This window comes from Melozone crissalis, unplaced genomic scaffold (genome assembly GCF_028551555.1).
Source record: "Melozone crissalis strain CALT ecotype California unplaced genomic scaffold, PUWL_Pcris_2 ptg000009l_1, whole genome shotgun sequence".
Classification (NCBI taxonomy): Eukaryota; Metazoa; Chordata; class Aves; order Passeriformes; family Passerellidae; genus Melozone; species Melozone crissalis.
The window spans coordinates 6,717,987-7,871,419 of NW_026535787.1; the positions used below are offsets into that span (position 1 = coordinate 6,717,987).

The 1,153,433-nt window shown below is 38.2% G+C and overlaps 1 protein-coding gene and 4 long non-coding RNA genes across 8 annotated transcripts; all 5 read right to left on the minus strand.

Moving 5' to 3' along the window:
* Positions 1–4,059: 4,059 nt before the first annotated feature.
* LOC128933400 (uncharacterized) lies at positions 4,060–4,671 on the minus strand. Its single transcript, XR_008482778.1, has 3 exons — positions 4,585–4,671; positions 4,230–4,409; positions 4,060–4,135 (listed from the first exon to the last, which is right to left on the minus strand). It is a non-coding gene; the product is annotated as an uncharacterized LOC128933400 (long non-coding RNA).
* A 50,571-nt stretch (positions 4,672–55,242) lies between these two features.
* On the minus strand, positions 55,243–61,834 carry LOC128933438 (uncharacterized). 2 transcript variants are annotated; one of them, XR_008482784.1, is made up of 3 exons: positions 61,762–61,834; positions 59,319–59,368; positions 55,243–55,330 (listed from the first exon to the last, which is right to left on the minus strand). It is a non-coding gene; the product is annotated as an uncharacterized LOC128933438 (long non-coding RNA). The 2 variants fall into 2 exon arrangements; XR_008482785.1 differs by lacking the exon at positions 61,762–61,834 and adding an exon at positions 60,992–61,071.
* A 73-nt stretch (positions 61,835–61,907) lies between these two features.
* Positions 61,908–69,124, minus strand: LOC128933437 (uncharacterized). The gene is made up of 3 exons (XR_008482783.1): positions 68,609–69,124; positions 68,089–68,210; positions 61,908–61,990 (listed from the first exon to the last, which is right to left on the minus strand). It is a non-coding gene; the product is annotated as an uncharacterized LOC128933437 (long non-coding RNA).
* A 41,350-nt stretch (positions 69,125–110,474) lies between these two features.
* On the minus strand, positions 110,475–121,875 carry LOC128933501 (uncharacterized). The gene is made up of 4 exons (XR_008482787.1): positions 121,739–121,875; positions 117,509–117,697; positions 112,832–112,908; positions 110,475–110,581 (listed from the first exon to the last, which is right to left on the minus strand). It is a non-coding gene; the product is annotated as an uncharacterized LOC128933501 (long non-coding RNA).
* A 147,819-nt stretch (positions 121,876–269,694) lies between these two features.
* CADM2 (cell adhesion molecule 2) lies at positions 269,695–843,189 on the minus strand. Of its 3 annotated transcripts, XM_054270504.1 has the most exons (11): positions 843,044–843,189; positions 473,958–473,984; positions 439,734–439,883; positions 389,066–389,218; positions 386,393–386,530; positions 380,356–380,526; positions 361,539–361,629; positions 338,130–338,308; positions 319,566–319,685; positions 278,970–279,095; positions 269,695–277,388 (listed from the first exon to the last, which is right to left on the minus strand). In XM_054270504.1, the coding sequence occupies exons 1-11, from the start codon at positions 843,102–843,104 to the stop codon at positions 277,270–277,272; spliced, it is 1,335 nt and encodes a 444-aa protein (XP_054126479.1). In that variant the 5' UTR covers positions 843,105–843,189; the 3' UTR covers positions 269,695–277,269. The 3 variants fall into 3 exon arrangements, with proteins under 3 accessions (XP_054126479.1, XP_054126480.1, XP_054126481.1); XM_054270505.1 differs by lacking the exon at positions 473,958–473,984; XM_054270506.1 differs by lacking the exon at positions 319,566–319,685.
* Between the last annotated feature and the right edge of the window lie 310,244 nt (positions 843,190–1,153,433).

The window sequence follows — 1,153,433 nt, forward strand, 5'->3', positions numbered from 1 at the left end:
CAGGCTGCAGATCCAATCTTTTGGTGTCTCTGGAGGTTTCTGGTTGTCCAGTTCCCACATCTCCCCTCTCTCTCTGTATTAAGAAATTTTTATTAATAGATTTGGTAAGTATTGGTTGTACATATTAATGTAAATAAGTTGTTATTATTATTATTCATAGTATTATAATAATTAAAAAGTATTTAAAATATAAAATTTTGTTACATTTGTTAATTATGGTGTTAAATTTTATTTATTAAATTTTTAGTTAGGTTTTATTATTCTTATTTTTGATATTTTTCAAAGTTGTATATTTTTATAGATTTTGAGTTATTAGATCAACTTATAGAATATATTTCATTAATTTTTTTATATTTATGTTTGTGTTAATAAAAGAAAATTGATTGTTGTTTTGTTTTGTAAAACTGCATGTTTAATACTTTTGATACCTGTTAAAAAGTTATTTCATGTAGGGGATGTAGTATTGGATTGCTTATTTAGCTAAGATTTTAATTTATTTAATCATTTTAGTGTTGTTGAAGTAATAGGTGGCATAAAAAGTGATGGTTTTTTAAGTTTCAAGGTTTAAAAATATTTTTATAATTTGATTGCTATTGATGGATGAATGATTTTTTGTTATATGTTGGTAATTATTTTTATACTCAGAGTTAATAATGTACTTTTTTCATGATATGGATTATTTGTAATTGGTATATTGATTAGGTAAGTAAAGAATGGATTTTTTTGAGTAGTGATAGATAAATACAAAGTATTTAAACTTGAAACTTAAGTTGAAGTTATTTAAATGTTTGCTTTAGGTTGATTAATTGGTAAAGTTGGATAAGTAAAAGTAAATAAACTAAATAGAGGCATAATATTTGATTGAATTTTATATTTTTAAGTTATTATTTAATAAGAATTTTATACTAGTGATTTTTATATTTATAAAGAAACTTAAAGTTTATAGTTTTTGGTGGGTGTAATACAAGATGCTAGGTGTAAGTTGGAATTTTTGTGTAATTTACATTTGTACTTACCTTGTCTAATTTTGTTTTTTTAGTGCTGGAGTGGTCAGTGTGGTTTTTGTGTGATGTGGTTTTATGTTTCTTATTGAAACTTACCTGGGTTTTCCTACTTGCTGAGATGTAAGTAAACCTGATGTTGTCATATGAGAAATCAACTATTGATACATTTTGGTTTATAAAATTGTATAGAGATTTGTGAGATACTTATTTAAGATATTATTATAAATTTTTTGTTATAAGTATGAAGAAATATTAAAGTAATGTATGCAGTAAACAAAGAACTAAATTAATTAGGAATTATTTAGATTATGTATAATTAGTAACATGGGAAATGATATATTTATTAAGTATTAAAATATAGTATATTATTTTAGAGTTTGTAACAGTTGATAAATTTTAAATTAGTGGAAGATTACACAATTGTTAAAAATAGGTTTAGTTGTTATATTGATAAAGTCAAATTGTTAAGTTAAAATTATTTGAATTTTATTTTTGATGTAGCAAATATTTGGGATTGTTGCTAATTATTTTATTTCAGTATAGCTAGGGTTTGATTATAGTTTAAATTGTAATTGGTGGATGTTACTTAATACATTTTATATAAGGTTTTTAAAAATAGCAGATATGAGTTAAAATTTTAGGATTAAAGATGTTGGGATACTATTACTACCTCTATCTTTGCATGGTGGTTTTATTTATTGGGAGCTATGTTTCTTGGTAAAAGATTTTTATGTATGTTCTATTTAGAATTGTAGTAACTTGTATAGTGGGTTTTTTGTATTTAGAATATTGATTAGATTGTACTATATTTTTGTGGCCTTTGAGTAGTATTTACTAATAGGCTTTTGATATTTGAAGAATTTTTAGTGGTTTCTGTTACTTTTTAAAGAGTTTTTGATTTAGAATTTGAAGAGTATTTGGTGTTTGGAGGAAATAAGTTTGGAGTTATTTTTGGATATGGTTGAGTTGTATTTTTAATGTTAATAAGGTCTACTTTTGGTACATTAGTTTGATTGTTTTGTTTGGTTATGGGGAGGGGCTCTTGTGTAAGCCTGAGACTGGTCTTAGGAATTTTGTCTAATGTTTTATGAGTCTGTTAAGGAGGAGGTGTTATTTTAAGATTTATAAAATAGACTGAGAATCAGTTAAAATCAAGGAAGAAACATTATGGTAATTGAAGGGTGTTATGTTTAAAGAGTTCTAAATCTTTTTTAATAACTTGAAATAAGGTGAGCCTAATCTACTTTTTCTGTCCCCACGAATGGCATGACCTGTGCCCATTGCTCACAATTCACCCAACCAAAATCAAGAGCAAATGTTGCCTGGGCTCTAAGAACATGAAATAACTTAGAAGCAAAATAAATCACATTTTTCTCCTGTGTTTTTTTTTTTGTTTCAGATGCTGGACTTACCTCTGTGGACGTGTGCTGAGCTCTCACTGCAGGAACCTGTCAGGCCTCGGTGGCTGTGAGTTCATGTTCTTCTCACTGGGGAATTGGAATTAATAAATTAATTAATTGAAGAATTAATTGAATTAATGACCCCTTTCCCCTTTTGTGCCCCGCTGTGTGGGACAAGGGCAGAGAGGGCGAGCAGAGGAGCGGCCGGGGCTGGAGAGGGGCAGGAGAAAGGCAGAGGGACCTCCCTGGTGTCACCAGGGCACTGTGGGGAACAGAAGGGACACCGTGAGGGCAGGGGCAGGTGAGGAGGGGACAGCTTGGGGCAAAACCCAGGTTCACCTGCAGGGAAATGAGTCAGGGATGGTTTGGAGGGAAGAGCTGAGGGGACGAGTCCGCCCAGCTCGGCCCAAGTGGGAGCAGAGGTGAAGGCCAATCCAAAGCCAGCCCTGCTCAACCTCTGAGTCCCAGAATAAATTCTACAAACTGCCCACTGAGGGACTAAAAATACATAAAAACAGACCGAGGAGCAAACCAGAAGGTTCCTGGGAATCCCATTACAGTGTTTGTCATAGCCTTTTTAACGGATTCTTTATTACAACATTGCATTTCTCTGTTGGGATCGCTCACTCTGTGGGCTGGGGGGTTTTTGGGTCTGAGCTCCCTCACGGCAGCGCTGACACCCTCAGGAGCGGGGAGGGAAAGCAGAGTCAGGGCTCCTGGCAGGGCAGGGGGTTTTACCCCAGAGCAGACTCAGCAGCTGCCCCCCAGCCTGGCCAGGAGGGATCTGCTCTGGCTCCTGCAGGGAAGGAATGTTCCCAGCCGATTCAGCCGGCATTGCAGCGGCCTCACCTCCCGATTCAGCCGGCATTGCAGCGGCCTCCTCCCCCCGGCACTTCCCCATGCCCTCTCCCGCCCATTCTGAGGGGAATTTGTCCCACCAGCAGCAGGGGAAGGACACCAGCTGCCACCTTGGGACTTGGATTGTCCCTCTGGGGAATGCTTGCTACTGGGATTCAGAGCATTCCATGTATTTGGCTGCTGAAATTTCCCAGCCCAGGGATTTTAGCTGACAGGGCAGCACAGAGATTGTTCTCTATGTGGTGCCTGCATTTGGGGTTTGGTATCAGCTTTGCTAGTTCAGATGAGTTGTACCCACAGCCCCACATTCCCTGATGAATTCCTGCTGGAATAACCTGACAGCAACTCATGGAGAGTGGAAATTCCTATGCAGAGGTACCGCTTTTACACCAGCTGTGTCAGGAGCCAGCAGAGGTTCCAGGGAAGCTGAGTGGGATCAGGACAAGGACAGGTCTATATTCCATACAACTTGCTGTTTAAAACCCTCATCCCCCAGCTCCACTGATGTCCCTGGGGTCACTTGGCAGAGTTCCCTGGAACCCAGCTGATTTCACACCCCACCAGAGCTCAGCCTCCAGCTGGTATTTTAAAGCAGGACAAGGCAGTGGCTGGATACACTCCCAGCCTGTGCTGAGGCAGCACACCTCTCCCTGAAGAAGCCCAGCTCCTTTCAGAGCTTCAGCAGCAGCCTCTGCACATTTTTTCCCCCTCAGGAAAGGGATGCACATCCCTGCCTTCAGCACACCTCCAGTGGGACCCACCTGCAAAAGTTTTCCTTCATTTCTTCTGGCTCCCTGGGAAGTTCCAAACTTCATCCCACTTGAACCTCTGATTTTGAGGCATCTCCCAGGTATACTGCTTGGAATTCAATATCTGTGAGGGAAGATGGCTTTGGTGTTAGCGCTGCTGAGGAACAATGGCCTCAGGCTGGAAAGGAGAGAGGAGATTTGGGGTGGCCGAGACATACCTGGGAGCTGTGTGGGAGCTCTGGGAGGTCAGAAACGGGAACTGGTGCCTGAGCCCCTCTGCAAACGGCCCGTGCCTCCATTCCAGGCAATGCCAGCTGCTCCTTGGGGTCCTTCTGGGCTGTCGGTGGTGTCTGTCCGGGCTGAGGCATCTCCGTGTGCCTGTTCAGAGCAGCCCCTGGCTGAGGGGCCGCAGACAGCGCTTTAGCCGTGTCTGTGCCAGCGCTGTCCCGGTACCCCGGTGCCCACACCGGGACGTGTGTTCGGCACGCTACAGGCACAGCTCCTCCTGCAGATGCCAAGGGACGTGAGGGCTGCCAGCCCTTCGGGGGCTTCTGGCCTCCTCCAGGCCCACACCGGGCACAACCGCAGCGGGAGCAGCGGCCCCAGCCCCGGTCGTTCGGCGGGGATCCCCCGGGGATGCGGACACGGAGCAGGGGGATGCGGGCGCTGTGGCTCTCACAGGGAAGCGCGGTGTCCCGGTACAGGGGGGCGCGGTGGCCGCGGTGCTGCCGGGCCGGGCTCGGTGTCCTCGCAGGGCTGAGGGGCGGCGCCGTGTCCGCCAGGGGGCGCCCCGCGGGACGGGCGGCGGCGCTGAGGGAGCGGCGGGGCCCGGGGGGTCCCGGGGCTGCTACAGGCGATTCCCCTGCCCTACCCGTTTCCAGCCGTGACCCAGGGGCTGCTCCAGGGAAGTACCGTCTTCCTGGGGGCCCGGCACCATCATAGCCCCGGCTCCCAACGGTGCAGAGCCCCGGCGGGACCCCAGCCCCGCACCAGCCGGAGCAGGAGCGGCGGCCCAGTCCCAGCACCCGTCCCGGAGCAGCTCTTCCTACCTGTAGCGATGCCGGTCCGGTCCTGGTCCCAATCCAACCTCGATCATCCGGCCCCGGCGGGACCCCAGTCCCGCACTAGCCGCAGCCGGAGGAGGAGCACCAGGCTCGGTCCCAGCGCCCATGCCGGAGTGTCTCTTCCCACCTGCAACGATACCGGTCCTGATGCCAACCCCAGTCCCGCCTCGACCACCCAGCCCCGGCGGGACCCCGGCCTCGCACTGGCCGGAGCAGGAACAGCAGCGCCCAGCTCGGCCCCAGCGCCCGTCCCGGAGCGGCTCTTTCTACCTGCAGCGATGTCGGTCCGATCCTGGGCTCAGTCTCGCCTCGATCATCCAGCCCCGGTGGGACCCCAGCCCCGCAATGGTCGCAGCCGGAGTGGCAGTGCCGGGTTCGGTTGCAGCGTCTGTCCTGGAGCGGATTTTCCCACCTGCAGCGATATCGGTCCGATCCCGGTCTCAGTCACGCCTCGACCATCCAGCACTAGCACCCACACCCTGCCCGCCTCCCACAGCGGACACCGGCGGGACCAGGACCCGAGCCCCCAGACCCCGATCCCGGTCTTACCTGAGCGCCTCGGGCCCCACGCAGTACCAACCCCCGATCCGGATCTCCTCGCAGCGCTCCGACCGTCGCTCCCGCAGCATCCCGAGCCGAACATCCCCTGAAGAAAGCGGGACAGGCGCGGATCCGCCGGGTTTTATGGGCGGGAGGGGGGGGGCGGGGGGGAGGCGGGGCCCCGGGGGCGGGGCCGGCACAGGTGTGAGGGGCGGGGCGTGCACAGGTGTGAGCGATCCCAGTGCGCCTGCGCAGGGCGGGGCCTTGGGGGATTTAAGGCGCGAGGAGGGCCCAGCGGAGCCATTTGCTCCTCGGAGTTCGGTGGGGTAGGTTGCTGTCGGTCGGGGCTCTATATCTCTGTTTCTCTTTATTTTCTTCTGCGTTTCTTTTCTTTAGCATTTCTGTTTCTCTACACCTCTCCTTTCTCCCCTCCCTTCCTCCCCTCCCCCACCCCCCACACCCACCCCCCCCCCCAAACCCCCCCCCCTCCCTCTCCCCCCTAGCCCTCCCCTCCCTCCCCCCCTACGGCCGCCCCCCGCCCCTCCCTCCCATCCCACCTCCCTATTCCCTCACTCATCCCTACCCTATTCATCCCTACCTTACCCTACCCTATTCCTCCATCCTCTCCCTTCCCTCCCTACCCTGCCTTCCCCCCTGCCCCCTCCCCGCCTTCCCCTCACGTACCCCCCCGCTCCCCTATTCTCGTTCTGTATTCCTCCCTATCCTTCTTTCCTCGCAGCCGCGGGGCGCGGGGTGCCGGGCAATAATAAAGCCCTGAGGGCCGGAGCCCGGCGCCCCCGCCCTCGCTGGGGTCCCCACACGGGGCCGGACCCGCTCCGCGGGTCTCCCCATTCCAGTTCAAGCACCGCCCTACACCGCCGGGGTTCCGGCTGTCCCTACATCACACTGGGGGGTCCTGGGGCGGGGGGTGCGGGTTACAGCGGCCCCCTCGTTAGGAGGGGGTCCTTGGGGGGTGGTGGGGGGGTTAGGAAGGGCCCCCTCATTAGGAGGGGGTCCTGGGGGGGGGGGGGGTAGGTAGGTAGGGCCCCCTCCGGAGGAGGGGGTCCCGGGGGGGGGGCGGGGCGGGCCCCCTCCGGGGGAGGGGGCCCCCGGGGGAGGGGGGCGGGGCGGAGGGGGGGCATTCCCCCCTCCTGGCCCCGCCCCCCTCCCCCGGGGGCCCCCTCCCCCGGACGGGGTCCCGGCCCTGCCCCCTCCCGGGGACCCCCTCCTCCGGACGGGGCCCGGGGGGGGAGGGGGGGCGGGTGGGGTGGGGGGGGGACCGGACGGGGAGAGAGGTTCGTGTATGTGCTTTTTGTTTTTGTGTACACGTGTATGTGTTTCACGGCGCAGAGTGACGTGCCCCCCTCTGCTTCCCCCCCAACCCACCCGCCCCCCCCTCCCCCCCCGGGCCCCGTCCGGAGGAGGGGGTCCCCGGGAGGGGGCAGGGCCGGGACCCCGTCCGGGGGAGGGGGCCCCGGGGGAGGGGGGCGGGGCCAGGAGGGGGGAATGCCCCCCCCCCCCCGCCCCGCCCCCCTCCCCCGGGGGCCCCCTCCCCCGGAGGGGGCCCGCCCCGCCCCCCCCGGGACCCCCTCCTCCGGAGGGGGCCCTACCTACCTACCCCCCCCCCCCAAGGACCCCCTCCTAATGAGGGGGCCCTTCCTAACCCCCCCACCACCCCCCAAGGACCCCCTCCTAATGAGGGGGACCCTTCCTAACCCCCCCTCAGGACCCCCTCCTAATGAGGGGGCCCCCCACCCCGGGACCCCCTACAAACAAGGGGGTCCCCAAACCCGACCCCCCATCCCGGGACCCCCTCCAAACGAGGGGCCCCCGTGGGATGGGGGAAGCGGAGCCCCGGCGGCGCCCCCTGCGTTCAACCATGGAACTGCATGGGGACACCAGCGGGGCTCCAGCCGGGCCGGGGGCGCCGGACTCCGGCCCTCTGGGCTTTATTATTGTCCGGCACCCCCAGCCCCGCGGCTGAGGGGAAAGAAGGAATGGACAGAACGGGAAGAGAGGAGGGATAGCAGGGAGGAAAGCGAAAGGGAAAGGCTGTGAAGGGACAGAGGGACAGCGGACAGAGAAGGGACAGGGGCAATAGAAAGGAGTAGGGGGAAGAGGAGGGGAGGGTCTGGGGGACAAAGAAGAATACGGGGAGGAGAAACAAGAGTACAGGAGGGGACAGGAGGGGAGGCCGAAAGGGGAGGAGAGGAAAGGGGGGGAAGAGAGAGAAGGAGAATACAGAGAGGAAAAGGAACGGCAGAGGGGGAGACACGAGGGGAGGCCGAAAGAACTGGGAAAAGGAGGAGAGAGGAGGAGAGAGAAAAGCAGAGAAACAAGGGGAATACAAGCAGGAGAAAGGAAAGGTAGAGGGGGGAACAGGAGAGGAGAAAAAGCTGCGGAGCGGGGACAAAAGCCACCCGTCCGCAGCCTGCTCCGAGCGAGCAAATGGCGGTTAACGAGATTACCGGAGCTTAAAAAACCTCGGCCACGCCCCGCGCAGCCGCGCTGGGGTCCCGCACACCTGAGCCGGTCCCGGGCCCAACCCCGCACACCTGAGGCGGAGGCGGGACCCGCCCCTGAAGCTCCGCCCCGGCCCCGCCTCACGCAGCTCCGGCCCCGCCCCCGGCTCCGCCTCACGTAGATCTGGCCCCGCCCCCGAGCTCCGCCTTCACGTAGCTCTGGCCCCGCCCTGGCCCCGCCTTACGTAGGCCCTGGTTCCGCCTACGAGCCCCGCCTCACGGAGCCCCGGGCCCGCCCCGCCCGTTCCCTGGATGGGGGCGGGGCCATCGCTCAAGGCCCCGCCCGTGTCCCCCACACCGGCCCCGCCCGTGTCCCTCACACCGGCCCCGCCCATGTCCTCCAGACCGATCTCGCCCGTGTCCCCCACACCGGGCCGGCCCGTGTCCCCCACACTGGCCCCGCCCGTGTCCCCTACACCGGCCCCGCCCGTCGCACCGGGCCGAACCGGGGCTGCTCCCGGCGCTGCGCGGAGCCCCGAGCGCTGAGGCGGGGCCGGGATGGGGCCGGGGTTCTGGCTCGGCTCCTGTCGGTGTCGGCTGCCGGGGGGTCCCGAGCGATGCCGCCTCTCCCGCGGCGGGCGCGGTGTGGGGCGGGGATCGGGACCGGGACGGCCGCGGGCGGCGGGAGCTCCAGAACGCAGAGGCTCCACACGGACGGAACCGGGAACCGGCCGGGGCGGGGGAAGCCCCAGGACCCTCAGACCCCGCCGCTCCCCCGGTGCCACGGAATCATTTCCCAGTGCAGGCCGAGGAGTCTTTATGAGAAAACTCAAAACTCAAGGATACGGGATCTGAGGGGAGGGGAGAGATTCTGCTATAAATTCAATACACATTGCAAAAAATAAATCTATGGAACAGCCCATGTCCTCTCCCAGCCTGGTTTCTGTGTGCTCGTCTGTGATTCCAGCTGCTCCCATGGGATTTTCAGCCTGCGGGGCTGTAATGCCTTGCCCGGTGCTGAGCACGACAGGAAACAATGGGAAAACCCTCGGGATCAGGCCGTGGAGCCTCTCAGTAACCGTGTCCCAAAAGGCTGGCAGTGCCCAGCTCCTCTGGCTGCAATTTGAGGGGTCCCAGCACAGGCCCCCGGCACAGGCCCCTTGCTTCCCCAAGTTCCCTTTAGCCAGGATGATTTTGGGGCTAGGAGCACCCAAAGCCAGCAGAACTGGCCTTAACCACTTTTTGTGGGACTTCTCTCTCTTCCTCACCAAATTCCCTCTGTCAAAAGCCATCCCCTCAGTCTCTCCAAGGAATTGGGCTTGGATTTCCCAATCCAGCAGGGCAGAAATGCTGCTGTCCTTATTGTATATCCTAATTGCAGTAATTGCTTAAGAAATAATTGAAAGGAATTAAAGGAATGAAGAGGAAACAAATAAGAGCTGCCAGCTCCAACTAAGGGATGCTCAAACCCTTTATCAATAATTTGCTTTAATTAAACAAATTAAACAAATAAACAAACAAAGTCATTGACACCACATTGATACAGTATGACTCTTTTTACTGGAGTTACAGATGAATATTACAGAATGTAAAAACCTTTAAAAAGCCAGAAACTCTTTTAAGAGATAGACAGTGTACAGCTGCAGACAGTCTTGGGATTCAGGAGAAAAATCCCCAAGTTTTCAGTCTGTAGCATCTTCCACTCTGTGGTCACTGACAGCAAACGTGGCTTCAGCCTCAGGAAGGTACAGGGAGTCAGGGATGTCACGGATCCTGGTGTCACCTCAGCCTTTCAGCAGGCACAGTCTGCAGGGAGAGGGAACAATCGGGTCAGAATGGACAGCCTAATTCCAGAAAATCATCCCAATCCATAAAGCACTGAGCAGAGCTGTAAGAACTTCCCAAAGGTTCCTTGCCCTGAGGACTGAGGGCTCCAAGCTAAAGGCACAGGCTGGACCTGCCATGGACAGACTACGGGAAGCCCAGAAGGAAAAGCTACTGGGCCAATTCCCTCAAACATTCCAAAATCAGGCTCCTCACCTGGTGGTGGAAGCACATCTTCCCTCCTGAGGGTTTTTTGGGATCTGCAATGAACTGCAGGGGAAACAACCAATACCCAAGTATTTCCCACGACTGGAACAGAACAGTGGGGAAAAGGATGGAGGGGCAGCTCCTGGGGTGAATAACTGGGATCCAACCCCTCCAAACCAATGGAAGCAGAGGCTGAGGGACAGAGCCCTTGGGCCCAATTTGGGATTCACAGGAAAACTGTTGGGTTTGACTTTGGCAGCAAAGCCGAGCTGGTTATCACCTCACCACCAGGTACAGCAGCAGCACCCACAGGGACCTGGCCAGGTGTGTGTGCCTGGCACAGGGCTCCCCACTGCCTGGGAATCTCTGTGCCACAGGGCGCTGGCCATTAAAACATCTCCTACCTGTCCTTTCACAAGGCAGATGGTTTTTCCATACAGCAAATGTTTTTTGAATTAAGAAGATAACGCTGCACTCAACTGGAGAAGAAAAAGTGAGATCTGTTAAATTTTCCTAAGCCAGGCAAAAAAGAAAATCAAATTTTAAAAAAGCAAAACACAAAAAAACCACCCCACCAACAACAATAACAATGAAAAAACCCAACATATTAAGCATATTTCAAGAGAGTTTAAATCAAAACAGGCAACTTGGAAAGCTTGAAAAGCTGCAATGCTGCAAAAATCTAATGCTGCAAAAAAAGCCTTTTCTTACATCACATTTTAGCCCCAAACTTGCAAAAAACCCTGCCAAACTCACAATTCACCACATATAGGTTTTGAGCCATTCCTGTCTTTGAGCACGAGTCAAGCTAAAGCGATGGAGACAAGAAAAACTCAGTGCTGTTCCTTTGGAAATGACAGAACCACAGGCAGGTTTTTCATTAGCTTAGGAAAATGCCCACCCTGTATTGAATAGCAGGGAAGTCAGGAGACCAATGTTTTGCTTCCAGAGACAAAACTTTAAATAAGTATTTACATGAAACCAGCAGTCTGCAGATTGTCTGATCAGAAGTGTTTATTAAGCAAAAACCCCTGGGGTTTGCTCCTGAGGGACACCAGAGGAGCTCCTGGGCTGGGACACAGCCTCGCCCAGCCCTGCTCCCCCACGCACAGGGCACCCACGCTCCCAGCTCTTCCCCAGCCTGTGCAAAGCTCCCGGGATCCCAGGGGATCGCAGGGATCCCCTGTGCCCTGCTTCACCTGTGCCCTGCTCCTGCAGCTCAGCAGGCTCCTGTCAGACCTGCCCGTGCAGGGCAGCCACACGCGACTCCACCGTGCCCAGCCTTGTCTCCAGAGCCTTGAGCAGCATGCCCACCTGCAAAAGGACAGGTGTGGGTCACACACACACACAGAGCACGTGTGGGTCTCAGAAAGGGCTCCAGTCTCATCTCACATCACCAGTTCTCTTCATTTGACTCTTTCCCTGCTCATTTCATCCTGTGGAAGCTCACCCAGCTCTAACACTCACTGTCCACTTTTTCCAGCCCTGGTGTCAGAGCCACACACTCAGCTTCTGCTGGACACCCTTCAGTTTCCAACTTCCTTGCACTATTTGCTCCCAGCTCTTCCTACCTGCAGTCACCAGATTTTAGTAGAGCAAAACATCAACCTGATTTATGATGTTATATTTCAATGCAAAGCTACAGCAAAAGCATTCAGTCCATTTGCACAAAAGGCAGAAGAAACATGGCTAAAAGTTAAGTGAAGATCTGGAGAAATGAATCAGAACTAACTAGAAACAACACATCAAGTTACTGAGACATAAACAGGAACCTAATGGTGTGCTTGATAAAGAGAAAATGCTCATTACCATGAAAGTTGAAGGAAAGTTACAGGAAATCTTGCATAACACAAGATTCCAATGAGATGAAGCAGACCAGCACATGCTGCAATGCACTGAATTACTCTGGGTGAAATAAGCTGTTCTGCAGAAACTACTGAAGCACAATAAGGTTTCACAGAGGTGAATTAAACAAATTATTAATTGTAAGGTTAAATCTCACCCTTTCCACCACCTCTTCCAAGACAGCTTGACTTTCCAGAGTGAGTGGTTGCTCATGGATGACAGCTTGCTTTCCCAGGGTGCCTAGAATATAGCTGAGATGGCACAGGTCAGATCATGCACAGATTCCCACCCTGAAGCCAAAATCCAAACCCAGCACTCCTCCAGAGCCCTGAGAGACAGCCATGGATTCTGGGGCTGCAGTGAAAACTGCACAGGCACCGAGAGCAGTGCAGGCCTGGCTGGGAGGCAGAAGCAGCATTACTCTCCAAGAAAAGTGCCATTCCGCAGCCAGGTCAGTGCTTTAGGGAATTTTGCTGCCAAAAAATAAGGTATCATAGTTGTGAAATTAAGAAATAAACCAAAAAGCACTGTCCAGAGCATGAGGGTGAACATCCACAGCAATACAACAAAATTAATTGGAACTTCAGAAATAAACAGAGACATTGAAACTAGTTCAGGTGAACACTGGCCATGAGAACAATGCTTGCATAAAGGAACTCTGGCACAAAGCCTTGATTCGCTATATGGTTATTGAACAATACCTTAGGACCACTTTTAAGTGCTATAAACCAACTAAGCCCAAGCACACTTTCATTTTCTAGACAGATTTTAAAAGGCTGAGTGAGTCTCAGGCACATCCTCAGCTGTCAGATTTGCCTTTGCCCACCCTGGAGACAGAGCAGATGTGGCCAGCACAGGGCAGACCTGCCCCGAGTCCTGCCTGAGCCCCCCTGGCCACGCTGCCTGCTGGCAATGCTGACCCCAAAGGGGCTCCAGACAGGCCTGTGTGGTGCTTGGCTTGTGTACTCCTCAGAGAAAACGAAAGGAACCTCCCGTGCCCTGGACCTGCTGGTATTTGCTTGGCAGGAATGCAATTTCTCATACCAAAGGCGGACCTGGCTGGTTTGAGTTTGGTTTTTTTTCTGGGATTTGCCTTACACAGTGATGTTCCTCAGAACTGAGCACTGTGATGCCAACAGCAGCAATACAGAAAACCCCTCTTGGCCAAAACACTTCATTATAGCAGGGAGGGGATCAGGCAGGCTCTGAGACAAACAAACACACCAGCTCAGTCCTGGGCTGTGAGGGGCATTCAGAGTAAATGTGTTTGTGCTCAGCAATGTCACAGCTCTGCTGCAGATCCCTGTGAGCTCTCACACAGGAGCCTGCAGAAAGGCAGGAGAGGTTTTCCAGGGCAGCCAGGGGAGCTGGGCCAGGGCTGAGCCCCAATGAACAATCCCTGCCCTCTGCCTGCCCTGGAAATGCTCCCTGGCTCACCCACCTGCCCTCCTGGTCCATCCCAGAGTCTGGCTGAGGCTCACCTGGCATTCCCTGGCCACTGGTACAAGCAAAGAGCAGCAGAAACCAGAACTGTGCTGGGCAGGGAGGGCATTTCCAGCTGGGGATCTCTGTCAGTGCTTCCTCTATTGGGCTGCCATCAGAAAATGCTCCAGCTGTCAGTGAGGACAAACACAACGCACCCAAAGGCACAAATGTTCTGGTTTTAGCCATGCCAAGGAGCAGGAGTGGCTGTGACAGGAGGGGTCACAAGCCATGTACAGCCACAGAGTTTGTTCCATTCCAGGGATCAGGAGGGACTGAAGCCACTGAGTCCTCAGTGACAGCAAATACAACCAATTGTCTCGTCCTAAAAACAGTTCAGGGGGAAAGAGAAAATCCACATTGACCTCAGCTGTCTGCAGCAGAACAAAAGCAGAGCACAAATGGCTACCTGGGATCTCAGCCCTCCACTCCCAGACCTTTAAAAATGAAAGAGGGAGCTAATTTTACCATTAGGTTTTTTGTTCTTTTATCTCATCCTTTGCCTGTCCCTCCAAAAAGGCTCCTCACTCCAATGTGTCACACCTGAGCAGTGGGAAATTCTGAGGCATTGTGGAAAAGTAAACTTTGCTGTAAACTTTTACTTTTCTGTTGTAGGCAGTGAGCCCCAGCAGGGTCTGTGCCAGTGGTGCTGCCCTTCAAAGCAACCCCAGAACAAATCCTGCTGCTGAGGGGAGTTTTCTGAGGTGCAGTTTTAATGAAACACAATCTGAGTACTGATGAACACATCACACAGCTTCCTTCAGCACTCCCTCTCCTTTAAACATCTCTCTTCATTCCAACAACACCAAAACATTGAGGGCTCGCAGCAATTTCAGTGACAAACCCAACACCTCAGTGCAAAAACACTCTTCAAAAGCAGCAAACTCACCTGTTCCCTGGAGCAGCCACAGCAAGGGCATGAATTCTGTTCCCCATTCCTGCTGAGGGCCTGAATCCTCTCAGGTGCTCTGAATTGCCAGAGGTGATGAGCCCAGCAGCCCCAGGGACTGGCAGGGCAATGCTCTTCCAGCCTGAATGATTCTGGGGTTCCAAGAGGTTCCTGGTGGGCAGAGGCACAGTGCAGGTGCCCAGATGTGTGTGCTGCTGCCCCAGGATGGCTCCAGCAGCTTCCACTGCACTCCCCAGCTTTGTGCATGTCTCTTGAAGCAGCCAAGGGCAGTGATGGCCCTGCACCCATCAGGAAATGGAGTTTGTGAGGCAGGGGATGTGTGCAGGGCCATGAAGCGCTGCCTGTGCAGTGTCAGGCCTGGCACCCATCAGGAAATGGAGTTTGTGCACCAAGGGATGTGTGCAGGGCCATGAAGCGCTGCCTGCCCAGCCCTGCCTCAGGGATTTCCTCTGCTGGGCTCCCCACAGCCAGCAGGGCTTGTGTGACACCCCAAACCTGTTTGCACGTTTGGAAACCCTCCCCTGGCAGCAGGAAGCACTCAGGGATCCCATGGCAAACTGGCTGAGCTCTGTGCCCCACTGCCTTCACGTGGCACTGCAGGCCAGTGCCATTCACACACACAGAGCCAGAACATCCCTGCAGCCCTGGGATGGCACAGAGCCACAGGGATGGCAGGGCTGGCACAGAAATGCTCTGGCTGTTCCCCTACACTCCCGAGGAGGGTGAAGGTCAGGGGTTACTGCAGCCCCTGGAAAGGTCCTTGCTGTCCCCAGCTGATCTTTAAGGTCACAAGTGTCAGCCCCAGTTGGAGTTACCCTGGGTCAGCTGCCAGGAGCCCTGGGGATGTTTGGCTGCTTGTGAGGACAGAGCCCTGCAGGCCTGGAGATGTTTGTGAGGGGATGGACAATGCCCTGCAGCCCTGCAGATGTTTGGTCATTTGTGAGGGGATGGACAGTGCCCTGCAGCCCTGGAGATGTTTGTGAGGGGATGGACAATGCCCTGCAGCCCTGGAGATGTTTGGTTGGGGTAGACCTGGAATTCAGTGGCATTCCTGGTATCCTCATGCTCCTCCCAGAGTTTATTTCTGTTGGAACACATTGGCAATGTGTCCATCCTCTAAGAAAGATAGCAAACCTGTGAGCAAAGATGGAAATGTTTAGCTTTCAAAGGTTAAATGTGGTGCATGAAGCTGGAAAGCTCACCTTTGAAGGAATGTGAATATAATCCCCACACCCCCTGAGCTTTGTTATGGGTTTTCTTTTGTTGTATTTAGGGTCTGGAGATGCCCAGCAGGGATCAGGGTTTAGTGCTCTGGGCACAGACAGAGCAAAAAGGCAACATTGCTTGCTGTGTGAAATGCCAGCCAGAGGGGCTGAAAATCAGCTATAAATCCAGGGAACCCAGACAGGGAAAGCAGCTTGGCACAGCAAAATTAAACTTCCCTAACACGTCCTAGACATAAAATCCCTTAGAGGTGGGGTGTGCAGAATGAAGTTTTGTGCCTCTGAAACAACTATTCCTGCTTGCTTAGGGTGGATGTGAAACATTAGAACCATTAAAACATTGTGGGTGCAGGTTTTTCCCAGTGAAACCAGTGAACTGGAGGAGCCAGACCTTTTCCAGGATGGGCAGGGATTAGGTTCAGGTACTTTGTACCACTCTCCCACAGGTGACTGCCCAGCCTGTGACAATGACATCAGGTGTAGGGGATGGAGAGGGGATGGCAGGGGACATCCAGCTCTGTTTTGGTGGTGGCTGGATTTTGAAAGGCTGAAATGTAGAGCTGAGCTCCAAACTGGAGGCAGCATGTTCAGAACTGGCTGTAAATGACAGCAGGTTCCTAATTCCTTTTCTCAAAATAATTCCCTGCCTAGGCTGGGAAAAACCCTCCTCTAAATTATTTAGGGGTCTGGGGATGGGTTCAGTTGATCAGGAGGGGCAAAAAATTGGCAAGAAATTCCTTATCTCTTGGGTTCAGCGAGAGGCTCAACGTGAACACGAGTGAAAATATATAAAAAAAGAATAAAACAAATAAAAATAAAAGGAATAATGATATAAATATCAATAATGTAGAATAAATTAAAAAAAAAAATTTATTTATCGAAGCCCTAGTCGCGCTGCAGTCCCGCCGCCGCCCACCTGAGGGCGCTGCTCTGCACCGCCGCGCTGTGTCCGCCAGGCGGCGCCCGCGGGGCTCGGTGTGTGCTGTGGCGCTGCTGCCGGAGCCGCTGCCGGGCGGGACGGGTCTGTGCCGGCACTCGCGGCTCGCTGCGATCGCGTTCCATGGAGCGAAACCCGCGCCGCGCTCCAGCTGCGCTTTGATGGGATGGGCTCCGCTCTCGGCAGGCAGCGGGACGGGGGTCCCTGTGCGACCCCACGGGTCCCAGAGAGAAGCTGCTCCTGTGGCCGAGGAACAGTGGGGAAACTGAACAGTCCTGAGGGAAAGCGATGGAAAAACAACTTTGGTTTGGGTTTGGACGTGACATTTTCCCCCTGGCCCCCACCTGATCCGGGTGTTTTGCCTTAGGGAACAGTAGACAGAAGGGGGAATGGGGAAACAGATAATTTGTTACCCCAAAAGGGACGAGCTTATTTCTGTTAATTCCTGAAACACCTGGAATGATTTGGGTCTGGGAAGCACCTGGGAGCCTCCCTTTGAATCCTGGGAGGAGCCGTGGTTATAAAAGGAGGAAAGGATGGAGGCAGGGGGGGTTCGGGGGGGAGAGGAGCGGCGCTGCCTTGGGGATCTGCATCTGGAAGCGGCCACCAGTTTCCTGCTGGGAATCCTGGAAAGAGAACTCGGTGAGAAATGCGAATGCTGCAGCTGGAGCGCTGAGACGGGAGAGTCTGCAGGGAATGTGTCTGGTGAGTCTCCTCATGCCCCATATCTGATGCTGGGCTGGCACCAGGGCACCTCATTCCCATTGAAACTCTCTGGAAATGCGCTTCAATTACAAACTGGACTGCAAAAGGCACGAGTGAAGCTTTGTGTCCCTAAGGGAATGCTCCGGGGATGTGCAGCCTCTGACCTGTACAAATAACTCCTGCTCCCACAGAAACCTGCTGGCTCTAACGCAGCAGTGGCAGCAAAGTGGCAGCTCCAGTGCCACCCCAATAGGTGACTGTCCCTGGGGCTCTCGGGGCCGGGAGGGAATGCTGTCCCTGCCCCTCTGGGAAAGCAGGAGCAGGATCAGGGCTGCAGCTGTGTCTGTTCCTGCTCTCTGTCTCCAGGGTGCCCCGGAGGGCTCTGGCTCGGGATAATCTGTGTGTGAGAGCTTCCCGTGCCTGTGCCAAACCCCTCTGGGCACAGAATGTGCCCAAAAGCTCCATTAACCCTTTCTCTGTGTGTGAGAGCTTCCCGTGCCTGTGCCAAACCCCTCTGGGCACAGAACGTGCCCAAAAGCTCCATTAACCCTTTCTCTGTGTGTGAGAGCTTCCCGTGCCTGTGCCAAACCCCTCTGGGCACAGAACGTGCCCAAAAGCTCCATTAACCCTTTCTCTGTGTGTGAGAGCTTCCCGTGCCTGTGCCAAACCCCTCTGGGGACAGAATGTGCCCAAAAGCTCCATTAACCCTTTCTCTGGGTGTGAGAGCTTCCCGTGCCTGTGCCAAACCCCTCTGGGCACAGAATGTGCCCAAAAGCTCCATTAACCCTTTCTCTGGGTGTGAGAGCTTCCCGTGCCTGTGCCAAACCCCTCTGGGGACAGAATGTGCCCAAAAGCTCCATTAACCCTTTCTGTTCTGCTCGCAGGGCAGCGTGTGAGCCCAGGCCCTCCTCCCTGGAGCAGGGACAGCTGAGGATGAGCCCAGGGATTCAGCCATCGGAGCAGGTGAGGATGGATCTCTTCGCCCTTGGCAATTGCTCTGCTGGTTTAATGTCACACTGCAGGGCTCCTCCAGCCCCTGTGCCCTGCAGCAGCACCCACAGCCCCTGGGCTGGGCAGGGAACAGCTCTGGGAGGGAAATGGATGTGCAGGAAATTTCCAGAGTCTGACAGAAGGCTCACATAGTGTGGATCTGTATGGAAATTCTGAGATAAGAAATGCTGACTTAGAAATGCCACGGAATAGGACAGACATTGCTGAGAGAGAACTGGAGCTGGAAACAAGTTTTAAAGGATGACTTTGTAAATAAGACTGGATACCTTAGAGAAATAGAACTATGAAAGATGCATTGTAATAAGATTCACAAGGGGTAATTTTAGATGATTGGCTTTAAGGCATTTACAGCATGGTGTGACAAAAGCTGATAGGCCAAGAAACACTCACAGTGTATGGAATTAGGAAATGGTGGGCTGCTGATTGTGATGGTGAATTATAACATCTGTATTGTCTCACCCTTCACATGAGACTGAACATGGAATCCAAGTTTTTAAAATGCCTCTCAGTTGCCCCATGTCTGGGTCAGAAAAGAGCATCATCTGATAAACTGGAGCTTTGTGTGAGGAAGATTTATCAGATTCCTCCCAACCTTCTCTGGGGTTTTTGTGCCCAAGGGGCTCTGACCCCAGAGCCACACAGGGTGTCTGTGCCTGCATCAATGTCAGTGCCATTTGCCAAGTCTGGCAGGAAAGCAGAAACATCCTGGGTTTGTTGGGCCAGAGATGGAACATGGAGGTGTCTGTGCTAGCAGGGTGTGAGTGCTGCCAGCCTGGGCTCTGTGGTGCCCCTGTCCCTCAGCATCAGGGCAAGGAGGGAAGCTGCAGGTGAGGCAATTTTGGCTGTTCCAGGCTGCTTGGGCCAGAACTGGCAGCACTGGAAGAACAGCTTTCCTCCTCCTTTCTGTCCATCCCTGAGCAGAACTTTGAGATGATGCTGCACTGAGCTCTCTCTTTTGTGGGTGTTGTTTGATTGGTTTGGTTGGGTTTTTTCTGTTTTTAATGTATTTCTAAGTGGTGCAGTGAGGAGCAAGGTGCTGGTTACAGATTTCTGACTGACACATCACAGAAATGGGCACAGGTGAGTGCATGTGCTTCCTGGCACATCACACAGTGTGCCATCCTGAGTGAGGATTTCCAGCCCCAGCTGCCCGTGGCACAGCTCCTCACTGCTCAGTCACTGGAACAGCTCCCTCCTTTCCTGGGCACATCCCTGGAGTGGGAGCAGAGTCCCCTGACCCTGCAGGAATCCCCTGCTCCCCTGGAGAGGGGTGAGGCCAAAGCTTGGGGGCACAGGACAACAAGCAAAGCAGGGCCATTGTGTCCCTGATGCATCCAGGACAGCGTGTTTGCCTTGTTCCCAGCACTGGTGAATCTAAACAAGATTTATTTTTGACAAGGTTGCCTGTTCTTCACTTCTCCAGCTCTGCCCCACACCTGGCCCTGCAGCTGTAGCTCACCTTGCCCTGGCTGTGGCTGATAAAATATCATTTTTGTAGCAGCAATCCATTCTTTTAAAGAGCACAAAGAGTGTACAGTGCAGAAGAGACTTTGGGAAATCTATCCAAATGAGGGACTCTGCCTTCCTGCTGTTCCTGTAGCTCTCCTTCCTGCTTTCACCTGGGCTGGCAGGATGGGCAGGCCCATATTTATCATATGAAAGTGCTGTTACTGGATTTGTCCAGAAGCTCTGATTACAGACACTCATTTTCTGACAGCAAGCATTTTCACTTTGCCTTTGCCCTGTTGTTCCCAGGTGCTGCCCAGGCTGTCTCTGTGCTCCCAGGAGGAAGGGCAGCCCCTGCCTGGCCTGCCCAGCCCAGCCGGATGGGACAGGATGGTGTAGCCTGGCAGGGCAGGAACAGCTGGCTGTGCTCTGGAGTGCCTTGGACCCTTCCCCTGGCAGCTTTGGAGGGGTTTCTCTTTGGGATTGCTTGTGAGGCACCAGCCCTTTGTACAAAGTGCAGTGCTAAAGGACTGACAAGTGAGATGTGAGATACAAATGGTTCTGGTAAAATGAGGCAAAGAATGCAACAAGAAAAATGAGCTTCCTTTTAATGCCTGAAATAGTTAGGAATGAAAATGCTGGAAAGGGGCACTTTTTTGTTTGATTTTGTGTCACCTCCCATGGATAAAACCCCACAGTGAGCCATCAGAGCACAAGTGTGAAACGGGATCCTTGGACTTGCCAGTGGACCTAATTTTCTTTTCCTCCTCTCTTTCAGGACAGGACAAATCCCCAAACTCCTGCCACCTTTGCCAAACCCTTTGGTGTTCCAGCAGCCACAGCCAAGGGGCCCCAGCACAGGGCTCTGCCTGGAGGGCTCAGGCCCTGCCCTGCTGTGGGGTGAGTCAGAGGCACACAGGGCTCCTCTTGTCCTCCCTGCTGCATTCACTGCCTGGGGATGCCATTGCTGCCAGCCCAGCCCTGGCACTGCTCACAGGGGCCAGGGGGAGGGAAGGGACAAGGCTCTGACTCTGTGGTCCACAGGGCTGAGTTATTATGTTATGATATATATTACATTAAACTATACTAAAAGAATAGAAGAAAGGATCTCACCAGCAGGCCAGCTAAGAATAGAAAAAGAAGGAATGATAGCAAAGGCTTGTGGCTGGGACAGAGAGTGTGAGCCAGCTGAGTGTGATTGGCCATCAATTAGAAACAACCACAGATCTACCTGTTTTATGTATTATTTTTCTGTTCATGCCTGTGTCTTGTATTTTCACATCAATCCAAGCTTCTTCCCAGGCTGCAGATCCAATATTTCAGTGTCTCTGGAAGTTTCTGGTTTTCCAATTCAAACATCTCCCCTCTCTCTCTGTATTAAGAAATTTTTATTAATAGATTTATATGGATAATTTGTAATTGGTCTATTGATTAGGTAAGTAAAGAATGGATTTTTTTGAGTAGTGATAGATGAATACAAAGTATTTAAACTTGAAACTTTAGTTGAAGTTATTTAAATGTTTGCTTTAGGTTGGTTCATTGGTAAAGTTGGATAATTAAAAGTAAACAAACCTAAATAGAGGCATAATATTTGATTGAATTTTATATTTTTAAGTTATTATTTAATAAGAATTTTATACTATTGATTTTTATATTTATAAAGGAACTTAAAGTTTATAGTTTTTGGTGAGTATAATACAAGGTGCTAGGTGTAAGTTGGAATTTTTTGTAATTTACATTTGTACTTACCTTGTCTAATTTTGTTTTTTTTAGTGCTGGAGTGGTCAGTGTGGTTTTTGTGTGATGTGGTTTTATGATTTCATTCAAATTTACCTGGGTTTTTGTACTTATTGAGATGTAAGTAAACTTGATGTTGTCATATGAGAAATCAACTACTGATACATTTTGGTTTATAAAATTGCATAGAGATTTGTGACATACTTATTTAAGATGTTATTATTATAATTTTTTTTTGTTATAGGTATGAAGAAAGATTAAAGTAATGCATGCAGTAAAGAAAAAACTAAATTAATTAGGAATTATTTAGATTATGTATAATTAGTAACATGGGAAATGATATAGTTATTAAGTATTAAAATATAGTATATTATTTTAGAGTTTGTAACAGTTGATAAATTTTAAATTAGTGGAAGATTACCCAATTGTTAAAAATAGGTTTAGTTGTTATATTGATAAAGTCAAATTGTTAAGTTAAAATTATTTGAATTTTATTTTTGATGTAGAAAATATTTGGGATTGTTGCTAATTATTTCAGTATAGCTAGGGTTTGATTATAGTTTAAATTGTAATTGGTGGATGTTACTTAATACATTTTATATAAGGTTTTTAAAAATAGTAGTGATGAGTAAAAATTTTAGGATTAAAGATTAATTAAATTATTTAATAATTGGGTTTTTTAAAGTATTTTTAGAATAGAGATGTTTTGAATACAGTAAACTTGTTTTTAAAGATTTGAAAGTGGTTATAGACAGGATTGTGAATTTGGATTTAGATATTGAGAGTGTGAGGGTACAGGAAATGTAGTTGTAGGGGAGAGTGAATACTTAGTATGAAACTTAGAGAAATAAATTAATGTTGTAGTTGGATTTTTTGTGGAAGTGTTTTTGTAATAATACCTGAGGAAAGTTATAAGATTAATAGTTTGGAGAAGGTTTTTAAAAAAGTTAAAAAAAATGAAACTTTGAAAAATATTTAAAATGATGAGATAATATTAGGTTAAATGACAGAGTTAGTGTAGAGATCAGTTAGGGAGTTCACTTGGTTTCAGAGATGTATAAGTAGTTAGAGAATAAACAAGTGGGATTTTGAAATTATGTGGTTTTGGTAATTCTATAAAGAGATGGTGAAGTATGTGAAAGTCAGTTGTAAATATTATAATAATGTTTTATAAATAGTGTGCATTATAAAATTAATAATCTTCTATAATTAGTCTATTAGTACTAAGTGTTTGGAGAACCTAAGATAACTTTCTAAAAATATTATATATTAGGGAAATAGAGTAAAAAATTTAAAATAGTATGATATTAATAGTAATTGCTATTTTTTTGGTGTTATTTCTAAAAGATAAAAACAAGAGATTGTAATGAAGAATAGATTTTTTTAATGAAATGGATGATGTAATAAACTGTATTTTTTTACTTATGAGTGGGTGTTTGTTAGAGTTTTATTGTAGTTGTTTTGAGTTGTTTTACTTTTTTAAGAAAATTAACTATATACTTTATAGTTTAGAAAAACAATTTTTAATAAAATTGGTGATAAGTTCTATTAAATAGCATTTAAATTTAGAAACCATTCTGATAGTAAGGAATAATAAACCTAATTTTGATAGAACATTACAGTGATAAAATTAAAGACTATTTAGACTTAAAGGTAGTGAAATTTACTTTTGTTTGATTTTATTAATACTTGAGTTGTTGAAGGTTGTTATTTATAAATATTGAAATTTTAAAAGTATTTTGGTTTACGAGAAACTTTAGTTTGTTGAATTATTATTATTACCTATATCTTTACATTGTAGTTTTATTTATTGGGAGCTCTGTGTCTTACTAAGATATTTTCATGTATATTATATTGAGAATGGTAATGATTTGTATAATGGGGTTTTTTTGTATTTACGATATTGATTAGATTGTTTTGTAATTTTTTTGGTGGGCTTTGAGTAATATTTACTTATAGGTTAAGGTTTTTTATATTTTAAGAATTCTTTATGGTTTTTGTTACTTTTTAAAGAGTTTTTGATTTAGAATTTGAAGAGTATTTAGTGTTTGGAAGAAATAAATTCAGGGTTTTTTTTGGATATGGTTGAGTTGTATTTTTAATGTTATTAAGGTCTACTTTTGGTACATTAGTTTGATTTTTGTGTTTGGTTATGGGGAGGGTCTCTGGTGTAAACCTGAGACTGGTATTAGGACTTTTTGTCTAATATTTTATGAGCCTGTTAAGAAAGAGGTGTTGTTTTAAGTTTTATAAAATCTACTGAGAATCAACAAAAATCAAGGAGGAAACATTATGGTAATTGAAAGGTGTTATGTTTAAAGAGTTCTAAATCTTTTTTAATAACTTGAAATAAGGTGAGCCCAATCTACTTTTTCTGCCCCCAGGAATGGCATGACCTGTGCCCATTGCTCACAATTCACCCAACCAAAATCAAATGTTGCCTGGGCTCTAAGAACCTGAAATAACTTAGAAGCAAAATAAATCACTTTTTTCTACTGTGTTTTTTTTTTTGTTTCAGATGCTGGACTTACCTCTGTGGACGTGTGCTGAGCTCTCACTGCAGGAACCTGTCAGGCCTCGGTGGCTGTGAGTTCATGTTCTTCTCACTGGGGAATTGGAATTAATAAATTAATTAATTGAAGAATTAATTGAATTAATGACCCCTTTCCCCTTTTGTGCCCCACTGTGTGGGACAAGGGCAGAGAGGGCCAGCAGAGGAGCGGCCGGGGCTGGAGAGGGGCAGGAGAAAGGCAGAGGGACCTCCCTGGTGTCACCAGGGCACTGTGGGGAACAGAAGGGACACCGTGAGGGCAGGGGCAGGTGAGGAGGGGACAGCTTGGGGCAAAACCCAGGTTCACCTGCAGGGAAATGAGTCAGGGATGGTTTGGAGGGAAGAGCTGAGGGGATGAGTCCGCCCAGCTCGGCCCAAGTGGGAGCAGAGGTGAAGGCCAATCCAAAGCCAACCCTGCTCAACCTCTGAGTCCCAGAATAAATTCTACAAACTGACATTGAGGGACTAAAAATACATAAAAACAGACCCAGGAGCAAACCAGAAGGTTCCTGGGAATCCCATTACAGTGTTTGTCATAGCCTTTTTAACAGATTCTTTATTACAACATTGCATTTCTCTGTTGGGATCGCTCACTCTGTGGGCTGGGGGGTTTTTGGGTCTGAGCTCCCTCACGGCAGCGCTGACACCCTCAGGAGCGGGGAGGGAAAGCAGAGTCAGGGCTGCTGGCAGGGCAGGGGGTTTTACCCCAGAGCAGATCCAGCAGCTGCCCCCCAGCCTGGCCAGGAGGGATCTGCTCTGGCTCCTGCAGGGAAGGAATGTTCCCAGCCGATTCAGCCGGCATTGCAGCGGCCTCACCTCCCGATTCAGCCGGCATTGCAGCGGCCTCCTCCCCCTGGCACTTCCCCATGCCCTCTCCCGCCCATTCTGAGGGGAATTTGTCCCACCAGCAGCAGGGGAAGGACACCAGCTGCCACCTTGGGACTTGGATTGTCCCTCTGGGGAATGCTGGCTACTGGGATTCAGAGCATTCCATGTATTTGGCTGCTGAAATTTCCCAGCCCAGGGATTTTAGCTGACAGGGCAGCACAGAGATTGTTCTCTATGTGGTGCCTGCATTTGGGGTTTGGTATCGGCTTTGCTAGTTCAGATGAGTTGTACCCACAGCCCCACATTCCCTGATGAATTCCTGCTGGAATAACCTGACAGCAACTCATGGAGAGTGGAAATTCCTATGCAGAGGTACCGCTTTTACACCAGCTGTGTCAGGAGCCAGCAGAGGTTCCAGGGAAGCTGAGTGGGATCAGGACAAGGACAGGTCTATATTCCATACAACTTGCTGTTTAAAACCCTCCACCCCCAGCTCCACTGATGTCCCTGGGGTCACTTGGCAGAGTTCCCTGGAACCCAGCTGATTTCACCACCCACCCCTGGAGCTTAGCCTCCAGCTGGTATTTTAAAGCAGGACAAGGCAGTGGCTGGATGCACTCCCAGCCTGTGCTGAGGCAGCACACCTCTCCCTGAAGAAGCCCAGCTCCTTTCAGAGCTTCAGCAGCAGCCTCTGCACATTTTTTCCCCTCAGGAAAGGGATGCGCATCCCTGCCTTCAGCACACCTCCAGTGGGACCCACCTGCAAAAGTTTTCCTTCATTTCTTCTGGCTCCCTGGGAAGTTCCAAACTTCATCCCACTTGAACCTCTGATTTTGAGGCATCTCCCAGGTATACTGCTTGGAATTCAATATCTGTGAGGGAAGATGGCTTTGGTGTTAGCGCTGCTGAGGAACAATGGCCTCAGGCTGGAAAGGAGAGAGGAGATTTGGGGTGGCCGAGACATACCTGGGAGCTGTGTGGGAGCTCTGGGAGGTCAGAAACGGGAACTGGTGCCTGAGCCCCTCTGCAAACGGCCCGTGCCTCCATTCCAGGCAATGCCAGCTGCTCCTTGGGGTCCTTCTGCGCTGTCGGTGGTGTCTGTCCGGGCTGAGGTATCTCCGTGTGCCTGTCCAGAGCAGCCCCTGGCTGAGGGGCCGCAGACAGCGCTTTAGCCGTGTCTGTGCCAGCGCTGTCCCGGTACCCCGGTGCCCACACCGGGACGTGTGTTCGGCACGCTACAGGCACAGCTCCTCCTGCAGATGCCAAGGGACGTGAGGGCTGCCAGCCCTTCGGGGGCTTCTGGCCTCCTCCAGGCCCACACGGGGCACAACCGCAGCGGGAGCAGCGGCCCCAGCCCCGGTCGTTCGGCGGGGATCCCCCGGGGATGCGGACACGGAGCGGGGGGATGCGAGCGCTGTGGCTCTCACAGGGGAGCGCGGTGTCCCCGTACAGGGGAGCGCGGTGGCCGCGGTGCTGCCGGGCCGGGCTCGGCGTCCCCGCAGAGCTGAGGGGCGGCGCCGTGTCCGCCAGGGGGCGCCCCGCGGGACGGGCGGCGGCGCTGAGGGAGCGGCGGGGCCCGGGGGGTCCCGGGGCTGCTACAGGCGATTCCCCTGCCCTACCCGTTTCCAGCCGTGACCCAGGGGCTGCTCCAGGGAAGTACCGTCTTCCTGGGGGCCCGGCACCATCATAGCCCCGGCTCCCTACGGTGCAGAGCCCCGGCGGGACCCCAGCCCCGCACCGGCCGGAGCAGGAGCAGCGGCCCAGTCCCAGCACCCGTCCCGGAGCAGCTCTTCCTACGTGTAGCGATGCCGGTCCGGTCCTGGTCCCAATCCAACCTCGATCATCCGGCCCCGGCGGGACCCCAGTCCCGCACTAGCCGCAGCCGGAGGAGGAGCACCAGGCTCGGTCCCAGCGCCTATGCCGGAGTGGCTCTTCCCACCTGCAACGATACCGGTCCTGATGCCAACCCCAGTCCCGCCTCGACCACCCAGCCCCGGCGGGACCCCGGCCTCGCACTGGCCGGAGCAGGAACAGCAGCGCCCAGCTCGGCCCCAGCGCCCGTCCCGGAGCGGCTCTTTCTACCTGCAGCGATGTCGGTCCGATCCTGGGCTCAGTCTCGCCTCGATCATCCAGCCCCTGTGGGACCCCAGCCCCGCAATGGTCGCAGCCGGAGTGGCAGTGCCGGGTTCGGTTGCAGCGTCTGTCCTGGAGCGGATTTTCCCACCTGCAGCGATATCGGTCCGATCCCGGTCTCAGTCACGCCTCGACCATCCAGCACTAGCACCCACACCCTGCCCGCCTCCCACAGCGGACACCGGCGGGACCAGGACCCGAGCCCCCAGACCCCGATCCCGGTCTTACCTGAGCGCCTCGGGCCCCACGCAGTACCAACCCCCGATCCGGATCTCCTCGCAGCGCTCCGACCGTCGCTCCCGCAGCATCCCGAGCAGAGCATCCCCCGAAGAAAGCAGGACAGGCGCGGATCCGCCGGGTTTTATGGGCGGGAGGGGGGGGCGGGGGGGAGGCGGGGCCCCGGGGGCGGGGCCGGCACAGGTGTGAGGGGCGGGGCGTGCACAGGTGTGAGCGATCCCAGTGCGCCTGCGCGGGGCGGGGCCTTGGGGGATTTAAGGCGCGGGGAGGGCACAGCGGAGCCATTTGCTCCTCGGAGTTCGGTGGGGTAGGTTGCTGTCGGTCGGGGCTCTATATCTCTGTTTCTCTTTATTTTCTTCTGCGTTTCTTTTCTTTAGCATTTCTGTTTCTCTACACCTCTCCTTTCTCCCCTCCCTTCCTCCCCTCCCCCACCCCCCACACCCACCCCCCCCCCCCAAACCCCCCCCCCTCCCTCTCCCCCCTAGCCCTCCCCTCCCTCCCCCCCTACGGCCGCCCCCCGCCCCTCCCTCCCATCCCACCTCCCTATTCCCTCACTCATCCCTACCCTATTCATCCCTACCTTACCCTACCCTATTCCTCCATCCTCTCCCTTCCCTCCCTACCCTGCCTTCCCCCCTGCCCCCTCCCCTGCTGCCCTGCACACCCCGACCGCTCCCCGCCTTCCCCTCACGTACCCCCCCGCTCCCCTATTCTCGTTCTGTATTCCTCCCTATCCTTCTTTCCTCGCAGCCGCGGGGCGCGGGGTGCCGGGCAATAATAAAGCCCTGAGGGCCGGAGCCCGGCGCCCCCGCCCTCGCTGGGGTCCCCACACGGGGCCGGACCCGCTCCGCGGGTCCCCCCATTCCAGTTCAAGCACCGCCCCACACCGCCGGGGTTCCGGCTGTCCCTACATCACACTGGGGGGGTCCTGGGGCGGGGGGTGCGGGTTACAGCGGCCCCCTCGTTAGGAGGGGGTCCTTGGGGGGTGGTGGGGGGGTTAGGAAGGGCCCCCTCATTAGGAGGGGGTCCTGGGGGGGGGGGGGGTAGGTAGGTAGGGCCCCCTCCGGAGGAGGGGGTCCCGGGGGGGGGGTGGGGCGGGCCCCCTCCGGGGGAGGGGGCCCCGGGGGAGGGGGGCGGGGCGGAGGGGGGGCATTCCCCCCTCCTGGCCCCGCCCCCCTCCCCCGGGCCCCCTCCTCCGGGCGGGGTCCCGGCCCGGCCCCCTCCCGGGGACCCCCTCCTCCGGACCGGGGCCCGGGGGGGGAGGGGGGGCGGGTGGGGTGGGGGGGACCGGACGGGGAGAGAGGTTCGTGTATGTGCTTTTTGTTTTTGTGTTTTTTTGTGTTTTGTGTACACGTGTATGTGTTTCACGGCGCAGAGTGACGTGCCCCCCTCTGCTTCCCCCCCACCCCACCCGCCCCCCCTCCCCCCCGGGCCCCGTCCGGAGGAGGGGGTCCCCGGGAGGGGGCAGGGCCGGGACCCCGTCCGGGGGAGGGGGCCCCGGGGGAGGGGGGCGGGGCCAGGAGGGGGGAATGCCCCCCCTCCGCCCCGCCCCCCTCCCCCGGGGCCCCCTCCCCCGGAGGGGGCCCGCCCCACCCCCCCCCCGGGACCCCCTCCTCCGGAGGGGGCCCTACCTACCTACCCCCCCCCCCCCCAGGACCCCCTCCTAATGAGGGGGCCCTTCCTAACCCCCCCACCACCCCCCAAGGACCCCCTCCTAATGAGGGGGACCCTTCCTAACCCCCCCTCAGGACCCCCTCCTAATGAGGGGGCCCCCCACCCCGGGACCCCCTACAAACAAGGGGGTCCCCAAACCCGACCCCCCATCCCGGGACCCCCTCCAAACGAGGGGCCCCCGTGGGATGGGGGAAGCGGAGCCCCGGCGGCGCCCCCTGCGTTCAACCATGGAACTGCATGGGGACACCAGCGGGGCTCCAGCCGGGCCGGGGGCGCCGGACTCCGGCCCTCTGGGCTTTATTATTGTCCGGCACCCCCAGCCCCGCGGCTGAGGGGAAAGAAGGAATGGACAGAACGGGAAGAGAGGAGGGATAGCAGGGAGGAAAGCGAAAGGGAAAGGCTGTGAAGGGACAGAGGGACAGCGGACAGAGAAGGGAGAGGGGGAATAGAAAGGAGTAGGGGGAAGAGGAGGGGAGGGTCTGGGGGACAAAGAAGAATACGGGGAGGAGAAACAAGAGTACAGGAGGGGACAGGAGGGGAGGCCGAAAGGGGAGGAGAGGAAAGGGGGGGAAGAGAGAGAAGGAGAATACAGAGAGGAAAAGGAACGGCAGAGGGGGAGACACGAGGGGAGGCCGAAAGAACTGGGAAAAGGAGGAGAGAGGAGGAGAGAGAAAAGCAGAGAAACAAGGGGAATACAAGCAGGAGAAAGGAAAGGTAGAGGGGGGAACAGGAGAGGAGAAAAAGCTGCGGAGCGGGGACAAAAGCGACCCGCCCGCAGCCTGCTCCGAGCGAGCAAATGGCGGTTAACGAGATTACCGGAGCTTAAAAAACCTCGGCCACGCCCCGCGCAGCCGCGCTGGGGTCCCGCACACCTGAGCCGGTCCCGGGCCCCAACCCCGCACACCTGAGCCGGAGGCGGGACCCGCCCCTGAAGCTCCGCCCCGGCCCCGCCTCACGCAGCTCCGGCCCCGCCCCCGGCTCCGCCTCACGTAGATCTGGCCCCGCCCCCGAGCCCCGCCTTCACGTAGCTCTGGCCCCGCCCTGACCCCGCCTCACGGAATCTTGGCCCCGCCCCCGGCCCCGCCTCACGGAGCTCCGGGCCCGCCCCGAGTCCGCCCCGCCCTACCCGGGATGGGGGCGGGGTCATCGCTCGCGGTCCCGCCCGTGTCCCCCAGACCGGCCCGGCCCGTGTCCCCCAGACCGGCCCGGCCCGTGTCCCCCACACCGGGCCGGCCCGTGTCCCCTACACCGGCCCCGCCCGTGTCCCCCACACCGGGCCGGCCCGTGTCCCCCACACCGGGCCGGCCCGTGTCCCCTACACCGGCCCCGCCCGTGTCCCCCACACCGGGCCGGCCCGTGTCCCTCACACCGGGCCGGCCCGTGTCCCCTACACCGGCCCCGCCCGTGTCCCCTACACCGGCCCCGCCCGTGTCCCTCACACCGGCCCCGCCCGTGTCCCCCACACCGGCCCCGCCCGTGTCCCCTACACCGGCCCCGCCCGTCGCACCGGGCCGAACCGGGGCTGCTCCCGGCGCTGCGCGGAGCCCCGAGCGCTGAGGCGGGGCCGGGATGGGGCCGGCGTTCTGGCTCGGCTCTTGTCGGTGTCGGCTGCCGGGGGGTCCCGAGCGGTGCCGCCTCTCCCGCGGCGGGCGCGGTGTGGGGCGGGGATCGGGACCGGGACGGCCGCGGGCGGCGGGAGCTCCAGAACGGAGAGGCTCCACACGGACGGAACCGGGAACCGGCCGGGGCGGGGGAGCCCCAGGACCCTCAGACCCCACCGCTCCCCCGGTGCCACGGAATCATTTCCCAGTGTAGGCCGAGGAGTCTTTATGAGAAAACTCAAAACTCAAGGATACGGGATCTGAGGGGAGGGGAGAGATTCTGCTATAAATTCAATACACATTGCAAAAAATAAATCTATGGAACAGCCCGTGTCCTCTCCCAGCCTGGTTTCTGTGTGCTCGTCTGTGATTCCAGCTGCTCCCATGGGATTTTCAGCCTGCGGGGCTGTAATGCCTTGCCCGGTGCTGAGCACGACAGGAAACAATGGGAAAACCCTCGGGATCAGGCCGTGGAGCCTCTCGGTAACCGTGTCCCAAAAGGCTGGCAGTGCCCAGCGCCTCTGGCTGCAATTTGAAGGGTCCCAGCACAGGCCCCCGGCACAGGGCCCCTTGCTTCCCCAAGTTCCCTTTAGCCAGGATGATTTTTGGGCTAGGAGCACCCAAAGCCAGCAGAACTGGCCTTAACCACTTTTTGTGGGACTTCTCCTCTCTCTTCCTCACCAAATTCCCTCTGTCAAAAGCCATCCCCTCAGTCTCTCCAAGGAATTGGGCTTGGATTTCCCAATCCAGCAGGGCAGAAATGCTGCTGTCCTTATTGTATATCCTAATTGCAGTAATTGCTTAAGAAGTAATTGAAAGGAATTAAAGGAATGAAGAGAAAACAAGAGCTGCCAGCTCCAACTAAGGGATGCTCAAACCCTTTATCAATAATTTGCTTTAATTAACCAACTCAAACAAAGTCATTGACACCACATTGATACAGTATGACTCTTTTTACTGGAGTTACAGATGAATATTGCAGAATGTAAAAGCCTTTATAAACCCAGAAACTCTTTTAAGAGATAGACAGTGTACAGCTGCAGAGAGTCTTGGGATTCAGGAGAAAAATCCCCAAGTTTTCAGTCTGTAGCATCTTCCACTCTGTGGTCACTGACAGCAAACGTGGCTTCAGCCTCAGGAAGGTACAGGGAGTCAGGGATGTCACGGATCCTGGTGTCACCTCAGCCTTTCAGCAGGCACAGTCTGCAGGGAGAGAGAACAATCGGGTCAGAATGGACAGCCTAATTCCAGAAAATCATCCCAATCCATAAAGCACTGAGCAGAGCTGTAATAACTTCCCAAAGGTTCATTGCCCTGAGGACTGAGGGCTCCAAGCTAAAGGCACAGGCTGGACCTGCCATGGACAGACTACGGGAAGCCCAGAAGGAAAAGCTACTGGGCCAATTCCATCAAACATTCCAAAATCAGGCTCCTCACCAGCAATACAGAAAACCACTCTGGGGCAGAGCAGCAGAAAAAGCCACCTCTGCACTTCCCAAGATATAACAGGAGAGCTCTCAGTGCAATCCTGGGGCTGGCACACAAACATTCTGTACTCACCTTTCAATGGAGTCAATAGCGAAACAGAACAAATCTCTCTTGGAGTCCAGGCTCCTTGAGGTGCACCTGTAGATGCTGCTGAGGGTCTTTGAGCAGCCAGAGCAGAATAAGGTTTCTACTAAGCTGTAAGTGAGAAATAACATTGATTCAGGAGAAAAGAAAAGGAAGCAGCTCGCCCCATCCCTTTCCTGAAAAAAAAACAAAAACAAAAAAAAAAAAACCCAAACAATAATGCATTATTATTTTTTCAGGCATTCATTCTTGCTTTACACAGTGTAAATTATGAGCACTCATCTTTCAGCCTGAATTTGCAGTGGCTCCTCAGGATGACTGACCTCAGCAAGCCCAGATCAGAACCGCTAAAGATCAGAATCACGAAAGATCAGAATCACTAAAGATCAGAATCACTAAATTGTGGAAGGGACCTCAAAACCCATCCCATCCCACCTGTGCCATGGCAGGGACACTGCCACTGTCCCAGCTGCTCCCAGCCCCAGTGTCCAGCCTGGCCTTGGGCACTGCCAGGGATCCAGGGCAGCCACAGCTGTGCCAGGGCCTGCCCACCCTCACAGGGAAAACTTCTTCTGACACTGAATGTAAACCTGCCTTCCTTCATGCTGAGGCCATTCCCCTTGTCCATGCCTGTCCCTGTGAGGAATCCCTGTCCCTCAGGCCACGCAGCACACCCCACTCAAATGAGAGTTCCAGGCCCACACCGGCACTGCGAGCCCTGCACCGGGGCTGTCCCGGGATCCCCGCCCGCCCCGGGGCTGTGTGAGCAGCAAAGGCTGGGTGTGCGGTGTGAGGCACAGGGACAGGCTCTGTGTCCATGTGAGGCACAGGGACAGGCTCTGGCGTCCCTGTGAGGTACAGGGACAGGCTCTGGTGTGCCCGTGTGAGGCACAAGGACAGGCTCTGATGTCTGTGTGAGGCACAGGACAGGCTCTGTGTCCATGTGAGGCACAGGGACAGGCTCTGGTGTGCCCGTGTGAGGCACAAGGACAGGCTCTGGTGTCCCTGTGAGGCACAGGGACAGGCTCTGGTGTGCCCGTGTGAGGCACAGGGACAGGCTATGGTGTCCCTGTGAGGTACAGGGACAGGCTCTGGTGTCCGTGTGAGGCACAGGGACAGGCTCTGATGTCTGTGTGAGGCACAGGACAGGCTCTGTGTCCATGTGAGGTACAGGACAGGTTGTGCTGTATGGCACAGGGACCATTTTTGTGTACCCTGTAAGAGATAATGTGTCACCAAAGCCTGGTCTGACACACAAAGGGTCTCCAAGCCTGCCTGCAGCTGGAGCTGACAGCTGTGGGCACAGCTCTGTCACCCACAGCCTGAAACCTCTTGGACACAATAAACTGCATTTTGGAGAGCTGCCTGGGGCCCTGCATCCCTCATTTCAGCTCTTACAGCACTCATCAGTGAGATTTGCCAAAACCCTTCCTGCCTTTCCCTCAGTGCCCGCTCTGGACATGCATGTGCTCCTTTCTGTGCCTGCCCCTGGCCCCCATGTCCCCTCTCCTGTGTCCTGGGCAGCCTCAGGTGCCCCGTGCACCTCCAGGTGCCAGCAGCACCCAGGGGAGCTGGGCCCAAACTGGGGGCATCAAACTGGGCCAGGCACCTCCAGCCCCTCCGGCCACGAGCTGGAGCTGGGCAGTGCCAGGGTCCCAGAGAATTCCCCACCTGTCAGGAAATGCCACAGCTTTGTCCCAGAAAGGAGAGAGTCCTGCAGCTTTAGTCCAGTAAAGGGAGAGGCACTGGGGAACGTGCCCAAGGGGTTTTTCCTTCTCCCTTTCTTTCTCTCCCTCTCTCTCCTGGTTTTTTCTCTCATTGTCTCACCTGTTTTTTTCTTTCTGTCTTTCTCTCTCTCCCTCCCTCTCTGTCCCTTCCTCTCTCCCTCTTCTAGTTTTTTCTCTCTTTCTCTCTGTCTCCCATTTTTTTCCTCTCTCTCTCCCATTTGATTATCTCTTTCCCTCTCTCCCTCCATCTCCCTCAGTTTTTTCTCTTTTTCCCTCCCTTCCTCTCTCTCCTCTCATATTTTATTCTCTCTTTCTCTATCTCTCTTCCCCATCCTGTTTTTTCTCTCTCTTTCTCCCTCCCTTCCTCTCTCCCTCTCCCTATTTTTCTCTCTTTCTCTCCCTCCTTCCCTCATTTTTTTCTCTCTTTTTCTCTCTCCCTCATTCTCTCCCTCTCTTTCTCTCCCATTTTTTCCTTCTCTCTTTCTCTCTCTCTGCTGGGTTTTCCTCTCTTTCTCTCTCTCTCCCTTTTTTTTCCTCTCTCTCGTTCTCTCTCTTTTTCTTCCTTCCTTTCTCTCTCTCTCTCCCTCTCTCCCTTTCTCTCACGGCTGCACCCTCCTTTAATCCCAAACTCCCAAACCTTCCCAAACCACCTGCCCCATTTCCCCCCTGACTCCTCTCAGCTGCTCTGAATTGCCAGAGGTGATGAGCCCGGCAGCCCCAGGGACTGGCAGGGCAATGCTGCTGCATCTGGAGTTTCCAAAGGCTGCTGGGGGCAGGAATCACCTCCAGAGCCCAGCAAACACTGCCTCACACACTGGCACATCCAGTGGGGTCCAGCAAGAGCTGCCAACACAAACTCCATGTGTGGAGGCCAAGGATGCCTGTGACTGAGTGCCTCCTGCAGGGCCAGGCTGCCCTGAGCCTTTTGGGACACCCAAAATCCCCCATGGGGGATCAGGCACAGCCTGGACTCCCTGGTCCTCCAGGTCTTTTCCAGCCTGAATGGTTCTGGGGTTCCAAGAGGTTCCTGGTGAGCAGAGGCACGGTGCAGGTGCCCAGATGTGAGTGCTGCTGCCCCAGGATGGCTCCAGCAGCTTTCACTGCACTCCCCAGCTTTGTGCATGTCTCTTGAAGCAGCCAAGGGCAGTGATGGCCCTGCACCCATCAGGAAATGGAGTTTGTGGGGCAGGGGATGTGTGCAGGGCCATGAAGCGCTGCCTGTGCAGTGTCAGGCCTGGCACCCATCAGGAAATGGAGTTTGTGGAACAAGGGATGTGTGCAGGGCCATGAAGCACTGCCTGTTCAGGGGTGGGCCTGGCACCCATCAGGAAATGGAGTTTGTGCACCAAGGGATGTGTGCAGGGCCATGAAGCGCTGCCTGTGCAGTGTCAGGCCTGGCACCCATCAGGAAATGGAGTTTGTGCACCAAGGGATGTGTGCAGGGCCATGAAGCGCTGCCTGCCCAGCCCTGCCTCAGGGATTTCCTCTGCTGGGCTCCCCACAGCCAGCAGGGCTTGTGTGACACCCCAAACCTGTTTGCACATTTGGAAACCCTCCCCTGGCAGCAGGAAGCACTCAGGGATCCCATGGCAAACTGGCTGAGCTCTGTGCCCCACTGCCTTCACGTGGCACTGCGGGCCAGTGCCATTCACACACACAGAGCCAGAACATCCCTGCAGCCCTGGGATGGCACAGAGCCACAGGGATGGCAGGGCTGGCACAGAAATGCTCTGGCTGTTCCCCTACACTCCCGAGAAGGGTGAAGGTCAGGGGTTACTGCAGCCCCTGGAAAGGTCCTTGCTGTCCCCAGCTGATCTTTAAGGTCACAAGTGTCAGCCCCAGTTGGAGTTACCCTGGGGCAGCTGCCAGGAGCCCTGGGGATGCTTGGCTGCTTGTGAGGACAGAGCCCTGCAGGCCTGGAGATGTTTGTGAGGGGATGGACAATGCCCTGCAGCCCTGGAGATGTTTGGTTGGGGTAGACCTGGAATTCAGTGGCATTCCTGATATCCTCATGCTCCTCCCAGAGTTTATTTCTGTTGGAACACATTGGCAATGTGTCCATCACATTCCACCTCTAAGAAAGATAGCAAAACTGTGAGCAAAGATGGAAATGTTTAGCTTTCAAAGGTTAAATGTGGTGCATGAAGCTGGAAAGCTCACCTTTGAAGGAATGTGAATATAATCCCCACACCCCCTGAGCTTTGTTATGGGTTTTCTTTTGTTGTATTTAGGGTCTGGAGATGCCCAGCAGGGATCAGGGTTTAGTGCTCTGGGCACAGACAGAGCAAAAAGGCAACATTGCTTGCTGTGTGAAATGCCAGCCAGAGGGGCTGAAAATCAGCTATAAATCCAGGGAACCCAGACAGGGAAAGCAGCTTGGCACAGCAAAATTAAGCTTCCCTAACACGTCCTAGACATAAAATCCCTTAGAGGTGGGGGGTGCAGAATGAAGTTTTGTGCCTCTGAAACAACTATTCCTGCTTAGGGTGGATGTTTCCCAATTAAAACATTGGTGGGTGCAGGTTTTTCCCAGTGAAACCAGTGACTGGAGGAGCCAGACCTTTTCCAGGATGGGCAGGGATTAGGTTCAGGTACTCTGTGCCACTCTCCCACAGGTGACTTGCCCAGCCTGTGACAATGACATCCGGTGTAGAGGGATGGGATGGCAGGGGGATCCAGCTCTGTTTTGGTGGTGGCTGGGTTTTGAAAGGCTGAAATGTAGAGCTGAGCTCCAAACTGGAGGCAGAGCATGTTCAGAACAGGATGTAAATGAGAGCAGCATTCCTAATTCCCTGTAGGATCAGAGGGATGCCCTGTGCTGGCATTGCTCAGCACCTCAGCAAATTTCCAATGCAAAAGGCTTTAATCTAAAATTTTAGACCAGAAGTTAAAAGTGAAAATAAAAAAAGTAAAAAATGAAAAAAAAATAGAGGAGAATGCAGTCTGGGGAATGCTGATATACATCACATTCCACACCCAAAGCCATGAGAGAAACAGCCCTGAGCAGTTTCTTCTTGTTTTGGAACTGTTCTGTCCTTTTAAGCTGAAATCCACTGGCATTTTGAAACCCTGAAGTTTGGGCTTAGTGTCTAAGAGTTGGGGGCAAAAGTGGCCAACTTAACCAAGTGAAAAAAAACATGTTGATAATGACACTGTGAATTTTGATGCTCTAACTTGTTTTTTTCATTTGTAAAGTTCATCAGCAGGAAAATCTGTCTGGTTGCCCTGACAGAACAAAAGCTTCCTGATAAAAGCTGCATGTGCTGTTCCCACAGGGAACTTTGCCCAAGAAAACCCCTTTTCCCTCAGATGCTGCCATCCCTGGAATAAACAAAGAATAATATTTATCCTCTACCTCCCACAGCACCAATTTCAAGTGAAAGTAACCCAAAAGCCTGCAGCTGGAATCTATATCTATATCTTCAAGAAAATTGAACATTCTTCAATATTTTCTTGAGTGAGTTTTGATGAGTCTGGTGCAGTTACTTTAATACTTCATTGATTTTTAATATGCAATCTCACGTAACAGCCACATACTCAATATACTTATCCCCCTTTTTTGGCCATTGGAAAAGAAATCTTTTACAGGAATGTGCTCAACATCTGCTGAAAACTATTATTTAGTTTGTTTAAAAAGAATCCAACCAGCAAAATGTTTCTCCTGAAAAGATTTATACGGTTAAAATATACATGCTTTAGCAATTTACATTCAAGGTCTCTTAAGTACAAAAGCCTGCTTTACTTTGTTATGTAACACTGAGACACCAAGTATGATTTAGTCATTCTTCACTTAAAAAACTACAACTTTTTACACAGGCTTTAAAAATTTCATCTGGAAAGTCACACGCAGAACACTTGATGTACTGACTTATATGGAAAAAAGCTTAACAAGTGTTTCAGTTGAAAAAATATATACATACATTTGAGAATCTTACTCAAACAGCAGATTTATGATAATTTTGGAATGTAAAATAGTAAGTGCAAGTAGATTTTTCTTTTTTAAATGGTACTATATAGAACTCCATTTCATACAAAAATAGACATCCATATATTTTATTTCTGTGGCAAACTTAGTTATGTCTTTGTTTGGGGATGATCCTGTTTGAGTGCCCAGCTGACATAGCTTTTGGAATCTCAAATATCTGTCTTCAGCTAACCTGAACTCTTTAAATAGTCCTAGAAATACATACCCTGAATGTACAAATGCTGGAAAAATATATTTTCAATGAAGATTAATTTAGTGCTGCTGAAGCCGGGGAGCTAAGGCACCTCTCTTCCCTATCAGGAGTTCACAGCCTTCCAAGGGGCTGTGGCTGAGCCAGGAAAAAACTTTTCAAGCACCACCTGCAGTCAGTGAGGCCTGGCTCTGCTGGAGCAAAGGCTGTGGTTGCACAGTGTGGAAATTGAGGAGAGCCCTGGCACTACAAGCTCTGCCCATCAGTTGTCCTTGGTGCCCCTGATGTCCCCAAGCCGCTCTGGGACGGTGAAGCCAGCCCTGGAGTGCAGCTGCTGGCACCTTTGGCAATACATGCCAAGGTGAGCTGGTGTTGGTGCTGCTAAAAGCAGAGAAGACAAAGGCTTGCCAGTGTCACTTAGGGGGTGAAAGGCCCCTGTATTGCCTCATCTCACATGCTGAGCTGGAATTCCAGTTCAAATGAACTTTTTGAACAAAACAAATTGCATTTTGATGAGAGACGTCATTCAGGATCGCTTGGAGCCTAAACAGTTTCACTTGGGACACAAAAGCCCAACTCAAGTTCCTTGAAGCTCACCAGTGCATTCATTCCTCAGTGAGCTTCCAGCAGGGTGAGAGGAAGGCAAAGACAGCATTTCTGAAGAGCCCTTCCCCTCTTATCTCCTGCACTTCCCATGCTGCAGATCCTCTGCCTGCTCTTTTGCATTGACCTTTCATACTTCAGAGGAAGAGGAATGGTGATTTTCACAGGAGCAGCCCCTGCAGAATCAGCTTTCCTGCAGAGAGACATTGGACCAACCTCCCATCTTCCAGATTTGTGCAAAATTCAGTTCTTTTAGGAGCTGGTGCCTGGCATGAAGGAAAACAGAGAGGAGTTGCTGCTTGTGGTTCCAGTGGTGTGTGACTTCAGTAGTTGGGTTCTTTTTTCCCCCTCTACATGTTGGTAGCCCACAAAAAGTCCATCTGTGGGGTGGATTTTACTCACAATATTTCAATATCCCATTTCTGTGAAGGTCTGTTTTCTATTGGCTGATTCATGATGATGTGATTCTTGTCATAGTAATTTCCTCCTTAAAAACAAAAGAAAGTCATGAAGGAAAAGCTTTTGAAAGAAATACTCATAAAAATTACATACAATCTTTGAGAAGTGTTACTAAGTAGGAAAATCAGCTGAAAAATAGGAATTCCATGAGGTAGGGGGCTGGTTTCTGCAACTGAGCAATGCCAATTTTAACCAGCCTTCTTTTTTCAACTCCTTTTCCCTTTCTGAGCTGTTTTGTGGTTGATTTTCCTTCACCACTTTGTCTTCTGTAACTTGCACTCCTTACCATCTGCACTCCTTAACTCCCCAAAGCACAACAGTTCATCTGATCAAAATAAACCTCTGGAATCCAAAGAGAAAGGTTCCTCCCTGCCCTGCTGTTTCTTGTCCCACTGTCAAGCAACAGGACAGGAAATGTACGATTCAGTTTCTAACCTTAAGTACAAAGGGAAAAAAAAAAAAAGCTGGACTACGGACATTAACCTTAATCAAAAAACACACTTAAAACCTGTGAGCTTGAGAGTTTTTGTTTTTAAATACCTTCAATATCAAGCATCAGCTGCTCACTGAGGTATGCACTGATGGTTCTATCCTCGTTGAGCCTCCACTTTTGCCTGTCCCTCCCATGTTCTGTCCTGTCCTGGGTTGACTATATGATGCTTTTATCCCCAATGGTCTCATTCTGTTTATGTTGAATAATAAGTTTTGTACCTTTAAGAGTGTTCCAGAGAGTGAAGGGGGGGAGAGAAGAAGCGCGCAGTTTGTTTTCAGACACTGCACTCCTCCTCCACATTCCTGCTCCTGACTGTGCTGTCTGTGGACAAACAGACAGCGGGACAGAGCTCTTCTTTTGCTTTTTAGTTAGTGTTAGCTAGCTGAGGCAAAGAAGTTCTCTGGATTGTTTTTTTCCCTTTTCTTTGGACCTCTTGAAACTGCTCTGGACTGAATACCCAGGAGAGCACCGGCAGCTGCAGCTGTGGCCCACCGGGCCGGCCTGGCCTGCGACAATTCCAGCACTGAGGGACTGACCAGAGACTGAGTGAGCTGCAACCCAGGGTTTTCTCAGTTTGTCATCTCTTTTAGAGTGGCAAGGGGTCTCATTGTTTGATATTGTTTTGGTTTCATTTTTTAATAAACAGTTTTTTTCTACCTTTCTCCAGGGAGGTATTTTTTCCTCCCGGACCAGTTGTGGGGAGGGGCCGATTGGATCTGCTTTTCCCACCGGAGCTCCTTTGTGGGATTCTTCCCCAAATTTGCTCTAAACCTGGACAAGGCAGATCAAAATGTTGAACAGTGTGGTCATGGTCCAGAGACACAATTATCCATTAACATCAAGTCCACCACCCTCCAAATTATCTTTTTAATATTTTTTCTTTGAAAGAACTATGCTAAAGGAATATGCAAATTCCAGGTGACAACCACAGCTTCTAACTGAATCATCTAAAATTTTTAATTTTTGAAGTGATGCTGAAAACCTTTCAGACACCACATATAAACTTTAAACAGTGAATAAAATTTTTTGAAAGAACTCTGTTTTGAGTCTGAAGGAAAAAAAATATTTGTTGCCTTTTTTTTGTGTGTGTGGAAATGATGACTATTTTTTTTTTTTTTGGGTCAGTGCTGGAAATGATGACTATTGAGTGACATCTAGTGGATGTGAAGATGCTGAACAGCAGCTTTTCAGAAGCACAAAACCTTTTGAAATACAGCAGAGTTGAGGTGCTCGCAAAGGGACCGCATAATTAAAACGTTGTGCATTGTAGCAAGGTGTAGGTAACAAGTCAGAGAGACAGATTCCAGCTCTTCAAGGAAACAGAAAATTAACAAAACAAAACCAAAAAAATGTCAGATTTCTCTTTTCCACATTACTCCAATTCTGATGTAAAAAAAAAAAAAAAATCCTTCTGCCTGCTCATTGTCCTGCTTCCAGTTGCACTTTATAAAACCTCTATACAGAGACCATTTACCAGCACACTCCCTGGAAACCACAATCTGTCACACAGTAGCCCTGGTATGATGGCCAGTGCCCCCTGATATGTTTTGGATGGATATTTTCCCTTTTTCATTTCTGTTTCATATTTTACAATTGAACATCTACTTATCCTTGAGGCTTAGTGGCCACAATAAATCCAGAGTTGCTTTATAAGTGAGTCAATGACAGAAAAATTGTAGTTTTTCATGAGAGATTATTGAAGCAGAATACCTGAAATGCTTGCCTGCCTTAACTCTCTTTTTGGAAAAATGTATTTCTGAGAAGACCACATTTCAGAAGCTGAGATACAGAGACTTCAATTTTTGGAGCTGAAGGGAAAAAATGTCAACAGAAAGCTTTTATATTCCAAGGGCATGATTCATCAGGTGTCTTAGAGTACATGTAAATTTATTGATCTTTAAGTGTGTAATTATGAACTCTGGATTTTTCACTGTGACCACAGAACCTTCACAGGGCTCTGCAGGAATTATTAAGCTCCCACTTATTAACTTTGTTTCCCAAGTTCATAAATGTAATTTCTTCTTTTTTTTTCTTTTAATTTTTATCAGACACAATTTAAACAAGTCCCTGGATGCAAAAATCCCCACTGATAGTCTATTGATAAGCTAAATCCAAAAGTCTGTCCCAAAGCTTTTTAATTCTCTTTCTCCTGCTCCTCATCCACCCCCTCCCCAGAAGAAATACAGTTGCAGTTTATCTTTAAAATGGATTTAATTTGATTTAATTTTGTCTTTCCACATAACCTGCACTATATTTGCATACAGATATACCTTTTCATATCTACAGATATATGTTTTCACCTCCTGGTTTTTCTGTGACATTTATGCTTTTGTGTAGGCCAGGGCTGTGTAGGCTCTGCTTTTAATTTAGAAGAAATTACATTTTTAACATTCAAAACTGCTTTCTCTTTCATTGCATATTATGTTCAGTTCACTAAATAGCTAAACTTAGTAACAAAGAATAATTTAAGTTGGAAAAATCCTTTTAAGATCATCGAGTCTCATCTTTGACCTGTTATCAGCTGGACCACAGCACCTGCTGCCCCTCCCTCTGCACTGACCTGGCTCTGCAGAGCTGCTCCTCTCACACGTTCTCATCCTGCTCTTCTCTGGCCACAATTTTACATCTGTGCAACAGCTTATTTCTTCTTCTTAAATGTGTTATCACAGGGGATTCCCACCATTCCTGCTGGGCTCAGCCTTGGCCAGCAGCGTGCCCATCTTTGGAGCCACCAGGGCCTGGATCTGCTGGACATGGAGAAAGATTTTGGCAGTTCCCCTGCAGCCTCCCTGCTACCAAAACCTGCCCCTGCAAAGCCTTCTTGATCCTCTTGGTGCTGCAGCTGAAATGCTTCTGCACTCTTTTAATGAAATAAACCTGGGAGAACTAATTGAGCCTTTCCTCTCGGCCACACGATGTGTCCCTCTCACATTGCTGAGCTTTAATGACAATTTCATTCTTTCTCTCTCTCTCCTTCCTCCTTCTTTCCATCCCAGCCCTGAGCTCTGGTCCGAAAACTGACAGATTTATCAGATATAAATCTGATAAATATATATTTAACAGATATTTATGTTGGAGGTTTGCACAAATGGGACAGGACTGCTGGGGTTCTTTCCTTGAGCTTTACTGCAGCATCAGCCTCATTACAGGATTGAGACAATTGGAAGATGGCAGCAGCTCACCTCCTGCCAAAGATTTCTTTGTTACAGAGCATTTTTAAAACTTTCTAGCCAATAACTTATTGTTAAGCTTACAGACAATTGTTCAAACTTATCACTAAAGGTAAAAGTACACTGTTTCACACAATACTTGCTTGTATGCTTCTATTAACAATACACAATATTCCATTGTTAAGCTTAAAACCTTCTAATACCTTGCCAGGCATATTTTTCTGCAGTCTTAAGGTCTATCTTGGCCAAGCTTAAAACTCAAGCTATTGTTTCATGGCCTTGCTTGCTGTACTATTGTAACTTTCCTGCTTTCAGATGCTGCAGCTCTAAGTTCCCTGCTCTCTCTGTTTGTCAGGCCTGCTTTCACAGCTCTCTGAAAGTCTTCTTACCTTTTCTATGCTTCCCAAAATTCCCCCTCTTGGTACAACTACAAAGAAACTCTCTTAACTCTCTTGTTTATTAACTACTTTGTGTTACATAGCTCTACTATAGTACATATTTCTTTATTTAGCAAAACAACTATAGCTCTGCTATAGTACATACTTCTTTATTTAGCAAAATTGTTTTGCTAAATAAGTTTTCCACACAAAGGCACATCAGCAAAATTAAAATCTCCCACTACTCAATGTATTTCTTTTTGCTTGTTTAAGGCAGTTTTCTTGCTTGCCTTAAGGGTGGCTATTTTACACTACAGCAATTTAGAAAAACCCAAAAATCTTTCAAAAGAAAATTATCACAGCAGTTTTCATTTTTCTGCCACGCTAGAAGGACTGTGGCCACAGACACTGCAGCAGAAAGCACAGTCACATGTTTGATGGATACTGATTGAAAAACACTGCAGAAGTTCACAAAATAGAATGAGTTAAGTCACCTTGAATGACCATCTTTGTATGAGGCCTGCAGAGTTCATATATACAAATAAGAAGGAAAAACTTAAAGCATTCATTCTATCAACAGATTCAACTTTGTAAACACAATGATCAAACTTACTGAGACAATGAGTCTTTAGCATTTGAACTTTAGCCTTTATTCTCTGTTTTAATTTCTGTATTTCTTTTATGAACCCAGGATTCTGAAGGGTGTAAGGTCTGCAAGCTCATCAATACACACAAATACACATTTCTAAGTCATTTACTTTATTGCTTTAAAGTTTAACCAAAAAAGCAAATGCCTTGGAACCTACATAGTGTGTATATATATGTTTTACTGCAATTGTTCTGATTTTGAGAACTCCACATATATGGAGACATTTCTGCTCACCTGGGGTTTGCTGAGCCCTTGGGGCAGGAATGAAGCAGAGCTGAAGGCAGCTGTGACCCTCAGGGCCGTTGGATCCTGGGTTTCCAATCAGAGCTGCTGCTGATTCCAAACCTGGCTGCGAGCTGAGTTATTGCACACAGACTCTGTGTGAGCAGTGGGATCCTGCAGAGGAATCATAAAAATGCAAATAAAAGTGCTGCTGCCACTTTTATTGAGCCAGGGCAGCTGGGTGCCAGCAGCTCCTCTTGAGCTGGGAACATGGAGCTTGGTGTGGGGCACAAAATGCAGCTGGAAGGTAAAGGACACCAGCTTGGGGCTGGAGTACATGTTTGTGGTTGGTGGGCTGGAGCTGATTCACAACTGGAGAGCAGGGAGTGGGCAGATCTGCTGTCAGTCTGAAAGCATCTCCTCATTGCTCTCCTCAAGTGTCTGCTACCAAATTAACAGTGTTCAGTTCCCAGGAACAGTCCAGAGGAAGGGCTGAAACTCCACCTGAGTGACATTTGCTGCAGGGTTGGGATTTTTTTAAAAATTTTTAAATTTTTTTTTTCATTGCTATTTTAGTAGCCAGTCTGGACACTGACTGCAGATTTTTTAACATCCATCTTTGTTTATTACATTGGTCTGACCTGGACCACAAAGCCCAGGAACCACTCCTGAGGTTGTGCACTTTTTCTCCAGCCATGCATGCTGCTCTCCTCAGAAAGGAAAAGTGACAGAAATCTTTTTACATGGCAATTGTATAGAAAGGATTTCTTTTGTTATCAATTTTCTAAGTGTGAAATTGTTAACTTTGCAGATAGTTTTGAAGTTTAAAATGGTTGTGCATTTGAATTTATTTATTTATTTTGGGGAATCAATATCTCATCTACTTCAAATACTGTTAGACTCATACTTGTCAAAAAAGTTTCCACTCCAAATCTATTTTTACTCTGCATGCACACAAAGAATTTCTACTTTCAGCTATTGATGATTCAGAGTAATTTTTTTTTTTTACTTCTTCTAAGCCTGAAATACCTGTGGTTTTAAGTTTTGTCTCAAATAGTGCACATGAATCAGTAGCCCAGTTCTCAATATCCCAGTGTAGATTTGTGATGGGAAAAATACTCTTAATGTGACAAAATCCAGTTTTCAGAATGGGAATAATTGTCATCTTTCTTTTCATTAGGCACAGTTTGGGAAGCAGAAATAGATGAGCTATAAAAAATTTCCCTAAGTTTTTTCTTTTTTTTTGGTCAGAAAACTTGGATCCTATAAATGAAGCATTGCAGGAGAATTCCCATTGCTGTGCCAGTTCCTGCTAGCATTAAAACCAGAAGTTTGTCACCCTTTTCTGATTTTGGCACACCTACCTTTAGCTGCAAATGCTTTGTTAAAACCCACTTTGCTGAATCTCAGGACTCACCCTGGCATTGCTGAGCTGAGCTTTGCAGGTACCCAAGCACACACAGTAGAACACTGAGAAAAATATTGTCCACCAAAAATGCCATGGGGGCAGCTGGTGCAAGGTTTGATGTGCTGCTGTGCTGCTTTCTTTATCAATATCATCATGACCTACACCCACAATTCCAAAAAAAATACCTGGAGGAAGGGGCTGCTCTTGAAATCCTGACTGATCCCTTATCTGGGGGTCACAGGAGGTCAAAAACCTCCTCCTTTCACTCCCAGAGACTGGGGGGATTCTTGTTCTCTACAGGATGGAGAATTCTTGGAAAAATTTGATACCTAAAGCCAAGAAAAAGCCACACTTAACCAGCACAAAGGATAATTTTAAAAAGCATTAATATTATTCTCCCTATGAAAGTCAGAAATATTTTCCTTATTAGCCAGTAAAAGGTATCTTCTAGTGAATATATTTATGTCTTATGGTACTTTATGGCTTTATGGTATGGTTTTATGGTCTTTCAGTGGTTACTCGAGTGAAATCTTCCCATTTAACTATGTTTTACAAGAACATAGTGACCATTTCTGTTTAGCAAGGGTACATGCAAAGCAAGACAGGCCTATAAGACCTGAAAATGAGACAGAAGCTAGTAATGCTTGTTTTATTCTATATTACAAAATCTTTGGAGAATGTTTCTTTCTTTCATTTCAATATACTTCAAAAGGTCATCATTCAAATACCCAAATAAAACAAAGCTGGATATTTTTGCTTGTTCATGGTAAAGACCCCTTGCTCTCTTTCAAAATTTTACTACAGCTGCAGGTCAGGCAGGCTCAGACCCTCAGCTTTCTCAATTATTAATAAAAATAGTTTGAACATCTTTTAAAATGTATGCCATAAAGAAAAGGAGAATTAGAAACTTTGGGGTTGAGCTGTACACAACCATCCTGGTCCCAGTGTCAAGGTCTTGTGCATGTGAATTTACTCACATGATTTAATTGTGTGGGCAAGGCTGCTCACAAAGAAAGAGCATTTGCATTCCTGGAGCCATAGTTCTGCCCTGCAGAGAGAAACAGAAGAAGGTAAAAATGTGTTCTTTGCACACTGATCAATGATAATAAATCATCACAAGAAAATCAATTGTTTCTTTGAGTCAGGATTAAGAGCAGCTAGAGTTACCTGCAAAAGTGCCATGAGCATGCAAGAAATACCAACAGCATAAGCAGATGAACAAATTAACATCAACTGCTGTAACATCCTTCCCCTCTTCTGATGAGCAGAAAATAAAAGTGCAGGAACAACACAGAGACTAGTTTTTCTGTGTCAAGTCTCTCCAATGTTTAAATTAGGTTCATAAATTAAATTAGACATGTTATTCTATACTAGTTGCCATTAAAATCGAATGCTGTTTACTGCTGGTATCAATATATTATCCAATTCCGTTTGCAGCTCCACCAGTGGTCATTAGTTTGCCTTTGGCACAGCCTGCAGGGATTTTACACAAAAGCTATTTAAAACATGCACCTTTGCCCATAAAGCCCAGCCATGAAACCAGTGATTTGAAAGCCTAACACGACTGAATTGCTTTTAAGAATAGTGTCCTGAAAATTTACAAGCTGTCAAGGTCAAATTACAAAGTTGCAATAAATGAATGTGGGACTCGACTAGACACTGTTTAGTGGAGGGAGAACACTTGCACATCCAACTCCCATCAATATGCACTGCCCTGGCACTCACTGCAGCTTTCTCCACCCGGTTCCCACTGTGATCTCCAGGAGATTCCATAGGAATTTATTGTAGCAGTACATGGCGATCACGGGAACAACCCCATGGCAAATGTCTGGCTGCTTTCTCCCTCCATATTTTGGCATTCTTCAGAATGGCTGAAAAAGTTAAATTGTTATAATCAGAATTAAAAATAAAATAAAATAATAAAATAAACAGTTTTCTAGCTTGGCTGTATTTACTTTTTCTCACTTTCTCTTTCCTTGTCTCTTCCTTTTCCTCTTTTTCTCTTTTCCCCCTTTCCCCCCTCTTTCCCTGTATTTTCCCTTTATTCTTTTCCCTTTTGCCCTTTTTATCTTTTCCCTTATTTTTTTTTTTTTATTTTAACTCTTTACCATTTTTCTTCATTTCCTTTTACCATAGCAAAGGACAAACCAAATTCTGGGGGAGAGGCTGTGGGACCTTTGTCTCTTGTAGCAATGATCATCAAGGAGGGAAAGTTTCTTGCAAGGACTCACACTGTAATTGATGAAGGTTGGTGAGGTATTGGCAAAGACAATCTTTGTCTTTGGCATTCATTATTTAGTGAATAATGAATTTGCTTAACAATGTTAAGCAAAAAGGTTAGAGGTTATAAAAAGTTTCTGACGTTAGAAAAAGTGGGCAAGGCATATAAAAGGCAAGGGAGTCCATCTAGGCAAACCCACACTTAACTATACACAGTTTCCTAGTCCAGACAAAAGGCATCGTTAAAGAAGCAGCATTTTATTTCATTTTATACTTTAGTTTAGTTTAGCCTCCTGCTTTGCTGAGGTTCTTGTAACAACTTCACCTGCATTGTTTCTAGACTTCAAATCCCTGCATATCTATAGCTGTGATTTTTTTTCTCTCATTATTTCCTCAGGGGAAAAAAACTCCTCAGTATGGAGGAGTATTTATTCAAGTATATATTTTTTTGAAAGGTCTGGAGTCCATTCTGTGTTTATTTTAAAATGTATGTGTTTTTGTGTATTTATGTGAGAGAAGGCAAGGACAAAGAAAATTGTGGGTTGCATAAGCAGCACTAGATGGTGCTGTGAAGAAAAGGATCCAAGCTCAGTCTCAGCAGCCTAAACTGGGTGCTGAAATTTGGATAGGCACCTCTGTTAGCTGAACAAAGCAGGGATGCATCACTGGTTAGGATTGCACTCTGTTCCCTTTAGGATTGCAGAGTAGTGGGAGCCATCCTCTGATCAGCACATGGAACAGGTCAGGTCCTCCAGGCAAACACCAGAAAATGGAGATGTCTTGTGTGACCTTTAGCTCAGTCCCAGGTGGCTGCTGAGACCTCCTCAGATGAGAACCAAGGGTAGGACAGGATTTTAAAATCGATGGGACATCACCAGAGGGAGGAGAGCAAAGCTCCTACAGGTCTGTAGCAGACCAAAAGATGCAGAGCACTGTTCTGAACTAATTAAGGCATCAATGATTTGCTAGAGAAGCTAGGAAAGTGGTGCCTACAATTGTTGCCAGCAGAGTGTTTCACACTAGGAGGGAAAGCACTCCCCTAGCCACTATTTATCCTCCTTCCTGACTGATCTGCTCAGATCCAGCCTCTGGGCTTTGTCTGCTTTTGAGATGTTCCCTTTGTTCCACCCATCAGCAGAGGGAAAGGTCCGAAACTGCAGCTGGTGCTCCTGCCTGGGCTGCTGTGGCTCTGTGGGCAGTGCTGCTGAGTGCCCTCCTTCCCCACTGGAGCCAAGTGCTGCCTCTTGCATCTCCAAGCCAAAAACCTCAAAAGTGGCCCAGTGCTGATGGGGAGATGTACTCACCACTCTCAAATCTGCAAATACTTAATTAATTTTCCCCCAGGACAAATGATGCACGAGCTTGAGACAAAGCTCAACCCCTCTGTCACTGTGTTGGACATTTCCAGTGCCACTTGTCCCTTCCTCATCACCATCCCTTCCTTCAGAACAATCCCCTTCTACTCTTCCTCTCCCTCACTGCCAGAGTCCCAATCCATAAAAATGGATTCACACAATTTTATTTTATGTTGGTGTTATTCCTAAACTTCAAGAGCTGTAATTTATTTTGCCATCTTTATGGTGTTCCCACTTATTCTTAAAACACTTCAAAACACAGCAGATATACAGAAGGGAACTTGAAGGTCTGGTGAGTGGGGTTTTTAAGTTAAAATTATAGTATTTTAATACTTCACATGCAATGATCTCTTTGTAAAGTTTTCATAATGTCAGAGAAGTTCACGGAGTAAATTAGTTTGACTTCACTCAGAGTGCTAACATTTATAAATCTACAGTGCTGCCTTTCTGAATATATTTATTGCTGCAGAGAGGAAGGGGGATCAAAGGGCTCTAACACTTATTTCTGCCATCATTTCTCATCTCCAGCACAGTTTGAATTTTGTATACATAGCAGTTTCTTGCTCCAGAGATGTCAGAAATTACCTGGAGACTGTTTACAGGACATTAGAATAGAATATGGACAAACCTGCAGAAGAGGAGATGCTGCATGCATTAAATATTAATGGCCCACATAAGTCACAAATCCAGATTTGCTTGTAGATTTGTTGTGTGCTGTATTTTGCAATGTGAGCAGAGGAATAAAACTAAAGTCTGTCTTTTCTGAATGCATCTCTCTCCCACACATTATTTTAGCCTTGACAATAATAAAAGCAGAGAAATAAATAGTGCAATATTAGTGGTCAAAAGCATAAAACCCCACGAGGAAAATGTCTAATTGTAAAAGATCACCAAAGAAAAAACAGTAATTTCTGGTTCTGCAAGGACTGACACCTTGAGATGGTAAATTTCCAGAACCTAGGAGGAGTATTGAGTTCTTAGCTTCTCACACCTATGAAGCACCAAGCCACCCAACAATATGCTTTTTTTCTCCTCAGCAAAAAGGAAATAATTTTTTTAATTTTTCAGCAGCATGGGTCACTCTAGGATAATGCTGTTTGAAAAGCTCCACCAGACTGAGTTATGCAAACTCAGGAGAACTTCATGGTTTTTATCCAAAATGTTGATGTGACATCTAGGAGTTTAACCCCACCACCCCAAGCAAAAAAAGAAAACTCACAATTTCTCAACTGCTGTTTCTTGGCATGGAGTTCATATATTTTTTAGTATTTTGGGATGGCAGTACCCTGGAGACTACACCTGAGACATCTTATTGTCCCTGTTATTTCCAGTGGGATTGAACAAACCACACCACAGTCATTTGAGGAATCACAGATGCCTTAATCTGGGTGAGAGGGGATGGACTGAAGATGTGCCACACCCATGATGTCTGATTTTGGGCAATATTAAGTATATCTGTAGTTAAACAATGAATAAACAACTGCTGTAATAAATTCTGTGAATCTGGAATTATTGGGGATCATTGCAGCCATGGGGCTTCACCTTTTCTGTAGCACAGACCAAAAATCTCCTCAGGAGCCCAGAATATGTGAAATATAATATTCCTTCTGGAAAGTAGCTGGCCTTGGCTTAAATGCTTCCCATATTTGCAGTGTAAAGGACAAATCTTTTAGTGCAGTTATTACCAAATGCTATTAATAATATTAGAAATCTAATGGCAGGAGTGAGACCAGGACTTTTGGGTTCCTTTGTCTTACACCAAGCTTGCCTGCAGATGTCACTCCAGACAGCTCTGTCTGATCTGTTTTTTTAGAGATTTCCAGTGCTGAAGTTTCCATAGCCTCCATAGGAATGTGGCACTTAGGACAGAGTTGGGCCCTGGGGACAAACAAACCTTCCATTTCTATTTTTAAAATGCCAGAAGTCAGATTCACCTGGCAATGAACCGGGGGAAGGTTTAGATTGCAACTTTTTCTACAGGTATCCTCCATTTCTACATTTTACAGCCTTGACAGAAACTCCTAGTCACCTCCAAATTGTCTAGTTTGCTGTAATTGAGGATTTCTTAGGAAGCACATTCAGTGGCTGAGGACTTTTGTAGGAATCAGAGCTCCGCAATCATCTACCAGAATGCAAATTTTGCTGTTTCCTCAAAGCCAGAGAAAGGGTGCTCCAAAGTGATCTCAAGATCTGTTTTCTTTTGTAGGAGCTGTGGAGTAGAATTGATGCCATCACCCACATATCAGCTAAACTTTTTCTACTACAAATAGCTGTTAAACAAATGTTATTTGCTTTCTCCTGACCTTCCACAGCTCTGAGCTGCTTGTTTCAAGCCTCCAGTCAAAAGAGGCCACCGGGAAAGCAAATGAACAAAGTGTGGGTACTTGTTGTGAAAATCATGTTCCAGAAAGTCACTGTGCATATATTTGGGGAGGTGGGAATTTCACTTTCAGGCACAGCTCCCTGCACAATCTGGCATTGTCAGGGAGCAAAAGAGATATTAGGGGTCGTCTCACACAACTGCTACATTCCTTTAGTCACAGAAGTACCCACAAATCAGCAGAACCCTGGCATTTACAAGCAGCCTACCACCTTCTGTAGTGCTGTCCTCGTTAGCAGGGAAGGCAGAAGTGAATTTGTTAATCCTCAAAAAATGGGGGAGGCATGACTTTGTAACTAAAATTTGCAGCATGAGGAAATCAGCAGATACACTTCTGAAACTGCAGCATGGTGGACCTTGTTCCTTCCTCTTTTTAATTTGCCTTTTTATTTTTAGGTAAATTTTGACAAGTAATTTAGTAGATCATTGTGGCATTTTATTCATTACTAAACTGTGACCCCATCATCAGTACATTTATTATTATTATTATTATTATTATTATTATTATTATTATTAATGTATTTTCCTTTATCTTCATGACCACACAATGCAGCTTCTGGATAATAAGTGACTGCTGGCACTGCACCAACAGCAAAACAAATACAGAGAAGCGTGACTTATATTTAAACATATTCACCTATTTTCCATGCAACACTTTAATACCATTTGCTTTACTGCTTTATGTGGCAATTTTATTTCCACCCACTGATAATTTAGAATTGCTTTCTACTTGGGTTTTGAAAATCATCCTGAATTATGCAACTCGAGTCTGAGATCACCAGTATTCTCACTTTACAGTTTTACTGACACTTCTTAAAATATCAACATATTTCCAAGGAAGGAGTATGAAATATTTACTTGTAACCTCACTTGGCACCTTTGGGAAAGGAAAGAAAGTAAAAAAAAATATAGAAAAGTGGATAATATAAAAAAATGCTACCAGGAATATTGCTGCGACTAAACAGCCATACCGAGGAGACTGGAACCACTAAAATGTGAAATTTAATATCAGAATTGCAATTTAGTTTTGAAAAAAATGTTTCTCAGTCTCTGGGTATTGGGAAATAGTTACCAAGCAACCTTGTAGATATTGGTAATGCAGGCAGATCTATTCAAATAAAAATTATTCCAAATATTGTCATTATCAGCAGAGCTATGTTATTGCTGGATTCATAACCCTTGGTATCTGGACCCTTTCATATTCTATTTCTTGAGCAAAAATCTGCTTTTCTTTAAAGTTGCCTCTGTTAGATGAGGCTTGCCACCATCTGCTGTGGTTGCACCTGTGCCTTGCTGGGCTGAATGCAGCAAAATCTGCCAAGCACTGAAGGGCAAGTAGATGGTGAGTAAATGCACAGTGTGTGTGAGGAGCAGCAAGGGAATCAGAACACTCTTGCAGCTTTTTTCAGCAAGATTTCAGCAAGAACATTTGCATTGAATTCAAATTGTTCAGCCGTTCCTCAGGAAAACGGCAAAGAAATGGTTCAAGATCCAAAATTATCTCCCTGTTACCCAGAATCAGCCTACATTGTTTAAGAAATAGACAGCCCAGCTAGGTGCAAGGAATTGCCGTTTCCTTACCATATGGCTTTTGAGACATGCACCACAGATGTTGCTGCAGATTGGGTCAAAATAGTGAGAAAGATCATTGTCGTTGGGTGCAAGAAGCTCTAGAGCAGGCAGCTGAGTTAATTGTCACCTCCAGAGGCCAGGAAGGAGCCTCATCCCTGTTCAAACCAGAGATGTGAGCAACTGGAACCCCACTAGCCAGAACAATGGACTTAAATTTCAATTCTGTAAGGAGCAGGAGTGTTTGGGTGACACACAGACATCACAGGCACTCCGTGATTGTTGCACCAGCACTGCCCAGGTGTGCAAAGTGAGTCTGGCCCAAGGAAAGACCCTGGGAGGCCCTTTCAGAAAGGAGATTTGAGTGTATGGTTTTCAATTCCCCCTAAGTGGTAGAAAAGAAAACCTTGCCTTTCCTTGAGAAGGTGCACAATTATCTCCAAGCTATCTGATGCCCTTATAACTTTCTTCTCCTGGGTGAAATAGACTGTGAGACCCTGAATCTTTTGCTGGACCACTTGGACCAAGCATGAAAATGGTCCTGAGACCTGTGGCAAATGCAGGAAAAAGTGTCAAGAATTCAGGGCAGAGCTATAAAGAAACAGAAGCTGCTTGGAAGGTCTGATTTCCAGCAATAACACCCAATCACCTCACCCTGTGCTCTGAAGACACCTGGAGCACTCTCTGCACCTCAACGGAGGCCCTTCTGTGCAGTGCTTTTTTCTGCGTGAAATGGCACAAGGAGTTTGGGACAGTCCATTTCCAGCTGGCATCTGGCTCATCAAAGCAGGCAATATCTGGCACAAGTTAGAAAGAATTGAGTTTGAGCTAAACCAGCAAGGTGGAACTGAGAGCTTCTGCAAATTGTTTTGGGGGGACACTCATGAGAGGCTGGGGGAGACAAGAGGGGTGTCTGCTCTGCTCTTATCAGTCTCCTGATCCAACAAACCAGCACTGCTGGACCTGCCTCAGAGGTGCAAAAAGCAAAAAACAGCAAAAGCCAGCAGGGCAGGGATATTTGGTTTCTAGCTCCTCTCTCCTGTGAGGACAAAGGAAGCTGGGGAAGCCTGCAGCCTCTTAGTTCCACTTTTAAATTTAGGCTTTTTAACATGTACATCTTCTCAAATGATAGTGACATCTTTCTTTCTTGGTGCAAATTCTTGCAAAGCCACACTTGTTTAGATGCTCAAGGATTGCCTGCTGTGGGCAATTAAAAGGTTCTGATAAACATAAAGACAATCTTTTATCCCAGACATCTCTCTCTTCATAGGCAGTGGTAAGAGTATCCCTCTCAAGGGGTGATAAACATTCTGAGCTGATGATTGCAATTTTTAAAGGCAAACCCTGTGACAGAAAGCCACACTGCTGATCTTATCTTGCAAAGATGCTACATGCTGTATGTTTCTGAACTTCTGTCTGTGCCTATCTTCTTATAATGTAGAGAGAAAATTATTTGTTACAGTGTTTGTACCCAATTTAATTTAAGATGAGAAATCAGTGAGTAGGAGGAGAGGGTGGAAGGAGGGGGACAAGACCCGCTCCATTTACAGCTCTTAAAAATAGCATGGGAAGCCAGAAACACATAGAAAGCTGAACTAGCCCCATCCACACGCAATGCATTTCCAAACAGAGGAGATCTACAGTGCTTCCCAATTATGTTCAGTTCACTGCAGCAGGTGACCCCAATTTCTCTGAAAAATCTTTATAACAGTCCTTTTTCAGAAAAGCTGCATGGGGTGCTCAGAATAAAAGCCAAGGCCATAAGAGTTTCACTTACTTGGGCTTCCTTCAGCTGGAAGTGTGTGCACTGCATGACCAGGGAGAAAGCTGGAGGAGGATGAGGATGGTTCTCCTGCACGTGGGCACTTCAAGCCAGCGGCAAGATGAGCTGAAGACCATCAGAATGAGAAGCTGAGACATCTGGTGTGTTCACCCCCTGCAGGATCTCTGCTTCCCTCTCTGGCTGCTCCCATGGGCCCTGTGGTGCTGTGGGCTGGCCCTGCCCTTGGCAGCCAGGTGGGGTTGATGGTGCTGGGTCACGCCAGAAATGGTGATGTTGGATCTGTAAGGGTTGGATCCCAGGTGCATCTGTGGTGGCCCTTGTAGGGATGTCTGGGATGTCTGTACTGGGCTCAGCTCCTTTCTTCAACATCCCTGTTAAAGGAATGGGCCCACTTTAGTTTCATGTCAATAATTTCCTGATTTGCTGTTAATAAAGCAGTGAGAAAGCATGTCTGGTTTTATTTTTTATATATATATACATATATATATGATATTTATGTCTGGTTTTATTTAATATATATATCTTTAATATTTAATATTAATTTTAGTATTTATTTATTTCATGGCCACAAAGGGCACAAATGAAACTGGCTGATGGCACCAGGAGGAGGCACCAGTGTAAAGAGAGATCCTTGTAGGGATGTCTGGGATGTCTGTACTTGGCTAAATTCTTTTCCTATTCAACATCCTTGTTAAAGGAATGGACTCACTTTAGTTTCATGTCAATAATTTCATGGTTTGCTATTAATAAAGCAGTGAGAAAGCATGTCTGGTTTTATTTAATATATATATTTAATATTTAGGTCTGGTTTTATTTAATATATATATTTTTAATATTTAGGTCTAGTGTTACTTAATATATATATATTTATTTATTATTTAGGTGTGGTTTTATTTAATATATATTTTAAAATATTTAATATATTTAACATATATTAATATATATTATATTATATTATATATAATATATATAATTACATATATTAATATATATTTAAATATTTAATATATATATTTAATATTTAGGTCTGGTGCTATTTAATATATCTATATATATTTATTTATTATTTAGGTGTGGTTTAATTTAATATATATTTTTAAATATTTATTTTAATATTTATTTCATGGCCACAAAGGGCACAAATGGAACTGGCTGATGGCACCAGGAGGAAGCACCAGTGTAAAGAGCATCAGGCTGGCACGGGAGGCAGAGCTGCACAGCCTCAGGGGGAAAAGTAATAGAAGTGGAATTAAATTTTATAGTGCAGAGGGTAAATGGGCTCGGGCTTGGGGACCATTATCACTTTTCTGCTCTGTAGTGGGAGATCATTAGCCAGGGATGGCTGATGCTGAGAAGGATCAGGGGGTTTTGGCCATGGGACAACTGAGAGCCACCAGAGCTGTGAAAAGGCAATGACTGTCCAAAAATGCCTCTGACAGGTTCCTTGCAGTAAGGATGAGGGAGACTTCATGCCATTTTACTGCTTAGACCTCATCTGCAATGCTGTCTCCAGTTTTAATCAGCCATAGCTAAGAAAGATGAATTCAAATATGAATAGCAGTTTGCTCTGAAAGGCTAGAATGTGTCTGAAAATGAAGGAAAAAAAGTGCTTTAAAATCATCATGCTGGAGGAAAATGCCAATCTATGATGTTCTTTAATTTGTTACCTCCGTTTTTGTTTTTTTTTTGGTTTTTTTTTTTTTTTTTTAACACTGGACATTTAAACGCTAGATAAACAAAATACAATTTGCTTTACAATGGAGAATAACTCCTCTACCCATTTGCAGTAACAAAAGTGTGTAGCTTTTTGCTAAAATGGCCAATTTAAATTGGATTCCAAAGCTATAGTTGGGTCATCAACTGGCAGTTTGTAGTAACATGGGCTTGAATATCTAAAATAATTTCCAGTGGTGCATAAATGACTTTATGGCTTTTGGAAGTGTGTACAGGAATGGCTCCCAAGCCAGCAGAAGTTAATGAACACAAAATTTAAAAAAAAAATTAAAAAGAGGAGAATTTATGCATTTTCATTGCAGCCTTAATTCATTGTTATGCCTACTAGAACATATACCATTATTGTGCAGCCATGGCTGTATTTCATCATCTGTGTTATGCCACCACACACTTTGTGGGTACTTTATCCCCTTTTCCATCTGCATGGCACAGTGGGCTCCAGGAAGCTGGAACTGCTCATCTTGGCCATAAACTGAGCACAAGCAGGAGCCAGAGCAGCACAGCTGCCTCCTCCCTCTGCCCTGGGCCTCTCTGAGGGTCTGGGGCCAATGCTGGTGTTGGGAGGGGTCCCAGCAGTGCCCAAACCACTCCCCAGCTGTGTTTAGTGCAGGACCTGGGCAGTTCATGGCTGTGCCTCTCATCCCCAGCTCCTGCAGAGCCAGCCTGGGCTGTTATCAGTGGGTGATGCTCAGGTGTTCAGCTCTGCTGGATCCAGGGGCCTGGGGGGAGTTGAACTGCTCCTGCTGCCTACACTTCCTATTTCCTAGAATTTCCATCCATTTTCCATGGTTGAGGAGGGAAAGTCTCTGAGGATGCTGTCACTGTTTTCCTTTTCATGGGAAGTGTGAATTTCACTTTTGGCACACAGATCCAAATTTGGAACGTGGATGCACTCCCTTATAAAATAAGGAAGAATCTGGGACTCGGCCATCTGTTTAGGATAAGAAAGTTAATGGATAATAAATCCATCTGTGATCTCTTGGTTTCCCCAAATCTGCATCCCCCTCTCTCCTCACCAGCCTTGGAGGTGAGGGATGGTTCCTATGGGACACATCACAGTCACTGCTCCTTTCACTTATGGACTAAATACTGTTGTTTAAAGGAAGTCTGGGTGATTTTGATGTAAAGCCTAAATAAATGAAAGGTCTGAAAGTTTTATTAAATAAACAATGCATGAGCAAACATTTTCTTACAGGCATCTCAGGTCAGGGAGCAGGCTGTAGCCCATGAGCAACCCCATATCCAGCTTTCCTCTCTCCTTTTCCAAAGGAAAACTGACAGCCTCTCCCACTCACCTTCTCCCTTCTCACATCATCACTTGATGAACACTAAAATTTGGGTATTCCACTTTTGTGACAGGTAAGACCATGGTTATTTTTAAGAATCATCAATATGCTTCAAAGCATGTAGCAGATGTTATCACCTGTCCAGGTGCCCAACCCAAAATTGCTGGGGTATCAGCACATCTGCATTTAGACCAGCTAGAAACTGATATTCTGTCCTGTGAGAGAAGCTTGGAATAGTCAGACAATCTTTCTATACCTTCTTACCAGAATATAAACCCTGTCTCAGTCAAAATGTTGGGCTCCAGTGGCCAAATGTGACAGCACTGCTGCTTGTCTAAGACAGAAAAAACCTTTCAAGGCTTTAGCTGGGGGATACATGGAAATATTTGCATTGAGCACCACTGTGCAAAGTCTAGAAAGCACACCTGCTGCAGCATTTTGTAAAATATATTTTGAGACTGAAGGGACAAATGATGTAGAGATGTTAATCAGTTAAACCCATCAATATCTGTTTTCTGAGCATGGGCCAGAGAACAGTATCTTGGATACAGCACAAACTGACAGACAATATTATTGTCAAGCAGAGAAACTATCAGGTCATACTTTAATTCTTCTCAGCTGTCCAGGGAGTTTATTTAATCTCCAGAGCAAAGGGAGGATTCACAGATATATCTAGCTGAGGCAGAATAGATGTTGTAAAGGCATATTTAATGGCATGTTGTTAAGATTTTATCATGCCCACATGTGAGCTTCGAAATGTGGCAGGTTCAACCATTCTTTTGGCACAGCAAAGAAGATACCCTTTTTAGCATAGATTTTAATCTGAAATATATAATCTTTACTGCAGATAGCATCCTGAAGATTACTGGTTTTATCTATTTTTTGGTCAGTTTGAACTCTCCTTTATAGTCTGTAGAAATACCTGCATGCACTTTTGTACATGTCATCCAAGAGAGCTTATAAAGTACTGGTCTGCTTTCTTTTTTTTTTTCTCCTCATTTCTTCAGGGATGCTTCTGTACTACAAAATGAGCTTAAAGTGGTTCTAGTCTGAAGTATCCCCATGTAACCAGGCTCAAATAACCTCACAGATGGAGCCCTCAGGAAAATATGCAGATGCCAAAGTCTCAGGCTGCAGGCAATGCCAGAACCTGGCAGTGGCACTGGGCAGCAGGAGAGATGAGAGCTGTGTAAGATGTGACCAGGTGAGTGATGGGGGAGAAAGGTTAAACCAAGGAGAGAGACCAGTGGAACAAAGCTCTGATCCCCCCAAACAGCAACAGAGACCAGGAAGAAGCAGCCCATGAGCCTCACTCATGGACCAGGATAACACAGAACAGCTACAACAAAAATTTTACTTCCACATAATTTGAACTCTGCCAATTTAAATTTCTGTCCCTTCTCACACAAGAAGGGACAGAAATTTAAAGTCTGGCCTTTTGGATGTTTCTCTGACTTGGGCTTTTCATTCCACCCCCGTGCAAGCTACATCGGGTGTAGCAAACCCCACAGTTCTAAAGGTGTTCTGTTAGCACTTTTTATTTAAACAGTTCCAAAGGGCAGGCATTGCTTGGTATTTGTTTACCTGTCTAGGTTTGCATGTTTGCTAAAGCCTTCAATAAAGCATCAAAGGTAGGATGGGCAAGCTGCTGTCACTGCTCCTCAAGTCACATTTGTTACATCACTTTTTAAATCAGCAGCACACTTACCACTGTTACTCATTCTTTGCCTTGGAGGTGATTATCCAAAATTTCAGCTCCTAAACCAAAGAAACAAGTTAGCCCATCTCATACTCAGTTTAAATTTCACAGATTCTTCTTGGCTAAAACTAAAGAAAGAAACCCCAACCCATATTCACAAGAATTTTATCTATGTCAAGTCATCATGTTAAGCAGAAATTGTTTCACTTGCATCTCTAATAATTCACAAATCTCAAGAATTATAATGCTAACAAAAAATAAATTAAAAATTAAAATCTACAGACAGCACCTTTGTGGGGAAGCCAAGCCCAACAAAAATCATGTGCATTTGAGGAGTGCTCCCAGACCATAAGCAGGACCAGCATTAAAGCTGGGTGAGACAGCATTCTCTCTGCTTCTGTATTTGTTAAATATCTGATGTGCAGAGGAAAAGAAATATAAGGAAAAAAATAAGGCCACAGGTGACAGTGCTATTGTGCTGGCTTCTTTCTCAAATCCTTGTGCTTGGGGAAGAAGAAAGCACAGAAAACAATGCTGACAGTTCCATTGCATAATACTGAAAATGCTGTCCCTAACCTTTCTGCAATCCTTTTTGCCTTTAAACGTGTGATTTAGCTACAAATTATCACTCTGACCACAAGCACTTTCTCCATAAACTCACTGAAAAGCAAATTAACCTTTTCTCTCTGGAATGAACTCTCCTATTAATATGAAAATCAATTCAGTCCTTTTTACTTTGGTTAACCCAGCCTGTTTGCACTTCCCAAGCTGAACAGTGACTGCCCAGTTAGTCGCTAAAGCAGAACTCATTGTAAGAGCCAATTAAAAAAACCCCAACCCAATAATACAGTAAGTGATCTTCTGGAAAGCTTTTCATTACTGTGTGGTTTCTAATTGAAAAACAGGATGTCTAATTATTGCCCTGATTCTTCCTTGCTGACCTTGGAGCAGCTCCACAGGTGGTGAACACCAGGGCAGCACAGCAGCACAATTGAACAGCAGCCCATGGCACCCACACAATTTCCAGCTGGCTGCAGATCCAGCACATTCCTGGGCACGTCTCTGAGGTCATTTGTCCACTGGGTGACTTTATCAGGATCAAACATTCATTTTCTCCTTGTAACTATTATTTAGCACCTGTTCTGAGGGGGTATGCGTAAAATCTTACTCGTAGAAACACGTGGGCTTTTTATTACCCAAGGAAAGGATTGTTCAAAGAACAGAAATCCACCAAGATCAAAGAAACAAAGCCTTCACACAGTGAAGACAGAGCTGCAACAGGATCCAAGTGCTGGATGGGCACACAGGGCAATGGAAAGGATACACAGGGTTTTCCTTTGTTCTCACTATCCTACAGTCACAGCAGATGCTAAGGAGTGTTTTCTCCTCTGCTTGTCAGGCTATCATCTCTCTCACCAAAACCCAAATAGAGTTAGTAGGAAGATATTTCTGCTTTCTGTGTTCTCTCTTTCTTTTTTCCTAGGCTCAGTGACACAGCTTTGGTTTTTCTATCCCCACCACCATCAATGTATTCTTCTTTTGCAGAGAAGAATATCTACATTCTGCAAGATGCAGCCATATCCAGTCTCACTCAAGAATGGGCTCTGAAAAGTTAATGTGTTCAGACTTCTGATTGCAGCAAAATAATTAAATCTGCAGTAAAACACTGACTCATGTGGTACCTTAGCAAAATGTCAGATTTCATGGTGGCACAGCATCGCTCCTGTCCCCAGGCTCTCAGGAGTGTTGTTTCAAACTCTTTGATGACTCAAAGGAGATTAAAAGCATATGTTTTTAGGATGCTTTCAGAAACATATAAAAGGCAAAAAGAAAAAAACAAGCTGAGATTCTGTGGCAAAGGCTGAAGGTTCCTGCAGTGAGAAATGCTGATGAGAGCTCTCACACACAACTCCTGCCCACGTGCAAGCTCAGGGACATGATCCAAACCCACATCCAAGAGCAAACCCACTGATCAGCATCCCAATTCTGGCCCTGCCCAAACACCACTGGCAACTTTCTCACCTCTCTGTGGGTATATAAAGAATTGCTGCATTTCTCAAAGGCTCAAAGCAGAGCTCGTGTCAGTTTGGGCATAGAAACAAAACCTCTCTCCAAATAGGACTGATCCGTGGGTTTTTGGAGGGCATGGAGAGGATACAGAGGCAACAGGTGGTTTTCTTTTAAAAGATGGCCAAAGGAGGAGGTGGGCCCCCTTTTCACACAGCAGCCTCATTGTGTGGGCAGCCACCCAACAGACAAGAAAATGGGAGCTGCTCCCAGGGCTGTAGCAGTGTTTTCTGTGTTTGGAATAAGCCAGCGTTGGATAAACACCTTTGGAAATGAGGGGCTTGTCTTTCTTTTCTGGCCCATCCTGCACCTTGGGTTAATTTAAGAGAAATGCAGCACATTAGCTTTGTGTCTGTGACCCAGCAAATATTTAACTGTTTCTCACCAAGGGAAACGTGAGGTCTCTTCCATTTCTCTGGGGATAATTGCCGCATTGCAAACCCAGCAAAGTCTTGAAGGCTGCAAAGAAGAAAAAGGAATTGTGAGAGCTCTGCTGGTTCCTGGGGGATAATTGAAGAGCCCAATACTCACGTGGGCTCATCCTGGCTGCCATCACAGGTTCCTGCTGCCAAGGACATCAAATACTGCATGCATGCAGGTCTGGATCAATTTACCTGGTGGTTGGGAAAAGAAAAGGGAATTTAGGTACAGAATGGAAAAGTTAACAGAGGCAGGTGAGGGGCAAAGTAAGGAAGAATTTTCCTGCCATTGAACATCCACATGCTGCAGAATTTGGGGCACAAATGCTACTAAAAATGTCCATCTTATAATTGTCTCCTGAAAAAAAATCAGCCCACCAGTGCACTGCTCAGAAATTAATCTTTACCTTTTTGCCAATGTGTACATTGAGAAGGGAACACAAAATACTTTCCAGAAGTATAATGTGAGTATCTGTAAATGTATTGCTGACTTCTTTATCTTCTTGTTTTAGCACTTGTCATGTGCCCCAGGCCAGTGTTGCTCTAACAGCTCTATTGAGTAGTACAAGCTGAGCTGGAGCTTTGAGGTATTTTTTTTGTCTGTTCACTTGTTAAACGCGTGCTCTGCTTTTTCTAATGGTGTTAAACTGAACTCCCTGGATTAAGCAGTTAATACAGGTCAAAATTAGTCCTTCAGGGACAGGCCAGCCTTGGCTTGTTGCTTCTCTCACCTGCAGAGTTGGCTGTGGTGTTTGTCTCCTCATGTAATTTTGTGGTGTTGCTGGGTACTTCCCAGTCATTTCAAATACTGGTGGCTTTGCTAAAATCATCTGTCAATAAAGCTCCTTTTTAATAAGCTGCTGCTTCATTTCTAACTTTTTTAATGCTGATTCAGACCTACTTTGTTAAGGAATGCCCACATATTGCCTTTGCCCTGACGAATGGAAATGCCTCCTCAAAGCTTTCAGAGTACTTAGCTGCCCTGCATAGTGTGGTGAAGAGGGTGAAATAGAATATATTATGAAATGTCACATCCAATTCAAACCAGATGAGCAATTAAGGGAATGAATAATAATTTTGCAGCACTGTTTCTTCTTCAGAAACCTTTAATTTGGACATCAATAGGCATCATACACATCTCAGTGTGAAATAACAACTTTATAGCTTCGGTGGGTCCTGATGATAGCAGTGCTTAGGAAGCAAAATAGAGGCATCTGTGGCACTGTTAATGGAATGATTAAAGCTGCAGATGAAAATGCACAGGAGAAGAAATGTTCTGTTAGCTAATTTGCTTTGTACTTTTACAGTGTCTCCTGTGGGAGGATGTGGGATTCTAGGCCTGGCTGCACAAATCCAGAGTGACTGCCAGCTGCACTCTGGTTGTGCTGGTCTCTGTGCTGCCACTCAGAACTGCCCTGTCTCATTAGGCAGAGTTTTGTGAATTTACCCTACTTGTTCTGGGTTAAAGTTATTACAGCTCCTCCTCACTGCTTCCATTCCTGATAGCTGAAATTGAAAAGCTTTTTTTGCACCAACACCATGTCCTGCATTGACCTTCCTTGTTTTCTTTTGAAATAAAGAGAAAGGGGACTTTGTCCAAGTTTAAAGGCAGTTTAGCTTTATAGCCCTCAGTACAGGATCCATCATTAAAATTAAGCATGTACTTAATTGGTTTCCTGAATACAGATGGATTTAAGCACATGCTTAAATGCCTTGCTCACTTGAGGCCCTAATGGACCATGCAAATTTAAAAGTTCACTTCTCATTGAGATAAATGGAGTGGATAATCATAGATTCATCAGAAGAGAAGCTGCTGCTCACTGTATGTGTTGGCAGCATCTTGCAGTATTGTCCTCTCCCTCTGCCTGGGATATCTAGAACTTGCTGAAGTGGAGAAGCGGCAACAGAATAAGGAACTGGTTTTCTTCATTCAGAGCAGGTCACCAATACAGTATTTGATGGTAAGATATCTGTGCATCTGTCACAGAGAAATGTTTTCCAATATGAAATCTCATAATTAAAAAAATAGTGGAAATTAGGTGGAAGCAAAAAACCCCAAGGAAACAGAAGGGAAACTTGAGACTGAAAAATCCACCAGCTACTTCATGGCTTTGCACTGTCCTTCCCAGTAAATTTTTTTCCACCTGGAGAAGGGTTGTTGCAATGGTTAGCACTGAACACCCTGCCCAGCAATCCATTAACTGGCCAGCAAGATGTGCCCTGAGAACATCCTAGCAAAGACCAGAGAGATGCAGATTTGTGCCTGTTTTTTTCTTGTATTTAATGGCATTTTCTTGTGTTTTATAAGGACTAAACCCATGTTTCCTCAGTAAGAAATCCGTGGTTTCTGGGGTGAGTTGCCCTGTTTTGAAATAGACAAAGTAGGGGAAATAGTCCAAAAACTTACTGGAAGGAGGAGGAAACAGATGAAAACAATGTATTCATAGAGATACCATGCTTTCAAATGCCATTATTTAGGAAATTAGAGTATGAATTTTCATTAAATCTAAGTGTGCTGGACATGTTGTGGATAGTCCAGTGATGGGCTCTGGGCATTTGCTGCTTTTTAAAGTGCACAGAAGAGTCCCACCAGTTGTTGCCTTTGCTTACACAAAACTCAGCCCCAATCAGCTTTTCTATTTCCTTATACGTTACAACTTCTAGGTTTGTTTTGAGCCATATTGGATCACAGAATTAAAAATGCTAGAACCTAAAATAGCAATAAACACTGTCTAGAAAGGTGACAACCAAGAAATTTAGCACCTTGTCCCTTATGATGCATTTCAGCAAGCTATGCATGTTACATTACATAACTATTTTGTTATCACTGTCACTTTACTGAAGATCACAAAACAAAGTAAAGGATTTATGAGGACTGTAGAATTACATGGGAGTGAAATTCATGTTTTACAATTAAAAGCATAAAGAAGGTAAACCTGCTTCATGTCTCTAAGAAAAATGAAAAGATATTATGTAAGAACATGCTGTCATTATACTGATCTGTAATACTGCATTGCTGTGGCCATAAACTTTGCACTGAGTCTGCCACGTGTCAGGACTTGCTCTGCCTGAACTTTTCTTGACCTGCCTGCAGCCTTTTCTCAGTTGGTTTGGTCGTGACAGGAATTTCTCCAGCTCTTTAGGACTTCCTGAGGGATTTGCTTGACTTTTGTTTATCTTTCTGTGGTGCCACCACGGTTTCACCAGTTCTGGTAAATGTGGCCAGGCAGGATGAGAGAGATACAGAGTTCAGTGTGGAGGGGCAGAGATTTGGGATGATGCAATATGGAACACAGACTTGACCCTAAAAGCCCCACAGCTAAAGAAATGCAGGTCTGGAGCTAGGCTGCTCTGCTTTTTAGGATAAACAAGCATAGAAAGAAACAGTATACATATACATATACCGCACATGTAAATCCACCTTTAAAAATGGCTGTAACTCCGAGCTGCAGATCAGTGAAATAAAGCCTGGCTGTAAAAGCATGTTAAAAGTGACCCCAAAAGAATCCAACACACTGAAAGAGGAAAACTTCAAAGTGAACTTTGTATTCCTCATGGCAAAGGATTTTGGGTGCTGACAACTCACTGGGAACAAAACCACCATAAGAAAGAAACCCCCAACCCCAGGGAGAGACACCAGAGGGGTGAGCAGAACATCAGGAAAAGAGGCAGAAACTAAGTGCGCATGCAAAAATTTAACGAGATTATTATTTTCATTAGTGAATATTCTCTGCACAGACTTATTCTTTCCCTTTCCATAACAATTATATGTGGAACAATAACAATTCTTGGATGAGACTCTTAGGATTTCAATTGTACTAATGATAAATTTTGACTTTATGTATAAGACATCTTTCCTCTTTGCCTGTAAACAAGATTTTAACTACTTAGGGGAGAAATTTTGAAATCATGCAGCTCTTTTACACTAGCAGAAAACTGTATGGAAATCCAGTGGTCAGAACTCGATATAATGAAATAATTTTTATCTGCTGCCAGCAACAATAAATACATACTAAACCAAAAAGCAAACTGTGCAAAACAGGAAAATGGGAAATGTTAAATAGGAATGTGCACACAGTTTTGGCTTTGTCCTTTTGCCAATGGCAAGCTTTAGGCAAGAAGGAAATAATACTGCAGTTCATGAGGATAGCCTGCCCTCCTTTGTGCTGTTGCTGGGTGTTGTTTCTGCACTGGCTGCCAGGATCCCTGTTTGTGTTCCCACAAGTTTCTTAGAAGTGTGGCTTGCTCAGGCTCATGGAGGTTTTCCACCAGGAGAGCAGAGCAGGATATCAGCTCCCTCCACGCTTCTGAACACTCAAGCTCAGGATAAAAAAAAATAAAATAATAAAAAAGCTCCTTGCAGTCCTCACTGAAAGACCTTGGCTTTTCAGGGGTTTGGAAAGATGTACACAGAATAAATTTTTACTGCCAAAATGGAGCTTATTATTTGGAGTGGTTTGGGCTACATTTGTACAGCGCGGCACGTAACTGTTCTTTGGAGAGCGGCGGCGAGGTTTTATAAGAACATGGAATGGAAGCAAAGAGGTCGCATTAATTTGTGCTTTCATAATGTTGAGACTGTAAGGAAATATATTTTAAATAAGAATTGACATAGGAGACCTTCGTGATAACAGCTTATATTGAAGGAAATCATTCTTATACAAAATATTTCTCGAGGCTCATAAAAGATAGCAATAACAAACACCATTATGCAGTATCTGGGAAATTCTATTTACTTAAAATGCTTTCTGCTTTTATTATTATTCAGGCTTGTTCTTTCAGTGGAAGTTCTGATTGAAGCTTGAGCAATGTGTATGATCTCATTACACCAGGGCTGCATTAGAAAATCTGATAGTGATAGTTCCAACAATGGCACCTCTCACTTATTATCTGTCACTTGGCCACAACAAGAGCCGTGCAAATTTCCTGCCATCAGACTCTGGCAGGTGGCTGGAAACCAATATAATATTCTACATGCACCCTGTTGCACTCAGGGGGAAAAAAATGTGTGTCCAATATCCTGAGTGTGGCTGGTTTGGAGGACAGGCTGCCCCATGGGCAGTGCTGGGTCACAGGCAGGTTTCTGCTCTGCTGGGGAGGCTACAAAAGGCCACCATGTAATATGGATGCACATCAACAGGAATCTGTTCACTGTACACCTGCAGGTAAGTCACAGACAGCTTTTAGGGCTGTCATTCATTGATTTGTAGCAAGTGATTCCTTGTCTCTCATTGTCAGTTTTCTGCTGCATGCACATGCCCAAGGCCAGCTAGATTTTTGTCTTTGAAAGATGCAAGAGGCTGGGCAGTGTCACTTGGCTACACATCTGCATATGAGCACAGATCTGATTGCAGATTTTAGAGAGAGGAAGGAGGGAAGAGTTTCCTCTCCTTGTCCCTGTGCAGCCCTGCTAAAGTAATTCAACATTATTCTTTACCCATCCTCTGCTTTTGTGGGGTTTGTCAGTACTGGCAGCTACAACTGGTGGGGTAGGGTTACCTGCTCACAGGACCTGCACCTTGAAATTAAAAGCAAACCTTTCCTATTAATCTCAAGTTAATAGTTTTGTAACCTTTTAAATTAGAATTAATTATGGGGAAAAGTTCTGAACACCTCACAGAGATTAAAGCAAGATAGCTGGCTAAGCAGGAAAAATTCAGAACCTTAAATGTGAGGAATAAAGTATATGACAAGCTGGAAAAGAAATATCCCTCTTGAGAAGCATGGGTCCTTTTCTCCGGGCTTTCTTTCAAATTTTTAGCAACTTTCAGTATTTCTGTGTTTGAGATAAAATGTCCCCTCCCCTGACTTCTCTTTGAAGTCCTCAAGGCCATTTTCTGCCATTTCTGAGGTTTTCTGTACATCTGCCCTCCTCTGCAGCAGCCTCTGGATCCCTTCAGAAATTCTCCAGCACTCACTCCTTCAGATTTTCCCTGCTTTCCTCCTCTCTCACCATGTATCCTGCCCTTCCCTCCAGAGGAATTGGGAGTCTGGCATGTTAGGATGCTCTAATGGAAGGTGTAGCTCCCCTTCCTCTCTTATTTCTGGGGTGTTTCTCTCCAAACCACAGCACAGGCTCCAACACCATTCTTTGTCTCTGCTCTCCCTCTTCACAGCATTCCTGTTATGGTATCACATGAAATAAATTCCATGTGCCATCGTGTAAGTGCCTGCTGAGGAACTAAAGCCACCTTAACCAGCCTGGCCTGCTCTAAAATCTATTTTTGTGGCAAGGGCAGAACAAATCCCTGGCTGAAATGGGCACATTGTCTCCTCCCCTTCTCCTTTCTTACCTTTTCCTGGTTCCTGGTTCCATGATGTGGGGTTTTCCTGGCTCATTTGTTGATAAATCTTGGCGGAAGCCTCACGCTGGCCATCCTGAAGACATTTTCTGGCAATCTGGTAGCCAGGCTTCCTGAAATAGAAAATATCCATATTGAGAATGTTACTTTTTCTTCCCTGAAGGAGTAAAAGTATCAGAGCAATGCTTCTAAAGGAAAGCTATTGCTTTCCCTTTGTTTATAAGTGCACATCTTGATGAAATTCTGTGACTAGTTAGCTGCCAAAACCACTTAACATTATGAATTAATAAACCCATGAATTTTGTATAAGATGTTTTCTGGATTGCCTTTCTTGCTGCTGATAGCCATCTTTCTTAGCAGAATAAAGCCTCCTGCTTGGGGTTGTTGCTGACACCTCAAAGTAGCTCATTTATCCAGGCAGTAAAACAGATTTAATGAACCATGGGATACACAGGATTTTCCAGAAATGACCATAATGACAATGGTTGGTGGATAATAACAGGCTATTTACCTGTGCCTGAGTTGCTTCAAATTTATTTTCTTCGGACAATTTCCTAACCCTGGCCACGGCAACAATGTGATGGAGCTGTAGGTGTACAAGCAATTTGTTAATTAAAATTAATGCTGCCTTATTGAGCTGTTGCATTAAGCAGATAGGCCTTCTGAAGGAAGCATGATCAGCTAACCAAGCAAATCTGTGGCTCTGAGCAGTGTAAGAGATGAAGGATTTCTCTCATAAACTGCCCTCAGCCTTCCTGGTGACTGTGAGCACTTAGAATCAGCATATCCTTGGGATTATTGATTCTCCCCTGTAAAGTGTAAAGCTTGTTTCTCTTGATGCCCAGGTCATTGGACTGATGTGTTTACCAAAGGGAATAAGAAGTTCTTAGTTCTTATGTGAACTAATCAGATTTACATTTAATCAGGTGGAGTATGATGGATTAGAGGGGTGGGTGATTACTGGAGATGGAATCAACACTTTTATGGATGACAAATGCTTCCTATCCAGAGTTACCGAGCTTTAGATGTGAAAAGAAATTAGGAGTTTGGTCTCACCTTTATCAAAACTTGATTTGCCACATAGTACATCAGCAGTTATGGGGTTAAAATGCACACGTGTAAGGAATATAAATATATAATATAAAAGTAATCAGGAAAAAGCAGTAGGAAACAAAATCAATTCAGCAGAGGCAGTTAGATTTCCTGGGTAGGTTTTATGTGAGATTTAGACATTGAATCCAAAAACACAATTCACAAAACCCTTTCTTAACCTTGCTGGCATCCAAAAGGATAAAGATACTTGGATGTTCACCAGAAAGTTCCCTGGTGTTCCTATCCTGCATCTGATCCTGCTCATGAGTGACAAAAAGCAATCTCCCTCCTGATATTCCCTCCTGGATGAGGATTCTCCTTGCTTTGAAGGCTGTTTTGTAGTTTCATTTAACTGCCACAAACTCAAGACATGGGCTGAAGGACTGTGCTCCATTTTCTGCCATTTCTCTTTGTCACCAAAATCAAATTCCTTTGTAACAAAATAGGAAGAAATTGTCCATCTATAGATGGCAGATTTAGGTACCTACATCTTTGAGACTATTTGGGTGCTAAGATAATTTGATCATCACAGAGTTTGGAGGGCTACAGTGTCACTGACTTTCATTGGGCAGGCAGGATTTAACCTTGGGCATCACTTAAGTGCTTTGCTAATTCCTCTCTTAGATCTAATTATGGACCTGTGTCACAGACAACTTTTATGAAAAATCCTTTCCATGGGATTTTTCCTCCTGAGAAGCTGAGAGGCCTCAGGAACAAAATGTAAACATTGATTATCTGCTGCTGTGGAATGGAACAGGGGGATCTGGGATTGGCCCATGTTGGTTGTTTCTAATTAATGGATAATCACAGCCCAGCTGGCTCGGACAGAGAGCCTGAGCCACAAACCTTTGTTATCATTCCTTCCTATTCTATTCTTAGCTAGCCTTCTGAGGAAACCTTTCTTCTATTCTTCTAGTATAGTTTTAATGTGATATATATAATAAAATAATAAGTCAAGCCTTCTGAAACACGGAGTCAGATCCTCGTCTCTTCCCTCACCCAAGAACCCCTGTGAACACGGTCACAGACCTGAGTTTGGATTTAGTTCATGTTAATATTTTTATGTAGCACAAACACATGCACAATAGAGCTTTCTCAGACAAGCTTGCATTCCAAAATAAACTCCAGCATCTACATGAAACAGAAGATGAATTCTAAGCATTTTCAGGAAACAATTTTGGCACTTGTGTAAAGAAAAAGAGAGGCAGGGAAAAGAGTTGCAGTGATAATTTCTGAGTAATCTCGATACTTTTTTCACGTGCATCTCACACCTTCAAAAGGACACATTCAGCCTCTTCTGTGAGAGGAGAGTTTTGAGATGTGCAACATTTCCTGTGTAACAACATATCAGCTTCAGGTTGTGATGAGAAAAAAATTGCTTTCAAATATCACGAGTTCAAAAGTGCAGCTGAAATTTGAAAGCATTAGTTTCATATTCTGCTTTAGAAAAACTGTGAAAAGAGAAGAAGAGAGGAGACTGAGGATAAAATTCCAATAAAAATAAGATATCTATATCTAGCCAGACAGTTGGTATTATATATATCTATATAATACTGTGTGCATGACAAATATGGTAACAGAGCATTAAAGCTGCATGGTTAGGCAGTCAGAAGTTTGGAAACAGCCTAGTTAAGGTTGCTTGCTGTGCTGCTCTTCTCTCTCACATTGTGAACACATTATGACTTTTTTTTTTTAACTCAAATACTTCTCTGCATAGTCTTTTTCGGATAGAATAAATGTTTCTTTTATATAACCTCAGGAAACTAGAAATTTTGTTTATTCCTGTAAGCATTTGTGCATTTTCATTATCATAGTGGTGCAGAGAGTAACACAGATGCTCAGGCTGTTTTTTAGCCTTTTGTACCATTCAGATGGCACAGAAGGGCCATAAACCAGACACCACCAACCCACCTCCCCACCCTCCTCCCATATTTCCTTCTGTTGTGTCTGATATAGTTGCTTTTCTTCTGCCTCCCTCCTTCTGCCACTTTTGCATTAAGTAAAAATGAACCACAGCAGCACAGCTTTCCCCTCAAATGAGGGGAAAAAAGCTGGCAAGAGCCTTCCTCCATCATCACTCCTGTCTATTAAAAAAGGTGCAAGGCAGCATCCCCTGCAAGCCTCCATGTGATTTTTCCTTGTCTGTCCCTCAGGCTGGGTGGAGACTGAGGGAATCTAGGTCTGACTCGTGTTTCAGAGCAGTCATGACCATGTTTTAACTCTCCCATCCTCCTCCTCCTCCCACAGACAGATGGTGTCCTCTGTTTGGGAGCACCACTGCACTTGCAGAGAGCAGCTTTTGCCCACCTGACTTGTGAGGTGTCCCCAGCCCATTGCTGTCAGCCAACAGGAAAGCTCCCCAGCTTCTGTGCAGCCTGGAGCCAGCTCACCTGCAAATTCACCTCCCTGAGAGACACACAAGCTTCAGCTGCTGCTCTCTGGATATTTGTCGTGGCATAGAACTGGATCTCTGAATTTGATTTCTTTCATTCTCACAATTTGCTTCCATGTCTTCTAACCTCTCAGTCTTGAACCAGAGCACAGCATTGTAAACCTTGTGCCCACAGGAAAGGGGACAAGCCTATTTTCTCCAAAAAACCCCCTGATATCAATGGTCTCACAACTGAGTTGTGCTGATGAGAGCCTGGACTATGAATTTCAATGACCATTGTATTCTGTGGGTCCAAATAGCAGTCATATAGCAGTTCTGAGGGTCCAAATATTTGCCAGAGCATCTGATGGAGAGGAAAAAATATTTGTGATAAATGTAGAGCTATCCAGTGCATTTGTGTCCTACACTGTCAGACAGTCTAGAGGGCAAGATCACAGCGGCCTCTGTATCCCTCCCCTTTCCAGGCAGGAGTGGGCAAACACCCAGTGCTGGATGTGGTTAATGACTTCACTACTCCCAGAAGATTACCAGTTACTCCTGAAACTGAAGAACATGAATGTTCCTTCATTCATTCTTGGAAAAAAAAATGCACAAGGTTATTTTACATCACCCTCATCACCAGCTTAAGCTAAGGTAGAAGTATCTAGAGGAGGATCAGCACTTTCTACCAGGATTTTTGTCTGTGGGTAATGGCCAGTGGAAGAGAAGGGAAAGATGGGGAGGGGAGCACAGGCTTGCAGAGGAAAGGCATTTGTATGCCTTTATGGTGTCTGCTGAAGGCTTCTTATTCCTGCATTTATTTACTCAGAGCTGAGGCTCCAGCACTGCCCTGACTCTTACATGCTCTCTGTAATGAGTGTGCAGGGGATTCAAACCCATTTTACTGCTTGGCTGACTAAGAGACTGAAGCAAAAGGGGCAAAATATAAACTGTCAGCATGAGGTGGAAGCAACACATAATAAAAAAAAATTTGTACTGTATCTTTTCAGCTTCTATTTCATTTTGGAAGACAGCATAAAATTCTTACCTGAAGTGATGTTTTTAAAGCTTAAGGAACACAATGTGATGCTGTTATGTGACTTCATGATCTTTTATAAACCAGTGCTTAGCTTAATAGATTCCTATTCTAAAGTTATGACAGGACAAAAAGAAAATATAATGTGTTGAGAACTCAGAGCAAGATCAGCAAGCTGTAAGAAAGAAAGAAAAAAAATGTTTAACTGGGAAAGTCAGCAACTCCTCAGCAATTTTATTACAAATAACTCAATTATATTGTATAATTCCCATGATTGCCAGAGACCTCATTGATTACTCACAATGGTACTGCATTAGGCTGCTCATAATGAGATCTTTATTTTAATAACTATTTTCTGTGTGGATGTACTAGTTTGCAGAAGCACTGGGTTAAGGATACTTCAGTTAAGTGACTCCAGAATGAATTTAACATAATAAGAAGGACAGATGGATGGGCTTTCAGCTCCACAGCAACAGTAAAGAAGACATCACTGCAGCACAGATCCTCTCATGCTGTTCTTTTTGCAAATAAAATCTACTGACATTGGCTATTTCTGCTTAGGCTGGTTATATCATATAAAGAACTTAGAATTTTAACCAATAAAGGCTCAACACTTCTGACACTTGTGTTAAGCAGCCTGGGAAGAGCAATTCTCCATGTTTCTTTGACACATACTGTAGTATATGGAATTGCACTGGGAACAAGGTAATGGGTACCTGCAGCAATGGTTTCAGATCCTGGCCTATAATTAGTGATGAAAATAATGAGGTTTGAGTTCTACTAGAACTTATGAGAAAATAGATTCATTTTACCTGCTCTGGTTTCTGTGTAATCCCCATTTTGCAGGCCAATCTAGGTTCTCCTTGCTGCTTCCCTAACACCTCTTTGGTGAGCACATTTCAATATGTGAGATATTACCCTGTGTGGAAAGCCCTCCTGGGAATCCAGCTGCAAGTCCATTTCTGTGCTCCAAGTCATTATCTCTCTGGCATGATCCAAAGGCATTCACAATACCTGCAAACAATCAGGGAACAGCTAAAGATGCAGTCTCAGCAATTGGAATTTAAAAATCCATTTCAAACACAGAGGTACTGTAATCTGTACAAAATTATTAGATTTCACACAACCACTGAGCTATTTTGACAATTTAGTCCTCAAAAATCTGTACCAATAACTATATTGCAAAATACAGAGGCATCGGCACAGCGTGATGCGAGTCTCTGATCTCGAGTTAATCTTCAACAATAAAATGACCTAGAAAGAATTTATTTTTGTTTCTTATGTGGCTGAGGGATTTGAGCCGCACTCTGCAGACAGGAGAGGCCTGGACAAGATTTCATTTGATACTTCTTTTTGTCATTTCTGATAAAGCTCCGCTTACCCTCATTAATCTCGCAGCAGACTCTGCCCAGCACCTTCCCGTGCAAGCACCACTTCCCTGCTGGGAAGGCTGAGCAGATGCTTGGTAAAACTTCCAAGATTTGGGCCAGCACATCACATGTTACGGATGGAAGTGTCTCTGGGCAGGTTTCAGAGGTGTAGCTGCTCCCACTGAGGGCGTGCCAAAGCCTTTGGGAGAGAGGGCCCAGGCTCCTGTAATCCCGGCTGGATCTGCACTGGGGCTTCAGGAAACTCCAGAATTTCCCTGCCCAGCACCTCCAGCTCCAACAGCAGAATGGAGCTCCATGGACCCTCCTCTTTCTGTTTGATTCACTGGTGCATGGGTGTACCCAAAGAAAAGAAAGTCCCAAGAGTCTCATTCAATATTAATCAATCTTATCACAACTCCCTCTTAGACAATACAGCTCCATCCCTGCTCTGGACAGATCTGTTCATAATCCAAAGTAATATTAGTTCCCAGCATCAAAATTAAACAAATTCACTGAAAAATACACAAGTAAAATGTTGGGCAGGACAGAAGAAAGGCCTTTTGAAGAAAAATGTGATGTGTGCTCCTGCATGTGTATGGCTGTGGTTATATACAGAAAGAAATTAGGGGAGATGCTGCTTTTATAAACTCCTGTGTCTGACAAACAAAGTAACTGCCACATTTGTGCCTCTCCTGTTCATGGAAAAGGGGTTATAAGGATTCTCTTCAGATTGTAACAATCTATTATGATTTCACATAAAAAACTGACACCTAACATAAATGGAAGTATTTTAGTGGATCTTGCTCACTTTGAACCCACTTGTCCCTAATGCTTTGCAAACACAAGCTGCAGTACAGGGAAATGTTATCATCTTCTCTCCAGAAAAGATAAAGGAGCATTAAACCCAAGTTTGTGACAGTTCATCTTCTAACACAAAGACAAAGGAATTAAACTGTACAAGGACCATTTCAGGTTCATGATATCTGTTTTAATAACCATGATCAAGGCTGAAATTTCAGTCAGTTTTTTTACTTTGAGTCTTGAACTTTAAGAGATTCCCCAGAGACTCCATTTTAACATGCATTGTAGAATATAAAACGTATACATGTATCTATAAAATGCTTAGTTTTAATAATTTTAACTAAAACTAATTGTCTGTGTCTAAAATTTCCCCTCCCTTTTGTATTAGATAAAAGCATTAACTCTATTTGCTATATAATTCCTTTTAATCTCATCTGGGTCTTACTTTCTAAGATTAAGAATCCTATGGGGAGACTGGAAATCTCCATTTTAATCCATAGAGAGATTTGTTTTTTACCATACCCAAATCTCTCTCTCATTTGCCGGAAGACACTGTAGTGACAATTTTCAGGCAAAAGCACTACATGAAAAATAAGGCTCGTTTTCAGACAAGTTTAAAGGATAAGATACAATTTGTATTATTTATTAAAAATATTTTTAAAAGAGCAGGGGAGACCAAATATAATTAAAAAAGCAGAAGCACCTGAAGAAAAGAAAATTCATCACTATTTTGCATAATTCCACATTTAACCCTTTAACAATGTTTCTACACAAATTTAAAGTGGTTAGATCTCTCTCTTATATCTGCCTTCATTTTTTGCAGCTGTAGGTCCCTTAACACTGAAATGAGAACCACAACACTTCTCTTCTTCACCAACCAGTCCAATTATTAATTACAAAGGGACAGAAAAAGACTTTCTAACTTTATGCCCAATATAATGTGTAAGCATTTCTTCCCAGAAATTCTTCTTCACCTCAATAAGGTGAATAAGGTGAATAAAGTTCCTTGAATGTTTTCATCAACCCTTCTCTTTTTAACTAATTTTTTAATGGTCTCCACAGCCAGAATTTTAACAAACACTTGAGCACAGAAAATTCATCCTCCATGGCCAGAAATATGGTTTAAAAAAAAGGTAAATGAACTCTATACTTGCCTCCCATCCTGCTCTCTGCACTCCCCAGCAAATGTGTGACGTGGATGAGTGTGTGCAAGCAAAACAGCAAAATGAAATGGCTCCTGAAAAGTAGGCAAAGAAGCTGCTTGGTGTTCACACAGTATCTGAAAGCTAAAAGCATATTTGCCCTTGAAGAAAAGAATGGGAAGGAGAAAGATACTGGAAGAGATTCAACAAGCTGAGTCAAAGTTTTCTTTTTAAGTTTCAACTTTGTGTGAAGCAGAGTTTGACTCTCAGCGCTGCTGACACTGCAGAAAGTGAACCCACCAGTGAGGCTTAGATGAAACCCGTGTAAACAGCAGCAGATTTCATGCTGTTCTAATACAGACCCCTGTGAAAGCACAACTGTTCAGAAAAATATGTAATATACTTCGAGTGTGTGCACCTACAAACCTCAAGAGGCACCACTGCAATGGTTCTGGCCAAATGACTTCTAATTTGACACTGAAGAGGCAACCTACCAAGTAATAACTGTGAAAACTGCACAGGGACAATAATTCAGCCACCATAGATGTGTTTTAAGCACAAGGAGTTCCTGCTGTATATTAGCGCTAGCCTCAACACAAAGCTTACCTTGCCATCAGATTACTCCTCTGTGTTTTAATGTGTCATCCAAACCAAAAAAGCCAAAAATCATAGAACCTGCAGCAGAGCACACACAGATAGGCTTACTGGCCTTGTTGCATATATTGGTAGAGGAAACAGAGGTATTTGCAGTGGAAGAAATAGCACGAAAAATAGAATAATTATCCATCTGAGACAACTGGCAAACTTCCCAGGATTTCACTGGACAGGGCTGGTGGTCCCACCTTAGCCAAGAATCATTACTGAAGCCCTGTTCCATTAGAACCACAAACCTTTCTTCCCATTTAGCACTTCTACACTCAAGAAACTTCCTGGGCAGTACCTGGTCAGCACAACAGCTCCATGATCAGTGCAAGTATTGTGTCCATTTCCCAGAGACACAGAATTCAGCAGTACCAATCCAGGCCTGAGCAGGAATTAAAGATCAGGAGTTGCTTGTAGTCCCCCTGAATCTAAAAGTAAACATCAAGGAGGAGAATAGCCATTTATTGATGCTTTTCTGCACTAGTGTTCATAAGATGCATGCTTAATTCCCAGCCCTGTGCTCTGCAGAGACCACAAGCACTTAAACCAGAATATCTCATCACCTCAGCAATGACACCTCCAGGGATCTCCAGTGTGGGGCAGATGGGCCACAAAACCTGAGAAAGTGACTGGGGCTGCCTGTCGTGGTGAGAACGCTGACTCCCTAAAATAGGAGCACAAGAAGCTGCTGCAATGTGTCGCTATTAAATTCTGAAATGAGGGTTTGTGAAAGAATATGGGAGACTCATTAATCACCTAGACCACTTTGGTTTGGAGAAATTCCTTTTTTAAAAAAAAAGTGGGACATGGGTGTGACAAATAAGGATGCATAAAATAAAAATAAAATAAAATATATAAAATAAATATAATAATAAAAAACAAAAAAATAAAATAACATAAATAAAAATAAAATAAAATAAAATAAAATAAAATTGCATGCTCTGCTGCAACGTGGGGCAATTAAATTCTGAAATGAGTGTTTATGAAAGAATATGTGAGATTCATTAATCACCTAGACTGCTCTGGTTTGGAGAAATCCTTTTTTTAAAAAAAAAGTGAGACAACACAGGTGTGACAAATTAAGATGCATAAAATAAAATAAAATAAAATAAAAATAATTGAAATAAAATAAAAATAAGAATTAAAAAATAAATAAAATAAAATGAAAAATAAAATAAAAATAAAATAAAATAAAATAAAAATTAAAATAAAATAAAAATAAAAATAAAATAAAAATAAAACAAAACAAAAAACATAAAATAAAAATAAAATAAAGTGAAATAAAATAAAATAAAATAAATAAATCAAATGAAATAAAATAAAGTAAAAAGAAAATAAAAAATAAAATTAAACTAAAAAATAAAATAGATTAAATTAAAAAATAAAATTAAAAAATAAAATAAAGTAAAATAAAATAAAATAAATTTGTATGCTCTGCATAGAGAAAGGGTAAGACATAAAGCACAGAACAGAGACACAGCAAAACCCACAGACACCTCTCTAGATAAGCACTTTGCTAACCGAGCCATCAGGAGCAATGGGCGCTCTCCCTGTTTTGGCAGGGATGTGCCCCAACCCGCTCGGCAGCGTGTGCCAGCCCAGCGCTCCCGCCCGGCACTGCCGGCGCCCGCCGCTCCGCGGAGCCACAAGGCAGAGAAACCGGGAAAACCCATCCCGCAGCCTCGGCCATTGCCCGCCGCTCCGCGGAGCCACAAGGCAGCGAAACCGGGAAAACCCATCCCGCAGCCTCGGCCATCTCCCTCTGACACCACCTCCGGGAGCGCTGGGAAACTTCGGAAACGCTCAGCGCCTCTTGGAAGTCAGGCAAGAGCGTGTTTATCTCGCTAGGGAAAATCTGACCTGTCCTGAATGCAGGAAGGGAATAATTTAAAAGCCTGTTTGAGAGCTGCGAGCATCCTTTGGTGATGCAGCAGCGCCCATCCTGGTACCCACCTGGCTGCAGCCCCAGCATCAGCCCTGGGTGCAGAAACCCCCCTGGAGGTGCTTTGTGCTCCTGCCTCTCTCTGCTGGGGCTGAGGAGGCCACAAGGGCCAGCTGAGCGAGCAAACATCTCAAATGGCATGTGGGGAAGGGGGAGCAGCTCTGCCAGCTCATGCCTGGCATGGCTGTCGGGCCACCTGGTGCTCGAGGGCGCTGGAGCAGATCAAAAATAAAAATGTGCACCTGTGTATTCACCAGCTGTGACCCTAAACCGAGGGTTGGGGCAGCATCGTTGGCCCTCTCCTCAAGGAAATGATAGATGGGACCAACCCCTCTATTGGCTCTTGTATCAAAATTCATGTGGATTTTGATACAAGAGTCAATAGAGGGATTGGTCCCATCCTATCGTTTGGATAGGTGGCCGTGGATCTCTTAGAAACAGCCTTTAGTCTGAGGAAGTTTTGTGCAGCTTCCATCAGAGACTTTGAAGATTTTCCCAGAACCCTGAGATTTTGGGCTCTGGTTCCCTCAGAGGTGCCAGGTCTGTGCTGTGGCCAGGCGGGCCCAGAGGTGCTCAGGGTGTCTGTGGTTGTGCCATGCAGCTCTGCTCGCCCAGGCCGTGTTTGCTGGATCTGCTGAGGGGTGACCTCAGCGTGTGATCCATCCCTGGAACATTTTCTCTGCTGTTTGTGCACAGAACAAGGGTTTGGCACGGAGCTGCACGCTTCTGCCTGGGAAATCCCTCGCAGATATAGAAGTGTGGAAAACAGAGAGAGCGAGCAGGATAGCAGATGTAGCAGGGAAAACAAAGCTTTGAAGGCAATTTGCCCCAGAAGGATGACTCAAGTGTGATGATTTCCTCATGTTTTCACAGATACTGTGCAAAAAGACCCAAACTTAGGAATTGGAGTGCAAGCCCCTCTCCCACACACACCTGCATGTCTTCAACACATACTTTCTATTATAAGTAACAACAACACCTTGCTTTTGAGGCAGGATTGCAAATAAAATCTCTCCTAAAATCAGCCAGCACTTGCAGACAGCTCCAGCCCCCAGCAATCAATAGTTTCTGGATAAGTTGATGCATACACTCTGAAGAAAATGAAATTAAATGTACCGTGTCCGTTTACATAATCCAAGAGCCCACAGCCTTAATCTTCTGAGCCACCAAAACCAAGACCTAAAATAAGGAGATTTGGAGACTGTAGTTTAATCTCTGCATGTTTTGCATGATTTCTTTTTTCCCAAAAATGCCTCAAAACCTTTTTAAGGGGGGAAGAAACAACTTAAAGTGTCAGAGTGTTTTAGATACAGGCTGAGAAAATGATGTAAGTTGGGAAAAATGCTGCATAAACACCTTTCTTTCTGTGTCATGCTGACTGCCTGACACATTAGATAAGTCAGAGAAAGGCAAAAGCTTCCAGGATCCATCATCTGAATTTGCCTCAGGAATTCAGTTTTCAAATTTATTTATGTTCCTGTAGCACCCAGAGAGAACAGGACGGGAATCTTCCTGGGATTGTGGACAACAAGAGCCAAGCCCACGCTGGAAAATCGTGGTCTCACAATACCCTGCTCTCTCTGCCTCTCTGGCTACTGCTTGTACCTGTGCAACTGCAAAATGTTCTGATCAGGAGAGCTCTCCAGGAGCCCCTGTTCGAGCACTGTGATTTCCACAGGCAGGTGATGCCTTCCATGGATCCTGTCATCCTCAGGCACTCGTTATTCACCTGAACATGCACACAGGCACTCTTCTGTGTAGGGCTGGATGCATAAAAAATTGAAAACTATTCTATTAAAGATGAAAATACTCCTTGTTTATGTTTTTCATCTATTGTTTGAAATAAATTTCTCTCAAGGGTCAGTTTCCTCCCATGGAATGATTTCAGAGAGTTACTCTGAAAATGATTTATCAGATGTATGTATGCAACAGAGATCACTGGCAGCTACATGAAAAATAACTTAAGAAAAGGTATTTCCTATTAATTGTAACAAGTATCATGGCAACTGTCATATGAATAGTAGTTTAAAAAGTATGAGACACAACAATTTCATTATTTTCAAGGAAACAAAAGCCACAACAAAACAAACCAGATGAAAACTTCCAGAAAAAAAAGAAGAAACGTTGTCTTTTATGTAGACACTCATTCCTTTGTTGGAATATTTACATATATACCTTTGCATTTGCAGATATTCACATTTACTTTTTGCATTCCTGCACAGCTCTGCCAATTGCCACGATTTTACAAGATGAAATGAAAAGTGTAAAAGATAAGGATAAAGCAAACACTACAAAATCCCTTGGCTTGAACATCGATACAACTGATTATTATTTTAATCTAGTGCTTCTTGGCCAGTATTTACTTACTATTTAATATTTTTTATTTAATATTTAATATTTGGTTTCATTTAACCAGGTAAGGCCTCAAGAGAATGGATGCTGACTTGTCTCTTTCTAACCCTGGGCATCAGCCAGGTTATCCTAAAGCCCCTAAATTTTCTGCAGGGTGTTGTTAGAAACCCTTCCCCATTGAGTGCACCCTAAAGAGATGGATGCCACCATTTGGGGACCCTGTGGCAAGGGCAGAGGACCTGCCAGGAAAGCAAAGTCAGGGTCTACATGCAAGGCCCACCTTTCAACTCCGTGCAACCAAGGTCTGAGGAAGAGGGAAGTGTTTCAGAGTAAATGGAAATATCAAAACTGACAGGGAGAAGTCAAAACAGAGCCCTCTGAAGCAATCAACGCAGCAGCAGTTACTCAAGAGCAGGATCTGCTGCTGGGTGCTGGTCAGGGAGATAATGCATACCCTGTCTGTCCTGTTCTCATCTCCCCTGACAGCTTGGCCCTCTGAGTTATTTCTGTGCTACTCTGTCTCCTTGCTTCAGTCTTCACTCTTGAGTTTTCATCACAGCGTCTCCCTAGAGCCTTTTCCTCATCCTGGGCTGCTAATCTGTGGGATGATAAACCCAGGAGATGAAGCTTTTCATGCAGTAAGCTACATTTTGAGTTTTTTTTGTTCCTGCTCTGTTTGTTCTGCCATTCTTACTGATCTCTGAAACACACGGGGCACAGGACAGTAAAGAAGCACAGAGGGAGAGAAGTGTAAGTGAAGTTATTGCCCAATGCAGAAGAAGGCTCGAGTTACAACATCTTCAGATGGAAATACTATCAGAAGTAAGGTTTTAGAAGACAAAATGTCTTCCCTGCTGACAGCACCGTGAGGAATAGCTGCAGGGCAGAATTTTAAAAACAGAGGTTGTCTTGACCTCTCTGCAGCCTTGCATGGTGCTCAGCATGATAGATTGGGGGAAAAATACATTATAGTGGGTCAGGCACAAAGACACATCACATTGCAACAGAGACGCAACAGCACCCCTGATTTTTCCATGGCTCTGGATGACATGAACCAGGATACCGCATTTAATATGACTACAAGGTTTGGAAAGAGAGAGTTCAGAAAAGAGCAACAAAATAATTAAGGGACTAGAGGGATTTACCTATGAGGAAGATTAAAAGAGCTAAATAAATATGTCTAGTTTGGCTAAGTGATAACTAAGGAGAGTCATTCCAACCATCTACAAATATTTGACTGACACAGACACTAGGGAAGGAAAGGAATTACTTAGCAGGAAACAAACAGGGAGCAAGGGGATAAAATTAAGAAATAAAGAATTGAGAAATCTGAGGCAAATCCTCCTGAAAATGAGTTCTAATAGTCTGCAGAAAACATATCAGCATATATGCAAGAGGGAACAACCTTGCATTGGTAAGGAGGGGGACTTAAGTGACTTGCTGGGCCTTTCCAATCTCAAGTATTTATGATTCTATAATTACAAATTATTAAATTTAATGACATGTGCCAGTTTTTTTCTTCAGCAAGTTCTGACTGTTGCCTCAGGTCATAAGTGTGCAATTATTTCCTAACTAAAGGTCTTACATTTTGACTCATGCATCCTTATGAAATTAACTAGGTTGGTCTCTCTCTTTTTTTTTTTTTTTTAAACTTAAATTGAATTTCTATTAATGCATTTTCTCTTATTTCCAACTAGCAGCTATCTCCCCCTGCTCACAACTCATAATTCCCTCTTTATGCACACTCAAAGCTTGGTGGCTCAGTGCCTGAACCTGCTCAGCCTCAGGTTGGATGCTTGCTGTGTTCAAGGGAAATGCTGTTCCCGAGCCCAGATGAGCACAGGGGCTCTCCTTCCTCTGAGGATGAACTGCATGCAACAAAGGGGACAAAATGCTACATGATATTTTCAGCTGAGAGCTGTTTGCAGGGCTTTGAAAGCAGATCAGGGCCATGTGAAAAGCCTCATGTCACTGCTCACCCCAGTGCCACAGCACCACTCAGCAAATGGAAACAGGTGTTCTGTGCTGCTGCCCAAGCTCCAGACCAGCAGCACAGCTGGTGGGCAGCAAGATTCCTCTCTCTCTCCTTGGCAAACTCCTGGGTTTTGATGCATAGGCTTGCTTGTGCATCCAACACATGCTCCAAAACATCCCCTGAAACAACAACGCCCTGAAATGGGTACAAACCTAGGGAGTGGTCAGCAGGTTGTGGTCTCATGTGAGCAGTCATTTTGGGGATCCAGGTGGTTTGTTCTGCCCTATCTCAGACAGCATGAGCTGCATGATGGAGTTACACAGCTTCTGCTGATATTTTACCATTGGCTCTGTTACATGCACAGCCCCTCAAGAGGGCTCACACAGCCTAGTTCTTTGTGAATTATTACCTAAATCTATCTTTTGTCCGGGTAAGAGTGCAGCTCACGTCCCACTGTGGAAGGCAATCTGTGATGCCTGTTGCTTTTGTGATGCATTCTTCTGGTTTCCCCCTGCGGTGCAGCTGCAGACCGGGCACCCTGTGTCATCAATACCTGACACACTCACACTCCCTTCATCCTTGGCTGCTGCTTAAAGCTCCTTCCCATTGTGTGTCCTAGACTCCAGCCTCAGCAGAGGCAGTAAATGACAGCAGAGTTTCACCAGGATGTGGTGACAGCAGTGCCTGCAAACCCTCTGGACAGCAACATGGGATCCTCCTGAAGCAGGAGATGGGGCTGCACACAGAATCCCCTCTTTGCTACCTGATCCTCAGCCCTGTCTGCCAGCACACGTGAGAGCTGCTCCTCTGAGCAGATCAGAGATGTGAGAGCCTGGCTATTTCACCCCAGAGTGAGTAAATCCTCAGTGAAAGGTGCTGGGTGCTGGCATCACAATATTCAGAACACTAATTACCAGGAATCTGGCTCCCAAATCTTTTCGCTTTCGAGATAACACTGCAGCAATCAGGCTGAAGTGGGATGATTAAACAAAGCACTGTCTCCTCTCCTCTCCCTTCCTCCCCCAGTCACTCTGCTGCCCTGTCTGTCATTTCCCAGCACGGAATGATAGCAAGATGAGATGCCTGATAGGAAAGCTCAGTTGCTGTGTGAATTTTACAGGAGGTGTGGCTTCAGCACAGCTTCCTCACCAGCGAAGAGCCACAAGCAGCCCTGGCTGCTCCTTTATCACTGAGCTGAGTCCAGCCAGAAGCAGGTGAAAAAGATGAAGGCAGAGAAAGGGAAGAAGGAATGAAAATATTTGCCCCTTTTCCCAAAGCAAGAACAGGCAAAATCTCAGTCTCTTTTTGAAACTCACTGATTGCAAATCCAGTTTTGGCAGCTGTGATAAATGTCCTGAAGCATCTAAATACTCGGGGTATAAGAACAGGATTACTGCCTGTCAGAACTTGTCTATCTTTTGAATATTCTGCCCAAAGCAGCAAAAAATTGAGTAATAACATGGTACTGACAGCTTTTCATTAAGGTACAGCAACTTCAGCCATTGCCTTAGTCCACAGTCTTCTCTCTGTCTCCACAGCTTACTGAAACAACTTTAAATGTTGCAGTTTTGGTCTTAAACCAAGGAGAGGAATTGTTCTTTTACATGTGACTAGGAAATAAAAGTATTCTTCTCCAGATTTGGACTTTTCAGGAACATATATTATATACAGCTTTTATCCATATCTATATCTAATCTATCTATATCTATATCATCTATATCTATATCTATCTAGCTATCTCTTTCCCATTTGGGCAAGTACTTTAGAGTATGTGATACAGTGAATTTAACCCATGTATTGCTGGATAAGTGGAAAATAAACTTCTGGTTTTAGATTAAAAATCTAAAGCCAAGACTTGTGGCTCCTGATTTCTTCAGGGCTTTGTATGGAATTTTATTTTGTGTGCATTTTTACATTCAATAGCTAGGATTTTTCACTTCCCTAACAGTTTTCAGTTAAAAAATGCTTTTCTGTAGAACTGTCCACTAGTCCACTGTGATTGTAGATTGTCCACTAGATAATCTACATTTTCACCCTTATTTTAGGCCCTTTTTGCTTCTACCACATGTCCAGCCCCTGGGAACACAAAACTCCCACGTCACATATTTTTCCATCATTCTGCTTATCACTCACAGAAAATAAAGAGGGGAAAAACCACTTACCATTTCCCATGTATTTTCTCCAGGCTGTTTGCTAAACATCTTCATCACTTAGATTTTTCTGAACTTCCCTGTGCTGGCTATTGTTGCTTGTCTCTTTGGTTTGTTGATGACTTCCATAGCTCTCAGCATAGACACTATTCAGAAAAAACAAACAAATATATAAATAAAACAAACTTCAACTGAAACCCCAAATATAAAACAAAGAGCATTTTTTCTCAGCCTTCTGAACTGTGGGTCAGGCACCCTGCATAGTTACTTTACAGAGGTAGAGGTAGTTCATATATTTGCTTTCATCCAGAGTTTCTGTTGAACAAGAAACAAAACACACTTCAGAGGATGCACAAAAAGAAACAGCAGCTCTACTTATGCACAGAAAACAAATTACCTGTGGGTAGAATAAGAATATTACAGTCCAGGATTGATGTGGTTTTCACATTATCTTAAAGAATGATGTGAAATCTTTCCTCTCTGCACTTTTTTCTTAATGAAGATGAGATATAACTGCACCTCTGAGGCACTCAGACTCAGGACATTTGCACATCCTGTGACTCCTAGCAGACTCTGGCTCACCTCTCTGAAGGTAATTTCACTGTGACAGCTGCGAGATAGCATCTATAGATTGTTCTGCAAAATGTAACTTTCCATTAGGAGCCATGGGGACCATTCTCTAGCAATCAGAACTCTTTGATAAACATTTATTTTTGTCTTTTTTCACCTGAACAAGACTCTGTACAGTGCTTGGAACAGCTGCCAGAGCAGACCTGGTTGCATTTCTTGTGGATACTGGAAATCCATGCAGTGGCAGTGGCTAGCAGTGGTATCAGTGGTCAGACAAGCATGGCCATTCCTTGGTGTCCTGTTTATATATCCCATCATTGCCATTCCTTGGTGTCCTGTTTGTATATCCCATCATTTCCATTCCTTGGTGTCCTGTTTGTATATCCCATCTCAGAGGGAAGCTCTTGTCTCCTCACTGCTCAGGCCTGGCCAAGGACAAGGGGACACATTTTTTTTGTCTTTTGAATGACTTCCTTATTTATTTCCAGGCTTACCACGACAGCAATATTTTTTTTATTTTTAATTTTTGTCGAGTTTCAGACTCCATAATTTCTATTCTTCCCCTGCTGTTGCCTTTCTGCAGAGCAGCTAATTTTCATGCCAAGGACGGTGCAGAGAGCAGCCCACGGGTTAACACAAGAGGCAGCCATCTGACAAAGGACTGGGAAAGGACTTGGGCTTTCTGTTCTAATCATCACAGGTGCCAGTAACAGGACAGGACAAGAGGCTCAAACAAAAATAAATTAATTAGCAAGGACATTATTTATGCACTGGGAATTCCTAGTGTATGTGGTGTCTGCTCCAATAACCTGTGGACAAACCACTTCCCTCTGCTGTGACACCTTAGGGAGAGGAAGGCAAATAAGATCCCATCTAAAGGGAAAAGGATAAGAAGCAGCTGGAAAATCTGAGGGGAAATGCCCTGCATATAAAGAGCAGAGAGATCCATATGGACACCTGCCCCTCACCACAGCTCCTCTTGCTCCTGGCTAGACATGCTCCAGAGTGATCTGCACTTAACACCAACAGGATTGTGGCCCATGGGGGTCTGAGCATTCCAAGCTTGCTGTTCCCAGAGTGGTGAAACAGAGGTGAGCACAGAGCTCCTAGGAGAAAATAAAAAAGGGAAGAAATTAAAAAAAAAAAGAAAAACTTTTCACAACACTTTTTAAAAAACAAATCTAACCATATAATTTGCCTTACATTGCAATTACTTCTCTGTTTGAGATGTTCACTATTTTCTGCCATTGTAATTTCACGTACTGGATAATTAGTACCCTCTGCACAGAAACAACAGGAATGGCTGGGCAGCAGGAGAACTCTTTCTGGATGCTGCTACAATAAAATATTGTCTCACTTCTTCTCAGCTCATGACTCAAATCCAGGTGTGCAGAGGAGTAAAACTGAAAGGCCAGAATATGAAGTTAAAAAACAAAGAAAGATAGTTTTTTGAACAGTCCAGCAGAGCAAAGAAAAGCCATACTGTACAAAATTGATATGAATGTGAACATGGGTTCAAGAACTGATATGAACGTGAGCATGAAATTGGTGTTTTGAAACAATCCCCTGCAGATGACCCTTAGAATGCAGCCATTGACTCCATACGGAGGGAAAAGTCTGCCTCTTTTTCTTTCTGAGGAATCAGACACAGAAATTGAAATGACAAATCTGTGTAAGAGTACTGCCTGAAATACTGATTTTTAAATACTGTCTAATGACTCAGTGAAAGATTATCACAGATTTATCCAAATTCCATTTCAGCTCTATGGAAGCAGAGTATGATGTGCTGGGAAACAAATATTCAAGTTTCCCTTCTAAAATAAATCAATTGATTGAGAATTATATCACAGGATTTTGAAACTCTGAAGTGAATACATTGATATTAAGTTAGTGGTGACACCTTTAAAGTATTCATTAAACTCTCCTTTGTATCAGGCTTTAAATGATTTTACAAAACTCTGGACTAAAAGCTGTTACACATATTGTTTGAAATCATTGTAAGTTTCAGTTTTAAATAGGATAAGGAATTTAGATTTATATGGTGTGCCATTGCTTCCCCGTGTTACAGAATTAGTATAGCAGTGTGAACATAGGAAATATTGCCAACAGAAGGTAAAAATGCTTCAACAGGACATGGGCTTACTATAATGACAGAAAAATGGATGCCAAGATATGCTTAGAGGGGAAAAAAGTTTCCATAACTTTTGAGTGATAAAATTTGCATTTACAGATCTGAATGAATGCCTCAGTTCTTTGACAAAGGTGCCTTTCACTGAGGTTGTTATAATTTTACTCAGTGTTTTAAACTGGGGCAAACACCTTTCCTCATGGAATGCCCTGTCTGCTAAAACAAAAGGCAAGGAAAATCAAAACCAGGCTATTCCTAAACAATATTATTGTTAGGTGAAAAACTTTTACAGTCTGTTTTCCAAAAGTAATACACAACTCCAGGCACAGGGAGGCAACAGCCCAGAATAGTAATTACAGCTGATCTCAGCCAAATTTGAGAAATAGTTTCTTGCACATAGCCAAGAGGAAATAAAAATTCCTCAAATCATACCAGCCAAAAATGGTACAATTCAGTCTTCTATGTGGTAAAAATCCAAATAGTAATATTTAAATGCAATGTTATTATCCTATTTCTAGGAATAGAATAATTTGTAGAGTTCATTAGAACATGATAAATTTCACTATATTGAAAATTGTTTTGAATTTAAACTGCAAGCTAATTCTCAATACAAAGATAAAACCTAAAGAGGAAAAATAAATCTTACAGAATCCTCCTAGAATTAATATTGGATTCTCCAAGTTCAAATTACAATAATACCATCATCAAGAGGGTCCTCAATTAACCTCATGTGACATTCCAAGCAGAATATTTTAAGGGTTGTGAAGCACGCAAATAGAAACTTCAATTAAAGACAGACTTCATACATTAGACAGCCTGTGAGAATAATGTGAAACAATATGTAACCAACCTGGTGCTTTGGTAAACACCCACAGATGATGGACAGGAGACTGAAAAAATTGAGATCAGCATGCTAAATCCTTTCTCAGGTAGAGCCTAGAAAAATTAAGAACTTGTTTACACAGGGGAGCAGGGACTCCCCTCCCATTCTTTTCCATTTTGGTTTCTGCACGTCTGGATGACCTGCATTCACACAGCACAAATCTCAGCCTGCATGAACTGCTGGGAGGAAATATATTCTGTGCTTCTTCTGGAGCCGTGGTGGATTCAGAGCGCATTAAGTGACAGCATGCCAATATTCCTTGGGTGCAGCTGGGCCCCAGGCAGCTCCTGCCTGTGCCTCCCCACCAGGAGCTGCTCCCTCTGAAACGCTGGAAGGAGCCCTTGGATGGGAAGCACAGCCCAGGGCTCACCTTGGTGACACCCCCTGTTCATATGGGCTCCTCTGGCACATCTCCTGCAGTGGGACAGGCACCAAAGAGGAGAGAAGGGGAAGGTTCAGGCTGCTGGGTGAGCAAACCTGGCTCAAGGCTCTCTCTCCAGGTGGCTCATTTGCTGCACAAGGTCAGCGCAGGGTTTTTCTGCTCTTCTATGCTCAAGTGAGAGCCCAGCATGAATCTTTTTACACCACTGGTATAAAACCTGTCATCACTTTGCATAGGCACCTTGTTAGTACCAAGAAACTGAGCTGGGCTTGTGGCTATTTTTTTCCTATACTTTCCTTACTTTCAACTTTCCTTATGCTTCTATAAGTTGCAGCAAATATTAGATATTTTGACACACCTCCAGGACCTGTTTTTCCATGTATCTGCTGGAGACTTGTAGCTGTTTGAAGTTTTAACTTTTCCTCAGTGACTGTGGCAGAGAAAACACTACTCAGACTCGCTGCTGGTTGTGTGCATTTAAAATTTCCTGCTCCCACTCTGACTATCAAATGGGTGTTTGTATGGATTTTCACAAGCCCTATTTTATTTCATGCATGATGATAACCCTTTCCCCTAAATGCTCAAAAGGGTACGTATTTTCCCTATTCAAACCCATAAATCATGGTTAAAAAAAAATATTTTGAGAATGTAGTAGTTCACTGTATCTCAGCTATCCATCTCTCAACTGGTCTGTTCCCCCCTTCTGCCATCTGACATATATTTTCTCCTTCCACTCATTTGGCTTCTCCCAGCAGGAAATCTTCTCTTACCAGAGCAGTTTTAAAATGTGACTGCTGGCTCCTGCTTTTTCATGCAATTAAAAAAAAAAAAAAAAAAAGATAAACACTGTCTCCCTACCCCCCAAAAACTATTAATAGAAGTGTACTTACTGTGCACAGTTCAAACTAAGAATAGTGTTAAGTACTATATCCTAATTAGCAGAGTACAGTAATGCTCTCATTTTAATCAATGGGTTTTGAAGTTCCAGCTTTCATAGGATGCAGTGAAGCACAATTCAGGATGCAGCACCATGGAGCTCCATGCCATATTTCATAGGCATTTTCCTCCCCAATTACAAAGGGCAGAATTGCTGTAGCAGAAACACATTTTTTGAGGCTTTTTCCCAGGATATAAAACTTAGCAGTGCAGCTGCAAATCAGCTCTGCATAAGAAATGCAGGGACTGGGGGAGCAGTGAGGCAGGAGGCTCTGGGCATCATTTACCCCTGGTGTTCTGACACTATTCCAAAGCACATTTTCTGCCTCTGTGTCCCTTGTGTCCATCCCTGAGAGGTGTGACACGAACTGTGCTGGACAGCAAATCCAAGGTGAGAAGGAGAAGAGTTCATGGCAGCAGGAGGTGTAAAGGCTGCACCTTTAGCACCTTTTCTCTCTTTTCTTTGTGAATTGATCATTTTGAAATGTAGCACCCTTATGGCCCCCTGTGATCCTTTCTTACCTTCAGTGGTTTCCTCTGGAAAGGAGACTCATCCAAGGAAATTTTCTCTCCACCTTCATGTCTGTCCTTCCTCCTTCCCTTTGCCCAGTTCTCGAACTAAGAGTAGCTGAAACATGAAGGTTTCAAAACATGAGGTTTCAAAAATTGCAGCCAAATCTGACAAAGAACATGGGGTTTCAAAAACGCAGAAACTTTGGGAAAATGCAGACTGAAACATGCTGGAGGACAGGGTGGCTCAGCCCACAGCCTTTGGGAAACCCAGGCTCATTTCTACCCATGGATATGGAGCAACACCATGGTTGCAACCTGTGTAATTTCGCACAGTTTCTTGAAGCAGTTATATCTTCTAAATTGTTATGTCTTCCTAATTGTGTTTTGCAAAAATAAGCATTTTGTTTAGTCATCTGAGATATGTTTTTTATGAGGCTCATAATAGTAGCTACATAAAAGAAGCACATTTCTCATACTTTGAACTTTTTCATGGTCCAATAGGCTAATATTAAAACAAAATGGGATAATAGTGGGAACATAGCCACATTACACACAATGAAAACAGTATTGCCCCACTTTTAAAGGTCTTTTAAAGACCCTTTAAAACAGCCTGTAAACTCCTTAAGAAATAATGTACTAAAGTTTGATCAAATGCACAAGAAAATGCTACACACAAAAAAGAAAATAAAAAGAAAAGGAGGGGAAAATTTTATCATCCTGAATTTTTTATCATCCTCCATATAGCCCACAAGAGTCTTCTCTGATTAAGTGATTAAGTGTCCAGGGAAAAAGTGATTTTGAAGAAGGAGTTTCTCTTCATTTTTCTGCTTTCTTAGCTGTTCACTCGACAGCTTTTTATTCAAAATAGCTTGCAAAGCCACCAAATCGCCAAATGGGCAGATCTAGGAATGGATATGTGTGAATTTGGTCCCAGAATTGCAGTTGCAGAGAGGAGGATTCACAGCACACCAAAGAAAGAACAAAAAATATCACAATGCTTATCGCCTACACACAAAAAAAATAGCTCAGAGTGGGTGGGGAGGTGGAAGCAAGAGCACAGAGACAGATACAGTGAAGAACTGAATGTGCAACTGCTAAAGGGGTCACACTCTTGTGCAAACCAAGCAGGTCACGTAGGCAGGCCTGGGAGAAGCTATTTCTGCTGATATTCAAAGCCAACTGTCCCTTTTTGAGCATTATTCCCTTGCTCTTCCCTGTACCCATTTGCACAGTGACTCTTCTCCCTTATTTTGTACTTGTGACTGTTTATTTTTTGATATCATCTGCTACTCACTAGAAATAATAATAAATTGAATGCATAGATTAAAAAGAAAAATCCAGAGTCTAAAACTCGCCAATTTAAATTAGGTTAAGAAGAAGTGTTCAAGATAAAGGAAATTAGATGAAAACCAAGATGAAATCTCTGCCCAAGAGATTGCCTCTACACACCAGAGAAACAAGAGCCAACTCTCTTCCCCAAATGAGGAATCAGCTCTTATGCAGTGGCCAACACCACAGAACTTTCATTTTATCTGTCTAGTTCTAAGGAAGATCCTCACTGCATCCCACCAGGCACAGATGTAATCAGACAAGTTTTAATCTTTTCTTGCAAGCCAGTCCCCTCAGCAATCACCAGCACTGCATTTCTTTGATTTCCTTTCCAACTGCTCTGCAGCTTCAAGGTGAGGGCTTGTCCAGCCCAAAACTCTGTGTTCCAAGGGCCAGCTCCCTTCTGCATCAGAGGAACCCAAGGGCACTTAGTAGGAAACATTAAACATCTTACAGAAACAACCAAGATTTTTCCATTTCACCATTCTTGAACAGAACAAAATTATTGTTCCTTCCTGAGTAGGGTTATGATGGTTTTTCATAGGCAGCCTGAAAAAATAAAAGTCAAATAAAATGCAAAAATGGATGTTTTGCTGTGATTCTGCATTGCAGATTCACATCTAATTTCTGCCAATGTTATCTGCTCAGTCTTTTTCAACAGTGCTGTTTTACAAATTTTTCCTCCCACTGAATCAAACTGTATGTTTGATTAATGTTTTCCCAGATGTCTGAACCTGGGGAAAAAAGGCACTTCTGGTCTCATTTTGTTAAGTGTTAGGAATCACTTTGATGATCCATAACTAATTTTACTGTACTTGTCACAAAGCAGATGTGTGGCAATAGTCTCCCAAGCAAGCTGCATTCAATCATTACAAATTCCAGAGTTCCCCTTTCTATTTCCTCCCATTTTTTGTGCTTATTTTTTTCATTAGTAATTAACCTTCACTGTATATCATATTCTCTTTCAATGGCTTATTGAACAGACTTGACACAGGAGTTATACTTTTGATCCAAACATATTTCATCCTCTCTTTTTAGTTTCATCCCTTTGAAGAATGTCAGATTAGGATGCACTTTGAGCAACACAATTCTTCATTTTGGCTGTTTTGTTTCAATCATTTAGCACATTAACTCTCCCTATTTCTAATTTACCTGGAAGATTTTTGCATTCAATGGATGGAGAGTCTTTAAAAATTAAAAAGAACTATAAACATGAAAGTTTAAAAACTTCCCACTTTAAGAAGGTGTACTCTCTTGTCTCTAACTCAGCATCCATAATTTGCAACAGCTTCACAGCTAATCTTTATTTCAGCCCTCTCTCCTGGAAAGGTAGAAATCACCTCTGAATTGTCCCTCTTATTTCTGACAAGCTCAGCTATCACAACAACAGAGAGATGACTGATGCCATTGAATCTGACAACGAGAGGAATTTATGCAACAATCTAAAAAGAAACTACCCCTTTGTGGCTGTGCAGAAAACACAACTGTTTATATCCACAGAGCAGCTGAGGCTGGAGGGCATCTCTGGAAATTGTCAAGTCCAACCCTGTGCTCAAAGCAGTGTCACCTACAGAGGCACTGCTTGGGGTCATGCCCAGCTGGGGTTTGAATGTCTCCAGTGACAGAGACTGAACAGCCTCTCTGGGCAGCCTGTGGCAGTGTTCAAGCACTCCCATAGAGGGGAAAAAACCCCCAGAAGTGGTTTTCTTTTTGTTTAAAAAGAATGTTTTATATTTCAATTGGTGCCCGTTTACTACTTTTGAAAGTCACATCTCATTACACTCACAAAACAGACTTCTTGCCAAGGTATATTCTGCTGGAAAAATAAAACAGCTACAAAAAGTGCACCTGATTTTCCTCAGAAGGAAAAAGTGCACTCGTCACATCAACCTAGATATTTATGCTACTGGACATATCAAAATCCTTATGAAACAAAAATAGTGTCTTATTCACTTTAATGAATATGACAAATACACTGGCTAAACACAGAAATATACACAGAAATAAAGGAATTATTTGCCAGTGAAGGTTGGAATAAAAGCCATAGAATAATTGATATCATAATGGATATTAAGAGAGAAATTAGAGCATTGTTCCTTATGCCTTCTTCTAAAACTTTAGGAGAATTTACTTGTTTGGTTCCTACTCTTGGACTCCTTTTCAGTGAGAGGTGCAGATGCCTGTGTGTATAGCTGTATCCACATTAGGGCTCTGGAAAAAACAGGTGAAACTTAGAAGAATTTTGTGTTCAAGTCTCAAAACTGAACATGGGAAAACCCAGGAGGAGTCTCTGGTACAGCATTTGAACAGGACCATTGTCAACTACCAAACGATTATCACACTCAATAATTGCAAAACTAAAACTTGGTGAACGTCCATGTTTCACACCCATTGCTTCTGAGAAAGCCCTTTCTCAGAAAGTCCTCAGGGCCTAGCTGACCATTTACCTGGTATTCAAGGGGTTCTTTTTCCTTTCCAAAGGAGTTCTTCTTCCTTTAATGAAGATGAAATACAGAATACTGATCCCCTGTCTAATGAAGTGAATTGTATCTGAATTTTTATCCTGTTTAACTTCAGCAGGTGGATTGCATTGGGCAGACCTTTTGCAATAAAGGCCCAGAGATCCTGCTTGGCCAGAAGGTAAAATTGGTTTTTATGTTTAAGGTGCACGAGTTAACAACTCACTGGCTTCCCTGGGGCTGAATACTGATGTTTGCTTCCATTGTCTGCAAACTTTTCTCTACCATGGCTTGTAAAGCTGTGTCCCACCTGGGGAGCACTGCAGCATTTCCAGCCCTTGGGGCTGAATGCTCCAAGCCCCTCATCTGGGTAATCCAACATCCCCATCCTCTACACACAGTGATGCTTTGTAGGAGAGGAGCCAAGGAATACTGGCTGGGTTTCCCATCTGGATGACCAGGCAGGAGCTGGATTTGAAATATTTTAGCATGTCCACCTTCCCCTCAGCCCAGACACAGCACTTAGCTGGAAGTGAGTAATTGGTGTAATGGGCAATTTAATTTTGGCAACCAAAGTTGGTGCTCTGACAGGGACCAAGGTACCACCTTCTTTTTGGAGGTCAGTCAGGTGCAGGATGAAATTTGTGCTCCAAAAAGGAGAGGCAAGCCCACAAAAATGCAAGAGGCTGGCTAATAGATGCTACCTTTTGCCAGAGAGACACTTGAATTTTACCTTCCTGATGTAAAATGTGGTTCTTCATGATAATTCAGAGACTATGACCCTCAGTGGTGCTCTGAACCTTTTGGACAAAACAAACCTTGAGAGGACATGTGGAAACAGGAGGTGTTAATAGGTTTTGCTGGTTTTCTTTTTTTCTTTCCTGTGGAGTTTGTTTTGTTTTGATTTTTTTTGGCTGTTTTTCCCACCCATTTCACAGTGGGTGGAAAATGGTGACTGAGACATTGTCACAATGTTGAAACTCATCTGTCTGGAAGGGTGTAACACCATGTGCTGTGGGAGAAGGAGATGGCATGAGAGAGGGAAGAGGAGAGAATGAGGTGCCATTCCTTGGGTTGCAGCTTTCACAAGCTTCCAGGAGAGAGGAAATTCAGATGTTTAGCTGGCAGCAGTTGGTGATGAGGGAAGAGCCCTGGCTCAGTTCCTTGCTGGGCTCGGGGAGCAGTTTCCCTCCATCTGTTAGGAGCTTCTGATTAGATGAGCTAGGTTAAATCTTTTTTCCCTCCACTCTCCCTTCCCAATGGTTGGGAAATCACTTATTTGTGCTGCTGGGAGCAAAGAGAAGAGAAATGAAACCACAAAGCCAGAGAAGGGATTTTTCAACTCTTTGCAGGTTGCAGAGGCTGGAAGGGGATGATTAGAGTGATTGAAGATTGATGAAGTGATAAGATTGGTGAAGGGGCACAGAAAGGAGCAAGGAATGATGTGTTTGCTTAATGGGACATCCATCTTAAGTCTCTCTGTCAGGCTGCCTTGTTTACAATCTGTTTAATATTTGCTCTTATCTTCTAAAAAAGGTGGCTTATTGTACATTTTCTGAAACTGTTGTCAGAAAGGGCAATTTTATATCTCCCAATGAGTGTGAATTGGTGCAGAGAAAGAGGAGTTGCTACACACATTCCATGGGCCAGTGTGGCTTGTCTCAAGGCCATGCTGAAGTAAAATCAACTGCATCATGTTACAGTGATGTTTTGCACCTACAGGCACTTTCTGAGCTGACTGCCATAGTGATTAAACTGAGATTGTACAGGATTGGAAACAGAGGCCAGGACAAGCTCTTCGGGCAGCAATGCTCTGACATCAAGTTCTGGCAGGTTTTAGAGCAATAAAGCAGACACATGATTACAAAAATTAAAAAAAAAAAACCAACAAAACAAACAAAAAAAGAACACTGGCAAAAGCTCTCCAGCAAATCCCAAATATATACAGGCACACAGGCCAAATCGAAGAGACAAAAATTAAAAAGGAATAATATTATTTCTGAAGGAAAGGAGGAACCTTTCTTCATTCCTCTTCTAGCCTCTTCTCCCTTTTCACCTTCTGTGACTATTCTTGGATTCCTTACCTCTCCTGCTATGATATTGATCCATCTCCTGTTAGGGCATCAAATCCCACAATAAACAATACAACAGGCTGCTCTGTTTGTGAGGCAGCCCCTTGTTAATTCTCCCACCATTGTCTGGCCTGGCCAGACAAAACAGTGAAAGAAAAGACAGCCACAAGCAGCATCCCAGAGCCCAGGGCAGCCTCCTTTCACCAGGGGTTGCCTCTGCTCTGCCAGCCCTGCAGTTGGCATTGCTGCCTCTCCCTGCTTCATCCAGGTGCCATCCCAGGAGCAGAAGTGGCTGCAGCCTCTTCTCTGCGAGAGGGAAAATGAATTTTGTGATGTGGATTCCGCATTACTAAACCAGTTTTCCCACTGGGGCCTGACCAGAAATTAGGCCAAGTATGGCCCAGTAAAGTTGGTTGCTTTTTCAATTCAAATTTGTTTTTAGGTTATTACAGCCACAAGTTTTCTTAAATTTAAATAAAAATATACTTTTTATTTTCCGTCCTAATCAGTGGAAAGAGGTAGCTATGAAAAGCCAAACATTTCTTTCTTACTATCATAAAATCAAAGAAAATTTTGGGCTAGAGGGAGCCTTAGGGAGTATTCAGGGGCACCTTCCACTGGATCAGGCTGCTCAAAGCTCCATCCAACCTGGCCTTGGACACTTCCAGGAATGGAGCAGCCACAGCTTCTTTGGTCAGTCTGTTCCAGTGCCTCACAGTAAAAAAATGTCATCCTTTCATCATCATCACAGTAAAATTCTTTATAATATCTTATCTAAATCTACCTATTTCAATTGAAATTTGCTCCCTCTTTTCCTATCAGCAGATTTCCTGATAAACCATCCTTCCCCATCTTTCTGTAGGCCCCTGTTGAGTAGTGGAAGGCCACCACAAGGCCTCATAAGGTTTTTTAAGTTAAATATTCCTCTACCCACAGGATTGGAAAACCAAGATGGCCAAGAAAGCTCCCATGAAGCATTTTTCTAACATGATCATTTATAACCCAAGCTACCTGATTTACATCTCAATTTACATATATCCCACAGTGTTTCATTCCATTGATTAGACATCAGATCATTTACATTTCCATCACTTCCACATAACAGCGGTGGTAGGTCACAGTGACCTTACAAATGTCTTGTCAAAGCCTTTTGTGTCAAAACAGCACAACCTCAGAAATGCACTATCAAAACATCCCCATCATCCAGTGTCAAAACAGCTTCATCACTGAGCCTGAGCACACTCACATCCAGCAAATTAACATATCAAGGCTTTATGGCACTAATATCCAAGTAAAAAACAAAAACCTAATGTCTTCTCTGAGAAAAGAAAATTGTTCTTACTCCCATTTCCCGCTGCTAATTAGTTCCTCTCTACTGGGGTGTCTCTGGGGTGACTTTTTTTTTTTTATTTCCTGACATTCTCACTAAAGTGACCGACATTTTCATTTAGTCAAGCTTACAAAAAGTGGCTGGAAGAGGTTTCTGGGAACTTGGTCCCAGTGATTGTCAAGGCAGTAACATTCCTGCTCAGGTACAAGACTATTCAACAAAGTGAACATCACAACAGAAAAAATTGTGCAAACAAAGCCAATACACAGTTCTGGACCATCTCCTGTTGCATTTAAATCATCTCATTGTTCAATTTTTCAGGCCAGACCTATCTTAGTGCTTGGTTTCACTGCAAGGGACTAAATAAATTGGGAAGGGAATAGCACACACTATTTTTTTCTTTTTTTTTTTTTGGTAATTTTAAGGAAATCAGATAAACCCCAAAGATTAAATCTAACTGTTTAAAAATCACAGTCTCAGTGCTTCCCTTGCCCTCCTGCCCACCTGCATACAAGGCAGAAAAAGTATGCATAACCACACAGTTTCACACCAGTGCAACTGAATCCATGTGAATCCCATAATTTGAATTTTAAAGCCTCTCAGTCTCTTTGTTTATGAGGGAGGTTTTTAGGAACTCATCCCATCACTGGACAGCATGCTTAAATGTAAACATAAGTAGCATCCAAATATATGGGCAGTCTAATTCAAGAACCCAAAAGTATGGGCAGTCTAATTCCAGAATGCACCAAACAGCAATGTTTGGTGCATTCTTGAATTAGGACATGCACAGACAACCCACTGAAAATGCAATATTGCACTCAGCTAATCTGGTGAGCCAGCACTGCAAATATTCCTGTTCGAGCAGCACTCACCATTTCAGGCCGTGACTTTCTTAATCGGTAAAACATTCAAATACAGAATAAATAAATATAAATCAGCTGGTTGCATCCTTTCCGTTATTTTTTCTTCAGGACATTAGCTAACAACCAAAGCAATTAAATTTACAAGCAAGGGGAAGGTTAGAGGCACTAAGCTCTGAACTGACTGACCTTGTAGTGGAGACACCATGTCACAACCATCAGCACTGGGGCAGGATCTGTTGCATTTTCTCTGTTTCCATGAGTCATCTCTGTGGCAGCACTGGGTGAGAACATGAATTCACATTGATTATATGAAGGCAGAACAAATCAGAAGCAGTAGTTGTAAATTTGTAGTGGTGCATTACTGTAACCCCCAAGAAAAGCAGCTGGCGGCATGACCACATACCTTGATCTTGTATAAACACCTTTTATTTAATTTTTCAGATTTGGCTAATTCCAAAATATGTGAGATATATATATATATTTCATTATACATGTACAGAAGTTCCCATATAAGCTGCCCTTAAAAGTAATATCTCAGTATACAGGAGATATTCCCTCTATTTTAAGTGGGAAGACTTCTTCAGAATTCATGAACTTCTTGAGTCTGACAGATGTGATGAGACAGAAAAAACTGTTCACTCTGCTATAATTGTGGCCTTTAGTTTATACTTGACTATGCTTTGATGGATTGCTGCATTTATTCATACTTTACTTTAATTTTCTAAAGAGTAAAGCAGTGACTTGCGGTCTGTAGTCTGAGGACTAATCTCAGGATTTCTATGACCAGTACCACAGCAGTAAAATCTCTTAATGTTAATGCTTCTTATTTTCATCTGCTTCTCCAAGTTCTTCACTGAAAATAAGACATACAAAACCAATTTAAAGTCAAGGGGGGAAGTTATTCAGATCTCTCTGGCAGAAGCTCCTGGAAAGGGAACAGGAGCTGTTTTCATAGGTCAGCACGACCTAAGAGAGTTGGGTGAAGTGACACACAGGTGTGTAAAAATTTATGTTCAGGAAGAAGAGCACTGTGGGATGCTACAATTACAGAAGGGAATAGGAAAAAAAAGAAGTGAAGTGGTTGGGTGAGGAGTCAGAAGAGAGACATGTGTGAAGGAATAAAAGGACCTCATGAAATATAAAGCAGGGCCAGTTTGTTCCTACAGAGCTTTGATTCCGCTCGATTTTTGCTATCCAAAGAAGGATGGCTGAGAGATCTGAGCAAGCTTGGCAGGAGGGATGCAAGGAGGACACAGGGCTGCATCCCCAGGACTTCCAAGGAATGAGGCTGAAATGGCTGCTAATGGTGAAATGCCGAAAAGCTACTGATATCATGGGGGATCCCAGAGAAACACTGAGAGAAAATGGGACAAAACCCCCTCTAACTGGACAAAACTTCCATTATTAATAGGTTTGGGTGAGAAAGAATATCAGGGACAGCAGAGGATGAGAAACATATTCAAAAATTACTTGATCACTTAAATTCTCAGTAAATATAGAGCAGGAGCACCAGTGCCCCTCTGGACCCAGGGTTTCAGCACTGTGGGAGTCACTCTGTCACAGCTCTGAGGCTGCTGCAGAAACATCAGCTACTCACCAGTGTCGAGTGCAGGATGAGTCATTGACATAATAAATCCTCTTGGCAGCAAGGAACCTGGTGAAATGAAGAGATATTTTCAGCATTCCTGCAATTCATGGCACAAATTACTTCTACCAGAGTTCATTGCAAGCAGCTGCAGGGCTCCTCTATACACAGGGCACCTGTGTGTGGCCCAGGGTGAGCATCAATGAACACTTTGGGATTTATTCTCCAACCAGAGGGCAGCTGCCTCTGTGACATTGTCACCATGACCAGAAAGTGGGAAGTGACTATCAGAATAAATGAACTTTCAAGATCCAGTTTGGGTATGTTGGTGCAAGCTACAATGGCTCCTTGATTTGATCCATAAACTGGAAACATAACTGAGAAACTTGGTGTCACCTCTCTGACCATGCCATGGGAATTATTCCATGGAATACAAAGGTGAGCAGAATTCTGAAACATAGTCCTCTTGTTTAGAGGTGTGCAATGAGCAGTTTGCTCTGGTTGGAAGCAGCATTGATGACATTTCCACATGGCATCCCCAGCATGGGGAGCTGTGCTTGTGTGTGCCACTCTTGGAGAGCAAACCACACAACCACACTTCACGGAGCCAGAAAGTCCCAAAATACTGGCAGTGGGGGACAGAGGTAAGCTCTTTGGACTGTGGTAAAAAATAGGAAAAAACCCCACAAAAGCTTAAAACCTGAACATGTTCCAATGACATTCTGCCATTATAGCTGTTGCAGGCAATTCCTCCTCTGGTTTGATATTTCAGCTCAGCCTGCTTAAGTCTTCAGAGGCTGCACTGACAAGCAAAAAGTCTAATTACCATGTTTAGTTTGCTCTTTTTAGCATGCTCTGCAGGCTCTGTCATCATTTCACTGTGACAAGAACTTGGGTGGTTTTTTCCTTGTAGCAAGTTCTTCACTATTCTTGTTAAAGGAATACTGCACCAGAGATCCCTTTGATGGTTTGGTTATGTTTAACTTGCCATTAATGCTGTTCTCCTTTGAAACTTCCTCATCTGTGTTTACTTTCATACATCTGGTGGAGAAATAGATTTGCTTTTTTTTTGTTTGTTTATTGTCACATATAAGAGAAGCCTACATAAATCAAATGCTTTGTCCCTTGGGCTTTACTTGTCTTGTCTTTATGCTGTATCAAAAATTTCAATAAAAAAAGTTAAGCAATAATGCTATAAAGACATGAAAGTGCAATGTGGCACAGTGACAAATTGCTGGGACTTGTACATAAAACAATCTTTTGGAAAAAGAGATGAATTCTCATTTTAGGTAATTTCTCCCTTCTTTATTTCTTTTCCAGCTTGAAGCTTAAATAATTTTGATTTACAGAATCATAATGAAGAATCATAGTGAAGCAAAATCTCTTGAACCATGGTAAAGATGAACAAAACTTGTAAGGAATGTAAGAGACCCAGTTGTATCTAACATGTCCTCATTTTGAATCTGATTTCAGTTATTTCTTCTTATTGTTACAAAAGATATAACTTTTAAACATGGATGCTTGCAGTGGCAGTAGACAAAAATCATCATAAGACAGATATCTTACTACCAAAAAAAGGGAGTAAAAAATCACCTAATTGTATATTAAAATTGTATATTATTGCAGATTGCACATCAGCGGGGCACAGAACTGCAGTATGCAAAATATTGAAAATGGAGAAAGGGATGATAAAGAAGGGAAGGAAGCAAAACAATCCTAAACTTGTAAAGATATGAAGTGAGTGAGGTGGGAAATGAGAAGCACTGAAATAACTTTGCATTCTCTGCTGTGAAATCAAAAGACCAAAAGCCTAATCACATTGTCAGTCGGTGACCAGTCTAGTGCAACAGGGGAAAAAAAGCAGAGATGAGAATGGAAACTTTAACAATGGCACAACATCTTCTAATTTTTTTGATCTTTTCAATTCATCCAACTTTCACCTGACCCTGCTCCTTCTAGTGTCTCTCTTTTTTGGGGGGTGTTTTTTTGTGTTTGTAGGCACAGCTTTATGTCATCCTGAGCATTTTTGGCTGAAAGGTGACACGGCTTTTCTACCCCTCTGTTGTCTTCTCCATCCACTGCCTGCATCCTGTCTGCACAACTCCAAATCCATTCCCACTTTCATGCAGCACTGCGCCAATGGCTGAGGGTGACTGAATATTAACACAGCAGGTATGGCAATACTAACACTAGTGTTGGCCTTTGGGATAACAGCAACAAACCTTGCAGGGCTCCTACAGATAAATCCAGCCTCTTTTCTGTGATATTAAACCAGAGTTGATCACCTAGCTCCTCTTTGTTTTTGTGTTCAGAGATAAAGAACTGATACCAAGATATTGAACCCTATAGTGGATATTATGGGAACACTGGCTTCTTATCAATTCAGCCATGCCTTTGATCAAAACACTTAGATTTGTCTCATTGTAGAGCTTCTTATAAAACTTCACATCTATTGCTTTACTGCCATGCTATACTCTGAAAAAAGGACTCGGCCAACCGTAAAAAGGAAGGTTTGTATGAAAACATCTTGCACTAAATATGTAAACAATCCAAATGCAACAAGAAGCTTCTAATGAAAGTCACTGAATAATCAGCACCCATGGCCAAAAAGTTCTTACAAAATTTCACTCAGATATTTGCAATGAGTTTTCACTGATTTATGTATCCTTCTTTTTGATTCTCAATAGCAGGTAGGGGAAGTCTTTTTGGGTTTTTGACTGTTTGTTTGTTTTTAAACTACTAGAGATGTCTGAAGAGAACTCCCAAGTCCTCTCTGCACTGCTTGACACACTTATTTACAGATTTGCTGTTTTGGATGTTTGCGCTTGGAGCGCTTGGTTGGCCATCCAGTTGTCACCAACAATGCAGTAGGAATAAAGTGTCAAATTCTCAGAAAGATTCGTGTGTGTGTGTGTGTGTATTTTTAAATGCCTGAAATCTTATTTTTAAGCTTTCAGCTTCAAAGATCCACTTACCATTCAATGGTTGCATTCATATGAGCACAGTTTTAAGCAGAAGGGCTCATTCCTTATTTTGATGTAGGATCAGTCCTGCTGTTTCATCTAAACCTTATCCCCTGCCATGTAGTAGAGCTGACAGGATGACAAAAATAAAGGCTTTAGTGCTAACAAACTTTGTTTGTTCTCCCTCTTGACTTCCCAAGTGCCACTGCTATTTATTTAAAAGGAGAAGAGATCAAGCACATATACGATATTTAAAAATAACAAGCCACAAAGAAAAATAAAACACACAAACAAACCAACCAACCAAAACTCCAGCAAAAGTGCTATTTGCAGCGCTGCTAAAGAGCAGGGATTCAGCTGGGCTGACCCTGTGCTGCTTGCAAACACCTTTACCCCATGAGCTATGAGGCTTGGCCTCAAAGGACAGCAAGGATAATGTGCAGTGATGGTGATGGGTATGGAAGGAATCAATCCCTGTTTCACATCAGCACTGCAGACTGGGGCTTACCTTTGGGAGCATTTCCTTTATTCTGTCCTAGGCTGGTTCAGGCTGTGCAGGCAGCAGTTCAAAAGCAGAGAGTTTTAACAGAAGGAAAACATCACATCATTTGTAGTGTTACCTGTGATCTTAGGCACAGCTCCCAAATGAGAAGGTTGATGGCAGGAGCTGAGGGATGAAAGAAAGTGCCCTTAAAGGGGAAAGGAGCAGCTGGCCTTTTGTGTCTGGGTGCTGCAGCTATTTCTCAGGGCCCATTTTTCTGTACTTCACAGTATTTGAAAAGAGAATACTCTGAAGTTAATGGAAGTTTTGCCATTGACTTCAATGGGGCCAGGACTTCATAAATATGTTTGTTTCTCCTGTTGACTAAATTGTTATTATTGCTTTCAGCAGGGCATCTTAAGATTGATGCCTGCACCTCATAAGATTAAATTGGCCTCTGCATTGTAGAGAATACAACTTCTCCTTGCTAGCCACTCTGCTCTCTGACACTGATGATCAGAGGAGCAAGTCCTACTGCAGAAACCTATTTTGCCCAGAATAACTGGGCAGGATCTTATGAGAGAAGAGATTTGTTTTATTGGGGAAAGTGTTGTAGCAAAAAAGTGATCAGATTTTTGAAGTGCATAGGCTCTTCTGCTCTGATGAGAGCAGGTACCTCTCATCTCCTTAGACAAAGATCATCACAGGTATTTACAAAACCACAGCATATAGGACTACACTCAGCATGGAGATGGTCCTGTTAAAAAGTCCTATAACCAAGTCACTGTAGATCTGTCAGAAGAATAAAGGAGGTAAAGTAGGGTTAAGATTGTGGAATGGCCTTGCAGTCAGAGAAGTCTTAGGCTTAAATCTGTGAGCTGAATTTGGAGATCATCTTAAAGAGAGGCAGAAGACAAAGCAGATTAACCCTTAAATTATTGCTTGCTGTGAGGAGCAGTCTGCAGATCAAAGACTTCAAGTCACTGGAGAAGTTTTCTTTTGCAAACAGCCAGAGACTGAGACAGAGGTGAGCTGGTTCTAGCCCTAGTTAGCTCCAATTCCCCAAGAAAATTGCTCAGTCCTACGGACTGAGAGGCACTTGGCAGCAGCAATCAATATGATGCAGTGGTTCTTTGATTGCCAGACAAAAGTTCAACGACTAAACTTTAATGCAGAATCTCAGAGCAAATGTTTTAGAAATTCCAATTGTGTTAAAGAGGATTAACTAGAAACATTGCCTTAAATTTTAAAAGCACAAGTATATAGTGGTAGGCTGGAATGTAGCTAAGTCAATGTTATTAAAGCTGCACTTATAGGCCACTCATTTATTTGAAATACTTTTGTGGTGGGACAATGTCCTAAGACACAGAATTTAATTACTAGGCCACAATAGAAGTGTTCAATTTTCTTTTCTCTCCTTTCACTCATATTATGTATAGAACACAAATTGATTAGGCATTAGTATCAATTCCTGGAAAGGCTCAGATTCCCAATGCAGTCAGATTTATTTAGCAGACAATTTATTACTTTACCTATACTGAGCATTAATATTGTATTTGTACCTCTGTGTCTACCAAAGGAAGTCCTGTCTTTTGTTCCTTGTGCTTCCTGGGGTCTCAATTATTTTAATGTGCATTCTTTACTTTTAATAAATCAAAGACAATTGTCTACAACCACTAAACCCAGAACAAAGTGATCAACTTGGCCATTTCACCACCCACACTGCACATTTCAACTCTGCTGACTTCACATTTGTTTCCATGGAACTCTCCCATGAGGAGAATCAAAAATTTCAAGGAAGTAATAAAGTAATAATTTATCAATAGTAAAAATTAAAATTTCCATCTGTGGCACTGTGCATGTCATGAAGTATTATAATGCCCAATAGTGTAATCTGATTATATTTTAAAGTAATTATACTTAAAACTTTTCATCTTTTTACCATCCTAACATGCTGCTGCTATCTATTCTCCTCATAGCATGGAATAGAAAATGACAGAAATTATTCCAGCTTTAACTGGTAATGATGCCAGCACCAAAATCAAACATGACTTCCTGCAAATCTAGGCTGAAATTCACAGCTGGATCTGTGCAAATATTTCTGCTGAAATTTGATAGGAACTCCTTACAAAATAGCTATCCAAGAGCAGATTTTAGCCCTGGTATCAGTAGCTGTGATGCTTTCACTACCTGGATTCTAATTAAAAGTTCTGCCTTTAGCTTCAGCCAATCTTAAAGCTGCACAACACTTCTCATTTTTTTATGTTGTCATCATCCTATCACTTAACATGAAACTTTCCAAACTGCTTGTGTCTCCTTTAGACTAATTTTTCATGTGGATTTGCATCTCTGGGATCAGGGAGAGGGGATTTTCAGACAAATTGTTTTAGCTGCTTTGAGGGGCTGGATAAGGCTTTCCCACTGTTGGGTTGAAAAACTCTAACTTTTATTTGCTCTGCAGAAACTTGGCAAAGTGACAGCAGGAGCAGATGGCACAGAGTGGGACAGGAGAGACAGTCACCTTCATGTAACGGACACTTGAATGCTATTGCATGAGAAAGATTCATAACAAAACTTGTCTAAGTTTTAACTTCTGAAAAATCTCATTTTCATATGCCAGATGAGCAATCTTTGAGGGGAGACAAGGAAAGAAAGCAGCAATAGAGACAAAAAGCACAAAGGACCTTCAGAGGAAATAGCAGATTTTGGGTAACAGTGGAAGACAGTGACAGAGGCTGACAGGATGATGTCAGCACAGCAAAGGAGCACATAAACATTCTGAGAATCATCTAACAGTTTCCCTTAAAAGAATGAGAGAGCTAGAGAGGTGAACCATGGGAGGTTCTGCTGGGTGAACTGTCTGATACAGGAAGATGTGGGTGAGATCACGTTTTACGGCCACATCCATTTTGTCCATGACTGATGCACTAAGTGGTGCAGGAGTTCTCAGCATGGGAAAAAGCAAAGCTCCTGAAACACCTTATCAAAACCCAAGTTTTCTGGTCTGAGTGGGAGGGAGATGTCCTCTGGAGTGTTTCAGTGCCTGATGTCTCTCCTCAACACGCTTGATAAATCCCCATGCCCATTACACGTCTCCTCAAAGCATGAACACATTTTTACTCCAGACAGAGGGACTGTTCAAATACAGAGGACTGCTAAAATACCTCACTTTTTGGGCTCTGAACTTCTGTCCAGAGAGCTCCATCAGGAGTCCACACATGTTAACAGGGTTCAATACTCTCAGGCAAGAGATCTGACATCTTGGGTGAAAAACATTGGAAAGGCTCCAGAAAGGTTTTCCCAGCTTCTACAAGCAATATAAACTCTATGTCCCCTGTTAACAAAAGTGACAATGTAGGGACTAACCACTAACAAAAGTGACAATGTAGGGACTAACCACTGACCTTGGCAGCTTGATAATGTGCTGTACAGCACTACAGGACCAACTTTTGCCTGGGAGAACAGAGCAGCTCCCACCAACATGGTGTTTGCAGTGCTGGAAACCTCTGAAAGACACAGGCAGCAGTGCAGGGCTTTTTCTGCTTCATTTCATGTCGCAGACATTTTTTATGGAAAATCCTTTCCTTGGGATTTTTCCTCCTGTGAAGCTGAGAGGCCTCAGGAACAAAATGCAAACAATGATTATCTGCTGCTGTGGAATGCATCAGGTGCATCCGTGACTGGCCCATGTTGAATGTTTCTAATTAATGGCCAATCACAGTGGCCATTAATTAGAAACAAACCTTTGTCATCATTCCTTCCTATTCTATTCTTACCTAGCCTTCAGATGAAATCCTTTTTTTCTATTCTTTTAGTATAGTTTTAATGTAATATATATCATAAAATAATAAATCGGCCTTCTGAAACATGGAGTCAGATCCTCATCTCTTCCCTCATCCTAAGACCCCTGTGAACACCATCACAATTTCCCTCAGTACCTTATAAGACATCCTAGGATGCTCTCACATGCACAGGTACCTGTCTCTCCTTCAGAAATCTTGCTGAAGACACAGATGTAGCACCATGAGATCCAAATGGCAGAGATGCCAGAAGTCAGGCCCAAGGTTCTCCTGGAGCTCCTGCTCTTGAAGTAAAAATTGATCATCTGTTGGCAAGGCTTCATTATGTGCAGTCATTTTTGTGCTATCAGGAAGTGCACAATAACATTTGGTTATTTTCTATTAGCTGTTGATGTGAGGGATTTTGATTACACAAACTACTATCATCGTGCTGAAACCAGATATTTGACTTAACCAAATAAAATGTTCTTACTGTTGTCTCTTGAAATGCAGGTTTTCCATTGCTAATTTTTGCCATATCTTTTCTCTGCTATTTTAATTTCCCCAAAAGCCAGTTTCTTGTAAGTGTGTTCTTTGGGGTTACTAAAGTGGGACTTACCATTTGCAAATATTACTGTTACAAGCCTTACAATAATATTTCTCAATATTATGGCTATCACACAGACTCAAGTAGACTGAAATGGCTTCATAACAGTCTAATTTACTTCCAAAAGAAGTTTAAAGTACGTTTTCAAACAATTGTCTGTGATTTTGTTTGCAGAAAAAAGCAATAAAACCATGAAAAGAAAGCACAGAATCACAAAGCAGTCTACATTAAACTAAAACAGTTTTTAAGATCAACACAGTGAATTTCCTCCTGAATTTGAGTCCCAAACATGTCTCAGTGTTATAACTTTGATAACTCCTATCCATGGTCTGACTGTCATTCTTTGATAAAATATTAGCGTTGTACTGTCATTACACCTCTGTGGCAAGGAATCACACATTGAAAAAGAGAGAAAAATGACATTATCAGGAGCCACTATCTCAGAATCTGTTTCAAATTTGTATACAAAGCCATTCTGACACCCTACTCTGGCTGGTGCAGTAATGTTTTACAGCACAATTCCATCTGCAGATGTTGCCAAAGGACAATATTCTGCTACATTGACTAATGCATTTCCCTGTAAATAACCCTCTGATTTTTGTGGGACCTGATGCTGCCTCAGATGCCATTCAGCATGAATAAAGGTGTCAGAATATGGCCTGGAGTTATTATCCGTATAACCTAAACCTCAGTAAAGCAATGAGATACCCAGATTAATGGCTAATGTTGGGATGATATTCCTATCTTAACCCTTGCTGTCTGACCAAAGTGAATAATAACATGCTCATGGTGTATCATCAGCCTCTGAAATGCAGTTGCAACAGTATGAAATTTCGGAATAAATATCTGCCTTCATTCTTTTTTATTCCCCTTGTGGATTTAAGTCAGTTCCCTAAAATATTGTTTAATATGATTTTAGAGATTTAATAGCATCTATTGACCAAGAAAGGACAAAAGTCAGTTCTCTCCCCAGCTTTTTCTCTGTAGGATAAATTTGTTTGAGAATGCTTTTTCTTTTTAGTCTTATGCTAAGAAACTTCTTCTCAATTATCTTTGAAACCATCAAACAGCTTTTCCTGGTTAATGGAAGGTCTTTAATGATACCTAACAACAACATATTCCATATACTACTTTGGGATGATTTGAATACAACAAGCTGGATTGTATTTTTATTCGGTCTTGTATGGTTTTACACACAAGCTGAATTATTAATAACAACAAAGTCTAGCTCACATATACACACCATAAAAAGAAATTAATAACAACTGATAATTATGTTATTGTATAATGTTATATGGTATAGGGACATAAAATAAGAATATATTTAATGATTCCATAAAGTACTCCAGAATATTACTGAATATTCTAATAGAAAAGAGAATGAAATTAACTTTCATTCATTTGGTACTTTGAGGTCTTTCACCACTGTCTCTATGGCTATTTTTTTCATGCTTGCAGAATTGCTTAATACAGCCCAATCAAGTCTGGCAGAGATGATGGCCATGTCCATAGCTCAGCAATCTGTGTTTCTGATTGCATTTACAGTGAATGTGTGCAGATAAAAGGCCAGAGCAATCCAGTGCCAGATTCTGTGGTCATAAATTCAGCTTAGGGCCAAAATTCTCTCTTAAGTGAATAAAGACAATGAGACTTCCACCTAAGAGAGAGATTCACAACACCCCAAACAGCACAAGTGCTCCCAAAAGAAATGTGCATTTGAAATGTTGATCCATGGCTATAGTCTGTACAATCCATATGGGAAATGCATTCCTGCATGCAGAACTCACATAAAGTGAATTTTCGAGGAGAATGACTGGGTTTTAGGACAATAGGATAACAATGGAACTCATAATTGCTAACCTACAATTATGCCAAGATAAAATTACCTGAGAGTACAAGTATAATTCTTGATCCTTGGTCACAAGCAGTTTGAGTTCATAGCTTCGCCCTCTTCCTGTGTGATGCTCTGTGGAGACAGAGGTTCACTAATCTGAGGAAAATAAGCACTTCATTGCCACCATACTACAAAAATATCCAAGATTCAGAGAGCCAAAGAGACAATAAAGGGGAATTGAAGACAACTGTGATTCTAATGATTAATGAGGATGATCATCTGGTAGGAAAGCAATATAAGGTGATATTTAAGAAAGGAAGTCTTTCATTTCCTAGATGGGAGATGTGTTAAATTGTTCAAAAATTAGAGACTGGCTAATTTCCTCTGGTTGCGTTTTTGAAGTCGCTGCTGGATTGCAAAGGCAATACTCTGAATTTGCCCAGCAGAACAAACTTCTCAAAGCATAGAAAATGGTCCCAGGGCATGAAATTGCTGCCATTAGCTCAGGTGTGATGGCTGTGCTGCTGGCTATTCACAGAACTCAAACAGCTTAGAAGATAAAAGTTTGGGTGCCAAGGGGGTCTCCAGACTGAAATGGACATTTGGGGATTTGTGGCTCAGCTAACAAATGGTCTCATATGGCACTTGAGCCTGTCCAGCAGGGTACATGGCCAAAGCCAAAAATACATTAAAAAAAATTGTGAAGAAGTCAAGAGAAAGAAAAAATGAATTCACCTTTGAAGAAATGCACATGTTGGCTCCTTTTCTTCTGCCACAAGTTTATCACAGGAGTGTAGCTCATGCAGAGGCACTGGGATGTTTCCTTTACACTGGCTTAAAACCAGGGAGAGCTGCACTCAGGGGCTGAGAGTTCTTCTTTAAATATGACAAAATATGCTGCAATAGGGTAAGCAAAGTGATACATCTAGTAAAGAGACATGTTAGAAGCAGAATTGCAAACCTTACAGATAAATAAATGTACTCCATAATTACAAAATATAAGCAGCTCCACTGAAGAAAAAGAGCCTAAAATTTGCTGAATGTTTTTGATGTTGACAACAAACACTTGAACTCGCTCTCCAATTGAACACTACAGTAGGAAGAAAAATGCTCTTACACTGCAGATTTTAGCTAAATCTGATAAGATTTGTAAAGCCTGAGGTGCATTGACAACTCAATACCCTTAATTTGGTGGGAAAGTAACTCAAGGCAGTCTTCATTGACTTTTGCTCTAACACATTAATCACAGAAAGGAAAATTTGGGGTGTCTGGGATCAATTTTTATGACTCCTCCGACTAGCTGGGATCACTGATTTGTTAGGGAATATTTCAAGTTTTTGGCTCCTTTTTGTTATGCATTTTGAGTTGTTGTATGGTTGTTTGTTTTTTCTTTAATTGACTGACTGTTTGACAAGAAAGACTATTTCTTGCAACTGATATATAGAATGAGCTTTTGACATGCAGAACTCTGAGGTCTTGTTTTAAAGTAATTATTTATCTTTTACTTGAATGACACTCTGTGAGGGATTATGGAAGAAAATCATTATAAGGTTGCACATCAGTCAGGATACTTTTCTGCCCCTTCTCTTTGATTTAGACATACACTGCCAAACAAATCAAAGATTACACTTGGGAGCTGCATGCTGCTGTGATGGATCTCTGGAGAGGAAGAGAGAAAAATGAAGTTAAAAAAAAAAAGGTGAAAGGAAACGTGAGGAATGAAAAAAAAGTTTCAGCAAGTGTTGGCTCTGCTGTCAGTCAAATGAAAGAGAAGGGACAACTTGATCTATTGCAAGATCATAGCCAAGGATAAAAAAGTAGAAGTTCTCCCTGACAGAAACAAACACATACACACATATTAATTTTGATTCACTCAATTTTTTGGGTTTCATTGTTCTTTGATAGACAAGGGCTTTTTTCCCTGTTCTGGTGACATGCCAATGCACCAGTACAGCCTCTTGAAGACATAAAGCACACATTCCATGACACAAAATTATATCCTGATATCAATAAGGCTGAGAAATCAGAAGCAAAAATGATGTTTTTCATTAATTTCAGAGCTATTAAAGAATATAATCTCTTAATGCCTCAAAAGACTTGACTATTGAACTTTAACTATAAGTACCACTAATTAGAGGTCTGCAATGCCTGATATGTCTTCAGAGGAGAAAAAAAAAAGTAAATTTCACAAACCAGCTCATTAAAACTGTGATGCTGGCTCACTGCAAACAGCTGTCAGGATGGGTAATTTGGGAGTGCATGTGGGATGAGAGAAGAAAAGCTGCTGGAAACGCAATCCAAAGCAGGGGATGCATCAAAGCCAGCCCAGTGATTTACAAGAGGGTGAGATGGTGAAACTTCCATAGGTGGAAATAAAGAAAACAGGCAGGACTCCTTATATCAGGAGTCACCTCTGAAAATCCCATGACATTTTCCCCTTGGGTACAGTTTTCTACAATGACAGGACAAGCATTACTCCAAGTTGTGCCCTCACAATTAGCTGACTTAATTGCATTAAGACTGTTTTTACCTGTGAATGTACACAGCCTAACTTGTACCACCCTCACCACTAAATGTTTCATATTGGAATGAAGGGGCTGAGGGACAAATACAATTACAGTCATTACAGTAGACTGAAAACAAAGTTTTCTTCAAGGTATCCAAAGAACCTTTAAAACATCAAAAACTTTCATTAAATTGCATTCCAAAACCAATGTAAAAAAACTATATGTTGTTAAAAAAAAACCTCTACAAGTTTACTTTGTCCAAGTAGAGTTTGATGTTACAGCATGTTCAGATTTATGGTGGAAGCATCTCAATTTAATTTTTAACAGGCTGCCTTATGTAAATCTCTAAGTGAGAGAACTCATTAAAAATTGTAGCGGAGAAAACTGTGGAATTAATCTATGAACTTTTTATTCATGACTATCTGGCCCTAGAAAATTATTTGACATTGCATATGGATGTCAAATACTTGCAGACTGAACTCTGCTGGCTGCAACTCTTACTCCCAGCTTGCAGCAATGACAGGCTTACACTTGAACTTAACTAGCTCATTACATCTGTTCTTACATCTAATATCCCTGAAAAGTGATACATGCTCATAAATGTGCATCTGTTATAAAACTTTACCTGAGTTCTCCTCACCTTGGAGATTTCACTCTTTTAGGTGAGATCTGCAGGATCCCTGCTCAGGAATCTGCAGGATTTTGTCCCAACAAAGGCTAGAAAATAGGAAAGGATAAAATCATTGGTGCTTACAAAACATTCTGTATTTCCTGAGCTCCTGTTTCTCTCTCAGGAAGCCTCCCACCAGCTGCAGTCCCTGAGGAGTAGTGAGAGCTCCTGATGTCATACGCCCTCTGAGATGAGTTGATACATGAAGTGAATTCTGTCTTGAAACTGCTTGATGGCCACTTAAATTTAACCGGAATTTAGTTTCTTGAACACATAAAGTATTTTTCTCCTTTTAAAATGAAAGTGAAAACTAATTTTAAAAGTTTCCCTTAAAAAAATATCAACTTGAGACTGCTTCCCACCCCTCCCTTTCTTTCTACCTTAAAAAGTGAAGATTTCAAGAAGAATTTATGAACTTAGATAATGTGCATTCTAGTCTGAAGAAAACCCTCCTTTTCCTCAGGTCTAGTCTGCATTCCTTGTCTCCTCAGAGGCATGGCATTGCACAGATTTGAATTGACAGTGACTTTTACAAAACTCCAATCAGGGTGGTAGGAGCCTTCTAGGAACTTGACTGGAATTTTAAAAAGAGTTTGTATTAATAAGTGGCTGGTGGTTTGTTTTCACTTTTTGAAAGTAGATGGGGAAATACAATCTTACTATTTCTCCTGCATTTAGAAACATAAAGCTTTTACATATACGTGGACTTAGCATTCTATTTGTTCCAACTAATGCCAGTAATGTGCATGTCTGAAAAAAACTATTTTACACATTTATATATGTATATTCCCATCTCTTAAAAGAAATTTTACTGTGATTTATGAGTCTTTTCATTTTTAATCTAGTTTACATGGAACAAAAGAGAACATTAGCTATTGATAAACAGAGATTCAATCACATAAACATCTTATCTAAAAACGCAGACAATTGGGAGCATTTTATTTACCAAATAACCCTATGTGGCTTCATCACCAAAAGAAAATATTTTTCTTAAGATATCTGCATTGATTTTAATTAGGTCCGATCAGCATAAACCAGTTCATTTTCAATAGATACTGACATTCCAATATTCCACATCATATTGATTCAAAATTGTTTTTTGAGAGTTATAACGAGAACAGAAAATGCAACAGAGGCTTGCAATACAGCCTGCTCTATGGAACCAGGTAAATCACACTTTGCAAAATCATTTTCCCCTCTAATAGAGTCAAAAAATGGTTATTATTCTTTAGGGTTGCTGCACTTTAATTTATTCTTCAATTCCCAACTGCCTAAGCAGTTTTTTCAGACCTTGCACAGTCCATCATGTGTTGCATCTATTTTCTGTTTGAGAGAAATTGTCTTGATTTCCATAACAAAATAATACTTTGTGCTATTGTGATAACAATACTGCAACAATCTGAGATATCCACTAACATTTCCCTCCCTGCCTTTGTGCCCAATAAACTGAGATTTCACCAGCACCATCCTAATCCAGTAAGCTTGGTTTTGGCTGAAGCACAGGTCAAGCAGCATTTTACACATTATAAATTATATTAGTTAGATAATATAGCTAATAACAGAAGGATCTCTTTCCTTTTTGCACCAATAATATTTTGGATCAAAAGATGTGACAACTGATCTTGTAGGATGTGGCTGCTGCTCACCAGCCTAGAGTAGCCTGGGGAAATTGTTCAGGCAGAATCTCCGGTTGTTTTTCCCACTATTACAAGGACCCTGTACCATTAGCTGGCAGCAAACTGTTTTTCTGAGTTTGGTGTTGCCTCAAAGCTTTGAGTTTTTGTTGGGAGCTGTAATTCCTAAAGTGGCCATCTCTATCTCCCTAGCCAGACCTCTCCTTTGTACTCTGCCAGCCAGACTTTTCCCCCTTCCACTTATTTCTGCTGAAAACCTGCAGCCTCCAAAACTCCAGCACCTTCTTAGGAACATCAAGTCACTTGGCAGGCTAATTGCTTTTCTGCTCGAAGAAGTTATCAAGTGAGTACACTATTTTCTGTAGTAATTACAGAATGACCCCAGGGCAGACCGTGTACAACAACAAACCTCAGTAAGAAGGCAGATCTTTGCTATTGTAAGTGGATAAAACTCCTCCAGTGTCAATGGGGTTGTATCTCTTTCTGTGGGCAGATAATTTGGCTTGCAATAGTTGGCTCTTGGTTGACTTCCTTTGTCTTTTTAGGAACTATTTCTGTATGAACTCCACCTATAATTGCAGGAAAGCAATTACACCTCTTTTACCTCCAAGGTTACGATGACCAATACTGTCTTAGAACCCAGAGTAGCAAATTTAATTCAAATCATTCTCTCCTTTGCCAACACATGGATCAGGCTGCTCACTTTAATTTTAGAATATTTCAAAGTGCTGCTCGATAAAATCCCCAGATGGCAGAGCATTTAGCTTTCCTCCCCCAGTCAATAACAAATGCATGCTCCTTTCATTGTCTCTATTAAAGGGCTCAGGTGCAATTACATCATGGAAAATCTGGTTCTCTTTTCCACATATTCAGTTAAAGATGAAACTTCTGTGTCCATTGCCATAAGGACTTTAAGGATAAGGACTACAAGGAATGGATCAGCCTGTTACTTGTTCAGACTTGACTGCTTGTACCAGAGTGAAGAAGTAGCTGTTACTGGCCATGATTATAGAAGGAATTAAAAAAAAAAAAAATAAAGAAAGAGGCTAGAGGGAAATATTTTAAACAATTAGCCAGGAGCTCACAGCAGGACACTCATCTGAAGACAAAGCAGGAAACAAGGTCTCAATTGTTTCACAGCTATTTACCTGCTCTGTATCATGCCTTTTTTAAAGATGCTTGTTTAATCATCTTGTTCTTAGCTCCACTGTTTTTTTTCCTTGCAGTTATTATTTCCTTACAGGAAATAATAAACTGGTGTGTTTTATGAAGGCTGCCATTAACTCTGTCAGCCCCGAGAGACAACAGCAACTGCAAACAGGAACTTAAATGCAGAATTGTTAAGCTGATTATGGCAGGGGTTTAATGCATAAACTCATCTTCAAAGGAAGAGATGAAGGCCACAGGGATAAAGGAGATTGCTGGTGGTCAGATGCCTGGGTGAGAATAAACACTGTGGGGAGTCAAACATACAGTTAACCCTGGCCTGGTTCTATTTTTGAAATTCTTAGGAAAAAAAAAAAACATCACCTGGCAAGATAAATGATGACAGAGTTGGATCTCAAAGCCTCAAAGTCATAATAATCAAATTAACCTTGTCATAACAAATAATCAAATTAGCTTACATGTATCTGTCTAGCTTATCTCCAGAAAAGTGGGGAGTGCTTGGAAATCCCATGAGTAAAAACAGAGGAAGATCTGCTGTGTGAGCTCCTAGGCCTATAAACAATCAAATCCACTCCCTGAAGAAATAGTAGCCAAGGTTCTTAAAGGGAATCTGTGCTGTCTGAGAGATCTGATGTGGCAGCATTATCACATCTTTTTGGCAAGCACATTTAGAAAAATATAACACTGCCAAGACAGGTCCCTGTATTCTCCATCAGAACTCTGACACATTCACATTTTGATGCTTTTTTTCCCCTAAATAATAAAGATACAAAATAATTGCAAGGAAGACCCATGGCCTTATGTGAGGGTTAAACCAAGAAGTAAAAGAATCTTGGCTACTTGTATTAAAAGAAATATTAAAATTGCACTTGTACATGTTCAAATCCATGTTCTTCCAAATTCCAGATTCCACAGTATAGCTGTCATTGTTAAAATAAAAGTTAAAAATTGCTCATGTGTCAAAGAAAAGGAAATATTACTCCTGGGCGTTTGTCATTATATCTTAATATTGAAAAAAAAATTGCAATTGTTTCTAATTATCAAGAGTAATGATTCTAAGCATTGTTTCTGAATTAATTTGTTGTAGTCAGCTGTCTGCATTTCTGTTCCTCTACAAACAGGCCAAAAATAATCCTGTCAGATTCATTTGTTTATGTTCAAACAAGGTTTCTTTTCTGTTCCACAAGGCAGGTGATGCTTTGTTAGTTTTATCTGCAGCATGTGTGATCCAATGCTTCAAGTGTACTATGTCTGTCTCTTTTTCCTTTTTAATTGGGATTTTTAAGTGACAACTCATTTTTATGCCGTGCTTGGGTTTTTTAAAGGTTCTCATGTCATTTTACCTACTCTAATGTGGTGTTGCTCAAAGAAAACTGGCATTTATTTGGAAAGAAATGAGTCACTGTCAGCTACCTGAAAGACAAGTGAATCTGCCATCACTCTGGCCAGACTTATTTGTTTATTTGTTTAATTGTTTACACTTCAAGTGCCATCAGAAGTTCTACATAAGTTTACAGTAAAAACACAACCATGGTCACCAGGAATGACAGAGTTTTAACAAGCACAAGAGAACACCAACAGCAAAATTGAGACTTGAGAAAACAAAAAAAAAAGGTGAAGAGAGAGACCTGGTAGGTTACCCAGAGTCTCAAATCCATAGAGGAGGAAAATTCAGACTGGTAGCCCTTGAGTTCCCATTGGCAGTGCTCGGTTTCTTCCCTTGGGAAGATAAATGCATTTACCTCAGCATTCCAGCTGCCTGTAGTTGTGAAGTTAAAATCTGGGGAATGATTTGGTTGTCCACACCAAGGATTACAGCAGAAAATGAAGCCAAAAATGTGCTTACCAGAAATCCTGATGAGCCACCTTCAGAAGTGTGTTTCCACCATTTTTACACCTCCTTGACAATGTTCACAACATCTGGATCAAGTCCATCTAGCCAGCATGCACATGCATTCATTGTTCATTATCCTGAGATCACCTCCTAATCTCCAGGTCCTTCACACTTCTGTCCATCCTGCAATGATGAGATGTTCTGAAAGAAATACAGCAGGGTATTTACCATTTTAATTTGGATTTTCTAAATGAATTATTTTCATAAATAACCATTTTCTCTAAGGTATAAATACATGGCTAATTAAGTCATGCTATGGTTTTTATGGTTTTATAAATACAAGGGTACCATGCCTTGCTATGTTGAAGCAAGCAAAGATTTCCAACTTGCCAATCACCTGGCAAGTTTTCAAGCATCATCTGTAGCAGCATCCTCAGATATTTTACACCATAGGGCATGTGTCTGTAAGCAGCACCTGAATTCCTAAGCAAAGTTTTTTTCCTTCCCCAGGGTACTGAAGCTTCACTTCAGAACAGCAATAAGTCCTTTAACCTTAATAAACAAAATAATAATATAAAAGAATGGTCTAAATGGTTTCCTGCTATTTACATTAACCTTTGAAAAGGTCTTCTGTTTTCTATATTACTCAATACAATTTTTACCCTTTATCTGAAAAATTCAGATTGATACTAAAAGCTGCATGTTTCCAAAACAGCACCACTCCTCATAAATTATCCTTTTCCAACCACACAGTAGTTTTAAGGGAACTGAAATTGCAGGAACCTTGCCATTTACACAAACCCCAAAAAAACATTTAAAAAAAGAATTTGAGACACTGCAGTTACCAATATGTATATATCATGCCATTATAACTTGCTCTTTGTCTCACCATCTACATTTAGATACAAAAGTTCCTGACAAAAATGCATTTGGGCAATATTTGCTTTCAGACTCCTGGGTTTAAAATGTGTCTGAGAGCAGATATTCCAGCAGATGGATGTAAAATTCAATTCAGGGCAGTCTACCATTTTGGAACCTGGGAATAAAATGCTTTTCAAGATTTTACCCATAATTTTTTGTTTCCACACTGGCCCTAATTCTGGGTCCATGCTTTTTTGATAGTTCTTCTTTCATACATTTCATACATCCTTTCCTTTTATTATGTTCTTCCTGTTTTGTGTGGTCAGATTCAGTTTTCAGTAAAGGGTTTAGAAAATGCTCCTTTAAATAACAGAGACAACAGAATGTGGCCTTAGCCACCTCATATATTTATATACATATACATATATAAACATATATTTATACATATGTTTGTAAAAGGATGCTCCAGTACAAGCACACAAATTAATTAACATTGCCTCATTATTGATTAGCCTAACTGCTTCTGAGATAGTGGACTCTTGACTTATCAAAACCTTGCAAAGGATTTAATTTGTATTCTAGTGCTTTCCCTACATGTCTAGAAGCAATTTCAACTTTTCCCTCTTATATCAAGAAGGAAACTTGAGCCAGGAAGTGAAGAGTGTTCAGAGTAAAAGGCATTACATCCAACACCACTTTAAAAACATTACACATGCAGTGAAAATGAAGCTTGGAGAGAGAATGCATGCTTTGAGCAATTATAGGTGAGAGATTTTTTTTTTTCAGATTGCACTTTATTTGTGATGTCTCATTAAAGTGACAGTTTCTTAGAGAGTGGAGAGTAATTTGAATTAATACAGTATGCATTACATATATATTGCCATATGGATACTGCAATTCTTTAATGAAATAGAATTAAAAATGTAAGTTATTTGTGGGCATAGCCGAAAGTGTATTTCCAGGGAGATGAATACATAGCAAATCTCTGTAAATTCATGAGATATCAGCGTAGGTGTCAGCAAGTAAGAAAACACATTACCAGTAATAGGAAATATTTTGGCCCACTAGTAATTAATTAAAAATTTTCATAGACTTCCAAGTGTCTCATGTGAAAGTTCAAGCATCAAAGTGAAATTTCAGTAATTAACTTGTTTGTTTTAAGAATGAAAGTAGCTTCTGTGGCCAGCACTAAACTGAAGTATTTAGACACATCGTCCAAAATTTGATAACTTAGTTAATTCCTTCTTAATTTCTTTGTCTGAATATACAAACTTCTGAAAAATGTCATACATCATGCTGATGTCTTACCTAATGTATGTTTATGCCATCATTTCTTAATTTTTTTTATTCATTGTAAGCCTTTTCCTTTTGTAATAAACTTTTGTGCAATGCAATAAATTCCTGTGAAAAAGAAGAAGGTTCATTGTTACTTTAACTAAAATATTACATGATTTCAGAAGGCCTGTGCCTCTCAGGATTCAAATTACACAGTTTTTAATTAGAAAAATCCCAATAGTAGTAGATATTATAGGCTAGAGGAAGAAGTTTATATTTTACCAGGATGGATTCAGAAAATCTGTTGGAATACTAGGATGGAATATGCATTATTTTTAACTTATTAATATGTTTTAAAGCAACTTCAACCTTCAGAAATAAAAGTTTAGGAAAAGGCCTAGAGGATCAAAAAATGACAATGATGATGCTTTGAAAAAAACTGTGTTTAAGTTGTCTTTTAATCTCAAAAATTCAAGGCTTAGGCTGAGATGAATGAACATTTATAAAGAAGATCAGCCATGTTATCCTTACATCCCTGCACACTCCTAACATGGAAATATTTTTAATGTCTCTGGAGAAGTCTACTAGTCTACTATCTTTTTTAGGGAGGAAAAGTTAAAAAAGTTAACTTAAAAAAGTTAGTTTTTCCTTTGTCAATCACACTAATTTTGCCAATGTTCTTTTTTACAAGAGAGATTCCTTGGCAGAGCATTGTGACTAACTGCTGAGCGGGCCCTGCACACCCAGAAACTGTATAGAAGGTTTTGGAGAAGATCTTCCCCTTCTTAAAAAACATTATTTTTCCCATCTAGCCACAAGCAAACTAAATACTTTCACTGTTTTCACTTGGCCTCCTCTGTCCTTTTCCCTTCTATTCTTACATCTAATTTTTCAGTGCTGTGGCTCCGCTTTCTGTACTTCTCTCTCTGCTCACTTTCTTCATTACTCCCTCTTCCCATTTATCCCAAACCAAGGCAGGTGCTGTGTAACCCCCCAGGAGCACATTTCTCTATTAATCTATTTCTAATAGGTGTTTCTATCAATTCCTTATTTCTGTGCTGGGCTTTCCCCATGTCAACAATCCCACTGAGTTTAGTGCAGCCACACACACGAGCAAAGTCAGAAAAGAGGTTTTGAAGCTTTTGCTGGATGAGAATCTGCAAGCAGACAGAACATTTTAGTGGAAATTCTTTGGAAATTTTGTGGAAAGTAACTGTGTTCCAGTCACTGCTTAAATATCCAGAGAGCCCACCCCAAAATAGGGTTTGTTGGGCTGAAGTGATGCACAGACGTGTCCCAGGCCCTCTCTCCTTAGTAAGGAAAATGAACAGAAATTGTTGAGCTCTGAGCTGTTCTTCATCATATTGGAATGAAAGCAATAATGAATCAAATATTCTTGGGCAAAATTTGTGAAGATTAATTCAGGACATTGAACATTCATTTATTAAAATGATAAAAAAGTATCAAAAATTACAGAAGTATCTGGTGCTTCTTTTTCCATGCACTTCTGACACATAGCATTATAGCAGAAAAGGGAAAAAGAAAGGGATATGCTTTGCCCTTGAGAGCAATAATATGATTACAAGAAGACAGTTTCAGATCTATTGAATATTTCAAACCATACATTTTAATGTGTGTTTCATTAACTTTGGGGTGGCAATGAAAAGGAGGCTCCTTCATGTTTTTTTTTCTCATACTGTTCCACTTCATTATTAAGCAATGATGCCAAGCTGTTCACCAGGATTGCTGCTAGCAGGCTTGAACAGCTTCTGCCAAGTGTGATTAATGCAGATCAAACAGAGTTTATTCAGTGGAAGAGATTGGCAGATAACATTTATCATCTCTTAAGAAAGTTGGGATTTCCAGACTGACGTCAGGCTGGCGATAAACTTAGAGGCTGAAGGATGTTTGACCAACTAGTTTTGCATATCCTTTAGAAGAAAGTTGAATTCCACTTTGATTAGATTTGAAACCTGAAGAGAGCCTCATTTACATGCAAAGCCTCCTCCAGTGGTTAACTTTGTTGTGGAAAGGACAAGGCATATCAAGAGGCTTATCAGTGACTGTACTTTTTTTTTATAAGTATAAAGACTGTGTGTCACTCACCAATGCAGAGCAGCTGGCACTGGCCAAATCAGCGTCCTCAGGCTGCATGTAGGGTGGGGGAATAACCCAGCATGGATTTAATTCCTGCTTTGTTAGCTGGAGCAGGCAGTTCCTTCCATTTTTATGTTCTTTCTGTCTGCTTTGCAGTATAAACTTTGCAGAATTCAGAGGAAGTCTGAAGTACAAAACAGTATTTTGCTGTCTTAGGTGAATATCTTTCTAAATAATGAGAAGATTTTAATGAGAAAACCGAAAGTTATTTAGTCTTTACCTTTCTCAAAAGCCATTATCCTTAGGTTGTTTTCCTGGCTGCTGAGCAACACAAAAGCTGTGCTGAGAAACTCATTCAGTTTCTAAGATCTATTGCTTGGCCTTGAACCTCTTGCACAGACCTCTGCACAAAGATCTTCTTAGAATAACAGTTTTCCACTTCCTCCACCTTCCCCAACCAAACACAGCCCTAATGGCAGTCAGCATAATAAAAAGTCTCCAGCACAAGAAAACAAGTTCCTAACTGCAGTCAGCTAATCTCTGAGACACCCTGAGCTGTCTCAGGTGTTTGGAGGCAGCAGAAAGCTCATTAGCACCAGATAAATCACATCCCCAGGCTCAGCCAGCTCATCAAAGGGAGGTTATAGCCCATATAAAACTGTCTTGGGCACGAAGACCTTTGCTTCCCTCCCATTTTGCCTCACACTGACATAACCTCTTCTGCCTGAGCAAGAATTTCTCGGCAGTGACAAAAGTCCCTTTTTGATATCACTGTGACCTACCTGAGGCCTCTGTTTGTCACCACCAATTCCCACAGACGACTTCTTTGGAAGGTGCTGTGGTTTCCAAGGCTCCAAATTAGAAAGTTTACTTGGTTTATCTTCTTATAGAAAGGATACTTCATAAAAATAAGAATAATTGTTTATAACAAGCAGCTTTTTCTCTATGCAACAAAAGAAAATGGAGAGATTATTTTAGTCTCACTCTATAGCTACTTTTAGCAATTGCAGGTAGCATTTTTTTAGCATGGTTGTTTCCTCAATGTGGCTGAAGCCATGGCTCAGATTTTGCATCCCTTAACAAAAACCTCTTAAATGTGCTCTTTTATTTATTTGTTAATTTTCTGAAGCATTCTTTGTACATTCTTTGTACCCCCTTTGTACTTAGAAAAATCTGCTATTCCTAACTCACTTTCACATTGATAACACAAGTTTGGAAATGTGTTCTCTCAGAGACCCTGTGCTAGACATAATTACTTCATCTGGATCTTCACCCTCAGCACCGTCTTTGGCAAAGATTCATGGCTTTATAGGAGTCCAAACAGCAATTTTAAAAGAAAATAGCAACAAAACCCAACAGCCCAACACACACAATCCGACGCTGCAGCTTATGCCATGGCTCATCTGGCAGATGTTCTGAAGCGAGTGCCTCTGACTCTCAGAGCTCTGCTTTCTGTTCTGTTTGCAGATGATCATTTCTGCTTTCACTGGTGGTTCCATGCCAGATCCCTGAGGCCAGTGGCAATATGTTCCACTTAATTTCAGCTTTCACTAGACCAATATATTTTTAAAGTAATAGTAATTCAGAGTTATGACCAGAGTAATAAGGCTGCGCCCAATCTATCCTTGGGGTTGTTTGCAGATGGCTTAGTCTGGTGCTTCCTGCTGGAGAACATTGGCTCTGAGGCCTCCTTAGCATCTTCCTTCAAGCCAAACTGGAGGATTTTCAAGCCTTGTCCTCTGCCTGCCCTGCACAGCAGCAGCTCCAGGTTGCTGGCTCAGGCAGCACAAAGTTACTCACGTTGCTTTGCAATGCTCATTGCTCTGCTTTACTTCAGATATGCTCCAGAGGCAGGAGGAGTGACACTGGGCTGCCTCAGGAGCTGAGAACACAGGAATGCCAGCCCTTCACAGCAAAAAAACATCTACTTCTGCCTCACTTGGTGAGGTCCTTTCAGAGCTTGCAAATCGAATTTGCTTCTCCTTAGCTCTGTTCAAGGCCACTCTGAGAATAGCTGCACCTCCTCTCTCCTCTGGCGAGTGCCCAAAGCTCCACAGTCCCCCTGAATCGCTGTCAGCTGCAAGAAAGCAGCTCAAGGATCTTCTGTTTGCACCTCAAGGTACAACTGGAACCAATCCAGTTCAAGGCTGTCCAGCAGCACAGGCAAAGTCACTTTTGTCACCTGAAGAGTGAGTGACACAAGGCACATGAGGCAGCTCCTGTTTTTGGTAAGGACAGTTCCCAAGGCTTGGGCAGGGAGGGGGTGTTTAACCCCTGTTATCTCCAGGGATTAGGGCAGGATTGCCCCCCTGTCACCATCCCAACCTCTGCTGGGGCTGCTGGAGCAGCATCCTCCTCAAAGGAGGGAGCTGAGCCCATGGACCAGCATTTGTCCCTTCCCTGCTCACCCCCAACCCAGGGAAAGCCTGGTTCCTGTGACAACAGCCGTGCCAAAGAATGAACATCCCCCTCCCATCACTAAAGCTGCCCTCAGCCAGGGATGCCTGCACCCCTCCTAATGATAAACCTGCACTGAAAGGCAATTTGTGCATTCATAATCTCCTCTATCAGGCTCTCATGCCATTAATGCCACCAGTGCTGTGACCTTTTAGCAAGATATCAGGTACTAGCAGCAGGCTCAGAATTGCAAACTTTAATTAAAAACTGTATTTTAAAATAAAACCCGGTTCAGATGCACTGATAAGTGATTTTCACTATGTGAAATTTCAGAGTTGCTTTCCTGGGGGGGAAAAAAAAAATCATTGCAAGCTTCCTATTAATTTCTGGCTAGCTGGGTTTCAAGGACAATTTTATTAAAAATGAGGAGAGCCTTCTGTAATAAAACCTTTGCAGTTGTTATGACCACCTGTGCTACCTCCCACCTTGATCCACCACATGACACAGCACAGCTAATTTTCCCACATCCTAGCAAGGAAATTGAGCTGTTACAATTTCAGACGATGGGGCTCACATACACATATTTTAGACTTCATTATTTTTCTGTTTGACACGTTTGGACCTGGCAGAGGTTGCCTAAACAGCTTTAAGATCTCTTTCTCTATGCAGCACAGTATAAAAGTTCAGATAAAATCATTAAAGTTTCTGAATTGGTGCAAAATAAGAAACAAGAGGAAAATAAAACTGGGTTCCTCATCGAAGTGCAGAGCACTGACTGTACAGGAAAGGTCTCAAAGGAGATGATCTTAATGGATTACTGTTAATAAACATTACAGTTTATTAAACAGTTTATAAAACAAACAACAGGGTGGCACTCATCTGAACTGAAACAAACAGGGAAATTATGGCTCTTGAGGCTTACTCACCACAGATATATTGCTTCCTGCTCTCCCCTCAGCCCTAGGTCTAAGTTTTATGAAAACACTAATTGTTCCCCACTGTCACTCTTAAACACGGATGACTCAGTAGAAAATAAAAACAAAACAAAAAAAAACCCTACAAAAAACCCCCCCCACACCAGCCTGATTGGGTCCCCACAGACCAGCCTTTTTGGCTGTGCCCATCTCCATTTAATTTCAGGGGGCAAAACAAAACCTCCTAATCTTAGCCACAAAGGAAGGGCAGGAGAATTCATTCTGGGGAGAGAGAGAGAGTTGGCAAGCTGAAAAATGGAAAGCAGGGGAGGAGATTATAATTAATGCATATGGGTAGTTTACATGCTGTCTCCTCTCCATGGTGAGAATGTAGCAAGCTGTCTAATTGGAGCCTGGTTTTTGGCTCCACTTAAATTCCTCAGAAAGCATTGCACTCCACAGGCTGCATAGTTAGATTTTGTAGGTTTTGGCCACAGCAGAAGCCTAATAAAAAATACTGGGATGAGGAGGGCAAGCTATTTCAGGCATAACATTCTGGAGCAATGCAAAGAGGTCACAACTGGTGAGAATCTGCATGAAATTGCATTAGGCACAGATGAAGTGTCCGATCATCTTTCTGCCCAAATTCATAAATATATTAGCACACACAACCATCAGAGTCACATCTTGTTTTTATATCCAGCAACCATCCTCTTCACTGGTCCCTGACAATTCTGATAAATTGCTGCTGCCCTTCAAAAGAACTTTTGATTTCCCTTTCAAATCCTGCCCTGGATGTTGCCAGCATATATGTGTTTAAAAGAGTGCAGTGACTCTCTGGAAAGAGAGTGGATGCAAATCTTTCCTGCATTTGCTCAGAGCCTTTGCAAGCCCTGTAAGCAAAAGCTTTACTGCGAAACATTTTCGTTTTCAGTTATTAAGCTTTTCTGTTTTAAAAAAGTCTTTAAAAATTTAATTCCCATTATGCAAAAAATGAATGTTAAACAGCAACAATGCCTGCTAGTTTAGGCAAATAAAGTGGATAGCTATCCAGTAAATTATGCAACAAATTGCAAGCTGGGTGAATCAGATCTCAAAAGTGCAAGTCTTGAAGCCCCAAAAATTTCATAGCTAACATCCAGGAGAGTGAATTTATTGAGTGAGGACAACACAGATGCCTGGCAGGGAAATGGAAACATTAGCCTAGAGTGGGGCATCAGCCCCACTCAGCTTATAAGCCTATGCCTGAGGTGCTGCTGTGGCCAGCAACCAGTGAATATGAAGAATTTAAGTAAAATATAGACTAAATGGAAATTTCATATTTTAGTAAAATGCAGTAAGATATCTATTTCAACTCCAAAAGGATGCTTTAGCTAAGTGATGTGAGTTACCACTTTTAATTGAAGTTAGAAAGTAATTACTAATGAGGTTTAAGAAAAGACAATTTAAAATAAAATGGTGCATACAGAAGGGCAGAGCTGCAGCTTCTAACACTAATCTGGAAACCTGTGTGCTCAGAAACTGTTTACTGAAGTCACAACACTTATTAACTGCATCCCATTCCTCCTAAAAGACAAAACTCAACTATAAATTATTTGGAAAGGCCAGACTCCCTACATTAATTTACTGAGGCTTTCATCCTTCTGCACAGTACTGTATTTTTAATACTGCTCAAAAGATATCAAGTACCTTCTCTCCAACCTATTCACCAGCTCTAAATGGGATTTGACATTACGAGGTCAGCTTTGCTTTGCCTCTTAGATGACTCACAAATTTGCAGAGACACAGGTTCACTGTTCTCACATGGATCAATGTTCAACAGACCACTGCTTCTGATGGCAAACATTTAACTTTCAGCCATTAAGTAGAAGAGGAAATTCAGGTTGTAACAAATTACCTGGCATCTAAACAATGTTAAAGTTGTCCATTAGGAGTGCCTGTAGACAGTGCAACAGCACATTAGTTTTAAATTGCAAAGTTCAGTCAATGGAGTGATAGAGTTCAGATCTGAAACGTTTTACTGAGCTAGTTAAAGGCCTGAGCAGTGAAATGTATTTAAAGTGAACAAGAGCAGAATGGAAATACTTTTCTATGATCAGAAGAAGATTGCAATCCTCCCTCACAAGAGTAAAAAAAAAAAAAACCCTGAAAAACACTGTAAAAGATAATGGTAGTAATAGGTGATTTTTCTATAAAATTGCCATATGAAATTGATTTCATTGTGTTTTAAACTGTGTGGACATCCTGAACAAAAGATATTTTTAGCATTATATTACACTTTGTTTTTCCTACCTGCTACAGCTCTTTCCTCCTGTATAGTCATGTGAAATGTCTGTTCACATCAGCTTCCCAGTTAGGAGTGTTTCCCACCTTGAATAGGACTGGAAACCTAAATAAGACAGAGGAACAAAAATAAGGAATATATAAAAGAGAAAGACAGATAGTGGTACTGTTTGGGACAGTGGTGTAGAAATGAGATATTTTAACCCTTTGTAGTTTAAAAATGTTTCATTGGAAACTATTTTGGACTATGTGTCAAGCTCTATTTACCAGCTGCCTTTTACTGCATCATGGATGAGGAAGCACAAAAAGTATTTTCCTCATGAAAGGTTGGTGTGAAAAAAGTTAAAGATGCTGGTGAGAACAAGCTCCCATTCCAGATGGAATGTGTGCGTTAGTGAACTATCTGGAAATGCAGGGAACTCTCAAACCTCTCAATCAGATAATTTATGGGGTTTTGTTTGGTTCTTGGTGTTTGCCTCCTCACCCTGACTCCCTGCTTTGGCTTTCTCTACTCTGTACTTTCTTGGCCCTCAACAGAAATGTTTTGTGGTTATCTCCACTTTTAACCTGGATTGCAGTTCCTTGAATAATCACATTCTTCTGCCTTACCAGGGATCCTAAATGGAAGCAGACCTGAGTGGAGATGAATCTGAGAGGTTTTAAAACATAAATGGAACTCATATAGTCTGCAGAGACAGTGACAGTAAATTCTGCTTTTCTGTTTCTCAATGTATATGTTGAGAGTGTGCCCTGAAAAAATGATGGTTAAACATGGGAAGGCTGTCCTTGGAGGAAACCTGAGAGATGCAAAGGAGAAGAGAGACTGGTGGAGAAAGCCATAAATAAATGTAAGGTTAAAAAAGAAATGAAGGAATGGACCTCAAGGAACTGGAAGGACAGGCACAGCAGGAAGGGGAAACAGATTAAAGAAATCTGTGGAATTATTTATTTTATACAGCATTTTGGTCAGCTCATCTAAACTCTCTTTGAATGATTTCACTTTGCCCATAAGGATTGCTGCAAATTTACCAAAATACCTAGGCAATATTTGGCCTAATAGGGCTGATTACAGAGTTTTTTGTAATAACCACCAGCCATGTTAGTTGTAAATGCATGAGACAACCTCTATGTGCTTTCAATACTCAAGAAAACTGCATAATTTAAAAGATATTTCTTTCAGTCATGAGTGTATGGATAAACAAATATCAGGCAAACAATTCTGTCAGCTTGGAAGACCCGGGGAACTCTGCCTACATGACCACTGTTCCTTGTTGAGATTGTTAATTCTCCAGAGTTATTTGGAACTCAGTAGAGAAATTTATTCACCTTCACAAGTCTAAAAGCCAAAGGAAATGAGTAACACTAATACATCTCTCAATTTACAGACCTCATGATCAATTTCTGCAATTGTCATGGCAATCAATGCATTAATACTGAAGACATGTTATCATCACTTTAGATACCCAACATAAATGTTTATCTTTTTGGAAATCAACTGAAAGAAGCTGCATAATAAAAAGACAATTCTTAGAAAAAGAGAAGCCAAGTAAGCAAACTCCAACCCAAAACATTAAAATTGAGCACCTTTGTAACACCTTTCAAAATGAGTCAAAATAAATCCAAAAATATCCAAAAAGTGCAGCTATTAGTCACTGTGCTTGCTTGATATATTATCTTGGAGCATGAAACACTTCACAAAGAATGGTCATAAAAATACATACCTACAGGAAGAGTTCTGGCTCCTCACTGTTTGTGTGGGAATTATTGTGACAGAGGGTTCTGCTCTTTTCTTGTACCCACTGAGGCAGTCACTGCTGTTGAATTAGTGCTGTTTCTTTATGAAAAAAAAAAAAAATCAACTTTTTTTTTTTTTCAGGAATGAGAACACAATTTCAAATTTAATGTATGTTAGTGCTGACCAACTCCTAACAAAGTAGAAGTAAAGGAAAATATACATCCTGATATCCCAAAGCTTCATTGCTATACATGAAGTCATTATTATTTGTACTTCATTTTTGACATTAAAAGATGATTAAGACATTCTTATCAAGATTATTCTATGCAATTAAAACAAAACCCATCTAACTTGAATGAGGCAATTCAAAGATTTTAGAATTATTAGCACAATAATGCCTAGAGTAAAACATAATCATGTCATGGACCAAATCAATGATCTGGGTTTTTTTTTTTTTTTTTTCTGTATATCAAGTATTTTAAATAAAGGCATAAAATTTTTTCCTCTCTTGAAGCATGAAGTCAGAGAGTCTTCATAGGAATTTATGCTACTATAAACAGAAAACAACAGTGCGCCATCTAAATGGAGAACTGCCTGTATCTTTTTATACTTGCTTTTACATTAATATCTCTCTGTTTATTCATCCTGGGCAATGAAAACCAAGGTTTATCACTATGAAAACCATAGTTTATCACTATGATACAAAAAAATGTACAAATTGTTATCAAATTTTATCTTGTAATTCTACTTTGTGTGACTTTTGTTTATTTCCCAATGAGTTTAGGATTTTCTACAGCTGTTTTTTAACAGGTAGCATGAAAACTACACAGCATTTGAGGTGAATAGCCAGCACTTACTAAGGGCTTAAACCACTTTTTTCTATGTTACCAGATCTGTTTTCCTTTCCATACTTCCTAAGTTTTCTTATGATTGAGCTGTTCAGAAGAGCACTGAGGTCTTTTGCCCCAGTGGCTGCAGGGGAACAAGAAAGTTTAAAAGATTCTGGACCATATTAGGATGTTCAGCAGAGAACAGATGGACTTGGCCAGACCTGTAGGACAATTCTTTCACACCTGTCAAGGTCAGGTCTTCAGTACCTTAATTTTCAGTATAACTTTAAGTTATACTTCTGCTTTAACATTCTAGATAATGACACCATTTTCTCAAGAAATACTCCAGCAAAGAATGGGAAAACACTCACTGATTTTAGGATTTTTTTTCCTCATGTCTCTCTGTTCCACAAATGGAATTAGCATCAGTTCTGTGCAGAAGGTGGGAGCACTGAATTCCTGGACTATGTTTTCACAGGTGATGCCAGTGATGAAGGAGAGTGATGGTAACAGATGTGTCAGGGTGCTATTTTTCCATCATACCTCACAAAGGTTGCATAAATTAGAGTTGTTTGACAGTGTGTTGTGTTGGGACTGGGTACATGACAGCCTGAGTGCTGGATCAGCTTTCACCTCCTGTTGTAAAATTTTAAGTTCAGTCTACTGGAAAATGTTGCCCTAGCACTTGAGAAATCACAGTTGATATAGGAGTAAAAACAACAACAGCAAAGCAAACACTTGTAGTGTACAACAAAAGTGAGGGGGAAAAAAGACATCAGTAGTCAAAATCAATCAACCAGCAGCCAACAGGTGGGTTAAAGAAATAGCATATTTTCAATAGTACCTCAAGAAAATCTTATTTTTGCAAAGGCAGGGATGTCTCACCTGGAAACTCATCCCATTGCAAAAGTGTCACCAGCTAGGCTCAAAAGAAGTAAGTGTTGAACTTACCTTTAGTGACCTTGCATTTTAAAAAGAAAAGTTGTCTCATATAAGAAACCCATTTTCCTCCTTCTCTTAAACTTTACTTCCCCAGTGGAAGCATTACACCATAACCCACTTTGACAAAATTTTCCACAGATATTTCAGCAAAATATCAAACATCAGGATATTTTGGTGGAAAGTGACATGGCATCATTTTACAAAAGCCAAGGCACAAGCAACTTACAGAATAACATTAGCAAAATCCAAATCCCTCCATGACCCAGGAAAAATGCCTGTACTTAAATTTCCTTGTGAGATTTCTTATTTAAGCCAGTTGTTAATAGATTTCATGTGAGTTGGAGTGGGTTTTGTGCAGTGCTAACTTTCACACATAACACGAGGCCATATGTCAACTGTTGTGACAGCCCAGTGGGAAACACAACTTTTAAGAAACCTTCTCTACAATACATGCGTTTCCCACAAATTTAGACTCAACCAGCTAAAATAAAGGAATATAATTTACAGCAGAGGTCTTTAGAGGTCAAAACTGACATTATTAATGGTATTACCAAAGAAGCCAAGCACGTAAGTAGCATAAACACCACCAAGCACTAAGTAAGGATGAGGAACGTGCACAGCCAATATCTATTCATCATGCATCATTTTGAGAGGACAGGTGATACTTCCAGAAAAGCCTGCCAGGCTGTCACCTGTGTTTATAACACTCTTACTTTCCTCACATATGCACTTTAGCATGGTGCATTATAGTTTTGCTGCTCAGCTTCAGAGAGAAATTCATCTAGTACGCAGTGGTGCTGTCTCATCTGAGCTGAAGCCATATGGTGCTTCCTTACAGATAATAAGTTGTGCTGTCAGGGAGACAAGCCTATGTAGAGTGGAGATGCACCTCCATTCCGCGAAGTCTCTTAAAACTTACTTGGATATCAATTTAAACCCACCGGGTTAAAACATCTGTGAGAAATTACAGCTGTAATCGATTGTCTTGGCTAACGTGCTGCTGCCGTGAAATCCTATTGCTCCTTTCCAGTGGAGTAATGCTTTCCAAGGAGAAGCAGAAGGGTGTAATGAATGACGTGACAAAACTATCAATGTTCACAAACCCAAGCCGGCAAATAATGGGTTTCGGATTCCTCGAGCAGAAATGCACTAAGTTAAACCTGGATAATGCCAATATACTGGGAGAATATGTACAAAAGGAACATTTGACACGGATACCTAATATTTAAACAGCATGCATTTTTGTTCTTCTGAAAAATGCCTGTGTTCAGAGATACAGAATAGTTGTATTTGTACCCAACGTTAATCCAATCAAAAATGTCAGGAAAAAGTATAGTCTGCCTCTCATTCTGTAAATCAGGACCTATACCTCAGCGTGAAGTCAGCTGCAGTTTTAAATTCAATCCATAAAATAATGCATCTCCAAGCCTGAAATGTTTTCAGCTTCTGAATAAGTGTTTGAATAAATAACTCCTTAAACTGATTAGGTAGCTTGTCTAAGAAACACAAATGCAGGCATTTTTATGTCAACTACCATTCATGTTTATATACTGATATATTTGCAGGACTTGAGATGCAATAGTGTAAAAATAATTTCTAGAAAACACTTAGATGAAATGTCCTGTTTTGACCTGTAATAAAATAAATATTTTTTCCATAATGTCTCTCAGGTTAGTGAGAAAACTAAGCTGGGTATCATATCTTTCCTTTTCCCTGAAGGAGATGCCTAAGGAATGTGAAATGACACTGGAAAATGGTCTCAGTAACCCCTTAGGTTGTCAAACCTTTGGCTGCACGAGACTAACAGCTCTTTGTAGAGCATCTGTCTCAGCAACACTCCTGCAGCCCAAAGGCTCAGATCACAAACTTTTAAAGGGAAAAGTGATAAAGGTTCATTAATGTTGATAAGCTGCATTTTGGTCCAGAAGCAAGTCAAAGAACTCATTAGCAGGTAGAATTATAAAGATAATGGATGAGGACTCCTGCAGCTTGGTAAAATGTGAGCCTGAAGTATTTAAGTTCATTTTGCTTTATTACAGGTTTTATGGTAGTTTGCAGTCATGGTCTGCAGTTTTCCTTCCTCTCAATGCTGTTTCTCTGCAGAGAAACTAGAGAGAGGCACAAAGAGAGAGAGGATTTATTTGAGCTCTCTGAGTTTAAAGCAGGAGTGACCATTCTCTGTCTCACACACCACAAGGGATGCTGCACGTGCTCAGCTGTGACAGAGCTCATGTCTCAAAGAGACAATTAGAAACCAGTGTGGCACCTCCAGAAAACAAATCTGTAAAAGAATAGAATTCAAGTAGAGAAATGAAACTAAAAATTACCAGTTTGCAGTCGGGAAGACACCCAGTGATGGAAAGTTCTGCATGTAGTCAAACAGGAGCAGAAATCCTGAACAGGTCTGGCACTGCAGAGTGCAAGGTTCACCTCATCTGTGACTGATGATGCTGCAGAAAATTATAAAAGGCAAAAAGCCCTTGGAGAATGCAGGCAGGGTCTCACCTTCCTAAGTATAAGCCCAAAAGTTACTTCAAATGTTGTTAGAAGTGGCTATATTGTAATCATGAACAGAAAGATCAAACATCACCAAAATAAAAAAAAAAAAAGGATGATGTCACAGCAAGGAGTAAAATATGTAAAAGTATGCAAAAGCCATGTCTTATTTACAGCGTTTTTCAGCCTGTTTGGTTTGTAATAACACACTCACAAAGAGGTTAAATACAGGCAAGCCTTTCAAAGAACTCACAAAGAAATTATTCCACAGCATCTTGGCAAATGTGTTATGTGATCATCCCTTGTGCCCGAAAGAACATCACACCATGAAACATTAATTTGAGGCTCATTCCTTCTGTACACACAGATTCTCTCTCTCTTTATAGGTACTTTTACACACACATTATGTGGAAATATAATGCATAGGATACATACACACAAAGACATACCTGTACCTATCATGTATAAGAAAATAAAATGCAATATATGATGAAGATGACATGAATGATGTATATTGCAGTGACCAAGAAAAAGCAGATAACAATTGATGAGACTGTACTTTCACATAATGGTGAAAAGAATTTCATGAGCTGCCAAATGATACATCAACTCAAATTACTTTGCAAGCAACTGCATATAAATAATTTTCCCTTACAAGTTATGAGATTTGTAAATCTATTTTAGCATAGAGCTGAGTGGTTTTGCTTGCTGCATGCATGGAAACTTTACTTCAATTGAAGAACTGGCTTTGCTGGCTTTCTTCTACCAGAACTGCCCAGAGTTTTTTGAAAGAGTTGAAAAAGTATCCCGGAGGTCTGACAGCTATTGGAAATGGTAGATTTGTTCAAATGGGGTACTTACCTTCACTCTTGTGCTGATATGCTAGAACATGCAAGGATAAATATTGGAGCTGCCAGAGAAAGATTTTCAGATATTATCCACCTAAAGGCCCGAGTCAAGGACTTGGCACCATTTGCCCATTATAAAAATTCAGCTCTTCACTGCCTCAGCCAGGCTGGTGCTTGTTAAGTCACCAAAGCTCTCATAACTGCTTCAATGAAGAAGAATGAGGCAATATTTTATTAAAGTGCTCATTGGCTGAAACAAGGTAAAGCCTTCCAGAGATTTGGAATGTATCAGGCTAAAGTGTTTGTATGAGATTTGTGAAGACTTGTTCATTAACACTGCAATTAATTCAAACACAAGGACTGCCGAAGCTTTTCTTACAAACACATCTCAGCAGATTACACAGTCATTGAAGCTTGGATATCACCACAAACACAAAAATCCTGTACTCCATTGATTTCCCTATGCTGTAAAGTCTTAGGTGAAGAAGCCCTGAATAGTTCTTACTTTTTCTTCTATCTAATTTTTCTTCCATAGCATTACCATGTCTTTGGAAGATACATTGCCTTTCTTTCCTTCACTGTATTTTTTGGAGTAAATTATGTTCAGACCTTAGTCTTTTTTTGGTCAGTATTAAAGAAAAGAAAAACCTCAAATCAGTACATCTTTCCTTCCCTAAAGGGAGGCATGGCTGGAGATTATAAAACAAAAAAAAGAGGGAAGATAATTGCAGCATGTTGGAAGGAATTCCAGAACTGTGTCATGGGTTACCTCTCATACATACAAGTTAGACTGTAGATTCTGACTTGAAACCAGACTGCTGAAAGGTGAAATTGTCCAAACTGCTCTCCAGGCTCAGAGTGATTTGGAATATATTTTACAGAATGTCTTACAATAGCATTTTGGTTCAGGCCAGCAATTAAATCTTGGCACTTGCTGTTCACTGTGCCTTGGTCTGCATACCAAAGCAGACTCAGTGTGCACATTTTTGCATTCTGGACCAAATTAACCAAAGGATTGTGAGCTCTCCTTACATGCTTCAGCCACGGTGTTCAGTCCATGAGATCAGCCTGGAGCCAGACCAAAGGCAAACACAAGAATGCTGAGTCTTCAGCTACATCTGCTTTTCCACACTGAGCTTCTCCATTTTGTGACTTACCCTGATAAAACACACACAACTTTGGGGAGGACTGTAATTTTCTGCTGTGCCTAAATGTACCTGCTGAGACATGGGACCAGCTCCCAGCTGCAACTTGAATGCAATCCAGACTATGACTACAAATCAGTGGGACAGCACTGGCTAGAATGGCTCAGGATCATCAAGGAAAAGGATGAAATTATAGACTTGATTCCGAAATATTGTTTGATTCTGAAATAATCAGGGGATTAAATAAGGACATCACAATGAAGTCAATGGAGTTAAAGTTGACTATGCCATCTGTGAAGTTGGCTCACAGACTCATATTGCTTGTTGATGTTGAAAATAAAATTGCAATGCACTAATTACCTGCTTCTTAGGATCCCCATAAACATACTGCATTTAGCTACAATATGTTTAAGCCCTTAGTCCATAGATAATATCAAGATAAACTATTTTCAGTCAGCTCTGGCTCATTATGGGCGTAAAATAGTTGTCAGCCCTGACAACCACAAAACATTTAAAATTTATGCCAAGTCCATGTGATTTAACCATGCACAAAAATTCTTAATTTAACCTTTTTCAGATTATTAGCATTTTCTATAATATTTTCAGAGGATCTAATCAAACTATTTAGTCATTAAAGTCATTGATCATCATTTTTTTCCCTGTGGACACTTAATTTGCAAACTTGGCAATTCTAACTCACATTTTAATAATTTTAATTATAAAGCATGGCAGATTAGGTTTTGCCAAAAAGTTGCAAGATTGATAACGGTAGAGTTAAAAACAAACCCTGTCACTTATTTCATTGCAAACAATACAAACAGAGAGTACAGACAAAATCATACTGTAGCTCCCATTACATTTGCAATGCCTCCAAAAAATAATTAGTGTTACTATAGAATTCATGGAATTCCAGACTGTTGAAGTAACAGTGATTGTTTGCATTGAAAAATGAAGAGCTCAGGGGCTAACCCTGCACAGCAAAAGGGTCTCACATTATCTTGTAGATCCAGCCAGCTCTTTCCTCCCTTCCTAATGTGTTTCAATCCAGAATGCCCACAGCCCCCTCCATATTTGGTCTCCAAACCTTTATAGTGTTTGGGATGTTTCAAATACATCATTTCCATTCCATGGGGCCAAGGCTGCTCTGCCAGACTGAAGGGCCAGGGTAAACACATTTCCAATTTCAAAGCTGTTTGTTTTGGTAATTCCAGACAGAGAGGTTCTGAAATTGGTATACACTCATTTTTGTGTTTACCAGAGGCTGTTTCAGATGAGAATTGCTCCCACAGCCCTCTACTTGCCAGAGCCCACATGTGTAGAATAATATCTAACAAGGAACCAAATTGAGGGACTCCAAATATTTACTAAAAAAAGAAAATTGAGTAAAATAGCGCTGCAAATCCACAAACTTCATCCCACTTAAGAAATAGCTCTTGCTGTATAATCATTTAATAGGAGTGAGGGGTAAAGTGTTGTCTCAGAGGTAATTTCAGCAAGAAAATTGAGAGGAAAAGGAGCTTTTGAGCTGTGCAGAATGGTGATGGCTTTGACTATATTTTACATGAGGAGAGCCCTCCAGCTGAAGGGTGTTTGAGAGACACAGAGCTTTCACATTGCTGTGGTAAACTAAAGCACAATCAAGTAGGTACCTTGGGTTAGATATTTTGGTTACAAATTTGCAGGGCCTTGTCACAAGTTCTCTGAGGTTATTAATGTCATTATTAACTTACCTGTGTGAGAGTGGTGCCTTGAAGACTCCGACGAGATCGAATCTGCTGTAGGCATTTGACGAGTGCTCTTGTACTCTCTGTCACGTAAATACCAATGAAATGGAATGAATGATCAAAAAGGAAGAAAAGTGACAAAGAAATGGAGAAGTAGCTGCTGTGAGGCCATGAGCAAATATTTTCTGCAGAGTAGACTTGGGCAGGCTGAACTCCTCTGCCTTCCATGTGCTGTCAGGGCACGGCCTACACCCGTGGCAAGGAATGGCAAACTTTGGGCAAGTGCTCAAGGCTCCCCTCTCACCAAGCTCCAGGACACCAGCAAGGTCTGCAGCTTGAAATGGGCTTCTGTCCAAAAAAACCCTGGATTTGAAAGTCTTCTAGGTCAACCATCTATTTCTGGGAGAACAGCCAGAATGAATAAACCCAGAATGAATAAACCCAGAATGAATAAACCCAGATCCCTCTCAGCCCAATAAGCAACCATCCAGAGCACATTTTTCCCCCCAATAAATATATAATCCAGAGAAATTATTATCATGGCTCAATAACTTCACCATTATAAAGGAGTGAATTGACTCCCCTTCCAACATTTTTACATTATCAGAAGCTCATGCGAGCAGTTGTATTTTAGAGCTAGCAATATGAAATCTTCAGTGGGACCACTATCTTTATAAAAGTTATATACAATAGAAGGAAGTTTCATTCTCCAGGTAATTCATGTGTGACTTACAGTTTTTATCATCTCTTGGTAATTATTTTCCCTCATCAGGATAAGTTTCACTGGGTATATCATGTATCATATTTTAAATAACAAATTTTAATGCATGATATCCAATACCATATTCATTATTCTTAGTAAGACTAGGGAATCTAAAACAATAGAAAGACTTATTTACATCTGACTTGAGCACAACTCTTTTTAGATGTGAAAAGCCCCATCTGGTCTGTGAGGGCACATATAAGATTACTCATATTTGCATGATGTACAAAACTACATGCAATAATTGTGTGAAAATATTCAGTTTTTCTGAGGGTACCCAGTTCAGCCAATACATGCATTTGCCATCAGCTGTGATCAACACATAATATAAAATTTAAAGATGTTGCCTTCCAGAATCCTAAAACATTGTCTGAAATATTTTATGTATCTCAGATAATAATCCAACCAGTTTTGTCTCCAATACTTATCTCCATTACTGGAATAACTGAGTCCTCATTTTAGTGTGGACATCCGTTAAGAAAAGCCATTTTTGCTTGCTGTTCATAGACTGTGAAGCTCAGAGTAGACATCTTGTGAGCTGCTCTCAAAGTCCTCTTCTACCAAAAGATGAAAGGGCTAACACTACTTCCAAAAGCAACTCAGAGGTATCCAAGCTCTGTATGAAGGAGGAAAAAAGTGAGCTCACTTCCTTTTGGGTGAAAGGCACAAGATCAACTCAGCCACCTGCAAGACCATAAATTCCAGCCTTAGGCTCAATTTCCCAAACTTTAGATTCTTTTCTGTGTACTGCAATCCCCTGCCCAGGGTGAGGAGTACATGCAGGATGTTGGAAGAAATTGGTGTAAATATATGGGTTTCACCAACCTCAGTTTGCTGAATCTCCTCCCAAAGCCTCCCAAAACATACATTTATGCTTTTCCAAGACATGCAGTGCATTATAATGAGTTGCAGAGAGGTATCTCTCTGGGATTAAGACTCTTTCCCTCATGCTGGAATTACAGGTGTCCAGATCTGCTGCTTGTCACAAGGTTGAGGCTGTGGTAATGACTGCTCTGAATTTAATGATTGCATTTCTCTGCCAAAGTCCACCAGATCATCTGTCAGAGTCTTACACATATTTAACTCCTTGCATATGCAAAGTGAGGTTTTTGGCATGCTGAGAATAATTTTGCTTTTGAGTCAAACGATGCAATTTTTTTTTTCAGAGAAATTATTTTTCCATCCGGCAGAACCTGAGGATTTGGAATATCTGAGCAATAAGTCTGGATGCCCCAAAGTGCCAGACAAATGCCACTGTAGATTCAGGATCAACTCAGAGCAAATGTGCTCTGAGTTCAGCGTGCCTCAGACATGCTGGATACCACACAGATTAAATCTGACACATTCTGGGATTGCTGGGCTCAGCAGATGCACAGCCTGGTTGGGTCTGCAGACATACTCAAGTTTATAAACAGAAATAGGGGGAATGCCATTTAAGATTGTTTGAACCTGTATTCTCTAGCTTCAAGGAAGGTGTTCTAGCAGTGAGTGACAGCGATTCAGGAGTGATCAGAGGAGCTCACTTTCAGTACTAGAAATAGTTCAGTTTGTATTGAATAAATAACTTGGTCTGAAAAAGGGAGGGACGGAGGAAGCCTGAGAGGATGTTACATTTTAGCCTGATGGTAAGAGAAAATAAGAAATGAATAGTTTGTCTGCCATGATCTGCCATGTTTTGTGTAAGAAGGCTTCATGCAGATTTGCTTTGACACACAGTGGATTTGGCCACTAAGGCAAGAGAATGAAAAAAACATTTCTTTGTTCAAAACACAGCTGATCAGAGCTAAATCGTCATCAGGATTAGGTTCTGTGCGGCAAACTTGTAATAATCTAGACCTTCAATGAGCTATTTCAATGCTTTCTGAAAGGCTCTCCACGCACCTTGCTCTTACAAAAACAAATATGAATACAGACATGCACAAATCCTGGTGACTCCATTCACCTGAAAGAACAGAAAATTTCTACAGCTGGGACAGAGCACGGAGCTCAAGTGACTTGAATGCCAAAAAAAGCCATTAAGCAAGAGAAGCAAATAATGGATCATCTCTACTTTTGTAGATGGAGAAATAAATTCCAGGAACAAACAAGAACAATTCAGATTATATGGGAAAAAAATTTTAAAATCACACAATTAACATAAAGTGACATCTACCTTAAAATATCCATATTCCCTGCAGATTGAGCATTTAAAGAAAAAAAATCAATGGGAGTTAGGTGATTAGGTGCTTTTCATTATATTAATCTCTGATCCATAAAAGTATTTATTTTATCATAGACTTAAGTAGTTTTGTAATTATTGTATTGAATGAAGATATTTTCCTAGAACAGCATACAGTTTCCCAGGGACAATTTGAAGCCAGCCAAAACTTCCAGCCATATTTGGCTGTACACACCTTTTTGATCTTTTCAGTTGTATTTTGAATCTGGCAAAAGATGCTGTTTTAAGAAATATTAGGGGTTGCAGTGTGAAAAAAGGGAAAGTCAAAGAGAATAACCTTAGGCCAGTTGTCCTTCCAGTTTTCCACAGACATGTGGCAGCAGGCATTTATAGTAGCTGCCCACTATACTCTGAATATTTAGCAAAAGCAGACCCACCAAAAGCCTTAAATCCAAGGGAAGAAATATAACAAGGGTAAAGGGAATTTTTATTCCCTTTCATCTGTCACATTTCTTCGGCAGTGAACTCACTAAAAATTTCTCCCATGATAAAAAAAAAAGAATTGAGGACTAGATTCTATACTGCATGTCAGTGTCCTGAAGAGACATCTCTGTAATTAGAATAAGTGAGTAGATTTTAGCAAGGGGATTTAACACATCATGCCTTATTCTTTTGGCTTTGAGCTATTAGCTGAGATCTCTGAGCTTTATTCCATACCCCACTTAAAAACTTATTTCACATATGAATCACTAAAAGCTGGATTTCAAATCTGATTCTTCCCTCAGCCTCTTTCACAGATGAGAAAGCTCAAGGCTTCTCAGCTACAAATTCAGCTTTGTCCTTCCAAAGATCCTTCAAGTAAATTCAATTCAGCAGCAGGAGCGCCAGGCTGGATGTGAAGGAGTCACCTGCTCACAGGGGTGTGTGCGGTGGTGAAGGGCAGTGCTTGGAGGGCCAGCAAGGGCAAAAGGAGCTAAAATGATATCTGTGTGGTAACAGGAATGCAATAAAATGTGAGCTCCTCCATGTGGCAGGAAGGACTGCAGGTGAGTGAGAGAGAGCAGGATAAAGGAGAGGAATGGAAAGGTGGGAGAGTTCATTCTGTGTGGAGAAGAGTGAGTAGAGTAAGAAAAGGTCAGAGGGTTGTTAGTAGAAGGACCAGATAATTGAGGGGAGAAGAAAGACCAGCTTGGGAATATCACCTTCAACTTCTGTTAGGCTGTTGTTACTCAAAACCCAAATAACCCTCTCACAATCCCTTGCCTACTGCTCCTGCTGCCTCTGGGCCAGTGAGGAGATGCAGAGCAGAGGCTGCAGGGTAGTAAAGCACAATCTGCCCTCAAACCTTATAGAAGTTGGTGTCACCAGAGCCTGAGACTGTAGGAGCACATCCTCCTCATCCTCCAGTACAGCCAGAACGGCCTTTTCCTTCTCCAGCCTGCCTCCCCAAACTGGTGCCTGATTCCTGTGCCTTTGCTGCCTCTGCTCCCAGGTGTGAGCTCCAGCATCCACAAATAAACCCTCTGCAATCAGTGAGACTACTCATGTGAGTAATGGCTCACAGCTGGATGCAAACAGAGCCATGAGCTCCCTGCATTTTTAGTTTTTGGATGTTAGAATTTTTCTTGTGCTTTTTTTTCCCCCTGAGAAATTGGATAAGAAAATTGCTTTTCCTAAAATCTTCTACATTTAGGATCACAGTGATCAGCACAGCTAGACAAGTAAAAAGGAATCTTAAGTGAAGTTATTCCAAAGCTCCTGCGACTCATAGCTTTTTATTGTTGTTCTATAAAGCTCTTTTGCTGATATGCTTTTTAAAAGCAGTGAACAACTCTCCTGGGATTTCAAAGCATCCCCAAGTCTAATAAATCCAGTTGTGGTAGTCAGAACCTACTAGTTCAGATAATTTTTGTGAGATCATGCTGAATTTACTTTTTACCTGGTATCCATTTCATTTTTGGTAGGATGTGCTTTGGGGTATGTACCAATAATCTCTAGTGGTAGTATTATCCCCTGAAGTCACTGGCAAAATTGATAATATTTCCTTAGCTTCTATTTCAATAAATTTGAAGAAAAAAAAATCTCAGGAGAAAACAAGGAGATTGTTTTGGTAAGGAGCTGATTTTTATGGTGTGACTACTGCAGGACACACTTTCAAAACCTGTTCAGTGTCCAACCATTACATCTGCAAAAAATGATGAATTTGAGTGAATTCAAACAGCATGCTGCTGGCTACTGCATTGATGCCTTAAAGCATTTCAGATTCTCTTGAGATCTTGAATGTAAACAGGCAAACTGTCTTCTAAAAGTCCTTGTACTTCCTAGCAAACTAGGAAGTCACAACACTCCTCCCTCACAAGGATGGTGCAGGGAGCTTCCTCTTTGATCCTTAAAATAAAGCAAATATCTAAAGTAATTCTATCTGATCTGAAGTATATCTGGAAAGGTATTTAAGAAAATCTTATTTTTACTGAATTCCTACTTAAATTCTTTATACAGACACATTGCTTTGTGCTTTACTTCTCTGTAATTATCTCTCCGTCTTCCCTCCCCTGTAGCTCTCTCTGTGCAGCCTCCTCTGCCCAGCAGCTCTCTGTGGCTCTGGGTTGTGCAGCTGATTATTCACCACTATTCCTACTGCTAAGCTTGTTGTTCATTATGCAACAGACACAATTCATCCTCATCCCACTTTCCCTGCTCCTCTTCTCTCCCTGCCTCCAGGACAAGTTCACCTTCCTTCCTTGCTGTGGCTATAGCAAGGTCACAGCCCTTTTCCCTGCTCTCCCTCTTACCTGTCCACTTCATAAGCTCTGACCTCACATCTCTATAAAGCTCTTCCACTGTCCAGACTCACCTCTTCTTTTCTTCTAGTCTCTTACTAATTTATTTTTTATCGTGGAAGTTCAGTGAAAAACAAAGGAAACCACAAAGGCTGCACAGGACAGTCCCACACTGATTTTCAACCCTATTTTTGCTGGCATCTCCTATTTCAATGACTCTCTATTTCTGTCCAAAATCTGTTTGTGCCATGAGAAGTTTTATTAACAAAATTTTTATCTTGGAAGTCCACGTGAAAAATTTGATTTGAAATTTGGTTTATGCCAATAAATCCATAAAACCCAAAAAGCATCTCTTGACAGATTCCTGAGCAAATGAACTTTCTGGCAAAATATAATGATGACTCTTAGATTGATCAGGCAGAAAGATGACTATTTGAAAGTCTTGTGTCTGTCTGAATAGGGAACAAGTTTGAGGAGAGGATGTCCATCCAGCTGGAGGCAGAGGTAGCAGTGTACCATAAATTCATTTTTATAGCAGCCTTACCACATAAAAAACAGGTAGGGTAGGCATATTGGCAGAATAACAGCTGCCTTCTTTCAGAATTTGCCTGTACATATCAGTACTATATTTTTTGAAGTGGTAAGGAAGCACAAGCTGCAAAGTTCTGCCCACTGCTTCAGCTGAAATAACTTCATCTTACCAATGCTTGGAGAACTTCAAAAAACACCCCAAAAGTATTAACACAAACATGCAAAGATCAGTTGTACTTATAAACTTATGTCATTTTCTCTAGACTGTCGGGTTTTTTCTTCATTTTTGTTCAGGCACAGCAAATAGATGTGTCAGCTTTTTGTTGGTTCAGCAACAGAAACATCTCTTGAATCCGATTATCCCTATTCATATATAGACTTCAGTTATTTAAAAATAAGTAGTTTGGAGATTTAGTTTTGCTTCAGAAGATAAAGTAATCTTATTGTTCCCTAATAAGTGTAGCATGAGTCGCTTCACTGCAATAGTCCCTCCACATTCCAGTCTTTATTGTCTCAAAAATTAAGGAAACTGTTAGATGCATCTTACTGTGAGGAAATGAATATTTCTGATCCCTGCTGCTAAATAACACGGCAGAAAATTCCTCTAAATGTACAACAGACCTGTTTGCTAATATGAAAACTGTCCCTTGAATGCATTATTCAGTCATTTTTAATTTCAGCAATTATTTGTAATTTGTTAAACCTGTAGACTAATATCACACACAAAAAGTGAATGTTACTTCTTTATCAGGAGGGGTCCCCATGAGCTCCCAGCCTTTCTTAGTTCTTGACAGAAACTTGATTGTGATAATGAACCATTATAGCCACAGGTCTGTTAAAAGCCCTGCTTTTGTTTTTGAAAGGAGTTGTGACAATTGCCTCCCATTTGAATCAATTTTGCGCAACCCTCACAACAATTTTTTACTCCGTGATCATTTATTACGCATTATTACCTGAGTGCTCGGTGACTCCCAGCGCTGCGGAGGGCTCACCCTGCTGAGAGCTGCAGAAAAATTGATGGGCAAACAGCCCTAAATATTCTCATTTAAGGCTGTGGAGAGTGTGTGGTGAGGAGAGAGGCGCTCCATCACCCCACACAGCAGCCAGGGGACACCAGGGCCATGAGTGTGGCACAGCTGATCCAGAGGGGCACTGGGCAGGGATGCTCACACTGGGCACCAAAGGAGCCCCTTTATCCCTCCCACTAATAATTAGAGAATGCAGGCAAGCCTAGCAAGGGTGATTCACTGCCCTGGGAGCAGGATCGCCACCCCACACCAGCACAAAGTCAGACTCGGATGCACAAAGACATTCACTTGTTTCAGTGGTGCAGGAGGGAGACCTAGATCTTTATGCAAATCCTTCTCCTCATTTCAAAGAACCCTGCTTTTTTGACAGGTATTAAAGAAGAGACATGTTTTTCTTACATTAACGCAGTTTCCACCTCAGCAAAGCAATGTAGTTTAGGAAATGTCTTATTAAAAATAGGTTCTGTCTTTAAATATCTAAAAAACCCTGCCTAACAAAGCTGTGCTGTATGCAGCTTCTTGTTTTCTTAGCTTATTCTGCATTATCTAACCTACCAAATATTTCAGAAAGATTCTTTTTATGTAAAACCTGCCAACAAAAATCAATGCATAAGTAGTAGAAAAGTAATTTTGACTAGTGCCTGCATTACCTCCAACACATGAAATTTAACCAGCAGAGCTTGAATTCAATGAAAAACATACATATTAAAAATTAAAAATAGCAAGTGCAGAAAATTGAATTGAATCAAGGTTCTCCTATCACTTGGGAAAACATATGTAAAATGGTTTATTGCACAGGAGAGTCCAGACAATATTGACCAAGCCCCTCTTGACTTTCTCTAAAACATTTTTTGCATTAAAAACAACCAGTAAGAGCAGTGATTTCTTTCTAAATTCCCTGTGTGTGCAGAGAGCCACAAAGGTCCTAAAACTGCTGACTAAGATAAATTGCAGGTTGGAATGTATTTAACAAATGATAATGAAAAATGCAGAAAAATATACCGAGGAACAGGAGATAGCAGTGGAATGGAGTACATGACCTGCCTGAGAAGTTACTACACTCAGCCAAAGAGCAGATCCAAGTGCAGATAAATTCCCCCAGCTATCAATACCTACAGAATTAAACTGCTATTAAGAGAACACAGTGAATCCTTCAGCTGCTTAGCAAAGATGACTGGGAAACTGGCATTACAGTAGGAGAATCAAACCCCCTTTTTTTTTGAGGCTAAGTTGGGAGAAAAGAATGTGCCGAAATTAAATTATTGAGTTGGAGAGAAGGAGTAGAAAAAGAGGAGGAGTAGAAAAAGAGAAGAAGCAGAAAAAAAGATTAAACAGGTGAGTATTAATAGTGGCACCTCCTGCCAGCATGGCTGCCTGCTGCACTGTGCCTTGTTCCACACTTTGGAGCATCTGGTGTTGGCTGGGATTGGGGGCTGGACACGGGAGGCAATGGACCAGGGGTCCAACAGGGCAGGGAAATTCCTGCCATCCTCTTTTGTACCCAGGTGCAGCCAGCCCTGGCTTTGCTTGGTCTGTTTGCTTTTCAAAGCTCCTCTCCCTGTTTCTCTCTGCAGGGGAATCATCTCATCCAGCTGTCCCTGCAAGGCTCTGGCAGAGCAGGTCCTACCCTGGGCCAGGGCTCAGCAGCAGCTACAGAGACTGAGAGCAGCTCATGGAGCAGAGCAGGTGAGAGAAAACAGAACATGCCACCCCCCTGAACCCACCTGCCTTCAGGATTTTCACTTTTCCTGCTCCCAGGCACTCCAGACACGAATGAGATGCACCAAAAAATTCCTCTGTCCACTTCAGAGAGAGCTAATATCAGAAAAGTCCAGTCCAATATCAGAAAACTGACATGGAGAATTAAGAGGGGATATTAAAAGGGAACTTGTCTTTGGTGGATAGGAAATAAATTTAATAAAATCTTCATGCTTATAAATTAGTCATGTCCTGCTGAGACTCCTTCAGAGGCTTAATGTTGAATTGTTTGTATGACACGACCACAGTGTGGTGCACAAACACTGGAGATGGAAATAACTCCACAGGGAATTGAAGGAATTGTTCTGGAGTGCAGACCTCAATTCACCACCACAGCATCCATGGTAAAGTAGGACTAACACCATTTAAAAAAACAACAATTAAAAAAAGAAACAGAAATATAATTTTATCTCCATGTGGGAACTGGCTTTACCATCTGGGCTGAAAAGAAAGGGAAGACACAACTAACTCCATGATGAGCAGATCCTTCTGGAGACAGGTTTCAATATCCCTCTGTTACCACCTTCCTCCTAATTCTGCATATGACCTGAACCCCTATTCCCTGTGTCAGCAGGGCCTTATTATTTTCCTTCCCTGCAAAGCCAGCCTCAGCTCTTCTCCTAAGCCCTGGATTTACTCTGAGAAGAGGCCACCAGGCCAATCAACTATTGACCTGCTGCTGTGAATTTTCCTCCACAGAAGCAACAACTCCAGTTTTTCTCCTGAATGAGTTTTCACAAAATAGGACTCTCATCTTTGAGATTCCCTAATCCATCTAAGTCTTGGCCAAACTGGGTTGCAGTTTCAGAAATAAGTGGAAGCAACACTGAGACAGAACAGGATCATATACTCTTGCTTGCCTAGAGAATCAACACTAAATTACGTGACTCTAAGTAAAATATATATTCTGAAATGGAACTATTTAGCCAAAGAAAAGTGTATTGATGTCTTCATTCATTTTTCTATTTTTGTAACTATAACAATATATATATATAAAATCTGTTTTCCCACCCTGGGGAGGTTTGTTTTTTCCAAGGAAATCAGATGAGGAAAGGCTTTCTGATATCTCATCAAGGAAAAAATAACCAAACCAAAACCAATCCTCTATACCTAGAGCTGGATATTACCACTGACTCATAGGAATGTGTTCCATTAATCCTCCTCTTTTCTCTTTTTTTTTATTGTGCTAAAAGAGCTAATATTTTTAGCTAATTAAAGTCCCCATTTAGATGTGTCTATCATCAGATGGGAACATTCACTCCCACCTCACGATTTATATTTGCCAGGCTCTTCACCCACCCACCCAGCAGACTGCCAGCCCTGCACAGCCTGCCACAAATCACCATTTCTGATTTGTTCTGCTCAGCAGTGACCCACTGCACCCCTGAAACACAGAACAGAAACTCTGCTGGTCCCCATCCCAAATCAGCCCTAATCCTGTGACAGGTGAACACATAAAAATATTAAAGGCCAAGCTTTAGATTTGCCTTGGTACTGGTGCACAGCTGTATTTAGAAGGGCATCCAATCATTTAAATCATGTTTATCTTCCTGCACTGAATGACTTGTGGTTTACACCCCTCATATTACCCTGCTTAAGCTGGGCTTAACATCAGCAGCTTTATCTTGGCAGCCAGAAGGGCATTCTGTGGTGACATCCAGCTTTGCTTTTTTGGGACAGCACTAACAGGGATTTCTACCAACTCCTGGCACTACACAAAGCACTGTGGTGATGCTGTAGCCCACCAAAGGGTCTCCTCAGGGTGCCTGGCAAATGCAGCAAACACAAACTGATGTGTGATGGGGAAAGAGAGAAAAACTTGCAAGGATCCAATGGGCTCGGTGGTCTCAAAGGTCTTTTCCAACTTAGTTCTGTGATTCTGTCTGCTTTCATCCCACAGGATCTTCCAGAGCTGCCACTTGATGGGTCCTTTGGCAAAGGAGAGGGTGGGGTGGGGGTGGTGTGTGAAAATTTTGTCATTCAAACCATGTGTCTGTTTTGGAAGAGGCAGAGACCAGGTTGGTCATTGTTACACAAGGCAACTACAAGAGCTCTGCACTGTCAGATGGAACACACAGAAAAACAACTGGCCTGCTAAAGGTGGGACACCTGAAAGTAACAGGATGAGGAAAAACAACTCTAAAACTCAAGAAAATCCTGCAAGAAAAAAATAAAAAAGAGGTCTGGTAAGATTGCTCCTGAGATTTTGATGTTTTTAATTTGAGCTGTACATCCAAGCAGTTTTCCCCACTACCTGCCATGTTTCTAGATGAGTCATCTTTGTGCTGCCACTGCTCTCACCTCCTTCCTTCCCCACCTGTGGCATTTCTTCCATCCATGGCAAGATCTGCTATTATAATGCAATAGCAATAATGTAGTATTGCTGTTACAATGAAATATTACAGTGTCTGAGCAGTCCCAGCAGCTGATCAAATAACAGATTATGAAAAATAATCTATAACCAAAAGAAGATGCTAAAAACTACCTTGGTTTTACTTCTCTCTCCTCATTTCTTCAAGCCTGTTTGCCTAACATGCACACCAAGGCTTCCAGTGCTTTTTGTAAAAGACCAGATCCTGGCTGCCTTTGGCAACATGCTAAAGAAATACTCATTATTTATTGGATATGACATAGCCTTTCCTACATCCCTGAGTCATTCTTTGATCTCTGCTGACAATTTGTTTTAAAGAATTTTGCAATCTTAAAGAATTATAACTGGTACATGGTTTCCTTTCAAAAGGATTTAAGAAAAAAAAGGAAAAAAAAAAGAAAAAAAGCCTGAAACATCATTTATGTTTTTTCTACTTTTAAAAAGTTCAGCTAAGTTCACATTCACCAGTTAAGAACTATTTTCATTTGCTTCCTTTCCCTTCAGAAGCAAACCAGCACTGCCTCATGACACCATCATTACAGCATTTGTGTGTGAGTTTGTCCTTTCGTTTCTTTGATCATGAGGCAGCAAAGCCCCTCAGTGTGTCACCTTGGGGTGCTCTGCATGCACTCTAAGCAAGGCCAGCACTTCCATTTTCCTGTACAAAGCCAGAAGGAAACAGCTTCCTGAAGTGTGGTGCAGTCTGAGATAGGATCCATACCCTAATGAGATTTTTTTTTTTTCCCCTATGACTACATAAACAGGAGAGCTGTTAATTTTATTCAGTTATGTAAGCACCTGTCTCAAGTGGGAACATTTCACTGAATCTCTGTGCTGGCTGGTCAAAAGTGGTGTATAACACCACCTTCACATCCTTAGAAACATAAGCCATTTTCAGAAGATGCAAGTGAGGATCTTTTTGTTTCTGTTTTTCTTTTTTTCAAGCTCTCCACATTTCCAGAATTGCAATATCAAAGGCAATTTTAGTTTTTGCTTCCCTCATTTTGGGCCCACAAAAGAGATATCTGAGTAATAGCATAAAGACTCAATGATTTGGGAACATGCACAGATCAAATTCAATATATTTTTAGTTTTCTGGAAGGATATTTTGATGTATCTTGAGTCAGACTGATATTAGCAAAGTTAATGTTTCTGATTGCTGTGTACAGTGCAGTGAATCATCTCTGTAAGGTGACAATTAGCAGCAGAGGTTAAAAGTTCATTAAAACTAGAAAATTTTCTTGTTAGTTTTCAACATCCAGATACATCGGCATTCATGAAAATTTACCAAGAGTCTGCTCAAATCAGAGAGGCCCTACAAGATCTTAACTGTATAACTGATATATATATATAGCTGTATATATATATCTTAACTGAATTGCCCACTTTTTACAGTGTGATGGCCAGAATATTGCCATTAATTGCTATATAAACAAATGATATCAAGAGTTTGGCTGCTGTTTGAGCACCTAAACCTGCCAATATGTTTCTTAATAAATCTAAATATCTCATGGAAGGCAAGCATTAGAGGAGGAAGTGGCGCAAGCACTCCACAACAAACAAGAGAAAAACAATATATTCTGCAGATAGTAATTCATGACCTCACTGAGGACAGCACAGTGCTTGTACAGCATGATTTAGGGATACAGGGAATGTCGCAGTTTTCCTGATTTTTCACTGCCATCCATTTGAAATAGAGAAGGAAGATGGACATGGTAGTACACCCCAAAAAAAGGGGTGAGATAATGGCTTCAGCTGATTTTAGCCCACAATAATCTGCAGAACTTCTATCCAGCACTTAAGAATACAACTTTTTTTTGGTCCCTTACCATTCTTCCCTCTCAGGCCAGCAAGAGTCTTTTCCCTAAGCAGCCTCTGGCTCTTGGTGAGCCTGCCAGAACATAGGGGAGTTATTCCCTACCAGCCCAACCGGGTAGAGAAAACACAAATTTTTACATTTCCATGGAAAGGAAAGAAAGCAAGTTCTAAAGTATTTTCTGAGAAATTATTTGAAGAGAAAGCAATTTTTTGGAATGTACCCCAGGAATTTGTCATGTCAGAGCGATGCCACAGGAAGGCCGAGTGTGCAGAGAAAAAGAAAACTTCTCAAGGGGCTCGGGTTATGGGGGAAGGGGGGGACAGAAGACAGGATCCAGACATGGATATCACTCCAGACATGGAAATCACTCCAGACATGCTGACTGGGGCTGACATATTGCTCTGGGGGCTGAAAAAGGGCTGAGGAAGGCATGAGGGCCTCACTTGGACTCAGTTATTTGTGAAGGCCCACAGAAGCCAAGGGAAGGATGCAGGAACATATCTGATCAGGATGAAGAAAAGAAAACCTTTCTTCCCAGAAATCTCAGGAAAACTTTTGAGCTGTTCCTGGAAAATGATGATTTTAACATGAAGCATAAAAGTGACATCTCTGTACACAGGATCACAGCTATCTCCGAAAGAAAGATGCGTTGGCCTTGACACATAACAACAGAAGACAACAAAGCAGGAGACGCGTATAAAGTACACTGAAATTGCAACTGCTCTTTTACCCCTGCCAAAGTGCAGTGCAAGTGGGAGACATTTGGAAGAGGCAAAATTGAATTTCTACATGGGACTACACCTTTCTTCACTTTTACATTTTCTGTGTTTGACTGTTTATGACAATTATTCTTAGAAGCTGGGACCCCAGACTGAATGGTCACTGCTGTTTGTGAGGCATGTCTTGATAGAGCCTGTTTTACTTTAATTACCTAGATCTCTAGATTTGTCTTTGTTGTCATGACCTTCATTTTCTGATGTTGTGGCTTTATGACAGCTGAAATTCTATCACTGATATTAAGATGTGGTGCATAACTAATGGCTCTAATATTCTCCTCCTTTATTGCTAGGCCTTTAAATGAAAACATTATTTTCAAAATGCACCCAATACCATTGTTCATGAAGTGAATACCATCTTTTGAAAAGTGTTTCCAATCTTTTTTTGCTTGGAAAAATACTCAAATGCTTTATCTCTACCTTAACTTCTTCCTTTATTGGCCTTTTTCTGGCTTTCCTGTGTCTGAACTTCCTAAATATCAGAGCACTGCATGTGCCTAAGAGATCCATTGCATAAATCCCTTTTCCTGGTCTCTGGTGAAGTTACCTTTTTGTGGTACATTGGTGCGTTTATAGCTATGTCCAAGAGAAAGCGTGCTCCTCCTTTTGCATGTGCAAATAAATGTAGATTTACATGTAACATAAGAAACTCCCTTGTTCACATCTTTATTTATATATAATTATATTTGGTAGGGTTGCCAGAGACCTTTCACTTTAACTTGCTTCTACACCTCATGTCCCTCATAGCCCTTGACTACTGTCTCTGCAATGCCATTGACCTGAATATTCCTGTATTTTCATTCCTGTTTTCATTTCTGCCTTGTGGAAACATCTGCTCAGCCCCTCAAGCCATGCAGGGAGCCTGGTTTCATTCAGGTGTCAGAAAGGCAGCAGCATTAAACCACTTCAATGGGTGGCATGCAAGCACTGACAACTTTTAGTGGAATAGAATAGGGAATAGGAATTAGTTCTTGGATCATAATGCTTTCTGTGCAGGCAACCACAGACCTCACTACCAAAGGAAAAGTATTTGATATCAGGCACCAACTGTGCATTCAAAATAGAAAAGGCAGCAGGCCTTCTCTTGATGAGTTTAAGCGTTCAGGGACACATTCTGTCTCCTTTTGTGCTCACTCTGATTAGTCTCTCACTCCCTTTATATTCCTGCTGTAACTGAGAGGGCAGAATGTGAGTTATACAGTAGTGACATGGATGGCAGAATGCAGTCTACAATAAGCCACAAAAAAAAGTACAATACCCCAAAAGAAAACAAAATTACTGGTATGGCAGTGAGGAACACTGACGCTGCGTAATTAAATGGCAGGATATTGGTTAAAAAAAAAAAAAATTAAAACCCCCAATATTAGGTTACTATATTTATCCTTTATTTGCACTCCATTATTTTGCTGCACCTCCCTGACACTTTATTTCTCAGGGTTTTTGGTTGAAAGTGTAGATAAATAATCTCGATTTTATCACTAGAGACACTATTATCACAATAATAGAGACCTGAATTCTCTTTTCTTGTCTTCAGTGGGTGGCACAGAGTGTTTCCAAAGCTCATCTTTTCCACTGTGTCCAGTGCTTTTTCAATGCTAAATCTTTTGTTTTAAACACACAGAGCTGCATAGCCCAACTCCTGCGCTGTGTGACTTAATGTACTTTAGGTCTTATGAAGAAAGAATTCTCCAGACTTACTTAAGTTGAAAAGACACTTGCCTGAGTCTTCCCCAAATCTGCTACGACATCATTATATCAAAATCGATTAATGTGACAAGAATGTGAATATTCAGGTCAGGGGGTGAGTTCAAACAATTTTTAAAGCTCACTCCAATTTAAAACTGTGTGAAAGTAGGTTACTCTCACAGTGACTAAAGCTAGGAAACACTGCTGTCCTTTTAAGCATCACAGGGGATGGATGCCAGCATGGCATCCCAAGGAATGGTAAATTCTTAATGTGAGGAATTGGATAATACATCACCTCCAAAGGTTGGGGGGAGAGATATGAAAGATTGAAAAGCCTTAAAGGACACAGCTGAAAGCTGGCTGCTGCATATCCTTGAGATGCTCATGCAAGGACTCTGTGATGTACAATGCTGAAAGAAGAGGCAACCGTGGGGTCTGTGGAGACGAGGTACCTCTGTCAGTGCTAATAAGATGTGAGGTTATCTCACTGCTATGTTTGGGTCAGAAAAACACTGGAGCTCCTCTGAAGACACATGGCTAAAAAGATAATGAAAGAGATGAAGAGCGACCACTTTTCACACAGCCTTTCCTCAGAGTGAGAAGATTAACGGTAGACTGATATCACTCTGGAAGCTTTGCTAAGGCTCATGGAAAATGAGGAAGGGATTGGTAACTGCCAGCATGGTTCCACTAAGGGCCTAAATCATACCTGCCAAATTTAGTGGCCTAAACCAGCATGGGTGGGTAAATGAGGAACTAGAGGTGTCATTTACCTGGAGTTGTGCAGAACCTTTGGCAGTGTCCTACATGACAAGTTTGTCTATAAACTGTGGAGGCTTGGATTTGATGAATGGACTACCCAGTGTAGGAGGAATTGGCTGGATGGTTGCACCCAAAATTGTGGTCAACAGCTCAACATCTCTGGAGGGAAGAACTCATTGTGGCACCCTCCAGTGCCTCTAGGAAGCCTACAAGAAATATGGGGAGAGACCTTTTTCCACCAGCTTGCAGGTCTAGATTAGCTTTTTGAAAGAAATTTTTTACTCTGAGGGGGAATGAAGCACTGGAACAGGTTGCCCAAAAAAGCTGTGGATTCTCCATCCCTGGAAGTGCTCAAGGCCAGGTTGGATGGAGCTCTGAGCAACCTCGTCTAGTGGAAGGTGCCCCTGCCCATGGCAGGAGGGTTTGAAAATGTTGTTTATGGTCCCTTGCACCCAAATCATTCTACAATTTTATAGTTTTGTGACAAATGGTATCTTCATTTCAAGAAAATGACAAATTCTCTTTTCTATTTCCCTTTCTCTGTCTTACTTGCTTAGAGTTATTTACTTGCCATTATTTTAGGAGACTGTAGAGCTTTCTTGATCTCAGCAAGAACACAATCTTTATGGATATGTGCAGTGTCCAGGCACTTTAAAATAACAGTCTTTAAAAATCTAAGAAAGAACAACCCATCCCAAAACCTACATGGCTAGAAGGCTGAATTAAGACTTATTCAGGACTGAGGTTTCTGATTGGGTCAGATCTCCATAAAAAGCACTGGCTAATGGCTCCATGTGTTTTGTTATTATGTTTTTTACCCATCATTACCCGGCTTGACAGTGATTTTTTTTTCTCTGAGCCATGGAAACAGCAGCATGGGACACAGAGCAGTGGCACACTGCCAAACTGATACTTGGATGATCAATAGATGCATAGCAAAAAAAAGTGCCTAACCCTTACAAAAGAAAGATGGTAATGAAGAAATCTCACAAGAGAAAGAGAGAGTTCCTTGCTGCAGCCACAGTCCAAATGCTCTTACTCCCCATCCCAGCCAAAGTCCAAGATGGATACAGAAATTGTATCTCCTGTTCCCTCTTCCATCTCTCCTCCCAACCTTTATCTTTAACCTCTCTTTCTCCAGTCAGCCAAAGAGTCAGAAATGTTTTGTTGCATGAGTCAGACACAGTTTTGTTTTTCTGAGTTTTTTGTGTTTTGTTTATCCTTCATATTTTTCTGTTTTGCTCTGACAGTCTAACCTGAGGTTTTGTTTTCACCTCCTGACTTTGGCATTTGCATTTGCTCTAATCCAAGCCAAGACACAGATCATGGTTTTTGAGTGGGATATAAAGGAAAGATGACATTTGCCTGGTCCTCTATTTCTGCCCACTGGGACTGGCCTTTCTCTCAGGGGATGTCTACAAAGCAGAACAAAAGTGCAATTGGAGTGTCAACATACACACCCTTGTGCAGTGACTACTTCTTTCAATAGGAAGTAAAAGTTGCCAGGGACTGGTCTAGTCCCTCCTAAGTGTCTTCAAGCTCCTAAGACTTCAAAAGCAGCACAGTAATTCCTTGTCTTTTAAAACTGGGAGATGTTCAAAGAGAGACTCCACATAAAATTTTCATGTTTGCAATATAGCAATGTTCCTTCCCCAGCTGAGTTGCTTCTTCCTCAATAAATAATCTGCCCTTTATTTTTCTGGTTTCACAGGTTAATTTAACCTAACAGGTTGTTCCTTGTCACATTTTCCTTTCTGTCAGATTCCAAATTGCCAATACCCATATTCTACACATCAGCAGAACTTATGTGGAACTTTTATCCACCTGGAAAGATGGAGATTAACCATCCCACCTTCTTACTTGATTGCCAGTGGCATTATGCTCCCTTTTGCCTGATAAGCCAAACAATTCCTAATCCTCATTTACACAGTCAATAAACTCCTGAACACTTCCCCTTCTCAGAGCCCTCCTTATATTTCTGCATCTTCCAATAAATTGTGCTTACTCTGCTATGGCTGTAGCCCACTGCAGACTGGTTATTGTAGCCCACAAGCAGGGAAAAGAATTTTTCCCCTCATTCCAGAAACATTAAAAAACATTTTTAAAAAAATCTTCCTTTTTTTATTTTGGCTGTGCAATTTCAATCTGGTCTCTGAACTCAGACAACAGTTTCTAGGAATCTATTAGTTCTTGGAACCTCCTGTTAAAATGTCTCCATCTGATCCAGATCTTTCTTTAAGCAAGTGCCCCGAATTCAATATAACCCTTTAGCCTTGAGGCCCAGGGATCTTCATCAAAGTGCAGCAGAATGGAATCAGTCCCTCAAGTGCCCTGCTGCCTCCCAGTGTGGAGTTTGGATTCGCCACAGCAGTGTGACATTTTTAACTCATGACTCAGACGTATTGGCTGGTGGTTCAGCACAACCCCTGACCCTTTTCTGTAGAACAGCTTCCCAGCCAGCTGCTCCTCATACTTTATTTATGCAGTTGACTCAGCTTGCCTGCGTGAAGGATCGTGCACTTCCCCCTCTTCCATTTCAGCTCACATTCCCCAGGTTGCAAGGATCGTTCTGAATTCTGCTCTGGCTGCCCAGGGCACTCAGCCTCCTCCCTCCCAGCTTGCCCACACCTTGAGGGTGGGGATCATTAATGAGCAACCAGAAGCACAGGGCAGCTCCAACACCGCTATTCTGATAGAAAATCTGATAATTGCCTTCTGTGTAGAAGTTTCAAACAATTTTACACATACAGAGATGCTGTCACAGATCTCTGCAGACTGTGCTTTCTTTACTTTTGAGGATATCAGGAGAGACAGGGTCAGAAAACTTCCCAAAGTCAAAACACAAGGGATTCATTGCTTCTTCCCTGGCATGCTGTAGAAGCAAACTAGGTTGGTGGAAACAATAGTTTCCCCCCAAAAATCCATTCTTTAAATGCAACTTTGGTCTAACATCTTTCAATAATTTTTTTTTTTTCATAGGCTCCTTCAGTTCCCAAAATAGGGATCTTGGTGTCCTTCACGATAACCACCATCTCTGACAACACCACACTGATCTCATTCCCACAAGTGGGTTCAGATCTTGGATACTCTCTGTGGATTCACTGAGAGGGATTATCTGCAGCATCATCTCAAATTATTTAGGGAAACGATACATAAAAGTCTCCAAAATTACAGTTCTGACCTGTCAGTAGTACTAGAAAAAGATGGGGAAAATCTTGCTTCCATATTCCTTGATTAATAATATTTTTTTAAGAAAAAAACCCTCAATTTCAGCTCCATTCTTTTAGTTGGCCCCAAATCCATTATTATTATATTTTGTTTAAAAAACAGAGTTTTTTAAAAAGTCTACCTTTAAGAAAAGAAAATAAAAAAGAGTGCCACTTTTCCTCTATCTTGCCTAGTCTCAGCACACATATAACTTAATTCAGCATGGATCCACAGTACATTCCAGGCCCATCAAGACAACTTTGCTCATAATGTGATTTTCAGTGTTTGTGAGAATAGGTTATTGGTTAAACAGATGGGGGAAGAAGGGAGCGAGGAGAGCTTTTGAAGTTATGAGATCATAGAAAATTTATTCTGATGGTCAAATCAAGGGACTTGAAAACTGGTGATAAAAAAAAGGATTTTGCAATTTCTCATGTCTAGTTAAATTTGTATCTACTCAGGGCATTGCCCTTATACTGCAGCTGAAAAACCTGTAAGACATCCAAGGTTATACTGCAGCAGGGCACCTTCCCTGGCTTCTAATAAATTTAAATTAAGAGAGCCCTGAGTTATTGAGACAAAAGCTGAAATAGTCTTCTGTCTGACAGGCTCAGAAAAAGCAAATGATCCCACCTGAAAGGATGCATTTTGCTGAATGGGCACTGTGGAGTCACTCTGCTAAAATACACTTAAAGCGATGTCAGGATAAATATCCTTATTTGTGTTTGCAATTATAATTTATACTCAATATACAGTACCAGATAGAACAGAAGAAAAATGACCTTTATAACATGAGGTATTCAGCAACAGCAGCACCAGAGGATAACTAAAAGGTTCCCATCAGTTAGAAAACAGCTCAAAAAAGTATTTTTTTTTATTTTGACTCAGCTGGGTGGCAATAGGGATTTACTGAGGCTGTCCATCCTTGAATCTAAAAGCTTTTGCAGGGATCAGCCCCAGCTCGGTGTCCTGGCAAAGGCCAAGTTCCCAGAGCAGGGACATGGAACAGGGACATGGGCATCACCCCCTGCCCTTAAGATGCTTCTGTTCCCCCTGTCTGGCTGCCCACCAGAACCTGTAGTTCTCTGACCCTGTGAGAGATGTCCTTTCTGCCTCAAAAGGTGCAGGGACTGATAAATTGCCTTTCCTTCTCATTCCAAGGATTTCTCTTCCTCCCCTGGCACACAGAACATAATTTCTATCATTCTGCATCTGCAGGAATTCTCATTAAAACTTCTGGAGCGCTGTCCTTGTGATTATCCTGTTTTTCTAAAATTGAGGGCACTTAGGGGAAAACAAAGAGCATTCGTGACTTTCTCACAGCCATACAATACATATGCAAATAGATAAAAATCCCTCCGTTTCTCAGAGAATTTCCACAGCCCAAATGGGCATAATTATACTTTTTTTTGCCCCCAACTACAAGCAAAATGCCCCCCTTTTTCACAAGTTCAGTCTTCTGTTGTCATGAATGTTACCTAGAAATAGAGATAGTGAAAACCAAGCTGCAGTTTCAAAACCCCTGGTATGTGCCAATAAATTTGCTTGTCAAAAGGAACAGAAAAAGGGCTTTATAAGAGATGTAGAAGTTCAGTATTCAAATACTGCTCTAGATATTTGAATAATGAAATGAGGAGATGCATTATCCACCTTTTATCATTTCAACAATTTTGAAATTATATTTCACCCCACTTCAAAACCCAGACTTGCAAATTTATTTGGCCTCACAAACCACCTGGCCCAATGAAGAGCATCATGGACAGGACTTGCAGGTAGGGCAGGCATCCTAACCCAAACCTACAGATAAAACTCCTGCTTCTGTCCAAGGGGGTCACACTTCTCTGGAGTCTTTTTTAGACAAAGAATTCTCTCTCTTGCAACCACAGCTTCACTAGGCCACACTAGCAGTAAAATAACAATAACAATGATAAAATTCAGCAAAGCATAAAAACTTGTAGAACAGCAATAGTGATGCTTCTGCCATTTTTATGGGGCACTAATCTGGTTGCCTCATATGGAAGCAGATTATGGGCTCATAAAGCAGCACAAGGGATCTGGGGTGTAATGACTTTAGTAGGTACAGCAGCAGCTTTGCTACAGCTCCCCTCTTGACAAGCTGTATGATGTAGGATGAGAAGTATAAATATAAAATCAATCTAAATTTTATTTGATTGTGATTTCCACCTTATCAGGACAGAAAGAGATCGAAGGAGAGCACAAAGTAGCAGAGACAAATGCAAAAGCCTAACCTATAATAAAAGCTAATGCTCTCAGCTGCCTAAGCGTAAAAATATTTATGCAGATGCACAGCCCACTAAAAGTATTTACACAATTCATACAAATGAACAGGTTTAAAAGCAAGTAATCAGCTATACAATAGGAAAGAGTAAAAAAAAAAAGGCAGAATTAAGTAAATTGAGGTATCCCTCCAGAAGCTGTCATTTGAGTTACATCAGCTCGTTTCATTGGTATGGAAGAATATCAAAACCATACCTCTGAAATGACAAAATTATGCATTTTATGCCAGTATAGAAAAAAAAAAAAAAAAGGTAAAATGACAATTTTGCTTGATTGCATATTTTTTCTGCTCTGTTTACAAAGGAGTAATTATACATATTTCATTTCACATATTCATACTAAATGGATACTAACAGAATAAGACTCAGCAGCTACAAAGACTGATAAGACAGAGTGGCTGTATGTATCCAATGCTCAAAAAGTCTGCTGAACATCTTTTTGCATCAGCTACCAATATAATGTCATAGTATTGTTTCTATTTCTTTGTGTCATTTTGAATTTAGAGATGAGACAAGGACCTGTTTTTATTTTAGTTGCTGTTATTTAGTGTGTAGCAGCATGAAATCCAGGCCTGCAATTGCAGCAGCTCATTTCTAAACACCACTGCACTTCTAAATAAAGCCTGAATCTCTCTGATCATCCATGATAGAGCTGTGAAAATGAAGCTACTCCCATAATTTTTTTTAAAAAATCCTATTGGACTTACAGTGTAGTTTAGAGCAGTTTGGACAGAAAAGTTGTTTATGTGCCATACTTCAATAGCAATGCAATTTTTGACAGAGCCTTATGATGCACAATCTGGAGGTATTTGAATCTAGTTGCAAATTCAGCCCTGCCTGGTTCCATTTAAATGCTGCTTGGGGTTTTGGACTCTCCTGCCTCCCTCAAGGATGTCCCAGGGCTATGTGGAAGGTCCTCATAGAAGAGGTAATCAAGACCTCTCCACTCCTCCACACTGCTAAATTACTGCTGGTGTTCCAGATTTTAGACCTTCGGGCATCAGAAGAACAAATATCTGCTCTCAGGAGTCTGTAAACTGAAACCTAACTTGTGCAAATGTCCAGTATATTTCTTGTTCACAAACCTGTTCTCTGTAAAGTCCCTCAAACCTCTGAAAGTGCTGCAAACTCTCCCACATATTCTCCTCCACCTCATCAGCCCAGAAACTCCATGAGTTGACTGTTACCTTGTCTGCTTTCACATACACAAGTAAAAAATATTGACCATTTTCACCTCATACTGCCTGATTCTGTCTTCAGCCACAGGACTTTTTTTAATAGCAGCATGAAATTTGTCTAATAAATTAATTAAACAGCAATCCAACAAGTGCTTTAGATTTCAGCCTTGCCTCCAAGACTGTGTCTCCAAAACAGACACAGGAACATAGGAAGGAATTTTTCAGATATTTTGAGGGTTTTATATTGAGCAGAAAGCAATGTTTCTGGTAAGATTGGGGTAATGAAATACTTCTGTGTTGAAAGTGGGCTTGGGAACAGCTGCACATGCAGAGGACCTGGTGGAACATTATAAAATGCACCATGAAAATAAAGGCCAAACATGCAGGAAGTTAAAATGCACACGTCCACCAGAATCAGAGAAGTAAATAAAGGGATCTGTTGGCAAATAGAAATCCAGTTAAATATCTGTCATAAACAAATAATAGAGTGCCTAAAGATCTTTGAGTTTCAGCTGCTGGATTGTCTCTGCCCCTCAACCCTGCCTTTCAGTGTCCTTCTCTTTCACATAATCAGAAGTTGGGCTGTGTGGCCTGGGCAGCAAAATGTTATTGCAGGGGTTTGCATCAACCAAGGAGCTGTCTAGCAGCAGGATAAACTGCCACAAAAGCAAAGTTATCTTACTTTTATGTAAATTCCATCTTTGACCTGCCTGCAGCTGACGGTGCATATTTTATTGTGTTCACTGGGTTTTCATTAGACTCCTTGTCATTTGCTGAGAGGTTTTTTAACTTCATTTAAATCTCCTTGTGCCTCAGAAATGTCAATAAATGTCATTGTTATCATCAGTTTTGTCCTGGGTTGACTTTTCTGAGTTTTCTGTCTCTGGATTTGATTAAAATTGGGAAATAAATAGCGAATAACATATTGATTGCAGGCTGGGAAAGGTTGCAGATAATTTATTATCTGTGAGCATGATATCAAGGTTTTTTCTACCAGAATCTTCAGACTAACAAAATTCATTCTGATGGAAAAGTGGGGTTTATAGCTATTCTTTAGTGCAAAGTAGTTTTTCAAGTCTTTGCTTGGTCATCTATAGACCATAAATCAAGCTAAGATCAATGGTAGTTACCTCACACTGTTAGTTTAGCAGACCTTAAAAAGGAAGCTATTAGAGATTATTAAGGCTGAAATCACAATGCCTTTCTTACAGGGTAAACAAGAAAAAACAAACAAGGAAAACAAAAAAAAAAAGAAAAAAATTCCACCAGACACTGCCTGTGAACATGAATCTAAACCATAATTCACTGTATTAGCAGTAATTTCATTATATTGCTTTATCCAGTCTTACAGAAGAGTGATTATTTGGAGCTATATGCCCTAAACTGACATTTTTACAATCTCCAATACTGCATCACTAGCCAAGAGAATGAAAACTTAACTCACCAGCATATGCTTCTGCACTTTTCATCATACCAATGAACCCTCAAGAACGTTCCTGCTTTCAAATCTTCCCATGACTGGGAAAATCTGAGCATAACAATGGCAATGATTTAGAGACAGCAAAATGAGACAAAACCAGATAAGACATCAAACAGGCCCTTCAGTCTTTGCTGTTTACCTCTCAAAGAGTACCTGATCTAATGCCCATTTAGTCTAGAGGAGCTCATTTACAATTTCAATTGTAATTACAGTCAGAGCCTTTGCCTCTGACTGCTGTCACAAGAGGAGACTGCGGGTATTACAGCAAACTGAATTAATAATCAGAAAACATATTAAAGTGTCTGCTGGGCTGAAGAATCACTGTTATATTTTATTCCCCTGAAATGCCAACAGTGCTGCTGTTTATTAAGGATAGCTCAGGTAAGCAACTGTTCTACCACACACCAGGAAAGAATTCCAGAATGTCCAGAACTCCAGAAAACCTACAAGGAAAGCAGAAATCTTGGTGGAAACTGGACCCCAACAACAAACCCTGTCCCCACCTTTGGCCTGTCAGAATCACAGTCTGTGGCTGTGCCATACTTCAACATGAATTGAATCTCTGTGGCTCAGGTGGACTTGCAGACTGAATGCCAATGAATGCCACTAATGCCAATTCCCAGTAAAACAGAAAAAAACTGTATTACACTTTTCCAGAACCTTCTGAGACACCCCATTTCCATCATCCCTAAATCCCTGACAGCCTTTAATCTGCTCATTCTCACTCTGCTGAAGGGAAGGAATCCACATGTTGCCTCAGATGGGATCGCTTGCTAAGCAGGTTAGAACTGGTGTTATGATTACTGCAGCATCAAATTCCAAAGACCCTGAGTTATTCCAGCAGTTCTCTGGATTGAACAGACCTGGCTCCCTGTATGGCAAGTGCAGAGCAGCAGCAACACATAAACAACAAACTTATTCAAGGGCACCACCTCAGGCATGTTAGTGACAGAATCCAGGAATACAGACTGGATACATTAATCATTCCATTTAAGAGACATAAATGAGCATTGATCAGCAATACTTGCACATATGTATGTACTATGTATATATTTTGTGTATATATGTATAAAATAATACATATTATACAATATATAATAATACAATAATATATATTGCATATATTGTATATATACCTATGTATGTATTATGTACATGCATAAGTATATATATATAATATATATATTATATGCATATAATATATATACAATATATACAGTATATATATTTTATGTATATATATACACACACACAAAATATATATATTATTATGTATGTATTATGTACCTACATAAGTATATATACAATATTTGCTAACTCACACACCTGCCCCTAGGTTCAGATCAGGTTTTCCATGTATGTCCACAGTCAGGAAAGCTGCCACTCTTAAGTGACACCATCAGTCAAACAATTTATTAACAGATGATTACTATTAATACAACATAAACCGTTCTAGTAGTATTGAAAAGCCAGAATTTAGTACCTCTGGCTAACAAAAAAAAAAAAAAAAAAAAAAACCACAAAAAAACAACCTCAAAAAAACCAATACAAACATCAAGTGGCACGATATGAGAGGATTAAACTTGATATTATCTTCTGGGCATTTTTAAAGAGTAAACTTGCTTTCTACCACACTCATTGTGAGCAGTTGGAGGACAGTTACCATTTATTACAGGGAAGGACTCCTGTAAAGAGACAATGAGCCAGAAGAACTGTCTCAACAATAACAGAGCTGGAAATGAACTGTCTGGAGACAAGATGCCTCGTGTAAGGTATTGAGCTACACACACTTTGTTCTGTGTCTTATTCATTTGTAATATCAGGGGTCATGGTGCATTTACTGAGGGCCCAGATGCTGGTATTGCTCAAGCTATTGCTTTCTTACTAATGTGAAAACAGAAATATGAAGCATGCAGGAGAAATAGCCCAGGTCTGGAGGTGAGCAAAATGGCAAACAGAGCAGAGAGTCATCCCTGTGCTTCCATTGCAAGCTGAACCCTGGAATTAGCCTGTGAACCTTGCTTTCCAACCACATTCCCTCTGTAGCCAGGACCCCTCTTCCACCAGTGACTCCTAATGGTGCTGCTGTAACAGAAGAAACACTCTTACATCATTTACACTCCTATGGGGACAGATCCTATGAAAGTAAATGAAAAATAAACATTACTGAAGTTATTCTGCTTCTTGCCCCAAATTATTCAGACAGTGCCAACGACCCAAGCAGCAGAAGACTACTCATTGTCACTTGCAATAAATGTGGAAAGGGAGACTGCAGAGTTAGTTTGCATAGAAGCATATCTAATGTTTTGTCTTTCAATATTTTTAGTTAAGCTAGAGGTGGATTTTCAAGAATTTCTAAGACATTTCAGAAACACAAATTTCACTGAAATGAATGGGGCTTTTCCTCCTAGCTGCTTTCCACTCTCCTCAATAAGTCCAAGACATTATTTTCACCGTTTCTCTACCTCTATTACAAATGTCTGCAGCATTTTCCAATGTACAATTAGACTTGGTATCTTCCTACACTGCCCAAATATTAACACAATCTGGAAACTTGGGAAGATTAAGTTCAGCTGCAGCAGTTTCATGCCCTGCACACTGAGCTGCCCTCAAGCATTTGTCCATGGGGGAGGAATATGTCAATGCCTGTGAGTCTGAAACCTCCCTGGTACAGGCAAATACACCTGGCTCATAAGAATACAGAGCATGATCACTGGAACCTCATTTCCATGAAGCTCACCCATATCTGGAACTGCTGAAATTTAGTGTAGGACACCTAATTGAAAAGGTAAGCAAAGAAAAATCTTGGAAAAAACACTTTTTTACGTATTATTATTCTGTTTCCACTGCAGCTTTTCATTACTGTGTTTCAGGCAATGACAAACCCTTTCACCTCAGAAACAATCAATGAATGGGATGTTTGAAGTGGTATGGTGGGCAGAGGGATGCACACATACAATTTTTTTTCTCATTTCCCTGGTCACCCACTTACCAGAGAGTCCATGACACCCCATCTGCACACTGGGCAGCATCTGTGCTTTGAGCTGCAGCACTGCATCCCTCCAGAGCTGGGATGGAATGCTCCCTGCACTCAGGATTCTGTGCTAATGCTGCTGCTGACACCGAGGCAGTGCCCAATCAACCGCCTGAGCCAAGTGTTGACAGACCCCAGAGAGGCTCCTCTGCCCCCACCGTGATGAGAGGGCAAAAGGAGAAGGAACAGAGTCCATTAACGACTTGAGGGGGATGTCAAGGGATTAAATATTGTTCTGAGTTTAAGATGAGATGTGGAGTGACTCACAGCTCCTGCTGATCCACTGGGAAGGGAGGAGCAGGCTGAACACAGATACTGAGGAAGAGGCTGCAGAGGGAAGGTGAGCAAAGGATGCAGCACAGAAAGAGCAGAAATTTTGCCCAAACTTTGAGGTACAACCTTTGCTGAGAAGAAATATAGCTGTGCTGTCTCACACACACTCTCTCCTGAGGCCTTTGGAGGGTGCAATTTACACTCTTGCAGCTGTCCCTGAGCCCAGCATCACAGAGGGGATTGATCAGGGATTTCAGTTTCTCTTGGTTTCCCTTTGCCTGCTGCCAGGGGAAATACCCAGAGCGTGGAAGGGCAGCACCTGCACTGTAAGCAAAAGCAGAATCCATCTGCACAAAGCCACAACTCAGTTCCCTGTGACCAGCTGAAGGTTGATGTTCATCTCAGAAAAGGGATCCGGAAAGTCCCTCATCAGGACATTCTAAGGTCCAGGTGTGACAGTGAGCAGAACAACTTTCCTAACACATTTCATTACAGTTAAATATCTAGTTTTTAGCCCTTCTCTGCCTCTCAGACCCCTCTGCATCTTTTCATTGTTCATTTCACTAAAACACCTTCTTTTTTTAAGGTAAGTCACAGTTCAGAAAACCCTTATGCAATTCTGAGCATTGTAAAGTTTGCTGAAATGGATCCAGTGCATTACTCGAGCAGAGAAAAACACATCATTCCTGCGCTGTTCCAGTGAGTGTCACAGAGAGTGAAACAAAAGAAATGTTTAATTACACTGCCACTAAGGCTTACTCAGACCCCCACCATCCTCCTCATCCCAGTACAATAGCAATAATCAAGCTAATCAGGAAGCTGGTGTTTATAAATCAATTAATACATCAATTAATGCACTGCTTAATGTGCTGCCTGGAGCAGCTATTACTGGCAATACATGTCAGCTAATTGCTTCCTTCCTACTCCACGGGCTCAGTGGGAATCTGCTGGCAAGAGGCACCTCTTGTGATCATTTTCCTGATATTGAGGAAGATGCTGGACCCTCACATCTGTGTGTTGTGGCATGCAACAACCTGGGTGCCTCTCTGTTCCTCTGCCTCAAGAAAAAGCCTTCCTCCCAGAGGCAGAGGGTGGAACACAGTGCTTTGCAACAGGAGCTGTGGAATCCAGGACACTGCACTGCTCTGCATCACACCCAGCCCCTTCTCCCCTCGATCCTGCGCCACCAAGGCCCGCAGAGGGACTGCATAAATCACAGAGCCAGCCTAAAAACTGATGCTGTAGGATGTATGTGACACACATCAGCAGGGACCCTACACCTTTCAGAAACTGTTAAATGAGTATTTCGTGCAGGAGCTGTGAATAATTGCAACCTGTTTTGCCTCAGCACAGCGGCACAGCACAAATCAGAAATTAGCTTCAGAGGGGTGGTCACACAAGTCACAAAGAATTTGATGTTACAGGGAGGTGAAGGTGCTCATGTCCATCAGTCCCCTGCCTTAGCCCTGGTGCTTTTCCTTTAAAAGTCAGTGCATAAAACACAGACTTGCCAATAAAGAGAAGGCTTGATTGCTGCCAAAATTGGACAATACACCTTAGAAAAAATCTCTCCCTGGTATTTCCCAGCCTTTTCCTTCCTCTGGTGCAAAGTGCAACAATAATTTGTAGTTTTAAGCACAATGGTAACAGGCTTTGCACAATACATTTTTCACACCAGCACAGACCTGATTGTTCAGCCTGAGTTAGGGGAGCTGTCAGTACCTATTAAGTACAGCCTTGCATTAAAATGGCACATAAAGTGAATTATCCACTCAGGTGACAACTAAAGTTTTTGGATTTGGTTGCATCTTGGGCTTCAACTAGAATATTGGGGGGAAAAAACCCAATTTTTCATTTTTGGATTTTGTTTGGGGTTTTTTGAGGGTTTATGATTGGTTTTGTGGTTTTGTTTGTTTTTGGTTTATTCTGTCCATGCAAACAGAGAAAGTAAACAGCACTGGATAAAAACAGATTTCTTGAGTTCAAATCTCCATCTTCCTTTTATTTTTCCCCTTCTGCTTTCCCTCTCTGAAATGTGAAGAAACCATCTTTACTTTCATTATTGCTTAAAAAAGGATAAATAAGAGATTTTTTTGTTATGAGAGGTTATTATAGACTAGCAATCAAGTTCTAATTCTACTTAGCTGCATAATTGTTATAGTTAAATTGTATTACTTTGAGTCTAAGACATATCAATTCATTGGCTTTCTATACAATTAGACTGCAATAAATCAAAGTAATTTGCTGCCATATTACATGCAGACACTTATATGAGATCTCATTATCCTCAATCTGCCACAAAAGGTTTTGTATCTTTGTGCATGCAAAAAAAAAAAAGGGAAATAATTTGCTGAATTTTAAATTCTGAGACACTTGAGGTATCTGCACAAACCTTAAAAGAGTTTATGTCTTTAGAGATAACTGTTCAATAAAACCCAGCAAGTCAGAGACAGACATAAAGCAGAGTAGCAATGATACATTAATGTTGAATGTTCTCCACAGAAAACACCTCAAAAAAGGAATCTCCAAACCAGCAAATGCAAAGCAGATAGTGAAGTTTAAAAAAATCAGGCCAGAAACTCCTCAGGTGTGGAGAAACCAACTCCAGTCATCATCAGATGAGCTGCTAACTCTGAACATCTTTATTAAATAAGGCAACAAAGATAAAGACACACCACAGTGTACCAAAAAAAAGAAAAAAGGGAAAAGGAGATATTCTGGAGCTGTGAAATGGTGGTAAAATTGGAATGGATGATGCTTTCAAAGGCACTGTATTGACTGAGCACTGCCTCAAGTGAAATGGAAAAGGGCTCTCAGCAGCTGAGGGAGCTGAGCTAGCTCAGGGCTCAGTGGCTTTGAAAAGTTTTCTGTGTAACTCACAAACCCCAGCAGCTTTCAAGCCTGCAACACACTGATTACACAAACTCCCACTCTCCACAGGGCTGGGGTTTCAGCACTGGTGCAGTTCGCAGCAGCGCTCGAGTTTTTCTTGAGATACCTGCCAAAGAATCCTTTTTTGTCTCTGGTTAGCCATGTAAATACAAAACCTTTTGAAAACCCAGAAGTCTATGCAACCTCAGCACTGCAAACAGGGGAAATAGTAAAAATGAAGGATCAAGCCATTCCCCAGTTGGCTTGTTGGCCAGTTGATAGTAGGCTTCAGATTGCAATATAAGAAAATAGATATAAACACTCACTTCATAATGGGGAGAACTCGCTCTCCAGAAATTTTTTTCCCCCTGGCCACAAAAACACAAGGTTGTTTTAAATCTAAAATAAAACATTTTCATTAGAATGAGCTGCTTTGTGTCATGTAGTTCACTTTGCAGTTTCCAAGGGATTTAAAAATGGGGAAAAAAATAAAAAAGGACCACCTTTTGGAAATGTCAAAAAGACATTTAAACAATATAAAAGCATCCCTTGGCATAAAACAAGTCATAGCTATCCACAGATGCACTGCTTAGAGATGCAGAGTCTCAGGGGTTATACTACCTGCTGTACAGTACTGCTAATTCAGTTGAAGTACATGTGAAGAAAAACATTACATAACCTTAGATTTCTTGACCCTCTGACCATGTCTAAAATAGAATTCACTGCTCTTAAGCCTGTGATTCAGCATAGAAACACAATCCTCTGGAGCACAAGAGTGTACACAACCAGAAACCCCCTGCTCCTCTGTGAACTTTTCCTTAATGGACTTCATGGAATAGAATTTGCCAAGTCTGGACATGTCACTGATACTCAAATACACCCAAGATTTATAGGCAGGGATTCTGGCATGATTCACTGTTTGCCTCTGAACCAAGATATAGAAGGCACATTTCTGGACAGGAATATGAAATAGTGCAAGCCAGAGAGTGATGGAGGAGAGCAAACAGAGGAGAAAAGGAATTTCCATATACAATTTTTTAGGAGAAGCTGGAAAAGGACAGGAAAAAAAAAAACAAAAACAAGGAGAAAGAAAACTACATCCAGCAAGTGGTGAAAGAACAATAATCAAGGTTAAGGAAAGAAACAAAGAATAGCCACACTTAGCATGATTATGGACACCTCTTAGTACATCTGCCAGGAAGAGAAATGAAGGGACCAGTAGCTTTTTAAAGAGTAAACCTTATTGCCACTCAGGGTTTAAAATTCACACATAACGTAAACAAGAAATTATTCATGCAGATTTTGGTCTTTAAAATGCTAGTGAAAGCTCATAATTTTATAAATAAAATTTATAAGAGAGTAGGAGATAGGGTATGCAGCAAAAAGCAGACTGATTTCTGTGCTTCGCTGAGAAAGCCTCTCAGTGCTGAGGACAGGAGAAGAAATCACCAGACTGAAAATGGAGGTGCCAGTTCCATGCAGGAAAGATTTTCAGAGTTATGGACCATTACAGTGCCTCCTATGAAGAGAAGCTGAGATTACACTTCCTTATCAAGAAGAAAATGTACTGCTCTCCTCGCTGAAGTAATAGATTACTTCTGAACAGCTCCAGATCTTGCTTCAAATCTACCACATCCTTCTTACCAAGCAGCTCCAGATCCATCACAAGTTACCACTCAAGTGTGAAACCATAAGAGAAGTTTGTTGGTAGAACCCAGAAGACAGAAAAGAAGAAAAGAGTGACAAACTGAACTTTCCATTCACAAGAACCAGTCAACATGTTTCTATAAATGACTAATCAGACATGAGTGGAAAAATACTTCTTCTGCTAAAATAGATCAAGATAATCATACAAGGTTATGAGACTGCAATATTGCAAGGGAAAAAAAAACAAAACAAACCACTAAACAAAATAAAACACAACAACAATAACCTGTATTAACACTATACAGAAGACCCATGGGGAGTTACAACCACTCTTATTAATACAGATTGTTCAGTATTTAGTGATTTAAGCTTGTAAAGAACTTTATGAAAGGTAAGAATAGATGACTGGTTGACTAAACATTGACTATAGAAAATGAGGTGGTTTTTTCTCCCACTCTCTCCTCTTACACGGGTAATTATGTAGACATGGTCTTCAAAAGTAACATCACCATGTCCTACGAAATGTCAGTTTAGCATGTTGAAACCACTAAACACTCACTATTACAATTGCCAATGGAAAAAAAAAAAAGGGTTCTTTTCCCTAGTCATTCTTATTACTTTTAATTCTCCAAGTATTTCTTCATATGCAGAAAGACACAAATGGGAACTCTCTCTGTACTTTTTGTTATCTACTGTTGTAACAAGTGCTGTGAGGATGCAAATTAAAGACTTTGTAATGCCCCCTGTCCCTGACCAAGGTCATTAACCCAGCAGAACACACATTATCTTCTGTGTCTCAGAACTCTATTTTGTGAAGTTTAAAATAAAACCCTTAAAAGATCCTTGAACAAGGCTGCCTTTGACATCTTAATGCAATCTCTACCGTTAAGCCTCCTAGCTGATTTCCTATGTAATATGTGCAAGATTTTTATGCAATGCCAACCTTGTTTCCTACAATACATAAATGACAGAATATCTCAAGTGCTATGTCTGCTCTGTGTAAGCCACAAAGTGTTTTTCAAGTAATCATGGAATCTAAAGTGGGTTGCTTACCATGACTGAGTAATGTATTTCAGAGATAGAAGTGCTTCTGTATATATAACATTATGATTTTCCCTTTGATCTCAGCAATCACATTCAGAAGTATCCTAATCTTGGAGTTTTATAGATCCTCTTGAAAGTTTATCAAACAAAGCTTTCATGAAACATACACATATTCTTGGGTATACCACATATTCTGATTTCTTCCTTTTGGTAATCATGAGCCTACTCCTCTCCAAGATATTTTTGAGCAGAGGTCACACCTCTTCACTGTGCTTCATTTAGAAAACAGCCACTATCTCCTTACACTGTTGTGAATTTTTGAGTTTATTTAAGGTAATTAGCCAATAGGAATAGACAAAAAAGCATCCCCAAAAATATGACACGCACTGTAATAAACTATGTGTCTCTATAGAAAACAAGATATTTACAACAGTTTCAAAATTTAATTGGCTCTAAAAAAACCAGGTTAATTGTTTTTAATGAACAAAGCAAATGTTAAAAACATGGAAAATTCAGAGTGGCAAAATCCACATCTCAAACTTTTCTCTCTACTTCTTTTTTTAATGATAATGAGTTGATTGACATCCTCCCCAGAGGGGCAGACTTCTGAACAGTGATAATATCACAAGCAGCTGAGCAGATTCTTTCACTAACCATTTGAAATTGCTGGGTATTGTAAGGTATTCCTCTGCTAGTGCTGACAGTAATGAATACCTAGTTTTGCACAGCTTCAACCACATGGGGGAATCACATTTTACTGTCTTCAATTTTCAGCTGGTAATCTCATACACCAGCATATTTAATACCCTTCTGATTTATAACAGAACACCCACTAATATCTTCTCAAGCACACATTTTCAAATCCTTGTACTTGAGGACTTCACAGGTTGGGGGTAAATTGCAAGGATTTGCCTTCTGAAGGATTATCAGGAGTGCTGTTACCCCCTACCTGTGTGCCTCTCTGTCCCTGCCATATTATAGACCCAGAATTGCAGAATCCACCATAAATCTTAATTTTCTGGGCTTCCTCATGGGAACAGATTTTACATCTGGAATTGAACACACAGCTCCCTGCAAGAAATGAACATCTTTTCCTTCCCACCGTGTGCATGTCCCCAGAGAAACAAAACAATTAAAGCTCACAATATCTGGGTGTTTAGCCACTCTCAAGTGTTCACTGCTGTTATCAATGAGCTGCCAGTCCAGGTGACTTTCAGTGACATTAATATCATTCCATAATGTCCCCAGAACTGTGGGCATTCCTTTGTCCCACAGAACTGTGAGGATGGGCTCTAGGATCTAGGTGACACTTTCAACTCCTGTCAAACCACCTTCAAAGAAGTCATGGGGTTTTATCCATTTCTCCAGATCTGTTTTGACAGCACTAATGGCTGATTGTTGCTCTAACTACCCACATAACATGTCATAACTCTGTTAGAACATCTGTTATTAATTTACATTGCTAAAGAGCCAGCAGGAGCTGCTTTGTTTATTTTCCAGCAGTTCTTGCTGTGTGGATGCTTGGGAGAAATGATGCAAACACTGCTCACCTGGTGCATGTTCAAGCCCTTTTCAGTGACTGAGCTGAGAGTGTGGAAAGCATCTAATAGGAGAGGACAGCTCTGCTTCTTTAATTGCAGGCAACACGTGAACCACACTGTCTGTGGAAGCAGATGGGTTCTGACAATAATTTTTCAAACCTTGCTGAAATGCCACGCTAGTCAACACGAGTGAGGTTGTGATCATTCAGCTTTCAGAACAATCTGACTTGTTCAGCTCTCTCTTTTGCAGCACAATGTCCTGGTCTGATGTTAGCTGTGTTTGAAATAATTTCTATTGTCACTCAAGACACCGTGGCCCTAGAAGTTATGAAAGATACATCAGAAGCTTCTGATGTGCTTTTGGCCTTTGATTTCTATCCAGGCTCATAAAACATTTGCAAATGGTTCCTCTTGGGAATGCAACACTCAGACTGAATTTTATAGAGAAGCATGTAAATGCTTTTTTTCCATAGCTGAACAGAGAATAAAACACAACCAAGGGTTTGTCTTTGTGATCAACTTCACAGTCCAGCCCTAAGTTCTGGTACACCCTGCTTGTCCAAACTGAACACAAATCAATTCAATTCTAGGTTCTTGAAGTCAACCAATCACTTTCTACCAAAACAAAACTGAGTTGTTTCAAATATTTTACTCCAGCGACAGTTACCTACATTTTATTATTTTATTATTGTAGATAAGACTGTGCTGCCTTGGTTCTCCTCACTATGTGTAGTCCTCCAATACTATATCACAGTATCCACTGCATCCTAAAACCTGCCCTTCCTGCTGTGCTCCAAAGCATGCAGCGCAGACTTTTGGCTCTCACACTAGGGAAAAAACAAAAAAACTTCATTTATAGTCTTTAGCATTATTTCAGGCATTCTGAATTAGGTAAGAAGCCACTCACATACAAACAGCCTTGTTTAAGGTGCAGCTGTGGGACCCAGGGGAGGTCTGGATCAGCTTCTAAGCAGTGCTGAGACACTTGCCTTCCAGAGCAATCCCACATTTTTCTTTTCAGAGGCATCATTACTGCACTGCTGGCTTTTGAACTCATGTTGCCGTAGCAAACACTGTGCATTGTCTCGTTATTATTTATGCTTTGAAGGATTCTGTAGGCAATTACTTCAAAACAGAGGTATTTGCATTCTTGAGGCTGAAACGAGGCTGTGGAGCTTGGAATTCATAATGCAGCTAAATCAGTGCTTGCATTTGACCACTGCAGGGTTATGCAGCTTGCCTGGGATGCTGCTGTTGGCAAGATACTGGAGGGGCATTTTTGGATAGGAGAGATGATGGGAGCTGGGGTCTCACAGGTCACTTTTGACAAAGAACAAGGAAAGAGCTTTTGTCACTTCTGAGTGACAGCAGGAAACCTTGGGATACAGAACTGACTTGGTAAAAATGACTAAAATACAAAACAAAGGTACCCAGTTGGGCATGCACACGGCTCAACCCTCCTTAGCTCTGCAAGAGTCAATGAGTTTAACAGGGGGTCACATATAATCAAGGGCATTATCATCTGCTGAATAAACTGTGAACAGTGAAAAGTTTATCTGAAGCTCCTAAAGCTGCACAGATTTTCACGGCAGCAAAAAATAGGGGGGAAAGGGGGCTGTGCTTTAGGCTTCACTAACTTTCTAACTTGTACTGTCTAGAAAATTGTCACATTACCTTGTAGAGAGCCTCAGGATCTGCCAATTCTTTGTAACAAAAACATGGAAATGTCTAAACATCAAGTATTTTCACCATCAGTGTGTGTTCATCCCCCTCAAATATCTCTAATACTGAGAATTTTTCCAGTTACTCAACACATACTGTATGTACCACAAAACAAGTGGTCTCCATACATAAATGACAGCATAAAGCTCACCTGTGTTTTGTTCCTGTAAATTGTGCTGTATTGAGCAGGAAAAAAACTTGGATCATAACATTTACATGCTATTTTCCAGAGCCAGACAATACCTTAGAGATGAACACAAGGCTGGGAAACAACATTTTTCCCCAATTCAGTGGTTTGGAAGGTGGTGTGACACTGACATCAGATTTAAATACCAACGGTAAATTCTCCAAGAAGTAAAAGTGAAATCCTATCAGTCTGAGTTTACACCATGCATCACAGTAAAATCCTTTAGATGCCCTTCACTCTTTTTTTGGTTTATCTCCAAATTTTACCAGGGTGATTTTTCTACACAAATTGAAGTACAAACCCTATTTTTCATGACTGGATGTGGCTTAGGAGATATTGTGACGTTAGAACATCTTGCATTTTATCTTAAGTTGTTCATCTGATGTTCCTGGCTCTTTCTGGAGGGATATTTGTTACACAGCTTTGCAAGTGACCCATAAGCATTTGTGTGTCTATCAGGACATGACATGGCCAAATGAAATTGCATTGACAGCTGCATACAAACACTTTTTTTTGGTCTAAGAATGGATATATAAATGCCTGGGAGAGGTCCTTAGTTTCATATTTATTAAAATAATCTAAATTATTGAAGAATTATTGTGGAACACAAAAAATAAATCTGCCACTTACAATCACTTATCAGATTTCTGCACAACTGAGAGTGAGATTTATTTTGTTATTGTATCTAATTTCTTGCTAATATTTTAAATTTAAATAAAGATAACCTTGCAGTAGAAACACAGTTGCTGGGATTTTTCAAATCCTGGAAAGGCTTTGATGGCACTGTGATTTCTTGAGTAGCCATAGAAAAATGGACAAATTGAAGGCTGGTAGGCAACAGGAATAATCAAAGATGAACAAAATAAATAACTCCTTAGCACTGACAGATTATTTATTGGCAAAAAAGAAAGCAAGGATATGCGGGGGAAATACAATTTTAATAGAAGGTTAGTTGAGTGCACTGCAGCAAGGAATTTGAGAGCAATGCAAAATTGCATATTGTTTCACTTGGCTTCCACATGCTTTCCTGCCATGCTAATGAGGAAAATGTCTTTAAAAGATCAACAAAGAAATATGAGTTTGTACCAGAGAATTAGATTTGGACACAAGGTCATAAAATTTAGGTCACACAGTCCAGTGCACAGAGCAGTGCTGATAAATTCTGACAGAGGTGGTAATCAGTTAGGATGAAAGGAAAATAAAGAATTAAGGAAAACAACAGTTTTCACACGGCTGTGGTGCACTAAACAATTTCTATACTCAGATGCAATACAAATAGCTTGAAAGAAAAGGCAACCTGTAGTGTGATAGCCATTTAGCCAAATGCTCTGAAAGCTGAAGGGCAACGCTCAAATCCTTTCTGTTTTAATAAATAACACTGGTATGAAACCTGGGACAAAGGAGATAACCAGATGAGGCCCATATAATTTAAAACAAAGAGCACAGATAGAAATCAAGTCACCACGTTGTAGACTGCAGAGTTTTCAGAATTCAGAGGATGCCATTTTCCAGTAGCATGCCAGAGTCAAACTAAGACTGCCAATTACCAGAAAGTACATCTGAATTAAAATCCTGTGTAAAAATCTAATACAACTCATGTCCTTCTAATATTTTCCTTCCTTGTATGAGTCTTTGTCTTCTAGCCTTACAGCCTGGTCCATACAAACTTGAACACAACGCATAATTTAATGTGTATATTAATGTGTAAGAATTTGAGGCAGCATTGTCTAAAGTTGATGAAATTTTCCTCAAATCAGGGCCTCAACCAAAACAAATATCGAAACCACATCATTTTCAGAATGAAATAACCTCATATTCAAGTAATTCTAGTCTTTTAAGGTAATTCTTGCTAAGAAGGGAGAAAAATTAAAAAAAAGAAAAAACGAGAAAAAATTAAGGAAAAAATAAAATTAAGAAAAAATTAAGAAAAAACTGTTTCATGCTAAAAAAAGGTGTCAGTGTGAAACTAGTTTTTTTCCTTTTTTAATCACGTAATGTAAGAACCTGTTGGGTGTTTACCATTGGCCTGCTGGCAGTGCACAGAAACAGAGAGGCTGTGCTGAAGGCAGAAGAGCAGCATATTTGTTAAATCCTGAAGTGATGTGATTAGAAAACTCAGCATTTTGATGGGGCTTAGTAAGACAAACAACAAATGCTGTCAGCCAGGAGCTTGCTCATTTTAGAGCTGGAATAAAGCTCTGCCTCAGTTTTCCTCCTTGCCAAAACAAGTTGAATTGGCAGGTTGTATTAAATGTCTCTTTGAAATGCCTTTTTCCCTAAAAAGATCAATCAATTTTTATGTAATAGGCTTGGATGGAATTACTTACTGTTTCCAGGATCTAATTTGTTTATACAAAATAGAAGCTTATTTCAAAGTCAACACTATTCGGTGTCTATCCCTATTTTCATCAGTATCTAAGTCCCCCAAGGGTTGAACAGCTCCTGTACTCTTTACCAATCCTTCACAATCCTTTGGGAGCCCTGTTCAAAAACCTATTAAAAATGCTTCACTCGGAGGATAAACTCTGCATAGCTTGTTTTTATTTCACCATGACCCTTCCAATTTCCATGTGAGGTTGGCATCTTCCCTGAATGCCCAAGGGTCTCTTATTGTGCCAGTGACTGCGATAGTCGGTTTGTCTTGTGTGTACCCATAGGCACTCTGCCAGCACCATGAAATCCTCTCCTCCCAGACATCCACATATCCCACTGTGTCTTTCTCTCACAAAAATATAGCTTGAAACGCTCTGGCTGGTCCTCAGCTTCCACCATTCCCAGAATGAACAGCATACTCATTAATAACATTTAAATATCATCAAATTATTGCTTTGTGTGGCAATAATTTGGTGAACATGTCACAGATCAAGCTGCCAAAAAAAAACCATGATTAAAAAAAAAAAATTACCATATATATATTTTAATATATATATATGGCAATACATTTATTATAGATATATTATTTTATAGGTATTATATATATTATTTTATTATGATATATATTATTTTATATATACAATATCTATTATTTTAATATATATTAATATACTTATTTTAAAATTTATATATAAATATATATATTTATATATATTTTTTATATATATATGTGTGTGTATATATATATATATTTATTTTTATTTATTTATATATATTTATATATATTTATATATATATATAATCCAGGGGTAAAGACATTCTGAAGTGAGTTTAATATAGGACATTCCCAGGGCCTGGAAACTGGGAAAGAGAGGATAAAAGTTTAAATGTGTGTTGTGCCAGGCAACCAGCACTGGCCATGGATACAGCCAGGCTGCTGCCTTATTCTGCCTTGCCTCTTGCTCAGGGGGTAATTTCTGACAGAAGCTGTGACTCACTGCACAAGGTGCTATTTATCATAACTGTGTGTAGGAGACTGAGGATCCAGCTTGAATAAAAAGTCTGATTTGCATCTTTAATGTATGATAGTTTATATTTTAAGTTATTAATGAGTATGCTGATCTGAAGAAAGAAATTTGCTAAATATTTAATGTTAAACAAGCTTTGCTTAAACAAACTGGAACGGAAGAAATTTCTGAAGTTGCAATCGCAGCATTTTCAAGCCACGAGTTTATCAATATTCAAATACTTATAGGAAATGTCTGGGAATGTAAAGCCACATAACAATCTTACATTTTTACAACACCTTTAAATCAAAAGGATGTCAAAGTGTTTAACAAACTGCAGGCAAGGATCATTTCACCTACAATTAAAGCACAGACATGGCTGCAATGAGCTTTGGAAGAGGTTTGGCAGCACAGGGGATCACTGCACAACAATACAGGAGAAGAATAAAGCTGCTGCAACTTCAGAGACTCTGCATCAGTGGGGATTTAATCCTCAAGGCTTATGAAATCATATCAGCATGTCTGCAAAGTTAGGTCCCCACACAATTAAAGAAAATAAAATCCATCAAATTAAGCAGATTGAAAACAACTAATCAAATATACAGAATATTGTGGCTAGCCTACGAGTGTACTTTGAGCAGCAGGATGAGACTGAGCTCAATATTTCTTTATTGAAATACAGCTTTTTCTCTCTGCTGAGGGACAGCACCTTGATTACTGACAAATTCTGTGCTTCTGGTCATGGTGTAAAGTAAATAATAACTGCCCAAAACAATTATGCCTATCAATCATCAGCAGTTGGTCTCTCAACCTTTTTTCCCCACAAAAAAAGGATAAAAAATTTAGAAAAAAATTTTAAAAATTCAAAAGAAAAAAAATTTAAAAAAATTTAAAAATTAAAAAATGAAAATAAAGTAATAATTTAAAACTAATAAAATAGAAAAATAGAAAAAATTAAAATTAAAAATAATAAAAAACTAAAAATACTAAAAAATTAAAAATATTTTAAAAAATTAAAAAAAAAAAAATTGGTTATTTAGATCCCAAGTCCTGATGGAACAATGTCCCTTGCATAACAGTGCATAAATACTTCATTGCTCAGCGGCCCTCTGGCCCTGAGGTGCTGGAGCACAGTCCTTAATGTCAGCTGGAAAAACAGGGACAGAAAGGGCAAAGCCAGGAAAAACATTCACAAACCATTGCTCAGAATGACTTGCACTGGATTTGGCTCAGTATCTAATTTGGTTTTTCCTTTTGCTCTTTGAGGTATTTTTGATCTTCACTGATTGGCACTACAGCTCTGTCTTTAAGGCTAAGTGGATTTTAAAACCACAAAAAACCAAACCAACAGCAATGATGAGGTAAATGCACCCAGTCCTTCAACCCTTGCCTCAAGGAACCCTGATGGGAAACCAAGAGAAGGCAATCCATCATAACACACCCCCGACTCAGCTGTGATTTTGGTCAGCCTATTTTTAACCTCATTTAAAATAGGCTCAAGCAGAGCCATCCCTGCCTCTCAGCCCTGCCATCGGAGCAGTTCATGCATTTCACTCAATGATGCTCAATTTGAGAAATTCTGGTGCAGCCCCCCAGGCACAGAGCACACCCTCAAACAGACTTCTGAGAGAGACCAGTCCTCACCAGGCTGTGATGTCAGGTCACTGTTTCATCACTATCTTTCCCTAAAATCCTGAATCTTTCTGTGTTGCATCCTGTGTCCCCTGCCTCAGGAGAACAAAGTTCATGCTCCTATCTCAGCCCAGCTTCCCAAGTGCTGCCTTGTGGCACTCCCAGGAGAGCTAGACTGGCGAAAAATCATTCTCTTCAGGCTGAATTGGCCATATAAGTGCTCTAAACAAAGCATTTCTGCATCAAAGGCAGCCCTAACAGAAATCTGTCCATCTGCACATAGGCCCTGCCTGGTTCTCAGCTCCAACCAGCAAAATGCAGGCAAAAACCATGTTCCACGCTAAAGTTTTGTGAAGTTAAATGTGGTAGAGAACAGGAATTGTTCAGACACCATAGCAATGATACAGAGAGATCTACAGGGTTGTTCTTCCTTCTTAACTGTTCACCTTCCTGTTCCAACTGGGAATGCTCAGAAAGTACAACCCATGAGAAGGGCAGAGAAAGTGGCTGCAGAACTGGAAACAGGCAGCCCCCATCCTGCCCCCAGGTTTGTGATTTCATGATGAATTGGCACTTTGGGCAGCCAGCTGAGGATGAGTCAGCGCTGTTCCCTAAGCATGACCTCGCAGGAAACCAGAGTGAAGCATCCTGATGCAGTTTACCACTCAGACAACTCAGATAAGAGTGATTCAGCCTTTTACTCTGCCCTGCTGGGAAAGAATAAAACCATAAAACAACATACCAAAGAGTCAAAATGGAAAATTCCTTCCCAGCTGCACACATGACTTTAGTTTTGTCCTTTATACAGGAAAGAAGGGCCATGTTCCAGTGCAAAATTCCATGTGTTGTTCCCAGGTGGCAAAGGGCAGGTCTTTCCTTGTGTGGAGATTTCTCATGTGTGTGTGTGTGTGTGCAGCCACATGTGCACAAATGAACATTCCCAGGTGCTGGAGTGGCATTCATTATTAAAACTCTCTAAGGAGACAAGTAAATTAAAGAGTCCACTTAGCCAGCCACCACTGGAATTTCACTGGAGGGCTTCTTTTTCATGAAATTAAGGCCTCTGATGGTGATAGATATTGGCTGGGCTGTTTGTAGGATTTTTTACAGCTTTTAATTAGCCAGGTTGCTTTACAGGAGCTATCTTATATCAGTCATCTTCAATGATTCTGTAGATTGCATATTAAAATTAAAAATTAATAAGTGAAGCAATCAGACCTGAAAAGACCAACATATTTCCAATGTTTATCTCAATGGATTTCTGGCTGTAATTTTGAAAATCACTACCTAACATAACAGGCTGATCACAAACAGATCCTCTTCTCCCAGCTGAAAATGTGTGACTTCAAAAAGTGCTTACTGATGTTGGAACTTGATCTTTCAGCAACATTTTTCCAGCATGTCAGTGATATGGTACAATTAATTCCTCATCAAAAAGAAATACAGCATCTCAGCCTTCCAATTTTGCTATTTGGAAGGGTTTGATTTAACATCCTGAATGCCTAAACACTGCCAGGCAGCTGGGAGAGAATGGGATGCATTGAGATCTATCCTTTTTATTAAAAGCATATTATACCTTAAGGGAAGTGTGTTTTTCTATAGGGACTGCTGCACAATTTAATTACAGCAGACTGTGCTCTCCTTTTATGAGGTTTTTGGAGCTCAGGAAGCACACTGTGATTTGTATCAGCACATCCTGCCCTGTCACACTGGAAGGGGCAGGAAAATAGTATGGTTGGCAAAAACTCTCTGGACAAACTGCACAAATGACAGCACACTGTTGCCTCCACAAGGGAGCATACATCATCCCACTAACAAACTATTACCCACTAGAAACATTTCAGGAACATGTGCTGGCTGAGGGAATGCAGCATCTCACTATATCTTTTTTTTTTTTCCCTATACAATTCAAGCAACAACTCTAAAATTCCAAAATTATGTTTCATTTTTTTGAGTTTTCTGGGGGGATTATATTTCACAGAAACAGAAATGCTCAAGACACCCTCAGGAGGAAAAAACCCATGCATTTTCTATTTTCAATAGGCTTCTTTTTAAATGTCTTTAAACCCTTTAGTTGCATAACACAATATTCTCATTTTCACACAAAGAGGGTTTAAATACTGCTGGATAAACCAACACTTAGGAAATGAAACTACTGGAGTCCTCAACTAAGGGCAGAAAATAGACAATTTAATCTCAGAAGGGCAGTGAAATCTGGATCACAGTTTGTCATTGCAGAAAATGTGCTTCTGCTCATCATGGCATCCCCTTCTTATGAAAGGGAACTGACTACAGACTTATGTAAGTCCCAAGCTCATTAAGTAGAGCAAGGAAAAAGGGACTGGCTGGGAGTGGTAAGAAAGATTTTGTTAGTGACATGCTACTTCAAACGCTTGCTAACTAAAAAAATGTCATTTTTCCTTTACTGCTGGGCAACACTTTCACTAAGACAGCAAAAGGTTCCAGAAATGTAAACTGAGGGAACTCAGGCAAGACTGACAATCTTGGAGACTTGGTAGTCTCATGGAGACCTGATAGTTCTGTTCCTCTTGGTTGGTTTTGTTTTTACCCCTCCAAGTGGTCCTCAGTATTATCTGAATGTGTGAATGTCAGCTATCTTCTTTTTTCTAAGACAAATTTCCAGCCAAAGGATTTTTGAGAACAAGAATAAAACTCAATTATCATGCAAACAAACAACCCAGAAATGAAGAGCAAAGAGAAAACAAAACAAAAAAACTACCAAACCTCAAAGTATTATTTTTAAGGTATGACTCATGCTTTATGATATCCTCCAGATTTGTTAATGCTTGGGATGTGTAAAATTGCTCATTTATTATCTGCCTTGTCCTATTGTCAGCTGTTTTTACTGTCAAGCAGCCATGTGCCAAGGAGGACTCAAATGTCCTTGCTCAAGCACATCACAGCTGACAGATGCTGCTGTCTCCCCAGAAATGGTGCACAAGGGCATGCTCTCCTCTCCCGTCCTTGCTTTCCTCAAACCAGGAATCCTTTCCTCAAATCAGGAGCCCTGCAGCAGGATTGCAGGAGGGACTGCCTCTGCATGTCCTCCTTCTCCACACTGAGCACTCAGACAGCATTTTAAGGAGGAATTGAAAGGAAGAAGGGTAAATGTGAGCCCCTCAGAAGCTCCTTCTGAAAGAAGAGAGGGTGCAGGAGGTTTCTCTATGGGTAGTGTTGGCATGGACAGTTAAAATGCGCAGAATATCCACAGCGGGTGAGAGAAAGCCCTGCTTTTCCAGAATGCATACACATATTGTATGCCCTCAGCCTAGACAGAGAAGGAACTCATGAACAATCCCAGTGCCCTCTGGCAGTGGGACACAGGGTGGATGGAGGAATTATCAGCTCAGAATTGTCAAGCTCAGAGGTTGTGACTGCCCTGACTTAGCCAACCTATCAAGTTAACATTACTTTCACACATTTGCTTCCCTCAAAGGACAGATAATGCCCAAAGGCAATCTGACAAACTTTTAAAGGGAGCCTAAAGAAGAAGAGTGATTCCTGCTAAGAAGCTCCCATGATTTCCTTCCAGGCAATAACAACACCACTTCTCCCTATTGCTCCATGAGGGCTATCTGATCTGGAATCAGGTCTCCAAACAATTAAACTGACAGAGGAATAAATGGTGGGGAAATTGCGCACACAAAGAAAGGGAAACCTTGTATCTGAGCAGCTGTGTTGGCAGCATAGGTGTTGAGTCACAGGCTACTCTCAGTGAGGCCCGTGACGTGGGATTTCTCTGGGCAAAGACCATGAAATGATTTATAATTTAAACTTGCATTATTAAAAAGCGGCTCTAGATAGTTGTGTCTGTCAGTCGTTCTCTTGATTTTACAAGGTACTGGCCTAGTTGGAGGCCAAGTTATTAAAAAATAATCTTCTTTGTTGTTGTAGTTATTGAACTGATGCTATCAAAAGGACTCTGATTTATAGCATGTGTCTCTAGGGAGGCTTTAGACCATTTTTTTTTTTTGCTCCTCTTGATATACATTTAAATTTGCCACTCAGTAAGATTCCATTTCCCTCTTTCCCTGTGTGAGTGCAGATTTTTAGGGTACTCTATTCACCCTATTCTCAAGTGAAGATGTGTTGTCATCTTATTGCAAAAGTTCCATACCTTCTCAGTGATTGCTCGTGGGCATCTCCTCACAGCACTGCCTCCTTCTTCATCACAGCACAGGCAACAAACTCCAACCCTCTCCTCACCCAGCTAACCCACTCTTTTATAGCACCCTTGTTATTGGACACACCTGTGGCCTGTTAAGGGCAGGCCTGCTCGTAATGTTTGGTGATTGGCACAGCTGCAACTCCTCAGGTGTGAGATTACCTTCTGCACTATCTTTATTTTCTTATATTCTATCCCTCCAAAAAGATGAGTTTAGGCTGTGGTGCATCTTTCTTTCCTGTTTGGAATTTTCCAAGATCATTTTCACAATCAGCACTTTGGCCAAACACTTCAACGTGGTAGCACTTATTCTACACAACATTCTGTGCTTTATGAAGCTCTGGAACTAATATTTGAATGCTCCTGGAAGTTATTGTGCCTTGTTCCCCTTTGCCACTTACTGTGGGAATGTCACCCACAGCAGTGCTAGCACTGGCTGCTGCAGGATCTGCAGCTGGAAACAGAATGACAAATCCCATTGGAAATGGAGAAGTTTATTGGTCAGAGTGCCTGTTACAGCCCCTTAGGTTTGGGATCCTAATTAACACCTTTGCATGGTACCAGCCAACATGAAAGCTTTTTAAATCTTGCTCAGGATGTGCTGTGCAAGGCTGTTGAGATGTCCAAAGAACCTCAAACAACACATTGCACCCCCTCAGCCTAGATGCAGAAGGAGCTCAACTGTCGCAGACATCTTTTATGGAAAAATCCTTTCCTTAGGATTTTTCCTCCTGAGAAGCTGAGAGGCCTCAGAAACAAAATGCAAACAATGGTTATCTGCTGCTGTGAGATGCAACAGGTGCATCTGTGATTGGCCCATGTTGGTTGCTTGTAATTAATGGATAATCACAGTCAGCTGGCTCAGACAGAGTGCGAGACACAAGCCTTTGTTATTCTTTCTTTCTTTTTCTATTCTTAGCTTAGCTAGCCTTCTGATGAAACCTTTTCTTCTATTCTTTTAGTATAGTTTTAATGTAATATATATCATGAAATAATAAATCAAGCCTTCTGAAACATGGAGTCAGATCCTCATCTCTTCCCTCAATATAAGACCCCCGTCAGCACGGTCACACTCAACCTTTTGCAACCAACCTCAGTCTGCACTTGAGAGCAGGGCAGGACTTTGAGCCAGATCAGGACCTAAAACACCTGCAAATTCAGCTCTTGCAGACCTCCACTTGGTTCAACACGCACCAAGTAGAGAGGCACAGGGTACATGCTTAGAAAGAAAACAAACAAAAACTATTAAACTTTTCGGGGAGCGCTGCATTTTGTGGAGGAGAGGAACATGTGCAGAAACTCAGAGGGAGTTGCTGTCTCACACAGGCACAGGCAGGTAAGAGTCAGGGGCCTCCTGGGCCCCTCAGGGCGCAGCAGAGATGCTGCCCGGAGCGCTGGTGATTAACAGCATTTCACTCTGCAAGGGGCAGCCCCGCCTGGTTCCTGATGAGCTCCTGTACCTGGGGGGCTGTTGCCTTTCCTGATGGAAGCTGGCATGTGCTCCTGTGCTCCTGAGGTTCTTGTTAAACTGGTAATTATGCCCTCTGCTCTCCCCCGACTGCAAGCACAGATATTTGGCAATGGAGCACACCCTGATGCAGGTCTGCATGGACATGGAATATTCACACTCAGTACAGAGAAGCATTTACTTCCAGGCTGTGGCTCCTCTGATCCAGTTTCTGTCACTTAGAATGAGTCAAATAACTTCTTACACTGACATTTCTCTCCCCTGGTGATAAAGTGGGGTCTAGAAAACTAGCACAGATCTAGATACTGTAGAAATCTGCAATTTGATGAGGTGAAACCCTAATCCTCCCAAGCTTCCTACATAAGGCAGTAGAAAAAGTCATGCATCTTAAAAGAGTTTCTAAGTTAGGCTCATAGACTGCCAAGCACAGCTAAATATTTCTATGGGAGGAAATAATCCAAGCCAAAGGAAAAAAAAAAGTGAAAATAATCTTTTTGGAAGGAAAACAGAAAATAGTATTACAGAAAGAAGTATTACAAAAAGAATAAATACTGCAAAACTAACAGAGCACTGTTAGCTCTGAGCCTTAGGAAGTTCCTCAGAAAACATTTTTCAAAGAATTCTTGTGTCTTTGCCCTAGCCCCATATGTCTTAAAGTGTTACTGACTTAAAGACAAGCACAAGATATCAGCATGAAAAGAAATCTCAGCAGCTCTTGACATATCAACAATTAACCCTGTAAACTATTTGGTTCAGAATTTCAAGATCAATTATCTTGATTAGAAACAACTGACTCATCCTGAAGATTTGTGTTTTAATCTATTTCATGGTACTTGGAAATGCAGAGACACTATGTGAAGCAGGGACCAAAACTTTTATCTCTTTTCTATCATGGAATGCCTAACAAATAGGCTGTACATGTCATTCTCTTCTTCTGTGTGGTCTAAGAAACCTTACAGTGTTTTCTGAAAATTGGAACAGCCTCACCATGAAGAGTATAGTGTGATTTTTTTTTTTTCCCCCAGAACAGCCTGTAATTGACTCTCCTCAAGGAGATGGGAAATACAGAATTGAGTTTGTTCAGGCTGAAACAGAACTGAAATTCTTCTACAAAGATGACAAAGCTCGGAAAGAGGTTTCCCATCTTTCTTTGCTTGGGTATCACTGGCTGCAGCATGTTACACCATCCCTGGCAGTGCTCACCCCCAGCTCTGTGTAAATGTGCAAAAAGGCAAACACGAGACCTTTGTTGCCTCATTCTCTCTTTTTCCTACCTCACTTCTTTACACTTCCTGCCAGGATTCCCCCTCTCCCTCCTATTTCACCCCACACTGTGGCCCCAAGCTTGCACCACCTCCTGCAGCTCAATTTAATTACATCCTGCTGAGAGGAGCTGGACTTCCATGATTCCCCCATGGGTCCTTCCAGCTCAGGATGTTGCACAATTCTGTGATTGTGGGCCATCATAGGAGAAGCCACAGAGTGAGGTGATGCTGCAGCCCACAACCAGGAAACAAGAAAAGTGCCACATAGATACAGGCTGCTCTTGGGTGCAGCATTTTGTCCATAACACAGAGGAGAGGCTGGACAATGTGCCCCTGCAACAGGGATATTTCAGGCACAAGGGAAGTTTCTGCATCCAGGCAGGTGCTTCCACAGTCCCCGACCCAGCACAGACAAAAAGAAGCTTCTCCATAACGCCTACAACTCTGAAAAGAAAAATTACAGCAGCGGTAGGAGGCTGAGAATGAAAACCCTACAAAAGCCAGGTTTGGGCTTCATCAGTGGGAACCAGCCCTCTCATCTGCTCAGTTAAAGGAGCCCTGAGAGAGCTCCCATGCCTGGGGGTGGGTGAGGATGGGGAGAGCAGGGGCTGGCGAGGGTGGGGAGGTGAGCGCTGCCGTCCTCCCGCTGCGCTTTCTTCCACCCCATTCAAACCCCAGGGAACGCTCCCATCCCTGTGTGCCCACAGAAGCTGCTGCAGGAAGAGAGCCAGACTGCTCCTCAGCAGGAACTGTCTTTAACAAAGGCACATCTTCTCCTTACAATGCTCTCGCTTCAGGGTTATTTTAATCTGAAGCTTAACAGAATATAGAAGCTGTTTTGGTTAAAAAGCCTCAATGGACTAAAAGCACGACAAAGGACCCGAGAAAGATTTTTTTGTCTCTTTGCTTCATCTAAAAACTTTTAAGCCTGCTTTTTTTCCTTCAATATATATTTTAGATACCAGTGTCTGTATCGGAGCTATTAATAGTTGATGGGTTTGGGCTGGGTCCAAAACCTATATTCCTTCTCCTTGCCTAAGGTGAACAAGAAATCCTCTTCATACAGATTGCTCCACAGCAACAACTTCAACAAGCTGATGCTAAGCTCTAATCAATTTAAATTATTAAAACACCAATTCAACAAAACCTAACAGTCTATTAAATATTCTTAGAAAACTCAGAAGTTGTTCAAAGAGAATGTGGACAAAAGGCTGCTTGCAGCATAAAAATTAATTTTTATGCTTAAACAGGTTGTTTATGTTACCTGATATAGTAGAATTTGCAAAGAAAACGCAAATCTGAGTTCTTCTTTATGTTAGGGCTTTCCCAGTGACCTCTCTAAAATAATGGATGCAAATGGGGTAAGCAACATCTCTCATTTCCCAAATAATTCTTAAGTTTCATTTCCATTCACTACTGTGTAAATATATTTCCTCACCTTGACATTCACGACAGCAGACAGAAATCACAAGGTCAGCACCCACCCCAAACCATTCCAATTCATTGTTTACAAGGAACATTCTGATTTCTCTGCCTTCATTCTCTGTGTGAGCATGGCTGAGTGCCAGCTGAACCACAAGGATGCCCAGGACCCAGGGAGATTCTGTGGGTAAGGCAGGTACTGCAGCTGTGATGATATTCAGGAAGGGGCTGGAGCATGCTGAGAGTCACTTCTGCCACACAGGAAATCAGCAGAATAAACAAGCATCCTTTATCCTAAACTCTGTAAACCCACTGCTTTCACAGAGATTAGGGAATGGTTCTTTGGTGGTGTGGGGTGGGGAGGGAAATCAGTTCCTTTGAAATCAGGCCTGTCTGCATCATTTCTGGAAATATTTCTTGCAACAAAGCGGCTGTGCATTATCAGTTCAAATCTGCAAAACTTTTTTCAACAATCATTGTATTTTTTAATGTTTAAAACTTTCTGATTTTTCCACTAGCACCTTCAGCAATGCATTGACACCCTGAACAGGCGGTTCCTGCTCCTGTGGGTTTGTGAGCAGGAGGGGTGAGGGTTGCCCCTGAGAACACACCCATTACAGCACAGCTAATAAATGAAAGCTGGGGAGCTCTGAATACAGCACCTACAGACCACAAAGAGGCTGAAATGTGCCTTATCTGAGTACAGTGCCACCTTTCCAGTGGCTACAGGTGGCTGCTGGCACTGGTGAGGCAGAAGGAAAAAAGGAAACTCTCTGCAGAGCAGCCACAGCATCATTAATCACTGCAAGACACACCCACCAGCACCCAGGCTGAAGAAAAGATCACAACTGGAAAAGATCTTTACATTATGACATCCATAAAAAGTGTGACTAAATTCAGAGTTGCCATTCACCATTCATTTGAAGGAAATAAAGATAATCTGAACAAAGCTGGGATGCTGTAAGACTTATGTACTAATGAAATGCCTAGCCAAGAAAGATTCAGTCTAGTTTAACTGCAATTAACTCTTATTTTGAAACAAAAATGATGCAAAATAAATAATTGAAAACCCATTAGACAAATACTTTTGAAATGTATAATACATTAAAAATTCACCCAGAAAGACTCTTAATTTTGGATGAAGTTGCCAAAAAAAAAAAAAATATATATATATGTATCTATCTCAGTCTCTGTTTTCAGTAGGATTTGAGGAATTACTCATATGTCATCTTCATCAGTGAACTGGGCTGAGGGAGCATCTGAGTAGCCACATTCTTGTAAAACACAAGCATAGGGAATATTCGAATTAATAATAAATAGAAATTCTTTTGGAAAGAGACCTCACCTAACCTTCAGATCTATGTTTTGAATCTGTTACACCCAGCTTTGAACACTTTGAAGAAATAATATGGTGTAGAGGGATATAGGATTCCTACATTACAATAAAAAATTAAATAGCTACACTTTTAAAACATTATAAGCATCTATGCTAATTATTGGACAAGGGCATAAACACTAGAATCTGCGGAGCACAGAAGGATTAATGGGTAACAATGAGATGCAGCAGAGTATTAAAAAGAGTGAAATGTAGCTCTTGGTTAAACAAAAGTCATCCATTAGTGTATATTTAAATCAGCCAAAAATTCACAGTACTACCCAGATGTGTATTGCAGGATGAGGTTTAAACATTTGGGGATCAGAGCCATGAAAATAATTATTCAGTTGAAGATGAGGTCAGAGATTGCCTGTTCATCAACTGTGAACACAATATTGCTGCTAAAAGCCCTAATGAAGTCCTTGGAGACAGGAGGAGATGAGTGGTCCCAGCATGGATGAGACAGCTGTAGGAATTCCTGCACCCAGCCCCAGTGCACCCCCCATGGCAGATACAGGAGTGCTAGAGAGCTCACAATGAAGATGTGTGGCTTGTGTGACTACCTTCCAAATTAATTGGCTAATGTGCTTCTAAAAGATTAATTCTCGACATTTCTATGAAAACAAGGAAGCAAGGAATGCAATCCTTCTGATGATCCTGCTGAAAGGCTGAAGTTTGGGTTCAAGCCACAGTATCTTATAAGAATTCATATCTCAGTACCCCCTTATTATAGAAATTGTTAGAACATTGAAATCAAAGGATATGTGGGTGGTCAGAACAGGTGATAAAAAGGGATCTTGACTTCTAGTGCAGACCCTGAAGAAGAAAGTTCCAGTGGAGCTGAATAAACCATTTGCTGTCTGAATCTCTCCTCTGCTAAAAATTAATTAACTTCCTGGAAATTTACAAGTTTCCACTCACACCTCAAAGATTTGCCATAGAGTTCTGGCATGACTGATATATCTGACAGATAAAAGTGTTTTGGATCTATAGGCTATCTTGAACTGCATTTTAAGATCAAATAAAAGCTTCCCTTATTCTCTGTTCAGCTAGAAAGTGCCTGCTGCAGTGTTAGTGCTTCTCCACTGCCTTTGTTATTTCACCATTAACAAAAGATTGCTGCCCCAATAACAATAATAATAGTTCCAGTAGTGATAATATTTATAGTCCATTAAGTTTCAGTTCTCAGGATGGTAGATACTTTTTAATAATTGCAAAGATAAGATTTTACTCCTCACTATTATCTACAACAACACAACAGTGCTTAAAGCTTTTTCCTTACCAATTTGGCTTCTCATATTGGATGCACACAGTGTTTGTTCGTTACAAGAGCGCTGCTCATTAGTGCTGAACTGTTGGCAATGATCACTGGAGCATTTGTGTTTTTACCAAAATAAATAATTAGCAACTGTGCGGAAGATATTGGATGGAGAGGAAAACGGAACAAAGAAGGATCAATATGTTAAATTTTTGAGAAGCTCATAGGCTGGTGAATGACCTCAGTGGTACAACACCATTAATTGCCTTATAATACAGTTTACACAGATGGGGACTTATTTATTTTTTCATGAAGAGAAGGAGCTTTTTAGGAGGGAGGAGCCCATACAAAGTCACGGACAAGTCCCCTTTAACATTAGGCATGCCATTAATCAGACAATGCTTATTTCTGTCATAAATATGTATGTCCTGTTTTCAGAGATGACAGCAGTAGTTTGAAATACTGTTTTTAAGATTAGCAAAACAAATCTCTTGGATTCATTTTCCAGCCAAATGTGTGAGATATGAGCTGAAATCAGTGCTGAGCCAAAGCACTGCAATACCCCAATCTATTTGTTTTAGATCTACGCTCACAGAATCACAAAACAGTTTGGGTTGGAAGGGACAGCAAAGATCATCCAGTTCCAATCCCCCTGCCATGGGCAGGATCACCTTCCACTAGATAAGGTTGCTCAGGGCCCCATCCAACCTGGCCTTGAACACTTCCAGGGATGGAGCAGCCAACAGCTTCTCTCTGCAACCTGAGACAAGGCCTCACCGCCTCTGAGTAAAGAATTTCTTCCCAACATCTAATCTAAACCTGCCCTCTGTCAGTTTAAAACCATTACAACCACTATCTGTCTGTTTAAAAGGTCCTTCTCCTTCCATTTTCTAAGACTCCTTGAGTATGAAAATGATTTTCTAGACATGCACAAATGTAGTGTCTTTTCCTCAGTTCAAGCCTAGACTCTCCAATCTCTTATCCTTCTCTTTGCAACTGATAAGGAGCACAGCGTCCTCTAATCATATTCCAATCACCACAGTGATTCCCATCCACACCTCACTTAGAGGAAGCTTAGAAAATTATTGCTCAATGATTGTGTGTGCAATCTCCACATGAAAAGGAACATCAGTATTTTGGGGCCAATCCAATCATGTCCAATGGTCCCTTTAGAAGGGGAAAGAGGAGAGCAAGTAAAAAATATGATCAACCAAGGCAAAGAGGGCAAATTAAAGTACTCTTAAAGAAGCAGAGAAAAACAAAGAAAAGGGAAAGGGAAAGTCAAAGAGCCTACTAAGAAACTTTTTAATCCTTTATTCAGTGAAAACCCAAGATTTGGAAGCAAGTGAATCCCTTTAGTTTTCTTAAAATAAGATTCCAGTACGTTATGAGGGGCAGTATTTACAGGACCCATATAGTATGTACACTAATCCTAGTACAATTTAATGCAAGAAAGTTCAAAACAAGACAGGCCACTCTTTTGATCCTGTATGAAAAGGAGCAATTTCTAATTGTAATTTGACACTGAAGATGTAAAAAAATTAGAGAGAGAGAGAAAATTTAAGGTGAAATATATCTAGACAAGGTTTTAATCAACTCATCCTCCAGAAGTCACCAGCAAGGCTTCTTGGCTATGATTAGTCTACCAGTCTTTCCTTATCAACAGTGTGAAGGTGACATGATAACTTTCTCCCACCCCTTTTCCTCTGCCACATCTCCAAAAATTTAGATTAGCATGAACATGAAACTTGCTTTTTTTTTTGCTGGAGGAGTCAGTAAGAAGCTTCCTCTGAAGCCCATCAAGAGGCTGGGCAGGGGCCCACTTTTGAGCACAGACCCAGCACTGCCAGTGGAGCCTCAGAACTTGATTTTCATTGCTTCAGGCCATCCCAAAGCACGTGCATCCTGCCAGGCACGGGAGCCCCAGGGCCCTGCTCCAGCTGTGCAGCCCTTCTCCACCAAAGCAGGGCTGCTTGCCAAACTGCAGAGCCAGCAGAGAGCCCTGTGCAGCGGAGCTCTGGTGTTATCTCTGTGAGCTGCCAATTCTCTCAATTCCTCATTATCTACACATGGAATCCAGTGGGTGCCTAATGCCAGCTTAAACCACAAACCAACACAGCACCAGCAACAGGGCAAGCAGGTGCCCTCAATGTATGCAAACACAGCATTGTGGGCAGGCATCTGTTGGTGCTACTGCACTTTTATTCCTCTTTTGCAGTTTTTTATTAAAAAAAGTTGGAAAATTCAGAGAAATCTCCTTTTCTGAGTAGAAAACTGACAGCCTGCCTGCTGCTGCCCCTGCACAAGTTGCACTATTCATCTTCCAGACAGAAGCACCTCTCCCTGGTATATTAATTAATCTTATGCTTCATATTCTTCAGGAGCTTTTAGAGTGCTCTGTTAACTTGAATAAATGTGGAATGACCTCGTTCTTTAACATAACCTTGCGAGAGGACTTTCCATTGAAATGGGACTCGTGCTTGCTCCTGTACATAAAGTTCCAAGGCATGTTACTCCCCTGGGTCTCTCTCTCCAAGCTGAATTTCAGCTCTTATCTCTTGAATAGCAGAGGAGGGAGAGTTATTCTCTATGAAATATCTATATTTCTTCTGATTTTACAGTTCATATATGCACCCATATGTCTTAAAAATATATGTCCCCAAGATTAACCCACAGAAATGTAGTATACACACATACACAAGGCTTCCTTTTACCAATAAAATAAAATAAAATAAATGAAACGCTGTATCTTGTTCCATGTTAGCACTTAACTGGTGTTCACTTCACTGACTGCCTTGAGAATGATTTTGCTTGTCTCTGCTTGTCTTGCTTTCCTCATTTTACCTCATTTAAATTTTTAGAAATCATAGAATCATTACACTTATTAAAAAACCTTTAAGATCATCAAGTCCAATTATTCAGCTTGCACTGCCAAGTTGCCACTACACCATGTCCAGTCATTTCTCAAATATTTTCAGGTGGGTGACTCAACCACTTCCTTGGGCAGCCTGTTCCAATGCCTGACCACCCTTTCAGTGGAGAATTTTCTTTTCCCCAATGTCCAATAGAAAAATTCCCCAGTGCAACTTGAGGCCATTTCCTCTCATCTCTGTCACCTGGGAGGAGATATCAACCCTCAGCACACTATATCTTCCTTTCAGGGAGTTGTAGAGTGATAAGATCCTCCCTGAGCCCCCTTTTCTCCAGACTAAGCACCTCAGAATCTCCAGCAATGCATGGGGTTGCTGTTACCCAAGGTATGCTCCCAGTTTTCTCACTTGTGTTTTTGTGGGGTTTTTTTTTTACTAGAAAACTTTTTTATTTCTTAGCACTTCTACTATTTAGGCTTCTAAATGATAATATTGCAGATGGAGAAACCCAGGAATGATCTTTCCCACAGATACTTGGGAGAGAAAAATTAATAACCTTGGGAACTTAACTAACAAATACCTATGTTTTTTTAGGTTTTTTCTCATGCTAATTTACAAGTTTGATACTAATGGTGCTTAGCTTTTCTTCAGAGAGAGGGAAAAAATGCCCTGATAGGAATTAATTGTGATGTAGCTAGGACTAATTAAAGCCTCTATAGTTCCATTTGCAAAACTCAAAACACTTATGAGTGTTACTACACACAAAAATAACCCCAAAAAATCACACCAGAGATAAAAAATTAAGCATCATGGCACTTAAGTATTCCTCAGCTGGGAGCTGCATTAATGATCTTTAGCCTTCTCCCATGTTGCAGAGGGAACACAGCAACCATTGACAATATTCTACATGGGAATCTAACTCACTGCATGCCTAAAACTAAGACAATTATGTCTATTTTTAAAGGTGACATTTTATTAACAGGGCAGACCTGCTCATCCTCATGCCACAGTCAAGATTTTTTCATACCTGGGGGCTCAATAACCAACCTGATCCCAAAATGAGTGATTGATGCCATTGGTCACTCTGTAGAAGTTTAGGCATTCGCTTCTCATTGAGTAATGTCCCTGTTTACAGGTTTCTGAAGTACCCTTATTCTGTTTAAGAGAAGAAGTCAAGTAAATGAACCAACTAAGCAAATCTCAGGTTGTGGTTGTGGAAGCATTTGTATCTGGATTGAAAGAGACCCTCTGGATTTCAGATTTGTCCATTCAGATTAGGCAAGACTTATTAATTTGAGGGCTGAGAAGTCTGAACAACCAGCTCCTCTTTGAAGTGCTTTTCTGAGGGATGGCTGCAGATAACATGGGGTGGATGCTGTTACCACATCACTCTCATCCCTTTCCTCATTAGCACTGCTGCTTTCAGGACTCTTGGCCCAGTTCTGTGTCTCTCCTTTGCCAGAGGGGATAGGAAAATCTTCCTTTCCATTTCACTTTTCTCTTAGCCCATCCCCTGCACAAGAGCCTTTCCTAAACCTTTGTTCCCACAGCCTTTGGACTCCAGGATTGCTTCACATCTCTTTTCCCTATTCTGTCTCCTGGAATCAAAATCCAAAACCAATACCACTTGCTTTACTGATAAATCATGAATACTTTCTGTAACTGACAATATGAGGTGAAATTCCAATTGGAAATGGCCTCCCAAAACAGAGGGAAAGGCTGCCCACACCATGACCTCATTACGCATCACACACCATACCAAAAACAATATTCTGTGGAGCTGCCAGAGGTGTTCAATAATTTTTCAGTTGTGACAAGACAGGAATTTAACCTTGACAATGTTTATCCTCTTTTCATCTTTTTTTTTTTTTTCTAAGTTGCAATGAGATGGGTAAGCAACAGAGGGTAAGAAAATAGCATTTTGACTCTACTGAATTCTTACAGAACCTGCACAATGTTCAGGTTTCCATACATTATCTCCTGTGGGGGATCCCATCTGGAATCCCTCATGTTTACAGCAATCATAGAAGTCTCTGTGGGTCTCCCTCACTGAATAATTTCCATATCCCTTTTCATTTAAACCTTGTTTATATACTGATTCAAATTAACAAGAAATCACCTGATTAGAATTCTAGATACTTGTCACTGTAGCTCTACTACAATTGGATTAATTTGAAAAAACACATAAACACCACTTTATATAGAGGCTGCTCTATATATCTGATGAAAGAATTAACTGCTTGTGCAGATTTTGTCACAGATTACTCAACAGTCATGGCAACTGCATGTCAAGCCAACTGAACATCCCAGCAAATACATAAAGTTTTCTGGAACACATATAAACCCTCTTAAAAAACATGTCTAAAAGAGCAGGGAGAAGGCAGTAGGGTTTGAGATAAGACTTCCTTCAAATAGGCTGAGCCCTGCTAATGAAAACACACACACTCACACAAATCAAAGTGACAGACTCAATATAAACATGCAACTAAAATTAATAATAAATCCTCCCTCCAGCAGGGACATGAAATGAGCAAAATGACTGCATGACCAATTAATGATAAGGCAGCAAAAAGTACATTCAACGAAGGTGCAAACATAGCAGAGAAACCAAATTCATTTTTAAAACTGCCATTAATGTGGAATACACCCCTGACCACCATGGCCAAGTCCTTTTGACTGTGAGACTTATCAGAGGGTCCACATGAAATTGGAATCATTGCAGAAAAAGTCAAGACACAAATGGACAACATGAGCAGGAGGGGCTCACCTGGAGCAGATGGTGTCCACCCAGGAGTTTCTGGGGAACCTGAGGAGGAAGCAGACAAACAGTGGGTTATATTGTTATATAATTTAAATTGTTATAAAACTGTGCTAATATGTGAAGATAAAAATAGGGTGTCATTAGAAAAATAAAATAAAATTAAGGCAAACAAAATAAGTTAAGGGAATAAGATGGGAGTTTGATGCCTGCACATGGCCAATTAGTAAAAACCTTAATAAAAGACAGGATTAACAGAGACTTGAACAAACATGATCTACTTGGGAAAAGGCAATGTGTCTTTTCAAAGAGGCAGTGCCTTAAAGACCTTTTTAGGTTCTCTTTGTTGGATTTTAGCAGAAGTCCAGATAAAGATCATATATGACCTATTTAGCCTTGCAAAAATTTTTTCAACAAAGTCTTTGAAAAAAATTTTTTGATAACTATATGGACACATGCAAGGGAAGAATTCCTGGCTTGGTAATAGGGTTAATGATGGGATGAAGAAGATGTAATAGGGCTGGGTCTCAAGCAGTGAAAGAAAACCATCAGTGAAATTTCCCTGGGACCCCTGCTGTTCTATATGGCCATAAATACAGCCTCCCAGAGGGGGCCAGTGGTGAGCTGACAAAGTTTGCTGACAATACTGAGTTATTAAAGTAAGAAGGACAAGACTCATGAAAAATTGCAGGAGGATATTATGAGACTGAGCTGAGAAGAGGCTGAGCAATAAAATGTCAGGTGCTGTTCAATATAGGTAAAAGTACAGTTAGTCAGACAGGAGAAAAATAATCTCAACTCCACATTTAAAGTGATGGCTGCTGAGCTGAGCAGCGCAGCTTCAGAGTGTGATCTTTCAATTGTGATAGACAATGCCCTGAAAATGCCTGCTCAGTGCTCAATAGTAGTTGAAAAAGACAAATCATAGTTACAAACTATTTCAAAATGGAGAGAGAATGAAATGGAGAACTCCATTATTTCATTGTATCCCCATATCTTGAATGTTGGCTATTCCTTAAACCTCAGAACAAATACAGTAATATGAAATAGATGGAGAAAAAAATCAGCAGAAAATCAAAGGTGTAGGTCAGCTTTTGTATAGGGCGCATTTAAGCTAAGAATCTCCGCCATGGAAATTAAGTGCCTGAGGGAGGATATGAGAAAAATTTACACTATATTTGCTGGTAAGAAAAGAGTGGCTAGGAATAAACAGTTGAATTTTTTTCTCAGAACTAGGGGCACAAAATTAAGGTAGCAGGAGATTCCTCAGACATGCTGTGGGATGCAAAATCTGAGTTCAAGAGGAGATAGACCCTAGAAGAGAAATCCATTTACAGCTACTAAGCAGAAGGAGATAGACTTGGCATACAGGGTTTTCTCACTGAGAGCAATTCAATCAGAAATAGTGAATGAAAATATTCCCCATCTTTACTCTGCTTTTACTCTTCCCTAAACTTTTATCTTACAAGCTTCTACAGCGTCAGACCACAGAACTTCTGGTCTGACCCACTGTGATTGTCGTTGTGTGTTTATGGCTTTAGGCTACAAGGCATGGAACCTGAAACATATTAATATTTCCCCCTGTGTATTAAATATATCATAAGTGAAGAATGAAAAGTTATTTCTAACTCCCCATCACTCAGGACTGGGGTTTGCCCCATACCCAGTGCTCAGCCAGAAGGAGCACTGATCTCATCTCCTTTATGCTGCATAATCTGCTATACTTCTGTCACATTTCTGTCCCAGAAACCTTAATAACACAACTGTCTCCATTTTTACAAGCAGCAGGAGAAATATAAGCTGAATCTTTTATTTTTGCATGGAGTAGTCAGAATGTTTCCTTTTGATTTTTTAGATAGTTTAAATGGTTGTTTAGTACACTGCAAGGAAAGAAAATGCTAGAGATTATGGCTGAACTAGTTTCAAAAAAAAACATTTGGACAAATAAAATATTTACATTGAATAGATTTCACATTGCAGTGCCTGGGAATTGGCAACAAACATTACAAATCATGAGCAATATAGAGAATACAGAATTTAATTAACAAAGCTAAAGATGGAAAAGAAAGCACACTGATATATGGAATGTGCCTCTCAGCTTAAATATTCAGCAATAATATAGCAAGCCAATGCTCCTAAACCAATCTGAAATGACTGAAAAACAGAAGCAACATAGTTGGAAGGTTATATTTCAAAATGCAATTAGTGTCAGAATATTTCAGAACTACTAAAAGCAAATAAGTCACCAAGTTCAATAAAAAGGGAAACACACATGACAAAGAAGTAATTTAGGGAGGGAAACAACTCATTATTTTTATTATTTAAATCTAATCATCATTAGATTAATTTAGAGGAAATTAAATGAAAGCAAAATACTACATCTTCATATTGCCAAATAATTGGTGTCAAAGAAATTTTAATTTACTGGAAACAATCCCTTCTGTGCAATTATAGGGAAAAAAAAATCTTATTATGTATGTTAAATAGCAGCTTTCACTGTAAAATATAGCTCTCCAAAGATTAACCACGGCTTAAATGAAGGACTACAGAATTTCCTACATTCTATTTTCATGAAATTAAAAAAGACTGGAAAAAGGCTTACATGTATATATTCAGTAAGACTACAAAATTTTATCTAGTACTGTATTTTAAGGGATCTTTTGGACAAAACCAGTATTTTATTGTGCAAAATACTGGGACGCACTTCCAGAAAACACATGTTCCATCACAACTGCCAGGTGGCTGCTCACTTTCCATCAGAATCCAGACATTTCCATGGTGCTCCCACAAAGCCACAGCACTGAATGTCACCAAAATATCATTTACAGGACTGAGCAAGAGGCTCCCCCTCCCCTGGGCAGTGACATGCCAAGTGCCTCCTGCATCCTGAGCATGTGGAGAACCCACTGGCAAGGGCCCACATGGAAAATTTCAGTGCTCCAGCCTGTGATGGTGTTCACAGGGGTCTCAGGTTGAGGGAAGAGATGAGGATTTGACTCCATGTTTCAGAAGGCTTGATTTATTATTTTACAATATATATTACATTACAACTATACTAAAAGAATAGAAGAAAGGATTTCATCAGCAGGCCAGCTAAGAATAGAATAGGAAGGAATGATAATAAAGGCTTGTGGCTCAGCTCTCTGTCTGAGCCAGCTGACTGTGATTGGCCATTAATTAGAAACAACCACATGAGACCAATCCCAGATCCCCCTGCTGCATCCCACAGCAGCAGATAATCAATGTTTACACTTAGTTCCTGAGGCCTCTGAGCTTCTCAGGAGGAAAAATCCTAAGGAAAGGATTTTCCATAAAAGATGTCTGCAACACCAGCCCTGACCAACCTTCTCTACAGAAAATTCAGACATTTCAAAGGAAAATCTGTCAGGGGTAGGGACTTTTCTCTCAACTGCTACAGGTTGAATATGATAGAAATGGGCAAACGCTCACATTTTTGGATGGGTGCTTGGATTCAGAGTAAAACATTTCTTATCTAGAAACCTGTCTGGTGACAAAGGGACCAAATGATCCCTTTCTTTCCAGTCAGCCAAGAAATGTGCCATCCTTCCAGAGTCTTTCAGCTGTTGTGCTGCAGCCAGGAACTACAGACAAATGGCAACATGTAAGAATGAAAATAATAATATAAGCTTTGTATTGCTTTGACCATTCCAAATTCAGGCTCAGCTGGAGGACTGTGCACAGTCAGACCAGTTGCTGTTTTATCCAAACTAGTTCACCCATCTCTAACCAAGACGCTAGCAAGCAGCTGCATTGATCCTCTGGTATTCACACTGCATTTCTGTGATGCCTGTGAAGGCTGACCTAGAGCAGAGGCTGGATAGAGTTAAAGAATAAAGTAGGGATTTATTGGAAAACCTCAGTGGATACACCATGGACAGCACAAGAGCCCAGCCAGGGCTACACCCAAGATGAGCCCAAAAGGGTCACATAGTGGATGACCACTCCATGATGACCAGATCCAGGGCCTCATACTTCTAGAAGCTCTGGTCCATTAGCATATTTGAGTTAATTGTTCAATTATGGCTTTAACTTATGAAATCCCATCCTTGTTGTTTTTCTCTCTTCCATCCACCATTGTTTATGCTCTTAAACCTGAAATACATAATTTATCCTTAATCCCCAACTAGACAAAGAATTGGTTTATCTACCTACTCCGTGGAGAGAGCTTACCATCCCCTGACATAAAGCTTGTAAGTATGCACTAAAGCAGTACAGAATCTGAAAAAATATAAAAACTAAAACCTGAGGCATCATCTGTGCTCCACAGAAAAAAAGAACTCACTTGAGACCACGCTCAGCCAAGTGGGTTTTTCCATCAGGAATCCACAGGTGTGAGCTCTTTGGCTCTGGCTGATTGTGTCTCCCTTGGATGGCCACTCAGACCTGTGCAGTGCTGACAATCAGCCCTGTGTGCAGCATGGGGCAGGAGCAAACTCACCCAATGAGCCCCTCACGGTTCCTCCTGCAGTGACACCTCCCAAAGCACTGCCCCTTCCTTGAGGCTCAGCCTGCAGTTTTGCTCCCAGGGGTGAAGGAGGGACATTTTCCTACTCCAAAGGGGTCACTGCACACTCCCCTCCTCAGGTCTCTCTTTTCCTGACCCCCCTGGGAAGATTTCTAGGAAATGGAGGGCCAGTTCCTGCCCCAAGGCTCCAGGCAAGTTAACTAAAGGAAACACATTATAGGCTGGGAAGAAGAGTCCAACTCCACAGCCTGTTCTCCAGTGTCCTGGGGATTTATCATATGGGTGAGGACCTGAGCAGAGCACAGCATGCCTGCCATTTGCTCCAGATATCCGCATTTCTCTACTGTAAATCAGTATTCAGAAGAACACTGCACACAGAGCCACAGCAAGGAGAATGCCCTCTCCCCCTCACCCTTGATTTAGGCTGACAAGTCTGGGTTTAATGAACTACCTGGCTACACCTCACAGTGGAAATCCATCATGGATTCCCAGTCCCTTCAGAGGAGGGATCAGGGTTTGCTTTGCTCTTACATGCACACAGTCCTCTGCAGGAAAGGAAAATAAATAGTCCTTAAAGCTTCTCTAAAATGATTCTTTTAGAGTTGCTGTCAGGAGGTACAGCAGAGTAAAAGGTGACTGTGGCCTCATCACCCTTCCAACTACAAAAACAAAGGCAAAGTTTCATTACCAGGCCTTTGCAGGAGACCATGCCACAGAAATGAAGAACTTGTTTGTTTTGCATATTTACACTGCTACAAAATTTGCTAAAATAGGCACAAAATACACTGATACAAAATTTGCTAAAACAAACACATTTCTAACAGCTGTTAAGAAAATGTGACTATCAGAATGGTAATTGACACAAAGCAAATGGGGCCAGTGGCCATGAGCATATCTATCATGTACATTTTGTGATGGGCACATATAATATGTACAGAATTGCCAAACAACAGTGCATTAATTTTTTCTTAAGACATTAAAAGCCAGAGAAGCTTTTCCAGGAAATATGCTGATGAAGGAGTTTCCCAGAGCTCTCACTGCTTGGTGGGACCTTTATGATATCTCCAGCAAGAAAATGCATTGCTTTAGTGCAGGGAAGGTGGAAAGAATGAAAAACCAGGAAACCACAAGGCTTCCTTGGAGATACAGACTCTCTGAAAGCAAAACCCTGCTGCATTTTCTGTTCTGCTGCAGAGCCCAGGGTGGATCTCCACTTGTGTTTCATTTACCTGACTTCATTTAGATGTCACAAGGAGCCCCTGCCCTCGAAGAGAGTCCATGTGACACACAGACCTGACAGCTTCCATGGGCTGTCTGAAACACATCCTGGAGCTCAGGCTCCTCCAGCAATTACACTGTGATAAGAAATCATCTCCTGTAAACTTCAGCCCCAAGTAGCTGCTCACAGTCCGTTTGTGACAGTGTTTGTTTTCCCTGCTGTAATTTTTCAGACACTGTCATACTCTATTTACTCACATTGCTGTGGCTTTTGGAAGATTTAATTTTAATTGATATTTTACTGTTCTAAGGTAATTCTTCACCATTATTCAAATAATATATGTGCACACATTTCTGTTATAAATATATTGTCAGATATATGTGTTATAATATTGACTCTTCTCGAATTAATTTTTAATGGCAAAGAAACTACTAATATATATTTATGGATAGAAAGGTGGAGTGCAACCTCCACCCATCAAAAATAAATCATGATTTGTTCCTTAAAAACATCATTCTCCAAAACTGCTGTTTAATTAATCACTCAGTGCCCATGCTCTGGGGATACATGTATTTCTTTCATTTGATTAAGCTCTGAGACCTCAGTCAGTTCAGCACAACACCAGTAGGTGGAGTAATGGTAAAGCAAATATCTGCTTCAGCTATTTATATTTATAAACAGCCATTTTTAATATCTTTTGCCGAGATTTGCATGAACTAGTTGTACATACTTATATTTATATCTGCCATAAATATCTATACATAGAAAGATATATTACTTACATGCACATACTTAAACATATATAGATTAAAAGACAGTTCTTAAGCGATGAAGTTTTTCTTTGTCTTAAATCCAGCATTCTGTGCAGTTTCCCTCAATTTCTCTGTGCTGGGTGATGCATTTTGTGAATTGTGCTACAAGAAACCCCGCAATCCCACACACTCAGACAGAGCTGATCAGCGCCTGGAGGGAGCAGGGACTCGCTGCAAGCTCCGCTCTGCTATTGGGGTCAGCTGGGATGTGAGAGACAGCTCTGGTTAATAGTGTCATGTCCTTGCCAACCTGAAGCTGTGCAGCATGCCCAAAGCCTTCAGCACCCTGCATAGGAGCATCATTAGCAGGACATTTGTCCTGTGCCAGGGTGGAGGCTCTCCTTACATCAAGGAAAAGTTTCTATGGATGCAGCTGCTATTTCTTTCCTCCTCTCCATTGCATAAAATCCTCCCAGCTATTCACTAGGACTTCAGATAAACACTAGCAACTTCCAAGATTTCAAGTAGGCAACAGAGCAGAGCCTTAACAAAAAGCTTAAGAGCTCAACAATCGCTGCAGCAGCTCGGTCTCCTAAAACAGTAATTTTAAGCCTCAAATTAAAGCCACTCCCATAGGTGCTATTAAAATATAGAAACTTCAGAAAATGAAACCAACGTGCACTGAAAGAAAGAGTCTCATTTATTTCCACTGCAACCTGTAGTTTTTTGCTCAGGCAAAATTCCTACCAGTCAGTTGCAGGTGTTTTTTTATTTATTTTCCTTTCTGATAGAACAAGCAGGCACAAGTCCCTCAGTCAGTATAAGAAGAAAACTTCTCAGTTATTATTAATGTCTTTTCTGAGTCACCACATTCAGATAAGAAGTGCACTACACTTCTATACAGCTATCTCAGAATGATGTCTGAGCCAAAATTAAGAGAATAACATTCCCTAATATCAGCAGTCATTTTATAAGTAAAATGACTGAAACTGAGCTTTGATTGCATGCAAAAATTAAAAACTTGGTTAGGTTATCTCCATCATTCTTCAGCTAGGAGATTCACAAGAAAAACATATGTGCAGGAGTCTAATTTTGCTCTTAGTGATCATAATAAATTGCAAATACCAACACAAAAGGAAAAAAAAAAGGACAAGATTTCCTCTGTAAAATTAATATAGGTCTAAAGAACTGTAAATATCAGTCTCATCATATGCACTAGCAAGTATTGGTAAGGTTATTTCCCCTATCACCATTTGTTTTATGGAGCTATGTGGGGATTATTAATATTAAAGCATCTCATCCTCCCCACGAAATTCACAAGTTCAAGAAAACATTTTCTCACATTAATTTTAAAATACTGAATCCATCTGTGCTACCTTCTCTAGGATTGCTCAAGCTCATTACAATTTTACTCTGATTCTGTTAGTAAATTACTTATGATTCATTTGGGGGTTTTCAATCCTTCCTATATGCAGTATTCAGTAAACCAGGAGTACCTGTGCTCTTGCCCCTGCTAATGCCAACACTGCAGTACAATCATCTTCCACCTCCCTATTTTTCTCAGGGAGAAAAGGGGGATGTTCAGAATTACAGATATTTCAGACTAACCACCCATTTTCTGTCAGACAAAATACAGTCATACCCCTGAAAACAAACATAACCTCAGCTTATACCAGAGAAAGCAAGTGAGCAAAAGATGAGGGTAAAATACACCACAATCATTCAATAAAAAGAGCTGGAATATTAAGGGAGTCAGGAATTAGCATGTTCTCAGGAGATCACGCTCAAAATATCTGACATGTTTTGACACGTATGGAAAGAGCAAATGAGCTTGAAAGTTAAAGTGGAAAGGGAGGATTTGCAGAGCTGATGCCTCATTTAGGGGCTGTATTCTTCAAGCTCCTGTGCCCCTCTGGGAGCTCCTGCAGGGTGGAAGGAGCCAGGCAGGGCTCACCCTGCACACAGGGGAGGTGCCCTCCAGCACTGGCCCCCTTTGGCAGCCAACAAAGCAGAGGACAAGAAGAAAAGCCCCCCCAATATCCCAGGCAGGTGCAAGGCAGCAAGGATGGGGCCAAGATAGAGCTGCACAGGGTTGTTGTGGCCTTTTCTCAAAAGCTAACTCCAGCTCATCCTCTGCACTGCTCCTTGCTGGCTGCTACGTTGGCTCTTCGTTTCTTCTCTCTTTGAAACAGCAAAAGGCATGACTGCCTGGGAGAGAAAACCCCACCTTTTCTAGCAGCTGAGTGCATGAAATTCAGCTCACATCTGAGCATTTGGAAAAAGGGAGTGCAGAAGGGGTAAGCTCATATCACACACTGGCACTTATTCTTCTGCACATCCCACACCCCGGGCAGAACAGGACCTACTACCTGAGTTTCAGGCTTGTTTTTTCAAAAGAGACAAAAATGTCTTTCTTCTTCTTCTCCCTATGTTTCCATCTTAATTGAGAGCAAAATTGTTTTCTGCAGCGGCTTTTATTCTCATCTCAGGAGGATTTAGACTGAACAGGAATTCCCCCAATTTTCAAAACGATCACCTACTGTTACTCCAAGGTTACAAGTTGAGAGCTCAAAAACCTGAGCTATTTTGAGAAAAATCATACTATCTGCACTAATTTTCTAATCAATCCATGTACTTGTCCCAGTTTCATTCTTTTATCTTCCCCTTTCCTTTTCTGGTATTGATTTTCATAGATTGTGAGAAGGGCATTGACCCTACTGTAGCCTCCTATCTTCTCCCAGGGAATCTTGTCCATGGGGAAAAAAGATAAAAAAACCTATAGCATTTCTGGCAAGGGCCTTCTCCAATGATGACAGAAAAGCTTAATCAGGTCAGTTTTACACTCCCTTAATATGACTACAGAGTTCTCAGATTAGCTCCTACTTGCCATTCAGAGTTATACACAGCATGAGGTTGGGAGGTCTGACATGAGGAGCTAGGGGATGATTTAGGGTATGTATTTGCCCTTTTGATTTGTTTACTGATGTCTCCAAGTCCAGGGAGCCTCTTTGCATAAATCTTATCCAATATTGCCCACAAAGGAAAGCCCACAATACAGCAGTTCCTTCTGTTGATGCTATTCCAAAACGCTGAATCCCATTTCCGTGCTGAGAGGGGCTGGGTCTCTGTGTCATGGTTTGCAGCATTTCATGAATTTCTCCCCGAGGTCAGAGCCATGGAGAAAAGAGAGTTTGGAAACCAGAAGGGAAGTGGGTCTTAGTCAGATTTTCTATGAGGCAGAAATCAAGGGCAAAGCTCTTGGCAGAAAATGAGACGGGAGAAAGTGAAGTGGGGGCAGAGGGGCATGGATAAAGACAGACCTCTTCTGAGAACTTAAATATACTGCAGGTGAAATCCAATATTTAGCATAAATATTTTTTCTTTCTTTAAAGAACTGTAAAAAACTAACAGAAACCTGCATGCAAATCTTAGGCTTATAGAATAATTCAGGTTGGGAGTGACCTTGGGAGGTCATCTGCTCCAACCTCTGGCTCCAAGCACAGTCAGAGCTGAATCCATTCCCACCCTGCATTTGTGAACAGGCATGTAATGAATGCCATATCCTCAAGCAAGTCCAAGAAAAAAAAAAATCACATGCTAAAGTAGCTTGACATCTGCAAGGTAAAGGATGTAAAGGATGCATCCAGCAGTAGCTAACATAGATATTCATGACACTATCACTTCAAAGCGCAGCTTCCACATGTTAGCAGCAGCCTTCTTACAGCTTTGCCTTATCTGCAGCAGCACAAAATCTTAAGTAACATGCAGAAAAATGAGCTAAAGCAATGCTTCAGTGGTAGGGGGATCAGAGGAAACCTCAAGAAAGATGTGAAGGAAACGTCCTTGGAGTCCTCCTAAATTTTCTATATAGAACTGCAAAATATGCTATAGCAAGAAGCAAGATTCCCCACAGAGCTCATGTAAATGAGAGCTCTAAAAATGTGTGCTAGATACCAGAGGATTTGTTCATTATTAAACTTATATTGTGTTTACCTGTGTAGTGAAGATTGAGGAAGACTTAATTGCATGCTATGTCCTTGCCCTCTGACCTTCATGTTAATTACATTTTGCTGTAGTGAGGAATAGATGCACCATTTTCTCTTATTTCCCTAGGACTGAGACAGTTATTAATTCCTAATAAGATAGCTTTTTCCATCTGCACAAGGCTATATTTCCTTTTCATTGCATGCACAGTACTCCCAGAAGCTTTTCATTTGCATATATTGGAGATCACTTCACCCATTTAACACTTGCAAAGTAAACTTGCTTAGAGCCACTGTGTGGCTCTGCTCTGGGGTTTAATCTCTTCCTGGTCTGTAATTGTAACACCCACAGAAATCAGCCAGATGAGGAGGTATGTGTGTGTATATATATATATATATATATAAAAAATATATATTTTTATATATATGTTGTATTATATATATTACATCTATGTTATATTGTATATAAAAATATTTTTATATATATATATATATATAAAAATTTATATATATATATCTATCTCCTCACACAGATAAGAATGCATGAGAAGCATGGCTGCCTGATGTCTTCACTGAGGTTCATTTTTTTGAACTGTTAAATGTAAAGACTGATCTTTAACATGCTTCCCACTCTTCCTGTGGAGCTGTTATTGCCATGTCCTGTGGCTTAGTTTCCAACAAAGATGAGGCTCTGCTCTGCATAAGTAAAGATTTCCTTTTTTTTTTTCTTAAATCTTTAAGAATGTTCTTTTTATTTCAGATGGGATATTAATTGAAATTATATTCTACTCCCATCTTCACCTACTAGCTTAATAGTCATCACATTGCACAAATTATTTTTAATACCTTGAAAAATTCATTAAGTGAACAAAAGATCCTGACATAAGTCATAAGATTTTTTTTTTCCTCAAATGTGAAGTTAATAAAAAAGGGACTCTAGAATATTAAGGTCTACTTCTTAAGCCAACTTTCTTCCTATTTTAAAGAAGGGTCTTTGTGCTTATTTCCAGCAAATTTAGACACTAAGCTCTGACCAAAGATATTATTAAATCAGAGGATTTTAACGTGTGTGGGCCTTCCAGCAAAAAAGGAGATTTTGAGAGTAAGACTTGTTTTCTTTGTTAAGAGGCTCGGCACAGAAGGCAGCAGTTAAGCTCCTTCTTAGGTTTCAAGCAGGAGAAAGCTGCCATTTATGAGAGGACTTCAGTGCTCAGAAAAGTCTCTGCCACACAGGCAAACAAAATTGGATGGGGAGGCAAAGAGAAAGCATGGGCTGTGCGGTGCCAGTGAAGCACCATGCCCTGCTGGAGCCTGAAGAGGGGCTGAAAATCACTTGTTGCCACCAGCACAGCTCATTTTCTCTGAACTGTCAAGAATGAAGAAGATATCCTTGTCTTCCTCAAAGTTAAAGACAATGCTGGTGTACCCAGGTGGGGTTATGTCCATATGTGCTCTGACTGCACCCCAATGAACCAGAATTATCATCAGGCTTCCTCGTTGATAATGAAACAAACAAACAAACAAAAATCTAGCAAAATCCCAACCCCAAAAAAACTTTATGCCTTTTTTTTTAATTCCTATTTCCCTCACCTTACACCTCCAACAAGATTTGGCATTTGAAGGAATTGATCCAGTGAAAGCCTGCAATAACATGGGTTTGGGATGAGAGGCAATTTGTGTTTTGTGGTAATCACTGAGAACCGAGCAGCAGGGCAATGGACAGACCCATCCATCCTCCCACAAACCTATTTTCTTCAAGTCTTCCCCAGCCCAGAAAGCCATTTTAATATAATTTTCCACTCCCTGGCCAGTAACAATTCAGCTTGCCTTGCCAGGAGCTGTAGGGCAGGACTGGTGAGGACAGGAGCACACCACACCCATTGTCACACTCCCTGCACTACCCAAGGCCATTGTGAAATGACCAACGGGAATTCAGTCCATGGTAACATTTAACTGACTTACCATTAAAAAAAAAAAAAAAGGAATTACCTTTTTCATGAAAAGCTCTTTCCTTTCACTGTTAAATCTGTTTTTGCAGACAACGTAAATATCGAAACTGGTAGATGTTTACTTACAAAGCATTGGTTTTTTCCTACCACTTTGGGATTTTCAAATATAACCAGATCAGTCAGAAATCAATAGAACTCCCCACAGATGGGCATGAGTAACTCATTATGTCATATCTTACATTGCTTTTTCTCAAGTTGCTCTACATTCACCCACTCCATTTGACTGGTGGAAATTATCCTTTCCAGCGAGTCAGGGAGCAACTGCAATAGGAAACTGCTCATCCTTCCCAGGCTTGACTTGGAATCCAGTGGGACTGAGCCCATGTCTAAGTGCTGTTTCACGTGAACTGGCACGCTTCATGGCTCTTAAAGTTTCATGAGCATGCATTTGTCTGACTGTGCAGAGCAAAAGTGGTGGGAAGGTTAAATAAACCAAACACATCTGAAACTTCTTTTCCCTTGCTGCATTTCACTGCAACAAAAAATGCCTCCACTTAGATGCAACCAAGCCTTTCATAAAAATATCACTGGTTGGCTGATTCTGATACAGCTGTGAAAATACTTCTACAGCTCACTTTAGTAAAGGGCCCTCCATAGCTGAGGTATTTATCCAGCTTTGCTAAATATTCCTTCTTAACAGCAGTGGTTGATTAATCAAAACTGTTTATAGCACAAAAAACATAATAAAAAATAGTAAAATAATAAAAATAACAAAATAATAAAATAATAATAATAAATAAAATAATAATATAATTCAACCCATCTCTTTAAAACATATTGTACATGTCTAGGGCTTTTAAACTCTATTTGACTGCCATATCCATATTTCATATTGTAGAGGAGCATCTAGCAACCTCATGGGGTAGGATCATGAAAATGAATTAAATCCTTGGTCTTTCTACTCTGATTTCCAATTACTGTCCAGTGTAGTGATCATATTCTCATATATGACTGAGGTAATTCACTATTTTTTCCACTAAAACAAATTTCTGCATTTCTAATCAAACAAGGTACACTAATAGCAGTTTGTTTGGTTTAGCCTGAAGTCCATAAAATCTCTGAAAGGTTTAATTCAAAAAAATTCTAATAGTCCACATAATTTCATCAAGGAAAATTAGGCTAAAGCTACCAGTCCAAATAGGAAAGAGAAAACCACCAAGTTTGATATTTGATACAACAGCAAAACAAGAAATGAACTTATGACACACTACTACCTTTACCATTTAAGATTTTAACCTTTTTTCTTGGCTTGGAGCTGTTTTTTTTTTTTAATTCATGGATGGCATCACAAACTTTGCAACTGCAGGCCTCAACACCAGGTTAAGAGCTGCATAATGAGGCCAAAACTGTTTCTGCTTTTGTCATTTAGCGCACATAGCCTTAAATCCAAACAGGGTTGTTAAAGATTAAAAGCAAAATAAATGGTCTTAAAAAGCCAGATAAGCCAAATTGTTACAGATTATCCACGTCTCAGTTCAAAATCATTAATGGCTCTCAGAGTAAGAGATTAAAAGACAAAAATAACCTAATTAGAAAAGATTTACAGTGGGGAGTTGAATTATTTGTGCTGAGAGCAAGGCAGGATTTGATCTGAAGCACATGACAATGCATTGGCGGTGATGAGGATGACCAGGAATGTTAACTAGCACAGCTCTGCCCTAAACCAATCAAAACTGTGTGGAGAATAGCTGAAAACAGTTTGGATATGGCACCTTGCATATAATGTCTGAGAGCTTCACTCACTTTGCACTGTCTGAGCAAAAGGAATGTTTAATTATGAGCTTTCAGAGATTTCTTTCACTATACCTGTAGTATGCAGAGCAGTGAATTTCAACAGCAATTTTCAACAAAAGCATGTATATTTATAAGCAACTCTTAAGCTATATTTGTGAAGGGAATTCTGAATAAAAAGGTAGCTATACTACTGTTGTTGGATGATTTCTTAGCCATCAGCAGGGAAGCAGCAAAATAATTTTGACTGAACTGAGCACTCAAGGGTAAATTCAGATTTCAGTTACCCGTGTGTAATGCCAGTGATTTGCATTCAAGAAGCTGTGGGCAGAATCTGACCTCAAGGAAATAGCTTGTGTTAGTGCCATAACCTTTGTTTTACAGAGAGTACAACATTTGGCCCAGAGGAAAAATCTACCTCTTGTAAACCAGGTAAGCAAATGGGCACAAACCTGCTCAAGACATCACCAGCATAAATCAGAAATAATCTCATTTCCCTTTAAAAAGAAACTAACACTGTATGAAAGAGAAGCCTGCATGGTTGTACTGATTTTGGTATTAGAGAGGGATTTTGGATTGTACTCCTTCAGTGGGTGACTAAGGTCTGCCTTTTTCACTCAAATTCAATTGTAATTTACCCATTAGATGCTGGTGGTTGGAATCTAAAGAATTTATTTCTAGATTTCTTCAGCTATTAAATTTTCCTGTAATCAGCTTCACCCATTCACAGCTACAGCAACACTGTTCAATACTAATATCATCAAGATCTCTGCCTTGGTTAAATACCTCAGAGTGGGGCCAGAACTTTGTGCCTTCCAACTCCTCAAAAATACCAAATTGTGACACTGACAGACAGAAAACACTCGGGGAGTAGAATATAATATTCCTAAGAACAATGTATTAAATTAACGGATGTATTTTTAAATCCTTTTTCAGTGCAAGATTGCTTACATTTCTGGTAGTGTTCATGCTTTCATTATTATCCTAATCTGTATTTTCATATGTTTGGTGGGTCACTTCCAGCCCAGCTCATATCTACTGCATACGACAATGCTGAGAAAAGCCTCAAGACCAAGGCTGAAGAATTTCAGTGTACTTTTTGCTCCTGCCAGTGGCCACTTGCTGGTCACAGGACAGCCAAGCTGCATTAAATCTATTGTGTATTTGTATTGCTGGTTCTGTCCAGGGGGCACTGCATGAAGATGACACCCACTGCCTTCCTTAGCCAAGCTCCATTAGGAATGAGTAACAGAAACATCCCTGCGGGCATACTTCCCTTTGCTAGCATGCTGCATAACATTCCAACTCAAAGTTTAGCTGGTATCTCGATATTTCTCACTGTTAACTACAAGTGAAATGCTCATCTAATTATGCTAGCACTTCTTCCTTATTACCTGTGGTTTAATCACCTGTAAAAAGAAGTTAAAAATAATTTGCTTATCATTTTCTAGTTTATTTTGAACACTGGTAATCTGTGCAAGCATATGACTTAACTGCCACAAGGACCTTATGCAGCCCTAAATGCTGCTGTGAATATTTCTCTTCTTTCCCAACTCCTACCCAATCTACAGGTAATGCTTCAGGTACTAACACAAGGAATAATTTGGTAACTCATTTTAAACACAAAGAGGATTATAAATTTTTCAAAGAGGTTGTATTCAACCCAGTATGAAAAGAGTGAAAATAAATCTACAAATACCATAATTATTTTGTTTTAGAAACATCTTTGGACAGCAAACAAATGGACATTCTGTATTTATAGAGATGGACAGCCACAATATAACGAAAAATAAAACCACATAAATTTTTGTTTAATTGGTCTCTCTGGACTTGCTACTGCATTAAAAAGGAAAAAAAAAATAGACCAAAACTAAAAAGGAAAAAAAAAAACCAAACCAACAAACAAAATATTTCCAGGCAACCAACCAAAAATAAAAACAAACCCAAAAAAACCCCAACAAACAAAAACCCCACAAAAACAAAAAGCAAAAACTCCAAACCAAAAAAAGCCTTTAACAAAATTTCAGTTCTTCTACTACAATGCTAGATAGAAAAACAACAGGGTATTTTTATGTTGCATTAAAAAAGACCCCAAACTCCCTCTGTTTCCATAGCACTTGTGTCAATATGACCATGAACGACTGAACTTAGGGTAAACAAAAATGAAGTCTGCATTTCAAAATCAAAACTAAAGCACAAAACAAATTTTGCATAAAATTTCAGCCTCAGAGGCTAAGTAAATGCATCTTCTGCTAAGTTTCATTCCTGAGCCAAGGACACATCTTGCTTTCAAACTTAAAGTACAAATAAGAAATGTTTTTAATGAATTCAAATCATAACCATCCACTCCCTGAGGACTGGGGAAGAATCAGTTTTGTCTGGTTTAGTCTATTATAAAGTCATATTATTCCCATTTGAAGGGGATGCATCATCTGCGAGAACTCCATCTAGCTCATCCTTCCAGAACATGAGCATCTTTCCATTTTCACTAAGTTGCACAGTTTCTCACATATGCCATGTAATACATTTCCATAGGGGGAGGAAAAAAAATTAGAGGTCTACCACCAAGAATCCTGTCCTGCTGAGATGGTCGCCTGTGCTCCAGAAACCAGAGATCCTTGCGCTTGCAGAGGTCCATAATTCAGCAGGTTTTCCTTTTGTGTACCTACCCAAATCCCACATGCTTCACAAGCAAACAGAGCCTGTGGAAAACACTGTTTCAGCTGACAAGAGGGCTCCAGCTCACCAGGCTGGTCCCCTCAGCACACAGCCCTGATCCCTGGGTAACCAAATGTGAGTTTGGCTGCAGAAATTTCTCCGTGTGCGAAGAGGAAAAATCATGCGCTCGCTTTTTCCAGAGGCCAGGAGCTAAATTAAACATTCAGTGCTCAGCTCCTGCCTGGAGAGCCCAGCATGGGGATGGGCAGCTGCTGGCTGTGAGGGCACACCTCAGCTCACCTCCTTCCTTGCTCTGCTGAGCCCTGGAAAATTGTAGGAAGTGGAGCTGGGTAACCTAAAGCCAGCAGGGCACCTGTGCAACCCACTCACTCTGAGCTCTGTGGTTTCCAGCACGGCTGTTCTTTCTCCATCCTGGTCATTGATAGTTAAGTGATAATTAAGCATGAGACAAATCACTTCAAGACCAGAAAGGAAAGCTGTATATCACTTTTATCCAATACAATAAATACAATTAAAAGGAACTATTGCTGTCTCTCTTAGTTTTCCTCCATATATATCAGCTGTCATTCCTTGAGCTTTAAAGTGCTTGAATAATAAACCTGCATGGAATTGAATTACTTCAGTAGGAAGTTGATTAGTTCCCACATCCAATAAAATGTCTGCACTGTCTCATATATTTGGCATTTAATGTTGTAATTAATAAGTCTTGATCATGTGCCTCTTACAGCCACAGGTCAGTGACAACAGTGACATTCCCCTTCTCGGCAGGAAATTGAGCCTCCAAGACATTTTCCTAAGACACTTTCAATTATGATAAATTGTCAGATTTGCTTCAGTCATTTTGAGAACTACTTGAAGTATATCTTTCCAGGTAAAGGCAGTGCAAAGACATAAAGCAGAGTTGGTTGGAGCTTGTGCAAATTACATTTTGGGGAGTATTTCAGCTTTTTTTTTGGATCATTATAGATTCCCAAGTGAAAAGGTGTGCTTTTTCAAGTACGTGTCTTTCCAACTTAATCTAGCATTTCCAATAGAGTGCCAGGTACAAAATTGCTTTAAATCTGTGTAGCTCCATTGATTCAATGGTACATGTTCAATTTATTCCACACAGGGATTTGTCCCTTTAACTTAATATGTTTTAAAGGCAATGTTGAAAGTCATTTATACTCCTTTTCTTTTTCATGATGTATGCAAGATATTATTATTTTTTAAACATTATTTTGTTAAATATCAGGTTGTTATTTGCTCCATTTTTCCAATTATGTTGACAGGATGACCATGAAAATACTAGTGGACATACAAGGATGGAGGCATTTTTCTTAGTTATCATATAAAACATGTGAGATCTAGTCCAGACAGAGGGTTGGGGGAAAAAAAAGAAAAACAAAATGCAACGCTACGAAACCAACATTACTACAGCTACTTTGGCACCCCCAGTAAAGATATACTGGTTTTTTAACCATTTGCAAGGTTACCCAAGTCACATAGATGCAGCTTTAAAATAGTGCTCAGCATATTAAAAAAATTTAAATCCTGAAGGCAAAATAAGCCTATGAATTTCTAATTGCTACTAAGAATAAAAAATTTCATTAAAAAAGGAGAGAAAATATTGCAGTTAACACCTCTGATACAACAAGCCAAGGGGATAGAGAGGCAGAGGAAGAGGAGGGGGAAAAAATCATCTTTGTGTTACTTCCCTTTCCTGGATCTTTGCTCAGTTACACTCTCTGATCGAGAAATGCTTCCTCTGAATTGAAGACAAATTGCTGAGAACTCTCTAATTATCAGCCTGGCTGCACATACTTAACATTTACAGTCCCACCTTGCTGTTCATGTTTGTAATGCTGCCAGACCTGACACACACACGCAGCTTAGACTCCCAATATATTACAGATTTCAAGAAGGAACAGAGTTTTGGTCCTCTTTATTTCTATTTTTTTTTTTCTTTTAGTCTTCAGGGAGAGACTTTACCGAGGTTTCTCTTTCCTGACAATCAGAAGAGCTAGAAACTTATTTCAGCTAAAGCTGAAATTTTTCTACAGCCATGTGTCTGGGATGTTAAGAGAAAAAGGAATCTGAAATATCATGAGACCCAGTGCTACTGCAGTAAACACCAAGAACTTACCAGACGGTCGGATACAACATAAAATAGTCATTTTCCTCAAAAAGAAGAATCCCCCAAGCTTTAGGAAGCTTGTTTTTTGTCCTCTAAGTTTTGCAGGGCTAAAACCTCAGGATAGTGAGCTCAATGCTTTGCCCAAAATCATGATGTCAATAAGAAAAAAAAACCAGAAAAAAAACCAAAGAAATGTTAAAAACAAAACCCAGTGGAATCAAAGAATTTTAGGTTTATCACCTGCTGAGTGGGAGTGAAAATGCTGCACCTTGCTTTAGACCTGCAGTGGATATTCCCTGTGGAAACCCTGTGTTTCTTGCTTTAGGAGGGCGATTGTAGGTGCTGGAAATCCCAAGCACGGAGAAATGGCAGGGGATGGAATCCTTTCTAGCAGAGAGTGAGTTCCTGCCCCTCTGCAGAGTTCTGAAGGCCCTTCACACCCCCAGCAAGGTGTGGTGTGAGGACCTTGGAGGTGTCACCTGCTGGTGGCATTAGCCCCAGGTGGCACAAGCCAGGCTGGACACGTCAGCTCAAGCTCAGTGGCCCCTGATCATTGCCCAGGGGACAAAGCTGCTCTGCTCTGGGCAGCACACACAGTATTCCCATCTCCTGGAACTTTGGAGTTCACCTGGGCAGAAGCCACTTGTGGCAGTGCAGGTGTGTCCTCAGAGGGCACTAACATTTAACTCAGCAGCACCTGTATTACAATCAGGGCTTATGCACCGCTGAATAGAAAACAAAAACTTATTTTACACTGAAGAGTGTCACCGCAATTTCCTCACATGCTAAGTACAGGCAAACCATATTATTTCCTGCTCTCAAGTCCTTCTCTCTATTTAAAACACTACACAGTGAAATTTGTTTTGATGCTGCGCTCTAGCGAACAAATTTATCAGTTCTGAGAGTGTTTAAGATGACCTCTTTTCTCCTCCAGATTCCACAATATATTCACCCTTACTTCAGAGAGGCTGTCAAGGCACTTTATAAATGTGAACAGTAATTTATTTTGCAAATTACAAAAAAAGTAAGTAGTCTCACGAAACACTTTAAAAATAATTATGTTTGTATTACAAATTAGTAAGAAAAATCTGGAAAATTTGCAGGAGACTGAAACTAATTATCTCCTTGGAAACAACTAGTAAAGACCATGGACCAACATTAAAGGATTCCAAAGAAATTAAAACAACAACAACAGGAATATTTAGGAGGACAATTGTTCAAATAATTAAAAAGGAAATGAGATAAATACCACAGAATGAATGCAATACAGAAAGAATAAAGAGATGAAATTTAAATAAGGGTAAAATAATGCACAACCTATTTCCTATAATAGCAGAAAAACACGAAGGCACCAGTGAAACCCTGATTCTCACAGATAAACAGCCTGACTGATAAGATCCTGCTTTTCTTAACTGTAGGAATTGCACCCAAAGGTGCAATCAAAGGATTTCCTATCCTCTGGGTTTGTAATGTGCTGCTTCCTAATTTGTAAGGTTTTTATTAAATTCATATGATAATTCGAGCTTTTAATACTTTCTCTTTTTAATACAGAGAACCTGGGAAACAACTTTTTCATGTAACTGAGAGGGTCTCCAGTAACTATCTGTAAATATACTGGCCACCTTTTGTTTAAAATTAAAAAAAAACCCACCCACAAATTAAATGATTTTGTGAAAACAAGAAAAGTCATTATCTCAAAATTCACGAGGTTTACAGTAAGTGTGGGAAAGAGCTACTGAAAAATGTGAGCAGTCAAAATCTTTCCCGGCTGTTCACAGGGACTGTCCTTTTTGTAAAAGAAAGGTTCCTGGTACCTCTTGGACAGACATCCCTCTCAGAACAAGCTTTGTCTGCACCAAGTCACCTCAACATCCATTTCACCCACACCAGATTCATCACATCAATCTTCACTCCCTGCTGTGTCATAAAACCCCAAACTCACCCCTATTCACCTCACTTGTCTGACTCACTGACTAGCAGGCACTAAGAATTTTAGGGTGACAAACCTATTCCACGGAAATCCAAGTGTCCTGCCTAACCCAGATGCTTTAGACAGGAAAATCTTTATTATGTCAGTGATTTATGTTTTCTATTTCAGGATGGAAGGAAGAAAGGAGGACTTTGGAGACAATTTGATCTGAAAGAAAACACTGTTGTGTTTTAAACCAAACCATGCCCCTTCATTTTGGATTCACCCGTATTTGATTTCCCAGAGCTGCCAGGACAGCTCACCAGAGAAATTTGCTCATTCTAGAGTTCACCTTTTCCCTGTAGGTACCTTTACTGAGCTCCAGATACATTTACACACCACAGCAACCCCTCCAACTAAACCCTTAAAAACACTGCCTGACTCATAAGACTTTAGTGTCTGAGAGAGGATGTAGTTTGAGCCCAAATCTGAGCCAAAGTAGACAAGGAGCTGAGTTTTACTTTTCATAAGGTGCTGGCTTTGCTCAGGCAGGCACAGGGTACACCCAGCTGAAATACTTTTGAAAGTTCAATTTTTGGGGGGATTTTCCACTACAAGAAGAATTTTATTTTCCTCTTAATCCAGGAAAAAACTAACATTTTGAAATCACTGTTTTCAAGCTCCTTCACATCACTTTGGGTATCATCTAACTTTTATGCCCCTATAGCGTTCACAATGTCACCCCATCTTTAACACACCCATTCTTTTCCATCCCTTGGTCCTCCCCAAATGCACCCATTGTCACTTATCCCTCCATCATCTCTCCCATCCCCGCAGGAATTCCTGGGGCTTGAAGCAGCCACAGGCAGCAATGACAACTGCACCGCAGCCTGAGTTAGGGCTCTAAGTCAAAAAGAGAGGCACAAATCTTGGTCCCAGCCTGCTGGGAGAGAAGGGGAAGCTGTTCCCCCCTGCAGATTTGGGAAGATGAGCAGAAGGAAGGAGCTGGGGTAGAAGGCAGAGTTGGGGGGACTCACTCAGCAGGGAAGCAGATGTGCTTCGGGCCGAACCTCAGCTGGGCGCAGCACGAGCAGAATCCGGCACAAAGGAGAGGCAGGAAGGATGAAGTAATTGCTGATCTTTACAAGCCCTATGTAAAATACCATTCATAATGGTGATGACAGTCACTTTCTGCAGACAGGCACAAAGGGCTTTTTCTTCCATGGCACTCTGACAGTTTAGGCAGGAAGAGAGAGGTGGCTAGTGGAAGCAAATTGTCAGCGATCTGTCACCAAAAAGCAGATTGCTTTTCCCCGCCCGAATTTTCCCTCCTGAGTTGAGATTAGTCTCTATTGAAACCCAGGGTTCTGTTCATCACTGGCCAGCACCCACAGAGATGAAATTTCTTTATCAGATCTCTCTAAATAACTAGTTGAAGCTCAAATCACTCTGACCTTAGGAAGAGGAGGAACGGTCATTGCCAAATTCCAAAGAACAAAGCACGATGTAAAATAAAGCTCCAGAGCAAAAAATCATTAAAGCTATTTTTCTGCATGCAGGCTGCTGTAGCACAAATTCAACCCAATGCAATCGCAAGGGAATTAAGGAAAATAAAATTATTGTAAATAAATTACTATACTTAAAACCACTTCAATTATTCTATATTTAGCCACATGTCAACAACAGAAATTAATCTGAGAAGAAAAGATTCAGTTACACATGAAATGCTGCTGCAGAGTACCAGGAGTTTCTGAAAGCAAGGGAAATTCTCCTTTGTTTTATTTGACTTTGTTTTGATAATCACTTTGCTGTTTACCCAGGTATAATGTCAGCTTCTTTGCAGAATCGTAAGATCCATGTGGAAAACAGAAATGTCTCCTAATTATTTCCTTCTAAAAGCAAACAGGAGACTTTCATATCTTTTGTAATTGAATTTGAAAAATGCCAAGAAAGTTTGTTCTCTTTATAGCCAAAGTTAAAACAAATTACTTTGGTGAGGGCTGAGATAGAGGGTGGGAGGAACACAAGGTTCCATTTAATTTCCAGGTGCACACACACTTTGTCTTTAGCTGTCAAAAGGCAGCTTTTCCATGAGAGGCTACAACAAACAGATGAAATAAAAGCAAAGCCTCTGTCACGGGGGCTCTGCCTTTGTTCTGTATTTGTGCAATGCCCAGAACACTGAAGCTCTGGCTTCGAAGCCAGATATAAATAATCATGGAAGGAAATGAAAGAATAACACGAAAGAAATCAAATACATGGGTAACTTGAAAGGAGGGATAAAACTGTATTTATGCTGTTTAACCCTTGCTTATCTAGCTCGTGATGCTGCCTTAGGGAAAGAAGTAATTTCATTACAAGCCAGCAATATTTACAAAAGTCATCTTTGCAGCATGTCAAAGGTAGCACCAAAGGAATATTAAACTCATATATATTTATATAGCAGTCACACTCTGCAGAAAAACAGTTCAGTTTCTCCCCTTAGAGCAAGGCCCACTTTCACACAGAGAGCCCTGTTCAATATGTAGATCAATATACTGAAATGATCAAAGTATTGACAAGGGGACCATGGCAGCCTTTGATATCTATAAATAGGACCCAGAAACCCAAAATGTCTCCTTGATCTCTAGGACAAGAACAGAGCAAGGTGCCAGCCCACCTGCAGGGCAGGTCCCTGTTGGTGGCCCATGAGCTGCTGCTCACCAAGCCCAGCCCATCAAATGCTGTGCCTCAGTGCCAGGACCCTGCAAAGCTGGATCAGAACCTCATAGCACAGCACAACAGGGGACATCTCTCTCTCCAAAAAGTTACAGTTCTTATCCCTTTCAACAGAACCACAACAGGCACCAAAGAAAACGCTAGCACTTTTCCTGGATTGATAAAGCTTCAGCAGCAGGAGAAGTGTTCTCTTGGAAGTGATCCACCATCCATGGAAACAACATTTGAACTTGGTGTCTTGTGTGCAGAGGTATTTGAGTGGTGCATGACAATGTGAGACATTTAGATACAGCACTCAAGCACAGATCTGTGCAGCCTGCTCACCAAGATGTGTGGTGATGAGGGAAAGAAAAGGTGCTCTAAGTGCAGTCACTTCCTTCCCATTGCACAGGGAACATCATGAAATGAACAAGATGAACTGAGTGAGATGGATAAACCTGTAGTAGATTTGTATTTATTAGATTGCCACATCTCAACTGGAAATAGCAGAAAGAATTAATGGGATAGCCACAGTCCTCTGCATACTCTGTACCACAGTATCTCAAGCAGCACTTTTAGATCTTGCTGCTCTTTTGCGGCTTTGCAGGAAAAAGGAACATGCAAAGATAGACAAGAGAATGAAAGCTGGCTGCCTTCAGAGGGATGTGTAGACATTTTCTTGAAAGTATAGCAGGAAAACTTTGCCAGGCAATTGTACCAACATTGCTCAGAGCAGAGCTATAGAGTGAAAATATATTGGTATTGTGATGTTACAATGTCATGTTCCCTGACTGAGAAATGCATTCATGCCAACATGCAGAAGAGAGGGAAAGAGACACAGTAATATCTCTGATTTCACCAGATGACTGGAAAACTACCGAAAGCAAAGGTTAAAATGTCACAGTGGCTCTTTTTAATTTTTTTTTTTTCCCTGCAGAGGAACCTGGCAGAGGCACCTCTTGCTGTTGGTACAATTGCTGATCTACAACTGACATGAGGTTCCAATGGAGTTATTCCCAGATCATCCATGTGCAAAGAAAGCATCTGTGTTCTGTTTCCACCAGCCCACAGCGCGAGCAAGCGAGACGCCAGAGGAAGGAAATGCTACAGCATCATCACTCTGCACTGAAGACAACAAGGCCATTTCAGGAGACAGCAAGCCTGATATTAGTTCATATTATAATCAAAACAAATCAGGCATGGGCCATTTGGATCACCTCACCCGGCTTTAGACACGCAGGAGGAAAATTTGGTGGTAGCCAATGGTAATATGATTCTGATGTGCTGTGCTCAATGGCTACATTTGTCATTTGGCATTCAGAGTTCCCAGACTCAAATTCTGCAATGCCCTCTGATTGCCGATTGTTTCTGGAGAAGTAGTCAACAACTTAGCTAAATAAATGATAATACAGTGGCTTTTCAATCTACAGTTTGTATTGGATTTCAAGCATTTGAGATGGAAATATCAACCTGCTTGCAGCTGCTGCACTTGTTGAAGAGCAGAGATCAACAAAGAATCAACACTGCCACTTGTAACCACGCAGTAACAACACAAAAGTGAAGACATTCATTCACGTGTTACATAAAAAAAAAAGTCCTGCAGAAATAAAAAAAAAAGCCTAAAAATCCTGAATCACAAGACAGTGCAACACAAATGGCTACATCAACAAAGCCAAAAAAATCTGTTATATAGGAGAAAAAAAGTGACAGGTATAAAATATATGTGTCTGCATTGATCCCAGATAAAAACAAAGAGAATTAGATCATTATTTTTTGACCTACGTCTAAAGCATAAGAGTCTAACTAATCACAATAAAATAATATATGCAAGAAAAATAAATAGAACCAAGGAGAGAAATGAAGACAGGCACATAATAGATGAGAGAAGAGGGTGATAAATGAAAGAAAGGGTAAATCAAAAACCCTCACACAGATCTTTTAGCTCAGCAAATTTAATGAACATCTTGGAGTTTTCTAAATTTACCAAAGAAACGCTGCTGAACATCTCAGTTGGAAAAACTCCTAAGTTGAGCATAAGAAGTATAACACAGGCCTAAAGAGTTTGAAAGATATAGTGGAGGAAGCCAACAAAAATTCAGCAAAATGCAAACTGAGGAGATGCTAAATAGAGCTGGAAGCTTGATGAGATGTCTACAGCACAAGGGCCTTAATCCATATTTGCTGATGCAAGCCTGGAATTCTGAGTGGTGGAGTGTCAGTTTGTCTGGCTCTTTTGAAATTCCCACTGCCAGTCTGTGAGCCTCTGGTCAGTCAGGGAATGGCATTTTTCTCACTGAATCACTAAGCCAAAGAACCATCATCCTGTCAGGGGTTGGGAGGGGCTGCTGCTGATGGAAGATGTGTGTTTGGATTAAGAAACCCAGCAATCTCCCCTCAAAACAGGTAGCTGGAACATTTGGGCCAATGTAAGTACGAGTTCCACTGAGCTCTTCCTACCACGATTTTGCCTGTGGTTTTAATTGAAAGCTGTATTGCTTACTGTCCATCCTAAAATATTGACTGATTCTGCTGCGCCTTGCTGGACAGCTGCTGTGCTATGGCCCAGAGGTAATTGATGGAGAGATCCCCCATTCTCCATGCTGCCTGTTCCACTGGGGAGCAGAATGTCTTGCTTAATGCCTGCAGAGCACTCTGAGATCCTTAAATGAAAGGCATAAGAGCACAAAATACCATCATCATTAGCTGTAAGGGCCACTGCAGAGCAATGGAAAAAATATTCCTTTTCCCTTCCCATCTGGGGTGTTGCACACTGCCTAAGCAGTGCTCCCATCCCCTGCCAGCTCAGAGAGCAAGAGATCAAATCTGTGCCTCTGGCATACCAGTGCAGAGTGCTAATTACAGAACTACCATAAAGCATCTGCTGCAATGCATAACTGTAATTCCCTGGCATGCACAAACACAGCACCTCTGTGCTCAGAGAACGGTGCTGGAAGCAAATCCTGGGGCCCAGAGCATGAGTGGCCTTCCAGGGAGTGTCCTGGGGCCAGGTGAAGGGAGGCAGAGGAGCAGGGAAAGGCATCAGCCCCTGCTGCATTCTCTGTGTGCAAAACAGTCACCAGGGCAGGCTCTGCACTCACAGAAATGCAGCAAAGCCCTTGAAGCTGCCACCTCTCCCTTCCCAAAGCAAGGCCAACTACCCAAAAAGGAACTAGGTCTCTGTTGAGGAATGCACAGAAAACAAACCTTCCTTTCCCAGCCCAGGGTCACCCAGAATTAATTGTCTGTGGGACACTGTGGAGCTTCATCCTACCAGTGGACATCTCAGAGAGGTTTGGTATGAATTAGTCACAACCTTTCCATGGGATCCCACTGCCAGGCATTCCTTGCTGCCACTACACAGATGTGAATAATAGGATGTCTTTGCACCAAAAATAATACTGGCATAAGGAAAGTACACATAAGAATTAAAATAAATATTCTGTTCATATTTGTTTGGAAAGGGATACTTCTCATTCATGCAGTTACTGACTACAAGGACCCAGAGTACTCATACACCAAATGTGATGTTTGCTTGGTTTTGGGATTGGAGGGATGTAGATGCCATCCTTCCAATACAGCTCTCTCTTTTAAAGGACTTAGAAGGCCTGTCTGAAAACTCATCCAATATATCAGGCTTATAAACTGGAAGATGAACTCCATCAGGACGGAATCTTCAGGAAAGTCAGCAAATGCTCCTTTATTACCAGCTGGTGTACTTGGATTTGAAAAAGTGGCACAGAATGTGCCTGCACTCTGCACCAGGGTCACAGGCAGAAATTATCTGCTGGAAGCTTTTTGTTAGCATGAAGCTTCTCTACAGTTGCAGCCTTGATGTGTCACAAAATATGTGCTTCAGTGCCTGCAGGAAATACATGTCCCAGCCGATTACACCTCTCTTTTCATCAAAGAGGAAACGAAAACACTCACAGCAGTCATTGCTATTATTTTAAAATAGTATCAAATTTTAAGCATCAACACTAAATAGGAACCAAACCTGGACTCTGCTTTTCAAGAAAGTAAGGGATGAATGAAGACATTCATTCCACAATACCAATTTATGTGCTGACATAACTAACCCTGAAGATAAGGCCAACAACAACAACAACAACAACAACAACAAAAAAAAAAAAAAAAAAAAAAAAAACCCAAAAAAAAAAAAACCACCAAAAAAACCCCCCAAAAAACAAACAAACAAAATAACCACCCCAAAAAGTAATAGCCCTGGGAGCAAATTCTGTGAAAAAATGCAAAAGTGCACCAAAGCTGTTCTGCTAATATCTTTAATATCTTCACAGTAAAAACAAATGTAGTCACTTATGTATGCACAATGGCACATGAGGAATTGAATATGAAAATTTTTCAGCCTGAAATGGATAAATGGAGAAGAAACACTGCTTTTGATGAAAGGCGAATCAGAGGAATTGGAGGCTTTTGTGTGGTGAGTTTCCTGGATTTGTTTTGTCTGCATAGAAGCACCTTTAGTAATTCAATACTAAAATAAGAAGATTGCTCACTGCCAAAATGAGTATGAAACAAGATTGGCATCCAGAGGGTGGTTGGGCACTGGAAGAAGCTGCTCACAGGAGTGGTCACAGCATCAAGACTCACAGAGCTCAACAAGTGTTTGGACACTGCCCTCAGGTACATGGTGAGACCCTTGGGGTGTCCTGTGCAGGGCCAGGAGTTGAACTTGGTGATCCTGATGGGTCCCATCCAACTCAGAATTTCTTATATGTTCTAATACCTCTGGCTGGCTATAACAGGTTTATCTGAAAAGTGTAACTACAAAAAATTCTGCCTACAAAACAGGAGAAGCACACCAGACCCTTCTAACTGCATTACAGTATCAGTGCATTTGGAAAGGAGGCATTGTGGGAAAATTTCAGTAATTGGCTGAAACTGAATAAAGTAAAAATCAGCTTTCTCTAGTTGCTACAGAATTGTTTCTTATTTTCATTCTTGTCTCAAATTTATTCTCACTTGAGAAATATTAGGTTCTCTTTCTCTTTGTACAAGGCAAAAAATATTCTTTAATAGGAGATTTTTATCAATATAGAAAAATGGCTCTACTATACATTTCTACCATTGAAATCAAAAGTATCTAGAACAGCCACCATGTTCATTAGGAAAAAAAAAAAAAGCTGTAGCATTAATGAATCAAAGTCAGTAACAAGCACTGGAAGAAAATAATAAAACACAAATAAATTTTGCTGCTTTTCTCAGAGAGGATTATTGGTGCTTCCTAAACACTCCTCAGTTTATTCTGCTGACACAAAGGTCCTTCCCTTCCATCTTTTAATATTAGATTTTGGGAAATTCAATTGACCACAGTGCTCCATTGCCTAAATCAGTCAGCAACATAGCATGAAAGAAGTCAAGAGAAAAAAAATGTATTTTAAAAGGTGTTACTTCTATAAAATCCAGAGATAAAGAATTTATTACTTCTGTCCTCATCACTGACCCGATTCTACTGAAGACTGCTTATGATGGCACATGTGTGTACTTGAGAAAATCAAGAAAGCTGAAAGATCTTGTCTTAGAAAAATATATGTGAGAAATGCATCTGGAAATTGTCTTTGGGACAATTTAGAGGTGTTATGGTGTTGCTTACTCTTTTTTAAATTAATCAGTAATACAAAGTTTTTCCAAACAGGCTGGGAGGAGAATGGATTGGGAGCAGCCCTGACTGGGGGTGTTGGTTGGTGAGGACCTCACATGAGCAGGCTGAGTATGCTCACAGCTCAGAAAGCCAAAACCAGCCTGGGCTGCATCCAAAGCAGTGTGGGAGCACTTTAGGGAAGGGATTTTGCCCTTCTGCCCTTCCATGAGTCCCCACCTGCAGAGCCGCATCCAGCTCTGGGATCCTCACCACAGAAAAGTCGTGGAGCTGCTGTGGTGGGCACAGAAGTGATCAGAGGGCTAGAGCCCCTCTGCCCTGAACACAGGCTGAGAGAGTGGGGCTGCTCAGCCTGGGGAGGAGAAGGCTCCATGGAGACCTCACTGCACCTTCCAATGCCTAAAGAGGATTTACAGCAAAGCTTTTCCCAAAAGCAGGCGGGGATTGGACAAGGGAGGGATGGCCTTAAGCTAAAAGAGTGTGGAATTAGATCACATAATAGGAAAAAATTCTTTCCCATAAGGGTGGTGAGGCACTGGGACAGTTTGCCCAGAGAAGCTGTGGATGCTCCATCCCTGGAAAGTTCCTAGGCCAGGCTGGATGGAGCTTTGGAAACTGCTCCAGTGGGAGCTGTCTCTGCCCACAGCAGGAAAATTGAAAGTGAATAACCTTTAGGGTCCCTTCAAACCCAAACCACTCTGGGATTCCATGATACGAAAAAAATATACTGAAGAGAAACAAGAACAACATAATAGATGGCAGTGCTAAAATGAAAAAAAAAGAAGAGAAAAAAAGATATAATTGTTTAAAGTATCACATAGGATCTCTGCTTGGCAACATGATGGCAAACCCTTAAGGCCACAGACCATATTTTTCTTCAGGTCTTTGGTATTCTTCCAGACACAGGGAATTTATCAAAGCCTGCTGAAACTGTATAAGCAGCTTGAGACTGAATCCTGTGAGCTGCTGAGTATTAAGGGACATCAGTACACTCCTTAAAGTTACTTTTGAGAATTCTTGATTTTCTTTACAGAACATGGAGAAAAGTTGAGTGATTTAAACGCAACTCTATCCAGCAAGAAAAAAACCCCAAAAGAGAAATAGAGAGTAATTTGAGACTGAAAATTGAAAAATTAACTTTTCTTAGAAACATAGGTTTTGAGAAGAACAAAAAAATTAGCATAGTAAATTTGATAAAGAGGGGTAAAATACTCAGAGAACTGGTAGATAATACACTCACAGGGATGAGATAAGCCTCAAGAAATTCTGAAGAGCTAAAAATTCCTAAAAGAAACAACAAAAGCACAAAACCAAACTAACCCAGTACAAGGAGGGACAGAAAACTTAATTAGAACCCTGTTGTGTAAATCAAACTTCTTCATTGACTTAATTTTAGAGGAAGCTACACAAGATTACTAAAGATGGCAGTAAAAGAAGAGCTTTAATACCTAGGGGGAATGTGAAGCAGAACTTACTAGGCAAGGAATGTAAAAGGCAACAAGAAATCATCCTAGAACACACTAATGTAAGGTTAAAAACAATAAGAATATTGGCTTTTTCATAGTGAGAGAATGGCCACAGAGCTGAAGCACTGCATTCCTTCTTGCCTGTCAGTCTTCACTAGAAAAATGATGCACAATTGAAGTAGGCAGCAAAAAGCCAGAAAAGGGAATAAACAGCTCAGAGAGACTTATGATCTGTTTTCAGATTCCATAAGCCTGATAAACTTCATTTTGGGGAATTTAAAACATCTGAAAGTTGGAAGAACTTTCCCATTAATGACTATCCTTTCAGGAGCTCTGGGAAATGGCAGAACTCTAGAAAACTAGAAGAGATCAAATATAAAATGTATTTCTGAGATGGAAAAGAAAAATGGTAGAAATTATACCTCAGTCACCTTAACCTACTACCTGAAAACCTCTCAGTACAATCAAACAACTTTTAAGACCTTGCAAGGAAACAAGGAGAAGAGAAATTGGGAAGAACAATTCTTATCAAATCTATCCAGCATCTTTATCTCATGATATAACAGATCTTTTAACCTTAAGTTTTCTGTGACAGAAAGACTGGTAAGTCATTCACTGACTCTGTGGTGCTTGTGGGGAAGGCACAGGAAACACCAAGAAGATATTTTGCATATATGTATATACACACACAGATATATATATGAGGGCCTTGTTTGTCCCCTTTGAGAATAGCTTTTTACACAGACTGCTACAGTTCAAAAAGAGTAAAATAAAAAGATTGCACAAGCTCAGCCTGGAGAGCAACTGCTAAAAGCCAGACAAATACTTGGTATTACAGTGGATCACAGGAGGAACATGAATCAACAATGCCCTTCTCTAGCACAAAAAGGTGGACATAGAGGCAGGATTAGAGACAACAGCATAAACTGCACTGCTCTGCCCTCCCCAGCTCTCACAGCTCTGCTGGAGCAGTGGGTTCAGCTTTGGGTATCACCCAACCATAAAAGTGTGGGTTGCTTGCAAGGATTCCTGGGGATCAGAGGTCTAAGACTCATAACCCACCAGGAAAGGCCAAACAAATCGGGGTTGATAACTGAAGAAGTCTTCAAGTAAATCACAGGCTTGTGAGGAGAGAGAAGGAAAAATTTATCCTCTACGTCCATGAAGGAAAGAAACAGAAACAGGTTGAAACTGCAGCCATGGAAATCCACTTTCCATCACCAGATTTTTTTAAGAACAGGCAAGAGAAGCAATTTTCAGGAAATACAAACAAACTTTATCTTGTAATTTTCTGCACTGTCTTCCCTCAGGGCATTCTGAAATCCCTTTAAAACCTATGATCTATTATTTGAAGTCAGTTCCCTGCCCATTCAAAGAATTTACTAAGTCACAATATTTCCTTTTGCTACCCTGAAAAAATGTGATGGAAATATTTTTAAAAAGCTATATTTTTTGGCAAGTGCTCCAATTAGTATGATCGTCAGATATGAGCAAGACAGGATTTGCTGGAGTGATTTGGGTCATGCTCTGTTTACAATGACGCTTTCCACTTCTACTGTGACATTTACCAGCTGACAAAATAAACTTCATAAAAATAATACTAATGAAAAAGATAAGTAAAAAAAAGTATCATTTTTCCAACATTGACAATATTGGCCTCTGAATGATTTCTGTTTTACAAAAACAAAGTACAAAGTTATCTGTTGCAGGAAATAGCTTATGATCAACAAATTTTGTTATTTTTCTTATTATTTAGGGGATTAAAATCCCCTGTATTCTACCTTGAGGTAATCGCCACACAGTCCTGAATATTTCAAGCAGTCACAGAGATATTGCCTAAATGGGAGTATTTTTAATCTTTCCTGTCACTTAGGTTAAAGCAATACCAAAGTGTTTGGTTTTGATTTTGTTTGGTTGGTTTTCTAAAGCTATTTATGCACAGAATTCCAAGACAGGACCACCCAGAGCATACCACTACTGGCTGTCAAGAGATCTGGAAAACAGAACTAAAAAAAATTTACAAGTAATGGAAAAAAAAAAGAAAAACCATGCCGAACAGTCTACTAAATTACTCACCAGGTTACCTTGTTTGAAATGATTCATTCGTAGCTTCTAAATATTCTAAATTTCCTCCACCCTCCCCTGGAGGTTGTCTCATTATACACTTTGTAAACATCTCAAAAACATATATCCAAAATAATTGTTACCTGAACGAAAATAACCTAAAGAGTTGGCTTTTTACACAATGAGGAGTAACTTCCATACAAGGGCAGATACTGTGTTCATGCTTTCAAAAAATTCCTGAATTTAAAGATTTGGGACAAATTTCTCACATTTGAATACACAATCATTAACATCAGCATGAAACTCTTCCCAAGTACCTTCTTCCCTAAATGTTATAGAAAGACAATCCTTCCAGTTTATCTACAAAAACACAACATTCCAAAAAAAGCAGTTAGTACTAATCTGTGCACAAAATTTACTTGAAACAATACCATTCCAAAAACTTTCAGAAGTACTTGAACAAAATCACAAAATCCCATTTAACTGAACCAAAATATTTTGTCCAATGGATATGAAATTTATTCTGATGACCCTGTAAGTTATTGCAGATATACAAGATGACTCCATGATGGTGCTAACTACTGGGAAATTCCTTAGCCTCCCATTACTGAAATACAGGTTTTTGGGGAAGAAATCCTGAAAATGGTGCACTCCAAAGAATATCCATTCCTTGTGACTAATTTTTTCAGCTGGCCATGCCTACCAGAGCAAAAGGACCATCAGGATTCAGAGACTGTGCCTCCTGCCCACAGCAGTACTGCACTGGGGATGTCTTTATCAAAAAAAAACCCTAAAAACCCAACTCCATCCTTCTGCTATTGCTGTACCTCATTGCATCTTATGGCACAGATTGCAAAGACAAGAATATGAGCAGGACTGCAAAAAGGTGCTGACAGCTGGACTGGGATGAGATAATGTGAAAATTTGTGAACCCACAGAGTGAGATGTGGTGAAAAAACAGTGGAAAATTCTGACAGAAGAATATATTATCTGAAAGAGTGTGCTTGTTGAAACAGTGAGTGACAGGATTGCCAAGGAGAATTAGATGGCTGGGTCACTGACCAAGCCAAGGGAAAGTTTCATGGGGATAAGGTTACACATTACTAATGTGGGGATGGGAATGGAATTTGCTCAAGAGGAACAGTGTAAAACTAGCATGAAATTAGGGAAAACAGCAATGGCACACACCTGTTCAAGTTTCAAACTGAGAAAAACACCAATCAACAATTTGCTACTTGTTTATTTAGAAGATGAAGCCAAATAATAACCCAGAGACATTCAGAAGAAAATCAATTTGCAATGAGTGCCTGGTCTCAAGAAATCGTAGATGACAAAGAGATGAAGATTAATCTGACTGCTTCAAGAAGGTAAAAGTATTGAACAGAAAAGGGAGATTAAAAGATATCAGACTGAAATGCTTATATACCTCTTTAGCACAAACCACTACCAGTTGTGCCAGAACATTTATGGGCTGTGGGGCTCCACTGATTCCTACAACAATTCCATCACTGAGACTCTCCTGTTGGAAACTTGATCTGAGAAGGAAGCAGCGATCCTGGTTTAGCTGCAAAAATTAGGCATATGAGAAATAGCAAGTACACTAAGAACCTGTGCTGGTGCTAAAAGTGGTTTGATTTGTTAGCCCCTCTATGATGGAAATAGTGGGTGATAGCAGGGAAAAAAAGAGTTGAAGCAGCTCAAACAAAAAAGATGACCAGAAATCAGAATGAAGACAATGTGACAGGGGAGATAGCAGAGAAAGGGAAAAAGGAGGTGAGGAGAAGATGCAAATAGGAACTGACAGCAAAGAGCTGTTTGGGATCATAAATAAGCTTCTTGGAAAGCAACGTGGCACTCGCTGGGCTGGAGCCACTGAATTACAGGATTATACCCCAGAACTCAGCACCACAGAAGCCTCTCCCAGCTACCCAAGCAGCTCTAGATTTATTACCCTCTACAGCTTCCTGCCTTTCTTGGCTTGTCCTTGTAGAAGCATTGAAGTCAATGCTGAATGGGAAATTAACCAGGCTCTCCCTCATCTTGTCTTTTCATTTCTCATTAAATTAGAGAGAAAATGTAAATGTTATTTTCTCTCTCACTTCACTGGTTATTGACAAGCCAGGAGCCAGCAGTGAGAAGACTTCATTCAGAGCTTTGTGCTCTTGCTTCTGGTGCCAGCAGCTTTCACAGGTGCTGCTGGGAACAATTCAAATTGCAGCCCCTTTTCATTCAAGGAGTGCTGCAACCCATGCCCACCAAACACAAAGGAAAAACTGAAAATGAAAGGCAGAGGATGCTTTCTGACAGCATTTCTTTCCAGAGTTCAGAAGTGTTCTATGCTAAATTCATGCAAGGGCAAACCTTTCTTACAACAGTTTTGAGAACTTTAACATGGAAACTCTGGAAACAGAAAATTGGCAAGGTTGTAGATGAAATTTGCTCCACATAATTCAAGAAAAACCTTGATGGATGCTTCAAGACGGTGAGAACAGGGTTTGGCTTACTCAGCCTTCAGTAGGTTTCTTTATTTTACAGTGTTGTTACCGAGTGTGACTGAAAATACTAAAACTGCTCAAATACAGAAGTCAGATGGCTCTAGGTCCAGTTATTGAACAGAAGAGGTACAGGAGAGATGCAATTTAGGGAACAAAAAGACCATGCTCATCTTTGCTTCATCTTGTTTCTTTCTGTATTTCATCATGTCTTTTGTTACAGAAATGAAAGAAACAGACACCACCTGTGCAGCTCTTCTATTTCAGTATATTTTTGAGGCAGGAAAATGGTGTGAGACAGAACATTTCATTCAGCTAGCTACCTCCATTTTCACAGAGGTGGGATCTTACATTTAGGCATGTAATTTCAGACCAAGCCTTCTCATTTCCATTTACGGTTTTAAGGAATCCAGGATTTATTCAAAGTCATTACTCTCAGCCTCAGGACTGAGGTATGCATGATGGCCTTTACTCTCTCTCCTCCTTCCCTCAAAGAATCACACACTACAGAATGTTTTAAGCTCATCCTTCCCAAAGCAAAATTCAACCCTTACAAAAAAGTGCCAGATTTGATTTATTGGAGTGCAGCCTGAGTCAACCATAGGGCACAGATTTCTGCAGCAGGTTGTATTTTAGCAGATATGGTTCTTGGCTCTGCTGTTGTCTCTCTTTCACTGCGCAGTGCTTCAAGTAGAGCATACAGCTGTGGCCAATTATACTTTTTTTTTTTAATAAGTTTTAAGTTTAGAACAACCCCACTCAGAATTCAGCAGGAGCAGGTGAGATCCATCACCTCTTGCTGTCTCACACCAAGGCTCTTGGACCCAGGTGAGATCCCTGATCCTCCACCATCATGACCCAACTCATCACTGTTTCTGCAAAACATCTCCCTTGGCAGAACACTCCCAGGGAAAACTTGGTTTCTGTTAGAACCCTGAGTCTGCCTTGCCCAGCATAGGGATGTTACTCTTACATCTCTGAGGATGCTGAAAAATGGGACTAAATCCTCCTGATCCTATTGCCAGCAGGGAACTTCCCAAAGTGATGGAGCTGGGAATATCTGGGTGTCACTCTGTGCTGGGCAAGCCCCCTAAGAATGATTCCTGACCTTGACTAGAAACTAGGGGGCCTTTTTCTCTCCTACATAAATTTCTCTTCCCCCTATTTCTCTCCACATCTCTGGAAGGTCTGCTCCTGTGAGGAAGCACATGGAGTGACATTCTGCTAGCACAAAAGTCAACAGCAAAACTCTCAGTGGTTAACTAGAATTGGCACTTAGTTTAACTTTTTTAGTAGAGGGTAGCACTCTAGTTCTCCAGGGACAGGGAGAGCAGGGAACACAAAACTCCGTGTTACAGATACACCATCTACATACTGCACAGTTTGGCAACAAGCAAGACTTAACTCCTATTTTCCTTCACTCCACATTCCATCATTCCCTTCAAATGTATTTAATCTTTTGCTGCTTTGGGGGTTGGACTTGTTTTTTGTTCCCTTCTTTTTTTCAGGATGCCAAACCTCTTTAAAACAATCATAAAGGCTCTTAAAGAACAAGACCCTTGATCTTTTTTCAGAATTAACATAGCACAGGTTCCTTTCCTGTGCAGCTGGAGGCACCCACTTGTAAGTGAAAGAGTGGCTCATCCCCCTCAGCCAGCCAATTCTCAGCCAACAATCTAACAAAGGCAAAACATTTTCGTGTTTGTCTGAAGTGTTATTCCCCATGCTGCATCATATATTCATGTTACTGTGTAAGACCAATAGAGGACAAGCCCCACCCCAGGGAAGTAAAAAATGTTTTCACCATTTTTCGCCATCTCTTCAGGAATTGCACACTGATTATTACAGCAGGTGAAAAAAGAGATTGATGGCAGGGGAAGGACAGTGAGAGAACACAATGACTTGTGAGATAAGGAGTAAAGAAAAACTGAGTGACAATAAGGGGAAAACATGAGTGGGAATAAGGCTATTGAAGAAAAAAGGAGAGAGACTTGAAAGAAGAAAATGAAGGAGGCCAACAGATCATTGAAAATATTTCAGAGTGTCAAGGACTGCTCCTAATCCCACCCATTTGTCACCATCACATTTTCTGAAAAATCCCCTCGCCAGGATTTCTTCTCCTGGGAAGCTGAGAAGCCTCAGAGAAAAATGAAAACAATTATCTGATTGCTTCTCCTGTGTTTTGCTGCTTTGGAATGTGGCTGGAGATTGTTTATCCAACATGAGAATTGTTTTTACTTAATGACCAATCACCATCCAGCTGTGTCAGGACTCTGGAAGAGGTTTTTGATTAGTATCTTGTTAAACCTTCTGTAAGTATCCTTTCTTTAGTATAGTTTTAGTATAGCATTCTTTATTATAATCTAAGTACATAAAATAATAAATTAGCCTTCTAAGAACATAGAGTCAGATTCATCAATTCCTCCTTTTTCCTGAGGACCCAGCAAATACCACACCCATTTCTTCTGGTTGTAACAAAATTATTACTGGAAGAAAAAGATAACATTTGGGAGACTGAGTGGGAGCAAACTAAACACCACAACATATTTAAAAAAAAAAAAAGTAGGATGGGACAAAATATACCTTTTTCAAAAGCAAATAGGGAAAAATAAACTGGTGGAGTGCACCTGTGGTCCAGGACTCTTTTTACCTCCCCTTTCACTAACTATAAGCATTTAGGCTCAAAATGACTCCACTGCTATGAAGTGGTTTGTGTGACAGCAGATGCTATCTGCACACTAAGGTCCAAGAACACAAACATCAACTCCCAGCTGCAACCATGCAATGGCAAGGAATTTGCATGGTTGAAGCAGTGACTTGAAAATGTTGAAAGAGCTATGATGGATATCTTTATACTCCATTTCCTAGAGGCTAAGCAGCAGTGTAGAGATGCAGAAGGGAATTTTCTCTCTAACTGAGGGAAAAAAAAAGCCCAGAACCCAACAAACAAAATCAGTAGGAAAAAGATAATCCACTGTGAATTTTCAGCTCTGCTTGTTTTTGGAAAAAGCAGAGTAAATAATTTCTGTTCTTGAGAACAGCTTTAGTCTGACTCAATTCTGTCTCAGGTTGTACAGTCACACAAGGGAAATCAACCTCAAGCTACCTGGCTTATCAGCATGTTTTAGAAGGGAAAAGAGCTCTTGCTGACTGTCCCCTCTGCATCCCTCCACCAACTCACTGATGAAAGCAGCTGAGCAAACAAGAGTTGGTGGAAAAGTTTGCAATTTACTTCACTAGGTTAAAAGAAAACCCTTACCCCCTCCAAACAAGCAGGATGAGCAGTGATTCAGAGAACTGTCTAGATCACAGTGACTTCTGTACCTTCTTAGTCATGCACTATTTCAGACTACCCCTAAAATGCTGCTATTCTTTGCTCAACATCAAGATCAACTCCATTGCTGCTCTCTCAGGCTGACATGGACAGATATGTTCTTTGACTTCTTGACCCAGGCTATTATCTTGTATAAAGAAACACTATATCCCTTAAGCTGTGAATCTGAGGTCATTACTGAGATGCCAAAAGGAGATTAAGAAATTATTGAACATGTATCTTTGCCTTATTTTTTAAAAAGTAAACGACTTTCTTATGATTCTTTGCACAATAAGGGGAAACAAATGTCAAATGCAGTAGCAAGTTTTATTCCTGCTTAAAAAAACCCAAACCACTTTTTTCCTCATTTGTTCTATCTGTGGATAAAATTTCTTCTCGAATCCTTGCTATTTTGTCTTGAATAAATTTTTGATCTGCTGTATTACATAACATACACTGTTATAAGTCACCTCTGCAGGTAGATGTCCTTTAAAACAACAAAACAAGATAAATCAACAATCAGCTACAATTAGAAATATTAACTAATCTTGAAACGACGAGTCTTCACAGCCAGCTAATGTATGCCCTGATGACTTTTTGACAATATTTTTAGTATGCAGTACAATAGCTTGCTAATGCTGAGTGATACTTTTAAATATCAAAATGTATATTGAGATGACAGATAAAAGTGTTACATGATGTTTGCCCTTGGATTAAAGGTTCCTTATTTGTTTGCAGTGACATGAGAAATGATAATGGCTTTGGAAAAACTGATATTGTTTGTCATGTCACAGGTCCTCAGAGATCTCCCTCTTTTCTGTTACTTTTAATACAAAGGGAGGCCTAACATTGCATTAAGTCAAATCTTAGAGGCTTAGCTTAAACCTTAACATCAAAACAGCTGACATAATTCTTGATAAGTCTTTAGATGTGGGCAGAACGATTTATAATAAGCAACAGGTTTGGAGCTTGTATTCAGCTTACAAATGACTTCAAGGTGCAGTCCCATATAGAGCACATTAACATTTAACCTTCAGGTGGAAAAAAAGCAGAAGTCTTATTATTCAAAATCAGCTCCAAGAGCAAACATGGCAGATGTCATCTCACCAGGCAAAAAGAGAAAAATTGGTACATTCAGCACGCAGAATTCTCCCTCTCCTAATCAGCAGAAATATATGCTTGAATTTCTATGCTGGGAAGGAATGCTCCAATTGCATTAACACTGGCAGAAAAGCCTGGCTGGCAGTGTCTCACCTGAAAGACCTTCAAGCTACAAAATATTCATCAGGCATTTTCTTTTGTGGAGGACTAAGACCCCTTTGCCATTTCCATTGTGCCCCCAAAACAAGAAGCTAAACCCAATCATGCAGCCAGGCTAATGAGAGCAAGGGTTTGTCCCTCAACGTCTGGAAACAGAGGTTAGGGTAGAAGCATAAAACCATTCTTGCTTTTTGCACAGCCATGGCATTTAATCTTTAAAAACAATCAATAAGTCACAGTTGGCTGGAGTCAATGTGGGACCTCCATCGCTGGCACTTGGCTTGGAGGTCCCTTCCAAGCTGAGCCCTTCCATGCTTCCATGAAGTCAGAGAGAAAAGAGATGGGCTGACAGACCAAGCACATTACTAACAGTTTATGAAGTTAGAAAGAAAAAGATAAACTGACTACAAAGAAAACAGAACAAATTTCTTCAAACATCCAAATGAAATTGTATCTCTTAACAGTATAAATATCAATAACCAGAATACCCTATGAAAACAAAAAGAAAAAAAACAACTTATGCAGCAACAGTAGCAGTGTTATTTGTATTGTTTTCCAAGAACAGTTTAATGAAATCAGCCACACAATTCCACAAGCAAAACCTCATCTGCTTTGACCATATTAGAAATAGTCAGCCTTTGGTTAAATGTGAGCATGCACACACTAATCTGAAACATTTCTGCACAATTAGAAAAAGAACCCTGTACAATAAAAGTCAATCTGCAAATGAATTATAGTTAAAGCAATATATATTGCAGGAAAAAAAATATTGTACCTGGTACTAATTGCAGTTAGATGAAAAGCCTAGAAACAGGAGATCCCTAACCCATAATTCCACCAAAAAATAAACCTGTCAAAATATATTTTTCCATCCTATATATTATGTTACACACTATAATGAAAATACCCAAACCCAACTCCAAATAAAAATTTCTTTGGCAAGGTGGAAAAAGTAATCTGCAGTTTGAAATTTATTTTTGATTACATTGACATTCTGGAGGTTCACTACTCATGTAATTACAATTCAGGCTGGAAACCTCAGTTTGTGGAAAAGAAGCTGCAATTAAGTGTATTGTTACCATTCCAAAAGTAAAATTTTTAGGTTTAAAAGAGATGAAATCAAGTCCTAGAACTCAGAGGGGAGAAGGGAAAAAAAACACAAACCAGAAAATCCAGCAAAAAAACTAAAGAAAAGAATCCTCAGAGAAACAAAAAAATACCAAAAGTCATACCTTTTTTTTTTTAAATACCTAAGTGTTTTTTTATGTTATTGCCTGTGTATGAATTACCTCACAGTTGCATTCATTTTAGGTATTTAGGAGATCTTTCTAAAACAGAAGGAACTACTAAGGGGAGAAAAATCACCAAGAGAGTGATGAGCACCTCTTTATCAGTCTAACCTGAGAAGTTACTTTCATTTGCTCTCCCTTCCTTGTTGAGGGTTGTTGGGAGCAGTCCTGGTTCGTGCCCAAAATGTCCAGGACCCCAAACAGATTCTTTGATAACAGAGAACAGCAAGAATACACTAACAGAGCAACCCAGTTATCTTCCCTGCTAGGGATGCAGAGGAATGCTGATATAAAACTACTTTGGTCCCTCTTCACCTGAGCAGCACACAAAAACTTAGTCCATGCATTGATCTCAAACAAAAAGCAAAAATAACAGCAACAAAAAAGAAACAAACTAGGAGGGAAGGTACAGAAGGGATAGTGGGCAAAGAAAATCAAAGAATTCTCACTCAGACCCATAAAGTCCAGGAAGGGACTTGAGGAGAAAAAGCTTGTTGAAATTGGGGCTTGATTGCTTGGGGGTTTTAAGTACAAGACACAAAAAATTTCCTTGCCTAAGCAGTAAAACAGACTAAAGCAATAAGACAGTTTCTTTGCTCAGGTATTACCAGACTGAGCAGCTGGTTGTTTTATTTTCTTGTTTTGTTTTTTTCCAGGAAGGTTCTGTACAGGCTTGCTTTCAGAGCCAGCAGACAGGACCCTTCTGCCACCCTTTGATCTTTGCTGACTTCTGAGGGGACAGTGTTAAATATTCTCACCCATGAGCTGGATAACAGGGGGACTGGCCAACAGGAAAACTCAGGGAGTTTAAAAAGAACATAAGAAAACTTCTGCACCTGGAAGAAAATAACTCCAGGCAGCAGCAAAGCCTGGGCACAGAGAAGCTGAAAAGTGGCAGAGCAGTAGAGGCAACTTACATTATTTACATCATAGCAAGTGCCTCTCCCACCTACTATCAGTTAAAAAGCAAGGCTACTTCCCACAACGGCCTCAACTTTTCATTCAATTTCTCAGGCTAAAAATAAGTTGCAGTAATCTCATAAGGTGTCAGAAAGAAAATGAATATCAGAAGGAAAATCTGTCACAATACAGAATAGAAGTGACTAGAGCAATACATATCCCTGATTTTTTTTGTGTCTGTTGAATTCCAAGCCTGGTCATCTGAGCTAGTCAGAAAGGGGGATGAAAAGCAACAACCCAAGAACAAAAACAACAAAAAAACCCAATGATTCATGATGACCAGAGGGATGGTGAACAAGATGCGAACGAAGCACTCAGCAGATGCCAAGTAGCAGACATGCCACATACTTCAAAACAGGACCTTATCCCACTATATTCTGTTGAAACCATCACTCTAATAACTTATTATTTCTATTAGACATCCCTCTACACTTGCATTTTACTTTTCATCTCAGAATGTTTAATCAACATCGCAGTTTAGAGATAAGATGGGGCTGACCACTTTGTGGTTCACAAGTCCTACTAGGTTTCAGCAGAAACATTATACAAATTTATACACATATCACACTGAATTTTGCATGCTAGACAGATTGAGCTCATGTTCTGCAAGTTTTCCCGAAAAGCAGAACTAACATCAAAGTAAAAAAGTGCCCAGCTTCCTGTTCGCTTTGTAGTAGGTTTGCATTTTCAAGCATAGTGCATAATCATAAGTGAAAAAATGGATGGAGTCAGCCAGAATTACTTGCGTAAAACAGCAATTTATACACAGAATTTCCACTATAAGGAGAGAGGGGAAAAAAGGGAACAGTAAGGGGGAGGGGGAAAGGAGAGGGTCTCCTTATTTTTGAAAAATATATTAAAAGAAAAAGTACAGCAGAAGAGTTTTAAAAATTCATCTCTATGAGATTTTAGAGTAACTGTGGTTATCTTTATAAAATCCATCCTATCAATAGGAAACAGATTTGGAAGTGCTGGGAAGCCACAAACAAATGGCTAAAATGCAGAGCTGAGGCTCTCACAACTAAAACTGATTTTAAGTGTTCCTCACTGTAAGTACCTGTGCTTTCCACTTGTTTACAAGCCCAGTAATTTGAAACTTGGACACTATCTACATCTGGATGGGTTCAACTGCCTGGATGAACCAGCCCAGCTCCAATAAAGTAGTAGAGCCAAATGAGCTTAGAGTCACTGGGGACTTAGCCTCATGCTGTGATAATCAGAAAAAAAGGTGGTTTTTTTTTCCCCCAGTTACCTTAGGAGGCTTGACCATGCCACCCTTATGAATATTTTTGCAGAATTGTTTGGTGACCTTTTTAGTTCAGGTAGAGGCTGCCCTGGGGCCTGGCAAGCCCCCAGCCCCACAGAGGCTTTGGCCAGTGGGGATGGCAGAGGATCTCTCCCAGCTGCCCTGGCAGCACCAGCAGGGCAGGGAGCACTGCTTGCCCACAGGCTCTGCAGGTGCCAGTGCAGGAGAGCAGAGAGGAGAGAGCTGGCAGCTCCTGGCAGGTATGACTGGCCATTCCCTTCCTCCCTCCCTCTTCCTTTCATGCCCCATGTGCAGCTCCAGGAGGCAGAGGTGCGAAAGGAGGGAAAGAACAAGTTGATTTTTTGTGGCACAGTCACTCTAATCAGCCATGCCTGAACCTGGCATTCCCATTTCCAGCTCCCCTCCCACGCTGTTAACTGGGAGCAAGCAGCCCCCAGTGCAACCTGCTGCAGGTTCAGCTCCCAGGGCTCGAGAGGCAGACATCTGACCATAAGCTGCTCTTGTCCGGAGCATCAGCCACAGAACTCAGAAATTTCCCCTGAGTAAACCCAGCAGGTTTATTCCTTTTATCATAGGGCTTTGCAGCTTCTCAGTCAGGCTCTCATCTTTAACTCAGGTAGAGAAAAACAACACGTTTTTCCTTTTTTGGCAAAATACAGAGCATCTGAAACTTTTAAATGCAGTCACACACATTTATCATTTAAAACACACATTGATCACACTAAAGCAAATGTAGGCCTTAGAAACCTTTTGTATGGCTCCCAAAACCAGAAGTTCTATGCAGGTTACAACAGAAGTTATAAGACAGGCTTTTGTAGCATCAAGGCATCCATCCAGTTGATGGGCAGACTCCTCACAAGTGCCATCCCTTACAGCTTACTTCTATTTCATTTCACATGTGTTGGGCCAAGCCACATTACTTCAAGCTTCCATTACCCATGTCAACTCTTAATCTCATATCTGAACAATCCTTTTAACAAAAGCAAGCTTTGCAGGCCCAGACACACACTGAATGTTTAGGAATCAAAGCCAAGGTGGGCAAACCCCTGCAGGCAGTTGGGAAAGCACGGCAATCCCCTTGCTGTGTGTTCAGAACAGGATTTAATAGAACAGCAGCCAAAGTGCTCCCCAAGCACCGCGGCCACGAGCGAGCGCTCAGGGCAGCGCAGAGCTGATGCTGCATCTCTGCTGGGACCACAGGAGGTCAAGTTTCAGCCGGCAGCCACTTCTGTGGTCTGTGCACCTCCCAGTCCTCAGAGACCCTGCTCTAAGGGCCAGGTTTACACTGCCCAAGTCATGTTTACTGCATGGCATCCTGGCTGCTCTTGCCTCAGGCCTCTTTATCTCTGCTCCTTTCCTCACCCAGGCATTCAGATTCCTTCCCCAGTAATGGGGCTTTGGAGAGCTTGCTTTCAAACAACTAATAAAATTCACAACAAGGCTTCCTGATTTGTTTCTTTGGTTCAGTATTCCCTGTTCAGCTCCTGCCAAAGCTCCCCTCCCAAGGCAGGCAAAAGTTTCTTCCAAAGCATCTTCCTCCCACATATTAATTAAGCATTACTCCCAGGTCCTGCAGCAGGCTTGCTTTTCGCTGACCATGAGGTAATTGTAGACAGATTTCCAGATTTCCTCTGTGCTGGCTTGGTTTTTTCCTCCACTTAGGGAGTTCAAATTCACAGAGGTTGTGCTGTGCCTACTACATTATAATACATGCAGTACACTACAGATATTCTGCTACAACTTCAGCACCATTAACATACATAATTAGGAAACCCTCATATTACCATGTTGTAGAATCAGCAAACAACATGTAATCCAAGGATTTTGGGTTTTGTCTGGTCCTTTTTGCCCTCTAGGTGTGGCAATTAATTATACCACTGCTTTTTGTTTTGCAAGTATTATTATAGTTAATGATGATTAGTGTAGATAATTTTGTTAGGTTGCTGTTTTCTAGCTTAAGGGTATCACTTTCATTCTAAAGTGTTGATTGTTTCTTATCTAACTTTGAAAATGAGATTAGATGTTTCTTGTATTGTCAAACTATGTAGATTTATATGGTAATTTAAAATCTGATAAGCTATGAGTGGCATAGGATTGTGTAATAAAGCAATCACAGCAGTTGACACTTCAGAGGGAATTAAATTGAGTCTTGCTTTAAAAGAGAGAGAGAAAAAAATAAAAAGCACCACTACATGCAGGGGACCAAAGCACTGGGGGACACATTTAGGGCGAGAGAATCATTACTTAACTTACAAGCAGTGGCCTCATTTTCTCTGCATGACTGGACAGGTGCATCCATTATGTGTTATTTCAGGAGGAAGAATAAAGGAAATAAATGGCCAAATATCAGGAGCTGCCTGGAATGAGACAGACTGGCTGAAGATTTCCGTGATGGGACTTGGATTACAGGCTTCTCCTAATGCAGCTCTCCTCACATGCTTTTGCAGAGACATGGATGGGAGAATAATAAGGCAGGAGTGACCCCAATCCAGTGGATGCAGTTTTTTCTAGAGGAAATTTAAATTCTCCTTGCAGGTGGGGCAAAGAAAAAGTAACCCATTTGCCTTCAGATTTAAAGGCAGCTTCTAAACCAACACTGGAAATTGAATTATGCATAAGAACTCTGCACAGAAATACCCTTTTCAGTATCTATGAAGATGAAACAAGAAGTCAAACAGACACTTTTAGGAAAAGATGATGCCCCTGGGGACTGTTTTGGAGGCACATGATTTTGCAGCATGGGAGGATACCTGCTGATTCCCTTCTTACAAGGAGTCACCTCAGGGTACATTCTTAGGCTTGTGATTCAGAACTGTCATGCTGCAGGACAGAGGCTGAAAGAACAGCCCAGAACATGCTAGAAGAAATGTCTGTGTGAATATGGCTCTTGCACATGGCAAGCATGATCTTGGAGGCTCCAAAGGCTGCCCTGAACAGGCCAGGGCACTGCAGTGACACCAGACCCTCTTTCTCTCCCAGTGAGGGACACAGACCCCTCTCCTCCCCAAATCACAGCATCAGAGGGAGCTGGCACCAGTAAAGAGCCCCCTCACCAGTTTCCCTATGGCACAGCCAAAAGATGTCATTAGGAGGGCAGACTGGTGACTGGAGAAGACACAGTCACATTTCAGGACCTCACCAGAATCCATATTAAAGAAATTTAAAAGTTGGCATTAAGATGGTGGAGGAAGGGATGGGCTGTGCCTTAAAAAAGTGATCTCATTTCTAGCAAGAAATAAGAAAAAATGCAGATACTTATGTCAAGCCACTGTGCATTTAAGAGTAGCTGAGTCTCAGTCTGAACTGAGCTGTGATCTACTTGTTTCAGTTGTGCAATCCATATTTTATGACCAAATTGTGATCAAACACTGTTAGAGCTATTGTTCTTGCAGATATTACATCTGAATAGTAGACACTGCTGTATCATCAGACAGCTGACACATCCCTTTCCTGGATGCAGATCAGGAGTGGCTACCTGAAACAAGGAGGATGCAAGCCCTGGATCAAAGGTGATGGCAGAGATCCTTTATTTTGGAATATTATCACTCTGAGTTAACAAGCCAAGAATGGGGAACAAAAGACAAAATTCACCTTTGCTTTTAGAAGAAAATTTTGTGGCATTTCCCACTCTCCTATTCAAGACATGCATAAGACTTAAGGAGTGAAAAATTTGGAAACAACCTGGAAAACGTAGCTGGGTTATGGAGTGCTCCAAGTGTTCTCTATTTGCTTTAACTCAAACAAAAATGAATATAGTATCATAAATGTGTGACGAGATAAATCAATGCTGTCATATATAATGCAACATTCCTATTGTCCTTACATTGTAAGGGTTCCATATTGCTAGAGTTTCATACCTCCTTGATGTTTCTTGTAGGCATTTCCTCTAGGCACTGACTCTTCCTTGTCCTCACAGCAGCCAACTGACTCCAGTTTCCCTCAACCACCCAATCCACTCTTTTATAACACTCTTCTTATTGCCTACACCTGTGGCCTGTTAAAATCAGGCCTGCTCCTAATCCTTAATAATTGGCTCAGCTGCAACTCTTTAGGGGGTAAGATTACTTTCTACACTACCTTCATTTACCCATACTGTATCCCCCCACAATTAAGAAAAAAAACTTGTTTTTTCTCTGCCTAAAAGAGCTTAAATGCTGCAGTGCTGCTATCCTCAGTTAGCAGTTTTGAGGTATGAAAGATTCTCCTTAACAGCAAGTGCTAACAGAATGTCTTATCGGAGCAAGCACTACCTCTAACAGCTCAGATCTGCCAGTGAGAGACTGGTTAGCAAAAAGAAAAATTCATTTCTGACTTTTCCTGCACTCTACATCCTCTTGGGCTAGGGTGCAGGCACGACTCTGTTTCTGCTCCCCTAAATAATATCCTTTGTCTTTATTCTGCTTTCTTCCTCTGGCCACCTCTTGCTCTGCCCCCTCCTTGGTCCATCTGCTCACTGCAGTGAAACCAGCCTGCCACCCTCTCCCCAAAATCCACACTGGTGACAACGAGCCCCTTCCCAAAGCACAAAATAAAGAGTGAGCAAATAAAAACCATAACCTCCGTCACAGTCCCAAATAAGCGACGAGCATCCAAAAAATAAAAGGCTTCTAGAAGAAACCCCAGAGGAAAGAAGCAAATGCTACTCAGAAAGAGATAAGCCTGCACTCTTAAATCACTTAATGCCTTCCTTCAAGTCACAGATCTACTGTGGACCAGAGAAGTCAAATCTTGTCTGCTCCAAGGGATGAAGGGGCACTACAGGCAGGACTCAACTTCCTATCCTGCCCTTTCATCTTCAGCAATCCTTGTTTCTCATCTGACACATCTGTGCAATAGATTGCAGTGACTTTAATACCAGAGATTCATGGAGGATTTTTCATTGTCAAACCCACAGCAATGAGCAATTCTAACCATTTCTGGAAAACCTTTTTCCATCCCCCTCCATGCCTGTAAAACTACCTTAACAGCATTGGTTAAACAAAGCTGCATAAACCCAGTCTAAATCAGCTGGTGTGCTCTAATCCAGGCTTGTAACTCTTTAACATTATTGTGCTTTCATACTGCTCTAACTCAGCCAAGCAGCAAGTTAGTAAAAGGGCTTTATTTCTGAGGTGCTCCTGGAACATCTCTGCATAACCAAGAGCAAAAACTGTTTCATCCCTTCTTTTGGCAAACAAGCAGCCAGGCAAGATCCTTAGCCTAACCAAGGAGTGTTCATGTGCTCAAGAATATTCATAATTATGCAAATATTTTTGGCCCATTGACTGAGTCCCTGCAAGTGAACAATTAGTTTCTCCTCTATAAATTTTAATAAGCATAGGGCAAACCATCTATGCTGTAGCTGTGAGCTTTCTCCTCATGTCATTATAACAGAGGAATCCATTTGGCATTTGTCAGCTTTCTCTGTATGTCTTCAGGAGAAAATTGTTCTTGGTATTCAGCAGCTTCCTTTTTTGATACATTGTCATGAACAAAAGCATGCATTCATTGCTTCTCAGATTTCTCTACAGGACTCGAGAAGAGAAAGTTTTGTTTGTCAGTTGTCATACTTCAGGATATTTTTCATAAGCAAATCACTCACCATTCATCAGCTTGATGATGTGGTTCTACTAAAAAAAGCAAGTGCTTGCTCCACTTTTCAACACACAGATGCAACCTCATTATAGGTCCAAGGATGAGCAACTCTAGATGCATAAACTCATAAGCAATTAGCATTATGGGGAGATCTTCTGTACTTTGAAACAATTTTTTGTGCAAGTAGGTAGGGAAAACTTCCCTGTGGTTATTAATTAGAGTGAGTAATTTAGACTATTAATCTTACTGACTTTTTTCCTTTGAATTCACAGCAATTTACTTAGGAATAAGTAATTCTGATCTTTTGGACAATTCTTCCAGCCTCAAACAAGTTATTCCTTTTCAGAAGGACAGTTAAGCATGGAAAGTGCATTCTCTACAACACTACAAACCACACATAGCAAAGGGGAACAAAGCCCAGTTTGAGAATTTGCATCAAAGACAGCTGAGGGCATTTGAACCGCACCTGCCACAGGTGAGAAGAACCTCCTCACTGCCCGCACATGCATACTCCTCTGATCCCAGGCTAGACAAAAATGACAGGTAAAAGGGCAAAATGAGCAATTCCCTAATTTTATTGGGGTAGGGAATAACCTGACACATAAGCCCACTATACTCACTTTCTATCCTTTGGGTCTGCATCAGCTGCACATGCACAGAATTCCTGGTGTTATGGCAGTGGCTGCCACAGAGCCCTGCTGCCAGCTTTCCAAGAGGCTTACACTGGCTTGGTTTATGCATCTAAAGGATATTGCAACAGCCAAAGGCAAAACTCCTTTTGCCATCTTCATTTCGCAAAACATCCAATTTGTGATTTTTTTTTCTCCACCCATACAATCCTTGCTCTTCTGTAATGCTTAGCACCTTTCAGGAGCGCACAAAGCACTGTCTGTCACAGCCAGCTGTTTCCTTTCTACACCTTCCCAAGACAGCTCTGAAAGGGAATTTCATTAGCTGGCTCCAAATGCAATAGGCCAGGTGTGGAGAGTGTACGGCAGCAGACACCAAGTGCTTTACTCAGTAATGCAGAGAAACAAATATAAATCCTACAATAATGCAGCCTTCTGAATAGAACTTTATTGCTGGTACTGTACAGGCAGGGGGTGGCACAAAGAGACACACAGCTGTGGTGTAATTCCTGAAAAAAGGACCAGGAAACAAGTTTGGGCACAGGACCCTGATCATCCAGGCTGACTCTTTTCTATCTGGTTTGGGTATTTCAATTATCCACATCCATCACACTGCCCAAGCACATCCAGGGATGGAGCTCACTCCAGAGGTGACAAAGATGGCATTTCACAGGACTTGGATTCTTTTCTCTACAGTTATTTACCAGTGAGAGGGTTCATGACAAAGAAAACCAATTTTCCAGGCAGCTACAATTGGATGTGACAGGAAATGTTTCAGACTGAGAAAGCTACACAAACTATTTAGTAGCAAAGCAGTGCTGGGGACCCAGAGCAATCCCAGGTCCAAGGGCCACCTTGTGCAGACTTGGACATGAACTAGGGGGTGCACACAGCCCTGGGGTGAGGGACCAATCCCTCCTAGAGCTGTAGATGCTCACACACCACCAGGGTTGATGATAATTGTTCACTGCAGCTGTGCTCAGTGCTTTACAGATAACATTTCTAAGGCCTTTCACTGAAAAGCATTTAAAGTTTTGAAATAATCCAAACAGGCCTAAGGCAGCCTAACTTTCCTTTCAAGGAGTTATGAATTTATACTTAGGCTCCTTCTTAACAGACCATTTTTGACCCAATGGCCCATGATCTCCTTCAAATCCAGCCACAGCCTATCAGTCAACCTCTGTTTAGTTCACAGATCATCAGTGCCATGGAATTTAACAGCTGCTCAAGAGCTATTATAGTCTTTCATGTCAATCTGACTGTAAAGGGTGTAAAACAAATGTCAAAAATCCCCAAGAATAATTTTAATTGATATTTACTGACCATACACAAGTAGTAAGCCTTTATGCCCTGGCTTTTTCTCCAAAGGGTGAAGCCAAAACTTCTTATGACCAGAGCATTAGAGCTGCCAGAAGAAAATTGGTCAACACAGTAAACATCAGATGTGTTCTTAAGCTGTAGGAGCTTAACAGCACATTTACTCAATAAATCCCTGCTCTTCCTTTCATTCCTATAAAATAAAACTAGCTAAACTTCAGAAAGAAGTTTGGAAGGGAATATTTTTTATTAAGACTTCACATCAGGCTTACTGTAGGTCTTTTGTGCCCTTAAAATGCAATCTCAAAACATCATGAATATATGAAGGTTCAAGAATTAAAATAAATAAAAAGTTGCATTACACAGAGGAACAATCTTTATAAGGCAGAAAAACAAACCAGTTTGAGGTCAGATATATCTTCCAAAGCATGAAATAAACACGTACATAAAATAATTACTGGGAAAGAGAAAGCCCCCATGAGCCAACTGAACATGAAAAAAAACAAAATCAAACTCAAACCGTAGACATGAAATCCAGTCTTGAGAAATCATCTAAAGCATTAGTCTTCATTTTCTTTAGTAAAAAATGAAGTGAGGGGAGAGGGAGAGAGGCATTTAGCCAGTGGCTAAAACATTTAAAGGGTTCCACACCTTTTTGGAGAAAACACAACCCAAAAAACCCCCAAAACTTGGAGTCAAGGAGAAGGACCTACAAATAACCAGTCTTCTGTGAGTTCAGAGATGAATTCATGTGTGTGAGCAAGGGGAAGCCCATCTGTGCTCCTTAGCAGAGGGAGAGGAAGGTGATGAATGATTTGTCTCACTAATTTCTCACAAGAGTTCTATACACCACATAATACACCAAAAAGAGCAAACAGCTGCTGGCCACAAGCCTCAGTTCTTCCACTTCCAGGAAACATTTTCACACAGAGTGAGACAGTCGTTTTCTTTTTCTTTCCCTGTCCCAGAGGATTTGGAAGTGCATGAAAATGAATTAGAAAAAAAGAGCAGTTACTAAAGCAGCATTCAGGTAAAAGGTAAGCATCCATTCTCATTCCCTCAGGCAGAGGATGAGAGTGCACCCTAAATTACTAGATAATAGGAAGTGATACCCTCCACCTCCTCCAGTAAATGCCTGTTAGAGAGCAGCCTTAGTCCAGAGCTGTAAACTAAAGGTCTTAGGAAATGGGACTTGGTGGTTTGCATTCAAATCATCACTTTTGCTCCGTGTGTCATGTGAGGGCTGATCACATCCTCTGAGGTTTCCATTTGCTAGCAAATGGCAGCTGGATGTCCAGCATGACAATTTAAAGGGGCTACAAAATGCACACCTTGCTCTTTCCCACCTTGAAAGAAGGTAAGCCTGCCAGTACCCACCACAGAGTTCTAGATTATAAATATATTCTCTCCTCAACTCTAAGTTTTATTCTCAGGTATATCAGTTATTTGTTGGGCTTAGCCCTCATTTTCTTTGTGAGTAAAAAGGAATATTAGAAATTAGAGTAATTTCTGAGACACAGCATCCACTGTAGAGAAAGAAAAAATTACTTAGGTAGCAAGGCAAATTCATTAGGAGGGAATTGCAAACTCAGCCAGCACTCTCCAAGAGGACAACTCAGAAGAATAAAATTAATTTGTATCAAAAGAAGAGAAAGCAAAGGGGAAAATTTACAGATGAGAAAGGCAACATACAGGAAAGCATTATATGCATATTTATACAAATAAGTAACTGATACATAGAAATAAAACCAAACTTCTAAAGCCAACACTTTTGCTGTTTCAAGGTCAGAGTAGATTTTCCCTCACATTCAGAGGCAAAACTAGGATGACACATTTAAAGCCATTTAGGACTAGCAAACAACATCAACCCACTTAAAAACATGTCAGCCAAAAACTACAAAATATTAACCATTAAAAAAATTCTGTGTGTTTCTACTAAAGGTTTTCGAAGTGTTTGTTCAAGTAGTTCAATTGCCAGCCATGCATGTCACAAAACTGTTGATCTAGATTAATTGTCCTGTTTATTTTTAAAATGTAAAAAAGGGGGAAGTCCTACACACACAAAAATTTCTTTTTTTTCTTTGTTGTGTTGTTACACTCAATCCAGGAGGCAAGAGAATACTCCTGCTTTTAACCTTTTGACTGCTCTTCAGGCTTACTCTTGCATAAAACTTCACCCTATCTGAAACAACTCTGCTCAAAAATAGAGATCTTCTGAAATGCAGAAATAAATGAAGCAGATTGATCTTTTCAGTGTCAAATCACAGGGAGAAATAAATAAGAAATAAACAGCTGAAGACAGTAAAGGCTCAGTATTTGCACACCTGTGCACAGGTGGGTTGAAGCACTGAGCACCAGGCTGCTATTAAATCAGAGTAATCAGTGAGACACATTCACAGAAATCACTGCAAAAAAGCTGCAATGTGTTTTCTGCTCTCACCTCTGTGAAATGGGGGTCTTCAAAACTAGCTGAGCTCCCACTTTTTGGCCTGATAGTATTTTGAGAGAGGAACTTTCATATATCCCTACAGAATTAACAGGATCCTCTCATTGTCCAATGTTTACATCCTTTTTTCCCCCTAAAGGAGTAACTCCCTGGGTGGAATTGAGGGGTTTTGTGCCAGCCATTTGTTCCACACTGGCCACTACACTTGTCAGGCAGGAAGCAGCCTTGATGAAGTTATTTGTATTCCTAAGAGGCTTCCCTCTGCCTGGGCTCACTCTGCAGCCCTCTAACCCTGACCAGGAGCAGCTGAACAAGTGACAATAGTCCTGGCTGGTTTATGCCATTTACACAGAATGCCTGTCTCACCAGCACAGAATACACTCAACTGGTGAAGCCAAAGTTTTGCTGCTCTTTTCATTACACCAGTGTACCAGAAAGAGCCAAGCAGGTTTGCAGGGACAGCTCTGGTGCACAATCAGAAATCCCCAGTGTGATTTTGAATCCCAAACTCCCACAGGTCCCAGGTGTGTGCTGTTCCCTCATAGTTCGCTCTTGGCTTTCCGAGGTGCCTCCCAGCTGAAAACATTTCATTAGGGTTTTATGGCATGGATCTGTACCCAGATGCATAAAACTGGAGCTGGAGGAGACAAAGCATCAGAGAACAGGAGTTCCTCTCTGAACAGATGGAGACAGGGCCAGGCATCACACACTACAAAGGGACAATGACACAAAGTGCCTGCATGGCTGCCTAGGACTCACTGTGGCTTCTAAGGCTGCCTCTCCAGAACCCCACCCTTCTCTCACTCTCACTCTCCAACTTAACCAGGTTAAAAATACTTCTAGCTCACCCCATTTCTCTTTTCTGCATCATTGTGGCTAATGAGTGCAACTGAGGAAGGGTCTTTTCAAGTAAAGAAGCAAAGAACTGCTCAGTGTTCTGATACAGAAACATAATACAAATGTATTTTTCTCCCTCATTACTCAGTTTAGGGGTCCACCCTGAGAGAATTTAAATTTAATCAGAAAACAAGCAAATGTAGTAATTTGATGAAGTAGATGAGTAAGCACATGGCACTTTTATGCAGTCCTGTGTTCAACTACTTGGAAAATACAAATCTAAAATAATTTCCAAAATGCCTTTAATTTTTCCTTTGTCATTCCTCTCTTCAACAGGGAAAATAATGAACAAATATTATTTAAACTCCTGATACATTCAGGGCAATAGCTGATTCTGTAACCATTAAAGGAAACTCTGAGGCAGAGAGAAGGATTTAGCATGTGCTAACCATCAGAAATATATTAAGTTTCCCTGCAACACTTTTCAAAAGAATTTCCAAATATGCCATTAAGCTCATTATTTCTTAAACATTACAGATATTAGCATCATCATAATACCACCATTCATACACCTGCCTTTTTTCTGTCTATTCCTCTTCTAAACTTGCTGTCCTCTTCAAAGCAAAGTTCTTTCAGTTAAAAAACACCCTTCTCCCTTGCCAGCAAAGCACTCTCATTTTCTTCCTTCAAATCCCTCCATATAACCTACATTTCACTGAGATTGGCAGTAGTGCTCTAAATGCTGTCAGTATCACACCCTATCTCACAATTTTACTCTTATCCTGTGTATCATATTCTTCTGAAATCAGATTCTAAATTGCTTGGGGCTGAAAGTCGCCTTTCTTCTTTTCTTTATCTCAAATCATTCCAAGGGGCCAAGCTCTTCCCACCCTGGCTGGTTAATTTGCAGGAGCTTTGTGGCAGCCAGAAGTAGAGCCAACATTACAGTGCCCATGAACTGGGAGCCAGCTGAGCACAGATTATTGCAGCTCCATGTTTTCCACATTAATGGGCTGTGTCACTGACATAAAAACAGGGTATGTGGCATTTGGAATGTACATTGAGTTCAGCTGCTGCTGCTCATTTTCAGCAATGTCTTGACAGAGCTGTGCCTCTATTTTAATTAATTTCAATTTTTATACATTAAATTTTTTTTTAAAAATCAGGTGGCTTTTAATTATGATTTTTTTCATATTATTATGTTCTTAAAATGATACAATGAGGTGAAAAGTATAAATGATAATAATGGAATCCCAACCCCAAATCATCTATTTGAGGCAAGTGAGCTGAGATTGTGGAAAACAAGATGCTCTCTTATCTGTGTAGTATCAGAGTGCACACTGATACTACAGCTGCAGAGTACAGCAAGGACTACACATCCAATAGTCTAAATATAACGTGGATGTCATCAGAAAAAAAAAAAAATCCACCTTCTTGTTAAAGGTGATAGAATGTTAATCTTTTTAATAAAGGAGAAAAACCTTTTTTCATGATAATTATATGGATTTAATGGAAACTCTCCCTGTCAAAATATTAAACCAAACTCACCCCAGGAGTCCTGACCATCTAAAACATACATCTTTCTCCAGTCCTTTTGAAGTAGCAGTATATACCAGTGAGCTTTCTAATTGACTTTTTTTAAAATATAGAAAGCCTTCATAAACATAAAATGAGCCAATTTAAAACATTGATGGTCTTTGTACTGAAGTGCTGATGAGATAAAAAGCACATCTGAATTACAGAAAGCACAGGCTTTTAGAAAAGGTACCTCTAAGAAATTATTAAAATAATTTTTGCTTAGTGACTTTCTAAGCCAAGGAGAGAAAAGCCATTTTACACAGGCTTATTTCCTCCATCAGCCAAGGTATCACAAGGGCCTTGCTCTGCTTGTGGAGCTGGGGTACAGGAGCAAGAGCAGCTTTTGAACAGTGCAGTCTTATCATCATGACCATGTGAGACACACAGGCTCATTGCAAGTGGCTCCCAAAATATCCTGCTAGGGGAATGGCAGAGGCCTGTGGTGCACAGGTGGAGCTCTTTATTTCGTCCTGTTCTTAGCCCAATTCCTCCCAAAGAGAAGGGATACCAAAGCCTCCTCCTCCTCCTCAGTGCTGCTGGGGGTTGGTGTCTAACCTCTAACCCAGGCCACAGAGGTGGCACAGGTCAAAGAGGAATCAAAATCTAGTTTTTGGTTTTCATAAATTGGAACCAACAGGAAAGAATCCATTGTTTGGCATCAAAGAAAAAACACATGTCCAAGTACAAATTAAAAAATTCAGGCCATCATTTCTTTCAGTTGAAAGACACAGCAGAGGTGATGAAAAATAGGAATATAATGGGAGCATGCTGTTTGAGAGAGAGAGAATAGCTGGAATGCTGAGCAATGCAGTGAGCACGGATGCCTCAAAGCAACTGGGCACTCCAGAGCCCCAGCAGCCCATTGCAGGACAAGCTGAGCCTGCACAGGCCGGTCTCTGGCTCTGTGTTCAGCTCAGACTCACAGGAGATTCCAAGCCCTGACCCTCAAGAAGTGCAAGCTCTGAACCCCAAATTTGTCTAACACAGATTATCAGCCCTGCTGTGGCTGAGCGTGTGCTGGAAAACCTCAAGTGTGAGAATGCTGGGAGATCTTGGAAGCTGGCCCAAAACCACAAACCTGTTACCCTTTTCCTACAGACTCAAAGGCTTTAAAGGATCTCTCATAAAGTGCCCAAAGCATGGACTCTCTGAAGCTTGATAGGGCTTTTTGCTATCTCATCTTGGTTTTTACTCATCTGCTCTTTTTAATCATGTACTCCAAACAAAGCCTCACTTCTACAGCACAGAGCCTTGAGCTCCTTGCTGTATTGGGGAGTTATGAAGCTGCAAAGACATTTAATAGGAATACTGCAGCACAGCATAGAGGCAGGAAAAAAGCTAATCAAGACACTACATCTGAGATGAAAAGTTACTGCTTCCTCCTAAAAGTTACTAGTTTCTCCTAAAAGAGAAAGTAAGCCAGGAAAGTTGTTCTTTAGCATTCTCTTTGATCTGTGTATGAATTCTTCATTTAATTTGCTTAAGCTTGGAAAAGGTGGACAAGGAAGAGAATTTTTTTATGAGAAAAATGGTTACACAGCAAACCAACTTCATTTGAGACTTCTAAAAATGCATTAACTTATATATTATAAATCCATATTCTAGACCTTTCCCACAGTTCAACATAAAGTAAAAAAAAATAATTAAATTTAAATAATCTCATTGTACAGGAGATGGGTCTCAGTAAAGGTAGGAACCTTTTGAATAAGTGACCAAATTTAGACCTTATTACTGAAAAATTTACACTCGACATTTGCTATGTATTTATGATTTTGAAACAAGCAGGAAATGGATGCGAGATATGGAACAATAACAATGTGGACTCCTTGAGAGATACTGAAAATGCTGTATAATAGGTCTGGATAGTGCATAATGCTGTCCAGAGGATTTTCAATGCCACATTGAGACAGCAGCTCCACAAGCAGCCTGCAGGTCAGAGGATTTGGATGTCTGCCTAAAATGGGTGACCCCATTTTATTGCCTGCACCACACAGCTTTGGGATTGATAAAGGGATTTAAAAGTGATGAGGTCCCTGCAGCTTGTCCAATCTCTCACACATCCTGGGAACACCACGTTCCTCACTGCATCACCACTGGGCCCAGATCAGCAGCACAAGGGAGCTTTGCCTTCTGCCCTAGAGATTGGGAATTCACCACAAAGTGTTTGTGCTTTCTCCTGGCCAGCTTCTCTCAATTTGGCTGACTCCTCAGGTGAGGAATGGGCCATCCCCAGTGGGGCAGGACACTGACACTGTCCCATCATCATGCACCAGTTACCCCCAGTGCATTGCAGAAGTATTATCTACCTGCACCTGGGGTGCTCAGCTTTTACTGCACATCTTTACAGAGGAAATGACCAAAACACCCCATCTTGTCAACTATTTCACCAAATATCCCTTCTCTGGCCTAATGCCAGCACAACTGCTGCTATGAACATTGGAGAGGTATAATTTGATCCTCAAAGCCCCTTGATCCCTTTCCCTCCTTCAGCCTTGCAGATAAAGACTGCATCATGAGGCGCATTGTGTGCAGTTTTGTCAGAGGAGGCAGCAAAAGCTGGTCCCATGGTCACATTAAATGTCCCTGGGTACCTCTTGTTAGAAGAGAATGAGGACTTTTTTTGTGCTTTCTTCAGCCAGCTCTCCTCCCAGGGTGATGTACTAAGTACCTGCCAGCTGTTTTACATTTGGCAGAGGGAGCTGAATGCTTTTGAATGCCTTTTTAATTTTTTTTGCAATGAAGGCTGCTACATACATGTAAGCTATTAATTCAAAGACAAACAGGCACTTCTTTGATGGAGAGATGTGAGTCTGTGAGGCAGAGATGGGTTAATAAATGTGAAAATGAATCCTCTAAGGATAATGTTCCACTGTCAAATAGCAAAACAGCTGAAGCACCGTTCTGACATCTCCTCAGGACACATGATATTCTCATAAAACGTGGGCAGGGGAGAGACTTTTGATGTCTGGCCCTACCATTTATATTTTTAGAAGGCTATACAAAAATACTCTCACACCCTGAGGTATCTAATGGTTCAACAGTCCTGTACAGTAGGTTCTGCCTCCTTTCTAAGGCACACAAATCCATAAACCTTCACTGACCTGTGGTGTCAGTGTGTTCCTGCCTGCAGCCCTTTTTTTCTGCTGTGTTAGGAAGCCTGATGAGACTGCTTATTGAATTTCTTCCTTTCAACATCAAAGATACCAGTCATGCTCTCCAATTATTTAATAGATTCTGCTACAGTGGAGATCACCGATTCATTTTCACCAGAGATATCCAGTCATTGTAAAGAGCAATTATATATAATAACACCCTGGCTGTTCTCAAACATTCTTTTATCAAACACATAGTGCAGTGATTACCAAGATGGGCAATGATCTGATATTGATAATAAAACAATGTCTTTGGTATTGTATTTACCAAACTATCAATGGCTTTGCTCTGCAGACCCCAGCACTCAAAATGCAGCAGCAATGTTTGGATTGCCTTTTGCTTTAGCTGTTAAATATGTATTTCATGGTCATGCTCTTTAAGCCTCACAGAAAGGTGCCTCTGATTCAGCTTTTTGCTGCTTGGCAGTGCTGTCTGGGGGAATGACACAGGGAGACAGGAGATGCTGACTTCTAAAGCCACTTGTGTTGCTGGGCAGCCTGAAGCAAGATGCTTTGTCTCAGTCTCCCCAGCTGTAAAATATTCCTACTTAACTGTGCACAGGGGCTGAAGATCAATTTGTTAATGGCTGTGCATTAGCACTGTGCCCAGCTCTTTGAACATATAATATGTCCTAAAAATACTAACCCTTTTGCCCTTATTCACAGATGACTTTCCAGACCAACAGATTAAAGCATTCCTTTTCCAAAACTTTCCCTGAAATAAAAATCTCAGTGGTAGCTACTCACTGAGCCTCATCTCTCAGTGGCTCTGAGGTGGCAAGTCCTCAACTTGAAGTAAAAACTTTTTCTAATCCTTCCTGTTACAGCTGTGATAAAACCAGAAGCAAAATTAGAGCAGTGAGGTTCACAGTGCTCAGCTGACCTCGAAGCATAAATTGTGAAGAGCAAAATGAGAGCATCCACCTTCTCCAGACTCATTCTGAATCCAACCAGCTGACAAAGGCTGCAGTGATGAAGATAATCACTGTCTTGAGCAGATGGATGGCAGAGGCAAGTGTAAAATTCCCTGCCCTAGAAAGCTATTATGTTCCACAGGCAGTTCTCATGCATTTCAAAAAAATCCATATTTTAGCTAGACAACATGATCCTCTATCTCTCACGTCTTATCCTTTCTCACTTGTAGGGCTATGCTAGACACAAGTTTCCCTTGGCACGTTCTCTTTTTGTGCTTTACAAATCACCTTCAGGCCAGCTGTGGCCATTTGCCTGTTAGGCAGGACATGAGCACTGCTCCTGCTGGGGCAGGGGCTGCAGCTACCACAGAGCCTGCCCACAGCAGCTCCTGGGGGCCACACAGCACAAGGGTGACATGCTTATGCATGAAATAAATTTACATGAGGCACTTCAGCTGCCTGCAGCATGTGTCATTCATTCCACCCCCTGGATATGGGAACTGCTGGACATCTCCTTTCAGAATTTCAGACTGAAGCCTTGAAGAGATGAGATGGCTGAAAGGCAGCAAAGGCACACAGGTGCATGTCAGCAGAGGGTGAAGGATCAACACCCTCCTGGATGGGTGGATGAGTGGGTGCAATTATTCTGCCACAGGAGCTGAGACCTTGCACCCAGACCAAAGCCCCCCTGTCACAGACATCTTTTATGGAAAATCCTTTCCTTAGGATTTTTCCTCCTGAGAAGCTCAGAGGCCTCAGGAACAAAAAGTAAACATTGATTATCTGCTGCTGTGGAATGCAACAGGTGCATCTGTGATTGGCCCATGTTGGTTGTTTGTAATTGATGGCCAATCACAGCCCAGCTGGCTCAGACAGAGAGAGATCGAGCCCCAAGCCTTTGTTATCATTCTTTCCTATTCTATTCTTCACTAGCCTTATGATGAAATCCTCTCTTCTAATCTTTTAGTATAGCTTTAATGTAATATATATGATAAAATAATAAATCAAACCTTCTGAAACATGGAGTCAGATCCTCATCTCTTCCCTCAACCAAAGACTCCTGTGAACACCATCACACCCCGCACAGTCTGCATGCCGGGTTATTCTCTGGCTTTAGGATGAAGCAGGTCCAACATGTCAGGAAGCCACAGCATAGCAGGGCTGATTCATCCCATTCTGCATTTAAAATCAGCAAGAGTTTGGGGTTATTCAAAACCACAGTGTGGTTGTGCAGTTTTGTTGACAGAATTGAATCTCACAGATCAAGGGGATTGCAGGTATGAGCAGCAGACAACAATCCCTGTATGGGGACTTTTTGTGGGGTCAAGGACCCTGCAGTGATGGAGGAGAAGCACTCCCCAGCTCCATCACCCCGAGTTTCAGCAAAATAACTGGCCTAGTTTGCCTCTTGCGATCAACTGCTCCAGCTCTCACTTATAATTGGAATTCATACCCTGCAAAAGCTAGAGCCTGCAGCTAACAGACACAGCAAATTATTCAGCATTAAGCAGCATAATCTGCACTGGTTTTCATGCTGCCTCTGTCCCACTCCTCCCCAGTCACTTACAAGCACTCTGTGGGCAGAGAAGCACATGTGGAACAGCCATAGCAGCTGGGAAGGAATTTTTCTTGTGCACATGGCCTCTCTACCTCTTATTCCAATGCCACAGCCATTCTTTTTCCACACCAGGCAGCTGAGAGGCTTTGTTAATATAGCAGCTGAAATCTACTTTCATCTAGCATTCAAAACATGACTGTAAACGGTTTATTATTGTCATACTTTTAGATTACTTTAACTTCAGGAGCAGTGCTTTTCTGCTCTTCATTTTTCCTGGCAATACACCCTGCTTCTGTTCCCTGCAAGGTGAAAAGATCTATAGACTGCTAGTTGTCAGTGCTGGCAAGTAGCCATTTAAAAGCAGATATTTTTTGTCAGCGTTTTTATTTGTGAAGTTTCTATGACAGATTTGGAAATTGAAGCCCTTGATTTATCTCCAGGCTGAAAACTAGACAGAGGGAAGGACACCATGATCCTTAGGAATGAAATTACAAACATGTCATTATCTCCTTTAATCTGCTCTTGTTTCTGTGAAATTGCTCCAGACAACCCCAAAAATCCATGTGCTTTTACAAAAAAAATTAATTTAAAAATCCTCATTTCAGGCTATATTCCTCCCATATTATTGCAGTCTTCTCACTGTTAACTTGTGTTAAAACAAAGGCTAGTAAATATACTTCTTTTTAACTTGTATAGGAGCTCAGCCAACAGACCCAACCAACATACAAAACAGTCATGTCTAAAATCACCATTCCCCTCCTTCTTTGTATTTCCCTTGAGTTCCTTTTTGTTTGTCTGTTTGTTTTTTTTTTACATATTTATTAAATCCTGTTTGTCTCACAGGAGAAAATGCTTCAACAGTGAGTCACACTAGCACTCAGTTCAGGCCACTTTTGGCATAACATAGCATCACATCTGGCACCCTGAAACCATGACTGACAGACTCTGATCAAGATACACGTGATGGGAGTAGCAGGGGTTACTGCAAAGCAGGAGTGAGAGGCATGGGAGGAACTAGAGTGAGAAAGTGGCAAAAAGCCCAGCTCCCATTTGTCTGCTCAAGCATTTCTATTAGCTCTTGTTTTTCTGCTGTGCTATAGACATACACAGAAACCAAAAGAATGAGTGTGTGCTGTTACCCATGTGACAGCATCCATGGGGGACTGAAAAGCCTCTGCTGTGATGAGAAGGGCCTGAATGGGGGTGCAAATGGATGTACAAAGCAGAGCCCCTTTGCTGAGCCAGTGCCCAAGCTGATGCTGGCACTAGTGGCAAGTCCCAAGTGGAAAATTGCAGCTTGCTTCAGCTGGGTGTATGAAACTCCCTTCTGGGCTGGCTGGTGTGTTTCCCATGTGAGGAACACTCTGGTCATCCTTAAACTATTCACAGCTGAGACAGATGGCAAGAGAATGATGGCCTTGTCCTTTGTACATCTTAATGTGGTGGAGAACAATGGTCAGGTCTCATTAGGTCTCAGAAATCAGACAGAAAGCAGCAACAACAACAGTGCCTTCTCACTTAGGTCTAAGTGGGTAAAGAAGTCATCTGCTGTGAAAAAGGTCTCATTTTGCTTCAGAAAAGATCTGGGAAAAAACCAGTCTACCTGGGGTAATTCCAGCCTGCATCTTCAAGCTCCTGCACCACAACCACAGAGCTGAAACAAAACTGGACTGGCAAAGAGCAGGAATGAATGTGTTCTTCCCCTTCTTTCTTAGGTGATGTGGCTTTGCAAAAGAATGGGTTAGGTCCCTAGCTGTTAACCTTAGGAGCTATTCTCATCATCATTGACCCAATAAAGCTGTGATTTTATTCTTCTGAGAGTTAGCAGTGGTGACAAACAAACCCTGAAGCAAACATGGGCATCTCTGCAGCCCTATCCCTTCACAGAAGAGCACTCATGCCAGAGCTGAAAACACTGACATCAGGGACCACACAACCCCATTACCCTTCCTGGTAAGTCTGCTGTTTGACCTGCTTTCTGGAAGAAGTTCAGGTAACAGGTTCCAGCACTGAGCCCAAAAGAATATCTGATTTATGATACACTCATCTAACTTGGCAAAGTCTCAGAAAAAAGGTGAAAGTCCAGAAAAATCTCTTTTGTGAGCATCTCATGCCATCCAACTCTCCACAACTATTTTAAATGCATCCTTTTTCATGGGCCAAGCAGCTACACCCTAGACACCCAGATCCATGCCCTAGGCATCCACAAAGATTTGAAACAGCTATGGACTCTGCAGAGAGGCACCAAAGGTTAGATAAATACCACAAAATTTCAATCCTTAAGCCCCTTTGCCAAGCCACCTCTTTGTTCTCAGATTCCTCTCTGTGACATGAAATCACTACCCACCCTTTATCACAGGTGTCTTGGGAGAACAAAAGCAGTAATCTCCCAGAAAATTTGGATGCTGTACTGAGTAAAGGTTATTGGTACTCACTTCCATGCTGTCTACCCGCAGAAGGCAGAGCTGGAAACTGTAGAGAACAGCTTTTGAGCAAGAGTGGGCTGCGGGCAGAGGTAAGAAAAAGGCAAACTGATTTCTCTCTCCTCCCACACCCACTAAATGGCCACAGATGAGGCCAATGATAGCCAGGTGCAACACATCAGCAGGGCAAACCCAAAACTGTGCCTTGAGCAGAGAGGTAAATCAGCCCTATCAGAAAGTGATGAGCAAAACCTGTGTGCAGGAGACAGCTGGGCCTGATCAGAGAGAGAGATGGTGTCCCTCTTCTTTAAAATAGAACACTGTTGTCATTAGATCAAGCTTCTTGTGGGAATTCAAATCAGTGATGGAATCACCAAAGGAAAATAAAGCCATATTTAATCATCCAGGATTAACAAAAGCCATGTTGTCATTAGCCACAAGCCACCTTAATGATGATTCCTATTGTTAAGTGCTCAGGCTGCAAATTACCTTCCCACATAACTTCTGTCATTGTGATATCTTTGTGATGAATGCAAAGATTTGTTTCATACCTTGACCATAATAAAACATAATTCTAGCTTTAAATTACTGTTCACATCTTTCACTTATGACGTAAATATTCTTTATGCACAATATAAACAATTTTCCATATTGATTATGTAATGGCATTTTTCTATGGGCACATAATTTTATCATTGATATGGCATTTCACATTATTTGGGGAGAGGTAAATTTGAAACACTGTTGCATAACCTCCATTTTGGAGGAGATCTTTTGGGATAAACACATCAGACATCAGTGCTTGGTGCTAAAATTAAATCTTCATCTGCTTAAATGTGTGGGTTATGAGTGCAGCAGAACCATTTACATGTCAGTGAGATGAGAATCAATTCTGCAGAATGGAAAGATTACTTAATCTAAGATATATTTTCTTGTTTTAGAACTTGTGATTGACAGACTACCTTATTACTCTTCCTTTTTTCCTTAACTCTAAGAATATCTAATGAAATTAATCACAGCCTGAATGAGACAGCTAAGAATTATATATGTCAGAGCAAGCTTTACAACTCACTTGGACTAATTTGCTGCTGGCAAATATATCATTGTCACACTCTTCTGTAAACTTTGTATTTGCAATCTTTTGAACTAACCACACAGGCTGAAACACTACTTTTCAAGTTTTAAGAGTGTGATAGAAGTGTTGATGCAGGATTTCTAACTTGGCAGTAGCTCAAATAAGGATGCATTGTTATAATCCCATGTTTTCTAATAAGTTGTTTAGTACATATCAGTGAGAGTACTGAAAGAGTACAGTACAGACAGAGTGGAAAATAATTATTTTGTGATTTTTAAATAAAGCACAGAAAAATGCAGAGCTAAAGTCAGAAACTAGAGAAATTTGCCTGTACGGGAACTTTATGCAATTAGATTGTATCTTAGTATCAGATAATACCTTTAAATAATTATTATTAATAACTCACACAATAAATTATCTTTCTTGAATGGACAAAGAGGGTTGCATTGCCCTAAAACCAGGCTATGCAAACATTATATAGAGGCAGCAAAAGTCAAAGGGAAGTCTCCAGCAGGCTTTGTCTCTTCAATCCCTGTCACTACTGTCAGTTCCCTGTAAGTTACTGATTTCTGTTTGAAACAAATACCAGGGAAAATATCTACGCTATTAAAACTCCTGCTCTAAAGCAAAACCTTAATTACACCCTCCTATTCTCTTGAGTGGAGCTGCTGACACATCTGCCTGTCACACAGCCCATCTGTTCCCAAAGTTGTTTTGCTGTGCGCTGCAGCAGGAGCTGCGCTGTCCTGTGGAGAACTCTCCTCCCCAGTGGCAGCGTGCAGAGAGCCCTGCTCATTGCCAGACTGGGTGCTGCCACTCCAGCTCTGACAGGCATCTGAGCTGGGTTTATTAGCAAACTCAGTGGATGCTGCTCAATTCAGTTTCTTTCTACGTTGGTGGCTGTCACAGACATCTCCCCTGAGACCACCCAAGTGCAAATCTAATGGGATTTCTAATACATGTTAAACTAACATATTAGTAAGAGGCAAAGGCTAATTTTTAACATCAAAATCTTTGAAGAGTTTTAAAAATGTGCCTTAAATATTAACTGCATTTCATACATGGAAAACATAGAATGGGTACTGCTCAAAAGGCAGTACAACCTGGGCAACCTGATATTGATTTTGCTTCTATCAGCTAAAGGGATTTGGGGAAGACAAAACCCCCTGAAGTAACTCCTTCTGACCCAAACACATTGACAACATAATAGATTTGTACTGACACAGAGAGATTCAGGAACAAAAGATGCCTTGGGATAGGAATAAATATAGAGATATCAGTATATATATACCTCAAACATATTTGGAGATCAGATGCAGATCTGTATTCTTTGGCCACGTTGTTATGGGACTTTTGGTTAACAAGGAGCCCAGGCACACTGTAAGAGAGACAATCCTTGACCTCACTCAACACAGATCAAGTACCCTCTGAAATGCTGGTTTGCAAGATGTGTTCCAGCTTTCTAATTAATTACAGTAGGAAGCAGTAAGAAAGAAACCCAGGTACTTCCAGACTGTGTTTAAAAACCAAAAAAAAAAAAAAAAAAAAAAAGCAAAACTTTGAATACTGTTTAAAACCTACTTTCTTACTGTTGTCATTATATTACAAAGGTTCTATTGTCATTATCTTGCAAAGGTTCCATATTGCCAGAGTTCCATACCTCCTTGATGTTTCTTGTACGCAGCTCCTCCAGGCACTGACTCTCCCTTGTCCTCACAGCAGCCAACTGACTCCAAAACCCCCCAGTCCAGCAACACACTCTTTTATAACACTCTTCTTATTGCCTACACCTGTGGGCCATTAAAGTCAGGCCTGCTCCTAATCTTTAACAATTAACCCAGCTGCAACTCTTCAGGGAGTATGATTACTTTCTATACTACCTTTACTTACTTATATTCTATCCCCCTACAATACAAATAAATCAAAACTTTGGATACTGTTCAAACCCTTCTTTCTTACCCATTTTTCTTGGTTTCTATTTTGTCCCCCTTTTGATTATCAGACCTTTGCTAAAGAATGTTACCTGGTAAAATAAATTTAGGAAGGAACAGGCAAGTTCAAGAAACTAAGGGATCATCTCAATATTATTTTGAAAATTATTATTAGTATGTTTTTATCAATTCATGGGAAAAGGCAAGTCTTCTGGTGAGAAATGATTTGCAAAGGGACTTTTCACACAGGAGTCTTACAGAGACACTTCTGCTTTTGGTTTAAAGCCCAGTACTCCACTGAGGAAATGCTGCTGTAGTCCTGTACCAGCCAGATGAAACTGCTGGATCAGTCCCATGAACAAAAAACCCAAATCAGAACAAGACAAATTTTTAGCTGGTTCTTGGTGCCAGCTCTGTACCAGCAAAGGGGTTGGTTTTTCACAGCAAGCTGAGCACTGGAGTGAGTGTTTGGCCAGCAAGGAGCAAGGGCATGTGGGTTAGTCACACTCTATCAGGGGCTCTGCTCCTTTAGAAATGAGTCATTTGCATTTCTTGCAGCTTAGCACAGCTACTGAAAGCAGCTGTGCCCAGTGAATTTTATGAGGACATTTAATTCCCAAGCCTTTCCCTGCAGGCCCACATTTCACTCACATAACAACTTCTTAGGAATATCTGCTCATGGTTTTCCCTTATCATATTTGACAAGTCCTCCTGTAGCCTTTTGCAAAAAAAAAAAAAACCCTGCAAACAACCCTATCCTGCAATCTCATGACTGCTAGTAAATATATAGGCCTTCAGAGAAAACAAACAAAAAGTAAATACTGAGTCCCTGCATTATGTTCAATTTTGTTTTTTTCTGTCCAACTGTAATTGCACATTTTCTAACTTGATACATGGACAATTCACTACCAGTATATGGCTGTGCCAGACACTGATCCTGCCCAATATCCTCCCACTCCAATTTCTATGCATTAGCTCAGAAACAAGCTGTGGAGCTGTCCCTGCTTCTTGGGAGAGGTCAGTGCATTAACATGCATTTTTACAGAGGCTAGACGAGGTTTGAGTCACTACTGTAACACCTCATGCAGTTTTTTTTGACATCTCTGATGCTGCCTAATGAGAACTTTGGCATAAGAAGTCATTCAAAGAGGAAAAAAAAAAAAAAACAATGAGGAAAGAAAAAAAATGGCTGAAACAAGCCTTTCTTCATTCCTTGCCCCAGCATGACACTGCAGTCAACATTTTTCAAAAACAATAATTGGGTTCTGTGCTTAAGCACATCCAAATGAGTCAGGAGTAATTTCACAGAGGTCTGGGGGAGTTAGGCTGATTTTAAACGGAACTAGCTTTGGTATAACTCAGCCTTATTTCTATGGTTCTCAGTTTCACCTTGTTTCATACATAGGTGATGTCTGCCAAATCACTGTTGGTCATTAGGAAAACTAAACCCGTAAATTAGCTGGCTCGTTAGGGATATAGGGCAGCAAGGGCTTTCCTTTATATTCTTATATAATGATCCCTGCTTCTACAGAGTACTTAATTTCCATTTGCAAGAGAATTTCATGGCTTTTACAATGAACTCTGCAGCTCAGGAAACCCTGACAATGGTCTTCACTCCTTTCTTTTGGTTAATTGTAACAAATTTCATTGGCTGGTTACAAAGGAGATTATTTCTGGGAAGGAAATTCCTGCCTGAGGTATATAAGGAGGTGAGAGATTTCCAAGTTTTGTCTCTTGAGCTTATTAATAGTGCATCAAGGTTTAACCTTTTTCAGTATGAATTTAACAGAGGGGTTTTTTAGAGTTCCTTTTAGCTGTGAAGGAGTGAGAATGCCACTGCCATTGTCAAGGAGTAACTGTCTGTCATTCTTTTTTGCAAGCACCCGAGTAAGTGGGTGGCAGCTGGTGACAAAGGCTGTGACTGCACTTGCCATTTTCTTCTGATAGCTGGAGCAGAGCTTTGGCCTGAAGCAGTTGCTGCTGACTTTCCAGTGTCTCCAGTAGAGCTTTGAGAGAGAGTGATGAAGATGTAAATATTCATATCAAATATTCCCGTGCCAGGTGAAGCTGCTGGTATACTTTTACCCCAGAAGAGTAGGGAATGCTTTAGACCACATCATCATTTCCCATTACTTAGGGGGAGAGGGCTTCTGGTGGCTACAGGAACCTCAAGCTATTCCCTTTTGCCTTATTGTCTCCTGCAGATTTTATGCTCAAGGTGTTGCCTGTAGGCAATCTACTCTCTCTTGGGCTCCTGAGTTCATGTGGGTTTTTAGCAGGACCCTTTGATCAGCTCCAAGGCTGCCTGTGAGTGACAGTGGAAGTCCTTTCTGTTGGGAATCTGATGTGATGCCTCCTCAGTCCCAGCTCTGGGGACTTTAGGGCATCTCAGCAGTGTCAAAGTGACATTCTCTCAGTCTGCCATCGTCCTCTTCCAGAGGCCTTTTTCTCTCGGGGGCTTTGCTTTGAAATTTCTATCATTCCCTCCCTGAACCCTTAACAGTTTTTGCTGTTGTATCTGAATCTTTAGCCATGCTCCTCTCCTTTGACTGTGAACCTCACATTGACAATTTAACTGTGAGACTTTCAGTGCTGGGAGAGGTATTGCAGCATTTCCTCCTGCCAACACCTTTCTTTTTCTCACTTTTGTTGCATTTCTCATTCCTCTCCACCCCACACAGCCTATATAATTCTCTTCCCCCTGTTCCTAGTTCCTTACAAGTTCTGTATTGTTAGCTTTGAGCATTAAAGGGAAATACCATTTTGTCTGGTTTTGCCCTACAAAAGGGCACAAAGATCATGATTCATTTCCTGAATGAAAATGTAGGTTCAATGCCACAGGGGCACTGAAAAAAGCTTGGCTATTTCCCTCCCACTCTGGAGGAGACAGAGAGTGGTGTTGGCAGAGAAAACTGTGTGATTTGGTGGTCATATAATGCCCTGAGCTGGTGCTTCTGCTGACACACACACTCTTCCAAACTGCAGCACAGCCAAAACCAGCCACACACCAGCTTCCTTCATCCTTGGTTTACCTTCAGGAACTGATGCTGAATCTCCCTCCCACTTCAGTGGACATTGCCTAGCTGTACTGACTATAGTGGGAAAATCCATAATATTTTCCACTGTTGCCTTTTTCCCAACCTAGAAATGAAATGCGAGATAATTTTAGTAAAGATGTTTTTATAGGTTTTAGGAAATTAGCATAATTGATGAAAAGCACCAATTAGGAGGACAAGTGGTGATGCAATTCCCCCTCAGGTCAAACCCCTTTGGAGCCCCCCATTCAGCACTGGCTTTGTCCATGAGAATGGATCTCAAAAAGTTGTTCTCAGCCTTGGAAGAACAAGATAGCACAGAGCCTTTCACCTCCTGGGACTTGGGGCTCTGGAATTTGTTTTGTCTTTCTGCCTAGGGAAAAACCATGGAAAATTACTTGAGGGAAATCTAGCTATTAATAGGTGACAGAGTAACAAATATATGTGTGAAGAATTCAGAGAGCACATAAAAGAAAAAAGGCAAAACCAAATGGCATCACCACCACCCCCTTTTTCTATATTATGGCTTCCCTTAGAAAGGCTCAGTATGTGTCCTGCTGAAAAACTTACAGCCAAACCTGTTGATCAATGAGTAAACTTAGAGTTAGTTTGCCTGTGCCACACAAAGCATCACTAGCAGCTGCGCAGGTATAAAACAAATAGGAAAAAGAGAAAGCTGTATCCTAAGAGACAATGGTAGTTACAAAATCGTGAACTTGGAGGAGCAGAGAATGTAGAACTTGTCTGCTAGGACAAGAAAAAGGCATAGAAAAATATAGGAAGTGTTGTGCTTGTGCATGTGCACATTTCTGTGCAGCTGTGCCTGCTGTTTATGAGCTCAGCTTGAAAAATAAACCCCCTAACTTAGAGACCACCAGTAATTCCATGCAGAACCAGAAGAAGACCTTGTATTAATAATTCAGTAATTCAAGCTGTTCAGTCCTATGGGATTAACCCTTTCATAGATCACCTTCAGCTTCCATGTGCAGACAAGGCTGGGTCACAGGCACTGCAATCCTGTGCTACCTGCATGAAGAGGGCACCAGCCTCACCTGTGCCCAGGTAAATAAAATTTAGGAATGGATCTGCTCCCAGGGAATGCCAAAACGAGCCCCACACAGACACAGAGACATTGCTACACTCCCAACAGGAGGATTGCTTCCCTCCTCTCCTGGAGCTGTGACTTGTTACCACCTTCAGGCAATAAATTAATGTGGAGCTGGTGGCAGCAATTCATCTGTGTCACCTCTCAGGTGGGTGAGAGCTGTGCAGGACAGCTGGCCCTGAGGAATGTCCCATTGCACCCTCAAAGGCTTGGAAAACTTGGATGCATCTTCTCCTTAATAAACAAGCTCAGCCTGCTTCCCACAGCCTACATCAGCTTTTCAGAATTCATCCCAAGGTCCTGGACTTTACTTTAAAGGCTGGATTTGAGTAGAGTTAAAAGTCTTGCTGGAGATCATAAATTTAGACCATCATCAAGAAAAGTAATCCTCTATCCTGCTGAAGGCTTTACAGGGAGAATTTGCTCAAACTGGAGCATTGAATCTCATAGGAAGAAAGAGCAATCACAAACTGCATTGGTTTCAACTTCAAGTACAAAGTAATTTTAAAAATACAAAGTTCTTACATAAACATTGGGAAAATATGAAAATATATAAATAACTAAAAAACTAAACCACAATGTTTCATTGCACACATATTCCTTCATGGGGTGTGGATGAGGAAATAGATGTGACAGCTCTTAGTCATGTTCCTTACTGCTATTCTGGAGGGTAATCTCATCCAATGTGAATGAGTGCAAAATAATGATGTACTTTAACTGGATCACATCATGGTGTATGTGCTTTTGTCCCTGAGGTTACCATTAGATGCTCCAGAAAAAAAGAAAATGCACTGGAAAAATTACAGAATTATATAAATTATTTTGTTTGTCCTGAGACGGGGCTGGCCAATGCCTTGACACAGGACTAAAAGCCCTTGAAAATGGTATTATTTTCTTTTCTGTTACTTGCATTTTCTGTCCAACCTTATCTGTCAAGGTTCTAATTCAGATTTTCTCCTCTCTTCTTCTTTTCTTTTCTTTGTCTTTTGTAAATTCCCACCTGTCTCTAAGTTCAATCAACTCAAAGTCCTTGAAGTGGGAAGCACTGCTTGCTTGCCAGGTGATGACATCAGCATTTGAAATGTTTCTTGCTGTTCAGTGGCTTTGCAAATCTCCTGGTTGGATCAGGTTTCTTTTTGTACCTCTAGCCATGAATACAGCCTGAAAAGAAAAGCCACAGGCTCCCCCTTTGGTCCTACTACTAGAGAGAGACAAACCTGCCTCCCATGTTCCTGGCATGTGCAGTTTTCCCCCTCACTCTGCTGCCTCTCCCCTCCACCCGGCTGGCAGGGCCCAGAGGATGTCCTCCCCCTCAACACTCCAAGCAGGGATGGTTGCTATCCTCACCAGCTGACATCAGTGCTAATTTCCTGTAAGTTGCCACAGAATAAAGGAGAGGCCTCTTTCTAAAAAATCTTTCCGGCTTGCTTAAAAACACTCTCTTGTCTTCTTTTCTTCCTGTGTGCAGCTTGCAGAATCAATAAGGCCCCAGCTCTTAGCCCTGAGCAGCAGAGAAGCTATTGCTGCAAACTCAGCAGGAGGAAGAGCTAGGGCAAGCAAGGAGCCCAGAGATAATCAAAAGTGCCCTCCCATGGCTCAGGATGTTGCCAAGTGCTTGGAGCAGGACCAGAAGGCAGCACACTATGACTCTTTGTCAAGCAAGGAATCATCTTCATTATCCCCACTTAATTATCTCTGAATTTCACTAATTGCACTTACCTTTACCTTACACTTACCAAAGGGGCTGGGCCAAGTGTTCCTCTGTAACATCACTTTTGAAAATCTCTGTGTATCCTCATGCAGGTGCCTGATGGCTGTTAAAAGGGACAAGGAGCTCCTCTTACACATCAGTGTTTAATGTGTATAATGCCATGACAGGCTGGTACAGAGACTCTGCATTCAATGAAATTATTCTCAGTATTCAGTGTAATTTCAGGCAGCCTTTATAGTTTAAAAGAAAGCCTGTTTGTTCTCCCTTTTGAAAAGAGACAAACAAGAAAAACCCCACAAAACTCTAAACTAAGAACCAACCAAACCAAACATAAACCAAGTCAAACCAAAAATCCATAGAAAGAGGGACTCTCATTGTTTTTTACAACAGAAAGTGGAAAAGAGGGCTGGCTTTTTTGCTGTTGATGAAAAAATAATCTATTAGCAGCATTTACAGATTCTTTTTTTAAGGGAACCATGTGAGAGACATACCAGGTTGAAGTGATAACTGTAAGAATCTTCTCTCAACCAGGGAAGGGAAAAGAGCAAAGTGCAGTTATCTCTGGGTAAGTTTTTTTTTTGGTGACAGAAATGAGGACAGTACTAAAAACTGTTAATCCAGGGGTGGAATGCATAGTTTGCTGGACTGTATCATTTTTTTGGATTGTATCATTTTACTTGGGTATGCTGTAGACTGCAGTACACTTTGCCCTAAAAATTATGGTCATGTGAATGAGGAAAAAGTGAAAATCTGTATTGCTGCTATATTTAAAAGGTTTCTTATTGCATTTTAAAAATCGGTGAAGAGGACATATTTTGGTTTACTGAAAAGAAGCAATAAAGATAAGAAAAAATCCACTAAATCCAACAGGACTCTACATTTGTCAAATGTGTGCTTAGTTCAGGACACAGGAAAAGTGAGATGTACAAGAGCACTGTAAATCCTCTGCACAGGGGTAACAATCTGGGACTGGTTTCTTTTTCAGAAACACAGACACACTCAGAATTTCCTCTTCCCTCTGACATTTGTCCCTCTCCCTTTGAGACTGGTGGCCTTCTTGCCCTTTACAACATCAACTCAAGCATGGTAAGTGGTGAAGAAAACCTTGCATGAATCCCATAGCTCCTTCAAGAGGGCTAATCCACCATTTAAGTACCACAGGTTTAAATGCTTTTCATCACTTGACCTCTTCACAAGGATGAGTTTCCCCTACAGTGAGGATGGCATCCGACAGTTATTACTTTGTCAGTCAGAAGAAACTATAAAGCAATATACAATAAATAGTATATAAACATCAAATCAAATAACAGAATTTGTAATTCTGTCTCACAGATTATTTCCTTGGTTTACTGTTTAAAAGCTCAGAATTAATATTTTAAGAAGAATATGATTGATTGCAACAATTCTACTGGAAACAGCAAAATCTGCTCAGTGAACACTCTGTGTCTACAGCCACTGGTCTAAATCAACTCCACTGCCAAACTGGCAAGCACCAGGTAATATATCAAATGAATAGACAATTGAGAAATGTCCAACAGATAACTAAAATTGAAATTTTATTTTTTTTCAATAATATTCATCAGACAATTTTCTGACAAGACTTTTCTGAAAGATGAAGTGCAAATGGGAACCCTGTAAGAATGTTTAGAAGAATTGTACATGACATTTTTAAGCGCCACCAAGTACACATTGAATACTTTGTAAGTATATAGGCATAGCAACATGCAAGTGTCATGTACCCAACATTACAATATGCATTTTGTCTGTTTAAAGTTATTAATGAGGAAATAAAATGAAGTTGATGTGTCTCATCATCAGTGCAATATGTTTAATTCCCATGGATTTATTTTTTAACAGGTTAATGGTTGTATTTCTGAACCATTCAAATATATCCTTCTCAGGGCCATCAATTGCCAGTGTAAGAGCAAAGTACACCAGAGTTCCTAGGAGAATACACTTACACTGTCCATGAATAGATGAATTTGTTATAGTCCTTTCACAAATTATGCCTTATTAGGAAACTTCCTGGTGAACTGAAGGGGTTTTGTAGTTATAAAATATCGAGGCTAAAAGTAAAGGATGCACAAGGATTGCTTTATAATTCTTTTGAAAAAGAGCTAAATAGCAACTCAAACATGTGCATTAAGGACTTGAGCCTTGTTCTTTTGAGATCAATAGGCGTACTGTACTCAATTTTGATGGAAGCAGGACATATATGAATCCAGTAATCCATGATTTCCCTCTCTTGGCTCACTGTTTTGGCAGAAGCAGATGACTGTAGGTTATATTTGCATATTTCCATGAAAGCTATATAGGGGTATAAGCAAATCTGCATTCACTGAAAAAGGACAACATGTGCAACTGCATATTTACTAACATTAATCAATATGCATAGAAAGGAGAGAAAGAGGAAATGATAAAGAAATCAGCCCAGCAATTAAAGACTATCCTCCTCTTTATAATCAACATAAAGAGTTGATGATCATCCTTACAATCTTATTTACAAGCTATTACTTTAAACTCCCTCCCTTTACACCTATTATAAAAACCCTTCAATATTTCATTTTAGAACAAGACTGAGAAAATTACTATGTTTAGAAGAAAATAGCATTGGTGATTTTCAGCACTATGCATAAGGGCAGGCTAAGGCTGTCTGTATTTGTGCTGAAACATGAGATCAGAGCTCACACATGAAACACTGCTGGCTTGACCCTGAACACAGGGAAAGTGCTAAAGTGCTGACCCCAACAGGCTTGGCTTTGCACCTGAAATCTTAAAAAAGGGAAGAAACAAAAACCCTTGAACTTTTCTTTAATAGTAGCACAGACTGTTCCTTTCAGAGGACATACTTTTCCTTCCTCCTTTCCAATTAGACCGCTGCTTTTAGCCCAGCAGAGAATAAATGACTTAAGACACAGAATGTGGAGGGCAGACCTAGAGTAAACACAGAAGCCATGAAGAATTTATTTTTCTTTTAATTTTTTTTCCCCATCTACTGCAAGGCTCTGGAAGCCCCTAGAACTGCAGACTCATTCCAATTGGCTTCACACCTTCTGTCTGGTTGTGAGTACATTAAACATTGCTGAGGAAAATGAACACAACTTGGCAACAGGATGATTCCTAGATGCTGGAAGAATTCTCTTAAGGGCTGCTGGAAGCGCACGAGGCTTGGAGCATCCTGAGGATGTGGAGTGATACAGAAGTGTGCTGTTCAACCATGTTTGTACCCTTATTTTCTCCTGAGTTAAAAGAAGTGCAGAGTGCTGGGTAGGATTCCTCGACAGCAAGAAGGAACTGTGCTAGCTTCTCTTAATGCCAAGTAAACAACCTCCACATGTTATAGAGGCCTTAGGTCCACCCTGAAAAACCCTGTAGGAAGTCCTACTCTCAAAAGAGTTTCTACTCTGTTCTATTGACATCAAAGGTTTCTCTATTAATTTAATTTTCTCCTCCTGTTTGCAATAGTCCTTCTCTGCTCCCCATGCACTGAGTGTTTTTAATGTAAACATGCCCTGGCAATATTATGTTTAAATAAGTGAGAGAAAAGTCAGGATATCTCAACAGTGTTGATATTGCATATTTAATTCAAAATCTTGCATGTGCTTTTTAAAGTTTCTCTTCATACGTGCATGTCTTACTTGGAAGAATTGTGTTGCAGTTGGATTGCAAATCATTATCTAGAGCTGACTAAATATTGAAGTGTTATAGCAGTTTATTTTTAAGCTGCTTGGGATGAATCCCCAGCCAGCGTAAATTGGCCCACATTTAAGGCAACAGAGTGAAGCTGATTTATACCAGCTGAGGCTGTGTCCTTATGCTCTGTTAAAAAGCTATAACTATACCAAAATTAATAAGAACAGGGCAAGATTCATGAACCCAGAAAATATTTTTACCGATTTTTTAACAGAAAAAAAAAAATACAGTGATTTCATTTCAAGACTAAAGCAAAGATTCAATAGTATTTAAAATGTATACAAATATCTCATAGCTAGTACTTAGACTAAGAGGTAGATGTCATATTCTAGGAATAGTATAATGTGGAATGATGCTAATGGCAGTTGCTAAATACATTTATTTGCCTGTTACACAGGACACAAAGGAGGGTGATAGCAATGGCAACCACAAGAAGGCTTACAAAAAAATTCTTGTCTTCTTTTGCTATTCTATGTTATCTATCTTTTGGTGCATTTCTTCTGGAAGGGCACGACAGAAAAGTGTCAAGAAGGAAAAAGATCTACAATACAAAACTTCATATTTACAAAAACATTAGCTTTATCATTTAGGGCATCCTCTGTACTGCAATGGAAGCATTGTGTACTTACAATTTATGATTACCTGGTGTTACTGAGCAAGCAGTGGAAATTCCAGGTGAGGTGATTCAGCAAAATAGGGGTCAGAAGAATGCAGCTCTCTCTCTCTTTCTCTCTCTCCCCCTTTTTCTCTCTCTCTCTCTCTCTCTCTCTCTCTTTCTCTGTTGTTCATGCTAAAAATACCAGGGCATATGGCAGCATCTTAACTTACTAGGCTCCCTTGAGGACAGAAAAAAAGATGAAACTTGTGCTGTTGAGCCAGCAATAAGATTACAGAACGCTGTTGCCAGACATTCAGAGCGCTGGCAGCAAAGCCACTAGAGGAGTCAGTGTCTTACTTTGCCTAAAGGTGTTTCAATGGTATTTAATGGTGCTCCAAGAAATGGAAAGCAAAGCTGGTGAGAATGAGGAGCAGTATTATTTATAAATTAGTTGTCATTGCAAGTAGAGGAATTACACATATTGCATTAGGATATCCACTGCTTGTAGATGTACCTTCCACTTTTCCCTTGTGACTATTGGGGGACACCCCTTGCTTGAAATAATCAAAATGCATATTATAATTACATGGTTTTCCAATATCCATACACAGCAAGTACAAGATACTTACATGTAAGTACACTGTATTTACCTATATTTTTGCATAGTTTTTAGTGTGTACTTTGTGCCACTTAATAAAAAGCATTACTCATCATTTTTTTGTTGCTGTTTTTCTTTATTAGACAGCTTGTTCAATTAAAGTTGGAGTAGCTGGGATTTTTGGTATGCTCATCACAGATTACCAGTCCCTAGGAGTGTAGAGATTAGACATTTGGAGGAGTCTGGGTAAGCCATGGGGGGAAGCTGCAGTGTGAACATGAGAGTTTTAAATCATCTCCTTAATTAAGAAACGCAATATCAGATTTAATGATGCTAATTTAATAAACTTACCTTTAATTGGAACGGATTTCTAAAGGTAAGAAGTCCGTTTTCCTTTTGGTAACACTTTACAATAAGTGGCACTAAATTACACTAGAACTGCTATGTTACAGGGAATTACATGTAACTACACTGTAACTGTTGAAAGAGCTACTGTACATGTGCGTACATGGTAACTTCAGTGCTGTTACAATCATGAATTACATAATTACAGATGATTCTGTCCTTTCTTTTCATTGAAATAGCTATATATATATATTTATATATATATTATACTGCAATGAAAACACACAAGATGTTAACTTTCATGTCTCACTCAGAAAAGTTGGTTTTCTTCATTTTCCTTTAGAGAGGGAGTCTCAGTGCAAGACGAACCATCCTTAAGTAATGTGGAAACTTTTTTGAGATGTTCTAGCTTAAACTCTGAGCCTCAAGTTAAACATCAGGTTCCTTAAACTGTCTCTTGGTTTGTCAGATGACACTAAAAGAGTGGGATGATGCACCCCTTGTCTTCTGATGCACCGCTTTCTTGTTCAAATCATGAAAATGTTCTTGAAGCATTAAAAAAAAAAACAAAAAAAAATTAAAGTCTACATCAAAAAGTTTAAAAATAATCAGCAATCGACACTGTAAACAGTACACTGGCAGAAACTAGCTACCTGGTCTGGAGAAAACTACTCTGCAAGTGAGTGAGGGAGAGGATGTCACATATATTTTAGTGAAGGTGGTTCCCATTCAGAGCCTCCTTTTTACACACTCGCTGGTGTCTCACACCATCATAAAAACTTTTATTTTTCTTCTCAGAATGGGAACTCGGGCAAAAGGAATGGACAACTGGCTTTTAGCCTACTTAATGTAATTAGTGTTGAGCCATGACTCTGCTGACAGAAAAGAGGGATCTTTACACCCAGTGTAGTAATTTGAACCCGTGAAGACCAGACAGGCCTGCAAAGTGCTATCCAGGTAGAACGCTCTGTGTGGGGCTTTTCACACCTGCTGTGCACAGCTGCAAGGGACATCACTAGGTGCAAGACAATGGAAGATCAAATGGGTTAAAAATGAGTGTATGTGAGCAGTTTTAATTGAAAGCCAATGGGAAAAAAAAACCCAAACAAGCCTGTCTTAACAGTACAGTTTATATCTGTTTTTTTGCCAAGTTGAAATGCTGTCTGTATGCCACTGGAGAATATGGTTTGAAATGGTTACCACAAGGCCAATCCTGCTTTTGAAGGCCCTGCCTGACCTTGGCTGGGTAATGGTTCAAGTAACAACCCTACTATCCAAGCGAGCTGGAGCTAGGAAGGATGAAGAAAGGCGTAAACACCACGCTGGTGGGCAATTCCACTGGAGCAAATAAGGCCCTCATCCGGGGAAGCACTTCGTTTTTAAGCATATGAACAGTGCCTTATACTCCAAGGGAACTCCTCTGATGCCTGAAGCTGACCATGAGCTGAAAAGCTTTGTTGAGCTGGGCCCCAGGTCCTGAAATAAAACTTTGATACTGTACTACAGCTAATGTAACTTACTGCTGTGACAAGAACCCATATTTTTGGTATTAAACTGAATGACTTCCTTTGCCAGCCTTTTACATGTTTATGTTTTGAAAGACATGAATATCTTGTAAACCTATACTAGTTTTCAATGTGTCTAGTAGCACCTACCTGGTTCTCTCAAACTACCATATTATATTAACATATTATTGCATTTTTCCACAGATGGGTATGGAGTGAACTGTAAAAACAAGCATGCAATCACATCAATGCAGACTTATTTCTTTAAAATGTCATACTGTATATGATTTATTATGTTAACACTCAACCACATCATATTATTTATGTCTGTATATTTTGAAAAAAAGTGCTGCTTTGATTGACGTCACCCTTTTTTCTTAGAAAGTAACAAGATAGATGCTTCAACAAAAACAATTAAAATACTCTAATATTGTCCTTAAAAGGTTTATATTCTTCTGATAAATAATCTGTCACAGCACCTTTATCTTCCATTTTACCATACCACATGATGTCTTATTCCAAATTCTCCCTTCCCCACACAAAAATAAAATCCCAGGAGAAAGTCCTTTACAGCAGACCATCACGCTTTTATGCTTCACAAACACATCAACTAGAGAGAAATACTTCTTTTGTCAAAGGTGCAAAACACAGGAGCCAAGCGAGCTCCAACTAGACTTAACTTGCATTCTCCAGTGTAGAATCATTTCCAAGACCTGTTATGGCAACCTTTTCTTTTCATTGGAAGAGGAAATAAGCCGATGGGCTTACAGTGTTTTGTTGTCATATTTAAGAGCATGTGATTTTTCAGCTGTCAATTACACAAAAAAAAAAAAAAGTTCAGAAATAATCCAAACAGAGACCTTCACTGTGGAGCTAAAAGCATGGCAGGAATTCTCTATCATTCACGGTGACATAAGTTTGTACCTCACAAAATGCATAGACAGGAATTTAATATAAAGAATTAGTCCATTTACTGTATACACAAAACATATATCTTTTGTTTTAACACTTCTATTTTTTTCTTTTTTTTTTTTTTTTGTTTTTTTAAAGTTTTTTTTGTTTTGTTTTTTTTGGCAAACCAACATAGAGAAGCAGCTCTGGAACTGCCAAATTAAAATTGAGAATTTTAGCAACTCAATAGTACTTTTTAAGGATAGTAATCAAATGTGGTTGTAATTTAAAACCTGAGGCTGTGCACTGGTTGTTAGCTTAAAACTACCTTTCCATATAACATTGTGCTTCCATTGTATAACAAAGAAAAAATTAACAAGAACTAGAAAAGTTTGCTGCTGAACAGTGCTAGGACATACAGACAAAAAAATACTAACACATGTTATCTACTCAGAATATTGATTTTGAGTCATATCTAAAGGGATATAATGGACATTAGAAAATGCTTACTTGTGACTGACTTAGCTACCGCCAAAAAAGTTGAATATGTATCAAATAATGTTTAATTGAATTTATTATATGCACTATATACAGATACTAAAATGCCTTGCAATTGTGCCCCATGAACACATCAAATTTGAGTAGGCAGGTGAGTTCATGTTTAGCAAATAAATTATAAAAACATAAATTACTCAGAAAGTTCTCTAATCTTTGTGATCCCAAAAGCCAGTAAAAGGGCATGACAAGTTGTTTCAAAAGAAGCTCTATTACCTAACTTTTCAGAATCTGTACAGCTACTCACATGTTTTTACCACTAAACCATGGCACTGTTGTCAAGGTACCATTTAAATCATAACAAAACAAAGCAAAACACCCCAAAAAATTCACTGGACTGATCTTTTTTCCCACCAAATCCAAACATATGAGAAACTATACTAAACCGATTTCAGTTTGTGTTTCCAAGGGCATATGTTTCAAAAACAAGTTGCTTTTTGAATTATAGATAGACAGGTATAAAATATTCTTTGTAAACCTCTAATCTTAGACTTAACATTTTCTGTAAGTAAATTAGGACCTTACCTAATAGTACTTGTTATGAATTTTGTTCTATGACATACTAATAGGGACATGATAAAACAAAACTGGAAAAGAAAGCTGTATAACACTTAAATATGTAGAAAACTTGGATTAAGATGATGATTAACATTGTTAAGGCTGTATATTCAAGCACTGTATGTTAAGAGAGCAGTGGATATGATTTTTAGGCAATAAGAAATGTCCTGTTTTATGCATGATACTGTAATTATAGAATGAGGATGTCAACAGCTGATTGTTGGCATAAACTGGCTACTTATAGCAGATATGCGAGTTAATAAAGATAGCAGAAGATGGCAGAAATGAATTCTGAGAAATGATAGCCAGTTTTCTCCAGCAGTCAGCCTGATAAGTAAAACTCCAAGATTCTAGCTCTGCATCTAAATGAAATACTCTTTTTTCTCCTCTGCATTGACTTGGCTGCCTTCTGCATTGATAATGGCTGTGTCGGCATCAGGTGCATCTTCAGCTCCTTTTGCTTCATTTGTTAAATATGTTCCTGTAGGAATCAGTACAAGAGAAAAGAGAAGAAAAAGAGAATGATTAGGTTTTTTTTTTTTTTACACTGCATTATAGGAAGTACATTTCAAACAATGTACTCCAGTTTTTCAATTAATGAAAAATATTTTTACATAGTTTTTAGTATACATCATAAAGGTGTGCTCAACTTTCTAATTTGCTTAAGAAATATTTACACTGATACTTATACTGGTAAAGCCATATATACAAACTATAGTATATCCACAACAAATTAAGGAAATATTTTAATAAAACTCCACTTTATCTAACTGCAGTAAATGCAATATATTTTTCAATTATAGAATAAGTGATAAAAATCTTGGTTATTTCATGAAATAGCTATCTATCAAAAACAAAGCAATTTTGAAGAACTAGAGATTAGTAAAAGTTCTTTTTTTTTATGGCCACTGATCATTTGTATTTCAGTTTTATATTGATCATATCTATGCTTTAATTTTACAGAATTGTATCATAAAAAGTTCCAAGAATTACAAAATTGAGGCAGTTTTATTAACTGAACTAACTCATATTATACTATCACAACTATTTTTATGCTCTAGAAATGAATGAATGAAAAGAAGAAATGTGTACAATAGTCAAATTTCCCTTTGTGAAAATCATTATTTATGGAGGCATGAGATGTACAACTGTTCATTCAGGAAAGTAAAACAAAAGAGACACACTTTCACTGGCTCATTAAAAAAAAAAATCTGATTTTCTCCCAGGTAGTATAATCTGATTGTAAAGATGTTTTTTATCAATTTATGTTTGCTAGGTGTATGATTATCCTATCTAAAATGAGAGTTACTGAATTAATAAATTAATACCAACACTCATCCTCTCTCTTTTTTCTTTTTTTTTTTTTCTGGGTTTTAGCAATAGGCCTACAATCTGTACAGAGGTTAAATCTCAAGGTGTGATTTTGGAACTAACTAGGTCAAAATCAAATCACAGAGAAGTCAGAAGTCAGTGTCACTCCATTCCTGCTATCTTTAGTGGCAGAGGGGACTGAAAACGAAGGGACCAGAATTATTAAGGTAAAACCACGGAATAAAGTAAAGCTAGCCCCAGGAATTAACCCCTTATTCCAGCAGGATCATTGATAAACTGATTTGAATACTCAATACTAGAATCCAACATTATCTTTTAAACATATACTTGAAATATTAGCAAAATCCATTAAAATGTAAATTTTGTTCACTCAATGCATACATATTCTGCTGAACTGATATTGTAGTTAAAACTACGCGAACATGATGAGAACATGTAATCAAGCATCAGGAGTTCAGATCCAAAACCAAGGGGCAATCTTACCCCTTGGTCTCCCTAAATCAGACTTATAAGATGACCTTGGGCATGCACTAATGCCATGTCCTTGGGCCTTGGTGAGCCCACAGGAAAACTGGTGAAAATTCACAGGGACTTCACTTGTGATTGGACTGAGAACTATTTTTTGTTCTAATCATTTAGCAGAGGGGGGAAGGTGAAAGGGAATGGCACTCCCAGGTGAAATCATGCCTTGCTTCCAAGAGTGACTGAACTTCCCCTAAACGTGTCTTACCTTTATGTCTTGCCAGGTATCGCCCAAGGAGAATTATAGAACATAGTGTTACAAAGACAACTACAGCCACTATTCCTCCTATAAGAGCGTGATCAGGTCCAGTCTGTCCAGCCAAAGCATTTGGATCTAGAGGGAGAGACAAAAAAGAAAAAGTGATCCTACACAGAGGAAAAAAAAAAAAAAAAAAAGACAGAAAAATTCACAATACCAAGTTTTATAGTGATCATCCTGAAAATAGGGCATTTCACTCTTTAATATTCAGCACCGTTATTCCCACTTTTACTCCAAGTATCTTATCGAAAGCACAGTGCTGCTTGTATTCCCAGATTGTTAAAACCCTGAGGACATCACAGTTACGAAAAATATTGCCCTATTCTTTGGCAGAGGTTATTAAATGAAAAAGGTTTCTAGCTTTGTCCTAGTCACTTTACAACTGAAAACCTGGCCACAGCTATTTATAGAAGGAAAAACAAGGAAGTGAGAATTGGGGATCGGATAGCATCAGCAGAATAGTGTCTGCATAATACATAATTTATAGAATTGATTCTCAGTGGGGAACCCTTATATGTTCTCTTCCCCTCACTCCTACCCTCTTGCACCAGAAATAAAAAGGCAGATAAAGTGCAGCTGTGCCAAGTTCCTCTGCACATGGCTGAGTCTGCATGGATTTGGTTAGATAAAGGTATCAGGCAGACTGAAACTCAGCAGACTCAAGCATCAGCTTGTGAATTTACTACAAATGCTCAATTAACACCCAGTGTGTGATATCTATTACACCAAGCTGTAATAGATATCACAGAATCACAGAGTCAGCTGGGATGGAAAAGCTTTGAGATTGTCAAGCCCAACCAATGAAGTGGCATCACCTTGTCAAGCAGTCCAGGGCACTGAGTGCCACATCCAGTCACTGCTTAACATCTCCAGGGATGGTGACTCCCCCACCTCCCTAACCAGCCCATCCCAATGCCCAATCACTCTTTCTAAAGTCCAACTTAAACCTCCTCTGGCACAGATTGCACTTTGGTGGTGTTAAACCTCATGCAGTTCTACTCAGCCCATTGACCCAGCCTGTCCAGGTCCCCCTGCAGAGCCCTCCTACCCTCCACCAGATCAACACTACCCCACAACTTGGTGTCATCTGCACATTTGCTAATGGCAGAGTGAATCAGCAGGTTTCATTTTGCAGTTCAGAGCACTGGGAATACTGTCAGATTCAAGTGTTCTGTGCTGGTCATTTGCCTGTTCTGTTGCCCAATGCATCACAAAAGTTGCAAAGAGACAAAAATGGGAAATGGCACAACTTTGGGGTGAGTAATTCTTCAGAGCTTTTAACAACAAACCAGTAACCTGTGACTGTTGACTCAACAGATAAATGCAGAAGGCAAAGTTTTAATCTGAGGATCATGACATGGTTCCTATTATAATGAAAATGCCTCTGCTATGAAGTAATAGTAATTCTCTGAAGATGTTATTAGCATGTACTGTATGCTGCAATCATTCCACTCCCACTGCTTCAAGGGCATTTCCCTTGTAGGAGCTGTTTATGTTCTTCAAATAGTTTGCAAACAACTTCTTTGCTTTGCAAAAGGGAAAGGCAGGAACAATATTTACACATAAAAGAGGGCAAATCTGTGAGGATTATAGAAAAGCTTCTGATAATGCTGAGGAGGTGTGATTCCATAACACCATGATTACATTCTGCTGACCAGGATTGCTATATGGCAGTAGGATGTATGGGTACATCTGATATGGGGGTCTCATGAGGTGTAACAAGGCTAAGTGCTGGTGCTGCACCCAGGTCAGTGCAAATCTTGTTCTCAGTCCAGGCTGGGGGATGAACAGATCCAGGGCAGTCTGGCTGAGAAGGACCTGGGGGTTCTGGTGGGTGAGCTGGCCTTGTGCTCTTGCAGTCCAGAGAGCCAAACGTGTCCTGGGCTGCACCCGAAGCACCGTGGGCAGAAACCAGGGGAGGGGATTCTGTCCCTCTGAGGCACTCAGTTCTGAGACCCCATCTGGAGAACTGCATCCAGTTCTGGGGTTTCCAGCTCAGGAAGGATGTGGACCTCCGGAGTGAATCCAGACGAGGTCACCAAGTTGATGTGAGGGATGGGGCACCTCTCCTATGAGGAAAGGCTGAGAGCATTGGGATTGTTCAGCCTGTGGAAGACATGGCTTTCAGGTGACCTAATTGTGGTCTTCCAGTACCTGAAGGGAGCCTGCAAGAAAGATGGAGAGACACTATTTACAAGGGTTTGTAATGACTGAACAAGGGGAAATAGCTTCAAACTAAGAGTAGGCTTAGAGTAGATTTTAGGAAGAAATTTTTCACTATGGGGGCAGTGAGGTGCTGGCACAGGTTGCCCAGAGAAGCTGTGGCTGCCCCATTCTTGGAAGTGTTCAAGACCAGTTTGGATGGGGCTCTGAGCAAGCTGGTCTAGTGGAAGGTGTCCCTGCCCATGGAATTAGATGATCTTTAAGGTCACTTCCTACTCAAGCTATTCTATGATTTCAAGATCTACAAACACACATGTATGTAATGTCCCACAGATGAAAGAAAAGAATCCTGTTTTCTCTTCGTTTGGCACGCTGTGAAGCATTCTGCAACTACATTTTCAGGCTTGCTGGAGCACAGAGTGGTGTGGCCACTGGTACAGATTCAGCTCTGCTCATAACAGTCACTGGACTCATCAGGCAGGACTTCGTCACTTGTTGGCTTTCCAAGCTCCCATACCTTTCTCTTCTGGAGGCCACAAGGACTTTGGGGAAGATGGTCATAGCACTTGTGTGGATATGATGGCAAATAGGTATTTGCCCTCAAAAAAGCTAGAAACACCTTAAAAAGTCAGCTCTCCTGCATCCTCTTCCACCTCCACATCCTCCTGGCATGGTGCTGCTGGTGGTGGCACCACACTGAGTACACATCACCAGCCCAGCAGGACATAGGTTTGATTTTGGTCATTAAATCTGACCCCAAATCCTGGGCACCAGCAGACTCACAGGGGAAAGCAAGAGTGCTGAAGCATTGCCTTCCAAAAGCAGGAGCTTGGAGCATTCATCCATCCTCTCCCTTGCCTTGCAGGGCTTTGTTCTCTGAGCAGTGCAAGGACGACGTGGGTGCTTGCTTGAGAAGATGGAAGGCGACAGCTTGCTGCAGGAATGCCAGCCTGCTTGAGCCATCTAGAAGATTCCTCCTTTTGGGCTGCCTGTGGCAATGTTGAGTGAGGCTCCTCCCTGCAGCAAAAGGGCAGGACCCATTTGGGCTCTGAGGACCACCCATGTCCCCAAGCCCTGCAGTGTGTGACCTGCAGGAGATGCTCTTTGGCAGCACTGGGACAGGAGCAGCACGAACGTGTTTTCCCACTAAAAACTGGCTCCTGCTGGTGTGCTGCCAGTAACAGTGAAGAATAAAAGGAGATCTTTTAAGGGATAATATACTTCCTGATGCAGGGTATAATCCAGAGAAGGGTTAGCACAGAACTTTATCTACAGGCATTTTTGCAAAGCTGATTGAAGCGCACAGCCTTAGCTCAATACCCAGACATACAACACCTCTCCTCTGTGAGCTGCAATAAACATTACAGACAAAAATCCTCACAATACACTGAGATAAATACATCTCTGTGTTTTTATCCTCCTCAGAGTAACTCACTCCTCCTCTGACACACCTGCTGTGACTACAGGAAGTGACCCAAAGCCAGCCTCAACACAAGGTTTCCACCTATAACTGTGGATTAATGAGATTCCAATACTTCCATATGCTGAATTTTTTTCAACATTAAAATTAACATAGGTATTCATTGGACTGCAAAAGTAGCAGCATATTTTTTGCTCTAATTTCAACCTTGCTATCAAAGGCAGATTAGATTGGGTGGTATCAAACTAGAAGAGTTTGTCCAGAGAAAACCCCAAAACCTTATACATAACCCATTACTACTATATTATCAGTGAACAATTCCTTTGTTTAAAAGGAAAAAGGAAATGAAGGAGAGAAAGGAAAAGATGGAAGCAAAGGAAATAAAGAAAGATTCTTAAAAGTGGCCAACATTTTCTTGGGAAACAAACATTTTTTTTCCATCTCAAAATGAAAATCTGCACAACATAAATAATATGCTGAACAGGAAGCATACCTCATGAATAGTCTGCTCATATGAAAATAATGCTAGCATTAAATATAAACATGCTCTACATTATGCATACAGAGTAATGCACCATACTTTTGCCTTTCATGAAATGACCTAAGCCCCATGAGTGAATTATAGATCTGGGGCTTTTTATCGTGGTATAAATAATTACTATTTCAAAATGTGCCCGAGCAGTATCTGAAAGACAGAAATACAGGGATTTGGAAGCTACACTTTTTTGTATTTTAGGTATTTATACAGTGAATGTGCATAATCATTCAAGTGTTCTGGGCACAAGTATTAGCAGCTGCCACTAAAGTTTCTGAAACCACTGACCACTCCACAGTCTGCTTTCCAAAAATCAGAATAATATTCAGATTATTTTAAGATTCACATTTTAAACTTCATGGACTTTACTAAGTAAATCCTACCCTGCCATACACACAATTCCAGCAAATGAAATATTAGGCAAGCAATTGTGCAATAAATACTTATAATTCAGCTGTTTCTAAAAAAAAAGAAGAAGAAGAAGAAGAAGAAGAAAAGATTACACTGTTACTGTTTTAATACATACTGGTTTTTACTGCATGAGCACAGGCAGCTACAGTACCCATGGCCTGAAACAGTGGAATTACAATTTTGCAATCAGACTAGATCTTCAGAGATCAGTTATCCTTTGATAAAACTAAGAAAATCTTATAAAAACATAATGACACAAAACCTCACTGCACTCTTTTACTTGCTCTTTCCTCCCCTGCCTAAATTTAGAAAGCTTCTTCAAAATACTGATTGCCAGTCATGTGAAAATTTACCCATTTTCAGCTTTTGGGGTTTCCCTGTTACTGTTTGTTCACAAACTGTGAATACACTTAAATTAAACAACACACATTTAAATTAAATAACACTCTTAAAATGACTAAGAGGGAAAAAAAAAGCCTCATTTTTTAAGAGATGAAACACATCAGATAAACCTTAGACCGAATAAATAACTCGATATGTGCTTTTCATGACCTGCTGACAAAGTTTCAATGTAGAATATTTTAATATGAATTCACACTTTAGTTACGTGGAGAAATTTTGGAATAGTTTTTCATGCTTTTGCATAAAGTGTATGTTAATTATTCACCTAATTTCAGTTTCTTCATGCATAAGTTTCCTTCTTATTTATGCAGAGTTGACTTGACTGAGCAGGCTGCAGGAAAGGGTCAAATAACCCTTTCCTGAGCAAAGGCAAAACAAGCACATTTGTGAATGCTGAAATGGCATATTTGGGGGAATTTGTGCTCAAGTAGCCCTCTCTTTTGCAGAACTTTATCAATATGTATTTTTGCTCATATGGTGAAGTTTTAAAAAAATCACTCTGAGCATGAGATGACTTAGGTTTTGAGGCATCCAAAATAATAATTTGTTTTGACCATTTCTACTATACAAAAAATTGGAAATATCCTAATTTGCTGTGGAGCTTTAATAGCATTCACAAAGTGAAGAGTTATTAAGTATATGTATAATTCATAAATTACTGTTCCTTAAGGCTGGGAAAAGAAAGGGCTGTCCCATTTCTCACAGAAGTACTGAAACCACCAGCCTACAGTCACTTTTACTGATTTAATGAATAATCAAACGCTGCTGCAAAGTAGAATTGCTCCAATAAGGGCTCCTGTGGCATGGCTTTGTGTTACAATTTATATGGCAGAAAAATCTCTTAAAATGACTGCTGATTATTTCCCCATATTCAGGGACTTGCTGTAACCCTCAGTACAACTCACTAATATTTCATATTTTTACAAATAGCTATTGTTTTAAGGGCATTGCTCAAATCAGATCAGTAAAGCAAGGTGCATTTTAGGGTGGGAAACCCTAAAAAGTAACAAGATTAAATAAATAGCTCTGTCTTATTTGAAAGGCTGTTGAAACAGTGCAGGTGAGCATGAAAACGAGTGGTGGGAGACTGTAAAGATTTTTGGAGAAAATCCAGCAAGGAGCCTTAAATCATGAGATATTTAAACCTGCTTTGAAGTGTCCTAACCAGCAGAGACCAAACTGCAACAACTATGGGGGGAGAGCAGTAGGAGGATTTCTGAAGTCCATCAGTGAATGTAAATTACATTAGAAATATTCCCCAGTTAATTTTTTCTTCATATCAACTTAATTTCCCAAGGAGACAAGAGCTTGTGTGAATATTCTCTTTCACTCTGCTCAAATTACTTATGAAACGTGGTTCCATTACAACAAGTTTTAACAGACAGTAAAGAACTTGAGAGTCTTGTTTTCTTATAACTAACCTGAGAGGACAGGTTGCAGCAGGGGCTCAGAGCTTATTAGATATCAGACAATGTGTAGGAAGGATGCCTTTATAAAAGCCCTAATAGAGACAAAAGCTTCTGTAAAAATCTCTGCCCAAGAATCAATTTTTCATTAGAGGTTTCTCTCCACTGCAAATACTTTGGTGTCCAGTGGCACTGATCCTGTTTGAAGTTTTCACATGGCTAGGTGGCATTTATAATCTCTGAGCCCTTGCTTCCTCACCTTTTTCTCCTTTCCCCAAAGCCCACCCTTCATGCTTCTCTTCCTTCTTGTCTCAGCTCACACTGCAGTATTTCCATAATTCAGTTAAAAAGCCACAAGGCACAATCTCATGGAAACCAGACAAGATTTCTTTCTGCAGCTTATGGCACAAACTTGGGCTCTGAAATGTATTCAGACTAATGTCATTGCCAAGATTTAGCCGTAGGGGTCATAAAATATTTAATTGTCCCACCAAGGCAAGTTTTGGGGGAAAAAAAAAGGTAAAACTTAGGAAAAATCAAAGCAAACAAGATAAAAAACCCCCAACCCAAAAACCTCCAAACAAAAACATCAAAACAGAACCTCAAAGATCTGGTTTTACATCAGTAGGAAAAAAGACTAAAGCAGGAATTGTACCACATTATGGATAGAAGGTTAGACTGAAGTGATAGCTGACAAGGTATTTGCCTTAGGAAAAGTGGCAGAAGTGCTGTCTGTGATAAATGCTGCTAAGTTAGAATTTACCCATTTTAACACCTTAATTTGGGCACCCCAGAGTTCAATTTCTCTTGCATGGCCTGGAAGGCTGAAACAGGTGTTTTTAATCTCTTTTTGTAATATACTACTAACCACTAAAGTACACGTAGGCCAAACTTGTGAAACTATTGTTAAGTGGGAAAAGAAAGAAACTTTCTGCACCTTCATTTAAATTGCAAAGAGTAGCTGCCCAAAGGGGCTGGTTGTGAAATTTGTTGAAAATGCATTCTGTTATTAACCAATTCCAAGCTTAAAATATGTGACAAGCTTCTTTATCCTTCAGTGCCTGAAGCAAAGAAGAACAAAACATTGCGCTAATATACAGCACATATAAACTCCTATTTTAATAGTAGAACATCATCAACCATAGCAAAGACAGGCAGAAAAAATTACTTCTAAACCTTCAAAGGAATTGATAGCCTTTTCTTCCCATGCTACTGCAGTGGCACATTTGGCCCATTTTGCCTTTGTTTTCTTTTTTTTTTTCACAGTACTGAATTTTACATACATTCTCATTAAGAAGAGCCTATGTCCCAGAAAGATAAAAGCCCTACACAATATTTCAGCAGCTGAAACCAGAGCTCCTTTTCAAGAGCTCCTGTTGTTCTCATGAAGCCAAGGCTTCTTTCAGTGGACAGAAAAATGTAAATGTGTCCTGATATATATTTGTGAGCAGATAGCCCTTGTCAAAGTGAATAAAAGCACTAGCCATACCTATTTATTGTGCAAATGTATTTTATTTTAATGCTTAGAAGAGAGCTGTATACCTACAATATTAAGATGAAAAGTTTAGCAATATTTTTCAGGGTCATTAGAGCCTTGTTCCATATTTTGTGCCTGTGTCATTGACACATTTTTTTTAAAGATTCTTTTTTCCTTTCTCTTTTTTTTCCTTAATGCCACTGTAAAAGCTCCAGTTTCCTGAAGGGAACAGTTCCTCTAATTAGAGCACATAAAAGACTTTTCTTATTGACAACATTATATTTTTGGCTGTCAATAAACTCATTAATTGCTTCAGACTTTGTCTTAGGAAAAAAAGAACTGAAATCTGCAATGTTTTGCCTTCCTCTTATTTTCTGTAGAGGATAATTAAGTCAATTCTGGGTTTGAAGAAATACTTGTCCATCCAGCTATAACTTCTGTAGGCTGTAGAAAAGACACAAATGGCATAGATGACATGAAAATTTCCCTGTTAAGTTGAATGAGTCAACTGTTCCAGCATTTTAATTTTCATTTTCTTGTGAAGCTCCAGAATGCTCAATGCCTTCATTGCAGTAAAAAAAGATTGAACTTTGGAAACATCCACCTAGTCGATACTTAAAAAAAAAGAAAAAAGGAACAAAGAAGATCCTATCTCTATCTAGAAAAATGAGAATCATGACTTCCTACTTTGGGAGAAAAAAAACACATTTCAGAAGTTTTATCTTTCTTTTGATAACTTTCCATCAATTAATATAGGAAGATCCTTGCTCTTGGTTTTCTTTGTCAAAAAAGACCAGAGACCAGATGGAGTTAGTGTGCACACAGCTCCTTCTCCTGTTGCCAGAAGTTAATTATTTCTATAAATAATAAACCATTCTCTCATTAATACAGAAACTGGAGATGCCAGTTTCTTCTCCCTTTCTTAGAGTGTCTTTAATCTGTGCCTTTTGGTCACTTCCCACAGCCTTTGATTTGCTGTAGAAAACACGGCCAGCACGTGTGGGAAGGGAGCGTGGCACCTGTGCTCTGCAGAGCTGGCTGAGCGTGGGCATCTGCTGCTGGCTGCCATCACAGAGGCTAGGGCCAGACTCACATGCTCTCTGGCAGCCTTAGCATTCACATTTCAGGAGAAAGCAACTCATTATCACCACAATACACTGTAGGAATTATGGGGAGATTGCTGAGACAGTGATCATTCAAAGCGCTAAAGGGATCGCTCAAAGCTTCCTCCTCTAAGTGGAGGAAGCCCCAAGAGCTGAAGCCCACTGGAAAGTGGCATAAATATTTCCACTGTGGCTTTTCTGCCACCTTGTTTTCCATGCTGTTACATGAACCCCCTCACTGATTGCTTCTCAGAGCTAATCAGCATCACTGCAGAGCTCAAATAATAAATACCACCACAAGTAAGTAGTGGGAGAATGGCACACTTTCAGTCAAGAAATGGCATTAAACAAATGGATGGGGAGGATCAGTAGAGAGAGACAGAGAGAGAGAGAGAGAGATCCTGATGGCAGAAGCTGGGGAGGAGAAGTTTTGTCATCAGTAAGGCAGAGCCACACATGTGAAGTTAGTTGAGAACAGGTAAGGATGGGTAAAGATCAGAGAGGCAGCAACGGATTCACAGTTGTACAAGGTACATTGTACTGAATATGTTCATGAGAGTTTTAAAACTGAGAAGGGCAGATTTAATTTAATTGAAGAACAGCTCTAATTAAAACTTAGTTCTGTGGTGGAAGAAAACCTATTGTTCAAATGAATTCTTTATGCTTGTCATACAATTTTTTTCTTACCAAATCAGATTAGACTAATTATAAGCCTATAATGACATCAAAACACCCCAGTAAACCAGCCACTTACAGCCAGAATCTGACACCTTATTCAGGCTGAACAGCAATTTAATCTGTCATGGGACTACTCAGTGAGAGTAACTGTAATAGAAGAGCCTCTTTGGCAGTTAATAGTATATTTTATCTGTCAGTGTATCTCCAGATTAGCCATGCATACTTGTGGTTAGGGTAGTAACTGATCCAAAAGTGGATGTTGACTGATCCAGCTCATCTCAGAAAGAGAGATGTGAGAGTCATTAGCAGAGGTAGCCTTCTGTAATGCACAGAGTAACAGGAATGAGGGGTAAATTATTTATAAGGTCACCACCACCATTAATATGTGAGGCATCTTCTACAGCTCTCTAATTAGGACACAAAATCTTATAAAATTCTTTGTGACAATGGCAACATCCATTTGTGAAGTTCCTGCCCAAGAGATAAATCTACCTTCAATTTGTTTGAATTTTTTCCTTGTGGTTTAATTGAATGCTATCCGTTCTTTATATGCCAACTCTGTACTAATGGAAACAACAATATTTTCCCCTTTTAATAATGACATGCTTGATGGAATTCAATATCTTAACCAAATTCTCCTCTGGGGACATTAAGCCTGTTGTTTTCAGATGCCTTTAAGTTAAATACCATCCACCTATTAGGAAGAGAGTGTTTGCTCTTAAAGTCATCGATTGGTAATGGGTTTGCTAAGAGCAACATTGATCTTTGCTTTCCTAAAGGCTTTGTGTATTAATAAAGAAAATAAAGTTACACAGTCTTTGCTTTATGGGCCTCTTTTCTTTTTTTTTAACTTGGCAACATGCATTAATTCCAGCAGCACGATCTCCACTGTCAGCAGCAGTAGCTGTAACACACCCAGATTCTACCAAGGGGATCACATCCCCACCAGCCTGCAGCTGACAGATTCATTTCCTACCTTCTCCTGAGACAGCGACAGGGACCGAGAATCCAGAGGTCCACTGTAATTACTATGTATATTTCAGATTAAATAAATGTGATAAAAGCCTCCATCTGGCTGTTGATCAAATGTGCAGAGGCAGGCTGATTTTCAGTGACATATTACAATATGTCTCTTGTAACAGTCCCTAATGCCAGCCTGTAAATTACTTACATTTGGGATTACTTGACTACAGCAGACCGAAATATTACTCACTGTTAAAGTGCTGCCTACTGGGAGCATGGGGGACGTGGTTTAATCTTAAAGCTGTTAAGCAAGGCATTAGGAAATAATGGGGCCATGTTTATTTTACTAAATGCTGATTGTGTTCACACTGTTTGAAGATGGCAGACCCAATTTAATAGCAGCCTGAGATTGTTCCAGATGCTGGAAAGCTGCAGAAAGTCTAACACTGGGGAAATAAGTATCAGTATTGTTCTAGAGGAAAACTTTAAATATCTGAAAAATCCAGCAAAATATGTCTATAGTTTCAAATTATCTTCAGAAAAAAAAAAAAATCAGTAGTTCATGGACTTCCATTTAAGAGAAATCCCAACCAGAAACTTCAAAAATAAAACAACACAAATTTCATGGAAAAATAGACAATGAAGCTGCCATTTCACGATTTACTTTACAGCTCTCCTTGCAATGGTGGCTGCAACATGTAGGCAGTCAAAATTTAGTACATTACTGAAGGTCTTTTAAAAACTTATGGTAAGAAAGAAAGGTTGGGGGAAAAAAAGCCTGAAGGATATTTACAGAGCAACTAATTGTGGTTTGAAGGGCTTTTCTTATGATTTACAGCTTCTTGAGCTTTATAGCTCACATATCAACAAGAAAAATAATTCAGAACTGAGAATAAAAAGCTTATTAAAAAAAAAAAAAAGCCAAATATCATCTCCTAGTCAAAGGATGGATATTCTGCTCTACTCTATTACATTGTCATGGTTCTTATTGCACATTCATTCTGCCCAGAAAGTGTAGCAGGACACTCTGTATAAATCAAGGAGAGTATTGGCCTTGTAAATTCTTGCTCTAAAGTTGAGCAAAACCCCTTTACTGTTGTATAGCTCTTCAAAGAACAGCATCTTTGTACTGCAGTGGTTAAAATTTGTCTCCACCTAGACATACGTCCAGAAAAAAGTTCTGGGAATCATTATGAGCCTAAGAAAAATCTAGAAATATTTTTCTCATCTCCTATGTGATCATTCCAACAGCTTTTCCTTTCTTTCCCTACTCAGTTCTTATTCTAACTGCATGAGATTTGCTATATAAACCCTTCAACTTAAATTGTCTCATTAGCCTGCATCACTTAGCATCCACTCTTACTTAACTGAAGTGGTTCATTAAATGACATTTCCTTTTAAAAGACCTCTAAAAACTTAGTCCTCCCTTTAGGAAGTCAAGAAGACAAATGGTGAAAGTAGAAAATAATGTGCTAAACAAATCTGGAATTAACACATTTTTTTCAAATGCCACTGCTGAGAAACTTTTCTCCTTCCTTCCTAATAAGTCTGTTGCCTTTACATTATAGCTATGTAAGGGAAATGATATTTCTCTCTGAAGTATTCTGAATGCTGAAACTGATTAAAAATAAAGATGCCCTTCAAAAACATGATGACACCCTCTTTGATGCAGAAGCTTTTGTTAGTCAGTGAAATTTTGGATATGACTATCAAACCAACATCTCCAACTATACCATTCCTGACATGCAAGTAGCAGACACTACATTCAGCTGAAAAACAGAAATTGTTTCTGAGAGCTGTGAAGCCAAATGTGGGTATTTCAAGGGTGTTACAGCCCTTGGTTCAGTAAAACATGTAAGCATGTTTTGTGACTAAAGACATGATTTAGTGCTTTTGTTGATTTGGAACTGGGCTGTTGAGCCCCAGCTCCAGTTGACACTGGCTAGAGGAGACAGGCAAGTTAAAGAAAAAGCTAAGAATTCTTAAGCTGTGAAGAAGCAGTGTGTTTTTAGCCTTCCTTGCCTTCTGGAAACCTTTAGCAGGCTGCTCCTCCTCCTGTGGATTTGAGATTCATGAATTCAGAGCTCATTGTGACAGCTTCTCTCTGACACCAGCACGTCTGGGTCTGGTGCCAGCGGCAGCAGCGAGCCCGCGGCGCTGGGCAGAGCAAAATCACAGAGTCCCCCTCGCTGGGAGCAGCCTCTCATCAAAGCCCTGCTCCCGTCACCTGGGCCAAGGAGGCAGCACGGGGCCTGTTCCTTCAATATCTATTTTCATACTTAAGGTGGAAGGGGGTTTTTGCACCTCACAGCTGAGCGAAATCATGAAACCTTGTGCTTGCTGTGCTTGGTCTGCTCACAGCAGCACCTAAGGCCCAGAGGGTGGGCAGGTGCTCCTCCAGGCCATCATGCTGGTGGCACCCCTTGAGAGCAAGGTCTTTCAGGGAATAAGCATGGAAAGTCAGATTGAAATCCTTGCCATTCAACAAATGCCTTGATGTGCACTTTGGCAAACTGAGCCTCAGTTCCTCAGAAACAAAGCGAGGCTCAGGAACAATGTATTACCTTGACTCACAGAAGGAATTATAAAAGAATGATTTTAGATATCACAGTAGTACTGGTAAGGCAGGCACATCACCTGCCTTTACACACAATATTCTATATATTACTATTTTAAAACATTTGAAATGAACTGTGAGTTTAATTTTTGCTGAGCTTTTTGTTTGAAATATATATATATATATATTTTTTTTCTTTCTTGTATAAAAGGAAACTGAGTATCTATCATTATGATTTTGCGTAATGAAGAAATTAAAAGCTAAATGCTTTTATTTCAGAGAGGTGAGACTGAAAAAGCCTCACGCAGCTACGCCACTGGAAGTAATTCACACCAGATAACTGATAAAGATAAAAAAAATAGAAATATGGGAATAAGCTAGAAATAGGATGACTCTACTTTCAGATTATGGAAACAAACAGAGAAGTATTGGGAATGCTGTTAAACATTGTTAAACAGGTCAACATCTTACCCTGAGTTCAGAAACCACCTTGAACTTAATAGGAAAGGATGTTCCATTTTAATAATGGAATCATTGAAGATGTATGTCAGCTGATACAAGAAGGTATCATAGAATTAATATTTAAAACAATGAACAGCTATACTCTCCTGGCTTCAGTTTTCTTTTTCATCCCAGTAATGTCTACCTTCCCACAAGTGCTAATAATTTATGCATTACAATTAAACTTAGAAAATGATGATTAAAACATCTTTCTATTTAGTTACACAAAGTTACCTAAAATCTCAGGGGAGCAATCAAATATTAAATGCTTTATTTGTAGGCTAATCAAAAGCAACGACACAGTTTGGAACTTTAAAATTACATGAAGCAATCAAACCTCCATCTAATGGTCAAGGTTGGGACAAGTGGAACAATAAGGTATCCTTGCCATTTTTGTCACCACTGAGCAACAAAAGCAGTGTCACAAAAAAAGAGCCATAAAGTGTCAATGTTTCAGAATAATGTGTGCACAGGTAGAGTGACTTCTCTTAATAAATAACCATTCTGGCATGAACAAGTTATATATTTTTAGAGACCACTATGCCTTTCATTGCTGCCACATGGTTAAATCCTCATGGATAATCTTCATAAACCACTATTGTTCCAAAACCTACCACAGCTCTACAGGTATAAGCCAGAATACAATTTATTTCACACAATGAATGAAGAGGTGCTGGGAGAATTACATGCTGAAGAAGAGAGAGTTAAAGGAGGAAACACTCTTGCTGTCTTCTACTACAGGGGAAGGAGAAGAGATAGTGGAGCCAGGCTTTCGTTAGAGGTGTGCAAATAAGAGAGGCAGTGGACACAAGCTGGGACATAAAAAGCTCAAATTAGCTGTCAAGAAATTCTTATTCACCACAAGGATGGTCAAATGCTGGAACAAGTTACTCAGAAATTCTGTGGGCTTTCCATGCATGGACATTTGAAAAAATTCACTTAAACGAGGCCCTCAGCAATCTGATGTATCATGACCCTGCTCTAAGCTGAGCTTGGATCAGCTGATCTCCAGAGGTCTGTTAAAACTTTTATCATTCTCAGTTCTAAGAAATGGGCCATAAGAACCAAAATGAAGAATACATTAAAAAAAATTTGCAGCTTTCTGCATCCTAAAGTGAACAGTTAATAATAAACCAGCATCCAGGAGGTTGCCAAGATCCTGCTACTGCTTTATGCCATGCTGTTCTTTTTGTGTTGTCTTACATAGCTGCCATCACTGTCATATCCATACTGCAAAAATTCAAAAGGCTCCAGAATTATTTTTTTCCTATATTCTAGTGATGGGCACAAGATGGACATAAATCAGGGAGCAGGAGTTCACATAAAACCTTACAAATTATACCACAGAAAACAGGTGTTTGTTAGTAGAGGAAAACTCCATGTGATATAAAGGGCCTTGTCTTCCTGTCACATTTTTTTTCTCAAAATCATCTGGTTTTAATCTCACAAACAGGGTCTCAGAATTCTAGGGAAAAAAAAAAAAACAACAAACCCAAAGCTAAGAAACTCTAAATTCTACACCAGATTATTTCAGAGAATGTTTTACACAGCATTATACATAATGAGAATGTCAGAGATCAGCAAATTGTTCCAATGGACTTTCCATCAAATTATGTTTACAATTACTGAGAGGTTAGATTTGCAAAGAAATGAGCTGACATTTCAGCATTCTGTGGCAATTGCAGTATTTTCAGTCAGGATTTCAGTTTTATGGCCAGCTTGACAAAACTAGTGTAATTCTGTTTTCCTCAGGTATAGCTAGGTTTATTTATAGCGAGGTCAACTCATTTGAAATATCTTCTATTGCTTTACTCAGTAGAGAAATTGTCATGCAAGTAAAACTCTGGATGGTGGTGTCTCTCTGTAATAGCAAGGAGTAAGAACCAACAACCACAGAAATTGCTTCTCTGCCTGTCAGAGTTGATATTCAATGCACAAAACATTTTGTAGATAAAAATATACTGAACCTTATCTCCATGTAATAACAGGGAGCACGCGTTTTCCAAAGTACACTGCAGACCCCAAATGCAGCAGGGGCTCTGATGGAACTACCACATGGAAGCCCTCATCTAACAATCTGACAACTAAATGCATGGTCCAAATCTTCTCCCCAAACCTGAGGAGATAGAAATCCTGCTGCAAAAATTCTGGAATGAAATTTCTCTCTCCCCTGAGTTTCCTATGGGAACACATTCTGGAGAGCATCAGCCATCTCTCTTTTCCTTCCACTTTTCCATATCCCTTCCTCTCTGGTGACATAACTTGACTTCAAGGAGAGGAAAGTTTCACAGAACATCTGTTAATGATATTGCATACCAACTCTATCTAGGAGTGTGCTTATACACAGGTTTCTGTGTCTCCTGCCTTCCACAGCTCTCTCTCACCACGCTTTTCCTCTGCTACTTTTCCATGAAAGATGCTCGTATAGCTTCAGCAATGCTGTCATTTAAAATTACTTCACCAGTGTCACAAGCATTTCCACAAACCCTGTTATTGGCTTATTATTTTGTTTCTGTTACTTTCTGCTATCGTTTTGGAAGTGAAGAACCTTTCCAGGTCCCACAAAAGTAGGATCCATGAGACCCCAAGCAATTTTTTTTCTATTCAATGTGAATGGGTACTCAAGATGAGAACCAAATGGACATTTAAGTATCTTTAGTACATCTTCAGGCAAATTTGAGCAGCAAAGTCATGAAGAGTGTTCACAGAAGAGTGGCTTAAGCCATTTACAGGACTGCAAGACAAATGCATCCCTGAAAATACATCCTTGGATAACTGATATGCTGTACAGCACATGCCTAGAGGCAGCATGCCTTTTTATACACCTGTGGACCTGCCTGCCCCAAAAAGTTGTTTTAAATTCACAAAGTAGGTATCTCTAGCCCTAAGCTGCCTGAGGGCCCAAGCAATTTGTTTTACCTCAAGAGTGTTAAATACACACTTGAAAAACACTGAATTCAAACCAAAATGTCCTAACCACAGTTATTTTATTCAGATGCAACATGAAAGGGAACAGAACCATTACATTTCACTAGAGATGTGGAAGTTAGCAAAATATTAATATAAAAACAATTCCTCCATGCACAAAAGAGGGTGAAACCCCCTGAAATCTAAGGGAACCACCACAACAAAATTCCATGTCAATTACATTGATACTACATGACCAGCTTCTCACTAAGAGACAGAAATAAAGTTCCCAGAAATGGACAGTGATGTTTTGGGAGAAGTAGGGCTTTGTGACTTCAATTAAAAAAAAAAAAAACAACAACAACAACAAAAAAACCCCAAAAAACCATCCAACCAGCATTGGATAAACACAGGAGTTACTGTTGGTGCCTAGAGAGGCTACCTAGAACAGAGGCTAGACAGAGTTAAAGGAATAAAGGCCTTTAAAGGAGACACCTTGGGCAGTACAAGAGCCTGACCAAGGCTACACCAAAGATGGATGATGGGTCATGAGTTTTCACACTTTGATAAGTTTTGGTCCATTTACATACTGGGGTTAACTGTCCAATTACAACTTCAGGTTATGAAGTCCCATCCTCCCAATTTGCTCTCCTCAATTCACTACTGTTTACACTTTTTGGGCCTTTTTGACACTTGCAATGGTGTTCTTGGTTCTCAGGCTGGAAAAGGATTGTTTTGTCTAACTAAACTGTGAAGAGAACTTGCTAACACTTTATATGTATTTCAGAGTCACACACCAATGCAGTACAGCATCTGAAAAATATGAAAGCTAAAACTTAAGGCATCACTGTACCCCAAGGCCTCTTTGAAATGCCTCATTCAGCACTGACCTCCCCTTCTCTAGCTGGCTGCCTAGCATCAGGCACTTGCCTGATCCTTGTTGTGACATCTCCTTGCCTTTGTCCTTGTTTGACTGGTTGCACCTACAGAAGCAAATTCCTCCTGGGAAAATTACTCAGAAGATGGATGCAGTGACACATCCCCTATCTCATCTCCCTTTGGTGCATGAGCAAGTGCACACTGACCAGCAATGGTGTGATTTAGTCCTGCCCATGATCAAAATGTTCCAGAACTCTTAACAAGAAATAAACTACAGCCAGCAGAGTGGTTCCTTAACAACAGCTCACATGTGAATGAAGTGGAACCTGGAACTCTGTATTTGAAGATATCCCATGTAAAGCACATGCATCATCAATACGTTCCTCTCCTTTCTGTAATGATTAGTTTGATGCCTCACTGTGCATTCAGGAGAATACACTCAGTTAAAATCCTCTCTCTCTCCATCCTGCATCTCTTCAGGGGTGAGCATTTCTGTCACAGCTGTTGATTTAAAACATGATGTTTGAAGCATATGTACATTTAGTTGATAGCGTATATGACTCATTTGCATTCACCACTATTTAGTTTAAACAATTCCCTTTTAGCATCTTATGACAGGAATTTATGGTTAATTGACTAATTTTCTATACTAATAACATCTTAACACTTTTATGAGAACACAGAATAAAGCAGTGAATGTGAATCCCTAGAAGGTTTTCTTCTAAGCACTGTTTTTTCACAGAATTTATCTTCCAGTTATTAATAGGCAATCTGTAGAAGCCAAGATGCAGAGTTAAATGTAAATCACATTGTCTAGTGTTGCTTAAATTTGTTCTTTGAAACATCTGCTTTTCAAGCTGTATTTACCTGTCTGCTGAGAGTCAGACAAATTACAGCAAGATTTTTTTGCCTGAAGAGATGTCTGTCATTTCACAGAACAGATGCAATGAAAAGATATTGACTTCCCTTTTTCTAAAATATGCTGGAGAAAAAAAATCCCAAAAAACCTTGCCCAAACAAAACAAATAGTTTAGTTTTCCTTCACATCCAAAAGGAACTACACCAGCCAACCCTTTAAACAAATACTATCATGACTGAGTCCCTCATCAGAGGCTTAGCACTGAGCAGTTTTGCATTGTGTTTGCTTCATGCTTGCTTTACTTTCCGCATCTAAGAATGCAGTCTTGTCCCATCTGACTCAACATACATTTCAACCTTTTAAATATTTAAAGCATCGTAAAACTACCACTAAGAGCTGTTGGCTGACAGAGATGGTTTTCCAAATCCAAACTACTTCTGGGACCTTCTTAGTGTGAAGTGCTCAGAGATGTGTTTCTTTGTATGGAGAATACAATCCCCATTCTGCAAAGCACTGAACAAGTATTTTTCTCATGCACATACTGATGTGGTTGCCTGGCATGTTTATAAACACAGTGCCACTGAGAAGGCTTCTTGAACCAGATTTGTAATCTTTAATGGAAGTCTGCCTTGTTAGAGAACAAACTCCTGAATTGTCTCCAGCCTGGTGGCAAAGAACCACCTTGTGCTGGTAAACCCCCAGGTCTAAGCAGTAAAACTTCAGGAAAGATCATATTGATCATTTCAAATTATATATATTTTGGTATAACTCCTTCTTGTGGACGAGTGATTTTTAAATTTTATTTAAGAGACAAGCTTTGTAATCATCTATTGCAGAAATCCTTGTTGAAAAGGCTGACACATAAAAGAAAAATTTAAAGAAATAATAATTTTTTAGTCCCTAGACTAACACAGAGAAACAAATACTGAGGCAAGTGACAGATAAAATCTCTCCTCTTAATTATCAGTTCCCAGAATCTGACTTCAAATTATTCCACCTCTTCATGTGCCAACAGGATGTATAGGGTTACTGGAGGACTAAAAGAACTCCAGAGTATGGTCCTTTAAAAGGAGCAACAGTGTAGGAGATCCATGGCAGTACAAAAGTACACGTTCAGTGGGTTGCTTAAAGAGAAAAAATCTTGTGAAGCACTCCAACACAACACTTTGAAATGTCTCATATGTGCCTTCTGAGGAAACACAAAAAATGGTGGCTGGGATTGCTTTTTTGTAACTGACAACAGCATTTGATATCAGATCTGGCTTTTTGAGGCAGGACCTGGGTGAAACAAGCAGCTGTGCATCAAAACCAAAATATTCTTCCAAGGAGCTACAAGAAAGGCCCACGACATAAAAGGACTGATAATTATAACAGCACAAACATAATGAGCTCTGAGTGTAATTGATGGTGAGTTGAACTGTTCTTTCAAATAAAAAAAAAACCCAAACCATCAAACTATTTTCAACATGTTTAGGGAGAGTTATTGTACTGCTAACATTTCAATAGTGTTTTTACACCTATATTGCACAGGAACCTTTTATTCTAAGAACACCCTGAAAACTGGATGACTCATTTCAATTTGTTACACCTTGTGAAACATTTTAAACAAACTTGAAAATCAATTATAACAAAAGAAATGTTACACTGGTTGCGGAAATTTTGGAAAAGGCAAAGTAATGTTTTCTTCCCAGTATTTTGTGCTTATTATCTTTTTTTATAGAAGAACATAAAATATTTAAAGAGACTGGAAAGACTGTAAAAGGGGAAAAGGAATCTGCCCTGAGAATGCAAACCTCTTTCTATCCATTTTTCTTCACTTTAGTTCACAAATATTGTTGAGTCACAATGATGCAACCGTGACTTTTGGTGCTTCCTACATGACAGAATGCACTAAAACTCAGCAGAAAGACTCACTGTACCTTTGTGGGTGACACCAGCCAGGACCAAGAAAAGCTACTGGGTTCATTTGTTCTCTGTTTGCCAGAGGTGGGGAAAGGAGAGGCAGATTTTCAGAGGTTCCTTAGAATAATGAATTAAAATCAGCATGCCCTTCTCTTAGCTATTGCTTTTAGTATTAGCAGCAGGAGTACCAGTTTTATTTAATGTATATAGCTCTCTTTACCATTTGGGGAAAATAGAATCAGTGTTATAAACTAGCCTTCTCCTTGCTTCTTCCAAATGCTGCCCCTTTGCCCACCATTTAAAATAAACTATGAGGGGTTCTCTAAATAGTGATAGGAAATAAGACATATATCTTTCCCTGGTTTTCACTACTGCCCCTTTCTATCCTTAATGCATTTAAAGACAGAAGAATACCGACAAAGAAATAAAATACAAGGAAGAACAGAGGCTCTGCTTTGGATTTCCTGTGTGTGCCCAAGTATTTAGTACTATCAGTGAGAGGGTGCTGAAAAATGGAAGACAACATCTCTGAGAAGAGTGAGGATGAGAATAGCTCCAATGGTCAGCCCCTATTAGGCCAGCAAGAAACTTCAACCAGCAAAAACAGATTTCAAGGCAGAATACCAGTCAATGCTCTAGCATGATTAGCAAAAAACAGGTGGGTAAACAATACATATTTTAGGATGCTTTCCCTTTTTTCTTCTCTTTTTTTCCCAATTAGCTGGTTGCTTTGCTATTGCTAAATTCCTTTTGTTTTCACAGAATTTAATTTTCTGTCCACTGAAGCAAAACTGTAGAAAAGAAATGAGAAAATGATGGGGCAACTAGGCAGGTAAAATCCTTGCAAATCCTACTCCAAACTGTTTAATATTCTGAATCCCTACTTCAGGGAGATAAAAAACCCTGTTGGCATAGTCTGAGTTGCACTGATGTCTGAGTAGGAAGAGTTTACTGTAGATTTGGAAGCTTTGCTTTTGAAAAAAATGAAAGAAAAAGCAAGAAATTAAGATTCTTCTGTTATTCTGGGGTTTTCTAAAACACAAGCCCCAGTGATAAAGAGAAATATAAACAAACAGAAATTAGAAGCATTAGAAGTGGTCACAAACTGCTGAAGGTCTCCATTTAATTAGCATTCAAACTGATAGCAAACCATCTAGCTCATTTTGATTCATTATGAAACATGACTGGAGAAACAGAAAAATAACATAATTCCTAATGATTAAGACTGCCATTATGTTTATTTGTATAGGCATCAGACTCTTTTCAAGTTGCTGGGACCACGCCAGGATTGCAATTTTTGCCTGAAGCAGGCAAGAGACTGTGCTGAAATGAAATGTTAACACCCCTATTGCAAACCAAAGTGTGCCTTGGAAAGTGTGGGCTCAGTTCAATTGCCTGAACACACACTCAGGGGCAGAGCCTTCTCTACATCACCCAGTGCAGGAGGAGTGCTGATAAATGTCTGCTATATATCCTTTAACATACCTCAAGCACCCTGTGCATTAGTACAGCTGCAGCACTGCATTAAGCTGAGATTTCACTTTTCAATTTTCCTTAGCACCAGGAGATACAATTGGGACACATTTAATGGATGGGTCCAGAATCAACTCAATACCTTCTTCACCCACATACCCTAACTCCCCCAAACTATCCAATCCTGAATATTCTCTTCATATATTCAGTGTAACGTGCACCATTTTACACATGGAATATTTTATACATGGATTTAGTGGGTTAGACTCACAGGGCTTGAGCCCTCTAAGCCACCGCTCTTTAACAGCCTTCAGTGATGTGTAGAAGCTAAGAGCCTGTTCAGGGTATGTAAAACCAAATAACTTGGATGAAAATGTCTCCACAGACCATGAACTTCTACCCATTGACACCTCTCTAGCTGTTTCCTGTCATTTTTCTCTCACTCATAAATGGGTGAGCATTGACAAAAAACAAGAGTAAAATCCACATGGTTTTACACTGTCAGGGCTAAAAGTCAGTGTTTCTGATTGATGACTGGCTGTGCCTTCTCCTGCCTGTGTAGCAGAGGGAGAGGTGTGGCTGACCAGGATGTGGATCCTGCTGGCAGCTGGAGTTCCACACCAGGCACTTCAGGAAATGCAGGGTCAGAAACGATATTCTCCTAAGAAGAAAGAACCACAGCAACATCACAGCTGGTCTCCAGCAGAAGTATCTGCAGAGCAGCATGGCTCTCCTTTCTCTGACCAAAAACATAAGCACATCTTCATATGTGCTCCAAGACCTCCCTGAACACAAAAAGCAGCTTGAATTTTATGTGTATCACCAGAGGAAAAAGACCAAAAAAAGGTTTCTAATGACACAGCCTATTTTCCCAAAGAAAAACCTAAACCAAAATCAAAACCCAAGGAAAACTCACAGTATCATTTCCTTAATCCCATTATATAAAATTCTTATTTTTCAGGTTCCATTCATGTAGTTTGTAACTTCTGAATATTGAAAAATGCAGTGGTTTTTGGCAGGAAAAACAGTGCATATGTATAAATTATTCACAATGTACTTAATGATCTTATAAATCTTTCTCCATTGAGATCACATAAATCTTCCTTCATTGGTACTATGCTTGAATTTAGATTTGTCTAATAGTCACCAACTTAATCTGATTCTGTAAAAACTGTATCCAATTTTTTACCTGTGTTTGCTGTGTTAAATGAACAGGGACTTACACAGCAGCATGTTTACATGGTTTGTACATCAGGAGGATTTTAGCAGTAAATTATACTGCTAGAAGATTTAGGTTAACTATGTTGGAATAAGGTAGAGGGTTCTAGCAGTTGTGATTTAATCATCTCACAATATTCCGTATTTTTATCTGTGGTTATAAAATCAGAATTTGTATTACCCCTCTCTCTGCTTTATGTTCCTTATTCCTACCATTATTGTAACAGATGCTCTTTGGGTTTCCCCATCACTTCTGTTAATTGTGGAGCCATTACTGCTATTACAACCTTGAGCCACCCAGACAGTATTTCTTTGCACACACCACCAGTGCAATTGCCAAATAGTTTGATAATCATTTTACCACTCAACTCACACAGTATCTGGCCATAGAGAGAAATTATTTTTTCCTTTATAGCAATAAGACGCACATTTGATGAGCATTCTCATCAGATGGTATTTTTATTTTCACTGATAAAGTGAATTATATTGTAAGATGAGTAAATGCCTTTTTCATCTGTAATTTTTATTTGCATTATTTGGAAGGAGGAAAATTCATAACTTGGTTTTATGATTTTACAATGTCTTTGAAGCTGAGTGACTTGGCAATAAAGAGTCCAAATTAGTAATTCATTTTGTTAAGATGTGTTACATCAGTATTATTTATGGCAATAATGGGGGGATTAAGCTGCACTCTCAAGCATCTCTGTCTCCTTCACAACCACTAGACTTTTATTTAGCTTACAAATGCAATCTTAAATTTAGGGGGAAAACTTGCAAATTCTGTAACAGCAAAAGAAAACATCCTTTATTCAAAAACATCCTGTAAGAAAGCAGAAAAGACTTTTATGACTACATGCATAATCAGTTGCCTGTGTACTTTTATGTTTTCAGGGTTGAGGCCTAATTAAAATACACCATGGTACCTTTGAGAAATTATTCTCTGTGAAAACAAGTTCCGGCATTTGTTATTTTTCAATCCTAGCCATGTCCCAGTCTTTAAATTTTACACAAGCAAATAAATGTAGCTTTGTAAAAATAATCTTTTAAAATATTATAGACTACTTAAACAACCTAGCTTTGCCGGTTTATAACAAAACAGCCTCCAATTGAGACTGAAACTTTTTTTCTTTTTACCAGACATTTAGGAGAGAAATTGTTTTAGTTTAGAGTTCCAAACAATGTACTGAGAGAACATTTTCCAGGTAGTGCTAGAGACAGAGTGGGCAGGATAACAAAAATGTTCACATGTTGCATGAAGATGTTTCTCTAGCATCTCTCTCTCACTTTCTTTGTCTCTCCCTGCTAAACCTCACTTTGCCAAAAAATGGTGTAAACCTTTTAAAAAAATATCCTAAGCCAACAGGAATTTCTAAAGGGCAAGTTCATGAAAAAAAAGGGAGTACACAGTGGTCTTTAGAAATGCTGATGATTTGTGTAATGATCACTGCCTTGGTCTGACTTTTTAAGACCTGTATCAAATGGTTTTGACCTGTGTTTGCTGTGGTTTGTGAACTCTGCTATGGATAGCAGCATATTTACATTGCCTGTACACCAAAAATGCTTTAATAATAAATTATACTCTTACAAAATTTATTTTAAGTAGACTGGATGAATGAAGAGGTATATTATGGTTGGAATTTAGTCATCTTGCACTTCTAAGTATTTTTATCTGTGGTTAGAAAATTAGTAGATTTTAATTTATTTTTAAAAACATTCCAACAAAAATAGCCTTATAGTCTAGTTGTTTTAGTCAACTTTTGGAAAGGCACGTTTTGATGTAACAATTTTATTGTTTCCAGTAGTAATTAAAGCTATGATTTCAGCTTCTATGTTTTTCATCATTTAAATGATGGCAAATAGGACATTTTAATTTTTTTTCCTGTGTAGACAAATCTGAGGAAATAGGAATGTCTGTGCTAGATGGGAAAACACCACCATCTAGTCCAATTTAATTTACAACCAAATGAAAAACGGAATACTTAAAGTTTCCTTTGCTCACTTCACCCATTTTTAGACTCCAGAGTCTAGAAACTTTCTGCATTGGTGACTGCATTCACATCACTCACTTTTTTCATGTCATTTCTAATTTAATTTAACTGCTGCCACCTCTCTCTCCAGCTCTTCTCCAAGGTGAAGAGTGCTGGTGTGTTTAATCTCTCTTAGCACAGACACCATTTTCAAAGATCAGCCATCCTTCTCACTTTTTTTTCCCCCCCTCATTTTGATTTTTTTTTTTTTTTTTTTTTTTTTTTTTTTTTTTTTTTGCTGCTGGATGAGCAGAACTCCACGCTGCATTTCCAAAGCAGAGGTGCAGTATTTCTAAAGCACACCCTAAGGGGCACTCCTTAAGGTCCACCCCACATTTATGAAGTGGCAAAGCAATGATTTCTGTTTGGGTTTCTGCCCCATCCTCTCTCTCCAGCAAAAGGCAAGAATGCTGCAGGGTCAGGTGACCGTGACAATGACACTGTAGAGCTCTATCACTTGTTTCCTGGTAGTGAAATAATTAATACCACTTCAGGCGCCAAATGAAAGATCTTTACGCTCTTCACAGTCTTGAAATATCTCCAACCATTTTACAAGTGGTTTGTGAAAATTTCCCTACTGGGCAGAAGGGACTAGGGGGCATTACCCCCTTGATTATGAGAAGGAAAAATATGCATAATCTCTCACAGATTTTTATGCATACTTTGACTCTGAAAATTATGCACCTTCCCAAATTTAATAAAAAATTTTACATGAACTGCAAGATGACCATGCCTTTTTGCTAAATACTCTCACTACATTAAAAAAAAAATCAGTGGAATAAAAAATGGGAATGTTCAGCATATGAGTAAATAGTTTTGTTTTAAACTTCTGTCTTAAAAATATAGTTGTACTACTGCTTTCTAGCAGCAGTAATATTTAACATTATCTAGTATAGTACTGCAGATGTTCAGATATATATTTGGAAAATGAGTAAAAATTTGAAGTCAAATTACTTTTTCTCTCTTTGAAGCAGGTTCTGTGGACACTTCAGACAGAAATTGGGTCTTATCTTAATATTCACACCTTATCAAAGTTGTGAAGTGCTACATAAAATGAGCAAATAGAGTAAATGCTTGATAAGTACATAACAATATAAATGCTTTAAGCTTATCATAAAAATTATTTATCTATAATAACACAGACTGGGTGCCAAGAAAAAAGAACAAACCGAAACCCCTCATTTTTTAGTATGCAATGAGTAAGTGGAAAGAAAAAAAAGGAAATTAATGGAAAATTTGGGCATGACTACACCACGGTGCCTTCTAGACAACCTTCCAAATAAACTTTCTGAAGTAAAGTTCAAAGAATGGGGTTTATCCCTAATGTCAAACGGGTCCTAATGTCCCACAGACACACATGCATTTGAATTAAAAACCAGATGTAGCTCCCCTGATTTCCACAGGATTGCTGATAGAGCACAAAGTGGGTGGGTTTGCAGGATCAGGGCAGCATCTGCAGCCTGCTACTGCCCCTTGTCCAGAAGACACAAAATCAGGTCATGGGAAGGCACCTAGAAAAGTGTTAATGTTAAGAATATTTTGCAGTTTTATGAAGTCACAAGCTAATTCAATTAATATGCAATCCTAATCTAGGTTGAATGTAATGTAAAGCTGACAAAATGTTCTTAAATTTCAGTACAGGCCTGACAAAATGTAAGGTTCAGGCTGAACAATGCTGTGCTGGACTGCAGGTGCCTCTCTTTGCCATGCTCTTGCCCTGCTATGTATGTAAGGGGTGCTGCCAATGCAGCACAGCTCTGCTGCTGATACATCATTTTCCTTTTGATTACTGAAAGAAAAGCTGTGGAATGCAGTCAGAATTAGCTCACATTCCTACAACAGGGAGTGGGCATCATGTGTTTTTCTGGGACTTGCCACCTTACAGTCTCAAAACCCCACTTTTTCAGTCCTATATCCTTTCATTTTTAGGTTTTTATCTGCATTTTCTTTCACTACAATACAGGCAATGCAAAAATAATAATTATTGCTAATGAAATATCAGCAGATAAAACTGAGATCTTAAGATATAACATGTTAATAAAAAGAATAAACTTATTGACATGGGCCAATCAATTGCAAAAAAAAAAAAAAAGAATAGGTGCTTTTTTGGCAGAAAAAGTGTTCGTTCCATTTGGAAAATTCCATTTACTAGATTTGCTAATAAATAACTAATCCACAGTAATTTTTGACCTAGATCTGATGTCTGAAGTTAAGCTTTAGTTGGAGTTCAGGGCTAATGAAGCCAGTTCTTGGAACTCTCAACTGACCAAGACTGAGATAATTTGACTGCCATTTTCCTTTTTCCTTTTTCCAGCAGCCATCCTTTTAACATACTTTTAATATTGCAATATGGCTAAAATAACTGCCCTTTTCCAACACTGGTCTTTTGAACACAGTACAAAAGATCCTCTTCTAACCCTTATAAAGAGAATTAAAATAGCTTTTTCAAGCATTAAAAAGCCATTTATTGAAGGGATCCAGCAACAGATGGGGAAACGTATGATTGTAACCCTTCTAAACGTTTGTGTGCCTTTTAAAAAATTACATTATTCCATACCTTGAACCCTTTGATTATAATTTATTTGGAAGGGAAGATGACCTAAATTTTCATGTGTGATATTAAATGTAAAGCTTAGATCTTTCCAGGAACCTCTCTCTACTGGAGGCTTGCGAGTTCCAGTGCAACCTTAGGCATCTGCTGTGGCTGCCATGATATAAATGCTAGGGATGAATAGAATACAATGGAACAAAATAGCACAGAACAGAAAAGCCATGGTGAAAGAGACCCACAATGATCATCCAGCCCAACTGCCTGATTGCTTCAGGCCTGACTCTCAAAAATCTTGATTGATGGCATTGCCCAAAGCCTCCTGAGCACTGACAGGGATGGGGGATCTACCGCCTCTCTCTCCAGGAAGGCTGTTACAGTGCTTGACCACTCTCTTGGTAAAGAAATGTTTCCTAATGCACACTCAGAATCTCTCCTGGGGCAGCTCTGAACCATTCCTGGCACTGGATGCCAAGGAAGAGATCAGCACTTCCCTCTCCACTTCCCCTCCTCAGGATCAGCCTCTTTTTCTCCACATTAGACAAGCCCAGAGTTCAATTAAATGGATTAATGCCAATTCTGACTCTGAATGAAGAAGGAAATTAAAATATGGCATGTCTACAATATAACCCTGAGTACATTCCTGTTTAAAATTAGTTAATCAATAGTAAAAGTGAGATAAATAAAAAGTGAATGATAAAAAGAAAAAGTGTGAGAGAGAATTATGAGGATGAAATGGACAACAATAGGGAATTTCATGTTACAATGCACAGAAGAAGTCACTAATTTTCTTTTATCCGGCTTTGTTTTTCCTATTGCCTTCCTCAACCATCTTGGCCAATGAATTCTAGACACTCATGACTTTAAATAAATTAAAAGTTTACCCTGAATTCTTTACTAAAGTTTGTGAAAGCATCAAGAATTAGCAGCATCATTCTGTAGTCAACAAAAGACAGAGAAAGGTTTAAGACATGTCCAATCCTACAAAACCTAAATCAGAAAAGGAATGAAGACTATTTTATATGATCGCTGTTTAAATTCTAGGTGTTGAGTATGTTTAATTTCATTTACACTGAGAGACAAAAGTATAATATAGGATTGTGTTTGAATACTGAACTAAACTCAAATACTGCCAGGTATCAACCAACTATAGATTAAAAGAATTCTTTACAAAATGGTTTAATATGGTAGCATTTTGAAAGCTGTTTTGTCTAGAAACCAGGACAGTTACTAATAGGTTTAGAAGCCTATAAAAAAGGGAACACATTGTCAACAGTAAAAAACAATTTAAAAAAAACTCCTCTGAATGTATTTGAGTAGCATTTACTTCCAAAGCCCTTGAATCTGCTCCTTATGTTCTGTCTTCAGAATGTAGCTCAACAGTTCATCACTTTTTTAATAAAAAACACACATTTGAAAATGTGTTTTAGACTGACCCATGTGTTGTTCATATTATGAGCATTGTTTTTCTGTTATTATATACAAGTGCATGCAGGCATTGCCTATATAAAAAATGAAACAAAAAAACCCAGAAGAAAAAGTCTCCTGCCCTTGAACTTTCCTGATATTCTTAATTTCTTCATAACACTGCAAATATAACATGAGCAAGATGTTTCAGACTCCATACAAGCCAACTATTTTATTATAGGGTAGAAGGCAAGCCCAGACTACTGTGAATTTCTGTTGTGTATGAATTATTCCTCTGAATGCTTATTTGGTTGAGTAGAATTATGCAGAAATCCTATAGTCCAGTCACATTTCTTAATAAAGAAGCACATTCTGCATAGGAAAAGACTGAAATATCTGAGCGTCATAGTAGTAATTTGAAGCAAATTTTCCACAGAAATTATTTGGTAAGTATTAGTGAATACTACTCAAAAGGCCCAGAAAGTAAAAAGGTGAAAATTTTCATCAGACAAAAACAATTAACACACTTCCTCACAGTCCTGCTATAATACAGGGACTTACACTAAAAACAACAAAAAATCCCACAGGGACTGGGAATACATAAAACCACTCACAGATTACTTGGCACAAGGTCCTGTGGTGGAGGAGAGCCAACCTGAATGCAATATAAGTCTAATTCCTTAGTGTTACTAACTCCAGAAATATTGGGAACAGATGCTTCTGAGATGAACTGGAAGGGGTAGGGCTCTGGAATTAGGCAACCCTTAAAAACTTAAATGACCCAGGGCTGCTACTGTTTCCAAAACCCCACAGTTTACCCCAAAACCCCACAACAGCAGTCTGACATATCGATGTCCACACACACAATAGCAACTCAGCATTCACACTAACAAAACTGCATTGTAGGTGATAAATGAGTTCAGGATTGGTGGCAGTAATTGGGCCAAAGAATCTCAAAGTGTGCCCAATATGTGCAATCCAGCCCAGTAACAGAGTGGATTCCTGCACTGGATGCAGTAATTGAAACTCAACGCTAAATATCAGAAATGTTCCTCTGCACAGAAAACTGCACTAAAAAAAAAAAAGAAAAAAGCTTTACATATTCATTTTCTATGATATTCCCATTGTATAACAAATTAATATAGTTTTAAAAGCCAGCTTCTGTCAAGTATGTCCAGGGACCTGGTCCAAAGTCAATGCTAAAAGTCCATTACAGCACTTTGAATTCATTAAAATGAAACTTGTCTCTTCTCTGTTGGGTGCTGAATGCACTTCATGACCTGATGTGTATACAGCAGAGACTTGTTAGCCACAAGAAAAGAAGCATACAAAAGAAATAAAATGTCTTCCTCAAATTGTCAATCTAGGGGATTTTTCTATCTTTTCTTTTTCCCCCTTTTTTGATATATTCCCGAAAAGATTTATATTCTGGCCTTTGTTGTCTGGGATCCTTGTCTCTTACCCTTTATGCCAGAAAAGGAAATTGTACATTAAGGTAAATTGCTACTCCTGATACTTCTTTCCCTTGACTGATGGTTTTCTATTACAGGCTTGCAAGAATTCAGGCTGGAAAGAAACCCAAGCATCTTGATTGAAAAGATTTGATACATTCTTTTCAAATTCATGCTATCTAAATCACAGCAGGATGACTTGTAATCAAAGTTTTTCAAAAAGAACATAAATTTGGGGAAAAGGAAAAGGCCATTCAGCCCATTGCAAGTCATCTTGGTTAACACAGTTCTTCCAGAATAGTATCTCCCTTCTTCTTTAATGACCCCAGTGCCTCCAATTCCAAACTTGGCTCAGTAGGCTATTGAAAAATTGTATTTCTTTTTGAGTGAAAAGTACTTCCTTGTGTTGGTTCTGAATTTCATTTTTTTCAGTCAGTTCCAGTTCTGCTTCCTTGTTCGGTCTTTTATAGTCAGCCAAACAGTGAGTCAAGTGTTACTGAATAAGGTTTTCCACCCTGTATTTCTCAGAGTAGATGAGTTTGTAATTCTCTCTTTTTCTCAATTTTGCAGCTACAAAAAATGAACTCAGCTGTGATTACGAGACTGTGGACTTCAAACCAGACTTGTCTTCCACTCCTTTCCTTTAAAGGCGTGTTTGAAGCTAATCTTTTAAAACACTGGCATTTGATTTTTGTTCACCTGCTTGCCTTTGCTGACTGCTGACACACACAGACATGTGCCAGCCCCTCCAAGCACTGTGGCACCCCCTTTTCTTCACAGTGCACTCCCTGAATCTGACACAGAAAAGACATCTCAAATGACTAACACAGAAAAAAACCAACAAAACCAGGTGTGTGATTCAGCAACTTATTTCAATGCTCTGAAAAATGCTAAAAAAAAAAATTACCTTAAGAATACCCTCTTTGTATTCACAGTCTGAATAACTTCACATGCAAAAATTAATAGGTCGGGTTAAATAATCTCCAAAGTCACTCTCTGCAGATTTTGCTTTTATTTTTTTTTTTTTTGTTCTGGGAATGCTATAGCTTCAAGTTTCACCAAGGTCATCTTTCATCCAAAAAACTTAATATAATTAGTATCAATTCTGCATTTTGTGAGGCTCACACTGGAAGTTATTAACTGTGTTTCAAGTGGAGTGTCAGAGAAACGAAGGGCAGAGAGAGTAATCTTTTCAGCTTCAAAGGCACAGTTGATGACTTTAGCTCACTGGTTAGTGAGAAAGACGTGCATTTTTTATTAAAGGTGTTAGCAATACATTTGAAACTATAAGCATTTTTGTCTCTTTTTTCTTTCCTTTCCTCATTTCTAGAACTTGGCACCACTTCAGTCTTTTTTTTAACATCCCACATAGCACTGGAACAGTGGCTTTAGATGTCCTTGTTGTTAGCTATAACAATATTTAGTTGTATGCTTTTGCTTGTAACAGTGAAGCACTTTATCAATACCCTGACAGCACAGAACTTGCCAAAATCTGCCTTGCCCAGTAATAAATATAAAAAAAAAAAGGAAGATATCAGTTTCTGTAAAAGGAGTGCCTTTAAAATACCATAAACACCTCTCTAAATAAAGTAAAACTAAACTTTGTGATCCCATATAAATACAGCAACAGTGAAAGACATTCAACAGCAACCATTTGCTTAATCTTTCTCCCTGCTGTAAGAAATCCAATATATTGCCCTTAAAACTCAATATTAAAGTTGTGCTTGACAACACCCTTAAAATAAACCAAATCAAAATCTTAATAAGATCCTAAAGATCATAGATTCAGTTCTTTCAAATGAAATTCAAGAATCAATTTCAAAGCATGTTTGCAGAGCCTTCTTTACAATAAATATTTGCTTTTGAGAAGAAAATGCATATGGAATGTGAAACCTTCAAGAATCAATCTATGGTTGTTAACATCAAAGACACTGAAATGAGAAGCAAGGCTCAAGTTTGCAACAGCGAGGATAACTAAGTGCTGAAGAGAAACACCAAGGGGAATCTGTTTCCTTAGGTCCTAAATTAAGTCTACATATGTCCTGGTGCATGCTCTTTAATAAAATAAAGGTTTCTCTGTCTCATAAATCTATGAGACAGTCAACTATACAGGAATTTAGGCTAACTGACCCAGCAGGTCCCTCTGGAGTGAGCAGATCACAGATTGTATCTGTGAATAACACACCAAAAGTACATACAGTCCCACTGAAAATTAATGAGCTTATCAATTTGTAAAGTTTTACTTGGAAGAAAGGAAAGTACAGCCTATTTTTCTGTGGAAGAAATGGTTTGGATGTCTGCAAGCCATTGTCAAGCTTATGGGGCAGCACTGACAATGCACGAAAAATCGCCTGTCTCTCTTTGGACCGGAAAATCCAGATACATCCACTTCAGAGCTGCCTGCGAGTGAGATGGGATAAACTCATTTAACCAAACTGCTTGTAGAGATGTAAATACTAGGTCACTAAAATCTCTTGAAATCAGTAGAATTCCAACTTTTAAAGCAAGAGGTACAAAACCCTACTATTTAAAAAGTTACTATTTTGAAAAGCACATTTTAAGCTGAAGAGAGCAGGAAGCTAGTATGAATAACATAGTTTTCATATCTTGTTTACACATGAATGTTGAAAACCACTAACTTGAGGTCAGCACCCAGCTAGAGGTCAGATGAAAATGGTCAGTGTGACATCAGCACATGCTGACTCTGGTGTAGCACTTCACACAGAGCTGGTGACACTCATGACTTCAGTCCTTCTTCCCAGGGACTGTTTTTGGAAATGCCTGTGCTTCCCTGCTAGCTGCACGTGGGGGCTGAGCAGAGAGAGAGATAACACCTTACAGCCTGTGGCACCTGAGGTGACGTCTGAGGCTGAACTCAGAGACAAAGGATGCTCTTGGCAGGCAGTAAAAATGCTTCCAGCAGAAGGGACTCTTAATTTGGAGAACTTCTTGCACTGCCAGCTTACAATAGAGACTGTCAGACTGCATAATTCATAGAAAAAAAAAAAAAGAAAAAAAAAAGCCAAAAAACCCCCAAGTGTGATCAGAGCTTAGGCTGGGAATGTTTGAATTCCTGACACATTGCTGAAGCCCCTCTGGAGCTCAGCTATATAATGGAATCTTTATCAGACCATCAACCAATTGTGATACTTATCTGCACAGCCTTGCATTTTGGGTTAAGTGATAATCCATCAAGGCTGGAAATCATTGTGTACTTTTTAAGTTGCCTACTTCATTACTGCAAGCTGACAGCTGGATGGATTTGTTAGCACTAGAAATATTTGTCCCAGACACAAAGAGCAGGTTCCTAATATATGATATTATGATATTTTCTTTCATGTATTCAGCATGCCTGGAGCTTAATCTATGTCTCATTTATGATATTCATTTACTTGGCAAACTATTGAGATCATGAAATATATCTTTATTTGTTCCAGAAAGCAACAGTCTCATTTTATGAATAATATGACCAAATAATGTGTAATAATGACGATGGTCTTCATCTTACATCATAATGGCTGTTAAGCAGAGAAAATTGCCATGTTATAAATGGCACAGGTCTCTGCTTTAGTTTGTAAAGGTAAAAATTGCAAAGCACAAGTACTTTTCATGGCAATGGAGGTAACTAGCCTCATGTGGATCATGTTGCCAGAATTTTTTTTGGTGGTTAGACTGCATGAGTAATGTACATGTTGCCTTGAGGATTACTCTAGGATTGATATTACAACTGTAAAAAATCTTTTAAAAGTATCGGAGAACTGGGAATTCCACACAGAATCATTTAGGTTTTATTTGGGTCTGCTCACAACAGACATCAGGGTATTTCCATTTCCATTTTTCAGCATGTAGTGATAATACAGTTTTATATTTAGCTTCACACTGCATGAAAATTTTCCTCTTTCCATAACCACATTCTGCTGCTACTTACTGCCCTGTTGCCTCTGAGATACAGGAAGATATCTCATGTGCATGCACTAACACCTCCAATTCCTAGCCTTAAATTTTTAAAAAAAGACTATTTTCATACTATGTTTGTACAACCTCTTGCTTGGAGCTGGCATGGTTTTGGCCTGCAATCACCATGCATGTAAACACACAATGTTTGCCATTATTCTAATTCTATGGAGACATAGAAATCTGTAGGAATCCAGCCAATAAAGTATGAAACTGCTTGAGAATATTTGTTTTGTTTTGTTTTGTTTTTAATCTTGTTGTTTGTTTTGTGTTGTTTTTGGGGGGAGGAGTGTGGAGGGGAGGGGTTTAAGGTTTCTTTTTTTTTTCCCAGATTATGTTATAAGAAGGTTTTCCTGGCTCTGTATCTATCAGACCTGAAAACCAAACAGCTCTTTGAGTTAGAACAGATGCTACAAGCTCCTCTGTTGATCTTAAATCTGTGAGCTTTGAGAATTCACAGCACTAATTGCACCACTAAGCCTGACTAGTGGAATGAAACCCTAATTAAATGGTACTTCAGAAAAGGAACAAATGCTGTGCAACCCCTAAAACGGGCACTGCGGATGACTAAGCCTCATGAAAAGATTGCTGTAGAACTAAAGAAACTCCAAGTCCTGTTCACAACAGGTATATTTTGATATAAAAATATCCAACAGTTTGGTCTACTAGCTGCTTGCAGATGCCAGGGAAGATTTTCCAGCCATTACTCAGCTGTAGCTTGTGGATGTTTCTCCTGGGTAACAGCTCTGACCAAGACAGCCCTGTTCAGAGATTTTGAAAAAGAAGGCTGGAAAACAAGTTTGAGATCTCATCATGGTCTAACATGATGAGATTTTTTAACACACCATCTATACAGCTGAGGAACAAGTAAATTGTAAAAATAATAGTAATGAAAGAAATCAGTATAAAATCAGGAGATGGCAGTTCTTGAAAGATGGATGATGAAGACCTGAATGTCTAATGGAAAAAAAAAAAAAATCTAAGGCACTGTTGCTTGAATCTCAAATTGTTCATCGTTCAGGCAAATCTAGACATTGGGTAAGCCACTAGGAGACTAGTGCAAAAGTATGGAGAAAGAAGAAATAAAACCTATAAAGTTCTACTTTTCCTACACAGTTTGAATAAACCCAGACACAAATTAGGTTTTATGTTACTGCTACAGCTATAAAGTAGTATATAAATGAACTGGCTTTTAGCTGGCTGTCATAGGAAAGTGCTTTTAACGTTAGACAAAGATCATTTTTATTATCAGAGTTGAATGCAAGTAAGCATGCACAACTATATTTAAAGTGTAAGTCTACCCTTATCTCCTTTGCCCCTCACATATTCTATAGCTTTTCCTTGCTTTGTTGTTTCTCTCTTTGTTAATATCTCAGCCTGCCAAGTCATATTAATCAGATTATGAGAAAGAAAAATAAAACCATAAGGAAAGAACTGGTAATGTTTAGCATTTTTTTGATAGGAAAAAGTATGAGGACTACAAGTGCTGTTCAAGTAGTTTCTGCATTTAAGCTACCTATAATGACAGAGTTACTCTATTTGGGTTGGGTTTAGGGTTTTTTTTAATAGAGACTTTAAAGTAAAACTAGGGGAAAAAAGGAAACTAAATTTTTTAGCTAGGATTGTTGCCATTTACACTATTAAATAGAAATATTCAGATTTAAAGTCACAATAGTTTTCAAAATTAATATATCCTCAAGCCCCTCCTTATGCCACTGTATACTCCTAAATTTAGCTCCACAGATTTCCTTTAAGAAATCTTTCTTTTACACCAAAGCTAAACCAAATAAAAGCAAAGAGGATTATAATAAGCAGAGATTTCACTGATATATAAATGTGTGCATCTTTTGCCTTTGTGGTCACCCTGACAAATAAACTCTTGATCTCCAGAGTGCAGCTGCCTGGGAGCAGCATCGTGTCTGTGCTGCACACAACAACTTCTGGAGATGTTTTCAGGCGTTGCTATATAAAGCTTTGAACATTCTGGTACAGTCACCATCCCAGTGAGTCAGCTGAGCCTGAGTCACTCTGATACGTGCCATCAAACTGAAAGGATCTGTCTTTTGAGATTGGGTTTGGCATTCTTAAATTTCCGCCTGTTTGGGTGGTGGAGGTGAGGTTTCAGTCTTCAGTAATAAGTAAAAATAAGCAAGTTTTATAACCTCTTTGACTTTTTTAGTTCCTTTATAGAAATAGGATTTAAACAAAACAAAACAAAAAAATACTCTGTTTGTGTGTGTGTGGGTGATTAACATAATGACAGCCCATGGGAAGGTTTTATGCACATTTGTGTGCACAGGCTTTTTCCCTCTGTGAATACAGAAACACAGAGCTGTTCTGGCTTGAGGTGGCTTCTCCTGCACTGTTAATCACACCCCCTCTCCCCCTACAGGACTTGGAAAGATTGGCACAGCACCACCTAAGTTAACTTTACACTAACAAAGAATTTCTCCAATGCAAGCATCCCTTGTTTCAATGTTGGGGGCAAATCCACAATCCTCTTGTGCCTCTTCCCAATCATAAAAGGGAAAAATTGCAAGGATTCAATGCACAGCTTTCACAAATAACATTACATAAATTTGATAGAAAAACTGATGTACCTACTCATACAGTGTATAATTATTCTTTCAATAGTCCTCCAGATTTGTTTCTTCTCCTCATACATTTTATTCTCATTTTTTTGTACATTCCTCATCATGGTTATTAGGCTTTAAGATACCCTTGACAAATATATAAAGGGCAATATTCCTCACTGGCATCAAATTATGTTTAGGATTTTTTGAGTTAGTAGGTAATGTACCAGTAAAAGAATAATTAATTCCTGAAGGACTGTGCACAAAAACAAGCATACGTTTTCTGAGAAAGTGAAAAGTTTGACTTAACAGAAAGTTTATGAATTATCATGCTGTCATCCAAGTGGATCAGTAGCCTTTTTCATGTTGTTTACTAAATGCCAGGCAAATCAGGGCAGCAATGAATCACATGGTTCCAGAACTACCTGATTACTTTTGGAGAATTTTCTTTCACATGAATTAAGGCTTTTGGTAAAGAGGAGGTACAGTAATCAGAATGCAAAATGCCTTGGATTCACAGATTCCATTGGCTTTTTACACCCTGTATATTATGCCTGCGAAGACATTTCCCGTGACTGGAAGTGAAACAATGCATACTCAAAGTGGACTACGTAAAAGTCATGCAGAACAGAGGACTGCCTTGTAAAGCTTACCTGAGGAGATTCTTAAGTATTAACCACTAATTTCAAAACAAAATTAGTAAAATCTGTCTAGAAAGTTTACTATGCCAGCTATGGGAAACCCAGTTTAAAGATATCAAATAGCATACACTACACTACAGTCTGTGGAAAACGTGTTTCCTTAAGACATGATCCATCAAAGCAAGACAAATAGAAAAAACAAAACAAAAAAGGTTTGATGTTTGAGAATTTACGGATAGCTTCTCAATATATTCTTTCATGTCAAAAATCTTATTGTAATACGAAGCAGAGGTGTCAAAGGAAAATATGTTCAGGCGGTAGTTTTTGCTCAGCTAGAAACAAATGGTACTGAAAAACCTGATCTTCTCTGCAATGGCTCTTATGTTATTTGTACCTCTGTGGGGTGGGTGCTCTGACATTGCAGATGAGGTTCAGTCTTGTATTTCAGGATGGCAGAACCCCACAGCAGGCACTGAAAGTCTGTGAACATTATTTGTTTATGGGTCCAAGACAGATAGGGGATGAGGAGACCCAAGGAGATGCCCCTTGTCCAATTTCCTCTGCCATGGGAATAAAGCACTTTAAAAGAAAGTCAGGATGAAGTAAGTTAAACTTAAATAGCTGAGTATCTGAAGTCGTTGTCTCCTATGCATTTACAGTGTTTCTGCTAAATGTCTTTGCCAGTAATACAGGGAATCATTTTCCCCACTGAACTTGGAAAATACCTCTTCATCAGAGTCATATTGACTTCTGCTTTGAAAGCAAAACCAAGCAAGCTGGTGCCTTCAGCTTCTTTGCAAAGCATATCTGTAAGTTTGCTGTCCTTGTTCTTTGATCTGTCTCCCTTTGTGCTCATTTTTCACTGTGACATCCCCTGCTACCCCCATTAGAAACAGCACTCCTGTTGTCTTCCACTGTTGGCTAAAACACCAATTACTTTGGCCTTGTCCTCATAATTCATTACTAATTTCTGTATTTATGTTACTCATCTAGTGTATTTCAAAACACTTCTGTTTTGTTAAATTTCTCACAACTTGCTAATTTCATTTTGCACTCAGTTTCATACCCGTTTTCATGTTTCTTCCACATAGACATATGATTTATGTTTATAGAAACCTTGTTTTTGTGTTTTAGTGAAGTTTGATATCTTACACTGTTAAGAAACCTAATTTCATTAGTTTATTTCATACTTTGTTATATTTTATATATTATTTTATACTACATGTACAGTAGTATAAAACAATATATAAAATATCTTCTCTCTGCATTGGGATAAACTATCATTTTCCTTTCAATACAAGATTTTGAGGAAACATACTTCCCACACTCATTTGTCCCTTTGATCATCTCTCCAACAGACTCTATCTACCACTTCTTGAGATTGAAGTGGTCTCATCTTTTCAGCCATTTTGCTGCATTCACTTCTTTCTTTCTGGGAAAAGTGAGTGCTCATGTTTCAGCAATTGATCACCCAATTTCCCTTCTTTTACCTTCTATTAAAGCAGCATCTCTGTAAGTGTAGCATCAAATTGCATGCATTCTCCCATGTGCTAGAGCTGAAACTTAGAAGAGAATTCCCCCGTTTCACACTGTTCTATTGATGCTGGACACACAAATAGTGAAAATGAACACTCCACAGGAAAGAAAATGAGGCCCTAAACCACACTTAGGAGGTGAGACAATACATTAAAAAGATCAGTATAATCATAACAATGACATGACCACATAACAAGCAGAAGAAAACAATTCATGAAGGGCAGCAAACTTCAGCACAGCACACCAAGAGCATCGTCCTTCCAGGATGGATGTGAGTCCGCAGAGAGTTGGAAGCTTCTGTGCTTTACACAAACCACTCTTATAAAGACAATTCCTATCATTCTGATCATTTTCAGGAAATGTTCCTCCTTCAACCTCTTAGACCCATGAATACTGGGCTGTTTTCCATGGTCTAAATTTCTCTTTCTGAAGGAAAAGGACAACTACATCACTTCTCGCTTCATTAAAATAACAGCAACTTCACATTAAAAGAAATATTAAAGATTAGAAAATGTAATTTTAGGTCTGATGTCAGTTGAAATACCTGCGCCCTGCGGAGGAATAATTTAGGTGATTTGATACTATGACAATTTTTATTCTTGCTAGTTAGGCAGGCCACTACAACTGACTAATAACAACACATCCAGAAAGAAAAGGTGTCATAGCTGTCTTAACTTTCCTGGCCTAACTGCACCTCATTCTGTTAATACTTGCAGTGTGGTAAAATAATATAATTTCCTCTCTTCTTGGGCAATGAAAGCTTTCAAGAGACCACATAAGAACCTTCTGCCATTTCATTTACCACGAGAGATTTGCAGCTACCCAGAAGATCATAATCTGCAAAACCTTCTGCACACATCTTCCCTATTTAACAGTTATCTGATCAGCCACTGAATAAAAGAGTAAAATAACCTTTATATTTTGCTCATAAAGAAATGAAGCATTACTAGGAACATATGAAAAGCTGTAACAGAAAAAACCCCAACAGATGGGGGTCAGGGAGGGGAGAGAGAACTTTTAGCTCATTTACTCCAGCTCTGGTGAAATAACAACACCCCTAAATAAGGAATGCCTTAAGCTGTAAAGGGCTAACAAGGGTGATACATCACAGTGCCTCTTTGCTATCAAGTAAGATTTCATCAACAGAAATTCCAGTGCTGAGACACCTAGCTTGTTTTAAATGGTAGCACCCAAAATAACCAGCCTTAAAAAGGTCACGTTTATTTAAAAATAGCTTGCTTGCATTTTACATTAAAGTTAATTTACTAACCTCAAAAAATTAAATGCAAATGTATACAAATAATTTAAGCATCCTGTCAAAGTTCACATATACACTGCTAGAGCAATGGCAACATTCAAGGTCATATGAAATCTTTCTTAACCCACCTATCACCCTTTGGATTATTCTGTTAAATATATACTGAGCTGAACACTTGCACCCTCTCTGCAGCAATTTCTATCCTTGTTAAAAAAAAAATCAAAATCAAAAAATCAAAGCTCTAATTTCCTCTTTATCATGTGCTTCCCAGGCCATAACAAAAAAGGATACTGTACCTCTGATGCTGGTGGCTGTTGCCGATGTGGTTGTGCTGGCTGTTAAGGCTACATTGGTTGTGACTGTTGCAGTGGTAAGGGAGGGGATGACAGTAGTGGGAAGCAAAGTGTTGAAAACATCTGGTGAGTGGAAAAAAAAATATAAAATAAAATCATATCATGCAAACAAAGGAGAACCATAACAGAGGTTTAATTTGTAAATACAAGTATGTTGAAAATGACTAAATTAAAACATGATTAACATAAATTATTACAGGTACAACAGAGTACCTTAAAATTCTTGACATTTATCACTCTCAATTTTTATAGTCAATCTTTGAGTACAGAAAATTTAAAACTCTGTTAAAATGACCACATTTCCACAGAACAAGAGAGTGACAGTTTAAGTGACAAGAATCCATTTCTTCGCTGAGCCATTTTAAATGTCTCACGTAGTAGAAACCATATACAGATGAAACATGCTGTGTCAGAGTGGGAGATGATAAAAAACAACACCATCATGCTAAAATAAACACACACATGTTAACGAGAAATGGCTGTATGTTAAAACACCCACTTTCAGACAGACTCAATGAAGGGGAAAAGGGGAGAAAATTCTACTAACTATAAGAGCTGCTTTTTCCGGATTGCTTTTCTTCTTCCCACACATTTGCTTAAGACACAGTTGTCTGCTAAGATCCAGAGCAGAGTATATTTCAAAATCTTTACCCTAATTTGCAGGCATAGTCATCTTTCAGTCATCCTTAATGCTTACAATTTATTGTTAGTACACATCAATATTTTTCTAAAACACCTTCAAACTAAAAATCAGAAATGATAATAATATTACTGATGAAAAAGCATGCATGCAAGCCAGAAAAATTCATACAAAAATGATGACAACATCTTATAAAACCGTTCAGGTTTTGCTAAAGCAAGTGTAGGAATGCCAGGATTGGGAGCATGACTGCTTCTCTGCAGAGGAACTAGCAACACCTGATGCAGAATGCTCCAGTACATATCAGATCATAACCAGATGTACACAAAGAAAATACTTTGATTACACTGCCAAAAGCAATAAAGACCAATAGTACTTTGCCTATAAGGTGATTGCAGGTTTTAAAGAACAAAAAACAAAAGCTCTGAAGAGAAGTAGAGAAAAGCACTTCTGAGAAGAAAAAAGCATCTGGCATTTTTCAGATTATTTATACAGCAGGTTTGAAAGGGAAGGACTCTTTTCTCAGCAGTTGATGGTGAGTAACCCATTCCATACTGATTTCACTGAAAGTATTTCTGAAGGGTGCCATTCAGCGCAATAAAAGAGCAAAAGTCTGACCCACAATCTGTCTTCCCTTGCTTTGGAAAGAAATGCAATTGGTCCCTGAGTACCATCAATTGAGACTGAAATCAATGGAAGCTGAAGTAGCTCAGAGCTTTTCAGTATTGGGCCCTACAGAACACACTTCAGACACAGAATCCTTGAGTTCAGCATTGCTTAATTACTCTCTTAAGGCTTCAAAGTAACATGCTTACCTTATTTCCATGCTGGATGACAGATCATTTTCCAAATTTAAAAGTCTCCTTGTTAGTTACTCTGTAAGTCACCTACTATTTTCTGTATTCCTCTAGTTTTGATAAAAAAATATCACCATGCTCTCTGGAATCTATACCTGTGTGATGTTCTACTTCTGAAGTCATCAGAAAACAAAGATCCATCTTCCATCTCTACACTGGATTTTAATCTAATGTACACTGATATTTAATCTAATCCCCAGTATAAAATATTCTCAAGACAGAAAAATTAGAACAGGCTTTTTAAAACCCTCACAGTTGTAGACATATTAATCATCAGGAATAATGATAATATTACCTGGAGTGTGAGTACCACAATAATGAAATAGAACTGAGTATAACAAGCATTAGAAATAAATTAACATGTTAAAAAGATACATGTCACATGTACTGATCTATGCAATTTCTTCTTGTAAAGGGAAACTCCTTCCCTGATAGGTATCTGTTAAAAATTAAATCAAAGAGAAAAAACCCCACCTACTTCATAAGGAGAGCAAAATCCCTTGCTTATTAGGAAAGCTGTATACATCATTCTTGTACGTAAAACTAATTAGTGTGACTCATGATTCCATTCATTATTTTTTTTAAATACCAATTACTTAAGACTCCAATGACAAGTTATGGTTTTATGACAGAGCTATCCAATCTGCAAGCATGCTGTTTACCTATTTTACCAAATAATAGCTTACATGAATCACTGGTTAACTTAGAACTTTCTGGTTTCTCTTGAGATTGAAGCATTTCAAACAAGATTTCTTATTTTAAATGAAAGGCTACCTAGGAAGTATACTAGCTAACATGAACTAGGATATGCCAGTGTTTTAATACAGATGTGATCTCATCAGATTAAGAATAATGAAAACCTGTGCAGATATTAGTTTCCTGATCAAAGTCATAAACTCTGATGCCAAACATCAAAATGGAAGCCTGGAAGAAGCCTCAAAGAAAATATGTTTTCTCAAAAGGGATGAAAAAACAAGGAACAGTATTTGGTTTCTTTCCTTGCAGAGTGAGGTGAATTTCATTGTGCAAACTACTGCAGTCTGTCTGCTTTGCTCACAGCAATACCAGGACTTGCTCCTAAAGCATGAGGAGAAATGAGGAATCAACAGACTGAGGAGCATCACATTGCCCAGGCAATGAATTTAAGTCTGTTCTGGACTCTAGAAAGGTTTGGCTTGTACCAGCTTGCATTCAAGGCTCTGCCCAGTGGAATACTCCATTAACAACATCAGAGTCTGCAACAGAAATGTGCAAAGTAACCAAATAACTCAGATCTCTCCAGAGAAAACATTTTGGAATGCCTGGATCATATCTCATCCTTAAATCCTTCTTTGGACAGCCCAGATCCAAGCATTCTGAAATGATCCCCACGTTGAAAAGACCTGTGTGTAAGGCACCTGCTGAGTCTGACAGAATGACTCTTATCAGTTCTTCCAAGATTTATGGATTCTTGTGAAAACTTTGTCTTTGCCTTGAAAAGGCTTTTGTGTAAGAGAATACAGAATATGCAGTTCAAGAAATAAACTAGAAGCAATGTCCAGTGTTTCTCAGTCTCTCATTGCAGGTGCAGGAAGTAAATAGGTTTGGAAGTTCCCAAAAATACACAGACTGCAGATAAAAAAAATTATACTTAACAACACAGGCTTCTGTTTAAGCCATATGGATCACTGTGCTTCATAGAGGGTGTGCTGCTCCATGTCATGCCAGAAAAGAGAATTACAATTTGACCTGTTTCTAGTCCTGCAGGATTTTGTGGTGTGTTTTTGGTTTTGGGTTTTTTTTTTTTGTTTTTTTTTTTTTTAATGCATGGCAAAACCATCTTATTTCACTAGTGAGGCACACGTTGTCACCCAGAGCTCCCTGCTGGCAGCTGCTCAGAACATGCTATCATAGGGACAATGTAGATTTGTCCTCTTGAGGATTTGTCAGGGAGGATCTTAGCAGAATGGATTTGCAGATTTCTGCCCAAGAAATATGTGCTGGAGTGAAACTAATTTCCACTTCTTGTCTTGCAATTTCTGAATCTAGTTGTACACAATGTTCAGCTGAAAATGAATTTTTCTTTATGCCTCTCATGCCACTAAATACTAAGGATCATTATGACCAAGAGACCTCGCAGAGCGGAACTTTTTAATTCAAGTAGCCATACCCAAATCACTGTGCCAGATTGCTATTTCAGTAATACTAAGGTATTAATCCTTAGCCTCCTCTGAAGCAGAAAATAGCTATATTTTGCAGATGGGGAGCCAAAGAAGATAGAAAAGCCATGCTCAGGAGATCTAGAAGTCAAGCAATAATTGTCTCCATTAATTTTGAAACCTCACTTCTAAACTGGACGTTTGTTGACAGACAGATATTCAGTCAAAAATCCAGTAATGTAATTAAGTTGGTATTAACTTCATCATCTTGCCAGCTCTGAAATGTAAACAACTCATGGAGAACTAATTGTTTCTATAAAAGCTGTTGGAAATAGAAAAGGGGTTGACCTTCATGCCAAGGGACTCGCATGGACTCTTTGTCACTTCTGTTCCACAGGTTATATAGGTGAGGCTCGAACTGGACATTGAGTAGGAGAGATGGGCTCCTGACCTCTCTCTGGTGGCACAGGGAGGTTTGAGCTCAGCTGCAAATGCTCACCCAAGAGCCCTCATTTCAGTGAGGAGCTGGCATAATGTCAGAGCTGCTGCAGAGAGCAGACTGAGCACAGCTCTGGAAAGGTGTTCCTTGTGGCACTGCTGCTGCTGACACGCCACAGGCAGGAGCCAGGGGAGAGCAGCCAGCAGGCACCCTGAAGGCTTGGAAAAAGGATGGTGGAACAAGGAGGAACAGGAAACTGGGCTTGGTGTGGGAGCTGCTCTTCAGCAGAGGCACAGATGCAAACTGCTTAGGAGCGGCAGGGCAGTGCTGGACCAGATCAGCTCAAAGGAGTGTCGAGCCCCACCTGCTCAAAACTTCCTCTTTGCTTCTCCTTCTTGTTTGAATTGATGCCGTGTTCTCCTTGCTAAGGCAGAAGACATCCATCCATTTAAGTGCAGAGAGTCTGGATAATTTACTCTCCCTGCCAATTTGGCCCTGAGCATTTTTACTCTCCATTTCCAAAGAAATGAGAAATGGTTCTGTTTGGTTTAGCGGGCTTATGTGAAAGACAGATCTGACCTATTGAAAATATTTGACTTTTTTGGTAAAAACACAACCGATATTTTGACATGACTGAGCACAAATCAGACAACAATAGCTGCAGCTGATAAAAATGTAAAGGTTTTTGTTTCAAGCCTGACAAAAGCTGACAGAAAAATTAAAGGACAGAGTGATAATGATGGATGGTCCTTGCTGTATTTTGACTGAGAATGAAAGAAATTTTAAGTGGTAAACTGAACTGAGTGATGACCTACCTGGGAAACAATCTCACTACTCTGTGAAAAATTTAATCAGTCTGTGATATGTAGCACTAAATAATTTAGCAAGGTTTTAAATTCAAAGGGAGCTGCATTTACCTTGCTTCAAGAAAATGGGATTGAACAAAAGGATCACTCAGCTTGAACATCATGTGCCAATAGCTCCTTAGCACTTAGACTGAATGATCATGAATGCTCATGGACACGAGGTCAAGGGGTTCTTTTTACTAATTGATTCAGATTTATGAAACTCTGAAATGGCAATTATGTGCTTGACATTTTTGCTCGCAAATCAGATGTCATTAAAAATATCCAAACCCTTTTAACAAAAGCTCCATGTAGATCTATATCTTTAGTTATACCAATAAAATCTTCGAGTGGATGAGTTCATATTGCAAGATATAAAGTTGGACTAACTGGAAAGAACAATAATTTTCTCCTCTTATAGAAAGTTTTGTAGCTTGCTGGTTCATTTGTGGTTTGTTTTTAAGATTTTTTCCCCTATTTCAAAAGCAATAGGTTTCAGTAGCAAATGAAGGAGAATGAAGTATTAAAAAACGCAGCAAAAAAAAAGGCTGTGTCCTTCTATTCTCAAAGAGCCAAGCAAAAACTTGGAATCTGCACATCCCTGGCCCAAATTCTGTCCTTAGAAAGCTAAGAATATAACTCAGACAAACAAAGCACATTTTAATATTAGTATTTAGTACTGGCAGTATGGTGTCATCCCAAATCACTTAAAATGAGGGCCTGATATCACACTGTGGCACCTTTTACAACACACGCTCTGACCAGAATTGCTTATGAAAAAACAAAAAATGTGATGAATATGAAAGAACAAGGTGTAGTAGCAAGTTATTTCTGATTATGCCATCTCATTTGACACTGAAATATGAAGAAGTTAGCTGCCCTAAATTGTCTAGAAAGAACTCCTGTAGCGAATATCTCATTTATTTTGTGCACCAGAGCAACAGCAGGACTCACAAAGACCACAGGTGTGTGAAAGGCTGATTTTCCACAAGTAAAGCCAGGTCCGGCTCAGGACAGATGTGAGAGCTGCCAGAAAAAAACCAGCTGTGGATCTCGGGCAGGTGGGAAGGAAGAAGCAGGGGGATGGAAGTACCTCAGTGTGGTAGGAAGGCGTGGCAAGGGAGGGCAAGCTTGCAGGGCTGAGAACAGTGACCAGCATTGACTTCTCTCCTCCCTCAAGGTGCATCTGCCCAGACCCAGGTCAGCTCTCAGCAGAGCTGTGGGGCCCTGGGCCAGGAAGACAGGAGAGGTATTTAGGATATTTAGGTAAAACCCAGCTCTGCCACCTTCTGTGGGCACCCTTGATGCCTCAGGTTTTAGCTTTTTTATTTTTCAGATTCTGTACTGCTTTAGTGTGTAGTTCTACACTTCATATGAGGGGATGGTGAGCTCTCTTCGCAGAGCAGGGAGACAAAACAATTCCTTCTCTAACTGGGGACCAAGGACAAATGATCCAAACTTCAGGCCCAAGAGCATAAACAACAGCGGACTGAAGAGAGAAAAACAAGAAGGATGGGATTTCATAACCCAAAGCTGTAATTAGACAATTAACTCCAATATGCAAATGGATGAAAACTTATTAAAGTGAGAGACCTTGTGACTGGTTGTGCATTTTGTGACTATTTTGGGTTCACCTGGGGTGTAGCCCTGGCCAGGCTCTTGTACTGCCCAAGGTGTATCCATTGAGGCCTTTTAATAAATACCTACTTTACTCTTTAACTCTGCCTACTCTATTTTAGGTCAGCCTTCACAAGGCATCGCCCTAACAAGCAGAATATGCTGAGTAGAGGCAGAGCCTACCCTTCCTTTGCATAAACAGAATCTAGGATTTAGTAGACACTGGGACTATGTGCTTTAAATGCTTGTGGGTGCTTGCTGAAAATTCTAAGAGTAACAATAAACACTGAAAGGAAAGGTGGGTTTTTTTTTTTTTTAATGGATATTAAAACATGACCTTTCTGCACAGCACCAGATGTTGCCACAAATTTGGCTTTGTCACCTGGAGACTGGAGCAGTCTGCTGCACTCGCAGCTGGTGGAGCTGCACAGAGGGACCCCAGGAAACCTGAACAGAGCATCTCACAGGAAAGCATCTAACATGAACATCTGAGAGTTGCACTGGTGGCTCATAGCTCTCAAAATGTCGGCTCTGGCCTTTGAAGCCCTCAGTGCTTACTTTAGGGATGGTTTTGCTCCCCACAGCACTCCACTGAATTTGCTATCAGCAAAAGCACTCTGGCTGCAGCTCCCTAGGAACAGAGAGAGGAGTTTGCAATGAAGGCCTGGAGATGCTGGAACACGCTCCCATTTCACCGCCCGTCACACTCATTGTTTGTCACCAGCCCAGCCATTTAAAAAGCTCCCTGTCCCTGCTCCCAGTGAAGCAGAAGAATAAAATGTGGCATAATGTACTGTCTCACAATATATTTACCTATTGCTGCTCAGTTTTGGTGGGGAAAACTGTGTTATCTGCAGCATTTGGACTGTAGGAAGCTAATAAGCTGTAATGCCTCATTTCTTAATTTCTAGTTATGCTAAAACCAGGTGACACACGCAGTCTTCTTAAAAATGATAAATTTAACAAAATAATACCTAATTATTTCAATAATTAGATCCTGAAAATTATTTTACTGCAAGAAAAATTGAAATTCTGAAGTAGAAAAATTATTTAATACTGAAGAATCTGTTTTCAAGCCCTCTAAGCTTTACTTTATTAATGGTTATTAGTGCAAGATTTACCTCTAAGGACAAATCAAACCAACTATTTAACATAAACATTGAGCTTCGATGTTATGGAGTTATATTAATATAATACATACAAATTTACTCCTGGAGCACTGTAAAACCTAATTTTTTTCCCCCAAACTTAGCACAAGTTTTGTCAGCAGTTAAAAAAAGTCCTTTCCAGTTCAATAGTGGTAATAATAACAAAGCCTATTGTTTAAAAGGAATCAATCTGTATTGTATAAAAGATCACTATTCTCATTAAAGTAGCTACAAATAGTGCACTGAAGCTTATGCAACTTGCCTGAATTTGGTAATTCAACAGTTTAAATAAATAAAAAGGAAAAGTTTTAGAGCATTGTTTGAGACCACTGCCTCAAATAAAGATATCTTACTTATAAAAAGGCATATATACATATACATATATATACACACACACACACTCATACACACACACACACACATATATATATATGTCTTGATTTTATTCACAGTTCTACATTAACAAATATAGAAACAGTAAAGAATAGACCTCTGCCTTGAAGACCTGCAAGATCATTTTTTGGGCAGTACAGACCAAAGTTTAGGAAAAAAAAAGACAGCATTATTCCCATTTCACAGGTGGGGAAATGAACACAGGAGAATTAAGTGGAATGTCTTATATTTTACAGACTTCTGAGCCTGACAGGGGAGTTCAGAACAGATCTCCTGAGGCTCATTTTAATACTCTGCTAAAAAAAACCCAAAAAAATCAAAATCTCAAAAGAAAACAAATTGCATTTAAAAAAGCAGTTGTCCTTATAGCTGCAGTGCAAATTTCACTGCATTCAGGACAAAATGTTACCACAAAAGCCACCAAACATCTTGTATGAATAAAGCCAGCACAATTTTCTCCAGAAGCACACCATTCTATCACTATTAATATGGTGTTCTAGGCCCATTGCCACTGCTTAAAAATCACATTAAGGCTGTGATGTTCATTTTTATTCTTTTTAAGTAAGCAGACAAGCCATATTTCCTTGTTTTCCCAAGCCATAAAATAGTAGTATTCAAAATTAAATGAAATAAAGTACTGGCAGCTGGCCCTTGAAAATCTATAAGGAAAAGCTAATGCACAATACAAATTCAGACACCCAGAAGCCTTGAACAAAGATGACAGCTTTCTCAGAATGACACTTGACTCTTTTTGCACACACACACAAAAAAAAAACAACTTCAAAAAGCTCAGCCAGAATTGCACTGAGAAGAAAGAAAGTAATGAGAATTTTCCAAAATTTCCTTCTTATGGGGACATGTTGAAACTAAATGGAGGTAAACAGATTGCTGATCTCTATTTTATTACAGTTCTACTTTCATATCTCTCAGAAATTCAGGGCAGATCACTGAAGTTGCTTTAACAACTCCAAACTTATGGCAATAATTCTAAGGTCAGTAAAGAGAGATAACAGGGACTGTAATTTATTTTAAATAAGTTTATTTCAAAATAAAATCAAAGGGTCCAACACTAATCTGAAACACTTTATCACAGTGGGATTGCTGTATGTTATTGAAAATCACCTTGGGAAAGTGACTGGTGCTGTGCAATCTAAAACATAGATTTTTGCACTTCATTGCACTATCTTTGACTAATACACTTAATTCTCACATTCCTATCACCAAAGTACACTACCTGAGAAAATAAGGCTCTGTCTTTCCAGCTGTCAATCTTTTTGCTCTGTTTTTTGGGGGTCTGGGGTTTTTTTGTCCTCAAAAGAGTTCTATACATGTAGTTGAATTCCTAGCATGATTCTTTGGTTTTATGCAACACATAACTATGAAAGCTGGGATCCATGAAATATTGTCAAGACTTAATTTTGTTAAAACTACCCAGCTTCCCTTCAGGGTGGCAGACATTTAGTACCTTAACAATTATGCCATCAAGCAGGATAGTTCACCAGTGGAAATAACAGGGTTTTTAAAATAAAGAATACTTGATCATATCTGCTAACTTATTTTAAACAAAATGATAAGAGATTTCAATTCCTGCTCCAAAATGATGAAAGCCACGCAGAGATCTCCTCCATCAGGCCTTTCAACATGTCAGCATCCCTCAATCCTCCCTACTTCCCACCAATCAAGGGTTGGGAAACCTGCAGAAAATGCAAACTACAAAACCACTGGAGGGAAATCAAATCCACTGGTGCAATGATTCACAGTAATATCTGAAGAATAAACACTTTGCCCACTCCTTGAGCTTTTCCCTGCCAAACTTTCCTCTGTCCTTCCTCCTCTCCTTTGATTTGTTTGTTTCTACACTTGCCATGAGGATTAATAAGGGCAGTTTCAGCTGGAAGATGAATCTGCCTCAGGCATGAGGTTACCAAGGAAAACATTTTTTTTCTTCAAGGGAGTAAACAAGCAGTGTGGATACCAGTGGAGGGAAAGCAAAGGGTCCTGACTGAAAACTCTTGGGGTGTCTGTCACCAATGACACATCAGCTTACACCACACATCTGGAGACCTTTTCCCAAGCACCTGCCAGCAAAGTTCCTTCACAAGGGGTTAGAACTTTCTCAGTGCTTGTGAGGGAACCACAGCCTGGTGAAAGAAGTCACAGCATTTTGGGACATCCTCATATGGCAGATTCCAAGTTTCATCAGCTTTGGTAGTAATGGTTTTAATGCATTTTTGATTTGTTTTTTTTTTTCTCCTTGAACATGAGGATGGTTTTGAGATAGACCCTTACTGTCCTCCTGCTTATTTTTGTTGTCTGCTCCCCCTTGTGTGGGAATCATAGAGAAAGATTGATGCCACAAGCTTTTATGAAAGCTGCCAAAACACTCTGGAATCTCTGAGACAAAGCAAAGTGATTCATGTTAAGGCATAGATAGTCAGAGAGATCCAATGCAGAAAGTCTATGATAGGATTCAGCAATAAAAAAAAGTGAGTTTAATTACAAAGCTAAGAGAATTTTATCATATTGCATCAAGAATTCAAGCAGTAAGAGCTAGAAAAAATAGTCTGTGATTGCAGCATAAAGGAGGGGCTAAAGACACCTTAGGTCCCAGCATATATTTAGATTGAACCTATGCTGTGAAGAGTGATGTGAGGAAGATTTTTGAGTTTGAGGGCTTAGGGATATTTCAAATTCTTGTCGGTTTCAATAATGAAATAAATATTGAAATCAAGTGGAGAAATACCTTGCTTGCTTTAAGAAAAATGTTAATTAATCTAATAAACATTTTATTGAATATTTTTCCTTTATATAAGGTAGAAATGAAGGATAAGATGAACTCTAGAAAAATTCACCAAAAAATTATTAAAAATTAAATAACAAAAAAAATTATTAAGTACTAACAATTATTAATAGAAACTTATGGTTGTTAGAGGTATTAATGGTTTGAGATAAGCTAATTACCTACTTCTATCTGAGCCTCCATGCTCATCTTGAAATATGATCATGAAGGCTCAGATACAAAAGTTCTCAAAACTCACTGAGAGAAATTCATATTTGCAGAAGCTTTTCCCTACCCCTCTCAGCCTCCAAGGCATTTACATCCATCTCCAAGAGAACTCACAATCTCAGTTAGAGCAAAGCACAGTTCTGATGTATCACCTGGTATGACCAGTGGTCATTTTAAGCAGTATCACTTAGATCATGTTCTATTTTCTTTCCTGAATGGAGTCAAACACTGAGTTCCTCAAAAGCAAGGTAAGTTATGGAACCACCATGTGAGAAAGACAGAGACAGGACACCCTCATCTGCATTCCACCACCTTGTGGTGCAGGAAAAGCTTCAATTTAGAAAAATCACTAAGTCACTTCAATATTGTCTTTATGGCTTGAGTTTCCTGAATAATAAATGATCTAGATGGAAACAGAAGATAATTAGCAACTGTTAGATCATAATTTTATCATCAGTCTCAAGTGATATCATCAAGTTAGTATTTTCTTCATGAATATTGCAAATGATGCTCATAGACATAGTGATTTTACAAGCTGGCACCTCAAAAAAAAAAAAAACACAAGGGTGAATTAAAGAATTAAAGTAAAGTTCAGGAAAGTTGTGGGTATAAGCAATAACAAAGGGTGAAAAATTAAAGAGCAATCTTTGCCACTACATCAAATCAGTGATAATAAATTTAACAGTACTGAAGGTCAGCCAAAACAGTCATAAAAGCAAGAGTGACATAATTGGTATATCCACACAATCTTTTCATTTTCAGAAATCCCATTAGAACTATCACATCACATTTCATGAGCACATAGAAAATCAAATATTTTCAAGAGTTTTGTCTTATTAAAGGCATTATCCAAAACCACAGGTTTTAGAACACATACAATGAGTATTCAAATAGGAAGGAGCTTTACATATTAGAATATATTGTTAAAGGTTAGATTAATATATTATATATATTGTTATTGTTCCATTGTGAAAGGGCTTGGGGAGAGATTTCCTGCTGCTGAAGTACTCTACATTCAATTTCAGTGATTAATCCAACAAAATTTTAAAAAAATCTTTTATATATTGTATAAAAAATCACTTCATTTTAGAAGTTTTATTTAATGAGAAACAGTATTTTAATATAAAAATGTAGAAGTGCCAACCATATTCCTCAAAAGTATTAGTGTGGTTTGGAATGTTATTTTCTTGACCTTTCCAAAATACTTTTAAGCTTATCTGGAAAAGAAATTTGTATCTTATTTTTCTAAAGTCACCATAAATGAAGAAAGATCAGTTCATACAGCTCAACCATACACCCCACTATTCAAGTATTTATCAACAAAAAGCAATTTCAAAGTAGCTGCCTTGAGAGTGTTCAGGGATAATAGCTGGACAATTCATCCATAAAATTAAGCCAACAACTCCACCACAAGTTTCTCGACAGACTTCTCATACCTGAAAATGTCAACTATACACTATTCTTCTTCAGCCCAATCACAAAAGCTCAAGTGCACAATTTCTTAATTCATCTGACTGCAGGAAATTCATCTGCATTGTGCTTTAAAATCTGGATCACCTCTTCCAGCCCAACTCAAAGTCAGCTGGAAAAGTCAGCTTTAATGTTGTGGTAATGATTTAATGCCTTAATGTCATTTTACAACATTGATGTAAAATCAGAGTATTTCAACACAATTTGATGGGCTATGCTTTGAAGAAGATGGCTTGGGGAAAGGAGGGCTTTTGAGACTGAGCAAGCACTCAGGAGCATGCTTTTATTTATTTACTTTCCAACTGAAAGTCCAGGCTCCTTTTTTCTACAAGTTATCTTCTGTACTTTTAAATTTATTTTTACTTCATGTAAAACGGGAATAGTAGAAACTTTTCACTTCTGTTTTAAGGACTCAGTACTGAGACTTTGTTTTAATTCAAACAAAGACACCAAAAAAGAAGAATCTCCAAACTAAAAGGCACACATAGTCACATACAGTGAATTTCTAATTAAGTCCAAAGAAGTTTTCTGAGTCTCACATTCTTGAGATTGCTGTAAGGGCAATGTTGGGGTTTTTCACCAAATCCCCCCATAAATGCAGCTATAAATGTTATTATTTTTGCATCACACCATGGCTCTGCTCAATTCTCCTTTTGCAAAGCTCAAGCTTTGTTCACATAAAGGCAAAACATTCCTATAGGCAAAGAAAGCCTGAGGTGTGTGCGTGTAAATGAGAGACTGCAACTCAGAAAACTTTAAAGGAGGAAACTTTTTAAAAAGTCCAGTCACCTCAGCTTGTAGGACCTTAACACCAAAACACAGAGCAATCAAGATTACTGATGAGTGTACTGCTCCACAAGGATGCTGCCTTCCTTCCTTCCCAAAATTTTTATGTGGCTTTTGTTACATGTTTATAAAGGTTATTAAAGTGTCCAAAAACACTGTGCAAGACTTACCAGAGGTCTGTAGTGAAAATATTTGCAAAATGAAAGATCTATTGCCTATTCATTAAGCTTAATTTTGAAAGAAAGCAGAATATATCCTCACCTCCTCAGGGTTTTTCAATTTTCTCCTCTATTCAGTTTCTACCTTTACAGAGAGACATGCACAAGTGAGTTCAAGAAATAAAGGAAATAGAAGGCCCCCTGTGAGGACATCAAAACAGAAATGAAATGGGATAAAAAACCTGATTGCTGGAAAATGAACTGAAAAAGACAAAATAATCTATAACAGATAGAGGTAGAAGAGTTTGTTTAATTTCATGAGTTTTGGATTCCACAGAGTTTCCACCAATTTTAAAAATAAAATCTTATACAGATGTACAAGTGCATGGTGCTGGAAGTGTTTTTGGGCATGAAAGGTGAACATCTATAAATATATTTAGAGGTAGGGTTTAATAAACTAAGGTGTCTGGTGCAGATTTGACATAGTCATGTTCCAGATATGGAGAAGAGTCAGTCACAGAGATTTAGAACTAGACCAAAAAATGAAGAAAAAAGGGGAGAAAAAATAAAAGACCATGAAAGAAGGAGAATGGGTTCATGGGAGAGAATTGCGGGAAATGCAGTTTACGATCACAATTAATGAGAAGTAGAGATCAATGTGGAAATACTTGAGAATCTATTAAAGGGAAGTAGCAAATATAATTTTAAATCCAAACTTCCAGCACAAACAGCAAAAGAGGCCAAATAACTTGTAGGGTTGGAAAGCGAATAGATCAAGCACCAGGCTTAAGCAAACAAAAGAGGATACTTTTCCCTCAAAGCACATAACTAAATTCAGAATCTTGTTGCCACAGGTTACTGTGGAAGCTAAGATGACAAATGTTTTGAAATGGGACTGGACAAGCAGGTGGAATATAATGCTGTAGTTAGGAAAGGTGCAGTGGGACTTCTGGTCTTACACATTGTAGGAGATCTAATGAGGTTGCAACTGGGTCTTTCAGCTGCTTTTATTTGCAAAATATTGCTTGCCCAAGAAAAAAATACAAAATTGAGAGGCTGAAGACAAAGGAATATATCATGTCACTTTTTATTCCTCAGAGATCCTAAGCTGCTGGCTCAAATGATTTCCTAGTTAAAATTTGGGCAATAAGAACTGCCTTGACCATCTACAGCTGCTGATCCACATTCATTTCCATGCTGCTCTTCCATATAATTGCTGCACAACACATTATAGCTCTGAATATTTCAATTAATTTAATACCTGGCTGTAGATTGGTATATCAGGATATTTCACCAAGGTGCTCTGTTTCAAACAGGCTGTAAATGATCAAGTGCTGCTGTTTGCACTAAGGAGGTTTCAGTGATGTGGACTTCTGTCACTCCCTCCAAGGCAGTGCTGAACTGAGTCTTTGGCAGAGGCACCCAGAGGTGCTGAACTACTCCTCCAAACACAGCAGCTGTGTCCTCAGGTTGATTATGATGGAGCACCTCCTCCCTCCACTCCAGCTAAATCACTGCAGTTATTACTGGAGCTCTGCAAGCAGAGTCTATGTTTTTGAGTTGAGCAACACGAGTTTGACAGTTTGCTCTGTTTGCTGGTGATTAATGACTAGTATTTGGACAAAGGTAAACAAAAATTCTTAATAAATTGGAAGAGAGTGAAAATTGCTTGGGGCCCATTACCAAAGAAAGGGTGTAATATATCCAGCCAGAATGTGCACTTCTAAAGCACTAAGCTTGCCAATTAGAATACAGAAATGACAACAGCTACAGGCATTAAAGCCTCTGCCTTTGTTACTGCATGAAACAAATGCTTGAGCAAATGACATGTCTTGCCTTTGTGCTTCTGCCTATAAACTCTGACTTTGTACCCACCTTCCTGCTTCACAGAGTACTTTTTGACATTTATTATTAACAATAAATGTTAAGAAAAAGGAAATTAGCAGTCACATTGATTCGGCAAAGCAGCATGAGCATATTTAATAGCCCAAGCCTTTAACCTTATTCAAATAGATTCAATTTCTCTGAAGTCTGGCTTCTTTAATTACACAAAAAAAATCTAAAAATAATTTTATGTTGTCAGATACTAATTTTATTGGACAGATTCCATTCATCTGCTTACAGCAATATTTATTTTCTCTGCCATCAGTTAAGATCAAAACAGTATTACCTCATCATCACCACTCACAGTGGAAAAAATACTACTCTTCTACATAATTCTGTGTTTAGATCAGTCCAGTTGAAGGCATGAGACACTCTTTGCTTGGTATGTATAATTAATATGTATAAATACTTTGCTTACACCTAATATCTAATTAAGGTAAATTATTTTTTCCATTTTTGGTCAATGTTCTCTCTACTCTAAAGCTGCCTAAACCCTCTCTGAGTTAGGAAGATAACTTAAAGAATCAAGAGAATTAGTAGATTGAGTGTCACTGAAAGGAGGATTTCTTAGGGGGAGACAAAAAAAAAAAGAGAGAAACCAGATGAAGCTCTTACACCATTAACACACAGAAAGAGATAAAAATCTGTTGAAGTGGAAAAAAAAAGGAATAAAAGGCATGGAAATCCCAGTACATATAAAAAAAGGAAAGCTGTGAATCATGTTGGCCTTCCCTGCCTCTGCAGAGGATACCTTCCACTGATGTCCCCTGTTTCCTCACACAAGCTCCTGTGGGAAATCTGGCTTGTACCTTGTCTTAGAAACCTGATATTTTAAGGTAAGAAGTCATATGATTAATGAGCTCTAACAAAGGAGTAGGACAAAAAATTACATCAACACGTTAAGCACAGGGGAAGGGATGAGAAATCAAAGGATGCTTCCAGATATATTTAGGAAGATAAAAAATACATCTTCTATTAAATAGAGGGATGCATCTCAGAAAATGATAAAAAGTAGGTTTTCTAGCCCCCAGAGAGAGAGAGAAAAAATATTGTATAATTTTAGGAGGATTATGGCTCACTAGAGACATTCATGAATGTAATGAGCTAAAGAAGGGGTAAGGCTGCTTAAATTTATCTATACAACGGATTGTGCTACACTTGATAAAATAATTGTGTCAGTCTCCTTTTTACTTAAAATTAACCTTACAACTCTGAACCCCAGTAAGTTGTTAAGTACTAAACATCATCTCATGCTCTGTCACAGAACTCTGATTGTTTCAGAAAGCTGGGAAGCACCTGACATTTACCTTCTCTAGTTCCAGCGCTGGAATTGCAGAAATGCAATTAGGAAAACTCAGGTACTCATAACAGAAAAGGTCAGCAATGAGCAAGCTAAACCTGGTAACATGCCTAATGTGCTGCCAAACATAACAAAATGCCTCCCTGATAATGAATGATTTTACACACTGCCAGGAAGTTGATGCAAGATAATCAGATCACCAGAGGACACACCACTGTGCAAGACTGGGAACGGTGAAATATTCTTTGATACAGTTCTATTGCAGAGTCACTGCTGATGGAAAAAGATCCCCCATTATAAAAGGCCATATTTTCAGAAATAATGACATAAATAAATTGGGCAGAAAACACAAATGACAGAAGTTTCAACACATGCTAAGTGCAGAAGGCGTTATCTCATCAAAGGCAGAGCACTTTGTGCCTGCAGCCAACAACCACCACACCACTGCCTCTGGGATGCAAAAGACAATTTTTCTTTTCCTCTTCTTGTAGCAGACAATGTAAATAGAGGTAAGAGGGTTTAGTTTTTCTGTTTGTCTTTAATACAGAAATACTCACACAGCAGTTCAGGCTTTGTGTTCCTCATGCAAAGATCTCCTCCTTATTTGTGTCACTAATCCTACATAAACTAATGGTGAACTTTAAGAAAAATGAAAAGTAACCTAAGTGTTTCTTTTGATAAATGATGTTTCATCAACAGTGCCAATAAATATCTCATTACTGAAAGCAGCACTTACTAGATGTTTTATGCCAAATACCTAGAGGCAGGTAAATCTGTAGTGAAAAATGTTTCTGATACCTTACAACCACCAAGGAAATGTATTCTTGTTATAACTGAGTTCATAATGAGCAAAAAAAATCTACATAATTCTCTTGTCTATTTAAAGACTAAAATTTACACTAGATTTTTTCATTTTATTTTGTCATAGTTATAAGAAATTGCATTAAAAAAAGAGGGGGAAAAGTATAATCATGAACTAAAGTGAAGGTTCTGCCTCTATATTCTCTAATATAAAAATTCAAATTATGGAAAGGGCAACCTTCCAGGAACTACCTCTGATAGGAGAACACCATGTTTTGAGGCTCCTAGATCCAAATTGCTAGGCTGTATTAAAGGCAAATTCTAATTTTATATTACAGTTTCCCCTACAGCTGAGTTATATCAATCTATTTCATGATCATGGAATCCTTTCATGGAAGGAAGATTTTTCACATGACACATTATTTATTAAGGAAAAAAAACCCCAAATCAATTGTAATTTATTGTGAACTTTGATATTCTTCCACTTTATTGGAAGCAGTATAATGCATTTAGGACATGACAAAGTTTTGAGGTGTGACTGTAATGATGGGCCAGGTGATATCAGCTAACTTGTATGAGCTGAATTTTCTCAGTAGCAGGATCTAACTTGTGTGAAGCATTCAATGTGCTGTCTTTGGTGGTCTATAAAAAGCTAAGCAGAAAACCTCTAGTACACATCTGTCTGTTATTTCTCTTCATATAACCTTTTGTAACCAGCTTTATCTGAGCTGGGCCTGAGGCAAGTATTTATGAAACAGTACCCACACACTGCAAAACACTTTCACAGGTGCTTACTTAGCAAAAAGTTCACAGCAGAAGTGAATACATTTTGTTTAAACTGTAAAAAGAGAGGCATGTCATAAAAGAAAGACAACAAGCTCCCCACAGCTAGATCATAGCATCAATAAAAGTGCAATTATACATCCAAATTTTCTGCTATTCTTTCCATAATGACCATAAGAACCTGATTGTATCAGCTGAAATGTTAAATATGCATGGAATGCACCAAGGAGAGCACACTCACCATGTACTATCAGGACATATTCTGTGCTGTTCCGGCCAATGGGATTTTTTGCTTCACATCGATATGTGCCATTGTCTGTTTTGTTTAGGAAGCTGATGCTTAGAACTCTGCCATTGACAACCATTCTCTCTGGATCTGGTAGCTCTCCACCATCCTTTGTCCACAGTACTGGTTCTGGCCTGTTGGATCAAAGTGTGGCATTTATTTAGAGACATGAAACACGTATATGCAACATGTACATCAGAAATAACATCATCAGCAACTTATAAAAAGTCATCTACCACCCCAAGAATATTTGAATTACTGGATCTAATGAACTGTCACTGTTACAACCTTACCATCCTGGATGTGAACTGCTAAAGAAAGTGAAAGAACAGGCAGAGAAATAAGAAAGAAGATAAATAAAAAAGGAAGCAGAATGATACTGCAACAGGCCAAGATCTTTCCTAAATAAAAAAAATAGTTCTTGTGAGTTTTCAGGGCCCACAGGTGCTTGGCAAGGTTAGTGCAAATAGGATGATGTGGGTGTAAGTGGTTTGAAAATGGATTCTTAAATTGCTTAGGCCATTCATATTCACAAGTGAACTTGAATGCACTGAGTATTTTTCCTGAACCAGGTGTGTCAGTCTCAAAGTAGCACATGTTATACACAACCTAAACTTGTTTCTCTTGCTGCATTGTGTCACAGCCCATCCCTTTTCCCACCTTTTCTACATCCTTCCCTTAAATAATCCCTTGTTTCACATCACAAGCAATGTAAGATTTAACTTGAAATCCTGGATTTTCTCCTCTTGTGAAACCTTTCCTCTTTTGCCTGATGCACTCACATCAAACAGGCCAAAGGCAATGCCCTGGTGGTGGTAACCCCCCAGGCAAGGTAAGGGCACCACAAAGAAGGGAACTGGCAGTCCTGAAGGTTCACATACACCTTCCCTCAGGCAAGGCATACCTGACTCCTTCCTAGAGACTCTCCAAGAAGCTCCACAGCCCATGAGATCTGCCTAGCAGCCAGCAGGATGTATTTATTACCGGCACACAGCCTTTACTTGCATGTAACAAGGTATATTTCCAAATTTACATGAGGGAAATCACCAAGAAGACAGGGCTGTAACTGGGAATGAAAGGTTGGTTTACTGAATCTTGTCTATGTAAGGAGCAGACAGAGCATCTCAGGCCCTTTTACACGAGTCACTTCAGCAGGATATTCACAGCCTGGGGATTCAAGGCTACCTTGCTTGTAGCTTTGTGCAGCATAAGCCACATATCAATCTCTATACAAACATGCCAGTTGTGTGACTCAGTAATAAAACAAAATATAATACAGAGTTATAAAATTAGCAGTTGCCAGGTTAGTCACTAGTAGCACTCCAGAAACACTTAATTTCACTAATTTGAAGCAGGTGTTTAAGGCCTATTATATATAATAAGTGCTAAGAAAAAGAATTAAACCTAAATACTTAAGGAGAAATGTTTAGCCCAAGTGTGGCCTCATAAAAAGAAAAATAGTTCTAATGGCTGTAATGACAGGATTTTGAGCTAGGCAACACATGTAAACAGAGAGAATTTTTCTGAAATGCACTTCTATAAAATTTAAAGTAGTCTTTAAAGAACAATATTTATTCTGAAATATAATAAATTTACACAGATTTTAGTAATATTTTGGATGACACCCTGTTAAAGTGTTGTTGAACTTCGACGGGCTATACTCCAAAGTTTTGATTTTTTTCCTTGCTTTCATGCTCAGAGAATGAAAGAAAGGATTAAGAGCTGATACTGTGATGGGCCTTATTTATGCCTTACCATAAATATGTCTTAATCCTCTTCCTAAGCTCATTTTTATGAACTGGTATCCACACACACGTGGTACACAATGTACACACTTTCTTTCTGTTTAATGCAAGCAGGGAATCCAGATGTCCACGCTGATGTAGAAACATTGCCCTACAGAGTTCTCAGCATTAAGGTGTGACTTGCTGTGATATTTCAAGGTGGATTTGTTCAATTTTCCAGCCAACTCTGCATTGTTTCCCATTTAGCAGCTTACTGTGGCTCTGCAATCCCAGGAGTGGGGACTCTGAAACACTTCTGCTACAATGTGCACCATTACCTGCATAAATGGTGTGTTAAAGCAACTTCTGTGCAGCTGTAATTTATGGAACTTAGGTTTTAAATTGAAACTAGATGGCATATCCTAGGGGAAAACCTATAGGATAACAAATAAGTATGAAATGGAGGCAGAGATATAAATTATTCAGGGAGCTCTGTCACATTGTAATACACCAACTCTAGTCTTATACAGAGCACTTAGCTGTGGTTGCAAAATTATGTGTGGCATAAAAGCCAGGGTTAGAGAGAGGCAGATCTGCATTCTCTGGGTGTTGGGGAGGCTGCTAATCCAGAGTGAATATTCAGCCACACTGTGCTGTGTTTTGGCAGCAGCAGAGCAATTCCTGGGCAGCAGGCCCAGAGCCAACACATCCTGGTGGCCGGGCACCGCTCTCCCTCCACCTCAGCACTGCCTAAAGCAGCAATTCTGTCACAGCCAGGAATTAAATTCTGCCTGCACTGCTGGGAAGCTTTGAGACACTTGGTCTACACAATTCACTGGTTAGGCAGAAGTGAGCTAAGAACATGAGACATGCCCATGCACCCAGGCCATCACGCTGCCGTGGTCAGCAGCAGCAGGATGGCTGTTTAGGGAAGCATGGGTGTACATCCATTTTCTGCTGTCCATTCCTCCTGCACTCTGCCAGCAACAGCAATCATCCTGTCAGGGGTGCTGCAGGGCACATATTTTGCTCTATTTTGCATCCACTTATTATTTAGACCTGTGCCTATGAATGTCTCTAGGATCTTGTAGAATCTGCTTATGGTGTCCACCAACTATACATCCTGTAGCAACTAATTCTGGGAGTTCCCTACCTGCCATGAAAAATGGTATTTACTTTTATCTGTCCTTTACTGATCTCCTAGAAGTGGCAATGAATATTGCAGGACATGGTAAGTAGCACTCCTTCCTGTTATAACCTTGTTGTAACTTATGAGAGCCTAGAAACTTAGCAGGCTTGTCTCTCCCCTTTTTTTTTCTGTTAGAATTTGATACCCTCTGAGATTATCAGCTGGGAAAAAAACTACACAAAAAAGGGGGAAAGGAATCTTAACTTTAGAGCACATTGGGTATTCTTTCATAATTGCCTTAGTACCTTCATTGTCCAAAGCTGAAACCCTGAAACAGCTTTCCTTCTCTGTCACAAGGCACAGGCAAGTGTGAATTCCCCACAGTTTATCCTACTGAAACCTGCCCACATCTGAAGAACCAGACAGGGTTTCTTCTCTTACCCAAGATTTTGAAAGGCATACTTAGGTTTGACATGCTAAAAAACCTGACAAACATGTACACTCCTAATATTGCAGATTTTTCTCTATTGCATAAATCCCTAACATTGCAGAATGCAAGCTTTTTTAAAATACTAATGACTTGCCCGAACACTATCAATGCTTATTTGAACTGGAACAAATAGGGATGTCTGTACAAACAGTACCTTCCATTTGTGCATTCAGTGAAAGCCATAAAAAAAGGGACAGGTTTTTACTATTGAAATCTGAGTTTGTTAACTGTCTTCATGTTAGCCTCAAAACCTGACACAGAATCAACAAAATTTGGTATTCTTTTCCAGCAGAATGAAATAGGATTGAAATCAAGGTATAAAAATGCTGGTATGAAGTTCCACAATGATCCATGTTTTATATTGTGGTACTTTTCTTACAAGTAACCAAACAAAGAAATGGTAAACACAGCAAAACTATTTTCTGGCCTTGAGAGTAGAAAACATTCACTTTCAAAACAAGTCAGAGAGAAAGGTAGGCCCAAGTTGAAATATGTTGGAAAAAAATAATTTAAAAACCACCCTCTTGATTAGAAAAGAATACCTAGGCACTGCCTTACCTTTTCAAGAAGTGTTTATGTAAAATGAAATTCAACAATTATATTTCTCTGCATTTTTTTTTTTTAGCTGAGGTCTTTGAAATTACACAGGAATATTTAAAGACAAGATTGGCAATTTTCTGTCCCTTTTCCTACTCTTAACCCAAGGATAGTGACGTTTGAGTGCTTTCTTATAATCCTCCTCTCTAGTGATATCTTCATATATAACTATAACAGTTAACTTACCCTCCATTTAAAAATTATACATGAATTTATATGTTTTATATCTATGCATATAATCTATATGTTACCTTTTTGAACAAAGTGAATTTAGGCAACGCAATCTATTTTTACTTGAAACTTCTTGGCTCTATATGTTTTTGCTGCCCTTTTTTAATTTTTCTGGACAGAAAGGTCATGTACAAAGTGTTCTTCACTGAGTCCTTAATAAACAACACTTAGACAACTTACTGACCCATGATAATAGCACAGAATAACCTTTTCATTTCCATAAGATCACACTCAAAAAAACCGCCAAAAACCCTGACCAACCCAAACAAGAACAAAACCCCAAAGCCACCTTTTTACAATTTCACTGGGGATATTCTCATCCAACTGGGTATGTAGGCATCCTGTCAAAATTTTGTAGCCAGTGTGGATAAAAACAAAGATAGAAGAAGAAGAATTTGAGGAACACTAACAAGATAAAAATAAATTCATATTTTTGAGTAGGACCCTCTCCAACAATACCTTTTAGTTCTCCAAACATGGGTACACTTGTATTCACTGAAGTCCATAAAAAACAAAATCTAGTGCATATGCTCAAATGAGTAGTGGAAAAGGTATCACAAGATTTATCAGAGTGTTTCTTGTTGAAAACCTGGTGCAGTATTAAAAGTCATCTAAGGGAATGATTGCTTCATTAACTTGAAACTTATAGTTCTTTTGTATCAAGAAATTGGATTTTTTAGCTTTGTCAGTTAATCACCCACTTGAAAGTCTAAACCCTGGGGGAACCTCTTGTTTATATAAAGTCTCAGTCTGAGGAGTCATATTGGGATGAGCTGGTTTGGAGCATTACATCTATCAAAAACATCAATATCCACAGTCTCTAGCCTTTCATAAAAGGCTTGGATAGATGGATTTTATTTTATGAGATATGAACTCTCTGTGATTTTCTAGTTCTGCAAAACCTGAATAACCTTCACAAAGTGTTTTTCTCAGCAGTAGAATTAGTAAAGAATATCCAAAGTACCTTTCATAAAGCTCCCTTATTTTTTTCAGAAAGAAGCTTTGAACATCTGAATTGACTATTATTATACTTTCTTCTACTTTTCTCTTTTAAGCATTCTCAGCAGACAGAATGTAGCCTAAAAATATTTATAATGTCCTATACTAATGCTTTCTAAATGGTCAAGAATTTAATTACCAAAAAATGTTAAAAAATGAGGTGTCAACTAAGTATAGATTTCAACTTTTTACATCATAAAAAACTGACAGAAATTTACATCTATAAAGACAACAGGAACAACAAGCACCATTGAAGACAGCTGCATTGTATTATGTGAAAAAGGTGCTTAAATAATAAACATAAAGAGGTAAACAAATCTCAAATGGGGCTAATATTCATCATTTATAGGGAAAAAAGAGAACAGTAAAAAATAGAAAAAAAGAGAAAAATATAGAAGAAGAGAAAAGTAAATAGTCAAACAAAGAAACCAAACCAGGTAAAGCCCAAATACTCTTTATTCCTTACCTTTTGTCCAAGATACAGAAAGCCTTTGCTTTGCTCATCACAACTTTACTTAGGTGACAGACCTCCCTGCGTGCATCTTGCTTTGGATAAATCAGGCAGTCCTCTCACCCTTGCTGGATTACAGGTGCTAACCATGCTGATATGACAGACTAAATTTGCAGCTGAAAGCCCTTATCCCTCAGCAGACTGTGACAGCAACTGATTAAAGTGCATCACGAATCTTTTCAAAGCAAATATATTTATTCTTCTGCCCAAAGATACAAAGTATATCATGTTAGAGGGCAAAAGAGTAATTTTTCATATTCATATTTCCTCCTATCTACACTCAAATATTTCCTTGCAATTAGTATTAAGATTCCTTTTAGGTCTAAAACCTTTGCCTGTGGGAAGTTGACTGTTCTGTTTCTGCATTAATTCTATTTCTTTTTTGTTTCTTCTCATCAGGCTGATAATCCATTTCCTTTTATCCTTTAGTACCCTTAGAGTCCAGGGCACTCTTTGACATAAGGCTTTCCACCTTTAACACAACTGTGCAATCCTGCTGCTCCCTGTCTGGAGAGATTTTCCCAACTGATCATCAAGCCATTATAATTGTAACTTCTTTGAAGCTACTTAACTCCAGTTTTTCCCTTTGTGCATATCATGTACTCCCTCCCCACCCCTCTCCAAAGAAACCTCCATTTCCTTTGTTAGTCATTTTCAAGAAGGCAAGGCAATATCAGATCAATATTCTGAAAAGTGCCTAATCCACATATATATGTGTAGCTTCTTACCTAATTCCAGTATTATTCACAATCTTCTCAGAGAAGTATAAAAACCCTGCTGTGAATAACATTTTGGGGAATGGCTTTCTCATAGTCATGAGACAGATCAACAAGAGAACTTATATGAAATCAGAAGACAACTTATCGGTGAATTGCACCAGAAATATCCCTTGTATTCTACTATTGTAAGCAGCAGGGAGGCTAGAAAAGAACAAAAAGATTGTCTAAAAAGAAAAAAAAAAGCAGCAACAAAAGTAAACCAAAGTTTGTGAGGGAGATGCCATAGGAAGGAGTTGCCATCCTATAACATATAACCTGTCCTTCTGGTATTTCACACAAATCTCTCCCACATTTGTCATGCACTACAGCTGATGTCAAACTTCTGGCGCCTCTTTTCATCCCACTTCCATTTTTATTTTTTGTTTTATTTCTCTGATCTGACCAACTTCCCAAATAACAAATTGAGCATTTCTGCTCCTTTATTACTTCTCCAGAAATTTCTACACCAGGCAAGCAGTTGTATCCATGAAAGGGAAAATTTTCTGAACTAATTAATTTATGCCTCCCATCACTTATGAATCTAGAAGCAAAAAATGGAGGAGGAAGAGGTTGCCGTATTTGCAGATTTTCAAGGCCAGGCCACCACTTAGGAGCAAACAAAACTGAAGAATACTGTTAAACTTATGTATACCATAAAGAAGATGGCTAATCCTCTTTTAAATGTACCATCAGGCCAGGGAATAGGCACTGACTTTTTCATTTTTTAAAATTTTTTTTCCACAATAAATCTGAAAAAAAACCTGGGCATTTCAGTGCACTTTTAGTAGTTCAAATCAAAATGCCAAGTATTTTGGAACACTTTCAGTAGGCAGCTAATAACCACACTTTTTCTAATATGTATTTTAAAGTTTGAGGCTCAAAACATCTTAAGTTCAGAGGGAACACTATAACCTCTACAGTTTGCGAACAGCTTTAAGAAGTCTGCTTTAAAACCTTGTCTTTAAAAAACAATGGTATGTATGGCTATACTGTTCATTTTATGTCACCAGTTTATAAATAATTTATATTCCTTTTAAATTTTAACCAGGAAAAAAGAAAAGTCCTCCACAGAAGTATAACATGTCTTTCAAAAAGACTCCTGAGGCTAAAAAGGCAGGAGGAGAGGTGCAAGCCAGTACAGCAGCAGGACAGAGAAAAAAAATAAAATAAACTCCCAAAAACAAAAGCAAAAACGAAGCAAACAAAAAAACCAAACCACATTAAACAATCTTATGTCATAAATCCTGTCTCCCTTGCTGGGGAGCAGAAGGCTTTCAGAAGTGATGGCCACTGTGAGCTAACTGGCAATAGCTCAAGGACAAAGCAGTAGGCAAAACTTCACAGGAAACATCTGCAGGTTGGCCTGCACTTGGCCACAGATTAGATAAGGTGTTTTCCAATTCCTATAAAGCAGCAAGGATGCTGGTTTTGTATCAGAATTGTTGTACTGAAGGTGATAGGGGCATACTGCACAATGCTGCACCTGTTCAGGGGGATGCACAATGCATTATCTGCCATGCAGTCCTTCAGCAGCTCTCACAGGCAATGGGTAAGACACACCTAATGACATATCAGTAATTAAAGAAAAGTGACAGCCTTGTTTTCAGGAGACTGTGCAAGAAAGCAAGGGGATAGAGATCTCTAGAAGGTGCATCTCCTTTATTGCTGCAGTAGGAGAAGGCAGCAGCAGCAGAAATGTGAAGCTGCCCCCTCATCCAGAGAATGGAAATCCAGCAGAGCCAAGTTCCAAACTGATGGCCAGGCAATCTCACACAGGGAAAGAAGTGAGGTCCACTCACAGAAAAACAAAGCTTCTTTAAAATTCTGGAGCTGAAAGTACTTTGGATCAGCACTGGAGCACATCGATAATATACGCCCTTCCCCTGTTCTGCCTGGGATTGGTGCCATATATTGATGTGCAAATTACAAAGACAAATCCCTTTCAGTCTCAGAAACTAAGACCTACACTCTCAGATAAGAGCAGGGAAGGGAAGAGAAGAGAAACTATAAACAGATAAGTGAATATTAAAGAATAATTGTCAAACCTTCCTTAAATATTTTACCGCTGCTCCTAAAGGCTTTTTCTTTCCTGTCAGACTACAGCCGAAATGATAAATGGCATGTAACAATTTTATTCACATGAAAAATTGTTGATTAAATATTGAAATCTCAATAGCCTGGTTTCACTATAATTCTACCTCTATATGTTTCTAATTATGAAGTCAGTATTGAAACAGCTAAATCTTTGGGCTTCCTATGCTGCTGTTTACACCTTGTTGATTCCTTCTTAACCTTTTAGAGCTATTGAGGAATTAGTAGATTATTCTTTTTCAACAGTTGCAAGTACAGCATGGCTATAAGAACAAAGGATGATGGAAACTGCCATGGATTAAATGGACAGTATCTGGAAAAAATGTATTTCAAAGACATGCAAATGTCAGCAGTATTAAGATAATATGGTGCTCAAGTGCATGCATCAGAATGGCTGCTGAAAATTACTGGGATTAACCAGGAACTGTGTTCTTAATGTTAATGAAGTACTGCTGGGGATAGGAATGCTGCAGCAAAGCATAATGATAGGATGTGCACACCTTAGTTACTATGCATGTCATAGAACAGAGGAAAATAACATCTTCTCATCTGGCACATCTTCAGAGCTGCTTCTAACACTGTGTCTCCTCACAGCAGTTTACAAGCATGCTGCATCCCCTGCCAGGGGAGCAAGCACTGAGGAAAATAGTGATTTATCAGAAATAAAAGAGAAAAACATAGCAGAAAGAGCTTCAGCACCACTGATTTTAAATGCTTTGCATTTTCATGTCACAGGATTAAGGTACATTTTTTTAAGATAGCCTGGTTTACATAGTTATGCTGAAGTGCCACATAGAGATAATGGTTGGGACTGCAAAAAACAAGAAGCAGGCAGTAACTGCTGTCACACCACATTTTCAGGTCCTTTTTCATTATGTCTGTTGTCATATCCTCAATGCCAGCTGAGGTATGAAGGGTATATAATGGAATTAATGAGCAAATATTATTATGAGGGTTTTTTCTCCCTTTGACAAATCCTGATTTTCAACTGCTTAGATATTTCAGGCTGCCACACTGATGGATGTTCACATGCCTAATTTGCACTGTTTTGAATTTTCCTTCACTGTGTCCCAACATTCACAAGAAACTTTGTTATTACAATAAGCTGAGAAATCCCATCTAAGAAACGCCAGCTGCATTTTCTGAGTTAAGGTCAAATGCTTGCTGGCATGAGAATCAAAGAGAAAAATGAAGAGTGGCTGATTCATTTCCGCTTTTTCCATTAAGTAAACAGTTGAAAATCTCATTCACAGTTATTTGCTTGTCCAAATACTACTTGTTTGAAATCATTTGCTGTTGATGTAAGACACAGTCAAAGGGAAGCCTCATTAAACTAAAATTCCTTCCTGCACTTGAGGTGCAGTGACAACACCCAGAGAGCTGATAAAAGCACCAGCGCTGCATCCTGGATGACAAGCAAGGACTTCAGAACCAACCCTCATTAACCAAGGTAGGCACTTCTTGACTTTCAATGAATGTAAGACATCATGAAGTCTGGGAGATGAAGCAAAATATCTCCTTTTCACCAGATAAGAAACCATTAATAACTAGCCACAGCAATGACATTTCTAAGATCTTCTTGAAATATGTCCTCTCAGCAAGTAAATATTTGTTGCTATATGCAACAGTTTATAGGAGCACCACAGGAATGAAAATATTCCATAAAATTTTTGTACCTCGCTTATTTTTTCACCATTGTCAAAAAAACCTGATGTTGAAGCACATTGTATTGAACCATAATGAATAATAAAATGTTTTATGCTTTCAAGATAATATAACAATACCCTAACAATAATACACTGTGAACTCATGAGTATTTGTATTTCAGAGCTAAGTTCTATACCATGGTTTGTGTCAATTTCTTTTGCATTTAAAAATAACTTCTGAAATGGTAATACAATAAAGGGAGAAAGAGACAAACATTATTTACTTAGAGAAGTTTGTTTTCTTTTCCCAGATGTGTTATTATCTCCAGACAGAGGGGAGTGCTTTAGTTCACACAAACTTCTCTCACACAGAAAATTATTCATTAGTACCTTCATGGTAATAATTTTAGCACTGTAAAGGAGATATCCTCAAGCTCTCCATGGGCTCCAGCTCCATTAGCATCTAGTCCCAGCAAGCCACAACAGCCTATGTTCAGTGCTTAGCAGAGAAGGAGCAGCTGTACTGACTCAGACAAAAAGTTCAGCTAGCCCAGTCCCTTATCTCCAACACCAGGGATAAGCAGATGCCTAGGGAACAGGCCAAGCACAGATCTCAGGCATTTCTGATACCAAGCACAGTTTAAAAATATTCTGTAAACCTCAAGGACTTGCCTTTTCATGAACTTAGGCAGTTTTCCCTTGAATTACTGCAAATTTTCACCATCTGTCATATCCATCGACAACAAATTCCCAAAGTTTACCAGTCAATTTATGAAAAATTATGTCCTTGCTTGGCAACAAAACTGGTTCTTGTTAGTTTGACTTATACTTAAACATTGCTATTTGTAGAGAGAATGAACTAGCAGTCCTTAACAACCACCTCTGTACCATTTACAATTTTGGAAAGATCTGCAATGTTTCCCTTCTATACCAAATAGGCCGCCACAAGGTGAATTTTATGGGTTCTTCAAGAACTGTTTAAAAAATGCTTATAAAATTGACTTTTCCCTCTTCAAAAGGAATTAAAACATCATTTTTTGTTGGTTTTATTTTTTTTTTTATTTTTTTTAATTCAGATGTCTGCTACTTCTAGTCCTTTTTATAAATTTTAGTATTTGAGATGTCAGTTCTACAGATTCTGGGATCTCTCCTGAAGCCCTGTTGTCCTGACCTAGCCAGGTGGTGTTAAGCATTAAGTTTCCAGTCACAGTTCATAATTCATCAATCTCATCCTTGAATTCCCTTTGAATGCTGGGATAAAACCTTCTGGTCCTGCTGACTTCCTACTGCTCATTCTGCCTGTTTGTTCCATAACCACCTCCACAGCCCATTTAAATCTTGCTGGTGAGCACCTGAGAAAATGGGGAATCAGTCTTTGATGTACCCAGTTTCTTCTGCCACAGAAAACATGGACATAGCAAATCCATCTGGCTTCTCTTTAAACCTTGATTCTCAGTTAAAAATTCACTGACAAACTTTCTATTATTTAATTTTTAAAAACCAACTTTTATTTTCATGTTTCTTTTCTAGTTATTCCTTTAATAGTCCTGCTTTTTCAGTGGTTTGGCTTACTGAATTTTTCTATTTAATCTGCCAAGATCTAAGAATCTTCGCTTTCCTTGGGAAAACAATTTCAGTTTTTCAAATTATAGCTTTTGCCCTTATTATTACTGTGATTTCTCTTCTGTTTAGCCTCACCAACTTCTTCTTCTCAAGGGATTCTGCTAGGTGATATGTATTGACCCTGTGGTTTGAAACTCTTTTTTTATTTTTCTAACATAGTCCTCAGGCTGCCTGGAAAGATTTAATTCTCTTAGTTGCCCCTTATAACTCCTTTTTAACAAGATTCTTCATTAATATGTAGCTCCCCTTTTTGATGTTGATTACCATATAATTGCCCAGACTTTGTTTTTTGCCTCTAGGTGCAAACAGCAAATAAATACTTTTTAAAGAATGAGCTGAATGAGAATGGTGCTGAGAGCTCCCTCAGTCTGTGCCACCCTTTGGAAGATTCTAGAAACTGTGTATACAAGGTAGAAAGGTAGGTTAGGAATATTTGAGAGCAATAGAAAGTAAAAACAAAACAAAAAACAAACAAACCCCCCCCTCCACAAACAAACAAAACCAACAAAATATCATAATCAAAAAGCAATAGTAAGCAGAAATACTGACCTGACTCCCACTTACCTCCCTCCTACCTCAGGGTATCACAGTCCCTCCCCCTAGCACTTCTTAACCCTTGGTAAACCTTTAAAATTCCATCTTAAAAGTGACCAATCCACTGTTCCTAAGCAGGACTAAACCAACACAATGGGAAGAGGTGATCCACGTGCAGGAGCAGGGATTATTCTACAGTCCCTGGAGGAAAATACTCTGGAGCAGCATTTTCCTGTGCAAGACTGCAAATTTCAGACCCAGTCTTTCCTCAGCTCTTAAATAATAATAATTAAATAAGTTTTGGAAATGGTGCTTAGAACAGTAATATGGAAATTTTTAACCAGCCAAAACTCAGGTCTGAGAAATCTCCAAGATCTTCCTTGCAATGCAAAGACTAGCTCAGCCAAGCAATGAATAATTTGCTACTCTAATAATAAATTAACCCAATCTATTACTTCTCTTAGCTGTTTACTGTCATGCCTGTCGGAACCACAAACACTTATATCTTGTTATCTCCATATTTTCTGAGATTCTGCTCATCAAAGAACAGTGTTAAGCTCCTCTAAAGGATGGTGCTTTATCCTGCCAGCTTATACCACACACATGTTCTCAAGGTATTCTGCTGTTGTAAATGTGGGGTAAAACATAGATATTCAATGAGCAGGTGCTCCCTGTGACATTAGGTGGTTCCACATAGCATCTGCTACACACATTCCTGAATTGTGAAACAAAATCAGTATAACCAGCATGACTTACACTGAGTTATACTAATGTGCTTTTTTGTGTTCTACTGCTAGTGGTTGATACAAAAACTCTATAATTTTATGTGTAACTGTAGCTAAACACTTGTCTCTACAGAATCTAAGTACCTAAAAGGCCAAATGTCAGATCCTTTCCCAAAACTTCTTTCTCATGTTTCAACTTACAGTCTAGTACTTAGAATTACCTGCTCTGTATTTCAATTTTATCTATTATTCTATCCCACAGGCCTTTTTTATTTTAGCATGTGTTTCCACCTGAGAGCAAGGAAAAGAATTATTTCAAAAGCCATACACATGCAAAATGGATTTAACGAGCACTAAAAATGCTGCGTGCAGTTGTTTTTCATACTGTACTTTCTGCACTTTTATGGGTAAACACTGCAAAAAAGGGATGCTTAAAAAAGAGGAAAAGCAATTATTGAATTGAGCCTATTAAGCAATGTGATCATTTTACAGAACACTAAAGGGGTAGTTCTTAAGCACTGCAGGAGGCTTTATTGTAAAGTGTAATTTTCAGACAGCCACTAATGCTCCCACCTGCATCTTTTTGTGTCACACTTTTTATAACACCAATTTCCCTGCTTTCTGCAAAATACTGGGGAAAAGAAAAATTACAAAAAAGTGTAGAATGTCCCAGCTGTGAAGAGAAGCTCCCAGAAGGACAGGATGTTTAATACAAAATGAAATTTAATCTATTGAATATACATACTGTATCTCAGCAAAAATGTTACCTGCTTCATAATATGTTATCTACTATATCATGGCATAATTCTACAGTGGAAGTGTAATATCAATGAAATATTGGTGTAGAAAGTCTCACGTAGAATATTCACACAATCCTTTAAAATAACTGCCTTTAGCTTCAAAGACAAACTACCTGTGTGGAAAGTTTCACCAAGTAGATTTTTCCCTACAATTCATGTGATATTCTTCACAAGATTTTAGAACATTCTACTGAAAATGAGCACTCATTAAATATACTGTATAATAGATGTGCACTAAATCAAGGCAGGAGATATCATTAGCATGAACTCCTTCAAAAAGACAATAATTCAAAAATTGGTCAACATTTCTCTGTGGTTAATAATAGCCACAGGAAACAGAGTGGTTAACTTCAGCTGACATGGGATATATCACATCAGATCAAATTTACAAGAGGCTGGGTTTGAGTTAACAATCACCTACTCAAACACAGTAAGTTCCTTTTGGAGAAATAGAAGCTCACACTTCTCCAAACAGGAAAAAAAAAGCATACAGACAGCCTAAATGGGATAAAGATACAGAGATCAAAAAGAAATCTTAAAAAAAAATCCAAGTAAGAACATTTCAAGAAAATATAACAAGAGCAAGGAGACAGGCAGAACAGAGATACCAGTGGTATTTGCAGAAGATAGGCTCTATCTAACTGCTGAACAAGCCAAATTCAAAGAAAGACAACTTGGAATGGACAGAAAGCAAGACAAAAGACAGGACCAGGAGAGCCTGAGCTATCCTGAGAGCTGTTCCCAGTGACAAGGAACACAGGGCTGAGAACTGTGAGGAGGGTTTCTTCTCCAAGTCTGTATCCACAGATCCAATACCCTGTCCTATATATGCAGGCATTTATTCAAGCATATATTTACAGAACCTTGCCCAAAGCTGTGTGTGAAATGTGTCCCTGGAAACTCAGAGCATTCAGAAGGCATAAATCAGATAAAGATATTTCAGCTAATGTTAGTTCTGAGATCGAGGCAGAGAACATCAGGGAGGCTTCTGGTTAGTTAAATGCATAGCAGCTTTGTTCAAAACCATACACATTTCTGCTAAGACAAAGACCTAAACATAAAGCAGGGAAAATCCAGTACCTAGTACCTAAATTCACCTCGCCCTTTTTTTTTTCCACTTACTTGATTTCACTTGTAGATGGTCCTTTCCAGAGAAACTAGAGACTCTTAAATTCAGGATTTCTTATGTACAAATATGTGTGAAGCTTAAGGGAGAAATACTTTGTTACCACATTCATGTTTTACAACAGTAATATTTCATCATGGGTATGGACAAATCCATCCAATTTTCCAAATCATTAATATTTATTGATACTGCCTGAACTTCCAGTTTGAGCTGTGGATTCATTCTGCACAGTGAGTTATAAACACAGAAACATGGATGCTTTTCCAGATTCATTATGATAATTCACATAGGCAGAATTGATACCAGCATTCCTTTCTAGGCTGCTAGGTACTCATGGAGCAAACCCAGATAGCAGTGAATAAAATCTATGTAGAAAATGAGATAATTTCTTACAGAACCTGCATCTCACCTGCCAGAGAGGCCAGGAAGTGCAATATAAAAACAGGACAGAAAAAACTGTCCATGGACAAAAGGCCGGCCATCAGAGGGTAAACCTGCCATTAGGATGCAGTTTCAAAGCAATATTGGCAAACTGCTCACACCAAAATGTTAATGGCTGAATGTCAAGTGGGCTTCCACAATTTTCTGCCCCAGATTCTGATTTCACTCTCAAGCACAGGTTTGTAGGTGTGCTAAGAACTCACTGTTACAACTCAAACCAAGGATAAGCTATCTCCTGAGTGGGATGCTGTGTCACTCCAAAAAAGTCTTGGGAAAATAGGGACTGTGATCAATGTGAGACATGAAATATACACCATCTATTTGTCAATTTTGAACTTGGGACTTCTTGCTGCTTCAGTTCCCAGCTGTAAATTTGAGGCAAGTGAATAATCTAATCATGCCAAGGTGTGGTAAAAAATAAACATTTAAATATTTGCTAAGTTCTTAGATACTATGGGGAAAAAAAATCTAAAAAACATATGAACAATATGAAGGAACTCTCATTCTCTCTTCTGAGGGTATACATCAAATAAGACATCCAGATCATTCATAGTTACCATTCATAATTACTGTTTTGCTGAAGGAGTCAAGAATCCTCTTCAAAGGTTATATCCTGCCACAGCTTTCAGGAAGAAAATCATCACCATGTTTGGTTTTGGTTGTGCTTTTCTGTATAACTTTAATGAGCTCACAAATAATGTTATTTTAATGAAGGATGCCTATATGAGTTTTCTAAAATTATACAAAGAAAATCAGGAAATTCAAATGTGTCCCTCCTAGTATTTCTCAAAATGCATTCCTCAGGTCCAGATGTCTTTCCACTTTGAATTAGTTTGAACTAAGGCAAGTATTCAGAGGAAGAGATTTTATCCTCTTTTCTTTACAACACCTTTCATCCTTAAGCCTGTGACAAAATGATTCATGAGACCTTTTTTTTGATAATTTTTTCAACTACCAAACGTGAAAACTCTGCAGAAATGGCAGGATCTGTAGATGAAGAAAACAGTGTATGCTGTCTACTGTGACTCTGGCAAGTCTTTGATGATTGTCGCCAGCGACATTCATTGTACCCAGGCTGGGATGTCACTGTCACCTGGATGTTTGTGCCACTCCATGGGTGACAAACTGGCTGGAGCATTGATGGAGAGGAAGGAGCACTCTACTCAGGGGATGGTTGAAAGCAGATTTCTTCAGGAGTCTATCCCAGTCCTGTTTAACTCTTAAATACCAAAGGCCTGATGGAATGTGTTCATTAAGGTGGCTGCACTGGTACATCTGAGGGGATGCCACTGTTCAGAGGGGCTTCTGTGGTCTGGAGGAATGGGCCAACATGTTCCTCATGGGAGGTAGGGAATTCAGCAAGGATATAAAATCCTACATCTAGGCTGAGAAGAACCTGGAAGCTGTGGCTAACAGCAGATTTAACTAGAGCCAGCTTGAGTCCAGGCTCTGCTGCTTTCAGGTGACTGGATATGAGTTAATTCCCTTCACTGGCTTTCCTCTGTCTCACCTAGAGCCCTGCCAGGTCCTTCTCAAATGAATGGCCACTCTCTCTCTGGCTTCCCTGGGTGGTGTGTGTTTCTTGTTATCATTAGTATTTGTTTCCACCAACCTTTACAAAATGTTTGTCTCACTAAAGGGAGTCTTCTTTAAACAGATGCTTTTTTAAACAGAAAAAGACAGGACACTGTGTGGAGATACCACACACATGATTTACAATAACTTTATAGCCCAAGCCTGGCTCTTTGGTGTGCACTCATTATTAAAAGTGAACACCTTTCTTACATTAATATGTTTATTTGTCCATACTTTATACTACTCTGTACATACTTGTGCTTGGTTTTGGTTGTGCTTTTCTCTATAATTTTCACAAACTCACAAATAATGTTATTCTAATGAAGGATACTTATGTGAGTTTTCTGAAATAAAAATCTTCCCTATTTATCTCAAACAAGGCCAAATATTCACTTTACATTAGTCAACCAAGTGTACTGTGATTCCCTAAGGTGCATGGAATGGAAAGACATTTCTCTAAAGCACTCAGGAGACAGCTAACTTTTTCTTTGTTTCCTGTGCCCTAATTATTCCATTATATTTTGACGTCCTTTCTCCTGACTTAAAAAACTCACATATTTCATGCATGCTTTGATGAGAGTTCTGACTAAGAATATGAAATATTGAACCTTTCTTTCATTATGGGTCAGTTTTTGAATTTACTTTTAGGACAGTTTTGAGTCACTAGACCATATTGTTAAGACACAACAGTGTATAGAAGTTACAGCTTGCAATAAGAAAACATTGGCTCTTAAAAAATTTTGTAAGCACAGATGACTGTAAATGATCATTTTGTTCTTTACTTTCTATATTTTTTTACAGCTACCTCATGTTTATTTTAAAATACTCAAAATACTGTCAGGCAATATGATTTCAGCAAAGTCTAGACATTACATAAAACGGATGTCTAGGATTTCAGAAGTTTAATTACATTTCCTTCTTTGGAAAATAAACAAAGTCTCAGTAAAACTATATTATGCTAAAAGAAGAAATAAATTAAGATGCAACAACACCTTACATATATATTAGGCAAGCTCATTGATTAAAATATTACAGACTGACAGCTGTCCAGGAATCCAACCAAAAACACTGGAAAAGAAAGCAGTGCTAAGAATTGAAAAGGGAGGAGATTCAATTGGGTTTGAAACTACACAAAAGTACCTCCAAAAAAGGAATGCTGCTGAATAGTCACATCAAGTACAGAGGGTCTTAACCTTGGTTATGCAGAGAAATGACTAAATACATTTTTATCTGTAATTTGGAGAAAACAAAAAAAGCCCAAAACACAACAACCTTGGACATCAATATTAACAAAATTGTCAACAGCATGGAGAAACTAGCGATTGAGTCTTGCAAAAGGAAAGACTAAGCTAACACAAATACACATATTCAAAGTTTTCCAAAAGAAAACTCTTAAATCTTTTATGCCAACTGTGCATTTATTAATTGGACAAAATCCTCACAAATGCTATATATCAAGATCCCTTACAATATTCCACATAATAGGGTATACTCCTAGAGTGAGTCATGTTTATCTATAGTAAACTCATGAATATATTTCCTTTTTTCCTTTGCATCAACAGAAAAATTTAATTGAAAATGTCACAGATTTATCCATACAATATTCCAAACACCAGCTTTCTTAGAGCTGGTGCATGAAGTGCTACACAGCTGGGTCAGAACATCACCAAATCCACATGGCCTGCCTCTGCAAAACCATCGCAGAACAGGCAGGCAGGAAGCCTGGCCTGCTCCTTTTATTGGTATCATCCCACTTCCACAGCAGCAACACAGTGGTTACCCAAAAGAGGGTCATTTTCAGCTCCTGCCTCAAAGTAACAGAAATTAGCACAGGGCCTGACTGGAGCCAGATCTGTCCTCATCCTCCCCATGATGAGCAGAGAGGTAAAACAGCACAGTTACAGAATTCGTGCAGTTAGTCTTACACCCTCTTATGTTGCCTCACCGAATCACAATTCCATCTTACTCTCCACCCCTCTCCCATGCCCCCAGCTTCTCCCCCTTAGCCCACTCTCAGCATCCCTGTTCCAACATTGGGATCTCTTTACCAAGACCATGAACCCATCCACAGCAAGAGGGAACCCCAGAGGCTGGGATAATCCCAGCCCACCTCACATGCTATGACAACTGACGCTGCTCACATCCAAGGGTCTGAGGACATTTTTTCTCCTGTCCAAAGTCATGGCTAATGACTGGCCAAGAGAAATCTTATACTCCAAATTTTGAAACCTCAGCAGGGCCTTAGATCTAACCCTTAGTACAGTTGTTCTTTGTAGTTGTTTTCTGTCCCTCTGCTGTATCCCTGGAGGATGCTGTTTCAGCAAGAGATGCAGAGTGCAGTTGATTTCTCACAGCTGCTGATTTCAGCAAGTCTTCCCTCCCATTTCCTGCTACAGGACTGTAAGTTAGGAAGGGCTTTCCCTCAGGACTGTTGTAGATTGGAAACACAGCATCGAGGTAACAGTGATGTGTGTGGTTTGAGGGACAGAATCCCCTTGCAGGAAGGTCATCCACCTTTCATGGTGACAAGCTGTAAGATGGTGTATGATGCTGTAAGTGTCATACTTATGATGGTGCATGAGCTGTATGATGCTGTAAGTACATTCCAGCTTTAGCCTCATCCTGCTTTTCCCCTTTGGAAAAGAATTCCTCAGCAGCAGCTACCAGTATCATCAATGTCACCACAGCCACCACCTGGCTTCACCCCTTCTAAGTTTTCATCTCAAATGCCACTTGGAAGCTTGTGAAAATTGTTCTGGGATGCAAGATAAATGCATCTCTAAGTAAGTGGTTATTTACTGCTGCCTTCAGGAAGCAGGAGAGACTGTGCCATAAAGTATCCAGAAATTAACCCATGGTGTGCAAACGGCTGTGAAGGACCACAGCTAGCCCCGAGCTCTCCATGAAGCCCACAATTCATCACTTACCTTGTGACACTGACATATCTGGGCTCAGTGGACCTCTCCAATTCCTCTCTCTCTCCCAGCCAGAGGTACTCACAATGCAGTTTGGGAACATGACATTCCTGTTTCTCAAGCTAAGCCACTGCAAGCTGCTCTCAGGAGGATGCCTATTTATTAATGGCCCTGTGCCATGAAAGACTGACCTAATGAAGCAATTCAGAGCAGCTGAAGTTGGCAGTGCCTGTGGCCTGGACAATTAGAGGTGCATTTATTGGCAAAATATTTGTGCCCCAAAGGCTACCACATACAGGTCTCCTGTCTGGATAATTCTGTCATGTGAAGATTTTTTTTTTAATTTCCCTTTCAAAACCACATGTAAGCTTTGCATTTGAATCATTTAAGGACAGAACACAGCTTTAATTAAAATAAATAAACAAATCAGTAATACCTTAATTGAAGCTCTCTTTAATTACTAAGTTATAACTAGTGCCTCCTAATATTTAAAGTATGTCCACAGTATTATGTGTACCAAATGGAAAATATTGTGTATGCCAAGGTATCTCACTTTTACTCCTCTGATTCTTTCCCTGATCTTGCTGTGAGTGTGGAACTGAGTGGGGCTAGAATGTCTCAAGCCTATTAGCCAAAAAGAGCACTTCATCTGTTAAGTCATAAGGAAAATACTGAGATAAGGAAAATGCTAAATATCACCCAGCCAATGGTGCACTCAGGGCAATCAGTGCTGACCTCTTTCCTAAAATTACGCACTAGCACATCTTCAGCAGATTTTGAAAATAAGGGGGAAACAGACTCTACCTCTTCATGCTCAGGGGAATGTTCAAGGGATATGAGAGAAAAGGATAACTCCTTCTCCTTCAGGTACATTATAAAATCAAGAGAGGGCTCACAATGGATTTTTGTGTTACTGACAGAAGTATTTTTCTCAGAAACACACACCCAAATGCATCAGAAATACACAGGTACAGAAAAGACCAATTACATGGAGCATCAGATCAGACTAATTAGATGAACTTCCAGTGTTTTGGTCTCAAGCAGGGAAGAAGCATGATCAAGATGCTCACCCAGTCAAGATATGTGTCGTGGTTTGACCGGAAATGGGACATCTGGGATATTTTGTTTTGCTGTGATTACCAATGGGTAATTGGAATTTAAGATGGGCACTTAGTTTGACCAGTGGGACATTTGGATCCGCCTCTTGAGACTACGAACTCAAGGGGTTAAAAGCAGGGCTCTTGGCCTTCGGAGCCCTCTTGGGATTTCCGGCGTGAAGAAGTCTCTCCCCCGGCCCAGTTTCTGGCTGGGCTGGGGGAGGGGAGAGCCACGTGGGCCATCTACGGTAGGCCCGGGTTCGGAGGAAGGGTGGCAGACCCTTGAGCGACCAGTTTATTCCCCCCCCCCAGAGAATGCAGCCCGTGCTCGAACTGTATATCTTGAAACTTGATATCATGTGCCGGCAGGCAGCACGGCTGGGAGGAGAAAGGGGGGGGGGGCAGCGGGCAGTCCGGCCGCCTGGGAGACCTTTTAACCCTTTGGGGAATGAAGGCTTCGCAGAACATTGCCTTTCCTGGGAAAGGGACAGGAGTGGAAGATGAAGGAAGAAAATTAGGCCAGTAAGGAGGGTCTGGCAAAGGGAGAAGAGAGATGTTGAAGGAATGGAGGAAGATGGAGTGGCAGTTTTTGCTGGACTCTTTTTTGTTGTATTTCCATGGACTGTTTCCTGGTGAGGCAGAGGCTGTATTGCAGGGGGAAGCGGAGGCTCGGCGTCAAGAGAGTTTGGTTTTGAGACCCCTCGGCCCCAGGGGGTATAGAAGACATGGGGGGGACAGAGGTCCCAGGATTGTGACTGTACTCTGCTTGGAACGAGACGAGGCATTCTTAAAAGGCCCTGAAGGCAGGCCCCTGCCCCATCCCATGCCAGGTGGTGAGAGCACCTCGGCATGGAAAGGAGATGTCACGAGGTAGCAAGATACCGGGCGGATTGCTGATTGTGACAAGAAGTCCGTGGCACAAGGAAGGACTCCGTCTATCCCTTATGAGCTGAAGATTTGATTTTTTTTTCCAAAGGGTGGTGCCAGACCGAGTGTGGATAATTTTTTGGGAAATGTAAATGTGTTTGGGAATTTGGTGGGAGGAGGATAAGGAAGTGTTTCTGTGTAGTTCTCATTCTCCTTGTTTTTTTCCCTCTGTGTGTGTAGGTTAGTAATTGTGTGTGTAGGTTAGTAATTGTGTGTGTAGTTTAGTAATTGTGTGTGTAGTTTAGTTAATAAACTTCTCTTTATGTTTAAGTTGGAGCCTGCTTTGCTTATTTCCTGGCCACATCTCACAGCAGATATCAGGTAAAAGGTATATTTATGGGGGCCTTGGCTTTGCCAGGCCTTAAACCATAACAATATGGATGAAGCAGTTGCTTTAAAATTATGCAGGCACATAATATTAAAAAAAAGAAAAGTACCTATGGAGTTTAAATTATGCCAGATATAACTCAGAAGAGCTTTTGAAAACAGAAATTGTGGACTTAAATGCCTTACCTGCCCTACATCTGACTTCAGGCTCCTACATAAAGCAATTCCATGAAATCACTAAAGTTACACCAGGGAGAAATTCAGCCATAAGTGACATGATTTTTGTCATGCAATTTACACCTTTTCTATGTTCCAAATATTATTCCATTACCATTTTCAAGACCATTCGAAATCTGTGTATCATCACAACACTATATATTGATCTCTTGAGAAGAAGGTCAGTATTTAAGAAACTTGATTCATAATGACTTAATATTAAGCAATTAGATTATTGAGATATATATACATATATTTATGAGTAAATATATAACAGCTCCTCTGAGCAGTTAACTGTTTACAAAAGTTAAGTCTATTTAAGTAGTAGATTCTGTGCAAGGGTTAACGTCTGCACATTTGTCTCTAAAGATATTAAGAGAAAAGATGTTAATTCCCAAGGAAAACAATTTACATTCTTAAAGCAGGCTACACCTTTCCAAATCCTGGTAGGAACAGGCAGCCAACTTGCACATGTAATTAAACTTCAAATTCCCCTGTAAATGGCAGCCAAAGTTCAATATATTTTTTTCTGAGGCTGGTTGATGTAGGAAGATTTTCATTAGATGTTTTCTCCTCTATCATCAATTTAATGATGTAAACAGAGATAGATTAAACCTGCACACCTTTCAGGTTGATATACCTGACAGGGGAAAAAAAAATCTCACAGCTGGAATTCTTCCTGAAAACTCAAATAGATGACAAAGTAAAAGAGCAATCTTCTATAGACACTTAATGAAGACAGGCTTCAAGGGGTTTTCTATACCAGAGAGTACTTTACACCCCAGGAGGAGACAAAGCCAGTAGATTTCTGCAGCTGAGGATTGCAGTCACAGCAGAATAAGTAAAATAACAAAAAAACATATTACTTGTTAAATCACTTACACTGGTTTTCCTTTGGATTCACAAGTCAAAATTATAGATTGTCCTTCTTCAGGCCATGAATTGGAAGAAATGATTTTAACTAAAGGTGTATCTAGGAAGAAAAAAATAGACAACTTGTTGATATACACAAAAAAGATTTATTATCTAAGAGTACATTCTTCTCTATTTACAACAGACTAAACCACAGATTTAATTTACACTTGGAGACAGTTTCATATGGAGCCTTGTGCAATTTCCATTGTCTTCAGGAAGGCAATAAAAATGACCAATGTAACTAAACCAGTAACTTTTTATATCCCTAGGAGACACAGATAGAAAGCATGTGTATACTAAGAGAAAACTATTTCTTATTTCTGTATTTGATGCAAATACTCCATATGACTATCCAAAAGTCTGATATCTAACAACAAAATAAAGAAAAAAACCATCTAGGATGAATAACAAGTACTCCATGCAATTGTTTGCCTATTTTTAGGCTGATATGATGGAATGCTGCTATTAGAAGAATGAATGCAACAGTGTACATTTGAATAAGAACCCTTTTGTTGTTGCAGAAGCTTGAAAGTCATAATAAGAAAGCTACAATGGGCTTTCAGATAAAATACCCTGTTACAGACATTTTACAGGATATTATTTCTGAAATGCAATAAAGCTGCCCCATAACCATAACAATCATAACAATCTTAAACAGAATTTGCAAAGAGAATGTTTCAAGTATCTGCAAAAAGCACTACAGAAGAATCTGCAATCTGTCCAATGTGATTGAATTAGTTTTATAGTTTTAATTGCAACAAGATACACAATAGAGCTACTGTGAATTCATGCCAAATAAAGCATTTGAAGTAGCTCTTTAACTTTTAAAATATTTGCCACCTGGCTTGCAAGAATATATTTTCATAGTCAACATATGACTTAGAGGGCCACCTTTATAAAGAACAAAAAAAAGATGATAAATAAAGGACTGTAACACATTTTTTCCTTAGGAAGAGGAAAAACAAAGTTCATTGTCACAGTGGAAAAAAAAATCAGATTGAATAGAAACATTTCTATTTCTCCTCATGGTTTCTTTGTCTATAGCTTCCTAATACAAACCACTTTATCCTGCAAACTTAGGATACCTAAGTTTTGTCTCACTAAATTTGCAGTTGCTGTTATCCTTAACAGTGACACCACTGATGTCCTGTTATTAAGCAAATGTGAAAAAGCATGACAATATGACCCCACAAAATCAACCAAAAAAATTAAAAAGATATGCTGTAACAATACAGCTTCTTATTGAGATGCCAATAATCCTGCTGAACCCTAAATGTCATCTGAACAATTAAAATGATGGAAAAAAATTCTGACTTTTGATTTTTTATTTTCACACACCACAGAGTAACAGCACAAGACAAGAAGAGGGAAAGGCTTATTGCAGACTCTCTGTAATTTCACTGAAAGTATTTTCAGCATCATTCAGCTTTCCAGAACAGCTGCTCTAACCTTACACCAGTAGCAAATCTGTTCCACAAGTTCATATTTTTAAGGACCCTGCAAACCATTATGCAGGTGACTAATCCTTTGGAGGCCAGGCTGGCATTTGCTTCATTTTTAGCACATGCTTAAGGCACTGACCTCAAGTGCCTTAATAAATCAGGGCATCAAGTACTTCTGTGATTTCAGTGCTGCTGTTGAAGATGAATAAATTACTCTCTTGACTATACATTGAACCAGAGGAGCAAATTAGTATCAGATAGGAATACATGAAGAATTTAACTGGGGGAGGGAGACAACTAATGCAATGAGATCAAGAGGTTTCCAGAGAAATATGAAAAAGAGCAAAACTTTGATGGAAGTAATCCTGACAGCCACGGGTGAAGGAAGAAATTAAAGGACCATCTAGCTATTATTCCTGGCTTAAATATTTTAAAAAATTATCAGCATTTTATGCAATACTGTAAATGACCCAAATAAAATTGAAGAGAGGATTTCAGACAATTAAGCTTTCATCTGCATGGATCAATGCAGTGCTGCTTGCCCCTGCTTTAAGTTCCCATTCCTACTTTAATCCACCAGGCAGCTCTCTGTTCTCCACACACTTCTAAATGGAGCTTACTAACACAGAAAGGTCTTATATTTATGTTTCACCCTCTAAGGCACAACAAAGGGGTGTAGGAAATACATTCCCTAGTGGTTTTCCCTGCTAGACTTAAACAGTAACTACTTGTTTCTCTAAAGCAGGAAACACGGGGTTTAATTCAATATATAATTTTTAAGTAAGACAACAATGGAAATTTTCTGCATTTTATTAATGATTATTTTTCAAAAACTAGATATTCTATTTTGAGTGTTTTATTCTCAGTATTACTATTTCTATTTTTTATTTTTAGGCCATGCTTAATTTCTCTCCAGAATTAAAGTGTATATTTAAAAAGGAAAAACTTTTAAGATAAACCTGTCCTCTATCTTCACATTCATATCAATAATTTAAATGAAAAGAAATCTTCAGAATTGAATCAAAACTAACCTAAATATCTCATTTTTACAAAGATGATAGAACCCTGCTGACTGGTGCTTTTCCAGAACACAAGATGCTATTACAAAACACTACCTCCCACCGTGACTCTCATTTTGGAACAACTTAAAAAGTATAAATGTACTCTATCAATACTGTGAGTTTTGACCTGTCACACTTAAAATATTAATCATAACAACTGGAATATCACATGACCTCAAGCAAACACCAACATTAGAAAACAGCCTAAAGAAAGAAAATCAAGAACTATCATACAGAAAGACATTGATTTCTTTTCAGATATGTTTATAAGCTTGTTATAAATAATGTAGATATATTTAAAAAAATCTTATTCTACAACAAGAAAAAAAGGAGTAGAGTCAAGAGTAATGTGGGTCTGATCTTTTTCCTCCTCCTCTAAACTCAGTAGAAAAATAACAATGTGTACAAAGCTGAACTTAGCTGAACTTTAATAACTTGCATATTTTTTAGTATTTAGCCCAGCAATTTCATGACAATAAAATACCATGGGCCAGTATTCAAAGCAAAATTCTTCTGAACAAGGGAGTGGTGACTACATTTTCTTTACAATATCCACAAATATGTCCTTATCCTGAGTTCTAAGAATATTATGGAGGAGATAAGTATTCCAAAAAGAGTAAGATTTGGGAAAGTCCAGTTCTATAAAAAAACCAGTGGTTTATGTGGGTGTAAGCACCACAGCAAGTTTTCTCAGTAAAAGGGACACACTGCTTTCAGTACCCAGTGGCTTTTATAGTTACATCCATGGCCCTCCAGTCTTTAGTTTGAGTCATGAGGTACTTATGAGCTGCAACTGGTTGTTACCACCAGCCTGAACTGAGGTTCAAACATGTATTTACATATCTGCTACCCTCCATGAGCACAGAATCTGCTAGTTTGTTTCTGGCCATACCAACTACAGATAAGAATTATGACATGGCACTTTTTTTTTTATATAACCTGTCATGATTCAGCAGACCAAAGGCGAAAGTTCCACTGAGTGATTCTGCTTCATCCATCTTTCTAGGATTTGGGCTCATCTCATCTCACAAGCCTGATAAACCCATTCCAGAGCTTTGGGAAGATTTATCTATTTTTGATCAGGCTATGTCAGCTTCAGCAACATACAAAATCAGTAAACATATGTGGAAAATTGATACCAGTTTATACCAGTAAAAATCTGATCTGATACATGAAGAAATTAAACACTTCAACACTTGACTTTTATTTTACTTTTAGTAGCAACTAATGGCAACATTCATACCTTGTGTAACTGCATAACTGACTGATTTAATCTCTTTGAAGCTATTTTCAAAATAAAGGTGGTTCTCATCAGTCACTAGACCTTTGCTCTTAAATAGATCTATGCTTAAAGGTGTGTTTACTTTCAGAATGTACTTGTTGCTTTTACACTGCTTGAAGTAAAATAGACTTCAGTATATATTTATATTATTTTATCACCAAGCCCTTATAAGGTTACATGCAGGATTAAATTCCTTCACATAAATTTACTCATGTAAAGTAATCACATGAAAGCTGCTGGAAAAATTCCCTCATGATAAGTTATGTTATACTTCATGCGCAAACCCTTGACAAACACAGTGTAAAAATAGAAACCTGAATTCATAAAAGCAAACAAATTTGCTAGGATTGTAAAACAGGCCAACAACAGAATCAGACAATTAATCTCTAATAGTTTCTTCTTAGTGCCATGATAGCAAAAGTGGAATTTGGCCTGTTTTTCATATGTATCTTCAGAAGTCCTTGGTCCCATCCATTCTAAGCAAAACCTTTCAAGGAACTCACAGCTCTGGCTAGATCACTAAATCAAACTATAATCCATTGCATCCTAAGGCATTAATAAGCAACAGGTGTGTAGGAATAAGCACATGAAAAATCATTTTGTGAGACAAAGTGGTTGCATTACCATGAGGTTATGATAGGAACACAGGTTATGATCCTGTTTTATCAAATAATCCCTCCCTAATGTAATCATCTTCAGTCAATGTAATTACAATCCCAGAAACAGAAAATACGACCACCTTTCTTCTTGGGCAGATGTTAGGGTGGGTGGAGCACATATATTTCATTGGCACTTTTAAGAAACAATTGGAAGCAGTAGAGTACTCAGGACTAGGAATATTCAGAATCTTTTAGACATCAGAATTCCAAGAGTGCTGAAAATGCACTCCAAAGAATCATGCAGCAATCTTTCCTCCAGGTAATTTTAATATATGTATTACTTTAGCTGCAATATAAACTTCTGGCCCCTAGATTTCTCTACACATTCAGTTAAAAGGTAAATCTCAGCCTCCATTGGGGTTCCAGTGAAAGGAGGATTAACAGAAAAAGTCCTAGTGGTTCTCCTCTGCAGAAATTTACACAGGAATCTTGTATCAGACGTACAGATCCAAGTCAGGGTTCCTAATTTGCAAATTTTTCTGCTGAGTTATAGATTAAAAAAAAAAAAAAAGAAATAAATGCAATAATTTACTATGAAGTTTAAGCTTAGCACCCCAAATATCTTCCAATGTGGCTAAAAGCAGAACAGACAAGTTCACCTCCTTCTTTTCCTTTACAAGGTAGAATTACTAACCCCAAGGGTCCTGTACTTCAGCAGTCTACATTTAAGAGGCCTGCTCTACCTCCATGACTCAGGAAGCCACTTCTACACTCCCTCACTTAGACATAATTTGATTTTTGTGAGAAGTGCTAATCAATCCATCAAGATCAGTTATTAGACCCCATGCAGTGATTTATGAGAAAAAGAGGTTACTTACCCCACTGAGTACTGAAGTGCTCACTCTATGTTGATCAGATTCAGCAAACTACTTATTGGCAGTAATTTAGAGATTAGATCATTCAGCCTTTGGAGTTCATGGATTAAGATTTTGGTCTGGTTCAGAGTGCAAGGACCTCTCATGCAATAGCAGAGGTCAGCCAGGAATGCTAAGGTCTCCCTTCCAGACAGATTTAAAACTAAGATTTCACTTTGAATCTGAAAAGGCTCTTTTTCCTACCTATTTCCTAGTTTGGATAAATCAGGATATTCTGACACACTAAAAAAACAAACCTAGGTGTTAGAAATTTTTTAGCCCAATACACATAATGAGTTAGAATTCCTCAAGCAATTCAGTACTGTGCAAATTGCCTCTATTTACATTCATTGCAAACATAACACGGAATATATCCTTCATTTACTACTTAGAAAAGTTTTCTAGAGCCAGATTAGGATATTTATGAAAAGAAAAACTCATAAAACTTTAAAAATCCCCACCTTTTTCCTAGAAATGTGTCAATCTGCAGCATCTTTGGTACATTCATTCTTGGGCTTTACATGCAAAAAAAATTACTTAATTTTTTTTTTAGTACGTTTTGATCTGGTGGCCTCAGAGTAGCTTTCTTATGTTTCAAAGGTGACAACATTTTTGAATGTTTAAATAAGAATTTTTTTTAAATAAATTAAGTAAATGTAAACACAATGCCATAAGCAGATCTTAGATATTATACTAATACCAACACAAACTTAGGAAAACCCTGTCCAAACTGGTAACAAATATATATTCAGCTAGGGCAATTATATTTCCACACTTATTTCATAGGAAGTGCAATAAATAAACTCGTTTATTGCATGAAGTCTGTGATTCCTACTTCCCAAAGTAAAATGGCATCACAGAAGGTGTGGTTTCTTCCACATTGCAATTAAAATCTCCTGTAGTATTATCCATTTAAGGTCTCACATGCTATACAGTAATTTTGCCAAATGTTTGGATCTTTTTGTACATGTTTAGCATGATTTTCTCAAGATTAATGCAATCCAATAATTAATATTTAAAACCAAAAGACTGTATTTACTGTTTAAGTAATAACCAATTCATAAAGTAGTATTTGTCTCAAGTTTTAGTTTTGGATAAGTTGGTTCACATCATTTGAAGGAACTGGCTGATAGTGGTGGACTAGTCAATCCAGGACACAGTGTCAAGCAGAAATCACATTTCTCTTGACTTCCTCTGTTTTTCCTTCACCAAAGAAAGCATTTTTTCTGGTTTGTAGGCTATTTAAAGACCTGGCACAGAAAAAAATTACCCATTTGGTGACAGTAACATATAATGTTCAATATATACAAGGTGCATAGAGAAAGATAAATCTTTTGAATTATTTTAGTTTATGAGTCTTTGGGGTTCAAAAGGAAAAATCCATTGGTCAAGTTCTTTCCTGTATGCATGGCACATATCAGTGTGATATATGCTGCCTAAATCTCTTTTTCTTAAAACATGAGGGATTCTGTGCTTGTTTTTGCCTTTTTTTTACCACAATGTCCTACTTAGTCTTGAAAGTTCTAGTAAAAAAGGCTAAACCTTGTGAAAACTGTAGAAAAAAGGAGACACAGCCGGTCAAACATTTGCATGTGATGAACAAAAACTTAGCAGCTCTACACAACATATCACTACAACAAACACATTAAACCTCCAAAATAAGGCTCTTCTAACTGATTAGTTTCCATGCAGCCAAATTGTCAGGTGTCTATCTCAAAACCAGGGCAGAAACAATCTTGTCCCTAATTGTGTCATAAATAATTGAAAGCAGCTCATTAACATCATTTGACCCCAAGCCTCTGCTGGAATACTTTGATTCTGATGCATCTTTCCTTTAAAAGTGACTCTCTCTCTGTAGTTTATGCTATGAATGTCTCTCAAGCTGCAGCAAGAAGCTGAGTTTGTTGGAATGAAACCTGTGATCCTTGCTGGACTTGCTGTTTGAGTGCAAATTATGTTAACAGCAAAAGGAAAGACACAGGAGAGGTCCAGGGAGGGGCAAACACTTCATTGCCTGCATTTGTCAGGGGAAGCAAGTGCTCACAATACATCAGGATGTGCTACAAGTGTTACTTACATTCCTCCTGCTAAAAGCACTGATACCACCTCCTTATTTCATCTTTTAGGATGATGAGTAGATGGTTTTAATTACCTTTTGTCGCTAGAAATTTTCTTCTATACTCAATGATTTAAAAAGCCTTAAAAGCACTGCTAGTAAGAAAAGGCTTTGTTTAACAACCTAGCAGAGCACTGGATCCAACAGTGTGGAATATGATGAAGGATCCATTCAGGAAGAAAGCTGTGCTTGTGTGACAGAGCAGCTCTTCCCACTGTGATCACTGAGCATCCCATGGATGCCAGGTTTTACCTTCCTGGACCCTAAGCAACACAGGAAACATGTCTTATTAATTACTTGCCAGTTCAGAATACACTCAGCTGAGCTCCAGGCAGCCCAGATAAAACACACAGACCTTTTCTGTGGTGTAACATCCATGTCATGGCTGCCAGGTTGTCTGGCAAGGAAAGGGATAACCCCCACCTCCCTCCCATTACCCACTGACTATTTCCAGAATACTACAAGTTCTGAATTAATGGCTTAATCTTGTGCAGCAGCACCTCCTGCTTGGATCTATAATATTCTGATTCACTATGCCATTTTTAATAAATATATTTACCTTGTTGCTGTCTTTTGATTTGAACACAAACCACCATTTTCTATTTGTACCAGATTGCAAGTTACTATAACTGGTTCATTACAACACATTTTTCTCCTTTCAGGTTTAGCTAAATTATGAGCTACCAACAGCATGTCTTTACTTCATGGTTTTATTTTATGACTGCAAACCTTCTGAATACTGAAAAGCTTTCATAAATTTCTCAGATATTTTAGTGTGGCAGTGCACAACAACAGTTCTGGTGCTATCATTTTAAAAAATGTTATAAAAATCTAACAGTCTGATAATAAAAGATTATTGCTGCCTGGTAATAAATGGCTGCCAGATGATAAGATTTTAAAAGTTGTCCTGAGAGACTAATTCATTTATTGTCTACCCATTTTTGTCTCTTTTTCTTCAAAATGCATGTTTGTGAAATCTATTTATGTCACAGCCTTCTACATTTTTCATTGCGCTTTTTCCTCTCTCTTATATCTTTGGAACCTTTCCATCATTTCCAGATGCAAAGATAAAATAAGCAGATACCTCTGAAAATGATGATATATCTACTTTCTAAATTAATTAGCACTGGAGTGAGCACAGGCAAGTTTCAGGAACTTTTTTTTTCCTTCAGAAACCATGAGATTATAATTTTCATACATGGATAGCAATTACAAAGCTCATTGAAAATTCTGTAGTCCTATATAAATTCATTCCTATTTCTAAAAAATGTACGAAAAGAAGCTTAGGAAAGAAGAGACTTTAAAAGTAAATTCCAAGGACAAACCACTCCAGCATGCACAAAAATAAGCATCAGATTGGATATCCTAAATGAGACGAGAAAGAGAAGAGAGGAGCACTTTAATCAGTTCTGTGCAAGTGCTCACCATTTTAATAGCTTTTACACTTACCAGCTGTGCATCCTACAGCTGTGAATCAGCATTTCCACAAATTTGGCTAATTTTGTAAATGGCAAGCAGCATGGCTTCTATCTGTGCACTGCTGCCTTGAATAAGCACTTAGGTGCACGTCTGCCTTGGTAACTTCACCAAAGTAGCCTGGCAGATGCAGGAAGTTTGATACTCTGCTTCAGAAAAGCATGAATAACTCATTGCTTAAATGGATGAGAGAAAAAAAAATCATTATTATGTTTCTGAAAATTATTCAATTAGTAATATTTGTGGGTGAGTCAATCTCGTTCAAGCAATTGTGCAATGGCATTTAATTTCAATAAAGGTATTCAACAACACTGTGAAATTAAGCCTTATGATAGTACTTCAATACTTAGGTTTGACAGAAGTGAATACTTGGTACCGTATCCAAATGCATATTCCAATGTCTTCTTTTTGTACTCCTTTAAAACTGCTTTACAGTTAAGCAGGACCAGAAACAGCATATGGTCCCTTTGTTACCTGAGATTCTTTGATGAATTCTGTTGTGTCATCCTTAATCTCATCTGGTTTATTTTAAAATTATGTTTGTTGTAGGAAAGAGTAATAACAGCTTGTAAGAGAAGAGTTTAAATGCACTCTCCTGGATGCAAAACAAGAAAGTGGATGCCAATGTGGGGGAAAAGAAAGATTGATCAGTCAAATATTCCCTCCTGACACTCATATTACAAGAATGCCTCAATTTGAGCACCAACCTGGCAGGAAACCATTTAGGTTACTAATTCTGTGGGCATTGATTATGTGGTACTTTGTTAAAGATATCCATTGGACTTGTTTCTGCACCTCACCTGCTGCTCATGCCAGGCTCCTTCCCCACAATTACTGAAACACAATAAAGGATGTGAAATGTGGTAGTACATAACATGTGGCTTGGGGTTTTGGGAGGGGGAAAAGAAGCTGGAAGTACAACAGCAAAGCTCCACAGTTCCCCCCTGCTCAATTTCAAATGTTTACAGCTTTACCCTGCCTTTATCACATTATGTGTTCTTTGGTCATTCTTACCCACTCTGTGCTCGGCCTTCACACAGGCAGAGATAAATGTGAGCGCATCAGTAGCCCCTGCTGAATTAGTGGAGGACAGAGTGGCACTGTCACCCCAGCTCTGAGTGTGTGCCACACATCTCCATGGGGATAGCACCAGACAACAGCCACTCCCCTTTACATGGCTTCGCAGAATGGGTCACTGGTTTCTGAATTATGCATTAAGTCCCATCCACACATGAATGATATGGTAGAAACAACATTTTCTTTGCAAATTAGTTCTGTTTTCTCCAGTGAATGCAAGTGATGAAGCTTGTTTTTACAACTTTCATCGTGTTTAATTATTTTTGTCATGCCACTTTTTCAGAGTAAACAGTAAAATCTGTTTCATTTAGTATCTCCATTTCCTTATACTGTGTTCTCTCAAACTTATTTATATTTTATCTTACTTTGGCTGTTAAGAGAAGGAAAAAAAGAAAAGACAAAGAAAAGTCTTCTGCCTAAACCACGTTATAAAAAAATGCTGAACTTTAAGACAGTGCATGACCTTTCAGTGTAATTTTTTCTTCTGCTTTCTCAGATTCTTTTGTTTAAAGCCTTCATTGTTCTATTGTGTCTGACTTGAATTATCTTGAATATGGTTTAAGAACTTTAGAACATCCATAACTGTTGGAGGAGTTAAATGAGAGCTCTGGATGCTCAGCATTTCCAAATATCTCTTCAGTCCTTTCTCTGACATTCATTTCAGATATGAGACACTATAAAGGTTTAGTCTATACACAAATAACTAAGCAGTAGCATCAGGAAATGAAAATTTGATTTTCTTGAAAATATTCATTCCACCCTCGTGAATGGCAAACTGCTCTTCCTTGGGAGGTTCTGGTAATGATCTCTAAATTTGTTTTTTATCTTTTCCTCCAGACTATCTCACCTGCTTGCTAGTCTTTCCTACTTTTAATATTATTAAACCCTCCCCCTCAAACTGCCTTTAAAACCCTCTGGAGCCCTCTCTTAGCCACACAACAGGCACATGGAATATCCTCCTGCCCACACCAGATTTCAAAGTTTTTATGTAGAGTAGACAAGTTACCCTGTGGATTTTCTACATAAGACTTTACAGAGAAATAAATTAGATTGTATTTCACTTGTAAACCATATTTGAATATAAACCTCCAGATGGTAAAGGTCAGGATTGTACATTAACCCTTTGAACTGGATATCCCCTTTGAAAGATGAAAGTTTGGCAGTAAATGGACTTACAAGTTTATGAATTATTTTGCATTTAAATAATGGATTTCTTATTTTCATCCATAATTAACCTAATTGATCTCATTTAAACATGCAAATTGTAGCAGCGAACTTTTCTGTTCACAGATATCATCCTTTACTGTGTACAGTAACTATCCTTTAAGTTTCATTTGTTTCAAGCATTCACCAGTATGAAAAGTTTAATAAATGTAACTGTACTAATTAACAAAGTGCTTAGATAATTATTGAGCTATATAATTAACATTTTACTTAATTTTCATTCAATATGAAGAGATGTAGAGTGCTGAAACTGTAGCTTTTAAATTGCATTCTCATTATCACTGTTTTTATCTGCATCTGACACTGGTAAGTATAGAAACATCCCTCCTTTAAGGGAGATAGACCAGCAGCTGGTCCTCAAAGTATTGTATTGAGATATATTTATTTTCCATATTAACATTCACAGGAACAAAAAACCAAAACAAAACCCAAACCTGTGTGGGTTGGTTGAGTATCACAACATGGGTGAGTCTCGGGTGGGAGCCTGAATGTGTACAAAGGATAAATTTATATGAGAGTGAACTGGAAGACACCAGAACTGTCTCCTTCTCAAGGTCACAGCGTTCCAGCAGAACATCAGTGAAAGAGAAAAGCAGGAACAGTGCTCAGAATTCGATCTCCTTTCAGATTCAGGGAACCATTTCTGAAAACATCCAGCTTTTCCTCATGAGCTTCTGTCCAGGAGCCTGAACAGCTCACAGGTTTTCACTGAAAGTGAAGGACATCCCTGCTTGCTTAGGCTTACACAGATCATCTGTGATCAGAGGTTTTGTGAAAACCAAGGTCCTGTCTGCACATCAGACAGAAAATACAGCCCCCTCTTTCTTCTTAAGCTGGAACAAAAGGTGGCTTTAATCAATAAGATCAAGCATCAAATATTGGCCTCCTTCCACAAGTTCCAGAGGTCTCTGAGGTATCACAGCCCTAAACCACTCAAATTATTCCATGATAAAATGGTTGTAGGAAGAGAGAAAATCATGCTAGTTTGAAAAAGAGAACTGCAAAGCCCTGGATGTGCAAATCTCAGGTGAATTTTTTTTTTTTTTTTTTTTTTTTGTGACTCTAGGGAATTATGTGCCTGGAAAATCCAGGTCTTTTCACTGTATCAGAAGTTATACAAGAATTGTGTGGTTAAACTCATTGGTAGAAGTCATCATCACACAGACATTTTCTCTCTTGGCAACATCAAAACACGTTTCAATTCTCACAAGAATTGCAACTATTTTCACTCCTGATTCAACACACAGGCTATTTGTTTGAGTTCATCCAGTATTTTGGGGCAATGTTAAAAATAAAATCAAAGAAAAATTGAAAGGCTATGCTATGACACCTTATTATCCTAGTTAATATAGCATTTTCTGACTCTGGGGATGCATCTCTTACCAGATTGTCCATACAAAGATTGTGGCAGTGTGTAATCACACCAAATGTTACCAGATTTACTTCTAGCCAGTGTGTCTGTTGGGGTGCCACAGAGTATAATGAAGAGATGGCCACAAGCAAATGAGAATGACCAACAACTCCGTTGACTGATTAGAAACCAAAGCGATGAGCATCAGTGAAAGAAATTTCTTTTAAGTCTCAAATTTTCTTCACTTCAGAAAAACCTATCCTCTGCCTAGGGAGTAAAAGCTACTTCCAAACAAAAGGGAGATGTGCCCGTATTCCCAAATCATAGGTGTCACTTAACTCTGAGAAAGTTCTGGGAACACATACCACAAATCAAAAGAAAAAAAAAAAAAAAAAGCAAATCAGAGGAGATATGCCAAAGTGCAAAAGCAATGTTGTTTTTTTAAGCACAAAATGGGGGGGTAAACAACTAAAGTAAATAAAGAGAAAGGAGTACATGAAGAGAAAATTAGAATCAGCTTCAAAAAGGCAAATGGCCACACAGCTTAAAGAAATGTGTGACATGTATTTTAATCATTTACAGTACAAAAGGACCATATGTAGAGCGCAGAGAAAAGTTTTCCTTTCCTCTCCTATTTTATCATAGCTAAGAAGTATTCCATTTTGTGTGCTTTTGCATGGGCACACATCTGCCCTTTCTGAGCTACAAAAAGTCAGCAAGTTTGGGTAGACAGGCACCTTGAAGAGCCACTAACATATTTAACATGTGTCATTCAAGAACTGATCATTAAGACTTGAGGGAGACAGGGTTTTTTGTCTCTATATACTGTTCTGATGGGCATCTCTGAGTCTTTTAGGCATTCATCACAGACACAGAGTCCAGCAGCCCAACTGTGCAGGACTCTTTTCTTGCCTGTTTTTAGAATGCCTTAGTTCATGTAGTGCTATATGAAGGTGCAGTGCATTATATACTACAATTAAAAGTTTTTTATATATTCACACACATTTTTTACTCATTTTTGTTAAGAATGTGTATTTTAGGAACTGTGTTCCAACAAAAACTTGAAACCAGCCAAGCAGAAAAAGTGTGCTAAACCCTCCTAGCGAGCATCAGGGAACTCTCTGATGAAATGACTCTGCTTGCACCAGCAGAAATTCTGTACCCATCTTGCCATCAGGGAAGCCTCCATTTGCTGTTACACCAGGAGTGAGAGGGGCAGGGTGCTGTCAGACACACGTGCACACACAGACACCCCGTGTTCTACACGGCCGCACCAGCGCGTGGCTGATCCGATCCACAGCCTGCTGCACTCCCAGGGCTTTCTTTACTTAATGCAAAATCAATACCTTTATTTCCAGGACAGCAATTCCAACATTCTCATGGAATGGCTGCCTAATCTTAAAGTCAAGTCCAGATGTTCATTGCAAAAGAATCTAATAACGGCTCACAAAAGAAGAAGTGTGCCTATCCCACAAAGATGTTGGAATAGCATGTGGAAGCAAGTTAGCTGACGGCTATAGATTTGTCAGGCCGACAATTCACCGCACATCTGTGTCTGCCAATGTGGAATTTACTCAAAATTGCCTCTCTAGACACTTCTTTACATAACACATATTTAGCTTATTAGTGCTGTCATTTGGGAGTGTGGTCAGCTTTTGAGCAAAATCTCACTGAGTCCATTAGCACGGATCACATAGCAGCTGCCATTTTAGAAGCACGATGATTAGGTTTGAAGTTCAAATGATTTGATTTCACTTTAAGGCTTCAAAAGCAGCCTCTAGGGTAGATTTACACAATTAATTTTTACTGAGGTCTGCTGGGTAATTTACTGTAGTCAGAGAACCTTCACTAAGGTAAGGTAATTATCACTGGATAATTTTATGGCACTCCATTCAGTAAGAAGCAACATGTTGGCTGTTTTCTGCTCAGATAAGACCTGGAAGGAAGAGAAGATGCTGCTTTTGGGAATCACAACATGTCTGCAACACTGAGGAGGGATGAGGAGGATTCACCAACTTCCTAGATGTGAACCAGAAGTTGTACATGCCCTCAAAATGTCTTTTCAGGACCGTGCATAAGGACTTAGATAATCTCTTAAAAATTGTACTGAGAAGCTTTCAAAACTGAAGCACCGTACCCATCATTCTTTAATACAGGAACAAAGAATACATTCTTTGTTTAGTCTGAACACAGAAGTAAACAATGAAATTAAGTATCCCTTTGAGATTTGTATTTATCACTTACAAGAAGCACTTGCTAATAATCAGTGGCAGCTGGGCTGACAAGCAAACTTCAGAGCAAAGCCAGAGGGGATACGAGTCTATTTTAGGTTTGCTATTGACAGTAAGGGTCACAGGAAAAATAAACTCAGCAAGCAGTGTCATGCTACCACCAACCTCTGCTGGCCAAGCAGAAACTAAATTACAGCCCAACCTTTCAGCACAGCAGAAAGACTTGGGCAATTGGGCTGCCCTGCAGTGCACAGAGCACAACATACAGATGAACAGGATTAAGCACAAGTGAGATATAACATAAATTACAGACAAATAAATCAAAAGATTGGAGGAGCTAATTATCCTGTAGTTTGGAGTGGGGGTATGCTATGCTTTCCCCTATTATTTTAATATTTTGAGTTTGCAAAATTAATAGGTGAATCCCTGTAAAAACAAGGATTGACCACTCTCTTCTTCAAAATAATAATATAGATAATCTCCACTGTCAGACTGAACTATAAGAAAGAAAGGAAAGCAAAGAGCAGCAGAAGGACTTAGGCACTATTTCTATCCCATATACATAAATATGAATAATAGAAAATAAAAAAAACTTTGAGCGTAAAAGTTTAGTCCTCACCTTCATTTCATACACTGTAGCACTACTGGGAAAGCTGATTTGATTTCTCTATCACAATAATAAAACATAAGATTTGTGTAAGGGGAAGATGAGGGAATAAACAAATTCTATATCTGATGGCTTTCATTTTGTTGACTTCCTACTAAAGTTGATAAAAACAGCTGTATGGATGCATAAGCTATCTACACTTCTATCTACATCTCTCCATGGACTAATTACAAATATCTGTTTCATACAGTCCCAGCATCTAAGTCAGATTTAATTTTGTTCTGTCTTTCACTAGGCATATTTCAAAACCTGTCATTTCATTTAATTATTTTGCTTTCTTTTTTCTCTACCTATCATCCACTGGATGCAAACACAACCCTGCATTTTCTACTGTTCTCTTCTATTTTCCTTTGCTTTTTGGTTTGTTTGTTTGTTTTGATGAAGCCACAAATTTTGTCCATTTTCAGGGGCCAGTTGCTTGAAACAAAGCAGGCTTTTCAACTTTCAAGCATAATTATACAGGGCAGAAATGCCTAGACAAGTTTTTATTGCCCTTTCCTTCAAACTGGTGATGATACACTGATAATTCATGAGGAGCATCCATGTTTGACTTTTCAGATTTTAAGGAGTTTAAAACTCAAGAGCAGTTCTAGTGAGTGATGCCTCATCTTTGTACATTCATTCTCTGCCAAACTGATGCTCACCTGTGCTGTTCTGTTTGACATTTTTGAGACTTGCTTATTATTCTCTCACAGTTGTCTGCTAATTTTATAGATCTCTGGGATACTAAGAGCATGTGGCAATGCCACACTAACCTGGTTGTGGTTTTGGAGCCTACAGGTTGTCAGATTTACAAATTCTCCTGACTTTGAGGTCCCATAATTCATCAACTTTGCCAGCAATATTTTTGCCCTGCTGCAAGGTGGCATTGAGGATTTATGTTGGATCAGCTTCCACACAGGGTCCTGTGAACATGATTCTTGTTGATACAAACAGGATGACTTTGATATGTTTGAAATCTTATGGACTGACAGAAAAAAACCCAGCTTCCACTGGCTGCAGTAATATCCATGACAACGGTGAGCAACACAAGGAGAATAAAATCAAGGAGCCCAATTCCAGTATAATGCACTCCATTTGGAGTATTTGGGATAGCTCCAGTGAATAATTTCACACCCCTTTTTCCTTTAAGGCTCTCTGATGAACCATATCATCAGTTCCTTGAATCTTCCCTTTTTGTAAAGTTTCCTTTCAAAATCTGACCAGCATTACAATTTCTGAGTATGCTGACCATGGAAATGAAGGTGGCAAGGACAAGGACAACAAAAGACTGATCTTAGTCTTCTTGTCACCAAATAACATAATACTTCTTTCTCCATAGCTTTAAATGGTTCCTCCACTCTCTGCCCTAAACTTCAGCTTCTTTTGGCACATTTATTGCTTCTCTTTCTATGTATAACGACTCCATACCAGTGCTAGAGAGTATTAAATTGATTGGTGGAAAATTAATGAAGCAAGCAGGAATGACAGAGAACAATTACTTGTGCATTATGGCTTTTGATAAGCTGGCAGTCTGAGGGGGCACTAACATAAAGCACACCAGTAATAGAAATGCCCAGTGCAGTCTGACCTTGTCAGAGAACTTCAGTGAGTCCAGAGAAGAGGGAGAAAGGTCTTGTTCAAAATTTGGAGAAACAAGCATTGAGGAAGATGCACCTCACTGCTATTTAGCAAGGAAGTGCCTTGCTACAAGGGTGCAAACTGGAAGGGAACAACAAATATTCAGGAAGTTTTATACACAAGAGGCCACCAAAAGGTTTTTTTGCCTTATGAGGCTCATGCAAACCAGGGCCCTGCCTTTACTTTCAGGCACATTTCACTACATTGCAGCCATTTGAAACTCTTTTTAGCTGTCCAATTTCTGCATCTAGTGTTCCATTAAATTTGGTTCATCTCCTGTGGTGCCAACATCTTGAGCAAGGCACTGAAAAAAGAGCAAAGAATTAGGAGGTGAAGACATGGGCAAGTTCAGTGGCTGATGGCTGTGCAATTTAGAATTCAAGGAAAGGAAGCTGTTAGGGATTCATGTCTCCAGCACAGATGCATTTGAATATATTAGGAGAGGTGTTTAACAGCCATTTGGTGAAGAAAGGCCCTGATCTCCCTCAGTAAAATGATGGCTAGAATGTTTCAGAAAACATTTTTAGCACATATGCTAATCCACATTCTCTTCATTTTCAGACTTTTTTTTTGCAGATGGCATTTTTAGCAAAGTTGTCAGCTTCTGTGTACAGAGTGCTTTTGCCATTCCTGCATTTTACATGTGCTGCAAGTCTTAGATGCTCATAGAAATATCCTTGTTTATAGAAATACCCCTGTTTAGAAACAAGTTACATATGGCAGCAATCCTTGACATGGCTCCTCAGGAACTGGTTGCAGTCACTGAACACTTGCCTGCTTCAGGGACAATTTGTCTGGTTTATAACAGGTTGATTGTACCTGGTCTAGAAAGAAATTCATGAAAGTTCTCTTGCCTTCCCTTGGTCTGTATTTTGCAGATGCCTGCTGTTGCTTGCTAGGCAATGAGATGTACACATATTCTCCAGGAAAAAAAAATTAAAAAAACCCAAACAACTGGACCCTGAAAAATGGTGGATATAATACATATGAATATGAAAATGTCAGCTGATGGTGTCTCTCACAGTTTATAAGACACAAAAACCCTTTGACTCAAAGGACAATCTGACTTCAGAGAAGGGCACACAGAAAACCAGATTAATTCAACTTTGGGACAATGCACTGTGGAAAACATAATGTCCAGAAATGCTGTTTGAAAAAAAAAATAACCAATATATAAAGATGTAATACAACTGAAGTTTGGATTACCTAGATTAACAACGTGCGTGTGCCAGGCCTAAAAATAAATCTTAAAGAGCTCTTCTTCCTGATTCTGCGCTATTAACAATGCTAGTGAGTTTCTTTAGCAGGATTCAGCATCATTGAGGCAATCTGCTACAAACTTCATTTATTTATATCCTTGTTTCAAGTTTCTAGAAACTTTCAAGGAAAACAGTGAATTAGGATGCTCTTGATGTTAAATAACCCATTAACATTGCTTCAATGTTAACCAAAAAAGACAAATGTATTTTCTTTCCTCTACTTTTCGAATAAAACCAAGAACTCAGTCCCACAGTGCTCTCAATGTTAAGCTTTCATTAAACTTTTTTGAGTCACTCCTGTAAAAATAAAATTGAAAAACACACCCCACCAACCAAATACAAATCACAGAATTCAGCTAAAAGAAAGGTGTTATCTATCTGCACAATACCAGAGAATTTTGCTCCAACAGACACTGAAACAAAACAAAACTATAAAAGCAAGCATGTATAATGTGTATTACTTACAGTGTATTTCTAGAACCTGCATTGCTATCTGAGGTGTAGAGTTTAGGGACTCATGATCTACTCTGCAACTTACAACTGCACCATCATCACTGCGGTCTGCTAGGAAATCCAGCGTGCTGCTGACTGTGAACGTTTTACGAGCTGAATCTTCTTCTTTTACATATTTAACATCTGAAAGAAAGAATAAACAGTTATCTTTACAATATTTTTTGGAAAAAAGTAGTCCAGCATTAGACAGCTAAATTTTCTATCACAGTTGCTGGAAAAAAACCCATCTTTCATTGTTGGTCTCTTTAATATAAAAGTAATTAGACTGCAGTTATTCTTCAATTTGCTCTCATTGTCAGAATAGGAGATGCATATTGCAAAAGAAAATTTTAAAACTGGTTCCATGATACAGCATTCAAACAGAAATTCCATTCATTATTACCTCTTGAATGTTTAGGTCCATATTAGATATAAATGTCCTCCGTAGGTCATCAGAAAATGATTGTGATCTTGTCCCACCCTCATCACCTTACATATTCACAGTGCCACTGAACATTAAATTTCCCAAGTTCATTCTTATAGCCTCTCACAGTAATGCAATACATGCATATTACTGAAGCCACTTGCACACAGTCAGATTCATCCTGTGCTTACTTTATTCATTGCTTATTCTGCTGTTTGGTTAGAATTATGCTAATTTACTGATAAAGCCAGGCATAGTCATCAATGGTAGTAAACAACTGTAAATAGAGCATGCCATAGTATTTACTGGAATATACAAAAGAGTCCCAAGAAGACCAGAAATAAGATTACTGCAGAGAACTTCACTCACTGCTTTACACCATTCTAAATTGACTTGATACATGATACTTGCAGATCCAGTTAAAAATCTTAGTTTTCAGCACAGACATTGCAGTGGAGGGAGTTTTCAGCTATGCTTAGGAAGCAACATCTCAGCTCAAGGTTAAGATTCACATTCAGAGCATTTTGTTGTAAAAAATACATGCTAGATCAGAAATGAAGATCCAAAAGAGAGAGCATTTGAGTTAAAATGTCTGAATGTATTCACAGAAACATGAGATCTTCTTACACATACTTTAGAATTGTTTCACTTGGTTCCCAACTACTTGTGATACTTATTGATTTTAGTTTATTTCAGAAAAAATGGTAAGCTTGTTATATTGATTTATTGCAGTGAAAGCTTGAAAAGACATCTATAAATACTTAAACATATATATTAAATTACACTGAGATTTCATATGTCCTCTGTGCCCTAAAAAAGTGAGAGGTTTCAGTTTTACAAATTATACTAAATCCCATTAGAGAACAGAATGACCTAAATAAAATTTCCATGAAATATCAATTTTAGAAAGCAAATCTTCAATGGCTTAAGCTACATTAAAAATACCTCTGACTTCAGAGAGGTGGTCTTTATCATTGTCTCCAGACAGACAAGGACACCGTGTAGTTATACAGTTTCCATTCCTCCCTAAAAAATAATTATTTCTTGCATACCAGAATTTTTCTGCCTGTTTGCTGCTAAGCTTTAAAAGATTTCCATTTCTGCCATGGTCATTATTAATATTTTGGGATTACTAGGTAAGAGACATATTGACCAGAGCTAAAGCAAAGTTATTATAATCAAACAACAAATGTCTTCACTAATATTTAAAGCAAACACATGTGATATTGTTCCCAGAGTTAGTTTTCCATATTTAATAATAGGCACCTATATAGGTAACATTTTGCTTATAAGTAATGTGCACATCCCTTTGCTTACTGACTTTAGGTGGTGGACAGGAGGCTCCTGAAAACATCAACAACTTCAATTTTATAGAAAAATTGTGGATTTTTAATCCTTTAGAAAAACAAAAGCAGGTAATTTCCTAAACTGATGTTGAGAAGTCCCTCTGTAGTTATCTATTGTGTGAAAGTGTTCAACTCAGAATTAACTTCCTCTGCAAAAAGGGCAGTGATAAGATTCTACAAACTGTTAGAATCCTCACCAACAGAATTTTTTAGCTTGTCCTCCCTTACCAGCTGTATTTTCTTAGATGTTTCTTCATGGCAAATGAAGGTGGGATTGTAATATGTTCCAACTGAGTGCAGACCCAACTGGATGTAAGAATGGTGGAGATTGGGTACTGCAAACACACCATTACTCAGGGTATTTTACAGAATTTTTAAATATGCCAGTTGTAGCCTACTGTCTCATTTGTTTTCTTGCTGTTCCTTTCTCTCCAAAATATTCCCTTGAAGAAAAAGTTGAAAAGAAATCCAGAGTACAAGCATTTTGTGTGGGAAGCACTGTAAGGGAAGAGGCTGAAGGGATACAGCTTTATAAAGGAGGACCTAGGGGTATTAGGACATGTTGAACATAAGTGCACAGAGTGCCCTTGCAGGGCTGAAAGCTAAAACCCACTGCCATGCATGAGTAAAAGCACAGCCACAAAGTCAGGGGAAGTGATCTTTCTCTCTTTGGCACATGCATGTGCCACACTGAGAGTGCCAGGCCCAGTTTTGGGCTTTCTGAAGAAAAAAATGCACACTACAAACCTGTTGAAAAACACTGTGGTTGGTGGAGCTGTACAAGGACATGTTAAGAAAGTTGCTATTATCTAACCTGAGGAAGAGAATACTAAAACCAGATCAAACTGTTCCTTTAAAGTACATAAATTATGGCCATAGAGAAAAAAAGCCAGAACGCCCTCAGAGGTGTACAACAAAAGCTCATGGGCAACAAACACAAGTTATACCTAGACAAATCTGGATTATGTATCATTAAATATCTACAAATAATGAAAACACTAAACAAGAGAGCTTTAGAATGCTGAAAAATCTAGCCCAGACAGAAATGTTGCTATGGAATCTCTGTCCTGGGAGACCTTTCAAACCTGAGTTGGAGAAGACCTTTAGCCACTTGATTTAACCTTGGAAGAGATGTTGGGCCAAATGAAACCTGGGGATCAGCTTCAGGCTCACTTCCATGACTTTCAGACAGGTGCACTACAGATATGGCTGTATCAACTAATACAGGGTTATATCTCACAAGTGCAGATGTTTGATAGGGAAAATAATAAATGGAAATGATGGAATGTCCATCATCCATTGCTCGTTGCTATTTATAAAATGCATACCTATAACACATAGAAATACTCATCTTTTAAAAAGACAGTTTTTCTGGTTTTACATGGCAGATATAATTATGGTTTACATTTAACTCAAGTTCTGACATGAAATGGCCTTATTATCAAAAAATTAAAAAATCATCTTTGCTTTAGAGGGTTCTCAAGACAATGATCAGTGCCTCTCTGAAATCTTTGTGTATAAATTAAAGAAATTTACTCAGATTATCTTAACCTTGCAACAATAGTTGCAACAAAAGGAACTTATTTAGTTTTAAATTCTAGTCTACCTAGGAAAAGAAAAAAAAAAAAAAAGGAAATCCATTTAAAATATTCCTGAAGCTGAACAAAAATTCTTTATATAATTTTGTTGAAAGAGCATGTAACAGATTTTGTTGGAAAAGATAGGTAATTTCAAAATGAAAAATTAGCATTTAGCTTCTCTGGTATTTTTGTTCTTAATAACCTTCCAGAAATGTCACCAGAATGCTAAACTGCAGATCCCTTTGTTAAATTGGTGCATATATGAGTGACAGTACAGTAAACTAAAAGGTGTGGCACCCAGTGCTTCACATTCAGTCTCCCTCATTACTAACACTTCCTTTATCAAACACTATTCCCTTATCAGATGATGATTCCTTTTTTGAGTCATAGCAATGGAGCTACAATTTTAGAGTGGCTTTTTCCCCTTTGGTGCAACTCTGATCTCAGTGCATCATTTATATTCGTTTGCAGCATGTATAATACAGTGGAACACAATTGGATTTACTGGTGCTAGACAGACGAACTTCTAACCTTTAATGTCAGCTGCATTAGCATATCATTTCATATCTATTTTCTCAGATTTATCATTTCACCTTTTACACTGCACAAAGCTAATGTAACTTCTGCTGATGCCACTGCAGACTGGTTAGGTTATTTTATTTCTAACCTTTGAGAAATGGCAATGTGCTCTTCAGAAGACCTAGAAAACTGAACTGAAATGAATGTGCTCAGTACTTTCCTCCTATTTCTGGTTGTCAGAGTTTTGTTCCCCTTTACTGTTCTTTTTCATACTCCTTTTATATTTCTTTCTTCCCCATCCTGTTTTGGTTTTGTGTGTTTTTGACTGTTTTTTAATCCTTTTAGGAACACTTCAAAAAAATAATGAGTCAAATAGTTAAAAAGTCAAATCAACAAATTGCTTGCTGGCTTCAATTACTTGTCAGCTGAAGGAAAGGCAAAGGTATTACATCAGATTTTAAACCATAATTTTTAAAATAACATATTTTCAAATTTCAAATACTATATTTTTAAATAATATATTTTCAATATGGCCTTGCTGTTAGGCCAACTGTATCAGTGTTTATTTTATAGTATTGACATGGCTTGGAGTTATTTCAAATCTTAACAGGCCTTTAATATGTATATTCATCACGCCATCTTTTCTGGAGGACACAATGTACGCTATGCTATGTGTCTTAGCTGTGCTGTTTAATTCTTCTTTTTACTTGCTTTGGTTAGATGTTCTATTTCTTTCATCAATTTCCTCAAATTTCCCAGTACTGAAAATAATTATTGTCTGTTTACTCATTTTCTATCTTTGTTACACATTTCAAATTATTCCAGTCTAAAATGCTTGCTCCTTTCAATACTATTCTCATTTTCATTAGAAATATAAGAACACCTCTAGAATAAACAGGATTCTTTAGGCAATCATCTACAATCTCCTTTATTCACCAATTTTATACCAGAGCTCTGCTTTTGCACATTGAACTTGGAAGAGAATATGAAAGGAAGATAAATGGTTCTGTAATTAACTCTGTAACTTTGCTTGAGGCAGTTTATTGAGCTAATGAAATCCAAAATATTAGACAAATTAGATAAATGAAGGGTGGTTTTTTGTTTTTGTTTTTTAAAGCTGCAAAGAAAAGGTGGATTTCAAATATTTTATTCATCTGGTCTTTTAGCAGAATGAATAGAGATGACATGAATCTTTTATCCATCTACTTTATAATGGGCACCTCAGCTGGCTGGGAGCTGGGACAGCCTTCTGCATTAGGAATCTCTCTTCACTCACTCATTCACCAAAGAGGATTTAAAACTATTCCATCATTTTTAAGAATATGGAGTAGAAAACTGAGCTCTAAGCAAAGAACATACCAAGTGAAAGAGAAGATGGAAAGGAAATAAACAGCTTTTTGTATGCAGCTCATTCCTAGCTCGTGCATCCTTGAAGGCAAAGCCTTGCTCTCAGCTTTGGTTTTAGTCACTCAATCGCTTTTCAGTTACAGCAGACTTTGTCCAACTCCCCCCAGCCCCTGTGAAGTTTTCCTGATCCCTTTTAAAGTCCATTTTCTCCTCCTCCTCAGTGCAGACTGTCAGCACCCTTGCCTCAGCTGGAGATTCCAAGTTTCCCAGCTGAGATTCCCTCATTTGCTAAATCCTGGCTCTCCCTCACCAGAGCAGGCTCCATAGCTCCCCTATGGGAAGAGCATTCTCCTGTCTGTTCCAGGTGGTTCTGCCTCACCTGGTCACATTTTTTAGGGGAGTGTAACCTAAATCTGGGAATTAACTAAATCAGACATATCCCCTGCTGGAATTGAATAAGAGAAATGAAAAGGGAAAATATCAGGGATGAGTGGTCTGACTGTGATAATAATCCAGAAAACATTTCTCTACGAAGCCTCACAGCTGAGTTTATTATGCTGCATAGAGTTCTGAGCAATCCAAAACACCAGTTTTTACTACTTGAAAAAACAATAAAAAGATGGTTATATGACCACTACAGTAAATTACAATCAATTCTTCATCTATGCACTATCCCCTACTCATTTCATGACCAATGGGAGCAATTTTACAAACTCAGATTAAAAGAAACACAATTCTACAGAATGGATAGTTTTGAAAATTGGATCAAATGACACCAAAATCCTTTTAAATACCTTTAACTTCTTTGTCGTTCTTGAACCATCTGATATCAGCTGCTGGCTTACTACCAGATGTCTTGCAAGTGAGCTGCATCCTCTCTCCCTCCATAACTGGTGAGGTAAATCCAGTAATTTGTGGCTTCTCAGGAACACCTAACAAGCAAACAAGCAAAATGTCTCTGATAGCATCAGCTGCTGCCACAAATGCACAACCAACTTAAAGTTCACTTCTTCACATGCTCTAAACTCTGGAAACAGATAATTAATTCCTTGTGCCTTGTCAGTTAAACCTTTTTCCTGCCGTAAATTATCCATCAATCTGACTGGTAGTTGATTCTAAATAAATAAAGAAAGCAGGAATGACCTAATTTTCTAGAGAAACAGATTGCATTTTAATAAATACCTTATCTCTGTATATTCTGCATGCAGATCTAGTCTGACTTGTTACAATATTTAAACTGCTCAGCACAGCAAGCAGGATGACAAAGCACATTAGAAGCGCAGCTGTGAAAATTAAACATTAAACTGGCAACAAAAAGCTGAGCTGACCTAAGTTGAGAACAGATATTTTAACCTAAATAATGAAGATTTTAATAAAGAAAAAACAGGGAAAAGGGAGGGTAAAAATAAATACTGGAGTCACTTTATCTTCAGAGAAACAAAACCAAAATACCAAGAGGTATAATCACAGCTCCACCAACTTTGGAGGGTCCTCTGCTGTATACAAGTTCTTCAGAGCAGATCATGTGATTTGGACATACCATACACATAATATTCAATATGGAAATGGCTGTTTTTTAATGAACCATGGAAGACATAAAAGCAAAACAAAACAAAACAAAACAAAACCTCAAAAAATAAAAAGAACCAAAAAGAAACACAAATAAAATTGGGAAAGTTTTGATCACTGCATGCATGCATAAATCTATTTAAATTATGAAGACACAAGAATAACTTAAAGTAATACTGATAACAGTAATTTAAAAATCTGCAAAAATGTCAGTTATATCTTGCACCTACACTGCTTTGGTGCATTCACATTTGTGGCAAGATAAAGGGCTCAGTCACAACAATTGATCCTGTGCCCTGTATTTAATAATTCAGTTTTTCTACATGTCTTTTACAAAATGACAGATTTTGTACATAAAAGCAAAGCAGCATCACCTATTGCATAGTATATCTCTTTAATAAACCTAGTCCTCTCTTTCAGGACAGAAAATGGAGTCTACTACAATACCTTGCCACTTAAATTTTCTAATTGAAAGCAGAGCAGTCAATAAAGAGATTATTAGTACATAAAAGGATAGTTTATCTGATTAAAAGATGCAATACACTTCAGCGGCAAAGATCCCCTTGTCTGGTGTAAAATGTTTTAGGCGATTAAAAGGTTCCTTTGAAATAGGAAATTACAAATACAAAATGAAAAAAGGCAGGAATCCTAAACTGTGCAGTTTTCTCTCTGGGAAGGTAAGTAATGATGTTGGGAAAACTTCATGAAACTCTCCCCTAAAATGAAGGTAAAGCTTAAAGGACTGTTAAGGATCAAGCTACTTTTATTAATAAATATTGGCTAGATATTTTGGTGGTTTTCTTGTCTTTGTAACACCTTTCTATGTCTTTCTGCCATTTAAAAGGTCAAACTGATGCATTCCTCAATTGTTTAGATCATGAAATGCCTCTCTACAGAAGGAAGATTAGGCACAGGCAGTTGCTATTCCAGAATATTTTGCTTTGAGTGGGTACTTTTTGTCCTTAATGGCAAAGTTGTGAAGATTTCTGTAAAATAGTCTCACAGGGACTGAAAGGGAGATGTATTTCATATCCTAAGCACAAAACCAATTCCCTGGCTGTATTAATGTGAATATTACTGCCATAGAGAATATCTTACATTAGTTCTATTAAATTGAACTGTCTGCCCATCCACATATAAAAATAAAACAAAAAGAGAGAAAGAGTCATGTTCAGGGACAGAAAAAAGGAAAAAAGAATAAAAATCAATCTCTAAAATCATATAGCCTCTTAGGTTCGCAGGTGTGTTTTAGTGAACTATAGCAATTTTGGCTGATTGGGCTACTGACATTCATAGAATCACATAAAGCTTCAAGCAGAAACTTTATTTCCTGGGCATCTCTTGAAATCTATTGCTTTTCTATGTGTATCTATAACCTTTGGGGAAAACAGCAGAGCACTTAGAGGATAAAGCATAAAAGAAGCGGCAGACCCAGTGAAAATTTGCACTTTATAGACCAAAAAAAAAAAAAAGAGAAAGGAGAATGAACCAAAAAAATGCACAGCTAAGGAAAAATGATAAAGCTCTAAAGCCCATTTTGATTTCATGCTTTCTGATTTTCTCCCCTTTGCCCTATCCAACAGATTGTCAGGAGATGAACACATGCACCTTCTGTGCACTGGTGGTGCTCGGGATGTAGAGGTTATGTCCATTTTATGGAGCACTTGTTCCGTGGTGTTTGTGTGCTCCCTAACTCATTATCTTGCCACGCTGCAAACAGTAAGAGCCATGTTATTTTTCAGCCCAGCAATATGAAACAATAAACATCAGGGGAAACCAGATCAGACGTTTACATTTATCTTCTGCCAAGCCTTAGAAAAGTTCATTCTTATCATAATTTGCCAGAGCCTGAGGAGTTTAACACTTGCTTCTTTGTGCTCGGCTCCGTGTGTGCTTACCGAGGACGGTGAGGAAAGCCTTGGAAGTTTTGACAGGCATGGTGAACAAGGAGCAGGTGTACTGCCCTTCGTCCGACAGGGACACGTCGCTGACGCTGATGCTCAGCTCATGCCACGACGCTCGCACCAGCTCGATTCTGTTGTCTCTCAGAGCTGAAAAACAGCAAAAAGAAATCGACATTACTGTTGGATCCAGCATGTGAACAAAGCGTGGGGTGTTGTACAAGAGACTCCATGAAGGTTCCTAGAGAAACCAGGCCCTAGAACACAGGGGTGTGGACTCAGTTGTCTATGCAGAGCAGCCTGTCTTCTCTGTGGAATAAAGTGGAAGAGTTGAGCAAGATTTTGAGGGGTGTATTGAGTGATCTTTAACATATATAAACTACAGGACTTGAGTTAACTCCAGCCTTCCTCTAAAAATCCCAACAACAACTTTGACTTCTGTCCCCTCACAGCCTTGTTCAGTGCCTAAAATAAATCCTTTCCAAAAACAGCCTGCTTTTACGTATTTACACATGTTGAAAATCCTGTATCTAGCCCTGTGTAGTTTGTCTACAGGTTTTTCCCGTGTTCATTACTACTAATATTGAACTGGACTATCAGATTTCTAAAATTCTGTAAATAATTATTTATTTTTACCAATAGACTGGAAGCTCCACTTATACACACATATGTAGTACATTTAACAAGTTGAGCTAATTGAATATAGTCGCTTTCCATTTTTGATTATGAATAAAAATTCAATCTCTTCTGTTTGCATGGAAGCAATGAGGGAGAAGCAGCATGTAGATTCACTTAAATTCAAAATGTCACTTTAGCTAATGCTTTAAATTTTAAGTATTTTATAATCCATACTCAGATTAACCTCCATTTTCCATTGAAAACTGAAAAATCATTCCCAAACATTCTATTTTTCTGCAGCAAAGTTGCTTCAGGAATCTACATATATTATCCAAGCCTTTCCACAGCATAGAAATACTAATATCATAAGTGAGCAAACACTGTAATTCTCCTAAGCAAAGAATAAGAAAGCCTCTGTAACTCAGGAAGTTTAGCTGTATATCTCTAGATTGAAATGTCTAGCCTGAAGTTTCTAGTGTGTGAAACTTCAGTGAGTCTATTTTTACAGCAAACCTCTGAAAGTCAAAAGCAAAATGGGACTATGGTGTTTGTCAAGACAGTTGCACCTGTATTTGTGAGAAGAACAAAGGTGTTCAAGTCCCTAATGCTGTTCTCTCTCACCTCTTTCTAAAGTCTCCAAACTCTTAGATTTGTCTAGTATACCTCTTCTAATGACCAAAAAAAAAAAAAAAAAAGCTTTTTACTGTGGTTCTTTTGCTACCAAACCTAGATGTTTCTGCCCAATTGCTGTCCAAGCTGATCCAGGTAGATTTGCACCAAAATAAGAAGATATAGTGAAGATTCAGCAAAAATGTCACTTGAATTTGTATTCTTCTAAGGCTGCCAGTTATGTTTGTTCTCAGCAGAAAATTTCAGCTGAATTTGCTGATTATTTCAGGGTAGGCCAGCTAAAGCTCAACTTCTTCTTCTGCAGGGTCTGAGGACTGCAAGGTGGCAGTTAAACCATGCCTAACATAAAGGCACGCCATGAACTTCTTCAAGGCACATCAAAGGGACTGAGGTTGTGTGTAATGGACACATCCCAAACAGAACTGAGATATCATATGGCCAGCCAGAACAAGAAAAAAACCCACAATTATTTATTTTATAATATCAAGTTTATATAATGATGAAAAGAGGAGCAACTTTATAGGCAAAAAGCAAGCAAACCAGAAGCCACAAAATGCAAAGCTGACAGAACAGCTGAGAAAAACAAGCTCAGAAAAACAAAAAAGCACATAAAGAAAGCATCTACCAATCCCAAACAGCAGCAAAGCTGATTATTGTGGCTTTAGCAGCCTAAACTTCTCACAATAGTGAAGCTGCTGCTATCTTTGACCAAGTAGATGGGGACTCAGAATTCCTTTCTCAGCTTGTCAATTCTAGTCTGATGCAAATGAGCAGACATAAGAATTGTTGCTTATTTCATATTACTGACCTTCCCCAAAAAAAAAAATTCGTTTTTCCTAACAGTTTGATTGTCACCACACCTGTTTATATAATTTGGCAACAGCAGAAAAATTGGAAAAAACAAAACAAACAAACAGACCAAAACCAAAAAACATCTCAGTGCTCCATAATTTGGAAGTAGCATTTTTTTTTCCTTCCTGTCATCCAAAATTATTTTAAAAATAATGTACTATAGTATCTTACATGGTATTTTTCTTTGTTATAATTTTCAGTTGTTACTGCCTTGTGATAAAGATTTTATGTATCTGTTGAAATATTTTCCTACCGATGGGACAACGTGTAGAATTTCATGCCCTGAGAAGAACAGGAATGAATTCCACTACAGCACAACTGGCCTACAGATGCCAACAGCACATCATTTTGATCCTACAATTGAAATACAAACTGTTTCCATCAACTACATTCTTACTGCTCCCCTTCCTCACCTCTTCCCCTCCACACCTTTTCTTAACCTTTGTAAAATATAAAAACCTCAGCTCAGTCAATTTTGTGGAAAGCTGGTAAAAACAACCACTGGTCAAGAGATGAGATCAGATCTTCCACGTTTCATTAAGGAGTGGATTTTTATTGAAAGAACTGCAAGAAAGTTTTGTAATGGAAATATCCACCCAACCTTTGCAATAAATGCTGCAAAGAGCACCAACATAATGCTCCTTTGCAGGAAAGCTGTTTGTCAGAAGCATTTTTGTAAGTGCTGGGTCTAAAAACAATTATCTCTTCCATAATTTTCAAACCTGAATATTTGTAAGTTTCCTGTCTACGCAGATGACAGGCAAACCAAATTTTACTGCTATGGCTTAGACAAAGCGAGCACTTACACAGAGACTTTTTAGAATCTCATTTTTAAATTGTATTCCTGTTTCTATAACCTCATCTGTTAAGAAATACACCAGTTTCTCTTAATGAAATTGATAGCTGTAATGGATGGCAGAACTGATTTGTTTCCATTTTCTGTCTTAGGTACATTTTGCTTAGAAGGGTGATGGAAACAACAGCAACAGTGGAGAAACCAGGGACAATGCTAGCAACTCCTGATATCCAGGCACTGTGAGTGAGTGCAGCAGGGTCTTGCTCACGGCAGAAAACCTTGCAATGCTGGCTGATGAAGCAAAGCAGCCCACGGAGCCTGGACAGAAGGCAGCTACTGAAAGGCACCAAGTGGCAAGCAGCTCCACCATAGTAGTTCAAATAAAGCTCCATAAAGTGAAATACAAAATGTTCTATCACATTTAATTAGCATTTTAACAAAAAAAAGTAGAACACTGCTCTTTTGGAACCTTCTTAGAAACTCCTTTAACATTTCACTTTGTTAGAAGCCAAACAGACCCTTCTGGCCTCTTCCTGGGGATTTTAACCTACATTGCTTAATCATTATCCTACCCATAGTTTGCATACCTACAGAGATACTAGAAAAATGATAAATAAACAGAATATTTATTTGACTTCTGGGAAATTCACATATGCCAAAAGCAGTAACAGAGAATACCAGCACTGGCATCACTTTGCTGGATTCTCACATTGCAAGCTGTTAGAAAAATACAAAATGCAACAAGAAATATAATTACATAGTAAATTCCAATATGCCCTAGGTACATTACTTCAGTTTTCTGTAATTCCCAGGCACATATGATGTAGTTAATTTGCAAGGCATGAAATAATTATGCATAAAACACTTGTTCCTAAGCAGACACACTTCATTTATTTTACCTGTCATTCTCTTTTCCTGTGGAAAAAAATTCCTTTCAGAATGTTCTCTGACACAGAAACAAACAACCTTGATAATTTGTACAGTTTAGGTAATTGTGAGTAAGAGATACAGTCATGTATTTCAGCTGCATTAATTAGCAATTATTGAGACTGATGACCATCACAATAAACTTGTTCAGAAACAAAGCTGTACTTTATTTTTAGGAAAAAAATACTAATATAATGATCAGATGTTACCAAAGAGAAATCCTGCAACAGGAATTATAACAGAGAGACAAAGGAACCTTAGAAATTTGCCAAAATGGAAGGAAAAAAAATCCACATTTCATACCATAAGGCAGTTGGACCTGTTAGACATCGTGGCTACACAGCAGCATCTCTAATGTCATTTCATCTAAAATGACCACATCTTTGTAGTATTTTGAGCGATATATTTGAGGAATGGGGAAAAAAACCCAAACAACAAAATTCCCAAATTCTCTAGAGTAATTTGCTGAATTTTGAGAATACTAACTTGACATATGCTGCCATCCTGGGATTCACTCAACAAAATTTTCTTCCTTATGTTGGAGCTCTTCCCTCTCTCATGGGAATAAAATAACCATTAGTTGGAAGCAGAAGGATTTCTGATACTCTACAGGTCATGCTAAACTCCCAGAATTCTAATATTTATGAAACTGCAACAATCCCTCTGATTTTCAGATTACAACTTTCTGAATGCTGTACCACAATCTGAAAAAGATTTAAAGGGATTTAAGTTGTGTTTCTGGATATACTTGAGAAGGCCTTTTTTCTTTGCTCCTAATGAATTCAATATACCAAGTTCCCTATAGGATGATCTACAGAAATTCCTTATAGTTGTACCTCAACCACCACCACCAGAGGAAAAAAAAAGAAAGACAGAACGGGAATAAATGGAACAAACCAACCTAGTATTGATATTCTGTGCCTTCTAAACATCCATATTTCTTTTCAAAGCATTCACATTTCCTTAAAAAAAAGGACTGATACACAGTTATTCTATTCATGCCTAAGCCATCTAGTCTATACTTGCATGGTATCTGAATTCCTAAGACTTTAAAACTTCTCAGTTGTTTTTGATGCGGAAAGAAAATCCATTTCCTCCCTCTTTCATTTCCAGTCATGCAAGTTGATTACCTTCATGCAAGTACACGAGGGTGGCAGTGTGAATTTTTAGTAATCCCATGTTTTCTATTTCTACTTTGACATGTGCTGAGGCTGTTCTTACCTCTCAGTGGAGGCAATTCTTACCTGTCCACAGCACTGCATTTGTGAAGCTATCACCTTTTTCTCCCGGGACAGAAGTCCTCAAACTGAGTCTACTTTCCCAGGTAATGCTTATGTAGAGGGAGAAAGAATTAGGATTATCTATGCAACCTGTCAAATTGGCTAACATATGTGCCATTGGTGTCCTTTAAAGGTGGCATCCTTTATAGGTAAAATCAGTGGAAATCACATAAACTGAAGGTTGCAATACTGTGCAGGGATCTTTGGCTAATTGGCTGTGGAACAGTCCGATCAATTTGCAGATTCATGATAGTTTTCCCGCCATTAGGAAAATGATTAATAACAGAGATGAGTTCAAACAGACATTCCAAACAGTGTCTTTCACAGTTTTCAGTCACTTGGATGCTGAGAATGCTTCAATATAACTGAATTTTTAAGCCCATTCATGGAATTAATAAATTTGGGGCATACTGAGCTTCATATAAGGTACTAAATAAAAGTTTAGAAATTGGAAAACTATGTAAGAACCCTTGGAGATAGGCTTTACTTTCAAAGTATTTGGTGATCAAACGGAAGAAATAATGGGATCAATAGAAATGTACTTCTTCCACCTGGCTATCTTCTTTTTTATGGTGTGGCTTGCAGTCTAATAAGAAAAGACTAGACTGTTTTCAGCAGAGATACACTGCTGAAATATTTGACTATGTTATTTACAGAACAATGTTCAACAGCAAGCTGTTTCCTCCTTTTTACATTTTTCAGAATTTTTGCATGTTGCATAATGCATCTGCCAAAGACATGGAGCAAACTCCCTTCATCAGGAGAGGTGCCGACAGCCTCACTAAGAGAGGCATCTACTCTGTGCTTGCCTTGAAAAGGCCAAAGCACTGGGGACTCAGAACCTGCCTGTACAGCCTTATCTATTATTTATCAGGGCACACAGCCTTAGATGCTTACGAGGAGAACCCAAACAGAAAGGTAATTTCTTCAGCGAAACAACAACAATTCTCCGTTTCCTGCAATCTGGATAAAGTGAAAAGGAGTTTAAGGTGACTTACAAGGACTTATGATCTCGAGCACAGCTGCTGAGCTGAGGTTTCACCAACTGTTGCCAAGTGACAAACGGAGGCCAGGATGACTACATGCCCTTCATGGATGGAATAAAGAAAACTCTCCTGCATGGCAGATTTTCTGCACTGAGCTACCTTTTCTCTCACAATCATGTTCTGTATTGGCTTCTTTTTCAGAGCACTCAAGAAATGTGTGCTCTGAAGAAAAATGAAATTTTGCAACATGCAAAAAGAGAGGAAAAACTTGTCACCTAGGGAGTCTGTAATGGCTGTGTCTTCTATTAAAGAAGCAGTGAACTTATTTTCTTCTTGTCTTTTGAGAATCATAAGGATAATATTTATTGTCTGAGAAGGTCTGAGGCCTGACTCTCTTTCCCATAAGAAATTTAAGTTTCAAATCTTTGCAAAGCACACAGGCTTTGAACTATGAAGATGCTTTACTGTTTTACTGTGTTAGAATAATATTTAACTGTATCTCCAAACAATAAAACAAAAATCACATTAGTCAGGATGACACATTGTCTTACAAGGTCTGTTCATCTGGTTCCTTGTTCAACAGGGAATTACAAGATTTCCTATTATCCTAATGCAACTGGACATGTACCACAGCACAGTAGGCTAAAAAATATTTAAAAACAATACTTCTCAAACATACAGCTGCAAACCTTAAAACTGCAAAAGGATCTGGCAAGGTTAGAGATGGACAGAATTAAAATAAATGAGATTCAATAGATAAAAGTAATTGGTAGTCTGATGTACCAAGTTGGAGATAAATGTTTTGAAAACAGTAATGCAGTAAAGGAGCCCTGAGGATTACAGAGAAAATTATTTAACTATATGTTCAAATGCAGCACCACTCTAAAAAGACGAATCCTATTCTGGGTTGTACTGATCCTTGCAATTATGGTAAAAGAAAATGCTACAACATTCCAAAATAGCATACATCACACTGTGCCATATATTGTAAATTACAGACAGAAACAGTCTCTCAGTTGGGAAGAGAATTTCTGAATGTCTACTGATGGACTACTGCTGCAAAAATAATACTAAGAAAATGAAAATAATACAATGGAGAGCTGTAGTAAGTCCACATGTACCTAAGGAAAGACTAACAGAATTCAGAATTATTTTTTTTTAATAGGCTTCTGGTTAAATGAGATTTCACTGTGAGTGAGAAATGTTAGATAATGACTTTATTGAAGTAGAAGTGAGAAATAAATACTAATCCTCTTGCAAGCCAAAACAAAGCTTCAAAGATTTCCAAGTCTGTCCTTCTGCAAAGATCAAACCAGGCAGTTTTTCTTCATGCTACTGATGTTGATACTAATCAGTGTGTTAAAGACTCCTGACCAAGGCAGAGCTAAGCTTATGTAGGTGTTGAAAACTGTCTGGCCAAACAGCACAGAGCTCTACCAAAGCCATCTATGTATTTTAAAGAACATCAGTTCTATAATACTCTTTTTCCTTGTCAAGAGACTGCTCTTCACAGTCACTGCTGGTGACCTTCATGCACTGGCTTTAGTCAGCTTTGGATGAAAGGACTCCTAAAGGACAGGGGGCACACAACAACTCAGACTTTACACTTTTAGCACTGCTGCACAACCAGGTTCTATTCCAGCCTGCCCAAATGCAATGCATTTTTTGTGTGTGTCTCCAGCTGACCATGCCTCAAGGAAGCTCAATTTCCCTGACCTTGCAGATGGTGACATTACAGTTCTGCCCATTCACTAGCTAAGCTTAATGATCCCATGGCACTGGAAGATTTTTTAGTGGCATGAATGAGTGTTACTCATAGTAGAGGCATGTTTATGGTTCTGCTTCATATTCCTTGGAAAGTCAGAGTCTTCTAATTTTTAAACATTGCAGTCCTGTTCAAACATATTATTTTAGCAGAAGATGGAGAGACTTTCTCCCTTTTTGATGCTCTAAAAGAGATCTTTCTCTACCTGAGAACAGCTATAAGATGCCCCTGTTCTTCCTGCACTTATTGATCAGGTAGATACAGAAATGAGCATCATTCCTCCTGTAGCAGATGGCTATTTGGCTACAGATGCCAACACAGGAATGCTCATTCTACCTAACTAGATTAAGCACTCAGGCTCCCTAAACTCCTGCTGCAGCCAGTGGAGCAAGTCATCTTCCTCCAGTGGCCAGTTAAGAACAGGTCACTACCTTGAAAATATTACAGACCCTGGACAAAACAGGCAAGAAATCATCAATGATTGATGAATGTATCTGCAATCGACCTAGCAATTGATTCCAGTACCAATGGAGAGTATACTAATGTATACATCAATACTGAAGATATGAGTGCTGTTAGGGGTGACTCACACATCTCACTAGAAGGGAATTGAAATATGGAACAAAGTATCAGGAGAGATCCAAAATGAGTCTAGTGCAATTCCAGAGAGGATTCCAGAAAGCTCTTGGATGGCTGCAACATCTTTTATGATAGAGCCCTAAAGTTTTATGACGTCTCTCACACAGCTGAGCAGCAGAAAATCTGACTCTCTACCACAAGAACACAGATGCTCTCTCTTTGTGGGATTTGTCTTAGTTTTCCACAGGCAGATGTGCTGTGAAGGAACCTGTTAGTGAAAAATGGTGTCAGAAACACATTAAAAGTTGAGGCTAAGAGACTTGGGATTGTTAAGTAAGAAGATTAGAGAATCCTGGAGTTTATTCAAAAGAAAAATAATGCCAGCAGATCTAGATTTCTAATTTTCATCATTGCTCCTTTTCTTTGAAATCTTTCCTGATCACACACATAAGTGGATCTTGCCAATCTTTGGAATAAACTGTCCTTTACTCCAGTTTTTAATCCATCTAGTCTCATCCTCTTCTCCTCATCAATCTTTAATTGATAAAAAAACCTCTATTGTCATCTATATTAATAACATTTTTTCCTATTTTCTGTAGTAAATAATTTTATTTCCTCTGTGTGCTAGAAAGGTTCTCTGTAAGAATGAGGCCACTGGAGAAAAAAATTAAAGAATGGTCTAAACCCATTACATATAGAAAATACATCAGGAATACTGATCAGCAACTCTTTAAAAGTGAAGAGTACATCAAATTAACCTATTACTTTATATTTCCAAATATAAACTCCCAAGTACATTTTATCTGTTGCAGAAGTTCAAAAATGTAGCAATTGTAAATTTAAATTACTTTACACTTATCAGCATCCTGAGCTGTATTAGGAAGAGCATTGCCAGCAGGTCCAAGAAGAGGAACCCTGCAGCCTCCTCAGCACTGGAGAGATCACAGCTCAAGTGTTGTGCCAATGCTGGGCTCACCCAGTGGAACAGAGCCAGGTCATATTGGAGCAGGGCCACAAAGGCAGCATCAATCATTTTGGTAGAAGCTGAGTGCCATCCAAGCTTCTCTATCACTCCGCTCCTCAACTGGATGGAGGAGAGAAAATATAACGAAAGGCTCAGGATAAGGAGAGATTGCTCAACAGTTACTGTCATGGACAAAACAGACTTGGCAAAATTAATTTATTACCAATCAAATCTGAGTAAGATAATGAGAAATAAAATCAAATATTAAAACACCTATCTTCCAACCCTCCCTTCTTTCCAGGCTTAGTTTTTCTCCCAATATTCTCTTAACTCCTCTTTCCCATCAGCACAGAGGAACAGAATGGTCAGTTCATGTGGTGGGTTCAGTGCTGCCTAATCACCAGTGCACTCACTAGAATGTACTTTGATTTGCTGCTGTGATATAGGATTAGGAGAAAGGTAAAGCAGGTTCACAACTTTAAAAGGGTACAAAGAAAAAAATTATTAACAGTAACTACAAGAAAGAGCAGTAAGAATCAGAACAAAACTTTCAGGATATTTCTCCCCCTACACCCTTTTCCTTCCAACTGACAATGTAAAGAAACAAAACCTAAAATTTCAGTCAGTTTACCTCCTCTAAAATTACCTTTCTTCAGTTCATTTAGGGAGAGAAGTCCCTCTTGTTATTGTTATGGAGTTCATCACTCAGTGTTTGTGCTGCTGCTTCCTCCTCAGTGGGAGGGCTCCTCACACACTTCTGCTCCAGCATTGGAGAGTCCTCCACAAATTTAAAACTTATTCACAGAAAGAACTATGGCACTGTATTTTACTGCACAGGATCCAAAAAAGGTGTGAAGTCTCCAGCTTCACATACTCAAAATCTGACTGGACATGGTGTGGGGCAATCTGCCCTGCCTGATCCAGTTGGACTGCATGATCTCCAGAGATTCCTTTGAGGATTCTCTAATTTATAGAGCTTTTATGTGTATCATAATACTACAGAAAAATAAAACAAACAAACAAAAATTTGTCAGGCGTTACTCTCTACCTTTTTGGCATTGAAATTGCTTTCATATAATTAAAAACTGGTACCCTGCAGAGTGCTCTGCTGAACTGTAATAAAGAAAACTGTTTGAGGACTATCCATCCATAGAAATAAGTCTTACCTGCTACAGGGAAAGTGTTGACAGATTAATGTGATCAACTGTAGAATTGAGTGCTGTTCTGGGTAGGCCTTCCCACAGACATGCCTTTTTCCAGAATAAAAAAGAATTTTAAAAACATTTGATTGAATCAGTGAAAACCTTTCCAGATAGAACAATGGAAATTGAGAAGGTGAAGGAAAGGGACCCTGATATTTGTCTGAGTACACACAGGTGAGCTCTCACATACTCCAGGATCCTGTTCTATGGGGTTGTCATCTGGTCTGAGCTGCTTTTGGCACTTGGATGATAGCACAGGCTTGAGCTTCCCAAGAAATCTTCTGCATGAACATTGAATTACAGTATCATGGGCAGAAATAACAACCACCATTAAGTTTTGGAAGCTCTGGCAACTTAGATCTTTAAATGCTGACTTACTGAAAACATTTTTGAACCCTCTATGCTTGAATAGACAAAAATCATAATGCATTATTTTTATTTCCAAGATGTCTATTCTGAAATCAGGAAAATAAAAATTAAATCGTACAGAATTGAATAAACCCTTGCTTAAAAAGCTGAACTAAAAACCAAAGAAAGAAACAAACAATAATTTTACAGAAAAATGCTCAGAGCTAATTTCTCTAGTATCTCCTACATTTTAAACTTCCTTCACAGATTAATTTTGTCTAGTTGAATCCTAGAAAGTATCACTAAACAGAGATAGATTAGAATTAAACAATCTACTACCACTTCCACCAATAAAATAAAATAACATGAAATAAAATTTATAAAACTGTTCTTGCACAGAATACTTCAATTCTATAAATTTAAGAATAGCAGCCGATTTAACTTCTCACACAGGTGAAGGGTAATCAGAGCCATATGGATTAACACTAACTCAAAGGCACTCTAAAGTTGTATAGGAGACCATGGGGAGCTTCCTACTGTAAAATCTCCATCATGAGTTTTACACCAATAATTAGAAGAGTCTACAACCTTTATCTCTAGGGGATGAAGACAAAATTTTATCATCAATGCAAATCCATCTTCCTAATTCTGCCAGCAGACATAAAACAATAAGTGGATTAAAGCCCAAAAAAGGGGCAAAAAATGCCTTTGTCTCCCCCAACAGCACTTTAAAGGATAAAGTTCCTTGGAGACTGCTGAAATTCAGAGGGAGGGGAAGGGAGGGGGAAAGACTGTGGGACTATTTGAGGATCTGGCCCAGGTGTGTCTCTCTAGATCCAAGACAGACAGCTACAAATGAGTCAAGATGAAACATTTCTGACTGCAACAGACAAAGTAGGATGGGAATGATGATTACACTGCTCTGCAATGGGGATTGCAGTAGCCAACTTCTCTGAATGTAGGAGCTGATAATCCATTTTAAAATTAAAGATATATTGTTCCCTGTGAAAATGAAATCAAGGACTCCACTCTGTTCTCTCCCATTACAGAACAAATCAGGTAATGTAAATCAAGTATCATCTTGTAAGGTGATCTCTACTGGAATAAATTTGACAGCAGTGACAGACGTGTCAAAAAGCCACTACAGCAATACCTAGGAGGCTCAATGGCCCTCTGAATCATTATTTGGTCTCTGATATTTCTGGCAATTTATTAAAGAATGGCACCTAGCTCTAGCTGGGGATGAACTTAAGACCAAAAAAAAAAAAAAAAAAAACCCCTTCAGCAAACATCAGAAACATGAATCTTTGTGCCTAAGGAAAACCTTTGGGCTCTGCTGAAATTCTTCAATTATTCAATGACAAGTATCTAGCTGAGTTGCTGAGCTCAAGTCTCTCAGAAGGTGCAAATGCCTCCAGGCAACTGCCTGAATTCTCCTGGGTCATTTAACTGGATTGGGAGTGTAGGATGGATCCTGTTTCTGCATCAGGGCAACTCCCAAAGAAAGTGCTGTTCCACTGATTTTATCCAGGAGCTCACCCATCAGACATCCCCAGAATTACTTGCTGGATCTCCTCTGGCAAACTGTGATTGTCCCAAGCATGCACTGCTACCCACAAGGGGTTAGACAGCCCTGCCCAGAAGGGGCAGATTGCGGAATTTCCACCTCACTTGACCATCTATTCACATGCCATCACTGCTGGACTTTGGGGCATCTGCCATTTAAACTCTCCTCTGAAACTGACCTACTTTATGTGAATACAGACATTACACATATAACTATAAATACATACTAATTGAAGGAAAGCTTTAAGCATTTTCTTGTGTTTCCTACCTGCTAGCTCATTTTTTTTTTCTGCTTCCTACTGTGAATATTTGCAGTGCCATAGCTTCAGTAGGTAAAGGTAAAATCCATTAAGAAAGTACAAGGCCCAGATGGTTACAACATTCTCTCAGAAGATTGGTGGACAAAAGGTCTTATTACTGGCTTGTATTAGGGACTGTGACAACTAAAAGTGTGTCCCTTCCTTCCCACCCCTAAGCACTGACTGACTCAGTTATCTGGCTACCAGCTGGACTAAACAGCCTTTTCTCTGTGTCTGTTGCAGCATGGGCAAGATCTGACCCGTACATGTTACTTTCAGGGAAAAGTGGAGAGTCCCAAGAAGCACTGAACAGAATCCTTCAGGTTGAAGTTGGTTGTCCAGGTTTTATTCCCCCTCATTAGGACTCCATAATGTTTAGTTAAGATGTTTTCTTCCTCAGCTTTCTATCTTTAGAGTAGTCTGCTCCTAGTTTTTCTTGCTTTTTTGAGACATTATTCAGAGAGCTTGAACACATAATCTGAGGCAGATACTTCCCAGAGGTACCTCTGCTTTTTTTTGTGGAAGCAGCCTATGGCTTCCCCTGTGAGGAAAACCAGTATTTTCCACATGCTACAAAGTCATTAACAAAAGCCAAGTGTTGGCTCTTCAACCTCCCATCACACCTATTTGACTGTTTTCAAAAGACAAACCTCAGCTAAGGTTCTCCTTTATTTCATCCATAAATTATACAATTAAAGGCAGGTACTGGGCACCAGTCATCAATGTACAGTGCTGAAACCTACAGAGATTCCACAGCAGTTATACATAATGAACTTTCCTGAACAAAACCTTAATAAAATAAAAATCTAAGAGTCCTTGTTGTTTGTATATTAGTACAAATAAGGTTTGAATTTATGAGTTATGACAAGGTTCTGCACAGACCAGAACTGATGGAGTGCAGAAGATGCTTCTCTTTCTAATTTCTATTTTGCTGTACAGGAACAAAAAGGGTGACATTTCTATGGCTGAAGTTAAAAATACCTCTCCTCTGAAAAATGGATTCTGGTAACATCAACAATATACAATCTATACAGGGTATGTGTATCAACTGAGAGGAAAAAAGTGAGGAAAACAATTGTTAAGACAAACAGCAGACTAAACTAAACCTGACAGGCTTGAGTGATGACATAATACCCTCTTACTCTGTGATGGTGACACAAAAATGCCAAAGGACACAAAGCTGTCAGTCTTGTTGTTTATCTTCTATCTAGGACTAATAAAAGGAGGTTGGAGACTGACAGAACAGACACAGGGACAGTCCTAGGCATTCAGTTTGCACTCTGAAAAATGTATTGATGGATTTAGGGGTGGCTTATTTGTTATTGCCTTTTTCTGCATTACCTTTGTGAGCTCCCACAAACTTTTGATTTAACTTTCTTTTAAAGCTATCATTGCTTTTTCAAATGCAGTAGTTATATTTGCTGATATTGCAATGCCATAGTAATTAGGTATCAGCTCCTGGACAATTGTCCCACTTAGTTGAAAACAAAACTAAGTTTTGCATAGCCCCTTAGGTAGCATCATGGTGAATAATGGAATATTATCAAACAATTCTATTTTTAGCTGTCTCAGAAAACAAAGCCTAAATGCATGCTGCCACATCAGCTCCTAACTACTAAAAATGGTAAGTGACACAGGTCTCTGAAGATCACAACACCGAAGCAGCACCATTTAATTTTAGCACATAAATCTAGTAAGACAGGTAAAACTACAAAGAGAGGAACAAGAAACAGTCTACACAGTGAAGAGTTGGTGGAAAAAAGTGACTTTTCTGGTTATTGCCCCATTTACTTAGTAAGAAACAACTCATTGAAAATACTCTGAGATGAACCAAGTATTTTTTAGAGTTCTGCAGAGTAACTCAAGGGGGAAGTAACTCTCTGTTATTCAAAATACAGGAGACAGCATTTGCAAAATTTTCCCATGCAAGAATACAATGCCAGTGAAACTCAAATCACTCTTCATTACTCAAGAAGTTCATACAATTGAATGAGGGACTCTATAAGGCCACAGTGCCTTTCAATTCATTCCTTTCACTGGAGGGGTTGCACAGAGCTATACTAGCAAGGTTCACCTTTAAGGCTTGCAAGAGATATTTTTTCTTCTAAAAGCAAATACCCAGGACCTTTAATTTCTGATTCATCCACCTCTCATTTGGAAACTAACACTGAGAGGCACAATCCTGAGGAGTGAGCAATCTATTTCCCACTGAGGCTGGCATGTTCCTCTCCAAAGCACCAAATGTGCTCCTGAGAAACACTGAACTGCTTCTACTTTGGTTCCCGGTTTGTGGTTTCACCTTGTCTGGAGTCTTTTTTACCTCACTGAGCCCATGCAGTCACAGTGACTTTTCCTTCTATCTACACATTTGCTGTAAAATGTTATTAGGGAAAAGGCAAGGGAACCAACAAAGGTGGAGAGAGATTCAGCCCTCATTCCACAGTGAGCTGGAAAACATTCCTTTGTTGACACAGAAACACAAATTGGCTGAGTGTTGACAGCCCTGTTCATCTCCTGGTTGCTGAGTGCTGGGGCAGCAGCAACAGGAACAGGAACAAAGTGTTTGTCTGGAATAGCTGAACTGAACAGGCATTTGAAAACCCCTTCAAGTCCCACTGCTTGCTGGGCATTTGAGATGGATTCAATTCCATTCTCCTCACTGACTACAAACCAGTGCATCCTCCTCTCCCTTATTTCAGTGATTTTGACTGATAATGTTCTTATTTTACAACCTCCAACAAATCATTTTGCTTTAAGGTTGTGCTTTAGCACTATACTTAACACTGGTCAATGCAAGCAGAACAATTCATAAAGTGAAGGACAATCACAAAACTCCCCTCTCTTTCCTGCGCTGCACCTGCATCACAGTGCAGTTATATATATTTTAATGAGATGTGTCAGTGTGCACCATTGTGCTACAGGCACATTATTGCAGCTGTTGAAGTTATTTCTCTCTGGCATCACAACACAGTACCTGAAAACCCCAAAGCTCAGAAATGCACACCCCATCATGTCTCATTACTTCAGTAATGCAGGAAACCTGTCTAGCCACTGAACCTGGCAGCAGGTAACTCCTCCTCCTCCACATCTTATTCCTGCTTCCATGTTTCTGGTGACAACAGAGGTTTTTATTGTGATTTTAGGTGCAGGAATCAGCCGAACTTTCAGCCATCTTGTGTTCCTTGGGACAAGGCAAGAGGAAAATATGTGAATAAAATACCCAAATGCAACAAAGGAGTTTTTAATTTACTGAAATGTGCATTAGCTGAACTGCTTCTTCCTACTATTGCATAGTCATTAACCTTCTTAAAAGATCAGCAGCTCTTACAAGCACATCCCCAGAAATTTAATGGAGAGACTTCTGCCTTTTAATATAAATATCTGTCCTTATTTTGTCTGCTTTTTTTAAACATAAATAGGTACTTGTTATTTTAAATAGTATAACAAAGAACTTCCCGATAACACATTTCAGTCTCCTGTATTTCAAACAGAAACATGATAGAGCCACAAAACTGTTCACTCATTTTCTACTTTTCTGTCTGTGCCACACTCCACAGTGAAACTTAGCAACAATTAAATTAATGCATTTAAACAAACCTGTGGTTTCAAGGGCACCCTTAAAATATTGCAGGAGAGCCTGAAAGCATGATGTCCTTTACACTCTGATGTCAGCCTCCTGTCAAAGCTGCTTTACTCTGACTATGAAAGAATGTGATCTTGACCAAAATAACAATGAATGGGATCACTCAGTCAGAACTACTCAGATGTAATTCCTGCTCATCATACAGAGATTCTCAGATGACATTGTATCAGTTAAGTTCCTAGTTCAAAATTTCAAGTGCTTTGCTAAAGTAACAATAACAACTTTTACAATATGAAATGGAAATTACTCTCACAGCCACGTGCAACGTGTAAACAAACACTGGTACTGGGAAGGAAACAGCTCTTAACCGGTCTAAAAGGCTTTGAGAAAAATGAGGCATGAACAAAATGCCTAAGAGGTAGGAATTGCACACTCTTATGTAAAAATTCTTGCCAATGTCTAAAGTCTTTGATAAAGCTGGGTTTAACCTTCTATTTCAGAAAAGCAGATATGTTTACTTGCAGCCCATGAGATACCGGGTCCATTAATAGAAAAAAGAGGAAAGAGCTAAAGCAAATGTGATTTATTGTTATAACCAAAAAGATAAGTGACATTCTATTCCTGGGAGAGAATATATAACATAAGGCTCATGGGTCAGGATAAGGGCAGGGAGAAATGACTCAGCAATTACCATCATGGGCAAAACAGGCTTGACTTGGGGAAATTAATTTTACTGCCAATCAAATCATCTGAGAATGCATTTAAAATCAAGTAAATTAGAAACACCAGACTCAAAGTAGGAGAAAAAAATCATAGCATCACAACTATCTCAGTGCTCTGCAACTTATTATCTCACAGGGTAAGCCCCACATAAATTAAAAAAACCCACATCAACCAAACAAAACCCATCATAATTTAGGATATTTTAAGGACTGGTAGACCTGTATTTTTTCTAATAAAAATTAAATAAATTTCTAATAAAAATTGGGAGCCATTTCCAACGCCTGGAGCTTCTTGGGGAAATCTGGACATTCTGGATATTCCATTTTTCCATAGCTCATACCTAAATATAACTACAAACTGCAATTGCCACAGATGTGCATGGTATTTTTGAACCAGGACAGCCCTTGGACCAGCCATTCTCTGCTCCTTGGCCACAGAAGCAACGTCTTGTATATGCAGAGAAGAATTTCCTTCTTTGTTTGGGCATACCTGGCATCTGAAATGCTCAATATGATGAGAGGGAAGCACTTTTAAAGCAGTTTATTATTGTCTTTGTTACCTGGCTAAAGCAGATACCACCTCAGACTCCCCTGTGGATGCACAGGAACAGCACACACTGCCAGTGTGGAATGTCACTGGACACAGCAGATTGCCACTGCATAGGGCTGGACTAAAAGAGTCCCCTGAAAGACTTCACCAGGCTAAGCTGTACACAGAATTGAAGGGGAAACAGGATGTAATACACAATAAAAATGTGTTTCTGCATACAAATATACTTCTTGGTGGTTGTGGCTTGAGTTAATGACCTTTGAAAGAGCCTCAAAGTAAGGTGCAACAAAAAATGCATCAGATATAGGAAGGAACAGTACAGTACAGTCCCCACCAAAGCTGGTTCTGCAGTGAAAAATGCAGTACCACAGGAGGAATAGCAGAGCCACATGCCACTAATGGCAGGGTTCAGAGGGATCTGACACCAGTCCAGCTGCACCAGCTGAATTCAGCAACAGCAGTGTAAGCACAGAGATGTGGTTATACCACACCAAGTACTTGTGCTGGTAATTCTGCACAGTCCTGCCCTTGGCTGCCTATCTCAGCTGGTTTCTCTGCCTCCTGACTGATGTACAGATCTTTTTCAAGGCTCTTTGCAAGGCTTTTCTTTCACTAACACAGCAATGTTGTAACTCACTGTGGGAAATTTCCAAGTTTTTTCCTATTTACTGAGTTGAATCTGATTTTACTGGCACATTGATTGCTGAAAAAAACCCCCCACAAGACAGAGAACTGTTTTATTCTTGTAACTAATTATGTGTAACCTTCACGTTAAGGAAACCTTTTATTCTTCAGATACTGTAGTATGCCATTACAAAGTGGATTATAATTGTCCAGCAGGACTAGCAAGAGTGCATCAGAATTCACAGTAACAATTTACAGGACCATTAATTGCCTAAATATTTGATCAGTCTCCATCATTCATCTATTGCAATATTTATTTTACATTTAAGTAGCTTTCTTATGCTCGTTATATCAGCAAATCATACTGGGAATAGTTCCTCAAATAAGTTTTTACAGCATAGAATAAAAAAGTGACTCTTATGTCTATAACCAGAAAGATAAAGCAGAAATTATTTTCCATTTTTCATTGCAAGGTGATGCTTTTGCTAATCAGACCACCTGAGCCAATGCACCATAAAAGATCGTTTGACATAGAGAATTTACATCACAGATAAGCTTAATTACTTTGCAAAGGGGAAAGAAAACTGCTCTGTGAAACAGCAGACAGGTCTCATATTGACCTGACACGAGCAGAGCTGATTGCTACTGTTCTGCAGCTCAGACATGGTTGGATTTTACAAGACTTCTGCCAGGCACAGGCAAGTTACCCACTGTAGCAGTGCTAGAACCAGGCTTATTTTCAGTTTTTATTCCATACTGGATCTGGGTTCTAGGGGGGTTCTAGAGGGCTCAAGTTCACTTCAACATCTTCATTAATATCCTGGATGTAGGACATGCAGGAATACTAAGTTTGAAAACAATTCCAAATTGGAAGGAGCTGTCAACTCTCTCGAGGGCAGAGAGACCTTAGAGATGAGTGATCACCAACTGCATGAAGATTTACAAGGGCAGTGCCAGACTGTGCACCTGGGACAGGACAGCCCTCGTTGTGTGCATAGCCTGGGGAATGAGGGGCTGGAGAGCAGCGCCATGGAAAGGGCCCTGGGGGTCCTGCTTGGTGCTAAACCTGAGCCAGCAGTGCCCTGGCAGCCAGGAGGGACATCCCTGTCCTGGGGGCACCACCATCACCAGCTGGGCAAGGGAGGGGATTGTCCCAATCTGCTCTGGGCTGGGGCAGCCTCACCTCCAGCCCTGGGGGAGTTTTGGGTGCCGCAATATAAAAAAGACAGGAAGCCATTGGAGAGTGTCCAAAGGAGGCCATGGGGATGGTGAAGGGACTGGAGGGGAAGCCTTATGAGGAATGGCTGAGCTCACTTGGTCTGTTCAGCCTGGAGGAGACTGAGGGGAGACCTCATTGTGGTCTTCAACACCCTCATGAGGGGAAGCAGAGGGGCTGACACAGCTCTCTTCACTCTGTGACCAGTGGCAGGAAACAGCATGAAGCTGAGTCAGGGGATGTTTAGGTTGGGTATCAGGAAAAGGTGGCTGAACCAGGGCTGTGGTCACAGCATCAGCCTGTTTTGACTTCAGAGAGCACTTGGACAATGCTGCTGAGAGCACATGGTGTGACTTTTGGGGTGTCTCTGCAAGGCCAGGAGATGGACTGGATGACCCTGATAGGTCCCTTCCAACTCAACATTTTCTATTATTCTATGACCTGATGGGAGACTAAGATCACTGAGAGTCCTCTAAAACTGACACTAAACATTTCCAACGAAACACACTTTCAATCAAAGACAATCTGTCACTATTATTCACATCAAGAAGCATCTTAATCAGCAGGAATCCCTGCTGCAATCAATTACCAGGCAATTCCTGCCTGTGGCAGCCTTTGCTCCAAGTATGTCACAGTTTGACTGGGAGGGACACCTTCACTCACCTCCTGCTCCCAAAGGGACAATTTCAGCATAACACACATCCTCAAGGACTCACAGCTCAAGCAGCAGATCCTTGGGCATGTTAGCCCCATGGCAGGTAGCTTTGTGCAGGATTTTTGGATCCTAAGGTAGCCTAACTCACAGAGAAGCAGAGACAGGACATGTTTACTTAGAAATTACATTTATGGGATCCTATATAGGTATTCATTTAACTGCTGGGATTGTTTTCTCCTTTTTTGAGCCAAATGGAAGGGAAAAGCACATTGAGAGGGCTGCAGCATTTTTACTGAGGTTGGGATAAGGGCGTAGTTTTAATGAATTATCATTAGATTAACTGGTGAATCAAGAGAATTTACAAGATCTACCTAGTTTTTATCTGAAATGGAGACCTGCATGATGCCAATGTTCTGGGCCACGGAGGAAGACCATGCAAAGGAGAAAAAACATCATAAACATGACATGATCTTTCAAACTCCAAGGCACAGTAGACATGCAATCTCTAAGATGGATATATAAATACATAAAAAAACCCCTCAAGTACTTGTAGGTGTGCTCAAAACAACTTTTTTTTTTTTCCTTGAAGTTAAAATCATGGCTTTCCTAGTTCACATTAAATATTGGTAGCACTGATTTTGCAAGAAATAGTCTTCAAAACACATCTCAAGGGTATACTAGACTATATTTTCATTGAATAGGAAGTTAGTGACACAGGACTACTTTCATTGAATAGGAAGTTAGTGACATAAAATCCTTCATCAATAATCTTAGAGTAGTCCTGTTCTATTCCAATGCAATTTATGCTGCTCAAAAGCTTTTGAGGTACTTTCTCCTTGAATAATAATGCCTCTTCTTTTTTGCTCTCTCTGGCTGGCACGCCATTTTAGATTTGATAAATCAAGCCTTAAAAATTTTATGATTATTCCAGTTGTTTCAAGCCTTCTTTGCACATGCTATTTTCCTGCCTTATGTTTTCATTCTCTTTTCCTTTCTTATGTCACTATACTTCACAAATGTGCTTTGTTTTACATGGTTTTGGTAGCCTGGTTTTTATTGTGCCTCTTTATTATTGTCTTCTGCTTCTTTTATTCCTTTTGTTTTCCCTTTATCTACTTTCATGTCTCTGCACTGTTACAGTGTGCTGAAGTACAGAGTAGGAGCAAAGCCACCATGCATTCTAAGGAGGGTGTCTGAATTCAGAAGAGGAAGGACTCAGCCCTAATCTGGGCTTTTTTCTTTTTTGTAATTTTTTTTCTGTGGTAACAAGGTCATTACTCAATTGTGCTTTTACTTTAATTACACAATTATTACATTAGCCTTTCCATTTAATAGTCATTGCAAGGTTTTTAAAATGGTGGTGGCCAAGACAAAGATGGCCATGTCTTTCACACAATTTAAATACATTGTACACTGCCATTTGATCACACTGGAGTGACAAGCACACTAGGAGAAAAGATAACACAAAGGAAACAAAATAGTAAATAACTGCATGTTTTCTGGGACACTTGCATTAAAGACATTGGAAAAGAACATAACCTATCATGGCTCAGATTCCCTGTCTCTCCCTCCTCATATTTTCACACGTTCTTTTTTTGCTTTATTTCAATAACTATATTGAAAATACAAGTCCATGGAAATATCTTTTAACAACTGAAACACTCTAACAACTAACTATTCGTAATTTAAAGTGGGATATTTCAGATGTCAATCAAATTTCTTGTGGTATGGCACAGGAAGGAGATGAAGCAATGAATTCAGAGCAATGCTGCCTGCATGAGACACAGACACAGTGACTGCACAGCAAAGGAAGATGCCCAGTCTCCTCCTTTATATAAGAATATGTCTGGTAGGCCTGTGTTAATGCTGAATTTCCTCTTTAGATACCTTAAAAAATTAGTTTCCTAAACCCACTTCATGTTCTGAATTTGCAAAAGACAACAATTTCCTAATTAGCAACAAGAACAGGAGCAAATAATTTCAGGGCAGGTATTTTAAGGAATCTATATTCACTCCTGTTTTTCTCCCATCTGTTTGGGTTTTTTTTTTCCCAGTCCCTCCTTCCCCCTGCAACATATTTCTGTTCTAAACTGTCTGTTTTTACACATAAAAAACTTGTGTTCATGAATCTGACCCCATGAGTAGAATACTGAGTGGCAAATAATTCACTTCTGTCAGGCTCTGATTTCATACTTATATATAAAGTAGCAGGGCTTTGTTCTGATTTTTTTTTTATAACACCGTCTCAGAGGTACAATTCTATGATCTATATTTAATATAACAAATAGTGAAAAAAATAGTTTACTATTTCAACTTATTGAACCATTTTTTTTATTTTTTGTTTGACTGAAGGTTCTCAACTCTTACCTCCTTTTCTAATGATAATTATTTTGGTAATGCTATGAATCTATAGTTCCATTAGAGTACAAAATAACCATGGGAGGCAAAGTCCCAGTTCTCTCTTACATTTATTAATTTTCTTCAGTCTTTTCAGTTACTCTCAAAATGTTATGAAAATTGACAAGTTTCCTATTTCTGATGATACTTATACTAGTAGTCTAATTACTTCTTCCTGTTCTGTGACTGTTATGCAATTATATTATGCCATGAAAACAGCATGTTCTGTCAAATTGCTCTTTTTTTTTCTTCATAAAATTTTAGTACATTAAAAGTAAGAGAAAAAACATTCTCTGAAACAAAGCCGCAGAAAAAGTGCCAGCTTTTTTTTTTTTCTTTTTTAAATATTTATAAAACTCTTACTAATTAATGAGACCTTCAATTCACTGGAAGATATTGAGTGTATGAAAATAAAATCTTACATCACAACACACAATCTCTGAGATGTTCCCTGCCAATCACATTTGATTTTTCTGATTGACTCAATCAGGCACAATTTAATCAGAAATAAATTAAATGTCCTCTATTAGAATAAAAATGCACACTTGATTCTTATTCATTGTCTTATCATATTTCTAGTATCCACAACTGTATAAGGATTAAGGAGCTCAGTGATGCATTTTCAGCTTATCCCTTGGTCTGCTCTCCTAAATATCCAACACACAAGACACAATGTGTGATAATGGATGCATTTCTGGCTGATGACACTGGGATTGTAAGAAATGACAAGCTGATAACATTTCTTTCACTCCAGCTATAAGTCTGTTCCTTGTTTTAGCTAACCATAGCTAAAATGAGGGCTATTTTCTGGGATGAACTACATCTTTAGCCTAAGTAAGAATAGAAGGTTTCCTAAATAAAAGAAATGAGTTTGGCAAGAGAATATTTCTGTAGAAAACACCAGATGATGTTGTGCGGGTAAAATCCAAAATTAAACTCAATAAAACACTAGGAAAATATTTCCAAAAAAAAAAAAATCATGAAGAAAAAGATTAATTACATTTTATGAATACCCAGATGTCATATTTCTGTGGGCAAGGTCCTGAGGCTCACCAAGGCTGAGTCATCATGCCTGGAAGTGTTCAAGAAATGACTGTTCCTGGCACTCAGTCCCGTGGTCTGGTTGGCAAGGTGGTGACTGGTCAAAGTTGGACTTGATGATCCTGGAGGTCTTTTCCAACCTCAATGATTCTATGAAGATATTTTTGCCTTTGTCCAGCCTCAGCTACCACCACATTTGGCCTAAGATTATCCAAAAAAACCTACTCAATACATGACATATTTCCCTGTGCCTAAAGCTCTTAAAGTAAGACATCATCAAACCAACAGTATAATCCATGGAAATAAGGTTGAGCTGAGAATAAGACTGTCATGCTCTCAGAAGAAACGTGCAGCTGATTCAGGTCACACAGGATATGGTCACAGCAATCTGCATTGCGCTATTACAAGCATCTATCAAAAAAAAACCAAAAAAAAAGCAGCAAAGAGGAGCATCCTCAGATGTGATTAAAGAAAACACTGGGATCACAGAACACTGAATGAACTGCTGTCCTCTAAAATGGTTTTGTGATGAGCCAGCCTTGATTCATTCCTTGTCAGCAGAAGCTGTCAGATGAATGACACACTTGGGCATCGAGCATTCATGCTTCACGTTGCCAAATGAAAGAAGATGAAAAGGTCCATCTCCATACATTCAACCCTTTCCCTAATGGTTTACCTAATGATAAGTATTATGCATTAAGCAGACTGGAGAATTGAAACAGAGGTGACATTTGATGCATATGTTAGCATCTCCTCATTTGAAGTGCTCCAAAAAGCAGGGAGAGAAAGAATGAATTCTTTTCATTTTCCCTAAATTTAATTCCTATGTGAGAAATCTCCTTTCATGCAAGTACTCTAAATGAACAGTTCATTTGCATGGGACTATAATGAGGATTGCAATGCAGAAGCTCACAGTAACTTTCACAGCTTCCCTTCAACAAGACATTTGGATGCTTGGTCCTCAACTTAAAACCTTTTCCTAGATATTATCCAAGACCCAGGAATTCACAACACTCCACTGATGCAAAACCTGTGGAAATTTGCTACTGTCCCATAATCTGTATAACAGCACTGTTTTACTGCACTGAGCATTGCAAACTATGGGCATGTGACTTCTATGTATTTATAGCAGCCCTGGTCCTATTTTTGCTATTAAAAATTGTTACAAGAAAAAAAATGTGAGTATTTGGACTCATCATTTTCTCCTTAGCCTTTACAAAAATTAAGATGGCTACTGCAGATTTGCTTCCAAAATAACAAAAAACATATCCTCTTTTACACTGCTTCTTTTCACATAGATGAGGAGAGCTCACCAGCTAAGCTGTTTGATTATTTACCATTGCAGTTGGCTGCCATTTAATGCTTTATTTTTTGAGGCAATGAGAAGGCAATTTTACACAAATACTTTCTATCTCAGATGCTCTCTCATGCAGAGCCCTGCTCTCTTTCAACGTATCTATCTATCTATCTATCTATCTATCTATCCATTTATCTTTCCTTACAAAAGGTGAGTAAACCCTTGATATCATGTTTGGTTTAACACCTGCTGTGAAGTGCCTCACCTGTTCTTCCCAAAAGGGCATAAAGGTATAAATCCTGTATTTCTAACTCCAGGCAGGCCTCAGGTGACTGCAGGACCCTTCAAAGAGCACTTGGATAATGCCACAAGGATTCTGCCTATTCAAGGAATGGAGGGGGGCTAGCAGCCTTTTGTTTTTGAAAATTACAGTCTGATTGTGGAAAAAACAATAAAATAGGGCTTTTAACTTGGCCTTGAGGCAGCACAGAGTTTGTTACAGATGGCAACTATTCTAAAATTATAACTCAAAGATTTGAGACATACATTTTAGAAGTAGTTTAAAGAGGTACCAGTATCTTGCTGATGCAGAATATTTTTTTTCACTCATCTGTTAGTCAGTCTCCCTCACTGGAAATATTCGAGGATTCTCTGGACATAGTCCTGTGCAATGTGCTCTGGGATAACTCTGCTTGAGCAGGGGCATTGGACCAGATGAGCCACTGTGGTCCCTTCCAACCTGACCCATTCTGTGATTCTGGGACTCTGAGAAGTAGATAAAAAGGTCTGTCAATATTGACAGGCCCATTTCTGAAAAACAGGGAGGGCAGTTCTTTTTGCATTTTCAATTAATACTAGGCTGTTTCAGTGCTTACTAAAAAAGTAGAATTCCTAGATTCATGTATGATCCATCTGGATTTTTTTTTCTGTAAAACTGTAAGTCTATCCAAGTTTTAGATACCCAGATGTTAAAAGCATGCTTAATTTATGTAAAAAGGATAAATGAGGGTGCAGAGTACTAAAATAATGGAGGGAACAATATAAAATATTACTATTTTATCTGTATTTAGACGCAAAAAAGTCCATTATGACAAAGACTGCTATATTTTAAAGTCATAATGAGTCACGCAGGTTTTATTAATGCTCAATATAAAATTTTTTAAATTCATCACAAAAATTAAAGTCATTGCTCCTGAGTGGTTCAGGGATCCATATTTTTAACTGAAGTACATTAGGACCATTCAGAGAATGGAAAAAATGAAGCTTTGTAAAAGCCTATGAAAAAGTCTTCCCTTTTAATTTCAGTCAGCTGGGAAGCAGATGTTTTAAAAGCTATTTAATGGCAGAGGATAACGTCCAAGCCAGCTGTGCTAGTTTTTCTAAGTACATCATGCAAACACTTACTCAGATGGATGATATCTTATCATCACTGTAAGAACATTAAAATGGGCACATAAACTTGAAATGTTAAAGTTGTAGAAAAAGTCCTACCCCAGGATGATGAGTCACAAAATCCTTCTGAGCCCACGGCAATTCTTATGTCACTGTCACTACTTTGAGTACATGTTAATCTTGAAAGTGACAACAGTAACCACATTTATGAAAAAATAACTTAATAAAGGTGGAACAAACATAAACAACATTCAGTAAAGATAAGCAATACTATGACATCAAATTCAAATTTGAGTTGTAAACTTCTCAAATATTGTGCTGTTCTCAAAAGAGCACATCTTTGTTGTATTGTTGTATTACTTTCTTTTATCTACTTGAGTAAGAATCAGTAAAAAATGTTAAGGAAATGCATGTTTTAAGAAAAGAAAATGGTCCATACAATTATGAAGCTTTCATTAAAATATTAATGAATATAAAAATATTATCCTGTTTATAAGACTTAGTGGAAAAATAGAACAGTGACTCATTCAGTAGACAAGCAAAGCTTCATCATCTGTAAACTGTTGGTACAAAATTCAAATGAGTGTTTTGTAAGGGGAAATGGATAAGAGGATGAGGCTTCTTTTAACACTTCTAAAAAAAGAAGTTCAGAGGCAAAAATTGCATACACTTGACTATATTCTGTCCTTATGTGAGCTGACAATTTAGTGAAATTCAGAATTCAAGAACTGCAATCAAAAATACACCAGGATTTTATCAACTAAGTTCTCAGGGTTAGGGTATTAATGTGTAATCCTATTGATTTTGCTGGATACAATTTCCCAGCAACCTGATGAGCTACCCAAAGAATTATTTAATATTAGAATTTGACTAAAAATTTTTAAGTACCTACAGGGTCATTTGGGCCTCCTGATTTTCTAAAAAAAAAAAAAAGTCAACTATTGACTTTTAGAAAATGTATTAAAAAAGTAATTATTTAAAATATTAAAATGAATACAGTATAAAAATGTTCTAAAAAATATATTCTGATGAAGAAGGGAATTTGTCAACATAAGAAGGAAATACACAACATGTGCTTGAGTTTGTGGAACTGTTATCTCCTATGGATTAACTTTCTAGAATGAATGAATTCATTCATGAATTAATCCCACAAACAGCAGCTGAAAATACCAGGTGTTTGTTTGAACCCTGAGATCCTGGAATTTAATGAAGTTTAATCAGTTCCTGAAAGCTACTTGATCTACTTTATGCCCTATCATATTCATCCTCTGGTTTAGAGGATGGATGGAAGTTGATCACCAGAGCTTTTTAGAGAGCTCTTTTTATAATTCTATATATATATTAAAAATTAATGAAGACTAAAACTTTGGTGGAAGTTTCAGAACTACAAACAATCATGGATTGCAGCCCTGAAAATGTAAACTTCAGGAACTGGCCTGAGGCTGGCAATTGTTGCTGCCACAGTTTTGACTGAATGAGCTATCATTTGACCCTAAAGCACCTGTCCAGCCAAAACCTATCACAGAATGGTTGACAACAGCTATTTCAGCAGCATTTGTAGAGGCAAGAACACACCAAGAGTCAATAGTGAAAGTAATAAAAAAGGATAAACTTTCCATTACAAATAAAACCCAGGAAAATCTTTCTGATCCTGTTTGTACAAGAAATTGTATATAATGCCAAAGCTTAGAAGTGGAGGGGGGAAAATAGACTCCACACATTATGACTGGTCAAAGGAAGGAAGGATGTCATGATAACCCCCAAAAACAGCCTTCAGGAAAATAAGCACATCTTTGTTTGTGTTAATACTTTTGCTACAGTATTTACAGTTTCTTTGAGCATTTCTTATCTCAAGTTATTACCCCTCTCAAAAGCATGAGGGGAAAAAAAACCAAACCTGCCTGGGAAACCAACTAGTGAAGAGTTCTTTCAAAAGTAGATCTGAAATTACAGAATAAACATTACTCCTTTCCCCCTGCCTTTTATCATTACTTAATGATGCATTGTTGAAATTGAGCTCTCTGTGCAAATTTCATGTGAAAGTTTTAAACCTGGTGATGGTCTGACAAGATCAAAATTCTAGGTTTTTAATTTTAGAATTAAAAAGTCCCCAAGAACTAGGATTTTAAGCTATGGTTTGGTATTTCAGGGATGGCAATATTAAGAATTTTTGTTTTTCTAACCACATCATGCAAACATGTACAACTTGCAAGTAAGACAAAAAAGAAACCTCCCTAGACCACTTTTTACCCTGCTTGGTTTTTTTGTGTTTGGTTTTTTTTTCTTTGGTTTTTTTGGGTTTTTTTTGCAAACCACCATAAATAATAATCCCCAAATATAAAAATATACACCTTCAACATTCAGGTGTTGAATGTTGAAGGTGTATATTTTTATATACAAAACATGATTTGTTTCCATCAAACAGCAGCTTAGTCTATAACCACCTTACTTGCATGTGACCTGAAAATTTCTTTTTACCTTGGGAAAATATTTGCTTATAGCCAGATCTACAGTGCCTTTGGCAAAGGAAACATTGATCCTATACATACATAAAGAAGAAAAATCTCTAGTATGGAAGCAGCTGTGACCTTTAACATCTGCTGCAAAATCACAGGAAGCATTTCAATTACCAACTTTTGCAAACTGCTGCATTAAAATTGCTACAAATTATTTACTCAATTTCATTAACAAAAGAGAATTTCTGTGACACAGCCAAAATACTTCTGAGGAAAAGACAGCATGCTGAGTCTGGTCACGGGGCAATTGAGCTCATTTAACACAGGAGGGGAAAACAGTGGAAAGCAAATGAAAAGTGCCATGGCTGAGCCTGGAAACCTCACTGATGGGAAGTGATCACATTTCAAAAGGGTTGTTGAGATAGAGAAACCATCATTAAGCAATTCCTCTGTGGCATCAGGAGACATTAGGAGCCAGAAGCCTGGAATCAGAATTCTGAGAAGAAGGAACTTTAAACACAGAGTACTTTCCTTTTTTTTTTTTTTTTTTTTTTTTAAATTCTGTTATTTACAGATCTATTGTGAATTTTCTCCTACATCTACCGGTCAGCTAACTCAGGAAGAAACTACACTGCTTCACTGCTTTCAGGCAGTGTGAGGTCAGTCCCATACATCTGATTATTCCCTGATTTGATTCATAGGAGTGTTGCAAGACACATACTGAAAGCTCCTGTGAACAATCCATTCATTCCCAAGAGAAACCTGTAACAAAATGCTCTTGGACTCTGGATGATAGAAACTCCAACTAAGTTTCATGGTAATAGTGTGACTTCTAAAATTCCAGTTCTACACCTTAAATATTGGGTCTTGTTGCCACTGTTCAGAATAAGTCAGAAATTTAAACATTGGAGATAATTGTATACGTGATGCTTCTAAGGGAAAGACTGAAATGGAAACTCAAATTCACAAGGAGATAAGCTTACTTGTAAAGCCTTGAATGTGAAATAAAGAATCTAACCTCTCTAAAACTACAGAAGCTCTGAAAGAACCTTCATGTGGAAGATAACCCATATTATCACATTTGCTGTGGGTTATCCAATATATTTACACACTTTACACTTGAATAACACAAAGCAGTCTCAAAGGTAGCTGCAAGGAAAACAATTACTGCTCGTTCTGGCTGTTACACTCTACATAAACCCACACCTTTAATTTAAAGTCACTGGGCACTAACAAAGATGAAGATACTCAGCCCTCAAAGGTAGAATACAATAATATATATACGAGGCAAAGCAGAGAAAGAAGGATCAGACATTTCAATCCCCCAAAGCACAGGCATCAGACAGAAGATGAAAGAGAATGATGGCCATATTTGCAAAAGTGCTTGTTTGACAAAACAAAACCCTCACCTGACCATCTCCTTAGACTTCAGAGAGGCAAGGGTTCCTCACTCTCTGTCAAATCCCCCTCCCCAAAAATCCCTTATGAAAAATTTTGAACATTCATTTTCTCTAAACCACAATTTCATAAGGGACAGATGCAAAGAACACTTGTTACTGAAAACAGACAGTATTTTTTATAAAGAAGCAATCAAAGCCCTCAAAATCTTTTATCTGATGGTCAAGGATATTTTCTGTCTAATTAGAAATGTAAATTTGGAAACTTTCAGATGGAAGATGGCATTGAATAATAAATCATCAAAGTAGGATTTGTTTTAATGCTTATTCATGTTTGAACCAGAGAAATGCTGTAGAAATATGGCTAAACATTACTATTGCCTTCATTAATATAAAAAAAAACCTTAAAAAATAGGTGAGACATAAATACTTCCATCCATCCTAAGATGGATGATAGTCCATCTTATTTACCAAAGGCTACAAAAGAAAACTTTGATTGAAAGAGAAATCAACACCACATTTCATGACTCCTAACCCAGTACTTTGGATATAAAAATAATTTTTCCATAATTATCAGTTTCCCTCAGCCAGCTTCTGCCCTCACAGTGTCTTACTGAGAAGTCATTCTGCTACTGATAGCTAAAGTACCACAAAGTGATTTAAGATGAGTTTTTTTTTTCTTTCTGACAGTGTTCTTTTAGATATTCTTCTGATCTTTGAAGCCATCTATGTTCCCTCTTCATTCCCCATTTTTCTTCCCAGATATGGCTTCTGACTCCCTTTTCTCTTTGAAATCCCCACCTTCTTCTACAGACATAAGGAGCCTAAAGAGGCAGAGTACAGAAATCTCACCTCCTGATGTTCTTTGAGGACCATTTGGACACTCACTACTTAAAATCTTGAGTCTTACAGAAATCTTCGTGAAACTTTGCAAAAATGAAGAGAGCAACAAGGAGTACAGAGACTTCCAGATGATGTGACATTAAAATGACAATCTTTAAAATTAGTTAAATGGAGCTTGGTGAGAACTAAACTTATCCATAAAGCGATGAGTTGGAAAAACTAGAAAATTACAAGAATCTAATTCCAAGTCTATGCATTTGAACTTAAATTCCTTAGGACTAGAACATTAGCATGGCAGTTGATAGTTCTCATGAAATATCCTATCAGTCCCACCAAACACGGCCCTCCAAAAGCACCAGGATATATTTAAAGGATTATAGCATGAGTCTATCCCTGCCACAGGTTAGTGAACATGCAGTTCCCTTGCACTTTGCATTTTGAAGGCAGTGCTTTCCTTCTGAGTTGTTTAGAATAAACAACTTGAAGTTTACAGCATGAATGTTTTGGGATCAGGAGCCCAAGAATTCTGCTTGCTGGTGTGCTATGAGAATGTCACTGCAAATGGCACCAGTGTGCAAAGCCCTTTGGTGACATTCCTGCGACACCAGAACAACCTGGTGAGACAGGAGAGTTCTCATCGTTCTGAAGAGACACAGGTTCAATGATCAGAGGTTCTAAATCCTTTAATCATCAATATCAGAATCAGTGACTCAGATGTATTCAGAGGGAAAAGCTGTGGGGGAGTTCTTTAAAAAGAGAAAGAAAAATAAAGTAAGCAAAGCACAAAACTAATTAAACTTGATGCAACAAAAAACTCAAGCATTTTTGATGCAATTTATTAAGGAGAAAAAGCTGTGAAATTAACAGCAATCAAAAACTAATTAAAGTTGATGCAATAGGAGCAGCCAAAGAATGCCTGATAACATTTATTGAACCAAAGAAACATGACTGTCAAGCTAAAAGAAATCAACCAAACTCTGTTTTTGAATAGTTACACAAAGATAATTATTCTCTGGATGACACTTACAGAATAAGATTCAAGTCATTACCTCAAAAGACAAAAGGACTGACATGCTGTGTTAAACTGCCTGTGAAAAAAAGGGCCTTAATACAGAAACTTCCTAAGTAATTTCTAGGTCTTGCATATAAACAAATATGATTCATCAATCAAAAACAATGCACTGCTACTGTTATATCAATTACTTCTATAAACTATTGAAAAATATTTGGGAGAATACCTTGTGTAACAGGGTACTTAGAAGGCAGGGATTCCTGGTTTTTCATCCTGTCTTTGAAACTCATTGCCTCAGCGCCTGGGGCAAGTAATTATCATCTAGGAGTCATTTGTATCATCATTTGTTTTAGGATTAGGATGCAAAACTCAATTCCTGATGTCAAGCACCATTTAAAGTATGGCTAAATGCCAGAAATTCTTTTCCTGAAGAAGGTCTTGGTGGGGAATAGTGAAGTGGATCTGTCTGCAGTGACAGCCAGGCACTTCAATTTTCCCAATGTAGTTGTACATCTTTTGTATCACCATCTCAGATTTATATTAAAAAAAAAAAAAATCAGATGAGAATAGGTGTTCACAGATTCTAAAGCATGTTAAAAGCTTTCTGTTTAACTAAAATTGCACCTTGTCAATGCTATAGGAAAGGTCACAGTCAGGGTCCCAGTAATGTCAATCTCATCCAAAATACTCAACTTCCAGCACCTGTATTCTGAAATAATAATTTAAAACCAAATTGGGTTTTAAATTGGTGAGCTCTATAGACTTTCAAAATTCTTGCTAGTAAATCTCCAACATTATCATCATCATCCTCCTCCCAAAAACTATCACAAGTCTCCCATTCATGCAAAGATCAAATACAAGTCTGTCTTCTAAAACATGATATCACAGCCAAGTGTAGCACAGATCCAAAGCAAATAATCACATTTGGTTTGTTATCTTAACCTCAAAAAGATAATATCCTCAGTTGAGGAGTTAAGTTTCCTATAATTCATTTAATGCTTTTAGGTTCCCACTTCTTATGCTAGGATTATAGTAATAATAATAAAAATAATAATAACAATAACAACAAGGACAACTACCCATTTCTGGTGTAGGGCATATCAAAAAGTGGTGCCTGAAGCCTGGTATTCAATTCCAAAAAGCTGCAATCTGGTATTAGTGACATGGCTAGGGTAGGTTTTGATTCTTTTTAAGCATAAAATAGCGAGTTAGCCTGTTCAGTGGTTCTGATTTTCTATTTTACTCCCAAGGACTTTTTAGCAGTGGGTGAAATTCTCATTATTTGCACAGTCTTTCAACTGTACTTTTTTTTATATATAAGAATGCTCGGCCTTACGTTGTCAAAATATCTATTTTACTTTCAGAGGCAGTTTATATCATTAACGTGGATATGTAACGGATCCTTTTTCCCTAGTGTGTTGTGAAATTGCTTTAAATTTCAGAAGGAGAGTCAAGATGTTAAACTCTTCTTTATCTTGGAAATAAACATTGTCTTGCAGGGAGCACTTGTTTGTATTCACTTCAGCAATGGATGAATAAGGTTCCAGCAGAGCTCCAGTAAAGAGAACATTTTCATGTTAGTGTATTACAGACTTCAGCAGCCCGGAGCAGAACTTCTTTACACTTAAAATTGCAGCACCATGTTGACTCCTTGCATAAGCAAGTTAAAGCCACTGCAGAGGGCAGAGTTGAATCTGCTACTCTGTGTCATGATTTGGTCTGTCACAGACAGAATCTGCCTATGAGACAACTGTTGGGAGTGGTAAATTATATTTTAATTTCTTAAACACAGAGAGTTTTTTTAAAAACTAGCTCTTTCTGGTTTTTTAGTCAATTATTCAACAAAGATCTTCTAAAACACAAAATTCCAAGAATTTACACCTGTCCTGTCTATAGTAATTTGCCCCTTTTATAAAACATTTCAGCTTTTTTCTCCATCTTTTCCTGCTGCGTAAGAAAGAATTGGGACTTACCCTTCTGGTCTAGAGCTGCCTCACTCTCTTCTCTCAGCTGCCTGGTCAGTCTCTGCCTCTTCAAGTAGAGAAGAAAAACAAAATTCTACCTGCCTTTCTTGCAGTGGCAGAATATATTTAGATCACTTTTTTTCATTTTCCTAATACCCATGAATTTGTAGATATTTGATACACTTTCTTTAAAACAGATTGGAACTGGACAACATAATAATAAGGGAGCATTTTGAAGAAGAAATTGTGAGTTAAATGATGGTGCAATCATATGGTACAATTCACTAGGAACACCAGCTACAAATGTTTTTTCTTCCAGCACTTCAGATTAAATGCCCACTCACAAAATTCCTGAACTAATCTGAGAAAACTGCACTGACAGTACACCCCTTGCAGGAGCATGACTTGAAAATACCTGATCATTTCTAGCTACTGAGGAAAGGAAAACCTTTGAAGATCCTCAGATCATATTGTTTTCAGTGCCACATAAATTACATCAATTCAATTTCTATTACCCTCTATTCCAGGCCTATTCAATCTTTACTAATAGGTCTCCTTCATGTCATGCCTGTAGAGTGAGATGCAAGGCCCTTTTTATCATAAGTTAAACCGTGGTAATGGGGGGACGGCTGGGTGACATACTGCTCTCAGACAAGGAGAGTAATTTGCACATTTTAAAATAAGAAATTAATCCTTATCGCCTCCATAACAACTTGAAGGACAACTCTGATCCACTGTGCCTTGATCAGCTTGATGTAAAAAAATACCCATTTATTGTTGTAGATGAAAGAAGGAAAGGAAATATGACTGCTGGAATATATTTCTTCAAAATTGTTACAAAGCACATAAAAATGAATAAGGACATTTTCATATCAATGCCATTTGATCTTTTCCTTTGCTACTCTCTCCTATGTTTGAAAACATAAACACAGATGTAGGCTGCTTGACTGTCTTAGGAGAAAAGGGAAGATTCTGTCACGATCAGAAAATCTATATTAATAAGGGTGTGAGGTTAGCATTTTTTTATAGCAAAGTGAGTTTATTACTGATCGGTGTGAAAATCATCCACTGAGGAAGCTGCAGTGCACTGACAGATTGTACACAGACCCCTTAACTTACCTCCTTGCAAATTGACATCATCATTGCCAGCAGATTTTGTTAAACACGGATGAACTGCACCTCTTAAAGCCTTCAGAAGCAAGGCTGACATTTTTTGGACAGTAAATCCTCTCATTTTTGAAAAAGCAATGATATACACTTTAGGACACATCGATCTGGAGGATGAGTCCGAGCTCATCCAGGCTTAAAAACCTTGGAAATAGCACAAGCTGACCTGAGTTGCATTAACTTTGCTGAATTCCCCTATAGCCCCTCAAAAGGAGTGGTTCAAACATAACATGATAGGAGAGCATTTACACTGTCCTCAGGAGCCTCTGCATTGTGTGCTGATGTGGCCCTGCATCATCCTGGGATGATGAACTCTGGCTCGAGGAGCAGAGGCAGAACAGAGAGAAATATGGTTGGAATAAACTTTTCTTACATCACCTTAACTGCACTACAGTCAGACAGAGAATAATGTGAGTAATAAAGCAAGGATGTAGCTGGCAAGAATGGGTAAAATACGTCCTTCTGCTTAGCACACTCTCATCTATAAATGGGTAAAAGTATGCGCGTCCTTGGTAACTTCAACACTCAAACCAAACTGGATTTTAAAAGTCTAACTCACTACAGAAGTGGATTATTCTACACAAAGCCATATGATTCATAACATAGTTTTCATTTCCTTGGGAATTGAAGTACAAGAGTTCAGCAAAAGAGCAGGGCATCAAAACAAAGATACAGTTTGCTTTTTTATCCTCCTACTTTAGAAGACAGGCATGCACAGTTTTTCATAAGAGAGGAAAAAAAGTTTAAAGGACTTGTAAACAGTACCTTTCTTTTGTCCCCACTGAGGCTGCTTGCCTTCTGAAAATAACATAAAAAACTCAAGATGCCCCAGAGAGAAAGCAGGAGACATCTTTTCTGCTTCTGCTTCTCCTAGGAGCAAATCCCACCAGAAACTGGCACAAAAAAGAAACCAAAATATGCTCTGATATTAGCAGAGCTTTCTTTCCACAACACAAAGCAATGCTATTTAGCAGCACAGTACCTTGTAATGCTGCCCCTTCACCTTCAGCAGCCAGGCACTCACAGGTGCCTTAGCCCTGAGTGGATCTGTGATGGAGCAGGGAATGAGCTCACAGCTCTGAGCCAGGGCCCTGATCTCCCCTCTGTCAGAATGGGATTCTGTTCTGACACTAAGGTAATACTTGAGGGGAAGAGTAATTCGAAGAAGTTTGTGCTGGTGTTGTGCTCTGTAGTGCCAAGGTTTATCCTCCTATTTCCCAAGAGACTGAAATTCAGTTTTAGGTCAACTCTTAAACGTATGAACCTGGTTCTTGAATTCGACCTTTCCACGGTTCCAATGTACCTCCCTTGTTAGGGCATGTGAGGCAACAAAACCAAACCCTAAATTACATTCAGTTTTCAATCAGAGGCTCTTGAATAGAGCCAATGAAAGGAAAGATGCTTTATCAGTGATCTGTGCAGATAGGCTGATTTGTTTCACACAAAACTGGCAAAAAGCCCACATTGACAAAACCATCTTATTGAGAAAATCACTAATTAATTGGTGTACTAATGCCTCATTTCCTACTTTCTATTTTAAAACTTTCTTTTAAAATTGCTTTTTAATTTAAAAAAAAAATAACCATGATGCTGGAATGGTGTGCTGGTTTTGGCTGGGGTGGAATTAAGTTTCTCCATAGTGGCTGGAGCAGGGCTCTGTTTTGGTTTTGTGCTGAACATAGATTGAGATTTTCATTTAGAACAAGTTTCCATTCCATACCTATAAAGCTGAACCGAAATAAACACTTTAAAATTATTTTTAAAAGATAACATGTCTACATTAGGCAATTTCTTTCCCCTCCCCCAGATCAAGTTTGATACTTAATGCTACATTTTGAAAAGAAGAATATTAAAATGGTGACATTTCCTGAAAACCAGCAAATCCAGATCTCACTGCAGTTCAGTTCTGAAGGAGAATAGCTATAAAAGAGACATGAAGTTTTCATTATTAACACTCAAAAGCTTCAGTAAAGAAGCTTGATAAGCACCAGTGCACAGCTATGACTGAAAGACAAACATTCTGATGACTAAGGATGCTTGTTACAGAAAGTGTGGGTACAGTGGTCTAATTAATACTTTTTTCAAATATTTTCTGCCTTCACTGTCAAAAATATTGTCTTTTCATAGTCTTTTCCAGAAGTTAATTCAAGGTGAAAGATGAGGCAGATGTCATTCATGTGAAGCCTTGATACTTTATTTATAAAAATTTCTTACTGTGACTGGTGAACAACCAATTTACCTGGAAAACACACAGGAGGGATCCTTGTCAGACAGAAGGACCTGACACCCATGAGGTCTCTCAAACACTTCCCCAAGAACTAGTGAACAGAGGCTGACACAGGTATCTTAACAAGAACACCTCAGGTGGTGCTCAGCCTCCTGGCTGAGAGGAACAGCATCTTGCACGATTTCAAGGCTCCTACTCGCCTCAGCTCTAAGGTGACCCTCCCTGCTGAGTGCAGGAATAATTCCAGTATGAAACTGTACACTGCAACAAAGAAAAAAAAGGAACAAGCCCTCCCCTTTCAGTGCCCCACCACCCCACCCACCCTGACAGATGCTCAGGCACTGGAAACAGACATTTAAAATTCAAAACATTGACCAGGCAGCATCAAGGCACTGAGGAAGAAAATGATAAGAAAATGTTTTTATGCTAATAAGGGGAAACTGAAGCCTTCAACGGGTCAGAAAAAAATACCCATTCACAATCCTGGCTTATCTGCACAGAGAGAAAATTCCATGTGTGTGAGTCACTTGCTAAAAAAGCTCTGACTAATGCAGATACAAGTCTGACTTTTTAAGTTGACATTTCTACTTTTCCAGTGGATCAGAACTGTCAGGAGAGTTCCCCAGGCAGAGCAGAGGATTGCAGAGCAGAGCTATTCTGTAGCAGTCTGAGTTGTGGCGTAAGTGCTTTGATGGAATTAGTAATGGTGGTTTAAGGAGCAGCCTCGGATTCTATTCCCAGCACTAGCAATTACCACTCCCATAACAGAATCAGAACAAAGGAACAAAATCAGATAGAAACGAGCTGGCAAAGAGCAAATTCCCTTCTGCTGCTGCTTTCACAATGCCATTAAATAACATCTGGCAGTGGGGCAGGGCAGACAACTGGAGACAGGAGCATTTTAAAGTGCTGCTACTAAACCTGCCAAGAGCTCAGCTGTACAGAGTCCTTCATGTCTCTTCTGCTTTTCTCACAAGATGGGACTGTGATAAACATTTACCGTTCAACAATTAAAAATGATCAAAAATGTCTTTTATCAACTACATCAGCAGAACATACTGTGCATCTGTAGACAGATTAAATATAATTTTGCTAGGTAGTTGGAGAAAAAAGTCTTTAAAGACAGCATTTGGCATGGGTTAATCACCTCTTTCATTAAAGAAAGGAATACATACTGAGAACATCTTTCTGCCATCCGATTAAGCAATGAGCCAATACAATTGTAAATCTTCCAGAAATTCCCCATGGTTCAACTCAACAGAGGCAATTCTTTACTTCTCAGACCATATCTCTCATTTTCAGATAAGCATTGCATTAATTGTGTACAAAAACTTTCTATCATGCTGTTAAAAGAAATGGAATGTGACTGCGCTGATTCTCCTTAGCAACCTTTGACAATTAAGAGATGGAATTTTTCATATGTATTTTTAATAATATAATAACATTTTTAAAGCTTGCTCACCACTCAATTGCTCAAACAGCACGTAGACCCAAAATTGTTTGCTTCCAGTATAAACAGTGCCACTGTTTCCTTTCTGCTGTTGCTGACACAACTTACTGTCTCTGTAACTGAGGTAAAAAGGATTTCAGGGTACTATTCTGAGATTCACATGCTATGAATCGATTTGCAAGTCATTGGAATTTCTTCTTCCTTTTAATGAGGCAGATTTTAAGCCTTTTCTGCACTTATTTTATTATTTACAATCAATATAAGTACTAATTCTCTGCACCGTATCATGAAAGTCTGCTCAAGTTTGACTCATTTTCTGAACACAGTTCAATGCAGACAACTTCTCTCCTCTGTGCTAATAAGCAGCACAACCATGATATCAAAATAGAAAGAATGAGACTTGCACTGAGGCTAATGATAATTTCATTCAGGAATGGGAAGATACAAATGACACCTGCTTTATTTTTAGGCAAAAAAAAAAAGGGGGAAAAAAAAGGAAAAATCTGAAGAATGTCAGGAGACGAAACACATCCTGCATGAAGAAAAATAAATACACATCTGCTAAGACTGTACACTGCATCATACATTTTATAAACTAAGCTTTTGTTTACTGGAATAAACAAAATCATGACCAGATAACCCTTATGGGAAGACCCATCTTGTATTTTTTGCTTCTGAATGTTATTTTAGATAATGAGAAATTCTATTTAAGTTTCTTTGCTTCCACCTAACACACACATGAGCCATCAGTGCATTTGTGTGGCATTATTATTCTCTTAGGCTGCTGCTGGGCAACAGAGCTACAGATAGAAATAAAATAGTAACAGCTTGTGACAGGTTACACTTAGAATGTTTGATCAGACTGATCAATGGGCCTGTGCTTCCAAAGCTAAGCTGAAGTTCCAGGAAGGAAAGATAATGGTTGTTCCAACACTTTGGATGTATCTCAGTGAATTAGAAGGCACTTGGGATGCTGCTCCAGACTTAATATAGCTGTCACATACAAGAAATGCCTTTTACCATCTTGGACTCCATGATGGAAATTCTCATCTGCATATTTTCTTTCAAAAAATATTTAGTTACCATCTATCCATTTATATTACATCTTGGTTTTATTTTGGATTTCAGCAGCTTATTTTTTCTATCCAGTTTTGTAATTATTTTATATTATCTAAACAGCATACTGAAAACTTATTGATATTTAACAGTGAATATACAAATATCAATAATTACCTTTTCACTACTATAGATGAACTGTTACAGGCATTTTAATTATTTTTTTTACATCTGTTAATATGAGGTTAAACTCTCTCTGCTATTGGTTTGTTGGTTTGTTTTTTCCTCTTTTCCATTTACACAATTGCCTTTTGGTTTTTGTGTTTCCTCAAGCTCCTTTTACCCGAGAACAAGCCTCTGAAAGTAATCTCATTCAGGTTGATTCAGTTCTTGTTTCAGTTAAATTTAAAGTTATTTTCTTTGGCTCACAGCAGAACGTTGCAGAGTCTCTCACTGAGGTATTGAGGATTTTCACCCCATATCAGCAGCTCATCAGCAATTACTTTTCTGCACACAGATCCTTAAAGATCCAGGACAAGATGATTTGTTACAATTTCTGTGCTGAAACAATCATGTTCCTCAAATAAGTTTCTACCAGAAAGGGAGAGGAAAGATGAACACTTCTAATAATGGGAGATCCCATGCTTCCACCTCAGAAATTGAAAACAGTATTATTTTTAGGCACATCCAGGCACTATGAAAACATAAATTTACTGCCTTTATTTAAATCTTCGGATGTATTAAAATCCTCAGTTTGCCTGACCTTAATACCATGATCATCCTGTAAGCTATTCATCTGGCTTTTGGATTGGCTTCATAATAGCTGATGTTAGATTCGGTAAAAATTGCCTTTTAATTTATTTCCCACTGCTGACAGACATTTAAACATGGTATTCTAGTTTTGCTAATAGAGCAGAATTTCTATCCACATGATAAGTATGAATCTAATGCACATGAGGCATTCAGAAATTTCACTTAGATTTAGTACACATCTTTTACAAATTTATTTCAGTGGGTATATTATACATGTATTTAACATACCCAGTAAAAAGAGACACAAGGTGTCCTCACCCTTGCTAAGTGTGTGGAGACAAGCCTGCTACAGAGATTTTCATACTCACTGTATTGCAGCCAGCTCTAACTCAGAGAGGATTTATCTCCCTGAGCCAACAGGCTCCCAAACTTTGCTAATTCAACAGTATGGGACAGAACATCTCTGGGATGTCTGCACCGTACTTGCCTGAGCAAGATGGAAATGTCCCCACAATCTGGCAAGCCTCCACCTCCCCAGAGAGGCTGTAATTTCAGAGGGCACAGGGCTGAAGCCCACAGGTAGAACTCTGTTATCAAACCAGGTTCTGGGGTGGGTTTGGAATCAATCTACTTGTCTCAGGCCTAGGTAAGGCAAAGTGGGAATTCTGAATCATGCTGATAGAAGAGGCTTTTCCTATTCCATTAGTATTTTCCTACCTGGCAGTCACTGTCCTTCAGTCTAATATCCTTTGGAGTTCTTTCCCATCCACTTGGGTAATTGTCTAAAAATGTGTTGTTGAATCACTCTTCTGAACTACATTTCTCCTTGACCTTCTGTGTTTTTTATTCCTAAAACATTTACTGACTGTTAATCTCCACGTTAACCCTTCTAAAAGCAGCTGGAATGGCAGTGACTGTACCACCTGCTGTTAGTGTAGAACTGCTGAGATTATATTGCATTTTATTTCAGTTCCTGTTTCAAAGCCAGCTTTTGATTGACTGCTTCTAGTACCACTACCCAGAGTGGTGCAGAATCTTAAATTTTGAATGTGTTAAGTTATATCTGTGTCTGTGAGCCATCCTAAAAATGTTATTTTCAGCTGATCTAATTTGCTTGGAGAAACCCTGTGGAATCTGGACAGACCTGTCTGCAATATCTTAGCCAGCTCAGATGTCTCTTCGTGGCACTGTGCCACACAGATACTGTCATGTTTTCAGGAGTTTCTGCTTTGCCCTTGGAAGATTTTTGTCCTCCAGATGCAAAGTCATGACTACACTTGTGGTGTGAATTTTTTCTTATTTCTGTATCCAACATCACACATTTCTGTCTGGGGAATATCTGAAGGCTCCAGGATTGTCTTTCCCTTTTAATCATAAATATTCCTGTGCTTTTATCCTAAAGCTATTCCTTTATATACTGATATGTCATTTCTAAATATTTGCACTTCATTTTCCAATGCTGCCATTTTCCTCCGAGAAGCATAATTTTCACCAGACCTGAAAAATCAGGTGAAAATCCAGTTTTCAAATTCAGTTCTTTCTGTTCTCCATAGTTCAGTTTTCTTGGATTTAGCAATCATTTATATGACAAAACATTCATGTTCTGGTCTGTCTGGTGACCCTCTTATTCCTGTGACTCCGCTGTACTGAATACACTGTGATATAACAATCAGCATTCTTGCCTGTCACATAGTTTCTCCAAAAAAATAACCTTCACCTTCCCTAAGGAACATTCCTTGCTGTGCTCCTGATTAAAAACAAAATGTCTTTTTTCTGCCTAGCTTCACGTTTCTTATGATGCACAATGCTGAGCTCCACTGCTCCGGGATCTACCGCTCATCATGGCGAGTGTATTGTCCCACTTGCCCTTCCCTGCACTCCAATTGTTCCTCGCTATCATTTGCTCTAAGAGTTGTCTCAAAAAACCCCAACGGGCTCAGAATTTCATGTAACAGGCCCATTTTCTCCAGAAATCCCAGGAAATTTTGCTCATCCACGTAAACAACTAGTGCAGAGAGTGCAGATATAAGAAATCTCTCTTTGCATCTCTTTTAAACTTTTTCCACCCCTCAAAAAAAAGGAATTCTCATTCATAAAATATTCTTTGCCACCTAAAACAAAAATAGTCAGCAGCCTGAGCATCATGAAACTTCATTACAGAGTAATCTGAGCAGTGTCATCACAACTACTGCTTCAATTCATCATATACCAATGTATCAGCTTCATTCTCCATTTAGCTTGAGTGCTAGTCAACTCAATTTCTGCACATACCGACACTTCAGCACAATATAATGCAAACTCCTACACTTTCTAACCATCTCTACAATACAGCCATTTACTCCCTTAATTCTGCTAAGAAATGGAAAAATAAATGCTCTAAGTGGGAGTAGTTCTACTAATTTATTGCAATGAAATAATATTCTAATGCATTGTAATACATTTTTAAAATGTAATTTTCATATTCATGCAGACAATAGCTGTCAAGATATTTTAACAGACTCCTGGTCCCTTTTATCACTTTATCTTTTTTAAGACGTGTGAACACAAACATTCCAGGTTTTAAAAGTTTTGAAACAAGGGTTTTAAGGATAAAGTGAGACACTTGATCTCAAAAGCTCTAAGACAGCTTCTTTCCTTCCCCAGAGCACTATGGAGCTACCAACCAAAATTATTTAGGCTTGTTTACTATCCATGAGCCAGAGGGAAGCTGTACTGGGCTTGGTAGGATAGAATTAATTTTCTTCATAGCAATCTGTATGGTGCTGTGTTTTGGGTTCATGACCAAAACAGGGTGGAAAACAGATCAGCGCACTGAATATCGCTGAGCATTGTCAAGGCCTTCTCTGTCTCTCACTCTGCACCCACAGTGACAAGGCTGGGGGTGGCCAAGAAGTTGGGAAGGTACACAGCCAGGACTGCTCACCCAATCTGACCATGGAATAGTCCATAAACAGAGCAATAAAACACTTGGGAGTTGTCTTCCCCAGGTAGGGACTGTTTGGACTGGCTGGCGCATCACACTGCTGGTGGGACAGAATGAATGAAGGTGGGACAGCCTTTCCATTACTTGGAAATTTTTATTCCTATTTCCTTCTCTTATTAAATTCTCTTAACGTTGATCTGTAAGTTTTTCTTGGTTTTGACCTTCTGACTCTCTCCCCTACCCCCTTGCAAGGGAGTGAGAGCAAGAACCCATAGGTAAGAAAGAAAATTGCAGCTGAACACATTAACCCAGGTTATCTGTCCCTCTATGTCATATTGTGGGTCTCAAGGAAAGATAAGAGCTGGCCAGACAGCCACTGATATTTGTCTAGCACAGATGTGAAATCAACAGATCTGACCGACAGAAAAAGATGATCTCAACTACATACATTGGAATGACTACTCTAAAAGATTTTTATGGAAAGCTCATTGTGAAAATTCTATTTCTACCTCATACTTTTTTTTTTTCAAGTGCTAGAAATTTCCTAAATATTATAAAGCATTTACAAACTATTGCTATTCAGGTCAGGGAGAAAAAAAAGAAGATAAAATAAAATCCTATCCCTCTGCACTAACTTCTCCCAAAAAAATTCAATAATTATCTGTATAATTTTCTTGCATTTTTCCCATTGCTTTTTATGCTACTTCATAGGTTGACTACAAGGTATTCTCTCCTTGAAAGGGTCTATTAAACTCTAAGTAACAGTGAATCTAATTTATATGTGTACCCTAGGATGGGGTTAAGCTTGGTCATCATCTCCTGTCTGATACCATCTCCACTCAATTATGTAACAGGAAGAAGAGCATGTGAAGGTGGAGACGTAAGTCCATTCATCATCACTACTCGATTTCACATTACCTAAATGCTAATGCTCTCCATCCTCCCAACAATGCAGCTTGTCTGCCTCCCTGTCTTGCATAACTAATTTAAACCATGTACGTTCTGCTTTCCTTTCTACTGCAAAAAGAAACATTGTTTTCTTCGCTTCTCTGACTCATGTTTTGTACGAGCCTATTCCTTTTGTCTACACCCTCACCTACATCTTAAATTCAACTGCTTACTAGAATCATTAAATGTCTACAAGAGGTAAGTTCACGATTGCTCCCCAGTCAGAAATATCCTCAATTATTTTTGTAACTCACAAGTACCTCTGCTTGTTTACGCAGATTAGAATCTGAGGCTGAATCACCAGAGAATGGCATAGATTTGGTTTATACTTAAATTCAATAGCCGGAGCCTGTCTGCCACCAAACAAGTCAAAGAATAAATACAACTATCTAGGAGGGAGTTCGGCATCTATAACATCAAAAAGACAGGACTTTCATACCTGAAAGGACCAGCCTTTTGGATAACAATTGAATCACCATTTTAGTGTTATAGTAAAAAAAAAATAATCTCTGCACTAACAAATCCTTCTAAACTGACATACATGCCACTGGAATTAAATTCCCATGCCTTGTACACAGTGAAATTCCATCTCCCTCTAAATATCTTCCTATTGAGAAAGAAAAAGGTCAGGAGTTGTTTGTATGGAGCTGACAGCACATCCCAACAGTCACGATGGTTTGATTAGAGATGCGGCCTGAACTCTCTAAACACACATGCAGGTTCCAACACAATACTGCCACCCCTGAGAGGGAGCAAAGGCTGAACCTCACGGGCTGTGCTGCACCCAAACATGTCCCCAAGATCACCTGAGGCATTGTGCCTATCAGGGAAGCTCTTGAGAGCTTTGCAAGAACAGTGGCCTCTCACAACCCTTGTCTAGTACCCCACTATCTCTGAAAGGTATTGAGATGATGGAGAGCTACACAAATGCCAGGCACTCTTACACGTGAAAAACCAAAGGTCATCTAAAGAAACATATTCTGCTGCTGAGGGATGAATAATTCTGAGGCTGGAATATCCTTTCTAATTTTTCAGTAAGACATGAAAGTGCTACTACTGATGAAAGCACAGGGGACATGTACCCATCTACGATTAGCATCAGGCACATGTCTCATCAAAATCTGTGTCAGTTTGTGCCAAACTTATCATGGTCAATGTCAACACACCCTTGTTTTACTATCAAGAGACCTGAAAACTTCGCTGTTAAGGTGGAGAGCAGATATTTTACACTTGCACTTGCCTGACTGAGCAAAACTGTTTGGTCTGTACACACCAGGTACAGATTCTCCTCCTTTTGATAGTCCGATTACACATTTTTATACTGAGGAGATTAAACACCTTTGATATCAACAGCCATTGTTCAGTTGTACATTCCTCCCTTATAACTCAATATCCTGCTACATATTTATCTATATTCCCTACTGAATGGGAATATGAGAAGATGGCTGCTATAGTAAGTTGCATAAAGGTTCCTTTCAGTCTTCTCTTTATCAAATATCTCTGTGTTTCCATGCTATGGCCTTTTTCTTATAGCTCTGCATTCATATTTATGTCTCTCTGCATTTATTGCCCTCTCAAAATCCTTAAGTAACACCAGTGAAGATAAAATAAAATAACCTATATTAATTTAAAATAATATCTGCCAGTTCTACACTGTTGCACATTGTGCTTCTTCCAAAGGCAGCTATGCAATTATAGGTACTTGGGTGCATAAAGTGATATGGAGGTTTCTATGGCAATTATTCATTTTAATTGAAAATTGTGTAGGGAAAGACTCATTTCAAGTGCAGCACACAATTTGCATTTGTTTCCAGAGAATCTAGACTTCCTTAAAGTCGTGAATTCCTATTTTTCAGGAAGACACAATCTTTAAAATTCTCTTGGGGGAGCAGGGGGTGGGAGACCAGGGTAAGGTTGTTAAGCTTATTAACATTTAGGAGCATGTATCCTCATTATATATATGAATAAGTATTATATAAATACTTATTCAGTACAGTATTTTTTACTGTCTGGTAAAGATTTGATCTTTTAAATGAAAGAGGAACAATTAAAAATACAACTGATACACAATATCCTTGAATCTCTGAGGTAGAGGAACCAGAAAAGGACAGACGTGCCAAAAAGGACAGCAAGGAGACAGGTCATCAGTGAGACCAAGTCCACCAGATCAAATATTTCTATTTTCATATATTTTAGCTACTCTGTGTTGGAATAATAATGAGGATAAAGTTATTTCAGATCTTAATATATTTTAGAGTGTCAAAGAAAGAGTTGGAGGGAAGCAGCAGTTTCACCTTGGTTAGATAATAAAAAAAGCTATAACTTAATTTCCTGTAGGGAAATGGATTTCTTTCTCCCCCTTATTCCCATCACCATGATGAGTCAAACACATTTTAGGCCTAAATTTACAACGAAAACAAAGTAGACGTACTGCAAGTGATGAAAACCAGGAAACACCCTCTGAACTGTGATTTCACATTCACTAAATTCAGTGTTGCCTTTTCTGAAGCAAGGTTCTCTTTTTTGTCTATATCATTTTAAGGCTGTATAGGCCAAGTGCCAGAAATGTCCCAAGTTAAAAATAGCTCGTCTCCTTCCTAAATAATAAATATATATTAATCTGATGTGAAGGTTGTGGGTGGAAGTGTTCTTTACCAGCCACACAATCCTCCTAACTGAGAAAAAAACCTCTTAGAAAGAGGTGGCCAAAGCAGTACGTGAGGGGAAGCAGAAGAGTAATTTTAATAATGTGGTTTTGGTACTAGAGTGTCTGGCTCATTGCTCTTCTGTACTTTAGAATATCTAGAACAGAAAAGGAAGAATGACTCCTAACTTCAATGTCAATGATTGCATCACTGTTCAGAAGAATGCAAAATTACATGAGTGTGATTTCTATAATATATGTGTCATCCATTTTTAATAAACTGGAGACTAATAATTAACCCCTTGTGGAAAGGCACAGGAATTTGAAGGTCATATTTCTTCCAGATGACTGACTGTTTTTTCCTTTTTCAACAGAAGTTCTATTTTTGTCAGAAAATGGCTTTGCAAGATGGGAACTAACTTGCTTGAGAAAGGAGCAGGAGCATGGAAGGGGTCCTGCCAAGGACAATCCAGCAAGGGAGTTTTTCACTGCATGGAAAATTTCCTCTATTTTTGGCACCTGTTCTGCCACAGGGTGGTGGTCCTCAGGTCTATGGTTGGACTTGATCAGACCTTAAAGGCTTTTTCTAACCTTAATTATCATATATACTGGTAGTTCTCACTCCCTTCATATTCTACTGGACTCTCAACCCTCTTTTGACACTTATGTGCATTCCTTAAGTTCACTATTTGACTCTCTCATAATTATTAAAATATATAGCTATAAAAAAAAAAGGTTTATTGAATTAGTTTTATGCTTCCAGACACAAAAGAAACTCACTCTCACTCCTACGTGTGCCAGTCATATAAATAGAAAATAACCTATTGAGGAGAAGTGAAGTTCAAAGTAAGCAAATTTGATTTATTTCTGAACATGGCAACACTCAAGAGTTACTCAGCTCTGATGGTGATGAAAGGCTGCTGGTGATGCTGCTTTCTAAGCTTCTGTTTTCCAACAGAACATAACTCTGTAGCTATTCAAGCTTCCATTAATTTCCAGGGTTTGAGAAACACAGCTATTAAAAAGCAATGTTCATGGTGTTGAAAGGACAAGTAAGACCTGGAGGTTGGTTTTGGCTAACAATAAGAGACAGGTTTGAATAGACTCTGGCAGAGGCAGTGCTGTCAATAAATTAGATGCAATGACTGGTTCTAGTAGAAAACTCTTTTTTTATAGCCACATTGTATGCCTGGCTGGGAGAAGTGGGAAACAAGGAAAGAAAATAAGGGGAAGCCTATGCAGTTTCACTTGCCATCATTTCCTGACAAAACCACTAATAAATATCTCTTTCCATTTTGGCTCAATAATGCAGCCATCAAAAGAATGTGAAGGAAATATATTTCTTACTTATAGGAGCCCATACATATACAAACAGGAAAAATTGCCAGTGGAAGCTGTAGCTTCCCTCTCAGAAGTGGCAGAATGTTTTCCTTGCAGGAATTGGACAGAATACTTGAGACTGGAAATATCACACAGAGTGCAAACCGCTGCTGACATAAGACTTAATATCTCCAGCTAAAGGATCTGAAGTTTTTCTTCACCACATGAAGACATTTCCATGTGTAATAGATGCAGAGTAATTCCTCCATAAAATTAATCATCAAATATTCCTTCAAGTCTTGGGACGAGCTAGAAGTTCAATAAAGACTGTGGTCCCTTAAATTCACACACTTGAGCTCTGCACATCTCCTGTGGGGAATATAAATTGCTTCTAGTACTTACTACTCTGCATGCCATTCAAATTCTGTTGCTTTAATTCATTAAATTCAAAACTAATACAAACTTCAATTATTTGTTGTAAGAGTAGAGATTTTGCTAAAGCACACAGAAAATTCAATTCACACCAAAATGGCTACACTGCTTAAATTCATGTATTTGCAGTCCTTGCACGTCTTTCTCGGCATCCTTTAAAATGCCACTTATTTTATAAAAGATATAGATTTTCTGAGTATTGATGTGCCCTATCAACAGACAAGGTGTCTCTGCTTTTAGTTTTGCAGACATTAGTTACCCACCCCAAAACACTAATGATTACAGCTAAAATGAAGGGGTGCATGTGATTTCAAAGTATCTGCAGTCCTCTTTCTCAGCACATCAGTCCTTTTTCTTAGCATCCTATAAAATGTCACTTATTTTATAAATATACAGGTTTTCTGAGTATGAGGTGCCCTATCAACAGACAAGGTGTCTCTGCTTTTAGTTTTGCAGACATTGCTTACCCAGCCCAAATCACTAATGATTACAGCTAAAATGAAGGGGTGCATGTGGGCAAAGGTGACAGCACAGGACTTAGAGCTGGAAAGTTTGCACCTTATAAAACCTCTGATCTTCAATCCTACATTCAAAAGGCACTTGTGATTTCAAAGAAATTGCAAATCAAATGATTACACGCTACAGGAAATTAGATAAAAGAGAAAGGAACCACTTCAACACCATCAAGAGATTCTATTCAGCTATTATATTAATAGTAAAAAAACATATTTTGATTGCAGCTTCTGCAGGTATAAAATGACAGGTTTTAGATTCTCTTTTATTGAAGTGCACAGATCCACAAAGCGTTTTTAGTCCTACAAGGTATTTTAAACTCTTGTAATCATTCAGCAAAGCATTTGGACAGCAGTTCTTTAATTTTGAGCAGAGTAATAACTGCTCTTGTTAAAATATGTTCTAGAGTATGTAGCACCTTTCAAAATAAATTCAAGCACCAGAATTAACTGCTGAACTTTTGTACTACTGAAATCAACACCAAAGATTTTACATTTTTTAAAGCCAAGTGATGAATTTATTACTCCTAACTTTAATTTCTTTATAGAATGTACTGCAATCTTGACATTAACGTTCTATTATGTAAAATGCAATGCTTTTTCAGTTCAATTCACTGTTTACAAATATGTAGTACTTAAAAATAATGTCCTTATTTTTGTAAGGAATAGATGTTTTCTGGTCTTTTGTTCTTCACTAATTTAACTAAAATGTAAAAAAAAAATCTGGGCATGGAAACATTGGAAACATCTGGACACAAAATCCTAGCTTTTTTTTTTTAGCTGTTAGGAACAGCTACCACAGGAACTGTGCATTGCACCAGCAACCAGACTGCTGTGCACTAGTGGCAAACTGTGGAATTATATACATAAATGTAAAAATATACAGAATATTTATGCATGCACACTGATAAAAAAGAGTCACAAGTTATATGGGCTAGTACTTCTCTTGCCACTCATAAATGCTCTTCCAATATATTTTTCAACAACGTAAAATTATCTTAAAATAAGCCTTTCAATGCAAATTATCTTAAAATAAGCCTTTCAAATCCTGTTCTTTTTCTTTAATGATTTAAATATAATATAATGTGCACGAGACTATTTCAGAGAAACCCAGTCAAAAAATAAAAAATCAAATAATAATTAAAATGGAAGACATCAATTCCTAGAATATATGGGAAATGCATTCACATCAGAGTATAAAAGAGAAATGGTTTTAAACATTTCTTTCCTATAAAAAACAATGCAGAAGTATGAGTTCAGGAAACAATTTACCTTTCTTGTCATCGAAGTACAGCGTCTGTTGAGCTGGATTTGACCACTGGAGGGAGGTGTTATCATTTTGATCGACCCTGCAGGTCAAATTTGCTGTTCCACCTTCAACAACTGTGACGTTCTGTGTGAGTGGGAACTGCCCTTGGCTGCCTGAGGAGGGATGGAAGGGATGCAGAAAGGAAGAGGAAAAAAAAAATTAAGTTGCAGTATTGAATTTATTGCAGCAGCTTCCCACAGATTATAGACCTGGAATTCAATGTGATCTAGTCTGACCAAAGAAAGGTAATACAATAAATTTTTTAAAACTGCATTTATAATATATTCCCTATAACCAAGAAACAGCTGGATGAATTAAGAAATAAGTGTTTCCCCCCTTCTTTGTCCTACTCTGTGAGTCATACTATTTAATTCCAAAAAAATACTCAGCGTTTTTGTCTCCTCAGGCATACCAAAGACAACTCAGTGCAGGCAATACAGTTAAATCATTGCTGAAAACATCACTGAGAAAATAACAAAAATCCACAGAGTTTTTAACAGAGAGGGATGGGGCAACCTTGACTCTCTATTTCTTTTTTATACATTTTAAAGGCCTCTCAGGATGATGCTTTCTGTGTCAGGATTGGAAAGTTGTTGGAGAACAAATGTAGTGTGAATCTAACACTTGATGCATGCTCTGTTGGGGGAATATAACCTGATCTCATATGAAAATGGAAGAGGTGATGTAGTGGGTCTCTTTCACATCTGTGGTTCTATCCCAGAGCATTACCAATCACATGAAGTGCTTGCTGAGAAGTCACTGGGAAGGTTTCCAAATGCCTCTATACAATGGAGGAGCAGTAGCAGTCAGGTTCTTGAATCACAATCATTTCCAATGGCATAGTCAGGCTAAAGTGTTTATGTAGTGTTATAGCACACCCCTTGTCAAACAGCACAACACATTCTGACAAAAAAGGACTTCAAGAAGGGTGCACAATAAAAAATGGAAGTGGTTTTTAACAGGGGGGGAAAGAGAAAAAATAATCAATAATCATCAAAGCAAGACACTTTATTGAACATATGATTGTTAACTAGGAGATGTATTATTTATTTGAGGGTACAATGCAAAAGAAAGACAACCTAGTACTCCAAGTGAAATATATGCTTCTTTCTTCTCCTGCTTTTACAGAGATTCTATTAAAAGAAGCACTGGAGAGTAGGTAGAGATGCTTGCATAAGAAGTGTAATGCCAAGATTGACACTCAAGTGGGATGTGTCAGAAATTAAAAACCTCTCTACAGCCCTACAGGAGGGAACAAGCTCATAGATGTGTCACAAGCACATCAAGGAAATAATACATACAATATCCATTAATGATACAATACAAAATCACAAAACCTTCAAAGAAAAATTCTATTTTAGTGGCTCTTATCAGATTTGTTCCCAAGTAAGTTAAACTGAGGCATGTCCTCTATACAGAAGCATGAAAATATGAAAATCTATTACCTAGGATACAGGTTTGCAGGTGACCAGAGTAAGGAAGTACTAAATAAAAGATTAACAACTGAACTTCTATTTGACCTACTGATATTGCACAAACCAGAATCCTAGCCAGATTTTGATTTCCCTACATAAAATAATGCTGATGGCCTTGGACGTGGAACAAAATCACACACTCAGTGATAAAAATATTTTCAATAAAATGCAGATCTGAATAACTGGTACATTTTTTGTATAAATATAAACTACAGCTGTCTAATGATCAAGATTTACCATGTACTGATATTTACCCTAAGAGGGTATTTACTATCAACAGGATAACAGATATAGTAAAAAAAAAAAACAGGAATACTAAAAATACCATAGCTAATTTAAATGATGCAAATAATAAATGCCAAAATTCTCATGACATCCTCTGTATCTGACACTTCATTAATCAAACCCTTCTTCTTGAAAACCACACAGTGAGAAATATATGATGAGAGAAAAATCATAAACAAGGATGGAAAAAAAAGAAAACAGAAAAGATCTGTAATTTCCTTCCACTTCTCCTCTTTCAATTCCAATGTGTCAAGGAACTTCAAGATATTTCATAAATTGCTTATCATTTAAATTGGAATTTTTCAAATCCAGAAAAATGCACACAGCCTGTTATTACTTCCACTAAATTACAGGCAACTTACCAAAGGAATAACCTTCTAAAGTATGAGCTGTGAATAGGAGGCTATGTGGGCTAAAACACTTTTTGCCCACAAGAAGCATTAAACAGAACCCAGGGCCAGAGATGAGCACAGTGAAATCTGTCACTTCCATGAAAGAAGTGGAATGGGAGGTAGTTTAATAAAGAACGTGCTGTAATGATTCAGGACCCTATTAACACAGATGAGGAGATCTCCCCATAATTACCCTGTTCTCTGGCTGATATTACAGCTCTTATCAGGAAGGTGCCAGTGTACGTGCACTCCATCATTTGTTAATGACTGCCAAGTCACAGACTCATCTCTGGGCAAGAAGTAAACTATTCTGATCAACCACAGAAATGGAAACTGTAGATGCCACAACCTGAATAGGTCAGAAGAATTTTCCTTTCTCTGACCAACCTAGTGATTGCTGATGATTTGGAAACAAGAATTAATTTAGAATATAAAAATAAGACAAAAACCTTCACTGCATCTCTTGCCAACAGAGAATCTGTATGGTTCTGGAGAAGATGCACAGAGCTTCATGGGAAGCTTGGACTGGAGAAAGAGGTACAGAGAAAATGAGAGAACATTTAATATGGAAAGTAGCCTGAGTAGAAAGAAAGGAGCCTTTGCAGGACAGAGAAATCTATATTAAGCAAGTCCAAATGAATGGATGCTGCACTCTTCTTAATGAAGACAAAAATTATTAGCATGTGATGGGAAAACTAAGACAAAGAAAAACTTATGAGATTTACTTTACTGTTTGCATCTGACTTGGGATACTGAAGTAGGGCTGGAAGGACAGGAGAAGATATAAAGCCCTGTATGAAACAGGGGAATTCTAAACCAAGCATCACCATCCTGCCCTTTTACTGCAGTAAAAGTGTGAAAGAAGTGGATTATGCTACTACAGACTCCTTCTGGTTTTTGAGCATCTGACAATATTTTGTGGCAGAGGCCCTGTTAACATCTCCTAACAAAAAAAGAATTCCATCTTGACTTATCAAGTCCAGTAGTGGAAAATTTAGTGGCCCCTTCAGTAACTTATTTCAGAGAGTAACAATCAGCACTGTTCAAACAAAACCACAAAATCTACTTCTGCTCTGCATTTGCCTTGCTGCAGCACCCAGCTTCCACTGGCTCTTGTATTTTTTACCCTGCTCTGAAGAGCCCTCTCTTATCAAATTTCTCTTGTAGGTACTTAGAGACTGTGATCCTATCACCCATTAACCTTCTTTTGGATAATCTAAATAAATTGAGCTCTTAAGTCTTTCTGCAGAAATCTCATTTTTCTAATCCTTTAATTAGTCTGTGCCTCTGTGTGCCCTCTTCCATGTGTCCTCTTCTCTCTGAAGTGTGCAGCCCGGACCTGGCAGCCCCCCTGCTGCAGTCACAGCAGGCAGCAATCCAAAGGGGAAAAGGGGATGCCCCTTTTCTGTCAGTTTTTGGTATTCTTGTTTGCACACTTAAAAGAGTCCCTTGGCCCCATGGTCAGACCCAGGTGTGGCTGAAGGTTTGCCATAGGGCTGGCATTTTTCCTCACACACCCTTCCCTGCACCTAACACAGCTTTTTTTTAGCTAAGTTCAGTAGAATTTACTTCCTACTTAACTATGAACTGATTGACAGGTATAATTGAGATAATGAATATGGCAGGGATGTTGACCATCCTAAAGACAGGGCTACCCATCCAGCTTACTTGCTATCCTCCCAAAACATGGCTGGGAATGAATGACATTCCTAACCTTCACCAGTAGGTCAATCAAACACAGAAATATATATATATTCACTACAGTATGTAAAATTGCATTCCGTTCCAAAATCAAATCTAGAGGGAGGACCAACAAATTTTACTGTCTATATGGAATACACTAATAAAGATTAAAAACAAATACTGGTGGCCCACATTAATAATTCCCTTGCATCTGAAAAGGAAAAAACTACAAGGTTATGCAAAGGTAAGCTACAACAAGTAGTGATACTACTGCAGAAAGGAGGCTGCATCAAGAAATCATTGTCATCATGTCGTATCCCAGCCCCTCTGCTCATTTTAGAAGCTTTGCTAGCAATATTATTTCAACTTTTAGGACTAGATGGAGCTATGTTTGAATATATTCTACCACAGGTTGTTTCTGCCATGCTTTGTGGAGGACCAGTTCTCATATCTCATTAGCCACAAGCTGTTCCCTGTCAAGAAAGGCTTTTTGGTTTTTTTCCCACCCAGAAATCAGGGCTAAACTGTTTTTACATTTAGTACTGATTTTTATCTCAGTATGTGTCAAGTCTACGTTGAATAATTATCATTATTTGGTCCAGTTTGTAAACATTAATCATGTGAGTTCATCTCATGTTTTTTTGTTTATGCTTGGGTTAGGTTTTGTGCTTGGTTTTGTGGCTTTGCTTTTTTGTTGTTGTTGTTGTTATTTTGTTTTGTTTTGGTTTTTTTTTTTAACTTTTTGCAATTACAATGAAAGCTCCTTAATGAGTTTAACACTCCCACTTGATGCTGAGGTGATACATTCTAATCAATTTACCAGGCTAATTATAAATGTGACTAGGTGGCTGTAATCACTGAGAAAACATAATTCTCTCTTTACTTTTGTTTCTGCAAAGGTCTCTTTTTGTAAAGTAAACAGTTATGTCACAAATTAAGAGCATTTCACATTATCAGGGCAGCAAGCTTTGCCACTCTGTATCAAAAAGGCAGAAAAAGAAATGGCTTTAGTTAGAGAGCATGGCCTGGAAAAGAGAGGCAGCAGTGAATTATCAATGTTTTGCCACATTGATTCTACTTTTGAGAGCCTGGCAGACCAGTGTCCCCATGAGGTAAATTAAGTTTATCAGCATGTAAGAGGGAAAAAGCAGAGTCTAAAGTTTTATAGGAGATATTTATCCTTTTCAGTCTTGCATGGAACCACAAAGCCTTGGGCTTTTTATTTGGTACCTCTATAGCATGGTGTCAGCCAAAACCAGAGGCCATAAAATGCAAAGGATTAGCAGAGGAAATTAAAAAAAAAAAAAAAAGCCCAAACTTGAGCAAATGAATTTAAAAACAGTCTGATTTTTAATATTGATGTTAACAGGACCCGACCCTAAAAATAAATATTTGGATGGGAGAGAAAGCATCTTACTATTTCAAATAGCAGCTTACATCTGTAGGGAGACAAGATTAATTTTTGCCCTCTTTCTTAGTAAAGACATAAAACATTAGGAGAAAAAACCCATTATGATGAAATATCTAATATACTGAATCACTTTTCTGGCTTTCTCACTTAATTTATATATGAAATAATGCAAACATCTCTCCAAGGAGACAAAGTGTTATTAGCTTGTCTTTACCTAATTTAAAGAGCAATGATATTGTGAATTGCATTTCAGCAGGAATAAACAGAGATCTGCATTACTGTGAAACTGTGGGTTTTTTCTGACTTTGCAAAGGGAAGGAGTCTGCTTCTCTATTTTGTCAGCATGGAGACCAGATTGAAGGTTCATGTCCTGCAAATTCTGAAGGAAGAAACTATGCAAGTTGTTGCCTTTACTATTTTTATTTTTTTTTTTTCAGAACAGTCCTTAGGAGTGTGGTAGAAATATTGATGACAGATTAAAAAAGGCAGTTTAACTCCTGATGCAGAACTACCTGCTTTGCTTTATTCTAAAAGAAAATACAGCCATGTGCCTGCAAGTTAAACTGCATTCATACAGCATTTGTAAAGAACAAAAGATTGCCTGAGCATTATTTGATACACATAGTCCTTGACTGGATGAATTCACCTTTCTGAACTTGCTGTTTTAAATAACAGTAATTTAGTTCTTTATCTGGATGGTAAATACTTTTTGAATTTATACAGTTATGCTGTTGAGTTTAAGTTGTTTGCTCACTGAAGAAATATCACTTAAAAAAAGAAGCAAACCAAACCAAACAAACAAAATTGTGTCCTCCAATAAACGTTACATACTCCAGTAACAAAACCTCTTGCAGAGAACACAGGAATTAATGAGAACACTGCAGAAAGTTACTACAGAATGACAGGTTTAGGAGAGAGAGAAGAAATAATGCAGAGAATAACTGTAACCCCAGATTGTGCATTCAAGGTCACCGAGCCTTTTTAAATGTTTCAGCAATACTAAAATAATGCAAAGGCAAAGGAAAAGAGTGCAGTCTCTGATTTCAGACTATGAAATTTATGTCTAACAGCAAAAATAGAAAAGGAAGAAGCCACTTCCTCCTTCCTTCACTCCATGTGTGTCGGGTGTATGTTTCCAAACCAAGAGTTAACTCAAAATATAATTAATTTGGACTATATGACAGTGAAAGAGATTGCAGATATAAATAGGAAAAAAAAATTGAAGTAAAATTATTCCACAATGATAAACACGAAAAAAGTATGAGAGAGATAATAGGGGAAAAAAAAAAGTAGGCACAAACACTGCTGTTTCCTAGGAACCTTGCCTAAGTGACTATTTTTTACTCTTTTCAGGCTATCACCATGGTGTTACTTGCTTATAAATGGAGACGAGTATCCAGTGATTTTATTCAGATATTATTTATTAAAAGGCATTCTCTTCCAGCACTCTGAATTCCTGAGGAAGTTATAAATCCAAATATAATTGAAGTGAACCTCAACTTCCCACAAAAGTTGTAACAAACTGATGAATTTTCTGGTTCTCATAATTGTAAATATGGCTCAGAGCTTTGTGCCACTTGTCACTTTAAAGCTTAATGCTCAATCATTTGTGTAAAAAATATGGAAATTACTAGAAATTCTAAAGCAATTAAGAAAATTTTGGCTAGAAAAAAAGATGACTGATATAATTAGAAATATTAACTTTTCACATAGTATTAAAACAATTTTTCTTCAGCAAAAACCTAAATATTTTTGTTTTGAAATTTTCAAATCAAACATTCCACTGAAAGATAATCACACAAAGAAGAAAAAATGTATCAGTAGATTTAATTCACCTTTTCCCTCTGCAATTTTCTACAATCCTTTTCATGAGTTCCTTTCTCTCATTTGTGAAAAATTGTAAATCTATTGGAAGAAAATGTTCTCTTAGGCTTTCCAGCTATTGAGTTCTATAAAAGAAAATATATTTGCATCTCTCTAGGAATACACTTTTCTTTCTTCCTTCACCCTTAAAGACAAATTATGGTACTTGAAGTCCAACATGCAGGTAACCCACCTGGCAAGGACTTGTGTATTGTATACTTATTTATCTTTGTTCTCTGTTTGACCTTTTTTTCTGTCTGAGCAGAACACAAGCAAGGTTTAAAATCCTTCCACTTTTAACTTTGTTTCACCAACTTCTGAGATATCATTCAAAGAGAAGTTAAAAGACAGAGAAGAGGCAGCTACACAAATCAGCTCCAAGTAGTGCTGTTGTTTGAATGTTTGTGATGTCAGAAAGCATTCAGAGATCCCCAGAATGCACCCTAACTGCACTGCTAAATAAACACACATAGCAAGAGCTCGCTCACCAAATGGAACCTCCTGTGTTTAAATGGAAGCTGAACTTTTCACTGTATTGAACAGCTGAGCAAAAGTGAAAAATAAAACTGTTCTAGGTTTGCCTGAGTATTTGCCCACACAGTAGCTTTAGTCTTGTTAAAAAAATAGAACTAAACAGGTGTTGTACATATTTACACAGAGGGGAGTGAAGAAAAATTATAAAATTCCTAATAAACCCCAGCTTGTTTCTTCTTTTTACTTCATTATATTTTACTTAGACTAGCACAGCACTGATCTTAGCATCCCTGGTTTGGAAACAAATATGAATAAGAATTAGCTGTCATTGCACCAGTGCACTACATAAATCTTTGCTACCTGGACTTCCAACATTTCACTGCTCAGTTTGCTTCAGGTGACATGTCATCCTCAAAGGTAAATGAAGAAAAGAGCAAAGGTGGAGAAAAACAAATTTTAATCAGAGACTTCTCTGTTCTGATTACTAAATCACTGGTGGTTTTCAGTGAAATACTCTGTAGTTGTAAGTAGTACTGATAAAACTATCCTAGCAGTAAATGGGGATCAATATACAGGGGTCAGACCTTTGAATTCTGTCAATGGAACAAAATATGGACAAGCTTACTTTGATACTTTTGAAAAAATCCCTTTCATAAATATAAAAACTATTCTGAAGAGTTGTATTTTAACACACAAAAGAAACTCTGTCTTAAAGGTGGGAAATATGGTGCATGCAGTTTGATCTGAACAGGCACTTCCCTCAATGACCTTGTGTTGATCAATACCTAAACACATCCTGGCCAGCTGGGAATGTCCCCTGAAGAAAGCAGCTCTGATTCTCACAAAGGAAAAGTCAGAATGATTAATAAAGTGTTTTCCACTTGTGATCATCTGTATATTCACAAAGTTTTCACTCCTGATGAATTCACCATCCTGTCAATATCTACCTTCTTTGATGTTTGACTTTTTCTTGTGCAGAGGACGTCACAGCTCTGTTTAAGCTCAGAAAGTTCAAGTACAAAACAACAGTTTTAAAACTGACTTTGTACTTGATGGGTTGCTTTCCCCTCTCTTGGTTTACACAATAAAGTAAGGCCAGGAATTGGTCTGGAGAACAACTGCTTTCTACAATTCTAGCAGCCTTTTTGAGCCTAAGTGGCACCAAACTATAAACAACAAAATTACTTAGGCCAGACTACACTTTTAGGCATCAGAAGCCAGGCTTGACCTACAAAAATCAAAGGCAGTTTACACCAAACAAGGATGGATTTTCCACTCTGCCCTCTCCCCTTGTTGCCTCAACACTTGCTCTTTCTCTCTGCTCTGTGTCCCAGCAAAGAATGGCCCTTTCCCTTCCAACAACACTATTAGTATTTCTGTGCAGAGAAGGCTTTCTCAGGCGATTGCTTTTTGGCAAATTTCATCTGGGAACCAGGTGAATTGTTCCTGTTAGCAGATATTAGAAGATTAGGATTGGATCCTGCTATTCTTTCGTGGACCTGTTTCCCTAATGAGTCTTGCATGCAGATCGGTTGTAGCCGTGGCTCTAATTTTGTGCAATTTAGATATCACTCCATGCAAAACTGCCTTAGACTTGGGTGTACTTTGAAATAAAATCACTTACTCTCTTGACTTTCTTTTTTCCTCCCCGCGGTCTCTGAAATATCCATTGATATGGCAGCGCTGATCTGCAGCAGCTCTCCCTGCTGACTTAGGCCAGCAAGCTGCTCATGAATCTAGCAGATGTTTCAGTTGTCTAGGCCAATGGAAACCTTATGGACCCTTTTTTCTTCATCTCCTCCCAGGAGCAAATGTTAGTACAGCAGATATCTGGATGTGTGCCATGCAGCAGCAGAGACAGGAAAAAGCTGCTGTGGCTTCACTGAGCGTGGTGCTGTATAATGATTGTATTTTTTTCCCAGTCCTCTCCAAGAGTGTTATTTACAAATGCCACGCTCCTCATGTGTAGTTAAACACAAACCTGGGCTCTTTAAAACATCCCCTAAACTTCCCCTGTTGTGCTATTGAACTTTAGGTTAATACACAGATATAAATTAGAAATATATGTTCACATGTTGGTCTTCTATTTCCCTACCAATATAAATTCAGAAAAGCCTAAATGCATGTTGCATTCAGCATCGTGCCCCTAACAGATTGTACAGACTGTGACAATGGAAACTGTTAAGGGAATTCAGGACATGAACAATTTAAATTTTTTAAAATGTAATTTAAAATATGGAAAAGGGTGCCCAGAGAAGCTGTGGATGTTCCATCCCTGGAAGTGTCCCAGGCCAGGCTGGATGGAGCTTTGAGCAACCTGGGATAGTGAAGGTGTCCCTGCCCAGGTTGGAACTGGATGAACTTAAATGTCCCTTAGAACCCAAACCATTCTCTGTTTCTATGATTATATGGTAATTTAAAGGAAATTATATTCCTGAATTCTCTAGCTGTCCTCAAAAACTGCTTTTTGAAACCTTATTTTTTCATCACTTGACCTCCCTTTAGCAGTGGGTGGTAGGAACAGTCTCTTATTCAAAATCTCTAAGTTCTTATTCTAGAATGTGTTTCTTTTTTTATTTTGACCTTTGGATCCCTTTTATTTGTGAGAATTCAACATGAAGTCTGTCATTTCCACTTGTCTATGAATAAAAAGCTTCAACCCAAATATCATATTTGCTTGAAATTCTTGCCCTTACTGCTCTTAAAGGTAATAATTTAGTTTAACAATAGGGATCAGCCAAAAAAAAAAAAAATCCCAATTTCTTGACTCTATGCATTTATGAAAAATATTTTTAGATGTAGGCATTCATTATCCCTCTCTCATGAGACAATTAAATTATGACTCCTCAGAAAGTACAAAAAGGGACAGGATAGGGGCACCTATGTGAAGTCGGTGGCAGAACCAGGAACTCAGAAGTGACTTCTGAATTTCCCCAGGTAGTATTAGCATTGGCTCCAGTGTCATCTGGGCTGAAGCCTTTATCTTTTTTTAACAAAAAAGCCTAATTTCTATCCAACAGGCTGACAAAATAACTCTATTCATCAATTACTTTCAATTAGAAAAGTGCATCTTTCTTAGGAAATTTTTTTGTCTTCCTTAAAATCATATTTAGGTATGCCCTCTTGCACAAAGAATCCCTTACAGATCTGGAAGGAGAATCACACTTAAATTAACTGTATTCAAATAGCAAAGAATCAAATTAATCAGCTCCATATAAATACCCTCATATCTGTACAGCTAAGTTCAACTTTAAAAAAAATTAAAAAGGTTAACCTAAGAGGCTACAATAACTCTCTAATTGATTTAATATAAAAAAATTAGTGAATTTTATAATACGTGGCCCACAAGGGCCCTCAACAATAACAGTTTTGCAAAGTAATATATTTTTTTAAAATCCACTCAAATGTAAGAAATCAGCAAGTAAATTGATATGTGCATTAATGTAATGTTCTAGGTCATTGAGTCAATGTCAGCAATGGTTGACTAGATTTCTTACTTGGCTGTAAGAATATTTTAGTTAAAGCCCTTTATTTTATAATTTACTGAATTATTATAAAGGTTATTTGGCACCTATTATAATGTTGTCTTCTAGAAAAGAGAAAAAAATCCCCAAAACATTTAACTCTCTTCATGCTTGATAAAATGTCTGCTCTGGTAAAACTTGCAGGATAGACAAAAATTCTGTTCCTGGTCACACTAACATTACCTCATCCCCTGTATTTTACAGGAAAAATTACATGGTAGAGGAGGATGCATGATAAAATTTACAAAACTGATATACTAGCTTTAATATAGAGATTTTAATCTTTTTTTAAACAGTTACAACACCTACCCTAAGCAGGGAAATATATTTCCCCATTGGGGAAATATAAATGTCAAAGACCATATTTGCATATCAGGGGAGGGCAGGAGAGGGGAGGAGGAGACACAATGAGTAACATCTGTTGAGCAGATTGAGATAACAAGACTTTTTCCAGACAGCAGAGTGCATTTCTCAGGTGAAGAAATAAAAGAGGATTAAAGTGAATTAATCTGTTTCAAAGTGGAGTAATGCAAGTTAAACGGGAGTTTCTGAACTTAGGAATTTTAAGGTTAAGTTTTGAAAACACAAAACATACAACAGCTGTTGAGTTTAGGTCTTCAGAATGAGCATAATAATTTTAGTAACTTTCAAGCACAGCCTGTCCTATATTTAAGTAAAATAAGTATTTTCATTTTTTTTTGCCAGCTGGTCTTTGTTATTTTTTTAACCTACAGAGAAGAAAATGGAACATGCATATTTCTACATCTTGTTGCCTGCTTACATTCAACTAATTTTTTCCTCTCAGTTTGCACAAAGCATCTCATTCTTGGCATTCTTCCACAGAGCTATCAGAATCCCTGCTTGAAACACCATATATGAGAGGAAGGCAAGAGAAGTGATCCTGTTCACCAAGTGCCTTTGTTTTGAGTATCAAGATTTCTGTATTCTCAAGACCATGCACTTGTTTATGAACACTGACAAAGCAAATGAGCAAGTGCTTAGAACACAGTGTGCTTTATTAACACTGCTACTGCAGATTTTATACCCACACACATCTACGTGTTTGTAGATGCAGACTCCTTGCAGCCATTGCAGAGGAACTGGTTTTCTTGTGGAGTAGTTAGCTAAGATTATAAAGACATGAAAAATGGTTTTTTTTGAAAGGGGAGCTGATAATGTAGTGGGGATTTTCTGTGATGAAGGCATACAGCTTAAAAAGAGTGCACAAAGTTCTACACCTCTGAGCACAGAGCACAGCAAGCAGCAGAAAGGGTGACTTTGCCCATCATTCAAATCTCTTCTCAGTCAATACTCAGGCTCCAGGCGTCTGTCACACTTGGACTCTTTTTTTCTTTTCAGCACTGTAGTGCAGAGCTTAGTGTTTTCTCTTCAAAACAGGCAGTGCAAAGTGGCCACAGGACAAGTCCTACAAGGGTTCATTTTTCTGTTTCTCCATTTCTGACCTAGAGCAAGCACAGCTATCTCCACACTATACCCCAATTCACAGTGTAACCATCACTTTTACTGATCTTCCTGACTTTCTTTCACAGAACCACAAGAAAAAAAAAATCGTATCAACTAAATTATTGAGCTAAGTTAAATTCCATCACCAGTGTATATCTTCCATATTTCTCCTTTGGGCCAGGCAGCTGTGGAATAAAGTTCACTGTCCTCTGCAACATCATTATATTGCCTTTTTTAATCTTCTTTTCAATAGTTATGTATCCCCCACTTCGAGAAGGTGCAGAAAATCCATACCAAATTCTTTCCAAGCCCTTAGTAAAAGCCTAGCTTTCAAGTGCTGTTTTACTCACTTTTAGATGTTGCTCCTTCTGCTCGACTCTGAGAATCAAAGGAACACAAAGAATGATAGCAGTGAAGACATCTTTTACTCTCATGCACTGTATAAAAAGCCTGAGCGAGTTCTCCTGAGCACCATGGAATTACAGGCTATTACATGCACTCATAAATCTTTCTTACAGCATTTTTTGGGCCTCCCATTCTTCAGCTCTCCCAGAATGATGAACGTGGATTTATCAGCACAGTAATGCCAATATGAGTCAAAAGTTGGAAGTGTTGCTTGCTGTAAAATAATCCATGTCTAAAAAATTCAGAGGCAAAAAATAAAAGTTGATCTTCTCAATTAATTTGATGCGTAATTAAATCATGCCTAATTTAGACATCCTCCACTAAGAATTTTTATTTTCAGACATGAAAGCAATTGCCTTGGAGCCTTTTGTCAAGCATGCTCCTCCTCCTGTATGAGAGATCTGGATTGGTAAATCTACCTTCCCCTGTCTCTGGCAGCAGAGTCTGGAATCTCTCTGCTGCTTCCCTGCAGATGCTTATTTCCCTTGCCAAAGGCTGCTTCCACTGCCCCGCCAGGCTGGCCAGACCCTGAACTCAGTCTGTGACATGAGTGGGATTCAGCTGCCCCAGGCTGGATGGCAGAGCTCAATCAGTGCAGCCCAGCTCATGGGGACTGGCAGGAACTTCTCTGATATCAGCTTGTAAGAAAGAAAATCATTACTGAATCACACATCTGTGATTTCTTGTGTGCAGGAACTGCTTATATGCAAACAGATGCATGGGGCTGAATAACAATGCAGCAGGATTACAGAAGATGAGTCAAAACTTGGCCAGAGTTCTCCTAAATATTACACTAAGTTCACTTACAGAAACAATTCACAATAATATTTCAAAAAGGGAGTTTACATATTTAAAAGGCCAAGAATAATTGGTTAGCTTTCAGTTACACATCATTCTGGCTCTGTGTTTTCACAGGAAAAAAACAAACCAAAACAAGGTAACTTATAATCTCCAAACGAGCCACCATTGCAGAGTCTGTTTCACTGAAAGACTCTAACATTATTTCCACTGCTTCTGGGAAATTATTTCAAAATAATAACTACACTGTAGCTGGACCATCTCATTCCCCATGCATAGAAACCTTCTTTTTTAGGAGTATATACAGGTTCTTAGAAGATGTCTTCTGTAAAAATAGCTTTTAATGGCATTGTGTTGGGATAAGAGTGGAATAAAAAAAAAAACCCAAAAAAAACCACCTAGACCCTCCTTAGGTTTTCAGCAAGAACCATTAATATGCAGTTCTTGTAGACCTGCACTAGACCATAAAGAGTATTTTCTTTCTACTAACCTTTACTTTAAAATAGGTTGAACGGCTCCATCCAAAAATACTATCAAGAAAAAAAAAATTTAAGCAAATGAATCTGCTCCAAGAAAGGATGAAAATAAGGTGGAAAAACCCAACAACTAAAATTATGATTTTTGATTTGCATAAATATTTCCAATTTTTTATGCAGCGCCATTTGGGAAAAAAAGAAATATAATCTGAAAAAAGAAATAAGCAATTCTGAGACCTGGAGCTTTAATTAAAAAAAAAAAACAAATGTAAAACCAAACAACATGCAACTTGTCACAGAAAAGCAAGACATAACTTTTTCAGATAGAAATGAAAATGTGAAAGAAACGACTCTGTGTTGTAATGCTGCTGCAATCTGATTCTTCTGTTCCAAAAGCCACATCAAATGCACTGAGATGCTGGCACAAGGGCAAGGAAAAGTCCAGAAGTTCTATCCCAGTCTGTATTTGAGAACTAGCACAATGATGCAGAAAACTCACTTGTTTTTGACTGCTCTAACTACTCATGTTACAAATACTCTTGCTTCAGGCTTCATACACAGAAGGCCAGCATCATGGGGAAGAAGGAAAAGAAAAACAAACAAGCAAACAAAAAATCAACAAAATCAGCAACCCCTCTCACTCCCCAAAGCAATATCACGTTTGTTTGGACACGGGAAGTTCTGTTCCAATAGACTGGAACAAAATGTATGGCAAAGCCAGTGATTGCAGAAAGCCCTTGGAGCCCGTGCAGCAAACTCTGCAGGAATAAATGCAAACACAGGGATTACTGCAAGAGAGAGATTAAATCAAAGTTTTGCTCCACAATTACAGAAACTGCATCCATTTAATGAAATAGATCATGACATCTCACAACATCTGTTCCAACACAGTTATAGAATGAGAAATTGCCTTCCCCTCACTGCTACAAGCAACTTTTTCTAGCTCTTCCGGACAAGAAATTTAGACAGTAAGTAAATTTCTAATCTGTTCTCCCTTATACTTACAGATGAGTCAGCCAAAAGTATTAAAATAGCAAATGGAGGGGAAAAGTAAAAGGTAACTTTCCTAGTGTCACTGTGCTATTAAAGATGAGCTAGAAAAGCTGTGCCCATTCTCCAAGCAAACACATTCCTAAAGAGTCAGAAAAAATGTTGTTGGTCTGTGATGACACACAGATTCATGGCTATGGAAGAAAAGACAAAAGGATGGTAAAAAATATTTACCCCATTTTCCATCTTGAATTTATGGCGTATATGTAGGCTTCATTTAATATCACTAAAAATAGCCAAGAATCCACACTATGTAAAACAAAAACTAACAAACAAATAAAAAATGAACCCCAAACAAAGAAACAAAAATAAAAAAACCCCACCCACCAATATTTAAAACACTAAAGCACAACAGCAAAAAGTAGGGAGGGACTAAAATTTTGTTATGCCTTGAAGATGTCACTACACAACTTGAATCTGATGCAGCAAGGGTCACAATACTGGACTAGTAGGGAGAAAATAAAAAAAAAGTTGAACTGCAAACAGAGAGAATATTTAAATAATTTCTTTGGGCAGACTACCTGCAAAGGACTGAAACATCAGAAAGTGGAGGGGAAAAAAGCTTATGACAAGGACAAGAAGTCTGAACAGTGACAAGCAACTTTAAATCAGCCTTTAACATGCCTAACTTGACATGTATAAAAGGGACCGAATTTCCAAATGGCAGGTCTTCCTATTTGCTGAAGAAATTAAAACCACTTAGCAATTCTGAAATTTTGTAGCTGAAATAGCTTGGGTAGGAACAAGGCTTTTAAAAACAAAGAATGGTAATAGGCTATAGTATAGCAATCACGGGGAAAAAAACTCAACCAAACAAAACAGCGAACGGGACAGGGAAAATTACATCAAGCAGGAGAAAGATGAAAGAACAAACTCCATCAGAAAATGCTTAAATGACAAATTTATATATGCCACAGAAATTCATCAATTCTAATGATACTCTGTTTAAAAAAATCCCCAGACTTTACAGTCTTTAAAATGCAGAGAGGAGCAATGAGAATTTTCATTTAGATACGCACAGTTAGTTGTTATTTTGTTTTGAAATATTGCTGGAAATGGAAACATTTAAAACTGCCTTTTTGTTTTGTTTTGTTTTTTACTTTAAGAACTAACTGAATTTGAAGAATGGAATTGTCTCAATGAGTTCCAACACATTCATTTACACATTTATATACAGTCTCTAGCTGTATCACAGCATTAAAAGAGGGATTCACAGAACACAAGGTTTATCTACATTTTCCTCCTACAGGTCACAAGAAATAACAATAAATTTAAGCAGAAGCACAGAATAGACTATACTAAGGTTTCTCAACCAACTTTCATTCTACTTCAAGTTGTGTGTGGAGGGAATTGGCTAATAAAAAGTCTTACACACAAAATCCATTACAGGAAGGCTCATTTCCCCAAAAGTGGGTCAGAAACAATTTCAACCGTGTTAACGGGATGGGGAAATGACGACTGTTGAAACAAGCAATGCAAGAAAGAGATTTTAAAGTCTTTGTTTTGCACCCACCCCGTAAGTTGAACAAACAAATTTTAAGGGATCAAAGCTAGCCTATTATGAAGCATAAAACTATCTCTGCTGAGAACCATAAATTATGTATGGAGCAGGCATATTTACCAGTGCTGCTAGTAATGCAGAACATCTCTGAATGAGCACCGACTGCTGAATGCCTCATGTTCTTTTATGATGAATTATGCAGGAAGCTCCAACACAACTGTGCTAAGGTGCTGGAGTTCATGTACAGGAGGGCTTGAGAGCCATTGAATGAGTGGGAGACAGAAATATTACCTTTTTCCCTTTTACTCAGATCCAACATTTTGTGAAGAGTAATTGCCACTAACACAAAAATGAATATACTGAAAAATTAACATAAAATTATTGTTTTTTCCATTTCCTTCCACTTTTTTTTTCTTCTCATCTACCTCCTCCTTGATAGTAAAAGGGTTTAAAATCATAAAATTCAGGGAATTAGAAAGAAGCTAGACTTAGTGGGGCCCTGGAAAAATGTTAAAAATAGACTCTGAAAATGTTAGGCTTTGCGTTTGCCAGATCATGTGAAATTGCACCTGCGTAAGCAGTGTATGATAAATGATATAATTGTTAGATGTGATGATTGTTTAGTAATTAAATATAATTATTGTTTAATCATGAGAAGAATCATGAGAAACTGTTAGAAGTTTGAGGGGGACCACGAGGAGCCCATGCTTGGATGAAATATATGTATACAATAGAGTAATATAAGTTTAATAATTAACATGAAGTTATATAATGATAGAATATAAAAACATGTTCATCCCAAACCCATGTTGGAGTCAGATTTGGGCTTGTACCCCTGAGAGTCAGAGCTCTTCAATAAAAGCACCTGCATATAATCATTCTCATGATTATGTGTTTCTGAACACTAACACCTTCACCACACAGCCCTTCCTTAAGTGATGCAGCCACATAAAGCTTTGAAATGCTGATTGCAGTGATGCACTAAATGTCATGAACAAAAAAAGGCATTTTAGAATTCAAGATCCAGCATCGTATGTCAATTTGATATTCCCTCCATCATGGACAGGTAATTTCCAAAAAAAAACCTTTTGCTTCTTTCAAAATAAGGATGGCTTCAGAACAGTGAAGTGTGGGGAATATCTATGTGGCCCAACGAGGCACAATGCAAGAGCTCTTCCCAGCTCTGAGGCAGTGAGATCCAGAAGCCATCTGCTGCTCCTCTATCCATGTGCCCAGACTGCTTGGATGCACAGCTATGCCCTAGCTGTGCTAGTTCTGGTTCAACACCTAAGTTAGCATCTCTCTCTGGTTGTCTCCCTGAGCTCCACAAGCTGCAGTGAGAGCAGGGATTTTTAGGAGGCACAATCAAAACCAAGTGCAGGTTTTCCTATCCGAATTGGAAGCACACAAGGACACAGCAGTCTGTCATGTGGCTTGTTCCAGCCACATGGGAGATGGGAAACCAATCTGAAACCCCCCCATGCAGAGTCACTGTGAGCTGCTTGGTTACCTGATACACGTGTGGACTCGTGGTTGTGAGCACTTCATTGTTTCCTAAGACAGAGGGATCAAAGTCTGTAGGGAAGCCATCAGATTCAGCTAAAAATATGGTGAAACACACTTGATATTCAACCTGCCTTAATATGACATGTCAGGAAGACACAAAGTGTTATTTTCCCCCAAATACTCAAAAGCTGTTCTGATTCCAATTCAAATACCATAGAATCATACCACAGAATGTTTTGGGTTGGAAGGAACCCTAAGGATCACCTGGTTCCCCCCAACCCTGCCACAGGCAGGACAACTTCCATCAGACCAGCTTGCTCAAAGCCCCATCCAGCCTGGGCTTGAACACTTCCAGGGATGGAACATGCTCAGCTTCTCTCTGACAGAAAAGAATTTCTACCCAACATCTAATCTAAAACTACCCTGTTCCAGATAAAAGTCTCATAGATCTCTCCCTTTTTTTCCTAAAAATGAGGGTTATATTTGCTTTTTTTTTTTGCAGCCAGTGGGAACTTCACCTTGCCACAACTTCTAAAATATAATGACTGAGCCACTTCATCTGTCAGTACCCTTAGGACCCATGGATATATGAGAGTATTTTTCAGTCCTTGTGCTATTTGTGCTACCCAAAGCCTTTTCTATTTATTTAGACCTATAGAGAAGTAAAAGTTTATGATTTTCACCTTCTTTTCAAGTGAATACACTGGTCTAACACAGTGTATTTTATTTTAACTTCTCATTTAAAGCAGGTGGTTGAAATTTTCAAATTTTCAGGGACAAATATCCATCTTGGGCTGAAACTTTATCTGTCTCAATTCAGGAGAGAGGATTCATTTTTTTTCTCTTTAAGAAAGTCATAAACCTCATCTTGAAGTCTTTGAAGATGAAATGTATTTTCCCTATGCTCCTAACTTCAGCAATGGCCTAGAGACTTAACAGGAAAGTAGGTCATTAGAGTCCCAGATACTTTCTTTGACACAGCTAAATGACATTTCTTCTGGAATCCAAATGTCATTTCTGCCCTTTATTCTAAGAAAAATAGATGTCAATCCCCACTAGAAAACACTGTGATCATTACTTTTTGATAGAAAATTTAAACCAATGGAAAATAAAATAAGTTGGAGGTTCTGCTTCCCTTCAACTTCTGTTTCATATCAATTTTCTAGGCTTCCTGGGCTGCCTAAGCATGTCTCAGCTGCCAGTCTCTCCTGTTCAAGAATGAATCTAAAGGTATCTAAGGCAGCATCTGTGCATTTTGGAGGCTCACAGAGTTCAAGATCCAAAAATTCTGCTTAGTTTCACACTGATTTAGAAAAAAAAGCAAACCTATTTTAGTGAACTTTCAGGCTACAATTTAACTTCACACTGTAATGAATCCAACAGCCTAATCACGGCCATAGTGTGGGTAAGGGAACAGCAATGGCTGAAACACAAAGCTCAACAGGTTTTAAGTCTAAATGGCTAATTTCAATCCCAAGGCACAAATCCAGAAGCCTTGTCTTGTCATCCTCCTGTCACCAGCCCAGATCCCTCCTCCAGCACAGCAGTTCCTCTGCTAACAATCCCCACTTGTCCCACACACATCTTAAGCATGGCTGCAAAACGTTTCAGACTGACTGGTGATTTGTGGTTTTCTATTATGCTCTCCCAGGATACACAATTTGTGTCTAATAGAAACTCACATCACACACTTAAGGAAACAAAACAGAGAGAAAGAGGGAAACAATGTGTTTGTAAAATAATTTGTCATGAACAACCCAGCAAGTTCCATTACAGAGGCCTCTTTAGCCACAAGGCTTTAATACTTGAGTGACACAAGTGACAGAACACTGAAAATGGAAAAAAAAAAACCCACAGAAAATCCTTGGCAGTGGGAGACCATGGGATGGTTTACCAGAAAAGATTCTGAAATTCAAATCACTGTGCAAGCTGGGCAGTAGAAATATGTTTAGTTTAATTGATATGTAGCATTTCTGTAAGCATTTAATTAAAAATCCTTTCCTATTTCACTCAGCGCCATCTTCCTCCTTTCAGGAGTTCCTTCCTGTCATCGCTTTGCACTGGCCTCATGTACATCAAATTCTTGTTTTGCCTTCTTTTCTGTAAAAGGCTTTGACCAGAATCCAGGGAAAGGGTTTGGACAACCCTACCTCATGAAAAAAACGAGCAAGATACAGAAAGTGTTTTCCTAAGAAGTAACTTGAGATATCAGAAAAGGAACATCCAACTAGTGAAATTCTAAGACATTAAAGGACCTCTTTTGTGCCCCAAGCATGGAGAAATCATCTTAAAGCCAGTCCATCTTAAAGCCATGTCAGGATCATAACAGATTCCTTTACTGCCAATGAGGGAGGCAAGATAGACTCTGTTACATTTATACTGCAACTCGAAACTATATTATCACTCATACTTTTGCAGCTTTGTTCCATAAATTCATAAACTTATTTTTTCAGGTCATATACCCTTTCAGCCATAATCTTGCACTCTGACAAGCCAATTAAATGACCTGACATAGAAACTGTTAATCTCTGCTGGTCACTGGAACAGGTGCTGAGCTCCCCAAGCTGCTGACAGAGTAACAAGTTGTGCCTCTGCAGGAGCAGCAAGTCTGGTACTGATACTGAGTGATGCTGCACATATTCAAAAAGGGGAAAAAAAAATCATTGCCTGGCTGTCATGGATCACTGCAGAAACAAGGAGCATGCCTGAATACCGAGAATTCCCAAGGGAAAGCTTTTATAATATGAAATTATGCCATGAGTACCTAGGGGGATAAAAAGAAAACTGAAAAAAAAAAAATAAATATATATATATAATAATTTTGAAGTCCATCAATCAGGTACTGATAATCTAGAGAATGTGACCAACAAGCAAACAGGAACCATGGACTAGGATTTACAATATCTGTAGCAGACTGGAATGCTCTGGAAGACAGACATAAGACACTTCAGGAATTAAACACAAGATGGTGCAAAAACCAGGAAATGTCCAATCAAGTCTTTTAAGGATGCACAGCTAGTCCAAATACAATTCTGCTGACACAGAGCACAATTATGTAATGTAATTAGGATACAGATGAAGTAATGACATGACTACAAAGTTAATGAAAAAATGACCAGCAGAAAATTATGGTAAGAAAAATACAAAAAAACCCACACATATCAGGAAATGATCATCTATATAGTATAGGTATAATTTATCTGAGAATAGAATATCTTCTATTGCTTTTTCTTTTTTTCTTTTTTGTATCTCACTGCTTGCTTTTTTACCACCACTTAGCAGCATTACACTTGCTAAATATCCATGTCTTGATCAAAAAGCCCCAACAAAAAAATCCACCAGCAAGTCACCTTGTGTAGATTGGGAAGGATAAGTGAATTTGTTCCCTGCAAATGACCAGGAAAAGGTGAAATCTAAAAGTATCATTCATACAGAAGAGGGCTGATACATCTCACAGAAAGTACTGGACAACCTTTAGGACTGCAGTAATAGAAATGAGAAAAAGTCCCCATGCACTTGGGGATTAAAAATTGAAACTTCAGCTCTACCCTAGAATCTCATTAGCTGGGAACAACCGAGCAAGAAGAAGCCACATTTTCTAATTTATCACTGGATGAGTATGAATGACCAACATGGAGCAGCTTCAAGGGAAGCAGTTATAAGACAGTTGAACTATTTCTGGTAGATGTGGGAAGGCTGGATAGAAAAGATGCAGTGAACCCCAGGTAAAACACTGGAGAATTTTCTGCTCACTTCAGTCAACAGCAGGCAATTTACATCATTTGGAAAAATATCATCCTAGAAATAGAAGAGACTGAAAAATATCTGTCTGTCTACCAAAATGATGACAGGGAAAAAATGATAGATGTGTATTGCTCACAGTGATAACAAATTACATGTGAGAAGCTGCTTATAATTACAGATAATCCTGACAAAAGAAAAAGTTAGATGCTTATAATTAAAGATAATCTTGACAAAAGAAAAAGTTATGTGAATATGCTGCTTCTGGAAATCAGAAATTACACCTGTCTTTGTAAGGGAAGGATTCAGAATAATAATGAAATTACCAGCTAAGGAAGACAAACTGAAATCAAACCAACCAACACCAAACAATAACCAACAAATCCTCAGCTTTTCAGAAGAATTAAAACTGAGTAGGAAATATGTGATACCTACAGAGATTGGTCTTGGTGACCAAGAGCACCTCCATAGCTGTTCATGTTCAACCTGCATTTTAGAAATGGCCAAAGGGCTTGAATACTGTACTTCAAAAACTCAACCAAACTCACATCTTTTGGGAAATATGGGAACATTTTTCAGGTAAAACTGACAGCTTTACAGGCAAAATCACTGATATGACATCTCCTTTGGAGTAACTGTGACAGGAAATAACACTTTGCTCTTCACAGAAGCACTAAAGAAAGTAGAATTTATTTTTAAAAAAGTAAAGTTAATAAAAGAGTTGTCACTAACGTACACAAATGAATGGATATATTTTGGAATATATTTAGATCAGATCAAGATGGCAGGTGAATCAAGGAAGATTATTTATAAGAACATGTAAAGATTGGATAAAGGGGATATGGGGATATGGGATATATGGGATAAAGGGGAATGCCGTCAAATTAAAGAGAGCAGGTTTAGATCAGATATTAGGGAGAAATCCTGGAGCTTGGTCACTGCTGGTATCCCAAACCCCAGGAACTTATCTCAACAGAGCTCCAAGGCCCACTTTTCCTCCTGGGCTTTTGGAGAGAAGGAGAGTCAAAGTTTAGAGGAATTCTACTATGTCTGCTCTGGAAAAGCATTTTTACTAGTCTCCCTTTTGGGGAATATTTATTGTTGGAGTGGGATGGGCAGTCCATTGCAACAATCATTACAAAATTTGAATTCTGTAAGAGAAGTCCAACCATGGTAGGGAAAGCCATTCATTCTATTCATTTCTGTACATAACATTATCTGAAAAGAACACTGAATTATTAGCTCATTAGTGTTACACACTTTTAAATTCCTAAAATGAAATGGACATTAATGCAGGGATTGATATTCTCCTTTAATTTCTGAGCTTCTATTTGGAAAGCATTAGCTGACACACTTTACATTTCCAGAAATCAATGATGAATAAACAAAATAAATACTGCTCCCCAAGACAAATGAAAACAGCTACTTCTGAAGGAAATTAAGTAATGAAACAAAGGTTTCCAATGACAGGGAAACTACACAAAAAGCACAAAAAGTTTTCTACCTTGAAAAACTTATGTAAACTGTTTCTTCGTCAACTAAAATAAATCTTTTTTCTCCTGATACGCCACACACAGCACATATAATGTATGCATAGAAATAAGAATAACTACTAGAAGAAAGAATACGAGAGTCACCCTTCACAAAAGAAAAAGGACTGAAGTATTCTCAGTACCAATTAACAAAAGAAGAGTGAGTCTGTGGGAAATGAGTTGGATGCATTCTATGTGCACAGATGCTGACACAAATCAGGAGTTTGTAGCCTTATCTTTGCTTGCATACTTTAAACCAGATTTTGGAAAACTGACCCTGACTTCTGTAAGATACATGGGGACCTGCAAAGCCTAGGAAGAACCTCTACTGCTGGCTTCTGCAAAGGCCAGCTAGACTATTTCTTTCCATGGCCTTCTTTTCAGTGTTTCCCTCTCTCATGACAGCTACACTTAATTACTCCTTAATTCTCTTTCTCATTTCCCTTTAAATGATTTTTGTCAAGTTTCATAATTTTAAAGATTTGTATCATATTCTTTAAACTTAGAAAACTAAGTTGGAATCATGGCTTTTAGCTAGCAGGCCTCTAGGGAGTCCATGTACAGAATGCTGAAACAACAAATGAAAAGATACAATATTTACAGTGGTTTGGGTGGTTTTGTTAATTACATGTTATTTATCTATTAGTTAATCTATTTAGCTTCCAGATCTGATTTCATAGAATCATAGAACTAGGATCCTAAAAAGGAAAACCTGAGGTTTTTTTCTTTCCTGGGATGCTGGTACTGACATTGAGTTGCAGCAATCTCTGAAGAACAGACTCATACATCTGTTTACCTTCCTGGGAGCCAGCAACAGCTTCCAAAACATAAAGGGCAGAGGCTCCTTCTGAAATTTGCAATTATTTGTGATATTCTGAACAGAGCTGTGGTTCTTTTACGTGAGCTGAGAAGATGCATGAAGACAATGTGATGTTGCCAGCTAGTTTTTATAAGAGATGAACTTCACTATCAGCTTAACAGAGAAGGAGTTGGGTGCTCTGCAACAGGGTGAATAGTGATTGAGGATGTTAACTCAGAATCAACAATTTAATGTGCATAGTAAATAAACACTGAGTATTTTTCTCTCCTTTATCTCTAATTGTCCTTCAGACCTTGTGGTCACCAGGCCAGCATAAATCAGCCCGCAACCATCTCTAATCACAGCTTTTGTTAAATAGTAGCATATGAACAGCACAGGAACAAAAATCCCTCCAAAGGACACTGCTCTCCAGTACCTTTCCTAGATATGCAGCCCATAATTAAAATGTGAGGAGGACCTTGAAGTTATTAGCCATTGAAAGAATCCCAGGGAATGCTGAGCATAATGCTCACTTACAAAGAGCTAGAGATCCCTATGAAACCATAGCAGCACACATGAAAAAGCCTTAGCTGGTTTAGGCCTTTATGCTTCATCTAAGAAACCAAGGTAGAATTAACATAAACCACAAATGGCAGCAGTGATGGTGAATCCTCAGCCATTTAAACACCGTGTGTTTCACTGACCACTAAGGTAAAACAAATTCTCTGAAGATCTGATCCCATACAGAGATCTAAGGAAATCTTGAGATCTGACCTAATGTGGAGAATCATTATAAGTCCTCTGGTTTTCAAAAGATGATTTGAGGAAAAAATTCTTTATGCTAAAAGCGCTTTTTTCACTTCTTTTTGTTATAAAAGCACACGGAACAAAACCAAGCCTGAAAGAAAAGTCTGTATTTTACAAAGTGTCTATATCTTCAGAAAAATAAAAATCATGGGTTTAACCTGTACACCAACTGTAATATTTTCTCCTGTATTTCAGTATTATTACCTGATGTAATTATTATTATTATCCCTTTTCCCTATATGAAATTTTGAAAAAAAAAATCCCAAACTTCAACAGAAGTTGAGAAAATTAGATATTTAGGCCAAAGAAGTTGACAACCTGCCTCAGAGCAGCAGCTCCAACCAACTGCCAGATATTAGGCACTCATACCCAACAATTCCAAAAGACATAGAAAATATGATGAAAGCATCCTGGGAACTCACTACATCCTTTTGATTGTGCCTAAATCAACAGCCTAGACTCTGAAGCAAAGTGCTTTGTCTGACTGGAATCTGACAAATTACTTAACTGAGCCAGCACACAGCAATATGTGTCTGAAATGCAATGTGCTGCCTTTGGAAATCCTGTGCAGAGAGTCATAAGGGCTCAATGCTCAGAACCATGACCAGATTTACAGCAGCACATCCATTCAAACAGCAAATAAAGCAACCACATTTCCAGCAGAGCTCTATTCAAGTATAGCAAGCTCTCCTAATACACTGCTTTTGACAGTCTCACATGCTTAACACCCAAATGAGCACAGACAAACTGAAAAAATAAAAAAGGCAATCAGAATTTGTATTAACCACTGTGGAGGGAAGAGTGGCCTATGTGAAACTTGGGGAATAAGAACTGACAAAGTGCTCTAGTCAATGGCAACCAGGTCCACCTCAGAATGGAGCATCCTCCTAGAGTCCCTCTCCCACAGCTGTGGTACACTCCACAAGCATGAAAACAGACATTGTCCTTATTCCATCCCAAATTCTTCTGCACTGACTAAAAAAAATTTAGTCAATAAATGACTGACACATTGGCTCAGTGTAGATGCCTCTCAAATAAAAAGGACATGTTGACAGCAATATCCTGCCCCTACAAATCTCATTTCAGGGGCTTTGTACCTTCCTTTGCTATTTCTGTGCTGTTAGAGAAGTTCTATTCCATAATAATCTGCAACTTTAGTGAATGATATATGATCACAACTGTTAATACTGGGTTTTTTGCATCTGTTCTGGAAAACAGAATAAAATGGATTAAAAGCCATAAGAGGACACGTAGGCTTGTCAAACAGCTGCTTCCAGAGCTGCTCCATGTAAAAAATGAAAAACTGATCCATGTTTTTTTAGTCTCCTTATTATGCAGCAGGACTCAGGAACTTGAATGGCAAAATAATTCTGACAGGAACTGCAATGGTGAGCATTTTGACTGCATACACATGACATCATGGGGAAATGTCAGCTCTCTCCATATTGGAAAGATCTTACAGATGTCAGGGCCAAGTATTTCCATAGTATAATTACAAAGAGTAAAGAGCAGTCAGCAACTTTGTTAGAACTATTATCATCATTATGATTCCAGCTTTTCCCCCTGAGGATCACTGCTGGAGTTTGTAAGGAAGAAAAAAGGACAGGAAGGTATTTTGTGAGTTCTCTAAAAACCCCTCCAGAACTCAGGCAACTGGTTTCTCTCCCAGATTTTTTAGGACAAATGGTGTATATATATGATATACTTAAGTAGATTTGCATGATTTTTTGAGATATAATTATAATGTCTTATATTATCTAATGGAAAACTGAATCATGAAAGAATCTAGTGTCTTTATCTAATGTGAATTTTGCATTTAAGAAGATATTAAAAAAACCCATTCAACAAGACCCAACACAATTTTAAATTTAAACCTTCACAGTCCTTCTGCACTCTTAACATGGCCATTTTAAAAACTTTTTCACTTCCAATTTTTCTGGCTTTTTGTTTCTCTGTGGACTGTCTTCAAAGACAAGCATGAAATTTGGTTCTACATCACCACTTTCTTCCTCATCAGAAATGCTGAATATGAGAAAACTCTGACCCTTGACATCCATAAGAAATCATGGAGGAAAACTGAAATCCGTATGTTTCAGCCTCACAAGTTTAACCAGTGGACAGGATTTACTCCTTGGAGGAAAGCACAGCCTTTGTAAGCTGGAAGCAGTGACTAAACTACAGGGGAGGAAATACCAAAGAGACAGTAAAGGAATGGGTATAAAGGCTACATTGGCTTTGTTATTCTCTCTGAAAGTACAATCACTTACAAGTACTAAAGGTGCTTTTAATACCTTTAAGTGACATATGAAAATTCTACCTTTAGAAGTCAAAACTGTACTTTGAATAAAAACATCACAAGATTTTAGAAAGCAGAGCTCCTCTACTTCAACAGCACTGGAATATCTGAAAAATTTCAATCAGGTTTCAAATCCCGCTATGCTACTACAACAGTCTTGGCAAGCTTTTTGTAATGACCTTGTAGTAAAGGTGGAATATGACAGGTTTTTATTTCTACTTGTCTCAGGGGTGAAAGCTCATAACCATAAATAAATGCACTTCCAAACTACTGATTTATGGAGTTTCCCCAGGCTCTAGATTGGATTCACACTTTCAACATCTATACACTTCCACTTGTTGGCAACTTTTGCCATCATATGTTGCAGAGTGTCATTTTTGCAGATAATACACTGAGTTAGCTATTCCTCAGTCAAAAAGAAAAAAAAGAAAATAAAAAAAGCAACAGCAAAGCTAATTCCTAATGTCAGTAACTGAATCGCTGAGAACTTTGTGAAGATAATACAAATAAGAAAAATAGCATGTTTTTGGGTCTCTTTGTGTACATTTATTTCATTCTGCTCCTTACATGGACAGCTGCTGTGTTACTGACTGAATTCTATGGTAATTTTCTGAATGAGAAATATGCTTGGCTAATTACATGTACTAAAGAGAGGACTTAAACTGGTAGGTTTAGACCCTGTAGGTCTTACAATTGTGTTGACAAGTTCTGGCCAACACAATTTCTCCTGGTTTGCATGGTTTTCAGTCAAAACTCTGGTATGAATGAAACCTCTTATTTACCTACATATTTACAAATATGCTTATGTAGAATATACACAATAAACTTTATCATATGATGTAAGAAAAATCAAAAATGGCTGGGTAGAACATGACCAATGATGAAGATCTGGTGAAGTCCAGTGAAAAAAAAATTGATTCTTAACTAAAAGACAACGCGAGTAATTGCACAACTATCCAGGCAGTAACAGAGTGTGTTGGTTCAACACTCTTCACACGATCCCTCCTGACTTAAGCCTCAAATAAGCTGATACCAATTTCATTGACATAATGAGAACAAACAAAGCAAATCAAGTGAATAAAGTCCAGAGTGATCTTTGCCTCCTGGATAAGATGCTTTTAGACAGTGCATCAACTGCTATGATGATTTATATTAAAGACTGAGATGTACGCCTTAAGTAGCATTGCTAAAGCTAAATTTAATCTTATGTTTCTGAAGGAGAATCAGTCTCCTCTTTTAAAAGTAAGGCAGAAACAATATACTTGTTAATTTGTAGAAGAAATGACTGAAAGAGCAAAAATGTTTTTCCATGGTTCTCAAAATAGAGTTTCGTTGGGATACAGATGCAGTAAAAGTCAAGAAAGAGTCAGAACTCAAAAATCCCCTGGATATCCACCAGATTACCAAAAACAGTCCTGTTATACCCAACTTATGAGGTAAGTGACATAGAGTTCAAGGCGCTTACAGTACTTAAATCTGTAATACCAAAATAGAAATATAAGTTTGACGTTATCTCCCATTAAAAGGATATCCCCTACAACCATCAGAAGTACAGATTTCATGCCAGTTTTTGAGAAAGAATATAGCATTTTGTGGGTACCACAACAGAACTTTGTTATGAGAAGCAGTGGCACTATGATATGAATGGGATTTCCCCTGAGAAAAAAAGTTAAAAATAGACCTTCATACACAGCTAAAATGGGAGAAAAGAGGATGTCAGAAATAGCTACCAATCCAACAGGTTTTTATAAAGATTGGACAGTATGAATCCTGCAAAATTAAAGCAGTCACAACTTCCCCTCTGCAGGAAATCTCTTCTTGGAGACTTAGGAATCTTCTTGGGAAATGTCACCATTTCTAATCTGTGGGCCAGAGGAGACTTAGGGAGATAAAGAAAAGTACTTCTAAACAAGGTGATAAGAGATCTTTCTGGAGGGTTTGCTTTTCCCTCTTGCAAGAAAAGTTGGCCTTTTAATTTTTTTCTTTATAAAAAGTTGCCATAGTCATCATCAACAACAATGAAAAGTGCCATCAAAGGAAAAAAAAAAAAAAAACCACAACAACAAACCCCACAACCAAATTTATCAGAAACACTGATTTATACTTTGAAGGGTTAAAAGCCAATTGCCTAACTTCCGGAGGTTTGGGACAGACCTGACAAGAACACTTAACAGATGCCACTGTTATTAAACACTGGCAAAACACGTCACCTTCTTTGCTGCAGTGCTGCTCAATGTCCACTTTGGGACACAGCACACTTTGGGACAGAGGCCTAATGCTGAAATCCAAAGGCCTCATGTCCTCCAATTGTGAAGCCATTGGTGCCCCAATGCCAAAGGTGTCCCATGCCACCCCCCATCCCTCATGTAAGTGGGTTTTTACTGTAAATAACCCAACCAATGCAGACTGCCAGGCCGTGAAGAGTCTTGAAGCCCTCAGAGCGCACTTCCGCACAGCTGGAAATGAGGCTGTGAGGCATCATAGCCTCGAGGCTATGTGCAACTGAAGAAGAAAGAAAGACTGATAGCACTGAAAAAGTGTTTCCAAGCTCACCTGCAAGTTGCCCGTGGGTCCCACGAAGACAATGAGCAGCCCTGCAGCCAAGAACGTGACGTGTTTTGCCAGGTGGAGGTCCCTGTGGGCACCAGAGCGCCCTCACAGGAGCAGTTGCCGCCACGAAGGCCAGAACTAAAATGGCGGAAATCGCACGAGAGTTCCCTGAGGCCAACGTCAAGTGGGCGCCTGGCCTCAGAGATCTGAGACTCCTGATTGGCCAGCAACCGCAATTTTGAAACTGAAGCCTACGTGCTGATTGGCCCACCAGGATGAGGCAAGAGCCGTTGGGCTGCCTCCCAAGGTGGTCACAGTCCCACAAGGCCCAAGGAGAATGGTGGGAAAATGGCGGGATGGCTGTGACAGGGAAAACAAAGACAGAGCAGTCATGGATGACTGCTATGGCTGGCTCCTGTTCTGTGAGCTGCTCCAGCTGACCGACCGCTATCCACAAAAGGTCCCCGTGAATGGAATTCCCACCTCTGTGGAATTCACAAGCAAGAAGATCATCACAAACAGCAACAAGATGCTGGACCAGTGGTGTGGAGAGCAGCTCGACATGAGGGTGTTGTACAGAAGGATTAACCATCTGTACCTTGTGGAGAGCAACGGAATAAGAGACATGCCACAGATTATGTACAAGCCAACATTCACCTCAAGGAAAACACTCAAAAATCCCATTTAGGGTTAGGAACAGGGAATGGGATTTGCTATACATTTGCTATATGTTCTCTGTTTAGAAGATGGGATGGACGATCGGGCAGTACAGGCCTTATGAGGCCTGGGTTAAATTGATGGGAATTGGACATAGAGAGCCTGTAAAACAGATCCAAGTCCTTGTCCTCATCCTGGGTCATGCTCACTGGCCAGCAACCAAGTGTATCAAAGAAGTGAAAATGAGGAGCACAGAACTCCATTTCTCAACTAATTGCATTTGAATGAAGACATTTGGCCCTCTCTTCTACTTGCTGGCTGAAAATTCACACATCATTAGCAGATCTGGTAAGACCGTCCAGGATGGAAACCATTGTTAACTGCTGCCAGAAGAGATCTGCAAGAATATTGTCCCAAAATTGTCACAATAACGCTCCTTAAAAGGTCAAGGCAGTCTTCAAACATGTGCTCCGCTAGAGGAAACGTTCATTTATAGAAATCAAGTTAAACAAATCTCATCTGGTACATTAAGAAATGGTTCTCAAAATATTCATGCACTGAAGAAACCTCTGATAGCCTGAGATTTTCAGGTGGCATTTTCAGTTTCTGCTTCACCAAATTAAGTGCCATAAATCCTTTCTCATGTTTCATTTTGCCCTCTCCTCACCCTTTCAAACTCTTCTGAACTAAACTTCTTGGAAATGTCCTAAGTATTCTGCCCATATGCATCCTATGGCAGCATCTGTCCAGGATTCCAAAGGAATCACAGAATCAAAAGGTTGGAAGAGACCTTCAAGGTCATTGAGTCCAACCTGTTCCCTGACACCTCAACTAAACCATGGCACTGAGTGCCACATCCAGTCTTTTTTAAAACACATCCAGGGATGGTAACTCCACCACCTCCCTGGGCACACCATTCCAGTACTTTAAGAAGATCTGTCCTGAGCAAAATCCAAGTATTTACCACAAAAAAAAAAAAAAAAACAAAAAAAAAAAAACAAACTTCATGCAGCTTCTTCTAGGTCATCAAAAGTCTAAGAGAGAAAACCATGGTAAAATCAAGCAATCATAGTGCAAAATCTATCCTGGAGCTGTGAAATCCTTGAGATGCTTCAATTTGACTGGAAGGCTGTGAGCAAACAGATTTAAGTGGGTTTTACTTACAGGGTAGCTCAGTCCAAATGACCTGCAGACCAGATGACCTTCCAATCTAGATTGATTCTAAGTGCCTCAAAGCAAGGCTAAAGCAGAGAGTTCAACAGCTGCTTTACAGCACTTAATACAAGCAGTCTTTGACAAAGACTGAGAAAATACTTCAGGAAATAGCACTGAATTCAATGTTTGAGAGCAAAAGCTCTGTTGTTCAGCTTACAGACAATGCCACAAGGAGGGGGAGGGAAATGGAGACCAGCAGGAGTTTTGCCATGCTAACAATGCACAAACAAAAGACAGGTGATCCCACAGAACATCATTTAATAATGGGCTCTGGAACTCGCAGATCTTAGGGTAGGCATGAGGTCAACTGTGCCTTGCTGAAAATGGCAGCACAAATTCCAGACTTTCAGAAAGGAAAGATGAAGACCCATACATGAGAGCAAAGACATAAAGGACTGCTGGATTTCATATTATAAGTGCCACAAGAGAAACTCCTCCTGAGAATTCTCTCAGTTGTGAATTGATGTTTCCAGTGGTGTATTAGAGAACTGTTTTCCAGTTAAGTGTTAGACTTGAAAAGGAGGAACAGACCTTTCTTTACTGCTTAGACAGAGTAATGAGGAAAGCAGTAAGGCATCATCTACTTCATGTCTTCCACCACAGGAGATCATAAAACAGATCCTATGCTTTTGGTAAAAGACAGAGCTGTTGCAGGACTGAATTCCTTGTGGATATTGGGTGCTTTCATCACAGGGCTGTTCAGCTCCAAAGGAAAAGCCAAGGACTTCTTGAAGGCACTGTGCAGCTGAGCAAGAGATCTCCAAAGACAACCAGATCACAGTGTCAAACCTCTTTCAGGATACAGTGCTTCAGCTGTGCATTCAATATGCCTGTGCACTTCTGAAATAAGGGTGTGTTAATGCTCACAGATGAGTGGTACCCGTGAGTAATTCTGACTCATCCTACAATTCCCGTGCCTCCAGGGCAATTTCTGTTTTAAGGGCAATATATGGATACTAATGAGATTGTCTTCATTTGTGCTGAAAAGTCCCTTCTGTGGATGTTGCCTTGGTTTGGGCTTTTTTTCGTTAATTATGAAGGTCTCAAAGTCTTGACCACTGTTACACAGCACCACAGCTGAATACATAACAGTACAGAAAGGAGTAAAGCAAATTTTAAAGCATGCATAGGCAAATAGATGAACTTGATTTTGTTCACTCCCCTCATTCATGTCACCCAATGCATGCAAAGTTTCTGAGAAAAAGATCTTACAAAAGGCCATGCAAGGGTTTAAAACAAAAATGCAAACCTGAGCTGTATTTTAATTATTGGTTTAATTATTCTAATGCATAAACACTCTCAACTGTATTTTTTCAATTATTATTATTGTTCTACGACCTCAAGCTATGCAATGTATGGAATTGAATTTTGCAAACCTTGTGAATCTTGACTTCCAAAATACATGTAAACTAGCAGAGATTGTTGCCTTAAAATCTGGTGTTTAATTATCAGACAACTCAAATTTATTTACCAGAAATAATATAAAAATGATAGTAAAATACATATTCTCATGATTTTCTATGCAAATATATGTTCATACATATAAATGCACATGCATCTGTATATATAGACATGAATGCACTGATTTATGTGTATCTGTAAGTCAGAATACACCCCTCAGGTTACATTTGCTACATCACTGCTTCGTTGAAATTCAGGAAATGGTTTACAGCACTGCTGACCTTACATGATTAGTTCTGAAAGGTTTCCTTCTTTGTCACACTGATTTTTGGCAATCACCTTGCTGCTCTGAAGCCATAAATCTCTGCAGATATCATAGTATGCCTTTCTATATATTGGTATGCTATCAGGAACAGTGATGATCATTTATACTAGTGTGAAAAGACAGGAAATGCTTAGGAGACACTTAGGAGTTCATTGTTCTCTGTTCAGATATTTATGACTATGGCTAGAGATAAAAAATATAAATTACATTTACATATTTATGAGCATTTTTATGCAATATCTTCATTTCGATTAAAATGCCATCAATATCCCTACATTACTATAATGAAAGTCAGAAATCTAACTACAATGCACTTAATTTTATCTTTTTCCTGAAAACTTCCCAAATTAAAGCAATTAACAAAATACAGCATGAGCAGTGCTGATTGATAAACAATGCATTTAGGTGTAAATTCAAAACTGTAAAGAACTAATCTGGCATACCATAGGACCTAAAGATATTTTTCTTTGTTTGGAGAAGCAGAAACAACCTTGGGAGAAAATGCGTGGGCTGCAGAACCATGCAATGCAAATTGAAGGGTGCAGGCAGAAACTCACCTCTAGCTTTGTTCTTTGTAGCAGCCACTGGAAGCAAGGAAAAGATTGCACAAGAAGAAGAGAACAAAGATAGATTAGACAGAAGTTTGAGCAAGCAAGAACACAGAGAAACTTCATCACTATCGATTCAAGGCTAACAAACACCGTTTCTAAGATTATTTGACCTATTTGTTAGAGACACTGCTGTGCTCTGAGAGAGTTCAGATCTATGATTCTGTCAGAAACCCTGCATTGAGAAGTTGGAAAATACACCAGAATACACACTCAAAAAAGCACAGTGAGGATTACAGAAAAATCACGGATCATTAGTCACAAGTAGGTGAGAACACATGCACACACATTAGTGAATTCTAAAACTTAAAGCACCATTTGGCTTGCCAAAAGTACATTCCTCAAACCTAAATCTTATGTCATCCCCTTGCTCATATTTCTTAAAACATCATTTTTCTGTGGAGGTAATGCAAATAAGCAACAGTTAATCTGCAGATACTTTAATGATTTACAATCTGCTATACGATCACTATTTTTCTTTATTGAAACCTCTAACTTCAGATTGTTCTTGCACCCTAATGGAACATGCAAACCAAAAAGAACGATGATATTTGAACCAACAGTAACCCATGTTCAAACTCACAGAAATAGGGACAGACATTACAGCCTTCCTTGAGTATCCTGAATCCACACAGTTTCATGCTGGTAGTATTTCATGCCCAGCAGGGTAACAAAAACAAACATTGTAGCTTAAAATGTTTCACTAACAACCACACTATCACCAAAATAAACAGAACCATTGTTTTCTGAGGCTCAAGAAGAATGCTGTTAAAATAAAATATTACTCAGAATTCAAAGTTAGAATAGAATCACTCTGTTAATGAATTAAATTAGTCCAAAAGATGCCATCCAAACCTAAGTTCTCGAGCACACTCTGAGTAGGCATTCAATTAAGAGCCTCTCCATGAAAAAAAAAAACCAAAATATGTAATTCTTCTTCTGCTGGCCCTGAGACCAAAAGACATGAAAGAAAAGGAGAAAGACCAAACTCTTTTCTGGTGGCTTTGCTTCTCTTGGTTATATCTAAAAGGCTTGTCTGCTTGATTTGCTTCTTGTTTTTAGTCTGGTGTCTCACCAGTCAGTCTTTACTAAAATGAGCAAGTAGTGCATAGCAAAGATGAAGTTGCCATATATGAAGACATTGCTGAAAAGCTGAAATTTTTAACTTTATGAATGCATCAAAATATCAGTTCCCTAGCTACATTTTTTGTTTTAGATTTTTACACGGATCCCTCCTTTATTTCCAAGTTCACCATTGTGACTTTTCAACATTCTCCTTGCAGTGAAAACAACACAAAAAATTCTGCTTTGGGGAGGTACAACGAGTGCAGATGCTTCTGCAGAACTCTTTCCATAGGGCTGTTTAACAAGATGTATTCACCTGCAAACTGCCCGTAAATCTTACACGTGCTAAAAATTGCTTGTGTAGTAAACAAAATTAATGATGCCATTCTAATTTTATAAAAAGTGAACCGTTTCTCCTTCATGCAAATCTAAGTTGATAATGAATGCACTGAGTTCATCAACCTGTTCTTTTTATTACACTTCCCCCTTTTTTTTCCAGTCCCAAGAATTACATCTACATGAATGTATTATCACTTCTAGCCAGAATAATCACATAAACTTAACAAAGGTCTGGAGAAAACACTACCTCCCTGTCCCCACCAGAAATTTAAAAGCAACAGGAGACTTTGTACTTAATTAAACAGAATTAAAAAAAAATGTTTTTGTATATATAAACACATATATTAAAAAATATATATACTTAAACTCCTCAGAATATATATACACACAGTTATATGCATATGTAAGTGATATAATTTATGTGTATGGACACACATATGCATGTATATTAAAAGAACCCACACATTCCATGATGAGACAACTTTATTTTGGAGCATGTGCACTAGACAGAGGATTATTACCTATCAGTAAATAAAGAAAAGTATTAAATGAGATTGTACATTATAATTGGAAGTAGGACAGGTTACTAGGCTTGTTAGGCCAATTATAACTCTCTGCAAACCCACTAATAGAGGACTAGATGACAGTAACCTTCTCAAAAATGTCATGTTCAATACTTGTAAATTTTCCCATTGACAGCATGGTCCAATTACAAGTCAATTCATAAAGTTCAAACAACACAACAGCCAAATTAGATGAAAATGGTCTTACAAAATATAATTCTGCCTACAGAAGGCAACTAGCTACAGCTATTTCCATCTTTCTGATACTTAGCATGAAGGAAAATTCCCTTTCATTGCATTCATTGAGGTAAGTTTTTCTTTTTTTCAAAGTTGAAAGAACTTTTCTCTCTTCCCTTTTTACTCACCTTGTCACTCTGTAAAGAGAAGACAATTTTTAACCTATATACATTATGTTTGAAAAATTTTACCATCCCTTGTTATTACATGAAAAGCCATAGAAGACAAGCACAGACAAATGTTTTGAATGAGCATCATCAAGACTGAAATTTAGCAGAGGGAAGTTGAGAAGCTGAGATTTTGGCAGGAGCATCAGATATGGGAAAACTCAGCTTTCTATGCCCCATGTCAGTGACAAAAGACTGTAGGTCTCAAAAAACAACATAACAGTCAAAGAATCCACTTTTGCTTTAAATCTTAAGCAAGTCAGATGATTTATCCACATTTCAGATAACACATTCTCTTTTTCCCCACCTAGACTTCCTTGCTTCCTGACCCAAAAAAAAAAAAACAACAAAAAAACTCTTCAAGGCAGAGAGTCTACCTCACCTTAAAGTAGTATATGTATATATTGCAATTTCAGGACACTGATTTGAGACTTCTGTAATACAAATCAAAGGGTTTAGGATTGGCCAGTAATTATTTTTGGGCACAACATAACCTAAAATCTGCTGTATACGTCTGACATACTTTCTTTGTCTAAATTACGAAGCCAATCAATAAATGGATAAAAAGGAATGCCATCTGATATTTCCCTGTGTTCAGGGATATCTGTAATAAAAAAAGAACATTTTTAAGGGCACTTTTCTTTAGTGACCCTGTCCTGCCTTTCTTAGGAAAATGATTCTGGACAGGAAGGCATACTACAGAAAACTGTGACCTGTCACCTTTTTAGAACTTAAGGAAAATTTTTAAAGACCAGAGAAGAAAGAAAAACAAATCAGGTGTGCTGGTTATGCATTGGAGCCATTCATGGAAGTGACTTTCTAAGAGAAGCTGCTCTCAGTTTCCTCTGTGTCTGACAAAAATCCAGTAAGAAATTGTTTCCTCTGTGTCTGACAAAAATCCAGTAAGAAATTAGCTTTGAGAATTGGCAATCTCTTAAACCACTGAGAAAGCTGGACATGCCTCTATGTAAAAGATAAAAAAAACCCTAGGAAGCTCTCTTTTCCTTCCTGCCTGAGAGCAGGTTACAAGGCTGGCCCTGCTCCCATCTCAGACATAACAATCTGCAGGCAAGATATTAACTCTTTCAATGCAGAGAAACATTCACAGACCTTCAATCCTCCCTCTGAGAGAAAAGGACAGAGTGAGAACATGCAGAGAGGAACAACATGAAGACACCAAGGTCAGTAAAGAAAGAGTCAAGTCTCAGATAGGAGGGATGAGGAGATGCCTTGATTTTGGGGCTGAAATCCTCTAGGAAAGCGACGGAGAAGAATGTAATTGATACATCAGACTCTTTTTCCCTGTAACATGTTGAAAGCATGGGCAGATGAAGTGTTCAAATTGTAGATATGAGCAAATGCCTCCATGCTGAAGTAAGCAGATGTTGAAGTAGCTGTGATGTCATGAGAAGTTTGAGCAGAGAGAGAAGAGTGATGAAGATCCTTTTTCCCCCAAGATAAGATCTGTTCTCAGAGATGAAGATGATCTCAGAGATAAAGAAAACGTTTGCTCTTGAACAGCTCATCTTTAAAATAGTACCCCATAACTTGACATGGCCCATAAACACAGCTGTGAGAAAACTGGGAAAGTTTTCTTCACAATTACAGACACCTGGACAGCTGTTATTTGTGGAAATTGAAACCATGAGAGAACTGTTTTCTTGTGGAGAAGTCTCCATAAACTGACAAGAGGAACTCCTCTCCTTAAGTGAACCAAAAAAAGACTATTCTAGAAGTGATAAACTGACTGAATTGTTTCTGTACACTGTTAGTGGGAAAAAAAAGGTTGTAGACGAGAGGAGAAGTGTTCTAAAGGTTTTATTATGATTCTTATTATTCTTTCTTTTAGGTAATGCTAATAAACTTTTCTTAATCCCCTTTTAAAGTTTTGAGCCTGCTTTGCCTTCCTCCCTGTCCTATCTCACAGCAGGAAATGAGTAAATAAATTCTAGTGGGTGCACTGGAGTTTAGCCAGCACTGAGCCTACCACATTAACTGATGCATTGGCTGGGAAATCTCAAATTAGTGAACCAAACCCACTACAGTAGGAACAAAGACCATATTTTCAGAAGTCAGGTTGAAAGGCATGACAGAGCTACTAGATTTCTAGGTAAGGCTGAGAAATAAATCTCCTCTATTTTCTCTAGCAAGGTTAAACAGTATTGTATTTTTCAAGGCTCTTGTGGTCACAGCATATGTAAAACAAAAGGATTGGCCACCAGGGAAAGGTCTGTGAGTGAGGGCATCACAGAACAGCAGGAATTCAAGGTCAGTGATGTCAGGTGAGTCCCACTATGAGAGATCTGCAAAGGGGAGGAAAACTGTACAGCTAAATTTCACAGAACAAATGTTTTTAGGGCATTTTTAAATCAGAAAAGTAATCCTGCTGAAGCTGTGCTGTCGAAACGATCTTTTAAAAAATCATTGCCTGAATGTAAAAACTTAGATTCAAATTTCAAAAACCCTAATATACCCTTGCTCTCAAATATCAATAATATATTGTGCTTTATTTTCTGTGATACATCTTTCTGACTTCTTGCTTTTTGTATGCCAACAATTGTTAAATTACATTCTTTGATAAATGGTGGCTACAAGTTGTTCAATATTTTCTCCACACTCAGCCGCTCTACACTGTTCAATTTTGTAGACACTTTTAGACAGATTTGATATAGCTTTTATTTTATTTTTCTCTTATATGTGATTTATTATTCGATTTGGAGTTTTGTCTTTTGTCTTTGGAGAAAACCACATCCGTCCAATTACTTCAATAGCTCAATAAAATAAAAAAAAAGGGAAAAAGCATTTCCCCCAGATATCCAGCTAACCTTTTTATTTCAAAAAATAAGGGGAAAGAAAAAGAAAAGTGAAAGGTTTGAGGTCAGTCTTGCTCTCATTTCATCTATTGGATGCACTAAGATTGCAGATAGAGGGACAAACAGTAAAATATTTCAATTTTATAATGAGTAAATACTCTATTCAAGAAAAACCGAGATGAAAGTCACATTCATGAAGTACATTGCCTTGATTTTCCCCCAAATTCAATAACCCACAGCTCCAGCAATTCTGGAGGTCCTCTTATCTTCAATAAAAAATTAACACATTAGAAGTCACATGGATGCATTTATTCATCTGTATTTTTACCCCAGCCTTAAAATCTTTTAGGATCATGAAAAACGATCAGAGAAGCACCATAAATAAACATCCTCCACTCCACAAAGTAGGAGGAAACAAACAACAACAACCACACAGCCCAGTTTTCCAACACATCCAACATATAATTCAGATTACTTTAAAAAAAAAAAAAACACCGAAAAGCTACTTATTTTTACAATACTGACATTTAGAATTTTCTTTTTCATTTTAGCGTGATGATGATGACGACAACAACTGCATTTTTTCCCTTTGGATAAACAGACGGATTATCACTGATCATTTAGGTCACCTAAATGCCAGCTCTGAATCTCTGACTGGAAAAGCTCCTCTGTGTGACAGAAGGCCTTAGCAGGATCATTTCCTCCAGAAAATAATGCAAATTATTGGGCTCTCACACACTAGAGACCCATTCAAACAAAGATACCCACACGTGCTGCAATGCAGAATCCTTCCCACCCTCCTTTTCAGAACCAGCATTTCACAAAAGCCACTGAAGGAGAAAATAAACACCACCATCACCTGAAATTCATGGTGAGAATTTGAGTCTCCTGAACTCAGGAAGACATTGCTACTTAGAGTAAAGGAGTGGCCAACAGATGACACAAAAACATAGGGTCTAAATTTGATTGTTTCTGATTTTCTGATCTTTCCTTTGATTCCCTTTATTGTTATTCCTTTGCATTTTATAGTGAATAAAAATTTTATACATTAGTTTGCACAATCTTCTCATGGAGATTGCTAAAATATCAGATGGTGACATTTGCAGATATAACCAGAATCCATATATTCCTAGATAAGCCTTCCTCTCTTTGTGTATATAACCATTAAAAAACTGTGCAGTCATGCATATGTAACTAAATAGAATTCAAACACATGACCTTCTTTTATTCTACTTATTCTGTGTTCTATCTCTGCATCACTGTATCTACAACACAAGTTCCAAAATTACATCAGGTAATTTCCCTCAGAAACATAAAATAGTCTTGAAGATACAACTGAAAAGGGGACAAAAATGCAAATGGGAAGGATTCTGAGGATGTCAGCCACTGCATCCTGTGGTTTGAAGCATGATGAGTTATTTTTGGACCCCTCCTAACATACTGACTAATATAGTGCTAAACCTTTGGTGATGGGGACTTCAAAAGCTTTCCAGATCACCTCTTTCAGTGCCCAGCTGTCTCTCTCAACAGTAAATTGTTTTGCTGTTATATAACCTAACCATTACATGTAGGAGACTGGTACAATTCCTTCACCCTTCTCCTACCTTCCAGGAGTGCAAATTACAGAATGCATACTTCTTAAATGTAACTCTGCAAACCTGAAGATTTATTATTCCTGTTGTATGCTTAAAAGTAATCTAAACTTCCTCAAGATAAGTTTTCCAAGTTGCACTTCATTGCCTTCCTCAGTTTTAAAACTGTGACTAGATTATGACATGCAACAACATTTATTATGAAGTACTAATCACAAAACATTGAGAAACATGTAGCTCCATTTCTTTCTGAAAAGTAGAGTATAAATATAGTAATTTTGTTCTCAAACTCATTATGACTGGCATGATGGAGATCAGCAAAGCATTTTATAATCCAAACATCACTAGAGTTCAGGATTCCAGCTGTAGCTGATTCACATTAGCAGCTGGAAACACATCACACAGTATATTACAGGATAGTAAAAATAGAAGATGAATATAATCATGTCCTAGAGGCCCCTCTTAAAAATATTGAGTTAAAACTATTTGCCCATCCCAAAATGCCAGCTTTTTGCATGTTTTAATGCAGCTGGACATGTAACTCCTACAAGCAACGCAAGTTGCTACTAAGCAATTTTATCTTAAGCTGGGTTTACATAAAACATCAGAGAAATTTCACTTGCAAATCAATAATTCAACTCATGAAGAAGAGAAAGTACAATTTTTATATTTCATTTTACCAAGGTAGAAGAATGTTTTAAGAAGAATGTATAAAGACAAGTCTGGAGTAGTAGAATTAAACACTGCAATAGGCTATAAACTGGGTTGTGTCAGGCAGAGATTCAAGTGCCCAGTTCTGCTCTCAGATCACTTTCACAGTTATTTCAAAACTTCAACCAAATATTTGAAAAGCTTTAATACTCATTCATCCATCCTCTCAAAAAAGCTACGAAAATTGTTAGTGATACAGAATGTGCATGCACACAAACATGTCCCGCTTCTGTGTTTTTGTCAGGTTTCCAGAGTAAAGAGAAAGGAAAATATCCTTCTTGGAAAGACTTAGCAAAGTATTTGTCTGCCATCAGGTAACTGTGACTGGGCACAAGCAGCTGTAAACAGTGAGCTTTTGTCTCTTCACATCTGCAGATCAATACATACAAAACATCTCAAATAATGCCTTGTCCATTTTACCCAATCCAAGAGCAAACAGTGACATGAATGTCTCACACAGGTTTGGTTTTTGATGAAGCATATACCATCCTACATTACCACAAATAGAAATTTCCTGGGTCTACTATGCTCATGTACATTCCTTTCTGGTCACAGTCCACAGGTCTGGTAAACCACAAACGTTTAAAGTTTCTTGTATCTGAAAATACGCTCCTATGCAACCTGCATGAAACAAACAAACAAAACCAAACAAAGAAAACCAACAAGAAAATCCAAACCCCAGCAAATGAAAAAAAAACCCCAAAACTCCAAAACAATGAAAAACAAAACAAAAACCCAACCAAAACAAAAAACAAACAAAAAAACAACCCAAAAAACCCCTGTACCATCCAGAGCAAGGAGCAATGCAGGCAGACAAACAGCTGGGGTTCTCCTTATATTACCTCTGCTTACAATTGAGTCATCTACTGAAAGCTCTAAGATGATTATCAAAAGGCAGCTGGTGGTTTTTGCATGGTTACTGTCCCTATTTATTTATTTCAAATCATAGCCATTGGTATCTCTGTGTAAGAAGTGCTATAATACAACCATACAGATAATCTGTATGAAATGCTTCTTTAATAAGGTTAATCTGTGTATTAAGGACCGCTGGGGCAATGCCTGAAGCATGTGGAAACAAGCACATATCTTATAGGGCAGACAATTAAAACCTTAAACAGAAAAATAATATTTTTTTGTGTTCCCCAAATATTATCCATTTAACTTTTCCAGATATTAGGAGACAAACTTAGATAACTGCTAAGACTGATGAAAAAAATACCATCATAAACTCAGTGCAGAGCTCAGACAATTGGATTTTCTTAGGTTCAAATGGACATCTATGACTTAAATCTAAGTACTTCTGTAACTGAAGAACTAGAAATTCAGATCCATTAGCAAATCAAATATTGCAATTTTTCAGACCCCTAAAAATAAAAAAATAACCCCTTACCCCAAAATAGTACTAACTACAGTCAAATGACTCTGTTTCAAACACACACATTGTCATTTAACTTTATAAACATGGTAGGAAAAGATATTGCATTCTCTATGATTTATTTACAGTATATATCCCAGTTTAGATAATGGAGAACATAAGGTGAATCTCTCAACTCTATCAAAATGTTATTAGGAAAGTAACATTAAAATAAAAAGAAGGACAGAAAAAAAATCAAAACTCTTGCATTTTTCAATGTGATTTCCTGTTGTTTTGTTCTATTTTTTCTTAACAGTTCATGAAACACAAATAAAGTGAAAAAAACTCCAACAACATTAAGATTGCATGCCATATCCAAATTTCAAATATTTAACTGCAATTTATCATCTGCTACCCATAATCATGCAAAAAAAAATAAGGATAACTAGTATATTTTTCCTTTTATGTACCTTGACAACAAATGACTCCAATACTGGGAACAGAAGAGTCATAACACCACACCATTTTATCAGCCAATGCCAAATTTGATGCCTCCTTGGCAAGACTTAATAAGCAGAACTTTTGTAGATTGGCAGAGACATGTAAATGAGGAATTATTTTTATAGAAATTCACAGTCCAGAGATAAATTTCATCCTTACTATTGATCTTTTTGTCCTGACACCATTTTACGTGCATATCTGAAATTTCAGCTTAGTAATCAATTACTCATAATAAAAAACAAAAACCAAACGAACACTATTTCATTACCTGTACACAGTTCTAATCTTATCCTAAAAGTTTAAATATATTTGCATGTGTCCTGAATATACAAAGTAATAGAGTTACTCAGCTACAATTACTCAGCTCAGTTACTCAGCTACAATTTTCTCACAATTATGAAAAATACAACTGAAAATTCCCAAATCAAAGAAATGCAAGATTCAAGATCTAAGACTTCATGCCCACTTTTTTATAAAAAGAAACACAAGCCAATAATTACAATGAGATGGGTGAATGACTACCAGAATCTACAAGCCTATACCTGCACATTCAGAATATGAACACTCATAAAACAGCCATTATGTTTTTCAGAGAGAAAAAAACCCAAAACAGTATCAATTCATAATTTCAAACATTGTTTAGAAACCTTAGAAATTAAAGTTTAAAAAAAAAGCAATAATTGTTCCACATATTATACTTTTAATATTGACAAGAGGCCCATTTTGATTTGCTCTGAGCATTAAACATATTTCTATTCCTCCTTGCATTACGCTGCCACTGTACTGAAATTATTTGTAGGTAAGAGTCATTTATGAACTGATCTATGTTTACAGCAGATGTACACATTGGCCACAGCTCAAAACCAGAGCAGATACATCTCATGGATGGCTCAGTTTTGCCAGAGAGCCATCAAAAAAAGGATTTATTAGAGAAGATCTTTAGCAGGGTGTGTATTCATAGTGAAAGTGTGGTCAGCATGAGCGGCTGGCAAACAGACACATCAACAATGGTCCATGGACCACTCTAGATGCAGCACCAAACAAGAACTTCTGAGTGACTGCTAGAAATAAATGAAGGGAGATAAAAGCCATTCTGCAAGTTCTGCTGCTTTGGTGGAATGAAAAAGAAAAAACTGAGGATTTTAGTTTGTATGTAGCACAGGTTTTTAAAAACTGAGTCTAGGACGGGAAGCAAGTTAATACACTAAGCTAAGTTGAAAATTATAGATGATCAAAAAAATAAAAACAGTTCTTCAAAGCCAACAAGAAAAATTAAAATACAGGGAGATAAAAAAGAAATGTGTACAGTCAATTGAAACTGGAAAATGATAATGTGGAAAGATGACAAGAGGAAACACTTTTGAGAAACTTTTGAAAAGTATCACAAAAAATAGCATTTTAGGAAATTAAAGCCTATGTCTAGTCAGAGTGATTCTTCAGGTAATCCTCTTAACTAAGACTTAGGAACTAAACTACTCTTACTACTCACACAATGACAAATGTGTTGTGGTAAAGAAATGATTTGTGAACTCTGTACATTTCTGAATTGTACAGCAGCTGCATTTGAGTCTTCACTGTACTTTGACCCCCAATGTGAATTTTATAACGTGCCTGAAGGACATATGCCAGGCAAATCATTTCTCAAGGTATTCCTCAGCAATGAAGTCTGAAATCCTACTGGAGAAACAAACAAAAAAATTCCAAAAATGGATACACACACAGCCCCCATATCCCTCACTCCCCCAGACACCAAACTAGTCTGCAAGGCAAATAAACAAGACACTATTGGGTATTTCTAACTCGTTCCTTGACATCTCTGCCAACATGCATCTTCTAGACAACATTATTACACAATTACACTGAGCTAAACAAGCACACAGACTCCCTTTAGAGCAGAAACAGTGTTTACACCCAGTGTTTAGCTTCAATCATCAGTGGAAAGGGAAGAAATATTTTCGAACGGTACCTGTTTGTAGCACAAAACTGCACAATAAAAGGTACTGAGCGAAAGAAGGCAAAAAGGAGGGAGGTGTTTTGGTTTTGCCTGGCTGTCAGGGCACAGCCCAAAGACATTTGTAGTTCTGTGAATGAGTACAGAACGAGCTCTGGCTGTTAAGAAGTGCCCTGCAAGAGTCAACCAGATCCTCAACAACAAAGTGCATAGCTCAGCAAATATTGCAGGCATGTTCTTGCCTTGCACACCTCTTGGAGCCCACCAAAGCAGACAGGAACAGCAGAACATCCTCACAGTTATCCCTGGAAACTAAAGAAGCCTTTCAGGACTATTTCTGATCAGTTCAGCCACACAGCTCCTTCCCACTCAGCACAATCCTTGCAGTTCAGAAGGAGTTTGCACACGCAGTCAGCCGCAGCATAAATACAGACTGGCAACACAACTATGACTACTCCTCCTTAAAAACCCCACACGCCTTCTCTTCAAAGAGATTTATGAATAATAGGAACTAAATAATTCATGGCACTGCAGATGCCAGTCCAAATAGCCTCTTCCTTTTTAAGGTTTCAGTTTGTAGATGTGCGATCAAAAGCCTTCATCAGTCATGATAGTGGCATTTGTACTCAGTCCAAACAAACCGTATTTGCATCTGAATGTTTCCCATTGAAATGAGAGACGTAATATGCAAGCCAAGTTCCAACTAAAAGGCATTTAATGCTATTTAAATTCAGTCAAATTAAAGGCTGAATGCAACCTAAAAGGTCTACTCTCAGAACAGTAATTTGACACATCATAAATAAGACGCGTGTTTTTGTTACGAGGGCCTTAGCACTTGTCTGAAAATTTTACACAGCATCCCAACAGTGCTGCCTCTTGAGGGATAATAGAGGAAAATCCTATACAAAAAGGAAGGAAGTAAACAGAAAACCCACTGGTAAGTAGTGCAAAGGTTTAACCTACTCATACACAGCTATGTGAAATCACAAAACCATTTAGATTGGAAAAGACCTCTGAGATCATTGAGCCCAACCTTTAAAACCAAGCAGGTAAAAGCAGTTCCTCTGTGAAGGCAACACCAACATGAAAGATCTTGCCTATATGTTTTTAAGCAATAGGTACACCTTGAACACCAAATTTTCACCCTGTTCTATTAATCCTATTGATTAGTAAAGTGAGGATCACTGTTTGCCAGGTCCATTGCTCAGGTTTGCTACTACACTGAAAACTACCACAAGAATACCTCAAAAGAATTTAAAAAAAAAGGAAAAAAAAAAAAAACAACCACAGTCCACAAAGATCACAATTAGCAAATGGAGAAGAATTTTACGTCAGCAAGGGAAAAAGCTGTAGAATTAGATTAAAATTCTTGCTCTTGCCAAGGGGAAATATATACAACTCTCACAAATTGAGGTCAATACTAATTTTAAAAAGACTATTAAGAGCCTAGAATGTCCTGAAATGAACCTTAGAGGGGATAAACAAGATAATTCTTTTAAATTGTCATGGGGGTTTACTGTAAATCCTTTACATTTTTTCTAAATTTTTTGTGAGCGAGTCTTCCTATTTTATTTAACAATTACATGTTTTGATGAAAGAAAGAAGCAAAATATTATGTATGATCTCAAACCGAAACATGTCTCAGGTCAGTATTTTTATTTGAAGTCCATCTTGTTTGGAGTTTTTTCCTGTTTGATTTGCTTTACTAATTTTTTTTTTTTTTAAGGAAAAAAAATATCTTTTTTATTTGAAGATATGAGGACCACATGAATCAGTAATCCAAAATATATTGTATTGAGGTCTTAATTTTAAAGTCCTTACATTTAATTTAGTGATTAGTATTTGCACCATACATGAGACACACTACAAGGAGCCCAATGATGCTCATGTTAAGCAATACACAATATTAATTAAAGTACTTAAATACTTAAGGTAACACTACCTTTGAAAGGAAGGCTTTATGTGAGCAAAAGGTAATAGGAAGAAGAGGAATTTACACCAGGAATGAGACTATTCCACAGGTCCTCTACAGAGCTCTCAGGAAAACAATAGGGAATGGCTTGTGGCAGACTAGCACAGCACAGCACCAACTCAGTGAATGCTAATGAGCAAAGCCAAGGAAAAATGCTGGAGCATCAGATATTGGAAGATGACACTGATGGGGGCAGATGTAGAAAAATGATCATCAACTTCAGACCCCCTAGAGCAGCATGAATGAAATCACATCCTTGTGTTCTGGGAAATAAAACAGGCAACTTGGATAGAAATAAAGACAGCCTTTAATTATCGAAAAGTAAATTGGGAGCAGCCCATGATAATTCAGAAGTGGCGTTATTATAGAACACAATGCAGAGTTAATTCAGAAATCAGTTTGTTCAAAAGCATCAACAGCTGGGTTTAATAACAGACGCAATGAAGAAAAGCTCCAGACAGGAGATTATCGAGCAATTTCAATCACATTATTAGATTTACAGCTACACAGTGACAAAGAATCTGTAAGTTAGAGTTATTTAAATAAAGGAAAACAATACTTTGGATTGATGAGCTCCAAGAGTGTCAAGAAATTAACTTTTACAGCATTATTTTGTCCAGTTGTGTTTCAGAGATTATTTGTTATGCTTTTACCATACCAAAAGCTAACTTTCCCATTGCTTCATCACTTTAAAAATAAAACAAATGCTGTCGTGTCACAAGACCAATATATCATTTGAATGAAAAAAATGCTTTAACACCAGAAAAGGTGCCACCTTCTGATGTTTCTATTTATATTCATTTAGATTTCCTTCACTAAATTCTCTTATTGTTTTTACTATTTTATAATTGAGGCATACGATTATAATTGGAAAAGCATGGAAAGAGCACAATTGGGTTATCAAATTATTGTAGCCAATACCACCGGCAAAGCAAAAATAGTAGATGACTGTGAGTTTAGTCAGAATGACTGAATAATTTATTAAGCGTAATAAACTGAACTTTCTGAAACACATGATCAAATTTAACATATAAAAGAGGCAAAGCAAATACTGTAGTGCCATAGCTTGTCCTGCATACATCAGAAATTAACAGTTTAAAGTTTTTTATTTTGGTTTTTTTTTTTTTAACTTGTTTTGTTTGCTTTTTAAAGGAGACAAATAAGACTCTGTTGTCCAGGCAAACCCCTGCCTTACATCTTTCTAGTTAACTAGGAATCTTTACAGCTAAAAAATATACTTATAGAAATATTCTTTTGTCCATCCAATTTAGTTTTTGAACATCACCTTAGCACGACTGGTAAGTGATGTTCTGAAAACAGACAAATAATAATAATGTGAACACCAAACACTGGTGTTCTAAATATGTGCATCAGGCCTGCCTAAGAACAGATTGACAAAAACTAAATACCTGAACCAAGTTTGGTGATATTGTTCTGAAGTCAGGGAATGGATCAGGACAGACACACCAACTTGACACCCTGCTGGTTATCACATGAAAGATAAATATTTCTAGTTTCTCTCCTCATATCACCATGAAAATCACATAAACACTTGGTTAAACTGTCAGGCAGCACATTAACAATAAAATACACTCATGTATTTTAGTACTGATTCCCAGTAAGGGAAAAAGTAGCTCTAGGATAAAAAGAATAACATGGCAAAGATGATGCTTCAAAGCACAATTTCTGAAACCCACCTAAACATTATCTGAAGACTATTTTATTCCACCTTCCTTCTGTCTGCTTTAACCCACAACTGAAGTACACATACAGAAAAGAGAGATTACCATGGCATTTTCCTTGCTTAAAAAATATTTTGACAAGTTTCAGTTCATAACAATACTTTCAAAAAGAAAAACAAAAGAGCTTCTACAGTCAGCACATTGTCTACCAAGCTATGCTGAGAACCAAGTACTCTAAGCTGAATATTGTTTCAAACTGCAATTTCAAATTAGATTCCCTTCAAAGAAACAAAAGAAATGCTGACAAAAAAGTGTCACTCAAGGTAAAATGCTGGTATCAATTCTTTGAGAAGCTGTCAACCACAAAGTAACACAAGTATAAATATTTGGGCTCTAAAACAACTTATGGCAAACATACAAGTACTAAATCCATATCAGACTCAGTTTTTTTTTTTTTTTTAATTCTGCATTTCTAATACTGTAAGGAACAGAAATATGATTTGCACAGAGACAACACTGTATGACCTTCCATATTTCATCACATGGCAAACAATTCCAGAGATATTTTCGCTACCAAGTGTTCCTCTGCATAAGTTGGAATATGCAACATACGGATAAAGTACATATCAACAACAGTTCATCAGAAAATTTATTGGAAGCCATGAAAAACTCCATCTACCATGAATCATATTAATATATACATTTATTTGTTGAAAAACAACTTTTTTAGTTAACACAGGTTTTCCTTCTACAATTCTAACACTTTGTTTCCTTTAAGGATATAAGTTTCCTATTCCTTTTTGTTTTGTCTCCCAAGCAAAAGAAAGCAACCAGTCTTTCAATGGATTTTATATGGTTTTCAGTCAGAACTGTAATCTGCCACTCAGAGAGAAAGGGTAAGAAGGAAAAAATTTGGCCTGTGCAACATGAATGAATGAAAAAGTATTTTAAGAAAAAGTATTCATGTAAGAAGCAAATTCAAGCTAAAAAAGTCTATTACCCACTGAATATGACAGGGATATTTCTATTGACTTTAGTAAGCTATGAATCAAGCAATAATTACAGCATTAGATCACTGAAAGAAAAATAACAGTGATTTAGAAAAAATAAATGGGAAAAAGGAAATAGCCCTAGAATAACCCGTATAATCTGATATCAACCTTGGCTAGGTGAAATTGCATTTTTCAGCATCCTGTAATGCTGCAATTATCAGTAGTCACATGCACATATTATTATATACTTAGCAGCCAAGATGAATCATTATTGTACGTTATAGACTCCTGATAAAATAAATTAACCGAGAAATGTTATCAGAGAGAATATTCAGAACAAATGAACCAAATTTCCTCAAAGACTTGCTGCCCAGACAAAGTGATGACTCACACAACAAGATCCAGGAATCAACAGACAACCAACACTGTCACAGCAAACAGCCACCTCACAAAGTTGATACCAGAAAAACATAATAAAACGGAATTTCTAAGAAACAGAGCAAGCAGCCATGACATTGTCTGTCTCTTGGCAGGTATCACATGTGGCTGAGCTGTTGCTCACATCTAGGAAGGTGATCACTGGCTGTCAATGCCATGATTTTACTCCCCAAACTGCCACATGCCATTTCATACGTCCACCCTAAAACCCAGGAATGCATCTACTAAGAAGAGGCATGCAGCTTTTTCAGGGAATTAAGTTTCTAAAAGCTGTGTAGTTCATTCAAGCATAGAAAACTCTTTGCTATGCTAGATTTTGGGAAGGGGTAAAGCACGTGCTTTAGATGAACACAGGGTCTTTTGTATATATTTAATTATAGGTAAGAAAGACAGATGAAGGTCCTCTTCAAGCTTAGTGCCACGCTGAGTGCACAGTCATCAAAATTCCATGAAAATCTATATTAGCAATAATCCCAGGTAATTTAAAAACATGAAGCTCAAAGCACTGGAGAAGACATTAGACACATAAAAGCATAATAGTAATAAGGAGCATTAAATACCAGAAGATAATCATCTTGACATCATGCATTTTTTTTAACATGAAGCCTTTTTACATTGGGACCATTTTGAATTAAGTGACCATAAATCTGAATGAATGTTCCTTTCCTCTATCCAACCCCCAAGCAGTTGTGACTCCCCTTCCCCTTTTATGCCAGTACATTTCAAACTACATGGAGAATTTAATGAAGAAACTAAGGTAGCTGAAACCATTTCTTTGCATTTCTGTTGTAGCTTCAGTTCTCTTTTTGAATTTAATCAGCACCTAAATTTCTTTCATTGTACTTAACTATAACTGAGATGCACTTCACTCTCACAAAAACACATCTTAACCGGTCCTCACATCTTGAACCTGAAAATATTTTATAAAGTGCATTGCAGTTAATATCAGGGATACTGAATAGCTCTCAGATATAATCTACACTTTGTCTCATAAATAGAAATTGATGCTAACATGAGAAAAACAAATAAAAATAGCACACAACTTGAAACTTTCAGCACCCGCAAACAGGAGATGCTTAAGATTATGTTAATTAACTCAGTGAATTTGCTGAATTTAATTGAAGGCTAAATTTCAAGTTTTAGCTTTAGGAGAACAAATTTTTGACAGATCATAAATATGGTATCAGTTACATAGCAACTTAAGGCAGATCACAAGATTACTGTAATTTATAGACTTTTTATATTTTTGGACGGAACTGGACCATAAAGAATGTGCGAGGCTGGGAGGAGGAGGGTATGGGAGGATGGAGCCCACTTAATGCAAGTAATTGGTCAATTAATTTATCAACTGTGAAAAAAGTATAAAAAAATAATGAAGGGCCTAGTTAAACTATCCAATTTCTTTTGAACTTTATTCCCTGAGTGTGAAAAATCTGTTACTATGAAATCATGTTAAACTTTCCACTGCAAAAAGGAGCCAATTTCCAAGGCAGTGTTTAATTAATTTATGGAGTTACTGCTGTGAAAGTTCATTGAGACAAATACTAAAGCTGTTTTTTAAGAGGGTTGGATAATTTTCTGATGATAAACAACAGTGGTAGCTTTGTAAGCAAAGACAATGATTGTAAGAGTAATTAAATCTCATGCTTCAGGGTACAAAATAGAATCCCTTTATTCCAAGTCCAGCATGAACTATTAGTGATAGCATTTTCTTTAACTCATAAATGTTAACTCTTAGGTCAGCTGTGTTATTTGGCCACCTTTTAACCTGTTAGCCAGTGTCAAGAGAAATCCATGGGTTAACTCAGTATGGAAGTGGCTGTATTTCCATTTTTAAAAATATATTTGGGCACTACAGTATAATATTCATGCATTATTTCCTGCTGTAATATTTCAACATCTTCCTCTCTGCTAAAAAAACTTGAATAAACTAAAACTTTAGAAAATATGAATAAGAGCCTTTTATCCAGAGAAAAACCAAAACAAAACCAAAAAAAACCAAAAACAAACCCACAATAAAAAACAGGTAAAGTGGAAGGAAGGACACATATGTGGAAAGGAATAAAATTGTTCAAATTTTGACTGTCCTTTCATTGTCCATGTGTTTAGCACAAAAAATAATGACTCCAGACAACGCATCTCATAATACTTCAAAGTAAGTGGCAAGACAAGAAAAGAAAAAGACAAAGCTAAAAATTTAATAACCTCTTGCACTTCCTTATAAACAATTGCAGAACTTCAGAATTTCATTCAGAAAAATATGATGCTTAATCGTGATCGCTTTTAGGCACCTATTTTCATGAATATACATACTGAAATTAAAATAGCAAAAGCAGTTAAACAATATTGCTTGCAACCACTAAGCCCTAGAAGTATACATTCCCAAAAATGGCAAACGCCATTCCTGAAGGAAATGGTGAGCGAAGCAGCACAAAGCCAATAAAGTAGATAAAGCCCATGCCATGCTTTGTGATGAGAATTTTTCGTACTTTGCAATGCAGTAATTCCAAGGACAGCCTGCAAAGAACAGCAACCCACTGGCAGCTGACCCACACCTGAAATCCAGGTGGCTGCATTATTGATTCTTCCCTCATCACCACATTCATCATTAAGGAGTCAAAGCTGAAAATCCCCGACTCCTGAGGTGCCACTGGGCTGTGTCTGTGAGGCTGCTCAGAATGGGCACAGCGCTGTTTTCTTTCCCATTACGGCACAGAGCAGCCAGGAGAGAGCTGCTCACTCCGAGAGCAAGGCCATGCGCTGCCTCAACCCCTGGCACTGTGTGCGCTCACAAATAAGTGACAGCAGCACCAGCGACTACAAACAGTCTGCAGAGCCCCTGTAACAAGGGCCTGAGTAAATGCATTTCAAGTTAGATTCAATATTCTCCCATGTCCCCAAGGCTTTCAGAAGTTGCCATCTGTAGCCACATCAGCACAATGTGCCTGAGTTACTCTGTCTGCAGTTTCTGTACTCTATAAATCATATCTCTATCCAGAGTTCATATAGTAAAAAAAAAAAAAAGCCTACAAACAAACAAAAAATAAACCACCCACCAAACAAAACCAAAACAGGAACTCACTTTCTTCCTGAGGAATTTTCAACTCAACTATAGAAAGACAACAAAATTAAAAAACTAAACCAAGAGGTTTTCTGAAACATTTCCTTCTATTCTTTTACTCGAGAGTTAAAAGCAGTTATCTACAATGACAACAAAAAATCTAAAATCCCACCTCCCTCTTACTGTTGAAAGCAATAATAATAGGTTTAGTTCTAACAGATTAATAGTTAGCCTATCTATTTTGGGTTTAAGAGTGACCTTCAGAATTTTTATCAGATCTACATAAAAGACAGTTTTCAGCAGATACCCAGATTCAGAGCTTTGTTCACTCCATTCATCAGACTGAAATTCAGGAGCTTGGTCAAAACATTTTCTGTTATAGCAGCTGATTATTTCATTTTATTCTAGGGATTATAAATTATTTTTATGTCAAACATAGAAGAAAAACATACATACACTTATTTTTAGTGTTTAATTTCATGTATCTTTGACAATAGCTGCATAACTGAAAATGTTTTGATCAGGAGTTAGACCAGATGACTCCTGAAGTCTATCCCAGTTTAAACTGTTCTGTGACTCTGAAGAAGTTTCTGTTACAATGCAAGAGGAACTTCCTCTAATTTGTAGGTAGAGAAAAAAAATCTAATTTAAAATCAGATCGTAGACATGGGAAAAAAGTAACATGCATTTACCATTAATGAAAAAAAAAAAAGAACCAGGAAATAAAAGTGGATCAGTAAAGTTGGGATAGCTCAGAGTTTTCCCTCTTGCTCTTCCTAAGGCTGTGAGGGATTTGAAAATAAAGTCAGCGTGCAGTCAGCAGTGTGGTAGAATATCCAGGCTGTGCTGTGGCTCATAAGAAAGCACCATCATCCTTTAACTCCACCTGAGTTTTATAACTCTTTTTAAACTCCAAGCATTATTTATAAACTCCAATCTCACTGGCTGAGAGCATTGGAACCATCAATGCTGGTTGTTTTTTCTTTAATAAATTCTACACATGTGCCATCATGGGATCCTTGGCTGAGAGAGGAGCTGGGTACTCCAGGCAATCCTCACCTCAGAAAATGTCATTATCATGGGCTGTTCTTGCAGCAAATGAAAACTTTCTTCATGAGGATAGCTGAACAATGAAACAGGATGCAAACTGGACTCAAGAACCTCAGTTTCTCGGAGTCACTCCATTTTACACACAATGAACTCATCTTCAACTCTTCACCCTGGGTATTTTATTAATAAATTACATATTGGGTACATTGAGACACTAATATGACTTTTGATCACAGTAGAAAAATCTCCCTATACAGTTCTAATATTTACTAATTGTCATGATTTGTGAACACTTTGAGATTAAAAAAAAGCCTCTCCTGAATTATATTAGGGTTTAGAGATATTATTCTTGATGGAATTAAGATTTGAATAGGCACAGAACCTCAAGTAGGGTTGCGTATAAAAGGAATTTTTCCCCCTCTGGTGGCAAATTAGTAAGTTTTATAAGAAGCAGCCTTTTCTCTTGCATTACAAACAGGTTATTAGACAGATGATACAGAGTTTCAGTAGATTAGAAAGAGATAAGAACAGTATTTGCTTCATTAAATTGTAATTATGTTCTCCATGATTAGAACTTTTAAATAGTTTATTCATTTTAAACAAAACTGCAAACTAGGTTGTGTTGAGGGTGATTTTCTGTACTCAGCAAACACTGAGGCATCTCAAACCCAAAAGTTTGGCAATCTGAGGACCCAAGACACTGAACAGTCTTGCAGTGCCTATAGCATCAAACTGTTCCTCAGAGTAGCCAACTATATAAGGGTGCTAGCAAGCCATTTTGGGCATTGGTAACAGAGAATTCTGCTAGAAAGATGGTAAGATTTAGGCAGGAGAGCTCTACAGCTACAGAGACCTGAAACAGCTCCATTCCATGGTGTAGTAAATAACAAAAAAACCCCAAAACAACCAATTCCAGCAAAGTTTACCTACTGCCCCTGCTGCAATTGTTACACTGTCACAACAGCATGCTGTCCACTGCTTCAAAGGCTGACTTGATCCACCAGAGCACCTCAGATAAACCAGAATCCCCTCTCATGGCTCATCAGGACCAGCAGCACCCCAGAACACAGCATATATTTATTAGCCATTTTATTAGCAATTTTATAGGCGCTTATGCTCATCATCAAATGCCTCCATAGTATACGTGACACACATTACTCAAGTATTTCTTAATGTTTCTGTCAATGCTTTTACTAAAATTCATCAATGTACTTAATTTCCATAGGCACTAAAAAAGGTCTATGGTATTGAAAATGTCATGAATTCTCTCTCTGTTGTTCCACTTCTCTCTAAAAATACATTCTCCTGACATGTTCTCTCTCCCTAATAAATAACACTCAAGCTCCTGACCTTCAGGGCTGAAAAATGTGCATTGCATCAAGCCACATGCTAGATTACAGGTAGCAAGACTGTGTTTGTCTTCCTATGTATTTGCAACTAAAAAATAAATCCAAAAAAACAACCAAAAAACCCCCAAAAACTTAGTTTTAAAGGAATTTATAAGAGCAAGAAGTAGATCAATATTTTACATTTGAGGTTATTAAATTTCTACTAAAGACCCTATTCATCAAAAACATCTACACATGTATTCTTCCAATTTTTAATCCACTAAGACACATATGGCATTATGTGAGAAAGTCAGAGAAGCAAAGAAAAATATCCCTGGAAATGGTTATGGGTGGCACTTTAACACTGATATTGATTAAGCACCTGGAATATATTGGAACCTGACAGAAAAGTCCCCTGGCTGCAGAAATCGATGCAAGATGAATCTGCTCATTTTCTTTGCAGATTGGGGAATGGCACTGTTGGGTGCAAAGGCAGGATTCCAGCACTGAGCACACCCCCAGGTGTCTTTAGGGTTGTGCTCCATCCTTGTCCTGCCTCTTACTCATCCTCATCCAGTGTAACTCTGGAATGAGAGGCGGGCTTGGAAGCTTTTGGGTGAGCAGGATGGAAAGATGTGGAAAGGCGAGCGTTGTGCGTTTGTGCCGCTCTAACTCAGCCACTTCACTGAGATACCTGACTTTCAAAACACTAAACAAAACAAAAATGAACAAAATCCCCAAAAAAGAACATGTCTTAGTCAGTGGAAAAACAGAGTCTTAGTTTAGGCTTCCTCTCCAGCTTGCCCTTCAGAAGAACCTGTCTCTTAATCTATTAAGGCATCTGTCAAAATTCCTCCTTCTCATGGAGAAGTGACATGGATATTTCCTCAAATACACTTATGGCATTAAAGGGTTGTTTTTATTTGTTTTTTTGAGACATTGACCATTTTAAGGCATCCAACATTCAATACCAATTTATAGGAAAGCAGAAAGAACTTGCAAAAATGCCTGTCACATGGTCTCCACATCAAACTGCAAGAAATGCACGCACGCAGCTGAAGTGGTTGGTTAAAACAGGCTGCAACTTCTATTAAGAAGTCTGCATAAGAATAAATCAATTATGATTTTAAAACAGCAACAAATGGCTGGAATTTGGATGCTCACTTCCATGTGCAAAAAAGGAGAGGGTGAGGATCTCACTATGGTTCCAAATCTTACTACAGTGAGCACTATACAAACGTCAGGGCAGAAAATCCCTGCCCACAGAACTGTAAATCCCTGTTAAGAGCTGTTAGCACTGCCCAAGAGAGCCAGATCATGAACAAAGTTCTGTAGCCCCTTAGCAAATGTTTCTTTACAAGAAAGGAGCAGAATGTATGACTGGGGCAATGAGAAGGGTGTTTCTGAGTAAATGAGGAGCAGAAAACAGCAGAGGATTGCTAAAAAGCAAAGCAGAGAACACAAGAGGAGAGAGAAAATTAGCAGGATAAGCATGGCTGAGGATATTCTGGTAAACGGACTAGGAAAAAAAAAGAGACTCAATAGCATTCAGATTCAATAGTGACCAAACAAATGAGAGGTAATAAAAACCCTGAATGAAATGCAGGACTTGGATTAGACTGAATGATGTCTGGAATAATGTCAGGCTCCAGAAGCTCATCCCCTAACCATATTCCTGACAAGTCAAAGCCTCTTGAGTCACTCTCAATGTTTTTTCTCTATTCTTCTTGGGAGGAACAAAGGTGTACATGGTAGAAAACAGAGGTCTGACCAACATGAAATAATTTCCTACACAGTTTTTGCTTAGCTTCCTGAAAATGTCTTCAACTCTCATCAGAGGAAGACAGGGCAGTATCAAAGCATGAAAACACCAATCATATGTTCAAATATGACCTTTTCTCTGTGTTATTGCAGTGATTTGGACATGTTGTACAAATTACCTTACTGAAGAGGGGTCATGGGATACTTGAAACGTCTGACAAATTGTGCAAAAATAATAAATACAAACCTAAGTGATGGTGAGTCCATATTTTCTAAGTCAGTTTTCACCTGGCCCATGTGATAAGCCTAAAAACCACAGCCAGCATGCCTTTGCTTAATTAGGTTCCTACTACAAAATTATCCTAAACAACAGACACAAGTTCATCTTTGATACTCATCTGCCATTTCTTTATTGAAATTCTTTGGCATCTCTTAATGAACTATCTTTTTTCTTTTATTTCCTATGCCTAGCAAAGGAAAGTTGAGCAGAAACTGGGAAAACCTCAGGAAACAAGTGTATGTTTTACCTCTGTAGATGTTTTGTCTTATATAGCAACTTGTTTCCTCTAAGGCTGCTTTAACCAGCTACTATTCGGGAAAAAAGTATTCTATTAGCTAAGAAATAATATAATAAAATTGTGCAATAATCACCACAAGTAGAACACTCCAAAACCAGATTTGTCAAGTTAGGAAGCAAAGGAAGAGCCTCCTTGCAAAGATCTACACAAATGGACCCTTAGGCCAATTAAAGGTCACTAGTCCCAGAATTAATAACAACTGAATAGAAGCACATCCCCATTTTGTTGCTCATACTTCCTTTACTGCACAGCAAGCCCAGAGGTTGAAAATACTTAAATGCATTAATAAAACTTCAGAGTTTTTTTCTTAAGGGCACATAAGAGGAAGAAAATAGTAAGCTTGTTCTAGAAATACAAAACATTTTATATGGAGTTTTAATTTAAATATTTGTTCTATCAAAAAAACCCTCAAAAATGTAGGGCAACAAAGGCCAGGATTACCAAAGAGCTTCTCTTTTCTTTCAGCTCTTTTTTAAGGGCTTGTCAGTTGTTATTGTACTCTCACTCCTCTTTAGACTCCTACTTGTATTATTTAATTTTTCTGCTGGCGAGTAGATAAGAAATCTGTTGTCAGCCTGTCTGCATATGTCCATCAGATATGCACAGGGAATAAAATGTTTAGAACAGGAGACAAAGGGCTATTCCTTTACTCCTGCCTGACAAAAATCAGATTCACTGGAAGCTGAAGCCAGCTATACCGCTTTCAGTGGCAGCAGGTTGAAGAATGCTTTCTATTTACAAATATTATTTGTACCATAGAGGAACATATGTTGTATGATGGTTCTTTCTAACTCTAAATTGGCTAAAATAAGCTGTTGCACTTGGAAAAATGTAATCTACCAAATCCGATATTTTAACTATCCACAAGAATGAAAATAAAATTTATGTATGGAAAAAAAAAACCCTATGAAAGTAAAAATGTGTTTAAAACCATCATTGAATTTTTTTCTGCATTTCTTTGAAGAGCTTTTCAATGACTTCTTGGCAAGGCCTGCAACATGGAGACGCCTGGAAGCTCTGCTCTATAAAGATTAACAGTAAAATTCATTGGACCTCCAGAGACTAAAACACCAATGCATTCATTAAATATCACTGTAACTCTACAGGTGGAAGCTCCTCTCACTTCACCTGCAGCACTTAGTGGGCAAGATTCAATCAAAAGCTCTCATAAATATGCTTGCAGCGACATTCAGCTTTGTGCTTTCCCCTTAGTTTATTTCCCAGCTTAATCAGCATTTGTAAAGCACTTCTGCCACTTGCATGAACACAAACACTGTAATATCACTGACCATGATTGATATTTCTTCATATGGAATTGCTATTAGTGCAATTATTTATTTATGATATACTTTTATGAAAATCACTATTTCATGTATGAACATCCCTTAATGATCCCCATATTCAGCAGTAATTATTTATGATATTTTGAGGAATTATTTAATATCCGCACTCAGCCAACTACTTTTAATGATTCAAAGCTCAATGCAATATGCAAAAAATTGGCATCCTGAATTTGTCAACTACACTTAAATGATTGAAAACTACAATAACAAAGATATTAGCTAACAAAACCAGAATATTCAAAGCTGTTAAATCTGAGGAAAACAGTGCATATTCATACATACTCTCACTGACAGACATTTACAATACAATTTAAAGATATAAGTAAGTGGCACAAATTAAGGGCCACTTACAAAGACACTAACAGGTTATCTACTCAAGAGAAGAAATCTATTATAGGACTTTATTATTATCAAATTTCTAGTTATTCTTACTTCCTTAAAACCATATGATCTAGAACACATCTTCACCATTCTTAAGGGAACAAGCAAGGATATCTTTTTGTTTCAATAAATAGGTAGAAAATTTATTATCCTCAGAATAACTACCATCATCAATAATTATGAAACCATATTCTGGATTGGAAAGTGTTTCATGAAAGAAAAAAAAGCAAAAGAATTACTATAGTAGCTATAATCACAGTAAGCACCCAATTCCATAATTTTTTTTTATATATCCCCATCTGAAAGAGCAGAGTTCCAATTTGATCAGAAAAATGTAGGCAGGCATTATAAGAAAGGCACATTATGGAGAAGCAATGAGGGAAGAAATAAAACACAGGAAAAGCATTTGCTGCTGCCATCTGTAAGCCATGAGACCCAGTTTTCCCACTGTGCTACAGAAGCAAACAAAAGCTCAAAGGACTGGTTAAGAACAAAGAATCATCCAAGAACTTTAGACCAGTAAGGATCCACCGGAGTTAAAACAGTTCAGATGTCAAAACTCTCTCTCTTCATTTATATATTTGGACCCTAGAAAGTAGGGCATGAGATACTAAGGACTCAGGGCTCAGTCCTTAGCAGAAGTCCTTGAGAAGAGACACAAAACACTCAAATCTAATCCTCTGCAGAAAACAACAAATTGATCAGGGAAAATTTTGTTTGCCGAAACTGTCATAACCCATCATGTCATCCAGATGATCTGACAATACATGTTTGTACAAAGAGATGTAAACAGTTTAGCTCCTTTGTCATAAGCGTTTCAAAGACAGGTTTGGAGTCTTTAAACTCTTCTCTTGTTCAATTATGGTACTCCTGGTCCTACTGACACCAAACTGCAGAGCTGCCTTTAGCGCAGAAGGGCCAGAGAGATGGACTGAAATGACACGTTAGACTTTATGTTTCTTGTCAGAGATGCTCTGTGGAGAATAATATCACAGACAGCAAAATGGGGCATGAACAACTGCATGCCAATTCCACATCAACCCCTCTGTGCCCAAATCTGCAGCCCAGCTCAGGTCTGCTGAAATCTGTGCTCAGCTACACCAGGCACTTCCACCTCCAGGGAATTTGTGGGTGCTCCATCATGATTCCACCATGCAATAAGGGGGAAAACCTCTGTTGCCCAGATTTTAGCAGCTGCCTATATTCTTCACCTTTTGGCCTTATTTCAATATCTCCTAAGAATAAAACAATTTTTAAAAAGTGTGTTCCTTTCTTAAAGTTCTTTTCCCAAGCTGATTTTCGGTGTGTTAAATATGAAAAATAGTAGCTCTGCATCACTGAAGATAGGACACTGCGATTTTAGACAGGAAATTTTATGGGTTTTCTGAAAGGCAGGACATTAATCAGTATAATGATGACATTTATTCAAACGAATGACCATAATACAAGGCAAATGTATCAGCCACCTTAACAAGTAAGATGAAGGACACCACCAAATAACCAAAGATATGCTTTGTTCTTAAATGTGATTGCAGGATAAACTGTTCTCCAAGGAAAAGACAAATGGATGGATTTTTCAGATTCTGGCACCATAGTCATCCTTTATACCTGGTGTCTGAAGAATGGTGAGATGGGTTGACCCCAAACAGCACCTAAACCTCCATCCAGCTCACTCTTCCCCAGCAGGATGGGGGAGAGAAAAGGACAGACAAAAGCAAGAAAAAAAAAAACCCAACAAAAAAAATGCATTGGAATAAAGAAATTTTAAGGAAGAAAAACAAATGAACAAACCAAACTCCAAATGAATTGGAGCAAAGTGAAAAAAACTGTAAACCAGGCACTGCCCAGCCAACAAACTCTTTCAGTCACAAATCCAAGGCACAGCACCACAAAGGCTGCTATGAAGAAAATGAACTCCATGCCAGTGCAAGGGTCTATCTACAGCCAAACTATAAATCTTCTGTCAAGAAAAAAAAAAAAAAAATGGAACTAAGAATTACTAAAACTGGTAAAATATCAGAGCCTTAACAGCTAGGCCCTGGTGAAACTTCTCTAATAATAAAAGGACAGCAAGCAAATTAATAGCTTGGAAAGAGATTTCATTGGGTAAAATTTATCAAAGGAACAGGCTATGGTGGGAGCATTTCTCTTTTGTAGAACAAATAATAAGTCATCTGTCATAGTTCCACCTGAAAAAATCTGAGTGGGGAAGCCACAGTGTGTATTTTTTTGGAATGTTTAGTATGGTACAGTTAGGAGAAGACCAAAAAATATTCATTACTGGAAATGAGACAAAAGATACTGATGCACAAATTGAAGGTAATAAATCAAATTACTGTTTGGCTTTGCTCTTACTCGTACAATGTAAAGAGGAAGGAGATGAGAATGTAAGAGAAATATAAAGTAGTTTAACACTTCACAAGTTAGTCTATTGTATAAATCCTAAGTAATATGAAATGGTGATGCCATAATTGTCTAATATTTCTCTTCACATTTAAAGTCTGAGTATGTCTCACGTGAAGCCAGAGACTGCCAAGAGTCCAAAATCACTTTTTAATTTTTCAACACAGATGCACTGTGCAAAGTGAAAAGCCTTGGGATCAGTGGAAAGAGATGGGACCCAATCTGCTCCATAAAGACATCTGGGCTTAGAATATTGATTCTGCTCTTTGCTTTGCCTGTCACTGACACGAGGAAGCCACAAAGAATGACCTTATTCTAATGGCAATATCCACACTCTGCTTGCACCACAGTTTAACACAGAAACTTCTCTCTCCCTTGAGGTCAAAGGCTCCTTCCAGGTGTATGAAATCTATTATAATCATAATAAATTCTCACCTTTATCTCATAGTCAGGCTGTCCATTTAGTTATTCAAGATGTCACAGAATTATGCTTCTGATTTCAGCTCCTTACTCAACTCTTCCCAGTATTTCCTAAGAGATTCCAGTCCTCTGCTTTTCTTCAGTGCAATCAATTTGTGCCTGCACCAGTACTCCTGCTCCTTGGCACCACCTTGTACACAGATCTTTAATTATTCCATTACACCAAACATTTATGGGACTTAGTAATAAGCTGCAGGATACCTTTTTCAGCAATCAGCACCTGGTCACCAAAAATTTTTGTTGCTACTGATTCTTGTTCTTGCAGATCTGACAAAAAGAGATTTTTCTCCACTTGTACTTCTGCAACACCCACCAGTAGAAAGGCAGCAAAATTTCACTGAGTATATAATACAAAGCTCAGAGTTAGTCAAAAAGTGATATTAAATGGCTTCTGGCAAGGGAGCCTTACATAGAGTATAAAAGTGATCTCTTTTTTTTTCCTGCAAGACACTTAGATTCAAAGCAGATTTTAATAATACAAATTGTTCAACAACTATTTGCACAGAATAATCACAGAATTTAGCAAAGATTGCAATATTATGGTATACTGTGAATTATGATTTTTTTCAGCAGTAGATTGACTGCTTATATAAGAGCTCTAGTCACTTGATTGTTCATGCTGTAAGATATTCCTATTACCATCATGACCTAAGTCAGTTTGCAATTAACATTTTCTTTAAAAAAATATTTCTGTTAAGTATTTTAAAAAATATTTGTGATAGAAAAACCAAAACAGAGTTAACCACTGATATTCTCACCATTGTAGTCAAGGAAATTGAAACACTAATTTGCAATGGCACTATCATCTATGGCTGACACGAGGAAACCCAATTACATTTCACAAAATAAAATCCATCTCCACCAAAGACCCAATTTGATGGCTCTCTCTTTTCATACTGCATTAGCTCAGGGACTCCCAATCCAAAACTATCAGATGGATTTGTTAAAAGCATCTGCAGATAAGTTTGCTTTTTCCTTCTGACATCAAAATCAACAGGCATGAGATTTTTCTGACTAAGCCTGACATTCCTGCTCAGACATCCAAAGCAAACTTTTCAATAAGAAGATAGACTGATTGAGGATACCCTGAGGAAAAAATATATTTATGAGTGACAGGAAGCCAACTGCTGAAAACGTATATCCCGCTCTCATCTGCATGCAAACACTTCAAAAGCGAGAGGGAAGCTATAAAACCTAGTTTGGGTATTAATTTTATGTTTTCTCCTGCAAACTAACTCCTCGTAACAAGCTTAAAATAACAAGCAGGAATTTTTTTTTTTTCCTAGTTTCTCTATGGCAGCCAGGATATGGGATTGTGGCCAGGGTTGGGCTGAGGGGTCACAAATGACCCCAACCTGTTGTTTGCCCACCAAACAAAAGGATTTTTGCATTCTTCAGTGGCCTGGTTCTGTGCTCTAACAAATTCCCTGCAGGAGCAATGTGCTTGTAATAAAAGACTTTGAACTTCATACTCAGAACTAAAGAAGGATTTCTCAGAGTAAAAAATTTTCATTACCTGCAAGTTTACAAAGCCAGTATGAACTTTCACTAACTGAAACCGGAATATTTAACCACCACAGTCATATAAAATGCATTTTAACGAACCCCTGGAGGAATGAATCAGAGCTCTTTGTTTCCCTCCTCTAAGTTGGGGAAAATAATTTTCTTGGAGCAGATCCATTTTTTTTCTCCACTGACAGAGGAAAGCTTAACAAGGGGCAAAGGAATTGGGCAAACACTCAGCCTCCCTCTACAAGAGCAGAGAGAGAGAAAATCAGGTTTCCACTCCCTACCAAAGGAACAGCACTGGCATTCAGCACTGGTGAGTGAGATTGTTCTCCCTCTGTTAAGAGAACAAAATTGGAAAAGGCATTTAATTTAATGTTGTGTCTTAATCACACCATGATTATTAATAAAAAATAGGGTTTGTGCTGATGGAAGGAAAAACTGACATTTCCAGCTCCAGTACTGAGCAACTGGACAGCATCAGCAAATGATGACTTGCCTCAAGACAGCATTACATGATGTAGTAATTTTCATGCCCACACATTAAATTTAATTTGCAAATGGAAGAATAAATTAGGGGGGAAAAAAAAAAGAAAAAAACAACTATAAAACCAGAAATCTTGGTGACCTGATAATATGGTAGTGATAACCCTAAACTGCTGAAATAGCTGGAAAGCAAAACACCAGCTTTGAGAAAGGGAGAGGTTGGGATAAGGCTTTAGACAAAGGTTTTGACCACTTTATAGAAATAAAGTAAAACTCACAAATATTTACTATTAACATATGAAACCAAACAATGACTTTAAAACCATCAAATCTGCCCCAGAAACTCTGATCTAAATTGCTTTCAAAATCTCAGGTAAACAACCCCAGGTGCAGTTATTTTATGTAAAAAAATGTTTTCAGTTCTAAAAGCAGGAGTTTCAGAAGAACAAGGCTAATGTAATGCCAGTTGTATTAGGGTGGGTGGTGGAAAATATTTATTGTAACCAAATTTGACATAATAATACTTATTGCCTTGTCTGACATGCATTTTGGACACATTAACAAATTTATTGAATTAAGTGCATATTAAAAATTCAATCACTGTCATGCTTCAAATTACTTTTTCCTGACAGATGAGAACAACAGACATCTCACATTTATTCACTATTTCATCTTTGTCTTCTAAAATTCTCACTTTTTAATATCTGTTGTATTCCAGGTGACAATGCTGAAACAATCACATTTGGGAGGAAAGTATTAGCATGACAATCTGATATTTTTCTCTGCAGTCTTTGTCTTTTGAATGTGACAGGCTTTTTATGCATTCCACATATATGCATATATTTATGTACAGATATGTTTATACACAAACGTGTGTTGCTCAAATGTAAAGTCTTGCAGTTACAAAATTTTAAGAGCTTTCAGAATATTAAGTCATGAATTCCTAGGTGAACTTTAACAAATACTTTGTAAAACAAATTCTGGACTTCATTATTATTGATGGGTTTTATGAAGCCCATTAAGAAGTGAATAGAAAAAAAACAAGAGAAAGTTTTTTAATGTTTGCTTTATATTTATAACCTATTAGATATCACATAGGCTTACACATAAATTGGCAAAGCCTTGTGCAACTGAATTTTAAGAGGTTATTTAAATGAGTGTAACAGGAAAACAAGCAAATTTCTTATTAGTCATAGCCAAGTTACTTAGAGAAACCCTTTCATTATAGAAGCAAGATTCTCTACAGCAGTTAAAGAGGCTGTGTACAAAATAAGATGCTAATAAAAATAATTATGGAAATTTATTACAGGTATATAAATATTAAATTCAGAATAATAATTTTGCTTCCTAAATCAAACAAACCCCAAGTATTTATTACTTGAAAAATATGAAACTCGCTCTCAATCATACAGAAAAATCCTCCTTGGCAGGGCCTTTGTTCCTTACACATTTATTTTGAATTTGGTGGGCCAGTGAAGCGCTCCAATTCTTGCCTCTGAAAGAAGCTATTTCCTATCTGCGGCCTTTACAAATAAAAAATTTTAAAAATTAAAAAGAAAGAAAAAAAAAAGAAAATTAAAAAGGTAACTACTCAACTACTACCTCTTCCTATTTTGTTTTAATTCCAGCTGCACCAGTTTTCTCCAAGTTTTTGAAGTCTAGATAATCTAAATTTCAGGCGAAAAAAAAAAACCAAAACAAACTTTTGTCACTCCTTGTTTATTCACTACTTCATTTCTGTGTTCTATTTTTTTGTGACCTTCATCAAAGCCTCCTTATTTCCCCCAAGCTCTCAGCAAGATTCTCCAAGCCCACTGTACTGAACAGAGGTTTCCTGTGCATAATCCCACCCAGAAACTCACATAGCACGAGTGAATGTAGCAGCTTTAACTACCTGTCTCACCAATCCACCTGTTTACTCCCTCTCTGTTCTACCACATCCAAATTAAAATCTCATTAGCCCCTTCCTCTGCCCTTCTGTTATGGATGTCTAGCATGTATTTCAGATATACTACACCTCAGCTCAAGATTTTAATTCTGCACCATCTCTTCCTCTCCACCCCACTACTAAAATCTCTTTCATGAATATTTTCTGTAGTAATAGCCACCTGCATCTCAGCCTTCTAAACTTGACTTAAATTACTTATTATACCCTCTGATAAATCCTTTGTCATTTTGGTCCACAGATGCTTCTCGCATAGTATCTCTGAAATATAGTCCTTCTAATCTTTTTGGAGAGAGAAAAGGGGAAAAAAAAATTAAAAAAAGAAAGCAAGCTCATTCTATCTTCTGCATGGCTGCATTCCTTGTTTTGGCCTAAACCAGTGCAGTTTTGCTTGGTTTAAATCTGTTACAGATGTGGCTACCACCAGAAAAAACATTTATCAGTGCAGATGAATACTGCAGTGTCCCATTAGCAGTGTGAATCCTCTGGATCACCTCAGGGAAGCAGCTCACTCTTGCATTCTAAATCCCACTACAACTAAGTAGAGTCCCAAGGAATCTCACCTGTGAGATACATAATTTTCTTTATTGTGTAAATGGAAGGTTTTTTTCACTTTCTCAGCCTTCTTGTCCTATCCCCTTCTCCACCTCAACATTGACACCAATTTCTACTTCTCAACCAAAGCTGGAAGGCTTCAAAGCCCATTTTAATAGAAAGGGCAGTTCTATAAACCTAAAGCATTGGTCTTCTTGAAGCAGCCCCTTAAATCCACCTTGCTCATGCAGCCAGGATCACACCAAAGGCTCTTAAAACACAACCTACAGCCCACTGTGCCAAACAGGACGGCAACACCATTTTACTGAGTCTATTTCTCTGTTTGATCTTTTTTTTTTTTTTTAGCTAGCTTTTCTATTCTTGCATGACACAGACCATCTATTACCTTTTTGTGTTTATAGATCAAGTAGTACAGCACAGTCTTATCAGTTACACAGTGAATGAATGGAAAATAGTAATGTAAATTAACTAAAAAACTGACTGTGACAAGACCTTTCTTAATTTCAATAAAAATACAGCCAGTCTGAGCGCCAGCTAGAGCATGACTTATATTTTACAACCTCTTTTTCAAAAATAAAAGCTATATCAAAATATTAGGCACATTTATATCACAAAGAGGCAAGGGAGGGCAGGAAGGGGGAAAAGGGAAGAATTTTATAAAATCAGTGTTCTTTTGTAGCAAAATGATTCTTAAATATTTTCTCTTAAAAGCTATGTCTAGCTGACAGCCAACAGTTAATATTTATGCTCATAGGAGAACTTTCTATGCCAAGGAAGAAAAAAAAAAAATTCATCATCGTGTATTTTATATTGTGGTCTCCTGATTATTTAGACATTCAGCATCCATAAACAAGCAGTTTATCCATGAGATCAGCTATGTGACACTAAAATTAATGGACCCCTGAGAAATCTCCTTCACAAAAAAAAAAAAAAAAGAGAAGAAACAAAGTTGATTAGCATGCTTATACGTGGCTTAAAGGAAAGGAGAGAAATTTTGGAAGAACACAAATGTCTCTTTAAGACCTCAGTTTTTGAAATCATATGGATGAAAGCAACACTGCATTTTTGGTAACTCTGCTGTTCCACAAAGTACTGCTCATTAAAGATACAAGCCTATGCCTAATAGCAGCGACAAAGGAATTATTTCAAATGCTGTAAATGAAAAAGAAACAAAAATAACGCAGCAACTTAAACCAGTAAAGGACAAATTGATTCATGAGCCAAAATACTGCCTCATAATACATGAACACACAGTTTCTCATTGGCAGTGCCACCCTTTTACAAGTCTAACTAGACAGAGAGATCTAAAACCATGTCTATCTTCAGCCAAACTATTTCTCAAGTCATTTAAAACAGCAAACATGCAAAGACCTTGCAGCAGGCTTACCCTTTCAGCTTGTCCTAACTCAGCAGCCCAGAGCTTTTCATGCCAAATGGGACATGGCTTTGCTTTCAAGAGGTACCCTTATGGATTCCTTTCACTTTCCTGCAGATTTGCTGCTAGAATTTATAAGTAGCACTTCAAGCCTTCTCTCCCCCTCGTCCACACTGGTTTAACTTCTTTATGATGGCAGATAATTGTTTTGGCCTTAGGCAAGGAATGTGCTCTCTGCTTAGGAAGAGGGCTGCACAGCATCTTTATAAGGGAGCCAAATGAGGAAAAATGAGGTAGTTGCAGAACATTACATTTTTTTAATCTTATCAATTATTGAGGAAATACTCTTCTGTTTAGTATGGTAAGAATACTAATAAGAGGTCAAAATATAGTATAGGGCTGTTGGTATTGATGGGAATAAGAGTCAGTATTACCAAAAATTCAAAATAAATGTTGTTTAATGAATATGGTAGCAAAACTAGGACTGAACTAACACTTAAACTACAGAAAACAAGCATTGCTATTAAAAGAATAAAAGAAAACTGAAATAAATCCAAGTGGGTGAAAAAACTGAGGGAAGTCCATCTTCTGTACAATCTATATCTTCTTACTTACAGAACCATAAATGCATCCTATTTTTAACTGCATTTAATATAATCTGAAATAAGAAATAAGTTTATAGAACATATAATGTACATCTGCACTGAAATGGTATCCTGAAATTCATTAACAGGGACAATAATTCTCAAATTCTGTGCATCTGAAAAGGCAGGCTTAAAGAATTTTTAATCAAGGGAGCAGATACTTAAAACCTTTCACAAATGAAATTGAAGGTGGATTTTTGAAAGCTGAGAGGTGGGGTCTCTGTAAGTGGCCCAAAGTTGTGTACTACTTTATTATGCTTCCTCCTCTTTTTAATATGACACCAATAATTGTAAAAAAAAAAAATTGGATTTTCTATATTGTTTTTTGTTTTGAACCCAGAATGAGGGAAAATAATCCTGATCACAAACTAACACAGAGATTGAAATCCCATAAAGGATTTAAAGCACTAGAAAAGAAGCAAAGGCAAAGATAGTCCTTCTCATCACCTTAAGCAGTTCTATCATCACAGCCATAATTCTTTTTCCTATTTCCCATATAAGTCTGCACCTCCCAAGGACAGCAAATATCATTACAGGAATACTTGAGGGAAATCTCTCCACTGATACTAATGTTTTCATTCTGTAGTGGAAGCACCAAAACCTAAACTTTGCAATGGAACATTAGAACAGACACAGCCTTCAGCTTTCCTCTATTTCCATTATTTTGTTGTTCCCTTTAATGCTTTTTTTCTCCATTCACTCAGTGCTTAGAGCCCCTAAAGTTCCTAAAGAAAAATCAGTTTGAGTTTACTCATAAACATGACATTAACAGAGATTTTTGAATTTATTTCCAAGTTTTTAAAAAGTACTTATGAATAATGGTGCTCATGAAAAGATTAGACAAAAATTCATTGTATTTTTACAATAGTTTGGGCTATTCTTAAATCTCTCGAAAGCTTATTAAAAGCCTGGTGTTTTTTTGTTTGTTTTTTTGCCATGTATTTGTATGTTTTGTCTGGTTTTAATGCAGAAGCTTTTAAATATAAATGCTGGAGGCTTGATTTTCAACGGAGTAGAACCCAAACAGGTCACTGTTAACACCAGCTCTTCTTCTCACACCCTTTCTCAACCTTTTCCTATGGAGACCAACTGGAAAACACCACACTGGCAGCAGCTGAGGAAGCAAACACGAGTGATCCTTTGGAGATTTCTGGCATCTGACTGCTCCATCTATTTCCCAGCTTTGTTAAGAACACAATGTGGCAGCAACAAAACAAAAAGTCAAAGCTGCGGCTCTGCTGATATCTCATACTGAAAATTTAGGAAATCTGGGGTTTTTTTGGATTTTTTTTCCCAGAGAAATTTGGTTAACAAGTTTCAGACTGGTATTTAAATAGGTATCTCTGGTTTAGCTCTTGAGAAAGAGACAAAGATATACAGAGTTCCTGCAGTTCAAACTTCAGACACATTCTCAGTCACATACATCAAAACCATGATATACCTGGAGTATTTACAAGGGTTTACACAATTTTCATTAATTCCTGAATGACTGTCTAGTATTTAACAGAGGTATACAGTGAAATCCAAGCGGCTGACATATAAACCTCCAGAGGCAGCACTAACCTGAGGCTGGCAGGCATCTTCTCTTCTGCCTTGGCTGAGTGACCTTTTCCTTGACCTACAAGCACGAGTATCACTCAGGAATATCAATGAGAAGTACAAGAAAAACCAACTCTCTCCTAGACTGAGGCAGTGGCTAGCGCAGAAAGTAATGTTAAACCCAAAATTTACACTTCGTTTTCTGCATATTTGCATTTGTCTGCCTAAAAATTGACAGATCTATCCCCTCCTGCCTTATTTCCCCTTCCCTCCAGGCTTTCTTTTTTGAGGTCAGGTTCTTCTAAAAGCGCAGCACAGAGAAGCAAAATATTGACATGGCTGCCAGATTGCCATGGAATTACTCCATAGAGGAGAATTCTGAATTAACATTCAACATCATTCTAGCTTTAATATTTTGTGGTTCAGTCACTAGAACTTGCAGTTTATTGCATCTGTGAACTGCATTTTCTTCTGCCAGAAAATAACCTTCTGTTTAAGGCACTTGAGGTTGGGTAAAAACAAAATATCCTCAAACAGATTTCATTAATTCAGGCAAGAGAAAGTTAATATCCCATGACACAGCCTATTTGTTTGTAGGGGTGTTAAATGCATCATTTCCCTAATAAACTAAACCACCAGAGGAATGTCTAGAAGCTGGTGTTCCTTCCCTCAACCCATAAAATAGCAGCAGTGTCTGCCAGGTAAACTCTGAGGAAAAGCAGTCAGTGGATCACACCCTGATAAGCCTTTTTGAGTGAGGTAAACAGACTGATATCTTGGTAACAGGAAGAAAATACTCTGTTTGGAATCTTTTGAATGGTCTCTTCTGCAGGACCCAGAAGCACAGTCCATTTATAGTGCCCTCACAAGAAAGAGCCTGTTCCAGCAGTGCATTACCTGCATTACAGCCTGAGCATTCAGAATCCCTGCATTTCCATGTTTGGAGGGATTGCTTGAGAAATACGGTTTTCATCTTGCTGATCTTTATGGAGTTTCAACTTATCATCTAATCAATGCTATAAAGAAAACAAAACCGGCCATCTGAACAGCACAGATGTATGGCATGACAAATTCAGCTAGAAAAAAAGGCTGGCACAGATACAGCTGATAACATTTGCAGAAAAGATAGCTCACTAACTTGTGTTGTGAGGATGTGCCCTCTCACCTTCACACACTCCAAAATAAAACAGATTAGGTTCTTACTCCACAAAATGTCAAATTTAAGAAACACCTTCCCTCCTGCATACCACAGATCAATTCACTTCTGAGCTATCATCACTACCCAAGAGGAATTTGAAAGCCTGAAAAGAATTCAAAGGTTTCCCAGCTCCTCCTATTTGTACATTTAATTCCCTGAGGACTCTCTATTAGCTATCTGGCATGGAAATTCAAAAATATTTGTTGGAAACAAAACCCTATAAACCAAAAGCCCTGAAGACTGTACGCTTCCCAATTGTTTTTCAAAACCACTGTCCTTGGCCCCTTTAATTTGACCAGCACATCCTCCTGAAGGGAAGATCACAGTCCTTCAGAAAGCTGAATAAATGTAAGATGAACACTAAATGTTTTTGACATGTCAACACACATTTGAAACATATAATTAGCAAGACAATTGCCTAATGGATCACCATGAATGTTAACATTGTGACTGAGAAAGATCTCTGCATACATCAGATATATGGAAAACCTCAAGCTTTCTGTTTTCATACATCTTATTTAGGGAAACATAGATATAAAAACCATTAGCCTTCTTATGGTCTTATGCAGCCCCTTCTACTGACTAAAGAAGCAACCTATACCCTTAGATTTTACTGAACAACAGCTAAAATACAACTCTAGCTGCCTAGTCAACTCTCAGTTATTTTAAAGATGTATGTATCACTGCAAATGACTATAAAGATCAAAATCATCTTCCCTTACATGTTCTTACATCACCTCGAGTAGAGGACCGGTCTCAAAAAAACAAATCATTTTCTCTTAGGTAAGATTAGACTCGGAAACTATTCAGATTCAGACAGTGGAATGGGCATATCACTCAAAAATCAAGGGACTTTCACCCACAAGATTGTTAAATTTCACATATCTTGGCTCCTGGACCAATGTGTATGACAGTAATCGGTAAGTTTTTAGGGAGCTGGACTGAGAAGGTTTACAAATGAAACAACAGAAAAATAAAATAAATAAAATAAAAGAAAATAAATAAATTAAATTAAATAAATGAAATAAATGAAATAAATAAGTAAAAAAATAAAATAAAAAATAAAAAAAAGCCAAAATTATAAACTGAAGATTTTCACTAAAATGCACAACTGGGCATCATATTCAAAAGAATACTGAATTTTGCTTTTCCCTCTTTGCAAGGTACTTTACTGAACCAAGGGATTCTGGTATCTCATGATTGCAGGGACTGGACAGATGCTCGTTTCCACATGTTGAACAAACATGTTGGTTTTAAAATATGTATTTATACATGCTTAATGAACACTAGCTGTGATCTGCATCTAATCTTTAGCTGTATTTGTCCTCCTTTCACCCACATGACAATCAAAAGAATAAATTTATCAATGGTGTTGTAAACCACTAGATATTCTGAAAGGAGTGAATTATTCAGCTGAATCCTAACACAGTTGCCCATGCAAAGTGTTTGACAGAACTGTATGATCTGCAGGGCAGCAACCCAACTTTTAATACTGCTGTGTTACCCAAGCCATAAATATTTTTCTGACACTGTCAGGTTTAACATTCAGCTCTGCTATAATTTCTAACCTAAACCATGAGCAGTTTAAAGGATTTGTAGTCTCTTAATATTTCATCTGCTGTAATTATAGTTGTTTTAATGTGCTATATCAGTTTCTGCAATACAGTAGGGTTCCTGTTCTCTGGAAAAAAAATAAAATTAAATTCTCACACAACAAAAAAACTAATGTACTTCAAAACACAAATCAAAATTGCTACATAAATGAAGTAAATATTATTTAGGAAATTGCTGGCTCCAACAGAGGAGGACAATCACAACTTGGGAAAAAATACTTCAGCTTCATGATTATTTCAATAACCACTATTTACCTGACTACTACAACCTGTATACTGTGTTAAAAAAAAAAAAAAAAGGCAATTAAACAGGAAGAAATGCATCAGACCAACAAGCTTAATTGAAAGTGAGGAGATGGAAAAATCTAATTAACTTTGCAAACTAGTTTTGCCTTTGTCAATTACCTTAATTGTGCTATTGGAGTACAGGTTATGATCCTCACTAAAATTTGAATCACAAGAACATGTCTGAAATCTCTGCAAGACAAACAGCCTCTGAATGCTTCTTAATTACGGCAGCACACAACATGCAGCAGCATCACATCTGTTGGGACACAATGTTTGTGAGGCTGAAACCTCTCAGACTTTTATCTACCTACTCAACTGCTGCTCATATTTGAAATTTGGGATGCCATTACAATCAGACTTCTAATGCAATACTTATAAATGGGAGTTTGGCACTTCCTTAAGCTTGGATTGTTTACCAAGGAATCATCTTATTTCACAGAGAATTCCCACTGAAACCACAGAACAGGGAGAAGGTACCAGGGAGAAAGAATCAAGAGAATTTCCCCAGCACTGCTGCAGCAGTGGCTGCCTGAGGGCCAGCAAGAACAGATCAGAACAGATCAGACTTTTTCTGCCACTACAATCTCATGGCTGCAGCTACAGCTGGTGCTGACTACGGATGATTTTCTGATGGAGAGCTCAAGTTTACACTCTGAACTTCATATTGATAACATACTAGGAAAAAAAAATAAATAATTGGAGTCTGAGGAAAGGACCAGGAGCTTCGCAGGGATTTCCCCTTGAGGGCTGTGAGTGCTTCCTTTAAGCCAGCCAAGGAGAGAAACTTCTTTCACCTCCATCATTTCAGCAGGATCCTGACCCTGCCCAGCAGCCAAACACTCACCCTGCCTCTTGCTCACCCCACTCTTTTGTGGGGTAGGGAGAAAACAGAAGGAAAGCAAGAAGACTCATGGAATGACACAATGGCAGGTGAACAGGGAAAAGCAAAAGCTGTGTGTGCAAATACAGCCAAATCCCCTGCTCCCCATCAGAGACAGATGTTCAGCACCACCCAGGCAAGCAGAGACTCAGAGCACACTAATGGCTGTTAGGAAAACAAAGACTTTAACCCTGAATGTCCCTTTTCCCTCCTACCCTGAGCTTTTATGTCTGAGCACACCAATGATGGGATGAGATAGGATGGGATACCCCCTTGGTGAGCCAGGCCCTGCTGTCCTGTGTCTCCTCCCAACCACCTGCCCATTCCCAGCCTTCCAGTCTCTGTGGGGCGGCATAAAACCAAGGTTTTGCACTAAACAACAACAAAAATCACTGTTTTACCAACACTGGTTTAGCCACAAACACAAAGCACAGCACCATATGGGCTGCTCTGGAGAAAGCTACTTGTCCCAGTACAAATTTAATGGAAAACACAGTCATTCCACCCAAAAAAGCCACCTTTATATGAAAACACTGCCAAAAATCAGCCGGAAAGATTACAACTTTCTATGATAGAAACATCCTGAACCAAGCCACCCATGACACAAAAATATTCCTTAGATCTCTTAATGCCTTTCAGACCTCTATCACAGCCTATAAACCTACAGCCTGGAAGAAAAGTTGAGATTAATTTCAAAGCTTTTCTGACAATCTTTATTTTAATAAAGTGAAATTAGCTAAACTATACTTTTTATAAAAAAAAAAAACTATCAGTAAAACAATGACTGCAAACAATGTAATTCAGAGCAAAAGCTGTAAGCATTTGGAAATGTAAATAAAATTCTGAGGGAAAATAACAGCAAACAATTTTGGAAATTAGTTTCAATTACATATTTCTCGTTCTCATTGTCAAAACAATGTCTTCTATTCTTTGACAAATACATACTTCTATTCAATGTTGCTGTCTCCCATCACAACACTTCCAAGCAATAAAACAAACTCCACACGCCTTAAAATGAAAACTCAGTTTTCTGTAACTAAAATCAGCCTTGACAGCAACACAGTTGCAACAGATCCATTGACTTTACATAAAAAAAAAAAGCAAACAAAAGAAAAGGAAAAAAAAAGTGGTTTGGTTTTCTTTTGTTTGCGGGGTTTTTTTCCGCCTATTCCTCTAAGAACTTAATCTGAAAATTATTAAGTGAAATGTCCTCCTTCTAAGTGTACAAATTCTCTCAGCTTGAAGTTCCAGCTATCAGGCCCCTGAATTGAGCATTGGATGGGACATCAGAGAGATCAATTCAATCCCTCCCCTATCTCAGCACCCATCACATAAACCCCATTCACTGAGCTATCAACCATCAGCTCTGCCTGGCAAGGATTACTGCCACTCCTTGAGATCTGCCTCCTCCAGCAGCACATTCCAGCTGGAGGTGAAGGAATTGTGCTTCCCTGAGTGCCAGGGCTGCCCTGGAGGTGACACCCTGTGACAATCCCTGTGAGATGATGGAGGGGACACTCTCCAGCCCAAGGGGACAAAGGTTTCCTTATCAGCAGATGCAGGAAAAGACAAAATGCACCAAACAGCAGGTTGAGTCTACAAGAGGAAAGGAGCCAGGGAAAATAAGTTCAGTGCAGTTCCTGAAAGCTCAAGGAAAAGTGAAAAAAAAGGTTTTGATAAAAAATACACAGCAGTTCATTTAATAGTCTATACAAGTTGGAAAGCCCAAGAGTAATGTTTAAAGCTACCCAAGTCCCCCAGAGTAAGGAAAATTTTATGGATTAAATACTTAATCCAAAAGAGAAATACATCAGCTGCCATGCCACAACCTTGCAGCCTGAGGCAAAAATACTCAATATATTAAATTGCTATATAAACAACCCATGTCTTAAAATAAAGTGCCCTAAAAACTAAAAGAAAAAAAAAGGTCAATTGAAAAGAGCATCCATTTTTTTTTCTTCAACTTTGCTGGAATGTACTCTGAAATGTAGACTATATGAGAAAACCATTGGGCTCTCAGATATACAAACACAAGGAAGATTCCATTTGCTTTAATCAGTGTTTCATACCTAGCATTTAAGAGAAGAATTGGACTCTCTATCAGCAGTTCTGCAATACTCCATACTGTAATATCGCTAGGCTTATCTCTCTAGTCTTCTGTTTAATTAAATTGTACTTTTTATTTTTAAGATATTGGCACGGCAGTTCCGGGGGGAAAAAAAAATAGCATGTTGCACTGTACTCTGAATTTGTTTTAAACCTCTTGCTTTTCAATAAAGCTACCTCCAAAAAGCGGAGATTTTAGGTACTTCAATGGGATTACAGCTTGCCTGCTAATTCTGCCATTAAATTAATTCTGAGAAGCTCTCCACTGCAGTTACTTCAGTAACAAATAAGACTCAAGTATAAAAGATGCATTAAAACGTGTCTTGGTCCCAATGTAAATGCAGAGAGCATTACAGCCATGTAATCTCAAGGAGAAAACAGACATGGAAGATTCTAATAACTGAATACTTGAAAAACCAGACATAGTTTTGGTCTCATGAAGGTAAAAATATAATATTTGGCATTTGATTTATGTAGCTAGAGAGGTGCCTATTAGAGCATTTTTGATTATATTTTGATTATTTATTTTTCCATCAGAAACTCAAAGTTCAAAGAGGCAAAAGAACAAAGCATACGGTACCTGTCCCACAGGGAGGAAAACCAGAAATTAAGCAAAGGCAAATATCCCACAGCTAGTAGGCAACAAAGATGAAAACTGAATTTTCACACTGTCAAAGTGAGTTGTTGTCACTTTCAACCTTGCCTGCATTGTTACAGCATTATGTGCATCAATTAGATAACTTATTCCACTGCAGAATCACATGCACAGGTTTCACATGTTAATAACTGTGTGAGAACACTGAGGCACTTCACGAAGGAAGAAGAGCACCGGCAATGCAAATTCAGCTTATCTGGGTCACCTGCATCCCAAGCAACTTTCCACAGCACGTTCACTCCACAGATGGAAAGGGATGGAGCCTTGGCTTCTCCAGCATCACTGTCACCCAGGTACTGGTGCTGGGGAGCAGCAGGTGAGCAGCACAAGCCATGATCCCCTCTCCTGCTGCCCTGGTACGGAGCAGTGGGATGCAGGCAGAGCAGAGGCATTTCCCCTCCCCCATCATTTAAACTGCATAAACTGCAATTTTAGTAAATCAAGCAAAGAGCTAATCAAGTTTTGATTTGCTAATTACTTCTCAATTTGATTAGAGCTGGCAGCTAATCATCCCTGGAAACGTAAAGTCAATCTTTCACTCACATTTGCAAATGGGGGCTTTAGTGTTAAGAAACTGATATTGTACATTAAATCCTCATAATTTTTTTTTTTCATATTTCAATGCTTTTAACAACAATCCTAATTTTCATTGTTGCGGCAACACTCTGAATAAAAACTCCATAGAATTCTACGTGGCCTGAGAGGGAACGAAACATTGACAGAAGTTCTGATACTACTAACATTAAAGTTCAAGGAGTATGTAATGTTACATTAAACAAATACAACGCAATTAAAAAACATAAGTTCTCATAGAAAGAAAAAAAAAAAAAAAAGGAAAAGGATGAACAAAGCAACACAGAGTTTTAACAACCAGAATTTTCAGGGTAAACTTGTAGAAATAGGACTTTACTCCATTAGAAAAAAAAAAAGAAATTACATTATGTAGGATAAAGTTCAAGCAGAATCATGAAATTCAGACTATTTCATTTTTTTTTCTGAAATAAAAGAGAAATAGGAAATAGAATTAAGTGATTCTCTATTTTATTTCTGTGAAGTTCTTAGTATGCAGTATCTACCTGTATTTTCCTTTATCTGATCCAAGAGCAGCCTTCTAGACCCACTAACTCTCTGCTGCTCCTCACTGCCTGGCTTCTGCAGATCCTCCCTACATGAGTTTCACTAAGAGACAGATGGAGAGCTAATGCCCTGAAAAGTATATCATTACAGCTACCAGAGCAGCAATTTCTGACCAGAGTAAAATCCAAGCATGCTTTGATAGACAAAACTGAGATTAGGCATATCCCTGCAAAATCCCTTCCCTACAAAAGAATCACAGAATCAGCTGGGTTGGAAAAGACCTTTGAGACCAAGTCCAACCTATGACCTAGCATCTCCTCCTGAGCTAAACCATGGCACTGAGCGCCACATGCCGTCTGTTTTCAAACACATCGAGAGATGCTGACTCCACCACCTCCCTGGGGGGATGATTCCAGTGCCTAATCACTCTTCCAGTGAAGAATTCTTTCCTGGTGTCTGACATAAAGTCTCCCTGCTGCAGCTTAAGGCCATAATATATTTTTTGTTTTCTTGTTTATGTTTCCTCTGGCTTACATTTGATGCATCCACCAGACTGACATTATTCAAGCCATCCTTTGTCCTCAAGGATTCTCACTCCAGACCCCCATCTCCCCCCCAGCCATGCATTTTACGCAGTTCCTTGTGCAATGCAGACTCCCTTCAGTTCCAACACAACACATGGGGAGAGCGCAAGCAAGGGAGCAGCAGCAGGGGACAAACAGCAGCTTAAAACCATTTGGGAGGCATTGCAGAAAAGGGAAATGATTGTGCTCAGTGAAGTGAAATCCTGAAGCACAACTTGCCTCTTCCTTCCCATCTCCCCCCTTCCAGACGTGCAGGTCTGCACCAGGCAGAGCAGAACCACAGCAGTGGGAAAGGACAAAGAGGAACGAGGTGGCACTGGGGCAGCTCCCTCAGACAGGGAAAGGGGCACACCAAGAGTCATTTATACCTGATTTAATAAAAAAAGTGTGGTCTAAATACCCCGCTGTGGTCTAAATACCCATAAGATACTGGGAGAGAAAAAAGGAGTCAGAAACAACTCAGGCGTAGTCTCAAATAAAGTGCAGCCTAAATTAGAAAAATAAATGGGTTAATTTTAGAGAAAATGCATTTCAAAGAAAAAAACATAGAGTATGTCAAAAACATTTTACTTGGAGCTTTTCCTACAAAACACTTAGCTTTTTTCTTTTACTGTTACTTCTCCTTTTTAAACATCTTTGCTTTGTATTATAGACTTTTGAAAGATGTCATTAAGCCCAAAAAAAATTACTATGATTCTTTGCAAAGAAATTTTAAATACTTCATTTATAAATCATTTGATGAAGAAACTCAAATCGTGAGGCTTTGTTACAAACTCAAATTATTTTTTTCAGATCCCCCCTGAAATAAATTATCCAGCCAGCTGCAACTAGCAAACAAATACAGCTGGGATGTAAAAAGTGTCTCTCCTGTTTACAATCTTTCTTTGTCTCTATAAAAATTTCCTAAAATTTGCCGATTTAATTGAATTGCTATTAATTCTTTGGGTTTTTCCCTTTCATCTATTCATTCTGATTTTCAGTTGAATGCTGGAACGTTAGAAGTGGAAGGGTTTTGACAGAGGAAGGTAAATCCTAAAGACACTAACAGTGCCACCAAATCTTTGGTGTCACAGATTTCCAATTTTGAGTAGCACCCTTGCTCTGGAGTCCCTCATTACAAAAATGACTGATTATTCATAACCATTATTACTGTCAAAACTTTTACAAATTCATCATCAGTATAATAATTATAGAAAAAAAAGTAATTGCAGCTTCAGCAATGTAGCATTTGTTATATCTTAATAAAAATCAAAATCTAGAAGGTGAGGAAATATCTATTTTCTTCATCAGCTGCCATGAAATCACGGAAGCACATTCTGCCTGCCTGTTCTTTAATTTTCTTCTGTAAAATAGTTATGCATAAAATGTATTCCTGATTTTCCTGAAGTTGAATTTGGGACAAGAAACTAATAAAGGTAACTCTGAAACCTTACAAAACATGGAAATGCAGACTTTGTGACATTTGACATACCCTATATTATATTCTACAACAAAAACATAAGCTAGTTTCAAGTGCAAGTGAAATGGATTAAACATTTTCCTTCTGATAGAATATTAGAGGTGCTGTCCATTACAGAGTACCGAATATGAAAATTATTTTTAATCAAATGCATGTTTCCTATCTCAAGTTCAGAACAGAAATACCAGAGGCTTTCCAAAACACCCTTAAAAGCACAAGATTAAAGGACTTTGGAACCAATACCTGATCTTTAATTTTGCTGTTATCACAGGCACAGTCTAAACTTGGCTATTTGTGATTTTGGCAGTTATTTCAAAAGCACAGTCAGAAAATTATTAAGGCATTTCAATGGAATCCACATGAGAAAGCACCACTTAGTTTTGCCAGCAGTGCTCTTCAAGAAATATTGTTCCCATAAACTCCTTTGCTGTGATTCTATTGATGAAACATTCTGCATTCACCTTGACTCCCAGGTCTAAGCCAACTAATGAAAAAATGTGTCTTTTCAAATATAAGTTATACTATAAATTAGATGTACACTGAAAGTATAACTTGAAAACTTAATTCTTACTGAAGCAAAACTTGAGGAAGAAATAAATTTTCCAGAGGGGGACACAGATTTCAAAGCACTTGAAACATACAGTTGAGATGATATCTATTAAACCAGCTACTTTTCAAACATCAAGGAAATAAAACTCAAGATTCTATCTGTCTGAAATTAGAACACAAGCACTCTTGTCCATCAAAGAGGAAAACAACTCTGCAATTCAGTTTGAATATTAAGTGATCGAGTGCCAAACGCCAGTGGTTTAACTCAATCCATCCATTTGGTCTCTGCAACTTTAGTCCTCCTTTACAAAAAATGAATGGGTTCTGAAAAACAAGGAGGTATTCTATCAAGAAACTTCAAAAAGAATAAACAAGAAAATCTGGTATCAAACCAGAAAACCAGTAAAAGATGAGGCTTATGCTTTTTTCTTTTAGAGAGCCAGAATACAACAGCAAAGCACAGGTTGTATTTCTTGGGGAAACAAATTTTGCCAGCCGATTCAATTCATTTGTTGAGAAAAACAGTTCTCTCAAGTCTTCGTTCTAGCCATTGCTCCAATAATTGCCTCTGCCAGTTCACATAACAAATCACTGGAATGATTTGTGTCTATAATTTAATACAAAAATCATGACTTAAATGAAGTGAGGAATCAGGATGTTGACAAGCTTACTTGTGAAGAACAAAGAAATTATGCTAAGGCAAGATATGAACTTCAGACCCTTTATCATGAATTATACATCAGATTTCATAGGAAATTTAAAAGTAATGAAGCTTGATATCATTCCCTTACCTTCAAATGAATACTCTACTTATTAGCAAACAAACTGTAGTGACTAGAAGTTTGGTGAAAATTTAGTTTTTATGCATCTGTGATCATAAATATCACAGTGGAACTGTTTTTAATGTTACTGCTTATTTGTGGAAACATTTGTTGGGTGAATATTTCTAGTGGTTCTGAGAGTTCACCTGGATTTAAAAAAAAAATAAAATTCTTCAGTGCCTCATGTACTTTCTCATATTACTCTCCATTAAACACTTGCACATCCTTTGAGGCAAAGTGACTTTTTCCATTTTTCAAATTGAAATCCTTGTTTCCCAATGAATCTTTTTCAAATCCTAAGTTAGTTAAAAACGAATTTCCCGTTAACAGCCTAAACTAATCAAATGGAAGCTTTCTAGCTTAAGAAATATATTGGTAATATACAGTCAGAGGCATGCAAAAATTCATACAAAGCTTCTAAACCTAATCTCTAACATTTCCCTTCAGAAACTTGGAGGAAAAACCAGAGCATGGAGTTGAAAAATATTAGGAAGAAACAAAAAATTATTTTGCCCAATAGCAATCAGATTGATAATAATGAGTTATGAGCAAGATTTGCACAGGGGCAAATTAACAATCCTTACACCTTTTACTGGGTTGTGGGCTTTTGTTCCACATGTGGCAATTCTAGTCAGAAATCACAGGTTCAATGTAGCAGGAAATTAGGGAGAAAATCCTAAATGCTTTTGCTTCTAGTGAATCAGTTATTTTCCAATAAAATCTCATTCTGTTCTTGTTTACCTGTTCCGTAGTGTGGCAGAACACGATGCTGTGATATTGAAAGCAAGCTGAGGATCTCCTCCTCAAACAGATCTTCTCCTCCTTTCCAAATTAATTTTTTAACACACTTAATGCAGTAAGTCACCCAGCTCTTAGCAGCCGTATAAATTGCTTGCTCACGTCCATGTTCATCTCTCAAGAATCTAGCAAGATGCCTCATGTCAAAACAATCTGATCGTGTAATTAAGTCCTGATCAAAAATATTATCGAAAATCACCACAAATATTTTAACTTCACGGAAATATCACATCTTTGCTTTTCATTTAACAGAACATGAAGGTCTGAGTAATCATACCACAGCAAAATAATTGTCCTAATTAACATGTGTGAAGATATTCGGAGCTGAAACCTGCTGTAATTATTCCTCTGTATATGAAATATGCAAACAATTTTTGAGACATAAATTAAGAGAATGGAAAGGTTTCTTCATTCCGCAGCTAGTGGCACCAAATCAGAAATTGCAACAATTTCTGCTTTGCTGATTTTTATCTGCAAGAATGTAGAAGGTTTAAGTGAAGCTCACCCAAGCTAAACATACTTGAAAACACAGTAGACAAGAGCTACTTCTGAGAGAACACAGATTATGAATTACAAATAGGTTATAAATGGACAAAAAGTAAAAAAATAACTACATAAAAAAGATGCAAACTGAAATCTCATCTTAACAGTAAATATCAGTAAAAAAAATTCTGTCACAATCTATCCTGCTAAATCCCACAGATACCTATACTTTCAGTGGGAAGGTATTTAATTGCCTTCATAAAATGTAACATGAATATCAACTCAATATTACAATGCTGTCAAAAGTACCCTGTATTATTTCCCTTTACATTTGGAATAAGCAACTGGAAAAAAAAAAAAAAAAAACCACAACCCTGCCACATTCAATTGATGATTTATGACATCAGTGTTTTCTTCTTGACTAATATGCAAATAGAACATTTAAAAATCTAAGTAACATAACACAAAAGTTGCCATGGAAATAAAACAAAAATCAATGCAAATATTGCTAAATTCATCCTATATCTTATTTCTCTAAAATTGGGGTATTACCATTATTTCTTTCCAGTTTTGTCTTTTGATTGTTTGTGTTTTTTGGTTTGTTTCGTTTTTTTTGTTGTTGTTGTTTTTGTTTGTTTGTTGGTTTTGGTTTTTTTGGGGTGGGTTTGGGGCTTTTGGTTTGTTTTCTTGATTAAGAAGAAAAGATGTTTTAGAGCAGTGTATGGACAGTCAGGGCAGCCATCACTCAGATGCTAAACCTCTAATTCCAGGAATAAGCATGCTGTGTGATCTCAGTAAAACTAGTCTTGCTTATCAAGAAGGATTTGAAAGGCAGGTGAAATCTAATTTCTTACTTCATCATTCAACTATTCATATTTTTCACTAATTTGTCTCTCTGGTTGCATAAGTTGGTACAAATTATTCAATATAAAACTGCCCTGGTGGTGTAATAATTTATAAAGAACATAGAGTATATAATCCAAAATTCAAAATTGCTTTTCTTCTTCCAAATGTTTCACAACAATACACATCTCAGGAGAAAATGTTTCTTTATGCTGATATAGTTTCACATATGACACTGGTGTTCATATATTTTAGAAAATTTGGAGTTAAAGGATGCAAGACTTTTTTAAATACTTTTTTTTTAATATGACCTCATTGTCCTTTGCACAGCACATCAGACAAAAAACCCCAGCAAGACAACTGATAAATCATCACATCCTAATAAAGGCTTTGGTACCCATGCTACTTCTACAGACATTGTTCTTGAGGCTGGATAAATTGTTAAAATCACAACAGAGGAATGAGGTACCAAAAACCCTTGAAATACATTATTATGAGAGTCTGGTTTATTTGTGCTGAAAAGTTGTCTAGAAACTGAAACAAAAAAGAAAATTTTATAAAAAACATGGGCAGGTCATCATAAAAACAAAGTAGCTTTAAATGTTCTGCCATCAATTCTCCTTATTCAACATAATTTTACTATGTTTAAAACACTGAAATGCTTATTTTACTGTATATAGAAGTCGCATCTGTTACTTCACAAGTATGAGAAGAAAGAAATCCAGGATGGAACAAGAGCTGAGAAAAGGAAAGATGATTACCCTTCATGGGTGACATATTTGATTTATTCCACTGAGATTAATTTCCTTTGATCATAAATTATACTGTTTAAATCAATATTTTGAGTACTAAGTATAGGAGGGGACACGTGGGAAAACCTACTGAGAGAGTTGGCAAAGAGATACAACTCTCAGAGAATGACATGAATGACTTTGTTTATCTTTATTTCATTGGGTGAGTTGTTACTTTGATATAATCTGATCTCTTCTACTGTTTCTGACCTCTTCTTCCTAAAAAGAGGTCATGTAACAGAGAATGTTTTTGCAAGAATCCTTTTTTGTTGACTTGTTGAATCTTTGTCATTATAGAAGTCTGAGGTCAATATTATCAAAGCAAACATATGAAAATCCAGTTTTAAAAAGAATGTTTTCAGAACCTTCCTCTCCATTCAGAGAAACAAAACCAAATATGCTCAGCTTTAAATTTGCCTCTCTCTTGCAACAGAAATGTATTATAAATTAGACATGACAGCTAAACACCCTAAAGAATCTCTCTGGGTGCATGACAGCTGAGTTACATATTAGCCAAATATGATAGAATTAATTGTCACTTTACATTACTTTCAATAAAACTGATGAATAGATTAAATTAAACAAAAATGCAAAATCTCTGTGAAGTTTTCATTTACATTGACCAAAAGCAGAAATGCAACGCTGACAATGTTAGTCTGCTCTTTATTTTTTATTTTTTAATTATAGCTGCTTCTAAACACAGCAAAGCTTCACCAGTAACTCATTTTGCACTGGATGTGTGCATGTTCATTCTGTAAGAACACACACTATACAGTTAAAAGTGAAAATGTTATCTCATTACTGTGTCACCCTAACAAAACAGCAAATCCCTACAAGGCAAGGGAAAACACAGCCTGAAGATCAACAGGGATTCTAAAGTAATCAAAGAATTTCTTGGTTACTTCAGGTCTAGGAGAATCTTCAGTGGAGAGGTTTACCTGAAGTTTATAAAAAGCATGTGCTGTAAAAGAAAAGCAGGTGCAAGATTTTGGCAACTCATTAGAGAAATGCACACTAAAACCTGTTAGATTTGGAGCTAAAAGGACTGAGACTGATTTAGAGCTTTATGTTTTATAGAAGAATATGAAAACATGCTTTGAAAACTATGAAGCAGCATGCAAAGTGGTCCAATTACCCTAACAGTGAAAGGAAAAAGCATTATTGAGCATATTTTGTAAATTTTTTTTGGCATTGTATATTTCTTACCCTTGAAATAATGATAGCCACACAGAAAAATTCTTTTCAGGCCCCCACAAACTATTTGAGAACTTTCATTAGCAAATATCTGGAGATAAAACAAATGACATGAAGACACAGAATCCATGAAAGCTCTGAAAGCCCTATGCTTCCCAAGTTCTTTGTGGGTTTTTGTGTCCTGAAAACACCTAAGCTGATAGTGACACAAAATGTTTTAGTGGAAAAAAAATTATAGTAACTAAAAAATGTGAAATACCTGATTTTTGTCAGAAATAACTTTCACACTGAACAGAAATTTTAGACTTGAACAGAGGCACTAAGAAATCTTACAACCTTTCCTAAATGCCTTACTAATCATGTTTATTTGAGGTTTCAGTAAGAAATAATGGCTAATTAGATTGCATATAAATACATTTCTTTAATTAACAATCTGTACTGTTTACTAGCTCTCCAGAAACACAAATAGAAATGTAAGCATCAGTCTGCAATACTGTCACAAGATGGGAAGTTCTGCCAGAGACCCAGAAAGAGTCTGAACTTGTTTTGCTATTTCCATGCACCTGCCAAAATGGCCAGACAGGAGCTAATTTTAACTGCTTAGATATGCAACAGCTGGATAGGTCACACTGCCTTCTGACTAGCAATAAATCACTGATTTTGGTGTTGTCCCTCTTATGCTGAAAGCCTGAATGAAGATTCTGACATGGAAATTAAATCAAAAGAGAAATCTGGCTCAGTGGCACATCAGGTACACAAATATATGAGGAAAAAGTTTATGAGAAATTATATTTCTTTAAGGAAGCTCCTAGAATTAGGAATTTTATAACTAGTTTTACACAGAAGTGGCATCTATACATATAAAAAGAACAACCCCCAGCACTGCCTCCAAAAAAATACAGTCAGACAAAATGCTTTACAGACAGATGAAAAACAAAATAACTACAATAACTGCTGAAAGAAAAAGTAGGCAAGATATTTGTGGATAAATATCTACACACAGAGTACACTTTTAATCAGGCAGTTAAAGTTTGGAATTAAGCATACTGAAACTAGCAACTAGCATTTCTTCAATCAAGAAATTACAAATTCAATAGGCCAGCACTTGCAGCAGTGGATCTGGATTCTCTGACCTGGATTCTCAAGGCAGAAGTCAGCCTTAAATATTTTTTATTCTTAGTTTGCTGACTGTCCACTACCATGTGCAAAACATGCCCAAGACTCTTAAATTTTGTCATCTTTTGACCAACACAGATATTAATTCTATGTGGTATTCCTTGAAGAACACATTTTCCAAGCCCAAATGTAAACCTACATAGGAAAAAGCTTTCAAATTACACATGCATCAAAATGTATGATTTTTAAAGAAAAGGTAAAGGAAACCTCTTGTGTGTGTGTGTGTGCATCTCAAAATATTTGCTTTTTGGACTCAAAGGTTCCTGATACACAAATAGTTGTGAGGAACAGTTGTTCAGTTCGTTGCCCTTTCTCTGTGGGAGCGCACAAAGAGATGGACCTGGTTTGCAGTAAAAGATTCCCTTTTTGACTGTCTGCAAGACATGAGAAGGAAAATCCATTTATAAAAGAACTAAAGTAATCAAAGAGATGATCTGAACCCACTGCACAATCTCTCTTCCTGAATGTTCTTGACAACCAATATAAAGGTGCCATGTTTATGTAGGGGGTTAAGATAAGTAAACACTTAAGCCACATCCAACTCTTACTTTTTTGATTCAGGAAGAACATCCAGGTTTGGAAAAAAATAAGACCAACAGACTTAGACCAAATACCAGTAACATTTGTTGTTAGAAAAATGAATTTAGTCTTCTACCTATATACCGGTGTTGCAGACAGCTTTTTACGAAAAATCCTTTCCTTAGGATTTTTCCTCCTGAGAAGCTTCAAGAACAAAATGTAAACAATGGTTATCTGCTGCTGTGGAATGCAACAGGTAAATCTTTGATTGCCCCATCTTGGAAGTTTTTAATTAATGGCCAATCACAGCCCAGCTGGCTCGGACAGAGAGCTGAGCCACAAACCTTTGTTATCATTCTTTATTATTCTGTTCTTAGCCAGCCTTCTGATGAAACCTTTTCTTATATTCTTTTAGAATAGTTTTAATGCAATATATATCATAAAAAATTAAATCAAGCCTTCTGAAACATGGAGTCAAATCCTCGTCTCTTCCCTCAACATAAGACCCCTGTGAACACCATCACATACCAGGATTAAAAAATGCAGTAAACTAACTTTGCCATTACAGTGGAAAATGCAGGTGGAGAATGCACAAAACATCCCTTTTATTTTTACTGACTTATTTTGCACCTTTGTGTGTTGTTTTTTCCCCCAATCTGAGTTATCCACATCACATTAGAATTCCTTTTGCGTTTCAATTGCTCCATGGTGTGCTTATTTCTCACCTTGTTGTTTACAGCACAGAAAAAGCCGAGGCAGGTGTTGCACATAAGGCTGACACTCTGTCAGCCATAAGCTGCTCTCTGGTCAGCAGCTGCTTTTATATATGCATGAGGCGAAGTATTACTGTTAGAAGAGCTTTCCAAAGAGATTCAGAAGTAAATTAAAGAAGCTACCCAGCTGGTGATTTTAAATGAATAGGTAAAAATAATGAGAAAAGAAGAAAAAAAAAATAAATCATCAGACACAGAGCATGATTTCACTGGAAGTATTTTCTTAAGCACATAAAGTAAGCGTTTTTTAAGGTTAAAAAACAAACTGATGTCCAGCATGAGCTTAAAAGTAATTTACTGCTCCTGTGATCTAAAACAGAACACACTGTAATGCTCGGTGTCGTGGTTTACATCCACACTGGGGTGGAAGAATATTTAAAAAAAAAATCTCCCACATGCCTGCAGGTGACCGCTGTAGAATACAAAATATGTTCCACCAACAAATGGGTAGAATGAAATTTATCAGAAATTTAATTAAAACAAGTCAAATGTGCAAAATTAAAAAGAAGAAATACAAAATCTGTCCAAGCTCCCCTTCACCATATTAAAAAAAAAAAAAAGAGAAATGAGTTCTATTTTTTATTATTTCCTGTGTAAGAACAGCATGGGCTATTTTTTACCATGGGCCATGTTTTAGAATTCTAGAGAATTCTAAATGCAGCTAAGTGAGCCCAAGTCCCTATGGGAGGCCACACAAAAATAATCTTTAAGTCTCTCAGTATGAGGAAGATACTGGAATGATCCTCAGTGTGGGGCCATCACACTGTGACTATGAGCAACGTGACCTTAGGAGATACTGGGAGCAGGCACTTGGACTTCATGGCATTGGGAATTCCTTCCAATTTAAATTATAACTACCCTTCTCCTAAAAAAAAATCCAAATACAATTTTCCAGAGGGTTCCAATCCACTAAGGATTTAAACAAGTTTTCTTTCGAGAGAAAAACTAACTGTACTCTTGCAGAATTGTTTTTTCTTACTAAATCTCCTTCCTCTGACATAGAAATTTCTTTATCCATGGAACACCCACTGGAAGAGAGGTCCAACACATGCCCTGGTTAGGCAGGAGCTGATTTTCTACTTGGGATATTTATACTGACACCAGTGAGGCAGTTTCTTTCCAACAAATAATGATACAAAGAATAATTCTTTTACATAATAAAAATTAATAAAATTCTTTTCACCTCAGCCATAACCAGATACTACAATTTTTTGTGCCTTTCATGATATTCTGAGCAGCATTTTGAAGATATCTATCATTTTGTCAAACAATTATGAATCTTCTGACTCATGCAATCCCAGACTGTTTTAAAAACAAGCACCCATTCAAACCACATCACATTACATCACTAACTTAAAGAAAATAACTTTTCCATTATGAAGGAAGTGAAGGTCTCTAGGATTACCACAGGACTGAGCAAGCACAAGCGAATCAGTTTACTGTAGATCCAAATGGAGAGCCATGGGGGAAATTCTGTGTTCTTCCTCTAGCATGCCATGCTGTTTCATACATACATGCCTTATATTTAGATATCTATAAAAAGGTTTACTAAAATAAGTCCTATACAGTTATATTTTTCCATTTCCCATCTATATGTGGCACTGTTACATAACAGTCACTGGCTGGACAGCAGATTATTTCTTTAGTATTTTGGAAATGCATAAAACCATTTTTCTTTGGAACTCATCTCCCTCAGGAAAGAGGGACATTTTCTGAGAAAAATACAAAATATCTTCTTTGCTTTTAATGTTTGCCTTGCATTTCTACTGCTCCCTGTATTACTGGCACATTTTTCTGGATTCCCAATTTGAAGAAAATAATTTTCAGGGGAAAATTAACATATAGCCCCCCTGCAAACTTTTCAAGATGTTCCCTTTGATCTGAGATGGCCATTTCAAGACTGAGAAGTATTCACTGAACTGGAGATAAAATCTTTCCAGACTCCTCCACCAGTCACAGAACAGCTTTGCCTTGCTTTCCCCAGAAGAGGCAAAGGGACACAGATAATTCATGTGGCAGCTGGTCTCCCTGTGGGCAGTGTGCTGTACAGACACTTTATCATCAGGCTAAATGAATATATTTAATTTTCGCATAATGAAAATTGCCAGTTCAGAAACAACTGCTGTCTGTTATTATTTTATTTAATAAAACCCCTTAAAGAACAACAAAATATGGAAAAAAGGACAAAGTCTGAGCACCATACTTGAAAAAAAAAATACAAACAAATTTTTAATAAATCTCCATTTTCCTGACACAGTATCAGAGGTATGTATGATGATTCTAAAATTGCACTTTTTAGATATATTTATTATTATTCATCTGTATTTGCCTCTGCCCACAAGTTTTTCAAGGCTTGTTTCCTAGTCCCAGTGCCACTGCCATCCCTTGCAACTTGTAGAAACAGAAATCTTCCTAAACAAAGATGAAAGAAGCTAGATTAAATGGACTAGAACAGCCATTTACTTTCCTTTTAAAAGAAAATGCAGATTTTTATTATTTTCCCCTATTTACAAAGCTACTCTTCCATTTTTGAGGGCTGAACTTGAGGAGTAGGCCAGGTTAGTAATTACTATCTGCTACATTTTTGATATCCTATTACTTTGCCAAAAGTTATTACTTGCTTAAAATTAGTTGTTACTTGCAACAGTTTTGTTGATTTTTAAGCTCCTTGTGGATCCAACAACACACAAATTCTGAGACCTGTGTATGGTAGCTGGGTTCAGCATAACTGCAGCAAGAAAATAAAACCACAGGAGAATTAAATACACAACTTCAAAACAATGTTCTGGATTCAAAATGCATTTGACACACATGATGAGGTGACTGACACTTGCAATTATATGAATATCTGCTGGCTACTAATATTTTAAGCTTTTTTCAAAAGAAAGAATAGTAACTTTTAAAGTGCTGTGGAAGTGATGATTAGTGCAAAACAGGAAACAACACTTGCTGGAATGAAAAGGCTTTGATGTGCCAAAATGAAAAACTTTTAAATTTGCCACATTTTTGTTTTGATGTAAGTCAGCATATTAATATTGGTTGTTGTAGCTGTTTTAAACCCACAGTATGTGCTATTCTAATAATGTCACACTTAATTTCCTTGATCTTGTTGAAAAAATTAAATAATAGGGCATTTGCTGAGCAAGCTCAAAATTTGTATACCGGGCCATATTTCTCTTGCCAGATTGCTTTTTAGTACCAAAGATACTTTTGATGCTACTTTTGTGCTTTTCAATTTTCTTTAAAGACTGAAGAACTACCAGGATCTTCTAACAGGATCTGATTAAAAATTCTTTGAGATACTTTTGTTGCTGAAATATATTCTGTTATTCTTCCATTAATAGAGATCTATCCACTAAAGATAATCTTCATTTTAATTTCAACAATACAAAATTTGGGTTGTGGCTATTACAGACCACAGATTGAAGCAAACACTTTATCTCTGTGTTGATATTTGCTCCTTCTCATTTCACTGCCCTCTCAAAACACTGTCAACAAAATAAACAAATAATTTCAAGCTAGGATTTCCTGGTGAAGATGATTCAAGAAAGAAGATTCAAAGTGATAGTTTCTTTATGAGCAATGAAATCATGCATCACAAATTGCAAATTCCCCTCCTGCAACAGCTGTTTAAATCATGCTTATTTTGCAATTAATGGAAAAGCACAATTTACCATTCGTTAGTAAGAACTTTCAAATGCAGTGAGACTAGTAAATTTTCATTTCCAGTTCTAACTGCTTAAAAAATTAGAGAGAAAACAAAAAAATTGTATTTTTTTTTTTTAGGGAGAGTTATTGAAACCCTCTTTATGTTATTTTTATGTAAACTTTTTTACACTGTTGTTGTACTTGCATGCAGAACTTTGCATATTATAAATGCATGTAAAACATACAATTTACGGGTATTTTTGTGGAGTACAGAAGACTTTGATGTAGCAAAATCTCTCCTTTCCTGGAACTAGGTAGATGGGATAAAGATTAAAGCTTTTCCCATTATCATTATATGGAAGAGGTGGGTCAACCAACAACCACAAACCAGTTATATTAAAGAGGGCTTTTAAAAGATTATTCCTTTTGAACTACTACTGTTAGATAAATCTAACAGTAAATATCAGGTCATCTGTTCAGAGTCATTATACATTTACAAATTTAGAACTCGAATTATCTAAAAGCAATGATCACCTCAGAAGTTGCATTAAAAACAACATCAAGAATAACTCTCAAACTAAAATGGAAACCAATTTTTACTTTCTAATTCAGCTGATCCTACTCAATTTTTGGTAATCTTTGTGCTGCTCTCAAAAGATGCAAATGAATGTTTTAACACCATGAACTACACAGGGTCCCATTTGCTTCTGCTGCACTGCAGGAGGACAACCAAGTTCTGCAGTAATGATCTATACATAAAAAACTAAGCAAAGTAATTTTTTTTTCCCCCCAGAAAACCAAGATAAAAATGAAAAAACCCCTCTGGATTTGGACTTTCTGACTTTTAACTGTCAACAAGTTCTTAATAAAAAGGGCACAGAGCACACTCGGATGTAACATCTTTTTCATCTGGGGAAGAGAAAATGCATTCCTCATTAAAACAACCACCATCTCTAACGTAACATTATTGAAAGTCATAAACTGTCAGTTTTAAGTCTTAGCTAATAAAATTGTTATCAAATTCACCAGTAATTTATTGCATCCTCTAAACATTAAGAATAAACATGGGGCAGGGCTCACTCCCCCAATAAATAATTTCTTTCTGTCCCTATGACTGCATTAGTCTCATTCTCTTACACTTCCCAAGCTTCTAGAGTCACAGCTTCCTGCCTGCCTTTTTACGATTTCCATGCTGATGCTTAAGGAGCAGAGACAAGAGGTTTGAGGCAGAGATAACATGAAGAAGCAGATCCAGGGGAGGAGAAGGGGAAAGGAACCCTTTGGGGTTAAGATATTTTGTTAGCTGGAGCATCCAGAACAAGCCTTTTACTACAGTACCTTTGTTTAACTACATAGCATTTTCTTGTCTTTTTGCTGTTCTGCTATGGGGATCATCCTTTACACTTCTGATTTTATGAAAGACTGCAGTCCCACATGGATGAACACAGTGTCCCCTTTCAAACTTGACTCTCAAAGGAAGTAAAAAAAAAAAAAAAATGCTTACAGATCCTAACAATTTAATAAACTAAGATACATCTCCCAGCAGATGATGTTGGGTTTTTTGCATTTTAGATTTTTCTTGTTTACTTTATTTTTATTTAAGCACTGAAACTTGGACTTTCTAAAACTTGTATGCATACACAACTAATATATACACACAATATTTATCATCTATATATGCTAAACATTGTTATGACTGACAAAAACCCAAAACATTGCTAAAGAAGAAAATGGATGTGATAGCTCCTTACACCTTCAAAGCAGTGACCTAATAAGAATGCCAAGGACTACTAATATAACTACATTACATAACTATTTTTTTCTTTTGTTTAAATGAAGAAAGTTTTCCTTTGTTTAAATGCATAAAGTTATTTAAAACAGGCACTTTATAAATGTCTATCCCTCCTTGGAATGTAATTTCCACCATGCACATTTTCCACATCCTGTACAGGCAAGAGTAGCAGCCAGTGAGAAGTAACTAAGCACTGAGATACCAATAGGTTGCTGCTCACAAGATTTCCAATGCCTGAAGTTTCTCCATATGTTGCTAAATTACCTTATAATGAGGATATTAATTTTTTGAAATCTAAACTGGGTATTAGTCAGTATGGAGTAAATATACTTAATTTTAAACTTGTATTTCCAGAGGACTTATAGATGATGCACAGTTGGATCTTCCTCCTCCTCCTCCTCTTTTGCAGTTCTCATTTCTCTCCCTCAAGAGCTGTCAAATAGCTGGCAGCTCATCCCAGTCCTCAGCCCTGCAGCTCATAAAGCTGCACCAATTCAGAAGTGCAGAGAAAACCCAACACAGTGACTCTGAGAAAGAAAAGTCAGTGGCTGTGTGACAGACACAATCATCAGCTTTCTCTATGATTTTTTTTTCCCCCTGACTTCCATCATTCAGATAAAATGCCATCACCAATTTGGCATGCAGGTCTGAAGGAACATGTAGCAGCCAGAGATTTGCTGTGTGACCAGGGGAAAGGGTCAGAAAGGGAATCCAGCACTGAAATACCAGCTCATCAAACAGCACTCTGTGGAAGCTGGGTCCCTCCGCCTCCTTTATTTCACAGAAGGTATAAATAAGTAAAATATATTTAAAATAACTTTTTTCCATTTGAGTTCTCATCCAAAATTTCTCTTTCCCCTCTGCAACCTTTTCTTACTTTATATGCAGGTTTAATTACAGTGCAACTATTGGCACTTCCTGCACAATCTCAGTACAGTTGCAGTGGTATAAACAGCCCAGGTGTCAGAGGGCTTGAGGAGATTTGGGCAGGACCTGCCAATGGAAATTAGACCCTCTAAATGGAAATTCTGCAAAACCACATTGCCCATTTGAGATCCCACCTAGATAGTGTCCAGCATACTGAGCAACTTGAATTAAAAAAAAAAAAAAAAAAAAAATTAAAAAAAATCCAGTAAATATTTAAATTATCTGTTCAATAACAGAGCACTGACAGGCTCTTGCAAGACATCTGGTTATATAGATACTATGCTGGTGCTCCTGAGAAAGAGGATGTAAACTTTAAAGCATCAGTGAAACAAATTAACCAATCTTTTTCCCATCAACAATTATTATCCATACCTTTTCCAACAGGAGCACACACTTATATGAATCAGCACAGAAAATAACTGTCAGTAAGAGACAAGAGCTTCTACATGAACCAAATTCATTTTTCAGAACGCTCAAGTTTCACTCCCTCTAATTACTGAGAGTTCTTTGTGCCATTAGAGAGAACTATCGGCTGAAGACATGCATGTCTTACATGAAAGTGAAGGCTTTGGAGTATTAGTTACTCTGACACCTGAAATGAATGCTGCTTCTAACAAGCCATCCCTGCACTTACATTTCATCTGTTATCCCAACTTCACTCCATCAGACAGGAGATGGAAGCGAGTGTGCTCAGGAGAAGTGAATTTATTTGCCACTCAAACTTTGTGCTGATATTTTCACCTAAATTTTAAGTACCTTCAGTATGGATAAGAAGGACTCATTAGTATTTTTCAAACTTTCTTCTCTGGATTTGTCATATCAGAGTTCTCGGAACACAGCTGAACCAAACAATTAGAAATTAGAGGAAGCTAGAACAAGCTTTATTAAAATTAAAGTATTCCTAGCAAAGATGTGAGTAGCTCCTCTGAATTTACTTTTAAAATGTTAAACACACCCCCACAAAAGTTGGTAAAAGAACCTCTCCAGCTTCTTTGCTCCCTCTTAAGACATTATGCAGACATGGAAATTTTAAATGAATTTGACTGCTGACTTTCACAGTGGTAACATGGAAATTGCAGCAAACAGTCAGACTAAAAAGAGCACACTATTGCTCCCTGGTAGCTAATCTGAAATATTTCCAGCTCTTGGAAATTATTCCTTCTAAAGATGAACAATGAGAGCCAGTAGCTTCCCCTGGCAGGCTCAGAGACTGACTATCACAATCTTATGTCGATCGAGATATTTCCTGATGGAGGGAGAGCCAGATCCTTGGCAGCTCCCACAAAGCACATTATCTGGAATAAAACCCTTCCCCTGGCTAGCAGGCACTGTGCTCCCCTCCTTGCAGCTGTCTTATCTGCTCTAGATTATAAGGAGCCTTTCACGAGTTAGGCATGGAAGCAATTTGGAAGCTTTCTCAAAAGCTTGAACTTTTAGACCTACTAAATAAGGCTTAATGTTTATAAAGGACATGTCAGAGTAACTCAGGAGACTCTGGAAGAAGCTTTCCTGTCTTTTATGTTAGAGAGACAGTGCCTTTTTAGTGCCTGGAAACACACACAAAAAAGTCATCAATTGACTTCACAACCTGGAATGGTTACAAAGAGGCATTGCAGCAAAGGACAAAACCCTCCAATACATGCTTTTATTTTAAACATAAACCCCAAATAATTTTTGCCACTCTACTTGAGTTACTATCTGAAAGATGGCCTCAAAAAAGTAAACCCTAAGATCTTAAAATTCTCACTGAATTCAAATGTGTCCTCTGAGGACCACAGCTACCTACCTTTGGAAAAAGGTTATCTTGGATGGTATTGCCCAAAACAAAAACCCCAGTAAAGCAGGATCAGGGCCAAACCTAGGCAATAATTTCTGTGAGCAAAAAGTTACAGCTTCTAGCACATTTCCTTTGATAAAAGCTAATTTACCGTTTTCTAAGCTCAAACCAATCTTTTAATACACAAATACTTGGAACTGGACACCGGTATGAACAAATCAATCTTCATAATATTCTTCAAGTGTGGTATGAGGTAACAAGGTCTGTTTGTTTAGTATTCAACATCATGTGACTTCAAGTTTTTTGGATAGGAGATGGATGAACACCAACATCTACAGTGCTCATATCAACTCATGAGAGAACACATCAAAACAAAGCAACTTTCCACACTTCCCTGTATCTAACCAATTCACTAAAATTCCGGTTCTCTGTCTTAACCAAACTGGAAAAAAGCACTAGAACTGTTCTATTTTGATTAGTATACAATAGTTTTAGTTATCATTTTATAATACCTATATTAGGAAAAAATACAATGAAAACTATTTAAAAATATTAATAAAAAATGTCCCTAGACAATAGAAATCATTAATATTGCAGAACATATTGCAAAATCTTAGCTTTCATTGACCAACATAGTCCAGAAAAGACCCAGAAGAAATTTTTCACTCCCTTGTTGAATTTTTTTTACAGTATGGAAAATTATGTTTTCCTGAACTCCAACCTATGAATATGAAATACTGCATGTCTCCTACCTAACTCTACTATAGCTAAAAACATTTTATGGTTTATGTTTGTTAGTTCTAGATGCTTACTCAACATGCATATTCTGCCCAAACTGCTCTCACTTTAAGTCTGAATCTGCTCTTACAAATCATCTTCCAGTTATTCCCAGTTTTTTGTTATGCACTGAGTACTAAAACATCTTTTCAGAATTGCTTGCCACTGTTTTTCTCATGTTCTACTAGAACCACGGCTACAGTTGTAACATTCTGTAAAACACAAGGTTGTTATATCACAGTTTTTTCCTTCTTTACCCTTTCCCTCTGCTTCAATAAACTATTTGATCTACCTTTAGTGTTTGGAAGGACACACAACCAATTCTCACCTCAAAGATTAGAAAGCAATTACAAAGCACAAACTCCTGTTTTCTACAAAACAAGGATAACACCCTAAGCAGGATAATTTTACACAGTGCCTCAGGTTTCCTCTCATGAGGTGACATCAGAAGCAGAAGAAAGAGGGAAATTGCTGGGGATGGTGATGGTCTAAATGGCTACACCAGAGCTGGACTTCTAAAAGATTTCCAAAATATAAACCCACAACAACAAAGGGGTTTTATACTTGTTTGTGGGCAGCATCGACCTGTTTTTACTCACAGCAAGATACTGCCAAAGAAGGTGGTCATATCCTGTATATTCCAAGAGTTTTTCAAAATAGAAGTGCCTAGTGTGTGGATTTTTTTTTATTTTTACCTGCATACTGGATGTTTGTTAGGTTTGAAGTGTTTTCAAAAGAGAGAGGGAGAAAAGCACATCATAAGCTTATAACTGCCCTTGAAAATTCTGCTGCTTACCAAAGGGCATAACCCATCCCTCCCTATCTCCTTTGGTTATCTTCAGTAGTCCAGGTGTCACATCAATTGCTTTAGGCTTTCTACATCTCCCACTATTCCTGGTATCATCTTTTGAAAATAAGGTTCAGGTGCATTTCCTTTTCTTCTTTTGGTAATTGTGTCTGTAAGGTAACTCCAGAACTGCTGGATGGAGAGATTATCAAATAGATGGAAATCTATGCAAGTAAATCTACTGGTTATTTCACTGAAGGAAAAAAGATACAGTTTAAATATATTTCAAGAGTGCAGAATGATCTCCAGCAGATTTTCTGTACCAACTATCAGAAGCTTTATAAAAACACACTAACTCTGCTTGCTGGTTTGGAACAGGAACTAAAACGGAAAGAGAAGGTTCAGTTCATTAACACAACCCCATTTTTTGCTGCTTTTTCAAATTATTTGGCTCAATTCTTGGTTTTGAACTGCTGCTTAATGAAAAGGTTGCAAAAGTTACTATTGATTTAGTCTGATTTTCTCACAGAGCAGGCAAAATATTGTCCACAGTAACATGATCTGTTATCCACTATCTCTGAATAAAAATAATGAGCTATTTTCTAGACGCTGCATTCTCCATCCTTGCCCCAGAATGACTCGGTGCTGCAGTGTAGCAAACTATTCTAATCTAGATTAAAGAAATTAAAAATTAAAATAAATTGAAAAAAAATTAAAGTCTGCTAAGAGCAGACTTCTTCAAGGGGCACAGGCTTCAGTACTGGATGAATTGACCTGAGGACTTTGCAGAGCAAGGCAGCCCAGAGTGAGTCTTTTTATGCTCAGGTCAGGTGAATACTGCACTCCAATAGCTCAGGTCTATACAGTGACAACTCCCATACTTTAAATGTCTGGTGGGCACCTTTAATTTGGTGCCTGTTCACATTCCTGGTCTCAGTTTCCACAAAGCTACTTTCCATCATTAGGTGATGAATGAACTCTATGTAGATAGATCTCACATTTAAATCAAGTTCATAATCCCCAAAAACCAACCTGCATGGTTGATACATGTTCCATGGCTTACCTTCCTTAGTTTCAAAACAGATTGAGATTGATGTTTGCACGCCAATGCACTCAGTCAGGCTTATTAAATATTTGTATTACTCCACCTGAACAGCAAATCGTCTCCTGCTGCACTGTGTTTCTTTGTGCTGAAACTCTCAAAGTGGCTACAAATAATTCCTGCTTTCATATGAATACTTATAGGTCATATTTAATAATAATAGCCAGTACCACTATTAAACAAACAAAAGCACTATAGAAATCAGTGTGTTAAAAGGTTTAGCTATCAGTCTCAGGTTCTCTAAACATACAATAAAGTCAAGTGGGAAATTATTGTCAATATTGTCAATACTGGGGCTATATTAGACAGATAACTGAATCCAGATTAACGAGTTCTGGTGCTTTAGTTTGCCACAGTTTTGGGGCTTTTTATATTAAAGTTTGTTAATGATTTAGCATGTTTTAACAGCCTCTGAAAGGGCTTGAGTAAATAACAAAATGCCACAGAGCAAAAATAAACCAACAGTGCTCCCTCAGACACTCTGAAACCCAGAGTGGGAATGCATTGTTTTTAAAACAAGAAATTCTTTGGTGCCAGTAAGACTCCAGCCTCAGCTTTCTGCAGCATGCTTCACTCACCATACATGCAGAATGCACTTTAATTTCATCCTTGGGTTGTACACACGCATTCCTGGTATTTTTAGAAGCACTTTAAAAGTATAAAATCTATTCCCTATGCCCTCATCAATTTGAAATTACCATTTTAAGGCTGATTAAATAAGGATTAGTGCCAATGTTCTACTTATTAGTCTGTGTCTTCAGCTGGAACTGATGATGTAGTATTTGTCAATAACTAGTTCACAGCCTTAAACTCTGCAAAAAGAAACCTCTGCAAGACAGTCCATCTGTCAGAAGATTTTGCAGCAGGCTCCCATGTAGAAGAAACCCATCTATTATGGGATGATACAAGCTTAAAGTGGCATGTATCACAGCTGTTTGATTACTACTGGGAAGATGACTTGCATCCCCCTCACAGCCCTGCATCAGAATCCAGCATTGATGGATTGAATTTCCCTGGCTTTAGGGGGATGATGGATTGCCTTGGCTCCATGCGCAGGAAAGATAAAGGAAAGGTCCAAAATCAACATCATGGCTGGAAGATGCTGGTCTGAGGGCTGATTGCCAGCACATCTGAATAGCTGAGAAAACATTTCGAGGAGATTTCAAGAGTCTAAAACCGTGAGATTGTAATCTGGGATTTCTCCATTGGAATAAGAGACCCTTTTTACACGAGCCCCTGGGAGACACAAATCCGGCAGCAGGGTCAAAAATTTAATGAGTTTCTTCACAAGGTCTGACCTCAAACACACTCTGCTGTCCAGACCACCCCATTCCAGTCACTTCATGCAAACAGCACATCCTGACTAACAGAACATCACACTATGAACTCAGACCCACATGGCTCTGTTGGTCTACCAAGCAGAAAAACGGATCAAGTTTTTAAAATCTGTGTTACTACACCCAAAAAGAGAAGAAAGACAACCCCCAATGATTTAAATCTTGCACTGAAACATCTTGCTTCAACAAAACTATTGTCAATATTTCACAATTAAATGCCACCACTAACTTCAGTATGTTCCTTAAAAACAGTTTTGATTGCAGTCTATTTTTTCTTTGTATTTTGAGGTTCTTGTTGTAATGGACCAACATATGCTATTACAATACAGAAAATTTTGACTGGACTCCATTCACATAGCACAATTAGCTAATTTAAAATCTTCTTTAAATGTTTTACATTATATTTTGTGTCATAATTTGTCATAATATTTTATGGTAGTTACCAAGTTTAGAGGTAAGGTTTAAAGAACAGTAATCATGAGAGGTTCAAATTCTGCTTTCATCTTTAAAAGAGATTTTGAAAGAGAGAAAAACAAAATAATTTCCTTTAAAATACATTTCCCTTACCTCAAATACTTAAATTTCAAGAAAAGTGGAAAAAAAACCCCAAAACAACACAACTTAAACTTGGCATTTTGCTAATGCTTTCCTCACTTCTATTCAACTATTTCACTTCCATGTATTGTCATCCTCAGAAACTAAACACCTTTAGAATCCATCAATGCTTTCGCTTCAATGAACTTTCCAGTATTTTTCTCCTATACATTTATTGTTCTATGTGTAAAATTTTTTCACTCAAGCTTTTTCTTACCCTTTCTTAATCTTTTGATTTCCCCCCTTTTGCTTTCTGCATGAATAAAGAGTTCATTTAACATTAGCCATCCTCCCCTCAAATACATAAATTCCACTAAAACACCCATAAAATATATTCATTTTCAGTCAGCCTCTTAAACTGCCTTCATAAATTATATCTTTGAAGCCTGGCATGATTTTTTCGTTTCTTCTCTTTGACCACTGAAGAGAAATTATCTAAGGATCAGTACTGAAAGCTTCAGCCTGGGATTTGATCTACACATTGAATCCAAAAAGCTAAGGATTCTATCTTTTGAATGTGTATAAAGCTCAAAAACCTTTTTTTCTCTCTACTTGCAGTAATAAGTTCTTTATATGACCTCATGCTGTACTAAGTGGGCAAAGAGGAAAAAAACCACTGCCATTTTGATGAAAATCTGAAAATCTGCAGTTCATTATCTCCCAGTTAACCATCTTATGGGAAAGCAAGATTGTAAAGCAGATATTCATCCATAATTGTCCCTGTGCAAACCTGCCAAAAAAAGTAATTTTGTTCTTATGGGGAACCTTTGTTTTCAGCACTCCTTAATTTCACCTTCAGGGAAGTTCGTGTATCCCAAGTCTCTTCCACAGAACATAAATATTACTCTCTAAAAAGTCATAATGCAGTTTTGTTAACTAAAACACCAGCTGTAAGGTGGCATATTTTCCCTGGAGCTTTGACGTGATGACACTGAATTAGAAGCTCCAGTTGAGAAACAGTTAAGAGCAAAGAAATTGTGTCCATATGCATGTTAGCACAACAAGTCTTTGATCCTGATCAAGCCCATGGGCACCATCATTACATAAATATTAAATTGCCTCCACAAAAATCATATAAAGAAATGGTTGCTAAGCAAAAGATTCAAAAGGAGGAAATGCCAGAGTCAGGGTAGCCTGAAAATTAAAAAAAAAAAATATTGTCTACTATAATACCATTTCTAATTGAAGAGTAAAATATTACCTTTTGTCACCAGGACTCCTGAATATTGCAGTGAAATAGATCCCTACAAACTTACTTTCACTCTTATGCTCACTGAGCAGTCCTGTGCTTAAAAGAACAAACCTGTATCTATTATATGGTACATTAAAAAAAATATTTTCTTTATGAACATTCCTACCATGTTCTGCTGATGTATTTAAGAACTTCACAAACCTCACAAATTTATTTTCAAAAACTCTTTTTTATGAAATCAAGCATTACTCTTGAATCTGTGTTACAGCTGTTCTCTGATCCCAGTTTCTGGCAGGCACATGGAACATCTGTAGAGTGTCCTGGTTTCACCTGGGATAGAGTTAATTTTCATCCTTGTAGCTGAGCTGCATTCTGAATTTAAAGTAAGAATAATGTTGATAATATGCTGATGTTTTAGTTGTTAGTAAGTAGTGCTTAATCTCAGTCAAGGAGTTTTCAGTTTCCATGCTCTGCCAGTGAGAAATGGCACAAGGGGCTGGAAGGGAGCATGACCATGACCAGGGCAGCTCAGCTGTCTGGGCGGGAGCACTAAGGGGCTTTGAGGTGTTTGGTTGCTGGTTGTGATTAAAACACTACAGAGGAAAACTCACCCGAGTCCAACATTCTCAATTCTACACCTATTCAACACTGCAAGCCTTCTTTATATGAGCCACAGCCACCCAAAGCAGAAACCCTCCATGTCAGTGCCTATCAGACGCCTGCATGATTAACTGTTTATACATGTTGATTACCTCATTTTGCCTTTCATTCTTTCTCTGTCTCATTATTTAATTGCAATGTCATGGATGATTTCATCCATGTTTTAAATCAAATAGCAGAAAACAAAATAATTTCAAAACACAGAACACTGAAAAAATTAGTTTTACAGCAGACGTCTCTTCAAGTTATACTCTGGATAGTAAAAATAAAACAAAAAACAAAACACTATTTTGGTCATAATAAATAACTTTTTCATATCAATTCAGAGGACTCCCTTTTCAAGGGTTTTTAAATATATTTCAAAACTCTTCAAGACACAGCTACAGAGATAGTGTATGACCTTTTGAACCAAAGATAAAAGAAGCATAAACACACACCATACCATTGTAATTGTTATTACTTTCACACTTAACTTTGCTTCAATCACTTGCATTTGCGCTTCAGCTGTTTTGACAGAACAAACAGAACCACCTTCTGCCTATACTTCAGTTTGTCCATTTTCCTGCCATTTTAAACTAATAAATAACTAATAATTTAAAGGGGACTAATATGTGAAACTGTTTTATTAAAGAGTTTCTATTTTGCTCATATAGCAACAAAAAATGCACACTTATGGGTACATTGTAACTTTCCAGCCACTGCTGGAAACCAGTCAACAGTTCTAAACTAAATCACTGCAAATTCCATAAAGGGGATTAAATAACTGAATTTGGGCTATGGATAGCACTTTTATACCTGCCAGTAGCATTATGCCTTCACAGATGTTTAAAACACATTAAAAGAAATGAAATGAACAGCATTCCCTTTCAAGGCACAATGAGGGATTCTCATCTTCCATTAGCTTGCCTGTTCCCTACAGTGCACTCAGGATTTACACAGATCCTGAGTAATTCCATTTGTGTGACTCAAAGTGTTCTTGCTCACAAACAGAAAGCCTGGAGGAGCACCATTGTCACAAGTGAAGCACAAGGGGATGTGAACCTGATTCCCAAACTCAATCAGCCACCTCAATCCCCTGCAACAGGAACCCCCAGAAAGAGCCAGCTGCTGCCAGGGCATCTCATCACCCCTGCTAAAGCCAGCACAGCTCCCAGTCTTTAGTCATGGCATCAACACCAAAAAGGGATTGTCATGGTACCACAGCACTGAGAGGGGTGAGTGACAGCAGCCAGCACAGGGGCAACAGATGGAGGGGAAGAGGTTTCCCAGGAGAAAAAAATGAGTGAACACTCTGGGAAGTGTTCCTGGAGACACACAGAGGGAACAGCTTCAGTTAAACTTGGGGATATCTAAGATTGCCAGGGTACACAGAAAGAATAAAAGGGACTCTGAAGGAGAACAAGCAAATGGGCATGGGTTTAAATCCAAGCCTGAAATCAGGCTGGGTATATTCTGGGTAAAATCCTTATGCTGACACACTCAACTTCTCTGCCAGATCACCTTTCCTCCTGCAAGGCATGGAAATCCTTTAACTTGGGAAAATCAGCACATGCAATACAAGTGTTTGGCACAGCCTCCATTGAAGTCTCCACATTACCAATAATGTGTTCCAAACCACATCAGCAGCACACACCTCACAATACATGGGAGGTCAGCTTTTAGCTGGTGAGCCTGAGTCTAGAGGCCATCCATTTCCACTGCCACCAACCCTACAAAATGAGAAAATGCAACTTTACCCCACTTGAATTAGTTACTCTTTCTTGCAATACTTCCACCTGTATGGTAAAAGCATATTTCATGTCCTGCAGAGGCCTTTGCTCGGCCACAATAATCACTCTGATGTCTTAGGGGGGTGCTTCAGATACAAACATCTGGCAAGTTTCATTTTTCCTATGACAGAGATTCAGCTGGCACTGTCATGCAGCTAACATGGGTGCATTCCCTGTGGATTTCAAGTTGTCCCTGGAGATCAGTGTGCTTGTAGGCTCAACTGTTTAATATTACCACCCAGTGAGACTGGCTTTTTGCAGGCTCCTCCAATCTGTAGAACCAAAATGTGAATATTAGGCCTCCATGGAGCAAGCTCAGCCTGACAGCTGCCTGCATTCTGTATTCAGATTCAAATTTTACACTCTCCTCACACAAAATTCTCATATTTGAAGATGTAATTGGAAGGAAACCCATTCTTCCTGAATACTTTGGGTAATGCACTAAAGAAGATTGATTTTAAACTTTCCCAATATTATCTCCTCTCAAAAAGAAGCCTGATCCAATGATACTGATGTCACACATCAGTGACTGAGTCCTATAATCAGAGGAAACAATTTCCCATCAAACTGAGGCCCTGAGAAAGATCCCTTACATTATCTGATCCCTGGGTCAAACATTGCTTGGAACAATCCTGCCTGAACTCAATTTTTGCCACTGGGACAGGGAAACTGGGAGAAGATTCTTCTCCATTATATCATGATTCAATGCTTCCACAAATGCAGCCAAAATTGCATGCAAAATATGGGAAGTGGTAAAGAAGGCAAAAGACTCTTCTTCCCTCTAATCATCTATTTCTGCCCTTTGTAAACTGACATAGAGTACAGGGCAGCACTTTGGCTTTATCCAGTTACAATGCCTTTGAGATTTGATATTTATTCCAGGAATAAAAAATCCCACAGAATAATTCAGAAAAAAAACCCCAAAGAAACAATCCCAAAACCAAAGCATATTCCTCTTATCAAAAAAAAAAAAAAAGTCGTTATATATATTATATATTATATATATATATATATATAGAGAGTCATTATTATAATAATAAACAGAGAATCAGAAGAAGAGGGGAGAGGAAAAAGAAAGCCAAGACTGAAAATGAAAAATGGTAGAAACAACAGCACGTAAATTCAAATTATTTAAAGTTTAGAAATGCAAGGGGAAGGATAAATCTTACATTTTAGCAGACAGGAGGAATGGTTCCCCAATTCCACCAGGACTGTGAAAGTAAAGCTCCCAGAACATCCGAAATAGGGCCAGCCAGCCACCAGGACAGTTTCCTGGCGTTTGAAACCACAGCAGATGGGGAAAGGGCAGAACTCATCCCTAAGAACGAGCCTCTCAAGTCAACAATAGTTCACAGCTGACTTGGGCAAAGTCAGGCTTACACCCTTTGTTCTGAGCTTCCTCTGCTAACTGCTCACTGAAACACTCCATAGATTAGTACAATTCCTGTAGAAGTGGTCTTTATTGAGATGGGCTCAGAAAATGTTCTGGCTGGCAACCTGCTTCCTTCAGGCAGAAACTCAAACTCAGACATTCACCTGTTTGAAAGAAGTTGCTTGTAATTTGAGTACAGAATTGGATTGGAATCAAATTTCATGCACATCCATCTCTGGGTGAGTCCTATGTAGCTGTGTTAGTTTATATGAGCAGCACTTTCTCAGGACAAATCTGATCATTCCCACTTAGAACTTCTTGGCGTCACAGACATCTTTTATGCAAAATCCTTTCCTTAGGATTTTTCCTCCAGAGAAGCTGAGAAGCCTCAGGAAAAAAAAAATGTAAACATTGATTATCTGCTGCTGTGGGATGCAACAGGTGCATCTGGGATTGGCTCATCTTGGATGTTTGGAATTAATGGCCAATCACAGCCCAGCTGGCTCAGACAAAGAGCCAAGCTAGAAGCCTTTGTTATCATTCCTTTCTATTCTATTCTTAGCTGGCCTTCTGATGAAATCCTTTCTTCTATTCTTTTAGTATAGTTTTAATGTAATATATATCATAAAATAATAAATCAAGCCTTCTGAAACATGGAGTCTGATCCTCGTCTCTTCCCTCATCCTCAGACCCCTGTGAACACCATCATACTTTGCTTCACATCTATCAGCATTCCTGAGAGGCACAAATAGATTTCTTGAGGATGAAACTGAACTGGAAATACTCCATGAACACCTGTAGTGCTCCCCAGCCTCTGACAGATGCTCCATCCATGTAACAAAAGCTTTCAAAAGGCACAAAGCAGGTCCCAGTACCAGCCCTTTCTATCAACTGCCCCTTTCTCTAATCCCACCTGATAAGGCAGGGATGGCCTTGGAGTTCACAGCAATAATGTGCACATATTTTCACACGCATTTTCAGTTTGGCCTTTCCTATACAGTGCTAGAGAAAAGCTTTCCAATTTCCACCTTCTCACTTATGTCCTGTGCGTTGGAGTCCCTCAAATACATAGAACTGGATAAATGGAAACCAAGGCTTGGTGATCACCAAAGAAAGAGCCATTTCTCCAAATTAAATTAGGATCTGGGCCAAAATGAACTTCTTCATACAACTCATTCACCTTTGCTTATATTAAGAGGGCTTTTTTTATTTCTGTCCAGGCATTTTTCTCATGATGTATTCAGTACAATTTAATTGCTAAGTAGAGCATAGGACAAACTATGAAAAGGAATTCCAACCAATATGCATTAAAGCAAATTAATTCAAACAAATTGTTTAAGTACATTTTGAAGTTTAGGAAACTGTCAAATATCTTAAATTCTCATAGCCTCCTCAACTTCACCTAAATGACTGCTTTTAACTATTTATGCCAGTTTCAACCTAAGAAAATTCTTCCCTTTTCCTCCAGGAAGATCCATTACAATTGCTACCCAGAGAAAAGCTCCTGAAAATGTTAATCTTAAAAACCAACAATAACAAAACAAAACCCAAACAAACAAACCCACCAAAAAACTTTCACTGTTTGCAGTTCATGACTGATTTTTTTGTACTTGAATCAAACCATGTCCATCATGACACCAAAATAATTACCTGAAAACTGGTGTACTGCTAACATACATTCCACTAGTAAGATACTGTGAAGGTCAAGCTACCTGACCTAGGTAGTAGTGCAAGTGAACAAATATTAATTTTTCAAACTCTGTATGAGACAAAGAGTGAACAATCATCAAGGAAAAACACACACACACAAAAATCCTATATATACATTACAGGACTGAATGCATCAGTTGTGTTTAAGAGAATAAGAAAGCAAATCTGAATCATTCTTCCCCCCATGCTCTGCTACTGGTATTTGTTACACTCTCATGTATATTTGCATGAGCAATGCTAACTGATTTCTCATTGATCATATTGATACATTCATTTGTATTTTTTATAATCATCCCACTGACATTCTTTTATAATTTGTTTTGCATTAGAAATTAGAAGAGGAGTCAAATAAAATTTAGTTTAAAAATTCCCTGTGGGCAGGTTCTCCAGAGAGCATTGTCTTCTCTGTTTTCTTACCATGTATAAACCTCAGACCAAAGATGTGTTTTACAACAGTCTGAAGAAAAAAACAAATTTGCAATTAGATGGACAAACACAGAAGAGACGTGGCAGAGTTGACAACCATGCCTTCATTAAAAACAAACCTGCATTTTGCTTTTTCATAGGATCCACAGAGACATGGTTACTGCCAGCTCATCATTTGACCTTTGCTGCTGCCATGTCAAGCAAAGGAAGGAGGCATTTCAGCCAGCAAAGAATCATTTAAAATTCCACAGGTTTCAGGCAACACCTTGACAATAATCACAAGCACTGCCTTCCAGTGACTGAGCTCATCTGGCCTCTTTGGAAAACATGGCTAAATAAAGAATTCATTATCTGCATTTTCACATTTACTATGGGAAGGAGGAAAAGGAGGAGGAAAAGGAGAAAAGAATGAACCAAGAGGCTGGGCTGGTTTAAATATTTGTCTCAGCGAGCCTATGATTTTTCCATACACAGAAGTATAATAACTTCACTCTGCATTGTTGATTTTCCTTAGATTTGCCTTCCTGATACAAACCACTAACCCCTCACATCTAGAAACATTATCCATTGACTGCTTCAATTTACCAAGGGCTTAAACACTACTCTCTGCAAAAGCCTCTAACAACCAGTCAGGAGGATGAATCAAGCTAATAGCCTTATGGTGTATACATCATTTGGCCTCTGTATTTGAGAGTAAAGGGAGCAAACAACTGAACAAATTCACAGGAGATTCTAGCAGTAAGAGTACTTTTTCCTGCTGTAAGGTCACATTTGCTGATTCTCAACTATCAGGGGAAAATGTAGTGCTCCTCCTCCAGATTGCCTGGTAAAGCATGACTGAAAAACAAAACCAAAAAAAAAAAACCAAAAAAAAAAAACCAAAAAAAAAAAAAACCAAAATCAAATCTCTAGGTAACTCAACTCCAAAGAACTTTTCATAGAATGACAAAACAGACTGATCAAAATGGAAACAATTCCACAAGGTGTCAAAATTTTGTTTATGTACAGTCTGCAGTAAAGACCCTCTTTCTGAGCAACATTTCACTGCCTTGTACTTAATATTCCCATTAGACTGTCAAGACATTCATCCTGGGAGAGGAACAGGCATGGATATTCCCAGAATTGTGTTCTTCGCCTCAGACTCCCCCCATCTGCAGGAGTTATTTGCTAAAACATGTTTACCTACAGCAGAATGCAGGGGTTTCACTGACAGCCAACTGATAGGTGACAGCTTGCCAAGGCAAAGATGCCTCCTTCAACCAGCTGTGCTTCAAGGCATTCTGTGAGTGTCAAACTAACGTTTCAGGGATAACAGAAGGTAAGCAAGCAGCTGCTTGTTCTTTTTTTCCAGTAACTTCTGTCCACACACTCTGGAAGGATTTGAATACATCTATATTTCAGAAGTAAAAAGTTAGGACTTGGTTTCAGCAGACTATTGCAGTGGTTTTTTTCTTCTGGTTTTGGTTGAGGTTTTTTGTTCTGTTTTTGGGGGGTTTTTTCTTTTTCTTTTTTTTTTTTTTGTTGTTATTTTTTTTTTTTTTAATTTTAAGAGCTCTGTGGTTGTTGAAGTTGCATCTTCACTCAATTCCTCTGAACACATTTATCATTTCTAACAGGAATACACTGTGAGAATCACCAGAATTTAACAAGTCACCCAGTAGGTGCTTCTATTTTCAGGCTCTCAAAGGAAAATTTCCCAAGATACTGAAATATACTGGCACTACAAGGGAAGACAGAACCCCAAAATCCCACTTGTTCTGTATATACAGCATTACTCTTCATCTTTTCAGTGTTTTCCAAACTATGGGCAAATTATTTAAATTTCCGGGGTGTAGATAAAGTGTGGCAGATGGAAGGACTTTCCTAGAAGTGGTTATTTTTATTTTAAATTGGTTATATTTATAGTGGTTATTTTATTTTGATATTTGATTGTCAAGGACAAAAATAACCATTTTTGTTCAGCAATAAGGAAAATTACATTAAATGTTACAGCTCAAAACAAACCCAGAACACCGCAGCATTCTCTCAGGTCACCTGCACAGACCTCATGCCCAAGATATTAAAGCATCTAGACTCAATTGTGTAATTTTATGAAGCCCTGGAAAAATATCAGAATTTTTTCCTCTGCTGTACCCACATTTTATAAGTAATCTCAAATTGATAAAAGCCTCAGTCTCTGTCTTTGTTTACAGAGAACACTGTAACAGTAAGGCAATTGAGGATAGAAAAAAGCAGAAGCTTAACAGGAATGATGAAAGAGGATTCAACTTTTAATATCCTATGGACCAATAAGGAAGAGAAACACATGATGGACAGCACTGATAACATGAAATCTGTTTTTTTTTTTCCAGAAGTAGATCCTGAATTTGCTACTTTCCTTTGGTAGAAAGTTCAGGAAAACATAATAAGAAACAGGACTCTGATGGGAGTCTTTGCATTTTACCAGAGGCCAAAAATAGTTCTTTAGACCAGTGAATAGGATCCTACCAGGGAATGGGCACTTCATTTCCAGCTGCATTGCCTCAGTTAAAACAGGAAAGGTGGAGATAAATCACATTCCATCTTTCCCTCCACCCTCCTTTCATCCAGCAGTGCTGCTTCTTCCTTTATTAAACCAATCAGAGCTAGTGTGATGTAAAATCAGTGCAGTTCTCAGAAGGGATGGGTTTTTATGGATAAACTAATTGTTACTCCAAGACTGTCAAGAAAGAGAAGCAGCTGCAGGTCCTAATTTCTTTTTGCATTAGGGAGTGCCAGGTACTGATCCCAGAACTGCTGAGCAGGAAGACTGCAGGGGGATAGCAATTATAAATATTATTATATAAAGTATATTATATTATTAACTATATTATTTATATATCATTAACTACAATATAAATTCTATTATATTATCAGATGTTATTAAATATTAAATTTTTATTAAATATTATTAAATTTAGTGTTTATATTATTAAATATAAATATTATAATATGAACATTATAAATATACAAATGCCTATGGTACTGAAATGTTCTGCAGCCACAGGGTCTGAAATTTCAGCCCTTTATTGACATATCTTTCTGTGTGTTATTCCCTCCAAAATAATTTTTCAATATAATTTGTCAAATGCAAAACCACCCACACATTACATATATGGTACAAACACTAAACATGTGAAGCTTTATATTGTAAAAGGCTCCCTGGTGCAAATTTAGACTAAGAACAAAAAAAACCAAAAGCTAAGCCATATCCTATAATTTGATAATTCAGTTACAGAAAAAACCATAAAAAATACAAAACAAAATAAACCCCAACAAACATAAAACCAAACCAAACAAGCATAAACAACAAAAAAGCACCACAACCCTATAATATGATCTCAGTATGTGAAACACAGAACAGTAACAAAGGCAAACATCTTTGCCAAGGTTGTGGGATACTGCAGAGCAGCATTGAGTAAAGAAATAAATGCAGATCCAAGTGTTCTACTAAAGCCCATCCCAGATTTTCTGTGTTTCCTGGCATGGACAATTTATTTTTAGTGCATTAATTCTCTAGAGAAAGAAAATGAGCAAGCCCACGGTAAGTCTTCCACTTATCCCAGCCATGAAGGAAATCAACCCAAGAGTTCCAGACCAGTCACAGATTTTGATGCTCAGATTACTTTCAAACTGAATCCCATTCTCTTTGAGAACTGAGAGCAGAACAGTTGCAAAAGAAGAAAATTTGAATAGATATATTACTTGTGTTTGTCTGGTTGGGCTGAGGGGCTTGTGCCTTTACATCCCAATAATTATATTCCTATAACACACATAAAATCATAGTGGGAGAAATCTGTTCTCCAGCAAAGCAATTTTTCAATAGTTTTGGAGTACTATGGTTGTGCACAAACATAAGCATTCACGTGGAGTTTGTGAATTTATTATTTCATCTCCTGGCACCCTAACTTCTTTCAGCATAAAGAGGCTAATTTTCTTCAAATAGGACTGTATTGTCATTCACACAAAAAGCTGAGTTGATTTAACAAACCGTACTTAATGAAAAATTAAATTATTCAGAAGGGCAAAAGAATATATAGTGTACAGGGTTTGTTCCTACATCAGCAGCAACTCCACTTCCAACAAGGTCAGAGAATACTGTTCCAAAAAACAGAAGTTACATATTAAACCCTTTCCTAAAAGTACGCTGATTATTACAGATGTATTCAGTGTCAAGATAAAGGGTCTGAGAGCAACTTCATTTGCTTCACCAGTGAAATTTTTCAGAAATGGAAACAGAGTTCAGTGAATAAATTTGAATTGCTGAGAAGAGTTAGCGATAGAAACTGAAAAGAAAGATGGCCATAAAAAATAATAATTTCACTACTTATTTGATCCTACTTCCTTATGTTGGATTGGATAAATTGATCCTTAGTATTTCCTTCCACATACAGTTCTTGGTCTTTCACTGGGGCAAGCAGGCATGTGATACATTTGGTAGGTATAAGATTTTCTCCCCAAAAGTCAGCATTGTAGGTCTGCTGATCCTTCCTTGACAAACATTTCTCTTGTTTGGCATTTTATCACTGGTTAAAACAGATTTTCACAGTCCCAGAAGTCTGTGATACTTGTATCCTTTTTGCCATTGTGTCTTTGCACCTTGTGCAGACATAAACTCAAAATATTACAGGTAATATTTAATCCCTTTTAGAAATTCATCAGCTTTTGGTCTTCTCTGTCACTTCAACCAGCAGCAGAATACAGCTCAAAACTTATTCCTTCTATGGATTAAAGAGCTTTAGCTGCTAAATATTCATCTATTGAATAGAGAGGTTACCTGCTTCTCCTGTTGTATCCTATTTCCTCACTTAACTGAAGTCAAATTTACAGACCTGCATCCTGCTAAAAACAGCTGAGAGGAACCTCAGGATATCAGAGTCTCAAACCATTAAAATCTATTACCACATCATCACAGGACAATAAAAGAGAAAGAAAGCAAACCCAACTTGGCCAAGCCACACATGAAAAAAAGAAAACCCAAAAAAGAAACCATGACACAGAAATGAACTGTAAGTAACTCAACCTCGCTTTCCTCCAGGCTTATTTTCTGCTGTGGGGAAAGAGCTGTCCATCTATTTGGAATTCATGGGAAGATCAGGGCCAAAACACTCCACAGCCAAGGCAGAAATGGTAATTCTATCCAACTCTTATATATCATGCACAGTTAGCAATTGTTGACTTGGCCTTTACAAACATGCCTGACTACAAAATAAAATTTAAAAAAAGAATGAAAAATGAATAAAATTAGTTTCTGGCAAACATTTTGGACTCAAGAGATCCAGTTTATTTTGATAAAAATTAAATTTTAAAGACCACCTTTTTCCAAAAATGAACTGGTTTCCATGAAGGCAATGTACCTAGAGGGATATCCTTGAAAGGACAAGGATACAGACTGGGGTAAAGATGCCATCTGCACACTACATGAGGCACTGTAAACTTCTTTCAGTTTAATTGTATATTTTACTGCAAATACTAAAAATGAAGACCTTATACAGAATACTAAGCCTACTGAAATAGAAGAAAAAAATCTTCTTTATCCAGTTGTATATTTTGCAAGTGTTGCTTTGCTTTCTCCAGAAATGCTCATACAAACCATGGTCTCCTAAAAGTTAAAAAAACCCCAACCAAACAAATAAACCACAAAACAAAATCACCAAACAGCTATAATTGAGACTATGTAGCCTTCATTTCTAAACTCTTATAATTACATTTAATGCTAGGACAATGTGTTAGTAATAATCTACTGTGAAGCAAAACCAAAGTATGGGGCAGATTACCAACTTCTCTTCAATGATTTGTTTGTTGTTATGCACTCTTGTAGCTTTACAGTCTGGAAAGGTAATATCAATGTATTCAACAAGTAACCTATATTGCAGAACATGGACAGAGAAAAAAAAAATATAAAACTAAAAAAAAAAACCAAAATCCAAACTTATTTACCAGATTTTTTTTCTCCATGTCCCTTGAGGTTTACATGATTTGTGCAGTCAGCGGCACATTATGGAACTACACAAGGACAAAAAAGCTAAAATATCAACCAAATAGCCCATATTTCAATAGGCATATTTCCTATATTAGGCATATTTCTTGAGCAGCGATGAAGTGTATTCATGAATAAAACCCTTGCTTCATTGGACTAAGTTTGTTCTTGGAAAGTAGGTCAAAATTTATTCACATGGACATAGAGCAGCAGTTTTCTAAGGCTGGAAATGTCAGTGCCTATCCTGATTTGTAAATCTCCAGGCAAACTTCTGTGCACGAACAGGTATCAAGGCCTTTCTGTGAAATGCAGAGCTCCCAGGAATTGAGCAGAAGCAGTGATACATTCCAGCAGAAGAATGAAAAAGTTAAACTAATGCATTTCTGCTATGTGTGCTTGTCCCTTTACCTTTTCTATAAGGGACCATGTGAGGCGTATATTGTCACCAAAGTATAAAATAATAACAATAAGTAATCTTTTCATTAAGTTTGGACTTCTCTGCTTGAGAAAATGTATTATTATTTGTTTATGAGTATATATGTTTTTAAGCATGAAAATAAAACCAGGAAGTTAAAGTGGACATGGGATCATTGTACTCCTATTTACAGGCTGATGAGATTGTCTCATTTCACACCTTCTTCCCTTCTATTTCTCAATATACCCTAGCCTGTTTTCAATATATTTTCCTTCCAATATTTTCCCTTTTCAACTATCTGACCTTATTGTTCACACAGCAGAATCTCACATTCCAAGAGCAGTCACTCCACATGACATGTTAACTTTTTATGCTTCCTAATGCAGCTCTTTTCTATCCAGAAAATATTTCAAATGGGGTAAACAAAAAATCAGTTTGAACACCTTCCCCCCCCACAAAAACCACAAAAAACACCCAAAAAACAGAGAGTAGTTACAGTTCTCACTAACTTCCTAGCTTTCAATACAAACATGATTGGTACAAGAGGGTGCCTAATTTCACTTTACTCCCAATTCACCTGGAAAAGGAGGCATGAGGAAGAGAAAGGAGGAAAAAAACTGAAAAATATTTAAGTAATTTACTGGCTGACATACTTTGATAAATGCACTTCTGCTGCATTATTTCAGGAAGAAGTTAGGAAGATGGAGAAGAGTGCAAGTGGGGAAAATTGTCAAAATCTATTACCTCAGGCAATATATAATAATTAAGGATATTTAATCAAGAAAAGGAAGTGGTAGTGGTAGCTACAGATTGTGTGGATTTTTTTGCTGTTGTTTTGTTTGAAAAAAACTTTGGTAGAACTCTTAAATCCAGTTCAGGCTGTTTATGCATTCATAAACTGAGAATTTCATACAAAGTGAAATCTTAATTGCCTTAGTGTTTCCTGTGTTTAAGTGCCTTCCAGTACATTTAAAGAGTAATTCCATAAAGAATAAATTATATCCATTAACTGACTTTATTGGACATACTTGAAAGATAATATGATTGCTATAATTGATTTTCTTTTTTTGCACAGTTTTGATGAAAGCCAATTTAGTATTGAGTTCTCTCTAGCAGAACTTCCTGGTTTTAATAGTGCACACTTTGATAATTTTAAAAGCAGTACTCATTAAGTCCATTTGTCTAAGATTTTAATAAAATATGAGGCACTATATCAGCATGATCTATGTTCATTGCATTAAGTGTCATTTGCATTCTGGACATATCTACAATGCAATACTCATATTTATGTTCAGTAGCTAGTGTATTCTCTTAAGCTGGGTAGATCCACCTATTCATTACAGACAAAGTGTTAGCACAGAATACACAAGAAAAATAAGATTCAGGTGGTCTCTCTCCAAACTGATATCCCAGGTGGAAAAAGTTATAGAAAATGAAAACACAAATATTAAAAAAAAAACAAAAAAAAAAACAAAAAAAACCCAAACCCAACCAAATAAAGAAACAAACAAAAACCAAAAAAACCCCTAACCAAACAACCCCCAGCAAAAAGCCCAAGCACAAACTCAAGCAACAAACCAAAAAAACCAACAAACACCCAAATAATTTAAGTATGAGTCTTGCTAGAGCTGCATAGGTCTGCTGCCTTTCCACATAATGATTCTAGCTGGTAACTTAACTTGTCAATCTAACAGAGACTTGTTTTATGCTGTGCTTCTGCTGAATTAAAGACTGAGAAATATATTCCACTTTCATGATACTCAAAGTTGTAAGCAAAGCCAGTTGGGGAAAAAAAAAAAGTAAATAAAGTAACTTTCTGCAGGATTTCATTGTTCAGCAGCTGAATGGGCTACAGCTGAAATTATAGCTGTCAATTTTTGTTCCTGTGTTGTCAGACAAAACACCAGTGTCCTTAAATTGATGAAACTCATTGAAAACAATTTTCAGCTCCTATCAATCATATCTGGAGCTGCACTATTCTGATGCTGGGCACCCAAGTGCAGCAAATAACTGGAGATAGTCAGAGAGTAAAAAATATTTACTGAGCTGATAAGAACAATTGGTCAAGCCATTAGTAACATCTCAATGAGACTAGGTCTTGTTGTTTATTACAAAAAATAACTTAAAATTACTTAAAACTTAAAATTTTTAATTATTTAGCACTATACAGTTTTAGTTGCTGCCTAATAAAAGTAAATGCTAAGCTCTGTTTTAATACGCCTTGAAATTCTTCAACATAACAAGCAGGTTAAATTTTTGTGGGTTTTTTTGCTGTTTTCTGTTGGTGTTTTGGTGGATCTTTTTTTCATCACCCACCATTCAATCCAGCTGAGATTGGATTTATTAAAATACTCTTCTGTGTACAGTACTATCAAAATCTCAGAATGCAAGACACATTCAATATGAGCACAGCTTTATCCCCTCCATTTTTCCTTTACACAAGTTATATTTCAAGTGAAAGACTTGAAAAGCTGAAAAACACAATGAGGGAAACAAAAATAATTTACTTATTCACTCAATATCTAGCTGAGAAAAATGGCCTAACAAAAAACCTGGTACCAGATTAGATTCTGCCAGTGCACACAGTTCTGCTCAGGTCCATATCCTGATTGTGCCAACAGATGCACAAACACAGACTCATCCCTTGAAGGGCCTGGGACGTGTTGTAACAGTAGCACATGGTCATAAATAAACCAAGGGAATTCAGAACTAAGGGAGCAAGCACAGAAAGGACAAGCAGTAACCAAATATCTGCATAGATGAAGACGCAAAAAGTCATTTTTCTTATAGTCCGCTATGATTAGAAGATAGAGGAAATTAATACACACTAAAGATCACTTTCATGGACTTGATCATCTTTTGTTCAAGAAGAGAAGGAGAAGGAGAGAAATGTGTTCACATGTGAAATCAGACAATCAGACCAAGATGTGTAAGTTGGCAATCAGGCCAGAAAAACCTGGAGGAAGAGGCAGCAGAAATGAAGCAAAACTGACCCAGTCAGAAACTCAGCTGCTGAGCAGAGAAGCAATGAGAGAGCTCTGACAAACCAGACATATCCAAACAGAACCAGTGGCTCAAGCATCAAGCCCAACATTTTCCTGCTTGTTAGGCTGAGAAGAAACCCCTATTTCAGCCAAATTTCAGTTCCATAGGTAAACAGCGCTGCTCACCAAGACCTGACATTCTTAGGCCTCCCACTGGATCTCCACAAAGAGTTCTGGGCATAGCATAAGCCAGCAGGTAGCAGACACCTGGATTCCAAATAACATATGTGCCCTCCATATAAAGGATATCATGGCCATTACTCAAAGCTGTCTTTGTCAAGAGACATGATTTATAAAAAATAAGTCACTTCAATCTAAGTGTGAGCTACAAGAAAAAGGGATGACCCTTTTTCACTAACCCCATCATTAAAGATTCTGCTCAACTATCATAGCCAACAAAGACACACTTAGCACCCCCAGTGACTTGGCCCAGTACATCACGAGGAGCTCTTAGAGCTCTATCTTAGCAAAAAGGGAGCCCAAAATGAAAAACAAATCAATGATAACAATAAAAGTTACACAATGAAATTGCTTTTAATGGCCTGGCAGCCTCTCTTAGCATGAGAGAACAGACTCCACAAGCCCCAGGATGTCAGAAATATCACAGGGTAACACAAGCAATTTTTACTCAGCTCCAACTCTGTGTTTCAACTTTTAAGAGTGGCAATCAAGTATATACAAGATTAGTTCCTATTCTCAATTTGGAAAAGGTGCTTTCCTTTATTTATATACACCTAAAAACAGCACTTTCAATTAACACCTCAATCAACAAACAAGAGACTCAAAGTTACTTGTCAAGCTAGATACCAACTTTTTAACAGCTTCAACATTTCAACATTTATAAATCTTGGTTTGTTATGAGTTTTGCATGAAGTCCAAACACTGAGGAATCACTTTGCCAACCCATAGAGGCAGCAGAGCCTTTCCTCTCGTTTTTTCCACACAGCCTCTGCAAGCAGCCATGCATATCTGTGAATTCTGTGAATGACAGCCAGCAAGGGGAGATAAAAAAAGTTTATTGTTTAGAAAATTAGGCCTTTTATTTGATGGATTACTGTTTTTACTTAGAGCCCATCATTTGATAGTCCACATACATCACCTGTAGAAGTGGGTTAAGCAGACCAGCTTTGTGCCTAAGCTGAGCATGCAAAATCTCTGCCTATATCTCTAAATATAAACCAATTTATAGTTACAAAAAAATCCCAACTTGACATTTAGTGCTCCTTCTGCCTTTATTTTTGGTATAAGTAATAAGCAAAAGTAATGTGCGGTACGTGCAATTGACAAGTTAACTCCTACAGTATATAATGTATTCCTCTAATAATAATTGTATAAACAATAACTGTCAGCACTCAAATATGCAGTAATGATGCCTTGTTACTATATCACTGTATTGGAGAATTTTTCTGCTTTCCTGAGGTCAGCAAAATTCCAATCCAATACAGTTAAAACAGTGTCTATTATTTTAGTTTTCCTGTGTTTAATATAGTAGAGACATCAATACTGTGGCACCTATAACAAACACACAAGTAACTCAAAGTACATTAACACAGATGTGGATAATTATTCTTTAACAAGTTCATTGATTGCAGCTGATAGATTCTGCTAATTACTAAAAGAAGGAGGCCTATGGCAGAACTAAAAAAAAAATAAATGCGTGCCTCAAAATTCTTCCACTTTCAGTGTTGTTACATAAAAGTTTAATAGTATAAATTGCTTTACCCACACACACTGATGTGTCCCAGCTTACTTCAGGGAAAAAAAAAAATGTTTCTACCCAAGCCTTACCTTTGGCAGTCATTTCTAAAATGAATTGGGAACCTACTTCATAAATGTTGCAACAGGTGCCAAAGATTGAAAACCTGCTCGTACAGATTTCAGCCCCTGTGAAAATACTCTGCGAAGTCTTGATGAAAGACTTGGTTTTGAGGGAAAATGCTGGCCTTACTTCACAAATATTTTATAGATTTTTTCCCCCTTAAAATACGGGGTCCACACAGTTTCAAAGAAACCATAGCTAATTATATTAAGTTATTTGCAATGGCATAGATCTCATTTATCCAGTTATGAATTAGGATTTGGACACAGGCGGGCAAAAAAAGGAAGGGCACTCAGCTGAAATGAGAGACAGGACCATAGGTGAACATATGGAGAGGGACTAGGGGCCAAGGAATAAAGAATAAATCTTGGAAGAGAGGATAAATAAAGCTTAAAAAATAAAGAGTAAGAGTTCTTAAGGTCTACATTTCCCTCTCCTTGGTGGACAGACACTCAGGCCCCTTCCAGAATAGCTTAGCTGCATCTCAGGTTTTTTTCCTCATATCAATGAGGAGCTGTGAGTCTTTAACACCCAAAAGTAACAACCAGGGCAGGACTGTAAAAATAGCACAGTTTTTAGTAGTTTGCACACAGTCTGAGGTCTAAGGACTCCCCAGAAAAAAGAACATTTTTTTCTGTTAAGAAACCCCTGGTGAGTTGTTTGTGTTTCCTTTCCATTATCTATGGGGTTTATTTTTTTTTCTAATACAGCCAGATTTTGACCATTCACAAAACTCTATAGCAACAAGTTGTAATAGTTTTGCTTTAATTTGAAAAGAGTACTCTTTTGTTTTTTTCCAAATTAACTATTTCCTAAACAACCAAGAAATCATTAGTGAGCGCCCAAAGTAAACCATAAAGTTTAATTTTAACATTACTACTTTTTCTTAAGAACTCAGTATTTTAATATTCCTCTCTGTTACAGCTCCTCCCTCACTTATCTCTCATTTCCAGCTTACTCCACAGAAAATACATTTTCCAAGTATTTTCCCATTCTACACCTTCCTTGCCCATAAGCACATAATCCATATAATCTATAATTTCACTTACCAAGCATTAAGCCTCCCGAAAGCACAGATTAATTGCTAGAAAGCTCTTTAGATGACAGCAGCCTCAGCCCCTGGCCCAACACACACAAAGCAGTTCTGAAAATGAGCTAATAAATCCCTTTTAGGGGCACACACCTTTTTTTGTGGCGACCACACAAAGCACCATCCTCTCATGTGTTTCCTATCACACCCTGATTTGCCAAACTGCTGTAACTCCCATCTGGAATCCCTTACACACAGGAGGCTGGATTGCTCACAGGTGCTCTCTATTAACTTCAACAGGCATAGGATTAAAGTTGGGATGTTTTTTGGTTTGGGTTTTTTTTTTTTGTTTTGTTTATTTTTGGGGGGTTTTTTTGCCTTTGCCCTTTAATTTCTTCCTAATGCTGAGTTTTATTGAACTGCATCCTGAGATGTGCTGATATAAGGCAACTTAAACTCTGTGTTAGTGAAAGCTGAGGATAGGATTTTTGTCTGTTTTGGGTGTTTTTTTTGTTTTTTTGGTTTTTTTTGGTTTTTTTTGTTTTTCTTGTTTTGTTTTGTTTTGTTTTGTTTTTTTGGACCAACATGTTAAGAAAATTTCCACAGGGGGATTTTTTGGCCTGTTTGGGGTAGAAAGGAGAAGGGCTGTAGCTCAATCGACAGTCAGCTTGAGGCAACTGAAATAACCTGAGAAGGCAACCTCCAATGATTATTTCTTTGAGGTTCCATGGAGGGACTAACTTTTCAAGGTATTACTGCCTTGATTTAGCTTGTAATATACCAATTTGAAGTAAAAAAAAACAAAACCCAAAAAAATTAAGATTTAAGGCACAGCAGACATATTCCTAGGTTGACTTGCTATCTAATGTTTTCAGAATGGGATGGGAACTAGCCTAATGCAACCTGAAATTCCAAATACAGAAAAGCAACACCAAAAATTAGAAAGAGGGAGGAGGAAAGATTGACAAAATTATCTGATTTCATGATGAAATAATGTGAATAGCAGTACTGAATGGCAACAGCGGCTTCAACTCATGAAGCTGCTGTGCAGCTCGCTAATCCAGTAAAGTTGTCACCACTGCTGGGTGACTTTGCAAGGACATAAAAGCTTCTGTTTTAGGCTCACCTAGAGCATTATTTTAGCATAATAAACAGTGACAGCAACCCTCTCATTATCAGGTAACTCCAGCTTGATTTGGTTTGGCTTTGTACAGTGGTGGGGTGTAAACCCCACTGTTATTGATACCCTGAAATATTTTCAGCAATAAAGCAAAACAGTAACTAGCTGTTAGTCCTCATCTAGCGAGCTATTTATGAATCTAGCATAAAAATGCAGATAGAGGAGTGAAGTCATGAAATGAGAGCAAAGGCTCTCAAAGTACAGCCAGAACCCTCAGAACCGTAGAAAAAATACTTGGTAACCAATTACTGGTCACTAAGAGACGCAACCTTGAGATCTGCATCATAAGAAAAAAAATGAACAAAAATACAATATTTCTAAAACATATCAGCTAGGATATAAAGCAGTGGAAAAAAAGGATAAGGTGTTGCAGTAAGAAGTCCTATCAGCCTCAAATGAACTGCAGTGAGAGGGAGAAATAAAGCATTTATAACATACTTGTCCTAGTCAAGGGCACAGAACGCTGGTGACTCACTGTAACCCACTCTTCCCTCCATTCCTGCCTGAACCTGTCAGGGCCCCAGAGGGAAAGGGGATGGCAAATGTCCCGTCAGAGCACAGCAGAAGGTGTAGGAAGTGTCACCACTTAACACATGTGACTGCTGAGACTGCAATGCAAAACTCTTACAACAAATTGCCAGAGATAATCCTGATTTAGAAACAACTGCTAGACACTACCTGTGTCTCCCAAGCTTCCAAGAGCAGGGGAAGTATTTCTCTTCCTTCTTCTCTCTACCTTTTAAACAATTCTAAGCTCTCTTTGGCATGCTTTTGCCTGTAAGCTGAGCCATAGGATAAACAATTTTCAGTTTACCTCAATATCTCAATTGAACCAAGTGTCTCTAAGGTCAGAACACTCAACGCTTCAATCTCAAAGCAAAGCAATGAAATGTAAAAACACTTCATTGCATGTGGTATTTTTGGGGTCCCCCATGGCAGGAAGTAGAGGATGAATCTGACTCCATGTTCTTAGAAGGCTATTATATTATATTATAGAACGCTATACTAAAACTATACTAAAGAATAGAGAAAATATACTTACAGAAGGCTTAACAAGATATTAATTAAAACTTGTGACTCTCCAGAGCCTCAACACAGCTGGACTGTGATTGGTCATCAAGTGAAAACAATTCACATGAAACCAATCAAACCATGACAAGCTGGTAAACAATGTCCACACCACATTCCAAAGCAGCAAAACACAGGAGAAGCAAATCAGATAATTATTGTTTTCATTTTTCTCTGAGGTTTCTCAGCTTCAGAAATCCCGGTGAAGGGATTTTTCTGAAAATATGACAGTGACAATTACACCCGAGGGATACATCCAAGTGGCTACCATGAATCCAGACCATGACCAAGCCAGGCAATACTTTTATTTTAGCAGCACTGTACAGATGTCCTGAGAAGCACTGTCCACATCTTTACACTCATTTAACAATCCACAATTAGAAATAATAGGCCTGGGGTTGTCCTTTGGTTGTTTGGGATTTTTCTTTGTTTTGCTTTGTTGCTTTGTTTATACACTTCTTGTTACTGCTGTTCTGTGCCCAGCCACATCTCGAATAAATGCAGTGAAACAGATTTACAAAAACAAGGCAAAATATAACTCACTCGTGCTCGCGGGGCAGCCACTGCAGGGGTAAACTAAAGCCATCTGTTTGTTACTATTCCTGCGGCTGTGAGACCACGTGCACTTCATTGTTTCCCATGCACAAAGCACAGAATTATCAGAAATGCTGCAGCACCTATTTTTATTTCTGTAGGAAGAGGAAATCCTGTGTTGGAGCAGGGCATGGCTGAGAGCAGCAGTGGAACACCATGAGCATCCTTGTGCAGCCTGTGCCCTACCTGGCGTATGCAATGAAAGGCCCTTCATTTTTCATCAGCGTCTTAATCTGCACAAGTGTAATTACAGCCCTCCTCAGTAATGGTAAATACAAATTATTCTGTTCTGCAAGAAGATAAGCTCATTTTTTATGTTTCAACAAAGAAAAAAAAAAAAGAAAAATGTACGATTGGAATAAAAAGATATTTATCCCAGCTTAAATGTTAGGATTATACAACAACTTTTGAAATGCCTGCACAGAAATTGAATATTTTCCAGTTCAGCATCCTAACAGTCATCTTATAAAACTACAATGGAGAAAAAAGAAAGGCTCTTCTAATTTGTTACAATACTCTTTAAAGGCTCCAAAAGGTCAACCATAGGCCATTTATACTGTTTTATTTCCATTGTAGCATTTCCTTTGGACACAGAAAATTATTTAAGTGTCTCATAATTTACCATTATGCAACCAACACCTTGGAAGTCTTCACCATAATTTGAATGTGTGTGTTGAAGACAATAAATGACAATCTATTTACTAGCTTAATTAGTAAATAGTTCTGCTCATAGGTTCTTTCTTACTTACAGTCTTATATACCACTGTTTAATTGAAAAGATACAGAAAAGAAATATCTGAAGTGTCTAAAATTACCAAGTTAGAGATTGGAAGCCTTTGGTATTCAAGACAAAGCAGCCTGTTGCTTAATATTTTTATTTCTTTGGAAACAGCATGAGTTTACTACTGTTAACCCAGCTAGCAAGTGAGAAACTTCTGAATTTGAAATTCTTGAGTGTCATGCTTTCTTCAAGAATTATTAAAATGGAGATTTGCTACAGTTTACAGTTTGTAAACTAAATCCTAAGGAGTCCTACCTAATCCTCATTTTTTTTTTCTTCTATAGTTAGCAAACAAGTTTCAGTCAAGGTAATGTGGTTACAATCTATTTGTATATATTGTTTATCACAACAAATAGCATTTATAAGAATGCACAGAGCAAGAAAAATACATTTTTTCACTAGTTTTATATGTTTATTCTTCCTGAGACAGGAAGTCATTTACTCTGCCTTGCAGAACATTTAATCCCTTTTACCATTCAGATCCAGCAGGATTTAAGGATGTACAACATCTCATGGGGAAGGGCCTGAGAGCATTCCAAGATAAACCCCATTTTAACCAGCTTTACAGCCCCAGCAGGCCTCCACTTCTGGGATGATTGTATCTGTTATTTTTAGAACCGATAATCACTCATTCTGCCATACTAATTTCTGAAAATTGGCAAAGAAAACTGACAAGTACATGAAATATTCTATTAAAAATCAGGAGAGGGATAGGATTGTTCCTCTTATTTTTAATGGTATATCAGAGTAGGACTGTATTCTACAGAGGACAGTATTTCTTCACCTTTACTAGTTCAAACTGTCAGAACGATACCTATATCTGTATAAATATGTTTATATACACATATATTTTATATATATGCATTATAATATATATGCATGTATATGTATATATTATATGTATGTGTATATACATATTATATACACATATATGTATATACATTATATATATGTATATATAATATATATACCTATATATTATATATACACACATATATATAATATATATATTTTATATATGTGTATATATATATATATAATTTGCCCTTAGTGTACTTATTCCTAATTCCTTGGCTCATTAATTACCTTGAAAGTTTTTAGGAGGTTCTCTAAAAAAAAAAAAGCAACAAAAAAAACCAAACCAACCAAAAAAAACCCAAAAAAAAGCCCAATAACAAAAAATTCACAACCCAGAAAAAACCCCATCCATTAAAAAAAAAATTACAAAAAATCCCAATGTATCTGTGGATTGCATTTGATATGAACCACCCACTGTGCACCTCCTGTTTCAAAGCTTTGGTACAGGCGCTGGTTAATTCTCTCTCTTGTGTGCAGTTTTAGACAATATTCCATTTAAATTGGATACATAGTTCTTCATTCAGTTTTCTAAACCGTAGCACTGAGTACATTTAATTCACCCTGATTTTAATTTTTCTAAGGAGCAGATGTTTAGTAGGCACAGGCTGCCTCACAAGAAGGGGAAAGGAAGAGAGTCAATGTCGTTTTAGCTCCCTTGCTGAACTGATCAACAGAAGAAAAGAACTGAGCTAAAATACGGAGAAAAATCAAAGTAAAAATCCTGGTGTAACCTCAGAGAATCAGCAGGTGCTTAATTGCTTAAAAAGAATTAGGAGGTGACAGACAACAGGTTTATACTAGACTTTCCCAGTGTGGCACTGAAATTTGAAGAACACCTTGATCAAATCTCTTGTGTTGGAAAGGCCAGCATTAAAAGGGGGAGTGTTAAAATCTGAGCAGATCTAACAGGAATACACAATCCCTGCTCTTTTAAATGTGCTTTGCTGTAGCAGATGCAGATGGAGTTGCTGCATCTCCATCCCATAAAGGTCATCCCATCACTGCCTGAGCTCTGGACTATCACATTTACTGCTGGGGAGTCATTTGTGAGAGGAATGAGGGCAGGAAAAGGGATCTGTCTGCCCATACACAGCAAGTTTGTACTCCCCTGTTTGTCTTGGAAAAACACACTGTACCTGTACTAATCTATAAAAGGATTGGGACTCTGGAAGTGACACATTTCAAAGGATTATTGACCAATAGTTCATATGAAAGGGATTCAAAACACTGCTCACATTACACTGTACTTAAATTATTTCAGATTTCAAAGTATAAATAAATCTGCCTCTTTTGACACAAAATCTCTTTGGCTGAGACTTTTCATTCCCACCTTCATGCTTTGTTTGCTCATCACATTAAAATTTCTTTTTTTTTTTACACAGAAAGGCAAAAACAAAGCATAAAAGATATTTACATAATACTTTACATAACAAGCTCCTTTTGAGAAATGAGAATATTAAAATTTCAAAAGTACAGTCACAGCAAGTGGTAGGCGAGCAACGCAGATAAATCAAATCCTATTTCTTGCCATGCTGTGAAAAGACGGCTGGCTTTTAATCATCATGATGTGCCATATGTAAATTCCATCAAAGAAGAAGTTTGGTAAATGTTATATTTCATAACCACAGGGAAGGAAGCTATTTATAAACACCAATTAAATGATATAATGTAGTCCAAAGCCATTAATAATAAAACTATTAATGTAGGTAGACATTACTTTCACATGGAGTACTTTTTGAAGTAAACTTTTTCAAATGCATATTTAACTAAGGAAACATTGCATATTTTCTACTCAAGGTCATTTTAACTTATATTTTCAGTGACAGAAGTAAGTTGTTCAAGAAAGAAAATAACACATAAAACACTCAAACCTAGAATCACTTTCTCAAAAGCTCTGATATTTTTGCAGTCAGCAGCTGCATTTTATATGTGGTTAGAAACCTCTACATGCATGTATGAAGCTTAAATGCAAATTCATGTTGGGTTTTCCCAGTCTCAGGAAACATTTGGTGATAAAAATGTCAGAACAGAAGATTGCAGTGAGGTTGAGCACCACAAGCCTCCAGTGGAGTACAGAACCCATCACAACAATACTATTACCACACTAGAATTGTGCATCACTTGCATTAGAAGGAAGCAAACTAATTTCAAAGTATCAAAAGTCATTCTGTTTCACAAAATTCCTAGAAAAGCTGTAATAATTTATGCCATAGTAATAAAGCTTTGGAGTAGTTACTCTGCCCTGTCTCAAACCAGTATGGCAAACCGAATCTAGATGTTAAAGCTCTAAATACTGGACTAAAACTTAAAAAATTGTTTTCTTACAGAGAAGATGGTGAATTCAAGTGGTTTTAAAGAGAATTCTACAGCCAAGCATGAGAGATAGCTAACGACTGCTGGGCTAAGCCTTCCTGCAATAATGGAACTGACAGGCTACCCTCTGGATACCCCAGAAAGACACAAGGATAGAGTATTTTACTATATAATAAAGACACAGAGGAATTTGTTTCTTCTTGGTAGACATCAAAATCCAGACACAAAACTTCCTAAAAGACACAACAAAGCATCAACATAAAAAACTCCAAATCAACAATCTCCTCCCCAGCTTTCCAGATATTCAGTAGTTCATGTATATTTCGCTTTATCTAAAAAAACCTCTCAAATCTAGTCCACAGTCTCACCAGAAAATTTATAGAACCATGTGTTTATTTTCCACAAGACAGAAGAAACCATTTTCAGCTACAGATTTAAAACCAAAGGTTTTATATTAATGAGTTTTGTAAAGGGAGCTAAATATCTCCATATTTTCAGCACACTCAGCAATGTCTGAGTGCATAAACTGAGACCTGTCATGTCTGTCTCGTAATTAGGAGAAATGTAATGCTTCACCTCTTTATGATATTTGTTGTTTTGTCAGAACTGGCATGTAGATTGAATGGCAGGTGACATTTCCAAAGATTTAAATAAGGTAAGAAATTAATGAAATTAATATATTCATTTTCCTAAGTATAATGAGTCATTTGCATAGAAAATGTAAGAGTCTGTAAAGATGAAATGAACTCCAAATGCTTGAGGACATCATGAACTCCATTTCTTATATTTCTCTGTGTATGTATGTATATGTGTAGGTGTGTGTGTATATATATATGTACACACACACACTCTGAAGGGAAAGATTTTAGACCCCTGAATTTCTTGCTCCATATAAGAAAGAGACAGAAAATTAACACATCTACCAAGAATAAAGAATAAAAAAACACTGTCCAGGCTGTGTTAAAATATACCACAGGAAAGTCACATTTACAAATTAGCCAGTAAGAGTTTCAAGGCTACCAGCTAATTCCAATTAAATGATGCTGCCAGTGTGTGAAACAATACAGTGAAGGAAAATAACCTGATTTGGTCAGTCAATAATTGAAAATCTATTTGCCTAATGTTGATTTACAGTGCAACAGGATTCAGCTACTGAAATTTGTAACTGGTGCTCCTGTCAACAGAAGAAAGGGCAGCCTTTAATTTATGAATTGAAGAGAGCTGGAACTAATTAAAGATGCAACATAAAGCTGGGAAATAGGAACTCTAATATGCAGCATGAATTCACATAAATACAGACATTTTAGCCAGCTGGAGCTGAGCTATAGTGCTAACTGCAGCTCAGCTTGGCTTTGCACAGGGGGTTCAGGAGTTATTGGTGTTTTTGCTCATGTGCACATTCCCATGATACACACAGGACTTCTTTAAAAGTCAAAATAATATTGTCAGAAAGAAGAAAAATGAGTAAAGAGGTAACAAATACTACAGGGAGGTACAAAAAAAAAAAAGAAAAACAAAGGCAAATTTTAGGTTGAAAGATAGCAGGCAGTGCCTACAAGCACAGGACACCCGCAGGAGACCTGGTGTTTCAGCATCACTTGTAGATCTTTTCTAAAATTTCATATTTTCTTCACAACAGCATGCACAGCTCCTTCTGCAGACACTCAAGTCTGCTTAAAAGTAAAACCCAAGTCTATATAACAACTTGCTCCACTATTCCTCTGCTTCAAAATGAGCAACCCTCATTTCACTCCTTGGAGCAGAAGAGGATTTTGCCCTGTAATTCCTATTTCTCAGCATGCCAGGGACACTACTGGTTTAGTAGAATGAATTCTCACCAAATTTATATCATAAACATATTCTCCTTAAGGATATATATTTGACAACCTGTGTCAAATAAGGCAGAAGACTGACAAACTCCATTCTATAATCTCCCTGATCACAGTGAAACACCACAGGGACACAAAGCAAATTATTTTAAATGCCCCATGTTGGCCTGTTATGCCTTATAATTGTTCAGATTTTGTCTAGATACACTAGGGAAGGCACTTGGAAGTTGAATTCCACACTTGGTTCAGAATGGTTACAGGAACAAGACCAAATTTAGTCTCTCACACACAACTTCTTTTTAAGACTACTTTAGGGGTGTATGTAAAAGCATAATGTTCGTGGATGAGATTATCTGACAGCTAAAATAAACTTTGCAAACAGTAATTGAATGTATAAGTGTTTAGGAATTTGCTGATCTATCTAAGCCAGATTGTCAGTGAAGGCTTGGGATTTTTCAGACAGTTAATGCTTGGAGGGGAAGATGAGAATCCAGTCACTATATATTTGATACAGAAGTCAATGAAATGTACAGGGAGCCTATGAAAAACACTTTTTTTTCTAAACACTACAGGAACCTCACATTTGGTCTTGAGAAAACATGAACATACCAGGAAATACTAATCTGCAGAATTGTTTTAACCCACTTACAGTACTGTGTACCAGTAATGGTACAAGTGTTTCTGTGACACTTTGACAGGCTTCTTTACTACCTTCTTTCTACTTATTTCCTAAAATTTATATTTCTCTGCCAGTAGGTTCCCTACATACCCATACTACCTCACTGTTACCTCCAAGTCATGTTTAATGCAGTACCTACCTACATTTCAGCTATCTACTTTACAGAAAAGCTCAACTTAATTTCAGACTTTTTATCAATGAGAGATAACTGACTCTATCTTCAAGGAGGTATGAGGCATGTTTACTCTTTACCTTTGTCTCTACTATTTTCATTATATTTCTTTTAGTAAACACAATTTTGTATACTGCTTGCCCTCACAGATTTGTCCTTGAAGCCTACAAATCCTCTTTCATTTTTAAGCATCACTCTTCCACATGCTTGTTTGTGAAAGGAAAAAATATTTCCTATTATGATTTAAATTCTTACAAGAGATACACAGCAATTCCAGTATATCTCTATTAACCCAAGGAAAAAGACATTTTTTTGAGAAGAAGTGAGTATAAGTAGTGTCTCTGTGAAGAGACAGGGGGAAAAAAATAGTTATGTGTCAGCACAGTGGGGATAGAAGCTACAACTCTATTAAACTCTTAACAGAAGTATTTAAATTAAAACACCCCTTTGAGTGAAATTGTGCAGTAATGTATGCTACCTGAGACTTGCCCTGCCTCCTCTCTCTCATCCCTCCACCGAAGCCTGGGACACATTTTAACCTCCTGCAGCGCAGTCAGCGACCCATCCGTGACTGATGGACCCGCGGCACGGTGCAAGCAGACCCTGTGGGTCACAAGGATGCACCAAAGGGAAACATGAGGCACTGAATCTGTGCTTGATGGGCAGAGGAGACAGAAGATTAGAGAGGAGATAAGGTGGATAATGGGCTCGGCTTCTGACACCTCTTCTTGTGAAGGTTCTGAAACCAAAATATTGCTGGGAGTTCTTTCCCGTTAATTAAATGGGAGCTGAGGGGATATATAACCTGTCAAGGTCTGAATAGCTCAACCTCCAACACTTTCTTCCACAGAAAAGTCTGACTGAGGGAATGAAGTAAACATTCCCATTAAGCAGAATCCTGTTTCCTTCTCCCTCTCCTTCCCCTGGAGCACTCACAAGGTGCTCAGCCACCCCAGGTACTTCAACAAGCAGAGAGAAAACCAAAGAGCCCTCAAGAGCAAACACCATTCATTACCATTAGAGGACTTATCACTGCAGGAGTCACTTTGTTGTACTGAACAGACATGCTAAATCTGCTATTACAAAGTCACATCATTTCTTCAGAGAACAAAGTTGCTGCTGTAGCTGCACGCACCTGTTTCTCTTTGATTGCTCACCTTCACTTTGCTTTTATCACTAAAGCCTGGTGCCAGACTTAACACAGAAACAAATGACCTAATGAATGAGAGCTGAGTGCTATAAAAAGAGGCAAATTATTCAGTTGTGATAAAAATGTGTTCTTGAATGTATATGCACACTTCAGAACAGTACAGACAGTTTCTCACCCAGTACCACTTTTCAGGGTTAAAAGGGTCAAAGAAGCAGAGTCTGGGCAATAAAACACAGAATAGGGAATATGTGTGTCCTGCATGAGCACATGGACACTTTATAGCCAAAAAAAGGCAGCAAAAGTTGCAAAATATAAAACTAATTTTCTTTATAAACAACAAAAGTTCTTCTCCCAAAGCTAGGACTTGCAATGCGTTAAATGCTCTGCATGTGAAGAAATTATTTCTTTAGTATTTCCAGAAATGGAAGGATGTCTCTTAGGTCACACATGGAAAGAAGCATCAACAACAAACAAGAATGACAAGACAGATGGCCTCTGTTAAAGCCAAACAAAGGTATTTACTAAAAAAAAATTACTAAAAAACACAGCCCTTGAAGTCTACACTAACTTGAATAATGAAAAAAATTACTGGAGTGAAACCTATGATTGAACCTAAACTTGTTTCTATAAATGTAGGATCTAATTTGTGTTCAGGACACATCCATTTTCTCTTGTTTTCAAGAGAAACAATTCATTACAGAAGTTTAATGAACTCCATTTTATATCAGGCTTTACCTTTAGGGGAGGAGAATAGGTGCTAAAGACACAAGGTACTCAATGACAAAAAGAAAACAATTACGTAGAATCTCTGAATTCATTTCTTCAGAATTACTTATCTGCAAACAATAAGGACAAATCCTTTACAATTTCTTAGAAATTATAGCCTACTTTTCATGTCAATATTTGACTATCTTGTAGTTGACAACTACTGCAAAAATCACAAATTAGAGGTAAAAATCTCAACTGAGAAACACTTCAAGATACAGATATCCTCCCAGTAAATACTGCAGTTTTATAGACTGTAACCAATCTCTCACTGTTCACTGAGTAAAATACAGTAACAGTAAAGTAAAAAAAAAAAAAAAAATTAGCATCAGAAGAATCCTCTGCATGCTTCATTTTGAAGGCAAAAAATTAAGGAGCTGTATTTTTGTCTACTGATCTGTGACTGAAGTACATTATATCCAACTTTAAAACATCAGCAACACTGACTGTGCAGAAAGAGAAGTGACCCATCCATTTTTATACAGCAAGTTGCTTTGTTAGAATGGTTGGGCCATACCCCATACTGCCACTCATTCTCTAGCTTCACTTAGGTTGTGCCAATCAATAAAAACTGAGATTTTGTCCTTCTGCACTGTTTATGATACCTATGTTTGGCAGACGCAACAGCATTCAAAAAATCTACCAGGATTTTTTGTAGAATTACACAAAAATATAAACTGGGAAAAAATGAGTATTTATGATAATATATATTTAATTAAGAGGCCTTGCAAAGCTAAGACAATTATCATTGAATATAGTACTTAAACGATGAGGTTTCATCTCAAACACTTATAAATTAAAAAAATTATTAGCATTTTAAAGAGCACCTTGAGAGACAAGAGCGTTCTGTGCGATTTAAGGTGTATAACAAATATGACAGACAATATACACAAATGTGCATGACAGAGCAAGTTATCACATTGTCATGTGCACAGAGCTCTTTAAAAAGAACATTATTCTTTTGACAGGTTTTTATTCTCAGGTTTCCTTCTGCTCCCAAAGACTCATTCCCTCTTTTAAGATAGTGGCAGATGTGGTAAATCCTCCAGGTTTTGGCAGAGGTTTATCTTCTAAGTCAAAGAGGTAAAAAGAAGAAGGAATGGGAATTTGAGGGTCTCTATTTGAGGTTGTCCATGCCATGGGGTGTTGAACACCCTGGGGAGAATGTGCAGGTCACAGGCATCAGTTTATGAGCAGGCACAGGGACAACGCTGATGCAGAGTTGTTCGCCCATGGTGACCATAGGACTGGCACCATCCTCAGCTTCTAATTGGAAATTATGGGATTGTTGAGGGCAGAAATGCAAGGTCCAGTGTGTGATGCACAACCAGTAGGATGGGTAGGATAGTCCCAAAAAGACTTCCCTGCTTCTACATGTACAAACTGACCAGCACTGACTCAAATACAGAGAACAGAAGGCATCACACAAAGAGCCTGAATTAGTGTTGCTGATGGTTAACAGAATATGCTGGTTTGCATCATTCTGCATTTCCAATAAAATTATACAATATTTTTATACTTTTTTTTTAAATTCAGCATGGACAAAAAGACAATCTGGATTTCTTTGTCTTCCCTTTCTCTTGATTATTTTTCATTGCCGATTCTTCCTACAGCTAAGTCTGAAAGTCGTGGCACTTTACCGAAGTGCATATTACTTCTGAATCAATTTAGATGCATATTCTACCTAAATAGAGCACCTGAGGTATCTTGGTGTACTTTCTTTACACATATTATTGTTATTTGAATTGTTTATGTGCCTGTGGAAACACGCTGAGAAGAGAATCAAAGCAAATGGGTCAAAGCAAAGATTTCACAAATGGGGACAAATGTGGATCTAATACATCACTCAGGAAAACACAAATCATTTGGTTTCTGGCATAGGCTTTTTTAGTCATCTAGAAAATCAATTTTCAAAAATAAGTGTTAAAAAGAACTAACTATCCACATAAAGCCAGGTAATGATAAAGAGAAGGATCTCTGATTTCAGGCTTATTTACTAATCTTCTAACTTTTGTGTGAATATCACAAACTATGCAATTGTGTTTACTATGACCAGCTTTCATCCTCTGATGGTTTGCACTGTTAACAAAAACTTTACTTCCTTTCTACCTGTTATCACTAAGTTGAACTACAGCAAAATTAAAATGACAGAAGAAGACAGATTTAAAGGAGCAATACACAAACATCTGCCAGAATTGTGAGAGAACGCTGAGGGCTACAGAAGTAAAAAAAAAGACAAAATAACATTTTATGAGCTGCCACTCTACCAGGAGATACTAATGAAGGTTGTAGAGTTATATGACAAAAGATAAAATGCAGATAATACATCTATAGACATATTAACCAATGTGAGGCGTCACTGTGAGCGTCCACAAAAATTAAACATGGCCAAACCTGGAACAGACAGCACGGACTCTGAAAACCTTCCCTCATCATCTCTGGGCAAGTCTAATGTAAAAATGTGGACTTAAATTACTGCTGGTTGAATTTAACAAGTGCCAGGTCAGTGCCAGACTGCCTCACTGTCCAAAGGCTCAGTCTCTGTGGGGATAAGGGGACACGAAGACAAGGTGACACCAGTGAGAAGCAGAGACTTGCACTGAATAATCCTTCTGAGTTCCTTCCAACCCAAAATGTTCAATGATTCTCTAATCCTGTGCTGGCCAACTCATGGCTTGTAAAGCAAAGGTTTTAATTCCATGCTCACTACTAGACTGCAGCTCAGGGAATCTCCTCAGCACCCAGCTCCATCCCCCAGAGACACCAAAACAGACTGGTACCTCCTGTGACCTTGAGGAGCGGATGAAGTAAATGCTAAAAGGAATTGCTGCAACAGAGCCTGCCTGAAGAAAACACAACAGGAGAAACCTGGATATTTCTCAAAGAGTTTTCCTTCACAAGCTTGATGTTGCCACTGCCAGGGAGTGAGAGGTAATTAGACTGATTAACTGAAAATCATTGAGGAGCTGTCATTGGCTCCTTTGTCAGCGCTGAAGCTGCACAGGGCCAGGATCACTCTGCCCTAAAATACCAACAAAGAATACTAAATGAAGAAAGGTGACTGGAGAGTGGAACTATTTACACAATGTAAACCACAATATAAAACATTTGCTATTAGTTCTCAATGTATGTTTTTCACTGTAACGAGTAATTGCCACCTTCCAGGTTTCAATTCCTTGACATTTCATATTATGCCAGAACTCAACTCTTTTTAGATGAATTCCTTCCAAAGAGAAATGAAGAAATCAAGAATACTTCACAGAACAGTTTTCAGCAGAGAGTCTTCCCGGGATTTTTAGAGCAGAACATAAAAGAATTAAAACACAAAAAAAAAATTTAGAAAATTTTTAAAAATCCCCTTCTACTTCTTCAAGTGGTAATACTGATAAACTCAGCAGATTTTCTTCTGACAATACAAGAATTACTGGTAGGTTTCCTTGAAGACTGATATATTTCTGGTCAATAATATAAATACTTGGCCAATTTTTCAACAAAAATAGCAAGAATATTCTGGAAAAAAAAAAAGCTCTGGGTATGCAGATTTAGATACTGAAATATACGATTCAAAAGTTATGGGTTGGATCTCTTAGAGCATTTTATTCGCCTATTTGTAAGTCATTTCATTGTCCAACTCATCTTCCATGTGAGTAACAATAATTGTACAGAAAAACAACCTTAGACAAGACTGCTAAGATATTTTCTGCCTTCATTCACAAATAATTTTGCATTGATCTAAACCCAAAAAACACCATCAACATTACATGTTTGGCTTGAACAGTTTTATCAGAGATCTGTGCCTTCAATCCTAGTGTCACCTGCGTGGGAACATCCAGCAGGCATGAAAAAACACACCATGGTGTTGCACTTTACCACACTGAACTTCTTCAAACAAAATTTTTAAAAAGAGGGAAAAAGAGCACAAAAATTATGACTGGGTGAGAGCAACGGAATTTTTGAATAGTCAAATCAAGGGGAACAAAAAGAGACTGATGAAAAGTTGAATTACTCAGATGAGGAAAAATTAGTTGACTGCATTCCACTAGAATTTGCTTTTTGATTTGAAACTCTATGATCTGGAAAGCAACATATTTGCATTTACTTTTTAATACATTAATAGCAGCTTAATTGTGAAGGTTTCTCCTTAAATAATCTCATTAAAAATTAACTGGTGTTTGATTGATATGAAAACAGTTTTGATTTAGCTTTCTAGCTTTAATTCTACTAAAATTGTACAGTTTGAAAAGTAATGTGCTTTATTATCACAACACTACAGTAATTTTGCCAGCTTTTCTACTGAATAATTTGATCACTGTAGAAACGAGCTTTGCATCAGTTTGCTTTTGATTTGTGTGTACATGCATTGGGATTTTATGGTCTTTCACTGAAAGCTAAAATGGGATACAACAATGTCTCCCATGTCAAGGACAATGCAATGGGGCGTTGCTTTTGTAGGAATTCTGGCTGAGGATTTGGGGTTACCCTGCCAGCAATCTAAGGAGCAGACAAACCCTTCCAGATCACTGCCCAAAAAGGGGGACAAGGCCAAAATGTTTTTGGTGGTGCCCAGCGAGGAACAGTGGCCATAAAATAAAACAGCAAAAGCTCCATTCAACACGAGGAAGAACTTTTCTAGATTGAGAGCTGCAGAGCACTGGGACAGCTGCCCGGGAGGGTGTGGATTCTCCCTCTCTGGAGACATTCAAACCTCACCTGGACACGTTCCTGTGTCACCTGCTTGAGGTGACCCTGCCTGGGCAGGAGGTTTGGGCTGGGTGATCTCCAGAGGTCCCTTCCTAACCCAACTATCCTTGAGTCTGAGCAATACGCTTCTGAAGGACATAGTTATTTTTCTCACTATAAGTGATATCATAAGCAATTTAGAACTTTGTTCTTTTCCCTCTTAATTATTCGCCCTCTGTAAGAAAACCTTAATTTGGCGATCGATTTAAGAAACGCACACAGGAACCACTATGCAAAATGTTAAACTGTGAAAAAAATGAAGTACAAAAAGAAGGTTTGCAAAAAGAAGCCCCACAATTTCCACATAATCTTTCCTGTGATACTACATGCATATTTAATACAGGTGTGTGCTTTAACAATTTAATCTTATATTAGTGTTTCTGCTCAACTCCCTCTTCATTCATGGCAAAGGCAGTTTACAGGAAGGGGAAATTCCGTGTGCTTTTAACCTCATAAATCTACTTATAGTCCTAAATTTCATTTTAGCCCTGCCCTGGCAAGAAATCTTATAGACTGAAGGTATTTATTTTACTTGTGAATTCAAGTCTTATATTTAATGACTTTTTCCTAAACTAGAGATGCAGCTTAAAGGAGGGATTATCCATTATCCCTACCCATTTTTATCACAAAGAGACCATACCTCCATTCACAACAGGTAGACACACAAAAATCCAAGTTGCCCTAACATGCCCTCACCTATAAAAACAGTGCTTATAGCATAGTTGTATGTGAAAATGATATAAAACCCAAGAATCTCCGTAATTCATATAACAATTTACAGCACAAACTGTTGTTACAACTTAAAAGTGACTGAGAATTGCCTTGGAAATAATGGCTAATGTATTATAATAGTCTTTGTCACAAATTATCCTGAGTAGTTTTGGTTAAGCATCATGCAGCTTTATATAACATTATACTGCATTAATATGCTATTTCATCAAACTGCTCAAAACCTCTATTAATCTTAATGGACCCAAAGCAAGAGATCTCCTAAGAAATTTAATAACATCTCTTTTGGTATAGGTGTGCTGCTCATGGCTGGAATAAAGTTCACTTATTCACAGTATCCAGCACGGGGCTGTGTTTTGGTTTTGTGCTGGTGGCAGTGCTGATAATGCAAGGATCTACTCTTGTTTGCATCACTTGCCTTCTTTGGGGTTCATTTCTCTGTCTTTGTTATTTCCCTTTTACTTACAAATAATCTGATTATTATTATTATTATTATTATTATTATTATTATAATATAATATAATAATTTCTAGTATTAAACTCTTTTTATCTCAACTCCCATGCGTTTTCTCGCTTTTACCCTTTTGATTCTCTCCCTGCATCCTGCTGGGAAGGAGTGAGTGAATGAACGAATAACTGCTTGGTGCTTAGTTACTGGCTGGGGTTAGACCACAACATGGTAGATGACTCTTTAGCCCAAGAAGGCAGATCCTAAAACATAAATATCTATTTGACAGAGAAGCAGAGTTAATATTTGTCAAAGAAAACCAAAACCAAAAAAAAAAAAAACCAACCCAAAAATGCCAAAAAATTCAAACAAATAAAAAAACAACAACGACAAAAAACAAACCGCATATAAAGCCTGGACTGAGCTACCTACAATCAAAGAAATTCTAGAATTTTCTGCTTCCCCACAGAGCCCTAAAGGAGCTCAAATTTTCAAAACAGGTATTGCAAATGTACTGAGCAAAGACTTCAGGCTGGAGAAAGACACAGGAAAAGGAACTGCTAAATTGCCTTATAGAGCTTCTTGCACTCTCTTTGGGTAAAACCCAATCCTGCAGAGTTATTATAGCTAAAAAAAATCCAGTCACTAAAAAAATTTAAACAGGGAAGTAACTTTAGGTTTCTCAATGGTGAAGTAGCCAGCAACATGCAAAGAAACATCTACAGCAACCCTTTTTTTTTTTTCCTGTGCTTGAATGAAGAATTTTAACAACATTCAGCAGATGCCATCATTATGTGAGACTATCTTGATTGCTGTAACTCTGCAACAGAAAACAGGATTTGCATACAAGTGATAGCAAGCCACTCCTTGGAAAAAGGAAATGGCGCTTCCAAGTGGACTTGTTAACACCAAGAAATATGGGATGCCTGCTGTGCAAACTTATTTAAGAGCATTGCATTGTAAAATATTCTAGTTGAAGTGTTCCCGTTGGAAAAGGGTCTTTTTTTTTTTTTTTACCAAAAACTTTCCTTTTACTACAGAAATGCCTGGTATCATCCCCATTTGATCTTAAATAAATATGCATTATCATACATTTACATAAAGAAGGAAACACTGATTATCTAAAAATGATCTTAGTCTAGACCACTTGCCAGCATGCTATGTATGCAAAGTCAATTAGGTCACAGATTGGAGCACTAAACATTTCTCTCATTACAACTCTTCATATGGTGTGAGAGGTAACAACAGTGACAAATTTGTGCCTGTGCAGTTTCATGAATTCACCAGGAACAAAAAAAGGATGGGGCAGGGATGGAAGGGAGAGAAGGAAATAAAAAGAAAATATGAAAGTACAAATTCCCCTACAGTCACAAGAATTCTGTATGCCAGTTTGAGGAATAAATCAGAAACTGTTCCAACTGCCACCCTTATCAAACTTAATGATGCTCTGCACAATTTACAGGCATCAGTCTGATCAGAGATTGACAATCCATGGGTTCAAACCTGCACCTCAGCTTTAGTACCATTCATCTGCCACAGGTAACATGCTCCAAGATTAAAACAAATAGCTTATTACATTTAAAGCAAGAGCATCTGCTGGGAGTACATTGCAGAACAACAGATGCTGCTACACCAAATAATTATCAATCTTGTGCTGATCCAGTGGCACTGACAAGGCATTCAAAATGCAGCTGGACAAGGAAAGACCTTCCCATCCCAAAGTTATTCATGGAACTCTGGGTGATTTAGCAGAATAATCTTGAAACCTCTGGACATCCCAGCCAACCTTACCTTTAAAAAGCCATTTAGATTCATCACACCATTCTGTATCTAGCAGTAAAGGATTTATGTTGTTTACTTGTCTTTGTGTAGCTGCAGGATTTTATGTATCCCAGTATCCAACAGTGCAGATACTGGCGGCAGCAACAACAAAAAAATCAGTGCTCAAATGTGAATACAACATTATTAAGGATACTCCGGCACTATCATTCATTTTCAAGTTGCATTTTCAAAGGCAGGATGCAATCAAGGAAACAAATATTCCTCTGAAATGTTCAAGTTGTTTTTAAAGAGGCTCAACTCTACTCTTGCTGGAAAACAGCCACATCAAGCACCACAAAAGCACAGGTTGTTGGTGAGGGGAAAAATCATGAAACAAGTTTAATTACATTTTCCAGGAGGCTCTTAGAAAGCTGTAGATGACAGACATTCTAGTACTGGATCTTGGCTGACACTGCTGGAATCCATTGTATTTTGTGTCAGTAATCACAGGTTAATAAATAAATGAAGTTCAGTAGTCTATCTAAACCACAAGACTCTTACAGAAATAATATCCATAAATCTTGATTAGCACCTAGGATGTAAAAGGAAACCAGGCTTGTTTGGTTTGTTTTTCGAGTTCCCCATATCCAATATTAACTGAAATTGAAATAAAAAGTGTTTTGGATGCTTGAGCACATCAGTCTATGCAGCACAGCCAAGCTGTGCCAATCCCACCTCTTAGCAAAATGTCAGCCCATAAATACTGTCTACAAGCAGAAATGAGTATGAAGCATCCTTATGGCACAATGGTATTTCAGGAGCTTTTGACATTAATCTTGATATGGTGAACTACATGTGCAACTCCATACTTTGTTACTATTTGCATCAAACGATTTTTTCTTCCTTTTTTCCTTTAAATTTTCAAAATCACTTCACCAAGTGACAATATTGTCATCTTATCCTTGCTTTGTAAATATATAGACATACAAAATGCATCCAGTATGGTAACAATATGAACTAAATCATTTTCAGAGAAGAAAAGCAGAATAGTAACTCAGAATATATATGTATTTATAACAGTAGTTATATATATAACACAGTAGCTCAAAATATATTTCCAAGGTTTGTTAAATATCTGCTAAGGTTGGCTATTTCTCCTTTGGAAATCAACTATTTTACTGATTCAGGCACTTTCCATCTGGAAGGGAATCTGATGTTCGCTCACACACACAAACAATTATATTCCCATCATAAGATTCAGATACCTGAAATATGTTACCTTGCTGTAGTCTGATTATAGCGTGAGAAACCTGATATTCTCTTACCTAGAACACAAAAGAGAAATTGTTTTAGATTACTTCACAGCATTGTTCAAAGTATACATTTTGCAAATTAAAGAAAAATTAAATACATACTACCAACATATTCACTTTTGACTATTTAGTGGTAATGGTCTTTAGTATTTAAAAAAATCCAAGATATTTGGCATCCTCTTCTTTCACAGCTTTGCCATTTTCTCTCCTTAGATTATTAAAAACTCAAGATTTTCCATCAATGCAGATTAAAAGCCATGTAAAATCCAAGTTCCATATTTGCATTTATCTTGGTATGATTCAGGTTCTTCATTTTCAAACTTTGTCCAATGCCCACCACTTGTACAAGTTTTTCTTTGAAAGTAGAAATTCAAAGGCTTCTATAACCCTCACTCTACAGCATTTTGGTGGTTTGGTTTTGTTTTGTTCTTCTGTTTATTTGGATTTTGGTTGTTGTTTGGGTTTTGTTTTATTTGGTTTTGGTTTGGTTTTTTGGGTGTAACAATACTATAAAAATACTTTGGTTTCATTTTATCTTCCACTTTCTTTTCCAACAATGACCAAGATCCCATAAGTTTTTGTCAGCAGTACCTTGAAGCTAAAGGAATGTCTGAAGTAGTAGTGGCACTTTCTGTTCATGAAGTGTTTATAAACTAATAAATACATATGTTTTTAAGCAATTTAACCTTTAAATGGTATACATTATTTTAAGCAAAGTAATTTCACCTTAATGATGCCAACAACAAAGAAATCACAAGTTCTTTCAACTGCTTGAACTATGGAATATATGGATTCCTGGAACAACTGGAAGTTTCTTCCTACAAGCTATTTATTAACACTTGTGTGGATTACTGGAGTCTCAACAAAGACTTTACTTTTCACAAAAGTTTTCCTTATGACATAAAGGAAACAAAATATCTCTTAGTTTAGAGCTGCAGCCATAAACCATCAGCTATCACACTTATGATTTTAAATTTTAGGTTTGACATTTAGTTTAAGTTCTTAGGAGCAACACAGCAAAAATGAACACAAACCCAGCCAACTTATCATGTCTTCAGCACACAAAGGTTTCCAGATGATTTAAAATCCACCAGTACAGTATTTCTCACTGGTCCTGGCCCAGTATCACTGACACATCCAGCAAGCACAGGTTGGGTATATTTTTTGTTTTCCAGCACCAAGATCTGTGGATCTGCTTCTTCCTTTCTCCCCCCAGATGCTGCAGTTTCTCCATGCTCTGTTTGTGCACCCATGCACTGACCCAAAACTTCCCAGTGACATTCCCCGCTCTAAACTTCAAACCATTGAAACCTGAAAAGCAGTTTTCTGTTTACTTTCTAAACTAGATCACTTAGACAGGTCTGGGTTAGTTTCTGGTAATAGCAATGCTTGAAACTGCACAACAGAGAGTGTGACAACTCTCAGTGGAGAAAGCTCTGCTGGCAGATGATCCCAACCTTTCCTTTAACCTAATTCTGTTTATCCATTAGGCAATCTAAGTGATTTTCTCAGTGAACAGCTATGGGACAGCAAAACTAAGTCGTTTTTTTTTCCTCCCCTGCCATTGAAACCTGTGGAACAGAGCTTTTTTGGAAACCAAATCTTTTCCTGTTCCCTCTGTTGAGTTCATTATCTTTTTAATAACTAACTTAGCTATTTTTGTAGATTTTCTTTGATAATTGTGACTCAGTTGGGCTGAGTGATGGTCTTGAGATAGAGAAGAGGGAGGAAAAAAGGCAACGTTCCCCATGGTAAATGGCTTCTAGTGTCTATCACATTTTATTCTAGAGAAAAGCTGTGTGGTTTCATCCTAACACCTTCCAGTAAAGGTTTTACTACACTTGAAGAATCATAGAATAGTCTGTCAAGAAGATCAACTCTTAGGTTTTGTTAAACAACAAAGTATTTACATCTTTAAATGTTAATGTGTTTTATTTAGAGTTTGTGAGATACATTGAAGAAGGATGCAAAAGTGCTGTCATCTGAAAATATTTCAAGATAAAAAAAAAAAAAGGGCTTCCATCAGGGCAAGCCAAGCAGGTTCTGAGAACGGAGGACTTGGCCACATGGAAGTTCTGCTCCTGCCAATGTAGTCACACCTCTAAAAATCCTCCCTATTAAGTGGCCATGCCATTTGTCCAAGACAGAAAAAGAGGAGTTCCAGAGTTAGACTCTTTCTGTTGCATCCCTCTTCTTGCTCCTTTCTACTCTTCTTATCAATCTGCAGAATCCAAAATGTGTTTAACTTAGGATTTATGTGTATTATTCTGCTTCTATTCTATTTCACAAGGGCAGCCACCAGCATGATCTCTTTCATGTCATGTGAGAGAAAAGTTAAAATTGTCTTTGGAAAAGAGAAACAGATTCTAAGGGTGAACTCAGGGATTTATTGCTGTCATCTGAAATACCAAAACATCTGCAGGCTTTAGTAGCTGGGACATATGTAAAAGAAAAGAAAAAAAACCAGAGTATTACATAATACCCTGTATTTTCAGCTGCAAAACTGAGCAGCAGATGTTCATGAGCAACAAGTGATTTCAATGTAATAATTAGTAAAGAAAGTACCTTTAGTGTGGGAAAGCAGAAGGGCACTGACATGCTCTGGTTTGACACAAAGGGAACAGAGAAAAGTAGACCAAATAAGAATTCTGTGTCATGTACACTGAAGAAAAAGGGAATTAGATAAGGATAAAGCATGACTGGAGATTTTTAAAAAGGTTTAGAGTTCATTTCCATATGATTTAGAGAGATCAGAGCTTTACAACTAAGGTGAAAACTGAGAGTTATCTGTTTTATGACCAATGAACCAGGAACAAGCTGAGTTCAACAAAATCTGACCAATTAGAAACCAACAGGAATACTATACCAATAGCAGAGTACAAGAGTAGCCTTGAATAAACAGATACATTGTTCTAAAAACCCAGCTGGGAAAATCCATTATAAAATAATAAATAAAAAAATAAACATATATTATTTAATTAAATGTATAATATATAATAATAAATATAAAATCATCCACAGTACTGGTAAAAACTCATGATTGTGATCACTACTAATGAGTCAAACTACTAAATTACCTTCCATTAAAACAGATGACATCTAAAATTTTAAAATAGTGATTTCTGTCTTAAACACTTCCTTCATTTCTTACTATAAATGAATCCTTTGAGCTCAAATATAGAATACAAAACCATAAATATTTACATCTTCACCACAGTTATTCAGACTGCACAGATCCCAGCCTTGCTCACAGCTCTCAGGCTGATCAGGTCTGCTTGCATTATATGAATTCTCCTTGAGCTCGACTTTGAGTTGACTTTGAAGTTTATGAGCTGAAAAGCAGCTAAATTAAGCAGAACAAAACAAGCAAATGACAGCTAAAGAAGCATTAGACCCAAGTATATCCATTCAATTAATTTGCAGTTTTACCCACTCTTCTGTTTAACTGCTTTGTCAAAATTTCAGCAGAAGTACCATATGACTGAATTTATGCTACACACATCAGTAAGATAAATATCTGAAATAAAGGACAAAATGAATAATTCTGCACAACAAGACCCGGTAAAAACAAACAAACTCGTTCAATTTTTTTTCTGGTTTCCTTTAAATGTATGCATTTGCTCTTTACTGGCAATTTGAAATGCTCTTATTTTATAAATATATGAAAAAAAATCCTCTCATAAAGAGACAGAAAAATATTCAAGAACTAAAAGAAGGAGCAAATGTACAAATTATAAAAGTCTTCCTGGAGAAAAGGCACAGAAGACCTTGCAGGAAACTAACAATTCTTTTTTTCGTTGTACTCTGACACAATTCAACCCAAATAATGTGTGATCCCAATTATGATATGAAATCAGTCCTAGACAGGGTAAAGTGCTGCAGTTTTGTCCTCAGCTACATCAAGGAACCCCCACTTGCCTTCTCTATCTTTCCATCTAATTTTTCACCTTAAATGTTGCTTGAGATACACATGGATCAAAAAAGAACACCAATCAAATGTTTGTATGGAAACTACAGAACATTTTAATTTTTAGAGAGATTTTTAATTACTGTAGATATGTACTTAGTTCTCAGTAGAGATGATAGCTACAGCAACTGTATTTTTCTAACCAAAGCATGCAAGAACTCACTTCTCACTTCACAAAGGTACCCAGAGTAAGAGGAAAAGCAGTAAGACAAAACATGGGTGAGTCTAAAGAAGATGAACAGTGAACCTTTAGGAGTATGTTTATATAGAAGGGTGGTGATCATTCTGGTGTCTTGTGGAGAAAAAGATACTTTGCTCTTTTTGGTTTTTTTTTTCCTCCCCATAAAGAAAAAAAACAATCATGTGCTTTAGTAAACACTTTCTGCTTATGTTCCCACAGAATTCCTTATTGTTGTGGAGACATTCAGTAATCAAGGTAACTTAGTAAAACCTGTAGCTTGTCACTTCCTGAAAAAGGTGACAGGTGCTAATTTCCTCAGAGGCATCACATTCATGCAAAGTGTGGAAAGATACTCATGGGGATAAATAAATATGTCTTTTGATCCAAATACTGTCCCACTCCTGTCCTCTAAATCACAGAAATGCGAGAACAAATCAAAGAAAACAATGAGAAAAAAAGTGTTATATCATCAGTGCTGCTCTCAAAATTGCTGACTACATCTCCCATTAACTCTATTATTTTAATGTAATCAAGGGCATTAAAGTTTGCTGAGCACTTTATGTACTCAGTATTGCAAAGCACATGCAATAACAAACTCCTATTTTCCACAATTGCCAAGTAAGCATTAACAGAAGTAATTCTTCTTTATTAAATGATTTTCTGACGAGTTTTGAAAGCTTGGATGCAGATGTACTTATCTGTCCTCTAAAGCTAAGATAAACTACAGTGCAAGCTTTTTTCTTTGCATGCATGCATGGTTGATTTTCAAATCATGCCTTGGAACAAACTAATAATTATATATAACTAGAAACATAGGAAAATGTCCCCAATTCACACTGCTGGCTAGAAAAGCATTGCCAATGACTAATTCAGAGGAACAGTAATAATATATTGAGAAAAAAAAAAAACAAATATCAAAGATATAAGCATCACAAAAAATGTACCTTCAGTATATTAATCAACTTACTATGGCACAAAAATGGTAAGACGTGTTAGGAGATACCAGAACCAGATATTCTTTGCTTAAGGATTAACCAAACAAAAAAGTTGAGAACGTTTTAAATGCATATGCCAAGTTAAAACAAAATAAAAAAATAGTAGAGTCAACCCAAAATATCTAACTGGTCAAAAATACTGGGATTTTTCTCCATCTGAACTTCACACTCCTATTACATAGATTCTGTGTCCTGACAGACTGGATTGTAGCCTTGTTTCTCAATGCCAGAAGGGCCAGATGTAGGCTCTCAACTGTAATTTGGGGTAACAGCCCAATTTAAACCTTTAGAGAAATCAATGATTAAAAGCTTATTTGCAAATTCTTAATTCTGGAGTAGGATCTCCACTACTTTCATGCTTAAATTGTGAGGTAGGCAAATTGTGAAACTACAGGTTAGGATAGCTCTCTAATAATCACATATTAGGTTCTATGCCATGAGTTTCTTCTGAAATGATGCAGAAATTAAAACAGTAATAACTATTGTGTCCTATCTATACTGACATTCAAACTTTAGTTGCTTTAAGAAATGATAGCTAAAAAGTCTGAATATGATTCTAGATTACACACTTTGGCTTATGTTAATGTAGAAACACCTGGAAAACAATAAGAGGAAATGTGTGTGTGTTAGACACAGGCCTGGATTGAGATGCAATAGCAAGACACATGAAAACACAGAGAAGCTGTGGTGAGGTGACCTTGGCTGGCTGCCAGCTGCCCACACAGCTGACGATGTCCAAAACAGGACAGGGAGGAAAGAATACGATGAAAATGCTCTTTCTTCTCCTTTTGCCACAAACAAAAACTCAGGGAAAATTAATTTAATTTATTGTCAATTAAAGACAAAAAACAGAAAACACTCACTTCTTCAATCCAAAATCCTCCACCTCCTCCACTGGAGCAAGGCTGGGGAATGGGAGCTGTGATCAGTCCACAACAATTCCTCTCTGCCACTCCTTGTTCCTCACGCTTTTCCCTGCCTCCAGCACTGGGTTTTCCATGGAGTCTACAGGGGAACATGGATCACCTCCTCCTGCTCTCCCAGGACTCTTTGTCACATTTTTCCTCACAATCCTGGCCGTGGGCTCAGCTGTGCCCTGCTCTGGGTCAGCTGGATGCTGCTGTGTCCAGCAAAGGGCAGCTCTGGCTGCCAGAGCTGGGCACCTGCAGGTCCCCAAAGTGGCCTCATAATCAGGATTCTCTGCAAATTCTCCGGGGAAGCTGGGCAGCACAGTCAGCTGTAATTTGTCATCAGGCAGATGACAAATCTCAGTTCCTCTGTCAGTCTCTGTACACAAGATAGGTACTCTGAGTTAGTGCTGTGGCTGCTCCTGCAGCTGAGAAAAAAGCTAAATCTTTCTATTTATCCAGCATTTTGCTTTAAGTAGACCTCAGAGTCAATTATAAAAGTATGTGTATGTGAAATTTCTATCAATAACACTAAACAGATGAAGGAAGAAATAACACTATGGGGGACACAAAGATTATTTTCTTATTGACATACAAAATAATTGATTAGGTTTCTCAGCTTCTGCTGCTAGGAATTCTGATGTATTACACTTAGGATTACCAGTTAGCTTCCATTTCCTTTCAACTTTTGCCTCTGGATAAGCTCAGTTATTCCCAAGAAGAAACACTGATCAAGTACATTTGTCATGCGAACAACTATAATAAGGTAATTCATCATAGTCTGCCAGACTCCTATTCCAGGAACACTGCTGCATTTTTATCCTTACTTAAAAACCTGCTGTCACTCCTGCTGGAAATTTTGGTAGACACTTTGGACACATTTAAAAGCCCTTCCAAACTGATAGTGGCAGATAATTAAGTTATCAGCTATCAAAGTCCTTTTTCACTCTCTGCAATGTTTATGACACCTTGAACCTTTCTGTCTGGTTTAATCTGACCTGTTCTGAACGTCTGATCCCTTGTTCCTTCCCTTTCCTTTTCCTACTGGTAGCCAGTGACCAAAGTAATTCACTACAACAAATGAACCTCTTCTGGAGGGTCTAATTGAGCAATTTTGTTTTCTTTTCAAGGTCTGAACTCAACCACATCCCACAATCTATTCTTCAGCACTGCAGTGGCAAAAGCTTTACTTGAAGGCGAAGAGAGCTAAGATTTTAGGCTTCCAAATGGAAGAAGAATAAATCAATGCTGGCTCATAGTTGTGAGTGGGTGATAGTAGGAGTTGCTATTTAGGCTGTCAGTAATGCTTAATGGTTTTTGTATATTCTCTAGTCAAAGCTTAATTTTTTTAGTTTTTGCAATCTTGGTGCTTCACCTCCATGCTGAGCGTAAAACTTCATGTACTCTTCCTGTATTTTCTCTTACATTTCTCTGGTAGTATTCTGTGGATATAAAAATTGTCTTTTTCTTTTAAAAATCTGCTTTTTGTTCACAAAAATATAAAAAAAACATAAAACAACAACAACAAAAATATAGGGCATGAAGTTTCAGCACTGGTGAACAATCTCACAAATGGAAATGCACCGAAGAAAAAACTTCTGAAAAAGAAGCAGAATTTCGTCTTCCAGAACAGCATTAACAATAGTAAGGAGAAAATAAGCTCCATCTTGCAGATCTATTGCCTCACACACAAACACAAACGGGGCATAGTTTTAATCCTTGCACCTCGTCCATCAGCCCCTTTTATCTGTGGTTTTTCAATATAGCAACGCAAACCTAATGACAAAGTGATCTTAAAAGCTAGAATCAATTTCCACTGCAGTCAGAGCCATCAGAAAGATGGGGAGAGAGGTAAGATCTGATAAGCAAAATTAAAAGTAACATCAGTTAAACCCACAGGTAGATACATAGGGTAGACTGCTAGCATTGCCATGCAACCTGTGCGCACTTGGTTTATTAACAGCATTTCATTTATGAAAGAAGAAGCTGCATGACACAAGATTTATCCTGAAGCAAGGCTTCATCAAGTGTGAAAGATGGGGATTCAGCACCACAAGATAAATGAGCGCTGCTCCTAACACTGGAAAAGGGAAGGAGCCCTGATAGCTCTGGGTGAAGCAAGGACCATTCTTAACACTCACTTCACTTGTATTAAGAAGTCTTCAATAAAAATGACAGATATTACAAATAAGAAGTCTAAGCATGCAAGGAACCAAGTTGGTAATATTTCAGGCTTCAAAATACTCCACCTTCTGAGCTTTGTTTGTATGTGTCTCATATGAAACAGGTGAAATGAATTTTAAAAAGACAGAAATAGACATGCACTCAGAGATTCTCATGCATTTGGAATTGAGAACATTTGTAACCATTTCACTTGGATTTAGAGTTTCTCCATTCTGGTCCCTGAGAAGGGAGATTCAGAAGCTAAAGTAAACATTATTTTCAAAACCAATATTTAAGTAGTACCATGCTTAGTTCTTTTGCCTAGACTTTTCACATTAGCTAAAAAATCACAGAAACAAGATTTCCAGTGGAGATCCTGAAACAATTATGCTTTGAAAGAAGCACGTCATATTGCTAATATAAATTCCAAATCAATCTAACTACAGCATCCAACACTTACAATTTGAGGGACACAATTCACCGCAAAGTATCAACAGAAATTGATATTTTTGTTCTCCCATCCCTAGTTCCACAGCTGGATCACTCCTTGCCCACACGGTGGTTCCAGGCTTGAAGCAAACAGATGTGCCAAACAAGCAGATGTCCTGAACATCTTGGCTGTAAATTGCAGCTCTTCCCTATCCCATGACCAAATGAATTGGCATACATTCCTTATAGGTGAGGAACAAGTTGAGAAGTGCAAATGAAAGCAGCCCTTGACCATTTACGCTGGCCTTTGCCCAACATATCCACCCAAAAATGGCAGAGCCTCTCATTTTCAATTCATAGATTTTTTTTGGTTGGTTTTATGAATCTAGTTGCCCTTACTAATCACAGCTTGCCTGAGCTACAAGCAGTGCTAAGAAACAGAAACAGCAATTTCAGGGAAAAATTTCAAAAGTCTAAGAGCCAAGTGTTCATATTCCACTTGAAGGCAATATCTTATTATAATTCCTTCATATTATGAACAGAAAATCTGGAGCCAAGATTTTGTATATGTGGAGCGCTATGATGCAACTATTTAGTATTATAGAAAACCTTATTGCTTATATGGCTTTTATGAAAATCAACTCAGATTCTAATGAAGGTAAAACTGCTGGAGTACATACAATGAGTCAGAACTGCAAATAATCCCTATTTATGTTTTAAAACAACATTAATTTTTGATATAAAAGCCCTTTCAAAGTTACAGCACAGAGAAACATAGTTCTTATTGCCAAAGGGACCTGAGGACCATGACAAGAAATTTCAGGATGCTGGATTTTAAACTGGAGGCACTCCTGTCACAAAACAATCATTCTATCCAGGGAGTTATAAAAACAGCCTAAACAATTCAAGGCCATAAAGTGTTTGACCTCTTTCCCACGAGCCAATAAATCAGGGTGCCAAAGAAGTACCAAACCATCAAACTGATGAAACCATGAGGCTGATGAGAAAGCCTCCAAATTCAACTGAGAAGAATTTCATTTCAAGTTTCCAGGGGGAATTCTTGATGCCAGATAGACTGAATTCCTACTCAACATCTCTCTGTCTGTGGCGATCATCAGTTTTAATTATTTCTGACATTTTGTCTATCATACTACATCCCTGGAGAAAAGTAATGAGTCTCCTCGTGTGAAAGGTGAAAAGAATGAAGATCACATTAACATGCTTGAAATAAATTACCCACATGATCTTGCAACTATAAAACCCCAGAAAGGATCCCATTAAACCACTTGCAACCACCAGTGCGACCACAAAAATCTCCCCGTTAGCTATAAAAGTTAACTAGCGACATCTTAATTCTGGCATTTCAGCTTCATTTGTTGATTGTGTGTTCTTGTTCCAGATTCAATAACAGCAAATATCTGATAAAAATGATCATGCCAGTACCAGCCAACCAACGAGGGCTGCTCACAGCCGTTGCTCAACTGCTTCTTTAGGAGTGCTTGGGAAAGAAGTTTGGCAAAGTTATCTTTAACTTTTCCCTGAAGGTCGTGTTTGCACTGTAATAAAACTTACTCAGCCTTTTTTTGCAAAGAATATACCAATCAGCTCAAATCAAAAGCATTGGAAAAGTACAAATTACATTCTCTCTCCTCCTGGCTTACTGGGAGAAGCACTGTGTGATAGTCTCAAGGAAAATTAAGCAAAGAAGTCCAACAGTCTGTATTGTCTTATCTTAATAGAAGTTTAGAACAGCAATGAATGCCTTCAAAGTACAACTTAGGAGAAAAGCTAATTGGCAGAACATTATAAATTATATTTTCACACTCAACAAAATGAGTACTTTGAATATTATTATATTCAAAAGCACAACTCAGTGAGTAAAGGCAGAAGACTGCAAAAAATAATTTAAGCCACTTTCCTCTGAGAAAGACTGTTTTATGGACTACTAATGTATCAATACATTTTATAAAAAAACACTGATACATTACAATAGTCTATTTTCTCCCCATTTCTACACCTAATGCATTTACTAAGCAATGCTGTGGATATATGCACACATCGATACAAAGTAACATAAAATAAGCAAATAAGTACTCAATTTTCTACTTTATGAAGTAAATTGTCTACCTTCTCTTGGTAATATTCATACAATACCTCTTTTCTAAGGTGCATAAACACGCATCTCAAGGTAACATTTTGTGCACTTCTGCTGACTGGCAAATCAAGTTCGGTCCCAGAAACATAAAAGATGGTAAAAAAATAAAATACTACAGTAAACATCATCATATTTCTAGCTGACAAAAGCTTCAGGATCCCAAGAGCGCCGAGTTCATTTTCTGTGATCTTTTACCACCTTTAACCATTCCTAAGTTTCTTTAGCAGAACTCCTGCGGATCTTTTTGTCAGAAAAACACATTAAGCAAATTAACTGGTTGCATTTCTCCTGGAGCCAGGAGCTACACCATATATTATAACGAGGTGATTATGTTGCCACTTTGTCATTGCTGGACTTTGCATTAAGTGTTACTTGACATATGGTACCATGAAATGAATTAAAATAACAGGCAGTTAAATACAGGCAGCAGAACAGTGGTGACTTCACGTGCTGATTGTGACTGCAGCACACACAATTCTCAGATAAGTTTTATTTCTGCTGTCAGAAAAGATAACTTATCAACAATTTCAGATGAGTAATTAATACCATGCAGACAAACACGAAATAAAATTCTAAGCTATTTTATATTTTCCTTTCTTATTCCCTTATGCTGTCAATGGGCATTTGAACTAAATGTTTACTAGTAATTATCCAGCTATTATTGGAAGCAGTTTACAGGAATCTATGGAGTCCATAACTACATAAATAAATTAACTTAAAAAAATAAATTTGGAGGACTTATTCTGCAAATTCTCAGGTAAAGGCACAGTAGAGCACTGTAGAATAATTTAACTATAAAACAAGACACGCACAAAAGGTTTGGGTCTGTATAAATAGTTCTGACCATTAAAAAAAACCAAAACAAACCCACAATTTTGTCAGCCACAAAATTAAAACAAACCCATAATTTTGTCTTCTTCAGCAGAAGAACCAAACTCAGTAATCAGGTTTGGGTACATAAGAACAAAAATCAGATGTCTATTCTAAAATGCATCTGTTGCCTTGCAGCAGTCTTGAATTATAAACAAAAAAGAGACACATATAAAAAAATAAATGATCTGCAAACAGGAAGGAAATAAATCACGGTGAATATATTTCAATTTTATATCATGTTTACCAATTGCTGCAGTGCTCATCAGATATGTTACACTAGTCACAACTGGTAAAGTCATAAGCCATGATTTTGCAAAATTTCCCTTTCAAGATCTTTACTGAAACTAAATACAAAATCCTACTGACTTTACACTGACACAAACACATCTTCTGGGTTAGCAAGCACAGTTCTTTGTTGCACTAACTCCTATTTCCACTGTTCTTAAATCTCATCTTGAATAAAGAAGGAGGAGCTATTCCAAGAATAACAACTACTGTTGCTATTGAATGTGCTGGGATATTTATTACAATGTCTCTCATCACATATAACTATGCAAAGCAGTTATTATTTTTATCATCTGCAGTTACTGAACTTCACATTCACCATCAGAGAAGCTCATGCTTAACTTCAAGCTGGTTTAAATGTTACTTTTTTAAAAACAAAGAACTTCTCTTAATTTTCACTTTTAAGTTTCAGATACTTGGGAACTGCATTTTACCTAATAAGCTGGCCTTGGTGTCACTTCTAAAATATGCAATGTGCTTCCCTCCCCAAAAAAACCCTCAAAACCAAATTAAATAGACATGTTAGGCTTTCATATACAATTATATATGTGTAAAAATATGAAGAGCATTACGTCTTTTCATTCTTGAGATTTATCATTAGGAGGGGCACTCTTCAGATGAAAGCAAGAGTTAAAAAAAAAATTCTAGTTATTTCAAAGTATATCACCTCAAGATGTGGAATAGCAGTTAATAAAAGCAGAAAAAAACCCCTGTAATATAGTTTATTTAGTATGAATAAACATCTAAGTGGTTTGATTGGAAAAAAAGGATCAAGTACCTCCATTCTTTAGACTTCCCTCTTATAGAACAGACTTTCAGAAACAGCATTCTTATCGAGCTATATTTCATGATCAGAGGGATCTTTATTCCCCGAGTTGCAATTTAAGATAAAGAAAATATCAGAATTAACCCACTCATCTGTAAAGATACTGTACACCACAACGTGCTTTACCTAATGGTAAACTGATATTTTATGCTTTGTGTTCCCAGCATAGGAAGTCAAAGAATCATAAATCATCATGGATTAGGAAGAGACATGGGTTGGAAGAGACATTAAAGATTATCAACTTCCAAACCCATCCCACTAGACCAGGTTGCTCAGAGCCCTATCCAGCCTGGCCTTGGACATTTCCAGGGATGGGGCAGCCACAGCCTCTCTGGGAAACCTGTTCCAGAGCCTCACCACCCTCACAGAAGAGAATCTGTCCCAGATAGCCAATCTGCCCTGCTTTGGTTTAAATGGAATTGTTTTAGTAGTGGTTCCGGAATAGAAATATTCCTTGAATACAAATACTCGTCTTTCTTTTTTTTTTTTTTTTTCTGAAAATGGATTAGTGGTGAGTGGGAACAGTGTGGCTTTACTCTTGCTTTTATCAACTGGCAAGATGCAACTCTGCCATTTTTCAGAAATAGCTGGTGCTATAGTGATTAATGGAAAAGGGACTATCTCAGTTCTGATGCTTGATTCATCCTTCTAAATGCAACTTCTAAATGCACAAGGATCTCATTCTGCTCCCTAAACTGAGAGCTGCTGTCCTTTCACAGCACAGAAAATAAGACCACCATCTGTTTCTTTGTAAATACTTTATCTAAAGAGATTGTTGTAGAAGCAAAGTAAATTCTGAGAATGAATAGAAAAAAATGTAATTTGAAGTTGTCACAAAACAAACAAATAGGAGATGAAGATGGATGAGGGTGGGTGGTCTGGAAGCCTGTCTAAAACCATATGGCCTGATCTGAGACCTAAGATACAAATCAAAATTTTATGGTTTCCTAAAGAGATTTCAGTTGCAAAGACCCTATGTAAATCATTAAGACTGCAGAAACAGAGTCCCATTGTTACCACCGCTTATAGTTCTCTTAGTTATTTACGGGTATGCAAGTTTGTTATTTAAATATTGTGACATTTGCAAATGCATTGTATGTTACCACAAACTCCAATTTATAGCAAAACAAACTGCTTCAAGCTGTGCTGGATGGAGCAAATGGAAGCTGCAGGTGCCTAAGGTGTAAATGGATGCCAGCTTGTTAGCTGAGGTGAGAGGCTGAGGCAACGAGCAGGCTGAACTGGCCTAATCAAGAGCGGGTTTCAGGAAAGGCTGAAATTCTGCAGGCAAACGAGAAAAAGAAGCAGAAACAAAGATAATTTTTTTTGTTTCTTGAGAGGGTCTGGACATATTAGGGTAGAGCAGGAGCTTATGGTAAGAAGCTGGATTTCTGGAGGCACTGGAGGAGGATCACTAGTGCTGGTGAGTAATTAGGCAGAAGCCAAATACCTCAGAAATACATGGAGGTGGTTTGGGCAGCAGGCAATGAGGATTCATGGATAACCCCCAGTAGCAGATTGCCAGACCACAGAACAAGAACAGTTTCAGCATCCTTTAAAAAGACAGAAAAAGGGAAAGGCTATCAATAGACTACTTAATATATTAACAAACCTTTTAGTGTGATGGCTGAAATGGATCTTTCCCCAATTAACTCTTCTAAAGGAGTTGCTGTTCATGTTTCTTCCTGCGCCCATAACACCACTTTGTATTAAAACCAGCACTTGGGTGGCTTCACTGGTATTCAATGAAGAACTAATTCAGCTGCAAAGCAACCTTGCACTCTGCTCACAACCACTCTCTCCAACTCAAGGCAAGTCCTTATGCAGGGATAGGGCGACTGAGGCAGCATAACTTCCCATGGGTCAGAAATATAGTGAACTAGAGGGTGTGCAATGGTTTGAAAAAGAGCCAAAAACTCTGAAGGAGTCAAACCTCCTCTGCTATCCAGTAAAGCTGGCATAGACTGTGCCTTCTTGAGGACCAATGCAGAAGTGACCACAGACATTCAGCAATTGCCACTTCTACCAAATATTATTCACAACACAAGCTTGCTGAAAATTTTCTGTTAACTAGAAAGTTACCATGATGACATTCAAGGACCTATCCACAATCACCTTCAGAGGAAGCTCTCCAATTTCTTTTTTGTCTTATACCTGTCTGTGTGTAAATCATGGACTAAAAGTAAATGAGAACTTCCACTCAGCAAGAGGTACTGGGTTTAGGAAAAAATACTTTTCCTTCTCAAAATACTGTCCTTTCAAAAACAGCGCACTCATAAATCTTTGTTTCAACCTTGTGTAGTCTTGTACATCTGGCAACCTCCACTATAAAAAGTGTGAGCAATTTTCAGATACAAGAGCCTGTTTTACCACCCTACCATTAACATTTTACCATTTACACAGTTCTCTTCACAGGATCTGTGAGGCTGGCATTATGAACAGTAGGAGGGAATAAATGCAAAACAAGCTCTTTCTTTGGCTCTTGCCCAGCTAAGTCACAGAAACCCAGAAGCTCACAGTTCAATCTTATCAGATTTTTACCACAGGTGAAATGCTTCACTTTTTACTTGTGAACTCTATCATATGTGCAGTGCAAAAACGTATAAATAACAGGAGATAAAATGATCTTGGCACCCTCCTTTCGAATTCCACTCTTCCATCCGTGTGTTTTTTTAATGAGATTTCATTGGTGGCAAGTTATTACAAGAACTCTAAAGCAGTCTGAAGAACAAGGGAGAAAAACTCAATTTACAAACTCAATTTGCTTACAAGAGAAATTATACCTTATTTCAGATACTTGTACTCTCCCTCACTTGAACTAAAAACATGCTTAAAGCCTAAGCTGATGGTTTCTTTGAGACAAATTAATGTTATGTTCACCATGTGGCCATTAAGCACTCAGTCAGTGGTGACTGGAACCCTCCTGAACTTCAGTTGTACAAAGTGTCAGCTAAAGCACAAGTTCATGTAATCGAAGTGCCCTCTTGTTCTACAAGAGCAGACAGTGCTCAGAAGTTACATCTATTTACTTAGACACTTCACTGTCCTTGCTGCTTGTCGCTGTCCCTGAAAAGCATCTCTGAATTTGGCATTGACACTCCAGTGAATTACATCATTGTGTTCTCATTTATAATTGACCAAAAATAGTGATGCAGAGAAACACAAAATACAGGGCCTAAAGCTAAATTCCTAAATCCTTATGTTGTCACCTGTGTATCAACAGACTGACCACCGGCAGTTCTAATTTGCTGAAATGCAACCTGAGCAGCACCTCACATTGTCCTTTCCAACGCCAACCTGAACAAACCCCAAACCATTAAAAACAATCAGGCTTCTAAGTTACAGCAACTAATTTCAGTTCCTTAAATTTTGAAGTACTGGCTGGAGCACCTTAAACATTAGGAGGAGGCAGTGTATATTATTAAATTAGGGGCATGACAGAGCCCTTCTCGGAACGAAGGACGCAGATGAATTAGTGGCCACGTAATTAGAGCACGGAAGGAAGATCAGGAGAGAGGTCCCAGAATAGCAAGTCCACACAGCCCTGCTGGAAATGATCTGTCCTGTTCTGGAAGCAGCCTAGCCACATTAGCATGCTGCTCTGCTGTGCCAATAAAGCTTTTGAAGTTAGAATGCCCTCAGTGTAATTGGATAAAATAAGTGACTCAACCGGGGTCGGGAATCGACAAGTCTTAAACTGCGTGTTTCAGAATGTTCTGTTCCAGAGCTGAAACAAGGAGCTTAATTCTGCCTCTCTCTGCCTAACATTAGTTCTAGTAAAGCTTTCCTGTGATTGAATCTGGCTGTGCTGCTATGCCTGTGTCCCAGACAGGATCCAGCTACTGCTAAGCCTCCTCAGTGTGAAAAGAGATCAGATGCAGTCTCTGACTTCGGGATTTCCAGAGAAGTTTTTAAGAAGAAATTCTCATGGAAAAGCACGCACCAAAAAAAAAAAAACACCAACCCCACAGAGTTTTCAGTTTCTCCCAGTATCAAAAAAAAACCCCAAAACAAAAGAACAAACAAAAAAACAAAACAAGACAAAAAAAAAAAAAGAATAGCAATAGCTTTTCGGGACTCTCGTGTACTTACTTACAAACCTCGGCAAACTAAGCATCACAAGTCAGAGCTCTGAGTTTGCAGCTAAATTTTCAAAGCCTCTATTGAACACACAGAGAGTAATTTTCAGATGTTCTCCTTTCAGTTGTACTTAACTCAGCCCTACTGCTCAGATGTGGCCAAACCATATCACATCTACAAGTGCTTCCTTGGTGTCACTCATTACCCTCAGCTGCTGAGAAATACGTGGTCAAAACCAGTAAATGTGCTCACTCTCCTCATTTTGGTGCAGATCCTGGCTTCTCTCCTAAGACAGGAGGATCTCTTAGCGCCTCTGCTTGTGCCCAGCATTCTCCCCTCCCCAAACTGTGGGTGTCCAGTCCTTGTCAAATAACCTGGCAGCCAGTTTTGTTAGAATGCCTCTTGTCAAGCACGCTAGATGAACCCTCAGCTGGTCGCTGGCCCACTTGGCAAAGCTGCTGCTTTGCTTGGCCAGCTTCTTCCCCATATCCACCACAGTGCCCAAGTGGATCTATTCAAATGCAATGAGCTTTTTTAACCTCTTCACTGTCCCTAGCCAGGTACTGCCTGTCATAAACAACATCCATGCAAATAGTGAACATCACAGGAAAAGGTTAGAAGCAACACACAAAATAACCAGGTAAACCAATTCATGGTGCTTCATAAAACCAATCCAAAAAATCTCCTTTGCTTTTGAGGCTTTGGTTGTACACAAGGATAAAAAAAGGACGAAAATCTGATGCTGTAACAGAAAACTCAGGCGGCTTTGTGTACCCTGGAATAAAGGAAGACATAAAACTTCTACATAAACTCCTGGGATGCTATAAAACAACAAGTTTTCAATTTCTGACCCTGAACACTGTCAGTAAGTATGCCCTGCTTGCTCAGCCTATAAATTTTCAAGGTTATTTTGAAAGTGAAGAACAAAAAAAAAAAAAAAACAAAAACAAAACAAAAAAAAACAACAAAAAAAAACCACAAAAAACTTCTACTCATGAGAAAAAAAACCTCATATCAACAAGGAAAGTTTTTTTTTAAACTCATCCAGACATTATTACTGATACAACTTAAAAAGTTAAATAGGCTAAGGCATGATGCATATTGTATTTTTAATATGTTTAAAATTCAGTTTGATTAAAGTCCAGCGGGCAGCATTGTAGGATGCAGTCATAACTTCTGTGGTAGTTTTGAAAGATGTTGCTAGATTTGAGCTATGGAACCAATTAGAGCTCCAGCTCAGTCTAAGGAAAAATGAGTCTCCAAAAATAGAACACTTGTATCACATAAAAGAAAAAGGAGATATACCCATAAACCCAAACTAGAACACCAACACGAAATGAAGCTGGATTTTCAAGGAAATGTGATAAAAGAAAATGAAATACCTGCAAATACATTGTGCAGGGAATTTTACACTGAGCATTTCAATTATCCAGCATAGGCATGCCAGTGAGTGCTTTACAGATACAGCTGAACTGCCTGGTACCAGTATAAAGATGAAATTAAATATCTCTCTCAACTCCTTTCCCTTCATTTAGACACTCAAACCCTTAAAATAATTTACATATACAGTTTCTCTGCTTCTATGCAGCCCCTTTGAGTGAAGAAATGACAGTAGAAAAGAAGGCAAAAAGACTGAATCAAAATGTGGCTTTTTGTTGTTTCTGAAAATATAACAATGTGATGGTGTACAGTGAACATAAGACAGAAAAATTAAAATGGTGATCTGAATGCCTCTGTATGGAATTATTATTCTCAGTTCAGCTACCTGTTAGATCACTCCCCTCAGAGTTATGAAATGTTATGCTGCATCTTTTACTTTCATCAATTGTAGCACTCCAGCATTCTACAAAGAAAGAAGAATCATTGATGTTCTAATCTCTGCTTATTTTTCTTTTAGCATTTTTAATCATTTTCAGCTTCTTTTGAGGTACAGCTTCCATCCATCTCACAAAGAGGGCTAATGACATCAATAGACTGCTCATGAGGGCACTTGTAACAAAACATTTGCAGAAGAATTCCAGTGCTTTTGAAATAATTCAAAATTTTTCAGGAGACAAAACTGAGCTAGATTCATCCTCCACTCCCCTTCCAATGTAATTAAAAAAAAAATACACACACACACCTTTTTGTTGCGGCTTTCTGAAACATTATGAAGAAAAATCTCTTGCTTGTCTTTGTGCTGATGAGTGAGAATGAAAAAGACCTGCATCAAGTTGGAAACAAGTCAAAATGCTCTTTCTGACTTGTTAATGAAATCCTTCTTATGTACAAAAGGCATTTACTCACCACCTTAATAGCCACACTGCAAGTAGATTTTATCTTGCTAGAGATTCATTTATTTCAATGAGAAACTAATCTCTTTTGTGGGATTCATATAAAGGGATTGAATTTAAAAATAAATAAAAAGGAATTGTTTACCTGCAGTAGGTAATAATACCTTTGGAAATGCCATCTATGGATATTGACTATGGAATCATGAAGCATTAACCTGGCACACTTAAGTGAGTTCATGCTGCAAAAATATAATGAATCTATGCTTTAGACCAGCACAGAACAAAATGAAGATAAAATTAAAATTAGATTCCAGCTGCACTCAGAAAAATTAGGGAAAAATTGTAAAAAAACATTTTTAGAGGAGAGGTTTGGAAACGTATGTAAAAAGCTGCTGCTTGAAGCCTTGCAAATTGCATTTGAAGGGACTGACCTGACATAAGGTTGGCAATGGATGCAACTGGAGCTTTAATTGACTAAGCTTGGACATCTGTCCCGACTGTCAATCCTCCTAACCATGAGATTGATAGATGCAAGCTAATCACCAATTAGAGGCAGCTCCTTCACATCCAGGCTGGGGCTGGAGAAGCTGGATGAACTCACACAGAGGTGGACGAAATGAGTGTGCAAGGGAGAAAAAGCGAGAGAGATTTCTATCTGTCTCTGTCCAGGAGATCATCTTAGGCTGAACTCATGGAGCATAGCAGCACAGTAATGAAGGGAAGGGAGAAATGCTGGCTCCATGACTGTGTGACCAGCCTCCATCTCCTCTTAAAGCACTTGGGAGCAAGCAAAAACCCAGTAATGTTTTACTTGCACAGCCATTAGAACCCCTTACCTCCTAGAATGCAAAGTATTTCAGCAGTGTGCAATGTGACTGCATTAGCTGTCTGCTTTTCTTCCTCCCCCAAATGCAAATGCATTATCTAGTCCTCCTATCTCTTCCACATCCTTCTTAACAGGTTACTATTTATAATAAAAATCATTAGGATTCCTTTAGCTCCTAATATGTTTAAACTCCTTCTGGACTGTCCTTGCTGGCTGCTGGTTAAAGACTATGTTCTCATTTTCTCTATGAATTGCCTACCACTGATAGCTTTGGATATATTGCTTTTAGGAAAAAACTCCTTTTTCATCCTAGTTTGGCAACTGATTTTATTTGTTTTCACTGGCCCATATTTTTAAAAACATAGAATCATAGAAAACAGTGAGTTGGAAGGGATCCATCAGGATCATGAAGTCCAACTCCTGGCCTCGTGCAGGGCACCCCAAGGATCTGACCATGACAATGAACCTTGGCTCTCCTCTCCCCTTTCCCTGCTCCAGATTGTATAATTGTGGAATTCTTTGTGAACACAGACTGTGGGTTTTATAGTTTAGACTTATTGATACTTGGGATTCACATGTAATGCCACCATGATACACCATGAGAGCACTTTTATGAATTATAATTACATTCAGGATACAAAAATAGTGCAGTGAATTTATTCTTCTTTCTTTCTCTTCTCTCTCCACTGTTAAAAGTTTGGTTTTTTCTCAGGACACATGCTAGTTTCTTTAAGTACTCCTTTTGTAAGTACATCTGCACAAGTACTTAGATTTGGATTTATGTGCTTGAAGAGGAAAATTGTTAAGAAATGTGGTGGCTTTTGGGAGCAAATACTTGTTTCCATTGTAGTTTATCTCCCCATTCTAGCCCTCATGTCAACAGAAACAGCTCGTGGAAGCAGCAGTTGAGGTTATAACAAAAGTTTCTAGGTTTGAAAAATAGTAACTGGCAGCACAAAACCTCCAGCATGGCATGGACACATCTGCCACCTAATAGTGCAGTGCTTCTTCCCCCAGAAAATCCTAAATGGTATCTGGGGTGATTTAGTAGCATGGAATAGATACTGAGAGGTACACCACATTAAATGATCCCTAATATGCTTTCAAGATAATCTACTTCTAACTTGGACACATATATTGACAACACCCAGAATAAAAATAAAGTTTTTAGGGTGCCTCATGAGATGCTTTGCCATTAACCATTGGAGCTAAGCTTTTTCCAGGAGCAAATGCTTATTAGGTATCTCTGTACAGCCAAGGTTCTCTGTTTATTGTTAAAAATGAGCATTATTTATTCTGCAATGCTTAATAAGGAACTAGTACCTTTGGGGAGAGGGAAGGGAGGAAGTAAAAGAACTTAGGCTTGCATTTTTATATCTCAGTGGTTAGAGAAGTCTCCACCTACCTAAAAAAGCCAAGGAAGTGACTTCCAGACATTTATGTCTGCACCAAATAAATCCTATCTCTGGCACACAAATATTTTTTAGTGGCAGCTGACTGTCCTGCTGCTGGCTGGTAATGGAAATGCCAGAAATACCTGACGTCCCAAGGGTTAATTAATTTCTGTAACAATAATGATCAAGCCATTAAATGCACATGAATATTTAATTTCAGCTGCACTTAGTTCCAGTCTTAATTGTCAAAACCACTTTGCTAAAAATATGCAAATAAATTATCTATCCTGCTCATTTATGCAACATCTTCACCTCCAGATTTAGGACAAGGAGTTAAATCCACCAGAAAGCCATTTTAGCGACTTGTTCTGCCAATTTTGTCCACTATGCACCAGGGCTATGAATAGTTGTGTTTTCATCCATTCTCCTTCACCACCCTTTCTTTTTACCATAATTTTCACATCTTTCACATGATCTATTGAAAATAATTCCTCAGCAATGACTTGGCTTTATCTCCAATGCTTTTCACTTGATCCAAGAAGAAAACTCCACTGTCCAACTTCAGGCTTTCCAAACAGGCTTATATTCAAAGTGTGGGAGCAACTCAGGGTTTAAATCCCATGCGTGGAGTGCAATTCATTTTAAACATAAAATTATTTTAATGGCACTATCGAAAGTGCCCTAAGCATTCTCCAGATGCTATTAAGCCATTCAGTGCATCCTGCAGTGCTAGAAACTCCACGTACTCTGGCCCAATGACTACTCCATGTGGATCCTTTATCTAGAAGAGCTATATGGCAATGAGAAACAGCAGTGACTGGCACATTGCTATAAAAAAAAATAAAATATATGGTTTATTTTAATTAGCTTAACTGAGTTTTTAAAGAAAAATGTCTTTTTTTCTGCTACATTTACTTTGTCAAGACATATAGAGATGAAAGACTTATAATGATATTACTTAAATAACTGGAAGAATAAAACCAGGCAAATAAAGCTGGACAATCAACAACTATTGGAAACAAAACTTTAAAAAGTAAACTTAAAGTTGTACACTACAGCCATTAGTAAAGAAAAGACCAGAGGATTAAATGACAGGGCACATAACCTTAAAGACAGGCAAAATGCACACCTAATACTTGTGCCTTGAGGCAAAAAGTCTCAATTCATTGAGTGACAAACCCATTTTCCACCATTGCCTGCTAGAGGCCAAAGATCATTTTCACATCATTTTTTATGACTCAGTGGAGCAGCTGACTGCTTCAATTTAGTACTTTTTTTTAAAACACAAATGAAATTATTTTTTCTGTCATTGGGAAAATTTGAAATTCGTAAAGCCTAATTAAAAGATGTTTATTATGTTTCATACAGCGTGTTCAAAAAGACACGTAAATTTTAAAATAAAATACGGCTGCAGATGAGTGTGACAACATAACTGAATCTTTTGCATGGAAGATATATTGTAGACAATGTGGTTTTATTATATTTGAAGGATTGAATTTTATTAAGCTGAATGAGTAGCAAAAAATGTTTTTATTAGGCTGGCTTAGAAATGTGATCAAATTTGGACTAATGTCATCGAGGTCAAGCGTGCATCCCAAAAGGAAGATGAGAAGATCAGGCTCTTTCATCCTCACCCCACACAAGTATCTACTAAAGAAAACAGCAGGTGGGACAAACTTCAAAAGGAACAATATTGATGGGAAAGGTAGAAAAAAAACACAGCCCTAGAACATATTTGTGAATATGTGAGTGTGAATGTTATGTTTAAGAAAATATGTTTGTGCATTAATTCAATGACAAACAGCAGAGGAAAAGTTTTTTCAGGAATACTGGTCTTCACACAGTTTCTTTTTTGTAAATATATATCTCTGTTACAAGGCTATACTACCACTATCTCTTTTCAGTCTCAGAGAGAAAGTGAAATTAATTCAACATAGAAACATACATTGCCATGAACTATTCCTTCATTTGTTTTGTGATGTTTTTCTAAAGTAAAGCAGCAACACAAAAAGACACTCCCAGGTTATCCAACTAATGCATTGTTCCAAAGGAAAAACTTTTGAGCATTGTCACAAAGTGTATGCAGAATTACCCTGCCCTATTTGCCCTAAACTTCCTGCAGCAGATTCTATATAGGCAATCAAGCTTTCAGGCAGCCTGGCACTGGCTGTCCTCTTTTGAAAAAGAAACTACCATCCTAAAATCTAAGTGTGAGAAATCAGTTCTTGGCCAAGCCATCAAATCTCAACATCTTATGTTTTCAAGCTGTAGAACAGCACAAAATTATTTATGCCCCTCTGCCCACACTAAGATATTTCATGTGTTGAATATTCCTAGTGAAGAAGTTCACAAAAACAAAAGGCAGAATTGCCACAAATTATTATGTAACTTTTTCTCTAAAGTCAAAGGAGTTCTATGAGCTCTGGCCTCAAAAATCAGATTTTCTTTTTTCCTTTTGTTGAGATTTTTTTTTAAGTTTTGCAATACACACTGTGTTAAGTAAATGCAAATAATAGCAGAAATCAACATTTTCTGTAGGATGAAGTTTGTTACTGCAAAATCACTATTATTCAGAAGCCTAAATATAAAGTCTTGGCTCATAACTCTTGGTATCTATATTGTTATGCATTTTACTGGCAGTATTAAGAAAAAAAATAGCACGTACACTGGAAAACGATAGAAATGAGCATTTCCTATGAAATGTAACTTACCTACTGCAGCTCTAATAATGCAGGAAATAGGAAGGAAGGAAAAGAGAAAAAAAGGAAAAGGAAGTCTTCAAATTGGCACTTATACCAGGAATGGATAAAAAATATCAGAACCTTCTCCATTTTCTTTTTTTTCTTATTCCACTCAACTCTTTGTCATATTTTCCTCTTCAACAGAGAAATATAGGTCTTATGCACTGACTCTGAGCTATACTTTATTGCTCAGCATGTTGCTTCCTTGAGTTAGACTCTCTATTGTCCAAATTCCCCATCTAATGTGACAGAATTTACAATATCTTTACATGGCAAAGCATATATTTCATCCCAGATATGATTAATGCAGAGAATTCCAGTATTCTCTACTGCTAAATGTGCATTTCAGCATTCTATTTTCTGATTTGAGATACACTGGCACAGAACAGGAGTAAGGGTAAAGGCAGACATTTATATGTTCCTAATCACAGGGAACAAGTAGATCATGTAGATATAAGAACATGAAACAAAACAAAGCAGGAGATAATTTGTAAAATGGTGGCTTCCTCTTTTTCTCCACATATACTTAAAGCAAGAACATGAATCTCTCCCTCAACAAATGATCGTCATCTGCCTCCACACAGGTACATTAGAAAGCTTTTTTCTTTCAAAATATGAACATGAAGCTCAACAGGAAAAACTTTTTTTTTTTGATGGCACTTTCTTTATACCCAACTCCTCTGCTTCTCCATATATATGTAAATTTTCATATGCAGCAGGCAATGATTTAAGTTGGGGAATTAGAAAGCTAACACAAGCCAATTGCCAGGAGCTGAAGTACGAACGTTCCCAAAAGCAAAAAAAATAAACCCAACCAATAACAGCGGGTTGCATTACCAGAAGCAGTGCTATGAAGAACAAATCTAGATTTTACTTAAGTGCCAACAGCTGAAGCTCTGAATAAATTTGGATAGAATGCCAGATAATTTCTCTTGAAATCAAAAAATCTTCATCAGCGTGAAGCTGTTAAACACATCTTTAATTCCTATATGCAATCTCGGTAAAATTTCTAAGATTAATAATTTCTGAGTGAGCAACTCTTCACTCCTCACACGAAGATAATTTTAATTAAGCATGATATCCTTATACTAAAGGCCAACAATTCTCTGCAGCAACAGAGCAAAGGTTAGTTTTCACACCTTTCTGGATCCTACATGCATTTCATTCCCACAGTAGATGGAGGGATTTCCAAAGCTGAAAGTTATTTTGAGCAGCTTCCAGAGCCTCTCTTTGTAACACCTTCTTAACTGTGATTTCCTAATCACTATGCAGAAGATTTCACTGCCTAATTAAAGGACTGGTGCAGTGATGAAGATAAAGAATACAGAGCAGGGCTGCAAGCTAATCTACAAGCAAAACACAGGAGCTACTTGTCAAGAGTAAGGGCATATTTTATCGACAGCTGTGTCCAATAAGGATGAGTTATGCAGTGAAGGTTTAATATTAATGCATTTCAGTCTTTCCCATTACTTACTCGTTATACATACCTAGGGCATTTCCAATTCTCTCACTCTCCCGTCTTATTGTAATGCAATTAACATTTTAACCCATCTGAAAATCCTTGTTTTTACACCATCTCAGACTTTTCTAGACAGTGCTTGACAGAGCTGTAGGGCTCAGCAGTTATGTTTTTGGCCTGTAAAATGCAGGTGGGGCTGTGTAAGTCTTGGTGATGAGTGGCTCTTCTATTTGCACCTTTAAAACTTACTTTTCCTTTATATGTCTGCGTCTTTGTCTCTATATGTGTTGAGGTATATAAGTCTCTTTATACAATTTCCCCCAAAAAAGATATCGATAATGAAACAAGAACAGATTGCTGTTATACACAGAAGACATTGCCTACTGTTATGTGAAACAACTATTTTTAAACAATGTGTGGTTATGGACCTAAACACCAGGACTGTGCTCCTTTGTATAATCATGGTTCAGCTCCTTTGAGAGCTGGACTGCCTCTGTTCAAGCCATCCATTCCCTGCATGGAATTCTGCCCATTTACAGCAGAACTATCACCTGGGAAAGATGGAACCTCCACCATTCACATCACATCCATAAGGGAGCTCATAGCTGTCCAGTAAGGAGGAAAAAAAGCAATGACCATAGAAAAATAATCTTATGGCTGAAAGCAGCAGTCTATTCTACCTCTACACCGTCATCAAAAAATATTAAATCAAAGTCCTCCTCATGGCTGCTAATTGTCCGTTCTGTATTTGGGAGCAATTAATTTGGGACACCTAGGACATAACCTGCAGACACAAGGACTCACAACTACACCACAAACAAAGAGAATGCTGCTATCAGCCCATAAACCTCTACATATGTGCTGGGAGTGTCCAAATTAAGACCCAAGTGATGCTTTTAAATTGCTGGACATACATTGTCCATGCCTGCGTTTGCCTTGCACAATTTAAGAATAATATTAACATGGCTTCAAATCACAGAGATGTTTTAAAACTAAATTTGCCACATGGACATTTTACAATAAATTTTTTTTGCAACAGAAAAGCTTGTGTTTGAATCCTAGCAAGCAATGAGGTGCTCATGATCTCTCCTTTCTGACACTTTGAAGATTTCGGGGGGAACAAATCTGTCAGGACCCCAAGTGCATTTCACCTCCTGGGGCTTTGTCTAGCTAGACTCAAAGCCAACACAAAGCACAGCTGGTGACTTTGGAGACAGACACTGTGAAGAAAGAGAGAAGAAACCTCAGCTGGGACTGCTCTCCATTCCCTTGAGAGCTGCTTTTATGCTGAGCCTCTCATCCTAGATCCCTGAGCTGTGCTGCCACAGCCCTGCCAGCTCCTGCCCACAGCTCCTGCTGAGCTGGACCCTGACTGACCCAGCCTTGGCCCTCCTGCTTCCTACAGCCACAGCACACGATCAGGACCCTTGGCTGGGTGTTCTCACCATCCCCAGGCCTGCCTTGCCCAGATGGCTGCTGTGGGACAGGGCCGAGAGCACTGCCCTGCCTGCTGTGCTGCTCCCACTCCTGGGGCTGTGACCCAGGGCTGTCCCTCAAACCCAGAACCATCAGGCTTGACCCCAAACAACCCCCAGGCCCTAATCCCCAGCTCTGTTGCTGTCCCTCACCTAGCACACTTACCCCATCCCAGACTGCAAGTGACACCCGGCCCCATTCATGTTTGGTCTCTGGTGGCACCTGGCAGGAGGTTTTGGCAAGGTTTCCACTCCATCATCTGGTTATTACTAACAAGATTATTCCCAAAAGGCTGTACTTGCAGACAGGAAAGCTCATCCAAAAAAAGGTGAGAAGTAAACCTTGGTGTCCTGCAGTTTGTGCGTCTAACTAGGAGCCAACACGTAAGGGGTGAGCAAGGGGACAGAGGTTTTAACATCCCCACAGGAAAAGAGCCAGAATCACCCTTCTTTCCTGCAGAAATGGAATCACAGAATGTTAAGGATGACTTTAAAGATCACCTAGTCCCAATTCTCACTGCCATGGCCAGGAACATCTTTTACCAAACCAGTTTGCTCACGGCCTTAAACAATTTGGCCTTGAACACTGCCAAGGCTGGGGCATCCACAAACTTCCTGATTTACAATAAAGGGCAATCTGATTTACAAATAAAGACTTTAAACAATCAGACCTTGTTGTGTAATCTCTCAACGAGCTAGGAGTAGCTAAAGACACCTGAGTTCAGACCTGGCACATAGAAACATTCCATATACCAGTGGTCAACCTATGCAGTAATGGAGTGCCTCCCAACCCTCAATGGGCACCAGGAGCTAAATCTAAGGATGGCAGAGGAAGCTGGATGTGTGCTGATGAGCCTGCGCCAGTGCAAGCATTCCTGTCACCTCAACCCAGCCAAAGACTCCCTGGTCTGTGGAAAAGCCTGTAGCAGCAATACCCCGAGGTGTCCGTGCGCTGAAAAGGGAATTTAAGCCAGGGTTGTACAGGCTAAGCAGAGAGCCAGACACCTACAAATTAGGCAAAATACCTCTGTCCCTTTGAGGATCTAGTTGTAAGATACAAAAGCTGAAGTACTTGGGAAAAAAGCACATGAGGAAATCAATAATTCTGTCTGTGTTCAGTGTGAAGGCTGGGCTGAGTACTGTAAATATTACGTGCAGGAAGGCAATGGAGAAGCTGGAAGGAAATTCTGAATAGCAGCTCATGCAGTCCTCAGCAGAAGTTAAACGCTGTGAGGTGACATCAGTCTGTGAGCAGGTAATTAAAGCCTGAATTAGTGTCCCTGCCTGCAGGGGACAAATCAGGGTTGCACAGGCAATCCTCATCAGTGTTTCCTAGGCTGCCAGAGCTTGCCTTGCCACCTTGAAGTAGCCTTGGCATATGTTAATTTTCATTCCTTTTAATGTCATATTATATAAACAAGCCCTGTATAAAGATTGACTTCAGATATTTGTATTCAAAAAAAAAAAAAAGGAATTATCCTCTTTGTTTTATTTGAAGGATATATTATAACACCTTCGCCGCTCAAAGGACACACTGTAATTAAAGATTGAATTTTCTGAGGATTTTAACTAAATCTGTCACTTAGCTTATGAATTAAACATAATTAAACACAGGGTCTCATAAGAATTGTGCTTCTGCGCTTGCTCACTTCTGTATTATTTCTTTCACTAACAAATTGCTAGTTTTCCAGTGTTCTGCATAATTAGAAATAACTAACTTAGTGAAAATACAATTAATTTTTGTTCCTTATTACAGTCAGAATTTTGACTTTCTTGAAATTGTAGTTATTCCACTCCTGTCTATGATCAAGGAAGGCAATAACTTGTCCACAGGCAGCTTTGGCAGGGACTAACTGGTCCCTACCAGAGGATGATATCCTTTTTATTTCTCCTAATCCTTCAGAAGACACAGAGGGCCTTTGGGAAAGAGAGCTGCCATCTCACTGAAGCTTGGCATGGTGTGAATGTTACCTGCGAGCAGCAGTGGCTGATACTCCCACTTCTGGGAGAGGGGATGCCCTTTCATTAAGAAGTTTCACAGAATAACTCAATTATTAATCAGCTCTTTGATTTCACAAAATAAATGAAACATAAACCTTTGAAATGTTATAATGTACAGTAAATAAGATAAAATAGATCAACGCAATATCTGCCCTACATACTTTCTTACCACATAAGTGAAACTCATTGTTTCTGCATTCATTCTACAGATATTTCAGCATATTTAACTCATATTTACTTGCTATTCCAGATACCTGCTACCAGCAGGATTAGCAAATGACCTTATATGATCCACATCACAAGCCCCAGCTCCTCTTGGCTGCTACTACTTCCCTTTCAAATCCCAGATATTCCAAGCATTTTATGATTGGTTCTTTCATTGACTAATAGCAAAGACAAAACTCTGACAAGAGAAGGAAAAAACACAAGTTTTACAGAATCAGAGAATTTCTTTGGAGGTCATCTGGACCAACCCCTTGCCTCAAAAAGCACAACCTAGGGCTAATTGCTCAGAACCATATTCAGATGTTTTCTGACTGTTTCCAAGGTTTGAGACTACACAAACTCCCAAAGAATTTCAGCTTTGCTTGCAAAAAAAAAAAAAAAAAAAAAAAAGGAAAAGGAAAAAAATAAAAAAGGAGTATGCTGGCAACACATTAATTACAGCGCTCTTAACCCACCATGCAAGGTCAATTCTGATGATTTGTCAGTGTCTATAAGGTTGAAATTCAGCTGCGTGTTGCTGTGCGAAAGAGGCAGTGCTAATGCCAGGAATATATGCAGAAGTATAACATAAATGCAGGTTTCACTTCTTCCCAGATATTAATCTCAAAATTGCTTGTTTATGAAAAGTACTTAAAGATTCATAACCACTTGTGGCTCCTTTTCTCTGCAGCTGACAGCAAAAATGAAATACGAAACATAATTCTTGCTCAATTTTAAAGATTAATACATATGTCTGGCATCATACAAAGTATGCAATTAGAAAAAATATGGAATTCTGAGTGTTTGAAAAAAGATAACACTCTTCAGAAGCGGAATTTATTTTTCTGTCAAGTACTGCCTTAGTTTAGAAACGCAGTTCATAAAAAAGTCATCCTCTCTATATCTCAGTTCTTATCTCTCTCATAAGATGAGTTAATGATGTTTTATGGCAGCTGCACTAACTTTTCCCTTTCCTCTGCTAAAATAAGGCAGTGAAGTAGAATGAGGAAAAAAAGCCCTGCCTTCCTAACACGTTATGGCTTTTGTTTGGTTTTCATTTTCACTTTATCGTGTAAAGATCTTTCATCAATTTTGCATATGCTTATACATTTCACTCCTTTTCCCAATATAATTACTTCCTCTTTCCTTAAAATTGCTCTCCCAAAACATGAACAAAAGTTCTTGAGGCAAATTTATTATGGTTCAAAGCTCATTCCTTTTTCTGACTGTCTTTATGAAATCGAAATAAACGTAATTACCTTGGGGACCTGCAGCCCTCTGTCAAATTTGACTGAAATCAGCCAAAAGCTTTGGGTATTTTCAGAGGAAGACGGAGCCATGCAAAGTCACAAACACTGAAAAGTTGTACAACTCTTCCTTTAAATACCAAATCCTACTAAGAAAACCCCAAACCAACCAGGCAAACAAAACCAGTGTTACCTTAACAAATAAAATGGAAACAGTCTTGCCTCTGAGCAATGCTTCAGAAGTATAAAATTCAAAAATTCTCCTTACTCCAGGAGAAAAAGTCATTTAAATTCAGTCAATTTTAATGAGCACTATGAAGTCTATGTAGAAGATTCATTTTCATAAACCAGTCTGAACTTCCAACTTTTGCTCATGATGTTCTATTACTTTTTAATGTTATTTTAACATATTCCTTAAAAAAGAAAAAAAAAGAAAGGAGAAAAGATAAAAAATGGCACCATTTTGGCGGCTCTTTAAACCAGACTAGAGGTAGAAATTTTCAAAAAACTTTTTTCTTTTAGTAAATTCAAAGTTCCTTATTTCAAAGTAAAAATAATTTGGCTGAAACTCCTCCTAAGATTAGCTTTTGTTAGAATCCTAGAGCTCATAAATGACAGAAACGTCCCAAAATCTGCAAAGATAAATCTCATCTTTTAAATTACTGAAAGCCTTCATTAAGCCTTAATATATGCTGTCAGTTTCAAACTAAATAATAGATGAGATTTTAACATAATCAGAAGAAAACTGCTGGTACCTGCCTCTGTTACTGTCACAGTTAAATTGACATGGTAATTTTCAAAATAATGCCTTCTCTAAGTCAGTTAAGGAATGACAAGCACTCACCATTTAGAAAACTTTTCTCCACACAGAAGGAAGCCCCTTACTATAAATTCAGTGGTATAAATGAGCAAACATCTCTTTTGCTTTGTCCACTGTGGGAGTGAAAATCTGTGGCTAGGTTAATCAAATAAATCTGAAAAATCCATACTAACACTTTTCTCTTGGAAAAAAAATATTCTCTTGTTGAAGTACTGCTTCACAAGTATTTTATTATTTCTTATTTTGTTATTCATGGCTGCAAGGTAAAATCTATAATCATTCTTATTAAATGTGGATTTGGGGATTAGATTATAGACTGTGTTAAAAACCTACACTTAGCATTACATGCTCTGTGAGGATAAGGACTGCACAATGCAGACAGATAAAACCTTGGGTCCCCTCCATGTTACCTGGCATTCAAAATGCCACGTGCCATCAATAAAAGTTTGGTTTAGGAAGGGCTGCATTTCTCTTCTGGAAGGTCACCCTTGATGGCTTCCAAGTCTCTTTTAAGGCAATCATGTTTGGTGCCCATCAGCTGTCACTATTAGAGACATTTCCAATCCTATCCCATTTCACTATTTTAGCTGCAAAAAGGATTAAAATGGGATGTAATCATTTCAAGTGCTTCACAAGTAGCTCAGAGTTCTAGCTCCTAGATCACTTGATAAAACCAGAGAAAATATTTGAACACTCAAGGAAGGCAACAGCACTATGGATAATAAAATGCTATGACTCAGAGCCCTTTCTCAGTGTTAGGATTCATTTTCTGGTTTTCTAAAACAAAACAAGAAATTTACAACTGAAAACACCTGCAAAGATCGCAACCCCTCTGGGCTGAGTTGAGCTCCCCTGGGCTTTGTCTATAGAATCTGACCAGACCTTGAAACCTGGAAATTCTTTCAGGTCATCCAAATGTGCCTGGCATCTACGCATGAAGCTATATAAAAATAATTTAAATAAAAACAAACTCCACCATCTACCTATGAAATGAAATTTATTACTCCATCCTCCTGAGGATTTATGGGTGATGACAAAACACAGCACAGGCTCATTTCTCTTTTCAGCTTCCAAGCCAAATAAACAGGACAGACTAAGTGAACAGGAAAAAGAGAGCTGTAATTCAAATTGTGGGCTTAAGGTGTGGATGTTCTTTTACATCCAATTGCTCCACGAGCTTAAGAAGCTAAACTCACCATTAATAACCAAGATTGCTCCATGATTAGAGAGCCACATCATCCCCTTTTAGTAAGGGAAAAAAAAAACTTACTAGGCACTGAACTCTTCACTGATTTGACTGACAGAAGTGAGAGCCCCTCTGTGCCCCTGTATTTGTGTGTTCTGTGTGCACACACAGGGGTAAGAAGGGAAAGCCTTTCACACTTCATCTCCAACCCATTTTCTTCCTTATGCAAAGGTGAGATGGAAGCTGTTCTGCCTCTGCTTTGGCCTCCTTCTACCCAAGCCTTGATTATTGCTGCTGCTTCGTGTCACATCCATCCGTGTGGCACGTACTGTATATATCCAGCATGAATATTTCATGAATATTGGGGAAGCAATTGCAATGTGAGACACAATGCATATTTCAGATGACACATGACTGATGTGTTTAGAGATCTGGGTTTATTATGTACTTGCAACATTCATCTACTAGCAGAAAGCTGGTCTTTTCCCCTATTGCACTGAATAAAGTCAAAGAAGGAAAACAAATGTGCATTTTGAATGTATCTGATCTTTTACTGAAACAATGAATTAAGGTACTGTCATGTTTGTTTTCCACTTTCTTTCCCCAAAGACAGAGCACAGAGATAAAAACAAAATCCAAACTGCTTTGTATTTGCTTTAGAATGCAAAAGGTTTCATTTTAAAAAACTTTGCATGCTCCACACTATTATGATGTTTGGATTAACACCACATTTTTTAAAGTAGGACTTCTACTATAGAAACAATCATATGATTTTATTTAATACCTCTGATTTTCTAACGATTAATCTGTTACTTACTATCTCCAAATGATTAACAAGTTCAAATTTAAAAGGGGAGACCCACATCTAGGCAGCAAGCAAGCAGTTTTTAAGAAAGGAACTTGGGTGAACATTTGTTACCATTTCTGCTGTATGAATTCACAGTTCCAGCAGGAAATCTCCTTCATTGTCTTGCTTCAAATCAAATCAAAACCAAAACAGAAATTACTTCCCCACCCATCAACTCACACACATGATTTTGAAAAGGCTTCATTTGTCCCAGTAAGGAAAAAAAACTTTTTGGAAGCTCAATAAGTTTCAGAGTGAGGAGTTTTCCTCTGTTTGTACTTAATGGCTCCTTGCAGCTCCTCACCCATTTGGAGCCTTAGGAGCTCCAAGGTCCCACTGAGCTCAGCTCAGATACAGAGCCTGCCACACCTCACTCAAAAAATGCACAAGATTGATGAAGAAATATGAGATCAGACTTCATCTCACATTAGCTGTTCCTTACCGGTACCAACTCAAGAAGGTCATGCAGCTGCTGTACAGGACCTCCAAGTTTTCCCTGCACTAAAAGAGAATCTCACCTGGAGATTCTTGCTTGCCAGAAAATTCTTTGGATCTTAACAAATCACTAAATGCCAAATGGAAAAATGCCAGCAACAACTCAAAACCAAACAAACATACTGTAAATCAATTGGTCTAATTGTGAATCTCCCTCATTACAGCTTCTCAAACCCACCTGTTTCCTCTCCAGTGCCAGAATTGTGGACATTTCAGATACTGCACCTTCATTTTTGGCCCTTAAAGGGTTCACATTTCATGAAAGAAAATGCTGCTTTTTTCTTTTGCTTCCTTTCCTCCTTTTGTAGATATTGCAGTGAGATAAACAGAAAGCCTATAGCCTGTTTATAGTTCAACGTATATACTTACTATATTTTAAATGTGTTAATTCTCTGAAATGAAACATTTCTGTCACAAGTGCTAATGCTTCATTAGCCTGAGAAAATAAAGGATTCAAACATGCTAATAACAAAAAATACATCTCAATTCATGCCATGCCACTGAAAAATCAAACCCAAGTTCAACATTCAGAGATAAAAGTTTCTTAGTCCCTCAAAAGCAGACCTAGTACATGATTACCATGCATATATATATATAATATATATATATGTACTATATATGTATTTTGATAAACAAAAAAATTTCCAAAAAATTACATGATATAACCACACATTAGCAATTGTAGAAAAAAAACAGGAAGTAGATATCCTTTGGAATTGGGAAGCACTTCCCAACAATGCAGCTAATTGTAATTTCAAGTGGTGCCACAGGTATTGGCTACCCAAAAGCCTTCGTGGGCGGCAGCTGCTTGTTCACTGGTGTTGGTGGACAGTTCATCCCATCAAGGGGCTCATCACAATCATCGCCTTTGTTTGGCAGTCCTGGTGGAAGCCAAGAGCTGCAGGGCCACCCCTGCTCCTCCTGATGAACAGCAAGATGATGAGCTCTGCTTCTGCCTTCTCCAGAGCTTCCAGAGCTCGTTTTAATTCCCACATTTTGCTATCCAGCAAACCCACATTGTTCCCTTGGAAATATATTCCTGTCCAACCTTGGTAATCACCATGGCTCTAGACAGCAGCCCAGTCCTTGGAATTGAGGATGGGGGTCAGCAAATGGCTGGTGTTACCTCAGAAGTCAGAATTGGTTAGCAAAGACAATGTGGGATGGCCAGCACTGCTAAAAAAGAGATGTGGAGATATTCTTCAAGAAAAGGCACCAATGAATCATCTTGGAACAAGTGTCGTGACCACACAGAGCAGATAGGATTTTCCTAAACAGAGATGCTGTACATCAGTGCAAACAATGTTAAAGGAAGGAAGAGAGGAAATTGAAAAAGGTGAAACCTTCCCCCTGCCTTAATTCAGGAATAGAACAGAAAGAATACTGCAGCTCAGCCTGGAGACACAAATCTTTACAAAGGCTGACTGATCCCTAAAAGTCATTATAGTGACTTTTAATGTCACTATAAAAACAACACTCTTGCTTTTCTAAGTGCTGGCATTTAATCTATTTCTGGTGCACATTAATAAAATAGGGCACACAAACTTTTCATGCGTACATACTCACATATATACACTAGAGTAGCATATGAAAAATTGTGTTATTCCATGATCTTGATCAAGAGTTATTAATTTCCTTGCCTTCAGCTGACATTCATTCTTATCTTTCACATCATTCTACTTCCACTGCAATCTTCAACAAAAATCTACTTTATGTGCAAACATAAGAATGCTAGGCCACTCTGTGTGTGTTCTGCTTCATATGGGACTCCCAGCCATCACTTAAAGCACTTCTGATGTTTCCATCATCAGAACATCCCCAATAAACTATAGGCCTTTGAATTAAATAAATTAAACAGAAGGAAACAAATTCTTCTGTGGTACTTCTCTTTCAGAATCAATGAATTATCAGAATATTAAAAACAAACAAGCAAACAACAACAACAAAAAAGCCTAAAAAATGCATATAAAAAGTAGGAAATACACATATACACATATGTATTAAAGCCCAGTATAATGATCTCAAGCCTTCACACCTGGCAAAGGCAGCTGTAAAGATGTTGATTCCCTCTCAACCTCATGTTTCTCAGACAAGGCTAAAGCATCTATACACAGAAACAATGTGATGAAAGAAAATTTGGTTGACATATATGAATGCTTGAAATACATGAGGAGTAATTAAAGTGGTTTGTGTAGCTCTGGTGAGCCTTGATTTTCCGTACAGACACCTCTGGGGTACATTTTCTTGTTAATGCTACATTTTAATTTACTGTGGTGCTTTTGGCTGTTGCCTTCTGAGTAATCTGATTATGTTTAAAGACTTCCCATGATAAGAATACTTCAGTGTATTTACAATATTGTGATTTTCTATATGTTAATTTGGTCGGTCACCACTTGTGGTAATTGATCATCTGAGATGGTCACAATTCTAAGCAAGTATCCTCAATGAAATTGCATTGCAATAAAAAAACAATGACACTAACTGGGAAAAAAGTGACACTGTTATTGCAATTTCTTAATCTCAAATGTCCAATCACCACCACCAACAAAAGGATTTAATATTAAAAAAAAAATCAGCCATGTTAAAATACAAATAAATTCAACTTAAAATATCGTATTGGGAAAACAAAGTAGTCTGTTAATCACTTAAAGCATTAACAAAATGGAAAATTACTACAAAGATTAGTTTCTGTATTCAGTGTGTGGCACCCCATTTTAGGGGAAGCAGTTCGTAGTCTCAAGAGGCAGATCCACCTCCATTGGTCAAACTAGGTGCTCATCTTAAAATCCGACCACCCATTGGTAACCACAGCAAAACAACATATCCCAGATGTCCCATTTCCGGTCAAACCACGACATTTGGGAAAAACAAGGGCTAACAACTCTTAAAGGACAAAGAAGTATTTTTTAGGCAAACATAAAGAGACAAGAGAGTAGGACTCAGACTGTCTCCTTAACTGCAGCTTGGCTCTCCTTTATGCTCACTGAACCCTTCCTCTTTCAGTTCTTTTCTCCTCCTCTGTTTTCATCCATTCATCAAGCAACTTCTGCCTCTTTTTTCCTTTAGCTTAGATTACTTTTAACAGATTTCTTCAATCACAATCCCTGATTAAAAAGTGCCTGGTGAAATTCCATTGTACCCTTTTTGCCGACCAGTAACTCAGCGAATTTTAGTGAGATCTTAACTTTCCCGACTGGCTCTACAGCACAGCTGTACCCAGATAGAGGGGAGAGGCATTGCAGATTTACCACTTCAACTGGGGAACCCTCCCCACCTATTTATCCCTCTGCTGGAGCTGGTGATGGATTTTCCACCACTTTCCCACCAGACCCTGCAGGGCCATCACAACTGAGCCGAGGTTCTCAGCTGTCAAAATGAAATACGAGCTGGGCCATTCCTGACAGCTATCCTCTCTGGTCCTTTGACAGTGTGTCTATCCAGCCCCTGAGGAATTTCCCTTCCCCAAAACTGTAAAAAATCCCCCAGCTCTGCTGACAGCCAGGGTGGAAGTGGTCGGCTCCCAAGCTTGTACGGCCGTGCAGAGCTGAGGTCCCCATGTGTCCCAGCAGCCTCACCAGGGGACTCAGAACCAGGAATCACTTCATTTTTACAGAAAGGTTTCCTCTTCTTCATGCTTTCCCTACTCTGAGAATTACTGGTTGTTTTTTGTTTTTCCTTTAAGATAAAACTTGAGAAACAAAAACCACGGTGAGCGACCCTGTTGCAAACGAACCATGACAGAAAACAGAGATGCCCAGATGGAAGAGAGGAAAACTTTCTGCATTGCACAACTTTGTATGACACCTATTTATAGCTAGAAAGAAAGTGGTATCTCTTTTCCTAATCCTCCCCACACCCCTGCCTGCTTTCAATAGCCAAGCCTTAAGTGCATGAAGTTGCTTTACTTCCACACATCTGTTAGCAAATCTGGACGGCTGTCACATAATTACTGCAGGTCAAAATAGCAGGGCTAGCAATAGAGATAACAAACTAAAGCTCGTTTGAGAAATCTCTGTATTCCTTCTGTCATGCAGAGTCAACTTTATCAGTCATTAGCTTTGTAACCTAAGCTGCTTACCACACCTGTGGGCTTTCAAATGAAACCAAAGGAGTTAGTTCTGACCTTTAAATGACTAGAAAAAGGGTACTTGAGGGGCATTTTCTCTGTTGTGTGATTGTCTGCAGAGAAATTTGTGCTAGAATTCTGTCAATTTAGTGAAGTGGGACCTCCTAGAAGGGCATTCACTTGGAACAGTGAATGCCCCTTGACTCAGAAATTGAATGTCCCTTTAGCTCCCCAGCCTGGATTTATTGACTCTTCTGTAATGATACTAGGTTGCCTTCTATATTAGAAAACTGAAGGAAGCTTTTGAATGTTAAAATTTGGGCTGATATTTTGAGCAGCTTAAATAAGACTATTCCTTTGTAATTCTTACAGGCAGCTGAGTCTATTAAAAAAAAAAACCAAAAAAAAACAACAAAACCAAAACAAAACCAACAAAACCTGTGATACCAAAATAAAGCAGAGTAACATTAAATGCTATTCTTTCAGACTCCACAAGCAGAAAATATTCACAGGCAATTAGAATGAAATTGTTTTGGTTGAAAAAAGCATTTGATTGTGAACACTGTATGATAGAGAAGCAAGTGCAAAGCTACACATTTTAAAGGAACTGAAACAAGTCCTGCTGCAAGTTTGGATTTTGGGTCTAAGAAGAGATGATGTTTCTCATTAGAGAAACAGCAGCAGAAGTTCCTGTTGATGAGGCAGTCTATCAAGTGGTGTGTGAACCAGCAAACCACCTTCTAGATGCTGTGACATGTATGAGTATCTGTCCCCCAGGTCCCTAAAAAGTAAATGCCAGAACAAAATTGCTTTAAGAGCCAATTTCACGTTGCTCATTGCTTGCAAGTAAATTCTGCATCTTTCCAGCAGAATGAGATGCAGGCAGGAGTTTCAGGTGTAAGCAGAAAGCAGTAACTCAGCCAGATGAACACAAAATTGCCTTTCTAGCCAAGCTACTGGGAGCAAAGCTAAATCAGCCACCCTAAAAACTCAGTGTTAGGTGCTTCCTTCCTGTCTCCCAAAACAAGCAGCCCTTCATCTGTCAACCAGTTTGACCATGACTCTCATCTGGCCAGGAGAAAGCATTTGATTCCTACAGGTTAGCTTCAAATTAACCATCTGAAAACACAAAACCAAATTTACTTTTAGGTTTTACATTTGTAATTCTAAACTCTGCTACATTTTTCAAGATGATCTGCCTTTGTACCTCCACATTGATATTTCTCAAGTGATGCTTTTAGGGATGAGGTTTAGCAGCGGACTTGACAGTGTTAGATTTACTTGGACTTGGTGATCTTAGAGGTTTTTTCAACCTAAACTATTCTAAATCTGGCCTGAGAGATTTTAGGTATAGGTTTCAATTTGACAGTTGAAAAAACTTCTCAGCTTATAGTTCCCTCCTTTCTGGAAATCATAACAATGGCACCTTCTTAAAGGACACAAGAATGAGGCAGAATGATTCAGCTGCTTCTTCATGACAATATCCAAATTAGATTTTGTCAACTTATCAATTATTAAATTGAAGAAAAATTAAAATAATAGGCAAAATAAGGAAAGATTATCAGATTCTCCTCTAAAATAATAAAAAAAATCACTGAGACAATTTACACTCTCCATATAGTTGCCAATACTAGCAACTTCATTCTGTTAGCTAGCTGCTCTTTTCAGAAATAAATTGAAACAAAAAATCTGATATAAGCCAATGGCTTCAGTTAGATTTAAAACTATTTGTCTTACTCAATCTGATGTAACAAAATGCACATAGAAATGTTTATGTCCTGAACTATTAGAAACATTTCAAAGATTTGACACCTCAATATCCAATACAAGTTTACTCTCAGAAATGTCTGCTAAAAAAATCCATTGAGTCCTTACAGATTATTATCTGGAAAAGATGAAGGAACTGGAGAATTATGGTCATTTCCATACAAATGGATAAATAAGGGTTTTTTTCATTCACAGTGTTTTAATTATGTAGGTAGGTATAGAAAAGAGACATTATACTGTTCATTCCACTACTTTTGTTTCATTCTGGCTGGAATGCAGGTAAAACACAGTTAAAAAAAAGTCATTGTTTTTTATCCACAGTAACTGAAACTTCACCTAAAACAGAAATTACAATGTTTACATTCCCTACAGCTGGAGAGTGTTGAAATACAGTCAGTGCTTGGCTGAAATTCAAGTGTTTCCTATTGTACATAAATATTACCATCAGAAAAACAACCCCTTCAAAAATTATTCTGTAATTCAAAACACAGTGTACTGTACCATTCTACAGTATTTTCTTGGTGACTCCAACTTTGCTCTATAAAATAAAGACAGAAAATTCATAAGGAGCACTTAAATCTTGACCCAAAACAAACTTGGAAGGCATTTTGAAATTACAGCTGTAAGCAGGTCTCTGTTTAATACTGTTTCATCTGCAAACAACTCAAAAACTCCAATTATAATTTTTTATCAGATCAAACTTAGGTTTAAAAGTTCTAATTTCTTTCTTCTCATCCTAACCTTTCCCAAGTAAAGGCTTATCCCTTCCTAGTATGTTCCAGTTGATATGAAATTAAATGTGAAAAATGGAAGCAAAGGCAGTTCTGGATTCATGAAACTAGAGAAAGATGATTTGAACTATCTCGAGGGCTGGGAAAATTAAAATCAGACATAGTTTTTGAACTTGGCATATAATATAATCTGAAAATATCACCTCCCACTATTTCTTTTCTTCTCACCACCCAAGAAGAAATATTACTTTTGCTCACCTCAACATACATCTCATCTCTCTTTCCTCTCAGAACGAGAAATCTCAGGTTTTCCTACTTGATATGCACCATATTCCTTATTCCAAAATGGACAGTGTGAGAACAGCTCAGTGAGAATGCTGTGGGGTTTCCTGCGTACAGAGGTCAAGGTTTGTGAAGTAACATGCACATAAGAGATAGATGCTTAGTGCAAAACCATCTCTAGTTTCTCCTAAAACAAGAAATAAAATACAACCACAGCTTCCTGACTGCCCCTAGTTTATGCTTGTTTTATCAATAGTTTGCAGCACTCTCTGAGTTCCTCCACATTAAAATTATTTGTTGACTTCCCTGAAGGGACATCTGCACTGAACATAAAACATGTCCAGAAGTGACGCTGAGCACTGAATCACCCCTGGTCTCTCGCACTGCTTGTTACTTTTATCCCAGACTCTCCTCTGCAAGGAACAACCCAGCTGTTCACAAAGCAAAACCTCTGCCCATTTCTTTTTTCCAGACCATTTATTCCCAGCTCTGCTCTCAGGACACAGCACAGCCAACATCAGAGGCAGTTGCCTCCCATCACCCAAGAGAATCTCTCACAACCAGCTTGGCACATTTTGTGTCCTCTGCCTCCAGCCGCAGCTCAGAGCATCGCGCACTTTGATATTCATACTACGAAATGAAAAGCTGGTCAGTGCAAAAGAGCCCTGATATTCCATGCAGTGGGACCTTAGGCAGTAAAAAACCAGCTCTGTCTACAGATTCAGACACTACAAATTGTGGAGGAGACTCAGAGCAAAGTGAGTGTACCAAAAGGCCTTTGCTGATTTTTGATGGTCATTTGTCCTGCACTGTGAGGTGATATTTCTGAAAGTAATACTTTCTTACTCATATTTATTTTTTTTTCATTTTAAAACTAAGTATAATCCCAGCTAGCAATCTATAAACCACTGTAATGATTTCTAGTTAAGTATAACATTTTTTCCCCTCCCAACTTGTATTATTATATGCACTTTGGAATACAGTTGTAAACATCTTGTTTAAGCAACTATTCGTTACAGCATCTATTTTATATGCAATCAGACATTTGTGACAAATAATTACCTTACATTGGGTAACTTAATCTAATCTCAAAAATGCATTGATAGCAAGCACCCTTAAACTCAACAATGACATGTTACCATACCATTATCTTTCAGCACAGACATAAGGGAAATCTTCAAGAGTTTTCATTTCAAAGAGTTCTTCTTGAGATTGCAGTAATAGCTTAATGACAGAGAGATTTTAGAAAGAGAAAGGTGTGGAAAATGAAATAAAGCTGTCCTTAAAGACTGAAAGCTCACAGAATTTTGAAGAAGAGTTCAGCAGTTGTCAATGCCAATAGAATTTAATGGAGTAGATACAAAGCAAAAGACAAAATCAATACCAAGGTGTTTGTGCTTCATTTCTTTGTAGTTGTCAAACCTTTGAAGTTGTTAAATAATGACTTATAGACTAGGAATAGATGTCTACTTTGACATTTCCTTAATGCCATGTCAAGAACCCATCCACTCACACTAAAAAAAAAATTTTGTATGATACAGAAGAGAAATTCAATCTCAGAACCATGCGATGTGAAATTTACAGCGCCTCAATCTTTATATTGTCTTTGTACAACACAAAATGATAGAGGAAAAAACCCCTAAAAGATTGAATTTCTAAACAAATCTTTTTTTCAGACACAGTCAGCATGCATGTATAGAAAAAGAAAATCATTTTGTCAGCTTAAGTAATTCTACAACAGATAGAAGATCATTCCTTAAGGATTCTCCATTGACCTGCTCCTCTGAAACAGGTCTCACTCAACCCTGGCAGGCAGTCAATAACCTAGTCAGAGTTGAAAGTGGCCTGGTCACTGAGGAAATGGCCTCAAGTTGCACTAGGGGATGTTCAGATTAGGTATTGAGAGAAATGTCTTCCCTGGAGGGTGATCAGCATTGGAACAGGCTGCCCTGGGCAGTGTTGGAATCACCATCCCTGCAGGCATTTAACAGATGTGCAGATGGGGTGCCTGGGGATGGGGCTGAGAGGTGAACATGGCAGTGCTGGCTTCTGGTTGGATTCAATAATTTTAGAGGTCTTTTTCACTGTAAATGGTTGTATGACTGATCTCAGACAAAACCACTCCAGGAGAACCCAGAGCATTCAAAACCATGGGATACAGACACTGTCCCCTCGCCACTGTGTGCCTGCTCCTGGCCCCCTGCAGCTGGTACAAGCTGCATCCCTCTCTCCTGCAGGACTGGAGTCTGGCATGGATGACGGGCTGGCAAGTTGTGCTTCATGAGAGAGCTGCTGCTCCCTGAGCCAGGAACTGGTACTGTGGATCTGGGGCAATTCCACCCAAGGGTGTCAAACAGGAAGGCTGGGTGAATGAACCAGAATGTAAATGAGCCCCACTTGCCTAATTGCCAGGTGAGAATCATGAATCAAAGCTCTGTGGCTCTGGTTCATGACTCGTGCTTGATTAAATAGCAGCAGCTAAGAGGTTACTGTCCCATCCCAATCAGAGAGTTCAAACAAATGAAGAGGATGCAGAATTTAATTCCTTACCTTGTTGCAGCTAAATCCTGCAGGGACAGTGAGTCAGCCCTCTCATGTGCCAGGGCTCTTTGTCTCACATAAAAACTGAAATGTCCCTTGGTTTACCTAAATGCCACCATGGCTCTGGAGCAGAATTGTCACTGTTCCCTAAACCCCACTCCTGGGAAAGAACCTGCCAGCTGTGGGACAGGAAGGACAGACACCAGCCAGATCCTCCTCACCTGCTCAGCAGCAATCAACAGAGCTCATGGCTCACAGCTCTTACTCTGACCCACAAGAACCTGGTCTAGCTTGGGTTAATCTACCTTGTAAATGCAGCATGGATGTTGAACTTTAAATTCACCTCCTCGCTCATTCTGTATTCATACCATTATGCAGAGATCCAGTTAAAGTAGTATTAATCGTTTAAAAACTACATCAGAGTAAAACAATGCTTAAATCTTACAAATACTACTCTTTTTATTAGCCATTAAAAAAAAAATAATTTAAGCAAGCATTGTGCAAGACTATCAAACAAAAGGAATTTAAGCATCACTAAGATCCAACTCTGAACCATCCTGCAGAACAGATCAAGGTTAAAACCAGTCCATTCATTCCCTCAAAAAGCAAAGGAAGCAGCAAAAACAAAGCTGAAAACCTCCTTGCTGGCTTTCTATGTGCATTTAATACTGCTGGAAGAATCTCATATCTCTGACAGCCATTTTATTCCTTCACATATTTATGGAATACTGAGGAGAACAGATTAGGCAGATTTATTTCCTTTCAAGGTCACTCCTTTAGTGATCTGAAGCTAAAACAAAAGCTCAGATGTCCTAATTATTCTCATATTCTAATATTTCAATATTAAATGGATTTTAATTCATTAAAAATAGGCAGAAGTTTGGAAGAAAATTATCTTGTTGAGAAATCAATCTGCTAATACTGGAATTGTGCGTATGGTGGAACCTTGGTAGGCCAGAGTGGGATTTCCTTACAGGCACTCTGCAAAGGGTTCATCAGACGTAATCACAATTATTCCTGTGCTTTCTGCAGCCTGCCTGACCTGGGATTTCCAAAAACTCTATTACAGAGTTCAGACAGGGATACTGAAAACAAAATTGGCATAATTGAGATGAAATGTGGCGCTGGTTTTGCATTTTGGATGCCTGAATATCATTAGGACAGTTCATTTTTCCATGACAATACATAATTAAAACAAAAAAAAAAAAAAAAACCCAGACATTGCATCAAAGCTGGTTTGCTTTTTCTTCTGCAACTGAAGTCTCATTTTCTTTTTAGGAAATTTTGTGGAAATACAAACCGATGGGAAGGAGACTCCAGAGAATATTTTGTCCTCCAGTAACATGTATGGATGAGATGACTTGCTGAGCAATACCTTGTTAACAACTTTCAGGTTTTAGGGAAAGTGGGGAGGGGGTTAGTTTGCATGCTGCTTGCTTTAAGAAGTTACTGCATAATCAAAACAACATTTCCCACAGGAGGGATTCTTTAGCAGCCAAGGAAGGCAGGCAGGCATTACCCCAGACATTCAATATAGAGGATACGATAAGAGGAGGAAAAAAAAGGACAATTCAAAACCTCTCATTCTTACTGCAGCTGTAGAAAGGGCTACAAGGACAGGCAGGCAGCTCAGAGAGCTCTGCTGCTGAAGATCTACCTAAGCAAAGGGACAGAGGCACCTGGCACAGGAGATGACGCTGAATGCAAGGCACACATGTCCTAATGCCAGGTCACCCACTGGGGGTAAAATTTGGGAATATTCCTCTTTCTCAGCTGGTAAGGACAGGTCTCTATTCTATCCCACGGTAAACAAATTAATTTTTGCCACTATCAACTCTTCAAAGCTCTTCAATTTCATCCCTGCAGCTTCCAGAAAACACCCCAATACAAACCATAACATAAATAGAGTGATCTCCAGCTTCAGAGACAAGAACACACAGTTCAGGGCCATGAGCACATAATGACAATTCCATACTGTTTTATTTCATCCTTTATCTCTAGAACTTTGTTTTCCAGTACCAATTTTTGCGGCCAAGAGATTGGAATACTAAGAGTGTGTGATGATACACTTGACCATTTAACTAATCCAGATCCAATATTTCCCATCAGAATCTTGAAAGCCATTACACATTCAGGGAGTACAGGAATACAATTACATCAAAATAGCTACAGATCAGACTTTTGGAAGAACACAGAAAGCAGGGCCAAAAAGAGCTGATATTTTTTAGAGAAAGCAAGCAACCTCATGCTTGCAAGCAATCCCCCTGGTTAGGCTGTAAAGCACCAAAAAGTAAGGAAAAATATTTTGAGTCCTTAAGTGATGTATAAAATTCTTGTTTACCAAAGTTATTAACAGAAATAAAGCAAAATTTTGACATGCTGTCTGATCTCTTGCTTTCATCACTGGCTAGTAGCCAGTTAATTACAGCAAATTAATAATGTATTAAATTCTGTTTGCTGAAGATATCAACAGTTTTCACTGGCTGTAAATATTCAAGTTTTGTAGAAACTGGAACAGGTATGCTTTATCCTCACCTTGTACCATTTGCAAAGTGAGGAACCGCTTAATGTAGTGTGGCCCTACTGTATGGAAAACCAGAACAAAAGCAACTCTGGCACAATGTCAGTGACAAACTTTAATCTGTGCCAATATCACACTTGAACTTGCACATTATAACCAATACTTCTGTAATGTCACAAATAAAAGTATTCCCACAGCAATTTTAAGAGAGAGGCATCTATAATGATAGGTAATTTGCCATTGCAGACAAACATCTGGGGCTGTCCAGAGGCTGAACATTATTTCACATAACTGTGCCCGGCTGTGACAGAGAACAGTGAGTAGGAAACATTTTCCCATAATTGTCCTCTGAAAAAGGTTTTATATATCCCCCAAAGGGTAGAAAATTTACAAATATGAGAGTTACTGAAAAACCTAGAGGACTCCTAAGGAGAAAGCAAGTTAAGTTTCACAAGGATTTTTCAAGATAAGGATATCATCTACTCTGCAGCCAGGACAATAGATTTTTTTCCTATGCATACTTAACTCTTGTTCAAAAACATATGCAAACCAAAACACAATTATATGGCATAATTCAGTTCTACAAACAAGCAAAGTAATTTGATTCTGGAATGTTAACAGTTTCATTTGTTACTAGAAATACCTAAAGAAATTGCATCGGGTGGTTTCTTGGCTTTTTTTTAACTTCCAGGGACCTCAACCAAGTTTTCATCCACTCTATTTGCACCACCTCTTGATGGGGTAAGAACTTTATCATTAAATTTGCATCTTCTTTGTGTTAAGTTGCTGAGAAACCCTTCCATTCTCCCCCTGCCTTCCTGCTCACCAGGCTTTTGGTCCTGTCCCCAGTTTGCTCCTTTTCCAACCACAAATCCCCTTGGCTGTGAAGTTGGCTACCACATCCAGACAAATCACTCCCAAGTGCACCTCACCAGCTCTACACAGTCTGATATCTCCAGCTGCCAAGCAGAAAATGTGCATTTGATGATGGCTTAAAGTGTACCATTATTCTGTCTCTGAAGTAAAGCAGGGAATGCTAACAGTCTTTCTATTTTATTTTAATGCCGTGTCTGTATATTCAAAAGTCTCATTAAGCAGTGCTGCACTTCTCCTTCTAGAAGGATGCCTGTGCAATGCATTTTCCTAAGGGTGTAACCAAAATGTACATGAATCACCTTTATTCATGAGATTATCTCCAGGATGTTCTTTGTACACTGTAGGTTTAGAAAATAATTTATATTTCATTTTTGGAGATCTGCACTTTACCTGACAATAAAAAGAGTAACATAAAAATGCACAAATGCACTGTTTATCTACACTATTTCTGTTGTTTAGGTTTTTTGTGGTTTTGTTTGTTTGTTTTGTCTGTTCTGTATATCATTACAGACCTGTGATACATTTGGGGCAAAAATTTTGGTGATGTATGAAATGAAGGCATCTCTAAATATTAAGAGAGTCCTTGACATGATGACAAATCTGAAGGGGGAAACAGAAGCTCTCTGCTAAGATGAGGAGACAGATCTTTACGCAAGTTTATAGCCACTGTAGCATCAAAATAAAACTACTTGGATGAGTAGCTGGGGGACAAAAGAAAAGTTTAATTTACCTTATTATTCTTATATACATATTATTACTAGGTGGGTGAACCTCATGCTCAAGCATATTTGAGAAAATGTAAAGAGACATAAATTTATTGTCAGAGTTTCAAACTAACTGCAATCCACTCGTTTTGCATTTCTGTGTTAACTCAGCTCCTACCACCCAAACACAGTTCCAAAAGCTCCTGTTGTGTTACTGCTAAGTGTTAATTACCTGTTGAACTCTGCCTTTAGGACCAGCAGGTGATAAAGTGCAATCACATTTATCCAAAAGCCTTAAATCTCTTCTTTTATTTCTCAGCACACCAGATCAAAGTACAGCGGACTTTAATTTTAAGACAACTTCAATACTTTGTGTTTCAGCTTCTTTATCACCTTAGTGATCCAGATCTGGTTTTGGAAGGAAACCTCCACCTCTAATCACAGACTCCACCTCTCTGATGCCTTTCCTGACACTGCAGTTTCTGCACAATAGCAGCATAGAGTGTTCATATCCAAATCATTGAACTGATTTTAAAAAGAGATTAAAATGGATCAACAAAGCAGTGTCTCAAAATGGGATATTTTTGAATCATAAAATTTCCCAAATTCTCTAAAATAACATGATTCATTATCTTGCTGCAGTAGATATCACGGAAAAGCTTTTTCCAAAATCTATTAGTTTTTTCTTCAAAATAAATATCTTTTTAGCTAAGTTTCTCTAAAAATCTGTACACATTTAAAATCATGCATGACACCTGTCCCTATGAGTTCTCAAGTCACAGAAAAAAAAAAAGATACCTTATTGGCTAAGAATTTTTTTCATGTCCCTCGCTCTTATGCTGAAGATGTGCAAGTCCTGCAGAACACACTGGAAAAGGGGCAGGCTAAAACTTTGCTTCCAAAATTAGTTCTGTATATTCCAGTAACAACATTTTAAAATTAAAAATATGAAATCAAAAATTACTGCCTAAATTCAGCAAGCTCATTACAAAACCAATTTCTCTGTATCATCCACACTATCTGATAATATTTACAATTTACATGACAAAACCAGTACTTATAAGGAAGGCACCATTGCAGTGTGTTTTTTTTTCATTAACAACAAATATGGGTTGAGGATACAGGCATTATGAATCAAACTAAACTCACAAGTATTATCACTTCTGGAAAACAAGAATGCCTGAAGAAGAAAGTGTTTCTACTGACTACACAGAGAAAGAAATACTTAATTTGACTAATTTTGTTTACACCTGCACCTCATGAATGAAAACTTGCATCACAGAGTCAGATGGTGAAAGAATACATGTCAACTCTGGTATATTCATATCCTTAGATAAAGTAATCTGGAAAAAAATTATTTCCATAATAGGGAAATGCGTCAATTTTACTGCAGAGTGATTTGTACATGGCAGTTTTGAATGAAACTGTTTAATAGACACGGTCACCAGAAAAGCACAGCTTGAATATCATAATAGCTATAATTTGAATTTACCTGACATAAAGGGAGGAGGAGAGGGATGGAAAGAAGGAAGGGAAGAAGGAAATAGGCTCGAAGACCAAAAGGCTACAAAGGGAAGTAAAAACCAGCTTATGAATCCACAACAATCTCATGACTACATTACAACTAATGGAAGCTTGCCAACACTGGCACAAAATTAGTAATGTTATCCTTCTCCTCAGTACTGGTAGCCACCACAAGTAAGAGGTGATGAGAACTGGAAGCCTTCCCAGAATTTCATTTTCTTGGGAAAGCACCCAGTAGATAATTCTATTAAATTCTAAAATGTTAGATAAGGAAAAAAAAATAATCCCAAGTTTAAATGGCATGTCTGGATAGGCTGTGCAAGGTGATTTATTTCTTTAAATAGGGCAAAACAGTGAAAGAAAAATTGTTTAAGTGCCTGGCAGTAGTCATTAAGAGTCTAAAGAGACAGATGGCGAAATGGAGCAAATTTGGGTCCAGCATTCCCTTCTGAAACTTGTAGTACTTTTCCCATTTAGAGGTAGTTTGTTTAGGCACAGCAAGGATAACTTACGGCTAAAAGATGCAAATTCTTATTAGAAATGTGTCAACTGGCTTATTAGTAAATTCAATGTAATAGGAAAGTCTTTAATATGTGCTAGTCAAAGAAAATGAATTGTATTTGCAAGTCTTAACCAAACCCACAGTTTAATTGCAAGATGTAATACTCCAGAAGGACCCTGCTGAATTTATTTTACCATTTGGTTCTAACTTTAACAGGTGGAAACCATTTAAATGGAACTCAGCAATGACTAACTCCCCTCTCTATTTACCTTTATATATTTGTGCCTGTGAGGTGTTTAGGAACCCCTTGGTAAGCAATACAATGTGAAAGCAAAGTATAAATAGTAAAAATTAAAAGTCCCATTTCCACTGGCAGCAATCAGGTCTGCTGTGAGCTTGGGCAGCCATGAGGTGATGGGGTCTGCTTGGAAAGATTTCTTTCTACAGAATCCATTATAGGTTATATTTGGTGAACAAACAGAAGTTAGAAGGAGATGAAGTTCCTCAGCTTTGAGTTTTTAAGAGCAATGTATTTATAAACCAGCAAAAAAGTTCTGCATTTTTAAAACCAATCTGTGACAAAAAGCATTAAAAGACAACCTGGTAAAATCTTATTTTCTAAAGAACGCACCAATGTTTCTGTTTTACACAGTCATATGCAGCACACAGGCTGTAAAATATTTTCTTTGACCAGGTTTTGATAAAATAGTCTCTTCAAATTTCAAGTTCTGATCAATCATACAGAAAAAGTGACGAGGAAATGGCATCTTCAGTAACATATAGATGTCAATTCTGAAAGTACATAGATTTTTTACAGCAATGTTCTTCTATATAAAGCACCCCTATAATTCAAAGAAAGTGGACAGGCTATTTTTTCTAAACAAGTATTCATCATTAATTTAAAACTCAGGGTTTTCTTTCCCCAGTCAAGGTATAAAAATTCCTCCCTAAAATTCTGTTAAGAAAAATTTATTTTAGTTTTCATACATGAAAATTTTAATTTACAAAATCAGTAGGGAAACAAATGTTCTAAGGAGTCTTCTGAACAACAAACAAACAGAGAAAAAGTGGGTTTTTTTCTAAAGAACAACAAATATTATTATTTATCTATTCTTTGCCCAGAGTGGACACCCCCAAATGCATTAAGGGGAATATTGCAGAGTTCTAGTTTCCATGGTTACTGAAAAAGACTCTATTTGCTGGCAAAAATGTTCTTTATAATTTTATGTTCTTGAAAGTGTTAAGACTGACAGGATTAACTACTTCTTCCATCACTGTATGCTTTAATTTTGTAAAATGTGCATTTGGGGCATGTGTGTGGGCGGTGGGTGCCAATAAAGTAATTTTAGAAGGTAGAGAGTGTAGTCACTTCAAAAAACCCCAAAAAAACAAAAACAAAGAGATGAGTTGTTTCAATACTGAATTTTGGAAGACCTGATCTGGTAATTACTTGTCTACCTCAGCATATACTAAACCTAAATCCTAATAGAAGGAAAAGGCTAAAAATACCCTTGCTTGCATGACCCAAAGAATGTAAACATGGAAATTAAATGAGAAAAGGTAATTTCATTAACAGTATTTTCCTCAAAAACAGAGAAATCAAAGTATTGCAATTCATAAAGGTGAAATCTGCACCCTAATAAAGCCTGCCATATAAAGATTTCAAAAGGTTTCATTGGCATTAATTCAATATTTCCCAATAACCTTGCCATTCATTATACAAGAACAGTAAAGTTTGGAAAAGCCAGTGTAAGCCACCTGTGCATTTTACACCTTAAAGAGAAGAACAAAATACTGACATTGACAGAAAAAATGAAAGATGAAACTTCCTGGAGTTTTTCTCTAAAAACATCTCTATTAAAGAAAATCTGGGACAATGGAAACTTGAAAGTGTCTAATGTCAACTGTCAGGAGGACAGAAAGCACAAAATTTTGTGCCAGTCTTGGCAAGCTGAAGAGAGAAAAGAAACAGTATAGTATTAAGAAAGCCAATGCTGTTATTCTTCTGTATCTGCTGCCAAATTGCCCAAAAAGTCTTTAGAATGCTGAGTTCTTGGACAATACAGAGGTCAGAAAAAAATATAATTTTTTTAGATATACAAGGAAACATGAAATATATTACATCATTCCTTAAATATTATAAGAGCTAGAGCAAGGCTTATTGCACATAAGAAAACGAACACTTGAAACACCTCAAAATTTGCTTTAAGAAACATTTTCCTACCTGAATAAAAAGCAACAACTTTGAGGATCAAATTAGATCCTCTGTGCATGTGGCACTTGGGTTTTATCACCGTGGGGTTGGGGGAGAGGAAGAAATGATAAATCACTCTTGAGCAAAGAAAGTTTTCGTGCTGATTTCTGCTGGGCAGAGAAAAGTTTTCCATTTAATTCTTTCTAATCACTTGCCTTAGTTAATGCTGTTTCCTGACCCTTTACCACCAAAAATTGGAAAAAACAAGTCCTCTTGCTGCCAGTGAGTAAAAAGCAGCGTGCACAGCAGAATACCAATTCAGCCTGCAAAGCTGGTACCATTCCCACTTGTTGTGGCTTTCTTTTTCTGCTGAAGTACATCATTAATGAAGAGCACAGAAAAGCACAGTAATTTGTTTCTCGTGTTAACCTCTTCAGCTCACAGCCATGCACAGCAAGACAGGCCGCAGCACTAGCAGAATGCTGGCATCAAAATTACCCCCTTTCCTTCATGTCTACTCGTTTTGACAAAATAATGACCTGCAGACAACCAATAAAGGGGGTATTTTTTTCCCAAATAATTGATGATTGAATCTACTCTCGTTACAGTTTGCTGGGAGTTCATATAGGATTACAATTTAAAGAAAATGCATCCAACAAAAGCTCCCTGCAGCTGGACCCTCTGTGTAGCATTGTAACAATCTGAATTCTAGGGTTAGAACTACAAAGACTGATTCATCTGCTTTGTTCAACACCCAATTTTAAATTCAATGTATTCACTGCCTTAAACTCACTTTTCCATAATGGCTAAAAAGAATGATTATTAATTACCCAGGCAAAACGTATAGATTTGTCTTCAGTTTTGAAAGACTTGATAAAGACTTCCTCCTGTTTAATACATGTTAAACTTTGCTTACTTTTCAATTTACCTAATAAACCTATCCTCCTGCAGCATAATTTTGAATTGCCTTTGAAAAGCAGAGGCTAAATTAGTGTTATCATTCTTTCATATATCTGAAATCATCAAGTGCATTCCAGAGAGTGCTCTCAATATTTACCTTTTTTATTTTCTTTCCCCCCTTTAGGTTGAAAAGTTGTTCTGGTTGATTTCTTTTTGAGCTGAATTCTTTCAGGCTCCCCCACCAAGCAGTGTTGGTGTCTGGAGAACTTTGAAGCCTGAGCTGGGAACTGACCTGCATCAAATCTATCAGCTGCTGCAAGACCTGTCCAACCATCAGCAAGCCCTCCCCTGTCACAGCTGACAGAGCTGAGGGACAATATTTCCTTCCTATCACTTTCACGGCCTCTCTGCAGCCTGAGGAAAGAGGGAGATGGACTTGGCTGGCCTTGCAGTCTGAGGTGATCGTTTTTTTGGAAATTGAACTACAGCAACAAAGGGATTTTCTGGTGTCAGCCCCAGGGGTTGTGGGGCATGCACGTGTGGAAGGATAAATCTGAAAAGGCTAGTGGTATGGAAGGGCAGATACAAACTCTAAAATTCATATCGTGGAACTGTTATCAGGCTAACAACCACCTTGGTCCAGAGGGAAATAAACAAAACACAACAGAAACTTAGTAAGAAACATGTCTCCACCCTTCCTCAGATCCGTGGAACAGACAGGACAGAAACCTTTGCCCCTCACGCCTAAATTATATTTCTTCTTGTGATGACTCCCTCAGTTGTGAACACAATCTTTGTAAACAAGGAAGAACTCTTTCAAGCATAATTCCTATGAAATCACTGCCATGTTTTTTTCCATGGCAATGATTTAATGTGAATTATGAAATCATTGCCAAAAAAAAAGACTTTTCAGGGCACAGTTGTGACAACATGTTCTGGGGACCTGAGGTGCTGAAGCCAGGAGAAATCACTCAGTTGGTGACCACAGATGCTGGCACTGGTGTCTCCAAGGCCAAAGTGACAGAGGAATTATTGATCTTGCTGCTGATAAGGGTACATTAGGTTAAAACAACTTAATAATCAATGAAAAAATAACAGTTTATGAAAATAAAGTACAAGGCTAAGAAATGCCCCTGTGTGTTAACCCAAATGCCAGAAAGATCCAAAGACTGAGACAGAGAGGAAAGGTTTGCATAGGCTTGTCTATCATTTTTCCAGGAAGAAGGATTGCTAGCATTTGTTAGTGCAACAACATTAAAATGGAAGGCACATTAAAGATACATAAAGAACCTTTTTCTCTATTCTGTTAAAGGCATAAACTGTATTATTAAAAAAAAAAAAAAAAAGGAGCAGGGCACATTTTCATAAGGCTTTAAGTAGATATATACAGTTTTTCATACTCATGTTCACGGGCTATTTGCACTGAATTGACTACAGATGCCAAGCAGAGATAGAATATTCATTCCTGAAATATAAATCATCAAGGGATGAACAGTCCCTGGCACTCCCTTGGGTTTATACTCTTTGCTAGTTGTCTGTCTCAGCAGCTCCCTGAGACTGATGCTCAAACAATCTACTGCTCCCTGTGTACTTCCCCAGACTTGCTTCTTCAAAACCATACCTGAAGGTGTCAGAAACTCAGTTTATTTTCCTCATTTTTTTCATCCTGCATGAGAAATCTATTGTGCTTGTTACTCAAATACTTTCCAAAAGCAGAATTGATAATTTGATTGAAAATCAGAATGACAGGATATCATGCTCAGCTGTGGCAGGGGAAGTTTAGGTTGGAAACTAGGAAGAATTTCTTCACAGAGAAGGTGATCAGATATGGGAATGGGCTGCCCAGGGAGGTGCTGGAGTTACTGTCCCAGGGAATGTTTAAGGAAAGACTGGATGTGGCACTCAGTGCCTCGGTTTCATCAACATGGGGTGTTTAGCCAAAGGTGGGACTCTGTGATAATCTCAGAACTTTATTCCCGCCTCATTGAATCTTTGATTCAATCTGATGTAATCTATAAAATATTCAAGCATAGGAAATAAATTAAAACCAAGCCAAGCCAAAGTAAAAAAGGTGTCTCCAAGAGACACTTGAAAATTAAAGCTCCTGGGCCTGGTTACAAATAAGAGTGAAGGCTTTTGTAGGAAAAACTTTAGAGTCAAACACGTTTCTGGCATCTCCCTGCTCAGGCAGGAAAGAGACAGGTGGATAATAACCACTATGCATAAGGCAAACCAAAAACATTTTCTGTAGAAACATTACACTTGCAGATAGAAAATAAAAATGTTTAATAGAGGAATGGTAAGCGGTGCAAAGCAGTAGTTAAAGAATAAAAAATACACCTTTCTATTTCTTTTTCCTGTTCACTGTTATAATTACTCTCTACAGATAGTTAATTAATTAACTTCCCTTGTTATTTGACTGCACATAATGAATAAAGAATCAACAAAACAGAGGATACCAGGATACAGAGAGTGGCCACAATTCCTGTTGCTCATGCACATGCATGCTGGCTCCCACATGCACATCTAGACACAAATACATGCATTTCTTTATGACCAAAAAAGCAAAAGTATTACTTGTTTTTTCTTAAAATAAAACAGAAAACTTATGATTAATTTAAAGAAAAGTTTTGCTCTAAACCAGACTTAAGTCTTACTTCTTCTGAAAAAAATGAAATATTAGGGGAGGACACAGTTCTGACTAAACATGGAAACTTAAAACTTTTGTAAGAAGAAATGTCAGCCTTCCAGTGAACACTATTTCATCAATATTTCAATATAATATAAAGGGAAGGGAATATTTTAATTTTACATGAGAAACAAATGACAGTTATTAGACATAGAACAATACCTTTAGAAGAAAATGTTTTGGGGGAAAAAAGTGCCAGGTTTCATAAGAATTATGCTTTGTGGAACTGAAAAACAGATTTAGAATATATTACCTGTAGAGGGGGGCTAACACATTACCCAGCTCTGAGCTGGATTATAGTAGGACCTCTCTTCTAGGAGAGAGATAGCACTCAATATTTTAGATATGATTTCTTCCTAAATGTTTGTCCAGACCCAATTACACATGATCAGGCAGCTCTAATTCATGTGCCTCCTTGATTTTTATGTGGTGAGAGACTGCTTTGACAGTCATCTGTCTGACATGAACATTTTTTCAATTTATTTTTTTTCTCTTGCTCCACTACAGCTAACGGAGATGATATATCACTTCCCATGTAAACAGACATTTCTCACATGTCTAAACTGCCAGGAAACTTTATGATGCTTTCTAGGACATCAAAAATATTAGTGTTAGCAAAAATCTCTCTCATTTGAAAGTGCAATAGTTTGGTTTTCACACTGTCAATTAATGAATGAAGAACACTGTTCAAAAGCAGCATGAAAATTGCCTGAAAACTCAAAATTCATAAAATGGACTAGGATTTTTTGGGAAGCTGTATCTTCACAGAGATATTGAGGAACTGCTGTCTGATAGCAGAACACATCTTAGGGCTCATCCCTTTTGGTTTTTTTTAGCAAATTAGTTATCCCCATCACAGGGAGCACTATAATCAGCTCATTCAAGTTTGATACAATGCTTGTTGTGCCTTTCAGTCCTGCTAGTATTCTTTTCAACTGTGTGTTTTCTCTTATGACAACAGCTTCCTCTATAGCCCTGGTTTCTGGGAAATCCAAAGACTTTCAAAGCTTTTTTAAGTTAACTCAGAGACTACAAGAAAGTGAACGTTACAACACATGTTAAAAGCTGAATTAATTTAAAACCACACAAATTACTATTTTATACTCTGGAAATTAAAATGAACAGATTACACAAAGGGTTTTGCAGTGGTTGAGTTATTCTGGGAGTGGTTCTGCTTATCAAACACAAGAGTCCTGTGCCATAAAACAGAGCCAGGGCTATCTTGACCAGACAGTCTCAAGCTTCACAAAAATTTTGTACCATGTTGATCTACTCCAGGCACATCCCTTGGCTATATTAAAGCATCTCACATGGCATTGGATACCTTATTTTAAGCAAAAAATGTTTAAATTAATCCTGCCAAAAGAGAATTCCACAATCATTTTTTTTTCTTTTTCTTTTTTGGAAAAAATAAATAGACATTTACCATATAGTCCCCTAAAAAGCAGATTATTTGGCATTCAAGCATTTTATTTGTAATTTTCCCTCCCAAATGTAAAGGTTAGTTTTTGAATTTGACCAACCACATCATTTTAATTGTGATCTATTTTGCACTGTGGAAAATCTATTTATAGGACTCTTGCAGTTAGGAATAATTTGTTGTTAAAGCAGGCTTTGTGCTTGATGCAATAATTTATACACTATTTCCTCTTTCCTAAATTAGAGGTTAGATTAGGACTTTTCTGTTTTCAAACATTGGTAAAACAACAGAACACGCTGGCAGAAAAATACTCATCTCAGGTTAAATATAATCTGGTAATAAGTGCACAGATTGTTTATAACAAAAAAACCTACAGGAATGGAGGTGAAATGATGCCTTTTTTAGCATACATAAAAAGAGAACCAAAGGACATTACAAATCTAATAAACTGTTCAAAGTGCCAGATCTTATCCAAATCAAGAGAGGAGTAAAAGGGAATTGCTTGCCTCTTCAGCAAGGATTTATTTCTCACTTGACTTGGTCGAAATATAGACAGGGAAGGGAACAAGATCCTGAACTGATAGACATCCTTAGAGCTCCACTAAAGTCAAAAGAATAAACAGATTTCGCAGCATCTGAAGATTAGCCCCCAAGAGATCAAAACTTAACAGGTTTTTTTTTATTTTTTCCATCCGTGAGCACCCCAGCCCTCAGTACCTTTGCAATCTGCTCTGCTGGAGCTCCTGCCCATCAAACAGATGGTGTGATGGAGTGTCACATTAGGCACTGGCTCAAAAGAACAACCTCTCCCTTGCAGCAGGCTGATTCCTCCCCCATTCCTGAAACTGCTCACTGAGACAAACCAATTAATCAGAAAGAAAATTTGCTTTGGGGGTGCTTCCCCTCCAGTCAGGAACTTCGCGGCTTTTTCGAGAAGACAAAAATGACCGCAAATTCTCCCAAAAGATTTCACAGGAAACTTTTTTAAATCTTTTTTGCAATGCTACACAAACAAAACTGCTGAATAAAGGTTTGCTTGTATTGGGATGGAAAAACTTCACAAAAACTAATCCTTTATTCAGGGAAATTTGCAATGAGTCTGAGGTTTAACAGCTGCATCATAAATTCCCACTGAAGACAGGAGCGTGCTGATAAAGCACATAAACCTATCCTGATTCACTACATCATTTACAATGAGGAAGATCCACGAGCCAAAAAATTACTCTTATTTTAGTGTGGCTGTTGCATAAAATTATCATAGAAGAAATTCTGAAACTACGTATAGACATTTTTTGTTGTTATTTGGTTTTGGTTTTTATTTTTCAAATAGAGTTATTTTTCTTGATTATTTTCTTTTACTGTCACTTTTTCCTGCTGTAATTAATAAATTCTCAGGGAAGCACACTTTCACCTGAATGTCCTAAATTGAGCCCAGCCTCACCAATCCAGTACTGGATGTAGACAGAGGCATGGGCTGCCAAAGAAAATCTAATGAGCTCAGGATGAGAAGGAATGAGAACAGAGTTGCTAACTGCTGGTCATGCACAAGCTAAAAATATAATAAATATATTAAAATATAATTCCCCTAGATAGAAAGCATTCAAATTTCTGAAATGAAAATGTCTACAGAAATAAGATTTTACCTCAAATTTTACAGACTGTATCTTACTAATACATAATTAAAAACAAACTAACCAAACGAAGAATTCTTAATATAAAAATAACTATTATCTACTCCTGTTAAGAGATTATTACATTTCCTGATTCAAACTCTACAACTTAAATAGAAGGTGTATTTATATTTTATAGTCCCTTGGTCATTAGAAACTAAAAGAACCCAAAAAGATACTTTGCTTTTTGGTTTGTACTGCTTACAGAGAAATAGCAATAACTTAAAAGCTACAAAATTAAATTTTTTCCTGAAGTTCCCAAATCTGACAACTTTTATCAGGCTGTGAGAGAGCAAGATATGATTTCCTTGTCATCAGTTTACCTTCTGTCTCTAAAAACAAACAAAATTTTTTTTAAAGCTGAGGATTTATTTTGAAATGTCAAAAAAAAAAAACCTCAAAAAACCCAGTCCACATCAGTTGATCAAAAGCCAAATTATTTCTTGAATGGACAAAACACACAAAATGCTGCACTCTTCTATTCTCCTTGAACACACACTATTCCCAAGGCCCTACAAACACTTGACTTCAGCTCACCAAGATAAAGCACTCAATGCAATGCCTTTGAAGAACAATGTGAAAACATGCCCTGCCTATGATAATGGGACTGCACCCAGGCCTTTTTTGCGTGGGTTTTTTTTTTTTTTTTCGGTTGGTTGGTTTTTTGTTATGTTTGTTTTGGGTTATTTTTGGGGTTTTTTGTTTATTTGCGGGTTTTTTTCCCATTTTTTTTACTTTCTTTGCATGAGTAGCTCATGCAAACAGAACTAGAGACAGAACCACTTTGTTATCTTTGGTACCTTTTGTACATATTTTAGAGCTTGCACATTAAGGATTTCCATAGGCCAAACTGAACACTCTTCTATTTTGTTCCACTGTGGGCAGCACAACCCTGGGCACAGCATTGTATCAATATCAACGTGATGCTGCTGGATTTCGTAATTGTGATAAATGTGCCCATGACTCACAAAATGACTCCTCTATAGAAACAACTGTGCTGTTGTGTTCTGGGAAAAAAAATTCCATGGCTGTGCTCCCCTATCCTGGCAAACCAGGCTGCTGGGATGGCAGCACCACCTGAGCTCCTCAGAGTGCCCACTTATCCACTTTGGGGTAGAAAACTCTGCTGGAAGGACTGAGGTGATTTAACCAGGCAGCAGCTGAACACCCCACACTCACAACCAGGGCACAGTGATTTATTTAAACTGCTAACTCAAAATACAGAGGGATTTCCAGCTGAAAATGGGACAAGGAAGAGAAAATTACAGGTTTTTTTTTCTTGGATATAATAGCTTCCAAGTAATCAAACCTTTGTTACTAGGAAAAAATGCAAATCCCAAATATAATTATTAAAAGAAAAAACAACACAAAACAAACGAAAAAGTACCCTGAAACTTAGAAGAGTGCTTGATGTTTTAAATCAATTTCAACCATGAACCACCAGCATATTGAATAATCCTCATTCACAATTATATAAAAGGAAGCTAAATGTTGGCTAGAACCTATGAACTGAAAAACTGCATTGAAAGTCTTTAACTAGTATAAGAGAACAAATAAAAATACTTTGCATCTACTGTCTAGATTTATTAGAAAGGAAAATGACCAAAAATATTAAACAATCCAAAAATTTCTATTTTTCAAAGCTAAGAGCAGCAGCAAGATTGTTTTGACAGCTACACTGCATTCCTACTTCAGATAATGTTCTTCATAACTAAGCTTAGATGGTTAAGAGGCATCAGATCATTATTCCTGATTCGCATAGAATATGACAGAACTGATCAAAAATAACAACTTACTTACATTTACTACATTATTCTTTAGAGACCTCTTGCACCATTAAAAAGTTGTTAAAATATGAAGTACATCCTTTTATCAAATTGAGAAGAAAATAAAACTTTATGATTTATAAACACCCCTCTAAACTTTAAGTTTCTCAAAATTAAACAGAGAAAAATTCTCTAAAATTCTCTAGTTCAAGTAAGATGATTTCCTAATTATTTCCTTCCTGATTATCCTCAGCTGATCTAAAATCAATGCAAAATGAACACAGTTCATCTGTTTTTTACATTAAAGTACATAGGTAACAAAAAAGTTAAAAATGCAAGGCTTTGAATTTTGTAAGATTGATAATGAATTAGAGAATTACTTTAGAGAAAATGAGTTTTTTTCCAGTGCTTCCCCTTAAAGCCAATCATATGTAAAAGCAATGCTGAAAAACACAAAAAGGATGCAGAGTAAAGAGGGTAACAATAAATGACCAAATCAAGAAGTATCAAGTAAGTTTAGTAAGAACAAGGATAATGTATTAAATATGCAGTGCCACTTATACCAACAGTCATTACTTTAAAATATATAGGCTTTATCTGAAATTATAACAATACTGAAACTATGCCTCCTAACAGAGCTTTTTCTCCTGCAATGCATTTTTCAGCATAAATACTTTTTACTGGGTGAATTCTTCTCTTTGCCCTAGAACAACATCCATCTGAAAGCCATTTACAACTCCCTTTCCTGGTGGTGGAACTCTGTTTCTTCCCAAAGATCGCCCCTCAAGGGATTCAGATTGATTGTTTCACCCAATACACAGTGACAAAGAGATTTTTGATCAGAGCTATGGTACAGGCAAGGACATCAAGTGATGTTACTTCAAAGCCAGAGTGCATTTTGGGCCCTAACAACAACCTCTGGTGAGATACCAGCCCCAAATGTAAAGTCACAATTTGCTCTGACATTGTTTCCCTACCACAGCCCAGCCCTTCATTTCGTGTATTTAATAAAATTATCATTTTACGCCAGAGCTCAGCATTTCATTGAGAAAAATATGCCTCCTTGACCAAACAAGCAGGAAATGTGGAGAATAGCCTTGCACAGCACAACCATAAAGACAAAATTCTAAGCTATGATGTTTTACATACTTTGCCCTCTGAAAAATGGGCAAAAAAGTAGCAGCAGTCAAATGATTACTCTTTGTACCCAAAAGACCACATGAACTTCATAAAAAGTTAATTGTATAAGAGAAAATATGTAAAAAAGAGTGCTATGGTATTAACTCAATTTTGTAATTTTATTTCTGTGTGAAATCCTTTCTTTGGGCAGAATTGTCAAAGGGACAGATGCAGGATGTTTCTTTTGGGGAGCACAGCTGGAAATCAACAAAATCAATCTGATCTACACTTTTCCTTTTTATTTATTTATTGATGTAGAATTAACTTCTCCTTTTTCTAATCCTCATTCATAATGGCTAAAGAAATAATTATCTCTTTTCAATCATTCCTCATCAGAGCCAACATTTAATAATTCATTTATACTTCAGGAGACATGTTGAGACTGCTAATTAGTTAAGAGATGGATTTTATGCATAATAATTTGCAGATGTGTTATAAAATTCCCACTCTTGAAACCATCATGTGCTCTAGCAGCTTCCGTGTAAATAGAAATAAATTAAATACAAATTAAATACGGTATTTTCTTTTTTGACAAGATTTCAAATCAGTTTAGTTGACATTGCTTAGAAAGACTTTGTAAGACAAATGGACATATTTAAAACCACATTTTGACTGCAAAAAGGAGGATTTGTTCCAAATACATTAATTATAAATGACATTTCTATTTAACATACAGCACTAAAATGAAGCTATGTCAGTTATATTAAAGATATTTCACTTAAAATATTTTGTTTTAAAAAAAAGTGCTGATGATGGAACTTCAGGAAGTTATTTCAAATAATAGATGAGAAGAGGTTGCCATTTTTCTTTGGGCTGGTGTAGTTTCCCTCTGTAATTATTTTATTCCCGAGTGGGTCTCATGACAGTGCAGTGAATACTGGAATCACTTTCAGAGTGCACTTCTCAAATGTTCACAGCCTGCCTCTTTCCATAACCAAACTCTTTGGGGACTGAAATCTGCAAACACATTTTCTTCTCATGCATGCCTGTTTAGGAAGAACCACCTCCTTCTCACTTTTAATTAATTTTATACTCCCATAGTCTTGTATTCTGTGTTTAACATTAAGCCTTCTCTCCCGTCAAATATCCACGCACCGTTTCAAAATGCATTTTCATGTATAGCAGCTGTCTTAACAACTGCCAGAAAGATGGATCTGAAGCAGTGTGACTGCCTTGCCTTTCAAAAATATTTGAGCTTTTCTCTAAGTATTTACACCATGATTATAATGCATTTGGAATGAACACACTTTCCAAATATTTTCCCCCTTATCTTTAATTTGCTTTCTGCGTTGATGGGCATAATCAATAATTCATCAATTTGTGAATCCGTAAGTATGCCTTTTGCAATGTATTTTCAAAGTTTTATTTTTCTGACATAATGAAATGAATTCCTATCACACTAATCAGTGTATCTGAAAGTTCTCCTGCTCTCAGTTTCAAAGCACCATCTGTGTCTCAGGGTCTCTTCAAACGAGCTGCTAGGACCAGACTTCCCAGAAAGACCAGACAAGATTACCACTTATAAACAGAATTTTAAAGCTATTTTCTTAAAACAGGCATGTCAGAAGGAATTTTCGTCAGCTAAGTGGAAGTTGTGAACAGCAGGATGGGAAATGCTTTGCAGAAATAATCAAATTCCATAAATGAGGCATTACCTTCCTTGGACTTCAATGGATCCTTGGCTCATCTGCCCCTCAGTCTTGGTAAGATTTAAGTGCTGTTGGGACTTGAGGCATAAACTACTAAAAACTCAAAAATGAGCCAAGTGGGGCCTCATTTTAGCCCAGGGGTCTGCTCTGAACTTTGTGATTCAACAAGACAATCCTCCATATTCCTTTTTAATCCTTACCCTTTACTATCCTTTGTATTCCCCCTTTCCCACTCAGTCTGCATTGATTGCTTTGGGTTGATTTTGTGGTGGTTGCAAATTGCTTGTTTTAGGATTTTTTATTTTCCTACACACAGAGGAGGAAGCTGAAGGTGATGAGTTCCTTGGGACTGGAGAAAGGAAAAGGAGAAATGGGAAAAGGAGTTGTGGTGACAGGGGAGGGTGGCTCACTCAGCATAGCAGTAGTAAGGAGGTTAAAAATCTTGTTTCACTTGAAAAATTCCCTCTTGTAATGGAATAAAGCTTCATCCCCAGCAGCTGAGGGGGTCAAATTAAATTGTGACATAAATCATGCTAATTAACATATCTGCTTTGGTATAAAGAAGACATTATCTTGTGTTCTGAATGGGGGATGTGCTACTGTCACATGGAGCCACAGAGGGAGCAGCAGCACTCCAGACAGGAAGAGCTGTATGCCTCTAAGGAATCCTGTATGATCTAGCTCTATATACTTACAGAAACTTTGATTCTAAACTTCATTTAAGCTTCTCTATGTTATGAAATGTCACTGATGGGGATCTAAAGAAGAGAACTTTGAAATAATGTAACTAAAAGTCTATGATAATCCTAATTGAATGTTGTTAATTCACAGCATTGCAGTCAGTTGAGGACACTGGGGTGTGAACTTATGCTTTAATGCTGTCTTTCCAAATCCCTTCCCCTTTAGAAATCCTTTGGGAACAATTTTTGCCTCCTATCTTCCATTCAGCTCAATGGCCCCCCTCACTAATGAAGTAAAGTTCAGTGATTTGGTCTCATGCTTTTGGAAAAAGCTATAGAATATGAATGCAATCAGTACTGCCAAAAAAACCTCATGAGAGACCACTGGAGACTGCGCATTTCAGAGGACCCTGCTCAACAGCACAGCTCCAATTCCAGAAGGATGCTGGTAACTTCTGCTCACAGTCACCAATGAAGTGGTGATGGCCCCGTGGTGAAGCAGGAAGGAAAGCAACCTCAGCCTGATCCAGAACTTTGATGCAATTCTTATGCTCCAAGTTTCAAATAACCTTTGCATTACTGTTGGAAGGTTCTGGGTGAGTTAAAGAGAAAGCACTCTGCAGTGGTTTCACAAATGTCTGAACTCATAAACCTGCAGGGTCTTTCTGAACATCAATAGTTGCCATGAACTAGACTTAAGGAGAAAAAGGAGGATGGATAGCAATGTCAGATTCAGTTCACTTTAGACTTGTGCACTGCTTTGCTTTTCAAAGAGGCACAGAAACAAGAATTCACGAAATAGTCTGCCTGCTTTTCAGGTTCAACATTGTTGTGATCCACTTCTGGATGCACACCTAGCAATAACTGTTCTTATTTTTAAAGGGCCCAAAAACGTACTCAACGATCATGCTTTACATGATGAGACATGCCTTAAGAAATCATCTTCTGTGCTAAGCAGCTGTCATGACACAAATCTTCCTCTTGGATCTTTAGATTTCCACAGCAAATCTTGAGACACTTCAAGTTTTCTTCTCTGCCCTATCACTAGAGTAGTGCAATTTGTTATATGTGTTGAATCCCTGCTCCTGACTCCTTTAAATCACCCAATCAGTCAAAGGTGATCCCTGTCCTAAGAGAGTCACAAATATTGTAGCTCAGAATTTTGACTATGCCAAAGTCTGTGTACTCTTCACAAAAAAAAAAAAAAAAAAAAAAAAAAAAAAAAAAAAAAAATTACAAAAGCCTTTCCTGCCTTTTTTTTTTCATCCTAATGGTTGATAGGTTGTTAACATCAAAACCACTGGATAAATACACAGGTAATTAATGTAAAAGAGAATTACTGCATTATACTATAAAGAAAAAATGGGATATTTTAAATTGATACACACTTCTAAAATTGAACTCATCCATCTACAGGTCATTTACAAGATACTATGATTGTACAAACAAGACAACCTCTTTTTGTTCTGTGAAAATTCACACAACATCTGCTGTGTACATTTTCTGCAACTGAGTAACTTGCTGAAATATTCTCTGCTTTCCTGCAGTGAATTAGGATGGGAGGGACTGTGCTGTGTTGTAACCACCAACATGAAAAATAATTAAAAAAATAAAAAAACTTTACAGGTAATGTATTTGAGATGAATTGCTGACAAACAGCCTGAAGCAGAACCAGAGCCAGAACTGCAGGACATCAAGCATCCTTTGCCTCGCCCACACCAGCCTGGGATTTGCCTTCTGCTGCCCATGATAAAAGGACTGTAGGGAGCTCTCACCCTTCCAACCCTTCAGAGAAGCAGCCACAGGCCAGGTGAGACTGCAATGAAAGCTTCAGTAGTCTTAGTTAAAATCAGAAACACCCCCCTAAGAAATATAACTAAAACCAGTTCATAAAAACAAGTATAGCTTGATGTTTTTACTCTCTCCCTCTCCAAAATGGCATTTTTAAATGTCTAAAAAATTCCCTCTCATCAAAAAGAAAAATAATCTGTATTCCTTTTAGTTTTGTTGAGTTCTTTCGACTGTCTTGCATAGTTCCATGAAGATAAATCTCCAGACTTTCATTTTACCTTTATACTTTTAGCAGAAATGTTAAAAGCCTCTCCACTGATATTGAAAACAGGATTCTTGTAAACTGTATTATATAGAAAGATAATGGATATGGAAATTGTAGCAGCATTATGAATACCGAAATATAATAACTTTATGAATGTAGTCTGTGAGATAACTATGTGACTACAATGAGGCACCAACACTTTTGGTTTAAATATGTTATGCTAAAACAGTTGGGATTTTGACCATATGCCTATAATTCTTAAAATGAATGCAATCTGCTCAGGAAGACACTGCCACCTCTTTCAAGAAAACAACTGACAAGCACAGATTTGAAAGACAACATCATTTTCCTTAGCTATATACTAAACCAATCAGTTTTGTTAGATTGAAAGTAGAAGGATGGAGAAACCTTCAAGTACACCATACCCTTGTGAGGAAAGAGAATTACATTTCAAGGGCATTTTTGACAATTTTGAGAAAGAAAAGCTGACCTGGGAAAACACTGAAGAGAAGGTTGTAAAAAGTTAAGACATCTTGAGATGAGAAGTGTCACTTAACTCTAGTTATATTAGATGTCCAGCTACCCCCTATAGCCTTGTATTTCAATTTCTCCAGTTTCTATATGCAGAAGAGCTCATTGTTTAGGTGTTGGTGTCCGTACAGACCGATTAAGGATTCCTTGGTTTTCCTCAATTTTTCAAGATAAGTTTTCTCCAAATATCTTTGTCTTACTAATACATGGCTTAGACTTTGAAAGAGATTTTGAGTTAATTCAATCCTTTACAAAGAAGCAGTCCTGACCCAAAGACTTTCAGAATATGTTTTGCATAGTACATAAGGACTTACAGTCCAGGGAAAGCTGGACTGTGATTTTACTGTGAGAAATAGGTGGTTTATAGACATATGAAATTGGGAGGACTCCAACAAGGACTGCGGCAGTCAGGGAAGCAAAGGTCATGGATCAAAGGCACACGACTTCCTATTGCTCCAGAAATTACCACCTGTCACCTGGAGCTCTGCCACTGATGGGGTACAAGATCTCATCCTGTTCCAAGTGTAAACTCATGTAATTCAACACTTAGAGCAAGCAGGAACAAAAGCACAAGCACTACAATGGGCATTTAGTACTTTGCAAAATTGTGGAAATTCTCATTTGCTGCGTCTTGCTGAAGCAGCACTTATCCCAGGAACAATGAGAGATGATGCCACTCTTGAATGCAAGTAGATTTTCATATAAATAATGGCTGTCAGCTTTGAGTTAATCACACTTTTTGCTGAGATCACCACTATCTAAAAACAATGCATAACAATAATGAACCAGATAAATTGGTTTTTCAAAAATAATCAAGCATACTTCCTTTACACTTAGCCTTCATATGATGAAGGTCTTTTCACTTCAAAGACTGGTATGTTTAACATGGCTTCTTTTATTTTTTTTAACATTGTTAATGCTGAATATGGCAGAGTATATCATCTTTATTACTGAATGAGTAAATAAGCAACTCACTGTTGCTCACAATGCAAAGCTGGAAACCACTATAAGAAATTAACAAGTAAGGGAGGGTTACTGCATTTACTTAGAAACTGTGACATCTTTCTCTCCTGGAGAGAACATTTTTAAATATGAAGCTCCCTTTAACAATGTATATAATCGTGTATTTTATATATATATATACATACACACACATATATATTATATATTATCATTATACAATATTATTTTTCTATAAAATAATACGTCATACATAATATATAATATATATTAATATATCAACATATTAATATATATTATGTAGAATATTGTTATATATAGCATAATATTGTATATTGTATTATATTATATAAATATTATATAATATATATTATTACGTATTATGTATTTATATACCATATTATATATATTATTATTATATTATAAATAATGTCTCTTATTGTGTATTCTATTCTAATTCAGAGGGACTGCCGGTACTTATTTTTCTTGTGTTTTTAATTGTTTTGGTTAGTCCTTAGACATGCATTCCAGAAAACAGACAGCAATAGGTACCATAGATCCATAAATATTGTTCAAGATCAAATGATCTGAATCTAATTGAGAAAAAATACACACTGAACTCAAATTCAGTATAGACAGCTAATAGATCATCATGAAAAACTAGGACAGAGTTTAGGCTTCAAATGAATGAACTAATGTCAGAGAATTACAGCTGTTGGCTTCATTCAAGATATATCATGACCCTATTATTAGGAGAGAAATAAAAGCAAGTTTGGCTTTGTTTCAACCTCCTCACACCCCAGAGCAAAAACCCAAATTCTAATTATATGAGATGCCTTCTGCTTCAAATATTAAATAACAATTAAAGTGTTCACAAACAATAAAACATAAAATCAATAAAATTGCCACAAAGAATTGGAAAAAACAAAATAAACTGTGTGTAATATGATTGTGATAGAATCTTCCCCCACCATTTAGCAAATAAACAGCAGTTTCATTCATGAGTTTGTAAATGATTTTTTTTTTGTCAGCTTAATCTCATTTAACTCTATCTACCATTTGATTTCCACTAAGAATCCTACAATGTAGTGAGATCTCTGAAATGTTTACTGTCCTTAAAATAATCATTTCTGCCTCATACACCAAAGCTTTCTGACATGGAAGGACCAGCCCATGAACTCTAATGAACCAGTAAAGCTCTTAGTTGTACCAATACAAAATAAAATATACTGAAAGACACTCCTAAATGGTTTTAGAGGGTGTTTTTTCAGCCATCAAGAAACTTGAAGAATCAGTTCCAAAATGTCATTCATTTGAGCAAACAGAAATCTACATCCATGGGTTTGTACTCTATACAGTCTTACAAACATTAGAAGAGCATAGTACAATATCGCTTTTCCATATAAACCCACAACTAGCAAAACAAAACAAAAAAACCCAAAACCACAAGCAAACCAACTAAAGACACCTCCAGCAGAAAGAAGCAAAACCCCAAACTCCACTTGTCCTTAGAAGTGATTCCTGTATTCTTCACTTGTACATTAAATAGAAAGACTTTCAATATGAGATTTTTAAATGATGTCTGAGTTTTTTCATTGTGGAATTCCATCTAGTAGTGAGGAAAAAAAATCACTTATGAGGACAGTCAGACAGTGAAGCAGGCTACCCAAAGAAGTTGTACAGCCTGACATTTTCAAGTCCGAACTGAAGAAACCCCTGAGCAGCCTGGTCTGACCCCATAACCAACCCTGCTTGAGCCAGAGATTTAACTGGAAACTTCCTGAGGTCTCCCCCATCCAACTGATATTGTTCTATAATCCTTCATTAAAATCACTAGCTATATAAAACATCAAATAATGCATTGGTATCAGCTTCTGAATAATTGCACGTCACTAAAAATTTATTTAGCTTTCAAAACACAAACCAATGAGTCAGCTTTGGTTATATATCAATTGCTGGCGTTCCCAAAATAGTCTCTTATGCCTAAAAGGAGTTATACTCCATGCAGACCAGAGGATTACAGTCATTTATAAGTCTTCATCTTACATTCAATTCTGCAGTCTACTTTCCTCAAGTGGTTGATATGGCTCTGAAAAATCTTTGCTTCTCAACATGACAAAGTCAAACACACGATGTAACCAAATCAAATATAACTATACCTTGAATTACTTAATTTAATGTGTGCTAATACAAAGTCTCCTCTAAATGGCAACTTTAAGAAAATTACAAAGTATTTGATTTCAAAGCACATTTCTCAAACAAAAAAAAATCAGCATCCACAACTGGTTGAAGCTACTCATATCTGCCATTCAAAGTGATGACAGGAATAAAACCCAGAGCTCAGATTTATTCTTTGATCACAATGTTGCTGACTGGCAGTTTTATACAATCATTTTAAACAAAAGGTATTTACATCAAAAAGCAGCTGTGTTTGGGCAATGACAGGTTCAAAAAGATGCAGAGGAAAAAAAGAAAAGATTCCCTCTGAAGAACTCTTTCTAATTGGCATTCTGCTAATCCTGTGCACAAAGGAAATTGTTTAAAGTACTTAACAGAAAAATAAAGTTCACCATTGTTCCAAGAGTATCCTGGGGAGAACTAGCAGAAAAAATGTGAGACACTGGTTAAACGTGGAAGAAAGCTTCTTAAAGAGGACATATCCTACCATAAACAGCAACAATTTGGCAATTTTGTACCTTCACATATACGATGCATTTTTCTCACTGAAACATCATCTTTCTCTCCCATTTATGTCCAAAAACTTAACAAAAACCCAAACTACCAATATCTGATTATTGACAGTCCTTTTCCTCCTTCCTCTCCAATTCCTTAAATAAGTGCCGCAGTCAGCTCCCATGAAAAAACGAGTTAAAAAAAAAAATAAACCTGTTAAAACTGACTTGACTAACAAGAAACTTCCTTAGGCTCCAGCCCACAAATGATCCTCTATTTACCAGCATTTTTTATGAATTTTAGCTAGGAAAACATTTATATCAATAGCAGCTTCTTGGGACAGAAGAGCTTTGCCATCTCCTCCTGCCTCTCCACAGCAGGGCAGTGACCTGAGCAAACACACCAGGGAATGAGCACAAGATTTTCCAGGTTAGATGGTAGAAGCTTCCACAGAGCCTTCCCTAAAACATCTAAGGAGCAGCAGGCTGTTATTTGTAACCTCATACAAAGTAGAGATGCAGAAAGTACACTAAAAGCACCATATATCTATATTAAAAAAAAAAAAAAAGTATGAACTTCATCATGGCTTTGAAACTCGTCAAAAAAAAGGAAAACTGACTGAAGTGTTCCCAAAAAAAGCAGAAGTAAATAAGATTAAATACTTCCTACAATGGACTGCCAAAGTGATTGCCAGATGAAGAAATGAGATCATTTCAAGCAAAGCAGCATAAGCTACATCTTGGTTTCTTGATGGAGAAAGAGTAGGCTGGTATTTAAATAAAAATCTAAGTACCACCTTCATAGCACTGATTTTTCTCATATGATGTAGAAATTTGTTTTTGAACCATTGTTTATAATCCTGATCGCATTAAAAATAGTATTAAAAAATGTAGAAGATGAGAAGCTTAAGCATCAACTCCCTCCCTTGCCCTTGCTGAATTAAAATTTGCTTATATTTGGTTTAGGGTTTAAGATGTTCTCAAGTCATAAACAAAAACAGCACGCTGAAATACTAATTGATGCTAAATTATTTCAGCCCAGACCTTTCTGCTGCTCACTGTTACTTGAACTGAGCATCAACAACAATCAATCTATTACTGGTGGTAACTGACATTAAAATTTCATTTAATTCAATGCTTTCCCCTTATGTATCAATATCAGGCATAACTAACATAGCATTAGCACTGACCTTAAAGAATTCCATTCCTCTTACCATTAAATTTGGCATTACCTAGACTAATTGTTATCTACAAATCCCCACCAACAACAAAAAGTCTTCTAAATTAGATTAGAGCAGAGGTAATTTATTCAAAAAAAAGCTTATATAATTAAAGTCCTTAAATCCATGTTACAACAATGGAATATAAAGTGATTAAAGAGTTCTACAGGAAAACCAAATTAATAACTTTTTTCCATAAACCTTTTGGTCATATGGCTGAGCAAAGTTTAGCAACTGAGGTGATTGCCTATGTTGGAACAAGGAAAGAGACAAAGATTTATTTGCGTGGAATAGGGAGGTGAAATACACAGATTATGGAAATGTTTTATAAAATAATTACCCTTATTAATCCTGTTCATTGGCAGAAATAGAATCAAATGTTTCCATGTTACAATAGAGAAAAGAAATTGAGACCAGAGAATAATTCTCTTTTTCATTTACCTCTGCTCTGGATGGTAAAATACCTGCAATCTTTGGTAGCTGAATTTATTGTGGCATATGGGTGCAGACTTTTATCTTGAGCTTAATGAAAAATATTTGTGAGAAACTGCAATAAGACTATGCTATATTTTCTTCCAGATGGGTATTTTATATTATAGCTACTATTAGTTATATGAGTTATGATGCAAATTTATTACATTTATTTATCCTCAGTCAACTCAACCGTTTTCTAAACTTGCAAATGCCAATAATTCACTTTCCAGTCAAAGCTCAACAAATTATCATAATGGTCTTTTAATTCTTAGCCATTAGGAATCCTCAGTCCTCCTTATATCAAGCAAAGAACAGAACATCCTCTATCAATACTGGCCTTATCATGCAAGCTGAACGAAGAGGGTGAGGTGACCAAAGGTCCTCTACCACTTGGAAAGAAATTACTTTTGCTGTGGGTACTGGATTCATGACCCTATGAGTCCACAATTGGGGGTACTCAAAAAAAGATTACTGTGACTGAGATTTTCCCCCTCACCTTCTGTCTAGAAGATGATTCAGTGTGAAAAACCAAACTGCAGAGCAGCATAGAACTTTCTTAACCTCAATCTTTCATCCTTGGCTTATTAGACAGCATGAAATAACACTGGAAAGAGATTAAAAGGAATACAGATGATGGCTTAGCAAAAAACAAAAAGGAACATTGGAAAAAATCTCAGAAATCAAAAGAACCAAAATGAAAATCAAACTGGAATTTTCTACAGGAAAGCTGACTGAGCCAAGGTGCTCATTGTAAAAGCTTCTCTTAGTAACATTGGGTTGCCTTGTATATAAAATTTAGACAATTTCATATTAGTGACATGATCATTAAAATAGGCTTTCCCTTGATATTCTGCTCCTCCTGCATTAAAGATAGATTAAAGCAAAGACTTCCATCTGCAAATACTTTAAAACCTTCTTTGCAATTTAATCTGTCCATTTAGGTAAGGCTGGTATCACTTTTCCCCTTAACAGAAGGGTCATCTGGCAGTAATCCTACAGGTAAATGTCCAAGCTCAGAATATAAAGTATTTCATCTTCCTGATAGCCTTTGTAGTGATAGATTACTATTCATGTAAATGCACTCTTTGCTTTACATATATTTTATCAGCCTTAACATGTTTTATCAACATATTTCAGACATGTAAGCTTCATTCTCTCCTTGGCCATGAGTTTTGAATACAGTGACATGTTAACTGAGCTGTCTTCCCCAAAGGGAAAAAAAACCCAAAACAGACAATATCCATGTGATGGCACAACTCAAATATTTTAAGTAATTCAATAGAGAATCTTCCACTTCACCACTGACTGCAACAGGAGTGCAGGAAGTGGCATTCTTGGTGGAAATGAGCTTCTGCAAATAAACTTTTGCTTTTTGCCCAAGCTAACCTTTCAAATAATCTAAAAGCAAGACTGTGTAGAATCAAGGATGTTTAGCAGCAAAAGGAGAAAATTATAAAAATTACCACCCCCCAAACATAAGAATTATATTTTCTAAGCAAAAATCAGACTCTAATTTATGGATGTCAAGCTGGAAAGCCTGCCTTGCTTCTGCAGTTGGCATGGGATGCACTAGGAGATCACTCAGCCTGATTTCTACCTTGTCAAAGCCATCACAGAACAGGCAATTAAAACCTTAATTCTTAAAATACTGAAGCAAGAAGAAGCACTTTGAAGCAAGAACAAATTAATATAAAATATCTGTAATAATACAGTACAGAAGCAATTATATTTTGGTGAGTATTTCACCCCATACCTCTCTTTTGCAACACTGTTTTGTTATACTTTGCCTTGTGAAACTGAGCTGCTACAAAAAGATATAATATTTGGTCCTTAAATTTGTCCTTCACACAAATTCAGAAATATTGTAATAATGTAAACTGGCAAGAAACATTACTATTAATTTTCATTTTTAAGTAGCTGCTGTTTGATATATCACTAAATCCTCCACCCCATGCATCACTTTAATTTCTTTTCACCTTGACTATCAAAGCAGCTACAGCCAAGCTAGACACAAAAATTTTATAGGCAACTATACATTATTCATGTGGCTAAATAATTCATCTGTAACCTGTTTAAAATAATTAGGAAAAAGAGCACAAGACATCCTCTGGATTATTATAATCACCAAAATATAAATACTTGTAAATCATCAATGCTTGAAGCCGTTGCACCCAGGAAAAGGATAATTATCACCAAAAACAGGTACTTTGTACAGAAGGGGTCTCATACCCTGGTACTTTATTCTCTGAGCTGATAGGAAAGGCCCATGTACTTCATACAGGTTTATACTTAGCTTTTGGTAAGGAGCTCAGCTCAGAACATTTCCTCTGGAGAATGTCACCTTTTACCACCTATATATCACCTTTTATCACCTATAGATCACATTTTATCTTTTTTTCATTACTATGGAACCAATAAAATCCCCTATTCTTCCCAACATACAAGTCAGGATCACAGCTAAGTTATCAGTCTGTACCTCCTTTGGGCAGCAGTCCTGAAAGACTGACTTCTCCTCTCCAAATACGCATTTTTCAAACAGCTAGAGGACTGTTTTAAAGTCTACATTACCACGTATACAAATAATGCAACTATTTTTGTTATCCAAGGTGGTTTTGGGTTTTTTTTTTTTTTGTTTGTTTTTTGGTTTTTTTTTTTAATTACAAGTTTTTCTTTGAAAATGAGATCCTACAAAACTCAGAGAGACACTTTACTTTGAAATGGAATTTCAGGAGTAAAATATAAGGCTCAGAAAATGTCAATTTTTCTGTAAGTAGAATTTTATGATGAGACTTTTGCACAACAGCAGTGTTTATCACCTATTTCCCAGAAATGCACAGTTAAATATTGGGCAAGCTGATGCTGAAACATTCTACATGGAGTTGGAAACAGAAGAAATGGAAGGTAACCAGGCATGCACATACAAAAGGAGTTCTGAATATGAAGGTTCATAAGGCACATAATTTTACACGGCATTTTGTCTATTTTCCAAAGTAGAGTCCATTGCAACAAGTTGCTAAAATTCTTTTATTCTAAGTTGTGGGTGTGAGATGTAGTGTTCAAGATTCTAAACCCAAAACCAGTGGAAGAATAGGTAAAAAATCCTAACCTGTCTATTTTACAAACTCTCAAAACATTACCTCAATCAAAAAGAAAAGTAAATGAAGTGCTGCTGGCTATTTTTCCCCAAGTACATCAACTCATAGCCTGTCCAGTTGTACAGTAACATGCTTTTAATTAATCTCCATCAACAAGATCAGTTTACCTGTGCTCCTGTCTGTGTGAAATGAATATAAATATTACAACATCACCTATGCATTTAAATCACAGAGCTCATCAACTTCTGTTGGCAAGGTGAAAGATAAAAGCTACAGAAGGTCCTTCCCAGCCTCTGTCACTAATGATAAACAGCATTAACTGCTTCTGCAGACACTAATGCTGCTATCTTGGGAACACAGGCAGCCACCATGAGAACTTTACAGCTTCACTAATCATACTCTTGTTTGTCACAGAACACCAAATAAAATCTCAATGAGAAAAGGCAATAAATATTAACAGCCATGAACAAAGGAAGGTCACATTAATATGTAGATCTTTAAATAAAAGATGCTTTCTTCATTAACTAAATAACTTGTTCATTATTACAGTGTCAAGGGAGCATGAGGGAGAAACTGCATTAAAAATATTCCCTGATTGAGAGGTTTAATATATTATATGCTCAATATCTAATATTTACAGAATAGGGATTTTTGTTTGGAGTCTTTTTAACTCAAGGTTCAAAGACATTTACATCATCTATTTTATAACATACGTATGTCATTCAGCTTTTGCTTTACCCAGAAATTGATGGGTAAAATTTGGTTTTGGTCTGCATTTACCCCTATAACTTATTATTTTTCTTCTTTTTTCTTCTTTTTTTTTTTTCCCTCCTCTAAGTTTTTTTTTTTTTATTTTTCCTCTGAGGGCATATCAGGATACAACTCCCATTTCTTTCTGATTCCAGAACTAGAGTTTGCCCTTAATTTTTTGTTTTTCGCTCAAGAACTAGATCAAATTATCCATCCCATATTTCTTCCCTGAAAACCACAGTATTAGATAGACTTCACCTTCCACCAGTGTTTCAGTGTCTATGTGGACACGTGCTTAGGTCTTACACCCTATCTATACCAACAATACTTTTGTTACACAAATGCTTGGCAAAGGATCAGCAAGAACAAAAAGAACTGAGTCCATCCAAACTCCTCTCTCTTGAATAATGCTAAAACTAATCTAAATTCAGTTTTCCACCCAAGCAAACCTTATTTTTTACCTTTAGTTTCCTTAAGCCCTTGAGAAGCTGTTCCCACCTCCCCTTCACTCGGCAGCCCCCTCTGTATCAAGGTCTAGGGCTTAAGATGTTCTCAAGTAGTAAACAAATACAGCATGCTGAAAAAATAATTGACATTAAATTATTTTAGCCCAGACTTTTCTGCTGTTCACTATTATTTGCACTAAGCATCAACAACAGCAATCAATTACTGGTGGTAACTGACATTAAAATTTGATTTAAGAAAGGAGAAAAATATTGTCAGAGTAACGTCAGATTCCACCATTATTACTGCAGGAAAGGTGCACAGGATGACTCCAAAGAGACTGTGAAGTTCATTAGAAAGACCATGGTTGTAAAGCCTTTTGGTGTAGCACCAGCCTGGCCCCAAACACTCCTCCTCAGCAACCATGGCATCACTCAATAGCACCTCAGTTATGTGATCCCTCTTGTGCACAAGCACTGGAGATAAAATGAGATTATCAGGAGCTGGTGGCCTGTGAAGGGCACAAGAGTCCTGTCACAGCTCAACAGCAGATTTATAAACCCTGACTGCAGTGCAGGTGAGAAACCTGAACAGTAGCAGTATTCAACACATGTGGCTAAAATGAAAAATTGTGTTTTAACAATCATTTTAATATCGTATTAGAAAGTCAGAATTAAGATGCAAATACATTGAGGGATACATTCAAATTGATCTTCAGTTGGATGATTCTTTCATATATATTAATTCACTCAGAATAAATTAAATTAAATCCATTTTTACATACTGTGCTGTAAATAGTTACATTTTGGAATAATTTGTTACCGATTTATTTTTGGAACGTAGGGAACACAAGCCAGACTTTATAGTGATGCGAATTGGTCCATGTTTAAAACTTATCACTGAAAATTCAGCATGACCACTCCCACCATCATTGCAAATTTCTAGAGGTACAGAGGGAGGCACACCTGAGAATGAAGACAATTACTTTTGTTTGAATAAGAATTTAAATTTTAAAGCTTTCCCAGAATTTTCAGGTATCGTACACAAAGATGTCACTCCAGGATATGCTGTGCTGGTGTTTGTATCTTTCAATCTAATGGCTCAGAGAGTCTTTTCTCCTCTCTAACTCAACTGATGCATTTTTAATTTACACAAATCTTTTGGCATTTGCAAATTCCTGAAGCAAGGAGTTCCATATACCAGTGGTGTGCTGATTTAAAAGCACATTTCTGCTGGAGAGTTGCAGTTCAGCTTCACTTTTAGAGCCCATGTTGAGGCAGGAACCCTCTGGAAAGGGGGAGATTGCTGAGGAAGAGCCCAAGTTAGATAAATTCATTACCCTATGGCCATTTCCCTTTGATTTTCCTGGTTATAGAGCCTAAGAGGCTCAAGCTTCCTGTCATACAGATATACTTTCTAAACATGTAAATCCTAGACTGCATGCATAGTTCATAAGCACATCACACAGAGGTTTTTTTTTTACCCCCCTGAAGTGAGGGATTTTAACAGTGAAAGGTTCAGAAAAAAGCAAGTAAAAAGTCAGTCAGCCATTGGCATAGATATTCAATCCTTCCCTGAGTTCATTTAAAGCCAAATTCAAAGAGAACAGCAGGATCCCAAAATGGTATTTCAGACAAGACACTTTCAAACAAGACTGTTGTTTGACTTTCAAGCAAAAGACTTTTAGAACTCATTCATCAAAAGATAAACAAACATAAGAGACCTTATCACACAGGTGCAGCAGATGTAACAGAAAAAAAGGAAAAAAAAAAATCACACCTCTGACAAAATGGGAGATAAAAGCAGATAACAAGAAGCAAACAGGGAACCAGATTAAAGTCACTATCTTGAGACCTTGTTACAACTCAGATCCATTCAGCAGAGATCTACTTCACAGCAAAATCTTCTCTGGCTTTCAGGAGAAATCACAAAGAACCTGCCATTCCAGAACAGATGTTCAGGTAATAAGTGAATGCTCTACCCCATTATTGTATTAGGAGAGAAGATTTTCAGCAAAGCAATGGAAACACAATTTACTTTCACTAGTCTGATCATGAATGAAGTAAGGGTAGGTCTCACACTAGTAGTAGAACTGAGAAGAAATTGTTGTGAATACAAAAGCTTCCTAAAATCAAAACTTTGCCTGTTCAGAGCATATTCAGATAATTCTAGTAACAAATTATCAGCTTAGAAAGCACTTATTTCTCAAGGAAGGAAAATATTAATAAAGTCATAATGATGAGTGACACTAAAAGGGACAACTGGATAAAAGCCACATGCCTCAGACAGAGTCAGACCACAGCAGTGGCTCCTCAGGGCGAATTTATTTCTTGGGCCATTCCTTAGTGAAGAGAGACTGGTTCTTAGGACTGACCTAGAGAAATTCAGCACTGTTCCAATTATTCTTGTGGAAGAAGAAAGTTTTGAAATTAACAACACTCAAAAATCAAGAAAAGTTTGGGAAGCAAGCCTAGGAACATTAGGCTCTCATGAGGGGATTTTTTTTTTCAAGAATGGAATGTGAGAAATATCTTGTCAATCTCTTGCATTAAAAGCCAGAGGTCTTGGATTATTATTAAGCAACACAAATGGATTATTCTAAAACAGAGATATATTTGAAGAAGTTGTAGATCTCAGATGTGGTTAAGTGAGGCCAACTGTTCAATCTATATTATTTTTTGACCTAAAATTCTGAATTTGGACTTGGCAAGGATGCTCGCAGTGCAAACTCTTAGTCATATTTTCATCAAATATCAGTGATTTCAGGTGAGTTCCAGCAAGAAACTCCGTTAAGTATCAAAAACATTATTATGGCTCCATGTGAAGGACTTGCCTGAGGTTTTCAAGAGTGATGGATTCTACTACATGACTAATACAGATCCACTGGGAAGCTTGATAGATATGGGAACTTATTTCTCCACTCTTCCAAGGGACATATCCTTCCTAGTCAACTCAGGATGCAATAAATAATTTAAATCCATTTCAAACCTCTGTTTGGAATATAGTCTATGGAAATGAGCAGCACAACCAGTAACAACTAACTCTAACAATTTAAAAAAAAATTATTTGCCTTTCAGAGAAACAGGTCACTTGATTTATCATGTATTGGGAAAAGTCTCTCAGGCAAAAACAAAACAAAACAAAGCCAAAAAAAAAGGCACAGAAAAACCATCCAATTTGATAATATATTTCAGGGGTAGGTTTTGGGTAATTTTTCTTCTTCTGATTCCCTCCCAGGGCAATCATGCGTACTCCTCCTCAAGGCATGTTTACCCTGTTCTTATTGTGTCAGGATTCCCTACTGAAAATTACTTTAAAAAACATGCAATTGATCACTTATTTGAGAGCAGGAGCTACAAGTACCTCTGAAATTATGCCATACCCTAGTGCTTACACTGCCAATGCCCCGGGGGGGCATTCAGGGGCTACAACGATGCCAAGGGGAATCAGAGGGATTTCAGAAGGAGCACAACACAGCTACATGATGGAAGAAGCTGTCACAGCAGGAGGAACAACAAACAGAGACACAGACAGAGGCAATTCCTCTGAATTTAAATTGTTAGAATCGGCCACAATGCATCTGTATTCTCAATTATATCTGTTTTAGAGCAATCTGTCACCACTGCATAACACCCCTGAATAAACCCTGGGTAACCCAGGAATTCACCAGGCCACAGGATCAGAACTGTGTTTTTATGTATGGCACTGTAATAGAAAGGAATCCTGCTCTGTTCTAGAACACCACTGTCACTCCCTGTCAAGGCAGCTGAAATGGAGCAATGTCTTTTCCAGAACATCTTCTGAACATTGTTTTGTAAATTTGCTCAGAAATTACATTGAGAAGTAACTTTTGATAAACTAATTCACTTAACAGAGCAGTACAGATACTGAAACTACAAAAGATGGCAGATTCTGTTTGTGTAGCTGAGCACCATTCATCTCTTCAGCTTTTAGTAGTGTCATTTCTGTCATATAAAATCCAATATTCTCATATGCAAATCTGCTGATTGTTTAACAAGATAAAAGTATATAAACAAGATGCAACCTATCTATCTTATCTCAAATGGAACCTATGAATTAAGTAAATATTAACAGGTAATTGTAGTGAATTTTAATTTTACGCATTTAAAATGCATGTGTTACATATCTCATAGCTGCATTTCCTTTTTCCTTCCTTCACCTTTTACACAGCATACAGATGCAGAAACATTTCTTCCAAGTGAAAGGATCACTTCAAAGTCCCAGATATTTTCCCCTTCAAGTACTATCATAGGTGATAAATTACAACAAATTGCAAGCCTAACAAAACAACACTTTAAACTGCATTGTCATATTTATTATGAGGTTCCTGGTTCATTGCATTTTGGCATTTTATACAACTGGTTCTGACAGTGATTAACATGGTTTGGGCTTCTGCTGTTTCACCCAAGAGAAATAAAACACCAAAATCTCTGCAGGTGTGTAATGGGCCAGGGATTCACAATCTGTTCTGCAAAGTCAGACTTCAAAGACTTCAAAAACCAAAATACTAAAGTTGGCATTGCCTCTGTAATAATTTAAAGCTTTTTTGCATATTTCAAGGAATTTTAATTTCAGTGTTTTAATCAGCACTGTTATTCAACAGATTTCTGCAACAATTTAACCAATTGCATGACAAATTCTCCATTAGCTCTGAGTTTCACAAACCAAAAAACATACCAAGGAGTAGATCTGAGACTTAATAACAGAGCAACCTAAATTATTAAGTACTTACTTCAGCTTGAAAAGGGGCTTTCACTTATTTGAAGCACACTGTACAATTTATCTGATGCATATGCGTGGTTAAAATTATACAGTAATTACAAAGCAGCAATCACACAGTTGCACCTGCACCACAGGAGCTTCAGGACAACATCCTAATTGTTTCTGTGATTACCTGTCTAAAAGTAGCACAGAACATACTGAAGGAGAGGTAAACTTCAGGTTACAATTTCAAGTTCTTTACAACTGAAAAAAAACCAACCAGAGGGAAACTCCAAAAATAATATTATTGTTTAATATTAATAAATTATGATTTATTAAATAAATATTTATTCCTACAAGTGTTAATAGAAAATTCTGTCTTACATCTTAAAGAAATTGCAAAAACATATTTCATTATTAAATATCTCTATTACGAAAGGATGAAGACAATCACTCAGTATGTATTTTTTGTGATTTGTTTTTCCTTGAAAGTGTATTCCCTTATATACAATACACTGTATTTTATAAGCACTTTGAGAATGTTTTGCTCCCTATCCCAATTGGCATTTATCTTGATCTTTGGCATTTAGTTTAAAATTCAACTTCAAAAGCATAGCTTCTTAATTATGGGACCAAATATTTTGATCTTAAAAGAAGACTGAAGTAGTACCCTCAACATTTCCATTTTCCCTCAGAAAGTATAAACCTAATTTCAAGGTTCACTTAAAAACCTGATATTCAAAGATTCAAAATACTCATCAGAACAAAATTAGTAATTGCAAAACAATGTAAACCCATGAAATACACTTATACCATTTTGCTGAATGCTCAGTCAAAGCCATTGTTCTAGAGCAAAATTAAAATCACCTTCCTGATCATAATAAAATAATGTTACCACAAAGATAAAAGCAAAATCCCAAAGATGAGCAAAGACCTGGGAAGTGTGGCACGTAAGAGAGTGAGAGAACCGGGTTTGAGCAGCCTTGATAGGCTTAGAGGAGGCCTTGGCACCATACTCAAATGGTGCCTAAAAAGAAGAAGGAAATTCCATTTTACAGGGAGTCGCATGGAGAAGATGAAGGGTAATGGGTGGTAATTACTTCTGGAGAGATTCTTGTTGGGCACAAGAGGCCAATTATCCAAAAAGAGCCCAATCAGGTACTGCAAAAACCTCCCCAGGGAAATGCTGGATTCCCCAACGCCAAAGCCTTGAAATTCACCTGGACAGAGGCTGGGCCAACATGTCTAGGCTGTGCTTTTGCCAAAAAAACACTGGAGGAGATGAGAGAGGTGGTGGAGTCACCATCCCTGGATGTGTTTAAAGAAAGACTGGATGTGGCAATCAGTGCCATGGTTTAGTTGAGGTGTTGAGGCATGGGTTGGACCCAATCTTGGAGGTCTCTTCCAACCCAGTGATTCTGTGAAGATGATGCTCCAAGTCCCTCCCAAACTGGTGTTCTGTGATTCTGAGATGATCAGAAGGAATAAACCAAACAAATGGACCAGAAGAGGAAGGCTAGGAGGACTGCACAGTCTTTAGCATTGCTCTTTGCTAGACAAGGATTAACTAAGCAAAGGGTCTGTTAGAAGTCTTTTTAATTGCAAAGCTGTTGATGATTTAATAATTAGGTGTGAGTGAGTCATGCAGAGGAGCATCACCCTGTGCGCTGTCCTGACTTAGCCAAGAAATACATTGCTGCCTTCTAAATGCTTCTCTCTCTTTAATTCTATGAGCTTCAGCACCAGACCTTTGAACAAAAGAACCACACCTGATTCTTTATTGAGAATTCCATTTTTTTTTTCTTTAAAATTGTAGGACTTTGGTGCTCTACATGAATTCTAATGCTGTCAGTCTGAGGGAATTTAAGAGATAGCCAAGTTACAAAAGCTATTTTACTTGTTACTCTTGGAGATCCACAAACTTCACATAAAATTGCTGCAATTACACTCCATGCAAGGATTTAATTAATACAAAGAAAACTGTGCAGTTAAAACACAGCACTAAACATGTCTGAAACCAAAAAAATTCATCTATGGAGACAAACTAAAATTCATAAAAAAGCACAGTAAAATCACAGCATAACAGGAGAAAAGGTAAAAGTCATGCTCTACAGAAAAAAAAAGCATTTGAAAATCTACCTAAAAAAGGTGGATTTCTCCAGTCTTTCACAAAGAGAAAGATTGCACAGATGCCTTGCAATGAGCATGTCTTAGAATCTCAATATAAAAACTTTGAAGTCCATTCTTCCAAAGAAACCTCACCCATCCATTAGATAACAGCTGGGAAAGTAAAATGCACATGATTTTGAGAAGTAGATTTTCAATATATCATCATATATTGACTTGTTTCTGACCACAGATAGTTCATAGCACTCCTAGGAGTGTTATGGCAGCCATTATTTGCCATTATTTTTGGCAGCCATTATTTGCCATTATTTTTGATGCTGACAAAACGCAACTTTAATATATGGTCCCAACTCTATTGTTTGGGCTTCTGATATGGCCATATGAGAGAGCCCAGACACAAAAGAGCAGACAAAATCAGAATGTGAAAAGTTGTTGCGTGCCATCAAAGGAGAGCAAAACAATGATTTAATATAACAAAACAAGGAGTAAAAGCCCAGGTGATGTCTGCCTTCAATATGTCCTGTTTCTACAGATAGTCTACTTGGAGAAGTAATAATTAAATGGGCAAAGTACTTCAAAAGTGAGTTATTTAAATCTGGACAGCAGAAATTAATAACCAGAACTCATTAGAATATTCAAGTGTCACAGATTCAAACATCAGAGAATGCAAAACACAACAAAAATATGCTAATCTCCCCTCCCCGTTAAATAACAAATATTATTAGCATAATTATCAGCTAAGCATGTGTGGCAAAATATTAACTTTCTTCCCTAATACTCACAGAATTGTGAGACATTTAGGAGCTCAATAAGCTATAAATACAGGCCATTCATAGCAGGTTTGGGTTTTGGTTTGGTTTTGTGTTTTTTTTTTCTTTTTTAATCATCAGGCATCCAACCAAAGAACATAATGTTAGCCTTCCTTCCACTACACATATTCCACAATTGCAAAGTGAAAGGCAACCTTTAAATTTCTGTGTGTTTTCCAGAGCTGCAGTCTCCTGACTCCAGGTCTGTAACACTATCACTTTCTCCCTAAATTATAATAAACATAGCATACAATAAGGATGTTAATTTTTCACATTAATTCAAACGTTGTAATAAAGTATTACCATGTCTCCTTGATATGAATGTTCCGTGATATTATTCCTATGATTATTAATTCCTTTGGCATACACCCAGAACTATTTATACTGTATATAAATTAATAAATTATGCATCTAGCAGTTAGTTGAAGCTGCTCATTCCAATTTCTGTTAATTAACAATGTGGCTGTCATGTCAAATCAGAGGATTTGTGCCAAAAAAAAGTTAAACTATTATCTATCAAACTCTAAAAATGCTAATCAATATGGTTAGCCTGAAGACACTTTTGGCCTTACTTAGCATCAATTCTCCCAGACAGTTATTTTGTTTGACCTCAAAAACTTTCTCTGCAATGCTTTGTTTTCAGAGAAAATGAGAAGCTGGGGAGAGCAAAGAATTAATGCAGAAAGCTGTTTGGTATATGTTAAATAATATATGTATGATATTGAATAAAGTAGAACTAAGACTGTAGAGCCCAATGACTGCAAACTATCCAAAGGGTATAAAGATTCTTGGCTGATAATGACTCAAGTCCCTGAAAGTTGCATTTTGACAGATATCTATGGGATTTTCCACTGATGCTACTCTACTTAGAAAAGACAAGATCTGAATGTGCGGCTTCCATAAACATTTTGATGCTCAACTATTACAAATGATTTCCATGTTAAATTTCAGAGTGAAAAATAAACATGGCTTAGCACTACAATATTTGCTGTATTTCATTTTGAGATGCAGACAGTAAAATACCTTTCCTGCAAGTAACACAATTATTTCATGGCAAACAGAAATGTTAATCCTCACCACGAACGTCAGCCAGACAGGTGATTTAATTCCGTCAAGACTTGCAGGTTACTGTGTACCCCAGATTTCATACAGTTAAAATTTCCCTCCTACGCAAAACTGATAGAAGACATATTTTTAAGCTTAAAAAACTTCCCCCACAGAAGATACAAACATGCCTCCACTAAAAAAAAACCTATCCAGCAAATCCCTACAGAAATTTATTTATCAGCCTATGGGGCATAGATTGAGTGGGTGTAGTTTGAAACTAGAATGGTTCAAGTACTGGATTTTTTTAATGAAGATAGTTACTAAAATGAGACCTTTTTTCTCTCTTGATTCTCTCTGTATACCCTGCTAATTCTACAAAGTGGCTATCCCTGATTTATAAAACAATGAGAATTCATTTTAGAAATAACCTTTACATTAAAAAAATGTACATAAAAGACATGATTTCTCATGAGCTCTCTTACTGATAACACTAGTAGCATAATTTTATATATATAATCATATACCCTCCTGTTAGAATTCTCTCTTACTGCAATTCATGTGGTGCTGACTTTAGTACCTCACATGAACAGGTTTTCACAAAACCTGGAAACCACACGCTACCCAGAGAAGATGATGATGATGACAACTGATGTGGCACTCGCAGCAGTGGGCACACCACTTTCTGCTGGTGTTTTGTCCCTCTGCTAGTTCTCCATTTATAAAATAGCTAAACACCAAGAGGGAGTCTTGAAACTCTGAAGCAGGCACCCAGTTAATTACTTTCTCAACAGAGAAAGTTGTCAGCTAAAACAAGACAAAGCTGCTCCATCCAGGAGCCCAGAGCAAGCAACTCCTTGCCAAACCCACCCAATGGCCACAGCCTGTGCAGTGCTGTGTCAATGCTGCCCAGACACCTCAGGAGTGAAGCCCAGGGTCAGCTGAATGGTGAGTTTCAGGCAGAAAGAGCCGTGGTGGCTCCCTCACACCCACATTTCGATTCTGCCCGCGACACCGCGTCAGCACAGCGGGTTTAATGAGAGCACGCCGCCAGCTCAGGAGAACCATCCCGTAAATCTCACCAGGAGGAGCTGACCCGAGGCTACTGCAGCCCCACGGAAACTGCCTTTAATCTGACTCAACAAGCATTCAGGGTTGTCTTCTGATGTTTCCTAGCAGACACTCTAATGTAGCTTGACCTCTAGGATGTGCGGGAAGAAAAGAACAAACACAGGAAAAAGAAAACAGGAGGTAGAGAAGACAGAGTGAAAAAAAAAATCCAAGAGAATTTACAAGTTCATCGTTTAAAATTGCTCTGTACTCTTTTTTGTAAGCAAACTGGAGGTACAGGAAGAATGGAGCCTGAGCATGATATTTCTAAACTATCTACAACCAGAAGAAAATGCCCAAACTATTTCTTTGTTGAACAAAACAGCACCAATACTTGAATTTTAGCAAGAGCCACAAATGTTCATGATTCATCTTTAGGAGACTGGAGGGCAGTCACAAGACTAAAACAGTATTTTGAAATACTTCTCAGTACTTCCACCATAGAAAGTAAATGTTGGGGTGAAACTTGATTAAGATTAACATTCTTCTTCAACTTGAATCCTTCTGGAGTATAGAGAGGCTGTTCTGTGACCCTGAAATTCCACGTTTTTCTAACACCTTTCATTTTTGCCTATCTTAGCAATACCCTTTCTACCTCAGCTAAATCTCAAAAAAGAATGACCAATGCAGGCACTCTCTCACAAAGAGAATGAGAATTGATATTGTTATGTATGTGCTGATATGAAGCAAAAAATTTGGTTTCTAAACGATTTAACATTGTTCTAACTAATCAGCTTCATAGATATGTCACAGAAACACAGACTTCATTTGTACATATACAATCTTAGAGGACATAAAATGTTTATTTATCCTATAGTTTACTTATGCTTTCTGTGTGTCAGTTTAAGCCTCATCTCTTTCTATTCTTAGGCAGATTTATATAGTCCTTATGTTTATAAAACAGTATAAAAATAAATAGTAACACCTGAGAGGCAATGACACACCAGACTTGGGAAGCTGACTGAAGAAAATTGAGATTGTGGCAAAAATCTTGAGTTTCTTGACTTAATCTAAGATTCCTCCCACCCCAAATACCCCCCAATAAACTGGCTTTCTAATGTTGTTATACTATTATTTATTTCCCTAATTCTAATGCTGTAATACAGACTCTAATTTCTTAAGATAACCCAAAATATCCAACAGGGAAAGTCCAGGAGAGAAGAAGCAATTGGATCATTCTTCCCAGAAAAAATTCCACTTTGTAAAGAAGATCCTACTCCCCAGAAAGGATGATTTCCCAAAGCCCACAGTTTGCCATTTTTGTCAATCTAATGATGTCTGCTCTTTTATAATTCCTGACACCAAAAATTTAATGTATTGCATATTTGATAAGAGAAAAAAAAACAAACCAAACCAAAAAATCACACATTGTGCACGTCTGGTATAAAAACTGCGACTATAAATATTTCACAGCCCATTCTCATGAAAAAGTAATAATATTTCTCATCCATTTCTTATGTGCATTTGGGCATGTAACATGTATTTTTGAAAGCACTGTCTGAAAACTAAAAATTAAAAAACCCCAAGCCTTTAAAAATGGCTTGAAATATATTGCATCAAACACAAAAAAATACAAATCTTTAAAAACTATGTTTACTTATTCAAAAATTAAATTTCATGTTTAAACACAGTTGAAAGAGAGAAAATAATTGTAATGGAAGAGAGAAATTATTGGTTAATTTAATATCTCTTCACAGTCATAATAAATTAATAATGATTTCTCTTTTAGATGATACAAGTGAAGACCTGAGAAAAATAAATAAATTTTTGTATTAATCCCTCAAGTTACAAAGTATTTTATCCTTATAAGAGAAAAGCACCAGAATATATTGGGGTTTTGTTCTTGTGTTTATTTTTTTAACATAGGATCTCATCAATGTCCCTGAAATCCATAGAAGAACAGAATTTCAAAAACACTGGATTGATTAAATTGATTTAATTAGTGGTAAAATTAATTGTAATTTCATGCAGCACATTTCAGCCTTTCTTTAAACTCATATTCTCTCAACACTTTTGCAGGAGAATAATTGAAAGGATCCAAGGATGAGGACACCTCAACCAAAATCTCCAGCACCCCAAAAGACACAAAGGCTTTGCAGCGTCTTATTCTCACCTCAACTCTCCCACTCAGAGATCACCACTGCACCAAATAAAAAAATTCATAACTCCTATCCTCCAGAACACACCCACATCATGATACTTAAACATCCAGAGGGTATATTTATAATTTTTACTTAGTAACATATACTTTATAATACATATAATTTTATAGTTTGACATTTTATGCATCCTACATGGTGAAAAGAACACGCCATGGCACTTATGAGTCTTTGTTCTTGAAATTATGTGGTTCTGTACCAAGATTTTGGTATTGTAAAGTCACTTCTAAATAGCTATAAAATGGCATCTTGTTGGCATCACTATCAAGTCAAACTATTTAAGTTAAAATTAAAAAAAGAAAATTGAGCCTACATTCTGCATCTTGTACTTTAGACAGTAAATCAACTTCCACCCCTCTTCATCCCAGAACTTAATTCAGATCTAAGAATAAATCCCACCCTTCTGCAAGGAAGATCTCATTCCTGCTACAAAGTACTATATTGGAAAAAGGCTCTTCATTTTAGACCACAATTTCTCAAACAAACAAAAAAAAACCCAACCTAAAACCAGCAACAAATCCCTTTTTTTTTTTTTCCTTAGGCATTCTATAATAGACTCAGGCATATTGATTTCACTTAAAAGATGCATTTCATTCAGAAATGCTCATGTCCTAATTAGTAGAAAATAGGTTAAAATAGCATCATCTAATGATCCATGGATTTGGCATGGTTTAGGCTTCTGATGTCCTCTACATAAATACACAGCCATAGGCACGTTTTAAAGCCAGTTTGCCACAGATGCTGAGTCACTCTGGCTTTCCCTGAAGTCAAAGGAATTTATTAGGCACTTCTTAATGAATATAACATTTTGATACTACCATAAGTAACGCTCTAAAGCGGTATCTGAGTAATGCTGCAAACAGTTTAATATACTGAAACATGCAGAAATTATTCAACCAACCTCCTTCCTTTTTTAGCAAAGGCTAAAGGGAAATCTTTTGATGAATCAAAACGCAAAATCAGGCCATTTATTTGGTAGGTTACTGACTATAAACTAAGTTATTTAACAGGTTGGTTAAGAAGGTGGGACACCTTCACATGATGAAGCAACACTCTTGGAACAATATTCCCCTCAAAAAAACTCCTACTCAAAGGTGTGCCCTTTAACCAAATAAAAACCTTTCTAAAATTACAGAAAACACAGCCAGCTCTGTTTTAAAGCAAACAAAAACTTTTCACAGCTGAAATCCAGTAGTACGGAATTAAATTAATAAAATACCAGTTGAGTTTACATCTAACTGCAAGCACGAATAAATGACTGTAGAGAAATGCAGTTAATCCTGTTCATTCAGTTGTGCCTAAGTAGCTTGTTATAGAAGGACAGTGACCCTGTGGTGTGTACTTCAGTGCATGCACATGTGAACTTCCAGGGAAGAGACATTTTGGGCAGATGGTTAAGAAAAACCTCATCACTGAGTTTTTCACAACTCCCCCAATTAGTGATGGACTAATGATGGGGATGGGGGTTGGAGAGAAGCTCATAAAACCAAGCTCAAGACCAACATATGGATATTTCTTCCAAGTAAAGTGAAAATAGAGTAATTTTCAGGCCTTGTTAAATAAAAACAAAGTGTATTTGGAAATGCCATCAGTGGAGAATACTGATGTCTGTAAATTGTGTTACTCCCATGGCTTGAATTTGTATATTAAATGTTTTCACTTATAACTACTCTTCAAAATACTACCTTTCACTTTGTGGCAAAAAAACACCCAAAACAAAACAAAACAACGAAAACAAAACCAAAAAAAAAAAACCAAACAAAAAACCCAAAAACCTGGACAAATCTAACAAAATTCTGCTGAATGCTGATTTGGGCATTTTGGGGGATCAGCACATTTTGCAGTGTATTGGTAGAGGAGTAGAGTGGCATAAAAGCAGTAATATATTTTACTAGCACACTCTTAGTTATCATGCCTTATTTCTGACCAACAAGCCAAGTGCTCCTTGCTCTGCACATGGACTAATCTTCACCAAGGTCAAATGATTTTATGTATTGCAACACCAAATTTGATTTTTATTTATGGATTTTTTTTTTCACTGAAGTTTCAGTTACATTAATAGAAAATAATTCGAATTGCTCAGCCTCAAATTAATTTTTTGACACAATTTTCTCAGAACTTTTTCAAAGATACTTGACACTTATTGCATTAGCTCAGACCATTACAGATGATTTAAAGCAAAGTTTAAAAATCTCTTGAACACATAAGCAGAAGGGGGGAAGGGGAGGAAGTTGTGAAATTATAAATGAAAGAAAAACTAGAAGTGTCAATGCTATAATTCTTGACCTTTCTGAGAGTTTTCAAAAGTAGAATATTTAATATATTGACATATAAAAATCTGTTCTGCATTTACTACCTAAATAACTAAGGAGAAAGCTGCCATGAGTCCAGACTGTCCTTGTCCAGAAAATAAAAAGTTATTATTTATTTATACAGTCTGTGATTTTGTTTTGTTTTTTTAATACTTTAGATATGGTAGAGTAGAAAAAGAATATTCTTTTTTGTTGTTGTTGTTTGGCTTATTTTTCTCCAAGAGTTGAATCAAATGTATCTCTTAATTTGAGCAAAAAGTTTCTTACTCCTGTTTTCAGTTGCGCTGCAGTGGCATTACCCCTTCACTCTACTCCTTTTTTACTCTGTTCATTACATCCCCCACCCTTAAGTTGATGAAAATTCCTCATTTCCTTGATGCCTCATCCATCCAGACCTGGGGAGCAGAGCCCTTGGTAGCTGCTCAGGAGTGCAAATCAAGCATTTCATGCCCAAAGCTATTACACAGAAATGACTGTCTGGGGTTGCATCATCAGCATTACTGCTGTAGCATGAAGGAGAAAAACAAAACAAATATTAATGGGAGAGATGGAAGGGCAGCAATGAGCACAAAGACTGCTGCTGATTTTCCATGGCCTCCCTGTTTTAAGGGAGTTAAGCAAATTGAGCCAACTATTGACATGCAGGTGTTTCGTCTCACATGGACCATCACAGCACCTCAGAGATTCCAGGGGTTTGCCATACTCGGCTGAGCCAGGTAATTAAACTATTTGTTGCAATTAAATAGCATGAATACTGTAGAATCTCTCCTAAATTTCCAACAGAAATTTTCAAGTATTTTAAAAGCAAAGAATTCAACCACCTTGCCCAACAGATGGCGAAAAAATTCAGGTTTTCATTTGAAAAAGGTCAAGTAGAAGTCTCAACAAGGATACAGCAAAATATATGTGACATGCACAGCATTAAACCTTCTAAGAGGTTTTCTGTCAATGATTTGTCAAAAATAGATTTTATAGATTTATAGCTTTAATACACACCTTAGCCATGAGAGAGTCTCATGGCTGTACAGCTTCCCCTTTTTATTTCAGATTTGATTAGTACATATTCCAAAAAACCCAGATCTTCTGGAAAAAAGTATTCAAAAAAGTGGTTTCAGTGAACATTTATGATTCCTCTCTTTTCTTTTTTCTATTAAGTTTGACATTTTTGAACTATACTGTATTACAGGCTATTAGCCTAAAGCAATGATTGGGTAGATTAGATTTTTAGTGAAACACAGAATGAAAAATGCGTGAAAAATGGAAATTACAAGCTTGTATTAGTAGGTTCTTTTAAGAGGGCAGCTCCACCTTTGTTGTACAGTGAAGCAATAATAATTTAGACCCTGCAGCTTACAGCAGTGTAAACTGAAAACCATATCCAACATGCCATGACACTGGAGACATTGTCCTCTAAGAAACAGCTCTTTTTACGCAAATATCAACAAAAATATTTTTCTTTGGGTTTTTTTCTCCACTAATAATGGATACTGTTTCTAAGCCTCCTTTTTCTTTCCTATGTCTGGTCCACCAGCACCAAATTCAGTCTCCCAAGGGGAGCTGAAACAATTTCCCTGCCCATGTGGGACTTGGGGCAGTACCTGCAACCTTCCTACACCATTCAACCCTTGGATGGCAGGACAGCTGAGCTCCTTCCCTTCACTTTGGGCACTGGAAGAATTTCCCGTCCAAAACCTCAACAGATTAAGCTCAGAATGGTTTCTCAAACAGCCCATTCTCAGCAAAAACTCTGGCAGCTAAATCTTGTTGCATTTCATATCTCTTGCACGAAGGAAACATGCTAAAAATCAGGAATACTATATAATATACACTACAATAAACTAGGGTAACACAAAGCCCACATTTTCTGATTAAAAAAAAAAAAAAAACAACACTCTCACAGCAGATTTTTCTCTTTTTTTTTTTTTATGTATCAGTGTCTTTTTAATAAGGAAAAAATGAATCCGGAGCTGATGGATGGATAGCACTTTCATAAAGTTGATAAGATGGCAATGATACAGCCACTGAACCATGTCTCTACCATCTCATAACTATTTTCATTATAAAAAAGACTTGCTTTAACTTCATAAGGGACATAACTCTTTTGGGCAGAGTAAAAACGAAGCTCCAGTACTTTTTAAGTTCCAAGTTACAAACAGCAGGCTTTAATTCATTGCATTTACTCTTTTAAATTTTGAATTTAACAAAGTAAACCTACTTTCCACAGCAAAATTAAAACCTCTATTACTTGCAGAAGGTGACAGCAACTACAACAACTCCATGTTCTCCTTTAATCTGAACTGCAAAGGACAATTGGTCAGCCAAGCATATTCTGGGCAGCAGTCAGTGTGAGGATGCTGCCCTGGTGGACAGGAGACAGCAGATGGAAGCTATAGAAGTACAAGGCATCACATCTATTTTCTCAAGCAGGGCGATCCTTAATTAATCTACAATTTTTGAATATCTCCATGCTCCCAGGAGTCTTCCCAGGGAGTCTTGGCTTGGCTGGTCACTGGGGAGGTGAAAAATGCCTCCCTTGGTGCGCTGTGCCTGTGGCATGGCACTGAGGGCTCTGACAGCACAGAGGAAAATAAACACATGAGGAAGAAATTAATACCTAAAGTAAAACATCCAAATAGTGCTGGGCTAAAAAACTGAATAATAAATTATAAAGGAACCTCAGAATAGGGAGCCTGAACAAACGTTGCATGGAAGGGGAGCAGATACACAACACTATAATGAGGCATTTAGCAAGAAAAGCTCTTCTCTAAAATCAAAGGCAGCAGCTGGCATTTGCTTTTAACTAAAAAGCCTGCTTTCCTTGACACAATATTTAGCTCTAACCTTTGCCTGAGCTAGTTATAAGGTATTTCCTAGAGTTGGCGGTGTCGCTTTAAACAACATCAAAAAGGAATGGGGAAGACTTTAAGCACTAAATATATTTTTTTATATTTCTTTCAATTAATTTTTGAACTGCATGCAGTTAGTCAAATGTAAACATTTTGCTTTGCAGAGAGGTTGCCTTAAAGAAAAGTATCCACCAACACAAAGACAAATCACCATCCTGCCAGATTACATCCCTGGTTCACCAAATTACCCATTAGACTAACTAAAGCCCCACACAATGTAGTCTTTTTGGATTTTAATCCATAAAATGATCTTTATACATCTATCATCACTCAGGATTGAGCTTTCCTAAAAGTTCATCTTCCCTCTTTTCTCCCAGTTTTGCAAAACTTGATTCTCCCATTCTGGAATTTCAGCTACAACTGTCCCGCTGAGTCACTGCTCCATTCCCCTACTGCCTGACTGAAATACTCTTTTCAGTATCTTTCCCTGAGATCTGATTAAAGCATGTAAAGAATACTGTTACTCCTTTCCCTGCAACAACAGATTGAGTCCTGGACTATTCTCACTTGGATTCTCTTCACTAGTCTCACACTCACTGTTTATTTCTCTTTTCATATATTTCCACCGTTGTCAATACACAAATGTGTCCCTCTGGATGAATGCCATCTGGAACAGCCTTTTTGCATTGCTTTGCCTCATCAGCTTCAGCTTCTATTAAAATCTCCTTAAAATTGGAATTTTAAAATATAAATATATTTAATATGAACATTACAGTGCAATTAAGGCAATAAACTCCCTTTGCTTCCTTTCCAAAAGTTATGCACCGTTAATTCCAAAATCACGGTCAAGCTCAAAGTGTTCAAATGTAACAATCTAACAATTCTGAGTTAGTAAAATTCACCAACAAGAAAATATTGATTGCTAAATATTAAGTTTTACCTGGTCTGCACATACATGGAAGCAAATATATATATTTAGGTATGAGTGAAAGGGAAAAGCATCCTCTCCCTCTCAGGAGAAACAGGAACCAACAACGCAACACGCTCTGCTCCTTTTAAATGTTTCATTTGTCTTAGGCTTGTGAAGAATGCCATGCTAATAAATGCTGATAGCCTGTTTTTACAGAAGCAATCTCCTGGTTCCAAGTGAGCGGCTGGAACAATATTTTATCTCCAAACAGGAGGCAGGAGACGTCACTTGGACTGCTGGAGTCAGGGATGTTACCAAAAGCTCCAACAGTGAAAAATCTTGAAATAAGTTTTGAAATAATGAAGGGGTTATGTAAAAAGGACAGGATATTCTGTATTTTACTTGTTACTAATGGAAGGCAGCCTGCTAGAGCTGGGTTTATCTCTGCATCTTTTTATATCTATGTATCTGTTAGCGTCAATCCGAACTGAATTTACACGTCACAGAGTGAACTATGATGGTAACAACTCTGGAATAGAGTAATTTTCTTTCTCATCTGCATACTTCTCCATCAACCTATTTTCCACCAAACTGCAGTCCAAGTTTCATCTGTTTTTCCTAAATGTATTCCTATCTAGCCATGTGCAAAGCACTCATACACATCTAAATAAATGCACCAAAATCAGTGTACAGATGTTTGCCTGCTTTGCTGAAGCAGAACTGAGATGGTGGAGCTTTATCACAGATGTTTTCCATTGCTGTGGCACATCCTCAGTAATTTCTGACAAATATTGTACCTCACACAGTGTTCTGTTATTTCAGCTGCTGTAAATTTCCACAGAGAAAGACGTTTGAAAAGAAATTACTATAAGGAAAAAATCATTAATAATTTTAGTTGCTATGCTTTAACCAGAATTGCATTTTAATACATGTAGTATTTTCTTTATAAATCAATGACATGTAAGATGCCTAATGAGATCTGACTAAGGTTTTAATTAAAAAAAAACCTGAACAACACACTGATGATGTACTCGTGTTATATCCAAATTCACTTCACAATAGAACTTGGGGTGGGAGGGGGGGGAAGAAAATAGTCTGGTCCATAAAAATTATTTTTTAAATTTAAATACCTACAGTATATAGAGACATGGTATTGGTATCACAGGCTGAGAAAATGTGTTTGGTTACCTTTTAATGTACTCAACAAAACATGGGGAGGGAAAAGTGCTGGGGTGGTTCAGCATCCTAGGACAGTGCGAGAGTGCCTTAAATTTAATCATTGGTGTGGCAGATTCCTCTGTAACAAGGCTCCAGTTTCAGCTTCTCCAGAACTAAAATCAGCCAAAGCTCCCAAAACCACAGAAAAAGACCTGGAAATATTGCAATGAAACCTTAACAAATCTCACTCAAAGTTATGAACAACCTCATTTCTCAGTTATCCAGTGTTTGGTAACTTTTAGTTCTGGGTATTTCCACAGCTCAACCAAATTGCATCAGTTTATCCAGCAATAAAATAACAAATATGTAAAAAAAGTTCCAAACAGAAGCCACAACCTGCTTCAGTATGGCTTGCTGGTGGATCCACTGCATTGCATTTATACAACCCACAGTAAACAGGACAGCTTAGACAGCAAAAAAGTGCATTTATAGATTGGTCTAAACACAAAGTACAGCTCATCCTCACTAAAAATCAGATATATTGATACTGTACTGCGTTATTAGACACAAAATATGCCTACACAGATGGATCATTTTCTAAGTTCGCTTTTTTAGAAAATCACCCCTTTAAATCAAAGGCAACACGTTGATCCAGCCTACAGGATTTCTGTCTTGTTAAGAAAAATCCAGATATTTTGTATACCACGCAAATAATCCAGTATTATCTGGCCCATAGAACTCAGAATAATGTTCCTGACACAGATTTATTACAAAATAGAACAAGGGGAATTCTATATTTGCTCTTATTCATGTGTTCCTAACCAGACATATGCACAAAAATCTTGATCTAAACAAGACACCACAGTTTGACCTGGCATTGTAACAAGCCAGGTACAAACAAACACCCCTAAAAAAAACCAACAACAACAAAAACCCCAACCAAACAAAACAAACAACAAAAACAAACAAAAGACCAAAACACCAAAAACCACAGAGTAACTAGTTAGTAACAATTAGAAATTACAGAATTGTTTCTATTAGTCAGAAACAAAAACAATTCAATCTTTATTATTAGGCCATTAAGGATTAACAGCCCCAGCAATTTGGGTGAATTTACCCTGAATCAAGGCCATCTTCACTATTCACACCACTCCTGTCAGAGTAAGCAGAGAATGAACAACAGGGAAATTTAAACTCAGTTTCATGGAAGGATTACACAGCTGACTTTGTCTTCACTACAGCAAAAACACAAACCCAACAAAGCACTCAGCCTTCCACCCAAAACTGCAAACAGAAGGAAAATGCACAACTCACAGGTTTGCGCTGAACAGTGCCAGACTCTGCCCACCCAGGAGAGTCCAGGAATTGCCATGAGCCCCACAGCTGAAACTCTCAGTACCAAGAGAATACAATGATTTTCAAAGGGTCTAATGTAGAAAACACTTCCCCCCCCCCCCAGTCTCTGGAGCATCCCTATAATCCCATCACCCTTTCAGGAATAACAGATTTCAAGCTCTTCTTTCCTTCTCAGGAGACAACTACAGTAACAAACTGCTCAGCTATCACAAGAACAGCTATTCAGAAAGACAAATTGAGTAAAACCCTGCGTGCAGATAAAATTTTATTTAGCCTCAGTTATAGACCAGTCTTTATGTGTTTAAATACAAGTTTTTATAAACTAGCAGAAGCTACCCACAGATTAATGACTGGCAAGATTTTCTATAGTATGTCCATGTCTCAGAAAAATTAGTACTTGTGCATTAATTATTAATATTTATAGAATGTGAACTTGAAAATGCTAGCATAATGACTTTTTTTTGTTTGAACTATTTTTCTTTCAAAAAAAAGAAATTAAAGCTCAACTTTTGGTATCTTTTTGGAAGGGACCTTTAAAGTAAAGTTCATTGTAAAAGTTTGAGTAGATGTACAAAAAAATCTGTGAGAAACATCCCCTCTGACCAATGCCTTATCAGGAAAGATTGGTGGTTTTTTTTTGTTCATGCTCTCTCATCTCTGAATTATATTTAAGTTTTAAAATCTGAAAGTGGGGCACTTCCTTGACCTTAATTGTTACACATTTTTAGCTATGAAATCTTTGTGATATTTTCATTATCGCCTGTCTAATATCACCTCACCTATCTGGCTTTGCAATGCAGCATTGTCTACAGCCTCTGTGCCTTGGGGAAGGATTTTTCATTTCATATTGTTTGCTCAGACTTTAATGAGATTCTTAAAAGAGCAATCCCTTGGATTGTAATAGAATCCCACCATAGATCAGTGGCTAGTAGGAAGCGTTTTGACATGACTGCTTTTGCAGACAGGGAAATTTATGTTCACAAAAGTAAACTAGATGATGAAAGGTGGAAGGAAGAGAAAAGAATGAAGCAGCAACAGGCATCTAGATTATATTAAGTGTATATCATCAGAAGATATTCAAAAAAGGAGGAAAAAACACAGAAATGTTGTTAGAAGTCACACTTGAAAATAAAACTGCTTCTCCCTCCGTCCTTCTCAAAAGATTTTTTTTTTCCAAAATTACTGATAATGACTACTAGAACATACAGGAGTCCACAAAACAAAAGTGGGCAAGTTGGTTTGCAAATCTGCTAATGAGAGTTGTACTGGTGTCTAGAATAATACAACTCAATTTTAAAAACAAGGGACAGTTTTTTACCATCTTATCTGAAATAGATGATTCCCCTTGTAAGAATCCAATGGTTACGACCAGAAGCAGAAAACACTTTGTATACAGCAAATCTCTATATCAAAGGAAAATAATGACTTGGCTCCCCTCAATATAAGTTTTTGCCATGTTTATTTTTAGACATGTTTTTGAAAATTGAAGTATCTTTTCAGGAAACAAATAATTAGCAGGACGCTGAAAATAATTCACAAAATATATATAATTACGTTATTTTATGCATCCACTAGTATAAAATATTCAATTTGGAAAAAACTGAAAACTGTCCAGAGTTTCAGGCCACCTGTGGATTCAGCAAGACTTGGCAGGACAACAGAAATCACCAATATAAACATTAACTGCTGTGATCAGCCCTGTGTTTAATGTCTCATGGTACTCTCAAAAGCACAGAAACCAGAGAAAAATAAGCAAATGTCTCTTAAAGCTAATGTTCCCTAAAGGCAAGAGGAAAATGGTATCTGGAAGAGAAGCTAGGGAGAGTAAAAATTATTATTTGTACTTCTTAACTAGTTAGTTTCAGCCATTTTTAATAATATTTTAAAAGAAAAACTCAACTAATTTTAACATAATTATAACCTTTTTTTATTCTCCTCTAACTTATCTTGGTTTTAGTAATTATTATTAGGCATCTAAAATAATATACAATATTATTTTAGGACAATAATAATATATAATGTTATGACAGGAAGATTTTAAATCATTGATGGAGCAAAAGACATCCACTTTCATCATCTTTGCATTACTGAAGTAATGTAATGTGGTAATCACATATCCTCTAAACAGGGAGATATTCATAGTACACTCATCCAGAGTGTACCATTCATAGTTCACCAATAGTGTAAAAAGTTTTTACTTTGAGACCAATCAAGTCTCACCTTAACAAGTCGCATTATGAAAAAACCTATTACTTTCATTAAATTAACCTTCAGCCTTCTAATTCACCTTAGAAAAATGAAACTCTCTTATTCCATCTCTAACTCAACAACACCAATGTAACACCATTATTTGCTCTACTCTCTATTAACATCCAGAGTTGAGAGCTGCCCAGTTCACCAAAGTGACAAGATAGTTTATTCATTTAACTGAGATAAGCTTAATTTCTGAAACACACATTCACTGAAGTAATAAACTATTACAATATCACGAGGGTACGAAGGGTACGTGGGTACATTAATCCACACACTGTACATGGTTTAGCAGACTGCAGGCGAATACACCTTTACTTTATTGATTTCAAAATGGTTTGGAGCAGACAGCTCATGGCACTATCCAGATCAGACATGAATTTTAGCCTCCAAAATGCCTCAAACATGACTAAGCAACATCAAGCACTCCCAGCTAGACACAGGCTTGGAATAATTACGAACTAGCTGGTAATTAGGCGCTGACCAGACTCTCCTTGATCCCAGCCCAACCTTCACTGCCCTCCCAGCCAAGCTACAAACTGCCAGCAGGAGAAAGGGGAAGGCACCAAAGAGTCTGAGATGGTTTAGTGATGATTGAAGGTGTTTTAAAGCACCCTCAGCCTAGAAATATCCATGGACAGCTCCTCCGGACCACGGACAGCTCCCTTGGACCACGGACAGCGCACACCGCAGATGCTGAGCGACCAGAGCTGGCAGCGCTCACAGGCAGCCCTGGAGCAGGAGGAGGCTTCAGCAGAGCCCTGGGCGGATGCCTGGGCCAGGTCAGCAGCACAGCTGCTCCTGGCAAGGCTTCAGCTGACTCCGGGGAGCCCCGGGTTCCTATTAGCCTCCACTTAATCCCAGGCAAAACCTGACCCTGCAAGGCGACGCACCTGAGCTAATAAGCTCCTTCTGGATCCAAAACACAGAGGGAAACAGGGGGATGAGCCAGCAGGAGCCAGCCTGGGTCCTGCTGGCATGGAACGGAGCCAGCACTAATAAGCTGGGCCCATATGACAGCTTTCATGCTGGGCTGTGCTGCACATCCCAACAGCGTGGGTATTTTCAAGGTTTTTTCTGCTGTCCGCTGTTTTCTTGCCGACTGCCTGGCATGCCACCACATTAGTCTGGCCCTAAAACAGCCAACTGTGAGGGGAAAATATGGAAAGGTCTCCTACCAATATAATTTGGCTGCTCCTGGCATTAAGGAAAAAAGATTTGGATGATAAAAACAAGTGTGGTTTTTTTTCCTGTGATTGCATATTTGAGAATTTTAGAAGTTGCTTCTCATGCTTCTGCATGCATTTAATACCATTTTAAAAATAAAATGTGTATTAAATGCCAGTGTTTGAAAAATACGAATGGCATTTTCATTTTATGTTGAGCTTAAAGTAATCCCTGTTTGAAATGAGTTTATATAAAATATGCTCTGGTGAATTAAAAACTTGCTTGTGAGGAGATAGAGATTTTGTAGAAAATTTATCACAATCCTCTTATTTATAAGATTATAAAACACTGTTAAAAACCTACCGCAACTTCTGCTTTATTTTTACTTTGGGCAAAAAATAGTGTGTTTCCTTTACTGGAGTACCAATCTTGAGGTAAGTGCACAAGTTATGTCAACTCATCTTTTAAATCTTATAAGCCTCCATCTGAGCTAAAAACTTGTTTTTGTTGTTTTATGATAAATTTAACTAATTAATGCCTGGAAATCCAATTATTCTTACAATACATTTTAAAACAGATATATTGCTTTTCTAAGTCATCTGCAGCTGAGTTTCAATTTCTACTTCTTTCCCAATATGAAATTTCTGTACTGCTTCACTGCTCAACACATTTATTTTCATCATAGGGTGGGGCTTTGGTAACAAACAAAACTAAATGGCCTCAAGAGGAAACTTAGGCATTAGGTAAAAATTTCTTCACCAGAAAGGTTGTCAAAAATTGGAACAGGCTCCTAAGGGAAGGAGGTGAGTCGTGAGGTCTTAATGCCAATCCTGAAGGTATTTAAAAGAAGGACAAATGTGTCACTTCTGGATGTGGTTTATTGGCAGACATGGCAATGATGGGTTAATGGTTGGACTCAATGATCTTAAAGGTCTTTGTCACCCCACATGGTAATAAGGCCCTGACATTCTCTATTTTTAAAGGAGACTAATACAATCTAAAAACAAGTCCCTGTGGAGAAGTATTATAGAAATGTATAGCATATGCAATGTCCATTTTGACTGAAGACTTTTTCAAAGGCCTCACACGAATCACAAACTTGAATCTAAAATTCAATAAAGCTGAACTCTTAAGGGTTAAAAAAAAAATCAGTTGTGTCTTCTTGGCCTTGAGTGTTGCATTAAAAAGAATCTTATACGCAAAGTCAGCAAATTAAAAAAGGAATATCAGCTTATAAACTGCTGAAGAAAATATGACCGTTTATGTGCAAAACCTGAAATGTTGCTATTAAGGGTAAACAACACAGTTCTGCAGAAGACCAGGGAAGCAGATGAGGAATGACAGAGCAAACCTTTCAGCTTCCAGCCCTCTGTTCACATGTTTCTTATTCCAAAGTTATTTCATTAATAAACTTACAAGTACCTCACCTCAGCCTTCAAGAGGCAACTTCTACACACAAGGAGAAGCCCACCTTAAAAGTCAAGAAATACTCCTAGATAGTTTCATACAAACTCTCCTTTCTGCCACAAGATCTTTTTGAGTGAAATAAAAATCAGAAAACCTTAAAGCCAGGGGACACAACTGCAGTCTACACAGACAACCCCGCAGAATACACAGAACAATTGTTATAAAAGGGATGTTTTGCTCCCTCCATTGATAAACTGTATGGAGTTTTCTTAGACTGCAGTTGAATGAATTCCACTCCTAAATCATCCTGTAATTCTGCTCTGTCACTTTTCCAATTTCTTAAGATTTTTAAGAGTAGATACTGAAAAATAGGTATATCATGCAGTAACTGCTTTAGCAGTTACGTGCAAAATCATCATTACCTTCCTAATTTCTATCTACCAACCTTCAGCTTCTATATCATTCAATTAAAGCTGGTCAGAGGCTCACAGTGGGTTATCCAGCAGAACAGTAACAATCTACCTCATTGGATGAGACTCTTGATGGAACTCCAAGGTGCTGAGTAATCCAGAAATCAGGGGGTAAACTACTCAACCATTTGAGAAGTTTGTTTCCTTTACTGTCATCTATACCCTTTCTTGACAAGCCAGGAGAAAATCCAAGACATGGCCTTTTTTTTTTCTTAGTAATTCTTACAGTAAAATGCCAAGATCAAAGCCTTAAATTTCTTCTCAGGTCTTCTGTGTCTCTTTTCTCCCAAACCACTTTCAGCTGCCCTTGAGGTGGTTCACACTAAAATGGCACCACGTCAACATCAGCTCTCCTAACTCTGTTGTTGTGAAACCAAATTTCAAAGCCACATCTGGCACCTAAGGGTTTGCCCAGAGCTGTGGAGCATCTTCCCAGCTCATCTTCCTGCAGGATGGCTCTAAAATGTGTCCCTCAAACCTGCACACTTGCTGACCACAACAGCTTGCTGGGGATGACTTCCCAGTGCTTAGCTCTCAATATTTTGTCCTTAGAGTTGTGTGAATAGATTGCTTCCTCCTTGGAGGCTGAGCAAATTTCACATGATCCTGGGGTTTCAGCAGCAGGAAAAACCTGTTACAGAAATTACTGGTGACAAACCACAAGAGCCATGTGGTCCATCAGTGATTCAATTTTCAGAACATGTTATTGGATTTGCAAGATGATTTTGCCTTGATATACCAACCCAAGACTTCAATCTTTGTGATCACCACAAATATGTCAAGGATTCAAACCTCTACAGTAATTTCTTACCATTTTAACTCTCATTTTGGTTTACCAAGTTTTCTAGACACTTTTATCATCTGTGAGTATTCATAATTCAGGCTATTTAAGAAATACAATTATTCCATCAGTAGCTTTGAAATATCAATTTCTGCAAGAAATAAATGCATGGTAAAAGACCCTAACACATCACTCAAAATTAGCTGTGAGATAGTCCATTCTATTGAATCCAGCCAGCTTTGGTTTCAGTGCCATACCTGTCTAAGCTAGAATGCTATGTAAGCTATGGAAAACAACCTTGTGGCATGAAACACAGTGTTTAAGAAGTAGCAAAACATTCTTAGCATCATAAAAAAAAAAATTACCACCACTTCCTGATTTGCTGAAAGTGGATATACACAAACCATGAAAACACATACTTTCACAAGACATGTAAAACAATATTATCGTATAATTTGGAGGAAAAAACCTGACTTTCAATTACAGCATATTATATGCAGGAGACTACTGACAATGCAAACCCCTGCAGGGAGGGATTTGTAAAATTCCCATTACAGCCCATGGTGTACTGCTGTTCACACAGAGAGGGATTTCCTAGAGCTGACATAAAACTACACTTACCTTTGGATGCCACTGGGGTAAGTGCTAATTCAACATAAGTGATGGTTTTATTTGTTTGTTCTGTTTGTCAGAAAGGTACAGGCACACCAGTTACACTGTGAAATATAGGAATTATGCTTCAATTTTACACACAACTCAAGGGGACATTAAAGACCATCTAGTTCCAATGGAAGATAAAGACATAAATAACAGTTTTAGTGCTCACTGTGAAAAGCTTCAGAACCAGTTCAGATGACAATGGAGACCTAGTCACTGGTTTCTGTTCTAAAAGATCTTATTAATATGGTAATTTGCACTACACAAAATCATTTTTGATACACCAGACATGGATAAGTGCACAACACCGAAATCACAAGTTAAATTCACTATGGCCTGATCATGTATTTTCCTGTTGTCAGCCGCAGGACATTTGAATTTGACCCAAGCACAAAAAGCCAAGCAAATATTTTATTTTGCATTTGCATTAGTTCAGTGCCTGGGAAACAGGCTACTCTGGCAATGTGGCTGGTGACATTCAGGTGACAGAGGTGAGGGTAATATCAGGATCTCTGCACACTGCAACGACAGCGATAGCACATAAAACAGACCAAGCAAAACAGAAAAATGGATCCATCAAGGCAAGAGAGCCTCTTCCACAAATCAGCCTGCTAATAAAGTAGCTCAGAAAGCTCAGAGTAAGTTTATGTTCTGTCTGTGTTGGAAATTAGCAGGCTGACCTTCTAAGCCGGGATTGTCAGCGCAAAACTGAAGTGTCACCAAGGTCAACAATCACACATATGCACAGCAGCTGCATTATCATTCTGAGCATTTGTTTCCTGACATAGGAATAAGTTGAACTCCCCTGTAATGTGAGAGCTGCAGAACTGTGGGAAGCAAAATTACAAAAAAAAAAAAACAACACTTGCTTTCAAAGCCTAAAACAAGCAAACAATTGTTGCATTTTAATTGTACAGCAATAAACTGGTGATTTAATTTATTCCATATATATGTGTTTTAAGAGTTTGATATTAAAAATAATGAATAATTAACATAAATGAAGTAGCAATTACTCTTTTCTGCCTTTCATGCTTACCATAATAATCTATTATGAGAGTCACCACTGAAAAGCAATAAATATAATCTCACTTCATTTTGCTGATCAACAGCAATCAGTTAATAGGTTATCATATGAGATACAATCGATAGAACAGGAAATTTAAAGAGAGATGTTTATTGCTACTCTAGTGAGTACTTATATTGATATTTTAAATTTATAATTAGAATAACAGCTCATTTGCCTTTCATCATAAAAGCAGAAAGCTTCGGTCCTTGCTTTTAGACTTCAAGATGAAAAAAATCCATAATTTTGTTGTGACAGAACTTGTAGGAAGACTAATTTCCCCGCCTACTTTAACACAACAAAATGCTCCCAAATACTATCATTTTAAAAGTGTTCAAATTAAAAAATAGAGATATTTCAACAGTGCCAAGCAAAGAAATAAAATGCCAAGTACTAAATAAAAAAGTGATCTCTCATTCATGCAGGAAGGATTTCAATAGGATTTTTACATTATTTTACATACCATGGACTTTATTCAGGAAGATATTTATGCATATTTCTAATCTTATTAAAGGCTTACTCACTGATGAGCTCATTGTATTTCAAGATGGGCTTTTTTTCTCCTGCCATGATTCCTTTAGAGTTGCACTTCACAGATAAAATATAAAAAATACAGTATAAGAAGCCTAATAGGATGCTCCATCTGTGACATTGACATAATAAGGTGTTCAGAAGATATAACAAAGTCTCAAGGGGAGATTTCTTCCCAACTCCAGGCACCCAGCAGATGTCATTCTTTCTCTCCAAAAAAAATTAAAGTCAAATTATCTCATTTTTGAAATTTAACGTGTTCATGTCTCTGTCATTTTCCCTTCAAGACCTTTCCTTTTGAACACTGTTGATCAAGTTTAAATTCTATTAGTCAGAACTGCTAGACTTAAAATGTAAAAAAAAACCCAAATAAAACCATAACCCCCCCCAAAAATTCACAAGATCAAGATTTAAGAAAAGCAGAAGGGGAAAAAAACCTCAAACTGAATTTTTGTATTCCTTCTGGGAGGGACGGGTCTTGGCCTTCCTGAGGAGTATAAAGGGTAATCATAAATAAAAGTGGGAGAACTCCATAGAAATTGTGTAATTTATTGAAATGGCATTGCATAGGAAGCAATTAGCAGAAAACAACCTTAGTACTATTGAAAATAAAACTCAGAAACTAAAATCTAAACTAAAGCTTAAAAACATACTCTAATTTTTTGTTACTTTTTAGACAACACTTTGAAAGCTTCAGTTGCTTACAGGGCTCCAACACCTTCTGCACTCCTTCACTCCATCAATGATGGAGTGAAATTCAAAGTTTTTCGTACAACTAGACCACCTGTAAACATCAAAACTTTTAAACACCATAAATCCTATAGCAACCTCAGTATTATACACTTGAAATTGCACTGTTGAATATTATTGACTGGATGGACCAAGAAGATTTTCCTAAAACTGTACCCAGCCCAAAAACCATAGAAGTGCATTCCTTATCTCATTTACTGCCACAAGTTTAGATGTTATTTTCTACTGGATCTAAATTTGGTTTCCCATATCAATTCCAGTCTGGCTCGACTTTTGGGAGGCACTTAGGAATGACCTGTGGAATTACCAGTACCACACTGGAAGGAAGTGCGAATTAAGGGACCCTGGGAGGAATTATCAGTCACACAGAAATTGTATGAGTCCTGGTGACAGGAAGCACACGGTGTAGAAGAGCTGTAGTGAAATGAGCCAGGGCACATAAAACATCTGCCTGTGGAAGCTGTGATACCTCCCAAGCCTTGCCTGCGAGCCCACTCAAAGAACTTGAGCAAAGGGGAGCACGGGAAGTTATTCATTCTCATTTGACCTACTTCATCTTCTAATTAGCATTTGGTAATTGGCTGGAAAAAGTCCAATTTCTTGCCTGGTAGCTCCTTCTTCAGGTATGCTGACTGCTTTGGGCTAATGCCTGGGAATATGGCAATCTGTGCTACGTGATTTAGGAATTGAAATTTCACCATAATTAAGTAGAACCCAAGTGCCTAAGAGTTAGGGATTTTTAAACATACCAAATGTTACACCACATTGTAAAGGATGACATGAAAAAGCTGCCAGTGTAACTCCAAAGAAAGATAAGTAAACAAAGGAAAGAGATCGTGCACTTAAAACCAACTTCAAAGTACTTTCAGGAATAAGTTTTAACTTCAGGTAAAATAGCAAGAACATTCTGAACAAAAACCAAACCAAAACCAACAAGGATAATGGAGAGGGAAAATCTAGATAATAGCACAAAACTGCTTGACTGGCAACTCAAGCCAAGCTACCCTTCGGCTGTTTTTGTAAACAAAGCAATCATTTACCAAACTGCCAAATGAACTCCAACGTTCTACTCTGCAAATCTCAATCTGAAGGAGCATCCCCAAGCATGCCATCAAATCTGAAAAAGCTCCAGTTGAATAAAGCCTCATCTGACCCTGGAGAATCAGCTCAGCTGAGGAAACAACAATGAAAAATACATGCAAATATATATTCTGACACATTTTTTCAAAGGTGGGTGATAGTTTTGATTTTTTTTTTTTCACAAAAAAGCATCCCAATGCTTAGTCACGATGAATATTGTAGGGCACCACAAGAACCTTCACAGCAATGTTTCAGTCTCAACAAGAAACAGGAGATTAAGAGCAGTGTGGATGCTGCACCCCTTTAACCAAACCAAGACAGGCAGCATTAACTGGTAAACAAGTAATTGTATTTTCACACTGAGAAGGAGTAAGAAGTCTAAAAAGTCAAATAACAAGTGGACTGCAATTTCAGTGGTACCAGTCATGAAGTTTGAATTTCAGTGAAGGTTGATTTGATAATGGAAGGGTAACTGCATCATTCCAGCTTCATTAAAAAATGTAAAGAAAAGCCTTTCTGGAGATAGAGAAGTGTTTTCTACTGAATCTTATCTACTGCAAAGTTCTTATTAAGGATGAGGATTTGAGGTCAATCCTCTAGTTTCAGGAAGTTAATCGAGTGATTAAGCTTTGACTAAAAATTCCAGGGATAAAGTTCTTCCAACTGAGCTTAACCTCAGCATGTGTGGTGGAATTAAAACTTACTAAATCCCTCACTTGCCAGAAGGACTTGTGCTGGAAACAAAACTGATGAGTTGTTGCTGCCATCCCAACCTTGCACCGTATATAATTAACACAATGACAGGTTAATCATATTCAATGGCTTCTCCTGTTCTCAGTGGCTGTTATACAATATTTGAGAAAATAAAAGCAAATTTGGAACCTGCTCCTGCAAGTACAAATGTAAATACTCAGCTCTGATCTGTTTTGCTCTACAGAGTTTAATACATGTGTATTATCCTACCCACATGCATCCATTTGAAACCAAGGCCAGTAATTAGATGTTAAATGTGCCAGGAAATTTGAGTTTCAGTCATGGATTCTGCAACCAATGTGTGATGCACTAAAAAACCTTTGCTTGAAAGATACTGAGTGAGCACAAAAAATAATAGAGTCTCATTTAATACCAGCTAATCAAAATTTCTGAAAAAGAAAGAAAAAAAAAAAAAAAGAAAAAATGAAGACAAATTTGGAAGAATTTACCAAAGTGTAAAAACAAAATGTTCCTTACATATCCTTCAGACATTTCTTGTTGTTTTCTCAGAATAATATTCAAGTGCACACCCAATATTACTAGTGACTCAGCTATAATCACTCTGCATGCAGACAGTTATAATGTTAGGTCTTCACACTGTGACCCATAATTACTGGTGTTGCTGTGGTTCAAAGCAGCGAGTGGGGAGAGGAGGCTCTGTCCCACAGGGACAGCCACAAGCCAGGCTGCTCAAAGTGAGTCACTTCACACACACAAGTCCAAATTTTGATGTAGGAGCAGCTTTTAGAAAAAGCTTTCAGATTACATCGACATGGAAAAACGCTAAAATTCCTTCTGCTTTTGAAAAAAAACAAAACAAAAAAAAACAAAACAAAGAAAAACAAACAACAAACTCTTAAGGAAACTTCTCAGTATGACCATTATGGCTGACAGGACTCTCTGACAGCCACAATTGCAATGTCACAGATTTTCACTGCTGGGACCAAAGCCCCTTCACAGAGGTGCCCCCAGGACCTGGTGGGGTTCCCACTGGTCTCCCCACACACAAAGTCAGGTCAGGTTTCCTCACCTGCTCGATCCCAGGTTTCCCAAAGCATAGTCTCAGATGTCTCATTCCATAAAGCTGCAGTACGACATAAACAGCCTGAGCTGGTTCCTCCGAGGAGAGATCCCAAAGGAACCCCTGGGCTTTTATCCCCTCACAGTCCAAGCATGCCATGGTCTTACTCTTCTTCCTTTTTTCCTGCTCTCTATCTCCCAGGGTCCATCCACCTGGCTGGGACACTCATCTTCAGGCCCTCTCTTATCAAGGCCTTTTGTCTTGGACTCCCACACCCAGAGCTTGAGCTGCACCTCAATCTGCAGTTTACAAATGAAGTTACCAGCACCAAATATACTCCTCAGCAAAACCAAATACCCCAAACGTGTTTAAAGGCTCCTTGATCACCAACAAAGCTTACGCAGAGCTGGTTGAAGACCCAGTTCAACTGCAGTGTTGCAGCCATGCTTGCCTGAACCTGAACAAGCTGGAAGCACTGAGCAGAACCACACAAGAACTTTGTTTGTTCCCTTTTCTCCTCTTTACTTCCAACAGAAAGAGCAGATGGATGAGCTGTTCCTGAGCAATGTCTTATGCACAGAGTTGCTGAAGTTCCTGTGGATTGCAGGCACTGAGTGGGTGCCTTGTGCCAACTCAAGTTCAACTCCCACACAAGTTCTGCAGGAATGGTCAGGCCAGAGCTGATGCCATCTCCCAGGGCTCTGAGGAGCCATCAAGCCCTGCTGCCAGCAAGGCTGCTTAGTTCAGGTTGTACACCCATAATTTTGTCTGAGGATAAAATGTCTGAAGCTACAATGCCTCCAACTCCAAAGCCATCTCACAGAGCACAAGATTACTATATTAAAGCTTCCCCCTGTTAAACCCTGAGCCTTTTGGCATATTTCCTGTCTGTGACATCTGCCTATTAATATTTGACTGGAAAGCAGTCTAAAACTAAAACTGTTTTAGGCCTCCAAGACCAGTCTTGACCTTATTTCTAATAATAGACAAGAAATTCTGTTCCACATTGACTTTAGATTCAGTGTGAAAGAAAACACAATACCTATAAAACCCAGTATAGCTTTACCTGGTAGCATAAAGGAATATTTGAACCTAGAAAAACAACAACACACATATAGATGCACAAAATTATCACCTTGCAATTAAAAAAACTAAAATTCACATGGCATTTCTTACTGTTCCAGTTCATAGTTTTCCTATAAATCAATACATTGCAAAGGCTTCTCAGAACTTCAAACTTTTCTTAGCACAAAATCTTCCACCCCGCTTTCCTCTCGCTGACAGTTCCCTGTGACTTTCAGGAGCCTTTCCCATATTCTGTGCTCTTTCTTTGCACTTTCTCTGCCATGCTAAACACCAGTGAAGACATTTGAGAGACCAGATCAAAGGTGTGGTTCAAGTGCATTCCCTTTAACAACAGCATGGCTTGAGCAATGCTGGCAAAAAATATTTTCAAGGCTTTATGTTACTTTGTGGATGAGTGTCTTCTAACAGATCATTGTGGTTGTCAAGTGAATTGTTACTGGTGTGTCCCATTCTATAAAAGCAGGAGTAGCAGAGGATTATTTTGATTAGATTTTTTGAATGAAAAAAAAGTGTAAATGCAGCAATATTACATCTGAGAATAATTTATTGAAAAAAAAAGGGGCAAGTGTTCCTACTAAAACGGGATAAAAAAGGAGAAAAGGAGCAGAGAGAGGAAAAAGAGAAAGGAGGAAAGAAGACAGGAACAGCATCAAGAACCCCAGCTCTTTGTGGGCATTGACTTTTACCTCATGTGTGACATATGTTGAGTCATAAATACATTGGTCCCTCTAACGGTGTTAGGAAGAAAGACGTACATGTGATTAGTCTGTAACAATGACACCTTATTGAGGCTATCAGAAAACCACACCTTGAAGAAAACCTGGAGATTTAAGAACAGATTGCCAAAAGTACAAACACCAGGTGACAGCAAAGGCCATGAAAGAGAGAGCACAGGATGATGGCAAAGCTGCCAGGGCTCCAAACACAAATCAGAAATGGTCAATTATAGTCACTAAGGGAACATGGGTTTGTGAGCTGAAGCAAAAAAAAAGAACAGTTTTACAAGTCAATAAAGATCAAGTTAATAAACTGTGTTTGCCAAACAATATAAATGAACTAAAGCAGATTCCAATCGTGGGGGAAGAAACACTCTAAGTCAACACCCCACTCTTCCCAATCAAGAGAAGAAAGAATGATCAATATCAGTGATTCCTGGTACAGAAAGTGAGGTGCTGACCATTCCCCATAACACCATACTGCTTTTCTATTGAATTATCACCATCAATCTTAGCACTGAGACTTTTTATGAAACGTAAGGTTAACGCTAGAGAAAGGACAACATATACAATGTCTGTTTCTATCAGTTCTGATTGTCCCATTATTGGGAATGACTTCTAACAGCTGCATAATTTGCTTTATAAGAATTAATATCATTATACCAAGACAAATAGTTCTCTGAGTAGACTTAAGACTTCAATGAGATTAAGAACAAGTGCTGGTTTCGCATTTACAGTGTGTTTCTTTAGGCCACATTAACACAGTGTGCTGGACATGTACCCTGCTCTTAAAGATCATAGTTAAGATGCAAAGTCGTGGCTTGATAGGAGATAAACTTACCCAGAAGCCTAATTTGCATCTTTAACCTTTTGACCCCACAAATTAATGAATTAGAAGAAAAAGCTGATGGCTGCTCTCCAGAACACCTTCCTTAAGAGAAACAGTGACCAAGAACTACATCTCTTCCCTGACAGAATCAGTAATGAAAAATTGAACAGTTTCAACCAGATCCAACCGGTTCTGAGCAGAGTCAACAAGTTCAAAATGGTTCAGACTGTTTCTAAACAGGATCCAACCAGTTCAGTGCAGAACAAACTGACTCTGAAATCTGGTTGAAACCAGTTTAAACCAGATCTGACTATCACTAACTGATTCAAACAGGTTCCAACCGGTTCAAAACAGTTCTAACATGTTCAAAATGGTTTTGATCTGTAGATCCAACCAGTTCTACAGGTTTGGACCAGATCTACATCCAACCAGTTCAGATGACATCCAACCACTTCTGAATGATTCAATCCAGTTTCAACCAGATCCCACCATTCAAATCAGTTTAAACTGGTTTAATTTGGTTTGTACTAGTTTGAAAAAGATGAAAATTATGGATAAATGCAGTATTTTAGGTCTTAATGCAAATCTGTAGAGGTTTCAGTCTCCTCATCACCTGCCCGACGCTGTTCTATCACCACAGTTTCAAACTCCTCAGAGGAGCAGCAGCAGAAGGGGTCCTGGGCAGAAAGGTCAGGCAGCCCTGTCACTGTCACCATCTTTGCAACCACATGTGGTTTTCCTCCACACACAGAAAAGCTCCCAGAGTATAATGACTGTAATAATGTTGAAATAAAATAAAATGGCTGTGATAGCAGTTTCAGAGAACACAATAAATGGCAGTTGCACCTAAAGATGACAAGCTAATTTGTACTCATATTTTGGCATTATTGACAACGACACAGGAAAATTAATCAATACCTAAGCTATCTCATTTTCCTTTAAATGATGAAGCCCTGTCTCAAGTGGGTTTGTATTTTATTAAGGTGGGATTATTAGATTAAGCAAGCAAAGCTTCTTTGCCAATGAAAACCTTTTAACATCTCTGTCATTAGAAAAATACTAAACTTAATATGAGTTACAATATTATGGGCTATGCTTTCATGGGAGGCTGAAACTTTAAAATCTCCAAAATGAAATGAGAAATAGCTTCTATGAACTGCCATTGATAATGCAGCACAAGAAAATATTACACATATTTACTGATCTTTCAAAATAGCACATGCATAATTGGCAATAATTTATCTAAATGGTGCACAGAATAAAAATAGGACACAAAGTTGCAGACAATTATCCTCAGTTTTGAGCCAGAACACCTGCAGCAGTTTCTACTTATTTGAAAGTTTTGTACTAAAAATGCAATATTTCTAATAAAGCATTTAATGAATGAACATACTTAGAATGCTGGTAAAAAATACAAACTCCACCTAAAATGCATTAGGTGAAAAACTGATGAAACAAGTTACAATAAGAACACATGAGAGAAACAAGTCAGCAAAAGGGGACCAGAATATTTCCAGCTACCTGATTAGCCAAAGAAACAGGAGAGGATTTGTATTCAGGGATTTCAGTGACGCCTCATTTTGTGTAAGCCTATACAGACACTGAAAGCATGTTCCCAGCTAAGCATGCCCAGGAAAATAAAAATAAAAATAATAAAGTAAAATTAAATTAAAAAAACCCCTAAAAATAAAATAAAATAAAAAAATAAAATCATTAAAAATAAAAGATAAAATAAAAATTTAAAATAAAGTAAAAAAAAATTAATAAGATTAAAAAAATAAAATAAAATACTACACAAAACCAGGTGTTGCCTGCGGTCATATGTAAAAGGAGAGTGGGGAGCTGTAGAGAATAATTGCTCTCTTCTTGTCCCTGTCATGGAATAATTTGCATCAAAGTTTAAAAATTTTAGCATTCGTGACCAAAATTTAGATACACACAATATAACATATATTCAGAAGTTATAAAACTGAAATATTAAGACCATCAAACAGAAGGAAGAAAACCAACAGCAGAGGAATATTAAGAAAATATAAAGAATGCAACGGTAATATATTCAAAGAGAAGGCTCTGAATGGTTCCCCAATACTCAATGCAGGCTGAAAATCATAATAGTTTCAAGAATGTGAAAAAATATTGCTAAACTCTTCATTTACTTTTTGGTCATCATATCTTCAAGACACATCTCTGCTCCAGTTTGCTGAAGCAGCAAGCCATAAGAAATAAAAGAAAAAAGAATGTAAAAGATAAATAACACTGAATAAAGAATCAGCTCTTTTTCTTTTTTTTAAGGCCTTTAGGCCACCAAGAAAGAAATACAAGCAGAACTGCTAAGCATTCTTTTTAAAGAAGAGCAAAAACACAACAGGAAAAAAAATATTGTGATAATTTAAAAAAAATGTTAGTAGAGAGGAAGTAGATTAAAAAAAAAAACTATATTCTAAGACTGTAGCACTTTTTAAATTTCAATCTTGTATTTGAAGCTGTAACATGACACAATCTAAAGCAAATCTCTTGATTTATTACATAAGATTTCTTTTAATACGTGAAATTATGCCTGTCCTTGGAAGGTTGCAAAGTTTAACTAGTTCATATTTTATTTAGTACTTATGATCCTAACCGCAGGCTGCCTTAGGCCTCATTTCCACTTAATGCAGAGAAACAACATTCCTTATTCATGTACTGTCTAATCAAAGGTTTACATTTAGCACAACACACTAAAAAAATGAATATTTTGAGTAGATTTCTTACAGCTGAGTAAGAAAGTGAGCCCAGCTCATTGAAAATTTATTAGTTCAAGTCATACTGGTTTTGCAATTTGTGCACAAACTTGTCTTGCCAAATTTAAAGCATTCAAAAATCAAAAAGAATAAAGGAATGCTATGATATGGATACATAATGGAATAAACACAGGCATAACAATAAAGGAATAGAAAAAAATTGTGGTAAGGCTTCTTTTCTTGAGTGGTTTACGTTTGCATTTATTTACATTATTTGCATGCTGATTAAAACCACTTTGGGCAGAATGGATTCCAGGCATCCACATAATTGCCTTCCTGCTGATGGATCTTCGGGCCCAGCAGTCACAAGACTCAGCAGACAGAGGGAAATGCCAATTACTTTGCCTTGGGTATTTTGGGCAGATTGCTGGTACTCAGACAAGCCTGCACATCCCATCAGTCACCACCTGGCAAGGCACACAGCTGAACTTCCACTTTAACCACTGGGGTAGATTAAAGTCAAGTCAATCACTTTCAATTTCTAGGATGGTTTAAATACCTGGTACACCTCATACAGCCACCGACAAAACAAATAAATGGTCTGTGCAGTTAAAAAAAAATATTACCTCAAATTCTAATTCCCTTGAATTTGATGTGATGGTCTAATTGATCTCTGATACCGTCGCAGGAGTTTTGCAATCAAGATCCCTCAGCTCCCAGCAGTGCTCATGGTGGAGGGAAGGCAGAACACAGTTGAAGTGTTTCACAGCTAGCCACCAAAACAAATTCTGACTGAGCTTTTGTTCACTTTTCTGTGCTCAAACTAATAAGCAGATGCAGATTTATCTGGTCAAAGACACAGGCAAAGAGGTTATTTTAAGGACCTGTGAACAGACAATGCTTCTGGACTAGAATTAATGTCATGGAGCTCAAGACAAGCACCATCCTGCCTTACACTGTTCTGGTGCCAGCTTTATTTTACTTGAAATACAAGTTTGTTATGCTTGACAAACTGAGTGCGACCACAAACACTTCATTTGTTTTAGTTCAGCTGCTGCAGAGGAGAGGGGCACAAAAGTGTTCAATCAGGTATTGAATGAGATGGTTTGCTTAATTTCTTACTTCTGTTTAATATCTACCTGCCTACAAGGAAAGGAAAATGGCAACACTTGTAAAGTTTCAGGCTCACACATGAAAAAAGGGGAGAAAAATAAAGAAATGCTTGCAACTATTTACATTTTAGATTTCAGTGATGATAAAAAGCAGTTACTTTCTCCATTTTAGAATGCTTCCAACTTTCTGCTTATTAAATGACTATCTCTCCTAACAGTCTGCTGTCCACTTACCAAAAACAAACATTTCCCTAGATATAAGTCTAAAACTTTACTTAAAACTATAAATTTTGACCAGAGGTTCTTTACTCCGGGAATTTCTCTTCTGTAATCATCGTGAAAGAGATCCTAGCAGAGCTTAAATTGACTTTTTTTCCCCATCATTTTTAAGAGAGAGATCTGAAGGAGAAACAATTTGGATATATCATTTGTTCTTGGAGCTGGCATTACAGGCCTTCCAAAATATTTGTCTGCAGATCCCCAACAGCAGGACCTGGAGCAAACTGCCCTGTTCTTTAGTCCAAAGAATGGATCCCTCTATCCAGATCCATTTAGACCTCTAAGTACTTTGCACATGCATTGATTCTTTGTCAGACTTTCACTCATTTTGACTGAGATTGCCTTTTCCCCATACACAGTGTATGTTACAGTACCAATTCTGTTAGTTCAGAAAGTCCATTTCACTCTGGCACATTGTTAACTACCCCTTTCTTTCACTTTGCCCAATAAACTAAGTAACACAACAAACATTCTAGGATCAACAAGCTGGGATTTTTCCCTCTATGAGAGAGATGAGTCATTAAAAACCCCTACAAGGTCTTATTAAGGAGGAAAAAAAAGGATTTCTGAGCAACAACAATGGAGTCTATACCTGATTTTTGAAATAATATTTATCTAGACCAGTCATCTCCAAAACAGCATTTCCAGCATTTCCTCTGGACAAGACAATTTCTTTCTTAGGCTTCGGTCTTTGACTTGTGTTAATCACAACCCTCTCAAGTGTTGCTTTCCCCCATAATATGCCACACATTTTATTGGATATGTACTTTCTCTAGCTGCATGACCCCCAAGTTGTGCTCCCTCTGGTATTTCCTCTAGTTTTGAATCACGTTTTTTAGATTTGCTTCTCCTTCCTGTGTTTTGTTATTCCGCTGATTTCACATGCTAACTGAAAACGGAATTAACTTTCTGGTTTGCTTTCTCAGTGAGGCAAATTGAATTTGTTACCTTCACCACAAATTAATACAATACAGCTTGGAAAAATTTATTTTATATATACTTGGAAAACTTGTAACACACTTCATGCCACTAGTTGGTATATGAATAATTCAGATTCAATTACTCAGTGACAGAGTCACTACACAAACTGCAAGAAAATTAATTGTTTATTTCTTAGTGTGAAGGAAGACAGTCCTCCATGTTCAGCGTCTGAAATTGTGTAGTGAGTAGATATAGGAACAGAAACTTTTAGGAAGAGGAGGACAAAAATAAGGTTTTCTTTCACAGTTCTGTGTTCCTGGCATTACAGCTGGGCAAAGTTTAAGCCGTAGATGAACTGATGATTTTACCTGCAGAGTAGCAATTTGATTTGACCCTCATCCACAGAAAAGGCAGTCCTTAAAAGATGAGGCTTTCCAAAATAATTGTAACAAAGCAAACAAATCAACCATCAAGTTCATAAATGAACATTTCTTTGGCAAGAAGGCTGTCTGCCAGCTTTTGGGAAAACCTGGAGACCACAGCAGGGCAGGATACCTCAAGCAGGTATTTCTTTCATTAAAACTGATGGAAAGAAACCCCAAAAAACAACAGCAAAACAACAAATAAAACAATTTGAATCAAAGCCCCTACACCTGTCTTTGCCAAAGGAGGAAGGAAAGTTGGTGGCTGCCCACCAATGTGGAAAGAAAGTTGACACAGAATTGCTAAATCCATTAAATACTTAAAGAATGGACACAGACTCTCAAGTTTTCATATTAAATTTGCTTTTCACTTGCCTACTGAAAACATGCAAGCTTAAAACATTTGAACATTGAATACTAAGGAGAAAAGCAAAAAGGTGAGAGCTTCTTTGGAGTTCAAAAAAGTAATGGGATATTGTCTAATTTCATTTTTAAGAGAGGGATAACATTTAGCACAGGTACAGGAGAAAGATAAGACAGTGATAAGCCTACCCATGCTATAAAACTGCAGAAATGATCATTATTTGTTACCACACAATGCTGAGTATTTAGGCAAACAAACTCACATTTACCCCAAGGCAGTCATTCATCCATTTGGAAAGGCTTGCATTTCAATTTTGGGGGTTTTTATTCCTTCTTTTTAAACAAACACACATATATAGTCTCTATATAAACCAATAAAGGTTTGAGGTTCCCTTGCTATGGAGAAAGCTCTTTCTAACCCAACAACAGAAAATTTTTAACTAGGTACTTGAAATTAATAATGGGACCTAAAAGAGTGATGACACGTACATGGAAAAACAAAACAAAAAAAAATAAAACAAAGCACAAAAATACCCCAACACAGCCCTATTTTTGCCCCTCTCAGCAGAAACAATTCCTGCATGCTTGGGCAGAAGTCCCTGTTGGTTCTTCTGATACAGCTTGCCAAGGGAAATGCACAGACATTAGCCCTGATAATTAAATGCCACAAGACAACACTTAGTTAGACATAGACTTGGCTTTAAATTACAGATGATAATTTAGTATATTCTACTTTTCCAGTGTATAGTTCTTCAGTGAAAACTGAATCGTCATGTATTAGGAAATTTCATTTCACATTTAAATTCAGTTATTTCAGAACTTTATTAACTTTGAGACTAAAGTAAAAGCTTTGAATCAAATGTTCAGTAATAAGAAAAAGCATTTGTTAAATTGCTAAAACTCTATTAAAATAAAAGCAACAATTTCACTTTCAGAAAAGAAAAATATCACAGAAGTGATATAAGTGATAGTAAGACTATCCTAAAATATGTATTAAAATAATTCAAATTATAGTGAATTTTTTATAGCTAGAAGTAGGCTGCCATGGGCGGCATGGAACCGTATGGGTTTTTGCTTTTAACATTCTGTTAGTGAACTGCATCCGAATATCCTAAAAACAACAGTTTGAAGAAAACACGGTTTATTGTGAAACAGCGATTGATTCTATAAGCTGCAGAAATAAATACAAAAAATCTTGAATAAATATTTTTTTAAAACTGAGAAGTAAGACGTGGTAACAAAACCAATTGTCAAAAAAAGCATTGCTTGTGCCATGGCCAAGATTACTCAGAATTAGTCAGACTTTGCCTGCTAAGAGGTGATTTTGGTAGCGGTGATAAATTCAACTAATATGTGATTCATGCAAACTAGAATTACATGAGCTGGATTACCTGCAAATTGGAATACATCTTATTTGTTATTCCCTCGCACGCAAAAGCAAACTGCCTGCTGTGGCATGATAGGAGCAATGGAATCAATGAAACAAAGACCTGAAGTAACAGAAATTATTTCCTCTTCTTACTTACAGTGCACCGGTTATAGAATTATGTTGGTACTGACCACCAAGGGCTAGAGAGCAGCCATCATCCAAACAGGACACAAATCACAGAATCATGGAATGGTTTGGGCTGGAAGATCAAGATCATCTACTTCCAAACCCCACTGTCATGAGCAGGGACACCTTCCACTAGGCCAGGCTGCTCAGAGCCCCATCCAACCTGGCCTGAACACCTTCAGGGATGGGGCAACCACAACTTCTCTGGGCTACCTATTCCAGTGCCTCACCACTCGCACAGCAAAAAATTTATATAAACCCCACCCTCTTTAAGTTTGAAAACCTTACCTTTTGTTTTATAACTACTCACCCCCATAAAAAGAATACAACACCCTGGAAAGTGAATGAAGCACAAAATGCTGGACTTGCCCTGGTTCTCCACCAACTTGAATCCTGTTGCATTTCACGATTTCAAGCCTAGGAGTATTTAAGATTTTTTTTCTGCTGTTTGCTCACCCCTGGGAGCAGCCACCTCTGGCACAGCACAGCTCTCTCCTCCAGAGGGAACCTGGACAGACAGTGGGACAGGCCTGGTGCCCCTTGGTCCAGCAGCATCCAGGAGGTAGTAAACACAGGCTGGACACTAAAAAAGAATATTTCCAATCCTTCCTGCATGAACCATAGCCTGAGCAGCCTATGGATAACAGGGCTGTCCATATGTTATCCATGTGGGTAATTCAGATTGTTTTTCAAATGTAGCCATCGTTTTTTGTCAGTGTCTTAATTGCTCTTTTGAAACACCACTTAACCTCCAAGTTCTCGACTACTCTGTAACAAAATTCCCCACGAGGTGCTATCAACATTCAAATATCCCACTCATTTAAATAAGGTACTGTTATAACACAGTGAACACAATATCACATAATTTCATAAAATTTGTTGTAGATATTTAAAACTGATTACAATTTTGCGAAAGAAATTTGTGCAGGAGCTTCATCCTATAAGCAATATCCTTAGCTGAGATTACTCAAACAATGTGTGGTAAATTGTTGGTTATAGTCAATTAAAGGATACAATATGAAGTGGTTTTATGCTACACAGTTCTTTCAACCATAGGAAATTACTAACAAATGCTATCAAACAGCAAAACCCAAGAAAACTTGTTAAAAGCAATAACACACCTTGCACACAATGGATGAGTCAAAAATTCCTTAAATGCAAAACCATTCCAGCATTTGTTGTTCCCACAGTACAATTCCTCACATTACAGAAATTATCAAAGCAGAGCTCTATTGCCAATTTCAGCCAAAGCAATTGTCAATATTTTTCTCTTCCCTTTTTGAGGCTTGATGTTACCTCATGTTAAAAAAAAGATGGGAAGGGAAGCTTTTCACATATATAAAACTATAAATATCCAACCCACAAATACAATGTTCCTACCTCTTTGCAGGGAAAAGAGAAAACAGATGGTGTCTTTCCCAGTGATAAACCAAGTAATCTATATTCCTTCTAGAGATGCCAGTCTTTGTCCTCCTGTGTTTTATTTTATCTGGCACATCAGTTGCAATATCATCCTGTTTTCATCACCAGTTCTCCAGACAACCACCAATGTCTGGCACACTCCTTTGTGAAGTAAATGCAAAATCAGATGGTTGAACCTGCCTTCTTCAACTCTGTAGTACAAAAGAGAGTTTTCTGAAGAGATCTTGCACAGTGCATCATCTTAGCTTTATTAGCTTTATGTGTCAAAGTGAAAGGTTTAAACAAACCCTTCAGATTTTACTACTGTAAATGGAAACAAAGGAGAACAGGCTAATCAACCACGTTCAGCAAAGAACCGATGGAACAACAAAGAGCAACAAACAGTAAATCAAACAAACATCTGTGTTAATTGATTCTGCCAAGTGCCTTTTCATTAATACCAGGTCACACCTCTAGAGTGTGTCAGTAAGTATAAGCAATACACAGTCTTCAAGAAAGAGCAATCACTGCTGTAAACAAGCAGAACGTTCTAATGATTGCTTCCTTGCTTAAACACCTGGATAAAAAACACCTCCACTGGAACAGGAATAATGACACTTCATTTCACTGGCTGTCTCTGATCTGCCCTGGATAACTTTAGGATGGGATGAGGCTCCATGGCAGGAAGAGCTTGTGGTGCTCCCTGGAGGATGCTCCATCATCTTTGCTATCTGTGATGGGCTCTGGTTCTCCTCAAAACCCAAGTGGTCCTAGATCAACTCTGAATCAGGGCACAGACTTGAATCCAGAGTCAGGCAAGCTCCAAAACCAGGCAATTTTAAAATCACACCACACCAAAGTAAGCCTAGACCAACTCAGGGTTAAAATCCAGAGTTAGACAAGTTCCTGGGTGCTGTGGTTGACCCTCACTCTGTCTGGAGCTCAGCAGTGTGACTGTACTCACTGCTTTCCTCACTGAGCTTTTGAAAGGATTAGATGGCTAATATTTTAAAACCTTTAAAAGATTAAAAACTTCTAAAAGACTTGCAAAGTGACCTTGCAAGTTTGAGTTGTTTACAAACTTCACTTCACGAACTCAATTGGTTTATGTTTACAGGTGTGACAAAGATATACTTCAGTCTTTGGAAATTAGCATGCATATTATATTTGTCCCCTCAAATATTGTAAATCTATAATACTACTGCACACATAAAAAATACATAACCAGAACTCCATTTTCTGATCAAAATCTAATTTCATGCCCAGCATTTTATTTGCTTATACCAGTACTACAGTGGAATAAATATGCTCATAGACCAAGTAGCCTCACAGTTTGAAGTTAAAAAAATATGGTGAAAAAGTATATATGCAGATTTGCATCTATTTAATCACAAATAAAACCTATTGCATTTTCTTGCAGTCTGGAACTGTACCATGTTACCTTAATCATCAACAGAAGGCAAAAATCTATTTCACAAATGTTTCAAAAAAGCACTCAAAATGTAGATTTCAATGTGCTGACTAAAGCTGGCGCAAACCGCTAAGCAAATAAAACAACTGAGCCTTTGTTATTGATAGAGGGCACTCAGACAGCCCCAGGGTTCAGCAGAATACTAAACAGATTACTGGAACCACAACCAACACCACCCCCAGCGGTGCTGACTTCTTTCTCAGGGTTTTATGCAAGATGGAAACTTCTGCTGTTTTACAAAGAGCTGATAAATGAGTTAGCACTAATGGTTTTTTTTCCCTAGCATTTTCCTCTCTATGTTCTGTTTGCTACTTCACAATAATGCACATGTCAAAAATCCTTAGAATTGCGTCCCTGTACCCCAAAAAGCCTCAATGGAGGCTACACACAGAGATCCCATCAGCGGTGACAGAGACAATTCCAGCTTGTCCTCAATTAAATAACAGTTACAGGAGACAATCTCTCTTTGAGGCCATATCTCATGCATAACCATGCTACTAAACTGCTTTAAAACTTAAAAATTGTTACTGTTCAGACAGATCAATTTTCCAATATATTTCACCTTTAGTTCCTAACAATTAAGGCAGTAAAGTTTTCCCAGTCTATCACTGCTGCTTCAAACATTCTTCCTGAATGAACAGCTTCAAAATCAATGCAAATGCTTTTCCAACAATGTGGGCTGTTTGGCCATGTCCAGAACAAGAAGTGTGGGCCAACTGGAAGCAAAAATGTAAGAAGAAACAGCTGGCAAAGAAGATCTGCTATCTGTGTCTCACACATTTCCACAACAAATCTTGCCTCCCCATCAGCTGTTGGAAGCTGGAAAACCACACTGAACACTGCTAGAGAATTATACAGATTCTTGTTACTGCAAGCCAACAACTTAGATTCTTTCAAACAGAAATAAGAACACAAATATTTTTAAAAGACTTATGCAATTGATTCCTAACATAGATGGGTTTATTCTCTGATTAAACAATGTTCCAAATAAGGAGAATCCAGAATGCTCAAACTTTTGGGGAGTTCTGTGAGAGAAAACAAGTGGTCTGGAAAACATTCCTTAAACACAACTAAGAAAACAACCAGCAAGAAGCACCTGCTCCCATCAAGCAAAGCACATTGTCAGTGTGTAAGCAAGCTACTCCAGGTGGAAACAAAGTAGAATTGCATTTCAATTTTTAAAAAAAAGGTCTCAAATGAAGACATTATTAGTTAAATTACCAATGCAGATATAATAATTTGTATGGTTTTATATGGTAATTGAGCCTCCAATACAGTATGTTATTTTTCCCAATTCTAAATACCAATCCTAGAAATATGTAGTAAAACAGAACAAAAGCTGCCTGTCCACACCAACACAGCCAAAGTAGGGGGAGATATTTTCACAGTACAATTTTAAAGACTTGGAAATTGGTAAACTGCAAGTGAAGATTTCCAAAAGCAGTTCATCAGTTGTTGAGGTGATCTGAATAACATATATAGAAAATAAATATATTTCTTCAAGAATTTAGTACTAAGTATGTCATGTAACCATGACTCAGTCATCATTTATTCTGATATAAGAAGCGTTTATATTTCATTTAGAGAAATATCAAATTCTTGAGATCTCAAGATTGTTTAGTTGCTGCTCTATGTGCACAAAATTGCTTTCACTCCCAGGGGTATCCAATACTTTTGTATTTTCCATTATTTATTTGTGATTTGATTTATTACTTGAAGATTCTGCAAATACTTACCCACTGGTACTTGAGGAGTAATAATTTAGCTCCATCACTGTTCAGTATTAGCTCAAATGCTCACATTTCACAGCTGCAATATTTAAGCAATGTGCACTTTAGAGCATCATAGCAGATCCAAAGAACGTTGGAAGAAAACACATAAACAACTAATCTGTCATTTTATGGCTATTCCCCTCTGCAGCATCTACCAGTTGCCTGTTCTAAGAAACGTAAAAATTCCAAAGTAGCTGTAGCTGAGAGCCCAACCCACAGCCCCAGGGCCTCCTGTGCTGCTCCAGCTGCCATCACCCTCCTTTGCCACCCTCTTACATGGTTCATGCACATTTCCTTTGCTGTTGATTATCACTCTTCCTTTCAGCCTTTTGTTTTCCCCCCTACCTAACTGCTTCCAAGTTTCTTTAAGTGTGTTATCCATCTTCCAAATTCTCCTCCTGAGATCTAATTGCACTGCATTTCCTTGAAGCTGAAGCTCACTGCGGCACTTGTGCAGTGTTCCTCATCTCTCTGTGGACCTGGCATATTTTTTTCTTTTTTCTAAACTTTCAAGTATTTCCATCTCCTCCTAGTTTAGCATTACACGTTAATTCTATTAGCATGTTGTTAAACACTCTCCCTGATCATTAATAAAGACATTAAAAATTACTGGTTCTAGCAGTGATCCCTGAGGTACCCTCAAGACACCCTTTGTTTGTAGAGTTTCAGCCAGCTTTTAATCCACATAACAGTGCTCTTATCCAAGCCAATTTGAATTAATTTTGCAAGTCAGGCTTAGCAAAGCAACAGCCAAGCTTTTGTAAAAATCCAAAATTACTACACTGATTTCTTCTGCATTCGCCTCCCCCAAGTATTTTGTAGGTTTTTGAACCAACTAAACGAGTAAGCTTTATTCACCAACTTAATTGACAGCGACATGCTATGTATTTGTTCTGTCATATCCTCTGGAATTTGTACACAATTTTTAGTACTACATCTGCTTTTTTTTCCCGGTGTTCTACATTTCCTTCATAGCTTCTCATATTTTAGAAGTGATAGGCAGTGCTGTAGTAGACACTGCCTTGCCAAGTACTGATCTGATGACTAAAAAGTGGTAAGGACTATAGCCTCAGGCTCTACAGAGAAAGCCAAAGTAGGTTTAGCCAGGAATTTCATCGGTATGACCATTGCCAGGATTTCAGAATAAGCTGCAGGATACTTTAGCTCTATAGGACTGGAGTTAAGACCAAACTAATTCATTTTCAACATAAATGAGATCCAGCCTCCACAACAGCAATTGTAAAGGTAAATATCAAAAGTCATAATACATATCAATTGCAAGAGCCTTCCTGTGTGACTGTACATGTAGTTAAAAGGCATTTTAATTTATTCAATTTCTTGCTTTTTATATGTAAATTATGAATTATTTTGCAGGATTTAAACTAATTTTCTAAGCATAAATTCTTTTTCTCAGTTTGCCTTGTCAAAGACACTTAAAACTGATTTCAGTATCCCAGGCAAGTGATCTCCTGTATTTAGTAATTTGTCTAGATTTTGCGTGCACATGCCTTAACCCATAGTTGTAAAATGGATCTGGGAGGATTTTTAGTTGACTTCACCTTCTTGTCTTGTTCATAAAACATTACAGCTAAAAAGCAGGGATAACAGTCATAATTTATCGCTTTCTTCTAGAATATAAGTTTTACTATTCTCACAAGCCCTAAATTCCTTATTTCTAAAATTATTCCAAAATCCATTTCTAAACTTTGATGTCCTTGTACTGCTACATTATTCAAAACCACCCTGCATTTTGATGACGGCAAATAGCATTCAGTAGCTGCAAATACACTTTAATTTTATACAGGGTTCTAAGAAGAACCACAAGAATCAGATATAAAACTCCAGTCTCACCATAATGGACTAGGTAGTTTTAATAATATTCACTTGAATAAAGCAAAGATCTGATATTTCATCTTGATACACATGAGACTCTCTCAAAAATAATTAACAAATTAATGGACATGAAATGCAACTACTCCTATTAAAAGCAACACATTTTCCTTTTCAAGAAGGAAGCAGCCAGTGGGTTTTTCAGTACTATGGAAGTTAGAGATCTGTGAGGAGGCATGATACAGAAATGTTTAGTTCTGTGCTATTGGAGTCAACACACTTCATGAAGAAATACATAAACCCTTCTTTATGAAGTGCTCCCTTCTTGTCATCAGCACACTCAGTACCCCATTATGAAAAAATGATACTTAATCTCTTGAAGGCTGAAGATTTCAAGCTTGTTTAATTTTATTAAATGCCTTCAAATATCCCTTTTTTACATCTATACTAAGGTTCTTAATTACTGCCTGCTTAAGACTCCCATTCAAAGAAGTTTTCTGCTAAAAGAAGGGAATAAATGAGTTTATAATTTCTGCTTATCTGTGAGCTTCTTCTGGACAACAAGCACCACTGTGCTGCTGGCAAACATCTGACCTGCAGATCACTTCCTATATTTCTGGGTAAAGTGGATGAAGGGAGACCATTTCACTTACTGCAAAGAACATCAGGTACAAACATATTGCAATTGTAATTTTTTTTGCTCTTGTAATTAGCAATTTCACTTTGTGCTTTTATACTGCCAGCTACATCCACAGGCATATCTGTATTTGTTTTCCATCACTGACCTATATCCAGAATATTTTGATTTCAGTGCTCTTTGGGAATCTGATCCTATCCCTTCCTCTCCGTTTTCTCACATCCTATTCCAAGCCTGCATTGCAGGATCATGCCAACTGCTACTCAGTCATGATCTTGCACAAACAACTTATATAAAATCAGGAAGAAATAGATGAAATCAGCAGCATAGAACCAGCAATGTGCTCTCGAGGGAACGGCTGTTCTCCTGGTCTGGTTTTTTACCAATCTCCTGAGCCTGATGGCTGTGCTACACCTGATAGAGGAACTTGTGTGGGCTGAGAGGTGAGAAGAACAGGATATTCTAGATCTTAGAGATTCTCCTTCTCCATGACTACAGCCACAGGCATCTTTCCCACTCATTGAAATGAAGGAAATGAGAACCTGCTCCTTTTTGATTCCTCAGAATCAAGCTCTAGAGAATCAGAGTCTCATATGCAGATTTATCTTTCCCTCCAACAAAATGAAGCAGTTCAAAGCCCTTGCTGCCAAAAGCTCCTTTTGTTCTCTCTCTCTCTCAGGTTATTCTGTATCAAAAGTATCGCCCTGTACACACTTAAAAGCAGATATTGCACGAGGGAACGCGCTCCCCACTGCTCACACTTAATAAGCATTTTTGCATAGGTTTCATGTTCAAATCTCAGGGATTTTTTGTCGATCAATTTATGTAGGTACAAACTCCTTAAAGTGTCCGCTGGGGACATCTGTCTTCCCAATTTCATCATTTCAAGTGAACATAATGCCCGTGTCCCCAGGTAAAAGCCATGATGCAATTCCATCAGACAGTTGCCGTACTTTGCGCAGTGTGGGTGTGAGAGCTAATTTTGTCCTTAGATTCAGAGGCTTCATTAACAGTCTTAACACATTCACTGCAGCTTTCTAAATCCTTTCAGGCTTTAACACTTAGGCTACTGAATAAAAAAAAAAAAATTAAAATGGAAGTTCATATACAGAAAATGTTATTTCTCCTACCCAAATAATGCAGATCTTTTAGATGACGATAAACGCCACATTACAGCACATCATTCCACTGAAATGAAATTTGTGGGAAATAAATCATAGCTAGCAAAGGATGTAAATCACTACTTGGGGCAATTTATCCTGATATAAAATATGTGAAACTCTGAATTGAGATGCATGGAGAAATAGAATGAAAATTATGTGTCTATTACATGAAGGCATATGAACATCAACATAATGCATATTCCACCACTTTGCTGTTATGCCTTTATATTCTAAGGGTTTCATCATGTTACAGTATATTGACTACAAAATTCAATAATTAAAGTATGATGGAAAAAAAACCACACTTTTTTTATTTCCCCTTAGACAAGTATTTTCTTCTAGTTGAATGTTTCATACAGTATGGGAAAATTCTAGCCATTTTATTTTAAAAAAAATTAATTAAAAACAACCCTGAAACTCTCCACGATATTTTTTCAGTATTGGTCACTTACAGGATGAGAAAACAAAAAAAAAAAAAAAAAAAATACATTAGTCCTTTTTGTGGTACACAAAAAGCTTCCATACACAAAACATATTTTTATGAACTGGTACATGTTACATGAGAGAACCTGTCTCAATTATATTTTATTCCTTAAAAACTGTCCATGATATCAAATTATAATACAGATAACTAAGCTTTTAAATATTGCTGTTTTAGAAATAGGAAAAATCAAATTCTGCATCTAAATAATACAGAATCCAGCTATATTTCAAATAAAGGTAAAAAGTTACAGCTATATTTACAACTTCAATAAAAAAAGGGAAGCTTTACTGTTACCCCAATATAATTTGCTGATTGATTTCTGCTCATTTTCATGCTCACTAATCCTAACCCAAAGGCTGCTTCTTTTTTGATTCTGACTTTATGACTGAAGTAATGCAAAAAATTTAAAATTATGGATGAACTTCACTGCAGTTAGCCTTGCTCCACACAAAATGATTTCCAACAGCTGCAAAACACAACTTTGTTTCTAGCAGCAATGAGGAATGATTGGTGTAAGAGTCATTTGTGAGAATTTTGCTTTCCACAAACAGGGATTTATCTGGACGGGTGTCTCCCAACAGCAACACCTTCTGTTTTCAGGCTGAGATTTTTATGGAACAAATGGACCCAAACTGGCTCAAGAACCAAAGTTGTTAACTGGATTACACAATACAAACATTTTCTAGGTGCTCCCACATTACTCCTTGGGAGCAGCAGCAAAATCCAAAAGCAATTCAAGATGAAATTTCTGTCATAACCCAAAGGCCCTTTCTTACAGTGAATCACTTCTCTCTTAGGCTTCATGGTCAAGGCACTGAAAAAGGAGAAACTTGCCCCCCAGGCAAACTACAGGTATTTTGGGGATGAGCAAAACACTTAGTAAATCCAAAGCTGAAGCAAAAAAAAAAAAAAAAAAAAAAAAACAAAAAAACCCAAAACAAACAAACAAACAAAAAAGAGTGGCAAATTCAGATTCTTGTTTAGTTAAATGAGAAAAACTATGAGACAGAGGACGTAAGACACATTCATTTTTCTAGGCCACAGAACAAAACCTGTCTGGAGTGAAACTTGCAAAGGAGAAGGAAAAATGCATCATTTCCCTTCTAGTCTTAAGGATTTCTGAATCAGCAAATTTTCATTATTTATTGCCCTTTACATTAAAGATTATCTATGCTGACTGCTGTCCTGCAAATACTTGGCTCTTCTCCCTGAGAACCAGCTATCTGGAAGCACCTGCTACATGTGATCTGACATTTTTGGGGATGCACCTCCAGTTCATGTGCAAGGATTTTATTTCACTGATGGCAGATTTCAGGTTCTCATGTTCTCTTAATCAGCTAAAAGGGTCTAAATGCTATTTTTGCCTGCATCTCAGGTTTTCTTTTGTCCCATTTTCTTGTCCCCCTCTCTAGACAAGTGATATTTTGCTTAAAATGAAAGCTATTATACCCATATAACATCAATTTTATTTAAGAAACTAATCTTTGATTAGAGAGATTACTATTTCAGTGTACACAATGTAAAAAAAAAAATCCTTGAATGGATCTTACACATATTTTGCCACATTGACTGAAATTAAGTATATTGCAAAAACGAAAGTTATTTGGATTAACATTAAAATTTGATTTAAAAATGTATCCTACAATTCTAGTTGTAGTATTTTTTAGGTGTTTCAGTCTCTAAAACCACTATCAATTACTTAGTAAGCATTAAATAACAAATAACTTTTTCTGGGATGAATTACTGCAGTCTAGGTCAGGTACACATGAATATGAATGTATGAGTCACTTTTGGTGACTCTTCTCTCACTCATATTAAGGAAAAGGAAAAAAATAAGACAAGCTGATATTTCTCACATAAACAAACAAAGAACACGAACAACACATACACTTCCAGTTCTGGACAAGCTGTCTGTACTAAAAGTGACTCTGTTTTATATTATTGAATGACAATATTTCAAGGTTGTTTTGAAGTTCTGAGAAACATTTTTAACACTGCTTCTTGTGGCAGTCTACAAACATTTTTAAACCTTTCCCTGTCTCTGCAAAAGGGAAAGATAAGCTCCAATAAGAAAAGCAAACCGACAGTAGTTTATTTCAAAAGGGTTTTCTTGCTCTAAAACACGTTTTGGGTAAAGAATTAATCTCAAGGCTAGGAGCTACATTGTGTTTTGGTAACTTTTCCTTTTACTACAAGCTCAGTAAAACACAACAAGTGAATGGCCAAGTGACAGGTTTGCAGTGGGAGCTTTTAGCCCTCCACAAGGAAGGATGCTGCCCTATCAGTGGATGTAGCACAGCAAACTCACCAGGTTTACTCCAGCTTGCAGAGAAAGACAAGGGGGAAAGCAAAGTCACAATAGAGGCTTAAGTTTTGTTGTACAATAGCAGCAGAACTCAGCTACTGAAAAGGCATTTATTTCTAGTCCCAGAGTGTATGGAGAAAAGAAACACTGTTTCAGTAAGTGTATTCAGAGGTGTTTTTCCCCATAAAGGACAGCTTTAGTCTGATGTGGTAGATTGAGGAGTCAGAGCACAGGAAGGCACAAGCCCACAGGTGCTGATATGAAACTGAGCAACAGAGCTCACAAAGGCTGTTTTTCAGAAGCCCTGAGTATGACTCAGCAAAGGCTGCTATCCCTTAAGAACTGCAGAATAAACACAGGATTAACTCCCAAAACTCACACTGACTTGGCATTGGTAAAGATGGACCCACGTGGTCATCTGGATGGCTTGGCACAGGCTTTGAACACCTGCTGGCTGGTGGGAGACTCCCCACTCTTATTGATCTGGGCATCATTCCTAAGGAGCTTCAGTCCACCTGGATAACCCACAACATCCCAAACTGAACGAGTGAAGGAACATCAGAAAACCTGCATATTGTCTTACATGAGGACTGAAGAGTGACATAATTTCTGTTCAGAAAGATTCTGATAAAAAGCTGGTTTCAGATCCTTAATGGTGAAAATACATCCTCTGAAAAAAATTCAGAACTCAGCTTTGAAAGTTGCTCAGTGAAAATGATTAATTGCTGGATAAAAGATCAATGCATAGGAGTCCTAAGGACAAAAATAAGGACCCTAAAAATATTATGTACAAATACTTGATTTCAAAACTGCTGAAGCACTTGCTGCAGAAAGAATGGAATGAAAGCACCATCCATCAGCATAAGTTTGGGGATGCTAATGCATTTTTATATTAATCAAGATCCCACTATGGAGATGCTCATTGCAGTAGCAGTATTAGTTACACAGAAGAATATCCTTTCCAATATAAATTAATTTGCCATTGTAAGTACATGGAATGTAGACGAATTGTCTCTTGAAAAGAGAAATAAATGAATTGGATCACCTCTCCTCTGGTTTCCTGTGACACATGCTTTTGCACACCAAGTTTGTCCTGGTTATAACATTTTCTTTTCATCAGTACATTCTAATGACACAACTAAAATCAATCATTGTTCTCTCTCTGTTGCCACAGACAGAGAGATGAATCTGCCACAGCTTGAATTGCTATTACAATGCACTTAGAGTAAATTATCTACTCAGGAATGACAGAAATCCTGCCAATTAAACAAAGTTATTCTGACCTCTCAAATGTCATCAGACTATTGTTATAATCATTGGCACACTGGATTTAAATATTTGAGATTTAGAAAGCTTAAGCATGCGTTCTGCCCCTGGAACACCTTGATATACAGCTTGATTCTTCATAAATCCAAGTTGTTTCAAAAGGCAACGATCAGACTGCAAACTGCATGGACTTCCTATAGGATACTTAACTTCTAGTCATGAGCATTTTCATCACCCATAGTGTCCCACTAAACCATTACCACTGTCAGGATGGGTTTTGCTTCTGGGCAGCATTTCTCTCAAAACTCAGCTTTTTCAAATTCTGAACATCCTCTTTGTGCTACTATTAAACCATTTTGCAATAGCAATATTTCTGCACAAAGCACTCTTATCGTTGGGTAACCCACATTGCTGAGGGTTAGATGACCTTGGTGGTGCTGCAACATTTGTAATTCTCCAGCACAATCAATTATTTCATGATAATTTCTTTTGTCAGAGAATATTGTCAAGCAATGAGAACTGGATTTTTTTTTTCCCTGTGAAAGAAAAGATCTGCTTTGACTGGTATACAGAGATGCTCGTACATGGGTCACTGACTGACAAGGGAATTGTAAATTACTTGGTAATAAAAAAAATAGCAGACATTTATATAGCATTGTACCTCACACACAATGACCTCCAGGCTCATTATAATAAGTATTATTTGTCAAAAATAAATTGCAGTGCCCATCATGCCTTTCAACAGTTTTTATTTTAAAATAAGCCATGAAGGAAATATTAGATTTCAAATAGTCTCAATCAGTTAGCCAAGCATATTACAGCAGGTGTGCAACCCACTCTGTAAATAAAATACAGATACCAAGTTAAAAAAAAACCTTTAAAAGGCTAAGTGCCATAAATTAAAATATTGGGCAGGAAACTTTTCTTTCAAACTTCAAAAATTATTAGCAGGGAAGAAAAATGTTGCATGCTAAAAGGCATTACCTCATGTTTTTAAAATTTTCCTCAGAATTCCATACACAATCACAGCAATGAAATGACAATGAAACAGAAATCACAGGAGTGAAACAACAATCCTTCCAAATTCGGATCATCCTCACAAATACATAGAAGGAGGAAAGAAAAAAATGGCTGAACTTATGTGTAAACATTTCCTGCATTAAACAATGTTATTCCATAGAACTTGGAAAACATCTAGAACTGAGAGCACTTGAGCACCAACCTGGACTAGATGAATTCCTGTGCCAGCTTTTGCTCTTACTCTTACTGACAGGAGTGCCTACAATCCTAAATTCCCTAAGGATTTTGGCAACTCCCTGACCATGGAGAAGATGATAGACTAAACTGGAAGGGACATTCAGAAGTTACCTGGTGCAAAGCCAAACTCAAAGCAGGAGTGACTGCAGTCATGTCAGGAAATTAGAGGGCTGTGTCTTGAAATAAACCTAAGTGCAACGTCCTTTCCTGCAAACAGCTGTTTCTAGCCTTCAGCGCATCAAGCAATCACATTAAAAATGGAAATTCTAAGAAAAAGTATTTCAATTGTAGCTAATATTTTATAACATCCAATCTAAAAATCTTCAGTGCAATAAAATCTATCATCTCACAAGTAGGGCATGATAGCAATCAAAACCAAGACATCCCAGTAAACATGTCACAATAAACTGCAATGAAAGAAGATGATACATAAAAAGTGATGGATGACTGTAGTGGGGAAACCACAATTTTTCAAAGCATTGCTATAGTTAAAAGAAAGTAACATTTGAGAATAATAATGACTAATTAGCAATATCTGTACTACGTTTCATGTTTAACTGGCATTGCTTGAGGAGAGTTAAGTCCTAAACCTTTAATAGATATCTTCTATCATTGGAGATGATCGAGGGCCTTGCACATAAAATATTACAGTCAAGAGCATAAATAAAATATCTAAGGAATCACCTTTATATGTTCTAAAGACACGTTTTACTTCAGGTTACCAAAATACTTCTATAGCCTTCCAGACATTTAGGCGGTAGAACACAATACGCATATTTATATTTGCACATTTTTACACTCTGATGTACAAATAGCACAAGGAAATGGTAAGTTTTCCTTCAAATACTGCATGAAGAAACCTAAAAACCCCTGTAGCTTAGATTTATTTTCTTGCTGTAAATAATTTTGAAATTTCACACACAGTAATAAAAAAAAAAAGATGAGGAATTGTCCTAAGTTTCTCACGTAATATTTCATCCAAAGTAAAAATCAAGCATATAGGTTAATAAAATTAAAAGGAAAACCTCAGATACAAAGTCAATGGATTTCAGAAGTCTGGCTTTTCCTCTAAGGATGATGCCTAACAGAGAAAAGGCAATATTGACTCTTCTCTCCAGCCACATACCACTTAGACCCATGTAAATAAAACTACCTGTGCAAAACAAAAAATAAGTAGCAGACAATTTCTAAAGCCTGGTAGAGGAAAAATATCCAGCTACTAAAACTCTAAACTGCTTCAGAAATCTACTGGGCTCCTCTAGCACCAGCTAAACAAGGGTTACCTCCCTCCAGAGACCACAAAAGAGAGGGTGGCTCATAAGAAAGGCAGATCTGCTACAACTGAATCAAAATCTCTTCATCTACAGATATAATTCTGAATGCTTAATTCCTACCATAAGAGGAGAGACCCATTTAAAAACACATCCAAGTTATAAAGTTGTTAAACTTAGATTCTACGTTTTCCAAAACAACATGTTTCTATATGAACAGAACACGAAAAAGATCCCCCATAATCAAGTTTTCAATGTCACCAGGTCTGTCTCAATTGAGACAAAGTCAGCTTTCCCACATCATAAAATGAAAACCAAAAAGACTTCTTAATTTAATGATTGATTTTGTGGTACATTCAGAGAAGGTGGAATCCACTCCACAAGGGAAAAAAGCTGATACTGATCAAAGATTTCTCAGGTCATCTTTAAATACTATAGTAAAATGTAGCATCAAATTCAAACAGAGAAAAACCTACAATTGATTCAAGGAATGTAACAAGAATCAAAATGCCTTTCCATGCAAGCAGTAAAATGAGTTTCACCTGGGTTTCCTCCAACCCAAGTGAAATATGCAGAAATACAATTTATGTATCAAATCAGCTGGTCAGAAACAGAAAATAAACTGGCAAAGAAAAAAAAAAGGCAAAGACTCAGAAGTGAGCTAACACAGAAACACAGAAAACTAAAAAAAGTAAAAAACCTGTTATTAGAGCAAAGAGGTTACTCAACATTAAAACTTTTTTTTTTAAACTTTCAAGATAAAAATAAAGAAGGCAAAGATTAGGCAAAGAGACTCTATTTTAACACTTATATGTGATGACAGAGCGCATATTTAAAAACCATATTGTGTATTCCTTTGTACTGATCCATGATAAGTTTATAATATGCCACTTCATAATCAGAACACTTTGAAATTTCTGCAAACACGGTTCAATCAGAAAAAGGCTGCAATAAGTTCGTGCTACCTTTAAACTCACTTTTTATATCAGTAATATGCAGTTAAATGCATCTCACCACAAAGTCACTCATGCATCAGCCTTGCTCTGAACCTACATGAAAAACTATTCCTTTTTAATCCACACATGAATGAGAGCCTGCTTATTTAACTGCAGAAATCAAAGGATGATCATAGCACTTTCCTCTCCAATAGCCCCATAAAAGATTGGCATGCCTTAGCTTCTCATGTTGGGTGAGCTATTGAGGCTTAGAACAGACCTCTGAATGCATCATTTTAAGTAAAACAATTTAACAAAGTCTTACTTACTCCCTTCTTAAAATGCTATTTTTGGAATGAATTGCCATTGAATGCAATTCTATATTCCACCATCCAAAGCCTGCAGTCCATCCAAGCTTCCCAAACCTCCTCATGAGCCCTGAAATGCAGTTTCTTTATCACCTTGGTTCTGCACACAAACTGACTGGACATGCATCCAAAGTGGTTTTCTTTCAATGACTTTTTTAATGCATTCCCAAATATTTAATTTCCCTTACTTATTTTGCCTTGAGAGCACTGCTTTATTATTCCAGAAACATCTCTGTCCTCATTCATCAATACATTTCTCCTTTCCTACTTGTCCCCCAGGGTCAACCTTAAATATCTTAAAATAGATCTCTTACAGGTAGTAACATCAAAATACTTTTTCATGCACTTTGTTTTGTTTATAAGCTGTTTATAATAAGACAGAGCAAATTCTTAAAACATCCTTCCAAACCACAGCATTAATATACTTCTAGAAGGCACTTACTGGTTCTATGTAAATGCATAGTAACAAAAATAAGATGTTGCTCAGCACTGAAACACAAAGGGAGTGATAAAATTGATGTGAATCACTTGAATTAGATGCATCAATAGTTTAATAACATTGACAGCCCACAGGTATTTGTACTTCTCCAGTGAATTCTATAACAGTGAGAAGTACCTGGATGCACTGTGTTTTTATCCTAAGTTGTCTAAACTAACAAATAAAATCCATATCAGGTCTGGGAAGTCGAGTAACCATCCAGACTGTGCCAAAATTTCTTTATTGCTTCAATTGCAATCTAGCACAAATATCTGTTTCCTACGCCATGGGACTAGAAATTAATAAAATCCCTTCTAATGAAACTATTTCATTACAAAAGCCCACCAGTGCTTCTATGTTGTAGTTAAAAAGTGTGAAGGGAAAAGAAGGAAGACAAAGACAGAAAAACCTGATCAAAAGGGAGAAGGAAGAGGAAGAAAATTGAAGTTACTGCTTCCAAATTAATACATGGCTACATTAATATTTATGTAAGGCACCTGAAGGACTAAAACACCAAATTCTCTGCAGAGTTAAATTCTGGTTTAGTAAAAGCTTAATCTTTTAGCATTATGTATTAATACTACTATTTATAAACACATAATTGTATGCTAAATGTTCAAAATAAAATCTTCAACTTGCGTGCTGAAAAAACGCACCAAAGATAACTCATGACAGTAGAAAGACAGATGGATTTTATTCTTAAGCATAAAAGGATTTTTAAAAAGCCCTGCCAATTTAGCAGTAACCTCTGGGATTCTAAAATTGTGGAGGAAAGGTAAGCCAAAAAGGATAATCATTGTGACAGATATAACTTCTATTTCCATTGGTGACTTTTTTTTCTTCTTTTCTGAAAATACGTTTTGATTTCTAAGAGTTGGCACAAGTTTTGATTTAAAGAGTACTTACAGCTAGCTGATTAAATATTTGTGGTACTCAGCAATAAAAAGAAAAATATAAATGCATAATGAATTAATTAATATATCTGTTTTGCTGATTCTATTAAAATGTCACATGAATTTCATGAGGTAAAATTCTTGGAGTAAGGAATGCACCCGTAACTCCAACCCAAGAAAATCCCCAAAATCACTTTATACCCACAAAATACACAGATCCATGAGGGACTTCAGTAGTTTGCCTGATAGCTGAATCTTCAGTAAATACAAAAGGAAACTGCTGAGCAATTATATAGAGCATAAGGTGCAATTAAGCATTTATTGGCATTTAATTGTTATTAATTGTGCCGCTTTCTGTAGTAAATCACCAATTACACACAATATGCTGAGCTTAATTGCTGTGCTTAAAACCCACGTGTGTTTGCACATATACACACATACATACACACATTTTCACAACACCAGCTATTATGTCTCATTGTTCTTAATTGAGATGGAAATCAAAACCACTGTTAGAAGCCAATTTCCAATTTCATCTATTGGAAAGTGGAAGATAAACTTCCAATAGGGTATTTATAGAAAGGAATCAATACTTTCATAGTAAGATTATTATTTTGCCCTCCTGCCTTGCGCTGCTTGTGTTTTTGAAAGGAAATACAGTCCTCCTGAAGACTGTGGAACTGACATCCATCACTCCTGGACACCAAAACTCTCTTGATTCTCATCAGAGCTAGAGCTTGGGGAAACCACAGAAATTCTCCCAGACAGCAGCTCCAAACTGCCCCAGCAACGTCCTGGAATGCTGGATTGTCCTTGACCTCTTGCAGAGCCTGCTGGAACCAATGCCAATTACTGTCAGTTCTGTTGGTTTGCTCTGCAGTGTAGACACCTGTAGACTCTGAAACCAAACAGGATTGCAATTGCTTTCACTCAGGTCACCACACAGCCATCAGCTGGTAACAACTGTCACTCATTACTGAAAACCTGATCAGATTGACAGCACACATATGAAAGCCACTTTTACCCCCTCCTCCAATCCAGACTATCAATTCCTCACATTGAGAGGAGTCAGCCCTTTCCCTTCTTCAGAAGTTTGTGTTGCTACCCAAATCCATTAAAAAACTGCCCTTAAATACATGTCTGTACTATATTAAACAAGAAGAAACACAAAACAATTTGCCTGCAACAAAGAATATTCTCAAGCCACTTGTTCCTCAACAACACATGAAAAGAGCATTTACATATGCTGGGCTGGAGAAATATTGGAGGAGGGAAGGGAGAGAGTGAACTTGTGTTCTGGCAGTTGAACAAATTCAGACGCTGGTGGAATTGAGACAGAAAAACCTCAAGTCAGGTGTCTCTCACAATTGCACACTGCTACCAGCATTTTCCCAGTTATTTCAAGAGGGCCCTATCTCAGTCACCTTTTGCCAATACAAGGCCCAAAAATACAGAACAGCAACAGCAAATTTTAGGTAATCAGTCTTTACGTAAGCTAATAAAGGAACAGTTCAAGTTTTATGAAGTATTCTGCTAGCCTAACTTCCAAATAACAATTAGGTGGAATATGCTACAAGTTCCCCCAGAAAGGGAAGTTCAACTCACACCAGGACGGATGGCAAGGAGCATTTGTGACAACTCACAAGCAGCTCAGGACTTGACAATGTGCTCTGCTGAACATCACAGAGCTAACTTTGCATTATTTTTCATGAAATCACTAAGCTCACATAAACAGCTTCCTGTTGAGCTACTGCCCCAGGAGAGCCCAACACATCAGGACACAGACACATCTCTTCATCCTGCTAACGATGTTCTTCCTCATGCCATCTCCCCACCTTCCTTAGCAAGAGGGAAACATTCAGGGTAAAAATAATTGAATCCAATAAATATCATGGCAGGCTGGTAAAAGTCCAATGAAAGAAGATAGGGTAAAGGGAAGATGAGAGTTAAATAAAATACAATTAGTGGCTTATAAAACCCATCAAAATAAGACAAACAATCAAAAAGAAAAAGTCAAATGATACCTTAGTGGAGGTCAGCAAATGCATTTTTCACCCAATTTCTTAAAAACAGATAAAGTTTAGAGATCTCAGAGAACAAAATGATTGTCAGAGTGGCCTTCCCTCAAATCAAGGGAAGATGTTTTAGCAGTGAGAAACACTGTTAGTATTAAGTTGTTAAAACTCTTGTAGAATCTATTGTTAACAACTCAGTACTCCCCTCCTCTGGGCAAAACCAAACAAAACAGAATTCAGTAAGGCTGTCTTCCTATTCCTGTGTTCCAAATACTTTTCCTTTATGTCTATGTAAAGGATATTATTTTTCATTTACCAATTCAAATTTAAGGTTGTGACAGGTGTAATGGTCATTGCAAGCAACAGACACGCTGTACTCAGACTATCATAACACATTATGGCTGCCAATAAAAGTCATTAAATTGATGAAAAAGCTAATATTACCTCAAGAACAAAATTGTGTTACTTCTTCCCCCCCTTCTCTCTCTGTTTTTCTGTTTCTGGCTGTTTATCTTACTGTTAGCAACTGAATTAATTACTAAATGGCTATCCGAAATAACAAGTCCCCTCGGTTACACATTGAAAGTCATCCCTTCTTGCACACTGAAAAATTCCAGAAAGTTGAATCTTTCTATCTCAAGGACATCAAAATTAGGCCAAGTATATAATAAAACGTAAGTTTTTCTACTATACTTTACTCTTCACTATATGTTAGTACTCCAATAATACCAACTGCCATCACTGATGGAAACATTATGGAACATTCCGAGGAAGCTATTCAATGAAACAGCTGAAAGAGAACGTATTATTCCTTAATATATTTTGCTTGTTTTCGTGGGAGATTAATACCTTTTTTCACAAATTAGGCTTATATAAAGGTATACCTTATGAATCTCCTGCAGAGTAACCTTCAGTGTAGAAGGGACATGCTACTAAAGCAAGAGGTAAACAAGACACAACAAGGCTGAAATGCATGAAGGTATTTAAGAAAAAAATAATTTCATAAACCAAAAATAGTGGATATTCCTGGCTAATACACTGGATCCCATTACTATATTTCCACTTGTTTAGTATTTCTATCACGTCTTCAACAAATATTTTGTCCCATTGCCATGATCCATAATAATGCTTAAAAGGCTACAGAATCTCAGTGCTTATTTTACACTTAAAATAATTTCTTCTCAAGAAGATTTTAGATCCAGGAACTAATTAGATTTAGGCTACTCCTTTCTTTCATTCCATGAACATACATACAGATACTCTAGCAAATGACAAAATATTAATTAATGGGAATACATAAGGCAGCGAAAAGCATGCTAGGAAACAAGGTTTTTACCCTAACACAATAATTTCTGTTAAAATGAGAAATTTTAATAGAAAATTTCTTTCTTTTGATATTTGCATTTACAAACTATATTGAAAATACTGCTTGTTTGCAGTAGCCTGAATCTTATTAGAAACATTATATTTTTCAGTTAAAATTTAGGGAAGAAACCCTACGAGTTGAAACATGAAAGCATGAAAAATGTTGCAAAGTTGAACAGCCAATATTGAAAATAATGCAGAAAAAGTCAGCATACTTGAAGAAAGGAATAAAAATAACTGGTCCTAAAAAGAAGGAAATAGACATTTTAAATTGCACCTTTTGATGGGTAACAACCATTTGAAGTGTGCCGTCAAAATGTGATTTACCCAAAGGACATGTTTTCTCAATTAACGGTAGGCTAAAGAAGACAAGACATCCATGAAACTCCTCTGACAATCTACCTCTCTCCATTACTTCCTCCAATGTCAGATTGAAATACACAAAATAAAAATGGATCCATTGGTCAACATAGTAACAAATTGGATTATGGATAATTTTGCTATCTGCTACAGTTTTAAAAAAATCTTTTCATGTGTAAGAGGAGGACAGTGACAGAAAAGGAAAACAAAGATCACAACAAACAGCCGAGCTGTTTCCACTAAAAACCCAATAGTTCAGAAGAATTACAAAACTTTAATAATTCAACTTTTATTTCACCCTTAGATCACTTGCTGATGATTTTTTTTTTCTTTTTTGTTCTTGTTGTTGCTTTATAGTTTACAACCTTCTCAATTTAAAAAGAGGTTTTGGTCAAAAACTCCTACTACTACCTGCAATTGTGTCTTCTAATCTTGCTTCAAGCCCCACATCCTTTAGTGAAAAAAGATATTTTTCATAATACTAAGGTGGTTTTCTGTTCTATTTACACACCAACTCACACAGTTTTTTTTTTTTTTCTGTAGAAGAATGCATCCCAAACTGATGAAATCTGCACTATGTGACTCACAGAAATTCTAAGTTATTCTCAGCTACAGCAATCACCATTTCAATTATAATGAATATTCTTGACCCCAGGCTGATAAAACCAGTATCAATTAACAGCAACTTAATATTTTGCAAATAATGTAAGTGTGATGCAGGAACAGCAAATTCTTGAACATGTTACAGCAACAGATGCTCTGATTGCTTTTTTCTCTGTCATTTGCTTTTAGATGTTCTGGCTCCAAGTCTTTGTGCTCCCATGTTCTTGTACAAAGCCTTGCAAAACCCAGTCTCCTGGACAGCCCTAAACTACAAATAATGAATACCAAGGCATCATAAAAACTGAACATAAAATGCCCCAGCAGGTAACCATAATGACACTGCTTGAAGATTATAGTACACTAAAGCTTCAGAAGGTTGCATAATAAAATTGCTAAGTGATTAATTTAATATACCAATCGCTGCCACAGTGATTGCAGAGGCAAGGCACGAGCAGCTGTAGAATATGCAAATGTCTGGCTGGTACAGCCAGGTGTGAAGAACTGAAGTGAATCCTGACATCCCCAAATACAGAACCACTATGAACTGCTACAGCTGAAGTGCAAGCTTATTTTGTGGCTTTGTTGCCTTGCACTAAGGTCAAAGCAGAAATATGGAACCATATGTTTTGCACTAGACCATTTATTCCATAAATGTTTTACATTTTATCAGTGCTACTGCCTGCAGCTTGCTCCTTTGTATTATCACCACTGTGGTCACCACCTGCATTAAAGTTCCATGTTAAACATTTTCCTGATGTCTCCACACCAAAGGATCAGCTTCATCTAACTACATTTTCCAAACTGGATCTCCATATTTGTTCAACTTTCTCTTTATTATGTGCAAGTTCTGATGTAAGCCTAAAGCACGGAGGCACTCAATGCTGAAGAATGACCAGAAATGGTTTCTTTATTCCACTCCTCACTGAATAGAAAGTTTCTATTATCTCCCTCAACATCTTTACTCTATCAATTTGACAGGGGCACATGGTTCTACACTCCACTGCCCTCAGTCCAGAACTGTACACAGCTTTTCCATCTTTTTCTAATAAAAGCATGATAAATGATATTGTCTAGTGAAAACTACTTGTCTTCTCTCATAAGTGTCATCTTCCTTCTAATTGCTCTATACTTTATCAAAATGCATATCAGAGTAAATATCCAGTGCCAGTCAAAACTTAGATGCATAAAATACAAAAGCCTATTTGAACAAGCAGAAAATGGAAATCATTACAGCACAATAAATGCTAAACTAGTTAAGCCAGGATGTAAGACACCTGTGATAAAATTTACACTATGATATCCTAACGTTTTTTGACAGATCACTGTACCTGAAAAATATTTGTCTTACAGAGAAGCATTATTTAAGATGCACTGTTCCGAGATAATTGGAACAAAATGGCAAATAGAAAAATGTTCACTCAAGGAAAGATTTCATCAAGCCTGGGATGGCAAGACAGCACATTGGTAACTGTGAAAGCAACGCATAGCAAATGTCCAGGGAAGTCCTTGAAATTGCAACTGTACATAAACTGGGATCTCCTGCCTTCCCTGTGGGTCTGGCAGAACAGACTCACCTCTGCAGATTTATTTGGTCCTTGCTAAAATGATAATGGTGTCCTGGTTCTGCAGGGACCCAAGATACCAATGATGGTCTTTTGTACTTTTTCTCTTTACTATCCCATTAATGTTCTGGTTTTCAGATTTAATAAAGTTGATCGTAGAGCATTGATGAGCTGTGGTATTGTCTGGTGGCATGTCCTGTGAACCCTTTTAAACCTATCACCTTTTACTTGTTTGCTTGTCGTGAGATCCTTGAGGACTTAAGCTTCCCAAATCAAAGTAGGTGAAAACTGAAAAATTATACTTCTTCGCATTATTTAATTCACTGTAAGTCACAAACTTGAACGGTACACCTCAATATAAAGAAAAATTCTGAAGAATTTCAGGAGGAGCATGGTATGGCTTATTTCACTGGGCAGCATAAAAAAGATGAAGGTGGGGTCTTGACCAAACATTGTACTGAATAGTAAAACTGAAAATGTTTCATACTGCTGACCTCTCCCACACCACATTTCCCCATTCATCACATCCCACCCTCCTCCCCTTTCTTCCTTCCAACCTCAGGAGTTCACTCCCAAACACACAACAGCTGTAGAGGGACACAGCTCTGAGGACAAACCAGGCAGGCAGTGATGCCAGAGCAGTGGATCTGTCTCCAGCCCCTCACTGCAAAGGAGGAGCTGCATTAATTACTCCAGGCTGGATTATTGGCAAAAAGACAAGGAATCAGGCATAAAAGGCCAGATATTGCCAGACAGGGGCAATTTAAACCCAGAATTAGCACTGCAATTATCTCAAAACTGCAGTGACAATCAAAACTATTAATGATAACAAAGCCTACTTTCAGAATTCTGATACTACAGTGCTATTGCTGTGTTGCCCAGTGCTTTCTTGTATGGACAATAAAACAGGCCTCTTTATATTAAATTGTCCCTTTAAATGTGAACTAAATCTATATCAAGTTCAGTTACCTCACCATAAAAGCAAAAAAAAAAGACCCCAAATGAAGCACAAGCCTCTTCCTCTATGTGTTATCAAGCCATTCTACGAATACTCTTTTTCAGTTAGAAAACAGATGTTAAAATTTAGTTTTTCTAGCATTTTTCAAACATATTCCACTAAAACCATCTGAGAGCTTGCCTGGTCATGTTGCAGAACTCAGAGTCTCTGCTCTTGGTATCACAACTGCTCTTTTTTCCCAATGAGCAGAATATGATTTTGGCTATATAAATTGATTTACCTACTGGTATTTTATTCTTGAAATACTTAAATCAGCCAACAGATTCTACAAAACAACAACTTTCACAGCTTCAGTTTGCTTCTTGGTATACCTTTTAATACAGCCTCAGATAAGGAGAAGTAAAGGCAGTCATTAACAAGGTAACTTTAAAAAACACACTCCTGTGGCCTTATTTATCTGGGCTGCATACTCACTCTATCTGCTTGCCACTACTGCTCAATACTGTGTGCACAACCCATATGGTTACTTAAAGCACTCCCACAATAAATGGACTGAAAAACTCAGAAAACGAGGGGGAAAAAACCCACAGGAAAATAAGATACAAAGTCCACATCTAACTTGTGGAATAAGGTGTTCCTCATAATTTTAAAACAAGAAGCAAACTAAACTCATTTTTGCTATTATAATTTTCAAAGTGTCCAATAAATCTATGTATGCCCTATATTTGCCACATCAAACAAGAACTTGGATGATAGAGTCCCTTCCCCAAAAACTAACAGGATATAAATTGCTTTTAATTAAAAACTATAGTAACTGAGCTTGAAAATACAGTTTGGATGGAGAAAACAAAAATAAAATTGCTTGAATATTAAAACAAGAAAGAATTTAACGGTGAAACTTTCTCCATGGGAAATTATTTGTTTAACAGAGCAGGTGCTTAATCATTCTCTCCTGTTTTCACCCTTGGGCTTTACTTCTGAAGCCCCATAATCAAATACAAGGTTACAATGAAAAGCTGCTTCAGTGCCCCAGTGCACAGATCACATTCTCTTATTGAGCTCCCTGCCCTTTCCTACCTGTCCTTCCCCCCCCTCCCATCTTCAAACAAGAAGTACAGCTTGATCTTTTCCTTGATCTTTCTGTAAAAAGCAATCCATAATATTGACCTCTAAGAAGCTGCTAGCAATTAGATTTCCCGAGGGATTACCAGGGTGAGGCCAGTGTTCGATGACTCAGGAATTGCAAAGTATTCCAGGGACTTTTCTGAACAAAACTCCTGCACCTGGAATAGCTGCAGAAACACCTTGGCTGAGCAAGAGTCTTCAATCTACCTCCCCCTACAACTCCAGTTATTGCTCCCTGTCAATCCTCTCTGGAACAGCCCTTAAATCCCACAAATACCCCTCAGCCGCATTTTCCATTCCTTATAAAAGCATTCTCAAGAACGGGCACAGGGAGATTGGAAATTTTCCTTTTCTTTCCTTAATGGAAATGGGGACTGCTAACAAAATGACCACCCAGAACAGCTTGGGTGTCCAAGAAGCACAAAAAGAGCAGATAAAGCCCTGCCTACTCTCTGCATACAGAAATTATTTTCATTGCTCAATAAAAACAATTATTCTTCAACAAGAGAGCGCTCAGCCACTTTAGCACTGAAAAAGTCATACTCTTATACTGTCTTCCTTATGAACAATTATTTATAATATAGCACATCATAGGAGCTTAAATTACATTCAGCAGTCATCAGAGGTAAATATTTCTTGAGAAATTTCTCACATGAAAATTATTTCCCCACATACCCAAGCTCTGCTGTTCTTTAATAAGTTACTCTGCAAGAACAATATAATTTGGCTGCTTTCCCACCTTGGGAGGACAAGCAACTCTTGGGGCCAGATCAATTTTTGGATGAATCCTTTTTGAGGCATTTTTTGAGGATTTTTCCAGACAATTTTAATCTCCCAAATACTACAACAAAACCTACTCAGGAGACAGAGTCAGCAGACCTCAGGCTGTCCTAACATGCCCTTTATTTTCACAAACTGAACCATAGGCCACTGAGGTGTGCATTGACCATAACATTTAGAATCTATAAATCAGCTGCCTTTGAAGCGAGTTTCTTCCAGATGATTAGTGAAAAACTGGTTCAGTGTGTGGCCATCAACATACAAGCCCTCTCACAGACACAGCAGATAATGTAACTTTAATACCATAACAGCACCAACTCATCCAAAACTGAACGTATCCTGAAGTCACTGAGAAGTCTCAGACATATATTTGTATTTAAAAAGTTTGATTCTGGATGGAAGTCCAAAGCTGCTTGATGGTTTTTTGGGTTTGGCGGGGGTTTTTTTGGTTTATTTGTTTGTGGGTTTTTTTGGTGTTTTTTTTTTGTTTCGTTTTGTTTTTTGGTTTTTTGGTTTTTTTTTTTTTTTTTTTTTTTTTTTTGTTATTTGTTTTTTGTGCTGGATGTTAAATGAAGACACCTGCAAGGAACTTCAGGGCTCACTGTGTGCTGAACAATCTCCCTAGGTGTAGTGCATGGAAGTAAGTAAAGGAGGAAACCACTTGGTAATTGTTTTCCAAGCTTTTTAAGTAACTGAGAAGTCCAGACAGCAATTCTTTCATGTAATGGAGTGGAAGTACAACTGTGATTTTTTTTTTTTTTTTTTTGCAATATCTCAGCTACCAAAAAAAAGTTGTTTTTTTTTTTTAAATCTTCTCAACACAGCATTGCCAAAAATCATCCAATTTCCTTCTCTTTCATTCACTAAAAACAAAACCAACCTCAATCAACATAAGTGATGTTTTAGTTTAAGTTTAGTACACCAAATTAGGAGAGAAAAAGAAGGGACTAAAGAACCCCCTTTCAAAAAAAAAAAAATTGTATTATTCATTATGCATACATACGCACCACAAACATGGGTTCATAAGTAAGAAACAAAAGCAAAAAATCCACACCTCAACATTCTTCTGTCAGTGATAGGCTAAATTTGGTAATTGCCCATTTAAGAATATTAGTTTCCTCACATAACCAAGTCTAGTGGAATTCCTAAGTAACAATGTCCCAGAAAACTGAGATTTTTCCAGTGAGAGGAGACCGTGCAATCAGAACAGAACACAGGAGCACAGAAACAAGCAAATTTATACTAGGCATTTATACAAAATTTAAGATTGAGTCAGGTCTTGATTATATAAAGCATGTTTATGGTATTTCAAACGGTGAATTATTATTAGACAACACACCCCAATTCAAAAATAAAACAAACATACAGGAAAAAAAAAAAAACCAACACCAAGAAAACCACCCACACTAACAACAGGGACTGAAAACCCAAACTGCTGAAAAGCCACTTGACATTAGCAACTGTATGATGCATTAGAGACTATTTACTGAATATCTAATCCAAAACAGATTCTCAGAGCATAAGAGAAATAATCTGCTTAAAGAGTTCACCATGGCATGGAAAGCATCATCCTTCTTTGACTTTATTTGTGGAGTAAATCTTCATTTAAAAGAAAAGGAAGGCAAGAGAAAGGTATCATTTATCTCTGGGAATGCCACGTGAGGTGAATGCACAATCATGTCAAAGCTGGTAGAGAAAGTCACTTTACAGGGAACTAGCATGGCTGCTTTTAACCTGTGCTATTCACTCCTGCACTTCTCAAAATTCTCTATTAGCAGTCAGAATTAAATAGTGACAGATTGAATTTTTCCTATTGAAAAACCATTGAGTTTGAGTTAACAGAAAAGTGGTTGCAACAAAAACAGCATACTAGTAAAAATACTAGGAAAAATCCATCATCCAAGTGTGCAAAAAATGTGACCTAAGTAGGGAGTGAAGGGAGGAAAGAGTAGGATGGGTTTTGCATACTCTGAATCTGGCATTTTGTGCCAGATGTAAACAGAAAAAAATTACTCCAGGCTGGCACTGATGAAAATATATCTAAAATGAGGAAGCCCCTCAGTCATCTTTTGGGATTTGAGGAAGAGCTGTTCTTTCTTTGGCATTTTTGTGCTAGTCCAGATCAAACAAACCAGAGGTTTTCAAAGTGCTTAAAGCTCCTATTGATTTCTGCTCCTTTCTGAAACTGATCCAGAGTTTAACCCCAGCATTTCTGCCCTCTCTCAGATTCCCCTTCATTTATCTCTTCTCTTTTTTTTTTTCTTTTCCTCATCTTTTCATTCCATGACTACCTTTGTGAAAAGGGTTTTGATTTCGCCAGTCAGGACTTTCTATTGCAACACTGCCATGAGTCAATGAGCAAAAAGCCCAGCAAAATCGATGACTAAGGGCAGAGAAAGATGAATTTTGGCACAGTGAGCTGGGATGATTGAAAACTTGCTGCACCAGATGCTCATTACAGAGTCTGGCCACTTCAGCACAAAGTTGTTTGGACTTTGCTGGGAGCTGTACTCTGATTTGAGGAACAAAAACTCAGACAAACTGTTAATTCACCTGCAAAGGTGCTAATCACCAGTAAGGGAGCAGACATTTTAATGAAAAACATTTAACTTCTAAAGAAATAAGCAGTCTGCACCCTAAAATTGGTTGAGCTTGGCAACTGTGTGCCTTGGCTTGTACTGAGTAGTAGAAACCATGGGTTAAGCTGTGGCTACCTAAGCAAATCTGCCAATAGATGACTGCATGAATAAAAACATCATCTTCTTGTTGTAGTTTTTACGAATTTGCCTTATTCTACTTTCAAGGAAACAATCATTGATGAGAAAAAAAGTTTTAAGCTCATAGTGACTAACTTTTTCCACCCAGAAAACCTTCAAAAGCAAGACTTGTCTTACATTACAGAACAATCAAACCCAGAAAATTATCACCTCTGCCTCAAAAATGTGATGAGAAACATTTCAAGATAGATTTTACTTGCCAATTGTCCCAATATTATTGTTGCAGCTGAAATAATTTTTAAAAATAGAGGTATGACAACAGTTGACATTGGACTAAGCAAGCTAATTATTAAGAATTTAAAAGTGATCTTTAGCGTTAACACAGTTAATATTTCAGTGCTACTTAATCCATGAAATAAATGTAATATTATGCAGCTTTATTCTGTACTGAGTCAGTTTTCCCCTCAATAATGAGATAATTGCTTAATACAGGATCAAAGTCTCAATTACTTTTTCTCACTGTCTGCTGAAACTACAAAGCAGCCTAGAAAAATAAAGCCACCATGTATAGAAGAGGAGAAAGGAAAATGAACATTTGCTAGAGAGCAGTAATGAACAAACAGCAGAAAGAGCATTGTTACAAAGCATAAAAGAAGGAACTCCAAAAGGCAGGGAAGTACGTGTCAAAAGCTGTACAGAGAAAATAGAATATAGACACTGCATTAAGAAGCTACAACATGTCACAAGAAAATATAATTGCAATATATAAATTTATAACGCTGCATCAAGTGCTTCATTTGAAAGACAAAGATGAAATAGTGAATGTCTAAATGAAGAGCCGGGAAATGTCTAAAATAATTTACCTTAAAAGAGCAGTGATAATAATTCACTTCAAAAAGAACCTCCTCCAACCAGTAAGAACAATAAGCATAGGAATTATAATAATAGAAATTAATTACAAACTGGATCCACATGGAGTCACTTGGGGTTTTTGCCTACATGTTCCACAAAACCTCAGGAGTTCATTAGGCTGAATCCAGTTCAGTAAAAGCATCTGAAGCTATGTCAATGCTTTTATTCAGCCAGATTGAGCTCAAGACAATTTTCCTGAGTATATTCACAATAAGGGGGTGACATTTTATTAATAAACCATACATAGTGTTATCAAAAAGGGCCCTGGTTTTCATTCCGTTTAATGGACTATATTCAAGAGACCACAATCATATCTGAAACCTGTTATTACTTCCCTAAAATAGCAGTAAGTGAAACGATGCCATTCATACAGGTTATTTAGCAGGGACAAAAAGAATCAGTAAAGCCACCTGACACACAGCAGTACAAAAAAAGCCAAAAACCACCAACAAACCCATGCAGGCCTGCAGCAGAGAAAGAAAAAACATTGACCTTAAACAAGTCTGTTGCACATGAGTAAAAAGCATAGGTCTCTTTCTTTTAAATACTGGATAGTGATTTTCATTATTCTCTTTTCCTGGAAGTTCTATAAACCTAAACAAGAAACTTACATAACATAAATATGCCATGGACTGGCCAATAAATTAAAGCTCATCTCACTGACTATGGTTCAACAGTCATGCTTACTAGATACATTTTAAGTATTTAGAACAAGACAATATCAAGCTGCCCTTTAGAAAAAATTGTGTAAGAAATCAGGGACTTGAATGACACAAAATTAAATTGCTTACATTTTTCTACTTTTAGCTCATGGTTGCAAGCCTGCAAAAAAAAATCCAATGAAAGCAACGAAAATGGCATAGAAAAGTCTAAAATATTTTTAGAGTAAAAATATTTAAGAAGTGTTCTAATGTTAAAAAGTCAAGAGATATGGAATACTCCACATACAGTATCTATAGTATAGTAGGATAGGAAAACAGACTCCACGCAGAATTTTACTACTGTTGTTGGAATATGAAAACTGAATCAACCATGAATTTTTCATTAAAAATTACTATTTATTGAACTCCAATAATTTTTACCATTTATTATTTGGAAAATGTAGCGGTTTGAAAAATGTGTCTCTAATTAAAGCTAGATTTGGTCAGTTTCTGTCCAAAAGCACAGACAAAAAGAAAAAACTACTTCATGCCAGCATTAACACCATGTTGATCTTGAATTTTGGAAAACCTTGTTTTGGCTCCTATTCTGAGGGACATAGGAGGGAATTAAAATCTCAGATATCCACATACAAACAGGCTGCCTGTAACTTCGGACTATTCTCTGAAAAGTCTCTTTGAAGGCTGTTTGATTCATTCCTGTTGAAGCACCTGGCACTTCCTAAAAAACTGCATTTGTTGCAAAGTTTTCTTATTTGCGTTGTGTGTGGAAACTACTAAGCTGTTTATCTGACCCATCTTCCTATGTGGCTTCACATGATTGTAGCTATACAAGAAAAGAGGAGACTTAAATTTCTGGGCAGAAATAAAACTAGAGTCTTTTCTCATTCCTTGCAGAAGAGATTAATTTATGCTTTCTTCCTTTAAAAAAATCCCTCAAAACAAAGCAAACAAAGCCAAGTAAATAATGCATATAAACTAAGGCATGGGAGGCAGCTGACAAGGCATAAGATGAGTTTTACTGGATGAAAGTTAAAACATAACAGAAAGGGCCTGGAGTGAGGAATGAGAGCAAAGAGCTCACTCACCATCATTGAACCTAACAACCACAGTCCTATCAGTCAGACAGTTTGGCTTTGTACCTGTTGATTGCAAAATCAAAGTATGAGCACCATGGAAAAGAGCATGCAGGTAGCCAGAGAGACCCTCTAGCAGTTTCATTAATCAGCAATTTGCATTCTCTCCTGATAAATAGCACAAACTGGACTAGGGTTACCTGCAAGAACCAGCAGCAACTTCAAGATATTCTGTGGCAGCCTAATTGCTCTGCTGCCTTTCCTGAGCTAACACAGGGACCAGGTTAACATCTGTCTTTTGCAAGATATGTAACTTCTGAAATCAAAATAACCTCAAGGATTTTCACTTATTTATTTCTTTAACATCAAATCAAGAGTTCTTCTATCAATACACACTTTCAGCTCCCAATGAATACCAACTCACACTCCCTTCCCTGGCTTCTTTCATCTCCTACCCTGCATCTTGCAAGCTGAAGGAAGGACAATATATTTTATTTATATTAGAAGTCACATAGCATGTTTTCTGCACTGTAAGCAATCAAACAAAAACATAACAAGATGTTCAATTAAGCTGCAGATCACAGACAAAGTACATCATGCCCTGTAGCAGCACCTCCCATTCAGTGCACAGAAAAATGCTGCAGTCATGACAAATCTTGGGGAAGTTTCTCTTAGTAATTACCCTGCTTAATTCACGTTGTTGTTTCATGGCAGCTTTGATATGGGAAAATATTTAGAGCTGCACTTAGCTGTTAACCTGCTCTATTCCATGTTTCCCAGGTCAGTGTGACTGCCTTCAGTCATATACATCATTTACATCATGCACATGAAACCCCAGACAGAGTCAGCTTCACAAAAATAAGGAATACTACAAAAACAGCTCATTTCCATACAGCTTAAACTTGCCACTGCTAAAGGCTGATTTGTTACCTTTCAACACAAAGCCACAAAAGCACCTGCAAGCTGAGGTGTGCTAGTCCACACAGTGAATTACAAGTGCTACCACATTCTATCTGGTGTATACACAAAACTCATCAAGATAAACAAACAAGAAACACCACTAAGTACACAAAGCAGCAATTAAAAGGAAAAAAATCTGATTTTAAGCACTCTACAAAACTCCTCTTCTGTATACGAATGTACTAGCAAAAAGGAATTTAAAGAACACAACCAAAGAACAACTTTTACTTAGGGGTGCCCAAACAAAACTCATGTCCAAATTGTCTTTTACAGAGTATATAAAAGAGAGAAGCTTCAAACCGATTTTTGTTTCAAAGGGGTTGCAGATGCTATTGAATAAATAATTTGGTTTGTAATTGCTGAGATCTCAGAATTGCTCCACAAGTAACACTTGCATGTATAAAAAAAACCCCATCAAGTCTGAAGTGTAAGACTTCCTATTCGATAATTTCACTTTGAAGTACAATGCAAGCATTATAAAGAAGTTGTTTGCCCTGGGAACACAAGGGGGGGTGGAGGGAGAGTCTTTGTTTTAAATGCACAATGCACATTTGTTTGGAAGGATGGGGGGGGGGGGGGGGGGAAATTCTGACCAAGACACAAAAAACACCCCCAAACAAACAAACAAACAAAAAAATCCACAGAAAGCTAGCTCCAAGAGGAAAAGAACAAGTAACAGGTTATCAAAACATTATTTCTGCAGTTTCAGTCAGAATAAAACAAGGCATAGTCATAGTATTCAAAAGCCTATTAAATTCAAATTTCATCTCAAACTGGGGCAAATAACGAAGCACTAAAGTTACCTGCAGATGGGAAAATCCTTTATCAAGGCATATTTAAACACACTTTATTTGTTAGACACGGTCCTGACTGCTCAAATTGTTGAGGTACTTGAGGAATTGTGCAGTTTGGCTGCACCTTGATTTTGGAGCTGCAGGGGAGTCAGCAGGAATGCAATTCCTCTGGGTTTTGATAGGAAGTGCTACACCTGCTTCCCAATCAGCTGAATTTTAAATCTGCTCATCAAAAGATTTAGGAAGATGCTCCTGTTGTCATCAGTTATTCTCATTTTCAGGAGTTTTATGGTTCAATTAGTACCACAAGCCAAGCCTAAATGTCTAGGGGAGGAGGGAGAATAGGAACAGTAGGGTGGAAGGATGGATTTGCTCTGGTTTATAGAGCCAAAGAGCCAAGCAGTGTTAGCTACAAGCCAATGAAGGCTTCACATCAAGCTTTATGTAAAATAGAGAGAATAGCAACCTGGCTACAAAAATGGGAGTTAAAACTATCTTTTCTTTTTTAAGTAGTACAATCAAGTGTCTCCAATACTTACAAAAGCCATTACTGCTGTAATTAGTAACAGAAGTCTACGCAGAGAAAGATAAAAAGACCAGTTTCAGTATGCAAGCAAAGCTGATGTAATTAATCAAGGTGTCAGAAGATATTCCTACAGAAACTTTTAAAGGTAACTATTATTTTAGAATGCAACGCAGTTTATTTATCAAGTTCTGCAACTGGATTATACACAGCATCCATCCACATTTAGTAGTTACTTAACATGAAAATGGCATTGGTATTTTGCAATTGATTTATTACTAATACTGTTTATTAACATATTTATGTTAAAGTTCCACTGTATTTTGCTTAGCTTTACAACTTCATTAAATGCAATTCACATTATTTCGATACAGCATATAAGATCAATACAATCTACTCTACATTCAAGAGGTCTAACTCACCAATATTTGGATCTATTCTTATACTATGAGAGGCTTCTCCAGTAGCTAAATAATGCTGACATAAAAATTCCAGGATTTTTGAAGTCCTGCTTTTATGTTAGCAGTTACTCATATAAGAAAGAATAAGAAAGATTTTTGTTCCTTAATAATGTTCTTATTCCAAGACTACCATATTCAAAGCTATGCTTCTAAATGCAATCCAACCTTGAACATAAATCAATGGCCTTCATATTTCCTTTCATGAACTTGCCTTAAGTTTCTTCATAAGATCCATGCAACTGTGACTAGCTCCCAACAACAGAACTGATAAGACAGTAGACAGTAAATCACACTTTAGTTACTTCCTTTTGTAGCTTGAGATACCCAGGCAGATGGAAATTATTCAAAAATACTTTTAAATCTATAAATTACTGTCACCTTTGGTTCAATCCATATTCTACCAATACTGTCAATTTTGTTTCCATCCATATTCTATATATTGCAATATTAAAAATTCACTGAATGAAAAATAAATAATGAAGAAAACCACTGAATACTTTCCAATGGGATGAATTACTGACCCTCAAAATCAAGATTTCTATTCAGTTCCACGAGCTTATCACAGCCTTCTCTGTATTTCAATTCAAGCAATCAGTTTAAGATTTGATAGCATAAGTTTTACAATAACAAAGTCTTCAAATTAGAGGAAAACACCACTTATTGTTTCTGCAATTCATCTCAACTTTGAGGTAGTTTTAATAGTTCTTGAAAAGTACCTGCTACCTAAGTATATAAAACCAGATAAAATATCCCTATAACATCCCTTTCACCTTTTGTAAAAATTTTTCTTTAAATATTTAAATTTTAAATTTAACAGTCAAGTAAGCCATGGCTGTGACAAAAAAAGACAGAACCCAAATAAGAAAGCCATAACAAAACGGCTATTCTGGCATCCTGAATTTACCCCATTCACTACATTTTTAATATAAATTCTCTGCCTTGAGGATTTGAACTCATGATTGTTGAGCGTTTCTGTGCTTTTTGCTCTACTCATGTATCCCTCTATACACGACATGCATCACATGGGACTACGCAGCATTTTTTAAATAAATTTCTAGGTTTCCCAGGTTTAAATCGCCCCTCAAAAGTCTCATTTCCTAGAAGCATGCTCTTCTTATGTTTCTTGAATATCATTGTACCGGTATGACTGAATAAACCCTATTCGGTTTAGAACACATATCAGGTTTCCCAGATCATCTGGAACCTTGTCTGAGGCTTATTTTAAACACTTGATTCTTCCATCATTTAAACCAAATGGGCATTTGACAATTTAAGCATCCACATTGATAGCACACTTTCAGATAAAAAAGAACCACTAAATTGGGATGAAAAAATTCAAATCTCACAAACTAAGCATTTTAACAAACGTTTAAATAAACACCATTTGAAGTCAGAACTATTTTCACCAATGTGAAGTCAGAACTATTTTTTATGAGTTTTCAATGTTTAAGTGTATTTTTTTAAAGCTATGTTTCTATTAATTGTAATTTCGGACTGATATAACAGACATTTCCTATGAAAACTGCTGGCCCTGGAGTTGCTGGTAATGTTGTACAATGCAATCCAGTAGGGCTGGGACTACAGCTAAAGTCTTTTACTGCCAATTTTACCCATCATACACTCAGTTGTTGATAAGAAGTAAATTCAGCATAGGCAAGCCACTTTGTTTAAAAGTCTCCCAGAAAAAAATAGAAAAATAAAAACTTAACAATTACAAAAAACATAAATGATGCAAATCCAAACGAAGAAATCTGTAAGTTGAGTATTAACATACAAACAATTTTTTTTCCTAATAACTTTTGCAGAGGAAATATAACTCCAAAGCATAATGCTAAACATTAATTAAATTCAAAATACATCACATTTATTCATAAGTTTTGCAGCCACAAGCCCAAAATAGTTACCTAAATCTGTGAAATAATTTTCTGAATTAGTTTTTATGACTGTGACTCTTTCATGGAACACTTGGTCCTAGACAAGCCATTTTCACATCACCCTGTACACATATTTCAAACAGCAACAGGACACCACAGTCAGACAACTCCACGAAACTGAGTATCCAATCCAAGCATATAAATTCCCCAAGCATCCAATTCCCCATATAAAATATATTTTTCAAATCTTCTGCACGTTTCTATGACACATGAATGTAGCAACCAATTGTGACACACACCAATAATGATTAAAGATGCCATTGCAGGAGTTATTATAAATCATTCATTTTTGCTTGTGTGCTCATTAAAAGAAAAGAACCAATAACATAATAAATGGTATCTTTCTTACTTACCCACCACACACTACAAAAAAGCAATGAGCATTGTTGTCAAGCAGGAATTCTGTTAACCTTCAGTTACTCACCTAGGAAAGAGAAGAGAAAGGGATAAGCACTCCAGGTGGAAGGAAGAACATGACAGACTTAATTGGGCAAGTACATTAGTTCCATGTTCATGAGATGTTTGAATTAAAATATCTTTGAATTCAAGCTTAAAGGATGGAGATGGAAATGTTTCACAGCAAAGTGGATCACACAACAACAATTTGGTAAAGTCACATTTGTGTAAAATCCAAGCAGCTCATTCAGCTGGAGCACTGACACAATTCTGTTCTGCTACAACAAGAGGAGTGCCAAAATATTTGAAAAACAAAATGGATAAAGATTTTGAGTTCAGAACACACTGCCTAAAGCAACGTTTTAACAGAACACAGTAACAAAGGTAATTAATTTTTGTGACTACCATATTCACTTTCAAGGTTTTCAGTGAAGCTGGTGGAAGATCTGAAGCTTTGCCTGATAAAATTAAGACAAATTTTCTGAACTGGCACATTTACATATTGTAGTGTATTCTCTCTTTAGCAGAACACACTGTGCTTTAGGTAATGCTAAATGAGTTTTAACTATGAAATACTCTTCCAGGGATTTAATGAATTCAGCATTTATTAATGAGTAGCATGAAGGGCAAGCAATGATGAATATCAGAATAAAAGTTTTCTTCATCAGTACATACGCATAAGCTACATGTGCTAAAAAAGGTCTAGGATCTCCAATGTTTACAATAGATAGAAAAAATAATCAGCAAAACCTTTACCAAGAACATTAATATCTTCCTATAGTATGTTACACAAAATTGCATAACATACATAACTTCCTGTAGTATGTTACAAAAAATTGCATTAGCTTCAGGAAAGGCTGTGCCTTCAAATTTGGGAGATTTGCCAATGAATTAAACTTCAAAGGATGTAATAAATTGGAAGTTGCTAGAAACTGAGCATATCTGAAAAACCTAACTACATCACATTAGTAGAACGTGTAGTCATCACCACAGGCAACCTAAAATGTAGCTCTTCAGAGATGTCACTCACAAAGGCCCAGAGCATCCCAGCTGCCCACTCAGGGGACACTAGTGACACACTGCCACATTCCAGGGCATCTCACAAATCTCACTTGAGCACCCCGACTGCTGAAGGCAGAGTGAGATGCAAAGCCATCCAGACCAAGTAGGATTACTTGGTGCTTTGCATAATCCACAAGAATTTCCAGTGGTGTGGAGAGGACTGTAAAAACTGGTCCTGCTATACCCCTGCCATCCTTCACTGCACAAACACAGTTCTCTTGCAGAAATCCTTCAGCAAAAAAACTTGCCAATATTAGGAATAGAAGGTTAGACTGTCTTACTGAGGATAACCTAACACAATTTTATATCACAGCAGCTCTTAGATGTCACTGTAGGCTCTTACACACGCAAGGTTTAGGAAAAACAGCTTTATTTTACATTTTTCTAGAGAATAACTGCTGAGTGGACTAGTGTAAACATATGAAAAAGTACATTGCATGTTGCATGACAGAAATTTTAAATACTCCTGCAGGGCAATAGGCATTTTTAACGAGGTTCATAATGATGCATCTCAAGATCTAAGACTTAAGAACATAAGTTAGGTCTAGAGTGAGATCATGTCCACACCATTCCACTGTCTAAGAAGAGACTGTAGAAAAAAATGAATGACTAAAGGTTCCAGAAAGAACCATGGAAACATTATGGTTGGAAAAAAAGTTCCAAGATATCAAGTCCAGCCATCAACTGAACACCACCATGGCCACTAAACCATCGCATGGATTGCAGCATCCACTCATTTTTTGAACACTTCACAGGATGGTGGCTCCATCACCTCCCTCAGCAGTCTGTTCCAATGCTTCACCACTCTTGCAGTGAAGGAATTTTGCCAAATATGCAACCCAAAACTCAGCTGGCACGACTTCAAGCAATTATTAAGTAAATTTTAAAAATGCAGGGAATAAAATCCTGAGTATCTCACTTTAACAGGTAATAATCCAGTTAAGCACAAAACTTGGCCCTGTTCATACACATAAAATTAATTTCTTCCAATGGCTGTGGAACTTATAAATGTATCAGGGAAGTAAACTGGCACCCATAAACCATCTATTTACTCCTTACAACTTGTTTGATACTATGTGTAAAGTCCTTCAAATGCTGTCAGTTCCAGCATAATTGTGGATTCCTCCAGTTTATATTTCAAAGTAGCAATATTTGTAATCTAAGTTTGCAAGGAAAATGCTTACTAACTTCAGAACATTAAAAACTCATGGCAGCTGTGTAAAGCATTCGTGAGACAAATCTTTTTCCTAAACAAGCAATTGAAAAACAATGAAAATAGCATTTAAAATATTTATTCACCATTACCACATGGCTCAATGTTATACATCAAATTTCTATTATGAAACCAAGCCATGAAATGTGCTCTACATCCAGTTTCCATAAGGGCAAAGGAAAAGTCACTCACTAGCAAAGAAAGGGTTTGTGAGTTTCTAATATATGCTACATTTCTTTTGTTCATAGAGTATTATTAAGAGGACATACTTTTTTATTGTTTTAAATAAAAATCACTCTTAAAACCAACTGCTACACAGTAATTTAATTTAGAGACAAAAACCCCCCTAACTTCTTTCATAAAGCCCTTCAAATTACATCAGTGCTGCAGTGAAAAATCTTCTAAGCAAAGCATTTTCCAACGTTATGCTTTTGTGATTTCCCAGTGTCAGACTATTAATGTGACAGCAAATTGCAGTCATTAATCAAAAATAGTGAATAAAATGGTTTACATGCTTAAAGTGACCTTGAGACTGTCTTGTACAATATTGATAGCCAAAACAATTGCTGTTTCATGATTGCTCCTGGCTAAATCAAATCATACTTCAGTTTAAAAATTGAACTACAGCTCAAATTTCAATTTTGTTAAAATTCCATACTCACTTTTAACTTTCCAATGTATGTGGGACTATACACGAAATCTGAACTTAAGTGTAGCCAGAGAGAAATATCCAGAAAAATTAAAGATCATCAAGAAAATTTACCATGCTACTGGTGTGCATGCACAGCAATTGCATTACTACAGTATGGGATAATTACACATTAAAATTTTACCTGTCCACACAATTTTTAATTGGAATACTATATAAAAGCCTTGTAATTCCAAAAGCACTTATCACAAAGAAAAAATTCCAGAGACCTGGCTCAATTTCAGTCTTCTTAATCAAAATTTCAATTAATTGTGTGGCTTAGCGTGATGGGGGAGGAAAGGGGACACAATATGACACAAACCACTAATTTTATTTGTTTTCTTCTTTGGCAAGTAGGAAAACAGGCAAATGATAAAATTTGGCAGCACAAAACTGTGGCTGTGTTACTTTTCAGAGAAGAGAGGTGCATTACATTACTTCTCTGAAAATTTTGGGGTTTTTTGGGCTATCTAGCAGTTCTCTTTGTGTTCCTGTGTGTAAGTAAATACTACTTGTCTAATTTCACTGAAGGAAGAGACACATATCTACAGTTACTCTTATTGCCATAATGATAAATTCCACTCCTAGAGAGCTAAAATTAGCTTTCAAATCAAAGGCTACTTAAACTAAATATAACTATTTCCTTAAAAACAAATTAAAATAATTTTTTAAAGGTCACTATTAGTAACTGCTGAGCATTTAAAAGAAACAGCAAAGAAGCATATATTTAATTCTAATGACAGTTCATTTAAGTTTTATATGACTACTTTTATCTAAAAGTAAACGTATGCAGTGTTAAAGTGCAACACTTCAAGTTTTGATCTTAAAAAAACATTAAAAAACCACATCATCTTAAAGTATAGGATTTTTGTTTGATTTTTTTTTTACAGGTACCAATCAGTAAACTTAAAGTTCACATAAAGTATAGAGGCAGTTAAAGAAGTCATTAAAGGACTAGGGTACCTTCTGTAAAAATCTCCTCAGTGCAAAAGACAGAAAAGTTACATACTCAACAGATGATGCAATCTATGTCAATTCAAACAGAAATAAATAAATCCAATCTATGAAAATTTAAACAGAAAATACTCCATGTTATGTGGCCTTCAACTGTAGAAAAATCTACAATTTAGGTTGAGGTGCACGCCTAAAGCCAGAATTCAGCTGTCTATATATGAAAAATTATGTGACAGTTGCATATTAATGGCAGAGGTTAATTCCCAAAAACTTTCTAGTCATTTAGATACTTAAGAAGTCATTTAACTAATTGAAGTAAGTTCTTTATAAGACTGCGAAAAATTGTTACGAGGTACATTTCTTTTCTAATTATCTTTGTACAGACTCTTCAAACTTCCAGTGCAATTAAGCTTAATGAAAACTTTAATGATTTAAAGACAAATGAACATCATTTTAGTTGTCCTAGATAACATATATCCTTCACAAAAGGCTGAGCAGTGACATTCTTCACACAATGTCCACACACCAATGCTCTTCCAAAATGGAGAATATCTCTTGGCATGTCATCTTGGGTCAGGCATAATTTAACTATTGATTTCATCTGCTTGTACCACTAATTTTTATGGCAACAAGGAGCAAGGATGGGATTTTTTCATTAAGTGTTTTCCATCAAACACTAAACACAGAATTTCGAGTAAACAAGAGGTGTTTGCCATTACAGATGTAGTGCCTCTTTCACTCCTGCAAGAAACCTGCTAAAGCTCCACAGCAAAACTGCTGTCATGTTTTATGGGATATTCAGAATCCATAGGAATGGATTCTGAATATCCCATAGGAATGACAGAGCACCGACCTGAGAAGCAGGAAAGCCCCTCAAGCAGGGCTGAGGTGCATGACAGGAACTGAAAGCCTGGCATGCTGTGGCCATGACAAATGAGCTTGATTTTGGTGATCTGCTTATGATACAAGAAGCTGGTGCTTCGTGACAGAATCACAAAAATGTAAATGCTTTACTTAGCTAACTCATTCTGTGGAAAGCTCATCTAGGTTTTACAAGGTGGTAGGACAAATCAACGCACAACTAAAATAAAAAGCTCCAACTTCACTCTAGTTAAAACCCATTCCAAGTTGAAAATTTTGCATTTGAGCTACATTAACTCACTTTTTAAAACTCCATCCAAGAATTGCTTAAAAGCAATCAGAACTATTTAGAAATATATTTTTTGTGAATAATTAGCTCCTTATATTTTGCATAATAATCTTCAGAGATACAAGGCTATTTTTGTGCTGTCTTTCCCAAACACAATGTGCTTCTTTCATCTATTACACAATATGGATATGGCTATACTAGAAAGCAACTGCAATTATCAAAAGATGAAATATATGATGAAATTAAAGTATTGATCAAAGCGTTCACATTTTTGTCAAATCTATTTGGAAACACACTCTACAATACAAAAATAAAAAAGAGCTCATGTATATTCAGACACAGTCAGATGAACACGCACACATCAGCTACAGAGGAATTCTTTAAAACACACCAGATCTGATACTTGAAAGATCTCTGTATCACTGAATAAAACCTTTAGTCTAGTGACAACCAGTGAGATCAGCATCACACCAAAACACAAACAGAGATTCAATAGGTTCTGCTCTCTGAAAGTTGACAGCATTTAAAGTCAAAGATTAAAAGGGAGCCGAGGTTTCCTTCCTAAGTTTAATATTTACCATACAACATTTCAAATCAAGACACAAAAATAAAACACGTTGAAGTCTATGGGCGGTGGCTCTTGAAGTATCATCTTCACAGGCTTATTTTTTGACACATCTCTAAAACAACAAACCTCCTGAAGTAATCCTCAGCTAACTGGAGGCCTGACACATATGATAGCTAAACAAGCTTACCTGAGCTGAGCTGTGTCTAGTCATTATTAAAAATACAACAGATAAATAGCTTGCAGATAATCTAGTAGATCTTTTTTACTTGCTGCCAGTCAAAACCGAGGGCAGTATCTTGAGATGAGATGCTGGAATACTGCATCGTGCTGTGATAACAAATGCACAGATTATTACCGAAAACATACATTTTTTTACAAATTTGTAAGTATTTAAGCATTAGAAGATATTCTTTGTTTCATTATAGACCTTACAAGCCTCTTATCTTTTCAATAGCAAGATTTAAAAAAAAACAAAATTGAGTTCCAAAATATATTTGGAAAAGGATTCTTACCATCACCTCCTGCAACCAGAGGTGGTATGATAATCTTCCAGACAGCAATAAAGCATTCCTCCTTTTTTGTCACACTCACTTTGGGCTCAACGTTGGGCATTATAAAGTAATATATTGAGGAGCAGATTGACCTGCAACCACCACCACTGCTCCAACATCTGCCTTTTTCTGGCTCCATGAGAGCACAGACACTGGACCTGCACAACTGATCTCCGGTCAGATTGCTGAGGCTTTCGTGATTTAACTTTCCAACAATGATCAATTCATCCCACTGGTAACAGGCCAAAGAGTGAATAACAAAGGGGGTTCTACATATTTAGAGTGTCCTGTACATACTTAAATATTTTTTTAGGAGTTATGTGTCAACGCTAAGTATAGTTTTGTATTTTTGCCTATTGATTTTCACAGTGCTTTAAGCTTCACTAAGATGAGTGAGATTGCTGAGATAAAACAATGGGAAACAAAATCATATTTCCAAATTTATGTTGGATTCCCAGGCTCCCCAGGGAAATGGGCATAGCACCAAGCCTGACAGAGTTCCAGAATCATTTGGACAATACTCTGGGGCACATTATGTGATTCTTGGGGATGATGCTGTGCAGGGTCAGGAGTTGGACTCCATGATCTTTGTGGGTCCCTTCCAACTCTGCATATTCTGTGATGCTGGGATATTTTAAAGCACTGTTTGCAAGCTAAACAACAATACTTCTTCATTGAGCTGATATCCACTAAAAAAAAAAATCCATAGCACATACAACTTACCCAATTGATTGATATATTAATTTGAAAAAGGCAATATTTTAAAAACCTTGCTGTTGCTTCTGAATCACACAGTTCCACGAATTATCTTAATTACATGGGGGAAAAACAGGGAAATTTGCTTTTCACCACTTTAAACAGCATTTCATTAGTAGAAAGACATTCACTGATGCCTAGGAATGTCACTTTTAAGTAATAAGTTACATGTTTGGTGTTAGAACTTCTAGCACCTGGCAAAATTTGCAGCTGAGAAGGCCTAACAATTTAAAAATAACTGAAGCAAAAGCTTATTTTTAATTTCAAATAAAATAATCACCTGTATTTAGCATTACACATATTTAGACAAGCTGCCTGTCTCTGTTCCCAACCACCTCTTTCCCTCTGTCATCTCCAACTTGTCATTTTTCAACTCAAATATGCAGATTTTTTTTTCCCTTGGATGACTTGTCATTGAAACTGTCAAAAACTAATTATTTATGTATAGCTATTTATTATTAATCAAGTAAAATCTTCCCAGACATCACAGTGCTCCTGTTTGCTCATGTCATCCTGCTGCCAGCCCTGGGTTTCAGTGCTGTTGGTTTGATGCCTTTTTGCACAGATAAGCCCCAATTTCCTTGTTGACCATTCCCAGATATGCTGGCTGCTCTTCTGTTTGTGTTCACTTCTCTTTTTATAATGTTCACACCCTTTCAAATATTTCTATGCAAGACCACAACAGCTATAAAAAAACCCAAATTATATAAATATTTTATTCAGAGAAATAGCTTTGACAGATAAACATTTTGATTTTTTTTTCCCCCATAATGGGAAAAACTTAAATTTTGAGGTCCCTTCTTTCAAATGGTTTCACATATGCATAAATTTGTTTCAGTTATGCACAAATTCTTGAAAAGACATGACTAAATGGGTTCAACCTAACTTTAAAACAAGATGAAACAAAAAAAAGCAACCAACAACCTGCCTTTCAGCTGAATTAATTTTCTATTTTGGTCACATATTGGTGAGCCAGCTAGTAGAAAAGGTTGTTTCCTGTATGTGAAAGCGACAGGTATGCCCATTACTTAACCTTTTACTCCTTATTCTCCAATTTAAAACATTTTTGCACCTTTCTGTTGTCCAAATTCTTGACATAACTGTAAAAACTCCTCCTCCTCCTCACTACTCCTCCACCCTCCTATTGTTAAACTGGGTTCCAATCACTGGCCACGTTACTTTTAACATTTTTTTGAAGATCTTAATGGGTGAAATGTAAATATCAATAAAACAGAACAAGAACCACCACAGATTGTACATGATGACTTGAGAATAACTCTGGCATATCTTGCGAATTTTCCAAAATAAATTTGTTGGAATGTGTGAGTTGTGCTGACAGATTTAATTGGCAAATTTTTTTCCCTCTTCTTGGTATGTTTACAAGTCTCTATGTTCAATGGCAAGGATTTAACATCCCACAAGATGAGCACAGGTGGAAATAAAAACTTCCATCCAAAAAGCCCAAACAAGAGAATTCCCAGGAAAAAAAACCAAAGTTACTAGAGAAAGAGAATTGCAAAATCTTCTGCTCAGGAAGGAGGTTCTGTCCCCCCACTGCCTGTCACAGCTCAAACTCACCACTTACAAGCAGCACATCATCCTCTTTTCCTTTACTTCACTTACATCTAAATTTAATAGAAACCTAAAATTTAGTATTTTCTTCTGCAATTTTGATTATTTTAACCTGGTTTGAGACTGCCAGCATATTTACTGCACTTTCATATAATTACTATAAAAACTCTACCTTTTTTCCCATTGTATTTGTAGTGACTATTTGGACCAAACATCTGTTTTATTCCTTGTCCCACATCTGCCTCTGACAAAGAGCAGCCCAGCTGATTGCTTTATTTCATTTCTGCCACAGCACATCACCTTCAAAAATGGAACATCTCACTTGATCTGGATCCTTATAACACATACAGTGTGAGTGCAACATAAAGTCTCCAGATTTTTAAATAAACACTTGAAAGGCATTATTGTAGAAAAAATAGTTTAATAATAATAGAAAAGTTTCAAGAGACTTCAAGAGTCACACAATAGACTTAGAAAGCTTAGATTGAACCTATGAACCCGTTTCTGGCTTTTCTCCCAGATGCCTTTACACGTGGTTTGTTTATTCCTCTAGAACTGCTTTTGGACCAGAGAAATTTTTGTAGGGTTGGGGATGGCAGCTTTTAGGCTAGAGACTTTCAGATCAATTTTTTTTCTTTTTTTTTCCCAGTAGCACACACACAGGGGAAGAACTCAAAGCTTCATCTTCATGACAAGTCCAACAAATGCTGTCCAAAAACCACAGTGCATGAGCTACGAGTCCAGTTGGAAAGTCCTCTGTACTAAAACCAAACTGAAAACTTCTAAGAGCTTATTTATCACAGATAAAACGCAACTTGACATAACCCTCAAGTTCCTGCCACGCCAAACCAGGAAAAAAGGGCTGAAATCAGTTCTGCAGGCTTCATTTTGCAATAGAAAAAACTCATTGTGAAAGGTATCAGAAAAGTAACATAAGAGTAAGCACATTTTCTAAGCTTAAGATCCTGGGCATTTTCACATCAAAGTGCTGAAAGGAGTCACTGAAATATCCATGTGGAAAGGCTGCTTGGCGGGATGGCTGCCTCACTAAATGGCAAAATACAGTCAGAAAAACCTAAGATGAATTTAAGACAATTACTCTGGACATATTACTCAGGCTGGAAGTATAATCAAGTGTCTGAACTCACAGCAGGCGAGCTACACCACCCTGCACATGTAAGAGCAGCACAGCTGATCTCATATTCTGAAGCTTCTGTTGAGCATGCAGATGTTTAAATTATATGTCTATTATTCAACATACAGTCTAAGGAACTACTTGTGAAAATGTTCATTAACTTTTCCTTCTATTTTTTGTTACTGAATGAGCTAATCACCTTCAGAATTTCATCATGTTAAAAATATTTTTAAATGATATTTCAAGAGTTCTAGGCCATCAGGAAAAACATATTCAAGTGGGTCTGTGTCTTGGGGATTTTCTTGAGGGTTTCTTTTTTATTTAGTTTTTTTGTTTGTTTTCTGGTTTGGTTTTTTTTTTATTATTCTGGATGAAACACAGCGGGACAAAAAGCTATAGGGTGGATTCATGCTGGAAACTCAGTCCAACCTAAAACATGATCATGACTTCACGTTTTATCAAATATTTTCCTACATGGGTAAAAAAACAACAAAAGGAGAAAAGTTCATCTAGGTCTTTGGGGTGAGTTTCTAAAACAATGAGAATTTTAAATACATTGGAACAGATCTTATGCCCTCAATCACTATCAATAGAAAGCTCCTAAAAATCCTGGACTTATAAATGCCTTTAATGAAGAGTTAGTCAACAAGGAGAAGAATATTGACTGATAAAAGGAGGTTTCATTTTTTCCAACTATTGACTAAGTAAGGGCTATGGACAAGGATATTAAGTCCACGTCTGAGAGATCACACTAAGGCTCAAGCAAAGCACAAACCTGGAGTCAAAGAACGTACTCTGGAAAAGGAACAAAAAAGGAACCAATGGCCCACAGCTGGCCAGCACATCATCTCTGTGCTGCTCTGCCAAGAAACAAGTCAATATTGGGAAAATGTAGGCATTTATAGCTCCTGTAACAGAGAATTCCAAGGAAAGAGCTCCAGCACTCTTATTAGTTCTGGTAAATAGTGCCTTACTGGTTTCCTTCATCTACATGACTATATTTTGACATGAATGATCATTCAAACATCTTGACAAAGACAGAGGAAAAACTTCAGTTAAAACAGAACATCAGAAGCACCATTTCAGAAACTGGTTCAGGGTCCCACCTAGGCATGAAACAAAGACATGATCCCACATTTAGGTAGGGAAGATCTCATAATTTAAGACCCTCAAGAGACCTGAGAGCTAGTAATAAAATACATTTTGTTCCTGTGGCATTTACAGGACAATATTCAGAACACAATTAGGGCAGCAATTTAAAAGCAACTGGCTCTCCCATGGTTTCCTACATCTCATCCCAAGTTATTTATAATATTGTGTCTCCCACAAAAAAAAACAAAACCACACAACACACCTTTGTCAAGAACTGAGAATCTGTAATTTCAATACACACTGAATAATAATTAAAGGAATTTTCAGACTGAAAATATTTATGCATGTTTGTACATATAAAAAGATACTTTAAAAAAATAAAGCAAGAACGACAAGCTTCCATTCTGAAATAGCTACATGTAGTCCAAGACAAAGTATAGCTAAAAATCAAAGACAGTCATTTTGTTCAAAAAAGTTGCTAAATCAGGGTGGAATTGTGCAAGTGAAACATCATTAAATACTGTTAGTTCTGTGCCAAATTCATTGAAAATTCTGACAAATTCGAAAATCCAAATTGAAAATTCCCTGACAACACATAGATGCACACAAAAAAAGTAAAGAATCACCTGAATTAGTAACCATGCACAGTTCCAGGAAAACAAACATTGATGCCAACTTTCCATAATCCCCAACAGTTCAACCATGAAGTAAAGCAATAAATTAATCACTGCCTTCCCAATTCTCATTTCCTTCCACTATTTGAATGGGGAACTAAAGGCCATAGGGGAAGTTAAAGACTGAATGGGTCTGAATCACTGAATACCAACAAATTGATTCAAGTGGACCAACAGTAATTCATTGCCCTTTAATTCTCAAGCCACTTCAAGTTAACTAAAAAAACCCAAGGACTTTAAAAACATATTTTAATCTCAATTTTGATTTTTTTTTGCTTAATATTTCTATAAGTTAAGATACTCTATGATTCAAAGGTAATAAACATTATAATTTAATTTTATGAATAATGAAGTCTCTGCCAAAAGAAGTCAACATTTTATTTAAAAAATAAGTGCAGATATTAAAGCACATACACTAGTTCCTAATTCAATGATGTTTGAGGAAAATTAAAGCATGGAATCAAAATATGCAGAAATATTTTTACACACATTAGAGCAAAACAACATTGCTGCTGTTTTCTTAACTGTATTTTCCTACATTCCTTTAAGTCTGAATTTCAGTGGAAAAGGTTCTACTCCTTTCACAGCATTTTTAGTGTCTGCAGTTACACTTTTACACCCCTGAACTTAGATGCTCTTCTCAATTCTATACAGGAACTGTAGAAATACCAAGTCCCTAAAAACTTCCTTCTACAGTTCCAAGTTTGAAAGTAATTTTTCTCAACCCAAAAAGGCAAGCTGAGCTTTTTTTTTTTTCCTTCATAGTATTCCAGATATAGATTTCTAGCCCTGTCAACAGCTTCACAGATTACTTTTTTTAATTTACTGTGTTAAAGACAGTGCACAGCAACTGCAGCAGAGCAAAGCTGATGTTATACATTTTCTGTGCACCTGTGCCTTTCATGCAAAGCACTCACCATGCTCAAGAGTTAAACCCCATGAATATCATTATCACAGAGTCTTTATGCCATTTAGCATGCAGGCATTTCATGTATTTCTGCTTTAGTAACTACAACAGGTGAGAACAAGCTTGAGTAAACACATTTGTTTGCCTTCAAATTAGAAGTTTAACTGCATTAACATACTGATATGACAGAGATAATTCAAAGGCTCATCACGCCCAAAACTAAATTCATATGCCTTTAGAGTCCTGGGATTAAAAAAAATAATTAAAAACTATTCAATAATTAATTATTCCAACTACCATGCATTTATGTTTTATACAGGGAAGGAAAAAAGTGCTACCAAAATGGTAAACCTTCAATTCCTACAGGGGACTGCAAGCCATAAGTACACACCAATGCTTCCAAAAGCACAGAAGTAAAACTATCTTCAATAAGCAATTTTAACAGGCAAATTACCATCTGAAAATTTCTAAATTTCAGAAGCCAGACAATACATATCACTTCAAATCACAAAATGCTGCTGATTTTGTAGGACAGTTAGGGAAAAAAAGCTGAACTCACATTTTATAAATTGTCTTTTTGTTTTTCTGCTAAATTACACAAAGAGTGTTATCATAAAACAAAGACAATAATTTTTAATGAGTCTGAAAATATAATAAAATATTATATTTTGTGTTTGGACTAGTAATTAATCACTTAAAATTTCTATTTGTAAACTGACCTGAAACACTTTTAAATAGTCAGTTTTACTTGTATGAGACTAATTTTTTGTTTTGTGATTTGCTTGGTTTTGTTTGTTTGGGTAGGCATTTTTTCCCTTGGTTATTTTTTGTTGTTGATGGGTTTTCTAGATATTTAAAATCATCTCATTTAACCTTCTTCTTGCTCCCGCTTCTGCATTTGTGGTACTGAAAAACAGCCATACTTCCTTTTATGTCAAGCTACTGGTTTAGTTGATAGGACTCAAAATGTTAGAGAAGAAAATTCCATTAACAGGTTGGGCAGCATAATATTAAGTAATGGGGTTCACAAGGTCCTCGACAGTTTTACCATTATAAAACCACATAATATGTTAAAGAAATGTTCTTTTCTGCCATGTGCAAATTTCTCATATATATATATATATATGTTGCTAGCACAATTGACTGTCCATTGCCACCAAAATCAGGCACATTGTGATACTGAAATATTTTCACAGAACAATATTTTACCAAAGAACTCATTTTGTTTTTGTAGTTTTACTTGAACTACTAAAGAGTACCAAGTTGTTGACTTGGACAACTCTTTGTTTCACCTGGTCTTGTATGTAAAGGAAAACTGACCCCTAATTTCTTTTGTCATGGGACTTGGTAACCTCTTATCCTCTCCACAGACGATTAGTGACACCTTCCACTCCTTCAAATTCCCAAAGCATTCTTTCTAATAAATTCTTCATTTACATGTATATCATGTTCTAAAAGATTAAAACACCCAACTCCAAGGAATCAAACAGGCAGTGAACAAATCTCTTCTGTGGTGCCTGACAGTCAAGCAGCATGGAATTACAATGGACATTTTCAACTTGCTGTTGTTGTTCAATTAACATAATGTTATCAATAGCGATAAAGTAAACCCATATAGATTATATAAATATAAATCTATTATCTAATATTTATCTTTAAGTGCTAGTTTTCTTACACTTTTAAGAAGTTAAAGCTATTGAATTTCTGAGATAGGGAAAAACCCAGCAGTTGTCAACAAAAAGAATTATTGAAGTTACTTTAATATCAGCTTCATGGTTCCTTTCTGTAATGTTGACATTAATAATCATGAATGAATGTCACCATTTCCATAGTGCTTACTTTCAAGAAATGAGCTATTTTGCCACCTGCCATGAGGAAAAAAAAAATACAAATATAGTTTTACATTATGAAAAAAATTTTCTTCATAACTCTTAGAGAAGTTTTGAATCAAGATTACAGTTGGGTACCTGGAATTCCAACGCAGTGAAGCAACAAATAAAAGTAAATGAGAATAATTTAAGCACCCCTGGCTCGAAAAATATTGCAAACATGGTCATGGTGGATGTACACACTGAGGGATTTATCAGAAGAATGACAGTGCACCGCTAGACACACACAAGTCTGATAACACACAAGAAAGGCAGGCCCTGCAGAACAACCTCCCACCCAGGCATCTATCACTCTAAGTGCCTTCCTCACCTCCTTCCCCTCCTCTCCTCACTCTTCTAACCCTTTCCATACATCCCTCCAACTTCCACACAACTCTCTGTAAAGAAAAGAAGAGAAGCACAAAACGCATTTTGAATCAGCTTCCGAAAGTGACCTGGGACTCTCTGCACAACGACAGCTGAGCTTCAGAGATGACACCAGAAACACCCCCGAGACACAGGGTGAAGTGCTTGGGTAACAAAAGCAGCTCCTGGTAGACCAAAGTCTCCATTTCCTCCATTTTTCTCCCAAAGTTACAAAACAATCTTCTTAATTAAAATGAGCTAAGAACAAGCGTTTTAGAATGCCCTGGAAGGATCAGTGATGGCAAAGTCTGAGAAGACAAAAAAAAACCAAAAAAACCCCCACAAAACAAAAAAAAACCCAACCCAGTCAACAACAATAACCAAAATTAGAACAAGTTATTTTTCATTCATTTTTATAATACATTAAACAAGAAGTTTTACCAAAGCATTTTGTTGAGGTCCACTTGATTAACACTCAAAGAGATACTGAGCAGCACAGAAAAAGATATCTTCTGGAGGTTGGTTTCAGGTTTTTGCAAGGCTTTGGGTTTTGTAGCTATTCCCCCCTTTTTTTTTTAATATTTTTTTCTTTGCGTTGGTTTGCTTGTTTGGGTGGTTTGTTTTGTTTGGCATCTATTTTTTAAGAAGTTGGTATTATCTCAATTGTCTTAATTACCCTTGGCCAATTAGGGGACATGATCTTTAATTAATAGTCTGTTTATTGACAAATTAAATATATTCTGCTCCAATGGCATTTCCACATATCTATTAATCTTGGGGAAAAAAATTGGTATTATTTCAAAAGCTAGTGATTGAAAATTTTGTATTAATTTACTATATTGACAAGCATTTTGCACCGTATATTTTCTTGAAAATTGTATGTAGGTATGTGTGTATGCATATACAATGAAAGATAACTCACAGCCTTTTTGTAAACAAGTGGGAATGTTCATTGGATACCAGACATTTTGGAGCAATGCTTCTTTTGGAATTATATTCTAACATGATATGTGACTGAATGTCACAATTATGAACAAAACACTGCATATTGAACAAACATTTTAGAGTTTTCTGTGTGACATGGATATTTATGTACAACGTTAATTTTAATGAGCGATTCTGTCATGGAAAATAAACATGTTTTCATGGTTCAATAAATGAGTCTGTTGATTAACCAAATCTGACAGATTTTAATCTCTAATGTTTTAATCCTCTGCCTCTATCCACAATGCAACTTCTGCTAAGCTAAATATTTAAATGTGAAACAATAATTTTTGTTTGCATCATCTGGAAAAAACCTTTACGGATCACATTTTGCAAATTAAAACACATTAAAAATTTATAAAACAAATTTAAAAACATATATTCCAACTGCTAGTCTATATAATTCAACTGAATTAATTTTGTATTTTTTTTAAAAGGAACACATTATACATTCCAATTATCAACTACAAAAAAACCACAACACACTATCTCCAGAAATGCAGGGATATTAAAAATACCTACAAAGTCTTATCAGCGATAAGTGAGAATTTGTATGCATACCAAAATGCAGTCACATAACTCCTTCATTCTGATAAGCCTATTAATTTTTCTCCCTTTTCCCAGTTTTCAACTAAAGAGACCGAAAAGAACAACAACAAATTTGTCTATAGTACAGCATATCACATCTGCTACCAGTAGTAGGTATGCAATCACTGGGATTTTCATTATATTGAAAATGCCAAATAAACTTCATCAACATAAGTAGAGGTTTGATTTGTTAGAACATAGCCACTATCATAAGGGCTGAAGATGAAATCTTAAGCCCACTGAAAATGAGAACATCATTTACCATTTTGAAGAGCTTTAAAATCAGTTAAATTTTCTAACCCTTTACTTTATTCCTACCTCCATTTTAAGAACATGGCCACAAGTTTTATTTTACTCTTGTGGATCCTACTGAGTTGCATAAGTGCCCTTCTACAACAAGGTAAATACATTTTTAAACTACTTGCAAGGAAAACAAGTTTTGGTCTTTTCTTTACATGGAGAGTCTCTCTCAAAGCTGCAGGAATTCAAAAAGTCAGACTTCTATTTCTACTTTCTTACCATCATCATAGTAACCCAGGCTAACAAAGAAGATTCTAAAACATTCCAAAAAGCACTACACCTATTTATTCTTAACACCTTTCTCCTAGCCTTAAAAATGTTCCTGTATTCTATTAGGCTTTTTCTGATCACTTAAAAGGGCCAATCTTATTCAGATTTTCATGTTTTAGGTTTTATAAACATGCTCATATCACCAATTTTTGTTTTCCTTTGTTCATTTATTAAGGAATTATAAAGGAACAAAGAAAAGATATTCATCTATATTCAGGAAGAGGCTTTTCAGGATCTGTAAAAGCTACATACAAATAAATAATAATTTTTATAAATACATAAAATTGAAAAAAATAATGATGACAGAACCCCATGCTCTACCAATACTTGAAATTCCCACTCAGGAAGGGATTTTGATGCTGCTGATAGCTGTGCTCTGTACCAGCACACAACACCAATGCTGTGTTTACACTGAAGGGCTCTCTATTTTTTCATTAGCACTTGAGGAAGTGAAGCTGGTTCATAGATAACATGGTGATCTTTCAATTGAGAAAACACTTTGTAGGGCTGAATTCATGAAGAGAAAGATGCAGAAACAATTACATAAACTAAGATTGACAGAGCAGTTAATCTTATGCTATGTTATATAAACCTCCATCACTCAACTAAACAAGTGCAGAAACCATACACCTTTTCTCACCCAGCACACAACATTTTGAGGCAAACTTAGTGCAAATGATTGTTTTCTCTGCTTACTAAATGAAATTTTCAATTTTTCCATTTTACTGCAGCATGTTTTAGAACTATAAAACGGACTGAAGATTTATCTAGTACAAGAAAAACAACTTTCTTTAAGGCTCATTAAGCAATACTTTGAGGACTGACAGTCCTGCTCACCAGGTTACAACTGAATGATGCTGTTCACATACTATTTTGCCTTGGGAGCTTAATAACTTTTCTTGAGCTTTCTTGGCTTTCCTGCACAGAAAATTCAAGCACCACAGTCCTACAAAAGCTGTGAATGTATAATAATGGGCAGATTTTGCTTTTGAATAGCTACCAATCTATACTAAGTGGTCAAAGTATGGGTGAAGTGGGAATTCAGAGCAACACTTATTCTTCTTAAGTAGCATAATTTCCTCTACAAAGAACAGACTGAAAACCAATCTCCACATTCTCAATCATGTCTTGACAGGTGCCCAAAGAAGAAATAAGCTAAAACACAGAGTTTTTTTTGTGACAGAGGGTTCTGAATTATCCCCACTTAAAACAACTTGCTGTTCAGTTACACACATGTAATTGGTATGAATACTCATTAAGCAGATGTCTGTGTTAATTTGTACAATAGCTTTCTGAGTTTGTGTTTGGGCAACTGTAGTATTCTAAATCTGTGAAGTTCACAATAATTGCTTAATTTGTGAATAGGCACTTGTAAATTTCAGCCAGTTGCCTGAGATTTTATTTCTATCATAGCTATTATTTTGTGATTAAAATTTCTTTGTTCCTCTTTTCCAAGTACTTCATAGTTGCACACTACAGTTACACCCTTCTCAGGTGCCCCTCTTCCAGGTCATAGCGCACACCAGCAGTAGGTCTAATCTCGCCTGAAATGGAAACCTTTCCAAAATTAACACCTTCATTATCCTGCTGTGCACAACTTGCCTATTTTTAATTTATGACTTTCCAAGATAGTGTTGCTCATGAATTTCCAATGGTGTACTGATCTTTCCTTACTTGTTCTTGATTCCATTTCCCTTTTGAAATTCAGTAAGAGGAGGTAGCATTGATGATTTTGGACAACTATTTATAATGTCTCCAAAAGGGTACTTTTTGTTTCCTCCAAGTAATAACAGTAGCTAATTTAGATACTGTGATTATATAGTATCTTACTATCAAAGCTTACATTAACACAATTTTTATACCTCTCCTTTCTTAAATATGTTATCCTAGAGATGCTGCCACCCTTGCTGATGGACTGAACCTTGGCCAGCACTGGGTCCATCTTGGAGTCACCTCTAAAATCAGGCTTAAGGGATCAGAAATATCCCATTGAGCAAGTGTGAGTTGTTCCAACATAAGTAATATAATATTTTAAGATTCCTATAGTCTGATAATTTTGCATTTTCCCCGTAGTTGAACTTCATTATTAGATTAAAAATGATAAATTGCCAAACCAAGCAATTTTCATTTCGAGTTCTGAGTCATGTCCATTGTTTTCACGATTCTGCCTTAAGGCTTTACTACATACCCAAGGTCTCAACACTAATAGAATTTGGTTTATCACACAATGAAACAGTTTCCCCCTTCACCTTCAGAGCTGTGGCATTCAGAGAAAAAACCTCCAGTTAAAAATATCAAAGCACTTCTACCTGTAATTGGCCACTCCCTTGAAGTTTACAATTCACACACAGTTTGAAAGTTTATGCCTCTGGAACAGACAGAAAAATCCCCTTCCAAGGCCACAGCCAGAGTCCCATTTTGGCATCTCTGGCACATGCAGGTTACCTCCCACCCAAACTGCCTAAATTATCCCCTGCTTGGTGAAACAAACACATCTTGGTTTTTATTTGAGTTAAATATTGGAGGATATTCAGTGCAGAAATAGATATAAGCAATCTTACTTTTCTATTCTGCATGAAACCAAGCCTTAAAATCCAGGCTGAAATAAACAGATTGATATTTGTGAGTTCCCTTCAAAACTAAGGGTTCCTCTGGTAAATCTCAAGAAAGAGAATTGGAAAGAGTTCTGAATGCCTCTGATATGAAGCCAACTCCTAGAAAATGAAGAATCTCAAAATGAGGAAAAATATAATCTGAAACATAAAGGGAACATTAATTAAGAAGCAGCAAGGAAAAGTCATCCAAAATCAATTCAAGGAAAATTAAACAAAGAGAGATGGAAATTCAATGCTTACACTAGTGTGCAGTGGTAGTCCTCTAGAATGATTTAAAAACATCTAGTCCTTAAAGCAAGCTGCTTTTCAGTGAGCAAAGTGTTACACTAACGTACAAGAGATTTTGAAAGTGCCTGACACAGAACATTGAAAAAACACATTTGAATCAAATAATAAACCCATGTAATACAAAAAAAAGCAAAGATTGAATAAACATTGTGGCTCCACTTCTGCAGTAACCTGCATGCAAGCAGCCACCTGCCACTGTTCTGATGTCAACTCTGCTCCCCATGGGCTCATGGCTCTAACAGAAGAATGGAGGCCACATTTGGCATTATTAAGCTGTCTTCCAAAATTAATCTTTTTTTATCATTAAGGCACATGGAATTTGAAAAAGTCACAAAATCATATAGGGACAACACTAATACATCACACCTACATCCATAATTTTAATGGCTTGTTCATATGAGAGTTTTGTTTAAAAAAAAAAATGAACCAAAAAGCCCACCATACAGCATGCAATTTCAAATTCTTGAAATTATAGGGAACCAAGTATTAGACTTACAGAAAGAATAGTACAGCAAGCTATAAGTTATGAAAACCATAATATTAAAAGTTATTATTAAAGAGGCTGGTTTAAAAAAAAAAAGAAATCCCTGTGTACAACAGCATATTGTTATGTTCCCATTATATTTGATGTACTGCACACAACAACAAGTATAAGTGCACTCAACTACTGTCTGGTGTGGATTTGGCTGTGCTCCTACTGAACACCTGAAAAGGTTTTCAAAAGACACTGAAAGGAAATAAAGTCAAATAGAATGTACTGTTCTACAAACAAAACACACAGCTTCTCAAACAAAGCCTAGTTGAGTCAGGAATCCTTTTATATTCAGGTGAAACACTGCTAATAAATTCAAACCACATATCTGCAAGTGGTTCAATTTAGTCATTGCCTTGAACACCACACTGGCAGACAATAGTATGGATGCAGTTTAGCTTAAATAAGGTACCACATGGAAGCATCAATCAATAAACAGCCTACTGCTAATCCATCCCAGCAAGAACTCTTTCTATCCTCTTCTGCAGCTCCTGGGCTCCACTTTGATGGAGGAACTAACAGGTCTGCTTTAATAGATCCAAAATTAATCTGACAGGGAAGGGAACACAAAAAGGGGCTCTTGCCCTCATAGTACCCATCAAAAAGGCCTTGTGTGCTGGTTTTGGCTGGGGTAGAGTTACATTTCCTCCACGGGGCTGGTATGGGGCTGTGTTTTGATTTTGAGCTGAACAAGGGTAGATAATAGAGAGATGGGTTTTGCTGTTGCTGTGCAGAGCTCGCACAGGGCCACGGCCTTTTCTCATTTTCATACTGCCACACTGGCAGAGAGGCTGGGGGTGCTTGGGAGGAGACACAGCCAGGACAGGTGATCCAAAGGGATATTCCAGACCATGTGGCATCATGCTCAGTGCATAAACTGGGGAAAGAAGGAAGTGTGGGACATTTTGAGTGATGCCATTTGTCTGCTCAAGTCTCCCTCATGTGTGATGGGGCCCTGCTCCCCTGGAGGTGGCTGAACACCTGCCCAGCCATGGGAAGTGGGGAATCGATTCTTTATTTTGTTCTGCTGGTGTGTGGAGTTGTGTCTCTCCCTATTAAAATGCCTTTATCTCAACCCATGGGTTTTCCAGCTTTTCCCCTTCAGATTCCCTCCCTGATCCCACTGGTGGGGGAGTGAGCAAGTGGCTGCCTGGGGTGAAACCACAACGCCTCTGTACAAACAAACCATCTAAAAGGAGGAAGTTTCATGTACTGTAAGAACACTGCAGTTTGGGGTTATGAAGAGAAGTCTTCCCCCACTGGTAAGTTTACTGCACTGATAAATAAGCTCACAGGATTCCAAGGTTTTACCAAGATTTTCACAAATCAAAGCCTCAAAAATAGGAGAAGGAAAGAGGGAAAAGCAATTTCACCTCACAACACGTGAACTTCAACAATGCCTACTGTAAAATCCCAGATTGGTGTCCCCAATCTTATCAAGTAGAATCATTAAGAAAGAGGTTTAGAAAGCCTCCTACTGAATCAATAGCTGGTTTGGTTTGTTTCAGAGACTTCTGTCCCAATATCAGCAGTTTTCCTGTAAGGCCTGAGATGTCTTAGTATTCAAAAACAACAGAACATGCAGCCTCATGCTGAAAAGCTTTCTCTATATCATTAAAGACAAAAGAATTGGAGCTCATTTTCAAAGTTCTGCTATGAATTCATTGTTACCTATGAAATTCTCTCTTGGATCAAGCCAACAGCTTAGCTAACTCAGTTTGTCAGCAGCAAAAGCACACCAACTTAACCAGGGTTCCTGGTTTTTATACTCAGCTCCTCAACTGGAAGTGTTCAAAAACCAAGTGACCACAGCACTTCACAACACAGCTTAACATACATGGTGCTGTCACAAACTGGACTAGATCTGAGATCTTTTCCAAACCTGCTCATTCTGTGGTGTACGACAGGTATATCCCCCTGCCTGGACCTTTTGATATCCCTCTGTGCCAACTGCCCACAAATTCATCCAATCATTTTTTGAATATAGTGGTACCATTTCCCACAAACATCCTGTGACAGCAACTTCCAGAAGGGCAAAAACCAGTGTAAATACAATTAATTTTTTTTTCCTACCTGTTTCACACATCTCTTCTCATTTCATCACAAGTCCCCAGTACTGGCATTATTTCCCAATCAGTTCTGCATTTGCCTTAGCACTTACATGATTTAAAAAAAACAAAAACCCTTTAGTCCTATCCCTCACTCATTTCAGACTAAAATGTTGAGGCTCCTCTCTTCACTGGCAGCTACTGCACACCCTTGATATTATTACCAGCTTCCCCCCATTTTCTCTATTTTCACCATCTCTTTCTTGAAATTAAGAGGACATAACTGCACACTGTGCACAAGAGGATTTTGCATGATTTTTTTTTTTACTATTCCTAAAAAAAATATGGCCTACATTTTCTTTTGAGAAAAAACCGAATGAAAACTAACAAAACCCCTCACCACTTTCCAAAGGGTAATCTAACCTGACTCCTGTTGTCATTGATTGTCACTGATAATTGGGACAAAGGAATCAGAATTCATATGAACCATATCAGAGAAGAGAAGGTTACTTTGGCTAGACTGCTTTCTTCCTTTCAATTCCTAGTAGGCTCTACCATTTAGGAGAAAGGAGACTACCATTCTCAAAAACAAGATTATTTTTTTCATTAACAAAAGTGAAATAAGTATTTAATACAACTCCTCTAAAAGCATGTAAACTTGAAAAAATCCTACTACTGCCAGTTATTTCAGTTCTACCAAGAAGGCTCAAACCAAGATATTGAGTACAAACTACTTTAAAATTTCAGAACACATCCTGCACAATAAAACCCTAAAATTTCATCTTTTTTAGATCTTGTCACCTTGTGATGTATGATAAAGACACAGTTTTGTAATCACTTACATTTTCTACTTACTATGAAATTTAAAAGAATAAATCTTGTACTTTATGCAGCAAACAGTATTTGAAGTTGTATTCCATATCACTAACACAAGTGTTCCCTTACAAAGCCCTATAGCAAATGGCTTTCTGTGTTTATTGTATGTCCTAAAAAGATAATCAAGTAGATTGCATGGCGATAGAATCAACATTACTGAGCCAAAACAGGTAATAAAAGCAGAAAGTCATTGCACTGGTTGTCTGCCAATACAATTGCTTTTTATCAGGCAAGAATATACAGTAACATATCAGTTGTCTTCTTTTTTATTCTTATTTCTGAAAAGAAAGGGTTTTCCAATCAAAACTGTGTACACAAAAATTGTTAAGGCCCAGAGAACTTCACAGTTGCACTGAAGCAACTCAGCAAAAACAACACAAACAACAACCAAAAAGTCCTGACTAACCTACAAAAAAAAAAAAAACAAACTAAAACTACTTCAAGGTTTTTTCTTACGCTGAAAACAGTGAGATGTGGTTATTATTTTCACTAATATGAAAAAACTCACAAAAGGCCAAGATGAAAAAACTGCCTTTAACATTGGTATTTCATGCGGCTGCACAAAATTGTGTCTATAGAAGTGGTGGATAATACACAGTTTATGCCAAGTGAGTATTGTAATCCATTAAAAAACTGAAACAATTCACTGCTCTAAATTGATCATATGCTACAGACAAAAATATATTTACTTCTCATTCTTATAACTACCATAACTAAGTTTCATTTTTATGGTGCTTCAAATCACAAAAGCCCATAGAATACTTGACAAGCATGTGTTTTAGGACATATCTGAAGTGCTACTGTCCTGCAGGTGATAAAAGGCAGGAATCATCCCTTGACAGATGGGAAGCCAAAAAAGATCAAGTGGCTTTTTCCTAGTCACAGAGACCAAATTGTCCTCATTTACAACATAACAAATCAGAGTGACTTTACTAGATCAAAGCAAATCATCTAAACATACCTTGGCTAGCTATTTCTTTTATTTTTTTTTCACCTCTTGCTATTAAATTCAGAAAAAATTAGAAGAGAATTGACCATAAAAGAGATTCGGTAACAATATAGACAAAACAGGCATTAGAAAATTAAAATTATGAAAAAAAAATAAATAAGAGAGATCTCTTGGTCTTTTGCTTTCGCCCATTTGGTAGATTTTTGGTGTTTCTTTGGGAAAGAAATGCTATACCAGTAGTTTATGCATGCATAACTTCTGGTGCCTTCAAACACAAAATGCGTACCCAACTTGAGTTTGTGGTAATGAGACCTAAGAAAAATAAATTCCTGATTGTCACAGCTACAATATTATAGCAAAACAGACTCATTCAACAGCACAACAATGTAATGATAACACTGCTGTGTGGGGTTTTTTAATAGGATTAGTTCACCATGATCTATGAGGTAACTTTGAAGTTTCCAGATCACAGTTTGAAGAAATCAGGAAAAAACCAAACAGGTCAGACCTAAACACTTGGCTGCAAACTTCATCAATGCTTGAGATTTTTCTTCTCTTCTCCCCAGATAAAAAAATCAACAGGAATTCATTGTCTATATCATAGTTGACTATGAATACACTCTAAGCGTAAAACTGAGAACATAACCTTGAAGGCTGCCATCAAGTAAATAAAGACTGCCATTTCTTCTATAAATTTGACTGATTTATATTAATACAAACATGATGTAATCAGAGAGCAAACTGAATACGCTGTTCTCTTTAAAGCTCCCCATGCTATTCATGCTTATGCTCTGTTCCTCTCACTGCCACATGTTTATTAAAAATTAGACATTATGAAGAGTGCCCAAACTGTAAGACGCCCACTGTCACACAGACTTTGTAAATTCTCCAGAGGTACTCCACAGTTCCACCTGAGTGTAAAACACCAAAACACCAAGCTGAGCAATCAAACTGAAGTAATTCAGCCTCTGGATTTGAACCATGTATTTCCACTTAAAAAACCAACAACAACTTCTATGAACTCTTCCACCTCAACACACATCATTCCCACCAGCTTCCACATCATCCCTGTCTCATTCATCACTCATAATCACACCCTGAACTGCAGCACCTTCTGCCTGCCACAGTTAACTCCAAAATACAGATGTGCTGAATCATGGATGTAATTAGCTAGCAAAAAATGCAGCCAATAACTATGATCTCTGCTGAAACTGAGTATTTATTTTCTCTCAAATTTACGCTAGTTCACAAGGTGACCAAATAAACCAAGCAAGGCATGAAAGGGCAAGGACTCAAATGGCTGAGTTGCATAAACTTCACTTGCAGAGTCATTGGCAGATAAAACTGAAGAAAGAACAAAAACCAGCAGAACTAATTAATCTTCTCAGACTTGTTTTAGACATAACAAAAAAAATTCATCAGGAAAACGATTCTCCGACAAATTCATGTAACAAAGCCTGAACATAATCAAAACAAGAATCTCCCCCCAAACTAAAAATATCTGTATTATGGACATCCAAGTATTATTCTTCCATTTAGGTTTTCTGCTTCTTTACTGGATTTGTCTCTATGAGCTGCAACCTGACCACAAGCATTTAATGAAAAGACCCTCAGAAAAGTCTCACACACATATGGATAAAAAAAATTTCAATAATCTGTATCCATGCAAGCAAAATCCACACAGCCGAAACCAAAACTCAACTAAGACCCCAAAAACTGCAACTAGGCACAGTCAGGATATTCTACCTCCTCCATCTTCTGGCAAAATATAATTTATAGCTACTTCTTATTAAGGCAGATGCTTTTATAAGAAAAAAAAAGGGCAAAAAAAGCCTGTCATTGTATGAAAACCTCCATTTCAGGAAGCTAGGACTCAATTCTCAGCACAAACACACATAATTCAACACTAGATCAGCTTCTCAAATGTAGTTTATAGCATTATGACTAAGGGGTAGTTGAATTGATTTTCAATTCAAGTCAGAAATCAAGTTAACCTCCACCTCCCAGCAGACAAGTACATTCTAGTAAAGTAGGAGAAAAATACTGAACGGTTTCTGCAGTTAACAGAAAGCCGAGCTGCTAATATAGCAACAGAAAAAAAAAATCACTGTCAAAGTACAATCTGCCTTCCAGAGATTCTGCAAAAACCTAATTTTTCTGGATGAGTGTGCATTCCCCCATGATGAGGATCCAGCTATGATTTATTTGCCACTTTCAGACATCATAATGCAGTAATAATAATAATAAATATAAATAACACTGCAACTTAGGTAAAGCAGAAACAATATATTCACTCCTGTCTTCTCACAGCCCAACCACCTCCATCCTTGATGGGCCACCTGAACAGAGTCACAACACATTAGTCTGATCTCTCAGGCAGTGAAAACTCCTTGGCAGCATCACCAACAAGGCCACAAATGTGTCACACCCTGACTACAATTCAATGTCCCTGCTCAATTTTGCGCTGGGACTCGGCAAACAAAAAATTTAAAGGATGTAAACCAAACCACACAAAATTTTAGCGCTTTCCACACATTCAATATGATTGTGGTAATGTAAGTGTGGCTGTGGAAACAAGCAGAATAAGGTAATAAAAGGTAAATAAGGTAAAAAGGTAATAAATTAAAGGGATTTACTTGCAAAATACATCTAAAACTGTCCTTTTGATACAGCCTATCCTAGGTAGCAAAAGATTCAGTAAAAACTTGTTCTCCTCTACCTCCACATCTCTTAGGAAGATCAGCATTATCAGTGAAAAGGAACTTCAATTAAAGGCCCAATTTACTTAAGAAGTGTGACAATCACACTTAAAAACTGTATGTATTTCTGTGTAAAATTATACACACAGAATAAACACTCTTGAATTTCATAATGACTAGACAGAGTATGAAAACCATTTGAAGGCCAGGCTATTCAAAATATTAAGGTTCAGAAGAATCCACAAGTATTAGTGAGCTTTTCAATATATTATTAGTAGTCCTGTTATTTACCTAAGGGTTTTACTTCTCTTGAGAAAATAAAAGTCAGACTGTGTCTGAATCACTTAACATCTCCCATGTTAAACCTCTGCTCAGAAACAAGGTTTTCACATAGAAAAGGAAAAAAAAAATCAGCTAGGAAAAGGACTTGGATTATCAGTAAAACATCTCTGCAGAATTAGCTGAGTGGTTCAGAAAAACATGCTCTGAAAATTGGCTTTCTGAACAGAAAAATAAAGCAATCAAAGAGACTGAGAATAATGCACTCTCTTCTTCAGGGAATCTACAACCACAGACACCAACTTTAAAATGATTGCTGTCTATTAAAATCTTCCTAATTTGCCTGATTCAATCTAAATAAACTCAGAAATGTTATCCTTACTTATAAATCATTAACTGATCAAAAAAATTTTTTATTAAATCTTAAGAGATTGTTCATAAATGAACAAGAGTTATATAAATGAAAAATACACTGAGTTCAAATGTTTTAAAGTAATGTTCCAGGAAGGATTTAGTAACATTCTGCTTCAGAGTGGGAAAATTGGTTAATTATTAAGAAAACAGAGTAAAGCACCACTTCTTTTATACATACTTATACAATTTTTTTTCAATGGTGCATTTTCTTCCTGAAATGAGTGTAATCTCTACTGAAATCAAAGACAGTTTATTGAAAGAATAGGACTGTAATGTTGCTTATGACATAACAAATAAAGATCTCTCCCAGGGTAAACCAATATTTTTGACCTTTACCTATCTTTTGAGATTGATAAAAAGCTACAAATACAGCATCACTGTGTTCCTCATAAGGATTGGTAGCTTGCCTTTTTATAGGTAAACCTACTCAGTTATTAAAGTTAGGAGAAATTAGAGAAGAATATAAACAAACCTCATTCATCACCTTAATACTACTCCCCTCACCCATGGTAAACTCTAGAAATCCAAACATAGACCACACCAAATTACCATGAACCCTCCCCAGAAACCAACACATCAAAAAGTCAATACAGAATTGAATCACATGAAAGACTCTGTTAATTTATGGTACATTTCAACGCTTGAAATATATTTCAACTTTTGGGATTTGAGGCTTTCTTTGATAGGGTTTAGTATGCAATAAAGGCTTGGTAATGACTCAAAAAATTGACATTTTAGGGAAACCATTAGGCTGGTAGAGGCTTATTTCCCTATTTTTTCTCTTAAGTAAGACTAAAAGACAAGCAGCACTAGTTTATCAACATTATCTGAAGTTGTTTGCTTATACAATACCTACAGCAAAGTTACAAGGGAGTCAGTACTTGGGGACACTTGAATTTTTTTGCATTTCCATCTGATTGCTGTTACATAGGCTGAAGCCACATACACAGAATATATGTGAGTAGTTGTCTGATCTTTATACTACAAGGTATAATGACAGTTACCTAGAATTGTATCCTAAAATTTAAGCACAGAAACATAAATGAAATCTGACTGGAATGGGCAGATAATTCAGTGTACCTGATGGTTTCTTTCTCATCAATGTATTCATAATGTTAGGAATCTTGGCAAATGATGTCAACACAGAAGAAAAGAAACACATACAGAAAACCCCAAAATAGATTCTGAAGCTCCACTCTACAACATAGATTTTGACCTGTTATAAAAAGTTCTAAAGCGTTTTTATTCACTGTTGCCTAAAGACATCTTGTACTACAAACAACCTTGTTTTGAAACAACAGGCGGGAATTCTTGGACTTGCCTGGATTTTTTTTTTTTTTGGTCTTCTTTTGCTATTTCTACAGCAGGGATACAAAACTTGCTCCTCCTATTTGCATAGACACCTATATAATTCAGTACATCACCAGCCAGCATTGTACAACTTCTGAACATTCCTCAGGGATTGTACACATTTGGAAAATCTGTTTTACTGTTTTTGTTGACAGTACAACTCCACGCAAAAGCACACAAACATAGAACTGATTGTTTCTGTGTCAATTCTCCAGTCAGCTTTGCAGGAGATCTCCTTACATTAATCCCTTAAAAGCTGCTTAGGCAAAAAAAGCACTCGCTCGCCTCGAGGTGTTTCAGACAAACATAAACACAAACTCTAACTCTGGAATTCTCTACAAGCAGCCTGACTGTCATCCATTGAAACTCTTGCTGTGACAAGAAAATTTCAGTACAACATTGCAAGTCAGGTCCTGTAAAACACGGGGCTGATGTCTATTGTGAGCCATACAAGAGTTGTTGTTCCTTTTTAAATGATGCTCAGCAGCAACATGGAAATGTGGCAGAAGCAGGATGCCACCTCAGCCTCTCACCTTTCTAGCTACAAGTGTCTGATGACAGCGTCAACTACCTCATTTTCATCTCTGTGTGATACAGCCTACAGGACTTAAAAACAGTAAGAGAAACTTACACACTTTTTCATCAAAAAAGTATTTTTACCAAAATTGGTTTTGTTCAAGTACAGCTTGAAAACATTTCCTATCTGAGTTTCAAAACACTTGACCAGTATTTCTTAGTTTTGCTAAAACTTTACTTTGCTGGTTTTCTGTTTGAATTTTTATGTGTTTCAGTCTATAATGATTTTATTTTTTTCAAAACTAAATTGGAATAATTCAACATCAGTCAGCCAAAAAGACTTCAATACACCCAAAACTGAATTATTGGTGTATTATTTCCATGGTAAACAAAATTTTTGCTGTGAATTTGAGTGGCAACTAAAAAACAGCATTTCCTATGGAACAGATACTATTTTCCAACTCATTCTGCTAGAAACAATCAAAGAGAAAATACTGAGTTCCTTCTCTGCCCTCTTAAATCTGCTCCCAGTCATTCATTCCTATTGTTCAAATGTCATTTTTGACTGTGTTCTTCAGAGTCTCCGAGCCTCCCAAGAGCATTCACATTTTACAAACTGCTCTTGTATCTGTGGCAACACTCTCTGAGATCCCTGCAGCTCAAGTGCCCCATCACAACCTCTTGTTTCCCATCCTTAGTTAAGTGGGTAAGACAACAATTTTGCCATCTTACGAAAGTTACATAAAATCATTTTGTCTTTAGCTGAAAGACTTCATGGTAAAGGACCAAGAAAGTGGAACATCACCTGTACTTGACCTAAAAAAAAAAAACCAAACAAAAAAGGGAAAACGACAACTGAAACAAACAACCCCTGAAAGAAACAAGCTAAACAAAACAAACACAACCTAAAAACACCAACAAATAAAACACCACAAGATAAAACAGAGTATATGAAAGCTACAGCATGAAATCTGACACTTCCATGTGTAAACACATAATTTACAGGTATAATTCCATGTGTAAACACATAATTTACAGGTCTAATTCCAGGCAGCAGCAAGCCTCCCCAAATACACTAATAGTACAATGTTTTTTAGGTCTTTTTGACCCACAATTATTTTGAGGAGCAATGATTATTTTGAGAATGCTTGTGTGACCCTTTTGAGTTCAGAATCATGAAGACGGCAGCGCTAAACCCACAACAAATCTCATTTCAGGAGGCTTCCTAGCCAAAACATCCACATTTAATACTTACTGTAATCAGCAGTGCACTCTTCAGTCTCACTAAGGGCCCTTAACTTATTTACATTTAATATATTTATATCTATATATAATATAGATATCTTTTATATATAGATAATTTTATATAAAATTATATGCTTATATATAATATATATACTATATATTATATAGTATATATTATATAATTTATAATATATACATTATATAGAATGTATATATTATATATAATATATATTACATATAAATAAAATATATTATATATATTTTATATATTTTTTTTATTTTGAAGTCCAGAAAGAACTACCAGATCTGTCCACTCTGAACTCCTACAGAAAATAGGAAATAGTTTCACACAGAGAATGTCAATCCAGGCCAAAATGATGGAAGGAATAACCAAATTAAAAAAAAGGTACTTGGCCAATTATACCTTTATCACAGCCCAGAGCAAGACTCCCTCATGCACCTCTCAGTCTGAGAGCCCAATGACCACATGGAAGCCCATCCATTTTCCTCTTGCTCATTCTGGTTCCTTCTCTTTTCCTACCCTACTTTCAAGCTACCTAAATGGTCAACATTTCTTTTAACTGGCTTTTGCTGATGCTGTGTAACCTGCTATCAGCCACTTTCATTTTCTGCCTGGACAGAAAACCTGATACTTCATATTCAATTAGTTAACAGCTAGATCCACCCTGGGGTGCCAGGCAAGAAAAGATCTCCCCAAGCCTGAACAGCTGAGTGGTGGCACACAACAACCCTGGCTCTACAAGTCACTGTGCCTTGCAGGTTTGAGCTCTGAAAAGCAAGCCTGCCACTCACACTTAGAGAAAAACCTTTACACCTTTTCACCTGTGCTTAAAAACACCATCTCTGTCTGATCTCAGCATGCACTGCCTCTTTTCATCCCTCCTTTTAAAGCACTGACAGCACAGAAATGTACAATCTTCCATTTTCTGTATGGGAGGGTTTCTTTCCTGGTATTCTGAGCTCATCTCTAGTAATAAATTGATATTTATATGCATTAAATGAGGAAAGGGCATATAGTGTCCAAGAGAGAAGTTTGCTCTTCCTTAGCCTGACACGGTTCTCAAATCACTTCATCTCCCCCTTGTCTCAAAATTGGGGAATATTTTGACAAGTGTTGATAAACAATTTTAGATTCTCAGCAAGCCTGAACCCCCCCCCCCCCCCAAAAAAAAATATGGTTTTATTATTGAAAAAAGGGATGTCGATAAATGACCACCATATTAAAAATTAAAACAGATCTGATAACGAAAGCATAGTATTGCTTAACTATTCTGTTTTTCTCTGGTCTGAAATAACGACATGAATGAGTGAGAAGAAACAGCTGCAACACAACATCCCTTTTACATGTGTTGTGCTGTTTACTTAATATTGAGTTTATGGGAGGAGGGAAGAGATCAATTTGAGAACATTGCTTTCCAGACAAAAAGAAAAAGATAATAAAGATGGTGAGAAAGGAAGGGGATTGATCTGTCCTCATTTAAAAAAAAAAACCTCAACAAACCCTCATTTGGTTGCCCCAAATCCAAGAACTACCACAGCAAATTCCTGCAAAGCAGGAATGCACAAGAGCTGACTTGGAAAATGTTGGTTTAGGTTGTCAGACTGGAGCCATGCACTCAGAGGAGCTCAAGGCAAGTCCAGGTTTGCTTCTTCTGACCTGAAGAACTCAGGCTGGCTCAGTGAAAGGTGGGAAGGCAAATTAAATCACCATCTGTACTAACACACACATGTTAAGGGATATCAAATCAATTTAAAAGAAAAATGTGCTAAGCCTCAGATGAAGGAAGAAGCAACCTGTTGCTTCTTTCCCCTAGAACTCTTCTCTACTTTTAAAACATCATGGGATGGGGAAAAAAAAAAAAAAAAAAAAAAGGCAAAAAAACCCAAAAAACACCAAAACCAAAATTAGGAGGCACATTCTTTTCCCTCCAGAAGCCTATGAATGGTTTACAACTGTGATTTACAGCTATGAGCTAAGAAAGTGTTTCCTGCTATTTTATTATAAACTTATACCCATGGTTTCCTAATCTGATGCCACCAATTTGGTACAAATGTTCCATAAAGTGATTGCTGAATGAGGAAACTGTGCTGCTGATGTTTTTCAGCATATCAGAACTAACCTCTGTATTCAGCTTCTTACTTATTAAAAAAAAAAGAAGTTTTCCAATCATTATTTCATTATCAAAACAATGCACAGCATAGAAAATACACAGGTCTGTGGTATAACAGTAAATGCGCAGAACCAGGACTTGACAGGTCTGCTAAACTACGGCTGCAGTTTTAGGTTTCCCTCACCTATTTTCAAACATCTGATCCTATAAAAATAAAGGAATAATTTGCCAATATGACTGTCTTGCAAATGAACTAATTAATGTTGACAAATACTCTGCATGAGTATAAAAGTCACAGAATTTAATTAAGCAGTATCTCAAACTCCTTCACATGTTTATTCACACATTTACTACAGTGCTTCTGGGGTCTCTTGCAGCTTCTCCAAATTTAAATACTGAAAGACTAAGTATTTTCAAGTGAAAACTTGTGAGATTAATAATACTTTAAAAAATACAAGCATTAAACTAGTATGTGTAATTTTAACAGTGTAATAGTTCTCAAAAACGGCTAATTTTAGTCTGCATCCACAACACGCACATTAGAGAACTCACTTGATTACTTCATTATTGAAACAGAAAAATGAAACCTCAGAACGTACTAAATTTCGAAAGCTTAAAAATAAAGGCAGGGAAGGGATGGGAGCAAGGACAGTCTAACTCTGCTGGGAAATGATGTAAAAACTGCTAGGCCGACTTTTCAGCAGGATAGAGAGACAAAACAGTGTCAGACAGTGTCTCTTTCTTTACTTCTCCTTGCTCATTGTAATGTCTAGTTTGGCCAGAACTGAGACAATCTGAGGCTTACAGACTACATAGAATAGGAAAAAAACAGTAGTATAAATAAAACTAAAATAAAAAATAAAAAAAAGAAACCTCAAAAAAAGAAACCAACAGAAAACAACGAGCAAAAATCTCAACAACCCCCCCCTCAAAAAAAGGCCAACAACAGCAAAACACCCAAAACACACTATCATCAAAAACCAAGCAAACTACAAAAACATACTAAATGGGGACTTGCTTTCTCTAGAATGAGCTTTAGATTTTCTTACTCAAAAACTTTTAAGCTGTTTTTCTAACTTCTTGAATCAAAGTTGTCCACACAACACATAAGAATCATTTCAATACCTAAGGTGGTGCTTGAGTCCACTGTAAAAAGATCATTTACCTTGCAGAGCTTGCTTAAAAAAGAAAAAAAAACAAAAACAACTGAAAACCTAAAAACTTGTTAAAGGAAATACATTGGCCTTCTGTATATTTTCAGGGAATAGAAAATGAAATTAGACTGTTTTCAGTGTTCTAGTACCCTAACTTATGGAGTAAGAAACTCAAAATATGTTTAGCACAGAAAAATTTCTAGTGTAATTGAGCAATTCAGGATTCATGCTGAGCACTGGATATATCCTAGCAGCCACTATCACACATTTCACACAATAATAAAAATAAAAAAAAATTTCTTCATCAGTCACCAAAGCGAGGGAAGAATATTCTCATACATGTTCATATTTGTGGGTATTTTCCAATGCTATGTAGTCCCTGAATGAAGCAATTTGCACACATTTACTCAGGTAGATATTATGGCCAGCCATTACCAACAGAAGCAACTGATGATGTCTTCTCCCAATTAATTTTTATTACAAATTCTCATGGGATTATAAAACCCAATATTCACAAAAGCTTCTGGAGACAGAATTTCCATTTACAAGCCCTAATCTCTGTTTAGAGCTGGTCTTCACTACAGTGTTGTACCCTTTGCTCCTCATCTACCTAGGAGCAATCCTCAGACTTAATTAGATCACCACAAATAACATTTTGCTGGTGTAGTACCATATATACTGAGTCCATAAAAACCCTGCCATCCTCTGCTACCTCCTTCCCTCTCCTCCCTTTTTTAAAAATAATAACCTTTAAACACACCCTACATCTCACAGCAGACCACATCTGATGCTTCCCAGGCAAATACAAGTATGTTGAAGCAGGGTGTTACAACAAACTTTTAGAGTACATTCAACAAATTAAAGGAGGGTTTTTTTTTTAATTTAGACTGGGTCATTCTCCCATCTCTTCAATTTTGGGGTGTTACCCTTGCACCAGTTTCCTTCTCATGAACTACAGCTCATTAGAGAAGCAAGAACTAATCTTCAAGTGTGCCTTTCAAAGGAAAAAAAAAAAAAAGAAAAGAAAAAAAGCAAAACACCGCCAAATAAAAACTCTTCCCAGTTGGAAAAAAGCATTAGTAAAATTACACTCCCAAACCAAGACAAAATCCAAACTCAAAAAAACCCTAACCAAAAGCCGAACTAATTTACCTGGGTATGGTTTTTTATTTACTTTTCCTTTTTTGTAATTTCTGCTGAAGCAAAGCCTTTGTAATACCGATTCCCTTGCATTTCAGTGTTGGATTGTGTGGAATGTGTTTTGTACAAGTTATTTTAAGTACAAATCTGGGTACATTCCCCACACTTATCTCACTGGCAATTCCAACTCACTCACCATGGACAATGAAAGAACTAAGCATTAGGAACCTGAAATGCTCTGGTAGTACTCATACCCAGCATGTGTGTTAGGCAGAAAAACTGGAATATATTCAGTTTGGATGTAGAAATTCCTTGACTATAATATCCATTTTGCTGTATATTGTCCGCAGAAATCACTGCAAAAGTTACCACATTCAGAAGCACAGGACTACCTAAGAATTCTGATTCATTCTCTATGAAACAGATAGTTATTGTTGCAAGAATCTGAAAACTGTTTTCTTATTTGTCCAGAGAAAATGTAATTTAAAACTTGTTCACCTGGACATACAGTGGAAAGCCATTCAAGATTTTTTTGTGAGGCATCTTATAGATGGGTAACAACTTATTTTTTTTTGAATCCACAAAACCAAAGCAATGCTTATAAAAAACAGCTTGATAGATGTTCCTGAAGTACTCTAAGTTCTCTGTCTGGTTATATTTATATGTAACTAAACAATATCAGCTTGAGGTCTGTAGAAGGAGTAACCTAGAAAATCTTGTTTCCCTGAAGAAGTCACTGTTCTGCACAAGGCAGGGAACATTTGTGGGAGGCTGAGAACCAAGGAAGCCACGTACTTGACACATTTAGAACTTGAGCTTAGGCATGAAAAACCATAAAATTCAACAAGGCTTCAGAAAAGCTTTCCTAGGAAGAAGGTAGCAAGGACCATTTTTTGTAACAACGGTGCATTCTGGACCCTTTTTCTGGTCATTTCTAGCACACCAGCTTTTCAGATATTTCTCCAAGACAAAAAGCAGATAGGCATTTAATTTTTATGCCTGGCTCCCTCCCAGGGCTCTGAGGCAATCTCATCATAACTGCATTGAGTTTAGTAGTTTTTGGGGGTTTTTTTCCACTCCAAGCACTTGATTTTACTTCCATTTTTAGAGGCATTTCTTTCAGAAGAGCTGCCTGCTGAAGCAACATCTGTTCTGAAGCACAGCAGCGGCTGACAACCTCACCAAAACACAGCCTACAGGGTTTGTGCTTGCTGTGCCTTTGTTACAACAAGCCTCACAACTGTTCTTAAAGACAGCTCAATGGCAATGTGGACATAAGAAATAGATCTCTGAAGAAGAGACATGAATGTATGTAAGGTAACATGCTAAGAGGTGATTTGGAGCAAAAACCAGTAATTTTAGGAGGAGGAAGATTATGCACCAAACTAACACAGCCTTATTGTGACAGTGGTCACAGGGGTCATATGATGAGAAAAGAGACAAGTATGTGACTCCATGTTTCAGAAGGCTTGATTTCTTATTTTATTATATATATTACATTAAAACTATACTAAAAGGAATAGAAGAAGAAGTTTCATCAAAAGACTAGGCTAAGAATACAAAAGAATGAATGATAACAAAGGCAGCTGTCCCTGACTCTGTCCAAGCCAGCTGGGCTGGGATTGGCCATTAATTAAAAACAACCAACATGGGCCAATCAAAGATGCACCTGTTGCATTCCACAGCAGCAGATAATCAATGTTTACATTTTGTTCCTGAGGCCTCTCAGCTTCTCAGGAGGAGAAATCCTAAGGAAAGGATTTTCATTAAAAGAATGAAAAGATGCCTGCGACACCTTATTTTCAGCAGGTTTCCCTGGCATACTCTAATTCCCATGGAAAACCAACCAGAAATTAAGGACAGAGGACAGAAGTTATAATAAGTATTTGGATTAAAGGAAACAAGAGGCCTGTAACACACATACCTCACAATCTCCTGTAACACATACCAGACAAAAATACACGAGCAAATAATAAAAACCAGCAAAATTTCTCAGTTGCTTCAGAATCACGACTTTCTTTCAAATGGGCTCCTTGGCAGGACTCATTCTGCATGTGGTTATCACATAATGACATCCAGGCTCACACAAGACAATTCTGACCTAAAAATGCCATGACAAAGGCATTGCCCCAGGTAACCACCTGCCTCCATGGGGCAGTAAATACAGACCAATGTCATGCTGACATGATGTGAGCAGCAAGATTTGTGCTCCATGGGAACAGTTTGCAGGCTACAAACAAAGGTCTAGATCCCTCCAAGCTGATCTAAAAGCAGACCAACACAAAACGCAGCTCAACAGTGCAAAAGAACAACTTACAAAGCGAGTTTCACAAAGGCACTGCTACCCAGCAGTTTTGTGCTCTAACCTCCTCTTTTAAGGCACAATGGAGAGACAGGTCAAAGGAAAAAATAAAACAGCTGACTGTGCAAAAGTGTCAGGACTCTGCAGACAAACATGCTTTGTTGGCTAATAATACACACTTCATACTCCAGAGAGAATTGCTACCTATGCAGAATCCTTGAGAGTCAAGATCAGTCTAGGAGAAACCCAAACAGTGTCAGCAGCAGCACATGCAGGAATCCAAAGGTCACCTCACACTGTAAACTGTGAAAAACACATGTGGAAAGGGGACCTGAAAACTCAAACAGCACTGAATCTGTGCGTGCCAGAGACCTCTCAAGGAATCCAAACCAAAGAAAAGTAAGGCAGTCACAGCATGTGAGTCACCAGCCCAAAAACCCTGCCAAAAAACCATTAAAACACCACTAAAAATTTCAAATCTCACTAATCACATTAGCATAGCCATTAGAGGCTGTCAATGGGTAATTAAATATATTAGCAGGTTTTGCAGCCTTAAGTGCAAAGAACAGGCATTTATCCAGGTAACCAAATGTTCACAGGAGGAGGCATCAGCTTTCTCATAGAAATAACTTTCAGTAAAGCTGTTTCACGCAGTCAGTTAGCAGCAACCACTCTTTCTCACCCCCTTGTGTGCTTTGCCACGAGTCCTTGCATGTTTTGCCATCTTCTAGAGAAATAAAAAGCTACTTGGGTAGGTGACTTGCTTAAAAAAAAAAAAAAAAAATCAAAAAACCCCCCAAAAACCACCAAATTGTTTATATGAGGAGAAAAGAACCCAAACAGTGAACACAGTATTTTCCATGTTTACAGAATGACACCTCAGTTCTTAAAATGAAACAAGATTAACATACAAAAAGTAAAAGCACAGTCATCATGTTCTTTTTCTACAGTTTTTTTTTAAACTAGTGTATATCGACTATGAAAAGCACTAAAACATTAGTGTTTCTGTTTATTGCAAAACACCCTATCTACTGTTCTCCAGGAAAAAGATTATATCTTCTTTTTATATGCATATAATCTCTCCTGGGACTCTGGTTTTGCTTAAATGTGCATCTTTCTCAGCTCTTAAAATATTTTGTGGTTGAATAACAGAAGCTGTTTTTATTGTGGCAATCAGAACACAGTCTTACTACAATGTTATGATCAGCATTTTGGTGTAATCTAGAGCTTAATGTCTTGCATAATTGCCTTAAACTCTCACTGAAGTGTCCATTTGAGGTGCATCAGTGTTTCTGCCTCGTAGCAGATCTGACCAAACAAAGTTAGTTTGAAGATGTTAACAAGATATAATACACTGAAAATATTTTACATAAAGTGGAAGATTTATCCACACACCAAAGTTTATTGGAAATATTTATCCAGTCAATGGCACACACCTAGAAGGGTAAGAATGATGCCAGGAACTTGAAAGACAGAAATCATGCCCAACTTCAGCAAATTACTACAAAAAAACAAGGCTCAACAGAACCATTGCTGAAAAGCTTTTCCTTTTTGCCTTTGACTGCAAAATGCTTATTACTGAATCACACAAAAATACTAATACTTATTACAATGTGAGACAAGAAGTAATCAATTACTGATAGGCTGCGTACAGTTCTCAGTAATAGCGAAAACAGCAAGGAAATATTTAAAAGAGAAATTCTTTGACTCAATAAAACTATTTCACCATCAAATGAGTAACTTAAATTCAATGCTACTTGACCTCTAAAAATATGAAGGAAAAAGACTTCTGAAAAAAACAACAAGAGTACAAGAAGTCTAAGAAAATGTAATTGGGTCCATGGTATCAGAGAGGATTTGCTGAAAAACAGCCATGTATAAAAAGTAAAACCGCTTACAGTCAAACAGAAGAGACTAAAAAAAGAAAAAAAATCCCACTTGTAGATTGCAGTGGAACTTAATAGAGATTCTGATGGTATGCATTGATCTAGTACAGGCATAAAGTTCTACTCTTCTGCCCTAAAATAAGTTTTGTCTGTAGGCATCTTAGACTTGTTCACTTTCTATTTTAAACCAAAAGCACAGAAAACAAAAACCTGTATTTTCTACCTGCTCTCAGTCAATCTTCCATTTTCTCTTCCATTTTTAAGTATATCTTTTGTCAGGCAGAAAACCTGCAATTAAGGATGTTTAGATTCCAAAAAACAAGACAGCTTGAGGAGAAAGTGACCATAAGCTATACTAATGTTGTGCAAGCAGTTCTGATTGAAGAAAACAAGAGAAAAAAAAAATAAAACAGTTCAGTAATGGCATTGTTTGTCATTTTAAGTCAAATACAATGACATTAGTACTGGTAAATATACTGTGAATGAGATAACAAAGAAAACTAAGCAAGCCTGAGGCATTTTGAGGCAGGTCAGCATGTTTGGGCATCCCCTTCTTATTTTTAAACGTAACTCAAGGCTGATAACAATGTTGTTCCCAGCCTAGGAGTTAGATAATAACAGTATAAGTGGGAATGAAAAAGTTTTCCAGTTGGACCTCTTAGTCCAACTGCCTGACCAGTTTAGGGTGACCAAACATTAGAACACATTATTTAGGACATTTTCCAAATGCCTCAAACACCGACAGGGATGGCACTGACCACCAGTGTTTGGTCCATGGACTTGAAATTTAGACAGTCACATTCTTACTTCTGGCTTGGAATATTCTCAGCTTTTTTCACCACAGAGAAGAAGGTCAACTTAATGGTGATCTAGCTATTTATGTATATAGATTGAAGCAAAAAAGGAAATAATAATAAAAGAGTGGGAAAATAATTACACTATGTAGGATATGTCAACCAGTCTCCCAAAAACATGAAATAAAGGACTCTGAATGAATTTAGCAATGGAATTACCTAAAACACAAAAAGAAATGTATAACATCGATACCATGCGCACATCTATATTCTTGCTCTTCTCCAAAACTTGAAATAATTTCCATTAAAAAGCCCTAAATCCTTCGTAATAAATTCTTCCTATCCAATTAATTCTTATATTATTATTTTTTAGATCTTCATCTTCAATTGTCTTGCAATTATGCAGCATTTTCATCATTAGATAACACAACCTTGTACAATTCTAACCAGCAAAATCTGAGAGTCTGAGTTGGCAAGGGCCCTTGCTTTACATCAAAGCCTAGTTTTCCCTTTACACCTGCTGTCACCGATTTAATATAATAATATATTTTCATTATAGCCCACGGTCCCTACATCAACAGAATTCTTGCTAGTTTATCAACTCAGCATTTAAAAAACCCATCTTCAGCAATAGATTTCTACTGCCTTCCTTTAAAGGACAGAAAAAGAAACAAAGCTTATTTTCTCCTGTGGCTTACACTGCATTTGAGGACTAAACTTTTTGCAGACATTTCAGTAAATGATTTGCCAGTGAAACTCAAGACCCATTCTGCAACTGAGCTTAGCATTAAGTATTTGTTTTCTTTGTGAAAGCTAATTCCCAAAAATCATAAGATATGAGTGTCAATAACCAGAAATACTGCTTTAAGGTATTTTAATCATTGAATTAAGTAAACAGTTGAAGAATGTTTCAAAACTCCAAAGAGTAAAAATAAACAGAAAAACCCTTTGCTCCTTCATTACAAGCTAAATTATGAGTTTTATGTATAAGATACAGAATATTACATAACAATAATTACTGGAAAGACTAAATGATGACTAAGGCAGTGCTTCATCATCACTGCAGAAAATAAGAGCTATCTACATGTTACAGTCAAATTAATTTCAAGTGTAATCAGCAAGCCCCTGCAAATATCCAATTATCAGCAACAAAGAATTTAGGCACAGATAATTTTGGTGTTTCCTATTTATTTGGAGATTGAATTTATCAATTTTGAAACTTTGTCCATTTCATTTCCTCTTTCAAAAAAAAATCGCTTATGAAAGTGGTCTGTAACACTTTTTACCATGCCTTTATGAAAAATATTTAAATACTAATACCAGCTAAACTCTAATTTCCCTTATTTTTTCCACTAGCATCATTAACAGCTAATGACGTTAATAAAAACACCAATGTGATGAAAAAAAAAGCAGACGTATATAAAAAGCTTTACCACAATGTGACACTGATATAGGGTACTTTGCCACATAAAACTAAGAGCAAGAAAAAATTTACTAATCAAAGATTAGAGCACATCAAATATATATTCATTTACACACATTATAGTTTGAGAGCCTTAGTACTGAAGAGCAACAGAAGAGAAAAAGAAAAAAAAAGCCCAAAAAAAGAAGAAAAAAACCCCAAAACAATAACAAAAAACCCAAATCATAACATAAACAAACAAAGAACAGAAAAAATCAAAAAGTGGAAAGAGAACTTAGAGCAAAACTGAAGTGCAAACGGACCTGCACCAGAGGAATCACTCTGCCTATGTCAACTGAGGTCAGATGAGACCTCATTTACCCAAAGAGAGCCCAGCTGATAAATACAACCATTTCACCACAGACCTCTCATCTCTTAAAAGTTACTTTTCCTAGGAGGTGCTTTTCTTTCCCTCATCTTGGCAAACTGACAGTGCCTCAGGGAGTTTTTATCAACAATACACAGAATTATTACATTGGAAAAGGCACTGCCATGTCCAGCACCACAACACATTCCCAAGCTGAATGTCTCAGTGCCACAATTAACAATAACCAGGCTTTGCATTTCTGCTCTTTGACACAAGTGAGGTTATGGTGAGACACTGTTTGGGTATCATTCCATACCCACTATTTTGGTGCTTCCAAGTATTTTATTTCTTCCAATAGCTTGGAAGAAAAAAAGGAATTTTGATTACTTACATCTCCATGTCTCCCTCTACCCTTTGTTTACTTTCCTGCTGTGTCATAAATTGAATTTTAGAAATTATTAACAACTCCAAATTCTGTCATCCTGCCTCAAGTCCCCTTGGATTAAGTTCAGCAGAAAGAACAGCCTTCAGCAAACTATTTCCTTGGCAGTCTGAGGCTTACATTCTCCTGGCACTTACTGATATTAATCATGTCTGATCTTTTTGAACCCTTCTGTTACCTATCCTTTACTAAAAAAGCCTCTTCCATCTCCCTGAGCTTTTATAGATGAGGCTGGTTGATCACATCAATTGATTACCCTATTAAAACATTTCTCAAAACTGCCTCTAGCTATAGACAACTGATGTTTTTGCCCTCCTAGGCACACAATTAAACACAAAGCTCAAACCTAAATTTCAAATTAGATCAGCTATATTGATCAAAGAAGGAACAGGTTCCTCTGAAATGCATCTCAAGGCATCACAGATTTAAGAAAGACCTTTGAATTTTAAAGCAAGTAACAGACCAGTACACACCTAGGAAAGTCCAGAACCCAAAAAGCAACACGGATAAAAACACTGACATTACTCAGAACCTAAATTATTTGTCGTTTAGCTTTTTTACAGAAACCAAACCAATGCTAGACAATGCATATCCAGATCTGCGTGTGTTACTAGACATGTTGATGTATAAAAAACAATGAGTCACTCATACCTGATATCAATATAGACATTTTCAAATGTATCTACAAAAATAATGACAATTTATTTTGCCACATTTTAGGGGAATAACCCCATACTCTCTCCATGAGGACTACTTTGATGTTGATAGTTCACTCCACAGGTATACCCTGCAAAGTTACTAAACAAAAACATCCTCTCCTTTCTGGTGAGCAAGACAATTTGAAACAGTGAGAGGAGTCTTTAATACACACACTCTTTCTAGCAACAGGAAAACCGGATCATATTTTTTTTCCCCTGGGTATTATTATCCAGGCTGACAGAAAACTATAAATGTTAACAAGTGCTCCATTGAAATAAAAATTAACTTGGTCAGTTCTGTTAGTGGTGAAATATCATTCCAATCTAATAGATCTTTGTTAGCACAGTATGAGGCAGAACTGTACTGCAGCAATATAGCAGGCTTTCTTTCAAGTTTTTTTTTTTTTTGTTTAACAGCCATTCTTGAGTCAGAAGGAAAAATAGCCAAGTATATATTCATTTTCAATGAAAGCAAACTTATCTGATAATAAATGACCCATTAGTTTGCTCATAATTCTGTCAGAGTTATTACAGTTTTTAGGTTCTGAATGTCTGTAATTTACTATAATTGGTTTGCAGGACAAGAGATAAATTTGACTGGCTCAATTGCAGATTCACTAAAATAATTTTGAACACTGAAATTATTTGAGAGCATAACAGTCATGACAAAAATGTAACAAAACCAAAGCATTTTAATAGAAGAAATGCTATAGTTTCATTTTTAAAAGCAGATTGATTACTGAAAATTACCAGGCTGCCTCAAAGTTGATTCCCAATATGATATAAATTTTGTTTTGCAGATAAATCTTCCCAGAACCAATCTTTAGACTGATGTTTAGAAAGAAGAGGTGGCTGAGAAGAGATACAACCTCATAGTTCAACACATGCCACAGGGAATGAGGCTGAGCACTTAACCTCTCTCAAGTACCTGGATAGTAAAATGTTAACACAACACAGAAGAGACAGAAAGCTGAAGTTTGCACAGGAACTTAAAACCTCTTTTTTCCTGTTAGATTTCAACATTTGTCTGATTTTCTAACAGTTCAGAGGCTTTCTAAATGTTGAAATCGGAAATAGTTTACTTTTATGAATTGTTGGTCGCAATGCAAACTATGAAACGGAAAGCAACATGACAACAATGGTGGAGCAGAGAATAAGAACAACATCAGAAATATTTTCTTAAATTTCATCTCACAACTATAGGAAAAAGAAAAACCCATCTTAGTTTGCTGCTAATCTGATATTTCAAGTGCAAAATGTGGTGTATCTTCACTGCCTTGACCTCCCTTTCTGTTTACTTGCCACTCAAAAAGGAGAAGCAGTACAGTGTCTATGTTTACCTTCTTTTCAGAATCACAAAGCACTTCAGTCTCATATTTTGTGCTCTTATTTCTCCTAAAACATCACAAATCAAAATGCCATTGTGCATTTAAGTACAGTAGTTGTTTTTTCCAGGAAAAATACTGATTGTTATGGACTTCACTGGTTACTAGATGCTCACTCCTGTGAAAGGTTTTAAATGACCTGTGTTGATATCAGAAACCTTCAGCCAAGGAAGTCAAATCTTCTAAGTGGCAAATTCAGTCTTTCACAAGTGGTAAAGCTACAAGGCTAAACTAAGTTCCAGATAAAAAAACTAAGAGTATTGTTTCCAATTTGGTACTGTGGTCAAGTCAGACTCCAAAGATCCAGTCTTGCCACATTAGGATCTGGTTCACAGTGGATAAAGCTTAGATCAGAATCCACAGCGATATCCTGGATAGGTGAAAGAAAAATAAATAAAAAACATATTTTTATGACTGTTGATTTCAGCTGGAGCTAAAAGGCATTGGCAAGCCTTAAATCACATTTCCTCCTACTTGTACTTGAAATCTGAACCAGCCAAAGATGCATCTTAACTGAGAGTTTGTCCTTCCAGCAGGTGAGCTGGAAATATACTTCGGATTAACAAGGTACCAAATTATCTCTGTAGAATAAGTAACTATGACCATTTAGCCTGAAAAAGACATGACAGTCCCAAAAAGGCCACCACAGGATTCTGAGTTAAAGAAGAAACAATCCAATTGCTTTCTCCCCATAAATATCTAGGGTTTGGAAAATGGCACACCTTCAGATGAGGCATCCTTTGACAGCTACAAACTGCAAAGCACTTTTTCTCCGGGAGAGCCTTGCAGAAAAATTAAAATACAGAGCCCAATATACATGGAAAATACTCCTAATACACTGAGGAAAATTACATATCCCTTTCCAGCTTCCCAGGAAATGCATCAGGGAGTATTGTTCTAATGAGGATGAAGGTGTTTGAAAACTCCAGATGGAAGTGCTTGTGCAGGCACAGGAGCTGATGCCCTATGCCATGAACTCCATAGGGAATCTGCAGGGACAGTGTGTGGTTATCATGGCCAGAGTTTCCAGTTAACTTGAACTAAAATGGACTGTGTTTAAAAAAGCTAAACTACAAGCAACTCCTGAAAATTCTCTTATACAGACAATTCTTCCAGCAAAAGCACAAAGTTAGAGCACAGCCATGTTTGCTGTGCATTTGTTTCACAGGGTGTGCAAACATACTCCTGTTTGGGGGAGGGGGGGGCAAGAGGGAAATCCCAGCAAAAGTAAAGCTCCTTCCTTAAGATAAGCTCCATTTCACAAAATATCACAGCCCCTTCCTTTATTCTGTTCATTTTCCTCAAACTTTTAACAAAGAGCAGGTTAACACCAACTCTGCTGAAATCAGTTTGTCAATACACAATGGTATTATCACTTGGAAACAAGGCCAGTGAAGACAATTTGAGAAGACGACAATTTGAAAAAAGCAAAAACCGTTAATGATAAAAAAATAAGCCTAAAACAAGTTGAAAGGTTAGCTTTGATTTTTTCACACTTTGAAATATCAGGTTGTAAATGCTCTTCATTTAATTAGAAGAAAACTGCATAGAACTGGTTAACAACTTAACTAAAGGTCATCCTCAAGAATTCCAAGCCTCCTAATAATTGAGCAGTGGACTCCATGTAAATACTTGAAAATTCTCATTCTGTCTTATTGCTTTATTCTCCACGCACTATTGTCTGTCTGTTGTGCTATTGTTCCAACTTTGTTAAAAATAGTTAAGAATTTTATATGAAAATATAATTTGGGGGAAAACTGGCAAGCAAAATTTCCCCAGTTTTTCACCTACAAGCAGGGTGTTATTTACTTCTCTAAACTATATCAAAAAGAAAAATTATATAGTACCATTAAAAAGTATGCATTCTGTTAATGTTCCCTTTACAATGATGGCATATCATCAAGCCCAACTACCTATCATCAAAATTTTACTTTTTAAGCTCAAATTTAGAGAAAAAGTTCTTAAAAAGGCTTACACCTACATGTGCTCTGTATAATGCATTAATTATTAAAAAAAGAAGACTTTTTTCAAGAAAACCTTGAAAGTTCAGACCATAAAGTAGATGAACCTTAGAATTCTTCTCATCCTTACATACATTCCTAGAAATCATTTATTGAAAAATAACTGTCTTTCTCTGAATTAAGCACTTGTGTTTATCCATCTTCAATATATCTCAGCACTCTGGAAACATTTCATTTATTTAAGAATTATTTTCACCAAAATTTCCCAATAGGTAATGTTGATATAACTTTCTTCAAAGATTTGGAAAATAAAACACCACAGTTAATATTGGAGAAGATATTTACAGTCGCCCATTAAAATTCCTGTAGCCTCACAGCCACCAACTACCCAAATATACAAACACTACAGAGAACCTATTTTCTGTGTTAATAGCAGACCTCTTCCTGGAATTAACTTTTTAAAAGTTATGAACAGTCAACATGCATTGGTACGAATGTGCTAGCATTTCTAAAAATTTGCCAGAGCAAAGACCTTTGTGAAGGTCATTTCAGGAAGATTTAACAACTTCTTGGTTAGTTACCAGGTACTTTTCCATACGCTACGTAAAAGATAATTTACAAAAAGAGAGAAAAAAACCCCACTCTGACCAGTTTAAATGCAATTTCACAACAGGCAACATTTACAGTCCACTCTTACTTTGCCTTCCTTCTCATGCTGGGGTATCAGCCCAGACACAGCTCGATTCAATTCAAGGATGGTGAGGAAGGGTTTTGTGTTTCCATTTAGCATGGTATGACCTCATGCCAGGGTAACAAGTGTCCTCCAGCCAGAAAGCCTCAGAGTGATGGGATCCATGCTGGAGAACCCAGGCTCCAGACTGTCAGTGTTCTGGTTCTAGAATTAGAGCCAAGAAATGGGGCTGAACAGCCCTGTGCGCTTCTAAACCTAAAATTTTGGCACAAAAGCACAACTGCTACAAAATGCCACAGGGATATCAAGAAATCTATTTTTAATACATAAATACAACTTTTTATCATGCAAATGCAGCTCATGCCTAAGTCTGTCACTGACAAGAGTCATTCTATCCACCATTTAGCTTTCATGCCACTCTCTTGTAGATATACTTATTCACAAGGACTACAAAAGCATCAAATATCCTCTACTATTGAATAAACTGGGCAGTGAACAGGTGTGTTTTCTCATTTCCTTCCACTGGATTTATATGAAAAAACAGCTCAAGGACAAACCAGCCTACAACAAGATGGGGTACACTCCGAAGTTTCCTTCAAAACTGATAGGAGAAAAAAAAAGAAAAAAGTAGTCACAGTTCTGATTTAGAAATCTCTGAAGCACCTTTCCCTCTTGAAGTAGGATATGGCTTCATCAGCATCCCACAAGTTTAAGATTGTGATCCCAGGCACAACACAGCACCATCTGTAGCTGTGAGTTCAAAAAATTTTCTTCCTTCAGATACCCAGCAAGGTAACTGAAGTCCTTATTCCTGTGCTGGCCTGTCTGGAAAGCCACTCCAAGACACTTTCCATGGAAGTGACAAGATATTAAAGTCACTTTTATGAGCAATGTTTGGGAGACATGAAAAACTGGTTTAAACAGAAGAGGAAGCTATATAAGCCACAGAATAGGAAGCCATGATGAAAGTGATCTAGAGTGATTTACATTGAAGATCGTTATTTTTCTTCTCCCTAATTCATCTGTTTTCTTCACTACATGACTTTGTTCCTACACCAAGCTAAGCAGAAACCCTAGAGACAACAGCTTCATTAACTGTACAGCTCTCATTCTCCAAACACCACCCATTAAACTGAGTAAGAACCCAATGAAAGACAGTGTGTTAACATGTAATTAAAGACAATTATAACACACACTCACAGGGAGAATGGGGGGCAAATTAAAATTGAAGAAGTCACATGGATGCTGACAGTCCTAACTGACAGAAGATGATAAACTGCAGCAGCTGTGTGAACCAGCAAGAGAGAAATGGAGCAAGAGAGAAATGGTGTTTGCTGCTAGTGGATCTCATGGCTACTCACCAACACCTGACCAAGTCTGACACTCAGGAATTCTGGATTTGCTTCCAGATTCTTCAAGCAGCTCAAAACCTTTTGCATCTGCCCCTCCTAATGAAGATTATCACTCCCAAATAATAATCTTGGTTCAATTCCTAGTGGCTTACTCCCTTCTGTATCATGTTCCCTACTTCCCACTTCAGCTGAGCACAACAGGCCCATTTCCTCACCCAAATCACAGCATCCCCTCACCTAACCTGACTTCAAATATCAAACCAGCTGTTTCAGTCCAACAGCTTCCTCTCCTCAACATAGAGATCACAGATGGCTGAATTTCTTTACAAATGAATGCGGCATCTTTTAGGAATCCTAATAACATTTAAGAATTCAGATCAAATAGAAAGCCAACCCCCAAAAGCAACAAAGTGCAGAAAAATAAAACCCAGTTCCTACCATGCTCACTGTTCATAATTCCCATCACCATCTCTTAGGAAACAAATTAGAAGAAGAAAAGATAAATACTTAGTTGTTTTGCTTTTTTTTAATTTTACCTGAAAGCCTAATGGCACAACAGAGACAAAATTAGAATCTCAGTTCCCATAACTACAGTAAGCATCCTTATTAATGCACATGATTACAGAACATCTTCCCCTACACTCAGTGGCAGCTGCTGCTTTCTTTATAACTTCACTTACCTGTGGCAGTAGAGTTCATAAAACACAGACCAGGCTCCTACTATGATGCCTACTGATTTAACACATCTCCAAGAAAAAAAATAAAAAAAAAACCAAAAAAAAAGAGACTGTGCCTGAGGAGAAGCAAACAGAATATCAGGCAGAGGATTCAGTGCAATTTCACAGAAGCTGAATAAAGACATAATGACTTGAAACCAGTCAAAGGCTGTTTTTTCCAGGAGTCACTGGAAAAGGATTTTACTTATCTGCAACTGAGAGCAGAGCTGTGAAGCAGCTGGCTGATGTTGATGGAGAGCTGCTCACAAACCGGAAGAACAGTGAGGGGAAAAAGTTTATAAGCACAAACAAGCAGGAAATGGAGCTGGCTTAGTATAGAGGACAAAGAGAAGCCTTGATATTGAGCAGGAACAACCAGGAAAAACAACCTCAGGGATTTTAACAAACAAAAGGGAATATGTTTTATCTGACACCATAGACAGATACCCATGCCATAAAGTTTCTAAATTACCATCTTGACAAGTCTAAAGCCAGGGTTTATAAAAGCCAAGTTTCTAGACGGCAGTAAACTAAAATACACACAAATGATCTAGAGAAAGGGGGACAAAATATCTGCTATTACTTTGAACAGCAAGTACAACAGGTAAAAGAAGAGTTGCCAGTTCTCTTAATGAGACCTTGTGGCTTCCAGTGAAACAGTACAGGAATTTCAGTACCAGTCATTATACCCATGGCAAAAGTCCTAAACTTCATGCTTGCACTTTTGGAGGTTAAACTGACTATTTCCATTCCAGAATGAGTCTCTTGTATAATGCTAGATAATAGTATTAAAAAAAAAAAAAATCAAGCCAATATTTTTTTGTTTTCTTTTCTTTTCCTTCCAATAAATTAAATGCTAGTGACTATTAGAAAAACCAAAGAAAACAGAGGTAATTATTGGATTATAGTCTAAACCAAATTTGTCAGCATCTTAGCTACTGTGTTAAGTTCTGATCAGCTCATTTACAAGGACACGGGGGGGGAAAAATATTGGGAAAAAATTCCATGAGCAACAGCAATGACAAAATCATACAGCAGCAGCAAATTCATTTGAAAGCCATGACTACAACTCTCCATAGTCACCCATGGCACAGCGAGCAGTTAAGTATCACTGTACACTGTAATATGTTAGCCAGCACTTATCAACATAAATTTGTAATTTAAAACAAAAGGAAGCAGTTTGCTTGCAATGGGAGATAAACCCACTGTAGCCCCTGCGAAAAAGATAAGTGAAAGCTCAATATTACACTAGAGGCTAGGCAAGTTCATGGAATAACAATCAAATGAGGGTAGCCAATTATGTAAACCCCCACATGTGGCTCTAGAAACTTATGAAATTAAGATAAGGATATGAAGGGAAATGTCATAAATACTTGGGCTACTGTGTTCACTGCTGGAAATAGGAGAATGATATATGGTCCTTTCTCGAGTCCAGACACATTCTTCTGTATCTGAGCTACAAAGTTTTATGTACTTTTGTACTTTTTCTGAACTTAGGAGCACAAAGCAGAATGAAAAATTTAAGCTGTAAATCAGCATCACCTCCTGTCTCAAGTGAAATGCAGACTGATATGCCAATTGAACCACAAACTGCCCTACATGAGGTAAATATCAAAAACGTAAACAATTTTCAGCTTCTGTAGTTTGCTAGTATTTACAAACCACCAAGCAAAAGCAGCCTTGTGCACCTTGTGCTTTCTTAGTCCTTGTCAACAAACAGAACAATTTGTCCTAATCCAAAAAAATCCACACAATTTTCAGACCAAAAAGCTTTTTCTGATCTATCTGAAAAACCCTACAATTTTTCTTGAACCATATAAAAACAGAGTTTGTCAGTTTGCTTGCCTTCTGTTTTAGAGGCTGTTTTTTTGAAGTGACTACTGAATTACTCCAAAACACATTGTTGAGTGAAAGGAAAGCCCATCAACCTTTCTTCCTTAAACATTTAAGTTTGCCTTGAATTCTTAAGTCATCCTGACTACTTCAGACCTGTTTTATTGGTTCTCTGGAAAATAAAAGAATGTAGAACATTACTATGACAATGTAATATCTCTTTAGGTCAAAACTGTATTTAACAAGTCCTACTTTCCCATCTTCCAAATAAAAGTAGGTCATCTGAATTCTTCTTCTCTAGGCAGATGTGGAAGGGCTGTGCTGGCTTGATAAAGTTCTTGATAAAACTCAGGGATGAGTTACTGAAGGAAAATTGCAGGTTGAATTGAATCTTTGCATTTCTGCTTCCTTTTTTCCTGCATTTTTGTGTAACCTGGCAACACAATTGGAACTAAAGACATCCTCTGTTAAAGTTTCTTACTATTAGCTCAATATAAGAGAAGAAAAAACTTAGGGACACCCCAAAAAGAAGTGGGAAAAAATGAATAATAGCATTTTTTGACAACTCTGTAACATATTCCTAATTTAGATGGTATTGTGACCATATCAATTCAGATAAAAAGGCATACTTAAGAATTCTATATTCCTTAAATTTAGAAACTACTTTCAGTACTTAAAGCTTCACTGTATCCATATAAGTAGTACTTCTCTTAGTGGATAAGCAAAACCCAATATTTTGATATCACACCTTAACATCTGAAAACTGAGCAATCAGAAATAGACTGCACTGCTTCATTTCACCCAGCAAACCTCACTGCACGTTCTCACAGGTTAACCCCGTTATTTGCCTCAATTGCTACCTGCTGGGAAGTTTCCTTTGTTTCAGTCAGCTGAGACAGTCTCTCATTAGGCTCATTCCTTTCACAGCAAAACATCTGCAATCTTGGCAATTGTTCCAGACATTTTCTGTAGCTGCAGTGCTACAGTAACTTTTTCCAATGAGCATTCCCTAGCAGTCACTAATTACATCAAATGAGCTTTCCTTTCCTTCTGCTTAGAATTTCTTGATGTAATTCAAGACCTAATATCAAGCAGCATGGTTAATTTATGAAGAGTCCCCACCCAGTATCTCAGCTGTGATATTTTTATTATGACCTAATCATACACACAAAAAAAGCAAAGATTATGACCTCTTTCACACCTTTTCCAACTGGGAAAAATAATTTCATAACTTCAACTTTAAGCCTTAAGCACACCATCACTTTTGCTGTACAACAATCATCAGACAATTGTGCATACTGTTTGTTATATGTAAAGGAACTAGAATTTAGAATCTTAGAATTTCTTCCTAACCAGATTCAGTCAACATTCATGTTTTTAGTCAAAAAACAAATAACCTATCAGGGAGGCATCTGAAGCATTATTCACTGAATTATCCAGACTGAAATTTGCCATCTACAATTATTAGTAACAAGTCTGATCAGACAGAACACAGAGAAACTGAGAGTCTTGTTTTCATCTGAGCATCCTTGCCAACTAACTCTATAACCATTATTTAAATAGTGAATGATCTAAAGTCTTCCACATAGATTTTAAGAAACCAACATTTCCTGTGAAAGCTAACTCTATGCAATTGGACTGATTGATGGTTTTTGTCATTTTTAGTTCAGTAAAACAACGCTGAACCTGCTCTCCAGCAAGCTGCAGCCCCTCATCAGAGGCTGTTCTACAGAACTACATGCTCAACACTTTCCTTGGTGTGACTCACTGCAATTTCAGATGAAGCAGCAAGTCAGCAGCTGCCTCCAAGTTCCAGCCCTGTCAGAGTTCCCTGTGCCTGCCTGACAGACTGGTGCCAGCAGCACTGATCTGATTTTCTGTGCAGCACAGTTGTGCAGATTACAGAGTGTGTTATCTGATGAGTAAACAAAGTTTCTCTGCACTTCTCAGCTACCCTGAGTGCTTCTTCTCACCTAAACTATGGCTGCAGGCTAACAGCCAAAAAAAAAAACCAGTGTCTCTGAGCACCAGAAGCTAAAAATTATATATTAAATACTCTTTGCCAGCTCTCCCTTACAAACTCAGTATCCACACTCACTGATCCTGTTAAGTTTCAAGGTTCAGAGTGGGATGCCACTGTCTGGGTAGAAACCGGTCATTACACATTCTTTCACAAGTCTAAATCCCAGCAAGCATTGCTCACTGCTTCATAAAAATAAATTCCAAATCAGCACAATATCACCCTTAACAATATTTCCCTTACAGCAAAGTTCATATACAAGCCTTATTTTGAGAACTCTCTACAGCTCAAAAATCCTAGCATTTCCTCTGCTGATCCCTGTTATTTCAGTTTGCATAATTTATCTCCACTTCAGAAACTGAAGCTGCAACCTGTGCACCTGAACATCTGAAACACACATAATTCAACTCATTTTAACTCTTCATTTTCTTCCCCAACTCACACCACTGCTTCTGCCATTTGATCCATTTCAGACCATTTTATTCCCTTTGAAAATTATTTCTAATAACTACAGAAATGAATCTGCCTATTTCCCACTTTTCTTTCCTTACTAATACTTCTTTGTCCAGTGTTAGAACTGAACTTGTGCTTTTTTAACCACTGACTGAGAACTAAACACACATTAATATTAGTGGTTATAGGGAATGGTCATACCATAAAATGTACTTTTAAAAAGTCAAAAAACCACCATAGGAAGAAAAAAATCGCCAATACTTGAAAGAATAAAAAAAAGGCCCAAACTGAAGTGAAACAAATATTCTTCTTACTTTTTTTTATTAGTGCAAAAACATAGTCAAGAACTAGCAAGATCTATTACTTTTCAATAGTTCCTTTATATCCTGGTGAGCTACAGGGAAATTCACATCCACCTTGGTCCCAACAGACAGGAGACATGAATCTTTTGAAAGGCCTGCCACAAGTTTAGTAAATTATTTTCCTAAATAATGGAGGTGCAACAAGATTCAGACCCCACTCTTATATTAATTCTTTCTTCAAGGAAGTACCTTCCACAGCTGTCAAGGGATTCATTAGAAAAAGTTTGATTAATTTCACATAACTAAAAACCTTAAGGCACAACACACCAAATAAGTTAACCCTATTCTGTCAACACTTTCAAGGAATAAACAGAAATAGACACAGGCACAGGTTTCAATTTCATTTTGAAATGTTTAAAGAAAAAGCGTTGTCCTTTTTTATATTGATATGTCTCTACACTTGACAGAACAGGATCTCTTCATCATACCCCAAACCCTGTTAAGTTTAAGAGCTTTATAACCAAAAAAAAAAAAAAAAAAAAAAAACACACCAAAAATTACACAATTTTTACATTTTATTTACCTAAATCTGAACTAAACGACTTAACTATAAACTGACCCAAGAGCATCCAAACAAAGTGTGGTCCCATGAAATAACATCTGCTTAATAAGTCACACATTGAAATCCAGTCAAATTATGTTTTGTGCGTGCAGAATGACTGAACCTGAGGGGCTACCCAATTTGTGCCTGAATATCTTATTTCCATCATTCTCTCCTCTTCCCTCCAACATGGATGCCTGCTGCACTGAGCTGCAGCTCTCAGGCTGCTGTCACATGCAGCAGCACAAACCCTCATTTGTTATGTCCATAAATTATCAATAAAACCCAGAATCACTCAATCCTCTCTGCCCCAGCCCATAAGTGCAGCACACAAACTGCAAAATAAAGCTCATTAAAAGAGCTGCAAGATGAAGATTCATTTACCACACCAAAACCAAATCCACTGCTGCTTTTCTGATGTGTCTAGGCTACTGGTTACATGGATACAGATAAAGACAGCATTTACTTTTTATTTTTATTTTCCTGTATTAATTAGTTAGTTTGAATTATTAGACTGCTCAAAATATCATCAGGACTAACAGTAAATTCTTGGCCCTGTCTACACATGGTGAATCCCTTTTTGCCCACAACAAGAGACAGCACAACAGAAATAGGACAAATAAATCCTGTCCAATTTCAACATGATTTAGCTCCTTCTGAAATTCATTTGGAATTGATCTTTCTGGGGAAAACACTGTAGGTAAACATGTCAGCCATACAAAGGCGATAATTAAGGATGTCTGCTGCTCATTGCAAGGCTTGAAACGGGATAGACATGGAAAGGTTTTCACCACAGAGGACTGGAGTTGGAAATGCTGGAGTTATGTAGAACCAGCCTAGAGGGACAGGTGCACCTGCTGTCACAATGCCATCTCATGGCATGAAATTTAGACAAACAGGATTATATTATTATATAAATAACAGATTATACTATAGATACAGTTTATATATAAATGTAACCATACAATATAAATATGTAAATTTATATTTAATTTCTATATGTATAAATAACTATACAACTATATATACAGTATATATGTACATATACAGTTGTATAGTTAAATATATACAACTACGTATAACTATAACTAGAACAATGTTAAATATATAAATATTAATATATGTATATACTATATAAATATAGTATATAGAGAAACATGAATATCCATAACATGTAGATTATATAGAAATATTATTTAAACAGATTATAAGAAATATAAATAGATTATATTAATATATATTAATATTTAAATATATTATATTATTTCTATTTTTATTATTATATTTTTACAGGTCTAGGAACTCTGTCAGATCCCCACTCATGAGTTCTCTAAACTAGAAAGCTGCAATGATACAATTTTTTTTTGTTTTCCTTGAGTCATAAGTCTATTTTGGCATTCAAAAAAATATTAGGAAAAACAACCATTTAACTAAATGCTATGAGAGCAAGACATGAAATCAGATTACCAGACAGCATTCAGCATCTGAGTTAGACCTGCATTCTATGAACACAACTAAGTTTCTGAATTAATTCAGAAGAAAGCTGTATCTCAAAGGACAAAAATTAAAAAGAAAAAAATACCACCTCAGATCAATGAAGTATGAAATCATCTCATCATTCATGCTCGTGTGTAGTGGTATCTTGTAGACTTTTGCTAAAAAATATCCCAAAATTAGACGACATTCTGTTTAAAAAGGATGTAACCATAAAAAGGCACAAAAAAGTGCCTTTTACCACTTGAATTTTAGCACATTTCAGAAGATATTCACAGCCAAATTCATCTGCTTCATCTGAAGCCAAAAGATGATTCAAAAACTGTAAGAACATAAATGGGGCCAACCTCTCCATGGTAAGCCAAATTTGTTTAACAACCTTTTATATACATGAGGTAACGCCTTACACATATTTGGTAGGAGAGAACTTAATGTTCCTCACTATCTCACTGCTCCACATACTGATCATTGCAATAAAACCTCAAGAACCTCTTTGATAAGGAAAAAAATCACTTTAGAATGTGATAAACAGACCTGCTCACTATAAATAGTTTGGGAATGCTGTAAACACTGTGATCAAGGGTGCAGATTAACATCAAACACCTCTTAGCAGAGGGTTACATTTCACAGCTCTAACAGGAATCAAAGTCATCAAGAGGAAAGGAAATGATGTTATTTAATTTTGCCTTAAAATAAAACTCTTTAAGGATCTACCTGGGGACCATAAACAGCATCATGAATTGTGAAAGCCCAGAGCCTGAATGCATTCTTACAGCAGATGATGCTCCACTGTACTCAAAATAAAACATGAGGCACGTTTGGGAGTGCTTGCCAAACAGCACACTTCCTTCTCAAGTAGCAGCCTACCTGCTTCCATGCAATTCAAAATTAACAAAGTTCCCATTAATTCAGTAAGGGCTGCAGAAAACCCAGCAGAGCCTCAGCTCCAAAATTATTTATCAACCTATTTGATCTCAAATTTCAAAGACCTTGGAAAGCCCCAACAAGTACATCTCCTCAGCAAAGCCAGATAGTACAAATACACTTTTAGCAGGAAGGCCTGGCAAGATTAATCACTGAGACAGATGCGTCAGCTATTATCCAGGATCAACCCAAAATATGCAAAATGCCCTCCAAAGCTTCTGTGAAAGTGTGGTAATAAACCACAACAAACTTGTGCCACAAAGCTATTCTTTCAGGACAAAATTAATCAGTCAGAGGAATGTTATTGGGATTCCTGTGTAGAAGAGTAGGTTGAGTTGTAATGACTACCAGTGCCATATCAGCTTCTTTTCCAAGTAAAATATATTAACCTTTACTTCAGAAAGTAAAATCCACATCTTGCTGTTATTAAAGTAAAAAATATCCCAAACCCTGAAAATCCTCTCAGGTAGGCATTTCTGTCCAAGACAAGGGCTGACAGAGGAGCAATACACATTCCAAGGAGCTACAGTTCTTATCCTTGATCAAGAAAAAAAAATCAAATATCTGTTTTAAGCCAATACAGTAATATACTTTTGAAAGTTATTTGAAGAACTTAAAGTGAAAAATTATCTTTGCCTGAAGTCCTCTAACACGGACAAAGTTAGTTCTATACTTACAGAAGTACAAGGCCGGTTCTGTTACCCAGTAAATCTGTTGCTAGCATGAAGGAAACAAGTTTTAACATCTGTGAAACCAGTGAACAATGTAAAAAAAACATGAAAAAAGCCCACATGGATCTAGTTCAGCTCAAGACTCGAAATGAGGCAGAATACAGGGAAACCTTCATATGTGCTTTTTAGACCAAGACTAAGTATTTTTGCTTTGCATCAGATTCTTTTTTCCCCACTAGTAGCTTCTAATATGCTAACCTGTATTTTCTGCATCACCTAGTTAGTCATTTTTACAGAAGCGGATAATTCTGTAGACACAGCTCACATAGAATTGTAAAATATTAACTTGCATTACTTCTAATTAAGTAGCTTTTAAACTCATCCAAAACCCAATTGTATTTTTCAACTACCTGAGAAGCTTTTATTGTTCCTAGTTTATATGCATTTTATCAGCATACTTCTCAAAGTCACAGCAAAAAAATAGCGACACATCAAGTACCTTCAAAGATATTAGCACTATTATTTCAAATGCTGTAGCAAAATTCAGTTTTAAATACCTTTAAAATAAACAAAAAAGCAATACACTTAACACTGCCTAATGACTGAAGAAGCCGTACAAAGGCAGCGTGCATGTCAGAGCTGCTCACAAATCAGAGAGACCTCGCACACCACGGAGCTTGTTCCCAATCCCAGCACTGACAGCCTGCCTGAACCAAACACAGCAGGACAAACAATAACTGGGTATCTGCTTGCATATTAATGGCCAATATTCCACCTGCAGAAATCAAACTGTGTTATTTCCACCCCAGCAGCAGCTGAAGTTGCAGTGTGTTTGAGGGCTGACACTTTGAGCAGCTGCAGAACAGCACCAACGCCGCAGACAGCACGGAGCACGCTGCCTGGCACTGCTCAATGCTGCTTCAGAAGCCTCAGAAAACATCCCCAGATAATGACACACATTTTCTTCCTGCAAACTCAAACAGCTGGCTCCCACCGACACACAGCTCAGTCAGTGCCAGGTTAAAGAAACCCTGCACATGATCACAGGGAAATTCTGCTTTCACCGTTCTAGTCAGGAGGAGCAAACAAAGAAAAGGGAACACACACACACACACTTGGGAGTTTTACCTGGCACCAATCACAGAATGCTCCCAGTTGGAAAAGACCCACAAGGATCATCAAGTCCAACTGTTAAGTGAATGGCCCATACAGGGATCAAACTCTGGCATTATTAGCACCATGCTCAAGCCAAATGAATCCTTTCAGATTTGCCTTCCCTCAGAGCGTTCCACATAACACACCAATATTTCCTTAAGTCCCTAACAGAGCTTGTAACATCATCAATAATGACTAAAAACAAACATTATAAAACCATCTAAATTTGATCTACAAATAGATCAGTAAAACAAAATGTGCTAACAACATTAGATCTAGGCAGTTAACACAGAGTTTATTTTGTAATGGACTAGGGGAGAAGTGTCCTGTTGTGATCACGCCACTGATGCTTCTGAAGTTGAGAGGACGATGTCCCCCAAGCAATGTCCCTCTCAGGGTAATTCCAGAGTAAAACTTGAAGCACATTAACCACTAGGAAAGTACAACCAACATCATCTCTGACCATGAGTATCATGACAGAGAAAGAAGACAGTGACATCACAGGCTTTCATTACACTTGAAAATCAGCTATTTCCTTTCCCTTTCATGGTGCTGCAGCTACCAACTCTGCTACTTAAGAACAAATAAACAGTATTTTGCCTCTCCATGATCTTGAATACTCAGAATTAATTCAGAGGAAGCAGTGGAAGGATATAACTAACAGCATTTTGGCAGGATTTCTTTACAACTTCAGCAAATCCTCTTTCTTTGATTTTGGAGGTTATTTTGACTGACTTATGGCCAAAAGAAGAAATAGAGAAAAGGAGTTTCAGACTGCAAAAACCTATCACTCTCCCTAGGTTGTAATCAGTGTTCTTCCCCACCTGGATTAATGGTAACTCTGAAATAAGCATTTCAACTTTTCAGGGGGAAACACTCAATTACCCCTTGGTTCACCATGTCTTTTCCAGCAACAACTTCAGTTTTGATGACATAAGCAAGCTCATCCCCAGCTCTCCCCTTGTTCTTCATAATGCAGAGTGGCTACAGAACATACAGTATTATCTGAAGCAATATTATTTGAAGCCATTATTTTTCAGCACACCAGAAAAGCCTCCCTTGCACTGGATATGGTACAAGTTAATATCTAAATAAGGGAAGACACTGAAGGTGCAGAAAATCTGGTTATTTCATTATTCCATCTATGCACAGCCAGTGCATGCATCAACTTACTGCGCCAAAACCAGTATGCTACAAATATTTTACAAAATAATCTTAGTGAGAATGAAAAAGTACAAGTTAGTTAGGACCAAACTGTAAAAGAACAAATTACTTTGGATTCTATAGAGTTCAGTTGTGTTTTTCACTCATTAATGTAACAAGTAAAACAAGTGCTCACAAATATCTGCACTGAAATAAAAGCATCTGGCTACAATAAAGTGGATTTATATTAACTTCCCTATCCCCTTATAACTTCTCTTTCCTTCACTATGTGGTAACCTACTAAGAAGCAGGTCACCAAAAAACAGGAAAAACATATAAGCACTGATGCATGTGAGTAGTGAAGTCCATGGATTTCTTTCACATGCATATTAGCATTCCAGACAGAACATAGGAATTCTCAGCATGACCTGTTGTGTTTTTATAATCCTCTAAAAGAAAGCAGTCAGCATTACAAGCCTTTCCAAAAGCTATTTATAATGAAATATGGCAAATATCTTAGTAAATTTTCCAGCTCTTTATAAAAATTCTTCTCAACAGTGCATACAGTAAGAACATCAAAGACAACAGTTAGGGGTGCAAAGGTTTTTTTGTTGCTTTTCTTCTCAAGGCTGTATTTTTTTCCCCATTTATGAATTTTTCCTGTCTGCAAATTAAGCCTATGATCTAAAAGCTAAAGAATGAAAAGGCTCAGATTTTTATATCAGGCTTTCTTACAAACATCTGCTTAGAAAAAAAGGTTTTATTTGTTTGGCATCAATCAAGTGTTCAAAAGAAAAACAGCAACATTTGCTTTGCAAGGTGGACCAAGTGCAGAGTTTGCTAATATCATTGAGTTTTAGAGCGCCAGAAAGTTAAGTTGAAAATTAATAAAATTGGCCTTAAAACCTTTGGAACATTGCATCTGTGTGGAAACAGAGCACAGCAAAGGTAATGCAGTGGCATAACTGTGGGATCAGAGTCAGATTAAGACTCTTGGCAGCTGCAACAGAAATAAAACACCTCTTTCAACATAATAAACCAGCACATTAATCTATTTCCTTAAAACCAGGATATTTTTAATTAACGCTTTCAATCACATCTCTGTGAAAAAACAAAGCAAATTTAAATTATGGCAAAAATAAATTTGCAAATCATAGGAGATTGGGCTATTTTTGAGAGCTATTTCCTTTTCAAAAGGCAAGCTGATCAAAGACAAAAATGGATTTTTCTGTGATATCTGTGTGATGATGAAGGTGATGCTCTTTAGCAACTGGATTTCGACAAGGAACTCATTTCATGTAGGCCATTAGACAGATGGCCACAACTTTCAATCGTGTCCAGCCTCATGGCAGTTCAGACTCAGGACCAAGAGGTAAAAAGCTTTGTATGCCATTAATAATCTCCAGGCCATCTGTTCTCTGTAAATGGAGACGCTCTAGGACAAATCTCAACATATTTTTTATTACAGTATTTATTTCAAACCTCTCCAGAAGCTATTTACCACATCAAGTTATCTCCATTTGCCAAATATTAATTTATCTTTTTGGAATCAGCTATGAAAACACATGAGGTGCCTCTATTGAACAAACTTTAACTGGCATGGCACCCTAAAACTGAATGGCCTTTTCCATGCCTTAGCTGAAAAAGGATGTATTGTTCAAGAGCTCCTTCAAAATTTTAAATAAAACACCACTTACGTTTTGCTGATCTCACAGATATGCCACAGTAGAACACACCAATTATGAAAATGCTTTAATACGAAAGCAATTGAAATTAAACCCTTGTGCTAAATATCCTCAAGAGCACACATGGATTTTAACACCCTGATGAGGTGACCCTGGCCAGCTGCCAGGCACCCACCCAGCTGCTCTCATTCCCCCTTCCCACCAGTGGAGAAGATGAGATGGAAAAGCCCATGGGTTGAGATAAAGACAGAGAGATCATTTACAAATTAGTACCACAAAAAAATAGACTGTTCCTGGGGAAAATTAATTTATTACCAAATAAATGAGAGTTACACAGTGAGAAAAAAGACCAAAACTAAACACCTTCCCCTCCTCATCGCTCACCTCTGCTCCCTCATTCCTCACTCCTCTATCTCCTGGGACAGCATTTGAGGTCAGTACCCAGCTCCTCTTTGCTGCTGCTTCCTCCTCACACTTTTCCCTTTTTCCAGCACGGGACCCTCCTAATGTCTGCAGGGACAAAAATACTCCTGTGAGGACCCTCCATGGATGCAATGGGAGGATTTACTCTGCTATGGTCCCATCCACAGCTGCCAGGGAATATTTCCTCCCCCCACCCCCAACACTTTGACCAGGACTTACAGAGGAATTCCTGCATCTCCTGCTGTCCCTGTGTTTGTGGCTCCCAATGCTGTTCCTCATTTTTTTCTGCTTCACCACCAGGCAGTGCTGCCCTCCCTTAATCCAACTGTCCCTGAGGCATGACCACTGAAAATTACTAAAATTAATGGATTTATATTAATAAAATATATTTATTTTTATTAATAAACTTACAGCTCAGCTGTGCCCTAGAAGGGAGGGTCAGCTGGGACCAGCTGTGGCCAGCACAGGGCAACTCTGGCCACCAAGCAGATGCCCTGGACACCCACACCCTGTGCACTGTGGCTCAGGCCCCTACATCCGATGTCACCACCTCCATCTTAACTTAATTTTTTCAGCATTTCTACAAAATTTAAAACTCATCCCAATTAGAATGAAGTGACAGTGAAAGTGCAGTGCTGATTGTTCCCCTTTTCCTGCTTTTCTTTTCTCCCCAGGCTTCCGCACAAGCTTACCGCCGGCAGCTTGTTCCGGGGATAGGAACAAATTTTCTGTCTAAACAAATTTCCTGCACCAAGTCTGAGGTGCAAACTGCTGTGCTGTTCCCAGGTGGCAGACAGGCCAGGCTGTCCCCAGCCCTGTGCAGAGGCTGGCACTGGGCACCCAGCACTCAGGGTCACAGGCAGGCAAAGGGATTCCAGGGCAGCTCCAACACGCACAGGCTCATCTGAGCTAAATACTGCACTAGCAGAGGGTTTAACTCCACACAGCCTTGTGCTTTCTGCTGGCAGGGATCTGAAGCCCTGATAAAGAAGGCTGACAGATCCAAGTGCCATAAATCCACTGATGCTGGCAGCAAAAGCAGAGGTAGGGCTTTTAGGGAAACGCAGCCACTTCCAGATCTGGACAAGTGCTGCAAAGGACCCTCCTTCCCTACTTGTCTTTTGCCCTTCTTACCTCCTGTCATTCCTTAAAAACCTATTTTTCATCAATTTTAGCATGTTGAAAAATAAAACAACACTTTAAAAACTGTCAGAAGCAAATTTAAGAAATGAAAATCAAACCCCAGAACCGTGTATCCAGTACAAACTGAAAAACTGCCCAGTAGGAAGTAGCTGAGAAAAGTGACAAAGAGGTTTTCTTGGATTTATGTCTAAGAAAGCAAATTACCTCCCTATGACCAAAAGCAACTGTCCAATATGAATCAACTCCTGCAAATTTTATCTCTGGGTCTGAAATGTACTTTTCTCCCATGCTATTCAATAATACTTAAAGATAATCATCCAATAATACATCCAATTCCACTGAAAAGGTAGGGAAACTTAAAAAAATACCTTAAATTTCAATGAACAAAACTGTTTTCCCAACTAATCTTACTGATTTCAAGTTAAAGTCCCTGCCATTTTTTGCCATAGTCTCATCTCACTCAGAGATCACTTTCATTGAGAAACCTGTGCAGAACAATTAAGGCAATGCAATTTTGCATATATGGAAGAGTGGGGAAAAAAGTGATTGTAAAAAAAGTGTAAGCTGGTAGAATACTACTAAAAAAAAATTAAACTCACACACACTAAACTTGACTTCTTATAAAGACAACCTGGTATAAAATTTTTCATTGAGTTTAAAAATGAAGCAGTGTGAAATATAACCATCATCTACTTGGTTGCTTGTATTTTAGGTTAGAGTTTTGCTTTTCAGAAGAGGTAACAGACAAATAAATCTCAACAATTCTGCATGAAATCCAGACAATCATTTGTCATGATTTCCTCTTTTTTTTTTTTTAGAATGAGCAGTATAGCTTTTTGAAAAAGCTTATATAAATCACTTTTCATAGTATTTTAAAAATAGGAGATATCTTATATATTGTACTCAAAATGCTGACAAACACAGAGAGCCGTGGCCATGATGCAGACATGGGGCCACAGTGCTGCTACACAGTCAAATATCCTATTATGAAGCTGCCTTACCAGGCAAAGGAACAGAGAGCCAGAGCAACACTACATCCTCATTAATCCACCTCCATAACACCACTTGATCCTCCAAGCAGCAGCTGTGGAAGCAGTAAGCCTGCTTGTGATCATCCTCTGGGAGCATGGTGCAGCTTCAAGTGTTCCTGTCTGGAGCTCCAAGACAACAACTGTGTTCTAATAAGCAGTGTGCACCAGATACTCTCACAGGAGACACAGCTCCTGTCCAGAGGCTGTGATCATCTTTTGCACAAAACTGGTTTTTGATGGTTCTTTAGTGTAATTTCCAGTCCCCACTCTATTTTGTGTTTCAAGATTTTATTCCATTATTAGAGTCACAGCAGGTTTTTTTTCCTGTTCTTATCATCACAGAACTCTGGTAGAGACTCCCTGAAGCTGTTGGCATTATATTGCAAAGGTTTCATATTGTTGCCTCCTTAGTGCAAGAGTTCCATACCTCCTTGATGTTTCTCCAAGGCAGCTCCTCCAGGCACTGACTCTTCCTTGTCCTCACAGCAACCAACTGACTCCAGTCCCCCTCAGCCAACCAATCCACTCTTTTATAACACTCTTCTTATTGCCTACACCTGTGGCACATTAAAGTCAGGCCTGTTCCCAATCTTTAATAATTAACCCAGCTGCAACTCTTTAGGGAGTAAGATTCGTTTCTACACTACCTTTTTACTTATATTCTATCCCCCTACAAGAAACCACCAAATATCCTTAGAAAAACAACACACCACCTTTCCTGATGTACATTCAGACCCAGCAACGCAACCCACACAAATGACTTTAGCAGTTTTATCAAGCTACCCCCTTTTGGAAAACAGCTGGCCAGAGCTAAGCAAATACCTGCCTGTGTTGGGCACCAAAACCATGGCAAGGTTTTGGTAGCCAGGGGTGCTTTAGGTGTGAGGAGCTGCCAGAAGCCTCTTCCCCCATGTGTGACAGAGCCAATGCCAGGCTCTGGTGAGTCCAAAGTCGATGAACTGGGGTCAATGCTGAGCCAGTCAGGAATGGCAACAACTCTGAGGCAACAGATTTGACAAGGAGGGGTAAAACCTGCACAATAGGAGGAGGAGGAAAAACTTCACTGCACAAACCAGCAGTGGGAGAAAGGAGTGCGAATGAGGAACAACTCCACAGACACCAAAAGAAAGAGGGGCAGGAGGTGCTCCAAGGCAGAGCAGAGATTTCCCTGCAGCCCCTGGCGAGACCAAGGTGAAGCAACTGTGCCCCTGAAGCCCAGGGAGGGCCCAGGGATGCAGAGATCCACCTGCAGCCCAGGGAGGGCACAGGGATGCAGTGATGCCCCTGAAGCCCAGGGAGGGCCCAGGGATGCAGAGATCCACCTGCAGCCCAGGGAGGGCACAGGGATGCAGAGATGCACCTGCAGCCCAGGGAGGGCACAGGGATGCACAGATCCACCTGCAGCCCAGGGAGGGCACAGGGATGCAGTGATGCCCCTGAAGCCCAGGGAGGGCACAGGGATGCAGAGATGCACCTGCAGCCCAGGGAGGATCTGACACCAGAGCAGGCAGAGGCCCAAAGCAGGCAGTGCTGCCTGCTAGAACAGAAGAGACAATGCGAATAAGGTGAAATAAAGGAGGTCCAAACTGGCTAAAGTGAGACTCTCCCTGCTCATGATGGCAGGCAGGCAGCCCAGAAAAGCTGAGCCATCTCAGTCCTTGAAGGCTTTCAAGCTCCTTCTGGAGCAAGGGCTGAGTAACCTGGTCAGACCTTACAGCTGACTGTCGCAGACATCTTTCCATGAAAATCCTTTCCTTAGGATTTTTCCTCCTGAGAAACTGAGAGGCCTCAGGAACAAAATGTAAACAATGATTACTGCTGCTGTGGGATGGAACAGGTGCATCTGTGATTGGCCCATGTTGGTTGTTTGCAATTAATGGGCAATCACAGTGAGCTGGCTCAGACAGAGCCTTCATTATCATTCTTTCCTTTCTATTCTTAGCTAGCCTTCTGAGATGAAGCTTTTTCTTCTATTCTTTTAGTATAGTTTTAATGTAATATAGATCATAAAATAATAAATCAAGCCTTCTGAAACCTGGAGTCAGATGCTCATCTCTTCCCTCATCCAAAGACGCCTGTGAACACGGTCACAGCTGATTCTGCTTTGAAAGCAGGAGGACGAGTTGGAAATCTCCAAGGGAGCCTCCCTAGTGGAAGAATCCTATCCTGTGCTAGCATATTAGAAATTGTAGGTATAAAATATATTCTCAATTGAATGTGATCTATCAATTATCTTGCAATACCTGAGGAGCAGGACATTTTTAGTATGACTAAACACAGTAATTTCTTATTTACAAGTACTAAATAAACTGAAATTGCTGACTAATTGAAGGGAGTGACATCCTCTCTTTGTTAGTCTCATTAAAGTAGTGAAAATGAACAAGAAATATTCAATTGTCTCTTTATTTTGTTCCCCAATTTTAAGTGGGTTGTTTTTCTGTTGTTGGTTTTTTGGTTTTTTTTTTTTTTTAAATCAAAGTATTTGCAAATAACTATGACCAGGCCAATTTAAACTTCAGAATTCCCGAATTTGAAAATCAATTAAACTATTTTTTTCTGCAATTAAACAGATTACAGTAGAAACATCTGCTTCAACTGGATGTCTTCCAGAGTATTTACAATTCAAATGCAGCTGCATTGTTTAAATAAAGAAGTAGAAATAATAAAACAAACTAATAAAAAATGCCAACCAGTAATCAGAAGAGAACATGTCCAAGTCTTTACTTATGCCCGAGCAAATGAAAACCTAATTTAACTGCAAGTATTAGGTGTTGAAATGCACCTTGAGCCGGTATTTGAAATTCAAAGCTGCCAGCCGCCCTTACCAAAGGAAAATTTAAGTATTTCTCCATAAATCTTCAAAGGCAGAAAGAAATAAAATTATAAGGTGAAATGTAAGGCATTCCCATACTTCAAAAATGTTGATTTGGCAGGTCAGATGAGCTCTTCTGTCCCCTTTACTTTGTAACACCAAATCAACTTAGACACCACAAGGGACTGAAAGAAGGAATTCCATCTCTCCCTGAAATTCCACTTTGTTCATTCCTGTTGCTGTGCCACCTACACTGACTGCTGGCTTCTGGACTGTGGAAGGGATCCAGACACAAAATAACCTAGCAGAATGATTAGCTTTAATCTGCAAGTTCTCAGAACCTGTGCCATCACAGAAATGCTTTCTGGCCTTGCTGTTGGACCACCAACCAAAAATGTCTCTTAAAAAAAACCCAACTGTACTTGGAAAAAAACCTGTGTCTGTAGTGAAAAAAGGCAGCTTTACAGATAACATTTTTGCAAGTTTTCATGTCCTAACTCTGTATTTATTTGGATGGCATTTACTCTACTAAATAATGCAAAACAACAAAATACATATATTTTTCCACATTTAAAACTTGAAGCATATATATAAAGTAAGAAATTTTCTCACTCAGAATTTGATGCTCAGACAATTCAGTCATCCTGCTTGTACACACAGATATAAACCAAGCATCTTTAAATCAAAGAAACCACTGTAACAACCAGCAATGATAGGTTTAAAGACCTCCAAACAAATTTCCAAGAGAAGGGGAAGAACCGTTCTGTCACAGAAATCTTTTATGAAAAATCCTTTCCTTAGGATTTTTCCTCCTGAGAAGCTGAGAGGCCTCAGGAACAAAATGCAAACATTGATTATCTGCTGCTGTGGGATGCAGCAGGTGCATCTGGGATTGGTCTCATGTGATGGTTTCTAATTAATGGCCAATCACAGTCAGCTGGGTCAGACTGTGTCCGAGACAGAAGCCTTTGTTTCTTTCCTATTCTTTCCTATTCTATCCTTAGCTAGCCTCCTGATGAAATCCTCTCCTCTATGCTTTTAGTACAGTTTTAATGTAATATATATCATAAAATAATAAATCAAGCCTTCTGAAACACAGAGTCAAATCCTCATCTCTTCCCTCATCCTTGGACCCCTGTGAACATGGTCACAACGTTCAATTAAAATAAATCCTCTTCAAAGACAGTATTTTATACCACAACAGGGACAGCCAAGAAACAATAGGTAATAAACACGAAATCACTTCATAATACAGTTTGTCTTTGAAGCAAAGCTTGCCAGATTTTAACCTTTTATATTTAAAGCCCTGAGCCACGCACCGAATCCAAACATGCATCTAAAGGAGCCTCCAATAAACACACACGTCAAAAATACAGGCTTTCACGGTATTGCAAAAGTTCTCATACCTTCTCGGTAATTGCTCACGGGCATCTCTCCTCACAGCACTGACTCTTCTTCACAGCACAGCCAAAAAACTCCAACTCCCTCCTTGCCCAGCTACCCCACTCTTTTATAGCGCCCTTCTTATTGGACACAGCTGTGGCCCATTAAGGGCACACCTATGGCCCATTAAGGGCAGGGCTGTTCCTAATCTTTGGTGATTAGCACAGCTGCAACTCATCAGGGGTGAGACTGCCATTTGCACCATCTTTGTTTTCGTACATTCTGTCCCTCCACAATTCTATAGCCACAGTATTAGCACATTTTACAGTCTGAGATAAGTAGGAGCTGTGGCTCTCACTACTGAAACAAAGCAATGAGTTGTACAAGGTTTTACTGCATATCTACTGAAATGCCCACACATTAAAGAGGGAAGCTTAATAAACTCAGAGAAACAAAAAAAAAAGGTCATATTAAGGTCAAATAGTTCACGCTTAAAAAAAAATTTATGTAAACAAATACAGCATCACTGAGTACTGACTGAAAATACTTCACTCATTAGCTCAGTAAAGGACTAAGACCTAAAGAGCTTGTAGAGAGAAAGTATTTTGCAATATAATACAGTATTTTCAAAATCCCTAACTCTACTGAATAATAAAAAAAAATTCTGGGTGACAAATCCCTTGCTTGAGAAGGGATTTCTCTACATCTGAAAGGAGGTGAAGAAGAATGTAGGTGATAGTAAAAGGAGGTAGAGCCAGAATAAATTAAGACAGTTCTTCACATCTTAGTGCAGGAAGTCACATTTTCCACTGAATTGCCCTAAATCTTCTACTGGCCTTTTATCAGAAAGTCAAAGCCTAGTCTGGTGAATGACTGGGAGCAACACCAGTTTAACTTCAGTTCCTGCTGGCAACTGAACCCTTAATAATTGGCACAGATTAATTCTGAGCAGCAGAGGTTGCAATGCAAAGAGAAGCTCTGACAACTACATGGGGAAGGAAAACAAATGAAAAGTACCCTGCTATTCTAAGTAATCCATTTTAAGTAATCCCTCTTGAAGTTTGACAGGGCCACAGTTAGAAAGCAATGTGAATTGCAATAGGTGTCTAAGCACTCAAAAGCAGAGCTGTTCATGTGACAGGAGTGCCTACAAGTAGAAACAGACCTCACTTAAAGTTGCAGGGGTTTTTTTTTGTGTATTTCTTAAATTGTATACTTGCTTTAATACATTAATTTTCACTTTTTATTTATTTTTAGATTGATTTACTCCATGATTTCAGGCAAACTGAATTTTTTTTTGAACAGTGAACTCTTTTGTAGTCCATTCTTGTGGTAGTTGTGCGACACTCCTACAAAATTTGCTCTTCTCAAAAATATCAACAACAACCCTAAAACACAAAACTTACCTCAAAAATAGCATGACTGTCGGGTTACAGTAACCTGGACTGATTCATTACTTTTGAGAGCAACATAAGGAGACTGTTCAGTTCACAATAAAAGATTAAATCTATTTTTAGCCTGCAACTACACCAACTTCAGCCTGCACATTCAGCTAGGACTACTCTGCATTATTCACAGCAAAAATTTCTCAGAGAGTGAAACTTCTTTGCTGCTGCAAACAGAAGCCAACAGGCAGTGCTCACATGCAGCTGGAGCAGCTGTGACAGACACCCTGCTTGCACAGACACAGCTCTCACTCAGCACCGAGAGCAGCACAGGCAGCCAGGCACCAAGATGGAACAGCAGATTGTTCCCAAATTGAAGCAGCCTTAACTAACTCTCAGAGAACTCAAGCAAAACTTTTGCCGAGCAAAAACTAAGAAATAGAGGGAAAAGGTAAAAAGGAACATGATCTTTCAATTACCTTCTACTGCTTCTAATTCTGCATATATTCAATTACAGAGATGTTTGTGCATCCAAGCTGCTCACCTGCATGTTTTAAACAGCAGCAACTTTTTTTTTTTTGGAGCTGTACATGCTTTCCAGCATTTTCTGAGCATGCACCAATCATGACAGAACCCAAGCTTTTTTATTTACTATAAAATACAGAAAGTTCCTCTTGACTCACTACGCATTGTCAACTCTTACAGCACAACTCAAACAGTCCAGCCTGGAATGGGTTTTTGTAAACAGATATGAGCCTATTCCCTCTGACAGCATTAGCTCTGCCCACTGAGCAGATGGACAAAGTCAGACCCAAAGCAGTAATTCATGCTGAAACACAGGATACATCACTTTAAACATCCATTGCTTACAGTTGGTTTTCAGAGCAGGCAAAGTCCATCTCATCTCTCCCTACAATACACACCATTTAATTAAATACACAATCCAGTATCACATAAAGAACACAGGAACTCAATTTATGCAGTGTTGCCTAAGAAAAAAACATATTAAGAGATACTAGTCAAAAACACTGGTGCTAAGTTTTAAGTAACTGAAATCTTTTCTAAGGTGTGTTTATGAAGAGGAAAACAGTCCTTGCCCTGCACTATCAGAAGAGGCCTGGAGGTATCCTGCAGACTGGATCAGCACCTCTGCCCACCTGTTCTCAGTAAGGGACAGGGTTGAAGCTCTTGCTCTCACTGCTCGGCTAACAGGACTCCACGGAAGGCAAATTCCTGCTTTTCCCACATCAGCTGGGACCCTCAGTGATGCCTAGAGCCTTTTGTGTAACCACTAACCCTTCAGAGGTGCAATGCAAAGATATAAAAAGAGAATTACACCAAAAAATTAAAAGAAAACACCCTCATAGACACATTTAGGTTGGAAAAGAGCTCCAGGATCATCCAGTCTGGCCATTACTAACACTGCCAAGTACATCCCTGAACCATGTCCCTAAGCTGTGAACAGTATCAACAATTTTCTGCACAATTCCAGGGACAAGGATCCCCCCCTTCCCTGGGCAGTCTGTTCCCATGCCTGACCAACGTTTCAGTGAAAAGCTTTCCTAATATTCAATCTGAACCCCCCCCAGTGCAACTTGAGGCTGTTTCCTCTCGTCCAATAGCTTGTTATCTGAACAACTTAGAACATAATTTCCTGTATGTGTGAGAATACCACAAGAACCTTCTCATTTATCTACAGAAGCTGCAAATACAGATAACAAAAAGAAGAAAAATAAGAGCCCCAAACCAGAAGCCGGACAGAGGTCCTTGAAAGTGATACACTGACGATACACTCTCAGTTAAATTTCTGAAAAAAATATATTGTAACAACGCTAAGGCAAACCCAAAATGGATATAAAAGAAAAATTAAAAGTATGCTAAGCTTCAGTATTCAGAGCTTTTGGGTGGGAAACTGAGGAAAAGAAACTACTGAAGTCACAGGACACAGAACACTCTGCCACGGCTGCTTTTTTGCAACATGCTTTTGCATCATTGCTTTTTAAGTTTATCTTCCTTGATAATTACGAAGAAAAAAAAACAAAAAAAACCCCAAAAAAACCCACTAACACCTTTAATGGCAGTTAAATTACTTTAAATATATAAAACGCACCCAAGTCACTGGCAGAAAGCAGCAATAGCTGGGCATCAGACTCAGAGCAGGATCAGCTGCCTGGCCTGAGCTTAAATGGAGCTCAAGGGCAGAGGGTGAGGCTCCAGTGCCAGGTGATGCTGCTCAGGGCAATCAAGGGCTGCCAGTGCCCTTGGGGCCCCAACAGATTAATTTTTTTTTTTTTTTAGATTATTCCACTCACCACTATTTAAAGTGAGTTTTGACAAAATTTGTTTAAATGAGGACCTTTCTGTCCAGGAGCGGTTAATTCATATTGAAATAAAATGCCATTTAAACACCACAACAAGCATTAAGCAGATGAACTATGAGGATTAGCACCAAAAGAGTGCTTTACATATTTTTCCTAATCTTTTATCAACAATATTCTTGTTGGGCTAATTGTCAAGGAGCAAGAGCACTTGATTAAAAAAAAATAAAAATAAAGCAGCTGAAAGGAAGCTCAAAAGAGTGCATCCTTGCAGACAGTATAGAGGCAAACAAACCCTTATATCTCATTGAATTTGGTGTATTTTTTGAGTAGATTGTTAGAAACTGTTATTAAAATTGAGGTAGAAGGTTTAATTTAATTAAAAGCCAGTTTTGTAAAGGGGACTGATACTTCAGAAAGCTATTGGGTTCTTGCCAAGGAGTTAAAAAGCTGTGGACAGGGGTGTATTTATACAAAAGGCTTTCAAAAATGCCCCTTACCTAGGTACATTAAGGACCAAAGCTGCCACCAGGTGTAAAATCCAGCAGGAGGAAATACCTGGCTAAGGAACAGTGCAGTAGCCCATGGTCACAGCTCACAGCAAGGAGAAGTCACCGCAAGGATTGATACTGAAATTGGAGATATTCAATTAAGTGCTCTAAGATAGAACCTGGATGGTCCATTATTAAATTATCTCAAAGAAGAGATGAATAGGAAAGCAATCAAGTTTGCTGATTAAAGTCGGCTATTGAAGATAAGATGACTGAACATGAACCAAACACCTAATTAAAGAGGAAACATCACCTGTAACACAGGTACTATCTTAATCATAATTTATTGGAGATTAGTTTAATATCCCAGAGAAGTTTCCCCCAAGATGTTCACCTTGCTTTTGCTTTCTTTTGCAAACTTTTCTTTTATTTACTCCTGTTGTGGGCACAATCAGTCTTGCATTCCATGAGGAAAAGCCACCAACAGATTCTGATTTGGAATTCACAGTGGCTGGAGCAGCACAAATTCCCAAGTGATTACCCATTAAACTCAGCTAGAAATAGGCATCCAGGTTCAAGGAAGAAAAAAAGTATTTAAAAAGGAAAAAAAAAAAGAGTCTTACTTTGGGCAAGGCAGGCACCTAATTGCAGTGAGACTGCTTTTGCAACACAGAGAATCTCAAATTGCTTGCATGATTTGGCTACTTATCCAATTCATTTAGACTCAGTTTAAATTGTATATATTAGTAGAGAGGTCACATTAGAATATCGGAGACAGCTGGTTTAGTTAGTAAATTTACAAAACTGCTTCTGCTGTATTATATCGTGACAAGTTTTGTGCTATGAAGATTTCTGCTTCTGTAGTGCTTGAGCTGTCTGATGTACTGACCATCTCTTCTGGTCTGTGAAAAGTAAATACATCATAAACTTTCCTGTCCGAAGCATGTTTTGTCCTCCCTTGGTCACTAATATTGGATAACTGCATCACATATTTCACCTTAAGCCTGCTGGAACAGCCTGAAGCTGCTAAATTAGGATGAAAACCACTTTTTAAGAATCATATTTAGCCAGGATCAAATGAATGTCTTGATCAGCACCAGAAACTAAAAATGTGTCCTCAAGGCAGTCCAAACGATATTTTTCAGGTAAAAAATTTTCAAAACCCAGCAAAGATACTCCCACAAATGCTGAAGTTGGTGGGGACCCATCTAGCACAGAGTACTGCTTGCTGTTCAATACATCACAGCTTGCACAATAAAATCACATTTAAAATTACCTTCCTATCTATCAAGTAGAAATGACAGTTGTTAACAAAATAATTTTAAAAAAATTCTTTCAATTATTCCATGGTTTATGAAGGTCCATGCTCCTGATCGCTACATTAGGCAAAATAGCAAGGAACACAAAGAGAGCAGTTAATAAAATGTGTGGATAAAAGTGATTTATACTGGAAGAGTCAACGTGGGATTTTGAAGAAAAGCCTGGAAAAATAATGCAGTTTTGTGAGGAACAACAGCACAAGGTTAATGATGTTCCATCTAAGGATTTTACAAAGATTTCCAAAGGCTTTTAAACAAAGCCAAAATCATTCATTATGGGGTTTGGGTTTGTTGTGTTTTAAAAGGAAATCAGGCAACCACCTGAGATAACAAGAAAGGCATAAGCCACAGATTGTAAATCCTCACAATTCATTTCAAAACACGTTTAAAAAGGTCAATCAGGAGCAGTCAACATGGATTTACAAAAAGCAAATCACGCTCGACCAACCTAATTTCCCCCTGTGACAAAGTGACTGTCTATGCAGATAAGGGAAGCACAGTGAATGCAATGTACATTGACTTTTGGAAAAGCTTTTGAACGTCTGACACAGCATTCAGATTTAAAAGCTGAGGAAGCCTTCCAGCTGACAAGTAAAAACTCTGAGTTGAGTGACTCGAGAGATTCATCTGGCATCACAAATAATATACACAGGCATGGAATATTCTTTCCTATTTGAACAATGCATTTATTGCATTAGTTGTAACATAAAAAAGCATTCTGAACTTTATACATGTATTACAAAGAAGCAGGGCGTCTCGATGGCAAAAAGCACACACATGGCAGAAAGAAAAGCAATAACTGGATATTAACCTGAGCATTCGAAGGCAGCACCAGAAGAGCAATCTAATTCAGCAATCAGATTAATAGTCATTATTATCTCTCTCTCTCTCCTGTCTAAAATCCTCCTTTTCACTTATTAGCTGGATCTAGTTCAGAAAGCTGCATGAAATGGAGGTGCTTGGGTGGACCCAGACTGGTGGGTTTGTTTATTTGTTTGACATGTTTCCCAACTCTCTGGGGCTCAACAAGAACATGGTTGGCTGGCTCCATCTGACACTTCACAAGAACCGAGGAAGCGTCAGGAAGAACAATGGCTACAGAGACTACGTCAAATAGCAGGCAACCTGATTACCAATCTTTAATAAAGGTTAAAAACAATACAACAGGAGAGCACACTTATCAAAAAAAAGTGTTTTGACAGAACCAAAATGTGTTTTCTTTTGAGAATTTGTCTCTCGGGCATTTTCCGTTTTCATCTGGAATGGACAAAACAAAAACAACACTTTCCCATAGGACAAAATAAAACATAAGCTTGGCTATGTCTCTAATCAGATTTTTCAGCAATGAAGAAAAAAAGCCCTGATGTCTTCCATCTCCAACTTCTCCACCATCAAAACAAAGTTAGACAGGGATAAAGTGATATTCCCAGAAGAGAAAATATCTGCACCACTTTTCCCTCAGTCCTGCTGAAGCTCCATTCCAGGCACTTCCATTGATCCCAGTTGCCTGGACAAACTGGTGTACTGGTGTCTGATAGCCAATTCCCCGTGCCATCCTTCTCTGCTTTGCTTTCATGTAAGTTAATTGTTTACACACAATATTGGCCTTTTCTGGTGCTAAGCACAGCTCCTACTTTCATGGCTAAATAGAGTTATTCTAGGCTGTGCCAAGAAGTTACAGCACGCTATTCATGAAATTAGAACAAACAGGAAAATTTGTCATCACATAAAATGCGGCACTAATTCATTTTTCACGACTGAAAAAATGTAATTATAGAGCATTTCTAATATAAAAGACTTTATTGCATAAACTTAACACACAATTTGCAAGTTCCAACTAATTAAAAAATATTTAGGAAGTGAATGGTTTTAGAATTTTGTATGAATTAAGGATATGAGAAGAGTGACAGAATTTTCATTCATATTTATTTTTAATCAGCCAACTGGGATACCAAGATATTGTTTATGAGGGTTCTGAATACACTAGATCAAATGGAATTACAAAATATATATAATTCTGAAGCCACATCAGTAAGTTAGTGCAAGTTACCAATACAAACACCTGAAAAAGACTTAACAGTTAGTTAAAATATTTCAATTGAAACATAGTGACAAATATTTACTGCTGAAAACATAAGAAAGCGAACAATAATGAAAATATCCTTGAAATAAGCCCTCTGAGTTTGGTTCAGAAGTCCACTGACTGCTTCCTTTAAATGCCTTGGCTAGAGAAAGGGTTTTTTGTAATCAGGAGCCTCATAAGAAAAAGAATAATTCCAAAGGATAAGAATTTCTTCCTCTCAAAGAAAAATCATAGGAGCTCTTCTTTTTCTCTCATTTAGCCAATTTCAGCTCAGTGTCCTTCCATTGTGCACAAACCATGGTGGATAGCTAACCTGTAGAGAATGAAGGTATTGAACCATGAAAAATTTCACAGAAATCTCACTTTAAACTGGTCTGTAATTTTTAGGCTGCCAGCACCTGTTTAAAAATACCTCTACAAGCAAATTTATATTCCAGCGAGTTAATCATGCTACAACACAAGCCTGGAACATTCACTTTGGTGGTCAAAAGAAAAGACCTATACCCTTACAGTAGGCTCTATAGAAAATTAATTTGTTTTTCCCAATACATCACAAGTGTGGACTGAATTTTCAAATGCCTTTCAGAACTGCCATTATCATAATTCCCCATTTCTCTTGTTGCTTCTCTCTTTGTACAAATATTACCTGGGGTTTGCATTGAACTGAGACAATTCTTTTCCTTAGCAGTGATGAGTAATCACACCACTTCATTTGGCAGGTATTAGCTTTTTCAGGGAAAAAAAATCTGAAAAATATATGATTTTGAGAAGACTATGAAGAACTTCTCAAGTTCAAACAAAAGAAAGTAGTTAAAAACTTAAATCTTGCAAAAGCCATCTTTAATAGAGTCAGAGAACTGTGGTACTTCAAAGAAATGTTACTCAGCATTTACACTGCAATTATTCAAGTGTGGTATCCAGTCAACAGGAAGGGTCCAATTTGCATAGAGCATTCAGAGAAAAGAGCAATTTAAGAGCAGAGGATGCAATTTACAGGGAAATACACAAGCTGGATGACAGCAAACACTTAATTTCATTCCACAGGTCTCAGAGGTTTAAGCATCTATCTTGAGAATCTAACATTGCCAAATAAGCAGGTCTGGAATTTGCCATCACTAGAAACGGCATTGAAAAAATGAGGAACCTTTTTGTATCTCAAATAACCATCACAAAAAGCCAAAGGGAACAGGGTACTGCTGATCCACTGCCATTTAAGTGGGAAGTATGGAATCCCAAAAGTGCAGTGGTTTAAATAATCAAAAAATGGCAAAGAAGAGAGTCACTGCTCAGACAGAAGAGTTTGAATCCATCCTGTCCCACCAAGGGAATGTTAAGCTCTTTTATCCAGTGAAGTAAGTTATTTTACTTCACACTCTTATCAGAATTGTAGCAATGAGTAGCTCACACTTTATAACCTGCTGTTCTAGAGAGGGAACTCCTGGAGCAGCATTCTCCAAGCCCTCTGCTTGAAGCACTTATCTGAGACAGGTGACACCTGCCAGGAGCCCCTGATGGCTGAGGGGGGAGTCTGCTCTCTGATTTGGCATCAAAGAGATGAGGAGATATCCAAGTGGTGGTCCCTTCACCTGCACAACAGCAGATGGCTCAGAAGCTCATTTAGTGCACTCTGATTTTCCTCCATATCTAGACTCCTGGACAAATAACTACAGATCATCCCTCAGATATTTCCTCCCTACACCAGTGTTGTTCTGCCAGTCCCACCTTGAGCTTCCTGCCCAGAAAGAGATGGCAGCAGACTAAACCAAAATGTTTACTTAAAATTTCCTGATGACTTTCATCTGGCAGGAAAGACACTTAGGGAAGCCAGACAGCCGATTTCTATAATATTATGTAGTGAAACATCAAAAGATGATGGCTGTAATCCTCCTTTACATTAACTTTTTGGAAGAGTAGCACTAAATAGGGTTTAAAATGGTGACTTAGCACTCAGACACATTACACAAAAAAAAAAAAAAAAGGTTGATTACGACAGCAAACTCTCAGTCTCCAAAGCCAAAATGCAAGCTCTAACACAGAAGATATAGCAAAAAAAAAAAAAAGCAAATTCCTTGAAAATTTCCATGTAAATCCTCAGTGGTTTACTTTTATAACTCAGTTGCCTTCTATCAAACTAGGAATTGTTATTGTACTCACTGTTTTTTTCTCCCTCATTTAAAAAACATAAACTCACAAATATCGGAGGAGGGAAACAAACAAGCAGATACTTAAGAACCAGTTTATTATCTATAAAGCCAAACTAAAAGAGAGCTGTCAGCTGGGATTTTCTCCCTCCTAACTTCTTCTCTGGGAAAGATTAGCTCTTTCAGATTCTAAACTATGGATCAGTAGAAAAACTGAATGGCCACTGAAGCTGCTAAAAAAATAAAACTTAACTTTCAATGAAGTAAAGCTGATTTTGTGGGGGTAGAGATTAGGAATACAGAGTGCATGGACAGTAACAAACAAAGATGCTTCAATTTGGGACAAATTTGTGTATTACTGTAATACACACAGATACTTTGATTTGGGACGAATTTGTGTATTACTGTCCATACAAATATGGGCAGTAATACACAAAAATACTTCAATTTGTGCTTCCCTGTAAGAACAGAAAGAGTTTTGTGGTCTATTATAGAACATAAGCGTTCTGTAGCTAAATCATACATTAGTTTCTTTCAGAAAATAACTTATAAAATGTAATATAGAAATTGTATTCTACACTGGAGAGACAGGCTAGTTAGTACCTGTCTCATTTATCACAGCTGTAATATTCCGCATTTCAATACCAATTCTAAACAGAGCTGCTCATTTTCTAATGGATTTCTGGAAAACGCTAAATGCTATCAAAATGTCTCAAAGCTGATTAACCTTTTATGAAATCAGAAACTTCAGGGCACACGGGCTGGGGAGGTTGCCCTTCCCATGCTGGCAGTCCCTGGACGGGGTGGCATCACATCAGCAATTATTTATCAGCTCCTGAGAACTGGCAGGGAAGAGCCTTTCTGTGCCCAAGTTTGTGTGTCCCTTCTCCCTGGAACAGGGAGCCCAAATGCACTTGGGAGCACAGAAATCTGAGTGTGCCTCTGCTCAGGAGCACATGAAAGCTCAGAGCTGGAGCCTGGCATATGAAGGTTTCCAGCTCCTGGCTGAAGAACTGGGAGATTTCTAGTTTGTAGATAACTCTGAGCAAACTGCCTTAGAAAGCCTCAAACTGCTCAGCACATCAAGTTCTTCCCATCTGCTGCACATTAAAATCTGCTATTCATTAAAACAGACTGCTATCTCCTCCAGGTTTGGGGGGCTGTGTGGGCTTTGATTTTCTTTTTAAAGGTATTTCCCATAATATTTTTTTCTTCAATTCTTGTTGGAGTTTTTAATCCTCAAAGCAAACATGGGAAAATATTTAATCTCAAATTGGAAAACCAAAACTTAAACAAAAAAAAAAACCTTCAAAATCAGCTATTTACAGTTCTACAAATATTTCTCATGAATTAGAAATAAAGATGCCTGTAACCAGCACTGAAGGCCTCTGATAAGACACAGTTACATAGTTTAATATCAATAACTCCTTTCACAGAAGAAAAATCCTGAGACCTTGGCCTTTTCCCCCCACCTCCCAAGATGAAGACAGGAAACTTTGTTCACCCCTTCCCTGACTGCACTCTCTGTACTCACAGCTTGGCACCTTTTTGGACCAGGACACAGAAGCCTTTCTGCCCTGGTGGAAACACAGACAGCATGTTATCCATAAAACCTGTCTGCATCCTAAATGACTCTCCACCATGCTCTGTCCAAAAGAGATTAATGAGACAGGTTTCCCCTGTGTCTGCTGCTCTGCATGTTTGTGTTCCATGCTGAAATCATGAAGAGCTTCAGGGCAGAATTAATAAAAATTGATTAAAACAAACTGGATCTCTATTTTTCTTCATTTGCGCTTGGAAAAATATGTTGATACATTACATTAAATTTCATTAGTAAAAGCCACAATTTAGGAGGTGTTAAATATCCTGATTACTATTATTTTTTTTTATTTGAGTATTTTCTATCCTTAATCTAACATGCAGATCAACTTATCTTTCTCTTCCTGGGAATTCTAATAATAACTACACATTTTAAAAACACTCTTAGTACTGAAAGCATAAGGAGAAGGGACTGGTAAGGAGTCTTCCATTGGGGAGATTAAAAAAAATTTACTTTGCTCATTAACTGGCACAAGCATTCAGTCCATCAACTCAAAAGATGAATTACTGAGTAAATATTACACGAAAAGATAAAAATCCAGAATCTCAGGAAAGTGGGGATATAGGGAAGGCAAACTATAGTCATGTCTATGTTTGCAGAGCACAGAATTGCAGAGTTCAAGCTGAAGCAGTGCCTTATCCCTTCCACAGCAGATTTGTGACAAAAAATGTATTATTCTTTACTGCTTTCCCCCAGGATTCCCAATGCCCACAGCAGCCAGAAGGTGCAGTTGGGATTTTCTGTACATCTATTCCTGACCACAGGGATTCTCAACAACTCCAGTCTTCTTGGGGCCTCTGACTTTACAGCCTCCAGGACAAGTATAATGAGCTAACAGGTATTTACAGCAGTGCTTTTTCTGACAAGGCACTCTTTTCCCCAAAGACATTTTGAATTTTATTTCTCAAAAATTATCAAGCAGCATAGGCATTCTCCCCGTCCCCAGAAATAGCTTTGTCCCCTTTTTCTATTAGAAATTGCTTACAGTCAAAGAGTGAAATTCAAGAAATCAAGCTACAGTTGTGAAGATGATCCCCATGTTAGTGAGCACTTTGGTAACAAAATATTTTGAATAGGTTTAACAAATTTTATTTATTTTGATGTTTAACTTTGTAATGTCAGAAAAGGTTTAAAATTCTTCTCTGTATAAAGATACATATAGTGCACTTTTTCATTTTTATAAACATGTCAACACTACTCTCATATTTATTACATCCATATTAGTTTACATGGAAGAACATCTGTCTTTTAATTCCTCAGCCCAATACACTTGCAAATAATTCCAGCTGCACAGCACTCCAATCCTATTTTCTCCAAGCTTGCTGTTAATCTTACATCCAGGATGATGTTTGCTTTCTATTGCAAAATGTGAACAAATATCTTCCCAAAATGTACTCTGATAAAGGGACTACCCAGAAGAACAGTGATGCTAAATAAATTATAATATATATATATGTCACTTCAACAATAGACATGTCCAATCATTACAAACATGCAAAATCTAAAACAAACAAACAAACAAAAACAAAATGAAAATACAGTCTATCAGAAACCTGTATAGATACCCAACAAGCAGAACCTATTTGCTACCACACAGGCATATGCAGAAATAAGAGTTCTTTCCATTAGTTTCCCAAACTATCAGTCTAGGAGATATGAAAACACACACTTGTCAGGACAACCTCCCCAGAGTGAATGCCAATTCTACAGAATGCAACTCTGTATGCACCAAAGATTAAAAAAAAAAAAACAGTTTTCAGGGTCAAGAGAGATTTCAGGGCAAAAAGCTGCATTTACTTCATCTGAATAAACAATAAGGAATAGAAATCCATTAACACAGCAAGAAGATCCACACTGCATCAGTTTTCAGTAGACTTGACTAATCTAGACTCCATTTCTCATAGCTGGATATTCTCCATTTTATTGAAGAAATGAATGGCACATTAGACAAACCATATTTAGATTCTCATTGCAACAGAATGAAAAGAAAACGTGGTCAAACTGCAGAAATAATAACAACAAAGTAAGAAAAATTACCACAGAATTAAGTTGCTAGGATACAGCACACTAATGTGAAATCAGATATGACAATTAAAGTAAAACTATACTTTCTGGATGTAAGAACAAAACCATGTATTAGTCTAAGCCAAGTAATTAAATGGAATATTGAAAACAGAAGTAAATGGAAGAAAGCAACTCAAAATGCTACACAGTCAATTCCATATCAAAAGTTGAAAAGGTGAATTGATGCACAATTACAGACACCAATTTGACAGTAGCAAATATAGATCAGAGACCACTTCTGCACTTAACCATCAACATGATCTTCTGCTTTAGCAAGTTGTAGCTTAAAAATTTTTTCAGTGCTGCTGTGATAGCATAGAATAGTAAAAGCCAAGTATTAAAATCACAAAAAAGCAACAAACCACAAAAGCAAACAAACAAAAACACAAACAAATAAACTCTTGAAAACAATAAAAGAAGAGATGTAAGTACTTGGGAGGTGGGTCAAAGAAACTGGTTTGCACAGAAAACTCAAGATTACACAACTGTGTCCCTGTTAGTTTTTGTCTGCTTAAATACTATACCTGATGGGAAGAAATTCCTCAGAAGAGTGAAACTAATCAAGCAACCAAAACAAACAAATAAAAAAACCCAATGAAAATAAGGGAAGTTTTGAAATACAGAATTTGCCTCAAACTTGTAGATAAAATGAGCACATCAGCCTAAAGCAATGATTTCTCTGGACTGTATTAACATCAGCTTGCCTTTGTATGAATAAGCAAATACTTCTTGCCCACTTTTCATCAAATCAAGATTCACAAATTCAGCCACAATGATGAGGAATCAGTGCATATTCTATCATGCAAGAGTTTGTCTTTGACATGTTTCTTTAGGCACCTCTGATTTCTTAGTTTATGTAAATACTGACCTCTCTGTCCCAGGCATGCAAGTTCCAGATCTGCACTAACTTAAATTTACTTGACTTTATTTTGTATTTTATTTGACCAACTGATAGCAGGTTGAAGCACTTTTTAAGGTGACTCAGAAAAACTTGAAAGCTTAAGAAAACCCCAAAACACAAAAGCTTAATGTCCACGTCCAAAAAGATCATCTACAACCACTGTGCCTCAACAACAAAGTGTTCATTGTCAAAGCTAATAGTGTTCATTGTCAATATACTGCATAAATTTATCCTGACAAATATGGAGAATATTCTTACATAAAACTACTCTGCTGTAGCAGTTTTACTGTGCAAAAAACCACCGTTCTCAAAAGACGATTTGAGAGTTTTCTAGCCAAGTAAGCACCGATATTAAAATTGGGTTATTTCATAAATAAAACTCTCCAGGCCCTGCATTACAGCCCAATAATGTGCTGGCACATGGAGCTGACAACAGATGCAGCAGAAGGAGCATCAACACTTTCAGCATCAGAACACCTGTCTGCAAGGCCACCATGGGGCAGGACAGGGCCTTGGAGCTGCAGCTAAATTCCACATAATCCATACAATTCCTTACATCAGGGAGTGAGTGCAGGAAACTTCTGACTTCATAAAACTTATCAACCTGCTGAATCCTGATGCCCTGCAACTGAATAAACTATTTCAATTATTTCTGTGCAGGACCTTCAAGATGGTAATCATTTGCATATGGCTGATTTAGAGATTCTGACAACAGACCATGGCAAATGAGAACAGAATCTGTCACTCCTTTTTTCCAGCCACAAGTCACTCATATTTGCTACTCACCAATACCTGTTGTATTACAAAAGCCTCTGCAATGCTGCACACATCCAATTTTTGCACACAACATCCTCCCTGTCCAACAGCGAGCTCCTCTTCAAATTGCCATTGAATCAGGCAGTTCTTGCAGCCCAAGACAAGTTGTTGGCTTGTTTATGTCCAACAGATGGGCCATAAACTTGGAGGCAGCTAAAAGAAGAAATAAAACTGGCAAAATAGTTCTCATAAGCCAGGGGGAAGCTGCATTCACAGAAGGATACATTAAGCTTCCCTCTGTCCCCTCCCAAATATCACACTGATAAATGAGGGGAAAATCAGTGCTGGGAGCTTGCTCAGTCTTCTGCTGTTGTATTTTTCATTTTCACCTCAATGATCTAAGACATGCAAAAAAGGAAGGAGAGGGGAGCTTTGGGGTTTGGATGTTTTGGGTTTTTTTTAACTTTTAAAATTGACATTTTCAGACAGGCTGCAAGGATGGATAACTAAAGAGTATTCTTAGCTCATGCAAAAGCCAGACATGAAGATGAGAGAAGAGCTAGACAGAAATTCTTCCTGATTTTTGCAGGATGACTGTGTTTACAGCACAGTTTAGAATGACAAAAGGTCTCAGAACCTTATATAAATACACATTCATACAATTAATCTATTTCTATACATACATTAATGAAACAAAAATATTGGTGTATTTAATGTATTATATTCTTTCAACTTAATATAATATCCAAATTTGAAATATGTTTAATAATTTTTAACTCAATCATATTTGGCACACTGCCAAAGTCTGAATTCAACGGTACTTCTCATTTACATTGAATTTTTTGCAATGTGTGGAACAGCCTAAGCAATACAATTCAAAATAAAGAAAAAGGAAGGACATACAGACATATAAACTTTTACCATTTCTAGTTAGGATACACTTTAGAGGTTAATGCACATGTGAAACAAATTCTATGAAGCTGTTAAGCTTGAAAATGGTGGCAGCTGTAAAACTGTTCTACCTAGGAAAAGAGACAATTTAGGATGTCCTAAATTTGGAGCAAAACCATCAGTGTCCCAGAACCCTCTCCAAGTGCAAATACACACAGTCACAGGACAACAGCAGGCTGGCTGTGTCCCGAACTCCGAAGTCAGGGATTAAACTTCCAGCAAGGCTGGGGTTATCTGGTGATGTTGCTACATCATAAGAAGAGATAAAGGAGACATCAACATCTTTGTGTGCTCTTGCTTGAATGACTTTAATGCTGATGACAACAACAGTGTAAGAACACACAAATGGAGCAGGGTTCTAACACAGCTCTAAGCACCATGTCTGAGAGATTTGTTCTGCTTTTCCCTAAAGAGGCCTATGGCCATTGCTTCCTCCCCCTTATATTCCACAGAGCCTTGTCTCCTCACCACACTCTGCTGCAGCTCCTCTTCCTCTTGCTCTCGTCCCATCCCACTGCCATATCCTCTTCCATTTTCCTCTACTGCAGGCACCATCGTGTTTCCTCCTTCCTACACCTCCTCTCCCACCGTTTCCAACTCCCCAAAAGCAGCTGTGCCACCCTCTTTCCCTCTACCTTGCACATGGGCAAGTGGAGGATCCGAGGGACAGGGATGGAGAATCCAAAGGACAGGGATGGAGGATCCGAGGGACAGAGATGGGGGGTCCAAAGTGACAGGGATGGAGGATCCGAGGGACAGAGATGGGGGATCCAAAGGGACAGAGATGGGGAATGCAAAGGAACAGCGATGGGGGATCCGAGGGACAGAGATGGGGGATCCAGAGGGACAGAGATGGGGGATCCAAAGGGACAGAGATGGGGAATGCAAAGGAACAGCGATGGGGGATCCGAGGGACAGAGATGGGGGATCTAAAGGACAGAGATGGGGGATCCAAAGGGACAGAGATGGGGGATCCAAAGGGACAGGATGGGGGAACCTGCGCCCTCAGGATAGCTCTGTGTTTCTCAGAGCTGCCAGGCACACCAAGGATGCCATGCACCGAGGCACAGGGCGAAAGCCAAGAGCTGAGCATGGCTGTGTGTGCTCCACCCTGAAGCAGCTTCTGGGAGCCAGGGCAGCTGAAGATGCTGACTAACAGTGCCATCCAAGCGAGCTGTAATTTCCAGAGTATTTAGAGCATATCTAACAGCTTTAAGTCGCAGAACAAATGCATCCTGGCAAAGTCAGAAATGATGAAAAATTTGGTCACTCTCCCAAGGAAAAATGTTTAGAAACAATGTAGGAGGATGGCAATTTTTCTGGCAACTGGCGCTGTGAAAATAAACAACGAATCAGGCTTTTAATTTGTCATCCCTAGTTTAATAATTTAAATAAGTTAAGTGATTTCTTAAATGTGCACCTGGATTGAGTAAGGTTCTAGCATGTGCCCTTTGTGGTAAACACAGCAAATAATGACAACTTTGAGCCTTTTTTAGCTATTGCTCCCTCATCTGCTGCAGCAGTAAAGTGAATCTTTGAAAAGAGTGTAGTGGAAATAGATCAGTTAGCTGATCCTATTGGCTTTTCTTTCTTCAGTAACTGTGATGGAAATAAATCTTTAACCATTGTCTTGGTGCTTAGTGCAAGCACTGAATTTTAAATTGACTTGTAAACAAACATGAATCTGTGTGAATGCCACATGATGAGCAGATCTCATAAGGCAGCTATTCGGGTGTCTCACTTGTCTTTAGGCACCTGCAGCTTCTGATGAAACACTTCAAAAGATTTGCTGTAATAGGCTCTGCAGAGGAAGCACTTCAGGAGTATGACTAAGCAAAGCAGAAACAGAAGACTGCTCCTGAATACCTATTAAACTAAATGCTCAATAACATGCCTGCAAAATATTCTAAGAGTTTACATATGTATGCACACTTCATAGCTGTATGCTACAGAAGATACACAAGCACTTTAGAGTTATTTCAATTATTTGAGTCCATTACCTGCTTTCTAAAAGTTACTCTTAATGAACTGTCATGAACTTTTAGGGGAAGAAGTATAAGCCAAAAAAACTTCAGCCTCAGTCACATTAAATGAAACTGCCATGAGCAATGAGATTCAAAGACATATTCCTTTTTAGGAAGAGTGCAAAGGAAAAAGGTGTAATTCAATATACCACACATTCCTAACCACACACATATGTACCAGATTCATGCAATTTCTGTCATAAGAAGCTTTTATAAATTTACAACTCAACTTTTTTTTTACACAAAACAGCTACAGATGGTCAAGAATCAAGTTCAAAACTCTATGTTCTAAGAATCACTGAAATCTTGTTAAACGAATGAAATGCCAAAATAATGTTTCAGGTTAAGAGCTTCGGTTTCATAAAACGATTAAAATTATATTAAGCAGTGATTTCTTTATTCTATTGTGACATAACTTTATATGATATTCTGAAGCCATAATTTTGCAGGCCATCAAAAGCCATATTTTAAAATGTTTTTGAAAGGCAGAGGTTTATACATGTTTACACATGTTTATAGTTAATTGAAGAGCAAAAATAAAACACAAAGTGTTTTCTCTCTTTTGTGACTTCAACCCAAAGAAGAACTTCACAGGTCCTGTAGAAAAGCTTCCTTTTCAAGTTCAATCTCTTTTGACTGCTTGGTGGGTTTGGTCTGTCAGCAGATACCACTAGAAATTAATACATTTTCAACTCTCCACATACACATCCAAAAACATTGACTACCAGTATTTCTGAATACAGAAATCTGATTGAGATGGGATTTGTTTGTTGGTATTTTGGTTGGGTTTTTTGCCACAAACCATCAACTAGACTTCATTTTATCTCACACATTGCTTTGTCAAGTAGCTAAATCAGAGGCCAGAATACATAACCTCGGACTGCACAACTAGAAAACTATTTCTGATGAAATAGAACAAAAAAAAAAAAAAAAATCAAACTTGTCATTTCAGGAAGACAAAATGCAGACTTGAAGCATCTACAATTAAATGCAGCAAATAATCAGAGTCAGCAATTTCACAAGGGCTTGTCTGAAAAGACAATCATAATCCATGGGCAGAAACCCAAAAACCTATTGAGCAGCTTCTGACTTTAATGAATAGACAACTACATCAAGAGATCTCTTTGATCAATTTTCACCTAAACCTGTTGAATACATTACAAAAATTGTAATCATAAAAATGAAACAAGGCAAGAATAAATTTATGTTTACAAGAAGGATGAAAAGAACAGTTAACAAATAAGGTCTTGCAACAAATACACAAGGAAGATTGAAGAAGGAAAAATATTTCCATCTGTATATTTTTTTTATGCAACATGAATGAAATTTTTGTTTAAAAGTAAAGTAAATTTCAAGTTGTGTATCAGAAGGCCAATCTTTTTAGTGTGATAATTACAATGTTGGACACATAAAGGAAAAAAAACAACCTATCATTTTTAGCACAAATAGAAGGTAGGAATCAAATATTCTCAGATATTCCTAAGACAACAAATATTTCATATATGAAATGGAAAATAAACTCTACTAGCTTCTATTTATTACTGGAGAACCTAAGCTTGATCTTTGGATAAAATTCATTTAACATTCCCATAAGCAACAATTGCCAAATAGGAAGGACTGTGCTAATTGAATTGACTGCTGATACACTTGGTAGAACAACCAGTGTAGAGAAAAAAAGCACAATTTAACATCCTAAAAAAACTTCATTACTTAAAATACTGGACCAATACAGCAGCCTGAAATGAGAAACGGTAGCTATTCATTCCTTCTGCATGATATAGAGAGTTCCCTGTCTTAAGTTCCTGGTTTAAGACTTGGAAGCCAAGAAAAAAAACCCAAAAAAGTAAACAAACAAACAAATAACGAAAAATGTGTGCTCCAAATATTACAGTTCCTGCAAATGACAAGCAGAGTAATCCAGCAGCAGTGGACATTAAAAATAAGGAAGGATTAGTAACAATGAATTCCTAATCTTATTTATAAATGAATTCTTGGTTCATAAAAGGGACTATAGCATGTGGCAGCTTAGAATAGCAGAATAGTGCCGATATATATTCTGAAAACTATTACAATAGGCTCTGCTCATAGCAGGATATTCACCCTCTGGATTGAGGCTAGTCAAGCACACAGCATTTGGATTAGAAGCATGAGATACTTGTCACCCTATAAAAACTGAATTGAGGAAGTCACTCAAGCTGTTCTTCTGAAATCAGGCACAGGAAGAACCAACCACAGGAACAAAAATATCATTATTAAAGAGATCCCACAGAGAGAAAAAAAAAAGAAGGTGGATAAATGAGATAATATAAATTTGCACAACATTTAAAAAAAACTCAATTTATAACCATTGGTATTTAAGAGTATCACACTGGTATTTGATGTTTCACCCTGAAAAGTACTTTATTCCCTTATTACAGAAAGTATGTGAAGCTCAAGGATGTTCAATGCAATTCCTTAATTGTAATTAAGAACTTCGAACACATCTTAAGTTGCAATTTGATTAGGACTAAACTGGGGAGTGAGGGTGAACCAGTTACACATGGCAGGGACCTTTGTGCACATCTGAAATAATGTCATTTCCCTATAGTTTACCCTTCACACCTCAAATCACACGTCCTGTTCCTCTCCCTTCTGCCATATTATTACTGTACATCAGTCCTATCCCTCTCTTTTCCACCCAGCATTTCAGAACTCTGCATTTCCACATTTCCTTGCTCACCATCACATCCCACCAAAGCTGCCGTGTCAATCCAGCTTTGTGTTGCCCAGGAAAGAAAAAACCAATCCAAGCCCAGATTCCATTTTCATACCATTACACTGGTATTTGATGTTTCACCCTGAAATGTATTCTATTATTTTATTACAGAAAATATTTGAAGCTGAAGCATGTTCAAGACTTGTAATTTCTTAATCCTAATGAGGAACTTCGAACACATTTTAAGTTGCAATTTGATTAGGACTAAACTGTGTAGTGAGGGTGAACCAGTTACACATAGGGATCTTTGTGCACATCTGAAAATGTTATTTCCCTATAGTTTACAGCAGGCAGACCACCCTACATGCCTCAAATCACACGTCCTGTTCCTCTCCCTTCTGCCATATTATTACTGTACATCAGTCCTATCCCTCTCCTTTCCATCCAGCATTTCAGAACTCTACATTTCCCCATTTCCTTGCTCACCATCACATCCCACCAAAAGCTGCAGTGTGATTCCAGCTTTGTGCTGCCCAGGAGAGAGAAAACCAATCCAAGCCCGGATTCCATCTGAAACCTCTTCCACACGACAACACTGGTGCCTCCCAGCCTTCCAAACCCTGCCTGGATGCTTTCCCCACCCAAATGTGCACACTCAGCCCTGTAGGTGATTGAGATCAGCCTTGAGACCCCAGGATCAGCAAGGTGCTGCCCACAGAAGATCTGGTTTGGCAGCTCCCCTCACTGCAGCCCATGGAAGCCAACAATAAAAGCAGCACATCTGCCACCGAAAATTTACTGAATGCACTTCACGCGCACAAGGAAATTGGTGCTATCCTGTTTTTTGAGATGTATCACCTTTTATTCTTGCTAGTAAATAGCTTGATCTTCTACAGGAGAATTACTGCTTAACAAAAAACACTCAAAGAAAGAAAGAAAGAAAACGTTCATTAAACCACATTCAGTGCAAATCTGGAGGTCTTTCAAGTGACCTGGTGTTGCAAATTTCAGGTTCTTTTTGTGAAAGAGGAGGTTGCCTTAATACTCATATTTGTTACCATTTCAGATTACTTTTTTCAGGGTTAATAAACTCAACTGCTTGCAAAATAAGCAAAAAGCTTAAAAGCACTGAAAGCATTTATATTAGGTGTTTGTATTTCCATTTGTTCAGCTCCTCCTGGATGCTAAGAAATTGACACCCTCAAAATATGAACTCCTGCAGCTACAAATAGCAAAGGATTTAACCAAAACTAACAGAAATGGCTGCATTTAAGGAATGGTCAGCAGATACCCACCCATTTCATAGAAATTGTGTCTCCTCAGCGAGGAGCATCTGTTTTAGGAAAGTAGGACAAAGGCTGGAATGTAGCACAGCCTTTCACATCCAGCATTAACCAGATGACCCACAATGACCTGGAACAGCATCATTCTGACTCTGCTGAACGAGCCAGTACCAGGTCCTCATAACTCAGCTGCACTGACATCAACACTTAAAAAAAAAAAAAAATAGTACACATTTTTGATGTGACTTCTATTTACAGAGAGCAAAACCACACATTTGGGGGGATGTTTTCACATTTCACTTTCAGAACATTTCAGTTATTGCACTTAAGTTGTCTTTAGTTTTGGGCAACATTTTTGCCAGAAGCCAACTCATTCATGGACATCTAATTTATTAACTTTGAATGCAGTGCAAATCAAGTGATGAAATATATATATATATATATTTATACAGAGTTAAACTTAGTCTAAATGTTTACATACAAATATAGTTAAAACTATAGTTAAAATATATAAAATAAATGCAGCCTCTATACCATGTATTTTTTCTTAAATAACAGAAAATGCAACCTGACTTTCTTCAAAATTTCTGAATATGTATTTCTACTAACCACATTGGGGGTTGCATTTTTAAGTGGACTACATCTCACACAAAACTCTGGATTTCAAGATGCATTTTTAGCAGACTACACCAAGACTAATGACTAGATCTGGTTTAGTACAGGATGAGATAATACTAAAAATTCTCACTGAGAAGAATGGGACATGTATTAACAGAAAGTTTAATGGTTTTGTTTGCCAAGAGAAGAGTAAGGAAAACCAGTGTACTGAAAATGAATTACACAAGGTTCATTAGCCCAGCCACAGCCCCATGATGTTTCCAGCTCAAGGATTTGGGAGAGCTCCACTTTCAGCCCCTCACCCTTGGTATAAGCTGGTGAACTGACTGCTCAGAAAATGCACTTTATATAGAATAAGACAAGCTCAACTCAAAGGGTTAGTGCAGAAGGATGAGCTCAACTCTACCTGATACTTCATCTGTCATGGCATTTTGTCATGGGAAACCCCAAAAATGAAGATGTTGAAAGACATTTGCCAGCAGAGCCAGCAACAAGACCAAAGATGTAATGAACCAACAGTGAAAAGTTTTGCCAACACTTTAGGCGGCTGAAAGCCTTACTTATTATATCACTTTTCTGAAAAAATTTTAGTACTTCCACAATCTCAGAAGACTATTTGGTGGGGTGGGGGAAGAGCTGTTCCTTTGCTGAGATCATCAGACAACTTAAAAGCACATCCAAGTGCAGACTGCAGAACAGTGGTACTTATTTAACAAATCCATTCTGGGATGGGGCTGCTGACAAACAGGCATAGATAAAATGTTCCTGTTATATACATGAGGTTTCTACGTGGCAATTACTTAAAATTTACAGCTTATGCACTCAGCAAGTTGACAAAAATGCCAACACACTTGTGGGACTGAATGACTTGTCACATGCTGTGACTGCACCTCTGTATTTTCAAAGAGCAGACACATCGGCATATCTACAATTCCAACTGCAAAAAATCATGGAAAACACACAGATTACAGAAAAAAAATCACCTTGATATTATCTGAGAACTGATACCTACTACTTATGTGTTTCACAATGAAAATGAACAGAATCCCAAATAATTCAGTCCCACAGAGATGAACAACACAATCAATCACCTTTGCTTCAGCTTAAACAACTTGTTTCATGGTAGAAGAGCTGGACTTCAGAATTTTATCTGTATTTTTAAGTGTTGCTGGAAAAGTTTCATGCACACTTCAAATTCTTCAGGGAAGTGGGGAGACAGAAGGGTGGTGGGCAAAAACAGAAAAACTATAAAAAATTCTTTTCTGGGTACTTGGAATATTTGCATAGAGTCAGATGCATAACTGAATTAGGTTCATCAAATATCATGCAATAATTGCCCTACCTTCATTATCACTTATTTTCAGTATGGATATAAACTCATGTACACAAACAATTCCTGGCCTACTTCATAATTTCCATTTAATTCTGCTATGTTTGCAATGTTATGCACAGCTAGAGGTTTTCAAGAGGAATTAATCATGACAAACACTATGAAACAACTCTCAAAAAAATTGGATCACTACCATGAGCCTGAGTAGCCTTAGAACTCAATTTAGCTAGTGTTAACTTAAAAAAGTTAAATTCAAAGGTTCTGAGATCCCACTATCAAGGGATAAAGAGGAGTAAGCACTGTTTACTCTAAACATGAACGATTTCCTTTAAATTCCATAGTTGGAAGAAAGACTTGAGGTTAAATTCTCTCTATTTACACATCTGTTTAGTTTTCATCTGAGCTCTGAAGTGTGAGCTGTCTTGGGGTGTGCTGAAAAAATAAATGAGAGTCACACCCCACACTCAAGTCATACTAGAGAGTCTTGTTTTGACTATATTTGAAATAAAACAGTTACTCTGTGGCAACTGAAACATGGTGAAAACAAAGAGGAAGGAACTTGAGGAACTTGTAAATATCAAAAGGAAATATCTAAGAACTCAAAAGTGATGCAAAAGCCACAAAATCTGAGATATTGTTATGAAAAATGAGGTAGCTCTCTATTGTCCCCTTCTTACAACCTTTCCATAGATACCATGGAAGTTAAGTTGAGTGCAGTTGTCTTTTTTACTACATCAGATATTAATGTTTAGTATTACCCCATTATCCTTACTCAAATCCAAACAAAAGGAAAAAAACACAACAAACACCAAAAGAAAAAAAAACAAACCCACACTACTAACAGGTGACAATGGGTTCCTCATGCTTTTGGCCCAAAACACACAGCAATTTCATTTTTATGCAGAATTATTACTCAGTTGATATAACAAATTTAAAATATCAGGACTTATGGCAACTGACATAAGAACAAAACAACAAAAAAGTAAAAGATCAGACGATGGAGAAAGAATAGATAAAGTCACAGATGAAAAGTGAAGAAAATCTGAAAGTGGAACACAAACCTAAATCAAAGAATGTTGGAAAAAAAATAATATTATTTTCTCACAAATAGCAATGCAAAGTATTTTATGGCTCCTTTACATTGTGGCATTTTCCTGGATTAGAAAAGTAACCTTATATACAGTGTCATCTTGCACCTCATGTATAAATTATTCATTGCAATGTAAGCCAAGGGAAAAAACCTACTGTGCCAACCTAAATGATTTCAAAGAGAAGTAACCTAAAACTCAGTACCTTATTCAGATTCTCCCCATACTGGTAACACTCACTAAGGGGGAAAACAAAAAAAGAACTTGTTATTATTTTAATGTACTAAGAAAGCAAATCTGAGCTTTAGTGATCACAGAACCACAGAAACAGAGAATGGCCTGGGTTGGAAGGGACTTGAAAGATCACCTATTTCCAACCTCCCTGCCATGGGCAAGGACACCTTTCATGCTTTTGGAATCATTGTGCTTCCCAGAGCCTAAGCAGAACAAAAGAAATAAAGATCATTTTTATCATATTTCCTCTATTTTGAAATAATAATAATACTCCCCTCTCCCTTCCTCACATCTAAGAATCAAGCAGCATCCATTTTCTAGAAGTTATTTTGGATTGTTGTAGAATGTTGTAGAAATCACAGGACATTTTCAGAGCACCTGGCTTAAATCAGATTATTAAATAGCATCTGTAACTTAGAAAAATCAGTGAAACAACAGCAGCTCTGGTTCTAACACCTCACTCCTTCATAAATTTATGTTTAACTTGCTTTGAAAGGCATGGGCTAGTACAGAAGGACTTATAATGGTCCTTCATTTATTTATTGACAGCCCACCTCCAACACAGTACATAAATAATGAATTTTAGTAGTTTTGAATCACAACACTTGAAAAGAATTAAATACTTATAATAAATTCTCTCTCTTTCCAGTCAAATACTTCTTTAAGACAACACTTGCACATAGAAGGACTTGGTTCAGGGGCCCGACACTTCCTGAGGAAAAAGAGGAAAATGCTGTAAAAATTAAGTACTTGCAATAATTTTAAGTATGTGCTGATCTCCCACACTATGGGCTGTGGGAGAAAGTGAAAACTTCTGAAGGTAGCTGGTTTGATAATTTTTAATTTATAATAGACATTCAGAAATCTTCTGCACACTTGTATCCAATTACAGTCAGGAACACTAAATCTATTAACACATCCCTTTTAAAGGTAACTAGCCTGCAAACCCATGCAAATTGAACCACTATCTCTGAGATGCAATGCTGCACTAAGCACTGAAGTAACTCTGGAAGTGAGTTCTTATTAGTAGCTTTTAATAGTCAAAACTAAAACCAAAAACACTGGACAAAACCCATTACCACAAAGAGGATAATAAAATGTGACTCAAGCTTCAGAGCTAAGAATATTTGCTTGTCAGGAATAAAACCAGATTTTTTAAAAATTTTTGTGAATTGGAGTTGTTTTGGGTTTCTTTCCTGTTTTTTGAAATAAATCAAAACATCTTCCGTTGCTTTTCAAACATCGGAATAACTACTTTGGTGGTGCTAAAATTTCACAAAAATCAACACAAAATGAATTATTGCTTTTAACATTGGTATTGCAATTGGAATTTGCAATTGTATGGGTACTATTTACATATTTGACTAAATCCCTAATTTGAATAAGTAAAAGCATTTTTTGATGGTTCATTATTAAGCATAAAGTACAAACCCAGCTTTCTGTTTCAGATTCCACACTGTATTGCAGCACTTCAGGAGGAATAGGGGAAACAAATTCCATGAAAAAGTGTTTTCACACTCCTCCATTAACAGCTGCAGCTTATTTTTTGAGTAAGTAATTACATACTTAGAGCAAACACATTTATAACTCTGACCTAGCCAGAGCACATGTTCATTTCTTTTTCAGTGCAGAAGTACATTTTCCCCTTATTTCTTTATCTTCCATCTGTTCTTTCAACGTTTTACTTGAAGCAGTGGTCAATGAGAGGCACTCTACAGAAGTGCTACATACTGGAGCTGGAGTCTAATTAGACATTTATTATTCTGCTGCAACACTGAACACTAATAAAACAAATCTATCTCGTTCCTAGGCAGTTCATTATAATCTAGCTTCACCATTTCCTATTGCAGCATTAATGGCATTGAGACAAGACAGTGATTAAAAATTTATATTTTTTGTAAATGGAATAAAACTTAATAAATTGGTTTTCTTGTTTAATTAATTGTGGTTTATATACTGCTACTACAGAATTACAACAAATTTCTTCCAGCAATTATTGATGATCTCATTGTGCTGCTAGCAAATTAGTCCCCAAGTGTTTAAGAAACCAACAGTGGAAAAGGATTAAAAAGGTTCACACAACTAAATAAGTTAAACTCGTTAGAACAAATAAAGCTAAATATAACACCAAATATAGAGTCTAAAAAGTTATTTGAATTAACTCCAAAGTCATTCAAACTGAAAATAAAAGGAAGTAGATCACCATGCTGAATAAAACTACACCATTTGTTCAATGCAAAAGTTCTTTTCAATAAAATACAAATTGTTCACTGAGAAATTATTAGCTGTTAAAGTAGCATTCTCAATGAAATCTGAAAAAATAACAACTTATAACAGTTAAGACAGCTAAATTCATGAAAAGTAGTAGCCTGGTGTTCTCAGTCCATACTTAAGAATTCAGCTAAGCAACAAAGATGAAAGAACAGCACCACCTAGTTCTCTATTTAAAAGTTTTCAAATATCATCATCCATTGATTTATTTTTGTAATCTGAATTCACATATGCGTGTGTATTCTGCAATAAAATCTGCCACACTGCCACAGGAAACAATACTAACAAGTTTGTCAGGAGTTATTAAAGCATCTGATGTAGATGCCTTACAAGGGTATACTGTGAAAAAAAAATAAAATCAAAACCAACTTGCACACGCAAGGATGGCAGAGATTTACAATAATACAAATCTTGCTCTGAAGCACCACAAGCACTGGATGGATTGCTCAGCTTTTCTTAATTCTACTCTTGGGACTATTCCCTAATTTAGGCAAAACACTGTATCTGTATTGATTCCCCTGTACAACAGCCTGACACTTGATAGTGTTCCACGTGTTCCAGACACAAAAAATATATTCACAATACAGACAGCCCCAGTAATATGTTTAAAAACACAGTAATGTGTTTAAAAAACTTGTTGCCAGCTGCTTCACAGTTACTTCTCTATTCTGCAAGCAACAGAAGCCTTTCAAAAATGGGGTAGCTATTTCAGGTGTTAGCCAAACTGGAAGTTTTCAGGTGAAAAATTCCCCTTTTAGAGAATGAGTGGTGTGTATTGAGACAATCCAGAGGTTTACCAGGAGGCAAGAGCAGCACCTAAGAAACTGCCTACTCCTTCTGTTCAAACATCCTACCCCAGTTGTAGCAGCGTGGCTGCCAATGTTTAAATTTGATAAGCACGTTGCTACACATGCAGAGCAGTAATTCCATTTTTCTAGACATGCTGGATTTCCTAAGTTCTCACTCAGACCAAGAGGAGATAACAGCAGTGGAAGTGTATTTCTGAAGACATCTTCTGTTTTGACATTGATGTTCAGAAGTCAACTCCAATTTCTCATATCAGTATACATTTCACTGAATCTTTTCTGTAAGCCTCTTAATTCAAACAGAGCACAAGTGACATTGATACTTGGGGTATTCTGGGTCCTACTGCATTCTGCAGTGAAATGGCTTGTCCTGTAACATCAGAGAGAAAATGGGAGTTAACTGCACATACCAAGTGCTTCAGCTGCATTTGAATGAGATGCTCAAATCAAGCAATTGATTTCTCTTAACTCAGAATGAGGAAAATTAAATGGGGCTACGCTGAAATGCTCTCATGCAGTACACTTGTACTGATCTGCAGAAATCCATCTCAATTCCTGGTTTTCCTGTGGTGACTTCTGAAGTATTTTCAGCTCTCATATTTACCCTGTCCTACTTATGCCTGTAGGAAGTCCTCCACGTTTTGCTGACATAAAAAAAAAAAAAAATCAGGTGAATGGACAAAAGAGACTGGAGCTTTATGACTATCCCTATAAAAAGCATTTGAAACCAGTGTCCCTGGCAGGAGGCAGGCTCCAGTGCCAGGGACTGACTCCAACTGGCTCTCCTCCTCACCTCTGTCAGCACACATTTGAGGAAGGCAGAGAAGTAGTGGGCAGAAAACACCAGTAAATAAAAATAAAACAAAACCAAACTCGCAAAAAAAAAAAGGAAAAATAATTCTAATCCTGCTGTCACATCCATCTCAGGTAGATTCTCCTTGAAATAGGAAGAAGGATGTCCTCTCACAGCTTCTGCAGAATACACTTCCCCTAAAATCTTGACTTGTTTAATTCCATTTCCTGCAGAGGGGAAGAGGTGGAAAGTCACAGCAGGAGAACAGTGCAAAGTCCCAGTGCATCCTGCAAACCTGCAGTCATACAGGGATTGTTCCAGCCTGATCTTCACAGATGCCTTGGCCCTTCCCAGCAGAGGCTTCTGTGTTAACTCCAGAAAGAGATGTTTTATTCCTAGAGACATGAGCTGTCCACATGTCCTGTCCTCCATCCATCCATCCATCCATCCATGAGGAACACGCAGGCTCTGTCCTGGCACAGCTCACTCCTTGCAGAATTGACACATCAATGTAAACAGATTAGACAGGATCCAAATTTGAGGCCTTTATCCTCACAATCTTAAGAAAGCAAATCCCTCATGCATACAGAGCAGGGCTACTGCTGTTTCCCCACCATAAGCCTTGAAGCAGCAAGCAGAAGGAAAATAAAGGTTTATTTTTGTTTTGTTTTTTGTTTTTTTTTTTACTGGCAGTCATCCTGCACAGACAAGGCCTAGAGGGAGATAAATCTGCATTTATCTGTGACCAGCCAGTCACATATTTTGAAATTTATTTCTGAAGATATTTACTTTCTATAAAAAAGTTCAACCAATGAAAAGGAAAAAAAAAACCCTATGATATTAATTCTAAACAAAAACTTTTCACTTGTTTACTTGAAATGATAAAGACTGCTAGATTCTGTTTTCCTGTTGGGGTTTCTGGTATATTTCAGTTGGCAAGAGACAAAGTCTAAGGAACATTAAGTGCATCGGCACTTGCAAATGCTGTGGTACAGATATCACAGTAAATGAAGGATATCCTTCATAGCATGTGTTTAACTGCCTTCTCTATCCAGATTTCCTGTTATTCCATTTTGCATCATATCAGGAAGAAATTGTTCTTTTGCAGAACAGAAGTATCACTTCTAACAGACAAAAGCAGATTTGTACAAAATCTGGAATAAGTCTTTCTCAAAATCCAAAGACAGCTTGGGAAATTCAACAATCTCATTGTTTTCAAGAACTCTTCTCCTCCCCCTGCCCCCAGATATTGCTTCCACAAAATATATAAAAGTCTAGTCACTTAAACCAATGTTATATTCCAAACTATTTGAAATTACATTAATCTTATGTGCTAAGCATGTGAAAATCCCATAAATAAGTCTACAAGCCAGTGAGGTTGTTTTATCTTTCATAAATAAAAACAAATGGCCCATACATTTCTATTGATTATATGCTTTCCCAGTGGCTCCCAAATTCACCATTCAGAATGCAGCAAAGCAGTAATGATTTATAATTTACAAAGCAAAGATGGCTTAGGAAGCTGAAAACATTTACATTTTTTTCTGGTCCAATTCTAAAACTCAGGCTTATTTTATGGGGAAAGTACTGAAATTATGTGAACTTTGGACTATTATTTAAGGAGTTAATGAGATTTATTCACTCTAAAAACAAATTTTGCTTTTTACACACCAAAAAGAAGCATTAACCCAAAGCTGGTAAACCACAAACCTTACATTTACTGAGGAGAGATATGCCACATACTTGACAAAAAAATCCATATAATAAGAAGAATGGCAAATAGTTCTGCAGAAGATGGGCAAATAGTCATTTTAACCCATACTTAGATTAGTTATACCCTGCCTCTGTTTGAAACCACACCATCTTGACTGTGTTTACATAAGCAGCAGTCAAGATTTGCCCCAGGACATGCTAGGCTGAGGACTCCAGCCTTTAGAGAAAACACAGTCTTTAAAGCTAATTCACTGCTAATTTGGTTTTACAACAAAAGCTGAGAGACACTCTTTTAATATACAATGTCCTGTCAATTATCTGACTTGATGTTTAAGTTCTGAAAAGCTTCTCCGTGTTAGGTGATGCCACTTGTGCTACAATTGGTTTTAAATTAAAATTGAAGGGATTCCCTTTTGAGTGCACACATGTAATTTGTCATTGACCACAACCACCACTGGACAAGATGGAACTTCTATATTCCTCCATATCAGCCCAAATCTCACCTATTTTTCATAGTGTCACAAGGCTACATGATACAAGCCTGAAAACATCAGTAACATTATTATAAACCTGTAATGGAAAAGTTAAATAACTGTAAAGTTAAGAGAAAACTGCAGTGCCAAGAAGATGCTTCACATGCCATTTAAGAAGTGGCGTGTTAGTTTAAGGTTCCCTCCAAAGACACAAAGTTCTTTGATTCATTCTCACTACTACTATCTTAGTTGCTAACAAAAGAATTCATATAAATGGAATATTTCAACATATTATACCATTTGATGACCTGTCACAGCTTTGAGATACTTTGTTAATCCTTGATTAGCAATCAGTTTAGTGAGTAGTATTTCTAGTCACTGCATTTATTCTCCAATTTGCAAATGGCTGCAGTTCAATGTTTCTGTGTATTTGAAGACATGAAAAATCTCATGCGGTTGAAAGAAAAGAATGAAAATAAGTGTTTTCACTTATCAAATTAAGTCTCACTTTCTCTGTATAAATTGTGAAAATCAATGGAGAATTATTCACTGTTCTCCAGTGTACCACTATAAAGCACCAACTAGTATGTCAAGATTTAAACTTCACATATAAAAACATATTAACACTCTGGGAAGAAAAAACAACACTATAAAAGGGATAAATATCAAATGAAATTGATACTAGGACATAATTTTTACAATCTTTTAATTAAAATAAATTTGATTGCTTCTGCTTCAACTAGTACAGCTTTTCCCCTGGTTAGGGACTAACCAGAGCTGCCTCCCTGCCTCGCAGCATAGCAGGAATAAAAGCAGGTCAAGTTACACTGTTAATCCAGCAGATGTAGGTCAGTTTGGGATAAATATCTGAGCAGACAGAAAATACCACAGTGCCCGTGCCTACTACAGCTGCTGCTCTGAAGTAATTTGGTCTTACTCTCCTCAGAGCTGTCAGTCAGTGGAAGTTCTTGAATCTCCAGTGCTGAACTTGGGGAAAAAACCAGGAGTTTTAGGATTCCAATGGGTCTGTACAGCTGCACTGCCTATTCAGCTTCTGCCAGAAGCAGCAGCAATAATGCAGTGCATCATACATTGATGATAAAGGTGTAACTGTATCTTCATAAGTGGTCACAGATATTTTTGCATGTAGCAGCAGACTCTGGTTCCTTCACCTAAGGTTCAGTAATTGAATAACCATGATTAGAACCATTGTTTGATTAATACTGTGGCATATAAGAGCTTTAAAACATGACCAGGACATTTTTACCTCTAACATAAATAATCTCTCCTGCACTATCCTTCCCAAAAAACTGTTTACACAAAGGTGATAGAGGGAATATCCAAGCTATTTAAACAACCTCCGTACTGGATATGTGATGACACACACTGCTTTACAAAAACGCTAAACCTTGCCAAATCCATTCAAAAACCAGAAGAAAAACTGTAGAGTTGTTCAGGAATATACCTCCACATGAACAAAATGTATACAGCAAAATGTTCAGCTCTGAAAGAACTTTAGGGGTTTGAATTGAGGAACATACACTGTAATTTTTTTACTGAAACTAAAGAGCAGCTGCCTATGGACAGTTAATCATCTCTATCAGCTATTTAAGGAGAAAAAGATAAATCTAAATTGAGTATGAAAAAACAGAAAAAAAAGATGAAACACGAATTTATAGTAATGTAAAACTATATTAAAATTGATTTGCTGCTACTTTAAATGCAAAAGTTACAAAAGCACTCACACTCTCCAAAAGCCATTTGATTAAACTAGAAACCAGTAAACACAACTCACTGTTGGGAGGAAATTGTCTTTCCCTCCAAAATCCTCAACTTGTCAAGACAGCAAAAGCATTCCTAAATAAGACTTAAAAGATCCCAAGGTCTCTGTTTTGCAAATAAAAGGACAGCAAAGGATGCAAGTAAGATTTTTTTCTCTCACATTTACAGATTAAAGGAAAAGGAGATGGGAAAATAGGTAGAGGAACCACCTACATTGTTCACTAACCCCTCTGTAGCTGTTCTGAGCTCCACATGCTGGAAAGTCCCACGCACCAAACTCCTGCATTAAAGGAGAGCACCAGAAGAACAGCTACAGAGCCTCCAGTGTTCTGTCCCTGAAATAAATGTTCTCTCCTTCTTTCAACCCCCTTAGAATGCTATAATGATAGTGGCTTATGCATTGATATTTAAAGCACCCATCCTGAGCTTAGTATGCATTAACATAAGAGAAACTGCAAACATTTGGGCTTTGTCTTTAATTTTCATTTATAAAATGAAGGGAAAAGATCCTGAAACAGGTTCAGAGAAAAAAAAAACAACCCACAACATTAAGGACCCTTGCAAAGATAGCCACAATCATTTTTGAAAATACTCAGTTCTTTCCAAAATGTTTTCATTATGTAGAAGGATAATTGCTCAGGGGCAAACTCCTGAGAGAAATTATGATTTTACAATTTATTCCTTGCCACTGGAATGTGATATTTGCCTTTCTTCCTTTCAAACACACCTCAAAAACTCCTTGGGAAGAAGGGATATACTCATTAAGATCATACTTAATATCAATGCAATCCCAGAGGATGCACACACTAAACTGTGTCTAATAGTTTTACCATTCTGCATTTGTTTTAGGATGAGCATTTTAAAAAGCATGTCAGTGGCAATCTCTTTACAGAAGACCCTGTATTCTTTTGAGAGGCCCTAACTTTTGGGAGTTTCTGCCTGCTGTTCAACTCAATTAAAACAAAACTGAAGTAATCCTTCTTTCTCTTGAAGAAGGCATTAAGAGGACAACGACCACATCTCCTATTTCTACATTTTTAAGTGTAAGATGGAGAGGGAGTCACTGTTCCAGTTCAGTCAACCACATTCTGGCTGGTTATACTGCTCTTCTTTTTGGCAAGCACCTCATGTCCACGTCCATACCACACATGACTGCTGTTACCAGTTACTTAATCAACATTTGTAATGTACAGGAGAGAAAAGGGAGAAAAAAACCCCACAACCACCTCAAAATCCAAGCTTCAATTTAAATAGCAACATTAAAAGAATAACTCCTATTAAGAGAATAATTCTTTGGTGGAAAGAATAAGGGTAATCTCATTCAACACATTTTGTCAATAGCAGAATCAGGCCAGAGGGATGAGAGAGCTAATTATGAGAACTAAGGCTTCTGTAATAATAAACTATAACTTAGAGACATTTGCAGTACATTATCATGGAATTGCAACTGACAAGTAAATTTAAAAGCAGAGGCAGATTGACTGTTCTACATTTCTGAAATAAAATTTTAAAAATAGAAGAAAAAAAAACCAACAGGAAAGTAGAGGAGAAAAATGTATTTGCTTCAACAGAGGTGCTTCTGTTGAAGAGCACTTCCATGGAGTTACATCTTTGGTGACAAACTTCAAAACTGTTTACTGCTCATTTCACGGTAGAAACTTGATAAACACTTAGGGTGCAAGAGTGATAAATATTTGAGTGAGTCATCCCTATTCATGTACTCCACAGGGAAGTTGTGGGCCATCACCAAAGGGAATATGGATTGTTTAGTTACTTCATGTTTTAAACCTGAACTGCTATAAAATTACTAATAATAAAAAGCCATGAAGAAATCAAGCAAAATAATTCATAAAATATGAACCAACCTGAGAACTAAGCAGCTAATAAGCCTACCAAGCCCTGGTTAGATTGATGGAAGTCATATAAAGACAGACACCATCAAGTAGAGTGAAAAATTTTATCTTTCAACTCGTGTCTAAAATATTCCACATAGAGACTGTACTAAAACTACTGTATTTATTATGCAATTTTGTATGCCCTCACAGCACCAACAGAAGTAAAACTCCATGCATTTGTCTTGCTGTACACTGTATTAGCATATGAACGCTTAGCTGTCAAGACAACCCCTGTGCAGGCAGCCTTGGGTTGCCAAGGCTTTGCCAACAGAAATCCAACTGAAAATTCAAAATAAACTCTAAACACACAAGATATTGAGTAATGTGTAACAACTTCTTCTTAAATCAGCTCAGATGATCTCCTAAGCAGTCATATCCATGTTTGTCCAGGTTTGTTTGCAGGTTTTTTATTCTGCTTGTAACAGATCCGGGCTAATGAAAAGAGTCTCACCCGCCAGCAATTACCTGTCTTGGCTGATTTGTTGCATCAGTGGCCACAGTTTCTGACAAATTCAAGAGTCCCTACATTGTTTTCATTAGTAGACAGGTTGCAAGCCTTTAAAGCGCCTGAAGCAGCCGCACTGAGAAGATTTTCCCAGTGTTGGCAAAATCTTGGACGTGGATCGTTTGCTCCCACGCATGGCACTGCCCAGAGCCGAGCACATTAAGGCATTAGATGCCATTTGCATTATCACACAGCAGGGGGCTACAGCAGCTACAATGCCAGGATTATCCTAACCTGTATCTGTATCCTGTGAATCCAGCAGAACTATTTTTATTGTAGCAGTTTCTCACGTGGCCACTCTCGACAATAACGAGCTTACCCGTCAGGTTGCATAAAAGCAGCTGACATGAAGCACTTGAGTTATTCTAAAAGCGTGCCTCCCCTACAACTGTTAAATTTCGTTTAAGACTACATTCACAAAGTCAAAAGACAATCAGAACAGAAAAAAAAAACCAAAAAAAACATTGTCTGTAAACATAAATAACAGGTTAACCTCCTGGGACATCATTTAACCACTCCAGGCTCGTTACAGCGCTCAAGTTAAGAACAGCAGCAGCCAGAGATCCCCACTCTTTCGCAGCAAACGCTGGAGAGGGCAGAGTAGGCAAATATCATCCCCAAACTCAGCTGACAAACCGCTTCCCTGCTCCTCCACATGTTCTGACTCCCTCTCCCACCTCCTGGCTCCCCTTTCACAGCAAGCAGCTGACACTGGGCTCTTGTACTTCTTGTCTGCCTCCTCTCTGAAGGGACTGCTTGCTGCTAATGCTATTCCATGCATAAAGCTGAGCAGCATTATTCTATGTCCTCTACCCTCAGCTGATGCTTCATCAATACTCAGGACAGATTCCTTGGGCAAGTCTCTCCACAGATCTTGCCAGAAAGGAAAACTTCCATACAGGACACATGTCAGCTTGACTCTTGGTCACTTTGTCTTTAATTAGCTTCAGTTCCACCACCAGAAACCAATAATTACAGTTCAGAAGTGTTTCAGATCCTCAGGACAATGATGTTATTCCCATCACAGCTGACAGAAAAACCTGCATGTCCCACGTCCCACAAACAGAAAATTGGAGGAATCTAATAAATCCATTGAGCCACTTCACTAGACAGTCTGGGGAAGTCAATCAAGCCAAAGGAAAAACTACTTTTAAATGCAGCTATTAAGCTATCAACAAGAAATGTGTCTAATGGTAACTGTGTCTGCTACTTCTGTCAAAATAAATGGCAGAAACTAACAAACAACATTTACGAAGTCGCACTTTAAGGTGGACTGAAGGAATTTGATGTTCTGTTGCATACAGCTGCCACTGAGGACAGCCTTATGGAATGTATTTATTCATCTCCTCCATTCTCCTTTACCTCAGGAAACAAGGCTTGGAGAAATTACTTCCTTTCACTTCTGCCTTAGTGTTACAGGTTCTTTATGTCCCCTTGAAAGAACACTCTGCTCAAGTGTGGTACACAGAGAGCCTAAGTATTTCTGACTGAAGTTTTAATCAGGAGCTGAAAAAATAATTGTGTGAGAAACCGAAGAGAGGGGAGGGAGATGTTTTACACACTCAGAGGGCAAGCTGGGTAATGTGTTAGGCATCACTTTCTCCCATCTGCAAGGACAGGCCCAATCTGGTTATTTTCACACAGTCACAGTCAGATTTTTTGCACTACACCCCATTTCCTTGCAACACGTTTTTTACCTGATGCAGTTCACAGAGTTCCATCCTGCCTGGCGCGCTCTCTAAACTGCAGTGAAAGACATCACTGTTTTTAATCACTGGTTTGCTCTTAAAGCCGCGCCGCGCTGAATGCGGCTGATTGCATCTCAGCAAAGATCAAATCCTCCTCCTCCAGCAGCAGCCCCGATTTTATTGGTGACACAAAGTCAGTCCAGACCCTCCCCACCCCCAGCCCCGTTGCAGGGCAATGAATTGACAATTCACAGGGAGATGTGAGAGGCACAGAGGAGCCAGCCCCCAGGTGCAGCGCGCCGCACATGCCCCCATAAATAATCCTGTATAGCACCAACACAGCGGCTCCTTGTGCCGTGACGTACCGGGCAACCCATCAACACCGGCAAAGAATACAAATAATCCGCCCGACGGACGGACGCGTCCTCCGCGGCTGCCCAGCGCTCTCCCTTCCCCTCCCGTTCCTCCTCGGCCGGGAACTTCCCCGCGAGGTGGAGCGGGGGCACTCGGGACCATGGGGATGGATGGCAGCGGGGGAGGATCCCAGATTCGGGAACACGGGTGGTTTCTGTACCCCCGCTCCGGGCTGCCAGCCGCGGCTCCCTCCGGAGAGCTCGCCCGACACATGACGCAGCCATGTGAAACGCGAAATATATTGAACTTGACGTGAAATGGCATGACTGAGGCGAGCGGGGGGAGAAATAAAAAAGAATAGAAGCGGGGGAAAAAAAAAAACCTACAAGGCCACTTAGTTTAATCGACTCCTAGCTTCTCCTTGCCACACCGAAACACCGAGGGAAGGGCTGGGAGATGCCCCGGAGGAGCGGGGTCCGCCGGCGAGTTGCACCGGGGTGGCTCTCCCGGTCCCCTCCGCACCCTCCGGGCCCGGGGCCGCTCCCCGCTCGCCATCCCGGGAGCAAAGGGGAAACTCCCGGCGGCAGAGCGGCTCGGCGGCCGGCTCGGCTCCCTCCGGAGCGGGAGAGGGCTGGGGATGCTGGGGAGGCTCCCCCGCAGGCGGGCGGTCACCTCGCAGCGCGTCGCGGGGCTCCCCGGCGCGGCGGCCGCCCCATCGCGCTCGGCCGGATAACGGGAACGAGCGGGCGGCACGGAGAGGGGAATGCATCCAGGGAGAGGGGAATACATCGAAGGAGAGGGGGATACATCCAGCCCGCAAACTAGCTGCAGGATGAGCCGCCTAGGAGCAGGATGGCGAAGGGATCCGCGCTCATCCGATTACCCTGCGCGCACATTCGATGCCTCGCACACAGACACGCACTCCCGGCGGCGGCGGCGGCGCAGCGAGGCGCGGGCACCCCCCCATCCCGCCGGGGGGGCACGGCTGGAGCCCGCACGTTTCCCCGGGATGCCGTGGCAGCGCACACGCCGCCGCTGCGGCCGCACTCGCACTTTCGGGGGGCACGTTCGCGGCGAGGAGGTGATGGCCATCGAGGGGGCGGCTGCGGCGGTCGGGGTAGGTGGGGGAAGAAGCGCGGAGGGCGAAGGAGGGCGGGAAGAGGCTGGCGAGGGAAGAAGGGCAGGAAGGGTTAACAGCCGTGCGGGCTTCAGCGCTGGATAGCGCTACCCGAGCGGGAGGCTGGGGGCGCACGGCGAGGGGGGCGAGGGAGGGAGCGGGTCAGGAGTGGGGAGGGGGGAAATCTGGGATGCCCCGGGCCGCAGCGGTGCCCCCCCGGCGTCCCTCCCTCCCCACGCGTGGGGCAGGGGTGGGGAGGAGGCGGTACCTTGTACGAGGATCCCGCAGAGGCTGTAGAAGCGCAGGAGCGCGCCGGGCTTCAGCCGCATCCTGGGGGCTCCCCTCGGGCTGGGTGGGCGCCAGGCACGCAGATCCGCAGCCTCCCGCCGCTCCGCTCTCCGGGCGCTTCCTTCCCCCCGCAGGAGCCGCCGCCGCCGCCGCCTCCGCCGCAGTGTCTCCCTCGCTGTATCCAGTGGGGTGAGGAGAAGGAGGAGGAGGAGGAGGACCAGGGTCGCGGGGGTGGATTGGGAAGGGAGGAGGAGGAGGAGGAGGAAAGAGCGGCTCTCTCCGCTGGCTCCGGCGCTGCTGGGCAGGCTCAGGTTCCCACCGCGGAGCGGTGCCAGGTGCCCCCGCCGGCTCCCCTTGCCCCTGCCGGCGTGTCCGTCCGTCCGTCCGTCCGTCCGTCCGTCCTGCTCTCGGCTGGTCTGTGGCGGGCTGTCCCGTGCCGTGCCGCCGGGGGCGGCGGAGGCGGGGGGGATGCGCAGGGGCTCCGCTCCCGCTCCGCTCCAGCCGCTTCCCGGCGCGAGACACAAGGGCAACCTCCGCTCGCCCCGCCCCTTTCTGCGCTCGGGCCCGCCCCCGGACCCGCCCTCCCGCCACACCCCGGCCCTCCCTGCGCCGCGGCCACGCCTCCGCGCTCCCTTCGGCTCCGCCTCCGCCGGCCGGGCCCCTCCCCTCAGGCCCGGCCCGGCCCCTCAGGGGGGCGCGTGACTGGCGCGCGGCCCTGTCCAATGGCCGCAGCCCGGGGCAGGCCGGACAGCCAATGAGAAGCCGCGTTACAGAGCAAAGGGGCGCGCCCCGCCGCCGGGCCCGCCTCGCGCGCCGCTGAGTGACAGCCGGCCCGGACCAATCGCGGGGAGCGGCGGCCGCGCGGAGGCGCAGCAGCCAATGGGCTGCGAGAGCGGCGGGGGCGGGGAGGGAGCGGGCGCTGTCCGGGGCCCGTGCTGAAGCGGCGGCCGCGCCGGGCGGGACGCGGCCCCGGGCCGGGCTCTGTGAGGGACGCGGGCCCGCCGGGGCTCTGTGAGGGACGCGGCCCCTTCGGCCGGCCCGTGCCTAAAGCTCTTTCTCCTCCCTCGGCTCTTACTCCCCGAAAACAGCGGAAGGAAGAAGCGCTGGCTCACGGCGACGAATCCCGTGCAGGTGCCCTGACCGCGGCGGCGATGAGATCCAACCCCGAGCAATGGCGATCAAGCTCCCTGGACTTTGGGCGGACTCTGCGTGGCGTGGAGAAAGTTTTTTTGTGTGGAGGGTTTTTCGAGAGGGTTGGTGGCATTCAGCTCGTGGTCTGGAATTGCTAATGTCCCGCTGAACGCCATGAGAAATGCAAGAAGGCAGGCAGCCATCTCACCTTTGTGCAGCTGGTGTTTAGCACAGCATTTTGCACAAGTGAAATCACAATATCTGGGTTTGAATATGCTGGATCTGTCTGTAAATACCCCGTGGAGGAATTGTGTTGCCTTATCCCATAGAAAGCAGGATTCCCCTGCACCCAAATAATGACCAGGCATTTCTCCGGTCTGGTTCCATCCTTTTCTTGTTGGGGTTTTCTCTCCAACACCATGCAGAATGTTTCCCACATTAACTCTGAATTCTCACCTTGATGTCCCAGGCTTTGACAGCACTTTGTGGAGATAAATGGTGAAATAGTCTTCCCTACAGGAGAGAGAAGCTCTTTAAAAGCTCATTTCTCTGAAGGGGGCACGGTCTCAGATCGTCAAGGAAGTGCAATCAGTTGTCAACTTCACCTTGAAGAGCTTGCACAGGAAAGTTATGCATTCTGCAGTCATATCCTCCACTTGGTTCATTAGCAAGTGATGATTATGCCTGGCAGCAGTTGAGACTGCATCAGGATTTATACCGAGTTCCCCCAATCTCCAAAAAGATGCTCACATAAAAAACAGAATCAAATTAAAGAATCGCCTTTTAAAGTGCTAGCATTCGTATGGTTTGGTAGCAAAGGGCCATCACATCCATCTCCATGCCTTTGGAGGGTTATGTTAACACTACAGAGCAATGGAATGTCCCCTAGGACAGGGAAGCATTTGTGTCTTCCTCTAAAGCATGAGTATATATTTGCTTTACTTTTTTTTTCTTTTTTTTTCTTTTTTCTTTTTTCTTTATTTTTTATTGTTAGTGAAACAACAGGCAAAGGTTTTACAACTGTTCTCTTAGGGTTCAGTGCAGGTGCAGCAGTAATGAATGGGGAATGATTATCAAAATATTTTAGAAGACTTACAGAAAGGGATCAAGTCATCATTTTCATCATTTTTAAGGCAGCCCTATAAATGTCAGCAAATGTTGGTGTGGGTTTTGTTTTTTTGAGGAAATTAAAAAAACAATTCCCACAAATCCTTCACTAAGGCAGGACTGTAATCCATCCTGAAGTGCTTTTGCATTAATTATGACAGTTGATAGCTCTGTACTTTTGACAAGACTTACTTTTGGTTGTAGTCTTGTTCCAGGAAGCATTGTAGGAAAGATGCAAGAGTCTTCTTAGCTTAGTGATTAAAAGCTGTAGAAAAGGGTCCCCTGGCAGGTTGGGAATGAAGTGCCTGTCTGCACATCGTGGGGTTTTCAAGTCTTTGCCATATCAGTACACTTGGAAAAGCTGATCTGAGTGTTTAGAAACACCAGCTGAGCTTTTCTTCCCAGGGTTCACTGACAGGGACATCATGTCACGCCCATGTCAGGAGCATAACCAAAAATACTGGGTTTTGCCATTCTTTTCTGGCTCAGGTGGGTCTGAAATGAGCAAGCAACATGTTGATAGAGAAAAAAAAAATCCCAGCAGAAGTCCCTGTTTTTGTTGGTTTTTTTTTTTACTAACTATACATCTGAAAAAATGTGTGATTAAAATCATTCCAGCTGCCAGATATGGTGCCATGCTTCTCCTGATTAATTAATGTGTTAATTTGATGGTTTCTGTAGGCATGGAAGCACATCTTGTGACATCCAGTGGCAGCTGATATCTAAACCAGCTTTGCAATTGGTCTGTGGGGCAGCATGGCCAGAAGCTCCAATGCTTCCAGACCAAAGGGCAAGAGAGATTCTTGAGGAAACACACTTCATAACAGAGTAAAGAGTAATACCCTAAAATACCAAGAAGAGATAACCCTGAAAATCAGATGCAGAAGGCAAACATTCTATCACAAACAGAAAAATGTTCTTCTGCATTATCCTGTTACTCACCAAGCTGACATGTACAAATATTCCTGATGCTAAACAAAGCAAAATACTTTAATCCCCAAACATGATTCAGAAGGAGTTATCAGGTATTTCCTCTCACTAATTGGTAAATAACAAGTTCCCCAATTTATCATAAACCCACCCCAAAACAACACCTAAACTCCACCTCTTCTAGAGTTTGCCCTAAAGGACAAACAAAATCTGAAGGGATAATCATCTTTTTTTAATGATGCTCCTTGATAGCATCAGCAGTCAGTGATTAGGGAGGGGAAACCCAAGGAAAACATATATTAGGCAAAATATGATGGTTTTGTTGAATTCATCAAGTTGTGGAAGACGTGTAGAGAATTGATGGAGAGAGAAACTTCCAGTGTTACAAGCTGGGAAACACAGCTCTAGAAACAGTTGTTCTATACTATGTCCTATAATATATATTTTAAAGTAAATTTAATCTAGAGGGTTGCAAAGAAGTAGTCACAATATGGTTGCAGAGTACCAAAACCAGCTAAAGAAGCCCCACAGGAAATAAGGAGAAGGCAAGCTGCTGGTGACAGAAGTTAGAGACAGATTCTATCCTGAGCTGCAAAACTGCTAACCACTCATGATCACGTTTGAAACAGCAGTTTGGAAAGTGAGATTTATTTACGTGTTTCAGTAAGAAAAAATCTTGCGAGAAAGCCCCCTAGCCTTGAAGAAATCTCTGGCTGTCTAGCAGCCTCTTGCATGTGTCCTTCGCAAGTGCCTAATGCTTCTTTTTGTCCCACCATGAGCTTCCCTCATGTGGAGCATCCCTAGATACAGCAGGGATCACAGGAAATGCATTTCCCTGCCCAGTGCACCATTCCTGGCCCATGTGGCCATCAGAGCACCAGAGTTCATCCCTGGAGTCTGTGAATTTCCCTTCTGCATTGCCTTTTACCTTGTGTTTCAGCAGCTACAGCAGAAGAGTTGAGGTTTTGTTTGTTTTTGTTGCTCTTTGGGGTGAGACATTTTGAGTGGTTGAGGTAAGTCGCTGTTGTTTTTAATGGTTTGGGTTTGGTGGAAGCTGATTACTAAGATAAAAAAAAAAAAAGCCCAGATAACATTTACTTACCAGATGCCAGCAAAAATGCAATGGTTTGAACAAATACTGTAACTACTAATTTAGTTAAATCTATCCAACTGTGAAAATATATTGGCGTGAATAAAAATATATAGACATGAAACGCATTGCACATTTTTTTTTGTTTGAAAAAAAAAAAAAATTGGCTTCAGTAAAGAGCAATTGAAGTTTGAAAATATGCTCCAGAGAAGAAATGTGTTCATTTCCATAAAACATATTGGTGTGTAAATATACAGAATGTATCAGTTCCAGAGCAATATTACGAATTCAGTGAAATTTTGTTCTGTGTTAGTTAGCAAGATGAAGCAAGTAAAAGGAATTGCATGCTGTGAATACTACATATAAAATATGTGTGGGATGAAGTCCCATTTATAAAGCAATTATAAATGTGAGATATTTCACAGACTTTTGGAGTAGAAAAAAGTCTATAAAACAACCCTGCCAATGCAATGCCAATGCAAAGTAAACCAAGGTCAAACCTCACTGGTATCATTCTCATTGAAAAATACCTAATCTACATTTCGAGTTGGTGAATATAATTGCAGAAGAGAATTACCAATGATGAGTGGAAGCAGAATTATCTTATTCATTACCTGACCTCTCATCCATATAATTTGTGGAATGAAGACACAGAAAAAATGGTGCTGTTAACATGATTCTCCATAAATTCTAGTTAGGTCTCCCTCTTCCTAGAGTGTTTGATAATTAGCAGAAGTGTGTGCTTCCCTATGCCTTCTCACCCTCAGCCAAGAAGCTACTACTTGAAGAAATGTTACCTCCCTACCCAGAACGACAGAACTGGGGAGTTACACAACTTTAACAGCTTTTTTAACATTATTTCCTTATGGTTTTAAAAATATTCCAGCCATACTGTGGAATGCAGAGGGTGGTTGGGCACTGGAACCCCAGGGCAGTGGTTACAGCATCCAGCCTGACAGAGCTCAAGAAGCATTTGGACAATTGAGGCACATGGTGTGACTCTTGGGGTGTCCTGGGCACGGTCAGGAGTTGCACTCAGTGACCCCGATGGAACCCTTCCAGCTCGGGATATTCTCTGATTCTCTCATTCTATGATCCTTGTGGGGCCCTTCCAACGCAGGATATCTAATGATTCTATGTAATGCATGTTACAATTGGCCATTAAAACATTTTAATACACGGAATGAACTAGACATTAATTGTGTTTTAATTGTGTTTGAACAGATTTGCACATAGTTTAGAATACATCCCAACTAATATCTTTGGAATATGTATTTATCCAATTGTCTAATCCATTTTTTTATTTCTAATATTTTGTAATTTTTAATTGCTTTGCCTTTTATTACTTATGCAGAGATTATGTGATGTGTTGCACAAAACCTCTCTTGCACTCAGCTGAAGTGACAAAAAAGTATTCAAAAACTCAGAAAGAAGGGAGTTGTTCTTTCTGTAGAACATCATGTCATCCCTTTTACTTTCTGAAGAACAGCTCCAGTTAGTGACACCAGTACAATGATTTTCTCACATGTTCCACTAGTATAAAGGAGGCTCTAGATATTTATATCCAACATTTGGGTTTTTTGAGACTAAGATTTTCCTACTAGTGCATCCTAAATTGAAAATGTTTTCAAATACAAGTTGAAGTATTTTAACTGAACCAGAGTAAGACTCATAGAATTGAACAAATACATCAGTTTGCCCATACTAAAGACTCCTAAAATATTTGTTCAAGCACATCTATGCTTTTTAAAACACAGCTCTAAGAATTCAGAGGACCTTTCTGAAAAGAGCATTTCTTTTACTGTCGCTGTGAAAATTGGCCCACGGCATAAGCCTCGGGGAAATAAAAAAATGCACACAACTGACTTTAAAGATTATAGCCTTTATTATTTCTATGCATTCTGTCTCTGCTCAACAGTCTCCTAAGAATTAGATGATCTAGCAATGAAATACAGCTAGACTGGATTACCAGTGCTCTTTCCAGCAATGGGAATGAGACTGTAATTCTGTCAGATGGGTGGTGTTAGGTACCACAGTTAGGAGCAGAAAGAGCAGACTCTGTTTGACCTGTGTCTAACCAGCTCTGATGCCACAATCACCCCTCTTGAAGCCCTGCTTTACTGTGTTCTGGCTTGCACACCAAAGAAACCAGGGAATATGAGAAATTGTGTGCTCCAGTTTTTGCTCTTCTGTTCAGTCAGGATTCTGAGGGCTTTAATAACCCCTAATGTTCCTGTTCACCTGGGGTCTCCCCCACACCAATGGGTTCAGGAGCTCTGTTTAAGCTGGACAGTGCATCTCTCTCTATCTCAGTCCTACTCCTATTTGATTATGGAAGATATGGAAGATTTTGAGCCAGATTTCAATCAATTGCTTGATGCTGTGAGCCCTGACCCCAACCTTGGCCTTCTCAGTGTGATCTCTGACCTGCTCCTGCACTCTGATGTTGCCTTGCAGCCTGGCTGGGCTCTGCTAAAACCTCTGGGTCTGTCCTTGCTCCAGCACTGTGAGACTGGGCTGTGGGTGCTGGGCATCCCTGTGTTCCTGGCTCACCTTTCCTTCTTGTTAATTCCCAGCAGATGTAGTCTGAGACACCACAGCTCCCAAGGAGTTGGAAATAGATCCAGGTCTTTGGTTTCAGAGATTTGTGTCATCTTTTGATCTGCTGACGCTGGGCAGAATCAAAAGGATGTCATGTGGTACAAAAAAAAAAAAAAAAAAAAGAACAGAGGAAAAATCCACCAGGGAGGAAGGTAAAGTATATTCAGACAAATTATTTTGGGAGACTAGCTCTAGAAAAGTACAAGTGTGATGGAAGGTCAGGGTAAAATTAGGACTTTAAATTATAGGTTGAATGTATGAAAAAGGCTGGCATAAGGCTGAGGTTGAAATCTGAGGGAAGATAAATTGTTATTAAGGACAACCAAGGTGATGAGAACATGTTGAGACCCCAGAATGGAAGGAGTTTGTGTCATCCAGGTGAGGAATTTAGGACCAGATTATCTAGGAAATAAGAAGGATAAGATAAATCTGAAGGCAGAGTAAACCTTCAAAGAGGAACTTAGAATCCCTGAGCCCAGAAAATTGACTGAGGAGCTATGGGAGGGGGAGCATGAGTCAAGACCAGAAAACAAGTAACAAAGGCAATTGTGTGGTGATGAAAAACCAGAAAATAAAGTCCAACAGTAAAAAGGTGAGAGCAGAAAAAAGAAGATACAAAGCACAGAAAGAAAAAAAAAATCAAGATTTAAATAGTACAACTTAGAAAGCATGATATGAGAAGCCAGAGGAATGGAAAGGGGAATGATAAAAGTAGCTACTGATAGATGAGACAAACAAGGAGAATAACAAAACTTCAGGCTTTAAATAAAAGGAAGAAATGTCGGTGTCCAGACTGTTTAGCAGGGCCCAAAACTCATTGTATCTCACTTTCACAATGTATCTGCTTTTAGTAAATATCTGAGACTCATGATCAAGTATTTATGAAGTTACTGTCTCCTCTAGGAAACAATAATTTTCTATACCACTACCATTCCCTAACTGATGAGTTGAAATGAAAAGGTGTCAGGTGGATTTAAAGGCTCTATGCCTTCTGATGATCAGCATGGATATCAATGTGAGAACATTTTTTCTCCCTCATTCACTTCCATGAATTTTAGGGAAATACATACATTTACTGTACATAAGGATTTTACAGTTAGGAGATGGTCATAACGAAAGAAATGAACTTGTTAGTTATACAAACTTTATGTTGCTTTTGCATTTTTATGTGATGAACTTAAACTGCCTGGCAGCTCTTCCTTCTGTTTTATTCCATGCCTTGTCCATCTGTTGTCCTGTTCTACCCCTCCTCCACATAACACCAAGCCTTGGGCTCAGTCAGCCCAGGAAGAGACTCTGGGGATGATTCATGGGTTTGGGGAGAAGGGAGACACTGATAGATACAATCTCTAATTCATTAAGCAGAGAAAAACCAGAAAATATGTATTCAATATGGCAGAGGTCTGAGAAAAGAGGGAAAGACAGTCTCTGAGTAACTAAATGAGGCCTTTGAGAATTGGATTATGTTTCACTATGCCTCAGAGTTCCTCTCTGATGTTAGGTAAGTCACTCAGACCAAATGTTTTTACAGTGCTAATAAATTGATATTAATGCTCATTTTCTCAGTTCCTAACTTCGTACCAAAGAGCCTTATCTGCAGAAATGTGAAGTACTGCAGACATCCTAAAGCCGGTGTGAACTGGACTAAGAACACGCAGAGCTGTGTAATGAAAATTGGCCACTTGGAATTAGTGGTTACCTTTGACATTAATCTTAATTAAATACTTCATTATAATGTATCTGCAGAATGAGGACAAATTAAAGTTGCATAGGCAATTCTGGATCCTGGCATTTCTTAAGCCTTTGATTTTTCAATTTTAGTGATGTTAATATGGCTTTGTATACCTATTGGTCATTTATTAGGATTCAGTTATTTACTTTTTTTTTTTTATTAGCTTACTAGCTTTGATGTAGTTGAAATATTTGCCTAACACTTTAAATCTGTTATATCTCAGAAGCATAATCATCATGAATGAAGTCAGTGAAAGTTCCAGGATTATTTTTTTTTTTTACCCTGAAGAGTGTGCATCTCTTGTATTAATCCAATAAATCACAAATGGACACAGACATTATGACTACTAAGATAAATAATGACTTACATTGCAGCTTGTTACTGGCTCAAACTATGGAACTGACTTCACCCATCTTTGGAAGAAAAATAGTGGAAATATATGGGGAAAGAAATAAACCAAAAAGATTTATGCAAAATGCAACAACTTGTCAGTCTGTTGAACTGTTGTTTCAGAGTAGGTGAGAGGTGTTTGTTACTGTAATTGCTACATTGTTTTGCATGTAAATAAATATTTTTTTAAAGCAGAATTTTGTTATTCAAGATCACATTGAAATGCATGTGAATCACAGAAATATATGGAATACAATGTTTATAAGTTTTCTAGATTTATTTTTTATGAAATGTGGTTCTAGACCTGCTAATATGTCGTTTAAGGAACACGACATTTTAAGAAGTGAACATAGAATAGTTTCTAATGCTTTTAAAAGATAAAAATGCAGTAAAGTGATTTATTATATCACTTGCCATTATGATAAAGGACAATGGAATCAGAGTTTGCTCCTAGGTGAAAAACAGAACTAAGAATTTTAAAAAGTGTGTTGCAGCCATAAAAAACAGAAGGTTTAATGGATTAGCTTCCAAAATTCAAGTTTCTAAAGCAGTAAGATACAAGAGTTAGAAGGGAACATATTTATGACAGAGAAGCACAAGAAACCATAAAAAGGTTTTCAAGGTGCTTGCACTTGTTAAAGCAAATCTAAATTCTCTAATAATCACAAAATTGGTTTTTGGCAAGTGCATTCAGTTGCCATTAATAATTCAGGTGTTAGAAGATGGTACTAACTTTAAAATAATGACATGTACAGTAAGATTTTTGGTTCTTATGGCTCTAAATTATGGGTCCTGAGGTTTTTTTATTAATATCAGGACTGTGTTGTAGCCTATTGTCAGTGATTTTTCCAGTGACAGATGATAAGATTAGAATGAGCTGAAAATTATCCCTTGCTAGAGGCTGTGTATGGAAATAGGGGTAAGTAGGCACACATACAAAATGTCATTTAAAAAATTCTTCTTCTGGATTTTAGTTGTCTGAAACTTTTCACTTACAGAGATTTAACTCTGCCTGAATTAATTGGATAAAGCTATGTCTCCTTTTTTAAGATCAGAATAATTTTTATAACACCAAACTCTAGAAAATCACTAAACACAACTGTACTGCGTGTGTACACTCAGTTTTTCCTGTGGAAGTATAAAGACTGAAATTAGCAAATGCTATCTGAGCAGCAGGCAATCCACTGGAGGCTGGTTTCTTGCCTACAGCAGAACTCAATTTGATTTGCTCCATATTTATAGCTTTTGCATTTTACAGAGGTCAAAAAAGGTTAATTAAATAATTTCAATATTTCACTTTAACAGTATACAATAACTGTTTACTATATAAAAGGTAAGTTGAAGAAGAAAAAGAAGAAACTTTATGTTCAGTTCTTATGTTCTGCTAAGGCATCTTTTATATGTGGAAAATAGAAGGTAAGACTGGATACTTTTCCAGTATTCATACTGCAAGTATAGCTTGATATATGAAAATGCTTCATCACATCAAAACTAATTATCACTAATACATCATGAATCACATGCCTAAACATTTTAAAAACTATTTATTTTATTTCAGATATTTAATGAAGATTAAACTGATGGAAAAGGGGTTCTCTTTGTTTTTTATAATGGTTTCACATGCATTTCCACAAGTGATGATGGATTGTAGATGGGAATGAAATTTACCAAATGACTCATCAGAATCTGGACTGATGTGACACATTCCTTTTGTGACTCCTGTTTGCAAGCATATTCTGAGGACGCTAACAAAATACAGGAACAGATCAAGACCAGAAATCTCTTTTGTTTCAAGTTAACCCTAAAGGCTCTGTAAGTGAAAGCACCAGAACAATCTGGGACAGCTGTTAAGCTGTCTATATTTTCCTGTAGCTGCTAGGTATAGTTTTCTCTCCTGGCTTAAGCATGTTCATAAATTTCCTGGCTTTCACAGCTGAATTTTTACAAAAGCATAACTTTTCATCTAAGTTTTTGTGCAGGTTATCACATCCAGGAGTTTTGGATAGTTTAAGTACATCATTCACTATTCTTTTATATTGGGAACAGTAACAAAATTAGAAAGGCAAAGGAGTTTCCAGGGGTTTGACCTTATGAGAGCTATACCCACTGGTATATTTTGGCCTGATTTTCTCCAGGGATTATAGGGATATATTTTCTGCATGAGGTTTTGCAGTTCATACTGTTTAAGGAATCTCTTTGACCTCTCTAGCCTGTGACTGTTGGACTCCACCACTTTGACAGAGTCTAATTTGATAAAAATATGTAAGGTCTTCTGCCAAACTACAATTTTGATAGTATTCTGAAAAGAGACCCAGATGAAACTTTGCAAATTCCAGTGAGCATTAGGTCTTTGACTAATTCCATGAAACAATTTATTTACATTTAGCCAACACATTTATCAGAACTACATAAATTATCATATAAAGTCAGCTTAGTTGAAACTGTGATGTTAATGTGTTATCATTAGTCACTCACTGCTGGTTACAGTCATGAGTAAGGCTGAAGATTTACCATTTTTATTGTGTCATAGCATATGGAAATCAAGTGTCTGACACTTTGAATTGTACCAATAAAAGTGTTTTGTTTGTCTTCAAAGACCTGAATTTGCACTTTCAAATGTGACCATGAAATGGCTCACTCTCAATCTTTATTTTAATTTTGTAGTGTTTCCACAGTCTCATTGTCTGGCTATATGGATCAGTAGTATAAAGTAACACCTTTTTTTTGGTGTTGCAAAGCTGAAAGCTGTACCTACAGACATTCACCAGCAGAATGTTACCATTTTGAAACTAATTGTACAGGATGAATTACCTGACTATACTCCCTGATGGCTGTGCTAGACCACATGAGACTATAGATGATGAAAAAATGAGAAGCAAAATAAACTTATCTCCCTTATCCCCTGAGTGTCTTGAAATTGAAATATTTCGAGATTTTGTGCCATCAACAATTTTGAGAGAAGATTAGGAGGATGTTGCTATACTTGTTTTTATTATGACTTTTGTCCTGAAAGTATTTCTGAACTGTAAGGGAAATAAAATAGCTGGGTAACTGAACATTCTACATAAATATTAAGAAAGGGCAGGATGTTTCTGTATTTCAAAAGATAAAATTTAGGTTAAAATTCTACATGGGCTTGCAATGTAAAAACCATTTTAACCAACCGAATCTGTATTTTAACAAAGCATATAGATATAAAACTAGCCAAACTCTTCTAAGATTATTGAGACCGTTCATGTACTTAAAGCTTGCAGACCTTTTTCTAAATTCTGACTTTCTAGAAACATTAGGGTGTGCTCACCTTGGTTTGTGTTGGTTTTGATCCTGAGTGAACCTCCAGATCATCCACAGTTACTGTGTTCTGTGCAGCTTCAGAGAGTGGTCTTGGAATTATAAAAGCTGGATTTCTTCTTTTTGAAGCTAAATCACAATGCAAGCTTGAGAACACAGTTTACAGACTTCACCACCTCATGGGTTTTTTAATACACAAAACCAGACTACAGTTCGTCTAAGGAACCCCCCTGCACCCATGTGCTTATTTTCAAAATGAATGGTTTTGTTCTGCAGAGCCATTCTTATTGTGTTTTCTTGCTTGGTGGCATAACCCTATCCTTACTTACAAGGATTTCTTCAAATGAATTGAATTGTATAAATTTCATTATTGAAAGCATAATGGGGTTTTGGTGCTTTTTAGAAATTCAGGGGGGGAACAAAAAAAGCATTAGATTTGCAAAGATTTTTGTGGGACCTAGTAGGAAATTTTCTTTCTTCATTGTGAGTTGAACTTTTCCTTCAGAAGGTTACTTGTATTAAATTAATTTCTTTTCAAAACATGTTTTTCCTTGGTTTCTTATTTTTCACAGACCATGGTACTTTGCAAATGAGTTAAATGCCTCCTTATTTTCAGTACAGGAAAATGAAGAACCATCAGATCCTGGATTTTTCCATGTAGCAGCTCAAATTCATGTCAGACTCAGTAGGAAAACAGTTTGCTACTTCACCTAATGAAATTAGCCTAAGCTTTTCCCCTCTTCTCACTGTGCTGCTTGGGTCATCATGAGCTTGAAAGTTGTTTTTTTGCCTTTTTTTTGCATGACCAAGATCTGTTTGGGACCCTCTTTGGAGAAAATTATCACTTGACCAGAAGCAGAGTGTCTTGTAAAGCTGATTAAAAAGCTGCAAACTGGCAAGGAGAATTAAGACTAATATACAGAATTTTTAAAAATATCACTTAGAGCAAACAAATAATAGATGTGTGGCCATATTAGCTCAATAGAGGAAGAATTTAAAGCTGAAGCAAAAGAACTGAATATTTATAGGAAAAATACACATTACCTGATGTTGGTTTTCACCTTGGCTTCTTCCCACAGGGAATGGGATGACCATGGCTGACTGTTGTGGGGTGGAAGCTTTGATATTGTGCCACTAAGCAATTTAAGCAAATTACCTTTTCTTTAGTTTACCAAGGAATGGAAAAAAACCCCCTTTCAGTTACACTGGGAATTTTGTGATCCTCTGGCTTGCAATCTCGTTTATTTCCTGAAAACTGCATCCAACAGGATCTGTAGCTCAGGCGGCAATTGTCTCTCCTTCTGTGTCTCTCATCTCTCTTTCTCTCATTGCTGCAGAAATTGTGACAGTCCTCACAGCAGGGTTTGACTGCCCCTCCGCTGAGGAATTTACAAAATACTTGTTAGGGTGCACAGTCTCTCTCTGCTTCTAAATTAATTTCTCTTTCTCAGATACTCAAGTTATCTCCACACACTTGTGTCCACTTAGTGGACCAGCTGACATGCCCATAAATATTTTCTATCAAATCCAAACAAACCTCATTAAATCAGCAATAGAAAAACATCTTGAATTGCAATTTTTGGAATAATTTTAATAAGTCAAGATGTAGAATGTTTTTTCCTTTTGTTGTGGGAAAAATACAGGTTTGTCTTGAAGAAAATCTAGCCTTGCAATGTACATACAGTTCTTTTTCTTTCAACTTTTCAGATTTCTGAGAGCATCAATTTTGACATGAAAGTGCTCATACAGCAGTATGAAGTAAACTCATTGTCCTTAAATATATTGACCTCAGTGTAGTATGTGGTCTATACTGAGAAGTTAAAAACTATAAAACTATCTTTACATTAAAATAATAAAATTACGTTTGAGATATTTGAATTCAGTAACAAAAAATAATGAGAAGCATTTACTGGATAGGATGTAACAAATAGTCCAAAACTGAGCAATTGAGTTGTTCTGTATGTTCCTGGTGATACTCCCCGTCTATATAAATTAGTTCTGGGATATATATATATGTGTGTATGTGTATATGTATATATATATATATATATATATATATATAGACACATACATATATATATACATACATACATATATATATATATATATATATACACATATATGTTGGGGTTTTTTTGTGAAGGAAATAATTGCTATGGAAATGTACTTCTGGTCTTAAATGTTTAACATTTGCGTTCTTAGGTGCATAAGGCCTCATTACTTCAATTGGACTGTGCAACTCAATTGTTTGTCTATTGTACTGACAGAGTAGATTTTTCTTTACAATGCTTTAAGAAGGGCCTCCCTTTTGAAGTGATGTCTCTGTGACCTTTTGTTATGGAAGAGTGTTGTTAAAGCATGTCCTGCACGTGGCTGTTGTATAATACAGCTGACATTTGCTATCTGTCCCACTTGAAAAAGGCTTAGCAATACACAGCCAGCGATGCACAGATGTGTCATCCACCTTCCACACGATTTCATTGAGGTTCACGCTTAAACAATCAGAAATTTCACTGAAATTGCTAAGCTCTCTTCTTTTGGTGTACATTTGTCCATGATCAAGCTGTCATTACGATTTACCAGCTTCTCTCCCATCTGGTTCTGAGTGTTTAATTACTTTTTTGCTACGAAGTTGCTCTTTTATGTTTCTTGAGAATTTCCCTGCTCCCCGTCTGAGGATCTCAGCATGTGGAAGGAATGTGTTGTGTTAAAATTCCAGCCCTAGAAATGATGCACAATGGTGTTGTAGTCTGAAAATTCCGTGTCAGGAAACTTATCTTGTTAGTTCAGTGATAAAAGTTCCTGTTGCTTTTGGTACTGATATTACTTTCCAAAGCTAAGAATGATAAACTGGGGCAAATTATGCATTTCTAAAACAGGTATGCAGTGTTTCTTACTTAGGAGCTCTATAAGTATGAGGGGGCTTCTCATTAGGAAGCATTGCCTAAGAATTAGAGTGGTCATGCAGTGGTACATGGCAGAAGTGGGATTATTAAAAGAAAATTCATCTGGTTTTCTACTACACTAGCTGATACTATATTTTCTTGATTTTTAGTTTTTTTCCTAAGTGAGATGAAAATTTTCTCACCCATTTGAGTGAAAAATAGTTTTGATTCCCCACACCCCAGTGGTTTCCTTCACAATTTCTCAGTTCTAGTGTAAGGGACAAGGGCTATACAAAATTTTCAAGTACAGTTTTGAAATTATGCTATTGCAGAGAAATTTCTTCTGCGTTATCTGTGATGCATCCGTGGATGTAGTACATAATTCAGTACACTTTTTTTCTCTCACAGAATAGTGATCAGAAAGAGGGTTCAGGATGAGGCCAGGGCTGATGCTGAGACAAAGATTTTGCAGAAGAGCAGAGCTTCCAGAACCTTAAGTGTCAGGAAAAAGAAGGAATGCTGATTTCTGTACATGTGGGTGCATGTTTGAAGTCTTAATCTTCATCCCACTTAGTTGGAGTTGAAGCCCTTTGTACCAAGCAGGCTGGTACTGGAATTTAGTGGGGGAATGGGAAACCAGAGTCAGGAAAAGGAGAGTGCTGCAATTGCTGCTACTTTTCCATCTTGCACCTCTGTTTTCCTTTGCTCCAGCAAATACCAAGCAGTGGTCACGACTGGGGTGGATTTAAAAAACATTTAAGTCTAATGTTAATGGGGATGTACATGGGAAATTCAGTCAGAAAAGGAAAATGCTATAGATGTGGGCTGTTTTAAATATTGGTGTTTTAAACTTCTTTACAGCCTGCATTCCAGCATGTAGCCTGTGTTAATCTGAATGGAGGCTCTAGAAAACCACGGGGACTGGTTGTGCAGAGAATCTGGCATAAGTATTTGCAGTGTCTCTCAGTCAACCAAAACTTCTAGTTCCAAAAAAATAAATTCATGTAACCAAGAGACCACATTTCAATCAGGGTTCTGACAAAGGGTAGTAGAGAGAAAAATTAGACAAAACAATAAACTCCCAGCAATTTTTTTTTCCTACTTTCCCAACTATGGAATGCTCAAGAGAAACAGGGAGAAATGTTTACCTTTTCCATATCAAACGAGACTGCTTCATCATTCAACCACCATGTGTGGGGGGTAGAAAGTAAGAAAATAAAGATAGTGCAGAAGGCAGTCTCACACCTGAGGAGTTGCAGCTGTGCTAATCGCCAAAGATTAGGAACAGCCTTGCCCTTAATGGGCCACAGCTGTGTCCAATGAGGATGTGTGCTATAAAAGGGTGGGGTAGCTGCGTGAGGAGAGTTTGTTGGTTGTGCTGTGAAGAAGGAAGAGTCGGTGCTGTGAGCAACTGCCCATGAAAAATCTCCAAGAAGGTATGGAGCTTTTGCAATGAGATGGCGGCAGCCATGCTTACTTTTGGGGATATTGAAATGCAAAGATCAAATTGAAATGGAAAGATCAAATTCTCCAACTTTGTGCAGATTAAGTTTTGCATGTGTATTACAGCTGCTGTTTAATTTCATCCTGCTTAGTACTTTCGCAGGAGTTGTCACAAACGGAATTTTAATTATGCTTAAAAAAAAAAAAAAGCTGAAAAAAAGGTGACTGTATGGGTTTAGTCAAAACAAGCAATTTGAATCAATTTTTGTTTTCTGTGGAAATAAAGATGGTTTGTAGCGCTGAGTTCCAAGCTAGAGGAATTTATGACCAAACTTTCGCATTTGTTTTGCATAACTGGAAGTCACTTAAAAAAGGGAAAGCAAATAATTCCAGTGTTTGGGTGTCCAGAGAGGAGGAAAATGAAGCCAGCCTAGGGTTTGTTTGGATTTCTCAAGGTTGGATAGTGTGTGTATATATATATAATTATTTATATATGTAAAATAGTGTGTATGTATATAGCACAATATAACATCCAGAGACCATTCAGAAACTTGGCTTTTTATAAGACATGGTTACTGATTTGTTCTGTTTTAGAACAGAACAATGACTTCTATACATTTTACTGCGTTCTTCTTGATTTTCTTAGATAAAGCACTAATGAGAGCTTTAAGTTATTTTCCCTTCCTGATTTTGCTGAAACATCTGGTTTTAGCCTGGTCTTATCAGAGCTGGAAGCTTCAAAAGAGAGTGTTAAGATGACACTGAGGTTCCTTAATTAGCATCTAACAGAATCATCCTTAGCAGCTTTAAGAATCCCCCTCTGGGCAGTGATGCTCGCTGTCTGGCATTAGCTTGGCAATCAGGCAGGAGGCAGGTTTGCAGGAATTGTTAGGAATCTGTTCTAGCTTTGCCTCTTCTGACTGCTTTGAAACCACAAGGAATTTGCCACATCATTCCCCTGCCCCATCCTCCATAAGCAAATCATTACCATGGTTTGATTCCAGTTAGTCCTGCAGTATCCACTTTGGTCTTTATTTCTGCTACAGTGTTATTTTTGGGGGATTTTTTTCTGCTGTCTTCTGTCATTTATCGGGGTTTTTTTTCTTGGTATATTTGTGTGTATTTCTTATTGTAAACAATATTTTATTAATTTCCTAAAAACCACCTCTTTTCCCAGGCCGTATGTTTGTTGTTCTGCTTAATATTGTGATAGATGTTCTGTGATATTGCAGTTTCTGTCAGTTAAATGACACTTTCTTTTACCTTGTGGCACTTACCTCACGTTTATTTTACTACAGGCTCCACAGGGAAGCCATCACAGTGCTGAGCTGTCAGAGTTCAAAAACCATCTGGATGACATTCTTTTTATGATTTATGAGTTTGTGATTTACTTTTAGGGGGTCCTGTAAGGAACAAAGGGTTGGATGTCATGGTCCTTACAGCTCTCTTCGAACTTGAGGTATTTCATGATTCTGTGTGGGGGTTTTTTTTTTTCACTTTTTTCATATGTAAGGCAGTGAGAAGGTTTGATTTGAACTTCAGCAATGCTATTGAGAAACTGAACATTTAAATAATTTACCAGTATTTTGAAAGGGAACCTGTCCAATCCAAGAGTCAACATGTTTATATATAAAGGGACTTCTTCACACTGAGACTTAATAAAGTAATGTGGTTCTACACCTTTCTTTGCCTATAAGGGCTCTCGTGTTTCAGTAACATTTAAAAAAGATTGCCCTTTTTTTTCTGTCTATAAGAGTAATTTTAAGTAGATTATATGCATTATATAACCTCTTATAATTACTAAGGGAGAAACAAAAGAAATATACTGTCTTGGGCAGGTATAAGAAGATACAACCTTAAAGAATGCTGTTATTTACATTAAGATATTGGAAATCATCTTATTGTGTTGAGAATAAATTGTTGCTAGAACCTCTTTCTGATTTTGCTTATTTTTCTCTCCAGCTGTTTTGCATGTTTATTAGCTTCTTATCAGAGATATTTTGAATATAATTTTAAAATAGGAAAATAAATATTTTGCTATTTTTTGTACCAGGGTAGTTGTACTGAAGTACATTTTCTGCATGGTGTACAGGGAGTTAGGCATGTGATTTCCATTAATAATGAACCATGTGAAAAAATTTGCCCTTGAGATGTACATGTATAGACATCACAAACATTAATCATTAAAGTTGTTCAGGATTCCGGAGCTACTTTCTTATCCAAAAATTATAGGATATATTAGAATTTATTTTCTCATTGGGACAGTTGGAATTCATCTGGCTCATCTTGCATAAAGAAATATCTTTGTACAAAGTCAGGGAATCTGTGTGTTCCATGGAGTTTCGTGGACAGTGAGACCCTGCCAATTCCTCTACATCTGTCCTAGTGATGTAACATTTGATATCTTATGTACAAACTCTGGGTTCTGTTAGGCCTTATAGTTTGGTTGGCCGCTATCTTGAAAGAAAATGAGGTTTCAGTTTTTAAGAATGCTTCACATACCTTGTAGAGGAATTCAAACAGAAGCATGGATTTAAGATTAGGCATTGGATGGATTGAACATTTAAGAGTGATGACTTCTTGCAGGTGTAATTTATTTGAGGAACAAATAAAACCTCCTAAAGCTTCTTAGGTGAGAAGGGTGCAACAATTTCCATAAGTGCCCTCAGTTTTTAGAGATATCACTTAGTTTAGCCTTAAAGCTATCACTGCTCTGCATAACTTTTATTCTCTGGTTTTTAGAGTTTTCCTTTGAAATACAGAGAAGAAAACTCACAATATGCTGGTTTTGAATTGCACTGCCTTCCTCTTGAAATGCTGCTTTCTTTACAACTTGCTTTGGTTTTGTTGAGGTACCTTGATTAATTAGCAGATGGTCACCCAGTTCCTTGAAGGACATTATGTCAGTCGTTCCAGAGAAATCCTATATGGAAAGAGTGTTGATGAGATGAGCAGAATTGATATCCAACAGTTGAGATTTGTCTTTTGTAGGGAAATAGAATATACGTAAATAAATGTAGTATAGCAAGTAATCTCATCCCTTTAAGGAGTTGCAGCTGAGCCAATTATTAGATTGGGAACAAGCCTGATTTTAACAGGACACACCTGTAGGTAATAAGAAGTGTTTTAAAAGAGTGGATTGGGTGTTTGGGGGAACTGGAGTCAGTTGGCTGCTGTGAGGACAAGGAAGAGTCAGTGCCTAGAGGAGCTGCCTACAAGAAACATCAAGCAGGTATGGAACTCTAACAATATAGAACTTTTCCAATGTAAGGGAAATAGAACTGTTGCAATATTGCAACAGCCTTTAACCAGTACTTCTTAATTGACTAAACCCTGTCTTCATACCTCAAGAGCAAGCATACATTTGGAATGAGTAATGCCATGCAAGTTCTCAAATTCTGAGCTGGCCATTGCTGGAGGGACAAGAAATCTGCAGGTAGCACCATTCTCAATTTTCCTGTGACTTAAGGAAAATGCTCAGGAGAAATGACACAGTGATAGTGTTCCCCTGATAGGAGACTAGTCTGATTGCAGTGCGTCCTATTCCAGGGAGCTGTAGCACCTGCACATGCTCCAGTGAGCCTCAGTGAACAGAAGGGGACTAAAAAAGACGGACGAATAACATTTAGCAGTTTAACTGCCTGTAATCTTAGCACAGTTTTAACAGATGGCTTTCATAGTGATACTGTGCATTGCTGAGAAGCTGGCATATAACCTCAGTTAAATTCCAGGATTGCATTACACGCCCGGTGTACTCAGTGTGTGGGAGTGTGTGTGTAAACACGTTACCTGCCTGCAAGATACATCATATGAAAAGTCAAGACTGGCAATTCTTGTGGTAGCATCGTCACTGTCTTTGGTGCTCAAAACCAATGTAGCTTGTTAAGATGTTGTAGAAGCCCAGAAGATAAGGGATTTTTCTGTGTGTGTCAAGCAGCAATAGCTGGATTATTAGGAATAGCACACAGTGAGAAAAGAGCAAGATGTGGCTGGAGGAAGGAGCCACTGGGAGGAAGGGCAGTACTTTTCTGGGACAAACACCCTTTTCTTGTTCCTACAGATAAGCACAACACTGTACAGGCACAGGAATGAGGTCTGATGCCTTGTGAAGGCTGACCTAGAACAGAGGCTGGGCAGAGTTAAAGAATAAAGCAGGGATTTATTAAAAGACCTCAATGGAAACACCTTGGGCAGTACAAGAGCCCAGCCAGGGCTGCACCCAAAATGGTCACAAAAATGGATGACTGGTCAGAGGGTCTTGCACTTTTATATGTTCTGGTCCATTTGCATGTTGGAGTTAACTGTCCAATTACAGTTTTAGGTTATGAAGTCTCATCCTTCTTGTATATCTCTCTTCAGTCCACATTGTTTATGCTCTTGGGCCTGAATATTGGGTTGATTGTCTTTGGTCCCCAGCTAGAGAAGAAATTTTTTTTCCTCTAGTTACTCTGTGAAGAGAGCTTACCATTGCTTAATAAGAAGCTCAGAACTACACAGTAAAACAGCACAGAATCTGAAAAATATAAAACTAAAACCTAAGGTATCAGATCAAGAAGTAGGCATGCACTGTAGGGGGCAATAAGACCACCAAAACCCCCTGAAGCCTTTTCTTACTTACTCTCTTCCCTTTGCCATACCCCTTTATCCAAACCCCTTATGTAGCATCTCGGGGAGTAACCTACCAATTTCCAAGTGTGTCATTTGCAAACAAAACTTAGTGGGTTATTGGGGACCCTCTGACTTCTGTTTTCACTTTAAACCCTAAGCTTCTATGAGTCTTGAGTGCTCCATTCCCCTTAAGGGTGGGACATCACAGATGCTGACAAGGTGGCTGTCATCAATTTGTATAACTGCTTCTGGTTTCTTAACCATGCACCTGGCCGTTATATCCTGAGACAGACTGCCTTCACTGAACAAATAGGAATCAATTTTTTACCATCTCTCTTTCTAGAGGTCATAAGGCTGTTTGTATTTGTGCCTCCTCCAAGGCTGGTAATTGATTACATAACTGTTTAAATAAGGATCTCCTGTCAGCAGCATGTGTTTTGGGGTCACTCTCTGGTGGAGAGATGATAGTCCTGGACAACAGTAAGGGAATAGCAGGGGCGCTCAGACATTTTAATGCAGTGACAGCAGTTAGATGTTTCAATCATCCCAGAGGTGGAACCTTTAAAGTCTGTTATGGTTTCAGAAAGGGAACTAGAAACAGTGGATAAAAGATCAAAAGGCAGTAGCTATCTATGTGTCCTACAAGAAGAAAGGAAGAGTTACTCATGTTGTAATACTGTGCCTAGGACTGAGCAAATGAGACTAAGAAAGATTATGGTGGACATGGGTAATTGGAAAACAGCTGGGATGGATATGGAGGTTGAAAAAAAGCAATGAGTTCTTGTTATCTATTTTTTAGTTAGTAATAAATATTCATTGTCTACCTTTTAATTAAATGTATATGTTTGAGGCAGACAGTATAATTGGTTACATGTTTACATGTAACCAATCAGTTACATGTAAACATGTAACATCAGTTCACATCAGTTTATTTGCATAGGGACACCTCAGGAAATATATAGGGGATTTCCAGCCCTTATGTGCTGGTTTTAAGAGAGGGGTTCAAAACTTCTAACCTGTAGCAGAAGAATCAAGGAAAAGCCTAAAGGATTCCCTTTTGAGAAATTGTAGTGGAAATGTCCCCTAAACTTTTGACATCGATGTGATTCTTTCCTCCAGCTCTGTTGCAAGCTAGCCCTGGCAACCTCTCCCACAAAGCTGGCAGCCACACTGAGATGCACAGTCACAGAATATTACCTGTCTGTCCTGTAAGCAGCTTTCAGCAGAACCAAAGCCACCCTGGATTATGCAGACAAATCCCAACTCTTCTGTCTTTTAAAAGGGTAACTGAAGTTGTATTAGGAAGGCAGCAATCATTCCCTTCGTTTCCTTTAAAACCAAAGCTACGTCTCCAGTGTTATATTGTTTCAAAAACTGGAGACTGAGCTGATAAAATAAAAGATGTCATGGTCTTGGGAGCATTGGCAGAGAAGTTGAAGTCAGGTAGGGATTATGTGGGAGTTTGGACACGCTGTAGAAACACTGAGAAAAACTGAAGGAGGAGATCATGAATACTGCTGATGCTCACACTGCATTCTATTCATTTGTTTTCCCTTCTCAGAATTTGTCACTTGGTTTCTGAAGCACAGAAAACCATACCAGCTTCCTGAAATGCCATCTTGATTTCAGTCCAGTGAATTTAATTTGCAGCAGTGCACAATGATTTGAAGAACAAGTACAGCCCCCAAGCCAGTGCTAATACTGCTGGGGCTTGGTATATGCTGAGAATTCATTGCATGAAGCTCAGCAAAACATCAGGACTATAATCTTTAGTTAGGCTGACTTGAAGAATTTGGAAACTGATTTTGCCCTGACTGAATTGGCATGAAGCCTGCACCATGAAATCACACATAGGCAGGAAGTAAAATTATTTGTAAGACTAGAAAATTTTCAATTTACTGGCTCACTTGGAAAAAAAATCTTTGTGAGTGAATATACAATCCAGTGAAATCACCAGAAAAGATAGACCAAAAGACCAAACATCACCCTTTTCTTTCATGTTAGAATTTTTAATACATAAACTTTACAGCAGATTAAACCCTAAGTCTAAAACAGCTGTTTTAAGTATTTCTGTAACTAGGAATGCCCCTAAATAAAAAGAAAGACTGTAACTAATTCTATTGTGTTTTGCTCATGCAAAGAAGGTGCTGTCATTGTGGGAGAAGGGCTGGCAGGGATTCACAGTGGGAAAGAAGGTAGGAATAAAGAAGAATAGTACATTCATCTATAGTTAAAAATCATATTTGTTTTTTTTTTTTGATAATTCAATTGTGCTGAACATGAGTTCTCACCTTTTGTCAAGAGAAAATTAGAAGCATAACTTCAAGCAGACAATAATGAAAAGAAAGCATTCATCATTCCACACTGACTAGAAAACAGCGAGAATAAATCAGACAAATCAAGCATTGTGGTAACTGTCATACAATCTTATGCCTCTTTATGCCTATTATTAATTGAATGACAATTCCGATTTATGATGGGGTGATGTGGTCATTTGGCTTCAAAATGAAAGGTGCTTGGGGTAGGACTTTGGCTTATTTTGCGGAGATGTGTCCACTGGTTTAAGGAATAACTTTCTGCTGGATGCAGAAAGCTAGTTGCTCTTTCTTTCTGTCGGTGTTTCCTTCCTTTCTTTTTGAGTTAATAAAAACTGGTACATCAATCTTCACCTCCACCCAGGGTTTTAGCTGCAATCCCAAAACCCACTGACATCCTGAATGCAGCAGAAGTGCCTCAACAGGGGCCCTTTGCTCAAAGGTTTGGAATCGCTCACATGCGTTCTGGTGAACAAATATCCCCGTGGTGACATTTATGAGCAGAATCTATTCAACATGAAAAATACCCAACCAAGTTAATAGTACGGCTGACTGAATGTGAATAGTGGTTTTAAGCCCGTGTACCTTTGATTTCATTAGGCTTAAATCTTGAAGGATTTGCCGTTCTGGAACACATTGTTTGAAGCTGTCATAATTTTAGGTATTACATGAAATGTTTCTTTTTATGTCCCCCTTCTTCTGCAGGCTAATTGCAATAGCGTTTGAGAATTTGTAAAATTTGAATATCATTGGGCTGTTGAACCAGCATGGCCTTATTGCTGGGAAACAGCATGTTTTTGAATGTGGTTCAGATGTTGTTTAAGGTTTGGCAACTATTTGTGGCTACTCCAGCCCCTGTGAAGAGCACAGAAGCTGTTCATGCCCCAGTGCTGGTTGTACCTGCCCTAAGTATGCTATGTGTTCTTTTGTTAATTATCTTACACGTTCATAGAACATTCGATTTGACTTTCTACATAATATACAGATAACATAATTCTTCACTCAGTTGCTCCATCATCATATTTCAGAAAACCTTCTATATAGGGTAGAATAAAGCATTTAGTATGATTTGTAGTAAACCTACTATTAATCCATTTCTTCTCCTTCACAGTCTTGAAATATAGCCTTGGCTCTGCAAACACTTTTGTTTCTTTTAACATTTTGCTTCCTTTGGGTTCAGACTGTGTGTTGACTCTGCTGTTCACTCTGGGTAACAGCTGTTCTTGCTGAATTGGTTGTTTTGGTGTCATCCTTCTCTGCACAAGGATGTGTTTGCTCTCTTCTTTCCTCTGGAGGCAAGGTCTTATTTAGAGTACTCCAAGAAAGTTTTTACTTTGTGGCTATATCCTCGTATCCAGAACTTTATTGCAAAGTGAGATTGCTCTGTCTCTACTAGTTTTACATATAAAAAGAAAATAAAGAGGAGAAAATTGCCTTGGTAAGTTTCTCTTCTGTGCCCGTTCTCTGCAAAGTATTCTCTGCGTGTCAACAACAAAGATCAGCAGTAGCAAGGCTCTATGACTAGATATACATTTATATCACTAAATTAATTAAAATAAATTTACTCTCAGAGTGAGTGACTGCAATACTGAAATTGAGAGGCACTCAAAGATGAGCAGATATCATCTGTACACAGATTATTATGAAGTTAACAAAGGTGCAGCAGTAGATTAAGATTTGGCTGACAAATATTTTTGTTTTCCCAAATAAACAAATGATAATTTAAACTGCCAAAAATTGAAACTAAAAGCAGAGGTATGTGCTAATGGAAATATTTATGGATTTATGGGAAATATATTTAGGCAGTAGTAAATAATGCCCTTTGAGGCAAAAGGTCATAAGGAGTGGATCAACTTGCAAACTTTTTTCAGAAATATGAGGCTTTTTCAGAAAGAAGTGTGACAAACTAAAAATAGTTACTTTTTAGTATTTGATGGTAAAAAACCCATGAAAATAAAAAAATATGTGTTTTTAACTCTAATATAATCTCTGTGTTTAAGTGTATAGCTAAAAAGGGGAAACATTAATCAGTAGCAGTAAAAAAATCCCTAAATATATACAAAGAAATGTCTTATTAAAATATTAATTATTAAGTGGAAGGAAATGTAGCAAACCCAGGATTTCTTCTGGGAATTACGCTAGCATAGGATTCAAAATTGCTTCAAGAGATTATTTTAGTCTATTCAATGACAAAAAATTATCTAACCCATCTCTGTGGGGTTTTTTCCAAGCTATGGACTTGTTTTTGTATTTCAACATTTCTTGTTAGAAAATGTTTCTCCTCATGTCCTATGTATGTCTTTGCTGTAAATGGAAATTATTCCTTGCTAACATACCCATCTTTCAGAAAATGTTCATTATGAATCCATGCCTTTCCTTGGGAAGAAACCAAATTTTCCTCAAATATTTTTTTTTTGGACTGAAAAACCACTATTTTCCCAGTTTCTATTTGCAACCAGGTGTTTTTAAGGCCACTCTCCATGATGGATTTGCTCTGGCAGATTATACTAATCTCTATAGCCTCTGAAATAATTTTAAATCTATGGCACAGCAACTAATATTTCTTTTTGTAGTTGCTAATACTGTGATATACATTGGAAAATATTGTTTAATGGGATTTTTACAAGCTTGAAAATCTTCTTTAGGGCTGACATATTAATCTATTTTCTTTAATCTAGGAGGCATAGGGGTTAAGTAAAATATGGTAGAGATCAAGATTGTGAAAAGTAATTATGCAACAGTAGAATCCAAATTTCTGTGAATTTCCTGCCTTTGAAATGTTTTAAGCTTCTATACATTTGAAAAACAGAGTTGTAATAGTCTTTTCTGGAGGAGGAGCCTAACAAAGCTAATTTGTTCTGGGATTTCCTTTTACCCCAAATATACCAGGTATGTTGAAGTCGCTGTTATAGCAGTGCACAGGTAACAGTGTTATTTCTGCCTTCAGCCCTTGCTTTTGATACAATATGTAGAAAGCAGCGACAAAAAGTAAGGAGCACACACCTGGAGACAGAATGATGTTCAATGGACCACAGGATACACAAACTGCTCAAATTGTAGGCATTTCCATTAATTGGGTATTAATGCTGTGGCAAATGTCAAGTTTTACATGACAAATTCATGTCATTGGGCATTTTTACTCTCACAAAATATTTTAAAAGTTACAGATGTATTGTGAAATCTGCTGATTATTATCCCCTTCATCTTGCCTTGTGTCTGATCTCTTTCCTAAAACGTTTTTGAAGTGTGTGATTCCCTCTTGCTTTTTCATGAGTGCCGACTCAGCTGTATGCAGCCAATACAATACTTTGAGGCAGAACTATGAATTTTTTTGTTTTGCTGACTTGTGAATTTAAACTTGGGAGTTTTGTCAGTTATGGCTTTCAGCCTGTGCAGTCCTTCAAGCACCCCATGTGCTTCCTTCTGGAAAAGCAGGAAGAAAATCCCCCTTTTGCTCAGATGAGGTGCAAAGGGCATTTGGAATAACCAGCAGCTGCCAAATGATGTGCTGCAGGTTAGCAGGCTGTGTCTCTAATCCAGCTTCATTGGCCAGTGCATCACCTGCTCACCTTATGCACTGAATAGAACCTTGAATGTCATATCAGGGCAGCCCTTAGTTGTGGCTGTTGTATTTGTACAGTAGTTTATTTTTAACACACTTAGATGTGTAGAAATATGATTTCTGTGTTTTGTTTGTTATGGCCATCACTGAGAAGATTGTAAAATACAAATCAGAAGGAGAAACCTGAGTGGGTCAAAATCAAAGGGAACATTTTTTGTTCCTTTTGGTCAGAAGGAGGGGGTGCAGTGTAATCTGGCTGCTGTTGGTTTGGCACTGGCTCCTGGGGTCCTCTGTGCCTTCATCACAGCTGCAGATTTCTCTGGAGTAGCTCCCTAAGGACTGTGTGCTTCCCCAAGAGCTATTGCAGTTTTGGTCAGCTGCTGTCCCTGCATTTTGCACGTTTCCCCTGCGTCCTGGGGCTGCTGTGAGCTCTCAGCTGGCCTTGCCTGACCCCAGGCTACCGTGCCAGAGGTTTTGCCAAGCACCATCTGTACCACCTCAAAAGAAAGCTCTTCAATTGTGCACCCGCACCTATTTTGAATATCTGAAGCCTTTTTGCTGCTTCAGCAGATATTATGGCATAACCTGAATACCTTTTTTTTTGATAGGAATTTATCAGGAAATTGAACACTTTGTGCCTTTTTTGAGAAATGAATTGCAGTCACCACTGTGCTGTACCACTGAGCACACTTGACATCCATTTGGGTCGTGTGGTTTGAGTTTCACATTTAAATGCACAGAGCTTTGGTTGGCATGAGGGTCTCCACTGCCCTGCTCTCAGGGTAATTGATATAATTCTGTGCAATCTCAGCCCTGCCTGGTGCTCTGGCAGTGCCTCTGCCGTGCCCTCTCCACTCCGCAGATCTCTGCAAGGATGTCAGTCCCCAAACTTGCCTGTGGATTGAGGCTCAATTATATTTCTTGCCAAACACCGTCTCTGTACATTCAATTTCTGCAAAGTTTGCTTAGCTACATTCTTGTTTTCAGGTGGGAACTTGTTTTTTTTCAATTCTATGGAGATCCATTGATTAATCACTTGTTAATTATCATTGATTAATCTATGATAATTAGGCAGGTAATAACATGTTTTTAAATATTACTAATTAGCATACATGAATATTTAGTCTTTTATTAATATCCAGAGTAAATTAATTATCCATGGTCTTTCCTGTTAACTCATATAACTTGCAATGCTTGCTTTTGACACAATACAGTGGTAATATTTAGGCTGTTGACTTTTTTCACAACAAGTAAACCTTCCATCTATTTGCTGCCTTGCAGAGTACTTCTGCCACAGAGAATTTCTCAAGATAAATTTGCTGGTGGTTACTGGTATTTTCATACTGAAAATTCATAACAATCAATGTAGTGCATTTCCTTTCTCTCGGCACTCCCTGTGTTTCCTTTTCAGGCCTCTTACCTGAAGTAGTGCATATTCTTTTTTTTATAATTTTTTGACCTTCAGATTATAATATTGGGCCTCAGTGATTGAAAATCCCTTCTTATATTTAACATGAGAGACTGTATGCTGTCGTGCACTTTCTTGGAACTGCTGAAGCTCTTGGCACACAGCTAGGCCTTGTGAGGATACACTGACATTTCTGCTTTAGGGAAAAAACATTTATTCTTCAAACACTTTGTTAAACTCTCTAGCTATCATGCTATACATAGAAGAGTTCAATTTCTTTGTGTAGGTTTTCTTTTGTTTTTTTTGCTACTCCTTGAAGCTTGTTCCTCCATTGATGGAACTTCTGCAGCACCTTGTTTCTTGCCTTGTAACTCAACTCTTGCCCTTTCCCTTAATATCAGAACCAGTTCCAAGATCCTGGCTTTCATCCTTTCCTTACTGGGAGAGAAGTCAGTGCGCAGGATTTGCAACAAATCCCTCGATAATTTGTTTTTCTCTCCTAGTTTTGTGTGATTTATGTACAGTGCTCTTCCCTTCCTGCTCCTGCTGTCATCACCTGCCTTGGTTAGGACAATGGGTGTTTTTATTGGGATCGTAGTGCTTGCATAGTATGGAACATTATCTCCTCCATGCATGAGAGGGAACTGAATGAATCAAACATATGGGTTTTGGAGGAAGAGGTCTATGAGTCACAGGACTTTATTCTTCTGTCTTTAACTTAGCCCCTTCTTTTTTCCTCCCCCTGTGTAAACCATCTTACAGAATTTCTGTGCTGTTTTCCCTCTTGAGTTCTGTGATGGGGAATTTTTTTTCAAACAGTTCAAATAGTTCAGTAGTTTAGATATTTGATCATATTTGGATTGGAAAGAGCACACAGTCAATTTTAGTTAGTTTGAAGGTGGAAATGACTTGTTTGATGCAAATTCTTATGAAGGCAGTGGTGGGTGCAAGAGGAGCTCTGGGATGAGGAGGCACATTTCACTTGCATGCATCTTGTGTAACACTGTGCAGTGATGGTCAATGGTCTGGGATGCAGGACAAGCAGCTGGGGGAGCAGCCACGGTCACAGCAGCAGCACAGCAAGAGTGGAGAAATTCAAATGTGGGCATGGGGGTGGTGGGGAACACAGCAGTGAGAGAAAACTTTGGGGAAAAAAAGGTGGAGAGTTACTGCTGGAAGAGCTTAACTCTGTTTCTTTGGGCAATATTCTGGAGAAAAGAAGCAGGGTGTAACATTATCCAAAGTGCACATTTCTTGCCTTGTAGAATGGGAGTAGTTGTTCTTTCTTTAGATTTAGAAATTATATTTTTCTTTCCCGTATTTCTGTCGTTCCCTTGATTAGATTGTTTATTTAAATTATACGAAGGTGATTATGATCAATTCTGTTAGAACTAATTTACAGATCAAATAACAACTCACAATGCCTACTCTTTATATTACTAGTTTGAATGGACTATTCCTGTACTTGGAGGAGGTTGTCCTTAAAGACCTGCCAATTTTTTTGGCTCCTCTGCCCTTCAGAGCTTTCTTTCAGTGGATTCCACATCTGTTTTTCTAAATAAGATAGTAGCAGCTACAAATCACTGCATGGTTTCCTTGTTCTGTGCCTTGCTTTTTACATACTTTCTTACCTGTTTATTGTTCATCAAAATTTGTGTGTGTGTCTCTTTTTGGTGTTCTGAGTGCAAATGCATTAAGTTTTTTACCACAAAATGACAAATTGCTTATTTGTTGAGTGGGAAGCACCATTAGTGAAGTCAAGAACTTTCACCAGCAAGGCACAGCTGTTTAAAGTACCAATCTTTTGCCAGATTACTTTTAAACCTCCTGAATTTGCTAACATGAAGTTCCACGCTGTTTTATGTTTACCTAATATTCCTCTCAACACTTTCATTCTGCAGTGGAAACAAGATTCTACTTTTCCCAAGGAACAACAGACACTCCTCCATCCCACTTCTCCATTTACTGACACCAGAAATCTGAGGCTTAGGGACTTACATGGGTAATAATAAAACACTGTAACAGAACAAGAGAGTAAACATCATTTTGAGTCCAGAATCACTGCCTTTCCCTGAAATCATCTTTGCCAATGTAACTAATGACTTGGCAAAATAAGGGAATTCCATGAGCCTGCACTTCATTATTATGTATTGAGCAGATGTAAAAAGTTCATGGTGACTTAGTTTGCTGTGGTTTATTTCTGAGTAGGTAGGGTTTGGGTTTTTTATTAAAAAAAAACCTGTGTAGCTGAACCTGAGGAACAACAGATTGTTCCTGGCCCTGATGAATACCCACAGGAATGAAGAAGGCAAAAAGGGACTTGTTGCCACCTGTGTGTGTGACACCACTTCAGGCTGTTCTTTGTTCTTGCTTGCCTTTGATGTTATGGTTGGTTTGATATATGGGCAAGAGCTGACTGAAATACCAGGGCATGATGGCATAAGCACACCATCTAAAAAGAACTGGGAACTCCTATGGAGATCAGGAAGGCTCAGAGTGTTTTCCCACAAGAAAATACCATCTCATACCCCCTCCAGTCCAGGCCAATGTCACAATCTGCCTTTCTGCTTCTAATTCTGAGCAAGTTGTTTTCTGTCCCTCCTGAGATTGATGCCTTGCATATGTGCATTCTGTGCACTGCTAGACTCAGATTTAGGCTCTGTGGGTGATCCTATGCCACCACAGGCCATTGTACATTCTGTAAAACACAATGAAACTGATAAAAGGGAAAAAGGGCATCCAGGTGAATTGCCAGAAGCAGCCCTCAGGTTTCCTGAGCCTCCTGAAAATAAGACAGTGGAAAGAATACACTTTGATCCCTCGATGCCAGTATATCATAATGTTCCTATGCCTGAAACTCCTAAGGTTCCATGTTTTCATTATTAGTACCTTTTGTCTCAAGCTAGCTCTTAATTAGATCTTTTTGTGGGAATTCTATTAAAGAAACACCATTCTTGGCAAAATTCACAGTTACAATCCTCCTTACTTTGCTGTTTGAACACAAATGGTTTTCATGTAGCATTAGAGACTCTTCAGTAGGTGAGCATCTATATGCTCAGACAAACTTGAAAAGGTATATACATGTTTATTCCAGCTATGTTCCTAAGTAGATTTTTTCAAGACAAGAAAACTGGATAGAATCGTATCTTGGACAGAATTCACAATGGAGAAAAGTTTGTTTCAAACTCAGCTCTTTAATTAAATTGTCTAAACAAACAAACTGCAACTCAAAAACCAGACATTACAATAACTACAGCGGGGAGACAGTGCTCTGTTGCCTAGAGATTATTTCAAATGTTGATTCCTCATGAGGATTGCTCTGTGATACATTTAATATACTGTCAAATATAAAATTTGGTTAAAATTTTTCTTATCTCATTGAAAGATTATTGACCTGTTTTCCCTTTGCTCAGAAGTAATACTTTACTGGGATGACTTTGGTTCCATTTTTGCAAGTTTTTCCGTAGGTGGGAAATGCTTGCTCAGGTAAGCAAAGCTTTTTGATTTAAATGGAAATAGCTTGCTTGGGTAAATGACTGCATGGTTAGACCAATTGCTTCTCCATTTCCTTAGTCTCTTGTTCTGTCTGCAAATTGTCAAACATGCATCTGCTAACGCTGAGATGATTATAGAAAGAAAAAAGTTTCATTCTTCAAACCTGCTGACACAGATTTTTTATGATAGGCCAGTCTTTGGTTCAGTCGACTTCCAAATTTATCAAAATTCAGTGTCCAATGCTGAGGGTTCAAGTCTTTACTGAAAGGAAAAGAAAAATTTTTAGTCTCTAGTAACGGCTTAATCAATATTAAGGCTTTCTTTTATTTAATCTCTGCACTTTGAATTTAAAATATTTTCAGTTTTCCCTCCTGTCCTCTCTGACTTTTTGGATTATCTTTGGTGATCAGAACTTGCTAGGGCTGCAAGTAGTGATGACAGCAGAAAATGCTTCAAAGGGCTTCTTAAGCCCTCTAGAGCATGTTGATGTGAGCAGGAATAAGGTGTAGCCTGGTTAAATAGGTAAAATTATGGGGGAAAATATCTCCTGAAAAACAGTGACAGAGGGAGGCCTCTCAGCTTGGAAGTTGGGGCCTGGAAGTAGCTCTGTGAGTCAGAAATTTTTTGTGATGTATCTGGAGACTGTGTGAATGACAACTGTGGGAAGATAGATTCCAGAGACACCCGGAGATACCACCAAGAGGTGCATAAACAAGGAACTGCATCAATAATTGATCATCTGAGCAAGTGGGAAACAGTGGAAAAATCAAATTTCTCTGAAATAATGGAAATCATAATGATATGTTGGCTCTTACAGGTGAAAAATCAAAATTTGCAGCATCTATTGACTACTGAAAGTGGTGCATCCTACACCCTCTTGTGTTATAAAAAAGACTTAATTTTTATTCCAAATGGAGCCTTTTTCTTGGAGAACACCCCATGCTGCACATAATTTTCTTATAAAGGGTGAATGCTCCTCAGGGGTTTTCTGTGAGAGTTTGGCTTTGTGACATGGACCAACTCACAGAGGAGGTGGTGATCTCTGTGCACCCCCAGGCTGGGTAACATTTTAGGTCCTGAAAACTGCGTATGATTTCTTGCCTGTCAGACTTAAATGCATGATTTTTATCTTTTTCAAACCAAGTACATCTAAAGGAATAAGGGTTTTTTGTGTGTGTGAAAAAAATCATAAAAATATAATGAATTTATTTTCTTCATTAGCAAGTTGTTTCCTTCCATTGCTTTTTAAAGTATACAAATGAAGGTACAGGGAGTTTATTATTAGCATTATGTGACTTAAACTTTTAAAGTACTTTTTTAGATATAATTTTCTAATACTGGGAATGAAAACTAGTGGTGAAACATTTAAGCAGCACTACTTTTCAGAACTTGTGTTCCCAAGTTCTTGGGAGATTAATTTTATTTTCCATTACACTTGAACTCTGTCCTTTTCACCATAATATTTTCACATCTAATGATTTCCTTAACCTATGAGAGGAAATCCTCAGTAACTGTAAACCTTCCTTTGTGACTATTTTCCCTTCCATTTATTTGATTTGTTCTAATCTCCAGTTTTATGCAAAGAAAAAAATGAAATTGCCTCTAAGTCCCCATCAATATCCATGTTAATATTAATAATTATTTTTTGGTCTAGAACTGCAAGACTCACTGTGACTGCAACCTGCTTACTCTATTTAATTTTGATTTGCTGCACTTTCAGCTTTTTTGTTTTTTTTCAGACTTCTGTGGACACATCTTCAGCTACAACCTTCCTGTAATAATTTCCAGATTTTTATTTTAGGCAAATAACTGGGGAACCACAAGTAGTGTCAACTGTGTCCCTGATTTGATGGAGAGGGTATTTTGCTAGAAACCTATGAATTAGGTTTTCAGATTTAAATGAAATTCAGAACAAGGATGCCTCTCCCTGTATGTAATGAGGTAAGTGAAAACCTCCTACAAAGCAGGTTCTCTGCAAAAGTAATGAAAGATTTCTGCAGGGTCAAACAGATTACTCAGTCTTTAGTCCTCAATTCTCTTTTGTGTCCTAGAAAATATTCTTTTTGTAGGAGCCTTTAGTGAGAAAAAGCAAAAGGCTAGAAATTCAGCCAGAAAAGCTCTCAAGATCTAAGTTTTTAGAACATGGCTCCTTTAAAAAATATTCCTGCTGGGTTGAAGAAAATAGTTAATATTCTAAGATCTCTTATCCTGTTGTTGTTTAGTGCCTTGAGAATGTTATTATGCTTCCACATATTCTTTATCCCTGTATCTTTGACTTGGCTTTACAACACTGGAATGGAAAGCATTTACAAACATGATCTCGTGTCCCTGAAAAGCTTGAAGAGAAGATGTGATCATATCACAATGAGATTGTCTAGCAAATAAAAAGGACAATGACTATGCAAAAAAACCTCATTTTCCAGTGACAATCATTCTTTGATTTTGAAACACTTTAAGCCTACAAATGTTAGTGAGCTAGGTGAAAGGCAAAATTTTAAACGTCACCTCACAGCTAAAAAGTCAGATTGCAAATTAAAGGATGATAAAATTGGAAATTTTATCTGATTATTATTTAAAAAAAATAATTCAAAGCTAGAGTCAAGCTTCTGCCAATAATCTTGGTTCATTGTCATTGAAGGCCTGTGGTAATAATAATAGAAATGGGCAGTTAATTTTTTTCTACATATTTGAATCACTTTTTTTTTTCTGAAATTAAGTACCATATTTTGTGAAGGTAGCTCTTTCTGTCTACAAGACCTGAGCTGAATGTACTATTGAAAGGCACTGGACTAACAGCTGTGGAAAGCATAATTCTGTATTTAATTAGTACACTGAACTCAAGTAATGACATTTTGGGGGTTTTTTTTGTGCACCGTTCTACTGGTGAGTCTCAGGTCTGCTCTGGAGTAATTACCTATATCTCAAGAATTAAGGGGTGTTTTGTAGAAGTTTGAATCAATCTCTTCTTTGCTTTTGAAGGCAAAGTACTGTGTGAGCAAAGATAAACTGTCTGACACTCTTTAACTTCCTCAATGGAAATGAAAGTTGGTCACAAGTTTTGTCTTTTATATAAATTTTTAGACCAACAAACATGGGCCACAAAACAGGCATTGGAAGCCTGTCCTGGCTGATGATGATGTTGTTTCATTTTGAGTTAGTTTACCTGAAATGCCATTAAAGTGACAATCAACAGGATCTGGTACTAAAAAATATCTTCCCACAAAGATGGATGGGTTGACCAGCAAAGACTCTTCCGTTTGGTTCAAATGTTTTGGGTGTATGTGGTGTATTGAGTAGTTATCAATGTACATTGATGTTTTACATGCATAAGCCTTGGTTGGGGTTTTTTTTTCACCATTTAAATAAACAAATTCTCTCTCATAATATGCATAGCACTGTTTCCACTTCTATGAATATGGATTCTGTCTTTATTTTATGAATAAATCAAAACTTCTACATTAAGAAAGGAGTAGTATAACATTGCTTGTTTATATGCAGGCAGAAATGCCTTATCTGTTTTTTTGCTTTATTATAATGTTGTTTGTAAAGCTCTGGAGATTCTAAAGCTAATTTCATTGTTGCTAAACTCCTGGATAATCTGTTCTGTGACTTTGTGCATTGCTGATATACAACATTCAGAATATGTTTTCCATGTTGAGGGCTGTTGTTTAGTCTTGCTTTCACTAAAGCTTGTTATAATTTATCCTGCTCATTCAGCTGCAAGGTTCAAACCCTGTCCACTGAATTTCCTTAATTTCCCATGTCTTTACTCGCCTCAAACTGTTATAGTAGGGCTTTCTATTCTTATTTAAGTGGCGTTACTTGTTTTTAGCTTGGAAATCTGAAAGTTGATCATTTGTGAATGAACATTTATAGCTCCTTTTGTTTTATGGTGTGGTGTTTAGGGTTTAGGAAACTGAAAAGTAGCACAAGTTCAAGGGTAAAGGAAAATGGGAAGAATGTGGAAAATAATAGACAAAAGTATGGTATTTCTGGCCAAGCTTGATAATAAACTTATTTGCCAGAAATCTAAATAAAATGGATTTGTCTTGATCATTTGCACAAAGGGATGTAGGAGATAGGAGAATAACAGACTTTATTTGACTGTGCAGGCACTACCTCATTACCAGCCCTGTCAGGCAGATGTAAGTCATGGAATCATTCATTCTTCCACCTATAAGGGAATAGACAAGCCAGCTCTCTATCTGTAGAATCATATCAATCTGAAGGGCTGAGGTGACAAGGAAGAGGTCAAGAAGCACTAGGGTATGTAATGGTACGAACTGGAAGTATCCTTGTACACTGGGATAAAACTGTAGCTTGGGGTGGACATTTCAGAGTCTTTCAAGGGGCTCTGGATCACTGAGAGTTGTTCCAGAAATAGAATTGCATTCCACACTTTCTCAGTACCAGTAATTCAAGTGGGTAAAGTGGACATTGCATCCATGAAATTATTCCCAAGAAAGAAATGTCCCTGAGCAAAGAGGCCCTTATGTCACCACTACACCTGTTTGGGCAACAATGGCCTAGAGAAAGCCACTTCTGAAATGAAACCCTGCATGGCAGAAACAGGAAAGGTTCAATCAGGTGCTCAAATTCCAGTGCTGAATTTTTGAAAACTGAAGGCTGATCTGAGCTTGCAGACACGCACATGGCTGCATCTGTGCACACAAATCTGGTATTTATGTAAGACATCATTCCATATGTGCTTGTCTTTAGGAGGCAGAAGTCAGTCTGCAAGAATATATTCCTTAAAACCATTTTACAATATACGGCTTCTTGGAAAGAATGATGGTTTCTAATATTTTTTTCAAGCTATACATTTACTTAACATCCTTTGGTAAAATGGTCTTTAAAAAGTTTTGTGGTGAGATTGTCACTGTCACTACATTCTGATTTAACTCCAAAACCAGACTGCAAAGTAATAGTTTGAGAAGATGGACTTGGTAACTTGACAATGCAGAAAAGATGAAGTTATACTGGTGCTTCTAAAATGGAAAATTGTAATTGTTTCACTGTGTTTATCCCAAATATATGTTTAATGCCATGCCTAGATTTATTTATTTATTTATGACAGTTTTCAGATATCTTTGTGGTCAGGTTGCTTCATAATGGCCAGAACATTTCCTGTCATATTTCACCTTTAATTTGTATGGCAATTGCTGCTGACTGTGCTTCTATTTTTTTCCATAAAATTATATCTGCTAAGTTCTGTGGGTTTTACATTTGATTAAAAAGGCAGAGGCTTTCTGTGCTATCATCATAATTAGCCAGATGACCAGAAATGACTCCCAGTAAGGGTTGAAGAGTTGTCCCTGTTCGGTCCTTGGAGCTTTTTGATTGAATTTAAGTTAGAAGCTGTATAAATATTAGCTATAAAATATTTCTGAGGTAGGAACTCTTACTGGTGTATCTTAGCATCTTTTTAAGAGATTAGGCTATGGCTTTTGAGCTTGCCATTGGCCTGTGTAGAAACTTCTGGGCTCCTTTTGTGTCTCAGTCATGTATCCTATCTGGAAAAGCCAGTGTGGGAAACCAGAGGAAGATGACTAGTTCTCTCTGAATCTCTTAGGATAAAGCTTTTCTGTCTTTTATCAGTTCATACTATTTTTATGTAATACTCTATTTATGAGAAATGTTATAATATTTTTTAAAAACAGGCATACAAACTGCAATTGCTACACCTTCTACCTATTCAAGCTTCTCTTCCCATTGTATCCAAGCTGATCTAGCAAAATAAAAAAATCAATAAGATCCAATACTCTCAACTTCTTTGCTGCCTGTACATGCTACCAGCAGCAATGACTGCCTTTTGTCTCATAATGGCTCTTGCTGCTCAGTTGGTAAGGAGCATGTGTGAGAATGGCCATGCAAACGTGAGTTGTTATTGAACTCTTGAACTAAAATGCCATCAGCAGCTACAGAGGTTGCACCAGGTGAAGCAGCAAAGCAGAGCACCAGGAAGGATGTGATGCGTGGGGCGAGTCTTGCATGACAACATTGACAACCAGGAGGCTTTGTGAGAAAGCAAATTGCTGGTGGAATGTTCTGTCTTGTGTTATTGCCAACCATCTTCTTTCCCTGATATAGTAATAAATGCTCGATTTTGTTTTATTTTGGATTTTTTTTTTTTTCCCAGGCAGGGCTGTGCTGGCTGTGCTCCTGTTAATGCTGCTTAGGGTGCTGGAGGCCTTTTTTGGCTGCCAGGGCATGCTGCTGGCTCATGCTGAGCTTGCTGCCTACCAATACCCTGAAGTCCCTTTTCCAGCTTTTTAGGCGCCGTGATTTAGAGTAAATTCTGTCCAAAACATCTAAAGGAGCATAAGGCTGTGCTGTTAAAAGGAATCAGTAAAAAAAAAAAATGAACATCCAAATCAGTATTCATGAAAATCCCATGAGATTGCTTCCTGACACTGATTTTTTTGAAGTCATTTCATTATGTGACACAGAAGACAAAAGACAGCTTTTTATTACCCTGGAGGATGATGATTTTCCTACCTGTTGGACTGAATGAATTGTTGGGCTGTATTGACATAATTTTCCATTTATTAGGAAATCCTGTTTGTGCTGTCTCCTGGAGAAAGACAGGCAGAGGTCATTTAAGAGCAAAAATGCCAAGAAGAACATGCACTGGACAAATAAGGGGAGTTAAAAGCAAAAAGGCAAGTACCCATCACTCTTATGCATATGGCTGCTGATAGTTCTAACATTTAAACACCTAATAAATGAACAGTGCCCTGAGAAAAATTCTTGAAAAGCTCAAACAAAACAACTGTCTTTGCACAAAAAAAAGCAAAACAGTATCTGCTCCAAATAGCCATTAGATAAAAAAAGACAGAAATTGGTAAAACACCAAAGTGGGTGGAAACCACAAAATTCTTGTGATGAGTGTGTTAAAATTTTCACATTTTGGAAGGACAGCAATACCTTGTAATTTCCCATTTTTTTTTCCCTGTGACTTTCATGTTGATGGGTAATAAATGCACAAGTCTGGTTTAAAAATCAGTTGCTTCCTTTCCTCAAATCTCTCAGAAGCATGACAGTACATATCTATTTCACATCGCAGTAGTGAAAAACGAAATGACACTCAACATCCTTCCCACAAGAGACAAATTGGAAGTAGAATTGGAGCTTACTTTGAACTGCTTGGAAGAGCAAAACTGCTGGTGAAGTGAGTATGAATTTGCACTACTTTGACCTTGAGGCATCACTCTTGAGGGGCATAAACAGTGAAAAATAAGTGGTGAGAGAAAAAGTCATTATAAAACCTGGTGGGGTAATAAAAGAACATATTTTTCATGTTATAACATTTTTTTTTTTTTACTAGCTGTTTTAAACACTTTGATAACACATTAACACAGAGTCTAGAAATATCATCAAAGGCTTTCAATGGAATAATGCCCACTTAAAATAATTATTTTTAATTTCTAGTTTCCTTCTCTTTCTCTATTATTAGTATTATGATAGAAATTATATGTTGGCCTCAGTAAATATTAATTTGTTCTTTTAAAAACATTTCATGGGTTCCACACAAAGAGCTGTAATAAGTGGCTTTTCCCCATCCGGACAGGTAATTCAACATGAAAAAAGCAAGGTTGCATATTCCTTCCTGTGTTTCACAGTTTTGGAGGATTAAGATGCACAGAGCAAAACAAGATCTTTCTCATGCAGAATTACTTCTCTTAAGCTGGCCACTACCCTCAGTGTATAAAAATTCATAATTCTGCTCTGTGTCTGCTCATTTGTTTTCTCTCCCTTAAAACGAAAACCAGCAGCTGGTGAACTATGTAGTGGATAGAAAGACTGAAGACCGAAATCCCATTTGGTCTGAAAGAATGTACTTGACATAGAAGGATACACATGAGGGACCAAAAGGAAAGATGTGTATCTGTTCATCCAACCAACCCTTTTTATGCTACTCCCCTTTCTGCTCTTTTTTTGATATGCTCCAAGAGTTCAGTCTTGGGTTTTAAGTTCAATACTTCTTTCTGTCTGAAGGACATAATGAGATTTTTTTTTGAAAACATGCTGCAAATGGGGTAGCTGTTTCTCAGTTGTAGCCCATGAAAACTATTATTGCAGATTGATTGTTAACTTTTTTCCTAACAAACAGTTCTATCTCACAGTGTGATCTTCTCCCTCCTTCACAGACTTGGAGTTAAAAATAAACTGAAGTTTGCACAGTTGTTATTATATTTTCTCTTAACACATGACTGACATTTGGACAAAAAAATCACTTTTCACTCTTGCTTTTATTCTTTTCCCAAATTTTTATTTTGCTCCTGACTGTTTCTGAAGAGTATACATTGTTTCTTCTTCCTTCTCTTCAATCCTTTTTCGCTGGGTCTTTTGAAGATATCGAGAGAACAACATTGCATACCTGTCCACTGATTTTTATTTTGCTATACTTAATTATTTGAAAATAAGAGTCACCTACTTGTGCTGACAGGATTTGCTGGTCATTTGTTTAACAGAGCCTTGGGCTATTCAGCCATTTACTGTTCTAGCTGAAGGCAGCTCAAGGCATTTTCATCTGCCTGGCCATAATCAGTGTTGCCTTCTTCTGTGCTCCTTGTTATCCAGGCCAAATATGTTGAATTTGTTAATATGGAAAACCTCAAATGTTATTTGGCCTTTCGAACTGCAAAAAAAAAAGTAAATACAAGTAAAACAGTACTCCAACTATCACAAAGAATATTTTTTTGAATTATTTTCCAAGGCTTTTGCATTTTGGTGAAATAGTTATGAACTAGAACAATAAAATTTCTAGAGAGGATTCTGCCAGCTAGAAGCACAAAACCTGCAATGATTAGTCCTCAATCCCAAACCAGTAATGAAGGAAACTGATTTTCAGAACTTGGCAAGAATGCCTTAAACACAGCAAAGACAGAAATACGCATTCAATCCTTGGTACCTATAAACAAGATTTCACTCCTTCCTTTATGCTATGTTGATCTTTGTGTGAGGAGACAGTTTGTTTTGAAGCAAATGTCTCCGAGACACTTTGATTTTCTATGAGCTTTCAGAGGAAATGTCTGGAAACAAAAAGGATAACTTCAGTTACAGTGAGCTCCTGAACGCTGCAGCCGGGCTGCTGATGGCTTTGGAACAGCCCATTTGTATCTTTGGGTACCTTTTCACTCTGCCACAACCTGTTTTGTGGAAATATGCCATTTTCAGATGCTTGAGAGCAAATGTTCCTGGTTTTGGGAGAATGAGGGCAGCAGAGTGTGATGCAGATGGCTGCACCGCTTCCTGTGCAACTGTGGTGCATCTGACGCGTGCTGTTATGGTTATTTACATCAGATCTGTGGAACAGCACAGAACATCCCATGGCCTCAGCTCTCCTGGAAGTGCCAGCTCTTACTTCAGAATAAATTAGCAACCAGAAAGGAAATTCCTTTTTTACACATTTTACCAGAAAGGAAATTCCTTTCTGGTCAATTAATCTTTATACCATTAATGGGTAAACCATATTTTATCATTGCTTTCATAGGTTATGCTGTCCCCAAATTCAATACTGAGGAGAGAAACATTAATAAAACCTTGATCCGGCAACCAGATATTTTTAAGAAGCAGGGAATTTGGCTCTGAAACACCCTTCTCTTAATACATTTCTATAATTGTGCCTGCTGCTGCTGCAGATATTTGCTGTTGTTAAGAACAGTATGTATACTTCAAATTGGACTCTTAATACTGAAAATGAAACAAAGAAACTTAAAAGCAAAACAGGGAAGATCATTTTGTACCCACGTTGGGTTCTGGTTGGGTATGTAAGATATATTTATGTAACTGAGTAGATAATGTTTTGCATCCTGCAGTGAGAGCTTGGAACAAGTGATTTTCACTGGCAATTCTGCAAGGCTGCATTTGCTTAAAATCCTGTAGATACACAATATCAGCATAGTAACAAACTTGCACAGAGCCTAATCCTGAGAAACAAAAGCTATTGTTATATTTTTGCTCCCTATGATAATGCCATTTGTTTAGTAAAAACACAATTTGGAGTTTTTCCACAGCCACTTCTTTACTTCCACATGGAGACTGTTTTCATCCCATATTCAGTACAATTCTGGTCAGCAAGGCACAGAGCTGTGAAAGTTGTTTTAGTGAGGAGACTGACATATTGCAGTTGTACAAAAGGTAGTGAACTGTGACAAGAGTCAAGGCAGCATAATTACCATTATCACTGATTTACCAACAGTGTTTCTGGTGCTATTATGTGCCCAAATTAATCTGTCTGAAAATAGCTTTCCTTGATAGAGCTCTATGAAATTAGCTTGAAGTATTTGAAGTATTTGAATACTTGAAGTATTCCTGCATTTGAATTAATGCAGTTTAAGAAAGGAACTTCAAGTTTCCTGTATCTCTTATAAACCCAACCTCTTTGGAAGTTGCCAGCCCCAGGGCTCCTGAATTCTAATTTCATTTGGAGCCACTTGCATAGCTCCTTCAAATTCCCCTGGAAATCTTTGCCCAATGAATTCCTGCCATGTAGCTGCCTTTTCATGGTTCCCTTCAGGATGCAGATTTAAAATATCAAAATATTATTTTTTTTTCCCCCACAAGAAACAAAATCATGCACTTTAAAGTATGATGATATTTTTTTATTTCATTTTGATGTATCAAGATGGAAACGATTTTGAACTGTCACTTTGGAAAAGAGGAAAAAAAAAGGGGTCTAAAATGTCTTTCTCCCATGAACAGGTTGAGTTTTGATAAAAACAGGTTATTTTGTGAGAAGTCTACTTTGAAAAAATTATAACAGTTTCCCTAATATCATAAGCTATGCAATTAATAAACAGAAATTAATAAACTCATCCTTGTCTGGGTGACTTTTAATGAGGAGAGACTGTGGAAGCTGGGCTTGTTTCCTCTGGAGAAGCCTGAGGGAGGTCTCATGAATGCACATAAATATCTCCAAGGTTGGTGCCAGACTCTTTTTAGTGGTGCTCAATGGCAGAAGGAGCAGCAATGACCACAAAAAAAACCCACAAGAAGCACCATCTCAGCAAGAGGAAGAATTTTCCATGGTGGTGGCAGAGCACTGGAACAGCTGCCCAGGGAAGTCCTGGATTCTCCCTCTCTGGAAATATTCCAAATGCACATGGACATGTTCCTCTGTCACCTCTTGAGGTGACTCTTCCTTGGCAGAGGGGTTGGGCTGGGTGATCTCCACAGGTCCCTTCCAACCCAAACTATTCTATGATTGTGTTCTCTTTAAAATTCTTATTTCCTTTCTTCTGAATTCTAAGTGCATGCCATACAGAGAAAAAGTAAGACCACACATCATGAAAATGCTCATGTTTGTGTGGAGGCAAAATAGAAGTCATCAGCCAGGCAAAAAAAAGAGTTACACTTTTCATCCTATGAGCAGAAACCATGTTCTTATTTATTGTCTGGAAATCTCACTAGTAGTCAGCATCGTTAGAGCCAAACACTGCTTTTGTATAAGTTAATGCTGCCTGTTCTCGTAAAAATGGGAGTAAATAAATATGGAAGTAATATCCTTTGTATGTAACCTGGACTTTCATTATCATCAAAATAAACATCCAGTTATTGGTAATTCAAAGAGCTATCCATCTATCTATCATCTATCTATCTTTTATCTATATCTATCTTTCTAGCTGTCTATTTATCTGCATGTCTGTCTGTCTTTTTTTATTTTAACTAGGAGTTGTTTTCCTTCAACATGGATCCAGATGGTTTAGGTTTTTCCAACCCCATCAGACTTTCAGGATGACCAGAAACAGTGCAGCAAAACATGATATTTGGTTTTCATCTCTAAGTGTTTTAAAGGCATCCTAGTTCCTTTGTCATGGATGGCTGGATTAACACCCATAACAAAATGTAGTGGCTTGCTTTGCCTTCAGGTTTGCTTCTAATTGTGTTTTCTGCCTGTAGATTCTTATCTGTGTCCCTAGACTCACTTATGAAGACAAAACTTTGATCTTAGATATCCTTTCTCCCAGGAACATCCTCTGTGGGTCTTTCAAAGTGTGCTTCTTCTTGAAGAACTATGTTTTGAGATATAATTGAAGATCTGCAGGAACCAGCTTCTTCCTGTTGGGAAGGATGCACAGTGCACTTTCATTGTTTCCTAGACTTTTATTGCATCCTCTTACAGCATCTTCTGTCTGTTTTATTCTTAGGAGGATTTCTCTCTGTGATCCTCTGTGACTTGTACATGAGGCATAAGATGTCAGTTTTCTTAATTACTGTGGTCAGTTTACTTTACATCATGAAGAATCTGCCTTCACTTTTGATTTTCCAATTAAAATTAATATAGAAAATTCAGAACTGCTGTGAGTAAATATTGTATATTAATTTCACTGCATGAATTAGACCTGGTGATGGACCAGAGTTGTTTTGGTTTGACAGTAGGTTAATACAAAGAAAATTCTGCACTGTTTGCATTGCTGCTATTGGTAAAACTACTCAGTGCAAGATAAAGAAATGCTCTCATCTACTTAGTGTGAAATTAAGGGTTAAAGAAACCTGAATTATTATCATATGTAGGATTTTTATTACAGAACACATGCATCTCCATAGTCTAACATCTATCCTCTTTGCTATATATTTTTCGTAAAAGCAGCTTAAAATAATTCAAAGTATAACAAATAAATCTGTTTCTAACATGTAAAATTAAGGACTCCATTCTTCTCTAGTGCCCAAAATTCAGCCCAATAAGTAATCCTTTCTTTATAAGATAGGATAGAGATATCAAATCCTCTCCAACTGTTTTCCATCAAGAAAAAGCTGTGGGCAGCCTCTTGCATCCCATAGATTATACAAGATCTCAAATTTTAACTTCTGAGAGCCTTTGGAGGAAATGCTTTTATCTTTGTTACTCTGCACCTCACTGGATTTTTCTCTCCTCTCTCATTCCCTTTCCCGCACAAGTTATCTCCCAACAATTTGGGCATATTATCTGTCATCTAGTTAGGAAAATCTCCTCAAACATTTTCTCTCTTCTGGGAAATGTCATTATCACCTCTGGAAAGTGGGTTCTAGATTCTCAAATGACAATATTTCTGCTGCTAAAAGGCTTTCTCACATAGCCCTGTTCTGGAAATACTTTAGAAGCAATTTAGAGCAACAAAGCTTTTTATGTCCTTCTGGTCTCATTAATTTTTAATAGATGTAGAAGAAAACATAACTGCTGTTTAATGCCAGGCAGGAAAAGAGCCCTCACACTCTGCAGCCTGGGAAGAATCAGCGCTGCTTTTCAAAAGACCTGGATTTGGACTAGTCACTCACTCCAGTGCTCAGAAATCAGAGCAGGGATTCTTGGCACAAATATTTAATATTAAGGTTAAGTTTGTGGTCAGGTCCTTTATTCACCTCTGACAAGGAGGAGAAAGATGAACAAATCAAAAAGATGCATGGATGTGATGCATACAAAGCAGATGTCAGCAAAACTCTGGAGAAAAACAAATTCTGTGCTTGCTATGAAAATAGAAAATATAAGCCAACTAACCATCATTCCTGAAAAATTAAGGTATAATTATTTCCTGCATGTGTTAAAAAAGCTCTTTTTGAATCACTGCATCAGTTTCCAAGATTATGTGGAAGTTAGGGTTTTTTTTGCATCAAAAGAAAGTACATGTGTTTAGATAAAAGTAAAATCAATAAACCCACAAGTCAGAATAGAGAAAAAGTTTTTATCTGTCTCTCCCCCAGCCTGTTTCTGCTCATATAGGACTTGGAAATTCAATAATATTAAAAAAAAAAATTGAAGTAGCATTATTGTTTTCTAAGTAGATACCAAACAGAAAAATCCTGTTCCTTTTTTTATTTCATAGCTAAGAATCATTACAGCTGCAGCAAATCAAATGTCTCAGGGAATTTAAGTTTTCCTTACTTCTGCCATGCATAGAAGAAATTTGATTCCTATGCCGACTTTCTTATAATTATTCTGATAATGTAACAGCTCACTGAGTTACTTTCATGAATTTCAAGACTCTTCATTTTTCAGAGACAGGTAAAGAAAGCCTTTGGTAGATACTTGCTAGGTGCTGAATGCTTTTTGGAAAATTAGAGAAATGAGCAGGGAGATTGCATTAGAACTAGACAAGAACATACAGCTGTGGGGGTGTCAGTCCTAATTTAGGAAAAAGAAAAAAAAAAGAATAAAATAATATTTTTAATGAGATTAAGCATTACACTAGGGCACTTTCAAAATCAGAATGTTCCTAATAAACTGGGTTTTTCTGGCCAGCAGTGATTTCTGGGAAGGGATTTCAATCCTCAGTTCCTTTTCTACTGATGATGGGTAAAGAACACCCTTTTGTAGCTGATTTCATCTGTCAGTTCAATCTTCTTCTCCTCCTTTGAAGTCAGAATTATCTAATTCCTCAGTTAAATCAAATGTCAGTTTCTGTTTTTATATTAAAAGAATTGTATAAGACACACTGAACATTCAGTGCTTCGCTGGAGTGTTTATCTTTTCGTCTCATTGATTTTGTAGACAGTTTTCTCTTCCCTTCAATGTCCCTTTTCTCTTTGAGATGCCTACTGTGCTGCAGTGTTGGGGTTTTTTTCACAATGCCGAATAGCATCTCAGCAAGCTTTAAGATGTGCACTTTATTATAAGAGGAAAATGTCTCTCTGTCATGTACGTGATTTTTGGATTGTTTTGTTTTCAGAGGGATAATGCTGCTAGGGGAATGGAGGTCAGATCAAATATATCTCATCAAAACCTGCAGGTTCCAGAGACAATGCCTCAGCTTTGTCTGGCTTCCAGGGTAAAACGGGCTGTTAATTGAATGCAAAACTGAAATGCCAAATAAAAAAGTGCTTCTTCAAGGAGCCATAGATTATGGAGCTGGGTTTCGGCACTGAAGAGGCAGTATCCACAGAAATATCACCACACAACCTCCAAAACTGCACTTTACTCTGCTTTTTATTACTCTATGAATACTCCCTCATCCTCTGGAAGTGTCGTTTCTTAGGTGCTTATCAGTGGTATTCTGTGATTCAGAAATCACTGGATGAATCATTAACTCCACAAAGGCCTTTTTCATGTCACACTAAGTACAGGAGCACTTAATCCATAAACAAAGCTATAATCCTTGGTTTCACAGTTCCCTGATCTAACAACTGAACCTACCCCTCTGAGTCAGGGTGCTAATGAGAAAATTGAATTGTAGCTTCAGTGTTACTGGATTGAGTTGAAAATATTATTTCAGACACTTAATGAAAACTCTGTTTCTCCCTCTTTTTGGATAAAGAGTGGTACAGTAATCCCAGAGTAACTTTGCTCAGACTTGTGGTTCACAGTAGGATGGGCTCAGGGGTGTGTTTGGGACCTGGAGGAGTTTGGACAGACTGTCCCAAATAGCCTTCCAGTTTTAAAGGAATGACGTGGGTTGACTTCACCTGTACACCAGGTACCTGCCAAAGTCATTTTATCACCCTCCCTTTTCATCTGGGGAGAGATACTGGAGTGTTTTAATTTTTACCTCATGAGAAACAAAACCACGTCACCCACCTGTTATTTGATAAAAAACTTCCTGAGGTTTAAGCATCAGAGACTGGGATTATATTATGTTTAAATCCAACTACAAATGTTTTTATATGAACATTGTGAAGGATCTGTCAGTCTCTTGACTTACATCTTCATTTTAAGGCAGTGACTTTACCAAAGTCTTGTTTTCAAGTCCACTGTCAAGTCAGCGTGTGGGTCTATGATTGGATAAAGGGGGTTAGAAGAACTTGACAGGCTGAAAGAGCTGGGGCTGCCCAGAGAAGTTCTGGGTGCTCCATCTCTGGAAGTTTTGAAGGCCAGCTTGGATGGGATTTTGAGCAACCTGGTCTGGTGTAAGGTGTCCCTGCCCAGGGCAGGGGTTTGAAACTGGGTGATTTTTAAGGTCTCTTCCAACTCAAACCCATGATAAATGCAGCTTTGCAAATCCATGTACTAGACAGGCTGAGATGACTGATATATAGAGATAAGTTCCCTTTCTCTTTCCTAAAGTCTAGAAAATATTCTTGATGAAAGATGAAATTGATGAAAGTGAAGTGATATTTTTTTAACAGATGTAACAAGCCCCAAATTTATAGCTTCAACTAAGAGTCCTTCAGAGAAGATGTCTTGATCTGAATTAATTTTTAAATTAAGAATGGAATATACTGAAGTGGCTTCTCCACTGAGAAGCAAAATGGTACTTTACCATTAAAACCCTAAAATGTGTTCACTACACTTCTAGGACTGTGACTCCTGCTGCTAAATTTTTTGTACATTTAGGGCAGGGAAATGTTAGAAAATGGCATTGCAAAAAGCAGAGGATATGTCTCAAGAGAATGCAGCTGCTTTGGGTGCAAGTCCTTAGAACTGTGACCTGTAATATAAGAACTGCATTGTTACTTTAATGGATAATCATGTAGATATCTTTTTACGTGGAAAATGTCTTTGTTTTCAATAGGTTTGTGGAAAGTACTTTTCCCAGAAAAGCTTATCTAACACCCATTGAACTAAGTTGAAAAATTACTATTGATCTGGATGAGAATGAGATCAGCACCATACTGGGAAAAATGACACATACATATATAGAATAGTTAATGTGGAAAAGTAATTACTTCTTGCTTTATAATTTGGTATAAATTTAGCAATTAATCACCAAAAATTAACAATAGTTTCTAGAATTCTATTCTATCCTACATTTCAAAGTGATTTCATCATTTTTCTATATCTATCACACAGTATAATTCTTTTTTTTTCATGAAATGAAATAATTTCACAAAATGTTATTGCTCCTTTAGGTGCTTTAAGGATTTAATGTATAATGGTAAGAGTTAAAAGCAATTGTAAGCTTAATTGAAAAAAGAAGAAGATATTATACCATACTTGGAGTAAGAGGATAGTGCACTAGGTACATAAAGATGCGATTTAACCAAATATACGGTGCTGCAAAGGTGACCAAAGAAAGTAACTGGCATGGTTTAGAATGCCTAGGAAGTATTGGTTAGTCCAAATCCAGCTGAATTTCTGTACCTCCCTGGCAAACAGCAAGTTTCAGTGCAATAAACATTACTGTACTGATGGAAAATTAACTTGTTGAATAGGCATGCAATTGTTGTGGAGGTAATCACTTCTAAAGAACATAATCTCCCTGTGTCTGGCTTTCTGAAATGGAATGAAATTAATTACTGGAAGCAAAACTTCACCATAAAAAATATGTTGAGGTATAAATCATCATTGAATGCATATGATCTTTATTTTTTTGTGGGGTGCCTCTTAAATTTGAGTGTAATTCATGCAATATGTCAGTCCTGGAAGAGAAAAGAGAAAGTGTGTATAACAAGAGCCAGATGTCTTCATATCTGAGGGGTTTCTCATCCTGGTAGGCTTCAGTGGGCATATGGGGAACAGGGCCTTCTGCCTTGAGAGCAGATAAGGAGCAGATTGTGCTGGTGGCAGCGTTATCTGCCTCCTCGTCTCCCATATGAGCTGTGACCCAGCACCGTGTTCCAGCAGCCAGCCAGGACAAAGAGGGACTAGGAAGGTCTGTGTTGTGCCTGCTCATCACCCATGGGAGTGACTTTTAAATCTCTGTGTGATTCAGCTGACCGCTGCACGGGTCACTCGATCTGCCCAAAACCAATCACAACAGCTGTATAGCAGGAAAAACATGAAGCGTGGAAATGTCCAAAGCACTGTGTGCTCAAAACCATTCCAAGTTTTGTCTAAAACTGAAACTCTGCTTCAGAAACTGGCAAGTTTAATGTGATTATTTATGCACATTATTGAATTTTATCCAGAGGAGAGGAAAACTGATCTGATGTCAGTGATGACACACTGGAACTCCAGCTGAAAGAGAAGCTGAATGCTCTGCAGGGATGAAGTCTTCCTTGGCTGGACTCTATTAGCAGCAAGCTGACTTACAGGAAGCTTTGACACACAGTCTAATCAGATTACCCTGGAGGAGAGATGAGTCCTGAAATGCTAACACTGACAAATTGCGGATCTGTGCTGATGAAAGCCACGCACCACTTGCTCTGTGCTCATCTTCTTGCTCAATATGGCACATGACAATGAAGATCAAAACCAGAGACAAAAAACAGACAAATCACAGATTGTGGAGGTATGAAAAGGTATTGTACCTTTCAGCATCTTCTCTTTGTCAACACATTCATCTCTTGAGGTGTGTGAGATACCTTGAGATATCTATTTTCACCTCAGGTAAGCTGCCAAGCGTATGTGAAACGAGCAGTGCAGTCGTGTCCATCTGGATAGCAAGGCAATTTGGGAGGCATTTCTTTGGAAAAACCCCACAAATAACAAACTGCAAAAAATCCATGGAATGATTACCTCATCTTTTTGCAGGCTTTTCCCCTGGCTGTGTGCTAGAATTAAATCTGCTCAATGGATCAGATGGTTGCTCTGCATACTGAAATTGTAGCAAGGACCTGGACAGACCTTATTTTAATTGGCAGGTTGTACATTTTGTACCAAAACTTGTTCTGATGCACAAGCTTTTCAGCAAACAACTACTGGAGGCTCTGTCTGTGCCCGTAAGCACCACGTGTCCAATTGCAGCACCAGAGGGCAAGGGACATGACACAGCTTGCATCCCCACAGCCTTTTTCCCTCCCAAAATAGGGCTGTGTTGTCTGCACTGCCTGTGGAGATCCAGAACACACCCCAAAGGCTCTGCTGCCCGAGTCAAGGTCGTGTCTGCTCCTCTGCTGCCTGCTCAAGGTCAGTGCTGGCTCCTCAGCCTTGGCTCAGTGTTGTGTGAGAGATGTGCTCCATGTTCCCTGTGCCCAATTCTGCCCCTGTCCCACTCAACTGCCTTGCTCCCTCCTCTTCCTCATCCCCATTGTCTGACCCACACTGAGCTCTGGGCTGGCTGTGGGCGCTCCCACTCCCGTCCTGATTGTCCCCTGGCTGCCCTTCCCCTGTGGAGCAGCTGGTGTGGCACACGTGGTGAAATTACAGCCCTTATCTACGCATTTGAAACCTGTGGTTTTCTTGGTTTAGCTTTGCAATTTGCACACACAAAAAGAAAAAAACCCCAGCCTAACTAGAATTTATTTTCCATAATATCTCATAAAAATAATGCCAGCAGGTAATTTTCTTAGCAACAGACTATTAAAATAAATATCAGATTTCAGTATAGATTTTATGTTTTTTTCCTGCTTGAAAGTAATCTGAAGAATGTCCTCAATTTATTCTGCATATGGAAATTAGGTTGAATACAAGATTGAACTTTTTCCTTTACTAACTGTGTAAAATATAACACACACTTTTTTTTGTGAGTTTTCCAGCTGATATCAATGCTACTGCTTCAAGATGTAGAACCTCAAAATGGAGAGGCTTCCATATAGTTTTTATACATAAACATGTTTTTATATATATTTTAATACATATAATATTTCTATCTTCAACAACAGGAACAAGAGTTCCTGTTGAGGAAATAAACAATTGTATCCAAGGTCATGTCATATCCAGAAAAGTTAAGTTATATCCCTGGGTTTTTAATATTTTTAAAAATTTTTCTAGGCCTATTTTTACTGAAGACCCAAAAGGGTGTCTTCATTTCTTTGCACAATTTAAAATTTGAACAACTAATTAGAAGAGAATATAATTTTTGATAACACCTCTGGAAGGGACAATGCTAGTCAGAGGACTAGCATTCAGTAAAAATGAAAAATCTGTCATTGTTAATAAAATGGCTGCAAAAGAGAAATATATTTTTTTTTTGTATGTCAAAGTATAAAACTGTATCTTTAAGAATAAAAAATGTAACCATATCTGGAGCATGGAAACTGCAAAAAATTTGCATTTTTGATAAATAATGAGTTGAACTCAACTCAAGCTCCATTTGAAGTGTCATTGCTTAGAAAAAGTCTGAAAGAGGTATCAAGTTGTATGAATGCCATCTTGGCTTCCTTTGCTTTTTTCCATTTGTTTGTTTGTTTGTTGGGGATTTTGTTTCTTTGTTTGTTCGGGATTTTGTTTGTTTGTTTGTTCATCTTTGGCAGTGAAGTAAGTCTTCAGGAATAGTTTTTTTATTTCTCATTGATTCCAGTTTAAAAAAAAGTCAGTAGCCTGAGAAAATTTCAAAAGGAAACGAAGACAATGATTATAGAAGTGGAAAATGTATCTTAAAATGAAAGAACCAAGGAATATAATTTACATATTTTATGAAAGAGAAGTTAAATATTAATTTTATTAAACAATTGATTTAGACACGGTGGTATAAAATGTACCTTCTTTGTTCTCTTCAAGGCTTTGAGTAAAGCTGTTGGCATAAGTTTATATTATTATATGAGCAATTTAAAAAATGCCAGGGACCCTTCTCAACCATGGGAATCTCAGCTGCCAGTGCTATTTGTGACCTGTCCCTTACAAGGTTTTGGTGCTGTCCATGTAGCACCCTGGCATCAGCCTGGACCAGGCAATGTTCTCAAAGGACGCTTTGGAGGCATCCAGGCTGCTGTGGAGGCTCAGAGTGTTTAAAATGAGCTGCAGTGTCTGCTCCATTCCAGTTGGCCTTGACGCCAAAGCAGTTTCAAAGATCCATAAATTACTAATGCACAAGTTTGCGTTGTCAAGGCCTCAAGACCTGAAACGTCTCCAGATGAGCTCCCCATGTCTGACACTTTCCTGTTTTTACCATTTCATTATACAGGCTGACATATCTAGAGACCAATTAAAAGCTGACATCAGATAGTAAATTGTTTAAGTACCGCGGTTAGCAACCAGAATTAGTCCTCATTTTACATCCTAAATATTTCACATGCTATCTCCAAAATTGAAGGTGAAACATTTCATGCTCAAGGCATTTTAGAGACACAGGCAATTTAGAATCTCAGAATACGTTTGATTTATGCTGAATTTTGCTTTTTATTATAAAAATACCTCTTACAGCGGTCCAAAGGTTCATCACATTATTCTATAGATCAGAGTGAGGAGCCAACAGTCACAAAAGAGAAATGTGGCCTCTCTTTTCTGGTCTTTGCAAAGATAAAAAGACAAGCATATTTTACAAGTTTTTCAGACATTGAATACAATATGGAAAAATGAAACTGACCCACGTCTGCTCTAATTTTTTATTGAGCACAGGAAATACCTGCTGCTCTCCTACCATGAATCTGATTTTCTTTGGATACCACTGTTAATATGGGTAAATGTAGCTACATGAGAATTTTGCCTAAACAGCCAAGATGAGCACTGCATTCCTAGCATATCTATGAGGCTCAGCATTGCAAAAACAACATTGTACCTCATGTCTTGATTAATTAGACACTCACCTAACCTTAGGAACAATAACTCCATTTAACTCCAAAATATATTGCATGATACAGTGACAGAATTGCAGTTGCAGCCCCCTGGAAAATGCTTTAAAAAATAAAATTGTCTTTCAGTGCTGTCCACTAAAAGTACTGCTTTTTTTTTTAAATAAAAGATAACTTTTGATTTATGGAAACAATGTTTTAAAATTATTGAACTGAGACCAACAGTTTTTAGATAGGAGCTCTTCTTTTCCCAAATAATGTGCTGGAATAGTTGTCTCCTGATTTGTGACTGCTTAAAAGGAGAGTGGTAAGATAACATTAGTTGGTATGAAACCAAATTTTTCAGCTACAGTGCTTAAACAGGCCATGTTTAATTTGCAATATTGAAGTTGCTGTGTAAAAGCTGTGGAATGTGGTAAAAGCACAGAAGTTCCCTGATTCCTGAGCTGCTCTCTGCATGCCAGGCAGATTGTGGTGACACCACAGGGCATTGCTTTGGAAAAAAAAAAACAAAAAAGAGTTTCAAAGAATGATTATGACAGGCAATTTCAGAGGAAACAACATTTCTCTAGCATTAGAGTGACGTGATATCATTCTTTATTCTGTTTGAACAGAGAAAGTGATGGTATCTGTTCATTACTTTGCCAGACTTGATTTATCAGGGCTTTTATCTCTTAAGGGATTATAATGATGGCTAATACTAATATATAATAAATTATGTATGTTTACACTGCACAAGTAGATTTGATAATCTAAATACATGTTGCTATTTCACCAACACTTACAAATATTATGCTTTTGAAATTTGTGAGATTTGAAAAAAAAAAGTTTCACTATTTGTGGAAGTGTCAAAATTTGCTGTTTTCCTATGAGTTTGTGATTGGCTTTCATAGACATTTAATAGCAACTTGTATTTGGAATGGGAAGCTTTGCATGAAATAAAATCTTTAATTACTTAGTTTAAATATCTGCATTTTTCTATTTACAGCTTGATAGTCACTCAGCCATCCTTTGATATTGTTAAAGAGCATTTTTGACCAAAGATATTGTCTGTCTTTGAAATATTTAAATAAGAAGCAAACAGAAAGGGTGAGTGTTGGCAAAACGAGTATCGTAACACACATACTCAAAGTGTTACTCTTAGTAGTGCAAAAATTGATTTCTCTCAATGGAAGTAATAATAGAAGAGGTTCTGAGGAAGGGAACAGTGATTTATCAGGGGATAAATCACACCTCACCATTAGGAGAACACAGAGCCCCTGCACTTCCCTCCATCCCACAGTCCCTGGCGAGGCAAACCCTGGGTTCTGCACCAAAATATTTGCATTTCCTCATCCCCAGCTTTGCTCTTGGGACCTGTGGCAGAGGAGGAGGTGCCTGGGCTGGAATCACAGCCGTGCTCAAGAGGTGAAAATCTCATCATATGTGGGAACCCAGAACATCCCTGTGGCTGTCCAGGATAGCCAGGACCCCTGCAAGGGGGCTCCGAAGCCCTGGCACAGAACCCAAAACCCCTGTGGCTTTGATTATGACCCATGGAGAAAATTACCAACCTTAGATGAAGATCAGCAAGCCACAACAGTCTAGGTAGAACAATAGTGAAGTTATCACGGGTTGGAAAAGTAGATTTTGGGGGTTTTGGTATGGGGGTTCAGGAGGCAAGATGGAGGGATCTGGGTGTGTCCAGCCTTTCTCCTTCTTCTTCTTGTTCTCCATCCTCTGCTGTGATGTTGGCACTTACAGACTGGTTTAGAGTAGAAGCTCACTGTCTAACATAGGTGATAGGTACTGGAAAGTAATTATAAACATTATATACAGAGTTTTTAGTATAAAGACATAACACTGCCCCAGGGGCAGGCAGAGTGCCTGTACTGTCCTGCTGGATGGACCTCGGCAGGGCAGGAGAAAATTTTTTACAGATAAGACACAATAAACAACCTTGAGACCCAGAACTGAAGAGCTCCAACTCATTCTTCAAGCATTTGGGCTGGGAAAAAGAGACTTTTAACAATCTCGGAGCCTCAGTGACCCAGAAAGGCCCCAAGAATCACACTTCTTATCCATCCTCTTTGGAAGCTGCCTGAGCATGAGGGCATCTGAGGTACTGCCCAAGGAGCCAAAGGAAAGTACAAGGAGGTGCCCATTAAACCAGCCCTGAGCAAACCAGAGATTTAAATCTGCTTGCTTTGTTCCCATCTCACCCATCAGCATGAGAGTTGCATCAATTCAGGCTCCCAAGGCCTCGTTCTCATTTATGAGAAGGGCACTTCACATCACTCTGGTAATAAAAAGAGGCATTAAAGCAGGAGTAATTTATATTTACATCATTTTTATTGCTCTGTTGTTATTAGGAGGGTGTAAAGTGGCATTAGGAGAAACCACCATCAGGCTACTTAGGGTTTTTACTTCCAGGGATTCCAATGCAGAGCCTAAATAACTCAGGGCATCTAAGTGAGGACATCTAAGAAAGGCATCTGTGTGATAAGGTACATATTGGAAAGGCCAGGAAAAAGTACTAGTTTAAATCTGCTAAACTCACTCATAAACCCCTGGGAGGCAAGATCTGCTGGAGTAATGCCACTGAGTTATCTGGAAGCTGTTAACCTTTTTCACAAGGCTATATTGAATAAAATGTTGCTATCATCAGAAAGCTGTTTGCCAGCCCCTATGCTGTAAATAAATTAGAGATAAATATATTGCATACTGCAATTCATTTTATCACAACACCACAGAAATAGCAGAAAATTTGTCAAGGATGTATAATAGGCACAAAATTGATGAACTTGGTGGCTGAACACTCTTCCTGCTGACCTGGGATGCACAGATGGAATAATGTTGGAAATGCCTAACCTCCTTTTATGTGTAACTTCTGAATACTTGTACAAATGCAGTATATTTCTGAAAGCTATTTATATCTAAAAAAATAACACATTGATAAAAGCGGCCTAACTGTGCACTTTGGTTTTCTACAAATAATATTGCAGGATTAAGAATGAAGTTCTAGATCTCAACCAGTACTAAAATCTCTGAACTCTTCTGCTATTTCTGTATTTTGTTCCTACAAAAATACAGAAAGTAAAGAACAAAATTTTTGTGAACACCAACCATTTTTACCTGTGATTTGCAGTGTTTGGTGACATGAAAAAGCATTACTAAAACAGAATTAAACAAAAATCCACTTGTTTCTGTGGCTTGTTCATATCCTTTCATTCAGTATCTCTGCTATTTATTTTCTCTCAGTATGTTTTACATTTGCTAAGGCCAAATTTTTCCTTGCTTGCAGATGGTCTTTCTCCGCTCTGTTTTGGTCACTTCACAATTTATTGTGCCATTATGTTTGTTTTCTGTCCTTCCAGCTTCAACTTCACCCATATAATTAAGAAATAAAGAAATAATGGGAAAATAAACAAGCAAATGAAAAATGGTAAAAGTAGCAAGAGGAACACAAGAGCTCAGTGTTCATGGCTTGGTTGAATAAAAATCTCCAAACCAAAGGACAAAAAAAAATCCTCTTCTGAAATCCTAAAAATAACTGGACTTTGATATAGCTACATGAGTAGTCATCAAGCACTAATTAATCTCCTCTTTCATCAAAAAGAAAGAGGAGATTTCATCATCATCTTTTGGCTATATTGGTCCATGGCTCATACCTATAATTTGTGAACAATATTTAAACCATGTGAAAAAATAACCCCCACAAATCCATTCAATAGCTAAAACTTGACACAGTCCTAGACAGACTTTCTATAGGGGAAAATAGTAAAACCAAATAATTTATTTATCAGTTTCTCACTCACATCTGATAGAAACCAGCAGCACACCCATGCACCTGCGAAACAGTAACTGAGAAAGAACCGACATTTTCAAAAATGTTTTAATGGTGTATGTACAGTTTTCAATCATATGGAGGTTAATGTATTTCTGCATTCAAATTGCTTTCCTGAACCATTCCTATAACAAATGACGACTGTAAAAGGGATAAGCCAGGCTCTGCTGGTGCTGGAACTGTGCAAACTTGGCTCCTCAAGGCTCCCTTCGGGGAGGCACAGCCTGAATGGTTTGTGTGCCTTTTGCAGCGCGGATTTTGTGCTGCAGCCTGGCGGCTGCTGTCTGTGGGACTGCTGTTTGTGTGACTGCATTGTCTGTGGGACTCACCTGTGGGAGCCTGAGACAGCTATTCTCTCCTCAGAAAGGAGATAACGATGCTGAGGTCCTAAATGCAATCAGGCTTTGGGCTTTCTCAGGTTCTCTGATGCTGCTGAAAGGAGAACACTCCCTTCAGACTTTGACATGATCCTCTGAACCTTGAACCTCCATCTGCCAGGATTATGAGCCACAAGTGAAGACACAGAGAATGCTGCTGTGCTTCAGGTGGGAACAACTTTTCATGATGAATTCTTTAATTTTAAACTATCGCAAGAGGTGTTGTTCAGCTCCTGTAAACATCTGTCACGTTTCTACTCATTGGAAACTCTGGATGTAAGAAAACAGTTACAACAAAAACCATCCCAGCTCAGCTGAGCAATTAATAAACTTGCTGTACTTTTTTTCACTTTCAATCATTATCCTCCAGGGGATTCTTGGACTATACCACTATTCTCAGATTAAAAATTTAGGACAATAAAGAACTGCAAGTAAAGTTTATTTGCCTCTTGGGAGCAAGTAGCCAGAGATTGTTGTGTCCATCAACTCTCTGCTCACATCAGCAGACAGCTGAATGCTCCTAAAGTAGCAGAAATTGCATTAGCTTTGTTCATATCAGTGTTTCTTGCAGCTTCACAGTCCAAGGCCAACAGCAAGTGCTCACTTGGGCATTCATCATCCCTAGTGGTTCTTGCAGTGTATAATCTCAGCTTCAGCACAGAGATCTTTCATTTGAGACTGCAGAAACTGGTGAATTCACAGCACTGTGCCTGCTATTATTGGTCCAGGCTGATGAACATGTGATTGTTTGCCTCCATTGCCAGATATTCATGTCAAATTCAAATACTTCAGACTCATCACTGCAAAAAAAGTGTCTGAAATTAAGACCTAGTGAAGTAAAAAGGCTTGCCACAGTCAAGTTTGGGAAAATTTGTAACAGGAATGTGAGAAATATAATAAGTTCTTAGGAGCTGTCATTTAGCACGATGCATGTTTTGAGTAAGTATGAAAGCATTTCTGGCAAAGTGTAAAAATAACTACTTGCATCATGTTTTTCTGGGAAATATTTTTTTAAAACATAACCCTGTTTTTACCCAGAATTTCACTTTTTATTCCAGAAATTTACTTATCTACAAATGAATGTATATAATTTAACTTATAACTTATTTAGTTCAGAAAAAATGTAAAAAAACCCCTAAGCTTACATGCTCAGCAGTTGGGATGGTTTCTTTTACATACTAAAGGAGTAGGAAACCACTTTTTTTTCACCACCCCTCCTCACCCCCAATTGTTTGCATTATGCCATTTTAGTGAAGTGAATGGAGTAGTGCAGCAATCTGGCAAGGACCAGAGCCAGCATAAGGTAAAAAGGTGTTTGAGAACAGGGAAAGGATCTCAGCTTCTTGGCAGTTTTGAGAGAAGTTATTTTGTATTTCCTGGTGAAATTATGTACCAAGGCACTCGAACAGCTGTCAAGAAAGTAGATGGTGGGCTTCCTTGATAATCTGAATAAATAAGGAAAGAAACAGTAAAGGATGAATTGAAGTTTTTTTCATTTTATAAATTAAATTTTTGTTGGCTTTTTTATGAACTGGTTTTCAATACAACTAAGAATCAATTATTTAATTTCATGTTGGTATTATTTAATGTTCTTCCACCTCCTTGTAAACTTTGATGTTATACACAGACTTTAAACATTCCCAAAATGAAAATGGAAAGCTATCAATTCAAAAGAGAAAATGAAACACTAAAAGATCAGTGGAGGTTAATTTTTCCCCCACCCTTTTTCTTTTTTTTGGAGAGGATGAAAATAAAATTGCAGACAGTTTTGCGCCTTGAAATTTCCATTTTCAGTGAATCTTTAACTGGTGTAAAAATGTATTCCCACCTTGTGTCATTATAGTTTACAATTGTACTTTGCCCACTAGCTTAAGCCAAGTAGATCCTTTTGCCAGTACCAGATTTTTGTAAAATCATTTCTTTGAAGTGTGGTTCTTTGGCTTTGCGGTAGGTACCCAAAATTTGGCAGAATAGTCATTGGGTCATGGAGACTTTTTCTGTCTCTAAGAAGATTCCTTTTGATTTGGTTGGGGTAAAAACCTTTGAAAATCAGAATTAACCTGTGCTCAGTAGAGCATCATCAGGGCCTGATAAGATCTTTTTGAGCATTATATCCTCACTGAAGCTGCTGCAGTTCCAAAGGCTTTGGTACAGGCCAGATTCACAGAAAATGCTGCCAAACTCCACCAGGTTTCCTATGTAGTCTGTGCACAGCTAAATATTCACAAAGTGCATTCAGTCCCTCTAGCTGCTGTCCAAACATCATCTTGCTTAAGAAAATGGCCTTGTGCTAGTCTTATAATTGCAATTAAGGAATTGGGAAGATCCAGCCTAGCGCTGCCCTATTTCACTGATAAAGTTAAAATGTGATGAAGTTATCCATGCAAAGGCAGGGAAAGGAGAAGGATTCTCATATGTCAGGACTTCTGCAGGCAATTCCACTGCCTTCCTGCATAAAAATTTGGATCTCTGACCTTGCCTGCTTTACTCTAACTGTGAATGTGACTCACTTCCCAGCAATGTCTTGGCTTTGCAAAGCAGGGCGAGGGGAGGCTGCATCACTGTGCTTAATTCTGATATTTGTTACACGATCTATATTAGACCCTTATGCTTCTTTATTGAAATAATTTGTAAAGTAGGATTTCTTTAGCTGCAATTTCTGTGAAGGTTGTGAGGTAACATGTATCTACTTATAACAATAATGCAGATTTCAGCCTGGCAGTGATAGTCAGCTACAATATATTCAATTCAGGGAGGAATACCAATTTTATATCCTTCTCTGTTAAGAACAATGGAGTTTAGTGACTTATTATTTTGTTTGCTATTCCTTAAAAATAGAATAACGGTATTAAAATGAACAAATCAAAACAGACCAAAAGACACATTAGACTTTCTAGCATTTAACTTCCTACAAACAGCATTTCTCTCCCCCCCACCAACTATATAATGCTGTTTAAAATGACATCCAGCTCTCCAGACACATTTTTCTGGATACATTTCAGCTGCAGAGCTTCCGAAGAGTTCCTCAGCCACAGACTTCCCAGGTTTATGAACGCTGACATTTAAGACAAGCTCCTTGCTCTGGATAATTAGGCCTCCTTTGCAGGAATTCAAACACCTGGCTCACTTCTCTCTCCGGACCATGGTTTGCCCTTCTGTCCTTTGCAAATTTATTCTCCTTGTTGTAACATTTAAAGTACCTTAAATTTGTATTCGTGGGGACGGATCCTCATGTGGTGAAATGAAGCCTCATTTGATGGATTGCTGGGAGCTGCTTCAGTATCCAGCAGAATTAATCTGGTTGAAAATGTTCTTTTTCCATTCTCTTGCTTAACTCATATTTGCAGAGAGATTCAGAGCGTGCTTAGTTCACTGGCTGCTCACCTGAAGACAAATCCATCTTTTAAAATTTCCACTAATTCACTTAAAATGTGTTCCTCTTTTAAAGCCTGCTGATGTTTGAGAGCATTGATGGTGGCAGTGGTGTTGAGAGAGATACTGTGGGTCTAAGCAAGCTATCTTGTCACTGGGACCGAGTTCAAAAGCGCCAAATATCTGTTTATGAGGAGGAAAAATTCAGTCAAAATGTGGAAATGCTTTGGAAGACAGGAGGAGGCTCTGCTGGCAGTGCTTAAGATGAATAATATAATGTGCTCTAATGAATGTCAAAAAGCAAAGTTGCACTTGATTCACGCACAGCTTAAAATATTCCAGTAAAATAATTATTTTAACCAAAGATGTGTCAAGAACCATGTTATTTCTCTGACAGTGACTGCAAAAGAAAATCTCTGAGACAAAGGCCAAAAATAGGTGAATGCTTGTTCTTTATAGCAGGTTATTTGACCATTTACTCTGGGGATTTGTGAATTAGGTACTGTATCTGGAGTGAGGCAATATTTCCTACATTCCCTATTGTAGTAAACTTTATAGTACAGCATTATTTCCAGGTTGTACCTTTTCAACATTTATTTGTTTATTTTAACACTTATTTTGCAAGGAAATACTACTGAACTGCTCCTGGCATTTCTCCTTTTTAAAACTTTTTCTGTTGGAGTTAGAAACTACATTTAGCTTAGAGCATAGTCTTCCTTTTATTTTTATTTCCTCTATTTGACCCCTGTAAACAACAGTCAACCTACCAGTAAGTTATTTTCTGTTTCTTCAAATAATTGAGACATATATTTTATATGACTATGAATTAGTTTCAAGTTAGTATGGCAACATGTCCTTCTTAAAAATATTTCAAGTTGCTGTTTAAGAAAATACTTTGAAAAATCAAGCAAATTTCTGCTCTCTGTGGAGGTGTCCTTGTACCTTCTGTATATATAAAAAAACTCTGTCTACTAGGTTTACAATGAGCATATAGTAAATGTCTGGCTCTTTTTTTTTTTTCTCTCTCTCTTTTCTTTATTTGAAGCTGGTGTTTGAATCAAAATCCACTTAAGGCAGCAAATACCATTATCACACTGTGCAACAATACACCTCAGTACCATAATTGAGATTAACTTTCAATCACTACAATTTGTGAATCAGCAATTTCGAGAGGCTTCACTAGTTTTTCCGTGTGGAAGCAATCTACCCCCTGCTCACAAAATGATGCTTTTCTTTGGGAACATGGAAGACAGTGGAGAGGTTCTTTAAAAAACTGTTGAGACAGAATATATGAAGCCAAATATAAATGAATGAATTTATATCTGAGATAAATGCGATCCTTCTTCTTGAGGCTTCATAACCAATGCCTTTCTTCTGATTTCAGATTGCAAGGCAAAATATGTATCTAAAACTCTTTATACTCAGACAAAAGGGTATTTTTAGTAAAGTAGGAATTATTGATAATGTAGGATCAGAGAATCAGGTGTAGATTGCTATGTCTTCTGTTGGCCTGGTTGAATTTTAGCAGGTTAACTGTACAGTCTAAGGATTTTAGCACTGATTTCAAAGCAAGTAAAGCTACAGCCTAATGTGAAGGCACAGATTAAAAATGTGGAGATAAGATAGACAGATAAGTAATCTACTTTTTTTACATACAACGGGATTAGGCAGAGTTTCGTTTCAGACCTAAAACTGATTCAGTCCTTTTAGTGCTGAGCTAGATAGTAGTTAAATCTGCTCCTGACATAGATGTTTGCCCCTCTGAATCCTGCAAGAGGTCTCACCTAGTCAGAATAGGCATCACATGTGTGTAAAAGCTTAGTCTCTCTAGAATATGGAGTGTCCAAACTCCTTTTTTTTTTCCTTTCTAGGTAGTGATCTGATCACCAGTTTATATTTTGTTTCATGTCTACATGGGAGAGAGGAAAAGGACAATTTCTATTCTCACCTGCTACATCATTTTAGTTAGCAGAATAATAGGAAAGATTTATTAGCTCAAAATGCATGGAATAAAAATTTATAAAGCTCTTTTATGGTGGTGAGGGTGAAGACCTGGACTTAACTATATTCTGTTACCTTACAGTGTCTTCCATATCTTGAATGTATTCTAAATATTGCCGCTATGAAAGGAGCTGGGAATGCTACCACTTCCTCCTCTCATGTAATGCAGGGAAAAGGAATAAATGCACAATTTTTATACAAATTTCTTATAAATTTATATTGCAACAATTGAATTATGTACCTAAATTGGAGACAAGCTTCTCCTTTCATCTTGAAATTAGATACTTGTAGCTCAGATGTGGTTGATGAGGAGTAGATATGGTAGCATTAAACTTCTTTTTTATCTCCCTTGTCTGTTTCTAGAGTCACTTAAAGAGTTTTCCTAATAACTGTTTAAATTTCAAGAGAAAAAATTAAAAATTCCAAATAAATTGGCTTACATAAATTTCACTTAATGAACCACCTGTGAAATAATCTGAATCAATTGTGTCTCAAACTACTTTTTAGAAATTGGAAAATTATTTTCTCTTGTAATAGTACTTAAAGAGAATGTAGACAGCCAAGAAAGATTATCCTGACACATAAAATCATGAAAATATAATTTTGAGGTCTATGAACAAAACAAAGAGTGGCTAAATTATGATTAATATTAGCCAAAATGGTTTGAAGTTTTCCACCAAGACGAGATCTGATTCATAAAAGAAAATGTGTTAATCCAGTATTTGATTTTTCTGACATTCAGCTTGATACTACATGACATGAAAGTCCATAAGTTTACAGATATATACATAGGGAATTGATTAGATGGATTAAATACTTGACAGAAATCATGATGGAGCTGTTGAGGAGGATGTACAGAATCCTATCAACTGGAGTTCACAGCCATCAGAGCTTGTTTGCTGTGTGATATTTGAGTCATTGATCCAGATGATGCTGCACAGTCCTGCTGGTCATGGTCAGAGATAATGAAGAACCATGGGATAAGACTTAGCATAAAGCCAGGGAAATCTGAGTCACCTGGATAGAGGACCAAATATTAGGAAACATCCATAATTTAGCCGAATGCACCTGGCACAGTTAATCCAAGAGGATGGGAGAGTCTGTTTTGGGGGCTCCAATGGTGGATATGTGGGTAATCCTGGGTAATTGCCTCAGTGTGAGCTCCCAACAATTCTTATTAGCACACAGCTGACCACATGAAAGGCATTGCTGTATGAGACAATGGCTCACAACTGAGAGTGAAAGCATTCATTTTTCTAAGAGCTATTATCTGATTTACCTTTGAGAAGAAACTGTTTTCCATATGTTTATAGTTGTTGGCACGCCCATATGTGTGTTCTGAACCCTTCTACCTTTCAGTGGGGATTGTGAGGTGTTTTTAATATGAAGTTTGGCTATCATTAGCTTCTCAGAATGTGTAAATAAAGGACACTCAGTAAAACGTGGTCTCCTGCAGTGCTCCAAATGGTTACAGCTATATTGATCTTGTTTTAAACAGACAATCATAACAGACACAGTAAAGGCATGGATTCTACAGCATTTCACCAAGGACTTCACTGCAGAAGGGAACCTTTTTAATTTTCAAGTTTAGGTTCCTGGATAATTCAGGCAGCCATTACATGCAAATTATTTCAGACACCTTACTTTAAAGAACACCATGGAATTCCTGTATTCACAAGAAAGACCGAACATCACAAATTAACAAATACTCCTACACTATAAGATTTCTTTAGCTGTGATCCACGTTTTATTTGCATAATTACAAACTTTTACACTGGCCCATTTAGTTCGTAAATCCTTGGTTTATGCAAGCTTAATGACATCCAGTCTTGCCAAAGATTGCATTTATTATCTGTTTTGAAAGATTGGTCATGAAAAATCCTAGTTTTTTCCTGAGACATCTAGTGTCCCTTTCTTCCTTGTCTATTGTCCTGATTGCAGAAATGGTAGTTTTCAATACAGAAAAAAGCTTTAGTAATTCAATGTTGATTAAGTAGGGGCTGGTTTTTGACATTCTCCTATTGAGAGAGACCTTGTAACAGAGAACTCTTATGAATTCAAAGTGTTACTTCAAGAATAAATTGTCAAGATAAAAGGTATCAGACGTAAATAATTAACTCTGTTAAGTAGGGAAAATAACTGTATGATGTCCTTGGTACTTCTCAGTCTTTAAACCGTGGTAAAGATGCAGAACATACAAGGCATTCAAATTTTGAGTGATTTAAAATCCTCTTCTTTAGCTTTTCTGGTCATCATCTACTGAAATTTAGTGTGCTTAATGTATTGAAAATACTGGTTGCTTTGTATGTCTACCTTTTTTTTTTTAACTCAGGTCTTCTGCATAATTTCTTTCATATGATTTTAAAAGCCTTCCTATGCATGTAAGAGTTTCAGCCTCAGGGTATTAACCTCTGTTTGGCCAGGCAAAAGCACCTATGCTTGCACAGAGTCACCTGGTGTCAACAAGCCCCACAGTTAGTTGAAAATTAGGGATTAATTTGACTGGTGTTTAAAAGAGTGTCAACACATGAAAGTAACTCCTGTATTCGTGATCCTCTAATTTTCGTGCCCATATAATTACATTCTGTGGGTTATCTTGTTAACATCCTTCTTTCCCTGGCTTTACTGTTTGTTCTGGGCGACTTTTTTCATCCCGACTCTCTTTAAACATCCCTCTGTAATGAGTCTGTGCATCCAGCTGCAATCAATCTCCTGTTAGATATTCACAGACTGAGGAACCTTGATGCTATAGGCTGACAAATAAATCCCCTTTTTCCACTGAGTGGAAGGAAAAAAAAAAAACCCTGAAACTGTAATGGTACGAACACTCATTCCCACCGATTTCTAAGATGTCTAATTCCCTTTAATTTGTTTGGCTCAAATGATTACTTCCCCATGTGTCTTAAAAGGACTGTTCTGTCAGGCAGTATTGACTGGAGTAGCTGTGCGTCTAACTGGGTTATTTACAGACAGTGCTCCTTAACATGATTATTGTTAAGAGGCAAATTTGGATTAGGATTTGTGTGTGTGTTGTCAGTATCTTAGGTATCTGTTTCGGAAGCTGAGTGTGGTCCATGAGCTTTGCAGACAGATCAGCTTGCAAAGATATCCCTCTAGACTGGAAGAGAAGATGTCTACTCATTACTTTAAGCATTGAGGAGGTTTAGTGTAATCAACACACTTTTAGCAGCAATAACTTGTGGCTGCTGTATTTTATTCTAGATGTAGACTAAATCCTGGCCTATCTATCTGTCATACTGTTCACACGTAGGGGGAGAAGTAGGGGGAGAAGAAACATTACTTTTCTGTGGGTAATAAATACGATTGGAAAAAATTCCCATCAAATTAAATTATGAAAGATAAGCAGGTGTTCCAACACATGCGAAGGCTTGCATTCTAAAAGGAAAGGCCTTGACAGGCAGGACAGAGCACAAATGTATTTTTACATGATTGTATTTTAGCTGATTGTATTTAAAATGTATCCTTGATATGGTCCATTAGTCAATCACATGATTCTATGATTTATGTAAGTACTCTTACCATGAAGAGAAGTTGGAAAAACATGGAAAGTTGCCAATGTAGGAATTTTTCAAAACCAGACCTGTTCTTTTTCAAGCAATAGTTCAGCTTCTGCATTGTGCAGATCAGAGCAGTTAGATATCAGAGAGATAAGTAAGATTGATAGGGGTAATATTCAAATTGTAATACATATCAAAGTATTGAACAGATGTTTTAATGAAGGATGAGCAATCTGAGGAAGAGCTGGTTACATCCACATGTAATCTGCAATAGGTTACTGCAGGAATTGTTGTATGCTGTCCATCGGCTCTCTTTCAATGCATATTGCAGTTGTTGTACTGTGTATTTCACTTTTGTCTTTTTGTTGTGAGGAAAACAGAATTTTATGACTCCAAAGCAGGATCTTCCTTACCCTCCCACTAAGCATCCCCTTCCTAGCCCTGTGTGGCAGATTGCTTAGGTGAGAGCCAGCCTGGCACTGGTGGCAGCTTGAACTTTTATCAAAATGGGAAGAAGAACCATTAATCTGCTCATATCTGATTCATTAGGTGACTTTTTTTTAACAAAGCTGGTTAATTCATGCCCATTTGTGTGGACCTTTGCCAAAACAAGCTTGCACTTTTGTAAAGTTGGCAAATTTCCTCTTCTCTACGTGTGTTTGATATTCTTCAAACTGTCATACCACCCACCAGTGGTAACGGACAATGCAATTATGCTGAAATACTAAATATTCACATACAAAACCATTTTCACCAAAAAACATTGCCCCATTCTACATTCAGAAGGTATTTCTATTGATAGATGACATTCACAGATATTCAATATAAAAATTTTCTATTAGAATTTTTAACACGATCTTGGTTTAAAATGAATTTTTAAAAAAATTTTCAAAAGCAGAGCTATGTGAGATAAGCTGGATATTATTTCAAAGGTGTGTCTCATGTTGAGTGTGACAAGCCAGTAGCTGTTTTCTCAAAAATGAGGATGTTTTGGAACTTTTAATTCCTGAGTAATCAGTAGGTTCAAAGAAAAACTTTCTGGGAAAAGAGGTGCATTATTGACAAAGCTGCACAATGGATTATTTTGTAAAAGTCTGCCTCAGGATTTTTGAGAGGTGACTTAGCAAGGACCCTGGAAAGGACAGAGTTAAAAATGCTGAGGAAAATTAAGGGGAAAAAAAATAAGATTGAGGATATGGACATCCAATGAAATAGTGTTGGGGTCTTTGTGGACATGAATGGAGGATTTAGAAGTTTTCTGAGAAGACAGGCATATCTTCCATCTGGGAGCCTTCCCAGAGTTCCAGTTCAGAGCTCCACTGCTATGAGAACACAGGCCACAAAATTGAACCATAGCTTAGAAACAATATAGTATGAAGAAATGCTGAAAAAAAATCAGAAAAAAGAACAAGTCACCAGCTGTACAGAAATAAATTTTTGCTGTCTGAAAAAGGAGAGTAAAAAAAAATTTCTTTAACTGCATTTGCAGCTCAACAATGATACTAGAAAAGAAAGAGTGGGATACCTCTGTCAGAAACTGACAGTCAAGCTTTTCCTTACACCAAAGTATGAACCTGGAATCATAAACCAACAGAAAGCTTCTCAGTAAGGGATCGTTTATTAATTTTTTTTTTGGCTTGTGCACTGATCTAATCAATAGGAAGTAGAAATTAAAACACATGAGGTACTGACAGTGGAAGGAAAAGCACTGATCAGCAAGAAAAGAAAGGAGCCAATTTGTTTCATGTTGGATGATTAAAACCCCTCACACTCTCTTAAGGCGGCTGATTATGATAATAATGCGAGACCACGAGCTTATGTTTTACATTATATTGCATCTGCTTTTTATTGGACACACAAGAATAAGGTTCACTTTGAAGCCATCTCTGAAGGTGAAGGTTTTATTCCTTTTATATTTCAAAATGTGCATTGTTATAGAAACATCATATTAATAGTCAAATGGGTGGTTTTACTTCCTCTCCTCCCTTCTGATCAAGGGCCCATAAACCCATGCCTATGTGAAGTTGCTATAGTTTTTAATATTTATCATATCCTTATTTTACTGACTCAGGCAAGTGTGTATATTTTTCATCTGTCAGTTTGCTACCATAAGTCAGTGCTATAGTGACACTGAGATGTTAAAAAATCATTTGGCTTTCATGTTCTACAATTTAAAGCTGCAGTTGAATGAAGTAAATAATGTATGTCTCCTTTAAAATACTTACACTAATCTGCTCTTAAAATCCAAACCAAACTCTTATGCTAACAGAGAGGTGCATGAGCACCTAATATTTTGCCTGCATCAGCAAGTTTAGACACTCATTTTCTAACTTCTATACTCTAAATGTATATTCTTCACACTTTACAATGTGTTTCTCTCTGCCTAAAATAGGGAAAAAAGAAAAAAAAGCATGCCATAATTACAGTTCAGTGATGATCATTCATCCTTAATTTATGTTACTGTATCTTTTTCCTACTTTTGATAACAGTGTCAAGCCTTTACAAAAAAAACCTTAGTTTATCATTGCCCAGTTATGGCAGAACTTTCATTTGCTTCCCATAAGTACTTTATTCTTGCCTTTTCATTTGCAAGGATGTCTTTTGGGCATACTGCACTTTTCCCCCATTATTTTCAAACATCCCTGTGCCTGTACACTTGGAGGAACCTATTTCATGCTTTGAAAAATCATCTGTTATGTGTAATTTGCTTACTGAATGTGGCAAGTGGGGTAGTTACCAGATTCTAGAACATAATCAACCTGAGAAAGATTTATGCATTGGGGGATTTTCTGTATTTTGGATTGGAACACCAATCCATTATTGTTGATATTCTTTCCCAGATGTGGCAAAAATTTGTAAAAAACTGGGGTTTGTGTGTGTAGTGTATCAAATGCATGGTAACCACGACAATGATTTGGTTCACAACAGAAATCACAAATACTGAAATTTGCTAAACAGTTATTAAATTGCCAATTAAATAGCTAATGAGCAAGTGTAAATGAGTCAGGTATTCAGTCTTCGATCCTGAGATCTCTTCATCTTTTGTGTGTTGCGTTTGGACACTGGATCAATCTGATCCTTCTGGAAAGAGGAGTAGGATGGGATGAAGGAAGAGTTTGGAACTGGAGCAAAAGAGGGAAATCTTGGTTTTGTGAGTCATCTTCCTTAACAATAAAAGCATCAGAGTCAAGAATGATACAGTACAACAACTTGTTGAGCATGTGAAGTCAATGACAGGTGCTGGACAGGGTAATTTATAACACTGTTCCATGTGAATGCCACGTGTTAATAATTTAATAGCCGGATTTTCAGCAAAAAACTTTTAATTGCCTGGTCCATTCCATTGGGACATCATTAAAATAGGCATTTTGCAGTGCTGAAGACTAAAACCAAGTTCTAAAAAGCTCATCCTCTGTCACAGTACAAATGGACAGTGTCTAACCCCTCCAAATCAACAAGGACTGAAAGTCAAGGCAGCTTATGGCCAGAAGGTGTCAGAACAGTAGATAAAAGTATCCACTTCCTAAGTGCTGCTGAATTATTTCTATTTGGTGTCACAAAGATAGTGGATTTCAGCTTGGATTCCAGAGGATAAAAGGCCCCTGAGTTCTTTTTGTGTCCTTTAACAGCACATCGTGAGGAGCTGGTGAAATTCACTGAGCAGCAGCATGTAATGTAACTAACCTGTACCTTAGAGAGGGTTCTGCATTTCTCAGTTTGTTTGGCTTCACTCAAGTCAAAATTCCCTTTAAAACATGCTATAACTTGGCAGGAATCAGTGAGCTGAAATGTAAAAGGGCCTTTAGTAGCGCAGACAAAGCAGTAATGAAAGATGGGTTGTTAATCAGAATCATTGGGGCTCATCATTTTCTTACAAGTTAAACTTGCCCTGCAACCCTCCGATCTTATGAGGTTTTCTTTTAGGTACCTCCAGTTTCTTGGAGATGTTAGAAGCCACTGTAATGTCATTTTTGTGTGGTTACATGGAACTGTTTGTAGCAGAGTCCATATTCTGTTCCTTCACCAAGACTCTAGAACATGAACAGCTCCCTTTCTGACAGGCAAGCCAGGACTCTCCATTTCTTGAAACTGCAGTCTTTCCTTCCTGCCTTCCTTATTTATCCTCACACTCCTTCTGTTCCACAGTGCTTTTTCTGTCTTTCCATGCTTCATCTTTCTTCTTCTTTTTTTTTTCCCTTTCCCCAAATGGCTTGTTATAAAACATATGCAGTCAGTGATTTATGGTCTAATGTGAGGAATTATCTTAACTGAACTCTTCCACCCTCGCCTTTGACTCCTTGAAGATGTCCTCACCAAGTAATCTCTTATTTGAAGAAATGACAGTTTTGCTGAATCTTTGAGAACAAACAAATAGTTCCTCTTCATGTGGCATGCATTTCAATCAGTAAGATTGTTACCCAGTTACTTTAGGTTATGACCAATGAAATGCAAACAAAATAAAAGCCCCAAGGAATCTGCATAATATAAAAACAAGGATCAGCCAGCTTTTCCAAGGGTGAAAATGCAATTCCACAAAATGCTGGTGTTGATGGATGTGAAGCTTTGGTATCATAACACATGTAGAGAAACTTTATATATTTTAAGCTGTTTTTGAAGCTTTCCACTGTTCCATGTGCAGCAAAGTGAACCCTCAAGTAAAGACACTGAGCCTATACTTAATTCATTTTTTTTTTAAGTGCTCTTGTGGTGTTTTTTGGTGGATTTCTTTTTTCATGTGGATCTTCAAGCTGCTCCTCAGTTACAGTACAAATGTTAATGACACAGGGATTTCACTCAGAAGTACTAAAAAGAAAAAATGTGTAAACATCGCTGAATATTTTGAGATAGACCACATGGTCTAACCTTTGCATGTTATATGGAAAGGTGGCTAAGGTGAAGGGATAAACATTGGTTCTATTGCACTGTCTTAGAAATAAAAAAAATAAAAATGAAGAGGGCTTTCTTTTTTATTTTTTAAGACATTGCCATTGATCTTCTGAAATATGTGGTATTTGAAGATCAAATGCCACATCTGCTTTTGGATGCAAGATGACTTGAAATATCTACAAAGCACATTCTGGTCATCATTATATTTATCCTTGACTTTTGCACTGTTAAGACCTTAAAAAGAAATTAATTCCTGTACTCCATGCAGCCTTCAAAGACACATATTTTCAATAAATATCAATATAAAAATTTGTATGTTTTCTGTTAAGTGGGTTCAGATTAATTCTTTCCTTTCACTGCTTTGTGAAAAGCCTAGTCACTAGTGAAAGGAGACAGGGAATTTCTGGAAATAAGGAGCAGAGTCTGTATCACTCCTTTGCCAGGTGGTAGAGCAGCTTGCTGCAGCAGTTAAAAGTCAGAGCCATATGGCTCTGATCCACTGCAACTGCTACAATGGAATGAGAAGTCTGGAAAACAGAAAAAGATGAATGAAAGAGTGAAGAAGTAGTCAGTTACTCTGATGAATGTGACAAGGGCTGCTCTGAGAAACAAAATAGTCTCAATCTGTGGAGTTTGGTAAGGATCGACTTTGAAAAGAATAAACATACAATCTCTTCCAGCTCCAGAAAGAATTTTGGGCACAAGGACCCCTATGCCTGTGTGACTTCCCATCAAAACTGATGGATAAGCAAGCTTAGAGGTTTATATAGCCAGTCTTGGAGAATAGGGAATAACCCAGCATGGAGTGCATGGAGGCTGTGGTTGGAGTCTGTCTTTGGCAGATATCATCATGGAAAAGAAAATGAACAAAGTAATCATCTTATACATGCTAGGTGGATTGGAGCGAAGTCAGAAGAATTATGCTGACCACACCAAATAAATGTCTAGCCCAAATTCAGCATATATATTTAAATTTCAAAGATGGATATAGTTTAATATTAGTATCTTCCTTCCCACCTCCCCAAAGAATTTACAGTTTATAATTAACAGAAGAATATCTCTGTGCCATCTTGCACCATTAGAACAGTTCTCTGAAAGTCTTGGCAAACAGCTTAAGAGTATTTTGCTTCCTGGATTTATATTATGAAGGAGAGAGTCTCCTTGACAAAGTGGAAAGTAAGGCTAAAATATTTTAGAAATAAAACTCCAAAAATTGTCAAACATGCAGCCTGGTGAGATGGGAAACTTGCCCCTGTTTTGAGATGAACAGAACTAGATGTCCTGGATCCCCAAGGAAGACAAAAGAGGTTTTAAAATCGGGAGCTTTTTAAAGACATCTGCTGCTATAAAAATAAGTAAGATTTCAAATGTAAAATTGACCAGATCAGGGTAAAATGGGCTCATACTCTCCTCTCTTATCCAGGGTGTCTTCTTGTGGGTCCTGGACTTCATTTTAGTCCTTCAGTGCTCTGGTTTTCTGCGCCGTAGCAAACTCCCCAGTGTCCATGGGTTCTCTTGAAGGGAAGTCCTTCCTGGATCCACCGCTGGTTTTGGGGTCCTCACCATGGTCTTGTCATCAGCTGCTTTCTTTGTCCTCTGACTCTTGAGTTCTCCACACCACAACCTCCTCAAAACCCCCTAAAATTCCTTTAGGTGTTTTAGCACGTTTGCTATGAATATTTTTTTTTTTCAGAACTCACGTACATGGAAATAAGTTATGGAGCACTGGCTGTGGAAGGCTTTGGTACTGCAGAAGTATTGAAAACAGATGGCTCATGGCTATGTTTGAAGCAACTGGCAAATCTTTTAGGTGAAAATATTCAGTGCCGTTGCCTTAAAAATTTACTGGAAGAGGGATTTTTGGTCTTAGAGAACTGTATTTTCCAAACACCTGGCAAAAATATTGAACATTCAAATTCCCTAGCTAACAAAAGTGTTAGTCTCTATTGGATAGCTCCATATCATAGTTCCAAAGTCATACCAAATTTGTAATTTTATATCAATGAATTTCCTTAGGTCCTGAAGTATTCTCCCTCTTCACAAGGAAAAAAACCCAACAAAACAACAAAAACCAATATTAAGGAGTGCATAGAATGAAATAGTTAACAGGTAAAAAAAAGACCAGAATTCCCATATGTTGTATTCATATGTCATAGATTTTTAAAGTTTTAATCTAGAATTTTGAATGAATATTTTTTAAAAAATATCTCAGAATTACGCTGACTGTGATTTTTACACAGTTGTAATCTAGCCAGTATTCTCTCATTATTGTATCATTCATTTGACAATTTTCACTACCTTTGTGGTTTATACTTTCGTTCAAAGCATACACTGGATTAAGTAGGTTAAGGTTACAGTAATTTCAATTAAAGCAAATTTGAATCAAACCTCTTCAATCCAAATGTAAAAATTCTGATTCAACAGGTTCCTCACTTTTGGTTTTCTATTTGCATGATGTGATTGCAAGAAAAAAAGTGGGATTTTCTGTCACAAAAACACCACAGTCAATTTTTTCAAAAATGCAACATGTAGCTCTTGGGCCAATGTGAGAAAATTAGGGGTTTTTAGGTAAAAAGGTGTTGGAAAGGAAATGCAGTAACCTATCACTGATATAAAAAATTGAAAATCTCAGGTGCAGGAGTAATTTTTGCTCAAATAAAAGCTTAATTAAAATTCAAAGGCCTGGTTTTTTATGAAAAAATAGCCACTGGAAAGAGTTTTGTGAAATAGGCTACTTAAGATCCAAAAGTTTTGGGATATATAAGCCTCTCCCTTTGCTAGTGCTTTAATCTAGGAACTAATGACTGATCAAAAAGTTTCCAATAAGTACTCCAGTTCTATCAAATCAGGTACTATATTAAAATTACACATGGTCCCCAAATAGACAAAATATTTTTTATTAATATTTTTAAACTTATTTTTAGGCTGCTTGCACGTCCAGAATTAGCATGCAATAATGCAAATTTTACATTTATATTTTCTATTAAATATTTCAAAAACTTTCCCAGTTTTGTATGTGTTACAAGAGCTGAGCTTCTGAGCCTCTGTACAAAGATTAAATGAGAAAGTGTGCCTTGAAACGGCCTTAATGTGCTTTGCCTTAGCCACATTTATCTTGATATTGCAATTATTATGCAATGCTTAATCCTTTTAGTGCAGAGCAACAATTCAGTGGCCAAATGAAAGGGAGGTGGGATGTGTTATCCTGTCGCTATTGTTGGAGAAATAACATTCTCCTCAGCTGTTACACAGATGATTATTGTGGAAATAAATGACCTGTGCCTAATGTTTTACTATCCAACATAGCATAAACTGATGGAATGTGAAGGGCACCACAATGAAATTAGTGTGTTATCCAAAATATAATTTGAGAGGAAGTTCATCCACCTAATATTTCCTTGAGAATATTTTATGGAATATTTTAGAGAAGGAATATTTGCCTCACACTTGGATTTATACAAGCCTTTTCTCCTTCTCCTGAGGTCAGCTGCCTGACTAAATAAATGTACTTTTATAAAGCAAGGTGGCAGCAAGAAACTTCTGACAGAAAAAAATGGTCTAGCATGCTCATTTTTCATGAGAGCAGCAAAAAGATGAGATACAAACCCTGACCACGCTCTGTCTTGGTTCCTCCCTTCTGCACATTGTTTGTACCCATCCTTAACCACAGCACTTGCTAGTCTCAGTTAGTATTAAAATTACCAGATTTTCTGAAACTCAACAGCTTTTTGCACTGAAGCATTTTAGCTCAGGTGTTGAAGAAAACCTTGTGGTTAATATAACTTTCAGTAACTCTTTCATCCTCTCTAAGATTTAAATCAAGTGTGTCTGGGGATGCGTTTGTAGAGGGGGAGATTGAATCATCTTCTATGTCCATCTAATGTGAGTAGTCTCTTTATAGATAAAATAATTTTTATCTCTCCTGGTCTTGCCAGAAACAGAAGTCTCTGATGGTGTCAGAGGTGATTTACTTTAGCAAGAATGTAGATTTTCTTTTAACTGTGGATGTCAACTTATAGGAGTTGCTTTCCTTGATATATTTTCCTTTTCAAAAAATAGTGTAGAAGCAAAAAGCACCTAGGAAACATCCTGAGAATAAGATCTCTCTACCTGTGACTGCTAGAGGGGAACTAAGCAGTTTCTAAAATAAAAATCAATAGGAAAGCTGTCAGGCACTGGCAACTTACTTATAGGAAAAAAAAAAAGTCTTCCATAATTTCTTTAGTCTTAACTTGATTTATACGGGTGAATTTTTGCTTTAATCTATTTTAGGAAATTAAATCTCCTATAAGAATTTTGGGGGGTTTTGTTTTCAAATCTCTTCAATACAGGAACAAGGTTTTATACATATCAAAGATTTTCTAAAAATCCAATTTCCTAATGATATTTAAATCTTTTAGGTTTTGGCTTGGGTGTGGGTGGGGTTTTTTTGTGTTTTTGAGTTTAGCACAAAGCTAAAAGTATCTTATTCACTTTGTGTGTTCTAAACTGACCTCTTTAAACTGTTTTGTCATGCTTTGCTCTTACCTGAAACTGCTGCCTCTGGGATCCCATCTTGAGACTTAAGAGGACTAATAGCTCTTAGATGATTCTGAAAATCTTCTTTTAAATTATAAGACCTTGTCTAGACTAGGATTACTGTTATAAATGTGTTTGTTGGCTAATTCTGATGAGTCCTGTCATATCAGTCTAGATAAGGTGGCCATGTCCTTGGTAATATTTTCCTGCATTTTTTGTAAGTATTGTCTTTTTGATTCTCCTTTTTTGTTTATGTGTTTGTGTGTGCATTTATTTGTATGAAAATCACTATATGCCAATTTTACTAATTCATATGTATCACTTATTTTGCACAAAAATGTAAACTAGGTGCAAGGCAGTGAGTAATTAAATCCCTTGTGTGTGTGTGTATGTGTAGAATATAACTATTTGATCTCTGAATAAAAGACCAATAAAATAGGCATTGAGATAAATTTGGCACTTCAATCCTGCTTTAATAGAAAAGGAGCCATGGTTAGAAGAGGAAAATATATCAGAATGTTTGGAAATTGTATATAAGTAGAAATGGTAATATTGCATAAATATAAATGAAAATTTTACGTAGGTAGAAATTGTAATATTATCCGAATAATTTTGATGGAGCACAATATGGAAATAACTAGGAGTTCTACTATTAGTAATACTGAAAAAGTGCATTTCAAGTCCACAAAAATAAATAATTTGGTGTTATGATAGGAATAAGCCACACTTCTAAAATCCTGACTGGGGACTTGGATTCCTAAAGAATCATCAAATTCCAGTTCAAAGAATGACAAAGAAAGAGAGGAAGACAGGAAGAAGGGAGAACTGATGAATGTCTCGGCAGAAGTCTCTGTACCTTAACACATGCACAAAAGATTAGACAGTGCTGCAGGGGCATTTTATGCTACACTTTTACAAATAAGCATAAAAATGTTTGAACTCTGTGAACTGTGTCATGAGATAATTTCTTGTCTGGGAAGAGTTGGTGGGTGTGCAAGAATCTGGCTGTCCAACTTTCATTTCCACTGCAATTCATATACAATAGATAGATAGATATAGATATAGATATAGATAGAGATAGAGATAGAGATAGAGATAGAGATAGAGATAGAGATAGAGATTAGATAGATTATATAGATATATATATAGATTAGATAGAGATAAATAGAGATGATATAGAGATATAGATAGATATAGATATAAATATACATAGAGATAGAAATAGATATAGATGATATAGATAGATATAGATATAGATATAGATATAGATATAGATTAGATATAGATATAGATAGATAGAGATGATATAGAGATATAGATAGATATAGATATAAATATAGATAGAGATAGATATAGACATAGATGATAGATATAGATAGATATAGATATAGATGATAGATATAGATGATAGATATAGATAGATATTATTACTGGCATATTGACTATTACTGACACTGCCAGCCCACAGAGACCCCCAGTGGGTATGTTTCCCACCCCAGCAAGGCTGCCTGGGCAGAGCAGAGCCTTGTGCTGTCCTGGTTGCTGCGCCCCAAAGCGCACAGGCCAGGGCAGGGAGCCATCCAGCCCTGCCAGCTTTGTGCCACTGGAGGAAATGTCAAACTGCCACAGCAAAAGGTCTGGCACAAGGCAAGGAATTTGTCTCTAGGGGAAATCGGAGCCTATTCATTATTACCTGTACTTTTAACCAAAAAAAGTTTTCTACAGAGCTTCTAAAATTCCTAAATACACGTTTTCTTTTTATCTTAAGTAGTACACCTGATGCTGACATATGCAGAGGTAGAAAGCAGACTAATACAAGTAAATAAATTTAGCTTAAAACTGATTAGAAATTTTAAAGTATAAAGGCTTTCACTGCACTTTCTTTATTTATTTTGTAGTCAAAGAGAAGTTGCCAGGGAACACATTTTGCCAGGGCCCTACATGAATCCGCTCTGACTTGTTTTCAGAGCAAACACAAAACCTTCTATGAGGCCTTGCTACTGCTAGCACTGTCACTCACTTCAACCTGAAAATTTCAAGCTATTTCCCCCCTTTCTACACCAAATAAATTAACTAAATTAAAAAAAAATAGTATCTAACAAAAGCTTCCTTGAGGTAAAGATCTTATGTTTGAATTGTGAAAAGACAGACTGAAAGCCAGCCTCTGTTTCAGCTGTTCATTTATATGGAAGGTGTCTGGCTACTGCTGGGATAGTGACACTGGGAATTTTTTTTTAATGTTTGTATTCTTTTTGAGCTATTCTTTTCTACTGACTACACTTTATGATGTAGAAACTCTTAGAATACGAGTTCTGAAATTGTCCACTATGGTTATGTGCAAAAACCAAACTTTTCAAAGTCTGATATAGGAGTTGGATATATGTGGTTTTTTTCTGATAAATCACAATTCAATTGTCTTAGTGCTAGATGATAACATAATGAGGATATTAACATTGGGTATAATACTCCATTGACCAACTCACTTTCAGAATTTTGTGTTGTATAAACAGCTTGAATTCCAGTCCTTGGGGCTAGGATGTTCTTACAAAGAAAATCACATCTTTTTGCATGTCTCTAACAATACTAACACCACCACAGTGTCAGAACAGCTTTTCAGTGCTCTACACTGAAAAGGCAATTGACAACTTAGGCAGTTGACAAAAGAAAAAATAAAGGTCATCCAAGAAATGGACTAATTCTGTGTTGCTTTTATCAGTTTAATTTTGACAGAGATCCTTTAAAAAGTACTTGAATTCCTCTCTGTTGGATATCTGTCAGAAAAGAAAGGAAGTTATTATGAAACAAATCCCTCCAGCAGAGAAGAATTTTTCCTGCTTTTTGAATCAGCTGTAATCCTATATTGCTGCCCAAACTGGTATTATGATAGCAGTAAGGCAAAATACTTACAATATATCACGGTTGATTTTTTAGAATTTCATAAAGAATGACGACTTCAGATGAATGATTCTACAACAAGGAAAACCTCACCCTGTTGGAAGATTAACCCAGGAAACAGTGACAAGACCTACCTGGCTGGCATTGGCTCCCCTGTCACAGAATGTGCTCATCACTTTTTGCATGAACCCAAAGACAATGAGACCCCTGCAGAGGCCATTGTTGGTCTTTAGTGGGGTGTTCATTAAACAAGTTCACTAAATTCAGGGTCATTCCTGCCATGCAGGTCATGGTACATGACCCTTTTTGTGCCTCAAGATTCAATTTGACCACTGCTTCATTGAGATTTATTTAATGATAATAATAGTCTCTTCTTTGAATGGCTGTAGAGTCTCTTGCAGAAAAGCTTGGAGCTACAAACCAACCCAAAATATTTTAATCAAGGAATCTCCCTACCCTGCCTATGGATGAGCTCTTTAATAAGGAAGAGAAAGCTGAGAGAAGACTGCATGCTGGGTGATATGAATCTGATGGGATCCAGAAGGATTTCATAACCAAACCCTTTAATAGGTCCTTGCTGCACTGAAAGCTGATTATAGAGCAAAGATAATGAAGGTTTGAATGTTACCGAAGAGGAATGTCATGCCACTACAGCTAATTGTCTGAGTACCCAGTGCTGTCTGAGAGGTTTTGGAGCAGACTGATAGCAACAATTGCTCTGCAAATACAACCTGAAATTGGAAACTTTCTGACAAGAGTTGGGTGAGCACCATTTCCTCCATTTCCCCACTCTGTTCTCATCCTCTCCCAGACAGGCATCAACTGCAAAGGAACCCTGGCAGGGAAGGAAAGGCCATCCAGATCAAGGTGCCAAGATGGGAACCCTCAGCCTACACCTCACCAAATCTTTATTTTATGACCAGCTGATAAACTTTGTGAAGATACCAGGACTAATCAAGCCTGTGTTCTGATGAAGCAAGAATAAAGGGAATTTGTGGCCAGGCTTGGCTCTTCTTACTTGAATGGTATATGTACCTAAAAGGCATGAACACCTTGGTGAAAAAGGGCAAGTTCTGTAGGCAATGACCATAAACAGATGTTTACATTCTTGCTTTGTTTGTTTGTTTCAATACACTATATTGTCCCACTGCTGGCACGACAAATTTTCATTTATTTCTTTAAATATTCCTCACTTTTTAATAAACATTTATTTTTCATTCCATGTTCACACTTTCTTAGTACCTGCATAGTCTGAAATGCCTGCCTTTGTGCAAGAATGTAGCTGAAAATTGGAACATTGCTGCATTTTTATATCTAATTGAAAATAAATACATAAAGCTGCCAGTTTTGCTGTGTCTTTTGCCTGATGAAAGGTCATTCTTAATCTTTTTCATAGTTAATGGAATGCACTATTGTGATTATACTGAAATCTGAATGCCTTTGGAAAGTTTGAAAACTAAACAATTTTGTGCGAGATAACAGAGAAAAATAATTTCCTTTGAAGAATGACCTTTCAAAAGTGACTAGTCCCTATCTTTTCAGTGATGCCAACATGTCAGCTTCACATTGTGTACAAACCTCCCTGTCTCTGCCATATGCAAATACCCTCAGCAAAACGGTAAAACAATGCTACATAGCGTAATATCCATTTTTTCACAAATGTTCATCAGATAATGGCTTTTAAGCATCTTTGAATACAGAGCACTGTAGGGGCTGTCAGCTCAGCCAGTTGATTTTGTTTACAAAATGTCAGCATTTCCTTTTTTCTGAAAAGGACAGATGATAGTGTCTCCTCAAGAAGGGAACCTCAGGCCAGCTCTCAACTTACACCATCAGCAGTGACCTCTATTGTCTTACTCACAGAAAACAGCAATAACAAAAGGTAATTGTCACATACATGGGAACAGAAAAAAGGTACAAGAATATCAAGATGAATGAGATAAGATTATACTGCATCCATTATCATTTTCTAATGATTTTTTTTGCTGTATTTGTCCATGAAGTTCCTTCAGAAATCTTCAAATTCGATTTTGATAAAATTGTAAGTCAGAGTAAAACTGGGGATATGCAACCTTAAGACTTTTCTTTTAGATGAATGGTTTATGGTCACTAAAGCTTACAGTTAGCAATGAGAAAGAAAAATACTTAAGAACATATTCATAAATCCTCTTAAGATTAACCATACTCTTCCTTTGCATTTTATAGACAATTTTTACAAGGTACTAAATAAATTTTATTTTCAGAATGCAGCCTGTTTCTCAGAACTATTTGCATAAGAGAAAAGATAAGAGGAAAAATTTCATAATTTCCTATTCAGAAGTGCATTTATGTGCCTATTGAATAAACATTTGAAACAAGATGCTGCTACTGGTGCATTTATGCCATTGGAATGTACGTTCAAATTGACAGGAGTTGCATGGCAAGGTCCACTAAATTTATGTCACATTCTGACTATATTTCCATCTTTCTAGCTTTCATTTTCTGTTTTACCATAGAGATAATATATTTTTGGTTGTCCATCACAGAGTTTTATGCATAAAAATGCTTACTTTTTGGACTTGTGTACCCATGAAGTGTCACCTAAATAGAAGCAGTGCAGCCACAAAAGAAGAAAAATGCATATTGAGTCATTGAAACAAAAGCATTGGCAAGGCCTATGTACTAAAACTATTTCATTGATTTAAAAAGTGCATGAATGCACACGGCATCAAAACAGCACTGTAGTATGAGTAATATTTTGTATTTTGTTTGACATTAGGTGGTCACAGTGTTGCAGGCTGAACCTTCTGGAACCACACTGGTTTGTGATCTAGGCACTTAAGATTTACCTGTAGAGAAATCAGTTTATATTAGTGATATTTCATCCAATTACAGGGTGTCAGGTGAGCTGTTGGATTGGTTTGACTTTAATTATGACATATAATAACCTATAACTTTTTGATTTGATTCATTATGATAATCCAGAACACGGGCTTCTTTCATCTCAGCAACATCCCTTCAGTATTTGAAATCCTTCCTAAGATTTTCAAGTATAAGGCAAAGAATTCTGTATCACATTCCTCATCCTTATTATGCTACTTAATCATAAAGTAATAGAAGAATCCAGCTGCATGCTTTCTTGTTTGAGAAGATTATCTATTTATTTGGGTTGCTTTTGTATACTGACTCTTTTTGCCAACTGCTCCTTCCAGCAGCAGCAGTTCTTTTCTTTTGTCGGTAGCTGGGAAGTATGAGTCATATTTTGGGAACTTCTGCATTATTTTAATCCACTTAATTACATTACATGCATGTCTAGCCATTGATATTTTATTTCAATAACTTTCAAACTCCTATCCAAACCCAAAAGAATAGTTGTCATAATATTTGACTTCCTGTGATTCTAGTCTCAACATCTTCAGGGACGAAGGTTCATCCTAATAATCTATTATAATTGGTCCCTTTGCACAATTAATAAGTCAAGTCTTATCAATCAGTGACTTTCTGTTTGTGTAACAAGTGCTGCAGATACTATGCAGAGAAAAGCCTTCACTGTCAGAGAAACTTTAAAGCCAAGTCATAGAGATTGTTCCTGGTGACTTTTGAAGGAAGATCCCATTCACAGAGCTGCGTCTGGCAGGGAATTGATTAGGTGAGCCATCAGCTGCTGTACGTAAAGAAAACAACTGTTAGAACTTATGGAAAGCCTCTCAATACCACAGATCCAGGATGAACACTTCCAAGGTGAGAGAGCAGCAGTGACTGCAGCATTTTTTGCTAAAATCTATTCTGAGGGAGGCTACAGCAATGGGTGTAACACACAGCCTTGCTGAGGTACTTTGAGGTGGTCTAGACTTAAGTTCATTATCCAGCATGTGGAGGAGAAGTGGGCAGCTTAATATTCCCCTTGAAATCTGCAATGCAGCTCTGAGATGCTCCTCAGCTGGGCAAAGCTGATCAGGGAACAATTGAACCTTGCAGGATGGACAGAGTTTTCCTCCCTCCTTTTCCACCACTCAGGATGGATGGGCAGAAGCGGTTTATGCACACCAATCACAGCCATTTTTCTTCCCTTCCAGTTTACTTCCAGGATAACTCATTCCAGAGCCAGCTAAGCCCATCTCATTTGTTCTCTGCCGCTGAACAGCTGGTTGTCAGATGCAGGAGCTGACCTTTCTCAGGCAGCCCCTGAGAAAAGCCCCACAAAGGTAATAAGTCAAGGGAGGTTTGGAATGACTATAAATTAGGTGAGGAGAATCTTCCACGGGGATTGAAGGAATGGTAGAACTGCAACAGTCCCTCCCTTCTGCCCTTGAGGCTTCATTTGAAGATGATATATTTCTGATGGCTGTCACTTCTGAAGGTTTTCCAGTTTCAAAGAGACTTTTTTATGGCACTGAAAGAAGTGTGACCAGCAGTTCTTTGTCTCTCTACTCTGCTCTCATGCCTAGCCTAGCTGGAATACTGCATCCAGCTCTGAGATCCTTGGCACAGGAAGGATTTGGGCCTGTTGGAGTGAGTCCAGAGGAAGCCACAGAGATAATCAGAGGGCTGGAGAATCTCTCCTGCAAGGAAAGGCTGAGACACTTAGGGCTGCTCATCCTGGAGAAGAGAAGGCTCAGAGGAAACCTTATATCTGAAGTGGGCTTAAAAGGGAGCTGAACAGGGATTTTTACTGGATCCTGCAGTAGTAGGGGAAGGGGTGAACGGTTTTAAACAGAAAGAGGGTTGGTTGGTTTAGTTTAATTATTAAGATAAAGGTATTTGCAGTGAGCGCAGTGAGGCACTGGCACAGGTTGTCCAGGGAACCTATGGATCCTCCATCCCTGGAAGTGTTCAAGGACAGGTTGGATGGGGCTCTGAGCAACCTGTGATAGTGGAAGGTGTCCCTGCCCATGGCAGAGGGGTTGGGAGTGGATGATCTCCAAGGTTCTTTCCAACCCAAACCATTCCATGTTCCTGTGACTCTGCAGCTGGCTGGAACTGGACTGTGGCACCTGCAAGTGTTAAATAGTTGAAGATAGCTTTAGGAAAGGATGTGGAATGCAAGTAAAACCAAAAGCATTGTGCAAAACCCAACAAATCCCATATCAACGTTTTCTGGTTTGTAATGTTTCCTTTTTATTGCCAAGGACATTAAGCAGGACAGACATTTAGGAGTTCTTACCCTGTTCTGGAATTCATGCTCTTTCCTTCCTTGAAGCATCCTGGCAATCATCACAGTTTCTATTTGTTCATAGAACAGTAAATGAAGGAAACATCACTTCCAGAAACCTGAAGTTAGTAAAAGAAAGAAGCAGGTCTGACAAGTAGTGGGAAATAAAATTAAGTTAAGAAGAGGGTAATGGGCTAATCCTTCACTTACAAGAAAATACTGGTTTATGTATCTCTTTAATTATTGATTGCATGCTGGCTTATGGAAGAAAGGAAAATATGACAATGTAAAATAAAATGTGATATCTGATTTTGATATCACATTTTGATTTAGATTTGGAGGATTTTTTTTTTTCGGAATGTTTGGGTGTTTGGTTTGTTTTGCTGTTTGCTTTTTTTTTCATATCTGAGATGCTTGTGTAACACCCAGATATGGAGCCCATCTTGGAATAAACAATAATAAATCACATTAGAGTTCCTTCCTGATGGGCTAACATGACTCATCATATATGTTTAGACGACATGCCAGGCAAGCAACATAAAAAATCAGGAAAGCATCTGAAGTGACATAGCAACAGGCAGAACCTGAATCTCTCGACTCCCAGTCTACTACATCAGAAATTTTCCACCTAAATATTTAATACTCCATGCTCTAGATTTAGAGCAACTTTGTGGCCAAACATCTGGAACAATTTATGTTTCAGATTTAGGTTACTGACAGCAAAGGAATTGCATATTGGCGGTGAATTCTTACCTTGTTTTTAAGGGACGAAATAAGGTGATTTTAATTCCATAACATAAAATATATCATTAAGCAGGACCAACCATTCAATTCAGGAGGACACAGATTTTCCCAGAGCCTTAGAATTATTTTGATCACAAAAATACATAAGCTACATACGGGACCTAATAATGTGTTTGCTAAAATATTTATGGAATTAAATTATTCTATGAATTGAATTGTAGTTCACTGAGATTGTTTCATTTTAATATTAATATGGACAAGCTATGTCAGAGATGCTAAAAATGTTGAACTTCAAACACATTTCTTGATCATTCTGATTTATATAAGTGCCTTTTGGTTTAGGGCATGTTCAGTGAAAGATAAAAGGAAAAAAATTCTTGATATACCTTAAGGTGATAGGTGAACAAAGTGAAGACCTATATAGAAATAGGTCACCAACTATCAGTTGCATATAATAAATATTTTAGTTTAGGTTACTGTAAAATGCTGTTTGCAGTAACTTTGTAGAGAAGTAGTTCAGAGTAAAATAACTTTAGAACATGGAAATCTAAATGATATTTTCTGTCAGAGTTTTCTTTGAGAGAAATGTTTATCACTTTAAATCAAAATGAATTCATTTCTTAAAAATCATATAGTGGATGTAAAACCATTCCTCTAACATGTGATCAACCCACACATACTTTAGTTTGTCATTCTTCTCTTTCATTTTGCAGGTGTTGTTAAAAAAATGCAAAAGCCTCCACTTGCCAAGATGGATGTGTTCTTAGTTATTTACAGCTTTAAATGAGAAAAGAAGCCTTTGTAGAATTCTGAAAATGTTGAAATTGTTTTTACCCAGCTGGGAAGTGGGGTTTACTTCACTTTTAAAAATATGTCTGTGTCACAATGTTCTGGAGTTTTATGCCAGGGAACTGTGCTGCATGTTGTGGAGTCCCACGGAGGGAAGAAGGGCTGACTCTGCCTTTGGTAACTGCCACATCCACCTGGTGACCGAAATAGACATGGTGATTTCAGATATGATTGTTCCTGGGAAGCAAAATGCTTGATTAATAGCGGATTTTGAGATTTCTTCATGTCTTTTTTTCCGTATATCTCCAAGAGTCGCATATGAAAGGTGACCTTCCCTCTGAAATATTTCTGCACTATACTCCAGGGGACATTATTTGGATTTATATGGGACCAAGGCCATTATGCATAGAGAAAATTAGATTTTTTTTTCCTATAAATCAAGTATTTGGGCTGCTGTTTTTTTGTTTTCTTTCTAGAATGTTCTGTATGTATCCCAATAAAAATGAGGTTCAGAAAACAAGGACTCCTTAAAGAATCTGACTGTATTTCAGTGCCTTTATTTCCATTACTTTCTTTTCAGTATGCAAATATCTTAATAGGGAGCCATTGAGAAAGTGAAAAAAATTGCATAGTTACAATTGCTTTTTCCATCATCAGTTACTGCCTTCTTTATCCCACTCCATGCCCAGACATACTCGCATTACTTTATTTTGCATTTCTGAAAAGATCAGTCCTCTGGTCTATGAGAGAGGCTTTGCTCTTGAGATATGCATGATCTGACATAATCTAAAGAGGTATACCCTCAGCTGTGCTGATATGAGGTAAATAAATTAATACGGGAACCTGTGATTTAACCTCTTCAGTGAAATCCATTTCAGTATAATCTTCGATCTTTGCTCGTTGCAGCTTTTCTATGCTATAAGAACATTTTAAAATTCTGAAGCTAACCTCCTCTGAAATCCATCATGTATCTTTTAAGAGCTTTTAAATAATGCCATATGAATTTAGTGAGTTCACCTTCCCTGTACTAGTAGAACTTTAATAAAACTGTGATTTCTCTAATAATAAATACAGAATTTACATAACATCTTATTTTTTTTTTTTTTGTTTTCAGTTAAGAAAAATCTAGATAATCTTAAAAAATAATGTTGGCAATTTAGCAATTAAAGACATATCTAGACATAAATATATAAAGAAAGATACGCCTTCCTTCAGTATTTCTTTCTTTCTGCTAGCACACTTTTTAATTTAATTCTTCCCATGATTTCTCCACTGCTGGGTGGTTGTATAGAACTGTGAGAATATAGCAGAGGTTGTACATTGTGGCGTTTCAAGTTCAACCTACTGTTTGTGCACCCGAGACAGCCTGATGGTTACAAAACAGAGGAGGCTCTTGCCCTCTGAGAGCTGCCCATGGAAGGAGGCAGCACAATTTCTACCTGGCTCTCATAACAAATAACTTTTTACATTTCTGAGACCAGCAGTGCCATATTACTCCTTATCAACAGCAGTCTTCAGGGGTTCTTGAAATTTTGGCAGTGTGCCTGGCATCTGATGGATCAAGCAGTAAAATGATAAATCCCACATAATTTAGTCATCAGAATGAATATATCCATTATATCTATATCATGACATCACTATTTATATCAACACCATGATACCTATTTAGGTCTCTATCAAGCTTGTAAATCCTAAGCGCTAAAGTTCCCAAAACTGAGCACTGAAGTTCCCAAATGATCTGATTCCTCTCCAGCTGGAATCATGTAAGATCCCAAATTGGTCCCACAACTGACCACTGCCGGATGGGGACATTTCCTCTTTTGTGTCTGCAGCAGCAGCTCTTCCTCCTGGTGTCATTCTGCTCCTTTTCAGGCTCTACCCAAGATCATTGCTCAAAAGACTGATTGCACTATCCCAGCAGAAAACCATCTGAAATTGCCTCATGGAGAGGCCTGATATATGTTGCAGCTAAAGCAAGGTAAACAGAGACAGCATGCAGCAGGGAGCAGTGACAAGGTGTTAGATTGGCTCAAGCTGTCTTGTGTAATTTTGTTTTTGAAAGTGAAGTTACACAGCTTTTGTAGCTTGGATATGAAAAGTAGTGTTAGCTCTGTTTGGTCTTTTTTTGTTTATTTGAGTTTTGGTGGATTTTTTTTTTTTTAACTGCGTGTTAGTTCTAGTACTTATCATCTGCGCTGGTTTTGCTGGGATAGGGTCCATTTTCTTCACAGTGGCTAGTGTGGGGCTGTGCTTTGGGTTTTTAATGGAAACAGCGTGGATAATTCAGGGATATTTTTGTTTCTGCTGAGGAGCAATTGCAGAGTGCCAAGGCCCTTTCTGCCTCTCACTCCTCCACACCAGTGTGTGGGCTGAGGGGGCACAAGGAATTGGGAGGGGACACAGAAGGGACAGGGGACCCCAACAACCCAAGGGATGTCCCAGATCATAATGGCATTGTGTTCAGGGTATGCAGCTGGGAAAACAAGAGGAAAGCAGGGGAGAGGCTCAGATTGATGGCATTTGTCCTCCCAGTGGTGGGGATGGCTGCACACCTGCCTGCCCATGGGAAATGGTGAATGGATTCCTTGCTTTCCTTTACCTGCGCACATGGATTTTGCTCTCTCAGTTGAGCTGCCTTTATCTCAGCACACAAGTTTTCTTATTTTAACTCTTCTGATTCTCTCTCCCATCCCACCAAGGAGGAATGAAGGAGCAGCTGGCTGGGGCTTACTCACAGGCTACACCCTAATATCACATACTGAGAAAACCTATTGTAGGTTGGAAACTATCCTGGGACCTTGGAATTTGTTTGAGGCCTTGGAATTCCTTTGGAAAGAGCTACTAAAATATTAATGATTTTTTTTTTCTAAGGTGATTTTGCAACTCCTGTAATACCTAAGTTGGTCAAAGCTTTGAGAAATGTGTCTAGTTGTGTCTCCAGTCCTTTGGAAAATGAATTACCGGTGATCAAAGGCTTGTGAAATACTTCAAGAACTTTTACTAGAAAATTAGGTTGACTATTTAACCTTTTTGAACAGAGAATGTTCATCTATTAGGGAAAAGTGGAGTAATAATGGGTTATGTACCATTTTTCCCTGCCCAATGAATCCTTGTTTTCAGGAAATCCATGATTTTCATGATCCAACAAAGAGTTCCCAATTCCCTTTCATTCCTAAGAATCTCTTCATTCAAGGCCCTATTAGCACAAGCATCTTGATGTGAGCCTGCTCAACCATTTGGTCTCTGAAATATTCTCCCCCTGAACAACTCTGTCCAGGTTGTCTTGCTATTTATTTAAAAAAATATAAGAATACAGAAGCAGTAGCCATACCTGTGCACAAAATTAAACTCCCAAATCCAGTATCTATCCCATGATCATGAAAATAATTTCAACTGTAAACATAATTGACATTTATTACTAACAACCATAACTGTATGCAGTGAAAATTTGTATCGTTTCTATGTCTAAAAAGAACTTTTTTGTCTAATTTTACGTTTCTGCTGAACTGAAAAGATGACAAATTTATTTTGGAGGTAAATAAAAAATTTCAAAACAAATACAATCTTCCATAGGTAGAAATTTCCCTTTCCTTTTCTTCTTAAATAACTATATTACATTTTAAATATCTTTGAAACATTCTTTGGATGATTCTTTATCACTTTTTTTTAAGGAAATCAATAAAAAAATTCATTGGACAAATCATATTATACTTTAGTAATGAATATGACAAAGATTTTCATTAAAAGCAGCATATAGATTTAGACTTAGACTAAATATTGACCTATTTAGCTTGGAAAATCAGCCCATGTGAATTCACAAAGCAGTTAAGCTCAGATACACACAGGGGAATAAAAGAAAGCACTTATTTACTTCAGAATCAAAAGTTTCTCTACAGCATGTCTAATTAAAAATTATAGCAAAAAAGTTATTAAAATCCTACAGCAAAATAAAAAATTATAAGTACTGACAAAAAAGTTGAGTGCATACATTTAAAAAAAATTGACCAGAGATTTATTTTAAATTTTTTTACGATTTATTTTGCCATCAGAAAATAAGCAACAAACAAAAAATACCCTATGAACACACTATAAAATCAACAAAAATAAACAGGTTTCCCCCCTTCTCATTTTATTGGTGATGACAGATTTTACATGGTCTTTTAGGAGTGAAGACCTCTTCAGGAATGATTGTTAAGAAGTTGGGGCTCAGTTACCCTAAATTATCTGAGATTATTGACTTTAATCAATTTAGTTTCAGGAAGGAGTGTGCAATTTCTCTGCTTCTGGCTGGTCTGCTGAGCCCTTATAAATTATTATTTTTTTAATGTTAAAATCAGCTGGAATTCCTTTCTGCAACCATCCTACTTGATGCTAGGAAGGATTTTGAGAAAATAGGAAAATTTTATTCACACAGGGCCTTTGAACTATTTTTTGTAGGGAATAGAGCATTGATTATGTCAGCATATCTCATACTTTGTCCAAAGACTCGCATGGAAAAAACAACTCATTCTACAATGAAAAATAAGACATGATTGCCTGGAATCAATCTTATTAGCCCCAAAAGCAATACAATATTTTCCTCAACTGATTTGACGTAGGATTCACCCAAACTGATTTCTAAATATATAAATATACATTGCTGCTGTTCAATTTTATCGTGTTCTAGACACAAAACTCTTCTAACATATTGAGCTTTGCAACCAAATACCTTCATAAAAGGTTAATTGGAAGAAAAACAAAATGCCTGTGCTCTGTTTCAAAACCCAGTCTTGCTGAAGCTTATAGAGCATGTGTTTTAAATGGCATATTAGCACCAAAAGGCTGTCTGTATGGAATTACCTTTAACTAGCACGTCAATTCTGCCTACAATTTCTTCCCATGAATTAAATTGGAAGTCTATTTAAAAGTATTTAAGCTTTAAAATATGGGCTTTTGGGTATGTTTTTTATTTGATGTGCTATAATGAATTGTTTCATCAAATTAATGGGAACAAATGCTGCAATGTAATAGCTACTGGTGATGCCTTTCTTATTATCTGTGGAAGTTACAGATCAAATTCTTCTTTCAGATAAATTGTTGTGTGATCAGCATCACTCACTTTCTCAGGAGTTACAAGCAATGTCTTTCAGCAATTGCACGTCATCTTTCTTTGAATAATTTTCTAAATCTGACAGACAAATACAACCCTAACGCAAGCTGAATGCCCTCTCGTTTACACCACAATGAAATGAACCATTGCAGCCCATTTTTGAGCACTGTCCTTGGGAAATCTCTCATTATATCCTGGCCACAGTGACTGCCTTTGTTGACATTTCCATTCAATCCTGCAGCCCAGATATGCCTTTCTCCACAGTGATTCTGGAGGAAATCTACTGAAGTCAATGGAGGTACAGGAGTTTAAATAGCTGTACAAGGAGAAATGCATCATGTGAGTTAGAGTAGACAAGGATGACTTCACTGTCCTCATTTAACTTGCAGCTTAAGCTGGTGGCATTCCCTCATGTTTCTGGAGGTAGGAGAATGGTGCACTGACTCACTGTCACCCTGTCAAGTGCATCTCTGTGGCTTTTATTAGGTCTGCAATTTTGGTTCAGCATAAAATAAAACAAAAGAAATCCTGGTTTATCAGTTTTATGACAGTGGCACTCTTTTAGTGCCAAAGAAAGTGGGAAAACAGTTTCCTGTCAGTGCAACTGCTAACTGAGGCAGATATGTGTAGGGGGATAGAACATAAGTAAATAAAGGCAGTATAGAAAGTAATATTAACCGCTAAAGAGTTGCAGCTGGGTTAATTGTTAAAGATTAGGAGCAGGCCTAATGCTAACAGGCCAGAGGTGTAGGCAATAAGAAGAGTGTTATAAAAGAGTGGATTGCTTGATTGTGGGGTTTTGGAGTCAGTTGGCTGCTGCCAGGACAGGGAAGAGTCAATGCTTGGATGAGCTGCCTTGGAGAAACATCAAGGAAGTATGAAACTCTGGCAATATGGATTTTTTGTAATATAATGACAATAGAACTCTTGCACTGTAATGACAGCAGATATGTATCCACTGGGATTTAAGGAACAATATTTTTGGGACATTAGACCTTTCCTCCTTGTCAGGGATAAATCTGAAATATTTGCCAGAATCTTATTTTCAGTCTTTATGTTGTCATTTAGGTGCAGTTTCAGACCATGACAGAGGGTGATTTGGGTATCAACAGTGCTCAGAATTTGATCTGCTGTGCCAGGGTTCACATCTTGGGCTGCTGTGCCGAGCCTGGGGACAGTGTAGTGCCCACCTTCCCCAATGAAGGGAGGGGACCTGGGCTGGGGCTGCTGACGGCCCTGAGCTCAGCCCCAAAATCAGCCCCTGGGCTGGGACAGCATCAGGGAGGGAACAGCCAAACACATTTCCAGGGTGGGGGGGCAAGGTTGGAGTGATAAAACAGATCCAAGGACAGAGTCGGATGGATGGATTGATGAATGGATAAATGCTGGGGTGTGGTAAATCTGCAACACAGGTGTAGTGTATTATCTACAGCTGAAGCCAATCTTGAGAGCCTCAGTTTAAAAGCAGACCCCAGGGAAGGGATGTAGACTTTGTTAGTGCTCACCTGCTTTACCTTGTGTCTTCCCCTCCATTTTGTTCTGTACTGGGGCAGCCAAAATGTTTGGGAAGGGGAAGATGCAGTAAAAGCCTTTTTCCTTTCAGTTATATCTGTGTACAATAAGATGGAAAAGGTCATGGTTAGAGCAAATTAGCTGCTGTTTTGAGCTGCTGTAGCTGGACTTTTAGAACCCCTTGGGGCTAAATGTTTACAAGGGTATCCTGGAGAGTCTTTCTGGACGAAAACTGCTGTTGCCTCTTCATTTGGGAGTAAGTAAAATCCTTGCAACTGAAACTAAAAACTCCTATAAAGCATGTATTTCTGTTTAAGGAATATTTTCAATCCTTATGTCTTGTTGTTGTTATTGCAGTTTGTTTGGCTTTTTTAAATAAATTCTTAATTTCTTGAAATTCTGAGCTGTGTAAACTCAGGGTTATTGTTTTAATTTCTGTCCCCTTTTAGAAGCAATGCATCTTTTTAGAGGAGGTCAACTTGTGTGTCTTCCTCACTATAATTTTTGAGGGGAAATAATTTACTTGTTCTCCATTTTTTTCCTTCCTTCTTACCCATTCACTGCATGATACTTAACATGAGTTTGGTGTTTCTACTGGTAATTCTTTTAAAATTGACTTTTTGTCTGAAGGTTTTTGAATGACCCTAGGAGCTTTAACAGTAGTTCAACCCCTTGCAAATAAGACTCATTTTGCAGCATTAATCTATGAATATCTCTTTGGGGAGATCTTACTTTTCTTGGTACTAGGTAAGGGGTAGAAAACAAAACCTCTTCTCCTTTCCAGCAATTCACAGTTTTTGATGACTTCCAACTGATTCTATTACCTCAGAATTGGAATGTCTTCCATATGCGAATTTAACTATTGGGTTGTTAATTTATAGTACTGTTGCCTCTGCCTAGTGATGGTGACTTTCCTAAATAATTTTCCCATAGTAGTTTAGTGAAACGCAGACAGTTTTGTGCCATATTGATATTACCTTCTTTGGGTGGTTTGAAGTCTTAAAATTTATAAAGCGTCTACATTGAGTTTTCCCTCTTAAATGTAAAAAAAAATCCCAAACAAATGCCCTCCAGCTATTGACTTGACATTGCAGAAATGTTTTGGGATTGGATCACTGTGGAGCCTTCAGGGTACATATTACATATATTATGAAATCTAGCATTGCATTTTATCTATGTTGAGATTATTTAGGTTATATATTAGTGTAGATTATTTTCTCCTTTTTATGACCCTGCTCAGCCTCCTCTATCCCAATGCACCTGCAATCCTCTATGGCAAAAAACCCTCAGCTTTTTATTGGAAACCTCCTTTTAAATTCTCAGTATGGAGACTATTTCATAGTGTGATAAGCAGCCATTTGCACAAGAAGATGATACCAGCAGAAATGGAACTATGCAGACCCTTCTGCAAAGCAGGTTCTGGGAACTCGTGCTAAACCTAAATCCTGTAATTTGTACAACACCGGTTTTCAATGTCAGCATCTATTCTTACTAGTGGCAGCCTGGGAAAGTCTCTCTGGACCCACAGGTTTTCTGTTCTAAATCCTGTGAAGGAGAATAATAAGTGTGTAAAGTCTTTCTAACCGTGTGCACAGGTATTCATAACATAGAACATCCTTATCTGGGAGCACAGCTTGCTTTCACTTTCAAATGAAGACTTGAGGTTTTTTTTTCCCTTAAAGACAGAAGTAAATATTTAAATCTCTGTGGCTGTTAGTTTTTTGACAAATTATATAGGCATACAGGTAATTTGCTACAGTTTCTTTATTAGTTAGCTAAAGCTGATGTCCAGATTTTAATCTGTAGTGAAGTACAAGGATAGGAGGTGCTTGAAGGTCCCTGCTCTACATTGATATCAAGGTAAGGTAAGACCTGGCCGGTGAAGGATTCTCTCTGTCCTGCAGAGCAGGAAATATCCTTCGTCAGATGGGTCAAAAAATGTAGTAAAGAAAAAAAAAAACCTATATGTGTAGTCAGGCTGTCTGTGGCACTTCTAATTTTATCTGCCTGAATGGGGATCAAGTGAGCTGTCCTAGTGGAGCAAGTCTGGGTGAGAATGTTCGTAGTAAAAGCAACATTCTTGGGTAGCAGTGTTGATGGTCTTTGCACAACTGCTGGAGATTTGTGCTTTTTAATCCAGCAGAAAAGCTCACAGCCTCCCCTCACAGCTTATTTTCTGCCTGATCCTTTGGTTAAGTCATAATCCTGTGTGTGGCATTGCAGTCATGAAAATTGTGTCACAAATCCAGCATAATGTTTTTCTGTAGGAAGAAGCAGTAAAAGGGAAGGAACTCAGAGATGGCAAAATGTGGTTTATAGAAATCTTTGAGAAATAGAATGGCATTTCTTCCTCGCTTGGAATTTAAAAACTCTTCAGCATGCAGTGTACAGACCATAGGAGTGCTACAGCAAAAGAGGCTTTAGTCTGTTCTCATCTTCTCTATGTACTCGTATTAATCACATTTCCTATTGTTTTGGAAGGTAACATAATTGTGACTATTTTTTGTGAGTATATTTGTAACAACTTTTTAATTAAAAGAGTCAGTCTAAGGGGAAAGAGGCAAAAATTTTTTGCTGGAGGACTGAACTGGAACTTTAGAATCAGTGGATAAGTTTTCAAGCCTTGGGTTTTAATATATGAGGTTATTTTGGAGTGGGTGCTGTCTTTCCACATGTATTCACAACGCATAATCTCTTTTGTCAAAAGCAGAAGTGCTACTATAACATAATAAAATACCACTACATAGTATTTATGACACTGAAAATAAGAGGAAGGGCTGAACAGATCTGTGTGTATTTCATGAGAATAGTGATGATACTGTTCCATGTTAAAAATGCTCTTTTTATTTACTGCTTTCTTTATAGACACTTGTAAGATGTTTATCACCAGGTTGTCTTTAATACTTATTTTGGTAAATGTCAATGCAGCTACAGAGAAAGATGGCGATTAATTTATAGACTTCTGTAATTTTTAGCACAAATATTTTGCATGTTTAATTAGTTACATGAAAGTACTTTAAAATTCCATTAACTTGAAATCAGATTCTGGCCTGCACTTGTCCTGCACTAAGTAGCCTTTTACAATGTAAGAAAATATGTCAGATGACACCACTGGAATGATCACAGGAAGATTTCGTAGTTTTCCAGCAATTTAAAAAATGAACCAACTTGAATTGTTGGTTTAAATTTCCAAGTAATCATTCTTATCTCATGCTTTAGTTGCAATGTGGAACTCAGAATGAAATTTTTTCAATAGAAAGCATCTTTTCTCCTTTGGTGATTGGGATTATTGCTAGCTGTAATAAATAAAGTGATTTCCAAATGGAGTGTGTCTATGTACTGTGTTTTGATGCACTGTGGACTTTAGCTTTTATGATACTCATTTTGACTTCAACTGCATAATATCATCATTTGAGATGGGCACGTGTAGCTCTGTTATAAACAAATGAAAAGCTAATGTATTTTATTAAGTAAAATTTGCTTCTAACATTAAAATATTTCTCCTTCAAAATGCTGCCCTCAGACCTTGTGTGTTTGGGGATTTATTCAGTGGCAGAAGCAATTTATTTTTTATTTTTAATAAGTGGCCCTTTAGGCACTTGGGACAGTTATAGCAGAATTAGCAGTTTGGTCACATTTTAAGTGCTCCCTCTGAGCAGCTATAACACAACCTTGTTATTTCATTATGAAATGGGATCTAAGCTTTGTGTGTGTCCTGTTAGGCTGCAGTTCAAAAAAAAAAAGATAATAACCTCATGGGGCTGATCTTTGTTAATGTACTGTGACCTCTGCTATTTTCAATTCTTCTCTGAAGTGCTCCCTTAGTGCAGCTGTAGTAAAGTAATCCAAAGAACTTTTTGTCATGAGAACAGAATTTTGTGGCACCTCTAGATATTTGTGTGACATATCCTGCAGTGGAAATGTGGGGGTATTTGTGAGTGCATTACACTGGGTGAGCTCAGACACCTCTCAGAGTTTAGTATGGATGAAACTGCTTATTCTTCTCGAGTTCTGAGTGTAGGAGGGCCTACAAGGTTCTTCACATACTGATAACAAATCTTATTTAACCATATTATGAAATTTAGAAAAACATCTAGTTTTTATCATTTTTCTGGGCTTAAGGTAATCGTGAACAAACAAATAATTGCATTGCTTTGGCCATTGTACCAGCAGTATAAACAATCTGGGTATTCCAATTTTCACTTTTTCCACTGCAGTCTGAAGCCTGTATGACTTAAATCCTTTAGTCTAGAACATTGTGTGTCAAATTTTCTGTTATTTCCATCTGTGTACTGCATGCAGTGTAGCTTCCAACTACCTTGAATTAACATAGAAAAATCGGAACATTGCACTGGTGCTGATTTACTGAGACTCTAGGCAGAATCTGGCTCCCAGTTGCTCAGATCATAGCTGGTGTTCAAGTTAAATTACCTTAAAATTTTATTTCAGTTTTGAGAGTTAGTGAAATTTTCCTGCAATGGATTTATGCTACAGCTTTAATGGAAAATGTTCATTCTCACTTGCAAATTCACAACATCAAAACTTTAAAGAAATTCCATAAGAAAATAAAACTGAGTGTTTCACTTCAGGTTGGAATTCCTTGTCCAAAATAGACCAAGTTTATAGAAAATCAGGTAACTAACAGTAGAATGATGACGATGTGTGTTTATTTTGGGATGACTGAAAATGGTTTTTAATTTCTGGACATGTAATTCATGGCAGTGATTTGACCCCATCCTCAGTTTTTTCTGGACATGTGAATTCTGTCCTCTTTTGCAGTCCTTGCTGAAAAAGAAATTTTCCTTTCCTATTGGAACAGCCATATTGATTTGCTCATGACTAAAATATGCTCCATTTTTACATGGCCAGGCTGAATGTTCAATACTCAACTTGGAAACACAGAAGACTGAAAATGGTTTTATATGCTTTAAAGAAGGGAGAAAAATAGAGTATCCCAAGTAGTATTGGTTACTCAGAGTTTATTACCTTGGGGCAGAAAATATTCAGTAGAGTTAATATTTCCTTATATGAGCAATATATTTCTAATAGTAATAAGATTTGGGCATGTTAATTTTTTAGAGGAAAGCTCTGTAGCCCCAAAGACACTTTTTTTTGTTAAAACCTTATGAGCTGTTTATAGACCCATTTTTTAGCTCTTCACGCTCATGCTAATGAGTAGTTTAAGTCAAGACAATTTTAAGACCTAATAATCCCCCCCAAAGTATTTCCAAATTTGATTGGTCTTTTGGCTTCATCTTTATTAAAAATGTTTTGAGTGTAGATTTCTGATCAATTCAAAATATGAATTGTGCAGGTATGGCAGTGACCAAGAACTTTAAAATACAAAGTTGTACGGTTTGTTTTTTAATTTCTTGACTTATTCTACTTCCTCATGTATTTCACAACATGAATAGGAATAAAGCAGAGTTAGAATTTTGCTGAAAGGGATTTTTTTTCTGGATAGATTTGAATAGTTTGTCTTCTATCTAGTGACAGATATAAAATTACTGTAGCTGCATAGCAGATTATCCTTCCTCTCAAAGTAAGTGCTATACCATTTCAGAATATAATTAAAAACTATGTAAAATAATTTCAGAAAACCTGATTTTTAATTGTACAGCTTTAAAATTTTAGGCAGTCTGGAACATCCAACAATTTTAAGTTAAAGAGATAAGTAGGACATCATGTATTTATACATTGATATATGCATAATAGTATGACATAGTAGAATTATGGATATTTTTACTGCTGATATTGCATATGCTACTCTTCACCTGGAAACATGTAGTAGTACTGATTCTTTGGGTTTTATTGGTCCAGTCGTGTTTTACAGCTTTTTAACTTCAGAGTAGGGAACAGGATTAGAAAATGACTACTTGTCATTGAAGGAGAACATAACCTATTCTAAATCCTAAATGTGCAGAAGCTGCAACTGTAAATGGTACATGTGTTTTTCATCTGACCTAATTAAACAAAGAATTGTATGTGAACTGGCTATACCATGAGTATGATGTTTTTGTGAATCCGTGAGACAAGAATGCCTATGCATGGACAGATAATTTTAGGTGAAATACGCACCAAGTTTCATTAACTCTGTTAATTGTGAAATAATTTATTATATTTGAATCCACTTACTGTAATCAAGCTGCAGACCTGATTTATTACACTAAGGTTTGAGACATCAGAACTCCTCGCATAATTGAGTGGGAAATGTAACAGGAGGGGTGGAAAACTAAATCCAGCTCTTGCAACTTATGTTGGACCAAATCTACAGATAAATGGATGTGAATTGATGTTGTTTCTTTCCTGGTAATCCACTTCATTGCAGAAACTGTCTGCTCAGTAACAAAGGATTTATTAAAACATTTAAGCTGAAATGTGCTGGTATTCATTTGGTTCCAGTTAGATCAATGGTGTGCCTAATTTTAAGTGCTTGGGCAAGGTGCTGCCGTTGAAGTTGTGTCATTCCACAAAGAGCTAAAAAGCCATGCTTATCCATGAGGGAAAATGGTGAAGCAGTGTAGTTTGTGCACTCTGTACAGAAAATAAAGAATAAAAATATCTGGTTGTTCTTTGGCTTGAGATCCCAAGTTTGGCCTGTATTTCTACCAAGTTGTGCAGGGTCAAAGCTCACATTCAGGTCTGCAGTGCGGCCATGTGAAAAACTTTAGTGTGTGTGCCATCTATCGTAACTTGGTTATTTAGCCAACTTATTAATTTTTCCTTAATAGGATTCTTTTTCCCTAATAGTTTCTTCTTTTCTACGGAAAATATTTAACAGTGAATGTAAATACAGGGATCTGTAAGAAATATATGTAAGTGTATGTAATTTTATGTGCTGTATTTGGTAATCAATACCATGGCCCATTTACCATATTAACAGTGTGTCATTTGCCCTGAAGATGATTATTAAGCAAAAGATAAACATTTCAAGTTGTTTGTGCTAAATTTTACTTCCCGTATTTCTAGCAGACAACTGAACCCATGAAATAGGAGGCTAAATTCCATCCTAATGACTTTGGGGATTTTGTGATGATTAATTTATTAACTTTTTTGTCAGTGCTTTCCAATCGCCATTTGGAATATATATTAAGTAGTGTTAAATTGTATTGTTATAGTGGCTGAGGAAAGCAATTTGCAAAGAACAATAAATGCCAAAGATAGAAAATAAGTTCTCTGGCTATCAACAAAGCAATAACCTAGCAGAGTTCATTTAGCACCCTTCCAGATGGCAAGAATTTTCACAAAAGAACATTGTTTGCCATCACTACTGCAAACATATGCATCTTTTTCCTCTAATAAACATAGGTATCAAATTAGTTTTATACCTATATGCACATCTAAACCTTGATCCCACATATTTCTAGCAAGAACATTTCTCTGTGTATGTAGGTAGATTGAAATCAAAATTTGATATTAAAGGAATTTTATATTGTGATTTGTCACCAAATTGAAAATGAATTGTTGAATGGAACTTGATCCTCTAGTGCTTTGTGCCATCACTCTGCAAAGTAGCTAATTTGTTAATATGCTAATTTTCTAATTTCTGTCTTTGTATTGGATCCCCTCCGTGAATGTGAAACACAAATTTTTGTACAATAGGGATTCTGTTTCAATGCTTCTAAAATAAAATGGAAAAGTTAAAGTAATTGCAATATTTTATGAAGCATGATGTAACTCAATTATAGTAACAAGTGAATTTGAAAATCTTTTTGTGTGGAAGAGCACAGGTATATATGATTTTTAGGTACTGGATTTCAGGGGTATTTAAGGGGGTTTTAATTTTTATTTCTGTATATTTTTAAAAAGATAAAAATCTATAGGTCAGAGAAAACCACCTAAGGAAAGTCATTATTGAGAGAAAACTAGAGTTTTGTCTTTGTTGCTACTGAATGATTTCCATTCTAATGTGTCTTGTAAATGGCTAAATAAATTGCCTGAAGTTTGAAATTTAGTATCAACTGTGCTGAAATTTTCAGTAAATTGCTTTGACAGTTTTCCCACACAAGTTGTGATTGTCATTCTGTGACATGTGACACTGTTGTGTTTTATGTTGTCTGTAACTTAATTTGGGGTTTTTTGTGTTAGTGTTTTGGTTTTTTTCCTCATAGCAGCAACCTTTTTGGTATTCAATATCAAAAATAGCCCCTGGGAGCTTTCTGGTTCATGTGCAGGAGCAAAGTGTCAAGGAAAGCATGTGCTAAGAGCATTGCATTCTGTGATTTGCAGTTTCAAAACGTGCTCTGACTTGAACATATCTGTGCATCACATGGGGAGCTGCCATAGCCCTGGGGGGAAGCAAGGGAAGCTTAATGTCAAGTGAAAAAGTATGTTAAAGCTTTTAATAGAAAATTTAAAAACAAAGATGAAGGAAGGAATATGTTCAGAATAAATTAGTTAATTTTTAATAGCAGCACTTTGCTTTATATCAGCTGGGATTATAAGGTGGAGCAATGACAGAAGGAAGGAGTGCCTTGATACCCTCCAATGGATGCCTTTAATGCACAGAATTCTGCTCCTGGATCTGTTATACTTTGCAGACATTTTGCTCTTTGTGCCAATTCCCTTCATTCTGACCAGCCAAATTCAGACATCTGTCCCTCAGCACCTCTAGCCAGGGAGCTGATCTGAGCTGCGCTGTCTGTTTACATTGAGTTCAGCATGTTTTGATTTTCCTCCTCTGTTTTCGTGCTATCATTCTCCCTGTTTGTTTATGTTTTGATAACAAAGCCAGTTTAAGGCAGCCTCTGTCAGCGTTATCCAATTGTGATAACCAGGAAAATTCAGTTATTTTCTAGTCTAGGCAACGAAGATGCAGTTCTGCTCTCTGTGTCCTTGTTAAATTAACCTTTGCTATGAGGATTCCAGATAATCAATAACAGCGAAGTTATAGGCAGTGCAAGGGAGTCAGAAAATGGTTTTCTGAATTTTGGTGATAGCTAGGAGTGAAATTTCTATCCCCCTGAAGTAATCTGGCCATTCTAAAGATCACCCAGACTTTAGGACAGAAGACGTTTTCTTATAATGAGAGGACAGATATTGAAAATATGGGGAGAAAAAGCCATGAATATGATGAGAAGGAAAACAGCTGGGAGATTTTAGGTCCCCACAAACTATGGATATGTTGCAGTCCTGTGGCAGTGCAGGAGTTTCTAATAGTGAAGAAGTTAGAGCCAACAGAGATTGCATTTTGTTAAAGAGATTTCAAGAGTAAACAAGTGCCAGGTGTCATTTGCCCTTACTGTCAAATCCATTTTGGCCTTCAAAATCAAGGGTTTAGTCATAGTGTGAATTTTCTTTGATCCAGATATTTTCAAAAAGTGGGAGCATAAGATTTTGTTTCTAGTTTTAATGTTTTTCATCAAATGTTTTCTATGTAAATATGTGATTTATTACCTGAATGTATTGCAATGATTTATTATTTATAAATCAGTTCTCATATCATTGGCCTGTAGAAATTGTAGTAGATCTGTGTCAAGATATCAGTAGAGGTGAGTTAGTAGAAAATGGTTCTGGATGACACATCCATATCTTTGAATGGAGAACCAAAAGGAGGCATTTGATTCCCCCAGCCAGTGTTTTCTGCTTTCAGTTGCAACTTGTACAATACAAGTCCAGCAGGTGCACTGATCAGATTGATCTGAGAATTAATTTTTGTCCTGGGAACTCTTTATCATAAACCGGAGCCAGTGGGATGTGAAGTTCAGTTTTCCAGCCTGTACCAGTCTATTTTATTATAGAAATTGGAAAAGAGTGAAGTTGTTGAAAGAATGTGTTTCTGGAAGTGGCAGTAGAGGTCTGTAGAAATATATGCAATATTCTAGTTTTTGTACTTGCACCTCTTTCTATTTGTTTCTGACAATTAATCAGGACAGAACTAACCTGGAACATGAATGTGAAAGTGAAAACATGAATTTGTGTGTGTTTTTTAGGTGAGGATGAACATGTACTGAGAGGTGCTGTGTTCTGGGCAAATGATTCTGAATAAGGAAACAAACACTTCAAGGAAAAGCCTATCATTTTCACGTATGTGCATGGAAGTTTGGGGTACTTAATTTATTTAATCAAGAAGATAATCCAGAAGTATATTTATTACATCAAGTCTCGGAGGCATGAAATTCCTGTAGAATTATGCATCTTTTTGCGTAATTTGGTTTTTCTCTGATTCTTAAGGTTTTTTCTCTTAGTTTTTCTCTGATTTTTAAGGTTTTTTGCTTTCTTCCACTCCTGAATATATTTGGTGAATATTTGGCAAATGCCAAGTCATTAAACTGAAATTTTTTGACATCAGAAAGAATCGGTTTCTCCCCAGCCCAATTGGAAAGTGTTGTGTACCTAACACTGCAATTGTGTTCTAAAATTTGGCTCATAAATATGCTTTTAATTTGAAAGAAACACTTGGATTGTATAAATAGTGGCTCTGCAAGCAAGGTGTTTCTTTGCAAATAAAAATAACAATATGCTGCTGGTTTGTAATCCATGGGCTATGGAGTAGTCTGGTAACTTCTACATGTTGTTTTATGAAAGCATTTTAATTTAATCTACTTAGTAAATGATGTTGTGACTGAATACTTGAATTTCAAAGGACAATTAAAAGAAGCTTTCAGCTGTGTGTTTGTTAGTGAAAAAACATCTCAGCATGCTTAAAATTTTTGGAAAGGTCTCCTAATATCAGATGTAACTCTGTCTGAAGGATGCAGCTTAGCATCACTGAGGTATTTCAATTTGCCCCTTTCCCTTCCATACTCTTAAAATGGGAAGATCTCCAGTGCATGTCTCAGCTGGATAGGATGAAACACTGAGCTCTGTTGCATCATGATGCAAATTTATTCTGTCACTGACCAGATACATTTCCTTCCTTTTTTGACTATTTTTCCCATTCCAAATCAGAATCACTGTGCTTTTAGTGTATCTGCCTTAGAGTGCTGTTCCAGTGTGTATGAGCATCCCCTGTGATGTCAGCATCCTTGCATGAGGTGATTGCTGTAGAAAAAAATACTTTAGGATGAGTACAGTAGGCGTCATATGATTGCTGTTTTTCTGGAGCAATTTAGAGAGTTATCTCCTTTTCTTCTTTAGGATCTACAAGTAAGAAAATATCTAAAATTTTGAAATTTAGGGAAACAAAATCTTGTTTAATATTTTGTGTAGACTTCTGCATTGCTGTATGCTATATGTATTTTTGTCACAGAGGAAATCAGGAGGAAATAAATGCTTTTAAAAACAGTCTTCGTACTCTCCATGAAAAAACTTCCAGCAGGGATTGTTGACAAAGTGCTAAGTAACATGAGAAAAGGTAGCTGAATGGAGTCACTTCGTAATTAGCATTTCTTGTCAGAAAGATGTTCTTTAGGAGTGCAAATTGTTTGAAACGAGCAGTTTTAACTTCTTTTTTGAGACAGCTAAATGGAACTTGTTAGTGAAGTGTTGCAATGAGGAACAGGAGGCGGTTTTGGGTTTTGTTTTAGTACTTTTCAAATGATAGAGGTAGAAATAAGAGATGTGAATATGTCCTTTTAGGGCAACTGGCCTAATTCTGGGGAAAAAAAAGAACCTTTTGCTGATATTTATGTTAAGTGCTTTTCTGAATGTCTCCCCTAAAAGTTTTTCTATGTCATCTCTGGACTCTTTAACTTTTATAATTCTCCTTTACTTCCTTCCTAAGTACCTTTACAATGGGTAACTACTGGTGTGGTACTGTGTTTCTCTCAGTTCAGAGCTTTATTTTCATTTAACACTCCTAGAAAGCAAGCTGGCAGTCTGGTAACTGTCCCATTGCCTATTTACATGCCTTATCAAGCAAATAATGTATTTATGCCACTTTGAAACAACTTCCCCATCTTTGGATGAGTACCTTTGCGGAAATGAAAATATAACAGCCAAAATTAGCATGTTTTCAGGACCCTTAGAAAACAGAGGAGTCTTTTTGTGTCTCACCCCAAGCATTGAGCAAGATGAGATGTGTATCACACTCTACAGAAATACAGATTCTGACCCACCTACTCTTTGAGTAAACCTCTTGAAACTGTTGGGCTGCTGTGCCAGAAATAGGAGTGTTTGTAGCAGCTGCTGGATTGGAGTTGGAGTGTCTGCTGGGGAAAGGATGCAACAGTCAGACAAAAATCACAGCAGCTGAGACAGACAACTACAACAGCCTAAGAGTCCTGGGGTGTGTGGAGAGGCAAAATTATTGGATTCATCACAAAGGACAGATTATGAGACATCAGTGAATAGAAATCTATGCTATTAAAATCAGTGGGACCAGTTGCGGAGTAAAGTGCTGTTTAACATGCACCAGCTGCTGCTGCTTCTCTTATCACACTGCAGGACACATTCTGGGACTGTCAAATTTCCTCACAGCCATGTATTCTCATCAATATCTCCATTCCGCTGGACTGCTTTGGGATTTATCTTTTCTTTTCATAACCTTTCTGGGACCTCTCCTTTGATTTCTCTGCTTATGTCTTTTGCTGTAGCTTCTGCTTTTCTTCCATTCTTTGTAGGAGTCAACTCCATAGTCATTATTCACCTTATCAGCTTCCAAGGGTGATTTAGGGTGTGTAATTAATTTTAAGTAGTGAGCTAGCTCTTAGAAGAAGCCTAAACATATTTATTTTCTAACATGTTTTAATCAATCAGCTGCAATTTAGAGGCCTCACATGCAGAAAAATTTATGTGGTAGATACAGCATTAGAAAACCAGATGGCAGAGAAGAAATTGGAAATACAGCAGATGGGCAATGAATGAAATGCAAATTAAATAAGGTTTGAAGGATCTTGGGGTCTAACTGTAAATTTTAAAAGGGAAATACCTATTAAGTTAATTTTGTCTTTTTCATACTATGCTATGTCATTTATTTTTTTTTAAATTTATTTCAATTTTGCTCTTGCAAATAGTATTTTCTTGACTTTTAGTTGGAATATTAAAAAGTTTTTTCTGAAACAGCATCACAAAATGCACATCTTTTGTTATGATGCAGTTTCATGAAAGTCAGACAAGAAGTTCAGTGTCTTCTGCACAAGGACTTAGTCATGTTCTGTTTACACTACCAATATCAGTTATTATTCCTTTTTGATGCTCATCAATGAACACAAGGCAACAGGAAAAAAGTTCTCTTATAAATTTATTGATTTTAACATCTGTACCTGTCATTTTTCCAGAAAAAAATAGCTACTGCTTTTCCCACATAACTTACATTTGCTGTACATTGACTTGTGTAAAGCATTATAGCAGATGATAGATTTGTCATGGAGCTTTGTTTACAGTACATTTGAAGCCATTCAACTGCAAAATCAGTTTAAGAAAGAGTGAAGTTGATTTCTTTACATGATTTACTTCGCTTTTCTTTTTTTCTAACAACAAGGCCCATATTGCAACAAATATTACCTTCTATTTCTGGGGAGGGAAATGGATTAGATGCCCAATGAAAATGGACAGTTTTGAATTCTTGAGAAAAAACCCAAAACCACAAAACCCTACACCCAAACAACCTAACAATAACTGTGACTTAAATCAGCAATGCAAAAAGTGGAGTCCTAGAAAGGGAAATATGTTTTAGAATGTGTTTAGAGAAAAGAAAAACACAATAGCAGTAATAAAGCAACCCCATGCCTATGCTGATATAGGTGCTCATTTTGAAACTGTCAAACAATTGTGGCAAAAAAAGCCTTTCCTAGAACAATGTCTCTATGGCCTATTCTTGGAAGTGACCAAAATTTGATTTTTCAATTTTTTTTGAGATGGGTGTACAACAGTAAATGTCAAGTATGTCAAAATCTGATATAAGCGCTAGAAAACTTCTTTTCAGATGGCCTGAATGAACTCACCAACAGAACCCAAAATCTAAATCAACCTCCAAGGATGTCAGCTATTGTTATAGTCACAATTTTTAGCACCCTTCGAAGGCGCAGAACAATGTATGCAAATACAGCTGTAGTTGGGATTTGTGGTCCCCTGTAGCAAATAAAATTAGGGGCAAAGCCAAGAGTTCCAGAGATTGCTTCAACAGAGGCTTCTGAATTCTTCATGAGCAGCATGTTTTTAGTCACTTGAACATAACTAGGTCATATAACCATAAAAGTGGCAAGCTTTGAAAAATCTGAATTTCTTCAAAGTATGGTGAGATTAAACCCAAAGCCTTGGATCTGAAGGATGTTCACAGACATGACAACGTGCCTGTGAGCCTTACAAGAGCAGGAACAGCTAATGCTTCACGAGCATCAGCTCTGATGAGTAGCCAGCTTTGATTGGCTTTGATTTTTAGTCATCTCTTCAGCTCAGTGTTTAGAGAGTGGGTTGGCTTTGTTGCCTTGAAGGATTGCAGACTACCATTTCTAACTTAGTATAGGCAGCTGGAATAATTATATTTGAAGCACCAGAAATTAAATTTCAAATTAAAAGTTCCCTTTTCTCTCAAAGTGCCGTAAGAAAAAATGCATAATATATCTTTCATTTTTTTTAAGTTGCAGATCATGAGATCAGTACCTAAAAAGGCAAAAGAAGTATTTCTAGAAAATCCAAGTCAGAAATTAAACTACACAGCTGTGCAATAGTAAAACATGGATTTAAAAGGATATGTTTAAGTAGAAAGGTCTTAATAACATCATGTTTTCCTACCTGTACTTCCAGAATTTTGTTATAAGCAGTCTTTCTTGCATCTGTGAGAGCACACAAAGGAAATTGGGTAAAAATCAAGCTCTAATAAAGTACTCCAGGATAGACTGAAGTTTGCAATAAGGAAGAGGTATCAATAAATCTCTTAAATATTACATGGGTATTATCAAGCTCTAAGAGACCTGTCAGGCATTGATATAAATAGCTGAAGTACAGATGGAAGTGTCTTGCTTCTCTCTATCGTTCTCTCCAGATGTGTGTGGAGCAATTCCTCAGAGATGCTGCTTCACTCTTCTCTTTCCCTTCTGGTGAAAACAGGACTGGCAAAGCAGGAGTGCCTGCAACAACAACAGTCAGGGGGTTTGGTTTGCACAGATTTGCACCCAGGAGGAAAAGCAGCTGCATAACTCAACAAGAAAAGACTTTGGGATGAGGGTTGTCACTTGCCCTGGCTGGCAGGACTCTGATTTGGGAGATGTAGGAGGGAAGAGTTCAGAGCATCACTGACTTTGCCTGCCTTCCTTCACCAACCCGTGTGACATCCCATCCCCTTAAAACCTCATTCCATGATAAAGAACTTTTGCGGTTTCACTTTGCAGAACTGGCCTGGGGGGAATATGAAAAATTTCTATTACTAATTGATGACAATTTTGTACTTTTTAAAAATTATGGCAAAGTTCTACAGAAAGTACATCTATACTAACTTTGTCTTGTCAGAAAGTACTTCACAAAAGGAGGACAGTTGCACATGTGATGGATTTGGTTTTTTTTTTTCAAAACCTCTTAATTGTCAACCTGATAAGGTTGTTTTAATGTATTATCAATGTTCAGCCTGGTTATAATATGTACTATGATATGACACATCCCAATCATGCTTTTATATATAATCTACGAAATTAATTTGCAGCTATTGTATCCTCAGAGTTAAAATAGCTTATTGCAAAATCAGATAGATTGTTTGTTTTTCCTACATTAGAATAAAAGGAAATGTTAAATATTCTTTTTTTGTTTTAAGGCCTAAACCCCTCAGTTCTATGTTTCCACAATGTCTATCACAGTAAGGGATTTATACAAGTGCAGACTGCTGCATGAGAATCATAACCTAAAGAGAAACTAAAGCAGTTTTTTGGTATGTGTTTCTGACTGAAAGGTCCTGACAAGTTCTGGTAGTTAATTTTTAACTATTCCAATATATGTTATGCTCTCTGCTTTGACATTCATACCTGAATCCTAGTCTTGAGCAAAGACAATTTGCAGTTTCTATAATTTTATTAAAACAGAATTGAGATAATTTCTTTTTGCATAATGCAAGAATTAATCCCAGAACATTTGCCCCAGAATGTAATTTATGTCAAAGTGCACTTTAAAAATGATGAAATTACTAACGGAATAAAAAACTTTTGAAAATTCAAACACATGGTAAAGATATTCTTCTAGCTCAGAAAAATCCTTGCCTCAGGTAGTTGGGGTGCAGGGCTGCCAATATCAGAACTAGCACTCCATCCTGTTTTCATTCTCTATTTAAACAATCTTCACTGGTTAAATCATCACTGTTAGTCATTTTCAGAGACAATATCATAGACTAAATGAACCAAGTTCAGGCACAGATGTCCTTGCTTGGTAACTCTGTCTGGGTATGGAATATGGAAAAGATTCCTTTAGCATCACCTAAGGACCAGACAGTTCAGATTTCCAGGCTATTCTGTTAAAGAAGATGTGTTTCCTTGTTTCAGCTATACAGATGCTAAAGGACTTTTTCAATTTTTAATTAGGAAGTAGCTTTTAGACTGGTTTGTGCTGCTTTTTGTGCCCCGACCTGTCCAAGTGAAAACTCATACCTGGAGCCCAGTGTGCTCTTACAGGCACACCTAAAACCCTAAAAGACTTCGTAGGATGATGATGGTATGTTCCTATGTTCTCTCTCAGCTATTCCAACAGTGAGTTTTGAATCTGTGTATTTCAGGCCTAAATATTTGGTCACTGTTTGACTTATAAGTTTTCATAATTCTATCTCTGTGTTTAGACAGGAGCAAAAAATCAAGACTTTATCAGGCAGGAGGCAATCCCACAGTGAGAGCCTGGAACACTGACATTTTGATGATCACAGTTCCTGAGGGAATGAAGTGTGGGAAGCCTGCTAGTAAGGATTAGCCTTAGCTGGCAAGGACTATCCTGCTGGTAAACCTGGCTAACTACATGTTTGGAAGAATAACCTAAAGAAAATTCATTGGTATTTGGTGTCCTTTAATTTTAAGTAGTAGTTAAACTGTAATGGGGTGTATAAGGTGAGATTTGGGAATTTCTCATGTAATAGAAGCCAATAGGTACATTTAAAAAGCTAATAATTTGGAGAGCTTCCTAGATTCATCTGTTCTCATTCAGCTTGGGGAGAAAATGACAGGTAGGTTTTAACAAATATTCTATTTAGGTGGGTACTTAATATTTTGATTGATTGATCTGTGGTAGATCCTCCCACAATCAATGTATTATATATAATATATAAATGTAATATATTATATATTACATATAATATATATTATATATTACATAATATATTGCTATATATTATATATTTTTTCATGTATTTTACATATTATTCTATAAGTGTTATATATAATGTATATAGCATATATAGTATATATGCATTATATATATGTATCATACATATATATAGTATATATGTATATATTATATATAGTATATATGTATTATAAATTATATGTATAATAGTCTGCATATATATAAAAATATATATATATTCTGCATATATACTGTTGCTGTTCATTAACTAGCCCAGTAAAAAATACAGACCTCTGCAAAAAGGTATTTCTGGTTCAGTTTTAGAAAAAGAATGGACTTTTTTTCTGAAACTCTCTAATTTTTAATTGCTAGGAAATTTTGTGCATGAGTCATGAAGTTATGATATGCTAGCCAGTTGGAAATGTTTGATTATTTGATAACTTTATCAAACAACATTAAAATTGAGCGAACAGAGGCATTAGATAAGGAGAAAAACAGTGATATTTAAGGGGATTTAGGCCATAGGGGTGGAATTTATACAAGAGAGATTTCCCTTGCTGTAGTGATAGATATGGAACAGCTTGTGTTCAGACTGGTCAGGACAAATCCTCTGACAGGCAGGCATTGCCTCCTCTCCCTAATCCTGGCTGGCTCAGCAGCTGCTCCTCAGCCCTTTGCTGCTCACCAGGGGCTCCCCTGCGTGGGGTAACAGGCTCACAGGGCTGGAAATGCTCTTCCTCCTCCCACTCTGCCTGCTCAGGGTCTATGAGAGAAATGAGTATCCTGCCCAAGCCCATTTCAGAGTCCTGAATGTCGCTCTGTGCTGCCTCTCTGCTTGTTTTATTTGCTGCTGTTGTTGTGTGAGTGGCCAGGGCATCACCTTGAGCACATCACTGGGTGTACTGCTTCCTCCCCTCATCTGGAGACCTTCCAAAATGGGAGGGAATCCTGCTTATAGACACTGGGATGTAACCCTAGGGAGAATTAAACTGTTTGTGCATCTTTTGTGTGCAGAGTGTTGCATTTAAAACTGTGTCAGGATCAGCATCACAACCAAGGTGAAGTGCATCCTTCTCTTGGGCCCTAATGACAGCTGGACAAAGGCTCACTGCTGAACCTTTTGGTGCTTATCAAACACAGCTTTTACTGGCTACTGTGAGATCATTTCTCCACAGGTCTGGAAAGCCCCACCAGACTGCCTGATCCATGAGTAGAATCCATCAGCAATTTCTCCAGGTGCCTTTCAGGGCTTTGGAGAATTGTGGCTGCCTATGGGATTTACATTGCTATGTGGCATCCCTATAAAGAGCTCAAATACCTCACCCTCCCTTTATATCAGGCAGGAAGTCAGAGATTGCCATGGAAGGACATGAGTAGAATAACTGGCTGCCCTGGTATTTGATGCTTGGGTGCCTCAACATACAAGTTCCCCTGCATTTTGGCAAATCAGGGATCCTTCTGTGGCTTTGTACCAACCATTCTACCATCTGAGAGGAAAAACCCACAGAGTGGGATAGCCACAGAGGTGTACCTGCACCTCAATGGGATGTTTATGAGGCAGGGGGACAGAGGAGAGATGTCAGAATATGGTATGTTAGCCTGGAGTGGAGGATGTATCACCAGGGGAAAATAAGGAGAGAAGGAAGGTTGTGTGAGGCAGATTGGGTTAGGGTTGTGAATGTTTCTCTAGCAGGATGGAGCTCTATAAAACCGGAGAACACAGTCTCAGGCAGTGTAGTCCTTCACTTCAAAACTCAGTGAATCCCTTTATTTTTTTTCCATCTGAGTAGCTGAGTGTCACTGTGAAAGTTGCACTTGTTTTCTGACCCATGCAGAGGGGATGCCTGGCAGCTTATATTTCTGCACTCTTTGTAGGTGTTTGTGTGTTCTTGATGTTCATAAATGTGTGTGGCTGTGGTTTATCAGTCTCTCTGCTCCAGAGAGTGATGCAGCTTTCTGTCATGCAGATCTGCTGTCTGGAGGCCGGGTCAGGTGATGGGAGATACAGAAGCTGCTCCTTTGTGTCACCCATGCCCTGCTTGTTTCACCCTGCTCCCTGTCATACCCTGACCCCCAAACTCAGTCAGTGCCCCCTTCCCCTTCCTTCCTTGCTCTCTGCCCTCAGTCAGATGTAAGGAAGGCTGAGCATTTGCCACAAAACCATTTTTGTGATGGTCCCCAGGTCCTGCTCCGGTTGTGCATGGCAGGCTGCTCCAGATCTCTGGCTGGCAGTTGGTTGTCATTCATGGTCTCATCTCCAGAGACTTCTGAGCCTTGAGTTGATGTGGCTGGCAATGTTTCCTGACAAGATTTGCTTCAAACACCAGCCCAGGAGCAAACTCTCATGAATGAGAGTCTCAGAAGTGGGACCAAAGACTGAAATGAGACACGAGCCAAATTGACAGTGTAGACATGGTTATAATTTAGAGAATTTTGAAACCAGCATTTTGTATCTTCTATGAAAAGCACTTGTTGTAGTCTTGTGCCTTCTCAAACAGTGCATTTCGCATAACAATAACGGAGATAATTATGGTAATTACAATAAAAATTAATAATACTTGCCCTTTTTTCAGAAGATTTTAAAGTGCTTTTCAACATTGACTAATTAAGTCTAACAATATCTTGTGAGGTGGGTAGCAGGTGTCTGCTCATCTCTCTGGATCCTGTCACCCACCCCAGTAGTACAGCTGCTTCTACTTCAGTCTCATTGACTTCTAAATTATCATTATGATTTTCAGCAGATAATTTTCCCACATCCTCTCCACAGTGTGTTGACAAGTGGAAACCCTTTCTCCCATGACTTTGGTTTTGAGAACACTGGAAATAGGCATGGAGAGGACTTATGGCTATATCCAATATAGCAGGAATGGGAGGCTGTGCAGCCATGCCAACTCAAGCATGCTTGACATGTGAAAAAGTGGAGAGCATTTTGGAAGGGAAGTATGAAAATCCTCTAGATTATGCAGGAAAATAGCTTCAGATCACTCATCTGGGTAATATATAGTCATATGACCAAGCATATCCTGACTTGGCCACTTTGAAGAAAAAATTAATCCAGGTTCTGATGATGCTCTTTGTATACAAAGGAAAAAAAAAGCATAAGGAATTACAGCAAAAAGGTGTATTGGGTTTTTTTAATCTCTTTCGTTTTCACCTACCCCCTAAACATATCCACACATGGTGCATTTATTGTATTTTCAAATGTTGGATGAGAGATTATTCATTTTGAGGCAAACTAAACTGAGATGCAACCTGTTCCTCCTAATAACCATGGAATAATCTGAACTCTTTGCAGCAACACAGGGGGTTTGGAGACGGCTATGAAATGACAGGTGCTTGATTAAATTTTTAAAGGGTAAAGTGGAGGATGTAGGGTAAATTTTCTGAACAGTGTACAGAAGACAACACAAATCCTGTTATTAGTTTACAAGTAATGTGGGTGTTCAACAATAACAGGGTTCCCACGCAGACATTTCTGATATAACTGCCGCACAAATTTACACCCATGCATCCAATGAGTTCACACACTGAAAACTGGAATGGACCTCTCAGTTCTTATATGTCATCAAAATTATTATTCTTCTTCTTCCTAAGTAAGGTAACAGGGTTTTTTTTTAAGACTTAGCACCACATAAAAAGCCTGATTCTAACTCTGGCCCTCAGGAAATAAATTATGACAGATAATCCATCAGGAACTTTGGATATGGACACTATATCAACCCCATATTATGCCAGATCAGGCAAATATCGCTGACCATGAGGGCACTTCTGCATGCATCAAGTCAGAAAGCACCAAAATCAGACCGTTTGTAGAAGAACACAGCCCTGAACATGGGAATTGGAGCATGCATGTAAAATTTCTTCTGAATTGAGTGTTTATGTAGTCATACAAGAGGTTTATTTCCTCACTACAAGTGTAGGTTGTAGGAAGAGCAAAGCCCTAATCCTCTCATGAGGCCAATCAAAAGAGCAGAGGTGCTACTAAAAACCTGAATAATTTTGAATCACTGCTTCTGGATATTAGGCCTGGCATCTAAAATGGAGAACAAGTATTTTATGGTAACTAGGATAAACATGTAAGGGGATATTAATGAAGAAGTGAAAACCAAGTGTCTCTGGCTAATATTAACACAATTGTATGGATTAGAGATGAATAAATGCAATGTAGATGAACTCAAGGCTTTTACATAAATTTTTAAAATCCCTTATAGCTTGTATATCTTTCCCAAAAACTCAGAAAAGGCTCAGAGTCCCAATGAATATAATCTTGATAAATATTGAATACAGTTTTCAAGTAGCTTTATTGGATTGAAAACATATAATAAATTGCTTAGCCTACCTAGGAGGCGTTATTCAGTTTTTAAAAACTTTGGACAGACATAATTCTAAAATTGTGCATCTTCTTGCTCCATCAACTGTACTTTTAAAGTCCAGTGCCCAATAGGCTGAATTTCAATTTTACTATGTTATTCACTTTTAGTAGTCATTTAATATTGATCAGAAAAAGTGATAGGTGTTTATTCTGCTGATTGCAGAGTGAAGCACTGATTCTACACTTACATGACTGTAGTGATATTGTGCTTTACTTTGTAAAATTTCCACATCTGAAAACCATCTCCTTACCTTCAGTGTCACCCTAGTGTGTGGTATCCTAAAAGTCGGTTCCCAGGAACTGTGAGAACAGAGAAGCAGTATTTTTTATTTGAAAAACAAAATAATAAGTTCGTTAGCAACTTATGCCCTGGGAATCAGGGGGGTGTCTGAATTTAGCCTTTATTTACCTGTTTGAAATTTACTTTGACTTTGGGCAGAGGAGCTAGCCTAAGAGAGAGGGGCTGTAATAATGTATTTGGCTAGTCCTTCAACTAGAAGAGTTCAATTTGAACTCTAGCTACATAATTCAAATTTTAAAAAATTTTACTTCTACTTTACTTTTTAATTCTAATTCTACTTCATCTTCTATTGAAAATAAATTATTTGGTAGCACAGGACCTTTCTGATAGCGCCGGTAAAGTGTCTAATTTGGTAATCTTTGCCGTTTAGGAGTTCTTCACCTTTAAGCTGTTGCATGCAGAGCACTGGGAGGTTGCTTTCCAGACATACTGTATTTTTGACTTAATATGACATGTCTAAGGTTTTCTCCTTGTAGAAAACACCCTTCCCTGTATAATAAATGTCTTGGGCACTGACATGTGAAAACATTCCCAGCTGGAGCAACTCTTAAAGCATTTGCTTAATGTTCTGCATAGAAATGCATTCAAGCATGAGCTTAGGAGCTTTCAGAATCCAGGCTTGGTACCTGGCCCAGTACTTGAGAGAATAAAACTCCATGTGTCATTAAACCTTCCTATCCTGCTCCCATTAAAAAAAAAAAAAAAAAAAAGGAAAACCAAAGCAAAAAAGCCCAAACCATCATTCAGCTGATCAGTCTAAATTGTGGTGACTGGCAGAAAATATGGCATTAGAAATGAAGTCAGCAGCAAGTTTAATGATAGAAACTCCATGCAAGTCATGTGGGGTTTGAGCAGAATTATGATGCATGATGTAAGAGGAGATTGAAGCAGTCATGCTTTTAACAGAGGGCCGAAATGTTCTTTTTTAATTAGCTGTCATATCTCCTTTATTAAAAGAAGCAATAGTTGCAATCTTTAATTCTTTATATGGCGTTAAAATGCCAATTGATAAATATTGATTAAAAAGTGGCAATTTTAACAACATCAGGGTTTTTTGGCCTGTGAGAAGTACGTATAGTCTGCCTGAAACAATTACATGGAGCTGGATTAGACCTGTTTGAGCAAGCTGCTATAAAGTATGATTTCAAATATCATACGGAGCTAGGGAGGTAGTGCTTCTAGAGTTTTAATATCTTTTACCTGCAAGAGTTTGTCCAAATCAAATGAAGATCTATTTAAACTGGAAATGTAACTTAGCAGTTGCACTTACTGTGTCTTATTGTATCCTTTATTGGGAAAGCAATTAGGCAGAGAAAGAATATTAATAACATTAATTAACCAGGTAGCACTGCTTTCTCATGTCAATGAAAATATTCCCTCATACAGCGTTCTTTGATCATTTTGTTCTTTCTGTTTTGAACTCAAAAAATGAGGGATATATAGATTTACTGCAGGATTAGTGTGACTGTAGGAAAAAGCTATCTGCTTTCATGTAATTAACACAAATATTAAGTTCAATAATCTGTACACAGCAAACTCAGGTTTTCTAAGAATCACTTCCAAACTTGATGGGAATTCATCACAACAGGGCAAATCCCTAATATTGCAGAGCAGCTTGTTCTGATGGATAACTATTTCAATATCAATTATATGTGCCTAACCCTAATATCCACAGCTTCTTGGCATGACTCTCTGCTGGAGTAAAAATCTTATGGTTAGGCACCGTTTTTCTGCAATAAATATTTACTATCTGTCACAAGTCTTTCAAAATTTTCATCACTGTATTATTTCACAAAAAGTATCAATTTTTGTAGTGTATGCAAGGCAATTTTTTTCACTATTCATTAGTGTGATACACACTCCATGTTTTAAATGTCCATTTTAAAATGTAGGCAGGTGCAGCTGGATGTCATCTTCCATTGTCAGCTCCACCACCACCATTAATGAAGGTAAAGTTGCTGGATTAAGCCAGCCCATCATTCAACTGTTTATGCATTTAAGGAATGTATTAGATTATAATTTTTGCCACCAATTTTTTGCTTGAAATTTGAGTTTTAAAATTGTGTTTCTTGGTTTGCAAACAATTGCTTCCTAGCCTGTAAACTATATTTCTTTCATGTATTAAAATTCATACACTTTCTTGACTAGGTTCACCATACAGACTAATTCACAGTCCATAATAAGTGCTGTTAGGTACAATGTATCTGCCATAAAATGTTATATTCCATGAGGTTTTAAAAAAGTATAATGTTCTTTCACACATATCTCTTATGGATGAATCCAGAAAATCATTTTTCTCCTAGCAGTTATTATAAAAAGATAACTGAAGATAAGCTTCATCTCTTTTCCTGTTCTTTTTTGTAGTTTAGTTCTAATCTCAGATGTACTTGTCTTTAGACAAAGTTACAGAAGTAGAAATGCATTTCAAATTTCTGTGGTTGTACTAAGATTAGGTCCAATCCCTGCTGCTGTTTCCATTTACTCTGTGTGACGGACTTCCATGCAATTACATGTGGGGAAAACTGTGGCACTATATCCAAGAAGAATCAGGGCATCTGGTCTGGAATCAGCCACAGATGGGTATGTATGAACCTTGAGTGTGTTTTGTGCAATGCTGGAGAGGAAAAGTGTCGTATCCAGACTTGTATTTTAGCCTTGTTGTCACAGATAACAGCTCCACTACCAGAGAGGGAAGTCTCTTTTGAGAAGCATCCTTTGTGCTACATGGAACATGAAAATCAACAAACTTCCTATCAGTGTTTGACAATATAGTGAAAATAATGCCGTGTTGCTTGGGGAGCTTCTGGAAACAAGGGCTAAATGTGTCCTTGGAGGAAATTCTCTGTATGCTCCAAAATTCTCTGTATGCCTGGTAAATCTAACAGTCTGCACGGAATTGGTTGTTGTGGCTGTGCACAGGGGAGTAGCACAGCAAGGACAGCTCCGTTCCAACCCAGCTCTGCCACCACTTCTGAAATGGTGGTAGAGAAGGGCTGGTGGACAATTTACTAATAGTTCCACAGAGCAGAATCAAACTTCTCTCGCAGCTCAAACTTTGCGCTTGTATGAAGCAGTTTCCTCTCATTCCTCATGTTCAATTCATAAGGATAATTCCTGGAGTTTCCGTGCTTTCTGCTTTTAAGTCCACAGGTCCCCCTTCATCATTCTATCCATCGTCTTTATGATGGTAACTGTATCCTATAGCCCACAATATTTGTATGAACCTGACAAACAAGACTTAGATTTGCAGAACAGGCTCTGAAGTGAACATAGTATGGAATTATCAGTTTTTATTACAGACCAATCCAATTTTAATCTGTTTTGGATGCTAAATAATAATCAGAGCTGAGATAACAATGTATAAAAACTTGTATTTTAATACCTTCTCATCGTATTTAATTTTTAAATTACAGATAATCAAATTTGTGTTTTTCTTTTTCTACTTTATTTGGTGGTCACAGTGTTGCACTGAACAATGTCTGTAGGGTCTTGTTTGTTTTGCTGAGGGTTGGTTTTTTGATTGGTTTGTTTATTTTCTCTTAAAATATTCTTTTTATTTTAGCGATTTCGGTAAGCCACAGTGCTTGTGTATTAATTGTTTGGAATGGGAGATAACACGTAGATGCAGAGTTTGTGGTATAAATTAGAATAAACATTTGTTAATATATATATATACACCATATATAATATATATACTGTATATATAGTATCTATAATATATGTACTATATATAGTATATTTATAGTATATATAGCATATATACTGTATAAAGTGTTTTATTTAGGTATATAATATATATGCAATATATATTATATATAAATATAATAGATACATTTCAATATTTCCTTTTCATGTTGTATTGCAGGACATATTTGTGCTATGTGAGTTTACAAATATACCTAAATCAAGTAAAGAAAATAAACCAAACAGGAACATAGCTTATTCAAAGAAATTACTTGGAAAAATGTACTAGAGTTAGAGGCTCAGTAGTGTGTCCTAACTGAATTCTGGTGTTGTCAAAGTAAGAACCTGAAGTTCTTTGGCTATGAATGTAGGACTTGCTCACTTATATAAGCTGCCGCAGTCAGTTGTCATTTCAGTGAATGGAGAAAAACTCAGTTTTAGAGGAAAACAGCCATTCTACCAGAAAATATCAACAGAGAACTTGACAATATTTTTGTAAGCCTAACTATTTTTAATACAAAAATTGAGCTATTCCTTGCTAACATTTAATTCCTCAATCCCTTTTTCTTTTTTTGGCTCATATTTATTTCATTTCTCTGATATGGAATATAACTATTAAAGAAATATGAGGCAAAACAAATTCTGCAACAAATGAGGTCACAATGTTAATGAAAAAGTTAGTGCAATAATTTTAAATTTCAGCAAGAAAGCAATGTATGTCCCTTTTTCTTCCAAGGCAGCAAATCAAAGCAATGGATATGTCCAGTGCTGTGGCTTCAGTCTAAACAATCCTTGCATGGTTGTCATCCACAATAATTGCAGCAAGGCAGTACTGCAGTCACTATCCAAGAGTCAGATAATCTGGCTGAGCCCAGAAAAACTCTGGGCTCCTAAATATGAGAGGATATTGCAGTAAATATTTAAGAACTGCTCACAAATCTAAAGGGGAGTTTTATTTTAACAGCATTTCATATGAGTGAAAGAAATAAACAACAAATTTTGGCACTCTTGAAAGAGTTTGGTGGTGTTTTGTAAAGATGAGATGGAGGCATGAATGCAGAATCCATTCTGCTCACATACATTTAATTTAAATGAATTTAGATCTCTACTTCCTTGCACCCTGTATAGGTGCTTATTCCATTTCATAGTGAGCGTAACAGCACAATTACAATTACATTTGGTAGCATTTAACACCTGTTTTGCATAAAATAAAAGATTTTCCAGATGGAAGCAGTAGAAAATCAATCTGAAAGGCAAAATGATTCCTTATTGGAATTAATTTATGGTGCTGTTTGGTTTCACCAGCTGAAATGTTGGCTAACAACTGCCGGAAGGAAGGATTCTGCTCCTCACTCCTCACCCCTGGCCATGGAATTTTGCCCCATCCAGTGAGGCGAGAACAGAGCTTGCTGTCAAGACAGTAAACCAGGAGGAAATATTTTTTATATTTGATTTTTTAATATTTTTTTTATTTTCTGAAATATTTTTCTGTAGATTTTTGGATGACACATTCTTGAATTGGCAGCTGTTTATGAAATTAGCAAGCCAATTGTCCTTGGTCTGGAACAAGAATTACCTCTTTGACTCTATCCAAGGGAGTAAGGTGTTTTTGGAACAGCTAGACCAAACTTTAAGAGGACTCAAAATGTAAATACGAATGGAGACTGTAAAGCTCTTATTCCATACCATGAAAACTCCTGGTTCTCCCCAGGTCTGTGTATGCTACACATGGCACACAGCTCACAGAGCTAAATCTTGGCTATGCAAGGCACAATGTTCCAACCAACTTTTCCAAAAGCCTTCTCAAAATTTTTTATCAGAATAAAAGCCTTCCCTTGGATCTAAAGAATTTGCTATATAATCAATATTTCTAATTAATTGCTGTGCTTGGTGCTTGGGTAACTTCAGGCCATTTGGCCCCGATCGAAGTATGGAATTACTTAGTAAAAAAAAAGAAAGTTGATTTAATTTGATCCAGGGCAATTTTATAGGAATGAATCAGTGTTTCTATCTAAAAGTGAAGAGGTACTCTCAACATGCCAATATATTGTGGTTGTATGAACAAAAAAGTTAATTGGTATATTCCAAGGTATTAATAGTAATCCTCATGGATGAACGACTCTGGCAAAATCCTCCACAAAAATCCATCATGGAAACGGAACTTTTTATCCTTCAAAGGCTCTTTTTAATGTTCTGTACTGTGAATATATCACTCTGGCATTAATAGGTGATAAATTATTTAGGTGTGAAATTGGGCCCATATTTTTAAAATAAGAGTTAGCTGATGTTTTAAGACCAAAGAAACTAAATATACAAAGTATTGCAAAAAATTGAAGTAAAAAAAAAGTGGGTTGTTTCTTTGGGGGGGTTTTGTGTGTGTGGTTTTGTTTTGTTTTTAATATTAAACAATGATGGAAAATTGCCTAATATTTAAAATTTGATGCAATTTAATATATTTTACAAGATCTATAATATAAGGACTAGAAAATGTGATAAAGTTTTAGATAAACAAAATTAAAAGAAATTTTGTGTACTGTTGGAAAAATCACAAACATAACTGAAATGTTTAGTAAAAATAATTGTCAATTGGATTTTGATACAAGCATGAAAATACCCAAGCACAGGAATAATTTCATCTATTCATACAAGTTTTTGTATTAGAAAAATAGCTTAGGGACACTGAGTGGGAAAAACCACAAACAGTAAACAGATAAGCAAATGATTGCATTTACTTCAGTAAAAATATCTCCTTGGTGTATGGTGATGCTACCATGTAAAACAAATATATGAAAACATCAGAATATTTTTTAAAATAGCATAGAAAATAACTGTGTTATAATTATATCAGGCACTCTTTGCGTGTAGACATGATGTTGTGTAGTTTACATTTTCTCTACTTCAAAAGTAAAGATGGCTTTGGGATAGATTATTAGAAATCTGGGAGCACTTCTTTGCAACCAGAGGGTGAAAGATTTCTTCACAGGGATGATTAAGACAAGAATAGGCATAGAAGCATGAATGACTGTAAAATGATGGGTTTTTTTCTCTGGGTTGTGTTATTAATTCAATGTGCTTTCTATTAAAAAAAACAGGAAGCTCAACATGTGTCAGTTTAAAAGTAGCGTGGGTTTTTTTTTCTCCATTGTTTGTTATTTTTTCTAACAGCTTTTTTTTTTTTTTTTCTCAAAAATCTTCCCTAAAGAATATTTATTTCTCTCTTTATGTTTTCCCAACATAATCTATTTACTGTTGGTTTTATTTTTGGGTCTTTACCACAAAACTAATCTGATTATTTATTATTTATCATAGGTTTTATTTTTTAGTTTACCTGATGTGCATTTACTTTTAGCTATTTTCAGTACCAATTTTGTTTTGCTTTTGAATTTTCAAATCTTTAAATAGTGCTTTGTGAAAATGTTTTGCCATCTCCTGCTTGCTTGCAATTTTTACTTGCTTCTTTTTAGTACCTGTCACAGCTTTAAAGTGTCATACAATACTGAAATGAAGAGTACTAAAATGACATAGAGTATTAAAAAGTAGTAAACTTAATTTTAATGTTAAAAGAATGAAATATGTTTTGGAAGCCATCCTAGTTTTCACATATGGTACATTTCTCATGTTAGTGCTGAGTTACAATGCAGTAGGACAGAATTTTAAGGTATGATCATCACCACTGGTTGTCACATAATTTTAACTTGTTCCCTAGTAGTTATAATAAAGATCTGGGCTCTCTTTTGGTTTTTTTTCCTAATTCAGGCAAAAACTTTGTGATATGGCATTTCAAGCATGGAGACAACATTAAAAATGTGAAAAATTATTTCTATTACTTTTTAAGGACTAGCTCACCACATCAGATACATGTAAGTACTAAGGAAACAACTATGAGGAAAATTCTTGATTTGAAAACCTTTATTTTTTTTTTTCTCTTGCCTATGCATCATAGAGAAGAGTTATGTACAATTACATGTGGTAAACAAAAGCATTAATTAATAGCAGGAGTTTTGAATTTTGGAGTTATTTTGGTTTTGCACAGGAGATTTTGCATGGAATGAACACTAAACCCTTTGAAAGACAGGAAATTTAACTTAATAAGTTTTTAGTATCCCTATCAGTAATTCTTGACAGTTTTCTACAGAGTGGCATGCAAGCACTGGAAACTGGGTTGTACATATGTGGGGTGGATTTTGTTTGGTTGCTTTGTGGTTTGGTTGGGTGGGGGTTTTGGGGTTTTTTGGGGAGGTTTAGTGGTGTTTCTTTTGCAGTTTTGGGGATTTTTCTTTTTGCAATATGTACTTTGCATTACAATGAGTACAGTCTGACCTCTAGAAATTTAAGGTGAAGAAAAGTTGGATATTGAAACGGATAGGAAAAATATTCTGGATAAGAGCCGCAGGAAGGGAGTGACCCAGACCTGGTACAAATGACATTTAGAAAGTTGATTTTACTATTTTGGAGTCAGCAAGCCTTTTTCTTTTACGCTAATGAAGCAGCTGAAGACCTTATTCTTTTCAAAAGACCAAGTCCTTGAGCCTTGTTCAGCATTAGCTATACTGAGACATGATATCATAAGTAAAGTAAAATTCCAGCTATGCACTTTACTGAGGTATTGAAAGTAAACTGTACTCAAAAATATGAACCTAGTTCACCACCACAATACCCACTTTGTTGAGAACAAGAGATTTTTACATATTCCCATCAGGGAAAAGTTAGTGAAGGCATGGCGAGAAGATTTTCTTGCCAAAAATAACAACCTTGTGAAAAAATGCCTCCTATGGGACCCTCCTGGGTGAACTATGGCAGAAGAGCACAAAATAACCGTATTTCTAAGGGTGTAGATCTGACTCTTCTTCAATTTAGAAAGAGTTCGTTGAACTCTTCCTTGAATGATGTCTAGAGTTGCTCTTTTCCCACACTTATTCTGCCACCTGCAAGCAATATTAAATTCCCTGAACCTGTTTGAAAGACACCTCTTTGAGAAATGAACAAAATATTGGTGTAGTTATGTTTTGTGATGCAGCAGGAAAAAAAATAAGAGCACTGAAGAGTAAGTTGCAAAGAGGCCATGGATGCATGGTCAAATCCATTACAGGCAAGCCTTTTTTCCCAAGGATTTGCTCTGACATTACTAATATGCATGGTCCTAAAGTATCAGGGAATACTCAGGGCAAAGCTCAACAATAGTGTCCTTGAGTCACACAGAGGATGGGTCTCAGTATTTTATTCACATTAGATTAATGCTTGCTGTCTTAGAGAACAATCTAATTGAAGGCAAGCAAAATAGCCGTAATGACTCCCAATAAAAGCAGGAAAAAAGAGGACAACAGGGAATACAGGGAGTAAATGCTGGTTTTTTCACCTGACTGTGTGTTTCTTTATCAACATGGGTATATCATGTTTAGAGGCAAGAATACATTGAGTCGGCTATCTCCTTTGTAAGTAAATTAAATTTAAAGAAAATTTTTCTCTGAAATCAATGTGTCCTGTCTTCTCACGCCTCAGACAATTTAGTGCAAGTTCTTCACAAGCCAAAGAGCTTTGTTTAATGGTTGGAGAATTCTCTTCAAGTTATAAAGAATAGCCTAGAAAATGTATAGTGGACTAGTGAGCCATCTTATCAAGTCCATGTAACCAAATAAAGAATTTAGACCAGTTAATTAAAAGAAGTCATTAAAGGTGTATTCTTGCAACAAACACTTACGGAGTAGAAAATAGCCTTGAAATGCAATTAAGTTCAAATGTTTCCCTCTGTTTACCAAAATTAATGAATGCCTCCTTGACAGCATAGCCTAACTTGAAGATTTGTAATTTGACACTGTTATGTAAGACACAATTATCGTCCTAAATTTTTAATCACAACAGAATTTAGATTTTCTATTGAATTCATTGTTTTATAAGAACAAAAGACATTCCTTTTCTTTAGCTATGCTTTAGTGATTGTTTCACTGGTGGGTGCTGTAGTCCAGGTGATTTTGTTACTGGTGAGAAGGGAAATCTGAAAGTTATTTCTTCAGAGATAATGCCGAACATTAGAGGCATTTTTAATTTTGCAAATATTGACCTCATGTGACGACTTATGCAAGTGGTGCTTTTCTTCAGTATTTGTACTTTGCAGTTGCATAGATTTGGTATTATTCTTAATAAAGGTTTGGATCAGATTTGGGCTTTATTGCCATTGAGCCCTTGAGATTCTCTTATTGTGAACAATGTTAGGGTTATTAGGTGGGAAGAATATTGATTTTTGCATAAAATGGCAGTGCTTTAGTCTAGAAAACCAGTGATGCTCCCCTCCCCTCACCAAAATCAACAAAAATGACAATTTTAGACCGACCAACATGAAATAAATAAAAGCAGAGTCATTTATTTAATGCATAATTTTAAGGGTCAACAAGAAATTGTGCAGATTTGGTTTGGAAGGAGAAAGCTATTAGAAAAAAAATAGGAAATGGAAAATGCAATAAAATGACAGTACAGGGTGTGGTATTAGAAGGATCAGCTCACAGATAGGCAAACCATCAGTATTGTTTTTCTTTTTGGGGATGAAACTGCAGGAACACCTCAAATATTTACAGTTTGTTTCATAACCTTGGTAGGCACATTTAATAAGGAAACCCTCCAGTATTTGTAGAACTCAAGAAAATTTTATTAATTTGAAAAGTTTACCTGGTCTAAAAGTAGGCTTTTTGAACTTAGCTTATAATACAAGTTATAAACTGCAGAGAGTCATTCAGGAAGCCTTTCTTTTCCTTAATAATTTTTAGATCATTGTCTTCTGTTGTTTTTGCTTTTCCACTAAGCTGCTTACACATTTCTAAATACCTAATTAACTTCAAAATTAAGATAAATGCTTTATACTCAAATGGCTTCTTTAAACTCATAACCAGTTGTAATGTAGCCACTGTCCTACATACTGGAATATAAAATATTTTATTGTTTGCATAGCACCAATATTAAGATGTTATTACCAGTTATCTGAATTTACATACAAAATATTTCTAAGTGTAACACTTGAGAGGTTTATGCTTTGAATATTTAAGTATGTGTTTTTTTCATCATTAAGAAGGAACACATGTTTGCAATAACCTAAATATCTTCCAAAGATAAAATAATCATTTAATGTTAAAGAATTGGATGCTTTCCATGCCTTCAAATAAGGCATTCTCTGAAATATCATGATTCATATAATTGTTTTAAGATTATTTTTTTAGTTGAAATGTAGGGTGAAAGCACTTTGCTTTTACAGTAATGTTTATAGCTTTTGTTAGCGTGTTCTCTGAATTTTATTTTGTTATTATATTATATTTCTGAATTATCCATGATAAAATCTGCTTGAATTTGAACAACTTCTTTTACTTAAAATAGAACCACTGAATAAATACGGTTTTAAAAATATTATTAGTTTTGCGAAAGATAATCTTAGTAGCGCCTCTCTTTGTCTTTTCATAAAAGGCTTTTAGGATTGCATGCTATTATTTATACTATTTACCATTTTCATTTCAAGATTCCATGTAAAATATTCATAAAAATTAGCGTGATCTTTACTTTTATGTGGATTTCAAAACACAGCACACAAAATATTTTTATAAGCTGTATAGACTATAAAATGTCTTATTCACTTTATAAACACATTTACATCAAAGCATATTCAGTTTAATGTCCAAAGGGAGTTAATTTCTCTTTAAAATAGGGAAATTAGCCAAGATAACAGAAAGAATGCCCCCAAAATTACTGTAATTAGCTCAATGACTCCTGTTAATCAAATAGCCCCCTCAAAATATGACTAGTTCATCTTGAGTAGCCATTTCAGTAGAAAATGGACTGCAGTCACTTAACACCTGGCAAAATCACAAACCAATTGGTAATACCTTCATGTTAAAATTATGTTAGGATTCTTCATGTTAGTTATTAAAGTAATTTCTGGCAGTCTTCAGAGGGAACATGTAAGAAAAAAATATTTAAGTAATTTTAGCTCGTATATTGATTGTAAGTCTATTAAGATTAAAATTAATTTAAAATGTTTTGCCTGCTTGTCATGTGTATAAGTTTTTCTTCATGGATAAGGTCTATTTGTTGAGCATGGAGACAAAACTTAGATTATCAATAGAGTAATTTAATGAATCTTGAAAATATGAAAAAACCTTTGTTTTTATAGAGATAATGAAGACTGAAGTATATATTTCTGTCTATATATTCTATATATTTCTGTCTATATATTCTATATTTCATGTGCAATATATATCTATGTAGTTAATGTATAATATATGCCTGTAATTGTCATGTGTAATAATAATACACCTAAATTATGTTTGGATATTTCAGCAAAATTCCTCAACCCAGATTCTAGGCAGTAAATCCACTATAAAATTCTTTTGAACACACAGGTGGTGATGCATTATTTTATTGTTGCATTTATTGATTTTATTGTGGCACAGTACAAATCTGACAGCAATGAAATAGAATATGATGATGCCAGAATGTGTGGAGAGACATTTCACTTCATGCATAGTGAAGAAAATTGTTGAACTGAAATGTTAGCAATGGGAGACATAGAAAAAGAGAATGAGTTGTTATTTCATACTTTCCTGGCCCGTGTGGCTTCAGCTTAAGAAAAACCCAAGTATTTTAAGTACCATCACTCAGGCCAGCTTTAGCAGTATCTACAGCAGACATTCCTGTGTGAAATAATTTTTATGGTTAGTGCATACAGAGGGTTATTTCCTAGAGGCTTATTTTCTAGGCTGTTAATGTTCCTGCTCAAATGTTAAACCAAAAATGTACAGTCACCAAAACACCTCAAACTATGATGACATTGCATGGTTCTAATGCTTGTTCCTCAAAAATCCCATCCAGCAGTGCAAAATGTGGGACAGATTCCTGGTGTGGGAGCTGCTAAACCACCAACCTGCTTCTGCTGCTGGCCAAGGGAATGGGAGATGGAACAGGTGGGGAATGGTTTCAGTTTCTCATTCCAAAGGAGAAAAGCAGTGTGTGGATGTCTGTGACAAGGGCCAATGCAGGAGAAATATTAGCACCAAGATAACTGTGATGAGTGGGCTGCTGTCAAGGAGAAAGGTTCTTTAGATTCTTAATCTTTATTTTTTTTAATACTTGGCCACAGAAAGAGATTTTAGAAGTTTCCTTGTGTGTTCTAATTATAAGTTTATGATATAGCTAGCCCTCAAGATAAAACCAAAATTTTGCCTATTAAAAATTTCATAAAATTTTTTTTTTAAATGACTCTTTCAGTCAAACAGTTTTTTAGTCTCACAGTCAAATCTCAGTTCCTGACTTTTCACGTGGATTGTTAAACTCTGACTGAGTATCTGATATGAAAGTTGATTTTTTTCTTGAAGATTTATATTTTTTAAAATAAGTTGAAAAAAAAGTAGTGAGGAAGAACTCAAATTTTGTTCCGAATTCATGAAATCCACAAGCAGTCTGGGGTTTCTGTTTGCAGGACTGGTATATGTTGGGTAAAAAGACTGAAAATAGTTTGCTATGTGTTTCATCATTGAAACACAGACTACTGAATTCCCTGGAATTTCAGAAAGGACATTTCTCCTTCAGGGAATATTGTTGTGTGATGACAGCCATGATACAAAGCTGGTACTGCACAGCTGCACTTTCAAGAAACAGGAAACTAAAGAGAAGGAATGGAAACGAGAAAAATGTGAGTTTTCTTTATGCCTTTTCCCATTCCCCCTTGTTGTCCCAGAGGGTGTAATCCTGGAGACTACAGTCCCCTGGCTTGCTTTATGCTGTCCTCAACCTCTTCCATACTGCCCTGAAGGAATCAGCACAGTGCAGTTCTTTAATCAAACATCCCCTACACAGCTCCACGTCTCTTTTTGCCTCCCAAGCAAGCTGTCATTTACCCTCTGTGACACAGGTATTACTTGCATTAAATGCGTGTTCTTTGTTGCTGCAGCTAACTTATCAAGGCCCCCATCTGGTTTGATGTATCTGAAGTGGAATTTCAGTGTTTTGGGCTTTAATCTGCATGGCAGAACAAGGTCATGATCTCTTCTTTTTGCATGAGAGGTAAAGGCAGCATCTCAGAAATATCTGAGCCTGGGGAATCAAATGCCCAGCTGAGACAGACTGTTGTCTCACACTCAAACACCACGAGGCTCAGCAATATTGCATTTCCTGCATGAGATTCCCCCAGGGATGGGATCCTGGAGGTGCAGTCAGAGCATGTAGAACATGCCAGGACAAGGGCACAGCTCTCACAAAACAGCATGGCATCTGTCATGTTTGCTGCAAAACATGGCCAGAACTGTGTGTGATACTTTTTTCCAACCTTTTCCCTTCATCCTTAATACCAGTGTGATCTCTGGGTGTTTTTCCACTCTTTTCCTGTTTGCTCACTTAAATCTCTTATTATAGCCTGTGTTTATGGACAGGTTAAAATAAGTCTTGCATATGGGAATAAAGTCTCACAGCCTTTCCTTGAAATATCTTAATTTCCAAAAAATTATTTCAAAATTCAGAAACGAATGACAGAGGAGATGAGAGAAAGAACTGGGTAAGGAGCACTGGGATGGCAAGATCAAATGTTCTTGGAGCAGGGAGTGATTTCTAGGGCAGACTCTGAGATCTTCTGGCTTACCTATAGTGGTTCAGGAAAGTAGGAAAGCATATCCTGCTGGAGCTCTGCTCTGTGCTCCAGAGCACAACAGAGCCAAAAGCACTTTTTTTTTTTTCTTTTTTTTTTCTTTTGGGTTTTTCTTTTGGGTTTTTCTTTGGGTTTTGGTACTTTTTTTTTTTTTGCAGTTTTGTTTTTTGGGTTTTTTTGCTTCTCTTTCTTTTTGTTTAGTTCTTGGGCAAATATGAAATTGATGCCATAAGGATCATTGGACATGATGTCTCTTTGGGTACAGGCAGGAGTTAGTGATCTTGGTAACAGAGAGAGTAGCTGCAAATTAGCTGCTCCTTCCAGGTCTAGTGATTCCTCTAGCCTATGAACCACAAAATCTGGTTCCATGCATCAAAACTATTGTGGATTTTATGCAAAGCAGATAGAACAAAAATAAGCTTTGTTTCAAAAATTAGATCAACTATATTTATGTTCTCAGCCCTTTTATATGTGTTCTGCTATGTTCTATGATTTCTCTTTCTTCACAACATTTTTTTTAATTTTTATGGGAAATGTTATTTAACGAATGCAAAGCTGCTTTTGGGGTGAAATTTTCATACAGATCAAATGGGAGTAGTGGCAATTTCTCACATTCAAGGTGGAATTTCTGCTCATAATGATAGAGAAGCAGACAGAGGTATTGCAGAACTAATCAAGTTCAGGATAATGACTTAGTCTTTGAAAGTTCAGGTGGATGTTACACTGCCCAGGCTAAGAGGCTTCTAGAGCAGAGCTACCTGAATTATTTTTTTGTGGCCTGTACACCTTAGTAGGTAAATGTCATTGATCTGAATTAATTCCAAAGAGTAATTAGAAAGCACTGGTACAAGATTTGGCAAAAAAGAGACAATTTTTTCATTCTAATTCAAAACTGGAACTGAATCTCCACTTCATACACATCAGGTGGTTTTCATAAGTTGTGTAATGTGGTTGTGAAAACTTTCTACTAATTCACCATTTTGGGCTGGTAACTTTAAGGTGACAATTTTTTTTTTTTTTTTTTTTTTTTTTTGTAAATTTAGTGCTAGCATTTTTAGGAAGGTCAAGCATTGATTTTGTTCACAGTGAGTCAGGAAATGGACTGAGTAAGTTTTTTCCAGCTGGACAGTAAATGTTTTCTAGTTCTTGGTTATTGCAGAGTGGGAAGTATATCACCCCATCATCTCAAGATTTAGGAATAAGTGTTAGATATTTTCAAAATCTGTGACGCAGAAAAACAAAAAAAAAAAGAAATTTTGAGTAAGTTAATGGAACAGCAGAGCAATTGCCCTCCTGCATCCATTTATTGTCCTTTGTTGTACATACATATTTATTTCAGATGTATTCTGTTTTCAGATATTCCAATTCTTGCAATACTTGCTAAGCTTCAATTAGGGAGTGATGACAAGCACTGAGTTAACTTTTTTAGCTCAGCATATGTGACTATGTACCAACTCATGCATAAACATAAACCAAACTACCCAGCAGGAAAAAAAAAATAAGGCTAATACCTTTTTTAGAGCAGAAGTGAAAAATAGCAGCCAATGAAAACCGTGGCTGTGTGATCCCAATTGCTGAGAGAGCGACGCGTTTGTCTGTGCCGCCCGAGGAGGCAGAAAGCTGGGGAGTGGGAAGAGATCTGAGTGACAAAAGAGAACTTTGCAGAGCCTCAGCTCTGGGAGCTGGATGTGCTGCTATGAAAGCACGAGCGCGTGGAGGCGTGTGCAGTGACAGGCAGGAGCTGTGGCTGCTCTGAGAGAGGAGCTCAGCCAAGCACTGAAAATCAGCATTTTTATTTTTTTTCTGCCATTGGCTTCAAACCCTCAGTTTAGCTGCACTCACAGAAGTGAATTTTCAATGCATCTAGCAACTACTGTTGCTAGATGAAGCATCCACTAAAGGAATGTAAATGACATCAGCAATTGTATTTTTTGACTTCCTGAAGTGTCACCCTAGTTAAAGATTTTCTAAGCCTTCTGATGTTGACATTCTTGTAGTGAACTTTCTCACACACTTTCTGTAAGTAACTCATTGTTTGGCATTCCTTTATGGAAGAGGAGAGAGTTGATAAATTGTTGGTTTGTCCAGTGTCATTGGAGAGGTGTCACTGTCAGCCTCCAATCTACTGTCACTTCTTGAAAACTATAAATGTTAGAGTCAGGAAATAAACTTATCTTTTTTCCTTCACCTTGAGAACAGCGGTGTGAGCTTGTGTTCTTTCGTGTCCTATAGTGACACCAAAGGGTGCTCTTGCCTCACTCACATTCATCTTGACTTCCACAGCAAGGATCCCTTCCCTACTTTATCATTTTGATTAGATTAGTTATGCGAACTTTTACATCTCCTCCACTCTCTCTCCCCTTTTAACATGTCAGATACTGTGTTTTGAGTCTACTTTCAAAACCCCTTAAGACTCTTTGTTCTCTTCCTATAAACTTGTTTTCCAGTTCTGAGAAATCACTTTTGGTCCCTAGCTGGTAAGTGATGCTCTTTGCCACCTCTTCCCTGCTAAGGCTCTGGACTGACACTTTCCTGGCATTTCTCATGCGCCCCACAGCTGTGGCAGACAACCTCCCCAGTAGTTCCTTTTTCCTTTCTAGCCATGAAAAGGTCTCTGTGTGTTTGCTGCCACCACTGTGAGCACCATTTGAACGTGTTCACTCAGCTTCATTTTACTGATGAAAGGGTTTGTTACAGACCTGGGTTGTGGTTGGATTTGGCTTTAATTAGGTGTCACCTACCTTCTCAATTCTTATCCACTGTAGCTTTGACATATTGTCACTTATTGACTATTTAGGCTGAGTGAAAAGGCCGTCTTCCCCTTTTTTGTTGCTTATTAGGAAAAATGGGATTAAATCAAAAAACCAAACATCAGTTTGTTATACCCATCTTTCAACGTGCAGAAGCGTGTTTTTGTCAGAAGAGATGAAAAGTATTCACTGCTTCGGGGTCAAATGTTGCGAAAGAAATGTCAAAGTCTTTTGAAAAGATTTGAAAGAGCTGCAATTCATTAAGTTTGTCAAAGAAAAGATTACAGAGGGAAGAATAAGCCTGCCTGATTACTAAATGTAAATAGAATTAGGCCAGCTGGAACTAGGTGCAACAGGAACACAGTAAAATGACAATGTCTGATATCTTAGACAATACTTTATTGTTAAGTAGATCAAATCCCAGGGTGAAAACAGCTGCTCAGAGAATGATGTTTTGGGATACATCCTGCAAATGAAGCAGCAATAAAGCAGCAATTACTCATGCTGCAATGCCTACAGGAGCTGCTATTCCTCATTTCCTTGGTTCTGCACCCCAATAGTGCCAGCAGCAGGAATAACACCTTCAGGAACTTAACATCTCCCAGTGAGGAAATTATTTCCCTTTTGCCTTCTGTGTTTGGGATTTAATTGGTATCATTGATCAAAGAATCAATGATATTGATATTTTCTTCACAGGTGATTTAAAACAGGTTATTATGCAAGTCTTTTAATCATAAGACATGTTGAGGTTGTAGCACTAGTTCTACAAGTACAGCACAAGCAACCCAAGAACTAAAAGGTGAAAGGAAAATCAACATCTTTCCTAGGAGCATTCTTAAAGGGGGAAGTAGGAGCAGAAGAAAGGAACAAGTAAGTTTTTACCTGAACTTTGTTTTCAATTTTCTCAAAGTGTGCATAACTATAGACCTGTTTCAGGTCTGAAAAAAAAAACAAACAAGCTCCAAACCAAAGCATATAATAAAGAACAATCAAAGCAATGATATATTTTACAGTTCCAGCTCTGAATAACAATTTAGGGATGCTAAGGTTGCTAATTTTCTCTTTTTCACCATGTGATAAAAATAGCTCGAGTAACAAAACAAAGGTGAATTTAAAATAACTGCTTGAAATTTTTTCATTTTTTGGAATTTCTTCTTTTTATGTTAAACTGGGAAAAGAGTAAAGTTTTGCAACTACAGCCATTGAGGGTTCTTTTTAGTAAATATATTAATTGACCTTTTAAGAAACACAATGTGACCATATAAACCTTCCCTCATGGGTAAAATTAGAACAAAAGAGCTACAAAAGCTCTGTTGTGAGAAAATCTCTTGAATGTTTAAGATGTTGCAAAGGCCTATGTGCCTGTTTTTTTCACAAAGCAACAGGTTTCTTTTTATTATATATTTGATATATTTATGCATAATATGCTTATTTTAAATTTCATATTCATATATAGTCCATATGAAATATATAAGTGCATATAAATGTGTGCTTTAACTTCATATAAAAAACTTTGGTCTCAGATATATCAAGTATTAAAAAAAGTCTATGAAAATATTTCATAAAGGAAACAAGAGGAATAAAAAAGCAGTGGGATAGGAAGGAAGCTGTCATGTGGCATTTTTGTCTTTGTAGTGTGAGGTTCCCCTTGCCCTGATGTTAATTTTTCACACCTGTGTGCGGTTGTTTCAGTGGAGGAAATGCTGCAGTTTAGGAGAAGCTCAGAGGTGACAGCTTGTAGCTCTTCTTTTGGGTAGGCAGTGACATAAAAAGTAGAGGCCTTGGAAATGTGAAGAACTTGAATGCTTCTTGACTCTAAACCAGTTGGTGTTCAGAACTATTATCATTAATTTAGGTGATAATGCCTTAGAACGTGAACTTGATAAAACAGAAGATATTTTCCTTCCGATCAAAGGTAGATCTGTTTTTATCTGTAGTATTTAAATAGGTTTGTTTTGATGATTTCTTTAATTTTTGTGGAAAGGGTTAAAAACTATATTCTGCTTTTTTTTTTACCTTTGGCTTTCCAGTTTAAGTAGTAACTTGTCACTTTTTTTCTAAATTGAAAATTTGATATGAAGTTTTCTCAAACTGTTAGGTTTATTTTTGTTGCTAAATACTCCTCTCACTTTTTAAGGTTTTATCTCTTCATAGTTGTCAAAACCTGTCAGGAAACAGCTTATATGGTTTTTTTCCCCCCCTTTTTTTCTTATTTTTGAGTGATAAAGCTGTTTTTTCTATTCATAATGAACAAATGTGTTAAAAGTCCTGTCAACTTTTCTGACAGATGTGAAAATCCAAATGGTTCCTGGCATGGATGTATTTTAACCTACTGAAGGGTTTTAATTTACTCATTTATTCCCCCTTCCTCAGGAAGCAAGATGATATGAGAGACAGGAGGAGTCTACAAAAACCTACAACAAATTAGAAATGTGTAAGTATACAGCATCCTTCACTCAAGTGTTAAAAGAAAAAAAATGAAGAAGAAAACAGACTACTTGCTGACATGGCAAATCGAAGCTCAGCATTTACAGAAATCCCTGATTTTAGTGTGGTGCAAAATTAGAGAAAACAAGTTTAGTAAAGCTAAGTGGGGGATAACAGGTTCAGCTGATCTCAGTAGAGGCTGTGTACTCAGAAGTGTTAAATATTGTCAAGATCTGTACCAGAGCAAGTTAAAAACCATTTTTATGCAATATCTAGCAATATTTTAAAGACACTTTAAAGGAGGTGTAACAAAATCTCTGTCAAATAAAGATATTCTTTATTGGTTCATCAAGTAAGGGAAAAGCAGTCATACAGAGTGAAGTGATCAAGGGCTTTTCCATCTTTTAATTGATCTATCAGGACAGATCAATTAAAAGGAGTGTCCTTTTGAAATTCTTGTGAAATATTGCAAGCCAAAACTGAGGTTGCCCACATAATTAACATTTGCTTTTCTGGTTCATAAGAAATTTTGGATACAGGTTCTCAGTGGTAGTCTTTGTCTTCCAGGATCCCCTTCCCCCTGCAAAATTCTCATTTCACTTACAGAGCTGGATGGACGATCTTGGCTAAATTTTATCCTTTGTTTATTCTCTGTTTTAGTCCATGGTGCCTATGCAGCTGTCATTATGTATATAGGATTTTGGTTAAAACATTCTGTTCAAATAAAAGTGAAACAAGGCAAACAAAGCTTTACAGTTTGGGCTGCAGTAACTGTTTCCTTGCCTCATGGCAGGTTGCATTCTGCAATCTTTAGAAATGAGCAGCTTTTTGGAGAGACAGTAAACTTTGTGCAGGATGTAAAGAATGGTTTCTCCTTTTTATTTTTTCTGTGATGGGGCCTGACTAAAGTTAGAATGTTTCTTTCTTACCTTTTGAGCCTCATTGTCACGTCATGGGGAACAGGAGAAAGGGTACCTCCCTGCTTTCTATGGGAAGTTATGTATTTATGCTTGATTAAGGTCTAAGGGGAAGAAAACCCATTATGATATTTATTTTCGTCTCTGTAAGTCTCCTTCTAGCTCCTGGTACCTTCAGATTGTGTTCTTAGCCAACTCATGTTGAAAAAAGTCAGCTCATGATTTAGAAAAGAAGTCTCTGCATGCTAAAAGCAAATACTTGATTCCAAGTCACACAGACCAGGATGGCAGATTTTTTGGGGAGCTGCTCTTAATGACAATTTCATATATATTTCAGGAGTTTAACTTCAAACCAGCTCTAGTCAGGATTGTAGAGTGAGGGACTATTAGCATTTGGAGCATGTCTGATGAATTCCTGGAACACATCTTCTAATTTATTTTTGTCTGTAAGGAATCCAGTTTGTTTACTCCCAGGCCTCTCCACAGAGTGACACGAGGCACAGTGTGTGGGTGATAGGGGGAGATGTTTCAGAAACTCTCTCTTGTTCTGGTAAAATATTTAAGTGGATGGATGAAGTGCAAACCACAGTCTTCCGTTCTAGTGCTTCAAACTGTAAAGTCTATTTCTCCAGCATGGAAACACTTCCCACTGAATTTATGGGGAATATGAGCAGACAGTGAATTATTTAGCACTTGCAGAAGGACTTGGTTTCTTCTTTTGTGGAACTGCCAGACTGGTTTTGAGTTATGTTTTCTAAAAATCCACAGTCTGAAGCTGTCCCTGGCAAAATTAGTTTCAATCCATAGGGTTGAGTTTGGTAAAATTAATGGCAGATGAACTGGTGAAATACTGGAATGTCAAGTGTCTTATGGACACTTTTCAATTTATCTGCTGGCCAAAATTCCAAGGAAAGGTTGTTTTTTGGAGCTGTGGGGTCTTTAACTAGTGTGCATATGTAGAGTCTGTATAAGGTGGTCAGTACTGTGGTTGCTTCAGGTATGACTGATCACAAAATAGTAACAACTATTAGAAATAAAAAAATTATTAGAATTACACAATTATTAAAGTTGGAAAAGATGTTTCAGATCGTATATCCCGTGTATCCAAGTGCCATGTTCAGATGCCTTTTGAACATTTGTTGCTCATACTTGAAAATAAAGTAGGCTTAATTCTAGGCAGTGTCAGTGCATAAATTTTACAACAGCACAAGGGACACTGTACAGCACCAGAGATGGCAACATCAAGTGAAAAAACTGAGCAGATTTTGGAGATAAAACTAATTCCTCAGGCCACCTGGACTGGTGTGTAATAACAGATTAGAGAGAGAGTACTGCCATGATGGGAAATAGGTTTCCATTAATAAAATTGATCTCTTCTATTAGGCCAACACCATTGTCAAATACTACATGCATAAAACACTTAAGAAAAAGGGTTCAAACAGGAAAAAATGTAGTGACTCTACAGCGATTTGCCTCCCAGCAGTGTGAATTTCTTTATACTTCAGTGCAGTAGAAAAGGGTCTGGCTGGCTATCAAGCCTATGAAGCATTTAGCACTTGCCCTGGAATACCCAGAGGATACATCTGTGTGGGAAAAAGAACTTATAAGTTTTTTGTTTTGTTTTGTTTTGTTTTAGTTTAGTCTATGCTCATTTTGTAAAATTGATTAGTACAATTCATCTATCTTTGTGTTTGGAGGCTATGGGGAATTGTTGTTTTGATAGCCAAAGGACCAACAAAAATCACAAAAAAAGCACCAAAAGCCTTGTAGAGCACATATTTGTGGGAAGTGAAAATGTTTTGATTAACAGTGAAATGTATTGTCTTTGAAATATATCCATCTATTCATTATTTATAGAAATATGTAAATGGAGATACACTTACTCATTTGCATTTTTGGAGTACCTTCTGTGTGGGTATTTCAGTTCTTCACTGTCGTTGAATAGTAAATAACACTAGTGTGAGTACCAGCATATTTTTATGTGTTTATTTTTGCAATGCCTAGAGATCTCTTGCTATCAACTGAGACATACCCTTGTTCCTTCAAAGGAGACAAACCAGTTCAGCTCTCTGTAAACCCATAACACCATTTGCTTAAGTTATGTCAAATGCTTGATCAAACTTGGCACCTGTGTGTAACAGCGCTGGAGGTGCTTCACAAAAAATCTCTTGCAGGGGGAAAACAGGAGAGCTCTTGTTGCAGAAAAAGAATGTTTTCTTCACCTTCCTCTTCTAAAACTCAAATATCTACAAAATAGTTCTTCCAGTAAATAAAGTGAACCTTGAAGCATAGAAAGTGAACTACAAACTGCTCATATCTGTGGTATTAAAAATTTTTCAAAAAGTTATTTTTCCTTCACATGGGTTTTATGGCACCATTTTTTCTTCAAGGTATCATTTTCAGGTAACCCTATCAAATCAACAGTGTTATAGAAAGCCTAAAGTTAGGCCAGTTTAAAGATGCAAAGGGAGAACCCTCCCTAAGCGAAGTGTCTAATCCCTGCAGTTTGACTTCTTTCAGCAGCGTATCCAATGCATTTTTTCTGCATTTAACTTTTGCCTGAGTGTACATTTACTCTTCAGAAGCGTGGCAAGACAAAGAAATACAAATGTGTTATGTTTTTATTTGTAATGTCAGGAAAAGATAGACTAATGAAGGCCATCTCTGATGCTCACATTTTGTGTTCAAGGTTGTTTCTTTTGTGCAACTCTGAAACTAAGCAGGAGAATAGACTGTGCTTTTTGAATGACAATAATTTACATTTAAACATTCTGTTTATCAAAATATTTTTGCTTGTAAAAATTCACATGTTGTAGCAAGTGTTGTAAATCTGGTTAACTGTAAATCTCAAACAATAGATATTATTTATTATAGAAGGTACTCATCTCCAGTTTGAGTTTTGAAATTCTATTGCAGTTATTCCTTTCTGCAAGAAGAAAAATCCTGTGTTAAAGTTACTGCACATCCTGCATATGTCCACAACATTAACAGAAAAGTGAGGACCTTTGGCTACAAATGAAAATTTTGCAATTTCTCACAGCTGTCTATGTTAGGTAAAATGTTATCAAATACCAAGAGCTGCTGGCCTTTATTGGAAGTCTGACTGTCTTGCTTAATGTATTTCAGCAAAACTTGGATTTCTAATTTTCAGTCTTTATTTTTCATTCATAACTCCATAAAGAACTTGAAAAAAATGACAGTTTTGAAAAGGTGAGGCTTGGCAGAGACTCCTCATGATTTTTTGTTGACTTTCAATGAAGCTCCCTCTGAAGGCACAGGTGTCTTAGCTGAGGTGCAACAGTGTTGGTCTCTAATCACTCTCATGTACCTGGGGACCACAGAAAATCTGTGCCATGGAAGAGGTGAGACATTTTGAGTAGAGTGATTTCTGGAATTGGATCTTTAAAAATACTTTAAAATAATAATTAAAAAAAAACCTGCATATTGCAAGCTTGCACATCATCAGATTTTGCTTCTTTGCTCTTACCTTCATTGGCTTTGGCTGAAGACAAACTGAGGAAGTACCAATGCTTGAAATAGCAGATGTGGCCTATGCTCACGTAATTGAAGAGTTTTGTTGGATTACTTAATACAGGTTTGTTCAGCATATTAACACTGTGGACAAACTCAAAAGAATCAGTGACACATTTCCCTTTACAATTGGAGTTTAGCACCTTCTCTGTTTTCTGTTACAAGTGTTACATGGAAGAACAGTAAATGGCTTTACAGTGAGATTTAAGCATGACAAATCTAATGACTTGGAGGAAATTAAGAATTTTTACAGCCTAAGACACTGCACTGGTGGGGTGAAACATCGAGCTGTTACCTTACTCTTAAATCAGTGCAGCAGATGTTGAGGGGCACACAATGGGTTCTGCACAGAATCAATGGACCTCTAACTGATTTATGGCTTTTAAACATTAGAGCTTCCTTAGAATTTATTCTGCTTCTTTCTTTCCTCTCTCTTTTCTTCCCCCTTTCTTTTATTTTGTCAACTGTATAACGTATCAGTATCATTCATGCAGTGTGAAGGATGAAGGTGAATTCCCTCCCCAACTCCTTGAGTTCTTTTGTGTGAAAGATAGGTTTTTATGTTTCTATTTTTTCATCTAAGTTTATCTGCTAAAGTGTTCAAAAATGGAGGAACTTCTGTAAAGATCTGGGGAGATTTCACTTTAAAGTATAACACAATCAATTTAGAAAAGCCTATATTGGCAAAAACTGCCTAGTGTCATTTATCCTTACCTAGGATATTTAATTTTTAAATACATCTTCAGATTCAGTGTGAAACTACTGGGTTCCAGAGAGTGAAACAATGTGAAGGCTTATGTTTTCAATAGTTTTCCTTAAATTACATGTCCACCTTCCCCCAACCCTTTTCATCTTTTTTTTTTATTCTTCTCTCTCTCCCAAACTATATTTTATCATCTTATAGGGACAGAAGGATCAGTAATGTAGTTTTTTTTAAAAAAGGTTAAAGTATAAGTTTCAAGACTTATTCTGGTGGTAATACCAAATGAATTTTATAATTGTGGTGATTTCTCTTTCACAGTTCCTGTCTTTATTGAAATCCTGGAATGCATATCACAGGTATGTGATAAGTTGCAAACATTATTTCTTTTCTTCATTAAGGGAAAGTTTTAGGCTGTTCTGCCTTAAAAGTCTGTTTATAGTAATAGAAATTGCTTCTCTTTTACCTCTTCATTAAAGAGTAGAATCTGAAATGTGTGAAAGTTGAGACAAGTGAACAAATGCGTGCATCATGAACTAAGATATTTTCTAGTTAGCACTGCTACACTGGGATTTAACACACCAAAGTTATGCATTTTATTTTAGCACATTTGATGGATTTATCCCAACTTTTTTAAATGTAGAAAAACCCCTGATTACAAATGTCCCAGAATAGCTGATTAATAGTCATTAACATGTCCTGGAGATTTGCTTGAATCAACTCTGGACAAGGAACTCTTAGATGTAAATATTTTCCAAAAGCAATAAGGAAATTTTTATCCAAGTCTATGCCAAACACACTCAAGGTTTTCTTGGACTGATAATTTGTCAAATAATATTATTTTTGGGGTTATTTCTGAGTTCATTATTTAACAGAGCATTTTAGATATGGCTTGTACTATAGACATCTCCTTAATAATTTTTCTTTCTGTTTGTCTACTTAATAGTGACTATTGAGGTTTTTTTGAGGCAGAGTGTTTATATATTTATAAATGGGAAGGGGGAAAAAAAAAATCACCATTATTTATACATGGTACTCATGCCCCCAGTGTCCAGTTTTGGAGATGTTATACAATGATAAGAACAAGGCACATGTTCTGTACATGAAATTCAATCTATCTGCCATGTCCCAATCCTAATTTAATATACCTTTGTGTGTTACTGAGCTCTACAAGTCCTTTACTTATTGAAAAACAAGTTAATAGTGAATGTCCTTTTTTCTGATCAGAACTCTTTCACTAGTCAAAGTTTAGACCTGGCATGTTTAATAAAGGCTGGCTGAGGATTGGTGACAGCAGCTGAAGCTTGTACTCCTGATTACTCCTTTTTGGCATGCATTTGTGCAGCCATCCCCCCTTGTAGATGGGCTCTATCAGTTTATAGGCTCTCCCTGTTCTACCTGGATTTTGAAAAGTTGTCACCAGCTCAACCTCTGTGAGAAGTATACCTTGCTATTGCAGATCAGTTTTCTTAAAAGTGAAGCAAAGTAATAAGGATCAATATTATTAAAAAGTAATCAAGTTGTCATAACCTAACAGTTAGCATACAGCTTGTGCAAGGCAGCATATTCTATGCATTATTTAAAATAGGGAGTCTATTGGAAATTTTGGCATGTCATCAGTCTCCTGCGCCATTTGTAGGATTTTGTTGTCATTTTTAAGAGCATTTGGTATGTAATATTTTAGACCTGGCTGCAAATACTGATTTTTGGAATCCAGTGTGTAGGTGTGGATTTTCTCCTAAAGTATAATATTCCAAATACTTAATGTGGCTATTTTTACAAATGACTTATTTTACAGTTCACTTATTGTACTTTTTTTCCCTTCCCTTACTTTGTGATCTTGCAAATAATATGTATTTTTTCAGGTATCAGATAAAGGTCAAATTGTGTAACATTGCAGATGTTGAAGGTTCTAAAAGCTCAAGTAATGGATTGGAGATGGTCTTATAATATCATTGTTTAATTATTGGTTAGTTATACATTATAAAAAGAAAAAAAGTTGGAACTTTTGTCCATGTGGTACAGGCCAAATGTACCTCCCTTTATTTCTTCATATCTGTGCTTCTAATATTTCTCTCATTTCTGTAATTTTTATAGATATCCTTGTAAATCTAGAAGTGTCAAACCCATTTTTAAGTGCCTACATCCTTTAGGAATTCAAACTTCATTCTGAACTTCCTGAAGTATGTACAAGCATACACAAAATATGCAGCAATTACAAATAAATATGGAAGAGGATTCTTGGGTTCTGAAAGAATTTAATAAATATGTGCCTACCAGATTTGCTGAATTAGGGCTGTTTGTTCTAAGTTCTTTTTATCTTCTCTCGAACAAAATATCACCCATGCCTATTGTACTTATCCTCTCTTCACCTTCATAATGAATAATTTAAGTGTTGAAACATCATTCTTCTTTAATTCAGGGCTTTGTGTGTGAAGGAAAAATAGGCAGCAGAAGATGTAAACTGATAGCACAAAATGTCCTCAAGAAATGAGAGGAGAAGAGACCACACTGTTCTTTCTTTTCACTTTTTATTTTGTTCTCATCAAGGACTTCCATATCCTCTTTATCACCTCTTCCTTCTTGTTGTTTACTTATTGTGATTAAAACCTCTTCAGCTTTCTTTCAACAAAATAGTTCACTTTTGTCTTTTGTATAAACAAATTCTGTCCTATTTCTCTTTGTCCTTGCCCATAAATAAGTAAACTTCGTTTGCTTTTTTCTCCTCTCAGTGTAGCATCTATTGGTGTATATATATTGACTTATATTGATAACATTCAGAGCTCACTCTCTATCTTTCCTGTGTGAGTTTAGATTTTGTTCTGTAACTAATTCTTTTTTTTATTGGCCAGTGGGATACTGCACAGTTTTCCTATAGGACTCAGCCACCACAAAATTACAGTTGGAGTTTTCTGAAAACACTGAAAAAAATTATGTAGACAACTCTAGACATTGCTCTTATTTCATATCAGGAAGGGATAAATAGTTTCCAGTGCACCTGAACAGCTGAATATTGGCTCCTTTTTTTTTTTTTTTTTTTTTTTTTAAGAGAGTTTGTGAATTAATGGCTCCTGTGTTAAACGTTATTGCTTCAGTACATACTGGATGTTTTGTAGGTGGAGTTTTGAGGAAACAATGAAAGTGATCAGTTTCTTTTGAATCAATATTCAGCAAACTTTTGCTTTCATGCCTTTTTTCTCCACTTTTATTTGCATCCCCAAACCTTTTGTCTCTCATAGCATCAGTCCAGCTGCCAGTTTTTCATTATTACAGAAAGCCTCAGCCCTCAGAAGACAGCAGTTTTGCTTTACTCTCTGTTCATGACTGTGACCTTCTCTAAGATTTTGTCATCTATTTCATGTCCTTACCACAGCTATGGATGAAAATCCAGTCTGTTTCTATTAGGAGGAAGAATGGAACTGTTCTTCAGTTGTACCCAAGCATTTCTGTATTAGATCAAACTGCTTCATGGTTAGACAGAATGTCTTTCAATTTCTTTTCCCCTCTACCTCTAGGGTGGCAGGAAACTCAGATACAGACAGAAGTTCTACTGAGGCTCCTAATTTTTTTCTAAAATTATTTCTTGTTGATACCTAGGCTAATGAATAACACATTAACTTTTTTTTAGGTGAATTTGTGGCATTCAATTTTAAATATGTCAGCGCGGATTTAGATGGGAATTTTTTATAGGAGCTATCCTTCAGCACTTCGATAGCTTTCTGATTTAAAATAGGTCTTCATGTTTTAGGCTTTTTGTGTGCTAGTTTTTCTAGAGAGGGATATTTTTTGAGTGCTTCCTAATGAAACTACAATACTGATGGCAAACCTACATTAATTATATTATTTATTTAACAACATTAAGCTTTATAATTGTAGGTTGAGCATTAACAGGACTGGTAATCTGAAGTCAGGCAACTTTCTCACCTCCAATATTATAGCAAGATTACAGTAAAAATTAATGACCCATGTAGGAAACTCATTTTTTAATGGGTATTTCATTCATTTAATTTCCAAGGTCAGAGTATGGCTATGATAACAGCTTTTAATGAAGAAAATTTGCTAATTTGGTGTGTATGACAAGAGACAGCAAAGAGCTTGAGTACTCTAGCATTTTAAAAGATTTAGTGCAGAGAGCCCAACAAAAAGTAATTTTTCACTGCAGTTACCGTTGTTTGCCTTTCTACTTGGTGGAAAGAAGAGGGAGAAGAGAGGCATGAAACTGCTTCCAGCTTTGAGGTGTGGAATGAATGGGAAGTTCATGCCTGGTCTGTTGCTGTGCAGTCAGTTCTTTACAGCAGCTAAAGTGAGCACAGAACAGGGTTGCAGTTATTGTTATTGGATCATGGTCCTTGTTGAGGCTGAAAGTTCTTATAAACATTTTTTAAGAGTAGTGCATCTAAACCCAACACTTCTGCATTCATATTAAATAAAAAGCCCATACCTGTTATTTACATAATATGGTTTTTTTCTCTGTGTGTTAAATTAATTCTGTCTCTGGGTTGTTTTGGTTTTTTTTCTCCCTCTAAGGAGATTCCCTCAGGTTTCACTTTGCTAGGACTTGTTATGACTTATATATTTATCTATATGATTATACAGTCCAGGAGCTCATGTAAATTCCTACAGGCTTGCTGCTTCTAAAACATTTGTTCCACTTTCTGCTCCGTGGCAAGCATTCAGAAAATAAATATTTCAAAGTTTTCCAATGTTTAATGCTGATAAAAAAGTTCTTTCAATAATTTTAGATATCATGAAGGTTCTCTTATTTTGGTGAAATGCTTTGTGGCAAGAAAAAACTGGAGAGAAATACTGTGTGTTTTGAGCCTCACTATTATAATTTTTTTAATTGTATAATGAAAGTTATGTTTTCAGCTATGGGGAATTCTGAATATACATGGAATTTTACCCATATTATTTTTACTTGTTGACTGATGGACTCCAGCTTTAGGTTTGTTAAAATTCTAATATTTGAACTTACCTCCTCCAACCTTAATACAAAGGCTAAAATGAGCCATAGATTGTTTGAACCTCAATTTGCTCCTGGAAAGTTCTCGTTGCTTTATACACCTGAAGTATCTTGGGCATTTACTCCCTGCTTTAGCCAGGGAATATCACTGTGTGTTCCTCCAGAACTAGGAATAAGTGACTCCCTTACTCATGATGAAACTATAAAGCCATAATGGATTGGATAATGAACAGGGAAGTAGCCTTAGCAAGGTGTATTAATGTATATCAAATTTATCTAGGTTGCATAATATGTGATTAGGTATGCAATCAGGCTTTCTTCCATTTATTTAATGGAATATTAAATAAATAATAATAAATAATAAATTATTTATTTCCAAGAAGGCGAGCATCCTGAATTCCAGGCACATGTTTAACATCCAGTTCTCCTTTCCCTGGAGTAGTGCAGGAGTATTTAAGTATGAATCTTATTGGAAACAGTTTCAGTCACAAAAAATAGATGTGACCGTGTTGTTATAGAATTTTTGGGCTGAAGTACAGCAAAATAATATTTCTATATTCAGTGCCCATTCTTTTGCATGATCCTGAATTCAGAGAATTAGAGCCTGTTGTCTACACCAACTTTGTTTTCTATGAAAACGAGCTCAAATCTTCAAACAAAGAGAAATGTTTTGCCTAAAATTAAAAGCCAAACCATAATCTTCTGGAAATCAGCATGTATTTTGATGATTTTGACAGTAAAAGGTGGACATCTTTTGAGATTTACATAATTTTTTTGAGAAATTGGTAGTTGTGGAAGACATGGCTTTTGCTGTTTGGTTTTCTCATAACTATTTCCCTCTTTTCATCTCAACAAGATATCTCGGAAACAAGTTATAAAATCCAGCTAGAGAATGATAAGATTATCAATTCTTTCATAAATAAATGATAACACAGACTCAGATTAACATGAATAGCTGTTTGTTGGATAGTTGTTTTTTTTGTTTTTAGTAGTAACTCAGTAGAGGAAAGATAAATTTATCTTTTTAATTAAGAAAACCTGACAAGCAGTGTTACTTATGGGAAATCACATCTGCCCAAGGATGGGATAGTAAAATGTGTCCATTTATATTTTTTGTGGAAAAATATGCAGGTTTAACATTAGACAGCTTAAGATTTCTGTCACCCTTTCATTTCTATTACTTAGAATTGTTTGGGGGATGTAAATAATATAGCATGGAATGGCATTGTTTTAGCATAACATTTTTAGTGGATTTTTCAAATTAGTTTTGTGAGGCTTTGTAGAATGGTCTGTGGATATGTGACTGGTGTTTGGGGTGGAGATTTGTCTTTTAGGATGAAGGAAATGAAATCCTCAAAATTAGAAGTGTTTTTGTTACTGTCCTTGAAGTATTTGCCTTTCATGGCATGTGTGAAAACACCCCTTAGGCTAATCACATAGAAGTGCTAAAAAAAAAGCATACTTGGAATAAAATTATAGTATCATGATTTCTTTCATATTATCCCTTTTGGGGAAGGACAGAGAGGGGAAGAGAGGGAAATTGGCCCACAGAGGAAAAAAAGATCACCGTTATGAAAAAGGCTGACATGTCCCTTGCTTTTGTTTGCCTATTTTATTTTAATGTATTACAGGCCAGTAATAAGGTTGTTGAATAATTCCAAGGACACATTATCATCCGCCTTCTACTTTTTATTTAACTGAACCCATGTTCAAAGGCAAATAATATGTGCTAGCTAAAAGTCTTGTTCACAGAAGTGTTCTCCCTTCACATTTATTCCAGACCAAGTAAATCTGCCTTACAATTTTGTTAATGGCCGCCTTTTTAAAAGCCAATAACAACCTCCCCCAAAAAAATTGTCACCACCACTCCCTCCCCTTCCCAAACCCTACTGATAGTCAATCAACCATGCAAAGAAAATTTCCAATTTCAGTGTCTCCTGATATGTTCTGCATTAGAAGCCTCAGGTGCTGAGCCTAAAAGTTGCTTTAAGGGAGGCTCAGACTGGACAAGAGGAAACATTTCTTTACAGAGAAAATGGTCAGAACTGGAACAGGCTCCCAGGAGAGAAAGAGGTGGCCAATGCCTCAAACCTGTCAGTTTTCGATGTTATTGTTTCCAGTTATGACAATTATACCAGTGAATCTGTTAAGCTGAAAAGCTGAATATTTTTAAATGAACAACAAGCTGCGTGTAAAGCTTCTCTCATTCAGTATTTCTCCTATATGAGATATTTTCTGGTCACACTAAAAAGTTCTCTCTACTGACACGGAGGAAGAAATGGTCAACTAAGAACAAATAATAAGCCTTAGTTAAAAGGGTTATAGCTATAATAAAAAACTATAAAGGCTGTGCCAGTTTAGTGCTAATGCTTACTTGGAAGAAAAGTGGTTTATTGATTGGAAATTTGTTGTAGGATTATTATTGTAGCTTCTCCGTTATTGTTTTCTTGAAACATGGCTTTGCACACCCATGGTCATTTCATCGTCAATTAATTTAGGAAAAAGAAAAATGTTTGAAACAATGCTAAGGAAAAGGATTTCTGTAGTGGTTCATACATCCAGAAAGTGTTATAAATATGAGATAAGCAGTAATACCTGGAAACTAAAACTAAATTGGAATGCAAGGATGGTCTCAAGAAATGAGTAGATTTAGTTCTCCAAACTTGTACATAGTATCAGTCCATGATTGTACTTTCAAAGATTTCAAAGCAATGCATGAAAACTCAATTTTCTGGCTAGCATGACAAGTCTTGACTCATTAATGGAAACATAGAAAGTGACAATTGAAGATATGTATAAAAAGGAGGATCCACTAGCACAGTCCATACTTACAGGGAGAATCATTGATGCCTCTGTCTTATCTGAGAGGTCCAGAAACAATTTTTTCAGACACATTATTTTTAATGACATATAAAGCCAGGTTAGCAGTAATTAAAATTTGAGGGATGTCTCTGAAATTGGTGATCAGGAAAAATATAAATAAGGAATCTTAAGAAGTAAAACTTAAGTAAGAACTAAAATGGCTGAATTTGAGTTTCTTTTTTAATCAGAGGAGAAAGGTATTTCTTCAGTTCTGAAGGGTGGGGAGAATTGTGCAAACACTGTCTTTCTGCTGAAAACCTGCATTCTGGACAAGTAGTTTAAACTGTACATTTGATATTGTTAAAGTTAGGGAAAATGTACAGAAACAGTGATGTTCATACGGTTTTGGTGATATGCTATATTTGAGGTTAATTTAGGATGGGATTTTCTTTAAATTTTCTTTGTGAAAATGTCTTGACTTTATACTAGTAAGGAATAAGATTAGTTTTCTACACTGTGAAAATATTGAAGAACAAGTAAAACATAATTAAACCAATTTATAACAAATTTGAGGATTATATGTTTACACACATTCTGTGTATCTAGCTAGATTGCATGCCATTTACATGCAGAATTATATTTCATCAGTCGTATTCTTTGTTTTGCAGCAGCAGATTGCAAATCACATTAATTTTCTGTTTATTCTCTTCATTTAGTGTAATTTCATTGTTTCCCATTTAGAATAATTCATTAGACAAATTGCTTTTAAGTTGGAAAGTCAAAGGCACTCTCTCTTTGTTCACAGCAGCGGAGCTGGTTGTCCTTCCTGTAAGTGGCCCTTCTGGAAACCACAGTGCTTGAACAGCTGCTGATAGCACTGCAAAAGCACCTCATGTAACATGAAACTCACTGTGTTCTTATTGATTTTGCTACAAATGCCACTTATCCACAGGAGAGTCAAGCTCCACTTTGTTCTGGTGATGGTCTGTTTAGAGTAATTCAACATCAGTACTCCAAAAGTTCAATCGTGATCTAGTGCTGCCTGAGCTTCATTCACACCTGGCACTAAAGCTCTGCTCATTTTGCATATTCTGGTTTGTGCCTTCACAATAGAGTCCATCTTTGTCTTACTTCAGCGCTCAGGAGCTGAATCACAGAATGGTTGGAGTTGGAAGGGACCTCTGGAGATCATCCAGGCCAGCTCTGCTGCCCAGGCAGGGTCACCTTGAGCAGGTGACACAGGAACATGTCCAGGTGGGTTTGAATGTCTCAGAGAGGGAGATGCCACGATCTCCCTGGGCAGCTCTTCCAGTGCTCTGCAGCTCTCAATATAAAGAAGTTCTTCCTCATGTTATGTGAAACATCTTGAATTCTGTTTTATGGCTGTTGCCCCCTGTCCTGTCAGTGGGCACCACTGAGAAGTGGCATGTGTGGGTGATGGAGGAAAAGGCCAGGGCTGGTGTCTGCTGTGTAGTGCATGGCTAGCAGAAGACCTGTGACAATTTTTGAGTGATTAAGGAAACGCTTAATAGAGATCTGAAGTGTCATCATGTTGAGATATTTGATGGTGCTGGGAGGTTGATTGTTGATTGTGACAGTGGTCACAGGGGTTTTCAGGTGAAGAGAGAGACGAGAATGCTGACCCCATGATCAGAAGGCTTGATTTATTATTTTCTGATATGTATATTTTACATTTTAACTGCACTAAACAGAAAGGGTTTTCTCAGAAGACTGCTAAGCTAAGAATAGAAAAGGAAAGAATGATAACCAAGGCAGCTGGCTCTGACCGAGAGCAAGAGCCAGCTCTGTCGTGACTGGTCAGTAAATCCAAACATCCACACGAGACCAATCATGGACACACCTGTTGCATTCCACAGCAGCAGATAACCGTTGTTTACATTCTGCTTCGGAGGCCTCGGCTCCTCAGAAGGGAAAAATCCTAGAGAAATGATTTTTCACAAAAAATGTCTGCAACAGTTGATGATTTTCAGGATTTGGTGGTTTTTACCAAGGTTGAGGGTCATTGGTTTTTTCTGTGTGTGGATATAAGGATGATGAGGATGGACAAGGCGAACAATCCTTAGTAGGCCTTGATTAGGCCGGAATGCAGGGTGGTGGCAGTTTTGGTTACTGTTAGTTGTAGGTTGTCTAGTCCTTCTGGGCCTAGTGTTTTGTATCAGGAAAATCTTGATCTTGGCCCCTGCCTGTGAGATATTGGTGTGCTTTGATGAGATCCCTTCTCAGGCTTCTCTTCTCCACACTGAACAGGCCTAGGTCCCACAGTCCCTCCTCATTAGAGAGGTGCTCCAGTCCTTTAATCATTTTGTGGCCCCTGCTGCACCCACTCCTGTAGCTCCTTGTCTTTTTGAACTGTGGAGATCAGAAATGGACACAATATTTGGGGCGTGACCTCACAAGGGTTGAGTTGAGGGGAAGAATCAGCTCCCTGAATCTCCCTTCAATAACACAATAAACATTTCTGCTTGCTTTGTGCATATCATTAAGAGATTTAACTGAAAAATAACCCAGCTATTCAGGAATCTCTAATTATATTATAGTAGATAGTACATAACCTTTATACCATAAAATAAATACAGTTGTATAGAAGACTGATGGTACAAATATACATGCACTTATGCCTGAAAGTGCAAATGAGTGTGATATTTTCATCTATTTGCATTTTCTTGTTTGGACTATTGCATATGTATAAATTAGGTATTGATAAATCTTTAAAATATTTTTAGTGTTATTTAAGGGACTTCAGACATACATCTCAATGGAAGGGAAATGAATGGGACTAAATCTCCTCAGCAGCTATGAATATCTTAATCATGACTGATAAATTGTGCAATATCTAGTTGCTGAATCAGCAAAAGTATATGAGAAGCTGAACTGCAGGGTGTCTATTGAAAGATATTTCAATAGAAGTAAATACTATTCTGTATGAATCTAATAGCCCAACTGAATTTTTTTTTTTTTGTAATTCTATAAAATTTCTTGCCTTTAGTAGGTTTAACTTGTAAGAATAAAGAAACAACCTTAGTTTGAAAATGCAATCTGTCATTACAGCACTAGCTAGTGTGTCTGACACACTTGAGGTTTTTACATTTTCATCCTGTGACTCCTTATGAACTTCAAGAGTTTTCAAATGAGACTCTAAACACAGAAAGAACAGTTGAAGTCTTCAGAGGTGCATCCAGGTACACTATTTGTTAATTTCCTGCTATTAAACGACTGAAACTCTTTGCAAATAAATTTAAACTTTGCTTTGCAATATTATATTCCCATCTGTGGCTACTTTAACAGACAATGAATTGTTGCTTAATTAATTTTAATTTTCTTCCTTTCTTTTTACCTTGGCATTGTCTCATTTCATCTGTCTCCTGTAGTACACTGAACAAGGGAAAATGTTTAACTAGAAAGGAAAGTAATGGAAGGACAAGCATGTGCACCTAAAAGTCAGGTTCCAGGTTTTATATCAACAATTTCTAAAGCCATAAACAACAAAAGGAATAAATTTTATATATATTTTCAATAAAATGGTGCTACTGCATAGATAAAATATAATGTACTACTAAAATACATTTATATTTTGTAACTCAAGATACAGGGAATAAACATTGCACTAACAAAACAATATAAAGCAAGCTATATTTTTGTGTAGTGATACATAGAAATAATAAATAATATTAATGTGTTAATGAAGGGCTATAACTGCTGTTTATTGTGCTTACAGTTAGAGGAAAGATAAGTCTAGTTTCTTCAAACAATACAGTTTCTACTTTTCACCTTCTTGTTCATAGAAATAGAGCATACCAAACTCTGCTTTGCAGGTCATTAGGTAAAGAATTTTAAACTAAATTTATTGTGACTGATGCCTAAATACAGGGAGAGGAACCACATCCATAACTTTTCTCATTAAGTTTTACTTACGACTAGCAGGCTTTCTCCAAAATCTGCCCCTTCTTTCTCCAAAATCTGCCCCTTATTAACTGCTAGAGATATCATTCTCTCACAAGAGATTTAAATGTCATTGGCTATGAGCTCATTCATCATAAATTCTAGTTTGCAAAGCTTTTCCTTTGCTGTTACTGAAGGCAGAACTATCTTAGTTATTAAAACATGTATTTGTTTCTAATTATTTTTCAGACTTTTAAACACCTAAACAGGAATAGCAAGAAAACCCCTGAAAACTGAAAATTGCATTTTTAGCTCCTTTCAGTATGACATGATCTCTTTTAACTAATGTTTGATTTGAACCAGAATCCCAGTTCAGTAGGATATGGTGCAGATCCCATACTACAAATCTTGGTTTGAATAGGAAATAGTACTACACTGGAAGAGGCAATGTGCTCTGAAGTACAAAATTCTGAACTAGAAGGGTTACATTTGGTTATTTCTCCTTCCAAGCTTTAGGAGGTGTTTTGTATATCCTTCTTATGCCATCCCACACTTTTCTCACTTCTAGAAAGGCAATTATGTTTTGAATTCCATGAGTGAAACCCAGGGCATATTAATTAGGTATTTCAGAATAATTTTTGAAAACATCCAAATGTTGAACTGTTTTACAAATTTGAATTCAAGAAATGCAAACATATGCTATTTGATGTTTCCTTAAAATTATTGCATCTGAATTAGAACTTGTAATTGGGTCCTTTGCAAGCAATTATTTTACTGTGATAGTCTTGCCAAGGTGTGGGAAAGAAGCAAACCACAATATTATCAATATTTGATTCTTTACTCATTAATAATAATTATAAAAAGTTGTTGTTTATTAATTGGATACTAATTTAACAGCAATTAATGATTAATAAAGGAATTATAAATCTAATATTTATAACCTACGCTTTAGAAATACGGGAGCTCTAAATGTCATTGTTGTAGAGATTGAATTTTTCTCAAGTTATTTGTTCAGATACTGTATACATTTGTATAAGAGTTAAGAAAAATATGTGTAGCTGTTTTATAATTATTCAGCCCCTTTAGAATTAATTCTTCTGCATCCTGGTTACATAAGCAGTGGCACGAGGCTGGGTGAGGGCAGGTTTGGGTAGGATATTGGGAAAAGGTTCTTTCCCCAGAGGGTGCTTGGGCACTGAACAGGCTCCCCAGGGCAGTGTTCACAGCACCAAGACTCACAGAGCTCAAGAGTTGTTTGGACATTTCTCTCAGGGACATGGTGTGACCCTTGGGGTGTCTGTAGAAAATTTGACTTGTGCAAAATTATTAAATGTAGTTTGTTGGCTAAATTTTATTTGAAAGAGAGAGCTTTCCTGTTGTTTTCTAGACAGCATTGCTTGTGATCTGTTCCTGTTCTTCAGTCTCCTCAAAAGCATCTTATGAGAGAGGATGACTTCTCTTAGCTTTAATTCTCCTTGACTAAGTATTGCTTACAGAAATGGCATGAATTTATGTGTTATGACCTCAAATGACATGGTGGAGAAAGTGTGTTGTAGTCAGAATATGTCTGAACCCCTTAATGAGAGTAAACAATGTTTTAACAATGGTTCAGCAAGGACAGTTATAAAAAAACTTCAGTTACTAAATTTTTTGTTTTAGAGCAGACTCTGTAAGGAGGATTTTGTTACCTTTTGAAGTGTGATGTGGCTATATATGTTTGTTGTGGCATATTCCTTTTAATGAGATCAAATTATTTAATTTTGTGCCTGTGTTCTCCTGAGAAATGAATCTCTGTGTTTAATATCTCTGTCTTACAGAAATGTCTGTCAAGTTGTGATAGACCCCATGTTAGGTGAATGCTATTCATTCCCTCTAGTACTTTAATTTTTGCTAGTCAAGGTCTGTTGGTATGAAATTTGAGATTTTAAAGCATGATTATGTTTTGTAAAATTGTTGCTAAATATAAGCCCATGTTGCTGATTCAGAAGATAATTATGATCAAAGCATATTTTTATGGGCAGAAAACTTATGATTCAGTTTTTTTCACTGGCTTCGTCAGTTTTGTAAACCTGTAGTGACTTTTGTATTATTTTTAACATTTTTGTTAATTTTGCTGTTTTTCAAGGGGATCAGATGTTTTGTTTTGATAAAATTTGTAAATACAAATTAGCAGAGAGTAGTTAGCTGGTGTCTTTGGGATATTCTCACGATAGAAGGGTTAAGTCACCCAGATTTCCTCCTCATCTTGGATTATTTGACTTATGTCTGCTTCCCCCACACCCCAGTGTATTTCTTCCTAGGCAATCTCTTTTTCTTGGAGATCTGGCAGGTTGTCCCTAAAGGGCTGAAGAGCTTTTAGATGTAGAACTATTTGCCCCCAGTGCTGTGGAACAAGCTGCGCTGCAAGCACACAGCACAGGCTGTGCTGCTCTGAAATATTATTGTCTGCCTTTTCCCATCTGCTGCTGAAAGCATCATCACTTCCCTTCAGATTAGAAAGACCCACTTTTTAAAATAAAAAAGGAACAATGTCCATCAGTATTCTTATATCTATAACAACTTCATTTTTTGACAACTCCTTCCATTTGAAAATTTTAGAGCATCATAAATATGAGTAAATTCTGGCTTTCTCTGAGTAATTTTTTTTTTCCCACCAGTAGGCAGCACAAAGTGCTGGTCCCTAAAACCTAGACAGCTATCAGTGACAAAATGAAGGTTTCTTACTCAGAAAGTCTTACTCTGTTGTGAGCACAAGCATCTTTTATAGCCTAATTACAGGTTACACATGAATTAACTTTTGGACACTCTTGATGAAAGGAGATGTCTATTTCAATAATTGCCTTCCAGTCAAACCCAAGCTGATGGAATGAAGTGTTAAAATTTAACAGATCTTTTTTGGTTTATTAGTTATATCATTGTCTAAAATTAAAAAAATAATACCCTTCCATCACCCAAAACCCAGAAGTTTTCCTGTCATAAGGAAATATCATTTCTTTAGTGTATTATGCATACATATAATGCTGGTACTGACATAAGATAATTCACAGTGTAGGTTAAAGTAAGAAAATTAATTAATGGTTGTGAAAATATCTCACTTTGAGAGATAAAATTGAAGAATATTTCTGTTTCTGAATGCTACAAATTATTCTGAATTAAATATTAATCATTAAGTCTTTTTGCACCATATGCAGATTCTTCAAACTTATTAGATTTGAGAGTCAAATAGTAGCAAGCTGAGAGGAAGAGAAAATCTGCATGGAGAAGAAATTTGGTAACTGCTATTTTAATTTAAATAACGTAACTCTTAGGGTCAATGTCATAATATTTCTCATACATAGTGATTTTGTGCTTTGCAATTATGCATTTGAAATCATAGCACTTTTGGTTGCAGGCTTGATGGATACGTCTGAACAAATCCCCATTGTCCAATTTTGAGTATTGTTTATCCTATTGTTGGATAGTGCTGTGACTGATGTTATTTATTACAAACTGATGTCTGAATAGGTGTGTGTTTTCAGAACATGTTTTTAAGAATTATGAAAGCTATTCTGGAAGATTTGTGTCTTTATATAATAATCTAAAACAGTCACTGAGTACATCAATGAAAAGTAAATGCAGAGAACAGTGAAACTGAATGCAGGATCCCAAAACAGTGAGTACAACATAGAAATATTTTGTATTTTATTATTATTTCTGACTTGAATGGGAAGGTTGACATTCTGTGAGATCTCAAGCTCTAGAACAAAACTTTAAAGAAGGAAACCTCTTCTTCTTTAGCTTAGTGCCACCCTTCTCTGACTGCAGCTTTTTGGCACAAGTCACATTCTGGGACAAAACACATCATTGGCTGAGCTGCAACCACTCCATCAGTCTTTAATTCCGAACTGATAAAATCCTCTGCAAGCCCTAGGCAATTTTTTAGGAATTAATCCCTTGTCAGCCTCATGGTTTAACAGCTTGGGTTTTTGTAATGATATTCTCTATCCCCATGATTCGTAGTAGGCAGGCTGTTTACTAAACAGATTAAAAACCAAGACAGGAAAAATTGAGCCAAACCTCTAGTCTTGTGATTACACATAATTTTCTAAAAGGTAATGCTAAATGTTTTCATGGATTCAAAAAGAGCTTGGACAAATATGAGTGAAAAAACTCAAATGAAGCAGGCTAAATACAAAGGGACCACCTTAGCATTGGAAATCCTTTGGGTTGTGGGAGGTTGTAAGAGTACTCTGGAATATTATTTCTCTGGTTTTGGCCTTTTATTCTGGAGGAACACACTGCTGTTGAGACAAATCTGGGCAGGATGGTCCCTTTTCTATCATTCCTACAATTTCTCTTATGTATGTTCTCACACCAATTCTTGCATGATTCAAAGTAATCTCTCTAATTCCACACCAGCTTCAGGTTAGAAACTTTATGTCAATACATAGATTTTTAGTTGCTTTAATGTTGTGAGAATTTTGAACATTCTGATTTCCAGTACTAGTGTTGCTCTTAAAAGAAAATACCATCAATGCTGAATTGAAAGATCCTGGTGTTTTAAATAATTTCTATGTTTAAACTCGTTACTAGGTTTAGATATTCAAACAATTACAACCATGGTAAAAAAAAAAAATATATATGCTGTAAATTAGTGTGAAGAGAAGGAAGTCTCCTGTGTTAATAATGTTAAAAGTGTTTGATTAGTCTATGTTGATGATACCAGATAATGTTAATGTGAGAAAAACTGAGAATATACCAATTTGTTAAGATGTTCCTGTTCTTAGCAAGTTTTAGAGAGAAGTTCAGACATAGGGAAAGAGTTATTGCCCATCTAAAAATGAATTCTAATTGGTGACTGAAGACAGAATGGATCATTAAATACATTCTCAAAAATCACTGTGATGAACTTTCAAATCCAGTGTTGAGTATTTATCTTTTTACAGATGACTTCACAAAAGAATGTGATACTAGGAATATCTTTGGCAAAGAATAACTTTGAGATTTGGAAACTCTACAATTTGAATGACTCTAAAAGTCACCTAACCAATCTGGAAAAGTAAACAAAATCTTTAAAAAAAACACTTTGCACATAGTACGGGGGAGGGTGGGGCTCATATATTGAATCAAACAAATAATCTTTTAAATTATGTCTAGTTCTGGTTTCTCCTTACATTGCAAATAAGCAGGTTTATGTTACAAAGTATGTTGTAAAGCTATATCAAAATCAATAGTGTGAACAGGTATATCTGGGCACTTTACTCTAAATATCTTGGATCTAGAATTCCCATCTGTCCTTCTCTGCATCCTATGCTCAGCCATTAGACCACCAAATTGCAGGTGAGGAGTGTTAAGCATTGGTGAACAGCTGAAAAAAATTTGGGTAACTCAGTACAAGGTCGCTCAGCACAGGTGTTTGTGTAATTATGATGTATTAGAAAACCTCTTTGTTCTATACCCTCCCAGCTGCCTAGAGAGTAAATTCCAGAAGTTTTTAGCAGAGATGGATACCTCTGAACAAAGCTGCAGCAATCACCTTTTAGAGGGAATATAGACATTTTATTTTAATAGGTCAAGGCACCACTCCCTTGAAAATGGGGCTTGCATGCCAAGTAACAGACATGATGGCTTCTTTCTCCACCTCCTTCATTAGCAGGCAAGTTAGAAAAGAACTCACCAGGCAGATATTTGAGCAATTGCTGCAAAAAGAGGCCATGGAAAATGCTGCAGCTGAGCGTGTGTGTGGTATTTTCAGGGGCCCCCTTGGCAGGAAGGAAATGATGAATCTAACTCTATGTTCTTAGATGGCTAATTTATTATTTTATGATATTATATTAAAGAATACTAAACTATACTAAAGAACAGAGAAAGGATACAGATAGAAGGTTGCAAAGAATGATAATGAAAACTCTTGACTCCTTCCAGAGCCTCAACACAACTGCATCATGATTGGCCATTAAGTCAAAACAATTCACATGAAACCAATGAAACAACCTCCTGTTGGATAAACAATGTCCAAACCACATTCCAAAGCAGCAAAACACAGGAGAAGCAAATGAGATAATATTGTTTTCTTTTTCCTCTGAGGCTTCTTAGCTTCTCAGTAGAATCCTGGGCAAGGGGATTTTTCAGAAAATATGACTGTGACAAGAGTATCTTTAGGATCCACCACCTCTTAAGGACAGGGGTAACAGGAGTCTGAAAAATGCTTGAGTGAAAGTGTCCTGGGAATAGCAGAATGCTTGCCATTTATTTATACCAAAATGCAGTCTAATTGTGATTTTATAGATTTCTGCATATGTAGGCAGAGGCTGGCCCTAAGAGAACATTAACAGTCCTCACCTCAATAAACAGAAATGATGGAGTGCAGAATGAGCATGCCAATACAATTTCTACTCAAAGTCATTTCTCCTTAGAAGTCACTATTACTAGATGAAGCTGTCTCCAAGCTATTTAGGAGACGTTTAAAATCATTTAATCACAAGCAAATGTCAGAGTATTTTTGCAATCAAACGAAACCCCCCACTTCTGTACCTTATACACCTTTAAGGACATCACAGAAAATCTCAAATCTTAACATGCTTCCAAAGTAAGAGTAGTATGTATTTTTAGCCCCATTTCACAGATGAGAAGCAGACATGCTGTAATTAAAAAGAAACCACCCAAGAAACTGAAACTTTTTTGACTGAAACTTTTATCTACCCAAACTTTTTGCTTCTGATGCATGAGAAAGGACAGAGAGGGACCTTTCCAGGTATTTCTTAAGCCTTTCCTCACCCTGCATGTGAGCTGGAGGCTGTAATTTAGCATTGTAAGACGCTAAATTCCAGGGCCCCTTTTCCATTTCCCTTTTCGATTTTTAGCCCATTGAAGATCCAAAGCATTGCAACAAATGGCAACACACTCCACAATTATACTGAAAAAGCATGTATTTTGGTATTAATGCTTCTGTCTACTAACTTAAGGCTTCCTAATTTTGATATGAAAAAATGGAAATAATCATTCTTTGTTCATGATTTTAAATACCTAAGAGTTCACTTTGCCAAACCAGTATGTTAGGGTTTATTTAGTATTGAGAGCAATCCATATTTTTGGCGTTTTTTTAGCCCTGCCTTTACATATATATAAACACACAAATATTCAGTTCATCTTATTCAAATTACGTACTTTTTCAGGAAAGTGCATAGAAAAATGAGAAAATTCAAATCTTTAGTTTCTACTTTATTGACAGTCCTGGCTTTTAGCTGAGGAGACTGAAATGAATCTGTAATTCACGATATGACTGTGCCATGACTGCTCGTGATGCCATAATGGTGGTCTCTTTTACTCTCTGTTCTTTCCCCTAGCTGCTTTTTTTATTATTCTTCTTAGCCTTTACCTGTCACTGAGTGTCAGGCTATAAATGTTTTCCCATGCTATGAATGTGTTCCTAGGATTATGGGCGATGACAATTAAATATCTCTTCAGAATGATAACAGCTCAGCTAGCGACCATCACTCTGTATTTATAATGAAGATATTTCCTCCCTTTCATATACATTATCTTGCTCCTATCCACAGTGATGTTCATTTGCTCCTTGTCCCATAGTTGATTGATACCTTGAAAACCACTGCAGCTCCTGGTAGTCGGTTTTCATCACTATTATTTTAAAGAATTTTATATCACCAGAACACTTAGTCACCTCATTATTCCCTTTTTTTCCAGATCATTTATGTTGAGCAGTAGATATCCCAGCAGAGCTCCCTGAGGGACTCTGCTGTTAAACCTCTACTTTTGTTGAAGCTGATCACTTAATCCAACTATTTAAGCTATTTATTAATTCATGAGAAGACCTCCCCTCTTGTCCCATGACAGCTGAATTTCCCGAGGGTTGAGATATTATCCTAGGCCATGGTGTTTTTAAATGCTTTACAGCAACTCTAACAAAACAATTTAGTATTTAATATCAAAATTCTTGGTCTATATATTATAGTATTAATGTAAAAATAAAAGGCAACCACCTCCCTCCCCAAAACTCCTTCTGATAACATTTATAATGTAAACATAATGTATAACAGAAAAACATTTATAATGTAAACCTTGAAAGAGTTAGCATTTTAAATTATGTGGCAAAGGTTCAAAATGGAATTTAAGTTAGTTACCTATATCATTAAGCGTCCTCTTGGATGTACTCCTTGGTCATTTTTGGTTTACCAATGGGATGTTTTCCTGTAAATTAGAGATGAGTTAAAGTAAGACAGGAATTTAGCAGGTTGCAATATTAATGGTTGGTTCTGTGGAACTGAGTTCATTTTGGAAAACACAATTTACAGTTCCTAAAAGCTAGTAATAAGATAATTGATGCAAAGCTGTAATATCATTTGGTCCCACTTGAGAGAGAAAGCTTAATATTAAAATATTTTTGACTGACAACATTGCCATTTATCTTCCTTGCAGGAGTCAAGTGCGAACAATTAAGTGAGAAAAGCTCTCTGTGCTCCATCCATATCAGCTGCCATCATACTTAAAGCAAATGAGGTGAGCAACCCCCAATAAGATTTTATTTCTCAGATTTTTTGGATTTCAATACCCATAGTGGAACTTGAATACACTGAAAGGTTTTAAGAAGTTCTCTGTGCATGACACTTTGTGGGCTTTCAGAAAGAAAAAACCCAAAGGCTTAGCAGTCCCAGGTGTCACCAATTCAATCACCAAAATTAGATGGCTGTATGTAAATTATGCAAATATGAGACTCAACCTCTTCTTTCATATTTGAGGAACGAAATATTTAATGATGTTGACATTTTTAATTATCATCAGGCCTCTGAGCTAACTCCTAAGTGGGATCAATGTTATCACAGGATCTCTGCAGGCTCTGGTGGACATTTCTGCATCACATCAGATTTTATCGAACACGTACGTGTTAGCTGTGTTTGAAAATCTGAAACAATGGACAATAAAGAAATAAATTTTCTGAGTCACCAAACAGATAAATTAATAGGGAACTTTTAAAAAGGTCTGCTCTTTGGTAGTGGTCAGATTCTGATCATATTATGATGAACATTTTGCCTATATCTTTTCCCATACCCCCACATTACTTTTGATGTAAGTTTCAAAAAAAAATATCATCAAAGTGCTCTATTGGACGGAAACTTTATGAGAAAAGAAATATCATAACTTTAGACTTTTTAATTTAAATTTATTTATCTGCCTCACATCACAAAACTATATTGTCCCTTGCATTTACTTAGCAGGCAGAGAATAAGAGTCAAAAGATAGGCCATTCCAAAAATTTAATTTCAGCTCTCTCATTGGCATGCCTCATGGAAATTTCCTGATAGCTAAACCTCAGCTTTTCCATCAGCAAAAGAGGGATAACAGCGCTTAACTGAATTACAAAGCCAGTGATATTATTGCTGTTGTTTGTCCTATTTTGTAAGTAGATGTAATCATCTGTGTTACACAGAACTTTCTGAGAGAAATCTACCTATCTAAATAGAGATCTTAAAATCCTGAGGATTAATTAATTTATGTTTGCATAGTTCTTTGAAGCTGTGTAACACTATATAAAAGTTAAATATTGTCTACTCCTAACCATTGACTATGACTTTTGGTGGGTACTGCATATCTCAGTGCACACTATCACTACAGCCCAAGTCCTCTAAAACTCAAAAAATTATTAGCTTTCCTGTTAATATTCTTTCTGTCCTCTTCTTTAACCTTCATACTCTTTGCCTGGCCTGCTAAAAGAAAAAACTGCCAGGTAACTACTCGTAAAACCATTTCAGCCATTTTTGTCTTTAGTTATTTTTACTGCATAGAAAATCTCCATCTTTCTTCAAAGTTCAAAAACCCCAAACCAGCACAGAATGATCTCCATGCTGACTTGGTGGGGAAGGGGCACAGCGTGTGGCAGTGAGCTCCTGTGGGGAACAAACAGAGATTCATATGGGACAATAATGTGCTGCTGCATATTTTAGGGAGAATCAACAGGGTAACATTGGATTCTTGAAACTGAGAAGGCTAATATTGTAATTTTTATATATACACTCTGGCTAGGTGCCAACTCTCTATCCTACATTTTCTCATCAAAAAAAGGCAGAAATAGCTACCATTGATACATATTTATGTGTGTGTGTATATATATGTATGTATGTATATATATACATATATACACACACAAAAAGTCAATTTATCTTATTGAAACTACATATTTTTGCAGGACAGTGCATAGCAAAATAAGACAATTGAAGTCTTTAGCTTCTACTTCATTAGTAGCAATAATGGATTTCACAAACTCTCCAATATATTTTTTAAAAATTGTAATTCCTAGTTGTACTGAGCATGGAGAATTGACAGAAAGGGCGTTTATGATACGTTAATACATTACTATGAAAGCATCACATTTTTATCCTATTTTTAAGGATTAAGTGATTTACAATTCTCAGGTCACTGTCCTGCAGACAGTGGGACTATATCTTAGCTGTCCACCTCTAAGTTTCTGAGCCTTCATGTCCAAACTCATGCCCTAACTACATCCTGATTCCTTCTTGAAGTGAGATTTGGGAATGCTCCAGCCCTTTTCCTCTCCTAATTCCTTTTCTGGAAGGAATTTTGGGCACAGTTGGAACTTGAGGGCACATTTCCAGCCGTGCCAGTCTGGCTGATTAGGAACGAGGGGCTTTCTGTGACACACACCTATCACCGGGTATGGATTTGGCCTTCCAAATTACCTGTTTAAAAACAAGGAGTGAGAATGATTGTCAACTGCATGGCAGTGACAGAAGAAGCCAAGTGATCACCTAGTGGCCTTGAAACATGGACTATCTGGAAATGATACTGTCAAAAGCAGAAAGTTCAGGCTGGGACTGAAAAATTTGTACTCAAGATTTCCAGGGAAAGTAGAATCCAAGAGTCCTTTTATTTCCAGTGGAAAGAGGGTGCACCCAGGTGCAGTTCCTTTTGCTGCAGCTTGAGCAATTGACAGAAAATTGTGCTGCTAATTGTGACATGAGTTTTTGACTCAGGTTTCTTCACAGGAGTATGAAATTGTCCCCTAGCAATGCTGCTTGTCTACATCTAAGAAACTAAGGCAGAGCTCCATTTTCTACTAACGCTTCTCCCCCTTGGGATCACCTTCTGACACATTGCAGAGACAGATTTCTTGGTTCGTAATTTCCTTCCTCTGACAGGGAAAAAATGTCTGTTTAAAGCTTTACTCTGTATAAGTCTAAAATACCAGTGCTTCATACCCTGGCTGTACAGTCTGTTTCTATCACATCCTTTCATAAGCATCCTAAAGTGTGGTTTAATCTCATGAACACAGGTAATTTGGCCATGGGTGATACAGTGTGAAGGGTATCCTAAAGTTTTGATTGCTCCCCTTTTTATTTATCTTGGTGGGGCAGATTAGAGGTTTCACAGATGGCAATCATTCCTCACATTAGTTGTCTAGCAAGGAAGGAATGAAATCTGCTCTATAAACTTGAAGGCCTCCTTATCTGTTGCTGTAACTCAACTTTCTTTTCCCTCTACAAAGTGAACAGCACCCTAGCAAAATTCCTGAAAGCCAGGTAGAAGAGGAAGGACCTTCTTGTGTCCTGTAATAATTCTTAGGAAAGTGCTTATCACATATATTGTGCAACTCCAATAATGTTCTCAGCACTAGGGTTTAGTTTAGCAACATAAAACTCTTGAAGGATGTAATTTAAGTAACTACTGATAAACACAGACTCAGGCAGAAAGAAAGTAACCACTTTCTAAAATATGTTGCCCTTATTTAAAAGCAGAATTTTTCTTTTAATTAATTGTTGCTAAATTTAGTAATTTGATGAATACATAAAGGAATATTAATGAACAATAAATAGGAAAAGTTATAAATGTGTTTTTCTATTGAACTGGAGGGAGAGTGTGACAAATCAGTAAAAAGCAAGTACATGTTTGTTCCTTCATTGATATTTGTCCTCACATAGCCATAATGAGATAAACTATCCATTTATTTATTGAAATTAATGACAGATTTTATACAATTGCTATTTTTATCTTGGTTGTTTGTGGTTTTTTTCCCCCTGTATATCCTATTAGTATACCTTTTTCACAATAATCTACACCCACGTTTACCCAATCTACTGTCACTTTATACAAATCTTGCTAGTAAATCCTAGTGGTAATGTCAATAAGCACCAATTTAATAAAAAATATGCTCCATAGATTTCTTCTCTATTTAAATCCCTTTGAGACTTCCTTAGTTATCTGTTTTTGCAGGCAAGCACCTTATCTACTTTTCTTGTTTTCCTAATATCAATTATTGTGGAAACGAACACTTGCAAATTCCAGTTTTGGGCAGCAATTTTAACACAGCTTTTATCTGTCCTTCTGAAATTTTTCCTTTCAGTTCTTTTTGAATCTGTATTGCACTGTTAAAAAAAGAAATCATCCTTTTCAGAAAGAACAGTACTGGGTTGATATATCTGCATTCTTATAACATTCATAGCTTATAAAATACTGGCCTTGTGATTACTAGCTCCTTGAATAACCCACATTCAAGTCCAAGGCATTGGAAAGAAACATGAATCATAGATCTGACTACAGCATTTCAGTGAGTCAGTGAAAGGCTGACTGGTTTATGCCCTGAAGCCCATGGATTCAATAGATGTCTTTCATTTAAATGAGTTTTAGGTCAGATCTACTATGGATGCACAAACACTGAAAAACCAACAACATTCTTTAAGTGGAGTAAGTAGCCTGCTTAACATGATGAATATCATTTACTACGTAACTAAATCTGTAAGAAATGCCTGAGTTCTGTTGCCTGTTCAAACAAAATCAAAGGTACTTGGAAAGAACTCAAGTGGACAGAAATCCTCCTCAAAGTGAGTATGTTAACAGGAAAACTGAAAACATCAGTGTCCCTTCTATCACTGAAGCAGAAATTACAGGGTTTGGAAACAGATTTTTAACACTTTATCTCAAGAACATAAACCTTATTGAAAGACTTTTCTGCTTGGTCACAGATATTTTTTTACGAAAGATTCATGTGAATTTTGTTACCACATTCTATTTTGTAGCATTAAAGAAAAGCATGGGTGGGAGGTGCAAGGATGAAATGTTTCCAAAAATATCTCTTCTTTTACTTTAATTCCCGCTTTATCTGCAGGCCTTGGCTGTTTTGGACTATATTTTTTCCCAGCAATTCCTTTCTCCTTGTTCCTTAGCAATGCCTCTGTCCTTGACTGCATTTCTGTCTTGGGACCTGTACTTTTTTATTTTTTTGTAGACTAAATGTCTGCTTTGTTCATATTACTTGCAGGTTTAGAATTTTTCTGGGTCAGCAAACCTAGAAGAAATGATAAAACTTTGTCTTTGGGGAAAGCTCCGAGTTTAGAGCTGACCCTACAATGAGAATATCAAAGTCAGTGACAGACCAAAGGACTAAAGAAGATATTGTGAAATTGAGTTTCTTTGATGGTATAATATAAAAAAAAGAAAATAGATGTTGAACCAAGCACAAAACACTTGCCAAAAACTTGGGGAAAATCCAAAACTCAATTCTCTGGACCATTACTGAATTCATCTTTCATATTACTTTATAGTTTTGTAAAACTTTCCAATGATTATTTTTCCTGCTAATTTTCAAGAATGAGGTGGTCTGGAATATTCCTCTGTGCTACCTAATGGGATTAGACATGGCCCCATGGGAAATCAGTTGAATTTTATGACTGCTGGTGTTGTTTTTTTTACACTTAAAATTTTTAAATCTATTGACAACACTGAACAAAATCTGGGGATGAAAGGGAATCTAAAACTTTCTGAGTGTTCTAGAAAGACAATGTCAGGGATGGCAGAATAGCCTGAAGAACAATACCTCATGATGCTTTGCAAAACTTGCTGTGAAAAGCCTTCTCTGCAAGGTGAGAAAGATGGGATAAATGCTCCTGGGATAAAAGGGAAGACTAAAGAATAATCTGTCAGGAAGAGAAACCTGTTTTCCTAACAGAGTGGCCATCCTTACCCAATTCCTTTCAGGATCAGCAGGGCCCTCTCCCTCTCCTCAGGCAGCAGCAGTGAGGCTCCAGGTCAGCTTGCAGAGGCAGAAATACAAGAGAACAATTGTCAGATCATTAAAGAAACGAACCTGGCAGCACGGAAATGAAACAATGGGGCTGCCTTTTCTGTAGGACTGGATTCCAGCTCACCAGACTGAATGACAACCTCAGATCCCAACATGACCCTTGGAAACCGCAGCTGGAAAAGCTGAAAAAGCAAAACGCTTACCAGGAAAAGGGAAGGATCAAGAGAAAAGATGTTCAGATCAAATCCTCACTGTTGCAGGAGCAAAGCCAACCAGGACTGACGTGATTTCCCCACCAGTGATGCTTGACTGGCTGGGAAAAGCAGCACCTCCAGGACCTGCTGTGAGAGAAAAGGAGCTTGCAAAGTCCTGCAGCCAGAACTGCCAGCCAGGTCAGGTGTGTTACTCATCAATTGTTGTGTTGTGTTGTTGAGGGAATAACAGATTGATGAATTGTAAATAAACATTGTAATTGCTAATGGGAAACAGCACAGCTCTGTGTTTCACCTCATGGCATGAGAAGTGGGAAAACTTCTCCAGGTTGACTCCAGCCTCTTCCAAAAATTTCATATATGCCCTTTTTTAATCTTCCTTGCTATCCAGGAATTGGGGACAGGCAATAGCTTGTCACATGTGAGTAAAAATGTCCTTTAGATATAATAACCTCTTCGGAAAACAGGACAGTGATAAGAGTCATGAACTGCATTTCATGAGATTTTTTGTAACATGGCATAAGAAACATTCATATCCAAATTCTAAAGAGTGAACATCATGTGTTTTTCTGAAAAAAAAAAAAAAAAAAAGCAGGTTTTTTTCAACCTCAGAATTTAAAGTTTTCCCTCTAGTATATCTGGAATCATGCACAAAAACCTTTAGGGAATGAACATCCACTAATGGGTATAAAAAGACCCAAAAACATTATCCTGAGTCATCTGTCTATTTTTTCCTCTTTTAAAGCTGTGAAAGGGAGATATACTTAGGACTGTGTGCCTTTTACATCCCATCTATATTTTTCCAATTAAAGGGAAGCAAATCTGCTTTTAAGCTATCACAGGGAAAATAATTTCCCTCCACAAGATGGCTCCCACAGTGAGAAACTCCAGGCTCTGAAGATTTCTTTTATTAATTCTTCAGAAACTAATACCAAATCATATGGTTTAATCTGTCTGCTTTTAGCTCCTGAGGATTGATGCTTATTATATAAATAAAAAAGAGAGGGAGAAAGAAAGAAAAAGTTTCATTTTCTTTTATGCTGCAATTATTCTGTGGTGCAGGATAGATAACTTTGTTATTGTGATTGCTCACAACATGGGGCAAATTTCTTGATGCCTGTTTTGATTATTTTTGCCAACTGTGTATTTTTTTCTGAAAATCTAATCCAAGTGGCCATTTCATGCCAAGGATGCCTAATAAGAGCTCCCCACTGAAATCAGTGAGGAACTATGACTGAAAATCAATGGTTACATGTGATCCAAGTTGTTTTATTCTAGAATATTCTATGAAAGTCTTTGGGGATATAATAGCAAAAACCAATTCTGGTTATTAGCTTCACAGACACACCATTTTTATGATTTTTCAGTGACAGAGTTTCATGGAGCTTAGCAGATTAAAGGGAAAAGGGAAATCTAAGAAAATATATAAAACCAAATCTGTAGAATGAAAGAGTTTTATGACTGTAGGAGTGTTTACAAGCACCCTACCTGGAAAGTTAATACCCTTTGCTCCTGATGCTCCAAAGCAGTAATGTACATGCTCACATTAAAATATATCCAAAAGCTTGAAATTGTGAGAGAAGATTGAGCCAAAAAAGACAAAACAAGACGTGGTTTTGTCTTTTTGTGCTGTTGGTAAAGAGCACACACAGAGGAAACAGAAATTCACCTTGATATAACTGAGCCCTGACATTCTGGTTTTGAGCCTTGAGCAGCACAAATACAACCAAGTTTTGTGTACTTGTGGCTAATTAGTTTATTTTTGCATACCAGCAGTACCTGGGGCTTTCCATCTCTGGTAGATCTGTACATCGAAATTGCACTTGCAATTGTGTCAGCATCTGTCTCCAAAGGAGCTGAGAGGCTGAGGATGAAATCCTTGCTTTGTTCACCTGCATCTCACCTAGGCTAAAAGTACATTGAAGTGCCCAGTTCTGGTACACTTATTCTGTTTTCAATCTCAGGAGAGTGTTTTATTTTTCCTCCTTGTACTTCATGAATGGTAACTATGCACAATAATTTCTTCCTTTGAGTTTATTGACAGTCACTACACAGAATTCTGGAAAAGGAAGTCCCACGTAAAACAAAAATAAAAATATTTGTTTTTTTGCTTTGGTTTTGAAAAAAAAGGAAGATGCAGGTATTTGTGCCTTTCAAGAGGCAGATATTGAAAGTGATTGAAGGTCATTTATAAGTTCAGAAGGATTTATGATAAAATGTGTGCTGATGTTTTCTCTGACTCAAGTTACCTTCTATTTAACTGGCATATAAATGAGCTTTAATTAACCTGTTTGAAAATGATAGAGAAATAGAGAAAGACCCAGTGCCAATTTAATAACTAATGTTCCTATTATGCATGCCTGCAGGAAAGCCTGTGGGAGAAAGGAAAAATCACTGGGCGTTTTGCAATGTTCACCTTGCAAAGCTCTGTTCCCCCAAGCCTTATGTATTCAGAAATCTGTCATGCAAAAATGATGCAAATCTGTAGTTTACATAGGATGTATAACCATGGTGTTTGGTAGAGCTTGGGGAACTTCCAGCAAAACACAGTTTAATTGGAAAATGCCATTTCATTGAACCTACAATCTTTTGCTCCAGATTTCCACAGCTGAGCAAACATCCAGTGCTCTTAACAATGAATCTGACAAGGACATCAGTTTTACTGAAAACTGGGAGGCTTGGGAGGGTTTGTGAAAAATCATCAACTTTTTATGGTATTTTATTTTGTATTTTTATTTTTCTGTGAGTAGGAATTGTGCATTTTCTCAGTTTGGACATTTGGCAGAGGGATCATCTATCACCTGCCTAGCATGGGCCCACATTTTTAAGTACAGCATTTCCCACATATTAGGGGAGAGTCACAAAACCCCAAATAACTGGAGTGGTATATAATTAATGTACAGGAGATGCCAGCAGTATCTGCTGCAGATTGAGTTCATCAGCTAATTGAGACGTGTCTATGTCTGTACAAACAGGTTCTGATGATGCCCTGGGAAGAGGGAGCTGTTGGAGAGATTCAAAGGTCCTTTATCTGTGGTGGTGGCCCTTTGAGATAAGTAACAGAGTGTGAGAGAGGAAAAGTGTTTTCTCTCAATTTGTGCTCAATTAGAATAAGTTGAAATATGTGGGAAGTATAAAACAATTTACTCTGTATTCTCCAGAGATCAATTAACTGGAAATCTTGAAAACTTTTTATTCGGGTTCTAACAAAGATATCCTCTCACACAACTCTTTCCTTTTCTTGTGAATCCTCTGTACCAAAGATTAAACATGTCCATAATTCCTTCATGAATTTAATGATTTTTTTTTTATCACACAGAATGTCACCATATCGTCCTTTGTTGTTATTGGCCCACTGTGTGCAGCCCATCATATTTATATAGGTATACACAGATATGCATGTCTATTCCATTTATATATTTATATATTTGCGTACAAAATATCTCTTTCCTCAGAATACCTCCCACAGTACATTTTTCATAGCTGGTTTTATATGGAGGGAAAAACAATTACTACCAAATTAAAATAACTTCATTTTGACCTGTAAGTCTCAACTAGACCTACAGAAAGACTCTTAATTACCTGAAAATATTCTGCTTACTATGTGCTTAACCTTGTAGATGTTCTTGTGGAATGCATGAAAGCATTTGAGAAATGTTAAGGTTAAAATTTTACAAAACTCCTATTATAGTTGGTTGCTTCCATTTGAGAATAATTATTCAAAATATATCAAGCTTTGCAGACAAATAATTCAACTCCCAGAATTAAAAAACAAATTAGAAGATTCATCAATGGACCTGTACAAAATTATCCAATTATTTTGCTATTTGTTGTAAGTTAGCACCTTTTTAGTCTAATATAATAAAAACATTTGTAGTTAACAGCTAAGATAATGCTAACAATATACTGTTCCTATTTATCATTTTTTCTTTATGTTTTATTCTATATTCTTTTAGGAATAAAGTTTCAAAAATGAAAAACAGTTTGAAAATTGTTTCAAAAAAACCCTGGAATTTTCTCTGTAGGCAGTTTTATTCTTTATTTCCAATTGTGATGTACATCAGAAAAGCTAATAGAAGACAATTGCTGACAAAGCAAGGCCTAGGTAAATCAAGTTCAGAGTTGTAATAATTTGTCAAAGCCATCCCCTGTTGCACTGTTAACAAAGAAAAAAGGTTGTATCTGAAGACAACTGGGGAAAATATTCAAAAACTTGTGAAATAGCTTTTGTTCCATTATTTTATTTATTTACATATTAATTTACAGCAACATAAGACATACACACATAATTTAATGGGATAAAGGGACCTCAGGAAGTCTCATGTCCAACCTTGTGCTCATGCCTGAGCAGCTTTGTGGTCAGTTTATGCAGCTCATGGTTTGATTCAGGCAGGTTTTGAAAACCTCCAGAGAATCTGCCTGCAGCATCTCAGTGCACTTGCTGCAACATTTGATTGTCCTTAGAGGGAGGAAGAAAAAAATTCTCCTTATATCTGATTGGATAAAAAATTTTTTAAAATTTTATATGGTTTTCCATGTTTCAGAACACATTTCTGTTTTTCACTGACTGATCACAAAAACAACAAACATGCAAGCTGACTCTGCAGCAGAACACTTCTTTTGCCTAGATAAATTTTTTATTGGTTGTTTGTGATTGAGCCTGTGTATCCAGCATTCTGTGCTTCATGTCTTAATTTTTTGAGAAAGCACATGTAGAGATGGCCATAAAAATACATTTTTGTTACTCCACATCAATAAAAACTGAAGTGCAGAAGGAAATGGGTAACTCCTGAGGACACTTTTTTTGGAGTACAGCTTACGACCACACAGTATCAGGAGTACAAAGATATTATTATTTATTTATTTATCCTGAGAAATGGATTGGAGCAATTAAAAGATACTCCAGTGCTGGAACTCCTAATTAAGAACAGCAACCTGGGCAAGTTCAAGCAGTTTTTCTCTCAAAGAATTTGCTGTTAAAAGGAAGGAAAACATTCAGAACGCTGTAGTTTTTGACTGTTATTGCCTGGTTTTGAAGATTTTGAATTTTTCATGGATTTGAAGAAATTTTTCAGGGAAGCCAGGCAGAGATGAATGCTGATGAAATAGTTGCAAAGGAGCATTGGGAATGCTGAGCTGCGCTAGATTCTACAGAAGGATGGAACATACGAGCAATTTGGCATTAATCACAAATGTTCCATGTGGAAACTGAAAAACTTTCAGCCCATCTCAGGAAGCAAAGCCAGGGTTTAACATTTGATGTGGGGAAAGGGACACTAGCAGCATCTCTCTTGGGTTGTTGCAGACAAAGGGCTCATATCACTTTGTCCAAGACCAAATGCCAAGGAAAGTCTGTAAGAACAAGACTCCCCCCTATAGAATTAAACCTACGAACTTTTCTCAGCCTCCAAAAATTTTTGACTCAGAGAATTTCTCAGCCAGTATCCTGACTGGATTTTTCTTCTTTTCATTTGTTCTAACACCCTGTGTTGAGTCCTCAGCATTCAAAGCATCAAATGCCAAGGGACATTTCTTCACATATCATGTGAAAACCTGACATCTAGTTTGACTTTTAGTGGTCCATGCAAGGATCAGAGGGTTTTCATACTGTGGTTTTCCAAAGGCAACCTTTAGAATTGGGCCTTGGGTTTGAGAAAATCTCCTTCCAAAAGCCAAATGGGATTGCTCTACTTGAAGTAAACAACACTGCATTTTTTTTTTTTTTTTTACATTTTAATGATGTTTTTTAGCTTGGGGTGTAGAATGTATATTTATCTTGGTCAAAAGTGCCATGTAACTGATTACTAGGCTGTCATGTTTTTGGCTTTAAAGATCAATTTGCTCAACCATCATCTTAGAAATTGGCCAAAAGACTTTCAATAGGATTTTTATGTGACTTATTTCTATCTGTAGCTGATCTTAACAAATTACAAATAAATCCTCTACTTGCAATATATTGTTGTAAAGAGGAGCTGAGATTACCCTGACGTGTTTTCTGTTCAGAAGTGTAAATCAAATCAGCTACTCAGCACTAGGAATTTCAGAAATTGACACACTGTCATCTCTGGGGAAATACATTTTATGGCAGGTTCTCTGACACATGTAAACGTTTTGGCTTAATGCCATTATCTAAATAAAGGCATCTTCTGCTGTATTATCTCCCCTGTGATATCTAAGAAATCCACAGGCGGCTGGCAAATATCCACATTGGAACTGTGGAGGCTTTAGGAGAGGGAAATCTCGAGTCCAGAGACCACACCAAAGAGCACCCCAAAGACACTAAGTCCTTAGGCTTAGGCAAGTAAGGATATTTAGCAGGAGATCACACTAAACCACATTTTTGAGAAGCTGTCCTTTAAGCAATGACATTGGGACTCCTGTCCTAGAAGGCTGTGGAGGCAGACAGCATTGTCAAGTCCAAAAATTAATAATAGAAATTTGAAGGATTACCCTGAACACTATTTTACATCTAGAAACTTTGATTCACACATTTTTAAAAGAGCCAGATTTCCCCTTCTGTTTTTTTTCCCCTACGCCACAACTTTTTATCTGTGGGCTCTCTGTGCTGTTCCATACAATCCTTCATTTAAAAACAAATTATCTGCAGTATTAAAGCAAAAAAAATATTTCTCCTGTTACTAAAGTTCCTCCCTATCCAGTTAGCTCACATAGGATGTGGACATATTATTGGCATTTAAGTGAAAAATCTGTTTAATAAAAGTAAATGCATTCCATGACACTCAGTGGCTAAGTTAGCCAAATGATTCCAATTAATTTGCCCCTTAATTTGCAATGAAATTCTATAAGTAAAGAGCTATGCACATAGACAGAAGACATATTTCCCACTTTCATTCAATATGAAGAAGAAAAGTATTAAAAATATATGACCAAATTGATGTTAACCTTAGCGTGGTTAAACAATTTGTGCTGGCCAAACCACAGCTTTAAAAGAAAGGAATTGCTGAGAACCACTAGGCAGTGGCATAATTGACTTTTGGTGCCTTCAAAAGACCATGAACACCCCTAATAGTTTTTGGCAGTTCCAAAGGCGTTTATCATGATCAATGTGCAATATTAAATAAGTCTCCTTCAAAATGAATATAAATTCAAACTGCATTTCCATCTCAGCCTTCTGGTGACGTGAGGAAACCACTTGAGTTTCACTCTCATGGTTTATGACATCCCTGGAAGGCTTTGATGGAATTATAGCCTTATTAAGTACAGTTGGGGTACATTATTCCTTAAATAATTGCAACTACAAGTCATTATTCCCCCTAGAAATTAGAACTTGCTGTACTTTCATCAACCGTGTAATCTTGAAGTAAGTTGGGGGGAATTTCAACGTGGGAGGACATCTGCTTTTTAATTTCTGTCACTACTATACGTTCACAGCTTGGAAGAGTTGTTAGCATCTAATATTAACAGCCCTCAAACTTCTTTGTTTTGCTTTAAGGAACGCTATTCACAACAATTAATTTGAGTCATCGCTGATGTTTACACTGATTTTATTGGAGCAAATAAATTTTTTACCTTTTTTTAAAAATTATTTATATTTATATCAGTTTCAGGACTAGTGCATGCCAAGAAAGTTGAATATTTCTGTCATGAGCAAGTCTGACAAGGAGGAAGATGAGGGCATGTACTATTTTCCAGTTAAAAGGAGTGAACCCATCTGGGAAAAAAGGCATGTTGTTTATAAGGCATGCTGCTAAGATGGGAATTTTTCCTCTCTGTTGATACTTTCAGCCATCACAGCCTTATCAGCTTAGTTAGCTTTGTATATTTTCTTCTTTCAAGAGTTTTCACACTGCTTAGGCTTTTAAATAGTGGAAGGTATTATTCAGTGCTGCATACTGAAAAGAAAACATGTTAAAGAAAAGTCTTTAGTGTAGCACATACATCATTAAGCCTGAAGGAGTTGAGGGCTTTTATTCTCTCTCTTTTATTTTTTTTCTCTTCTTATTTTATATGCAACTTTAAGGACTATGTCAGGTAGGAAGATTTCTGCACCCTGTTCTCTCATAACTTTTCATACCATAAAAAATATCTAGTTATAACAAAGAAAAAAATAAAATTTGTCACCACATTGAATGATTAATATAAAATTTTGTGAGATCATGGAAAAGATGGAGTCCCTCTTTAAAGTGACTCTTAGAGAAAGAAGAATCCTTGATTACTCAGAGAATTTTAAAAACATTTATTTGCATCTCCAACAATTGGTTAGAGAGTATGCTACAGAAAAGCTTTGAAGGATATGTTTAAACTCTAAGATTTTATAAGTATTTTGGGAGAGGGTATATTTTTATGAGTATAGCAATCTTGTTACATCCACGTGAATACTTCTGTCTTAAAATCATATTTGCTATCTTCCATTAATCAATGTAACTATTTCAAATTACTTTGGTAATATATTTTAAATTTAAAATTTTAAGAGATGGGTACAAATCTCTGAAGGATTACAGTAAAAATGATAATATTTATCAAAGATGAGATCTTAAAAATGTAGCACATTGGTTTAGCTTGGCTAGATTAAATACTATTTAAAATTCAAGCGCTTACAAATAATGCAAACAAGTGTCAGTGGAGGGGAGGTTGAGTTTGAATTCTTTTTTAAATGAAATAATATTTTAGTTCACCTTGAGGGCTTGTTCTTAAATAAATGATGGCATGAAATGTTGTGAAGCAATACACACAAATGGGCTGCAGTTTAAAATCCATGAATGGTTTGCAGATGTTTCCACACAGGAGATGGTTGGCTCAATAGAAATTATGTGTTGTGCCTGATATTAGAATTATATTGGAAGACAGATAAGTACAGCACAGAAGTTAATGCATTGCAATGGTAATGCAAAACTTTGTCTTCTTCCATTAAGGTAAGACAAATGTGATTAAAAGAATTTTTCTAATATGTACAACTCAAAACCATTTTACATCAACAAGTACTGGAGTAATGCCATAACCATAGCTAATGTATAAAATCCAGAGAAAGTAATGATCCATGTTAAATTCCATGTGCCAGCTATAAATATCAACAACAACACAGAAAGTAGACATGTTTTATCAGTTGCATCCTTTAAATCTAATTATGCACTGCTTAGTATTATGAATGCACATAAATTTACCTTTCAAGACTTACATGTTTTAGATCTAAAGCCCACTACAAAAGCATGCTGAGAGTCATGGGGGAAGATGAGAGATAACAGGAAGTATTTAAAAGGAACTTTTCTGGTTATTATTAGATTTTTTTTATTTTTAAATGCAATTAATATGTTAGAAAAATTAGACATATAAATGCCACCAGATGTTCATAATATATCTTTGATAACAACACACAAATGAATATATTTGGCCAGGCAGAAAACATCCTGAAGGCAGTTCTCCTAGGACTGTCATGGGGAAAGCTGTAATGGACAACATTTTAGGGATAGATTACTATGATTTTATGTTTTCCACAGCTCCATTTGTCAGTTTAAGTTTAGCCTCTCTGAAATTCCATTGAACTAACTGATAAGGTTGGGTAACATATATTTGCAATTTAAAAAAAAATTAACAAAAAACCCAACTAATTGAGATTTCACTTTTTGAAGCTAATTGTAGTAAGTCAGCAAAAGAGGGAGACTCAGGTCCCCATGACATGGATGCTATCAGAGATGTCAAGGACCCAAGTCCAAGACCTTTTTTCCATAATTCAACACAAGAAATGAAACTTGGTCTTGGTCTTAAATACAGGACCAAGCTATGATGTTGTTTGCTTTTCAAACTCTTTCTCTTACTCTCCCATAGGACTTTGAGAACATTTAATTAAAGGAAACTTCATTAATAAGTTTTCTGTGCATGCCAGACACTAAACATGGAAATTTTTGTAAGGTACAGTCTCAGAGAAGTATTTCCTTTGCTTGCTGTGGAGCTGTAGTAAGACATCAATTTACTTTTACTGTAGGCTGGCAGAATTTATGAGATTATTGCTAAGTAACTTGCTTAGGGAGGGGATTTAAAGGATGGATGGATGGGTGGATGGATGGATGGATGGATGGATGGATGGATAGGTTTGAGTAACAGCAATCCCCCAGGGCTGCCTTGCCAACTTTCCCCGTTATCTAAATGTTCAGCTTTCACTAAAACCTATCTCACTTTGTGATTCTGAAAGACAGGTAACTTCTATCATTGGCAATCTCCCTCTGCCAGGCACCAACGTGAAAGCTCTTGCAGGCTTTTTAGTTCTGCCCATGCTCTTGCAGGCTTTTTACTTCCTTTTGTGCCATTAACAATAAACAGATTTGCTGGTTTTTAATTACCGAGAACTGCATATTTTGGCACTGCAGAGGAAGAGGTCCCATGGTTTTATGTTCCTGGAGTGTTATAGGGTTCCTAAAGAGCTGCAACTTTCCAGGAGTACTTAGAGCAGGATTCATACAATTACAGGGAGAAATTACAGCTTTTCAATTTCCAAGTGTCCCTTTCATCATTAAAGTTTCATCAGAGTCCTGTATTCTCCAACTGAACTCATTTTGCAAAGTAAACACAAAAAAAAATAACTCTCACCTTTGATTCCACACTGTGGTTTGCTTGCATATGTGGGTAATGCACTGCAAAATTTCTCCTATTTCTTTGTGCTAAGGTGTAAATACGAAAATAATGTATTTAAACATTTCAGTACTGATGTACAGGGTATGAGTTTAACATCCTGCACATTAAAAAAGTGAATTTGAAACATTTGGTGAATCTCAGACATAGTAATGCAATTGTACGTTTTATTTCTTTTTTAGTTTAGCATATGGTTCCATTATGAACACTGTTAGTGTTAGTTAGTAGTTTTCAGCTTTCTGCACTAAATTAAAATAAAATAAAACCCCACAGAGACTGCATACACAGGGTTGAAATTGCCTCTTGATCAAGGAAATAACTATATTTTACAATAGTGAGATTCTAAAAGCTTCTCTGGTGATCTGCTGTTTCTGCCCTTGGCTGAATGAGGGGTCCTCAGCAGAGATGCTGAACAGAAATCCAGCTCTTGTCCACTGTGACCAGGAATGTGCTCAGCCAGACATGAGTTACCCTATCTGAAGCAAGAACTGAAAGAATATGATTTTTCTGGAAATTTATTTCAAGTGTTTTCAGTCTAGGTACGTATTGATACTCTTAAAAATGTATACTAATGGTTAGTAGGATGGATATAGGCTCTCTATCATTAATGTGTATAGCTTCAGTGGGCCTGCTGTAAGATTTTATGTATGTAATACACATATATGTGGGTAAATACAGAAATATCTCTTCACTATTAAGAATTTAGTCTTCAGATGTCAATTTTGAGCCATGTCTATATCTGTACAGCAGGTTGTAACAATGCTAAAGAAAACTGTAGGCTAAAAATTAGAAAATATTTGTATAAACTTACAGCTTTTTAGAGTTTAGGATTTTTCAAGGTGATGAACTAATGTGAATATTGATATGATGCTAACATTTTCATTTCATTATTTTGTGACACAGCCCTGTTTAGCATATTACTTTATTAGACACACCATTGAAATAAGGTTCTCAAAAATAACTCTCAACATTGGTGCATCACCATTTGCTTTAAGATGTATTCAAAATATGTACATTTAAGCCACAGAATCCTCTGGATTTGTGAGGCAAAGTGTAATTATGAGCATATAGTGAACACAGGTTCACTTTATATAGGCTTTTTTGTTCTGTGAATATCTCTCTCTCATCAACTTTACAGAAAACTGAGGGTAAAAATCAGGCACTGAAGTCTATTGGGCTGAATGTAAGCAAAAATAAATACTTAAACAGTGGCTACACACAAAAACTTCTGACAATTTTTATTTTTAAAATTACCTGTTATGTTGGTAAAACCTTATTATTCTGAAAAGAAAGAAGTGTTAAATCCAAGTTAGCAGGGAAAATATAAAAAATATTATTGATGCCATAGCTAAAGAGGGAATAAAATCTGTGTAAAAATATCCATATTAATTAATTAATGTGAAAAATTAGCAGAATAGAAGAAATCTTTATAAGGTTATACAACACAAAAAGGTGTGGTTCCCTCCAAATCTGTAGATCTTGGCAAATTTTCATTGAAGTGAAACTACTGTAGATGGGCTGAACCATCTCCTGAAAATCTCTCCATGGTATCTTTTGGATTTAAAAAACAACACAAGGACTGTTCTACTTTGGTAGCTGACATAATTAAATGAGGTTTGCAGAGAGGAGGGTTTGCTTGTTGGTTGGTGCTTGTTTTTTCCTTGTGAGTTCTAATTCTGACCTACTTCCCACAGGTGTTTGGAATCTGTCATCAAGTTTAGTGCTGAGTTAGCGTTGTTAACTTCAGTGAAAATGTAGGTCCTAAAAGATCTAGAAATCACAGATGTGCAGTGCTTTGGAAGGGCATCACAGGCCTCCTTGTACATGAATAATGCAAAGTCTAGTCCTGGAAGGAGGGTTGTTTTCCAAATGCCATAATAATACATTAATTTCTTTCTTTATTTATGTGAAATAGGGGTTTTAAAAAAATGAGAATAATTGGTAATGGATTAGAAGACTGAAATTTTTAGTAGTCTGTTTATCCCCACAGTTGCAAATTTTCCTGTGCCAAATTAATGCTGATCTCTTTCTTCTTTTATTAGGCTAAAATTCCTGCATTACAAAGGGAAAAAATCAAGCTGAACATTCCACTCGGTATATTTGAGAAAAGAGTTGAGATATGGTGTGATTTTTTTTGAGATTAAAATAGGAAAAAAATATTAATTTTACATAATGGGAATGATTAGAATAGTTCCAAAAGAGCATGGCTATTGCCTGGCATAGTATCATGTTACATATCTCATGTTTTGGAAATCTAAACTCCTATTTTATGGATCCTGTCAGCAGGGAATGCAATGTTAAGCAATATGTTTTAATGGAGTTGCTGTTGTGCTTCTCTAATGGGAGATTACGAAATTCTAATTAGTGTAATCCTGCTTGTGTTACATAAAATGACAAAACTGCCATTTACTTCAGTAGGAACTATATTAATTATGGTGTTCTAATTAACCTTCTCCATCCCTCTTTTAAACCTGCTATTCTCAAATAACCGTGTAACACTTTACAGCTGGCAGCAGAGACTGGGGACAGATTAAACCCAATACAAGAAGCAGAGGAAGTTGATATCAGTTAAGAGAACAACTCTGGTAGAGGATCCTTAGAAAAGGAAGTTAGAAAATAGACTAAAATGAAGAGAGTATGAAGGGGGTGTATCCCGTTTCTCACAGCCTTTGCAACATCTCCGAGGGATTGTACTGATGAATTGTGCACAAATTGTGTGTCTTGCTAGAGTCAGCAAACAATTTTTGTGAGAAATGTAATGGGTGGGGAGTGACACTGCTGAATGATAATAAAAAAAAAGGAATAAAAAGAAGCGGGACACCATTATTGATCAGTATGGCAATGTTACTGACCCTGCTGCTAAAGTTAACTTGCTATTCAGAAACTTCTGTTCTGAAGACAGTAAAAGCAAAGTTGTAACTTGCTTTCTCAGTACTTGTACAGGGGAAAATGGTTTATAAACTTAACAAAAAGTTAGGAATTTTTACTTCAGTTTTGCTTCCAGTAAAACCAGATTTTTTCTTTTCTTGCAGTTTTCAGAAGGAACTGTGTACTGTGGAAAATAGATGAAATGTAACATATACTTGGTGTCTGTGAACACTCTGATTTTGTCTTCATCTCACTCACAGGAATATATTTCCTCTGATTTGCCTTCTTTTTCTTTATTTGGATCTCTCTTAAAGTTTGATCCATACTTTTAAATGCCCAAAGTAATGTAGGATCAATAGGGTATTGGAAATATAATATCCTGTTAGGGTGGAATAGCTAAAGACATATTAAGTAAGAGGGTACATGTAAATCTGTGTGCATTTTCTCTTTTGACAAAGCCCAATTTAAATGAGCAGTGAACTGAAGAGTTGCCAAAGCACTGACCTCTCCCACCTCATCACCAGAGAAACCATGAGGTCAAATCACACACCGACAAGAAAATCGAGCACGGCTTTCACCTGAGCATGAGAACTCTCATCTGCAAGGAGAGAGTGTCTCAACCCCATGAATATTTATGCATTTTGTACAATTATTGTTGAATACAGAACACGAGCATTCATTAGTGCAGGAACTGAAACCCCACTTTTCCTCATCCTGGGGAACTGCACATGTCATTAGGCTCCAAGGTCACTCCAGCCCTCAGTGAGGTATTTGTTTCACCATACCATCCTCATTTTGGATGGTATGGTGGAATGAATATTTTACTCTACCATCTAAAATGTAACAACATCTGTAACAGTAAAAAGGAGCCTGCACTATTTTGAATCTAAAATCCTTTACATTTATTGGGGTTTTTTTCAGTTTTTTATTTTCAAAAACACTTAACCATATCCATTTTTTGGTTCTAAGTTGATTATTGTAAAATGTATGTGTCTCAATTACCCATACCTTTTATATTGCTTTTAATTATGTGGCATTATTTAAATCTGAAAATGTATCACCCGTCTATATCAAACATTTATCTATAAAGTCTGATTATATATTATATATTATATATTATATATTATATATTATATATTATATATTATATATTATATATTATATATTATATATTATATTATTATATATGCACAGTATAGAGTCTTGGCAACATGGCTGTTAGGACTGTGAATTCATAAAAAGTAAATTAGTTGCCTCAGAAGCTGCATTCTTTCAGAATAAAAAAAGTACAGGACCAAATATACCTGATTATGTAGTTGAACACTGAATCTTGTCTTTATTCAGAATCTCATTTTCACAAAAATTAGCTGTGACCTCATGCATATCACCACTACTTTTCATTAACCTTGGCTTTCTTTGAAATATTTTATTGCTGCATTTCAAGATGTGAACTGAGGCTACTTCAGGTACCATATTCCATATTTTGGGGGGTTTGATGAATATTTCTGCTTTAGTATTTTTAAAAGAAGCAGTAATCATGCAATATATCCCTTCTATTTTGGCAACCATGTGTTAACCATAGATTAAATATGGAAATGTAGACTAAATTTCTCTTATAATTTTGTCTCTTCCTTCTACAAACCATTTAGGAACCCCTATTTTTTATTGCTTCATTCAAAAATCAATTGTCCACATTTCTTTTAGACATTGTAATGAGAGTTAAGAAAAAGTTACTACTAAAAGTACATTTGAGAAAATATATACACACGCCTCCGTTCATTATGTTTGTATCAATGCTTCTATTTAGAAATTAATTTAAAGTAGAATAAAATTAGTGAATAGATTTCAGTTTCCCATCTGCACTCATAAAACTTCTTATTAATATTTCTTCTGAGTCACAGTTCCATAAAGGTTACATAGGGATGAAACCATTTTGATACACGAATAATTTGAGAAACTTCTAACCATGGTTCCTTTTCTCATTTGAAGGTAGCTTAGATAATTTAAAATGCCAAGTGTACATGAACCTTCTCTTTTACTGCTATCTGAAATACATTGGAAAGTTTTTGTTTCATTATTTCTAACCTAAGAGAACTGGAATTTTTTGTCTTTCATTAAATTAATCTCCCTTTTCTATTATAACCCAAAGGTTTGCTTTTCAGATCCAGCACCTAATATCATTTATTCCAAAACTGATGAGTGTTGTCCAATTACCTATTCTTCCACTTGAACAGTAATTGAGTTCTGCTTAAGAACTCTTATGCATTGTTTGAACAAGCCTGATGGAGCTCTAAAGCATTCCTCAAGGACAGTAACAAGACACTGTGTTTGTGAGACTGACTCACGGGTAAAAAGAGAATTTTGAGCCACATTTTATCCAAGTGCTGGGGATTTGCTTCTCCTTAAACTTATTTTACATCAGTAAGGATTTGCTTCTCCTTAAACTTATTTTGCATCAGTGGAGTTATTTGTCATGTGACTTATACATCTAAGGACAATCAGGACCTTTGTGTTTTGGAGAGCAAACTCTTCAGAAATTTACAGGTGAAATCAAATCCCTTCACCCCAAACCCACAGAAAGTGAGGTAAAGCAGGACAGGATGTGGTTCATATACTTCAAATACTACAAACCCACAATACTACAAATGTGCTGCTCACATTTACTCCTTTCTCTTCCAGCTGGCCAATGCAAACTGCTCTGACAGCCACAGATTTTCTTCTTGCCTGTCAATAGCAACGCTGAAAGCTGCAGGACTAAACTGTGTACAAAAAGCAACCCTGGCCATTTCCTCTGAAAGGGTTATTGGCACAATTAATTACAAGGGTTATTAGGGGTTATAAATATGTAATGAAATGTTTCAGGTGCCATTTTTCATGAAAGCTGGACATGACTTTGCTCTTGGCTCTAAAATCTAAAATAAAGCTAAAACTGCTTTATTGTCCACTGGTGTTTTGACACCAGACACGATGTCCTACAGCACCTGTGCTGTCAGTCAGTCTTACACAGAAATTGTCATCTTCCTTCCACAGTGGATCACTGACCTTTCACTGCATGAAGGGGATTGACATGACAACACACCTTCTGTAATTTCTCACAATATATACTTTTTTGCTGCTACAGACGTATTGACCTTCTAATCACACAGGCTTGACGCTGCTGGCAGTGTAACATGGTCACTGCTTTTGTTTCCTGTTGCTCTCTTTTAAAAAACATATTCCTTTCAGGCTTCTCATATATGTATTTAATCATCCAGTTGTTTGATAGGTGGCTGTACATTTCCTAAAATAACATGTATAATCATGTTAATATTAATATTATTAACACTAATATTTATCAATTAATACAATTGTGATTTTTCTCACCTTTCCAGACTAGGAGGGGTCTCTGCAGCTGCCCAGGGCTTTATGCTGAAAACTGGAGCTGGTATTGAGATGATCAGTTTTCAGGAGTGGTTCTTCAGCCAGGCAAAAGGGCAACCTTAAAAGCAAGGTGCATAGAAGCAAGAGCAGTGCTCTTTGCACAAAGCTCTCCCTGCAAATTTTTAATCTGTATCCCACAAAATAGAGGAAAAATGTGTCTTCTGTAACATACAACAGGATGATCAAAAAGGAAAACTTCAGAAAAGCTCTCTATCACTTTTGAAATTGTATGGATTTTCAGAGTTCCTATTTTGTTCATTTTTTTAAATCTGCAGACTTTTATCAGAAGTATTTCTGAGAAAAGGAATGAGATAATTTGAGCTCTTTGGAAAAGACATATTAATAAATTATTCTGCTCCAGCCATTTGCATTATCTCATCGAATGTTTGTTGATTTCTTTTAACCTCGCACCCAAAATTCACCCAAGAATACTGTGCAAAATATGAACTAGTTTTATTAGTGTGGTGGAAAAATTAACTAGTAATCTAGCTGTGTTATATATTTCTCTGTTTTATACAATATGATTATTAATCATTAGCCATGCATTTGGCTCTTTGAGTAGTTGGCAGGTATTTGTTACTCCTGTTAATAAACTTTCAGATGGTCACTTCTCTACTCTAATAACCAAATGAGGTATTCAGTTATGTGTATCTCTTCTTAGTCATCAGTCTTCTTAACAGGAGTGGCCCAAATAATTTATTTTAAACAATAAATTTCTATGATTCTGAAAATTCCACTTAGATTCTCCTGAATGACCTATGTCATCTATACACTGCCGCTTATCAAATGGCTCAGAATTTTTTTGTCAAGATTTCAACAGAGAATCTAAAGAAATTAATTTGAAGCAATACTTCCACTGGCAATGCACAATTGTATTGGTTTGGGGGTGAGATGAAGTTAAGTTTCTTCTCAGTAGCCAGCATGGGGCTGTGATGTGGATTTGCATTGATAATGGTTCCTTTTGTATTTGTATTGATAATATTTCCTTACTGATGAGCAGGGGCTACAAAGAACCAAGCTATTTTCTGCTTCTCACACCACTCCAGAAGTGAAGGCAAGGAATTGGGAAGGGACCCAGCCAGGACAGCTGACCTGATCTGTCCCAAGGGATGTCCCATATGCCATCATGCTCAGCACACAAGGAAGGAGGAAGGGTGGGATGTTTGCAGTGACGGTATTTGTTTCCCTAAGTCACTATTTTATATGTGTTAGAGCCCAGTTCTCTAGGGATGGCTGAACACCTGCCTGCCCATGGGAAGTGGTGAATGAATTTCCCATTTTTCTTTGCTTACATGCTTGACTCTTGCTTTGCTATTAAAATCCACCCCCAAGACTTCTCGCTTTGACCCTCCTGATTCTCTCTGCATCCCACCAGGGCAGAGTGAGAGAGCGGCCGGGTGCGCTGAGCTGCCAGCTGGCTTGGACCATGACAACCATGGAGCTGCCCCAAAATTTTAACTGGATCATCCTGGTACCTGTTGCTCACTTGCTTGAGGAGTTTATTTGTCATCTGAGGCCTTGGAAGCTGTTCATATTCATGCCAGGTCCTGCTGGAGGCAGCGAAGTTTCCGATGTTGTTGTTCCCATCCAAGCTGCCGCATCTCCCAGATAAACAGGAAATGCACGGATGTCTTCTCCAGGATCTGTCACATGTGAGACGTAAGCTGTGTCCCCTTTTCTGGTGTGTAAACATCCCTTATGAAATATAACACCTTATCAGGTTTTATTCTGTTTGAATGGGTTTTCAGAGAAGCTGGGGAGGGAAGCATCTTCTCTGCATTTTCTCAGTCATCAGCTTTTTCTTAAAAAGCTTTATCCTTACTAGAGCTAAAGCTTCTTTATTCCTTCACAGCTCTACAGAGGTTTCTTGACATAAGAGACAGTCCTATTTTCAATTTATTATTGTTCCTCTACTATCTGGTATTGATTTTTCTCTTATTTTAAACTTTTTTTTTTTTCATGTAAAGTAATTTTCAGCATCGGGGGAGCAGTATAGCCAAACATTTTGCTGGTGGATAATTCCAAGCATAGCATAAGACCTTTTTGCTGAACTTGTACATACCATATTTTTAAATTCTCCTTTATTTCTTCCACAATCTACTTAGTGTGTTATTTCAGTACTCCTTTGCTTCCTTTTAAGAATACTTATTTGACTATTCATGATTTCTTTCTAGTCCTATTTATTATTCTTAGTGAGACCCTGATTCAGGAGTTTTCATAAATAAATTTCAAACTTAAACTAAACTATACTGCTAAATTATTCTGATTTCACAGACTATATTTATGAATCAAGTTTGCAGTTTTATAATTTCTCATTTAGAAGCTGCCTTTGGTCATTTCATTTTTCACAATCTTCTATCCAGCTGCTACTGTGGATATCAAATTTTGTTGCCTTTTCTTTCCTCTGTGCTTCTTTCCTTTGTGCTTTCTTTTACTCCCACTTCCAACTTAAAAAAAAATAAAATTCTTGGACACATTTAAAAAAATGTTTTTTATTATTTTATTAGCACTATACTTAGGATTATGAAGGTTCCAGTGTCTATGATTGAATAATGAAAAATACTTGCCTTTGTTCAGTTTCCTTCAGCTGTAGATATTTGCACTATAAGATTATTCTGTATCTAACTCTGATCTTACTGTCTTGCTTTTTTTTCCCCCTCCTTGTTTTTAAAAGATGGAGTCTTTGAGGCATATATGATCTATCCACTTCTAGTTGTCTTTAATAGCATAATTATAGACCTATGATTCATGCAGTTTTGGCACATTAATGAAGTGAGCTGCCACATTAGGAAGAGTAGATATTATTGGGCTATGTTCATTGTAGGTATCCTCCTACTAGAAATAATCTCTATGAGTTTTGATTAGTAATTAAAAGATGGTTCAATTTGGAATTATTCATTTTTTTGTAACTGTAGAAAAACTATAGTATTATTTCCAATAAATGTACAGAATATTCATGAATATAGATAGTATCTCAAAATCTGTAAAATACATATGCATGTCTGTGAAATAAAAAAAAAATGAGTTTTGAATTGCCTGGTTGTTTAGCTCCAACATATTTCTTTATAGATGCAGTACACAATTTTCTAAATTTAAAAGTAACCTTCACAAAGCTCCTCCTTCACGTGTAAGATGCTCTATCATTTGGCTCCAAACCAGTAAAATGTTTTTTTGCAGTGCTGGGGTTTCAGCACTACTTTCATTACAGACTTCTGAGAGGCAATCCTACGTAATTGTCTACGAAGGGACTAAGCAGAAGCAATTAATTCACTAATAATGGCAGCAGTCAGGGTCTTTTAAAATAGATCCCAAACCACCAGAGGAATAAATGCTGATATCTGATACCCCTTCATCCTACACTCACAAATTTTCTGTAACAAAAAGTGGAGGACTATTGAATTACTCTGTGGGTCAAATCCAGACCAGCAAACTAATGCAAACCTGTCATTAAGCAGATGACTACCAGCTCTCAGGACATGGACATTACAATAATTTCATTTGGGGTGGTAGGTTCGAAGGTTCGAATAATTTTTTTCAGTTACAAGAGTTTTGTCCTCCAATTCTGTGAATAATCTACTTTCTCCTGTAATAGGGGCTTAATGATTTGCCAACTAAATGGGCGTAAGAATCCAAAAGTCAAAAATATTCATTTTTAATACTTCCTCTAAGATCCACAGTGATAATAACACTATCTACAAGTTTAAATTATTATCCAGTGACTAAAAAAACAGGGTTTTACTATGACCTGTATATAGCTTGGAAAGGTTAAAACCTTTCAGGCAGAGTTGTGCTAAATCTCTGTTACTACAAAAAAATGTGCATAACAATGTAATTGTACATTGTTACTACACTTCTTGTATGTAAGTTCACAATAGAAATTCATTTCACAGAGCAGAATTTTTTATAAAAGAGAAATGAGCAAGAAAATTTTTTTATAGGTCTTCAATGATGAATAATTTATTTTATTGAAATCTTCAGAATCCTTAGATTGGTTTAGGATTCTGTTAAATTATGGGCCAATAACTATTTCTAAATAAAAGAGTTGAAAAGAAGAAAAGAAAAAGAAAAAAAGTCCCATTAGAGATAAAGACCAAGTGAGAAATAAAACCATGGGTGTTTAGGGGCAAATATTATTATCTCATAGACAAAGAGAGAATTAAGGATTCTTCAGGTGAAAAGATTTCAAAATTAACAAAATCCTCTGGATGGGATGATAAGGACCCATATGATGGATTATTTATTATCTAGGGAGACAGTCAACCACTCTATCCCCTAAATGCACATATGAGGGACTGAGGCAAAAAGGATAAAAGGGTCTATTACCCTTCCTCACACACCAGCTGTCATTTTGGGCTGCCATGGCATCATCCATTTACCATATTTCACTTTAATGAGTGCACAAAGATGAGTAACACAAACAACTGAACTGAGACTACAGTGTTCTTGGTAAACAACAAGTGTAATGGAATTGGGCAATATTTGCTTCTGTTTCTAAATAAACATACAGTAGTAGCTCTGAGTTTGTTGGTTTTGTTTGTTTTATTTTTTCTCCTTTTCAACTCAATCACAATTGTGTCTGCAAAACAGGTGAAGAAACTCTACTTAAATGGGTGGGGAAACTGATTGACACTGATAAGTGAGTGACCAAACCAGTGCAGTATGCAGCGCTCAGAGTTGCTTTGTTGGGTTTAGATGCTAAAAGAAACTTAAAAACTACCAGGGAAAAGCAGCCATGGGGGGGTTTTATGACTCTTGCTGCTTCTTTTCCTGTTCATGCCTTTGCAGATAATTTCGGCACCACACACCTGGAGCCATTTTCAGTCTTGCTCCTCTGCTCCCAGAGCTGTGTGTGGAGCAGCTGGGCAGACAGGGAAAGGGAGGAGCACCTCTCCCACCACCAGCTCCCCTCTCAGCTGGGGGCTTCCTTACACAACCCTTTTGTGCCTCTCAGGAGCTGGATTCCGCAAAGGTAAGAGTGATAAAGTGTTGCTTGCTTTTGCAAAATATCGGCCGTGAATGTTTGTAAAGACTCAGCTCTACATTGTAAGCTATTTCAATTCTGAAATTATTGTATTTTCAGTGTGTCCTTCTATTGCTTCAGACCCAGAGCAGATTTATTATTAGAGGTTAAAATAGCTTAGAAGCAGATAGCATTTGCGTTATGCTATTGGAACAGATTCCTTGGCCATTGAGAAGCTGAAGCATTGATGCTCCTACCTGTTTTCTGAGCTATGAGCTCTTCTTTCCACCTAGCTTTTGTACCAGCTCCTGCTGTAGTTTGGAATACATTAGCTTCAGCTGAAACAAAATTACTCTGAAAATAAAAAACGAGGCACCAGAGCTGAAATAAAACAGGACAGAAGATTTTTATTCCACTGCAGGTGGTTAAAAATGTTTAAGCTTGTACAATGTGCTTAAATAAGGGTTCATAGAGACTCATTGCTTTCCTTGATATTATAAAATAAATACAACTTAGAAATACTCAGATACTGAACAAGGACAACCACCAGCTGCCTTGAATGGACTGCAAATACCTGCCTAAATAATGCTTCAAATCCAGCTAATATAAAAATACCCATTTGTTAGCAGGAGAAAATGCTTACACCTGCTTATATGACATCCTCAAGTGTTTGAGAATTTCATTTCTAGCTCTTGGTCTCTCCAGCTGCAAGTTAAAAACAGCCCAGCAAACAAGGACAGGACAAAATAGAAGCATTCAGGCTGTGTGGTGTAGAATAATGAAAGCAATTTAGATACATCTGAGATAATGCAACATTAACTGCATTAGTGAAGCATTTTCTCCCATAACATAACCTGTCAATGGTGCTCTGTAACTGACAGAATAAAACTTCTTGTCAATTTTATTTTTGCATATACATATTTTCTCTAAAAATATGTTCTTTTCTTTGTGAATTTATGTATTACATCACACCCTGCACTCTTAGTGCTCCCTTATGAAAATTCAGACCTTTTACATGCATTTCATCTGTGCTCTGTCACCATGCCTATTCAGAGAGCTCTTCCATACATAATTCTGCAACCTGCTTTGAGACAATCAGTGCTCCTCTGGCAGGAGCACACCTGAGATTTGCAGATGTAAATATATGAGGATATCTGATTATTGGAAGGAGCTAAAACCATGCCATAGCTTCTCCTGCCTTGTACCCAGGTTGTCTGAAATGCCAGGAAGCTGTATCATGTCCCATGTGTTAAACCTCTGGCTACACCCTAAAGCAATGGCTGAAAACAATTAACATAAATATGCTTGGAATCAGGGACTAAGGATCTCCTGACTTGAAGCAAGGAACTGTCTTTGCAATAAAAACTGGGAGAAGAGTCGGTCTGGGAACAGGTTGAGGGATGCTACCTCTTCACAATCAGTGAAGATCTGCCCTCAAGCTCCTCAAATAAAATGAATTCTTTGACAGAAATCACTGAAGACCATCTCCTCACATTCCCCATTATGCTTCATCTTAGGGCTTTGGAAAACCCTGGCAGATGACTATAAAACAGCAGGCTGTATAATTCTTAAAAGCTCTGGTGCCCCTATCAATGATGCTTTACTGTAAAGGCAGCATTGGCAATTCCAGTAAACCACTTAGATAGGAATTATCTGTCATACCCTTCTCATACCTCTTCTTGATCCTTAGGACATGTATGCCCATTGTATTAAATAAGAAAGAGTGATGCAAAGTCTTATAGAAATATTAGCCAAAATTTGGATGTGCCAATTAGTTCTTCCGATAACATGTTTTCAACACAACTGGTGTGAGGCATGCCCTGAAAAAAAGAGCCTAGGATTCTGTGCATCAAGGAAATGCCATTGGGAAAGATCTGCAGCTGTGAGCAGTAATTGCTAAAGTGCTATCATCAAAGCCCACATGGTCACATATGCAGAGGGAGATTCATAGCACATCAAGTGTAAAATGAAAGCTGTGATATAGCAAACATGAAGCCAAGGAAATATTGGTCAATATGCTCAGGCTGCTGGCTGAAGCAGTCCCCAAACTGTGTGCAACTTTGAAAATAACAGGAGAAAAAACTGGAAACACAACCCCCCAAACAGTTGTTCTAGTTAGTGGAAAAAGCTGATGTAGAGAAATATTCCACAGAAATGAGGTGCAGATGCTGGGTCATTATCAATGAGTAATATCACAGTGTCAGTGGTCTCACAAGCATGAAAGTGATATACATCATCCCTAATCCCTATGGACTTATTATGTCCACATGGCCAGCCTACATTCCTCCATCTCCATCAGGCAGAGGCTGTGGACACTTAACAATAAAACTGATGTCCTTCAGTCACAGTGAATGGATGGATGAGGAACACAGATCAGTAGCATCACGGAGTATAATGGTGGATTAGTAGGCTAAGACACATGAAATATGTCCTGGTGTAAAATATTAAACTAATTATGAAGAGTGGTTCTGCACAGCCAACACCAGATGCTTTGATTCTGGCTACTAATCTGTTTGAAACACAAGGATATGTCACATCTAAGTGTGGTCCTGCACGCTGGCAAGGTGCCCAGAGACTGAACCTGTGATAGAGTGGTGAGAGTGAGAATTTCTCACTCTGGTTTTTTTTTTTTTTAATCTTGCTTTAAATGGTAACCAGATAGTTCCCTCCCTCTTAATTTATCCTGCTACATGTTGAACAAAATTAAGGGTGTGTCCCTAAAAGAAAAGAGTTCTGGCACTTCAAGTCCCTTTCTCTCCATCAGCAGAGAGGGAGCTAAGATTTGGAATATGTGTGGAGATCCCTAAGTGGCTACAGGTAGGATCCCTTTTTCCTTTGTAGTTCCTTTGCTAAGTTAAGGAATGTGGAATAACTGACCTGAAAATTTCTGCTTCAGTGATACCGAGTGGAGTTTTCCATATTCTGCATATTCTCTTGGTCAGGGAATGAATACTTGGGAATTTTTGTATTTAGGAATAATTCAGCATGATGTGACTTTGGCAAACATCGTACTACATTGTACTACACTGAGAGAACAAAAGGATTCATTTACATAAAGGTTCAAAAGCTTTGATTCATAATGCTTACTCCTTTGTGGTATATCTTACCATCTATATTTAACATTGCCTGGTCAAACCAAATGAAAGTTGCACAGTTTTGTAGGCAAAAGCCAGAATATCCTTATTAATATCACCTAAATTATTTTAGACACACAGCTGTAGAGATAAGAGCTGAAGACTTCTCAAGTAATTTATTCTTTTCACCTCTTGTTCCAAGACTACACTCTGCAGGAAATCATCCACCACTGCCCATAAATGAAGCAATAGTTTTAGCTTCACAGACACAAGTGAAAGCACAGTGAGAGCAATACTGGATCATATTCCATGAAGGCTCGTGCTTTGATAACATCTGGCTTCTAGAATGATTAAAAAATATGCATTGGTATTGGAATGCATCATCTTCCTTCCTTCCTTACCCACTTTCCTTGGATACTTCTCTAACTTTTATATCTTGGTTTTCTTGCCTCGTGGATTATATACAGATAGAACTAAGACAGAAGCCTGAATTTCTGTCTGTGATATTTTATCAGATGAAGTGGTGCATTTTAGTGCATTTAATGTCTTGGAATGCCTGGGGTTCACCCTTTTGCAGGTGACAGAAGGGGGATTACAGATCATGTTTTGATGATTTACTTGAAAAGCAGCTTGGCTTTGTATTTGGGTGAATGTCAACCTTCCTATCTCACCTTGATAGTTCTTTATGCTTGTGTGGCATGCAACCAAAGGAAAAAAGAATTGGAAAGACTTGACCTATATCTCTGAAAAATGACTGAACCAAAAAGGAAGAAAGTTATGATTCTGTCCTAGAGGATTTCTTCCACTAGCTCACTTCAATCCAATTAAAAAAAAAAAAAAAAGGACTCTACAGTTTGTTTGAATTAAGCTCATTGCCTGATTAGAAGCTCTGACTAAGCAATTGTAGGAGTACAGTGTATATTTAAGTGAGAAAGCTTTCTCTGGTTGATTAATCAAGGGAAAGTTTCATGGTTCAACTATTCCACACTGGTTTTGCTGTGATTTGCAAAGAGAGGAGATCACAGAAGGGTTGTGGTTTTTTTTATTATTCTAAAGAACATGCCCACTACATTGTATTGCAATTTAATTTATATTTTATTTGACCACCATTCATCACCATTTACTCTCAAGTCACACCATGAGTTGCAATTCAAACAGCACATTTCCTGTTAAAGGTTGATATGCATTGATGAGGTCTGTCTTTGTTTTGGGGAACTGCAACTGTATGGCATCTTTCCTAGGTTATCTATCAGCACTTTGGTTGATTTTAAGATGTGGGAGGTATTAAAGTTTCCAGAGTAAATTCTCTGATATAGGCTACTATTCTCCATTTTTCATTCCCTCATTTTAATTTCATTACCCTCCAAATTTTTCTCCAGTGCCCTTAGTATAACTGTGTGATAGGCTCAACCATTTCTCCTGATATTCCCCGAACTACTAGTAAAGCTTCCCTACATTTGTTTCCCTCCCACACATTTTATTTTTCTTCTCTTTGAATACTGTTTATTATTGCTAGCCATAACATAACATTTAAAATGGGTAATCCCTTTAAAACTACTTTATTTTACACAACCTCTCTGGTGATCTGAGTGGCCTGGTAGTTACCTGTTTTTGTCAGCACCTTGTCCTGCAGGAGGAGAGGGACTGCAGGGTTTATCGGGAGAGAAGGAAGTCTGTGTGTGTCTGAGGTGGAAAGGACAAGGCAGCAGGCCAGGTGAGTTGTTTTGGAGGAGCAGATTCTTGACTTATTTCCTGCACCTAGGTATGATGTCAATGATCACATACAGCTTTTATTCCTCATGATCCCATCCCAGCCAGTGCTCAGGGTAGAAATGTTCTATGGGTTAATCAGGGTGAGAAATCCCTTACACATCCTGGGAGCTGTGTTGAGCTGTTACTGGGGAATTTGGAATGGGGAAAGCAATTGCAGTGAAGTGATGGAAGGTCTGACAATGAAAACAGCTGGATCTTTTTGAGAAACTGGAGTTTATTCCTATCTATGACATGGAATGTTATTTTGTGCTATCAAATAACTTTGACCTGACTTTTCTCACTTATAAACAAGATTCTTCATATCCCTGGTGTCTTATGTGCAAAAGTGTCATATTTTAGGAACTGTGTTCTCCAATTAAGTATTCCCACTAAAACCATGACCCACTCACCCCTCCTGGACTGAGATGAGAAGAGTTTGCTGGAGACAGCACTGAGATAAGAAAAGAAAAACACAAACACGAACAGCAACCCTAGTAACAAAGGTGTACAAAATTATTCACATGCCAAAGTGTTCACCATGGAGCCCATGACACAACTGAAGCCTCTCCAACAGCAAGAGAGACCTTCCTCAGGAAAGACTCCCTTCCTCACACCCCTGGCAATGGTCTGAGATGGAATAGAACAACCTCCAGGTCCTGCCTGGCCTGGGACACAAGTGTTTCTAAATCAGAACTAAAACTGCAGTCAATAAATCCATAAACATAACAAGTGCTGTCTAACATTAGGGATGCTGAAAAATCAGCTTCTAACCACCTCTCAAACTTCATATGCAAAATCACTTGGTGCTTTTGACCTTAAACTCCCTGAGATGCAGAAACCCTCTTTAAAATATATATAATAATGAATACATCCCCATCATTTTAGAGGGGTGAGAGGTTGGGGAAATAAATTGGGATTTGGGAAGCCGTCACGTATTAGCAATGTGTGAATTAAGTTTCTGTTTTTAGAACAGTGCTTTAAGAGTTTATTTTCATAAATGCTTTCCATCCAAGCCGTGCATTGCACGAGGAGTTAGGGGATTCATTAACTTTTCATGCTTGTGATCTTATGTCTAAAGAGTACCATGAGCAGGAGAACCAAATTTCAGTGGCTCACATGTGGTCTTCAAATAATTCACAGCATAAGCTGATAATACTTTTGACATTGTTTCAGGGGTATGTACATATGCATTTATGCCCGTGCATATGTATTGACAGATGCAGCTACAAATCATATTCACTCATCAGTTATTACTTTTTTGGATGCTAAGACACTGTTACATCTTTCAGAGATACCTTGATATTTTCAAACTTTGGCTTTTACTGCATTTGGATCTTTCTTCCTATTCATTTTTGGCTTTAATCACGTAGTTGATAGTAGAGTTTCATCTGTAATGTAATTTACATCAATTGTGCAAAATTGTTGTCAAATGACCTTGCTAATATGGCAAATCACATATAAGAGAGGGTATTTAAATGAGATCTAAATGTTTAAATAGCTTAAAATCTTAGGATTAATAACATTCAAAATGTTGACTGTGCCACTTGAGACTTATAACCTTTCTCAAATGGATCCTTAGTTAATTATCTCTAAACCCAGCCTTTTAAAACATTATTCTGTGTCTAGAGATTGATATTTAACTTTTTTCTATTAATCATATTTAGTTTTAAGATTTGGAAAGGTAGTCCTCTAAGGTTCAGGTGACATTTAGACAATTATGTTGAGACTTAGCATTGATGTATTTTGGTTGCTTAACCCTTCTTGTCAGCAGTTTTGTATTTTATGCAGACCTTGCTGGTGTGACACTGGCATTTAGAGAAGAGTGAATTTATTTTAATAAAATAATTCCTGTCCTGGTAGTTATAACAGTTATGACTATTATCTGAAAACAAAGCAGTATGAAGCTGTAATCAATCTATAGGAAACAGTTTCACATGCAGAGATATTCATATCCCTGGTGAAAACTGATGCTGATATGTATTAAACTGTAGGCCTTTTATTACAAAACCATTTTATGTGCTTCCTAATTTTAAAAAGGGAGGAAAAATCCAACACCACCAAAGAAAAAAAAAAAACCCAAAAAACCCCCAACCCAATCCTAAAGACAAAACCTTATTTTTCAGTGGTTAAAACTTGGTTTATGAAAACTGTATAGGCTACTCCATGACTCTGTCTGTTGAAGGCAACAGGGAAAAAAAATCTTCATTACATGGGTTATGGAGACTGGGGGTATTCAAGCAAGGTTTCTGTCATTCTGTTGTTTATTGCTTCTTCCAGAATTGAAGAGCTCTTATTCTGTCTGCATCCTAACTCACTGTTTCTTAAAGGAATATTTTTTAGGGGTTGCAGGAAGATAATGTCAAATGATATGACCAAAAATATGGTACCTGGATTTCAGTATCTCTAATCAAGCTGGTGTTCGGTAAGGCTGGAGTGTTGAGTGCTGTCAATGTGTCACTGCCATTTAAACAGCAATCCATGTCCCTTCTCTATTTCTAGGCAGTAGAAGAAATATTTCATGGAGGTGTCATGCACTGGAACTAAACTGGCATCATATAAAGTAGAAATAGTAAAATGAAAATTGTCAATAAATTGGTGATGGACAGAGGGAGACTGAATTGCTTGCTTGGTGTAAACACTGATTTCAGTTCATCAATTCTACTTTTTTTTTTTTTTTAAGAGGTCAGAAATGGACTGAAAAATGCTTGTTTACATTTAAAACTATTCTAAGATTAATTAACATTTTTATGCCTCTGAAGTTTTGAAAATAATGATCAGTAGATAGCATACAGAACATGTTAATTATCTTTCTAAGATTACTCACTTTTCCAAACATAGTCCTCTGAATTTGTGAATGGTGGCATCTGAAGGTCATTTATGAACAATTCATATGACAATTCAGAGCTAATAAACAGCCTCGTGTACTATGAATTACCACCTGCTCCCTTTTTGCAAGAAAGCATCTTTCAATATCCATGTCACACTACTGTTTATCACATTTCAGATTGATGTCTACTTTGTGCAGGAGAGCCTTAACAACAGGGTTTGAGAATTAGTGTCTTGTTTGTGCTCTGCTCTCAGAAACTTCTACCTCAATCCTCCTGATGTCTAATTTGGTTTTTTTCATAAACATTTCTGTAAGTACCATCACCAAGTACTGTCCTTGTCTAGGGAAGATGGCAGAACAATCTGTTTCAGTGGTAGTATCCTGGTTTTGGTGGGATAGAGGTAATTTTCTCCAGGGTAGCTGGTGCAGTGCTGAGTTTTGGATTTAATATCAGAACAATGTTGGAAACACACGGATCTTTTGGTGCTGAACGGTGTTTGCCCTCAGCCAAGGACTGTTCAGTGTCTCATGCTCTGCCTGTGAAGAGGGACACAAGAACGTGGGAGGGAGCATGGCCAGGACAGCTGACATGAACCAGACCAAGCAATATTCCATAAAATATCATGTGCAGTATGCAAACTGGATGGAGTTGTCTGGAAGGGGTGGTTATTGCCCAGGGATGTAGCATCAGTCATTGGGTGGTGAAGAGGTTGTATTGAACATCGCTTCTCTCTCGAGTGTTATCTCTCAATCCCTTCCATTACAATTATTATTTTTATACCTTATTCTGTTTCCATTTTTAAACAGTTCTTATCACAATGCAAAAGGGATTGCTTCTTTTCCTTCAGTTCTCCTCCCAGGGTGAGGGGGGTGTTTGAACAAGTGGCCATGTGGGACTTAGCTGATGGCTGGGTTTAACCCATGACAGGTAGGAAGGACCAAATGAAATCCTGTCTTCCTCCTAGAGGACTTGTGTGAGTGCACAGGTTGGTAAAATAATGCTCAGTAGGCCCAGAGGGAAGCCCTACAATGCATGAAACAGAGTGAAATGTGGATATAAAGAGTGGCTGCACAGGCACAGGTGGGGTTTTTGCTGCTGCTCCCACTGCTGGTGGAAGCCTGAGCTGGGCTGAGCAGGACATCCTTGTCTTCCACTCAGCCTAGCATCCTCCACTCCAAACAGAAGAACATTCTTTATACTGCCAGCTCTTTTCCCTGCCAGTTCCCAGCACAACAGCCAGACTGAACTGTGCCTGTCCTCTCCTCCTGCACCTCGTGTCCAGGATGTCGAGAGAGAGGATAAAGTGAGAGGATGGGTGAATGTGTCAAGGGAGGCTGCTCCACGGGTGGGACTGCTGCCCACATGGAGAGAACACACCTGTGTGTGCAGCTTGCAGCCTTTCACAAGGATGTTTCAATTTTTAGACAGTTCTTATCTCAATGCAAAAGGTTTGCTTCTTTTCCTTCAGTGCTTCTCCCAGCTGGCAGGCTGAGGAGTGGCTGTGTAGGGCTTAGCTGAGACTGGGGTTAAGCCATTACAGGTAGGAAGCACCAAATGAAATCCTGTCCTCCTCCTAGAGGACTTGTGTAATGCTCAGTAGGCCCAGAGGGAAGCCCGAAAATGCATGAAACAGAGTGAAATGTGGATATAAAGAGTGGTTGCACAGGCACAGGTGGGGTTTTTGCTTCTGCTGCCACTGCTGGCGGGAAGCCTGAGCTGGGCTGGGCAGGACATGCTCAGCTCAGTGGTGGCCTTGTCTTCCACTCAGCCTAGCATCATCCTCTCCAAACAGAAGAACATTCTTTATACTGCTCTTTTCCATAACATTCTATATACCAGCTCTTTTCCCTGCCAGTGCCCAGCACAGCAGGACTGAACTGTGCCCGTCCTCTCCTCCTACACCTCTTCTCCAGGATGTTGGGAGAGAGGATAAAGTGAGAGGATGAGTGGGTGTGTGAAGGGTGGGACTGCTGCCCACATGGAGAGAACACACGTGTGTGTGTGCAGGCTGCAGCCTCCCACGAGCATGGGAGGAGAGGGAGATGCTGAAATCTGTATTCAGTTCCTACAGGCACTGCTCCCAGGCTGCCTGTTTTAGGGGAAATATTTAGAATAAGCGATGCTTCTGTGACTCCAGGTCTGATGTGAGGTGGGATTCAGAGCTGTGAGAGCACGCCAGGTTGTGTTCAGGGCACCAGAGGAGAACCTGGCCTTTTGTTTATGTTGCTCACACAATTCAGTGGTTGGTATGTACTGTGCTATATATATCGTGTTGATGTATACTTTTGAAAATAGTAAATTCCTGAATTTATGCAACAGCTAGGCAAACAATAAAAGATATAGAGAGCTGAAATATAGAATAGGTGCCAGGATTACTCATCCTCCTCCCACTCTCTGTTGGTAATACTTTCCCTTAAAAGTAGAAGGCAGTGGTAAATTTTAATGACTTTTTCCTTCCAAGTTTCTGTTTTTGGATTTATAGGTAGAAGTGGCTAGCAAATATTTTTAAGTTTTAGTGCTCACAGCAAGTTCCAAATGAACAGTCCTTGAGAATAAAACCTCTAGGTCTGGCCGGACACAGGAAAGGCAGAATGTGTATAAGCTTCAGGCCTCTGTGATGCTTCGGAGCTGGAAGTGTTCCCGTTGTGTGACCTTTCAGCTGAGACTGCCCGTAAAAGTATCAATTAACGTTAACAGTTTTATGGTGTGGATCCTTGCACTTTGAGAACTATGCTAAGACCATTTATTCACCTTATCTAATGTTCAGAATAGTCAAATGAACTGGTTTTTGTTGCTTTTAGTGCTCACTAATCCCCTCAATCACTCAGTCCTTCAGCATCAAAAATGACCTTTTCTCCTAAAGACAGTGAACTAATTCTTGTGACATATTAATGCTTTTTTAATTCATCATATTCAAATAATATGTATAAAATTGATAGATGGCCATGTTTGTGAGATTCTATATTTCCAAATTTCCAGATTGTTTGATTCTCTATTTCTGTACCACTCTGAAGTGCATGAGGTATGTACTTTGTTTGTACATGGTGAAATGCAGAGAAGGTTGGCTGCAGCTACTCAAACAATTCCATCTGAGCTTGTTTTAAGTCAGTGATTGCTATTTAATGGAAATTTGGTGAGGAAAAAAAATCTTCTGCTTTCACCTGAGTTGAGCAAATATTTTGTGCAAAAAGGTTTCTATCAAAATCTGATTTTATTTTTTTTAAAGTTTTCTTTGAATTCTTTATATTAGTTTTCAGATGACCTTTACTGAGAATGCTTGTTGCTCTTATTTTCATTTCCTTCAACCTTTTGTGCTATGCAAACCAAATTTATAGGTAGTGACCCACCTGCCCAGCCAGCATTAGAAATTCCTCATGGGACATGCTGTAGATTCATGTAGGGAAAAGCTATTACTGCTAGCAAAGACTGGTACTCAAAGATAAAACAAGTGTGACAAACTATGAGAGAGAAAGCATGGATAGCCATGGTGAAAACGTAGTGTTACAAGCTCAGATTAATAGCTTTGAATAATTTAAATGTATAGGGTTTGTTCATGTGTCTGACCTTGTTGTGATTAATGCTCAGGTCTAGAACTACAAATAATATTCCCCTCTGCTCCACAGGAGGCTTCTTCAGCTTCAGTTTTGGAGGGCACGTGCTAACCACTGCATAATTTCTAAGGGGGTGTTGCTTGATCCAGTGACTTGGTCACACCTGTGGCACTGAGGTCCATCTGCTGTTCAGGGAGCAGAGGAAAAGAGGCAGGAGGCCAGATGTCACACATTAGAGACCTTGTCTCCCTGTGGATGGCAGCTCTGGAACGCAGCGCTCAGCACACTCCTTGCATCCCGAAAAGGGTGAGAGGAGAACAATGGGATCTTCCTGTAGCTCATATTGCATCATCCTGACTTTTGGGAGGATGCTGAGCAGATCAAGGTGTTAACAGCTTTCCTTTTTTTTCTTTTTTTTCCTTTTATTTTTTTGGTGTTAAGTGGTTTCTTTCAAAATGATAAGAGGAACACTGAAAGTTACCAGTTATCCAATTATTCCTATTGCTTAACAAGTACCTGAATCAATTTCTGAGTCCTTGCAGATGTACATAATTTTTAATTTTCAAGTAAAAAATTTGAATACAGGTAAGAATTGCTTCCAGTTTTGCTTGAAAGAAAACAAATTTCCTCTAGATTTCAGGTGCTGAGTTCCATATAATTTGTATTAATAAACCTTACAACCATAACATGTTAAGTAAAGGGTACATTCATAACTGAGCCAACTTTCTTCACAGTGCCCAAGTTCTTTGCACAATCTGAGCTAAACTTCAGAAGTTTAACAAGTATCTGAATCAGTTTCTGAGTCCTTGGAGATGATATACACCTTTGTAAGTACACAATTTGAATAGAATTGCTTCTAGATTTGCTAGAAATAAAATTGCTTCTAGATTTGCTAGAAATAAAAGAAATTTCCTCTAGATTTCAGGTGCTGGGTTCTATATAATTTGTAATAATAAACCTTGCAACCATAACACGTTAAGTAAGGGTACATTCATAACTGAGCAATTTTTTTTCACAGTGCCCAAGTTCTTTGCACAATCTGAGCTAAACTTGTGAAGTTTAACAAGTACCTGAATCAGCTTCTGAGTCCTTGGAGATGATATACACCTTTGTAAGTACACAATTTGGATAGAATTGCTTCTAGATTTGCTAGAAATAAAACAAATTTCCTCTAGACTTGCTAGAAATAAAACAAATTTCCTCTAGATTTAATGTTCTGGGTTCCATATAATTTGTAATAATTAACCTTAGAACCATGACATGTTAAGCAAAGGTACATTCATAACTGAGCAATTTTTTTCACATTGCCCAAGTTCTTTGCACAATCTGGGCTAAACTTGTGAAGTTTAACAAGTACCTGAATCAGCTTCTGAGTCCTTGGAGATGATATACACCTTTGTAAGTACACAATTTGAATACAGGCAAGAATTTCCTCTAGACTTGCTAGAAATAAAACAAATTTCCTCTAGATTTCAGGTTCTGGTTCCATATAATTTGAAATAATAAACCTTACAACCATAACATGTTAAGTAAAGGGCGCATTCATAACTGAGCCAACTTTCTTCACAGTGCCCAAGTTCTTTGCACAATCTGGGCTAAACTTGTGACATGCTCAGATAAACATATGAAAAAACCAACCACCCCCAAATAAAAACAACCCTCCCTTATCCTGGATCAACAGCTCACAAGAACAGATGTCTCTCCAGTTAAATCTTTCATGCTGCTTTGCCACAGCCAGAAACATTGTCTCTGCTTTCCTTAGAGGTTTATTTTTCTCCTGAGTCTGAGTTACTCCATCAGAAAGGTGAATATCCATTTTCTAAATCCCATGAGCCAAAAACATGCTGTGCACCTTTATGCTTTGTGCTCCAGCCATAAGAATTTCCCAAAGGCAAGTCAAATGGTGGGAAAAATTAGAGAAGAGCATGGACAGCAGTTTTCTTACCTAAGTTACAGCCTGTTGGATGTCTCACAGCCAGAAGCTTGGCACTACTGCGATGTATTGCAAACAGCTGGATTTTAATTTTTTTTTATTTTGGAAATTACCTTCATAATTAATTTTCCGTCCTAAACACATTTTGTTTAATCATTACAGGGCAGGTTCATTATTCAATTATCCAGATTGCTACAGCAAAAAGATGAGGTAACTATCCAAAGCTTTAGGTAATTATATAGTATTTTTAAATACTATAAATCTATGAAAATACTCTTTGGTCATGGCAGAAAAAAAAAAAAATCAAAGTCTTAAAGACAAGTCATCCTATAAGTAGTTAAAATTAAAAAGAAAAAATCTACATCCAAAAATCCAGTAGTCATATGCGAATAATTTCATACCACTTTTTCAAATTATGTCTCCTAGCTTTCCAAGCATTTTAGTGTAAGAGCTGAGACTTTAATAAAAGAATATAATTTATCTGACTTGCACTTTACAATTTTCAGACTAAGAGCTCTATGCCAAAGTAAACTAACTGTACCTGTCCTTAGGTAACTGCACATATATTGTTTGCACCATCACATATATAAAGTTTTTTGAATAACTGATATCCCTTCTCCATTCTTTGAATATTTTTGGTCAAATAATTATTCTGTTTACTTTAGGAATGAAGGAAGGAGTAGGGAAAAAAGGTTCAAGTTGCCAACCCTTTAGCTACTTTTGCTGCCACTCATATATTTTATATATATTTAGCATAATTTAATACTTTTTTGTTTGATTGTTTTTATTGCATTTTTTTTTGTTTGAATGTTTAATACTGCTGACATATACTGAGTTTTTTACTGTTTTATGCCAGCATGGCCCTTTCCTAAAATGATAGCAGATTGATAAGCGATTTTGATCATTTTGCCTATTTATAAATAGCTATTTCCCCTTCTTTTAGAATTGCAAATACTTTATTTGGATTCCATGCTTTTGGGAAAGTTTCAAATTAGAAATAAATGGCAAAAATGCTCTCTGTATAATTACCCAACCTTATTATAATTGCAAAACACAAAATAAGTGCGAGTTATTTAAAACCCTTGTTAGTTATAAACTATAAAATGTGAAGTTAATCTGAAATTAAATGGAAAACTATGTAAGCTCTAGTAAAATGCTGTTCTGTGTATTTTATGTGATATGCATTTCTATTAGGAAAACCAGACTGCCCTTTACTCCTCTAGTGCTTATAGGACATGTGATTCCATGCTGTGGTGGGGTTATTTCTCCCTCTGCTTTGCTTGTTCTCATAGCAATAACATCATACAGCATTGGCATTAGAACAAAATTTCTTATTAAAAAAAAAAAAAGAGAAATACTGAAGTTCTACATGCCTGAACTCTGTTGAAACTGGTGGAAATACCAAGATATAAAATTAGCCTGGGTGATATGTAGAAGAAACATTAATTATCAGGAAGCCAAGGAAAAAATGTCTTTATCACTGTTATTTTTTTCCAACATGTGTAACAAATTAACACAGGGTGCCTTTTGCAACCATTATTGCGAAGCACCAGATTTATGTCTATTATGGATGAGTCAACAATAGAAATAAATTGGTAATGGATTATGCTTCAGTTCTGTTTGTCATAGTCTTTTAACCTTACCCAAGAATACTTGCACTCAGAATGGCTGTTCTTTATTTTAACGTGATTTAATCAAAAAAGTAAATTGTGGTGAAATGCTGAGAGCAAGATAGTCATATTTGGGTGATCACACATAGCTCATTTGCATTTTGTAATTATGCTACTCCAGTGCTACTCTTAGAGTTTTTTCTGTGTGATTATGGAAATTTAAAAAAACCACATTTATTCTTTGAACATTTCCATTGCTATTAACAGTAATTAATCATTTAGTGTCTTTAGATGTCACTAAGCATCTGTATTTGGCAAGTCTTCTGTTTCACTAGAAGCATCCTATAAAACATAATTCATCCACCATTTCAACTACTGTTGACTTCCTAATTAAGCCACTCAAAATAATTATTTTCATTTGTCTCTTTCTCTAAAATTCTGCTGGTAGACTTCTTGGTCAAAACAAAGGTTTAGCCTTAAAAACAGAAAAGGCTGCACTGCTTTATGTAGCTTTTTCTTGGATCCATCCTCTAGGAACACTCACCTTCAGATAAAGGTAGATGTTTATATTTCTTAATATCACACTAGATGTGTTTCATCCAATTTTGTTCATTAAAATTTTCCTCAAAACGATCCTTATGGAAAATGATGATTTGTCAAAAATAAAAAAATTCTAAAAAGCATACACATTTGGGCAAAGTTTTTATTAATGCATTTTTTAACATCCCTAAGGCCAAAACAGTCAATTTGAACTTTTTCGGAATGGATTTTTTTTTTCCTTTAAGAACAACTTTTTTATAATTATTTTCACTCTGCAATGCTTTTTAAATGCTCTACTAATATCTGTGAAGTCCATATCACAATAAAATTTTGCTGTTTATTTATTTTCTGAAAAGTATAATATCAGAATTAAGCACTGAACTAATCTTTTTCTCAATTTTTAGATAAGATGTTTTTAATTTTTATTTTTTATCTGAGTGGGTAGTAGACATCCCAAAGCCCAACATTTGTCAAACAGATAATTGGATTCCAAGACAGTGTGGTAAAATTTACTTTTATGAAGATAGAGCAATTCCAAATTGGAGGATTCTGCCTGCAAAATTGATGCTATCTGTGAAGGGCAAGCATTTTGCCATTTGGGGGAAGCAGTTGTCCAGGTCACCTCATGGTTCAACAGGGCAAAGCAAAAGTGCAAGCCAGTGGGAGTAAAAGGATATTGAAGATGAGGAAAAATACTGTCCCAAGCATATTGAGTAATTTTCCAACAAGAATCTCCCCACACACAAACATTTCAGTGAGGGACACGGCTTGTTTTATGTAGAGCTGAACACTTGTTTGCTAAATGCCACTTGATTGCTAAATGCTGTGGACAAATTAGCGGCATGCTTGAGAGAAGAAAATAATTACAATTCCCATTGCTGTGTTCATGGAGGTCCTAAAGTGAAGCATCCGAGTCCTTATAACCATAGCACACTTTTCTGCACTCGTTTTCTGCTTTGGCATCTTCTTGTATCCCAGTGTTCCATGCAATCATCTACACTCCCAGCTCATTCTTTTGAGGGATACATCTTCTTCTTTTACATCTCTAATTTCCATGTAAGTTAAGAGAACTTAGCATCTGTCGGGATGAAGACATGACACTTTTCCTGCTTTTTATGCACACGACAAATGCTGATATCCAGTGGGGTAATTCTGTGTGGTTCTTTCACTGGATGCTGGGATGAAGCCCTGTGGGATCCCCTTAATTTGGAGGTGAGATACTGACTAAGAGAGATTACATCTTCTGGAAGATTTTGGTTGCTAAGTTATTTTAAGCATAGAAGTTCCTTCTCCTTTTCCAGTAGGAAAAGCGCATAATGGCTAATTAGGCCCTCAGGGATCAATTTTCAAAACAGTGTGCAGGAAGTGTGAGCACAAGTCTTATTTGTTAATGGGCTTTATGAACATACCTACTGTGATTTTTCAAAACTTAGAATGACAAAACAGCAACCTCATTGGAGAAGCAGGTTTAGATGTATTGCATATGATGACTTTTTCTTGGGGGCATTAGGCAGATGACATACATTAAGGCCACAGAGTGGTTTTGTGGTCATTATGCTTTAGTTCCTCAAACCTTTAAACAGAACAAAATAATAAAATAATCTATGCAGGCCTGTTGATGAAATCAATCCCACAGTTCTTACCTAACAGTTCTTACCTAACTCCTCTTTGCTTAAAGGAGGGAGAGCAACAAAACTCTAGTTCCTAATTTTGGTGAGGAAAAAATTTTTAAAAAGAAACCTGCTTGTCCAGGCCAGGTGCCACTGGCATTCTTGGCCACCTGGGCACCCTCTGACTGCTGTTCAGCTGCTGTCCACCAGCATCCCCAGGCTTTTATCCACTGGGCAGCATTGTTTCCATCCAGTCTGGTGGAAACAATGGTGTTGTTGTCACTCAGGTGCAGGACCTGCCCCTTCACCTTGTTGAACCTTGTACAGTTCACTTTATCCATCAATTCAGCCTGTCCACATCCCTCTGAAAAGCCTTCCCACCCTCCAGCAGATCAGCACTTCCACCCACCTTGGTGTTATCTACAAACTGATTGATAAAGATATTGAACAAGACTGAGCCCTAAACTGAGCCCTGGGAGCATCACTTATGTCCAGCAGCCAGCTGGATGTAACTTCACTTCCCACTGGCCATGCAGACAGTGTTTTGGACAGGGAGCAGTGCACTTATCCAAGTCAAAAACAGCCAAATTCTCCAGAGGATGCTGTGGAAATCGTGTCATAGGCTTTACTAAAGTCCAGAGAGGTGACATCCACAGCCTTTCTGCTGTCTACCGAGTCACCTTGTTGGTCCTATCCTGCATGGGAGACATTGTCTGTAGTTTTTGGTCTGTATCTGACCACCCCACAAAACAACTTTCCAAGAAAATGATTATTTTATTTCTAACAATTAAAAACACAATTTGTGTTCTTCTCCCTTGTACTACTTTATTTCTAAACTTTTCAAAGTTAGCTGCTGAATCTACTACATTACTGAGACCTTCCACCACTGAGAGATTTTTGCCCTCCTGCTGTTCCCCTGTGCACATTCCAGTTTTCTAACTCTTATCTCCGACAGTTTATCTGCTTTCTATCTTGCCTAAGGTGCCCAAATCTCCTCCACTACCTTTCCCAGAAGTTTTTTTCTGCCTGACCCTGTATGTCAGAAGGGCCCTTCAGCAAAACTCTTTTCCTACCACCCTGCCACCTGCCAGAGCTGAGCTGGGTTTTGTACTGTGCTTACAAAGAACTAATTGATTAGTATTAATGCAGTATAGCCAGGTTTTTAAGGACTTTTGCTAGCCTTGAAGAATTTCTTACTGTGCATTCTAAAGATATCATAATTTCCTAAAGTGACAATCGAGCTTCCTGTACCTCTTTGAAGCACCCTTTACAGTGATTCTTCAAGTTCCTACTTTGTCTTAAAATCCTAAGTGCCTTAGGAAATGCTGATAAGTGCACTCAGGCTCTTGCCTAAAGGCACCAATGTGCAAATTGTGTAAATGCTGTGACCCTGTGTGACAAGAGCAGCTGCAGGGAGTGGCTTCCTGGGCTGCTGCTATCACTGAAACATCACTATTAGTCAAAGGAATAAATGCAATAAAATGAGCATTAGGACATAACAAATGCTCGTTGAGGCCAGGAATTTCGAAGGGATGAACAGCTGAAAGTCAGGTTTGAATTTATCCTCCTAAATTAGGTTTATTTATTATAAGCACATTGTAAGTTTGGCCTCAAGTTTATGCATTGCTGAAGTTTGGGACAAATGGGATGCAGAAGAATTAATTTGTAATGTACTGTAGTGAATGCAACACCTTGGTGCTGAAGTGTATTGATTATTTTGCCTCTCTAAGAAAACATCTTTGATCAATTAATTACCTTGCTTAGATATTACTCCATAAATTACAATTAATTTTGAGTAAAACCTGGTACTTATCATAGGTGAAAACTGATTTTTTTTTCATGACCTTAGATAGCCAATTTCTAGAAATAGTGCTAGTGCATTTCTCCCATTAGAGGTTTCTATAATATTTAAAACCAACAATACATTCAAGAAAATATTAATATAAAGAAGTGAAAATTAGATGAAAACCTTTCCTATGTCAATGCCTCAGACAACTGTTTGTGAATTCTGAATTTCATTCTTCATTCTGCAATTACATTTACCAGAAATAAAATTATTACTTAATTGATAAACTGGAGAGTGCGCTTGGAAAGAAATCTTAGGTTTCATATCTTTGGAAGTAGGAGCAATTTTGGGATTTGTATGTAAAACTTTCTGGATCTTTCAGAATTTTTTTAACTATTCTTATGCAACCAGTGTATTTTTCTTTGAGTATATCTGTTAATAGTTATATTTGACACTAAAAAAATATGTGGTTCTTAAAGAACTATTTACTTTTAGAGAACAGTGTATATAAAGAAAAGGAAGAGTGGAGATGAGATTACTATCTGATCTTTCTGGGAAATAAACTTCTAAAAATATTCCCCTCTAATTTTTTTTTAAGGCAGCCTCAAGGAAGAAAGTGTATATTGCATTTGTCATAACACAAGATGTCTAAGGCATAGTTTGCACTCAAGCTGTGCAAAATATGAGGTGGATCACCTGAGTCACTGCTCTTCTTAAATTTAAGCTCTGTCTCTTAAGATAATATCAGGATATTTTAAATTACAAAACATAATCAATACACAATCTTAAAAAAGGTTTTTTTGTGTAAAATGCTGTAAATATGTCATAATGTATATACGGGAAGATAGATTTTCCTGGCTGTTTTTAATGCAGTGGTTAAAACCTCACCATCCTGAAGAATTTTTTTTTTAATAAGTTGTGAGTGATACTGAAATTTGAGCCATTAGGGTTTATTGATTCTGCTCTTTCATATGTCAGCTTCTGTTAGCATATCTCAAGGCACAGAGCTCTGGTATCATCAACATCAGAGGAAAGACGTGAAGAAAGTTGTCTTCACAAAATATGCTGTCCCATTCTCCACTTACTTGATTTTGAGCAGGAGTGTCTGCTCCTCAGGTTATTTTTGCCTCCTGGAGGCCACCTTGAGGGAAATACAGCAAAAGCACAAAGGTGTTTTCCAGAGGAAGAATTTCCATCTTAAATTTTCTAATCTTTAAATAAAGGTGGAAGTGATATGGGGCTGCATGACTTGGGCCAAACGTGCACAGATCAAAACTTAGGTAATTCTGCCTCATGTCTAAAGCAAGTCATGGTATGAAAGGATTAGTCCATTTTATAAAAGTTCATCTGCAAGAGGGCAATTTTTTCTTGATGCAGTAGAGCAGCTGCCATGTTGGTTGCCAGAGGGGTGGGAAGTTTAATAGACATTTAAAGTTTTAGATTGCTCTGGCTCCATGTGGAAGTTTGAGCTGTAAAATAGTGAAATGACAAAAATGGCACAAAGTCCTGATGTCTCCACCTGGAAGGATGCAGATAATTGAGTTGGACTGAGTTGCTGGAAGCTTATCATCTCACTGCACTTTTACAGCAAAATTAATATGCAGCCAGAAATCCTTGCATCCCTAACAAAACCGTGCACTTTTATAATACAATGAATCTCAGCTTTTCCAAGGAAGCTTTCAAGCAGGATGTAACTTTTATGTAAGAAAGATGTTCTGTGGGCTGGAACATCATACAACACTTTCCGGGCACACACACAGACACATATATACGTATAGAGATCTGTTCAAAGATAAAAAGTGTGCAAATTATTATAAATTTTAAGCTGTTGTAAAGGATTTCGGGAAGTCTGTGACTGAATAAAAGCTCTTGGTGTGGGAGCAGGTGTATGCAAATTGTGCTAAGGAGGTTCTCACCCCACAATGTGGTTCACAACTCGCCACTGATCCCAAAATGTAAAGAGAGGAAGATATCATAGAGTTATGGAGTTCTAATCTTGCTTAACCTGATAGGCAAGTATTAATTTATAACATAGGAAAGACAAAGTTATTGGCTGGTCTTGGTTTTAGTTTTGGAAAAATCATTTAAAACAAACATTCTGACTACTTTGGGTTAAAATTTGTAACTCGGATCTTGATACCAACTGCCTTTGTAGAAAGTCCTTGGAATAATATAAATAGCTGAAATTAATTTTTTTTTGCTTTGTTGTTAGATAAAGTAAAACATACTTATGAGGATATTGTAGTTGTTTCTGTACTGGGTTATTTAATCTGTGGCTAAAGACTTGGAGAGCACAGAGAAGTCTCTCTTTTCCCACATTTGCAAGAGGAAGGCATTGTCAAACGCCTTCAGACTGCGTAGGGGATAAAAGGCACTGATGGTTTGAAGCTGTGTCATGCTCAGTAAACACCCACAGGATGGTATATATGAGAGATATCCTACACAGAGCTCTGGGAAGCTTGGGAAGATTTTGGCAGCTCCTGCAGCTCTGTATGTGACAAAGTCAAAGCCAGGGAACCTGTCAGAAGTTGTACCTACACAGCAGTGACTGAATACAGTGAGGAGTCACCTTTAAACCCCACTCACCCTTAGAGGAAACAATGTAGGACAGAACAGCAAAATGAAATTTTGCATGAAGCACTTTACCATGATTTTTAAGGCAGAGACACATCGCTGCTAGTCCATAGAAAACAGTATTTTTAAAAATTATATCAAATTATATAATCTGATTCAGATATCTTTCATTACACCAGGCATAGCCAAGTGATATGCATTTAAGAAAAAAAAAATAAAACCTTACCAGAAATAAGGACATTCCCATCAGCCCCTAAGGAAGGGTTTGAAAGAAGCAGATTGACTTCCAAACACATGATGAAAAGCTCCATTGATTTTAGAGGAGTTGCTCTAAAAATGTCTATCTTAAACCAGGTCAGAGTCCAGCCCTTTTTTCAGCTATACATTCAACAGAAAATTAGAGGCAAAAATTTCACAGCAGTGATTGAAGGTGGGATGTTGGTTACTGAGGTAAAAGCGTATCTGGAAAAGCTACAAAATAGGAAACTGTTTTCATAGTGCCCATATTTGAAAAATCATTCCTGAAAATTTAATCTCTTGCAGTATTTTTACTAAGGTTTGCCATGTAGGAAAAATCCTCTCTGAGGAATTCCTCATGACTTTGCAATCCACATCAGCATATCATTTCCCTTTCAATCTCTTTAGAGATGCATTCATCAAAGATTTAGGTGTTGAGATTTTGTGCAGCCTGGAGAACTGTGTGAAAAAACTGTTGAGAGACATACATAGCATAATGCATGTGGAGGAAAGGGTATGGGGAAAAATGATGAACCCCTATGTTTCAGCAACAACAAAATTCTACTTAAGTAGGTATGAAAATCCAGTTGTTCAAAAAAACATAGTAGAGAGAAAGCAATGTCACATGGAGGATTTATATTTGATATGCAGCTTACAATGCCAGATCTTCCTTTGGTTTTCCCATAAAAGAAAAATGTAGACACGATTAAGTATATGCCTGGTACCAGCACTAATTTCAGAATAAGTTAAGTGGTTCTGGATCAGGAAATTAGATTATAATGAACTCAATGTGATTTCATTGAGGTGAGAGAAATTTAAACTTGATAACTATTTGGAAGAAGAATAGGTAATAAGTTAGCATTCTGTTTCCCTGGAGGCAAAAGAGCCCTGACAGGACTGTTTCTCTCATTAATAGCTGACATGACTTTGTCCTAGATTATTTGCTGGCTTCGCTAGAGAATTTGCAGTTATCTGACACACATGTTCTTCATATTCCTGATGGATGAAAAGTCTAATTAAGTATATATATATACAATTCAATCTCTCTATGGCTCTGTTGGAGTGGAAATTTTCTTTTTAAACCAGATTTAACCAGAACTGTTTGGCATAGAACCTTATAATTCAAGCTACCTATTTGTAAAGGAAAATGTCAAAATATCCCATCAGTTTGGAAAAGGGAGTAGCTAAAGGATAATCACATATATTGGGCCAGATCTGAATGCAATATAATCCTACCAAATTCCTTTTTTTTTTTAATTTTGGGTTCTAAACTATTTGATGAAGTTGTTGCAAACTGGATGCCAGACTTGAAAGTTAAATACATTTCTAATGATTTCATTCATTTTTACTCATCTTTTCAATGAAATAAGACCTATATTCACTTTAAAAACTGAGGTAGAAAAATATGGATTGGATTAGCACTTAGACCTATGGACAACTATTACTGTATCTACAATTAATTAATTTGGAGTCCTGATCAGTAAGATGCATGTTGGAATTTAAAGGTAACTTTCAGAACATTTGATTTTAGTTCATCTCTATGCACAAAATTCTTTCAACCTTAAAGTATATGTTAAAAGTCAATATTAGAGTAAATATAAAGTCCAGTAATTTCCTTACTAATTTATATTTCTGTACTCCCATAAATGACCTTTCTATGACTCAAAGCAATTTCTTGGGAGGATGTTGTCTGAAATTCACAACGTGAAAAATGCTTTCTAGATGATTACCTATTCTAAACAGACGAACAAACAAGCAGGGGAAAAAAAGTTGCAAGCATTTTGACAGAAGATTTGAGGAACATTTGGAGACAAGATATAATTAGAAGGGTCTGACCTTCCGCAAATTGTGAACACTTTCAAAGTATGTAACTTTCATGAAGTCTTATAGAGTCAGATTTATTTAGAGTTTTCCACTATTATTAATCAGCTATCAAAGGCCCAAGGGCATGATAGAGGAGGCAGTTTGGTTGCTGAGTTTTGGGCTTTTCCAGGGGCTGTTCTTTGCACCTTTTTCTCTGTGTTCCCACACTCCTTGCTCTTGCTGTCTCTGTGGAATGGGATTCCCAAGGAAATTCCCAAGCTGGCATCAGGGGAAAGAGACCCAGGCATTTGTAAGGCACTGCCAGATCAGACTGGTTCCATGAGCTGCCTTCAAACATAGATACAGCACTGGGTGAATTTTGTCTCTGGAGCCCCTTACACTGAAAGCCTGAACTGAACACAGACTGATATTTTATTTCCACAAATACACAGTACAAGGAGCACTGCGTATTTGCAGTTTATATAATTATATAACCAAGTCTCTGAGGGAGAGCTATAATCTTCCTAAACATTAATACTTATACAGAGCTCTAAGTTACCATAGAATTTGGAAGAGGCAAACAATCCCAGAAGCTGTAGGGAAGAAAAACACCTGTTTTCTAAATGTTGTTAAAGAATTGAATCTATTTTTGATTTCTCCTCTCCATTTGCCTGCCTCTTCCCTTCTGTGTTAATGTTATTTAACACTTCTGTGGAAAACTGACTTTGAAGCACGAACTCCTGACCTTCTCACAGTTTCTTTTTCTTCATCTCTTCTGTTTTTATTGTTTTTCTTCAAGTCTGCCTTAATTAGAGAGACATTTTACTATCTGGGTGTGCTTGTTTTAGCAGTGCTTATGACAGTGTGTTCTTTTGGACATCGTTAAGGAATAGCTCAAGTGCTTTTCTCTAGTGATGGCTAAAGGTTCAGTCCAGTTCAAGGAAGTAATTGGTTTTTTCTCTCATTATCAGTTCACTTAAGTCATTTGTCTCCCAGCAGATGATGTAGAACATCAATTCAGGGAGGAAAAAAAACACAAGAAGGGAAATGGATATTCTGTTTATGATTTTTGAGTTCATTTCAGTGCTTACCTAAATGTGACAGAAAGCTGAATCAGATCTTGTGTTTCCTCTGAGGAATCTTGAGGTACCACAAGTTCATATTGCATTTTATCATATGAAAATTTACCTGTTATAGGAGATGCACTCGTTCCTTTAAGGAAGGCAGAAGACAAATATATTGTCCAGAAATGTACATTTTAGGTCACACTTAGACCTAATCCATAACAGAACTAATAATTTTATGTACTTTACTTAGAATTGATTGATTATGTGGGTGTTTTTTGTTGGTTGACTTTTGCTTTCGTTTCTTTGGTTTGGGGGTTTTTTTTGTGGTTTTTTTTGGTGTGGTTTTTAGTTTGTTTTTGTTTTTATTTTTCAGTCCAAGGGGCACTGGTATATAGTTATTATATATATATTTATAGATATATAATTATATTTATATTCAAAATAAAGTTATTCAGAAATTTCTAAGTCATTTATTAATTAACAGCTAGGTGTGAACATTGCTTTAAACTCATGTAAGACATAAAACCAATTTTATTGTAGGTTTAAAGAAACCAACTTTTCTGTTTAAGATTAATATTTTCAATGCTTTCCAAACTGTCTTGACAAACACACAAAAGATTATAACAAAAGACAAGTCAAGTTTACAATTAATATTGAATATAATATTTGCAAGACCACTGTACTTTGAAAGTTAGTTTGGAATCCTTTGATATTGTTGAGCATGTTTAGTCCTAAGGGCAGCAAGAAAGCAAACTACATTTGATCAAATTTATCTGGGCAAATCCTTCCTGCCAAGAGAAATATTAGTCTATATACACTCATGCACTTCAAATTATAATTTAAATTGTTCATTAATGAATTCACTATTTTGGGGCACCCACCACATTTTTTTTTCCCTTTATTATCAGAATTTCAGGCCTTACATATGTATTTCAAGATAAGGGAAGATTTTGTGCAGTAGCTCATAGGTCAAACTGATGCTTAATCCATGGCTGTGTTTCCACTGGGGCTCTCATGTCAAACTTCAAGTCTGAAGAAGAGAATCAATTAAAGGAAGGTAGAACACAATAATTTAGAAGTTAATCTCTCATTTTTTAATATTTTTTCAAGTAAAACTTACCCTTTTGATGTCTTTCCAAACTAGATCTCAGAGGCCTCTAATAAAAGAAGAAACATGTTCTCCACATTGACATTCATTAGGCATGAGTTATTAAAAAAATAGCAAGCATCAGTTATTAAAAAAAAAAACTTGATAATAATACCAGGCAATTGACTGTATACTGATGCAAAAATCTTTCATTTATGGAGGTTCAGTGTAGCCAACTCAGATTCTGTGGTCAGTATATTCCCTCAGTATCCTTACAGAGATTTCTAGAGGAATAGCATAAATTATTTCCTTACAGTCATTTTATATCTCATTTTTTTCAGTAAGAAATGGCAGAGCTATATCCTGGAGGATGCTTAAGTCCCTGCTGGTTTCATTAGATACTCAGGGAGCTACACTGCTTGCAAGATGGAATATATATGTACTGTGTCTTCAAACTATAGGCTTCATACCTTCCAGGATGCTGAATGTAACCGATAAAGTAAAAAAAAAAGAAAAATTAAAAAAATCACAAAGTAGCATTTACAGCGGATTTCTTGGCAGTGGCATGGAACAAAATGAAATATCAAGGAGTTTCTACTAAATATGTGACCCCTCATATGGCTAAAGACAATGAACATGGTGAACTGCAAAAGTGTCAATGTCCCTGTAACCTGGTACAGCACAAGGAGTAGAGAATTCCTGCCTTTTTTTATTTTTATTTTTTTATTGTGTCATATCTCTCATGGATAGAATGGTCAATCCAGCCTCACTCTGTGTCTGACAGCCTTGATGCTGCTGCATCTTTTGTGTGCCTGCTCTGATCTCCAAGATTTTGTGCCTCGCAATGTCTCATGATGGGTCCGAGCCCTTGCATAAGGGAAGGGATTTTCTAGAGAAAAACGTGTTTAAAGCTGTCCCTCCTTGTAAAACTGTGCATGTCTTTACAGCCTGGAGGCAAATGCAGTCCTGATTCAGCTCTCAAAGCCAGGAGAGTCCTTGTTGTGACTTTAGCAGGAGTTGAGGAAATATCTACAGATGATGATAAATGTTATTGCATAATAACAGTGTCAGCTACTCTAATTTGACTTCCTTTGTACACAAACTGGTGGTGCACAGGTTGTGCCCTTCACAGCAGGGAAATGGGCAGTGGGATGCACCCAGGAGCTGGGCTTTGGGAGTAAAGCAAAAAAATAATATATATATATTGGGAACAAGCTGTTGGAGTACTTGCCACTAATAGGGTTCTCTGGCTGTGAAGTGGCAGTTTCAATCATTTTGAAATTTGCACATAAATACACTTGCCTGTTAGAGGTAACATTTGAAATGTGGAAAAGAAATATCATTTCTGAAAGTGCAGAAATGTAGGGGGGGGAGAAAAAAAAAAAGATCTATTTCCAGAAATGTTTTCAGCATAATGGGGCTGCTGGAATCTTTCAACCATAACGTGTTATCCACTTAATAATCATGTCTGGTTATAGCAACTTCCTGTATAATAGTGACTATGATTTTCAAACTATTAAAATTATGCATTTTATAGGTTTTTAGCTCACTGATTTTAAATTAAGTATATTCATATTGAGGAGTTTTTGAATATCTGTCACTAAGGAAGTCATCAAAATAGATTGCCAGGTAAATTAAAGCAGCAGTAAAGCATCTCACCGAGGAGATATTTCTCTTTTATGAGTGGCTGCTTTTAAAGTATGTTGAGGAGGGGAGAGTTCTGAGAGTGTCTTGTCTTATGTGTTCTTTAAATTAGAATATATTTGGAGTCAAATGTCCTGGTGTTCTACTAAGGCAGAGATGATGGCCATGCACAAAGAGTTCTGGGCAGACTGTGGCTGAGAGAGAGGAGGAACTTCACCTCCTTCACTTTGCTCAGTCAATAAAAAACACTGCATGTCACATTTTGCATGAAGGGATGCATACTTGTAAAATAAATACATATATACACACCCATATGTGCATTCATATATAAACAAGGTGTGTGGGTGCCCACAGAAAGGGAGACCCCATGTGTGCACGTATGCTTTGTGTACATTCTGAGTACTATTTCTATAAAGTGCAGGTCATGCACAGTTAAACATATGACAAGTCTGAACATGAGAAACACCTTACGTATATTATTTGCAATTTGTGATATGAAAAATGCTGGTTTTTCCTGTATTGCTGAGAGACAAACTTTTTTGACATTAACAACTTGAAACAGAAAAAAAAAATTCTAAGTTTAGATTCTGCACACCTGTATGATTTTATAGGGGATGAGAGAATAGAAGATTTTTATGGAATTTAGTGATTTTTCTGAAGAGTGGAAATATTTTAAATTAGAACCAGCCTTTCAATAATGATGAGTTGTTCGATTGTTATGCTGGGCTTCTTAACACAGAACTTTTCTGCAGCAAAAGGTTAATTAGTTGGGAAATGAGGTATAGAAAACTATCATGAATGAGACAGTGTTAGGTTTTTCTTTTTCTGCCTGTCTCCCAGTCTTTTTCTAGAATAGACATTCAAAGAGGGTAAAGGTGCCTGTGTAATTGGACATTCCTTAGTGAACTGCACTGTCTTGATTCATACACACAGAGGGAAATAAATGAATTTAATTTTTCTATAGAATATTACTGGCTTCAATAGTCTGTAGTCTGGGTTTTGTTGTTTTGGGGGTTTTTTAAGAGAAAAGTCTGATTGTGGTCCTTTGGTGAACTTTAGAGAAGTTTTTGAGTAGGAAGGTGTGCCAACAAATAATAGATTTTTCTATGTGTTATATATTTATTTATTTATTTATTTGTGTATTTATGTATTTATTTATTTATATTTTCAGGTGATATTTATATCCATTTTCAAGAGGTATTACTGAGCAGGTGCTTTCTCACTGCACAAACTCCATCACAGGAGCTGGTGAGAGAGAAGCAGCCAATCCATGTGCCACCAACCTGGGACACATCTGTGTCAAACCAAATGAAAATGGTGAAAATATGAAAGTGCTTAGGGCCTCAAAGCACTTATTTAACAGTTAAAAATAAATAGCTTAAAGAGTACAGAGCTAATATTGGACCAAATTTGTGTCTGCAGCTATGTGTTTTGTGTAAAGATTTGTAGAAACACAGATATGTAAAGCAGGAAAACTTGTGCACACACACCCCTTCATGTATTTGATTTTCAGTCTAAATCTCTCACTTTCACCTGCACTTCTTATGCAACTCTTTTCAGTTCTTTCCAAGTTTCTAAAGCTTTTGCCATCTGTCAGCAGTACTTCTTAGCTGTAAGATGTTAAACAAGAAGAAACTGAACTTAAGGTAAATATTAGGCAGTTTCACACTTTTTAACTGTTAAACGTGTATTTTTAATACTCTGAGATCATTCATTCCAAGAGCTATTTTCACCCAGCAGAGAAGCAGAAATAGGACTACATTTAATCACAATTCAGCTTGAATTTTGAATATTAAATGTTCATAATTAAAGCTTCTAAACAATTTACAGAGCTAGTAATAATTACAGGAATTAATTTGTACATTTCTTTAATTAAAAATAATTTTGGCAAATCATAACGTGCTCCTGAGAAGTTTAAGAATAGAATTTGATGCAAGGTTTTGTATAACTTTGTTCAATGCTTCAAATCCTCCAGTTTCTTTGGGGTATACATGACAGCTAAATTTTAATTGTACCAAGGTAATTTTTAGTTCAACACATGTCAATTCTGTACTGTCATATATATTTAAATTTAGGGGGAGATGGGCAGGACTACTAAGATATGTCTTATCATCATCTCTTTGTGATGTGTTTGAAGCAAAGCAGTCAAATAGCAGCTTTGGAAAAGGGATTTTTATTTAGGATGTTTGCTAGGCAGAAATATATGCTGAAGGAAATGTTCAAACCATGGCATTCATGTGGTACATCTTGGTCTAGCCAAGGCACATGGTATCCCTGTTAGGAAGGAAATATAACCCCTAGTTTGACATTATTTCTTTCTATTTTGCAAGAAAAGACCTTTAAGTCTGGAACATAATGAATTTGAAAAATTAGCCCAAAGAAACCCCATTCAGACTCTCTGCAGTGTAATTCTGATATGTATGTGTACAGGAAAGCAGGAAATGCTCTTGAGCTTGTTATCAAGTGAGACAAGGTTAATTAGTGACTAGAATAGCTTTAGCATTTATTTTACTCCACTATATTTTACCACCTGTCCTTCTTATTTCCAGTATAAAATTTCCCAGTTTTAATATGAGCAAGGAGTCACTGCTGCTTTTTACATTTGAAGTAACTAATGAATGCATATTTAATATGCAGGGTGGTTGTTCTCCTCTCCTGTGGGTTTTGGTGTTTGTTTTTGGTTTTTTTTGGTTGGTTGTTTTTTATTAAGAGTATAGATTATTTAGACCTATATTTTTAGAAAGGAACATTGATTGAGTTTTCAAAGGTTCAGTACTCAAAATTACAGCTGGATTTTCAAGGGTTCTGTGTTTGTGCTCAGCAACCTTCAGTACAGCAAGGATTTTCAAAGGTCTCAAAATACAGTGCGTCAATACCTTGAAAATAAACTTGTTTCTTTGATGAAAAATATACAGAGCTGCTTGAACAAGTACTTGCTTGAAGGTAGAGTGTATAAAAACACTACTGTCCATACAAAGAAAAAACAGAATTGCTAATTAATATCCAGCTGAGAGTTAAATTTGAACATATCTATAACTCTTCAGGTATATACACAAGACTACTGAGTTTCATGTTCTTCATTATTGCTTTGTAGTCTAGAATAATGTGATGTAATTTAATTTAATTTTTTTTTTTACCTAACTGTATACCTGGGGAACTGAGTTCTATTTGCCACTGGGGTTTCCATACAAATTCAGATTCTCTCTTTGGCTCCTGTCACTATTATGTATTCAGGAAATACTCTATTCGTAGATTAAAAATGGCCACCTATCATTAATCTTAAAGACTGAAGTCTTTAAAATTCAAGCTAAAGTTAAGATTTCAACTAAAAGCAGGGATGCAAAATACTTAAAGTGAGTTAGTATTTCAATATTCCTTTCTATGTTTTCTACTTGGTATTTATATATAATACTCAGTTACTTTTATATATAATACTCTGTTACTTCATGTTCTTTAAAATTATAAATGATTTTTTGTTTCAAAATTAAAATTTGAAAAAATTTTAATCTGAGCACAGCTTAGATTCCTTGACAATGGTCAATATTTGAAAACATTAGGATAAATAGACCAAAATGCTATCTTACAAAAAAAAAAAAAGCTTTTAAGAGAGAGACAAGCTTCTGAAAAATAGTGTGTGTTTTCATTTTGTTTTTCTTCACTCACTTTCTGCTCTGAATAAGAGGGATTTCATATTGCTTTGGTTTCTTTTGGTGCAGACACTGAACCCTATGTGTTGGTCTATGGTGTACACCATTAGAGCAGACTCTCCTGTCCAAAGTGAACAGAAAACCTCAAGTTGGAGAGGGTAGGGGAGCTCAGCAGCAGAACAGAGAGAATTTTTGGTAGCCCAGTGAACACTGTTGTGTTTTCAATTATCATGTCAACACAAAGAAGCAACCTTAGCTGCCTAATGAGCTGCATTACATCTTTATTAATGTTCAGTTGTCCTAAGGAAGATCTGCTCATCTAAACTTTTGCAGTTAGCTGCTGTCAATTAACAAAATCTAAAATCCTTTAAGAAGAAGTTTAGGGTGAAAGTTTGGTTTAGAAGTTTAGTTTCATTTTTTGGTGACTCATTGGATTAGATAATCATGGACATCCTATTTATTGGAGCAGAGCCAGGCTGATGTTGCACGAACTCTTTATTCCTTCAAGGTTCTTGCCTAATGAACACTTCTAAACAAGGAAACATCCTTGCTCAATTGGTCAATTAAGAGACTTGTAACAATTAAGAGATGACTCCCTACCATCACCTTTAATTTGGTGAAAAACTGAGATTTTGTGACTTCAACTCTCATTTTACTTTGATTTGAGTTTAAAGGAAGAAGGAAGACTCTGAATCTCATATGAGGGATGTATAGGGCTAAGTAAATGTAAATGTCATCACCATTCTCATGGAGGCTTTTTTCTTTGTCACAGCGGTCTGACAGGAACTTACAGAGCTTTCTGAATTTATTTTACATAGGAAAATAAAACTTAATCCCTCACATATAATATTTGAGTAAATCCAGTTTTCTATATGTTTCTATTTCTAAATCTGGGGTCCCAAATACAGAATTTATTTTGAAATTAAAATTACCGTCTGTATTGTAATTTGAATTTTCAGTTTTTCAAAATGTAAAGCAAGTAACTGTGTAATATTCAGTGTCTACATCTATGAGTACATCTATGAGTACACCTTCCCAGACTAGCTAGTGTTAAATGTTTAATGTCTGCAGTATGTCTTATTTAATAGTAATAATAATTTAGGTTGGAAGGGGTTTCAAGGTCATGTAATTGTCCAACTTCCAGTGTTACATTAATCCAGCTTCTTGTTTTGACTCAGAAGAATTCTTAGATTAATGCTCGAGTTTATGGTTAGCTGCAGCAATTGAACGCTTGTCCTCCATCCATGCTGGAACAGATTTTCTAACCAAAATCCAGAAAAGGAGTGCTTTATCTCATTTTGGAACTTGTTCTATTCTACAATCTGTTAAAAAACAAAATCAAATCTAAACCAAGATGTATATGTAGAAGCTTTATTTAGATATCTTTAAATAAAAGGGATTTGCTTGAGACTCCTGAGGTCATTAACTAACTTACATTGGATTTTGCAGCTACGCTTCCCTGTTCTTTCCAGTCTGATTTCTTTCTTCTGGTACATTCTCAGTAAATATTACATGCACCATTCAACAATTCAAGTAAGTGGCTTTCCTTGTATAGGAAAATAAAAAAATAAAAATCAAACTGCAGTATTCAATCTTTCATAGGATGTCCTTCGCAAGCTGGGAGCAACAACAGCTCTGTCTACACTTTCCTCACAGCCTGATCCGCTAAGGAACTTTACCACAACGCACCCTAAAATTCAATCCAAAGTAGAAAATTGCAGTGAAACTCCATTATGAAAAGTTGTTTAGAGAATTATTATATAAGAGTAATGAAGAGAATTATTATTCAATATATTGAATTACTACAGAAAGGTCAGAGCGTGCAACAGTTCTGTCAGTCATTTCCTGTGTGTTGACAGACATGAAATGTAACCAGCAGAGAGATGCTGAACTGAGCCTGCAGAGCTGGGGCAGAAGATGCTGAGGTGGTGTTGATGCTTTGTTTATGCCTGACATTTAGGCAGCTCTGTTACTCCTCATCAAGGAAAGGAGAGATCAGCTGCAGCCCTGGCACTGTCAGCTCATCTCATTGCTATGGGTGACACCTGCAAATTACTAATACTTTTATTTTCTATTTCATCTCCTACACAGTTCTGTCTTCCAACTAGTCTTTTCTTCTTCAGTCAATCAAAACATAAACCCAAAGATCTTTTTGCAGCTTGGGGATCCCTATGAGGTCTCCACGTGAGTTCTCACAAGGACAAGAAATGCCCTGAGAGCATTCTCATTCATGTTTTGGATGCTGCAAGGTGTGTGACAGCAGCTAGAAGCCCTCTGAAGCAGTTCATGCAGTCACAGCTTCACACAATGATATTACCTATTCCTATAATTGTTTTGAACTCCTCTCCAGACTTCAGTACCTGGTCAGGAATATCTATGGCAGGTGATTAGATTATTAAGTTAAAAACACTGCCAGTTATAGGAAAATGCTCAAAAGAACTGCAGGTAAGGTTTGGAATATTTACCTCATACTGAAAGACTTCAGTAGTTTCTGCTTTATGCAGAGAAGTTTAAGGGAGGATTTGATTGTGGATTGAAGATATCCACCATGGAATAAGATCTTGACCTGTAGAAGCTACATAAACTAACAGACTAAAAACACAGACACATAGTTGAAAAACTGAACTTTGAGAAGAATCAAATTTGGGATAGTATTCAGCTGTATAAAACAAGGATTATATTCCACTGGAGCAATTTACTAATGGAGCAATTAATCTATTGGTTTACAATAAAATCATATATGCATTGAAAAGACACACTTCAGTTCACCTGCAAGTTATTGAACTTTGTGTCATCACTACATGGAGAGAAGAACCATTAATTCTCAGAAAGATCTTTTGAAAAAGTCTGTGGCCTGCTTTATGGTCACTCCTGACTTTAAAATCATTGTGGTGCCAAGCAGCCAAGGGTAACTAAATATATATTAAAAAAACCTTTAAAAATGCATAAATCATCTTCATTTTGCCTGGACAATGCTTTCATTTGTGACAGAATCATGGAAGGGTCAGAGGGCTCCAATTTAGAATATTCCATGCATCTGAATTCTTATATATCAGCTAATTCCAACCTTTTTGGCACAGGAAGGGACATCTTTCCACCTTGCACTAAGCCAGGTTGCTCAGAGTCCCATCCAGTCTGGCCTTGAACACCTCCAAATGTCATATGGCAGTGCCAGAATAATTTTTATTCAAAAGAATTTTGACCCACAGGCTTAGAGAGAGAGATGAAACCTACCATGAGAATAAAATGCATCCACCAGCTCATTGCTTCTTTGTTATTTGGTAATATCTTTATAGATGGCGTTATTTAATTTGCTTTCCTGAAATATATAGATGATAATGAAATATTTGAATGCTACATACAACTTTAAAATGAAGTTCCAATTCTTACATTTTGTATTTATTCTGTATTTCACAATTACAGGGTACTCATTTCATTACATTGAATTATCTTTGTGCTATAATGAAAACCATTAATTTTTTAAAATCAGTAGGAGTATAAACAAAAAGAAAAGAAAAAATCTTGTCATGCCACTCAAATTTGATTGCTTTTTTGATAGACTTACAAAATTAGTGGATGAAGGATATGAAGCAGATATATTTGCATTTTAGTAAAGTATGATCATGCCTTTGAAAATCTTACAAAAAAAAATCCACATTCACTTGGATATTATTGCTATTACATGGAGGAAAATCTAGATGAAAGACAATGAACAAAGTGAACTTTAATGTGGGGTGAAGTGCAGATGGATACTCAAACCCTATGCATTAAAATTCAATTTATTCAATGCTTGCTGGCCTGATCTGGAAGATGGAGTAAATGGCATTAAAAAAAATTTGCAAATCATGGTGTGCTGGAAAGCCAAGTTTAATGGGCACGGGGTGGATAAACAGGGAATTCTGCCTTTGTCCCATTGTGTCTTCACTTTACTGTGACATGATAAATAAAATAAAACCCAGTAAATATATTTTGGCTGAACAGATATTAGAAAATTGGCTTACTCAATTATTTTCTTTTAAAGGCCTAAATGATTCCATGTTTTCTGTCTTGAAATAAGTAGGTCTAATATGTATTTCCTTTCCCTTTTGGAGAAACTGCCAGTATGGACAAGGTATTCCTTCTAGTAAGGAGCTCTGGATGCTGCTGATGGATTCTTCTGTGCCCCTGCCTTTCCCAATGTCATTGAGCAAGAGGGAAGCTTTTCCAAAGAAAAACACGTTTAGCACAAAAAAAAGGGTAAACTTGAGGAAGTTTTCCATGCCAGTTTTATTACCAAAGAATGTTTTTAAAAATATTAGTTAATTATTTGGACCGTTAGACTGTTAAAATATAAATTGGAATAACATTAAATCATGATTGCCATGTATATGGTATCTTTTGTCCAAAAAAGATTTTGAGTAAAACTCTTTTTGCAATGTTTGGCAGTTATGAACAGGAGTTTATCCATGCATTAAAAAAAAAAAAAAAAAATCATGTTTTACTCAACATTTGATTTGTATGATGTCACTTATGAAAGAATGTTTAAAGCATTATTTGTTGGGCAAATTTTTAAATTTAGAAACCAAATAACAGATATAGAATTATTTATTTTATGTCTAAATCCTTTCAGAAAGACTTCGTCAGTTTTAGTCTGTCATGATTTTGAAAGTATTACCTCAATTTCCTGGAAAAGTCTTATCACAGAAAAAAAATAAGCCAACCAAAATCCCCAAAACAAATAATCTAATCATAAGAAATTGTTCTCTTTTTTCTTTTCTCCAGTTTTTTGGGATTTATGCTTATAATCCTCAAGCTCTTTATGTGACAATCCCTTAAGAAATACAGATAGTGAACACAGATAATACACATATAGGTGTGCAGCTTGATAATGGGATCTTACCCCATCCCTTCAATATATCAGTGAAAAAATAAATCCAAATAAACCATATTTTTTATTATTTTCATTGTCATCATCATGGGTAACCCATTGAAGATTATAGAACGTCTCTCAAAGTAAGATACTTTTCTGATTGGAAGTGTTTGATAAACATATGTGATATTTTGATATTCCTTCCGATAGGTTTAAGAGATGCATTCAGTTTCAGGTCCACTGCTCTGATTCCCACTGAGTGTCTTATTCCCTAGGTTATTCACAGAGAAGTGCATTTCTCAGTATGATTACAGAACACGGGATCTACCCTCTTTTTCTTTACCCAGAAATTCCTGAGGAAAGGCTGTGCTGGTGTTTCTACAAGCCTGAAGCGTGTGTGGCAATGAATCACTCCGTCTGAATAACTCAGCTTGAAATGCTATCTCTTCCCCAAACTCCAGTTTTGCCTCTTGCCTGCTATTGCCTACATGCTCCAAGTGCTCCAAGGCATCCAGTTTTGTTTGTGTGGTGCTTACCAGATGGTTTTCTCCAGCTAAGAATTTCCAGCCCAGACTCACTAATGCCTGTCAGGCAGCAGGCTCACTCAGCTATCTCAAGTTAAGTGGAACCCATTAATTTTGCCATCTTGCAGTGACTTGCATTTTCCATCTAAAGATAGTTAAAAATTTACTTCCCATCTTTCTTTTTTCCCTGCTACCCCCTAATGCGTATTGCTATTTTTATTGCAAAATGCAGTTGTTTTAGAAACGCGCATTTCCTAAGTGATTTGCATTGTCACAGGAAAAGTCACAAAGTGCTGAACTTTATGGCAAAATAAAAGGATAACCTACTGATGAGTACTCCTTCCATTTCCACCCCGTTTCTAAATTGTAGGGCTAATGGGCCAAAAAGGTTTTTCATGTTTTTTCTGCCCACAAGATTTGTCTGTATAGGAAAAGAGAAATTCAGAAGTTGCATGAATTTCTCTTTGTGTGACCTACAGAATTTTTCTGACTGCAATGACCTGGTTGGGCAGCACCTCCTGCTGCTCTGCTAACAAGACCCACTGATTCCAAACACCTCCAAGTCTCCAAAAATAATTTCTGTCTGTGAAACAGAAGGCAGAAGTTCACCAGCCATATTAGGTGCATCCCTGACAGAGCTTTCACTCACTTGACGCCGCGGCAAAATTAAAAAGCCAGGAGGCACGGGGGAGAAGACCTGCCATACAGAGAGAGAAAATAATTGCAGCACTGTTTGCTAAGGAATAATAGATCACCTTTTCACACCGCTAATTTGCCTTGCTGCCTCTTCCAACAGCCTCTGGATCCCACCTAATTGTAGCCCTGTGCTCCTGTGCCAGAGCGCATTGTCACGTCTGCTTCCTTGGCCGCCTTTTGCTCTCTCCTCTTTGTGCTCACTGGCAAATGATGAGACACTGAAGTATGAAGAAATGCAAACTGCATTATAGCAGCTCTTCAGATCACTTCAATTAGCCAATTGGCTGCGGAAACCTTTCATTCTGAGTGGTTTTTTCATTTATGAGGAAAAAAAAGGGCTTGTACAGAGCAGGTCAAACTTCATATTTATGACTAAGATTTTTTGCCTCTATTAGTTTTTACAAAAGGAAACACTGCTTTTTTTTCTCATTCTGTTATTTCAAAATCTATTTTTCACGTAAGAAAAAATTAATTATAGGTGTGAAATTTTTCAGGTATATAATTTTTGATTCATAATTCCCTTTCCAGATCTTAATTTACCAAGCACTCAGTACTTTCATTGTTTGGACTCTCAGACAGAAACTTTGGGGAGCTACAATTCTGTCTCTAGATCAAGTTCTCAGTTCTCAAGATCCAGTCAATTATATTATTGTTTACATTAACTTGTCCCCTGCAGCCTGGATATCTGGGAATGAGCAAAACCTAGGGGTAGCATTTACTCAGGTATTTTCAGCAGATTATTAATGGAATTATTTTCCACTGTCTTTCTTACACTATGAAAAAAAAATATTCAAAGAATAGAAAAGTTTAATACAGACACAACGGGAAAACTATTTTCCTTCCACCTCTACCTTTTGGGAGCTTTGTGCATATCCTATGCATGATGCTTTTTAGTATTAATAACTGATCTATTCATCATGCTATCAGCATGGCCAACAAACAGTTCTTTGTTTGCTTACTGCCTTCCAACACAGTCTGCATTTCAGCATATTAGCAGATCCAAGCCATAAGAGATAACAAACATTCACGTAGGATTTTCTTAGATCTATATTTCGTGCTAACTACTTATCAGGTATCTGAATCAAGGTTATCACACAGTTTTATACAACTTGATCCACATCGTGGGAATAAAATAAATATTCTCTGTACAAATAATTCTGTGCTCTGAAACAAGAATCTGTATGTAATTCAGGAAGCCTAGAATGTAGCTTATTTCCCATTGGTATGTACACAAATATTTATGTTGATTTTCTGTCCAAAAGTTTTCAGCTTGCTTGTTGTGAATTGTCTATCATTTATTTGTCATCAATATAATGTTTTAGGAATTGATTTCCAATTCCTTAGCTGAAGCTGGATGGTAATTTGGATTCAAAGTGTAGCACAAAGGAAGTACTGTTATGCTGAAATAAGCATGGACAGAAGCCAATATGATAAAAATAGAGTGGCAAAATTGTTTTATAATTTTTCATATGACCAGGAAGCTGTCTAATTTGATGACATTCAACTACTCTATTAATTTCCTGAAAGTTGAGGCTCTGAGTGCTGTGTATTCTAGGACTGCAGAGTGAAATGCTCTCGGTGCTCCACACACACTGCAGGGCACAGCTGAGTCCTGCAGCCACAACAGTGGGGCAAAAATCACACAGACAAGGCAAATGGTGAGGAGGGACAAAGTGCTGCCCATCAGTGAGAACTGAGGGGGGAGTGTGCAAACAGCTCTCTGAGCTCTGTGGTGAGAGAATGAGCAGGGCCAGGAGGTGCTGAAGATGTCCATGAAGCCTTTGAGAACCTCATGACAGAGCAGTTAGGTCGCAGACATCTTTTTCACTAAAAATCCATTCTTTAGGATTTTCCCTTCTGGGAAGCTGAGAGGCCTCAGAAAAAGAATGTAGACAATGGTTGTCTGCTGCTGTGGAATGCAACAGGTGGATTTTTGATTGGGCCATCTTGAATGTTTATAATTAATGGCCAATCAAGACGGAGCTATCTCGGGCACAGTCCTAGAGAGCTGCCTTTTTTATCATTCTTTTCTATTCTTAGCTTAGCTAGGTTGTGAGGAAACCTTTTTCTTCTATTTCTTTTTAGTATGGTTATAATGTAATACACATATCATAAAATAATAAATCAAGCCTTCTGAACATGGAGTCAACATTCTCGTCTCTCCTTTCACCTGAAACCGCCGTGACCATGGTCACACAGCTATTTCCTGGAGCCCATGGAGGACCAGCAAGGTCCTGGCAGAAGAGGAGCCCCCACAGGACTCAGTTTTCTGGCAGAAAATGCAGCCTGTGGAGGAGCCATGCTGAAGGTGTCTCTGCCTGATGGACTTCACCCCTCGGAGAGGATCCGTTTACCCCTTGGAGAGGATCCATGCTGAAGCAGCTCTTGAAGAGCTGCAGCCTGTGGAAAGGACTCATCTTGGAGCGGTTTGCGAAGGTCTGGTTCCAGTGGAAGGGAGCACAGGAGCTGTATGAGGAAAAAGGAGCAGCAGAGAGAAATTCTAATGAACTAACCACAGCTCCCCTTGTCCCATCTCCCTGCACCCCTCAGGGAGAGGAGGAGGAGACAGAAGATTCCACGAAGGAATGAAGCTGAGCCAAGGAAGAAGGGAGGGAAAACAGTAAGGCGATGTGGTTTTGAGTTAATTTCTGCTACTTCACTTGTAACCCCATAAGTGATGCATTAAATTAATTTCCTCCAAATGAAGTCTGTTTTGCCTGTAGTGATAACTGATAAGCAATCTCCCTGTTTTCATCTTCACCTATAAGCTTTTCCATATTTTCTCCTCCTGTGCTGTTGAGGAATGGAGTGAGAGAGTGGATGGGTGGGCATCTGCCAGCCAGACAGGTTCAGCTCACCATACTTTCAAAGAAAGGTAAATATTCCTGTCACTAAGAATCTGCTTTCACCTTCTGAGGCCATAAACTCAACATCATTGTCATGAAATTAATATAAAGCACACCTTCACTTTCCTAAACTGTGGCAATATTATTGAAGTTGGATTTGAGTCTTTGTGCATACTCCAGCTAAATGTTTATATGCATGACAACACTGGATTTTGAGGAGTGTTTACCTGGATATCAGAAAATTCATGCCTGATTTATGTAGAAGCTTTTTTCAAGTGTAAGAATAAGGTTACAATATTTTACCAAATTTAAAAAAAAAATGCAGGCAGAAGAGTAACTAAAATCAATTTTGTTTCAAGTTGATTTTAAATCTGTTACTTCCTTAAGGGAAGCTGTTAATGAACTAGCCTGCTCATTTTAGTTCAGTGGTCTTTTAGTATATTTTTTGCGGTTAGGAAAAACTTTCTAATATACAAGTTCCTAAGGTTTTGGATATATTATTAAGTTGGTGAGATAGAAATTAATTTTAAAGAAGTTATATTCTTCTAAAAGATATTAGTTAAAATTTTTAAAACTAACTGCATGTTATGCTCAAATTACTAGTGCTATTAACTTCAAGGTTTTTCACATTATTACTGTTAAAAGAAATTACAACAATGACTCAGTATTTTTGTACTTCATTTATTACATACCACAACACTTTGTGATTAAATTTAAAACAAAGAAAATGTTTTTGATGATTTACAGTAAATTTAATATTTGATTAACATTTCAGTAGGGGGAAAAACAAATGAACAGGCTATGAAACTTGCTAATGATGATTATGATAAATCAGAATGTTCTTAGAATAGATAATGCCTTAATGAAGACATCAAGATTTCATGTAGATATTCCCCCCTGTAGGTTTTATAACAGGCAGAAGAATCTTCTAAAGAATCAACAAGTTTTGAAAAACTGTATTGGATTTAAACCCTTCCTGCCATTAAAAAAAAAAAAAGAAAAAAAAAGAAAAGATAATATCTCCTTGCTATGTTTTAATTATTATGCTCACCTCTTTCTATACATATTCTTCCATTTTCCTGTTCACTAAGTTTTGCATTTAGTAATATTAAGTCTCTCCTCTCAGCTGAAAGTGTCACAGACCAAACCACTCTTTTTCATTTCACTTTGGCCTCTGTTATTTATTTCCAACTGTTTTCTAACTTGTGGTCAAAGCTGAATAATCACTGTAAAGTTACCAGCAGCAGATGTGAAGCTGCTATTCCAAGCGCAGGAAAAAAGAATCTGCACAGGGATTTCAGATTAATTGCTCATGAAATCACCTAAAAACTTCTAAAAGTCATTATGAAGTATGACTCCTAAAAAACCTCACTATGTACAGAACAGCGATTTCCTTAAAAAAACAACTACTCTCTGTGCCTCCAGTGATCTGCAAATGAAAGCTTGAGAATTTCATCCTAAAGGAAATGGACAGGATGTAGATAAACCTTTCTTTTCTACATCATTGATAGGAATATGAGAATATAAAATGGTGAGTAATGGCTCATTATGAGATGAATATCATACATAATAAAGTAATTCCAATTCAGATTGTTCATCTGGGCCCAATCACAGTTTGGCCAGAAGATCTGTTCTGAGGTAGGAAAGGAGAAAAAAAAGACATAAGGGAGTTAGGCACTTAAAACCAGGATTTTAAGAGTATTTAGCTTCTGTCTGTCATGACAGTTGGTGTGACTGAGCCATCTAGCAGCCCATGAAAAAACCCAGCTTCCACTTTATTTCACAGAGACATCACTCCTTTCTCCAAAAGCTGAAACCTACTCTCATTTTTCACTTGGATCACCTGCCACATACCAAAGTCCCCTAGCTATCAGCTATTCTCTATCAGCACCCACTGTTCCCGCTCTGAAACTTCAAATGTAACAATCCCCCCCCCCCCCCCCCCCCATTCATTCTTGAGCGCCTACTATTTTATTAAATGCTCAGGTCTATGTATCCTAGAGACCCTACTATGTTTCCACATGCAAAGCCTTTTTGGTTTTTTTTTAAACTTAGCATGTCCTCTCTTTTCTTAACACCCCTGCACGAGCCTTCCCTGCTTGCAGTTTGAGTTTGTTATGTTCAATTAGTTTTAACTCATTTAACCTTGAAAGGGCAGCTGCTCCCCACAAGGCCATGTAGTTCTCAGCTTCTGGTACAGCTGCATTAATCAGAGAGTGTGAATTAAAACTCAGGGGAAGGGTGGAGCGCTTTCCCAGGCAGCCTTCTCCAGAAAAGCCTCTGACTCCACCTCCCTGGGATTGGTTAATGGGCAAGTGCTACAGAGCAAAGGCGGGAGGTTGAGTTTTATCTCCCTCTATTTGGTGCTCTTGCTGGGATTAAAGCACATGGAGCTCTGCTACCAGTGGCTTGCAGCACTGCTTCATCTTGATGTAAGTGTTTATGTCTTTTCTAAATGCATAGAATCTCTGGCTTGCTGGCAGAATAGGATGCTCTTCTTGCTTTCAAAACAGTTTTTAAAGGATTGTTGATGTGGGTTCTTTTTTTCTGCATGTGAAACACTTCACGCAGGAGATGGGATAACTAGCCTAAAGCTTGGAGTGTGAATTTGGGTTTATGGCTCTCATTGTGTAGCTGCCTGTGTTAGGCATGAAACAGTACACTCGCTTGAGGGAGAAGAGGACAATTATTCCTTTCCTGTGTTTCATTTTATCCTCTTCCAATTCCTTAAGTTCGAAGAAGTTTGGATCTGCAGGTGGGTGAGCATAGAATGGATGTCCTTTGAAGAGAGGCAAGTAATGAGTTCTAACCTTTCATTTTGGGAGTATTTGTGCTTTTGACTTCTGACTGAGGATTGGTCTTTAGGGGTGGTCACAACAGTTTTGAGGTGATGCAGTGACTTCACACCTAGTGAGTGTTTAATAATTACCACCTCCCTGTCCTAGCTGAATTGCACTTTGTGTCCTTGCAGTTTTTGTCTATCTCTGTGTGCATCTGTACCTTTTATACCCGATATAAAGTGACAACTGATACCAAATGATATTGACAGGCCTTTATTGAACTTAATTACTCTTCAGAGACTGGCATGAATCAATCCTCATAAAATTCATCTGTCACTTTGTGACATGCCTGCTTTAACATGGAGGAGATGAAGGGAAAGCTCTCAGAGAAATTAGTCCATTTTAACAGCAAGTTATTTCTTCTCTAATTATTGATGGACTCTTTTCAAGTGAAAATTGTCACAAACATTTATCAGTTAACATAGTGAAAATAAAGATAAGAAAACTCAGTGATGACCTTCAGTTTGGTTGTGTTCTGCAGTGTAGCAAATACCATGAACTTCCGTTAAAATTAGTAGATGCCCTGAAAATGCATTCACCACTACGGCAGATGAAATTTTTTAGCATTATCAAGTTCAGCACTTACTATTTTGTATGGTTTTTCTTGTTGCTTTGTGTGTTTTGTTGTGGTTGCACAAAGCTATGGAATTATAGTTTTATAACAGAAATATAATAATTAAATCTGAAAGTGATAAGTTATGGGCTTCACTGGCAAAAGTTAACATGTTCTACATTGATGACAAGCTAAACGTTTTTAACAAGTGTCTGTTTTGTAGTGTTTCTTACGAACTCAACTAAAAATTTTCCAGTTGTTGGGAAAAACAGTATGGATATAAGCCATTGGTAACTTCAGGCCTTTTAGTTAGAATCTCTTGACATTGCTTAGTGTAAACCAGTGTTTCTCAAGCTGAGGGTGTTAATTGAAGGCAGATTCTTATTTTTCTTCTTAGTTTAATGTGGAATTCTCTTGTGGTGTTGTGGGTCCCAGGACAAGGTGAGAGGTGAGAATTTGACTCCAAGTTCTTAAAAGGCTGATTTATTATTTTATAATATTATATTATATTAAAAGTGCTATACTAAAAAGAAAGAGAAAGGAGACATCAGAAGGCTAGACAAGAATGATAATAAGAACCTGTGGCTGACCAGAGTCCAACACAGCTGGACTGTGGTTGGTCATTAAATTAAAACAGTTCACATGGAATCAATCAAAGATGCACCTGTTGGTAAGCAACCTCCAGATCACATTCCAAGCAATCAGATAATTATTGTTTACATTTCTTTTCTGGAGCTTCTCAGAAGAAAAATCCTGGCAAAGGGATTTTTCAGCAAATATCATGGTGACAGTGTTCTCTCTATCTGGAGCGATGACATTTGCCAAAACTTTCTTTCCTCATCTCTATCACCACATCTTTTGTGATGGAGGAGTTAAACCACTGCTTCTCAAAATGAAGGGGGGTGGGAGTAAGACTGGAATCAAAAATAATTTTTTTAAGCCAATCTGCTTTATTTTTCTGACACTAAAATAATGGAAGTTTTACACAGGCTGAGCACTTAGGGAGTGTGGCCACTCCAATTTCAATTTCCCTGCAGGGCTTTCAGCCTGTGGTTTGTATGAAGTAGGTGGAGGGTAGCTCAAAACTGCATCTAAGAATTCAAAGAATATTCAAGAAAAAAGAGGCATGATATAATTTGGAGAACCATTACTGCTTGGCCTAGCCAAGTGAAGGTGTGAGCTGACATCTAGTCAGCATTAAAGCTATTCATTTGGAGTAGTCTTCTGAAATGGCTAACACTTTTTGTCTGCTCCCCTCCATTCTTACTGAAAGGCTGCTCCAGTTCTCATTCCAGTCTTCTAAATACAGGTGAACTTCTGACTTTTTCACAGGCAATATGCTCTCAGTTTCTTCTTTTGTCTGTCCTCTTCTTTTGTCCTCTGTAGGTTGGTCGTGTTGGGTGTTTTTTATTGTGTAATTAGTCCTCCTACAACTTCCATGCTAAAGAGAAGTATCCTCTCTTGTTTCCTGTTGCTAGGCTACATGACTCATGTTCATTTAAGACACATTTCTATGGTATAAAATTGTACTGTGTAGAAATGCCCAGGTTTGATTGCTGTGAGATATTTTGGAGTATCGGAAGCACGGTTTGCCACAACACTGTAGCGTTCTATCCAAGCTGAATTACCCCACAGAGCAACAACTTCTTTTAGCTAATGTAACCACCTTTATGAGTCATAACAGTTCATATCTAAGATATCCTTGTTGGTCTGTGTCTGTAGGTACTCTGCACATCTTTGAGTAGACCTTTTTGTAGCTTGTTGTAGTTTTCTAATTTGGTACCTTTTGTCTTGGACTTAATTAACAACTTTCAATATACTGGGAGCTGCTTCTTAGCCTATTTTCCTGCTAGAGATTAAAGCTCCAGACAGACATTCTCTCAACCAGAGGTTAAAGCACTCAAAGCTTTCATGTGTTTGGCTTCCTTGAGGTGAGGTTCCTTTTCATAGTTAGCCCTTTTTTATGGAAATACTAGTTCAATTTCCTTCAAGATTTTTTTTTTTCAGGAATTTGGAGTATATGTGGATGGATTAATCTCCTTTGAGTCTTTTCAATAATGCATCCAATAAAATTCAAAATCATGGCCAGGATTTAAAAAATTTATTTACATTCCCCGGCCTGATTAGCTACTATCTATTACTGCCTTTTCAAGCAATGCATTAAGCAGCACAAGTATGTGGAATTGTGTAATTTGGCCATTCTCTTCACAGCTAGAAAACATGAAAAGTGTCTCTTCAGTAAAATTTTAGGTTATTACTTTTTAACATGTATTAATTCTGATTTATGTACTTAATTACAAAGTGAGAAGATGAAGTTTGCACTTGAAGAACAATGGGATTTGTGATGTTCTGATTTCTTAAGGAAGGTTTATATTGCTTTTTCAAACTTGCTCCTGAGAAAACTGTCTACCAGTTCAGGCAATGAAGAACTATGAAAATAAAAACAGGTTTTGAAATAATTCTAGATTTTCTGTGCAGAATACCTAGGAGATGAGAATAAAAGTAGTAAGCAATGTTATGCAAGCCCTAATTAAGTTCTGTTTGTGATCCAGTGTGGCACAATGCTGCCTTCCTATGTGATGAAATTACTTCTATCTACATGATTACAAGCAAACTCAATTTTAACAAAATCCCATCCAGCTGAGCACATGGAATATATGTTACTAATATAAAGTTGACTTGAATTAAATTGCTGTATAAATGAGGATTAGTGGCCTGAAGTGGGCCTTATGTGCTTTGACAAAAAAGCCCGTTCAAGTGCTGTAAACACAGCAAGTCCCCATCTACAATGGGACAATGCTGTCCATAAATTCAGGCTTTTAAATCTTGTACTGCCACAGAGCTCTCAAAGGATTTTTCCACTAATAGTGCTGACTTGCCAGCAAACTTCTGGCATCTCAGCATGGCAGGACCTGAGTCAATTGCTAGTTTCTCATCTGGATAACAGCAAAAACCTGTCGTGCATTCAAGCAGGGAGCTTGCTGGGGTCTGAGAAGGCCAGATAGCAAAGAATCTTAGCAGAAATCCTGTAAAATAAACTTGGAAGAAATTTTGAAGAGGTCATTTTTCACTTTCAGCCCCAAGGTAGAATTGGGTCTTCCTATGTTATTCCTGATGCATATTTATTTATGTTATAAATATAATAATGGAAATTTGGCTGCCTCCCTGGGCACTCTCTTCCAGTACTTAGCCATCTGTAGTGCTACACACTTCACCTGAAAGTCTCTTGCTGTTATTAAACACAATACTGCTTTCTTTATCTTCATAAGATGTGAAGAAATGTTTATTCTCCACTAATTATTTAAAGTGTAAAAGATAAAAAAGTTGTTACACACATCTTCCTTTAGTCTTTATTAGACCAAATGATATAATTTCTTTTCAACCTTGATCATGGTTGTTACTCCTCTTAAAATTCTTTCCCCCTCTGTTCCCAACTGTTCTGCATTTTCCTTGAATCACAGAGCCCAAAACCAGAATGGTGATTGCTTTGGAGCTTTACCAGCAAGTAATGCCACTAAAGAAATTTCTTCAAGTGTCTCATAGCCTTTAACCGTACTTTATGTTTTGCAGCATAACAATTGAAAAGAGGTGAGAGCCTTGCTTACCTTGGACTACCAAGTAGTAAAGTTTCCTCTGAGACAATGCTTTCTAAAAAATAGTTTATTCCAGGTTGTTGCCAAATTTAGACTAAATTTTTGGGCACTTGTGAGGGACAGAATGGGTCTGTTTAATTTATGATGCTGCTGGTATGCTGCTTGATTAATCTTGAGCAAAAGTACTTTATAAGATATCCAAGACTGCCTTAGAATTTTATTCCTTAAGGGGTTTTCAGGTTAGTCTAAATTGCTATATCTCTGAAAGGCATGGATGATGTTTGGAAAATGGGTTCTTCCCCTAAAACTACATAGGTAGCAAGATGCCCTATAAAAATTTCCAAAGCAGTGTGGTATGGGGTGATTAGCTTCACCACATGATAAACTATGCTGTGGATTATCATCACAAAATAGTTAAATAATTCCACAGAGCCTGAAGTATTCCATGTTGAAAACCTGGGACATTTCCCAAATTGACGTCTTGACTGAGCCCTTCGTGTGCCCTCTTTCTTGTTGCATTTGTCTTTTGGGTTGGTCGTTAATGAGATGTAGGGAGAAAAAAACCCAATAGGATGGAGGTAGCAAAAACTCTACAGTAATTAATTTGCACGAGATAGAAGATGCTTTGTGTTGCAAACAAATATTCTGCTTCTGTAAACAGTATCTCACAGTAAAAGCCTGCATTACTCTCCTCTTGCCTTTAGCCCTCCTCACCCCTTCTAGTGGGATGACAGAAATAATGATTTGATGCTTGGCTTTGGTGAATCATGGCCTTGGTGGCAGAAGTGCTATAATTATCTCATTGCTACTATCACAACATCGTAAATATTAAATGCAAAAAACAATGTTTCAATAGCTTTGAGGTTTTGACACTTATTGAGAAAAGCCATGGAGTTCACAGCTAATATTTCCTCTCTTTCAGATAATCTCTTGAGCATTTTTAGTGCAGTCCTGCTTCACAAGCCACAGATTGTTCATTATTAGTAGAACAAGCTCCTGGAAGTCCATCTCAGTGCTGCTGATTTCACTCTATTGTCAACCATGAGCCAGGATTCACTTAGCAGAAAGGATCCTCTGATTAGCTTTCCCTGCATGCCACCCATGTAATCAGGCTTCCAAGAACTGCAATAAGCCTCCCCATCTGCTCAGGTAATGAGATAAGGTGCACACACCCCCCCCCCAGCTTCAGCAGCAATGGGAGGAGAGATGGCGTTTTGGTTGAGCCCCTATTATCTTTTTCTTGGAAAGGTGGATCTCCCTGGCTGTATTAATACAGGGAAATTAGAAAATGAAATGGGAAGTTGAGAAAAGAGGAAATTTTCAGGCTTATCTGAATTTATTCCATTGATGCTTGGAAAGAAATGTGATAGTCATAATCATTTTAGAAGATCTTTGTGGTACCACTATTTGATGGTTTGGCTTTTTTTCTGTGCTTACTTAAGAAACCTTGTTTCTGGCCTACTCTGAAAAAAAGCCTACCTAATCTGTGCCACTTTAATCATTTTTTCCTCCCAATTTAAGTGGCTTCAGAACTTGTTCCCTCTAAACATGAATATTTCCATTCAGAAATATTCATTGTGATGACTAAAGTCAGGCATGGAGACATCTGTGGTTGAATATTAGGAACAACTTTTGGCACTTAGGGTTTTTAGGGCACACATCTCTGCTTATTCTGTTTTTATGCTGAAGAATGGGAGCTACTCCCTGATATGTTTTATTAAGAAGAGCTTGGAATAGGATGCATCTTTGAGTCTAAACCAAATTTTAAAAAAGCTGCTAAATCATACCCTAAGGCAAGGAAAATGAGCTGAGAAAGAGCTACTCCTTTTTTACTGAGTGCTTGTATTGGATCTGAAGGTTAATTCTGAAGGATTATGTTGCCTTTGTGTGTTTGTTTAGAATAAGATTAGGACAAATGTTTAATTTATTATTAAAATGTTCTACACAGAATTTTCCAAAGGACACTTCATAGTTGACCTCCTAAATATTTGTAAACCAAGTGCTGCTTCTGACTGAAGCGAAATTGCTAAAATTAACCACAGCATAAGGTCCTAAATGTGTTTATTGGTCTATCAAAATGTTTTCATCTGTGGTGTTCTGACATTTGCAGTTAGTCTTAGTCCCACACTGCATTTTCTATTCAAGACCAAATAGATGATTCGTATTTTGCAGTTCAGCATAGTAGAAGTAAGCTGAGGTTTTTTTATGGATGTTCCTCCTTACATTTATATTGTGCATATTTATTTACTTTTTGCTCTTACTCTGGTCTTTAAAATCCAGCAGGAACATACCCAGACATGCCCCCTTTAGAACATGCAACAGGATGGGAGTTTGATTGAAGAATCTAGCTGATAAAATGACAGTGATGTATCACATTGCCTACCTGTATCTGCAGGACATCTTTTAAAACATAGGTGAATTAAAAAGGAGATGTATATTTGTGCATGCTTTTTATAAACATCTCCCCCAAAAATTTTTAGTTGTGACTTTTATATAAACCCAAAAATTCACAGGTCTCAGAAGAAAAACATCTTTATTCCTCTTTTCAGGGCTTGTTGTGTAATCTATAACAGATTTTTTTTTTCCCCTGTATTTTCTTAGTTGCAGCTTAATAGTCTTGTTTTCACTCTGTGGATTAAGAAAAGGACAAATGTCAGAGTATGAGCAGAGGAAAACACCAAACCAAGCACATCAAACACTTATTTAGCACTTAATGACAGAGCTGTGGTTTCAGAGGGGCTCAGGCTGTTAAGCAGCTGGCAGGTAAGAACATAAAAGTTCTAACAATATTTCAAATGTATGGAACTTTTGTTTAGGGCTAAGTTAAGGATGGTTGTTCATAAAAAAGCTAGGAATAAATCTTTTAGGCTTATTGTAGAATCATGAGATAGCATAGTTTGAAAATCAATATTCATGACATGCTGAATAATCTCTTAGTTCTTTCAGAATAATTCTGCAGAATAACAGAGGAATAAACCATTAGATGTAAAGCAGAAGAAAAATGTGGAAGCCATTTCAGATTGCTGGGTTTGGGAGTGTCTTATTTGAAGTGGGGCTTCCATTGATCTTGAAACATAAAGGCGTACCAAACTATTCCTGTTTGGTATGAATCTGTATGGCTGTATTATTTATTGAAAAAAAAAAATAAAGGAATTGACATTCAAAATGAATACATAATATTTAATGGAAAGAAAAATTTCCTAACCAAGTCTGCTAAAGAATTTCAGAAATGACCAGGACATTGTGGGAATTAAATGGAATCTGCCTTCCATTGCCTTTGGTGTGGCAGTAGCAGGCAGTGGAGGAAAACTCCTTTTCAGGCTGAGAACTGCATGGGTGAGGCTGAATCCTGGAGCTCTGGCAGCTGCCAGGGTTGGATCTCCTTGGTGAGAACTTGAGAGAATTGTAAATGTTGTGCTCAGAGACGCGGTTTAGTGGTGGGCGCGGCACTGTTATGTTAATGGTTGCTCTCAATGACTTTGTAAATGTTCTCCAGCGTGACTGATTCTTTGATTCCCGACCTGGATGTGTGAATGTGGGTGTGGTACTTCTCTGCAGTTAATAGGTAAATCAGGAGGGAGTTTGTAATTTAGGGAGTGGGCCTGCAAGACTCGAGTACCTCAATGGCCAAAAAGCTCCTAAATTTCTCTGCCCTACTGCTCCCTGCTCCCCCATTCTCCACAGCTGCTTCTTCAAAGTACTTGCCTAGAATTGCCAATGAAAAAGCTTCTTTTTTTCTGGCCTTGGATACAACATTTTTCTGTAATGACTGAGGACTTGCCCAAAGCTATAACAAGATGTTTGAAGGGGAAACAGAAGAAAAATTATGGGAGATGGCAGAGAAGGAATGCTTGCTTATCTTTATTCTCCACAGGTTTGGTGTAAGAGAAATATTCATCTAACCTGTATTTTCGTTTTAGTTACTCCAAAAATGGAATCTTGTTTCATATTTGGTCTTTTTTTTTTTCTTTGGCAAATCAATATGCTTAAGTCCATTTGTGTTTTCCTCCCACTTACTTCCTTTGCATACACTGTACAAAAATAACATGCAAAAATCATCCTTCTGTTGCTTCACTAAGCCATGAAGATTGTAATTCTGCTTTAGAAGACCCTCCATGGCCAGAAATGCTGCACTACTGACTTAAAAAGGCTTTTAAGAGCTTCTCTTGTACATGCAATTCATAAAAGTCATGCCTAGCTTGATAGTCACTTTGTGCTTATGTTAGATATGACAATACAAAGGTACAGGATAGATTCAATGGGATTTTGGAAGAAAAAGATCATTTGGATAAAGCACTTCCATCTCCTCTTAGGCTTACACAGTTGTAATTCCTAGTTACTGCTATTTAAATTTATAAAATTTATCCTTTGCTTTGTAGCACAGGATATTCTAGTCTCAGATTCTCTACTGGAATAAAGATTTTACCTCTGAAATCTAATCCTCTAGAATTTTATTTATGTGGGTGCTCAGTCAGTGAATCCAAGAAGACCAGAACACATGAAAATTTTATTAAGCCAAAGTCCTTTAGAACTGAATGAGAGAGTATTTTTTTTTTTGCAATACCCTTATAGTTACTTTGTAGAGTTCTTAGCTTAATTTTAGTGTTCTAAAATAAGTATTAACAACCAATCTGATTAAAAATAATTCTTATTTATTCTTTCCTATTTTTATCTGCTCTGATGAAGCTCAGTACTTTACCTCATTTCCAAGAGAAAAAATTGATCATGTCAGGGCTTGTTTTTTTTTTAACTCTATTGCTATAAATCAGATAATTTTCTACAAGATGATAGCAGTCTGTCCTGCATTCTCTCATGTCTCACTCAGATTTACTGCAGGTAGTAAAGGAGGAAATTTAGGGATATACCAAGAGCCTGGATAGGTGATGTGGTTTAACCCCAGGCAGCAGCTCGCTCACTCCCACACCAGTGGGAACAGGGAGAAAATTGAAGGGCTAAAAACTGGAAAACTGGTGATTTGAGGTGGTTTAATAGGGAAAGCAAAAGTCATGCACACAAGCAAAGCAGGGAATGAATTCTTTGTTTCCCGTGGGCACCTCCAGGAGAGCAGGGGATGGTTACTTTGGAAGGAAAATGCCATCACTCAAACCTGTCCCTATTCCTCCCAGTTTATACAGTGAGCGTGATATCACATGGTTTGGATTATCCCTTTGGTCAGTTGGGGTCACCTGTCTTGGCTGTGTCTCCTTCCAAGGTGGCAGTGTGAAAATCAGGAAAGGCCTTGGCTCTGTGCAGGCCTTGGCTCTGTGCAGGCCCTGCTCAGAAATAACACAAACATCTCTACATTATCAAACCTGTGTTCAGCACAAATCCAAAACACAGCCCCATGGCAGATACCCTGAAGAAAATTAACTCAACCTCAGCCCAAACCAGCAAAACAGGTGTCAACTCAATAACAGAGCAAGTCAGATTTTTATTATGTTGGATGCTGAAAATAGCTTCCAAAATCAAGGCAAATACATATTCCTGATGTCGCAGTGCTCTCCTAATTTTCACATTGATATCCTTGGCCTAATTCTATCAGTAAATGGCCTATTTATAATTAGTTGTATTTTTCCACTTATAAGTTTGACTTTGGCAGCACTAGCATGGTTTGGAGGGTGTTCCTTTGCTCAGTGGTTTTATTCTCTGTCCCTGAGATTGTGGCACCCTCCTGGCATGTGCTGGTAGAGTGCCTGAGGCAGGAGCTGGTGTGCCCTGGCCCTTCAAATTCGCTTTCACACAATGGAGCCACCGAGAGCAGAGAGAGTGAGCCAGGAGTTACAGCAAGCTGTAGGGCCTAAGTGAGGCACTTATCAGCTCAGCCAGAGTTAATCAAACCATCATTTTCTGCAGTAAAAGGTCAATTTTAGGTGAATTGGATGCTTCTCTCTGCTTGCAGGAAAATGTGAGATGACTGCAGTAAATTGAGGCTTGTGGTTAAATGTGCAAAACTTTGGGTTTGGTGTTTCATTCTGTAGCTACTTTTTTTTGCTGATTTTATTGTTTTGTGGAAACTTGTCCCTGAGTCATGTTTTCTCTGTTACTCAGCATTGGCTTATTTATGTCTCTTATCCTTTCTGTTGCAGAAGATTTCTTGCAAGTTATAAAAAACTGGGGGAGGGAAAAGTCTCTGCAGAAAAGTAACATATTGCTTTCCATTCTCTCTCTAGTTCCTTTGCTGTAGTGCACAATAAAACTCATAACTGAAGGGTGTTTTTGTAAGCTGAGGGTGATTTAGTCTTCATGTTTAAAAATAAAATAAAAAAACCTAGTAAATCTTCTTGGTAGGAGAGCAAGAAAATGGATGCCTTTCAAACAAAGGCAGATGACAAAGATCCTATAGGGCTCTGATCACTCACCCATCTAATATTAAAAATAAAATTGTAGGTACTCATCTGAAGAGTTTAGATTGGACATGTAATAACACTAAAAATACTCCATTCACTGCCTAACAAGCAGAGAGCCTTGACATTTAGATTAATTTGAAAATTACAGCTCAGGATTTATCTTGTGTATGCTTAAAACATTAGCAAACCGAATTTATCCAGACCTGGTAAAGAAATTGGGAAACTGGGGAAAGAGTTTTCACATTTTATATTTGATTAACTGTGCATCTGACAGTGTAAGGCAAATCTATCTTTAAGAACAAAATTAAATATGTACCAGAAGTCACTTTCTGACAATCAGAAAATCAGATTTTATGTCATCACAACTAATATTAGCAAAATGTCCTTTAATATGATAGTATTCAGAGAATAAGTTTCACCTCTTACATTTCATACACTCTAAAATCATCCCCTCACCCACTGCACCTTTTAATCTTTTCTCTTTATTTTACCTACAAAAGCATCTTTATTAATAGTGCTATAGAAGTTGAGCCAGCAGGATTTCTTAGATCTTTTAATAACCCTCTGAATTTAAGCTTTCCATGCCTTCCTTTTATGATGTACCAAGTCCAAAAACTTTAAGGTTGGTCTAACTTTACTAAAGGCCTTCCTTTTTTACTTTGTCCACCATATAGGCACGACTATTTCATAAAGGGAAAAGGTGTTTCTTTCCTGCCTGATGAAGCTGTGCTCAAAATCTGTGTTTGTCATTGGCAATAGTGTCCAAATGAGAGTGCTGCTGATCAGCAGGCTCTTTCCTCTTTTGCTCTCAGAAGTTTGCTGGAAAACAAAATGAGGATCCTATTTTAACTGGTGAATCTAGTACCTGCTCCAATGTGATATTTCTACAGAAGTAGATTGAACAGTCAAAGAAAAGTAAAAACTATCAACAAATATTGGAAGGAAGCAAATATATTTTCAAATAAAAAGTACGTCTTAATTTCAGAAAGCACAAAGAAACATCAAATTCAAATATTTAGTCATATTTATTTTGGTTTAACAGCTGAAAGCAAATTATACACCTTGGCTAGCAGACTCCCTATAAATGACTTGTCTCATCACAGGGATGCAGGGGCAATAATAGTCTTGGAGGAGAAAAAATAATCTGAATAGAATTGATTTAATGCAGTTTTATGAACAGATAAAAGATATAGGTCTATTCTGCTCTAGCTTACCTGCCTCACTTGCCCCATACAATAACCCCTCCTGCCTTACACAAGGTATCGGTGTCCCAGGGGCATTTTGGGCTTGTTGGTTCTGGTCTGTGAGCTTCAGCTGGATCAAGAGGCTGAAGGGAAAGCCTTGACCCTGATTTTATTACTGAGCTGCCCTCTCATGTGGTCAAAGGATTTGAATCCTCCTCTGATTTCTGGAGTGCCCCTGCTGGGTGCAGGGCTCTCCCAGGCCTTGGTGCAGCTCATCTCTTTTTCCCAAAGCCCCGTTCTCATCAGCTCTGCCTCTCTGCTGGCAGCACACCCTGTTTGCTGGCTTGCAGCTCCTCACCTGCAGCAGGTTCAGGAGGTGGTGCCAGGACAGGGCTTCATCTGTCACCCTCAAATCTGCCGTGTTTTTTGCTGTGAAAGCTCCAGAGCAACTCTTGACAAGGCAGAAATGTGTTCTGTTATGCTGTAATGTCGTTTTGGGGGTCCTAGGGCTATGTCTGACCTTTTCCTCCTTCTAAAGGCAGCATGTTTTCACATGGGGCTGTGATTGCCCTCACTGGTCTCTGTTGTTCAGTCAGACTTTTGCATGTTGTGAGGGGCCAGCATGAAAAATGAAAGTTTAAGGTACTGATGAGGTCAAAATTGTCTACAACCATATTAGAAAATTAAAGTTGGAGATGGAAGACATGAGGCTGCAGCTGAACTGAGAGTAGTATTTATCAAGTTTTTCTCTTATCTTGAATGAGTCTTGAAGTCTGTGAAGTGGCCATTAAGGACCCATGGCAGGAACAGTGGGACAATAATCCTCTTTACAGATTGCAATTTAACTTAAGTCATGGGGTGCTAAATGGTATTGGAGGTCTTAATGAGAGTAGATCAAAAAACTTGTTTTTCAACTCCATATCGAGTATGTTACTCTGTTTTCTTTCTTTTTTCTTGTTATTGAGAAATAGGATTTGGACTCCTCTTTGAGTGCTTGGAGTTATCCAAACAGATGAACTGGTGTCTTGAAATTGATAAATTTAATACCTTATATTATATATAGTATAATAGTATATAAATAGTATATAAGAAATAGGCTAATGTTATCACAGATAACATTATAATGGTAATGTTACCTGTGATAACATTAACCTATTTCTTATATACTATTTCTCTTAGGAACTAGTAACATTAATATTCATTTTTGACTTTTTACTTCTGTCTACCTGCATAGATAAATTTTGACCAAACTGATACAAATCCATAGAAATATGTGAGTATTTTTATATATCTTATTATCTCACCAAAAATATAGCTTTTCCTTTAAATACTGAAATCTCTAGAACTGTTTCCGCTATGCCAGAAAAAGAGATCATCTACTGGTATATCTGCAGTGAAATGGCTATGGATAATGGCTTCTAAAAATTGTCTCAATATGTGTAGAGATAGCTTGCAGGCTTCCTGGTACACAGCAATTTACAAAAGGAAATACTATCATATACACTGTATTTGCTGGGTATGATATAACAATAAGAAAATAAGCAAGGTTTGGATCCAAACTAGCAAGACTTGAGGTATTTCAACTGTTAGGAACTATAGGATAAACTAACAAAATACCAAGCAGGTTTTTCCTTTCAGTTATAAAATATTTATACTGTGGCTGCAGTCAAAAAGCTACTGCTCATACTCTCTCCCAATGCTTCATTCAGCTCACAAAGTTAAAACTACTTTTCTTTGTTAGATAGTGTAAGTTTTTTTTTTTGGTTTTTTTTCCTTCCTCTCTCCTCAGCCTTAAGTAAGGGAAATGACCATGTTTTGCTTGGGGTGTTTGTGCCAAGCATCCTGGGTGGAGAGGCCTCAGGGAGATGGAGTGGGCAAATCAAATAATACAGAAATTCCCAAGTTGAGACAGTTTTGACCACAATACATCGTGATGGTTGAACATTTTGACTTCTTGGACTTTGATTCCTTTATGTATTCAGCAGAAGTGGGAACTTGGTCAGCAGATTAAATCATTTGTCTTGCAGTTGGACTCTTACGTCAGGTCACTTAAGAGACAAAGATGTGTTATAGTTAGAGAAGTATTCAGAAAAGTGGATGTTAAATTGAAAAACTTCAATTAATAGATTCTTGTTTCATTTTGTAAATGGATAGGCTACTTCTGCCTGTTATTTATTGTAACAGAAAAATTGTCAGTACTGATGGAAGAAGTTCATTCTACATGAGGAGATAAAATCTTCATGAGTTCTGTCATATTTTTTTCTGCTTTTGTGATTTTTATGTTAAGTTACATAGCAAAGTTAAGTGAAAGTGTTTCCTTTTTCAAGTGTTTGAAACAGGCTTGCTTCTTTGCAAGTTTTTGTGTAAAATTCTTTGTGAGGATCAAAACTAAATTGTCAAAACTTTTAATAAAGAAAGGAAAAAAAGGGAGGGATTATACCACCATACATCATAAGCTTAAAAGCAAATTTCTGATATCTTATGACATGAACCTGCTGCTTCTCAGCAGACATAAGCAAGTTTAGTCTACCACTTCTATGTTTCTTGCTTCCACTTAGGTGCACTCAACACTACATGCACACTTTTAATATGCAACACAGCTTTAAAATTAGGAATGAAGGACTAGAAGTGCACTTGGCTGTCATTGGGCAATGCTGAGCTGCTTTCAGCTTAGACAGGTAATGATGTGAAATTCAACTATCCTGTGGCTGACTGGAGAATCCATATTGAAGTCCTAATGCATGGCTTCAAAACTATAGAAAGTTGATTGTAGGGATAGAAATCCTAATTGCTATCTACCAATGCTATTTACTATGAAATGCCATTTTCCCTGAAATGTTACCTGGAGATCGTGGTCCAGTTTTTAAAGCTCCACAATAAAATGCCCCAGAAGAAAACTCTTCTCAGGTTGATCTGTCTTCCTCTATTTTAATGTGACTGTGTTGCTCTTCATGAAATCATAAATATTATTAGACTACAGAAATAACATTTCTTCAGTTGTATCATAATGAAAGAAGAGTAGTCAAATGAGACAGTAACCTCAGGTTGTGTTTGAGACAGAGACCTTGTTTGGCTGCATATCTGTGATGATTTCAGCTGTACAAAGTTCTCTGACCTAAAACTTAATTTCTATTAGAGAGTGGGTGCTTTAGAAAACTTAATCTTGCTCCTTAAGTAAATTTCAGTTTAATAATGAATCAAACTAAACAAATTTTTTTGTCTTGTCTGCTTCACCTCCTGATTTTGTCTTTTAAAAGACTGGGGGCTTTATTAAAGTGGGGAATATTTTTGTGATGTATTTACAGTAAAAGGTAAATACACTTTCTGAAGTATTGATGTCAAGTGAGATAGTTTTTAGTTTCTCATCTCTCTTCTGCCTTTAGATGAGTACATGTCTGTTTTATTTGCATAAATTATGCAAGCTTATGGCTCTTTTGGGTTGACTTTCTACATCTTTACTTTCGTTTGGAACTCAGAGAGAAGTTAATCAAGCTGGGATAAAGGGGAATATCAGAGAAGTGTGATATGGCAGCAGTTACTGAGCAGCCTGCATTATTTTTCTTATGGGGTAGTTATAGAGGTAATTCAAAGGAAAAATATCTAGACCTAAGAAATTGTTATGATTAGGTGTAAAGCTCTCTACTGAAAATTTTGACCCAAAAAATAACTTTTTGATATGTTCTACGAAGCTCCAAAGTCAGTACAAAGCTGTTGCTGGAAACTTACTATGAGTAAAAAAAAATAAATCAGGTTTAAAGCAGGCCTTAGAAACCAAGGTATCTGTCTTGAAAAAGTCAGGACATTAATCTAAAAGGCTTTGCCTGGTAGTAGAAAACTCAAAGGCCATCATAACATGAAAACATTAGGGGTGGTTTTTGCGAAGTAATTGTTTAGTGTAGTGGGTGATCCTAAAAACTTACAGTAAGAAGCAGCAGTAGTGGTTTATAAAGTGTGTTGTGTTTCCAAGTAGAAGTCTGAAACATCTGAGACTACTGCAAGGGTGGTGGTTTTTTTATTCCCCTTCCTCACCTGACAGTCCCCTCACAATTACCGTATTTTAAAAAGGATTGTCAAAATGCCTCTCACCCATTATCCTGATGAAATACTTATATGAGCTCAGATACCAAATAAACCATTAAAGAGAACTTAAACATTCACTTGGGTGAAGGAAGATATAAACTAAGCTTTATCATAGACCCAGTAGAACACCACAAAATAAAATAAATATGCAAAATGAGCATCCTTCATAACAATAACACTAACTATGAGAATTAGTTAAATGTAATGGAGCAAGACAGGTTTTTTTTTTTTTTTTTTTTTGCCACTACTTTCCAGGAATTGGGAGAAATTTTTGAAGTGGAAAAACTTTTATGTGACTGTTGGGATCTGTTTTTAAGGCCTGTGAGGATAGAGGGTGTAGTAGGGAAAGGTGAGAGACTGAGCAAATAAATTAAGAGCAGTAGCTAATAATTTGTATGTTCCCTTGATTTAAGGTCTTACTGAATCTACTCACCTGACTCCAAACAGATTCATCATCTAAATTTTTTTGCACTCATAATAATAAAATAAATAAAATATATTTAAATTTTCTTATTAAAAGAGAAAAAAATTAGTCTGGCATTTGGTTTTGATGCTTTAATTAATGGAGCTGGGGCTGCTGGTAGTACAACTGAGATGGTCTGAAACCCTAAAATGTTTCTTTGCTGAATTTTTGACAAAGTTATAGTGCACACATGCTGCTACCCACACACAGACAGAATGAAAATGCTTTGCCAGGATTGGCAGCATACTTTTGAATTTGAGGAGGCTCTTGCAAAGGTGGGGTTTTTGTCTCCTCTTGCCAACCAAACTGCAAGTCTTTAATAACTCTTTTGAAGGGGATCATCTTTTACAAATAAAGTAGCAAGGAGATCTGTTGTTCTAAAGGCATTGCATAAATTGTTGCACACTACCCCTCCCTATCCCCCATGTACTGAATTGTTCCATTTTGGTCATAAAAGGCATTCTCCATTGAGCAATTCATTAATTTTGATCCTTTTTTGGCACTAGCAGGTGAAAAAACTCTGCTCCCAAGCCAGCAGGTGGAGGTGAATGTGGTTCTTGGGGGTTTGGTGCTGAAGGCTGAAGAGGAGGCAGGATGCTTTTTTATATATTGGTGCCTCTATTAGGCTAAAATGTGCTTCTCACTGTGGGGATTTTGTGGTTTGAGGAGAGAATCATCTGTTTCAATTATGAATAGTTTTTCATACCTTACTCAGGTGTACTTACTTCCATAACTTAGCGTTTGCCTTTTGCATCTTTTATAAAAAGATGGAAAGCACTTTGCAGCAGGAATTCCTTGTGGGATGTTGTCCAGTGTATTACATAGTGATGAGCTAGTCATAAGGTAAAGCTTTCAGTGGTTGCTGCACTATAAATAGTACTGTGGTGATGTGGAAAACTCCCATATATTGGTCAAGTCTGGCTTGTCAGATAGGATGAGCTCTGTATATGACTTCAAATTTTTCCCCATTTTCCTTGAATTGTTTCAGATACCACTCTTCCCTCATCTTATTTGGTAACTGAGGTAGTAAAAAAAAACAGAGGGAAGTTCCTCAAAAATTGAAATGTGCTTTAATTAAATCCATTCCTTTTAAAAGACAGGGCCAGCTTCTATGGCTAAAACACTCACTGTGTGTCAGGCAAGAAGTCTTTGGAGTTCTGTGTTCTGACCTGATTGAATGAACTGGTCTGTGTGCCTTCCCTCCCACCCTTCTCTATGAACAGCATATCCCTGTTGCCTGAAGTACAATTAGATGCTCAAAGGAGCTCTTAATCTACCAAAGGAGGACTTGTATTTGTCCCTGTGTTCTGTTTGTACTTCAGTAATCTGCCATTTAGCATCTTCAAGCATTTCTGATGCTGATGGAAACTGCTGATTTTCCCACTCTGGCTAGAAGAATTCACTCCCTTATCCAATGTTCATGTCTGGGTTACAGCATCCTTGTTATCTTGTGACTCTCCCACTTCCCTATTCAGGATAGTAGTTCACGTTCATTAATCAGAGAAAAAAAGAGCCTGCACTTTCAGTGCAATGTTCAGTTGTCTGAAGACTAAAGAAGAAAAATAAGCCTTTTTTCAACAGCCAAAAATATAATGGGGAGCAACAAATGAATCCATACAAAACTTCTCTACAATGTAGCAATATTGTGTCTGTATTTAATACTATTTGAATTGTTTCCAACAAGCAATAACATACAAACCTATCTTATCCTATCACCTAATCAAGTTTAGTCCATGCTATCCTGTTTTAACTTACTGTGTGCCCTTGCAGATTTCAAGTTGTTTGTCAGCTTTAAACTCAGAAAGCTGCTGGAAAGAGACAAAAAATAGACTTTTTTCTGTGCTTCTTTGTATGTACAATCAGTAAGACATCTGGTGACTATTAGATGTGTTGAAATCAAAATGACAACAAAAATTTTGTCTATAACCCCCTAAAAAGACTTTATACCAACTGAGGTCCAAATGTCACAATGATTAAGTGGTAAATGAATTTTGTCAGAGATGTGAGGAAGAGGAGGGAAGGTTTTCTTGTGTCATTACTCATATTGGATCAATTAATGCAGCTCAAAGGAGAAAAAGGGTGCATTTGGGCCATGGTGACTGATTAAGTATTAAGTGGAGGATAGAGAGGCTACATTTATTTGGGTCTGCAGCTCTTCCCACCAGAATTGTATTCCAGTGTGTATGTTAATTGAATTTTGCATTCCCTTAAGACCTCTATTATCCTATTAAAGTGAAAAATGTTATCAAAATTTCCAGACCATTATTCTAATACGTAACCTTCAAAAATTTTATTTTAACTTCTGCTGTGCTTCAGCTAAGAGTGACAGGATTTTCTTATGCAGACCACTGTCTACTTGGTGTGTTACTCTCAGGAAAATACAGTATTAATGTCAGTACTTACCTGTATTTGCAAGGGTGCTTCTCTCTCGAGTAACAGCAGCCACAAAATCTAATTCTTTTTACATTGTGTGAATTTGCAGTTAGTTTATTAAATGCACATTTAATAACAAAAAAAAATCAAGTAGAAAGCTTAGCACCAAAATATTTAATATAAACAGATATTATTTTGGTTTTTATCCCTCTGACAGTTTACATGCCACTGTTGGTGTAACAGAATTTTCACTTTAAACATCTGAAGTGTTTGTTTTATTATTTTTTTTTTTTTTTATCTTACTGCCTATGAATACCAGAATATTACTCTTGGGTTCAATTTGAAGGAATGGCTGTGCACTGTTTTCAGGTCCAGAGTGGAATTCATGTGGTGGTTACACTGGGATGTCATTGTGAAGCCTTTTTGGGATTGGAATGTCAGCTTTTCTGTTAGCATGCAGTTGTGCTGCTGGCCCCTTTCACACAAGTAAATCCAGCTGAACTCCTCCATACAAGTTCCTTGCCATAGCAAGGTGTGACTAAGCCTTAGGATAAAAAAAAAAAGAGAAAAGAGGTAGTAACTTCCTCAAGTATTTGATCCTGTCTTCACTTTGGGTATAAATATGTAGCAAGCATTTCTGTGCATGTAAAGCTGATTCTGGCTGTAAGAACATCATTCAGGTGTCCTTCATGGGGGATATTTATATGGAAAAATTGTTGACTTCAAGAATAGCCTACTTTGAGGATAAAGGTGTGGAAAGGTACAGGAATCATTGTACTGAAGTCATTGTATTAATTTTTAAATTTTTTTGTAAGTGTTTTAGTGCTTCTTTGGCTTCAAAATATGTGCTTGTAGCCTGATTTATAATCTGAAATGGGAGGTAAAAATAAAAGAGCAGCACAACAGATGGATGGTGAAAGTTGGAGAAGCCTATGACCACCTTTCTAACAGAAATTGAAGGAATTGATGTAATTAACTTGTAATTGTTTTACCTGATCTCTCACTGATGGAGCTTCAAACTCCTCTCTGCTTTGTTCTGAACTGAAGAATGGCTCCTCCTCCCTGAACAGTTTTCCTACTGTTGAGTCTACAGAAAACTGAAAACCAAACCATGTTTAGCTGAGGGATCTGGGTACATCAGGCAAGCATCCTGAAAATACTGCAGAGCTTCTTTTTGGGCCTGCTCTTAGGAATATTCATTTAGAGAAACTCTGGAGCATCTGACAGATGCTACACATTCTCATCACACACACATTCTGTGAAGGTTGCCTACTATCATGGGCACAAATGTGGGAGTAGAGATGCAGAGACATATGCATCATATTTAGATTTCTACATGTGCAAATCTAATTATAATCAGAGAAGCGCAGTACATTTTAAACTGGATTTCTTTTCCCTTTGCTATTGCATTGTCATCAGATACATCTGTTAAAAGGCAATGTCTGTGGGCAGTGACATAACCACACACAGGAGAATTGGAAGTCAAGCAAAACTTCTGACTCTATAATGTTATGGCAGTTTCCTAAATGTTGGTATACTCCATGATGCCTTAGCAGACTGTTTCTCAGGAGATGGCTAAACAGACCAGAGGATTAGATGGCTAAACAGATATTTTAAAGGCCTTTAAAACCTGAGACAAGTGCAAGTAGGGGGAAAAAAAATCCTTATCTAAAAAATAAAAATTGTTTAGTTGTAATTTAACACTAACAACAGCTAGAAAGAAGGAAGAGGAGATGGGGTTTTGTGGTGGGATAGAATGTAAGAGAATAGTGCAGAAGGCAGTCTCACACCTGAGGAGTTGCAGCTGTACCAATCACCAAAGATTAGGAACAGGTGTGCCCTGAACAGGCCACAGCTGTGTCCAATAACAAGGGTGCTACAAAAGAGGGGGTTAGGTACTTGGGAAAAGAGTTGGAGTTTGTTGGTTGTGCTGTGAAGGAGTCACTGCTGTGAGGAGCTGCACCTGAGAAATCACCAAGAAGGTATGGGAACTTTGAAATAAGATGACAAGCGGTTTTAATGTTTTTCTAAAAGAATACCAATGATGAGCAAAAGGTGGTTATTTAAGAAACAACATGCTTTCTGGCATATTTTGCTTTAATATCATGATACTTTATTGTCCTGCTTTGACTTTTTTTGCTTGCTCTGTGCAATGTATTTCTTTTTTGTTAATGCTCATTTCTGCATTATTTATTGGCAAACATAAAATATTTTTCTTCCTTCTCCTCTTCCTGCCACTATTATAGCTGAATGGTCTCAATTTCTTGTTTCTACTTGGAATCTTTTTCCTCATTTCTTGAAACAGTGGTTTTCTCTAGATGTCAGGACTAAATTAATTTTTGTGATGAGGTTATATCATGTGACTTAAATACTCTGTCCACTTTTTCTACTAACTTTGAAACTTCAAATTTGACTCCTTATTCTATTAATAGTGTTTAAAAAATAAAAAACCCAAACTCAGCACAGCAAAAAAACCCCTCGAAACCAATTCAAAACCCCTCCTGATTGGTTAGCCTCCTACTTGATATTTTTTTAAACATATTCAGATTAAAGTTTCACAGATTTGTGTTTGCATTCCTGATATTAATTTGAATTCTCACATTTTATTCCAATTTCTGAAGAAGAGTCTATTCTGTAAGTAGCTATATCTTTTAATCAATCTCTCAGGATCTTTTAAAGCTCTTCAGTTCAGAGTTTCACATGACTTTATCCACTGTAGACTCACCTCATCACTTTGAAAAGGCATTTCTGTATTTAGACCATGACAAATTTGCTAGGCTTGCATTTCAGAGCACCTGAAGTCATGAAAATATCTTTCTTAATTCTCTTTTTTTTTTTTTCCTTCACCCTCTATTTTAAAGGAAAAAGGGGAATGACCTTGTAGTGTAACAAGTGGCTGTCCTGAAGTAGCACTGTGTCCTTAGCCTGGCTTTGCTGTGTGCTTTGCAGTATTTGCTCTGCAGCCTGCAGACAAACAAGCAGCAGCTGCCTGATGCTCTGCTCCCAGTGAATGGGCTCCCTTGATAGCCTAAAGTACATCACATTCCCCTGGGCTTCTTCAGCCCCACTGTTCTCCAGGACACCCTGTAAAAAATCCACAGTGTCTCTGTGCTGGGGGTGACAGCATCTGGGTGTGGGAAAACCCTTCAGCAAAGCTGAGCGTGTTCCTGCCCCTGCAGCAAAGTTCTGGAATGATGAAAGCTTAATAAATTGAGTTTTGTTTTGCAGAACACTGTGGAACAGAACTGGAATTTGATCAGATATATTCTGAGTGTAGTAAGATAGTAATTGGCTTGAAACTCATCCACCAAAGCTGTTAATGTAATTAATTGAGTAATTGAACAGTTTAAGATGAAAGAAACATTTTTTTTTTTGGTGGTGCATACTATAATCACACTGGAAAAAGTGTTCACCTTTCTCAACAAAAGAATGCTCTGTGATGGGTAGGTGGAATTTGTTTTTATGAAGCAAGGGACAAAAAGTTGTAAGTCTGGTTAAACAGAGCGAAAAGCCTTCCATCAATGTTTGTTCCTCTCTGTTTGTTCAGTACTCCTAGTAACACTTTCAGATGTGGTATGAAAGGGAAGTGTGGCATCTCTTATTACCAGCTGTTTGCTGAAGAAGACAATATGAGAAGCAGATTTCCTAGAGGGTGTTCAGCATACCTGAGTTGATAGGAGGAAATGCAGACAAAATTTAAAAGCCTCTTCATACCACAGACATTTTGCCCTCCCCAGAAGCTAAACTTCCATCTGAGTACCCTAGCTGGAAAAAAATAGCAAGGGTATTCATATGTAAAATGGGAAAAATTTGCCTATTGCTTACAAATTTCATTTTGGTACAATGTTGAATGTTTAGTGGCCAACTCCTGGCCAAACTAGTAAGAACTGGGTTGGCATACTGGGTTCTTATGTGTGTTCACTTGGAAATTGCTAAAGTTGTCACCAAACTGGTTAATAGGTCTGACCCATATCACAGCATGAATGAGAAATGCCTGCCCTGCCTTAGGTTACTGTAGTCTTTTCTCTGTAGGCCTGTTGTAGCTGATACATTTCCTTAGATAAACTGAATATTAATGAACACTGTGACAAACCACCTGGGCTTCCATAGTTTTTGTGTGTTGGGGTTTGGTTTTCTTTTGGTTTAAGTCAGGCAGTTTGGTTTGCAGGTTTGGTTTTTCTTTTGGTCTTTGAATCATGCAGTGTTGAGCTTTTTAACCCCATTACTCAGATCAGGACAAGATTTTAGCCTGTTTCTCTGCTAGTGTTTCTGAGTCAACACAGGCACCCAGAACACCCACAACCCCATAGCAAGAACAAAACCAGTCAATTTCTTTCTATTACCTTGCTAGCAGGGGCATTCCTGACGCAGCACCTGGTCAGAGGCACATCAGCAGAGACATGCACACTGTTGCACTCAGTCCATGCTGGAAGTCAGTGTCCTGCTGTTCCCACAGGTTTGTCCATGGTTATTCCCAGCTTCAAGGTCACTTAAGCCATTTACATTCCTCCTAGTCAGATTTCTGCTTTTTAATCCTTTCTGCCCAGCACTGTCTAATAGCGCAGCCAGTGGTGTTGCACAAAGAAAGGATGGATACAGAATGAGGAGCGAAAATTTTTCCACCTTCGCTTTAAAGATTACTGCAGAGATGGAGTAGCTTTTTAAAAGTACCTGCAGAAACTGGAGAAGCCTGGTCAATTTTGTCAGGAGATAAAATGCCATGTTGATGTGTTTGATGTCTTTAGAACAATGTAGCACAGAGCTAAAGTAGCAGCACATTTCTGAGGTTCCACTTGCAAGTTTCCATTAACTCTTTAGCATTTGGGCCAGCAGCTGCTTCTAGTTTGAACCTAATGTTTATTATTACTGGAACAAGATCGCTCCCTTGGAGAATGAACAGGCACCCTGGGCCTCCTTTTCACAGCACAGTGCTGGCTTTTGGAAAGGCAGAAAAGAGTTTTTCTCTGTCATCCCAAGCAGGGCTGCCTGGTCACACCCTTGCAATACTGTGAAGCTTCACTTATTTTTCAATGATAATTGAAAATAATCTTGCAGACTAATGTGATGCTTTATCTGAGCTGACTTGGTGATATTTTCTGTAGTTTTGGATACATACAACTGGCTTTTCCTTTCATTTTCCCCTTTTCAACCTTTTTTTTAGATTGAGTTCTTCTCACCCCTTGCTGTAGCATTCTGAAGAAGTTTGCTTGCATTAAGTGATTAATAAAGGCAAGATAATGGTCAGTCTAGGAAACTTTCTTTTATCCTTCACTGGTCTGGGTATGATCTGAAGATTTTCCATGATACTGTATGGGAATTCGGGAATTTCAATTCCAAATATGGGAATTGGACTACTAAATGCCTTCTTTCTGCTTTTCCATACTTGATTACAGAAGCTGCCTGTAGGGGGGTTCTGCCACAATAATATAAGCTAATGTAGGTCTCAAGTTGACACACATTCCCTCTATTGAGTCAGGATCTGGATGTAGATATTTTTAATGGATATTTTTATAATTCATGTTTGAATTTTCCATTTCTAATTTCATTATCTTGCACTTAAACAGTCATAAGTATAATGTTTGTTCCTCAGAGTACTGCTAAATCATCCCCAGTGTGCTCTAAAACCTTATTTCATTTCAAAGTCCCATTTTTGAAATGTTAAATTATTATCTAGGACACAATGTAAGTATTCCCTGTATGAAGATGGCAGTCTTTTGAAAAAGAATTGTTCCTCTTTGAGATAGATAGTTATTAATTCTAGTGCTACAGCTCTGAATCTTGAGGCTAACACTGGAATTACCATTAGTCTAAATTTCCAAAGACCTCCAATGCTTTTGCTTCCATAGGTGTGGACAAGGAAGAGAAGGAAAAGAGGGGAATGTGTCATTATAATCAGGAATTGCAAGTGATGTTAAAATGCTAATATTGATCTGTTATCTTTGGGTTTATTGATGCTTTTGCTTTCTTACTGCAAGGGACAACAATGTATTTTGTTTTGCACACCTTCTGCTATGTATTATTTTCCTTCTGTGTGATGGAAAGTGGCCATACTCTATATATAAGCTAATAACATTCAGGCTGCAAGATTGATTCTGCCTGAGAATCTGAATCTGTGCCATTGCCTGACTGGGTAGCAAGTCCCAAGTCACAAAACACATGTTTACCCCTGCTAGAGGCTGGCAGCACAATTGTCAAAAAACCAGAATGTTATTAGCTATTTTATAAAAGTACATATCTGTGTATTAACACATAGCATGATTTCTTACCTTAAATAAAAATTGGCTGGGAATGGGGAAAATCATGAACAGATAAAATGGGTTAATTATATTTCACATTCATTATGTATAAATGAAAAGCCCAGCATTATTCAAAAGCTTCACTCAATTAAATCTTCATGAACTTAAAATTCTTATTGGTCCCTAATTAAATTAGGGGAATTACTGGCAAACTGAATTGGAGTTGATCTGTATTTAGGGACCTCTTGAACAAGGTCCCTCATCAATATAGTATCTTGCATTTCGCTGCCTTAAATCTACCCCTGTGATGCTTCCATCTCAGTTGATCCAATTCATGTTTTTAATTTTGTTTCCTTCTCATGAATTCTGTATCTGTGGGTCCCAAAGAAGGAACGATTGTTAGTTGCTTAAGTAAATCTTTCATTTTTGTGGCACTGCTAGGGTCTTAATGTGGGACTCTCTGGGCTTCTTGGTTGTTGAGCAAAAATGTAGTGTTTTCCAAGCTAGGCAAACCCTTAGAAGACATAAATAAGAAAGCCAAGAGAAAAACTCACTATTCAAAGGTGATTAAATAAGAATTTGGCAACTATATCTAACAGTGGAATGCCAAGTTTTTCTAAAGTAATTGTCTCTTAAGTTCTGAATACAGATACACTGACAAAAGAATATACTCCCATAACAAGACATAACACTTATTGTTGCCTTTAGGCCAATTTGTAGAATAAAAATTTAGAGTTCTGCTAAACAAGGTAATTCATATTTCTCCCTGGATTTAATAGCAGCTCTTGAATATTTCCTATATGGATTTATTCCTTCTTTCATAGGAAAGAAATTAACATGGAGTTATGTTCCACAATCAGAAAATATATGACTTAATGCTAAATAGTTATAACTTAAATTATAAGGGAATTTAGTTTAAATGTTGATGAGATCCCTAAGCAGTCATGATTGCTGCCATTGGGTGTCTGTTAGAATGAGGAGACAAAGACTCCAGAAATATCCCTTCATTCCAACACCCAAGTTGCTCTTTTTTTGTACCTGCTGCTATAATATCAGAGGTGCAAGCCTGCATTTGAGAAGCTGACACATGGCTCTCTTCCAGCATTTCCTGCCAGTATAAATTAATGCTTACCATAAGACATACTTGGATGGTACAAAAGGATGGTCCTGTGAGAGATGCTTGAGGAACAGCTGAGTAGTTCTGGCTCTTACACATCAAATCTAAGGGCATATATTAATTAATTGCAAAACAATCCATTGTTGTTTCTTGACAGACCTAGTGTTTTGTATGTCCACAGTGATAGCATCATATTTGTTTAGGAGGGAATATCTGTCTCACAGGACCTGGTATCTAGAGGAAGATTAATCATTCTGCTAGTTAATTAAAATAATGACACTTAATGCTGTATAGTTATTTCATTTGTAAAGTTAAATGGATATTATTGCTCTCATTTTATCCCCTACCATTTTAAAACCACAAAAGAGACATACTATCATTTATTTAGTTATTTAATTTTTTTTTTCTTTGACTAGGAAGATGTTAGGGTTTACCAATGTAAAAGTATGGGATTTACAGAGCTTAGCTGGATATTACTTCATCTCTTGAGTTGCCTGAATCTTAAATGTGAGCTACTTCATGTCAAATAGAAACCAAATAAAAAGCTGATTCCAAAACCTGTTCTTCACCAAGTTTTCTGGGTAAATGAGATGATTGTGCTAAGTAGAGGACTCTATGAGTAGGAAGTAGGTGTCAGAAGCAGGTACCTAATAATTACAGCCCTCCTGATTGTAATTTGCTCGGTGTTGTCAGCTGAGGGAAGTAAAAAAAAAATAGCCTTTCTTAAGAGGAGATGCTGAAACAGTGAAGCAGAGAACACTCAGTAGGTTGGTGAGATGAAAAATGGGGAGTCATACTGCAGTCTGCAGTCAGGTATTCAGCAATGAAAAGGCCCCAGATTTTAATTTCACTGAAATCAGCAAATCACTGTTACTTTGAGTAGATGCGCCAGACTACATCTGATGCTGGACTTGTTGCATGTACAAGACTGTGCTGTATCCCTATGATCAGTGGTATAACATTTGTGCAAAATTGATTCAAGAATACTTTTGGACTCAAAGATCTTTTAAATGTGTGTATTATTAACTTAATTCTTAATAGTGATAAACATTTCTGAAAGGGAAACAGTAAACATTTGTTTAATTCACCTGTCAGATGATGTGGAGACCTCAGTCTGTGACAGAGGTCTCTCTCTAGAGGAAAAGGGAAAAACTGAGCTGCAGGATATTTTAGGTCTCATGGCTATGAATTTCTTTTGTTAATATTCTAGGATTCTAGGCATTATTATTATTTTGATGGTGAATATTTCTTCTGCTTTCCTTGGCAAATGGTTGTTTCAATTTTTTTACATTTCATAACACACAACACCTTTCTTACCCATTAAAGGTTATATTCACAGGGAAAATATTATCAGTGTCAGTAATTTTCAGGAAGTATGACTTTGTGCTCTTCCTTTGGGTCAGAGACATCCAGTTATAGAACAGAACTGATACTCTAAGGATCAGTCATAAGTGTGAATGAAAACACTTAAAGGAAATTGTAGAGTTGAAATCCATCCATGTTCAAAAGGCCAATGTGTAATTTTTCCTCCATTTCAAGTTCAACTTGTGTCATTTTAAGTGTTCTCTGTGATATAATGCTTTATTCTCTGAAAAGCAGGGCAGCAATCGTGAGACACTTTCTCAGTACTATTTTTTTCCGTAGCATTCTTCTCGACTTGAATTAGTATCACAATGCACCAATAGAAAAACCCAACCAAACCCAGAAAAAGCTACTTATATCTACAGATGAGGGAGAGAGAATATATTTGGCTTATTTATATTTTTGAATCAGCAAAAAGTTAAAACCTTTGTCTTTCTCCCCATGTCCACAAAGCCTTTGGGCCCTTGTCAGAAGAAAGTGTGCTGGTACAAAATTTTGATTTGCATATCTGGCTCTGTTGGCATGACTTCTCTCTGCTGTCTGTATAGCTTATCTGCTGTATTACTTCTGAAAACAAATGTCAGGAGATGGGGTATTGAACACAGGATGAACTTGGAAAATCTTGCTGTTCTTTGTCAGTGCTTTCTGGCATACCCAATGGTGCAACAGCCTGTGTGGTTTTTGGATGCTAAGACTGAGATTTGGAACACAATACAAGCAAGTGTGTATTAAAATCAGAAGGATTTGGACCTTTTGGGTTTAAACATGCTTTCTAAAAAAAAAAGTATATATAAATAAATAAATTATTACAGTGATACTAAATAATCAGTATAGAAATGGTAAAGGAACAGGACTGAACATGATTCTAAGATTTCAATACCCAATTATTCAAATGGCTGCTGACAGGCTTGGGACTTACTTGCCCTTGTTGAGCAAAGATGGCAGTAGCCCTCCAGATGTTATCACCACATGATCAAAAGATGGGATGAAACTGACCCCTGGATGCCTTTGTTATCAGTCTTGTCTGACCTTTTTGGATGACTTGGTCAGGCCACTGCCCTGGTGAATTGGCAGTTCAAGCATGGCTCCTCTGCTGGTCATGTGGTAGGAGACCAACTTAGAAAATTATTCCTATTACTAAATTACATCTGTCTCTTGAGCAATAGGTTGGCAGATACAGACCACCTAATTAGGACTGTAAAATGCTTTTAACAAATTTAGAAGTTTTTGAATATGGAAAACAACCCTGGGCATGCTTTGATGTGCCCAGAAGGTATGTGCTACGTCAGTGGCCATGATTTTGCAAACAAATTTTATGTGGAAACAGTAATGAGGAGGGATTATTTTTTTAGGTGTGGGTGACCAGGCTCTGTGCTATGTGATGGCATGTGGTAAGTGACAGCTAATGGATGAAAATATTTCCACTGTGAATGACTCCAGAAGGAATTGGTTCATATATTAGTGCTTGTCTTGTAGTTGAGACTTGTCAAAACTGCTGTAGAAAAGACACTGAGTTCTGTGCTGTTGTTGCTTGTTACTGGGATTACTGCCTCACTGAGCAGGGCCATCACTCTCCTCAGGCTTCCTTTTGCTGGCAGTGTGCCTGCAGAAACTCTTCTTCCTGCCCATCTTCCCTTTGCTAGTTTGAACTCCAGCTATCCATTGCTGATTCTACTCATTGCTGATTCTGCTCTATAGCCAGTGTCTCTATTTCTCCCAGGCAGCTGTCCCTGCTTTTGGATTCTGTCCTTTTTTTTTTGTGCCTGAACTCAGCCAGGAGCTCTCCTTTTTATCTGTGCTGGCCTTGCTGGATTTCTGCCAAGTGGGATGAGCTGTTCTCATGCTCTGATAAGGCTGCCCTTGAGTTTTAGCCAGCTTGGGTCCCTTTGCCCTAGCAGGCATTTTCCCATGGGATCCTTCCAAGCAGGTCCCTGCAGAGGCTGAAATCTTCTCTTGGCATTCCAGGACTGCAGTACTGCTGATTCTACTCATTGCTTTTGGTATCTTGAGCATCTGGATTTCCTCTGACCCACTGTATTGACCAGCAGATACCAGAGGCTTATGAGACACAGCTCCTGTGACAGTGAGACTTTTCTCATCTGCCTCAGGAAGGTTTTATCTGCCCCTTCTTCTCGATTATCAGTGTGGTATTTACCTGGAGCTCTGAATGACTGCTTTTGCTCAACAACAGGATTGAGGAATGTACCACCTGGGCCCCCATCTTTCACCCTTGCCAACAGGGTGTCCTACGTTTTAGTACAGTGCACATGGGCCTTATCTACTTATTTCATTCTGGTGTAAGGAATAGGGATGGGAGTGAATTTAAAATTTCATAGCGCATTTCTTTGGAGCAGGCTTTATACTGGTACTTGGATGTGGTGGTGTTTTTCTTTCTTTTTTTCTCTGTGTTTTGCTTCTCCTATGCACTGTATGGCAGGAGCTCCTGTACCTGTGTGTCTCTGAGTATTCTTAGATAAGTGCTCGGGGGCGAGGGAGAGAAGTAGCAGGTAATCTCAGAGTCTTTCATCACAGAAGCCCTAGAGGATCCTTTTAACATAAAACTACTTGTACTTAACATACAACATACAGTAAATGTAATGTTCCTTCGGGTAAAAGTGTGACCGTTTGGGAAACTTACCTCATTCTATCACTTAGCCAGTTGCTCTGCTGAAGGGGAAGGAATTGAAGGGGGAGTTGGTGTGATTAGCACATTAGCTTGAGATCTTGGACAGTAAAATCCTCATTTTCTCGGTCTTCTCTTTTCTTGTCTTACTTGACAAGTCTATATGAGATTGTCTTTATAACATTTTAAATAGTAGTAATCTTCCTTGGTTCTGAATATTTGCTTCAGCTGCAGAATGTACAAATAAGCTCTTAATGTGCTTGAATAGACTTCTTTAGCTTAATGTTCCCTTCAGGGATTCAGATTCACAACTTTCAATCTTTTCTTCTTCCTACTTCTGTCTCTGAAAACATCAGCATCTCTTTAAGTATCTCCACTTCCTCCTCAGGCAGTTTGTCATGAGGTTTCTTGTGGTCTGTGAATTCCCTTTAAGTTGACTTTTTTACTTCTTTGCCTCTTTTATTTTTTTTTAGTTGGAGGGGTGGGGTGGGGTTTTCTTGTACTTTATTCTGGGTTCCACATCAGCTCCCTTGCTACAGCATTGACCCTTTTGTGATGCTGCTGTTTAGGAAAAAAACCCAAAAACTACCATAATGAACTTTGTTCACTGTCCCCAACAATTGTCTCTTCTTTTCTATCAGTTGGGAAATTGAGCCTGTATAAAGGAAGAAACTTTTTAGAGACTGAGGTTCTGCTTTGCAGATATCTCTTTGCAGTCTGTAATTTAAACCATGATAGTGTGGTTACTGATGTTCTCATGTTGGGCGTATGTACAGTGCTTGCAGGCTCAGGAGCCTTCAGGTTTTCTTGAAATAACTTATCAGACCTTTTTTAATTACTCATAATCAGAATAAAACAGATACAGAAGAAATTACATAAATTGAAGGGTTTTCCTAGGAAAATGTTTAGTTCAGTCACATTGTGATGGTGTCATTTTAGATGTCCTTCAGGTTTTAAAGACATTTTCTTTGGGTCAGGAAAGATTTCTCTGTCTGTACATTGGTAACTGGAAATGAAGAGCGCTATTCTAGTGTTCCATGAGCATTAGTCTGTGTGCTCATTTGTTTCATTAATAAAGAGTATAAAACTACCTTCTTCATATGACTAATAGAATTGCAAAGTAAAAACTGGTAATAATTAGATTTTTAGAACTTTTCTTTATTTTTCTTGATCACCTTTGTCTATCACTCCTTTGGTTCTTTGTCTCACTCCCTCTGTCTTATACCAGCACCAGAAAATATTGCCGGCAGTTTGGAACTTGTTTCTGTTTTTTCTAGTTTCAGGAGCATTTCAGTACTGTTCTTTTCCATCACTAAGCATGATAAAATGCTGTAGTAATACCAAAATTACTGGTTTATATTTGCATTGTCTTAGTTACACTCTTGTGTCATGCATGTTAGGCTACTGTTTTGGTTTGAAAAGACAGATGTCTGCTAAAGAACTGACTCTCATGGCTCTTCTTGTGTGTATTTATTTTCTTATTTGCATTTTAGTAGCCTCACTCTGAGAGAATTAGTTTCCATCAGCTTCTCCTGTTGCCAATGAAAGGAGAGGCCACAGCTCTGGTCAAGTTTGGTGTTACTTCCAGAGTGGGAAGGGAATTTAAACCATTTTTACGTTTTCACTGACAACAGGGGAAGCACAGAGGGTTTAGTTTCCTTATGCTAATGTACTCTGTGAATATCCACTGTGCTACTTCCCCAAATTGCTTACAATTTAATTTGAAGCAATGCGTAACAATCGACTGTAACCAACAAATAAGAGGAATGATGAGAGATGCAAGAACAGAAGTGCCTGTAATAAAATCATTACATGGTTCCAAGTGACTTCTGTCATTGGACTTGGGAGCAGAATGAGGCATTAAAAACTAAGCAGTATGAAATGTAACATTCTAGCAAATTTGAAAGCACTGTGGGAATACTGACTCATTCAGATGTGGGCTTTATGAAGGGTGGTTATTTCTGTGCTGAAACTCATAAAACAAAGTGCTTTAAAATATTTGTCTGTTTTAGTCTTTTTATATTGCAAGGTCAATGTGTTGGTCTAAAATGTTAACAAAATAGCCATTTAGCTCTGAAAGCTCCTTTTTACTAGAACAATTCACAACTTTATTGTGTGGTGCTGCTCTCTGAGCTGCAGCCCTCCAAGGACAAAAAAATACTGAGAAAAGAGAAACTCCTTGGATAAAGGAATTCTCTCATGCATTGCCAGATGGAGTCACTCAGAACATGAAAAAAAAAGTCCACTAAATTGGTAGAGCAGAGCTGCCATCCTATGTATAGTTTTTTCCCCTGTGTGTGCATATATACATACACACAGATCCCTCAAATTGTTTGGGCTACCCCTTCTAATATGGAAATGAGAATATTCTATCTGTATAGCCTCAGTGTGAAAGTAATTATTTCCAAATCTTGAAATTCACCTAATTCCCTCAAAGGAACTGCACCAAGATATCCCTTTAGGTTCTTTTTATGTTGTTTGAATGTTGCGAAAACTGGGAGTGGTTCTTAGCTGACCATTTGTATTGAGGTTATATAGAGGAACTTGAGGAAATGAAAGGTTGAAATGTGTTCCTTCTCCCTCACTGTGGAGAAAAAAAGCCCAAAAGATTTAAATAAAACTGAGTTCTAATACTCAATCATGGAAAAAATATTGTAAATGCGGATCTGTATGTATGCAGTTACGTATATCAATGAATGTACAAGAAATCTGGAGTGGATTTCATAGCTCTTGGGAGCAAGGGAAAATGGCTGAGGCTTTATTGCTGCAGTTCAGCTTTGCTGAGCATTGCAAATATAGAATGTTGAAAGAAAAGCTAATAAGAGGATAGCTGTTGGCACAAGAGGCTCACGTTTATCAGCAGTTTCAATTAGAATTAGGTACTGCACTTAGAAAAGCCATAGCAAATGTGAGGATCAAAGAAGTGACTTGATTTACAATTACCTCTGTGCCACTGATGTGTTTATCAAACAATTCAGATACAGTAATGAGCAAAAATACTAATGTGAAAGGAGAAGCCAGATCAAATCTATCTCCCAAGTGCAGTGTACAAATGTTGAATGAGAGAGGAAAGAAATAATAAGGGGGAAGAATGGAAAACTTGTGGAAGCTGAAACCACAGGTCATAATTTAACATCAGTGTTAAGATTCACAATGCAGGAGATGATGGAATGAGTGTCATAGTTAAGTGACATTAGGTCTTTACTTCTGGAGGTTAATCATAATCATGATCATAACAGATCGCTGTTTTTAAACAGCAATCTTAAGTAGAGAAAAATTGCTGGTAGCAGTAAGAAATATTGGAACAGTAAGCAGTGTAATTCCAACACCTGATTCTATGAAGATCAGAGAAAGTTTGACAGGGAGTAACTTTTAGAACATTTGTGCCCATTTTGTTTAGAATATGAAAGATCATTCATCCATCTCTGTTGAAAATGTCATTAGAGTGTATGGCAGGTGGCAGAGAAATCTGAATGCCAGTGAAATAAAGCATAAGAGATTTTCTTGGTGAGGCATGAAGGTTGTCATCTGGAAGTCCTGTTTGAGCTTCTTCCTTTAGCTTTGGAAAAGAGGGGAGGATAAAAAGGAAGATGTAATGGAATCAAAGATACTGGGTTATTTTCAAAGATCCTATGTGAATGTTATGCTATTGATACTTTAAAAAAAAATGATTCTGTGGATCTTTTTGTTACTTTTGCAAGAGTCAAGGAGGTCTGTCAGGAGAGACTGATCTGCATCTCTGAGGTTTCAGCAGGCTTCCTGGCAACTCCCCTTTGCTACAGGATGTGTGTTGTTATCTGTTTTTTACCTTGTTTGGATGGCACTTTCAACTGGCTTCCCCTCAGCAATGTCTTTAATGCCAGAACACTTCTGAAAAAGACTTTCAGGCTGTGACAGGCTTGCCTCGGTTTCTTGGCCATGCCTATGATGTGATGGTTTCCAACACAGCTAAAAATGAATGCAGTAACTACCTGCTCTCTGAGATGTTCACAGCCAGTTGGACTGGCTGCAAGAGAAGAAATGTGAATTGAGTTGAGGCAGAGAAACTTTTTTAAGGTTGCATAATTCCCGAATGGTGATCCTCTGAAATTGAACAAGTCTTAAGAGATGGTTTGGGAGTTAAAAAAATAGCATTAACCAATGATGTGGGGTAGAACTTTTTGTGACTGAAAGCAAATCAAATAGCTCGATGTTGTTGTGTAGTAGCAGTCTGGAAACTCCAGGGTAACTGGCTAAGTCCAAGCTCCTTGCCTCAGGAGGGAATGGTTGTGCTCCTTTACCACCTGCAGCTATCCTGTGAAGCTTGTCCTGAATACAGATCATACCTAAAATGTCATTATTAGTTCCAGCCAATGACAACAGAATGTAAGAGGGAACACACAGAATCAGAAATACAAGAGAACTTCATAGAAAATGATGGTGGTTTTTTTGTTTGGCTTTTTTTTTTAGTGAAGGACTTTCACAAATCTCTTTTAGAAATTTGACATAAATGCTTATCTTGGAGGCTGTTTTGTAAGTTTTTTTTTTCCGTCAGAATGTTAGCATCCAAATCCAGTTCTATATATTTTCTGAGATTTTGCCTGCCTAAGCAAGTTATTTGTGATTATCCTGCATTCAGGAACGATTCTGATGAAATTGTTAAATATTGTTTCTCTTGTTTGAAAGAGGAAAGAATTAGTTTAAACACTTCAATAGTTCATTGGAGTTTATGTACCTTAGTAACTTAGGTCCTCTGGTAATCTTTTTGAGCATCCAAAATAGAAAAATGTATCAACTATCATAAGAAAATATTAAGGAAAGGTAACAAACTTACTTTTGCGTTCATGTGAAAAATATTTGAAGTTTACATTATAAGTGGGAAAATAAGTCTATGTTTTTAAAATTTCTTCCAACTTGATCCCAAGTTAAGGCACCTTCAGTATTCTGTGATGCTATATGTGCTTTGCTGATTGGTTCAACAATGCATTAATAAGGTCTTCTTTCTTCTCCTCCTTAATGAATTTTTAGTTTGCTTATTTAAAACAAACTAATTTGTTTTTATAAGGGTTCTCAGCAGTGAATGGTGCAAAAAACTATTTTACATCTGTCCATGGCTGGGACATGGGAACTAGATGACTTATAATGCCCCTTTGAACATAAACGACTCTGGGATTCTATGGTTCATGTCAGCTGAAGTGTTAGATGCCATTGGCTGTTTCCCATCAAAGACTGAGATACTCACTACAAGAATGAGGATTTTTTTTTCAGGAGTATTTGATCTGTGCTCTATAGAAGTGAGTTTTATATCAATACTTCCCATGAAGATGGTTTACCTTGGTTCTGGAGATGAAGGTGAATTTGGGGAGGTAAATTAAGCAAAATATTTTAGTGAAACAGAGTAAATCCACTATTGTTTCCTTTATTTTGGCCTAAAATATTTTTCTGTTTTGTTCCACTCTCTGATACATACTACCATTAATCTGTTTTATTTTCCTCTCAAATAGTCTTTATGGAGATGGAGTACTAAACTGTACTTGCTATTGTTATAGTTCTTTGAATTCTATAAGTGTTCTGTAGTATTTTGATCTGTCAGGGTTCTCCTGTTTAACTGATAGAATCTTTCCCTGATGATTGTTAGAAAGCTATTCCAGTTTCCCAATTACAGTTGTTATAGTAATCTTTGGCATGGCCAAAAGTTAGAAATAATAATGATGTTTAGCTTAAAAATGTCTACTGGAATTACATCCCCATACCTCATTCTTGCAATTCAAGTTATAATAGAATTGAAAAATAATGAAATGCTTGGGGGATTTTTTTGTGGTTTTTTTTGTTTTCTTTGTGGTATTGGTTTTGGGGTTGTTTGTTTGGGTTTTTTTTAACTTTGAAGAGCCAACTGCAAAGAGAAGTGGAGGGAGTTCTTATACTTTGAAGAATAAGAACAGGATCTCTTATGGCAGCTTTCTTGCATGGTACTATTTGTTGCTGCAGAAATGAGGCAAGAAGACAGCTGTTTATGCAAATAAAATGTCTCACAAATCCACATGAGAAGGTGTGCACAGCACTTGTAAGAAAGAAATGTTCCCTCATGCTCATATGGCGTCTGTTTCCTGAATAAATCCCACACCAGCCTAAATTGCTGTCTGCCAGCTTGTGTTAATGAATATGGAACTTGCTGAAGAGCCAAAGCATAATGAAAAGAAGAGCATAAACCTTGCTTTTATTTTGGAATGGATGCATGACTAATCCAAATTAGACATACAGCACTGTCCATTTCAAAGGGCAGGCTCTCTGGCTGGCTTTGCTTGCTCATTTGCTCTGAAGAGAAAAAAAAACACTGAAAACTTGGTCAAATATAATGGAAAGAGAGAAGGGTAGAATTGGATTATAAAAGTTAAAGGGAAAAAATCTTATGACTTAAGTGCAGTGTATGTTGTTTTGATGTCCAACTGAACTTATTTTTCTTCCTGGCAGAAGTAGTATGGCATATGGCATCAGGAATTTGGTGAGATTTGTTTTTGTTTTTTTTTTTTCCCCCAAGAACTGGTCATAATGTCTAACCGCTTTATTTGTGAGAGGTACAACACAGCTTTTTCTGTTTACCTCAAGTGCTCCTAAATATATGATGAAATAACAAGTTTAATTTCTTTTAACTGGCTTCCATATAAACATTTCTGTGAAGAAAGGGCCAAATGATTGGACACCTTATAATGGTAGAACATATGGAAATTTGTCAGTGTTTTCCTGGTTGCACTGCTTATTGTGCCTATGAAGTTCCCTGATTTATTAAAGTCAGACTAATTTGCTGGACTTGGGCAGATCTTCTGGATCTTTATAATTTTAAGTACTACATTTCGCCATTCTGACTTCCAAATGTGAAAGAAATAGAAGGGGAGCTGTTGCTCCTCTGACTTTGAGTGAATCCTAATTTTCTTTTGCACGTGGAAATCACAGGTCTGATTATCAGCTCTTGGTTGCTGACATCTGTCTGTAGCATGGATGGTTACTTTATGGTGCTTTGGTAGTGTCTGTCTTCTTTATTTTGGGGAACAGCTAAGGAATCTGATGATATTTTATCACTCCATGTTAACCTGTTGCCAAGCTGAGCTGTATGGCAAATAAGACTGCAGTCTAGAAATAAAAATTTATCTGTAAAATTTCATCACGATTTTGTATTGCTGAATACATGGATTCAGCCAGTAGTAACTCTTGTAGGAGAGTTTATTACAGGTAGGAATATAGAAAAATGTTACTAATCTTGCATAGTATTGAAACTTTCTATAAGTTGTCTTTAGTTTTTCTCAGTTTCTTAACAGTGGCTAAAAAAAGGCAAAAAATATCCATCTTGACAGACAAGTGCATGCATAGGAGAAAAAATAGCTTTGAGCTCCAAGTGCAAGGCTTTCTTTGTACACTCAAATATGTGTTATTTCATTGCTTAGGAAAGCAAACTAATCCCTCCTAGAAATTCCATTATGTGGAACCGTATTGCTACCGATACAAGTCAACAGCAATTTTGTAACTGTGGAAACCAATAATATTTATTTCTGTCACCTACAGTATGTTCCAACTGACTGATGATAGCAGTACTCAGTCCTTTGTGAGGACTAGCTGCTGTAATAAGGGTGAGAGATAAACCTCTGAAACCTATTGACAAAATATTTGTGAGAAGATGATGATACAACTCAAGAATTTGGGTTTTGTTCCAACTTGCTCTGGGAATGTGCTCTTGTGACCCACGTTCTACATCTTCTTTCTGTGGAGGGGACTGTTTCTAAAAGATGTGGTGGTGATTATTCCTTTTTCACTGCAGTGCAATGAGGGGAAAAGCACATGTGAAGAATAGCAGAGTTGGCTTTCTTGTTAAGTTCCATTGCAGGTGTTGCAGAAGTGACAGCATCAGTCTCGTTTAATTTGAGAGGTAGTCCTGCTGAGATCCTACAGATCTGGGATAGAACAGATACAAAATCTGACAGGATTTGAAGTGACTTGTGGTGTTTTTTTCTGCTAAGTTCAGTAAATGTCATTTCCGTAGCATGTGAAAATGGAATTTTTTTCAGTCTTCATTTCATCAGCTGTGCTGAATTTAGAAAGTGATCCAATCTTAATATTAAAGAAAATTATGCTAAAATGCTTCCAAGCTTATTACAACTAAAAAATTAATTTAAAAAATCTGGTAAGTCAATGTTGTGACTTTTGGAAGGCATAATAACTTTAGCCTGAAAAAATAAGGGCTAAATAAAAAAATCACAAAGTAAGGGGGGGGGGAACAAAGAACAAAATAACAAAAACAACCCCAATAACCCTGTGGCTTTAACTTCTATTGCTAACTTATTGGTGAAATTACACACTCATGAAATCAATCAATCAATCCCCTCTGACAGCTGCCAAACTTCTACCCATGATTTGTTGCTAAAGATAGTACTTTTAGGAGACTTTCTGATCACCTGCTTCTAGAAGGCCTTTTAAATACAGCTTCAGGAAATCTTTCATTGTACAGAATACATGAGGGAGTGACTAAGAAGGCTGTATATGGTAGGACTTGCTACCTAGAGGAGAGGAAGATTTATTAGATTACAGTTGCTGCTAATTTCTGCTTCAGAAGAAAGTCTAATTAAAAAAAAAAACCCCAACAAAAAAAAAAAAAAAAAACAAAACCCACCCAAACAACAAAACCAGCCAAAAAACCCTGACTTCCTTATACAAAAGAAGCTTGTGAAAAGTCTACACCAGTTATCCTAAGGATAATCAAAGATTTGTGTTTCCAGAGTTTTGTATTTCTTCCTTTCTCCCACTTAGAGATCAAAACCTGTTATTCCTTTGCTCGTTTACTTGGCAAAATGATTATTGGCTGCTGCTTCTCTATAAGGAGAACTAACTTTAGCACCGTCAGGAAAATCACAAAGTGCTTGTGAACTGGTGAAAAGGCTCCCCTTCCACCCTCAGACTCCTTAGACATCCAAGCAGCAGCAAAATATTAATGCAGAACCCAAATGAATTTGGCAGCAGAGGTTTACCCTGGCATAAGAACCCTGACAAAGAATCCTGAAGAGTTTATGAACACCTCACATCAGATGGTGACTTTTACAGCTTGAACCAGGAACTTAGGGAGGGGTCTTTTGTTGGGCTTTCTTCAGTTAGAAATAACTTTGTGGCAATATTGACCAACAGGCATTTTTTTTCCTTTTTTTCTCTAAACCCATCTGGTAGCAGTACATTTATTTCAGTTCCCTCAGTGACTCTGCTAAGGACTTGTGTACACTGCCCTCAGAATCATGGATTAGGAGTGAGATTCAATCAAGTCCTCATATTAATGACTTTCTGCTCTGGAGCAGCTGCTGCCACCCATGGAAACCATTTTTTTTTTGCCCAATTTATTTGTGTAAAGTCTCCTGCCTTCTCTTGGAAAAGAAATAGAAAATACAAAAGGCACAGATGGCATGGTGACCACTGATATTTTAAGAGTTGCCTTGTAGTTGTGACTGTCTAAATCCCTAAGTGTGGATTGTAACTCACTAAATAAACCCCTACAATGGGAGGGGGACAGGGTAATGTGCCCAGTAAACTCGGGGAATAGGGTTAAGAAGCTGAATATCCCAACAGCAAGGAGATCAGAGGGTGGCCTTTGTTTTAGATGAACAGCTATCAAGATCTGAAGGGATCACCTAGTGATGCAGATGTCTGGCTGAATCAGCCAGACTGGCAGGGGGCCTGTAAATCTATTGAAAAACAAAATTCTTCTGAAAAGAATAAAATAAATAGATGAGACAGGGACCTGTTGGGATTTTTTTTTTCTTGTTTGTTTTTGGGTTTTTTGGGGTTTTTTTTGAAAGAAGGACCTTTCCTAAGAAATAGCTCTTTCTTACTTCAACCTATCCAATGGCTCAATTCAGACAAGGATAACAAAGATTCTGAGCTAAGTATGTTCTTGAAGAGGTGTATAGGAAAAAAGGGCAGTAAGCTTTGTCTTTTTAATATAGTAGTCCTGAGGAATAGAATACTTTGAACTATTAAGAAGAGAATTTAGCAGTTATACACCTGGGTATCAATTACTAGATATTGGAAGACTTACTTGTGGTTATCCAGGTGTATTCAATAAGGAATCCATTTCCAAGGAAGGATATCTGAGCCTTTGTTGGATACTGTGCTCTCAGATTATTTGATTTGGTGGTCAGACCTAATTCCTAACACACCAGAGGTGGTCTATTGACTTCTCTTCCAATACCGATTTTCTTGAATAGCTTCCAACTCTGTCCAGAAGTGGCACATATAAATATGTGATTTAGGCATTGTATTCCAACTCTTTGCACATATAAATATGTGATTTAGGCATTGTATTCCAACTCTTTGCAGACTTTTGTAAGGATATTCATGTAATAGACTGAGATAGACAGGTGCTGCTTTGACCAATTAGAACCTGTGATTTTCTACAACAGCTGTGGCAGATATTTTATGTCTCGCTCCCCCTTATTATATTTACTTGATAGTTAGGGAAGGATTTGTCCTTGGAATATTGGATAGTGATGCATTTTTATCTCACAAGAAGTCCTTTAATGAGAATAAGCTTTTAACAGAAAATCATTACTTAAACAATTTTAGAGCCTTTTGCTGTCTGTTGGAACTGAAATCGATATGCCAGGACATAGATACTGAAATTAAGTGCAAACTTGATTTGAGTATCATATTAGTTTCCAGACTAACACTTCAGAGCTATTTAGCTAACAAACTATTTTAACTAAGTGTTTTTCATTGATATTTTCATAATGTGTTTTCCATGTATTTTCATTACATTTATATATTGCCTTCACTCAGAAAACTTGTATCTTGCAAACACATAGCAAGATTAAACTGAAATGCTGCCTGCCAAAAAAAAAAAAACCTTAAACAAGGCCTTTTTCTTCAATCTGCTATGGGCAACAATTAAAGCATAAAATAAGCCCATCATAAGAACTAAACATGTCATATGGGCTACTGTGATGACCCAAAAGTCTAATTCACTTGCATATTCTAAGTGTTAGGCAGATATTTTATGAAGGATTTATTTCTAAGCTTTTATGTGACATCTTAAGGGTGACTTTGTCCATTATTTGTCGTATCTTTTCACAATGTAGTTGTGAAGATGAATTTTTCAGTTATAGGTACAGATTTCCTTGTTCTGTGTTGTTAGCAGGTAGTGCTCTTGGTTATTAAAAAGTGATATAATGATATTAACCATGATTTAAAACCACAACAAATTCCAAGGCTTCATCCTGCTCAATGAAATCTTGTTCTAATTTCTCTTTCTTATTACTTAAGCCAACCTGAAATGGCTCCGATTTGAACAACCTCCAAAAAAGAGGTTCTGCTCAAAAGTCAGGAAGGTGAGGTTGAGGCAGACAAAGCCAATGGATGGACATATCTATCAAAATGGGACTCAGGAGGGAAAATAACTTCAGGTATGCATGGTTTTGTTTGCTTTTTCAGAAAAAAGATAAAACAATCTTATACTTCAGTGTACTATTTCAGAGACACTACTGCTATTTATATATATTTTATTATTTTGTTTTTTCCCCAAAATGTTATTAACCTTTGTTTTGGCTAGATTGTTTTTGGCATTAGTTTTAGTAACTTGGTCATAGATGAAGTGAAAATTGCATTTTTAGTACTTTTTTTTTTTTTTTTTTTTTTGCTAACTGAACAAAAAATTCCCTGAAAGTAATAATGGAAATTTTGACCAATGATCTTTCTTATCACTGTTTTACCCAAACAGAGACAAAATGAGAACCCTCTCTTTAAAATATTTTTTATTATTTATAAAATAAATTTTAATTTTAGGCAAAAAATGTAAGTGCAGAAAATTTTATTTAAATTTAATTTTTGCAAGTTCATAGACTCTATGCCTGTCATAATGCTGGTTTTTGGGTTTTTGTTGGTTTTTTTGGGGTTTTTTTTCCCAGACAAAAATCATGGAAGAAAGAGTAGATTCTGTAAAAAGAATTAATTTTAGTACGAGCTAAAAAATGAAACAAAATCAAAAGAATTGGGACATTTTTTACTGTATTTTAGTGCAGCCTTCTTACAGTTCTGTTAGTTAATTCTGTGTTGGGACTTGTTAAAAATTTTATTTAACCTTGCTGATACTTATATGTTAACCTATATTTCATATGGCTGGTGTTTGCATTTCATAAATGCTCATTCCAGGACACAGTTTAGTGCCTTGGCTGTTATTTTTATTGTAAATAACTTCAGTCAATTATCCACGGAATAACTCAAGTTAATGTAGGAACAAGCATTTAAGTTCATGAATAATCTTGTTCTTCTGGTGAGTACATGTTTAATATTTCAGAACACTGTTATAACATTTGTTACAAGCAATTCAAGCCGGGCTATGAAATCAGCTCCCGATAAGCACTTCATGCTAGAGAACTAATTTCAGAGGGTGTCCTCTCTTGCAAAACACTCCAAGCATTTCTCCTGGTGTTTACTTTGCACCCAAGTGCTAATGGCAGCATTCTGGTGGATGTTTGAGCAGTCCTTTCTCTGCTCCATTGCCACTGTGGATGGACCAGACTGGCTTCTGAATTATCACAGATAATAAGGCTGTAATTCCACCACAATATGTTTTCAAGGATTGTGACCGTGTTCACAGGAGTTCTTGGATGAGGGAAGAGACAAGGATCTGACTCCATGTTTCAGAAGGCTTGATTTCTTGTTTTATGATATATATTACATTAAAACTATACTAAAAGAATAGAAGAAAAGGTTTTATCTGAAGGCTAGCTAAGAGTAGAATAGCAAAGGATGATAATAAAGGTTTGTGGCTCGGCTCTGTCTGAGCCAGCTGGGCTGGGATTGGCCATTAATTACAAACATCCAACATGGGCCAATCACAGATGCACCTGTTGCATCCCACAGCAGCAGATAACCATTGTTTACATTTTGTTCCTGAGGCCTCTCAGCTTCTCAAGAGGAAAAATCCTAAGGAAAGGATTTTTCATAAAAGATGTCTGTGACAAAGGATGACTCGGAGCTCCTTGCAGTTACCCATCTGACCTGCCCAGAGGCTGATAAAGGTTCCCCTGGGGCACTGCAGTGTGGTGTGTCTGTCCAAGCCTGCCTGGAAAGCTCCCCAAGAAGCTGTGGCTATCCCAAGCTCACTGCTTCTCACTGCTCTTGTCATTCCAGCCATCTCTCTTCAGATGGAGGAAATGTCACTTGGTGCTGGCAGAAACAGGCACTTTCACCTCTAATGTTGATGTATTTGTGCCCATGGGTTGCACTCCTGTCACTCTTACAGAGTTGAAAATCTGCTTTTCACTTGTGCTTGCTAGCAGAACGTCCCATGTGATGCTTGTCACCATAAAACTGGTGCTACTGGTTTGTTTCTTCAGGTTTATTTCTGTTAGATTGTAGATAAGCTTTGCTTGGTCTGGTTAAGCTATGTCATAGCCTCCACCTGCCTCCCTGCCCCAGAGCTCTGATCAGCTGTGCATCACAGCTGGAGGTATTTAAAATGCCCACCTGAAAGGACATGGAAACCTTGTGTAACCCTGTGATTATGTGCAAGCATACATGACAGGCATTTAAACATCTTGGGCAAAAAAAAGAGAGATGGAGAAATCTGAAATGCAGTTCTATTTTCAGTTGATAAATTGTATCTTAATTATAATAGTGTGTACTTTAGGAAAAAACGTCCAGAATTTAACCATATATTTATATATTTTTAAAGGTTTTTTTTTCCCTTGAGTTGGTGATGATCAGGAAACTAACACTTCCTGCAGAAATCAGTTAATCACAGCTCACAATGAGCAAAATTTACCTAGGTATTAGAGCTCCAGCTGACTAAATGTGAGAGCCTGGACTTTGTAATAGCATCAAGCTGATTGGAAAAGGATGGTTTTTTTCCTTGAGAAAAGTAAATCTAGGTATATTTATGACATTAGATTTTTGGTTTACTCCTATCTGCTTGCATGGATTTGATGTGCCTTGGGCTCAAGAGAGGAACTTGGAATTTACCTGTTGATGGGATTTCTCAAGTCTTCATAAGCTTAGGTGATGTAATGGTAAGAATCCTCCAGTTTGTTTTTGCACTGTCACATCACACACAAGTCACTGAAAGAGCCCTTCACTTGGTTTAGGTAGAGTTGTTTCAGTAAATATTTTATTTTCATGAGGTACGATGGTGCAAAATTTTTATTACAAATCTTATTTGCCACAAGCACAACTTCTTTTCTAGTTATATATTTACAGCAAATATCTTTTATTAAATAATTAGAATTATCATTTTATTACAAAAAAAAGGACAAAAATTGAGAAACTATCTCCCTTTTAAATTCAAGCCAGTTACCTTTAATTATAAAAGGCACTAGCTTAGATTTAGGTCTCCTGTGCACACATTGAAGCTACCACTGATTTGAATGCCTTTTTGTCTTGATAGCTTGCAGTAAATTCTGACAGAGTTACTAACATGTATTTCCCCAGAAGGATACCCAGTGTAAGTAATAATGTCTCATTTTCTGCTGGACATGGTGTATGCTTAAATGCATGATTCATAAATAGCCTATAAAATGAGATACATTTACTAATATGTAAGTAATCATAGGAAGAATTGCTATATTGCATCAAAATATAACATCAGTGTTTCTACTGAGTTGCTGGTTTTCTTTTTCTTCCAAGAAAGGGCAAATCATTCCTTCAAATATCTCTCCTGCCAGTTAATAATGCTAGCAATATTAGCTATTTTCAAAGCTAAAACTCTGACTTGAGGCTCTTCCAGTGCTCTGCTGCCTTTTCCAAATTTCATACAACTTTTTATCTTTTTTTCTTGTTTTACTTTTTTTTTTTACACAAAACTAAGTTAAACCCATTTAAAAGTAGCTCTTCTTCTAACAGAAGTACACTGCACCCTTTCCTGTTGTGAATCAGAATTCATTGTTATTACTATATTACTACTGCTCCTTTTTTTACTTTAGGCAAGCCATAAGGTGTTCAGAATTGCCATGCAATCACACTGGGGTGGATGGATACAGACAGGGAAGTGCACAATTTGCAGACAAACTCATGAATCAAATTAATATGGTCATGAATTTGCAAGTGGGGAAGGGGACATCATGCCCTGTCTTTATGCAGATAAATACCTTTATGTATTGCTCTGATGTTGAGGTGCTTGATCCAGTGATCTATTTTCTCTTTTATTGCTGCTGGGCTGGTGGAGTGAGGGATTTGAAACCTGTGTGATGCTGCCCATCCAGCAGACTCTCTTGTGATGATGTTCATGCAGCCAAATTTCTGTCAGGTGTCTGTCAGGCTTTTAGTCCACTACGCTGTAGGTCTCAAGCCGAGTGTTGATGGATATTGCTTTCATTGAAATTAAAAGATTGTAGGTGAAAAAAAAAGGCCCATTATATTGATTTTTCCTTTTCAAACACTTTTATATTATCAAAGTAACTTTCAGATTTTAATTTCAAAGTTCTGGTGTATTAAAATAACATAAAATGTGAATTGAAATGTTTTCTTTTACTAAGTCAATAACATTTTATTGATCAAAAACATATTTTTTTTTCTGAGAATATTGATTTAATATTATGCTGAAATTCAATTCTTGGTAAGGATTGGAAACCTCTCTGTGCTTTTGGTAGAATTAACCATGAAAAAGAGATGGCAGTTTTCACTGCCTCCTAAACCAACTCCAATCAATCAGAACAGGCTGGCTTATAACTCTTCCTCCATTTCATACATATACTTTGCTCTGATGTCCCTTCCTAAAACCTCTTTTTTTCAGTGTGCACTTACTCCTTTTCCTAGAAAATCAGGACTGTTCTCACCAAGAAAGGGGGAAGTTTTTTTATAAGGAGGCAAGGGTGTCAGTGTAGAGTACACATATCTGTAAATTTATGTCATGCTGCTAATTCCATGCTAATTTTCCATGTGGATGCTCTTGTTATTAGGTATAATTTTGACTGGCCACAGCTTTCTGTTGCCTAATGCTGTGCTGTAAATTCAAACTCTTCAGTGCCCTTCCCAGGTACAGAAGCCCTTAAAACATTCACCAGAGAAGTCACCAGAAAGTAAGAGGTTGCTACCCTGCAGTCCCCAAGAGGTCAAGAACATAAACACCTTGGTGGATAAAATCTATAGCATTTAACACAGTGAAGGTATATTGATATATATTAAAAAGGCATGTAGATTTGTAGGAAATCACCACTTTGACTGTGTTTAGCTCCAGGAGTCTTTAGTGAGGTTATTTACTTAATGGCTAGAAGTCCTTTCCATGTATCTAATCAACATAATGAGCATTTTCTGATGTACAGTTAACTCTGCAGTTGCCCGAGCATCAGGGGATGAATATTCTGTCAGCTCTGTGTGTTTGTGTGCATGTTCCTGTGTGTACAAACACTGAAGGATGTTGTGCTCATTAAACAGCACTTTTTAGGTGGTTTCTATTAATTATTGCAGTATTTGTGGTCAACAAAACTTCAACTGCAGTCAACAGTTTTGTAATCTCTAAGGAAAAGTATACGTGCAGACATAGTCTCTGAGAAGAGCTTTGAGGTAGGCCAGCTAGACTTATCCCTATTGACACAACAGATGGGCACACTAAATCTTCATTTGTTTGGTGTTTTTTTGGTTATTTTTGTGAAAAATTAATTCTTAGGATGTAGCTTTTAATCATGGTTTGTGGGTGTTGGTTTTGTGTATTAATCTTTGTGTGCATGTTTTGGTAATAGTTACTTGATGTACAACTATTGGAGAAATTTTGTACTCCAGATGCTTAAGAATGCAGGTTTTCCTCTCAGTGTCATGCAGTCAAATTATTTTTATATAACATCAGGAATCCTAGGTTAAGCATCTTTGTTTCACTTTGTGGATGCTCAGAAAACAGAACCTTTTTAGTTTTTCTTTCTGGCTTTTTCATCCTAAGGAAATGCAAGGCCCACACTCGTGGTAATCTGTGGGAGTGTTTGTTGGCCTTGCCTACCTTGGATCTCCAACCAGCCCTTAAGAGGCCTCCTCCGCAAGCCTACGAGCACCAAATCGATAAGATGAAGGTTTCAAACAAATAGCTTACCTTTATTTTTGATCCAGCCATGCATTGTGGAGGTGCATTATGCTGCAGCTGGCGGCGAGACGAGCGCTGCGGGAGCCGTGGGCAGAGCAGGCCTGACTGCTGTCCTGATTAGATCACCAACGGAGCAGCAGTGATTTCAACAAAATTGGCTGGAAAATGGCTGCTGAGGCAATAATTCTTTTAAAGGCCATAGAAACATGGTCAGGTGGTCAGAGTGTGAGTCTGGAAACCAAGTGGTTTGGGTCCTGTTTATAGATACAGCTAATTTGTCACCTGCTTCAACTAAGTTTTCCTCATCTGAAAACTAGAGATAAATTGCTTATTTCTGCCAACCCTAAAGTCAGTGGCAAAGTGCTATTCAAGGCAAACTTTGGTTAGATTTTTTGTTTACCAAAATGAGTAATTTCTCTGGCATCTCCCAGATTATTTCAGTTATGTATTTTTCTCTCCTCTTTTATGTTAGCTCAGTTTGAAACTTGCAAGTGGAGAAGTGGAGAAAAATACATTTATTTCCATGGCCTTATGTATTACAACTAATAATAAAACCTCCTGTTGCTTTCACATGTAAAGATGCACTAGTTAATGGTAAAACTGGACTACTCAACCTGCTGTAACCTACCTGTTTTATAAATTTCTTTTCTTGTTCTGTAAATCATTTAGCAATGGAGATTTACTTATTTTCTTAAAGATGCTTAGATGGTAGTATTAATCCTTAACAAGATGGTTGCAAAATTATCAGCAGTGTGCTTATGGAATACTGTTATTTCAAGTTCAAGTGTTTTTTTAAGAGATGCCTATGAAAAAACATTCCTCTCTAACAGCATATAGGGCCTTGTAAAAGGCTGTTGTATTAATTGTATTAATCTTTAAAGTATGGAATTTCCTTCTGAAATCCATTATTTTTAATTTACGCAAACTCAGCATGTTTTACATTTGAAACTGTGTTACAAAGCAACAATGGGATTGATGGTATCTATTCTCTTTCTTGAAGTGTAAAATCTACTTTTCTGTCAACGTGGTACAGCCAGAAATACTTTTTGGAAAAGGTACATTTGCTCTCTGGTTTTAAAAAATCAATATTTGGGCAAGATTTGAGTTTAGGGCCCTTTTTGGATCTAGATGCCATATTTGATCTTCCTGGATTTGTGCTTACCGTCTCAGCAAAATCCCAAGTAGCTTGAGATAGCTGAGTTAAAAAAAAAAAAAAAAATCCTTAATTCACACTCTAAGTCTGAAAAAATAAATTTCTACCAATAGCTTCAATCAACACCTAAATTCCAGGTTGGTTCAGATCACTATTTATGCATATAGTAATTTTTATATTAGTTATGACATTCTAGAAATTAATTTTTGTTGAAATACTGGACACTCACTATTTTTTAGTCTTTTTTTTTTTTTTAATTAAGTTGAGGTGATAGAAAATATAACTGAAGTGCAAAATTCTGTTAGGAACTCCAGATGAATATTTTCTTGCCTAAGGGAGCAATGAGTATTTCTGCCTCAAAACTGAAACGGCTCCTTCTTCCAATCTTGAAGCAAAACATTTGGTGCCGTCTCCTTTGTTCCTTGTATAAAGTTTTGCTGTGCTGTTGCTGGCAAAGATTGGATGCAACTGCTTTGCCTTAAATGTTTGTCAAGTATTTTGTAAGCCTTAGGCTTCCTTCTTAACCCTGCTGTACCTGACTCCTCCATCAGTGTGCTTTTGGCTCAGGAGTCATTATGTCATCCTAACTGAGTAAGATATTTTACACTTAGGAAATAAACCAGTTGCTGACATGAACTAGGACCTCAGGTGCCAGGCAGCACATGATTTTTGTTGCAAGGCTTAAAAGAATCCTGCCAAAAACAGATGGGGAAAAATAAAATCTCTATTCAATAGTTGTTGGCTTAACTCCTCTGACTCCTCTGTAGTGTGTTGTGTTGTAGCACCTTCCTTGCTTTAATAACTATCTGTCACATCTGAAATAGGGCATGTGATTTGGGGCTAGGATGATGTTCATGTAGGCAGAGTAAGCGAAGAGGATTGAGAGGTGTTTCTGCAAGCCAGCTAATATTATAATATGCTGAAGAAAAAAGAAAAGAGAGAAAAAAGGGTCTTTTTTCCTACAGTAGGTGCACAAAATAAAGCAGCCAGGAGCAGGAGTAGTTTTTGCCATCATATATAATTTTAACCATAGCTTCACTGCTCTAAATCTTCTAGCATAAACCTTTCCAAACAAGTGTTTGTGTATACACTCACACACACTCTCTGAATAAGTAAATTATCTTTACAATTACCACAAAAGTTTGTTGTTGATGTTTCATGATGGTATAACAAGCAGATTTTCTAACCATCTTGTAAAGCAGGGTATTTCATTAGAGCCAAACTCCTCTAAAAGTGAAAAGAACCTATTGACTTTTGAGCAATCTCAGGGCAGTGTACATGATTTTAATGGGTGCATTATTTTAAACATGGCCTTCACCATCATATGATATGGAATATCCCCTAGCTTTTCTCTTGGTGAAAAGGATCTATGTAATCATTTCAGTCCCCTGGATCATATGGAACTTGTTAAAAGTACCACCTTCATTATTTCACTGGAGATTATGCTACAGATCCTGAATAGAGATCTGTAAATGTAAATTAGGCATTCCTTACCCATGGAATACTCTAAGGACTATGCCCAGAGTGGCATCAACATATTTGGCATTGAAGTTTGAGGGTTTATGTCTAAGCTTTTAGGGTAAATGTGTGCTGAGAATGTAAATATGAAAAGGTGAAGAGACTCACTTTTCAAGGGAAAAAAAATGAATGCATTTATTTGGGAACCTGACTCTTTGTAAGCATCCACACAGTCTGTCTGTGTGCACACGGGCTCAGGGACTCACAAATATTCCTCCAACAAGCTGAGTTTTCTCACTTGCAATAGCACTGCAGAATTGAGTTGTAGAAACACACGACCGTTGTTTGCACAAAGGTTCAAGAATACGAAGAGATTAAGTTGAACTCCAGGACAGTGTGATTGTTTAGCTTGGAAGGGGGAAAAAGTATGGAAATAGGAGATGAAACCTGTATGATTCCAACTGCTTACCTCTGCTGTAATGGAAATGTGAGTTTTGGATAGAAGCATGAGTATCTAATATATGAATTTAAAAAACACAAACATTTCTTGCTTGAGAGAAATTACTACTGTGTTTGTTGAGGGTTGTTTGTTTGTGTTTTCTTAACTCTCTTGTGCTTTGTTAATATATTGACATAAATAACTCCCTTTAAGCACTTATTTTAAAATTATGGGTGGCCAGAGGAGGACAACAGAGCTTGGGAAGAGTCTGGAGCACGAGTCCAGCTAGGAGCAGCTGAGGGAGCTGGGGGGTGTTGAGCCTGGAGAAAAAAGGGGTCAATAGAAACCTTATTTCTCTCTACAATGACCTGAAAGGAGGTTGTAGCTGGGTGGGTGCCAGCCTCTTCTCCCAGGGAGCCAGAGAGAAGATAAGAGGAAATGGCCTCAGGTTGTGCTTGTGGAGGTTTAGATTGGGTCTCAGAAGGATTGTCTCCATGAAAAGGGCTGTTAAGTGTTAGGATGGGCAGCCTGTTGGGCAAAGAAAGGAAAACAGCCTGGAGATGAGGCTGGCAATAGGATGCTGATTTCCTCTCTGTAGAGGACAATATCAAAATGCATGTTTCCAACAGACAGAAATAATCTTGTTTCTCTTGGTCTGATTTTGGCCCACACATTGATTTAAGTTTTTCCCCCATCTAATTAAGTGGCTTAACAGAGCCACCATGAACAGGCAGTTTCCAAAAGCTAATTTATGATTCATTCTGACTTGAGACTTGTGTGGGGAAAGCAGTTAAAAGTGTCATAAAAACACAGTTTCCTTTTTTTAAGGATCACCCTGAAAAGGAAGGAATGATGAAGCCCACTGAAGGGACAGGGAAGTGATAGGTTCATCCTGAGGAATGAAGTGTTTCATTGTGCAGGCTTACAGTTCTTATTTTTGCATGACTCTTGACTTATTAAGTATATTGATGTAGGTCCTCAAATATGTCTTTAGCCAGTTTTATGAAATACATCCTCAGTGAAATCACAAGATTATTTCATCTGTCTTGATAAGGCCATGTATAATGCAAGGATATTGGATACATTGACTTAATAGAAATGGTTTATCTGTATTTGAATTGATTTAGTTAAGTTGTCTGCTTAATTACGTCTAGATTTTAAAGTTCTGACTCATTTTTCCCTCTTTCATTAAAAAATGCAAATAAGCAGTCAAAAACTGAGCATCAGTAGAATCTCCTGTGAACTGCCTGAACAAAAACTTGTCACAAATCTGACTCAAGACTCAAAGGGGTGGGAATAGCACCACGGGTGGATTTACAGGATACCAATAAAAGCCTTTTATATAAAAACATCCCCAGAGACAAATCTTCTATATACTCTCAGAGGTGCATAAATCACTGACAAATCTGTCTGGCAAGCTTGTTTAGTAATTTCATTTATTAACCAAACCAATTTAACAGTTTATAGACTCGTTCATTCAGACTTGTTAGAGACATTCTCTGTATGTTTAAAACACCACTAACTATGTGTGTGTGCCACTAAATTATAACTAAGGATATCATCAGTTTCCACTCCTCCCATTCCCTTCACTCTTTATGTAGTGTGCTGAAAATGGTAATTGTGTGCTATAGCATCTTCCCTGAGCATTTTATTTTGGATATGATTCCTAAAAAGCATCTTAGGGATTATCACAGCCTTAGAAAGATGTCTTTATTTTCAAGCAGGAAGCTTGAAATAGGAATAAGCAGAAAGAGCTTATTCTTTCAGGATTGTATTAAAGTTTTGTTCTTCTTTTGAAATTGCTCCCTATGCCTTCTGATATATAAAACAAACAGGTTAGAATTGCATTTTACAGATGAGCATCTGTGGTCCTCTCTATCATGTAGCTTTTCCTCATTACAGTAAATCACCCCAATTTAATGAGAGTTGCCTCTCTGCTCTTAGGCTGGCACAAAAAAAGCCTCTTGCCATCCCTTTTCTGAAAGGAGGTGTCCTGCCCTGTTAAATGTGGCATTAGCAGTCATGTCCACCAACAGAACGTTTCTGTCTAAATGACATTTTATTAAAGAGGGAGGGGAAAGTGCTCTCAGTTATGATGGACTGAGACTGCAGCAGTTGGATGTTATTGAAGGGGGAAGGGGGAAGATGAAGAAAATTGAGCTCTAGAAGTAGACTGGCCATTAACAGGCTCTGCCATCTTCACTTTTTTGTAGGAGAAGTGACTGTAACAGAATAAATGCACATTAACACACTTATTACCCATGCTTGCAGCCACCATAATTAGGAAGGCAGATGGAGAAGGGGGCACATGTCTATCAGCACATACTTACACTTAAGGCTTGAAGTTTATCTGTGCAAACTAAAAATGCAAATAGGAAATCTTGTTATTAAACCATCAATCTCTAAGTGTGCTCTCCTATGGTCGTTACTAGGACTGCTCTTTCAAAATATGATATAATGTGCTAGCTGTTTTTATTATGCTATCAAAATGTATAGATCTTAATTATTGTTTTCTTTTTACGTTATATTCAGCGCATTAGTACTCCAAGTACAAATAGGTATTAACATCTCTCTTACTGGAGAATTGTTACCCTGCCAAGCTGAGGTCTTCCCTAAACAAAATATCTTGATGCAGAGAATTCAGTAAAATTGATTATAAAGTTAAAATTGACCCAAGAGCAACAAGAAATTAGAAATATGGAAGTAAAAAAAAAAAAAAACAACCAAATGCTGCAGCATGTTTTATGGCTTGGGCAAAGAGATTTGCACAACCATTAATATGGTTTGCAGTTTTGGTCTCTTTGTTATTGTTTTGCATGGTGTAATTTATTATGTTTACCATGAAGGTAAAGTTGACTTTAGTGGGCTTTGTTTCACAGCTTGCTATTTGCCCATAGTAAAGGATTTAGTGCAGAACTAGGATAAAATGTGTGATGTTTTGTGGCCTCCTAAGAACTGAGTGGCAAACTGTAAGAAAGAGGGTAAATTAACACCAGATCTACATCTAATAAATCTTCTCTAAATTAATCTTAGACATTAATTAATAGATGGCAAAGTATATCTTTTCTCGTTAATGAATAAGAAAAATGTCTTCTACTATCATGCACTCAGGATAATAAGGATTAAGACAGTAATGTTAGTTAACAGAAGGCCTTTTCCTCTGCCATGAATTTGGGAAATCCTCTCCTTATTTTGCCACCCACTCTGTAGAAGTGCTGTGACTGTGGCTGGCAGCAGGAAAAGCAAATGCTGCCGAGCCAGCTATTGCAGCTGTATCTGTGTCTCAGCTGTGCCCATCCATCTGCAGTCATTGCCATCTGCCAATTGCTGTGGTTGGGGAGCATCTGGAAGGCGAGCAGTTTTAAAGATAATCCGCTGCCCAGCAAAGAAATATTTTCCTACTTTTTCTTTTTAATCTTACTTGTGTCTCTTCCCTCTCTCATGACTTGTGTGCGTGGCAGGAGATGTACACCAGTAAGGTATTGAGAGATAGAGTGTTCCCTCCAGTATCCCACAGAAAAAGGAGACCAGACAGAGTATCCATGATGAGAACAGCACCATGAGATGGTCTTGTCTTCCACGTTTTAATCTATGAATAGATTCATTGTAGGAATGCTGTGTTACATTAAGTTCTGTAGGAGAGGATATGTTGATGTGTGTGCCCTTGTATTTCTGAATGATTAAATAGCTTTGGATAGAAAAATTATTTAGAATAATTAGGTAGATTAGATAGAATTAGATGGTTCAGATAATTAATCATCTTTATATGTTTGGCTTCTAGGGCCTTAGTTTTAATAATCTGGCTCTTCTGTTGTATTTTCAGTTAAAAATATATAGACACAGAGAAACATCTTGTGGTTTGGTCATCTCTTACAGTTGTGCATATGATAATGAAGACAGACTTACTATAGATAAACAGAAATGCTCTTGGCTTCATAAGTTGGTGCAAAGAACCCCAAAGAGTCATGCATAAAGGATAAACTGAAGTAAAGCTGGTAATCTGAGAGTTCTTTGCAAAGAATTACAATCCAGCTGTCTTTTCTTGCTTATGTTGTTATTGTTGGTATCCATGCTGGAATTTGAAGCTACGTTTTTCTCGATATGTTTGGTGCTGTTGCTTTGGAGCTTTTTAATTTTTTGATGAATTGAGAAGAAATTGAAACTGAGACTCCTGGCTTGGGGTGGATTTTATCTTGTACAAGACTTTTTAAAATTGTTTTAATACCAAAAACCTCAGATAACAAAACCATCCGTGCTCATGGAAAATCTGACATGCGTTTTTAATTTATTTTTTTTTACCCATATGCCCCCCCTTAAAACTATTGTCTTGCAGGAACAAACTGATGAGCAAAAACCTATTCTCCCCTTCCTCAATGATAATCCCTTATTGGAATCAATGTTTAACAGTGAAACAGATAAAAGAGCTGTTTAGATTTGTGCAAGCAATAGGAAACAAATGCACTAAAATGGTTGTTTACTTCTTTGAATCCAGATCTTACCCAGGCTCTGTTTGAGGCAATGCCAGAATGTCACTCTCACAAGGCATCTACATGAGCAGCTTTAAGCAGGAGAAGGGATTTTGTCAGAATAAAAGAAAAATATTGGGAACCTCTATCAACTTTATTTTCTGCCTCTGTGGGTTTCCCTCAGTTGGAATCTGCACTGTTTCCTTTTCAAAAAAAAAGCCTGTAAAATTCTTCTTACTTGTGCATTAGTGTCTTATTTGCTGTTGATTCTGAGCAGGAGGTTGTCATTCCTACTTTTTCTTTTTTGGTTTGATTGTTATTTTGTTGTTTTGGTTTGGTTTTTTTGTGTTTTTTTTTTTTTTTTTCAGTCCTCCAGTTGTGTGCTTTGAAAACGAACTACTTCTTTTCTATTCCCTTTGTGTTGGTACAATAAGAATTTATTTCTGGCAACTGGTTCTGTAGGACTCGGGTCCTTGGCTGTGAATCTTGGATTCTAACCAACTGCTCCTGTTCTGGGCCTGGTAGCTTTAGCTCATTAATCTAATGTTCTGTAACTTCCTGCTGCTAATCCTGGTTGTTGGGCCCCATGTTCATTAAGCTTGCTCCTGACTCCCGTGTACGGCATGGGGTGTGCAATAATCTGTAATGACAACATACATGGGAGCACAGCCTTGCTCCCCAAGGAGCCCTCCTGTCTTCTGCAGCATCACTGGTGCTCCAAGGACTGTCAGAGAGGGTATAACCTGTCCTAAGCAAATGCTAACACTTGTTAGTGTGCATGGAATAAGTGCCCCAAACTTCTTGGGATTTTTTTATTTTCTCTGTTGCTGAATAAAAGCAATGAGCCAATGTCAGTGTCTGATGGGCTGCCAGCATGAGGCTTGGCCCACTATTAAAAGTGGAAAAGAGCATGTCAAGTTGCAGACAGCCTCCTTTTCTCTACCCAAGATGAAGGCATTTTTGTTGTCCTTGTGATTTGAATGCAGAGTGCCTCATGGCTAATGACTCTGAGACTAACATCTTAAAATGGGCAAGAATTCCCAAGTATTTTTCCAGTTGTCATAAGGTAAATATCAGTCATTTTTTTGCAACACACAAATGCTCCAGGATACAATTAAGGGTATAATTTTTACTATTTAAGCTATTTACTATCATTTTTACTATTTTTACTATTTAAAGCCATGGAGTGTGGTGTTTGAATTCTCTCTGAGTTCATAAACTCATCCTGTCATTTTAACTTCAAAATTAAATTTAAAGAGCTCTAGACTAATTTTTCATTTGTTTTAGACCCTGGTGAATATGGGACTCTTTCATGAGTGTCTGCCTGTGTGACAAGGGGAACAGTCACCCTAATATTTTAGAACTGGGAACAGTTAAGGTGGTTGGCTGTGCAATGCTCCTTTTCACAGAGCACCCAGACCTCATGCAGTTATGCAAAGCTAGGAAGCAGCCAGGACTAGCAAGTTTTCTGTGCACTCCCATTATATTTCACACCAAATTTGTCTTGTCAAGTTTTTTTGTTCTGTTTTTCTGGGGGGATTTTTGTGGGTTTTTTTTTGTTTTTTTGGTTTTTTTTTAAACTATAAAAGCCAGTAAGTTAGTTTCTCAGATAGTCCTTTTCTAAATTTTGAGATTGGTAATGAACTTGTGTAACCCCATTTTGTGTGGTGGTCCGCTACTCTAAAGAGGGAAAACTTCTGACTGATGGTTCTGCAAAAGTTGAAGGTTGCAGCAACTCATTATGGTGACTCTGTTAGAGAGACCATTTGCTGACATTAATTCTAGCAGTGATTAAAGATCTTGGCTGTGTCACCAAAGTGCAGAAAAAAAACAAAAAAAAAATCTCCAACTTTTTTAGTGTCCAAGAATCAAGGCATTGCTTTATTCTGGCCAGTATGTGCAACAGAAATAATTTCATCCTCACATTGCCTGGGTTGTACAGTGCAAATCATTTCATCCCACATAAATTTTACTCAATTTGTCACATATTTTATGCAGTCAAAAACCCATAGAAATTCATTGGTTTGAAGTTCATTGGTCCCAAGTTGCACCGTTCTCAGTATTTGGGTTCCTACTGGTTGTGGATTTCTTGGCCTGTGATGATAATTAGGTTTTTATTCTTATCTCTCTTTCCCCAGACCAGGTGTCTCTGACCATGCCAGGGGTGATGCCTGGAGTTGGTGTTCCTTCATGGTCCTTAATGGTTGTTCATGTATCTTCTGTGCTACTCCCAGTCTGCTGGCATGTAAATCTCATTAGGCCTCCCCTGGTGGAACAGTTCCCCTGAAAAGAAACTTCTGTTCCCTTCCCCTGGGAAAAAAGTGAACAAAACTAACAAAAATTACATTTAAAAAAAAAAATTAAGCTTTGCATAATTTCCAACAGCTGCAGCCTTGCCTTGAGAAATAAGGTGGCAGTTTATGTAGGTGTGATAGGACCTTTGGTAATTCTTAGGGAAAACTTCTGAGCTGTGCTAATTTACTGCACAGTGAGAGCCAAAACTGGTCAGAATATTGTGGCTGAGTCTGAGATGAATAGCAAGATTACTTCATAACTCTCACAACTCTTGCTGTAAAAAGGTTTGGTTTTGTTGTAGTTTTTTTTTTTCCCCTATGCTTATGTTACAGGGCCTAAGAAGTCTAGGTTTAAGTTACACTAAAGATTCAGCATTGAATACTATGGGAAAAAACAAATAAGTTGTGGACAGGGGACTGGAACTCAGCACAGGTTTCCTGGCAAATTGCAGTGTCTTTGGTATGAGATGATTTTAAGTGAGGTTTACATAAAACCGGGTCTGATAGAACAAAGGTAGCTGAAGTTGCCTTACTATAGGGGAAGGGGTTGAAGGATTTTTCTAACTCCCGTCTAGTCTTATAACACTTATTCTGAAAATACTTAGGAAATTAAATCACACCTCTTTGCCTCTGCCCTGGGTTTGTGCCATTTTCTTTCTCCTGTAATGGTGAGCTGCAACCTGAGCCATGTAACAAATAATCTGAAATGCATCTCTGGCCACTGCTATTAAAAAATCCCTTGCAGGAAAAGGCTTGTACCTTCTCACTCCTCAGTGAGATTCTAATGTCCTTGCCTTAAAATACATTGAAAATAATGAATACAGTGATGTTTGTCCAGTTTTTATCCCCATCCTGGTTACAAAATGCTCGAGGCAAGTTTGTGCTGCAAGCTCAAATCATTAAGGGCTGTGAATTTGCGGGAATAAAAATAATTATGATAATAACAAAGCAATGTCCTAGTATAGGGAATCATTGCCATTCTGAGCAGTGTGTTGGCAATCAGGGTGTTTGTAACTGCAGTTCATAGTGAGTTTCATATTTTTGTATGTCATTCTTGGCATGAATGCTTGGAATGGTTATAGAGGATAATATGATGTGCACATTGACATGAATAGGTGTAACGCTTCATCTTAGTGACACCTCATACCTACAAAATTCAGAAGGATTGCTGTACGAGAAGCAGCTGAAAGCAGCCTTTAAAACAACAAATATAATGCTTTAGTTTGCAGAATTCCCAGAGTCTTGTAAGCCTGAGTGAAATATTGATGTTTTTGAGGAGTTTAAATATCTTCATCTCTATCTATGAGTTACTGTGCAAGACAGCTCCTTCCTGAAGCTAGAAGTAAAAATTAATTAAAAATTCAGCAAATGCCAAAAATCTCATTTCATATGATACAGAGGCTCAATAATTTTCATTGGAAAGCAATCTACCAACAGATCTGCAGGCATTTTCAACCATATATGTTAGATCAGGAAAAAACAAGAACAAAGTAAATGAAGATAGAAGCCTACGCTGTAGCATCAAAATTTAACTATTTACTTTTTGTGTTTAATTATTTGCTGTTCTGTTTTAATATGCTCAATGCATTCCCTAGTTTTTTTAAACTCTTTTTTGCCAGGAGGGTAGTCAGACTTTGGAACAGACTTCCTGGAGAGCTGATGGATGGTGGACCCATCCCTGTCAGTGTTTAGGAGAATTTGGACAATGCCCCTAATAACGTGCTTTAACTTCTGGTCCTCTGACTTGTACCAGGTGATCATTGCAGGTCCCTTACATCTGAAATACTTAACTTTATTCTAATATGTCAGAAACTGAATGAGCATCCCTTTTAAAATTATAGCATCCTTAGGTGGCATTCAACTGAAAAAGCAATCCAGCTTGCTTTCACAGGAAAGGTGACTCTGCTTCAAATGGGACCAGATTTTGAGCTCTTATTTGTGCAAGTTTGTGGGAATTCTGCTTGGAGATTATAAACTAATCTCACGAGGTAAAAATTGAGCTGAGAAAGCTCATCTTATTAAAACAAACCAAAAAGAGCTATTTCTGTGTTCCCTGCTCATTTATGTGGAATAGACCTGACATACACATCTTACAGGAGCCTGAAGAGGCTGTTTCCCATCTCCCCAGCTACTTTTTCAAAGTTATTAGCATATCACATATTTCCTAATAAACTATGCATTTTCTTTTCTGCTGCTGATTTGGCACTTTAGTATGTGCTTTGAGGATAGAACTGATTCAGTATAAAACCATATTTATTTACCCTGGCCTTTTATCTTTCCTTAAGTGTCTCTGCAAGGCCAGAGGCAGGAACCCAAGTGTCCTGTTCCCCACAGATGAGCCCAGTCTGCCCCACCACTTGAGCCTTCTCATCTGCTGACATCTGCTCAATGTGGCCCTGAGCTCACAGACCCTCTTCTTGAGATCTGTAACAAAGGTGGCCATAATTAAAAAAAAGAATAAATAAACACAACCAAGTAAATAATGCACTTCACCCTTCTTCTTTTTCTCAGGTCAGATTTGTTCAGGAGCAAGCAGGGTTGCTCAGAAGCAAGGGGTTATTCAAGTTTCAGCAGTTTTTCAACCAAGATAATTAGTGGTTCATAATCCTGTTTTGGTTTTGTTCAAGAAAAAAATGGGGAAATTAGGAAGGCTTTTAGCTGACCAGGCTAAACAGTGAGGTGTAAAGTGACAATCCTGTGCCCTACAGTACAGGAGGATGGTATATTGTGCTAATTGCCCACTTGCCTGACAATTTTCATGCATTCTGATTAGTATAGAGAGCCTGTGACAATTCTAGCAGACATCTTGTCCAATTAATGTGAGTCCTTATCTTTTCCTTCTTCTGAAAAACAAACACACACTGCTTCTCCACATCTATGTGCCCTTCCACATGATGGGAAGGGGAGGAAAAGCAGAGGTAGCAACTTAATTTGTACAGAAGAGATCTGTGTGGAGGGTAATCACAGAGGGACACAGAGATTGCAACAAAGAATGACAGAGATAAATCTACTCTTTCTGAACCAAAAGTGCTAAGTTTAGATCCATTCAGTCTGAGCTTGGATAATTTATATATGCCAAAACCAGATTTGTCCTTAACAGATTTTGAAGAGTAAGATGGAATACAAGATTGTCAAGGTAAACCCAAGCCTTGCTGGTAAAATTGTGAATGGGGATTTGGCTTTTATCTTAACTTGGATCAATTTTTAATAAGCTTTTCATTTGGATTTCTGCCAGAGAATGGGTTTTAGAAATGGGGCCCAAAGTGATGTATATATATGGACATATTGAATAGTTTATATAAGAAATCCTTCTTAGCCATCAGGTTATCTTTTATTTTGTCATGGCTTTTTGATAATAAAATTCAAACTCTGGAGTGCAGCTCTTTTTAAAATTCAAGTTGCATAACTAAAAAATATTTTTCTGATGTTTTGTACTAAAACTCTTCTAAATTTCCATAGTGTGTTTCATGAAAGGGAAGCTGCTAACAGTAAAGACTGTTCTAGAAACAGCTGTAGCATTTCGTGTAGGTGTTGTTATTGGTAGGGGATTGGTAACACTTTAAAAAAAAATTGACAAAAAAAGTATTGAACTCTGAGTTTCTTTCAATTTCCATTTTATAACTTTTAAACTGCATTAGCTTGGCTTTTAGGATAAAGAGGGGCAATTTTCTTTATATCATTCTTATTGCTGTCTTAGCACTGTCTCTCTTCGTATACAGCATTTGTAGAAACAACAAATATTTCTGTGTCTGCATTTATATAGTGGGATAGCTTTAGGAGAGCCATCACATTCAGTAAGACTAAATTTAGTAAGTCCTAAAGACTAAACTAAAAATTTTAAATTTATGGGGAGGAAAAAGAAAATAAAACATTTTCTACCCTGGAGAATAATTTATAAGTTTGTACTCACAAATAGTCTTGCTGGAAGATATGCAGGTCTAAAACAGCTCAAAATCTCTTTGGCAGATTTCATAATCTCCAAGTTATAGAGCATAATATGGCTGAACAAGCTGTATGTTCATAGTAGAGATGAATGTCTATGTACAACTCTATTTATTAAAGACAACTTAGCGATATCTGCAGAAGTGTGGATGGTAGACTAATTTCTGTTTTCTCCCTCTTTGGGGCATGTCAATCTGTCTGCATAAATTGGCTCCACCATTTTTGTGGTGGAACTTTCTTCTCATTAATTTTTAAGCTGTTTTGCCAGTGGCTTTGCAGCATAAATACCGCTGCCATATTTAATCACAGATGTGCCTCTCACAGTACCTGAGTCATTCTTTCCTTCAGCAGTGGAGCAGAGCACTCAGAGATGCCACATATTAATGCAAAGCATTAGGCTGAAATTGCGTTTGAAAGCTTCAATACAAAAGAGCTCAGTGGTCTCTTTTTGCCTTAGAGGCAACAGTAGGGAAACCAGCACATAATAAGAATTTCAACTACAGTTCCACTTTGTGTTATCTACTGCCTTGTAGCATGATGCTGTGAGAGACAGACATACCTCTGGGAATCAAACCCCTGGACTGACTAGTAGATAAAATATAGGTGATGATAAACATAAGTTCTTCCAGTCAAAGCTAATAATCTTCTCCTTCTCATCCTTCATCTGTTTTTTTTTTTTAATTTTATTTTTCAAGATTGTTTATATTTGCTTCTCTCTTGCAGTGTATTTTTTGATTTATTTTTTTTAACATCTACTAAGCATCCTCAGGACAGTTCTAACTCTACAGCTGTAAATGAATTGTTATCAATTACCTTGTTAAAAGAAAACCAAGGGTTTTTCAATCTTCTGAATTAATTAGCTTTTCACAGTAGAATAACATTGGGAAAAATATACTGTTCAGTAATTTACGTATTATGTAGGGGATTAGAAGTGAGACAGGTTTGAAATTGTACTGAAATATGTGATATACCTTATGGGGTTTGTATCATTTTTTCTTACACTTGAAACCTAGGATGTTAAAAAAAAAAAAGAGAAAGTTGTTGACACTGTTTAAAAAAAAAAAAAAGTAAAATATTTCTGGTTTTAGCCACTAACTGTACTCTTTTTTCACTGATGGGCAAATTGTGCATTCCATGACTTGCAGAAGGGAAGACATCTATGTGTGTTTGAAATTGATTTTATTTTACTTTAACAGACATTGATTTTATTTTACTTTAACAGCCCACGCTTTGTACTGAGAGCAAAGCTAAATACTGTTAAAAAAAAACAAACAAAAAAGGCCAAATAAACAAATCTTCCCCTCCCTGTCCCCTGACAACAAAACCTTTAAGAAAGAAGTGTTTTGGGATAGAATAAGTTTATATTTTGGTTTAAGAGGTGTGGCCAATTTAAATTCACTTTGTAAGTGCAATAGTTTTGTGGGGGTTTTTTTGTCAGAAGGGTGAAAAGTTAATAAAAAAAGTAACCTTAGTTTTTCCTTTTGAGTTTCACTTTACTGATCCTATGGCTTCTTTTGAGTTATCCCTTGAACCTAAGAAAACCTTTTAAAAATTGTTCTGGATGTATGAATTTTAGGTGTTTGGCACTCATTTTGTTCTGTAAGGACAGGTACGTACTGTAGTGTATTCATATGATAATTTGGCTACTCTTGATAGCAAAGGAATACAGGTTTTCATGCATCACTATTGCAAGGAAGAACAGTAAATGGAGCAGAGTAAGGATTCAAGAAAAATTAAGTCATGGGGTTTTAGTTGTTGGTTTTTTTTCCTGTATGACCAAAAAGACTTTTAAATCTAATATTTATTTGTGTGCTGTTCTCCCATGCACACATTCACACTTCTTTCAAGAAAGATCAAGTGCCACCTTTTTCGTTGTGCTTACAAAAGCACAGTGAGCTCTGTTGCAGAGTGAGATGCTCATTTTCAAATATCTAAGAGCAGATGCTGTTCATGGGCAGTGCCTCTGTGTCAGTGTGCTAGCAAGCCACATGATTGCCAGCTTGAAAATTATGTACAGAGAGAGCCAAGTAAGGGCGTGCTGCTTTGTGCCCATTTGAGATGGACCCTGTGTCTCTCATCTTGGCCAAAATGAAATTATAGAAATTGAAACAGAGAGAAGAACAGGAAAAGTGTGTTTGGCTGGAAAGGGAAAGAAGGATTTCTGTGTTTAGCTTTGGGTTTGTGAGCATGGGTCTGTGTGAATACACACAGAAATAATCACCTGTGCTTATCAGAAGTACAGCCCCAGCAAGTTAGATCCTGAATTGTTCTGATGCTCAGTGATATTAGCTACCACTTGGAGGAGTCAGGTTTTGGCTGAGACATTAAGCCTATTATGGATGAGGATTATTTTGACTACTGTCAGTGGTTGTGGACAATATTATCTCAGCAAAACAACTGTGAGGAAATCGACAAAAGATCTGGCAGAACTGGCTCCTGGAGAAATACAAAATCAAGCTTTCTTCTTTTTTTCCCTTTTTTTTTCCCCTTTTTTTTTTAATCTCTATCTGTTTTGTGTGTGCCTTATCTGCCAAAAAGTACATGCTGAATTTCAGTTCATGAATGAATGAGGGTCTGTTTGATTTCTTTGGAAGGACATTTGAATCCAGGCAAATTATCAACAGAAGGGCTAAGAATAATTTAGTAGAGCCTTAAAGGAGGCCACTCTTAAGTTCTCTGTTAGATAAATCAAGAAATGTATGGCTAGGAACTTTGAAGAACAACTCATGAAATCAATTTCTGTGACTGCTCAAGTGGTGGTTCTGAAGTACCATTGTGAAGAAGCACCACTGATACAGCTGAGAGAGCTCTGAGTTTTAGAGTGGGATTAGTTCCTTATTAAATTTTTACTACAAGTAAGACAGCTAACTAGCTAGACACTTCCAGAGAGACAAACAGCACTCTACAGAAATGTTAGTTTTGATGGGCGTTTGTGTTTATGTGTAGCCTTTTTTGTTTTATTTTTTAAAAAATTAACTAGTTATTTGAGTTGAAACAGAAGGATGTATTGTTTGGGTTTTTTCCCCCCTATAACGACAATGGAGCTGTAGTAACTATTTTCCACTTCAGTAAAATTCAATATGAAAGTGGAACCTGGAGTTTTTCTAAGCTAAAATGTTATTGACTAAGTCAGGTGTATGTCCAAAAGGAATTGGTTTGCAAAACAAGGATATAAGGTTATGTTTAGTATGAAGGAAGTAAATCATTGAGAAGGTTTTGTGTTTAGCTGTTCAGGAGCTTTCTCTGATGAGAATGTTTGACCTGCCTGGCACAGGATGTTCATAGAGATGAAAATACAAAAGCAGATATGTATGTCAAGGGAGATGGACACAAAGAAAGCCCCCGAAACTTTAATCTTTAGCATTTAAGTGTGAGGATAATATAAATTGTCATGAAATAGTAATGGTTTGATAGTTTGAATATTTTCTCCCCAAATGAAACACAACTGATTGGAGTGCTTTGTATAAAGAGCTAAAATTCAGGGAACAAAGGAGGGCTGGTCTGGCAGGAATTATTACAAATCTAAGAGTGATAAACAGGAGTGCATCAAGGACAACTGAGTCCCTGTTTTCTTCAGTGCAAAACCTTCCTAGCACATAATAAGATAGGTGGCTAATATAGCTGGCTAATAATAGTTTTCAAGTTAATCAAGGGGGAATAAATCACTAAGTAGTCTTGATAAGAATGTAGAAGACATGGAATTAATAAGCACAAATACATACAGTATTTTTAAATCCTTGTCTTTGGCAGGGGAATGCAACAATAATCAGCATCAAGGTCATCAGGTGTGCTGAGGAAAATGTACATGGGGAGACCCAAAGTCAACACATGCTTTATAGTAGCATATTTTTGCAGTTATTAGCCATATGAAAGTGAAGGAAATGGGGAAAAATTACTTTAGTTTGAAAGACTTCTGTGAATTAGTTGTTACAGTCCATATTACTTCTGCTAATAAGTGGAGTTGAATTAAGTTTGCATGCTAATGAGCATAATGGTGCCTAATTTATATTTGATACAGGAACTGAGAGTAGAAAGCCTGTATGTGTGGTGATGTTTTTTAACCAAAGAAACTCTAATTGCATGTGACTTCATTCTTGGTCCAAATCTGCAAGTTCCCATTTTCATCATTCCACCTCTATCTGTAGCATGGCCTCTTTATAGAGTGGTGCCCAAAGGATTAGCCTTCAATTTGGCTAAAGGGACTAAATATTAATCAGAATATAAAGTAACTGAACTGGCCAGGGTGAAAACCCTATGTGTAATTGTTCTCATGAGGAGAAATGTTGGGATGAAAGAGTAAAGATGGACCCCTGGGACAGGGAATAAAGATCTGGAATATGATTCTTTCAAAGATGAACAGTGGTGCTGGAGCTGCTTAGTCAAGGAGAGGAAACTGTGTATGACCAGGGGCAGAGCAGAGTCATGGGAGGCCGTGCTGTGCTGGCAGCTGCACTGAGCATGGTGGAGTTGTTGTGTATGGCAGGGTTGGCATCATGAGCTGATCCAAACTGAGCAGAAACAAGTTGACTACAACTAGCTGAAGGTTAAATATATGGCAAAAGAAAGGTTTCATCTGCTTGACTTGGACAAAAAAGAAGAAAATATACATTTGATTGAAATTTAATGATTTGGGAGATGTGTTTTTTGAGTTAAGGATAGGTACATGTTATATCCAGCATGCCATGTGGGAGATGGAGTTCTATAAACTACAGTTTAGTTTACAATGTTTGAATTTATCTCCCTATCCTTGCATTCACCCTTCCCCTGGGTCACTGAGAGGTAGACTAGTTGAATGGTCACAGTTCTGGCACTATTTTTTAGCCTGGAACTATAAAAACATATTGGAATTGTGAAAGCAAACTATGAAGAACACTAGCAAGTTCTGTGAAGGAATTTGCAGCCCTAAAAAGCAGGATAAAACAGAGAAGTCCTCACCCAACTGAATTACCTTAGTTTTTCTCAACTCCTTTCCAAATACAGCAGTTTCTTCTGATTGATTCTAATCTCTGTCAGAAATTGCTTCCTTTCACCTTTACCCTTCTGTGTTTTTCTAACTAGCTCAGTTTATTAAATTTGATTTAACTCTGCCCTCCCAGTTTGTCTGGTTGGAATGGTTTCTTGCTAGCCTTGCCACGATGAACAGGCAAGGGGAAGAATCAAGGCTGTGCCATTGTACTGAATCATCATCTAGAGACTTCAATTCCAGAATTTTTATGCCTGTTTTGCAGCTGCTTCTATTTGTGTTTGGTGTCAACCTGCAGAATGGATTAGTAGAGCAAGTTGGCAGAGACATGAACAGCATTGGTGAGGCTGATAACGAGGTGCTCATTTGCTTGCTTCTTCTTTGGTCTTTTGTTGAACTTTTCTTCAACTTGAGCCCATTGCACAAATTTTCACCCTTTTGATCTGTCCCTCTTTTCCTCTGTTTGGCATTAAATTTTCCATAGGAAGCAGATCATTGTGGCACAGGAGAGAGTCAGTAGCAGCTTCAGCAGATGTTGCCCAGCATGCAGGAACTGCAAAAGCGTTCCCTGTAACAAGAAAATAGCAAAGCTGATAGCTGGTACTTTGTCAGTACTGAGGGGGGCCGGGGATGCTTTGGGACTGTGTGCCTATGGCAGGAAATTTAAAACTTGGCACTTCTCTCTGATGGGACTTGGGAAAAGTTGGTCTTGGTGATGTCAGGGAAATAGTGCTTCGGTCATACCTTGGTTGAAGCTCCATTAAGATTAAATGGAAGTTTTGTGATGCAGCTCTTCCAGCTCCAGAAGATTTAGAAAGGGGGGGGGCAGTTGTACAGAGAACCAGTGTACTCCGAGTTCTGCCCTGTGCATCAGATGAAGTGTAGAGTAGTTCTTAAATGTGCGGTTGGGAGCACCCAAACAAAATAGTTGGGAGATTAATGAGTCTTGTGCTGCAAGGCATTCTTCCAAGAGGAGAAAGTACTTTGCTATTTTATCTTTTAGGCACAGGTGTATATTTGGTGCTAATAGTGCTCTTGAGATCATCAAGAGGAAAATGCCAGAGGCACGGCAGGATTTGGAATGGCTAGTCATTTATTATCCTTGTGTACAGGCACCGTGAGAGAAACATGTTAAATTGTCTAGCATATAGTAAGGGTGGGGAAGAGCATCTAAAGCTTGCTGAGAACTGCCTGCTGTGACAGAAACAACTCGATTTCCTTACAAAGGAATGGGCACATGTCCAGCTCCAGGAGGAGTACAGTTAATAAAGAATTCTGGAGGACTGCTACTCTCAGAATGATTCAGCGACTATCGTATAAACTTCTTCAAAGTAGTACAGCTTTTGAGCAGCCTCAGAAAGTGAGAGAGCCTGTTGCTGGAACCAGTACAAACAGCTTATAACAGAGGGAAACCACTTGTTTTTTAAATCATCATGGCTATCTGAAGGGATAGCTGCTACTAGGTGCTGTTATTAGGAGGTGAGGATTATGGGATGCCCTACTGGAACTGCGTGTCTGGCAGCTGAAGCCATCTGTGGATGACTCAGGATCAGTTCACTCCATCCAGAGAGTGCCTTTTTGTAGCAAAGGTGGAAATTGGATTGGAGAATTATCATTGAGGTCTTCTCTTTGCTGCAAACCCTGGATCATCAAAAAAGGCTTTAAGCAGCACAGGCAGTAGGGCAAGGGAGAAATTAATCGGTTCAACTTTATGGCACAGTATTGAGGCACGTGTTTTCCAGACTTCTCCTTGTTCAGGGTCTCTGAACACCTTGTGAGTGCATGTTGATGTGAATTTCTGTGACACAGATCAGACCTTGATCTTAGCTCTGTGATTTTTGTGTAGGAAACAGGATCAATGTAGGCAGCATTGCTCATAGTTGATGAAGTAGAGCCTAATAAAAGAGCTCTGCATGACTTGAAACTAAAACCATGGCAGACGCAAGGGGAGTGACAGATATGTGGTTTTCTTATACTCGCCTGAGAGGGAGGGGATTGAGATCTTGTTCTCTAATTACTGTTGTTAAAAACAAGGTAAAAACCCCAAATAATCAAACAAGCAAAACCCCTGTAAGTTAACAATTGGGACACTGGTAGAAAGAGAGAGTTGAGCATGCACGGCTTAGAGGAGACGGGGTTTCACCACTTGCTCTTTGGGGGGAAAAGGAGGGCAACAAGGCTGGTGGGGGGCTTGGAACACAAGCCCTGTGAGGAAAAACTGAGGGAGCTGGGGGTGTTTAGCCTGGAGAAAAGGAGACTCAGAGGTGACCTTATCACTCTCTACAACTCCCTGAAAGGTGTTTGCGGTCAGGTGGGGTTGGGCTCTTTCTCCAAGCAGCAGCTGACAGAACAATGGGACACAGTCATAAGCTCTACCAAGGGAAATTTAGATTGGATAGTAGGGAAAAATTTTTTACAGAAAGAGTGATCAAGTGCTGGAATTGTCTCTCTGGGGAGGGGGTGGAGTCACCATCCCTGGATGTGTTCATAAAAAGACTGGATGTGGCACTCGGTGCCATGGCTTAGTTGGGTTGTCAGGGAACGGGTTGGACTCAATGATCTTAAAGGTCTCCTCCAGCCTTGTGATTCTGTGAAAAGTGAGCAGCACTGTGACTGTCTCCTCAAGGATGATTTACAGGGAGTGCCACCATGCTGGCTGCCCCTCAGAGGGGCCCTGCAAAGTGACCCAGAGGCTCATCAGGGAGAATCAAGGCCATGTCTCAGGAATCCTCTTTGGTGCCAGTGTGTTCAGAGCCATTAAACCCTACCTGCCTCTAGTTGTGCCAGGTGGGGTTTCTTTTTCTCTTCTTTCTTTTTCGTTCTAGGGAAGGAGACATTCCCAAGCAATCTCCCTGGTAAAATCTTCCCTGTGCTAAGTGTGGCTAGGAAATGCAGATGAGAACCCAGGTATTTCTGTGGCATAGGCTTGTAAGTGGTTCTGTGGAGCTTCCTGTAGCCTGTCACAGTTTTGAATATTTCGTTAGTCATACAGAAGCTGATAAAGCCTGAGGACTCAATGTATGTGAAATAAAAGCAAAGATTCAGCTACAGTTGTCAACAGCTTCAGGTACTTAAGAGACAGCTTTGCCACATTTCAGCAGTCTGAAGGCCCAATACCTTAAAAACCTGATGTACAGGAAAGATCTTGGAACAAACATATCAGAGAGTGATATCTACTATGCTTATCTGCGTTTTGTCACAAGAGAATGTGATTTTTCCATGCATTGTTTTTTTCTGTACTGTGATTTGTTCTATGCACAGGTCTGCACTCAAAAGAATCCAGTTCTAATTCTATTAAACTATTCAATCATGAATATACTTGAGAACAACTGTTAGACCTTTGGCAAATAATATAGATTAGAGCAATTGAAAATAGCTCCATCATTTTTCCAATTTATATATTAATAAATTTATAAATAAATACATCAGACAAAACTGAATTGATTCACAAATATATACAAAGGCTTTAACATTTTGTTTGATAAAATATAAGCATGTCATTGAAAAGCAGCAAGATGGAAAATATGCAGCAGAAATTCTTGCAGCATTTTTATAAAGCAGCAAGCTTTTCAACACCACTACATTTTTATAGTAGAGCACATTGTGTATAGCAGGTTCTCTCTCTTAAATCTGTTGACACAATTCAGAGATGTACAGGAATCACCAATGCTGCTGGAATTACAGTAAAAAAGACCAATATCTAATCTCTCATTTAAAAGCACTAACAACTAATATGTAGGACTTGCTCAATATTGAAAGCTACTTTATATAAAACTGTTATATAATCTACAGAGCCAGGCAAGAATAACTTTTTAAATTTTTTTTTTTTGCTATAAGAGCAAAATAAAAACCAAAAAAGACGGCTTCTTACAAAGCCTTTTGCTGTTCTCAAACGACAAAAAGTGGATTATACAAGTTGTCCCTATAGCAGAAACAGAAGTACTGGAGGTATTGAAGTTTTTTCATTCCCATCAAGTAACAGAAGAAAGTATTTTTCCCCTATTGTGTCTTATAAAATTGTTAAGGCTCAATTGAATCAAGTTCTTGGAAAATATTAGAGGCTGTGAAATGTTTAACTTTTTCTTTATTTTTTTTAATGCTTCTTTAGACATTGTATTGAAAAAATGCTTTTAAAGTGAAAAATTTTTCAGAGTATGTCAAAGTCAGAATATAAACTGTCAGAATTTCTTTATAGTTTGCAATCTCCAAACACCAACCAAATTGCTTTCCACAGCAGGATTGCTGTTATGAAGGGTATTTTCAAATGCTAAATTCATGACAGAAAACATCTTGGAGGTGGGAAAAGTTCAGTTTGCTGGTATTTTGTTCAGCAGGACTTTGTGTCCAGACTAATACAGTGGGGTTTTTTTGGTGGGAAGTACTACCTACATATTTGTAGTGGTGAAGGCCAAAGTGTCTGCATTGGGAAGAAGGCAGTAAATGCTATAGAGTGGATGTGCTCAGCTAAGTTTGTAAAAGTTATGAACAAAATTCAAGCAATCTATGAAATTATAGTAGCTTGGTAGCCTCAGAAATATTTCTTTATTTTATGAAACTCCTTCACTCTAGGTACCCTTCTTCCATTTCCTCCCTTCTTCTCCACTTGAGAAGGGAGGTTGGAGTGATTAGTTTAAAAATGTAGATGGAGTGTTAGTTTATTTGTATTATTAAAAATCTAACAAGGTGGAAGTTTCACTGACTTTCATCAAAGAAGTTAAGAAATTATGCCTTATTCATCTTGTTGAGGGGGATTTACTACACTGAGACAAGAACATCCAAAGTGATATTTTTCTGTCATATCAAGGAAATGTATTTCTCTCCTTGGTTTAGATGATGCCATGTTCAGCACTGATGAGATGTAAGGTCCCATGTTCTTGTCTCACAATGAGATGGGAGAGAAGGAACTGGGTCACACAGATGATGTGAGACAAGCAGACACAGCAGATGTTGTACATCTGTCACACTTACACTCATGCAGTACATGTTCCATGACCCTAAGGCTTTTTTTTTTTTACTTGCTCTCTTCAAAAAACTGCATAAGATTTCTAAAATGATAGAATGAAGTGATTCTATCATGCAGTGTGAGGTAATATGTTTTCAAGATAAAAGCTTGAAAAAATAGGTGAATTCATATGTCTCATATTCAGAGAATGGGAAAAGAATAATTTCAAGAGGTTTTTTTAAAAATATACTGCCTGTAAAATGATTTCTTTTACCAGTAATGTTCTCTGTAGACATTTTATACAAAATCTATACCAGCTACAGTGATCCTAACTTTAGGCCTATTTCACAGTAATCTAGACAGATTGAACATAGCAGACAGAATTTGAAAAGGAAGTTTCTCAGCCTTCCTGTGGAAGTTCACTCAAGGCTTGAAATTGCATTGATTTCCCATGAAACTTCAGTTTCCAGTTGTTCAGTTACTTAGAAGAAAAATCTCTTCCTCTCCTCATACCTTTCTTGTGTGCCATCTTGATATAAATTAAAATACTCTCCATAAGCTGGATAAATCCAACTGTCAGGACTTCCATTAGGTAAACACCTGAAATGAAAAGGATCTGGCAAATGTTGTTCAGATGCCTTGCTGTGGTTTGACTCTGCCTTCTCAAGTACCTCCACAAAACTGCAGAGCAATCTCACTTTGACAGGGAGTGCCTGAAATGAAGGACAAGAGTCAAGGGCTTCTGCGCATGGTGGCAATTTTGGTTTTCCTAGAAAACATCATTGAAAATATTTCAAAATATTACGGTTGTGATTCTTTTATTTTTCACATTGTCATTCTGTTTTCTTCAGCTGAATTGCCTGACATTCCCAGGTAGAGAATTCCTAATATTTATAATTTGTAAAATTAGCCTTATTTTTTTTGTTTATTTGTTTGCAAATAAAATTGGTAGGCTGTGTCTGTGCTATAGCAGTAAGGTTAACCAGTACATGGATTCTGACTTGTCTGTGTTGTGCAACCCATCTCTGCAAACATTATTTTTGTTGCTCACAGTTTTTGGTAGAGTTTTGGTTGATGTCACAGATATGGGACAGAGTGAAACATTCAGGAACAGTTTGGTGCATTTTTTTTGGGTTTTTTTTTTTTTTTTTTCCCCTTTACTGATACTTGTTTGGAACTGATCACATTGATTTTTTTTTCTTTTTTATTCTTGAATTCTTACTCAGGATGCTTTGGTTTGGGTGATTGTTCCTATTTAGTTAGAAAGAAAAAATTACACAAGTCTTAAACAGTGAACACAAATAAATGACAGTGCAGTTTTTTGGCAGTGGAAAGCATGCTTGTGTTTCTAATACTGGCAGAAATGTGAGTTCAAAGATTCTAAAACCACCGCAAAGTTAATATAGAAAAATGAATACAAACTGACTTAAGAGTTTCAACAAAGAAAAATCCTCATCTAATGTTCATTTGCACTGAAAAATATGCCTGTTGTACCTCTAGAATGGGACAGTCATGGAAACACTAGTAACTTTTGTGACTGTTGGCTAATTATATGGAAGTTCTACCCAAAAAGGTTTTACATAGCCTAAAGTATTAAAGACTTAATGAAACTGACATCACTGTAGTGATAAATCTCTGTCCCAGAATGTCTTCTCAGAGAGTACTCTAAGCATATCAGAATAAAAAGTTGACCATAAATCTGTAATGCCACAATATTTTTAAAGAAATTAAAGGCCTTCAAGTAGGCTATATGAAAAAAACCAGAAATTTGTAGCAAAAGTAGTTGGAACCAGTTGCAACAATAACTGGATTTCAAAGTACTGATAATTTTGTCCAGTTACCTCATGGAATAGGTTGAAATTGCCTCAAAAACCTCCAAGTCAAATTCAGCCATTACATAAATGATGGCTTAAGCTGATCATAAAAGTGAGCACATGTAGAAATACAGCTTATATTTGTTTAGCATTCAGTAGGTCTGAAAAATGGATAGAGTAGCAAAGACAGACATCAGGAAACAGTAATAAAAAATCAGAAACTTCCCTGTTTAGTGCCTATTTCTGCCAATCCTGACAGCCTGACTGCATCTCAAATCAGTGGCTGTTGCTATATACTCAATTTAAAATGTCTACTGTATGCTGAATTGGTGTAATTTCACGTGCACTTGTTACATGACTTTGGTTTTCCCTTAAATGCGTTGCATATTTAGCAAAGAATATGCATATTTATGCAAAGAATAAGAACTAATTTCAGTGATGTATGTTGATTGGGCTCTTGTTAGGCATAAATAAGGGTTATCTTGTGCTGTACAGTACATTACTTCTTAAAGCACATGGCTTTCTCTGTCTTCTTCCACTTCCACCCACAGACATTGAGACAAAGAGCAGAAGCTGAAGAGTGAATCTCTTAGCTCTGAGCAAAGCCTGCTACAAGAAACAGCAATGTTTATTGATCACCTGCAACTTTTTGACACTGCAAAACCAGGAGAAAACAAGGGTATAAAAATGTCAAAACTAGAGATAAACCTAGCTCTTCAGAGCAAACACATGAATTTTGCACTAAAATGTGGACAATATATGTGAAGATATATAGTTGGTAACTTAAAAGTATGAAAGAAGGTAACTCATCTGGATTTATCAAAGCTTTGTAAAAAGAAAAGAACATGCTGATTTATTGTGTTAGGCTTGTTGCTGTTTGTAAATTTAGTAACTAGGGCCTAAAGAAAAGCACTATTAGAAGGCAGATTACCATTGAAAGTGCATTTGTGGGTAAGACTTCTGATGCTGACACAGTTCTCAAAGTGAATGAAATCATATGTTGAAAAAAAAGAGGTGAGAACACTTAGAGGGAAGGAGAAGAAATTTAATCATCTTAAAGAACACCCAGGAAGGTGTTCAAGGAAGATAAAAAGTTGGAGAATGAAATTTTCCACTCTGTCAAATGGGCTAGATAAAATGAGAGGGTAGGAACAGAGGAGTAAAATTGGGAGTTCAGGAATTAATGTGCGCATAGGTACTCGTGCAAATAAAAAAGCTGCTCAAGTACAGAGGAAAGAGAAATTGGAAGGCATCTGGAGAAGGAGCAGTGGCTAGAAAAATACTTTTTTCTGGGCTCAGTGGAAATTGGATATTTCAAAGAAATAGACTAAATGCAGTCATACTTTCAATCCAAGAAAACCAAATCTTTTCATCAAGACATCTAACCTAAGAAACAATAACTTACCACTAAGTTTTTGAAGAATTTTAATTTAATTCTTCTCCTGGTTCACTCAATAATCATTTATCTATGATATTTAAGATTATCTTCATGTCTTGAAGACACTGTAAACATGTCTGGGAATGACACACTCCCACAGTTTCTATACAGCAGAATATGATGAAACCAGCCACCAAAAAATATTACATTTTCCACTTGCATTCATATCAGCTAACAGAATAATATCCATGTGATTTAGAACTAGATATTTCAAAAGTCTTTAAAGGATCTGAAGATCAAGTTATAAACTATGGTGCTTCCTGAAGTTCTCTAATAAATATATTATTTCCATGTGAAGTGCAAAGTAGAGGAAAGAAATGTGGTAGCATAGAATAATTTGTTCTTTTATTTTTCACTGTTGTTCATACATATTTTGTACATGGTTTTTGAGAACTGCATAAGTTAAGAAATGGTATTTCTTGTCTAAAATGTGAATATTGAGAGTCAATGAAGAGATTGATGAGGTGTGATTATTTTTTCTTAAGGAAACTCTAGGTTTGTGACTCAGTTCTGTGACTTGAATATTATCATTTTGAGACAGGGTCTATGGCATCAGCAGTGTTTATTTTTGTGTTTAAGCTATTCTTATTATCGTAGCACTTAAAATATTTGTGCCTTTCACAAACCTTTTCATGGTTCTGACTGCCATGTGAATATCAGTTTGGTAATTTTTGTGAGGCTGGGTTCAGTAACTAATACTGATACCATAAATACTGTTGAGTTCCACTGAAAACAAATAAGCAACTGAATAGAAACAAGATGATATAACTCAATGACTAGGATGACTTACTTAGCTTTCTCCAAAACTACACCACAAAATGATGAATGATAATTTGGGTATGTTCCTCTGATGGACCTGAGAGGTGGAGAAAGTTTAATTCCTGTATACCCACCCCTTTATGATTTTATACTTCTTGCACTCAGTTGCAAAGGTGTTATAGGAAAGTTCCTGGTAATTTCTGACATCTAATGTGCATTATTACACTATATATATATAAAGTTCTGAAATGCAATTTCTGTTTTTCTGGAGGTACCTGGCAACTCTGACACTACTAAAAAAACTGATATCTCAAAACCTCTCTCTGGAATCCAAAAAACAAATTCCATCAAATTTATGAAACAATCAACACCCTGCTCAAGACTGAAAGAGAATCTTAAGGCTGAGGATTAAAGAATCTTGATAAATAAAACTAACATTTAATAGGGATGAAATGAAACCTAAGCAAAGCATAGGACACATCGTGAAAGAAACAAGCTGGGGAAGGACAGTCTAAGCCTGTATATTTTATATTCAGTACTGTACATTCAGTGTCAGTGTAAAGCAAGGAGTAGCCAACTACTTGGAATACAGGCCCTGGGAGAACTGGACCAAAAAACCAAAAAAAAGCCACGAGGTTTCTTCATCTTGTTTCCAGTTAGAACAGGCAGAAATATTCTTAGCAAACCTCCAAACTTCTCAAACTGTAGTTTAGTGATTCACTTCAATAGAATGGAATTGAAAAAGATTCCTTTGAAATAGCAATGAACACCTCTCACTGCTTTAAATGAGCACAAATATCTGAAATACATGGTGGCATTATGAAACAACTAAGGATGTGTTTAAGAAACCTCTAACATGGACTTTAGCTAGAGGAGTGTATGCAATGTCTTTGAGAAGGAAGTAAGGAGTAGTGAATTCCTGTGCTCTGGATTACTTCATAAATATAAAAGCAAATAAATATTTATAATAAGTATAGATAGAAGTAATTATTTAAGTAGAGATAACACCAGGAGTTTTTTTTCCAAGAAATCAAGGTGTGCTGTGAATACAGATTCCATTGATTTTTCTCTCTTAATCACAGGTCTTTGAAATCTCTTGTAATACGATTAAGAAAAACTGCTTCTTCTCAAGTGCAAGACAGATCTGAATGATCATTTATCAGTTAAAGAATGCCTGGTAGGTCAAATGCAGTAAACATTGTTGTGTTTGCACACCAGGATTCTGGGCTGAGGAAGTGCCATTCAAGGACATGCATAAATGAGCTAAAACTGAGCCATAAAATCAGGAACACGGAGTGAGGAGGAGGTGTTAGACAGACAATGAGGCAAATTAACTCAGTTCCAATTACTTGGGTTAAGTTTGCATTACAGATGCAACTTCAACTTATGTTTGCTAAGAGGAACAAGAAAGATAAATGTGATGATGCTTGACATCTAAGGCCAAGTGATACTTTTAGAGGGTTTAGCATTAACCTTATATTAAGTCATTCAGTTTTAACAATGGTTTATAATAATACAAGGTGAGGAAAAACTGGTAAATAGTTCATCTACTCAGGGAATTGGTTTAGCTGCTACATAATACTGTATTTTTCCTAAAAAAAATAATTGCTATTTCCAGAGCTACTTGTTTCATAAAGCTTCACATGAATATTGCTGACCATCAAGCACTGGAAAATCATGTGGCTTTTCAAACCCTCATGTTTTGCTCTGATGGTTTTGTCTTTGGCACATTAGGGGAAAGTGGGAAATCACATTATTCTCGGACCTTCATCTTGGAGGAAAACCATGATTTGCTCTTGAAGCTTTTATAAAATCATGAGGGTTGGCAGCAGTGTGTATATAGTTTTGCTTTCTAGCTAGTTAGGCTGGAGACAGAATTTGATGTAGTTTTTGCCTCAGACAAAATTTTAATTGATAAAGACACTAAAAGCAGAAAGGACATTTCCTTAAGAAAATAAAAGCTTTGCAAACCATCACAAACATAACAATGCAAACTTGCTGTACTTCTGCCCTTTAATCTGTGCAATTAATATGAAGACCAAATGTAATACACGTTACATATTACATATTTTTAGGTAAGAATTATTTTATTTGCAAAGCTGCATTCAAATCTGAGAAAGCTGTGAAGGACAGCTTAAAATTTCTTAAAAACAAAAAACTAGCACATTGTTTTTAACCTGACTGCACTTTATCAAAAGAGATTTGCAAAATCCCTTATGGATTTGTCAATTCCCACCACTTTAGATGATTTTCTACTTTTGTACTTAGATTATTAAAAAGTCCAGTTCTTTCTGAAGTTGTTGTCACAACAGGAGAACTGTGTTTTATCAGAGGTTAAGACTTGGCTTACTAATTTACAAAGCTTGGGGTAGCTAACAAATGGAGAAATGAAGATAGAGCTTGCATGACCATTGCAGTTTATGATTATGTTTTTGGTTTTTTTTTCCCTAAAATCAGAGATGTATTACTCAGTGGCCTTCCCTATCTGCTGATATTTTTTTTTATTTTTTGCTGATCTAGAGGAACAACATTCCATGTTTAGAAAAATCAACTTATGCTGACAATTAGTTAAAGGAAAACTTTCTTGTACATGTAAAGTGTGGCCCTTTTGAATCCAATTTCACCACTTTGTTGGTTGTTCTTAATGCATTTCAGGAAAGAAAATAAGTTCAGCTCTTCTGCAGGTAAAAATAATGTGAATTCAGAATGAGAACTGAGGCTACAGTGGTGGGGGGTAGGTAGGGTGGGGTTGTTGTTTGTTTTTTTTATTAATGTGTTGAGGTTTTTAAAACTTTACTAGAGAAGGATTCACCTCCAAAGATTTCAATTTCTCATAACAGAAAGTGGCATATAGTCAGGAGATGGAAGTTTTATAATAACAAAGGCATCTATTTTATTTGCCGTTTTCAGGCACCAGCATTCAACATGTTACTCTTCAGCTGAATTAATTTTGAATAGTTTGCCAAAAGAGATATTTGACAAGTTCTTGTTTTACTTAGTCAATGTGTCTGTTACTGATATTTGATCAGGTTTTTTGTAGGGTTTAGGGTAACTTTGTTTTCATGTGTAATGTCAGTTCAGAGTTGCTTTGTACTGAACCACAGAGAATTTCAGTATTTCTGTATATATATAATATATATAATTTCAGTATTTCTGTATATATATAATAATTTCTGTATTTCAGTTGCTTTACATTTTGGTTTCACAATTGTCATTAACACTTGTGCCTTGACAAGTAGTAGAACTGTACAATCTGTTTTATTAAGTGTTCATGAACAGATGTTTTATTGGAGTGAGGGCCATATAGGTTTGATCTTCTGAATTTTATCTCTGAAAAAAATAATTTTTTATATATCTATATATTTCGAGTTTGTTTTCATAATGCCTTTTCATATTTCCTTTGGGTATTTAGAGTTTTCCGTCAGAAAATTTCGTTTTGGGTAGGAACAATATTAAAGTACTCTGAGGCATGGAGATTAGTCTATGAGCTATTTTGATTTCATTTTGTTGCATTCCACTCATTTAAATGAATGTGTTCTCCTTTGTTGGTTTTATTAAACTAGTGTGTCTGAAGCTGTTTGGAAGATATTTATTTACTTATTTTGAGGTATGGAAAGTTCTTGACAGATTGGAGCACAAATCTAACAAAAGGATTTCTGCCTTAGTGTTTCTAAGTTGTGTTCTAGATCCTCTCATATACTGAAGTATACTTTCTGCTACTACAACTGCAATAATACTACATTGATTGTCAACATCACAACATAGTAAAAGTTCTCAGTTTTCATTTAAATGTAACAATAGAAGGATTTTTTTTTTTTTGGTCTCTGATCTCTAAAGTTAAAAGAAACCTTGAACATAATGCATAAAAGTGTGTTTCAGGACAGCAGTTCACTACAGTGAAGCGCTAGATTGCTTTGTATTAGTAAGGCAATTAGTGCCTGTGGAACAATCCATTTTTGTCCCCTCCTCGTGCTACCTTGACATACAAAGTTATGTAAAATAACTTCAAGTTTGACATGGTGAAATGAAGTGAAAACCTTGAATGCTTGTCAGTGAAATTATAGCTGTAAGTTTTATTTCAGAAAAACTGAACAATTGTGTCAGTTGTAAAATGTAAACTTGATTTACTACCTACCAGCAGTAAGCATTTAGCAGGGTGCAGCTTGTGTTACTGTTGATAAGCCAATTTAAGTATATGAGGAGGAATTTTTTTGCAAGCCTTAAAGGATGATAACTGAATTATTTTCAAGAATTAGTTAATTTAGAAGACCATTATTTTATTTTTCTTCCCAGAAGAAAGAAGTGCCTTATTGTGGTAAATGTTGGAAATGTAACATTGCCTATTCAAATAAGAGGTAGATAAACAAATGCCTAACATGGATACATGGATTTTTTTTGTTTTGTTTTGTTTTTTTTTTCCTGCCTGAGCAATGCATCAAATATCCTTGGTCTTCTAGAAATGTCAGTTCTTAAAAGTCAGTGCTAACAAAACTGTCATCTTCTGGTGACAATAAAAGGCAAAGTCAGTAGGAAGATGGTGTAGGAAGTATGATACTTAAAATGAGCAGAATGGGATTGCAAGAAATGAGTTGCAAAGGAAGAGACAGCTCTGAGATAAACATCTCTTCATGTTAGCTCCAAATAATAACAATGAAAGTGGCTGAAAGACATTAAGATCAACTCACCTGATGTTTGACATGTCTTGACTCAGGCAACCACAGCATGCACAGGTGGACTAGCTAGAAAAACTAAGTGCACAATGCTCTTGACTAATGGGTATGATTAATTTATTTATTCGTCCCAGTGAAGGTGATCAGTTTCCAATTTAAAATCTATACATAGATCTATAAAATCCAGAAATTCTGATTGCACACTCAACATTTTTTGTGAAAATCAAATAGGTACATATTTGTGGTACAAAGAATGGCAAAGTTCAACATCAAATCAGATAAACCCACAGCTATTAACTGAAAAAATGGTGCCTCTTGGTGACTATTTTCTATTGGTATTTGCTTTTTTCCAAACTCAATTACCAACTGGTAATTTTTGGAAGATATCTTTGAGCTTACAGAGGTACATGGCAACTCTGGTGTGATTAGGGTGTGTGCATTACTTTGGAATCTAGTAGTTCAGATAGGACCAGAGCTCCTCAGAGTTATTGAATATTAGTGACAAGAACTTTCCTTAGTGATGGATCTGTCCAAGAGTAAGATCAATATTGCCATTAATATTAATGTAATAAATGCACCTGCAACTTAGTGGAGCATAAAATAAATGGGTTTAGGTACAACTGGAATTTAGTGCTTCAGTTCAGGGAATGTGCTGTTAAGAGAAATATCTGTAGTTGCCCTAATGCCTTATATTAGTACGTACAATATTTTTCTCTTTCTGAACACTTGAACTCCTTTTTTATGTGAGCTACTGAAGTTTTGAGTACTTTCCCAAGTGAGGAATTGGAAATGTATTTGTAATAGCAGAGCAAGCTTAATGCAGAGATAATTCTGGTAACAATGTTGAAACAAGGTCTTCTGACAGGGGAAGAGTGAGAAAAAACATTTTAGAAGAGGCCTTAGGAAATATATGTATAACCTCTTTGCAGCAGCAACCCCAATGAGATCAATGTGTTGTGCTGTATTTATATTACTTCCAGTACAACATTGATATTCTGGTAAAAGATTGTAGGGAAAAGCAGAGCAAATGGCTTTTTAGTGATTATTCTGTATCCCTGAGTATGCTGGGTCATATGTTGTATCCAAAAGCAATTTGTCTGCATTAGAAACATATAATTTTTTTTACCTCACTGAAAGCAAATAGTACCAGTAGCAGGATTACATTTATTATGCTGCAGTTAATGAGATTTGGAAGTGCTTAATGTAAAAGTGTGGCATCATATATATTTCACTTAATTTGAAAAATATGTAAGGAAAAGGAGTGAAACTATTTACTGATGAAAACCAAAACCATCCCCTTTACCACCAGAATGAGGACACCAACCAAGAGAAAAGCAATTTAGCCACCTACTGTGCAAAACACCACTGAAAGTTATCATGGCAAAACTTAAACCACAGAAATCTCAGAGAGTGGCTAGAGGAAGTAATAACAACCACCCTGTAAAGTATGTTGGGTTTATATCCCTGTCTAAAAGAAGATTTATGCCATTGCACTTGCCTTCATGTTCTGCATCACAAGCAGAATTTTGTTTCTTTGTCTGACAGTGCTGAAGGCATTTGGACAATGCCCTTAAAAGCATGTTTTAACTTCTGGTCACCCTGAAGTTGTCAGACTCTTGGACTAGATGATTAGAACTAAAAATTATTCTGTTCCATTCTAAATACACTGTCAAGTACTATACATAAAAAGGACATGATCTTTAGAAGCAGTTTTTTCAGTTATGCTGGGGTCTCAACATCCACACCAACCACTCTTACATTCATATATTTGCTTGCCTGTTTGGTTTTAATTTTGTTGGGGTTTTTTGTTTGCTTTTTATTATTTATTAGCCCTATTAAGGCTGCATGGACTGAATTAAGTGTATTAGAGGTGCCTCCAGAGTGCATCTTCCACCTTTTTCTTAATATGGAAGGTTCCCAAGTCACGTGCTTTGAAACCATTTCAGAGAGAGAACCAAAACACCGAAAATGGAGATGATCAGGTTGTTTTTCTCAAAAGCACACTTCTAGCCAAACTAGAGCAGCTATAGGTGCAACCCATCTAATTTGGCTTATCTTTAGAACTAATGCAGTGTTTCTTGGTTTTACTGTCTTCCCCTTCATGAATAGATTTGACACTTATGATTCAAAGTAATACAGCAGTTAATCCCCTACTATCCCCCAAAATTGTGACAAAAACATTTGTTTGTTTCCTTGAGATAGGGAGAAGGAATATATGGCTTTAATATGAGCTCATTTTCTATTCCCCTAATCTTTTTATTTATAATGAGGTCCAAGTGAAGCAAAAACGACTGCACTTTTCAGTAGGTATGCAGCTTTCCCCAGTTTTATGTCAATTTTTTTGCCTTCTTTTCCTCCTTTCTTTCTTTCTTTTTCCTTATAGAAAACTAGTATAATTTTACTATAATACCCCTCTCCTAAGAGATATGTCTTTTTGTATGCATACAAGCCCCTAAATCTTCCTTTTTTAATCCCCCTAATCTGTTGCAAGTCTACCTTATTTAGTGGAACTCAGAAGTGTTTCTAAG

What these genes read in the sequence shown, in the direction of transcription:
- CADM2 (XM_054270504.1), bottom strand. Translation starts at nt 843,104, where the DNA reads ATGCGGCTGAAGCCCGGCGCGCTCCTGCGCTTCTACAGCCTCTGCGGG. An exon ending in CTGCGGGATCCTCGTACAAG is followed by an intron (nt 473,985 to 843,043) that starts GTACCGCCTCCT and finishes CCTTGCTTCCAG; the next exon opens with TGGCTGCTACAAAGAACAAA. An exon ending in GAACGACAAAGAAGTTAAAG is followed by an intron (nt 380,527 to 386,392) that starts GTATTTAAAAGG and finishes TCTTTCTTTCAG; the next exon opens with ATGTTAAATATGTAAAAGAA.